This window comes from Ictidomys tridecemlineatus, chromosome X (assembly GCF_052094955.1).
Source record: "Ictidomys tridecemlineatus isolate mIctTri1 chromosome X, mIctTri1.hap1, whole genome shotgun sequence".
NCBI lineage: Eukaryota > Metazoa > Chordata > Mammalia > Rodentia > Sciuridae > Ictidomys > Ictidomys tridecemlineatus.
Window position 1 is genome coordinate 59,756,850 of NC_135493.1, and position 1,031,507 is coordinate 60,788,356.

Here is a 1,031,507-nt window from a genome sequence, read left to right on the forward strand (position 1 = left end):
TTCACCATCACTAAATACAATAAGATAGCACCTAATATCCATTGGGGTGTTTATTATAAAAATAAATAATGGCAATGATGTGGAGAAATTGGAACCCTTGCACAATGTTGGCAGGAATATAACATACTGCAGCTACTATGGAAAATATTATAGCAGTTCCTCAAAAAGTGAAAAATAGAATTACTAAGATCTTCCTACAATTTTACTTCTGTGTATGTACCAAAAACATTTAAAGCCTAATCTTGAAGAGATATTTACAAACAAATATTCATAATATTATCATTCACAATACTCAAAAGGTGGAAGCAAACCAAATTTTCATCATCAGATGCATGGATAAACAAACGGTGGTATGTATACACAATGGAAAATTAATCAGCCTTAATAAAGAAGGAAATTCTGATGTTATAATATAGATGAACTTTGAGTACATTATACAATGTGAAATAAGCCAATTACAAGAAGACAAATATTTCATGATACCATTTATATGAATTACTTAGAATAGTCAAGTTCATGGAGACATAAAGTAAAGTAGTGGCTGCAAGGGGTTAGGAGGAAGAGAAAATTAGGTATTATTATATAATGGTGTAGAGTCTCAGGTTTACAAGATGAAATATACTCTGGAAATGGTCAATAATGATAGTTGTATAATATGTTAATGTACTTAGTGTCATTGAATTATACATTTAAAAATTGTTGAAATGGTAAAATGTATTTTATGTGTATTTTATCACAATAATTTTACAAAGGTAATTAGTTCATGTGTTGCTGTTGAATTGGTGTTTTCATTGAAGTAGAAGAGTACCTATTCTGCCATCTTGTTGACAGCACTCAGGATACTGACTTTTATTTGATTGGGAAATCTATCATATTTGACAACTATATTCACTATGCTATAAAGGCAAAGTTGACTTAATTTTCCATCTGTAATTAGTTATAATTGATGAACAATAAAGATGTACAGTACATACACATGTACATATACAATTTGATGAGCTTTGACAATGTCTGTGAAACCATTATCATAATTAAGACAAGAAACATATGTATCATACCCCCAAATTTCCTTGTGCCCCTTTCTAATCAAGCCCGCATGACTGCAGGCAACTACCAACCTGCTTTCTATCACTATACTATTTTGCATTTTAAAGAATTTTATATCTATAGAATAACATAGCATATTCTTGTTGGCCTTCTTTCACTCAGCATAATTATATCTGTTCGTGTATCAACAGTTTGTTCCCTTTTATTGCTGAGTAAAATTCCATTGTGTGGATCTATCATAGTGTGTTTATCCATTCACTTGTTGTTGAATGTTTTGCATTGTTTCTGGCTATTATAAATAGTTTTTGTCTATTGTGAATAAAACTGTTATGAATATTCACAGAGAAGTCTGTGAATGAACATATTCTTTCATTTTTCTTAGTTAAATTTACAAGCAGAATCAACTTGTCAGTTCCCATTTTGAAAGACTGTTGGCATTATTATTGGGTGGAGCTATATCAATAGATCAATTTGGGAGAGAATTAACACTTTAATAGAACTGATTCTTCCAATCAAAGAACAAAGTCTATATCTCTAGTTTTTTAAATCTTCTTTAGTTTATCTCAGCCATGTTTTGTAGTTTCACTGTACTGGTCTTGTGCATCTTTTGCAAGATTAATTCCTAAATACTTTCATATTTATGAAATGGTCTATTATAAATGATCTATATTTTAAAATTTTACTTTTTCATTATTAATTGCTGCTATATAAAATATGATCAATTTAAGTACACCAACTTTGTGTCCTGCAGCCTTGCTAATTTCACTTATTAATTCTAGTAAATTGTTTGTAGATTGCTTAGAGTTTTCCACCTAACTGATCATATATCATCTACAAATAAAGATGATTTTATTTCCTTTCTAATCTATACTCCACCCTGATTTGCACTAGCAGTGCATTATTTTATGTTTTGAAACTTCTCATTTTATTTTAATTAAATTGTAGTATGGTAAGAACACTTATGAGATTTACGCATTTAACAGATTTTTAAGTATACAGTACGGTATTGTTATGTACGGACACATTGTTGTACATCAGATCTCTAGAAGTTGTTTATCTTGAAAAACTGAAATATTATACCTGTTAATTAGCAACTCCCTATTTCCCCCTCCTTCCAAGCCCTGAGAGCCACCATTCTATTCTTTTCTTCTATTAGTTTGACTATTTTAAATACTTCAAGTAAGCAGAGTCATACTGTATTTGTCCTGCTATGACTAACATTTCATTAAGTGTAATGTCTTTAAGGTCCTTCCATGTTGTCATTGCATGATTTCCTTCTTTTTAAAGGCTGAATACTATTCCATTCATTATGTATGTATATAAAATAGACACATTTTTATCCATTTATCTGATGAGGGACACTGGAATTGTTTCTACTGTGTAACTTCTCTTAAACCTTTGTTTCCTTATAAGTTATATGGGGATCAGAATAGGATATACCATACAGTTATGGTGAGGATTGAATGAGATAAGATGGGTGATGTTCTCAGTAAAGGACCTGGTGAAATTTATGTCCCCTAACTATTCATCTTCTGGGCCTTCCTCCTATTTCAAAAAGACAATATCCATACTGAGGAATGTCCCACTGACATTAATTTCCTATTTCATTTTTGTCATCAACAAATTCATTCAAAATTTAAAAAAATATTTATATAGTCAGGCTGTTCTAAGCCTTTGGTGTGCTGTGTTCTTTAGGTTTACTAATTGTATAAAGATTTATTTTATTTATTATAAACTTATCATTTGAAGTCTTTTCTTTGAGCTTCTCCATCTTGATGCCATCATTCCTGAGATGTAGTAACTAGACCTGTACATGATATTCCAGGTGAGAGCAAACTGCTCAGAAGGAATTGAGGGCAGGGTATAGTGAGGGAATGAGGGAAGAGAGCATCTTCTCTATTTCTGTTCCTGAACTCACTAGAGCAAAAATTGCTTTTGCTGAAATAGCAAAATGGGCTGGTGTCTTCAGGAAACAGTCTACAGTGACTTTCAAATCCCTTTCCTGTTTAGAAAAGATAACTTGGAATCCCTGTTTCCAGGGGAACAATCCTCCCCCCACCCCATTCTAAAATAAATACATTAATTACCTTATGTTTGTACCTGCTAAGCCCATGAGGCTGTATCTAAAGAATCTGGGAAGCCTTTTGGTCTCTCAATATAAAAACATATCTAACAGCAGTCACACAAGAGCCTTCCTGAAGAGTCCAACCACCCCTGCTCCTTGTACTCCCATCTCTGCTTCTCTTAACCAGGGCACTCACTGGAAATATACACATATTTATACAGCTGCCTGCCAATCCTGCCTGCCCACCCCCAACCTGCAATGGGGTTCAACTCTATTTATGTGATGAATGTTATCTTATTCTGTGTTGATACAACAGTTTATCGGAAACTGAGTTGTTTACAAAGAAAAGAGATATATTTATCTTAGCAGCTGGGAAGTTCAAGATCAAGGATCCATATTTGGTAAGGGTCTTCTTGTGTCATAACATGGTGGATGGCATTATTAGAAGCTCAGGTCTCTCTTATAAAGCCACTAACCCCATCATGGTCACCCCACCTTCATGAACTTATCTAACCCTAATTACCTCCCAATGGCCCTACTTCCAAGTGCTAGTAACATATAAATTAGGGGATTGAATTTCTAACTCATGAAAATTTGTGGAAAACATTTGAAACACAGCAAGTGTAGAGCAAAAGAATCGCATTGTTTTAGAAAAATAGAAATATGATGTGTATGCCAGTCTGTCCGCCTTCTTCTTATCATCCTACTCTATCTTAGATACAACTTAATTGGTATAAAGTGAAGGATTTGATGATGCTTCTGCTAGAGAAAATTATATTCCCAGATGATCTCGAATTAACTGTGGTAGCTGAATAGTTAATGGGATAAAGATAAGGGAAAGAGGCTTGTGCCCATACCAGAGAAGTCTAATTAAGACTTAAGTATGGGAGGACAAGAGGAATCCCAATAGCTTCACTATTAAATTACTCCTAGCTCTAGGGCAGCTTTGCATACTGTTATTCCCAGTTAGTTTGGAGACATAGGCTGGAAGATGGCAAGTTTGAGGCCAGCCTCAGTAACCTAGCAAGGCCCTCAGCAACTTAGTGAGACACTATCTCAAAAATTAGAAAGGGCAGAGGATGTGGCTCAGTGGTAAAGCAGCTCTGGGTTCAATTCCCAGCACTAAAAAATAAAAAAAATAATGATAAAAATTGTTCCCAGTGCTTCTGCACACATAGAATAAGCCCCTGTCTATCTCCTAATTTTCCCCAAACCATATATGCATTAAGTAAGCAGTGTTGGGCATCTTTTATACATAAAGATACCATTTCTGAAACAGGTTATTTCATTTTCTACCTGTTTTTTCCCCTTGGCAAAGTGACTATGTGAGATGATAATTCAATTCTATCAAACAGAATTGAAAAGGATACATCATTTCCAACTTCAGGGAAGTTCACCCTGAAGTTTATAACTCACATAAAATAAAACACCCTATAGTCTACAGTTGAAATTGTTATGTCCATGGTCTGTTATCCTTGGTAAAGTTACTATAATTCTCTAAGTCTCATTTCCTCCATCTGCAGAGTGAAGAGTTTTAAAATGACCCTTAGGAAATCTAACACTGATATTTGTTTTCCTTTTCTGAATGTCGTATGGGGCCTAATAAATACGGTAGATTGTGGTTGTAATGTTTAGTTTTATGCAACTTGACTAGGCTAAGGGATGCCCAGATAGCTGGTAAGACATAATTTCTGGGTATGTCTATATAAGCTTTTCTGGAGGAGATCAGCATTTGAATCCTTAGGCTAAAAAAGCAGATCTACCCTCATTTAATGTGGGAGAGCATCAGCCAATCCATATGAAGCCCACCCAAACAGAACAGAAAGGTGAGGGCAGGATGAATTCTATCTCTTTTTTTCTTAATCTGGGGTATCCATCTTCTCCTGCCTTTGACATATATGCTTCTATTTCTTGGACCTTTAGACTCTGACTGAGTCTTGTGCCATTAGCTCCTCTGGTTCTCAGGCTTTCAGGCTTGGTCTGGAACCATACCGCTTGCTTTCCTGGGTCTCCATCTTGCAGATGGCAGAACATGGGGCTTCTTAGCCTCTATGATCACATGTGCCAAGCTCTCATAATCAATCTATCTATCTATCTATCTATCTATCTATCTATCTATCTATCTATCTATCTATCTATCTATCTTATCTATCTATCTATCTATCTATGATTTTAACGCAGATTTCAACTCTTCAAGGAGTTTTGGATTTTTAGTTAATGACATAAAACTCTTATAATATTCAGCTGCATGTTCTTGAAAAAAAACCCCAGTGAGTTAGAGATGAAATATTTGGATCTATTTGAGGTAAACAATTTAATATTTATTCCATAGTCTTGTTTTTTATGAGACTCTGTGAGGACACAGATTATGAGCAGCCACTACCTCAAAAGGTGTTTTTATGCCAATTACAAGACTCTGCTTTCTTCAGATGTATTCAGCACTGTGTGAAACATGAGGCTTGGCAGGTGGAGCTCAGGTTCTTATTTAATAAGCCTGGAGACTAAATGCAGTGTTTAGATGCTATGTGATTTCCCTCATAGAATTTTTCATGATGTCTATCTGAATGATAGACCTAAATTTTTTTCTCCAACTCTTTAAATTCAATTTTTCAAGGGGAATCTTATCATTGCCATAACCAATTCATTTTCAGCTGCATTCTTTGAGTTTGCAATGCAATCTTTGTTTCTCTTTTCTTACTTTCTTGCCCTTTCCTTGATTCTCATATTAGTGATTCTAGGTCTTCTGATCTCTACCTATTTTTGGTTGACTTCTAAAAATTATCATATTCATTTAGGTGGTTAAAATCTCTCACTTATATCTACAGAGAATTGAACCCATTTTTCTGCCCTTGGTTTCATACATGGGGCTAAGACTCTTTTGCTACTTGTTTACCCAACTGATTTATTAATTAACAACTATATAAGGAGGTCCCCAATCGTGTGCCAAACAAATGTTGGGAAATCCAGATATGCTTCTGACCCAGAGCAATTTCTCTCCATTAGATTCTGCCACTTATTGTGAAGAGTTTGAAAGACTCCCCAAAGCTTTCAGATTCCCCATCCTTATCCTAGTCTTTTCAATGGCAGAGGAGACATTAAACTGTTTTCATAGCTCTGGCCCTAAAACCAAGAAATTTTCCACTCTGATTTCTCTTAAGAGCAGAGTGTGGTTTTCCTTAACTGGTGGTGGTGATGCTGGTTACTGGGTGAATCCGTAGGGCAGGAAGGAAGAAACAGAGATGGCAATGAATGTACAGGAGAGGAAAGTTGGAGGCACATTGTGGAACTCTCCTTCTTCTTCCTGTGTGTTCCAGCATTCCTGATCCCAGCATAGCAATATCTGTGCCTATTTCCTGTCCTGAGGCTGTCTAGATAGTTGGGGATTAAGTTTCCATTAACCATTTCTGGACCTGAAGTACTGAAGGAGAAAGTCCTAGAAGCCCAGATGATTATTCTTGTCTTGCTCTTCTTTAACTATTCACTTCATGTTTAGGTCACAGAATGCAATATTCACAATGCCACTTTAGTAATTGTATCAGCTTGTGAGCTATTACAAAGACACACCCTGCATTTCTAAACTCTGGACACCCAAAATAGTCAACTCATCAACTTTTACCTGATTCTGTATCATGTCTTAAAATCATCAACTCTTTGTTTTCTCTGGGGCCTGTAATGCCCCTTTCTTATATCCATTAGAGAGCATGGACACTGGAGCCCTTTAGACATGAATTCAAGTCTAGTTGTCTACTTCACCTTCTGTAAAAATAAAACTAGGCTAAGGGCATAGCTTAGTAATAGAGCACTTGCCTAGCATGTGTGATGCTTGGGTTCCATCCGCATCACCACAACATAAGTAAACCACACTACCATCAGTTTCTCCAAGAAGCTATGAGAATTCAGTAAGACTACTACTTAAGTTTTCATCACACAGTCTTTTATGGAAGCAATTCCATAGTCATCATTATTAAGGGCCTAAATTTTGAGAAATATTTCCTATAATTATCTTCTAAGGAAATAACACTTAAAACTTAAATAGTGATAACTATGCTAGATGCTGTTGTAAGAGCTTCCCATCTCTTCACTCATTTAACTCTCACAATAGCCTTTTAAGGTGGGTATTATTAATAAACCCATTTCACAGATGAGGAAATTGAGACACATATTTAAGTTACATGCACAAAGTCAGACAGCTAGAAAGTGTTGGAAATTGATTTTTAATCTCAGAATGATAGGCTCCAGATTCCATATTCTTATTGACTATGCTATCTTAAGTCAGTTTTATTATGGTTACATTTAAATATGGTCTTTCAAATTACTTTTGTTGATTAACACTTACTGAGGGCCTCCTGAATAGTTGGATGCAAAAATGGGACAAGAGAAAATTATTTTACTATCTATATTAGTCAGCTTTCCCTCAATATGACCAAAATGTCTGACAAGAACAGCTTAAATGAGGGAAAGTTTATTTGGCTCAGATATTTAGTCCATGGTGGGTCAATTCCATTACTTTTGGCCCAAGGTGAGGCAGAACATCATAGTAGAAGGTTTTAGTGAAGAATACAACAGGAAGGGGGAGGGACCACAGGGAAGATGCACCCTTCCAGGGCATAACTCTAGTGACACACCTCCTCCAGCCATACCCCTCCTGCCTACAGTTACCACCCATATGCTGAGTATCTGAAATAAACATGCAGTGCAGGTTGATGGGCAAGAAAAGGAAAGAACTCATGGAACCTCAGAGGCAAAACCCAGTCAGTCCTTTCAAACTAGGATGGACTGACTAGGTGACAGCACTCACAACCCAATCACTTCACCTGAGACACACATCAGTGAAAGCATTCCTGCCAGGAGCACCCTTTGTAAGATGGAGCCTCGCCAAACACACAGGCATCTGTTCTGTCTCCATTGTCATATAGTCTCCCTCTGACTTTTCCCTTCCTCCAGCCCCCCACAGTCTGTTTGCATTCCCACACCTGGCCCCCACCCATGTGCATACCTTTTCTTGTGTTTACATGAATATCTGCATATACATGCTTGGTTCCTGAGGCTATTTGTAAGTCTGCAGCTGTGTGAGTATGGGAGTATCAAGGGCCACATCTCATCTGTGTGTCCTTTATGAGGACCCTTGAATGTTAGTGTAATGGGGCAGACCTGGGGGGAGGGGAGGGATGATGGAGGACAGTGACTAGCAGGCTTTGGTAAGCCCTTAATTGAATTGTAGCTCTGGAGAACAGGGAAACTCATACCACATCATCAAGGAAAAGATGGAAGATTACACTGATCCTGAAAGGAAACATCTTCAGTCCTCTGTTCCAGAATAAGTAGGATGTACTCGGAGGACTAAAGTAGTTTCTAGATTCAGGAAGAGCCCCACTATTGAGGAAAATTTTGGGCTTGAGACATGCAGGTAGGCTTAAGGAAAACAAAACTTTTGAATGGTTCCCATCTTCCCCAACTCCATTAGACTTTAAGCCCCTTTCTTCCTTATTGTCACATTTCCTCCCTGGGCCTTGTATATCATAGACCCATAGTGATTGTGTATGGATTATTAAGGTAGGAGGATAGACTTCTAGTCTCATTGAGACCCATGATGACTCTGCAGACTCTCCTGTAACTCCACAGGAAGGAAGCCTTAGGCCCAGGAGGTCTAAATTCCAGAGCTGGCCTTAGACAAGGGTCAGGCCCTCTCCATTCATGAAGTAATTGGCAGAATGGCTAGAACAAGTGAATGATTGTGCCATAATTAGTTTATGACCTTAGGGCATGCCAGTTTGTAGCCCTGCCAGTCTGATAGCTGCCAACAGGACAGATATGCCTCATAAAAGCACAAGCCACAAAGCTATGGGACTATTCCATGGGCCTGCTAAGCCTAATGACTCAGGCCTATGAGCTGAGAGTAACTAAGCTAGTGTGTTAACATTTCCTGAATCAACCTTTTCTATTTTTATTTTATGTAAAAGTAACCTTTATATTTATTACAGTTCTTAATCCTTGCTTTGACTTAATTGTAACGCCTCTCCACCTCCCTTCTTTCCTTCTTCCTGCTTCTCTCCCTTCTTCTTTCTCTCAGCTCCCCTTTCCTCCCCTCTTCTCCTCTCTCCTTCTTTCCCTCTCTCCCTCCCTCCTTTCTTCTTTATTTTGGGAGAATAGTTAGATCAGGGCAAGAGGGAGCATCTGGCCCATTGTGTGACAATAATTGAAATCATTCCCTTCTGATCTGCTCAGGAAATGGCTCAGCCAACATCTCCTTCAGGCTCACTCTCCTAATTTGCTGTTGGTATGATGGTTGTCCAAATATTCTCTTCCAGTTTCCAGAGAGTTCAAGAAAACCAACTCTGTAATGAGAAATCTATCAACCTGCCAACCTAATTTATATAAATGTTTACCAGACTGTTGGTGCCAGACCTCAGCAGATCTGGATTCTGAAAATGGGTTTTGCCTCTGAGGTTCCATGAGTTCTTTCCTTTTCCTGTCCACCAACCTGCACTGCATGTTTATTTCAGATACTCAGCATATGGGAATCATTGGACCCATTAAAGTTGAATTAATAGTGTATATGCTATTTGTTGCTGACCAAAGCATTAAGGTACAAAAAAAAAGATCTCTGGATTCATGGATACTGTTTGCATATATATGAAATAAAGCCATCTGTAGGATGACCAAATTCAAAGAATGACTGTCATTAAGTGTTCAATTCCTGGAAAAAAAAAACCTTAAAAATCAGTGCTTTGGGAGCCAGAATTGCTGTGTGGAAAGCTTTATGTATCCTCTTCCCTGTGAAGCAACAACTTAACTGTTAAAAAAATTATTCAAAGCAACCATTTAAAGTCTATGAAAATATATCTAAAGGATTCAATATATTGAGAATAATGTACTCAAGAATATCTACTAAATTTCAATAAAGATGATACAAATCTAGGTAGTTGTCATCATCTCTTCCTTTACCCCACCTCTGTATTGTGGAAGCTTTACTCTGCGTGGGTATAGCCAAGAAGATGGGGCTTGCTTTACCCCCAGCTCCCAGTCATAGGACCACAATTTCATCTTGGGAGGGACAGGCAGCCGAGATCTTTGTTTTCACACTTTCAGCTTCATGTTGAGGGACCTCTGTTTGGGGCTGGCATTTTCAAAGTCCCTCCACACTGAAGACCTCACTTGGAGATTGGAAGTTCCATACTTGGAGGGGCATATCAAGAAGATGGAGCTACCCTCTTTACCTTCTAGCTGACATTATCTGGAATAGCATAGAACTCATTCCTAAAGGCATTGTCAAAAATAACTTAGATCTTCATATTGAGTAACTAGTAGGAAACTAATAGTTCCATGAAAGTTGGAACAACAAAAACAAAAAATGAAGGGGTAGACTAACCAGAGGTTTAGCAAGAGGAACCCTGGAGAGAGCCCTGTTAAGATCATACTTATCCTTGGGGTTAGGAACGTGTGCACATGTGCCACATTGCATTGTCTCAAAAGCAACCATGGTGGGTCCCTGAGAGCTACTAGTCACTACTTGAAAATGAAAATAATTTAAAAGCATTGCCTTAGCCACAGAGACCTATCACCAAATTCTGAAGCCCTAGAGTTTAGGAGGCATAAGGATAACCTATAACTAATTACTAGTTGAATATTAAATTATGCTTACTGAAGATCTACTCTAAGGTAGGAAAAATAAATAAACAAAAAATGGAACAACAACAACAACACAAAATGAAAGAAATCAAAGTGTAAAAACTGAGCAGTAATGTTAATGATTACACAATGCTGAGGAATTAGAGTTTATAAACTTAATCCAGGCAAGCACTGTGGTGGGGCCAATGAAAATCTAGAGTTTCTACAATGTATCATTTAAACAAAAAGTGTAACATATGCAAAGTATCAGAACAATATGACCATTGTAGTTAATAAAAACAAGTAATAAAAACAACATTGGAAAGGAAGGTACAAATTATACACCTATCAGACAAACAGAAACATTTTTTTTTAAGAAAGAGTGAGAGAGGGAGAGTGAGAGAGAATTTTTTAATATTTATTTTGTAGTTCTTGGAAGACACAACATCTTTGTTTGTATGTGGTGCTGAGGATCGAACCTGGGCCACACACATACCAGGCAAGCGCGCTACTACTTGAGCCACATCCCCAGCCCAACAGAAACATTTTCAAGGAGCCACTACAAATATTTTCAATGAAATAAAGGAGCAACACCAAAAAAAATTAACTACAAAAAAAAAGAATGGAGCAAAAAAAATTTTTTTTTTGGTACAAGGAATTGAATCTAAGGATGCTTAAGCACTGAGCAACATCCCCAGCCCTTTGTTATATTTTATTTAGAGACAGGGTCTTGCTGAGTTGCTTAGGGTCTCACTAAATTGCTGAAGCTGGCTTTGAACTCAATATTGTAAGGGTCCGGCGAAGCGTTGGAGGAAGAGACCACACAAGAGACTGGCTTCATGCAATTGGCAAGAGGGAGTTTATTGAACCAGCATGCTGGGGCTCAAGGCTCACTCAGGAAGGGAGAGCAGCCCAGAGCCCAGAGCAGAGGTCAAGCAGAGCTTAAATACACTTTTTGGGGAGGGCGGGGGGCTTTGCATACATCAGAACAAATCATCATGAGGCGCGGGAAAATTGAACAACAACTCTGAGACATGATTAGTACATTCATTGGTGGGAACAGTCTGGGCAGGGGTGATTGGTCACTTCTAAGCGGGGTACACATTCAAACTGATTGGTTTTAGGGCCTAAAGGACTACGTGACATACTACACAGAATCCCAGGTTATTAGACAACCAGTGGAAACCGTGGAAATATTTACTGGGCAGTTCCAGTATTGTCCTAACAGCTACAGGGATTACAGGTTCTGGGGTAGCAGAGGAATTTTAACAATACCTAGTCTTTTACTTTTTAACCCAGGCCTTGCAGCTTGGAAACTTTACAATGCCCAGTCTTTTACACTTTAACTCAGGCTTTACAGCTTAGAATCAGCTTAGAAATTTTTCCTTTACAATATCATTCTGCCTCAACCTCCCAAGCTATTAAATGATTTTATTTAAAAGAAAGAGATATGATAGTGAGTATTACATCAAAGAGGAAATATCAATAGAGATAGAAATTATGAAAAAAAAAGAAAATTCTGAAGTTGGAAAGTACCATTAAAGTGAGAAAAAGTTCACTAGAGGGCCTCTGAATGCAAATTAGGCAGGAAGAAAAAAGGATTAGTGAATTTGAAGATGGGTAATTAGACATTATACAACCTGAAGAACCAAAAAAAAGAAGATGAATAGAGCCTCAGAAACCTATGGTACAGCATTAAATGCTCCAACATACACAGGATGGAGTCCCAGAGAAGAAGAGAGAGTAAATGGGCAGGGTAGGAAAAAAATTGAAGACATAATGGCTGAAAATGTCTAAAACAAGACAAAACATATTAATGTATGCATGAAAAAAACCTCAAAGATTGACTGGCATGAACAAAGCTCTGAGTTCAAGTTCAGTAGTGGAAAAAAATAGCACAAACAAACAGAACCCTCAAATATTAAGAACTCCAAGAAGGATAAAGGCATAAAGATCTACACCTAAACATATTATAGATAAAATGTTGGAGGCCAAAGACAAAGACAAAAATCATGGATGAAGCAAGAAAAATAGAAGACTTATCACATACAAGAGAATCACAATAAGATCAATAGCTGCTTCCTCATCAGAAAAAAGCAATGGAGATCAGAAGGAAAAGGGATGACATGTTCAAAGTACTTAAATGAAAAAGAAATCAACCAAGGATCCTACACCTGGAAAAACCATTTCAAAACTATAGGCAAAATAAAGACCTTCTCAAATAAAGAGATATACAAAAATTTGTTGATTTCAGCCATTTTTTTACAAAACATCAAAATAAGTTTGTCAGGCTTAAAAGAAATGACAACATGAGTAAATCATATCCACATGTTAAAAAAAGAAAAAAAAAAACCCCAAAGTTCTAATAAAGGTAATTATTTATGTAGGAACAGTAAAATAGTATAATTACATATATCCTTATCTTCACTTAATTGAATTAAAACAATAACCTGAAATAGTACCCAGCTCATTGGGTTTTGAGGCCTATACCCTATGACAGCATAACCTAGGGAAGCTATGGTGGAGCAAAAAGGTGATGTCATATAGTATCTCAAATCTACCAGAAGAAATAAATATTGCCAGAAAGAAGTTAGATATAAAATCTTTATAAATGTTGCTTTCTCTTTTTATTTATTAATTCAAACAGCTTAAGGATATTTAAAGCAATAATTATAATACTACATTGTTGATTTTATATACTTTCTAGTCAAAATATATATGAAAATAATAACACAAAGAAGGGGGAAGGTATGGAGCTGTAGTAGAGCAAACTTTTAAATTTTAAATTTATTTATTCTAATTTGTTATAGATGAGATCAGAATACATTTCAATTCATAGTACACATATACAGTACAATTTTTTCGTATCTCTGGTTGTACCCAAGTAGAGTCACAACATTCATGTACTTTGGGTAATGACGTCCATCTCATTCCATCATCTTTCCTAACCCTATACCTCCTCCCTTTCCCTCTTTTCCCTTTGCCCTATCTAAAGTTCCTCTATTCCTCCCATGCTCCTTTCCCATCCCCATTATGGGTCATCATCCATATATCAGAGAAAACATTCGGCATTTGTTTCTTGGGGTATTGGCTTACTTAGCATAATATTCTCCAACTCCATCCATTTACCTACAAATGTCATAATTTTATTCTCTTTTAGAGCTGAGTAATATTCTATTGTGTATAGATACCACAGTTTCTTTATCCATTCATCTACTGAAGGGCATCTAGTTTGGGTCCACAATTTAGCTCTTGTGAATTATGCTGATATAAACTTTGCTGTGGCTGCATCACTATAGTATGCTATCTTTAAGTCCTTTGTGTGTAAACCGAGGAGTGGGACAGCTGGGTCAAATGGTGATTCCACTCCAAGTTTTCCAAGGAATCTCCATATTACTTTCCATATTGGTTGCACCAATTTGCAGTTCCCTCACATCCTTGCCAACAATTATTGTTGCTTGTATTCTTAATAGCTGCCACAGTGACTGGAGTAAGATGAAATCTTAGAGTAGGTTTGATTTGCATTTCTCTAATTGCTAGAGATGTTGAACATTTTTTTCATATATTTGTTTATTGACTTTATGTCATCTTCTGAGAAGTGTCTTTTCAGTTCCTTGGCCTATTTATTGATTGGGTTATTTATTTATTTTTTAGTGTTAAGGTTTTTGAGTTCTTTATATATCCTAGAGATTAGTACTCTAAAGGTTTTTGAGTTCTTTATATATCCTAGAGATTAGTACTCTATACTACAGAGCAATAGTAACAAATGATTAATGACTATACATAGTAGCTGGGTTCTTCCTGATAAACTCATACATTCATGAAAATCAATATCAGTTCATGAGCCCCCTTCTCCCACCTCCCTTCCTTCCTGCCCTTCTTGCCTTCTTCTTCCTCTATTCTATTAGATTTCCTTTGCTCATATATTAATTTGTATTTGACTGGTTGTACATTACTGTTTATGTAATCCTACTTTTCCTTCACCCTTTTCTTTATTTTATACCAGCTTCTGCATATGAGAGAAAACATTTAACCTTTGAGTTTCTGAGTTGGGCTTATTTTACTAAGCATGATATTCTCCATTTTCATCCATTTACCAGCAAATACCATAATTTCATTTGAGTTTTATGCAAGGTGAAATATAGTTATCTAACTTAATTTCTTTACATATAGCTATCTAGTTTTCCCAAAATCATTTGTGAAAAAAGGTATATTTTCTACTATATATATATATATATATATATATATATATATATATAGTGAATTTGTCTGTGTGTCTTCTATTTTATTCTATTGGTCTTTATGTCTGTTTTTTTTTTGTGCCAATACCATGCGGTTTTTATTACTACAGCTCTGTAGTATAATTTCAGGTCTGGTACTGTGATGCCATGTGCTTCACTTTTCTTATTTAAGTACTGTTTTGGCTACTCTGGGTCTCTTATTCTTCAAATGAATTATAGGACTTTTTTTTCTTCCTTCTATTCTGTCAATAATGTAATTGGTATTTTGATGAGGATTGGATTGAATTTGTTCATTGCTTTTGGTAGTATGGCCATTTTGACAATATTAATTCCACCCATCCAAGAAAATTGGAAGTACTTTTCATCATGTGAGGTCTTCAATTTTATTCTTCAGTGTCTTATGATTTTTATGATAGAGAAAATATACTACCAATATGTGTATGTATGTGTGTATGTGTGTGTGTGTGTGTATACATACACACACAAACATACACACTGTTACCAGGCATGTTGACACACGTCTTTAATCCCAGTGTGGACTGAGGCATGATGAGTGCATTTTCAAAGCCAGCATCAGCAATTTATTGAGGCCCTCAACAACATAGTTAGACCCTGTGCAAATTAAAAAATAAAAAAGCTTGGAATGTGGTTTGGTAGTAAAGCACCCCCGAGTTCAATCCTCCAGTACTATACACACACACACACACACACACACACACACACACACACACACACATAGTATAACTGTATATATACACATATATACACACACCTATATATCTGGACGAATGTCTAGCAATGGTTGCACAACTTCAAAAATATCAGATATACTTAATGGGAATTCATGAAGAATAAAAGAGGGAACAGAAATAAATAGATAGTAAAAGCCATAACAACAAAACATTTTCCAAAACTGGTGTTTGATACCAAATGACAGATCCAGGAAGCTCAGAGAATATCAAGCAGGATAAATGATAAATAAGTTCTAAATTTATGTGTATCACTCAAACTACAGTTAATCAAAGACAGAAAAAGAAAGTTCTGATAGAAAACAGAGGGGGAAGAAAGCCATATTACCTCAGGGGATCAAATGTAAGAATTATATCTGAGTTCTCAGAAAGCAAACAATAAGAGAGATGGATAAATTATTTAAAATGTTCAGATACAAAAACATCAACTTCAAAATTGCTGGACAAAACACCAAGTATTTAGGCAATAAAAGCAACAATAAGGAAGTGGGACTACATCAAACTAAAAAACCTAAAAGCACAACAATGGAAAAAATTCACAAAGTGAAATGTCATCATATGCAATGGAGAAAATGTTATCATGCTATATAAGGGACTATACAAGAGACTTTTATCCAATATTGATGAAATAATAAAGAGACCTCCAACAAAGAAAACCTCAGATAAGATGGATTCCCAGCTGAAATCTACTAGAACTTTAAAGACTAAGTAATGCTAATGCTTCTTAATTTATTCCACGAAGTAGAAAGTGATAATATTTCCAAATTCATCCTATAAAACCAGTATCATCTTGATATATCATGGAAAGAAAACTACAAAACAATATCTCTGATGAACATATATGAAAATCCTCAATGAAATATTAGCAATTTATAGACAAAACATAGTATGAAGATTGGGCAGGATTATCACATTGGTTTCCTAACAGATGCAAGGATGCTTCAACCTATGCAAGTAAATAAACATAATTCATTAAATAAATATAAGTAAACTCATAAATCATGTATATGATCAGAAAAATCTTTTGAGAATTTCCAAAATACATTTATTTAAAATCATGAAGAAATTGAGGATAGAAGGAGCTTACTTAAACATCATAAAGGCTACAAGTGACAAACTCAAAGCCAAAATTACACTAAATGTGGACAAAACCAAAAAGCATTTCTTCTAAAATCAAGAATAAGGCAAGAATATCCATTATTACCATTTCTATTCAATATTATCTTAATTTAGCCAGAGCAATTAGTAAGAGAAAAAAAACAAAAGGGATACAAAATAGGAAAAAAAAAGATGTCAGATATCACTGTTTGCAAACTATATGATCCAATAGTTAGAAGACCCCAAAACACTGTACCATAAGACATTTAGAGTTCATAAACAAATACAGCAAAGTAGGACATAAAATAAACCAAAAAAATTGCATTTCTATACACCAATATCGAATCTGCTGAAAAATAATTTAGGAAAGCAATTCTATGTGTAATAGCCTCAAAAGTATTAAATACATAGGAATAAATCTAATGAAAGAGGTAGAAAACATCTAAAATGAAAATTATAGAACACTGAAGAATTAAGTTGAAGAAGACTGTAGAAGATGGAGAGGTCTTCCATGTTCTTTGATAAGAAGAATTAATATTGTCAAAAAAGCCATATTACCAAAAGTACTCTACAGATTTAATGCCATCCCCTATTTTTGCTGGAAGGGTTCATATTTCCCCTTCCATTTTTATTTTCCTCTCTTTCTCTCTTATAAGCTGCCATGAGCTTATAAGCTTTACAGCATCAGGTCTTTCCATCACAATGTTTCTGTCTTGGTGCTAGACAACCATTAACTGAGTCTTCTGAAACCATAACCAAAAAAAAAAAAATCCTTTGCCCTATAATGTGTTCTTTTCATGGATTTTGGCCACAGTGATATAAGTCTGACTACACACAAATCCAGACAGAAAAAAACATCATCTGATCCTTGACAAAGTTGTCAAAAACCATATATTTGGACAAAAATCAGATATCAGTATGTAAAAGATAAAACAATATCTGTATCTTTCAACCTGCACAAAAGTCAAATCAAAGTGGAGCAAAACCCTAAGAATTATACCAGAAACTTTGCAACTGCTAAAGAAGAACATAGGGTGAACACTCCAATTTATAGGCCCAGGCCATGACTTTCTTAATAAGACCATTAAAGCTCAGGAAATAAAACCAATAATTAATGAATGTGATAGCATAAAAATAAAAAGCTTCTACACAGCAAAGAAAAAAAACATGAGTATGAAGAGAGAACCTATGGAATAGGATAAAATCTTTACCAGCTATTCTTCTGACAGGAGGATTAACATCCAGAATATATAAGGAAAACAAAACAAATAAATAAAAATAAACAACTGAACACCAAAAGATGTACCCTCAAATCAAAAACCCATAGTAGATAAACAAAATATAGAGAATCGGGAATGGGAAAACTGGATATCTATATGTAGAAACGTTAAATTAGGTCCATTGCCTATAATCCAAATCAAAATGGATCAAAAATTAAAGATTTAGACCAGAAACTTTGTAACTTCTAGAAGAAAACAGGGTCAACACTCCATCATATAACTGTGGGCACTGACTTCCTCAAAAAAATACTTAAAACTCAGGAAATAAAACCAATAATCAATAGCTGGGATACCTCCAAATTAAAAAGATTCAGCACAATAAAGGAAACAATTAAGAGAGTGAAGTGTGGACCTATGGAATGGGAGAAAAATCATAGCCAGCTACTCCTGTGACAGGGGATTAATATTCAGAATATATAATGAACTCAAAAACCTCAAGGCCAAAACAAAAGCAAGCAACCTAATCAATAAAAGGGAAAAAACAATTAAACAGAAATTCTCACAATAAGAAACACAAATGACCAAAAATGTATGAAAATATGTTCAACATTTCTACCAATCAGGGAAATGGAAATCAAAACTATATTAAGATTTCATCTCGGGCTGGGGATGTGGCTCAAGTGGTAGCGTGCTCGCCTGGCATGCGTGCGGCCCGGGTTCGATCCTCAGCACCACATACCAACAAAGATGTTGTGTCCGCCGAAAACTAAAAAAAATAAATAAATATAAAAAAAAGATTTTATATCACTCCAGTCAGAATGGCAATTATCAAGGATACAAATAACGATAATTTCTGGTGAGGATGTGAGGTAAAAGGTACACTCATACATTGTTAGCAGGATGGAAAATTAGTAAAATCACTCTAGAAAGCTGTGTGGATATTCCTTAAAAATCAAGACTGGAACCACCATATGACCAAACTATCCCACTCCTCTGTATGTATCCAAAGAAATGAAAATCAGCATGCTATAATGATACAGTCACTATAATGTTTATAGCAGCACAATTCACAATAGCTAAATTATGGAATCAACCCACATGTTCATCAATAGAAGGATGGATGCAGAAAATATGGTCAATATACACAGTGGAGCCATAAAGCGGAATGAAATAATGGCATTTAATGGATGGAAATGGAGAAAATTATGCTAAGTGAAATAAGCCAGACTCAGAAAATCAAGGGTCAAATATTTTCTCTCATATGTGGAAGCTAAAGCAAAAGATGAAAAATAATGCAGTGGAGGAGGGGATTAAATATCATAAAGTTATAGGGAAGACCAGTGGAGTAGAATTAAGGGAATGAGAGGGAGGGAAGAAGGAAAGGAAAAGGAAAAGAAATATGGAATGAATCTAAAAGAATCATGTTATATACGTTATATAAATGTACCAAAGAGTAATTACCAATCAAAAATAAATAAAAAAGAGTGAAAGGAATATCAGTAGAGTAGAGAAAAGAGAAAAAAGGAAGGGAAACCAGAAGAAAAATGGAGGGGCAATGAGGATTGAAATAAAATTCCCTGTGTGTATAATTATGTCAAAAAGAACTCAAATATTGTATATAAATATAATGTTCTAACTAAAAAAAATAAGAATCAAGTCATGTCACTAGAGAAGATCACCTTCCACAAAAGAATACAGCAATAGAGGAAGAAAGGAATGAAGGACATACAAAATAACAAGAAATCAATTAATAATGACAGTTGTAAATTGTTATCTATTAGCAAATAGTTTGAACACAAACTCATGAGATTATTCAATCAAAAGGTATACAATTGCTAAATATAAAAATAAATATGACCTAAGTGTACACTGCCTACAAAAAAAAAACTCTGTTCACCTTTCAGCACTAACATAGGTTGAAAGTGATGAGATCATTAGGGATAACTGTATTTATATCAGATAAAATTAACTTTAATTTAAAATGTGTAAAATGAAGCAAAGAAAGTGTATCATGGTAAATTGATCAACTAAGCAAGAGACTATAACAATTACAAATATATGAACCCAACATTGGACCATCTAAACATGTAAATATATAACACAAATGTAAAAATTTCAGAGAAGATAGATAGTAAAAAGTGTAGTAGATATCAGTATCCTACTTTAAGCAACCATTTGGAAAGAATCTATGAGGAACCATCAAATTTATATTATACTTTACATCATATGGACCTACAGATATATATAGAAACTCCCTTCTAACAGATTATGCATTGTTATAAAGCATTCATGAAATATTCTCCAAAATAGATCATATGTAAATCTATAAAACAAGTTTTAACAAATTTAGCAATTTCAAAATCATATAAAGTATCTTTTCTAACTACAATGGAATGAAACTGTAAATAACAGATCTATATAGATGCAAAAATCCTCAGCAATATATAGAATTTAAATAGCGTACCTCTAAACAATCAATGATTGAATGAGGAAAGCAAATGTGAAATTTAATAATATGTTGAGAAAGCAACAATGGACACAGCACACCAAAGCATAAGAGATGAAGTAAAAGCAGTTTTAAGAGGGAATTTTATAATAATAACTGCCTAACAAAAAGGAAGATTTCAAATAAACCACCTAATGTCACATTTCATGGAAATAGAGAAAAAAGAATAAACCAATCTCAAAGGTATTATAATAAAAAGAATAATAAAATCAAAGCATAAATAAATAAAATAAATATTAGAAAAACAGAAAAGAACAAAGAAACCAGGAGTTCATTTATTGAAAAGATAAATAAAATTGACAAAAATTCAGCTATGATAATTAAGAAAAATAGAAGAGTCAAATAAAATTAGAAGTGAAAGATAAAAACATCTAATATCACAGGAATACAAAGCATCATAAGAGGTTATTATGAACAATTATATGACAACAAAATGAATAACAAAAGAAATACATTCTTAGGCACATAAATTCTATCAATACAGAATCATAATGAAATAGAATATCTGAACATATCAATAAGTAATAAGCAGATTGAATATTTAATACAAGTTTTCCAATTAAACCAAGATCCTATTGAATTGTTTATTGAATACTACATACAGAACATTTAAAGAACAAATATTAATACTTCTCAAATGTTTTCATAAGCTGAATAATGAGTGTTTCTAAACTCATAAGGCCATTATTCTCTTGGAATAAAATTCATACAAAGATATGAATAAAAATACAGGCCAATATCCATGATGCATATAGATGCAAAAATCCTCAGCAAAATTCCTGAAAACAAAATTTAATGGTATGATAAATAAGATCATATACTATAACAAATTGATATATTCCTAGTATGCAATGAAGAGTTGAAATACACAAATCACAAATACGATACAGCATATTAAGTGAACTATGAATAAAAGTTACATATAATTCTATATATGCATAAAAGCATTTGACAAAATTTATGGTACAATAACAAATTTGGGGCTGGGTTGTGGCTCAGTGGTAGAGCATTTGCCTAGCATGGGTGAGGCACTGGGTTCAATTCTCAGCACCACCTATAAATAAATAATAAAATAAAGTTCCATCAACAACTAAAAACATATTTAAAAATACTCAACAAATTAGATATAGAAAAAATGAAGCTCAATACAAAAAGTCAAAACATGAGAAGTCCACAGCTAACATCATGGCAAAGTGAAAATTTGAAAGCTTTTCTTCTAAGATTAGGAACAAGATAAAGGTGCTCATTCTCACCAATTTTATTCAATATAGTACTGGAAGACTTTAGTAGAGCAATTACACAAGTAAAGGACAAAAATGATCCACATTGGAACGTGAGAATTTAAATCATGCCTGTTTATAATTATCTTACATATTTAAAAATCTAAGATTTACATGAATAAGAATATTAGAAAAAATGAATTCAGTGATATGGCAATGTTGACGTAGTAGTCAACTTTCAATTGCTTGTAAAAAAAACTATGAAAATCAGCATAGAGGAAGAATATTTATTTTGTCTCAGGGTTTTAGAAAAAGTTTCCTCTATGGTTGACTAGCTCCATTGATTCTGGGTTGGTGGTTAGGTCATATATCATGGTGGAATGGCTTGGCAGAGCAAATCTGTGTACCAAATTGTAGCCAGGTAACAGAGAGAAAGAGAGACAAAGAGAAAGATACCAAAGAAGGGGTCAGGGGCAATATATATCCTTCCAGATTGAATATGTCAGTCACCCACTTCCTCCAACTAGGCCCAAACTCCTAAAGTTTCCAACATCTTTTAATAATTTAATCACAGTTTGAATCTATCAATGGATTATATATAGATATAATGCAATCCTTATCAAAGTTCTAACGTCATTTTTCATAGAAATAGTAAAAGTGACCTAAAAGATTCATATAACTACAAATGACATAGTAGCTAAAGCAATATTGAGCAAAAAGAATGAAGCTGGAAGCATCACAATATTGGATTTCAAAATACACTAATAACATTATAGTAATTAAAATAGCATGATGGTGGTATAAAAATATGCTTTCAGAATAACTGAACAAAATAGTGAGCCTAAAAGTTAACCTACATATCTATAGTCAATTGATGTTAAACAAAGGTGTCAAGCACAAACAACAGGGAAAGGACAGCCTCTTCAATAAATAGTGTTGTGAATACTAGATACCCACATATAGAAGAAAGAAACATGATATTGTCTCACACTATTTAACAAACTTAATATAAATGGAATATGAGATAAATGTAAGAAATGAAATTCCAAATATGTTAGAAGAAAATATCATAAAAGATCTTCATGATGTTATGAGCAATGATATTTTCAGTATGAACTCAAAGGAACAAACAATTAGAACAGATACTCTGGAAAAAGTATGGATATTCCTCAGAAAATTCAACAATAGAACTAACATGATCACACAATTCCACTTCTTAGCATATATCCAAAGGAAATGAATCAGTATGCTGAAGTGACATTTGTACTTTCATGCTCATTGCAGCATTATTTACAAAAGATAACATATGGTGTCAGTCTTACCTTAGTGTCTTTCAATTGATAAAGAAGTCTGTCTCTGTCCCCCCCCCACCCCCCACACAGTAGTATAGAATTCAGCCTTAGAAATGAAGGAAATCTGTCATCACCAACAACACTGATGAAAATAGAGGATGTTATATTTAGTGAAATAAGCCAGCACAAAAAGACAAATATCACTTGACCTCACTCATATGTGGAATCTAAGAAGTAAAACCGACAGAAGTAGAGAACAGAATAGTGGTTACTGAGGGCTAGAGAGAGGGTTGGGAATATTTTGGTTAAATTATACAAAAGTTCAGTTATGTAATAGGAAGAAATTCAAGAGAGCAAGTGTGCATTATGGTAGCTATATTTAATAACAATATATTTTACTCTTAAAAATTATCAAGGAAGGACTCAGGGAATGGGGCCAGGCGCCTACAGCCTTGGAAATCCAGTTATCAAAATTGACTCCAGAAGGAAAAAAAAACTGACAAACCAGTAACAATGGAAGAATTTGGGAAAGTTGGGAAAAAGCTATCATCTCTCTCACCACTAGGCTCAGCTGGTATCACAGGTTAAAATAAAATCTTTCATGAAGAAGAAAGATCTTAAGCAACATGATAGATTCAGAAGCTTATGAAAAGAGGCCACTGATCTTTACATCTTCAAAACAGGAAGTCTCACCTCACATTACAAATGTTGGTGGAATGAAGCATTACTTGTACAGCTGCTGTGCAGTTTTCAACAACGTAGCCATCACAATTATCTTTTCTTGGCAGCATCTTTATGGAATCACAATCATAATGCAGTGCTTCAGTTGAGGAGGGATGGATTTAGAAACTTGTATTGTGGAATCCTTCCACCATTAATGTAGAAAACAACCACCTTGGCACCTATGTTTGTGCTTTATAAGGATTTTTGTTGCCTTTTCCAAAAGCATGTCAGTGCCCCTAGAGTTTGCAACATGTGGCATGTCAGCACTACTTGTAAGGAGAACAGAAGCCATTTTCACTCCATTGGAAAGAGTTCATACATTGCTTCAACACCACAACCATCAAGAAAAATTCACAAACATTTATCAGGCTTTCAGCATACTGAAATGCCATGGAATTGGAGTATTATTGAGGTTTGATGCTCATTATTTTCTGTAATAGATTCAGCATTGTCCTTTTCTTTGGTCTCCAATGTCCTATTAATGAGTACCTGCCCGCTGCAGTGACACACAGTGCTTATTTGGTCAATGACCTTATCTGTGGAGGTCTATTGGGTGCCATGTTGGGATTCTTGATTTTTCCAGTTAATGTTTTTAAAACTCACATACAGTCTCAACTTTGTGGGGAATTTCAGTCTTTCTCCAAGATTTTCAAAACAATGTCACTAGAATGGAACAGGAAACTGAGAAATCTTTTCAGAGGTACCCTTCTGAATTACCATCTGTCTGTCATCTCTTGGGGCATAATCAATGCTACTTATGAGTTCTTGTTAAAGGTTATATGAGAAAAGTCATTGGTGAAGTGGCATTTATCAACTAAATAAACTTGTTCCTAATTGGCTCAAATATAAGTTGGTGTCACTAAATCCAAGCTGCATGAATTATGGCCAAAGTTAATTTCCTTAAGCCTCAATAACAAAAATAAAAACAATAAAAAGTTTCAGTAGGAAAAAAAATCACCAAGGAAGTTGATTTTACATGTTCTTAACCCCCAATATGATATGTGAAATAATGCATATGTCAATTAGCTCTATTTAGCTATTCCTCAGCATTAACATATCTCAAAAACCATGTTGTATACAATAAATGTATATATAAATATATAATTTATGTTTATTAATTAAAATGTTAAAAATATAACTAAGAAAATAAAAGAGGACTACAATGTTTTTTTTAAAGATGATATGCAGGTGGAGTGGTGGTGTATGAATATAATTCCAGCAGCTCAGGAGGCTGAAGCAGGAGGATTATAAGTTCAAAGTCACCTGCAGCAACTTAGTGAGGCCCTAAGCAACTTATTGACACCCAGTTTTATAAATAAAAGTAAAATAAAATAAAAAGGGCTGAGGATGTCAGATGTAACTGGATGATAAGCACCTCTGGGTTCAGCCCCCAGTAACCCCCCCAAAATATGGCAAATAAGCATATGAAAATATGCTCTACATTGTATGTCATCAGTAAAATGCAAATTAATACAAAATCAAAACAACTGTAAGATATCTCTTCAAATATATTAAAATGGCCCATACCCAGAGCATTGACAGTAACACATCCTAGTAGAGATGTGGACAAGTCTTTCCCACCTCCCACACAGGTGATGATATTTGGGGTCCTCTGTGTGAAGTGGGCTGGCTGCAAAAATAAAGCTAACAAAAGTAGGTGGAAAAAAACACACTACACAGAAAGAAATTTTGAAAAGTTGTGGTGGGATGGCTCTTTAACCTTAGTGGTTGAACTTCCACACTGGGAAGAGAGAGGGCGAGAGCCCATGTTTGATTTATTATATATGGGGAAACTTCAAAAGTTTTTCCATAGAATGTTCTTCTGCCAAATAAGGTAGAAGTGAGCTGTCCAGGCCCAATGGGTCACACTCAATTCTGGAGCTATGTGAGCAGCCTTCCTAGCCCAGTGAAAACTGAGGTCATGTTCATTGTGTAATCCATTATTGGAAGGAGCCACAAAATAACTTGAAATACCAAACTAAAATATCCTAGGCTCAAGGCCAAGTAAAGACGCTAAATAGCTCAAGAGTGGCTTTCCACAAACAAGAACTCTCATTCATTCTGGTGTGAATGCAAAAAGTAAACTCATATTCATAAACAGTTTAGTAGTTTATTTCAAAACCAAACATTCTTAGTTAGCAACCAGTAATTATGCTCCTTAGAACTTATGCAAAACTATTGAAAATCTACTCACAAAAATCCTATACACATTTATAGAAACTTTATTTGAAAATGTTAATATTTGGAAGCAAATTGTTCTTCAGTAGACAATTGCTTAAATAAACTGTGGTACAGCAACACAATAAAATAATATTGATTCTAAAAGGAAATGAGTATCAAGCCATGAAATATGAAATGTAAATTTATATTAATAAGTGAATGTATTGATTTCAAACCCAGAAATTACAAGACAGGGACAGTGGAATAGGCAGTACACAGTGGAATACAATGAGTGAAATCACTCTATATGGTGCTACATTGGTGGATACATGTTGTCTTATATCTTTGGAAACCCATCAAGTGTACTATACTAAGGGTGAACTCTAATGCAATCTATGAACTTTGGGGGATGTGTTAGTGTAATTTCATCAACTAAAATAAATATACCACTCTCATAATGGATGATGATAGTGTGGGATATTATGCATATCTATAGATGGGTTTTATAGGAACATTGCAGTTTCTACTCATTTGAGTGTAAACCTAAAATTGCTCTACAAAATAAATTTTATTAAAAACAACAAATATATGAATAAATGTGAAACATCACCAGCAATTAGAGAAGTGCAAATTAAAGCTATACTGAGATTCTACCTTACTCCAGTCAGAATGGCAATTATCAAGACTACAATTAAGCAACAATAAATGTTGATGAGGATATCAGGGAAAAGTTTCACTCATACATTGCTGGTAGGACTGCAAATTGGTGCAACCACTATGGAAAACGGCATGGAGATTCCTCAGAAAATTTGGAATGGAACCACCATTTGATCGACTTATCCCATTCCTCAGTATATGCCCAAAGGACTTAAAATCAGCATACTTTAGTGACATGGCCACATCAATGTTTATAGCAACTCAATTTACAATGCCTAAGCTATGGAACCAACCTTGGTGCCCTTCAACAGAAGAATGGATAAAGAAAATGTAGGATATATATATACAATAGAATTAAACTCAACCATAAAAAGAAGAATGAAATTATGGCATTTGCCAATAAGTGGATGGATTGGAGACTGTCTTGCTAATAAGCCAGTCCCAAGAAACCAAAGGCTGAATATTCTCTCTGATATGTGGATGCCAACACACATTAAATGGTAGATGAAAGAATAGAAGTTCATTGGGTTAGACAAAGAGGAATAAAGGGAAAGGAGAGAGAGTGAGAATAGGCAAGAGAGTAGAATGAATTGGACATACCTTTCCTATGTTCATTATGAATACACAACCTGGGTAATTCCACATCATGTAGATGGGATCCTAATTAGAATGGTATACTCCATGTATATATAATATGTCAAAATACACTCAACTGTCATGTATATTTATTTTTATTTTTTTAAAGAAAGAGAATTTTTTAATATTAATTTTTCAGTTTTCAGTGGACACAACATCTTTATTTTATTTTTATGTGGTGCTGAGGATCAAACCTTGCACCTCATGCATACCAGGCGAGTGCATTACCGCTTGAGCCACATCCCCAGCCCTATATTCATTTATTTTATTTATTTATTTTTGTGGTGCTGGGGATTGAACCCATGGCCTTGTGCATGCGAGGAAAGCACTCTACCAACTGAGCTATATTCCCAGCCCCTGTCATGTATATTTAAAAACAACAAAATAAAAATGTACTCTGTCACACTTTGTCATATCAGCAAAATTATTTGATATATACTTTCAGTTGAAGACTGTTAATATAATTAATTCAAATACCTTTTTAAATTTTTTTTTTAAATTCTTATTAGTTGATGATGGATATTTATTTATTTATTTATTCATATGCGGTGCTGAGAATCGAACCCAGAGTCTCACATATGCTAGGCAAGTGCCCTACCACTGAGCCACAACCCCAGCCCCTAATTTAAATACCTTAAGAGAGCATTCAAGGCACTTTAATAGCTGTCTACCTCAAATTTGCAACCATATGTTATTCAGCTTTTAATTCACTCTGTTACCCAGGATAACATTCGATACACAATATACATTAAATAATATGTTACTTATATATTCAACAAACAAACATTCAATATTTACTGAGTCAGACACTATGAAAAATATGGAGAATATAAAATAATATTCTTGGGCTGGGGATGTGGCTCAAGCGGTAGCGTGCTCGCCTGGCATGCGTGCGGCCCGAGTTCGATCCTCAGCACCACATACCAACAAAGATGTTGTGTCTGCCGAGAACTAAAAAATAAACATTAAAAATTCTCTCTCTCTGTCTCTCCTCTCTCACTCTCTCTTTAAAAAAATAAATAAATAAATAAAAATAAAATAAAATAATATTCTTGCCATTATGGAGTTTCAAGTTGACTGATATAAGAAAAATTGATGCCATAATCTTAATATAACACTCATTACAATCACCACCATTACTCACAAAGAATAAATAATCAAGGAAAGCCAGTCTCTATCACTTCCTTTGTTATCTACAAATGCTAGCACAGTAAAGTTATTCCAAACTCAGGTCAGCATAATGGAGCACGAAAAGAGAATTGAGAGAAGTAAAAAATGTTTAAGGCAGGTAGATAGGTGGATCTTTGTGAAATGACTGAATTCTGTGTCCCTGATCTGGAGCTTTCCACCAAATGAGAGAAAGAATTTTGATAGAACCTCCATAAAATATGAAAGTTTTAAAAGCATAGAAGATTTATTACTAAAAAATGAATGAGTCTAGAGATTTGAACAATCTGCTAGGAGTCTTTGCACCATGTTGGCATGCCACCAATGGAACTGGAAATAGAATGTGTCAGAGAGGTTATGATGTCCCATATGCTCTGTTAACTCAAGACTCTGAAACCCTCTCTTAAGCCCAAGAATTTTTAAAATAAGTGATAGAAGAAGGGAATCTAGAGTAATAAAAGTGGGTATAATAAAGAATATGTTGTACACTTGTCTTATGGTTTGGATATGACGTGTCTTCCAAAAACTCCTTATTTAATGCAGGAATGTGAAATTATTAGATTGTGAGAGCTGTAATCTGATTAGGCCAATCTAGTTTTAAGACACTGACAAGATGTTAACTATAGGCAGGTGGGATATGGCTAGAGGAAGTGTGTCAATGGGGGCATGCCCTAGAAGGTTTCATTTTCTTTGTGGCATCTTTTCTTGTGTCTCTATTAGCTTCCTTGTAGACACCAGGGAAGCATATTCCCCGCCACTGCACCATTTCCCCATGATGTACTGCCTCACCTTCAGCCCAGAGCAATGGAACCTGCCATCTATGAACAGAGACTTCTAAAACCCCGAGCCCCAAATAAGCTTTCCCTCTTCTAAGTTGTTCTTGTCAGGGATTTTGAACACAGAGATGCAAAAATGAACTAAAACATCTCACTAACTAGAGGTCATACCAGAAATAATAAATCTCAGTGAATGTCAACCTTCATGAATAACTACATTTAAGAGTAGGTTGATAGGCTGGGGCTGTATCTCAGTGGCAGAGCACTTGCCTAGCACATGTGAGGCACTGGATTTGATCCCTAGCACCACATAAAAATAAACAAATAAAATACAGGCATATTGTGTATCTACAACTCAAAAAAATTATAAAAGATTACAATGAGAAGGCACACCTTTGTGATTTTCAGCATAGGAAAAAAGTCAGTTTTAAACTAGACACTTTTTCCAATTTATCCATTCAATAACACTGAATACTGGCCACCAAATGTATAACAACCTTCTAATTATGGAATAAAAAGTGAAAATTCTTATGTTAAGCTGGAAATGACTAGGGGAAAAACTCAAAAAATTATATAATAATTATATAATAAATTATATAATTTTTAAATTATTGAAATTATAAATTCTAGCATTAGGAGATGGTAAAGAGAGATTAAGTGACAGAAAAACAACTATGTTTTGTGTATATGGCTTGAAAATTAATATATTCGGAGGACAATGAACATAGAAGATAATTGTAGATTGTTTGATGTGCTATATAGGAAAAATGTAGGTTATTATGATAGAGAATATTAGGAAAGTCCTACTTCAGATATGATGATCAAGGTAGGTGTCTCTGAGGAGACAATATTCATGTCAAGTTCTTAATAATAAGAAAAAAATACATAGTATTCCAATTGAAGGAATAGAGTGATTATAACTAAACAAAGACTCTGAACTATTCCAATTATTGTCCCCTATGCATATGCACATATAAATATACATACATATTACAAATATATTCTTACTGTTATTCCTTTGCAGAGAAAATTTTTAATTGAATGATAGTTATTTTACCAGAATCAATCTCAGTATCCTACCATCACTTTTTCTGTGACATAAGCAAAAATAAAACGCTGATAAGCTTCTGAAATAGAGAAAAAATAAGAATAAAAAAGTAAGTATAAACAAAATGTAGAGACTAGCAATATATTTTCCATGAAAATTAACATATTTAGAGAAGTTAATATGTGAATCAGTCATTGGATTTAAGATCAAGGAGCTGAGGTCTGACTAATTTTCCTGTGTTACTGTTAACAGACAACAGTTCCAATCTTGATGATGGGAAGTTTGAGTATTGTTTAAGAGCACAGGATTTCGAACACATATCATTTACAGGAGTCCTGGCTTAATCATTAAGCAATTGTGTATTTGTGAACATGTTTTTCCTCTGAGCATCAGTTTTCTTAACCGAACCTACACAACAGAATTGTAAGGGATAAGTGAATTCATATAATTATATTACAGAAAAAAAGCACCAGAATTGTGATACTTTTGTGTGTGTGGAGGGGTACCAGGGATTAAACCCAGGGTCACTCAACCACTGAGTCACATCCCCAGCCCCAATTTTGTATTTTATTTAGAGACAGGGTCTCATTGAGTTGCTTAGCACCTTTCTGTTGCTGAGACTGGCTTCAAACACACAATTCTCCTGTCTTAGCCAAGCTGCTAGGATTACAGGTGTGCACCACCATGCCTGGTTGTAGTAAAATCTTAATAGGTTCTGTTATAATAATATGAATGGACACATTTAAACCTAACAACAATCTTAAAAGTTAAGGGCTTAGCTTTATCCTTATTTTACAAATAAGGGAAATAACACTGATGCACTGAGGGGTTAAATTACTATCTTGACTGAATGGTAAGAGCCAAGCTTTAAACCTAATAGATTAAATTTCAGAGTCAATCACACTAACAAATATTAGCTATAACTAGTATCACCACTTTATGGAATACGAAATCAACTTAGTTTAGAATTTTGAAAGTGAAACAGCTATGAAATAATGAATAATTAACAACATAAAATTATTTAACATTGTCTTTCTATTCAGACAATCATTATCATATTCTCTAATTTGGAAAGTTTGAATCAGTGGACATTTATTGTTCTGAGATAGAAGGATGTAGAGAAGACCTCAAAGGGACTTGCATCATTCAAGTCCTAAGAACTACTAAATGTATGATCTTGAATAAGTCACTACTATCTAAGACACAAATTTTATATGGGAACTATGAATGTAGAAGCAAATGAATCTTACAGGCCTCCATGTCTACAGTTCTATGAGAATCCAAACAAGAGAGGCATTTGAATCTGTTTCAATAAATAATTATGTAATTTTGTCTCATCTTCATTTTCACTTCTGAGAAAGAAAGTATTTTCTCTTTCTTGAGGGTAAGAATGTTGAAAAAAATTACAAATGATATAATTTCAGTAACAAGTATTATAAATGGATCAGGCATAGCAAAGGGCAGTGTTAGAATAATTTTCAGTTGCAGTTAGCAGCTATGAGTAGTTCGGAGTGCTTGAAGAATCCATGTTCATTCAGGCCTGATAGGAACTCCTGCAAGATGGGGTGCTCTACTCTAGCGAACCCTTAGTGAAACCACATCCTCAGCACTTGTGGTTAGCATTGCCAAACTACTGGGCCAGGAAACCTAGAGTCAGGGGCTTCAGGGCATGAAATCCCTAACTCAGTAAGCCCCCTCCCTTAGGGACAAAGACCCTTCCAGACTGCTTTCCACCATGACAGCAATATTTAGAGTTTCCTCACAGTGTGGTTACATTAGGCAGAAGATTATTGGCTTATGGGTATTATCTTGCTAATGTATTATTGACCGGCATGCCCCACTCGAACCCTGTAACAATTGCGTGCATTCCAAAAATAAACTGAGCTACTGGATGTCCACTGAGGTTGGTCACCAGCCAGTTTTCTCACCAGCTTCTGGAGTCTGTGTATTGATTCCACGTCTCTACCCCCATGACTGAGGTAGCTGAGTGACTAATTGACCACACCAGTGACAGGAACATATGCAGGGCAGCACATATATCTCTTGATTATATGCAAGATGATTTTAGATACTTTGTAAATAAAAGTTTTAAATTTTAATTATTAATTTAATGTATGGAATGAAAATGTAATTATATTGGGCTATTAATCAAAATCTTGAGCAAAGAGTTCAGCTAAATATTACCAACAATCTGATTAGCACCAACCAATCAGAAGAATGAATGATAAAGAGAGGAAAATTCTCAAAAATCTCATGATTCACATGTTACCCTTTAGTTGTTGGATCACACAGGGAGGAGTGTATGTTAAGGGGCCTTGAAGATACAGTGATTTATTAACCATTTGGAAGATTTTTGATTTTTAAAAATTGATAATGGATACTAATTCATATTGATAAACTGATAGATCTAATTTTAGCACCTCAAACATTTGATTTCATGCCTATTATTTTTGAGAGTGAAGCTCATATAGATATTTAAACTATAAGAGTCAACTTGAGGGTAATATTGAGTATCAAATAATGTAACATTCAAGGTACTGTAAACATTTCAAAGATGAACTGACAGTAGTGGTACATGCATGTAATTTCAGCGACTTGAGAGGCTGATGTGGGATTGTCATAAGTTCAAAACCAGCCTCAGCAATTTAGTGAGGCTCTAGATAAGACTCTGTCTCAAAATAAAAATAAAATACGAAGTGCTAGGTATGTGGCTTAGTGGTTAAGTGCCTCTGGCTTCCACCCCTGGCTTTCAACCCTGATACTTCCCCCCCAAAATGTAGAGATTATAAGCACATGATTGAAATTTGAGAAATACCTCAATCAGTAATATTGTCTGAAAATCAGCTAGACAACACATACATACATTCACACAAATGCACATTTTTTATCCTATTCAGAGTAAATCAGCATCAATCCAGTAGAGTAGGTACTAATATAAATTAGTAAGGGACTCTGAGAATCAGAAATATTAATTAAGTAATAGTAAAACTTTTTGAAGATTTTTTCCCCTGATCATCACCAGAGGATACTAATGTTCAATCAATCATCTCTATTGTTTTCTAAAAAACTCATATTCATTTTTGTAAAGTAAAGATTCTGAATGGTAGCTATTCATTTCTTCAGTTGTAACCATGTAAACAAAATTACATTTCAGAGACCATTGAATAAAAAAAAAGCCTCACTAAATAAATACCACATTAAAATGACATTAAGGAGTAGAATATTTGGTGTGATGCATGGAGAATTAGCTGCTTAATTTGCATTAGTGGTAATGGATCTAATTCACCTTATATCAGGCCCTCAATATTAGAGGCAAACCCAATAGCAAAAGAAGAAATGGTAAATCAAGCCTTAAGATCTAATAGGAAAGGTAATGGAGTTTCCCATTCTATTTCACTACTATGACCTTACTCATGTACTCTAGGGGAGTCCTCTAACTATGAATCCCTGGTGTAAGCCTACTTTCTTTTAGTTTTCTATCTTATAACAGATGACATTCTTATAATCCATTACATGCCACACACACACACACACAGACACACACACACGATCATATCATGTTTCTTTTCATAATGTTAACATCTATTCAGTAAAGTAGGTGCTAATAAGATATCATAAGGGACTCAATGAAAATCAGAAACATTTATGAAGTAATAGGGATAAATATGGAAGATGTTTTCTCCTGGTAGTCATCATACAGTCCTAAAGTCAACCATATCAATTGATTTCTTAAAGCTCATATTCATTTTTTTTGTGAAGTGAATTAAGTTGTTACCATGTAGGAAATTGGAATCTAGAGGGCAGTTTTATGTTCTATTAATAGGTTGTAATATTATTCCAAGTCAGGTTTCATTGGGGCAGGATAGCAGATAAAATGAAAATTACAACTTCTTTTTTGTTTGTATTTTTTGGGGTACTAGGTATTGAACTCAGGGACACTCAACCACTGAGCCACATATCCAGCCCTATTTTATATTTTATTTAGTGATAGGATCTCACCAAGTGCTTGGTGCCTCATTATTGCTGAGGCTGTTTTTGAACTCGTAATCCTCCTGCCTCAGCCTCCTGAGCTGCCGGGATTACAGGCATGAGCCAACACGCCCAGTTAACAGCTACTGTTCAATATAGTAATGCCTGTATAGTAAAGTTACCCAGAATCAGTTCCTATATTTATTATTTTGAAATTAAAGTGCAAAAAACCATACTAATAATGATTTATATTTCTCCTTTTAATAAGACATTGTTACTTGTTTTTATTTGCAAAACTAATAATAAACTGATAAAGCATAAATAATATATTTTTCCTTACTTTTGTAACTGGGCATGTAAGAATCTTCTGTTTTTTTTTTATTTTCCTCTTACCTCTGATCCCTTCTTCTCAATCTCAAGAAAGTTTTTTTCTCTTTATTCTAAATTCTACAAGTTGGAATATATTAGAGCTTTGTCTTTGAAACTCTTCTCTACAGAACTGCAGGTACTCTTTTGGTACATTTTCTACTATCATAGTATTATATATCACCTATATGGTGATGACTCTCCAAATTATAATGCCAACTCATATGAAGCCCTTAATCTTCAGGATTGTATACACAACTGCCTATTCCTCATCTCCATTTAATTATATAACACAATTCAGAAGTCTAACATGTAGAAATGTTAGATCATACTGTCTTCTTATTTTCTTTACCATGTCTGTATTTTTGTAGTGGTTTTCCAGTTGTTCAGGAAGAAATACTTTGTGTCTTTCTTGACTCCACTTACTTATCCATAGTCTGCATATAATTTGCCAGCAAATTTTGTTGACTCTGCCATCAAAATATATTTTGAATTGAGGCACATCTTTCAAACTTTACTGGTATGATCTTAATGCAAATGACCTTGATTATTGCAATAGACTTCTAACTGGATTCCTTCTATCATCCATTGACACTACAGTTTATTCTAATCATTCTCAGTGTACTAACCAAATTGCTCATATTAAAATGTAAATCAGGTCATGACTCTATTGCTCTGAATCTTCCACTTGGGTATTTTCTCATGCTTCTTAAAAGCTAAATTCTTTATAATGAACTATAAATCATTATGTAATGTACCTATTCCCCTACCCTCAAAAAAAACCAAGACAAAATACTTCTCTCTCATTATCTTTTGTAACTCTCCCTTTTGCACACTCCCACTCAATGTTACTGGCTTCCTTGTTGTTTCATTACAAATCAGACTGAATTCTAACTCAGTCTTTCCATATTCTATTTTCTCTGCCTGGAATGATCTTCCTTTAGATATTCTCATGACTCAAATATTCCTTTTCTTCAGCTCTTCATTCAATTATTTTTGTTCTATAAAAGGCATTTCCTGATGCCCTGGTATTTCAAACTGACATCTTCCACTTTATACTTCACTTTCCTGATTTATTTTTCACCTTGAAATTTATCATCATTAATATATAATGTATTTTACTTGTTTACCTTTTCATTATCAGTCTCTTCAACAACTATAATGCAAGTTCCATTGATAGGGATGTTTATCTGCTATGTTCACTTCTATATCTATAGTGTATAGATATTTTATGTGCACATTATTAAATGTAGGAAGGAATGTGTGACAGACATTTGGGAACTTTAGAGGGGTGTGACAGACACCAATTTATATATGGCCACAGAGTATATAAATATAATGCCAACTCATATCTAAATTTATATAATTTGCCTTGATCAAATTATATAAATCATTAATTTATGATAAATAAATAAGTATGAAAGTGTGTACTGAGAATTACAGGTTAGGTTATTACAATTGTTTGGAAGTTCGCATTGAAGGGACTTAAGTACTTGCTTAATAAGTACTGGCCATATTTTACTGTCAAGAGTTCAAGTTTCATTACATATACGAAATGCTTGAAACATTATCCTTGATGGGTTTCTCTTTGTATAGGGTTATGTTTTCAGGTTGCAAAAGTTTAAACATTTTATACAAATATGAGATAATTATTTGGTAATATTAAAATTCATATTCTCATTTCTTCCACAGCAGCTTGTTACTAAATGCAGGAAAGAAATTTGTTGCTATTGCTTCTGCTATGATTAATATTTTATATTTCTTGGCAATTATTAATTGCAACAAAGTAGAACATTGAAAATGAGAAAACATTTTTCTAGTTTGGAGCTTTGTGTAAATTAACAAAAAATATTTTTGAATAGAAGAATAAAGAAAAAGTTGCATTTTTTTAATTTTATTTTTTATTATCACACTAAATGCCAAAGAATGAGGGATTCCCATCTATATAAATGTGTTTATAAACCATCAAAGTTTCTCTGGTTAAATAACGTAGCTTTATTCAAACAAATAATTAAGTAATATGATCAATTAACTGTGTCCTAAAGAGTAATCATTATGTTTTTGGGAAAAAGAATAACATCTGAAATTAAATATCTTCCATACCCAAGACAAAGTGTAACTGCACAAGTAGTATAAAGATGATATAATGGAGATAGGGATTATATACAAGTAAATGTAAATAGAAAAAAAATATATTTTGAACCTGAAATGACAGTCTCACAAGTACTTTATTTCATGAGAAATAAAGGCTGAAATACATGATTAATTTGTAACACATGACTATTATACTAGCCACATTACTTGGATTTTCTCAGTGTTATTATTTAGATGTGGTGCCCCCCCAAAAGCTCACATGTGAGACAATGCATGAAGGTTCAGAGAAGAAATGATTGGGTTTTGAGAGTCTTATGCTAATCAGCAAACTAATCCCTGATGGGATTAACCAAGTGATGATTGTACTGATAGGGTGTGGCTAGAGGAGGTGAAAATTGGGGCATGGCTTTGGGGTATATATTTGTATCTAACAAGTGAAGTCTCCATCTCTCTCTGCTTCCAGATCACCATGATGTAAACTGCTTCCCTTGGCCACATTCTTCTGACATGATGTTAAGCCTGACCTTGGGCCCTGAAGAATGGAGCCAGCTTTTCATGGATTAAGACTTCTGAAACCATGAGCCTTCAATAAACTTTTCCTCCTCTATAGTTGTTCTAGTCAGATCTTTTAGTCACAGGAATGAAAAAGCTGACTAAAACACTCTGGTTACATATAAGCATTGAGATTTAAAGGAATTATAGAAATTTTTTTTAGATAATCATTATATGCTCCTTTTTCAAATCTCAGATACATATTCATGTTTACATTGTTACAGATGTAAATGTTTATATTATATTTGTATATTTAACAGTCTTTTACAGTAGTTTTACATTCATAGAAAAATTAAAAAGAAAGTACAGAATTTTTATACACCTTTTTCTAGATGAAATTTTTCAACCCCAAAACTCATAAGAAGCCCTAACCCTTCCTGTGATTCTACTTGAAGATAGGAAGTATCTGGGAAAAAAATTAAGTTAACAAAGTCACAAGGGCAAGGCTCTGATCTGAAAGTATGCATTCACATATTTATAGGAGGAGACACCAGGGATAGGTGTGTGTGAGGGTGTGTGTGTGTGTGTGTGTGTGTGTGTGTGTGTGTGTGTGTGTGTATGTGTGTGTGTGTAGTGTCTTTGTCCCTTTCCTTTTCACTCTCTTATCTTTCCATCACATGAAAAGGCAGGGAGAAAGCAACCATTTATAGAAAGGGAGTGTTTACCCAAAACCAAATCAACACTTTGATCTTGAATTTCCTATTCTCCAGGAATGTGAGAAATATATTTATGTTGATTAAGTCACCTAATCTGTGATAGTTTGTTATAGTAGCTCATGCAGATTAATACTTTTCACATCACACATTTCCTCTATTATATCTTGCATTAGTATGCTGAATTTTTAGAAACTGATCAACCAATATTACATTCTATTTTCAACCATAGTTCATAGTTTAGAGTGCAATCTTTATCTTGTATGGTTTTATGTACCCATGATTATAGTGCCATATATAATAGCTATGTAGACCTTAAAAGCTCTGTGCTTCAGCTATTCAACTGTCCCTCCCCTCAAATTCCTTGCAATCATTAACTTTTATTGCCTTTATACTGTATTATATGTATTATTTCTCAGAATATCATACAGTATATGCCCTTGTCACACTGTCATCTTTCACTTGGCAAGGAGTCCAAGGTTCCCCCATATTATTCTGTGGCATGATTTTTATCATTGAATGATTTTCCAGTGGCATATTGTATACCTATACCATGGTTGGTTTATTCATTCACCAACTGAAGAATATTTTGGTTACATACAAGTTCAGTAATTGTGAATAAAGCTGCTGTAAATATTTGTGTGCAGGTTTTTGTGTTTAAGTTTTCAACTTATTTGTTTAAATATCATAATGTGCAATCATTGGATATGTAATAAGTCTCTCTCTTTTTAGCTTTGTTAGAAACTGTCAAAACTGTCTTCCAAAGCTACTTTGTTATTTTGCATTCTCATAAACAATGAAAAAAAAGTACCTATTATTCCAAAATCTTGCCATTTATTTAATGATGTCATTGTTTAGAATTTTAGCTATTCCAATGGGTATATGGTAACATCTTGTTATTGTTTTAATTAACAAGTCTCTAATGATATATGGTTCTGAGAATCTTTTCATATGGTTATTTTTCATCTGTGCTTTTCCATTGGTGAGATATCTGTTCAGATCTTCTTCCCATTTGCCCATTTTTTTAATCAGCATATTAGTTTTTCTTATTTTTCAATCTTAAAGTTTCTTTGAATATTTTCGATATCAATCCAATCTCAGATGTATATTTTACAAAAATTATCTCCTGGTTTATTATTGACTTTTTATACCTTTAACAGTGTTGTTAACAAAATAGAAGATTTTAATTTTAATTAACCTCACTACTCTACTTTTTCTTTTAGGGGGTTTGCTTATAGTGTTGTATTTTAAAAATCATTTCTAAATCATCACTTAGATTATCTTGGATATTATTGAGTTTTAGAGTTTTTTCTTTTTACATGTACATCTATACATTTTCTAAACACTTTTTATAAAAATTGTAAGATTTGTCTATATATGTGCATACTCATATATATGTTTTAAATGTAGTTGTTCACTTCCAATCACACTATATTTTAAGTTTTATTAGTAATTATAGTTCTGCATAGTATTGAGGATCAGTTTGCATAATTATATAAGCATGGAATAAAGTTTACTTTAGTCCCCAGTACTTCTCTTTTCCCTCCCCTCCTCCTTCCACTTGTTCCCTTTCCTCTACTCTACTGGTCTTTCTTCAGTTTATTCATAGTTATTTTTTAAATTAATGCACTATAAATATACTCAAAGGTGAAATTCACTATTGTATACTCATGTATGTACATATGATAGCTTGATCAGTTTCATTCCACTATTCCTCCTTTTTCCTATGCCTCCTCTATCTCCCTCAATTCCCCTCCTCTTTTCTATTTCCACATGAGATCCTTCCTTCTCAAAAACATTTTCATTTTTTCCATGCCTTTGCTATTTTGTCAAAGATTAGTTAACTATATTTGTGTGTGTGTAGTTCTGGGCTAACTTTTCTGTTTATTGATCTACTTTTCTATTTTGTTGTTGTTAATATCACAGGTTCTTGATTATCATAGCTTTATGGTGATATAGATAAGATTAATCCTGTCATGTTTTAATTTTCTTCACTATTGTATTGGTTACTCTAAGTTCTTTGCATTTCAAAATAAACTTTCAACTTTCTTTGTTAATATCCACAAAATAACTTGCTAATATTTTAATTGGGATTATATTGAGTATATAAATCAAGTGGGGTGGAACTGACATGTTAATAATACTGAGTCTTCATGTTCATTCATATTAACTGTTTCCTTTATTTTATTTATTTTTTTTAAAGAGAGAGTGAGAGAGAGAGAGAATTTTAATATTTGTTTTTTTAGTTTTTGGCGAACACAACATCTTTGTTTGTATGTGGTGCTGAGGATCGAACCCTGGCCGCACACATGCCAGGCGAGCGCGCTACCGCTTGAGCCACATCCCCAGCCCTATTTCCTTTAGATATTCTTTGGTTAACCTAATCAGAGTTTTGTACTTTTTCTGATATAAATTTATATATATATATATATTTTTGTTAGATTTATGCATACTTCATATTTAGTGGTAATGTAAATGATGCATGTTTTTCATTTCAAATTCTAGTAGTGTATTGTTGGTATATAAGAAAGTAATTGGATTTCATATGACAGTCTTATAATGTGTAAACTTGATATAATTTCATGTTAATTTCAGGAGTTCTTTCTTCTTTGGTATTTTCTACATAGTTTATCTGTCTGAAAATACAGTTATATTTTGTCTTTTTCTATTAATGTATTTCTATTTCTTTTTCTTGTATTACTGCATTAGCTAAGACTTCTAGCATGATATTACAAAAAGTGATGAGACAGGGAAACCTTGCCTTGATGTTCATCTTACATGAAGAATCTAGCATATCATGACAATATTTTTCAAAGTAATGAATTTCTCTCCACTGCCAGTTTGCTGAAAGCTTCTATTATGAAAGGTTGTTAGCTATTTCCCAAAGCTTTTAATGTACCTGCTGCTATGATCACACAGCATTCTTTGCATTTTCAATTCAATTTACATTAACTGAGTTAGAAATAATTAATCAGCCTTGCATATTTCCAATAAATCCTACTTGGCAGTGATATATGATTATTTGTGCTGTGTGAGATTCTATTTACTAATAGTTTTTAAGAATTTTTTATATTCAGGTTTATAGTCTTTTTTCTTTTTGTTTCTGAGTATCTTTATCTGATTTTAGTGTTAAGGTAATGTTCTTGTAAGAATCATTTAGGAATTATCATCCTGATTTTAATTTTTTGGAAGAGGTTACAGAGAACTGGTATTTTTTAAATTAAATGTTTGGCAAAACCCATATTGAAGTTATCTATATCTGATACATTCTTCTTGGAATGGTTATTAATTATTGATTCAATTTATTTAATAGATTTATACCTACACAGATTTGTTCATGTATGAATATTGGTAGATAGCATTCATTCAGGAGTTGGTCAATTTCATCTAGGTTATAAAGTATTTAGGCATCAAGTTACTAATAATACTCATTTATTATAATTTTCATGTCCGTTGGTTCAATGATAAGAGCCTCACTTTCATTTCTGAAATTAGGATTTTTTTGTTAGCCTAAATAGAGGTTTGCAAATTTATTAAAGTTTTCAAAGAATGAACTTTTTTTCTGTTTCCTATGTTCAATTTAATTGACTTCTTCTTTAATTGTCATTATATTTTTATTCTGCTACATTAGATTCAATTTACTCTCTTTATAATTTTGTTAGAAGAAAGCTTATTGATTTTAATCAAATGCAGCCACCCAATATTATTAAGTATTGAAACACCCACCTAATATCATGGATTTGTTTATTTCCCCTTGAATTTTCTAAGAATGACTTTTACTACATTCCACACATTCTAGTACATTTTAAGTATAATTTAATTAAAATTAAAAATTTTTCTCATGAGATAAATTCTTTTTTATATTTTAATTTTTTAATAAATGACAGCAGAATGCATTAAAATTCATATTATACATATAGAACTCAATTTTTCATATCTCTGGTTGTATACAAAGTTTATTCACACCAATTCATGTCTTCATACATGTATTTGTATAATGATGTCCATCACATTCCATCATCATTGCTGACCCCCTGCCGCCTCCCTTCCCCTCCCATCCTTCTGCCCTATCTAGAGTTTGTCTATTCCTCCCATGCGCCCACTCTCTACCCCACTATGAATCAGCCTCCTTATATCAGAGAAAACATTTGACATTTGTTTTTTGGGGATTGGCTAACATCACTTAGCATTATCTTCTCCAATTCCATCCATTTACCTGCAAATGCCACTATTTTATTCTCTTTTATGGCTGAGTAATATCCCATTGTGTATATCTCCCACAGTTTTTTTAATCCATTCACCTGCTGAGGGGCATCTAGGTTGGTTCCACAGTTTAGCTATTATGAATTGTGCTGCTATAAACATTGATGTGGTTAGATAATTTTTTTTAATCTATGTGTTATTTAGAAGTATTTTGTTTAATTTCAAGTATTTGGGGATTTTTGTAGCTACCTTTCTGTGATTATTTCTCATTTAATTACATTATGATTTCAGAGTAGATATTAAATGAGTCTATGCTTTTTTAATTTTGACAAGATATATTTTATGGTCCAGCATTTGGTCCATTTTGGAGAAGGTTTTATGTGAGCTTGATTAGAACACATAGTATTTAGTTGTTGGGTGAAGTAATCTATAAGTGACAATTAGATCCATTTGAGACTAATGGTGTTGCTGACTACAACTAAGGCTTTACTGGTCTTCTACCTGGTGAATCTGGCAATTATTATTAAGTATTGAAACACCCACCTAATATCATGGATTTGTTTACTTCTCCTTGAATTTTTTTGCTTCATATGTTTTGATGCTGTGTTTTCAGGTGCATAGACATTATTGATATTTGTCTTCTTGAAGAACTGATTCCAGTTTCATATGTATTCACCTTTATTCCTGATAATTTTCCTAGCTCTGAATTATGTTCTCTGAAATTAATACAGCTATTTTACCTTTCTTTTTATTACTGTTAGTCTGGCATATTTTCTCCACCATTTCCGCTTTTATCTATCTGCATCTATATATTTAATGTGAATTTCACCTTTTGAGTAGAGTAGTCATCTTCTAATAATTCACCAAAATGATGAACCAAATGGAAAGATGAGGAACAAGAGTTGTTCCTTTGTCACATATATGCAAGTCAACAAAAAAAGTGATTTTGTAGCTATAAAGGGAGTGGATATTATTCAAAAAGAAATGTTCTACAAATCCTACCATGGAAAATTGGGAGTCTATTAGAATTATTAGCAAGGTATTGAAACTGTTGTAAATAAGCAAATTAAGAACATGTTTCATGTCAAAAGTATTAATGGTGGGGCTGAGGATGTGGTTCAAGCAGTAGTGCGCTCTCCTGGCATGTGTGCGGTTCGATCCTCAGCACCACATACAAACAAAAATGTTGTGTTCGCCATTAACTAAAAAATAAATATTAAAATTCTCTCTCTCTCTCTCCCTCTCTCCCTCTCTCTTTAAAAAAAGTATTTATGGTTGTATCAAGCCTATTAAGTCTTCTATGAGCTCAGATAACATCATGGAACATGTGAAAGAAAATGAAAAAATCCAATTTCAGTAAAGAGTTTTAGTGTTCAAATATGATATATGATCTGCTGATTCTACTATTTAAGATCTATTATTTTGGTATATGAGTTAGGTTTATTCAGAGAAACAAGAAAGATGGATAGGTTATTGATGATAAATAGACATTTATCATGAATATGGGGGCTAACAAATCACAATGCCTATAGTCAACAATCTGTAGTTTCTGGAAAACTGATGGTGTAGTCTCAGTCTGAGTCCAAATTCCCAAGAAAGAAGAAATGTGATGGATTATTTCTAATGGAAAGCTAGGCAAACTCAAAACCCAGGAAGAGACAAATTCAGATTGAGTCCCAAATCAGGCAAAATACAATGCCCCATCTTAAAGGCCATCAGGCAGGAACCCTGTTGCTATAATTTGGCCTTAAACTAATTTCCTGAGATCCTCTCAGAATCTGCTTTACTCTATCGACCAATGCAAGTTCTAATTTCATCAGAAATAGGTTTGAATAAATATCTAGGCATATGTGTCCCAGTCAAATTGACACATAATATCAACAATGATAGAGTGGTATACGTTAACACATATACATGTGTACTGTGTTTATTATATTAAAAATTATATTAACTAAACACAAAGTTGGGGACTTGGAAGATAGTTGGGCAGATCTAGGAATCAACCCTTAATTTCCCCATAGTCCAGAAATTGGGCAGTGAAAGAACAGTTGACCAGAGGTGTGGGTGATAGAAAAAGACACTATGAAACTGAATAATGGAGAGTTTGAGAATTAGAGGGACTTGGAATTTTATTAGTGGAGAAGAAAATTAGGATAGAATTCTATGACCCCAAACCATGACTAGGATGAGGCCTGGGGAGAGAGTTAACAAAGAGAGAAAAGGGGAGTGGAAAAGTCCACAAATTTACTCCCTTAACAACAGTTGGAAAGAAAAGCTAACCATGTTAAATAAAGAAGGACAGGAATGTTAATACGATGAAGGAGATAACAGAGTTTAAAACAAATTGTGAGCTGAAATTGTGCCAGTTTGGGCAGTCATTTTATAGAGTTCACAACTAGTTAGCCTCCATAGAAGAAATTAAATCAATATAGTTTCTCCCCACTTATATATGGCAACAAATAAATCCACAGAGAATGCACCTGACAGGTTTTCTCACTAATACATCTAGAAGGATCTTGTAGAGGGAATTACTGCTAACTAAAGGCTACCACTTCTTCCTAAGCACAGACAGGGAGAGTGAGGTAGGGATGACCCAAGAATAAATCACTTCAGTGGAGCTTTAATCCCACCCTAACCCTTCCCAGAGCCTCCCCAGAAGCTCAGGAAAAAATAGGTCAATTGACATGCTTCTCCACTCAGTTACAGTTAAACCCTAGTGATCTGCAGTAGCCTGATTAGAGACATCTGTGTAAGAGACTGCCCACAGAAAGCTTGCATCCATATGCCCCAGAGTTTCAGATAGTCACCAAGTGTTTGAGTAGTGCTACCATAAAAATGCCCCAGTGGAGGGGAATAGGCACTCAGAAATTCACAACTGCCAGCCATAAGAGGTCAGATGAAGGCAGGCCAATGGACACTCTATCCCAGACATAGGGATGATACCTTGGTGATATGCATCAGCCAGTTTGGAAGTTACCATAGAACAGACCACCCACAGAGAGCCTGCAATCATAGACACCAAAATTGTAGACAGCTACCAAGTTCTATGCTACTATAATGTAGCCCTCGCAGAGAGGAGTGGGCATGTAGACTTAGGTCGGGGGGGGGGGAAACAAGCACTAGATTGTGAGAAAACTATAGCAACCAGGGAAGTTGTTGTCGGTCCTTAGCAACTCTATGATGATCCACAGTTACAAGTCCCAGAGTTGCAGTTATCAAAATTCTAACTCAGATGCATGAAGGCATTTTCTGATAATAACCCTAGGAAGCTGTTGGAGAAGCTCAGTGCATACAAAATAGCAGTACACCCCACAGAGGGTCTTATAGAGGACCATTCCAAAGACACCAACAATCTCCCTGTACACCCAAATACAAGCCCACTAAACTTGTGTAACTTGTGTGCTCCAGAGGGGAGCAATAGCTTTTTATCCCCCACAGGCCACCAGCACCACATCAACTAAACTACAATACCTCTACCTTAAACTACCTCACCAACACACCATAAGATATACATGGGGGAGCCCATACTGGATTTGACAATAGTACTTACACAGAGCTTTTGTTTAGGAGGGCACAGAAGCCTGCACTCATTAAAAAAGAGCTGCTAAGTCAGAGAAAATTAAAGACCCTTTCCTATGACCTAACACAAAGCTAGTAGGTACCTGAACAGATTGGAGGGGCCTCATACAATAGTATCAGAGTTGTACTGGTGTGATCACTACTATATCCCGGGAAATGTAGAAGAAAATCAATGGAGTAGTGGGAATCTTCTAAAGGTCCTGTATACTGATGAACTCCAAATCTGGAAGACACAATTAAAAATCTCTCCAACTCAGCATTGAATATCATAAATAGCTTTAATATAAAGTTTGATTTTATTGATATCACTTTAAACATTGAATAGATAGAACATTATATTATTATTTGACATTGGATCCCTCAAACCAATTGACTATATTTTTCTAATGTTTTAAAGCATTAGCAGGAATAATCCTTTCTATATTTGCTTTTCTAGCACAAGTTTACATTTGGTTCTCTATTTTCCCTCTTGCATTATTGACTTTTGCCTCAAATCACTCCCCCATTTTTCTTATTTTTATCTTAGTTTGTTTTATTTCTCTATGTTTTCCGTTTCCTTTATTTTTCTTTGCCATTTCTTCTTTTCTAACTTCTGCAACTCATGCATACTGTAACAGTAATTATATTATATTTAATAATTAATTTCTCAATCTATTGAAAAACATTACTACAATTATATTTGGATTAGGGTAAGTGTAAACATTATCAATAAACTTTGTTCAAGGTTTTTTTTAGCGCATAGATTTGTTCTGAAATGACTGCAGTTAATAGGGTTTAGTATCTTCCCTCAATATGGTGCTGACACTAGGCATGGAAAAAGATACACATTAAGAAGGATTATCAATAATTGGATATTTGCTCAGCCTGGGGCAATGAAGAGAGAGAAGCTCACTAAATAGTATTTTGCATAAAAGTAGAATAGACAATCATGCCAGCAGATGGGTAGAAACACAAACAATATGAAAAAAGCAAGGAAAGAACCACCTCAAACAGCCCGCAACACTTCAACAACTGATCTCATTGATAACATGGTGGCAGAAAAGTTCAATACAGAATTTAGAAAGGTCATAGTTAAAATGGTCAATGAACTAAAATGAACTATCAGGAATGAACTAAGTTTGAAAACAGAGGAAGTTAAAGATCATTTCCATAAAAAGATATTCTAAATGAACCAAACAGACCTGGGCTTGGTGTTCACTCTTATAATAGTGTTTTGGGAGGCTGAGACGAGAGGATAGCAAGTTCAAAGCCAGCCTCAGGAGCAAAGAGGTGCTAAGAAACTCAGTGAGATCCTGTCTCTAAATAAAATACAAAATAAGGCTGGGGATATAACTCAGTGGCTGAGTGCCCCTGAGTTCAATCCATAGTACTACCCCCCCCCAAAAAAGAACCAAACAATTATTAAAAATGAATGGTTCAATAAATAGAATTAAAAATTCAGTTGAAAGCATTACCAATAGATTAGACCCCAGAGAGAACAGATTCTCAGTCCTCAAAAACAAAGTATATGTTCTTTTGAAAAAGTAAAAAATAAAGAAAATGTATTAAGAAACCATGACCAGCCTGTAATCTCAGTTGCTGGGGAGTTTGAAGCACGAGGATTGCAAGCTCAAAGCCAGGCTCAGCAAAAGTGAAGGACTAAGCAATTCAGTGAGACCCTGTCTCTAATAAAATATAAAAATGGGGTTTGGAATGTGACTCAGTGGTTAAACCCCCCTGGGTTCAATCTGCAGTACTAAAAAAGAAAGAAAGAAAGAAAAAGAAACCATGAACAGAATATTCAGGAAGTCTGGGGTAACATTAAGAGACAAATATAAGAATCATGAGCATGGAAGAAGGCATTGAAATAAAAACTAAATAAAGCAGAAACTTTTCAATAAAATAATATAGAAAAAAATTCCAAACCTTAGGAATGAAACAGAAATATAATTATAAGATGCTTGTAGAGCCCCAAATGAACAAGATCAAAAAATATTCTCTCCAAGGAATAATATAATTAAAGTGCCTAATATACAGAAAAAAATAGAATTTTAAAAGCCTATAGGGAGAGATGACAGGTCACATTAAACCTTAAGACAATTAGACCTTTGACATATCTCTCTGTCCAGACCCTAACATCTAGGAGAGCTTAGAAAAACATATATAAAGCCTTGAAAGATAATGGGTGCCAACCAAGATTGTCATAACCTTTAGCTTATATCTCTATGTTCTCTTATATTCCAATGATTCTTAGGTTTGGTCTCCAGATGTTGTACGAGAGATCTTCCTTATTATGATCATTTGCTTTTATTTTTTCCTTTATTGTATTTCATGTACTCAAATATTCTGTCTTCAAGGCTGAGATTCTGTCTTCAAATACTGAAGTTCTATTTTCCATACAAGCTAATCTGTGGATGACACTTTCAAGTGAATGTTTAATTTGATTAATTGTGTCCTTCATTGCCAGAAGTTCTGATTGACTTTCTTTCAATATTTCCATTTATTTATTGAAATGGTTTCTCATCTCCAGAATTTGTTGTCTTAATTTATTTCTTATATTTTCCTTTAGTTCATTGAAAATTTTAATAATCAGTTGCTTATAACTTTCCTCTGGAGTTTCATCCATATCTGTGTTTATGGGATCCTTTGTTGAGGGATTGTAAGTTTGTGGGGGAGATTTTTTGCATGTTTCCTCCTATTTCAGAGGTCCTGTAGTTGCACATTGAGTTAGATGGATTCCCCTTTCTCTTTTATACATTGACCTTACATGTGAAGATTTAAAAAAAAAAAATTCTAGGATTTCTCTGTTTTTGATTTACAAGTAGATGCCAAAGAAGAACCTGAAGTTCCCCTCTCTTGTTATTCTTCAGAGCCTGTTTTTTTTTGGGGGGGGTGGGTGGGAAGATTTTTGTCTCTCTAATTTAATTATTTGAGTTTTGTTTAGGTTCAGGAGTGGTTAGATCTTGTGAAGAATGTAATTCACTGTTGTTTGGCTAGGTTTTAAGAATATATTCTCAGAAGGGTCTCCAATCTTAAAGTGTCCAAATCACTCTCCAGCCTCACTTGGAAGGGAAGGTAGGAAAAACACTCATATCAGTGAGTGATGTATAAAGACAAATGACCAGTGTCCACTATGACATTTTAAATATTCATTGTCATCTCTATAGGAATGGTGGGGTCAGCAATTAACGTCAGTACTAGCAATACATGACGGTGAACAAAATCCGTCATTCAATATCAAGTGTCCACTATGTAATCCACTGTAATAATCACCTAAAAATGAAAGGGGTATGAATTGTATGAACTGTATAATTCTATTGTTCAGTGAAGTTATAGTTTCTTAAGTAAAAAGAAGATAGGTTTTGAAGGTGAGAGAAAGTTTGAAACAGTTATTAAAAAGCAATCAGAGGAGAGGCAGGAGGTAGATAGCAGATGTTGGCTACAAATGAAAAGGAATAAAATATCAACCAAAAGTAATAAAATAAAGAAATAGAGAAAGTGGGAACAAAAATATTTGACTCTTAGTAGGGGAAAAGAGTGAAGAATAGGGATAAGATGCCAGAACCTAAGTATGAGCAAACTAACAACTGTAAGATCAAATTAACTCCAATCCATGTGTATTTCATGTCATCTAAGACAAATCAAGTCTAAATAATAAACAAGTGCAGAGGGAAGCAATTAATATGAAGGCAGAATGATAAACAAAAATACATATATTTTTTTCAAATTTATCCATTCAGTGAGTACACCCCCACACACATATGTACCCACATATACATACACAAAATTATGCATAATAGAAAAAGCCAATATGATGAAATGATGTTTGCAATTTTTTAAAAAATAGCTAAAATTTTTTAAAGCCAAAGAAAAAATAGAATAAAAATGAGAGTATGGGCAAAAGGAAAAGGAAAAGTGAGAAAAGAAGAAAAAAAAAAACAATGAAAAATGAGGAAAAATCCTGTGTAGAAATAACAAGCTCATTTATGCCAATGATGGTTATGATGGAATTTCTTTTTTTTTAAAAGAGAGAAAGAGAGAATTTTAATATTTATTTTTTAGTTTTCGGCGGACACAACATCTTTGTTTGTATGTGGTGCTGAGGATCGAACCCGGGCCGCACGCATGCCAGGCGAGCGCGCTACCGCTTGAGCCACATCCCCAGCCCGGTTATGATGGAATTTCAATATTTGATTTGTTGGTTTTGTAACCTTTGGGTCAGGGGTTACTGCCTGCCTTTGTGGTTAGGAGACAAAGCTGGTTGTGATACATCTCTTGTTACTGAATGCAGTTGTGCTGGATGTGTAGCAACACCAGAGCCAGTTTTTCCTGTCCGGTATTCACGGGGACTGTGCTAGAGGTGCCAGTGATGATGCAGGTGGTGGTTTTCCCCATAGGAGCCCACATGAAGTGTGGTTACTGGGTCAGGTGCTTTCCTCACTGGGCTCATGGGTAGAGCCTGGCTACAGCCATGGCATCTTTCATATTTAGTGCTCAGAGCCCTGTGTACTCTTTCCCTGCTTAGGCACATTTTGCATGCCTGGAGTGTTTGCCAAACCAGGGGAACTAATTTTGGATTTGCTTACACTTAGCCACTACCCTTACCAATTCTATTATGTCAGACTTCCTCTCTAATATACAAGTTTCCCAAACCAATCTTTTTGTGATTATTATTTATTTACTTATTTTTATCTACTGGCCATGCAATTTCTTTTGTTTTTGCTGTCCCTTCCCTTCATTGACACCTGAGCTGGTGTTTTTCTTATTATTTCTTATGTTCAAGTTTCTGACTTTGTGCATTTTCTTTCTTTTTCTTTTCTTCTTCTTCTTCTTTTTTACCAGGTCAGTATTAAGTTTCAGTGAGTAAACTTTAGTTATCCACCTGGCTAAGAAACCATCTTCTTGCTGATGCTGATGCTGATGAGATTCTCTAAGGTAATTCTTTTCTCTGCCATGATGTCTCCCCCCATCCTCAGTTCATCAAACTTATGGATTGTGTTTTAGTGCTATATCTATAAATCAATCATAAACCTAAGGATAGTAAAGTAACTATAAACTCATAGTTTTTAATCTTATATTATTTTTCCAGGATATTTATAATTTTGAATTTTACTTTTAGATTAATGGTCAATCCATAGTCAATTTTTGTCTTAGATATAAAGTCTGTTTAGATTCAAGTTCTTTTAATTTTTTCCATTTGGATGTCTAGTTGTTTTATAATTTGTGGAAAAGACTGTATTTCTTCCACCATTTTTAAAATTCCTTTTTCAAAGCTAAGTTGATTGTATTTATGTCCCATTTCTGAGCTCTCTATTCTGTTCCATTTCCATTTGTTTATGTCTTCATCAATACCATGTTTTCATAAAACGTTTGTAAGTTAGATAGCATAACTCTTCCAATTTTGTTATCAACTAATACTGTACTGATTGTTGTGTGTCCTTTTTATCCCATAATTCAACTCCATTTAGAATCAGTTTGTTAATATCCATAAGAATAACTTGTTTAGATTTTGAATGGGATATATTGAATCTCTAGATCTACTAGTTGGGAAAACTCAACACCTTAATAATAATAAGTCTTTCCATCCATGCATGTGGAATCATGTTTATTATTTTAATCATGTTTATTAAACATTCTGGAGTGTTTTCTTCGGTTTGGATATAAGGTATCCTCTCTACACCTCATTGATTGTTTCTTTTGTTTAGAATCCTATGTAAATGCAGGACAGGAAGTGATTAAGAGCATTGCAAACTAATCAGTTGATCCAGTTTGAATGGACTAACTGGCTAGTAACTGTAGGTAGGTATAGGATAGCTGGGGAATATTAGTCAATGGTAGCATGCCCTATAAGGGTTCATCTTCCCTGTGGCCCTTTCCTGTCTTGCTTTGCTTCCTGGCTGCCATGAGGTAATCAGCTTTCTTATGCCACTGTCCTTGAATTATGGTGTTCTGCCTTAGTTCAGGTCCAAGTAATGGAGTTGGCCAACCATAGAAAGAACTACTAAAAGTGTGAATCCAAAATAAACTTTTATTTTCCTACTAAAATTGAATTTACATTTTGATAATATATTTGAACACATAAATGCTTCTAATGCCCTTCTAATTTTTAAAATTTATTTTTAAAATTTTAATTTGTTAAATATTACTTTTTAAGAGAAACATTGGATATAATTTTGCTCATTTTCAGCAGCATGATAAACTTCAGGCATGGAAAAGGACCACTCGTGTTAAACAGAACTCAGGTCTGTTCATATCAAACCAGCTTCACTGATGCTGAATTTTACTGTTCATTGGACTTATTCAGGAAGCTTGTTAAAACTGTACACTCTTGAAAAGCACCACACAGAGATTTTCATTCAGCAGGTTTCTTTTTTTTTTGCGGGGGGGCAACATTAGTGTTAATGCTAGGGATTGAAAAATCTAGGACCTTACGCATGCTAGGTACATGCTCTATCACTGAGCTACATCCCAGCTCCAGCAGTAAACTCTGATACTGGCCAAGAAGTCTGATTTTCAATTAAATATGCCTATGTCAGTCTGATGAATATGTTCCAAAAATTTGGAGAAAAATTTTGTATGTGCTGACTAACTTACAATTAAACAGCACACATGGAAAAAGTTCAAAGATATGTATGTTCAAATAGAAGTACAGAATGATAGCATTATTCATAGTTCTGAGAATGTATTTTCCAGTATTATTCAAAATCAGAAATTCATTAACCTGGGCAGGCTTTTTGAGATTTCAGAAGTTTTCATAAATCTTTGAAGAAATTGGCTAGACAGTAGGGTACCCAGGTAAAAAAAGGAGAATTAGAAAGAAGTGAAATCTCATTTCTCACAGAAATCCTAATAATTAAAGCAGACAACTTACAATACCTTCTAAATTAGGCTATGCAATTTGCCTAAGTGAAGTACAGAAAAAAATCAACATATAACATTTTAAAATCATTTATCTCATTGTTTCCTTTCATTTTTAGTTATTACATTCTCTTTTTCATAAAATGAACTTACTGTATATAATTTTCATAATTATTTAACTGACAAACATGTTTAATATTTTCAGAAAAATGTCATTAAATCTTGGAGTAATAGACATGTTAGGATGTCAAAATGAAGATTGGAATCCATTCATATTATTGATTAGTATCTTAGATTTAGCTTTTATTTTTTATTAAAAATAGTCAAGCAGATATCTAACATATATTGTAATATATAACATTTAATTTTTAAATGAAGTAATATAAATAATGATTATGTATCTCAGAAAATTTCATTGTGCTTTTGTTTAATTAATTTAACATATATGTATTTACGTATATATATATAATTTATTTTATATACTTTCAAAATCTGACCTTATAGAAAATTAGTTTTCATATTTTTCCTATAACACACTAACACAACCCTTTACTCCATTATATTTGCATAAAAATGGTAATCTTTAAAAAATATACTCCAAAGACAATGAAAGTCAGTACATAAAAATAAATTTAATGTTAGTATAAAGAATTACAAATGCCTTTAAAACATCCCAGAATTAATACTACCCTCAGTATTTTTGATAATATAGAAACAAATGGAAATTTGATAGCTAAAGAAATAACTTTTGTAAAGGATTCTGAGTATCAATTTAATATTCATTAGTATACATTGCAGCAATAAAATTTTTTATTCTTATTATTTTTTATGAATGTAATCAACATTTTCCTTTTTCTAACTGTAAATGAGAGATTACATTTTTTATGCTTTTTATGGTGAAATATTAGATTAATTTTATGGCAAGTCCTGAAAGTTCATTTCCTTTCACCATCAATCCAGTTTTTCCTTTATTGCAGAATTATACTTACAAATAAAATCATTTGAGGAATGTCATATTAAAAAACGTGAGCATAATATAGCATGTTTTCAGGTTCATAGAATAAACTATTAATTTCTAGAAAAATTCTGTTTAATTTTCACATTTCTCACTGAAATGGGGAAGACAAAAGGTAGTTAATGTCAGCAAACGGTGCACAGATTTGATATGCTGCAACTGTAACAAGGTTTCTTTTTAGCTAGCTCATCACTGAACAAATTCAATAAAAATATTTGCAAACCATTTTTAAAGTGTTAAAGCAAATTCTACTTAAGTAAATGTTTCAAATATTTTATAAATGACTATGTAAACAAATGAATATATTTCATGCAAATTTTAGTAGTTATTTCTTGGTCAAGCTATTGAGATATACACTGTATTAACTTCTGAGTGTTTCAATGGGCAACCAACACACTGAAAAAAAAATTTAAAATAAAGCAGCTTTTAAAAGCAAATGCTATATTATCCATCAAATAATTTAATTTGTTCATATCCTTAATATATCTAATTCCACCAATATTATAAAATAGAATTGTAGTATAGTATAAAAATTTTCAGATATTTCTCATCTTTTAAGACAATTTCAGTGTTTAAAATGAATATTTAAAAACCTGCTTTTCTTCTTGGTTTATCCCTTAACAATGTGACTGTAGTGGTAATTAGGGAATAATTAATACAGAGTCAATTAGTTAAATTGAATAGGTTAAGAAGCTGGATTTCTACAGTTGGGCATGCTAAATGATCATCATCTCAATTTAGAGCAAGAAAAATGAGCAGCAAGTGAAATCAAGGTAGCAGTAAATGAGAAAATAAGCAAGCATATGTTTATTTGTTATTAGAAGCACATTAAATAAAGCTACTTAACTGAACAGCAGAATCGACTTAAAATATCCGAAAAATTAAACAGGTTGTATAACACATGTAATTAGTTGGTATGTGTATTATGGAGATAGAAACCTTTCCTATTATACAGAATTGTTACAAATAAATAGTTAATGGTATTTTCATCATTATTAACATTTCAAAAATTTTAGCAATTATTTTGCAATTTTATTATAAAATTGAGTTTTTAATGCTGTTCTGTGAATTGGAGAATTCTCAATGAAAATGAAAAGGCAAAAATGTTTCTGTGGAAATCTTTGCTTAATTTTCCAGCAACTAATAATTTTTTACATAAGTTTTTTTTCATAAATAGAAATGAGGCAATTCACTCAGAAGTAGTCATTTTTTTATCCTATTCAAGATGAGTTGGCCTGAACTAAGGACTCTCCTCTTTATTCTCCTTGTGACTAGTATGCATCACTTCCATGAGCCAGCTGGCCAATTTTAAAGTAGTCTGCATTCATAGTACACAACTTATATAATTGATTTATACTGAGTCTCTATAAGACTGAGGTCCCAATATGGACTAGAACTAAAAACTGGCCCCGGTATTTATATCACAGCTAGTTACCTGGGGCATAATTATTCAGATACACTAGTATTTCTGCTCCTTTTTGAGGCTTCCCCAACAGAAAGAAAGGCTCTTAATGATAAAACTATATTCCTTATGTATACCATACATATATTTGCATCACTATTTCAGCATCCAACAATGCCAAAATTCACTTACAGATAGTGATTAGCCTCAGTGGAAAAATGTTATACTTCTACAATTAATAATATATAGAGGAAGATAGGGGTATGTGTATGCATGTGTGTGTGTGTATGTGTGTATTTGTGTCTTCTGAAAATAAAAAAAAGAAGTGGTGCTCTGTTATTTGTTGGTGAGGCAGTCCTTTAGTCATCTTACTTTTTAAATGTTCGCACAGTCATGCTGTAATTTATAGGAGTCACTGATTTTTAAGTCCCAGAATGAAACTAACAGAACTGCACATATGAAAGCAGAATAAAAATGAAACAAATGGAGTGAATTCATAATTGTGATAAATAAAATACAGTAGCTAAAGAATAAACAGTTCAATACTGAAATTGAGTATATATTCAGATGAGCTAACATTTAATTTTCAATAAATCAACTGTCAGAGTGTATCATGGTTTACATATGAGGTTTCCTCCAAAAAATCTTGTGTGAGACAGTACAAGATCTTTTAGAGGTGAAATTAGTTTTAACATAATCAGTGCATTAATCCTCTGATAGGGATTAACTGTAAGGCAGGTGGGGTGTAGCTGGAGAAGGTGGGTCCCTGAGGGTATGGCTTTGGGGTGTATATTTTGTCTTTGTTGAACAGCACTCTCTTTCTGTCTCTGCTTCCTGGTGGCCATATCCTAAGCCACTTTCCTTTACCTCAGACTTCTGCCATCATGCCTTGCCACCTCTCCAGGCCAGATCAATCTATATATGGATTGAGACCTCTGAAACTGAAGCTAGAGGACAAAAGGAAGATAATAAATAATTGTGTCTAATCAGGAAGATGGAGGTTGGTTGCAAAGGAAAGGAAATCAAATGCTGTTGCCAAGGTAACCTGCTCCAGGGATTGCTTCTCCATGCAGGGAGTTGTAAGAGTTGTTAATTAGTGACTACTGGACTTCTACCTTCCTGCCTGGCTTACTCTACCTTTTGGCCCACCTTTTGGGTCACTTGTCACATAGGCATGATGGGGAAAGGAGAAAGGCAAGGTAAGGGGTGAAGGAGAGCAGAGAACAAAGAAATTCTAAAATGCATCAAAGGGTCAAAGATGCTCCCACTTCTTTGGATATCCAGCTCTGGGGCCCCTTCTCTGTGGAGAAATCTATCTCTGTTCTTTCTTTAGATAAAACTTGCTTTCTTTGCTTATCTTGGTGTTTCTTGGATATTCAGATCTGGGGAAATGGAACTCAGCCCTGATTGATTTTTATCACCTCTAGTACCAAAATCATGAGACCTCAAGTAAACTTTTCCTGTGATAATTGTTCTTATCATATCTTCTGTTCACAGCAACAAAAATGCCCACTAAAGCAAACTGGCATTGCAAAAAGTGGTGGTTGCTGAGACTAACCTGACTAAGTGGTTAAGAAGCTTTTGGACCTTTTTGAAGTTTGTGGGAGGAATTTTGAAAAAAAAATGTACAGTTGCAATCTGGAAAAGTTTTAGATTGTTATAAGTAGATCTTAATGGGCAATTCTGATGGAATTTTAGAATACCAGAATACCAAGAGGACTGTTGATTGTACATACTGGACTCATGCAGTTTCAGAAAAGAAGGAGGACTCTACTGGAAATTGGACTGGAGGCCATTCTTATTACATTCTAGCTTAGAAGTTTTTTTACGTTTTGCCCAGGTCCTCAGAATTTCTGTGAGGCACAAATTAAAGGTGACAGATTAATTAATCTGGTGGAAGAAATTTCAAGACAGCATAGCCTTCAGGGTGTAGCATGATATTTGTCACCCATATCCTGCCTTGACAATGAAATCAGGATCATCCCATGTGAATTGGGCTGGCAACTAAAAAGACCACACAAACACAACATAGCTTTTTCAGGGGTCAGGGATGGCTCTGTGACCTCAGGGGTCAGCTTCTGTGCTATAGGGCAAGAAGAGCAAGGGAGGCAAGAGGGCAAACACACACCAACTCCCCCCCCCACTTAAAGGGGAGAAGACATTCAATAGAATATTCCACCCAAATAAGGCAAGGGGTAGGGTTTCAAAGGGTGGAGTCTTCCTTGGTGATGTCTTGTAGTCAGCAGATTGATTGACATCTTGGCAAGTTACACCCATTTCAGGTGCTCTGTGGGATTGCAGGCAGAGTGAGAGAAAAGGCACTTTTGTGTCATACAGCCCAATCAGGGAGCAACAGCAGATCAGTCCCCTCATATGCTCAAATGAGCATAGCTACACACAAAGCCCATTAGTAGCTCAAGACAGATATTGCTGGCAGGCTTTAGCCAAGTTTATTGTGATAATCAAGAGCATAAAGTAGAACCAAAGATTTGAAAAAACTTGCAGTTTATCCAGAAAGCTGTGAGCAAAACTGGAACTAATAAAGCTGTGGTAGTTAAGGTGAAAACAGCCACTAAAGAGATGCTGTTAAGTACTTTACCAAGAAACAATAGCAAAGATGGCTTGAGGGAATCTCAAGAACTGGCATCTCAGGCTCAAGGATGCAAAAGTAAAAACTATTTTGAGAAGAGATGAGTGGGATATGCTGCTCGCAAAGGGGAGCCTAGGAATTTTTTTTCACCATGCTCAGCCACCCAAGCACTCAGTGGTTGCTGTAGTTGTGGTCCCAGGAGGTCTGGGTACTGCTTGAGATGGTGGCACACTTTACCATCAAACATGTGGTGTTGGTTCTGCAGGATTGCAGAATGCTGGAGTCAGGGTACCATGGTGGCTTTCACTGAGATTTCAGAGAGGGAGACAGACCAGGCAAATTGATGCAGGATTAGAGTCCCTACAGGCTGACCCCTGAAAGGGTGATGCATGGAGATGTGAGGTAGAAACCAAGGCTGCAGTGGAGACCCCTCAAGTTTATAAAATTCTAGCATTGTAGAATGTCAGCCAAGAAAAGCTATAAGAATTGAACACAGATAAGCCAACACAGAGGGCATGTGGAGTACTACCAGTAAGTCCTCAGAAGAGGAGCTACACAAGTCCTTTGGAGAAAATACAACAATGCCACGTTCCCCACATGCTGGACATGGAACTACAGAATTTGTTTGCCCCATGGAATTTTGGTCTTGCATTGGTCTCATCCCTTCTTTCAGTGCCCCCATTTCTCCATTATGGAATGCAAATATTTATCTTCTACAGTTATATATTAGATATATGTAATTTGCTTCTTTATTTTTCAGGGGCTCAAACTCAGAGTTTGTTTTGAGTCTCAGAAAAGACTTTGAACTTGGATTTTTGGAAAATCCTGAAACTCTTAAGTCCACAGGGACCATTGGAACTGGACTAAATATATTTTATATTCTGAAATGGGTATGATACTTTGAAGACCAGGAACAGAATGCTATGTTTTACTTATGAGGTGATCCCCCAAGTCTCATGTGAGAGGCAATGCAAGCAAGTTGATGTGAAATGATTAGGTTATGAGAGTCTTATTCTAATCATCATCTTAAGCAGTAGCTAGACCTACAGGGGCCATAGCTGCAGCAGTCCCTGAATGCCTGGGTGGATAATGATGGTGAAACAAACTCCTATCCTCTGATAGGAATTAACTGCATGGTAACTATGGACAGGTAGGGTGGGAATAGGGGAGGCGAGTCATTGTGTGGGGTGCATTTGGTGTATATATTTTGTCCCTGTTGAGCAGATATCTCTCTGCTTCCTCATAGCCATGTCCTGAGCTACTTTCCTTCAACTCAATCTTCTGCTGTGATGTGCTACCTCCTCTCCTTTCCAGATCAATTGAGTCAACCATCTATGGACTGAGTCCTCTGAAACCATTAGCCTCAAATAAATTATTCCCCCTCTAATTCTTCTTAACAGGTCTTTTGGTCACAGTAGTGAAAAAAAATGACTAAAACAGAGTGAGAAGAGCTTTTTCATGAAAAAATGTAGGCATAAAACCAAGGTAATAATATAAAATATAAACATTATTGATTATTAACATTGCATAATAAAAAAGATTCATCTCAAAATGTGGTTAACATGGGTTTAATGTTGACATCCTTGTCTGCTCTATGCATGGTTACTATGACCTTCTTAATTTGTATGTGTATACATGAAACAAATTATACAAAAGAGATTTGGGTTTTTAGACAGCTTCAGGAGTAACAAAGTTGTGACAAAGCTACTAATTATTACAGTTATTTTGAGCAATGAGCTTCCTAAGGAATTACTCTCTTCTAAGAGAACATTTCCAAAACTTAGGCAATATACCAGAAGTTGTCAAGAATTAAATGGTAAACATTTTTCTTTATCTAGGATGATTTTTGTTATTGTTGTTGCTCAGCAAATCAAGTAATGATGAAATCCCATGTATACAAACCTTAAATTACCATGTTACTTCAGGGCAAATGTACCAAAATATTCTTAAGGTGAAAGTAGATAGCCTTGACATTCTTAATGAGCTCCTTTATTTAAAAATGTTTCTTCCATTGAATTACATATGCTCATTATAAAAATATATAAGATATTAAAAAATAGAAAATTACCTATAGTCATAATACTCAAAGAAAAAATTATATAAATTTCCAGTATTATTTCCATCATATTTATTAAAGCTATAGAGAACATAGAATGATAATATTATATAGTATATGTAAAAATTATTTTAGAGTGTGAACAAATATGGAATAAAACCATAATTGAAGCTAAAAGAGAAGGCATTTATTCATGGTCTTTTAAAGAATTGTGGATAAACATAGATGTAAAAATTCTTAATAAAATATTGGCAAATTGCATACAAAACACATTAAAAAGATAGTGTACCATGTTCATGTGGGTTTCACACCTCTATAATGTAGAGACCTTTATAATAAAAACTATGAAACACTATAGAAAGAAATTGAGGAAGACCTTAGAAGTTGGAACTATCTCCCATGTTCTTAGATAGGCAGAATTAATATTGTCAAAATGGTCATACTACTGAACATGGTATACAGATTCAATGCAATTCCCTTAAAAACTCTTATGATGTTCTTCATGGAAATAGTAAAAGAAGTCATGATATTCATTTGTGACATTAAGAAGCCCAAAATAATAAAAAAATACTTAGTGTGGAAAGTAAATCAGGAGTCATCAGAGCTTAAATTATGCTATAGAGCTTTATGAACAAAGCCAGAATGGTATTGTTACCAAAACAGGCAAGAGGACCAATGGAACAGAATAGAATATGAATGCACTATGGTTTATTTTCTTCTTTCTTTCTTTTTTAGAAATTTATTCACTGAGGAATAACTGGGCTTGAGGGGACAGTTTTTGGCTAATATTAATAAATCCTTTAAAATATTTTTGTGTAGATTATTATGTGAACATTAGCCTAAGTGCAATAATAGCCCAGGAGTACATTTGATAGATCATATATTAATATCATGATTATTCTTTAAAAGAAATTGTCAGGCTGCTTTATAGTGACTACTATCTCATATTACCAGCAGTGTGTGAGTGATTTAGTTCCTCTGCATCTTCATCAGCATTTGGTGTTGTGACTATTTTTTTAAAAATTTTATCTACTTTGGTAGATGTATAGAAATAGCACTTTTTTACTTTAGGTGTACTTTCTTAGTGGCTATTGATCATAGAAATAATTTTGTTTGTTCATTTCCCATCTGTATATCCTCTTGTTTGAAATATCTATTCATGTATATTTCTTATTTTTCATTTTTTACAAAAAAATCAGGATTAGTTATATGTTCTTAATACTAAACTTTTGTTGAACATATGTTAGGTATTAGAATATTAGGTAATAGTTCCCTACTGAATGTGATGTTTTATTTAATAGGGCTTTTATAACAAAATATCACAAACTTTTTGACAACCAATAGAAATTTATATTCTCAAAGTTCTAGTTCTGGAAATTGAGAGTTGAAGATCAAGGTATATCAGGGTTAAGTTCTTTTCAGTCCTCTCTGGTTTTCAGCTTCTTGAAACCTCTTAGATAGTCACATTCTCCCTGGTATCTCTTTCTCTCTCTTTTTTAAAGACCCTAGTCATATTGGATTATAGCCCCAACATGATGGCTTCATTTTAACTTCATCAATTATTCAATGTTTCAATTTTGCAAAAAAAAAAAAGTTACTGAAAGTCTCCCATAGAACATGTGTCTAAAATTTATAGTACTGTTATGTACCTAAAATTCTTTCAAGAGGTATTATGGTTTGAATGTAGTATGTACTCTTAAGGTTCATGTGTTGGAAGTTTGACTCTCAGTGTGATGTTGTTAAGAGGTAGTGGGACCTTCCAGAGGTAGAAACAGTCGAATGAACCTGACCAAAGTTTCATATGTGCATTGGTGGATGTAGCACAGTGGGTCTCTTGTGTATCCAGAAGACACTGATTTTAAAAAAAGAATATATTGTAAAATGATTGAAGAGGAATCAGTGTAGTAGTGTGAGGGGAGGAGTGAAGTGTGGGGAGTACTTGGGAATGAATCAGAATGGATGTATTCCGGTGCTGTGTAATAACTAAAAAAGAATAAAATATCTAAAAACAAAACAAAAACAAACACCCCCCCCACACACATACAAAGAGGTAGGGCCTAGTGGAACATCATTAGATCAAGAAGTGTTGCTCTTGTGAGGAATTGATATACTTCCCTTAGGACCTTGATTTAGTTCTCATAAGAGGACTGTTATTAAAGGGGTGAGGCTGTCCCCTCCCTTCACTGACTTCCTGTCTCACTATGTGATGTGATAGTATTCTCTCTCTCTCTCTCTCTCTCTCTCTCTCTCTCTCTCTCTCTCTCTCTCTTGATAGCATTCTCTCTCTCTCTCTCTCATGTGTGTGCATGCCCGTGTGCGTGCACACACACACACACACACACACACACACACACACACACACACTCCTGCCCTGATGACATCCATCATGCTATGATGTGGTCAGAAGTTCCTCACCAGAGCCAAACAATTCTAACACTATGCCTTTAAACCTCCAAAATGTTGAGCTAAAAAAAATCTCATTTTTCATGTTTCTCAGATTCAGTTATTATAGTAATGTAATAATGGTATAACAGCAGAAAGTAGATCTCACATTAAGTGTCCTTATCACAATAAAATTTAAGACCTTCTCTCAAAATATGGTTATATTCTGTGGTAATGGAGGTTGAAACTTCAAAGTGTGAATTTTTTGGTGTAAAATGAAGCCCATAGGTTCAGCTTTACAAACACTTTTGTTCAGTTTGAAGTTTGTAAGTTCATTTTCCTTACATGGTTTTTCAAAGATAAAATATATATATATATATATATATATATATATATATATATATATATATATATATATATATATATATATATATATATTTTGTACTGGGGACTAAACTCAGGGGAACTTTACCATTGGGCCATATCCTCAGTCCTATTTATTTATTTATTTTGAAATGGGGTATTGCTAAGTTGCTGAAGCTGGCCTTAAACTTGCAATTCTCCTGATTTAGCCTCCAAAGTTGCCTTTATTACAGGTGTGCACCAATATACCTGGCACAAATATCAATTTTAATAAAGTTTAACTCATCAACTTTTCTTCTTATGGATCAAGTTTTGGGATTTAAATCTAAGAACTTTGCAAGGCCCAGACCCTAAATAATTTTTCCATGTGTTTTTCTAAATATCTTAAAGATTTTTCCTTACATTTTAAGGCTTTGATATGTTTTTAGTTATTTTTTATATAAAGTGTGAGATTTAAGTCAAGGTTTATTTTTACTATGGATTTTCAATTGCTACAGGATGATTTGTTAAAATTGGCATGCTTCCTCAATTGGGTTACTTTTGCACCATTGTTTGAAATTGGTTGGCTATGTTTGTGCTGTTCTATTTTTGGCTTTCTAATCTGTTCCTTTGATCTATGTGTACCATCCATGCACACTTTAATATCTTGGTTACTAAAGCTATATAATAATTCATAAGATGAGGCTGAGTGAATTTTTCCACTTTAATTTCTTTGTCAAGATTATTTTTCAGCTTTTCTAGGGTCTGGATATATTCCATGCAAATTTTGTAATAAGTTTGTATATATACACAAATATTCCTGCTGGGGTTATTAACAAACATTTGAGTTCAAAATTAATTCATACTCTAAAGCCATTATTGGGACATAATATTCATTTACTATCATTTAACTTAAAATTCTAATAATCAGAAGAATTCCACTCCAACTTTGTTATTCATTACAGTTATTGCATCCATTTGAATCTTGATGCCTGCTTTCTATCATTTTGAGTTCCTGTCATCCTCATTTCTGTTATTCTAGTTCTGTGATATCCCTTCCTAATCTGATCCCCAGACATCAGAGGATAGATACCAATCAACTTTTTATTGATTCTCATGATCCTCTCATGAGTACACTTCTGATGGCATCAATTAATTGTGTATTGTTCATAGAAAATAATTATCTGGTTCATTTTCCAGCTTTACATTGTGTATCCACTCTGTGACACCCAGTTGTCTGATCCTTATAAATCCTTACTTTAATGCCTGCAAATGCAGTTCAAACATGTCAAAAGCATTTAGTGAGGACCATTAACTTGTCTATCCCTTTCTACTAGGAAATAACCTCACATATCTGAAGCATTTCCTAGAATTATCAGGATATCAAATTATGCTACTGAGGAGACAGTTCCCATGTTAATGAATACCCCCTCATTCAATATTATGATCTGATCTCTTCAAATCAGTACTCTAAAAATTCTCTAGGGAACAAACTCCCAATCATTACCTGATCTATACTGATAAGGTTTTGTAATTATATTGGGACATAATACCTTCCCTCCCTCTTCTGGACCAGCATAACTTTGTTTCGGTTATTTTGTGACATAACCTTAGTTGCAAACCTAATATCTATATAGAGAATTGAAAGAAGTTACCAAGAGTTACATATGTTCTCAGGGAAAAAGTAGCTTTGTTTTTAAGGGAAAAAAGTACTTGTTTTTAATTGGAGAAAGGGGAACAGGACACTTCTACAGACTCACACAGGTTTCAGAGGATTCTAGTTTTCTCAGTCTTCTTTAGTGTTACTTTCCTAAATGTTCAAATATCAAAAATCCAGGACTTTGAGTGTTGAAAGCCACAGCCAAAGGGGCCCCAGCAAACTTCCAACTGCCAGCTGATGATTGGCTCACAGCGGCCCTAGCAACATCTAGCTGATTGGCTCCTCTGCGGTGATGTTCATTGGGCTGTTTCCCTGCCCTTCAGACTGCCAGCTGATGATTGGCTCACAGCAGCCCCAGCAACATCTAGCTGATTGGCTCCTCCACGGAGCTGCTCATTGGGGGACTTCTTTGGCTCCGCTCACACAACCCAGCCAATCGGCCTCAAGAGCAGGAGGATTGGGGGAGGTGGGGAGGCTGGTGTGGGGGTGAGAGGCTTGTGGAAGCCGGTGGTGGCAGTTGGGATCTGAGGGTTTTTTCCTGAGGAGCTGTTTTGTTTGGCGTTTGTAGTTCTAAAAATAAAGTTAGTTTCTTTTGACAAGTGGCTCCTGAATTGTGCCCAGACAGACTGTGGCATTTGAGTATAGAATAAGAGACTCCTACTGTTATGTGTTTCTCTGAAGTACCTTTGGTGTCAGGTACTTTTTAGTTCCTTGATGTGGTTCTCAGTTTTAATTTATTGTTAGAGAATTAAAGGGCCTATTTGTTATCAACCAAGTAGGCCTTTTAACTTTCACATTTGATTTAACATTTGACTGTTGAACATACCTTTGTGTTATCTTTTGCCAGACCAGAATTCTGACAATAATAAATGAGGAAAATTTTATTTTAAGTCTCATGGTTTCAGAGGTCTCAGCCCATAGAAGGCTGGCTCTATTTCTAAGGGCTTTAGATAAGGCAAAACACCTTGGCAGAAGTGTGTGGCAGAGGAAAACAGCTGGGACATGCACCAGGAAGCAAAGAGACAGAGAAAGAGGGAGCTCTGATCAACAAGGACAAAATATATATCCTAAGGCATGCTTTCAATTACTCACATCCTTACACACCTTATCTGCCTATAGATACCACCCAGTTAATTACTATTAGGGGTTAATGTACTGACTAGGATAAAACTCTCATAGTCCTTACATTGTACCCCTAAACACTCTTGCATTGCCTCACACATAAACTTTTGTAGGTTACCTTGTATCCAAACCATAGCATTCTACTCTTGGTCCCCCAAAGCTCACAACCATATCACAATGCAAGATACATTTAGTCCATTTTCATTTTTTTTGTAGTCTTATTATTGTCCAAAATGTCAAGTCTAAAGTCTCCTTTGAAACTCAAGGAAAACACTCGGTGGGAGTCCATGTAAAGATCAAAAGCAAGATACTACACGTATCCAATATATAAAGTCACAGAGTAGACATTTCAATTTCAAAAGGAAGAAATAGGACAATAGAAATAAGGGATGGAACAAATACAGGACTGAAGTCCAGCTTGGCAAGCAAGTCCTGTAGTTCCATGTTCAGTATCTGGGGCATTTTGCTGTTCTCTCCAAAGTTCCTGTTTAGCTCTGCCCCTGTGTCCTGCATGGATATCATCTAAAGGCTTCTCTGTTTTCTTTTCTCTGCTGGATTCCTACAGCTTTCCTCAACAGACATTCCATAGTACTGCATTTCCCCCCCTGTACTGTGGATTAAACTCAGGGGCACTCAAACACTTAGCCACATCCCCACAGTTTTCAATCTTTTATTTATAGATGGGATCTCACTGAGTTTATTAAGACCTTGATAAATTGCTGAGGCTGGCTTTTAATTCATGATCCTACTGCCTCAGGCTCCTGAGCCACTGAGATTACAGATGTATACCACCACATCCAGTTGTATTGGCATTTCTTAGGAGTGTCTGCTGCAGCTTTCACTTCCTTTACACTTGTCCATACTCCAGCTTCCTGCTTTCCTGCAGAGCTAGCACCACATGGTTAATGCCAAGGTCTGCCACTATGTCCAATAGTAGCCAAGCCTCCAGAGACCATGGCTCCAGCAGCTTCTGAATTGCTGGGTGGCTGAACGTATTGAGAAACTTCTTAGGGCCCCTTGTGCAAGGAGGGTATCCCACTGGTCTCTTCTCAAAAGAATTTTTATTTCTATACCCTAGAACATGAGTTGGTTGTACTCTTGCCAATTTCTGAGATGCCCTCATGCCATCTTTTCTGTTATCTCTGGGTAAAGTTTTCAGTGTTTCTTTTTTTTCAATTGTTAATAATTAACTAAAACTTGTGAATTGTGCTGCTATAAACATTGATGTGGCTGAGTCCTTGTAGTATGCTGTTTTTAAGTCCTTTGAGTATAGTCCAACGAGAGGGATAGCTGGGTCAAATGGTGGTTCCATTCCCCAGTTTTCCAAGGAATCTCCATACTGCTTTCCAAATTGGCTGCACCAATTTGCAGTCCCACCAGCATTGTATGAGTGTACCTTTTCCTCAACATCCTCACCAACCCTTGTTGTTTTTTGTCTTCATAATAGTAGCCATTCTGACTGGAGTGAGATGATATCTTAGAGTAGTTTTAATTTACATTTCTCTGATTGCTAGAGATGATGAACATTTTTTCATATATTTGTTGATTGATTGTATATCTTCTTCTGAGAAGTGTCTGTTCAGGTCCTTGGCCCATTTGTTGATTGGGTTACTTGGTTATTTGGTGTTTACCTTTTGAGTTCTTTATACACCCTAGAAATTAGTTCTTTATACACCCTCTATCTGATGTGCAAGAGTAAAAATTTGCTCCCTGGATGAAGGTTCTCTGTTCACCTCACAGATTGTTTCTTTTGCTGAGAAAAAAACTTTTAAATTTAATTCCATCCCATTTATTGATTCTTGATTTTAATTCTTGTGCTATAAGGAGTCTTATTAAGGAAATTGGGGCCTAATTCCACATGATGAAGATTAGGGCCTACTTTTTATTCTATTAGACATAGAGTCTCTGGTTTAATTCCTAGGTTGTTGATCTATTTTGAGCATGGTAAGAGATAGGGGTTTAATCTCATTTTGTTGCATATGGATTTCCAGTTTTCCCAGCTCATTTGTTGAAGAGGCTATCTTTTCTCCATTGCATGTTTTTGGCACCTTTGTCTAATATAAGATAATTGTAATTTTGTGGGCTAGTCTCTGTGTTCTCTATTCTGTACCATTGGTCTTCAGGCCTGTTTTGGTGCCAATACTATGCTGTTTTTGTTACTATTGCTCTTTAGTATAGTTTAAGGTCTTGTATAGCAATGCCACCTGCTTCGCTCTTCCTGCTTAGAATTGCTTTAGCTATTCTGGGTCTCTTATTTTTCCAGATGAATTTCATGATTGCTTTTTCTATTTCTATGAGGAATGCCATTGGGATTTTTATTGGAATTGCATTAAACCTGTGTAGTGCTTTTGGTAGTATGGTCATGTTGGTAATATTAATTCTGCTCTCTTTTACCACTTCTGTTTAACATAGTTCTTGAAACATTGGCCAGAGCAATTAAACAGATAAAAGAAATTAAAGAGATATGGATAGGTAAAGAAGAACTCAAATTAGCACTATTTGCCAATGATATGATTCTATACCTAGAAGACCAAAAAAAAATCCACCAGATAATTCTAGAACTAATAAATGAAATCAACAAAGTAGAAAGATAAAAATTAAACACTTATAAATCAAAGGCATTTGTGTATATCAGTGACAATTCCTCTGGAAGGGAAACAGGGAAACTACCCCATTTACAATAGCCTCAAAAAAAAAAAAAAGAAAAGAAAAGAAAAGAAAAGAAAAAAACCTTGGGAATCAATCTAACAAAACAGGTGAAATAGTCTACAATGAAAACTACAGAACACTAATGAAATTAAATAAGACTTTAGAAGATGGAAAGATCTACATTGCTCTTGGATAAGCAGAATTAATATTGTCAAAATGACCATACTACCAAAAACACTATACAAATTTAATGCAATTCCAATCATAACCCCAATGACATTCCTCATAGAAATAGAAAAAAGCAGTCATGAAATTCATCTGGAAAAATAAGAGATCCCAGAATAGCTAAAGCAATCCTTATCAAGAAGAGTGAAGCAGGTGGCATCACTCTACAAGAACTTAAACTATACTACGGAAAAAAAGTAACAAAAAAAGCATGGTATTGGCACCAAAATAGACTGGTAGACCAATGGTAGAGAATAGAAAACACAGAGACTAACCCACACAATTACCAGTATCTTACATTAGACAAAGGCACCAAAAACAAACATTGGAGAAAAGATAGCCTCTTCAACAAATGGTGCTGGGAAAACTGAAAATCTGTATACAACAAAATGAAATTAAACCCCTATCTCTCATGCACAAAACTCAACTCAAAGTGGATTAAGGACCTGGGAATTAGACCAAAGACCCTATGCCCACTAGAATAAAAAGTATGCCCAAATCTCCATCATGTTGGATTAGGCCTCAACTTCCTTAATAAGACTCCTATAGCACAAGAATTAAAATCAAGAATCAATAAATGGGATATATTCAAACTAAAAACTTCTTGGCAAAGGAAACAATCAGTGAGGTGAATAGAGATACTACATCTTGGGAGCAAATTTTTACCACTTGAACATCACGTAGAGCACTAATCTCTAAAGTATATAAAGAAGTCAAAAAGCTAAACACCAAAAAACAAATAGCCTAATCAATAAATGGGCTAAACTGAACAGACACTTCTCAGAAGATGATATACAACCTATCAACAAACATATGAAAAAAATGTTCAACATCTCTAGCAATTAGAGAAAAGCAAATCAAACTTACTTTATTATTTCTTCTCATTACAGTCAGAATGACAGCTATTAAGAACACAAAATTAGTGTTGATGAGGATATGGAGAAAAGGGCACACTCATACATTGCTGGTGGGACTGCAAATTGGTGCAGCCAATATGGAAAGCAGTATGGATATTCCTTGGGAATCTTAGAATGGAACCATCATTTGACCCAGCTATCCCATTCCTCAGTCTCTATATATCCAACAGACTTAAAAACAGCACACTACAGGGACACAGCCACATCAATGTTTATAGCAGCACAATTCACAAAAGCTAAACTGTGTAACCAACTTAGATGTCCCTAGTGGATGAATGGATAAAGAAAACGTAGAATATATGCACAATGGAATATAACTCAGCAATAAAAGATAATAAAATCATGGCATTTACAAGTAGATGAATGGAGTTGGAGAATGAAATGTGAAGTGAAATTAACCAATCCCAAAAAACAAGTGCTGAATGTTTTCTCTGATTTAAAGATGCTGATTCATAGTGGGTTTGGGAGGGAGAGCATGGGGAGATTAGATGAACTCTAGATAGGGCAAAGGGGTAGGAGGAGAAAGGAGGGGGCATGGGGGTAAAAAAGATGGTGGAATGAGCTGGATATCATTACCCTAAGTACATGTATGAAGACATGAACGGTGTGAATATACTTTTTATACACCAGAAATATGAAAAATTGTGCTCTATGTGTGTAATATCAATTATATTACATTCTGCTATTATAGATAACAAATCAGAATAAAAAATTAACTAATTAAAAATATACTGTATTCAGCAAATGCATAAGAATTTCATTTGCTAATTAAAATATATGAATTACAAATGTTTTTAAAAGACAGAAAGATCCCTGGAGGGAAATACATATCAAAACTACAATGAGGTATTATCTTCCCCAGTTATAATGTCTAATATAAAAAATAATAATATGGGCTCAGGTTGTGGCTCAGCAGTAGAGGTTTAACCTAGCCCCATATAAAAAATAAATTAATAAATAAAGGTTTTGTGTCCAACTACAACTAAAAAAAATTAATAATACTAAAAATAACAAGTTCTGACAGAAATGTGGAGACAGCAAACCTTTATACACTATTCAATGGAATGCAAATTTGTATAGACACTCTAAAACATTACACAGGTTCCTCAAAAATCTAAAAATAAAACTATTATACAGTTCAGTTATATCACTCCTCAGAATATATACCAGAGGATTAATGTCAGAGAATACCTCTCATGGGTTCTCTTCTCCTTAAGTAGCTTTAAAAAATCATGTTACTTTACTCTCAAAAAAGAAAGAAGAAAGAAAGAATAATATAGAAATACTTCATACTTATGTTTATTGTGGTACTATTCATAATAGTCAAGATATGAAGTCAGCCTAGGTTCTTATCAACCTATGAAAGGATAAAGAATATATATATATATATATATATATATATATATATATATACCTTATTATATAACAATAAACAATAGCATTCTTTCATTTACAGGAAAAAATAATTAAACTGAAGGAACCCATGTGAAGCAAAATAAGCCTACAGAAATTCAAGTATCACATGTTTTCTGTCATTTTTGGAAACTAAAAAAAAAAAGACTTGAAAGACAAAGAGGGATTCATAGGGGCTGGAAAAGGTGCTGAAAAGAGGAAAAGAGGAGAACAAGAAAATAAGGAATCAATGATAAAAGATGGGTGGATGAACATGATTGATGCACAATTATATGCATGTATGGAAATAAATATAGTTCTCATTAATTTGTACAAAATGTGTTAAAACTTATAATAATAGAAACTATCCTGAGGAGGTAAACAAAAGTGTAACTAGTTTCACTCAGTTTATCACTCTAATCTGAAAGACTAAAATTAAATTACTCTTTCCAATTTTGGCTAAGTGATTTTTTTCTGATAAATAAGTTATGGCAAATTGATTTCTTTGTGTATTTATCATAGCACAGACTCTTGAGACACATATATAAAATATGCATTTGCAATTAATTTTAATTTTATTTTATTTGGGATTGAGGACTGAACCCAGAGAAGCTTTACCCCTGAACTACATCCCCAGCTCTTTTAATTTTATTTAATTTTTTTTTCAAAATTTGAAACAGAAACTTGCTAAGTTACTGAGGCTGGAGTCAAAGTAGTGATCCTCCTGCTTCAGCCTCCCAATTCACTAGGATTACAGTCCTGCACCACAATCATTGGTTGAAATTCTATTTTATATATTTGTTTTATTAATTATAAAACATGTATTTAAAAAATGTGAATCACAAAATTATCATAATTTTTTATGTTCTATTATAACTAAATGATTGATTTCAAAGGTTCTTAATTCTGAATTATAAATTGGATATGTTATATTGGTAGAATCACTCTTTTTTCCCTTGCTTTGTGTATTTAGAGTATTAGTAATTTTGTGAGTACAAAATTGGGTGGTGAATGAAGGCCTAAAAATATACCATAAAGATTGGAATGAGAAATAAAGAGGAAAACTTTTCATGAAAACCAAAAACATTTTTTTTTATAATAAAGTCTTCTGAGGTTGCTAGCTGCATATGTTCCTGTCACTGGTGTGGTCAATTAGTCACTCTGCTGCTTCAGTCACAGGGGGTAGACATGCAGAATCAACACAGAGACTCCTGGAGCTGGTGAGAAAACTAGCTGGTGACAAACCTCAGTTGACATCCAGTAGCTCACTTTATTTTTGGAATGCATACAACTGTTATAGGGCTCAAGTGGGGCATGCCTGTCAATCATACATAAGCAAGATAATATCCATAAGCCAACTATTTTCTGCCTAATGTAACTGCACTGTGAGGAAACTCTAAATATTGCTGTCATGGAGGAAAGCAATCTGGAAGGGTCTTTGTCCCTAAGGGAGGGGGCTTACTGAGTCAGGCATTTCATACCCTGAAGCCCCTGACTCTAGGTGTTCTGGCATGATAGTTTGGCAATGTTAACCACAAGTGCTGAGGATGTTGTTTCACCCCATCCTGCAGGTGCTCCTGTCAGACCTGAACAAACAGGGGTATTTCAAACACTTCTGAGCTGCTGATACCTCCTAGCTGCACTGAAAGTTATTCCAACATCTAGCACCTGCCTTTACTGCAGTGAGGTGTCATGGTGGTCATGGTGGTCATGATCTAATCATTTCATTATCTATCATGCTAAAACTTAGGTCAAGGGATTCTGATTGGCTGACAGGCACAGCTCTTCCTCCAGAGTGACCCAATGCCTGTGTATATCAGTAGCTAGAGAAACCTGGTTTAGTATGGCAGCCGGAGGAACAACAGTGATCACATGTTGGTTGCTGGAAAGAAGTGGATCCTTGTTCAGGTCCCTTTGGAACTAAGACTTCTAGGCAGCAGAGCATAAGTTTGAGGAGACAGTAAGCAAAATCTTTTCCAGTGAGTCACTAGGGAAATGGTGATTGGTTTCATTGCTTTCTCCATCCCTTGATCCTGGACCACGAATCCTAGCAAAAGAAGACACAGTAACATATATTGAGTGATTATTTAGAGTATTTACAGCTTTCTAGAGAATCTTGCAGCAGCCCTGTAAGGTACCCCCTAGCTGGTGCTGAAACTATCTTTGAAAGTCCATTCCACAGTTCTATCAAACCAGCTGCTTCAGGATGGTGGGGAACATGGTAAGATCAGTGAATCTCATAAGTATGAGCCCATCACCACACTTCTTTTGCTGTGAAGTGAGTTCCTTGGTCAGAAGCAATGCTGTGCAGAATACAATGATGATGGATAAGACATTCTGTAAGTCAGTGGATGGTGGTTTTTGGCTGAAGGATTAAGTGCACACAAGGCAAATCCACACCCAGAATAAGTATCTATTCCAGTAAGGACAAACCGCTGCCACTTTCATGGTGATAGTGGTCCAATATAACTAACCTGTCATCAGATCGCTAGCTGATCTCCCAAGGGAATGATGCCATATTGAGGGCTTAGGGTCAGTCTCTGTTGCTGGTAAATTGGGCAATTGACAGTGGCTGTAGCCAGATCAGCCTAGGTGAGGGGAAGTCCATGTTCCTGAGCCCATGCATAATTGCCATTCTGGCCACCATGACAACATTGTTCTTCAACCCATTGGGCAATGACAAGGTGTGGTTGGGAAAGGTGGACTTTGGGGGTATGCCTTTGTGGTATATATATTTTTATATTGCCAGTGGTGTCTCTCTCTGCTTCCTGAACATCATGTGAGCAGCTTCCCTTCACTACACTTTTCAGCCACGATGTTCTGTCTTACCTGGAGCCATGAGGTATAAAGCCAACTGTCTATGACTGAGACCTTTGAAATCATGAGTCCCAAATAAAAATTTTCTCTTTAAAACTGTTCTTATCAGGTCCTTTGCTCACAGCAGCAAAAAAAAGCTGACTAAAACAACAAGCAAAGGGCCTGAATACATATTTCTTCAAAGAAGACATACAAGCAGCAAACAGTTATATGAAAAGATGCTCACCACTAATTCATCACAAAAATGCAGTTCAAAAACAATGAGACATCACCTATCAATTGTTAGTATGGTTAGAATAAAATTTGAAAAAGATAACAATTTGGTGAGAATATGGAGAAGAAGAGATTGTACTCTGTGAGTGGGAAACAGCCATTACGGAAAACAATATGGTTGTTCCTAAAAAAATTAAAACTAAAACTACTATATGATACAGTAATTCCACTTAGGGATCTATTTCAAAAGGAAATAAAATCACTATTTTTTTCTTTTTGCAGCAACATAGATTGAACCCAGGGATGTGATACCACTGATGTATACTCCCCAGCCTTTTAAATTTTTTTTTTTAAATTTTGAGGCAGGGTCTCACTAAGTTGCAAAAGCTAGCCTCAAACTTGCAATTCTCCTGCCTCAGTCTCCTGAAAAGCTATGTGAAAATAAGCCAGACAGAAAGACATACTACGTGATCTCATTCACATATGAAAGATTTGTTTAAATAGTCAAACATATAGTAACAAATAGAAGAATGATGATTTCAAGGGATGCAGTTATGGAGATATTTTATTTATAAGGAGAATAAGTGTAAGAAAACTAATAGACAACATGGTGTATAATAATGTATTATATACATGAAATTTTCTAGGAGAGTTGAACTCAAGTGTTTTGACCACACACACACACACACACACACACACACACACAAATTTAACATGGATATGTTAATTAAGTTCAATGTACTATCATTACACAATTATAGGTATATAATCTTATTGCATGAATACCATGTAAAAAGAAACAATAATATTAAAATATTTATACTGTCTAAAGTGATCTATAGGTTCACTAAAATCTCTAACAAAATTCAAAAGATGTTTTATAGTAAAAGAAAAAATGATGCTAAAATTCAAATGGAATCACATAAATCTCTTAGTCAAAACAATTGAGAACTAAAATCTTGAAGTACCTACAGTATTTAAAAAATGGTACCAGCATAAAGAAAAATGGGTAGATAAAAATGAAACAAAACAGAGAGACCAGAAATAAATTCATAATATTTGGTCAATTTATCTTTGACAAGAATGCCATAAATAAACAATGAGGAAAGAGTTGTCTCTTCAACAAATGGTATTGGAAAAACTGGATATTCACATGCTAAAAGAATGAAATTCGAGTTTTGTTTTTCTTCCACATATACAAAGATCAACTGAATATTGATTACAGACTTAAACCTAAAACCCTAAGGTGCTATAAACCATAGTAAAAATCTTATGGGAGAATGTTTATGGGCATGGCTCTTGGCAATGTATTCATGTATATGGTACCTAAAGCATAAGATATGAAAAAAAATTTAAAACATGTTCCTATATATACCTAAAACCTTCTGCACAGAAAAATGGACAATCAACAAAGTGAAAAGAGAACCAAAGAAATGGGAGAGAACCTTTGCAAACCATAGATTAGATAATGCATTAATAACAAATGGACAGAGGTATTGGTGAGGATGTAAATTAGCATAGCCATTATGGAAAAAGTTATGGAGAGTTTGCCAAAAATTAAAAACAAAACTACCATAAAATCCAGTAATCTCACTTCTAGGTAAATATCCAAAGAAATTGAAATCAGTATGTCAAAGAAACATCTGCACTCCCATGATCACTGTAGAATTATTTCTAATAGCCAAGATGTCGATTCGAACTAATTTGCCCATTAATTAATAAACAGATAAATATAATAATAAATGGATAAATATAATAATATAAATATTATAAAAATGTAAACAGATAAATATATAATAAATATAAACATATATATATATATATATATATATATGCATATACTATTCTGACATTAAAAAAGAAGGAAACATGTCAGTTGTGACAACATGGATACAACTGGAGGAAATTATGTGAAATAAAATAATTTAGGTACAGACAGAAAAATGCCACATGATATCACCATATTTGAAATCTAAAACAGTTGATTTAATTTCACGAGAGGTTAAATGGTGGTTGCCAGGGGCAAGAGATGAGAAAGGGATTAGGTAGAAATTTGTAAAAGAATATGAAACTGTGGAGAGTGGTGACTTAAACCTGGTCTCTGATTCCCTTATGATTGTGTTTGTGCTGGGAGCTGCTTGTGCAGGGTGCAGGTCATGATGCCCCAGTAGCTATGTTAACACCAGCCATGGGTGGCTACATGCAAAGGTGTGCTGCTCTAACAGTCACAACCTTGGATTCAGACCTCAGTTCCCGGGGGTAGAAAATTCTGGGCATAACAAGATGGACTCATGTCTTACAAGTTTCATTGTGTCCTTCAGACTGCCTGCTTTGCTAAAACTTTCTCACAAATAACCTTCTGATGATAAAAAACCCATGTAATAAACTTGCTGGGCTAGCTCTAGTTTAGTCAATACTTACAAGGGCTTGATTCCTCACATGGTCACAGCTTTTATTCTGTATCTTTGCTGTCTTTTCTTCATCTCCTCATCAACTGGTTTGGTTATCTCTGAATTAATTGTTGCACTAAAAATATGAAACTTTATTCAGCTTAAAGTAACAAGTTCAGTAGCTATATTATGTAACATGTTGACTGTAGTCAATAATCATGTATTATATACTTGAAAATTATTGAGAGTAGATTTTAAGTGTTCTTACCAAAAATATAGAAGCATTTGAAATAATGGATACATAAAATAGCTTTATTTATCCATTTCACAATATTTAAATATTTCAAACATCACATTGTACACTTTATATATGCATACAACTTTCTGTTAAATGAAAGGGGAAAGCTACTCCAGGTTAAAAAAAAAAAGAAGTAGTTTGCTTAGGATTTTGGGGAAGACCAGCATAAACAAAGCCAGATTTTGAAGACTAGAATAAATACCTGATCCTTAAATTTTCAGACAATGTCACATGTCAACAAACATTAAAAGCTTTCAGGGAACCATGACCTCACATAGTCGTCAAAATAAAGTACCAGACATTGAGCAGGCAAGAATCAGTACAAGAGAACTCTCAAATGGAGAATTTAGAACAGATGTTGGAAAGAAACTCAATTATCTTGAAGAAAATTCAGAGAAATGTTTCAATATTATAACATAGATATTTAAAGGGAAGTAAACAAGGCCTGGAACTATGAAATTTCCTGAACAAAATAGAAGAATTCTTCAGGATTTTGGAATGTGTAAGGGTTTTTTTTGGACAGTAACCCAAAAGCACAGTAAATGAAAGAAAACTTTGACAAAGATTACAGCAAACTAAACTAATGGGATTCTGCACCATAAATTAAATACTCAATGAAATGCAGAGAAAAACTACACAATGACAAAAAAATTTACAATGTATATATGTGACAAGGGATTGATATCCAAAATATATAACAAAATCCACCATCTCAATAGCTAATAAACAAAAATAGGAAATATATCTAAATAGAAACTTCTCAAATGAAGATAAAATAGTCAATATGTACACGTGAAGGTGCTTATTATCACCAATCATCAGGGTAATGCAAGTGAAAAACCACAGTATCATCTTACCATAGATTAGAGGAGATTAGAGGAGTCTTCTTATCACTCCAATAAGAAAGGCCACAGGTACTGAGATCAATTACCAACAAAACATTCTTTTTTTTTCTTAGTGTAAGAATTACTAATATCAAGAAGACTTAAGATAACAAGTGGTGGTGAGGATGTGAAGAAGAAAATCATCACATAGTGTTGTGGAAATGTAAATTAGTACAGCCATATTGGAAACATTACAGAGATTCCTAAAAAAGTAAAAGTAGAACTACTGCATGATCCAGTAATCCTACTACTAGGTATATATCTAAAGGAAATTATATTAAAGGAATATATATTAAAGGAAATGAAATCAGTCTATTGAAGAGATATTGCTACTTTCATGTTGATTGCAGCATGATTCACAATAGCTAAGAAATGGAAACAACCTAAAATGTTCACCAACTGATAAATATATAAGGAAATGGTGTACATATGCACAGTAGAATATTATTCAGCCATAAAAAGAATAAATGTTATAATTTGTGACAAAACAAATGGAACTGGAGATCATTATGCTAAATGAAATAAGTCAGGCAGAGATAAAAATATTGAATAATCTCATATGTGAAATCTAAGAAACTGATCTCATAGAAATTGAGAGTAGTATGTTGGTTACTAGTGAATGGGTATGGTAAGGGACTAAAAGGGACAGAGAAGTTTTTATCAATGTATACTTAATTACAATTAGATAGGAGCCAGAATTTCTGTGGTACTATAGCACATTATGTTTTCTATAGCTAATTATGCACTATACATTGAAAACTCTAGAAAAAGAGATTTTCAAGGTTTTCACTGCAAATAAATTAAAATATTTGAGGAGATATATATGTTTAACCTAATTTAAATATTATGAAATGTAAACATGTATTGAACCTTATATTTTACCTCAAGTGTGTGTATAACTTTTATGCTTTTGAGTATTTTAAAGACAAAATTATAAAATATGTGAATAAAATGACACTAAGAGAAAAGAAATATGTATTAGCATTTGCTTCCCCGTTCCAAACAGTTAAATGTACTCTCCTATAAAAAAAAAATATTGTGTTCCTTCTAAATGCTAATAGTCCCACTTTTTTCCCCTTCCAACACCACACTCTACTTTCCTCTCCAGGCAGGAGATTAGAGGAGTCTTCTTATCACTCCAATAAGAAAGGCCACAGATACTGAGATCAATTAACAACAAATTATATCCCAGAGTTAAAGTCACAATAAAGATTTTATCTTTTCTCACAACATAAAAGAATGGTAAGTATGTGAAGCAATGCATATTCTAATTAGATCTATTTAGATTTTCCACATGTATACATATTTCAAAGTAACTGTTTATAAGTGATTAATATTTACAAATTTTATTTGTTAATTAAACATAAATTTAAAAGTTTAAAAAGAAACTATGTTTATGTTCTCAGAGATTCCAGTCAAATTTTAGTCTCTTGATCTTATACATGAAAGTAAACAAGTCTATCTAGACATATACAAATAGTTTTTAACGTGAACATTTATGACCCGAACAAACAAAAGAATAATAAATAGCTTGTTAGGGAACAGAGAATATAAAGAGGAGGAAAACTACTTACACATGTGAAGTAATTTTTAAAATTTTTAGATTGGTAATAGAGAAAATTGTGATCATTAAACAAAACCAAGAGGCTTAAAAAAAGACAGTTGAAGGAATGAAACAATAGATCTTGGATTTTAAAAATGTGAGAGATATTTCTCAAAAAGACATACAAAGGCCATTATACATGTTAAAATGTCTGTAACATAATTAATAGCAGAAAAAATAAAACCAATATTATAATGAGATAAATCACCTCATAAATGTTGGATGGTTATTATAAAAAAAGATAAGCAATTGCTAGTTTTGAGAAGGATGGCAGAAATAGGAATTCCTGTACATATGGGAATGTAACTTAGTAAACCCAAACAGTGTGGTGAGTCCATAAAAAAGATAAAACTATTAAAACCTAGTTTTGAGATGAAACTTGATTTCCCACTACTGACAGGTGAGAGTTGAGTTTCTGTGCTTCTGCTTGTAGGTGGGATCTGTGCAAGGCTGCAGACCTCACAACCTAAGAAGTATTGTCACTCTTAATGGTTAGCTGATGCCCTCCAGGGTTGTAGCAGATTCCAGCAGCTCACAATCAATTTCCTCTTTTTTTCTGAATTTTTGTCTCATGAAATCAATTTGAAGAATAAAATCTAGAACCCAGGATGAGTGACTGTAAGCATAGGATAGATTTATTGAAGAATAGAAAGAGGAACAGAACTCTTGCAATACAAGAGAGAACCCGATAGTTGGTATTCTCTACCAGAGTGTGCAAATACTGAGGATATTGGTAAACGCTTGAGTTCCAACTTTCATTCAGGCCTGCCCCTCTTCCATCTTCTTGTTGCAGGTCAGGAAGTGGCAAGTTGGGGTTATAGGATTCTATATGCTTCTACACTCTAGGCTGTAGTCTGTCCAGCAACCAGCGCTGGCTTCATTAAAGAAGGTTCAACCATGAGCAAAATGCTAGGGAGTTTTAAATTAAAGAGTCAAGACTCTAATTACCTTTTAAACCAACTCCAGAATGGCTTCTCCTAGCTCCTGCCTCCAGCCACCTAATGCGGTAGCGAGGTTTACTGAAGAAGCCAGTGAGAGAGAGAGAACACGCCTGGGAATGGACATTATTGGGAAAATCCCATCCAATGAAGGTTAAGGGGGGCAGCATCCCAAAGTCAGGGGCAACGACTGGGTCTTCAGGGCAGTGGCCAGACATGCCTCCACACAGACAAGCCCTCGGACCTGGGTGGGGAAAGCTCTGACACAGCTGTGTCTAAGCGCCTCTCACCCAGCCAGAGAGGTAACTCAAATCAAATGCGAGGATGGCCTCCCACACTGTAGCACTACTGTGGCTGGACTTCAGCAGTAGGCATGACTATCATTCCCATGCCTTGTGGCTGATGAAGGATGACAAGTCACAGCATGTTGGCTCACAGTGCTTCAGGACTAAGAGACCTGTTTGGTGGGTTCCCTGAGGCAGCAGGCCATGCTTGTCTCCCAAGCTCCAACCTATCTGGACTGTCACTCTGCTGTTCCCGGCTCTGGGCTCTGTTGCCACTTCTTGTTAGGGACCAGTAGGCCAGCTGCATGACTTGGAATCCAGGGAGCCATGTCACTACCACATGAGAGAACAACTTCTGTTTTAGGTATATACACAAAAGAAATGGAATCAACAACTCACAAATGCACCCACCCTCCCATATTTGTTGTAACATTTCTCATGTTAACTAAGATATGGAGATGTTTTAAATATGCATTGACAGATGACTAGGTAAATTAATTGTGGTATGTGTGATATGATATATTCCCCAGCTTTTCAAAAGAAGATCTTACCATTTGAGACAACATGAAAGAAATAGGAAAGTATTACACTAAGTGAAATAAGGCAGATAAAGAAAGAATAATACGTGTGGTCTGTAAAATGAATAATTCTTTTAAAAAGTCAAATGCATGGAAATTTGACACAGAACAATAGAAAATGGAGTGTAGTAAAGGGGAAAGATGCAGATTGAAAGGTAAATACAGTATGGAGACAATAATTAATATCATATTACATATTAGAAACTGTCTTATAGTACAAATTTTAAGTGCTCTTACTATAAAAAGGGTATTTTTCTGAGAGGATAAATATGTCAAATTGATTATCTATAGTGATCATTTGACTATGTTTATATCTAAAAATATCATGCTGTGTTTATATAATTATATATATTTTTATTTTAAAAAATTTAAAAAAATATATCTTATAGTAACTTTTATAATATTGTATGTAAATTCTTAAACTCCTCAGTCTTTCCACCCAAGATGATATCATATTTAAATTTTTAAAATATTTCAGAGCCAGATGCAGTGGTCTACTCCTGTAATCCCAGTAGTAGCTTGGGTGGCTGTGGCAAGCAGATCATGAGTTCAAAGCCAGCCTCAGAAACTTAGTGAAGCCCTAAAGCAACTTAGTGAGACCCTGTCTTTAAATAAAATATGAAAAAGGAATAGGATGTGGCTCAGTGATTATGTGCCCTTGGGTCAATCCCTAGTACCAAGAAACAAATAAATAAAAAGTAAAAACCAATATTTCAAAAAAACATAATGGAGATTTCTTAGTATAAACCTATAACATTCTTTATACCAGAAAACATGCTGATGAGCACATGCTTTCTATTTCAATATAGTGATAACTCTTTTACTATCTTTACAAGAAATCTAACTTTTTTAAGATTGCCACAAACTGAACAAAGATTGCTGTAATCCAGAGAGCACACACCAAGTTTTCAGTTCCTTTAATTTAATCTTTGAAAACAGAGAGTTGTTAGAGTAGGACTGGCCAAAAGGAGTTTATATAGGCAGCTTCAAAAGGAAAATATTAAAATGTGTTTGTGAGTATCTATACTTAAATATATTCTAAAATGATTTCACATAATTTTACTTCCACTATAAAAATATAATTAAAACTATTTTTTTTACATTTCTATTATAAGATTCTCATTCAATATGACCAGGATGGACACTTTTATTCATCCTAGATTATTTCAAGTATAAAGGTATTAATTAGCAAATTTCTAAATAAATGAACTTTGAATAATAAAGAAACATCCTCAAATAAAAAATGTAGTGTGTTGTAAGGAAATCAAAAGGATACAGAAGCAAGGTACAGAGGCAGAATGGCAGAATGGCAGAATGGCAGAGTGACCCCTTGTCCAGGCTGCCAGCTTTATTTATTTATTTATTTATTTATTTTAATTTTTTCTATTCTCAGCTTTATTTTAGTAACTCTTTAAAACTTTTCAGGCAATAGATTTTAGTAGCTCAATAGAATTTTAATTAAAAATAGGAGATATATTATTCTTTTACCATAGTTTTCTCTTCAAACTATTTTCTTCAATTGTAACTGATCAGATCAAGTCTTAAATCTGTAATTCCATATTATTATTAAGACTGACAGATTTATTTATATAAATAGGTTACCTTAGTCACTGGCATCATTAATACATTATTATTCATTGTGTCATTAGGCAGGTTACAGAGTTAGCAATATTATGCCCCTTATTTCTCAGTGACATACTATAGCTGCAATGTGCAATTCTAGGAACTTTGTATAGCTCTCAAGAAAGTCCATTATTTAAAGTTACTGTTACATGGATAGGTTCAGATGTATTGGAGCTTAGTGAAACACTATGGTTGTCCAATAAGAGAGTTTCTTTATTCTCAGGAGCTATGTTCCTGAGATCAAGGTAGAGGTTGATAAGACTCTAGCACAGAGCCTCCTCTTGCAGGGCATTGCTTTAACAACTAGGCATCCTGTGTCTTTGCACAGAAACTTTCTCAGACACCAGCATGCCACAGCCATGAAGTCATCAGAGACCCCAATCCCAAACACAGAACCCTTATGGTGTGTTGTACTAAATATCAGTAAGGCAATACAGATAAATTTTATTATCTGCTTACAGATATAAAAATTCCAAATATTCAAAATGGGAAACTCACATAAAAAATATCTAGCATCTGAAGAACACAGAATTTTCTGTATTTCTGGGGGTATTTATAGTAAATGTGTCAGTGTTTTAATATTTTCAATATTGAACCCATGAATCAATTTTGAAAACCTCCTAGGAACTGGTAGGAGAGCAAAGTGAGAAAAAGTTTATATTTGAGAATTTTGAGAAATATGTAAGAGCTAGGTTCAGAATAATGTTGACCATACAATTACTAAGATCAATAAGATAAAATCTTTTCAGTAGTGGATAAGACTTGAGATTCCAACAGTCACTTTTTCACGCATTTAAAATAGACTAAATGGGTAAGAAATGTTATGAAATGTATAGAACTGAGAAATAGAATTGACAATGTTTGCAAAGTGAAATTCTATTATTTTAACTATTGGTATAACATTTTCATGGAAGGAAAGGTTTGTCTTTGTTTAACAGACCCTTATCAGTTTCTTTACACAATACTGAAACTTTTAGGACAGGAATAGACAAGCCAATGCTGTAAAGGTGATGTGATAGCTCAACAGTTGTGCCTGCAAAGTAAATCAGGGTTGGTTTGGTAGTAAAGAAATGAGAGTGGGAAGAGAGGTCCCAAGATTAAAACTTAGGTTTTTTGGGGCCAAAATGGTGTAGTGAAAAGCTACTGGTACTGAGGTGGACAAAAAGAAGAGAGTGTGTTTTTTTATCTCTGCAATATAACAAGTAATTTTCCTCCTTTCTGATTTTGTTCTTAATGAGTCTACTAAAATACAAATGAGTTCTAGATTTGAGACTACTCTGAGAAAGTGAATCCATTAAGAATTTGTAGAAATCTTGAAATGGACTTTAAATACTTCTTCAGTGTAAAGATAGGTTTGGGGTCTTATTATCAAGATTTCAAAGAGGATTACAACTCATGTGTCACATTATTTAATGTTTATGGTTACCAGAACAAAGTTAAAAGTGTCTTATAACTTATTAAATATGCAAAGTCTACCTTGCAACTGATTGTTCAATGAAGTGAGAAAGAGACCATATTTTAAAGAGGAAAACTCCATTTTCTGTACTGTTATGGAATCCAGATATTTTGTTTGCAATAAAAATAAATGGTAAAATGAACTGTTTTCATAAACAAGTGACTCCTTCAACAGATACTATTGAATGACTATCATAAGACAATCACTGTAGTGATTTATGCATAAAAGGATAGAAAAATCAAGGCTGAAAACATACTGTGGAAACACTTTTAAAAATTATATAAATAGTTTTGTGCCTGCAAATTTATATAAGTTGCAAGAAAGTTGAATTATAAAGTGATATTAGCATAGCACAAAACTCATATGTGATGTGAAAGGTGTATCATAAAAAGTGACATTTAAGCTGACTTGAATAATGAAGAAAATTCAGCTAAGTATTAGTTAAATGAAAGATATTCCCATTAAAAACATTTAATTATTTAAGGGGAATGAAATTTTACATACACCATGTTCAATTCAATAACACGTTAATATTCAACAATATAACAAGTAAATTTATATTAACATTATAGTACAAAAGAAATACATAGTTCAAATCATGAGCTCAGCATTATATTTAATTGCTGGTAAAGAATTTATAAGTTAAGAATTTCCTCATAAGATTGTAAGATGAGTGTTTTGGGGATGGTGAACATTGTAACTTCATGTTGGAAAATTATATTTAAGTTGTATTTGTCTTTGGAATCTCCAAGTTGATAAAGGAAAGGTTGTGGAAAGCTACTAGTATGGTGTTTTGTTTCTTTTTCTTTTAAGAATTTAAAAATATAATACAAACCTTCATAACTATTGTGTGAGGATATTTTCTACAATGGAATCAAACTTTTTATGAAAAAAAATTGACATCAAATTAAAAGACCATAAATCACTCTCTATACTGAATTATCTTTAAAGGTTTCATTAACATCAGATTTGTTATCAACAAATCCAACTTCAAAATTGGAAAACTGACATGTCTTCTCTTGTCAAAAGAAAAAACTTTTTTTTGCCTTTTTTTCTTTTTGTTTTTCATCCTTTCAGAACTAAAGAATATAAGTAAGTGTACAAAAACACCTTTCTGAAATTGGAGTACACTTAGAATTGAAAAACAACAGCTGAATCTGTGCTAAATTTGAAAGGAATTTAGTATTGTATATAATTTTAAAGTGTCTTTATTTCACTTTTTAAATTTTTGAGCATAATGTGAATTCTTATTATGAAAGTAAAGAACTTTAGATTTTTCTATATTCACAAGTGTCTCATCATACACCTGGATCATTTATAATCATTTCACAAATTTAAGTAGCCACTGTGCCAGTTTTGACTAACCTTGAATTAGCTTATTAGTGATACTTCTGAAAGATTAAAGCATAAAATAAGGATACTAATGACATTATCATCAAAGTAATATTTATCGGGCACTATTGTGTTTAAGACACGGGGAAAAGTTACTTAATGCTTATGTTCAAAATCTACCTTAAACTACCCATCAAGAAATTCTGTTTAGAGAATTTCACTGAAATTTATTATTAGTTGTTGAAGAGGCACATTTATTTGAGATGAATGTACATACAGAACAGTATACATTCTACCATAATAAGTTAACTAGTGGAGTCAAGTAGTCTTTATGAAGTAAAGAAAAACATTTCATATTTATCAATATTTTTCATAATCTAATTATCTTTTCCACTAATGCAGACTACCACACTATCTTTTTTACTTGTAAATGAACCACTATTTTGATAAAAATAATAAGATCCCATTATTTTGTCATTATGATATTTTAGCAACATGAAAATGAGCTATATGAGTAATATATTTCACATTTATTTTGAGAAAACTCAGAAACCATTTCAGTATCAGGTAGGAACTGTCTGCATAGGGAGGTTAAGGTGAAAATGTTAAATAATCAAATCAAATAAATAATTAAATCATTACGGGGCTGGGATTGTGGCTCAGTGGCAGAGCACTTGCCTTGCACATGTGAGGTACTGGGTTTGACCCTCAGCAACACATAAAAATAAATAAATAAAATATTGGTATTTTGTCCATCTACAACTAAAAGAAATTTAAAAAAGAACTATATCATTAATAAATGAATCAAGAAGTAAAGGATATAGATATCATTCAAACCCAACTATATGAAAGCATTAATTTTCATTATATGCAATTATTTTCTCAATCTATTTATTTTCCAAAGTTCAATTCAAGCATTGACACTTCTACAAGGCCTAACCTGACTTTATAGATCACCTCCAATTTCTCTTTCAATAAATTTTTTTAATGTTACCAAAAACTAGGATTAATTGGCTATTAGTATACATCTTATTTTCTTAACAAATAATATTTTTTAATAGAGAGAGAAAGAGAAGAGAAGAGAAGAGAAGAGAGAGAGAGAGAGAGAGAGAGAGAGAGAGAGAGAGAGAGAGAGAGAGAGAATTTTTTGATATTTATTTTTCAGTTTTCGGCAGATACAACATCTTTATTTTATGTGGTGCTGAGGATAGAACCCAGCACCCCGCGCATGCCAGACAAGCACGCTACCGCTTGAGCCACATCCCCAGCCCCAACAAATAATAATTTTAAAACAGTAGAAAGAACATAGTATTTGGAGTAAGGTGGATTTCAGTTCAAGTCCATAACATTGGCAAACTACTGAAACTTTTTGAAAAGATAATTTTATCATCTGAAAAACTGACAATTATAATGTACTCAAGTATTGTTTTGGTACCTAAGATTTCAATATGTGACAAGCACCCTAGAAGTATTAGAACATAAGAAAAAAATAAGTATCTGTCTTTGTTATTGTTTTCATTTATAGCACTTAATAGTGTATTTGCACATAAAGTAGATCCTCAGAGCATTTTTGGTTCTTTATTAATACAAATGATAGCACAAAAGTGAAATACACCAGTTCCAGTGTTAATATGAATAGCATGCAGTGACAATTTTTGTTTCTAATTTGAGGAACAAAGTTTGAATTTTTTGTTTTCATCAAAAGAATGTCTACAGAATTACATTAAATTCTACATTTAGAATTTTAAGATGAACATTGCTATTGCAGAAAAGATTTAATTAGAGAGGATAATTAGGATGATAAAAGATCTAGAAACCATGCAAAGTAGGAATAACAGAAGAAAATGAGGATATTTCTCAGAGAAGACATAGAACTTCTTTTTCAAATATTTGGTGAGGTATAAAACTGTTGAGAAGAAAAAGTACAATTTATAGTGTTAGAAGTAAAATTAGTAAGTTCTAAGGATGCAGATACTTCTTAGATTGATATAAAATTTTCTATCAAAAATGAATGGAATGACTAGTTTTCTATCACTGAAGATGTTTAATTATGGACTGAATAAGATGTTAAGTACAGACTTTATTTATAATATCAGTATTAAAAAAAAGGTTTAGGGCTGGGTTATGGCTTAGTGGTAGAGCACTTGCCTAGCATGGATGAGGCACTGGGTTCAATCCTCAACACCACATAAAAATAAATAAATAAAATAAAGGCATTGTGTCCATCTACAACCAAAACTTAAAAAAAAGGTTTAACTCAGTGTGCAACATTCCATCAAATTCTAATTCTACTTTTGTCAATGATGAATATTATAGCCAAAAATTAAAAAGTAGAGTAAGGCTCAGAGGTAAGTAGAGTTTAGCACACTTTCTCAGTTCTTGGTAGGAGGAGAAAATGTACAAGAAATTTCTATAATTTAAACATTTCCTAGGCCTGATCTTATACTAAAACATATAACTGTAAAAAATATGTATTTGCTTATGATATAGTATAACAATGCATAATTTAATGTATAGGATTGCTTCATTAGCAGTAATAGAAGAAAAATATATGGTACTTTATAATAGAGATAAATGAATATTTATAAAATTGATGAAAAGTGCATTCATAAGTTGAGCAATGCAATGCTCTAAGTATTTATTATACTGGACATTGTACCTGATAGTTGCAATATTCAAACATAATCATAGTAAAATTTTATACATCACTGTTTTATTTATTTATTTATTTATTTTAAATTTTTTTTATTTTTTTTATTGGTTGTTCACAACATTACAAAGCTCTTGACATATCATATTTCACACATTAGATTGAAGTTGGTTATGAACTCTCAATTTTACCCCAAATGCAGATTGCAGAATCACGTCGGTTACACATCCACAATTTTACATAATGCCCAATTAGTAATTGTTGTATTCTGCTACCTTTCCTATCCCCTACTATCCCCTACATCACTGTTTTAGAAATGACATTGTGTATATGAGTTCAAAAAGTAAAGATAATAAAATTATGTGAAATGATAACCAAACATGTTTATAGTTTACATAACCAATATTATTTGCTATTTGTCTACAAGACAGTTTATTCTGAGAAAATTATACTTTTACTTCAATATAACCATCACTTAAAAAAAATTTTCAACAGAAACAAGCCCCTTTTATGACTAGTACAGTTATTTACTTTTTTAAAAAAAGCTGTTTCACCTGGAATTTAATTTAAACTATTAACCATATATTAGTATTTTCTTACATTAATGTTCTTGCTATCATAGTTTGTAATGTGTTGTATTACAATTCTGAAGTTGTTTTTCTTGCTTTAATCCTTTCAGAAATATTTCAGGTTATTCCTTATTTTAAAACTAATATAGGCCAATTAAGCCAGCACTACATAGAGAAGAAAATGATGCAAAGAGTTTTGTGAACTGGAGCTGTAGAGACAAATTAAAAACTATTAAGAATATCTAAGAATATCATTAGCTTAAATTATCTATGTTAATTTCTTTCTTTCCAATTTTTATAATACCTTTTCTTTGAAATGAGGTAATGACCAACTGGTCAGTATTAGCCATAGTTCATCATTTTCCTAGAAAAATTTGGGGATGAAATCTTGAAAAAAATTGTTTCTTGAAAAAAATAAAAACATGGGGCTGGGGTTGCTGCTCAGTTGTGGAGTGGTTGCCTTACCCATATGAGGCACTACGTTTGATCCTAAGCATCACATAAAAACAAAAAATAAAACAAAGATCTTGTGTCCATCTGCACCTAAAAAAAAGACATTAAAAAATCAAAAACATAGCTTTAGAGAAATCCTTTGAGATTTATGATATATATCATCTTTACATTTATATGCTGGTTATTTCTCAATATATTATTTTTTCGCTTGGAGATTGTGTCAGCTTTCTATACCGGAATACCGTAATGAAGATAAACAATATCAAGAGGAAAGGTTTATTTTGACTCCCAATTTTGAAGGTTGAAGTCCATGATCTATTGTCCCTGTGACTCTGGGCCTGGGGCAAGGCAGTACATCGTGCTGGGAGTGTGTACAAGAAAAGTCTTAACACAACATATTTGCTGGGAAGCAAATGTGTGGTTTCTCACTTTCCTGTTTGAGTACACATCCCCAATGTCCAAGACCTCTAATTTGGTCCCAATTTTAAATGTTCTACCACCTGCTAATAGTAGCACAGGCTAGAGAACAATTTTTTTTAACATATGAGGCCTAGAGGGATACTGGCCCAGATTCTGGAACATTCTGCTCCTGACACCAAAGTCCCATCTCATATTACAAAATGAAATCTAAGAGTCCCAAAAATATTACTTCTTCCATCATTGTTAAAAAATCCAAACCTAAAGCTTCCTCTGAGTTTAAAATCGTACTACATTGTAGGTTCCTGAATTAATGGAAACATATAAGTTATGTACTTTAAAGACACAATGCCATAAGATAAAAAAAAACATTCAAAAGTAAGAAAGAGTAAAATAGAATGGAGAGAGAAGACCAAATTAGGGCCAACATTAATTCTTAGAGTTCCATGTTCAGCAACTGGAGCACACTGTGGCAGAAGGTGAGATTTCAAGTACTTGGGAAGTCCTACCATTACATCATTGCTGGCTATTCTCTTAGGTTGAATCTGTTGCTCCCTGCAACTATGCTGGGCAAGTGTTCAATGCTTCTGGCATCTCTAAATTCCTAGTGTCTCCATTGCAATCTAAGCTTCAGTCTAACAACTTCTTCGACTGCCCTTTAAGAGACTGCTTATAGAAAAGTTATGTCCAATTCATTCCACTGTCTTTCCTATCCCACACCCTCCTTCCCTTTATTCCCCTTTGTCTAATCCACTGAATTTATATTCTCCATCCACTCTTGTTGTGTGTTACCATCCACATATCAACATTTTGATTTTTGGGAGATTGGCTTATTTTATGTGGCATGATAGTCTCCAAATCCACCCATTCACAGGCAAAAGTCATGAAATCATTCTACTACATGGCTTAGTAATATTCCTTTGTGCATATAGGCACCTATTCTCTTCAAAGTACCATATAGTGTTGACAACACTTTTTTTGCAAAAAAATTGTCATAATTTGTTACAATTATGTAGTCAATATGGTATGAAAAATTATTGTTATTCTGAAATCATTTTAGAAAAGCTTACATCATATTGACAACAGAAAAAGAAAATGATTATTACAACATTATGTAGTTGTTATCAAGTTTATCCTAATTTATATCAGCTTTTCCTCTTTTATTCATACATGAATATAACATAATTTGATCCACTTTACCCCTGATAACTCCCCTTATCCTTCTCTCCTCTATTCACCTCATTTCCTTCTTTTAATCTAATGGTCTCCCTTCTACTTTCATTACTTTGTTTTTAAAAATGTTTGCCTAATACCTTGCACATATGAGAGATAATATATACTATCTGTGTTTTATAGTCTGGCTTATTTTGCTTAATATGATACTTTCAAGTTTGATCAAATCACATGATTTCATTCTTCTTTATGGATGAATAAACACACAAATATATTATCACATTTTATTCATTCATCTGTTGAAAAGAAACCTAGAGGGGAAAAACCCTTCAAAGGAAAAGAAAATAAAAGAAACCTAGACTGATTTTTTAACTTGGTTGGCTATGATAAATTATGCTGTAGTGAAGATGGGCAAAAGTATGCTGATTTTAATTATTTTTGATAAACACTAAGGAGTAATATAGAAATAATATTTTTAGATCTTTGAGGGATCTCCATACTGATTTCCATTAATATTTTGCTAAACCACATTCTCAATAAAGTGTATAAGAGTTATTTTTCCTCATATTCTTTTAATGTTTATTGTTATTTTTGTTTTTGATGATTGCCATTCTGAATGAAGTAAGGGAAAAATCTCAGTGTAATTTTTAATTTGCATTTAAATGATTATTTAAAGGTGTTGAACATTATTTCATATACTTCTTGGTAATTTGCACTTCTTTAGAGATGTATCTCATAACTGTTATGTAGAATCTTTTTAATTTGATGCCATGAATGATTTTTTTTTTGGTACCAGGAATTGAACTCTTGGGCACTCAACCACTGAGTCACATCCCCAACCCTATTTTGTATTTTATTTAGAGGCAGAGTCTCACTGAGTTGCTTAGCACCTTGCTTTTCCCAAGACTGGCCTTGAACTCACAATCCTCCTGCCTCAGCCTCTGGAGCTGCTAGGATTAAAAGCATGTGCCACTACATCTGGCTATGAATTCTTGATTTTATTTATTTTATTCAGAATTTTAGGAGCCCAGTTCAGGAGTTTGCTCTCTGTACCTACATTTTGCAGTCTTGTCCCTGTTTTCTTCTAACAGTTATAAATTTTATGGCCTTCTACTCAGGTCTTTGGTCCATTTTTAGTTGATTTTTGGACAGGGAGGGAGAAAAGGGTTTAGTTTCATTTTTCTACATATGAATATCCAGTTTTCCCAGCACCACTTGTTAAAGGGCTGCTTTATTCAACATGTTTTTGGCACCTATCTTAAGAATCAGATGACTGTAGCTGTGTTGGATTTTCTCTGTCCATTATTCTGTTTCACTGTTTTTGATCTGTCTTCATTCCAGTACCAACCTGCTCTTTTGGTTTTACTATGTCTCTGTAGTATAATTTGAAATCATGTATTGTGATGCCTCTAGTATTATTCGTTTTTCTCAGTATTGTTTTGGCTGTCATGGGTCTTTGTTCTTCAATATGAATTTTGTATTTTTTTAATGCCATGAAGATTGCCTTTGGTATTTTGAAGAGGATTACATTTAAACTGTATAACACTTTTGGTAATATTACCAATATTAATTCTGCTTATCCATGCATGTGGGAGATCTTTCTACTTTCTTTTTATAAAATTAATTTATTTATTTGAATTAGGTATATATGAACGCAGAATGCATTTTTATTCGTTGTATACAATTGCAGCACAACTTTTCATTTCTCTGGTTGTACATGATGTAGCTGCTAATTGCACCATATATGCAATCATACATGTACCGAGGGCAATGATGTCCATCTTTCCTGCCCCCATGCTCCTGTTCTTTACACTTTCTAGTGTCTTCTGTTTCTATTTTCAATGTTCTGTAATTTTCATTGTAGAAGTCTTTGACTTTGAATAGGTTTATTCATAGGTATTTTCTTTCTTTCTTTTTTTAAAAGTGATTGTGAATGGAATTGTTTTTCTAATCTTTATCTTAAGAGAATTCTGAGGTGTATTTAAAAAAAGCTGTTGTATTTTAGGTTGATTATTCCATACTTTCTTGAACTTTAGTGTTTCAGCTGAGAATCAGTTCTTTTCTGATGGCTTGGCCTTTAAAATGACTTGGTTCTTTTTTTCCCTTGAAAATTTTAAAACTTTTTCTTTGTTTTGAGTTTTTGGCATTTTACCTATAATATGATTCAGATAGGTTCTTTTTTGGTCCTATTTATTTGGAGTTCTAAATGCCTCTAGTACCTTTACATAAAGATATTTTCCAACATAAGGGGAATATTTCTGCTATTATTTCACTGAACAAGTTATCTTTGCCATTGGTCTGTATCTCCTCTCTTTCTTTGAGGCCTATGTTGGCCTTTTAATGTTGTCCAAAGTCTGTATGGTAATCTGTTCATATTTGTTTTATTTATTTCTATTAACTTCCAAGTTCATCCACCTTGTCTTCAGGCCCTATATTTTTCCTTTACTTTTTCTAGTCTATTTTTTGAGATTCTTGACTGGATTATTTTATTTTATTTATTGAATTGTTCATTTCAAAAACCTCTGTGTGGTTCTTTTTCAGAATGTCTCTATCTCTACTGATATGTTCTTTTGCATGCTGTATCCCCCTCTTAGTTTATTGCTTAGATGTTCTTTGAATTTGTTGATGATTTTAGCCATCAAATTCTTGAAAGATTTGTCTGACATATCATTCACTTTGATATCTATGGATTCAATTATTATTGAGATATAAACTTTTGCAGGCATCTTATTGACTTTTTTCTCCTTCTTTAAGTATTTAAAATGAACCTACAATTTTAGACTTCAATTTTAGAATCCACCAGGTATGGGAAGTTTTGTGGAACATAATATTTGTGTCCTGAGAAACTTTTCAACTCTGAATCAAACTGTTCAAACTTGTCAGGGAAGTATGTATGCTGAGCTCCTTACTGGCCAGCACGTATTTAGGAAAGGTTGTCTGCTGCCCTGATTTTTTTGTACCCAATGATGGCTACAGTTAGAGCCACCAGTCAGACATCTCACTCTGGTAGCCTATGGATGTGGACCTATGGAAATTTTAACATACCTCAACCCTGACCTCAGTCCTGATGTTGTAATGTGTGTGTGTGTGTGTGTGTGTGTGTGTGTGTGTGTGTGTTGCAAGTGTCCAAGGTTCAGCATCAAATCCTCCAATGCCTCTGAGCATGGGGGATGTGGCTGGGCCAACCAGGTATTCCCTGTGGCCAGCAAGCTTTCCACCAGTCCCAGATTACTCTCTCCTGTAGTCAATACATTTCCAACTGCACAGCTAGACTGTTTCACACCCTTTCATAAATCTTAGACTAATGGTTTCAAACGGAAATATATTCTGTTTTCTTCCTCTGATTTTCCAAGAAGTCTGGGCCACAGTTTGACACTTAGGACAGACAGAATGAGAAGAAAAGTGGGTGGCCTACATCAATTTACAAAATTTAAAAAATGTGCAGAAGGTTTTGATCTCCCACACAAAATATCTGGACAGTGATGTCCATTTTAAAATTGCTTCACTTTTCAGTTCTGACTGAAATTGCAGGTATATGAAGATAATTTCTTCTTCCTCACCACCTGGCTAGGCAAGAACCACATCTCCTTTCTACTCAGACTCTGTCCCTGCTTCAAAGTTATAGGCTGCATTTCTTGAAATTACTGGTGTTCTCTATTTGAACACGCAAGAAGGGCACAGCTAACATACACTAGGTACATTTAGTTTGCATTTTTCTACCTTACTTACTTCAGTTTTGATTTAATTATTGACCTATCAATTACTTTGAATAAGCATTTATTATTTTCCTTCACCCATCAACTCTACATTGTCATATGTCCAAAGTTGGTACAGACCATTTCTATCAGTTCTCTTATTATTCTAAGAACTGATGTTATAATTTTCTATTTTTGGTAAACTCAGGATTCAAATATTCTTCCAATTTGAAGGAAATCACTATTATGTAAGCCTTGGTAGTAGGTAGGACCTACTTCTCAAGACAGAATCTAACTGGATCATCTGTTCACTTTTAATTAAAGTATGGGCACTTTTTCTAGGCTCAGCTAACTGGATATTCCCATGAAAGCTGTACAGTCTTCAAGGAGTAATTAAAAGGCATGGTCAATTGAGAAACTGTCTACAATGGCACAAATTACATTGAGTTCAGTTGAAATTAGGTTGAGTATTTAGCAGCAGCAGTGTTTTACAATGATAGTACTTTCCTAATAAGACATATTCAGGTCTTTCTTGAATTTTGTCAACTTTGTTTGCTCATGTTCTAAACCTAGTTCTCCAGTGTCCCTCAGACTGTGTGAGTTCTAAAATATCCTCGTATTAAATCATTTTATGTTCAAGTTAATTAGATTTATTTTTGTGATCTAAACAGAAATACATAATTAACACCTAAGTAGGTATCAGAGGTATGTTGCAGGCCACAGAAATTCAGGGAGAAAATAAGAGAACCAAGGCTCTGCCAATTAACAACACTAAAAATACACCCTGTGACAATATAATTTGTATTAACATATAAAACATAACACACTGATTACATGGAGATGGTATAGTTAATTTATTGTACATATTCAAATGGAAGAAAGTGTTCATCCAGTGCAAGACTTTTCCTATACCATAGACTACTATGCAGGACAGGGAAATTCGGGTAGTACAGGTTAGAGTGACTGTATTGATGTACTAGATGCCTTAAAGGAAAATAAATTACATAGTTAAATTTTCAGTTAAAGGCAGGAATTGAAACCCTGAGATATCATTTGACTAAACTAAAATAATTCTGTCTCTTTAAGCATAAAGTCAAGGTAGATATAATGTAAATGTAATGTTTCATTTCATAACTTTATATATTAAAACATAAGCTGGGGCTGGACTGTAGTTAACTGGCAGAGTGTTTGCCTACCAGGTGTGAGGCACTATGTTTGATTGTTAGCACTGCATATAAAAAAAAAAACTAAACAAATAAAGGCATGTTGTCCATGTTGTCCATCTACAACTATTAAAAAAAAACATTAGGTGAATCAATAGTCTTCAAAGTATCTAAGATGAAAGGTCAATGGATATTATTATGCATCTTAGAATAAGGCAGTATTGAAAGGGAATATGCCTAGTGACCAACCACACCAATTTTTCTTTCCAGGAAAGCAATCACATTTCTATTGTTTGATGGTGTTTTTCCCTTGTTTGAAGTTCCTAACTTTCTCACTTTGCAAGAGAAACTATTTCTTTTGAGGACCATTTATATTTATACAATGTCATGGCTCAATGTCATATTTATAAAATAAAATTTGAGAATAGAATATTTATAAAAAGAATTTCAAGATTTTATTAATTTATATGTCAAAATATGGAAAATGTTAAAAATTAAAACACTAACAAAAACAAAAATAATGTTATATAAGGATAAATTTAATAGCATCAGTGCTCTTAAAGATTATAAGAGAAATATATATATATATATATACACACACATATATACATACATATATATATATATGTTAAGATTCACATTCAGATAGTGAGTTGCACTCTGAACACTTTGCTATATCACTGTTTTAGTAAGCATTTTTGTTGCTGCAAACAAAGATCAGATAATCACAATTTTAAGGAAGAAAAACGTATTTGGACCACACAGTTTCAGAGGTCTCAGTCTATAGACAGCTGGTTCCATTCAACACAATTCCACGTGAGGCAGAACAGTAACATGGAGGAAAGCTGCTCAAGATATATCACACCAGAGAGCAGAGACATATTAAACTAAGCTCACCAAATATATCCCTCAAAGGCATGATCCCAATGCCCCATCTCTCCAGCTATACCTTACCAGCCTATAGTTACCACTCAGTTAATCTCTGTTAGGGTACTGGGTTAAGGCTCTCATAACAATCCTTTCACCTCTAAACCTTCTTGCATTGTCTCACACATGAGCTTTTGGGGGACATCTAACATCTAAATCATAACAGTCCTCCTGGGCCCCAAAACCTCATGCTTATCTCACAATGCAAACTATATTTAGTCTATTTCCAAGAGTTCCTATATTGTTTGACCAAAAGTTCAAGTTCAAAGTCTCCTCTGACAAGCAAGGAAAATCTGCATCAGGAGCTCCAGTAAAAAACAAAAGCAATTTACAAGTATCCAACTATATAAAGATACAGAGTAAACATTTCCATTAAGAAGAATAGGGGCATGGAAAGACCGAAATTCAGCTGGGTAAACAGGTCCTGTATTTCCATGTCCAATATCTGGAGTACATGGAATTGTGATGTTCTCTTGAAAGAGATTGTGTAGCTCTGTCCCTATGGCTTTGTTGGTTGTAGCCCAGATGGCCTTGCTCTTGGTTTGTGTGTGCTCAAGTCCTGAAGCTTTCTTCCACAGACACTCCAATTCTTCAGTATTGGCATTTCTTAATCTCAGGGGTCTCCACTGCAGCTTCACCTTCCTCCTCACATTTCTATGCATCACCCTCTCAAGGGTTGACTGCAGGGAGTCTCTGACCCTGTTGCACTTTGCCTGTTTTCCCAGATCTTCCTTGGAAATCTCAGTGGAACCCTCCTTGTTCCTCTAACTCAAGCATTCAGCATTCCTGCATATGAGAAATAGAAAACCTAGTGGTCCATTTTCAGAATTTAGTATTTATCATTAATTGGACACACTTATAGCTGTTTTAATTATAGCCCTTCCATTTGCCTGCCCCAATTTTAAAATTAATAATTTTGTAGTTTGTATCCCTGAGGTCCTCTAATGAAGGAGAAGGGCAATGCTGCATTAGGGGAAAAAAGCAAGCAGACCAGCAGCCCAGACATGCTTGCTAGCCAGGTTCAGGTAGCATGCCCTCTAGCTGGAGTAAGTTTGCCTTGTGCAAACACTTTCAAGCACGTGTTTGATTTCTCGTGTAATATTTGTATTTCTAACATGTAGAACCAGCACCATGTGGTTGATGTCAAGGTCTGCTGCCATCTAGAGCAGAAGCCGATCCTCCAGACACTAGAACTACAGCAGCCTCTGAGTGCCTCTATGGCTAAGTATGGTTAAACAACTTCCTAGACTGCCCTGTGTATGCAGAGTGCCGCACAGGTCTCCTCTGATAAGAATTGCAATTTCTTTGAATCTGAGATGGGTGTTGTCATGTCAATTCCTGAGATGTCCTCAAGCCCCCTTTCCTGTTGTATCTGGGCAAAGTCTAGCTTTTTTCAGTCACAACAATGTGTTTGAAAATGGCAACATCTTTAGTTCCAGTTACTCTCAGATTTCAAGTTCAAGTTTTTCAAATCTTTCTGCTATGCTTTTTGCTTCCGACTATCTCAATAAATGTGGCTAAAAACTACCAGCAGTATCCATGTCACTGCCTGAATACTATGCTGCCTAGAAATTTCTTCTGCCAGATTAAAAAGCACACCACTTTTAATTTATGTCACAGATATCCTCAGGACACAGACAAAATACAGGCAGCTTCTTAGCCAGAATGTAATACAAATGCCCTCTAGTCCAATTTCTAAATGAATCTATTGAGCCCTGTCATTATTATGCACAGTCCTGTTGTTGGCATTCTGGTTTTTTAAGCTCCCATCAAAATTGCCCATTAAGTTCCATTTACAAAATCTAAAGCTTTTCCAGCTTGCATCACTGAACTTTCCAAAATTCCTCACACAAATTCCAAACAGCTACAAAAGTTTCTGAACCACAGATTAGGGACATCATCAACCTCACTTCTTGGTACTAATTTCTATTTTATACAGTTTTTTTGTTTGTTTCTGTGACCAAAAGACCTGACAAGAGTAATTTAAATGTAAAAGTTTATTTTTGGGCACACAGCTTCAGAGATCTTGTCTATAGATGGCAGGCTCCATTCATCAGAACTTGAGGTGATGCAGAACATCATTGCAGAAGGATGTGGAGGAGGAAAGCAGACGGAAATATGGCACCCAGAAAACAGAGAGAGAGAGCTCTTCTCAACAAATATACCCCAAAGTCATATGCCCAAGGACCCACCTCCTCTATATAAACACTACCTTCCTTCAGTTATCAGTCAGCTAATCCCTCTCAGGGGATTAATTCACTGATTGGCTTAAGGTTCTCATAACCCAATCATTCCACCTGTTAACTTTCTTGCATTCTTACACATATGATTTTGGTAGACACATATCTAAACCATAGCAACCACCTTAAAACAGCTACCTTGGGTGGAGAGCAAAACAAGATAAAGCTTTCCAGTCAGTCCAGGTTGCAGTGAATGTAACAAACTTGCATGCAATCTTTATGACACAACAGATGAAATGGTGATCAGTGAGTGTGTACCATATCAGAATTCTGTATGACACATGTGGCATATCCAAATAGAAAAATGACAGCTCAAGTCCTTGGGGTTTTGGGGAGAAAGATACATTCTATTTGACACAATAAATTAATTTTGTGAATCATTTTTCTCTTGCAATAAGACACTGATAGATACTAAATGCCTAACTTAGACTATCAGGTAACTATTATACTTAATACTATCAACACACACATACACTCATTTATATTATATATATATGCCTAATTTATACATTTGTTTCATATATCTGTATATATGATAGTCACATATCTATATTTAGCCATCCATTTTTTCTATTAATCTATCTATATGAAGAGACCAGTGTTGGCTCTGAAATTATCAGCATATGATGGGTATTTTTATACTCAAAGTGTTTTTATTCCTGCTATAGTACAACCATATATTTCACCCACTTGTATGGCATCATGGAGAGTTCCCAGTGATTAATTGAATGCAGAGATGAACATAAAAACCTGGGTTATAAATGACATTGCAAAATAGGTTTCAAACAGGTTAGGGTACATTTCAGTACAATTATAGTCCTACTCTCTAGTGGCCCTGAAGGACTGGGGAAAGGAAATCATCCCAGTTGTTATAAAATTAAATGGTGGGCTGGGGAAGTGGCTCAAGCAGGAGTGTGCTCGCCAGGCATGCGTGCGGCCTGGGTTCGATTCTCAGCACCACATACAAAGATGTTGTGTCTGCCGAAAACTAAAAAATAAATAAATAAATAAATAAAATAAAATAAAATAAAATATCTCTCTCTCTCTCTCTCTCTCTCTCTCTCTCTCTCTCTCTCTCTCTCTCCCTCTCTCCCTGTTTTAAAATTAAATTAAATTAAATGGTACATATCACTGTCTATTTTCCTTTAAAGAAAGTTTGGCAACATCTAATATTGGAGCAGGATGTTTAGGACTTGAATGTCAATAAGGAAATATATGTGGTTAGGTCTCTTAGAATGTGCTTGTGTGAGAAATTCTGTCATAGAAAAAATATTTAAATTTAAAGTTGATTTTGTTTACTATATTAACATTTTACCCATTCCTTTTGGGCATCTGACATTGAATAAGGAAAAAAACATTAAATTTAAATAAGCCAGATTTTTTCTGAAAATTAGATTTTATTCTAACTGTATATAGGCATAATGTTTGATAATTAAAGGAGAATATATGCACAAGATTTTGAGCCAACATCAGCTATGTACAGGGTTATCATTTCAGTTAATTGTGAAGAATAGAAAAACAATATGAGGTCTATGAAAATAGCACAGTGTCCTTTGAAAATCTGACTAAAACTAGATCTTGGTTAATAGAAAAAATAAACATTGCATTTGTTTCTATGGAGCTGAGAAAAATCCCAAAGATCCTCTTATGGATCCATGGATGTCAAATAAATATTTCCTGGTTAAAATTTATCTAAGTGTAGATGTTTATGTTTCCAATGAGTTTCAGTAAGCATCAATCTCCTTTATATTGATTTCTAATTAATTTTAAATTTTTCTTTTGCTTTTCTTTATATCTATGTTTTTTTCCCCTTGCATTGTGTTTAATTTCCAATAAGAAATTAAAGGTTTGCTTTGGTCACTTTCAATTCCTTTCTAGGTATATTAACTTATAATTAGATAACGTGGCCTGTTAAATCTGTTTTTAAAATGTTAAGATTTTCTTAGGAAAGGTAGCAGAATACAACAGTTACTAATAGGGCATTATGTAAAAATGTGGATGTGTAACCGATGTGATTCTGCAATCCGTATTTGGGGTAAAAATCGGGAGTTCATAACCCACTTGAATCTAATGTATGAAATATGATATGTCAAGAGCTTTGTAATGTTTTGAACAACCAATAAAAAAGTTTTTCTTTGTTGCCTTTGCTATGCTGTAAACAATATTAGAACATATTAAAGAGATATAAGGCTATGTCTACACATACATATGTGTGTGTATCTTGTATATTTATTATTCACTTCCTTCTCTGTCCTTACTTGTTATTGTTAAATCTATTAAATTTTGCAAGACTTATATTGAAATCAAATAATCCTTCTGATATCAAATCAGAAAATTGTGGTATAGCTATGAGTGCAGGAGATAAGCAAGGCAGGTAAAAGTCTATTCAGGAACATGCAAGGTTGCCAGGCAACTACTCTATATACACAGTAGAGTCCTGGAAAACAGTCAATTTACCCAGACCATCTAGATCTCTTGAGGTGTTTGGCAAATTCTAAATCATGGGAATTCTTGCTTCCCACCCACGTCTCATGTCGGGGTGGGAATGAAGTTCTACTTGGTGGAATGGGCTGGCTGTGAAATAAAAGCTAAGAAAGGTAGCAGTGAATAAAACCACAGGACACAGAAAATAATTTTAGAAAGTTGGTGAGGGATGGGCTAGCCAATCTTAGGGATCAAGCTTGCTTTATTTATACCAGGGTACATGAAAGGTTTTCCATGGACTATTCTTTGCCGAATAAGGCAGGAGATGGGCTGTCCAGTTCTCAATGGATTACACCCAATTTTAGAGCTTCCAGAGGGGTCTTCCTAGTAGAGCAGGGATATAGGTAATGTGCCTTGGGCAATCTAATGCATGCAGTGAGGGGGAGCCTGGATAGTTCACAAGAAAAACTTAAATCTCCATGGCTTGACACTGAGAGAAGACTCTCAAGTAATTCATGGGTGGCTTCTTGCACTTGCTACTCTATCATGGGTCCTGAAGAAATAGTTTATGGAGGTTAAAGGAAGAGAAGATATTTTAAGGCAGATAATATATAGATATTTCACCTCAGTTTCAAAAACATTTATTTTTCTAATTTCTAGAAATAAGAATCCAAAAAATAATAAGTGGACAAAATTTCATTCATAAGATCAACAGAACCATAAAATATTTGGAAATAAATACAACAATGAAGACATAAATTGTCTATGAAGAAAACTATAAAATCATATTAAAATATAGAATATAAGCAATAAGCTAATGGATACATCCAGTTTGCCTTTATATGGGAAGACTGAATATCATAAAAAGCCAGGAGAAATGATCACATTCTGTAAATGGGATTTGTGGGTCAAACTGTAGGTTTATTTTTCATTTTGATAGTCCAAATCACAATGCTGGGCTGGGGATGTGGCTCAAGGGGTAGCGCGCTTGCCTGGCATGCGTGCGGCCCGGGTTCGATCCTCAGCACCACATACCAACAAAGATGTTGTATCCCCCGAGAACTAAAAAATAAATATTAAAAAAATTCTCTCTCTCTCTCTCTCTCTCTCTCTCTCTCTCTCTCTCTCTCTCCTCTCTCACTCTCTCTTATAAAAAAAACCAAAAACCAAAAAACAAATCACAATGCTTTCAAAGTAGGTTATACAAAGCACACTTGCACCAAAGATGTCTGAATTTTTTACTCCCACAACTTGGTAGACAGTGTACCATGAAATATTTTATTTTTTTTTACTTCCAGCAACCAAATAAGGATGTATTGATTTATCCATTTTGGTTTTATAATAAACAGTTTGTTGAGAGAGAGTATATTTCTCAAAAGACTAGGAATGAAACCACTATATGACAGAGCTATCTGGAGCCATGGTATTTATTGAAAAGCACTAAAATCAGGATACTCTTGTGATATCTGCATAACAATGCTTATAATATAAATGTATTATATATTATATGTTATACAAAATACAATATAAATTTTAATTATAATGTATCCTTGAGCCAGAATCTAAATAATTTCTTGTCTCTAAAATTTATCAGCTATCTGATCTTGGGTATATAACTTAACCTACCCATGCCTCAGTTTTCTTAGCATATGTATACACTTATAATATCTACTACATAGAATTTTATGGCCATAGAAATATGATTGGCCTAGGAATAGGGCAGGCTATAAGTGCTTAGGAGTTAAAGCCTCAAGTAACTTTTGACCAATCATAGACAAAAATAAACAAATACACATCCTAGATTTGTCATTGTTCAGTGTGACAACTCTTGAGGCTTCTTTTAAACAGTTTCCTTGGAAACCTCCAGTAAGAGTGAAACTCAGTTATTCCCAGTAGTAACTTGCTTATTATCACAATTACTGTCCTTTCTTTCCTGTCTCATTTTCTTTCCTCAGAGTGCCTAATGTGATTACATAATAATTAAACCACTTGCCACAAAATGTTGTGTTTTATGCCCTTCTTTTGGAGCAATGTAATTTAAATAATGTCCATCTAAAATTATCATTTATCCATCAATTTGAAGGGAAATATTTATACATAGTATACAACTCAATAATTGTTTTTCATGGATTTAATAACACCCAATATTTTAAAGTAGATAAAGCAAAAATAATGAACAGTTATGACATTTAATGATGAGAATACTTTCTGAGAAATACATTCACATGTGATTCCATCATTATGCAAACATCATAGAGTGTACTTGCCTAAAGTACGTTGGAAACAATATTACTAGGAGATATAATCTTATGGAACCACCATCATATCATTGATCAAAGCATCATTATGAAATGTATGACTATATAGTTACATTACCAAATGAATATTTTTACAATCTGCTGTAGTTTTAATATGTCCTCCAAAAAGTATGTGTTGGAAAGTTAATCAACATTGTAAAAGTACTAAGAAGTTGGACATTTAAAGGGTGATTAGGCATTAACACCATTTTTGCAACAGTAATTTCCTTATAAAAGTACAAGTTTGGCCCCTCTTACTGTCTCTCACCCTCCTTTCCCTTCCAAGATGGGATGACACAGTAAGAAAAGTCTCACCTGATTGTGACCCTTCAATATTGATTTCTCAGTCACCAGAATCATAGTACAATACATCTCTGGTCATCATAAATTACCCGGTACATGGTATTCTGTAATAGCAGCACAATAGAGACTGTGACACCATCCCACATGAAAAAGTAAGCTGAAATCACTTATACTTTATTTTGTTAACAGTGAAGTTAAAGGAAGTTTCTCATTTAAAATCTTTGTTTTCACAGTATATAAATTGACATTCAAAAGACCAGCAATTGCATGCAGAAGATATACATAGTTAATGCTCATAGTTCATATTAATATTACACTACACACAATGTATAGCATAAAATGAGTAATAAGGTAACAAATAGTGGGGTATTTATAATGGAAATAAAAATGAAATAGTTTTGTTTGATAGGATAATTATGCTCTATTTTAAGACTAACATGCAATAGCTTTCAATTTTGAAAGACCAATAGCCAGTCACATCTATTTTCTCCTCTTTGGCTTATTATGTGCAAATACAATAATACTTTGGTTTAATAAATGTCTGACTTATAATAATATAAGTAAAATAGAGCTATTCTATTGGGAGACTTAATTCACACAGCTATTTGTGCAGTCAATTGGTAAATAATTTGGAGTGATTTATTTTTCTAGTAAAAATGGTCAGGAGGGACTGCATTGTCTTGTCTATAGAAGGGAATATTATTTAAAATAATCCATACTTCTGCTAGTTCTTACCAAGAGTGGTATAGCATCAAAGAAGAACACTAAAATATTTTAAGTGTCTAAGTTAGTTAGTAGAATGTCAAACTAATAAATCAAGTAACTAGCAGTTAAATGCATAGGACTTTTTGGAAAAAAAACATAAGAAAATTATTTTATAGAACAGGCAAGCAGAATCACCATGTAACAAAAATTTTAATTGATTTGTACAAATGTTTCTTTCCTTACTGATTGTAATACTTTCTCTACAAAGCTTTTAAATGAATAATTTGAAGCTTTTACAAATAGAGTAAAAAGTACAAATGAGGTAAGGAAACCATTCTGCTATCATTAATTCAGTGATGCATGGATGTATTCACCTATTTGAGGTTTCTCATATGCTTGTGAAAGTTTGAGAAATTTTATTTCACTTTACAAAGATCTTGACTTTGACTCAGTAGTTTTGAAATAACTGATTTCATTTTTCCTCGCACTTATATCTGTTTGATTCTCTAGGGTCTATTTTCAAAAAATATCAATAATCTGACAACTTCTCATTACTTCTATGATATCAATTATACCAAGCCATCATCATCAATCTAGATTACCACAGTGGTCACCTAATTAATAACTGCCAAACATCTATCTTAAGCATGGTATCCACAATTATTCTTTATATTTTTAATTGATAGATAAAACCATATGTATTTACCTTGTACAACATGATGTTTTCAGTTATATACAGATTGTATATATAATGACTAAATCTAGCTAATTAATGTGTGTTACTTCATGTAGTTATCATTTTTGTGGAGATTTGGGGAGTTCTGAAGGATACAACTCAGAATGATCCTTTTTATTCTATGTCAGTCATCACCTCACTCAAAATAAAAGCCAAAAATTTCACAGTGGTTTATATATGCCTTCAAAATTGTTATTTCTTGGACTCCATGTCCTACTCTGCTACCTGTAGCTTATTCTGTTCTAGTCTCCCCAGCATTATGTGTATTTGTTCAAACAAGCCTCACCTCTTTCTACAAAATCATTTGCTTAGATAGTAACATGACTAACTCCTTTATCTCCTTCAAGTACTTGTTCAAATGTCACATTTTTTTCAGTAAGGATATCCTTGGCCACCCAATTTAAAATTGCAATTTCTTACAAATTAAAGTTACACTGATATTTCATCTCACTCCTCTAGGAAGGCAATTATTAAGAATAAAATTAGAAATAAATGCTGGTGAGGATGTGAGAATTTTTGGTGGGACTGCCAATTTGTGCAACAGAAAAATGTTTCATTATACTTCCATGTTTTTAATCATATTATCTTGAGATAGTCCATGGACTCAGTTATCCATATATTAACCAAAGTCCCATAAAAAACATCTATGCTAAATATCTGCATAGATGGAAAACACTATAGAGATTTCTCAGTAAAATTGGGATGAAACCACCATTTGACCCAGTTATCCCCCTTCTTGATATATACCCAGAGGACTTAAAATTGGCATACTAAAGTGACATAGCCACATCAACATTTATAGCAGCACAATTCACAATATTCAAGCTGTGTAACCAATCTAGGTGTCCTTCAACAGATGAATGGATAAAAATGTGGCATGTACACACAATAGAGTATTTCTCAGCCATAAAGAAGAATTATTTTGACATTTGCTGGTGAATGGGTTAATCTGAAGACTATCATGGTAAGTAAAATAAGCCAATTCAAAAAAATGAAAGGTCAAATTTTTTTTATGATATGTGAAAGCTAACCCACAATAAGAGTGAGGGGAGAAGGGACGTTCATTGAATTAGAAAAAAGCGGAAAGAAGGGAAGGGTGGAGGTGGGAAAAGGAAATAAAGTAGAATGAATTTGACATGAATTTTCTATGTATATACATAAATACACCAAAGTGAATATCTTCATTGTGTACTTGTTCAAGAAATAAATTTAAGGAAAAAAAAGTATGGGTAAATATCAGGAAGATCAATAGAGGGAAGACACCAGGGTATGAGGTGAGGGAAGGGGAAGGACAGGTACTAACATCTGAATTAGAACAAGATATTTTCCATTGTTGTGTAATTAGGTAAAAATGAATTCTACTGTCATGTATAATTAAAAACAACCAATATAAATAAATAAATAAATAAAATTGGAATTTCTATCCCTATCTTGACATTTCTTATTTTTCTTGCCCTATTATGTTTTCCATATTGCTCATCATGTATAATTTATTTATTATATCAATTATTTGTTTTTGTCTATCACACAATGATGTAAGTTTCTTAAGGGCAACACTTTATTTTTTTGGCATTTTTGCGTCTTTAATAACAAGCATGGTGTTAGGTACATAGAGGTTATTTGATTTGAATTTGTTGAATGAATACAGACTAACTTTATATTAAAATTATACATACATTCATTAATGTGCTTTGTAATTCTCAAAAAATTGAAGAAATTTAAAATTATTTAAATCAGAGATCCTTTTTGTTTCATGAGAAATAGTACAGCAAAGTAATTAATAACAAAACAATATCATCCAGGCATATGTTTCATGTCTGAGTTCATGATTCATTTCTAAGTAATCCTGGGCAATTAAGGCAACATTTCTATAGTTTTATCTTCTGTAGAGATAATGAAAGACTTCTTATGGAGTAATGTGAATATTAAATGTCATAATACATTGAAAGCACTTAAAATACTTTCTGATAGATATTTACATACCAATATTTGTTCATTTTATCATTCTTAATTTTGTACCTCTATCAGCATAATGCCTCTGAGTTAAGTCTCAGGAGTATCTATTGAATTATAGTACTATCACAGTATGTAATGAGAGTTTGTCACTTGTTGCTTGTCCAAAAAAGTATATAATTAACAAGCTGAAAATTACTAACAGAAAATATGTTTCATGAGAATCCTTTTCTCTGTTTAATTGAAAACCAATAGTAATGGCAAATAGTTCATAGACAGAGGACAGAAATATCTAGACTTCCACTATCAGAGAACATTAATATTCAAAAAGGCAATTTGTATAAAAATTTAATAAAAGAATCTTTCAAAAATGCTAATATCTTATTCTAGAATTTGAGACATAGTAAATTTGCCCCCTATGGCACAAAATAATATAAAAGACTCACTGTAGATAAAGATCACAAAATATTCTAACTCTTCTTTAAAATTTATTTATTTGTTCTAATCAGTTATACATGACAGCAGAATTATCTTCAATTCATTGTTCACAAATGGAACACAATTTTTACTTCTTGAGTTTTAGCCAAAGTAGGATCACATCATTCATGCAATCATACATGTACCTAGAATAATAATACTCATCTCATTTCACCAGCTTTCCTGCCCCCATACCCCTCCATCCCACTCCTTTGCCTCATCCAAAGTTCCTCCACTCATCCCATGCCCCCCCCATTGTGAATTAGCACCATTTGGCCAGAGAAAACATTTAGTCTTTGGTTATTTGGGATTGGCTTACTTCGCTTAGGATGATATTCTCTAACTCCATCCATTTACCTGAAAATGCCATAATTTTATACTCTTTTATTGCTGAATAATATTTTATTGTGTATATATGCCACAGTTTCTGTATCCATTCATCTATTGAAGGGCATCTAGGTTGGGTCCACAGTTTGGCTATTGTGAATTGTGGTACCAAGAACACTGATGTGGCTGTGTCACTGTAGTATGCTGTTTTTAATTCCTTTATGTATATAGACCTATGAGTAGGATAGCTGGGTCAAATGGTGGTTTCCATTCCAAGTTTTCTAAGAAATCTCCATATTGCTTTCCAGATTGGCTACACCAATTTACAGTTCCGCCAGCAATGTTTGAGTGTGACTTTTCCCCCACATCCTTGCCAACACTTAATCTTGTTTGTATTACTGATAACTGCCATTCTGAATGGAGTGAGATAAAATGTTAGAGTAGTTTTGATTTGCATTTATCTAATTACTCAAGATGTTGAACATTTTTTTCATGCATTTGTTGATGGATTGTATTTCGACTTCTGAGAAGTGTCTGTTCAGCTCCTTAGCCCATTTATTGAATGTTTCTTTCTTTTCTTTTCTTTTCTTTTCTTTTCTTTTCTTTTTTTTTTGGTGTTAAGTGTTTTGAGTTCTTTATGTATCCTGGAGATTAGTGCTCTATCTGACCTGCATGTGGCAAAAATTTGTTTCCAAAATGTAGACTGTCTCTTCACCTTATGGTTTCCTTTGCTGAGAAGAAACTTTGTAGTTTCAATCCATCACATTTATTGATTCTTGATTTTACTTCTTGCATTTTCGCAGTCTTTTTAAGAAAGTTGGGGCCTAATCCAAAATTATGAAGATTTGGGCCTATGGTTTTCTCTATTGGGCATAGGGTCTTTTGTCTAATTCCTATGTCCTTGATCCACTTTGGTTTGAGTTTTGTACACAGTGAGAGATAGGGTTTTAGTTTCATTTTGCAGCATATAGATTTCCAATTTTCCCAGTACCACTTGTTGAAGAGGCTAATTTTTCTCCAATGTGTGTTTTTGGTGCCTTGGCTTAGTATAAGATAACTGTATTTATGTGGGTTTGTCTCTGTGTCTTCTATTCTATACCATTGGTTTACATGTCTATTTTGCTGCCAGTGCCATGATGTTTTTGTTACTATAGCTTTGTAGTCTAGTTTAAGGTCTGGCATTGTAGTGCCTCCTGCCTCACTGTTCTTGCCAAGAACGCTTTGGGATTCTGGGTCTCTTATTTTTCCAAATGAACTTCATTTTTGCTTTTTCCATATCTATAAGAAGTGACATTGGGATTTTAATTGGAATCACATTGAATCTGTAAAGCACTTTGGGTGGTATGGCCATTTTGACAATATTAATTCTGCCCATCCAGGAGAATGGGAGATTTTTCCATCTTCAATGGTCTTCTTCAATTTCTTTCTTTAGTATTCTATAGCTTTCATTGTATAGGTCTTTAACCTTTATTGTTAAATTGATTCCCGAGTATTTTATTTTTTTGAGGCTATTGGGAATGGGGTAATTTTCCTAATTTCTCTTTGAGAGGTTGCATCACTGATGTTTGGAAATGCATTAATTTGTTTGCTATTTTACTACCATGCTACTTTGCTGAATTCATTTATTAATTCTACAAATTTTCTGGTGGAATTATTTGGAGCCTCTAAGTATAGAATCATGTCATCAGCAAATAATGATATTTTGATTTCTTCCTTTTCTATTTATATCTCTTTAATTTCTTTCATCTGTCTAATTGCTCTGGCTAGAGTTTCAAGAACTACATTAAATAGAAGGGGTGAAAGAGGGCATCCCTGTCTTGTTGCAGTTTTTAGAGGGAATGCTTTCAATTTTTCTCTGTTAAGAATGATGTTAGCCTGGAACTTAGCATATATAGCTTTTACAATGTTGAGATATTTTCCTGTTATCCCTAGTTTTTCTTGTGTTTTGAACATGAAAGGGTGCTTTCTATGCATCAATTGATATTTTTATCTTTAAGTCTATTGATGTGATGAATTATGTTTACTGATTTCCATATGTTAAACCAACCTTGCATTCCTGGAATAAACCCCACTTGATCATGGTGCACAAGTTTTTTTTTAAAATGTACCTTTCTATGTCATATGCCAGAATTTTATTGAAAATTTTTATACCTATGTTCATCAGGGATATTGGTCTGAAATTTTCTTTCTTGGATATGTCTCTGATTTCAGTATCAGGATGATACTAGCCTCATAGAATGAATTTGGAAATGTTCCCTCCTTTTCTATTTCATGGAATAATTTGAGGATTTTTGGTGTTATTTCTTCTTTGTAGGTCTTGTAGAACTTGGCTGAGAATCCATCTGGCCCAGGAATTTTCTTGGTTGGTAGACTTCTGATGGCATATTCTACTTTCTTGCTTGAAACTGATCAGTTTAAGTTGTGTAAGTTCTCTCAGATAAGTTTGGGCTGAACATATGCCTTTAGAAATTTGTTGGTGTCTTCAAGGTTTGTTATTTTACTAGAGTATAAATTTTCAAAATAGTTTCTAATTGTCTTCTGTATTTCAATAGTGCCTGTCTTGATATTTCCTTTTTCATCATGGATTTTAATAATTTGAGTTTTCTTTCACCTTCTTTTTTTTAGAGTGGCTAAGGGTTTGTCAATTTTCTTTATTTTTTCAAAGAACCAGGTTTTTCTTTTGTCAATTTTTTGAATTGTTTGTTTTGTTTTAATCTCTTGATTTCATCCCTAATTTGACTTATTTCCTGTCTTCTACATTTGTTGTTAGCTTGTTCTTTTTCTAGGTCATTTATTTGCTGACTTTTTCTCCTTTTAATGAGTGAGCTTTATGCAATTAACTTTCCTCATAGCACTGCCTTCATAGTATCTCAGAGATTTTGATATGTTGTATCAGAGTTCTCATTTACCTCTAAGAGATTTTATCTCCTCCCTGATGTCTTCTGTTATACATGCATCATTCAGTAACATATTATTTAGTCCCCAGATTTTGGAGTAGCTTCTCTTTTTTATTTTATATTGATATCTAATTTCATTCTTATTGTCAGATAGAATGCATGGTAGTATCTCTCTATATTTTTTTCTTTTGTATTTGTAAAGATTTGCTTTGTGGCATAACATGTGGTCTATTTTGGAGAAGGATCCATGTGCTACTGGGAAAAAAGTGTATTCATTTGTTGTTGAGTAGAATATTCTATATATACTTGTTAAGTCTAAATTATTGATTTTTTTATTGTGTTATATAGTTTCTTTGTTTACTCTTTGTTTAGAAGATCTATGCAGTTGTGAGAGAGGTGTGTCACAGTCACCAATTATTTTTGTGTTGTAGTCTATTTGATTCTTGAAGTTGAGAAGAGTTTGTTTGATATACATAGATGCCCTATTGTTTGGAGCATAGATATTTATGATTGTTATGTCTTGTTGATGTATGATTCCTGTAATTCATATGAAATGACGTTCTTTATCTTCTTTCACTAACTTTGGTTTGAAATCCACTTTATCTGATGTGAGAATGGAAATCCCTGCTTGTTTACATGGTCCATGTGAGTGGTATATTTTCCCATCCTTTCATCTGCTGTCTGTGGATGTCTTTTCCTGTGAAAAGACTCTCTTGAAAGCAGCATATTGTTAGGTCTTTTTTTAAACTAATCTACCAGTCTATGTCTTTTAATTGATGAATTTAGGCCACCCACACTCAGCGTTATTATTGAAATGTATTTTGTATTCTCAGTCATTTTGATTTATTTTTGGTTTTTAACTTGGTTTCTCTTTGATTGGCCTTTCCTTTAGTGGAGTTCTCCTGTTTGCAGATTTTTATTATTGTTTTTTATTTCTTCCTCATGCAATACTTTGTCAAGAATGTTCTGTAGTGTAGGTTTTCTTTCTGTAAATTCTTTTAACTTTGTTTATTATGGAATGCTTTTATTTGGTCATCAAATCTGAAGCTTAATTTTGCTTGATATAATATTCTTGGTAGGCATTTATTTTCTTGCAGAGCTTGGTATATGTTGTTCCAGGATCTCCTGGCCTTGAGGGTCTGGGCTGAAAAAGCTGCAGACATCCTAATTGGTCTCCCCCTTTATGTAATCTGATTCTTCTCTCTTGCAGCCTTTAAACTTCTATTCTTATTCTGTATGCTTGTCATTTTCATTAAAATGTGCCTTTGTGTAGATCTATTGTAACTCTGTAAATTTGGTGTCCTGTAAGCCTCTAGTGTTGGATTTTCCAATTTATTCTTCATGTTTCGGAAATTTTCTGATATTATTTCATTGAAGAGATTGTACATTCCTTTAGTGTGAAACTCTGTGCCTTTCTCTCTCCCAATAACTCTTAGATTTTTAAAAAATTCTATCCCATAATTCTTGAATGTTACGTTTGTGGTTTCTTACCATGTTCACTTGTGGTCCACTTTATTTTCCAGATTATATACTTTGTCATTATTGTTTGAGGGTCTGTCTTCCAAGTGATCTAGTCTGTTGGTGATGCTTTCTATTGAGTTTTTAATTTTGATTTATTGTTTCCTTCATTTCAAGAATTCCTGTTTTCTTTTTCTTTCCCAAATCACTAGGTCTTTCTTGAAGTAATCTTTTGATACTTGTATTTGGTCTCTTATGTCTTTGTTGGTGAGATCAATGGTTGCCTACATTTGCTCTCTTATCTCATTGTTGGAGTGATCAATTTTTGCCTGTATTTTCTCATATGTCATTCTTTAATTTACAGATTATTTTAAGTATGTGCATTCTAGACTTCTTCTCTGTCATTTCATCTACTTGCATTACCAATGGATTCTATTGTGATAGTATTTTGGTTTGTTTGGGACATTTTCCTCCCTTGTTTTTTTAATGTTGTCTATGTATCTTCCTCTCTTGCAGTAGGGATCTGAGATATTGTAATTTCTACCCTATAATCTTGTACTATCCCTGCAGATTAGGAATACTTCACCTTTAAGGGGGAGATTAGTGTTTATAGCACTTGATGCAACAAATATACAGTCGTAAATCAATTAGAGTCTATTTAGACACAGTTTTGCCACTACGGACAGAAATGACAAGTATGGTTATCTTCTACCATATAGTCAGTAGGGTTGCATAAGGGTTTATAGTTTCTAGTGGCAGACACAGAGAGAAGGGGGGTAGGATATGATGCTTATGAGGTAGGATGTGAGAATATAGATATTAGATTATAGAATGAGTGAAAGAGGAGGGCTGGGGCTTTGGCTCAGTGGCAGAGCATTCACGTAGCATGTGCGAGGCCCTGGGTTTGATCCTCAGCACTACATATAAATAAGTAAATAAAATAAATGTATAAAAAAAGAATGAGTGAAAGGGGAATCAATAGAAGTTGGCTGTTAGCAAAGAAAAGAAAGAGTGGTGACCCCTTGCTAGGCTCCCTGTTGCCTCTGCAATAGGATGCTGACTATCAGCACACATATTAGGAATATTCCTGGTGCAACTGGGACCACAAGGACCTGGTAATGGTTTCCAGGTCCTGGTTGTTGTCCCTAGATGGAAGTAGCCACATTCCTAGTTGGTGGTGGCAATAGTGTCAAGCCTGTAGGTACCTTGCTGTTGGGCTTCCAGGCCACAGTTTGTATCCCAAGATGGAATCTGCCCCAACTAGAGGTGGTGGAGGTGGCAGCAGAGGTAACCCAAGATGGCAGGGGAGGTGTCCCAAGATAGAGACAACCACTTTAAGAGATGGGGCTGGAAGGGTGGGCTGTGCAGTAGCATTGGGAAGCCTGTTTCATGATGGCATGCTGTGGCGTATTGTGCCACAATGGGCAGCTGCCTCCTAGCCCTGTCTATTGTCCCATCATGGAGATTACCACATGGGAAGGGCTATAGCAATGGCTTCAGTGTCCCAACATGGAGGTGGTTTGGTTGGTCCTCTCCATGCAGGCTTGGTGGTTCCTGGCTCCGCATGAGGTGGTGTGCAGTAGGTCCCAGTCCAGGCTCTGTCTAAGGCAGTGTACTGTCCTAACTCTTTTTAATTTCTCAAAAGCTTTAAGATATATACAGCAGATTTAAATAAGGTTATTCCACAAGAGTAGTTGTCAGATGAATTTCCCTTCTTGCTTACCAAAGAGTAAAGAAATTGAGCAAAATAAATATTTCTTCATCTAAAATAAATTAAGATTTAAGGAAAGTGTACTTAAGACTTAACTGCTATAGATTTCTAAGACCAGTAATTCTGAGTAACTATCTGGATCCAACTCTTGAGCATTTTTTGTTTTATGTTAGAATATGTTTTAAAATTCTCTGAATCACTTTTACTCTCAAATTTCATTGTTTCTCCTTTTCAGTTGATAAAAAGATTTTAAGTGGGCTGTCAGTCAAAGATAATAGATCTATAAGTTTCTTCGCAATATTTTTAAAATCCTTTCCACAATACAAACACAGCCAAAAGAAAAAAATCAGGATTTATTGACAATTACCTTCCAAAAATTGGGGTTACCTTAGTCTCTACCTTCATATTCTCTTATTAATTTGTCATAGAATGTTTTGTATTCCTCTTAATAATATTTAAAGTTGTAGAGAGGATTTTTTCTGTTTAAAATTGCCCTTTTACTAAATCCATCACATATTGGTATTTATTTTTGCTTTATTTTTGTACACTTTACTATTAATGTGTAGTGAACAAAAATCTCTCAGGACTGTACAACTATATCAATTTCAGCAATAACAATTTATCCCAACATAGATTACACAACTCTTTGGATAACTGATATAGTACAAATTCTTTCCATTTTCATGAGATCTTGCATCTTTACCTATGTAACAAGTTGTAATGTAGTTATTGATGGATATAATATGAGATGGTAGTCTTTGAGTAGGGAATCCATGCCGAACTCAAAGATGATGATAATTATAATGACAATGGTTAACACTTTCTTTTGGAGGTGCCGGGGATCAAACTCAAGGCCTTGTGAATGCTAGGCAGGCACTGTAATACCCTCAGCCTAATAAATATTTTAAAGTTTAAATCCTATGTGGTTTCTCTTATTTAAGGTTTATAAAATTCAGAGATTCACAAAATTTTGAAATTAAAAGCCTTAGAGATAATTTAATCCAGTGTTTTCTAAAATGAGGTATATGTATGTTTGATAGGATTCTTCAATTATAACTAAGTGATATAGATTAATCATGCTTATAGCCATATATGTGCCAATTTGAATCAGTATTTAGTAATTTAAAGTATTATTTTTGTTTGCTCTTCCTTAATACTGTGTTATCTGAATAAAGGACAAGTATTTGACTTCTATACATTTCTCTCTTGGTGGATTTCTATAAGTTTCTAGACCTTAAGGATATTTCGAGAAAAGCAGAGGTTTGGCAATGATGTTGAAAAGGGTTTCTGTGACAACGATCAGATTGCATTGCAGAACTGTGGAAGGACTGTCTTACACAGCTATTGGGAAACTAGGTAGGTGAGTATTTCTGAATGAAGAAAATAGTGTGAGACTCATTACAGACACAGAGGTATAACCTTTTGGAGCTTAAGATTATTTTGAACTATAACTGAAATCTACCATTCTGTGTAGTAGGATGAGAATATTTGAAAACTACATACCTAGTACACTGTCCTGACTGTATAGAAACTGAGATGAGATAAATTAAATGATTTAACCTCATAGTAATAAGACTAAGGTCACAGTGGAGATCAGAAATTAATTTTCTTCTTTCAAGGACATTTCCCTCTCCACTGCACCTCACTGATCCTTCTTATATATTTCTCATAAGATTACTATTTTTGCCCTGGGACTTGATGACTAATCTTTTAAATGGGTAATCATAGTCCTGTCACAATTTTATTGGCCTCTCTGGAAGCAGAAAATAAGTACACTCTGTCTTCTGGAAACTGGCACTTTTGTCATAAATATCAAATGATCTCTTTATAAAATTTAATTTTTATGGAATATTGTGTGTGTGTTTGAGAAATGTTTCATATTGTAGACATGATTAGATTATGATTAGAACTTCAAAGTATTTTATTAGCTCTTAGTTTTAGGCCACAGAGTTTAGTGATTGTTAAAAAAGACATCTGTGTCAGGTAGGCAGCTTTTATGATGATGATATCAGGATGTCAAAAACAATAAAAATGTCTCATTTATAATTCTAACTATTATGACACATAGTTTAAAACAAACAACTTAGATATAGAGCAGCTATGTACACATACCACACTTCAGCATAACCCTACCTCTGTGGCTTTAAACTTCTGCATTTGTGAGAACACATCAAAGAACATCTTCTTTCAAACTTGGAAATATCTCATTCTTCCAAAAAGAAGTTAACTTTTGATTGTAATACCCAAATGTGAACAACAGCCTCTATTTCTTGTCATTCTTTCACAGGTGGGGATAAAGCTTCTGCCAGTAGCAAAGCAACTATTGACTACAGCTAATTATGTGTGATAGGGCAAATTATTATACCCCCACAATGTCCAAATACTAATTCTATAAAACCTGTAGAAAGTTTTACATGGTGTTAATGATATCAAAGGTGTTATTAATTCGAAGATCTTGAGAAGGGAAGCTGAACTGATTATCCAGGTGGGTCCAGTATAACCACTGAGGTTTTTTGTTTTTGTTTTGTTTTTGTTTCTGTCTTTATTTTATTAAGTAGGAAGTAGAAATGTCATTTAGAAAGTATAAATGACAATGAAAGTCTAAAAAATAGGTAATTTGGTGATGGACACAGAAGTCAATCAGGAAAATAATTTTTTTCATATTTTTAATTAGGTACATATGACAGCAGAATGCATTTTGATTCATTGTACACAATCGCCACGTAACTTTTCATTTCTCTGGTTGTACCTGATGTAGCATCACACCATATGTGCAGTCTTGCATGTAGCTAGGGTTATGATGTCCATCTCATTCTATCATCTTTCCTGCTCTCATGTGCCCTCCCCACCCGCCCCTCCCTGAAGGAAGATTTTTAAGTACTATGATGCTGACTTTGAAGATGGAAGGAGAAAATACATAGGTAAAGAAATTCAAGTGACTTATAGAAGCTGGACAAGATAAGAAAATAAATTCTCTCCTAGATACTTCAGAAGGAACACATCCTTGTAAACACCAAGATTTATAGGATTTCTAATCACCAGACTCTAATATAAAAATATGATCTTTTGCTGGATGCAGTGGTGCATGCCTGTAATCCCAGTGGCTCAGGAGGCTGAGACATGAAGATTGCAAATTCAAAACCAGTCTCAGCAAAATTGAGGCACTAAGCAATCCAGTGAAATCCTGTCTCTAAATAAAATACAAATTAGGGCTGGGAGTGTGGCTCAGTGGTTGAGTTCCGCTGGTCCAATCCTCAGTACAACCCCCCAAAAAGTATTTTATAACACTAAGTTTCTGGTAATTTGTTATAGTAGCAACAGGAAACTAATGTCTGTTTATTTAGCAGAAAATAAGAATATAAGGACGTTTTCTTCAAGAAGAAAAAAGAACACATAATGACTATTTTCTGTTTAGAATAATCTGCATATGCTTTGTTGGTGTTTATAAAGTAGGAATTTTTATAAATATTACATTGATTAAGATGTTAATATTTTTAAAGAGAGAGAGAATTTTTTAATATTTAGTTATTAGTTTTCGGTGGATACAACATCTTTATGTTGTTTTTATGTGGTGCTGAGGATCGAACCCAGTGCCCCACGCATGCCAGGCAAGCATGCTTGAGCCACATCCCCAGCCCCAAGATGTTAATATTTTATTAGCTACCATAATAATATGAATAATACATATTCATAGGATAAATTCAAACTCAATTTAAAAATACAAGTACAAGATGGGTGTAGGTGTAGTGGCACATGCCTGCAATCCCAGCAGCTATGGAGACTGAGGCAGGAGTATTTCAACTTCAAAGCCAGCCTCAACCACTTAGTGAGCCCCTGAGAAATTTAACAAGATTCTGTCTCAAAATAAAAAAATAAAAGAGGAGTGGGTATGTGACTCAGTGGTTAAATGTTCCTTCCTTTAATCCCTGGAAACAACACCAAAAAAGTACACTAGAACCCTTCATTGATTATAATTTGAGAGTATAGAGTCTATTTTAAGTGATTTACATATATCATCTTGCTTATTCATTCAAATCTCTAAAATATGTATGATTCTTACCCAAATTCATACATGAAATTTAGACTGAAAGAAGCTACATAATTTGTCCAGGATCACATAGCTAGTAAATGGCTAATGCATGCTTTTAGTCCTTATGGTCATATGCTTTGTGTGCTTGTGTGAATGTGATTTGTTTCATTTCTAGTGAAATATGGCATAGCCATATTGAATATCCTAATCTTAAAGAAATAGTACAATTCAATTTAACAGATATGTATAGCCATGGAACCATACCCTGTTCAAGATACAAAATACACTCAGAAATGTAAGGGCTCCTCCTATGTTCTGCTGAATACTAATGATATATCAATTGCTTTTGCCAATTCTTAAACCTCATAAAATTGAAATCTATGCTGTTTATTATCTTATTTCATATTCCTAATGCACAAAAATATATTTCAGTTAACCTATGCTGTTACATATATTATTTTTTTCTTTTTTTTTTGACTTAAGCATCCCATTACATGAATACACTACATTATGTATCCTTACTACTATTAGAAATTGGGATTTTTTTCCCATTTGTTTTCCTATTTAGTGTTTTTATGAATTATCTTCTATGAATACTTATATACAAATCTTGTAATAGAAATTATCTCTTTTTATTGGACATAAAATTTAAGCAATAGAATTTGTAGATTATGGGGTAATTGATACTGGCAAACAATTTTCCAAAGTGGTTATATCAATTTACTATCCTGGAAACAATGTATGATATTTTCAATGCAAAACTCATAGTTTTCTCCATGAAGTATACTGCTAGTATCACAGCAAAATAAATTGATAGTAGAAATTTGTGTAACGGAGTATTTTATAAGCTGTGTTTTCAGTTAATAATGTGTTCTTTTTTACCTGCATCTGTATTCACAGGCCTGTATGGTGACTACTTGTGTTCAGACCATCTGATACCTGGAAGTATGATCAATCAATGAGGGTAGTTTTGCATTTACACTAATTGAACAAATATATTTGGAAATTCATGGTGAATGTACAAGGATAGTTGCTAAAGTGAGCTAAACAAACATGGTTTCTGTACTTATGGAATTGACAGTTCTAAGTGAGACAAACACGTAATAAACACAGAAGAAAGTATAAATTTACTTTGTTTTGATTAAAAGTGGTTTCAGCATAGACCTGAGTAAATCCTGAAAGGCTTCCTGCAGGAAGAGACCTTTATCTCAAAGAAAACCATAGAATTCCAACCCTAACTAGATTACATTTGACTACTAAGACATCATAAAAATAACTCAAAAATTATGGTTCAAAATTCTAATTATTTTAGGAAGAGTGGAACATATATGTGTTAGCTTTTTATCACCATTGCAAATAACTGAAACTATCAACTTAAAAGGGAATTTTTTTGCCTTACAGATTTAGAGGTTTCAGTCCATGATTGATGGGGCCTTTACACACACACACACACACACACACACACACACATATATATATATATATATTAAAATTCACATTTTAAGAATATAACTGGAGCTGTAAGATGAAACACAATAAGAAGGTTAAAAAGCTATAGGTAAATATTCCACTTAGATTGAACTAATTCATTGATAGATGATGGCTTATACCAGAGTAGACTCATGTAGTTGAAAGGATATTTATGATTTCAGGATATTTATGAGGTAGAATTTGTGGCACTTGATTATTTCTTGCATATATGATTAGGGGTAAAGGAAGAATAATATATGGCTCCCATACTTAAGGCTTAATTTTAAAAAAGTATCGGTGTTCAGTTATATATTGAGAATGAGCAAAAAGATAAAAAAATTAAAAATGATTTTGGGGAAAGATAATGAGTTCTTCCTGGGACCTATGGAGGAGCTAGTTGATTCCCTGTCTTATGTCCTGTCAGCCTACCTCTGAATTCACTTATCACATCTATACATAGTACCTATACACCCAGAAAGCTTTCTCACTGACCTTTCATATTCAGTCTACTTTCTGGGACAACTTGACAGTGCTGAAAATTTGTTACTGCTAAAGGCAATTGGAAAACAACCATACTGCCAGAATCTCTAAACGGGAGGATATATGAGTGTTTCCCATAAATTGCATAAGGATCAAATGTAAGAGAGAGAGCAAGTGAATGTCTTAGATACAGTGTGCTAGGGGATAGTTGTAGGGGCAAGGGAATTTTTGTAAAAGAAGCTAGAAACTGTACTGGCAGATGCCTTGGGGTTATGGAAGGAGTTGAAATCACCAATCACGATAGGAAAGATTTAACTGTTGTCAGGGAAAAGCCAAAAGAGAGTTAGATCCTCAGTGATGAGTGAGGAGGTTCTGAAGAACAGTAAAAGTTAACAGAGTCAGCATGCCTTAAATAAGGGGCTAGTCCAAGAGAATGCATGTCATCAACTAGCACCGTCCATCAGATAAGAAAATTACTACTCTCATTAATTTCTCAGTTTCCTCATGCTCCAACTTTAGAGGGGACATAAAGTGAAAATAACTACAAGGAATGAAGGGATATAAATATTATATGGGAAAAATGTGGAAGTGGCCAATGTGTATGTCCCTGTGCTCATTGCAAGTGCTCGGTTTTCAGTAGGTACACATTTTTATTATTATGTAGGAAATCATTCTCTATATATTTATATTATGTATATACATGTGTAAGTGTGTGCCAAATGCCAATGTCTTGGCTTGGCACAGAATAGGTTCAAACAGCAATTCTTTATTCCCAATCTCACACCGCCTCCACGCAGGTCCAGGGGCAATCCCCATCCCCCGCACAATTCACGTCCTAAATACTTTCTCTCCAGGAGAACTCAGCCCAAGGACGGGGATACTTCCTGCAAGATACACCCTAATCCTGGATCCACCCTGGTGATTGAGCGGGGTCACCTTTCTCAAACACACAAGCAAGGTCACAGCAAATTTCCAAGGCAAGTCCATTTAACATGGGGTATGCTGGCAAGGATTTCGATGCCATTCCTACTTGGTAATGGCCCTCAGCAGATGTGGGAACTTGATCTCAAGAAACAGAGTTATTGTAAAAAGAGTATACACATTTTAAATTTTATACATATTGCTAGATTCTTTTCTTTTACCATTAATTTAACTGGTAGATAAAAGTATGAAAATTTACACCCAATAATGGAGTAACATGATGTTTTAATATATTGTGTAATAGTCCAATTAAGTTGAACATTTGTCCCTTCAAGCATTTTTTTAAATATTTAACCAATCCACATTGTGAAGGTTTTAAAATATATCTACGAATTATTTGATGTCCTTCCTTTACAAGGAAGTGGGCTAATTTTGTACCTTTTGGGACGGGTTGTACGTGATGATTTCTTTCCATTAAAAAGAATGTGATAAAACCAGTGTTTTTTTTTTCTGAGGAAACACCATAAAAAGAATTATGATTTTCTCCTCTTCTCTCATACCACTTTTTCCAGGAAATGCCATATTTAGAATGCTTTAAGAATGCTATGGGAGGCTCTATTTTGTGATAAAAATAGGTTTTGTGAGAGTATCCAGTGAGGAACTGAGAAGTTCTTCAAATCAGCCATGCAAGGACTCATAATGGAAATGGCTTCACAAGGGACTTTAGACGATGTCTTATTATCAACATCATGAAAAATCCCAAGACAGAATCAATCATATAATCCACTTCTGAATTCTTTATCCACAAACACTGGGATAATAAATATATGTTCTTGGGGCTGGTTGTGGCTTAGTGGTAGAGTACTTGCCTAGCTTGTGCAGGGCACTGGGTTGGATCCTCAGCAACACATTAAAAAATTATTGTGTCCAGTTACAACTAAAAAAACCCCAAAATATTAAAAAATGTTAAAAATATGTTTTTTAAGCTTCTAAGTGACAAGAAATATTTTTATATAGAAACAGATAATATATACACTTTTACCAACAAGGAATGAAGGGGTTGTTTTTTCCTCAAACCCCAGAGAGTATCAACCCTTTTATTATTATGTTGTAAATTTAATGAGGAATAAGATCTAAATAAACATGATTCCTTCTCATTTCTCCAACATGTAAATATTGGAGTACTTAATGATGTCTTTGGAATATTTTTCTTCATAGGCATTCAATTTTCCATTTTTTTTGTACCTGGGATTGAATCCAGGGTGCTTAACCACTGAGTCACATCCCCAGTCCTTATTTATACATTTATTGATTATTTTGAGGAAGGATCTTTCAAAGTTGCTTATGGCCTTGGTAAGTTGATGAGGCTGGCTTTGAATTTGTAATCCTCCTGCCTCAGTCTACCATGCTACTGGGATTACAGGTTTGCACCACATTTACTTCTTTGAGAATTTCATTAAAGCTTATGGTTTGGAAACTTAATTATACATTTATAATTCTAAAGTTTACATCTCTAGCTCTCATCTCACTTATTCATATGCCTATTTAATGTCTTTACTTGGATATCTAATGATCATTACTAGTGTTCTGACAAAACCAAATTTCTGATTTCCCCTCAAACTGATGTATTTGAAGTTCTTCCCCCCTCATTTAACAGAAACTCTATCTTACTAGTTGTCTTCACCAAATATGTTGAAATCATCCCTGATTTAACATGCATGCTACATTAAATCTGTCAGTAAATTCTGCTGACTATTCCTTCAAAAAGACACTCTAAACCCACGTAATTTTCACTACCACCTTTGCCATTTTCATTATTCAACCTACCACTATCCTCAGTAGTCTATATTCTTTCACCCTTTTCCCCTATGTATTATGTTCCCTAGATTAAGGAATGTAATATTTGAAAAGCATTAAGGAAGTCTTGACACTTATTTTCTAAAAACACTCTAATATCTCACCATGACATAAAGAATCGAGCCCAAAAGTCCTTACTTCCATTCTTTGGATATATGCCCAGGAAATTGCTCCATTGTGTGATTATTCTAGTTTTAATGTTTGAGAAATATCCATATTGTTTTGAATAGTGGCTGTACCATTTTTCCTTCCCACCAGCAGTGTACAAAAGTTCCAATTTTTCAACTCCCTTGCCAACACTTCTTATATTTTTTGTTTGTTCAGTTGTTTTGATAATAGTCATGTTAACAAGTATGAAGTGATATCTCAAGCAAAGTAAGTCAAAGTACATCAAGTTCTTGAGTTTTATATAAGAAATTCAATTTCTTTCATTCTATTGGTGTTCTTTTTTTCCAAAGTAGATTTAAAATCATGTTGCTATTGTTGCTATTTGACTTCCAATGAAGAGTACATTTTTTTAATAGATGATATTAATTGCAGCAAAGTATATCATCATTTTCCACTCAATGCATTCCAGTAGTAAAATACAATTTAAAAAATTACATCTGAGTAGGAAACTCTACTTTGATTGCAATTCCTGTCCACTAATTTTTTAAATGATAAATTTGGGGTGTAACTTGAAGAGGGATATGATTCATTCTGATACAAAATGGTTCTAGTTTTCTCTATTACAGCTTATTAATTACTCTAACAGACATGTTTTGTTCTTTTATTTCCTCTGGAGGATTAAATACAACATAGCATATGTTAGATTTTGGCAATCTTATGATTACACAAGTTTAAAAATATTTTGAGCAGTTGTACATGAAATTATTTAATGTCTCTCATGAGAGGAAATTCTAACAATGTTTTATCCAAATAAAAGAACTTCCTATGAATATATTTATATATCTTAAGAAACTACTGAATTAGCTATCAGATCTAAAAATTTATTTAAAGTCCAAATAAAAGACAAATAAAAAATGGGTTATATAAAAAAGATATATTAGCACAGAAAAACATAAAAGTAGACAGGTAAGCAACATTTTGAGGAAAAATTTATTTAGAAAAAATAAAGTGTATTTAATAAAATCACATAGATATATGACTATGATAATGATAGAATGGGTGAATTCTAACATATGAACTGAGTGATAAGAAAAGTGTAGTTGAAATCCAGCAAGTATTTGTTCACAAGCCATTTGAAGTTAAAATTGTTAAATTCCAGTGCTAGTTAACACTTCATTTTTAGTTAAAATCAATATGAAGTAAAAATATAATCCTTTCCCTAATATATGGAAAAGCACAAATTTGCTTTCAATTAATCCATTTTAATTGACACATCAAATCATATTATATATGATATGTTTAATATGGTTTGAAGTATAAATTAATTATAAAATGGTTAAATCTAACTAACCAATAAAAATCATGAATTTTATCTAGATTGCAATTAATTTATTAGATAATTAGATGGATATGGAGGCAATGACTGTGTTTATATTTTCTTGGTCCCACACAATATTTGGCACACAGTAAATTCTTAATAAATGTTTGTGAATTTACTCATTAATGACATTGGTTTTGTCAATAGAAGAAGTAAAATCTCACCACAAATATGGCAAAAATTAAAAAAATCAAATCTATTTTATCTTTTATTTTTTCTTTTTGGTACTGATGATTGAACCTGGGGGTGCTTAACCATTGAGACATATCCTCAGCTCTTTTTTACATTTTATTTAGTGACAGCATCTCACTGAGTTGCTAAATTGCTGAGGCTGGCTTTGAACTCACACTACTCCTGCCTCAGCCTCCCAAGCTGCTGAGATTACAGGCATGCACCACCACATCCTACATCTTCTTTTGATTATCAGTAGAGCAAGTTGTAAAGACTTGTAATGGATTATTATTCTTTCAAAAATCACATTTTATGTGATTATTGTATCATATTTGTAAAGTTTTGAAATACATATTGAGTTGCTATAAACTTTCAGGTGCACATGATCTACTCATTTTTAAATCCCAAAGAGGTAAAAAACTTAAATTTGAAAAGTTTATTGAGAACAATGCTGAATTTACATTAACTAATAGGACTTATCCGAAGCACGTTTTTTCTATGTTCTCTCTTCCTTTAAGTCTGTTAGTGTCAGTAATTGGGCCTTTATTACTTGGTTGTCCCCTTGAACATGTTGTAAGTTGAGTTAGTTTTTAACTTCAAGAGTCAAAATTATACTTTATTGTATGTACTTCTAAGGAAATTTTGACAACACCTGTGTGTACTGTCTACAAACCCACAGCAAGACTTTTTAAACCCTGTTCTAATTCCTTATTTTACCAGAATCTGTTGATTAGTAGTAATTGTCAAAGATTAATTAATTTGTCTAGAGTTTCTTTTTCTATAAGACTGGAATGAGGCAATCATTTCAATATAGAAGTTCCACTTTCCCTTTATTAAGTACTAAGAGGAATCCAATTTTAGAAAATAACTGCAAGTCATCATTAACAAAGCAAGAATAAGAATCAGTGAAAATAGTGGCATTCATAAATAGAAAATTAATAGTAGCTTGATGAAAGTCAGAGCAGTCAGTTCAGGCAGAGAAGGAATAGAAGAAGCAGGGTTTATTTTTGATTGAAATTACAAGTGTTTTGTTTTTCTGTGCCTGACTTATTTTACTTAACATAATTTCTTTCATTCCTCTCCATGTTGTCACAGTTATGCAAATTGTTTTCATACTATTCATCTCCATTCCTTCACAAATGGTTATCTGCATGAAATGACCATCTTATATGACTGGAATAAATTCAAATATTTCCTCAATTCTCATAGGCACATTTAAATGATTGTGATGATGATGACGATGTTGATAGTGTCAAATTAATTATATATGTTCTCATTAGAATTATTTTATTTAATTCTGGCAAAAGAAATCTTTTTAGGAAGATGTTATTTCTCCCAGTTTGAAAAGAGGAAACCTTGAGATTCTGCTTAACTTAGTGAACTGTATAAGACAATTCAGTTAGTCAGTAAAGGTCAATAGTGTGTAAAAGACCTATGAAAATGCTTCATATTTGCAAAAATCAGTTTCCAAAATATAATGAGAATGCATCTAAGTGTGTACCTTTAGCACAATCCCATTCATAGAGTTTTATGGGTTTACAGAAATATAATTTTATCTCATAAATTCACCTCCTTAGGTGTAACAGTCAATGGTTTTTAGTACATTCACATTGTACAATTAACTGGACTCATTTATCATTTATTTTAGTTTTATTTTCTGTTTGCCTTAGGATCTTCAATATATAAAACAATTTCAATTTCAAATAGAGTCAGTTTAAGTTCTTTCTTTCCTATCTGGATGCTTTTATGTGTTCCTAACAAGTGAATGGATCCTCTAGAGCAGTTCTATATAGAAATAGTAAACAATAAAGACAATTTATGTTTCCTGATTATATGAGACTCTTTCAGTGTTTTATCATTGAGCATGTGGTTAGTGTTAGGTTTATTAATTAATACTGTTTGTCAAATTGAGGATGTTCAATACTATCCCTGTATGCTGAGTGTTTTGTGTTTTAATTTGCATTTTAACTATACAGAATAATGGATTTCATTGCAGCATGTTCTTTCATGCATATAATAATCTCTCCCACATACCCTTCTCTCCCACATTGCCCTGATCCCCCTTTCCTAAAAATGTTGACTGTTTTTTATCATGAAATATTGTTGGAATTTGTCCAATGGATAAATCCCATTTGGTTATTTGTTCTTTTTAGATACACATGACAGCTGAATGTATTCTGACATATTTTACAAACATGTGTTAGAATAACTTTCAGTTTACAGATAGCAGCTAGCAGCTATGAGTAGCTTGGAGTGCTTGAAGAATCTACACTCGGTCAGGCCTGATAGGAACACCTGCAGGATGGGGTGCTCTACCCTAGCGAGCCGTTAATGAAACCACATCCTTAGCACTTGTAGTTAGCGTTGCCAAGCTGCCAGGCCAGGAAACCAATAGTCAGAAGATTCAGGCTTGAAATTCCTAACTTAGAAAGCCCCCTCCCCTAAGGACAAAGACCCTTCCTGATGATAGCAATATTTAGAGTATCCTCATAGTGTGGTTACATTAGGGCATAAGATGATTGGCTTATGGATACTATCTTGCTTGTGTATGATTGATGGGCATGCCCCACTCGAACCCTATAACAATTGTATGCATTCCAAAAGTAAACTGAGCTACTGAATGACAACTTGATGTTTGTCTCTAGCCAGTTCTCTCACCAGCTCCCAGAGTCTGTGTGTTAGTTTACCGTCTCTACCTCCCGCGACTGAGATAGCCGAGTTACTAACTGACCACATCAGTACCAGAATGACAGCAAACATGGAGCATAGCTTTATAAAATTAGGATCCCAGTTTTGCAGTTGTACATGATGTAGAGTTTCACTAGTCATTTATTCATATATAAACATAGGAAAGTTATGTCTGATCCATTCTGTTATTTTGAGACAAGATCTCTCTAATTTCCCCAGGCTGGCCTTGAAATTGCAATCTTACTGCCTCAGGCTCCCGAGTCACTGGGATTTGAGGTGTGCACTTTTTCCTAATTTCTCAAGGTGAAAGTTATGGTTATTTGTTTTGGATCTTTCATCTTAGAATAAGTATTTAATACTCTAAATTTTCTGTTAAGCACATCTTTAGTTACATTTCATGAATTTTGATGTGTTGATTTTTTATTTTCATTTATCTCAAATTATTTTCTAATTTCCCTTGTGAGTTCTTCTTAGTTCTACTGGTTTTCATGATGGTGTTGTTTAAATCAATGTATTTTTTTAATTTCCAATTTTTCTTCCCTTAATGATTTATAATTTTTCCCATCTTGTTGGAAAAAAGTATTATGAGTTTCAAAGCTTTAAATCTATTGATACTAATTTTATTTATTTGAATTTTAAAAGTATATATTTTGTTCTGGAATTGTTCCACTTACACCTTAGAAAATGTATTTTCTCTTATTTTGGATGGAGTTTTCTATAAATGTCTGCTAGTTCTGTTTTGCTTATACTATTGTTTAAGATCTATACTTCCTCTTTGATCTTCTGTATTTTCATTTTATCCATTGTGGAAAGAAGAAATTATGAAGAGACATTTTCTTTATGATTACATTATTTCTTTTACCAGTGGTCCTTTTTTCAATTGTTTTCTTAAATTAGTTTCTAGTGTTATTTAATTTCATCCTGAAAGTTGTTCTTTAGTATTTCTTTTTGGGCACATTTGTCAGTGATGGATTTTTTTCTTTTATTTTACTGAAAATATTTAAATTTTGTCTCCATTTTGAAAGGACAATTTTGCTGGATACAGAATTCTTGTTTAATAATCCTTTTCAAATAACAAAAGATGACGTTGTAAATGTGTCATCTCTGTTATTTCACCTCCTTCATTTTATTTATTTGTTCTGATTAGTTATACATGATAGCAGAATGCATTTCAATTCATTGTGCACAAATGGAGCAGAACTTTTTATTTCTCTAGTTGTATACAATGTAGAGTTTCACCACATGTGCAGTCATACGTGAAGCCAGGGTAATAATGTTTATCTCATTCCACCATCTTTCCTGCCCCCATGCCCCCTCCTCTACCTTCCCTCCTCATTGTCCAATTGAAGTTCTTCCACTCTCCCTCCTGCCCCAATGATGGATCAGCATCCACTTATCAAAGAAAATATTAGGCCTTTGGTTGTTTGGGATTGGCTTACTTCACTTAGCATGACATTCTCCAACTCCAATCATTTACCTGCAAATGACATAATTTTATTATCTTTTAATGCTGAGTAATATTCCATTGTGCATAAGTACCACAATTTCTTTATCCATTCATCTATTGAAGGACATCTAGATTGGTTTTACAGTTTAGCTGTTGTGAATTGAGTTGCTATGAACATTGATGTGGCTGCATCATTATAGTAGGCTGATTTTAAAAACTCTGGGTATGGACCAAGGAGTGGGATAAGTGGGTCAAATGGTGGTTCCATTTCAAGTTTTCTAAGGAATCTCCATAATGCTTTCCAGAGTGGTTGCACCAATGTGCAGTACCCCTGGCAACATATGAGTGTACCTTTCTCTCTACAACCTCACCCACACTTACAATTGCTTGTATTCTTGATAATTGCCATTCTGACTAAAGTGAGATGAAATCTTAGAGTAGTTTTGATTTGCAATTCTCGAATTGCTAGAGATGTTGAACATTGTTTCATATATCTGTTGACCTATTGTACTTCTTCTTCTCTGAAGTGTCTGTTCAGCTCCTTAGCCCATTTGTTGATTGGGTTGTTTGATTTTTTTTGGTGTTAAGTTTTTTGAGTCCTTTATACATCCTGGAGATTCGTACTCTATATGATGTGCGTGTAATAAAGATGTTCTCCCACTCTGTGGGCACTCTCTTCACAATATTGTTTCCTTTGCTGAGAATAAGCTTTTTAGTTTGAATTCATCCCATTTATTGATTCATTATTTTATTTATTATGTTTTAGAAGTCTGGTTAAGGAAGTCAAGACCTATTACAAGATGATGAAGGTTTGAACCTACTTTTTCTTGTATAAGACGCAGGGTCTCTGGTCTAATTCCTAGGCCCTTGATCCACTTTGATTTGAGCTTTGTGCATGGTTGAGAGATAGTGGTTTAATTTCATTTTGTTGCATATGGATTTCCAGTTTTCCCAGGCTGTCTTTTCTCCAATGTATATTTTCAGAGCCTTTATTTAGTATAAAATAACTGTATTTATGTAACCTCCTTCATTTCTAAAGAAATCAATTCTTTATATTATTGAGGGATACTTACATGTGATGACTTTCTACTCTCTTGCTTATTTCAAGATTCTTTTTTCATATTTTACTTTCAGAAGTTTGATTATGATGTTTTCTTTTCAGAGTTTGTTTATGATATGAATCGGTATTGTTCCCTTTGTTTTAGTCCTGCTTGAAATTTTGTATCTTTCTGGATTTAGTAAAGAAATGTTTATGATCAATTTTGCAGTTTTTGATTATTGTATCTTCAAATTATATTGCTATTTCTAGTTCTTTCTTATCTTCTGTAACTTCCATTTGAATTTGTTGATGGAGGTGATGGTATTGCACATTATTATAAAGCTCCTCATAGTTTTCAATTTATATCCTTAAGTTGAATGATTTTAATAGTGATACGTTTTCATTTCTTTTTTTTCTGTAGAATTTTTTCTTTTTTCATTTTTTAAATTATTTTCTCATGACTATACAATGATCTTGACATCTCATACATTTGAATCAAATGGGGTATAATTTCTCATTTTTCCAAGTTTACAGGTTACAGAATCACATTGGTTATACAGCCACGTTGATACATACAGCAATACTAGTGTCTATTTTTTTCAGAATATTTTTTCATTTCTTTTTTTTCTTTGCCTGATAAAATTTGTAGTTGCACATTATAGTTAATTTTTCACTTCAATTATACATTTGAACTCCAGATTTTCTCTTTAAAAAATATGACATTTTATTGATATCCTTTAATAAGTCCACATTCTCAATTCTTCTTTTAATATTTTACATATTGTCATACTTTGTTATTTTAGCATATGTAAAATAACATATTTGTTGTCTTTTTCTAGAAATCACAATGTCTAAGCTTCTTCAAGGATATTTTTTACTGATTTCTTTTTTTTTCTGAGTACTTGTAATACTTACTGTTTCTTTTAATGACTGAAGTAAAAATCAGATATTTAATAGTATAATTGTGGCCAATCTGCAAATCATAATTCATAACAAAAACAATGGCTTAAGTAAAATTCTAACAAATATGAATATCTATATGGAAGACTACAAAACTCTGAAAATGTCAACCAAGAAATATCTAAATTAAAGGAGAGCTATTTTAAGTATACTAATTAGGAAAATTCAATATTATCAAGATTTCAGTTCAGTCCCAATTTGATCTCTAGATTCAATGTAATGTTAGTTAAAACTTAACTAGTTATTTTGTAGGCACATCAGTTTCATCCTAAAGTATATTTATAAAAAATTATTCAATATAGCCAACCAAATATTGAAGAATGGTATTCAACTTTAAGATCTGCTAGAATTTCACAATCAAGAGGCCATTATGGTATATGATAAAGAGGATATATATATATATATATATATATATATCCTCTTTATCATATATATGGGATAGAAATACATATGCACATGTAGTCCACTGATCTTTGGCAAATATTAAAGTCAATTAAATGGAGAAAGAATATACTTTTCAAAAAAGGTACTGGAACAACTGGATATTTACAAACAAAATACAATGAATCAAAACAGCAACCTGAAAAGGATCACAACCAAATGCAAAATGCAAGACTAAAAACTCCCAGAGGTAACAGGAAAAATTTCTAGGTGACCATGAGTTTAGCAATGATTTATTATGTGTGACACCAAAAAACATCATGGAAAAAATATAATTTGGACTTTATAAAATTAAAATCTCCATACTTCAAAAGACACTATTCAGAAAACAAAACAAATCATAGACTGGGAAAACTATTGCATACATAAATCAGCATATTATAGTGACACAATATCCAAGTTAAGGAACCAGCTCAGATGTTTATCAACAGATACATGGATAAAGATAAAATGGTATGTGTGTATAATAGAGCTTTACTCAGCCTTAAAAATCAACAAAATAATGGCATTTGGAGGTAATTAAATAGAAATGGACAAAATCATGCTAAGTGAAACAAGTCAGATTCAGAAAATCAAGGGTCAAATGTTTTCTCTCACATGCCAAAGCTAGAGCAGAATAAGGGGAAAATGGGGGGAATCTGATATTATAAAGATTGAACGAAGATGAGTTCAGTAGAAGAAAGAGACAAAAGAGAGGGAGGAGGGAATGAAAAGAGGAGGAAATGCAGAATGATTTTGACTAAATTATACTATGTGCATGTATCAGTATATTACAGTGAATTACATCTTTGTGTATATCTATAAAGCACCAATAAAAAATAAACAAATAATTGAGCCAAAGGAAGACCAGTAGAGTAGAAGAGTAGAGGAAGGGGAATAGGGGCAGGGAGTGCGGAAGGGAAAGGTGGGATCTGAAAATTAAATGGAATTAAATTAAATTCCATGCATGTGAGATTCTGTAAAAAATGAACCCAACTATTCTATATAACTATAATGCACTAATAAAAGAAGAAAATATATATCTGATAAAGGACTGGTATCCAAGGAATAAGGAAACCCATAACCTTACTTCCCTGAAATTAATTACTCTTGAACATGGAGAATTGTCTGTTTAATGTGTTGTTGGACACAATCTGCCAGTATTTTGTTAAGGATTTTTATGTGTATGTTCATCAAGAATATTAACTTGTAGCTTTTATTGTGTGTGTTTGGTTTTGCCAGAAGAATAATTCTAGCCTTGTAGAGTAAATTTGGAAGAATTTTCTTTCTTTTTTTTTTGGAACAATTTTTCAAGAAAAGCCATTAGTTCTTCCTTAAGTATTTGGTAAAACTCAACAATGAAAGTCAGATTGTCCTGGGATTTTTTTGATAGGAATTATTACTGATTCAATTTTTGTTATTCATTATTGGTCTGTTTAGGTTTTCTATTTATTTATGATTCAATCTAGGTAGGTTGTATGTGGCCAGACATTTGACATTTATTTTAGGTAATCAAATATACTGGCTCATCATAATCTCTAATGAGCATTTTTTATTTCCGATATGTCAATTGTACCATGTCATATCTGATTTTATTTGCTTGATTATCCATCATTTTTCCAAAGTAAGTCTAAATAAGGGCTAGACAATTTTGCTACATTTTATTTTTAAAATATTTTTGGCACTGGGAATTGAACCTAGTGTTGCATTACCACTGAGTTACAGCACCAGTAATTTTTGTATTTTATTTTGAGAGAATGTCATGCTAAATTCCTCAGGATATCCCTACATTGCTGAGGCTGGTCTCAAACTTGTGATCCTACTTACTCAGTCTTCCAGATAGCTGTAAATACAGACATGTACCAACACACCTGGATTTGCAAATCTTTTTGCAAAATCAAGTCTTGGTTTAATGAATCTTCTGTATTTTTTACTTTCTAATTAATTTATTTCTGCTCTGAGTTTTAATACTTGCTTCCTTCTGTTAATTTTGAGTTTGGTTTTTTTTTGTTTTCTAATTTCTGGAGATGAAATAATAGGTTATTTTGGGTTTTTTAAATCTTTGACAAAGGAACTAAGAACAATGAATATTGAAATCTCTGGGTCACTATGAAAACAATTCTAAGAGGAAAGTTCATTGCATGGAGTTCATTTCTTAATGTTCGATCCCCACATGGAGAATAAAATGAGACAATTCTCATCATATTAAACAACTCAAGATATGTTAAATGTAAGACAAGAAACTATGAAAATACTAGAAGAATACATGGGGAAAATGCTTGAGAATATTGACTGGGAAAGGAATTTATAAATAATACTCCAAGACTACAGAAAATAAAAGCAAAAATTGGCACATGGAATTACTTTAAACTAAAAGTCATCTGTATAGAAGATGAAACAATCAACAGAGTAAAGAGAGAGCCTAAAAATGAGAACAAAGATCTGCAAACTATACATCTAACAAGCAATTAATATCTACAATATATAAATAATTCAAGACAATAGCAAAATCTAAACAGTCTGACTAAAAAATTAGCAAGACTTAAATCGTCATGTCTTAAAGACTTACAATTAACCAATAGATCAAGGAAATGCAAGTTAAATCCACAATAAAATATTGCCTCACAACTTTTAGAATGACTATCATCCCATCTCAAAAGACTACAAGTCCTAAGCAGACTACCATGAAAGATCAAGCCCAGTGGCCAAGATCCACCAATACCAGCCTGAGTGGGGGCCTAGATGCACAGCAGGCCTGGTCCACCTCTCCCACAGCAGGGCAGACACTCACCAGAGCCTAGACTCTGGTGCAGGACCACGGGAGCCAAGATCCAGCCCAAACTGCCCACACCAAACCGCACAGAATCCAGGCTTTCAGTACCTGGTTCTTCCTTCATCAGGTGGGGCAGACATGGCCAGAGCCTAGCCTTTGGTGCAGGAGCACCCCTTCTGACCAACAGACTACCCTGGGGGGTCAAGCCCAGCAGCCCAGATCCACCCACACCCACCTGTGCAGGACCCAGGCTCACAATAGATCCAGTCCACTTCTCCCCAGGTGGAGCAGACAGAGCCTAGCCTCAGGAACAGGATCACCCCTTCTGACAAGCAGGATACCATATGAGGTCAAGCCCAGCAGCCAAGATCAACCCACTCCAACTTATGCAGGACCCAGAGCCAGGATGTAGTAGCATTCATCCAGGGACACTAGCAGGGTCTGGAAACCCAAAACCAAGGTAAAGTAAAGACAATCTGCACAGGTACTAAAAGAATATAGGGAAGAAACTGTAATATCTCAGATCCACAATGCAAGAAAGGAGGACATATAGACAAGATAAAAAAAGGGAGAAAAGTGTGCCAAACAAACCAGGACACTATAATAATAGAACCCACGGACAGAGAAGTTGATGAAATGTCAGAGAAGGAGTTTAGAGGTTCATAATTAAAATGTTCTGTGAATTAAGAATGACCTAAATGAGCAAAAACAGGCAAAAATTGATCACTCCAACAATAAGATAAGAGAGCAAATACAGGTAGCAAAAGATTAATTTAAGAGAGAGATAGGGACTGTGAAAAAAAGTCAGAAATCATTGAAATGAAGGATACAATAAATCAAATTAAAAAAATCAATAGAAAACATAACCAACAGATTAAATCACATGGAAGAAAGAACATCAGATAATGAAGACAAAGTATACAATCTGAAAAATAAAGTTGATCACACAGTGAAGAAAGTTAGAAACCATTAACAGAACATCCAAGAATTATGGAACAGCATCAAAAGACTAAATTTAAGACTTATTGGGATAGAGGAAGGAACAGTGTTTCAAACTAAAGGAATGCATAATCTGTTTAATGAGATAATATCAGAAAAATTTCCAAGCAAAAAGAATGAATTGGAAAACCAAATACAAGAGGCTTTCTGGACACCAAATGTACAAAATTACACCAGATCTAAACTAAGACAAATAATAATGAAAATGCCTAGCATACAGAATAAGGATAGAATCTTAAAAGCTTCAAGAGAGAGAAATCAGATCACATATAGGGGGAGATCAATTGTATCTCAGCAGATCTTTCAAGTCAGACCCTCAAAGCCAGGAGATCATGGAACAACATACACCAAGCTCTGAAAGAAAATGGATGCCAACTCAGAATCTTATATCCAGCAAAACTAAGATTTAGATTTGATGATGAAATAAAAACCTTCCACAATAAGCAAAATTTAAAAGAATTTACAACTAGAAAGCCTGCACTACAGAACATCCTCAGAAAAAATACCAAGAAAAGAAAATGAAAAATAATGATGAAAATCAGCAGACGGAGGGATTTCACTAAAGGAATGTCTAATGAAAAGAGAAACCAAGTCATGTTAAATACCAAAAATGAACAAAAATGCCTGGGAATACAAATCATGTCTCAATAACAACCCTGAATGTTAATGGACTAAACTAACCAATCAAAAGACATTGACTAGCAGATTGGATTAAAAAAGACCCAACAATATGCTGCCTGCAAGAGACTTATCTCATAGAAAAAGATACCCACAGACTGAAGGTGAAGGGTTGGGAAAAATCATACCATTCACATGGACAGTGGAAGCCAGCAGTGGTTTCCATCCTCACATCAAATAAAGTAGACTTCAAACTAAAGTCAATCAAAAAGGATTGACTTTAAAGTAGACTTCAAACTAAAGTCAATCAAAAAGTCAACTCAAATCACTAACATACATAAAGAATGACACTACATACTGCTCAAGGGAAACATACACCAACAAGACTTAACAATTATAAATATATTTGCCCCATACAATGAAGCACCTATGTTTATCAACCAAACTCATCTCTAGTTCAAGAGTCAAACAGACCACAACACAATAATTTTGGGTGACTTTAACACACATCTTTCATCACTGGATAGGTCTTCCAAACAAAATCTGAACAAAGAAACTATAGAACTCAATAATACAATCAATAACTTAGACTTAACAGATATATACAACATTTCATCTTTCAATGAGAGAATACACTTTCTTCTCAGCAGCACATGGATCCTTCTCTAAAGTAGACCATATACTATGCCACAAAGCAAATACAAAAAAGTAGAGACACTACTCTGCTTTCTATCAGATCATAATGGAATCAAATTAGAAATCAATAATAAAATAAGAAATAAAATTCACTCCAACACCTGGATATTAAATAATATCCTACTGAAAGAACAATGAACAACAGCAGACATCAAGGAGGAGATTAAAATAAATTTAGATGTGAATGAGAACACAGATATGACATATTGAAATCTCTGAGTCACTATGAAAGTAGTTCTAAGAGGAAAGATCATTGCATGGAGTTCATTTCTTAAAAGAAGAAAAAGTCAACAAATAAATGACTTAACATTACATCTCAAAGCCATAGGAAAAAAGAACAAATTAACACCAAAAGCAGCAGAATATAGGAAATAATTAAAATTAGAGCTGAAATCAATGAAATTGAAACAAAAAAAACAATTGAAAAAATTGACAGACAAAATGTTGGTTCTTTGAAAAATAAATAAAATTGACAGACCCTTAGCCATGCTAATGAAGAGAAGGAGAGAGAAAACTCAAATCACTAACATACATAATGAAAAAGGAAGTAGCATAACAGACACTATAGAAATACAGAAAATAACTAGAAATTATTTTGAAAACTAGTACTCCAATAAAACAGAAAATATCAAAGGCATTGACAAATTTCTAGAGTAATATAATTTGCTCAAATTGCATCAGGATGATATATACAATTTAAACAGATCAATTTCAATTGACATAATAGCAGACACAATCAAATATCTACCAGCCAAGAAAAGCCCAAGACTGGACAGATACAGAGCCGAGTTCTACAAGACCTATAAAGAAGGACTAACACCAATACTCTCCAATTCATTTCAGTAAATAGAAAAAGAGGCAGCACTTACAAACACATTCTATGAGGCCAATATCACTCTGATTCCAAAACCAGGCAAAGACGCATCAAAAAAAATTTAGACCAATATCTCTAATGAACATAGATACAAAAATTCTAAATAAAATCCTGGCAAATTGAATACAAGAACATATCAAAAATATCATGCAACACCATCAAGTGGGGTTCAACCCAGGGATGCAAGGTTGGTCTGATATACAGAAATCAATAAATGTAATTCATCACATCAATAGACTTAAAGATAAGAATCATATGATCATCTCAATAGATGCAGAAAAAGCCTTTGACAAAATAGTGTACCCCTTTATGTTCGAAAAACTAGGGATAACAGAAACATATCTTAACATCATAAAGGCTATCTATGGTTAGCCCCAGGCCAACATCATTCTAAGTGGAGAAAAATTGAAGGCATTTCCTCTAAAAACTGGAACAAGAGAGGGATGCCCTCTTTCACCACTTCTATTTAACATAGTTCTTGAAACACTGGCCAGAGAAATTAGACAGACAAAAGAAACTAAAAGGATACACATAGGAAAAGAAGAACTCAAATTGGCACTATTTGCTGATGATATGGTTCTATACCTAGAAGAGCCTAAAAGTTTTATGAGAAAACTTCTAGAACTAGGAAATGAATTCAGCAAAGTAGCAGGATATAAAATCAACACCTATAAATCAAAGGAATTTCTGTATATCAGTGACAAATCCTCAGAAAGGGAAACTAGTAAAACTACCCCATTTTTAATAGCCTCAAAAGATGAAATACTTGGGAATCAATTTAGTGAAAGAGGTGAAAGATTTATATAATGAAAATTACAGAACCCAAAATAAAGAAGTCAAGAAGACCATAGAAGATATAAAGGTCTACCATGCTCTTGGATAAGCAGAATTAATATTATCAAAACGACGATACTTCCAAAAGCTTTATACATTTGGAATGCAATTTTGATCAAAATTCCAGTGAAATTTCTTATAAAAATAGAAAAAGAAATCATGAAATTCATCTGGAAAAATAAGAGACCCAGAACAGCTAAACGAATCCTTAGCAGGAAGAGTGAAGCAGGTGGCATCACTATACCAGACCTTAAACTATGCTACAGAACAAGAGTAACAAAAACAGGATGGTAATGGCCCAAAACAGACTGGTAGACCAATGGTACAGAATAGAGGACACAAAGACTAACCCACAAACTTAGAATTATCTTATATTAGACAAAGGTGCCAAGAACATGCATTGGAGAAAGGATAGCCTCTTCCAACAAATGGTGCTGGGAAAACTGGAAATCCATATGCAACAAAATTAAATTAAACCCCTATCTCTCACCATACACAAAACTCAACTCAAAATGGATGAAGGACTTCAGAATATAACAAGGAACCTTGCATCTAATAGAAGAATATAGGCCCTCATCTCCATTGTGTTGAATTAGGCCCTAATTTCCTCAATAAGACTCCTGTGGCACGAGAATTAATATCAAGAATCAACGAATTAGATGGACTCAAACTAAAAAGTTTCTTCTCAGGCAAAGAAACAATCTGTGAGGTAGATAGACAGCCTATATCTTGGGAGCAAATCTTTACCCTTCACACATCAGATAGAGCACTAATCTCTAGGGTATATAAATAACTCAAAAAGCTGAACACCAAAAAAAAAAAAAAAACCCTTAAATAACCCAATCAATAAATGGGCCAAGGTAACTGAACAGTCACTTCTCAAAAGATGATATACAATCAATCAAAAAATACATGAAAAAATGTTCATCATCACTAGCAATTAGAGAAATGCAAATCAAATCCACTCTAAGATTTCATCTCACTTCAGTCATAATTGAAACAATTATGAAGACAAACAACAATAAGTGTTGGAGAGGTTGTGATGGAAAAGGTACATTCATACACTGCTGGAGGTACTGCAAATTGGTAAAGCAAATCTGGAAAGCAGTATGGAGAACTCTTGGAAAATTGGGAATGGAACCACCATTTGACCCAGATATTCCTCCCCTTGATCTATACCCAAAGGACTTCAAATCAGCATACTACAGGGACACAGCCACATCAATGTTTATAGCAGCACAATTCACAGTAGCTAAACTGTGGAGCCAACCTAGATGCCCTTCAATAGATGAATGATAAAAAAGTGGCATATATACACGATGGAATATTACTCAGCAATAAAAGAGAATAAAATCATGGCAATTGCAGGTAAATGGATGGAGTTAGAGAAGATAATGCTAAGTGAAGTTAGCCAATCCCCCCAAAAAACAAATGTCGAATGTTTTCTCTGATATAAGGAAGCTGATTCATAGTAGGATAGCAAGAGCGAGCATGGGAGGTATAGAGGAACTCTAGATAGGGCAGAGGTGTTGGAGGGGAAGGGAGGGGGAAAGGAATTATAAATTATGGTGGAATGTGATGATCATTATTATTGAAAGTACAGGTATAAAAACACGAATTGGTGTGAATATACTATGTATACAACCAGAGATATGGGAAATGTGATCTATATGTGCAAAAACAATGGCAATGCATTCCACTTTCATACATAAATTAAAAAAAATAAAAAATAAAAAAAAATAAAACCAAAAACCAGATGCAAAAAAAAGACTAGAAATTCTGGCAAGCATATAAAGAAAAAATAACCATTAGTTTTGATGGGAAAATACATTAATACAGCTCTTATAGAAAACTTTATAGAGGTTCCTCAATAAATTGAAACTAGAACTACCATGATACAACCATCCTCTCCTGGGTATATATCTAAAGGAGGTAAAATCAGTGCATCAAAGAGACATGTGCACTCCCATGTCCATTACAGTGCTCTTCACAGAAGACAAGAGGTTGAAAATAAAAAAAGGTCATATATATATATATATATATATATATATATACACACACACACACACACACACAAACTAAAATATATATGTATGTATAATATATATTATACACACACATTTATACATATATATTGCAGGGCTACCAGCATCCCACCAGGGCAGTTTCCTGCTCAAGAGGTGATGAGTCACCTGAGAAAAATAAAGTCTGAAATAGAAAAGAAATAAGAACTAGGAATTAAATAAAGAGGAAGCAGAGCACCTGATAGGTCCAGTTCACATAGGAGATTGAGCTGAACAACTAGAAAATGGCTCCAGTCCTTTATTTAAGGGTCAGAAAATCAAAGGCAGGGGTATGTTTTGGTCAGGAGGAGTCTTTATTCTCTTTGTGTCAGGGGACTTGTAGCAAACAGGTTGATTGGCATTTTGGCAAGCCACACTCATCTCTGAGAGGCTGTGTAGCTATGTAGCTCCAGCGGGTCACCTCAAATCCAGTGCAATGTTGAACGAGACAGAGCTAGGTAGGATATCAAATATTTTGGGCAGTCTCACCAGCAGGAGCATCGCTGGGAGTTCCCAGATACAAGAATTTCCTATTCATTGGCTTCCATGCCAATGGGGTTCACACACAGTACAGGGTTACTTCCAACACACACATATGTTTAGCATATATTGTTACATGTTATGTATAAACATAATGCATATTAAACATATATATGCATTACATATGTGTGTATATATATATATATATATATTATATAATACTATTCAACCATAAGACAGATTGATATCCTGTCATTTGTTCCAACATGATAGAACTAGTGGTCATTATGTCAAATCAAATAAGCCAAGCCAAGTAAAACAAATACTGCAAGATGTCACTCATATGTGGAATCTCAAGACGTTGACCTCATATAATTTGAGAGTGGATACCAGAGTTTGGGAGAGCACAGGGAAAGTTCCTTCAACATTTACTAAGCTATAGTTAACATAGGGGAAATAATTTCTGGTGTTATAATCCACAAAAATGACTACAAATAATGATAATGTACTTTTGATTTTAAAACAGAGAGAAAAAAGGATTTTGAGCATTTTGACTACAAATGCATAATAAATATTTGAGGGGATAAACATGCTTATGTTGGTTTGAATATTATACAATGTGTAGATGTATTGAACTCTTCCATGGTAGTCCATAAAATGTACCATTTATATCTGTCAATTTTAAAAATAGAAATATTTGAAATAAAATAACTAACCAAATAAAAATGGGTCAAATATTTGTAAAACTCACCAAAGAAAATGTACAGTCACTAATATGCACAAAAAATATGTTCAGATGCTCAACATCTTATTTCAGTAGAGGATTTCATATAAGAACAACAATAAGTTAACCTAATAGAATGGCAACACCCATTAGAATGACAAAACACCTAATAGAATGGCAAAAACCCCAAAACATCGAACACAAAATGCTGATGAGGATATAGAGTAACAGGAACTCTTATTCAATGCTATTAGAAATGCTAATAGTATAGCAACTTGACAATGTATTGAGTCAGAGTTGTTCAAAGAAACATAATTAAATGGATGCATAGATAGCTGATGGATAGATTTATTATGAATAATTGGATAAAACAACAATGGAAGTTATCCAATCTTAAAATCTGGTAGACCTTGAGAGGCAAAGGTATACAGTTCCAGTCCAAGGCTGGCAGCTTCGTGAATCATGAAGAGCTGATGTTTTAGTTTCCGTAGGAAAGCAGGACAAATTTGATGTTCCAATTCCAAATCATCTGCGAAGCTTTAGTCTTTTCTAATTGCTAGAACAAAATATCATATCCTAGGTTGGTTATATAAAATAAATGTTTATTTCTTCAAGTTCTTGAGGGTGAGAAGTCCTCAATGTTGCCTGCTTTCAAAGAAAAGAGGAGAGATGCTTGTCATAATTCTATCATCTTATTTTTTGTTTAAAAATTAATTTGGGATCATAACATTTTTACTTGCTTATTTCCACTAATGGGAATAAATGCACTTTGAATTGTATTTACTGATATATATATTGGAATTTCTTTGGAAGTGGAATCTTATAGGGAACCAATAGGTAGGTCAGGTAATGATAGTGTTCCTGGAATGAAGCTTTACTATATTGGCAATGGTGTTCTGCACCTTCCCTCAATGACTACCAGACTGTTTTTTTTTTTTAACATGATTGTGATTTTTGTTTGTTTAGGCCACCAGGTAGTTGGAGAGAAGACGATGAGAACAGGGCAGGTTAGATTTCTCTTCTTACTGAATTAGATTGCAGGATAGATTGCTCTTCTTACTGAAATTAACATTTTTCCCTAGGATAAATGATTACTTAGAATCCCTCAAGTCCTTGGTTCATTTCTACTGTTCTTAGAAATTTAATTATGACATATTTGCCAATTTTTCTCAACATTTTAATGGGAGAATTTTGGCAAGTACTTACTCTGCCATTTTAACTAATACAAACTCCTGAACTACTTTTTGAATCTTGAAAGGATATGAAATAAATTATAATTCAAATACCTTTAATATTTCTCATTAGAAAATTATTAATACCAAATATTTAATTAATCATAAATAAAAGAGCTATCAATTATGCCACCAAAGTTGTTTATAAGTCTTAAAATTTAAATATTTTTGATACTTGCTGTGGTTTAAATGTGTCTTCCAAGAATTCATATGTTGAAAACTTAATCCTAGAATTCACATGTTGTGGGACTGGGGTTGTAGCTCAGTGGTAGAGCACTTGCCTAGCATGTGTGAGGCACTGGGTTTGATCCTCAGCACCACATATAAATAAATGAATAAATTAAACAGGTCCATCAACAACTAAATATAAATATATTTATATTACATGTATATAATATATTATATATAAATATATATTAATATATAATTACATATAATATATATAAATTATATAAATATAAATTTATTTTAAAAATCTTATGTTGTTGTTAGTTAGAGATGAGGCCTTTGGAAGGTAGTTAGTATTAGATTAATTCACAATGTTGGGGTCCCTGTGATAGGATTAGTGACTTTATAAGAAGAGGAGAGACATCTGATCTGGCACAGATCTCTCATCTTGTGGTGTCTTTCTAGTATGTTATGGTATAGGAAGAAGGCCTTCACCAAATGCAACCCCTTGTTCTTGAACTTCACATTCTTCATAACTGCAAGGTAGTTTATTTTCTGGATAAATTGTCCAGTCTGTGATACTGTGCTATAACAACAACAACAAAAGATTAAAGAGTATTGCATATATTGTAACAAGTGATTAAATTAGATATGATTTCTTTCTTGTTCAAGTTAAAATAGTTTTTACAAGTTAAAAACAGTGTTTTTTTCATTTCCTTCTGAGAGATACTAGTACTATGAGGTAGCTCCTATATTCTAGATTCTAAGTGTATGAGGTCCTGCCTAAATTAAAAGTGACTGCACTATTCTTACTTTCTGTTACCAGATGTTTGGATCTGAAAACTTCTAAAATGCCAAATGTCTTAGTGATACCCTGTCTCAAAAAAATAAAAATAAAAAGGGTTGAGGATGTGGCTCAGTGATTAAGTGCCCCTTGGTTCTTCCCCCCAATATAAAAAAAATAAGCCAAATGTATGTCTGCATGCCAAAGATTTTTTCCTCTATGCTATTGAAAGGAAAGTTCTATAAACAACATATCAAAGTAAAAAATTAAAAAAATTTAAAATACACTTAGTAGTGGTCTGTATATGTGTTAAGGTACAAATGGTAATGACCAGAAATATTAGGAGGCCATGCTAAAATTTTCATTCAGTGGCTTTGTTTTCTTAAATAATAAATCCGCTGTTGCTGGATTTTCTGTTTCTGATTGATATTAGTGCACAAAATTTTGGATGGGATTAGTTTTCAATTTAACTTTTCTTGGCACCATTCCTTGACAGGAAAAGGATCCTTGAGATAAAAATACACACCTGTGACAAAACAATAGATGTTCGTTTATAATGTAATAACTAAACTCAAGTGAATATTGGTTCCAGGAAGGCAATTTTCCATGAACTACTTAGTTCCAACAAAAGCTTTTTTTGTTTTTACCTGCCATTCTTTACATTGAAGAAGAGAATAATAATTATTCTTGATAGAAATGTAATATATGTGTGTGGTATAAATACTATATATGAAGGTAGATTAAATAAAATATATTTTTTTAATTTTTTTAAAATATAAAGTTAATGGCTTCAAGAAATAACTTGCACAAAAAAATACGAATGTCAACAGCAGAGACAGAATCTTATTTTTGTGTGTGAATCAAAGCATTTTCTGGCAACGTGGAAAAAATTCTGCTGCATATTTGCTACCACCTCACTAAACTTAATACTTTGCTCACCGTTCCCTATTGTGGATATAATTCATTGTAACTCACCTTACACCGATCCTTCTTTCCTTCTTTTAGTAATAGCTGACCATTTTTCCCTAGCTACTTAAACATTTCTCTGATATATGGATTAGTTAGTTAACTTAATTTTTTTTGGCACTACCTTGTTTCAAATCCTTGTTTCACCACCTCACAGTTCCATAGCTGAAGGCAAGTAACTTAAGCTCTCTATGAATCAGTGTACTCCTGTATAAAATGAAAATAATAATAGTCTCTCATTCTCTCAAAAGTTGTAATGAGAATTAAATTAGTGAAAACCTGTAAAGCACCATTGTGTCAATGTAGTTTTAGCTGTTTTATTTTTATCTCATTGATTGTGCTTTAGTGGGGATAATTTTACCTGTCGACATCCAAGTATAACACATGAACTAGAAACATCCCATAAAAGTATTCTATCTTTCTGTCACAATGATTAGACATTAATGAATAAGCATATGATTCAGGTTGATCTAATCAACACCAATTATTTAACATCTACTTGAAATACTAGAACATGAACATTCTCCTTCCAGTGGGTTTCCTAAGCTTGTAAAATATATGTCTGGAGATGCTAGGAGCCATGTCGCCTTTTGTGGAGTCAGTCAGTCAGTGAAGATACCACTGATGACACAAAAGCCCTGAGAGTAGAAAAAGAATTTCAAAATGACACTGAGAACCTGAATATAGTATTTCCTGAAATGAGATATTACTTGATTTTTCCTTTGTAGAACCAGATACACCACTTATAATGGAAACAGTTATATTTGTCATAGGTACTTCATTTTTCACTTATACTAGAGTTTTTAAAATGTATTTTTAATATACATTTATTTTTAGTTGTAGTTGAACACAATACCTGTAGTTTATTTATTTATTTTTTTATGTGGTGCTAAGCATTGAACCCAGGGCCTTGTACATGCTAGGCGAGCACACTACTGCTGAGCCACAACCCCAGCCCTACCTATACTGGATTTTTCTCATATCTATGACCAGCAAAAAGCTCATGTGTCCACTTCCAAAAGTTATAAAAATATAAGGGAAAGAAGCTGGGGTTGTGGTTCTGTGGTAGAGTGCTTGCCTAGCACATGTGAGGCGCTGGGTTTGATCCTCAGTACCACATAAAAATAGATAAAATAGAAGTATTGTGTCTAACTACAACTAAAAAAATTTAAAAATATAAGGGCCAGTCTAAGTTATGATTCAAGACTTTTTCAAGAAATTATTCAAAATCTGAGTATGAATTAAATCTTATAATATTATGACATGTGGGCTGGGTTTGTGGCTCAGTGGTAGAGTGCTTGCCTAGCATGTATGAGGCCTTGGGTTTGATTCTCAGCACCACATAAAAATAAGTAAAATAAAGGTCTATTGACAACTACTTTATATATATATATATATATATATATATATATATGATTATGACATGTATAATATGCATCTTAACTTTAATGTGCATGTTCATATTTAAATTCAATATATGAATGAAGAAAAACACTCAACTTCTGAGTGGTAAAGTAGTCTCAAGAAGATGGATACCATTGTTGGACTTGAATGTCAAAAATGCTAACTGCTTTTGAGGTAAAGTGATCACCTACATATGAGTTTCATCTTTTATTCCTTCCATGTGTGATTCTGTGTAAGTTAAGAAAGTGCCCTCCCCCGAGTATGCAGATATGTGCATGGAAGTTCTTAGAAGTGTAATTCTTTAAAAAATAGTTTTTAGTTGTAGATGGACACAATACTTTTATTTATTTATTTGTATGTGGTGCTGAGGATTGAACCCAGTGCCTCACACATGCTAGGTAAGTGCTCTACCACTGAGCTATGAACCCAGCTCAGAACAGTAATTCTTAATCCTGAAAATATACCAAAATTATCAGGTGCTTTAAAGATTCCTGAAACTCAATTCTAGGATTGCCATATCTGACATAGGACCCAAACTATTACCCTTTAATAGTGTTTCCATAAGATGCTACTATCTACCCATCAAAATTTTATAATATAAATAAATGAAAAGTCTAAGTGTGGAAATAAGTCTAAGAAGTTTTACCAAAAAGAAAACCAAGAGTATATATGTGCATTTTTTGCACTCTGACCACGTTTCCTTCATTACATGTGTACTTTTCTTTGGTAATTGCTAATTACATAGGAATTAATACACTAATGATACTGAAGGGTAACTGTTTGATAATAACTATTTCTCTCCAGACATTTGCCTGTTAACACAGAATACTCCTTTAAAATGAGCAGGTGCTCTGATGTCAAAATTTAGCATAGTGGGAATAAATGTACTTTTAGGAACACATGCCATTTTTAAACACTTCCAAATTGTTACATTAGGATATTTCTTTGCTCCATATTTTCTTTTCACCTTTATTTTCTTTCTTTCTTTCTTTCTTTCTTTCTTTCTTTCTTTCTTTCTTTCTTTCTTTCTTTCTTTCTTTCTTTCTTTCTTTCTTTCTTTCTCTCTCTCTCTTTCTTTCTTCTCTCTCTCTCTCTCTCTCTCTCTCTTAACTGGGATTGAACCCATGGGCACAAAACCACAGAGCAACATCCCTAGCATCCATCTATCTATCTATCTATCTATCTATCTATCTATCTATCTATCTATCTATCTATCTATCTATAGATATAGACAGGGTCTTGCTAAGTAGCTTAGGACCTCACTAAGTTGCTGATGCTAGCTTTGAATTAGTGATCTTCCTGACTCATCCTCCAGAGCCACTGGGATTACAGGCATGCACCACCATTCCCAGTCACTGCATATTTTCCATTCTGTAGTTACAGATATATTTTTTCATATATTAAATGATATGTCCTATGACATGTGGATATATATGGAATTTAATTGAGCTTAATTGTAAAAAAGATACAATGATTTAGAAATGATTCAATGACAAAAAAACAGAGGTAGTTTTTATTTGAAAATATAAATGATTCAAAAATTTCTATGTGTTCTTTAACTTTGTTTTTCATTTCATTGATTCAAGTGACTTTCCTCATGAAATATCATCAGTTAATGCTCAGTATACTTAAAATGTTTCTTGTTTATTATTCTGAATGCATTGCATTTCACAGTTAATAATACAGTAATATCTTTAAATGTATTTATTAAAATGACTCTAGTACAGATATTTTGAAAATATGGAACAAACTTATATAAGTTTATCATAATTTTGCATTATTTATTTAGTTGGTGAAATATTAAGGAAAAGGTATTATTTTCACACATGCCCTATAACACTTCTAATTCTGTAGGTTAGTTATATAAAACAGTGATTCTGAAAAAAAATTTAATGTAATTTTACCTTTGGTTTGAATATTATGATATATGTGCTACATTGCAGAAGTCAGCAAATAAAGATTTTGAACCAAATCAAGCAACCATTTTTAAAATTTGTTCTTTTTAGATATACATGACAGTAGAGTTACTATAATATATTATACATACAAGGAATAGAACTTCCCATTCTTGTGGTTGTACACCATGAGGAGCTACAGTGGTCCTCTAATATTAAAATGTTATGACAGGTTTATTATACTGTCTTTCATTTTGCCTTTCCTCCTCCCTTTTCTTCATTCCTGGTTGTCTAATCCAAATTACTTCTTTTCTTCCTTCCCCCACCCTTATTTTGTGTTAGCATCCCTATATCAGAGAGAACATTCAGACTTTGGTTTGGGGGACTGGCTTATTTCACTTAGCATGATAATCTCTAGATCTATCAATTTACAAGCAAATGCCAAAATTTCATTCTTCCTTATGGCTGAGTAATATTCAATTATGTGTGTGTATATATATCTCACATTTTCTTTATCCATTCATCTGTTGGTTCCATAGCTTTGCTATTTTGAATTGAGCTGCTATAAACATTGATGTGGCTCTGCCACTATAGTATGATTTTAAATCCTTTGAGTATAAAGCAAGGAGTGGGATAAGTGAATCAAATAGTGATTCTATTGCAAGTTATTTGAGGAATCTCCATAGAGTTTTCCACTGTGGTTTTACCAACTTTCAGTACCGCCAGAAATTTATGAGTGTATATTTCCCCCCACATCCTCACCAATATTTATTGTTCCTTGTATTCTTGATAATTGCCATTCTGACTGAAGTAAGATGGGATCTCAGCGTGGTTTCAATTTACATTTCTCTAATTGTTAGACATGCTGAAGATGTTTTCATGTATACATTGACCAATAATATTTCTTCTTCTGTCAAGAACCTGTTCAATTCCTTTGCCCATTTATTGATTGGCTTATTTTGGTTTTGTTCTGTTTTGTTTTGTTTTTAGTCTTAAGTTTTTTGAGTTATTTATATATACCCTGGAGATTAATGCTCTAAGATGTGAGTGGCAAAGATTTATTCCCATTCTATAGGCTCTCTCCACATTTTTTTACTATTTCCTTTGCTTTGAAAAAGCTTTTTAGTTTGATACCATTCTATTTATTGATTCTTGATTTTACTTTGCACTTTATAAGTGTGCTTCAGGAATTTGCTTCCTTAATCACCATAATAGAGAGTTGGGCCTACATTTTCTTCTAGTAGGTGCATGGTCTCTGGTTTAATTTCTAGGTCTTTGATTCACTTTGATTGGAGTTTTGTGCAGAGAAATAGGGCTTTAATTTCATTAAATTTCATTTAATTTCATTATTTCATTTCGCTACATATAAATTTTCAATTTTTCCTTATTGAAGAGGCTATCATTTCTCCAATGTATGTGTATGTTCTAGTATGAGATAACTGTATTTAGGTGGGTTTCTCTCTGTGTCTTCTATTCTGTACCATTGGTTTTTATGTCTGTTTGGTGCCAATAACATGTTTATTTTGTGTTACTATAGCTCTGTAGTATAACTTAAGGCCTGGTATTGTGGGGCCTCCAGGCAGCCACATGTTTTTGTATGTAAAGTTTATTGGAACACAGAAACACTTGTTTCTTCATATATTATGTATGGCTGCTTTAATTCCCCCAAAGAAGAGCTGAGTAGTTGTGTCTTATTGCCTGTAAAGACTAAATTCTTTTCTCTCTCTGGCTGTTTGAAGAAAAAGTTCACTGATTACATGTGATCCAAGTAAATGAATGTCCTGAGCAATTTTTTAAATTGCATTAGCATGTTGAATGAATTGCTAGGTATGGTTACTGTCAATCTTCCATATAATTAATAAGCATTCTACTTAATTTCTCTCTGTAAACATGGTGTTAAGTATATTTTTCCTATATATATTTAATGTATATTCAAATAGAGCCTGAAATCACATATACTTCGATATTAGTATAGTTACATTCATAGAGTGATAACTCTTCTCCAGATTCTAAGTTAAGCCCTTTCACTGAGTGGCATGATACAATCCTTGTTAAAATTGCATAAATGAGCTAAAGCATAATTATTGTTTTTTATAATTATGAAGAAACTATAAAACTCAAAAGACCAACCCCTATATCACTTAACAATTCTGTAATATCGTCAGAAGACTTCGCAACTTTGGGGTCAGTGCAGGCATACAATGTACTAAATTAAATGTACATTAATTAACTTCATAAGAAACCCTTTATCTATACACTCTGGATCATTTAATATATTTAATTTCTACCACTGAAGAGCTTCCAGGTCTGTGTCAGTAGCTTTTCACCAAAGCACAACAGGGAAAAGTTCTCACTACTCTTCTGTAATTAGTGGCAGAGAGAGATATAGTCATGGATTTTGAGAAAACACCAATACACATCTCTTCTCAGTTATTTGTCATTAGATTATGAGTTTTTTCCTTCAGTTACATGATAAATTGAGTCAGAACTCATGATTCTAGCAATTCATTTGCTCATTCATTGAACCAATGTTTATGGAGAATTTAATAGGTACCAGGTGGATTTTTATACATCAGTGATAAAGCAGAGAAAAAGGCAGGCAATATATTTTTTATCTAATATGACATGTACTCTAGAGAGGATATAAAAACAATAAATGAGATAAATAAGTAAAATGAATAGTATAGGTAAGGTGCTGAGGAAAAATTAGATGAAGTTAAGGGGTTACTGTGCATACACGTGCATGCAGAAAGTGAAATTTTATAGAGATTGATAATAGATGATTATCTCTTTTCCCACATTCCCAGTCCTAGCATTTTGATGCACTCTATAGTTTAATTTCAAACTTACCAGCATCTGCATCCCATTGCCAATTTCCTCCCAAACACAGATCAACTGTCACTTTCTTGAGTGGGATACTCTAGATGCATATTCCATACTATCTCAGATTTCTCTTTACAGATTAAATTCCAATTACACATAGTGATAAATTGCTTGATAAAAAACACCCTCTATTTTCTTCTGTCTTTCTTTTCTTCCATAGAGATGCGTCCTAGGAACAGCTCTCAAATAAACTACTTGTTTATTTTTGAATCTTGTCTCCATATCTCTGTTTCTGAGGAATACAAACTAAATAAAAATGTACAGGAAAGGGAATAATCTCTTAAAAATGTATATAACTCTTAATATTCACTTTTGTGCTTTCCACTTGAGCTATGATTTGCAAATAGAAATTCTAAGTATTTAAAGTGTATGATTTGATTCTTTGATACATGTATGCATGGTGAAGCAATTACCAAAATCAATTAATTATCATATCCATCCATCACTTCATATAATTGTTTTCTTCTTTTGTATAACATGTAAAATCTACTCTCACAGCAAATTTCAAGTACATATTGCATAACTGTAGATCATGTTATTCCTTAGATCTCCAAAACTTATTTATGCTGCACATTAACACTTTGCACTGATTTAACATTTTCCCACTTCTGCTCCATATCCCTGGAAGCCTCCTAGATCCTACCATTCTACTCTCTGCTTTGATGAGTTTTATTTTAAATTTTACATATAAGTGAGATATGAAGTATTTTTCTCCCTGACTCTGACTGGCTTAGTTCATTAGTATAATATCTTCCTGATTTTCCCTATTGTTTTAAATGGGAGGACATCCTTATGTATTAAGGATGAACAGTATTTTATTTTTTATTAACATTTGGTTACAGGCCTGGAAATGTTCCACATTTTCCTTCTCTATTCACAAATGTACATTTAAGTTTTTTTCTATATGTTGGCAACTATAAATAATGCTGTCATCTATGATGGATATAGAGAAAAGGAGACCGTTCACCGTGTTGGTGGGAAAGAAAATTAGTATAGTCATTCTGGAAGACACACAGAAATTTCTCAAAAAAATAAAGCCAGAAATATCATATGACCCAGCAGTCCCAATTATGGGTATATATTGAAAGGAAATGAAATCAGAGTGTCGAAAAGACATCTTTGTTCTCATATTTATTGCAGTATTATTCACATGGCCAAGTTTTGGAGTTAACCTAAGTATCCATCAATAGATGAATTGATAAGAAAAATATTGTACATGTTCATGATGAAATACTATTCATCCATGTAAATGAATGAAATCTTCTAATTTGTGACAGCATGGATGAAACTGGAGATCATTATATTTTAAAAAAAAGCCAGACACAGAAAGACAAGTACTGTATGATCTCATTACTATGTGGAATCTTATAAAGTTGACTTCATACAAAGTTCATGTTACTCCATGAATATGTACAATTTTTGTTTTTTTTATATCAGTTAAAAACAAATTTAGTTTAAATCATACACACACACACACACACACACACACACAGAGAGAGAGAGAGAGAGAGAGAGAGAGAGAGTTTTAGTAAGGTTTTTTTTTCTGTGACTAAAATACCTGAAAAGTACAAATACAGGAGGAAGTTTATTTTAGGGCTCACAGTTCCAGAGGTTTCAGTTTATAGACAGACAGCTCCATTTCTTAGAGCCTGAGGTGAGACAGAAAATCATTGTAAAAGGTTGTGGTATAGGAAAGCAGCTGGGGGCATTGTACCAGGTAGCAGAGAGAGAGCTCTGCTTACCAAGAACAATATTTATACCACAAAAGGACACTCCAATGACCCACTTACTCCAGCCACATACCACGTGCTTACAGTTCCCACCCAGTTAACCTCTATCAGAAAATTAATGTACTGATTCAGTTAAAATTCTTACAATTACTCATCTAAAGATTTTTGCATTTTTTCACATGTGAACTTTTGGGGAATGCCTAATATCTAAAGCATAATGCAAACACACATCATAAAACTCTTACCATATAATAGGAAAAAAATCTTAATTTTAAAAAGAGGAAAAAAACCTGAATAGACATTTTTCCAAACCAGACAGAAAAATGGCCAACATGCTCAACATAATTAATCATCAATAAAATACATATCAAGGGGCTAGGGTTGTGGCTCACTGGTAGAGTGCTTGCTAGCACATGTGACACTAAGTTCAATCCCCGGCACCACATAAAAATATATAAAAGTATTTGTCCATCTACAACTTAAAAATTATAAAAAAATAAAATACGTATCAAAACTACTATGAGATATAACATAATGCCTGATAGAAAGGCTATCATAAAATAATATTAAGTATTGAGGATACAGATAAAATCCTGTATATTGTTGGTGGAAATGTAATAGAGCCACTGTGTTATCTAGCAATCCCATTTTTGGAAATACATATATGAGAAATAAATCAATATGTCAAAGACAAAGCCTTATTAAACAGTGTATAGATTTTACCCATTATATCTATTTCCAGGAACATAACAGAAGTAAATATTTATGTATATATCCAAAAGTTTTATAGTTTTATCAGAAATATATAGATGTAACAAAACTTCCAAAACTAGATATTACATTTTTTCTAATATTTACAAATCCTAGAGAAGAAAATATTTCATTATCTTGTTAAAATTCATATTTCTATTATCATTATGATGGTTAAAATTTTTTTATTCTAATGTCCCCTTGTTTGGGATTTTCTATTTCACTAACCATGCCTTTTATATACTTTTTATTTTCGAATGAATTTTCATTTTCATTACAATTTTACTAACTTAAGGGCCATATGTATTCTAAAATTATTATACTTTTGTTATAAATGCCACAGCTATTAGACTTATTATACCTAAATATTTTTATCTACAAAATTTTTATTTACTACCTCTATTTCTGAAATATTTTGTGCAATTCTGAACATCTAGAAACACTTGATGTTTCAAACAAGGATTTAAGTTTGTGCACTATATACAGGGTAATGTTGAATAAACTACACAAATGTAATGATAGTTTTATCTAAATGTGTCTTCTAACTAGGATCATTAGGGCCTAGAAGTCTTCATTTTTTCCACTTCCTTCTCTTCTATGTCCCATGTGACATAGGCTCATGTGACACTCAGATATGATGTTACAATTTCACTTCCATAACTCCTTTTCAGAAGACTTTCTGTTACTTTTAACACAGGTATACAAAATGTGCTAGTTTACTAATCATACTTACAGAAAAAAATGTCTGCAAATGCCCAGGAATGAATTTATTAACATATTACCTTTTGCAATTACTTCCCTCCCACCTCCTCCCTATCACTTAACAAGTAGAAGATGGTACTATACTGCTCTGAGAGGTAATTTAAACAGTTCTATTCCCAAAAGACAATATTTCATATGAGTTTTAACCAAAAGATATTTATAAAGCAATATGTTACTATGTCCACATTTAACATATTTGAGGCACTTCTAATCACCTAGACAGATTCGATGCTTCAATTAAAGATTTAATTCGTCAACTATGTATACACCAGTCTTGAATAAACAACACACATTTAACAATAGTTTTAATTTGAAAATGTCTTCTAAATATGAGCTTTCTGGCCCTTCACCGACCCAGTGAGCTATAATGCTCAATTTTTCTGAACACAGTCTTTCCAAGGAATTTTAACACAAAGCATACAAAGTTTGTTTACTGATTAATTCTACTTTTATCATACATTGGCATCTCTTTAACATCTAGAAAGACTAGATGTAGATTAGGACTCATTTGTCTTTATACACACTATGCACACAGAAAAGTAAACAAAACTTGTAGACATAAGGAGCAATGTTTATTCTTGCTTCATTATAAGCATAATGGATGGTGCTCAGGAGTACCAAGGCATAATGTGTACTACACAATAGAAGGGTGGACATTGATATCCCCCCCCACAAAAAAACTTCATAAGAAATTTATAAAATATGTTATATTTTACTACTTGTACTTTTAACATGTATGAGGCCTTCAGAACATCAATAAAAGCTCATATTTCAAAAAAGTACTTAGCATTTTCAACTACATATATAGTAATGAGAAATTAAATGTACACACTAAACAATAGCTACTATATTTAAACCAACTCTTACTTCTGACCTGCCTTGCACAGGACATTCTCTTCCTTCTCTTTTATATATAGAAGGTAGAGAAAAATAAGGACTTTTAAAAAAGGGAGATTCTATGAAAATAACAGGGAGAACAGTATAGAGTAGAGGAAGGGAATCAACGACGAGGGAGGAGAGATGGGAAAGTGGAGGAACCAGGTAAAGAAATTGACCAAAATACGCTATCTGCATGTATAAATATATCATAGTGAATTCTACTTTTATGAGGTGAAAGTATCTATAAACTGTAAATTTAAAAATAAATAAATGGATAAAAGATCAGGAGAATAGAGGAAGAGAGAAAGGTAGGAGTGAAGGAAATATAGAAATACTAGGGATTGAAATGGAGCAAATTATATTACATGCATTTGTAAATATGTCAAAATGAATCCCACTATTATATGTAATTATAATATGCTAATAATAATGCAGGAATCATGCTATGCTTGTCATCAGTACACACTAGAAGATAGTCCTTAAATTGATAATAATTTCATGTATTTGAAAAAATATTTGAAATAAAAACCAATAGTCAATGTTTTTCTAAAATGAATTTAATTGAGTAGTACCTAATTCATAGAGATTTTCTGGTAACTGTGATAGCACATGTACAAATTTAAAAAGTGTTTCTCCTTTATCCAATGATGTATAAAAATAATTATAGAGAATACACTTGGCATGTGGTTATGTCTCTTAATTCCTTGTGTGTGTGTGTGTGTGTGTGTGTGTGTGTGTGTGTGTGTGTGTGTGCTGGGGATTGAATCCAGTGTTTTGTGCATGCAAGACAAGCACTGAATGGGATGATAATTATTATCCACAGTACAGGTATGAAGACATGAATTGGTGTATATACTGTGTGTAGAACCAGAGATATGAAAAATTGTGCTCTATTTGTGTAATAAGAATTGTAATGCATTTCACTGTCATATATGATTTAAAAAATAATTATACATCATAAGCAAATATGATTTATCATGATAAAAATGGTAAATCAAAGCTAGTACAAAATGCAAACAATCATGTCAATACACTAAAAAAGAAAAATCACATAAACATTGATAGATGCAGAAAAAGTATTTAACAAATCCCACATCTATTCATGATCCAAACTCTCAGAAAACTAGGAAAGGAAAGAAACTTTCTCAATTTGCCAAAGAGCATTAATGAAAATGTACAATAAACATAATATTTAATGCTGAAAACTAGAGGCTTTCCTGATAAAATGATAAGCAAAGCTACACTGTCCCCTCTCACTGTTAATTTTCAAATTCATACTGGAATTCCTAGCTAATGTGATCTTGAAAAGGTGATATAATACATACAGATATGATGAAAGAAATAAAACTGTCTTTGATCACATGTGACATAATTATTCATATAGAAATCAGTAAATATTTTTAAACACTTGAGACTAAGAAGCAACTATAGTATCTGTAAACGTGTTTACTAATTTTTTTTATAGCAGTTCATTATCATTTCTCATTATCTCCTCCACTGATTGGTCTATGCAAATTATTTATTTTTTGGTTCAATATTTGTGATTTTCTTTGGCTGGAAAACTTTTTGCTGTAGTTTTAAAAAAATTTTGTATACAAGTATTTGCTTCTGATTCTCTCAATTTCTATTAATTTTATGTCTCCATTTTGTCATCTCTTATTTTATTTTATTCCCCTTATTTTCCTTAATTATTCTCATGAGGAATTTTTATATTACTTGGACTTTCTTCAAAGAATCAATACTGTTATTTTTTGGGGGGTGTATACATAGTATATTCACACCAGTTCGTGTCTTTATACATGTACTTTGGATAGTAATGATCATCACACTCCACCATCATTAATTATCCCATGTCCTTTTCCTTCCCCTCCAACCCCTCTGCCCTATCTAGAGTTCTTCTATTCCTCCCATGTCCCTGCTCCCTATCCCACTATAATTCATCCTCCTTATATTAGAGAAAACATTGGCATTTGATTTGGGGGGATTGGCTAACTTTACTTAGCATTATCTTATCTAATTCCATCCATTTACCTGCAAATGCCATGATTTAATTCTGTTTTATTGCTGAGTAATATTCCCTTGTGTATATATGCCACATTTTTTTTTGATCCATTCATCTATTGAAGGGAATCTAGGTTGGTTTCACAGTTTAGCTATTGTGAATTGTGCTGCTAAAAACATTGATGAGGCTGTGTCCCTGTAGTATGCTATTTTTAAGTCCTTTGGATGTAGATCCAGGAGAGGGATAGCTGGCTCAAATGGTGGTTTCATTCCCAATTTTCCAAGAAATCTCCATACTGCTTTCCAGATTGGCTGCACCAATTTGCAGTCCCACCTACAGTATATGAGTGTAACTCCCCCCCCCACATCCTCGCCAACACTTATTGTTGTTTGTATGCATAATAGCCACCATTCTGACTGGAGTGAGATGAAATCTTAGAGTAGTTTTAATTTGCATTTCTCTAATTACTAGTGTCAATGAAAGAAATCAAAGAAGACCTTAGAAGATGGAAAGATCTACCTTGCTCTTGGATAGGCAGAATTAATGTTATCAAAATGACCATACTTCCAAAAGCACTATACAGATTTAATGCAATTTCAATCAAAATTCCAATGACATTCCTCATAGAAATAGAAAAAACAATCATGAAATTTATCTGGAAAAATTTTGCCAATTCTATTCAGCATAGTTTGAATCTTTTATCCAGAGTAATTAGGCAAGTAAAAGAAACAAAAGACATCCAAATTGGAATAGAAGAAATAAAATGTTTTCTCCAATGTCACCAACATGTTTAGAAAATTCTATATACTTCACATCAAAATTTAGAGCAAATAAATAAATTCTGAAAAGTTTCAGGATTTAAAAACACAAAAGCTAGTTGCAATTTGACACATTGACAATGAACAATTAGAAAATGAAATCTAAAAAAGGTCTTTATTTACATATCATTAAAAGTAATAAGAGGCTAAAAATAAACTTAGCCATGAAGGCTAAAGTCTTGTATACTGGAATGTTACTGAAAGTTATTAAAAATTCTTCAAATAATCTATTTTATACTTTATAAAGCACTAGAGAATAGCATTCCAAAGGTTTTCAATAAAAAGAAGTGATCATGTTTTTAGGAGATGGATCTGCTAATTACCCTCATTGATTATTACACACACAACACGTGTGTGTGTGTAATAATATATAATGTATATGTATCAAGTTTCCACACTTTATCCAATAATTATGTACAATTATTAGATGTCAACAAAGATTTTCTTTGAAAATAATACATCATTAAATTGATAAACATCTCATATCCATTGATTACAAGACTGCAGTACTACTCAAAGCCATCTATAGATTAAATGCAATTTATTATCACAATTGTTTTTCCAGAAATAGGAATGTGCTTCCCCAAATTCATATTAAATCTCAAGAAATTGAAAATAACAAAAACAATCTTGAAAAAGAATAATGTTGTATATCTCACACTTCCCAATTTCAAAATTTACTACAATTATGGAGTAAACAATACAATGTGTTACTGGTATATAACAAATGAAATAGAATCAATAGTTCATAAATACCCTCTCATATAGAACCAAATAATTTTTAACAAATAAGCCAAGATAATTTGATAGGAAAAGGACAGTTTATTCAAACTGTTGAGAAATCTGTGTAATTATGTCAAAAAATAAAGTTGAATACTTATATCTATACAAAAAGTATCTCTAAATGAGTCAAAGACCTAAATGTGTGATCTAAAACAATATAGTGATTAGCAGAAAACATGAGAAAAGCTTCATTACATTAGATTTGGCAATGCTTTCTTGGATGTTCCATTAGAACATCCAAATTAAATGAATCAGGCTGTCAGTGGCGCTCAAAAAAATCACTTCAGCACCCTAGATTTATAGTGTCAATTTATGATTGGTGAAAGATCCTATTAGTTTTCTTCCTCTTTTTTTTTGCCCTTTCTCTTTGATCGTTGCTTTTTAAAACAAATCACTAAAAGGTGGTTTAAAAGCATTTGATTATAGCAGCCCTTGAATCACCTACACTATTGCCTTGTGAGTATAGGAAAGGCAGTGCCAATAGCAAACCGTGTTTTATAAAACAATAACTAATGTTTCCACACTAAATTAACATGCTTTTTAGTCTTCAAAGGTAGAGAGATAAAGAACTCTTTGATATAAAGAGATGTATTTATATGAACATTTAAAAAATGGTGCTGCATTTGAGCTGTTGTGTATCAAAATTATTTATTCAGCCATCAAATTTCATAAACAATGTTTTTTTCCAAAATTTGGACTTTAAATTCCAGCTCTACAAACCAGAATTTCCTGCCTATCTCCTTTCTTTCTCTCTCCTCTTTCTGTAAACATATCCCTAGTTTCCCAGCAGGTTCAAACACAGATGGTTGCCTTATTGTGACAGAAGCAAAAATGCTACATTAATGTTTAACAGGATTAAAAATCCTCTTGGCAGCAGTGGCATATGTTACCAGTTAATTGTTGCACTGGAAGCCTCCCTGCTGTTTTAAAACATGGGATCATTTTACATGATTTCTGCAAAGCAGTATGAAATGTCACATTTGTTGTGGTAAGTTTTAAATGTAGTTTGACAAAAATTAGGCATATAAAAGACAATGCTTTCACACTACCTCTTTGTGGGCTTAAATAAAAGTGGGTTGCTTTATCATTTCTGGTGAGAAGGAGCCTGTGTTTTCTCTGTATCCCAGCAGGCTTATGTGAAAATCATGGAGTTCTTTAGAGATGATTTATCATTTTAGTAATTGCTATACATGATTTTACATGATTGATACCTTGACTACAGTAGCCTGATGTATAATGGCAGTATTTAAGAATACAAAACTTCACCTTTATTAAGAAATGGTGAGAAAACTGTCTTTAATACCTTTTCAGGAATAACTATTCAAAATATTGACTGAGGACATTCTATCATCCATATGGTCAGGTAATTAACATCACACTGAGTAACAGCATCTTTAAAGATATTGGTTCTTCTAATAACTTTTCATAATGATTAGTGGTTTACAGATGAAATACTGTCAACTTAGTGAGATAGTTCACATGAACAAAGCATAGGGAGTATTTGGAAATCTTTAAAAAATTGCCTTTAATCAATTTCACTTCACTTATCTTTATTGTTATATGTCTCATTTTTCACCAGTTTTCTATAGCAAGTTTCCAGTTCCCATGTTCTTCATCTGAGATACCAGCTATCCTTTTACTAATTAATTAGCTTAAGAAAGCAAACAACATTTTATTAATGTATAAGATTTTTGTTCTGACCAAGATAGAGTAAAAGGGTAATCTACCTACAAGCACTACATCACCAAACAAAATTACACCATGAAAGTACCATATTATAGACTAGAAAAGTTTTCCGGTCATCCACACAAGGAGGATGAATCTAGCTAAGAAGAGCAGTCACTCAGAAATGAGAATAGAGAGCTGGGAGTCTGCATGTGTCAAAATTATTAGAATTCACAAAGCAGAGTACTGAGAGGAGCAAGATATTTTGAGAGAGAAATGCAAATATTCTCAGAGATTCCCTTTCAGATATTCAATTGAATAATAACCGGTGCATATATTTTTCACAATGGAGCCAAAAGTACATAATGAGGAAAAGACAATAACTTCCATGAATAGTGCTGGTAAAACAAGATATCTACATACAGAAGAATGAAACTAGATACTTTTATCTCAAAATTTATAATAATCAATTTAAATTGGATTAAATATTTAAACATAAGACCCAAAACTATGAAACTACTTGAAGATGGGAAAAATGCTTCAGGACATTGACCTGGACAAAGATGTTTTGGACATGACCACAATTACATATGCAACAAAAGTAAATATTGACCAATGAGATTACATCATACAAAAGGTTTTGTGAAAGATATCAGGCAAAAGAGATTATATACATATATTATAAATTATACATGTATTATATATTATACATATATAATATATATTATATAATATAACATATGATATATAATATGTGCTATACAATATATTATATACATTATATATCATATTATATGTCATATATCATATATATAAAATATGTAATATATATTATATATATAAAATTTGGAGAGGGAGGTTGCCATAAAATTACTTCAATGTTCCTACACACTCAAATAAGCTTTAATCTATATTTTATAACCTATGTAAATATAACTGAAAATTAATCATAGATCTAACTGTAAAATCTAAAATTATAAAACTTGGAAAACTGGTTTTCATCAAAAGCAATAACATTTGTATTTTGAATGATACTCTCATGAGAATGAAAATAAAAATGTAGACTAGGAAGAACTTTTATTTTTTCAAGTCACTTGTACTAAAGGAATTTAAATACATATACCATAAAATTGTTTATACATTCATGTTTGATTGGATAACCATATTGGATGTTTGTATGCCAATCATAATTCAGTAAGACTTCTAGAAAATGAACATGCTAAAAATATATATCAACACTTACACAAGAATAAAGAAACATATATCTATTCAATGATGATACATGGATAATGATGCCTTTGTTTTATAATAGCCCCAAGCTGAAAACAACCCATATATCTGATCCATACTAAAATGTATAAACAAATTTTCTATATTTATACAAAGAGATGCTACTAAGCCATAAAAATGAAGAGCTACTGTGGTGGATAAAAGTTGGATGAATTTCAAAATAATTATATTTGTAAAAGAAGACTAAAACACATACTGTATTTTTATACAAAATTTTAGAAAATATTATCTAATCTAAATAGTGACCAAAGCCACATTAGTTTAGCATACTACACTGATGTGTACATTTCATTGTTTAAAATAGAATGATTCACAATCTTAGAACCAGTATTGATGTAAATAAACAGATGTATAAAGAAAATGTGGTATATATAAACAATGGTGTTTTTACTCAGTCATAAAGAAGAATGAAATTGGTCATTGGCTGGCAATTGGACGGAACTGAATAACATCAAGTTAAATTCCAAATAAAGAATTTGTTCCTACCTGTTATGGTTTCAATATTAGGTCCCTCTCAAAATCTCATAGGTCAGACAATGCAAGGAAGTTTAGAGGTGGAATGATTGGTTTATGAGAGCATTCACTTAATCAGTGCATTAATCCCCTGATAAGGATTATGGGTGGTAATAATTTGGTGGTAACAGTAGGCAGGTAAACTGTGGCTAGAAGAGGTGGGTAGATGGGGGGCATGTCCTTGAGGTTTATATTTTGCCAATGGTGAGGGGAGCTCTCTCTTTGCTTTCTGGTGTCATGTCCTAAGCCACTTTCTTCTGGCATGCCCCTCTTCCATGTTGTACTTCCATGATGTACTGCCTCACTTTGGTCACATTGGCCACTCTTGTTTTGTCTTGGGCCCGAAATTGTCTACATGTTGTCCAGGTCTTGAGACTTTCTATGAGACTGAATTTAAAGGTGATGGACCTCTTAATTTGACAAAAATTTCTGGGTGGCATAGTATTCAGGTGGTGCCACAGGTATTACTGGTGACTTTTAGCCAAATTTATTATAATGTTAATTAGGAGCAGAGAGCAAAACAAAGATTTGAAAAACATGCAGTATGGGCAGAAAACTGTTAAGTAAATTGAGGCTAAGGAATACATGGTTAGACATTAGGGCCACTAAAAAAATGCTAAATACTTTACCAAGAAACAATAGTAAAGATGTATTGAGGGCATCTCTGGAACTGGCAAGACCTCATCCATCTCAAGAAAAGATAAGTGGGGCATCCTGCCTGCACAAGGGGTCTAGGAAGTTGTTTTATCATGTTAAGCTGCCCAGGCACTCCAGTGGCTGCTATAGCCATTCTCCCTCAAGGCTTGGCTACTGATGGAGAAGGCAGCAGACCTTGGCATCAAGCATGTGATGCTGGTTCTGCAGGTATTCAAGTTGTTTGAATTAGAGGGTTGTGGAGACTTCCACTGAGATTTCAAAGGAAGGCCTGGGATGCCAGGCAAATTGCACCAGCGTTGGAATCACTGGCAGCTGCCCCTGAGAGGGTGTTGCATCGAAAAGTGAAAAAGCTTAAGCTAGAGTTGAGATCCTTGACTTTTGAGATTAAGAAATGCCAGTACTGTGGAGTATCTGCCAAGGAAAACTGCAAAAATTGACCATAGACCAACCAAGAAAAAAGTCATTTGTGCTTCAACCAGCAGAGCCATAGTGGTGGAGCTACATAAACCCTTTGGAGAGACTATCACAATGCCAGGTGTTCCAGATAGCTGACGTGGATCTATAGGACTTGTTTGCCTAATTGGATTTATGTTTTGTTTTGGTCCCTTCCCTTCTTTCTATACCCCTATTTCTCTGGTTTGGAATATAAATGTTCAATATGTGCCTTTATATATTGGATACATGTAATTTCCTTTTGATATTTATAGGTATTCATGCTAAGAATTTGCCTTGAGACTCCAAGAAGACTTTGGACTTAGACTGTTGGCAACGCTAAAAGTGTTAGGACTATGGAGAATCTTGAAAATGTACTAAATGCATCTTGTTTTGTGAGACAGGCATGAGCTTTGGAAGGTTTTGGTTTCAATTTTAGGTGTTCCCCCAAACCTCATGGGTGAGACAATGCAAGACAGTTTAGAGGTGAATGATTGGGTTATGAGAGCCTTAACCTAATTAGTGCATTAATTTACTGATAAGAATTAACTGTCATAATTGTAGACATAGGGTGTAGCTAGAGGAACTAGGTCCTTGGGGGCATGGCTTTGGGATATATATTTTGTCCCTAGAGAGTAGAGCTGACTCTCTCACTCTGCTTCCTGGTGTCATGTCTACATCTGCTTTCCTATGCCACACACTTTCAATATAATATTCTGCCTCACCTTGGGTCCAGAACATTGGAGTCAGCTGTTTAAGAATTAATATCTCTGAAAATGTGAGCCTCCAAATAAACTTTTCTTTCTCTAATTGTTCTTGTCAGGTGTTTTAGTCAGAGCAGCAAAAAAAAATCATCTAAAATATTATCTAAATGAAATACCTATAATGGCTAGAGTTGAGTTCATGAGAATAGAGTGTGCTAAAAGGAATTTTCACAAGATTTATTATGTATATCAATGAAATTTATTAGAGTATTTATAATGAATTACTTTCAGCTAGTGATTATTGAGTGGTTACTATGAAGTAGTTTATAGATTTCATGCCCACTTAATCCTTACAATATCTTGATTTAATCGCTATTACCATTGTATATATTAGGAAATGAAAATTAGGCAGCTTAAAATGTCCAATATCACACAGCTATAGATTCATGGCTCTCAGATTCAAACTGAGTTTTATTTTGCTTTGTTTTGGATTGTTATTCCCAAGTCAGGCTGTTAATTACCACACTACACTGCTTTTCTATATAATAGCCCATTAACATGGAAGAAATTTAGTTGTGTGTATGTGTGTATATACAATATATATATCATATAGAATATGTTATATGATATTTATATATAATATTTTATTATTTGTTATTGATGACATTTTCATATTAAAATTTTGCCAATTTTTACTAAAATAGCAAGTCATTTCAGATATTAATTTTGGTTAAATATTTTATATGGTGCTATCAATATTTGTTCTTTTACTGTCATCTAGTGCTATGTTTACTGGTACTTGCCTGCATATGACAGTATCACTTGTAAATCTTTTCCTTAAATATTGCTTATTATCAAAAATTAGTTAAAAGGCATGAATTTAAAATATTTTTATTTTAGAAATAAACACAATGATATGTTGCAAAGTCACTAGAATATTGTTAGTACAGGTTATTGTAGAACACACTGAGATACTAAGAAACATCTGTTTATAATTTTGATGTCTTATTCTTTTATTTTTATTGCATTTACTTGATACATGTATGCATTATGAAATGATACAACATTCAAATTAATTAATATATTCATCACTTCATATAGTGATTTTTTTCTCAGGGAGGTAAGAATACTTGAGACATTTTGTTCATTCTGTATGGAAATTTACACATTATTTCCATATATTTTTTAAATGAGTGCATAATACTGATTTAATATAACTGCTATAAAACTTATAAGAAGGGTTTTATCTAATTACTAAATCTAAAACCATTGATAGGGTAGAGCACTTTCAACCAGAATTCAGGAAATGTTTTACAATGCCAACTTGCCATCTGTCATTTATGTGATTTTTGAAAAATCATGTACCATTTAGGAACTCAATTTGCTTAGCTGCAAAGTGGTGAGATTCAATTAATGTTTTAAAGATACTTACATTTATATATTATAAAAATAGTATTATATTTGTCTGAATTTTTTAATTAACTATTTTATTACTTTAGTAGCAAGGCAGAAAAAAATCATGTCTATAAAATATTGTGAGTCAAAATGGATAATATTGTTCACAGTCTCTAATATTTCAAAAAGATTATATCCTGTGCAGAATAATACATGTAATATCTCTCTAAAAATTGTTTTCCTATGAGGATAAAAGTTCTGATGACTTCATAACCATTGATTTATTCCCAATTCATGACTGCAGTTAACTCATGTAAAAGAAGTATTTCATATGCTTTACTGAAAAATGAATGAATAAATGTGCTTCAACCCATACTGACCAAGAGTGTTCTGATAACAAATATTGCTTAGGAAAGAGGAAATATCTTACTATAAACAAATTAATCATGACCATAATTTTAAAAAAATATAGAATATGAATTACTTTGAGTTGATAAAGTAAGGAAGGAAAAGACAAAAATAAACACAAGAGAATGGGTGAAAAAATGATACTAGCACCTCTATATTTTACAATCCTTAAATTTTTAGAGTTTTCGTCACCATTGTACCTTGTTGCTGTCACTCCTGGGAGTACCCAGATCATTTCATTCTAAAGAATACCAATTTAGCAACTAGCAAATGTTGACAGCCACAGCTGAAGGGGCCCCAGCAAACTTTCAGACTTCAAAGATTGGCTGCCAGGGGACCACAGTGAAATATTAGACCTGGAGCCCAAGAAAAACAAGATGATGAAAAGGAATGGATTTTTCCAAATATGCAAAATTATTTCATACAGATGCTTAGCGTACTATGATTTGACAGGTTTACACTGATAAACCAGACAGCAAAGATAAACATTTAACATTATTTATAGCTTCAGTGATAGAGAACACAGGTTTTAAAATAGGCAGCTATAAGTTCTATGATAGCTCCTGAGACAAGTTATCATATGCCCTGTATCCACCCCATGACAATGAAAAAATGGAAACAGAATAAAAAGTGATTTACTCTATGGGAATCAGAAAGTACATGAAAAGTGACAAAACTGTACATTATTAAATGACAAAACATATTTTGAGGCTTTATTTAAAAATCTCTCACTGTTCATTATCAAAGTACAAGATTGTTTGCATACCAAGAGACAGACTGTAAACATAGGAAATTTTCATTAAGGAAATTACTGCAAGTTATTGATAACAGAATTTCTCTTTTACTTTCTTAAGTCTAATTCTCTTGAAAATTCAACCAATGTTTCCATTCTGTTGAGCTAAAGTTCAATCATGGTCACCTTAGGAAATACCCCTGTTTATTTGTTAATCAGATATACAAAATGAGTGGCACATATTTCCATTGTCTCCTCAGGCCAAAGGTTTCAGCTTCATTATATTTTACAAGAAAACAAAAGACCTGCAGTGGCCCTGTTAAATCTTTCACTTTGAAATTAAGGTTTAATGATGGCAGTGGAGGAAAGCAGTGGTGATGCAAAGCAAGACCAGCCCAATTGCCTTATTTGACATGGAATCTCTTTCCTGCTTGGCTTGCAGCAGCAAAGCGTTTCTGGTCAGGTTGCCTTCACAGAAAGGGGGAGTCTGGGGTCTGTTTGTGTGTTTCCACAGGGAGAACAGCATCCAATTTGGATTCCAGAGAGATTAACCAAGGTTCTGACCCAGTGATTGTCTGGAGTTGGGGGTCTGTTTATGTGTTTCCACAGGGAGAACAGCAGCCGATTTGGATTCCAGACAGATTAACTAAAGCGATTTCTACAAACCAAAAAGAAGATGATTTGGCTCAAATCCATAACAACTGATATCCAAAACTCCAGTTTGGCTATTCTTACATCTGACTGAACCAGGATGCTTTTTTCAATATCTATTTTATTATTGCCCTTTCCCACATCATGAAGTTCTATTTTGTTTTTTGACCTCATACAGACCTAGGTTAATGTTTTGCTGATCAGTTCTATTTTTTTTTTGACTATAGAGTTTTTAAACATTGCAATGGAGATTTCACCTGTAAAAAGTTATAAGGCCTTTACTATTATGTGTTGTATGTATTATATTATGTGTGCACACTTGTGTTTTGTGTTATATGTTTGAATGTACGTATGTCCATATATCATATATGATGAGCACTCATGAAAAAATGGATCCAAATATTTTTTTCACATGATTTAAATGGTTTAATTTAAATTGGGTATAAACAGCTGTTGAGGATTGTTTTAATATATGAACAAAAAAAGGAGGTTAACAGATCTGTTTGTTTACTTTCACCTTTCCTTTTCATTATATTTAATAATTCTCTTCAAGATAATGTAAATTGTTAAGAAAATTGTTTTCTTTTAGTGCCTTCTGGAATGTTACATAATTTTTTCTTTAGCCATTATTGCCAGAATTCCTATCTTCATCTCAGTGCCGGTGAAGACAAAGATAAAACCAATCTACAGCTTCTGCAATAGCCATCACTGAACCGCTTGCAGAACTTGCCTGGACTATGTATCACTTATATGCATTGTGAACTATCTGTTGGTGCAGCAACTTGTAGTAGTGTTGGGGTATTTTTGCTGATGATGTCATCGGTGGTACAATTTTTCCAAAAGGAGCCGTCAATTGTCTTGGTGAATCTTCCTCCCTTCTGCTTGTCATGGTCGTTCAGCTAAAATTTGGGGGCAAACAGAGGTGAGGCAAAGAACCTTACTCCCTGCTGGTACAAAGACCTATCCACAGGTGTGGCTGTATACTGGACCGGTAGTCAGTGATGGGTAAGATCTAATTACAATGGTACCAACCTAAGACAGGAGGCTGACGCCTTGAGGTCAGCTCATCCAATAACGGGTAAGGACCATATGTAGTATTGGACAACCTAAGGCAGGCATGGTCCCTAAGCCACATGCTTGTTGTTTAAACAGAGAGGGGGAGATGTTGAGAGCCACAGCCAAAGGGGCGCCAGCAAACTTTCAGACTGCCAGCTGATGATTGGCTCACAGTGACCTCAGCAACATCTAGCTGATTGGCTCCTCTGCGGTGATGCTCATTGGGCTGTTTCTCTGCCCTTTCAGACTGCCAGCTGATGATTGGCTCACAGCAGCCCCAGCAACTTCTAGCTCAATGGCTCCTCTGTGGTGACGCACATTGGGCTGTTTCCCTGCCCTTTCAGACTACGGAGCTGCTCATTGGGGGACTTTTTTTGGCTCCGCCCACACAACCCAGCCAATTGGCCTCAAGAGCAGGAGGATTGTGGGAGGTGGAGAGGCTTGTGGTTTTGGGAAAGGCTTGTGGGAAGCTGATGGTGGCAGTTGGGCTCTGAAGGTTTTCTTGAGGAGCTGTTTTGTTTGGCGTGTGTGGTTCTAAAAATAAAGTTCATTTCTTTTAACCAGTGGCTCCTGAATTGTGCCCAGCCAGACTGCGGCAAGCAAATGTTGCAAATTATATATTCATTGTCACATTATTTTAGATTAGGCATAAATTACATTCTCTAACTGGAGCACCATTGCAAATTTAATGCACATAAATAAAAGATAACAGTGTATATAGTAGCAACTGATGAGAGTGGATTTCAAATTTTGAAAAATACCCACGAATATCAAACCAATAGATACTTATAGACAAACAATTATACAGAAAAGTATCATCTAAATCCCAACTAATATAAGCAATAACAGGTTTCAGTATTCTGGGTTTTTCTCCCTACTTCCTTGCATGTTTGTTCTGAGAAGAAAATAATATTGTGTATGTGCATGTGCAATTGATTGAATTGTAACCTCAAAAGCTCATGTTGAAGCTTTAACACCATATTGGGAGATAAGGCTTTTTGAAAATAATTAATGATAAATGAATTCATAAAAGTAAATTTCAAATCTGATAGGATTAGCGAGCAAATAAGAATTTCCACACACATGCATCAAGTAAATGCCATGTGTGGACACATTGAGAAAGCAACTACCAGAACTACAGGAAAAGAGCCCTTACTTTACCCTGATATCCTGGCAGCCTTACTCATAATTCTAGCTTTCATAATGTTGAAAAAATAAATTTTTATATTTAAACAACAAAATCTATAATATTGCAGATGGAACAACAACAATGCATGTGTGTTTTCTTGACTAAAACATGTAGATGTGTACAGCAGATATCCATGGCAATACACAGTATGTCTATTGTTCCATAAGTTCAGAATGTATGAACACAAAAATCAGTTACTGGTATATTCCACACAAAAATCATATCTGGATCACTATAAACACTGAAGGTATTTAAAAACAACTTTAACACAGTTTAAAAACTAATAGTAATAACAAACATCCACATACTTAAAGAATTAGCAAACACAAAGTTTGGACAGACAATCAAAAACCTCCAAAAATTAGAGTAAAACAATCATTGATTAAAAATTATGTTCCATATTGAATCAGCCAAAAATCAAATATCTAAGGGAAAATATGATCATATTGTATAACTTGAGAGAAATTTGGATTTTTATCCATAAAAAATAGCATCTTGAAAATAAAAATTAAAAGGTTAGTAGATAGACTTAATTGAATATATATTGCTTTAAAAAGTGAATTAGGTTGCCAGATTCAATAGCTCTCATAGTCTATCAAGCAAGAGCACCAGAAGAAGGGATATATGAGAAAAATTAAAATATCAGTACTTCACAAATCTCTATGTGGAATTTAAAAAATAATTAAAATCTACTTTAACAACAGCAAAATGTGATATACTTACATATAACCAAAGACATATTCATAAGAAAATAGCTAAGCTAGTATACAAAGAAATTAGTAGATAAACCAAAAGATGAGTATAAAAATAATAAAAACATAGAAAACTATCAAAATGGAGAATTGACCAATGAAAATAATACACATTTCTACAAAACAGCCAATAAATATATAAAATATTAGGCAAATTCTATTAATATAAAAAGGTTAAAAACACAAGATAAGCAATCCAAAAAGATGATGTCACAGAAGGGATATGGTTTTTTTTGGAAATTAAAAACAATGCTCTATAATACTTTATGCCAATAAATTTCAGAACCTAGGCTAAAAAAGTAAGGTTTTGTGGAAAATATTAAACACATTACAGTTGAACAATAAGAGGTAGTACATCTGAATATATTAATGATCATGAAATAAATTGAAAGTAAACTAAAATATATACATTTCCAAAAAATGATCAGTGCTGGATATAAGGCATATATTCCAAAGGAAAAAAAAGATCTATTTTAGTTCTAATTACTATCAGCAAACAAATGCACAATAAAATTTTTAAAATATATATTACTTTTAATAGTATAAAAATATTCAAATATCCAGGAATGAATCTAATGAAAATATGAAAGACACCTATAAAACATAGAACATATTGAGTTAAAATAAAAAGATCTAAATAGATAGATTTATATGCCTTATTTATGCATTGAAATACTGACTATTTTAAATATGCCAATTCTCTAAGTTTATCTAAATATTCAATGCAAATCCAACCAAAATCTCAGTTTCTTCTTCTTCTTTTTTTTTAATGCAAAGGAATGACAACCAAGAATGACCAAAAAAAAAAAAAAAAAACCAACAATCTTGAAGTAAAAAGCTAGAGTACTTGGGCAAACAGATATTGGGAATGTTAATCATTATTAGTACAATAATTCACAGAAAAATAGAGCCAAGGAAAAGTGTGCAAACAGGTTCACACAAATGTCAATTCATTTAATAAAATAGTAGCATTCCACAGTAGTAGAAACAGGATGAACTTTTCACTAGTGTTGCTGGGTCAATTGGATATTGGATATTTAAGAAAATGAAGAATAACCTTACTTCAAATCATATACAAGAATAATTATAGAGAAATAGGAATGTAAAAAGAAATTCTCATGAAAATAGAAGATAGATCAGTAGATTAGAAAGAGGGGGCCAAAGGGGAGAGAGGAGGAGAGGGAAAGGGGAAAAACTGGGGTATGAATTTGATGAAATTACGATTATGTCCATGTATGAATATAACACAATGAATCCCAAATTTATTTAAATAACTATAATGCACCATTAAAATCAGTGAATGAATGAATGAATTAATACTAATTGAATGGAGGAAGGGGATAATGTCAAGGGAGGAGGATAGGGTACTAAGAAGTACTGGGGATGGAAATGCAGTAAACTATGCTACATGCATTTGTGAACATGATAAAATAAATTCCATTATTATTTATAAATGAAATGCACTAATAAATATTAAAAATGAAAGAGAAAACTTTCATTTATATTGATTTTTGACTAGTGTAGCAATCTTATAGGAAATGTTAAATGAATTTCTTTAGAGAAAAGGAAAAGAATTTCAGCAGAACTTGTATGTAGAAAAATAATGGTCTATACCCAAAGGACTTAAAAACAGCATACTACAGGAACACAGCCACATCAAGGTTTATAGCAGCACAATTCACAATAGCTAAACTGTGGAACCAATCTAGATGCCTTTCAATAGAAGAATGGATAAAAAAATGTGGCATATATACACAGTGAAATATTACTCAGCCATAAAAAAGAATAAAGTCATGGCATTTGCAGGTAAGTGGATGGAGTTACAGAAGATAATGCTAAGTGAAGTTAGCCAATCCCCCAAAACCAAATGCCAAAAGTTTTCTTTGATATAAGGAGGCTGATTCATAGTGGGATAGGGAGAGGGAGCATGGGAGGAATACATGAATTCTAGATAGGGCAGAGGGGTTGGAGGGGAAGGGAGGGGGCATAGGGTAATTAATGATGGTGGAATGTGATGATCATTACTATCCAAAGTACATGTATGAATATACGAATTGGCGTGAATATACTATGTATACAACCATAGATATGAAAAATTATACTCTATATATGTAATAAGAATTGTAATGCATTATGGTGTCATACATAAATTTAAAAAAATACACAGAAAAGAAAATTATGGAAAGCACTGAAGAAGGAATAAGTAAAGACAAAATAAAAATGATCTTTTTATTGTTAAAAAGAAACTATTTCAGATGAATTATAACTCCAAACATGAAAGGTGAATTAGTGAAACCTTCAGTAGAATTTTTATGAAAAATATCTTTATGCCATAAAATGAGAAAATTTTTCTTACAGAGATCACAAAAGTTATCACACCAGGAAAATGAACCATTGATATGAAAAAGATAGAAAATAGCAAGTATTGGCAAGTATGCACTGCAACTCTTATGCTCTGCAAAAAGAAGTTTAAATTGGCACAAAAACTTTGTCAGAATTGATGTTCAATATTTACAGTCTATATAGTTCAGATGTTCTATGTCAACATACATGCCTATTAGAAAGACATTTGTATGTGCACCAAAAGACGTGAAAATTTTGTTTATTACAGTATTATTACCTATATTTTTATTTCAACCATTTTAATTATTTTGTAGTTACATCTAATTTTGATTTTAATTTGCATCTTTGTAATAACCATTTATAATGAATACTTTTTCTTATTGTCCATTTGGCTACATTTTGAAATGCTTCTTAATATCATTTGATTATTTTTTATTTTGGTCTTTTTATTTTTAATTTATATGGATTCTTTGTATATTATGGATAAGCCTTTTGGCTATTAAACAGTTTACAACTGTCACTTCTGCTCTTTAGTATGGCTTTCCAATTTTTTTTGTATTTTGTTGAACAGAAATTTTTATGTTAAGGTTGTCTAAATTAGTCAATTTTTCTTTTATAGTTACCATTATTTTATCATTTAAAAAATATTTTTCTACCTCAAAAATGATGCTCTTCCCCTGTGTTATCTTCTAGAATTTACATTTTTAGAAAATTAATTAGACTGCAGTTACTCTTTTGGTAAAATTGGGATAATGGTAGCCACCACTAAAATTTTCACTAGTAGTTAGTAAAATAATGCACAAAGTGTGCATTACCTGGCAATTATTCAGCAGACAAAGCTTGTTATCATTTCTGTTTCATCAGTATTCACTTTCTTTACAGATTGAAAGGGATATAGGAAGAAGTAAAAAGAAGCAGAAATGATGGTGGGAGTCAAATTTAAAACACTGGTATAATTCTCATAATCAAATTAGTCATGATTCATACTACTTACTTCTGGATCCATGCAGACTCCATTTCTTCCACTTATGAATGGAAATCGTTGATGTAACCTGCAGTGACATGTTTTTTGAAATCCAGCAACTCTCTCTCTCTCTCTCTCTCTCTCTCTCTCTCTCTCTTCTCTATATATATATATATATATATATATATATATATATATATATATATATACATATTTAATTTAAATTATCCATCATCAAAAAACATCAAATTTTGCAAGTCAATAGCAGAGTATCCTGAGTTTAGAAATTTCTTTCTCCTATGTCCATTATATGAAACTCTTCATAAAAGCTTTGACCTCCCTTTATAATAATAATAAAATTTAAGTTTCTATCCTGCATCTAGTTTCATTCTTCTGAAAGGTTGGAGATGATTGAAGTCAGTTCCTGTTGGGTATGTGTAAACAACAGAAGCCTTTGATTTCTGATATATTTTTTCCACTACCTTTACACTTAAGGAGGCTTCTTTCTTCCTTTCATCTTTTAGAATTTCCATTGCTTTAACTTTTCTATGTATGTACAGTATGCCTGGGATTGCTTCTTTGTGTATTGTTTGAAAGATAGTTCAATATTCATATTTTAAATCACCTTATTATGATATGATTGACACAGAAAGCTGTAAATATTGAATATATACAATTTGATGTTTCTGAAAGAAAGTATACATCCTTAAAAATAACACTAATCACCACAATTAATTTTCCATAACATTAAAGTATCCCATTGTTCACTTAAAATTTATGATGTCTTTTCCTATTGTGATAAGAGCACACAACATAAGATACACCTACATAGCAAATTTGTAAACAACAATATTATTTTAATATTGTATATTTAATAATATATGTTTTACAGTAGATCTCCAAAATTTATCTTGCATGAATGAAACTATGTACCCTTTCACTAACTCCCTCCCCATTTCCCTTCTCCCTTCAGCCCCTGATAACCTCCACTCTATGCCCTTCTTTTATGAATTTAACTTTTATATATCCCACATGTAAGTGTTTGACATTCTGTGTCTGGCTTATTTCATTTAGCAAAATGTTCTCCAGATACTTCCATATTTCCACAAATGGCAGAATTTCCATTTTTAAGGTGCGTCATATTCCATTTTAAATATATACCATATTTCCATTATCCATTCATCTTCCAAGGACATTTAGGTATTTACAGTAGCCTTATTATTTTATGTAATGTTGCAATGACCAAGGAAATGCAAATATTTGTCTGAGATCCAAATTTCAATGTCTTTGTATATGTATGTGTGTGTGTGTGTGTGTGTGTGTGTGTGTGTGTGTGTGTGTGAATCAAATGGTAATTCCATTTTTAATATTTTGAGGAACCTCCATTGTTTTCCATTATGGCTTCAATGATTTATATTTCCACCTGTGATGTAGATAAGTTCTGTTTATTGCATATCCTCTCTAACAGTTTTTTAAAATATAGTCATTGATCCACAGGTCTGTAGTGCCTTCTTCCCCATAAATCAAGTGCCCATCTATGTGTTATGTATTTTTATATTATCCTGTTCAAATGAACTCTTCAACTATCCTCCCTTCAATCCCACCCTCCATAATTACTCTAGCTATACAAGCAGCCTCACTATTATATTTAACCTTGTTATTTCTGGTTCTTAGTATATCCATATAGATATTAAAATAATTTTGTTAATTTTCACAAACCTAATAGGATATTGGGTGGGACTGCATGGAAATGATTGACCAGTTTAGCAGAACTAAAATCATTAATATATTTACTGTTCTAACTTATAAACATTTTATAACCTTCTAATTGTTTCATTTTTCAATGTTACTTGAATACAAAGTGCAATAAACTTTTGTATATTTACATTGTATCTTAGCAAGGTAAGGCATCTTGTTTAATTAATTTAATAATTTTCTGCAGAGTGTTTTCAATCGTTTTATGATTGCATATTAATTGTTCAGAACAGTGAGTTCGTTATATATCTTTATATACATATAAATATAATATGATCAATTTCACTGCCTAATACTTCCCCCAACCTCTCACCCTCCTTGATCCCTTTTCTCTATACTAATGGTCTCTCTTCTACTTTTCTGATGTCCCATTTTTCTTCAGTTTTTTCCCTCTTTAGTTTACAAATGAGAGAAAATGTATGATAACTATCTTTCTGCATTTGACTTACTTTACTCAAGTTCATTATATCTACTTCCATCTACTTTCCTGTAAGTGAAATGATTTTGTTCTTTATGTCTGAACAAAACTGCATCGTGTATATATGTATATAATGTTTATATTTATCTGTTGACAGATAGCCACACTATTTCTGGAATTTGGATATTGTGAATTGTGCTGGTTGCACATGGTTATCCATGTATCTCTAAAGTATATTAAAGTATAAGTACTTTAATTTTGGAAAAGTATCAAGAAGTGGTATGACATGATAATATCATAGTTATATTATTACATTTTTGAGAGACATCCACATCTATTTCCATAGTAGGTGTACTAATTTACATTCCCAACAATGGTGTGTGAGATTTCCTTTTTCCTACGTCTTCTTCAGCAGTTATTGTTATGTGTATTCTTACAATTGCTACTCTAAACAGAGTGAGATGGAATCTCTGTGTAGCTTTGATTTGCATTTCCTTCATGGCTAAGATGTTGGATATGTTCTATATTATTCTTGCCCATTTGTACTTCTATTCATTTTACTTGCCCATTTATTGAATGGGATGTTTGTAGGGTTGTTTTAAGTTTTTATTGGATTCTTCATATGTTTTGGATCCTGTCTCAAGAGTAGTTGGCAATTATTCTCCCATTCTGTAAGTTGTCTCTTCTTTCTTTTATTACCTGTTGTGCAGAAGTGTTATTTTTTTCATGGGATTCTATCACATTTATTTGGTATCTTTTATTTCCTGAATTACAGGGGTCCTGTTTAGGAATTATCTGCTTTCACCTATATGTTGAAGTGTTTCTCTTAACTTTTCTTTAACAGTTTTAAAATTTCTAGTGCTATACAGAGGTCTTTGATAAAATTTTACTTGACTTTTGTATCAAGTGAGAGAAAGGGTTTTAGTTTCATTCTTCTACATATGAATATCCAATTTTCCCAGCAAAATTTGTTAGAGTCTCTCTCCAATGTGTGTTTTTGACACTCTGTCAAAAATCAAGTGATTTTATTTGTGTGAGTTTGTCTCTGTGTCTTCTAATTCATTGGTCTCTATGTCTGTTTTAATGCCACTATCATGTGGTTTTTATTATTGTGGTTCTATATTAAAATTTAATATCAGACATTGAGATGCATCTCGCACTGCTCTTTGGCTCAGGATTAATTTGGCTATTCTGGGATTTTTTTTCCTTGTTAATTTTAAGATTGATTTTTCTATTTTTGTAAATAATGCCATTGGTATTTTGGTAGGAATTACATTGAATCTGTACATAACTTGAAGTAATGTGGCCATTTGAACACTATTAATTCTGCATACCAATGAACATGCGAGGTCTTTCCATCTTGTATATTCTTCAATTTCTTTCTTCAGCATTTCATGATTTCCATTTTAGAGGTATTTCATGCCCTTGGGTAGGTTCATTCCTAGATATCTTAAGGTATTATTAATGTAATAGTTTTCCCAATTTCTTGATCAGTGCATTAATTGTTAATGTATAGAAATGTTGCAGGTATTAGATGCTTTATAGTGGAATTCTAATTATACAATCATATCTTCTGCAAATAGGGATAATTTGACTTCTTACTTTCACATTTATATCATTTTATTTATATTTCTTGCCTTATCACTCTACCTATACTTTCAAGTACTATATTGTATATGAGTGGTGAAGGTGGACATCCCTATCTTGTTCCTGGTTTTAGATGAAATATTTTCAGATTCTCCATTTAGCATATAATTTGCTTTGGTTTAGTCATATATAGCCTGTGTTATATTGAAATAAGTTTCTTCAAAGTTTCTATCATTAAGTTTTATTGAATTTTATAGAAAACATTTTCTGAATCTATTGAGGTAATCATGTGATTTTTGTTCTTAGTTCTATTTATGTGATTAATTATGTTTATTGATTTGAATATGTTGAACCAGCACTGTATTTATGGAATGAAACAAACTTTATCACTATGAATCTATGGATCTATAATCTTATGAACATACTGTTGAGTTGGGTTGGATTTGCTAATATTTCATTGAAGATTTTTGCACCTATATTAATCAAAGTTATTAGTTTGTAGTTTTCTTTACTTGAAATGCCCTTATTTCATTTGGATCAAAGTGTTACTGGCTATGTCAAATGAGTTTGAAAGTATTCCATCACTTTAAATTTTATGGAATAATTTAAACATTATTGGCATTAGATCTTTAACGATCTGGTTGAATTCAGCTGTAAATCTATCAGCTCTTTGGATTTTCTTTATTGAGAGACTTTCATTTATTTGTTTATTTGTTTGCTTTTCAGGTACTTCATTTCAAAATATTTATGTTTTAGTTCTAGTTGGACACAGTACCTTTATTTTACTTATTTATTTTTATGTAGTGCTGAGGATCTATCACATGTGCTGGCTGAAGAAATGGCCACATTACTTCAGCATTTCTGGTGTTTTATATTGAACCCAGGAGCATTCTGCCTCTGAACTACATCTGCAGGCCTTTCTTATTGTATTTTGAGTCAGGATCTCACTAATTTCCAAGAAGGCCTTCAACTTGTGATTCTCCAGCCTCACCTTCCCATGTAGCTGGGATTACAGGTGTGCATCACAGCTCCTGAATTTGGTAGACATTTTATCTGTAACAATATATTGAGTAGTGTTTGTTTTATGAAATTGAGTGCATTAACATTTGGCGCAATAAGTGTTTTATAATTGTCAAAACTTCTTTTGGTGTTGTTGCTGTTCTCTTTATACATAATGACTTTTGTTGTTGTTGTTGTTGTTGTTTGGGACTGGGAATTGAACCCAGGAGTACTTAACCACTGAACCACATCCTTAGTCCATTTTTGTATATTATTAGAGACAGGGTCTCACTGAGTTGTGTAGGACCTCGTTAAGTTAGTGAGGTTGGCTTTTAACTTTCAATATTCCTGCATCAGCCTCCTTAACTGCTGGGAGTGTGCCTTCGTGCCTGGCTATAATAACTTTCTTTGTCTCTTCTAAATTCATCTTGAAGTTGAATGTCTGATAGGAGAATGGGAACTTTTAAATGATTTTATATTTAATTTGCACAGAATATCATTTTCTATCTTTTCATTTTTAATCTGTGAAATATGCCTCTGAAGTATGGGTCTTAGAGGTCTTATTTTTTAATCCATTCTGCCAGTCTGTGTATTTTAGTTGGGATATTGAGATCATTTAACTTCAATGTTATTGTAGAGAGTCATGTGTGGCTTTCTGTAATTTCATTTTATTTCAAATGTTTGAATCATTCCTCATATCCATTTTTGTATCTGATCTATTGAATTTCTATTACTCTCCTTTCTCGCTTATTGTGTGTTAGCACCCACATATCATAGAAAAACATTCATCTTTTTATTATTTGAGTTTGGCTTATTTTACTTAGCATGAGAGTCTCCAGATCCATTCATTTACAGTGAATATCATAAAGGCATTCCTCCTTTATGCTGATTTTAAATAATTTGCAAATGGTGCTTCTATTACTAGTTTTTGAGAAATCTCCATAGTGTTTTCCAGAGTGGTTGTATGAATTTGCAGTCCCACCAACAATGTATGAGTGTACCATCTTTTCCCCACATCCTCACTAACATTTATTGTTATTTGCATTCTTGAGAATTGACATTACGATGGGAGATAGATGAATTCTCAGTATAGTTTTAATTTTATTTCTCTAATTACTAGAGATATGTGAACATTTTTTATATAATTTTTGACAGTTCGTGTTTTAGTCAGCTTTTTTGCTGCTGTGACTAACAGATCTGACCAGAACAATTGTAGAGAAGGAAAAGTTTATTTATGGGCTCATGGTATCAGAAGTCTCCATCCAGAGAAGGCATGCTCCATTCCTCAGGGCTCAAGGTGAGGTAGAAAATCAATGGCAGAAAAGTATAGTGGAGGGGAAGCAGCTTACATGCTGATCAGAAAGAGAGGTCCTTCCTTGCCAGACACAAATATATGAGAGAGATTTAAATTTTCTGTATCTTCCTGGTTCAATTTTGGTTGGTTATGTCTCTAGCTCATTTAGTCAGCTTTTGTGCTGCTGCAACTAAAAGACCCAACAAAAATAATTGTAGAGAGTAAAAGTTTATTTAGAATTTCACAGATTCAGAGGTCTCAGTCCATAAAAGGACAGCTCCATTCTTTGTGGCTTGAGGTAAGGCCAAACATCATGGTGGAAGAGTGTGGCAGCTCACATGATGATCAGAAGCAGAGAGAATCTCCACTCATCAGATAAAAAATATATACCCTCAAACCATTCTCCTGATGCCCACCTTCTCCAGCCACACCTTACCTACCTTTGGATACCACTCAGTTAATACTCACCAGAGGATTAATTCAATGATTTGGTTAAGACTCACATAACCCAATAATTTCTCCTCTAAAACTTCTTGCATGGCCTCACACATGAGCTTTTCAGGGATACCACACATCCAAACCCTAGGAAATTGTCAATATCTTCAACATTTTCTAGCTTATTGGAGTATAAATTTTCAATATAGTTTCTGATAAGCCTTTGTATTTTGGTATTGTCTGTGGCGATATTTCCTTTTTTCATCATGGATTTTAATAACTTGAGTTTGTTTCTATCTTTGTTTTGATTGACTTGGCTAAGGGTTTATCAATCTTGTTTATTCTTTCAAAGAACCACCTTTTTGTTTCATTGATTTTTATTTTTTTAATCTCAATTTCAAATGGCTCTGATTTTATTTCCTGTGTTCTACCAATGTTGTTTTTATGTTGTGATTTACTCATCCACTTGGATGGCTGTCTCATCCACTGTTAAGTGAATCTTTTGAGTGAACTGCTTTCTCTTTTCTACATACTTTAGTCTTGGAGTATATGCTTACACTGAATCACACTCTAAAATTTTTCAGTACACAATGATTAGTCCCTACCACCAGTTCTAATAACAAATAATAATCACTACTAACTGTGACCACTTGAGAACAAGCCACATATTAAATATAATCTTTTTGAAACCATCCTGTACAATTCCACAAGTATGCAAGTGGAAAGGGAAGGTAATACTGTATTATTAGTTGAAAAATTAGGTATTTAAAAATATAAAATTAATATTAAACTATAGATTGTAGGAAAGGAGAAAGGAAAGGAGAGATGAAAGAGTGAGGGGAAGGGAATGAAAAAGAAAAATGTGAGAAAAGAGAGGGAGAAAAAAAGGAGAAAGTATAAATTGTATAAAAAGAATAAATCCAATTGATATATTAGACCATTAAAAACATGTACATTTTTATTAAAGTATGCAATGTTATATAATGGAGGGGAATCTATCAAATCAACACAGAAGAAAATACCAGTGAAATCCAAAACTATCAATAAAGAATATTAAATTAATCTCTGTTGAGGTATTTGAGATGGAGATATTTTTTACTAGTCCTTCCAAATTTAGATTCTGGGATATATTGTGAAAGATTAGTAAAAGCCCAAGTCTCGGCAGCATAACACACTTTGAGTAATTCTGAACTTAGAGTTAGCAAACACACCAACCATTTCTGTGCTGGCTTATGAAGCTGTATATTTATTTTCCCCTATGCCTCTCAGAGTTATTGTTCAAAAATTGTATGTAACTCAGAATTTGATACTTTTCCATACACCAGTTCCATAATGTGCCTGGGCTCCTAGGAGCTCTCTGGAGGGTGTGAGGAAATGGCTCTGGATTATGTGTTGCCCATCATCCAGATTTCTTCCTGGCTCAGAAAGTGGCTGTGTGTGTTCAATGGGAAATGCTATGCTTGGCATTTAGTTCAGACCTCATTGTACATGTAGGGCTTGTCGTAGTGATCTTCCTAGCCCTTTGCTGCTGAGTTCCAGGTGGATCTGAAAGCTCCATAATGAATCCTGCATTAGGTTTCCCCCTACTCAAACAGATTTAACTTCCAAGCTGTAGTGGGCCTGTGTTAGGTAAAAGCACTACTCCTGGACAGTTTCAGTGCTCTACCTCCTCCTTTCCACCCACTCTGTTCTATTCCTTTGCCAGTGGTGTTAGGGCTCAGTGAATTTTGGCTTACAATGATCCTACTACATTAGATAGAGGGCATGGCTTAAAGGCATTCCTTGTGAAAATATTTGCTGGTATCTCTACTTGAGACAAAGCTGTAGGAATTCAATCGTTATCAGTGCTGCCAATTTAAGTGATATCTTTACAAAATGGCCACCTGTTACAGTCCTCCAACAACAAATTGAGAAAAATGAAGCACTTCTTATGCATCAGGTCACTTTGAGGCTTCTTCACCAGCTTAATTCAGCCTTTATTTCTCTTCTGTCACTATTTCTGATGCAAGTTAATCAGCTTTTCCTTTCTCTTTCCCCTTCCCCCTCCCTCTTTATTCCTCTTTCCCTTTCTCCCTCTCCCCCCTTCTCAACTCTCCCCCTCCCCAGACAAGCCCTGACATTTTTCGTACAGTTTCAGTGTTGATTAACATTTATGATTTATGTATTAAATATACCTCAAAATTTCATGTATGAGACAAGAAAATTTAGGGACTGAAATGATTGGGCTATGTGAGCCTTTACCTAATCATTGCATTAATCCACTTGAATAGATTGATTGGGTAGTAACTGTAGACAGATAGATTGTGGTTAGAGGATGTGGATCATTGGAAGCATTCTTTTGGGGTTTACATTTTGACCCTGGTGACTGAAATCTCTTTCTGCCTCCTGATTGTTATGTCCTGAGCTGCTTTACTCTATCACACCTTTCTGGTTATAATGTTCTACTTTACCTCGGAGTAAGGAAGTTGGCTGGCTTTGAAACCCTGAGCTTGAAATACACTTTTACACCTCTCAAATAGTTCTTATAATTGCTTTTTGTCACAGCAATAGAAAAGCTGACTAAAATATTAAATTTTTCTTTCTCTTCTAGTAACCAGAATTTCTGAGCATAAGTCTTCAATAGTCTTACATCATCCTTCAGTTCATTCTCTCCATCATCCACACCTCACTGAGTAGCTATTCTTTTGCTGTTTTGATTTCAAACTGTAGAAGAGTTGGCATCTGCAACTTTCTTCTACTCGGTCATGTTGCTCTACCTGTTTTGGATTTTTCCATATTTAACCATGTCATCTGTGAATACTAACTGACTTATTTCTCTCATTTAAATGATTATTTTTCATTTACCTTTTCTCACTCCATTTCATAGGTTGGAGTATTACATCCAATGTTGAATGGAAGAATTTACAAAGGGCATCTTGTGCTTCATACCAATTCAAGAGGAAAACTTTCAGTATTTCACCATTAAAAAGGTTTAGGATTTCTGGAGAACTCTTTTACATATTAATGAATTGCCAATTTCCAGTTGCTAAGCATTTTGTTTGTGAATGATTATTTAATTTTATAACAGGATTTTTCTACATTTATTAAGATTCTCATAAGTTTTCCTTTAATAATAATGTAATGAGTTTCATTGATTTTCCAATGCTGAATCAACATTTCACTTGTGGTGTGAAGTGAACATTATCATGATGTATTGTCCCTTTTATATATAATTTAATTTATTTTGTTAACATATTTTGAATTTTCATATCTATGTTCAATAAGAGTGATTTGTAGGGAATTTTCCGTTCTTGTAATGTCTTTATCAGGTTTTGGTATCATACATTAAGTAGTAAATTCTTCACTTTATTTTTATGCTCTGGAAATGTTTAGGTTAAGATTGGTGTTATTTCTACTTAGGTATTTAGTATAATTTACTGGTTAAGTCATCCAAATCTGGTGTTAATTTTGTAGGAAACTATAAATTTGATTTCTTTAATGGATATGAAATGATGTGGACATTACTTTTTTTGTGCCAGCCACATTTATGGTACTTCTCTAAATGTATTCTTCCTGTTCAAATATTTGAATTTATTAGCCAAATCATTCATATTATCTTCCCATTATATTTTATTCTCTGTATAACCAATCACATCTCTAATGTTTTCTTATTTATAAATCTTACCTGTTGAGAGCCACAGCCAAAGGGGCCCCAGCAAACTTCCAGCTGCCAGCAAACTTCCAGCTGCCGGCTGATGATTGGCTCACAGTGGCCCCAGCAACATCTAGCTGATTGGCTCCTCTGCGGTGATGTTCATTGGGCTGTTTCCCTGCCCTTCAGACTGCCAGCTGATGATTGGCTCACAGCGGCCCCAGCAACATCTAGCTGATTGGCTCCTCCACGGAGCTGCTCACTGGGGGACTTCTTTGGCTCTGCCCACACAACCCAGCCAATCGGCCTCAAGAGCAGGAGGATTGTGGGAGGTTGGGAGGCTGGTGTGGGGGTGAGAGGCTTGTGGAAGCCCGGGGTGGCAGTTGGGCTCTGAGGGTTTTTTCCCTGAGGAGCTGTTTTGTTTGGCGTTTGTAGTTCTAAAAATAAAGTTAGTTTCTTTTGACAAGTGGCTCCTGAATTGTGCCCAGCCAGACTGCAGCACTTACCAGGTAACTCACAATTTCAAAGTAATAACTTATTTTTTCAGCTGCTCAATGTATATTTCAAAGTTTAGCAATTTCTGATTTTTTAAAAATTTTCTACTGGATTTTTGTCTCAATTTACTGTTCTCTTTTCCTAATATTTAGGTAGATATGTAGATTTTTAAATTCCATCTTTTATTCTTTCCTAACATATGAATTTGAGAGTATAAATTTATCTCTAAGAATGACTTCAGCTATATCACTGAAATTTTGATATTTTAATTTTTATTAATTTCAAAATATTTTATAAATTATATTATTATTACTTCCTTGAAGTTATGGTAAATGATATTTTATTCAGTTCTTTAATTGCTCTGACCAAAATATCTAACAGGAACAACATAGAGAAAAAAAGTTTATTTTGGCTCATGATAACAGAGGTCTCTGGCCACAGAAGGCTTACTTAATTGCTCTGAGCCCAAGATGATACAAAAGAACATCATAAAGGGAAGGGCCTACTAAAGGAAGGCTGCTCCCCTTCTGGTAGCAAGGAAGCTGAGGTGGGGTAAAGGGAAGGGACTGCAAGGAGTAACAACCCTTTGCAGGTCACAGACCCCAGTAACCCTCTTCTTCATGCCTACCTGCTCACATTTACCACCCACTTGGTCCATTCAAACTAGGAAGAACAATCCAATCATTTTGCCTCTGAATATTTCTTCATCAATGCAGGAGTTTGGGGGGATGACTCATCTCCAAACACATTGTTTTAGTCAGTGTTTTCATTGCTTGTGACTAAATGACCTGAACAGACAATTATACTGGAGGAAGAGTTTGAGTGCTCAAGGTTTCAGAGATCCAAATCCATAGAAGGCTGGCTTCATTTCTCCAGGCTGGAGGTGAGGTTGAACATGGCAGAAGAGTGTGGCAGAGGAAAGCAGCTCATATCACAGTGACCAGGATGCAGAGAGACTTCACTAACCAGATACAAATATATACCCAAAGCCACACCCCAATTCCCACCTCCACCAGCCACACCCTACCACTTCAGTTACCACTCCATTAATCCCTATCAGGATTAAATCACTGATTGGGTTAAGATTCTTACAACCCGATCATTTCTCCTCAGAATCGTTTTGCATTGCTTCACTTGTGAGCTTTTTGGGACACTTCACATCCAAAACATGACACACATACACACATACACACACATGTACATGCACACACACACATGTCCTGGACAAACCTTATTGCTAATTTTGCCCTACAGTCATAGGGTCTATTTTTTTAATGTATTTTCTTTTCCCTTCTCCAAATTCCTTTGTGAATAGAGATTTGGATTGGTTTTTGAAAGCAGTGACATATTTTGTGGAGAGTCATAGTATGGTTCTAAACTCAAAATAAATTAGTAATGAGAAGTGAACTAGTAATTACTTATTGGAATATGTATTTTTCCTATCACACTCATACCACCATTGCCCTACATGAAAGAAAGAAAGAAAGAAAGAAAGAAAGAAAGAAAGAAAGAAAGAAAGAAAGAAAGAAAGAAAGAAAGAAAGAAAGAAAGACTGCAAAGAGGCATATTGGCATATGGCTTCAGAATAAATTTGAGATGTCTGTTTCTAAGGTAATAGAATGTCTGTTCCTAATTTGATTGTGACACATGAGAAACAATAGGAAAATTACACAGAATGGAAGTAACCTAAAAACTATCAATACTAAATCTTCTTTTATGACACTTGGGGACTTTCAAGCCTACTAACATTCAAGTATACACCTTAAAGCATAGCCAGCTCTGAGAAAAATTCATACAATATATTGCCAATTGTATTGAAACTATACATACATGTACATAAGTTAATTTATGTGTATTTATAATGATGCAAATGCTTATATGAGTAACTAGAATATCATTCCCCTATTTTTTGTGCTAGTTACTGCTGAAAGAAAATGTAGGATTTTTTAGAAAGTGATAGAGAACTTTCATAGTTTATTCCCTCTACTACTTTCCCACTTAAATATCTTGCAACTATAATGACTTCATTAGGTCTACATGTTATTTTTGTAAAATGTCTTGGGAACATAACATGAGAACTTTTAAAAATTTACTGGGCAAATAGTTTTTTTAGCTGTTGAACTATCATCATATTTTAGTTAGTTTAAAGAAAAAATGTGCTATATTTATTACAAGAGATTGAGGCTAATCAATATTAAGTACAAATTAATCATTTCATATACTAAATATGTTACAGTAAGTATTTCCTTCCAAAATATTTTGGAGAATTTTTATGTTATAATAGTCATGAATCTTGGCTTGTTAAAGGCTCTTTTGAACTCTACTTGGAAAAAAAACCAACTTAGAATAACTTAAACAAAAAAGTGAAATATATTGGTCTACTGTAATCAAAATGTAAGTAAGTCATTGATATATCATCTTAGAGATAATTGGAATTAGAGCCATGAAGGGTTTTAGGAATATCTGTTGCCTTTTTGGAAGAAAGCATAATCTCAGGCAGCATCTGAGAAAATCTCACAACTTTGCAACCAGAAGGAAAGCATAATTACAAAAGTCTGTGTATAAATTTTGTCAATTTTATTTGGCCTATATATCTAGTGCTGTGGGAGGAGAGGTGATTACTACCAGGAGACATATTGATGCTAGACTTGAAAAAATTACGTACACTTATATAATATTCCAGTTTGAATCAGAGCAGCAATCAACAGAATTCTAACCCCAGTTTGAGAGAATAAAGAGGTGCTATTACAGAGATAATGGTATAATTCACAGAAATTAAAATATGTGCTAAAACCACGGGCTTAAATGTTGGACTGACTCAAACTAGGGAATATAGAGTGCTTTCACTTTCTTCATCTTTGTCTCTGATTCTGTTTATGCATTGTTCTGCTTTTTTAAAGTGTTTCTCCCTACAGGAAAGCAGGCATGGCTACTGCCAAGTCTAGGCTTTTTTTTTTTTTTAATCTTCGTGTACAGACAGAAGAGAAAAAGGTTATTTCTTCCTAGATTCAATGTGAGAACATTTCAGCAATTTACCCTTAATGTTATGGCTTCTGTAATATCCCTACCTTTTGAATTAACAACTATGACTGAGGGTCTAAGAAGTTTATAGATTAGGTTCATATTGAGTATCATGACTACACTTTCAAGGTATTTCTCAAGATTACTGTATGTACACTACAAATATATCAAGATATTTTGTCTTAAAATGTACAATAAATTAGTTTAAATGTCATGAATATAAAAACAGTGTTATGGTGGTTTGAAATTAATTGCAAGTTCTGCCAAAAATGTCTTTAGCTATATTTATATTAGAGATTACTGCCTCAATGATGGAAATATTTTAAGGCAAAAATAAAAATAATATTTTATACCTTTTCATTATTTTATATTGTTACTTTAAAGTAGAAAGCTATTATTTTGCTCCATTGGCACCTAATTTCCTTTATAATGCTTAAATTGTTTTATTCTTAATTATTTAATGATGTCCACTTTCCAAGGCACTTTCCACAAGACTATATATTTTTTTAAATATTTGGTCGTATAATTCAATAAATGGTAAAATGTTCCCCTGTTGATCTAAAAATGTTTTATAGCACAATTTCAGATTTTGTCTATTTTGTCAAATAAGAGCTATCTGTAATTTGTTAAAAGGATATACTAACTCATCTTTGCCCAACCAAGTTTCACATGATCACCACTAAGTGGCAGTGTAGCATCACTGATTCATAATATTGACACCTCTTATTCCACTTCATGTTTAGTATCTTTTAAGAATTGCAAAGTGCTTTATTAATTCTATTTTTCAAATAGGTAGGAAAACAGTATTGCTGTTCTTAATTTATGCATTTAACTTTTGGTTTTAGCTATGGAAACAGTCCTAGAAATTTCAGTAATCATGCAATTAAAGTAATACATCAATTTTTATAGAAAAAGAAATTAGTATGGTTTGCCAACTCTTCTTCTCAACATGAGCATGAAAATGAGATAATTAATTTTAATCTGTTTTTTTTGTTGCCTTAGAGTCATAGCCAAAGTTATTGCTCTAGTTAGTAGAACCCATATGTCTGGTAGCCAGAGGAAAGCTTTGGTTTGATATTTTATCAATCATATAACATTATGTCTGGAAAAGCTTAGTGGTACATTTCACTCTTTGGGGTTTCCGTACTAAATATTGCAAAATCTGCTATCTGACACACTCAGAGTACCAGAAGACACCCTATAGATTGCCCTATAGTCCAAATCCCTCATTTCACAGATGAGGAGATTTGATTCTCAAATGATTCAAATACATGACAATGTTCACATATCCCATTGTAACAAAATCAAGTCTAGGAACAAGATGCTTTAATTCTAAGTTTACATGTTGTCTTTTTTTATAATTTAGATCTTTTTGAATCAGGCAATGATTATATGATCCCAAATAATTCTACTAACAAAATGTAGTCAACTGACTGAATTTTCACAAATTGCTATGCATTTGTCATATAAACTAAACCTTCAAATTAGTTTTTCCACTATTGGAATAATCATTGTTATGTAGGTATAGGAAGAAAAATCTAATTGTCTGTTGAATTTGAGTATAATATAATCTTAAGTAGTTATCATAATGGTGGAGGTTAGCATTAAGCTTCAAAAAGTTATATTTGTAAAGTGTTTAAATCTTCCAATTAGTATAGACTAAACTACAAATAAAAGGTGAATTTGAATACAGTTGGCCTAAAACAGTATTCTTATTACAATAAGAACAATTTGTCCTCTTCAATACACAGTGGTTGGATACTCCCACTCATGTGAGGTAAGTTGCATTCTGTCACACTGCTGCTACTCTCAGTTTGTCACAATTTAGTCTCAGAAAGCAATTTATCAGTTCATATTTCAGTTTTAACTTCTTAAACTCAGATAAACAGCACTAGGTTTTCTAAAACTAACAAAATCATAATGAAATATAGATGACTCCACATTGCCTGAATATTTAGATGTTAAGGACATCAATTTACTTTCTAAACCCTTAAAGAAAAACTACAAAAAATAACTATTTGATGTTTATTCATTGAATGATAGAAGTCCTAGCAAAGTGATCAGGGATAGGCTTGTTTTTATGAATCACTGCAGATAAGCAATAGTGAAATACCAAGAGCAAAAAAAAAAATAATATTGCATCATTAAAAAGCTCCAGTTTTATGTTTACTAAACACTAATTATCACCATAGTGAATTCATTCTCTCAAAATTTGTTATATCTTTATTTATAATGATGAAGTTTTATATGTCTCACTCAAAATTTTTAAAAATTTCATCAACTTATATAGCTTTCTGTACTCCACCACTGTTCATTTAGCTTGTATTCAACTTCTATACAATTTAGATTCTCCTGCCCTTACTTGGGCCAACACTGTTAATATATAAAAGCTAAATAGTTTCCAAAAATGATTGCAAACAGATTATGACCAAGAAGGTCCATCAAGCAGCAATGATTTTTAGATTACTAACAGTGTATTATACGGTGAACATGATTTATTTTTTTAAATATGCTCTGCATTTTATTCTCTAAGAATTATGTTGTGATCAATTGTAGTTTTATGTTCACATGAAACTAATAGTATATTATATGTCCCAAATGAATGAAATGGTTAGAAGATGAAAAACCAAACCAAAAAAAAAAAGTCATTTTAGGTTAGATGGTCAAGATGATGTTCAAATTTTCTTTTGATCAAATTTATCATGTGTCCATCATTAGAAACACAAATAACAGAGAGCTGAGATGTCATTAGGCTTATATTAAGTATGAACTATTTTGTGCCTTTTTGTTTATTTAACAAATAGTTATCTGTGTAATGGGGAAAAATTTTTTATCTCTACCCACTCTCCAAGTGCTAAGTAGATTCTTTTTCTTTCTCATTCTACCTATGCTATCTAATATAGTAGTAGCCACTAAACACAAATAGTTATTTAAGTTTATTTTTATTAATTAAAAACATAAAATTTAATAATAAATTTTATATTTTTTGATTTATATTTTTTGATTTCTCGGCCATTCTTTCCACAGTTCAAGTGCTTAATAACCATATGTGACAAGTAACACCTAAAAGGGACAATTTAGATTATAAAACGCTTCCATTTTTATAAAAATTTCTATTAGTCAATACTGCAAATCTACAAGCTTAGCCTACTCAATCTCATTTAAATCATAGCTTGCCAGCACTGATCACTATTCTCAAACTTCCAATTCTATGTTACAATTTTCTTACATATTAAATGACAACAGTACTAATATAAATCACTTAGGATTGTTGAGAATATGATTGAAAATTGTATACATAAATATTTCTATAAGCTCTACATGCATTATAAGTTCTTTTTACATGTTTTTAACATTTATTTTTTAAGTGTCGATGGATACAACACAATGCCTTTATTTTTATGTGGTGCTGAGGATCGAACCGGTGCTAGGCGAGCGTTGTACTGCTAAGCCATAATCCCAGCCCGCATTATAAGTTCTTAATTTCATTTTTTATATTTATTTTTTAATTATAGATGGACACAATACCTTTATTTTATTTATTTTTATGTGGATCAAAGCCAGGACCTCACACTTGCTAGGAGATTGCTGTACTGCTGAGCCACAACCCTAGCCCTTAAATGTTTCTAATAAATAAGAAATGCATTCATCATGATTAATACTAACATTCTCTCAATATTATTATTAATAAATGTTTAAAAACGTATTGAACACTGAACATTTCATTTGAGTTTCACACATAAACCTCAAACTCAATATAGCTAAAGCCAAATAATATAGAACATTCTCTTTTACTTAATCTTTTTAATATCTTGTTTTATGTTTTCTAAAATAGTATCACTTAAGAATTCTCAACTTAAATGCCACTTCACTTTTGAAATCATTTCTGTTCCTTATGACATCTAGTGAGTAGTATATAACTAAACAATCTCATTCTTTGTGTGTGTGTGTGGTTCTGGGAATCAAACCAAGTGCCTCATGCATGCTAGGCAGGCACTTTACCACTGAACCATATCCCCAACCTACAGTTGCTTTCTTTATGTTACGTGGGAAGTTTTATTTTAGTTATTTCTATAATTAGAATAAAAGATAGTTCACTATAAGAGCCATTTCTTGCTGTATTCCTAGGTGATAATACAGATCCTGGTGTAGAGAAAGTATTAGCCAGATTTGGTTTGAATAAGCCACTATTTCATATGCAAGAGGAGATTTGAAACATGGCTAAAATGGGAGTAGAATTTAGAGTCGTGAAGGAGGGAGAAATGGCATTAGTGAAACTAAAAAGTTGTGCAAGGAGGCTTGTGGGGGAAGAATTGACCTGGTCAATTTGGGGAATTTAATTTGGGATAGATTATTTAATAAGTATAGAAATGTTTACTGAATTTGAAAGATAACTTTACATTGTCCTATAAGCGATGGAGAGTAAATGCTGAAATAGGATGAGAAAATGACCTCATCAAACCAATATATCAGATTAATTTAGATCCAGCCCATGGGACAGACTGCCTGGTGAGAAGAACCACTATAGGTGTTAAAATCAATTAGGTGACTATTGAAGTAATCTAAGGATGAGGTCAATAAGGATTATGATTGTGATGAGAATCAGTGATTATGTTAAGAAAGGTGAGATGAGGGGAGAGGCTGATGAACAGAAAAAATAGTTCAATAAAATTAAAATTGAGATGCCCAAAAGTAGCTGCAAAATAAAGGAATATGTTTGATTTTATATATATTTGATTGGTTGTATTATCTATGAATGAAATACCTTATGGGTTGTACATATGCTGTATTGAAAATTTAAAAAAATGGTTTAGGGAGATGTGAATTTAGTAATAATTTGCTTCTGTTACAAATGAATTTTGAAATGATAAAAATATTGCAGAGCTTTCATGGTAAGACAGCATAAAATGAGCCTAGTTTTGAATCTTGTAAAATTCCATATTTAGGAATAAGAATATGGGAATAAGACTATGAGCTAATGGAAACTGAGAAGGAACATGAGAAAGATGAGGCACTTTGTATTTTGTGTCCTATAGATATTTCATTCTCTTGATTCTATAATTCTAATATAATTGGTGAAAATCTTTTGTGTTGACTTAATTTTTTAACAATATGCCACTCTCTAAAAAATAAATTACCTTTCATTTAATGGAATAATCATGTATGTTTGCTATGTATGCATTTTTCTTAACATTTCCTTATACCATTATCCATACTACTATTTTTGTTCTCTGTATAATTTTCATAGGATAAGCAACCATTATTTTTTAAACCAAAATAGTATAGCGGTTTTGTTTATTTATAATCAGAAAAATAAAACATCTGGACACAGTGGCATGTACCTGTAATCCCAGCAATTCAGGAAGCTGAGGCAGAAGTTATCTCAAGTTAAATGATAGCCTCATCAACTTAACAAGGCCCTCAGCAATATAGCAAAACCCCGTTTTAAAATAAAAATAATAATGAAAAGGGCTGGAGATGTGACTCAGTGGTAAAATGCTTCTGGGTTAAATCCTCTCCCCTCAAAAAAAGATATCTGTCTGTATTTCAAAGAGTTTAACATAAAGTTTTCTTTTTCTATGCAATTCTGAGAAGTATAAAGACATATAGGCTCTAATGTATGTTCACTTTAGGTAAAATTTTGAAATTCAATTCCAGGAAACACTAGTTTATTTGGTTGTTATCCATATTCTCCAAGGAAAGATGTCCTTGGTCAAATAAATTTAGAAATGATAGGATAAACAAAGTTAAATGGGCTAATTACAGCACTTTACAGAGCCTTTAGTGTGCTAATGCATATTGAAAGTCTCAAAGAAAGGGATACTTTTTAAAGGTATCTTTTTATGAACCATGTCACTGAGTCAGTAGTGTATGAAGCACATTTTTGAAAACATTTTTAAGGTTAATTTTTTTTTCTCCTCAGACTTCCATATATGTTTGTGATGTGAATGCAAAATAACTTTTACCTATTTTCTTTAGTTGTTTATTTCTCTAGTGATTTTCTTTTTATAGAAATTAGCATGATTTCATCATTACATATTGTATACAGGTATCAAATTATCATACTATCCACCATAATAATACACAAATATTATGTCTAAAATACCACAGGTTTCTATCCTTGTCTCATGTATCATTTTACAAAGCATACATCTAATTTATTTTACAAATAAAAATGTTGACATGAAATGAAGTTCTATGGTTTATATACTTTTGTCATTCTTCAGGCCTTGTGAATGTGTGAAGAAAATATTCATATTTATTTATTTTTATTCTTGATTGTGTGTAAAGTTCCAGAGTCATCACTAGGAATTCCCTTTAGCATTAAAAATAATTTTTGTCCCAGTGGGAAATAAATAAAACAGTTCTGTTTATAGACTTCTAACTTGCTCTGATTAGGGTTCAGAGGCTATACTCCAGACAGAACTTTATATTTTTGAAAGACACAGAAATTATATTACTTTAAAATTTGCAGAATTTGTAGTAGCAATGTGTTGAGAGCCACAGCCAAAGGGGCCCCAGCAAACTTCCAGCTGCCAGCAAGCTTCAGACTGCCCCAGCAACATCTAGCTGATTGGCTCCTCTGCGGTGATGTTCATTGGGCTGTTTCCCTGCCCTTCAGACTGCCAGCTGATGATTGGCTCACAGCGGCCCCAGCAACATCTAGCTGATTGGCTCCTCCACGGAGCTGCTCATTGGGTGACTTCTTTGGCTCTGCCCACGCAACCCAGCCAATCGGCCTCAAGAGAGGAGGATTGTGGGAGGTTGAAAGGGTGGTGTGGGAGAGAGAGGCTGGTGGAAGCCGGTGGTGGCAGTTGGGCTCTGAGGGTTTTTCCCTGGAGCTGTTTTGTTTGGCGTTTGTAGTTCTAAAAATAAAGTTAGTTTCTTTTTGACAAGTGGCTCCTGATTTGTGCCAAGCCAGACTTCGGCATTTGGTGGCTCGCACGGGGAGCAACTGAGGGTAAGTAAACTGCTCGCCCCTGAGGGCAGGGCGAGAGGATGGGGAGCCATTCTAAGTCTCCTCTTTTGTTTTGCTTCGTTTTTGTTTTAACTTTCCTGTCCCTGGAGATGAGTAAGAGGGAAGAAAAACCACTCACATCTGAGGAAAAACTATTTGCGTTTGAGGAACAGATAGGGAGAAAGGACGGATGCATATGTCAGGAGGATAGAAAGGCTGTTATAATGATTTTGTGTGGTTCCCTTTTTATTGGATTCTGTCTCGGTTTTGTTTGGCGTCATCTTGTTGGGTTGTATTATAGTAGAAATACGGGATCAGCAATTAGTAAAAAACAAACCGAAAGAGTGTTAAGTAAATTGTTAGAGGAAGGAAGCTTCCCAGTAAAATCAAGAGCAGTCAAGGCATACGTTGATGTAATACAAGAATATAGCCCATGGCTTTTTAAGGAGGAGCTGTTAGATATATCACAATGGAACCATCATGGTGAAGATTTAAAAAGAATAGAAAAGAACAACCCAGGGACTCTGCCAGTTGGCACATTGTCATTGTGGACGTTGGTATCTAGTTTGCTTAGTCCAAAGCCTTCAGTTCAGACAGAGGTAGAGGAAGAAGAAGACATATTGATTCAAGTAGAAGAGGAAGTCTCTCAAGTTAGTCAGAAAGAGGAAAAGATTCAAGTGAAAGAGAAGGTCTTTCGAGATAGTGAGACAGAGGAAGAAAGTTTAGAGCAGAAAAATCTATCAGGGGAAAATTTAAAACAGGAGACTGCTAATAAGACCCTTTTATTAGAGAGCGTAAGTGTCCAACCAACAGCACCGCCTCTACAGGAGACTGCTACTAACAGCACTCTATCACCAGAGGGCATAAGTGTCCAATCAACAGCACCACCTCCATATGCTAAGAGACTCCCAACCCCCGCAGTTGATAGTTTGGATCCTGAGACAGGATCTCAAGTATGCCCTGTATTTGAGGTAGGAGGGCAGCGAACTTACCAGGGTTTAAATTTCAAATCAGTGAAGGAGCTAAAAGAGGCTGTAGCAACCTATGGTCCTCAAGCACCCTTCACTGTAAGCTTGGTCGAATCCATTACCAACTTAAGCATGACGCCAGCAGATTGGGCTAGTTTGTGTAAAGCTGTGCTAAATGGAGGACAATACCTGTTATGGAAGGTTGCCAATGAGGAATTTTGCAAGGAGACGGCTAGTCGAAATGCAGCAGCTGGTTATCCTCAGAGAAATCTAGATATGTTGTTAGGAAAGGGACCTTATGAGGATCGGCAGCAACAACTTGCATATGATCCTGGTGTATATTTACAAATTGCTGTAGATGCAGTTAGGGCATGGAAGTCTTTACAAGAACCTGGAGGTTTACAAGGTCAATTATCTAAGATAATACAAGGAGCTAATGAACCTTACGCTGAATTTGTAGATAGGCTTATTCAAACAGCTACCAGAGTTTTTGGGAATACAGAACAAGCAATGCCATTTATAAAACAACTGGCTTATGACCAAGCGAATCGTTGGTGTAGAGATATCATTAGACCATGGAAACAGGAAGATTTAAACACATATATTAAATTATGTAGAGACATTAATGAACAAGGGCAAATTGTGGCAGCTGCAGTAAAACAAGCTTTAGATGCCAGAGACATTAATGAACAAGGGCAAATTGTGGCAGCTGCAGTAAAACAGGCTTTAGATGCCAGAGACATTAATGAACAAGGGCAAATTGTGGCAGCTGCAGTAAAACAGGTTTTGGATGCCAGAGACATTAATGAACAAGGGCAAATTGTGGCAGCTGCAGTAAAACAGGCTTTAGATGCCAGGCCAAGAACATGCTACAATTGTCAACAAACAGGACATTTTAAAAGGAATTGCCCCATAGGAGGAGGGTTTAACAAAACTAGGTATCAAACAAGTAGAATACCGGGTATTTGCCCACGATGCCGTAGAGGGAGACATTGGGCTAATGAATGCCGTTCTCAAACCACCATAGAGGGTACTCCATTATATTGGGCTAATGAATACCGTCCTCAAACCACCATAGAGGGTACTCCATTATCAAAAAACGAACAAGGACAAGGTGTTTATCCACAATATCGTGGACAAAGGCATCAGGCTCCGTTGCCAAAAAATGGACAGGGGGCCCCAATGCTCCGGGGCCCCAAACCACAAATATACGGAGCACTGGAGGAACCCAGCAACCCCAGCAACCCCATCAGGGTAGTGCCCAGCACATCAGATCCCTCATCAGACAAACCAGAGGGAGCGCAGGGTTGGACATCTGCGCCTCCACCAAATCAGTACTAACTCCAGAGATGGGAGTTCAAATCATTCCCACAGGGGTAAAAGGACCTCTTCCCAAAGGAACAGTAGGCTTATTATTGGGACGCAGCTCTTCTACTCTAAAAGGACTTTTGATAAGTCCTGGGGTAATTGATTCCAATTATGAAGGTGAAATAAAAATTATAGCCAGTTCTCCAAAGGGTATATCAGTAATTTCACCAGGAGATAGAATAGCACAGTTACTAATAATACCAAGCCTACATGATAAATTTTCCAGTCATGTTGTAGAAAGAGGTTCCAAGGGATTAGGCTCCACAGGTGTAGATTGGGCTATGCTTTCTTTAAATTTAGATTCTCGCCCCATGCTAAAACTAAATATTCAAGGACATGAATTTAATGGGCTACTGGATACAGGTGCAGATCTTAGCATCATCTCTCGTCAAGAATGGCCAAAACATTGGCCATTACAACAAGCCACTCAATCGCTTCGAGGCCTAGGAGTGGCGACTAATCCCGATAGAAGTGCAATGCTATTAGATTGGAAGGATCCTGAAGGATGTGAAGGAACTATACAGCCATATGTATTGGATTATCTTCCCGTAAATTTATGGGGACGAGATGTCTTAGATCAATTAGGTTTGACATTAACAAATAATATCAATCAAAATGCACCCACTATTATGGCTAAACAAGGTTTTAGGAAAGGAAAAAGATTAGAAAGACAAGAACAATGTATAGCAGCACCAATACAAATAGATCAAGGAACAGACAGACATGGGTTGGATTTTCACAAAGGGCCACTGAGACAATAAAAATTACATGGAAATCAGAAAGGCCAGTATGGGTTCCTCAGTGGCCCTTGACTAAAGAAAAGACACAAGTAGCCCATGATCTGGTCAAACAACAATTAGCGGAAGGACATATACAACCTTCTGTATCTCCCCATAATACTCCCATTTTTGTCATCAAAAAGAAATCTGGTAAATGGAGATTACTGCAAGATTTAAGAGCCATTAACAATGAAATGGTCATTATGGGACCTGCTCAATCGGGGATTCCTCAATTGTCTGCTTTGCCAAAAACCTGGTATGTTTTAGTTATAGATATTAAAGATTGTTTTTTTTCAATTCCAATTCATCCTGAGGATAGTCCACGTTTTGCATTTACTATCCCTGCACTAAATCATGAAGGTCCTGATCAGAGATATGAATGGAAAGTACTCCCTCAAGGGATGGCTAACAGTCCAACTATGTGTCAAATTTATGTTAACAAAGTAATCCAGCCACTTAGAAATCAAAATCCTGAACTACAAATATTTCATTATATGGATGATGTATTATTAGCACACAAAGCTAAAAACACATTGCTAGAATGTTATGCCACACTTACAAACTTATTAAAAAATTATAATCTAGAGATAGCAATAGATAAAGTACAATTAAATTTTCCAATTAATTATTTAGGAGTTCTATTATCCTCAACCATGGTCCGTCCACCAAAAATTCAAATACGAGTAGATCAACTCAAATCACTTAATGACTTTCAAAAGTTATTAGGAGACATAAATTGGATAAGGCCTTATCTAGGTATTCCAACAGGAGAATTGGGACCTTTATTTGATATCCTAAAAGGTCCATCAGATCCAAATTCACCCCGAATGTTAACGCCTGAAGCAAGAAAGGCATTAAAAATCATTGAAACATATATGGAAAATATGCATTTGGATAGAATTGATATAAGTTTGCCTTTATTATTTATTGTACTACCAACAAAATATATTCCTACAGGAGTATTTTGGCAAGAAGGTCCATTATTATGGATACATTTATCTTATTCTCCTAACACTATTCTTACTAGATATCCTGAGGCTGTAGGACAATTAATACTCAAAGGAATAAAAACAGCAAAGGCAGTGTTTGGAATTTCTCCCCATAAAATTATTACTCCATATACTATGAATCAAATTGATGAATTAGCTAATGAGTTAAATACTTGGGCAATAATAATGTGCAAATCTAATGTTTCATTTGATAACCACTTACCATCTAATCCTTTATTGTCTTTTTGGTCATTGCATCCTGTAATTTTTCCAAAAATGACAAGAAAAACACCTATCATGAATGCTCCAAATATATTCACTGATGGGTCAAATAATGGTACAGCAGCAATAGTTACACCTGATCAAACTTTTACATTTTTAGTACCCAAACAATCAGCTCAAAAGGTAGAGCTTAATGCAGTATTACAAACTTTTGTGATGTTTAAAGATTCTGTATTTAATTTATTTTCTGATAGCCAGTATATAGTTAATGCTATAGTATCCCTTGAAGATGCTGGTAGAATTTCCCCTTCTTCTACTGTTTTCTCTTTGTTTTCCACTATACAAAGTTTAATCTGGGACAGAAAAGATCCATTCTTTATAGGACATATCAGGGCACATACAGGATTGCCTGGAGCCCTTAGTTTAGGCAATGATTTAGCAGATAAAACTACACGTGACATACATATTTTCTCTGTACTAGAAGAAGCTATAAATTTTCATGAAAGATTCCATGTCAATGCTAATACTTTACAAAAGCGTTTTAAAATAACTAAGGAACAAGCTAGACAAATAATAAAACAATGTCAAAATTGTGTGACCTTTTTACCACAAGTTAATCTTGGAGTCAATCCTAGAGGATTGATGCCTAACCATATTTGGCAGATGGACGTCACACACTTGCCAGAATTTGGAAAATTAAAATATTTGCATGTTACAGTTGATACTTCTTCTGGATTTTTGATGGGCTCCCTTCATGCCGGTGAAAAAACTAAAGATGTTATAGCTCATTGCTTACAAAATTTTGCCACTGTGGGCATTCCAAAACAGTTAAAAACAGATAATGCCCCTGGTTATACGTCTACTTCTTTTAAACAATTTTGCTCATCATTTGGCATTACTCATATAACAGGAATCCCATACAATCCACAGGGTCAAGGCATAGTTGAAAGAGCTCATCAAACTATTAAAATGTACTTATTAAAGCAAAAAGATGGAATTGGGAAGGGGTATATATTCCCCAAAGATAAACTTAAAATAACGCTTTTTACTCTAAACTTTTTAAATTTGGATTCATCAGGACTTAGTGCTGCAGAAAGGCATATGTGTCCAAAAAATGTACATAAGCCCAAGGTACTTTGGAAAGATATTCTAACAGGACAATGGAAAGGTCCTGACCCAGTAATTGTCTGGAATCGGGGGTCTGTTTGTGTGTTTCCACAGGAAGAACAGCAGCCGATTTGGATTCCAGAGAGATTAACCAAGGTTCTGACCCAGAACAGCAGCCGATTTGGATTTCAGAGAGATTAACCAAGGTTCTGACCCAGTGATTGTCTGGAGTCGGGGGCCTGTTTTTGTGTTTCCACAGGGAGAACAGCAGCCGATTTGGATTCCAGAGAGATTAACTAAAGCGATTTCTGCAGACCAAAAAGAAGATGATTTAGCTCAAATCCATAATAGCTGATATCCAAAACTCCAATTTGGCTATCCTTACATCTGCGACAGAACCAGGATGCTTTTTTCAATATCTATTTTATTATTGCCCTTTCCCATATCATGAAGTTCTATTTTATTTTTTTGAGCTCATACAGACCTAGGTTAATGTTTTGCTGATCAGTTCTATTTTTTTTTGACTATAGAGTTTTTAAACATTGCAATAGAGATTTTACCTGTAAAAAGTTATAAGGCCTTTACTATTATGTTATGTGTTGTATGTATTATATTATGTGTGCACACTTGTGTTTTGTGTTATATGTTTGAATGTACGTATGTCCAATGTACGTATTTCCATATATCATATATGATGAGCGCTCATGAAAAGATGGATCCAAATATTTTTTTTTTTATTCACGTGATTTAAATGGTTTAATTTAAATTGGGTAAATAACTGTTAAGAATTGTTTTAATATGTAAACAAAAAAGGAGGTTAACAGATCTGTTTGTTTACTGTCACCTTTCATTTTCATTATATTTAATAATTCTCTTCACTATAATGTAAATTGTTAAGAAAATTGTTTTCTTTTAGTGCCTTCTGGAATGTTACCTAATTTTTTCTTTAGCCATTATTGCCAGAATAATGTTAAGAAAATTGTTTTCTTTTAGTATCTTCTGGAATGTTACCTAATTTTTTCTTTAGCCATTATTGCCAGAATTTCTATCTTCATCCCAGTGCCAATGAAGATAATATAAATTGTTAAGAAAATTGTTTTCTTTTAGTGTCTTCTGGAATGTTACCTAATTTTTTCTTTAGTCATTATTGCCAGAATTCCTATCTTCATCCCTGTACCGGTGAAGACAAAGATAAAACTAATCTACAGTTTCTGCAATAGCCATCACTGAACTGCTTACAGAACTTACACTGAACTGCTTACAGAACTATGTGTCATTTGTATGCATTGTGAACTATCTGTTGGTGCAGCGACTTGTGGTAGTGTTGGGGTATTTTTGCTGATGATATCATCGGTGGTACAATTTTCCCAAAAGGAGCCGTCAATTGACTTGGTATATCTTCCTCCCTTCTGCTTGTCATGATCATTCAGCTAAAATTTGGGGGTCAACAGAGGTGAGGCAAAGAACCTCACCCCCCCCCCCGCTGAGACCTCTCCACAGGTGTGGCTGTACTGGACCGGTAGTCAATGACGGGTAAGATCCAATTACAATGGTACCAACCTAAGACAGGAGGCTGACGCCCTGAGGTCAGCTCATCCGAAGACGGGTAAGGACCATATGTATTGGACAACCTAAGGCAGGCACGGTCCATAAGCCACATGCTTGTTGTTTAAACAGAGAGGGGGAGATGTTGAGAGCCACAGCCAAAGGGGCCCCAGCAAACTTCCAGCTGCCAGCAAGCTTCAGACTGCCCCAGCAACATCTAGCTGATTGGCTCCTCTGCGGTGATGTTCATTGGGCTGTTTCCCTGCCCTTCAGACTGCCAGCTGATGATTGGCTCACAGCGGCCCCAGCAACATCTAGCTGATTGGCTCCTCCACGGAGCTGCTCATTGGGTGACTTCTTTGGCTCTGCCCACGCAACCCAGCCAATCGGCCTCAAGAGAGGAGGATTGTGGGAGGTTGAAAGGGTGGTGTGGGAGAGAGAGGCTGGTGGAAGCCGGTGGTGGCAGTTGGGCTCTGAGGGTTTTTCCCTGGAGCTGTTTTGTTTGGCGTTTGTAGTTCTAAAAATAAAGTTAGTTTCTTTTTGACAAGTGGCTCCTGATTTGTGCCAAGCCAGACTTCGGCAGCAATGCTTAAAAATGTTAACTTTGATAGAAAGATATCACTGCATTATTTATTCATATTTCATTTTTAAAGAATTTGTGAATATATTTGTGAAAATAAAATTATATGAATAAATTATATATTTAATTTGATTTTGCAAGTGAAATAACATGAATTTCCTTTGGACATGTACAATACCCCTGAAGATAATTAATGGTGCCTTAATAATATTAAAATCAGGGCCATTATCACTAACAGAATTATCATTATTACTATTTCCCCCCTGGGCTTTTTGTTAAATGATTGGATCAAGCAAAATAAATAACAGTAGTTACTCTGCATTAATATTTATGATGGGTTGTCTTGTGGACAGATGATTCACCTTGTATCTTATGGCCCAAAGAGATAAAACTAAGAACAGTGGGTGAATGATGCAAAGAAAATTTTGTTCAATATGGAAAACAGTTCTTTAATCCCCTGAACAACCTATGTATTGTTCATGGGCTAGCAATTTACCCACCAATCAAAGTTCCCAGGTGAATGCTGAATGACACTTCACAGAAATACCTGAAAGTAATTTTTGTAAAAATAGGGTTTAAAGCTACCTTTTTTTCCTCAACATTAGAGTTCAGGAGATTCTGTACAATTGCTACTGTATTAGCAGTGTTCACTTAAATATATTTTTGAAGTTTTGATCTGGCATGATGACACATGCTTTTACCTCTAATTCTAGTAATTTAATAGGTTGAGGCAGGAGGATCACAACTTTGAAGATAGACTTGGCAACATAACAAAACCATGTCTCAAAATGAAAAATACAAGACCTGGGGTATATCTCAGTGTTAGAGTGCCCAAGCTTCTATATATAATATCACAAAGAAGTCTCAAATATTCCAAGTTTTAATCAAAAGTTAACATGCATAGAATTTAAAACATTAAGTATTACAAGTGTATGTTAGTGGTAGAGCACTTGTTTACTAGAAAATAGCACTGCCAAAATAAGAGGAAGGAAGGAAGGAAGGAAGGAAGAAGAAGAATGATATGTGGGCTCTCTCTCGTCCAGTGAGGAGGTCCAAGGAACAGGATAGAGGAGAGTGTGGCTATGGAGTCACTAATCAAGACCTTCAGAGACCAAGAAAGAAGCAGGTCTGATTTTATTGGAGGTTACCATGTATATATACTCAGGAAGTAGCTAAGCAGATTATAGGCAGCCACCAATGCAATTTCTGCTATCTGTCCCTGCAGCGACCAATTGAGGAGTACACCATGGAGCAAGTGCAGGGACTGCAACATGTGGCCTCATGCACAGGGCTGTGCCTACAGGGTAAGTAGTTTGCCATTCACATGCCTAGCATGGGGGAGTGGTTTGACACTCAGATGCCCTTAATGTATGCCATGTATGCAGTACTCCATGCACTTGTACCCATAGAAGTAGTAGTAGTAGTACTAGAAGAAGAAGAAGCTGAAGGAGGAGGAGGAAGAGGAGGAGAAGGAGGAGGAGGAGAATGAGAAGAAGGAGGAGATGGATAAGAAGGACAAAAGAAGAAAAGAAGAAGACAATGAAGGAGGAGGAGAAGGAATAGGGTGAGGAAAGGAGGATAAAGGAGAGGAGGACAAAATATGTTGTATTACAAAGAAAATATCTTTTCTACATTGTGTCTTCAAGATACCCCAGCTATTCTATCTCACCAAAGACAATGAATCAATTTTTTGTGTGTCCTTCATGGATATTCCATGATGCTATGGCTAGTCGCAGTTACATATGTCTCTAACCCCAGTGGATCAGGAAGCTGAGACAGGATGATCACAATTTCAAGGCCAGCCTCAACAACTTAGTTAGGCCTTAAGCAACTTAGCAAGATCCTGCCCCCCCCCAAAAAAAAATCTGTGGATATTATAGTCCAGTGGTAAAGCATCACTAAGTTAAATCCCCAGTACCAAACAAACAAACAAAAGAATGTTATATGGTATAGGTATAAATATTCATGTTGTCTTCATACAAATATGCACAATGTACATGTACAAATTTGAAAATACTAGATGTATTCTAGTAAATTATGCATACATATGTATATAGAATACACATATACATTAAATAAGTATGCATTTGTGTTTTTCTACAATTTCATTTTTCTCTCATTATTTTAATTTTTATGTTCATCTTGCCCATGAACAGGATTTTCAGATGGACTAGTCTTTTCTGGTAGGCATCATTTTAATTTGTTCCCCCACACTTACTCTTTTATACATAAGACTATACTGTGGTTCTACCCATATGGAAGAAATTGAAATTCACCTGAATTGATGCATTTTGTTATCCTATTAGTAAATTTCTCAGAATTGATGATGTTCTTCATGTATGAAATGTAGGCACAACACTCCAACATGTTGGCACAGGAACCAGTTTCCTTAACTAAACTCCTAAAGCTCATGAAAAAATATATCAATAAAGTGGGATGGCATCAAATTAAAAAGCTTATTCCCAGCAAATGAAAAAATTAAGAGCATGAACAGAGAACATACTGAATGGGAGAAAACATCTTTGCCACCTGCTCCCCTAGGCATCAATATCCAAAGAACTCAACAAACTTAATACCGAAAAAATAAAATAAATTAAAATAACCCAATCAATAAATAAGCAAACAAACTGAACACTTTTCAAAAGAAGAAATATAGTCAACAAATATATGAAAAAAATGTTCAACATCTCTTAGAACTGGAGAAATGGTAATCAAAACTACCTTGATATTTCATCTCACTCTAGTCAGAATGGCAATTATCAAGAACTCAAGTAACAATGAATGTTTGCAAGAATGTGGAGGGAAAAGATGCATTCATACATTGCTGGTGAGACTACAAATTAGTGTAGTCTGGATTGCAGTATGGTGTTTCCTCAAAAAACTAGGAATGGAACTACCCTATAACCAAGGTATTCATCTGCTCTGTATATATTCAAAGGATTTAAAATCAGCATACTTCAATGATACTGCCACATCAATGTTTATAGCAGTGCAATTCATAATGGCCAAGCTATGAAACCAAGAAATGATGGATAAAGAAAATGTGATATATGTATATATACACACAATAAAATATTACTCAGCTATAAAGAAGAGTGGTTTTATGACTTTTACAGGTAAATGGATGAAACTGAAGAATATCATGCAAAATGAAACAAGCCAGTCTCAAAAATATCAAAGGTCAAAGGTTTTCTCTGATTCATGAAAGCTAATCCAAAATAAGGGGGGATAAAAACAATAAAGAAAAAAAAATATGGAGAAATGAAAAAATAGGTGAGAATGTATTTCATTATAATAAAGGTAAAATCATTAGAGAAGATGAAAGGAATTGAGGTGGAAGCAGAAGGAACAGAAAAGGAAAGAAGAGTTGAATGAAACTGACCAAATTCAGTTTTGCATGGTGGGTCTCAGCACCAAGTGTATACACAGGGCATGAATTAAAGAAAAAGGTAAATTGTAAATGTAAGAGGATCAGGAGAGTGGTGGGATGGAAATGAGGGTAGAGGGAGGAGTACTGGGGACTGAAATGGAGTGGACTGAGTTCCATGCTTTTATGATCATACCAGTTTGTATCCTGATGGTATACCATAACTAGAAAGATAAGAAATAATGATCAGACCGGAGGAGGAGCCAGCACGGGCTGCTCAGGCGCAGACCAGAGGAGGCACAGAATGCAGAGGCTTTGCTTGCGGGTCACCAGACCAAGCTCTGGACAAACACAAGGTCTCCCCAGCACCCCTCACCTCAACAAACACCCTACAAGGGAAACAGATAGAACTCATCTTGGAAAAACCCATCAACCCTTAAAACCCATCAACTGGTGGACGTGGCTAGAAGCACGGTTCTGTGGCTGATCAGATTCCCAGTTTCCAACTCCCCCCCTTTCTGTGATTACTCAAAATTTTTCCCATAAGCATTTGGGGGGGTGTAGCTATCAAACAAAATAACAACTGTACAGGCACCTGGTTTCCATCTCAGAGACGAAGAGTAGGGAGGCTACAGGTGGAAGCTCAAGTCCTCTCACATTGGCTACCTCCACCACCCTGAATGCAGAGAATCAAGCTAGGAATAGACAATTCCACCTACGGAAGAAAAGAAAACAGAGTGCTGATAGACTTTTATTACTTTTTATTTTTTTTATTTTTTGCTTTCTTTTCTTGTCTCTCTCTTCTCACCCATTCATCCATCCTCCTTTACCCTTCCCCCTCTGGTCCTCACAACCTCAACATATGTGAAACCAACAACTTTGCATGAAATAGGACTTTAACAACTGAATCACCACAATAATATAATATAGAGGAATTGCATATGCCCCACCTCCCCCCCCTTTTTTCTTATTTTCTTTTGCCCTCTCTCCTTTTTCTCTTTCTTTCCTTGTTATTTTTGTCCTTCTTACTCCCTCTATCTCACTTTCAACCACCTAAATTTTACTATTTATACGTAGGTAATTATCTAAATACAGTTAGGAGTTTGAATCTATACATTCTTCCGTAAATTACCTGTCTATTGGTTACAGTTCTCCAAAGTTGCTAAGTTAGATTAACCCCATACCCTCACTCCTTTCCCCCTAAACATAACATCTTACATCTGAAATTCAGTTTTCTATATGCCACCAGGAATGGTATGAAACTAATGACTATGAAACTAATGACTATATTTTTAAATAATAATTGAAGCCAACCTTTTAGACATAGAGTCTAACTATAAATGTATTAATAATGAAAACTTATGCTTAGATGATGTGCTATTGATATTGGGAACTGTTAACATTGTCTTTCTCCACAAAACAGAGATTTTGGAACTATACAAGAGCAATACAAATATATAGGGGGAAAATCATTAACACAACAGTTTCACAAAGCTGGAAAGAAACATGAGCAGTATGAAAAGACAAGGAAAAAAAGGACCACAAACAATGCAGGTCAATTCAACAGTAGAAGAGGTAATACCTGCAGCAGATGGAATGTCAGGTAAAGAGTTCAGGATATACATGCTTCAGATGATTTGGAGTCTCATGGAAGACATTATACAGCAAATTCAGACAATGAAAGATCACTTTGACAATGAATTACATAAACAAATCCAAGAAGCAAAAGATCAACTCTAGAGGGAGATAGAGGATATACAAAAAACCAACCAGAAATCCTGGAAATGAAGGAAATAATAAACCAAATTAAAAACTCAAATGAGAGTATTACCAACAGAGTAGAACACTTAGAAGATAGAACATCAGACAACAAAGACAAAGTATATCAACTTGAAAAGAACATAGACAGCTCAGTGAGACTGTTAAGAAACCATGAGCAGAACATCCAAGAATTATGGGATAACATAAAGAGACCAAACTTAAGAGCTATTGGGATACAAGAAGGTATATAGGTCCAAACCAAAGGAATGAGCAATCTGTTCAATGAAATAATATCAGAAAACTTCCCAGACTTGAAGAATGAAACAGAAATCCAAATCCTAGAAGCTTACAGGACGCCAAATGTACAAAATCACAAGAGATCCATACCAAGACACATTATAATGAAGATGCCCAACATACAGAATAATGAGAAAATTTTAAAAGCCAGAAGAGAAAGGAAGCAGATTACATCAGGTTAACAGCTGATCTTTCAACACAGACCCTGAAAGCTAGAAGATACTGGATCAAAATATTTCAAGCGCTGAAAGATAATGGGTTCTAACCAAGAATCTTGTATCCAGCGAAATTAAGCTTCAGGATTGAAGATGAAATAAAGACCTTCCACGATAAACGAAAGTTAAAAGAATTTGCAGCTAAAAAACCAGCACTTCAAAACATACTTGGCAAAACATTACATGAAGAGAAAATGAAAAATAACAATGAAAACCAACAGTGGGAGGTAGCACAGTAAAGGAAAAACTAATCAAAGAGGAAAAACAAATCATGTTAAGTAACAAAAATAAACAAATATAGCTGGAAGTAAAAACCATATCTCAATAATAACCCTAAATATTAATGGCTTAAACTTACCAATTAAAAGACATAGGCTAGTAGACTGGATTTTAAAAAAAATCCAATATTATGCTGCCTACAGGAGACTCATGTGATAGGAAAAGACATACACAGACTGAAGGAGAAAGGTTGGGAAAAATCATAGCACTCACATGGACCTCGGAAGCAAGCAGGGGTATTCATACTAACATCAAATAAAATAGACTTCAAGCCAAAGTTAATCAAAAGGGATAAGGAAGAACACTACATACTGATCAAGGGAACCATACACCAACAAGACATAACAATCATTATTATATATGCCCCAAACAATGGTGCAGCTATGTTCCTCAAACAAACTCTTTTCAATTTCAAGAGTCAAATAGACCACAACACAATAATCATGGGTGATTTTAACACACCTCTCTCACCACTGGACAGATCTTCCAAACAAAAGTTGAATAAAGAAACTATAGAACTCAATAACACATTAATACCTTAGGCTTAATTGACATATATAGAATATACCACCCTACATGAAGCAGATACACTTCTTTTCTCAGCATCACATGGATCCTTCTCAAAAATAGACCATATATTATGTCACAGGGCAACTCTTAGCAAATAAAAAGGAGTAGAGATACTACCATGCATTTTTATCTGATCATAATGGAATGTAATTGGAAATCAATGATAAAATAAGGAAGAAAAATCCCTACATCACATGGAGAATGAACAATATGCTACTGAATGAACAATGGGTTACAGAAGATGTCAAGGAGGAAATTTTAAAATTCTTAGAAGTAAATGACACAACATATTGAAATCTCTAGGACACTATGAAAGCAGTACTAAGAGGAAAATTCATTTCATGGAATTCACTCCTTAAAAGAAGAAAAGGACAACAAATAAATGACCTCATGCTACATCTCAAAGCCCTATAAAAAAGAACAAATCAGCAGCAAAAGCAGTAGAAGGCAAGAAATAATTAAAATCAGAGCTGAAATCAATGAAATCAAAACAAAAGAAACAATTAAAAAAATTGATAAAACAAAAGTTGGCTCTTCAAAAAAATAAATAAGATTGATAGACCCTTAGCCATGCTAACGAAGAGGAGAGAGAAACCAAATTACTAGCTTACAGGAATGAAAAAGGCAACATCACAACAGACACTTCAGAAATACAGAGGATAATTAGAAATTATTTTGAATCCTTATACTCTAATAAAATAGAAAATAGTGAAGGCATCAATTAATTCCTTAAGTCATATGATCTGCCCAGATTGAGATAGGAGCATATACACAACTTAAACAACCAATATCAAGTGAAGAAATAGAAGAAGCCATCAAAAGACTACCAATCAAGAAAAGCCCAGGACCAGATGGATATACAGCAGAGTTTTACAAGACCTTTAAAGAAGAACTAATACCAATACTCTTCAATCTATTTCAGGAAATAGAAAAAGAGGGAGTACTTCCAAATTCATTCTATGAGGCCAACATCACCCTGATTCCAAAACCAGATAAAGACACTTCAAAGAAAGAAAACTACAGACCAATATCTCTAATGAATACAGATGAAAAATCCTCAATAAAATTCTGGCAAATTGGATACAAAAACATATCAAAAAGTTCATGCACCATGACCAAGTGGGATTCATCCCCAGGATGCAAGGCTGGTTTAATATATGGAAATCAATAAATGTAATTCACCACATCAATAGACTTAAAGTTAAGAACCATATGATCATCTTGATAGATGCAGAAAAAGCATTCGACAAAATACAGCATCCCTTTATATTCAAAACACTAGAAAAACTAGGGATAACAGGAACTTACCTCAACATTGTAAAAGCTATATATGCTAAGCTTCAGGCCAGCATCATTCTAAATGGAGAAAAATTGAAGTCATTCCCTCTAAAATATGGAACAAGACAGGGATGCCCTCTCTCACCACTTCTATTTAATATAGTTCTGGAGGCACTAGCCAGAGCAATTATACGGATGAAAGAAATTAAAGGCATAAATATAGGAAAAGAAGAACTTAAATTAGCACTATTTGCTGATGACATGATTCTATACCTAGCAGACCCAAAAGGTTCTGCCAAGAAACTTTTAGAACTAGTAAATGAATTCAGCAAAGTGGCAGGATATAAAATCAACACCCATAAATCAAAGGCATTCCTGTATATCAGTGACAAATTCTCTGAAATGGAAATGAGGACAACTATCCCATTCACAATGTCCTCAAAAAATACCTGGGAATCAACCTAACAAAAGAGGTGAAAGATCTATACTATGAAAACTACAGAATCCTAAAGAGAGAAATAGAAGAAGACCTTAGAAGATGGAAGGATATACCTTGCTTATGGATTGGCAGAATTAATATTATTAAAATGGCCATATTATCAAAAGCACTCTACAGATTCAATGCAATTCCTATCAAAATCCCAATGGCATTCCTTGCAGAAATAGAAAAAGTAATCATGAAATTCATCTGGAAAAATAAGAGACCCAGAATAGCTAAAGTATTTCTAAGCAGGAAGAGTGAAACAGGTGGTATTGTGATACCAGATTTTAAACTATACTACAGAGCAATAGTAACAAAAACAGCATGGTACTGGCAATTAAAACAGGCCGGTAGACCAATGGTACAGAATAGAGGACACAGAGACCAATCAATAAAGTTACAACTACTTTATGTTAGACAAAGGTGCTAAAAGCATGCAATGGAGAAAGGATAGCATCTTCAACAAATGGTGCTAGGAGAACTGGAAATCCATATGCAACAAAATGAAATTAAATCCCTTTCTCTCACCATGCAGAAAAGTTAACTCAAAATGGATCAAGTAGCTAGGAATCAAACCAGAGACTCTGTGTCTAATAGAAGAAAAATTTGGCCCTAATCTCCATCACGTGGGGGCAGGCCCAAAATTCCTTAATAAGACACCTATAGCACAAGAGTTAAAACCAAGAATCAACAGCAAATGGGACAAATTCAAACTAAATAGTTTTTTCTCATCAAGAGAAATAATATATGAGGTGAATAGGGAGCCTACATCCTGGGAACAAATTTTTACCCCTCATACATCATTTAGAGCTTTAATCTCTAGAGTATACAAAGAACTCAAAAAGTTAAACAACAACAAAAAAAATAAATTACCCAATCAACAAATGGACCAAGGACCTGAACAGACACTTCTCAGAAGAGGACATACAATCAATCAACAAATACATGAAAAAATGCTCACCATCTCTAGCAGTCAGAGAAATGCAAAGTAAAACTACTCTAAGATACCATCTCATTCCAGTAAGAATGGCAGCCATTATGAAGTCAAATAACAAGTGCTGGTAAGGATGCTGGGAAAAAGGTACACTCATACATTTTTAGTGGGACTGTAAATTGGTACAGCCAATTTGGAAAGCAGTATGGAGATTCCTTGGAAATCTGGGAATGGAACCATCATTTGACCCAGCTATTCCCATTCTCGGACTATACCCAAAAGATCTAAAAAGAGCATACTACAGGGACACAGCCATATCATTGTGTATAGCAGCACAATTCACAATAGCTACACTGTGGAACCAAACTAGATGCCCTTCAATAGATGAATGGATAAAAAATGTGGCATTTATACACAATGGAATATTATTCAGCACTAAAAAATAACAAGATCATGGCATTTGCAGGGAAATGAATCACATTAGAGTAGATTATGCTAAGTGAAGTTAGCCAGTCCCTAAAAAACAAATGCCAAATGTCTTCTCTGATATAACGGGGGTGACTCAAAATGGGATAGGGAGGAAGAGCATGAGAAGAAGATTATCACTAAATAGGGAAGAGAGGTGGGAGGGAAAAGGAGGGAGAAGGGAAATTGCTCAGAAGATGGAAGGAGACCCTCATCATTATACAGAAAACATGTATGATGTTGTGAGGAGAAAAAAAAGAAAGAAGTGTGTCACATTAGATTGGGTAGAGAGAAGTGATAGGAGGGGAGGGAAGAGGAAGGGGGGATAGGAAGGGCAGCAGAATAAAATAGACATTATTATTGCTATGGGTATGTATGTGACTGTATGACCAATGTGATTCTGCAATCTGTACAATCAGAAAAATGAGAAATTTTATCCCATCTGATTCAAATGTATGAAATTTCAAGATCATTGTACTGTCATGTGTAACTAATAAAAAATTAAAGAATAAAAAAGAAATAATGATCATTCACTAAAAGAATAAAAATTACTCAATTTAAGTCAATTATTCTCTGAATATAGATGCATGGGTGTGCTTTGCTTTTAATGCCCCAAACAGCCCATTTGTTAATGGCCGAGTCCTCTCTTTGGCACTATTAAGAGATGATAAAAACCTAAGATGTGGGATCTAGTCTTCCAGTTATTGGAGGCCCTGCCCTTGAAACGGACCTTGGCCCTTTCTTTTCTGTCTCTATTATTTCTCTGCCATGAGATGATTTTACTCCACTGTGAACTTTTATAATGTGCTGCCGCACAAATAGTCCCAAAGCAACAGAACCAACTTACAATGAACTGAAACTTCCAAAACAGTGATCCAAAGTACACTATTTATTTTCTTAAGTAGATTATGTAAACTATTTGGTTACAGTGACAGAACGCTGCCTAACACAGTATGCATCAACAAAAGAGAAAACTACCTTTGTAATCACCATTTTAAGTTGATATAAAACTTATTATTCAATAATTAAATTATCCCGCTGTTTTTTGTTGTGAATTTAAATCTTCTAGAGATAGAGCATCTTTTTCTCTTTAATTTTTAATTGAAACAAGCATTGTATATTTTAGGGAGTATTATGCTATTTTTTTAAAAAATAATTTTTTAGCTGTTGATGAACTTTTATTTGTTTATTTATATGTGGTGCTGAGAATTGAACCCAGTGCCTCACACATGCTAGGCAAGTGATCTACCACTGAGCCACAACCCTAGCCCAGTATTATGTTATTTTGATATATGTATACATTATATAATGTTCAAATCAAGGAAAGTGTATCTATGTCTTTAAACTTTTATCATCTTTGTGTAGTGAAAACATTTACTTAGAAAGGCTATTATCAAAAAGAACAAACATAATAAGTGCTAAAAATTATGTGGAGAAAAGGTACATTTTTCACACTATTGGTTAGACTAAAAATTAATATAGCCATTTTGGAAAACAGAACAGAGGTTCCTCAAAAAATTAAAATTACTGCTTTCCATATTGGCTGCACAAACTTGCAGTCCCAAGAGCAATGTATGAGGGTGCCTTTTCTCCCACAACTTCACCAAAACTTCTTGTTGTTTGTATTCTTAATAGCTGCCATTCTGACTAGAGTGAGATGAAATCTTAGTTTTGATTTGAATTTCTCTAATTGCTAGAGCTGTCGAACTTTTTTCATATGTTTGTTGATTGATTGTATAGCATCTTCAGTTCCTTGGCCCATTTATTGATTGGGCCTTTTTTTTGTGTTTAGCTTTTTGATTTCTTTATATACCCTAAAGATTAGTGCTCTATTTGATGTGTGAGTGGTACAAATGTGCTCCCAAGTTGTAGGCTCTCTGTTCACCTCAATGATTTTTTTTCTTTTGCTGAGAAGAAGCTTTTTAGTTTGAATCCATCCCATTTAGTGGTTCTTGATTTTAATTCTTGTACTACAGGAGTCTTATTAAGAAAATCGGGGCCTAATTTGACACAATAAAGATTTGAGCTTACTTTAAGCTGGGAATAGAACCACCATTTGACCCAGCTAACCCACTCCTCAGTCTATACACAAATGTCTTAAAATCAGCATACTACAGGGATGCAGCCACATTGATTTTTATAGCAGCACAATTCACAATAGCTAAACTGTGGAACTAACCTAGATTCCCTTCAATAGATAAATGGATAAAGAAAATGTGGTATAGATACACAATAGAATATTACTCAGCAATAAAACACAATAAAATCATGACATTTGCAGGTAAATGGATAGAGTTGGAGAATATAATGCTAAGTGAAGTAAGCTAATGCCAAAAAAAACAAATGCCAAATGTTTTCTCTGATATAAGGAGGCTGAATCATAATGGGGTTAGGAGGGGGAGCATGGGAGGATTAAAAAAACTCTAGATAGGGCAAAGGGGTGAGAGAAGAAAGGAGGGTGCATGGGGGTAAATAAAGATGTTGGAATGAGATGGATATCATTAACATAAATACATGTATGAATACACAAATGTTGTGAATATACTTTATATCAACCAGAGATATGAAAAATGGTGCTCCATATGTGTAATATGAATTGTAATGCATTCTGCTGTCATATATAACAAATTAGAATGAAAAATAAATAAAAAATAAAATTAGAATTGTCATATGATCCAGCCTCCCACTACTGGTGATATATCTAAAGAAATTGCAATCAGTATGGTTAAGAGACAGCTGCATCCCTATGTTTGTTGCAGCAGTATAAAAAACAGGTAAGAACTAGAAACAACCTAAGTGTCCATCACCTGATTAACAGATTAAAAACATATGATACATACATATAATAGAATAGAATTCAGCTATAAATAATAATAAAATCCTGCCATTTATAACAACATGCATGGGACTAGAGATCATTGTGTTAAGGGAAATAGGCAGGGACCAAAAGAAAAATACCATATTATCTCATTATTTTTAATAAAATGTTTTATATTAGCTATCTTCTTCATATCATAAACCAGTTCATAGGACAAGATCTTAGATGCCTCCTGTGTGCATAATATATTAAGCATGATCAAGCATAGTATATTAAGATGATCATGTAGTAGTCTTTGAAAACAAAGAAGTATTTCAATGTATTCAATGAGATAGAATAGTTTGAATTTATTCATACCATTTTAAAAATTCGGAATCATTATTTCAACTACAGTAAAGCTGTGGCACTGAATTGATCTTCTTTTTTTATTTTAAGAGATGTGAAAAATTTACATCCAAATTAATCTTGGAGCTGGTGTTGCGGCTCAGTGGTGAAGCACTTGCCTGGCATGTGTGAGTCACTGGGTTTGATTCTCAGCACGTCATATAAATAAATGACTAAAATAAAGGTCCATCAGGGGGCTGAGGTTGTGGCTCAGCAGTAGAGCGCTCATCTAGCAGGTAAGAGGCCCTGGGTTCGATCCTCAGCATCACATAAAAATAAATAAATAAATAAAATAAAGGTATTGTGTTCAACTACAACTAAAATATAAATTAAAAAATGTCTATCAACATTTAAAAGTATTTTTAAAAAATTAAATCTCAGGTAGCCATTAAAACAGTGATGTTGTGAAAATTCTCAATAATTCTTGGTGATGTTCCATGGATTACACCCTAAATACCAAGATAACACTTTACATGAATGATCTGGGGATATTTCTAATTCCTAATAATTTAGATCACCCTTAATAATTTGAACAGGTTTAGTGCCTAGAATTCTTCTCAGGCTGATCAATAATGACAATTCAGACTCAAGCAGTTACACATCGGTGCAAACAAAATTCAGGTGGGTTTAACCAAGATAATTCAAACACATGCCAATGAATATTCTAAATATGAAAAATGTAATCTCCAAACACTCATGGGACCAGTAAGTCATTTTGTTTTTGTCTTCTACAGAATCAATTTTCAATTTTGAATATTACTTGGATAGGTCTATCATATGGTTCTTTCATTAATTGGACAGTACTATATGTTTGATATTAAAAAACAATGAAGGGCTGGGGATGTGGCTCAAGCAGTAGCGTGCTCACCTGGCATGTTTGCGGCCTGGGTTCAATCCTCAGCACCACATACAAACAAAGATGTTGTGTCCACCGAATAAAAGTAAAAAATAAATATTAAAATTCTCTCTCTCTCTCTCTCTCTCTCAAAAATAAAAATAAAAAACAATGAGGGACTTCTGTGATATAAGTAAGATTCTTATAAAATTTTGATGAGTATTTTAGTAGAATTAAACATTTAAGTACCCATATTTGTTGCTTACACATTTCTTTTTGTTTATGGCATTTACTTATATTTTTCATCTCCCCACAAATTAATATTTTTTATATAATAAGTCATTGAAAATCTGAACTGACAGACACCACATATGGCTTGCCCACTTCAGATTTTGCACTCAAATTTATTAGCCTAATTTAAAACCAAGAACAAAGTATACAAATATTAGTCCAGTTACATATTTACATGAAGTCATAATTAATGTGTAAAAATTTTAAATGAATCTATTTAAGTAGTTATTTGAGTTTTGAATTTTCAATTTTATACAGATTGAAGTTTTTTGTTTTTCCAAAATGCTTGGAACCAAGTATATTTCAGATTTTGAATTTTTCCTGATTCTGAAATATTTGTATATACATACTTAATGAGACAGCTTGTAGATGGGACTGATGTCTGAACACAAAGTTCATTTATGTTGCATATACATCTAATACTGATAGCATGAAAATAACTTTATATAATATATTTCAATAATTCTGTACATGAAGTAAACTTTGTGTACAATGAAGCTTCATAAATTAAATGTGTCTCTATTTCAGCCACCCATAGGTAAAATTTGTGGTTCTTTGGCCTCACAATTATTTCCAACTCTGAATTTTTTAACAGTAATCAATCATTTTTTATACTTACTCACACCTTAATACTTAACAGTAAAAAATATCACATACCATAAATGCAATGAAAAATAATGTGTTCATGGTGACTAAGCAGCAAAGTAGCAGCAGCAGAACATCTGTTTTTCCTGTTAAATAACAGCAATGAAAACAGCCATAGGCTTTCATTCCTCACCTACGATGATGTGGTTTGAATAGGTTACCATATATTATATTGTATTTTTAAGGTGAAAATAATATTGAAAGCAGTTGATTAACCAGAAAGTGAGTATTTTAAGAAAGAGAAGGCTCCCCACTACAAGAAATTTTAAATGTTTTATCTAGAGTTATCTATCTTATTATCAATTTTTTGTCTGAGAATTGTTTGGTTTTATGCACTGTCATTATTGCTTGTTCTATTGTGAATTCACACTGCCCTAATCATTCAATAAGTTATGACACATTTTCAACATGTCATCCATAGGTACTTTTACAACAGTGTTAATAATGTCATTTTCATTGCCATGTTATTGCAGTCCTCTGAGAATGGTTCTGATTCAGAACCATTTGGGGTATTTTGGCATCAGTCATTGAAATCACCAGGAGCCCTATTGAAAATGTTAATTTTTTTCAATATCCACTTCTTCAATTATCTGCTAGTTCATGTGGTATGTGTTTACCTCTGTTCTGACAGATCCACTCTTTCAATACAGTAACATGATATTCAGTTTTAGATTTATACAGCATTTTTCTATTTTTCATTAACTTTGAGTCATCAAATTCAAGAAAGGATTTTAACAAAATTACCTATTTCTCAAGGCCATGTGTGGTAGTCTTTCCAACACCATATTCTTCTATAAGATATCTTGGGCACTGCTGCCAAGTATCTCCAACAGCTTGACTTTGTGGGCTAATGATAAATTCAAGTACTTCCTCTTTTTCTTATGTTACTCTTAGAGCTATTTGGAGGCCTTTTTGACATTTTCAACAATATTTTTATATCACAACATTGAATAAGCAAAAAAAAAACACAGTGAGTAATACATATAAGTCTCACCACCATAGTGGAGCATCTTGAGAAACTTGCCTTTTACACATACATCCTACCCTGCCATTGTATTGCCTTTCATGGTTATGTTTGCTTGGGGGAATCTCGGAATGTGAAGAAAAGACATATGATGCACAAATCATGCATGAAGTATCTTTTCACCTTGGAAATGTTAAGGAATTGTATGTAATGTCATGTAAGGTCAGGTGTAAAATTTTACACTTGTGAAATTACGTTTGGATTAAAATGTTGTGGATTTTGAAGCAATTTTTACTTCATAGTATTAGTTTAAGAATTCACAACCTGTACTGGACACATGACTCACAGTAGCATGGATGACTATTATGCATTGGCAATATGCCTTAGGTATGGAAAAATTTTTAATGAATTTCTGCTAATTAACAATGTATTTGTTTTACTTAATGTGATGGAATAGAAGTACCCTTCATAGCACTGCAAGTGAGAAAAAGAAATAAGGGCAAACTGAGAGAGAGAGAGAGAGAGAGAGAGAGAGAGAGAGAGAGAGAGAGAGAGAGAGAGATTATATTCCAATGGGAGAAAAACTGATAATCAATAAAGAGGTTACTGGAAATCAAAACAATATGGAGCAGCAGAAAAGAAACTCAAAGAAAAATATTTTGGCAGGTGCTATCTTCAAACAAAGATGAGATGGCATGTCCAGTACCTATGTGTTCATGCATGACTACATTCAACATGATGCAGTCATTACTGTAGTATGCATGTGCAACTAGAGTAATAATGTGCACTTTCATTCCCTAGGCAAAGAGAAGGTGATGTGGAGGGCTCTGGGTGCATGCACAACCCTGCTGGTACTTGGGTGAATGAGCAACACTGCTGACCCACCCCCATCCCCAACCCTGCGCACCTGCACAGCTCTGCCAAAGCTTCCTTATGAAGTTATAGTATAGAAAAAAAACCTGAAAATATATTTTTCCATATAGGGTAGACAAATGGGGTAGTATGTAGCTGGAAGAGAGGAGGAAAGGGGGCTTGCATAGGGCTATATAAGGTGAAGCCCTGCTGCCCAGGGATGCAGCCTTTTGGATGTGAGGCTAATACCGCTTCTATCTCTCTGTATACAAATCCCACAACATGTGTGATAGTCTTTCCAACACAATATTCTTCTAAAAGATGTCTCACCTAGCTTTAGCTATGGCTCCACAGCTGGGTAAGAAAAAACCAACACTACAAGCAAAAATTTGTTTTCTTCTCAGCAGTGTTTGGGATGAAGCCTGGCACTACAGGCATTTCAGGTGGATACTTTGCTACTCATTTAAAGTCCCAGTTCCATCTGAGAGAAATCATACCTTACTCAAGGCACAGCCCAGTCCTGATTGAATATTGGTGGGTACATCAATTTAAAGCATAGAGGAGAAAAACTCTCCAGCATCCAGTAAACATGGCTGGAGAGGGTGCTGAATTTCCATTCCTGGACCCTCATGCCCTTATGAATAGTAGAGACAAATAATAAAACTGCTAAGGAAACTATGAGGGATTTCATAATAGATTACTGCAATACCCTCTCAGAATGTGTTCATTTCCAACAAGACTGGAGGAATGACCACAGAATGAAACCACATATACTATGTTGTCTAATAAAATTGTATGAGTTCTCAGAGGAACCCAACTTTTGCAAGACCTGCAGACAAATCAGAATACCCAGGATTTGACAAAGAGGCTTTCCTGAATGCTCCATGGTGTGAAACCAAAAAAGCAGATAGGGAGCTTCTCGGCAAGGTGTGGGAACAAAAAAGAAAGGGAAATTTACTGGAATTAAATACTGAACATTTAAAGAAGATCAGGGACTCAAGAGCTTGGATATAATAAAATAAAGGGAAAATCCACAGCACCACAGGTGCTGCTGCAGCCAGAGAGATGCCAGCCAAACTGGTCCCTTTGTGAGCAAAGTGGAGGGATAAGGGCATTCAAGAAACCCACATTTTTGGGGAAGCCTGAGACATGTCTGGGTATAGAATGAATGGAGATCAAAGACACTGCCCAATTAAACTTAAAGGCATACTGCACAATATTCTTGTGTGGGAAAGATGTTGCATCTCTCCCACATGTGTGCCCAGGAAAGAGGAAGCAACTGTTTTGCAGCTTGGCACCAGGGGCAGCAGCTTGGGGAGGTCATTCCAGACAAATGCAAATTTGGCCCCAAAATGCAAGCTTGGTCAACACACACACAGCATAACATAGACCAGGGACCAGGAGAAAATCAAACAAGAGAGATTTATACAGGGACTACTGTTCATGGAAACCCACCCAACTCTCCCCCTCCCCTTTCAAATTGGCTGCTTACAGGACCAATTGGGAGAGATGCTCCTGTCTGGGAATTCAAAAGGATGGGGTGGGAGAGATTGAGTTTAGAGACTATTTAGTCAGCTTTTTCACTGCTGTGACTAAACAGCTTGACCATAATAATGTAGGGGAGAAAAAGTTTATTTAAGGGCTCATGGTTTCAGAAGTCATAGTACATAGACATTCAGCTCTATTCCTTGGGGCTCAAAGTAATGCAGAACAACATGGTAGAAGAGTGTTTTGGAGGGAAGCAGTGCACATTATCAGGAAGCCGAGAGATCTCCAATTGTGAACTACAAATATATACCCTAAAGCCATGCCCCAGGGACCAAACTCCTCTAGCCACACACTACCTCCTTTCAGTTACCAATCAGCAAATCCCACCAGGGTATTTATTCAATGATTGGGCTAAAGCTCTCACAACCCAATCATCTTCCTTCTGAAATCTCTCACATTGTCTCACATAGTGAATTTTTTTGGGATACCTCACATCAAAACCATAACAGAGACTGAACCCAAGACCAGGAAATGTGGGGTCCACAGGTAAATTAGTAGACTAAGAATTGGCTCCTCCATCACCATGAGTGGAACTCAGGGGACATTGTGGAGGTGTATTCTTTCAGTGAGGCCTAGCAATTACTCATCCCTGGAGGAACACTGGATTAAAATCTCTAGAGTAATTAGCATTTAGCTAACAGTTTGAAGTCCACCTAAACCTAAACTACACCTCCAGGAGTTCTGTCTATGAATAACTCTATCACTCCAGCAACCCCACCTTAAGGGTGGAGCAAGCATTTCACTCCCGATAACCCTGCCTAACACAGCTGAGAAGAGAAGCTAAGAACTCCAATGGAAAAAAAATCTTTTAACTTTTCATTGGGATTTTTTTCTTTTCTGTTTAATTGTGACCTTAATGGTTCATGGATATATATATATATATATATATATATATATATATATATATATATATTCATTATTTTCTGATTTCTAGCATTCTTAAGGCACTTATTTTTCATAGATCAATATTTTGAGGACTAGGATGTTTGATTAGGATGTGTCAGTTTTGTTTTATATTTTTAAAATTTCATTTTACACATACTTTTTTGCTCTCACTTATATGTTTCCTTGATTCTCTTTCTCTCTTGTCTTCTATGAACAGCCAATCACTACTGTTTCACTCTTCCTTTAAGTTTACTTCTATCTTCTCTCTTCCTCCCTCATAATCATCACATCCTACAGAACTTGTGTTCTCTCCCTGTTCACCTTTCAAAATTGTAAAACCTATTACAAACTGACTGTTTTTATTGTAGGCAATAAATGATCATATGATTTTTGTTTATTGTAACAACATTATAGACTCCATAGCAGGTATTCTTTGTTTTAATGCTGTGTATTGTTTGCATTGGTCATTTTTATTTGTCTCCCCCTAAATGGTGAGGTACTGGAAAACATCAGGGACACTTTAAGTAAACAGGGTAGAAATTCTCCTGCCTCAGATACATATTGTTACATTGGTAGATACACAAACAACATGAATTGGCAAGTGAACAATTTGCCCCAAACAAACCAATATACTTAAATAACATAATCTATCAACACTAAGGTGGAAGAAATGTCAAAAAAGAAGATTAGAATGTACAGAGTTAAACTTATCTGCAAGGTAAAGAATGATGTAATAAGGGAAATCATAGAGAAAATCCAGGAAGTGAAAGTACATTCCTATAAAGAGATAAAATTCTGAAAAAAAAATCAAGTAGAAATCCTTGAAATAAAAGAATACAAAAACTCAATGGAAAGCATCACCAACAGACTAGACAACTTAGAAGACAATAAACACAAAATATATAATCATGGAAATAAAGTTGACCATGGGAGACAAGATGTTAAGAGACTATGAATAGAACTTCCAAGAAATACAGGATTCCATTAAAAGACAAAATTTAATTAATTACTTAATTAATTTTGTGGTGCTGGGAATTGAACCCAGAGCCTTGTGCAAGGCAACCACTCTACCAACTGAGCTATATCACCACCAGAAGTTAGCATCTGGTGCAAGATCACCCTTTTTGACCAGCAGACTACCACAGGAGTTCAAGCCCAGTGGCCTAGATCCACCCACACTAGCCTGTGCAGGACCCACACTCACAGCAGGCCCAGTCCACCCCTTCCCAGGTGGGGTAGACACCCAACAGAGTAGAGCTCCTAACAAAGGACCACCCCTTCCAACTAACAGACTACCACAGGAAGTCAAGCCCAGCATCCCAGATTCACCCACTCTAACTTGTAAAGGACCCAGATTCAGGATGCAGTAGCATTCATTGAGGGACACCAGCAGGGTCTGGAAGCCCAACATCAAGGTGAGGTACAGATATCTGAACAGGTATTACAAGAATGTAGGGAAGAAACTGTAATATCTCAGATCCACACTGCAAGAAAGGAAGACACATAGACAACATGAAAAAACAAAGGAGAAAAGTGCCCCAAACTAACCAGAGTAGTATAATAAAAGAACCCAGGGATGGAGAAGTTAATTAAATGTCAGAGAAGGAGTTCAGAAAGTTCATAATTAAAATGATCTGTGAAATAAATAATGACCTAAATGAGCAAATACGGGCAAAAATTGATCACTCCAACAATGAGATAGGAGAGCAAATAAAGGTAACAAAAGATTAATTCAAGAGACAGATAGACTCTGAAAAAAAACCAGAAATCCTTGAAATGAAGGATACAATAAATCAATTAAAAAACTCAATAGAGAACATAAACAACAGACTAGATCATATGGAAGAAAGAACATCAGATAATGAAGACAAAGTATACAATCTGGAAAATAAAGTTGATCACACAGTGAAGGAAATTAGAAACCATGAACAAAATATCCAAGAATTATTGGAAAATATCAAAAGACCAAATCTAAGAGTTATTGGGATAGAGGAAGGCACAGAGTTTCAAATCAAAGGAATGCATAATCTGTTCAATGAGATAATATCAAAAAAATTCCCAAGAATGAATTGGAAAACCAAATACAAGAGGCTTACTAGACATCAAATGTACAAAATTACACCAGATCTACACCAAGGCAAATAGTAAGGAAAATGCCTAGCATACAGAATAAGGATAGAGTCTTAAAAGCTGCAAGAGAAAGCAATCATATCACATATAGGGGGATATCAATTTGTATTTCAGAAGAACTTTCAAGCTACACCATCAAAGCCAGGAGATCATGGAACAACATACTCCAAGCCCTGAAAGAAAATGGATGCCAACCAAGAACCTTATATCCAGCAAAACTAAGATTTATATTTGATGATGAAATAAAAACCTTCCATAATAAGCAAAAGTTAAAAGAATTTACAAACAGTAAGCCTGCACTACAGAATATCCTCAGCAAAATATAACAAGAAAAGAAAATGAAAAATAATGATGAAAATCAGCAGAGGGAGGGATTACACTAAAGGTATATCTAATTAAAGGAGAAACCAAGTCACGTTAAATACCAAAAATAAACAAAAATGCCTGGGAATACAAATCATGTCTCAATAATAACCCTGAATGTGAATGACCTAAATTCACCAATCAAAAGACATTGACTACCAGATTGGATTTTAAAAAGACACAATATTCTGCTTGCAAGAGACTCATCTCATAGAAAAAGACACCTATAGACTGAAGGTGAAGGGTTGGGAAAAATCATACCACTCACATGGACAGTGAAAGCAAGTAGTCATTTTCATACTCATATCAAATAAAGTAGACTTCAAACTAAAGTCAATCAAAAAGGATAAAGAACGACACTACATACTGCTCAAGGGAAACATACACCAAAAAGACTTAACAATTATAAATATATTTGCCCTATACAATGAAGCACCTATGTTTATCAACCAAACTCATCTCTAGTTCAAGAGTCCAATAGACCACAACACAATAATTTTTGGTGACTTCAACACTCCTCTTTCATCACTAGATAGGTCTTCCAAACAAAATCTGAACAAAGAAACTATAAAACTCAATAATACAATAATAACTTAGACTTAACAGTCATATAGATAATATTCAATCCTTCAAAGAGAGAATACACTTTGTTCTCAGCAGCACATGAATCTTTCTCTAAAATAGACCATATACTATGCCACAAAGAAACTCTTAGCAAATACAAAAGAGTAGACACTATCCTGCTTTTGATCAAATCATAATAGAATCAAATTAGAAATCAATGATAAAATAAGAAATAAAATCCACTCCAACACCTGGAGATTAAATAATATGCTACTGAAAGAACAATGAGCTACAGCAGACATCAAGGAGGAGATTAAAACAAATTTAGATGTAAGTGAGAACACAGATACAACATATTGAAATTTCTGGGTCACTATGAAAGCAGTTCTAAGAGGAAAGTTCATTGCATGGAGTTCATTTCTTAAAAGAAGAAAAAGTCAATAAATAAATAACTTAACACTATATCTCAAAGCCCATAGAAAAAAGAACAAGTCAACACCAAAAGCAGTAGAAGACAGGAAATAATTAAAATCAGAGCTGAAATCAATGAAATTGAAACAAAAGAAACAATTGAAAAAATTGACAGACAAAAAGTTGTTTCTTTGAAAAAATTTTAAAAAATTGATAGTCCCTTAGCCATGCTAATGAAGAGAAGGAGAGAGAAAACTCAAATCACTAACATACATAATGAAAAAGGGAGTAGCACAACAGACACTGCAGAAATACAGAAGATAATTAGAAATGATTTTGAAAACTTGTACTCCAATAAAATAGAAAATATCAAAGGCATCAACAAATTCCTAGAGTCATATAGTTTGCCTAAATTGAATCAGGATGATATACACAATTTAAACCGATCAATTTCAATTGACATAATAGCAGACATCATTAAATATCGATCAACCAAGAAAAGCCCAGGACCAGACAGATACACTGCCAAGTTCTATAAAATCTTTAAAGAAGAACCAATAACAATACTCTCCAATTCATTTCAGTAAATAGAAAAAGAGGCAGCACTTCCAAACTCATTCTATGAGGCCAATATCACTCTGATTTCAAAACCAGGCAAAGACACATAATAAAACCCCCTTCAGGCCAATATCTGTAATGAACATAGATGCAAAAATTCTAAATAAAATTCTGGCAAATTGAATACAAAAACATATTAAAAAGACCATGGAACATGATCAAGTGGGATTCATCCCAGGGATGCAAGGTTGGTGGGATATATGAAAATTAATAAATGTAATTAATCACATCAATAGACTTAAAGATAAGAATCATATGATCAACTCAATAGAAACAGAAAAAGCCGTTGACAAAATAGTGTACCCCTTTATGTTTGAAAGACTAGGGATAACAGGAACATATCTTAACATCATAAAGGCAGCTATCTAAAGTTAGCCCCAAGCCAACATCATTCTAAATGGAGAAAAATTGAAGGCATTCTCTCTAAAAACTGGAATAAGAGAGGGATGCCCTCTTTCACCACTTCTATTTAACATAGTTCTTGAAACACTGGCCAGAGAAATTACATCAAACAAATTGAAGGTATACACATAGGAAATGAAGAACTCAAATTGGCACTATTTGCTGATGATATTATTCTATACCTAGAAGAGCCTAAAAGTTTCATGAGACAACTTCTAGAACTAGGAAATGAATTCAGCAAAGTATCAGGATATAAAATCAACACCCATAAATCAAAGGAATTTCTGTATATCAATGACAAATCCTCAGACAGGGAAACGAGTAAAACTAAAAAAAAAAAAAAAAAAAACAAGTAATAGCCTCAAAAATATAGAAATAAAAAAATACTTGGGAATCAACTTAATGAAAGAAGTGAAAGATCTATATAATAAAATTACAGAACCCTATAGAAAAAGTCAAAATAGATCTTAGAAGATGGACACATCTACTTTGCCCTTGGAGAGGCAAATTGATATTATCAAAATGACCATACTTCCAAAAGCCCTATACAGATTTAATGCAATTTCAATCAAAATTCCAATGACATGCCTCAAAAAAAAAAAAAGAAAAAGAAAAAGAAATCATGAAATTCATCTGGAAAAATAAGAGACCCAGAATAGCTAAAGCAATCATTAGCAAGAAGAGTGAAGCAGGTGGCATTAATATAACAGACCTTAAACTATACTACAAAGTAATAGTAACAAAACAGCATGGTATTGGCATCAAAACAGACTAGTAGACCAATGGTACAGACTGGAGGACACAGAAACTAACCCACAAAACTACAATTATCTTATATTAGATAAAGGTGCCAAGAACATGCATTGGAGAAAGGATAACCTCTTCAACAACTTGTGCTAGGAAAACTGGAAATCCATATGCATCAAATGAAATTGAACCCCTATCTCTCACCATGCACAAAACTCAACTCCAAATTGATCAAGGACTTAGAAACAAAACCAGAGACCCTTAATCTAATAGAAGAAAAAGTAGGCCCTAATCTTCATCTTGTGTGATGCCCCAACTTTCTTAATAAGACTCCTGTGGCACAATAATTAAAATCAAGAATCAATAAATGGGATGGACTCAAACCAAACAGTTTCTTCTCACCAAAAGAAACAATCTGTGAGGTGAATAGAGAGCCTAAATCTTGGGCGCAAATATTTACCCTCACATATCAGATAGAGCACTAATCTCTAGGGTATATAAAGAACTCAAAAAGCTAAACATCAAAAAAAAAAAAAAACCAAATAACCCAATCAATAAATGTGCCAAGGACCTGAACAGACACTTCTCAGAAGATGATATACAATCAATCGACAAATACATTTAAAAAATTGTTCATTATCACTAGCAATTAGAGAAATGCAAATCAAAACCACTCAAGATTTAATCTCACTCCAGTCTGAATGGCAGCTGTTATGAAGACAAACAACAATAAATGTTGTCAAGCTTGTGGGGAAAAAAGGCACACTCATACACTGCTGGTGGGACTGCAAAGTGGTGCAGTCATTATGGAAAACAGTATGGAGATTTCTTGGAAAACTGGAAACGGAACCACTATTTGACCCAGGTATTCCTCTGCTTGGTGTATACCCAAAGGACTTAAAAACAGCATACTACAGGGAGATAGCCACATCAATGTTTATAGCAGCACAATTCACAATAGCTAAAGTGTGGAGCCAACTTACATGCCCTTCAGTAGATAAATGGATAAAAAGTGTAACATATATACACAATGGAATATTACACAGCAAAAAAGAGAATAAAATCATGGCATTTACAGGTAAATGGATGGAGTTAGAGAAGATAATGCTAAGTGATGTTAGCCAATCCCCCCCAAAAAAAATGCTGAGTGTTTTCTTTGATATAAGAAGGCTGATTCATAGTGGAATAGGGAGAGGGTGTATGGGAGGAAGAGATGAACTCTAGATAGGACAGAGGGTTTGGAGGGAAAGGGAGGGGGCATGGGTTTATAAATGATGGCTAAATGTGATAATCATCATTATCCAAAGTACAGGTATGAAGACACATGTTGGTGTGAATACACTTTGTATACAATCAGAGATATGAAAAATTTTGTTCTATATATGTAGTAAGAATTGTAATTCATTCTGCTGTCATATATAATAAAAAAATTTTAAAAAATTAAAAATGAATACATTTTAATTAGTGAAAGAGTTGGTTTCAAAATTGCAACGGTAGCTTTTGATAGAACCAGACAAACAGTAGCAGGCGTTACTGTTGGATTAGGATAAAGAGCTTTGTATGAATCTACAAGTATGCCCTGGGGAAAGAAAAAAAAAACTTTTGGAAAGCTGCTTATAGAGCACCAAGGAGTATTATTTTTGCTAGCACAATGGCAATGAAAGTTGAACTAGCTAGATTAAGTTCCTAGAGAGCAGCTTGGGAGCTTGATTCTGGTTGCCGAAATACCTATTATGCCTCTATTGCAAAGGCATTTGCTGGAGACACTGCAAATTAATTATCCCCTGATGCTGTGCAGGTTTTTGGAGGCTATGAATTTAATACAGAATATCCTGTAGAAAATAGCTCATGAACATGTTAGCATGTATAAAAATTAAAAGAGAAACATGGTTAATCATTGAATAATTAGAATACAATCAACTGTTTATGTTTTAGAAAATATGAAGTGCTTTAAAATCTGTCCAGTGAAAATAAATATAAGTATTCTTGTATAAATCTATACCATTGATTCTAATGCTACTTTGCATTTTTGTTTAACAATGTCATGATTTTCCATTTTTTCAGATAGGTTTGGTTTCATTAAAATTATGTGTTGTCAACTGTGTTTGGTGGTGCACATCTATAATCCAAGCTACTTAGTAGGCTGAGGCAAGAGAATCACAATTTTAAGGTCAGCCTGAGATAATTAGTATTTTAAATTTAAGCTTTAGTTTTTTAAAAAAAGTACTGTGGGTCTTTTGTATCACTGTACTTGAATTATATTAGCCTATAAAAATTACATTTGTCATTTTGATGCCTTAAAGAAGCAGAAATATCTTGGAACTTTATTATTTTCTGTGATATAAAATTGGCCTTATGAATTCAAATATGCCAAAATTTACATTGAGAAAATATGATAGGATCTGGATAACACCAAATAACTTACTGGCAACTTTGTAAATTTAATGGTATTATTGTATTAAAAGTGTTTACAATTTGAAATGTACTTTCTTTCATTTCTGCACAATAATAGCCAAAATTTTGATACTCATATTTACTTATTATACAGCTATGAGAAATTTATTGAAAATCTTTTTAATGCTCACTTCATGTTTTACTTGCCTTATTTAAATCAATAAAACTTTCCTACATTGTTTTTTATATAACTATTAAACTCTAGGTAACCTTTTGTTATCATGTACAATATTATTCATGCACATGTATTTTGAAGGGGGAACTTAAATAAAATTATCTGTTTAGTTCTTAAAAAAAAAGAAAAGACCAAATTTAAGATTCCTCAGGATAAATGAAGGATTAGAGATACAAACCAAAAGAATGCACAATCTTTTCAATTAAAAAAATATATGAAAATGTCACAAACCTAAATGATGAAATAGAAAATAAAATACAGGAGACCTACAGGACCCAAATATACAAAATTACAACAGACCCTTACTAAGGCACATCATTATGAAAATGCCTAACATGCAGATTAAGGATGGAATCTTATGGTCTCCCAGAGAAAAATGGTAGGCCATATTTATAGGGAAACCAATCCAGAACTCAACTGATTTCTCAACCCAGACATTCAAAGCTAAGAGATATTGAAATTATATATAAAAAGCACTAAAGAAAATGTATGCCATGCATGGATAGTATAGCCCACAAAAGTAAGCTTCAGAATTGTTAATGATTTAAAAACCTTCCATGGTAAATGAAAGTTAAAATAATTCACAATTAGAAAGGCTGCTCTGCAAAACATACTTAATAAGATATATCATGAAGAAATGGAAAAATAAAAGTAAAAATCATCAAAGAGAAGAAATACACTAGAAGAACAGTCAATCAAAGGATAAAATAATTTAAATTAAAACACAGAAATAAAGCAAAATGACAGGGAATAAAAATATTTCTCACTTACTCAAATTAACATAAATGCCTAAACTCATCCATCAAAACACATAGACTGGCATATTGGATTAAAAAACAAGACCCAACAATATGCTGTCTCCAAAATATTAACCTCATAGACAAATACATCCACAGACTAAAGGTAAAAGGATGAGAAAAAACATCATTCACATGGATTTTATAAATAAGCAGGGGTTGAATTCTCTTATCAGATAAAGTAGACTTCAAAGTGAATCAGAATGCACAAAGAAGGACATTTCATATTCCTTAATGGAATTATATATCAACAATTATAAATATTTATTGTTGAGAGCCACAGTTTAGTTGGTATAATGCCTAGCATTTGGCTAGAGGGAATGGTTGAAAGGTGACCCTGCTCTGGGAATAGGGCAGCTCCGTGATTAGGGCCATCCTGCTGCCTCGGGCACCCACTACTTTGGAGTTCCTGTTGAGTTCTCCTAAGTTCCGTGTGAATTGGTGCACAGAGCCCAGTGGAGGGAGTATATTCCCGGGAAGTGGATGTAGAGTGAAATCAATGAAATTTAAACAAAAATTCAAAATATCAAAGGAATAAAAAGTTGATTCTTTGAAAACAATAAATAAGTTTGAGAACTTCAGAACCAACTTGATCCCTGAAACAGAAAACAAACATAATAAATTTTCTACAAACTTTCAGAGGAAGTCTAACTATAGAGACTCAACAGTTACCCATGGTTTATACCAGGACTCAAGCCATTTGTGGGAATTCTATAACTCTTTGGAATATATTTTCTTTTCACACTTGGGGACTAGATTGTTTCAAATATTCAGATAAGTGGAAAAATTTCAGTCATTGAATCCTAAATCAGTCTCAGTTTTTCTTCAGTGAGAAGTTTTTGAAGATAATGTCTTATGTCTTAATAATAGTAGTGACCATATTTTGTACTTTTAGCAAACATAAAGTTCTTACCATGAATCATCTGTATTCTGAGAACTATATGTTCATTGTCTTAGTCTATGCATCAACCTGATAGTGTAGGTATGACAGGTATAATGTTTCAAGTTTACAAATTCCCATTTCATATTCTCCATCTGAGCACATAGAAAACAGTACCTCTTATCCCCAAGTTGACCTGGCCATGCATATAACTTTTTCTTATCAGTAATACATATGAGCAGAGTTGACAGTTACTTTCAGGTTGGATTAGTAATACTAAACAAACAAACAAAGAAAAACCTTTATTTTTACTAAATTTTTCATTCACTCTTTTCCTTGGTCAGCCTGGATCATTAAATCATTAAAGAGAGATGTCCAGGAGAGTCATTCAGTGATTCATGCATGCAACAGTCTTTCCATAAGCTTTTGCTTTAAGATACTGATGTGAGAAGTTGAAGGTGTTTGTTACTGCAGCACTGTCTAACCTATCTCAATCATAAAACTAGGATATATTATCACCCATATTTTATAGATGGAGAAGACACAAAGTTTTTAACTTGCCCAAATTCCTTCCAGTGTAAATCTGATATGAGAGCCTGTGATCTTAGCTTCAACACAGTTCTTCCTTAAGAAAAGAATTTGGTGTCAAATATTTTGTAGAGAATGGAGTAGTAAAGCTAAATAACTTTCCTTGTTTTATTTAAATAAAGATTACCAGTTAATGAGGCATATGGGTGGTGTGTGTGTATGATTTTTAATAGTAATGGACAAATATAAATTTATCCTCCTAAAGTGTACTAGAATAATTTGGCTAGTTTTAGAGAATATTTTTTGCCAACACTAAAAACTTTAAAATGTTCAAGACTCTATTATTAAATTTTTCTAATTGAGCCCTTCATTCTTCTGGTGCTTGGGATAGGTATTTGAAAAATGCACAAAAAAATCTAAGCCCTCATGTTACTCATCTTCTAGTCAAGGGAGAAAAGGATAGACAGGTATTGGCAAAGCTGCCAGGTTGTAATAGAGAAGGTACAGCTTAAAGGTAAATGAGTAGCCTCAGAAAACTTGAGTGCTACTCTGAGGAATCAGTGTGTAATTTAGCATCCAGGAGACTCCTGAACAGCAGTACAACCCACTCAGAACTGTGGACTCATTCCAGTAAACAGTGAAATTCAGGAATATTAGAATGATCAGTAATGAAGAGTAACCAGAAGGTTCATATATTTTCTGAGCCTTAGTTTTTCTTCCAATGCTTGGTAGTGGTGGTGGTGGTGACAACTGCCATGATGATGATATTGGCATAAAGATTCCAGATACACCTGCAGTAGCCCTTCTTCAGTAGCAGCACTAATTTTTGTCACAACCCCCTTGCCCGCAAGGAAGACGCGACTCAGGAATCTTCTTTCAGCAGTTTATTCAGGCCCTTGATATTCTTCTAATAATTCTTCTAATCCTCCTCGGATGCCCCTCCCAGCCTTAATAAAGCACCGCGAACCCCAATGCGAAGCTGCCACGTGGACCCTTCTCACAGGGTGCTAGAAAACAACACGTCAACTCTCTCTGATAAGGAGTTGACAACACGCCAACTCTCTCTGATATGGAGTTGTCCTTCACAGACCACAGCGGAGCCAGCGCCATCATGTAATGGCGACCACAGTCCGCAGGAACGGCTCACCACACACCTGCAGTAGCCCTCCTTCAGTAGCAGCACTAATTTTGACTCTAGTTTTACCTGACTACAAATGCTGTGTAACTTTGCCACTCTTCATTACACTTACAGTGTTTATTTGCCACAATTCTTATAATATTCTTTCCTACTAAGCTATTACAATAGTCTCCCCCTCAGCTACTACTCCTGAGAAGAAGGATAGGAAAATAATTAACATCAGATGTTCCTTGAGTGCTTTTTAGTGTGTAGTACTATGTTCAGGGACTGACACATTTGATTTCATTTAAACTTCAGGCTCTCCCTGGGAGATATGTATTGTGACTTCTTGCCAACTGATAATAGGAATTGAAGCATTTTTTCAGACTCCAAATTTGAGGATTTTATACCAGTATCTACTATGGATACATAAGTATGAAACAGATCAGAAAATTAAACAGTTGTGTTATTACAAGTCAAATAAGACAAAAACAACAGCAAATGTTTAAAGCAACAAATTGAAGATGGGCTAGCATTAATCTAGGTCTTTGTCTTGCTAGGTGCTCAATAATTATGTAACGTTATTTGTACATGTAAGCATTTAATTGGAATCCCTGAGGGGAAAAAATAAGGACTTTTGTTCACAGCAGTGAAAAAAGATGACTAAAACACCAGGTTACTACATCTTACTTGGTACAAATGTTGACTCAAAATGGATTGAAGATCTTAAACCTGAAACTTTAAACTTTTGGAAGAAAATATAGGGAGAAACACTTCAAGATATTGGCACAGGCAAAAATTTCTGAAATAGAACACCAATAGCTTAAGAAAGAAAAGCAATAACTGACAAATGAGATTACACTTAATGAAAAAGCTTCTCCACATCAAAGGAAATCTTCTCTAAATGAAGATAAGAGTCAACATAAAGAATGGAAAAAATATTTTCCAGCTATTCATCTGATAGATGATTGATACCCAGAATAAAGAACACAAAACCTTTAACATCAAAATAACAAGCAATACAATAAAAATGGGCAAAATATCTGAACAGATACCTCTCAAAAGAAGAAGTATAAATGTTCAATAAATACATGAATGCTCAATATCTTTAACCATCCAAGAAATGAGAATCAAAACTTGAGATTCCACCTCACCCCAGTTTGAATGACCATTATCAAAACAAAAGCAAACTAAACAACTAAAAATAAATAATGCTGGTGAATATGATGGAATATGGGTGGTAATAAAAACTAGTATAACCACGATAGAAGAGTATATGGGTTCCTTAAAGAATAAAAATAGAATTTTTATATGATCCAATTATACATTCTTGGCTATATACCCACATAGTTAGCACACAAAAGAGATACCTGAATTCCCATATTTATTTGGCATTATTCACAATACCTAAATTATGGAGTCAACCTAAGTGTCCTTTAGCAATTGAATGGATAAAGATAAAAAATGACATATGTATGTGTGTGTGTATGTGTGTGTGTGTGTGTGCATGTAATAGAGTATTATTCAGCCATAAAGAAGAATGAAGTTCTCTTGTTTGTGGGAAAATGGATGAAATTGGTCATCCTTATGTTAAGTGAAAGAAGCCTTACACAGAAAGGCAAGTACTTCATGTTTTCTCTTGTATGTTAAAACAAACAAATACATGACCATAAGTTAGAAGAGGGACTGTTATGAAAGTGAAAAGGAACCAGGAGCATGGTAAGGGATGGTAATTGGGAGGATGTATATGAATAAAACATGATATGAATGAAAATGTCACAGTTGAACCCATTAATTTGTATAATACAAGTGTGTTAAAGTGTTAATAGTTATAATTTGAAAAGAACACACTTTTTTCCAAAGAGGAGAATAATGGTTACCAGAGTCTGGGAATGGGACGTTGTGAGAGTGTGTGTATGTGTGTGTGGTGTGTGTGTGTGTGTGTGTGTGTGTGTGTGTGTGTGTGTGTGATAGTATTGGTCAAAGAATACAAGATTTTAGTTAAATGGGAGGAATAAATTCTGTAATTTATTGTACAATATTCTAAGCATAAGAGTTGCTGGATATGTTAGTTTGATTTATTCATTGCACCATGTATATGTACATCAATACATCAGGTTTTACACCATAAATATATGAAACTTTAATAAGAAAATTATAATTAATTTTAAAATAATAAGTAAATAAACTTTTCAAAAAATGATTATTCAAAAAACTGATTCAGGAATATGAAAAAAATCATTGGGAGAATAAAAATAAAATAAGAGGAGTAACAAAAAAATGAAAAACTAAAAGTTTGAAAAAATGAGGAATCAGAGAAAATAACCCAATTCCCATATTTGATAGCTGAGTAAGTTTTTGGTTTTGGTTTTGTTTTACCAGTTTGATATTATGGCTGAGCTGAGAAAGTTTTTAAAACCTAGGGTCAGAGACAAACAGTAAGGTACTGGCCAAGTTAGAAGTAAAACATTTGTTAAGATAACCAAATTACTCTATGTAGATATTCAGAGTTGACCAAGTAGCATTCCATGAGTTTAGGATGTAGGCATAGAACACAGAGCCTTGGATGGAAGAAGTGACAAATTATTGGGACCTGTCTGAGGCACTACATCACTCAGTTCTCCTTTGACATTCTTGAGATTCGGTTTAATTTTTTTCTCTTTTTGATTTGAAGTGTTCATCCTCTCTGTGCCAGTAGGTGACCTTTTTCACTATACAATGTAGTTGGAGACATTTACTACAATCTAGCTGAGACATTTACAATTGATCTACCTGAGCAGTATACACAGCCAATGTCATATCTAGCTAGAACTAACCCAAAAGGAACATTACAAAAGAAGATATATTTACACTGGTAACATGACAACATACTTTCATAATAATTTAGACCAATGATTTTTACCCTTAGAAAGAAAAGAAATTCTTACATGCTATAACACAGATAAACCTTGAGGACATTTTGCTAAGTGAAATAAGCCAGACACAAAATGACAAATATTGTGTGATTGCACTTATGCCACTTAAATTCATTAAGTCAGAAAGTACAAGGTTGCCTATGAAGGACTAGGAGAGGAAGGTAACAGAGAGGTAGAATTTAATGGATACAAATTTTCAGTTAGGGAAGATGTGAAATTTCCAGAGTCAAACCTGGTGATGCCTTCATAACAATGTATATATACTTAATGCCACGGAATCATGTACTTACAAATGAATAAGATGGAAAATTTTATGCTATTAAAGTTTTTTCACAATAAAAACTCAATTAAAAATTGTCATTTCTTTTGTTACTTGACCTTTATTTCTCTGAATAAGATCTCCTTTATTTAATGCTGAAACTTATTTTGCCATTTATCCAGTCATTGGCTCATATATACTACTTTAGTCTATAATTATTGGTGGAAAATGTTCTGATTTCTTCCACAAAAATATAAATAAATAAATTATGGGCTTAAATGGCTGGAGCATACATACATTTTTTTTTACCTGTTTTATCAAGGATGGTGAATGTGATAGACATCATCAACCAAAGTACATGTATGAAGACACGACTTGGTGTCAACATACTTTATATACAACCAGAGATATGAAAAATTGTGCTGTATACATGTAATAAGAATTGTAATGCATTCCACTGTCATTTATTTTTTTAAATCAATAAAAATAGAAACTGAAAAAAATATGCTTTTGTGTGTGTGTGTGTGTGTGTGTGTGTATGTGTGTGTCTTTCTTTCTTTATTCACTAATAGAGACACCTTCCTTCACTGAATGCCCTGTCTTAGACAATCTTGGAGTGGCTGTGTACCATTGTTATCTCCCTTCTTTCTTCAGTAAAAACAATTATTTTAAAGGCAACTATTTGAGAAGCTGCTAGGAGCCCCAGGAGCATCCAGCAACTTCTGTTTTATTTGGATAAATAAGGTTGTTTTACCTGAGACTATCTTAACTATTTTGCTGCCAAATGCCCTATTGTTTACATATGAATTTGAAGTGCATATATGTTTGTTTCTACAAGTGTATTTATCTGTGCTTGTGTGCATTTGTCTGAAAAGACCACACAATATGGTGCACCATTTTTACAAATGAGTCCAAAAAGCCTTTACACTTGGCAAACATTTTTCAGCCTCATTTCAAATAATAGGATTTTTCAAACAAAGATTGAAACAAATATCTTTATTAGCACCTCTTAAAAGTTCAAAAAATAGATAAAAATAAGTTGATACATTATTTGTAGATTATACTATCTGTCAAATGAAAACTGATGTGATTTTATAAAGTATATTTTCTTTGCATCTGAGAGATGATGAACTAAATTTTAAACCAACTGTAAATTAAGAGAAATGAAAGATGAGTAGAAAAATGAGTGAAGTTTTCTAATTATATTCTGGGGTCAGCTGTCCAATTATACAAACTTATTTGTTCTTTTTTAGTTTTTCTTTCAACAAATAATAATTGTATGTATTATATATGTGTATAGGAAAATGTGATATTTTAATATATGTTTATATTGTGAAATTATTAAATCAAGCTAACAATTTCTTTACATCACATTTTTATCGTTTTTTGCAGTGTAAATATTTAAAATCTACAATTTTTACAATTTTGTAATATGCAATGTATTATTATTTTTATAGTCACTATTCTCTGTAATCAGTTATTAAACCCTATTCTTCTTGTCCAATTAAAACTTTATATCTTTGACTAACCTCTCCTCATTCCCCATTTACTCCCACTGCCTACCTAAACTGTGGAAACTAACACACTATTTTCTACTTCTATGAGTTTGATTTTCTTACTTTCAACATATTAGTAAGATACCATGGTTTTTTTTTGTATTTTTCTGCCTGGCTTATTTCACTTAGCATAATGTCCTATAGGTTCATGCATGTTGTCTCAAATTTTCACTGTGAATCACATGTGACATTAAAGGGGTAAGTAAACATTTTTTTTATAGTTGTTCAGAGAATAAATGCATTTGACTTTGTGGGACATGTAGTCTTTTTCATAACAGAATTTTGCCACCGAAATGTAAAAATACCATAGACAATGTGTAAACACATGAATATACCTCAACAAAGCTGTTTACAACTACAGGCAATAGGCTGGATTTAGCCCACGGCTTATAATTTATGAGGAAATATGGATTACTCAATAAGTTGCAAGTACATTTTTAACTTGGGGAAATGTTGCTCTAGTTTCAGATAATGCAAAAACTAATTTTTTAAAAAATAGTTTTTCGTTGTTGATGCACCTTTATTTTTCATTTATTTATATATGGTGCTGAGGATTGAACATGGTGCCTCACATATGCTAGGCAAGTGCTCTGCCACTGAGCCACAACCCCAGCCCCCCAAAACTAATTTTAGTTCTGGGCTTTATCTCTTTGAAATGTTATCATATATGAATATACCACAGTGAACATCATCACTCTGTATAATTGATATGTACTAATTATATTTTAAATATTAAAAATAAGAAGAGCAAAAAGTAATTTCAAAAAATATAAACCATTAGTGATGTTACTGGTACAATTACATATCCATTCTACGTTAATGAAATTTAATTCAATGTGTAAAAATATGTACAACTTAGTTTGATGAAAAAATTATATGTATCAACAAGTACACAGATTGCATGAGTTATGTTCAGAGAGGTAGATTTTACTCTTTCACTCTGAAAACCTCTATATTGAACTGAAAGTCTCATTTACATATGGAAGTAGACAAATTATATGAAAATCAATAATATTTATATAAGTGTTTTATATATATAAGATAATAAGGATTCAAAATTACATGATAATCACATTTGTTTTCTGGTTTCATAGAATTCAATAAATCTAGGAGCAAAGAAGGCAAAATAAAACCTATTCATTGCTGTTATAATGAATATGTAAAGAACACTGTCATTGTGTGTGTGTGTGTGTGTGTGTGTGTGTGTGTGGAATTGGGAATCTGGTAAAGGGAGGAGGTAGTTAACAGGGACAATATCGCCATACAAATAATTCTATTGTATTGAAAAAACTATCTATTGTTGAGTAGCATTATATTAGAAGGACATTTTTCTTGGGGACATTGCAGAGCAACCTAAAAAGGAGCAAGGAATTATATGGCAGTGATCAATAAAGCACAAGCAGGGAAATGGACCAGATAATGTAATAGATCTTTTCATACTGTAAAGTATTTGACACTATCTCTCTATTTATTCATTTATTTATATTTATTTATTTATTTAAAGACATTATAGGGGCAGTTCATTTCTATTTCATCATAAAAAAGAGACAGGGAGACAAGTATATAAAGAAGCAAAAACACTTTCCTGACTAGAGAGAACATATCTAAAACTGATAATGGTCTCCACATGACATGGAATAAAATATGTCTTGGATATCTTTATACTAAAACAACTGAATAGTCATTCTGTAAGGCATATGGGGAAAATTAATGACAAAGAGGAACAAATATGACTTTAAATTAGACTTTAAATATTTTTGTAGAATGAACTCTTAGCTTTCTCTACTTACCACTCTATTTTTAGAGTAAACATAATGATATCTATAGTCCTGAACAGAACCTTTATGTAAATTGTGATCAATTTGAGAAATTTTTCATGATGGGAATTTTACCTATTCCCCTTTTACTTCTCATCTGTGCAACACCAGAATGTGTTGAATTTTAACTTTTAAAAGACTTCATAATGCACACAGGCAATTCTTTAAAATGAAATAGTGTAATAAAATTTGTTATTCTCTCTAGGGCTGTTATAAAGACGTTTTGAAATTGCCTGTGATTTGTCTCAGCCCTAAGATCATATTTCATGCTTTTACTACAGGTGCTCTTCACCAGCAGAGTTCAGAAAAGTATCTTTTTTCCCTTCTTTTTTTGTGTGTCACTTATTAAATGATGTGAAAAAGAAAAAAAATGATTTTGTGGTATAAGTCCTAGAGGGTAAAATAAAAGGGATAAAGAGTTTTGCAAATAGAAGTACATTCTGCTAGATGTGCACAATATGTAATAACTTTATACTAAAGGAATTTTAAGTTTGGTTTTCTTTATATACTTTTACAAATACAAAAAAAGACATTATTTCTGACATATATTCACACAAAGCACAATTTGTATGTTAAATGCTTGGTCTAATATGCAACTGTATTGTAGATGGAAGATCAACTACAATAGCCTATCAATATTCAACTTGAAATGTACAAATTTCAGCCCATATATACTATAAACTTCTCTTTGCCTAAAAATGTTCAGACACACAAAATTCAACACAAAACTCAACAAAAGGAAAGCCATCTGATATAAAACAAAAGGACTGAGATGATGAGATGTAGCTTTAAATCATACTTCTCCAAATAGGTTTTGTTTTTTAGGAATGTAAGAAGAGCGTAAGCATCTCCTGCTGTCTTGTTATTCAGCATCCACTATTGCCCATCTGCCTATTGATTGGTAGGAAACTCCAAATGGGAATTTTATCTCATTAATCATGTCATATCACAGGTTTTAGGATGAAAAATTCCTTTATGCTTCACAGCAGACATCTACTGTCCAGTAAGACAAGTGAACAAATATAATATGGATAAAATATCTTCACACTAATTAAATGTCATCTGCTGTAAAATTATACAAAAATTGCTTAAATTATGCTATAACCAGTTTTTACTCTCTATATAATGCACAACAGAAAAACATTCCAGTCTTTCAATTTATTACTGCATAGTTAACATATTGAAACACATTTTCTTCTTTTTAGCAACTGAGTCCATGTAAACTATGGAACACCACAGTATAAACACACCAGAACTTTAATTATTAAAATTCCTATTTAAAAAAAATCAAAAGTCAGTCCATATATTGTAAATATCACATTATATTGTTCTCAGCACATAATAAATAAAGTGAATTTCTGAAATGATATTACTCTTCCTTTTTTGTTCCATGAGCCTTTTGATAATTTGTTGATTTATTAAGTAATGGTAGCATGAGATAATTTCTACTTAAAATAAAACATTCCTATGTAAGATGTGATGTATACATGAAAAGTTTTTTTTTCTTGGTAATGTGAGGTGTCTGGTGTTCTCTGAGTTTCTGGACAACATTCATTACCTATGCTTGATATTCATTTTGTGGTTTGGGTATTGTTTTATTTTATTTTTCTTTGCATAAATTTTCATATAATAAGTTGAATATTTATGTAGATAGAAGAAGAAATCCAAACTCAAGTTCACTGAAGTTAGTTAGAATATTTCATTTTTATGTTGATCCAACTGGCACATGTATCTTTTTTAAATGAAGTTTCAATAATATACAAACTATAGTCCAAATTTATATCATAGAAGGAATATATATCAACTCACTATTAATTATCTTGGTTATTAAAGGTCACCAGTATTGTGGGCAGAGTTCCTATGAGTCTTTCACTGGTGTCTCACAGATATTGCATCTATGAGATATAGTTAATGGTTTCACAATTGCATCACTAATGTCTTCTTTTCATCCTCTACTCTCAATGTCCTATTCAATCAGACTGTGGCAAGTAATAATTGAAGATTCTCCCTATAATCAATTGCTAATATTATTAACCAAGTCCAAAGATAATATATGTAAGTACAGAGTTATGAACAAAATAATGTTCTAAGTATAATTTAAGCCATCTCAATTAGCACTTTCTGATCACTAGTGTACAGTAAATGTGTTTCAACATGTTAGCTATACATTGCATTAAACTGTATAAGTGTCAGCTGATAACTGGTCTCTAAGGAAAAATTGGTAATATCCTTAGAAAAGTTCACAGTGGTTGAAAAAAACTTGGCACATCTGAAAAAATAATGTAAATATACTGTATTTACATTTTCCAAAACCAAGTACCTGTACATGAGTAGGCTTGTACATACCTACACACACACACACACACACACACACACACACACACACACACTCATTCTAGCATGCAAAATTCTATGATGACCCACAAGATTTGTGCCTTCTTTTTGTATACAGCCTGTGTAATCACATTTCCTCAAGTGTAGGGGGAAACTGTGAATGTAATGGGGTACCACTCGCGTGTCTAAGTTAAATTACACAGAAAAGGGTTTTGACAGTTTTATTAGGATATCTGATAAGTTGATTTTGAATTAGTCAGAAAGGAAATGGATGTTGATGGGACTGACCCTTCCAGGTAAGTCCATAAAAGAAAAAAGGAGAAGCAGATAGTTTCCTGCTGGTCTTGAAAAATAAAACTGCCACTCAGTTGAGAGCGTCACATGGCATGTTACAAAAGGCTGCCCCTAAGAGTCAAGGGCCTCAGTCCTACAACCATATGAAGCAAAAATTGTTATTAACCAGTAACCTTGGAAGAGAAATTCACGCCTCAGATGAGATCATAGCTTCTATCAATAGGTTTAGTACAGCCCAACTAACTTGTTCAAGCACCTGATCCATAGACAATGAGGTTGTGTTATTAGATTGCTTAAATTATGCTATAACCAGTTTCTACTCTCTCCATAATACATAACAGGAAAACATTGTTAGATTGTCAGTGTTAGATTGTAGTCATAGGCTATCAGCAATACAAAATCAATGCACACACACGAGTGTGTGTGAGTGTGTGTGTATATATATGCATATATATATATGCATATTTATATATATGCAGAAAATGACATTTAATTACATGTAAACACATGGAATTCCATAAACTATGAGACTCACAGAAGGGTCAGATGCTTGAAGCTTATATAGCATCATGAGCTATAGAAATGAGTAAGGACTTGGAGCTTCTCAGGGTAGTGGTAATATAAGCTATGGGAGGATAAGAGGAGAAAATGTGGGGTAAATAAAATGTCTTTTTATGAAGATAAAAAGTCTCTCTTTCCTCAGAGAAGCCCTCAGAATAGGTGATAGTCTTTATTGAGCAGGGAGTGTCAACCTTCACTCTCCTCTTCTGAGATCTGAGTCAATTTTCCCTAATGGATAATATTCCTGGGAGGGGATTCAAGAGAAATAATTTTCTTTTTGAGGGACATATCTAGACAGATAATATTAATTCACAAAATCCTTTACTTGCATTGTTTTTCTCCAAATATTCTCAGTATAGAGTAATCCAAATGCCAAAAAGTGGTATTTCAGTGTAGTATTCCTGGAATTCTTCTGAACCAGAGGTTCCCATGACCCTCTCCTCATGTTCAATGGTTTATTAGAAGAGTTGCTTATGATTTTAGAGTTTATTATATAATAAAGTATATGACCAAAGATGAATAACCAGATAAGGAGATACACAGGTAAGCTCCAGAGGTCCTCAATTGCAAGAGCTTCCATATCCCCAGGTGCAGAGGTCACCGAGGCCTCTAATCCCAGTAGCTCAGGAGGCTGAGCTAGGTGGATTGCAAGTACAAAGCGCCAGCCTCAGAAATTTAGTGAGGTCCTAAGTAACTTAGTAAGATCCTGTCTTAAATTTAAAAATAAAATAAAGTAAAATAAACAGGATAGTGGATGTGTCTCAGAGGTTAAGCATTTCTGGGCTCAATCCTAAGTATAAAAACAACAACAACAAAAAGAATCTATTTCTGCAGAGCTCAGATTCATCACCCTCTATCCCAGCACTCATATTTGTTAACCACCTTGAAAGCAATCCAAACCTTATATTCTAGGTATTGGTTTACAGGATTTATTGTGTAGACATGATAGAGTTTTAAAAATAAGTGTTTGAATATTTATTATAAGGAAAATTAGGCATTTAAGTTGCATAACTTAACTTCTTATATTTTTGAGAGTTTATCTGCTTTTTATGATTAATTTATTTAACTGATATAAAAATGTTATACATATTAATGGGATACCATATAACTTTTGGTATATGTATAGAGTTTATAAAGTTTAAGTCCAGCTAAATATACTTTATCACATCAAATATTTGTCATTTGTTTATGGCCCTTTGTCCTAGTTTTTTAAAAATTTGTAGTACATTTTGTTATATGTAGATATTATTATGAAATTTCCATGGTTAATACCTAGTACACTACTGAGTATCTGTTTGATATACATCTTAACCCCTAAAAAGCACCTCTGAGAGCAATTGATCTATTAAAAATGTTTCTTTTTCTTATACTTCTGTATAATGCATCATCTAGCCTTTACAATTTGCTTTAAAATTAAGAAAGGCAGTATCAAAGAGAAAGCACACAAGCCAACATTTTTGGTTGTTTTGTTTAGTTTGCTTGCTTATAAAGGGAATACTTATTTAAGATATATCATTAACATACTTTACCAGCCTCATTTTTTCAAAAATACTATTTCAAATTTAAAAGTCTGATAAATTTAAAAACCTGAAATCCTAACTCAAACTATCCTAACAATTACATATGGAATAAATTGAAAAAATGTCCTTCAAACAACTTTCATATTAAGGTCTCATAGAATTCACATACTTTTCATTCCAGTGATTAAAATACCTGATAAGAACAACTTAGATAAGAAAATGTTTATTGGATCACACAGTTTCAGAAGTTGAGTCAATGAAGGTCAAGTCTACTGCTCTGGACCTGAAGTAGGGCAGAACATGGTCAAAGGGCATGGTGGAGGAAGCTTCTCAGCTCCTAGCAGCTGGGAAATGGAGAGAGGCACCGAGGTAGAAGGGACAAAATATAAACCCCAAAGGCACATTACCAGTTTCTTATAGAAACACCCTATCTGCCATATAGTTACTACCCAGTACAATAGTCTTTTCAAATTATTAATCCATTAAATGGATTATCCACCAATTAGGTTACAACTCTCACAATCTAATCATTTCATATGTTAACATTCCAGCATTGTCTCACACATGAGCTGTCAGTGAACACCTCATATCCAAATCACAAAATATACTAATATTCCTCAAAGGACTTTATTCCAATAGCTTCATCATTTCAAGTGACTTACCCTGGCAACATTGATAGAGATAACAAGTCCTGGTTAGTGTGTCATTTATGCTTTTATATTCATGTTTCCCTCTCAAATTAAAATCTCCTGAAATGTATATTTCCAACTTTCCTGTTGGGGGGTATCTTGGTGTGCCTATAAGAACAAGATATGAAAGAGCATTTTGATAAATAAATAGGTTATTTTAAAAAAGAAATCTTAGAAAGAATATTTAAATTAATCAAATAAAAATTCCATGAAGATTCTAACTAATATTCTACTTGATCTATCAAGTAGAATAAAGAATACCATGACTCTAAAACAAGGTAGATGTACTGGATATGGGGGGGTGGCCAGAACCTCATTAGGGGGGGTTATTCTTCCTGCTCAGGAGGATATAAGCCACCTAAGAAATTAAAATGTAGAATAATTTTTGAAGAACAAAAAAAAGTCAAAAAAATAGTTTCAAAAATATGGATCCCCTTATAGGTCCAGTCCACACAGGAGCTGAAGCTAGACAATTAGAAAATGACTTCCATGGTTTATTTAAGGGGGTACATCAAAGGCAAGGATAAGGTTTCGGGGTGGAGTCTTGTGATGTCTTGCAGTCAGCAGATTGATTGGCATCTTGGCAGGTCACAACCATTTCAGGTGCTCTGTGGGACCTGGTAGAGCTTGAATAGGGCTCACAATGGGTCTGGGAAGTCAACCAGAGTAAATGTCCATTGGAATTTCCCAGACACCAGATTCTCCTATTCATTAGGCTGCAAGTGCGATGTAGTCCACACACAACTCACAGGTGGCTCTCAACACTGGAACAGTCAGATATTGATACAGAAATTTAAAAAATAAATTATTAACAGCATATACAAGATATCTGGGACATTAAAAGGCAAAACTTTGGATCCAAGGAAAGGAGATACAGATCAATGTTATAGAACACTTATTCACAAAAACAATAACATTAAATTTACATAGTATTGGTAAAATATTGGATGTGAAGAATCCAGAAACATTTAGAACTTAAAATAGAACTAGAAAAGAATCTCTCCATGAAATATTATAATTTGTTTCAGAACAAAGAAAGAATTATAAAAGCTGTAAGAGAGAAGTGCAAAATCTCTTATAAAAGCAAAACTATCAGAAAAATAGCAGGTTTTTCAGGAGAAACTTTAAAGGTCAGAGGGCATGGCATGGTGTATTTTAAACCCGGAAATAAAATAACTGCCAACATAGATTACTACATTCAGCAATTCCATTCATCAGAATTCAAGGAGAAATATAAATGTTCCAAGATTGACATAATCTAAAGGAACTCATGATCACCCAGTCATGAGTTCCTTTAGGTCACTAAGATCTTTAGATCACTAAGATAAAAATAACCAGGAGAGTATGAGAAAGGATCTTACTGGAATAGATAAGAAAATGTGAGTTAGCAATGATTAAAGCATTAAACATAAAATGACAGAAAGTAGTATATATTTCCATAATAACTTGGAATGTAAATGATCTTAATTCTCCAATTAAAGGCATAACCTACAAAAGTGAACAAAAAACAAAACCCAATAGCTCACAGGCAAAGACATTCACAGAGTAAATATGAAAGGATCAAAAATGATATTCCATGCAAATAGAATTCAAAAATAAGAATAAGTAGCTACTCTCATCTGAGACATAGTAGACTTCAAGCCAAAATCAGAAGAAACAAAGATCATTATACAATGGTAAAGTGAATAATTCAACAAGTCATAAACATTGAAACTATTTATGCCCCAAATTTTGGTTCACTCAATTTTATAAAATAGTCATTACGTGACATAAAGGAAGCAGATAGGCCCAAACAAAATAATAATGGCGGACTTCAATACACCTTTCATGTAGGCATCAATACAGAACACAGATCATCCAGAGAGAAAAAGCAACAAAGACACAAGAAATTTAATCTATACTTTAGATAAAATGTACTTTATAGACATCTACAGAATACTTCATCCAACTGCAGCTGAATATAATTTCTTTTCAGCTACTCATGTTTCATTTTCTGAGACTGAGCATTCATTTTAATGCAAACTGAGTCTTGGCAAATACAAACAAATTCTTGCATATTTTTACATCATAATGGAATAAAATTAGAAATTAACTGCTTGAAAACTTCAGAAAACTTACAAATACATACAGATAAAACAATATATTTTTGAATAATGAGCTGATCATTAATAAATTAAAGGGAAATAAATGTTCTTGAAAATCAGACAAAAATGCAAATATAACATATCAGAATCTGTGGGACATAGTGAAGAAAGTGCTAAGAGAGAAGTTTATAGCTAGTAGTGCTTCCATAAAACATCAGAGATATGTGAAATAAAAAAACAATATAAATCTCAAAGTTTTAGTAAAGCAAGAAAAAATAATACAAAAACTCAAAAAATTTAAATGTTATAACTGAAATTAATAAAATAGATTAAAAACATTAGATAGGATCAGTAAACCAAAGCATTGGTTCTTTGAAAAAAGATGAATAAGTTTGTTAAATCCTTAGTCAAACCAACCAAAAGAAAGAGATAGATGACTCAAAATAATAAAATTAGATACAAATATGGGGATATTACAATATAAACAACTGAAATCCATATCATTTGGGACTATTTCAAAAACTTTTATTCTAATAAATTGAAAAATCTAGAAAAATTGATGCATTTGCATACATGTACAACCTACCAAAAATGAACCAAGGAGAAATAGAAAACTTAAACAAATCAATGATATGCAATGTGATTGAAGCAATAATGAAAAGTTCCCCAACTTTTGTTGCCCAGGCTCAGATAGATTCACAGTTAAATTTTATAAGATCTTTTAAAAAGATATAACACTAATGTTTCTTAAATTATTTCATGAATTAGAATTGTAAGAGATTCTTCCAAAATTTTGAAGCATACTCTGTATCACCCGGATAACAAATCCACACAAAGATAATTAGGGAAAGAAAATTTAAGAAAATAACCTTGATTAACACAGATACAAATAAGTCCTCAATAAAATAGTTGGATACTGAACTCACCAACTCATTAAAAATATATACACCATAATCAAGTTGGCTTCATTTCATGGATGCAAGACTGGTTCAACATAGGGAAATTGCTAAACATATTATACCACTTAAATAGAACCTAGGACATAAGTCAAAGATTCATCCAAAAAAAATGCAGAAAAAGCCAGTTACAAAGTTCAAAATGTTTTCATGTTAAAGTCCATGAGGAATCTATAATATGTGACAAAACAAAAGCCAACATCATATTGAATAGATATAAACTTAAAACCTTTTCTCCTAAACCAGGAACAAGAAAGGAAGTCTACTCTTATCATTCCAATTCAAAATAGTACTTGAAATTTTATACAGAGCAATTAAGCAAGAGAAAGAAAAGGCAATAAAAATAGGGGAAAAAAACCCTTAAATCACCCAAGTTTGCAATTGGTATGATCCTATATTTATTCATTTATTTATTTTTAATTAATTTATTTATTCTAATCTGTTATACATGACAGCAGAATGCATTTGAATTGATAGTACACATATAGAGCACAATTTTTCATTTCTCTGGTTGTACAAAAAGTAGAGTCACACCATATGTGTCTTCAAACCTGTACTTATGGCAATGATGTCCATATCATTCTACCATCTTTCCTACCCCCATTCTCCCTCCCTTCCCTTTGCCCTATCCAAAGTTTCTCCATCCCTCCTATGCTTCTCACCCATGCCTATTATGGATCAACATCCACTTATCAGAGAAAATATTTGGCTAAGTTATTTTTAAGCGGGGGTGGGGGTGGGGGTGGGGGGGTGGGGGTGATTGGATTACATCCCTTAGAATGATATTCTTCAACTTACCTGCAAATGCCATGATTTTATTCTATTTAATGCTGAGTAATATCCCATTGTGATTATGTACCAGTTTCTTTATCCATTTATCTATTGAAAGACATCTAGGTTGGTTCCACAATTTAGCTATTGTGAATTGTTCTGCTATAAATATTGATGTGTCTATGTCACTGTAGTATGCTGTTTTTAATCCATTGGGTATAAACTGAGGAGTGGGAGATCTGGGTCAAATGGTGGTTCCATTCAAAGTTTTCCAAGGAATCTCCATACTGCTTTCCATATTTGTTGCACTAATTTTCAGTCCCACCAGCAATGAATGAGTGTGCCTTTTTCCCAACAACCTCGCCAGCACTTGTTGTTTGTATACTTAATAGCTGCCATTCTGACTGGAGTGAAATGAAATATTAAGAGTAGTTTTTATTTGAATTTCTCTAATTGCTAGAGATGTTGTACATTTTTTCATATATTTGTTGACTGATTGTATATCATCTTCTGAGAAGTGTGAGTTCAGCTCCTTAGCCCATGTATTGATTGGGTTATTTGGGTTTTTTTAGTGTGAAGTTTTTTATGTATCCTGGAGGTTAGTGCTCTATCTGACTTGAGTGTGGAAAAAAGTTATTCCTATACTGCAGGCTCTCTCTTCACCTCACTGTTTGCTCCTTCTGATAAGAAGAAGCATTTCAGTTTGAATCTATCTCATTTCTTGATTCTTGATTTCATTTCTATCACTATAGGAGTCTTGTTAAGGAAGTCAGGGTCTAATCTGATGTGATGAAGATTTGTATGTAATTTTTCTTCTATTAGGCACAGGGTCTCTGGTGTAATTCCTAGGTACTTGATCTACTTTTAGTTGACTTTTGAGCATGATAAGAGATACGAGCTTAACTTCATTTTGATGCATGTGGATTTCCAGTTTTCCCAGCACCATTTGTTGAAGAGGCTATCTTTTCTTCAATGCATGTTTTTGGCACCTTTGTCTAATATAAGATAATTGTAATTTTGTGGGTTAGTCTCTGTGTCCTCTATTCTGCATCATTGATCTACCAGTCTGTTTTGGTGCCAATACCATACTGTATTTGTTACGATTGCTCTGTAGCATAATTTAAGTTCTGGTATAGTGATGCCACCTGCTTCACTCCTTCTGCTAAGGATTGCTTCAGCTGTTCTGGGTCTCTTATTCTTCCAGAAAAATTTCATGACTGTTTTTTCTATTTCTATAAGAAATATCATTGGGGTTATGATTGGAATTGTATTAAATCTGTATAGAGCTTTTAGTAGTATGGTCATTTTGACAATATTAATTCTGCCTCTTCAAGAACAAGGGAGATCTTTCAATCTAAGGTCTTCTTTAATTTCTTTCTTTAGCACTCTGTAGTTTTCATTTTAGAGATCTGTTACCCCTTTTGTTAAGTTGATTCCCAAGATTTCTTTTTTTGGGGGGGGGCTATTGTAAATGGGGTGATTTTTCTAGTTTTTCTTTCAGAGGATTTGTCACTCATTTACAGAAATGCCTTTGACTTATGGGTGTTTATTTTATATCCTGCTATTTTGATAAATTCATTTACTAGTTCTAGAAGTTATCTGGTTGAATTTTTGGATCCTCTAGGTAGAGAATCATGTCATTTGCAAAGAGTGATAGGATGTGTTCTTCTTTTCCTATTCATATTCCTTTAATTTCTTAATTTCTTTGTCTGTCTACTTGCTCTGACTAGAGTTTCAAGAACTATGTTAAATAGAAGTGGTGAAAGAGGGCATCCCTGTCTTGTTCCAGCTTTAGAGGGAATGCTTTCAATTTTTTTCCACTTAGAATGATATTGGCTTTGGGCTTAGCATAGATAGATTTTATGACATTGAGATATGTTCCTATTATCCCTGTTTTGAACATGAGATGGTGCTGTATTTTGTCAAATGATTTTTCTGCATACATTGAGATGATCATATGATTCTTATCTTTATGTCTATTGATGTGATGAATTACATTTGTTGATTTCCATATGTTGAACCAAACTTGCAACCCTTGGATGAACCCCCTTGACTGTGGTGCACTATGTTTTTGTATTTGATTTGCCAGAATTTTATTGAGAATTATTGCATCTATGTTTATTAGAAATATTGGTCTGAAGTTTTCTTTCTTAGGTGTGTCTCTGTCTGGTTTTGGAATCAGGGTGATATTGGCCTCATAGAATGAGTTTGGAAGTGTTCTCACTTTTTCTATTTCATAGAATAATTTAAGGAGTATTGTTATTATTTCTTCTTTGAAGTTTTTGTAGAACTGAGCTGTGTATCTATGTGATCCTGAGCTTTTCTTGGTTGGTAGGCTTTTGATGGGATCTTCCATATTATTGCTTGAAGTTGATCTGTTTAACTTGTGTATATAACCCCAATTCCGTTTAGGTAAATCATAATTCCAGAAATTTGTTGATGTCTTTAATGTTTTCTATTTTATTGGAGTACAAATTTTCAAAATAGTTTCCAATTATCTTCTATCTTGCTGTCGTGTCCATCTTGATATTTTCTTTTCATCACAGATTCTAATAATTTGACTTTTCTCTCTTCTTCTCTTCATTAGCATGGCTAAGGGTTTATCGATTTTATTTATTTTTCAACAAATCAACTTTTTGTTTTATTGATTTTTCAAGTGTTTCTTTTGTTTCAGTTTCATTAATTTCAACTCTGATTTTAATTATTTTATGCTTGCACAGCTTTTAGTGTTATTTGTTACTTTTTCTAGGGCTTTGAGATGTAATGTTAGGTCATTTATTTGTTGACTTTTTCTTCTTTCACAGAATGAACTCCATGCAATGAACTTTCCTCTTGTACTGCCTTCATAGTGTCCCAGAGATTTTAATATGTTGTATCAGTGCTCTCATTTACTGCTAAGAGTTTCTTTTTTTTATCTCATCTTTGATGTCTTCTGCAATCCATCGTTCGTTCAATAGCGTAATATTTCATCACCAGATGTTGAAGTAGCTTTTATTTTTTATTTTATTCTTGATTTTTAATTTCATTCACTGATGGTCAGATAGAATGCAGGTAGTATCCATTTTTTCTTTGTATTTGCTAAGACTTGCTTAGTAGCATAACATATGGTCTATTTTGGAGAAGAATCCATATGCTGCTGAGAGAAAGTGTATTCGCTTGTTGCTGGATAGAATATTCTGTATATGTCTATTAAGCCTAGCTTACTAAATGTTTTATTGAGTTCTATGTTTTCTTTGTTTTGTTTATGTTTGGAAGATCTATCCAGTGGTGAGAGAGGTGTATTAAAACACTCAGTATTATTGTGTTATAGTCTATTTCCTTCTTGTAGTTGAGAAGGTTTTGTTTGATATATGTAGATGCCCTATTGTTTAGGGCATATGTATTTATGATTGTTAGATATTATTGTATGAATCCTTTAAGCAGTATTAAATGTAGTTCTTTATCTTTTTTCACTAGTTTAGGTTTGAAGCCCACTTTATCTGATATGAGGATGGAAACCCCTGCTTGTTTACATGGTCCATGTGAGTGGTACATTTTTTCCCACCCTTTCACCTTCAGTCTGTGAATGTTTATTCCTGTAAGATAAGTCTCTTGAAGGCAGCATATTGTTAGGTCTTTTTTTTTCATTCAATCTGTCAATTTATGTCTTCCAGTTAATTCAGGGTTATTATTGAAGTATGGTTTGTATTTTTGGTCATATTGAATTATTTTTTATTTTTAACTTGACTTGGCTTCTCCTTTGATTGACACTTCCTTTAATGCAGTTTCTCCCTTTTCTGATTTTCATTGTTGTTTTATATTTCCTCCTCATGGAATATTTTGCAGAGAATTCTTTGTAGTGCAAGCTTTCTTGCTGTAAATTCTTTTGTCTTTTATTTATCATGAAGTGTTTTTAGATTGTCACCAAATCTAAAGCTTAATTTTTCTGGATATAAGATTCTTGGTTGGAATCCATTTTCTCTCAGTTCTTGGTATATGTTATCCAAGGATCTTCTAGCTTTCAGGGTCTGGGTAGAGAAATCTGCAGTAACCCTAATAATTTCCTCTTATATGTAATCTTATTTCTTTCTCTTGTGGTTTTAAAATTTTCTCCTTATTTTGTATGCTAGGCATTTTTATTATAATGTGCCTTGGTGTAGATCTATTGTGATTTTGTACATTTGGTGTCCTGTAAGCCTCTTATATTTGAGACTTCATTCTTCATGTTTAAAAATTTTTCAGATATTATTTTATTGAATAGATTCTTCATTCCTTTGGTTTTGAACTCTATATCTTCCTCTATCCCAATAATTCTTAAATTTCATCTTTTTATGTTATCCCATAATTATTGAATGTTCTGCTCATGGTTTCTTACCATCTTCACTGTGTGGTCAACTTTCTTTTCAAGATTATATATGTTGTCTTCATTGTCTGATGTTCTGTCTTCCAAGTGATTTAATCTGTTGGTGGTGTTTTCTATTGAGTTTTTAATTTGGTTTATTGTTTCCTTCATTTCGACTTTTTTTTTTCAGAACATTTATCTCCTTATTTAAATAATCTTTTGCTTCCTCTATTTCCTTGTGGGGCTCTTCATCAAAATGATCTTTTGTTGGGCTGGGGATGTGGCTCAAATGGTAGTGTGCTTGCCTGGCATGCACGGGGTGCTGGGTTTGATCCTCAGTACCACATAAAAATAAAATAAAAATGTCCACCAAAAACTAAAAAAGTTAAATATTTTAAAAAATCCTCTCTCTCTCTCTCTCTCTCTCTCTCTCTCTCTCTCTCTCTCTCTCTCAAAAATGATCTTTTGCTGCCTGTATTTGCTTTCTTACATCATTCTTTAATTCATAGAATGATTTAATTATGTGCATATTGACCTCATCCTTTGTCATTTCCTCTGGTGTGCTGGCCTTGGATTCCAATAATGTAGTTCCTTAATTTGTTTGGGCAATTTCTTCCCTTGTTTTTTCATGTTGTTCATGTGTCTTCCTTTCTAGCATTGCAAATCCAAGGTGTTACAGCTTTTACCCTATAGGCTTATATGTCCCTCAAGGAGTCCAATACCTCTCCTTTAAGGGGGAAAAGAATACTAACAGATCCCAATACAAACACTATACAGCTTTAAACCAAATAGCTCCTATTAAGACATTTACTGTTTTGTCATAATATAGATAAATGGTGAGCTCAATTATTTTGTACAATAAAAACAGTAGGTTTGCAAAAGGATCTACAGTATCTGATGGTAAACAAAGAAAGCACTGGGGATGAGGTGTAAGATGAGATGTTAAGGAGGTAGAAGGTAAGAATATACAGATATTAGATCTTAGGAAGCGTGAAAGAGAACTCTAAAGAAGTTGGTTAGTAGCAGGAGAAAAGAGAGAAAGTGATTTGGGGGAGACAAGTAAATGGGAATATCATAGAGAGAATACAAAAACAAACAAATATAAAAATTAAGAAAAATTAAAAATGTAAAAATGGGAGTTAAAATAATATACAACACCACTGTAATATACTATTCACATATCTCAGTCCTCAATCCACAAAAAGTACTTGGTTTCAGAAATGTTGGATATGTGAGAATGGAAGAAGACAGAGAGGAAAGGAGAGAGAGAGAGAGAGAGAGAGAGAGAGAGAGAGAGAGAGAGAGAGAGAGAGAGAACACAAAAAAATCTAGAAGAAAAATATAAGGATTGTTTGGTTGGAGTTCAGTATCTTTCCTGCTTTGACATACTCAAAGATGAGGCTCTGTAGCTTGCTATGTTGTGGTTGATGTCTATCTGCAGACTCTGGTGATCCCAGGTGCAGGCTACCACATGTAGGGGACTATGGCAGTAGTTGCAGTGTTCCTATATGGAGGTGACTAGGGGTGACCCATGTTTGTAAATGGGGGTCCACACAGGAGTGGTGGATAGAATTCCTGTGTGGGTGGTTGTCTAGGGGTTCTTCATGGGTTCTGATGCTAGTGGTTCTACTCATCAGCACCTGGAGGCTCTGCATGGGAAAGGAGCCAGTTGTCCTGCACAGATGCTGAGGCCTGGGAACCTGCAAGGGCAAAGAATCCAGGATTCCTATATGGGAACAGCTGTCAGGGGTCCTCTAATAACTAGCAGAGAAACGGTATTCTCACTACATGACTCCCAGGTCAAACAGTGAACATCTACCCCACCATCTTGGATCCCTCCAGTATGATCCTATATTTAGAGGACTTTTAAATGACCACCAGAATATTCCATAGCTGATAAACAAATTGAGGAAAGTAACAGTATAAAAAAGATCAACATTAAAGTTCAACAGATTATCTGGCTATTTGTAGAGGGGTATCCCTACAAATTAACCTATCTGAGGAGGTGAAGGACCTCTAAAAGGAAAATTACAGAACACTGAGAAGTTACTGAAGGAGATATGAGAAAATGAAAAAAAAAAAACTCTCATGATCATGAAAAGGGAGTATTAATACTGTTAAGATGACCATAATACTGAGAGTCATATGCAGGTTTTTGCAATCCAAAAATGCTAATGACATTCTTCACAGAACTAAGATGATAAAATCAATAGAGAAGAATAAATGACTCAGAATAACCCAAGCAATTATGAGCAAAAAGAGCAAAGCTGCAGGCAACACAATATCCAATTTCAAATTACACTACAGAGCCTCAGTAACAAATATCATTGTACTTAAATAAAAACAGAATACACATAGATGAATGGAGTAGATTAAAAGTCAGAAAAGACAAATCCACATACCTACAGTCACCTGATAATTGACAGTTATCGGAAATATATTATGGATAAAAGACGGGCTCTGTAATAAATGGTACTCATAAAACTGGGTATACACATGAAAAAGCATGTAACTAGATTCCTATTGTTTACCTTGCAAAAAAATCAACTCAAAACCTCTCAAAGACCTAGGTCAGAACCTTTGAAACTTCTAGGAAAAAAAAAAGCATGAGGGAAAGACTTCCATAATATAGGCACAGACACAGACAATGACTTCCTAAGTATGACTCCTACACTTCAGGCTATAATAACAACAACCAATAAAAGGACTGACATCATGTTTTAAAGTTTCTGCACATCAAAGGAAATAATTAATTACATGAGGAAACATCCAAGTGAATGGAAAAAATCTTGGTCATGTACTCTTCTGAAATATTAATATTCAGAATATATAAAGAATTCACAAACCTGAAAACAAAAAAAAATGGCAATGATCCTTTGAATAAATTGTCAAATGACATGAGCAGACACTTCTCAAAATAAGTGCAAATGGCCAAGAATATGAAAAAAATATTCATCCATCTGGTAAATGCAAAACAAAACTAAACTGATATTTCATTTCACTCCAGTTAGAATAGCAATCATCAATAATACAAGAAATAGCAAACGCTGATGAGGGTGTGAGGAAAAGAAGTACTTACGTGGGATTGGTAAAATTGTAAATTAGTACAACCAATTGAAAATCAGTATGGCGATTCCTCAAAATTCTAAGAATGAAACCACCATATGACCCAACTCTACCACTCCTCAGTATTTATTCAAGGGAATTCAAGTCTGTATACTATAGGGATATACACATTTTTATGTTTATAGCTGCACAAGTCCCAGTACCCAAGTTACGACACCAGCCTAGTTGCCTGTAAATAGACAAATATGTAGGAAAATACGACAAATATACACAATAGAGTCTTGTTTAGCCACAAAGAAGAAGAAATATGGCATATACAGTTAAAAGAATAGAACTTGGGAGCATTCTGTTAAACAAAAATATTCAGTCTCAAAAAGTCAAAAGTCGTATGTTTTCTCTCATATGTGGAAACTAACAAGAAAATGCTAAAAAAATTGATGAATATATGTATGTATCTCAAATTCCCTGTAGCACTCATAAAATTCACTTATAGGGTGAAAAATACATTCTTTTACAAACATAAATTAATTTCATTTCAACCAAAACCACCACAAAATACCATTGATATGAGTTTATTTTTTCTCTTTCTATAGAGAGACTGAACTCATGAATCATGTCCAAGACAAAAGCCCAAGGGATAAGTTGAACATTCTCATCCAAACAGCCCAGTTGTGTGTAGTATGGCCTTGTAAACCAGGGTGATAAGTTGTGTAGAAGAATGTGTTCAGAGGGAAGGAAGAGGAGAGGGAAAGAGGAGGTACTGAGGATTGAAACTGACCAAAGTATGTTATGTACATGTACACATATGTCATTATCAATCCCATTATTATATATAACTACAATGAGCCAATAAAATTTTATTTAAAAAAACTACACTGAGATCTCATTTTGCTCCAAAAAGAATGGTAATCATCAAGTTCATAATCAACAATAAATGCCATTAAGTATAGGAAAAAATAGAGATTAAGAACTACAATGAATTCTTATAACTGTTACATTTTCTCAGAATCCATTTTTATATAGGTGCAAATTTTCCACACCAGAAAAAATATATTGACTATTGTCCCCTTCAAAACACATAATGAAATTTACTTGTCATTGTAACAGTTTTGAGAAGTAACTAAGAGGTAATTAAGTCTTTAGGGATGGATTCACATTTTTATCAAAAGATTTGTTTAATTAACTCAAGAACAGGCTTGTTAAGCGAGTTTGCTCCTGTTTGCTCTCTCACATTGTATTGTCTTTCTTCCTTCCACCATAGGGTTATGCAGAATAAAGTTTCTTACCACATGCTAGCATCACAATTTTAGATTTCCCAGTTTTCATAACTGAGGCCAAATAAATGACTGATCCTTAGAATTTTACCCAGTCTCAGGTAATTTTATATAGCTGCAGAAAATTAACTGAGACAGACTTAGTTATCTTTGACACATATTCTCATTCTAAACCTCCTCCCCATTTCTTAATGTGATTTCTTATGATAACTGGCTTGCACAATCACCTATTGGTGATCAACTTCCTATGGGACAGGTAGGTGCAATGTATTATAATTCATATGAGATGACAACAGATCTTATTTTGCCCCACTAATCCCAGAACACTACATGGACAGTGCAGATTTGCCACAGTTACATGTCTTAGTCATAATGAATTCATGGAACATATGCACTTTTGCTATAAATAGACCAGTTAGAATTCCCCATGAGAAACCTATTTGGGAAACATCCCAGATATCAATAAAGGTTTTAGCTCATGGGACCCTTATTTTCTCACTCTTTCTTGTTCCCCACTTACTGGTTGAAGTTTACCTTCTTCCTGATGGTTCTGCAAGGCATAATACCTTGTTCTCTCTGGGATCTATAAGTAATCCACTGCTTCTGTTATTTCATGTTGTTTATTGAGTTGCTTCCTCTGTGTTTTCATGACCAATATACTTTTGTGTGATGATGGCCATTGTGCTTGATGATATGATATTTCACATTGAAAGGTTAATAAAATAGGTACTTGTCACTCTGTTTTTCTATATGCTTAACAAAACACTGTTAAAATCCTGAGAACTGTTTGCTAATCTTGTTCCCATGTTTGCCCACTCGCCCTAACCTGTCAATGAACTTCCCTGCCTGCCCTCTCCAAGAAAAGTATACAAGCTCTGCTTAAGTTGTTCTCAGGGCTCTATCTTTCTTTGCTCTATTAAAGTGAGCACTGAGCCCCAGCATGCTGGTCCCCAAATAAACCCTTTTGCTGTTGCATGAGGCAGTCTCTTGGTGGTCTCTTTCTCCGACATTTTGCCGGTCCCTTACAACATATACAAAATACGTAGTTGAAGACTGAGAAAAATCTAATAGGAGGGTGGAAGAACAGGAGATTTGATTCTGAATCTCCTGTTCCTATATTAATCATTGAGATTCCACTGTTGCTTGAGATCAGCAATGAGGCAACAACATCACAATCTTTGTTATTTAACCATCTTTCTTTTATTTTTCATTTTTTAAATTTTTATTAACATGTAGAAATTATACATAATAATTGAGATAGTGTGATATTTCCAAACCTGAATATAGTATGCATATAGTATGTGCTAATGGATCAAATTGAGACTTTTTTTTTATTGGTTGTTCACAACATTACAAAGCTCTTGACATATCATATTTCACACTTTGATTCAAGTGGGTTATGAACTCCCATTTTTACCCCAAATACAGATTGCAGAATCACATCGGTTACACATCCACATTTTTACATAATGCCCTATTAGTAACTGTTGTATTCTGCTACCTTTTCTATCCTCTACTATCCTCCCTCCCCTCCCCTCCCATCTTCTCTCTCTACCCCATCTACTGTAATTCATTTCTCTCCTTGTTTATTTTCTCATTCCCCTCACAACCTCTTATGTGTAATTTTGTATAACAATGAGGGTCTCCCTCCATTTCCATGCAATTTCCCTTTTCTCTCCCTTTCCCTCCCACCTCATGTCTCTGTTTAATGTTAATATTTTCTTCCTGCTCTTCCTCCCTGCTCTGTTCATAGTTGCTCTCATTATATCAAAGAAGACATTTGGTATTTGTTTTTTAGGGATTGGCTAGCTTCACTAAGCATAATCTGCTCTAGTGCCATCCATTTCCCTGAAAATTCCATGGTTTTGTCATTTTTTAGTGCTGCGTAATACTCCATCATGCATAAATGCCACATTTTTTTATCCATTCATCTATTGAAGGGCATCTGTGTTGGTTCCACAGTCTAGCTATTGTGAATTGTGCTGCTATGAACATCAATGTGGCAGTATCCCTGTAGCACGCTCTTTTAAGGTCTTCAGGGAATAGTCCGAGAAGGGCAATAGCTGGGTCAAATAGTGGTTCCATTCCCAGCTTTCCCAGGAATCTCCATACTGCTTTCCAAATTGGCCTTACCAGTTTGCAGTCCCACCAGCAATGTACAAGAGTACCCTTTTCCCCACATCCTCGCCAGCACTTGTTGTTGTTTCACTTCATAATGGCTGCCAATCTTACTGGAGTGAGATGGTATCTTAGGGTGGTTTTGATTTGCATTTCTCTGACTGCTAGAGATGGTGAGCATTTTTTCATGTACTTGTTGATTGGTTGTATGTCCTCCTCTGAGAAGTGTCTGTTCAGGTCCTTGGCCCATTTGTTGATTGGGTTATTTGTTTTCTTATTGTCTAATTTTTTTGAGTTCTTTGTATACTCTGGATATTAGGGCTCTATCTGAAGTGTGAGGGGTAAAAATTTGTTCCCATGATGTAAGCTTCCTATTTACCTCTCTTATTGTTTCTCTTGCTGACAAAAAACTTTTCAGTTTAAGTAGGTCCCATTTGTTGATTCTTGTTATTAACTCTTGTGCTATGGGTGTCCTGTTAAGGAATTTGGAGCCCGATCCCACAATATGTACATCGGAGCCAACTTTTTCTTCTATCAGACGGAGAGTCTCTGATTTGATATCTAGCTCCTTGATCCACTTTGAGTTAACTTTTGTGCATGGTGAGAGGAGGGGATTCAGTTTCATTTTGTTGCATATGGATTTCCAGTTTTCCCAGCACCATTTGTTGAAGATGCTATCCTTCCTCCATTGCATGCTTTTAGCTCCTTTATCAAATATAAGATAGTTGTAGCTTTGTGGATTAGTCTCTGTGTCCTCTATTCTGTACCATTGGTCCACCCGCCTGTTTTGGTACCAGTACCATGCTGTTTTTGTTACTATTGCTCTGTAATATAGTTTGAAATCTGGTGTCACTATACCGCCTGATTCACACTTCCTGCTTAGAATTGCTTTTGCTATTCTGGGTCTTTTATTTTTCCATATGAATTTCATGATTGCTTTATCTATTTCTACAAGAAATGCCCTTGGGATTTTGATTGGCATCTCATTAAACCTGTAGAGAACTTTTGGTAATATCACCATTTTGATGATGTTAGTTCTGCCTATCCATGAACAGGGTACATTTTCCCATCTTCTAAGATCTTCTTCTATCTCTCTCTTTAGGGCTCTGTAGTTTTCATTGTATAAATATTTCACCTCCTTTGTTAGGTTGATTCCCAAGTATCTTATTTTCTTTGAGGATATTGTGAATGGAATGTTTTTCCTCATTTCTGTTTCAGAAGTTTTGTCACTGATATACAGAAATGCCTTTGATTTATGCGTGTTGATTTTATAACCTGGCACTTTGCTGAATTCATTTATTAGTTTTAGTAGTTTTTTTGTAGACCTTTTGGGTCTTCTAGGTATAGAATCATGTCATCTGCAAATAGTGATAATTTAAGTTCTTCTTTTCCTATTTTTATGCCTTTAATTTCTTTTGTCTGTCTAATTGCTGTGGCCAGTGTTTCGAGAACTATATTGAATAGAAGTGGTGATAGAGGGCATTCCTGTCTTGTTCCAGATTTTAGAGGGAATGCCTTCAATTTTTCTCCATTCAGAATGATGTTAGCCTGAGGCTTAGCATAGATAGCTTTTACAATGTCGAGGAAAGTTCCTGTTATCCCTAGTTTTTCTAGTGTTTTGAATATAAAGGGATGCTGTACTTTGTCGAATGCTTTTTTTGTGTCTACTGAGATGATCATATGGTTTTTATCTTTAAGTCTATTGATGTGGTGAATAACATTTATTGATTTCTGTATATTGAACCATCCTTGCATCCCAGGGATGAATCCTACTTGATCGTGGTGCACAATTTTTTTGATGTGCCTTTGTATCCGATTCGCCAGAATTTTATTGAGGATTTTTGCATCTAGGTTCATCAGAGATATTGGTCTGTAGTTTCCTTTCTTTGAGGTGTCTTTGTCTGGTTTCAGAATCAGGGTGATGTTGGCCTCATAGAATGAATTTGGCAGAGCTCCCTCTTTTTCTATTTCCTGAAATAACTTGAAAAGTATTAATTCTTCTTTAAAGGTTTTGTAAAACTCCGCTGTATACCCAACCGGTCCTGGGCTTTTCTTAGTTGATAGTCTTTTGATTGCTTCTTCTATTTCATCCATTGATATTGGTCTGTTTAAATTGTGTGTATCCTCCTGACTCAGTCTGGGCAAATCATATGACTTAAGAAATTTATCAATGTCTTCACTATCTTCTATTTTATTGGAATATAGTTTTTCAAAATAATTTCTAATTGTCTTCTGTATTTTTGTAGCATCTGTTGTGATATTGCCTTTTTCATCCTGTATGTTAGTAATTTGAGTTCTCTCTCTTCTCTTTGTTAGCATGGCTAAGGGTCTGTCGATCTTATTCATTTTTTCAAAGATCCAACTTTTAGTTTTGTTAATTTTTTCAATAGTTTCTTTTGTTTCAATTTCATTGATTTCCACTCTGATTTTAATTATTTCTTGCCTTCTGCTACATTTGCTGTTGTTTTGCTCTTCCTTTTCTAGGGCTTTGAGATGAAGTGTGAGCTCATTTATTTGTTGGTTTTTCCTTTTTTTGAGGAATGACCTCCAGGCTATGAATTTCCCTCTTAAAACTGCTTTCACTGTGTCCCATAGATTCTGATATGTTATGTCTGTATTTTCATTTATCTCTAAGAATTTTTTGATTTCCTCCTTTATGTCTTCTGTAACCCATTGATCACTAAGTAACATATTGTTCATTTTCCATGTGATGTAGGATTTTTCCTTCCTTCTTTTATCATTGATTTCCAGTTTCATTCCATTATGATCAGATAAAATGCATGGTATTATCTCCACCCCTTTATATTTACTGAGGGTTGCCCTATGGCATAATATATGGTCTATTTTTGAGAAGGATCCATGTGCTGCTGAGAAAATAGTATATCCATTCGATGATGGTTGGTATATTCTATATATGTCAGTTAAGTCTAGGTTATTGATTGTGATATTGAGTTCTATAGTTTCTTTATTCAACTTTTGTTTGGAGGATCTGTCCAATGGTGAGAGAGGTGTGTTTCAGTCACCCATAATTATTGTGTTGTGGTCTATTTGATTCTTGAACTTGAGGAGAATTTGTTTTATGATTGTTGCAGCACCATTATTTGGTGCATAAATATTGATAATTGTTATGTCTTGTTGGTGAATGGTTCCTTTTAACAGTATATAATGTACTTCCTTATCCCCTTTGATTAACTTAGTCTTGAAGTTGATTTTATTCGATATGAGGATGGTCACCCCTGCTTGCTTACGAGGACCGTGTGCGTGGTATATTTTTTCCCAACCTTTCACCTTCAGCCTGTGTATTTCTTTTCCAATCAGATGTGTCTCCTAGAGGCAACATATTCTTGGATTTGTTTTTTAAATCCATGTTACCAGCCTATGTCACTTTATTGGTGAGTTTAAGCCATTAACGTTTAGAGTTACTATTGATAGATATATGGTTTGTACTTCCAGCCATGTTTGATTATTTATCTTTTTTTTTAATTTAGTTTGTTTCTCCATGATTAGCTTTCCACCCTCCCGCCCTCTGTCATTACTGAGGCACTTCCCACTGATGGTTTTGGTTGTTGTTTTTCATTTCTTCCTCGTGTAGTGTTTTGCTCAAGACATATTGCAATGCTGGTTTTCTGGCTGCAAATTCTTTTAGCTTTTGTTTATCATGAAAGATTTTTATTTTGTTGTCATACCTGAAGCTTAATTTTGCTGGATACAGAATTCTTGGTTGGCATCCATTGTCTTTCAGTGTTTCAAATACGTTGTTCCAGGATCTTCTCGCTTTCAGCTTCGGTGATGAAAAATCCGTTGTTAACCTTATTGGTTTACCCCTGAATGTAATCTGCCTCCTTTCTCTTGTAGCTTTTAGTATTTTCTCTGTTTATGTAATTCATTTTCAATGTGTTCTTTCACTGTTTGGATTTGCTGTCACATATCCTCTTTAAGGCTCCATTCCATCTGTCTAAGGTATTCCTTGAGTTCTTTATTTGACCATTTTTCTGATGACTCTGGGTCCTCCTGAATATTTAGGCTGTCCTTCATTGTTTGTACTCCTTTTCTTCCTTGCTTTTTTGTGCTGCTCATGTTACTTCTTGTTCTGTTTGACTGCTGAGTTACTGCTTACTCTTATAAATTTATTTGATGCTTGTGAGGAAAGATATTAGAAGGGAAGGAAAGAAGTCACTAAAGAGAATGATAGTAGGCAGGTGGAATTCAAGGAAGGGGGAATAAGAAAATTGAGAAGAAATGAAAAGACAAAAGAGAAAGAAAGAAAGAAAAATTTAAAAATAATAATGATAATAAAAAAATAAAAATTTAAATTTTAAAAAAATAATAATAAAATAAAATAAATTTTAAAATATTAAAAACATTTTTAAAAAGTTAAAGAACAACAAAAAAATGAAAATGAAAAGAAAAAAAACCCAAATTAAATAATAATAATAATAAATGCAGTCATAGAGTTCGATTAACTTCTCTTCCAGTAGGTGGAGCTGTGCCCACTGGGCCAAGCTTCTCCACTCTATATGCAGGAACCAATCACTGTGAAGCAGGTCCTCCTCCCCGACTGGGTGGGTCTCCAATCCTCAGTGCCTAGGGCCTTTTCTTTTGTCTAGTCACTTCCCCACTTTTCCTCTAGCCAGGCCCTGCTCACCTGTGACGCTCACCACAATACTGGCTACATGCCAGGTCTGCTGCTCCTGGGAGCCCTGTTTTCATGAACGCCTGGGCACACTCTCCCTATTTGCCTCCCTCAGACCCTAAGTTTGTAGAGCTTGGGGCTGAGAACCCCCAGCAAATTTGCTTGCCCTCTGGTATCAACACCCCCGGTAGCTGGTGCAAGAGACCTCAGTTGTCAGCACTGGTGGGAGCGGTAGCCGGGAGTTCTACACCGCGAGTCCTGCGCCACTCCTGATTCCCTCGGTCTGGCTATCACGCTCACGCTCACGGGACAGCTGGGAGGGTCCCTTAAGTTTTCCCCGCTGTGTGGAGAGGGATGGCTAAGGGATTACACACCTGTCGCCGCTGGTTTCAATGAAGTTATCTCTTCCACCAGTGATGTCAGTTCTCTGCCATGGTGGTATCCCATGTAAATAGTGACTGTTCGTTCCCTTTGCTGGGTGACCAATGCAACGGGTGGGTCCTGACTGTCTCTCCCAAGCCCCATTTCAATCCTGTGGCCACTGCCTATGAAGGCTTGGTTGGCTTTTACCTCTGTAAGTTCAGAAGGGCTGACCAGATATTTCAGCGGGATCGTTAGTGCTGAATCACGAGAAGCAGGCAAACCGGAGCTTGAATACAGCTGATCCGGGCTTGGTGTGTGTTCTGAGACACCCAAACTGTTTGCCCCAGATCCACATCAGCTCTGCATTGCCTAGTGATCCTGAGCAAACAGCATTTAGACAGTTTACAACTCCCTATGCTCGCGCAGCTGAAGAGGTCAGAGACTTGATCTCTCTGTGCCCGTCGCCATGTTGAATCTCCGGGAATACTTCTTAACTCATTTTATAAGGCCAAGATTATCCTGAAAACAAAGTCAGCAAGTGCGGGACCGCGTCCCGGTGCAAGGCATGAAGGGAAAGTCGAGACTTTTTTTATCTACCCTCCCTCCCTTCACAATCTCTTCTAATCACTACTCTACATTCAATCCACTTTTTACTTTTAAATACCACCTATTTAAGAGAACATGCAGTACTTGTCTTTCAGTGTCTGGCTTATTCGCCTCAACTAAACATTTTCATTCACAAAATTTGAGTTTTATATTTTTGGTTAATATTTTTCTCCTAGGGATTGAATCCAGAGGCATTTTACCACTAGCTACATTCCCTGCCTTTATCTATTTCTTTTTCTTTTTTTAAATATTGAGACAGTGTATTGTTCTAAGTTGCTTAGGGCTTCACTAGGTTCCCGAGGCTGGCCTCAAACATGCAATCCCTCTGCCTCAACCTTCTAAGTCATTGGGATTCCAGGCATACACCATCACACCCAGTTTTGTTAATAATTTTAATTAGAATAATATAAAATAAAATATCCTGTAGAGTTAGTATTACTTTCATATTATTAATCAATGTGAATTACTTGCTTTTGGTCACTATATTTAAATGTTAAGTGGCTAATTTTCAGAAATCCATATGTCTAAAGCCTTGTCAGAAATTCAAAAACACATTAGAGATAAATCATCTTAAAATATATGTTTCAATGGAACATTGATCATTGAGTATCCTATTCTCTTAAATCCCTGACTTAATACTGGAGGTACAAAAATCAACTTCATATATTCCATGCTTCTATAATCAAATCAAAATAAATTCTATTATCACACATAACTAAAAATAAACATTAAAAACAAGAAAAAAGTAAATAAACCACAAATTGAAGCTTTATTCAGTGTTTAAATGGATTATATTGCCATTATCTAAATGCACTTAATCTTTGCTGCATAGGTTCTGAAAAAATTTTGAATTATTAATTTTTCTCACCAAGTCATAATTAGAAAATAAGATTATCTACCTTCAATTTTCCTGTTTCTCTTCCTTTGCACACTCTGAACTATCTGAAGTAGCAAGATAATTTAATGTATGCCAGCATGTTATTTGATGGGATTAAAAGAAAAAAACATATTAAGCCAAATAAAATACTCAAACATTTAACTAATTTATATAAACAGAAATAAATTTATCTTCCTAGCAATGCATAGAGTAAGATACTTTATTTGTGTAACTATGATTGGATATTCATTAAATTTATAAAATAAATTTTAAGTATCTTCTGGAAAATTAGATGCATCTAATATTTGTCGTGAAATAAATCCATACTTCTCCGCAGGAAGCCATCCATCCAATATGTGAGGCTCTTCTCTTTCGGCACAGAAGCCAAGGAGAAATAGGCCTGCAGTGGGAACTTTTTGTTGCTCTCCCATGGCAATAGATTACCCAATGCACATGACCTTTCCCTTCACTCTGCTAGAAAGATACTTCATAGTATCTCTGGAGATGGATGTAACCCATTAGGAACTGAACAGCCTAAATTTAACATTTTTTGAAAAAAAACATTCTATAGAATCTCTTTGATGTCTCCGGATGTAAATAAAGCAGGCATGGGCTCATTTTTGTCTAGAAGTTTGATTCACCTGATCAGTTTTCCTGTCCTGTCCCCACTTTTGAAACTACTTTCTGTGTTCTATGGTTTCCTGAATGTTTTATTTCCCTTAGCTTTTATTTCTCAGTCAGCCCATTCCACCTAGGGGAACTCCATTCCCATACATTGGACGTTGGCAGGACTTCTCTTTTTAATAATACTAACATGAGGCCTGGGATTGTGGCTCAGTGGTAGAAGAGTTGCCTGCCATGTGTGAGGTTATGTGTTTGATCCTCAGCACCAAATATAAATAACTCAGTGGAATAAAAGTTCCATTAACAAATAAAAAATATTGTTAAAAAATAATGTTAACAAGAAGTAATAATGTAAGGCATTTAATTTATAGTGGACTTCAAATAAAATATAAAATCAGTTAAAAAAAAGTTAAGCTTATTTCCCCCACATCTTTATGCAATTGTATATAGAAAACAAGAGAAAAAAAAAGTTTGAGCTAACAATTGAAATACTTTTAGCTTCATTTTTCCTCCAAGTGAATTATTCCAATAAGCATCAACCATAAGTAAATGTGCCTTTCTTGGTATTTCTATTCATACTCACAACTCAATGACAACAAAAGAGGAATCTTTTATTTGCATATGAGTAGATACAGATACACTCTATTTTTGTTTTCTTGTAATATTTCCAAACTTAATATGACATTTCTTAATGTATTGATGATAATATTCAAAGTTTATATTATATTTTTATGTTTTAATAGAGATAAAATATAGCCTTTTGAAATGTTTTCTAATTTCACTAGGGTATCCCAAATTCCTTTTAAAATATTAAGTGTGTCTACATTGCATGAAAGAGGTTTAAAGCAAAAAAAAATATGCACTGGAAATGAATGCAGTAACCAAGAAAATTCAAGTTGAAACAACAAGGATATTAATATTTACTACTAGTTATCAAATTTATCAGCATCAAACTCTACTGCTTTACTGAAGTAAAATTGAGTAGTAAATTTATATAGATTTAATTTATGAAATGTGATAATTTGATATCTGCTTTGAAGTATATTAGCACATGTATTAGTCTACCTAGTTACATTTTTTTTCCATGTGCTAAGAACATTAAAGATCTACTCTCATACTGGGTGTTTATTAAAAAAAAATCAGTATGTCTAAAACACACTTGCACTTCCTAGATCATTATGTCACTATTCACAATAGCTAGGAAATAGAAACAACCTAAGTGTACATCAGCCAGTGAATGGATAAACAAAGTGTGATACCTATATACAATGGAATATTATTCAATCATAAACAAGAAAGAAATTCTGATGTTTGTAATAACATGGATAAAGCTAGAGATTGTTTTGCTAAATAAAAGAAGCCAGTCATAGAAAAGCAAGTACTATATGATTTTCCTCATATGTGAAATCCAAAAATGTTGAGAGGAGAATTCTTTTTATCAAAGGATGGGGAGATTAGGAGTGAGGGAGGGATGGGTAAAGGTTTACCAATTTTGGTGCTAAGTTATGTTTAGGTAGAAGCAAGAAGTTTTAGTTTGCTATTGCACAATAGGGTAAATATAGTTAAAAATAATGCCTTATACATTTTAAAAACGTAGAAGAAAGCATTTAAAAATATATAAAGAAATGATAAGGGCTGAGGATGTGGCTCAAGCGGTAATATGCTCACCTGGCATGCACGGGGTGCTGGGTTCGATCCTCAGCACCACATACAAATAAAATAAAGATGTTGTGTCCACCGAAAAGTGGAAAAAATATTAAAAAATTCTCTCTCTCTCTCTCTCTCTCTCTCTCTCTCTCTCTCAAAAGAAATGATAAATGTTTAAGGAGACAGCTATGTTTAAATGGATTTAAACATTACACAACATATATAAGTATTGACACATTACATGGTACCCCATGAATATGTACAAGTCTTATGTATTATGTATCTGATAAAATAAATATGATTAACAAGATTTACTCTCCAAACAAATTTGAAGTATAAATTGTACAGTATTGTTAACTACAATCATCATGCTAGACATTATATACATAGGATTTTTTCACATTGGAACTGAAATATTGTACTTTTGATCAACATTTACAGATTTTTGTACCCCAGCTCCTGACAACCATTATTATATTGTTTTATATGTTCAAAATATTTTTATATTTAATGTAAGACAATACAATATTTTTTTCTGTTCAACTCATTTCATTTAACATAATTCTCTCTATGTTCATGTCATCATGAGTGGCAGAATTTTCTTCTTTTATGGCTAATTAATATGTCTTTTATATGTGTGTATATGCACAATACCATATTTCCTTTATTAATTTATCTATTTCCATAGGTCATATCCATATCTCAACAATTATAAAAAAATGCTCCAATGAACCTGGGAGTGCAGAATTTATTCTTTTATGTGTCTAGAACTGGATCACTGGATAGTTGTATTTTAATTTTTTGAGAAACTTGTATGTTTTCCATATGACTGTACCAATTTACATTCCTACCAACAATTTACACGTCTTCCCCTTTCTCCAAATCTTTGGAAGCACTCGTCATCTCTTGTTTTAATTTTTTAAAAATAATGATTTTGTTATGTTATAGTTGTATGTAATCGTAGGTTTTGTTTTGACATATTCATACATGTATGAATGTAATTTACTCCATTATAATCCCCAATATTTCCACTAACCCTCTCTTCCTCCCATCTCCTGCTTTCCTTCCTCTACACTGCTAATCTTCCTTCATTTATTGTTTTCTTAACTGGTCACACACACACACACACACACACACACACACACATACACACACACACACACAAGTGGAATTCACTACAGTATATGCATATATGGACATAGCATCATTTGGTTAATTCTGACAGGTATAATATGATATCTCATTTTGGTCTTTATTTACATTTCCCTGATGATTAGTAATGTGGAGCATATTTTCATGTCCCTGCTGGCCATTTGTATCACTTCCTTGATAAAATTTCTAATAAGGCCATTTGCCCACTTTAAAAATTTATTTCTTATACTACTACATGGCATTGAATTCTTTTATCATTGTTCAACATGATGTTTTAAATTATGTATTCATGGCAAGATTATTAAATCTATCTTATTAACAAATGTGTCACCTCATATAGTTTTTTTGTGGTAAGAGCACAGAATATCCACTCTGCAGTTTTCAAGAATACAATATGTGATCACTAATAGACCATCCTTCCTGCCTGAAATTGATTCCTCCTGTGTAACTATAAAAATTTATCCTTTCAACATCATTTTCCCACCACCTCCTCCATCTAACCACCCCAAAATGTAGTAACTACTGTTGTACTATGTATAAATATAAGGTCAACTTTTTCATTTGCCCATTTTAATTGAATATGTTTTACTATTGAATTATATGAGTTGATTATACATATTGGGTATGAATCTCTTATCAGATATATGGTCTGAGAATATCTTCTCCCATTCTGTAGTTTGTCATTTTATTTTGTTTATTGTTTCCTGTGTTGTATAAAAGCTTTATAATTTGATACTCTCCAACTTATTTATGATTGCCTTTTTTGCCTGTGCTTTTGTTGTAATATAAAAAAGAATCATTATCTAGATCAATGTGAAGAAGCACTTTCCTATGTTGTCCTCTGAGATTTTTATATTTTCCAATCTTGCATTTAAATATGCTTTGTTATTTTTATATTCTGCTTTGTTATTTTTCAAAATGGTATGAGTTCTAGTTTCATTTTTTGACATGTAAATATACAGTTTTATCAAAAACATTAATTTAAACATCAAAAAAAGAGTTATTGGGATGGACTATCCCTGGAAATCTTTGTTTTCCTCATGGGTGGCAATCTGGGAAAGGAACTAAGAGGATTCTTTCCAGAAAAGAACACTTTCAGAACTTGCATCGATGATGTCTTCATGGTGAGAATGGTCATCTGGGTGGTGTATGATAGTATAGCTGCAGTTTCCTACAGACCTAATTTTATCTTCTCTTCTCCAAGAAGATGCCTTCATATATAAATGAAGTTTTTACACACAAAAACACTTATCCATACAAGCAATAGGAACAACAATACTAAACAAGACTAGGGATTTTTATCATCCTGGTGCACTAGATTTTATGAGGATGTGATAATTATTTTTTGGCTCTCACTAGATTTTAAACTTTTCTCCAAAATACTTTTCAAGTCTGTGCTGAGAAAACAATAAAGAATTTGAATGGTTGAGACAGGTATTCAAGTTCCATTGAGTGTCTACCACATATAGCATTGCTTTTAGCACTTGGGACAAGCAGGAAGCTGTGAGCTCTTTCATAAACATACAAGAAATTTTAAAATGTTTTTCTGAAATCATGTGTCCATAATAGAAAATTCCTATACATGTAGGACTTATTTAAAAAGAACTCATTCAAAAGAATATTCAAACATACAATATCCATAAATTTATTCATTAAGAACTTCTAAACTATGTTGCTACTAACAAAATCAACAGAGGCTAATAAGCTTCCCTCTACCTTTCCATCCCAGATCTACAAAAATTGTTTTATACTTAAAATGTTTCAGATTTTTGATAGTCAATATTTCATGATTTGCCTATGTGAGTCAAATACCTCATGGTAATCTCTGCTTAGATATTTCCTTGTCTTCCTGAACTATTAAGAAATTTGCCGGGGGGGAGGGGGATAGTAGAGGATAGGAAAGGTAGCAGAATACATCAGTCACTAGTATGGCATTATGTAAAAATGTGAATGTGTAACCTATGTGATTCTGCAATCTGTATTTGGGGTAAAAATGGGAGTTCATAACTCACTTGAAACTATTGTTCGAAGTATGATATGTCAAGAGCTTTGTAATGTTGTGAACAACCAATAAAAAAAAAATAGAGAGATGAGTGATAGCAGAGCAGACCAGATGTAAGTAAAAACACACACACACACACAAAAGAAATTTGCCTCTTGAATATTTATGTAATACACAAAATTATTGTTTCTTGATACTAAAACATAAAAGAATATTATCATATAAATAATAATTATAAAAGTAAAAGTATTCACATTTTGACATCATTCATATCTTTCTCACAAAAGTAATCCATGATCTAGTACCTAGGAAATTCCATGATTATCCTATGCTACTCTATCATTGAATGTGGTCTCACTGCACTTACCTTTTTCTGTTCCTCAAACTATCAATCCTGCTCCTTTTTTAAGGTCTATGTATGACCTCTTTTCTTTGCTTATAATGAACTTCACCAAAGATATATCAGTATTGAATCAACTAAAAGAGAAAGTAGGAAAACTATCCCATTCACAATAGTCTAAAAAATGTGGGGGAATCATTCTAACAAAAGAGGTGAAAGACCTCTACAGTGAAAATGACAGAACACCAAAGAAAAAATTGTAGAAGATCTTAGAAGATGAAAAGGTCTCCCATGTTCTTGGATATGCAGAATCAATATTGTCAAAATGTCCATACTAACAAAGGTGCTATATAGATTTAATGAAATTCACATTAAAATTCTGATTATATTCTACGTAGGAACAGAAAAAAACAGTCATGTAATTCATTTGGAAAAATAACAGGCCCAGAATAGCCTATGCACTCCTCATCAAGAAAAGTGAAGAATGAGGCATCACAATACCAGATCTTAAATTATACTACAGAGCTATAGCACCAAATCCTGCATTGTATTGGCATCAAAACAGACAGGAAGAATAGAAGACACAAAAACAAACACATATAAATATTGTTATCTCATACCTGACCAAGGTGCCATAAACATACATTAAAGAAAAGATAGAATCTTCAACAAATGGTGCTGGGAAAACTGGAAATCCATTTGTAGTAATGTGAAATTTAACCCCTATCTCTCAACTTACACAAAACTCAACTCAAATTGGATTAAGAACACAGACATCTAAATAGAAATCCCATGTCTATTATAAGAAAAACGAGCTCCAAACTCCATCTTTTTTTTTTGAGAGAGAGAGAGAGAGAGAGAGAACTTTTAATATTTATTTTTTAGTTTTCGGCGGACACAACATCTTTGTATGTGGTGCTGAGGATCGAACCCTGGCCACACACATGCCAGGTGAGCGCGCTACCGCTTGAGCCACATCCCCAGCCCCCAAACTCCATCTTGTCGACTTAGGAACTGAATTCCTCAATGAGATTTCTAAAGCACAGAAGTAAAATTAAGAATCAATAAATGGTATGGTATCAAACTAAAAAGCTTCTGAACAACAAAGGAAACAATCAAGAATATCAAGAGAAAGCCTATGAAACGCAAGAAATTTTGCCAGCTGAACATCACATAGAGCATTAATCTTCAGAATATATAAAGGACAAAAAACAAAACAAAACAAAAAAAAAACAAAAAAAAATCAACAAATGGGCAAAGGAACTAAACAGACACTTCACAGAAGAATTACAATTGTTCAACCAATATATGAAAAATGTACATTATCTCTAGGAATTAGAGAAATAAAAATTAAAACTGTTGTAAACTATAGACTAAATATACCAAAAAGAAATAATTAATATTCCATTCCATAGCAGCAGAATTCAAATTCTTCTCAAGGGCACATGAAACATATTCTAGGATATATATTTTTAAATTAAAAATGTTTATTAAATTGGGCTGGGCTTGTGGCTCAGTGGTACTGAAGTTGTCTTGCACTTGCAAGAACCTGTGTTTGATCCTCAGCACCACATAAAAATAAATAAAGGTATTGTGTCCAACTACAAATAAAAAAATAAATATTATTTTTTTAAAAATATATATTAATCAAATCTTTACTTTGAGTTAAAATAAATAATATAGAGATCACAGGTATTTTATGCAGTTTATGTCATTTGTAACATCTTAAAATATTATAGAACAATATCTGACTCAGAATATTTACATGGATAAATTAAAAAATGGAAAAATTCCCTTACCATAGGGATTGATTGCTTTATTTTGTACAAGATATTATACATAATGCCTGGAATTTTCTTATTAGTTTCTATTAGGGTCCAAGATCGATATACATAAATGAATTGTTTTCTTATACTCCAATACTGAATCTGATATATGAGAAATTAGTAAAACTATCCTACTCAAAAAAGTGTAAAAACAACAACAACAACTATACTTGGAAATGAATCTAACAAAAAGAATCGAATGACCAGTGCAATTAAAACTATAGAATACTGAAAAAAAATAAATTAAAGAAGTACTTAGAAAATGAAAATACCTCCCATGTCCTTGGAAAGACAGAATTAATATTGCCATAATGGCCATATTACACAAAGTGTAATAAATATAATAAGTTTCTTAATAAGAAACTAAAATAAACTAATAAGAAAATGTTAGGGTTCATGTTACCATAATTATAAAAGCACATAATTTAATTTGCTCTAATTCACTCCACACTACTTCCCATTTCCCTCCACTTCTCCCTCACCCTTTTCCCTTACCTCTACTAATTGTTCTGCTATTTATTTATAGCTTTTTTAAAAAATGTAATACTATATGGATATGCATAAAGGTGAGATTCACTGTGGTACATTTATTTTTGTATACATTAGGAAAGTTAGGTTAGATTCATTCCACCATTTGTTTCATTTCCCCATCCCTCTTTCCTCCCCCTCAATCCCCTGATATCTCTTCTATTTTCATGGAAGTCCCATATTTTATTTTTTTCCCCTTATTTTGGTATAGCTTCTGCATGTGAGAGAAAATACTCAATCTTTTTTACTCTGGGTCTGGCTTATTTCAGTTAGCATGATGGCCTCCAGTTCCATACATTTAACACCAAATGCAACATTTTCTTTCTTCTTTATTGCTGTGTGATATTCTCTTGGCTATATGTACCACATTTTCTTCATCCTTTCATCTATTGATAGGCAACTGAGGTGTTTCCATAGCTTGGCTGTTTTGATTTGCATTGCTATAACCAAATGTGCCGACATCTTTATTCTATTCTGATTTAGAACATTTTGATGTATACCAGGAGTGGTCTATCTCATATGGTGGTTCCATTCCAAGTTTTTTAAGGAATATCCCTACTGCTTTCCACAGTAGTTGTATTAATTGGCAGTGCCACCAACAGTGCATGAGTGTAATTTTCCCCACATCCTCCCAAAATGTATTATAATTTGTATGTTTGATGATTGATATTCTGAATGGAGTGAAATAAAGTCTAAATATAATTTAGATTTAAACTTACTTCCCTGATATCTAGAGATGTTTACTATTTTTTATATTTATTGACTATTTTGTATTTCTACTTTGAGAAGCATTTTTTTAGTTCTATTTCCCAATTATTAATTGAGTTGTTTGGGGAATTTTGATGTTAAATGTTGTGAGTTCTTTATACATCCAGTATAATAATTTGTTGCCTAGAGGCATTCAGCAAAGATCTTCTCCCATTGTATTTGCTCCCCTGTTCCCTTGTTTCCTTTGTTATGCAGAAGCTTTTTAATTTGATGCTGTCCCACTTATCAATTTTGGTGATATTTTTTTTGCACTCTAGGAGTCATGTTAAGGAAATCAATGCCTGTGCCCATATGTTGGAGTTTTGGGCCCACGCTTTTTTTCTAGCAGTTGCAGAATTTCTGGTCTAATTCCCAGTTCTTTGAACCCCTTTCGATTTGACTTGTGTGCAATGCAAAAGATAATAATCTTGCTTAATTCTTATGCATATGTATATCCAGTTCTTCAAGTTCTATTTGATAAGAAGGCTATCTTTTTTCTAATGTATGTTTTGGCATCTTTGTCATGTATCAGATAACCAAATCTATGTGGGTTTATCTCTGTTTCTTCCATTCTATTTTATTTGTCTTTTTGTCCCTTTTGGTGCCTGTGCTGCACTGTTTTTCTTACTATATTTCTGTAGCATAATTTGAGATCAGATATTGTGATGTTTCCAGTATAGCTTTTTTTTGGCTCAGGATTGCTTTAACTATTCTGGGTCTTATATTCTTCTGAATGAATTATTGATTTTTTTCTAATTCTGTGAAGATTATCTTTGGTATTTTTATATGAAAAGCATTGAATCTGTATAACACTTTGGGTAATATGGCCATTATAGCAATATATATTCTGTCTTTCTAAGGACATGGGAGGTCTTTTCCTTTTCTAAGTACTTCTTTAATTTATTTTTTCAGTGTTCTATAGTTTTAATTGTACTGGTCATTCAATTCTTTTTGTTAGATTCATTTCCAAGTATAGTTGTTGTTGTTGTTGTTTTTACACTTTTTTGAGTAGGATAGTTTTACTAATTTCTCATACATAAGATTCAGTATTGGAGTGTAAGAAAACAATTCATTTATGTATATCGATCTTGTATCCTACAACTTTACTAAATTTATTTTTCAGCTCTATAAGTCTTCTGGTGGGATTATTTGGGGTCTTCTAAATATGAGATCATGTCATAAGAAATCAGAGATAATTTAACTTCTTTTTCTATTTGGATCATTTTAATTTTTTTCTCTTGCTTGATTGCTATGATTAGAGCTTCAAGATCTATGTTGAAAAGGAGTGGTGAGAATGGGCATGTTGTCTTATTCTTGTTTTTAGGGATAATGCTTTCAGTATTTCTTCATTCACTATAATGTTACTCTTGGGTTTGTCATATATACAGCTTTTACAGGGTTGAGGTATTCTTTCTATCCCTAGTTTCTCTAATGTTTTAAACATGAATGAGTGCTAGACTTTGTCAAATGCTTTTTCTGTATCTATTGAAATAATCATGTGATTTGTGTCCTTAACTCTATCTCCATGGAGAATTACATTGATTGATTTGTGCATGGTGAATCAACCATGCATCTCTGAGGTGAAACAGACTTGATCACATTGCACTATCTTCTTAATGTGTTTTTGAATGTAGTTCACCAATATTTTATTAAGGATTTTTGAACCTATATTGATCAAGAAATTAGCCTGAAGTTTGCTTTCCTTGATGTGTCTTTGTCTGGTTTTGGTATCAGGTTGACAGCATAGAATGAATTTTACAGTTTTCCCTCATATTCTGTTTCATGGAATGATTTAAGGAGGATTGGTAATAGCTCTTTTTTGAGGATCTGGTAAAACCTGACTGAGAATCTTTCTAATCCTGGTATTTTCTTTCTTGAAAAGCTTTAAAGTTGCTTCAATTCCATTACTTGATATTCATTAAGCTTCTGTATCCTCATTGTTCAATTTTGGAAGGTTATATATCCTATAAATTTGAAAATATCTTCAAGATATTCTAGTTTATTGAAGTAAAAATTTTCAAAGTACTTTCTACTAATCCTCTCAGTAGTGTCTGTTATATTTCCTTTTCATCTCCACTTTCTAAAAAATCATCTTCATATTCTTTCTTTTGATTAGTTTGGCAAAGGGTGAGTCAATCATGTTTATCCTTTCAAATAAACAACTCTGTGTTTCATTGATTCCTTGTATTGTATTTTTCATTCTAAGTTTCATTGATTTAGCCTCTCATTCAATAATTTCCTATCTTTTACTGATTTTCTTGTTATTTTATTCTTATTTTTTTAGTTTTTTCTTATAATATTAAATCATTTATTTGGTATGTTTCTATTTTTCTAATTTTTCTAATGTATGAACTCAGTACTATTGATATTCCTCTTGGAACTGCCTTCATACCATCCAAGTATTTTGAAATGTGGAAACCACTATTCTCATCTATTTCTAAGAAATTTATATTTTCCATTGATTTCTTCCACTATTCTGTTTTTTATCTCATCATTGATTTCTAATTCCATTACATTATTATCTGACAGGATACAAGGAATTGTCTCTATTTTATTGTATTTGCTAAGATTTGCTTTGTGCCCTAAAATTAGACCTATTTTAGAGAATGATCCATGTGGTGCTGAGAAGAAAGTAAATTCATTTGTCAATGGATGTCTGTTATGTCAATTTGATTAATAGTACTTTTTAGTACTACACAGTCTTTGCTTAGTTTATGTCTGCATGATTTATCTAAAGGTGATTAGGTGTGTTGAAATCATTAATTATTACAGTATACATATTACAGTATACACCATTGTTTGTATGATCTCTTTAACCAGTATGAATGGACTTTTATCACTTCTGATTAATTTTATCTTGAAATCCACTTTGATATGAGAGTAGCTACTCATGATTTTTTTCAGCTACTATTTGCATGGTATATCTTATCCCATTCTTTCATCGTCTCTCTGTGGATTTCTGACTGTAAAATGAGTCCCTGGTAAACAACATATTGTTGGGTCTTGTTTTTTTTTTTGTTGTTGTTGTTTGTTTGTTTGCTTTTAAATTTTATTTATTTATTTAAATACATGACAACAGTGGAATGAATTATAATCCTTATCACACTTATAGCGCACAATTTTTCATATCTCTGTATATAAAGTATGTTCACACCAATTTATGTCATTATATGTGTACTCTTTTTTTGCATTACAATTCTTAATGCACATATATACCAAAATTTTTCATATCTCTGTTTGTATATAAGGTATGTTGGCACCAAATGTGATGGTCATCATTATACAAAATACATGTATGAAGACTTGAATTTGGGTTTTGTTTTTTAATCCAATCTGCAAACCGATGTCTTTTAATTGAAGGGTTTATACCAATTACATTGATGTTATTATAAAGAGATGATTTTCACTTCCTGCCATTTTGATTTACTTCTAATGCTTAACTCAGACTTGTTTCTTCTTGAATTGATTTTTTTCTCATACTATTTAACCTCATTTGGGTTTTAATTTTTACTTTTTATTTCTTATTCAAGAAATATTTCAATAAATAGTTGTATAGTGTAGGCTTAGTGCCTATTAATTCTTTTGGTTTCTGCTTATTATGGACAGATTTTCATTTCAATTCTGAAGGAAATTTTTGCTAGATATAGTGATCTTGCTTGTTGGTTGGCACTCATTTTCTCTCAGGGTTTGTGATATATTATTCCAAGCTCTCATTGCTTTTATGGTTTGTATTAAGAAATCAGTTAAAATTTGAATTGGTTTACCTCTAAATGTGACATGCCATTTAATATATATATATATATATATATATATATATATATATATATATACACACACACACACACACACACACATTGAAAATTCAACCCTTAAATTGTATATTTGAAATATTAATCATAATGTATCTTTGAAAGGATCTCTTTTGGTCCTGCCTATCTGGAGTTTTGCATGCCTCTTATATTTGGTTTTCCATCTCATTCCTAAGATTTGGAAATTTTTGTATAATATTTCATTGAAAATATTTTGCAATACTTTAGTTTCTATTTCAGAGCCATCATCTTCCCCTACCTAAATGGACTCCCCCGCCCCTTTATTTATTTATTTTTTTTGGACAGTAAAGAAAGATCTTTATTCAGGGACCAGAAAAATAGAGAGGAGGGAGCTTTGCTCACAAAACAGCTCAACTCCAGGGAGTTGACTAGTTACAAATATGGGATAGGTATAACGAGGGAGATAGAGAAGCTAGTAATGGGTAGGAGCATTTATGTCTTTTCTGGGATTAAGCAGAAGTCTTCCAGGAATTCGTATGCCACCTTTTAAAAAAATCTCTTCTATGGCAGTTTTATGCTTTATGGTCATAATGACATATCTTTAGACTGAAGCTTAAGGCTACAAGGGACACAGACACATCAACACAGAGATGCCAAACACTTAAGTGTCTAATCACCTTTTGGCTGTGGCAATAATCCTGGGACCCTACCTTGGGTTTCAGTAATTTTTGGCTAGTAGCAAACCCTCTACAATTCTTTCTAGATGGATTCTGAGGAGTTAACACTGCAGGGGTACTCCCTCATGTCTAATATGTTGATGTTTGAATGGGAGAGGGAAGATGTTGTTGTTAATTTTTTTATTTGGTGATTGGTCTGTTTGGGGTTCCACAAAATGGCTATGGAGTCTGACATGGCTTTCTCTTCATGGTTTAATTTAAACTACTTGATCTTAATTTACCCTGCTCTTCCTATTGTGTTTTAATTTGATCTGCTTTTCTTTTCAGTTGTTAAGTGAGTGAGCTTATGTGCTTTAACTCTCCCTTTTTCTCTCTCTCTGTTGCCTCACCCCCTACCTATGCCCTTATTTTCTGATCCAGTAGCAAACCCTCAAGTCTCTCCAGGTCTCAGCGTGCCTAATACTGAATGTTGGAATATTTATTCTGTTACACACCCTCTGGTTCCTTCAATTGTTTCTTCAATTGATCCTTACTATGTGTTGGAGAGATTGAGTTTGCTATCTAAATTGGGTTTCCTCCATCATCTTCTGTTCCTACTATGATAGATCTTTTTTAGGTTCCTAAACTAAACAATTTTAAGATCAAAATCACATTGGCTGTCTTGTCTGACCACAACAAAATGATGCAAAAAATAAATAAAATAAGAAATTTCAGAAAATTCTAAATACATTCTATCTAAGCAGCATATGTTCAAAAAACAATGAGTCAAAGAAGAAATTTAAAAAGACATTTCAAAATTATCTTCAGAAGTTCATACCACTACATTCCCATATCAAAAAAAGAAATATCTCATACTAAAAAAATAAACTAATCTCATATTTCAAGGAAATTGGAAAAGAAAATGACAAAACATAAGCCCAACATAAATAAACTATATAAATAATAAAGATCACAGAAAAATAAGAGCAACAGATGCTAGAATAATAGGAAATGTCAATAAAACAGTTATTTTTGGAAACATAAACAAAATAAAATTTAGCTAGAATTACCTGAAAAAAGAGTGAAGATTCAAACAAATAAAATTTTAAAATAGACATTAGAAAAATAACACAGAAGCCAGGCACTGTAGTGCATGCCTGCAATATCAGCAGCTTAGAAGGCTGAGGAAGGAGGATCAGGAGTTCAAAGCCAGCCTCATCAATGATGAGACCCTGTCTCTAAAAAAATACATGAAAGGGCTGGGGATGTGACACAGTGGTCAAGTGCCCATGAGTTCAATCCCCAGTACCCCCTAAAACATACCACAAAAATGCAAACGATCATATGATATTACTATGAAAAATTATAGGCCAAAAGCTTACAACTTACAAAAATGGATAAATATATGGAATCATAAAATTTACCAAGTCTAAAAGATGAGGAAATAGACAATTTGATCATACCCATGAGTAAAGAGGTTGAATCAACTAAATAGACTATGATCAAATAAAGGTCCAGAAACCGATGACTTACTGGTTGAAATTTTCCAAGTATTTAAATAGCCAAAATGCCAAGAACACATATTGGGGATAAGACTGAGCTTTCCATAGACTTTATCTTCATGTCTTTATTTTTTTTCTTTTGCTGTGCAAAAGCTTTTTAATTTGACGCCTTCCCACTTATTGATTCTTGGTTTTATTTTGAGCTTTCAGAGTCTTATTAAGAAAATCAGTGCCTGTGCCAACTTATCGGAGTATTGACCCTATGTTTAAGAGTTGCAAAGTTTCTGTTCTAATTTACAGTTCTTAGATGAACTTTGAGTTGACTTTTGTGGAAGGTGAGAAATAAGGATCAAGTATCATTCTTCTTCTTGTGGATATCTAATTTTCCCAGCACTGTTTGTTAAAATGGCTATTTTTTCTCCACCATATATTTTGGTAACTTTTTTGAGTATCTGATTATTATATGTATGTGGGTTTATCTCGGTGTCTTCTATTGTATTTCATCTCACTTATGTTAGAATTGCAATAATCAGGAATACAAAAATTAATAAATGCTGTCAAGGATTTTGGAGGAAAGTGTACTCATACATAATTGGGGGTCTGCAAATTAGTACAACCATTTTGGAAAGCAGTATGGAAATTCTTCAAAGTATTATGAATGGGCTGCTGAAGAATGTTATTAACAGGTGTTTTAAATTATTTAATAGTATAAAGTATTATTCTAAAGTGTCTATCATTACTGGGAATTAGTATCTACTCTGAATGTAGTAGTAGACTGGACATAATAGAAGTTCAAATTAAACGAAAATATTGGCATCAAGACATTTAACTAACCCAGGACATTTACTAATGGAAAAAAAATACACTGAAATTTCCTTATATAAAAGGAGATCACAGAAGTTGGATAAAGATAATAACAACATGAAAAATAAAGGGAATAAGCCACCCCACTTAGTTCAAAACTCAACTGACCCCATTGACCCCACAGTGGAGAAAATGCCAGAAACAGAAACAGAAATGAGAAAGTTGATAACTAAAATGTTCAATGAAAAACAAGAATTAAACAATAAACTAGGAAACAGGAAGTTAAGTAACATTTCAATGAAGAGATAGAGACTTGAAAAAGAACTAAACAGAAATATTGGAACAGAAAGAATAAATAAATATAAAAGTCAGAAAAGCATCACCAATACATTAGACCACTTTGAAGACAGATTCTCAGGCCTCCATGACAAACCATAAAATCTTGAAATGAAGTCCATAATAAAGAAAAAAATCTTAAGATACCATGAACAGAATATACAAGAAATCTAGGATAACATAAAGAAATCAAATCTAAGAATTATTAGCATAGATGAATGGGCCAAAATACAAAATAAATGATTATGTAAAATTTTCAATATCAGAAAACTTCCCAAATATTAGGAATGAGATGACAATCCAAATAAAAGGAACATTTAGAACCACAAACAGTCAAGACCAAAAAAGATCCTCTCCGAGACATATTAAAATTATAATGTCCAATATACAGAACAATGATAGAATTCTAACAACTGCAAGAAGAAAAACAGCAAGTCACATTTAGAGGTAAGCCAATTAGTATTTGTACTGATTTCTGAGCCCACACCCTAAAATTCAGGAGGGCTTGGGAAGATATATACATAAAGCCCTGAAATATTATGGATTCCCACTAAAACTACCACATCTAGCAAAATCATCCTATAGAATTGAAGGTGAAATAAAATATGTTCCTGATAAATTTTAAAAAAATCATAACCACTATGTCAGCACCATAAAACATACTGAATGAGAAATTTCATGCAGTCACAATGAAAAATAAATATCAGAGCCAGCATGTGGCTAAATCTCACTGGAGGAATACTCAATTAAGAGTAATCAAGTCTGAATTCAACATTAGAAATAAATCAAAATTGCAAGAGATAAAATCATATGTATAATTTTGGTGAATGTAAATTGTTTTAGTCAGCTTTTTCACTGCTGTGACCAAAAGACCTGACAGGAGCATTTGGAAAAGGAAAAGTTTACTTTGGGGCTCATGGTTTCAAAGGTCTCATTCCATAGACAATCAGTTTTATTCTTTGGGATCTGTGTGGTAGAGGAAAGTGGTTCAGAACATGGTGATCAGGAAGCAGAGAGAGAACTCTGATCAACAAAGATGAAATATATACCCAAAGGCACACTCCCGGGGACCCACCTCCTCTAGGCACACACTACTTGCCTACAGTTAACTCCCATTCAGTTAATTCATATCAGTGGATTAACACACCAGGTTAATTAGGTTAAAACTCTCATAACCCAATTTTTCACTTCTAAGTTTTTTTACATTTTTTCATACTTGAGCTTTTCTCCCAAAATCACAGCATAAATGAACTAATCTCTCCAATCAAAAGACATAGATTGGAAATATTAATTAGAAACCAAGACTTATACCAACCAGCATCAAGGTGTTTGTGCCACAGAAGGATGCATCCTGAAGAGGAGATTGCAGTAAAGGAGAACAGATGTCCCAGATTCATGAGTGAGAGTGAGATTGAGCAGAGAATGAGAGTTCAGACACACATAGGCCAACAGACCCTCTATCCCAGGCAGTGTAGGGGAGCAACACCTATGATTCAAAACTAAAGGCAGTAAAATTTCAGATGCAGGTGGACAAACTGACTCTTCCCCAGTCACCGGAATGGTAACCTGGTGGTCTATATCAACCAGGAAAGAGGCTTCTGTACCTCAGATGGCCCATGGACAGCCTTCACACAAGGGTCCTGTGGTTGCAGGCAGCCACCAGGTACTTAATGATGATACAGGGGAGACCCAGCAGAGAGGAGAGGGCACCTGTGATTCACAACTGCAAGCAGTGGGAGCTCAGATATAGGTGAAACAACTGATCATATATTCAAGTTATAGGGATGGCAACCTGACAATCTAAATTAGCCAGAGGCACGGGTGATTCTGCCTCAGAGATTACCCTCAGACAACCAACAATCATAGGCCCCACACCTGTAGATAGTATTCAGGCTCTATTCCACTTTAAAGAAGACTCTGTGGAGGGAGTTAGTGCAAAGCAGCCGGCAGCAGTCAGAGCAACAGTCCAGAGCCCTGCATCCCGTGTCTCTTCACCCAATAAAAACAGCCAGCAACACAATATAGAAACTCTCCTAATATGAAGCCTTAGATCCCTGGGCTTACAAATAAGATGCAGATGGTGAGAAATTGGTTGCAATTTGGGGAGTAGCTTGTGTGTCACAGTAATCCTAGGAGGACCCAAAACTGAAGACTGACGGGCATCTTCTAAAAGTTACAAAACATGATAAAATCCAAAGTAGAAAGACTCAGAAATAATTTTCTGCACCTTGGCATGGATAATTATAAACAGCTCAAATGTCAACTTTGATTATACTTATATTACTCTTCATTTTGATTCAATACTTTCCTCCCTAGTATGCAATATTGTGCCCTCAAACCATCTGAATTTATTTCTTCCAATGTTTTAAAGTACTAATTAGAATCACTCTTTTTATTTATAGAAAAGATTTATACTTCCGACTTGTAGCCCCTTTTTCTTCTTACATTATATGCTACTCTCTCAAATCTCCACCATTCATCTTATTCTCTTTTTGCCTTGGTTTGAGTTATTTTTCTTATCTTTTCTTCATTTGCTCAACTTTATATCTTCTGTTTATTCCCACATATAATGAAATATTATTTTGTCTACTTTATTTACTAATTTTTCAGTCAATTACAGAACATTACTACAATTTTATCCCTAGATTATAGGAACTCTGGACAACCCTACTAACAAGTTCCTGTTTTTCTTGATTAGTGAAGTGATTTTGCTCTGAAATGATGGTAGTAAATAAGTTTTAATATCTTCTCTCAAGGTGTTTCTGATACTGGAGATAGCAGAGGACACATATTGGGCAGACCCCAAATGACCATAGTTAGGTTCCCTCACCTAGGCTTCTGGTGGACTATGTTTTTAGTATATAGCCAAGGTTATAAACACCCTGATTCAGCATATGTACTCAAGGTCATAAATATTTGCATATGAGCATGCACCCACTTATGTAACCTCTTGGTACTGTGCCTTCTTTAGCTTGCATATAAAATGTCCTATGGAAATGGCTTGAGGGGTTAAATGGGGCTAGAGTTGAAACTGGAGTCTGCTGCCACCTCTGAAAAAAAATCACTATTATCCCAACTATGCTTCACATCTTCTTCCACCTGCTGAGATTCCAAATATGTTTCCTTGGGTCTGAGTCTCTGCCTGAAAACACATATTGAATGAAAGTATCAATATAAGTATTTTTGCCCTGCCTGAGGCTCTTAAGAGATGGAAGCTCAACAGCTAATCCCTTGCATAAAATTAGAAGTGGTAATCATCCCAGTAGATGAACAGATGTACAGGAACTAAGACAAAGCAAAAAAATAAATGATGCCAACAGCCCACAGTACTTTACCAACTAATTATATTGACACCAAAATGAAGGAAATGCCAAGAAAAAAATTTAGGAAGTTCATAATTAAAATGTTCAGTGGTCTAAAAGAAGATATAAGGATAAACTCAGAAGAGAAAATACAGGAAGTAAAATATCATTAGGATAAAGAGAAATTCCAAAAAAAGAAACAAATGGAAATATAGGAAATGAAACACTCAAAAATCAAACTGAAAATTTGATGGTCAGTCAAACACAGCCTAAGTAAAGACTCTTCAGAATTTTTTTTAAAATGCTATTTTTATAAATATTTATCCTGTAATTTATTCTGCTGTCCATTCCTCATTCAATAGTGTTACCTAATCTTCATGTATAAAATGATATGTTTTTTAATTGTTAATGTTGTCTAATTTTATTCCATTATAATCGGATAGTATGCAAGGGATATCTCTATGTTTTTGTATCCTAAGACTTGTTTTGTTTCCTAAATTAAGGTCTATTTCAGAAAAGATTCTATGTGAAGCTGAGAAGAAAGAAAATTCAGTTTTTCATGAATTGAATACTATTAAGTTCATTTGGTTAATAATGTTTTACTTCTGAAGAGTCTTAGTTAATATCTGGATGACCTACTCTATTGAACCCACCAAGAGTTATTGAATTGGGGTCAACTTCAGTCTTTATATCAAGTAGGGTTCATTTTATTTAATGAGTTGCACTGACATTACAGCATAAAACTTTACAATCACTTAATCTTATTTTGGGATTATTTCCTTAACTAGTATATAATGGCCTTATTTGTCTCTTTTGATTAATTATGGCTTGAAATATACTTTGTATAATAGGAGTAGTGACTCTTCTTGCTTTCAGTTTGCATTTGCATGGTATATCTTTTTTCATCCTTTCACCTTCAGCCTGTAGATGTCTTTGCCTATAGTGTGAATCTCTTATAAACAAAAACATAGGTTGGATTTTGTTTTTAGTCTATCCTGCAAATCTATGAATTTGATTGGAGAGCATAGTCCATTTAATTTCATTGTTATTATAGAGAAATTATTTTATTTTTCACATTTTGATTGATTTCTAATTTTCAATTCAGACTTTTTTGATTCTCCCTTAATTTTTGATTCTCCTTTAATTCACTATTTTTCTAATGAGAGCCTTCTATATGATGGCTCTAATATTTATTTTTCATTTCCTCTGAATGAAATATTTTATTGAGTATCTTTTGTATTGATAGCTTGGTAGTTATGAATTATTGTAGTTTCTGCTAATCATGGAAATATTCAATTCTGAATTATACTTTTCTGGATATAGCAACTTTGGTTGGAACCTATTATCTTTATATATTTAATTCATTTATTTATATGTGGTAATGAGAATTGAAACCAGTGCCTCACACATGCTAGGCAAGTGTTCTACCACTGAGCCATAAACCAAGTCCCTATTATCTCTATATATTATTCTAAGCCCTCCTCCTGGCTTTTAGCGTGTCTGGTCTGAGAAATTAATGAAAAGACTAATTGTCTTACCTCTAAATGTGACCTACCATTTTTCTTGTGACCTTTAAATTTCTAGCCTCGTTCTATATATTATACATCGTAAATTTAATGTGTCTTGGAGAGGATCTTTTTTTAGGATAAAAAATCCCATTTGGGGTTCTACATACAATTTATACATGGATTCCTATTTTATTCTAAGGTTTGGAGATTTTCTGACATTATTACTTTGAAAAGGTTGGACCTTCTTTTACTTTGTATTTTGTGACTTTTTCTACACCAATGATTCTTAGATTCAGTCTCTTAATGTGATCCTGAATTTCTTGAATATTCTGGTCATGATCTCTTTATATCTTTACTTTTTCATCAACCTTATTTTCAAGATTACAATTTGTCTTTGAGGTCTGTAAATCTGTTTTATGTGTGATCTAATATATTAATTGTGCTTTCAACTGAATTTTTAACTTGACTTATTGAACCTTTAATTTTCAGGATTTCTGTTTGGTTCTTTTTCAGAATCTCTACTTCTGTTTTAAAATAAACTTTCACTTCCTGTGGTTTCTGTCTTACTTTATTCTTCATATCTTCTGTAATTTTATTGATCATTTTAATTTTCAACTTTCTCAATTATTTTTCTGGCATTTTCTCCACTGTGGTGTCAATGGGTCAATTGATGTCATGTTGTGAACAATTTGAGGTGGCTTGTTTCCTTGATTTTTTTATATTATTAGCTTTTTTACCCATTTACTGGGATGATTATCTCTTTTCCTTTCACATAATGGACATTTTAGCAAGATTCTTTTCCTTTTATAAGTATCTTAGATTTGGAGAGTGTTGTTGTGTCAATATTTTCATTCAATTTGAACTTGCTCTTCTGTTGAGTCTCTACCACTACATTTAGAGCAGATATTGTTTGACAGTAGTTAGAACTGCTTCAGATCAAACCAGATACTCATAAATATTTCTACAAAAATAATTCTAATATTTCCAGCAGATCATAATATCAGGGGTAAATTAGAGTGATTTTCTTGAATTGTATGAAAAAGTAGATGATAATAAAAATAAATTGTTTTGAAACTGTATTCGGCTCTCTAGTCAGCTGTTCTTTCACTTGCTTTCAGTTTCCACTTGCATGGTGTATCTTGTAGAAATATATATATATATATATATATATATATATATATATATATATATAAACTAGCAAATATAACAGTAAAAACTAAACAATAATAATGATAAAGAGAAAGAAAAAATTGTAAGGAGAATAGTAGAATTTTTTATACCAAAATTGTGAATATTTACATTCTGTTGCAGACTGTCCTTATTTCTCTTACTTTTGGGCTATGTACCTCTTAGAGAAAGTAAGGGCTGTATATTATTAAACCCATTCTCCGTTTTTAGTTTTGCCACTCTGTTTGAGTAACTTGGAAGTGTAGTTGGGTGAAGTGGATCTCAGCTTCTCTGCTCACTGATACGAGGGTTATGAAGTTGGAAGTACCTTCTATTAGAGGTTTGTCTGGATATCTTACTAATGCTTTTCTTGATTGGAAGGATTGCTGAGATCTGTTGGGGATAATCCAGGTTCTGGGGTTGATCTATAAATGGAATATTGTACTTTGGAGTATCTACTCTCCAATAATCAAATCTTTGCATTCCTAAGGCCATGTATATGCCAATCTTGGCTGGGTGTCTGGGACAATAGGGTCTCTCCAGTGATTTCCCTTTAGGGCATTATAACAAACCATTCTGGGTAGAAAGTGAACAATAGATTTTCTGTAGACCCCTTCCACCTTATATGATATTCCTAATATCTGGCCCCAAATGTGATCACACCCACATGTTCAATTTTCCAAATTCCTTTTATTGACATCACAGAATTCAAATGGATAGGACATTGCACTCTATTCTCTTCAGGGAAATCAGGCCCACCAGTTTCATTCCTCAGAACATTTTCAACTAGTCATTTGCACCACAGAGATCAAAGGGAGAGATAGAGCATGTCGCACTATCCTCTATTTTAATCTTGAATATTCCTGGATCCACTATTCTCTATAACTGTTTTTGAGATTGTGATTTGTTATGTACACTTAGTCATGCCAATAAGAACTGGATAGAGTGGAATTATTTGCTAAGAACTCTCAGGTTCCCATAGGAACAAGATTCAGCATAAACTTTTCAAGCTGTATTTCCACCTCATTTCATCATTTAGAAGTTGAGAAACATGGAAAGTATTTCAAAAGTGTTTACTGTGTATTCTTTGTATCAACTAAGTACAGATGGCTTCTTCAGGTGATTATGTGCCAAAATTTTCCACTGTGTTTCTTTTTCCCTTTATGTTGACACAGCACCACTGCTGCTTCTGAATTCAAGTATTTTCCCTTTAACCCTCCATTCAGAACACCAGAATCTCTGAGCCTCTCTGAATCTCTGATAAATATTGATTTACAATGATGTTTTTCAGACATTATGAAGCAGTATTCACATTGTTTAAATTCCGAATAGCAGAACAAGTGGCAAGTGCACCCTTCCTTCATTCTCCTATCTTAGTGCTTCCAGGATTTAATATAATCAATAGTTCAAATTGGCAATAAAGTTTTTTTTCTGATAGTTTTTATTATGATTTTTTTTGGGGAGGTACTGGGGATTGAACTCAGGGTCACTCGACCACTGAGCCACATCCCCAGCCCTATTTTGCCTTTGATTTAGAGATAGGGTCTCAGTGACCCTGTCTCTTAGCTTAGCACCTTGCTTTTGCTGAGGGGGGCTTTTAACTCCCAATCCTCCTCCCTCAGCCTCCCAAGCCATTGGGATTACAGGTGCACCAGTGGGCCCAGACTTATTATGAATCTATATTGATTTTTTCAATTTTTTTTCTGAATTAATTCAAATGATCATTGGATATTTCCTTTATAGTATATTAATGTGATGGATAATTATTTTGGTGCATGTGTTAGGTGCACTTTAATAATTATGTATATCCTATTGCTATTTAAAGTCAATTAGGTGAATGAAGTCCATTTATATTTTGTTAAGGTATTAATTATCTTTGCTGATTTTCTACTTATCATTTTCTATCAATTGTTTAGAGAATAATGATGAAGTTAGAGAATAGTTATGAAGTCTTCATCCATAATTTTGATTTATTTCTCTTTTCATGTTTGTTATTTTTGATTCATGTATTTTGGAACTCTGTGGTTAAGTGCAAAGACACATATAGGATTATTATTCATTCTTGTTTAGACCTTTTATATTACTATGTGATGTCCCTATTTATTCCTGGTAATTTTGCTCATTATGAAGTCTTTTTATGATCTAAGTACATTCAAATGAATTTTTTTATTAATGTTTTAATAATATATATTTAAATTCTCCTGCTTTATCTTACTTATATTTTCAAGTATATAGTATATTTCTTGTAGGCAGAAAATTACCCTTGGGTTTTTATTTTCTTTTTCATTCACTATATAACCCCTTTCAGTCGGTATGTTTGGGCCATATATATCAACTTAATTATTCACTTTTTAATTGGGTCAGATTTAATATTGTAATTTTATTATTTGTTTTTATTTATCTTTCATTTTACTCATACTTTTGTAACTTCCTTTAGATTTTCATATTTTTAATATTCAATTTCAATTTATCTTGGGATTTATTATCTTAAGCATCATGTTTTTTTAAAGGTTGCTCTTGAGATTTCAGTACATTTAACAGTTTTTTTTATTGTTTAGAGGTGGCATTTTGTCACTTCATAATCAAGCATCAAACTCTTAAATGAAATTTTTTTCCTTCCCTTATTTATGTTATAATTGGCATATATATTAAATCTATAAATGTTTATTTGTATACCAATAATGAACTAATTTTACTTTTAATCATCATCCACATTTTAAGTAATTTAAAAGTAGAGACATAATGTATTATATTCACCCAGGTAATTACCATTTATATTTCTCTTTCTGAAGATCCACTTTTTTGTTCTGCTATAAGCTCTCCAAGCTTTAAAAAAATACTCTACCATTTCTTCTGTAGCAAATAAATTTACATCAAATTATTATAGCTTTCATTAATCTGAGAAAGTCTTTATATTGTGATCATTTTTAAAGAATATTTTTGCTTGGTGTTTAATTCTACACTGACAGTTATTTTATTTCAGCACCACTCTCTTCTGGCATATATCCTCAAATAAGAAGTCTATATCATTTGAACTATATTCCTGCATATTTAATGTTTCCTTTTACTATGGCTGCTCTCAAGATTTTTTCTTCAACTTTGGTCATCAACAGTTTAATTACACCAATTAGGCTCATATAGTTATGTTTTACACCAGTTAGGCTCATTTAGTTATGTTAATATTTTTTGTTGTTTTTGTGATCCTTGCTCTTACCAAAATACCCAACAAAAAACGTTAGAGGAAGAAAAGTTTACTGGGACTCAACGGTTTTGGAAGTTTCTGTTCATAGATGACCTACTCTATTGCTCTGGGCCTCAGGCAAGGCAGAAAATCCTGACATAAGAATATGGAGGAGGAAAGCAAGTAGGACATGGTCAACCAGAAATCAGAAAGAGAGAGTTCTGCTCACAAGGGACAAATTATTTACCTCAAAGGCAGCCACAAGTGACTTATTATCATAAAATGTCAATAACATTTACTTTTATGATATTATAAATATATGAAATTACTTATATGAATGATAAATTAAGAAGCATTAATGGAAAACAATAAGAATTTAAATTAAGAATAAGGAAAAATATGAAGGAGAATAGCATGAAAAAGTCAAGACTCCATCCAAAGGAAAGAGTTAAATTTTTAAAATACTTTTGAAACATTACATAAAATTATCCCCCAAACTAGCAGAAATGGAAAACCCATATGAATAAAACAATTTTAGCTAGTAAACAGAATATTTTTTCAAGAATTTGTACAAAACCAGTAATGCCTGCTTACATGGATAGTTCACTTTCAAATGTTCATGCTTTGGAACCCCAAAACTTCCAAAAATGCAAAATATTTTTGAAAGGTTAAGAAGAATCCTTCTTAGTTAACCATACTCTAATGAAAGCTAACTAGTGTTTACTGCATAGTTCCAAACAACTTTATTAATAATTTACAAGAAAAATATCTTAATATGTAAGGTTTGGATGTTTAGGCATATTGCTGAGAAGCATAATGATACATCAGTTGAGAACTGGCTATCTGAAATCCAACAACACTGTTTTCCTTTCCAACTTCATTTGTTATTGTCTGTCTCTCTTATTTAAACAAGTTATTCAACTTAATATTCATGTTCTCACCTATTAAATAGAGATACTATTTATGAAGACATCATAGCACTGTTGTAATGACTAAATGAATCATCATAAGTAAATTAATAATAAATCAATACTCAACAAATAGTTATTACCAATATAATAAGAATGAGTAAATTGGTCATGTTCATCAGTGTTAAAAATTCAAGCTACTAGACTTTTCTCATCAAAATAATTATTTTCTTGTTGCAGATGGAGAGAAAACTATGAATTGTTAAACTAATATTTACAACGGATATAGCATAAAATAAAATTTTTACTACTAAATTCTAGATATATTTTGAAATTCTCTTTCAGATCTATCACTTCACCTTTTAGTTGTCACTAATGTACACATACAACCAAATGAATAGACATATTCCAGTACAGCATTCAATAGATAGCTATTATAGGTGGGCATGAGTTTAAAAAACACAACTTTTAAAATGTTTTATTAGTTCATATAGTTATACATAATAGTGAAGTTTGTTTTGACATTACCCATATATGTATTGATTATAATTTGATCCATTTCACTTCTAGTTTTTCCTCATTATTTCCTCTCCTCACTTCTTCTATTCCAATATTTCTACTTCCTGGTCTTCCTTCTATTTATTTATTGCTTTTGATTGGTGCTTTATGAATATACATAAGATGGAATTCACTGTGCTACATTTATATATTTACATGGCATAATTTGGTCAATTTCACTCCACAGTTCCGTCCTTTTCCCATAACCCCTACATTCCCCCTCTATTCACTTCCTCTACCTCATTAATCTCCCTTCTAATTTCATAGGATTTCCCCTTTTAAAACTTGTTTTGCTCTAGCTTCCACATATGAGAGAAAACATTAGACTCTTGCTCTTCTGAGTTTGGTTTATTTCACACAATTCCATCCATTTACCAGCAAATGTCATGATTCCATTCTTTATGCATGAGTAGAACCCCATTGTGTATACATGCCACATTTTCTTTATCCATTCATTATTGGTTACATAATTTGTCTATTGTGATTGTGTTGCTATAAATATTTATGTGCTTATATCACAGTAGTATGCTGATTTTAGTTATTTTGAATAAATACCAAGGTGTGGGATAGCTGGGTTTTACTGTGGTTCCATTCTGAGTCTTCTGAGGAATCTCCGTACGGCCTTCCAAAATTGTTGTCCTAATTTCCTGTCTCACTAACAATATATAAGTGTGCCTTTCCCACACATATTTGCCACCTTTTGCTATTATATTTATTATTTGTAAGCTCTCTCTTGTTGAGAGCCACAGCCAAAGGGGCCCCAGCAAACTTCCAGCTGCCAGCAAACTTCCAGCTGCCAGCTGATGATTGGCTCACAGCAGCCCCAGCAACTTCTAGCTGCCAACTGATTGGCTCCTCTGTGGTAATGCTCATTGGGCTGTTTCCCTGCCCTTTCAGACCACGGAGCTGCTCATTGGGGGACTTTTTTGACTCCGCCCACACAATCCAGCCAATGGACCTCAAGAGCAGGAGGAGTGGGGGAGGTGGAGAGGCTTGTGGGAAGCCAGTGGTGGCAGTTGGGCACTGAAGGTTTTTCCTGAGGATCTGTTTTGTTTGGCCTGTGTGGTTCTAAAAATAAAGTTTGTTTCTTTTGACAAGTGGCTCCTGAATTGTGCCCAGCCAGACTGCAGCATTTGGTGGGCCGCAGGGGGAAAGACTGAGGGTAAATGATAAGGTAAACTGCTTGCCCCTGAGAGCAGGGCGAGAGGATGGGTAGCCATTTTAAGATTCTTCTTTTGTTTTGTTTCACTTTTGTTTTAAGTTGCCTGTCCCTGGAGATGAGTGAGATGGGAGAAAAACCGCTCACATCTGAGGAAAAACTATTTGTGTCTGAGGAACAGATAGGGAGAAAGGACAGATGGACATTTCAGGAGGATAGAAAGGCTGATATAATGATTTTATGTGGTTCCATTTTTATTTCATTCTGTCTCAGTTTTGTTTGGTGTTATCTTGTTGGGTTGTATTATAGTAGAAATATGGGATCAGAAATTAGTAAAAAACAAACTGAAAGAGTGTTAAGTAAATTGTTAGAGGAAGGAGACACCCCAGTAAAATCAAGAGCAGTCAGGGCATATGTTGATACAATACAAAAATGTAGCCCATGGCTTTTTAAGGAGGAGTTGTTAAATATATCACAATGGAACCATCATGGTGAAGATTTAAAAAGAATAGAAAAGAAAAGCCCAGGAACTCTGGCAATTGGCACATTGACATTGTGGGCATTGGTATCTGCTTTGCTTAGTCCAAAGCCTTCAGTTCAGACAAAGGTAGAGGAAGGAGAAGACATATTGATTCAAGTAAAAGAGAAGGTCTCCCAAGTTAATCAGAAAGAGGAAAAGATTCAAGTAAAAGAGAAGGTCTTTCGAGCTAGTCAGATAGAGGAAGAAAGCTTAGAGCAGAAAAAGCCATCAGGGGAAAAATTACAACAGGAGACTGCTACTAACACCTTTCTATTACCAGAGGGCATAAGTGTCCAACCAACAGTGCCACCTCTACAAGAGACTGCTACTAACACCTTTCTATCACAAGAGGGCGTAAATGTCCAACCATCAGCGCCACCTCCATATGCTGGGAGGCCCCCAACCCCTGCAGTTGATAGTTGGGATCTTGAGACAGGATCTCAAATATTAACATGCCCTGTATTTGAGGCAGGAGGGCAGCGAATTCACCATGCTTTAAATTTCAAAACAGTGAAGCAGCTAAAAGAGGCTGTAACAACCTATGGTCCTTAAGCACCCTTCACTGTAAGCATGGTTGAATCCATTAACAATTTGAACATGACGCCAGCAGATTGGGCTAATATATGTCAAGCTGTGCTAAATGGAGGTCAATACCTGTTATGGAAGGTTGCCAATGAGGGATTTTGCAAGGAGACGGCTAGGTGAAATGCAGCAGCTGGTTATCCTCAGAGAAATCTAGATATGTTGTTAGGAAAGGGACCTTATGAGGATCAGCAGCAACAAATTGCATTTGATTCTGGCGTATACGCACAAATTGCTGCAGAGACATTTAGGGTTTGGAAGACTTTACAAGGACATGGAGGTTTACAAAGTCAATTATCTAAGGTAATACAAGGAGCTAATGAATCTTACGCTGAATTTGTAGATAGGCTTATTCAAATAGCTACCAGAGTTTTTGGGAATACAAAACAAACAATGCCATTAATAAAACAACTGGCTTATGAGCAAGCAAATCGTTGGTGCAGAGAAGTCATTAGACAATGGAAACATGAAGATTTAAACACATATATTAAATTATGTAGATACCTTAATGAAAAAGAGCAAGTCGTGACAGCTGCAGGAAAACAGGCTTTAGATGCCAGAGACATTAATGAACAAGGGCAAATCGTGGCAGCTACAGAAAAACAGGCTTTAGATGCCAGGCCAAGAACATGCTACAACTGTGAACAAACAGGACATTTTAAAAGGAATTGCCCCATAGGAGGAGGGTTTAACAAAACTAGGTATCAAACGAGTAGAATACCAGATATTTGCCCACGATGCCATACAGGAAGACATTGGGCTAATGAATGCCTTTCTCAAACCACCATAGACGGTACTCCATTATCAGAAAATGAACAAGGACCAGGAGTTTGTCCATGATATCATGGAGAAAGGCATTGGGCTACATTACCAAAAAATGGACAGGGGGGCTCAATGCTCCAGGGCCCAAAACCACAAATATACGGAGCACTGGAGGAAAACAGCAACCCCATCAGGGTAGTGCCCAGTGCCGAAGTCTGGCTTGGCACAAATCAGGAGCCACTTGTCAAAAGAAACTAACTTTATTTTTAGAACTACAAACGCCAAACAAAACAGCTCCTCAGGGAAAAAACCCTCAGAGCCCAACTGCCACCACCGGCTTCCACAAGCCTCTCCTCCCACCAACCTCCCAACCTCCCACAATCCTCCTGCTCTTGAGGCCGATTGGCTGGGTCGCGTGGGCGGAGCCAAAGAAGTCCCCCAATGAGCAGCTCCGTGGAGGAGCCAATCAGCTAGATGTTGCTGGGGCCGCTGTGAGCCAATCATCAGCTGGCAGTCTGAAGGGCAGGGAAACAGCCCAATGAACATCACCGCAGAGGAGCCAATCAGCTAGATGTTGCTGGGGCCACTGTGAACCAATCATCAGCTGGCAGTCTGAAGGGCAGGGAAACAGCCCAATGAACATCACCGCAGAGGAGCCAATCAGCTAGATGTTGCTGGGGCCAGTGTGAACCAATCATCAGCTGGCAGTCTGAAGATTGCTGGCAGCTGGAAGTTTGCTGGGGCCCCTTTGGCTGTGGCTCTCAACATCTCCCCCTCTCTGTTTAAACAACAAGCATGTGGCTTAGGGACCGTGCCTGCCTTGGGTTGTCCAATACTACATATGGTCCTTACCCGTCTTCGGATGAGCTGACCTCAGGGCGTCAGCCTTCTGTCTTAGGTTGGTACCATTGTAATTGGATCTTACCCGTCATTGACTACCGGTCCAGTATACAGCCACACCTGTGGAGAGGTCTCAGCGGGGGGGGGGTGAGGTTCTTTGCCTCACCTCTGTTGACCCCCAAATTTTAGCTGAATGATCATGACAAGCAGAAGGGAGGAAGATATACCAAGTCAATTGTCGGCTCCTTTTGGGAAAATTGTACCACCGATGATATCATCAGCAAAAATACCCCAACACTACCACAAGTCGCTGCACCAACAGATAGTTCACAATGCATACAAGTGACACATAGTTCTGTAAGCAGTTCAGTGCAAGTTCTGTAAGCAGTTTTGCAGAAACTGTAGATTAGTTTTATCTTTGTCTTCACCGGCACAGGGATGAAGATAGGAATTCTGGCAATAATGGCTAAAGAAAAAATTGTGTAACATTCCAGAAGGCACTAAAAGAAAACAATTTTCTTAACAATTTATATTATCTTAGCACTGGGATGAAGATAGAAATTCTGGCAATAATGGCTAAAGAAAAAATTGTGTAACATTCCAGAAGGCACTAAAAGAAAACAATTTTCTTAACAATTTACATTATATTGAAGAGAATTATTAAATATAATGAAAACGAAAGGTGAGAGTAAACAAACAGATCTGTTAACCTCCTTTTTTGTTTACATATTAAAACAATTCTTAACAGTTATTTACCCAATTTAAATTAAACCATTTAAATCACGTGAATAAAAAAAAATATTTGGATCCATCTTTTCATGAGCACTCATCATATATGATATATGGAAATACGTACATTGGACATACGTACATTCAAACATATAACACAAAACACAAGTGTGCACACATAATATAATACATACAACACATAACATAATAGTAAAGGCCTTATAACTTTTTACAGGTAAAATCTCTATTGCAATGTTTAAAAACTCTATAGTCAAAAAAAATAGAACTGATCAGCAAAACATTAACCTAGGTCTGTATGAGCTCAAAAAAATAAAATAGAACTTCATGATATGGGAAAGGGCAATAATAAAATAGATATTGAAAAAAGCATCCTGGTTCTGTCGCAGATGTAAGGATAGCCAAATTGGAGTTTTGGATATCAGCTATTATGGATTTGAGCTAAATCATCTTCTTTTTGGTCTGTAGAAATCGCTTTAGTTAATCTCTCTGGAATCCAAATCGGCTGCTGTTCTCCCTGTGGAAACACATAAACAGGCCCCCGACTCCAGACAATCACTGGGTCAGAATCTTGGTTAATCTCTCTGGAATCCAAATCGGCTGCTGTTCTTCCTGTGGAAACACACAAACAGACCCCCGATTCCAGACAATTACTGGGTCAGGACCTTTCCATTGTCCTGTTAGAATATCTTTCCAAAGTACCTTGGGCTTATGTACATTTTTTGGACACATATGCCTTTCTGCAGCACTAAGTCCTGATGAATCCAAATTTAAAAAGTTTAGAGTAAAAAGGGTTATTTTAAGTTTATCTTTGGGGAATATATACCCCTTCCCAATTCCATCTTTTTGCTTTAATAAGTACATTTTAATAGTTTGATGAGCTCTTTCAACTATGCCTTGTCCCTGTGGATTGTATGGGATTCCTGTTATATGAGTAATGCCAAATGATGAGCAAAATTGTTTAAAAGAAGTAGACGTATAACCAGGGGCATTATCTGTTTTTAACTGTTTTGGAATGCCCACAGTGGCAAAATTTTGTAAGCAATGAGCTATAACATCTTTAGTTTTTTCTCCGGCATGAAGTGAGCCCATCAAAAATCCAGAAGAAGTATCAACTGTAACATGCAAATATTTTAATTTTCCAAATTCTGGCAAGTGTGTGACGTCCATCTGCCAAATATGGTTAGGTATCAATCCTCTAGGATTGACTCCAAGATTAACTTGTGGTAAAAAGGTCACACAATTTTGACATTGTTTTATTATTTGTCTAGCTTGTTCCTTAGTTATTTTAAAACGCTTTTGTAAAGTATTAGCATTGACATGGAATCTTTTATGAAAATTTATAGCTTCTTCTAGTATAGAGAAAATATGTATGTCATGTGTAGTTTTATCTGCTAAATCATTGCCCAAACTAAGGGCTCCAGGCAATCCTGTATGTGCCCTGATATGTCCTATAAAGAATGGATCTTTTCTGTCCCAGATTAAACTTTGTATAGTGGAAAATAAAGAGAAAACAGTAGAAGAAGGGGAAATCCTACCAGCATCTTCAAGGGATATTATAGCATTAACTATATACTGACTATCAGAAAATAAATTAAATACCGAATCTTTAAACATCACAAAAGTTTGTAATACTGCATTAAGCTCTACCTTTTGAGCTGATTGTTTGGGTACTAAAAATGTAAAAGTTTGATCAGGTGTAACTATTGCTGCTGTACCATTATTTGACCCATCAGTGAATATATTTGGAGCATTCATGATAGGTGTTTTTCTTGTCATTTTTGGAAAAATTACAGGATGTAATGACCAAAAAGACAATAAAGGATTAGATGGTAAGTGGTTATCAAATGAAACATTAGATTTGCACATGATTATTGCCCAAGTATTTAACTCATTAGCTAATTCATCAATTTGATTCATAGTATATGGAGTAATAATTTTATTGGGAGAAATTCCAAACACTCCCTTTGCTGCTTTTATTCCTTTGAGTATTAATTGTCCTACAGCTTCAGGATACCTAGTAAGAATAGTGTTAGGAGAATAAGATAAATGTATCCATAATAATGGACCTTCTTGCCAAAATACTCCTGTAGGAATATATTTTGTTGGTAGTACAATAAATAATAAAGGCAAACTTATATCAATTCTATCCAAATGCATATTTTCCATATATGTTTCAATGATTTTTAATGCCTTTCTTGCTTCAGGCGTTAACATTCGGGGTGAATTTGGATCTGATGGACCTTTTAGGATATCAAATAAAGGTCCCAATTCTCCTGTTGGAATACCTAGATAAGGCCTTATCCAATTTATGTCTCCTAATAACTTTTGAAAGTCATTAAGTGATTTGAGTTGATCTACTCGTATTTGAATTTTTGGTGGACGGACCATGGTTGAGGATAATAGAACTCCTAAATAATTAATTGGAAAATTTAATTGTAATTTATCTATTGCTATCTCTAGATTATAATTTTTTAATAAGTTTGTAAGTGTGGCATAACATTCTAGCAACGTGTTTTTAGCTTTGTGTGCTAATAATACATCATCCATATAATGAAATATTTGTAGTTCAGGATTTTGATTTCTAAGTGGCTGGATTACTTTGTTAACATAAATTTGACACATAGTTGGGCTGTTAGCCATCCCTTGAGGGAGTACTTTCCATTCATATCTCTGATCAGGACCTTCATGATTTAGTGCAGGGATAGTAAATGCAAAACGTGGACTATCTTCAGGATGAATTGGAATTGAAAAAAAACAATCTTTAATATCTATAACTAAAACATACCAAGTTTTTGGCAAAGCAGACAATTGAGGAATCCCCGATTGAGCAGGTCCCATAATGACCATTTCATTATTAATGGCTCTTAAATCTTGCAATAATCTCCATTTACCAGATTTCTTTTTTATGACAAAAATGGGAGTATTATGGGGAGATACAGAAGGTTGTACATGTCCTTACGCTAATTGTTGTTTGACCAGATCATGGGCTACTTGTATCTTTTCTTTAGTCAAGGGCCACTGAGGAACCCATACTGGTCTTTCTGATTTCCATGTAATTTTTATTGTCTCAGTGGCCCTTTGTGAAAATCCAACCCATGTCTGTCTGTTCCTTGATCTATTTGTATTGGTGCTGCTATACCTTGTTCTTGTTTTTCTAATCTTTTTCCTTTCCTAAAACTTTGTCTAGCCATAATAGTGGGTGCATTTTGATTGATATTATTTGTTAATGTCAAACCTAATTGATCTAGGACATCTCATCCCCATAAATTTACGGGAAGATGATCCAATACATATGGCTGTATAGTTCCTTCACATCCTTCAGGATCCTTCCAATCTAATAGCATTGCACTTCTATCGGGATTAGTCGCCACTCCTAGGCCTCGAAGCATTTGAGTGGCTTGTTGTAATGGCCAATGTTTTGGCCATTCTTGACGAGAGATAATGCTAAGGTCTGCACCTGTATCCAGTAGCCCATTAAATTCATGTCCTTGAATATTTAGTTTTAGCATGGGGCGAGAATCTAAATTTAAAGAAAGCGTAGCCCAATCTACACCTGTGGAGCCTAATCCCTTGGAACCTCTTTCTACAGCATGACTGGAAAATTTATCATGTAGGCTTGGTATTATTAGTAACTGTGCTATTCTATCTCCTGGTGAAATTATTGATATACCCTTTGGAGAACTGGCTATAATTTTTATTTCACCTTCATAATCGGCATCAATTACCCCAGGACTTATCATAAGTCCTTTTAGCGTAGAAGAACTGCGTCCCAATAATAAGCCTACTGTTCCTTTGGGAAGAGGTCCTTTTACCCCTGTGGGAATGATTTGAACTCCCATCTCTGGAGTTAGTACTGATTTGGCGGAGGCGCAGATGTCCAACCCTGCGCTCCCTCTGGTTTGTCTGATGAGGGATCTGATGTCCTGGGCACTGCCCTGATGGGGTTGCTGGGGTTGCTGGGTTCCTCTAGTGCTCCATATATTTGTGGTTTGGGGCCCCGGAGCATTGGGGCCCCCTGTCCATTTTTTGGCAATGGAGCCCGATGCCTTTGTCCACGATATTGTGGATAAACACTTTGTCCTTGTTCGTTTTTTGATAATGGAGTACCCTCTATGGTGGTTTGAGAACGGTATTCATTAGTCCAATATAATGGAGTACCCTCTATGGTGGTTTGAGAACGGCATTCATTAGCCCAATGTCTCCCTCTACGGCATCGTGGGCAAATACCCGGTATTCTACTCCTTTGATACCTAGTTTTGTTAAACCCTCCTCCTATGGGGCAATTCCTTTTAAAATGTCCTGTTTGTTCACAATTGTAGCATGTTCTTGGCCTGGAATCTAAAGCCTGTTTTACTGCAGCTGCCACAATTTGCCCTTGTTCATTAATGTCTCTGGCATCTAAAGCCTGTTTTACTGCAGCTGCCACAATTTGCCCTTGTTCATTATTGTCTCTGGCATTTAAAGCCTGTTTTACTGCAGCTGCCATGACTTGCTCTTGTTCATTAATGTCTCTACATAATTTAATATATGTGTTTAAATCTTCCTGTTTCCATGGTCTAATGATATCTCTGCACCAACGATTCGCTTGGTCATAAGCCAGTTGTTTTATTAATGGCATTGCTTGTTCTGTATTACCAAAAACTCTGGTAGCTGTTTGAATAAGCCTATCTACAAATTCAGCATAAGGTTCATTAGCTCCTTGTATTATCTTAGATAATTGACCTTGTAAACCTCCATGTCCTTGTAAAGTCTTCCATGCCTTAACTGCATTTACAGCAATTTGTAAATATACACCAGGATCATATGCAAGTTGTTGCTGCCGATCCTCATAAGGTCCCTTTCCTAACAACATATCTAGATTTCTCTGTGTATAACCAGCTGCTGCATTTCGACTAGCCGTCTCCTTGCAAAATTCCTCATTGGCAACCTTCCATAACAGGTATTGTCCTCCAGTTAACACAGCTTTACAAACATTAGCCCAATCTGCTGGCGTCATGTTTAAGTTGGTAATGGATTCGACCAAGCTTACAGTGAAGGGTGCTTGAGGACCATAGGTTGTTACAGCCTCTTTTAGCTCCTTCACTGATGTGAAATTTAAACCCTGGTGAATTCGCTGCCCTCCAACCTCAAATACAGGGCATACTTGAGATCCTGTCTCAGGATCCCAACTATCAACTGCGGGGTTTGGGGCTTTCCTAGCATATGGAGGTGGTGCTGTTGATTGGACACTTATGCCCTCTGGTAGAGGTGGTGCTGTTGGTTGGACACTTTCGCTCTGTGATAGAAAGATGTTATTAGCAGTCTCCTGTTGTAACTTTTCCCCTGATGGCTTTTTCTGCTCTAAACTTCCTTCCTCTGTCTCACTAGCTCGAAAGACCTTCTCTTGTACTTGTATCAATATGTCTTCTCCTTCCTCTACCTTTGTCTGAATTGAAGGCTTTGGACTAAGCAAACCAGATATGTACGTCCACAATGGCAATGTGCCAACTGGCAGAATCCCTGGGTTGTTCTTTTCTATTCTTTTTAAATCTTCACCATGATGGTTCCATTGTGATATATCTAACAACTCCTCCTTAAAAAGCCATGGGCTATATTTTTGTATTATATCAACGTATGCCCTGACTGCTCTTGATTTTACTGGGAAGACTCCTTCCTCTAACAATTTACTTAACACTATTTCGGTTTGTTTTTTACTAATTGCTGATCCCGTATTTCTACTATAATACAACCCAGCAAGATAACAGCAAATAAAACCGAGACAGAATCCAATAAAAATGGAACCACACAAAATCATTATATCAGCCTTTCTATCCTCCTGACGTGTGCATCCGTCCTTTCTCCCTATCTGTTCCTCAGACGCAAATAGTTTTTCCTCAAATGTGAGCGGTTTTTCTTCCCTCTCACTCATTTCCAGGGACAGGCAAGTTAAAACAAAAATGAAGCAAAACAAAAGAGTAAACTTAGAATGGCTACCCATCCTCTCGCCCTGCCCTCAGGGGCGAGCAGTTTACTTACCCTCAGTTGCTCCCCGTGCGAGCCACCAAATGCCAAAGTCTGGCTTGGCACAAATCAGGAGCCACTTGTCAAAAGAAACTAACTTTATTTTTAGAACTACAAACGCCAAACAAAACAGCTCCTCAGGGAAAAAACCCTCAGAGCCCAACTGCCACCACCGGCTTCCACAAGCCTCTCCTCCCACCAACCTCCCAACCTCCCACAATCCTCCTGCTCTTGAGGCCGATTGGCTGGGTCGCGTGGGCGGAGCCAAAGAAGTCCCCCAATGAGCAGCTCCGTGGAGGAGCCAATCAGCTAGATGTTGCTGGGGCCGCTGTGAGCCAATCATCAGCTGGCAGTCTGAAGGGCAGGGAAACAGCCCAATGAACATCACCGCAGAGGAGCCAATCAGCTAGATGTTGCTGGGGCCACTGTGAACCAATCATCAGCTGGCAGTCTGAAGGGCAGGGAAACAGCCCAATGAACATCACCACAGAGGAGCCAATCAGCTAGATGTTGCTGGGGCCACTGTGAACCAATCATCAGCTGGCAGTCTGAAGATTGCTGGCAGCTGGAAGTTTGCTGGGGCCCCTTTGGCTGTGGCTCTCAACAGCCCAGGACACATTGTCCATTAGATCCCTCATCAGACAAACCAGAGGGAGCGCAGGGTTGGACATCTGTGCCTCCACCAGATCAGTACTAACTCCAGAGATGGGAGTTCAAATCATTACCACAGGGCTAAAAGGACCTCTTCCCAAAGGAACAGTAGGCTTATTATTGGGATGCAGCTCTTCTACTCTAAAAGGACTTATGATAAGTCCTGAGGTAATTCATCCTGATTATGAAGGTGAAATAAAAATTATAGCCAGTTCTCCAAAAGGTATATCAGTAATTTCACCAGGAGATAGAATAGCACAGTTACTAATAATACCCAGCCTACATGATAAATTTTTCAGTCGTACTGTAGAAAGAGGTTCCAAGGGATTAGGCTCCACAGGTGTAGATTGGGCTATGCTTTCTTTAAATTTAGATTCTCGCCCCATGCTAAAACTAAATATTCAAGGACATGAATTTAATGGGCTACTGGATACAGGTGCAGACCTTAGCATCATCTCTCGTCAAGAATGGCCAAAACATTGGCCATTACAACAAGCCACTCAAATGCTTCGAGGCCTAGGAGTGGCGACTAATCCCCATAGAAGTGCAATGGTATTAGATTGGAAGGATCCTGAAAGATGTGAAGGAACTATACAGCCATATGTATTGGATCATCTTCCCGTAAATTTATGGGGACGAGATGTCCTAGATCAATTAGGTTTGACATTAACAAATAACATCAACCAAAATGCACCCACTATTATGACTAGACAAGCTTTTAGGAAAGGAAAAAGATTAGAAAAACAAGAACAAGGCATAGGAGCACCAATACAAATAGATCAAGGAACGAACAGACATGGGTTGGATTTTCAGAAAGGGCCACTGAGACAATAAAAATTACTTGGAAATCAGAAAGACCAGTATGGGTTCCTCAGTGGCCCCTGACTCAAGAAAAGATACAAGCAGCCCATGACCTGGTCAAACAACAATTAGCAGAAGGACATATACAACCTTCTGTATCTCCCCATAATACTCCCATTTTTGTCATCAAAAAGAAATCTGGTAAATGGAGATTATTGCAAGATTTAAGAGCCATTAATAATGAAATGGTCATTATGGGACCTGCTCAATCGGGGATTCCTCAATTGTCTGCTTTGCCAAAAACTTGGTATGTTTTAGTTATAAATATTAAAGATTTTTTTTTCAATTCCAATTCATCCTGAGGATATTCCACGTTTAGCATTTACTATCCGTGCACTGAATCATGAAGGTCCTGATCAGAGATATGAATGGAAAGTACTCCCTCCAGGGATGGCTAACAGCCCAACTATGTGTCAAATTTATGTTAACAAAGTAATCCAGCCACTTAGAAATCAAAATCCTGAACTACAAATATTTCACTATATGGATGATGTATTATTAGCACACAAAGCTAAAAACACATTGCTAGAATGTTATGCCACACTTACAAACTTATTAAAAAATTATAATCTAGAGATAGCAATAGATAAATTACAATTAAATTTTCCAATTAATTATTTAGGAATTCTATTATCCTCAACCATGGTCCTTCCACCAAAAATTCAAATACAAGTAGATCAACTTAAATCACTTAATGACTTTCAAAAGTTATTAGGAGACATAAATTGGATAAGGCCTTATCTAGGTATTCCAACAGGAGAATTGGGACCTTTATTTGATATCCTAAAAGGTCCATTAGATCCAAATTCACACCGAATGTTAATGCCTGAAGCAAGAAAGGCATTAAAAATCATTGAAACAAATATGGAAAATATGCATTTGGATAGAATTGATATAAGTTTGCCTTTATTATTTATTGTCCTACCAAAAAAAAAACTATTCCTACAGGAGTATTTTGGCAAGAAGGTCCATTATTATGGATACATTTATCTTATTCTCCTAACACTATTCTTACTAGGTATCCTGAGGCTGTAGGACAATTATTACTCAAAGGAATAAAACAGCAAAGGGAGTATTTGGAATTTCTCCCAATAAAATTATTACTCCATATACTATGAATCAAATTGATGAATTAGCTAATGAGTTAAATACTTGGGCAATAATCATGTGCAAATCTAATGTTTCATTTGATAACCACTTACCATCTAATCCTTTATTGTCTTTTTGGTCATTGCATCCTGTAATTTTTCCAAAAATGACAAGAAAAACACCTATCATGAATGCTCCAAATATATTCACTGATGAGTCAAATAATGGTACAGCAGCAAAAGTTACCCCTTATCAAACTTTTACATTTTTAGTACCCAAACAATCAGCTCAAAAGGTAGAGCTTAATGCAGTATTACAAGCTTTTGTGATGTTTAAATTTTCTGTATTTAATTTATTTTATGATAGTCAGTATATAGTTAATGCTATAGTATCCCTTGAAGATGCTGGTAGGATTTCCCCTTCTTCTACTGTTTTCTCTTTGTTTTCCACTATACAAAGTTTAATCTGGGACAGAAAAGATCCATTCTTTATAGGACATATCAGGGCACATACAGGATTGCCTGGAGACCTTAGTTTGGGCAATGATTTAGCAGATAAAACTACACATGCATTTTCTCTACACTAGAAGAAGCTATAAATTTTCATGAAAGGTTCCATGTCAATGCTAATACTTTACAAAAGTGTTTTAAAATAACTAAGGAACAAGCTAGACAAATAATAAAACAATGTCAAAATTGTGTGACCTTTTTACCACAAGTTAATCTTGGAGTCAATCCTAGAGGACTGATACCTAACCATATTTGGCAGATGGACATCACACACTTGCCAGAATTTGGAAAATTAAAATATTTGCATGTTACAGTTGATACTTCTTCTGGATTTTTGATGGGCTCCCTTCATGCCGGAGGAAAAAACTAAAGATATTATAGTTCATTGCTTACAAAATTTTGCCACTGTGGGCGTTCCAAAACATTTAAAAACAGATAATGCCTCTGGTTATACTTCTACCTCTTTTAAACAATTTTGCTCAACATTTGGCATCACTCATATAACAGGAATCCCATACAATCCACAGGGACAAGGCATAGTTGAAAGAGCTCATCAAACTATTAAAATGTACTTATTAAAGCAAAAAGACGGAATTGGGAAGGGGTATATATTCCCCAAAGATAAACTTAAAATAACCCTTTTTACTCTAAACTTTTTAAATTTGGATTAATCAGGGCTTAGTGCTGCGGAAAGGCATATGTGTCCAAAAAATGTACATAAGCCCAAGGTACTTTGGAAGGATATTCTAACAGGACAATGGAAAGGTCCTGACCCAGTAATTGTCTGGAGTCGGGGGTCTATTTGTGTGTTTCCACAGGGAGAACAGCAGCTGATTTGGATTTTCAAGTAAGATCCAATTGCAATGGTACCAACCTAAAACAGGAGGCTGATGCCTTGGTTCCTTTTACCCCTACTTTCTTCAACATTTTTTAGCATTTTCAATGGTTGCTCAATTTTGTCAATGGATTTTTCTGCATCTATTGAACACACTTCAATTTATTTCATGACTTAACAATTTTGGAAATATAAGCACACTCCCATTTAAATTAGAGAATATGCTAACTAAAGAAGGTAAATTTACTACTTGAATTAAATTTGTAATATTTCTTAATATATACAATCATTTATTTGCTTCACAAAATTGGTAAAATCTTATGCCTCTTTATTTTACTTATATAGTGTTGCTACAGAAAGGTTGTCAACAGTGTTACACAAATAATGTACAGCCAAAGGAAATACATACCATCTTTTTTCTAGTGTCTTATGATGGTAAAATATTAACCATAATTTTATAAAAATGGAATTTATAAATGATATCCAATGAGAATTTATTTATGACATTTAAATTTTATATAACCTGATTATTTTTCTTTCTTCATCTTTTTAGATACTCAATTTAAAAATCCTTGATGCTGGAACTAGGCCACATCTCAGCTGGAAAATATAAAAATATAATTTGTAGTCCTTATAAGTATAAATTAATCCTGGAAAACATTTGAAGCTCAAAACATACAAAAAGTCAATAGAAATACTGGAAATAATTCACACATATAACGAGACTTTCAGGCATTGGTTTTATTTGCACCCACTTATAATGACCAATATTTGAGTGAAGTATAAATATGATACTGAAATTGTTGATGTCTAATACCAGTTCCTAATTATTGGTTTATATAATCAAACACTTGTATTATATGTGTTATTAGTCAAATTTTCATCTTAATTGGCATGATTTTTCTAGTAAATTTTTAACCCTTCAATATTTATACTAATATTTCTAATATTATATTATTAATTTCATTAGTAGATGGTTAAACATTTTGTCATAGCAATGTGAAACAGATTATCTACAGTCTAAATAATATTATTAATAATTCAATTTATTTATATCTAAATGTAGACAATTAATTATAAGTCAAATCACAAGTAATGCTGAAATCCTCCAGCAAAACATGCTTATTATTATTGTGTAGGAAATGAAACATTATATAATTTCACAAGAATATCTTGCCAAGAAAACAAATGTTTACTTTTTATTAATTAAATTGTTTATTACTTTATCTCTATGTTCTTCAAAATGAATTTTAATTACCAAAGATATATGATAGTTAATTATGTGTTTTGTTAAGAATTAGATTCAGTTGCTTGAAATATTTTATAGTAATATTTAATCAAGTCACCTGAATTACTAATACACAAGTTTGTCTTTGGGAAAATTTTGTTATCTTTTCTCAAAAAGGTCAGTGCTATACATACACTCTACTAGTGCTTACTTGAAAAGTAGAGAAAAGGAACACCACAACACATCATCAGTACATAGCAGATATTCAATAAGTATATGATGACTAAACACATTAATTACAAAAAAAATAAATAGCTAGACTCCTTCAAGTCACATCCAATCACCTAGCTTATTGATGTCTATTGTATGAAACCTGCATCATGGTGGGAAAATGTTGAAAACCATTGATCTGAACTATCTACCAGCACTTTTCCAGGCCAAAAACTAATATTTTTTTCTTTAAAAATTTATTCACAAATACCATTAAGCTTACAGAAAAGTTTCAAATATAAAAGAGGTGCAAAAAACACACATATACCCTTTACCCAGATTTATTTACTTTTACATTTTATCCTATTTGCTCCTCTCTCTCCCAGTCTGAACTATTTGAGAGTACAAGTATATATCATATGTTTTTCAACTGATAAAATTTCAGCTTGTATTTTCTGAAAATAAAAATATTCTGTTATTAAGAAAAAAGTCAGTGATATATCATCATCTTGTACAATCTTACTATTTCTTTTTTTCTAGACTTGTAGAAGTGGGCAAGTAATTTATTGATTGATTTTTCTCTAAACCAGATATTTTCTGTGTTAAGACATATTACTTAAGAGAATATTTTGTCTCTTTACTTCATTTCTAGAAATCATTTGCTTATTCTTTTCAGAACTCATAATGCAGTTGTAAATATTTATTCATTTGAAAAATATTAATTGAGCACATACATTATTTAGTCACTGTCAAGCAGGTGCCTGAGATTTATAAGTGAAATGTAACAAAAATCCCTATCCTTATAGAACTTAAAGATATGGAAAAAGGTATAGTATAGTGAAACAAAAAAAAAATCACAAACATAATAAATACCACTTGTGCATTTGATAATTTGATGACAGACTTGCAAAATTCCAATACTTTTATCTATAAATACTTTAGTGAATAAAGAAAAGGTAGAAGTCAATTTAGTTTATGACTATGAAGCAATAGTTACTGAATACTAGAGGAGTCATTCTTGAGAATTATTTAATGGAAAAATCAGTATAGTTATTGTCTTAACCATTATCTAATAACTACAATAATGTGAACCATTTAAGTACTTGTTTTTATAAATCATAAGGCTACATATGCAGCTATGGTACTAGTATTAACAACTTAATGATTATATGGGAAGAATAATCTCTTTTTAACAAACTCAGTAAGACATCAAACTTATGTAATTTTGTTAGAAATTTTCAATATGGTGAATCACTACCAGGTCCCAAAGGAGTGTTTTTTTATATAATTTCAGAAAATCACTTGTAAACTTATTGAGTTATTCAATACTTAATATTTTTCACATCTTCCTATTTTAAGTATATTATTTGTATTCAGTGCCTCACAAGTTTTAGGTTTCAACAAAGTATTTTTTACAAACTGTTCAAAACTTTAAAATATTTTACAGTTATGGTAAATATGATTTTAACATAGCAGATAAATACAAAAACAACAGTGTCTTGTTATGTAGACCTTGACATCTCAGGAAGGAATTGGACAAAGCCATCTGTCATAGAGGAATTGAGGTTTAATAGATGTCATTGTCACCAAAACACTATAATTATGGGCCACCTGCCATGACATGAATATAAGCTCATTATAACAAACAAAATGTTTTAATGGTGATGGTTAAGACACAATTCATCTGTAAAATGGCTTTCTACTCTATTAGTTACTTTCAAGGAAAACAAACTACAATGGTTACCTGTTTATAGAAATACTTTTAGATATCCATTAGTAATGTAATTCCCCAAAGGATTCTCAGGCTGAGTACCTAAAGTTTTTGTTTTGTTTTGTTTTGTAATTTCACTCTTTAATGAAAGATAGGGTTTCTTTCTTCTGTAACTTTCTCCTCCAATATTTGGAAGGCATTAAATTTAGTCTCATTCATAACTTAAATAGTTTATTGTATTTTAGTTTTTAGATTAACATGTATTAGTTTATACAATGTGTTTCAGTGTGATATTTCAATACATGCATACAGCACACACAAATAAAATTCAAACAATAGGATTGATATGTACCTGAGATGTAGATATCTAAAACTATCTGTATTAACATAAAAAGTCATCACTTTTTCCTTAAAGAAATGTAGTTACTGAGACCTTAAAATTATGGCATCCAAGGAAGCTAATATCATTTTTTTCTATTTTTTAGTTGTTGATGGACTTTTATTTTTACTTATTTTATGTGGTGTTGAGAATCGAACCCCATGCCTCATGCATGTTAGGCAAGCCTGCTACCACTGAGCCACAACCACAGCCCCGAAAATATCATTTTTAATGTAAAATATGTATAAAATTTTCTAAACTTCTAGTGACAATTTGGTGTCTGTTATTTTATCAAGCTGTTGAGTTTCTCAATGCAAAATAATTAAAAGCATAACACAAGTGATGCTAAAAATTTGCATTTGGACCACACTAAAAATTATATATGGTTTATATTAATTTCATTTTCTCTGATTTATTTTTATAACTGATGCATTTCAGAAGTACATTTTAACACACAGTAACATTTTGCTTACTTAAATTATATCCTGTTTAGTTGTGTAAAATTTTTGTTTTTGCTAATTTGTGTGTTTGTGTACATATCTCTCTAGGGGTGTGTGTGTGTGTGTGTGTGTGTGTGTGTGAAAGAGAGAGAGAGAGAGAGAGAGAGAGAGAGAGAGAGAGAGAGAGAGAGAGAGAGAATAGGGAATAATCTCAAGAATACACTGGAGCACAGTCATTCAATACAATAATATATAGCTGCTTATGTAACCATGCAGCAACAATAAACAGAGAGCAGGTTGGCTAATAAACCATGAATACGTTTTGTGCAAGCAAAATTCTTCAGATGTCAGGTATTATAGTATCTCAGATTAAGCAATGTGGAATACATGTAAGACTTATTTATGTCTCCAATTAAATACTGTGTTTTCCTTGCAAGCAAATTGCATTACTGCATTTTATAGGTACAATTTTTATTTATGTAAGGACAGTATTCAAGATTATATGTGAGAAGATCCATGAGAGTAGTTACTGTCTAGATAAAATTTTTGAATAAAGACTTCTTTTTATAAATACAAATAGAAATGTGTTTATGAAGACTGCTGTTACATAAATAAGTTGACAGTCATAGCTAACTTAATTCTTTGGTTCAAAGTTATGTTTGAAAATTGATACTTCCTTGAAAATCTACAATAAAATAGCAACAGATGATAAAGTATTTGTCATTGGGTTAGAAACATTCTCTAGAAATAAACTCAAGCATTCAAAATTATTTTGTAATTAGCTGATTTAAGATATTGATCAAATAGACATATAATATTTTATTGCCTCTGCATCGTGTGATATTTAATTTGTATTTTTGACAAAAAATGTGAGCTGATTAGTCAAAAAATTATTCTTATAACTGAGTACACCTGGGAACATTGTACACTAGATCTTAATGCTTAATGTGGTATAAATCTTTGTGAGGGCCTCAACTTTTATTGAATTCACAGAAGGTGATTCTCCTCATTAAATACTGAATAGTGAATTCCTCTCTAGAGGATTCAAACCTTTTAAATTATATTCATGATAATTTTATTCTTGTGTAGCCTATAGGTCCTAAAAGACTAAGGAAAAGAGTAATCATTCATCACATTTGCCAAATGTATAATAAATGCAAGTGCACAGGAATATGTTGTTCATTTAATGGACTTTTTTTTTCTTTTAAGTATATAGTACTTGACATATAAAATTTTTTAAAAATGAGAAGAACTATGCATTATAAATATAATTAACCAATGTAATTTTTGTGCTTCTCTATGCTTGTGAAAATATAAAATGTAAAAAAAGATGACTAATAGACATTCCTTAAATGCCCTTAAATCAGCATAATAGTGATATTTAAGAATTTAAAACACTTAGCTATTGTTGGAATAACTTTCAGTCTCAGCTAGCAGCTACTAGCATCTCGGAAATGCCTGAAATATCCACCTTCCTTCAGGCCTGACAGGAGCGCCTGCAGGATGGGGTGAAACCACATCCTCAGCACTTGTGGTTAGCATTGCCGAACTGCCTGGCCAGGAAACCAAGAGTCAGGGGCTTCAGGGCATGAAACCTCTGACTCAGTAAGGGCTAAAGACCCTTCCAGATTGCTTTCTGCCACGACAGCAATATTTAGAGTTTCCTCACAGTACGGATACGTTAGGCAGAAGATGATTGGCTTATGGATATTGCCTTGCTTATGTATGATTGACAGGCAAGCCCCATTCAAACCCTATAACTGTTGTGTGCATTCCAAAAAGAAACTGAGCTACTGGAAGACAACCTGAGGCGGGTCTCCTGCCAGTTCTCTCACCAGCTCCCAGAGTCTGTGTGTTGATTCCGCGTCTCTACCCGCCCCCCACAACAAGAACACATTCAAGCTGTTTTATCTCATTAATTTATAATAAAGATAAATGAACAATCTCTCACAAAAATGTTTTTTGACAAGAATTATTATTTTTTTTTACTTTGGAATATATAGAGTTGCATATTTTTGTTTTCTCTGTCTTTTAAAAAAATTATAGTTGGACACAATACTTTTTAAATTTTATTTATTTTTATGTGGTGCTGAGAATTGAACCCAGTGCTTCAAGCGTGCCAGGCAAATGCTCTACCACTGAGCCACGACCACACCCCCATGTTTTCTCTGTCTTTTTAATGATCTACAAGATCAATGAACACTGCATCAAAAACAGCATGGAGGGTTGGGGCTGTAGTTCAGTAGCAGGGTGCTTTGCCTAGCATGTTTGAGGCACTGTGTTTGATCCTCAGCATCACATAAAAGTAAATGTATAACATAAAAGTATTGTGTCTATCTACAACTAAAAATATATATATATTTTTAAAATCATAAGCTGGGGTTGTGGCTCAGCAGTAGAGCTCTCACCTAGCATGTGTGAGGCCCTGGGTTGATCCTCAGCAGCAAATAAAATAAAATAAAGATATTGTGTCCATCTACAACTAAAAACTAAATAGTTTTTAAAAAACCAATCACTATTGATACTCCTCAAAAGTCTAGGAATAACCAGGCACAGGGGCACACATCTGCAATCCCAGAGGCTCAGGAGGCTGAAACAGGAGGTACTCCAGTTCAAAGCCAGCCTCAGGAAAATTAAGGCACTAAGCAACTCAGTGAGATCCTGTCTCTAAATAAAATACAAAATAGGGCTAGGGATATGGCTCAGTGATTGAGTGTCCTCCACGCCCCCCAAAAATGTGCAGGAATAGACCCACCATACAATCCAGCTACCACACTCCTGGGTATTTATCCAAAATAACTAAAATCAGCATACTATGGTGATATAGGTACATAAATATTTATAGCATTACAATTCACAATAGTGAAGTTATGAAATTAGTCCAGGTATGCATTAATAATCAAATAGATGAAGAATGTGGTATATGTACAAAATGGAATTTTACTCAGCCATAAAGAAGAATGAGATTGGAAGGAGAGAATATGGTGGATTAGAGGAAGTGTGCAACTCTCATAATTTTCTTAGCTCCAGATTTGAAAAGTGGGAAGACTGCTCCTGAATAAGGTACTAAAGGAACTCACTGATATTCAATACTAGACAGAAAAATAAATCAAAGGGACACAGAAAGTCAGAAATGTTGAACATAATATTAAAATAATACACAAGTGATATGCCAGCTTGACTGATGATGGCAGTCCTGGTGGCAACAGCTGCTGAGGTGAGGGGAAGTGCAGGCAGAGAAGAAAGCACAGCAGAAAAAATATTGGCTTAGAGAAGCCTGTGCGATAGAGAAGCAAGTCATCTTAATTAACCCCAGTCAGTGGGGGAAGTTGTTTAGTGAAAACCAACCAAAATTGCTCAGCCTATAGGCAAATAGTTAGGTGGGAACTGAGGTTCCCAGCATGGGAGGCATTTATAAGAGCTGCATGGCTATGAGCAGAGGTTGGAGAAGGGAAACTTACAAAGAATGTAGCCAGAGTGACTCAGTAATCACCTATTGTTGGCCTCAGAGTATGTCTGGGCCAATGTGACTGAAATAGGTACAAAGAGAATTATGCCTAGAATATCCTGACTCCAGTGAACAAGGAACAAGAGCTCCTTTAGTTGTTAGCTTCCCATTAGCTATTGGGAAGATAGCAATAACTGCCAGATAGAAACCTCTGAACTCCAGGTGTGGTCCTATGTAATTCAAATTCATAGCAGTAAATGTGAAACTTGCAGAAGTTTAGAATTAATATCCTAAAAGTGGAATTTTGAGGGGGCCTCTGAGATGCAGGCATCCAACAGAAACCAGCATTTCCACAGCAATAGTTTTTGTGATTTAGTTTTTGATTACTTTTGGAACTCTGCTGGGTAGTGTTTGACATGGGATCCACAAGAAGATGATATGGGAAGACCACCAGAAGTAATCAGAGGGGTACCTCAGGTTTCACTCCCAGGCATCTATTCAAACATAAGGAACAGAGACAATTCTCAGAACAAAAAAAATATAATGGCACACAAAAGAGAATATAATGCTACAAAAGAGAAGGGAATCCAACTGATTTGCAAGTCCAAGATCTCTGAAAACATGAGGAAATTGGAAAAAAACTCCATCAAATTCACAACCCCCAACAAAGAAACTCACAGATATGGGAGTGTATCATCCCATAGAAAGACTTTTAAAATGTTCAATGAGCTAAAAAAAGATCTAAGGAACAAATTAAGAAAGCAAATACAGGGGCTGGGGTTGTGGCTCAGCAGTAGAATGCTCAACTTGCAAGTGTGAGACCCTGGATTTGATCTTCAGTACCACATACAAAAATAAACAAGTGAAATAAAGGTGTTGTATCCAACTACAACTAAAAATAAATATAAAAAAAACAAATACAGGATATGGAAAACAATTTCAATAAAAAATTAGACATTGAAAACAAATCATTTAGAACTCCTAGGAATAAAAGACACAATGAATCAAATTAAATATTCAATTAAAAGCATCAACAAAAGATAAGACTGTGTGTAAGATAGAAATTCAAGCCTTGAATATAGAACTTCAGGCTTTGAAAATAGGGTATATGAACTTGAATATTCAATATGCAAATAGAAAACATTTTTAAATACATGATAAAAATATACAACTACTCTTGGACAGTATAAATAAAATGAACTTGATTCATTCAGATAGAAGAGAACAGGCTAAACACATTAAAAATATCTTTAGTGAGATAGTAACAGAAAAATTCCCCCACATTAGAAATGAGATACATATCCACATATGCGATGCATACAAGACACCAAATGGAGAAGGTCCAACCAGAACTCTACAAGATACATCATAAACAAAATGCCTAACATAAAAATAAGGAATGAATATTAAAAGCTGCAAGACAAAACACCAGGTCATATGTAGATGCAAATCAATTCAGACTTCTCAATCAAAACACAAAATTGAGATGGTTCTACAATGAGGCATTCTAAACTAAAAGAAAACAATTCTCAACATAGATGATTATATCCAGCAAAGCTCTCTTTCAGAATCTATTGAAAAAATTTCCATGTGAAATATAAAATAAAATAGTTCATAACCACTAAGTCAGCAGTACAAAGAATACTCAAAGAGGAACCCCCAAAACACCCCAAATCTCTTAAATAGATGAAGATCACTAGAAGAGCAACCAACTAAATGAAAATAAAGACAGCATTAAATATGGTAAACAAACCAAAATGGCAAGAAACAACAAAATCCTATGCATAAACTACCCCATTCACAATAGCCTAAAAAAATACATGGGAATCAATTTAACAAAAGAGGTGAAAGACCTCTATAATGCAAACTGCTAAAAACTAAGGAAAGAAATTGAAGAAGACCTTAGAAGATGGAAAGATCTCCCATGCTCTTGGATAGGCAGAATTAATATTGTCAAACTTGCCATATTAGCCAAAGCACCATACAGATTCAATGTGATTCCAATAAAAATCCCAACATCATTCCTTATAGAAATAGAAAAAGCAATTGTGAAATTGATTTGGAAAAATAAGAGACCCAGAATAGCCAAAGTAATACTTAGCAAGAAGAGTGAAGCAGGAAGAATCAGAATACCAGAACTTAAACTATACTACAGAGTTACAGTAACAAAAACAGCATGATATTGGCACCAAAACAGACGTGTAAACCAATGGTACAGAATAGAGGACACAGAGAAAAACCCACATAAATACAGTTATCTCATACTAGACAAAGGCACCAAAAACACACAATGGGGAAAAAACAGCCTCTTCAAAAAAGAGTGCTGGGAAAACTGGAAATCCATATGCAGCAAAATGAAATTAAACCCTTATGTCTTAGCATTCACACAACCCAACTCAAAGTGGATCAAGAACCTAGGAATTAGACCAGAGACCCTGAAGCTAATAGAAGAAAAAGTAGGCCCAAATCTTCATCATGTTGGATTAGGCCATGAATTCCTTAACAAGATTCTTAAAGTGCAAGAAATAAAATCCAGAATCAATAAATAGGGTAGATTCGAACTAAAAACTTCTCAACAAAAGAAAAAAATCAATGATGTGAAGAGAGAGCCTACACTTTGGGAGAAAATTTTTGCCACACATTCATCAGATATAGCACTAATCTCCAGGATATATAAAGAACTCATAAAACCTATCACCAAAAGAACAAATAATCCAATCAAAAAATAAGCTAATTAAATGAGCAGACACTTCACAGAAGAAGGTATACAATTGATCAACAAATATATGAAAAATATTGAACATCTGTAGCAATTAGAGAAAGGCAAATAAAACCTACTTTAAGATTTTATCTCACTGCAGTCATAATGGCAATCATCAAGAATACAAGCAACAATAAGCATTGACAAGGATGTGAGGTAAAAGGCACACTCATACATTGCTGCTGGGACTGCAAATTGGTGCAACCAATCTGGAAAGCAGTATGGTGATTCCCTGGAAAACTTGGAATAGAACTACCATTTGACCCAGCTATCCCACCCCTGGGTGTATACTCAAAGGACTTAACAACATACTACAGTGACACAGCCACTTCAATGTTTATAGCAGCACAAATCACAATTGCTAAACTGTGGAACCAACCTAGATGCCCTTCAACAGATGAATAGATACAGAAACTGTGTTATATATACACAAAGATATATTGCTCAGCAATAAAAGAGAATAAAATTATGGCATTTGGAGGTAAATGGATGATCACTAACTCCATCCATTTATTTCATGCTAGTGAGATAAGCCAATCCCCCCAAATCAGGGGTCAAATGTTTTCTCTGATAAGTGGATGTTACTTCATAATGGGGGAAGCATGGTATGAGTGGAAGAACTTTGGATGGGGCAAAGGGGAGGAGGGGAGGGGGCAAGGGGGTAAGAAAGATGGTGGAATGAGATGGACATCATTACTTTAGGTACATGTATGACTCTACTTCATGTACAACCAGAGAAGTGAAAAATTCTGCTCCATTTGTGTATAAGGAATTAAAGAGCTTTCTATTTTCATGTATAACTGATTAGAACTAATAAAAAATCCAATGAATAATAACATTGAATATAAATGGTATGAATTCCTCAAAGACATGATTAAGAGAATGTATTAAAAAGCAGGATTCAATTATATAATATTTGCAAGAGACTCATCTCATAGGCAAAGATTTACCTATACATTGAAAGTAAAATTATGGGAAAAAACTTCATACAAATTAAGTTTGAAAATAACCAAGGGTAACTATTCTAATATCTGGTAAAACAGATTGAAAGCAAAGAACAATCAGAAGTGACAAAGAAGGTCACTACAATATTGGAAAGGGAACAATCCAACAATAAGATATAACAATAATAAATGTACATTCCTTATGTATCAATGCACCTCATTATATTAAAAAAGATACTTCTTGTCATTAAATACCAGATAGACTTCAATGCAATAATACTGGGTGATTTCAAAATGCTTATCACAATAGACTGGTCATCCAAAACAAAAGAAAAAATCCATAAAGATATCTCATAACTACATAATACTATAAATCAAATGTACCTAGTAAAATAAATATCAAATATTTTACTGCAAAACAGCTGAATTTACTCTCTTCTCAGAACCTTATGTAAACTTTTCAAAATAGACCATATTGTAGGTCACAATGTGGCTCTTAGTAAATGCAAAAATTGGATATAATTCCATATATTCTATCATATTATAATGGAACAAAACTAGAAATCAGAAGCAAGAATATGATAGAAACCATATAAATACATTGAGATTGAACAATACTGTTTTAAATGAAAAAGAGAGCATTGAAAAAAATGGGAGAAGAATTTAAGAAATTCTTAGAAACAAATTAAAAATTATATCAAAATCTCTGGAACAATGTAAAAGCAATTATAAGAGAAAAATTTATAGCATTAAATGCCTACGTTGGACTAAGAGAAAGGTGCCAATAAATCAACTTGTGTTTCACTTAAAGGCCTTAGAAAAGGAAGAAAAACACTAATTCCAAAATAAGTGGATGACAGCAAAATATTAAAATCAGAGCTGCAATTAATGAAACTTTAATTTAAAAAAACATACACTATCAATAAACCAAAGAGTTGGTTCTTTGAAAAGGCAAATAAGATTTATAAAACAATAGCCAAACTTATAAGAGAGAAAGCCCACTTAAACAAAATTAGAGATGAAAAAGGAAATATAACCATAGACAATTCTGAAATACAGAGGAGCATAAGAAACTATTTTGAAAATCAATACATTGATAAACTGGAAAATCTAGATGATGTTTACAATTTTTTATAAAAATATGATCCACAAGAATTGAACCAGGAAAGCATAGAAAACTTAATCAGACCTAATGAAATTGAAATAATTAAAAGCCTTCCAACAACGAAAAGCCAGGACCAGATGGATTCTCAGCCGAGTTCTACCAGACCTTTCAAGAATTAACTCCAGTCTTTCACAAACTTTTCCATGAAATTGAAGGGGACAGAATATTCCCAATACATTTTATAAAACCAGTATGAACCTGATACCCAAACAGGGTAAAGACATCTCAAGGAAATAAAACTACAGACCAATGTCCCTGACAAACAGATGCAAAAACCCTTTATAAAATATTGGCAAACAGCATTCAAAACACATTAAAAGATAATACATCATAATCAAGTGTGTTTCAATTCATGGAATGCAAAGTTGGTTAAACATGTGTAAATCAGTAAATATAATTCACCACTTAAATATAATTGAGGACCAGAAATATATAATCATCTCAATAGATGCATAAAAGTCTTTCGACAAAATCCAGCAAGCATTCATGTTAAAAACCCTGGAGAAACTAGGGATTGAAGGAATTTACCTAAACATTCTACAGTCTATATATGTCAAACCCAAAGTCATCATCAAAGTGAATGGAAAAAAACTGAAAAAATTTCCTCTAAAATCAGGATCAAGACAAGGATGTCCACTCTCACCACTTCTATTCAACAGAGTTCTTGAAACTCAAGCCCATGAAATCAGACAAGAGAAGGAAATTAAACGGACCCAAATATAAAACAAGTCAAAATATTTCTGTTTATTAGTGCATAAACCTGTATCTAGTAGACCTAAAAACCTCTACCAGAAGACTTCTAGAGCTGAAAAATGAATTCAGCAAAGTAGCAGGATATAAGATCAACACTGAGAAATCAATAGCTTTTCTTTAATGCAACAGTGATCCTAAGGAGCAAAAAATCAGAACTATTATTCTATTCACAATAATCTCCAAATAAAATACTTGGAATTAATATAACCAAGGAAGTGAGTACTCTCTACAATGAAAACTATATAACATTGAAGAAAGGAATTAAAGAAAACCTTAGAAGATGCAAAAAGACCTCCCATATTCTTGGATAGGCAAAAATAATATTGTCAAATACCAAATGCACTATTCATATTCAATGCAAATGCCATCAAATTACTAATGATATTCTTCACAGAACCAGAAAATAAGATATAAAATTTATTTAGAAGAATGATATCCAGAATATCCAAAGTAATACTGAGTAAGAAGGGTGATGGAGGAGGCATCATAATATCTGATTTCAAATAATACTACAAGAAGTATAATAACAAAACCAGCATGGTTTTGGCCTCAAAATAGATATGAAGACCACTAGAGTAGAATAGAAGACACAGAGACAAACCCAGACACTTACAGCCATCTAATTCTCCACAAAGATTCCAAAAATATATATTGAAGAGAAAAATACCTTTTTTGACAAATGTTGCTAGGAATACTGGATATTCATATGTCAAAGAATGAAAGTATATCTCTATGTCTCTCCCTATAAGAAAGTAAAATCAAAGTTGATCAAAGAAGTAGGAATTACATCAAAAATGATGCAACTGCTAGAAGAAACAATAGGGTCAACAATCCAACATATTGGTGCACACACCAACTTCCTTAACAAGACTCCTAAAATAAAAAAAAATAAAACTGGGAATCAATCAGTAAGCAATTCAGTGAGATCCAGTCTCTAAATAAATACAAAATAAGGCTGGGGATGTGCTTCATGGTCGAATGCCCCTGACTGAGTTCAATCCCTGGTACCCCTCCCCCAAAAAAGAAAGAAAGAATTTAAAAGCTTAACATCAAATACAAAAACAAATAATCCAATCAATAAATTAGCAAAACAACTAAACAGATGGTTCTAAAAAGAATAAATACAAATGGCCAAAAATATATATGAAAACAAAATGTTTAACATCTCCAGTAATGAGGAAAGTGAAAATCAAAACTATACTAAAATTCCATCTCACTTAGAAAGGCAATTAGCAAGGACACACATAATAAATGCTGGTAAGAATGTGGGGGCACTTATCCATTGCTATGGGGACTGCAAATTAGTAAAATCACTCTGGAAAGCAGTACAGAGATTCCTAAAAAACATGGAATGCAGCCACCGTATGTCACTCCTCAATATATTTCCAAAAAAATCAGCATACAATAGTGACTATAGTGATCAATAGTTATAGCAGCACAATTCACAATCACCAAGTTATAGAACTAGTCCAAGTACCCATCAAAAATTGAATTGATAGATGATGCCAATAAACCAGTAAAAAAATTTGTCTCTCCTTGTTCCCTAGTCCTTACAAAATGATATAAACACACAGCAGGGAAAACAATTACTATGCTGTTATATGCTTTGAGCAAACCAAGATACTATTAGAACATATGAAATCTGGACTTAACTACTCCATATGAAAACAAAATATTTCATTAGGAAGTGGTATGATTTTGAAGAAAGGGTAAACCAGATAAAGAATTTAGGGGAAAAAAAGTTAGTAGAGTAACACTTTCTGCATAGAGGATTAAACAACAGCTGAAGAAAATATTAGCCACAAAAAAACCTCCAGAAAATATTAGCAAAGAGTTTTAATTAGCAAAGTAAAAATAGAAAATTTTACTGGATTTTTTCTACATTATACTCAAATATATGTTTTATTATTTCTCCATGGATAAGTAATATCTGACAGATGATATCTTGTGAGATACATTACATACTTCTAGCGCTAAATCTTAATATTTAGAATTCTAAAGATTCCTGGAAATACTATATTTCAAAAAAATTAAAACTGGAGGAGGCAACATACAGAAATTATTTTTATTTTCCACATTACTAAAACATTCTTGAAAGAGTGATTAATCAGTTATTTAACAAATATTTACTGACTGATTAAATATTTGGATGAAATTTTAGAAATCTACATGTAAGTTTTTTTAAAATGTTAAGAAAAATACAGATAGAATGTGATGATGGCCTGTTTAATTCAGATTTTTAAAAATAGGTTTTTAGTAGGAGTGTTAACCCACAAACAAAAGTTTATCAGATGACCCAGGCTTTATTTAGCCCCTACCCACCTGCCATCTCTGTCCCAGTGTTCCTGTTCTCATGGCCCCTACCCCATCTTGAGTACCTGACACTTGACCAAAGTGACTCATGACCAAAATGTGGGCCAAAGGCAGCCCAGAAGATATTCATTAACAGTCACTTCTAGGAACAATTCCCTGGAGGCAGGGGGAAGGGCTCTGGAGGTCTTAACATTTCATTTCTTCCTGCATCAGCTCCCATCTTTCTGACCCAATCATTTATTACCTAAGCTGACAGGTTTTTGATCCCTGTCCTCACTCTCACTTTGAAATTCTGGGCCCCAAACTGAGGTACAGTTTTTTTTTTTTATAGACACCCCCACTTCCTCAGATACCAGCTCTAACATTTCCTAGAAATACTATATTTCAAAAATATTAAAACTAGAATAGGAAACATATAGAGATTATTTTTTCTATTTGATGCAAGTACTACCTTGTCATTATAACACTTCTTACAAAGAGTATATATATGTACTTTTAATTTTGTTCTACTAAACAAATAAAATCAAGTCAATTTTGGTCTAAACAACTTTTTAAATTTTTGTTGTCAAATACTTGAAAAACATACAGAATTAAATATAAGACTAATAAAAAATAATTGATCTGACAGATAATTTCATTTATTATCAATTCACAGTCAAAATCATCACCTCAACTTAATTTTATATGAGAAAATGTATGTCATTTTATTTTAAATCTTGGCTATTCTTATTTAATTAACCTAAATGAATTCTCTCACTTTTCATTTTATATTAAAAATGTGTCTTTTCAAAGATATTTTAATTTTCATTTTTTAATTTACAGATAAAATCATATATACATTAGTTATATATTCCATGTTTTTAAATATGTCTACATTTTGAAATGACTAAACAAGCTAAGTAATATACAAATTACTTACATGGTTGTCACTTTGAATTGAGCATACAAAATCTATTTTCAGAGAATTTATCAAGAATACCAAAAACATTATATATTATTGATAGCTAGCCATAATTACTATCAACTTATTGACAAATTATTTATCAATTTATTGATAATGTATTACTATTTAGCTGAAAACATATTACCTTTTATGAACATCTCTTCTATCCTCTCAATCAGTACTGCACAAGCCCCTGGTAATCATCTTCCTATTCTCTATTTCTGTGAGATTACCTTTTTTTAGATAACATATATAAATGTTATCCTATGGCATTCATTTGTCTTTTTGAGCCTTGCTTATTTCACTTGACATAATATTCTCCAAGTTCCTCCATGTTGCTGCAAATTATTGGATTTTTTCCTTTTTGTGGTTGAATAATATTCCATTGTTTGTATATACCACATTTTCTTTATCCATCAATTTATTGATGAACACTAAAATATTCTTTATCTTTTCTATTATAAATAGTGCTGCAATAAACATGGAGTTCAATGTCTCTATAGCATACTGATTTAATTTCCTTTGGATAAATGTGCAGTAGTGTGATTGCTGGATAGCGTGGCAGTTCTACTTTTAAATTTTTGCGAAATGCTCATATTGTTTTCTCTAAAATTTACATTAATTTACATGCCACCAATAGTATGGAGGGGCTGTAGTTTCTCTCCAACCTCTCCAACCATTGTTATAATTTGTACATTTTATAATAAACATTCTAACACTTGTGAAGTGAACTCTCAAATTGGTTTTAATTTGGATGTCCCAGATGATTACTGATGATCATTTTTTATTTAATTGTTGGCCATTTGCAATTTTTCTTTTGAAAAAAGTGTATTTCAATTCCTTGCTCATTTTTTTAACCTGGTGATATGTTTTCTTATTATTGAGTTTATTTTAGTTCCTTATATATTTTAGATATTAAGCCTTTATCAGATGTGTATGGTAAATATTTTCCTCCATTCCGTATGTTGTCTTTACTTTGTGAATTGTTTTCTTAGCTGTACTTTTGCTGTAATATCTAAAAAGTGAACAAACAATACAAAAAAAGAAACAACAAAATTTTTGTTCCTGTGTCCTGACGATTTTACAGTATATTTTCTTCTACCCTATATTTTAATGATTTCAAGTCTTACATTTAAGTCTTTAATCCAATTTTATTTGATTTGTGTATACAGTATGACCTAAGAATGCAATTTTATTCTTTTGCATGTAGATATCCATTTTTTGAAAAAAAACGATCCTTTCCCTATTGTGATTTCTTAACTTTGATGAAAATCAGTTGGCTATAAATGTCTAGGTTTATATCTGGGGTATTTTTATTTCCCATTAATCTATATATCTGTTTTTATTCTGGTATCATGCTTTTTTGTCACCTTGGTAAAAAAAAAATCCCACTTGACCACAGTGAATGGCCTTCTTAATGTGCTGTTGATTTTAGTTTGCTACGATTTTATTAGTGATATTTGAAACTGACATAATTACTCCTGTGTCCTCATCTGGCTTTCTTTCAAGTTACTACTGGCTTTATAAAATACTGTCTTTCCATTGTCATTTTTAAGGAGAAAATTTAATATTGTCTCAATATCCTTATTGACCCATTGATTTTCCAGGATTATACTGTTCAATTTTAATGTATTTTTGAACTCTCCGAAGTTTCACATTATTTATTTCTAATTTTATTATTGTGGTTAGAAAATTTACTTGATATGACTCTATTCTTCTTAAATGCCTCTAGCCAACACTTTTGACTCAGGAATGAGAAAACAAGAAGATAGGGGTGAACCCAGAAATGTATTGGAAGGCAAGAGCCTTGATTTTTTTCAATGCCTGTTTTATATAGATTTTGGTCCATAGTCTACCAAGAACCATATATAAGCTCCTAAACTAGCACACCAAAATGGATTTTTCCCCTCTTGCATGGTGAGAGTTCTGTCTCTTCTCACTTAAATAAATCCTGCTCCATTTACTCTTCCCTTCTGTGATTGCCCATGGATTTTATTCTTCAAAATATGTGAGACAAGAACCCAGAAGAAATTGGTGAAGTGGGGAACCTAGTCTCATCTTAAAACTCTGGTTTTACTTTTTATAAGATCATTGCTTAGCATCTGGTTGGCCATCTTAAGCGACAGCTACCATTTTAAGGAAAAAGTTTCACTTTCCAACCCAAGGGCCCAAGGGCATTTCTGAGAAAGGTTCACCATTCCCTCATACCAACCCAAACCTTTACTACCCACATTAGGACATGCCCAGCTCTGATTCCTGAGCCTCCCTCATGAAAGTCCCAGAACTCAAGCCTGTTTTGCCTCTGTCCACTATAGAGAGATGGCCTTTATTTTTCAGCTGTGACAAATAAACTCTTGTGTGTATCTCTGCCTGGTCTCTGTCTTTCATTTCTTGCATCTTTTATTTCTCTCTTACCATCTCTGGTTCCTCCCTTTTTCTTCACTTTTACTTTCCTGTACCTGAATATTTGTATTTTTTTCAGATTTTGAAATTTTTCTAATAATATTTATTTAAATAATCTTTTTATATTTTATTTTCTACTTCTTTGACTAGCAGAGTCAAATATTTGAGTTAGAGGAACTGAAATATTTTCTGTATTGATTCTGTTGAACATGGTTTGTATGCTGTCTTTTCCTTATTCTATGCTGTCTTTTCCTTATTCTCCATAATATATATTTTTAATAACCTGTTTTTTAAAATCACAGATTCTTTCTTCCACTTAACCAATTCTGCTGTCAATCCTCTTTGAAAGGAAAGTGAGGAACCAGGACATGGGTGAGCAAGAAATGAAACACGCAGACCAGGCAGAGATACACAGGAGAGTTTATTTGTCAGAGCTGACAAATAAAGGCCATCATTCCACAGATGGAGAGAGGCAACACAGGCTTGGGGTTGGAGACTTTTATGGGGGAAGCTTAGGGATTAGAACCAACTGGGTCCTAATGTGGACAGTTAAGGTTGAGGTTGGTGTGAGGTAGTAGTAAGCCTTTCTCAGAAAGGCCCTTGGGCAGGAAAGCCTTAAAATGGTGACTGTCACTTAAGATGGCCATCCATATGCTAAGCAAGGACCTTACACTCTTAATTTTCATTATTTTAAAAATATATTTAAATATATTTTTAAATATATTTAAATATATTATTTTTAAAATATATATTCATTATATTTTAAAATAATTTTAATTTTTGTTAAATTTCTCCTCTGATCACCTATTGTTTTCTGCATTTTGTTGAATTATTTGAATCTTCTTGAAATTTTCTAAGCTTCTTTAAAACATTTATTTTGAATCCTTTGCCATTCAGCTTATATATCACTATTTGTTTGGGACTGTTTTTTGTTGAATGCTTGGTCCTTGTCCTGGATGCCAATCCAATAATGAGGACATGCTTTTAAGACAAAAGAAAAAAGAAGGTCTATTGCTTTGCTAGCAAATGAGAAACACAGGGGACTCCTGTTTCACAGCCTGTGAATCTGCCCAGCAGCAGGAATAGGGGGCTTTTAAAGAGGTGATTCAAAGGCTACATTCCATGAGTTCTCTGTTGGAGTTGTAATTCACTTGTTAATTTGGAAGATAGTCAATTCTGAGATCTTCTGGTGCCATCTCCAAACTCTGGATTTTTTCATTCTTATGGTGAGTGTGTACTCAAAAACAGATAAATCTGCCTAAAATGGGGAAGAAAGGTAATCCTGTACCTATGAGATTAGTGTTGGGGAGAGATTAGGGAGGAGCAGGGAGAGAGGAAGAGATAGAAACATTTCCATTTTAAAAATAAGTTATAGTGGAAGAGAAGCAAGGGCTATATTTAAAGCATAAAGTGGACCACTGTTACATGGTCTCCTCTATATTATTTGGTACTTTCAGTGATATCATGTTTCCCTGATTTGTCCTGATCTTTGTAGTGATGAATTGAAATCTGTACTTTTATAGAAGTAGGTGTTTATTCTAGTTTTTATAAGTGAACTGTCTCTGGGAAAGCTATTTATCAAAAATATGGAAAAACATTGCTTCTAGAGTCCTTGGACTTGTTACATGGTGCCTCAGTTTTTCAGGCATGTGGCTTTGGGGCCTATATCCCCTGGTTACAGCATTTGTTGTGTCTTCTAGGATAAACATGGCATCTATATTCACAGGGGCTAGTCTAAAGAAATGGAGTCTGATTTGTGTCTGGGAAATCAGAAACCACACCAAAGAAATTAAAATGTTAATCTTCCCAAAGCTTTGCCTATACTGCCTATCCTAAATAATTATTAATGGAGCAACTCCTGAGCAGACAGGGAATTGCTAATTAATTCACCCTGGGCCCCCTTCCTGCACACATCATTTCCACACACACACTCCTTCAGCCCACCTGGTCCCCACCCTTTTGGCCTTCCCACCTCCATTTCCCATTACATATGAAGAATGAGGGGAACGGTTAAGAAGAGAAATGTAGAAGAACAAAGAAAACTTTATATATAAAAGGATTGGGACTTCCTCATCCCACCTCATTCTATGGATTTGGCCTTTTGGGTCCCCTTCTTTCTCTGTTCACCTGTTCTAGTCTAGCCTGCCACCCATGCTGGCTTCATGAAAGAAAGTTGGAACTGTGAGAAAACGCTAGGGAGTTTTAAATTAAAGAGACAAGACTCTAATTACCTTTAAAACCAGCTCCAGGATGGCTTCTCCTAGCTCTAATTCGGTAGGGAGGTTTACCGAAGAGGCTAGTGAGAGAGAGAGAGAGAACACGCCACAGAGTGGACTTTTATTGGGGAACAAAAAAATTCCAGGGAAAATCCCATCCAATGAAGATGGGGGGGCAGCATCCCAAAGTCAGGGGCGATGATTGGGTCTTCAGAGCAGTGGCCAGACACGCCTCTGCACATACAAGCCCTCAGACCTGGAGAAGGATGGGGAAAGCTCTGACACAGCTGTGTCTAAGAGCCTCTCACCCAGCCAGGGAGGTAACTCAAATCACGTGCGAGGATGGCCTCTCACATTCTAGTATATATTAAATAAAGCTTTTTACTTTCTACTCTATGCTTCTCTTGGCATGCTACTCTGGTGTTATACTTCAGTGTTAGTGGAAGCAGGACTTGTCAAGATAAGTGGTTATCCATGATATCAGTATGACTTGCAGGTGTTTCACTGTCTTTGTTATGCATCAGTGTACTGCTTATAAAAAAAATTATTGTGCAATATTTTGTCACCTAGGCCAAGAATTCAAACCCACCAATGTGGAATGGTTAAATGTTGTCATATTTCATGTAAAAGCCCTGTGTAACCTCAGCTTGGGTCCCAGAATTTCAAAGTGAGAGTGAAGCCAGGAGGCAAAAAAAAAAAAAAAAAAAAAAAAAAAAAAAAAAACAACAACAACAAAAAAAACCAGTCATTTTAGGAAATAAATAATTGAGTCAAAAAGGTAGGGGCTGATTCAGGAAGAAATGAAATGTTAAGACCTCTGGAGCCCTTCCCCATGCTATAACCATTTGTCAAGCTGACCTTCCTCCAGGGAATTGTTTCTTCCTAGGAAGGGTTGTTAATGACTACCTCCTGGGGCTGCTCACTTTCTGCCTGGACCCCTGGGTGGTTTCATTCCAGTGCTAGGCCCACTTTTTGGTCATGAGTCACTTTGGTCAAAAGTCAGGTACTCAGGATGTGGGGAAGGACCATGAGAACAAAGAATTTCTAAAATATATAAAAAAGTGCTGGGCACGCCCACTTCATCAAATACCAGCTCTGGATCCCCCTTCTTCCTCCTGGGAGAAGTCTATATCTGTTCTACCCTTTAAATAAATCTTAATTTCTACCCTTGCCTTGGAATTTCTCAGCTGTTCAATCTTCACATCTAGAATAATGGAACTTGGCCCTGATTGATTATCATCACTGTGGTATCAGTAACTCATTTGGGTCCACTTTTGTAAGTAAAGCTGAGTTCTCCAACCCTACAAGTGGTTCTTGGTCTCTTGCGGAATGCAATTTCCATAATACAGCAGACAAAGTAAGGTAATATGAATTTCATCCTGAAACTAGAACAGGTCCAAACCAAGGGCTACTGGATATGACACTGAAGCAGACGCAAAGACCAGGCCTACTGGAGCCAGCCTGGTGCTTCACTAGACCTTACATATAGGGACACTGGGACAGAGATGGCATTGGATATGGGCTAAAGCCTAGGGTCTTCTTGTTCCTGCAACAAACCCAAAGCCTGTAGCCTCCAAAGGCAGTGTTAAAGCTGGATGAAAGTTCTGGGTTACAGTGTCTGAGATAATAGTAAGACATCCCTGAAGCCCAGAACTTCTATATCTAAAGTGAGTGTTCTATATCTAAAGTTAAGATAGAGCTGCAATGATCCAAAATCCAAGTGTAACCAAAATATTGGTTCTTGTTCCTCATGCCAATTCAATAACAAGGACATGGTTTGGATAAAATGGAAAAAAAGAAGTTTTATTACTTTGCTAGTGTTGGGGCAGCAGCCTTACCTTCCCCCTCCCATTTCATGGCAGCTGTGGGCAGGGATTTTCCACCTGGCTAAGGAGACCTGGAATGGCCAATCAGAAGATGAGATGGCAATGGACTCCAACCACCACAGGTTCCCACCAGCTGAAGCAATCGCCCTGTCAACTCACATCAGCCCTGACCAACCTTTGACAGACACAATGCCCTTAAAATCGGCTCAGCCAACCTGCTGTCAGTAGCTGCAATTTAGATGGCCTAGGCCCTCCTACCTTAGGCTTCCCTTATTGGCATTGTTCTTGCCTCCCCTGCTCCCTGATTTCCCCAGCTCTCACCCATTTGCGGACCTGTGAACTTCATCCAGGAGCACCCCCAATAAACTTTCTTTTGATATCTCATTCTTGTTCTGTAGTTCCTGATCTCATAAACCCTTTATGTTTTACAGCTAGCAAAAAAGAAACATAGGGGACTCCTGTCCCAGAGGCTGAGATTATGCCCATCAGGAAAAACAGAGTTTTTTTGTTTTGTTTTGTTTTGTTTGTGTTTTTTTCACAAAAATGGAGCATAAGGGCTAAGGTTGTGGCTCAGTGGTACAGCACTTACCTCACATGCATGGGGCACTGGGTTTGATCCTTGGCACTATATAAATAAATAAAATAAAGGTATTGTGTCTATCTATAACTATTTTTTTTAAAAAAATAGAGCACAAATATTCATTTCTCTTGTACATGATGTAGAGTCACACAATTCGGGCAATCATACCTGTACTCAAGGTAATTATGTCCATCTCATTTCACCATCTTCATCCCACACAAACACACCCTTTTCTTCCCCTCCTGCCCTCTGCCCAATAAAATGTTTCTCAATTCTTCCCTTGCCCCTCTTATTATGGATAAGCAACCACTTATCAATGAGAACATTCAGCCTTTGTTTTTTTTTGGCATTAGCTTACTTCACTTAGCATAATATTCTCCAACTCCATCCATTTACCTGTAAATGCCATAATTTCATTCTTCTTTAAGACTGCATATTAGTCCATTGTGTCTATATACCACAGTTTTTTAATCCATTCATCCATTGAAAGGCATCGAGGTTGGTTCCATAGATTAGCTACTGTGAATAGTGCTGCTATAAACATTGAGATGGCTGCACCACAGTTGTATGCTGATTTTATGTTCTTTGAATATAGACTGAGAACTGGGTTAGCTGAGTCAAATGATGGTTCCATTCCAAATTTTCTAAGGAATCTCCATACTGCTTTTCAAGTGGTTGCACCATTTTCCAATCCCAACAGAAATTAATCAGTGTACCTCTTTCCCCACATCCTTGCCAGCACTTATTGTTGCTTGAATTCTTGATAATTGCCATGGTTACTGGAGTATTAGAGTAGTTTTGATTTGCATTTATCTATTGCTAGAGATGTTGAACATTTTCTTATACATTTGTTGATCAAATGTATAAGAAGTATCTTCTGTGAAGTATCTGCTCATTTCCTTTGCCCATTTATTTATTAGGTTCTTTGGTTCTTTGGTATTAAGTTTTTTTTCAGTTCTTTATATATTCTGGAGATTAGTGCTGTATCTGATGTGTGTGTGGCAAACATTTGCTCCCAAAGTGTAGGTTCTCTCTTCACCTCATTGTTCTTTTTTGTTTGTTTGTTTGCTTGTTTGTTTTGTTTTGGGGTTTTCTTTTTAGTTGTAGATGAACACAACACCTTTATTTTATTTATATGTATTTATTTTATTTATTTATTTATCTATTTATTTATCTATCTATTTATTTATTTATTTATTTATTTATTTATTTATTTATTAATTATGTGATGCCAGGGATCGAACTCAGTGCCTCACATATGCGTGCTCTGCCACTGAACCACAACCCTGGCCCCCATTTATTGATTCTTGATTTTATTTCTTGCCCTTTTGGAGTCTTGTTAAGAAAGTCAGTGTAAGATCAGACACCAGTGACCAGAAGGAGGCAGATTAGAAGCTGCTGAACAAGACTTTATTGAGATTCACTCCCAGGGGGAGACCCTCCACTTTGTCAAGATGCGTCTGGGAATCGCTTTTGGGCTCAGTCAGATTGGAATTTTTATTGGGTTTAGGGCAGAAAGGGACGGCTTGGAACAGTAAAGGGAGGTTTTAAGAGTCCCTTGTCCTACTGGGGTTGGTCGGGAGAGCTTGCTGAGATCCAGCGTTGGTCAGGAGACCACACTGATGGACAGATGGACAGATGGTTCTACAGGCACCTGATTGGTGTTTTTATCTGCTGCAGGGAGGGGGGGTTGCCTGGTGCTTTGTTCCCTTAGCCACCTCTAACCAGTTCTGGTATTGTGATGCCTTTTGCTTCACTCTTTTTTCTAAGGATAACTTTGGCTATTCTAGGTCTTTTATTTCTCCAAATGAATTTCATGATTGTTTTTTCTATTTTTATTAGGACTGTCATTGGGATATTGATGGGAGTTGCCTTATATCTGTGCTTTTGGCAGTATGGTCATTTTGACAATATTAATTCTGCCTATCAAAGAACAAGGAAAATATTTCCATCATCTAAGGTCTTCTTTAAATTCTTTCTTTAGGGTTCTGTAGTTTTCATTGCAGAAATCTTTAACTTCTTTTATAGGTTGATTCCCAAGGGTTTTGTTGTTGTTTGTGTTTCTTTTTCTTTTCTTTTTTTTTTTTTGAGACTATTGTAAATGGTGCAGTTTTCCTAATTTCTCATTCAGAGGATTCATCACTGATGTATAGAAATGCAATTTTTTTATTTGTGTTGATTTATATCCTGCTAATTTTCTGAATTCATTTATTAGTCCTAGGATTTTTCTATTGGATTTTTTTTGGATTCTCTGTATCAGCAAATAGTGAAACTTTGAGTTCTTTTTCTATTTATATCCCTTACTTTCTTTTATCTGTCTAATTGCTCTAGCTATAGTTTCAAGGACTATGTTAAATAGAACTGGTGAAAGAGGGCATCCCTGTCTTGTTTCAGTTTTTAATGGGGAATGCTTTCAGTTGTTCTCCATTTAGATGATGTTGGCCTAGGGGTTAGCAAGGATAGCTTTTACAATGTTGAGATATGTTCCTATTATCCCTTGTTTTTCTAGTGTTTTGAACATGAAGGGTGCCATATTTCATTGAATGCTTTTTCTATATCTATTGAGATGATCATCTTTAAGTTTATTAATATGATGAATTGAATTTATTGATTTCCTTATCTTGCATCCCTGGGATGAACCCCACTTGATTGTGGTGCACCATATTTTCTTTCCTTCCTTATTTTTTTTTTTTTTTGTGATGCTGGAGATTGAACCTAAGTCCTTGTGCATATGAGGCAAGCTCTACCAACTGAGATATATTCCCAGCCCCCTACTATCTTTTTTTAAGAGAGAGAGAGAGAGAGAGAGAGAGAGAGAGAGAGAGAGAGAGAGAGAGAGAGAGAGAATTTTTTAATTTTCAGTGGACACAACATCTTTACATCTTTATGTTATTTTTTTTTTAATGTGGTGCTGAGGATTGAACCCAGCACCCCGTGCTTGCCAGGCGAGCGCGCTACCACTTAAGCCACATCTCCAGCTCCCTACTATATTTTAAATATATTTTTGTATGTGATTTGCCAGACTTTTATTGAGAATTTTTTACATCTATGTTCATCAAGAATATTTGTCTAAAGTTCCTTTCCTTGATGTGTCTTTGGTTTGGTATCAGGGTGATCCTGGCCTCATAGAATCAGTTTCAAAGGATTCCCTCTTTTTCTATTTCACAGAATAATTTGAGGATTATTAATATTAGTTTTTCTTTGAAGGTCTTGTATAATTCAGCTGTGAATCCATCTGGTCCTGGGCTTTTCTAGGTAGGCTTTTGATGGTATCTTTTATTCCATTGCTTGAAATTGATTTGTTTAAATTGTGTATGTCCTCCTGATTCAGTTTGGGTTGATTATATGACTCTAGAAATTTGTTGATGTCTTTGATATTTTTTTATTTCATTGGAGTATAAATTTTGAAAAAAATTGTAATTATCTTCTGTATTTCAGTGATGTCTAATGTTTCCTTTTTTAATCATGAATTTTAGTAATTTGAGTTTTCTCTCTCCTTCTTTAATGTGTCTAGCAATAGAAACATACGGGACTCCTGTCCCAGAGGCTGCGATTCTGCATATCTGGGAAAACAGAGGGCTTTTAAAGAAGCTCTTCAAAGGCTAAATTCCAGTTCTGAGATGAGATTCCCAAGTCAATGGCCACCATGTCTGGACAGCAAGAAAAGGAGTTTGTTCACCATCCAGCAAGCCAAAGCCAGAGACTGGGTCCCTATATACTTTGACCCCAAGCAGAGGTAGAGCACAACTTATGCAGGTAAAAACCATAGCACAAATGTTTAAGCAAGATAACTAGGTCAGGGTTCAACAGCTCCAGAAGGTACAAATAACAGTGGACTTCAAGGAGGACAATCTTTTTTTCTCAGAAGTTGGAGGATAGTGAGCTTAGAGAACACTCCCCTTTCTCAGAAGAGGCTGGAGGGGCAGTGGAAAATTTTAGCTTTGCCTGTAACACCAGGTATGCTCTGACAGAGGGTTCCAGGGCATCCTGATGGTGTCTTAGGATTCACTTGTTAATTTGGGAGAGGTTCACTTCCTAGACCCTCTGGCAGCACAGAATACTAAAAGTAATCTTGTTTACTGCTCCCAGGTTATGGAAAGGGGAGGGAGTACAGGAAAAGAAAAGTATGTCCCTTTGAAAAACAAGCCTCAGAGCTACATTGAAAAGGTGAAGTGGATCTCTGTTACACTAGGATACAGAGACTGAGCTACAGATGGAGCAATTCCTATGTCTTTGTGCATTAGTACTGGCCTTGCTAGCACTTGGGCAGACTCAAAGCCTGGTATCACTGAAGTTTACCTGATACCATAGAAGGTCAGTAGTCCAAGGGCATTGGAGCCAGTCTGGCATTATGGACAGTCTGAATCCCAGGGCCTATCAAGTTAGCCTGCAGCTGTGGGGTTCCTGGAGTTTCGGGCCACGAAAGTTAGCCCTGTATTGGTACAGATGGGAAATTGAATCCAACATAGAGACTTGACCTGGAGTCTACAGTCATGGGTACCTGCATTTTTTCTGATATTTACCAGACAGGCCTAGCATTGGTGTCCAAAGCAAAGTCCTTTTAGTATGTGCCTCTCTTTCCCAAAGCAGAGGATATCTCTACAAAAAATGCAGAGGTTTCAGGAAAAATGATATACCTAAACTGATTCCATAACTTGGATATTGTAAGTTGTGTTGCTGTAAACATGATACCCATGTATTGCTATAGTATGCTGAATTTATTTTGAGTTAAAACTAAAGAGTAGAATAGCTGAGTCATATTGTGCAATAAGCCAGACTCAAAAGTTGAATGGTCAAATATTTTGTCTCATATGTGGAAGTTAGATAGAAAAAAAAAATGTGATCTCTACTCAGCAGCCTATAGAGTACAGAAATGGTGGGGCATAGCTGAACAAAACAGGAGGTACTGGGAAATAAAGTTGACCAAATTATGCTATGAATGTATGGTTATATAACAATGACTCTTATTGTCATGAATAATTATAATGTACCAATTTAAAAAAAGTAGGGAGACCTTTAGTGTACAGGAAGTTTATCAGCAGGAGGAATTAATGAAGGGAAAGAGGAAGAATAAAATTGAACAAATTATGTTCTGTGTATGTAGGATTATCTTAAGGTAAATCTCACTAATATGTACAATCATAACACACCAATAAAGTCAGTTTTCAAAAATAATATAAATATCAATCAGTGTAGGAAAATACAGAGTGTCATCTTTGATATTGCAGATTGCAATTTTAAATTAGGTATTCAGAGTAAGACAAACTGAGAATTTGAGATTTAAACCAAAAACCTGTGTGAAATGCCAAAGTAAACAAAGCATATAAGTGAGAAAAGTATATTCAGGAAGTGGAAACAAAAAGCACAGATATAGATATATACCTGGTATGTCTGAGAAATAGCAAAAATATTTATGTGGTATATAGAGGGATAGTGACAAGGGAGTAGAAGCTAGAGGCATAGTGTGAAAAGTCAGAACACATACAAAACTCTAGGCCATTGTTTAGATTTTGAATTTTACTCAGTGATGGGAAGTAATTGTGTAATTTTGCAAAAAAGATAAATGTAATCTGAATTTTATGTCAACTGAATTTTGTGATAGCTGTGCTGAGAACAATCTGTAACAAGGAAAGGTAGAAACCATGACAAATTAAGAGGCTACTGAAAATATTGGCAATAATTGACAAACTTTTGAATGGATTTTGCTTAAATTTTTAACATATTAATCTATACTTTAAAATTGTAAATTAACTTCATAAAAATGAAATATTTGTAATATTGAATATTATAAAGTGTGCACTATGTAATGAATCCACATCTCAACTTTACTCTTCTTCAGTAGCATTTAGTCAATTCAATCATATGGGTTCTATACATTTATTATTGCTTTATAATATGTATCAATAAGATTATTTTACATTAAATTTTCTGAGTAGTCATTTTGGAGATTAAGAAAAAATATTGTCTTCTTGTATGATTCATTGGCAGTTTACAGATCTAACAAGACTTCATATAGTTGTTGATATTCAGGAAGAAAATTATATTATCTAAATCACAATAACCTACTCTCTCTTATACTGGGGATGTACTTGTAAATTTTTTTTTTTGGCCATTGAATAGTAAAATTCAGGTTCTAAAACATTCAGTCTCTGAGAATTGCACTAATAACTTTCACTTTTTCAGAATTTTGGCTAGAGAGAGTAACACCATCAGCTTCCATGTTCTCAAGCCTTGGGACTTGGAATGAGATCTGCCACCAACTTCTCTAGTTTCTCTGCTTCTCCAGGTTGCAAATAGTGTTTACTAGGACTTCTGTGCCTCCATATTTTTATGAACCAATTTGCTTAATCCTATTTCAGAATTTATTCTACCCTCTTCTACAATTAATTAATGTTTATTCCATATCCATTGGCCCCCATTAGATCATCAGGAAGTCTCACCATTCTGGGAGCTGTAAGTACTCTATTTATTTCTGTTTCTGACTGCTGTCCTAGAGAGTTGTGATCTTGGTGTATGGTAATTCTCATAAAAGCTAACTCAAGACCAAGTTAAAAAGAAGCCATTATGATCATAATAAAATTACTAAAGCTCCAATTGTCACTTCTAAAATTCTTGTTAAAACTTCATTTCTGGGATAAGATTCTAGATTAGGAAAAGTTATGCTTCCTAGCAGGTCCTTAGCTCAATATTTTTAAAAATCCCTTAAATAAAACTAGGTAAAATATTCAAAATTTCACATACATATCATTTCCTTTTATAATTTTTATTTTTTAACGGTAATGTTTAATAATCACCCTCTTAATAAATTTTAGATATACAAATAATATCATTATCTAATCACCTTGCTATATATTAGATTCCCCAGAATGTATTCATCTTGCATAACTAACAAGTTTTAACTTAACCCAAATCTCCCATTTCCCCTGTATCAAATCCCCAACAAACTAACATTATTCTCTATATTTCTATGAATTTGAGTATTTTAGGTTACAACCAAAAGTCATCTTATACAGTATTTTTCTTTTTTGTGTCTGGCTTATTCTACTTAGGATAATATTCTCTGAGTCCACCCACTTCATATATATATATATTTATATATCTATATATCTTGCTATATATATGTATATATATAGAGAGATTTATGGCACATTTAATATATGTAGTAAATGAGTGTGTGCATGTATATATATATATATATATATATATATATATATATATATATATATAGTAAATATGCCATATGTCTCCTCATCTACTGATGAACACTTAGGTTGTCTCCATATCTTGACTCTTGTGACTAATGTGTCAATATAGGAGTTACATATTGATATCATTTACTTTGGCTACAATCCAGAAGTAGGATTGCTGAAACATGTAGTTATTTTATTTGTTTATTTGTGTTTCTATGTGGTGCTGAGGATTGAATCAAGTAACTTACACATGCAAGACAAGTGCTCTATAACTGAGTTACAACCCCAGCACTAGTTCTTCTATTTTTAATTTTCTAGGAACCTTCATACTGTTTTCTGAAATGGTTCTGTCTACTGACATCTTCCACAAAAATGCACAAGTGTTCTCTTTCCTCCACATCCTCACCAATAAATTTTATTTTGTTCTCTTTTAGAATACAGACATTCTAAAGATGTGTGCTGATATTTCATTGTGATTTTAACTTTCATTTCATTGATAATTAGTTGTATTGAGCACCATTTTGTATACTTATAGGTTATTTCTGTTTTTTTGGGTAGAAATGTCTATTTGAACCCTTTGCCTATTTAAAAAAAAAAAAACAGTACATTTTCCAGTTTATTCTCTCTTTGTTTTTGAGAGAGAGAGAGAGAGAGAGAATTTTTAATATTTATTTATTTATTTTAGTTTTCGGCAGACACAAGATCTTTGTTTGTATGTGGTACAGAGGATAGAACCCGGGCCACACACATGTCAGGCGAGTGTGCTACCGCTTGAGCCACATCCCCAGCCCCCCCCTTTGCCTATTTTTAAATAGAGTCTTTTGATAATGAATGTTTTTATTTCTTTAGATGATTTGTATATTAATTGCATTCCATATCATTTCATATATGGTTTGAAAATATTTCTCCCTCTCTGTTTTATTTTTTCACATTGTTGTTTCCTTTGTTGTACAGAAGTTTTTTAGTTTGATACAGTATCACATGACTGCTTCTGTGAATTCATTTTTTTAAGTTTTTACATAAATGTTTTACAATTTTAGTTACAAGATCTTCATTTCTTTAGTTTATTCATAAATATTTTGTTGGTATTTTAAATGTTATCATCAATGTTGCTAATATAAATTGGCTCATTGGTCTCTTTTTCTTTTTGTTTTCTGTTCTTTTAGGATCATATCCAAACAGTCATTGTACAGACCAATTTCAATAAATTTTTCCATGTTTTGTTTTAGTAGTTTCGCACTTTTAGGTCTTATGTTACATTTTTAAATTTTAAATTTTTATTTTTAATTGGAACTTTAAAACATACATACAAATTATAAATATTAATAGAGTACAATTTAAAGTTTCAATCTAATGCAACTCATAATTTTAAATCAAAGAAAGTGGACACAATTGTATTCACAAAAACTGTGACTAGTGCTCAGAATCTGAGTTGGTAAGTTAGTAATGGTTATGGAGGCTAAAAAGAAGTATTATGGTTCACATATGAGGTATCCACCAAAAGCTCATTTATGAGACAATGAAAGAAATCTAGAGGTGAATGACTGGATTATGAGAGCTTTAACTGAATCAGTGCATTCATCTCCTGATAGAGATTAACTAACTGGGTGGTAAATGTATGCAGGTAGCAAGTGGCAGGAAGAGGTGGATCATTGAGGGCGTGCATTTGGGATGTGTGTTTTATCACTGGAGAGTGGAGCTGTATGTCTCTCTCTCTGCTTCCTGATATAATGTACTGAGCTGCTTTCCTCTGCCATGTCCTTCAGCCATGATATTCTTCTCCACTACTGGCCCAGAGCAATGGATTTTGTCATCTATGTACTGAGACCCTTTAAACTGTGGGCCCCAAATAAGATTTTCCTCCTTTAAAATTGCTCTTGTTAGTTCTTTTGGTTACAGCAAAGAAAAAGCTGACTAAAACAGAGGGGTTGAGGAAAGTAGCAAGAAATGGTGCTTGTGTCTGTTGCACTCTTTCCAATATTCCAGAAAGAAGGAAGTGAATGGCAGCTAAAGTAGGCCTTTGCTCCTCATATACCATTGTTTAATCAAGGATTTTGAATTGATTGTAGACCCCTTTTCAACATTTTCTATGTCACCTTTATCTTCCTTGAAGATAAATGTAAAGCTTTCATCACATTGTCATTAGACTCTTGAAGGCTTTAACTGAAGAAAATGTTAAAAAATAACAGTTATTCATTTTCTTCAGTTAAAGACTTCAAGAAAATTTATACATCTCTCTTGGCTTTATAGATTAGGGGGAAAATGAGAAGAAGTATCTCAATTATAAAAATGTATTTGCATTCTGAAGGGAAAGGGGATTTAAAAATTGGCCATTATTAAAAAAAATTACAAATTAAGAATAATCAATAATTGTCTGGAAAACTGAACTAATAGTCTATAATTTTCCTTAAATTTAGTAAGAAAATTGTGTGTAATTGTTCATTTAGAACATAATTATGAATATAAAAACCCAAGATCTTTTTGATCATACTCAAAATTTGTGTTCTGGCTCAGTGAGTTTGTGCACATCTGTAATTCAATTTCATAGGAGGCCATAGCAGGAGGATTACAAGGACAAGACCAGCCTCAGCAATGTAGCCTTAGCAACTTAATGAGACTCTTTTCTAAACAAAAAGTAAAAATGGCTGGGGATGAGACTCAGTAGCTAAGTCTCCATATATTCAATCCTTGGAGATATATATATATATATATATATATAGAGAGAGAGAGAGAGATAGATAGATATAGATATAGAATATAGATATAGATATAGAGATATAGAGATATAGATGTATAGATACATAGATAGAGATAGATAGAGATAAATAGATAGATAGATAGAGACTGATTCCATAAAGTCACTACATGTATTTTTCTTCTTTTGAACTATGCAAGGGAAGCAATTATAGAACACATAGAAATTTCAACATTCAGAGCTTATTTAAACTCAAGAGGATAGCATGTTATTTTGTTGTTGGTACTCAATATTAACCTGGATTTTTGTGGATGAGATAGAAGGTTTGCATAGTATTCATTTATCATATGAGCTTCACTATGCTTTAATACAGTTCACTTGTTATTTTTTATTATTTTAAAACAAGTTTTCAAGTTGAAATTAACTATAATAATTATATATCTATTCCAAAGTACATGTATAAAATAAAATTATCATATAGCAATTATAATATAATACTGGCTTCAATTTATTCACTTTCATTTCACTGGTTTCTAATGATTATGGCAGTACATTTTTGGAGCATTACTGAGATATTCAATTTGATTTTACTGTTAATAAAAATTATATGCTATAAATATAAGCTATTATTTTTACTGAAAACCAATGCAATAAACAGATATCCTGTGATAATAAGGATCAGAAAGCAGAGCAGAAAGACTTGAAAACTTCCAATTTTGACAAAAATCTGCCAGTAAGACTGGGGCCAAGCAAGATGTGGTAGATAAAGACATTATATCCACTAAAGTGATGTTAAATATTTTCCCCAGAGAAAATAGAAAATATTTCTTGAGAACATCTCAGGAATTGGCAAGATCATAACCACCTCAGGCTGAAGATTATAAAAAATAAAAATTCCTGCTAGGCATGGTTGTGTACACCTGTAATCCCAGCAGCTCTGGTTAACGAGACAGGAAGATTGTGAGTTCAAACCCAGCCTCAGCGATAGTGAGGTGCTAAGCAACTCAGTGAGACCCTGTCTCTAAATAAAATGCAAAATAGGGATGGGAATGTGATTCAGTGGCTGAGTGCCCCTGGGTTCAATTCCTGTAATAAACAAATAAATAAATAAAAATTCCTTTGAGAAGAGACAATGGGGGTACCCTACTTATACAGAGGGGCTTGTGAAAGTAGGTTTTACATACCTGTAAGAAGTTGTTTTATCATGCTCAGTCACACAGGTACTCAGATGCTGTTCCAACTGTAATCCCAGGAGGCTAGGCTACTGCTCAAGAAAGTTGCCTACCTTGGCAGCAACCAGAAGGTGGCCTACCTTGGCAGTTGGTTCTGTAAGAACACAGGATGGTGAATTTAGGGTGTCATGAAGGCTTTTGCCAAGATTTCAAAGGAAGATCTAGGAGGCTAGCCAAAATGTAGCAGGGTCAGAATCCTTGGGGGTTGACCCTGAGAGAGTTGTAGAGTAATCAGTTGATTGAACCACTGATACTGGATTAGCTGAGTGTTAATTTTAGGCAGTTATGTTGTGGCTGGAGGAGGGAGGTCACTGAGAGTGTGCCTTTGAGATTTATACTTTGTCCATGATAAGCAGATCTCTCTCTCTCTCTCTCTCTCTCTCTCTCTCTCTCTCCTCCTCCTCTCCTCTCCTCTCCTCTCCTCTCCTCTCCTCTCCTCTCCTCTCCTCTCCTCTCCTCTCCTCTCCTCTCCTTCTCTTCTCTTCTCTTCTCTTCTCTTCTCTTCTCTTCTCTTCTCTTCTCTTCTCTTCTCTTCTCTTCTCTTCTCTTCTCTCTCTCTCTCTCTCTCTCTCTCTCTCTCTCTCTCTCTCTCTCTCTCTCTCCCTTCTTTTCCCTTCCCTTCCCTTCCCTTCCTGGTATCCATGCACTGAGATGCTTTCCTCTGATAAGTCCTTCTACCATGATGTTTTACCTCATCTTATTCCCAGAGGAATTATATTGGCTATCTATGGATTGAGACCCTGCAACTGTGAGCTGCAAAGAAACTTTTCTTCCTCTATGTTGTTCTTGTTGGGCCTTCTGGCCACACTTATGAAAAAGCTGACTAAAACATTCTTGAATAAAAACATTACTCCATTTTAAAATTCATCATTATTTAATACAAAGATAGAAAAATTCTCTCAGTTGGATATAGCACAATTATCTCTTAAAATAAAATTTAATATATATTTATTTTCTTTTATTCAATAAATATACAGGTAGTAAACACAATATGTCTTGTTATTCTGTGTGAAAATGAAGTAACAGAATTCCTGTACCCCTTTGTTATTTACCTTGGTAGGTACAGGCTTTGGAGTAATACAGGTTTCAAGTGATTCTTAATTAAAAAACATGTTTCTGTCTGAGATAAAATGATAAAATTTTATTAAGTTCAAATAAATAGTTTTATTTACTGAAGTGATTTACTTTAAAACTTTAAAGAAATTGCAAAGTAAAGCATTGTCATGTTAAGGCCCTTTTATAAAATAATAAGACTGTAAAAAGTATAAGCAATTTGCATAAGTAATATTTCTAAATAATTTTACGGTATTGTACATACATGGAATCCATTATTTTCAGCCCTCTTGAGGCCTCTATTTTTACATCTTCTTAAATAATAATCACTGACTTTCAAGTGATTAATATTATTGCATACATGTACATATAATGCCTATACTATTTATCTGGACAAAATATGATGGTATAGAAAATAAGAACATGGAAGTGCAAGAAAACTGAGAGAAAAGAAGTGATTACACAGGTATTTTTAAATGTTTGATTCATGATATACATTATATATCATGTATGGTATGCATAGATGAAATCTTAGATAAATATTGCTGTAAAAGAAACTTCTACATGAAATCATGAAAAATGTGATTGTATTGCTACTTGTGCAAAAATAAAAGAAAATTAGAAATAAAACTTTTATGAGCACTTCTGTGATCTTAGGGTAAAAATATTTCTTAAATGCGTTGCAAAAAGTACTAACTATAAAGCAAATCTGTATCCCCATGTGTTTATTTTGGGCTTTATTATAATTTAAAACATCTGTTCATCATAAGACATTAAGTAATTAAAAAGTTTTAATGTAGGAGAAGATATTTTCAAAAATCCGCAAAACAACAAATCTAATTTATCATATAAATAGAAGTAAAGATATAAATTATATGATAATTCATTAGATGGAGAAAATAGTTTCAACAAAACCAAGCACCTTAGACTGGGGATTTGATAGAGCATTTGCTTAGCATGTTCAAGGCCCTGGGTTCACTATCCAATTCCAAAGCAAAACTAAACAAAACAAAAACCACCCATTTATGTTAAAAGCAATGAAAAGCATGAAGAGAAAAACTCAGATTAGAGGAAGGGTGCTTCCTAGAAGTTCCTTAACTCAAGATTTAAAAAGTGAACAGACTGGTCCTCAGCAGGGTGTATAACTAAAGGAACTTAGTGGAATTCAATACCAGATAGTAAAAGAAACCATACAGACACAGAGATTCAAAAACTGCAAATATAACATAAGACAAAATACGTTAGATATAGGTCAGCTTGTCTGATAGGGGTGACAGGAGCCAGTTTGGGGCTGCTACATGTTGGGAGAGCACAAGCAGAGAGAGACAATAGTGATACAAAAAAAAATTGGATTGTGGGAACCTGTAAAACAGGGAGGGAGACTGATCTTAATGGAGCCAGAGATGGTGGAAAGTTGTTGAGTGAAAATCAACTCAAGTTGAGAGGATAATTCAGCAGAAACCAGGGTTGCTGTAGAGAAAAATCACTGAGTAGAGGCTAGGGATTGGGAACTCATAAAGGAAAGTGCCAGTCTCACCTAGCAGTAAATTCCTGTGGGCTCTAGAGTGTGCCTGGACCAGTGTTACTCAAACAGGAGAAAAGAGAATTGCGCCTAATGTTACCCATCCTCAGGATACAGAGGAGAGAGTGTTCCCTCTGTTGCTGGGTTCCCATAAGAGCTATTGGGAATACACCAACAATGATCATTTAGGAGCCTCTGAACTCCAGGTCTTATCATGGGTAATTTATATCTATGGTGGTTAATGAAAGGAAATTTATTGAAGACCCCTGAGACCAAGAAATTTAGCAGAGATCAGCATCTCCCCAGAAACAAGGGGTATGGATCAAATCACATATACCAACTAACAGATTTCCAAAAGACAGCCAAGACTAAATCCCAACTGCTGTGAATTTCAACTTAGAACTCCACATCAACCATGCCATGGGAGTACAACTCTTGTAAGCACACCCCTGTCTAGTCAATGTATGCTGGGAGACAGGAAGCTGAGAGCTACTACAATCAACTTTGGCTCCTAGCCACAATAACTGGCAACTTGGTGAGGAACACAGAAACATTGGGTTTAACAATGCCCAATCCTTGATCCAAATGTTAGAGTCTAAAATTAAGAACAAATAAAGAAAATCAATCCTTGCCAACAGGTTTGACCACTTCAGCAGAAAGAAGCCCTTTATTTCTCATTAAGAAGTTTGTTTTATTGGGCCTGAGATTGTGGTTAGTAATACTGCACTTGCTTAGCATCTGTGAACCACTGGGTTTAATTCACAGCACTGAATAAATAAATAAATAAATAAATAAAAATGAAATAAAGGTATTGTGTCCTTCAAAAACCTAAAAATGTTTTAAGGGTTTTATCATGATTTTCCTATTCTCCCCATCATTTTTTACTCTTTTTTTATTTTTTAAATTTTATTTTATTTAATCTCATTTTTACACATTTTTTCTTTGTGCATGATTATGTATGTTTGTGTGTATGTGTGCATGTTCATGTGGGTGTAGGTATGGATGTATATATGTGTGTATGTGTTCTCACTGTATGGTTTTGGAAAAAGTATATATATATATATATATATATATATATATATATGTAATTTTACTTATGTTTTAATTGATTTTCTCTTCATCCATTTATTATTTAGCCTTGGTATGACTTTCATGGGGAAAATTAAACATGGGTTTGGGTTGTTTTGGTCTTAAAATCATTTGTTTGTTTCGCCTTGATTGTTCTTCCTCATTACCCTTTCATCACTCTCTTCTCCAACTAATAGTTAAATTTTCTGTCCCATTCATCCTCTTTTTCACTATTTTATTATGTTTTGTTAGTTTTTACTCCTCCTTATTTATAGCTATCATCTATTATATATCTTCTGCTTCTCCATTCACTGTGTAAACACTTCAAATTTCTCTGGCCTTCTTACCCTATTGTTTTTTCACTTAAGAAACTATAATTTCAGCATCTGATATAATTATGTAGTTCATGCAATCCCTCCCCAAATCATTTTGTTATGATTATTAACAGAGTGGATAACAAAGCAAACACCTGTTATTTAAAAACTGATTTAATTCATGGTTGATTATTGTTGGTGCTGATGTTAAATGCTCACCCCACAATTTCTGTACAGGTAGTAATAGTGTTACAGAGGTCAAAGTAGACACCAGATACTTAATTTAAGGCTTATATCTGATGCTAAAATCTTTGATATTCATGACTCACCCTTTCATCTAAGAGGACTGGAAGGTGTTTGGGAGCTTCAAATTCACAGAGGAGAGATTCTGCTCTAAAATAATGCTCACAACTCAGCCAAGCAAAAGTGAATCTCCCTCCACACACAATCATGCACACTCCCAATCCCCAAAGTACTTTAACATATAGAATGTGGGAGATAAAGATCTGAAACCAAAACTGAGGCCCCAATTAGGAACAATCAGAGGGGGACCCCAGGTTTCATTTGTAGACATCAAGAACAGAGAGAAATCCCAGAACAAGAAACAAAACAGCACAAACAAAGGATAGAAGCATAAGTGAAGAATGGGAAACCATTCCAACTGATGTGCAAGTCCAAGATCTGTGAAACATGAATAAATATGCACAAAATTCTCCACCCAAAGCTTATAATCTTCCAACAGAGAAGTCCACATATAAGGAATGAATTAAATTCCAGAGAAAGACTATAAACACTGTTTGTTGTAATGTTCTATAATCTAAGAGAATGAAATTAAGTGAGCAAATACAGAAAATAGAAGACAATTTCAATAAGGAAATAGAGATATTGAAAAGGACAGGAAGTAAAAAGGAGGGAAAAAAAGAGGTGGTTTATAAGCTAAAATTAAATTCCACACATGTATAATTTTGTCAGAATAAACATGACATGATTTTGTCAGAATAAACATGACTACTACATATAACTATAAAATTCTAAAAAAAATAGAAAAAGAAATAGAGATATTGAAAACAAGCCAATCATAACTCCTGGAAATAAAAGACCTAAAGAATCAAATTAAAAATTTACTTGAAGCCATCACCAAAAGATTAGATTGGGTGTAAAATAAAACTTGAAGCCTTGGAGATATAACTTCAGAAATTGAAGACAAGGTATATGAACTTGAATACTCAATATGCAATAAGGGAGAAAAAAGAACATGATCAGAATACACAAGAAGTATGGGACAGCATAAAGAGAATAAACTTGATTCATTGGGATAGAAGAAAACATGGAGAAATCTGTTAAATGAGTCCAAGGCCAAAGGGCCTGCAGATTTGTGACCCCACTGCTGCCATCTCAGGGCACAGCTGCCTCAGTCTAGGGACACCACCAGAGCCTGGAGACATATTGTTGGGGTACCTGCAAGTCTGGTTGTACCTTAGGTCTTCCTGCTGGATGTATTAGTGGCTGTCATCTGGCTTCCTTTTTTCAGGGTCACTTCTTTGTGTGGGTGCATCCCTGGAGGTTTCTCTACAAGTTGAAATGGCATTGAGATCCTGAGACTGCAGTAAGGCAGAATCTGGGGAATCTGGAACCCAGATCTGTCAGATTGTAGCTGGGACTGTGTGGGCCTGGCCAGCCTTGGAAAGCCAGAGAGAATGGGGGGCAGTTCCCTGGAAGAGCACAGGTTGGAGAAACTTGAGAAAACAGGGCTCTCTCCAGGCAGTGAGTCCTGAAGTGTGCAGGGACAGCTACAATGGGTGGGAAGACTAGAAGAGAGTGTGAGGGCATCTTTCTATCTGCTCACCCATCCAATCAATCCAGCCCCCACTAGACTGGAACTACCATCAAACTTCAGACAACCCCATCTATTGGAGAAGAGAAGCTGAGTAAACGTTTGAAAGTCAACAGAAGCAATCAAAGAAATTATTCAATTTTCCAATAAGACTTTACTTCCCCCCACCTTTTTCTCACATTTCTATCATCTTTATACCCAAATATTTTTCATACAACAATTTAATGAGGAATGGGGTGTCTGAATAGTATATTACAGTTTTTTAGTGTATTCTCATATTTTTACTATTTTAAAAATCTGTATATATATTTTTTCTTTCACTTATACATGTCTCCCTGGATTCTCTTTCTCACTTCTCTCATGCTAAGAACTAACCTCTGTTAATTTCTCCCTTGCTCTTACTATAAATTTTTACCTCTATCTTTTCTCCTCCTCCCTCATAAACATCACAACATACACTACTTCTGTTTTCTCTTTGTTCATCATTTGAAATGATAAACCTTTTAAAAAACTGTTTACATTGTAAACAATAAGTGAACACATCATTTCTGTTTATTGTAACAAAACTATAGATGCCTTAATAGGAGCTATTTGTTTTAAGGTTGTATATTGTTTGCCTTAGGTCCTATTGATATTGGTCTCCCCCTTAAAGGTGAGGTACTGGAAGCCTTAGGACTCTAGTAGACTTCAGGATAGAAACTGTACTGCTTCAGATCCATATTTCTAGATGGAATGACACTCAAACAACATGAAAAATAAGGAAACAAAGTGTTTTGAGCCATCCATGGGCTGTGTGTATGAGCTATGCACATTTGAGCATATAAGGGACTGGTCTGGTGTTGCGCACTGATTGGGCTATGCAACACAATTGTGTCTTTCCTCTCATTCTGCCTGTGATCCTACACAGCACCTGAGATGGTTGTGACTTGCCAAGATGTCAATCAATCTGCTGATCACAAGACATCACCAAGCAAGACTCCACTTTTCAAAACCCTATCCCTTGCCTTATTTGAGTGGAGTATTCTATCAAATATATTTTCCCCAATGAATAGGGAGGTTCTGGGTTCATTCCCTCTCTTGCTCCTTCCAGAATTATCCATCATGGAGCTGACCCATAGGATCAATGAGCAATCCCACCCTGGCAACTCATTTCCATGTTTTGCATTTTTTCTTCACCGTTTTCTCAGTTTATTGCTGCAGCCAGCTCCTTTGAACCCAGCTTATCTTGCCAGCCCAGCCAGCTGGCAACAACAAAGTACCTCAAACAAACCAAAATGTTCCAACAATATAATCCATAGATAACAAAGTAGAATAAATGTCAGAGAACGAATTTACAATGTACATACTTAGGTTGATCTTCAAAATAAACGATTGTATAGGAGAACAAATACAGAAAGTGAAAGATCACTTCCATAAAGAGGCAGATATTATAAAAAAGAATTAAGCAGAAATCCTCAAAAGGAAGGAATAAAGCTGACTTCACAGAGAAGATGGTAAGAAATCATGAACAAAACTTCCAACAAATGTGGTATAACATTAAAAGACCAAATTTAAGATTCACTGGAAGAGATGAAGGCATAGAGATACAAACCAAAGAAATGCACAATATTTTCAATGACAAAATATCAGAAATTTCCCCAAATCTAAATAATTAAATGGAAAATCAACTGCAAGAGACATATAGGACCCCAAATGTACAAAATTACAGCAGACCCACAGCAAGGCATATTATATTGAGAATGAATAACATACAGAATAAGGAAAGTATTTTAAAGGCTTTGAGAGAAAAAATACAATTACATAAAGGTGAAAACCAATTCAGTTCTCAACTGATTTCTCAACCCAGACCCGCAACACCAGAAAGTACTAGAATAACATACATCCAGCTCTGAAAGAAAACGATTTCCAACTAAGAATTTTATATCCAGCAAAACTAAGCTTTAGATTTGTAGATAAAATTTAAAAATTACATCATATTCAAAAGTTAAAATAATTCACAGCTAGAAAACCTACACTATAGAACATCCTCAGCAAAATAGTCTATGAGGAGGAAATGAAAAAACAATGAAAGCCAGCAAAGGGAGGGCATAAACTAAAGGAAAAGTCAATCAAAGGGGAAATGAAGTCAAGTTAAAAAACAAAAATAAACCAAAATGCCTGGGAATAAAAATCATATCTCAATAATAACCCTGAATATTAATGGCCTAAACTCATCAATCAAAAGACATGGACTGGCAGATTGGATTAAAAAAAGACCCAACAAAATGATGTCCTTAAGACATCCTAGGAAAAGACATCCACTGAATGAAAGTGAAAGGATGGGAAAAAACATATCACTCACATCGACTGCATAAACAAGCATAGGTCTTCATCCTTATATCGGATAAAGTGGACTTCAAGCCAAAATTAATCAGAAGGAATAAAGAAGGACATTTTATACTGCTTTAATTGTACATCAGCAAGACACAACAATCATAAATATATATGCTTCAAACAATGGGGCATCAAACAAACCTTCTCAATTTCACGAGTCAAATAGACCACAACACAATAATACTGGGTGCCTTTCATACACCTCTCTCACTACTGGATAGATCTTCCAAACAAAACTAAACAAAGAAACTATATAACTAAACAATACAATCAATTATTTTGATTTGAACATATATAGAGTATCTCATCCTTCATTGAGTGAATACACTTTCTTCTCAGCAGCACATGGATCCTTCTCTAAGATAGATTATGTTATGCCATAAAACAACTTTTAACAAATTATATATATATATATATATATATATATATATATATATATATATATATATAATCAGATCATAACAGAAGAAACTTAAATCAAAGATCAAATAAGAAATAGAAGCTATTCCAACTCCTGGAGATTTAAAATATGCTATGAAATGACGAATGAATACCAGAAAAAAATCAGGGAGGAAATAAAAAATACTCTGTGGTAAATGAGAACACTGATACAACATACCAAAATCTCTGGGACGTAATGAAGGAATTGCTAAGAGGACAGTTCACTACATTGAGCTCACTCATTAAAATAATAAAAAGTCAACAAATAAATCACCTATCATTTCATCTCAAAGCCCTAGAAAAAGAAGAACAAACCAACACCAAAAGCAGTAGAAGACAGGAGATAATTAAAATCAGAGCTGAAATCAATAAAATTGAAACAAAAGAAACAATTTTTAAAAATTGACCAAACAAAAAGTTGGTTCTTTGAAAAAAAATAAGTAAAATTGATAAACCCTTATCTACACTAATGAAGAGAAATAGTGAGTAAACTCAAATGACTAAAATTCGTGATGAAAAAGGAAATATTATGACAGACATTACTGAAATACAGAAGATAATTAGAAACTATTTTGAAAATTTATACTCAAATAAAATAGAAAATATCAAAGGCATTGACAAATTTCTAAAAACATATGGTCTACCCAAACTGAATCAGGAAGACATATACAATTTAAACAGATCAATGAAATAGAAGATGCCATCAGAAGCCTAATAACCAAGACAAGCCCAAGACCAGATAGATTCTTAACCGAATTCTACAAGACCTTCAAATAAGAATTAACACCAATACTCCATGAAATAGAAAAGGAGGGAACCCTTTCAAACTCATTTTTTGAGGCTAGTATTGTATCACCCTGATACCCAAATCAGACAAAACACATCAAGGATAGAAAACTTAAGACCAATATACCCGATGAACATAAGTGCAAAAGTTCTCAGTAAAATTCTGGCAAATTGCATATAAAAACATATTAAAAAGATAGAGTACCACCATCAAGTGGTGTTCATCCCAGCTATGCAAGATTGGTTTACCATATAGAAATCAATAAACATAATTCATCACTTCAATAGACTTAAAGACAAGAATAATATGATAATCACAATAGATACAAAAAAAGCATTTGACAAAATACAGCACCTCTTCATACTCAAAACACTAGAAAAACTAGGGATAGTAGAAACATATATCAACATTGTAAAACCTATCTATGCTAAGCCCAAGGCCAACATCATTCTAAATGGAGAACAATTGAAAGCAATTTCTCTAAAAATTGGGACAAGACAAGGATGCCATCTTTTTCCACTTCTATTTAAAATAGTCCTTGTAATTATAGATAGAGTAATTATACAGAGGAAAGAAATTAAAAGGGATATGAATAGGAAAATAACTCTATCACTATTTGCTGACATGATTCTACATTTGGAAGATCAAAAAAAAATCCCATCAGAAAACTTCTAGAACTAATAAATAAATTTAACAAAATAGCAGGGTATTTACTTTTTGATGTTAAGTTTTAAATATTATTATTACTATTATTATCATTAATATTAGTGTCATTATTATTTGGAGTACTGGAGATTGAACTCAGAGGCACTCAACCACTGAGCTACATCCCACCCCTATTTTGTATTTTATTTTGAGACAAGGTCTCACTGAGTCGCTTAGTGCCTTGCCCTTGCTGAGGCTGGCTTTGAACTCACAATCCTCCTGCCTTAGCCTCTCTAGCTGCTGGGATTATAGGCATGTGCCATCATGCCTATCCCTAGCCCCTTTTTATATTTAAGTCAGGGTCCTGCCTCAGCCTCTTGAGCCACTGAGATTACAGGACTGTACCAAAGTGCCTGCCAATTTTCCTGTTTTTAATAAGGTGTTGCCACTTCATCTTTGCTTCTTATACAGCCCTAATGCAAGCACCTGGAAAGGTGCACCACCATGCCTGGTGATGGAATATATCTTGTTCTAATTCAGTCTTCAGTACCTCCACTTACCCTCCCTGCCACCATCTCCTGCTCCCTTTCTTCTAATCTACTAATCTTTCTGCCATTTACCCATAGTTATTTTTTTTAATTAATTTCTTGTGGATATACTCAATGGTGTGAATTTTTTGTATATTCTGGATATCAATGCCCCATCTGAGGACCAGTAGGAAAGTATCTTCTCTCATTCTGTAGGTTCTCTTTTCATGATCTTAATTATTTCTTTACTGTACAGAAGTTTTTTTTTTTTAATTTAATGCCAACCATTTACTAATTTTTTATTTTTATTTCTTATGCTTTAGGGATCTTATTAAGGAAGTCAGTTTCTGAACCAACATGTTGGAGTGTTGGGTACACATTTTCTTCTAGGGGTTCTAGTCTAATTCCTACGTCTTTGAGCACTTTGAATCAACTTTGGTGCAGGGTGAAAAATAGGATTTAATTTTGTTTTTCTACATAAGAGATTTCCAGTTTTCCCAGCACCATTTGTTTAAAAGGCTGTATTTTCTCCAATGTATGTTTTTGGCACCTTTGTCTGGTGTCAGATAACTGTTTTTATCTGGGTTTGTCTTTGTGTTTTCACCAAGTTGTGTGTGTGTGTGTGTGTGAGTGTGTGTGTATGTATGTGTATATGCACGTGAGTGTGCACATGTATGCATGCATATAAATGTCGGTCTTTTTCATAGTTTGTCTTTATTTCTAACAAGCTATTACAAATTTAAATTTGAATCTTTCTTCAGGTCACATAGTTTTCTTCTACTACATTTTTAAAATTTATATGTTTAACAGTATCATGCTCTTCAGGAGCATGAATTACCTATATATTTGCCTCTTTTTTCTCTTTCCTTCATCTTTCTTCACATTCATTTATTTATTTAACTTCTGAATTATAAAATAGCTTCTCAAGATTTCCCTATGTTTAAATTGTTCATATTCTGTTCTATACTGCTTGCTATTTAAATTTAAATTCTACTATAATATATTTCATTTTAATAGACTTATATTTTCTCTGTTATTTTACCTTCCCTCTATTCTTTTATGTCTAAATCAAGTTTTATTTTCTGTTATATCTTCTATTTTGTGATTTTATTTTATTTTTTGTTTCACAGGTTCCATGATTTCTTCAATCTTAGTGAAAACACAAAGTAAGATCTGCCTAAGATTTATTTGTTTCTTGTAACATTTAAAAAAAGGTTGTCTGGAAATGATACTGCTAGCTTTTATTTAATTTATGTATATATCATTGAATAATGAAAGTTTATCAAGGCAAGATATTTACATGCAAAAATGTGAATGGATTGATTGGGGTTTACATAGTTTTCATGTGGACATTGTATATGTTAATATTTTAAGTTGAAAGGCTATTTATCATTTCAATATTCTCAACAGCAACTAGAAAATACCATCTCCTAAGTGTAATTACTGAGTGATGAAAGCATTTCCCCAGAAGATGAGCCTGTTTTATCTCAGTGTCTTCTCCAATGGAATCACAGGACATGGCAGAAAAGAACCCTACTATTTTGAGGGGAAGAGAGACTTGAAGTATCTTTCCATATATTCAGTTTAGTGGTTGGTACTAAAAGGTGCACACATAAACACACACAAAAAAACCCCTTTTTTTGAACTTCTGATAATTCTTTGCCTTTATGGGGGCTCAGGATATTGTATGTTTTTTAAATATATTTTTTAGTTGTAGATGGACACGATAACTTTATTTTATTTATTTATTTTTATGTGGTGCTGAGAATCAAACCTAGTGCCTCACACAAGCTAGGCAAGTACTCTGCCACTGAGCCACGGCCCCAGCCCCAGGATATTGTATGTTTTATGTTTTATATACTCTAAAACATTTCTTATTCACTTTATTTATTTGAACTTTGTGGAGACTTAGAGGTCACCTGATAATTCAGCTTATTCTACAGCACATTCAAGATTGAATTCCACATAAACAGATTGGATTCATTTTCAATTCATAGCCATAACCTTCAAATAGCTTCTTAATTAGGCCAAGAGATTCATCCCATGCTACTACTAAGCATGTGTTCTCACTAAGATCACTATTTAAAAATGTGTTATCTTAAAATGTCTAATATTTCCATTTATTCCTTTAGTACCAGCAAATATGCTATATTAAAAAGAAGGCATAAGAGTCTGTCATTTTTGCAACATCAAAAGTGAAACTTTACATACAAACCCATCACTTCCTTCATGACAACTCTACCAATTCCCATTTGTGCCATATTTGATGGACTGCTTAACCTTTATCTTCCTCAGTTTCTTCATCTATATAATAGAGATAATACTAGCACTTTTTTATATCTGTTACCAGGAATTGAACCCTTGGGAGATTTTACCACTGAACCACGTCCCCAGCCCTTTTTTGTATTTATAGACAGGATCTCACTGAGTTACTTAGAGCTTCACTAAGTTGCTGAAGCTGGCCTCATACTTGTAATCTTCCTGCTTCGGTCTCCTGAGCAGCTGGGATTAGAGGCATTCATCACTGTACCCACTTAATATTAGCACTTTCTAGATAGAGTTATAGAGGTTAAGTAATTAAGTTCTGTAAAATGCTTAGAACAATATTATAACAATATATGCACTATGTTTCTGTATATTTGCTTTCATCTGTATAGTCATAATAATTTCCTCTCATATATTTAATGAATCTTTCCCTTTAAGGAAAAAAAATTAGGGGGCTGGGGGTATGGCTCAGTGGTAGAGCACTTGCCTCGTATGTGTAAGACCCGGGCTCCATCCCCAGCACTACATAAAATAAATAAATAAAATAATGTTATAAAAAAAGAAAAAAAAACTTTGATAACCTCACATTTTCACTCCTCTACAATAATCAGTCACCTTCAAACATGAAACATATTATAGTGTCTGTTTTCTTAAAAAATAAAACAAGCTGGGTGCAGTGGTGCATGCCTGTAAACCTGATAGCTCAGGAGGATAAGGCAGGAAGACCACAAGTTCAAAACCAGCCTCAGCAATTTAGCACAGCTCTAAGCAACTTAGGGAGACTCTGTCTCAAATTTAAAAAATGAATGAAAAAATTAAAAAGTGCTGGGAATGCGTCTTGATGGTTAGGCACCACCAGGTTTAATTCCTGGTTCAAACAACAACAACAACAACATCAAAACTTCCTTGGATAAACTCCTCCAGGTGACTTTACCTCCGCTATTGTATGACTGATTCCTTCCGAATCAGATGTAAACTAAACAGAGCCCCTGTTTAGTTTACAAGATGTCAGAACAGAGGTACCCAGCCCTAAACTACTCCCTCTGGAAGGAGCAATAGGTGTGTAATGGCATATGGAGATGAACTGCCATAAAGGAACACCAGAAATTAAGTTGAGAAAGTGGATCCTGGTGAAATTTAAAGACAAGGAAAAATAACAAGAAAGAGAAACAAAATATCCTAGTACATGGCACCAAGCATATTTTGGGGGAAGGAATCTCTCCTCTCTAAGGGAGAAAAAGTGAAAGAGAAACAGTCCTAGCTTAGCATGGGTTTCACCCTACAGAGAGTGAGCTTAAATAAGAGATGTTAGTGTACATAAGTAGGATTAAAGAAGAAATTCATTTTATCTCTAAGTAAATTCTCAGAGGGCTATAGCCAGAACCATCTTGAGAAGGGTCTTGTTGTATGAGGCTCTGGGAATCAGAAAACAAGGCTTAATCACATAGGGTATCCTTCAATCCTACAGCATTGGCTGGGCAGGCAGCAACCATACAAGACTGTACTAGCTTGAGGAAATGTCTCTGACACCAACCTACTGAGAGTTATATACAGAAGAAATTACATACTGCAAAACAGAGATGAAAGGAAGGCAGTTATACTGGAATAAGCAGTTTGGTAAACTTGCCTTTTTTTCACTTGTAATAACATCAAATACATGTGATTTCACACCAAGTCTGAAAGTTCCAGGATTAAGGGTAGCAGATTGCTGGGTTCCTGTAAACTCTCTAGCACAGAATTTGGTGGTTTTATTGCTGAATTGTTCCCTGCATTTCCCCGCCCCCACCCTTAGATCATCTGGGATTGCTTTGGAAGTCGCCATGCCCCAGGATAGGCCAAATAAAAACATGCAAAGATGTACAATCTGAACACCACCCAAGTCTGGTGAGGAAGGGCTCCCTGTTGTACACTCAACATTTGCCACATCCCATGCACGTGGACCCAAAACCTCTGGAGCAAATATACACAGGGGAATATACACTTGCCCTTACTTTTTTAGGAAGAAATGTCTGGCATAAACTGAATTCTGCCCTAACTCACTTGGCTAGAGCTGAACAGCATTTCAATAAGCTGCAACTGCAACTCATGACAGTCCACAGGTGGTGGATTTCAACACTAGAAAACTTGGAGAGAAATTTAGATCTGCATAGATCACCACCATCCACCCTTGTGTGTGTCTTCAAGCACCTCAGCCAGGAAGTATTTATGTGGGGGATGCTGGTGAGAAACTGATGTGACTCCATTTTTGAAAACAGCTTCTACCTCAAGGCCTGTCCAAAGGGAGGGGGTGTAACCCTTGTCCTTGGAAAAACCCACAAAGTGCTCCTTAGGCACATAGCCACCCTGATGAATTGTTTGTCTGCAAATAACAGGAGAGATCTGTGGCGCCAGGTGTTCCTGACTCAGTTGCTAAGTGAGGACCCATAGCAACCCCCTAGTAACCACCAATCAACATGAGACAGGGAAAATACCTGGGATGCTAGATGACCCCCCAGTAGTCTCTGTGGTAGAAAGCAAGTTAGAAAACCATGTAGTTTAGCACATACACCCCTCACAGATTAAACCAATCAGTTCAAACGAATACCCCTCTTTTACTAACCAATCACTCCTACCCAACCTGTTCCCACCAGTGAATGTGCTAATCAATGTTAAGAGTTGTTGTTTGATTTTCCCATGATGTGAAATGATTTGCTGTGTGATGTTGTGACACATAGAGTAACCCCCCAAAACCTATAAAATCTCACTGAACAAAGGACCCGGACTCACTCCTCGGGACTGCTGCGTTCGAAATGATTGTGAGTCCAGGCTGGAGCTTGCAATAAAGACTCTTGTGTGATTGCATCAGATTCGGCTTCTGGAGGTCTACTGGGGTCCCACGAATCTGGCATTACACTGGGGATTGAACCCAGGACCTGTGCCTGCTAGGACAATAGATTTACCACTGAGCTACACACCCACCCCCACCAGAAAGAATTTTTGACTCATTTTCTCTCTGTTGATTCTGTCTTTAATTTTTTACCTTGATTTTATTTCTTAAATTTTTATTCTTTCTCATTTTTGTTTTTTGGGTTTTTGTTGAGGGCTCTAATCAAGTCAAGATGACGCCTGGCACTTTGCCAGGAGGAGTGGTCTGTGAAGCAAAGCCAGCGAGCCATTAAGATGATGAGGATTCCTTATTGGCTGACTGCTGTATCTAGATGATGTTAATTGAGTCAAGCTGTGTGTAATTAGTTATATATATATATATAGATAGATAGATAGATAGATAGATAGATAGATAGATAGATAGATAGATAGATCGATCTGCTATGTGGCAGAGAAGCGGCTCCTGCTATCTCGGGTGCCCACTACTTTGAGTTCTCTCTCAGTTCCTGCTGAGTTCACTCACAATAAAGTAGTTCCCGATTCAACCTTCAAGTTGCTTGTCACCTCTCGGTTATTTGACCCAGCCGGACTACGGCAGGTTTTATTATTTATTTCCATCTTCGTTTTCTTATATTTATTTTTATTTATTTTTGGTTTTGAGTTTTTAATTTTTTAATTATGTGTGTGTGTGTGTGTGTGTGTGTGTGTGTTTCTATTTAAACTGTTACTATATTGTGTTTTCTCTAGTTCTAGGGATTGAACACAAGGGTTCACATTGGGCGGAGGCTTTTCTTCTGAGACATAATCCCAGTTCCGCTGAGAGTAATAGATCCCAGTTATGCCAAAAACCAGTCCCACTTGAAACCCATGGTATACTACTCACAGAAAAGAGGTGACATAGATACCAGATGTCAATATGTATACAGGGAGCCACAGCTAGGAGGAGGTTGAGGTCTCATTCTTGGAAAGATATCCATACCATCTGAACAGATGAAAAACACAATGGCTACTGACACTGTGTCTACAGGAATTCAGGATTCACTATACTGATTGTAGCTGTACCTTGTCAGATTGCACAGGACTGATAAAACTAAAGTTGGGTTCTATAGAGGGTAAATTCTGATTTCAGCCCATGCACTCCCTGTGAAGCAACTAGATCTGCACCTGTTTCCAAACAGAAAAAAGATTCATTCACTTCAATGTAACTGGAGCAACCAACATCAGCATCATTTTCAAGTACCAGAGCTTCTTTAATTCATGCCTCTGGAAATTCCCATCTCCTGATAGGGACTACTACTCCCATAGTAGGTGTAGCCATGGAGTGTATATCCTACATACTCTGATGCCTACCCCACATCTTCCTGAAAACCCAGACTGTCCCCAGTCACAAGATTTGCAAAGACAGTGTGTATCTCCAGCTCCAATATGGTACATTTTATGCCCAATCCCATGAATCACAATCAAGACTGTTATGGTTTACATAAGAGCTGTCCATGCATAGCTTACGAGTGAGATAATGCAAGAAGGTTTAGAGTCCAAAAGATTGGATTATGAAAGGCTTGACCTGATTAGTGAATTAATCAAATGATAGGGATTATCTGGATGGTTACTGTAGATAGGTAGGCTGCAGATGGAGGAGGTAGGGTCATAGGAGAATGGCTTTGCAGTAGATATTTTGTCCTTGTTGAGTGAAAATACCCCCCTTTCTCTCTTTCTGTCTCTCTGACTCCCTCACCTTCCTGCTGCCATGTCCCCAGCTGCATCTCTCTGTCACACACTTCCACCATGGTGTTCTGCATAACTCTAGCCCAAAACAATGCAGATGGCCATCTATGGACTGAAACTTCTGCAAACATGAACCCCCAAATAAACTTTTCTCCACCTACAAAGAAATTACACTATTGTGTCTAGTTAAAAATATTGCAGCACAACTAACTGATATCACAAGACATAATGGGAAAAGAATGAGACATACAGAGAAGGTCATCACATAAAATTAGAAGATGCATCCATGTCAACCAGTTCAGAAATCACAACATAGAAACAAAAATATGAAAAAATACAAGGTAATATGCTACCTATAAAGCTCCTAACGGCATACTAACATATTTCAAAGATATAGAGTGGGTGTAATACCAGAAGAAATATACAAAACAATGAATACAAAAAGTTCAATGAAATCTAAATGAATATAAATAAAAAGTTGAATGAAGGAAGAAAAATGATGTAGAATATGAATAAAAATTCAATAAATAGGGAGATTTTTTAAAAGACTCAAAGAGAAATCTTGAAAATGAAAGACTTAATAAGTCATATAATAATCTCAGTTGAAAACTTCAAAAATTATTAGATAAGTAGAAGATTTCAGAACTTTTAGACCAGTCTGCCAAAATATCTTATTCAAAGGAAATTTTTTAAAAATAAGAAAGCCTGGAAAGACCATTCAAGACTGTGAGACACCATTAAAAATTCAGAGGTCTGATGTTTATAATATCTGAAGGGAAAGATCAATGGGATGAGGGCATAGAAAATCCATTCACAGACATAGTAAAAGAAGATTATTCTGATATTGGGAAATACAACAAGGTATTTAGGACATAAAATAGAGAAAAATGGAAAAGAACCTCTTCATAAAATGTTATTTTTTCATAAGTAGAGAAAAAAGAAAAATCATTAACATCTTCAAGAGAAAAAGTGCCCATTCATATTTCAAGACCACCCATTAACCTAACAGCAGGTTTCTGAGAAAAAATCCCTAAAGGCAAGGATGGCATGGAATAATGTACTTCAAGTTTTGAAAGAAACTAAGTGCCAATCAAGATTACTATACACAAAAACAGTATCCTTCAGAAATGAAGAAAAATAAAAATTTTCCAAGAGAAGTATAAAGTAAGGGATTTCATTACAACTAGACCAGCTGTTCAGAACAAGTTTAAGGGAATCCTGAACCAAGAAGAGATATAAAGATTTAAATATAATCATGACAGCACATAAACAAATCACATTAGAAGAATAGACATGGAAATAAGATTTAGGAATCAAACATTATGAATATAGAAAATAATCAAACATCTAAGATGTATAAGAAAAAAAATATAAATCACTCTAAACAACTATAAGAAAAATCAGCAGAATGAAAGGAAAAAGTACATAACTTTCCAAAACACAACCCTGAATGTAAATGGTCTGAATTCTCCAAATAAGGAATAAAGATTGGCTGACTGGATTAACAAAAATAAGACCCATTTTTTTTTCTCTGCAAGAAACAAAACTCACTTCACTAGCAAAGACATAGACTGAAAGTGAAAGGATGGAGAGTGATATCCCAATCAAATGGAATCCAAAGAGAAGCAGCAATTATACTCATATTGGACTTTATTGACTACAAACCAAAATCTGCAAGACTATACAGAGTTCCCTACATATTGCTAAAGGAAATAATCCAGCAAGAAGATATAATGAATGTAAATATATCTTTACCAAAAATTGGCGCATATAATTTTATAAAAGCAAAAGTAGCATAATAAATAGGGAATTATGTCTCAACAAATTAATGGATGACTTTAATGCCCCACTTTGACCAATATATAGAATATACAGACAAAAGAATCAAGAGAAAATATCAGAATAAAATCATACTATAATTGTCTTAAGAGACACCTAAATCAAAAGCCTGAAGAATAAACTTTCATAAGCATCTAGAATTTTTTCCAAAATAGACTATATATTAACACACAAAACATCTTAATAAATTAAAAAACTTAAAGTAATTTTTCACCCTATCAGATCACAATAGAAAGAAACCAGGTATCAACTGTATGAAGGAAAGAATTAGTAGATAATCAAGGAAGAAATAATTAAAGATTAAAATAACAATAAAATGATCAATGAAACAAAAATTTGGCTCTTTGAAAAGATAAACAAAATTGACAAACTCCAGCTACATAACACAAGAGGCAGGAAAAGGAAGAGAGATAACCCCAAGTATATAAAATTAGAGGTGAAAAAGGAGACAATAAAATAGATGCCACAAAAATTCAAATGATCATTATGGAATATTATTTATATATATATATATATATATATATATATCACAGTAAATTGGAAAATCTAGAAGAAATGGAGAAATTACTGGAATTTCATAAAGTACCAAAATTTAAATAAGACATATAAATAACTTAAATATATTGACAACATGTAGTGAGACTGAAGCAGTAATAAAGTCCCCTAACAATGAAAACCCAGAACCAGATGGATTAATTGCTGAATTTGGCCAGCCTTTTAAAGTAGAAAAGACACTGGTATTCCTCAAACTATTCCACAAAATATGAAAGTAAGGAACCATTTTAAATTCATTCTATAAGGCCAGTATCACTCTATTACCAAAATCTGACAATGAAACAACAGAAAAGAAAACTAAATACTGATACACTTAGTGAACACAGATGCAAATATTTTCAACAGAAATACTTACAAATCAAATACAACAGCACATCAAGAAGCTCATGCATCATGATCAATTTGGTTTCATTTCAAGGATGCAAAATGTTTCAATATAGGCAAATCAATAAATGTAATACTTGGCATAAAAAGAATCAAAGATAAAAATAACATAATCATCTCATTAGTATCAGAAAAAAGCCTATGGGAAAAGTCAATATCACTTCATGATGAATGCCCTGAATAAATTATGTATTTTAACATCATACTTCAACTAATAAAGGCTATATATGATAAACTCATACCCAACATCACACTGAGTGACCCTCTAAGATCAGGAAAAAAAAAAACCAAGCATGTCCATTCTCACCAAGTATTTTTAGTATGATCTAAAAATTTTTGGTCAGAAGAATTAATTCAGTAATAAAAATATAAATCTTTAATGGATTTAATTTTCTTAGTTTTATTATTGTATGATTTTGGTGTCATAACCAATAAATATTGTCAAATAAAATGTAATGATGGGGATGGGGTTTTAGCTCAGTGGTAGAATGCTTGCCTGGCACGTGTGAGGCACTGGGTTCTATCTTCAGTGCCACATAAAAATAAATAAAATAGTTATTTTGTCCATCTACAATTTTAAAAAACGGTGAGGAAGATACTCCCTACTTTTTTCTTCTAAGATTTTTAAAGGTTTAAAAGTTATATTTAGAGTTTTAATCCATTTTAATTAATTTTCATTTCTGAGAATGTTAAGAGTGCAGCTCCATTCTCTTTAAAGTGGAATCACAGATTTTGAAGAGCAATTTGTTAAAAAGAATATCACTTTTCCCATAGAGTAGCATTTGAACCCTTGTTGAAATAATTTGAGGATTATATATAGGTTTTCTATTTTACTGTAATTACCTCCATGTCTCTTTACACTAATAACACAAGGTACTTCAATATTAAATGTGTACAATTTGATGATGTTGAGTATGAACATACACCAATGAAACCATCACCACACCCAATGTAAGAAATACATTGATCACCTCCAAAGGATTTTGCATTATCTTCTTTTATTTATTTAATTATTTTCTTTCTGTAGATATACTTAACTCAAGATCTACCCTCTTAACCAATCATTTCAAAACACAATATAATATTAACTCTAGGATTATGTTTTGCTCCTGTTTTAGTCAGCTTTTTCACTACTGTGACTAAAGGACCTGATCAGAATAATTGCAGATAAAGAAGAGTTTATTTGAGGGCTCATGGTTACAGAGGTCTTAATCCAGAGAAGGCCGGTTCCATTTCTTGGGGCTTGAGGTGAAGCTGAACATCATGGCAAGAGAGTGTGGTGGAGGTAAACAGGTCATATCGTGGTGATCAAGAAGCAGAGAGAGAGAGAGACTCCACTCTCCAAATACAAAATATATACCCCATAGCAATGCCCCAATTCCCATCCTCTCCAACCACATCCTACCACTTCAGTTAATCCCATCACAGATTAATTCACTGATTAGGCTAAAGCTATAACCCAATCATTTCTCTTCCAAAGCTTCTTGCATTTTCTCAGATGTGAGCTTTCAGGAAACACCACATCTAAACAATAACAGCACCATATCTCTCAAACATAATCAGAGTGCATTATTAAACATTAGATGAGAGCTCTCATTTCCCCCACCATAGCTCTTGGAAACCACTATTGTACAAAACTGATTATTTTGGGTATTTACTATAAATTAAAAAGATGCATTATGTGTCTTTCTGTGACAAGCTTATCTCACTTATTTCACTATGACAGTATATTTTTCTGAAATATATTCTATTGTGTGAATATATATATATATATATATATATATATATATATATATATATAACATACTCTTTATTCATTTATCCATTCATGGAAATTTAGGTTTCTTTTATATCTTATCTATTTAGAACAATGCTGTAATGACAACAAGATTACCAATATCTCTTCAAGATCCTGTTTTCAAATCTTAAGGATACCTACCTAGAAATAGTACTTCTGAATTGTATATTAGCTCTATTTTAAATCTATTTGGGTTTACTGTGAGAAAGAACAAAGGCTGGGATCCCCTACTTAGTCATTTTGTTGACATCTGGTAAGGATATGGAAAACAAAGGATTTTACAAGTGCTTATTGGAATATAAATTAGTACTGCCATTGTGGAGCAAAGTATGGATCTTCCTCAAAAAGCTGAAAATAGAATTACTATGACCCAATAATTCCATTATTGCATACATTCCCAGGAAAAGAAAATCAAGATGACAAAAAGATGCCTACACTCCCATGTTTATTGCAGCACTATTCACAATAATTAGTAAATGAAATCAACCTAAATGTCTACCAAAAATGGTATATATACACAATTTTATTCTTGTTCAGTAATGTAAAAATAAGCATTAAATCCTCTTTTTGTGACAACATGGGCTGACCTGCAGGACATTATGTTAAGTTGAATAAGTCAGGCACTAAAAAACAAACACTGTATTTCTCATGCATAAGTGGAATCTTAAAAAATTGATCACATAGAAGTTAATAGCGGAAGAGAAACTGGGAAGTAGAGCAGGTGGAGGAGGAATGGGAGAGGTCAATCAACAGATAGAATGTTACTGTTTGCTGGGATAAATAAATTCTGATTTTATTGCATGGAGGGAATATAATTAATAATAATAAATATCTCAAAATAGAGAAGAGGAATTTGAATATGTTCACTATAAATAAATGGTAGTTGAAAGTAATGAATAGGGTAGTTACCCTGAATTGACAACTAGTTAATGTATGGATGAATCAAAACATAACAGTATATTACATAAATATGACAAATATTATGTGTGAATCAAAAACAATAGAAATTGTTTAAAAATATATAGTTCTTGAAAATAAAATGCATGTGTATAATTTTGTTTTGGAGAATATAGCATTGAAATGCTATAAATTTGGCAACAATGACACAATGAAGATAAATCAGAACAAAGATGTATTAAAATAAGAATATTATATTAAATAGTAATCTGAAGTGACAGGAAGAAATGAAGAAAACAAAAATGGGCAATAAGATTGTTAACATAAACTCTATCAATTATACTTTCCATAATTTCTTCCTTAAAAGTGTCTAAAATACATAAAATAATGTCAATAATTACGACAAAGCATTGTTTGGTGTATAACATTTATAGATAAAATATTTATTACAATAATAGTATAAAATGGAGAAGAAATAATCAAGATATGTTGAAATAATATATTTATATCTCACTGGAACAAAGTTAGTATAAATCTTATTTTTGTTACTATATATTAATATGCATTTTTAATTTCTAGAACAACACAGTACATAGCTCTAACATATGGTAAAACAATCATTAAGAGACTTAAAACATTATGCTAGAAATAGTCAACTAATACAAAAGTAAGCAATTAAAGAAGAGCACACACAAAAAAGGATATGAAGAATATGGAAACAAAAAGTAAAATGGTAGATGTAAACACAACAAAATTAATACATTCAATAATAACATTAAAAAGTGTAAATTAGTCTTCTTGGGTTTCTATAACAGAATACCATTACATTGTGTGGGGTAATTAACAGGAATTTATTTCTCACATTTCTGAAGATTAGAGAGTGTGAAATCAAGTGGCAATCTGGTTCTACTAAAGCCTTTCTTCCTGGCTTATGCCCACTTGCCTTCTGTGTCCTCATAAAGTAGAAATAAGTGTAGAGTTCTAGTTTCTCCTCTTATTCTTTGTTTGTTACCAATAATTGACCCCACTAAGCCACATACCATGATCTTTTTATATTTTATTTAGAAATAGGATCTGCCTAAATTGCTTAGGGCCTCATTAAATTGCTGAGACTGGGCTTTGAACTCATGATTCTCCTGCCTCCCATATCACTGGGAATACATACCTGGTTCTTTTTATTCTTATAAGGACACTAATCCCTTCATGTGGGTCCCACCTTCATGATTTAATCTAAATCTAATTACCTCCCTAATTTTTAGATCCAACATCATCATATTGAGGGTTAGAAATTTAACATAAATATTGGAGAGGCACAAACACTCATCTATAAAAATGTGAATGGATTTAGCAATCCAATCGAAAGGCAGAGATTTTTCAGACTAGATAGAAACAAGATCCAATAATATAGTGTTTATATGAGACATACTTTACATTGGAAGATATAAATAGATTAAAAGTAAAAGAATGGAAAATATATAAACAGAAACCATAGTAAACTGGAAAGTACATACTAATATCCAACAAAACTGAATTTAGAACAACATGTAACAGAGAAAAAGAGGGACATTTTATAATGGTAAAAAGGTAAATCTATTAGAAATATATAGTGATTATAACCATATATGTATAACACTAAAATACGTGAAGCAAAATATGACAAAACTTGAAAGGAAATGGATATTTAAAAGAATAGCATTTGTCATTCTGAAATGTTATTCTCAACAAGTATAGAAAAAGTAGGCAGAAAATTAAAAAGAAAGAAGTTTTGAGAATATTATAAACCAAACTTAACAAATATCTTTACCCCAAATGAAAACATCAAAACATACATTTTTTTTTTTTTTACCAGAGATTGAACCAAGAGGTGCTGAACCACATTCCCAGTCCTTTATTCATTTTTGAAACAGAGTCTAGCTAAGTTGCTGAAAGCCTCTCTAAGTTGCTAAGGCTGGATTTGAAGATGTGCACCTCCTGATTTAGCCTCCTCAGTCGCTGGGATTATAGGCAAGTGCCACCAATCCCAGTACAAAACATACATTCTTCTTAAGTGAGCATGGATTGTTATATGGATTAGATCATATTCTAGAACATAAAATAAGCCTTGATATAGAAGATTCACAATTTAAAGACAGCCTTTACAAGTTGGTGAGATCATGTCACAAAGAAAAATTTTAAAAATGGATGCAAATATATCTCAGTGGTAAAGCATTTATAGGTTCAATCATAAGCACCATTAACTAACTGATTAACTAAGCCTCAATAAATTTTTAAAATTTTTTTCAATTGTAGGTGGACATAATGCCTTTATTCTTATTTATTTATTTTTATGTAGTGTGAGGGTTGAACCCACGCTGGGTGAGCACTCTACCACTGAACCACAACCTCAGCCCAAACCTCCATAAAATATAAAAGGATTCAATAATACCAATTATGGACTCAGATCATAAGAGAATAAAATTAAAATTTAAAAAATAACTTTGAGTAATTCACTAATAGTAACTAAAGAATATGTTCTTTTTATTTGGGTTAATTTTGACATAATTATATAAGTACATTTTAAATTAATGAATTACGGATATACAAAAGGTTTAATTTTTAGGCTCAGTGGTGCACAACCATAATCCCAGTGGCTTGGGTGACTGGGGCAGGAGGATCATGAGTTCAAAGGCAGCCTCAGCAACTTAACAAGGATCTAAGCAGATTAGAGATACCCTATTTCAAATTAAAAAAATAAAAAAAACTGGGGATGTTGAACCCAGGAGCACTCAGTGTGCCCAGCATGCATGAGACTCTGGGTTCAATTCCCAGCACCACCAAACAAACAAACAAAAACCCTTCATAGATACAGTTGTGATATTAATGGAGGTGCCAATAAAACATCTTGGAGAAAAGATAGCATTTTTAGTTCTGGAAAAATGGGATATCCATATGTAGAAGAATAAAACTAGATCTACACATAAATGAGTTTTACAAAGGTGCTAAAAAATTAAAGACATTGTTTTCAATAAATAGATCTGGAAAAAATTGCATGTCCACATTCAGAAGAATGAAAACAGTCTTTATCTCTATCCAGTTACTAAAACCAACTCAAAATGCATTAAATAATTTACAACAAATCCTGAAATTATGAAACTACAAGAAGAAAATGCAGGGGAAAAGCTTCAGGACATTGGAAATTGGAAGGATCATTTGGAAGAGACATAAAAAGCACAAGCCCCCAAAGCAAAAATTAGACAAATAGGACAACATCAATATAAAAATCTTCTGCACAGCAAAGAAAACAATAAAGAGTCAACCTGAATAATGTGAGAAAATATTTGCTAACTATACATATTTTTTCAGCAGCTCAATACCTAACTTATTGTAAATTGAAGCAAAACAAATGCTCAAAGGGAAAAAAGCTGTATTTTAATGTTATCTAAATTTACTTCCAGTACAGTTACATCCCCGCTCCCCGTGCCAGCCCCATACAATATTCTCTTTCTACAAGACTGCTCCTATGAGCTAAATAATTGAGGAAGTTAATTTACAGTGATTACTTACAGTTTAAGTGAGATAATTATTTATTTTTTTTCAATGTATTAATGGTTTTCAAACTATACTTCTAATAGGGTTAATATGAAGAGTATCTAAAGAAGTCCCAACAAACTCAATAGCAAATGAATGACCTGATAGAAAAATAAGCACTAGACCTAAATGAACATCTCACACATGTGTGTGCACACTGACACATACACAAACACTCAGAAATAAGAGACCAACAGTATATGAAAACAGGCTAGGCTGGTGGTGGATGTCTATAATCTCAGTGGTTTGGGAAGCTGAGGAAGGAGGATCATGAGTTCAAAGCTAGTCTCAGCAAAAGGGAGGCACTAACTAACTCAGTAAGACCCTGTCTCTAAATAAAATACAAAATAGGGCTGGGAATGTGGCGCAGTGGTCAAGTACTCCTGAGTTCAGTCATGGGTACCCCTCCAAAAAAAAAAAAACCCACTTAACATAACTAATGATTAGGGAAATGCAAATCAAAACCATAGTGAGATATCATATCACCCCAGTAAGAATGGTTTTTATCAAAAGATAGAAGATAACAAGTGCTGGTGATGATGTGAATTAAAGGAAACCCTTACACACTGTTGATGGAAAGATAAAGTAGTATAGCAATTATAGAAAATAGTATGTATGTCCCTCAAAAACTTAAAAATAGAGTTAACATAATATGCAGAAATCCAACTCCAGGATATATATGAAAATTATAAAATCAGTATGTAAGAAAGACATCTACACTCTCATATTTATGGCAAAACTATTCACAATATCTATGAAATGGAAATAAGCAGAATGTCCTTCACCCAACAAAAGTTTAACAAAAAGTGATACATATACATATTGTAACACCATTCAACCCAAACCAAGAATGAAATGCTTTTTTGCATCAAGATAGATGTAAGTGAAGATCATTATATTATATTCAATGAAATAAGACAGGCACAGAAAGACAAATACTATATTATCTCTCCCCTATGTAGAATCTCAAAAAGTGATCTCATAGAAGTTTAGAGTAAAATAATTGTTATCAGAGTCTGGGGAGTTTAGTGGGGAGACAGATATGGGAAAAGTTTAATTAGTGGGTATTAAGCTATAATTAGATAAGAGTGGAAAATTTTGGTATGCTAGTTTACAGTATGATGACTATGGATAACGTGGATAAACTGTACATTTTAAATACTGAAAGAAAATCTCTTGAAATCTTTTAAATAAATGATTAATCTTTGAGGAGAGAGACATGTCTAACCTGATTTTAATATCATGCAATGTATAAATGTATCAAAACATCATGTTATGTCAGAAATAGATGCAATTTGATGTTTCATTTTTCTGTTAAAATTTCTTTGAAATAAAAAAGCTGGTTCTCTGAAAATATTTTTTTTAAATTACAAATTTTTAACCAGTCTAAAAAAGAAAAAAGAAAGATGATTTATTTTACTAAAATCAGTAAGCAAATGTGGGACATTGCTAACAACTTTAACAACAACAATAACAAAAACAACAAAAAAGGATTAAAAGGGATTACAAACAACTACACACCTAATAATGACAAAACGCAGATGAAATAAAACACTTCTTATCATGACACACATTTTTCAAAGCAGACTGTGGAGAAAGAAAATCTGATTAGACCTATAACAAGTAAAAGGTGTGAAAGAGAGATTTTTAAATTTATGACAAAGAAATATAGGCCTAAAGGCCTTAATTGATAAATTTTAACATTGGAAAAAACATTACTACCAACTTTTTTCAAATATTCACACATACACACACAAAGGAGGGGAAAACTGCATTTCCAGAAAAGAAAACTTTATTTCATTCTGTAAAGCCAGTATTTCCATAATACCAAAACCAGAAAGAAAAATCTCAAAAAAATTAAATCACAGATCAATATATATTATCAGTACAAATACAAATACTCTCAATAAAATACTAACAAAACAAACCTAGTATATGTAGAAAGGAGAATACACTGTGACTAAGTTGGAAATATGGATATGCCAAAAAAGCATTTGGACAAAATTCAATACCTTTTTATGTTTTAAAAATTTCAGACTCCTAGGAAGCAAATTGAACTTCATTAAGCTGATAATGGAAATCTTCTAAAAATAACCACACAGGGCTGGACCTGTAGCTCAATGGTAGAGTGCTTGCCTTGCACATGTGAGTCACTGGGTATGATCCTCAGCACCACATAAAAATAAAGATATTGTGTCCATCTACAACTAAAAAATATTTAAAAAAATAACCACACAAATGGTGTTATACATAATAGTGGAAAAAAATGAATGTAGATCAGAAACAATAAGTAGCTTCCTCTTACTATTTCTCTACAATTTGTGTCCAATTAAGAAAATGCCAGTCTTTGAAATTTTTATCTGATAAACTTAATTCAAATGTCTTGTATATGAATCTTTTTTATATCATGTAGACACGTACATATTTCTGTGTTCTGAGTTTAACTCCCAATCTATCACTCAAAAGATTCTTCCTTTTATTTAAACTTCCCATGCAAATTGGAAAATTGCTTTTGAGCTTCTTGGGCCAAGCCCTTTTCCTAAGCAGACTCCCAATTGCTGTCAATAAATCCTGATGGGAGAAAAGAGCTTTGTTGAGAATCCACCCTTTTTCATCCTGCAACTTGAGGTTACATTATAATAATAGCTAACAAGGAAATAATGACTGTATTTTTGTTTCTCTGCAGGTAAACATCCCTTCAAGAAATTCTGCTAGATCAGTTATTATCAGCTTCACTTGGTGTTGGGCTAATTATCTACCTGTCATGGGGTTAATAACAATTTTAGAAGTGGCTTATTAATTCATTTTAAGAAGTTAGTTGAGTGCATCGTCTTTTCATTTAAAATGCATGGTTGATGTTTAGCAAGTTGCTGAACATAGAGATTCAGCCTGTGTCCTTCTTCTTTAGTTCAAATTTTTCATTTCTCTTTTGTGCCCCAGGACCCATGATGAATGTTTGCACCCAAAACTGACTAGTGAATTAAGGAGGTGCCAGCAATGACAGAGAGGAAATTTTGCAATTCAGGTGACACAGATTAATCTGATTTTAAGGAACTAAAGAAGATATATATACATGTAGATAGATAGATAGATAATGTATTTACAAAAAAATTATGTATATATACATACATACATCATTAAAAATATCATGTATATATACATGTATAAATGTATATGTGTAAGTATACATATGATATACCCATATAATATTTTGAATGATGTCTCTGTGTATATTTATATGATATTTTGTATAAACTAAAATGTGTATTTTCTGCATATTAAAATGACATTACCATTGCAACTTCACATACTGACAACCACTAATCACATTAGTATGAATATTTTGAAGGAGGACAGTATGGCAATAACTCAAAAATAATAACATTGTTTTTAACCAAGAAATAGAAGCCTGAAAGAATAATAATTTTGAATTGCACGACATGCAGAGTATTACACCAAATCTTGTTATTCAGAATCTTTACAAAACAACAACAAAAAGGCAAAAATAATGTGCATGAACATATGCAATCCAAGACATAAAGTTTCAACTATACTCATTTGGGACCTATCACTTCTATAGCTTCAAATTTGTGTTTGTGAAATAAATAAATATAAAACATACTTTGGATATACTGCCAGAAAAACTTATGTAAACAAGAAAATTGACTATAATTAAATAAAATTTTTAATGTCTTGAGAGTAAGAATTGTATTTGAATTACTGCATTCTCCAATAAAATGGGTTTTTATTTAGTATTGTGATTTAACATAGTCATGTTAGATGTATTTCCAGTCATTTTCTATACATTCATACATTTGCACATTCTTTTCAGTGTTATACTTGAAAGCAAAGCAAAATTGTACTTCCCTATGTTTTGTAGCTTTTTACAGAATTAAGAGAAAACAAAACAGTGAATTTTTCAGTGGTCTGGAGTTCTGAGAGGTTCATTAAAATTTTCCTATAATCAAAGTTCTGAAACAGAATAATTTCTTTGAGGCACCTGCAAGGGCTCTATTGTAGGTATTCTGACCATGGAAATAGACAGGGAAGCATTCCCTGTGAGCAAACTCCTGGGGGGTAACTGGAGCCCTGATTCCCATGATTGGAATGCCCAACAGTTCCCCCCTGAGGCTATTAAGATAACTATCAGGTGCACTACCTGGTTTCCATAGTAATGTCTTTGGGTATGAGAGGCTCTGTGTTTATTTTAACCTGGACTTTATCTTAGCTAGCACTCAGGGTTAAAGAAATACTAATTAGAATATAGTCATGGTAACAGGAGGTACATGTTCTTTGAGTTAATAAACTCCCAGGCAGGGAGGAGCGGACACTTCACTTCTGTACTTCTTCACCACTTCACTCTCTCTGCTCCAATCTGTCTGCCTACTTGACTTTTGTGTATGTTTCTGTTCTTTGTGAGCCTCCTCACAGGTATTCCTCCACAGGTGTTACTTTACACTCTGTTCTGCAACAATGCTGTTACATTAGCAGATACCAAAAAAAATTTAAAATATGAAAGCAAAATGGAAATTAAATGGAAATAATAGGATAATAGAACATTTATTATATTTTCCTGCTGAAGACACTTCTCCAATCCTGAGAAAAAGAAAGAAAAAAGCTGAAAGAGAAAGTGGTAATTATTCTAGCCACAAGAAACAGAGTTTGGAGTCAGGGGATGTAAAAACATCTGAAATTTGAAGGGAATTTTAAAAGCTGTTGGCACAGAGACAGAAGATCTAAAATATATTTACAAATTATCTTCAAATCTGTGGCTAAACTGCACATGGTGGCACAAACCTGCAATCCCAGTGACTCAGGAAGCCAAGGCAGGAGGATCAGAAGTTTAAAGCTAGCCTCAGCAACTTAAGGAGACTCTCAGCAATATAGAGAAATCCTGTCTCAAAGAAACAAATATAGGCCTGGGGGAGTTGCTCAGTGGTTACCACACCTGGGTTCATCCCTGGTACCAAAAAAAAAAAATCTGTGGCTAAATCCTAATACATAACATATATAAGATTTAAAGGAGCTCAACAGAGCATAGCAATTTAGATAGATACACTGATTTCACAAGCTGCCTAGTTCTGGGTAAACCAAATTTGCAGTTCAATCTTGCCATGTTAGAGAGGTAGAAAATATCTAGAACTTTATTTTTAAAACCTAGTAAGATTTTATGTTATGAGTAATAACAAATTGAAACACAAAGGGATAAAAGCTAAGAATAAGACTTAGGGATATGAAATACAGCAAAAACAATTGCAAGATCAAAACCCATGTATGCACAGGACTAAGATTATATATTAGATATTAAACTGCCTGGGAGAAGCCAAAATATATTATTTGTAGAAAGATATAATCTACAAACACAATGACTCATCAACAAATATAATAAAATTTGCTAGATGTGAGAAGAAAGAAAATATGATTCATAATCTACAGAATAAAACTGTTAATAGAAATAGACATTTTAACAAAGATACTGGAATTTGAAAAAAATAATTTAAATTCTTAGTATAGATATAAGAAATGTTTACAGGAAATGATTGACATAATGGGTGAATGATGTAGAATATGAAGCAAGGAAAAAATGAATAAAACCATCAAATGGAAACATCAAATATAATGTATCATAAATAAAAGAAAATTATTAGTGACACTTAACAGCAAGTTGGACACTCCAGAAAAAAAGAGCAGTGATTATGAAATTGTTCTATCTAAAACACAGAAAAATATCAATAAAATGCATAATGACTCTGTAACATTTAAGATACTGAATTATTCTCTAATATATTTGTAACTGGAGTACCATAAGGTGATATGAAAAACAATTAAGCAGAAAATACTTTAAAAAGTAATGTCCAAGATATTTAGTGCAAAACATCAAACCAAAATTCCAAAAATTCAATGAGCCATAAACAAGGCTATTATAAATTAAGTCACCTATATTCATTAAAATCAATCTGTTAAAAACTAAAGATAAAGAGAAAATGTCTATAAGACAGAAAATTATGCAAAATCAATTCATAGGAATAATCTTATAACAATAACTATTTTTATAATTTATGGAAAATAAAAGAAAACAGATTAACATTTTTAAAGTACTCAGACAAAAGAAAAGTCAATTTAGAAATCAATATCCACCAAAAATATCCTTCAAAAGCAAAATAATTTTCAGATGAATAAAAGTTGATATAATATGTTGCTAATAAGTCCTGTTTACAAAGTATACTAAAGTAACTTTCTTAAATTTAAATCAAGTATCTAATAAACAAAAGAGAGGAGAATCAAAATCAGAGACAAAAAATGAGACATTACAATTTATACCACAGAAATACAAAGGATCATTAGAGACTATCATGAAAAATTATCTTATTAAAATTGGAAAATCTAGAAGCAATGGATAACTCCTGGATACATGCAATCTATAGAGAATGGACCTGAAGAAATAGAAAACTAAAGAGACCTATAATGACCAATAATATTGAATCAGTAATAAAATATCTCCCAACAAATTTCACTGCTGGATTATATCATTTATTTAAAAAAAAAATCTAACACCAATACTTCACACATCATTACAAAAAAAAAAAAATCCTGAAGGGGAGGAAATTCTTCCAAACTCATTCTACTATACCAGTATAGATACCAATACCAGAAAGAGAGAAAATAAAGAAAGAGCTGGGAATGATGGTCACACCTATAATCCAAGGGGCTCAAGAAGCTGAAGCAGGAGGATCATGAGTTCAAAGCCAGCCTCAGCAAAAGTGAGGCACTAAGCAACTCAGTGAGACACTATCTCTAAATAAAATACAAAATAGAGCTAGGGATGTGGCTCAGTGGTTATGTGCCCCTGAGTTCAAACCCTGGAGAAAGAAAGAAAGGTGCAAACCAATGTAGGAGATGAATTTAGATACAAAAAAAAAACTAGTAAATTAAATTCAACTCAAAACCACATTAAAAATATACACCATCACCAAGTAGGATTTATCACAAAGATAGAAGGGCACTTCAACATATGTTAATATCAATAGAACCACATCAACAGGATTTAGGACAGAAAGAATGTATGGTAGAGACACTCACAGCAAGAATATGGTTGCTTCAGGTAGCAACAATTGGAGGCTATACAAAGATGTCCTGGGGTGACTTTTTGATGACATTAAGGAGGCAATTGGCAAATAGTCTTTGAATCTTCCATGAAGTGGAACATGCAGGTGATAGAAGATTTCTTTCTACCTGTTCCCATGGGCTTGGGAGCATAGGAGCCAACCTGTGCTCATCCATGGCTGCTGTCCTGGTTGCAATCTGAGAAGTACATTGTGTTCCAGTGTGTGCAGTGCCTCCCCACACCTGTAGTCTTCATGCTCATTACCTGGAACCTGCCAGCATCATTCAGATCCATGGTCTTCTTCAGAATCACAAATAGTGTCATTTTGGAAATATCCTTCCTACTTTACATTGAAGGTTCACTCAAATAAAGTACTTATACCTTTTCATTCTTTAGCTTCTATGGAATTCCCACTGGTGTCCAATTATATTTCAATCATGCAGCCCTAGTTGTTTGACAGGTCACTTCCACCTTTCCAGTGATAAAATGTTGTAATTTTTTTATAAGCAAAAGCCATAATTAATGCAGGTATGGTCAATAGCAACAATATTACTCTAGCAGAAAATATTGCAGAGCTGAAAAAGACATTAGGGGGCACGTGTTAGAATTGTATATCTTTCCCAAACTTCTTGCTCTCCTTCGGCTCTCTTCTAGTTGGCCAACATAAGGTTAGCAAATTTTCTCCACCACACCCTCCCTACCTGATGTTTTACTTTACCACAATGCCAGAAATTATGGAACCCAGTAACCATGGACTGAAACCTCTAAAACCATGAGCCAAAATATTTTTTTCTTTAAATATCCCCAGAAATTGTATTACCAGAAATTTTTCACCATGCTGAGATAGTAAGACACTTAGAGCCCTTCTACTTTAAGTTGATTTTCTTAGGTATTTTGTCACAGTGACAGAAAACTATCACATACAATTGATCCCAAGTGTGGAGTCCTTGTTCTAACTATACCAGAGCATGTGGTTCAGAAGCCTTTTGAACTTGTTTGAGGGAGGAACTTGGAAAAGTTTGGAGAAACAGGCTAGAACAAGGCTGGGATGTTGCAAGCAGAGCTTAATGAGTGCTTCTGGTAGGAGCTCAGAAGACCAGAATATTGACAGAAATGTTTAGAGTAAAGGCTATGCCAATGACATTTCAGATGGGAATAAGGACTCTTTTGGGAATTTGACTAGAGGCTGTGTGTTTATCAGCCTGGCAAAAAAAAAAAAAAGAAAAGAAAAAAGAAAAACTTGTCTACATTATTTTTTATCCATGTACCAAGACTTTGTGTGGTGTTGAGATTAAAGGTGATAGACTAGTTTAACTGGCAGAGGAAATTTCAATACAGCACAACATTCAGGCTATGATATGGGTACGGCTGCCTGCTGTTAGCAGATTTATAGTGTGAAGTGGGGGACATAAAGGTTTTTAAAACTTGCAGTTATCTAGAAAATATGTGAGTTGTAAAATTTGGGGCATTGTGAGTGTGGTTGCTGGAGATATTAACACCATTAAAAAGAAACCAATTAATTGTACCAGGACAATATAAAAGATGACTTATGGACATTTCAGGAATCAACAGTACCACCACTCATGAACTCAATGTGACAAATCTATTTTTTTAACTAAAAAGAGAGTACCTGAGTGACCTCTTTCCACAAAGCCATCCAGAAAATTGTTTTGCTAGGATTTGTTTCACTATGGTTGTCTGTCTATGCAGTTGGAAGCTACTGTAGTTGTGGTTCAAGTGGGTGGATCTGTATTTTTTTTTGGGGGGGGGATGCTGGGAATTGAACCCAGGGCCTTGTGCATGCAAGGCAAGCACTGTACCAACTGAGCTCTATCTCCAGCACTCCATCTGTATTTTTGACACAGTTCTCCCCATAAAGCCTTTGTGCTTAGGTCTATGTTTGGACAACAGAAATTATAATCTCTGAAATCTGTTTGGGATAATGATTTGGTATTCATGATCAATAGTATTTTATTTCTGGTTGTCTGTTCTATCTAATTTTTTTTCAAAAAGTAGCTTGGCCAAACCCTTGATGTTCTTTCCCAAGCAATCTTTTTCATCCAAATCCTTAAAGTTTGCTTATCTTTTTATTATAAATTCTGTCTTTAGTTAATCTCTCTTTTCCTTCATGTTTTAATAGGCAATCAAGTAAAGTCAAGTAGTATCTTCCAGACTTTCTTTAGATAATTCTGCTGAATACCCTAGTTCATTACTCTTAGGGTTTGCCTTCCTCAAATCTTTGGAATGTACACATAATTAAGTCAAGTTTTTGTCACTTTATTAAAAGAATGGAATTTCCTGCACTTTCCAATATGCTCTTCCTTTTTTTTCTGTTTAAGACTGTGTCAGAATTACCTTTACATTAATATTTCTGCCAACATTCTGATCATAATCATTTAAATAATCTCCCAAAGTGAGACTCTGTCCACAGCTGTCTTCACCATAATTACCTTTTACAGGGTAGCCTCTACTCAGTTATAAAGCTGCTTCCACATTTTTTAGATAGGCATTATAGCAATATCTTACACCTAAATGGATACCATTTACTGACTTTGTATTTGTTTATGCTGCTAAGATAACTAATATTGGGTAAATTATAAATTATACAAATTTATCTCTCAAAGTTCAGGATTCTAGGAAGTCAAGACATCAACAGTCCATCTCTATTAAGGGCCTGTTGTTTGTTTTCAAGGTGGAACCTTGAACATAGTTAACTAATAGAAGGATAAAAAATCTATGGTGTCCTAATCCTTCTTGTGTGCTCAAGGAACTGTCTCTTAGCACTCTTTTAATGAGATTTAAGATTGAATATGTAATTTTTGAGGAACATTAACTGTGAAAATATATTACAAAATCATCCAAATCAGAAAAAAAGTAAAGTTGTTCCTATTTGTGGATGACATGATCTCACATTATACAGAAAATCTCAAAGATTTCAGAGAAATATAAAGACCTACAGAAATCACAAAAGAGATATTGAAATATAAACAAAAAAGTCTTTTCAAAGGTAAGAAACAGTGTCACATGCAAAGTAATTTGTATTAATACATATTATTACAAAATAATGTTAATTTCAGATCATATTAAATAAAAAAAGAGATGTTCTAATATGGAAATGGTAGCCTTGTGGCATAAAGTTCCTTATCATTAAGGGTGTTTAAACAGATGCTATTATGACAGTCTTCAGTATGGTTTAAACATTAGTGCATAAAGCATAAATCTCCTTGAAGTTCTAGGTGAGCATCTACTATCTAATACTGGTGCTAAAAATAGAAGTACCATATATGAAGGACTGGAGGATTATGAATTGTTTAAATTGTGGAAGTATTTCTTCCCACTTTTAAAGTTGGGTTTGTTTTGTGATAAAAATAATCAATTTATTATTTTTGCTGAAAATATATACATATTATACATAAGTTGAATAATTAAAGAAATGTATTTAGAAAGAACTGAAAAAACCTATACAGCATAAAATTTTCATGACAAGTGAATATCTTTTCAGGTAACTAATTTGAAAAATATAAAGATGGATGTTTGGACACATAATAGATAGGTAAAAGTAGATAGATAGATGCATATATACATACATACCCATGTTTTTGAAATAGTCAATTTGACAATGGAAAACATAAATATTGGGCTCTAACATACATTATTTTTTAAAAAAATGTGTTCAATATAAGTTTGCATGAACACAACAGAACAAGAAACTGAGATAACACCAAAAAAGTTGAACATTAAAATAAATGTTGGTACATCATAATATACTATTTACTATACTTTTAATCTAAATAAAAGGAAACAGATTTGTAAAAAATATTATTTTTATTATAAGCTAACTTTTCTTTTAAATTTTGTACATTATCAAGATCAATTCAAGATGGCAGAATAGAGGAAGGATGAATTTTCCAGTTGCTTCCATGGCTTGGGGTACTGCTTATTGGTGAGGTGGGCCACAGAGTGAATTCACTGAAATTCAGACAATTAGAAATTCCTAAGTATTCAGAAAATTGGGTCCTTTGAATAGAGGACAAGAAAAATACATTGGAGACAAGCTGGTGGTGATAACAGCATCAGTTCATTGCAGAAGAGAGGTGTAAAACAAACAAAGGACATTTTTTGGCATGGATAAACATGTAGAACAGAAAAGAAGTCTGAATTAATTAAACCAAAAGCTGAATAGTGAGCTGATGTTTGAAAAGTGGTCCATGTTTCTGAAATGGTAAGTGGAGAACTGAGGCAGAGAGCCATGTTGAGGAGACTACATTGCAGTTTAATGCTTCAAGATTCTGGAACCACATAGAAAGTATTTTCATACTGTCCTAGCAAGCACATACCACATGGCTGAACAAAACTGAGAAAAACACAGAAAAGATTGTATTGAGGGTGTTTAACTCAGAAATATGGAGGGGAGTGCAACTTGCTTTCCTCTTGAGTCTGGTAGCTCACATGACCTGTTGGAGTCTGTGTATGAATTATGAGTTTGTTTGAACCATCACAAGGGAAGAAAGTTGCTTTTCTGGGAACTTCTGGGTGAAATTCCTTGGTTAGAGAATGTCAGATTAGGCTGACACTCTGCCTTAGCTCACAGCCCTAGGTTCAAATGCAAGCGCCCCAGGAATAGAGGTGGTGGGCTTAACTTGCTAAACTCTAGCTGAGTTGTTTCTGCCATCTTCTTCCTATTTTCTCAGGAAGTTCTTTACACTGAATCCCATTGATGTTCCCACTCATTTAAATAAGGTCTGTGGACTCCATTTTGGGGAGTTAGACCCAATATCCATCAGAGCTGATCACTTTGGATCCTACTGTTTCACTTATTTTTGTGCCTTGTTTTATTTCTTAAATTTCACATACATTTAATATTTTTAATCTGACTCACCTCCCTACCTTGGGGGAAACTGAGTAAACATCATGCAGGTCATGACATTGAGCAGCTCAATAATATTTGGAAACTGAATATGCAAGTAGGATTACACTCAGGGATAGAACTTAAGAAAACAAAGAAAAAATTTAAAATGAGAAAAATAAATATATATAAATACACATATATATTTATATATGTACATATCTGTGTGTATATATACATACATATGTGTGTGCATGTGTATGTCTGTGTGTATGTATCCATAAATAAATCTACTTTCTGAGTAGAATTTTTATAAGGTTCCTGAGATCCATATGCCCAACAGAATTTGACATATGTCTGGCTCTAGTAGTGTGTTGATTGTTGATAGAATCTCTCTGGAGCAGATACTAACCAAAAAAGTCCCAAAGGATCAGAGCTAAACCACAGCTGCAGAAATTTTCCATTTAGAACTCTGAATTAACACTGCCTAAAGTGTATCTATGAAGGCTGTCCAAAAAAAATTCCACTTGACAGTATTCTGCATTCCATCATACTTACACTTATGAGAAGAAAAGCTGAGAGATATTTCAACCAAATTCAGTTCCAGGTGACTCTAAATGACAGCTATGTGTACAACAGAGAAGGAGGAAAAGTTTAACTTCTCCCATCCTTTGCTGTCTCTAAGGTGTGCATACCTTAAGAAGAAACAAAGAAAAACATCCATCCTTGTTAGCAGTTTTGACCACCTTGGCAAAGACAATTATTTTATCTCTCCTTAATAATTTTTCCTTTCTTTTTCTTCTTCTCATTCTCCTTCTTCTTTTTCTTCTTGCCATTTTATATCCTTGCAGTGCTGATTGGTTCAAGATATTTGGGCTAATTTTTACATAATTATAAAAGCATGGAGTATAATTTGCTCTAATTCAGGCTCCAGTACTTTCCATTTATCTTTCCTCCTTTCTCCCCCTGTTCCATTTCCTCTATTGATTTTTTCTTTTATTTAGCTATAATTTTTAACTTAGTGATTTAAAGATATATATATATATATCTCTTTACACACACACACACACACACACACACACACACACACAAAGGTGCCATTCACTGTGGTATATTCACATAGATGCATAGGAAAGTGAGGTCAGATTCATTCCATTATTCTTCCCTTTACCTGTATATCCTCCCTGCCCATCAATTCCCTTATTCTGCGCCAGTGATCTCTTCTTTTTCCATGGAATTCCCCCACCTTTTATTTTTCTTATTTTGGTCTAGCTCCTGCAACAGATAAAACATTAACCTTTGGCCTCTGGGTCTGGATTACTTCAGTTAGCATGATGATCTCCAGTTTCATCCATTTACCAGTAAATGCTATAATTTTGTTCATTTTTATTGCTGAGTATTACTCCATTGTGTGTGTAAATGATATAAAAATTAAAAATGAAGTATGATATAAAAATATATAAGAATTCTCAGACAATATTAAAATACAAAATTTAAATATAGTTGGAATTGAAGAGGGTTTTGAGATGGAGACTAATGGTATGTGTAACCTCTTTAGAGACATAATTTCAGAAAATGTTGTAAATCATGAAAATGAGATAAACATTCAGATACAGGAAGCATTCACAACCCCAAATAGAAAATATCAGAAATAAACCTCATTGTGACACATTACTAAAATGCCTAACATAGAATGGCTGCTCTGAAAAGCCATCTTTGCATTATTCCTGGGTCCAGCTCCCCACAACTACCTCCACTTTTGTGGACTTTGGCAGCTTTATTACCAGAGTCCCTGAACTCTAGTTTCTTTTTTAACCCACTGTATCAGATCACCAGCATGACCCACCTTGTCAGACGCAGCTGTAGACATTAGCCCAGAGATCACCACCAAAGACTCACAGAAGAAGGAAATTGTGGATGAGACACATAATGCAATAGATGCCCCTGCTAATGGGATAGCTAATGAGGAAAATGGCAAGCAGGAGGCTGGCAATGAGGTAGATGAAGAAAAGGAAGAGAAAGAGGTGAAAGGTGATGCTGAGGAAAATTATGGTGATGAAGATGATGAAGCAGAGGCAGCTACAGGCAAATAGGCAGCTGAAAATGACGAGAATGAGGATGTTTATACCAAGAAGCATAAGACAATGAGGATAATTACACAGCAAAAAATGAAAACTTAAACTAAAAATAAAATGCTGCCGTGACTTATTCATCCTCCACTTCTCACCTCAGAATCTAAGTGTGGTCACCTTCAAGTAAAGAGGCCCACCTGCCCACCCACCATGGACAGTACCACTCACAGATGACACCTGTTCTCCACTACCCAACCAAAACCAAACTTGTAATGGGGAGGAAAAAACTTTCCAGGGCCTTGCTTTTTTTCTTAAAAGTACTATTTTAAAAAGGGAAAATTTGTTTGCATCTTTTATTTACTTTTTATATTTTTGTACATATTGTTAGAGGTCAGTTATTTTTAATGACCTTGAATGACCAAATAAGCCTTTGAAAAATCTCTGTCCTATTTCTGACTTGTGATGTGACCATGTTCATTATAATCACAAAGGAGAAAAAAAAACAACTTTTTAATAAAAAGAGCAAAAAATCAAAACAAAACAAAATAAAACAAACCCAGCTTTATTCTGATCATTCCAGTCTGTATGTACTTTAACTGTACTATAAGTAGTTGATTTGTATGAGATGGTAAAAAGGCCAAAGATAATAATGTTTTTTGTTTAATTTTTTGACTATGAAATTGCTGGGTTTGGGGTTTTTTTGTTTGTTTGTTTGTTTGTTTGTTTGTTTTTTTTTGTGTTTTTTTTGGCCTGTTTGATATATGTGTGAAACAATGTTGTCTAAAAATAAACCAGAATTTTATTTTGCTGAGTTGTTCTAAAAACACCAAAAAAACAAAACAAAAAAAAAAACCCAAAAGACCTAAAATGCAGAATAAGGGCAGAATTTTAAAAATCTCTAGAGAAAAAAATGCCAGGTCACATTGGAAGACAACCCAATCATAAACACTTCTGAATTATCAGTACAAACTCTAAAATCCAGAAAGGCTTGGAATGATGTGTTGAAGGTCAGGAAAGTAAATATCTGTCAACCTAAGATTGCTATACCTAAACAAGGTAAACTCCATAATATTACAAGAAATTTAAAATGTCCATGATAAGGAGAAATTAAAAAAATTCATGACAACTAATCTAGCACTACAAAAAATATTTTAAAAATACCATGCAGAAGACACCAAAAAAATGAAGTTCACAAATGGACAAATCTTATTTGAAGAATAGCTAAGAAAAAAATTGTACCAAATTAAATATAATTAATAGATTAAACTTGCAGAAATTAATAAATATCTCTATACTAAGTGTGAGTGGTCTCAATCTTCCAATTAAATGACATAGGCTAACCAAATGGTTTAAAAGTAAAGATCTAACTGTATATTATTCGCAAGAGCTTAACTTTACAGAAACAGTCACAGGTTGAAAGTGAAAGAATGGAAAATGACATTCCATGCAAATAGAGCCTGGAAAAACAGCAGAAGTAGCTAGTGTCATATCTGATAAATCATACTTCAAGTTGAAGTTAATCAGAAGATATAAAGAAGGTCACTTCACTCAAGAAAGGGAAACAATCTGAGTAGAGTATTATAATAGCAAATATTTATACCTGCAAGATTTAAAACTATTATAAATCAAAGGGACTAAACAGACATAATAAAATATTTCATCCAACAACAGCAGAATTCACTTTCTTCTCAGCTGCTCATAGAATCTTCTCCAAAATACAACATATTTTATGCCATAAAAACTCTTAACCAATACAAAAATGATATTATTTTTTAGATCTTATCATATTATAGTGGAGGGAAGGTAGAAATCAACACACACACACACACACACACACACACACACACACACACACACAAACAAAACCCTACAGAAACTATATAAACATACTGAGACTAAATGATACCCTTTTGAACAGTGAATGGGTGATCAAAAAATCAGAGAAGAAATTTTTAAAACTCATAGAATCAAGTACCATATACCAAAAGTATCGGGACACTATAATGGCTGTTATAAGAGGAAAATTTATAGCCTTGAGAGCCTACATGAGATTCTAAATACACAACCTAATGGTACATCTCAAACCCAGTTCAATGCCTGTAGTAGAAAGGAGATAATTGATATTGGAGTCCAAATCAATGAAACAGAGAATATAATAAAGAAATATAAATGTTCAATAAAATGAAAAGTTGGTTTTTGAAAATATAAGCAATATTAATATATACTTAGTCAAATTAACCAAATGGAAAAGAGAGATGACTCAAAATAATCAAAATAGTGATGGAATAGGAGGTGTCACTATAGACATCAAAGTAATTCAGAAAACCATTACAGACTGTTTTGAATGTGTATATTTCAACACATTCCAGGAGCTAGAAGAAAATGAGATATTTTTAGACACGTATGATTTTACAAAATTGAAACAAGAAATTATAGAACACCTAAGCATATTAAATAAAAGCAATGATATTGAAGCAGCAATAAAAAAGTCTTCCAAAAAAGAAAAGCCTAAGAATAGATGCATTCTAAGCTGAATTTTACCAGAAATTTAAATTATCCTATATTAGAAGATCAAAAAGTTCCATCATAAGACTGCTTATAGCTCATAAATAATTTAGCAAGGTGGCAGTATATAAAACCAACACACAAAATGGATAGCTTTCCCATACCTCCCCTTTAAATAACTAAAGGCAATGATCCACAAATTATTTCATTTAATAGATAGGCATGTAAACTTCCAAATTCATACCATGAAATCAGTATCATCCTAATACCAGAACTAGAAAAGAAACATCAAGGAAAGAAATCTGTAATCCAATATTCCTGATGAACATATTTTCAAAAATTATTCATCAGAGTTTAGCAAACCATATTCAACAACCCATTAAGAATATTGAATATCATGGCCAAGTTGATGTTGTTCCAGGGATGAAAGGATTGTTCAATACACACAAATAAGTATACATATAACATAAGTAGAATAACATTCAACTCAATAGATGCAGAGAAATCTTTCAACAATATTCAACACTCTTTCATGGTAACACTTAGAAACTAGCAATAGAAGACCTTATCTCAATATCATAAAGGCTGAATATTATAAACCTAAAGGCAAGATCATAGTGAAGGTAGAAAATAAAAACATTTACTCTAAAGCTTAGAATAAGAAAATATGCCTACTTTCAACACTCCTATTGAATGCAGTACTAGAAATACTAGACACAGAAATTATACAAAAGAAATAAAAAAGGTAAAAATAAGAAAGGAAGAAGTCCAATTACCACTATTTGTAGATTATATGATTCTATATTAGAAGATCAAAAAGTTCTACCAGAAGACTGCTATAACTAATAAATAAATTTATCAAATTAGTGGAATATAAAATCAATATACAAAAAATCAGTAGCTTTCCTATATACCAATAACAAAATCACTGAAAAAGAAATAAGAAAAATAATCTTATTCACATAAATCTTAAACAAAATAAAATATTTATGAATAAATCTGAGGAGATGAAATAACTATATGGAAAAATTTATAGAACATTGAATAAGAAATTTAAGAAGACACTAGAATATGGAATGATTTCTATGTCCCTGCATAGGCACAATTAATATTTGAAATGACTATATTATCAAGTGATATACAGGTACCATGCAAAACCCATAAAAATACAAATGACATTCTTCACAAAACTAGAAAAAAAAGTACTAAAATTCACATGGAAGAACCAAAGACCCAGAATAGCCCAAGAAATTCTAAGCAAAAAAAGCAATGCTGGAAACATCATAATACCTGACTTGAAATTATATTAAATTCATAAAGAAGAATGAAGTTACGTTTTTTTAAGGAAAATATGTAACTTTAGGGCATACATAAGAAAAATAAGCCAACCAAAATGTGATGTGTTGTATTTTTTTTTTAATATGTGGAAGGTAGAGACAAAAATGGGATAAAAAAGGTAACATAAAAGATAGATATGAGCAATCTTACATGAAATTCTACCTCCCTCCTTTCTCCTTTCTAATTTGTGATTTAGGATATTATTTTCCCCATCAAGATTTATAATATTTTGGGCTGGGGATATGGCTCAAGCAGTAACGCGTTGGCCTGGCCTGCGCGGGGTGCTGGGTTCGATCCTCAGTACCACATAAAAATAAAATAAGGATGTTGTGTCCACCAAAAACTGAAAAATAAATATTTAAAAATTCTCTCTCTCTTTCTCTCTTCTCTCTCTCTTTAAAAAAAGATTTATAACATTTAAATATAGTTCTGTTACTACAACTTGCACAAGTTTATAATTGTATGAATTATCCATTTGAATTTGTCTCTTTATTAACTTGATTTTATCCTCATATAGTTCTGTGTAGGTTTTTCTTATTTATTTACCTATTTATTTATTTATTTATTTATTTTTGGGTGGTTTTTCTGGTTTTTTTTCCCAGAAACTTTCTGAAGTCTTCTTCAGTGTTTCCATGCCCTAGTATAGCTATTATATTCATGTTTCAACATTTTTTCTGAGAAAAAAAATATTTTATGTTTAAAATCAAGTTTATTATAGAGAATAAGTGTTAAAAAACCATGAACAGAATTTTCAAGAAATATGGGATATCTTGAAAAGAGCCAATTTAAGATTTGTCAGGATAGATAATGGCTTGGAGGTACAAACCAAAAGAATGCACAATCTTCAATTAAATAATAATAGAAAATTTCCAAAACCTAAAGAATCAGAAAATCAGATACAGGAGGCTTAGAGGACCCAAATATACAAAATTGCAAAAGACCCATACCAATGCACATTAATATGAAAATGTCTAACACAGAGAATAAGAATAGAATATCAAGGGCTGCCAGAGAAAAGGGAAAAGTCATGTTTAGAGTGAAAAGAATCTGGATCTCAGCTGATTTCTCAGCCCAAACCATCAAAGCTGGGGGTCTTGGAATAATATATATCAAGCTGTGAAAAAAAAGGATGCTAGCCAAGAATACTACACCCAGCAAAAATAAGCTTTAGAATTGATAATGAAATAAAATAACTTCCATTATAAACAAAAGTTTAAAGAATTCACAACTAGAAAGTCTGCTCTACAAAATATATTCAATAAGATACATCACGAAGAAGAAATGACAAATAAAAGTGAAAAACAGCAAAGAGAGGAACTACACTGGAAGAATAATCAATGAAAGTAGAAACTAACTGAAATTAAAAATGAGAAATAAATTTCAATGACAGGGAATGAAAATTGTTTCTCAATTATAACATTGAATGTAAATGGTCTAAATGCATCAATCAAAAGACACAAACTAGTAGATTGGATTAAAAATCAAGACCCAACAATATTCTGTCTCAGAGAGGCTCACTGCATAGGCAAAAACATCCACAAAATGAAGGTAAAAGAATGGGGGGGTGGAAATGTATCATTCACATGGATTTCATAAAAAGAAGGGGTTTCTATCTCATTGCAGATAAAGTGGACTTCAAACCAAAGTTAATGAAAGAGACAGAGAAGGACTCTTTTTACTGCTTAAGGAAATTATATTTCAACAAGACATAAAAATCATAAATATTTATGCCTCAAACAATGGAGATTCAACATATATCAAACAAACTCTTCGTAATTTTAAGAATAAAATCAACCACAACACAATAATATTGGGTGACTTTAACACACTTTTCTCACCATTAGATAGATCCTCCAAACAGAAACTAATGAAGAAGCTATAAAACTAAAATATGCAATTAATAATTTAGACTTAACAGACATATATAGAATATTCCATCTCTCAGTGATTGAATTTACTTTCTTCTCAGCAGCATGAATCCTCATCTAAAATAGACCGTATCTTAGGCCACAAAGCAACTCATAGCAAATACAAAAATTTAGAGATAAAACCTTACATTCTATCACATCATAATGAAAGGAAAGTAGAAATCAAGGAAGAAATAAAAATAGAAACTAAACTGGGAAAGGAAATGAAAGTAGAAATCATAATGAAAGGAAAGTAGAAATCAAGGAAGAAATAAAAATAGAAACTAAACTGGGGACTAAATAATCCATTATTAAATTATGAATGGATAGCAGATAAAATCAGAGATAAAATTTAAAAATACTTAGAGGTGAATGAGAATAGCAATACAACATATCAAAATCTCTGGGACACTATGAAGACAGTACTAAGAAGTCTATTGCATTGAGCTCATTCATTAAAAGAATAGAAAGTCAATGAATACATAACTCAACATTACATCTCAAAGCCCTAGAAAAAGAAAAAGCAACCAATAGCAAGAGCAGAAGAAGAAAGGAAATTACTACTGAAATACAGATTATAATCAAGAACCATTTTGAAAATTTATATTCTAACAGAATATCCCAAAGATATAAAAAAAATTCTAGAGACATGTGACCTACCCAAATAAAATTACAAAAACAGAAAATTTAAACAAATCCATTTAAAGCAATGAAATTGAAAACACCAAGAAAAGTCTTCAAAGAGAGAAAAGCCTAATACCATAGGAATTCTCAGGTAAGTTCTGCCAGACATTCAAAAAAGAACTAACACTAATTCCTTTCAAATTACTCCATAAAATATAAAAGGATGTGATTCTTCTGAACTCATTCTATGAAGCTAATATCACCTTGATACCAAAACCAGACAAAGATATATCAAGAAAAGAAAATTTCAGGCCTATATCCTTAATGAATATACATGCAAAATTCTTAATAAAATATTGGCATTGCATACAAAAACATATTAAAAATATAGTGCACATGATCAACTGGGGTTCATCCCAGGGATGCAAGGTTGGTTAAATATACAGAAATCAATAAACAAAATTCATCACATCAATAGACTTAAAGAATCACATTATTATCTCAATAGATGCAGAAAAAGCATTTGACATATCTATTTTTTCCTAATTACTTTACTTTTCACAAATATGTTGACTACAGTTATCCCCATATTTTCTTCCATATTCTCACACATTTAAATTGATTGTATCCATATATTTTTCATTCATGTTCAAAACACTAGAAAAACTAGGAAGAGTAAGAACATACCTAAACATTGTAAAAGCTACATATGGTAAACCCAAGGCCAACCTTATTCTAATTGGAGAAAATGGAAAGCATTCCCTCCAAAACTGGAACAGGACAGGGATGCCCTCTTTCACCAGTTCTATTCAACACAGTCCAGGAAACTCCAACCAGAGCAATTAGAAGAAAGAAATCAAAGAGATACAAAAGGGGAAGAAGGACTCAAACTGTCTCTATTTTCTGACGACATGATTCCGTATTTGGGAGACGCAAAAACTCCACTAGAAAATTTCTAGAATTCATAAAAGGTACAGTCATATATTGCTGGTGGTGCTACAAATTGGTGCAACCACTCTAGAAAGCAGTATGGACACTCTTCAGAAAAACTGGAATGGAACCACATTTGACCAAGTTACCCACTCCCCGGCATACACTCAAAAGACTTAAAGTCAGCATAAAGCAGTGACACAGCCACATCAATGTTTATAGCAGCTCAATTCACAGTAGCTAAGCTATAGAAGCAACCTAAGTGCCCTTCTACAGATGAATAGATAAAGAAAATGTGGTACATATACACAATGGAATATTAATCAGCCATAAGCAAGAATGAAATGATGGCATTTGCCAGTAAGTAGATGGAAGTGGAGACTATCATGCTAAGTGAAATATGCCAATTCCACAAAATCAAAGGCTGAATGTTCTCTCTGATATGTGGATTCTGACTCATAATAGTGGGTATGGTGGAAGGAGAAGGGGAGGTTCACTGGCTTGGTTAGGGTGGAGTTGGGGGAATGGAGCAGGAATGGGAATGGGAAAGACAGCAGAGTGCATTGGACATAACTTTCCTATGTACATCTATGAATACAGACCAGTGTAACTCCACATCATGTACAACCAAAAAATGGAAAATTCTACTCCATGTATATATCTATGATATTCCAAAATACATTCCACTGTCACATGTAACTAAAAAAAATTGGGTCTTAAAATTAAATCACCTTATCATAGGTTATGTCTTAGTACAATCATTTGTCTCAGTTTTTTCTGGAACCATTTTCTTTCCTCTTTCTTAATCTCATGGTAATTTACTTTATTACATGTGCCTACATCCATATGTTGAGTTATTTACTTTGGGGACATCAATTATTCACCTTGGAGATTTTATTTGCCCTACATATCTATTGTTTTCCTAATTACTTCATCTTTCACAAATATGTTGACTGCAGCTATCTCCAGATTTTCTTCCAAGTTATTATACATTTTAAATTGTTTGTATCTATATATTTTGCACCTTGTTTTTTTCTAATTTAGTTACTAAATGCATATAGCTTTTTGACCCCTAGTTTATTATCACAAGTTGACATTCTTATTTTTTCATGTCTAACTCTTTATGTAATCTGAGTTGTTCCAAAGTTCAAAACATTTGTGATTTTTCTTCTGATCCTTTTGCTAGATTTTCCTTCTTGTATAGCTTTGTTCTTGGTCCTTTATATTAAAATTACCTCACTTATTTTCTTTAATTGCTGTAATATGGAGACATAATATCAATTCTTTTTCTCTTGTTCATGTTGTGGAAGACGTTTTTTTAAAAAAAAATGTCACATAATATAGGTAATTTTAACTCCTTTGCCAATGCTTTTGAAATATTTAAGCTCAGTTTTAAATGTTATATCCACTTTTTCCATAAACTCTAGTCATGGAGAGAAGGATATTCCTGAACTCAGCTTTCCTTTCCAAGAATTTGTTACTTAGATATATTCCACTTCTCTGTGAGATGTATTTTATTCCCTAAGGTATCCGTTGACTTAAATTTACTACGCAAACTCTTCCTTTAGCTAAAATTTATTCATATTAGTCAGAGACATTCAGTCTCATTGTTAACTTCCTCTCCTTTACATGTATCACTCTAGCATTGAACAGAGTAAACATATACTAAATCAGTTTGCTTCTTCAAATTTGGTAACATTAGCTAAAGTTCATGGGCTTTTGTAGATTCACCATCATGGTTTCTAAATATTGTTTGGGTGGACATTGTCATATTCTTCTAAATCATCATCTATTTTGTTGGTGGCTGCCATTTTTTGAAGTTAATTACATTGTTCTGTGCCTCTTATTTAACTTTTGCTAGCTTTTGCTTATTAATTATTGCTGTTTTATAAGCCTTTTTTGCTATTTTATTATTCATTTTACTTTAAAACAATTGATATTTTTATCTTGAATTATAGAATTTGAGTCAGAATGTATTGTGAGTATTTTTCCTTTCAACTTAAAACTGAAAATCTAAAGACTTGGTTTTATGAGGTCCAATTCTAGAATTATTAGGAAACAAGAAAATAGCATTGTTTCTATATCCAAATGATTTTAAGAAAACTTTATTATAAATAATATGTTTTGAACCATATAAATTATAAAGTTGTATAAGCTTGAAAGCTTGAACATTTGACTCTCAGAGAAATAATAGAAATCTTGATCAAACAAAATTATATGAAAAGGATAAAATTTTTCCCAGTGAAATTGTTTCATATGTGCATATAATGTTAGAAAACTTATTTAAGGCCGTAGAACAAAAGAATTATAATGTCTACTTTGGTAGCATTTATATTTAATTTTCATTATTATTTCATTTTCGTCTCATCCACAATATTACAAATATCAAAGTGTTGCAAATTTCTTCATGTGATATCATTTTAGGTATTTTGATGTAACATAATATGGCATTAATGTGAACAAATGGAAAAAGACCTACCACCTAATTATATAAATTAGAGATGAAAAAGATATTTTATCTTGTTCAAACTGCATTTTTTCTAAATATTCATTTTGCTTCAAAAAGAGTCATGGTTTTGCTGTGAAACAGAATCCATATTGATTTAGCTTTGTGCTGAATGTGTAAATAAAATGTTATTCTTAATGGGACAATACAAAATCATATTTTAAGTTTATGATTTTCAGTGACTTTATGCATTATTAGATTTTTTCCCTGCAGTCACATATACATTTTATTTTTTTTATTCAATGAGAGAAAAAGCTGTGTATAAGTTAAAAGTTACTTCAATGTCAACTAAAGCTTGACTGATAAAACTTCTGACAGGAAAAGAGTGGAGGCCTAATTGCATTTGCATGACTTTCAGACCTAATAAATGTATATCTTTGATAAAATTTCTAAGAAATGTTTTAACAACCAAAACTGTATGATTACTTAAATTCACTCTCACATTTTTCCATCAATCACCATTTTTGCATGTGCCCAGAAAATTGAAATCAAGTTCACATTGAATTTTCATTTTGATAAATTGGAGACATTTTGAGTAAACATAATCTAGAACCAGAAGGTCAGAATTAAGAAACTGTGGTTGGTATTATGCATATTTGTTTTAAATGTTAGTAGAAAAATGAGTTGAATAATTGATTATGCATCATATCAGACAGGTAGTTAAAATTCAAGAAAAAATACTCACAAAAGAAATGGATGGGGAATTAAAACAATTGATGCCAAAATAGAGCTGGTTACAACTAGAATTAAAGAAATCATTGTTTTAATAGTGATTATATGGAATGAGATATAATCTTGTGGGAGAATGGTGTTCTCTTACTTATCTTAAAAATTACCTGTAATCTAGTAGAACAATAATAGTAACAGATTATACTTTTGGCTTATAAATTGTTTTACTGTTTAAATTTTCATTCTTCATACATACCGCATTCAGAAAGAGAAGAAATATTTTATGAATTTGTCTCCTAAATAATAAATAAATTACTTACTTTGCTTGATAAGCCTTGATGTTTCTGCATGCTATGCATTGGAGATGTGTGCAAACACTTTTTTATGATGGAAAAATCCTGATTTTTCTTTAAAAAATTGCAACATTTTGAGCCAAACAAATGACAAAACATCACAGTTTATTTCTAAATGCTTTGCATTTTAATATGGTTAAAGTTAAGGTAGTAAGTAATTTCAGAGGTTTTCCCTTGAGCTGCATAGTTCTTTTCATATGTAATTATTCTCTTAGTGCATTAAATAATGCTATGGTTCCCACAGCTGTATACACATCTATAAATCATTAATGAGGCAGTTAATTGAAACAAAACTAAAAAAGATTTGCATTACCCAGCAGAAGTCTGCTTAATTGACTTTTAGTTATTTACAATTGATTTTTCCTTTTGGAATAATAATTGCAAGTGATTTGGGTTTTCTCTTTTCACAGAAATTACACATTGTGTCTTCTTCAAAATTTTTCTATATTATAGAGATTCTGACAATGACCATTATGAAGGCTGTAGTAACATATTTATTAAATGAGATCCCTCTTAATCCTCCATTCTGAATCCTCTACTTCTGCCTCTCCCATCAAAAAGGGCTGGTACAATTGGGAGAATCTGAAAGAAAGGACAACTCAAATTTTGCACAAAAATGTAAAAAGGATAGTGAGAATAATGAAATACATTTTGTACATATCTATTGATTCTTTATGTTTCTGAAGAAATATCTTTGCATTGTTTTTCCAATATAAAATGAAAGCCAAGTGAAGAAATATAGGTAAGCTCAAAGAAATCATACTGTTTGATATTAAGCACTACTTTGTTAAACAATTAATCTTCAAATATAGTAAAATGCTTTAACATTTATCATTTCATTGTATATTTCTGTATTTGTATGCTGTATTGTAATATTATTCATTTTCCACATTTTCATATTACCATTTCTCTGCTATTCATCATCTTTCAAACTACTGATAATCAATAAATGGTCTATTGATGGCAATAGGATTGTTATTACCCTGTTTATCAATCATTGATTATGGAACCATCATGGGAAAGGGAAGATAGACAAACAATAATTGTTAAGAAATATCTAAGGAAGATATCCAAACAATCCAAATTTTCATGGCAGTTATAAACTCTAAGAAAAATTTAAAATTTGTACTTAATGACTATCACTATGAGAACTCTTACTCCCAGATCTCCATACATATGGTATTAAATTTTAATAGTCTTCCACTTGACCTAAAATATGATGCTAAATTTAGCATCTCCAGCAAGTAAGAATTCTCTTAGGGAAGCAAAGGACTAGGTGCGCTGCATCTTAGTTTAAAGATTAGCTTCCTATCTTGGAAATTTGAGTGAAGCATGGAAACACTTAGGCATTCCCTGGAGGCCTCACAGATGCAAAGGCTTTCCTAAGGTGGAGGGGTGGAATGGTGAATTGCTTACCTTTATACGTATAAGTTTTCAACCACCTTCATGAATGTCCAAACATTGGGTTTCTTGACTTTTTTTTTTCAATTTTTTGCTTAAAGTAATTTGGAATTCAGTTAAAAGAAAATTTTTAAAAATACCAATTATCCTTGACTGGAAATATATAAAAGCATCACTTTAAGCATGACTACTTTAGGAAAGCAAGTGGGAAGAAGTTATCTTTGTCATTAGTATTACCAATATTCCCATTCTATTCCCTTCACTTGGACTCAGTAATGACAATTTCCTCATTGTCTGTATGTATGATTCCTCATAAGTTGTGAATTATCTCTCGTTTTTTTTTCTTAGAGTAAAATCCAATACTATTATACATCATGAAAATTTTAACAGACACTGATGCACTGAGCCTTATTGCCTTGTTCCATTTATGGTCCTTGAGACTAGATTATTTAAAACATGGTAAAATATGTTTTGCTTTTGTTTGTTTTTCTGCTTGTTTATTGTTTTGCATTTCAAGCAGAAAAACAAACAAAAGCAAATTGTTTTTACATAATTTTTTACATCAATTGTTTTAAGGGATTTTCATTTCTACAGCAGTTTTAGGTTTATAACAAATGTAAGTGGAAAATATAGAAATTTCCCTTGTCCCCATATATGCATAGCTTTCCCCATTATTATCCTGCCCCACTTCATAGGTTTCAGCAAATTTGTAATGATGTGTGTCTCTGATTCTAAAGTCATACAGGGTAGTTTCAGTGTCTTAAAAATCCTCTGCACTCTACCTATAAACTCTTCCTTTCTTTTTTTCCTCTTCCTCTTCTTCTTTTTTTAAAATTGTGGATTAAACCAGGGACACTTAACCATTGAGCAACATCCCCAGCACTTTTTTAAAAAAATATTTTCTTAGTTGTTCATGGACCTTTCCTTCTCTTTCCTTCTTTCTTTCTTTCTTTCTTTCTTCTTCTTCTTCTTTTTTTTTTTTTTTTGCTATTGGGTTCACTTTTTGTCTGCAGTGTCAGTTAGTGGTGTCAGCTCTGGTTCAAAAATATTAAAAGAAACAATCACAAGTTTTAAGTTGTGTGCCATTTTGAGTAGTGTGATGAAATTTCAAGCTTTTGTGCTTTGTCTTTTCCAGAAACATTAATGAGCCCTTTGTCTAGCATATCCATGCTGTGTAACTTCCCATTAGTCACTTAGTGGTCTTTTTTCACACTAAATGTGGAGGTGTTACAGTGCTTGTGTTTATTTTTTTATTTTATTTATTGTTTTAATGGTTGTTCAAAACATTACAAAGCTCTTGACATATAATATTTCATACATTTGATTCAAGTGGGTCATGAACTCCCATTTTTACCCCGTATACAGATTGCAGAATCACATTGGTTACACATCCACATTTTTACATATTGCTGTACTAGTGACTGTTGTATTCTGCTGCCTTTCCTATTCTCTACTATCCCCCCCTCCCCTCCCCTCCCCTCCCAGCTTCTCTGTCTACCCCATCTACTGTAATTCATTTCTCTCCCTTGTTTGTTTTTTTCCCTTTCCCCTCACATCCTCTTATATGTAATTTTGTATAACAATGAGAGTCTCCTTCCATTTCCATGCAATTTCCCTTCTCTCTCCCTTTCCCTCCTACCTCTCATCCCTGTTTAATGCTAATCTTTTTCTCATGCTCTTCCTCCTTGCTCTGTTTTTAGTTGCTCTCCTTATATCAAAGAAGACATTTGGCATTTGTTCTTTAGGGATTGGCTAGCTTCACTTAGCATAATCTGCTCTAATGCCATCCATTTCCCTGCAATTCCATAATTTTGTCATTTTTCAGTGCTGCTTAATACTCCATTGTGTATAAATGCCACATTTTTTAAATCCATTCATCTATTGAAGGCCATCTAAGTTGGTTCCACTGTCTAGCTATTGTGAATTGTGCTGCTATGAACATCGATGTAGCAGTATCCCTATAGTAGGCTCTTTTAAGGTCTTCAGGGAATAGTCTGAGAAGAGCAGTAGCTGGGTAAAATGGTGGTTCCATTCCCAGCTTTCCCAGGAATCTCCATACTGCTTTCCAAATTGGCCGCACCAATTTGCAGTCCCACCAGCAATGTACAAGTGTACCCTTCTCCCCACATCCTCACCAGCACTTGTTGTTGTTTGACTTCATAATGGCTGCCAATCTTACTGGAGTGAGATGGTATCTTAGGGTGGTTTTGATTTGCATTTCTCTGACTGCTAGAGGTGGTGAGCATTTTTTCATGTACTTGTTGATTGATTGTATATCCTCCTCTGAGAAGTGTCTGTTAAGGTTGTTGGCCCATTTGTTGATTGGGTTATTTGTTTTCTTATTGTTTAATTTTTTGAGTTCTTTGTATATTCTGGATATTAGGGCTCTATCTGAAGTGTGAGGAGTAAAGATTTGTTTCCATGATGTAGGCTCCCTATTTACCTCTCTTATTGTTTCTCTTGCTGAAAAAAAAAAAACTTTTTAGTTTGAGTAAGTCCCATTTGTTGATTCTTGTTTTTAACTCTTGTGCTATGAGTGTCCTATTAAGGAATTTGGAACCCGACCCCACAATATGTAGATTGGAGCCAACTTTTTCTTCTATCAGACGCAGAGTCTCTGATTAGATATCAAGCTCCATGATCCATTTTCAGTTAACTTTTGTGCATGGCGAGAGAAAGGGATTCAGTTTCATTCTGTTGCATATGGATTTCCAGTTTTCCCAGCACCATTTGGTGAAGATGCTATCCTTCCTCCATTGCATGCTTTTAGCCCCTTTATCGAATATAAGAAAGTTGTAATTTTGTGGATTGGTTTCTGTGTCCTCTGTTCTGTACCATTGGTCCACCCGCCTGTTTTGGTACCAGTACCATGTTGTTTTTGTTACTATTGCTCTGTAGTACAGTTTGAAATCTGGTACCACTATACCTCCTGATTCACACTTCCTGCTTAGAATTGCTTTTGCTATTATGGGTCTTTTATTTTTCCATATGAATTTCATGATTGCTTTATCTATTTCTACAAGAAATGTGTTGGGATTTTGGTTGACATTGCATTGAACCTATAGAGAACTTTTGGTAATATTGCCATTTTGATGATGTTAGTTCTGACTATCCATGAACAGGGTATATTTTTCCATCTTCTAAGATCTTCTTCTATTTCTCTCTTTAGAGTTCTGTAGTTTTCATTGTATAAATCTTTCACCTCTTTTGTTAGGTTGATTCCCAAGTATTTTATTTATTTATTTTTTTGAGGATATTGTGAATGGGGTGTATTTCCTCATTTTCATTTCAGAAGATTTGTCACTGATATACAGAAATGCCTTTGATTTATGCGTGTTGATTTTATATCCTGTCACTTTGCTGAACTCATTTATTAGTTCTAGTAGTTTCTTTGTAGACCCTTTTGGGTCTTCTAGGTATAAGATCATATCATCTGCAAACAGTGATAATTTAAATTCTTCTTTTCCTATCTTAATGCCTTTAATTTCTTTCGTCTGTCTAATTGCTCTGGCCAGTATTTCGAGAACTATATTGAATAGAAGTGGTGAGAGAGGGCATCCCTGTCTTGTTCCAGATTTTAGAGGGAATGCCTTCAATTTTTCTCCATTCAGAATGATGCTAGCCTGAGGCTTAGTATAGATAGTACAATGTCAAGGTAAGTTCCTGTTATCCCTAGTTTTTCTAGTGTTTTGAACATAAAGGGATGCTGTACTTTGTCGAATGCTTTTTCTGCATCTATCAAGATGATCATATGGTTCTTATCTTTAAGTCTATTGATGTGGTGAATAACGTTTATTGATTTCCATATATTGAACCAGCCTTGCATCCCAGGAATGAATCCTACTTGATCATGGTGCATGATATTTTTGATATGTTTTTGTATTCGATTTGCCAGAATTTTATTGAGGATTTTTGCATCTAAATTCATTAGGGATATTGTTCTGTAGTTTTCTTTCTTTGAGGTGTCTTTATCTGGTTTGGGAATCAGGGTGATATTGGCATCGTAGAATGAATTTGGAAGTTCTCCCTCTTTTTCTATCTCCTGAAATAGTTTGTAGAGTATTGGTATTAGTTCTTCTTTAAAGTGCTTGTAAAACTCTGCTGTATATCCATCCGGTCCTGGGCTTTACTTGGTTGGTAGTCTTTTGATGGCTTCTTCTATTTCCTCACTTGATATTGGTCTGTTTAGGTTGTTTATATCCTCCTGACTCAATCTGGGTAGTTCATATGTCTTAAGGAATTTATCGATGCCTTCACTATCTTCTATTTTATTAGAGTATAGGGTTTCAAAATAATTTCTAATTATCTTCTGTATTTCTGAATTGTCTGTTGTGATGTTGCCTTTTTCATCCTGTAAGAAAGTAATTTGGGTTCTCTCTCTTCTTCTCTTTGTTAGCATGGCTAGTGGTCTATCAATCTTATTTATTTTTTTAAAGAACCAACTTTTAGTTTTGTCAATTTTTTCGATTGTTTCTTTTGTTTTGATTTCATTGATTTCAGCTCTAATTTTAATTATTTCTTGCCTTCTACTGTATTTGCTGCTGATTTGTTCTTCTTTTTCTAAGGCTTCGAGGTATAGTGTGAGGTCATTTATTTGTTGGCTTTTCCTTCTTTTAAAGAATGAACTCCATGAAATGAATTTTCCTCTGAGTAGTGATTTCATAGTGTCCCAGAGATTTCGATATGTTGTGTCTGAATTTTCATTTACCTCTAAGAATTTTTTAATTTCCTCTTTGATGTCTTCTGTAACCCTTTGTTCATTCAGTAGCATATTGTTTAATCTCCATGTGATGTAGGATTTTTTCTTTCTCATTTTATTATTGATTTCCAATTTCATTCCATTATGATCAGATAAAATGCATGGTAATATCTCTACTCCTTTGTAATTGCTAAGATTTGCCCAGTGACATAATATAAGGTCTATTTTTGAGAAGGATCCCTGTGCTGCTGAGAAGAAAGTGTATCTGCTTTATGTTGGATGGTATATTCTGTATATATCAATTAAGTCTAAATTATGAATTGTATTATTGAGCTCTATGGTTTCTTTATTCAACTTTTGTTTGGAAGATCTGTCCAGTAGTGAGAGAGATGAGATGTGTTAAAATCTCCCATGATTATTGTGTTGTGGTCTATTTGACTCTTGAACTTGAGAAGAGTTTGTTTGATGAACGTAGCTGCACCATTGTTTGGGACATATATATTAATGATCATCAAGTCTTGTTGGTGTATTGTTCCCTTGAGCAGTATGTAGTGTCCTTGTTTATCCCTTTTGATTAACTTTGGCTTGAAGTCTATTTTATTTGATACAAGTATGGACACCCCTGCTTGCTTCCAGGGTCTGTATGAGTGATATGATTTTTCCCAACCTTTCACCTTCAGTCTGTGTATGTCTTTTCCTATCAGATGAGTCTCCTGTAGGCAGCATATTGTTGGATCTTTGTTTTTTAATCCATTCTACTAGCCTATGTCTTTTGATTGGTGCATTTAAGCCATTAATATTTAGGGTAACTATTGAGATATGGTTTGTAGTTCCACTCATATTTGATTATGTATGTTACTTAATATGATTTGTTCTTCCTCTATGATTAGTTTTTCCTTTACTGTACTACCTCCTGCTGTTGGTTTTCATTGTTATTTTTCATTTCCTCTTCCTGTATTGTTTTGCCAAGCATGTTTTGAAGAGCTGGTTTTCTAGTTGCAAATTCTTTTAACTCTTGTTTATCATGAAAGATTTTTATTTCATCTTCAATCCTGAAGCTTAATTTCACTAGATATATGATTTTTCGTTGGAACCCTTTTTCTTTCAGCGTTTGAAATATGTTGTTACAAGATCTTCTAGCTTTCAGAGTCTGTGTTGAAAGATCAGCAGTTATCCTGATTGGTTTATCCCTAAATGTAATCTTCTTCCTCTCTCTTGTGGCTTTTAAGACTCTCTCCTTATTCTGTATGTTGAGCATCTTCATTATTATGTGTCTTGGTGTGGATATCTTATGATTTTGTACATTCAGTGTCCTGTAGGCTTCTAGTATTTGGATTTCTTTTTCATTCTTTAAGTCTGGGAAGTTTTCTAGTATTATTTCATTGAATAGATTGCTCATTTCCTTGGTTTGGACCTCTATACCCTCTTGTATCCCAATAACTCTTAGGTTTGGTTTCTTGATGTTATCCCATAATTCTTGGATGTTCTGCTCATGATTTCTTAACATTCTCGCTGAGCTATCTATGTTCTTTTCAAGTTGAAAAACTTTGTCTTCATTGTCAGAAGTTCTATCTTCTAAGTGTTCTACTCTGCTGGTAATACTCTCATTTGAGTTTTTAATTTGGTTTATTGTTTCCTTCATTTCCAGGATTTCTGTTTGTTTGTTTTTTATATCTTCTATCTCCCTATAGAGTTGATCTTTTGCTTCTTGGATTTGTTTATGTAATTCATTGTCAAAGTGACCTTTCATTGTCTGAATTTGCTGTATTATGTCTTCCTTGAGACTCCAGATCATCTGAAGCATGTATATCCTGAACTCTTTGTCTGACATTCCATCAGGTGCAGATATTACCTCATCTAATGTTGGATTGACCTGTATTGTTTGTGGTCCTTTCCTTTCTTGTCTTTTCATACTGCTCATGATTGTTTCTAGCTTTGTGAAACTGTTGTGTTAATGTTTTTCCCCTTATATATTTGTATTGTTCTTGTATAGCTCCAAAATCCTTCTTTTGTGGAGAAAGACAATGTTAACAGTTCCCAATATCAACAGTACATCATCTTAGCACAAGTTTTCATTATTAATACATTTATAGTTAGATTCTAAGTCTATAGATATTGGTTTTAATTATTACTTAAGAATATAGTCATTAGTTTCATAAAAGGCATACCATATCTGGTGGCATATGGAAAACTTAATTTCTGACGAAGGATGTTATACTTAGAGGGAAAGGAGTGAGGGTATGAGGTTAAACTAACTTAGCATCTTTGGAGAACTCTAACCACTAGACTGGTAATTTATGGAAGAATGTATAGACTCAACCTCCTATCTGTATTTAGATAGTTACCATATGTATAGATAGCAAAAGTTAGGAGATTGAAAGTGGGATCTAGGGAATACGAATGAAGAAAAGAAAAAATAACAAGGAAGAAAAGAGAAATAAGAGAAAAGGCAAAGGAAAGTAAGATAGAAATAAAGAAAAAAATGGGGGGAAGGTGGGGTATATGCAATTCCTCTATATTATATTACTTTGGTAATTTGGTTGTTCATGAACAGTTCTTGGTTTCACATATGTTGAAGTTGTGGAAGAGAGAGAAGAGAGAAAGAAAGAGAAAAAAAAGTCTCTCAGAACACTGTTTTCCTTGCTTCCAGTAGGTGGCATTGTCTATTCCTAGCTTGAGCCTCTGTATTCAGGGTGGTGGGTATAGCCAGTGTGAAAGGAAATGAGCTTCCACCTGTATCTTCCCTACTCTAGCCTCTGAGGTAGAAAGCAGGTGCCTGTACCGTTGTTGTTTTGTGTTGATAGCTACAACCCCCAAAAGCTTGTGGGAAATATTTTGAGTTATCGCAGCTAAGGGTGGGGGAGTTGGAAACCGGGTACCTGGATCAGACGCAGAACCGTGCTGGTGCTGGTAGCCACACCCCCTTTGATGGGCTTCCTCCGGACTAGCACATGAGGTGGGGCTGGGCTTCCTCCCCCCGTCTGGCTTGGCTGGCCTGGGCTTCCTCCTCCTCTTTCTTTCTTTCTTTCTTTCTTTCTTTCTTTCTTTCTTTCTTTCTTGTGCTGAGAATTGAACCCAGTGCCTGTCTTTCTTTCTTTCTTTCTTTCTTTCTTTCTTTCTTTCTTTCTTTCTTTCTTTCTTTCTTTCTTTCTTTCTTTTGCTGAGAATTTAACCCAGTGCCTGCCTTTCTTTCTTTCCTTTCTTTCTTTCTTTCTTTCTTTCTTTCTTTCTTTCTTTCTTTCTTTCTTTCTTTCTTTCTTTCTTTCTTTCTTTCTTTCTTGTGCTGAGAATTGAACCCAGTGCCTCACACATACTAGCCAAGCACCCTATCACTGAGCCACAGCTCCAGTCCCTTTCCTAGCACTTTTTATATTTTGTTTAGAGATAGGATCTTCCTGATTTGCTTAGAGCCTCGCTAAGTTGCTGAGTCTAGATTTGAATTCACTATCTCCTGCCTTAGCCTCCCAAGTTGCTGAGATGACAGGCCTATGCCACTGAGCCTAGCCCCTTTCCCTTTCTTCCAACCCATAATGAACATTGATCTTTTCATTGTTTCCTTAGTTTTACCTTTCTCAGAATGTAATATTGTTGAAATCTTACAGTATATAGACTTTTCAGTATATCTTATTTCACTTAGTAATATCCAATTTATGTTTCCTCCATGTTTCATGGCTTGACTGTCCTATTTAGTGCTGAAAACATTAAATTGTGGGCTGGGGTTGTGGCTCAGTGGTAGAGTGCACACCTAGCATGTTCAAGGCCCTGGGTTTGAGCCTCAACACCACATAAAATTAAATAAGATAAAGATATTGTGTCCAACTACAGCTAAAAAACAAAACATAACATTCAATTGTATAGATTTGTTTTTACTTTTTTTAAAATGTAGGCTTTATTTCATAGAGAACATATGTAAAAGAAAAACTCTAATAATATTAAGATCAATATAAAATAAAAAGTCTTCTTACTTTTACTTTCTAATTTTATGGTTAATCTAAATTGTCAACTTGATTGAGAGATGCCTAAGATTAAGAGATTTCTGAGTGTGTCAATTAAGTTGTTTCTAGGAATGTCTGGCCTGTGGGATAGCAAACAGAATCAGAGACCCGCCCTATGTTTGAGCAGGACAGTCCACTAGGTTGGAGACTTGGATAAAACTTAAACTTGGAAGAACAAGAAAGCAGCAGCAGAAGCAAGCTTTATTCTTATTGAACAGATTTGTGATTGCTGCTGTGATCGTCTGAAGTCATCAGACTCTAGCTCCTTCACTCTTCCAAAGTGAACCCTTCCCAGTGATTCTCCAGGGAGTTTCCAGGCCTTGGGTCCTAAACTGGGGCTGCATCATTGATCCCTCTTGTTTTGAGGCATCAACTTCTGGGACTGAGCAACTATTGCCAGCTCTCCAGCATGCAGGTGGCCATTGTGGGGCTATTCAGATTCTGGTAGTTTAAGCTGATCTAATAAATCCCCTGTTCATATACATGTGTGTGTATAACCATCCATCCTGTTGGTTCTTTTCCTCCAGAGAATCCTGACTAATACAGTTTGTATTTAAATATCCTCCAAAGACCAAGTGAAAAGGGTTCATTTGCCAACCTGTGATGCCATTAGGAGGTGGTACAACATTTAGAAGGCACTTTGACATTCATGGAAACTGAAAGGTTAGTATAGGGATGAAGGCTTCCACTGTGAGTTCAAAGGAAGGCCAAGGAGACCAGGTAGTATGTGAGATGGTTAGAGTCCCTACATTCAGCCCCTGAGCAGGTGATGAATGAAACTATGAGAATGAAGCCAAATTTGCAAGGAAGACCACAGAAATTTGGAGATTCCAAGAACATGGAACATCTGCCAAGGGAAGACATAGACAATGAAAACAGCCAGCCCAAGAAGGCACTCATGTGAGCTTCAGCTGGCAAAGACTTGAGGCAGGGTTGCCCTAGTTCTTTGCACCTCACATCAATGTGTGTCTCACATGGAGCTACAGGATTTAATGTTTGCCCCACTGGGTTTTGGTGTTGCTTTGGTCCCATTCCTCCTTTTTACTCCCCTATTACTCCATTTTGTAATGAAAGCAGTTACCCTGTGACTACCTCATTATTGTATGCTTGAAGTATGTAGCTTGTTTTTAATTTTTACTGAGCCTCGTAGGAAAGAGCTTGACTTGAATATCAAAAGAGATTTTGAACTTGAACTTTTAAGCAGTGATGGGAGTGTAGAGTGTTTGGGGGACTTTTGAAGATGAACTGAATGTATCTTGCTTTTTAAGATGGACGTAAGTCTTCAGGGATCAAAAAAGAATTTTTGGCTAGGATATGAAATATCCTCCCAAAGGTCAGAAGCTAAAGGCTTCTTTGGCACTATTAGGAGGTAACACTACCTTAAGGAGGTGAATCCTACCTGAAGAAAGTACATCTTAAGGGGGAAGGAATGGTATTTTTCTCTTCCTCTCTCTTGCTTTTTTTTTTTTTTTTTGAGGGGGAAGGTTACTAGGGGTTGCACCCAGGGGTACTTTACCACTTAAATACATTCTCAGACCTGTTTAATTTTTTTATTATTATATTTTTATTTTATTTTGAGACAAGGGTTCACTAAGTTGTTGGGGCTTGCCTCCAACTTGCAATCCTCCTGGCTCAGGCTCCTGAGTTGCTGGGATTATAGATGTGTGCTGCCTCATCTCCCTCTCCCTCTCCCTCTCCCTCTCCCTCTCCCTCTCCCTCTCCCTCTCCCTCTCCCTCTCCCTCTCCCTCTCCCTCTCCCTCTCTCCCTCTCTTCCTCTTCATCTCCCTTTCTCTCTCCCTCTCCCTCTCCCTCTCCCCTCCTCTCTTTTCCTCTCCTTCCATGAAGCAAGCAGTTGCTGGTGATCATGCAGTCCCTGACACTATGTTCTGCCTCACCAAAGACCCTAAATGACAGAGCTACGTAACCAGGTACTGAAACCTTGAAACCATGCGTGTGTGTGCACATGCAAACACACACACACACACACACACACACACACACACACACAAACTTTTCTCCTTTAAGTTTTTTGTCTCAGGTATTTTTCTCACAGCATTGGAAATCTGATTAATATATGTATAACTCACACTATAAATAACTGATACTTTTTAAAAACTTTAACCTAGATAAAAACTAAATTAGGTTTTCTCAGGACATTGTTTATATCCAATAGTTTTAGGTAAATAATAGGTGGTCCATAAGTGAATAAATATAAATCTTTTGATTTGAAATTCACCATCTGTCTGTACAATGATTCTTCCTTTCATTCCAAAAAATTAATTCGAGCCCTTAATAAATGTGATACCCCATTCCTGATGGTGTGTATTTAACAGTTCACAATATACAAGTTTTCTGCATTAATGAAGATAGAATAGACAAAAAATAAAAAAGATATATGAGATAATTATAAGTTCCTTTAACCAAATAATATAAAAACTAATTAGATTGATAGAAAAAGCATTTTCTTTACACAAGATAGTTAAAGGAAGGCCTTCATATTTGAGCATAGACCAGAAAAAGTGAAGAGTGAGATATATATATATATATATCCAGATATTTCTAGACAGAAAGAAGAGTAAAGTCAAAGTCATTGAGCAAAAAACTTGAAGAAAGCTGGTGTGCTATAGTAAAATAAAGAGTGATAGAAAGTAATGACTCAAAGGTAAAAAGTTCAATTTGTTTAAATGTCATAAGCTATTGAAAGAAGTTTAGTTTTATTCTGAGATGGAAAGGTTTTAGATGATTTGTGTCAGAGAAATGACATGCTCCAACATAGGTTTTCACAAAATTACTCTAGTTAGTGTTTATATAAGTGTCTGTTGGTTTAACTTTGAGTTCAAATACCATCCATGACACTTACTAGTAAAGTGACATTGGACAACTCACTTAAGTTTTATTTGCTTTAAGTTTCCTTAAATGAAAAATCAGGGTAAAAGTGGAGCCTTAGTCATAATCTATTATAAGTGATTATAAATAAAGCACTTGTAACAGTTCAATATGAGTGCTTGCTTTGGTATGGTCTTTCTATTTATCTGCATATTATGAACATTTTCCAAAATAAAAAATGGCTGCACACTACTTTGTATCCATACAACATTTTTTTTACAATATACGGTTTTTTTTATGGGCATTTGGGTGAATTACAGCTTTTTAATGTAGTTACAGTGCCTAAATATATTGTTCTGCGCACTGTGATACAGTCGAGCAGACCTGTTCCTTGTTCCTTAAAGAAGTCATAGTTTTCTCATGGTTCCGATGATCATATAATGTAAGTGATCATATATAGTGTCTAAACAAGTATACTAATTAGAAGGAAAGGGAATAAAAGTGTGTATTTTTAATAACAACACTAAGATAATTATGAGTAAAGCTAGTAAGCTGGGACATATTGTCTGGCAAATCCTGAAGCCTTTTGAATTTGTTTTTTAACTCCTTCTTGAAATGCTGTAACCACAACAATCTGTCTGCGTGGCTCACCCTGTCACTTCCTCATCTCCTTGTTTAATTTTAAACTCTTCAAAGATACCCCTAAACAATTTTTAGTAAAAAAAGCTTAAACCAACCAAATCGTAATTGTGCTTTATTTTTCTTTGAACATTTATTAATACATTATACATTTTTGCAGGGTACCAAGGATTGAACTTGGGGCACTTGTCCACTGAGCCACATCCTCAGCCCTATTTTGTATTTTTATTTAGAGACAGGGTCTCACTGAGTTGCTAAGCATCCTGCCATTGCTGAGATTGGCTTTGATTCTTGATCCTCCTGTTTCAGCCTCCCAAGTCTTGGGATTAAAGGCATGTGCCAGGATGCCTGTATAATACATGATACATTTTAATTTGCTTCCTGGTTATTGTTCTGTCTTCTCCAATTAAAATATAAATTGTCTGTGAATAGGAACATTGTTTTGTTCATTTAGATGTTCAATAAATATTGACTAAAAACAAATATGAATTAATGAAGGAATAAAATTTTTCCTATCTCTTTGCCAGTTCATCAAATTAATTCATGCAAATGCATTAACATATTTAGTATAAAACGAACTGTAAGTTGGTTCCAGTTTTAAGTAACATGGAATAGAGAAACAATACCTTCCTCTCTTTGCAGGTATAACTATAACAAAATACATGGCTCAGTTATTTGAGAAATCTGTAAAGAGAAAGAGGTAGATGGAGGAAGCTTATCAGAATTTAAAATACAACTAAACATTCAGTGAGATTACCATTTTTTCATACAATATCTCCTGACCTAATTTCAATGCAGTTCAAAATTTGTAAGTAAACACTGAAGTAAAGGTATTTATGTAAACCTAGCTCAAAAAGTGATAAAGGGAACTTCTTTTATTATTATTTTTTTTAGTTTCAGATGGACAGTATACCTTTATTTTATTTATTTTTATATGGTGTCAAGGAATGAACCCAGTGCATCACACATGCTGAGTAAGCGCTCTGCCAGTGAGCCCCAGACCAATAAAGGGAACTTCTAAGGCTTGGAGAGAGTGAAAGAGATCCTACTTGTTCATTTCCTTGTTCATCTTTCTCTTATGCCCTTGCCTCAGGCAATAGTCAGCAGCAGTGATGATATATGTCAATAGGAGTTTGCAGAGCCAAAATTCTTGAGAGAATATTCTTCTACATTTAGTGGAGCTGTAGAAAAAAAACAGTAAAGTCAAATACTGTTACTTCTCTTTCTCTTTCTTCCCTTACTTTCTTTCTTCCTTTTTTCCCTTCCACCTCTTCAGGTACCGAGGATTGAACTTGAGGCACTTGTCCACTGAGCCACTTCCTCAGCCCTATTTTGTATTTTTATTTAGAGACAGGGTCTCACTGAGTTGCTAAGAACCCTGCCATTGCTGAGGTTGGCTTTGAACTCTTGCAGAAGTGAGCGCGTTCTGATCATAAAATCAAAATGCAGAGCCCTAGGAAACTTAAAGTATTTGGGTATCGAGAAAATAGTGTACAGAAAGAAAGTTCTGGGAATCAACCTCATAAGACCATGTATTAATTCCTGTGTTCACCCATGATCTGTCCATGCATGAATCCGATCTAAATTAGCATACTATGGCTGGAGTTGTAGCTCAGTTGTAAAGCAATTGCCTAGCATATGAGAGGCACTGAGTTTGATTCTCAGAACCATATATACATAAAAATAAAGGTCCATCAACAAGTAAAAATAAATAAAGAATAAAAATAAATTAGTGCATTAAAGATTTTGAAAAATGAGCTCACAGATAGGATTCTACTTGGGTCCAAGAATTGGGTGACATACATGAAGGAAGGAAAAAACATACAATGTTTTTTTTAACATTGAAAAATCCTTTATAAACAGAACTGACTTTGAAACCACAGCCATCCAAGGCAGTTTGAAACTTGTGGCCTAAACTAATGAGGTCAATAGCCTATTAAAACATGAAAATGTTCCATAGGATTTGAATAAGACTCAGGAAAACAAAATGTAACATTTAAAATATAGAAAATGTAATTCAAATTACTTGGCATACAAAACCCACAAAATACCGGATTGCATGGAAAAAGAAACAGAGTTTTAAAAAACCTGTTAAAACTATCTGTCCAGGGCTTTAGAGCAGGTATTATATAAATACTTGAAAAAGTAATTATGAACATTCTTGAAACAAGTGGTGAAATGGAAAGTGTCAGTACAGAAACAAAATATATAAAGAACCAAACTAAGTTTAGAATTAAAAATATAATAACTGAAAAAATTAATGAGTGGGACTGCGGTTGTGGCTCAGTGGTAGAGAGCTTACTGTGCATGTGTAAGGCACTGGGTTTGATTCTCAGCACCACATATAAATAAATGAGTAAAATAAATGTCCATAAACAAGTATTTTTTTTTTTTTTAAATAATGGGTGGACTTAACGGCAAAAGGCATGTGGTACAGGAAATTGAAAGTCAACTTGTAGGGAAATCAATAGAGCTTTTCCAGGCTGAATAACAGAGTGAAAAAAAATACTAAAATAAAAAGAGAGATTCAGAGATTTTTGGAATGCCAATAAAAGACCATTGAAATTTCAAAAAGGGAGGAGAAAGAGTACAGTACCGAAAAACTCTCTGAAGAAATAATGGCCAAAAGAATCCTAAATTAAAAAAAATCATTGATAAACTAAGAAAGCCCCACAGAGATAAATCTTCCCCTAAAAAAAGTATTTATTCACAGATATGTAATCAAATTTCTCAAAACAAAGGCACAGAATATTTTTTTAATTGAGAATAAATGATGCATTATATATAAATAGGAATGATAATATGAATGAGATGTTTATTTATCAGAATACAAAGATCAAAAGGAAACAGAAAATACATATTTTTAAAAATATCTTTGCTTTATTTATTTATTTATGTGGTGCAGTGGATCAAACTCAGTACCTCACACATGCAAGGCAAGCATTCTACTACTGAGCAATAACTCCAGCCCTAGAAAAATATTTTTAAACTAATGAAAACAAATACTGTTGACTCAAAATTCTATATCCATGGAAAACTAAATTTAAGAATAGTGGTAAGATAAAAACTATCTCAAATGAAGAAAACCTAATAGAATTTGTTATTAGCAGAACTGCATTAAGAAAATTACTAGTGAAAATTAAGATAGTTCTTTGAACAGCAAAAAATTAATACCAAAAGGAAACCTGGTATATCAGAAATAAATGAAGAGCAGCAGAAATGGCACATATCTTGTTAAATATTATAGATCATTATTATCATCTTGGTTTTTAAAAAATATTTTCCACTAAAATAAAAAATTATAACTGTCCAATGGTATTATCAGGATGTACAAAAGAACATCTAAGACTACAGTTACAAAAAAGGAGAGTACAAAGGAAGCTACATGATATTAAGGTTTCTATAGTCCAATTGAAGAGGCAAAATATTGATTCAAATTAGAGAGCACAAAAGTTAATCCCTAAAACAGACATTTAAATCTCTATAAAGATATATAGAGAGAAACATACTGGATAAATAAAAAAAATAGTATCAAAATTATTCAAATAAATCAAAAGAAGGAAAATAAAAAAGTGAACAAATACAAAAGTAATAATAAAATGCTTAAACTATTTTCAAACATAACAATATTCAAATTAAGATAAAATAACTGGCCAGGTGAGGTGGAGCATGCCTGCAATTCTAGGGGCATGGGAGATCGAGACAGAAGGATCTTGAGTTCAAAACCAGCCTCAGCAATGGGGATGCACTTAGCAATTCAGAGACCCTATCTCTAAATAAAATCCAAAATAGGGCTGCTGATGTGGCTCAGTGGTTGAGTGCCCCTGACTTCAATCCCTGGTATCCCCCCACCAAAAAAAAAGATAAAATGACCTAAACTTGTCAATGAAATTATAGAGATTACCAGAATAGATGAGTAAACATGACCCAACTCTATGCCTTCTATAAGAAACTTACTTGAAATACAATAATACAGGAAGATTAAAATTCACTAGGTGGGAAAGACATAATCTGCAAACATCAAAAAATATGGAATAGCCATATTAATATCAAAATAGATTTCAAATTATAGAATATTATGAGGCATAATGAGTTGCATTACAAAATTATTAATGATTAGTTCCCCAAGAAGGCATAACCATCTTAAAATTATATGCACTTAGCAGAGCTTTAAATGAAATGAAGCACTTAACTTTTAACAATGGTGCAAAAGAAATTCAATGAAGAAATTACAGATTTTTATTCAAATGATGGAAATAAATGAGCTTCAATCTAAAATCCACAGACACTGAAATTACCTCAAAATGGATTATACATCTAACTGTAATATACAAACTTGACAACTTTTTAAAAAATCTGTTACAATCAAATCACAATCCTATACATATATATGATGAACTTAAAAAATTTAAAAATTTTGATCTCAGAAATTAAAAAGGTAAGTCACAGACATAGGAGAAAATCATACAAATTATGTATATAACAGAGTACATCTATCCAAAATATATAAAGATTGCTCATAATCAACATATCTTAGATACAGAGATATGATAAATTGTGGTATAAAGGTGTATTAAGAATTGTAATGCAAAAAACAATAATAATAATAAGAGATTTCATGTGAAAAATAAATAAATTTTTTTTAAAAAACAATAAAATAAAAATTTCAACTAAAAATGGACAAGTAACTTCATCAAATAGTTTGCCAAAAGAATAATATCAAATAAGTACATGAAACAGCTTTTTTCTTTTTTTTTCTTTTCTTTTCTTTTTTTATTATTAGTTGTTCAAAACATTACAAAGCTCTTGACATCATATTTCATACATTTGATTCAATTGGGTTATGAACTCCCATTTTTTCCCCAAATACAGATTGCAGAATCACATCGGTTACACATCCACATTTTTACATAATGCCATATGAAACAGGTTTGAACATCATTGACCATTCATTAAAATTGCACAGCTACTGAAATGTCTAAAAATTAATTTAAAATACCAAGTGTCACTAAACATGCAGAGTAAGTGGAGCTCTTATTAATTATTTGTGGGACTGAAAAATGTCAATACTTTTTTGTAAAATATTTGTTTTGCAGAATTTACTTTAAAGAGTCATAGTAATTTGTCTCTGTCTTGAATATTTACCCTAGGGAAAAAAATCTAATATTCACACAAAAACCTGTAAATGAATGATTATAGCCCCTTTATTCATATTTATCCAAAATTAGCAAGAATCTAAATGTTCTTTAGTTGACAAATGGATAACCAACTAAAGTATAAACATACAATGAAATGTAACTTATTAATAAAAAGAAAGAACTGCTGATACATGATATCAAGTTGGTGAAATCTAAAAGCATTATGCTGAGTGAAAGAAGCCACTTTCAAAGAGTAACAAACTGTATGATATAAATTGTATGGTGCACTAGTCATGATATTAGTTGCCCAGAGAAACAGAACTAATGTGATGTGCATGTATATATAAAATATTTATTATAAGACCTTTTTTTGTATGATTGTTGAGGTGAGAAATTTCCAAGATCTACAGGATGAGTTAGATGACTAAAGAACAAGGAAAGCCGATGGTTTTATACCAGTCTAATCTAAAGGCCTGATCTCCAAGAGAACTAATACTTTATTACCTGTCTGAAGATGAGCAAGTATGGGACTCAGGAAGAGTGATATCCTCATTTGAAAAGAATCTGTCAGGGAAGAATGATTTCTTACTCAAGGAAAGATGAGACTTTTTGTTCTTTTCAGGACTTTAACTGATTTGCCTAAACACATGAAGCAAAGCAAATTGCCTTCCCTAATGTGGAGAAATGCTTTTCATAGTTTGTCAATTAAAATGTTAATTTCATCCCAAAACATCCTTACAGAAACATTTTAAATAATGTTTGATCAACTATCTGGACACTACATGCCCAAGCCTCAAGGGCACATAAAATCACATGTCTGTCTACCCCTTGTCAATCCGCCATTCATATGTGTCTCTTTAACACATGATTATTCTACAAATAAAGACAATAGAAATATTACTTTTCTAATGTGTTCCAGAACTGTGAAAATAGCATGATGGATTCAGAGATGATGGGATTCACCGTGAGATGTCCCTAAATTAAACTCCATTGATTACCTGATACATATAAACTCTTACTTTGACTGGTGAACCAGAGTGATATATTTGGTCTCCTGGAATTAGTATCCATTCAGTACCAGTGTCCAATAATTCCTTAAAATTCTGAAGATTTCCTTTCTCCCAATATATATTTATTCTAATAAAAAGCAATACTCCGAAAATTGGGATTCCATTTTGTGTGCAGTTCAGACACTCACAAGATGAGAAGCTGGGTTTGGTTTTCTCCAACTTCAGTTTTTTATATGGTTTTTATAGGAGATACTTTTTTCTGTTATTTTAGAGCACACATTGGAAATTTTATGTCATTTACGTGGCACTAGAAATTGAAATTCAGACTCCTGAGGTCATCAATTTCTGTCTATACTTTGTTCAGCACAATTAGCCAGGCCAGCCTATCTCATGATATTTATTAGTTTTACAAAAATATTGTTAAGAAATCATATACATGGTAAATCTGAACCAGCAGCAATTTCTTGTATATCTTTCTTACTACAGAACACCATGGATTTGGTTCTCATTTTACTACTGAAAATAGAGTTATTCATGCCTACAATTCTAATAAGATTTAGTAATCAGTCTTACAAAAAAACTCCAGAGTCAGTTCAGAAAATTCATTTTTAATATTCACTTGCTAGATGTGGTGGCTTTTGCCTGTGGTCTATTTCATGGAATGTTGACGAATGAAAATCACTTGAACCCAAAAGCTCAAGGTGAGTCTGGCTACATTGCAAGACCATTTCTCAAAACAATCAAGCAAGCAAACAAACCAATAAACTAAAACTTCTTCCTCTAGAACCCATTTAATCTTCATTATACTTGGTTTTCCAAAGAATCAGAAGAGGAGATGTGTGTGTATGTATGTGTGTGTGTGTATGTGTCTCTGTATGTTTATGTATATGTCTCTTCAGAATGGGGGACTTATTTTTAGCAATTAGTACACTCAGTTGTGGGGACTGGAATGTTTGAAATCTTCAGAGCCTACTGGAATGCTGGTAATTCCAGCTGTATTTAGTTCTGAAGCCAGTATAGAGACTGAACTCCTTCCACAGTAATTTCTATTTAAGGACATTAACTGATTGGATGATATTTACCCATATTATGGAGGATAAATTGCATTAATTGAAGTCTACTGAGTTAAATATTAACCACAATTAAAAAGGACCTTCACAGCCATATCTAGGCGGGTGTTTGAACAAACAAAATCAACACATAAAGTTAATAATCATACAGCTTCAGAAAAGAACAAATGTAAAACACAGGAGAATAAAATTTGTAAGTGAAATAAGTCACCAAATACTACCAATGCATTTAAGCTCAAGAATTTAAAGAATCTCTAGCTTCAGGGATTCGAGGTCAAAGCAGAGAACTAAATGCAAAGTGAGATATAATGTGTTCCTGAACAATCATAGCAATTGTGAAATGTTTCCTCCAACTTATTAGTTACAAAATGACGCTGGACATAAAAATTTCACCTTAACATTATATTTGGCAAGATGATCAATGATGTTTTATTTTATAGAAACAGCAAACTGTTTATCCATTAAAATACATGATATCTGAGTTTATTTCCACATAAAGTTAGAGAGGCATAGGGAAAAGGGAAAGAGTACATAGAACAAGATTTTCTATGCTTTGAAATTTTTGAGGTTGTGTTAATGTATAAGTGGCTTAATTACAATTTCCTCTCATTGTTTTTGTATGTTTAAAGATTTCCTTATTTAACACCTCCCTTCAGAAGAGATTATGTTGCTTCTCCCTGTTTTTGCTCCCCTGTTCTCTGCTTCTGTACCTAAAATCTCTAATATCAAATGCCCTTTGTATTGTTGACTATTAGTCATGGTTTAAAGCTCTGTATTCAGCAAATATGCTATCTCATTTAGGATTCTTTTCTTGACCCAGTTCTATACTAGGTTTTGTGTCTGTGTTCTGTGCTCCAAAAGAAAATAGATCTATTGATTTACCTTTTTACCCTCCCACCATTCTCAGTAAACAGCAATTTTCTTTAGGAGATTAATCTATTATATTATAGATTATAATCTATAATATTATATATATGGCATAAACAAAATATAGCACATAGTACATACTCAAAAACATTTAATACAAAAATTAAGACATTGAGAATTTATTTTGCTATAGGCTAGTTGCTGGGTATACAAAAAGAAAAAAAAAACAAGTAAAATGTCTGCCTTCAAAGAGTTTATAGCCCAGGGAGGAATTAGATGCAAAATATATGAATACTTAATTATATTAGATGAGTGCTAATTAGAGATAGTTAGATTTTGGACATGTTGAGTTAATGAAAACCATTGAAGTGTCCAACATTTCATATTGCAGATATATGTCTGTTTTATACATTCATAAATGTCAATATATTATTATGTAAACTAACCTAGCATCCTATATTATCATAATAAGTATATAGACAATTGGTATTTTTGATAGGGAAGTCTGGTTTGGAAAGGGAACATTTCAAAGTGAGAAACACAATCTCAGTAGTCTAGGTACAAGTAGAGTACTATACTGAAGTCTCATGAGCTTCCAGAAAACAGCTTGAGGAAAAGGAATACTTAGGGTCCAATGTGTTTCAGTAACTGTAAGACATTAATGTTGAGGCAAAAAAAAATATGAAGTAGACAAAATTCACCTTTAATGTACTTCTTTTTTGTTTTCTTCATACTAATTATCTTTCTAATTCCACTTTCTTCTCTTCCCTTGCATTGTGATGCTCATGATTCCTCATCCCTTTTTCTGTAAATGGCCTACTTCCTTGATCTTAACTTTAGTATAAAAAATTAATTTTTTCTCAGTGATAAGAGATATTAAATCTCCTAGTAATTTTCTTGTCATTGTTTATTATTTTCATGTGTACACATTCATTTCTTAATAAAATACATAAAACTTAAAATTAAAACAACCATATGACTTAAAAGCAACCATAAAGGCAATCTCTAACAATAAAAGTCGAGATGATTTCATACTCAAAGCCCTCCTCCATTCTGTTTAGTCAACTGTTTACTTTGTCAATTTATAGAAGCAGTGGAAACAAACTTCACCTACATCATATTTTTATTTCAGAAAATATGCTGTGAATAATAATGGATGCCAGATTCCCTAATTCTGAATCACATTTTTAGTGTAGATACATAAGAAAAATATTATACTGTTATAAGAAATTTAGAAAACTGTGTACTGTGAAAAGTACATTTTCTTTCCTGACTAAATGTAATATACTCGAATATACTTTGTTGACATGCAAATAATTTAATTTATGTATATTTGAAGAAATATCAATAAATTTATTGAAAATCAAATAAGATTCTTTATATACATTTCATATTTCTCCTTGGATATTATGATTTGCAGAGGAAGTGTTTTCATGATTCATAGATTTACAATCAAATAAGTCTGATATTGTGGTAGATTATCAAGCACCATGGATTTAAATAAATAAAATAAAATTGGCTCCCAGATTTTACCAACTTTTATCAAATAAGGATATTTGATATCTGTAATAATTTTGTTTCTATGATATACTTAGAATATGTCTTTTCAAATATAAGACAAAATTGCTGCATTTGTATTTCCTAAGTGGCTGAAACCAAAATAAACTAATGATTTAAAACATCAAAATCAATTATTCTCCATTACATATCAACTCGGCATACAAAATACTTTGAAATAAAATTATATGATTTCAGTTCCTTGGAATTATAAGAGAAAAATTATCTCATGAGGCTATCTAACTGGAAAATAAATTTTAAAATACATTTCAAAATTAGCAAATAAAATGTGATATACCATAACATAATAAAGGAAAAAAATTGATGATTATCTCAATAGACATGAAAAAGTCATTTTATAAAATTAAACATCTGTTGATTCTTTAAATATTAAATGAATTAGATAAAGAAACAATGTACTTCAACACAATAAAGTCCATATATCATAAGCCAAAAGCTAACGGTATACTGAATAGGGAAAAATTGAAAGTGTTTTCTTGAAGATCTGGAACAACACAAAGATGCACACTTTCATTACTTCTATTCAACATAGCACTGATAGTCTTAGCTAAAGTAGTCTGGTGAGAGAGAGAGATAGATATGGATGAAGAGAGGGAAGGAGGGAGGGAAGGAAGGAGGGAGGGAGGAAGGAAGGAAGGAAGAGAGGGAGCGAGGAGAGATACACATTTAACTTGAAAAAGATATATATATATATATATATATATATATATATATATATATATATATATGCAGATGCCATGACTTATATGTTAAAAACCCCAAAATATTAAAACTAAAAAATGAATTCAGAAAAGTTTTAGTATACAAAATCAACATAAAAATCAGTAGCACTCTTATATGCTTAATAGTAAATTATCTGAAATAGAAATTATGAAACCAGTCCCATTTACAATAGCTACAAAGGTGAACTTATTTAGGAATAAATTTAAACAAAGTGTAGAAAGACATCTGCAAAATCCTGCTTTCTAGATTTTGGTTTTATTATTTTGGAATCATAGTGGATGGGTAAGTAAGATGTTTCCCACCTCAAGTAGCTTTCCTCCATTTGCAGTCAATTTTTAGTATAATGAACTCTGCAGACAAGATCATTACTGCTGCTGTTAAGGATTGGGGAAAAGTGTTAGGTGAAGAATAGGTAGAGATTTAAAAAATGGAAGAACACATATGAAGATATAAAGAAAGATCTTATCTAAGATTAAACTAGAACTTGGAATTTGAAATAAAAGGCTATAAAAAGAAAATGCAGAAGCATTTAACTCAGATTAATGAAATCTCATTTAAAATGTGAGGGAGTAGATTAAAGTATGTGAGTATCAGTTTAGGCTCTGTAAGTAGACAACTCTTTTCTATTTTCTTTATCTAAAACAGATTTGAATTCACGTGCTTTCTGTTTTTAGGTATTTTAAATAATTTATTTTTGAAAAAAAATCTATTCCAAAACTTTCATTTTTAGTTTCTTTAAATGTAGCTTCTAATACTAAAATATTTCAAATGAGTAATTTATTTATTCACCAAATATATCCTCAAACACCAGTTTTCTTAGAATCCCCCAGTTCTGATAGTTCAAGGGCAATTGGTCAATCCAAAAAGGGTATTGTTTATGCATTTACAATGAGATTTCCCTTTTCAAGTGACCTAAACCTCATTTCTTGAAAGTGAAACATTAAGGAATTAAGCCATGCACGTATCACTGATTGTAATGAGTTGCAAATAATCATATCACAGAAAAATCATAACACAATGCATTGCAGTCTTGAAAAAGTTCATTACCAATAAATATGTCAAACATTAATTGATCTATACTAGTCACTAACATGAGATTACTCATAAGATGAATATTCATTTTTATATCAGGAAGAACCATGACTCACCACAATTCTGAAAAAAAATGGCATCTTGGGACAGATATTCCTGCATAAAATTACAATGACAGCATCTGATGCAGTATAAATCACACTGTTTGATTTATATAAAGCTTTGCATTTAAAAATATCTTCAGTTTTATTTTATGGAGAAATAAACTTACTGAGGATGTAGCATAGATGAACTTTTATACAAGTGGTATTCTGGCCAGAGAAAAACATTCATTACCTAAGAATCCATAGAAATGCTGGGTAATACATAACAGAAAATCAAAATTTTAATTCATAACTGAGTTAGGAAAAATGTAAGAGAAATCCGTAATAGTTGAAACCTAGGAGGATACTCAAAAATCCAGAAAATTAAATACATTAACAGATGCTACAGCAATTAAAAATGAATCAACATAATCAAAAGTAATAATGGCTGAGAGTTTGCGTTTTAACAACCACAGAAACCCAGAATATGTGGTCTTGGGCATTAGGCAGAATGAAATGGAGAACATTGTATAAGTATTAAAATCTGGAAGATCTGAACCTTCTATGAAAATGGGACCAGAAATATTCTACCCACTTGTCAGAGAAAATAACAAGAAATTGTCCTTACCTAGTTTTAAGTGAAAAGATATAATTTTTTTTTAATTTAAAAAGTGGAAATCCACATTTGTACAACATGCAAGTTTAGGGTTAATATCATGATGCTATGTGAAATGAGAATCTTAGGTTATGAGATTAACATATAATCTGGTCTCAATTGGAATCAACTTCTAAAATCCCTCACAAAAGCAAACTAAAGGCACACTGGAGAGATACTTCTGTAACTAAGAGCATAGAGAATGCCCTGAAGGGGCAATATCCCAACCAACATAAACTTATAATAAAATATTAGTGTGATCATTCTTAGGACTTTTCAACATCTACTTTTGTTTATCACACTAGACACATGAGAAAATTGTGATTACCTGTTCCTTTGTATTTAAGTGTGCCTATATATCTTGCTTTGACCAATTAAATATGATCAGAAATATATAATTTAAATGAAATATTCAAGAATTAGCATTCATTTTGCCTTGCTTTTTCATTGCTTCTACTCATTTAAGGTTATCCATAAATTCCCAAATAATAGGTACTCCATTAGCATCAGTGCCCAAAAGCCTCCAGTTCAACTGTAATAAAAATGCAATGAAAGGAATGAAATTTTTGTTTTGTGAGACAATAAAACTTAGGATTTTTCATTACTGCAACATAGTTTGTGTTATATAAATTATGGGAAGCTTTTTAAGAAAAATCCAAAGTATTTAGCATTATTTTAATGGTTGATTAGTGGGCAACAAAAACATTATTTGAGAGGCCCAAAGAGTGTTTAGCTCAGTTATTAAGTAGAAAAATGTGTAAATGTCTTCCCTGAAACAACATGAAAGATAAATCATGTACCTGAAAAATTGTGATTCAATAGAAGGAAGGTAAAAAAGAAAAAAAGGTACATATCAGCAAAATAGAAATTATGTTTAAATTTCATATTAGAATACAATAAGCAATGGAAAATTGAAAAATCATATACTTTAGAATAATTTATAGAGGCATTGCCTATAAAAATAATCTAAAGTAGTAAGGAATAATATTGGGAGTGAAAAAAATTTTATGAAATTAAATACTAGACAATAATAACATGGAAAATGGTGTGACATCAGAAATTCAGAGATTTAAGGAAGGCATAGATATTTCCTAAATTTATATATTTTATTAAGTGATGAATACAAAATATTAAACCTTATAACTATATGAACAGCAATAATAGCTATCACAGAGTAAGCCTAATGTTTTAAAAACTACACATAGTCATTTTATTCTCACAATGATGTAGATTCAACCATAATCTACACTTTAGAGGAAGGAATCAGAGATTCAGAAGTTAATTGAATTGCCAGAGTTATAACTGTTAAATAGTGTAGCTGGTTTCAAACTTGGGTTGAGAACATATTCTAAGTCACTATTTTGTACTCACATTTGTATTCACAATGTTGTACTTTAAAATCCAATTAAAGGGTAAAATAGAAACATACTATTTATTAAAAATAAGTCATAGAGGAAGATGCTGATATGAAGTCTGGTAAACATAAAACACAAAATTATGTATAAAATGAGTCAAAATATATCATTATTCACAGGTAATATGACAAGATTAAACCCATTTTCAGTTGAATAAGCTAAAAATTTTAAGTTATAAAGTGTGAAGAACTGATATATACTATATACTAACAATATAGTGAGTAAATAAAAATTAAACAAGTGGTAAAGATATACCAAGGATAAAATTATTAATTAAAAGATACCTGTGGGCTGAGGATATAGCTGAGCTAGGAGAGTGTCTTCCTCGAATGCTCAAAGCCCTGGGTTCAATCCCCAGGGCCACAATAAAAGAAATTTGTTATTGCAATACTATAATAGAAGTAGAGCAAATATTGTTGAAATGCCCAGCAGATTCCCTTTACCAACGTAGCACTCCAGCTGCTATAGGTTTGACTGCTAATAGCTCTAACCTGAACCCTTACCCAGTGATGTTGCCTTAACTCAAGAGAGATAATGTAAACCCTGTGGGTGATCCTAAATCTTAGTAATGTGAGGTTATACAAACCTAGGGTGGGTGCTTCCTTAAGAAAATGCAAATTCCTTATGCAATTCAAACTCTGAAGATTCTCTTGGGAATAGACTGAGAACAGGTATCTCCTGAAAGCATATTTTGTCTTGATCCATCCACTGTCCAATCTTTGCTACATTATTTCCCTTTCAGATTCACTAAAGAGTACTTCAAAAAAATAATTTACACAAGATGCTCTCATTCTAGGAAACCTAGCAAATAAACAAATTATAAAGAAATTTAAATTGGTATAAAATATAATAGAAGTTATTAACTAAAGATAAATTAATTCACTCAAGAAGAAACAATCTTAAAATTATCCCAAAGATATTAAAAATCATTGACATAATTGCAAAGAAAATGTTTAAGAATCTCTAAGCAAAGTTTGAAATAGTAAATGCAAATCGGTTGCAATTGAGATTAAAAAAATATTTTAAGGGCATAGAAGTGTTGAACAAGAAAATTAAGAAGTTTGATTTATTGGACATGTACTGACTATGCATCTTCATGAAAACAGCAAAAACAACATGAAAACAACATACATGGAACAAGTAAAAACTTGATTTGCTTTCACAGAAATTATTTGCAAAAATGATCATACACTAAACTACAGAAAGTTGTCACATATGCCAAATAATAAATTCTATTAAAATATAAACAGTTCCTTAAACAAATAGTAAAAAAAATAAAATCCATAAATTATCAAGTGTAAAAATATTAACATGATCTTCACTACTTTTCTATAATTTTAAGTTTGTTTCCATTTTATTATTAGGATTGAACCCAGTTTCTCATGCATGGTAGGCAAGAGATTTGGCACTAAGTACAGCCCCAGCCCTCATTGGAATTTTGATAGCATTGAGTCTGTAGATACCTTTCATTAGGATGTACAACAGTTCTTTCAATCAATGAAGATGAGATTGTATTTATTTTTTATCTTTAATTTTATTAATCATGGTTTTCCAGTTTTCACTATGTAAATCTTTTACTATATAGGTTAAATTTACTCTCTAGGTTTTATTTTTCTTTTAGGGGGACTGGGGATTGAATCCAGAGGTGCTTTACCACTAAGATACACTCCCACACCATTTAATTTTTTATTTTGAAATAAGGTCTTGCTAAATTGATTAGGGCCTCTGTACGTGTCTGAGGCTGGCCTCTGACTTGTAATCCTCCTGCCTCAACCTTCTGAGTTGTAGGGATTACATGCATGCACTGCCACACCTGGTTGTTCCAGAATAGTATTATAGCCATTCTAGTGGAATTTTGAATATTTTTAACAAATATTAATTGTACATATTAATGGGATTCAGTGTGAGGTTTCCATATAAGCAAACAGCATCCATTGATGATGTCCAACAACACTACTTCCACCTTCATCTCCTCCTCCCCTGAGGCATTCTTTCCAAAACCTAGTAATCTCTATTCTATTTTAACATAATTTTTTTTAGTTTCCAAATAGGAGAAAGGATATGTGATATTTGTCTTCTTGTGTCTGGCTTATTTTTCTTGACAGTGATACTGGTTATCGGTGACAAGTCTTGCTTCCTCACATGTTGAAGTTTGAACATTTGAGAAGCAAGACGAGGAAAGCATATAAAGCAGGGCTTATTTGAAAAGGACTAAGGTAGACTTTTCCTGGGAGGGAGAAGGGGGCCATAGTTGGTATCCTGATATCCCAAGAAGCCAGGTGTTCTGCCCTTTTTTATATGTCCTAGGCTTCCTTTGTTCTCCTGCCCTCTTTCCCTTATCTTTTTCCCTCCTGTATAAGTGACTAGGCCCAGGATGCTGGTGGGAAGGCCAAAAGGTGGGAAACAGGTGGGCTGAAGGAAGAAGGGCAGGATGGTGAAACCCAGGACACACTAACAACCTTATAGCTCCCTGTAGGTAGAGGGCAATTCCTGGGACAGGTTACCTTGGCAACAGGTTGGAGTAGGGACTTGTTCTTGATAAGGATGGAGGAAGGGCTCTGAAGAAATTAACATTTCAATCCCTCAGGGGACAGTCTCCAACTTCCTAGACTCACTCAAAATTGGCCTCCTTGATCCCACCTGACTCAACTTACCTATCTATACTGACTGCCTGTCTAATTCTGGCTTCAACGGGATGTTGCTCAGTTTTATTCACTTTGACACAAATGTCAAGATGATTGTTCTTTATGGCTGAATAATACTAAATTCTGTGTGTGTGTATAAAATATTTTGTCCATCTATTTATTCATTGAAGGGAACCTAGGCTGATTTCATGTCATAGCTATTGTGAATAGTGTCATGATGAACATGGTTATGGAGGCATAGTTTTTGTATGCTGACTTAATTTCCCTTGGATGCATAAAGAGAAGTTAAATAACTGGATCATATGGTAGCTCTATTTTTAGCTTTTGTTTCCTTATGCATTTTAGGATTGCTGTTTTTCAAGTTCTATTAAGCATGCCATTGGCATTTTGGTGGCTACTGCATTGAAGTTGTAGATATGTTGGGCAGTGTGGGCATTTTAACAATATTAATTCTTACAAACTATGAGTATAAAAAGTCTTTTCATTTGTGTCTTCTTCAATTTTTTTCATCAGCATTTTGTAATTTTTATTACAGAAATATTTAATTTCCTTAGGTAAGTTTATTCTTAGGTATTATGTTTGTGTCATGTGTATACGTGTATGTTTTTGTGTGGGGGTGTGTACTGTGAATGGTATTGCTTAAATTAAAAGCAAATTTATTATTGATTTCCTGAAAAGCTACTGATATATGCGTGTTATACTCTGTTACTTTACTGAGTTTGCTTAAAAGTTTTAATAGTCATTTGGTGTAGTCTTTGGGTGTTTCTATGAATAGAATAAACCATATCATCTGAAAAAGGGCAATTCTTCCTTTCCTATTAATATGCCTTTTATTTCCTTATCTCACTTAATTGCTCTGACTAGAACATCTTGTACTATATTGAAGAAGAGCAATGAAAGTGGACATGCTTCTCTTGTTCCAAATCTTAGAGGAAGTGAAATAAATTTTTTCCTGGTTCAATTAAAGTTGTCTATAAGTTTCTCATGTAACCTTTATTTTGTTGTCTATTGATCCTTCCATAACTAATTTGTTCAGATGTTGTATCATAAAGAATGTTGAAACTAAAAAGAAGAAATAAAATATTTTAAAAAATGTTGAATTTTATTGAATTTACTTTCTGTATCTAGTAAGAATCATATGTGTTTTATCCTTCATTTAGTTGACAATAAATTAAGTTCATTGATTTGCATAATAAAACCAACTTAATGGTGATGTATAATCCTTCTGATGCACTGTTGAATTTTATTTTCTAGTATTTTATTAAGAATTTTTGCATCTACATCCTTCAGGGTTATTCATCTTTAGATTACATCTTTTTGTCATCTCATTGTAAAGTTTTTATAACAGAATAATGCTGCCTCATGGCATTAGTTCAGAAGTCTTTCTGTGACTTACTCATTTTGTTTGACATTCTGTCCTTCAAATTCATTTACTTTGGTATGAATTAGAGGATTCCATTATTAATCATAGATGAAAAATTCTATGGGATATATTGGGAAGCATTCATGTTCACTCTTATTTAAAATTTCATAAAATTCAGCCATAAAGTTATCTGGTCCTGGGTAGTTTTGTTGGGAGACTTTATTAATAAGTCCATTTCATTACTTGTTATTAGTCTATTCACCTTTCAAATATATACTCTTAGTTCAATTACAGAAGCTCATAACTGTCATAAAGTTCTCCATTTATTCTAAATTTTCCAATTTTTTGCTTATAGTTTTTCTGTTGTATCAGTTGTAAGGTCTCCTTTTTCATTTCTAATTTTAATCATTTGGGTATTCTCTTTTTTTCCCTTGGTAAGTCCAGCTAAATATTTGTTAATTTTGGTCATCTTTTCAAAGACACAACTCCATTTTTAATTGTAATATGCATTTTTTGAGAATTTGATTTTATTTCAGTTCTGTTTCTTTATTATTTTTCCTCTTAATTTTTTTATTTGCTCTAATCAGTTCTACATGACAACAGAATTCATTTTGATTCATTGTATACAAATGAAGCACAACTTTTCATTTCTCTGGTTGTACATGGTACAGAGTCACACCACATGTGCAGTCATACATGTACCTAGGGTAATGATGTTCATCTCATTACATCATCTTTCCTGCCCCATTCCCCCTCCCCTTCCCACTTCCCCTTGTCCTAATCAAAGTTTCTCCATCCTCCCCACAACACCCCATTATGGATCAGCATCCACTTATCAGAGAGAACATCCAAGCTTTGGTTGTTTGAGATTGGCTTACTTTGCTTAGAATGATATTCTTCAACTCCATCCATTTACCTCCAAATGCCATGATTTCATTCTCTTTTACTGCTGAGTAATATTCCATTGTGTATGTATACCACAGTGTCTTTATCCATTCAACTATTTAAGGGCATATAGGTTGGTTCTACAGTTTAGCTTTTGTGAATTGAGCTGCTATAAACATTAATGTGACTGCATCACTGTAGTATGCTGTTTTTAAGTCCTTTTGGTATAGACTGAGGAGTGGGATAGCTGGCTCAAATGGTGGTTTCATTCCAAGTTTTATAAGGAATCTCCATACTTCTTTCCAGATTGGTTGCACCAATTTGCAGTCAAACCAGCAATGTATGAGTGTGCCTTTTTACCCCGCATCCTCACTGACATTGTTTCTTGTATTCTTGATAACTGTCATTCTGACTGGCATGAGATGAAATCATCATATAGTATTGATTTGCCTTTCTCTAATTACTAGAGATGTTGAACATTTTTTTTTATTTATTTGTTGATTGATTGTATCTCTTTTCTGGGAAGTTCAGTTCCTTGGCCCATTTACTGATCCTTTTTTTTTGGTATTAAATTTTTTTTAAGTTCTTTATATGTACTGGAGATTAGTGCTCTATCTGATGTGCTTGTGGCAAAAATTTGCTCCCAAAATGTATGCTCTCTCTTCAACTCATTGATTGTTCCTTTTGCTGAAAAGAAGCTTTTTTAGTTTGACTCCATCCCATTTATTGATTCTTGATTATATTTCTTGTGCTATAGGAGTCTTATTAAGAAAGTTTTGGTCTAAATTGATGTGATAAAGATTTAGGCCTACTTTTCCTATATTAGGCACAGGGTCTATGGTCTAATTCCTAAATCCTTGATCCAATTTGAATGTATTTTTGTGCATGGTTTGAGACAGGGGTTTAGTTTTATTTTGCTGTGTATTGATTTCTGGTATTCCCAGTGCCATTGTTGAAGAGGATATCTTTTCCCCAATGTATATTTTTGGTGCCTTTGTCTAGTATGAGATAACTATTTATATAGGTTTGTCTGCATCTTCTATTCTGTACCATTGGTCTACCAGTCTATTTTGGTGCCAATATCATTGTGTTTTTGTTACTATACCTTTGTAGTATAGTTTAAGGTCTGGTATTATGATGACTCTTATATCACTCTTCTTGCTAAGGGTTACTTTGGCTATTCTGGGTATCTTATTTTTCTGAATGAATTTTATGGTAGCCTTTTCTATTTCTATAAGAAACAATGTTGGGGTTTTATTGGCATCACATTAAATCTGTATAGCAGTTTGGGTAGTTATGACCATTTTGACAATAGTATTCTGCCTATCCAATAGCTTTGGAGATCTTTTCATCTTTTAAGATCTTCTATTTCTTGCTTTAGTGTTCTGTAGTTTTCATTGTAGGGATCTTTCACTTCTTTTGTTAAATTGACTCTCAAGTATTTCATTTTATTTTTGAGGCTTTTTTGAATGGGATAGCTTTCCTAATTTCTCTTTCAGAGAATTCATTACTAATGTATAGAAATGCATTTGATTTATGAGTATTGGTTTTATATACTGCTACTAGAAGTTTTCTGGTAGAGTGTTTTGGATTCTCTAAGTATAGAATCATGTTGTCAGCAAATAATGATACTTTGAGTTCTTTCCCTATCTGTATTCCTTTAATTTCTTTCTTTTGTCTAATTTCTTGACTAGAATTTCAAGAAGTATGTTGAATAGAAGTGGTGAAAGAGAGCATCCCTGTCTTATTCAGTTTTTAGAGGGAATGCTTCCATTTTTATTTCCATTTAGAATGATATTGGCCTTGAGTTTAGCATAGATAGCTTTTTCAATGTTGAAGTATGCTCCTATTATCCCTAGTTTTTCTAGGGTTTTGAACATGAAAGAGTGCTGTATTTTGTCAAATGCTTTCTCTGCATCAATTGATACAATCATATGATTCTTATCTTTAAGTCTATTGATGTGATGAATTACATTTATTGATTTCCATTTGTTGAACCAACCTTTCATCCCTGGAATGAACTCCACTTGACCATGTCACACTATTTTTTAAATATGTTTTTGTATTTGATTGCCAGAATTTTATTGAGAATTTTACCATCAATGTTCACCAGGAACATTAGTCTGAAATTTTCTTTCCTTGATGTGTCTCTGCCTGGTTTTGGTATCAGGATGATACTAGCATCATAGAATAAGTTTGAATGTGTTCCCTCCTTTTCTATTTTATGGAATAATTTGTGTATTATTGGTGTTAATTCTTCTTTGTTGATCTTATAGAACTCAGCTGTGAATCCATCTGGTCCCAGGCTTTTCTTGGTTGGTAGGCTTTGGATGGTGTCTTCTGTTTCCTTGCTTTAAATTGATATTTTTAAATTGTGTATGTCCTCCTGATTCAGTTTGGTTTGATAATATGCCTCTAGAAATTTTTCAGTATCTTTGCAGTTTTCTATTTTATTGGAGTATAAATTTTCAAAATAGCTTCTCATTTTCTTCTGTATTTCAATAGTGTCTGTCTTGATATTTCCTTTTTCATCATGAATTTTAGTAATGTGAGTTTTCACTCTCCTTCTTTTTGTTAGGGTGGCTAAGGTTTTGTCATTTTTTTTAGTTTTTCATAAAACCAGCTTTTTGTTTTGCCATTTTTTGAATTGTTTCTTTTGTTTCATTTCCATTTATTTTCACCCTGATTTTAATCTTTTCCTGTCTTCTACTGCTTTTGTTGGTGGTTTGTTCTTCTTTGTCTTTTGACTTTGACATGCAATGTCATGTCATTTATTTGTTGAATTTTTCTTCTTTTAATGAATGAGCTTAATGCAATGAACTCTTAGCAATGCTTCATAGTATCCCAGAGATATTGATATGTTATATCAGAATACTCATTAACTTCTAAGAATTTTTTAAATCTTCCCCCTATTGTCCTCTCTTATCCATACATCATTCAAAAACATATTATTTAGTCTCCAGGTGTTTGAATATCTTCTATTTTTATCACTGATTTCTAATTTCATTCCATTATGATCTGATAGAATGCAAGGTAATATATCTATTTTTTGTATTTGCTAAGAGTTGCTTTGTGGCATAAAATATGGTCTATTTTGGAGTTGGATCCATGTGCTGCTCAGAAGAAAGTGATGTTTTGCTTTTTACAATTAAATTAGCACTTCATTCTTGCAGCTTATAAAATTAATTTTTGTTCTGAACCCACTTTGATTTTTGCTCCCTATTTTCCTAACAAATCTGGCTAAATGCTGCCAGCAATACAATGACATAGATCAGATGCAGGACTTTGAAATTATTTACACCAGATAAACAATTTCAGCTTGATACAAAGTCTCAGGGCAAGAGCAGAAGGTTGATAAGGTCTTTGTCACAAGTAACTTTAATAGCCTTTAGTTAAATTCCCAATAAAGTTCTCATTTACATAATTTAGTTCATAATCTAAAACATTATGAACACATTCCTAATGTCTGAATTCTTATCAGCATTCTGGTCTTCTGATCTCCCATCAGAATCACCCTTTAAGCCGTGCTTACAATGTTCCAAGTTTTCTTTAAACTCCTTCTCCAAAATTTTCTAAATTCCTCCTGGTAATCAATTCCTGAACTACAATATCAGGTGCATTCACAGAAATACTCATGTTTCAGTATTAAATTTTTGTGTGAACTTTCCATCACTGTGTCAAACACAATTCTTGAGAAAGGTAACTTAGTGGAAAAATTGTTTATTTTGGCTCCTATATTCATAGGATTCAGTCCATAGTCACGTGGCACCATTACTCTTGATCTTTGGTGATGAAGAACATCATGGAAGATAGCATGTGTTTGCACAATGTTACTTCCTTTATGGCACTCAGAAAGCATAAGACAAAGTGAGAGAGAAGGGAATTAGGATTCCAGTATAGCCCCAGGTTATTTTGACAAACTTGGACCTACTTCTTTCCCTTAAGTTCAACTTTCTAACATTTCTACCATCTCCCAATAACACCCGTTGAAGCCTTCAACACATGACTCTTTGGGGGGACATCCCAGATCTAACCTTTAACAGCTCTTCTAATAGCCCCAGGCTCCTTGCTATTGGCAGCAACTAGTATGAGGGGTCTAAAGTTCTAGATCTTGACCAAAGGATAGTTTTGGCCCAGGTGCTCAATACAAAGAAATGGTAGCAGGAACCAAAATATGGTGGTCACATCTAGTTCTGCCAACAGTGTAAAATCAAACAAGATACAGAGGCAGTTGTCAGTAGGAACCACAAAGTTGATGACAGCCATAGTTGCAGTCTTCTTCTCTGTTACTAATCTTGGCATGCTTACTTAGGAGTGAGACATTAGGTTCAATTTAGCCGGGGAAGCCTCAGAAATAGAGGACAGCTGGGCTTTTCTCCTCCAAAGTCTTTTTCTATAGTTTCTCCCAGGGAGCAAGTAGGGAATGGTGAGAGCTGGAACTGGGAAAAAATTGTTTTTATGGCCTCCCTTAGCTGTGTACACCCAGGGGAGGGGAAGAGCCAGTGTTTTCCTCCTCCATACTTCATCAACTGAATTGTCCACAGAAGTAAGCAAAAGCAGAACCTGGGCAGTATAAATTAACTCTTTTCTTGGGACCTCTTTATATCATGAACCCAACAATTGAGGCTGTACCTGGGATGTGGTACTTCTCAGAAACACTTTAATATGCCCCTTCAGAGTCTGTCTGAAGGCCTGAAAATTAGTAACACTAAATACAGGAAATCATCAATATTTCAGTGCAAGTAGTCAGGCAGAGAGCCAATTCATCTTCTCTTCCTCCAAGTTTTCTGAACTATTTATGCCTGAATATATTGGATGATGCCCACCAACATTTAAAAAAGAAATATGCTTTAGCCAGCTGTGGTGCCTCATGCCTATAATCCCAGTGACTTGTAAAGCTGAAGCAGGAAGAACAAAATTTCAAATCCACCCTCAGAAATTTGGCAAGGACCTGAGCAACTTAGTGAGATCCTATCTCAAAATAAAATTAAAAAAAATGAAAGTGTTGTTAATGTACTCAGTAATAAGGTGCCCCTTAGTTTAATACCCAGTACAAAAAAAAGAAAGAAAAAAAGAAGAAATAAATATACATCACTCAATCTTATTGAAATGCTAATCTCTTCTGAAAATAATTTCAAAACTGTTTTGTATGCATTTATTTGTATAGTCAGGTGCAACCCTAAGAGGAAACAAAGAAGTAGCTTAGTTGTATCCATGTACCAGAAAATGCCATGATTTCATTCTTATTTAGGCTCAAACTTCATTGTGTATATATACTACATTTCCTTCATCAATTCATCTATTGAAGGACATCTAGATTGATTCCATACTTTGGCTATTGTGAATTGTGCTGCTATAAAAATTTATTATATTTCCCTATAGTATGCTGATTTTGAAATTTAAGGATATACAATGAGGAGTTAAATAACAGGTTCATATTGCACTTCCATTTCTAGTTTTTTTTGACTAATCTCCATACTGTTTTCTAGAGTGGTTGCACTGATTTGTAATACAATCAACAATGTATGAGTGAAATTAGGAATCAATGACAAGAGAGCAAATCAGGAACTACTCTAACATCTGGAGACAAAATAATACAGTTTTGAATGGTGAATGGACAGCAGAAGAATCAGGGGAGAAATCTTAAAAATTATGAACAACTGAGAGTAGTGATACAACATATCAAAATTTCTGGACAGTATGAAGGAGTTCTAAGAAGAAAAATTTTAGCACTCATATTTTTACAAATTAAAGCCCCTTTTTTATCTTTTCACCCTTTCTACTCTATCAGAAACACTGAACAGAGTTTTGGCTTTTCTAATCCTCATTAGACTACAAATTTAAAGAAAAACATTTTTAAAAATTCAACACTGTAGACACCCTCAGTTTTGAGTTTTATAATTAAAACTGTTTGAATAATTAGACTGTTATATTCCTGAAGATGAACTAAACATGTAATCTTTTACTTTATTTTGCTCAATTAGATCATTCAGAAGATCAAAGTGGGAGAGATAATATAAAATTTAGCATTTTAATATTGATGTTGTACACTGGTTTACTTAAAATTTTGAGGAGTAACTGCCTCTGATATAAACAAAAGAAAACACTTTCTTTGTTGCTAATGTAATCAGCTTTTGTAACAGTAGTCAGCAAATTAAAGTCTGCTTATCATTCAAAAACACACTAAAAATAGAAGATATCAAATAAAGAATTTATCATTACATCTCAAATCCCTAGTAAAAGAACAAACCAACACCCAAATTAGTAGAAGACAGGAAATAATTAAAATCAGAGCCCAAAATCAATGAAATTCAGAATAAAAAAAGGATCAATTAAACAAATAGCTGTTTATTTATTTTTTTGAATGGATACACAAGATTGATAAACCCTTAGCCAAACTAACCAAAATAAAGAAAAGAATGCCCAGCATATGCACCTCCTTCACCTGGTTGCCTGGCCCACTAAGGAAAAGACTCAAATAAAGAAAATTAGAGATTAAAAAGGTAATATCCCCACAGATACTTTAGAAATACAGAGGAAAATAAAAAACTAGAAAATTTAAACTCCAATAAGATAGAAATTCTTAAAGTTCTTGACAATTCCTAGAGACATATGACTTAGATAAACTGAAGCATGAGGACATAGAAAATTTAAATAGATGAGTATCAAGTTATGACATTGAAGCAGCTATCAAAACTCTTCCAACAAAGAAAATGTCATGACCGTCCTGATTCTCAGCCAAATTCTACCAGATCTTTAAAGATGAACTAATACCAATCCTCCTCAAATTATTTCATTAAATAAAAAAGGAGGGAACACTACCAAATTCATTTTATGAAGCTATTATCATCCTGATACCAAAACCAGAAAAAAGACATCAAAGAAAGAAAACTTCAGTACAATATCTTTGATGAACATAGATGCAAATTTTCTCAATAAAATTTTTACAAATCTCATGCAAAAGCACATTGAAAAGATAGTGCACTATACTCAAGTGAGTTTCACCCTAGAGATGCAAGGTTGGTCCAACATATGCAAATCAATCAATCTAATTCACTATGTAAATAGAGTTAAGTACAAGAATCACATGATTATCTCAATAGATGCAGAAGAATATTTGACAAGGTCTAGCACCCATTTATGTTAAAAATGTTAGAAAAACTGAGGATAAAAAAAAACTTACCTCAAAATTGTAAATGCTATATATGACAAACCCAAGACAGACATTATTCTGAATGGAGAAAAACTGAAAACATTCCCCTAAAAACAGAAACAAGACAATTATGCCCACTCACTGCTCCCATTCAACATAGTTCTTAGAAAGTCTAGCCAAATCAATCAGTCAAGAGAAGGAAATTAAAGTGATATGAATAGGAAAAGAAGAGCTCAAATTATCTATTTACTGACACATGATCCTTTATTTAGAAGACCCCTCGCCCAAAAGAAAAAAAAAATCCACCAGAAGATTTCCAAACACAGTGGTACCTCCATTGTGAAACAGCAATCCCATGCTCCCTTTGTAATTAGGATTCATTGCCTCAGCACAAGACTCCTTAATTTGCCTGTTGATTCAGGGGATATTAGAGCTCAAACTAGCTGAGTGGCAGTCAACTTCCTGTTTAGTGGAATGGTTGTGGTTTCTCCTGATAAGAAATTTTCTCCCTTTGGAGCTAAGTCCTCTAGCTCACCTGAATATAAAGTTTCAATCAGAGCGAGAGAATATTTGCTAGTGGGTCTTTAGGCATAACAGTGAATGATGCTACCACATTTTCTTCTCCTTGCTTACTGGACCTATAATCCTGCTATAAAGAAAACACTATCATGTGTTCAATATTAGTTCAGAGCATTTATAGTATTTTGGAGAACCTTGCTCCATCCTTGCAAGGCATCACCACCTAATTGGTGTTGTAACAAAGTCTTCAAAAGACCATTCCACCATTCTGTCAATTCAACTGCTTCAGGATGGTGGGGAACATGGTAAGACCACTTTCGCATTTCCTTTGCTGTGAAGTGGGTTTCTTTGTCAGAAATAATATTACATAGAATACCATGCTGCTTTAAAAATCACTGGGTGAGTCTGCAAGATGTTAGTTTCAGGAAACGAATTATGTGAAACAAAGGCGAATCATATCCACAGTAAACATTTACAGTAGTAAAGATGAAATGCTGTTTCTTCCTATGATGAAAGTGTTTTGATATATTTTTCCTTTCACAAGGTTTATCATCCCAGAGAATAATGACATATGGGAGACTCAGTGTTAGTCTCTGTTACTATCATATTGAGCACTCAGTGGTGACCATAAGTAAGTCAGCCTTTGTGAGTAAAGTCCATAGTACTGAGTCCATACATAACTTCCATCCATGCCATCCTGGACATTTTATCAAGAGCCAGTGTATGATGACAATGATGCTTCAGAAAAGAAGCTAACTAGTAGCAATTAATACCCACGGAACAGGTGGACCCTATTTTTCTCCATTATTCTATACCTGAAATCATTAAAATCTTGTTCTTCTGAGAGCACCCTTTGGTGATACAAATGCCTTCCCAGTGTTTCTCCATTCAGAGTGGTCTATCCAAATACATCATTCTCAAATTTCTTTTTTGAGAAAGAGAGGGGGGGGAGAGAATTTCAATATTTTTTTTTTAGTTTTGGGTGGACACAACATCTTTGTATGTGGTGCTGAGGATCACCAGGTGAGCATGCAACCGCTTGAAACACATCCCCAGCCCATTCTCAAATTTCTTAACCACCATTTCCCAATCATGTGCCTCCAGGTCTCTGAACATCCAGCCAAACTATTGGGCATCAAACCAATTGGTACATAATCATACATCTAGCCATGTCTCTTCCATACAAAGAATACCCACATCAAAGTATCGGAAGGTTAAATATTACCAGTGAGATTAAACTCAACTTAATATGCACAAGACGTCTTATAATGAAGCTTTCAAAGATGAACAGTAAAGAAAATATTCTCAAAGCTGTGAAAGCAAAGAAAAAAAATGCACTGAGGTCTTCCAAATTCAACAAACTTCTTAGCAGATGAATTGTAGACCAGGAAAAGGTGAGGTGAGATCTGCCCATCATGAGTGCTATATCCATGAAAACTATACTTTAGAAATAAAGGGGAGATAAAGAAATTTCATGAGAAACAAAACCTGAGAGTATATATCTCAGCCAGCACTTCTCTATAAGAAATATATAAGGAAATTCTTCAAACTGACAAAGACATTAATGAGTAAGAAGAAAAGATGGGAAGTTAAAAACTTGCTGATAAGTATACTTATACAACAAACACAGAATCATCTAATATTGAAAGTATGGGGCATAGAACATTCACATCTTTAATATGAAGAATGTAAAATTTAAAAATAATACCTTCATTAATATAAAGACAGACAAAAAAGAAAAAAGAAAATGAGTGTGATGTCAACAATTCAATATGAATAATCATTGTTAAGTAGGCTAATATAGAAAATACTTTTTCCACATGATAGTTAATTTAGGTCAGTCAAGTTGATATGCCTATCCATAAACTATTTATGCACTATTAATAAAATTATAAGAATAAAAATTCAATATATGTAGATTTTTCTTATTAGTATACTTCTCGTTTTCTTGTTTATTTCTATTTCTATTTTTGAATCATGTTTAGTTGCTATCATTTCAAATGAAAAGTTGTTTTATTTTTTATTTATTTTTATTATTAGTTGGTCAAAACATTACAAAGCTCTTGACATATCATATTTCATACATTTGCTTCACGCAGATTATGAACTCCCATTTTTACCCGTATACAAATTGCAGCATCACAGTAGTTACACATCCACTTTTTTACATACTGCCATACCAGTGTATGTTGTATTCTGCTGCCTTTCCTATCCTCTACTATCCCCCCTCCCCTCCCCTCCCCTCCCATCTTCTCTCTCTACCCCATCTACTGTAATTCATTTCTCTCTCTTGTTTTTTTCCCTTTCCCCCTCACTTCCTCTTATATGTAATTTTGTATAACAATGAGGGTCTCCTTCCTTTACCATGTAATTTCCGTTCTCTCTCCCTTTCTCTCCCCCCTCTCATCCCTGTTTAATCGTGATCTTCTTCTCATGCTCTTCCTCCCTGCTCTGTTCTTAGTTGCTTTCATTATATCAAAGATGACATTTGGCATTCATTTTTTAGGGATTGGCTAGCTTCACTTAGCATAATCTGCTCTAGTGCCATCCATTTCCCTGCAAATGCCATGATTTTGTCATTTTTTAGTGCTGAGTAGTACTCCATTGTGTATAAATGCCACATTTTTTTTATCCATTCATCTATTGAAGAGCATCTAGGTTGGTTCCACAGTCTAGCTATTGTGAATTGGGCTGCTAAGAACATCAATGTAGCAGTATCCCTATAGTACGCTCTTTTAAGGTCTCTAGGGAATAATCCAAGAAGGAGAATAGCTGGGTCAAATGGTGGTTATATTCCCAGCTTTCCAAGGAATCTCCATACTACTTTCCAAATTGGCTGCACCAATTTGCAGTCCCACCAGCAATGTACAAGTGTACCCTTCTCCCCACATCCTCGCCAGCTTGTTGTTGTTTGACTTCATAATGGCTGCCAATCTTACTGGAGTTAGATGGTATCTTAGAGTGGTTTTGATTTGCATTTCTCTGACTGCTAGAGATGGTGAGCATTTTTTCATGTACTTATTGATTGATTGTATGTCCTCCTCTGAGAAGTGTCTGTTCAGGTCCTTGGCTCATTTGTTGATTGGGTTATTCATTTTCTTATTGTTTAATTTTTTGAGTTCTTTCTATACTCTGGATATTAGGGCTCTACCTGAAGTGTGAGGAGTAAAAATTTGTTTCCATGATGTAGGCTCCCTATTTACCTCTCTTATTGTTTCTCTTGCTGAGAAAAAACTTTTTAGTTTGAGTAAGTCCCATTTGTTGATTTCTAGTTAATAACTCTTGTGCTATGGGTGTCCTGTTAAGGAATTTGGAACCCGATCCCACAATATGTACATCGGAGCCAACTTTTTCTTCTATCAGACGCAGAGTCTCTGATTTGATATCAAGCTCCTTGATCCATTTTGAGTTAACTTTTGTGCATGGCGAGAGAAGGGGATTCAGTTTCATTTTGTTGCATATGGATTTCCAGTTTTCCCAGCACCATTTGGTGAAGATGCTATCCTTCCTCCATTGCATGCTTTTAGCCCCTTTATCAAATATAAGATAGTTGTAATTTTGTGGATTGGTTTCTGTGTCCTCTATTCTGTACCATTGGTCCACCTGCCTGTTTTGGTACCAGTACCATGCTGTTTTTGTTACTATTGCTCTGTAGTACAGTTAAATCTGGTGTCGCTATACCTCCTGATTCACACTTCCTGCTTAGAGTTGCTTTTGCTATTCTGGGTCTTTTATTTTGCCTTATGAATTTCATGATTGCTTTATCTATTTCTACAAGAAATGCCGTTGAGAGTTTGATTGGCATTGCATTGAACCTATAGAGAACATTTGATAATATTGCCATTTTGATGATGTTAGTTCTGCCTATCCATGAACAGGGTATATTTTTCCATCTTCTAAGATCTTCCTCTATTTCTCTCTTTAGGGTTCTGTAGTTTACATTGTATAAATCTTTCACGTCTTTTGTTAGGTTGATTCCCAAGTATTTTATTTTTTCTCAGGATATTGTGAATGGGGTGTTTTTCCTCATTTCCATTTCAGAAGTTTTGTCACTGATATACAAGAATGCCTTTGAATTATGCATGTTGATTTTATATCCTGCCACTTTGCTGAATTCATTTATTAGTTCTAGTAGTTTCTTTGTAGACCCTTTTGAGTCTTCTAGGTATAAAATCATGTCTTCCGCAAATAGTGATAATTTAAGTTCTTCTTTTCCTATTTTTATGCCTTTAATTTCTTTCCTCTAATTGCATTGGCCAGTATTTTGAGAACTATATTGAATAGAAGTGGTGATAGAGGGCATCCCTGTCTTGTTCCAGATTTTAGAGGGAATGCCTTCAATTTTTCTCCATTAAGAATCATACTAGCCTGAGGCTTAGCATAGATAGCTTTTACAATGTTGAGGTAAGTTCCTGTTATCCCAGTTTTTCTAGTGTTTTGAACATAAAGGGATACTGCATTTGTCAAGTGCTTTTTCTGCATCTATCAAGATGATCATGTGGTTCTTATCTTTAAGTCTATTGATGTGGTGAATAACATTTATTGATTTCCATATATTGAACCATCCTTGCATCCCAGGGATGAATCCTACTTGATCATGGTGCACAATTTTTTTTATGTGTTTTTATATTCGATTCGCCAGAATTTTATTGAGGATTTTTGCATCTAGGTTCATTAGAGATATTGGTCTGTAGTTTTCTTTCTTTGAGGAGTCTTTGTCTGGTTTCAGAATCAGGGTGATGTTGGCCTCATAGAATGAATTTGGAAGAGCTCCCTCTTTTTCTATTTCCTGAAATAACTTGAAAAGTATTGGTATTAATTCTTCTTTAAAGGTTTTGTAAAACACCCCTGTATACCCAACCGGTCCTGGGCTTTTCTTGGTTGGTAGTCTTTTGATGGCTTCTTCTATTTTATCCATTGATATTGGTCTGTTCAAATTGTGTGTATCCTCCTGACTCAGTCTGTGCAAATCATATGACTTAAGAAATTTATCGATGTCTTCACTATCTTCTATTTTATTGGAATACAGGGTTTCAAAATAATTTCTAACTGTCTTCTGTATTTCTGTAGCATCTGTTGTGATATTGCCTTTTTCATCCCATATGTTAGTAATTTGAGTTCTCTCTCTTCTTCTCTTCATTAGCATGGCTAAGGGTCTGTCGATCTTATTTATTTTTTTGAAGAACCAACTTTTAGTTTTCTCAAATTTTTCAGTAGTTTCTTTTGTTTCAATTTCATTGATTTATACTCTGATTTTAATTATTTCTTTCCTTCTGCTACATTTGCTGTTGTTTTGCTCTTCCTTTTCTAGTGCTTTGAGATGAAGTGTGAGCTCATTTATTTGTTGGTTTTTCCTTTTTTTGAGGAATGACCTCCAGGCGATGAATTTCCCTCTTAAAACTGCTTTCATTGTGTCCCATAGATTCTGATATGTTGTGTCCGTATTTTCATTTATCTCTAAGAATTTTTTTATTTCCTCCTTTATGTCTTCTGTAACCCATTGATCATTCACTAACATATTGTTCATTTTCCAAGTGATGTAGGATTTTTCCTTCCTTCTTTTATCATTGATTTCCAGTTTCATTTCATTATGATGAGATAAAATGCATGGTATTATCTCCACCCCTGTATATTTACTGAGAGTTGCCCTATGGCATAATATATGGTCTAATTTTGAGAAGGATCCATGTGCTACTGAGAAAAAAGTATATCCACTTGATGATGGTTGATATATTCTATATATGTCAGTTAAGTCTAGGTTGTTGATTGTGTTATTGAGTTCTATAGTTTCTTTATTCAACTTTTGTTTGGAGGATCTGTCCAATGGTGAGAGAGGTGTGTTGAAGTCACTCATAATTATTGTGTTGTGGTCTATTTGATTCTTGAACTTGAGGAGAGTTTGTTTTATGAACATTGCAGCACCATTATTTGGTGCATAAATATTGATAATTGTTATGTCTTGTTGGTGAATGGTTCCTTTTAACAGTATATAATGTCCTTCCTTATCCATTTTAATTAACTTAGTCTTGAAATCGATTTTATTCGATATGAGGATGCCCCCCCCCCGCTTGCTTATGAGGACCATGTGCGTGGTATGTTTTTTCCCAACCTTTCACCTTCAGCCTGTGTATATCTTTTCCAATCCTATGTGTCTCCTGGAGGCAGCGTATTGTTGAATTTGTTTATTTCATCCATGTTACCAGCCTATGTCGCTTTATTGGTGAGTTTAAGCCATTAATGTTTAGAGTTACTATTGATATATGGTTTGTAATTCCAGCCATAATTGATTATTTATCTTTTTTTAAATCTGGTTTTTTTCTCCATGATTAGCTTTTCCCCTGCCCTCTCGCTTTACTGAGGTACTTCCCACCTTTGGTTTTGTTTTATTGTTTTTCATTTCTTCCTCATGTTGTGTTTTCCTCAAGATGCTTTGCAATGGTGGTTTTCTGGCTGCAAATTCTTTTAACTTTTGTTTATCATGAAAGATTTTTATTCTGTTGTTGTACTTGAAGCTTAATTTTGCTGGATACAAAATTCTTGGTTAGCATCCATTATCTTTCAGTGTTTGAAATATGTTGTTCCAGGATCTTCTCGCTTTCAGTGTCTGTGATGAAAATCCGTTGTTAACCTTATTGGTTTATCCCTGCATGTAATCTGCCTCCTTTCTCTTGTAGTTTTTAATATTTTCTTTTTGTTCTGTATATTGGATATCTTCATAACAATGTGTCTTGGCATTAGTCTACTGTGATTTTGTATGCTCGGTGTCCTGTATGCATCTACAATTTGTACATCCATTTCCTTTTTTATCTCTGGAGAGTTTTCCATAATTATTTCATTCAACAGATTTGTCATTCCCTTGGTTTGAACCTCTATACCTTCCTCTATCCCGATGACTCTTAAGTTTTATTTTTTTATGTTATTCCATATCACTTGGATGTTTTTCTCATGATTTTTTACCAGCCTTTCTGAGTTGGCTAGACTCTTTTCAAGATGATATATTTTGTCTTCATTATCTGATGTTCTGGCTTCTACTGGCTCCACTCTGTTAGTGATACTCTCATTTCAGTTTTTAATTTGGTTTATAGTTTCCTTCATTTCTATGATTATTCTTTGATTTTTATAATCTCTATCTCCTGATAAAGATGCTTATTTGCTTCTTTTATCTGTTTATGTAATTCATTTTCAATGTGTTCTTTCATTGTTTGAATTTGCTGTCTCATGTCCTCTTTAAGATTCCATTCCATCTGTCTAAGGTATTCCTTGAGTTCTTTATTTGACCATTTTTCTGATGCCTCTAGGTCCTCCTGTATATTTAGGCTGTCCTGCATTGTTTTTACTCCTTTTCTTCCTTGCTTTTTCATGCTGCTCATGTTACTTCTTGTTCTGTTTGACTGCTGAGTTACTGTTTACTCCTATAAATTTATTTGGTTTTGTGTATCTCTGGGGTCTCTCTTTTGTGATGGGAGACTATGACTAGAGATGATGAGTTTTGTTGCACTTTAAAGCAGATTCTTCATTTCTTAAACTGTATACAGATACTGATGGCATATAGCAGTCTGCAGTTTGGTCTTGGGACTTATATTTAGGTCAAATGATGTGATGGTTTTGAGGTTGGTATCTCTTGGCAACCTTGGAAGTTTGCTCTACTGATGAGGGATATTAACAGGAGAATGGACTGAAGTATTTGGGGGTAGCTAGGGACTTGGCAGCACTATATAACACCTCAGAACATTTACCTATACATATTTAGTAAATTACATATAAATAGTGTCTTGATGTTTGGGAGGAAATGTATTAGAAGGAAAGGGAAGAAGTCACTAAAGAGAATGAGAGTAAACAGGTGGAATTCAAGCAAAGGGGAATAAGGAAATTGAAAAGAAATGAAAAGACAAAAGAAAAAATAGAAAAGAAAATTTAAAAAATTATAAAAATAGAAAAATTTATAAAAATAATTAAAAAATAAAAATTAAAATTAAAATATAAAAAAGAAAAAGATAGAAAAAGAAAAAATCAAATAAAAAAAATTTAAATGCAGTCTTAGAGTTCGATTAACTTCTCTTCCAGCAGGTGGAGCTGTGCCCACCGGGCCAAGCTTCTCCACTCTATACGCAGGAAACGATCACTGTGAAGCAGGTCCTCCTCCCTGACTGGGTGGGTCTCCAATCCTCAGTGCCTAGGGCCTTTTCTTTTGTCTAGTCACTTCCCCACTTTTCCTCCAGCCAGGCCCCACTCACCACAATACTAGCCACACACCAGGTCTGCTGCTCCCGGGAGCCCTATTTTCTTGAATGACTGGGCAAACGCTCCCTTCTTGCCATTCCCTCAGACCCTAAGGTTGTGGAGCATGGGGCTGAGAACCCTCTGCGTATTTTTCCTGCCCTCCGGTAGCCACACCTCCAGGAGCTGGTGCAAGAGACCTCAGTTGTGAGCGCACTGGTGGGAGCGGTAGCTGGGGTTCCTGCGCTGAGGGTCCCACGCCACTCCTGGTTCCCATGGTCTGACTATCAAGCTCTCAGGAGAGCTGGGAGGGGCCCTTGAGGTTTCCCTTCTGTGTGGAAAGAGAGGGCCCTGTCTCAATCGTGTAGCCACTGCCTATGAAGGCTCGGTTGGTATTAACTTCTGCAGGTTCTGGAGTAACCAACAAGTTGATTCAGCGGGAGCGTTTAGCACTGAGTCACAGTGGTTTGTCTGCGAGACGCAGGTGAACAGGGTCCTGAATTCAGCCACTCCGGGCTCTGTGTGTACTCTGAGATGTGCAAACTGTTTGCCCCAGATCCACGTCAACTCAGCATTGCCTAGTGATCCTGAGCAAACAGCATTTACACAGTTTAAGACTCCCTATTCCCGTGCAGCTGAAGAGGTCAGAGACTTGATCTCTCCGCGCCCGCTGCCATGTTGGATCTCCCTGAAAAGTTGTTTTAGTAAGCCAAAATGGTAACAAAAAGCAAAAATCTATATAGAGGGCTAACATTGTAGCTTAGTGGTAGAGCACATGCCTAGAACATATGAGGCACTGGGTAAGATCTTCAGCACCACATAAAAATAAATAAACAAAATAAAGGTATTGTGTTCATTTACAAAATATATTATACAAAATATAATTGCAGCCAATATGGAAAGCAGTATGGAGATTCCTTGGAAATATGGGAATGCAACCACCAGTTGACCCAGCTATCCCTCTCCTCAATCTATACCCAAAGGTCTTAAAATCAGCATACTACAGGGACACAGCCACATTAATGTTTATAGCGGCACAATTCACAATAGCTAAACTGTGGAGCCAAACTAGATGCCCTTTAGTAAACGAATGGATAAAAAAAAAATCTGGCGTATATACACATTGGAATTTTACTCAGCAATAAAAGAAAATAAAATCATGGAACTGGCAGGGAAATGGATGGCATTGGAGAAGATAATGCTAAGTGAAGTTAGCCAATCCCCCCAAAAAAACAAATGTTGAATGTTTTCTCTGATATAAGGAGGCCAATTCATAGTGGGGTAGGGAGGGGGAGCATGGGATAGGCAAACTCTAGATAGGGCATAGGGGTGGGAGGGAAAGGGAGGGGGCAGGGGATTAGCAATGATGGTGGAATGTGATAGATATCATTATTCAAAGCACATGTATGAAGACACAAATTGGTGTCAATGTACTTTATATACAACCAGAGATATAAAAAATTGTGCTGTATATCTATAATAAGAATTTTAATACATTCTGCTGTCATTTATTTTTAAAAAAGTTAATAAAAATTTTTTAAAAACTCTGAAACCATGTGTAAGAAGAAATAAAAAAATAAAAAAATAAAAATACATTTTACAAATAATAGAAATAACAAGAAAGTAATCAAAACACATGATTAGAGTAAAGCACTTCATCACAAAGAGACATTTCTTCACATATAACAAAACAAACATTAAAAAGATAAGTGCTGTGTGCCAGGAACTGTGCTAAGTGATCAATAAAAACATTATTGTCATGTGCTGTGAATATCATAGTAGATATTGAGATAATTGCAGAGAAATATAGCCATAATCTATAATCTGCTGGAGAGGTAAATGTAATGATTCAAATATAATGTCATCCACTAATAAAAAAAATTATCATTTAGTGGATTTGCCTATTGTGAAAGGGATTGCTCACATTATTTAAGCATTTTAGGGCTTTAAGCTTCATATAAATCCTTATGATTAGGGACTCTAAATTTGACACAAATAAATCAATGCCCAATATGATTACATATTTTTATTCTGATTGTCAGAGAATTAGTTTAGATTGAAAGCTATGTTTATTTCCAAAGCTTATGTTCATTAACAGGGAAAAGTGAAAGTGTTATAAAGCACAGTAAAACATGGGCTTTGAGAAGAAAACACAAAAATATATAATTCAGATAAATATGGAAAGATAGCATTTCTATACTCTAAAAATCTGAAAATGAAAACAAGAAAATGATCTCATTTATAATACCTGTGAAAAACAAAAGAAATAAAATCAGTAAGCCAAAGAAAAACACATATGACTATGATTATTGCAGCACCCCTAACAATAACCAAGAAATGGAAACAACCTAAGTGACCATCAACTTATGAGTGAATAAAGAAAATATATTATATAAATGCTGAAATGCTACTTGGACATAAAAATAATGAAATCTTCTCATTTCCGATAATGAATGAGCCTGGAGAACATCCCATTAAGTAAAATAAGCCAGATAAAGGCAAATAGCACATGATCTCTGTCATATGAGAAACTAAAACAATTGAGTTCATATAAGTAGAAATGAGAATGACAGTTGTCAATCCTGAGGTTGTTATTAGGGAGAATGTGTTGGGGAGATGTTGGTTAAAGGATACGTACTTACAATTATGAGGAATGAGCTCAAGAAATCTATTTAGCAGCAGGCTGATGATTGTAAAAGATGACATGCTTAATTTTAAAGAAATCAAGGATAGTGGATATTGTATTCTCACTTCAAAAAGAATAACTATGTGAAGTAATACATTTGTTAATTAGCTAGGCTTAACCATTAAACATATATAACAATTTGACTTCCAGACAGCATGTTGTATATGACAAATACATAGAATTTTACCTACAAGTTTAAAAGAAATTCTCTAGGTGGGAGAAATAGGAATTTAATTTAGGACCATGATATTGGAATGGAGCTTATTTTGATATATTTCTTAAATGGAATAGATAGTATTTAATTACTTAATAGATGTTGGTAACAAAGCAAAAATTCAGGATGTATTTGAGTTTTCCAGCTTAAGAGATCCAATGATAATCATCCCTTTACTAAGAAAAAGATTGTACCAAGGGTGGGGTTGTGGTTCAAAGGTATGTGTGAGGCACTGGGTTTGATCCTCAACACCACATAAAGTAAAATAAATACATTGTGTCCATCTATGACTAAAAAATAAATAAGCATTAAATAAGATTGTACCACAACAAAAATGAAGATTAAATTTTACTGAATATATGTGATGACATTTATATTTTATATATGAATGGCTATATCAAATGGACATTTGGATGTGAGATCAGAAATGTTTGTGTGCCAGTAACAAAGTATTTTTGTTATTTTGGCAACAATTTTTTACAGTTTCACTCTGATATCTGGTTATACATATTCTTCAGGATGTGCTTCTAGGTCCAGAAATAAGCAAATCAGCCTCAGAGCCAAAAAAATCATTCACAAATTCCCTGCACAAAAATAAGATGTACTTCTTCAGACTCTCATATAAACCATTACTCTTTATGAAATTTAACCTGCTTGAGTATCTTTCTCTTAGATCCTTGTCACTCATGCCAAACTTAGAGTAATATATGAAAATAAGTTGTCATCAAGTGAAAGACAATTAGAAATTGTCAAATGTGAATTGCTTCTGAAATATCTATAGTTTTAATTACTGAAGATAAAACTGGCCATCTACAATAACCAAGAATACAATACAATATTTTCACTTCTCATAGGTGCAAATTATTATGGTATGAGATGTTCCATGAAAAGCTCATTCGGCAATAAGAATGTATAGAGGTAAAATGTTTAGAGTACGAAAGCTATAACTTAATCAATTTTAATGGATTACTAGGTGGTAACTATAGGTGTCGCGACCTCTTGCCTGCAAGGAAGACGCAACTCGGGAATCTTCTTTCAGCGGTCTATTCAGGCCCTTGATATTTCTTCTACTGATCCCTCGGATGCCCCTCCCAGCCTTAATATAGCATCTCAAGCCCCAATGCGAAGCTGCCACGAGGAACTTTCTCATAGAGTGCTGAAAAACCATGCGCCAACTCTCGCAAATAAGGAGTTGTTTGTCACATACCACAGCGGAGCCAGCGCCATCTTGTAATGGCGACCATAATCTGCATAAGCGGCAGAGGCGGCTCACCACATATAGGTACATTGAGGAACTGACTGGAGGAAATAGATCACTGGAGATGTGCCTTTGGATATTATATTTTATTCCTGGATCCTCATGCTTGGGGTCCTGCTCCTATTCCTTCCTGGATGCCATGAGCAGAGCAGCTTCTTTCATCTGCCACACCTTTCTGCAATGATATTCTGTCTCTCTCAGGCCCAGTGTAATGGAGTTGGTCTACCATGAACCGAACCATGAAGCCATGAGCCCAAAATAAACTTCTTCAAATTGGTCTTGTCTATTATTTTGATGATAGTGAAGAAATCTGAATAACACAGAAACTGGTACCAAGAAGTTGGGTAATTGCTGTGACATATCTGACCATGTTGAAACAGGCAGATTTCAGGGAGAGAGAGGAAAAGACACCCTTACTAGATCAAGACCTAGATCTGTGAACATGACCATCCATGCTTTTCACTTTAGTTAGATGAAGAAAGAACACCTGCATCATATGCTTGTATCAGATCAATTAGAACAAAAACTTAATCAATTTAAATGTCACAAGATTCAAAAGACATACAGTATTCTGAACCCCAAAATATCAAATGATTGACATGAAATTTGATTTTCACCAAAGTTTGCCTTGGACCATGCACTTTTCTTCATGGGGAAATATATTTATAGTCAGAGAATTCAACCCTGGATACCTCACTTCTTGTTTGCTAGGAGAGGTGATGCCCATCTGCACCTTGCCTTTGGGAGATATATATATATATATATATATATATGGCAGTCTTTTTATAAATATTTGGTTGTTCTTTCAAAAGTACCTGAAATTCTCTTCAGCTGCATAAGTGAAGAACCTGTCCATGGTGAGTTGAGGTCACACTGCCCACTTGGAAGATATCTTAGGATCACTGTATGGTGACAGAATATTTCAGAAGTCTTGAAAACTGATATGTAGGGTGGTTTGGAGAAAAATTTGGAGATGCAGGCTGGAGAAGCCTTATAATGTTTTAAACAGAGCTTAAAGGGAAATTCTGGTGGGAACTCAGAAGAACAGAATTATGATAAGAATGTGGACAGTAAAGATTACACTTATGAGGTTTCAAAAGAAAACAAGGACTCGATTGAGTATTGGACTATTGGCCATTCATTTTACATTCCAGCAAAGAACTTGTCTGCATTTTATCCATAACTTAAGATTTTCTGTGAGGCTGACATTTAAAGGTGATGGACTAATTAATCTTGTGGAGAAAATGTCAAAGCATCACAAAATTCAAGCAGTAGCATAAGTATTGCTGTTGACTGTAAACCAGGTTTATTGTGATAACCAGGAGCAGAAAACAAACTGGAAAAATATTTTTTAAATTGTTGTTTTGTCAGAAAAAACTGTGTGTAAATTTAGTTCCAAGGAAGATGTGTTTGCTGAGATTACAGCCACTAAAGAGAATCTACATAATTCACAGAGAGAAAATAGGAAAGATGCCTTGAGGACATCACAGTAATCACCAATATCATATCCATATCAGGCTCAATGATGTAGAAAAAAACAAAACTTGCTTAAAAGTTATTTCTCTGAGAAGAGACCATGTAGGCTTCCTCAAAAGCTGATTTCTCACTTCTCATTCACCATGATCAGCCATCAAGGCACTCTTAAACCACTATAGCCATGGACAAAGGAGAATAAGCTAATACTTGAGCTAGTAGAAGAAATTGATGTCATCTTTATGGTGCTGATTCTGCAGAAATGCAAAATGCTGGAGTTGGGGATTTTGGAGACTTCCACCAAAGTTTCAAAACAAGTCCTTAGAGGCCAGGAAAAGTGTGACAGGGTCAGAATTCTTGAGGGCAATCCCTAAGAAGGCCTTGTGTGAAGTTATGAAAATGTAGCTGAAGCTGCAATGGAGACTACAGAGGTTAATAGATGCCAGTAACATGGAACATCTGGAAAGGAAAGATTCTTGGTATAGACAAGGCCAGGCTGAGAGAGAGGCCTTGAGGGCTGAAAGTGGCTAAGCCAAGGGGAAGGGACTGACCAAGGTCTTTGGAGTTTATATCTGAATACCCTATTTGAAAAATGCTAGACCTGTTAAGACTATGGGCACTCTTGTCTCTTCCTATTTATGTTTCTATCTCTCTCTCCTCCTGGCTGCCATTTTCTGAGTACCTTTTCCCCAATATATCCTTCCACTATGATGTTCTGCCTTACCTTATCTTAGGCCCAGAACAATGCAGTCAGCTGACCATGGATTGAACCTCTGAAGCCATGAACCCAAAATAAACTTTTACTCTTCTACATAGTTATTCCAAATACTTTGGTCATAATGATGCAAAGATGACTGACATAGAGATATCACAAGAAATAGGGTTTCTTGGGAGAACTGTATGGACTCTCATGAGCTTCAGAAATCCTCAAGCCCTGTGGATTATGGAGACATCACCTTGTATTTGGAGTCAACTTTACTTTTTATTTTTATTTTATTGTGTTTTATATTATTTTAATTGGAAAATAAAATATATATATATATATTTGTAGAATACAATGTGATGTTTTAATATATATATATATATATATATATATATATATATATATATAGTAAGATGATCAATTAAAGTTAATTAATATGACCATGTCCTCACCTATATTTTCTGGTGAAAACATTTCAAATCTACCATTTTAATGATCTAACATATAGTCACCATACTGTGCAATAGATTACTAAAATTCATTCCCTCTAATTGAAACATCTCCTCTTTCCCTGTGTACCTCAATCACTAGTCTCTGGTAGCCATCATTTTAACCCTCTATCATTATAAGTCCCAAATAGTGGATCGCAGAGGAGAGAAAAGTAAGGGGAAAATGGGGATTAGAAAAGGCCATATGGTTATTTCTTTCTGAAGTACCAAGGTAATAATAAAGGAAGAATTTGAGGAGAATGAAGGTAGGATTTTTCTGGAATTAAATTGTATTTTTGCTTGATGGTGACTTAACTTCTGCTCCCCTAGTTAACTATGCTTATCCTTCAAATTGCAAGTGAGATATCATTTTCTGCAGAAAATCTTACTTGATCCCAAGGTCTTAGGTTTCACAGAAACCTTCATTTCTCCCATATCACACAACATAATGTAAAACCACTGAAGACAGAGTCTGTTTACATATGTGCATCCAACATTTAACATAGTGAGTACTCAATAAATATTTGTCATCTGAATGAATGAATAGATAAATGGAAAAATTTAAAAAGTAAATGTTTGTTGTGGTTTAGATAGGAAATGTCCTCTGAAATGCAGGAATATTCAGAAGTGAAGTGATTAGATTATGAGAGCTATAACCTAATCAGTGGATTAATCCATTGGATGGATTAATAATTTGAATGGATTACTAGGTGGTTAAAGAAAAGAAACGTAGAACATGTCTATAGGAAGTAGGTCACTGTGGGTGTGCACTTGGCAATTATATTTTATCCCTGGCTCCTTATTGTATTTCTGTTTCTTGGCCATGAATTGAGATATTTCCTCTGCTATGCCCTTCTTCTGTGGTGTTCACCCTCCCCTCTGGCCTAGAATAATGGAATAAACCAACCAACCAAGCTGAAACTCTGAAACTATGAGCCAAAAATAATTAAAATTTTTCATCTTCTAAGTTGTTTTTGTCAGATATTTTGTTCACAATGATGTACACATGACTAATACAATGACTATTTTGAGAGAATCAGTCTCTGTGTGAATCGGTAAATTAGACAGTTTTGGGCTACCATGGTTTCAATATGGTTTGTTGCATCTGCAATTCTAGTTGAAATTTGTATGCTTTTGTGGCAGTTTTGAGAGGTATTCATAAAAAGGACTAATGCCTTTCTTGATAGTGAATTCTTATTCTTCCTAGACTGAGTTAGTTATCAAGACAGTGGGTTGTTATGAAGCAAAGCCACCCCTCATGCTTTCTTTTCTGTATGCATCTATTTCCCCTTCCATTTTTTGTCATTAATTGAAGCAGCCTGAATTCCTTACTGGGAGTTGATCAGATACCATCACTGTGTTCTTGTAATTCTTAGCCTCCAGAATCATGAACTGAAATAAAACTCTGCTTTATAAATCAGCCAGTCTCCGGTGTTCTAGTGTAGCAACAGAAAATAAACTGAGATGAAGACCCACATGCGGAGATTTTTTTGAACACAAAAGGAAAACATAAGGAGCAAACAAGTAGATAGGGAACAATATTCATTATTATAGGTCATAAAAATGGCAAAGGTTACAATTTAGGACTTGTTGGAAATAGAAGGAGGAGTCAAAAAGGTTAAAAGGAAACCTTCAAACATGTTGGCCCATATGAGGGGAATCATAATTATAATCATGAATCATAAACATAAATTAGATAAGATTTATTAGAAGTAGAGAATATATAGAATATATGATTGTTATTTTTACTTCAAATAGTACTCCCCCATATTTTAATGCTTAAAAGAATATTTTAGTCATTTGAAAAAATCTATTTATACTCATTTTTTAAATTCCTTTCAATGTCTAACTTTTTTTCTTTTTTCTTTCTTTCTTTTTTTTTTTTTTTTTTTTTTGGTACCAGGGACTGAACTCAGTGGAACTCGACCACTGAGCTACATCCCCAGCCTTATTTTGTATTTTATTTAGAGACAGAGTTGCTTAGCACCACACCATTGCAGAGGCTGGCTTTAAACTCATGACTCTCCTGTCTCAGCCTCACAGGCGGCTGGGATTACAGGTGTGAGCCCCTGCTCCCGACAATGTCTAATGTTTTGGTATCAACCACTAGGCAATTCCTGATTTAAATTTCTACCTGAAATATATTAGATATTTTCATTGAAGTGTGAATGGGAAATGAATTTTTTTCTATATAAAATTTCATTTAAAATATTTACTTTCTTTAGCCAACAAAATACAACTCATCCTTATAATAGCTTATCTGTAGGATCATCTATGGTGTAAAACCTCCCAACTATCTATGGTATCTAAGAATTTCGTCCATGGAGGAAATTAGCTTCATTCTGAATTTCATATTAGAACTTAAAATATAGCAAATGGTAAATCCTCAGTATCAGTATATGCAATTGTTTCTTCATTTTTTCAGTCTTCTTGATGATTTTATTTTGAATACTGCACGTGTTCTTACTTTAATGTTAGCAGGGGCAGGGAAATATAGGAGGAAGGGAGTAGGGTGCAATTTCAGGGGAACTTATATTCCTAGATTGGGGAAATCCACATCTAAAAGTAGTAAAAGGAGTGAAACTTGGGAGGTAATAAGGGAGATCCGACCTACATGTAACTATGGTTTATATATAAAAGATGTTCCCTTTTCATGCCATTTAGAATTCAGGGATTGCCTACATTAGGAAAGGTGGAAAAATTAGGATGATTGAATCATCAGCTGAAATGTTTTATTTCAAATAATACTCAGTTTATATTTTATAATCATATTTATGTTTAAAAAAGTTTAATTCCAAATTATTAAACAATTACAAGAATATTTTATATATTAACTGACTCATGGAAAGCCTCACATTCTCATAGTTAGGATTATAAGCATCTGGGAAAATTGATATAATGTATGTTATAGTGAATTATATAATATTTTAAAATTAGAAATATGTAAAGAAAAAATGAAATTGCTACTTCAAGGCATATAAGTCTCTTTTTCTGCACCATCTCAATTCAGTTCCTTTGACACCACTCATAGATTGATGTTCTAAACAGGTTCAAGTTATATGCTCATTGATGACTTTTAAAGGTGCTTTATATTAGTCCCATGTTAATTAACAAAATCTATTTCCTGCTACAGCTGGACAAGAATTCTGTGTTTATTATAGAGGATTTCTTTTTGTTCCAAGGGTAGTGCATGTCATTTTAATTTGTTACCTTTGGGACTTATCTGGTGCTTGTCTCTTATGCTTTCCCTTCCTCACTCAATCAGAGATGTTCTTTAGTATTCTTATCAAATTTCATAAAGTCTGCCCATGATTCTTGAATGCAACAAGTTTTTTCCTTCTTTACCATTCTATCATATATTTGGTATTTAATTACCTAGTATTTGTAGTGACTTCTATCTTTTTATAATGTGAACTCTGTTACCTTGATATTATTGGAAGTTTCTTGCTACATCAACTGTCCTTTTCTTGATAGATGCTGAATGGCACTGTGATGGTTTGAATAAATGGTGTCCTTCAAAAGCTCTTAAGTGAGACAATGAAGGAGTGTTCAGAAGTAAAATAATTAGATTATGAGAACTGTAACCTAATTGGTGGATTTATCCACTTGAATGTGTTAATTGGTATCCTGAGGCTAGAGAAATAAAATGTAAGGTATGACTTTTGGGTTTATAGTTTGTCACTGATGAGCAACAACTCATTTCTTCCTGGTTGTCATGTCCTGAGCTGTGTTCCTCTGACACACCCTTCCACCCTGCTGTTCTGACTCAGCTGAGGCCGAGAGCTATGGACTCAGATGACTATAGATGTAATTTCTGAAACTGTGAGTCAAAATAAACATTTCCTCTTCTATGTTGTTCTTGACAAGTTTTTTGGTCACAGCAACAAAAAAGCTAACTAAAATATACACATATTTACTTTCAATTTTAATTCTCTCTTTTGATTAAGGTTAGTTTTTAGGTGTGTTCATATTGTTTTGAAGTTTCTAAGATTTTTGTATACTGATAATCTCATAAATGACAAGGCAAATCAAGAATCATGTTCTTGCATAAATTTCACCCAAAAGATTATAGACTTAACTCATTTTTATAAAGTCATCCAAAGATGAAGTATTTCTCTCATTAGAACATAATGAATTATTATGGCATACTCTATGAAATTCATTAATTGAGTTTAAATGCATTTATGGTTATTGTGATTTTCTGCTTTGATTAATTGAAGCAAGTGGCATACCTCATTATAATAAATATGTCTGATAATCTAGAGAGATTTACCATTGCTAACTCAGTACATTTGCTTTCCAAAGCTTCTGGCTTCCATACTTCTAGTGAATGTGAGCTAATAACATGGTTCCTGGTCTGTGTTCTCAGCTTAACTATCATTCCATTTATACCTAAAAACTTCAGAGAAGTATTTCAAAGTAGTCAGCGGAAGGCATAAAAAAAAGGAATCTTACATCGTTCAGGTGAAGTCAAGAGAGGGGCATAAATAATTAAGGAACTTAGCTTCATGTTTATCATCATCTAAGCATTCTATATTCAACATGACTACAACTTCTCTCAATGATGGCCAACTCTCTTTATACATGGCCATTGATTTAAATGTCATAAACTACAAGTAAATATGCTTTAAGAGCAAGCTTAACTAGTAGAAAAAGGAAAAAATCCATATTTAATTTCAGTGATGGCTTACAAAGAAAACCAGAAATATTTTTGAATATATATTGTGTGTTCACACATGTATAAATATCAGTACAAACAAATGAGAAATATTCTGATTACTTTTACATTACCTGTAATATCTGTAAGTTTTCTATTTTTCTATAATTTTGAATGAGTGAGTCACTTAGACATGTATATGATTGTGGACAGCTTTTCTACAAGTTCAAGTTGAAGTGGTCAAATGTTTGTTTCAGAATCAGTTTTTGTTGTTTCAATGCTTGTTTGTTTTGGTACTAGGGATAGAACCCAAAAGTTCTAACCAATTAGCTATATCCCCAGTATATATATATATATATATATATATATATATATATATATATATATATATATATATATATAATTGTTTTGACACAGAGTCTCTCTAAGGCTGGCTTTGAAATTCTGATCCTCCTCCCTCAGCCTCCCCAGCCAGCCACTGGAATGCACTTCAATATCTGAAACTGGGAGCCAAGATAAACTTTTTTTATTTATAAGTTATTATCTCAGGTATTTGTCATAATAACTGAAAGCTAACAGGAAATTGGTGTCATAAGTGGAGTGGTCATTGATTTTACTATATACCTGAGTATGAGGAGAAGACTTTGTAATTGGTTGCAGGAAAAGTTTTGAAAAGTTCGGAGTAGAAAGCTAGAACAAAAACCTTAAAATGCTGTAATTGGATCTTAATGGGTAATACTGGTGGGTGTTCAGTAGAGCATAACTGTGACAGGAATGCAGACATTAAAAGCTATGCTGATGAGGTATCAAATGGAAATGACTACTGTTGAGAGCCACAGCCAAAGGGGCCTCAGCAAACTTCCAGCTGCCAGCAAACTACCAGCTGCCAGCTGATGATTAGCTCACAGCGGCCCCAGCAACATCTAGCTTACTGGCTCCTCTGCAGTGATGTTCATTGGGCTGTTTCCCTGCCCTTCAGACTGCCAGCTGATGATTGGCTCACAGCAGCCCCAGCAACATCTAGCTGATTGGCTCCTCTGCGGAGCTCCTCATTGGGTGACTTCTTTGGCTCCGCCCACGCAACCCAGCCAATCGGCCTCAAGAGCAGGAGGATTGTGGGAGGTGGAGAGGCTGGTGTGGGGGTGAGAGGCTTGTGGGAAGCCGGTGGTGGCAGTTGGGCTCTGAGGGATTTTTCCTGAGGAGCTGCTTTGTTTGGCGTTTGTAGTTCTAAAAATAAAGTTAGTTTCTTTTGACAAGTGGCTCCTGAATTGTGCCCAGCCAGACTGCGGCAGACTACTCTTGGAAATTGAATTAAAGGCCATCCTTGCTACACATTGGCAAAGAATTTGGATGCCTTTTAACTATGTCCTGAGACTTTGTGAGTGGTCAGGCTCAAAGGTGACAAATAAAGCTGCTATGTAGACCCCCCACACACACACATGAAGTAAAGGCATCAGCACCATGATATGCCTGCCAAGAAAGCTATAGGAAGCACACAGAATTTACCCATTAAAGTAGCAATGTGGGATGCAAGATGCTGATTGCAAAGGCAAGTTTTCTTAAGCTTTTTGGAGCCATAGGACAGTGTGCCCAAAATTCTGGACATGGAGACTTAGAATTTAATCTTTGCTCTGCTGGGTTTTGGTTTTGCTCTGATCTTTTCACTTATCTCAATTCCCCTTATTTCTTTTGAGAATTGAAATATATAACCTGTCTATATCTGTTGGAGGAAATTTTAGGGCAGCATAGCATTCAGGCATGAGAATTACTGGCCTCATTTAGCCAAATATATAAGGATAACAAAGAGTAGAAAGATTTAAAATGTTTTCAGTCTGACCAGAAAAGAAGTGCATGTAAACATGTGCCCAAGAAGGATGCAGTTACTAAAGAAATTATTGCCTATAAAAAAACATTTAAAGCCAAGCATGGTGGCACACACCAGTAATCCCAGTGGCTCAGAAGGCTGAGGCAGGGGAATTATAAGTTTAAAGCCAGCATCAGCAAAAGTCAGGCACTAAAAAACTCAGTGAGACCTTGTCTCTAAATAAAACACAAAATTGGGACTGGGGTTGTGGCTCAGCGGTGGAGCATTCACCTAGCAAGTGCAAGGAGCTGGGTTCAAGCCTCAATACCACATAAAAAAATAAATAAATAAAATAAAAAGGTATTATGACCAACTACAAGTAAAAAATAAATATTATTTAAAAAATAAAATAAAATAAAATACAAAATAAGGCTGGGGATGTGTTTCTGTGGCTGAGTGCCCCTGAGTTCAATCCCCAGTACCCCGGAATAAAGCAGTTAAATGCTTTGCATCAGCCCAGTAAGAAGGATGCCTAAGGTCATCTCAGGAATCTCTAACCTACCACATCCATTATATATTCAAATGTATAGAAATGCAAATTTGTTTCAAAGACCTTCATTTCAGAAGGGAATCCCAAGGGACCCTCCATGTAAAAACCATCTAGCGATTTGTTTCCCCTTGTTCAGCTAGAAAGCCATGAAGAGGTTTCTGCAGGTATGGCTCATGTATACAATGACTCAGGTATATCTTACACTTTTAGCCAGTCTTGGGGTTATCCATGTGATGTTGGTTTTGAAAACAAGCAGAATATAAGAGGAATGAGTTCATAGAGGCCTCTACCAAGATTTCAAAGGAAATTTTGGGAAGCAGGCAATGTGTTTCACAGTTAGAGTCCCTGGAAGCAGCCAATGACAGAGTCACATGTAGAATTATGAGAGTAAAGCAAAAGCTGCTATGTAGACCCCCCCCACACACACACACATGAAGTAAAGGCATCAGCACCATGATATGCCTGCCAAGAAAGCTATAGGAAGCACACAGAATTTACCCATTAAAGTAGCAATGTGGGATGCAAGATGCTGATTGCAAAAGCAGGTTTTCTTAAGCTTTTTGGAGCCATAGGACAGTGTGCCCAAAATTCTGGACATGGAGACTTAGAATGTAATCTTTGCTCTGCTGGGTTTTGGTTTTGCTCTGATCTTTTCACTTATCTCAATTCCCCTTATTTCTTTTGAGAATTGAAATATATAACCTGTCTATATCACCATTATATCATGGAAGTATGTGCTTACTTTTAACAAGGGATCACAGCTGAATATTACTAGAATTTCAGAGAAGGCTTTGTACATGGACTTTTTAGCCATGATAGAATATTTAAGACACTGGGGACTCTTGAAGTTGGACTAAATTCATTTTACATTATGAGATGAACATGAGTCTTTGAGGTCCATGAACAGAATGCTACCATTTGGATAAGTGTTCCCCCAAGATCCACGTGTTAAGACTTAGTTGCCAGCCTGTGCATTACTGGGAAGTGGAGAGACCTTGAAGGGGCAGGAACTAGTCAGAGAAATTTGGATCACTGAGAGTGCACTTGAAGAGTATAATGGGATCAGCCTCTTCATCTTCTCTATGGTGACCTGGCCATGAGATAAATGGTTTTCCTCCACCATATGATCCCACAGGCATTAAAGGAATAGGACCAGACAAATAAAGGCCAGAACCTCTCAAACCAGGACACAAAATAACTTTTTTCTCTTTATAAGTTGATCTCAGGTATTTGTTATAGTAATTGATTGCTGAGTAACTCAACGTAAACAGCATACATTGGGAAGAATGGCAACAATTGAATCTTCCCAAAAAGGTGATGTAACTTGAAAGTTATGGAAAGACACTTTTATATTGGAATAGTAAATAAATATTATGCTTTCATGAGCATGTCTGCAGTGGTAGTTGCTGGATATACCCCCATCAGTACTCTACAAATGTAAAATTAAAGAGGTCAGAGATACTGAAATTTATCTGAGGCTGATGCAGTTCCTGTAGCCATACTTCCAGAATGTGAAAGGGAAAAAAATGTAGCAATTATCCTCTCAACCCTAGAAGAGGGCTTGTATTTGAGGAAAAAAATTGAGGTCACTGCCCTCTAATGACAGAATTCCTTCCTTCCTGTATCAAGTTCACTTTCTTAAGGCTAAGATTCTTATGGAAAATTAAGAGGGTGGTGATAAGGGACAGTCAAGGGTTTGTTTTGAAATGGCAAGCAATGCTATCCCATGAAATACTGGAGATGGAGAATAGGTCTCATTCCCAGTATTTCATAGATCAGTCTCTTCATTTGTACCAAATAACCAAGGGATTAATATAGTTGCTTCCATTTCCCTAGAAGTACCACAGGACCCAAAACTGAATTACCCCCTTTGATGTTAAGTCAGTGCAAGTAACTGCTACCAGGTAATGTTAAATCCTTAGCAGTATTGGGCACCTGGAACTATATGATTTAGGTTACTAATGGTATAGATGACCTCTGGTAATTACATTGGACTTTAAATAAAGCAAGCCTACATAACATATGATTGATTATGTGGACCCTGTTTCTTGAGTGTCAAAATGTATAGGGATTTAGAATACTACCAGAGCAGGCAAGCTTAGCCAATAAAAACCCTTAATTATCTTTCTCCTCTATGGCAAAAAGCCTTTAGTCTTATCAGCACTCTTAAATTTGACATAAATGAGTATGATGAGGAGGTGATTATGAGACAAAATACCTGTGAAAGCAGCAACATGGCCAAAGTAGAAGACATACAGCCATTTAGTGGCCAACTAGAAGTTCTCTGAGACTCAACACATAGTCTCACGAGACAGGCAAGGTGTCTAAGTGGTATTGCCACTGCATAGGGAAAACTGAGAGGTTCTCAGGTAAACCAGAATTTGAATGAGCTCCATGATTTCACTGAAAGTGAACCAATGATAAGGTTAAAAAAAGAGATTGTATAAACCATAGGACAGGGCTATGACTGGTCTTGGTTTTTCACTACTTAAACACCTCAACATACAGAAGCACCAGGAATTTGGGGGTGGGCAGAGTAGATATATACACCTTTCTTAATTTTTGGTTGTCTTTTTCCATTGAAAATGGCTCTAGAAGAATTTTTTAAGTAACATATGTTCACAAACATTTTACAATTCTTTGTGCATTATAATATTTCCTGCTTCCAAGTGCAATCCTTCTTCATAGCAACAACTTCATTAAACACATATAGCCAGAAAAAGGAAATACAGTGTGGGTAAATAAAATAATTGAGGACAAGAATATTGGCCAGTTAAAATGCGTGGAAATGAGGTGTATGTTCCTATTTATTTGGGATAACCAAAATGGAGAAAACTTTGCAAACACTTTCCTATTTCCTATATTTTGATTTGCACTGACTACTACATATTTCCATGAATGAAGTTGGCAATGTGAAAAAAAAAAACTCAGTAACAATTGACAAAGTCAAAATGCTTTTATTTATACTGAAGTTTAGCAAGTACATTTTTAACAAAGAAAGCATACTTTAACTTAATATATGGAAGAACAGAGAAACCATACATATAAGAATCTAGTCTCTAACACACTACAGTATTTTTTTTAAAAGACAAAAAGCCAAGCTGAAATGATCATAGAAAAGCATCAAATATGGTCAATTTACTTTAGCCATTAGGATTTAGTTCATATTCTTAAACTGGTCAATCTAATGTGAGGACAATGTTTACATCATTGTTATTAAAATTTACACATATTCCTTTTTTAATGTAACAGATTGAATAGCTGCTTAAGTAAACAAAGCTTTGCTGACAAACACAATTGAAAATACTCCATGTTGAATAGTTTCAGAGATAAACTGGAATCACAAGCATCTTCATTTATGTAAAGCCAGCGAGGACCTTTCAGGCCGAATAAAACTGTTGTGCCATTGCTAAACAGTAATAGTTACCTCCTTTAAAAAAAAGAAAACAAGTTAGTTCTTCTGTAGAATAAATCTGATACATGCTAAAAATTACTAAAACTTTTATCTTCAGGAACCTAAAATGATTGAATGTAACAGTCTGATTCAGTATTTATAAAAGTTAACAACATTATGTTAATGTCAGTTTTCAAAAATTCTTCAATTTTCATGATATAGCTTCTGCTCTTCTTTGGGCAGCATTGAAGAAATTGAAGACTAATACTTTTTTCCATGAAATTTGTTATAATGTTTATAATGATCTATATTATTTTTCCTTTTACACACAATGGTACATTGAAGTCCCTATACCAAAATAGGGGAAAAGGAGTTATATAGTTTTGACCTAAGATAATTACAGCTTTATACATTTAGAATTTCCTCTCCCCAGTTTAACCTTAAGACTGTGTATACTGCATGAAGGGAGACTAGCTCTGCATACCATTATGACCAGAAGTTTTGGTCAAACCATTATTCATTTAAATGTTGATCATCTAGAGTTCATAGTATCCTAGATTTAAGTAACACTTGATAGGTGTGGCTAAAAATTATCAATGAAGGATTTTTAAAAATTTGTTATATTTCTTTTAGTTTAACCTTGCTATTTTCCATAACAATAGCTTATTACCTGGATATCTTACTAATCACAAATTGTCCTTTGCTTACAAAATAAGACACAGTGGGAAAGAAAGTGTGGATGAATCAGTATGAACCTATTAACTATGCTTAAGAAATGCTAAAAGCTGTCTATTAGTCAAATGTATTATCTTCACATATAAAGAATACATTATCATTTTTGAACTGATATGCCTAGTGTAAATTATTCATTTATTTCTGGTTCAAAGCTTAGCACTGTAAGGAGAAAAGTATACATTTTTGGACCTTATGCATGGTAACTTTAAAATATTTATTCTTTCTGTGTAAAGGGTATCATGGTCTGTCAATGGAAATTTTTGGATAAGATTTCTGAACCAAAAATAAAGATAAAGTAAGGTAATAAGAGAATAAATGAGTTTGATTCTGTATTAGTCAGAATAGCTATAAAATTGGACAAAACTCGCATAATTGGCAACCAGATATTTTTCCAAGGAATACATAGAATTTATCAGATATTTTTAGCAGAGAAAAATAAAACAAAGCTTATATTTTTAGAAACTCTCTGGTAATTTGTCAATCCAGATAATTGCTCAGACTGCTTCGTACATGGAGTCTGAGAATATTTATTCTGATGAAACTAACTAGTTAGTTGCTTAGTTCTCCAGTCTACCTCATCCTCTGTATACACAGCCTAAATATCATAGGAAAGATCTTCAACATCAAACGCAAGACAGTTATTTTACCAGGATTCAAATTTATACAATATAGTAAAGCTCAAGTCATGCAGTACAAAATGTGAACATTATAAACTTGAAAGCAATGGCAAAACAAATAATGCCCTCTAAAAAGGTACATAAACACAGCAGTGAGTGCCAAAAGACAATCAATATTCTTCATTCAGAAAAATGCAGTTACTGAAAATCTCATTTATTATGTATAATTCATGTCTGTATTAAAAGAGACAAACATATCTGCCCACACACTTCATTAAATGTCCCTGCTTATAAGGCCTACCAGGAACAGTTTCCATAGCAACTTGAAAATAAAAAAGAATTAAAAAAATAAAAACCTAGGCTAGCAAGAAAACAATATTTATATGTATCAATCTTTTCCCCAGCATACAACAAATTGAGATTTCATAGTAGTAAATTTTTTCCCCAATGTTAAGATCAGTAGCAAAATACACTCCTGTGTAGCATGCTGTATAAAGCTGACACCTATTCTGTTATTGTTTTACATATGGCAATGCTAAATGACCAAAAAGTAGGAGCCAATATTGACCTGCTAACTGACACTGATCCTTGGAGCAATCTCAAAATTTGCCACATTTCAATTTCAAAATGCATTTCAGCTATAATATGAGTGATTTATCATTTAGTAGTAGCTGTCAAAACAAACTCCTAGATAAAACAAAAACATCTGGAACCATAAACAGAGGAGTACAGTAGCTGAATTTTAATACAAACCCAGCATGTTCACTTCATTAGGAACAGGAAACAGCTAATCAGTAATTGAATGTTTATGTTTTATGTTTTTAAGAGGGTTCTTACTTGAGCTCCAAACAGAGATGATCTAATATACACTCTGGATGTAAACAATTTTAAAGATCAGGAAGAGCAATGAACAAACCCTCTTTGGAGGAATGTTAGGAGCTTAGAAATTTAGAAGGAGGGACTCATACTATCTGGGGAGTGCTGGCAAGGTTTATTACTTTAATATTCATCCAATAGGTAAAGAGGAAATTTGAGGTATATAAACATGATCAATTTTAAGTAAAAATGTAGTTACATGCAGCCCTTCCCTTAGCACAACACTGCCTGACATGGGTATAACCCATGGCACAGAAGGCTGGTATGGCCTTCTCCATACAAGAGACAACATACTGCTTGGTTGATTTATCTTTTGAGGGCCACAGATGGCTATCCCAACATCCTTTAAGTGTAAGACTTGCCTCCTGTGTTATATACCTAAAGATTATAAAAAATTAGATAAATCAGGTGTCCAAAAGTAGATATATGCAAAAAGTCTAGAAGAAAATACAAGGGGATTCTTCATAGTCAACCAAAGTGAAATATATATATATATATAATAGCAGTAGTGTGTTTTTAAGTGCCTTGATTTGAAAATGATATTCAATTTTCCCTATCATTCAATATGTGCCATTTGAGTATATAATGTTGAGACATTTTGTAATGTTTTATTTTCAGTTATATTTCATTGTTATTCAGGTCAGATATCTGATATTAATAAAATTTTTCATTTGATTTGCCTAAACATTATTTATGACTTACTTCTAATATATTTTTTTTCTGAATTGGGCTAAAACATCATACCTACTCTACAAAAGCAGACCTTCTATAGTCCATAGATAGCATCTGAAGCCAAATGTCTGTGCCTTAAAAAAATCTTTCTGTATATAAAATGACTAAAATGTCATATTCATTGACATGAAATAATGGAATATTTCATAGTATGTAGAATATTTGCAATTCCAACTAAAACTGTATATACTGATAAAGTTTTATCCAGTCTAACAAATAGAATGGATAAAACTCATTTGGCCCTTTGCATAAGATGGGTGGTGCTTTGGTCACATCAGAACTTAATTCTAGGGCAGATATAACAAAATATATCAAATTTGCTTGATGTAAGGAGGCATTTTAGGAGTGAAATTAAATGTTTCTGATTACTTAAATATCTATTGTATTCTTAGGAGGCATAAAAATGATGACAGGTATATATCATCAGTCTTTGACCATGTATCTGTTAAGTAAACAGTTAAAAATACTTAAAGCCATTCTCTGGGCAATTCAAGCCAAGTGATCCATTTGGCCCTAATCACTTGAACATGTTATGCATCTGGCCCTATCCAGAACAGAGGGTGGAAGGTAGAAAATATTCATGATGTAAATGTACCATTGCATCTGCCTATTTTCTTATGTCTATATATTTTACATTCTGTTTGCTTATTGATCACATAACAAAGAGCAAGCAAGACTGGGGATAAGAGAGAAGAAAAAGAATAAAAGGAGATTTTTTAGTAGTCTAATTTATCATTGCCTTTCTTACAGATAAGTAATATGCTAGCAGAAAGGAGTTAAATGTTTTGCTCCACCAACAACTTTTCAAGAAAATTGTGGACATGGTAAACACTAAAAACTAGAGCTCCTCTATTTCCTTAGAGAACCCTACAGCAAAGTCTTTCTTTTAGAAAAGTGAGTTCCCAGGCCATGATAACAAATATTCATTAATTGTACAAATGAATTACCTCCTGATATATTTTCTGTTAATTATCAGGTCTGACAAATAAATCTATTTCATAGTAACCACAACTTAAAGCAGGAATGTCTACATTTTATCTCATACCATCTAGAAATAACATTTTCTGTGTATTAAAATGTTTTCCACCTACTTACCCCACTAGGATGCTGTGTGAATTAAAATGATAATGTTTGTGAAGCACTATGAACTCCTTGAAAAAAAGGGATTAAAGAAGTATAAAGTATCATATTCACTCACTCATCATTATGATTATCCCCTAAAAACATATGAAACCCATTCTCTAGCACATTGTTTCTGTAAGTGCAAGATTCTATTTATCAGTAATGAACAAATAGTAATTGAAGGTTCCATATTTTAAGAATTTGAGTATGAAATCTAAAGAATTACAACACTAGATAAGCTGGTAACTGCTACAGCACCCTATTCGTGCCTATGATCAGTTGGAGTTCCGGCATCAGTGTTCAGGCTGCACAGAAAAAACAATAAGACCTGGTCAAAATTTCATTCCAACAAAGAAAATCCAAATTCTACTCAATGCATGTCACTGAAAAACACAAACTCTATAAAAGTATTTTGTTCTACTATATATGTTCAAGATTTGAATAAACTAGTGTGTTGTAAATGTATTATTTTATTAGGTTTATCCCTTAATTACATATTCATTTATGTGCGTCTCATTCTATTAAAAATAAAATTATACAAAGGTGAGCAAAACTGTAGATTTACAGTAGTTTCAAACTTAATTTTATTCTCTAGGGGTAATATTGACAATATAAAATGGTGTAAATGATATTCCCTAACTCTAAAATATGCTTATGAGCCCCTTGTGCATGTTCTACTGCTTTACAACCTGCAATGAAATGCATGACTAGCTTAATAAGCAAGGAATTTAGGAGGTTTTCTTTTTTTTCCTCCACAGTCTAAAGAATGAGTAAAGATCCACACCATTTTCTGTGAGTTATTATCTTTGTTAAGGATTGCAATTTTCTCTCAAGATGAGATTTCCTTCCTTGACAGGACGTTATTTGAAAGTAACTGCTGACTTTTTAATTTTTTAAATAACATACCATATTCTCTATGTTTGGGAGGTTTCTATCTGGAGCAAAATGCATGCATGATTTTTTCTAGCCAGAACACATATTTCATTCCAAGTGTTTCCTCACTATTCGCTCACTTAATTACTGGCATACTTTAGGTTTTAAAACCTTTCTTTTTGGGTAGCTCTAACTTACTGTTGAACTAATGGCAATATTTTAAATGAGTTCTAATAAGTAAGTTTCACAGTTTCTTTAAGTTGTTTAATTAATGAGGTGTTCCTAATTTTCAAATAGGCACAACATCATTTGGCACAAAGTAACATCACCATTGAAAGGTCATGTTTTTCTAACCTGAACAAGAAAGGGATAAAACAATGTGCTTATTAAATCAGCATGCTTTAGTCTTAGGTGCAATCCAAATTAAATGTACAATTAATTGTATGAACTGTATTTCGTTGTGGAAACATGTTCAGTGTGTGTCATTATAAAATCAAATATATAATAGTAGTGAGGTTAGTTTGGGGTCCAGTTAGTTATTAGTGAATTAGTTCAAATATGGAGGTACTTATCTGAAAGAATGAAAAATAGACCATTGCATGCAAATAATAAAATTGTATGTCATTTCATTCATCTTTGTCTAATGAATAAAATTATTTGGAGCCATTATTTTCAGAAGAGTCAGGTTTTTATTTTTAGAATAAAGGGGTTTTGAAACCTCTATTTGAAAAACAGAGATTTCTTTAAATAAAAACCACTTGACCTTGGTTATTTCTAAAAAGTAATTATATTTATAATTTAATCAAAATCAAGACCAGCATGGGTCATTTTTCTTTTTTATAGTTTTTTAAATAACATGCAGGTAGCAAGATAATGGAGTTTCAAACTCTCCTGCACATTTTTAGAATTAATTATTTAATTTGCCCTTTCCCCATTTATTGAATCTCCTGTTCTTCTAAAACTCACCCTAAAATGGTAGCATGAATACCCTTCTGTTCACACATGGGGATAAAATATAGCAATATATTCACCACAGCTATTTAGTGAAGAGCATAAGTTTGAAAGTTTTACACATCAATTGTATGTGAAATATTGTATCACTGCTAACATCTACATTTGCAATCACAAATACCAATTTCATGTACACTTTGTAGGGCATAATAATAATGATAGTTTCTACTTGGCATACTTTTCAGAGTTTGTATCTAACTTATAAATAAAATAAATTTAAAAAGATTAGTCAAGTATTATGTTAACTATCTTACTACATTAAAACAGGGAAAGGTTGAATGATTTCTCAAGGATAGAAAATTGAGTTAGCCAGTTAGAAATGGAGAAATCCTGGTTATTAGACAAGTGCTCTTTCTGCAACTTCTTTTTGCCTCCCATATACTTGACTTAAAATAGAAATAAAAAGATGTGTCCAGTACAGAGAAGTATAACTTTGGGCTCATATTAAAAGCTTTACAAATATTGGAATTCTATTTTCTAGCATGAAAGAAGAAGAAAGGGAAAGAAGAATATGTGAATGCTACTATTTATGAAATGCTGACTCTATCAAGAGATGCTCTAAATACATTTGTCACATATGGAATGCCATTTTATTTCACGATTTTCACATAGATTATGATCTACTGAAAATTGCTATTTATGTTTTTATGCTTTTCCCCTAAAGAATCTAAGTTTCTACCTATATCCCACTTTTCATAAATATATAAATTACAAAAATGTTTTGTAAGAGTCAAATTATTGGGATTTTGTATAGGATGCATACTGAAAATATTTAATGTAACATATAAACACATAATTAAGTTCTTTTCATAATAATGTTTAACTCTTTTGTGTGCTAAACTCATAGGAAAGCAGCATAAAATCTGATTTCAAAGGAACCAAAGTATGGAAGAAAATGAAAACAACAAAAAAACATTAAATATCCTATAACTTGTACAATGTTTTAAATGACAATATCCAACATTTCCTATAGAAGGTAGAAATGCAGTTACCAGGATATTGTACATTTTCAATATTTATTAGCTCTCTGTTGCTGGTTTTTACCCAGTCACTCACAGATTCTATGATCACCTTGCATTTATTCATTTTTTAAAAGAAAACAAGAGCACTTAAACATTTGTGGGAGAAATAGGGAAGAAATGTTTATGAAAAAATGATGCTTTCTTGAAAGCTAGCTAAGGAATTAGGAAAAATGTTGCCTTCATGATCATTTACATTATTGACAAAAAGTAGATTCCAGATTAAAATGCAGATTATAACCAATATTAGTTTTTAAGCATTGAAAAAGTAAAACATAGACTTGGAGATATCAAGAAGGTTTGTATGAAATCCCAATGAATTTTCTTTAAATACACTTTAATTTCCAAAGGTGAATGTTATATGAAATGAGAAAGATGCTCCCCAGAGCAAATAAATCTTTACACAAATGCCCCATAAAAAGAAAATCTCAGACTAAAATTAGATAACTAAAGATCTGTCCAAGTTGAATCCTGTCAGTGTGATGTGAGCTTGAGCACAAATAAGAAATATTTTTATTACTATTTCATTTGCTTGCACAGTTTTACATAGAAAAGAGAGATGTATAATATTTGTTTAATTTTTGTAAACACTATCCCAATCTCTACAAATTTTAAGGCAGAAATGATTACTAAATTATAGTTGGTTTTACAGTGTTTTGACTAACTTTGGGAGAAGTTCTCCTCTTGTGCACTGTTCTGTAGGATATAATATTTGGTCTTGATAAATTTCTTGGCTATTTAAATATGAAAAACTTTTATAGATACATGATTTGATAGTGATATGTAGTGAGAACAATGAGTGAGTTAAGATTCCTGTTTCTTAGTTTCCACTATGAACAGCAAGCAAATAAACTTATCTTGAAGCATTTTCATACTTACATTACTAGGATTAATCGTACCATTCAAAATTACCATATAGGCTTAATACTACTAGAGGACATTTTTGTTAAGAATGGTAGAAAGTTAATCATACTGTACATACATCAGAAATTGCCTTTCTTTTTCTCTACTATCCCAATATGAATTCCTCATTCTAAGACTGATGAGCAACTTCACACGAGATCAGCACATATTCATGAGGAAGCAATATAATAATTCTAATTTTTATAGGTTGTATAAAGATGCCAGTATATGATTACATACTTCTACAAAAATGTTGTATGTTGTATTAATTAAAACACAAATGTGACAAAACCCTTTAATCAAATACTTTTTCTTATGCATTTCCTGAGATATTTACAGATTGAAGATAGGGTAGTACGAATCCCAAGCTTAAAAATTATATTCTGTATGTATAAAGATGAAACATAAAGAAACTGGTCAAACAGATATCATAGTTAAGTTAAACAATCTTTCCTAGACTATAGTAAAACAGATCTGTTAATTAACAAATTATTCTTGGAGGTTAAAATGCTGGGTACCAGAACAACTACCCTATCCTGGCTTCAAATTCTATTTATTTTGCTATCACTAAAATTTCATCTGTTATGTAAGTGAACTGTAAGTCTTACATCTATAGATCAGATTTTATACAATCATCAAAATTAGTGACAGCCTTTAATCACTATAAATAATTCAGTTAACTATGTGAGTAAGTGGTACAAGCCACTCCATGACAACCAGGCTCTAAATGATTAAGCAATGCAAGCTCTTCACATCTTCTTAAGAAAAAAGCTAAACACATAATATGTGCTCTAATGAGATATTTCACAATATAGAGTTATGATTTGATATGAGATATGTGACCAATCAAGATAAAAATTCTATGGATGATGAAGAAAATAAAGAGACACCTTCTTTCTGAGAATGAAAATAAAAAGATATACATTGTCTAATAAACCTTATAGGGGAAAAATCTGCTTGTGAGAAAGAAGCTGAGAAGCTGAGATCTTCTCTGTGGGTTGTGTGCTAGAGCCTTTTCTACTTCTATGAAAACAGTTGCAGTAAAGTTTCTTTGGATAGTAAAAGACTTTCAAATAAATCATTCAAGAGAGAATCTTTAAGGAGTCCTGCTTCCTACTATCCATTTGGTCTCTGACTTGTATATCTCTGCTTTACAAAATAACATTTACACTTTAAAATGGAAATATTAGAGTACCTGTATATATCTTAAAACACAGCACAAGATATCAGGGGAAGAAAATTAATGATTGATGAGGTTAGAGTAAGAAGTATTCCATGGAACCTCTAAAGAAAGATAGTACACTGTGATGGAAGTTAAAAGAAAAGCCTATTAGAGAAGTTCCGTCTACTCTTCCTTTCATTTTTCTTATCATATCACATACAAGGCAAGACATTATACAGGATTTATCTTTTCCTATTTCCTTTCATACTATCATCATTTTCCTTGCTATTCTTCCAACTTTTATAACCCCAATCCTATTGCAAGGGTAGTAGCTTTTAGTAAATATTGTCATGGCATCTTAAACTCTCTGGAAGACTATTGTTGTGTGTTAGCAAATGTGCAGCAAATAGAAAAGATACAATAGAAGTCGCAGGGGGCACAAAAAGATAAGCACTGTTCAAATTTATTTTTAATAGCTTTATTTATTTATTTATTTATGTGTGGTGTTTAAGATCAAACCCAGTGCCTCTCAGGTGCTAAGCAATTGCTCTGCCACTGAGCCACAACCCCAGCCCTCAAAATGATTTTGAGATAATGAATAAGATTATACATATTTATGTGCATTTCATCTTAAAATATGTATTTAAATACCTATATTTTTATTAAATTATGTTTTTAGTATGTCTTTTTAAATACTTAGAAATTAAAATTGTTTCTGGTACCTTTGAAGTCAAATGGAATCAATCATTTTGCTTTTAATTCTTCATTAGCATCTTTGCCAGATACTGTATAAATGAAATCATGAGTTTTGTATTACTAAATGGACATTCTATACTAAGGATAGGTTTCTAAATTTTTTAGTGAGCAAAAATGTTTCATAAGGAAAATAAAGTTCAATGAGTTTACTTCTAATGTGTTAGTAGCAAAATAAAATAAAGAGTATTTAAGATTCTACTGTATTTATAGGAAAAATACCAGAAGAAAATATATTTAACTGTTAAATCATCTTGTATCTATGTTATATAGGTAGCCAAAAGGCAAATGTAAAAGGCAAGACATTATACATTATACATTATATGCCTTTCCAATTACAAAAACTAAATTATTAGATTTTTCATTTGTTTTCTTTTTACCCAAACAAATGCAGTGGCAAAAACAGGAACAGTGTGTCACTACACCCTTGTTCTTTATGATGCTATATCACCTGAACTTTTTGTTCTTTTATTGTATGACTAGAATGTCAGTTCATGAATGCTATTGTCTATTTTCCAAAATTTTAGGAGCTTCACATTCTGTTTGTTTTATCTATTATTATTAAGATGATGATGCCAATTTTTAAGAATTTAAGAAACATACATTGTCAACTGTACCCATAGCTCCCAACAATGAAATATAGTCATACAAAAGTTAAGTAAGGTATAAACATGCAAAAGGAGAAGTCTCTCTGCGATCATAAAATGATGTTATTTTCTGTTCAGCAGTTCATGTTACTGCTGTTCATGCTAATTAATTAAAGGAGATGTTGCAGTAATGTGCAAACAGGGAATCTGAGAAACTGAGAGGGCTTTTAGGTCTCCAAGTAAAGTTAAGTCAATCTGGGCGCGGGCAATCAAATATAATGAAATCACTTGTCAGTGCTAAGCTTGCAAAAACTGTGAAGTTTGACTAGGGAGTAAAAGGATTATAATTAGATTTCCAATAGGATAATAACTAAATGGCAGAATGCAGTAAAGAGAAAATATTACTTTGTTAGCTAATGGTACTGCTGTTTGGTTTTGGTTTTTATCAGCTCACTTGTAGTTGTGCTAATTTAATTTGCTTTTATCAGCAGAAATGCACTACACAAATGGCACTTGAATGTCATTTGCAAAAATCATTGATCTGAAGGTGCACTTAATGACACCTGGTATGTTTATTTTATGTGAAGGGGGTGTTGGTTGATAAGATGGTTGATGTGCTGTCGTTCAGATTCCCAGTTGAATTGTAGGGATCTGAATGGAACCATAGCAGTGTACCTGTTCCACTGAAAACTTCACCTCCAGAGATAGTGCCTATACCTATAGAAGTGAGTATGTATTCATTGGTAGACTACCTTAAACATTCAGGAATAGTTGAGAAAGTAGACTACTAAAATCTAAGTTGTACAGATATTCTTTTATTGGAAGGTGGTCTATGTATGATATCTAGTCTGCTAAAATTCAAAGCATGTAGGAAGTTATATAATTAAGCTGGTGAAATTTGTTAAACATAAAAGTATATAGTTCATGAGTAGTTTGTGCCATATATGGGAATTATGATAAAGGTGGATATGACTTTATTTTTTCTAAGAAAGATCATGCAAGTCCCTCCCCCATATTCTCTTAAGGAGGTAACACAGTGGAACTAATTGGATTTTAAAGGCAGAATTCCAGGTTAAGGGTAGATATCCAGAAAAATTATTGACAATAAGAAAAGAGAATTTCAATGATACTGAAACTGGTTGCTGTGATGGAGATGAGTATTGGAAATGGCATTTATTGCAATTCTGTAATAATGATGCTCACAAACAATGGTAGGAAATAATCTTCCAAGTTACAAAAAAAAGTGAGTAATGGAGGGAGGTAGAAAATATGAAAACAGTATCAACATAAGTCACAAAAAACCCATAACACACAGAAAACAAAATTATTAGCAAGAATAGAAAAACAATGACTAAAGTTGTATTTTATGTTTTTCAAGCATTATATATTTTTTGAAGATCACAGACAAATATAAAAGGCATCTTTCAATTCTAATCATCTCAAATAATAAAAAAATTATCAGGATTTTTTAGGTAATTATTTGAATTAATTCATTTGGTAAACTTCATTTAAGATTAGTTCTGGTAATATTTTTAGCCATCGATTACCCTGGCTAATAAAACAAATCATTTTTGCTAAAAATAACTTCTTTGATATTAAGATTGTAGTCTAATGTAATTTTAACATAAGATATTTACTCTACTTTTGCTGAAAATGATGAGAGTTTTAGCATGTAGTTTAAATTCTGTGCTAAGACAAGGGAGAGTGCATGCTTTTCCACTTTTATCACATTTATCCTGAATATCATTTGATGCCATCTAAAAGGCAGATCTCCAATAAATAATTGTTAACTCACATATTTTATCATAACCTACATGTTTTATCATATATGGAAAATGTTAAACACAAATAAATAATAAAAGTCAACCCCTTTGCTTTAAAATAATTTCCATCTAAATCCATTTAAATATATATCTAATTATATTATGTTAGCCAGAAAAAAACACAGTAGAACTTATGCTTAGTGACAACTAATTTTAAATACTCATGTGAAAAAGCCATTCTTTTAAAATTTTTTTTAGTTCTATGTGGACACAATATCTTTATTTTTTTAATGTGGTGCTGAGGATTGAACCCAGTGACTCACATGTACTGGGAAAGCGCTATGCCACTGAGCCACAACCCCAGCTCAAAAACGTCATTCTTTACAGACTTTAAAAAATTTAAAAATTTGGACCCAAATGGAGACAGTGAATATACTTTTGCATATATCACCAAACTGACAACCCACAAATAAGATATCTGTTGCCTATTGCATGGAAATGTAGAAACTTCAGGACAATTCAGAGGCTTCTATTTATCTCAGAATTGGGAAAATGTTATTACTATGAGCTAAAGGCAGCATATGAATTAAAGGTAAAATAGCAAGTAATTGGATAATGGTATAGGCTTAAAACATAATAAAGAAAAAAAAAACTATTAGTAATATGTTTGGTTTGTTTCTTCCAGCTCCAAACTGACCTAACATACTTTTCAAATTAGGGGCAAAACCAAGCTCTATGCTCCTTAAAGAATGTGTCTATATTTGTATGTCACTGATTCAGAATGAATCAAATAAATGTTACAGGCTATTCATCCCTACCATGGCCCTAGTATGTGATTGCAACCTCATACACCAGGCCCCCAACTAGCAGGAGTGTCTTCATAAATTTAGTTATGGTATATCTAGTGGACAAACATTCATGCAATTCAAATGGCTTTTCTTACAAAGACACAGCCTTTAAATTTTGGGTAAAAAGCAGGCAAGCATAAAAAAAAGCTAAGAAAAAGCAAAAGCTTCAGTGAATGAGCCAAGCATGCACACTGTCACATCTAATAGTAAATGTGTTAGTTAGTTAGTTCTATCCAGCTGCAGCAGAATCAGGCATTATAAAAGATCCATGAGCGATCATGATTTAAAAAATTACATAAATACAAATTTTAAGTTTCCTGAAGCTGCCACATTAAATGGTGATCTTCGGATACACCCAAATGAATCTCTTGGTCATAACCAGTTCTGTCCTTCACATTGATCTAGTCTATATGGTAGCAAAGAACCAATTTGTTAAACCTCCAGCAAGCAAAATATTCATGGCTATCTTTTTTTAAAAATAATTTAACCTTTATTTATTTGTTTGTTGTTCTTTGTTTTTTGTTTTTATTTTTGTTTTTGATGTGGTGCTGAGGATCAAACCCAGGGCCTCACCCATCCTAGGCAAGTGGTCTACCACTGAGCCATAATCCCAGCCCTCATGGTTGTCTTTAATTTTCAGTTAGGAAATAATTTTCTAACAGAAATGTCTTTATTTATTAATGTAAGCCTTTTTAAACAATACACGTGAACATAAGTGTAATCTACATAAAATTAAAGAACTAGAAAACTGTATTAGTTTACATTGGAAAATTTCCAGTAGTCAAATTAAATTCCTATTTTAGATTCTTTTGCACTCTGTCGAGATGCTGTATTGATGTGTTTTATCTGTTTTCTACCTAGTAAATATCTTTAAATATTTTAAAGGACCTATGTATTTATGGGTATCATATAAATCATGAATTATGAGTCGTGCAGCTATTTCCATATTTAGGTGGTTTGTAAAATTACCATCAAAATTTAAAGGTTGACAAAAATGTTGTCTGGAACACTTTTAACATATCAATAGGTTATGGTTATTGTATTTGTGGCATTTACAAAAAGCAAAGTAGTGAAGTTAAAAATACATGCATTGTACACTTATGAAAGGTAAATTATATTCACATTTATAAATTTTTAGAATATGGTAATACATAAATGCACATCCTTTTAACAGCTAAATGTACACAAAATTTTCTCACTTTGTATACATAAAGTTACTAGTCCCTAAGTACCTGTACTGTTATTGGGTTTTCACAGTCATATTAAACTAGTTTTACTAAAAAAATAAATGCAAGTTGCTGCCTATGTCATTGAATAAAAGAGTTAAACATTTATTTTACTTATATGAAAAGTATTAACACAGAAGCTCATTCCCACCATATGCCCAGGGTTCACATATTAAGCAGTTGTAGCAAGAAGGACACTGTTTACCATACCTTGCATAGCAGCACTATCATGAGGAGTCCCATTTTTTTCTATTTCAATATCTGGAATTCCAGTATCTGAAATAGTTGACATTCAACATTAAGGTACAATTCTGTTTTACGATTCCAGTTAAATGGAAAATTGCAGTTTGTTCCTATAGATAATGCAAAATCTTGGGCATTGTTTTTTGTTTATTTGCATGTTTTTGTTTGTTTTTATGTTTCCATGGTAGTAGGAAGAATTATAAATTATAGCAGTATTTCACAATAGAATATAGATTTCTAGGTATACAATAAATCATTCATTTCATTCCCTAAAGATAAATTTTAAGAAAATCATTTGTTTATAAAAATCATCAATAACTATCAGGTTAATATGCCCTGGTTACAGAACAATGAAAAGATGATGGATATAGTTGCCTACATGGAAAGGTCCATTCCTTATGCTTTATTTTCTATTTGTAATATATGATAGATGGTGATAATCTCTATGCTAAGTGCAAATGAAGACCAAAATATGCATTATGGTTTATGGTATTTCTGTAGTACTAACTCTAGAAGCAAATATTTTACTACTGTGTTCTTCAGATGAGCTATAAAAGCAAGTAATTAGGATGTAAAAGTGCTCCCTGTGTGTGTGTGTGTGTGTGTGTGTGTGTGTGTGTGTGCGTGTATGAATGTATGTGTGTACATATATTTACTTGAACATTTACTTCATACTATGTCTGAGTGTAATGAACCAATGTTATGCTGTTTCAGGTAAAATAAAATCAGAAAAGTGGAATTAAGATATTTCATGATTTAAGCACGTTTTCCCACAGATAAACCTTAAATGCCTCAACACTAATGTAGTGTGCATCAAAGAAACCAACATCCTATATAGCTGATCAAAATTAAGTTCACCAAACATCAGCATATCTAACATCAATGGACCTGAAACACTTACATTTCAGTGTAGGAAGGATATCAGTTTTACTGCTTCTACTGCAAAAGTCAGCAGAATTTTCTTTTTTTTTATCTCCAAGAATAGGGCTTATTTTGACAGGTTTTATTCACAACCTAACAATTTGGCCTCAAATTGATACTTTAATTTTTCCTGGACATTTTCCTTCCTTCCTTCCTTCCTTCCTTCCTTTGCTTTGTTTATTTCTTCTTTAAATTAAGATTTATTTTGTTTACTTTAAGTCCAAATTAAACTTTACCTTTCAACATCCTCAGGCCACTGTCGCTAGTTGTGGCTTGCTTAAGCGCCTGCTCCACTTGTTCCCTGCGCTTTGATTCAAATTCCAAGGCTTCCTGCAGTTTTCTTTTGGCTTTTTTCTCCTTCTTCAGGCGCTTTTGCATGGTAGCTGGAATGTGGAAAAGTATTTTGCAAAATCTTGGTCAATGAAATAGGTTTTGATGAATTATAAATGTAGATGTATTGGTGGAAACATGATCACATGTATGCTCTATAATGCACATGCATTTTTTATGGTGGTGACAGTTGGGTTGGAGAATTGTTTTCTACTTTGACTCACTACATACATTTAATAATAAAAGTCAATATTTTCTAATTTTCTAAAGAAATATACTGCTATTACTCATCAAGTTGTTGCTATTAATATTTCAAAATGCAAAAAATAACCCGCCCCCCCCGCAATATCTATTAGGTTGAATACTATGATCTTTAAAACTAAAAGTGGCAATATCCATTTCAGTGGAATGGGACCAATTATAAAAGCAAAAAATGTATTTAATGTATTTGTTTAAATAATGCACATATCATCAGTCTTTCTCTCCCCATACAAATACACACACACACACACACACACACACGGAGAATAATTTTCAGACATGATTATATAAGCAAGTTGCAAAAGTGCAACTACAGTAATGTTCATTTGGTAAGCAGGAAGGTAAAATAGAGCTAAGGAAGAGGTGTACCTCAATTCTCAAAGTTTTATCTCTCAAGTAAAAACTTCAGTGTCCCTCATGTAGTTATATTTAAACTCTGAAAGCCTAAATCTAGGATAGCACCTTAAATGGAATTATTAAGTTTCAGCAATAAATTGGTTCATAGCAGGGTTGTAAGCAGAGTAATACTTTTCCTAAATTAGTTTTTAAAAATTAAGTTATTGCTGTTATTTCAATAAAAGAACACTCAAAGTCCATTGAGAAACCTAATAAATGATCTGATGTTTAAAAATGTTCAATGCACTCATATATAATTAAAATCTTCGAACTCAACTGAATATGTTACTAATTGTTTCAAATGTGTTCATCTCATGGTTAAATATATTTTCATATAAACTACCTTGAACAACTTGAAGAGAGTCAGTTACATAAGTAAACTGCTATGCAAATGCAAAATCTCAAAAATCTAAGGGAAAAAAACTGGAATTCTTCAGACAAAGACAATGAGAAAGTATGATTTTTATTATTTTGATGAAATACTGCTAAATAGGAATGAACATAAAAATATATTAGTATCATAATTATATTCAAATATCATTTAAACATAGCAATAAACAAATTATTTAAATTAGAAACCTAGATTTATTGAAATTAATGTGTAACTTAATGCCTTTGTCAAAACAAACTTGTGTTTCAAATAAAATTAATGAGGCAAAAATATTCTATATGTTGATTCAGTTGAAATTTGTGATTTCACATACTGCAAACAATGCCAAACAGATTACATTAAAACTATTAAAATAAACAACAATAACTATAATTTATTCAGAACCAACTATGTACTGATCATTTTGCTGAGAATGTAACACATTAAGGTCTTAATTAACACTGTAAGAAAAAACACTACCATTTCCATTTATAGAAGGCCACTGAGTCTTTGAGAGGTCAAAGATTTACCTAAAATGATATAACTGGTAATTGTCAAAACCTGTATATCACATAAGTTGGTTTTTCAAAGCCTAGGGACAACAGAGTTGGTTAGTGGACCAAGGCAGATGACCCCAAAGTTTCCTGTTGTTTTATCGTTCTATTATTTTAAATGTTTATTCTGCAAATAATATCATGGTATATTATTGCATATGGATATGTATGTTTAATTCAAGTAGCATAGCTACCAGCAAAAAACAATTGGGTAGAATTTTTGGTTTTAGTGTGGAGCATATTTTTCTTTTATGGTGAAAAAGTAATAAGAATTCTTTTTCTATATTTATATGATATTACATATTTTTATATATGTAGGTTATATATTAATATTGTTTTATTATATTATTGGAGATATGTGGCATTATAACCATAATATCAACCTTCTGCCCTATCTATTCCATAAGGTGAACTTAGTTTATAATTTTGATATACTCACAATGGAGTATTACTTAGCTATAAGAATGAAAATATGGGGCTGGGGTTGCGGCTCAGTGGTAGAGCATTCACCTATCACATGTGAGGCCCTGGGATTGATCCTCAGCACTACATAAAAATAAATAAATAAAATAAAGGTATTGTGTCCAACTATAACTAAAAAAATACATATTAAAAAAGAATGAAAATATGGTATTATGTTTCTACCACTCTGAATTTAGTTGACAAAACCTGTGTATCACATAAGTTGGTTTTTCAAAGCCTAGGGACAACAGAGTTGGTTAGTGGACCAAGACAGGTAATTGATTGGACACAGGCCAATCTCAATCTATAAGTAAATAGCAGAAAGATCAGTAGAGTAGAGGGAAGGGAACAAGGGGAGGGAGGAGGTGAGGGAAAGGGGAAATACTGGGAACTGAATTAGAGCAAATTATATTCCATGCTTTGTAATTATGCCAAAATGAATCCTAGTATTATGTATAAATAAAAAAATTTAAAAGACATTTAAAATTTGGGTATACTGGATATGAGATATTCAAGTAAGCAAAAAGAAATTTAAATGATTATCTAGTTAAGTTATTGTAATAGATGAGGTTGCTGAGATTTGTAGAAATGAAGTAGATAGTGATGAGGATAAATAGTAGTTTTCTTAGTTGTATTAGTAATTAATTACAAATAAAGTTCTAAAAACAGTGCTCAGCACATGGTAGACAGTAAGTATTATTAGCTAGTAGTAGCAACAGTACTGATGGTAATAGTAGTGGTTATAATAGTGACTAAATACTAAATGGTAGTAATTTTAGTGATGATAGTAATTATAGTAGTATTAGCCTTATCATATTATAACAAATGCTAAATTTGTTAAATACAAGTACTTCAAGGCAAATTTGATAACTAATTATGCCTACCAGGTCTACAACTTTTTATAGGATAATAGATATTATAAATGTAGAACTAAAATGTCCATGAAATGTTAGCAAACAGACATTAAGTGAGTATATTCCCTAAAAATTAGAAGTTAATTTTACTATATGTACTAGATTTTCATGAGTCAATTTAAGAAGCTTATTGTATTTAGCATATGTTTTTTTTGTTTTAGAATAAAAATTTCCTTAGTAAATAAATGTGAGTTATTATGATTATTAATCATTGCACACTATTTCACATACTATCAGAGATAAACTAATTTCACCAAACTTTAAAAAAGACAATAAAGTCTTTGCTTTGTTGTATTTAATGAATTTGTTAGGTTAAGGAAAACAGGTTTCATTTTTTTAAATGCAGTGTTTGAAATTCCATTTTATATTGAATCAATGATTCCTAGGACCTAAAGAAAATACAGAGTATGTTTTCAAGCTCTTGAAACAATAATTTGTTACTTTGAGGTAGTGTAAAGTCAGTCAAGTTTACTCAAGTGTAATCATCCTTCTTTGACTAGAGTTATCCATTTGGTCTATTTTCTTTCTTTGCCTCTCCTTCACACTTTTCAACCTTTTACTTATTTTAGATTTTGTGATCCTTCAATAGAAGAATAAGCAGGGGAGAGAAAGAAGCTGTAATTCATAACTTTTACTTTTTATACTGTTTAATATTTTATGGAAAATGTACGGAAGATGTGGAAATTATGAAAGTGAAATTCTGAATCTTCTGCTCCTAGTCTTACCACTAGTCTTACATTAATTCTCCCCTAATTTATCCCCATGATCAGAGTAATTTATCCAAATGAATTCAGATCCAATGATTCACTTGCTTATATACTAATACTTCCAATCACCCATAGGATAAAATCAAAGCTAATCTTTTACAAAGTTAAAAATATTCTTCATAATTTAAATTCTACACCTATTTATGTGCATCATTTCCTACCATTCACTTCAGAAAACTCAAAGCCACTCTAATAATAAACTGGTTTTTTTGAGAGAGAGAGAGAGAGAGAGAGAGAGAGAGAGAGAGAGAGAGAGAGAGAGAGAGAGAATTTTAATATTTATTTTTTAGTATTTGGCGGACACAACATCTTTGTTTGTATGTGGTGCTCAGGATCGAACCCGGGCCGCAGGCATGCCAGGCGAGCACGCTACTACTTGAGCCACATCCCCAGCCCCAATAATAAACTGTTTATAGTCACCCATGGATGAAGTTTCTTTTCTCCATGCCTATGCTGATCTCCCTGCCTAGAATGCCCCACTTGTTTCCTTGCACATTCTTTTTTTCCCCCTGCTGATCCTTTAGGACTCAGATTCAGGTGTCAGCATCAGAAAATACTCCTTATATCTCCTCACCACTCCAGCAAGCGGAGCAAACAAACCCTCTATATATAATCATGAAGACTGTGCATGTTTACTTTTGCCACTTTTTTTTAACTTTAACTGCTTGTGCTAGTTCTCTAAAATGTAAATCCCTCAAGGACATGGACTGAGTCCATTCATTTTTTCATTCCAGAATGTAGCACTGTGCCGAGCAAGAATAAGCATTACATATGTAAGGAATTATAAGTTTATCTATATGCATTTTCTAACATTGCAAGAGAATTATAGGTATTCATTTTTCTAAATCTGGAACTAGCCCAGAGTACAGATCTAGTTCATTATTTTTTTAGTATAAAGAGATGGACTATACATTTCTTTCGTTGTGGTTTGCATACAGATTTGCTTTGTATCTTATTTATTTTCAGCAGTATTAAGCTATCTTTGGTAATATTTCTAATAATTATTAAAAATACCTCCAACACAATATTTACTCTGTAACTGAACATGTTGAACTTACTTCTGCTTTGAAGCTCAACTGCAAGTTGTCTTTCAAGGTTTTCTCTAATCTCTCTCTCTCTATAGAGCTCCATTCGCAGTTCCTTCTTTTCTTGCTGAATCTGCTTCTCCTGGATGCGAGCATTATCCAAAGCCACTTTCAGCAGACCCTGTCAAAGTACAGCAAATGACATGCAGTTCATCTTATCTGTTTTAATTTCTCAAATACAAAATAATTTGTGTAGGTGCTAATGTCTTGTATTACATTTATTTTGTTTATAGAAATATTGTTGACCTGAATGTTGGTCAACAGAGTCTCCACGGAGGATAGATTATCAGCAAAAATGAATGGTCCAGGGAATCCAGGGGGCAAGGCCTGCCCAGGAGCCAGTTGAAGCTTGTCCAAGGGTGACTTCATCAGTGGAATTTGAACAGGTACTTCTTCTGAAAAAAAAATTATGTCAGAAGGTTCACAAATTAACAGGTCAAATGTTTCACCAAATCACCTCCAACAGACATCTACAAATACTGATCCAAAAACTAAATGATGGACACTCATAATAGAAAACATACCTATTGTGCAGTTGCCTCTATTTTCTGAAGATAAGTGATTCAATACTGAACCCATGAAATTGAAACCATATTTATTGCTAAAGAAATAAAATGAAATCTGTTGAAAAGATTTTCAGATAAATACAACTGATGTACCTGTTTATGAATATCTATAAACTAGATAATCAGACCACTTTCTAGTAATGTATAAGCTGTCTTTATTTATTTTCTCTTCAAATCTATGTATCTACCTATATACCAACCTGTCTTCATTATTTTTAACAGCTTCACTGAAGTGTAATTTAAAGACATTAAATTCAACTATTTTAGGTATATGCTTAATTTTTGGTAAATGTATGGAGTTTTCTTTCACAACCAATGTTTTAGAATGTTTTAATACCCTGCAAAAAGATTGTTCATACATATTTATAGTTAATCTACTCACCCAACCTAGCTTCTGGCAGCAAGTATGCTACTCTCTTTCTAAAGTTTTACCTTTTCTGGACACAATATGTGGCTTTTTTTGCCTGGATTCTTCCACTTAATATCATTTCTCTGAGGTTTATTCACATTGTGTCATATTTCCATAGTTTCTTCCTTTTTATTACTAAACAGTATTCCATTGCTTACTTTTAATCTTGGGAAGTATTCTTTATGAAAAAAAGAAACCAATTAAGCCACAGAAATGCAAGTTGTATTAACCCTCACCTTTAGATTTTATATTATTTTCTTCCACATTCTCATTAATCAGATTGTCTCTTAGTACCAGATAAAGAGACATCAACAGAATAATTCTCTATTAAGATGTTTCAGATTTATTTTGGACAGATATATTGAATTAGAAAGGGAATCTCTTACTTTGAGAAACATAACTACTCTGCTATCAATTTGAATTTTGGCTGACAATATTTTATATGAGATATACGAACCAGATATCAAAATTCCTCTATAACTGAAAATGGAGACATTTTTTGACATATGTAAAATAAAAAAAAAACTGGGCTGGGGCTGTAGCTCAGTGGCAGAGTGCTTGCCTAGTATGTGCAAGAAACTGGGTTTGATCCTTAGTACTATATAAAAATAAACATATAAAGGCATTCTGCCCTTCTACATCTACAATTTTTTTTAAAAAAAATTAAGAAAACCTGATACACAGAGTCTTGGGATGAAACCTAACAAACTCAGTTACTCCTAATTATAGTTCAACAGTATAATCAGGTGAATCATTAAACTTCAGTTACTCTCCTCACTGCCATTTCCTAATTTCAGCAACAGGGCATAAGTGAATGTTGAAAAATAGGCTTCTTTATGGATGGAAACAATTTTCAGTGACTTAATATATTCTAAAGAGACTCACTTAGGAAAAAGACTAGACTTAAATGTTGTCCTAACCACTTTTCAGATGGTATGGAAATAACAATAACAAAAAAAATCTAGCTAGTGGTGTGGTTCCTGTAAGGATGCAAATATTGATTTGCCATACAGTTAGACTTCATTTTTCAATTGCAAGTAGCCTACATACGTAGTGAGCAGATTCTCAAACCCATTGATTTCACAGTCATCGTGTTTTGCTATGGAATTTCTTGTGTGGAAATTTGTGGCAAACAATTGCGGGAAACTTCAGTGAGATTACTTAATGGGATACCATTGTCCATAAATAAAATACTCTTAATTTTCTTTTTCTAAAATCAACAGTGATAAAAATGCTAAATGATTATTTAAGAAAAGCAACTGTTTCACATTATTTGAAACCAAAAATTAACATTATTTATTGGTCTCAAAAATTCAGTAAAATGCATAGATTCTCACATTAATTTTCTTCAGCACTGAAAGCTATATTTCCCTGGAACTAACTTTTAGAAAACCTAAAGAAACTGTATTTTGATCATTAATGCATAATGCATGGATTTTCTATAACTCCCTCATAGGTTTATGCCTATAATAATCATATTAATATTTATAATAAACTTAAGCATCTTATAGAGTATCTCTCTGTCTCTGTCTCTCTCTCTCTTTTCTCTGTGTCTCTCAAATAACTGGTATGTTTGGAAAAGATTGAGTTTTCCATAAAGAACAGAAAAGATCAGCACATCATCACAAATTCCTTGACTTTGTTCAACTACATGATTTCTTTTAAAATATTATCTCATAAAACTGTAGAAAAAACTAAATCCTAAAATTAACAGCTCTAATATTTTAAAAATACATTTCTCAAAAAGACAAGCACTATTATGTTTTATTTGTACTGTTTGAGTGTTGTGTTTTGCACATAAGTGCATAAAGTAGATGGAATGACTGAATACTGATCTATCAATACTAATAATGGCTAGAGAGACTGCACTTTTGAATTGATAATTATAAATCTTAAAGTATGAATTTGTATAGCAGGAAAGCTCTATTTTTACAAAATGAACCACTACAAAGTTAGAATATTGACTATCTGTTGATTCAGAGACAACATAATATTTCCCCTAAATAAATATTTTGTATCAGAGACAGAGATCTTAAAAGTACTGGATTTCTTGTTATATTTCACTCTACACACATGTATAACTTCAGTGGTAAGAATCTGAGGGGCACTCTTTCTGAAAATGAAAGCATTACATTCAGTATGCACAAAACAAAATTATAACTACGTTAAAATTGCTAGAAGTCTCCTGTTTGAAGCTGAAAGAAATGTCATTAAATTGGCTGAAAGGAACATTACTATTGACTATGAAGACAGGTTGCATGGTCCATGGTTGTAATGTTGCTGTACCATAGATTGAAGTTTCAAAATAGTATTACTCTTCTTTAAAGAGATAGACACAGCTGAATTAGGTGTTGCTTGCTGCAGTGAGGATCAAATGCAAAAAGAATCATATTTCATCAGACCTAGTCAACACCAGGAAAATAAATAGAAATATAAGAGGTATGCAGGCTATGATTCATTTTGATAATCTGGCCCAAGAGAGACGCATAGAGACAGCACACAGATCTAAGCTTCTACCAAAAGACAAATAGGACACAGAGGGTGGGAACTGGGATGACAGTGTAGCAGAGGTCACATCGATTTTCAGCAGCAGTTTTCACACAGATGAGATAACCCTGGACTCTATTTGGCCCATTGTTCATATCCTACCTGTCCCACAAGCAATAAATTTTCTAGTCCTAGAAAAAGGGCAGTAAAGAAGAAGGATTCTACTTATGACTTGTTATGATTAAGTTTCTGTGCTAACCAAACATACTTTTCAGACCAAGGTCACATTGCATGTTAGGGTCTGTAATAACCCAAAACTAGTAGAAACATATTAATCTTAGTGTATATGAGTAGAAACTGTGAAACTATTCATCGGAATTTTTTTTCTGATTTAAATCACATGCTTCAAAATGACTGATAAATGCATTTGAAATTTATTTCAATCTTATAATAGATCTTCACATCTGAATGGCATTTACATTTTGTTCAGAGATGGAATAAATGCAATGTTACATAGAAATATATCAGGTGAGCTTGAGAAATTCTAATTGGCAATAAAATTAAAAATGGGAAAATACTTGAAACATAGATTGTCAGTTTAATAAAAGCAGCTCTTTGTGATCCTGAGAAAGGGTTTTGATTAAAAAAAACTGACTATATATATATATATATATATATATATATATATACACATACATACACACACACACACACACACACACACACACACACACCCCTTTATCAGCATATATAACACAATGGTTTAAATTTAAAAAAAAAAACCTAACACAACTGCAATCTGGTCAAGGACATGAGCAACCTCTCCAATTATTGATGTAATGTGGAGACCATTTCTATTGAGCCTGTTTGTTAAACCTGCCATACTTTGTAATAGCACTTGGGGATCCACATAAACAATAAGCTCTTTATTTTAATTTCTTGCTTGGGGTCCAGATGAATAGATGCAAAAGTTAATAAGAACTTTAATTGTAGAATAAAGTAAATATATGGTAAATGCTCCAAGTAGAAAAATCCCCTTGAAAATTAAAGTCAAGGCTCCTGGAGACATTTTATATGATGCCAGTACTTATTCTCCCACTTTTTTGTAGAGCTAAGTATTTACTTTCCTCTGCGCTTTGAGGATTATGATTCAGGAATAGAAATTGAACACAGATGACTCACTGAGCAGTGGAAAAATGCAGCTACCTATAGGTCATCAGTTTTATTCTTTAACAAGTAAATTATATTCCATTATTTGATTTGAGAGCTTTCCCCTAAATACAGCTGGCCCAAGGGACTTTCTTTTGTCAATGTCATTAGTATTACATTCAGCACAAGCAAGACACCTGCTTCCCTCTCCCAAACTAAAGAACAATAACAACAACAAAATGACCAACTGCTGTGTAATGATGTGACCTGCATGAATATAGGGAAGCCTTCATAGACTCAACTGAACAATGACTCCTCAAGTGCTACAATCATCAAATGTGGAAAAGAAAAACCTTATCCCAAAATTGTTTGGGGAGATGAAATAAAATAATGCAAATAAATGGAAACAGAAAACTAGTAGAAAATGAATGAATGGCTATCAACCTGAGAAACTAAGATCGAATACTGCTAAAACCAATTATGTTCCTCTTTTGCTCTGGATCCTTAGATTAGCAATTTGGTATAACAGGCTCCTCTATGAATTATGAATTGGAATTAAATCATCTCCCAGATAAAATATTATGCCAATAACAAATATTAGGTCCAATGAAGGCCTTGCAGGAAGTATGATACCTAGTCATTAAGGAACTGATAAATTATTTTGGAAAAAAATAAGTAAGTTGCAGAAGCAGACAATTAAGCATGAATCACAAAGCACAGATTGTTAACTGCCTCTACTTCAAAGAAGGAGGGGAGTCACATTTTCTGTGGCAAACATTCAAACTTACTTATCACTGAGCTGAAAAGTGTTCTCTCAAAATTTCCACAAGATATTAAGTGTACTAGCAAAAAATTGTTCCTTGTTTAATGTTGAAAAATCTAGACTAAATAGTGCTAAATATTTTTCCTTAATGCAAGGTTTGCAGATACTTTATAAGAACCTTAGTGAAATCTGAATTTCAGGTAAATATCAAATCATGTTTTAATATAGGCATGTCCAAAAATACTCCATTGGTAATCCTTATGCTAAAAGTGATTTGTCAGTTATCTGAAATTAAAACTTCACACAGCATAATAATAGATTTTTTTTTGCTAAAACTTTTAAAGCAGAACATCTCATAGCCTTTAAAATGCAAATGCCAATTAATCTGATTTGGTCATTGCACAGTGTATACATGTGTCTAAAAGATCATACTGTACCCTACGAATATGCACAGTTATTATGTGCCAGTTAAAAATTAAAATGGGGGCTGGGATTGTGGCTCAGCGGTACAGCACTCGCTTAGCATGCGCGGGGCTCTGAGTTCGATCCTCAGCATCATATATAAATAAATAAATGGAATAAAGGCATTGTGTCCAACTACAACTAAAAAAAATTAAAAATAATTAAAATGGAAATACTAAATATTAACACATGTTATATATTATAATAAGCAGCTGAGAGCAGAGCAATACAGAGCCAGATACTGGACCTTTAATACTCTGTAAAGTATAAGCAACTATGTGTTTGAATCTCAACTTTATTATTTTCAAGCCCCTGGGAAAGTAACTTAACTATTCTGTGACTCAGTGTCCTCTTCTGTAAAGTTAGAAAGATGACAACAAAATTACCTCTTAGGATTGCTATAAAGACTAATAAAGTTCATAGAATAATGCCTGACACAAAGTAAATGCAATATAAATGTTAAGTGGTCATTGAGAAGGACAGAAACATAGTAATGTATTTGACCACCTAAGCATCTATTAACTAACCTTATGAAACACCATGTTCTGAAAGATCATTCGAGTCTATTTTTACATTCAATTAGGTCAATAGACTAATTTTAATGGCTCTTAACCACAGACTGTTCCTAACCAAGAGTCACTGTGCTGCCCAGAGGATATTTGGCAGTAGGTGGAAATGACTTTTTTTTTTTTTTTTTTTTTTTTTTTTGCTTGTCAAATCTGGTATGAGTGGTGGGAAGAAGTCTACTACTGACATCTAGTGGGAGAGACCAAGAATACTGCAAAATAACCTGCAATTTAGGACAGCCCTGTCCCCATCCCCAACAACAACAAAATATTATCTGGCAAAATGTCAATACTGGTTGAGAACCAGTGGTCTAGACTTATAAAGGAAAATCTCAATGAATGGACACTTAAATATATCTCCATTTCTCCTCTGAACTTCTAGAGTTTAATAAGCTTGCTAAGAAAATAAGGTTCAAATCAATGATTGAGAACTAGTTGCTTTAAAAAGTGAGTTTTAGAATGTTTGTGCATTTAATGTGAGGATCATAGCCTTCATTCTTTGCTTAACTGTCACTCTACAGTGAAACCTTTTCTGTTCCTCCTATTAAGAACTGCAACCTGCTCTCCTATTCCCACCCTCCTTTAACATGCTTTCTTTTTCTCCTGCAAAATTTACTATCATATAAATTATACATATAATTTTCTTATTTATTTTTATTATTTATTTCATCATACTACATGTAATCTTCTCAAGATCTGAGGCCCTTTCCTAGTTTTTATTTTATCACTGCTGCCTTCCTCAGTATATTGAATGAAAACTATATCTATGTGCAACCCTTGCTATGATTTTGGATATGTGAATTGGTAATCTCAAATCCATGTAAAACTTCTAATAATCAGATTTATTCCACTATTTCTATTGAAAAAAATACAAGATTCTACTTAAATTTGTAATCTTAAAATATTTTTACCTGTATGTGGTGGGAGGAAGGAAGAAGAGATGGAAGTAAAATATTACTTGTCTACTCGGCCTTTCCAATAAAATCAACAAATATTATAATTTAGAAATAGTTTACAAATTAAAATTTTACAGTATTGAAAACTAGCTTTATAGTTGTCATAAAATATCTAACATGAATTTATTGAACTTGTCTATATATCATAATCTTTGAGTAAAAATTATAATAAGTGTGAATCTTTCTGACCCATATACCTACTTTCCAATTTTCTGTGAGATGATCTATTATTGTATCAGAGATAAAGCAAATCTGGCTTATTTGTTTTGTTTCACCTATAGATTTTCTAAAGCCTAGAAATAAATAAATGCTAATTTTCAAGAATAGAAAGAATATTCATGTGGAGACAAGGATTTAATCCAAAAAAATGCAAGGAAGACACAAATTTCTTATATAAACAACTAATCAGCAACAGAGGCATGAATACAAACCTCTTGCCCAGAAAACCAGCCTGGCTACTTCTGTTTGTAATGCTGCAGAGAACATTACATGAGTAGAAAGGAATCAAATAACAGTATGAATCATAAATTGGCAAATATGAGGCATGACTGGAGTAGGGGCAAGGTGGGAAATAGCTGATATTTTAAAGAGTTTAAGATAGATGGGGCACTACACATTTCCATACAATTAGATAACCCTTCCATGTAATAATATTTTGTCATTGTCTGAAAAATGGACTTAGGATTCCCATACAGGCTTGCTTTTAGGCTTAGCAGGGGTTCAGTCATCTGGCTGAATGCAGAGGCTGTAAAGCAGATTTCTCATTTTGCCTCACTGCCAAGAGATGTTCAGTCCTTTCCATCAACCAGGGGAGAAAAACCTCTGTTCTTAATCTGTTAGAAATCAGGAAGGAAAATTTATTGATTTGACCTGGTAATTCCAGTGTCACCTTTAAAGTCACTGCATTCTCCTCTTCCTACCCCTTTTAGCTAACATAGCTAAGTAGAGACAATCATGGAAAAGTATAATGGTAAAGTTTATTAATCAAATAAAACACAGAATTAGCTCTCAAACATTATCATGCTTAAGAATACTCCAGAGTCTTTCAAAACTGCATTTCCCACTCCTAGAGTTTCCAATTCAGTAGGTTTAGGGTAGGGCCTAGAAACCTGAATTTCTAAGTATCTAATGCTAATGTTTCTAGTATATGATGAAACTTTGAGAATCCACTGGGCAGTATAAAAGTCATTATTTTCTGTATTTGGTGGATTGATATAAAGCAAATTAGATCCCATGTGTGTCTGATTATGTCAAAATGAACCCTAACATTATGTATAACTTTATGCACTAATAAAATTTTTTAAAATAAATACTTCTAAAAAGATGATTAAAGTTGTTTTCTATCACTACATTTTGTATAAATAGTTGTCATTCATATTTCAAGAAATTATTTCAAAATGACACCTAATTTTATGTATCATCAAAACTTCAAGAAATTAAATAAATTTAAGGAGGCACATCAAGTAACTTGTTCTAAAGATTCAGAGATCCTGAAAAACGATTTATGCTATAGTAAAAATATATAATAGATTTATTTATAACAAGAATCAGTAAATTAAATAGTAAATTCACAAGCCTACACAAAGGCAAATTATTTCTCTTTATTAAATAAGCAATTGATTAACAAAAAAAAACAGCTGATGTCAACCTTAGATACTATTTGTATTCAAAAATGTGAAAAGTGAGAGTATTGTGGCACAAGTGAGATTAAAAAACAAATGTGATTCAAAATTAGAATGACACCATCATGGAAAACTTGTCAAAAATAATCAATGTAATAAGCGATTTATGGTGTGTCACTTCTTATAAATGCTTTAATAAGGAATGTGTAAATAATTGTACGTGTTTAGAACTTACATCAATATGCTCACTAACAACTGTGCAATTATCTTTTCAAAATATGTATATAATGATAATATTGTTTATTTTACCACAGTACCAGTGATATAAAATTTGGTAATCTTCTGTTTAAATGTTTTGTTTCTCTCTTTTTCTTGTTTTCAGGGATGCCCACATATAGATACATACACACATACTCATATTCAGTTAGTGAGAATACATACTGATTTTTCAGTCTTAAGTAAAAAAAAATGAGGCATTGAAGCATCATATTTTCGTGAAAGAAAAAATTGTTTTTTTCCTAATAAATGAGTCTTGAAATCATTATTGCAACATTACTATAATCCTAACCAGTTCAGAATGACTTCAGTCATTTAATTTATTATACAAAGCTAAATTTTCTTTAAAAATATTTTCATTATTAAGACATTACTTAGGTATTCTTCATTTACAGTTCTAGTCAGTTTGTGGGCTTAATTCAATTTCATCTTCAATCACAATAGTCACACTTACTTATATATATTTTTTATCAGAAACACTTTAAGTACTCAGTTTTACATGGCATGGTAATCTAAATTAAAGTGAATCTATACCCTTATAAGTTGAAGAGTATGGTGTTGCTCTCCTCTAATAAGTATCAGACAAACATAGTTTGCCTACATGACAAAGAGGAATATTTCTAAAGAATCACAATTAAAACCTTTTTTTTTTTGGTGGTGGTGGTGCTGGGAATTGAACCCAGGACCTTGTGCATGCCAGGCAAGCATTCTAGCAACTGAGCTATATCCCCAACCCACAATAAAAAACTTTTTACAAATTTATGGTGCAATTTAACTTGATGGTGAAAGGTTGGTAGGGTGGGTGCTTGTCGCTTCCTGTTTTTCTGTGTGCTTGGCAGGGCACTGTTGAAGTCTTGAGAGCTGTTTGCCAATCTTGTTCCCAGAATGTGCTGTCCCCAACGGCCAAACCATAGAATGTACTCCTTCACCCGGTTGCACGCAAACAGCCCACTCGCCCTGACCCGTCAATGAACTTCCCTCCCTGCCCTTTCCAAGGAAAGTATATAAGCTCTGCTTAAGCTGTTCTCGGGGCTCTCTGCTCTATTCAAGTGAGCTCTGAGCCCCAGCATGCTGGACCCCCAATAAACCCTTTGCTGTTGCATGAGACAATCTCTTGGTGGTCTCTTCCTCCGACGCTCGCCTGACCTTTACTATGGTTTATATAAGTCCAAATCATCAGGTACCCCTCTTATGATTTTTAAACTTTTCCCCTCTGAGTCTACTACTCTACTTACAGCACAATAAACATAACTAAATCTATGTGTTGGGATATTAAATTTTTAATGTCAATCTTCCTTTTTATAGAATAAAAACAATTGCCTCAAAGAGTGTTTGTGGGAAGTTTAAGAGAAAAAAAATGGTGTAAGCATCTAGTACAGTACTTATAATACAGTATACCCTCAAGAAAGATTGGCTGAATCTGAAGCTATGCTAGCCTTTCAGATATGAAATACACAAGAAATAGAAGAGTACTCAATATACATTGATTCCACGATTTGACCATGAAATTTTAAAAGTTTTCTTCTAATTAATTGAGTAAAGCCCTTAGTTAATGTAAGAAGAACAATAAAGGTCTTGTAACATTGTATTTTGTTTCCCAAATAACCATACAAAAATAAACTGGTAATTTTGTAAGCAATATCTCTCAGTTTAGTACCAATATAGTTGGAAGACTTCAGGCTCACATTATTTGCGTTTTTTCCCTTAAATTTAATTTTGGTTGCATTTTTATTCTCTTGGAGATTTGAAAGTGTAAGATAAGTGTGCTTTCTATTACGAAAACAGGAAAAATCTACCCGAAAATGTTCCTGGTAAGTTTGGCCTTATTTTCTTAATGTTGAAATTCCTTTACTCACCTTCATTACAAATATTTATAGATCCATATGGAATAGCAGATGTTGATGCAAAGACACTACAGATATTTTTCACTTTCACTGATAACCCTAGTACATGAGAATGTTTTCCCTCATCTTCTATCATTAGATATTTAATTTGAAAAAATCTAATATGTTCACCGAATATCAAAGTTTAGAATTATTATAAGATCATCTATATGTGAAGGTTGGGCCTATGCAGACAGCATAGAGTTTGATGTTTTCATTAGGCCACAAATATTTGTTAAACATGTTTAATAATGTTTCAAAGCTTGAAACATAAAGGAAAATTTTTATTCAGTTCTTGACCTTCAGTAACCTTTAGGTAACTATAAATTCTTCCTCTTTTCTTTCCCTATCTGATCCTATCTTTATATATGCATATAGTCAGTGATATTTCTTTTGGGAAACAACTGTAATTTTAAGATTTACTTTTACACAATACCTCACAAACATTAAATGTGGGAGCTTAACATTTTGAATTTCTATGAATATTTAAATATTGTGAACTGAATAGCTAGAGAAACTTTGTAAAGAAACTTTGTAAAGAGAAACTTTGTAAAGAAAGAAATATAAGTAGAAATTTAAAATTAATATCTAATATATTTCAACATTAGTAACTATAGTATAGATAAAATCTATAGTATAATCAAACTTGAGCAACTAACCCAAGATTTGTCATATATTCCAATTCTATTAAATTAGTATATTTATGTGATTACTTTATTTGAATATAGCACCTTAAGAATGAGCATTATAATATTTGGAATGTCCTTAAAGAATGTGGCAGCATCACCTGGGCAGCTGTATTTAACCATCTATCTCAGAGATTGTCATTTTCCTAATCCTGTTTGATCACTAAGGAAGATTACTTTTCTCACTGCCTTTCAATCTTGTCATCTCCCCTTCCTTATTCAGTTCCCATTCACATCTTTCCAGTGTGAATGTCCAAATACCATATTTTATACACAAAATTAAAATTATCACCTCTTCTTTGTTATGGACATTGGAGTCCATTTTATTTTCAGTTCACATATTTGTATTAACAGATGATTAAAAGTGCTATCTATAGTCAGCCTACAATTCTCAAGCATAATCAATATCAAATTTTCTTGAGAGAATTTACTAGAAAACCCATGCCACAGTCTAATCTTACCTATCACAGTTTCAGAAACAGAATACATATTAAGACAATATTGCCAGGGAGTAAAAAGTAATACCACATGCTATTCAAGTATGAACATCGAAGTGTATTTGCTTTATTGTTTTGGCTACAAATTCCCAGAAGATAGATTCTTACATGGATATTTACAATACATGTTATCTTCCCTTATTTGCCCCAGAAAGTGAGCCTTGTGGTTATCAAACTTCTACTACTGACATCTCATAGTTACTTAAACTTTATTGTCACCTTCCAAATACTTGAAGCATATAGATGCATTTCCAGGCCCCAGGTAATTATTTCTTATTTATTTTCCAATGGAATTAAACATGTGATAGTGGAATTTTTGCAATCATGTCTTCCTCTTCTTAGACTTCACAAATACTGAACCCCATATCACCACTGAAGCCAAAAAAATGTGCATAAAATAATGATAGGATCTCTATAGGTATAAAATACTCTAATAAAATAGAGGGATGAAATAAAAACAATTATTCCAATCTGCTTTAATAAAACAGTGGCATTAAAACTGCATTACTCTTATGATACTGACATTCCCATTGGTATTTTTTGTATACCCTTCGAAAGTTGTTCACCTTGTTCAAATGGCACCAAGTCTTTTTGCAATATTGTTTGTGTCCAAGCAGATACAAGGTTTGTAGAGAACGTATCTAGGGAGCAATAAAACTGGTGGAAAACATATTTCTCTATGGTGTTTTAGTACTTTGAAAAATTCAATCACAGGGAAAAATGTTTTGCTGTAAACACCTTAAAAGCCTTATAAAGGCAACAAATTCCTACAGCACCTGTTTAAATAATTTTAAGAGTGAGAATAGGTGTTATTATATACCAAAGCTCAAATTTCTTTTATTTCCTTGGTTTTTACAGGCTTGGTTCTTGATATTTTAAAAGGATTAAAGTGCAATACAATCTGTTTGCTAGTATAAAAATGAATAATTTGGACATCAATTAAGAATATCACAATATTTTCCAAAATGAAACCAGAAATTGCATTTTCCCTCCAGCATAGTTTTTATTCTTTCTGCAAAAGGCATTTTTATTAGCATAATTTAGAAAAGGAAAATGACATTTTACATGCTCAGTATGCTGTATATATTTGTGTATATTTCAAATATCAAGAGTGAAAAAATACCCTCAGAGTAAATCAATTTATTTAATTTAGATGAAAAGATAGTTACATCCTAAATTCAGGATTTTGAGAGTTGAAATTTTGGAATATGTGCTTTTGTTTTTATTCTTTTTCAATTTTTAGATCTTTGGAATTAAGTTCCTCACTACTTTATATTGCCTTCTACTAAGTCCTCATAAATATTAATTTCATGTTTATGAACAAGAAGTGATAGTGGTGATATGTAGGCATGTGTGTGTTTATGTGTATGAAGACAGATTATATTGATACAGTCATACTTGCCTTATGTCCCCCAAATGTATTTTCTCATATGCATCTCTATACTCAATTTTATTAACTAGCACCTTTCCTCAAAATTTACTATCAATTTCCAATTATTTTTTCTAAATACTACAGTTGTAATAATGAAATAGAAAACCTCCACCAAGTACTTCTTATTCAGCTGTCTTTTTCAATTATGTTATATGCCTGTCAAAATACTGAAGTCTGTTAAACATCTCATAAACGTTCAGCATTCCTTTCTGCCTCTTAAAGATATTTACACTTTTGAAGAAGGCAAATGTATTGTTATTTTTGTTAGACTCTTTATAGTGTTAATAAGTAAAGCCCAGTGTATTTTTAGGAATTACTTTTACTCTTAACTTCAGTATTGCACCAACCTCCTACTGAAAACTTTCACTGATATGTTATATCATGACATGAAGATACTGGGAAAGAAAATCTACTCTTTTATTTAGGCCATTTATCATCTAACCATAAATCTGAAGCAAATAAGACTTCATGCAGAACAAAATGAAGAAAAAAGGTAAGGAATCAGATATGAAGATATAGGGAAGATCAGTGGAGTAGAAGAAGAAGATCCAAAGGGAGGGAGGAGGGACTTGAAAGGGAAAGAAATGCTAAATGAATTTAACAAAATTACATTATATGTATGTATAAATATACTACAGTAAATTCCACTTTTATTTATATCTATAAAGCACCAATCAAAAATAGAAAATAAATGATTGAAAAGAGTAAAGGAAGGTAAATAGAGAGAGAGCAGAGAAGAGGGAGAGAAAGGGGCATAGGGAATCAAAATAGAGAAATCAAATTTCATGCCTGTATGACTTTGTCAAAATGAACTAAACAATTATATATAACTATAATGCTTTAATAAAAATGACTCATGATATCATTCTTAATTTTGTCATTTTTGCCATCTATTACCAAGTCATGAATCCTCTTCACTCTTCACTCTTGCTTCTCACATATCTACTGTGTAAAAGGGTCCTCTTAATGCATTCTTCAAAATATCTCTGTTTCAATAACCTCCAACTTGGATAGTTAAAATAGCTTCCCAAACAGGAATCGAAAGTTTTGATATTTTATTACACTGTATCATTTTGGACATTAATGCTTGATCAATACCCCAAATCAACAGTAACTCCTGTGAACAAACCAATAGGCCTTACAGGATCTCCATAGTTTTACTCCACCTTTTATATTTTATCCACAAATACTCCACTATAAAAACCACAAAATTACTTTACTGCTTATCACATACTTCTCACAAACTTTTCTCAATTCTATAGTTTTTAATTAAAAAATATTTCACCACTCCAAGATGTTAAATTAAACCTTAAATAGCTTAAATGAATGATATCCATTAAACCTTTTTCTATCTCATCCCAGAATAATCTTACACTTTTTTGAAATACTATAAATACTCCGACCACATATATAGCGTTTTTATTGTCTACTTGAATATGTTTCTCATTATATTACTTATATTTTTAAGTAACTAAATTTTCATATGTTAATGTCTTAAATCCCTCACTAGACATTAATTACTTGAGAGTAGAGACTATTGTTCTTATTATTTGCTCTTTCTTTTTCAGAGGATACAATTTTGCTTTGCCTCAGTAGATATTAAAGAAATATTTGTAATTTGTTTTCTAAATTGCATTGGATGAAAAAGCACAAGATTTTATTTAAAAGACTATGTTGCCTAGAAAGCACACATAATGACACAGAAGCACACATAAGCTTAAGGGTAAATAGATCCTACATTCTGAGTGCTTGGAAAATTCCCATGATCCCTATTTATCAAATGAGCATTCAACAGGATAAGAGTCATTGTGTTGTTGGAGTGAAATTGTTACAAACGATGGATATATCTAGTCATCAGAAAATCTGCAAAATTATGGAATTTTTCAGTTGTTAATCTCTATTTGATCAAATCTTATTCCCCCAATTCAAAATGAAACCATATTTCTAGGTGGAAAAATAAATGTGTGATTCTCCTAAAACTACTTGAGAACATTTCTTTAGGCAGCTCTTTAGGCTTGGTGTGAACTAGATTCTTATTATTTTAATGTTAAACACCTAAGATTTGTTCATCCTTAGAAGAATATGTTACTTAAAAATTAGAGTTATGGTTCACTTCCATTTTTTAACATTTTGTAATTCTAAATTTTAAATTTGAAGATTCCAAGGTTTTGTGTACCCTTTTTATTATCTGCATCAAATATGATATCTGAATGCTGTCCTTAACAAAAAATAAAAATGAGTCAAAGTGATAATACAACTCAAGCTGCATTTATACATACAACTATATTGATCTTTTTCTTTTAATCATCTTATTGTAAAACATTTAGTAAATTTAGAGAAAAAGAGACTAAAACAATTATCTTGCAAAATTGGCATGTTTTCAAAGTGAATTGATTGTCCAATTCAATATGAATGGCTAAACTCTGTGTGTGTGTGTATATGCATGTGTGATAGGCAAGTGCATATAAAATTTAAAGCCACCTTCTTCACTCCTACCAAGGAATATAGTACAGGTGAAACATTTTTCTATGAAAAATGAAAGAATTTGTGTTACACTGAAGTATAATTAAATTACAATTGGGAAAGTCAATTACATATTGTTGTATTGTTGTACGATTAATTTCACCCATCTAACTTTGTCAAATTGATGTTATTTGGTAAATAGGTAACATATTTCTAGTACCTTAAGAAAAAAATAGATTCAAATCATTTCAGCATCATTTTGCATTTGCCAAGAAAAAAATTATTCTGCAATATGTCCATAAACAAAATAAGGCATTTATACATAAATACATTGTATTTAACTTCTTTTTATCTCCTTATTCACCTTCATGTTGTAAATAGGGCAATACCTTACACTTTGTTCAAATTCATTTAGAAGAAGCAGGATAGAGCTATATGCTGTTATTTAGTGTTATGCTTTTTATACCTCTTGGATATAAACAATACATTTTCACATTTTAATTGAAGATAATTAAAAGGCAGAGATACGTTTTCCAAATTATACATGAAGTTTGAAATCAGATTCATCTATTGTTTTTTGTAATTGAAAGAATTGTTCATAAAAACGTATCCTTTTGGGCTAAGAGAATGTTAAAACCTAAAGGTTAGTGTAAATGTACCTGTGTTAGCTTGCAAACAAAAAACAATCCAAATAGTCAATCACCCTTTAAAGATCTGATCTGAAATTAAGTGCCTGAAGCTGGAAAGCTATGCAAAAGTATACATCACAAACAAGGATGATTCTTTCATGAGGAAGATAAAATGAGAGTCACTGTCCTTTTCCATTGCTAAAAGCACAGGGAAGCTCTAAAATTTAACCATTTGCAATAACAATAACAACTTTGTTCTTGTTTTATGTATCATTAATCACAGTTACACATATTTTTATACGCATGGTAAAAAATGATCTAAAGCAATAAAAACTGAGAATAAAAATTTGGCCTAAGGGAAAAAAGAACTACTAAAATGTAGATATATAATTTTTTTCCCCTACAATCCCGATGGATAGCTAATCCCACATGGAAGGGCAAATCAGAAAAGGGAAAGTGTGATTATATGTTCCTTAGGAAGAGAGCAGGCCTATATAAAAAAAATAATAGATAACTCCTAAATATTCTCAGAGCACTTTAAATTTAAGTTGATGTTTTTTCAAAGGGTTACAAAAAAAAAATAAAGGAGAAACTTAAAGGGAGTCTCCAATGAATTAAAGTTGCCTTTGGTGTCATATAAATATAAATGTTTCCCTTTTCTGGCTGTTTATGAACTGCTGTTTTCCCCTTACCTCTTTAATTCATCCATGGGTAGGAGGAAAATATCCAATAAATAACAGTAAGGGGAAAAGAAAATTCTCTCTCATTTGAAATATGGATTTTCTCAATCAAAATAAAAGAAATTATCTTGAAGAAAATGAAAATGGATAAGTGTTATGGTTACAAATAATGTTTTCCACATCATTGCAATCCAACCATTGTGACAATACATGCAACATCAAATCCACTGACTAGAGTCTCAAATAACATGTTCTATTACAGTGTTGTATTTTGGAACAACAACAAAAAGTATTATTTATTATGTATCAAATCTGACCACAACATCTATATTTATTGTTATCTTATAAACACTATACATTTTCTTGTCCTGTCATAGTAAACCGAATCTTTTAATACTCACTCCAAACTGTCGGAGCACAAAATTATTATTTTTTCCATTTAAACCTCTAGAGACACGTTTCTATCCTAGCACTAAATTTTGGTGGCATTGCTTGTAGATTTATTTTTCTGCCCCTCATTAAAGGCAATGATGATGAAAAAAATTATTTTTGGAGGAAAATATTGTTTACCTCATTAGTTTTAAATTTATTCACTATGCTGTTCATTAAATAAAAAAGTAATAATAATTCCCTATCCAATTACAACATGTCATGTTGGAAATACTAACAGGAAAATGTTACTTAGAATTATGTATTCATGGTAGGTAAACATTTAGCTGACATTGCTGTGAACATTAGAGATTCTACTGTTTTATTTTTCTTTTATCAAAAAATCAGGAACAATTTTCACCAAACCAATTTGGACATACTGTTTCCATCCACCCCTCATCCATCATTTAGAGTAATTAGTTTGGCTGCTTTCTTATCATGATGATAACCATGACACCAGTACTGACTGCTTATGGCTTGGTCTCTGCAGATTGCAGTTGTATCAGCTGTGATATAATCATTACCAAGTACTCACAACCTAATGGGCAGCAGCTTGCTCTTCAGGTCATTCGTGCATGTGCATCTTCACTCTCCTACTTACTATTCCAGGAGGCTCTGCTCACTGGGTATCTAGAAAGTACCTTGAAATTTGTAAGGTCATCTCCCCTGCTTTAATGCTAAGTACATATATATTCATTCATTCATTCATTTATATAAATACATTCATCATATTAATTAAATAATTCATATATTCAGGTATGATATTCTTTTCTGTAGTCCCAAATCAGTAGTCGGTTTTTAATTAGTATTTAATATTGCATGTTTTTGACATTTATTTAAGTAAGCTATAATCATACTGGAGAAAATTACTATTATTTCCCCTTTTCTGCATTATACTATTTGTGTCTTTCTACAGCATCCTTAAGGACTTTTTGATGATGCATGTAAAATGGTGACACATATTCTTATGTTTAATTTTTACTCCTCTTTTACAAAACTCGAATTTAGAGTGAATTTATGTATTTATCTGAAGTGTCCTTATACATACCATCTTTTCTTATTCATGCTAGAATTGGCATTATTGTCATTAAAGTTACAGAGCAAGTCTGGCTACTCAAAGGAATGTGGCAAGGGCTGACAACAGAAAGTGGGTTTGACAAGCTATTTATTCCAGAGATGAAAACTGAAAAATTTTCTAAGTAACTCATTTAAATATGTCATTTTTGTTTAGAGAGAGATATAACTATCATAGGGGATTTGTTTAAGGTATTTAAAGATATAACATAAACATTATTAACATGTATACACTTAAAATATCTGTATCTATAATTTTTATATTTTCATTGAAATATTATTATTTAGGAAATAAGAAAATAATATGAAACAGAAATTATAAAGACCCTTAATATCAGAAAGTGTATATTTACATAAATTAAAAAATATAGTAATAGTTATTCCCTGGAACCAGTAAGAACTTTCTTTTCTGGGAAATGCTAATGTGCAAGGACAGGTATGAAAATATGCTCAGAACTTTAATCCCAGCTTTTTTTCAGGAAAACATAAAGTCTAAGAAAATGTACTCAGAACTTTCCTGTTTATGTACCATTTTATGTTGTATAAAAGCATATGCTGTGCTGTGGACTGACAGTTTGTGTTCTCCCAAATTTATAGGCTGAAGCCTTAAACCCCAATGTGATGGTATTTTGAGGTGCATCCTTTTGAAGGTAATTAGGTTCAGATGAGGTCATGGTAGCAGAGTCTCCATGATAGGATGGTACCCTAATAAGTGAATGAAGAGAACCAAGCAGTAGCTCACTTGTTCTTCCCATCCCATTCCCTCTCTTTTACAAGGGAGAAAACCAAGAAGGAGGTCCTCACCAAACCTGAATTATGCTGCTCCTTTGGTTTTGGTCTTCCCAGCTGCCATAACTTTCAGAAACAAATGTTTGTTAAGTCATTCTGTTAAAGATATTCCCGTTAATGGCAGCCCAAACTAAGACATGCAATTTTGGTGTTTTGATACGTGATTTCTTTCACCTCCTATGTCTGGTGCTTAGACAATATGTAAAGACTACAGGGTGGTGTAGTCATGAAGCTTGGAGGCTCTGGATTCAGATAGCCTAGGTCAAATTAAATTTCTACCAATTTCAGAGTGATCTCTGGAAAAGTTTTTTCTCTCTGTGCCTCAGAAATATCATCTGTAAAATAATTGTTATTAATAATAATATTAAAAATATTTTGGATGGGATATTATGGAAAAAGAACAAAGTCTAAATGCAAATTCAACATTTCCCTGATAGCAGCAATGTAAATTCTATTGCAATTAAATTTTTACTGCTCTGTTCTATTTAATAAAAATATGAACTAAGCACATTATTATCTTCTGTACATTTTTCACAGCACCTGTGACACCTCAAATCTTAATTATATTTAAACAAAACAACTTTTCTTCAAAAAGTAACCTAAGTTCCACGTCTTCCATAAAGCCTTTCAATACTACATTATCCATTCCACCTGTACTCATGCACCAATTGCCTCTACCAGCTATTTGTGAAGTAATCCCTTCCTGACCCATGACATTCACTTTTCTCATATTCTGATTGTTCCTAAATTTATTGTAAGTTCCCAATAGAAAGAGTCCTGTCTTAGACCTCTTTATATATCATAGCATATACAAGACTACATTGCATACATGGTGGATTCACAATAATTTTTATTAAGTTTTACCCCATTCTCTTTCATATGTTCTAACAAAATATAAGAGTGATTTCTATAAAGTTCCTACAATAAAAATACTACACAACTGTCTCATAAGCTTAAATTAATCATGTCCATATACCTCTATGGTCATTTGTGTGCATATAAGTATCACTCACATGTATAAATAATGACATGGATATAGTTGCCTTTATTAATTACATGAAGTAGAACAAAGCAAATTCTCCCACTTATCATTTCCACTGAAAATATTTTTCATAGCTTGTTAGTGGAAAAGAACTATGAAAAAAATTCAGCTGCTGTGTTCAGAAATGCCATTGATAGTCTTTATTACAGAATAAGAAACACCCCCACACACACACACACACAATATAATAGCAAGTAATATGATCATTGCCCTTGGCAGCACCATTAAACTGGGTAGTGAGCTACTTCAAATAGCTGTGAATGTTAAACATTAGTTCAGCCCTAAGTACGTTGATTTTAACAGCCAAATGTGCACTGCAGTCTATCTGAACATTAAATGCACCTTTCAAACTTAATTTTACAGAAATGTTAATGACCAGAACAAACTATTGAAGGCAAAATGAAAAGTAATTATTTCAGCAGATGAAAGGAAACAATAAATTAGGGTTCATGTTTTAAAGGGGGCAGTAACTTATCTCTTTTTAAGGAAATGTTTTAGACTTAAAACACCATGAAGATATTTAAGCTGTTGTTTACATAGGAATTATATTCATTTGCAAGTACAACTCTTCAGGAAGAAATTAACAGTTTGTAAACCAATGAGTTTTAAAGTAAAGCAAGGTGAGATTATTTGCTTTAAAAATGGAATTTAGTTTGGTTCTAAATGCTCAATTCAGAAATTTCCTACAATGATGAGAAATGGGAATAAATCACAGATTAAGGTGCATTATCAGAAAGGGAAAAATTTATAAAAGTGTGGGGAGAAAGGTAGTCATTGTGAATTTTGACTCCAATGAACATCATTGCCTTTTCCTATTTCCACCAATGGATGATTCTGAGTGTGGTGAAATATGAAACAGAAAAATAATATAAATATTATTATAATATTTATATTATAATAATATTTATATATTTATATATAATATTTATATATAATATAATATTTATATATATAATAATATTTATATATAATATAAAAATTCTTGGAATTGATCTTACTACAATTATGTTGGTATTTATGAGTTCAAGGTATAAAAGTGTCATAATAATCAAATCCTGATATTTAAAAACACTTTGAAAGGAAAGAAACATTTATTTGCTAATAAAATGTACATGCTCAAAATAAAATCTGCAGTTAAAAAAAGCCTAAATGATATCCATAATATATAAACAAAATAATTTTCAGCACTTCATTTGATTAGAATTCTTCCTTGAGCAACAATCTAATTTTATTGAACTAAAACCAATATCTAAATTTTGTGATGAAAATTCCATGAAGAAAGGGAAGCAATGGAAAGTAAGATAATATCTAGATGTTCTTGTTCCTCAGGCATTTGTATCTCTGCTAAGATTTGTTATTCCTTCTTAAACAAGACAAAGGAACTCTAATGTTCTACTAAGTTGCCAATAAAAACAAGAATCTTATTTTTAGAGCAGTAAATGTGATGTAGTGGCTTAAAAATTTAAGTGAAGTGAGCTGATGACAATTCAACCAGGTCCTTTGGATTACTTAGACTTATTGCTGAGGTTCCAAATAATTTAAGGCTGGGTTTATCTAGGAAATTTTAGTTTTCTAAGTCAGATTTTCAGCTCCTAAAAGATATGAGATAGATAGTATAGTTCATGTATTTTCACAGAAATGTCCAAATAGTCTATGTCCAGGGATTTACAATATGTTTTCCTTAAAAGCATACATTTGACTGTCCTATAGAAAATCTGTCCTCAAGGGACTTAGGAATTATATAAATGTCATTTAGTGATGATGATGTGACTCCCAAAGGCAATTCAGCCCCAGAATTTCAATTTGCACTCTATATTTAGTGAAGCCATTTCGAAACACTAGTTGTATGCAGTGGGAATAGAAATATACAATGTTGTATTGCTGGCAATTAAAATTAATAATAATTCTGACAATGTCTTTTTCCTCCATTGTTCTGACCCTTCTTAAATATAGCATTCTATATTCCCTAGTCCAAAATGAAAGGGAAAACACTCATATTATTTTTAAAAATTCTACAATCTCCATTTTTTCAGTTTTATTAGTTATATTTAATTAACATTAATGGATACTTTGCTTGTATGACATAAATACTTCCCATAAGCCTAAAATTGGAAACAACTAAAAATAATCTAGGTTTGTAAAGTTAGCAAAATTAATTTATATTGCTTTCTAGATCTTGTAAGTAGGACATTTAAATAGCCTGAGACAAATAATTATTTCTTTCTATAATTTCAGTTTTCAAGATTTTGTGGGAGGGGCTGGGGCTGTAACTCAGTGGCAGAGCACTTGCCTAGCATATGTGAGGCACTGGGTTCGAACTTCAGTTAAACATAAAAATATAAACAAATAAAGGCATGCTGTCCATCTACAACTACAAAAAATAAAAATAAAAACAAAAGATTTTGTGGGAGCAAAATATCTTTTTAAAAAGAGAGAGAGATTTAATATTTATTTATTTATTTTTTAGTTTTCGGTGGACACAACATCTTTATTTTATTTTTATGTGGTGCTGAGGATTGAACCCAGTGCCGTGCATGCCAGGCGAACACTCTACCGTTTGAGCCACATCCCCAGCCCCAAGAGCAAAATATTTTTAAGCAATAGAGTAATAGAGATATTTTTCAAGCCCTGTATAGTATAATAATAGTGTTCAAGTCCTCTGCAAAGCACTTTACATTATCTCATTCAATACTCTACCAACCACATAAGATATGTACTATTATTTACCCCAAGTTCTATATCAGGAAAAAGGCTCTGAAATGCTGAAGACACTTGGCCAAATCACACAGCAAAGTTCAAAACTGAACCAGTCTGTCATGATTTTGAAGTCTTAACAACTCTTACCTGTACAGTATAATGCCTCCCTTGTGGTACGATGAACTAATATATCAACATTTCACAAAGTCATATTCTGAAAAGGAAGAGATACTAAGGTGATGAGGCTTCCATTTTTGTATTTTCCTTACAGCAAAGATTATCAGTCATGTTTGCTAACAGGGATATAACTAAATATGTGTATAAGGAGGTCAATATAATTCAGGAACTCAAGAGGAAAAAAAACATAATGTTTGGCTGTATCTAAACAGTGTACACATTTATTTAAAAACAATGTAAAATGGGTCTTTCACAAAAGAAGCAGTGTCATGAGAAAACCTGGGTTTCAAGTTTTGTAAATGTTGCATTTTCTATATTAGGGTGTCAGTCTTCATTCACTCTTTGACAAGGTTGTCAATCAAATAGCAATCTGGTTTTGTAAGACTTTAAACAAAGATCAAAGTAATGATACTGCTGAGTTAACATTATCTTCCTACTTAAATGTGTTCATACTTTAGCATCAATATTAACTTGAAACTATCCTTTTAAAGCAAATGAAATGGTAAAAACTTTAGCATCTCCAAACCATGGAAACCAGAATTTCTACATCTATTTTAGGTGCTCTTAGAAACATTGATTTCAATTTATATTTTTAAGGAATTATAGGGTAAAAAGCACTTTGAGTTATATTAGCATATATTTCATGTATTTTGTTTAAGATTAAGAGATAATACAGTTAAACATGGTGTATCATTTTCATTTTCACTTTTAAAACAATAACATATAAAAGAAGTAAGATTTTATCCAATAACTGAAGAAACTCTTCAAATAAAAGCAGTGGAAATATAACTCCTGTGGCCTCCTCATCAATCTGACTTATAAGCAAAACTGAATCTAAGTACTGGATGCTATGTCAGCACAAGCCTCACAGGGTTTTTAAGCATACCAAATGAAATTTTTATGATGCCAACAGAAAGAGGCTATGAATATTTTTGTTCTGACTTTCAAAAGCATGACCTGTTAAATGTTATCAAAATTCTCCCACAAAAATAAAATAGATACAATATAATATGTAAACATGCACTGATGTTATATATTATACTTTCCTTGGAATTATACACACTGAATATTCCTTTCAAAGTTCTCTTATTAGCATTTGGTGAATGTCACTGCAGGATATAACACTATATGAGGAATTCCTACCGCAACTGAAAATAAGGACACAGTCCTCAAGAAATATTTTTCATATTGACTATGTTTATTGATAGGGCATCCAAACATTTAAGAACTAGAAAGAGAATAATGAATTGATTATTTGAGTATAGTTAAAACATGCCCAAATGTGTTATTTTCCTTTGAAAATTATGGTATGTAGCTACATTCAAGAACTTGAACTTGTCACTTCACCAACTAGTGACCAAAACTGCCCATCTCTGAATATAGGAATTGATAGATTTATAAATGTGTTGTTTATTTTTATGTACTATTTAAAGGTGAAATTATGTGGGGTGAAAAGGCAGAATTTTGTTTTATGTTTTAAATTCACTAGGAAAAATTAGTTAATTTGATATAGGAAAACCAGACACAATTCAAAACCAGCCAAGAAGTCTCCAAGAATCCTACAAAAATGTTTTGAACTAAGGGTCTGGCATTTGACTGTCCTTAAACATATTGAACTCAGGATGCTTCCCTGAGCTCAACAGTTTCTTAGAGCCAAAGATGATGTACCACAATAATTTTGCTGTGAAAATGTGCCCACCCACATTAATATATGCCCATATTTATGCCTGAATGAAAAACATAAAGAGAGATTCATATTTAGTCACTGAATTATATATTTGTGTGTTCATGTGCTGTAAAATTCCTGGTGACTTTACTGGGCATTCTCCATATAAAATGAGGGCAGACTAAAGGGTCATTGTAATTACAGTTTTCTACAGTTGGAATACCAAAGGAATCTCACAGAGCTTCTGGTATCATTTGGGGTGTCAAAGTCAATAATAGCATTTTGTCATTAAAATAATAAATGTGACCTTTAAGGTGAAATGACTTTACCCCAACCTACCGTGATATGAGAATGCCAAGAATATAAGAATGTCAATTTCTTTGATTCCTAAATGTTTATGTGACTACAGATACATGTTCCTAGAATTTTTTAAAAATCACAAGGCAAAATTTAATGTTCCAAGTCATCACAAATGAGCTAGTACTATACCTTTTTACTAAAACTTACTTAGAAAATATTCATGGTAATATGATATTTAGATTTCTGTATTTATCATCCAAGTACATTTAACATAAGGCTACTGAACCTCTGCAATATCAATTTGAATTAATTAATTCAAATTGAATTAATACAAGCAAATTCATTCTAGATTTTATAGAAGTTTTTTTCCCCCATAAGAAAAATACAGTTTGAAAAACATGGACTTTAATTGAAACACAACTGAGAGTTTAGAGTACTTTACCCAGAATAAACTTGAAAGCCTTGAAGTTTTAAAAAGGAAATGTAAATATTTTTGGAAAGCTGACATTAGTAATCACAAAGTTCTGCTGAACACATAACATTCTCTTTACTATTATATCAATAATTTAATGGTTCTCCAAAAAATGCATTAATCACTTCTGAAATATTATACATGATAAGATAATTCAGAGATAAGTTTTCTTTGAAGCTGTGAAGTGTCCATTATATACAAATAAAATGCTATATACTAATCTACAAGAAAAATATTTATTATGATATAGAAGCAATTCCTAATTATCCATACAAGGGGAAAATGTTCAAATAAGGAAAATCCAACACAGAAAATAGTCTAAAGTCATGAATTCTTTTCATTGTGGAATATATTATATAATTTTAAGAGGAGTCTCCTTTGTCATTGCTTTGCTTAAACTAAAACTTACCCCCCAATTATCAATTTTCTGAGCAAACACAGAGTTTTTCTCTCTTTTAATCTACCACGCAGATGACCAATAGATTGACTTTTCAGAAACAGTGCTTCAATTGCATTACTCTAAGACCTGTAAAGTAAAATATTAACCCTTTACCTTGACTTTATGGTTATACATTCAAATAACATTTGCATGAATATATAAGGGACATTTCTTTCCTTGTGATATTTTCCTTAAACTAAGGAGAAAGCATAGAAATATATGTTAAATAATGCTACAATTAATATACAAATTAACACCATTATCAGAAATAAATACTGCTTCAGAGGATCTACCAATGAATTAATCTCCTATTCACATTGTACAGAGCCCCATAGGTGGATAAAGCATAGGGATTCAAGGCTTAGTGATATTATTTATCTTTTCCATAATAAGGAAATCTATGGTCAATTAAATCCCTATTGCTAAATTAATTATTAAAGGTAAACTGTTTATTGCAACAATTCATTGGCTATAGGTCAGATATACACAAGATTATACAACTGGTTCTTTTAGATATGAGTAATAGTGTCATGAAAACTATTTTCTGCTACTTTAAAAAAATGGTGAGGGAGGGCTTTTAAAGATACCATTAGAATACATCAAACTAGCTGCAAGTGAGAGGTTGGCTTGCCCATCACATATCTATTTGTTTCAATCAAAGCTATTAAGGAAATAAACAATACTGTGGGCTGAGTGCTAATGGGAAGAACAAACCCTTGCATGATATTTCGAATCTTATTGGCAGAAAACATAAAGATGCTTGGAATTAATAAGAAGTTCTCACAGAAGAATATTACATGGTGAAAGTTAGTATGGATACCAGGAAAATCTACAAGTAACTGGGCCTTGGAAAACCAATTAGGGTATCAATAGTTAAAGGTGAATGTGGGTTTTTCCCCAAAAATTTAATGAAAAACAATAACAATATAGAAATTTATGGAACAGAAGTATGTGGTACACATTCAGAAAATAGTTTTCAATCTAGTTTGGTGCAGGAAGAAAAGATGAGACTGGAGATAGAATCTAAAATATGATAAAGAGAGTGTGTTGGTAATGGCTCATGCAAACTTGTGAGAGCTAAGCTTCTCTTCCCATATCTGTGTTCATTAGCATAATACTATTATCTTATAATTGATCCTGGTAAGAAAATTTACATCCCAGAATTAATCACATGCTACAAAACAGAGTTTTGTGTTTGCTTGTTTTTGTTTGTTTGTTTGTTTTTTAAAATTTATTTATTTTTTGTTTGTTTTGTGTTTTTTGTTTGTTTTTTTGTTTGTTTTTGGAGCAGGAAGAACCAATTGACAAATACTTTCTGGCACACTACCATGTTTAAAAATTTAAATGCCAGAGTCAAGGAAATATTTTTCTTATGATAAAATTAGGAGGCATTGAAGAACTTTTATCAAAGAAACGTGGAAGTCATCTACCCACACTTGAATGTTAAAGCCATGAGTTTAGACATGAGTTCTAAGAGAGAACATATTTAGGGACAGAAAATGACTGAGCAAGGCTATTTGAGAACAACTAGGCATGGAGAAGGAGGGGAAGAAGGTTATCAATGAAATGCTGAAAAAGAATAGCGAGAAAAGCAGGGAGAAGTTAAAGAAGGATCCAAGTCACAGAGGAAAGAAAGAAGTTACAAGAATCAGTTGCTAGGAATGAAATACATTAGCTTTCAAACATCCTTAGAGTCAAATGTTTTCTCTCATATGTGGAACCTAAGAGACAAAAGAAGTAAGAAAGGGGATCTCCTGAAAATGGATGGGAGATTAGTAGATGTAGTGATCAATGGGGAGGAAGGACAGGGGTAAAGTTTTTGAAGAACCAGGGAATAAAATCATTCAGATTATCCTATATGCTTATATGAATATATCACAATGAATTCACACTTTATGTGTAATTATATTGCACCATATGGAAGTCCAGAAGGAAAGAAGACCAGAAGAATAGAAGAAGAGGAGCAGGGGGAGAGAGGAGAGAAGGAAAGAAGGAAGTACTGGGGCATGAATTGGAACAAATTATATTATGTGCATATATGAATATGTCACAATGAACCACACTATTATGTATAATTATAATGTACTAATAACATTATTATATATAATTACAATGTACTAATAAAAATAATTAAGATAAGGTCCAGGAAATAAATAAAAGCAAATTACTTTGGCCATTAGGCTTGTGTACATTTAATATAAAGATTGTAATTATGCATGTATCTTATATATTAAAAAATAATAGATTACTATGAGTCAGTTTTAGAATAGCTTTTCTAGAATGTAACTAAAGTCTAGAGCAATCTCATTTCAAACAGTAATTTATTTATCAAGACAAAAGATGAAAAAAATAGAAAAAAATTATAAGGGTTTTGTTCCATCATGTTAAATATCAATCAACAGACAAGTTGTTATTGTGGATTTACTATAGCATAATTCTTAATATCATAAACAAGTACACTGACAATGAGTCCCCACTTAACATTTTGAAAGTTTCATAATTTATATATGTGGATATTGCAAAGTACTTTCATATATGTAATCATCAATTTCATTTAAGCTACCTAACAATGCAGTGAGGTATCTCTCTCTTTTTATCAATAATGTAACCAAACTTGAGGAATATTAAGTGATTTCTCTATGGTCAGACATTTAACAATCAATGAATGTAGGAATGGAATTCAAGCCTTTTTGATTCCAAGTTCAGAATTAATTCTCCTACAATATACCATTTTATATCTTCCTCTGCATCTTAGCATTTATTAAACTCTCTGGTCATACGTTTTTATCTAATTTACACCACAATTTGATGGTTTTGTATGCTTTTTTATAAGGAAGAAATCACCAGGACACTGTTGCATAGTTCATGAGAATGAGCTCATTGACCTTGGTATAAAATATGGCTTTTCTTAAATGTAACATGGGTACGAAAGTTTATCTTTCTGGGCCTCAGTTTCCTCACATGTGAAAAAGAATAGTAATAATTCCCATCTCAAAAAGTCATTATGAGGATTTAATGATATAATGTCAAACACTTAGAACAATGCATGAAACATAGTAATATCTGAAGAAATAATAGCTAATTTTATTTTTCATCATGGAATGTAAGGTACATTTGCTGACACTAATAATTAAGTGTATTTGTGGTAAGGGGCTAAGATCTTTCTGGATTGATGACACTCTGATAAATAGATGCTGGAGTTACACAAAATTATTTCTTGTAAAGTAAATCAGTGATCTTTGACAATCTTATACTTTTTCTTTATCTAAATGTAAATAGCCCTCTCCTTTATAAAACTCTATCATTTTAAAAGTAATGTCTAAAAAATTTTGAATCAGCTAAATCTTATTAAGCTAAATTATAATTGAAAATCAAAATAACATGAATTAAGTTTCAAATGAAATCAGAATCAGTTTTTGTGGATATAAGTTATTTGAAATAGAATAAACATTTTTATAGATGAAAGCAGAAATATTTTATGCACATGTAATAACTTTTTGATAATTTGAAGTTAGCCATTATATGAAACATAAAAAGATGAGATCTCTAAAATTATTGTAGGAAAATATTTACATAGAAAACAAGTATTGATCATTCTTTCAAAAGATAGATCAATTACTAACAGTGAAAATGGCACAAATCTTGACACACAAAAGAAAGAATGCTAATCTCTCCCATTGTCAAAGACAATTTTTCTTTTATATTACACATTTTCAAGTTCTTATCTCAAAGTTCATGCAGTGTTAACCATGTCATAAAGAAATCATTACCACTATTTCTAATAACTTCTCCATAGATAGTTTGGTGAAAGAAAAGATTAATTGCTTCCAGTGTTACTTTTTACCTGTGTATTTAACACAAAAATAGATTCAAGTTAATTTTAAAAAGAACAAAACAGTAGCTACTTCATGTTTTTCCACTTTATATTTCCTTATATAGTAGATACTCTCACATTGTGCCAGCATTTGACTTTATTTCTGATATGTGCAATAAAATGTTAGGATGTGGTTGTTCATTTTTACCATATCTTTGACGTTGTACCTACAATCTTTTCTCCCTAAAAGGCAAAATAACATCCTTTCCTCAAAGCTAGCCAGATCCTATTTCCTAAAACCTATGAATATGTTACTTTAAACCCATGAATGTGTTACTTTATGTTACATGATATAAAGAACTCTGCAGATGAAAATTAAGTTTAATGATTTGAGATAGGGAGATTTTTCTGGATTGTCAGGATAAATCCCAAAGTAACTGCAAGAGTCTTTCAGTAAGAAAGAAAAATAGGTCAGAAAGATGCAATGAAAGAAGGTACACACCCACCATTTCTGGTCTTGAAAATGGAGGACAGGGGCAATGAGCCTAGAAATGTAGGTGGCCACTAGAGTCTTGGAACAGCTCTTAGCTGACAACAAAAAACACGGGGACTTTAGCCTTACAACTGTTAAGATCTGATTTTGCCATCAATCTGAATGAACAGGAAATGGATAACCCCTAGAGTCTCCAGAAAAAAAGAAAGTGTCAACAACATGGTTGTAATCGGTTGAAACCTGTTCCAGACTTCTAACCTACTGAAGTGTAAGAGAATACATTTGAATTTTTTTAAAATCAGAAGTTAAATGTGATTCATTATGGCTGTAGTAGAATTAATATACTCTTAAATTATTTCATGAATAAGTTAATCTCTAAAGATTTTTATTTAATCTTCCTTGAAAATATGTATAATGAGAAATAACACATCTATTAAGAATCATCTCTCTCTGTTAAATGTGACTATGAAAATATACTCAATCTTATTTGTTATGTGTTTCACTGAGGAAATGATCACATACAATTTTATGAAATGGACCAATTAACTATATGAAACAATAGATATATATTTTTTAAAAAGCTGGAATGTAATCCACATGCCTAAGTACAAAGTTTTTTGTTTTTTCTTGCTTTTCTTGGGTTCATGAGCTGATACAATAACTTCTCTCTTTTGATCTATTTGCAGTTAAATCTCTGTGATAGTTTGAATTTCATCATGTTTTTTTTACCTTTAGCAAGTATGTGTTTAAAAAGAACCTTAAAAATAATTTCCTGTATTTATCTTAACTTTCAATCTGTTATGTCCAAGGTATGGTGACAAATATGTCAAATAATGAATAGAAACTTTCATTTCTTTTAATAAGTATATTTTTCTTTTGGTCAGAAGGCAAAATATTAGATGTATAGTTATCAATAGATAACAGGCTTAACAGACTTATTTACAATATTTATATTAATCTATCAAAATACATATATATGAATAGTTTTTCTCATAACATCTTGCATCTTCAAATACAATAGCTAGTTGAAGCTCAGTTTAGAGCTGTGTCTCTATTAACTTTTTATTTATTAAACTATTGAATGTTCTCTCAGAGAAAAAATACACTCTGTAAACAGAACATTGGTGCTAAAAATCCTGCATAAACTAAAACAGCAAAAGAAGAAAACAAATTGTTAGTATGAAAGAGATTAAAAGAGTTAAACTAGTAACTGGCACTTTATCTTCTATCTTCAGGGAGTTCCAATTTCTACAACTTTTTGGAACAGTAAACATGAGTTTTTCATATACGTTTTTTCATTTTGCACCTCTCAGTGTTTGTCTATTTTGTGATGATTTCAACAAATACATTCACAAAATAAGTGTTTACTGTGTCCATAGAAATAAACCATTAACCATGTCAAGGTTACAAAATCTACCCAATATAATAAATATAAATGCAGAAGAGAGTTAACGTACTGATACAAAATATTAGATTCTTAGTTTTTGCAGCCTAACTAACTTAGGCTATGATTTGGGCATAAGAAACATTCACTGGGCACAAGTATGAATGTTAGTTGCTTTGGTGTATACGTTCTTTAAGATATCTGACCTTCAATCAGGAAATGTTACATTTCTGATTCAAAATAATAAAAATTTAAAAAGTCTCTGAAGTTTATTAATCCTGCATACCACTATTCATTCTCCCCTTCTCCTGGTTGCCTATCTTTCTGAAATAGCCTACACATGCTGTTTCAACTTGCAAACAACAGAGATCTTCAATTACTTTAATTCTAACTTCAGAGACACAAGAAGTTCTAGAAAATGTTTTATTCAATTTCTCTTTTGATATTACTTTCCTTCTATGCTCTCTGTTCTCTACTCCACCTAAATAGAAGCTAAAATTTCTTGCCTAACCTTATTTATCTTTTCCTTTTTATCCTTATTCATCATAAACTCACATATTTCCACCTTCTACTCTATATGCGCTGTATCCTTCTGTTCTATCTTCCAGTTCACTACTTCTTTATTTAGTTTTACCTAATCTGGCATTTAACTGATTAACCAAGACTTTAACTTAAAAATTACATTAATTTATTTATAACAATTAAGTTTAGTGCTTTAAAATATCTTTTTGTGAATTTTGATAATCTCTAGTTTTCTGCATGCTAATTTAATCATCTCATAATTCCCTAGGCCATTTATATGAAGTAAAAACTGTCTTTATAGTCTGTGGAATGGTCTAAATGTATGGTTTGCTGTTTCTGTTTTGTGGTATTTGATTTTTTGGATGATTAAAGTTTTGTTTGTTTTTGTGAGCTCCAATTTAATTACACTTAATTGGGAGAATATGTTTGTGAGCTCATATTTGATTAAATGATATTGTGGGAATACTAAGAGCCTGAAATGATGATGCTTTTATTCAGAGAAAAATTGTGTTTGTTTAGTCTGGGAGCCAGTGGTGCTACTGAATCTAGGATCCTAGCTTACTGCAAAACTCTCAAATTCAGCATCCTCATCTTGCTGAGGGCTTAAGGCTTTATCTCAATATTATCACCATCATGGATATTTTTGATATGGCAATCTACTTTTCCTATTCATCTCTTACTTGCTACAGCAATTTTCTAAAACTTCTGGAAACTTTCTTGAAATTTTGATTTTCAAATCTGTTTATGCTTTCATCTTTTCTTCCCTTACTACCTGCCTTCTTGCCTTTCTCTCTCTCTCTCTCTCCCCTCGCTCCCTCCGTCCTTCCCTCTCTCTCTCATTTTATATTACCAAGATTTATTTCCAGTGAGTCCAACAATGAACTAAACACATATTCATTGAACTAGAACCTAGTTACCTTGTAGTAAGAGAGCCCTTTAGTGTGTCTAATTAGTGATAATATTTAAAGCAGAATTTTCAATATTTGTCAATGAATGAATAAATGTTATAGCACTATGTGTTTGAGCTCATTCTATATTTTAAAACATTCATGCAAAACATTAATTTAGAAGGTACCTACAAAAATGTTGGGTGAACAATTTTAAATACTCTAAAAATAAGCACTATTAATTATATCTATTAGAAATATTCATAAAAATATAGACTATTCTAATAAGTAGTGAAGCCTGAAAAAGCAAATTTCTACTTGAAGACTATAACAACTTGTTTCAGCAGCTTTACAGCATTGTCCCTGAGTTTATTGAGGGCAGAAATAATATCCTTAATCAATACATTTCCAGAACCTGAAAAAATGTAATGCACATAAAGCATCATCTAGAAAAATAAATAATAGAAATGATGTTAAGGACAATATTATTCTGAGGAAACTGTACATATGAAAACTATCTTGTTATTCTATTAGTGTCATATCAACTGATAATTAGATTTTACAGAATTTGTTAGATTAACAATAAAGTCTAATTCTTTGTGATCATTGAAATCATCTAGATTCCTGTGTTTATGGTACATCTAAAAACGTACCTAACTGTAATTTTACATATAATAAGAAATTTTTAAATCTAATATTTTATTCATTTTAACCAAGAACTTATATGTGCAGTTATTCAAACAAATGCTTCTAGTCTGGCCACTGGTACATTCCTGTAATCTAAGTGAGTGAGGAGTCTGAGGCAAGATGATTGCAAGTTGGAGGTCAGCCTTGGTAATTTAGAAAGACCCTGTCTCAAAATGAAAAATAAAAGGGGCTGGGAATGTAGCTCAATGGTAAAGTGCCACTGGGTTCAAGCCTTAGTACCAAAAAACAAAACAAAACAAAAATACACATATAATGAATAAATAAATAACTTGACCAAATATTTTTTATTAGAAGATTAGACCTAAAAAATAAAGTTTTGAGTTTAAGACTCCTCACATATGATCATTCTAAGATTAGAGTAATTATTATATTATACCATGATATTGATGAATAAGTTTTAAAGGACCAGGATAACTAAACTATAGTACTTAGAATATTATGAATTGTTCACTGAAATCATAGAATTGATTTGGATAAGAACATATCAGTTTTCTAAATATTAACAGATTATAGCCTTTCATGACAAATATATACTGATGGGAAATTATGAATATCTTAGAAAAAAAGAAGATAAAAATGCATTTTTAAAGTACTATGTTCTATAATAGGGAAAAATAAAGTGACTGTTTTGCATGTATGAAATGATTACATACAGTGAGCTTAATCCTGAATAAAAACTGTGTAATCACTACAGTAATAATGCCACAAGTTTATTTAAGCAGTTTTATGAAGATGATTATGAGTTCATTGATATAGAATTAATAATGTGCAATTTTATTTTATGTGGGCTCTTATTTTAATTCAATACAATATCAAGTTTTGCTTTTATAATTTAGCTCTCCTAGCAATACACACATACACACAGCACAGTTTATTTATCATCTAAAATAGGTTCTTGCTTAAAAAGAACAAAGATACACAAAGGACCTTCCAGTTTTTTATTGTCTATATAATTATATTTTAAGTTGATCTTGTAAATAAAGATGCTTGAGAGCTATAATGAATTTCTAAATCAGGTGCAAATCATTTTTTAAAAGTGAAATCCTGACACATTGATGAAGACAGTTCACATGGATTCAACGTGTTGGTCCAGGTGGGTTTTGATAAAAAGAAAGGAAAAAAAGATACCAGAAAGAAAATTTTTAAAAATATAGATCACTAGACTGGTTTGTATTATTTATGATCATCAAGTGATTCCCAGAAGTGGTATTTGTGGTAGGCATACTGTTATAAACAGCATCAAACCATGTTCTAATATGATTTTCTGATAGGGGTGATAGAAATTGAAATGAAATTAGTTTATGTTTAAATTCTTTCTCATTTCAGTCTGTAAATCCAAATATTAATATCAAAGGCTTTATTTTGCCATGGTCTTACATCATGAGAAAAAAGAATGCTATAAAATCATGTCTTAAAGTATTTACCTCTACCTGGTACAATGAAATCTAGCTCACAGATCATAAAAGATCCAAAGTTAAATTATGCCAAACACTGAAGGTATTTGCATTTTCAAATCTTTGTGGGTTTTTTTGGTAAAAATTACCATTTTGAAATCTTCACATTTAATGCTTTGATTCCTCTCTTCCTTGTTAGCTCCATTCAGATGCTTTCAATTTAATTGTTAGAAAACTTCTGGAAAATTAATCAATGTATTTCATTTGTATATTGCTGTTTCAACAAGCTGTTTGTGGGCTCGTTTCCTATTCCCTTCTTCCATTGCTGTAAAAAATGTGCTTCCTTTTATCAAAGTAGTACTTCAAATTGTAGAATAAATTTTTCTACTGATGAACTATGCTGGATGAAGATGAAGTAAATGAACACTTTCCAACAAATCTATGACTCCATTTTCCCACTTTATGAAACCAATTTATCCATGATACCAAAACCAAGCAGAGACTTCACAAGAAAAAATAAAACTATGGACCAGTATTCATTATGAATATAATTTTTAAAAATCATCAGTAAAATATGAGCAATCAAAATTCAGCAAAATGTCAAAATGATTGTACACTATGACTAAGAGATCTTTATACATGAAATGCAAGGTCATATCAAGATACAAAAAAAATAGAATTACCATTGTTTGCAAATGACATTATATGAAGAAAACTCTAAAGATTCCACAATACTGTTAGAATTACTAAATTAATTCAATTCAATAATAGTTCAGGATACAAAATAATCATTAAAAATAAATGTAAAATCCTGAAAAGGATATTAACAAAATAATTCCAATTATGATAGCATTTTGGGAATTAAATGCTTAGAAATAAATGTGAACAATGAGATGAAACAGCTGTACACTGAAAACTACAAAACACCGATGAGATATATTAAAGAAAACAAATAAAAGGAAAACATCCTTTATTAATGGATTGTAATATTTAATATTGATAAAATGTTTATATTTCCATAAATGATATTGGGATTCAGTACAATCCCAATCAAATTTCCCATGGAAATTTTTACCAAAAAAAAAACAATTCTAAAATTCATACAAAACTACATAGATCCCACATATCCAAAAAAATCTTGAGAAACAATAAAGCTGGAGGGATCACACATAATTTCAAAACATGCTTCAAAGCTTTATTGACTAAAACAACATTATACTGTCATAAAATAGGATATAGAAAGGGAACAGAATATAGAATGCAGAAATAAACTAGTGCATAGAGAGTCAATGAACTTTTAAAGGGATTGCAAGGAAATAGAATGGGGGAAACAGTAGTTCCGATATTATTATGCAAAATAATGAAAATAGAATCTTATCTTACACTTCTTACAGAAGCTGAGTAAAGACCTAAATATAAGATGTGAGAAATCTCTTAAAATAAAATGTAGAAGGAAATCTTCATGGTATTGGCCTTGGCAATGATTTCTTTGATATGACATCAAAATCACAAGAAACAAAACCAAAAATAGAAACAGGTTGCATCAAACTAAAAAGTTATGCATATAAAAGAGTTAACAAAGTTAAAAAGCAACTAATGAGGGCTGGGATTGTGGCTCAACAGTAGAGCATTCTCCTAGTGTGTGTGAGGCCCTGGGTTCAATCCTCAGCACCACATAAAAATAAATAAAATAAAGGTATTGTGTCCAACTACAACAAAAATATATATATATATTTTTTTTTAAAAAATCAACTAATGAAACTGGAGAAACTATTTGCAAATCTGATAAGGTATTAATTTCCAAACTATATTAAGGAAGTTTAAGAAGAAAATACATTAAAGGGCAAATTACCTGAATAGGAATTCCTTCAAATGGGGACATACAAATTACCAATTGATATATAAAAGATACAAAACAATACTAGTCATCAGAGAAATGCAAATAAAACCATAGGGAGGTATCATCTTGTGCCTATTAGGATGGTTTTTACCAAACCAAACCAAAAGAAACAAGCAATAACAAGATATAACCAGTATTGGCAAAGATGTGGAAAAAACTGGAATCCTTTTTCACTCTTGATAGAAATTTTAAATAACACAGGCATTATATGGGAACCAGTGTGGTGGTTCCTCAAAATATTAAACAATATCCAGAAATTTAATTTCTGAGTAAGATTAAGAAAGCAGGGGCTGTGGTGTGGCTCAGAGGTAGAGCATTTGCCTAGCATGTGTGAGGCCCTGGGTTCCTTCCTCAGCACCACATAAAATAAATAAAATAAAGGTATTGTGTCCAACAACAACTAAACAAATAAATATTAAAAAATAAGGCAGAAGCTGGTATGCTCTATTATTCATAGAATTATTATTCAAAGCAGTTACAGTGTGGAAACAATATAAATATCCTTCAAGGGATGAATTGATAAAGAAAATGTGATACATAATTTGTTGTGGAAAATATACTTTTAATTTAGCTTTTCAAAATAAATTCTGCCACATGGTACAACATGGACACACCTAGCTAGTCACAGAAGAAAGTCTATTGCATTATTCTACTTATATAAGGTATCAAAAATTGTCAAACTCATAGAAATAGAGAATACAATACTAGTTGTCAAGGGCTAGGATCATAGAAACTGAGGAGTTGTTATCCAACTGGTATAAAATTTTAGTTATTGAAAATGAAAATTTCTAGAGATCTGCTTACAATATTGGGTCTATTGTTAACATAATCTGTTTTGCAATTAAATATTTGTTAAGAGAGTATAAATATTATTATTATCATACCATAATAAAATAATAACGGAATTTACTTTAAATAAAAAACAATATAATGTACATACTATAAATAATGAATAAAAGCCACAGAATAATTGCAATAGATGCAGAAAAAGAATGTAGAAATATACAACATAGTTCTATGATAAACACCCATTAGAAGGGGATTTACTGAACCAGATAAAAGGCATCTATGAAAAACCTACCAATAACATTTTACTTAATGGTGAAAAATAAAAGCATTTATCCAAAGATATAGAGTAAAATAAGCATATCCTCTCACTACTTTTATTCAACACCACACAGAATTATCTAACCACAGAATTAAGTAGGATATAAAAATTAAAGGCATACAGATTGGAAAAGAAGGGTAAAATTGTTTATTTTCAGAAAACATGATAATATACAATGTACATATACACACATATATCTTACAAAAATAATCCCAATCAAATTACAAAAATAATCTTAAAATATACAGAAAAAATTTATTTCATAAAAAGCTCAATTGTGTTGTAGAATAGAAAATCAATAAAGAAAAATAAATTATATTTCTATACACTAGCAGTGAAAATGTGAAACTAAGATTAACAATACAATCCATTTAAAACTTAGTTAAAAATTTAAAATATTTAGGAATAAAATTAAAAGAAGTGTAAAGTATTCTCTGAAAACTATAAAAACACTGTTGTGATAAATTAAAGAGTTTAAATACAGGAACAGCATCCTGTGTTCATTAATCACAATACTTAATGTTTAACACATGACAAACTCACCAAATCTATCTATACAGTTAATATAACCACTATTGGAATTTTACTTGACTTTTTAGCAGAAACTGATACTAAAAGAGATTCTAAAATTCTTATTGAAACGCAAAGGATCAAAAATATTCAAACCCATCCTAACTGTAAAAACAAACAAAAAAAGACAAATTTACCAATTTCAAAACTTCCTATAATGCTACAGAAATTAGTAATTAAGACATTGTGATACCTGAATAAGGATCAACATAGATCATGGAATTGAATTCAGAGTCAATAAATTAACCCTTACTTTTATGGTGAAGTGATTTTTGACAAGGGTGCCAACTCAATTCAGTGGAGAAATGTTTTCAACAAATGGTGCTGGGACAATTGGATATCTGCACGCAAAAGAATGAAGTCAGTGCACTAGCCAACACCAAACACAAAAATTAACTCAAAAAAGATCATAGATCTACGTGTAGGAGCTACAACACTTGTAAATCAAGGTATAGGAGCATATCTTCTAGGAATGTATTTTGGCAAAGGATTCATAGAAAACTCCAAAGCATTTGTGGCCAAAAAAAAAAAACATATAAATTGCTCCCTATATAAATTAAAAACTTGTTTATAAAAGAATATTGTGAAGAAAGTGAAAAGATAACACAAAGTATAGGATGAAATACTTGCAAATTACATATTGGAACAAGGTCTTTATCCAGAATATACAAATAAATATTATAACTTAAAAACAAAAATGCAAACAAGCATCCCAATTTAAAAAGATATGACTAATATAAATAGATAATTATCCAAAGAAGATATATGGATGGAAACTAAGCACATGAAAACATGTTCAAAATCATTATTTATCAAGGAATGGAAGTTAAAACCACAATAAGATGACACTTTACACCCATTAGTCCACCTATTATCAAAAACAACAGACAATAGTTAGTGTTAGAGAGTATGGAGAGAATTTGGAAATTCATACATTGCTTGTGGGAATGTAAAATGCAATAGCCACTTTGGAAAACAGTGTGGTAGCTTCTCAAGTGTTTAAACAATTAAGTTACTTCATGAATCATCTATTTCACCCTGAGGTGTATACCCAAGAGAAATAAAAACATAAGTCAACACAAAACTTTTACATGAACATTCACAGTGGCATTATTTATAGTAGCTAAAAAGTGGAAAAAGTCCAAATTCCCCTTAACCAATCAATGGATAGACAAAAATGTGGCCTATCCATGCAATGGAATAATATTCAGCCATAAAATGGAAAAGTGCTGATTCATGCTACAAGATAGATGACCTTATAAAGCATTATACATACTGAAGGAAATCAGACACAAATGGCCACATATTTCATGCTTCTATTTATGTGAATGTTCAATAAGCAAATCCAGTCAGCCAGAAATCTGATAAGTGCTTGCCAAGAGCTGGAGATGACTGCAAATGAGAAAGTACGGGGTTTCTTGTGGAGGTTATGAAAATGTTCCAAAATTAGTTAGAGGAGGTGTTTATAACATTTTGTGAATAGACTAAAAATTACTAAATTGTACACTTTTAGTAGATAAGGTTTGTGTGTATCCGTGTGTGGGATGTGTGTGTGTGTGTGTGTGTGTGTGGTATATCTCAGGTTTTTTTTAAATAAAATTAGGGATACCTCTACTTCCAAAAAGATGTAATAGGATAAGACACTTTTTTCCTATTGCATCAAGTATAGCTAAAAGCCCTGGGCACTATTTATAAAACAAAATAAGAATCTGAATGAAAATAGCTTCTTCCTTCCTTCCTTCCTTCCTTCCTTCCTTCCTTCCTTCCTTCCTTCCTTCCTTCCTTCCTTCCTTCCTTCCTTCCATTCATTCTTTCCCTTTCTCTCTTCCTTCCTTCTTTTTCTTCATCTACTTCTTCTACTTTTAAATTTTTTTCTATTTGTTCTAAATAGATATACATGATAGTAGAATGCATTTTGACATATCATGCATAAATGGAGGATAACTTCTCATTCTCCTGGTTGCACATGATGTAGAATCACACTGGTCATGTAATCATATATACTATACACATAGCGTGATAATGTCCAATTCATTCTACTATTCTTTCTACCCCATACCCCTCCCCTCCCTTCATTCACCTCTGTCTAATCCAAAGCACCTCTGTTTTTTTTCTAGCACCCCTCGTACTGTGAATTAGCATACACATATCAGAGAAAATATTCAGCCTTGGTTTTGGGGGATTGACTCCTTTTCTCTTAGCATGATAATTCTCTACTTCATTTACCAGCAAATGCCATCATTTCATTATTCATTATTCATTAAGGCTGAGTAATATTCCATCAGAGATATATATCATATTTTCTTTATCAATTCATCTGCTAAAGGACATGTAAGTTGGTTTCATAATTTAAATATTGTGAATTGAGCTGTATAAACATTTATGTGGCTGTATCACTATAGTGTGCTAATTTTAAGTCCTTTGGTATAAACCGAGAAGTATGATAGATGGGTGAAATGGTGATTTCATTCTAAGTTTTCTGAGGAATCTCCATACTACTTTCATAGTGGTTATACCAATTTGCAGTCCCACCAGCAATACAGAAGTTTACCTTTTCTCCTACATCCTTGCAAACATTTATTGTTACTTATATTCTTGATAATTGCCATTATGACTGGAGTGAAATCTTGTAATAGTTTTGATTTGCATTTCTCTAATTGCTCAAGATGTTAAACATTTTTATTTTGTATATTTTTTAACTATTCATATTTCTTTTCTGTGAAGTGTCTGTTCAGTTCTTTAGCCCATTTATTGATTGGGTTATTTGTCATTTTGGTGTTTACGTTTTTTGAGTTCTTTATATATCGTGGAGATTAATGCTCTATCTGAGGTTCATGTGGTAATAATTTCCTTCCATTCTGTAGGCTCTCTCTTCACATTATTGTTTCCTTTGCTGAGAAGAAGATTTTTAGTTTGAATACATCCCATTTATTGATTTTTTATTTGATTTCCTGCACTTTAGGAGTCTAGTTAAGGAAGTCAGATCCTAAGCCAACATGGTGAAGATTTGGGCCTATTTTTTCTTCTATTAGGGCAAGGTCTCTGTTCTAGTGTCTAAGTCTTTCATCCACCTTGAGTTGGGTTTCATGCAGGGTGAGAGACAGGTTTAATTTCATTTTTTTTTACATATGAATTTCCAGTTTTCCCAGCACCATGTGTTGAAGAGGCTATCTTTGCTCCAATGTATGTTTTTGGCACTTTTGTCTAATATTAGATATCTGTATTTATGTGTCTTTATCTCTGTGTCTTCTATTCTGTAACACTGAACTACACAATGCCATTTTTGTTATTATAGCTCTGTAGTATAGTTTAAGGTCTGGTATTGTGATGCCTCCTGCTTCACTATTCTTGTTAAGAATTGCTTTGACAATTCTGGGTCCCTTATTTTTCCAAAGGAATTTCATTATCCCTTTTTCTAGTTCTATGAAGAATGTCATTGTGATTTTAATAGGAATTACAATAAATCAGCATAATGCTTTTGGTAGTATGGCATTTTTTACAATATCAGTTCTGCCTATCCAAGAGTATTGGAGATCTTTCCATTTTCTAAGATCTTTATTTTCTTTCTTTATTGTTCTGTACTTTATATTGTAGAAGTCTTTCACCTCTTTTGTTAGATTTTTTTTCCAAAGTATTTTTTGAGGCTATTGTGAATGGGGTAGTTTTAATAATTTAACTTTCAATGAATTCATCACTGATGTGTAGAAATACATTTGATTCATGTGTGTTGATTTTATATCCTGCTACTTTGCTGAATTCACTTATTAGTTCTTAAATTTTTCTGGTATAATTTTTGGATCTTCTAAATATAGAATCATGTTGTCAGCAAACAGTGATAGTTTGAGTTCTTTTTTTTATTTTATCCCTTTAATTTCTTTCTTCTGTACAATTGCTTTGGTTAGAGTTTCAAGAATTGTGTTAAATAGAAGTGGTGAAAGAGGGTATCCTTGTCTTATTCCAGTTTTTAGAGGGAATTCATTAAATTTTTCTCTATTTAGAATAATGTTGGCCTTTGGTTTAACATATATAGCTTTTAAAATGTTTAAGTATGTTCCTACTATCCCAAGTTTTTCTAGTGTTTTGAACATAAAGGGATGCTGTGCTTTGTCAAGTGCTTTTATGCATCTATCAAGATGAGAATATGATTCTTTTAGTCTATTGATGTGATGAATTATGTTTATTGATTTCTGTGCATTGAAACAATGTTGCATTCTTGTGATGAACCCCAGTTGATCTTGTGCAGTGTCTTTTAAATATGTTTTATATATGATTTGCCACAATTTTATTGAGAAGTTTTGCATGTATGTTTATCAGAGGTATTGGTCTGAAGTTTTCTTTCCTTGATGTGTTTTGTATGGTTTTGGTATCAGAGTGATGATGGCCTCATAGAATGAGTTTAGAAGGGTTTCTTTCTTTTCTATTTCATGGAATTATTTGAGGAGTATTAGTGTTAATTCCTCTTTGAGCCTCTGGCAGAACTTGGCTGAGAATCCATCTGGTTTTGGGCTTTTCTTGGTTGGTAGATTTTTGACGGCATCTTGTATTTCATTGCTTAAAATTGATCTGTTTAAATTGTGCAGGTCCTCCTTATTCAGTTTAGTAGGTCATATGTCTCTAGAAATTTGCCAATGTTTTCAAGATTTTCTATTTTATTGGGGTATAAATTTTGAAAATATTTGTTTAGTTATCTTCTTATTTCAGCAGTGTCTGTTGTGATGTTTCATTTTTTATCACCAATTTGGCTAATTTCAGTTTTCTCTCTCTTTGTTAGCATGGATAAGGGTTCATCAATTTTATTTATTTTTGTTTTGTCAATTTTTAATTGATTTGTTTGTTTGTTTTAATTTCATTTATTTCAGCTCCGATTTTAATTATTTCCTGTTTCTACTGCCTTTGTTGTTGATTTGTTCTTTTTTTCCTAGGGCTTTGAAATGTAATGTTAGGTCATTTATTTTGTGAATTTCTATTCTTTTAATATACAAGTTCAATGCAATGAACTGTCCTCTTAGCACTGCCTTCATAGTGTCTCAAAGATTTCAATAAATGGTATTGGTTTTCTCATTTTCCTCTAGGTATTATTTTTATTTCATCCCTGATTTCTTCTGCTATCCATTCATCATTCAATAGCATATTATTTAGTCTCCAGGTATTAGAGTAGTTTCTATTTTTTATTTTATCACTGATTTCTAATTTCATTTCATTATGATTTGATAGAATGCAGGGTAGTATCTCTATTTTTTTTTTGTATTTGCTAAGAGTTTCCTTGTGGCCTAAAATATGGTCTATTTTAGAGAAGGATCCAGGTGCTGCTGAGAAGAAAGTGTATTTGCTCCTTGATGGATGAAATATTCTATATATGTCCATTAAGTCTAAATTTTGATTTTATAATTTAGTTTCATAGTTTCTTTATCTAGTGTTTCTTTCCAAGATCTATCTAGTGGTGAGAGAGATGCATTAAAGTCACTCAGTATTATTATGTTTTGGTTTATTTCATTTTTGTAATTGAGAAGGGATTGCTTGATATACATAGTTGCTCCATTGTTTAGGGCATAATATTTATGATTGTTATGTATTGCTGATGAATAATTCTCTTAAACAATATAAAATATCCTTCTTTTTCTTTTCTGATTAACTTTGGCTTGAAGTGCCCTTTATCTGATATAAAAATGGAAACACTAACTAATTATGTGATCCACATGATTCATATGTTTTTCCCATCCTTTCACCTTCAGTCTGTGGATGTCTTTACCTATGAGTTGAGTCTCTTGGAGACAGCATATTGTTGGATCTTGTATTTTCATCCAACCTGCCAGTATGTGTCTTTTGATCAATGAATTTATGCCTTTAACATTCAAAGTTATTATTCAGATATGCTATATATTTCCTGCCCTTTTGGTTTATTTCTCATTTGTAATTTGACTTAGTTTCTCCTTTGATTCACTATTCCTTTAGTGTAGTTACTCCCTTTGTTGTTTTTCACTTTTTTAAAATTTCATCTTCATGGAACATTTTACTAAGCATGTTTTGTAGTGCTGGCTTTCTAGTTGCGAATTCTTTTAATTTTTGTTTAACATGGAAGGTTTTTACTTCATCTTCAAATCTGAAGCTTAATTTTGCTGGATACAAAATTACTAGTTGGCATTCATTCACCTTCTGAGCTCAATAGATTCTGTTCCAGGACCTTATAGTATTGAGGGTCTGTGTTGAAAAGTCATCTGAGATTCAAATCAGTTTCCCCAATGAAATCTTTCTCTTGTGGACTTTAAAATTCTATCTTTATTCTGTATGCTAGACATTTTAATTATAATGTGTTTGGTGTGGGTCTGTTGTAATTTTGTATATTTTGGGTCCTGTAAGCCTTTTGTACTTGATTTTCCATTTCATTATTTAGTTTTTGGAAATTTTCTGATATTATTTCATTGAATAGATTGTGCATTCCTTTGGTTTGTATCTCTGCTCCTTCCTCTATGCCATAAATCATTTATTTGATATTTTCATGTTATCCCATAATTCTTGGAAGTTCTGTTATGGCATCTTACCATCTTCTGTGTGTCATCAACTTTATTTTCAAGATTGTATATTTTGTCTTCATTGCCTGAGGTTCTGTCTTCCAAGTAGTGTAGTTTATTGGTGATACTTCTCATTGAATTTTTAATGTGGTTTATTGATTCCTTCATTTCACAGATTTGTGCTTGATTTATTTTCACAATCTTTATTTCTTCATTGAAATGATCTTTCACCTTCAACTTCTCTCTGATTTCACTCCTTACATCTTCCTTTACATCATAAATCAGTTTAACTATGTACATTCTGAACTCCTTTGACATTTGATATACTGAGCTTTCAATGGGTTCTATTATTGGAGAATCTTGGTTTTTTTAGAGTACTTTATTCCCTCCTTTTTCCTATTATTTGTTTGTCTTCCCATCTAGCCATGTGTATCTGAGTTAATACAGTTTCTTCCTTATAGACTTATGGTGTCCCTGATGATTTCCAGTACCACACTTTCAAGGGGGAGGCCAATATTAACATACCCAAAACAAACAATATACAGCCTTAAGCCAAATAGATCCTATTAAGACATCTAGTTTTTGTCACAGTATACAGAAATGATATGCTCAATTATTGTCTACAATATAAGTAAGTTTTCAAAAGTGTTTACAATTTCAAATTTTGGATAGAGAGAGAACAGAAGCAGTGTAGAATACGATTTTTATGAGGAAGGAGAAGAGAAGATAGAAATAAAGAATTATGATACGAAGAATGAAACAGAAATTAATAGTGGTTGGCTGTTAGCAGAAAAGAGAGAAAGAGAATCCAAGGAAACAAACAAATGAGAAGAAAAATATATATAAAGTAAAAAGAACAAAAAGTAAAAATAAAATAATACACAACAAAATGTAATATACTGTCCAGACATCCCAGGCCTTTTCTTCTTTTGTTGTTGTTGTTGTTACCACAGACTGAACCCAGGCGTGCTTAATCAATGAGCGACATACCCAGGCTTTCTTTTATATTTCATTTGGAGGCAGGTTCTCATTAGTTTTCTTAGGTCCTTCCTAAATTGCTGAGGCTGATTTTGAACGTGGGATCCTCTTGCCTCAGCTCCCTGAGCCATTGGGATTACTGGTGTGCACTAATGCTCCAGGCTTCTCCTGTTTCTTCTTCTTCTTCTTTTTTTTAATCCTAAACTAGTTCATGGAAAATGGCAAACCAGAAATTCCAGTGGGCACACACAAAAAGATCCTCAATAAAATACGTCATTTTGGGCTTGCGATATAGCTCAGTTGGCAGAGTGCTTTCCTCACATGCTTGAGGCCCTGGGTTCAATCCCCATCACCACAACAATGTCATTTCTAGCTAACTGACCAGAAATGGGGAACTTAGCCAACTGAAAACTTGTTGAAAATAATTGTTGTACTTAAGCCAAATATGACAAAAAAAAATCTGTGGTCTATCTCCTAGCATATTAACAAAGGCCAAGTAGGATGAGTTAATTTCACATTTGCCAGGCCTTAGTGGAATACAGCAGTGCCATTCACTTTCTTTTCCCCTAGTAAAGATGGTGCTGTCAGAGAAGGCTTAGTAGTGATTCAGGATTTAATTAATGTTACAGACCTAAGGTTAACACCCTCAAACACAGAGTCAATAGAGACTACATGGCAAGCCTGGTCTTTTCCCCTCTATCTAGTATTCTTTGCCTTCTCTTCTAGGGAAGTATTATAAAGGAAAAATTAAGCAGTAAAAATTTTCACTACTGCTCAAGGAGAATGAGGTCACACATCCTGGTCCTGCCATATAAGAAGAGACAATGTGGAAAACATATGCCCCTTTCCAAAAAAATGCAATATAAGCAGAATGAACAGTCTGAACTCCTACCCACACTGGGCAATAAAGGGGGAACATTCCAGCTCTGGTAATATTTGTACTCCTACCAATATACAGTGGAAATGAATCAGTGAAATACCATTAACCTACATTATTAATATAAAATTAAAGTTCCATAATTACTAAACATTTACATTTCAATCAGAAGACAGTTATCAAGAATGAATGGGGAATCTGTCAATTTAAATGCCAAAAGATAATTAAAATTCACCAATGGAAAGATTCCACAGATGCTGGACCTATCTAAAAAGGATTTTAAAGCACCCACTATAAAAATACTTCAATGGGCAATTACAAGAACTTCATGAAACAAATGAAATAACAGAAAGATCTCTGTAAATAAATAGAAAGTCACAAAAAAGAAAATATCAAGAATACACAAATGAAACTTTTAAAATAGAAAACTATAAGAAGTTTTTTTTAAAACTCAATGGATGTATTCAATGTCAGATGGGAGAGCACAAAAAAAGAATTAGTAAACATAAGAGAGAAAAATATAAATTGCACTTTCTGAACAACAGGAAGAAATCCACCTTATATAATAAAAGTAAAAGAGACTTCAAGAAGCACATGGAACTACACTACAAGATATGATATTTTGTGTCACCCAAATCAGAGAAGGAGAAAAGAAAGAAGACAAGGCTGCAAAAGTACTCAAAGAAAAAGGGCTGAAAATTTTCCAAATTTGTTTTTACAAAATAACTTACAGATTCAAGAAGCTGAGGAATCTGAAACAGAATGTAGCTAAAGAAATCTCCACAGACAAACACTGTAATCAAACTTCCAAAACTAAAAAAGTCTTGAAAGCAGCTGGAGAAGTAAACCCTTAGCTCTCAATGGAAACACCATTTAAATAGCAGTAGATTTCTTCTCAGAATCATGGAGACTAAAAAAAGTGGTACTATGTTTTCCATGTGCTGAAAAAAATAGCCATCAGCTCAGTATTGGGTAGCCAGTAAAAATATTCTTTACAAATGAAAGAGAAAAACATGATCAAAAGAACTACCCTAAATGAATGGCCTAAATTTTTTTGAAACAATAAAGAAATGATAAAGGAAGGAAACATTTAACATTCAAAAGAATAAGAAAAAACAGAAAGATCAAAAGTAAAAAACGTATGAAATACTTTGAACTAAATTAAAATGAATATGTACCAAAATTGTTAGAACTCAGCCAAACAGATCTAAGAAGAAATGTTATGGCACTAAATTCTTATATTAATGTAGGGAAAGTGGTCAAATCAGTTATGTAATTCCCACTTTAACAAATTTTTTAATAAGAGTGAAATAAATTCAAAGCAAGCAGAAAGGGGGAAAAAACAAACTCAAGGTTAGAAATCAAAGAAGTAGTAAAAAGAGGGGGGATAAAGAAAATCAGAGCCAAAAATTGATTGTTTGAAAAGATAACTTTAAAACTTCTGGCTAAAATTACAAGAAAAAAGAGAAAACACAAATTGGCAATATCAATATTCAAACAGAAGGTACTACTAAAGAGCTTGAAGACACCATAAGCAAAGAAAAATAATAAACATATAAATTCTACAAGTTAGATGAAATACAACAACTCCTCAATAAGGAAAACTAGTAAATCTTTCTCAACATGAGAAAGTAGTCTAAGTATTCTTGTTATTTTTAAGGAAATTGAAACCAAAATTTAAGAAAATTCCCAAAATGAAATGTCTGTACACAAGGACTTCAATTAATATTTCTACCAACCATTTAAAAAAATTCTACATAATTTCTTCCAAAAAAATTGACAAAGGAACACTTAAAAATTGCTTTGTGAGGCAAATATTCTCTTATACTAAATACAGACAAAACCATTAGAAAAACAATACTGCATCCAATATAACTCCTGATAATAGATTCACCATTTCCAACAAAATTTTTGGCAAACCAACTCTAACAATGGATAAAGATAATTATAAATAATGACCAAATGTGATAAATTCCTGGTATGCAACCTAGATTAACATTGGAAAATCTATTAATCAAGTTCACTATATCAATATGTAAAAGAAGAAAAATCATGTGATGCTATCAACATACACAGAAAAAACATTTGACAAAATCCAATTCACATTCATGAAAAAATTCTCAATTCGCAATAAAAATAAATAACTACAATATGATAAAGACACCTACAAAACATGTGCAGCTGGCATCATATATAATGTTGAAAAACTGACAATATTTTTCTTCTAAAATCGGGACCAAGTGAAGGATGTCCAATTTCATGATTTGGTCCATATTACTGGACATCCTAGGCGGCATATTAAATTAACTAAAAAAATAAAAGAATACAAATAAAAAAGGCAGAAATAAAACTGTCTCCATTTGCACATGGCATGGTTTGATTGTAGAAAATTCTATACGGATCTAATAAGTAAAGTTAAGTAAAATGACAGTTTATAAAATCAATATATAAAAATTAACAATATTTTTATATGCCACAAAAGACAGAAGCTTAATTTATAAATACAAAAATAATTATAACTATTCAAATGCTGAAAAAGGCATGAATCTAACAAAATGTGTACAAGACTTGTACATCAAAAGTAAAGTTTGCTGATGAAAGAAATCCAAGAAAATCTATAATAGTGGAAAGACATCTGTGTTCATAGATTGTAAGAAAACACAGTAATGATGTTAATTCTCCTCAAATTAATATGTAGGTTTAGGGAAATTTCTATGAAAACCCAAGCAACTACATTTGTAAATATATGCTTATTTTAAAATACACAAAAAAGCCCAGACTCTTGCATTGCCACAACATCCTTGAAAAATAAAGTAGAAGGGATAATTATATGTTTTTTAAAAATCTTACTATGTACTTTCAATAAGTAAGACTGCAGTCATGAAAGAGAGATAGATACAGATAGATGGAATAGAGAACCAAAAAATAGCCTTCCACAAGAACAGATTATTGACTTCTTTTTACAAAGGTACAAAAGCAAATCAATACAGGAAAAGTATCGTTTCATCAAATGACTGCCCAGCCAAAACCAAACAATGCCAATTTTGAGATCATAGTCTTAAAGGAATCAAACCTTAAATCTTACAGGAAAAAGAAGCCCAAGAGTAAACCCTCAGGACCCAGACATAGGTGAAAAGGTTTTAGATTTGACCCAAAAGTACCATTATATATATATATATATATATATATATATATATATAGAGAGAGAGAGAGAGAGAGAGAGAGAGAGAGAGAGAGAGAGAGAGAGACATATGCATTAGATTTATCAAAATCAAAAACTTTACAATAAGACCCTTTTAAAAGGATATAAAACAATCTGCAGCCGGGTGCAGTGGCACACACACCTATAATCCCAGCAGCTCCTAAGGATGAGGCAGAAGAATTGGGAGTTCAAAGCCATCCTCAGTAACTTAGTGAGGCCTTACACAACTCAGCAATACCCTTCCTCTAAATAAAATATAAAAAAGGGATTGGGATATGTCTCAGTATAAGTACCCCTGTGTTTAATGCCCTGTACAAAAAAAAAAAGAAAAAGAAAAAGAACCCCACTATGGGAAATATATCTACAAACCCCATATCTGAAAAAGGACATATATGTAGAATATATAAAGAACGTTGAAAATTCAAATTCAATAATAATAAAAACAAAAAATAAATTACAAAATTAGAAAAAAGACAGAAGAAACATTTCAACAAAGAGGATATAGGCACAAGAGGTCCAATTTCACAAACCATTAGGAAAATCCAAATTTGAACCAGAAGGATCTATCACTGCGCATAACTTAAGAACAACTAAAAGCAAAAAAAAATGGCCAAAAGAAATGCTGGCAAGGATGGAAACAATCTGAACTACTCATATGCTGATGAGAGGTAAATAAAATGGCCAGCCACTCTAAAATATTTTCAGTTTCTCATCAAACTAAATACACACCAACTATATAGCCAAACAATTGCACTCTTAGGGATTTGTTCTATAGAAATTAAGAGTTTATTGAAACAAAATTATTCATAAATGACCATAGAAGCTTTATTCATAATAGTCCAAAGCCAGAAACAGTCATCCCCAAATGGATAAATGTTTACATACTGTTTTATATCTACTTGTCAAGAAAAAGAAAAATTGACGTAGATAACAATTTGAACAGATAACATTAGAATTATGCCAAATGTAAAAAGCTGATCACCAGAGTTCACATGCTGTATGGTTCCATTCATAGGATATTATCAGAATTATGGAAAGCTAGACATGGCTATTTGATTAGTGGTTTCAGGTATTAGATGTCAAGGAGGCAGAATGTGTGTAAGACAAGGAATAGTAGAAGAGATACCCCTGTGTTTTTTATTCGTTGATTTTGTTTTGATTGGATTTTTGCAGTTCTTGAGATTGAATTTGAGGCCTCAGGCAAGCTAGGTAAGCACTCTAACATTTAGTAATATCCCCACTCCATGAGATACTCATATGTTTATAGAATAACCCTTGATTTTGGTAACAGTTGTACAAATATACACGTGATAATATTCCATAGAAGGACACATGCACACCAATGAAATCACAATAAACTGTGAACTAATAAATAGTTGTGGATCATACCAAAGTAAAATTTGTGCTTTTGTTACTATATTACATTTACAGAAGATATTGTTATTGAGAGAAACCTGGAGAAGGTTACAAGAAATTCGGTTTTATAACACACTATGATTCTATAACAGATTCTAAATAAATTTTTTATATAAAGGTAATTTCATGAGAAAATGCTCACCATCTCTAGCAATCAGAGAAATGCAAATCAAAACCACCCTAAGATACCATTTCACTCCTGTAAGATTGGCAGCCATTATGAAGTCAAACAACAATAAGTGTTGGCGAGGATGTGGGGAAAAGGGCACACTTGTTCACTGCTGGTGGGACTGCAAAATGGTGAGGCCAATTTGGAAAGCAGTATGGAGATTCCTGGGAAAGCTGGGAATGGATCCACCATTTGACCCAGCTATTGCCCTTCTTGGACTATTCCCTGAGGACCTTAAAAGAGCACACTATACGGATACGGCCACATCAATGATTATAGCAGCACAATTCACAATAGCTAGACTGTGGAACCAACCTAGATGCCCTTTAATAGACGAGTGGATAAAAAAATTGTGGCAGCTATACACAATGGAGTATTATGCAGCACTAAGAAACGACAAAATCATAGAATTTGCAGGGAAATGGATGGCATTAGAGCAGATTATGCTAAGTGAAGCTAGCCAAGCCCTAAAAAACAAATGTCAAATGTCTTCTTTGATATAAAGAGAGCCACTAAGAATAGAACAGGAAGGAAGAGCATGAGGAAAAGACTACCAGTAAACTAAGACGAATGGGGGGAGAGAAAGGAAGAGAGAAGGGAAAACATATGGAAATGGTAGGAGACCTTCAGTGATACACAAAATTATAAGAGGTTATGAGGGGCAAGGGGGTGGGGGGAAAAAAGGGGAGAGAATTGAACAACAGCAGAGGAGGTAGAGAGGGAAGATGGGAGGGAGGGGAGGGGAGGGGGGATAGTAGGGGATAGGAAAGGTAGCAGAATACAACAGTCACTAATATGCCATTATGTAAAAATGTGAGTATGTAACAGAAGTGAGTCTGTATTATGTATTTGGGGAGTTCAAAACCCAATTGAGTCGAATGTATGAAAGATGATATGTCTTGAGCTCTGTAATGTTTTGAACAATCAATAAATAAAATAAAATAAAATAAAATAAAGGTAATTTAAAGAAAATGTAGTCAGATGTTTCTTGCTTTTCTCATTTTAATTTAGAACCACAGATTATATTATATAACCAAATTATATTTTTCACTTTACATATTTTAAGTTCATCATAGAGAACATTTGTAATTATATTTGAATTTTAACTGATTTAACACATTAATATCTCTTAGAAAATAATAATGTTCAGAAAATACATTTTCTATTGTAAACAAGATCACCAAACATTTCCAAACACCTGCATAGTCTGAAATGTAACTACATCTGATAGATTATCTAAGAATATCAAAGTGTATCTAAGAATATCTCAGGAATAAAGAAAAAACAACTAATTGGATAGAGCATATTTAAATTATTATAATGCCAGTATATAGCCACAAACATCTACCAAGCTGAAATTTGTGCATAGAAATATGGTAATACTTATGTTTTACATGAGATATAGTTTGGATTCTTATGTTTAAAGGATATTAAAATTATTATCTATTCATCTGTAGCCTGTGAACTCATTTTATAAGACCAAGAATCAACAAGTGGGAAAACATTAAAAAGGCTATGCATATCACAGGAAACAGTTGGATGCAGGCCAAGAGAGACTTCAGGATGAAGAAGATCTTTGCCATCTACTCCTTGGGAATTAATACTCAGAATAGATAAAGAACTCAAAAAACTTAATACACACACAAAAATACACACACACACACACACAAACAATTAACAAATGGCAAAAGAACTAAACAGACACTTCTCGAAGAAATACAAATAGCTAATAAATATATAAAAATATGTTCAACATCTCTAGAAGTTAGAGAAATGTAAATCAAAACTACATTGAGATTTCGTCTCACTGCACTTGGAATGGCAATTATCAAAAATATAAATAATAACCACATTAGATACAATGACAAAAAATGGGATCCTGATTATAATAAGTTATACACCATGTATGTATATCAAAATATACTTTACTGTCATCTATAGATAAAAGAAAAATAAAGAAAGAATACAACTAATAAATGCTGGCAAGGATATGGGAGAAAAGGTATACTCATACATTATTGGTGTGAGAGCAAATTAATACAAACACTCTGGAAAGCAATATGAAGATTCCTCAGAAAACTAAGAATGGAACAACCATATGACATAGCTATCACACTCCTCATCATGTACCCAAAGGACTTTAAATCAGTTTACTAGAGTGACACAGCCACATTGATGTTCATAGAAGCTTAATTCACAATAGCTAATCAATGGAATCAACCTAGGTGTCCTTCAATAGGCGAATGGATAAAGAAAATGTGGATCATATACACAGGGGAATATTACTAAGCCATATAGAAGAATGAATTTGTGGCATTTGCCAGTAAATGGATGGATCTGGAGACTATCATGCCAAGGGAAATAAGTCAGTCCCCAAAAGTCGAAGGTTGAATGTTTTCTCTGACACCTGGAAACTAATCCAAAATAAAGGGGGATTAAAAATACAAGAAAGAAGAAAGAGCAGTGGAGTGAAGGGAAATGAAGGGAATGGAGGAAGGGAGGAAGGATGGGATTGTGAAAGACAGTGTTATGAATCTGACTAACTTTTATATGTACATATATGAATATACCACAGTGAATTTTACTTTTGTGAATATCCATAATTCTCCAATTAAAAAATAAATAAAATAAGAAAGATCAGTAGAATAGAGAAAAGGGGACAAGGGAAGGGGGAGGAGAAAAAGCAGATATTCTGGGGACTGAATTGGAGCAAATTTTATTCCATGCTTGTATAATTATGTCAAAATGAACCCTAATATTATATATAACTATAATTAACTACTTAAATATTTGACAAAAATAAAACAATAAAAGGAAATATTTCAGTGGGCTCCAGTCTTAGCCTGAAAGACAAATTTATTATTCCACAATTTCTATATAATATCAAATTTTACTATCAGTGTACTTTGGGCAATCTTGCACATAGAAAATTTTCGATAAACACAGTTGTTAGCAAACAAAAAAGTACTGAAGACCATTTCCTGCTAGCAGTTTGAGAGACCAGTTTTGCTTCGTGCCTTTGCCACTGCATGAGTAAAATAGAATGGATAGTCCAAATTTCTATACTCTACAGTATGCCAGAACTGACTTTTAAAGACCATGTGAAACAATGTCATAACATTAAATTGATTCAGTTAATTTATTTGACAAAGTCTGTAGAAAAATAAAAACAAAGGCTTGATGGAACTGACCAGTTTTACTAAAAGAGTTGATTTGAAACTAAAAATGTACAGTTTGATAATTCATATTGGATTCAGTTGAAATGGACATTGCTATCAGGAAATATAGATTGTATATACTTTTATACATATGCATATTAAACTCTAATGCAAAATGCAAATTATCATTTTAGAGTGTATTTCACTATCACTCCACTTCACGAAGTGAAGAAGGAGGTGGGCTATGTGAAGCAGACTTTATCACTACTTTGTCAGTTTTATAAATTTTTTTCATAATAACAAAGTAGGCATTTTATAATTTCATGAGCTACAACTCATTTTTTAAATTATGATGATATTATTCAAAACAGATGTGAAAACATATGTTTTCCACAGTTGCATGAACTGCTTACTTGTCATACTTAATAAATGTTGAAACTTCTACTTTAATTTGTTCCCTTTAAACATCTAAAATCTATTTTACTAAAATATATTTTGTCTAACTAAACCAAATATAACCGATAGAACTTGATTATAGAAAGTCTAATTTAAAAGTAAATTTTCCAGGCTAGGGCTGTAACTCGGTGGCAGAGCACTTCCTTAGCATGTGTGAGACACTGGGTTGGATCCTTAGCACAACATAAAAATAAAAATAAAGGAATATAAAGGAATGCTGTCCATCTACAACTACAGAAAATTTTTGAAAAATAAAGTTTTCACCATAACTGGGGTGCAGTTTAATACACCACTCCTGTTTATTAATATCCTCATCAAGATGTGTGACCAACCTATTTGATTGAAATGTATAAAGCTGCACCATTCTATAGCAAGAGATTCAGAAATGCCAATAAATACCACTGTGTATTTTATGAAAATCAGTAATCATACATCTGTACCAAGGCTTCAGCTGATTTTTCATAAGACACAACAGTGTATACTTGAGCTCTGCAGCATATAACCAGTCCTAAATGCCATTTTGACTTATGGAGTTTACAGTTCCAATGGAATCATATGTGTCATGTACAGCTTGAGATTTTCCTTGGAAAAGTGCTTTACTACAAATCTGCCCTTCAAATAGTCATGGTATGGTAGAAAAGGGCTCTCCAGAACAAATTGTTGCTGGGTTATGAATGAAGCTTCATCTTTAACTAGAATTTCATTACCTGTATAAGAATTTGGGTAGTTTAATATACTGAACCTGACTTTTTCTATTCTGACAACTATTCTGAAATAAATCATTTGCATTTTGGAGCCCCAGAGGGTATAGCATTTCAGTGTCTGGCTAAAAAAAGACAAAACATGTGGCAAGGAAACCAACCATGGATCAATGAAATTAAAATCATACACTATTCCAAATTCTGACTAAAATGCTCATCTAGGTAATTATGAAGCAAGTTTAGCCTAAAGAAGAAAGAAAAAAATTTCCCTTAACTGTTCAGCTCATGGAATATTTTCTACATATTATAAGCATCTTTAGTGGAGATTCCCTAACTGTACTAAAATTGTCAGACCATCTACAAATCTGATAAGTTACATGTTAGCTATAGTATAACTAATGACGACAGCAATAATGATGGTCGATAACATGATTATTTATTTTCCTTTTCTCCTATCTTTGTAACCTTTTTTTTTCTATGAACATTCTTTTTTATTGACTTTTTAAAAAATAAATGTCAGCAGAATGCATTACAATTCTTATTACACATGTATAGCACACTTTTTCATATCTCTGTCGTATATAAAGATGTTGAGACCAATTAGTGTCTTCATACATGTACTTTGGATAATGATGCCTATCACATTTCACCATTCTTGGTAATCCCCTGCTCCCTCATTTTCCCTCTCACCCCTCTTCTCTATCTAGAATTCATCTATTCCTTTCATGCTCCCCATCTCTACTCCACTATGAGTCAGCCTCCTTATATCAGAAAACATTCAGCATTTGTTCTTTGGAGATTGACTAACTTTACTTACAATTATCTTCTCCAACACCATCCATTTACCTACAAATGCCATGATTTTAAATTTTTACCCCTCACACATTGTTTTATTTTATTTTATTTTATTTTATTTTTTATTGGTTGTTCACAACATTACAAAGCTCTTGACATATCATATTTCATACATTGGATTGAAGTGGGTTATGAACTCCCAATTTTACCCCAAATGCAGATTGCAGAATCACGTCGGTTACACATCCACAATTTTACATAATGCCCTATTAGTAATTGTTGTATTCTGCTACCTTGCCTATCCCCTACTATCCCCCCTCCCCTTCCCTCACATCTTCTCTCTCTACCCCATCTACTGTAATTCATTTCTCTCCTTGTTTATTTTCCCATTCCCCTCACAACCTCTTATATGTAATTTTGTATAGCAATGAGGGTCTCCCTTCATTTCCATGCAATTTCCCTTTTCTCTCCCTTTCCCTCCCATCTCATGTCTCTGTTTAATGTTAATCTTTTCTTCCTGCTCTTCCTCCCTGCTCTGTTCATCTTTGTAACCTTTTAAACAAAGTTGTGCTCAGTTTTCATTTCAGAAGAGCATCCCTTTGAAATTCTTACTCTCCTTACCGTCTTTAAACAGATATCCTAAGACAAAACTGGGTACTGCACAGAGATAACACCTGCACCTTGGCAGATTAAAAGCCATGTTGAGGTCATATTTATCTGTATTCCGGATAAATACTTGGTAGATTAATCTTATAAGCTTTTGTTATGGTTTATGTGTGCGATAATACAAGAAAGCTTAGTGGTGAAATTATTGGGTTATGAGAACTTTAACTTAATCAGTGCATTGATTCACTGACAAGGGTTATCTATGTGGCAATAGTAGGCAGGTAGGCAGATAGAGTGTGGCTGAGTGGAGGTGAGTCACTGGAGGCATGCCTTTGGAGTTTATATTTGTCACAGTGAGGAGAGAACTCTCTCTCTCTCTCTCTCTCTCTCTCTCTCTCTCTCTCTCTCTCTCTCTCTCTCTCTCTCCCTTTCCTCCCTTTCTTCTTGAAGAGATGTCCCCAGCCCCCAGTTGCTTTCCTCCTCTACATCCTTCTGGCATGAAGTTGTGCCTCCCCTTCAGCCCAGAGAAATGGAGTCAGCTATCTGAAAATGTGAGTCCCTAAATAAACTTTTCCTTCTTTAAAATTTCTCTAGTTAGGCCTTTAAGACACAGCAACAAAAATATTTATTAAAACAGCTTCCATTTGAAATGATCAAGTTAGATTGCTTTTGAGGGTTGAGGAAAGCAGCTTTACCCCATTATACCAACTCAGTTTTTGTAAATATAACAACAAATGGTGAATTATTTAGATAATAAAAATATATATGTGTGTGTGTGTATGTTTATGTACATACATACACAAAGAGAGGCATCACATGTCTATGAGTAGTTATAATGAAAGTGTTTAGGGTGAGATTTTTGACCACATGCACATAAATTTTTCAGGTAGATAGGTAAATTATAATATTAATAAAAAACTTCAGGAAAATACATTTTTTACTATTAAAACAATTTACCCAAAGCCATATATATTTATTCTGAATTAGGAAACATGGATACAATATACAAAACTGATACATTAATTGAGTTAGTATCTGATATTTATATGTACATCAAATAAGCAAAAATCATTTTACCTTTATTATCCCTTTGGAATTTTTTGATGGTTGGTCCATTATCATGATCAACAATAAGTTCCTCTCTATTGTTGGGCATCATAACTATAAATAAGAGATGTAACTGAGTAATTCTTGATGCAAAATACCAAGAAAGGCAGAAGAGCTTCACATAAATGGATAATATTCTCTAATAACATGATTTTTATATACTTGTAGCTCTGTAACAGTATAACTTTTTTATTAGTCTTATGTTCATATAATTTAAAAATTAATAAGATACTTAACCATTTCAATTTTATAGTAAAATTAATATATAGCACTTATATAATTGCCAACATATTATTTGGAGCATTTAAAATAGCTTATCTTTTAAAATCTATATGCAATCTATTTAATTCTATCATTAATAACATATTTCCCAAAATGTTTCTGGAAATAATCCATCCTTTAATATATCATATAAATAATTGTTAAAAGTAATTTTACTTTTAATTTATTGTGGAAACTTTTTTTCAAATATCACAAATTGAAAAACTAATAGATAAAATATAACTTTCTGGTAACTATTGCAATTCTTCACAGTATATCTATATTGAAAGAGAAAAATCATGCTAATTTTCTGAGTTTGTCCTTTCAACTGTGTATTTATATTTTATTAAAATTTTATATATAAGATATGGTCACTTTAAAGCCAAGAAAGACCAAAACATTGTATTCATTTATAAATCACCTTTTTATCATGCTTGAACAACAATAGAATGTACATATAGAGTTTAATTACCGTCATATGAATTAGAAATGTACTATGTTTTCAAGATTTTTTGTAATATATTATGATTTTTTGGAAATATTTGATTTTACTTCTAAACATGAGCTAACTATTCTATTCACTAAGTATATATCTTTATGTGCTCTGCTTTTAGCCAGCACTCAATAAACAATACTATATATCTACATCTATAATAATAATACTATATATAATATATATAATAATATATATAATATATATAATACTATATATCTACATCTATATCTACATCTATATCTCCATCTCTCTTTATATATATATATATATATATATATATATGTGTGTGTGTGTGTGTGTGTGTGTGTGTGTATGTGTATCCCTTCCCCCCCTTTTTTTCACTCTCCTGCACCTTCAACAATAAAAGGATTATCCCAACAGCATAGTGTGAAATTTAGTTTCTTGGTTCATTAGTAGTAATTCAGCTGTAGCCTCTTGTCTTACCTAGACCCCCTTGAATCAGTCATATATAAAATTGTAAAAACCAGGTAGTTTTTATTCATAGAACAGAGTAAAGCTAAAAACCTTGTTCACCTCTTTTAGGAATTAAACTTTCACCTTAGGGCCATAATCCTCAAGCTCTACGTCACTGTTTCTTAAATCTGTATGCATTTTAGAATCCCCTGAGGAGATAATAAAAAGCAAATCAAAACACTGCTACCCCAGCTATATTCGAGACCAGGTGAATCAAACCCAGGCTGTTTGGCCTGAACATCCATAGTTGTAAAAAAATGTACTAGTGATTATAATATAGAGCCAGATTTAAGAATCAAAAAATGCATTATGAAGCTAGAAATCTACAAAAAATGTATAATTTTGGCAGCCTAAGTGAGACTTGGGTTAATTTCCACAAGGGAGAAATTGCCTTCATCCTTCTCCAGAACAAAAGCAGAACTGAATACCTTCTGAAATCCTGTAAATTTATCTCCTCCCATTAAAACACACACACACACACACACACACACACACACACACACACACACACACACACTATTTTGGAAAGCCTGGAATCAGTCACTATTATGAGATTTGCATACATAAAATACACCTAACATACCCATACTAAGACTAAAAGAAAATGTGATTTCCTTAAAGAAAACAGACATATAGAAAATTGATTTGTATACATATAGAAAATTAATGAAGAGTTTACCTACATCAGTTAATTCATAATTACTGTATATTAAATGAGAATTAGTTACAGCTGAATGTACCCAGTAATTTCTGTATACATGAGTGATATCTAATAGTAGGAGATGGTAAACAGTCAAGGTAAAGTCACATGTAGAAAAATAATATTTATAACCTCATATTTCCTTAGCTTTTTAAACTTCTGAAATGTTTTACACATATTATCCCATAAAACCTCCAAAAATTCAGTGTAGTCATCAGGAGGATAATTGTTTCCATATCATAAAGAAACTCATGGTGACTATACATCATACCCAGGATATTATATCTACTGTTACACCTATGGCTATATTCAAGTGTCTGATACACCATTGTACTACAATTTTCTAGAATATTGTCTATGGTGTAAGATTTCTGAAAAAATAAAAAAAATGTAGAGAAAAGCATGTTCAATATTTGTGATCCAAATTTTTAAGACTGTGGTCTATTATATATTGCATTACTTTTTAATCACTCTTAAAAGATGAGCTGCCAAAAGAATATTTTACCTTCCATTATCCCAAATAATGCTATGAATAATGCAATGCTAATGTATTATAATGCAATAGCTCTTACCTAACAATATAACATTGAGCTAACAAATATTCTACCAATAATCCTATGATATTGTTCTCATGAGATTGTATGATACAATAAAGAAATATCTTTGCACAGAACAAATTTCTGACACTTTAAGTTTCATTTTATTGGTCATGTTGTTTCAGCAATAAAAAGTGACCACTTCAAAAAGTCATGTATGTTAAGGAAGTGTCAGCTTCTTCAGCTTCTTTCTCCCCTATCCATTGCCTAATGAGGAATTTACTGAACAAATATTTTCCAATACTTATTTCAACAAAAATACCTACCCATTCTCTCTGACTGATGATCCATCTGAGAGGGAGAGCTGGACACACTGCTACTGGGGTGGGAAGAGGTCTGGCTCCCAGGGCGATGGCTCTCTTCCAGGGAGGGAGCAGGAGAAGGGCTCTCTGGGATCCGCTCCTGACACACACACACACACACACACACACAAAAAAAAAAAAAAAAGGAAATGCCATGTGTATGCCAAGTTTTTCAAGATGGTTGAGTCTATAAGATTTGAAATGTTGACCTCTTATCCTGAAAGTGTGTGGACATATCCACAGTAATTGGTCTTAAATATAAATCTTTAGACAAAAACATATTTCCATTATTGTGTGTTTATTGGGATATTGTAAGAGTTAAGTAACCGAAAGCAAAAGAGTTCAAAGACATTCTGGGTACATGTAGGAGACTCAAGAAAAGTTAATTTTCATTTCCTTTTCTAGAACAATAATAAATAATTGTAAACTTAGGTATGTAATGAAAGTTATTATTGTAAGTTTCTTGAAAGATGTAAAATTCATAACAAGGCCTGGAGAATGATACTACTATCTGACTAAAAAGAAGATCTACATGATGTAAAGAGCTGTAAAGCCCTGGGAAAAACTCATAAATAGTGACAACTTAGTACATTCTTAATTTTTCTGCACAAAAATCATGGCTATGATATACATTTTTTTTTCTGTTAGACCTCAGGAACTGGTGCTGAATTATATTAATTGTTTTTATAGTCACAGAACACAATGATGGGTTTTTTTCAAACAGATCCTGTCAGCTCCTTAGTATCACTTAGATTTGTATAGTTTTAAATAATTAATTTGAATTAAAAGCAAATATTTTTATACATTTCTATCTGCTATGGCTTTCAAGACTTTTGAGATTATAAACATTGTTATAAAACACTGATGTTATTTGCCATATTTATGCATGAGAAATTATTGAATAATACTGCATCATTTCAGTTAATTTGATCAATAAAATAATCAAATTGCAATGTTTGTACACATATGTAATAAGAATGAATGATAGACATACTGGGGCAGGGAATATTTATTCTATAAAATATTTAATTCATTGATAATACATTTCTTAAATTAAATATTCTAATTATCTATAATTACAACATCAGTATTCAAATCATCATAGCATCAAGAATTAGTTTATTTAATTAGTTTATTGAAAATGTACATGTTCATTTTCATATTGATTTTGCATGAGGCCCAAAATTTATAAACCCTCTAAAGAAAAACAGTGATTGTTTAATGCAAATATAATGACATGAGAATTGAAAGTTATTATTTCATTAGCTGTTGTGAACATTTTGCAATGTTTGTCATTTCAACAGGCAGAATGATGCCACCCTTTCTCTGAAGATGTCTATTCCACATCTTAATTGTCAAAACCTGTGAATATACTACATTATATGCCCAAAAGGACTGTTGGAGTGGTCATTCAGAATATTGATAGAGAGAGATCATATTGGATATTGGGAAATTATCTTGATGCTCCCAATATGATCAAAAGCTTCTTAAAAGTAGAAAAGAGACAGAAGAGGAGGATCATAATGATGCAACTTTGCTGTCTTTGATGTTAGAAGAAAAGGGCTTTGATCCAATAAATATGAGTGACCTATAGAAAATGGAAAAGGCAAGAAACCTACAGAAAGGATGTAACTTTATCAGGACTTTGCTTTTAACCTTGAGAGACCCATTTGTGATTTCTGATCTACAGAACTGTAAGATAATAAATTTGTATTATTTTAAGCCACTGAATTTGTGTTAATTTGTTCTAGCAGTATTAGAACACTAATACAGCCATCAATATATTATGTTCATTATTATATGGTGTATTACATTATTGCCTAGCATTTAGTTAATATTCAATAACTTTTGTGAAATGAACTGTAGACTTTTCATATAGTAGTTTCAGTTTTATGCACTAATTAAATAGCAATAATTGTAAATATACAGTATAAAGACTTCATAGTTATTGTCATGCCTTAAAAACAATATTTTAAGCAGAGAAATGTGCTGATGCAACTCATTTATATTTAGTATACAGGAAAACATCTGGTTATAATGTATATGAGGAACAATCCAAAGCAATATATAAATTAGACAGAAGAAAATGATCAAGTTCATTCCACAATAATTCTACTCATTTTTGGAGGGATAATATGGGATGGACAGGAATATCTATACATCCCTCACACCCCACAACCTTTCATTTTTTTAAGAGAATAGAAGTTCATTAGTTCTGAAAGCCAAACCAAACTCTCATGGTTAAAAACATATTCTTCAGATAGTATGTACATATACACATTCACACCCACAATAAAAAAATTCATATGTGAAGCCCTTTTTTTCTTTCACTGTTTTATAGTCACATTCATTCATACCAAAATATGTGCATAAAGTGAAAAGCATTCAGTAATTGTCTTTGAATTCTAACACTGACAATTTTCATATATATATATATATATATATATATATATATACACACATATATATATGTATATAATTCAATGGATCTCTCAATGGATAAGGGAAAATTACAGAAGTTACTGTACAAAAATACAATTAAAGAAACAAAACACTGTACAATATCCAAAGGGAATCACACATGCAGCATTATATGCCTCCATAATAAAAATGGAAAATTTTTTCAGTGATTCATACAATAGAGAGTTTGTAAAAATAAGAGGATACAAATGACAATTATACTTTGTCTTGTCCACTCTGCCTAATAAAAAGTGAAAGCTTATTCTTAGTAAAGAAAGACTGGAAGAACATCAACACAAATAGAAAATTATATACATAACAAGACAAATATAATGCTATAATAAGGTATTTCCCCAACATGTTTAAAATTAGCATGTGATTGAGAAATATAAGCTTGAATCAATTATCTTCAAATTCCCTTTTTGCCATTTTCAACAATACATTATATAAATATAAACTAACTTTGAAAACATGATTTGGAGAGTCAATATTAAGAGTGACAGTAACATTTTACATGAAACAATGTTTTGCTTTAAGGTTTTGTACCCTGCCCTTTCTAAATTTAATCTGGGTTTAGGTTTTTGTTATTATTTTCCTAAGGCAGCCTAGAGGTCAGACTTTTTTTTTGCCATGTAAATGATGTTAAAGAAGTCCAGTATCTTATATTGATTTAGAATTAGTTGTGCCAAAAAAAAATCTGTGCAGAACTGGAATGTTTAATTGCTTCTCAAATAATGATAGTTCTATGAACAATGTCTACTTTGCAAGTAAACATTCATTTTTCAGCCCGATAATCAGTATGCATCTATTTAGCTACTTAACTGCAATGTGTTTTGGTTCATTAGGTGGTTACTGTTGTGTCTCAGCCTAGTTAAAATTTCACAGCAAGTTAATCTGTTTTATTACAAATGAGAACACAAGTAATAATGTCCTCACCATTTGCCAAATACAGGGTTAGCAGTATTTGCAACAAATCAATAAGGACATTTAAAAAGGGAAATGGCAAATCTAAAACCCCAATCATTTTTAACTCATTGATGACTTCATTTTATGTGGCATTTATGACTTTTACAACGCACTTACTCTTCATGCATTTCATTTGTGACCCATCAAAAACAGCTGTAGCTCCTCTAAAACACCACAGCAATCTCCAGATTCAAAGAAGCAAAGAAGGAAGATTTCCAAAATTGATAATTCTAAAACAACCAAATTACTATTTACTCCTGCAATTAGTAAAATAATCTTAAATAACAACTCAGATTCTAACATGTACTGTATACTTCAAGAATTTTTATTAATTAGAACATACATTAATCTCCTATATCATACAATTTTCTTTGTCTTGAGATATCACAAATAGTAGAAGGAGATGTTAATCATATTAAATCATTTGAAAGCATATACTCTTTCTTCATAAAGAGCAGGAACAATTCTTCGAAAATGCAGGTTTATCACACTCAATTTGGTTTAAGATTCAGTTTATTGCCAATAAAGTATCAACTTACCGTTTTCATAGAGATCATTTATTTCATGTAAATATATCCCTTTTCCTCTTTGGAAATATGATGGCATACCCCGAGTTTATGAAGCATCAATATATGTGTATTAAACATCTCTATCATGTGTGTTATATGTACATGCACATGTGTTTCACTCTTTTAATGTTGACTTGTTGCCTCTGGTACTTTACTTTATTGATCCTTATCAAGTATTCAGTGGGATTATATAATACATAATTGGTCTTTTTAATTTTATTTAACTTGAATTCAACTCTCCCTGTAATTACTGTTCTAAATGTTAATCGATTAATGAGTTCCTAAAAGATTGAATGGCATTTCATTGCTTAGCAGTGGCTTTTGGAATTTTATATGAATTCTAGTTATTTTATTCCTGTATTTGTCTTGATATTTCATATTCAATTGATGTGCTCCTTCTGTACTATCACAAGAGTTCTGCAGAAGGAGAGCAGATTGTAAGTTGACAGGCTTTAAATAATAAAATAAGGGATGGAGAAAGAAAAAATTTTGCATTGTTACTATTAATTTGCTTTACCCCTAATTCTAGAGAAAAATTTGATGTCCAAAGTTGTTATTTTTGAATATGATTAAAAGCATGACACTTTGTGTGACATTATGAACCAATTTAAGAATTACTCTGTTTTCCACAATCACCAATTATAGCAGTTTCTAAGAACTCAGGTGGGAAAAACTGGCTATCTATCTATCTATCTATCTATCTATCTATCTATCTATCTATCTATCTATCTATCTATATTAGTTCATTAAACAGTGAATCTACAATATTTCCTCTCCAAAAGTAATTAAATAACTTACCACTCAGAAAACATAACTCTGGATATTGGGAGGTTTCATTCTACAGTGATTTTGAAGACAAAATTTAATCTTGGATTTAAAAAGGTAACATAATACTGTGCATAAGAAATGATGCCGGTTTGTAGTTGCACCTGAAACACATAACCATAAAAAATCTAAACTCATAGGTACACCCTATTTGTGACCTATGTGATGTTTGGAAAAAAGACCCTCTCGCCTCTTCAGTGTGATTAGCTTGTTGAGGAAGAAGCTGAGAGATGAAGGGAATCATCCGTAATATCTGCTCATAATCATAGCAAGTGAATGGTCTGAAGTGGGAGAATCGATATTCAAGGAAAAATGCATAGCTTCCAAATTATGTTGTAGACTTGGAAGTCTGCCACCCACCCACCCAAACAAACAAACAAACACAAACGACCTTCAATTTTCATTCAATGTATCTTCATCTCAAGTTGTTAAAGATACTAATAGCTTTGTCTTTCCATAGAGACCTTCAAATAAGATTCAAGTAGTGATTTTTTTCAGTGAATTTGAGTTATCACAAAACCCTGCTCTGTGTTGACTAATTTTAATACCAGATGTTCACATGCTAATGCCACTGCCGTGTGACCATTTCCTATCAATTCATTAATTGCCAGCTGCTCAGTGAAACAAAAAACACAGCTAATCAGATGGCATTGGTAAACAGCCAAATAATCACTTTCTACTTAAAAATCTTAAATTTATTTATCAGAGAAAACTTTGGTACACTGACATTACAAAGTGTCCCACAAATACAGGGGGGAAATGTCATATAATACTCTGAAATATGAAATAGGGAATAAACTTTCATACCAGACAGGTATTTTATATAATTTTGCCTTTAGAATTTTGATGTAATAAACTTTCATACCAGTCAAGTATTTTACATACATTTGCTTTTAGAAATTTGATATAATTAAAAGATGAATAGTCTTTCAAGCCTAATGACCATAATGCAATTTCCAATTCATATTATGGCTATATTAGTTATTAGCTACAAATGTTAATAGCTGAGCCAACACTAAAGGGATCTGAGTTAGAATTAAAAGTTATTATGTGCTTGGCATAAAAATATTCTCAAACTAGTATCTGGGAAAGTAAGAATAATAATAATCACAAACATTTATTTTTAACTTGTAATGTCTTTTCTACTTTTGGAATTAAAGCCTGTATTGATAATGATTGTTTATGTTGTAAACACTTCCCAAAGTTTAACATCTAGTGAATTCTTAGCTTTCATTCATTCATGTGACAAATATTTATTGAGTGCCTAATATAACACATTAGAAATAGAAAAAAAGTCTATGAGTATTTTCCTGTGGCATGCAGATGCCTATAGTCTAAACTAAAGACTGAATAATTCAGATATAAATTTTCAAAGATTATTTATAATAAAGCATAAATCAGGTCAAATTTGATATTAAAATGGGCATCTCTATCACCAGGCCTTAATTTTTCCTTTGTGGAATGTGCCATTAATGTGAACAAATACTCTCTAGAGAAAGGGGTAAATACCTGTAAGAGAATCCAATGGTGGGGGCACCCTTGATCCTGGTACTGATGAGAGATTCACAGAAGAATCTATATAAATGAAGCTACTGCTGTCTCAGGCTACCCCTTGGATATGATATTGATTACTACTTATTACTATTTCTACATGGATCCTGGAACATGAAATAAATAAAATAATGTTAGCTAATATACACTAAATATTTATTACATGCCAAACACTGTTCTGTGTTATATGTTTTCTCTCATCACATTATCACATTATCACTTTATTTAGCTCATTGCATTATTTCTTAGCATCACATTATCTATGAACTAGGTGAAGTTAGTACAATTACAATTCCCATTTCATTGGGAGACAGGCAAATTGAGATGAAGTTAGGTTAATTAATTTGTCTAATGTCACATAACAAGAAATATTGAAAATAGAATTCAAAGACAGGCAAAGAGCCTATTTTTTAATAATACTACTCCAATGATTTCAGATTTCTGCTTCTGAATAGATATTATATAGCTAACAGAGTATGAGAGTTTTAGCTGAAAATAGTATATAATTCTACAAATATTTGGAGGTCCTATGTTTTATTTTTATTTTTAATAAGTCAGTGTAACATATTCCTTTGCATGCATTACCCATTTGTTACATCTGTGAATAATGTGTTCTCTGTCTCTGGTTTCTCAGAGAAAATAAAATTAAAAATATTTGAAATTAAAAATATTTATCGATAAATATGCTTTCTTAGCAACTGAAAGACTAACCACAATATATTTGTTGATTGTTAATCAGTATTATCAGAATTTTTTTTTCAAAGATGACTGATAGGTTTGGACATTTCATTGACCCTGCATAATATGTTGAGCGTTTCCATCATTTGAGAAACTAACTGAAGAATGTATAGAGCATATCCATTACTTCAGAAACTTTCTGAAATGATGAAAATATAGATTTATATTTGTGCTGTCTAATCTAGTAGCCAAAAAGCAGAATGTAGCTATTAAGCCCTTCAAATGTGGCTGATTGCAACTTAGAAATTGGAGTTTTAATTTTACTTAATTAACTTAAATTTAAACAGACATATTCCATGAATGGCTATTATCTTAGATAGCCACACTATAGTAAGAATATTATGTACACCTAAGATTCATTGTTAATTGTTTAAATCCATGGAGGTAAGAAAATCTATTAAACTATAATATGTTTTTCTTTAGAAATCTCAGCCTCTAAAAGTGATATCACTTTTCATATTTCTTTTTTAAAACTTACTTTTAGTGGTAGTTGGACATAATATCTTTATTTTATTTATTTATTTTTATGTGGTACTGAGGATCAAACCCAAGGCATCGCACGTGCTAGGCGAGCATTCTACTGCTGAGCCATAACCAACCCCACTTTTCAAATTTCTTAAAAGCTATGATTTTATTTTCTAGCTGTGTGGGAAAAAAACAGCACAAAACTTGTGACTATGCCACCCAATTCTATTTTCCTATGTAGTACCTTTCACCAGCTAAGAATATTTGCAAGCATCAGAACCTAACATTTTTCACTATGGAACAAAAATATTTACAAACCTATTGGTTGGAAAAGCCCCAAAGCAATTATGCCCAAATTGACATCATTCTGTGCTAAAAGATTATGATTTAAATTGAAAGGCAAACTGCTTATTCAAATATTTTTAAAGATATTACTAAAACTTTTAATTTGTTATAATATTCTGAAGTAATATAGTTGATAGGTAAACTGGCTGAAAAAGTTTGTGTTCATTTCCTTTAAAGGATCTGATAGAAAACTGGCATGGAAAGTTTGAGTTGCATATTTTTTGCAATGCTTCAAAAGGAGAATTGTCTTGAGGCCTATTCAATCCAAAGCTAATTGTTAAATATTCAGTAATTTGAGAGCCAGTTGTTAAAATATTGGTAACATGAAATCAGCCATGTTAGGAGTAATTTTAGATACTAACCCATTAAGAGGTATAATCTTTACAGGAAATGCAATTCCAATTAGAACTATTTAAATACATCAACAACATTGTTAACATATTTTTTGTGAATTTTCACAATTTTTTAAACTCATAAACTCTTGCTAATTTTTACTAGTCTCTAACTGGGTATATAAAAGTTTTGAGATTTTGCTTTGCAGCTGTATTTTAAATTGATTATATTGATTATACAACAAAGAATGTTTCTGATTAGACCATTCTAATATTTCCTAATTTATACTAGATTTGTCAGAAAGCAATCAAATTATATAGCTATGTTATTTCTCTCTAAACATTAAATGCTAAATTTTCTGACCATGCATATGTTGGAAGGATATTTTACCTCTAAATGTTAAATATGATATAGAAGACATGATGATTTCAGTCTAGTTTTTTTGTAAAACAATGAGAAGTATCAATTTAAACATCTGTCTTTATATCAAACTACCAGAATAAAAAATTATACAAATGTAAATACATAAACTATACATTTAATTGACAAGTTTTTATATTCCCCTAGTAATCTTAGGAGATGAATTCTCAACATAGAGATTTTCCCAATGCCTATAGGATTCTAATAGATTTAACTTTGAAACCCTCTTCTTTATGGTGATGCACATGAAAGCAAATTTTGTTGAAACTCAAATAACAGTGTAAAACATATCCTTAAAAGTTGGTATCATATTCCTGGTATCTTCTTGGTAGCTTCTTCAAAGGAAGGTGACATTCTAATATATATATATATATATATATATATATATATATATATATATATATATATATATATATTCAATTATTTTTAGTGACATAAAATTTTAATTATGTATGGTCTGTGGCTTATTATTTTTAAATATGATAATGTTAATATTACATAATAGCACTTTTACAAAACAAATATGACAACTTTATTAAAAGCCTTTCTCTATTCACTGAAATTGAATTTTTCTTCAAATAGGATATCACTCTGTTGCCCAGTCTATTTACAAATATTTTCATTTATCTAATCATCCTCCAGTGGAAATCTACTTGAGGTAGATTTATACAGCAATTGTATCCAAGGTCATTTGAATTAATCCTATCTCTTTCAACTTACTTTAATCAAAATATACAAAAGTAAACATTTATCTTCAGCATAAAATGGCTTCTGTGAATTTTGAAGGACTTAAATAAAAGTATGATCTAATATTGAGCTTTTAAAAAGTGCTGAAAATTGTATCTGTGATACTTTAGACTTTATTTTCTAAAACTTTGTATGTGAAATAGGCTAATCACCAATAAACAAAATTATAATGATATTGAATTAATAAGCTAACAACAAAGCAACATTTGGAATAAGGAGAAGGTAATAATCCTTTCCATTTCTATCACCATAATAATTATCATGAAAGACCAACTGAAAGTCATAAATTGCACTCCTTAGTCACTCTTGGCTTCAAATTCTTCACAAAACTATCCAATGTTTCAAGAATTCAATGAAAATTACATTTTTATTGAATAATAAAATTAGAATTTTATTTCAATCTGAAAATTGGTCCTCATGAAAACTAATCAAATGCACCTTTAAAGACTCATGAGCATGTGTCAAAGCATTCTTCCATCATTTAAAAGCAAATATAACAATACCAGTGAAGTATGTTTTTGTTTCTAATTGAATTTCAAAATTTGTATGCAGGTCATGTTTTCTTAATGACCATCTAATTTTAAAATCATGGTAAATATATTCTGTATTTTAAATAATGTCCTATGGGTAATTTTGTTCTCAAAGACAACTCTAATTCTCAGTTTACACTCTGACCAAATATTCAAACAGCTAGTATACATTAACCCGTTAACAGCTATGATCTTTACAATTAGTCATTGAAATACATATGAAGTTTTATAAAAATGACCAATTTTTCTTTTCCTTTCATATAAGGTTATGTTTTAAGCTTTCTTCAGTGTTTTGGAAATGTTCCCAAACCCAAATTAGAAGTGAAATTTAAAATGTGACCAAAATATTCAGAATTTCATATTTCTTCCGCTGTCTCTTCTCTTATCCCCAGGCCTATCTATTACAATCATATCAGTATTGCAGGGCTCAGTGCATATCCATCAGCTGCAGTGTCTTTACCTGCCCCTTCTCTTCTCTAAGGTAGAAATGATCTCTCCCTCCTCTAAATTCCAGTAGTACTTGGTGATTCTCTTATGCTATTTATCATAGTCTGTCTTGTTAGTATACATCGCATGGATTCTTGTATATCTCACATTTAGTTTGTAAGTTTCTGAAAGTTAAAGTATCTGTTATTTATCAGTTTCCCATATTGTCCAATATAATTGTATGTCTATTTCAAGAATGTGTTTGCCAGGTAAAGAAGGGGAAAAGGAACAAACCAATGTGTTGTTATGATTGACCATACTCTTAGATTCCTTTATATCCTTATATCACCATTTTCTTAAGAGAAAGAAAATATTCAAAAGCTTAGTTCATAAATACTTAGAAAGAAAGCATAGAGAACATGTCTAAGAATAATGGAAAATAGAGGAGGAAATAACAAGATATCATTTGAATTTCATTATTAGTGTTACATATGGCCATAAACTTTTGAAAAATTTTATCCTAATGAAAATAATGATAGTGTGACAAATTACCATAAATATTTGTTTAATGTTTCAAAATTTTGACATGTATTTTACTCACATTATCCATAGACAGTCAATGAAATAACTGGGATAGATTATTATTATGACCTTCATTTTACAGTTGAGGAAACACATTCAGACAGGTTATGTGCTATGCCCAAGGTCATTCAGTCAATCAGTGTCAAATCAGAATTGGAACCTGAGTTTCTCTGAATATAAGTCCTATGCCATGGTGTGTCATATCTCATAACTGCCCCTCAAACTCCTAAAAGATGCAGTGTTTACTTTGTTTCACCCTAGCAATGGGAATGATTTTTTCATACTCTTCTACTGTCTGGCCATGCCTCCCACACACTTGTGTACATGACTTCAAGACAGGAAAACGGAACTAAAAAGTAGTGTGGCCATATAATGAAAAGTAACAAACACAAACAATAACAAACCTGGCAGGCATGATCAGAAACCAAACTCATCAATACTATATGATAATATACAAAGTCAATGAGCTATGTGTTACTACTGAAGATGTAATGGTATTGCTAAGAATTTATTCAAATTTATATGCAATTAAAACCTTTTTCATCTTCTAAATAATCATTCTTACCTTTATAACAGAGGCACCAGCTCTGGAGAGTGGACTGTGAATCTGGGCTGCAGCAGCCATGTTGGCAATAGTATTGAGATGGTTCATCTGATTCATTGCCATGGCAACTGATGCAGGAGGTAAGCTGACTGGAAGTAGAGGATGAGGCATCATCATAAATGGCAAATCCAGTCCTAAAAGAGACAGTGCATGTTAAACTTGTTACATCATGTTGCTATGAAATTCTTTTTTAAAAAGTATACAAATTCATATTTCTTGGTTTATTTTTTAAAATCAAGATTTATTGTATACTAGTATCTTTTGGGGCCATTAATAGTACCTATGAGATTTTATATCATTTTAAAATTTTTAATATTTTTATATTTACTGACCTTATAAATAGATCTTGTCTTCATTTTTACTCACAAAATATTTATAAGATGCAATATATTTTACCCATAAGAACAAACAAAAATACTTAAGCCAATATCATTGCATTTAACAAGTGAGATGTAACATTCTTTGTAATCAGAATGTATTGATATTCTCATAATTTCTAGTATTTAATTTTAAGAGACTTAATATAGATACCAGTAAAACAGGATATAATCTAAGTTTCAGAATCATTAACAAGACAAGAATCTATAGGAAATATTTTCAGAGTCTCCCTAAACCTCATTCTCAAAAGAATAGTTGTAGCAATACAGACACTTCAAAACACATATTTTCTAGGAAAACATTTTTTTTTCACACTCTGTAGCTTATCAGTCTCTTAGCAGTGGGTTCATCAGAGTGGTTTTTATTTAAATGAAATCTAATTTCAGTGGAGGCTAGAAGGATGAAGTGGAGACAATTTTTCTGAGGTCCATGTCCTGATTTCAACTATGATAGTTGATTAAAGCTAATAACAAGAAAGTGCAAAGGGAGCACCTCAGGTTTCATACAACACTAAAGTGATCACCTCAACTAAAGGAATTCCTACATAAAGAACTCATCAGTCACAGATATTTCTGATAAAGATAGCCACAAAACAAAGTGTCATCAGATTTATGCCAGGGCAAAAGAAGCCTTGAAATTTAAATTCTACATGGAATACTAGAAAAGTAACATTCTCTGTAATGTCTATGACTTCATATCCAAGAGAATATAAAAAAATAATTCCCTGCACATTTTCACTTATGGCTCACTCCTCTTTAAATTCTTTTTAGGAGCAATCTACCAAAACAAATGTATCAGTTATGAAATATTTTCTTCAGATTATTAAGTTATTAGAGAGGCCTCAACACAAGGATCACAAAATTGAATTCAAAATGGTTTTCCCCACAGTCTTATCTTTATTTTTATTTATTTTAATTTTTTTCCCTCAGGAAAGGCCTAAAAATGTCTTCATTCAAGTTGGTGATTTTTGCCTAATCTGTTCCTTTATCCCCAACATTCTTTTTTAACTTTGATTGCAAATGTACAGATCATAATTATATGTATTTATAAGTACAAAATGGTGTTATTATACATATAATGTGAAATTATATATCATTTCACATGTGTGTATGTGTATGTAAAATGCGAAATGATTAACTACATACAACCAATTAACATATTTATCCCTTCAACTACTTACCATGCTGGAAAACATCATGATAAATGAAATACACCAGGTATAGAAAGACAAGTACCAAATGATCTTACTTATATGTGGAAACCATCTTCTTAAACAAGATGTTTGTTTTCAGTTAGCGCTAGAGAATCACTTAGATGAATATACATTTTATACTTTATTCATTGTGTTGTTTATACTCTAATGATGGGATATTTTAAACATATTTAATTAACCACTGCGTATCTTTCCCCTAAAACCGTCACATTATGATCAAATAACAATCATCAAAGACCTAAATCTGGTGTCTATATAAGGCCTTCATTTACCACAAACCCAAGATAGTTTTAAATTTCAATTCTTCTTTATGTACATAGTATTTAAGTCAAAAAATGATCAAAGCATAGATAAAAAGTAGCTGTTAGTACCTCCCTTATGTTTCAAATGCTTAATAAATCTGTGTTCAATAATACTTCCTTAAACAGTGTAATAATCTTTCCTTATTCTCAAAGATTTTCTGTATCACCCAGACACCATCTGGCCAAATCATGAAATATGCCTACTTAAAGTCCAATTGACATGCAAACTAAATGTAAGCTCTAAACAGAATTAACAGGCATTGACAGTTTTAAAATGTAATTCATCAAACATTTCAAATAACCATGAAGGACTTAAAAGTCACACTTTGAGATCATGATCTGCAATAACTAACCATCAATTGGCTATAATGCCTTAGACTCAAAGTTAATATTTACAGTACAGCCCAGTTTAACAGTGACCCTACATGAGTTCCACATGCAAAGCATATGCAAATACTGAATTATGTAAGTCAATCTTTTCCCAAAGCTGAAAACGTTGGGTTAAAAGCCATCAATAGTACACAACACTCCAGCAATCTGGCTCACTTACGCACATGCCAGATATGTATACAGACTTTTAATATTATGGTAATGAAGACAAATTCTTTTGGAAAAAAATGACCAAAATGGGTAATCTCATTCCTTGTGCCTTCGAGAAAATCGTGCAAACATTATTTCTAATATACCTTGGTATTCCAGCAACTCCTGTAATTTTTATGTAAGAGCATGGCATGACTTTATTTTAGCCATGAAGTATACAAATCAGTAATTCTCTATTTCTCCATCTAGATTCTACATTGATTTGTTTTCCAAGTCATGTTGTCTTCTTCAATTTCTTGCCATTTGTACAGTGATTATCAAGCACCAATCCCCTCAGTATCAGTGTACTGTCTTCCTGATTATTCTTCTACTTCAGTTTTAAGACTTCAAGTGAATACTTACTTCCTCTACAATAAATTTTTGCTGAAATTTCCTTATATAGTACCTCCGCTGTACCAGCACACATAGTTATCCAACTTATCAATATTTTACATTAGTGTGGTATATGGTTACAATTATCAAATACAGATACATTATTAACTATTATAGTTATATTAGAATTTACTTTGTTTTATACACACCTATAGCATTTCATAAATACATAATATGTATCCACCATCTGAGTATCATATAGAACAGTTCCAATGTTGAATACCCTCTGTACTGTAATTGTTCATCACCTCCCTAACCTCTGGCAGCTACTAATGTTTTTGCTATCTTTATAAATTTGCTTTTTCCCCAGTCTTATGGATGAAATCATACTTTTCAGACTGGCTTTTTCCTCTTAGTCATATGCACTGAATTCAAGACTTTAAGGTTTCATTAATTACCTGTTCTATTGCTAAATATACTTCCATGGCACCTATGCACCGTAGTTGATTTTTTAAATTCACCTACTAGAGGAAATATTGGTTACTTCTAAGTTATAGAAATTGTGAATAAAATTGATATAAACTTTAATGTGTAGATGTGTAGGATTTTTTGTTTGCTTGCTTTTGCAGTGCTAGGAGTTGAACATCAGGCCTCACACATGCTTCACCACTGAGGTATAACCCCAGCCTGATGCAATTTTTAATGCTTTTATTAGGGCATCAAAATTATACATAATATTGTGGTTTACTGGGACATATTAATGTATTCACAAAACATAATCTATTCCAGTTTTTTATTAATTTGAATATAGAAAGCTATGCTTAGTTTGGTAAGAAATAGCCAAAATATATTCCCACCAGCAATAAATTAAAACTTCCTATTTTTCCACATCCTTGCCAGAAATTTAAATTCCCAGAGATTTGGATGTTAGCTCTTCCAGTAGGTATGTGTTAGGGTTTAGATCTGAGGTGTCCCCCAAGAGCTAATATGTGAGATAATGAAAGAATTTTCAGAGGTAAAATGATCAGATTTGAGAGGTGTGACATGGTCAGAGTATTAAACCACAGATATGCATTAATGGGGTGGTAACTATATGCAGGTATGGTGTGGTTGGAAGAGGTAGATCACTGGTGGTGTGCCTTTTGGGTTTATATTTTGTCTCTTGTGAGCAGAGCTTGCTTTCTGCTGGCTGGTGGCTATGCCATGAACTGCTTTCCTTCACCATGGCTTTCCACCATAATGTTCTGTATCACCTCAGGCCTTGAGCTGTGGAGTTGGACATATATGGATCTAGACCTCTCTGAAACTGTGAGCCCAAATAAACTTTTATTCTCTGATTGTTCTCATCAAGTTTTTTTTTTTTTTGGTCAGAGAAATGAAAAACACTAAATCAATAGGAATATCTTGTTTTTCCATTTGCAATTCCCTAGTAATATGATGTTGAATATGTTTTCTTATGCTTATTTGCCATCTGAACATATTCTTTGATGATGTGTGTTGAATATGTTTTCTTATGCTTATTTGCCATCTGAACATATTCTTTGATGATGTGTCTGTTCAGTCTTTTGCCCATTTTTAAATTGGGTTGTTTATTCCTCATCATTATTATTCAAATAATTCTTTATCTTATATTTGTTTTGCAAAGGTTTATCCCCCATGGCTTGTGTTTGCATTCTCTTATTAGTGTGTTCCTTAAAGCAGGTTTGAATTTTAATGAACATATTAATTTAATTCAACATATTAATTATTTTTTAAGTGTCATGCCTTTGTTATTATATCAAAAAACACATTGCTGCACCCCAAATCACTTAGATGTTCTATGATGTTATCTTCTGGTAGTTTTAGAGTTTTTCAGTTTATGTTTGACTAATAATACATTTAAGTTAATTTCTGTGAAGGGAATAGGGTCTGTGTCAAGGTTCATTTTTTGCATATTAATTTCCTGGTGTTCCAGAATGATTTATTAAAAAGATTATGATCTTTCTATTATATTGTATTTGCTATTTCATCAAATATTGATTATACTTGTGTGGTTCTATTTATAGGTTCTCTAATCTGTTCTATTGAAGTATTTGTCTAATACATAATGACGTATAGAATTATCAGTCTACTGACTTTGTTTTTCTTCAATATTGTGTTGGATATTTTAGGTCTCTGCTTTCCATACAGATGTTAAAATCAATTTGATAATATTCACAAAATAATTTCCTTAGGTTTTGATTGCAATTTTAATGAATATATTGATCAGTTTGGAAAGAATTAATATCTTAATGACATTGACTCTTTGTATGCATGAATAGAGAATACCTCCCCATTCATGTATTTTTTGATTTCTTCAATAAGTGTTTTGTAGTATCCCCTTAATAGATCTTATACATATGTATAATTATTTCATTTTTGTTGTATTTTTAACATCAAACTGTAAATGTTCATTGCTACTATATAAAAAACCAATAGATGTTTGCATATTAACTTTATATCCTGCAAACTTTGTATAATACCTTACTAGTTTTAGAAGACATTTTTGTGAAATCTTTGTTATTTTGTATATATACAATTGTGTCACTTTTAAACAAAGACAGTCTTTCCCAATATGTATAATTCGATTTCCTTTTCTCAACATATTCCATTAGCTAGGAACTGAAATATTATGATGAATAGGAGTGGTGAGAGAGGTCATACTTGCCTCATTCCTGATCTTAGATAAAAAAAAATCTAGTTTCTCAACATTATGATGATATTAATAGGTTTTTGCACATGTTCTTTGTCAAGTTGAAACAGTTTCCTGGTATTTCCATTTTTCTGAGAGTTTCTATTATCAATGACTCTTGTATTTTGTTGGATGCTTTTTATTCGTCTATTGTTAGGCTCATTTGATTTTTCTTCTTTTAATGTTTTTATTAGTGCATTATAATTATACATAATAGTGGAGTTTATTGTAACATATTCATATGTGCACATAACATTATTTGCTCTGATTCATTTCTCTTTCCTTCCTCACTCCACCTGTTCCTCTCCTGTTGTTACTTTTTATCTATTATTTATTTTTATTGGTGCATTATACCTATATATAAAAATGAGGTTGATTGCAGTATATCTCCATATAAGCATTTAACATAGATTGGTCAATTTTATTCCCAAATCATTTCTTTCCCTCCCCTCCTCTCTTCTCCTTAATCCCCTACCCCACTTTACTGATCTCACTTCTATTTTCATGAGATCACCCTATTTATTCCTTTTTTTCTCTCTGTAGCTACCTCATATGAGAGTAGATATTTGAACCCTGACTTTCTGACTTTCTGAGTCTGACTTATTTCACTTAGCATGATATTATCCAGGTCCATTTACACACCAGCAATAACATAATTTCATTCTTCTTTATGGCTGAAGGGAACTCCATTGTGTATATAAACAATATTTTCTTTCCTTATTTAATTGTTGATTGAAAGCTGATCTGGTTCCATAACTTGGCTATTTTGAATAACACTGCTATGAGCACTGGTATGTGCGCATAGTTATAGTATGATTATGTTTCTTTCAAATAAATACCAAGAAGTGGAATACTTGTACCATATGGTGCTTACATTCCTAGCATTTTCAGGAATCTACATACTGCTTTCCACAGTGCTGCTACTACTTTGAAGTCTCACCCAAAATGCATTAAGTGTTCCTTTTTCTCCTCATCATTACTGGTATTTGTTATTTATACTCTTGAGAATTGTCATTCTGAGATAAGATCAGTGTAGTTTTGTTTTATACCTTCCTGATTTCTCATGATGTTGAATATTTTTTCATTTGTTTATTGTCCATTTGCTTTTCTTACTTTGAGAATGTGTGTTGACTTCATTTTGTCATTTATTGCTTGTGTTATTTTTTGATGTCAAAGTTATTGAATTCTTTATATATTTTGCATATTAATCCTATCTCGTAAGAGTAACTGGCAAGTATTTTCTACCATTCTGTAGACTCTCTTTTAATACTCTCTTTTCATACTGATTTCCTTTGCCATGTAGAAGCTTTTTAATTTAATGTCATCCCACTTACTAAGTTTGGGGTTTATTTCTTGTACTTTATGGGTCTTATTATTGAATTTGGTGCCTTGTCTGTATGTTGGAGTGTTGAACTTATGTTGTCTTCTATTAGTTGCACAGTTGCTGGTCTAATTCTAAGGTCTTTCATATACTTGAGTTGACTTCTATGAAAATTAATACATAGGGGTTTCATTTCATTCTTCTGCAAATGGCTACCCAGATATGAAGACCAATAGAATACAAAAGAAAAAACACCGACAAGACCCACACAGATACAGTCATCTCATCTTTTTAAAAAGTGCCAAAAACACAAAGTGGAGAAGTTGTATTTCCTCCTTTAGTCTGCTGATGTGACATATTTCATTAATTGATTTTTGAATGTTGAACCAGTCTTGAATACTTAGAATACATTCTATTCGGTCATGTTGTATAATATTGAATTTGACTTGTTAATATATTGTTGCATTATGTTCAAGAAAGATATTAGTCTGTCATTCCACTTTGTTTGCTATTGGCATTTGACTACTTATGGCTTAACAGAATATAGTAAGAAAGATTCCCTCTACTTATACATTCTGGAAGTAATAACTGCTATCATTTCATTAAGTGTTTGGTAGAATTCATTTGTGAACCCATGTTCACTTGTTGTATTCTGTTTTGGAAGGTTATATATATAAAATATGTATAACATATATAATATTATATATAATATATTGAATATATATTATATAATCAATTTATTTTTAAAATTTATTTATTGGTTCTTTTTAGTTATACATGACAGTAGAATTCTTTTTGATATAATTATACAAGCATGTAATATATCTTATTCTAGTTAGAATTCCATTCTTGTGGATGTATATGATAGTAGGATTTTTTATGTACGTACATAGGAAAATTATGTCACATTCATTTCACTGTATTTCCATTTCCTATTCCTCCTCCCTTCCCTCCCCCATTGTCAATTTATTAATGCTTATAGGTCTTTTCAGATTATTTATGTCCTTTTGTGGGATCATTGGTGGATTGTATCATGTATCTTTGAAGAGATTATTTATCCAAGTAATCAAAATTATGGGGAAAAATTTGTTATTAAAATATTCCACTGTTACTATTATTTTTGTACTGGTAGTCGGGACCCAAGGGCACTGAGCTACATCCCCAGTTCTTCCTTTTTTTTTTTTTTTTCTTTTGAGAGAAGGTCTAAATTGCTGAGGCTGTTCTCCAATGTGTGACATTCCTGCATCAGCTTCCCTAGTCTCTGGGATTATAACGCACTAACCTTCCTCTATTATCCTTTTAACGTCTATGTGACCAGCAGTAATGACCCCTCTTTTATTTCTGATATTATAAATGTTTACTTCTTCCTTTTCCTTAACATGTATACAGGTTTATCAATGCCATTAGTCTTGCCATATAAGACTTTTTGATTTGTTTATTCACTATTGATTTATTTTAGTTTTATTGATTTCTGTACTATTTTATATTACATATTTTCCTCTGATTACCAGATTTAATTTGCTCATCTTTTTAGTTTCCTAAACTGGAATATTCTATTACTAATTTTATTCTTTCTTATATTTAATATAGTAATCCAATACTATACATTTCCCTGTAAGCACTGCTTTTGCTACAACTCAGAAACTTGGATAAGTTGTATTTCTACTTTCATTTACTTTAAAATATTTTAAGATTTATATTGAGAGTTCTTTGACACACATTGTTCTTAAGACTTCTACTTAATCTTTAAGTATTTTTTGGATGTTACAGTCATCATTCTGTTTCGGTTTCTATTTCAATTACATTATGATTGAGTGCATATTTTGTGTGATTCCTATTCTTTATGTTTGTTAAGTTTTTGTAATAGCCCTAAATGTGGTTTATCTTTATGAAGGTTTCATAAGAACTTAAGAAAAATGTAAAATTTTCTGTTATTGGACAAAATATTCTAAAGTGCCCCTTAGATTCAGCTGATTAATTGTGTTGTTCATTTCAACTCCGCCCTTCCTAATTGTATGCCTGCTGGTTGTGTCGATTACTTACAGATAGTGATGTGGTCTCCAATTATAATAGTGGATTCATTTGTCTTATTTACAGTTCTATCAGTATTTGCTTCACATGCTTGATACTCTGTTATTAGGTATAAACACTTTAAGGTTTATTCTGTTTTAGATAAGTGACTCCTTTGTCATCACTGCTCTGAAGTCTACTCTCTCTGAAATTAATATTGCTACCCTAGCCTTCTTTGCATTAGTTTTGCATAGTATATATTTATCCAACTCTTTACTTTTGCTCAATATGTGCATTTATATTTAAAGTGGGTTTCTTAAACCAATGCACATTAAGGTCTCATTTTTTTGTCCATAATTACATTTTCTGGAGGTTCTTGTTATTTTGTTATTGCTTTGCGCAATTCATGATTTTATAGGAAGTGTGTTCATATTTAATTAAAGGCATAGAGCACTGACATACGTAGCACCTAGAATACACAAGCTAGTCTATCTTTTACTTGGTGTATTTAGACCATTATAATTTAATGCAATTATTAACATGGCTGGATAAATACCTCCTATATTTTAACTGCTTATTATCTGTTGCCCTTACTGATATTTCTCTTTGTTCCCCTGTTTTCAACACTCTTATGCCTTTTCTGGCTTTAATGGAGCATGCTATGATTCTAACTTCTCCTTCTCGCTTTCTCAGCATATCATAGACTTAATTTTAATTTTTTAGAGTTTGTATTTGAGTTTTCAATATACATTTGCAACTAATCTACATTAATTTGCTGATAGTTCTGTACCACTTTTGGGGTAGTATAAGTACTCTCAATCCCTCTTATAAAAGTACTTATAAAAGTACTCTCAATTCCTCTATCACATCCCTTATATAATTGCTGTCATTTATTTACCTTACTTGTCATATGTAATCAGCCAATACACTGTTGTTATTATTACTAACAGACTATTATGTGTTCAATTAATTAAAAATAACAAATATTACTTAATACCTTATACTCAATACTGTATTTCTTCTTTAGTGCTCTTCCTTTCTTCATATATATAAAAATTTTCAACCTAAATGATTTTCCTTCTCTCTGATGGATGACCTTTCAACATTTCTAGCAAGGTAAGTATGCTGTTATAATTTTAAATTCTTTCAATTTTTGTTTGTTTGAGAAAAATCATTTCTCTTTTACTTTTAAAGAGAAATTTATCTGGATTCAGAACTCTAGTTTTTTTTTAACCCTCTAAACATTTCATAATTTCTTCTTTTTTTGATGCTTTGTTCACTTTATTAGTCCCCCAAATTTGGAGTGCATAGTCACTATTTTTCCTCTAACATGTTAAGTTTTACTTTTTAAATTTTTTAATTTATTTTTATTTATATATAACAGCAGAATGCATTATAATTCTTATTACACATATAGAGCACAATTTTTCATATCTCTGTTTGTATACACAGTATATTAAAACCAATTCATATCTTCATACCTGTACTTTGGATAATAATGATCATCACATTCCATCATCATTAATAACCCCATGCCCCCTCCCTTCCCCTCCAACCCCTTGGCCGTATCTAGAGTTCCTCTATTCCTTCCATGCTCCCTATCCCTATCCCACTATGAATCAGCCTCCTTATATCAAAGAACACATTTGGCATTTGTTTTTTGGGGGATTGGCTAACTTCACTTAGCATTACCTTCTCTAACTCCATCCATTTACCTGCAAATGCCATGATTTTATTCTCTTTTATTGCTGAGTAATATTCCATTGTGTATATGTGCCACATGTTCATCAAACAAACTCTTCTCAAGTTTAAGAGTCAAATAAACCTTTGGTTTTGACTTTCTATAATTTGAATATGATATGAGTAACTCTAGTTTTTGGCATTTATCCTACTTAGTTTTTTTCTGAATTTCCTTTGTTTATGGACACAACACCTTTTGTTTTATTTTATTTATTTTTATATGGTGCTGAGGATTGAACCCAGTGCCTTACACATGCTAGACAAGCACTCTACCACTGAGCCACAGCCGCAGCCCTTCTCTGAACTTTTTGATTCTATGGTTTGGTGTCTCTCATTAATTTTGGAAAAATCTCAGTCACTGGAATTTAAACCTCTTTTTTTTTTTGCTCTTCTCTTTTCCTTCTTATATTCATATTATATTCACAATATACCTGCCATATTTTTTAAATATTGTGTTGTATTGGCTTTTTATTTCACTACTTTTTTCTCTTTGTTTTTCAGTTTGAGAAGATTCTATTGATATAACTTGAAGCTCACTGATTGTATGTGTATGCATATGTGCGTGTGTATTACTGGGACTTTCATGCAGGGGTAGGGTGCTTTACCACTGAGCCACAATCTCAGCCCTTTGTATTTTTCTATCTATCTATTTATTTATTTATTTTTGAGATAAGTTACCCACGCTGGCCTTGAACTTGTAGTCCTCCTGCCTCACCGTTCTGAGTAGCTGGAATTATAGGCATGTCCACCATTGTCGCAGTGTGGCTGGGCACAATTCACGAGCCACTTATCAAGCAGAAATGAACTTTATTTTTAGAACACACATTCCACTCTTCAGGAATTCCCTCAGACCCCAACTGCCACCACAGGCTTCCCACAAGCGTCTCAACCCCCCACTCCTCCTGCTCTTGAGGCCAATTGGCTGGGTCGCATGGGCAGAGCTAAAAGAGTCCCCCAATGAGCAGCTCCGTGGTCTGAGAAGGCAGGGAAACAGCCCAATGAGTATCACCACAGAGGATCCAATCAGCTGGCAGCTGAAAGTTTGCTGGGGCCATGGTGAGCCAATCAGCTGGAAGTTTGCTGGGGCTGCTGTGAGCCAATCAGCTGGAAGTTTGCTGGGGCCCCTTAGGCTATGACTCTCAACACACCATGCCTGGCTCAAGGTCACTGATTATTTCCTTGGTATTCTATAAAAAGTATTCTTAATTTTGTTGCAGCATTTTTCCTTTTTATTTCTAACAATTCCTTTTTTTTTTTTTAAAATTTCTACATCTGACCTTAAATTTCCTGTTTTCTTGTAAATTATCCACTTTTTCCATTCTCTTAGTACATTTATCAGTTCTTTTAAGGTCCCAGTCTGGCAATTTTAAACATCTCCTATATCTGAATTTGGTCATGATGTTTGTTCTGTCCCTTCAGACTATGTTGTTTGCCTTTTTTCAGGCCTCAAACCTGTTTTATTTTAATCCCAAAATGATGCATCAGGTAAATAAGGCTGAAGTTAATAGGCCGTTCCTTATAAGTATTACTTTGAACCAGTTGGGAGTTAGGCTGTCTAAATTACTTTACTTGTGGTATTAGATGCCAAACTTTCCTCTAGCATTTTACTTCTATATATCCTCCTTTTTTGTTGTTCTCTCTGGGAAATTCATCTTAAATAGAGTTCTATGGCTTTCAGTTCTTAACAGCTAATATAAACTCAAATTATCCAAGCCCCCTGTAATACTGGTGGTAAAATGTGAAAAGCAGAAGCATTCAACATTTCTCTGATTAGATGTCATACCCTTCATGGCTTGGATCTTAGGGCTGTGGTTTTTACAAGTGTTTTACAGCTTCCTCCTCACCTTAGAAAGACAAGAAATCTCAAGGGTGCTGGAGTTGTATTTTTCACTTCCTCCACATCAAAGGTTATAGGGTGTGGAGTTTTAGTATATTTTTTCCTCAATGTTAATTAGGTTATGTTAAAACCAAGTTATTTATGGTGACATAGTTTGCTTTGAGGGTAAGCTTTTCTTAAAAGAATGGATCAACCAGGGCATGTTTAAAAATATTATTTTTTAGCTGGGCATGGTGGTGCATGCCTGTTATCCCAGTGGCTCAGGTGGCTGAGGCAGGAGGATCACAGGTTCAAAGCTAGTCTTCTCAATTTAGCAAAACTGTAAGCAACATCGTGAGATCCTGTCTCAAAATAAAAAATAGAAAAAGGATTGAGGATGTGGCTCACTTGTTAAGTTCCCATGGGTTTTATCCTTGGTACTAAAAATTGAAAAAAAAAATACTTTTCCCTTCAACCTGCAACAAGCACAAGAGAAATTGTCTCATATATTAACACTGAGAACCTGGTAGGATTCCTAGAGATAAAATTCATGAAAGTATAGTAGTAAAGTAAGATGGTCCCCTGGAATTTTTATCAAGCTATGCCCACAGTAATTCTCCTATATTAATAAATTACCTTTTAAATGTGGTACCACGGTCCAACTGTGGCTTCTGGTCTCCATAACATGTGGCTTTCTGTCTTTACCTTTTTCTCTAGTTTTTGGAATAGTGGTGCCCTGTGATCACAATCTTTAATGGATCAAAAAATGTTGGTGCTTTTTTTTTTCCTTGTTACAAAAAGAGGAATAGGGCTGGGATTGTGGATTAGGAATAGGGCTAGCATGTGTGAGGCACTGGGTTCAATTCTCAGCACCACATATAAATAAATGAATAAATAAAGGTCCATCAACAACTAAAAATATTTTTTTAAAAAAAAGAGGAATAATATCTTCCAAGGTTCTTTACAAAATCCAGAAGCCTCTCAGTCACTTTCCTGTATGGCATAAGTCTAACTAAAGTAGTCTTTATTTTACTTCTCATAAGGTACTATTAATTTTATTTGACTTTAGATAATGAACAACTTTATATGGATACTTCCCCTTAAGCTTATAACATCTTTAAAGTAAGACATTTAATTAATTTCCTCAATATTTGGGACATCATATTACAATATTCCAGAATTTGTCTGTTGCATAATGCTAGGTTTTACTGAGGAAATAAAAAATTTAGGTAAAGTAGTAATGGAATTCTTCTCCTGGACTTCTTGTTAGATAAGTAATATATACAAGACCTGTTTTGCTTTGGAAAGATTTCTGAGTCATTTAAGTCCCTAAAAAGGGCAACTAAACTTGAATTTGTATAAATTGGCTGTAGTTAAACGACTGAGTAATAATAATGTTAATATTTTCTACAGTGCTTGATGTTATATAATTCAGTACTAACAACTTTTCCTTTATCATTTTCAGTCCTGGCAAAACTTAAGAGGATACAGTTTTATCCTTTCTTTGTTGTTGTGGAAACCAAAATGTAGAAAACTTAGGTTATTTCTCCAAAATCAGTGTTGTGGAATTCAGAAGGTGTGGAATTTAGTCATGTGTGGTTGTACATACCAGTAACCCCAGGTACTCTGGAGTCTGAGGCAGGAGCATTACAAGCTTCAGGCCAGCCTGAAAAACTTAGTGATAACCTTTCTCAATTTTTTTAAGGGTTGGAATTGAAACTTGGTGGTAGAGTCCTTGCCTAATGTGTGTGAAGTCCTTAATTCAATCCCTAGTACCATACTCATATGCATAAAAAAAACATGTTGAATTAAAACCCAAGTTTACTTGACTCTGGACTATATTCTTCACATGTATTATTACTGTGCTACCAGGTCTCTACAGCTACCTCCACTCTATGTATCCCATACATTCAACTTAGTCCCTCTTTACCTCCCATTCTGTTTTCAAATTATTAAAGCTTACTGAAGTTAAACAGACTATGTCCTGCTAATACAACTGTATTTTCTCAACATAATCAGTTTGAGGAATATTGTATACATACTATTGGTTAGCAAGTGGTTCTGCTGCAGTGGAGTAAGGGTAGGAGCACCCCCAAGGCCTGGCTGCCCAGCTAATGCTGCATGAGCAATTCCATGCTGAGGTCCAGGAGCAGCAAGAGGAGACTGCATCTTATCCTTATCCCAGGAGGATTCACTTCCACCTGAAAAAAAGTCATATAAATAGTCATTGGACAGTTTTCTTTGAGAATGTTTTTTTAATTAATTTTTATAAAGAAAATAATTAATGCCATTTCATAGAAAATTATTATTAAACATGGTAATTCATTTTATGACAATTTTAAAAAAACTTTCAAAAATCTAAGGATATAAGCTACCTCTGGGAAAACTAAGCCATTTTTACTAATACCATAGGACCACTTTCCTTAATGGTTCTCTCAACAAACTTGAAATAATAATGAATAGCTTTTGGAAGCATTTATATATTGAAGATTATTAAAACACACCATTACCTTTCCATTCCAAGCCTCTAAAATATGTATGCTATATTTTAAAGAAGAACAGTTTCTGTTCACTAAAAAAGAACACACTAATTTATAAGAGTATGATAACATACAAAATATACAGAGTAGGAAACAAACTTACCACTTATTTTTGGTTCAGCCCTCAAGCAATGCTTTTATACATAGCAAGATTCTATACAAAATAGGCTGGATAAAACATGAAACCATGGCTTCCAATTTGAAATTATACTTTGATCACCACACTAGAGAGTGTAGTGAAATGCACACTAGTGCAGACTTCTATATTGCCGTGATCCATAGTGGCATAGCTATTTAATCTGGTACTGAACATACTTTGGGAACAGAGTCATTGCCTAAAATGATATGGCATGGAACCCCAGATTTCCAGGGATTTCTTTTAAGAAAAATTGAAACAGAGAAATAGAGAGTTAGATTTTAATAAGTATAAAAGATAATATTCTGGCTTTGGGAAACAAGATGTTGTATAGCAGCTCAACCTATTTGCTTGATATGTTTCATTCATTCAGGGTTCAATGGCTCTGCCCCCATAACCCTACTGGGATTGTGATATTAGCAACTCTACCTGAATGATACTGTCCCATATGGTAACTGAAACTATGACCTTGTTATATATGGAGATCAGACCTGGAGCTTTTGGGCCCTCTACAAAATGTTTGCATTTACAGGTTTAAAAATAAAGAATAAGTTGACATATTTTCAACACATTGAACATTGTAATTATTTTCACTTTAGCTCCCTCCCAGATTCTGTTCATATGGATACTCATTTTTACATAGTAAACACTCTGCTACAATAACTTTATGTATCAGAGAGCAAAGGCTACGCTGTATTATGCTGAGTTATTTAATTATAATTTTTAAACAATATACTTTTTCTTTCAGATTTATCACTAGAATAAATCACATTATAACAAAAATATTGAGTTATTTCATTAGAATAAATTAATTAGCTGGAGTGACATTTCTGGTTCCAAAATGACAGATATATTTATATTACATTCATATAAACTGTCTTTAAAGTGTAAACTTTCCAGGGAAATGCTTTCAGGACCAAATGTTATTTCCCCTAGATATTTAAAATTGAGGGCTAGGGTTGTAGCTCAGTGGTAGAGCATGTTCCTAGCACATTTGAGATACTGGGTTGGATTATCAGTGGAAGGAAGGAAGGAAGGCAGGAAGGAAGGAAGGAAGGAAGGAAGGAAGGAAGGAAGGAAGGAAGGAAGGAAGGAAGGAAGGAAGGGTGTTGTGTCCATTTTCTCCATTCATTTAATAAAAGATTTAAAATTTATTTAAGCAAATGGCCTGCTAGAAACTCTGCCAGGATTTCCTTTTTTCTTTCAAATATGCATTTTTAAAACTTTATTTTATTTATCTGTTCATGTGGTGCCAAGGATTGAACCCAGTGCCCCACATGTGGTAGGCAAGTGCTCTGCCATTGAGCCACAATCCCAGACCTCTGTCAGGATTTCTTAAACGTTCTATCCATTCATCAACCATTCTTACCCTAGGTGTGGGGATCTTCATCCTCCTCAGAACTCTTTCAGGCTGATTTACAGGCAAAGTTAACCTTTAATCAATTCAAAAGTGGGGGATCTTAACCAGTATTTAACCAGATGAGCTAAGGAAACACCATAATTTTTAGCAATACATGTAAAGATTGAGGGATACCTGGTCCTATGTATATAGACAATCTTTTCCAGTCAAACTGGGAAGAAACAAGTAGCTAATTATTTAATTCCTATGATGAACATTCAGTTGATCTAAATGGAAACTGGTAAGATGGGAAATTTGTTTAAATTTGATAGACTTAAAGAATCCAAAATAATTTTCTTGAACATGTGGAGGTTTCGAATGTTTATTGAGACCCTGTGAAACTTCTAAGATTATACCAACTGTTTTCTCTCTTCATCCTTATGTTTGATATTATAGAGTAACTGCCACAAAGCAGGGAAGTAATTTATGGTTTGGTGCATTTACATAGTTTCCTATTGACAAACTTGAAATTCTAATTAAAATCAATAAGACAGTGTTATGCTGCAACAAAGAAGGATGGTTGGGAAAGAGAAATATCAATAAACAATGAATGTAACCACACTAAAACCCAGAAATTTGTTTTTAGTTACAATGGTATGATAAACATGATTAAAATCAGAAAATACAAAAATTTGAAAGAATAATTGCTAAGCAAAAAATTGAACCACTCCATCATTTTTGCATTTTGTTCAATATACAAATTATCTATTGCAGAACTGCAATTTGTAAAGTGATGAGTAAAACATTGACAAAGCAATATTAATTTAGAAGATACTAAATCATAATGTGTGTTATTAATGTGGTATTAAACTGTCACACAGCAATGGCATGCTGCAACCTTAGAGCTGAGACAATGTCAATATTGATTTTATAAACTAGAAACATTTTAGTCCACATTCAACACATATGGTACATTAGGCATTAGTCTAATGTTTTATACCTCATATATCCCAAATTAACTTGAATAGAAATGTGTTTTAAAACATCATAAAAAGATCCCAAATTGTTTTTGTGTTTTCTTTGATAAGAAATTTGGATGAACTTTTTCTGATATTTCATCATTGTTAACTACTGTTTTAATGATAGAATGAAGGTGATTTCCAGCTGTTTCCATCTATACTAAGTATGGATATAAGATGGTTTTGCACTCTGTAGTAAGCAACTGACAAATGTGGGGGTGTTCTTAATGTTTAGATTAGGTTGTATTAATGTTCTGGACATATTCTGGACACCTGACCTATGATTGTTTACCATTGTTAAGTGTATACAAATTGACCTGTGACAAAATCTGGAATTCTCTTGTGGCCCCTAACATAACATCGTCTCTTTGTCAGATTGAAAGATAATATTAACTGCCTTTACAGATAACCATGTACTTTTACTAATATAATCTACGGGTCTTTTTTTAAACCACTAAGTAGAAGTCTTAGGTATCCACCTTACTTTATCTAGGTACTGTGTACCTACATATGTATCTATCTCCATATCATTTTTTTATTTGCTTTAATTAATCATACATGACAGTAGAATGCATTTTGACACATCATACATAAATGGACTACAACTTCTCACTCTTCTGGTTGTACATTATGTAGAATCACACCAGTTGTGTAATCATATATGCACATAGTGTAATAATATCCAATTCATTCTACTGTCATTCCTACCCCCATATCCCCTCCTCTCCCTATACTCCCCTATGTCTAACCACAAGTACATTTATTCTTCTCTAGCCCCCAATTCCCTTATTGTGAATTAGCATAAATATATCAGAGACAACATTTGGCCTTTGGGTTTTGGGGATGGGCTTATTTTGCCACATGATATTCTCCAGCTCCATCCATTTACCTGCAAACGCCATAATTTCATTCTTCTTTAAGGCTAAGTAATATTCCATTGTGTATATATACCACATGAATGTATATATTCATTCATCTGTTGAAGGATATCTAGGTTGGTTCCATAGCCTGCGCATTGTGAATTGAGCTGCTATAAATATTGATGTGACTGTGTCACTGTAGTATGCTAATTTTAAGTCCTTTGAGTATAAACTGAAGAGTGGGATAACTGGATCAAATAGTGCTTCCATTCCAAAGTTTCTGATGAATCTCAATACTACTTTCCATAATGGTTACACCAATCTGTTGTCCCACAAGAAATGTTTGATTGTACTTTTTTCCCCACATCCTCACCATCACTTATTATTGCTTGTGTTCTTGATAATTGCCATTATGACTGGAGTGAGATGAAATCTTTCCATATGTAGCAAAATGAAATTGAACACCTTTCTCTCACTCTACACAAAACTTAAGGTGAATTAAAGATTTAGGCACTACAACAGAGACCTTGTGCCTAATAGAAGAAAAAGTAGGCCCATCTCTCCATCATGTCAGATTAGGAATGGGCTTTCTTAACAAGACTCCAACCTAGATGCCCTTCAGTGGATGAATGGATAAAAAAAAATGTGGCATATATAAACAATGGAATTTTACTCAACAATAAAAGAGAATAAAATCGTGGCATTTGCAGGTAAATGGATGTAGTTGGAGAAGATAATGCTAAGTGAAGTTAGCCAATCACCCCCCAAAAAACAAATGCCAAATGTTTTCTCTGATATAAGGAGGCTGACTCATAGGTAGGGAGGTAGAGCATGGGAGGAATTGATAAATTTCTTAAAGGGAAGAAGGGTAGGAGGGAAAGGGATGGGGCAGGGGATTAGCAAGGATGGTGGAATGAGATATCATTATACAAAGTACATGTATGAATACTCAAATTGGGTGTCAACATTCTTTATATACAGAGATATGAAAAATTGTGGTATATATGTGTAATAAGAATTGTAATGTAAAAAAGTAAATGTGTAAAGAGATGAATTGGTGTGAACATACTTTATATACAAAGATATGAAAAATTGTGCTCTATATGTGTTATAAGAATTGTAATGCATTCCACTGTCGTGTATTTAAAAAAATAAAATCAATAAAAAATATGGCAGCTTCAGTTTTAAAACCCAGATAAATTTTATCCTCTGTCTTTACAAGATAAAACCAAATAAAAACAAACCAACAACCTTTAAAAAAAACTCTTAAAGCACAAGAATTAAAATAAAGAATCAATAACTGGAATGGATTCAAACTAAAAAGCTTCTTCTTAGCAAAATTAATCAATAATGTGAAGAAAGAGCTTAAAGAATGGGAGAAAATCTTTATCACATGTACCTCAGATACTGCATTCATCTCATGGATTTATAAGTAACTCAAAAAAACCCAGATTAATTAATAAATGGGCTAAGGAACTGAATAGATACTTCACAGAAGAACAATCAATCAACAAATATATGAAAAATGTAGAACATCTGTAGCAATTAGAGAAATGCAAATCAAAACTAATCTTTTTATCTATATCTATATCTTTACATGTATAACTTTGCTGAAGCTTCTATAACAAAATACTATAGATAGCAAGACTTCAACAAGTAAACAATATTTTTTCCTAGTTCTGAAGGTCCTAAGTCCAAGATCAAAATTTTACCAGGTTTGATTTCTCCTGATGCCTCTCTTTTTATATGACTCTCTTCTCCCTTTATCCTCATATTGACTTTTCTGTGCATGAGCTCACTATTGGTGTATCTTATTGTGCTCAAATTTACTCTTCATATAACAACTTCACTTAGAGGGATTAGAAATCATCCTAGGCCACATTTTAAAATAGTTACCTCTGGAAAGGCTCTATCTCCAAATGTAGTCACATTCTGTAGTAATGGAGAGTTAGAGCTTTAATATACGAATTTTACAGTAACATACTGGGCTCATAACATTAGAGTATGCTCCTTTCATTGAATTAAACCATACTACTTTTGTGAGATAATTCCTTTGGGGGGAGGGACTGGATAGCATTTTCAACCACACAGGTTGAATGGTCCAAGTAGGAAGAGGGCTTGGGAAATAGAGAAACCTCATTAAATATTTACTTCATGAAACTTAATATTAAGTATAAATCTAACCAAACACAGCCCTAAATAAATAAAGATAATGTGGATACTGTAACAAATCCTTAAAAACTGAATAAATTATTTTAGCTTTTCAATATCAATTCTTCATCACAATTTTAGCTTACAGTTTAGTAAAACTAAAGCTATGTCAACAAACAGTATATAACAATAAACTGTTATAACATTAATACTACAGTCAATTAATTAATTGAATTATGTTATAGTTGAGAAAACTACATAATTTATAAAGACCTATTTAGTAGAAATATATATTATTTTTTAAAGTCAGAACAAGAACAATATAGTGACAAATGAAGGGCAAATATTAATCTGACAAAACATCTGAGAAATCACATTGCCATAGTTTGAAATTCTTAAAGTTAAAATTTAAATTTTTCTTTTAAATTTATTATAAAATGTTAAGAGTTCCAAGAATATAGCTTAATTTTGCTGCTCTTTCTTTACAGAGTAAACAGAAGGAACAGGCCTGTAAATCATGGAATAAATCTCAACAGAAACATGGAATTTCAGACATGGAAAATACTTTCCTTTTCATTTACTTAAAGAAAAGCTTAAAAGGAAACAGCAGCATAAAATTGGTAAGAACCAAACACTATTTTTTCTAAATCCATACTAATTGAACGTATTAACAGGATTAAGTGTGGAATTTCCTTACATACACACAGTGTGCAGTGATCATATTCAATCATACTTTTTTACCCTACCTCACATAACACCTTTCCCACTCCCTAGTAATCACTATTCTACTTTCAGGTTGAAATCTTTTTTTTTCACATATTATAGAGAACATGAAGTTCTTATTTTACTTTATCTGGCTTATTTTGCTTAATATACTGTCTCTCAGTTACATCCATGGTCCTGAAAATAATTTCAGGATTTCATTATTCTTCCTGGTTGAATAATATTTCATTTTGTATGTATCTCTTATTTATGTATCCATCCCCTGATGGGCATCTCAGTTGATTTCCTCTTCTAGCTATTGTGATGAATAGTGAGACGATAAATATGAGCATGCAGGTAGCTGCTCTTTATGATATTATTTCTTTTGGATATATACAAAGGAGTGAGGTAACTGGATCATATGGTAATTTTATCTTTTGGTTTTTTTTTGAGGAACTTCTAAAGTGTTTTCCATAATGGCTGTACTAATTTACATTGCCTAGCTAGCACTCCTCTAATTCCCAATATTCCCAAACATCTAATAACAGAATTCTTTCTATGATAGGGTGTGTGAAAACTCATGCATAATGTTTGGATGTGTTTCCAACAAATTAGTATAAGATTGCATGCCAAAATATTTCAAATGAATATGAAGAAACCAAGTAATAATGCTCAAATACAAATAGCAAACATAATCTCTAATCTTTGGACTCAGACTATGTACCCACTTAATGTGTTTGGCTATTATAAATGAGTAAAGAAAGCATATAAAACATTCAATGAATGTCCTCTACTTATAGTAGTCAATGATCCACTTCATAAATGCGTAAGCTGCAATTTATGGGTTTGAGTTTCTAAGAATATTTGGTTTAAGTAATTAATATGCAAGGATTTCATACTTATAATAGACCTCTATATTCTGAACTCAAATTGGGTGTGTCTTGTAATTTAAAAGGAAAGTGTAGTAGAGGAAGCTATTTTAGACTGGGAAGGATAAATTTAAAAACCTGCTATTAAGAATAATATAAGGTAATTAGTATATTTTAAAAAGAATGAGATTGGATATGAAATGTGTAAATATTTAAGGTAATGTGAACCATTTGTAGTTACAATACATATAAGTCAAATTACTTGAAAACATATATTCTTATATACGTAGGGAAAAGAGCAAGGGGCCAAATGGCAAGGAATCTATGTAGCATATGGAATAAATCAAGTTTGTTCTCTCAGTCATAGAATACTTTGGTTACCTAGAATCCTGGATGAATGCACATTGTTTGACTAACTTTAACATCATTTAGACATTTTTAATAAAATATTCTAAGCCATAATTAAACTATTAAACGTTTCACTGTTTTTTTTTTCTAAAACACAATATAGGTATGTGTATGTAGGGGGAATGTACATATGTACATACATATATAGACATGAGTATGTGGTTTAGTATATTATAAAGTTATGTTAATAGAAACAGAAGGGGTATTCAGAAGTGCTATAATCTATAAACTTTATCATATTATGCATTTATTTGATTTTTCTATATGCATTCAAAAATAAATATTTATCAACTTTCAAGATTAGACCAGACTGGTAATATAATACATGCATTGTATTGTAACCAGTTTGTCTTTTCTCCTGCTTTGAAACGTTGCAAGGGAATAGCCACATTATAGGAATTTTTACTTTAATCACAAGTAATAGCTCATTAATGAGCCTCTAGGTTTGCAATCTATAGTAAAGTATTCACATTTTACATGAGGCTATTCAAATTTAAATTTTAATTAATTAAGAAAGAACAAAATGACTATTTTTAAATGATCAGAAGCCACAAACAGGTGGTGACAATTGCGTTGGGAAGTGCAAATATCTACTATTTCCATCCTTTCAGGAAAGTATAGCACTGTACTATTCTATTTTTGCACTGTACTACTCTATATTATAGAGTACAAGTAGTCACAAGTTAGTTTGTATAAAACAGTTAAAACACAGAAATAACCACAACATTTTCACATCAACATATCCCAAATTACATTGTACATAATTCAATGCATAACATCTTGTTCCTTTATTTCCTGTATCTGTCACAGGCATAATTGAATTGTTTCAAATAGGGAATTTTGAGTTCCTAATATGTATCTGGCTTTATTCTCATGTATTGTAAATACATAGATAAAAGAAAAAAACATTTGCTCTCAAAGATCTCTCAGTCTAATATGTATCATTGCTATATCTCTACCTTTCCCTCCACATTAGCATGGCCAGCTTCACTCAAATGCACTTTACATTGATTTTCTGTCCATTCCCAGTACCATTGCCTTCATTTGAACCCTCATTACTCTTTCACTTATATTATTATCTCAAGAGCCTCTAAACTGGCTTTCCTAGGCAGTTGTCCAATCTGCCTTTGTCATTGCTGCCAAAATAATCAAACAAAGAAGAAAGGAAGGAAGGAAGGAAGGAAGGAAGGAAGGAAGGAAGGAAGGAAGGAAGGAAGGAAGGAAGGAAGGAAGGAAGGAAGGAAGGAAGGGAATCAGAAAGGACAATCGCAAAGTAGTGGGGAAACCAAGCATCAGTATCAAGGAAACAATGAAATAATATCTTGATTCCATGAACAAAAGGAAAACTTACAATAAGCATGATAAGAAAGGATTCCAAGAATTGTACAAAGACCCTCTGAGAAAGTGTGGTGGATAGATGATCATGCTCTACAAATATTTTACAAATGTATTATTATCACCATAATAGAAAAAAAACCAACAAAAATTATACTCTTTTATCATGACCCTCTTCCTAAAGATTTTGGAGTAAAATTCAAACGTTTAAAAATCAATAGCTCATTAATAAGTTTATTTCTTCATTTAACACTTACACATTAAAGCATATTTAGTAATTAATAATTAAGCATCCACTAAAGTCTTACTCAAATAAATTGCACTTGACTGATACATCTTTTTGAAAATTAGGCAGGCATGTTTCACCAAGTAAATGTAAAAGTCAAATAAAGTCCCAGTACATTCTTTTCTAAATTAAAACACTGCAAGGTGTATGTATTCCTTATATGTTATTTTAAGACACAGTGGCTAAAATCTGAATACTCCATTTTGAGTTTCAAAGATTAGTTTGGATATATAGGGAATTAAATAATGTAATGAAGGCAGAGTGTTATACTGTATGACCTGCTGAGTGTGATGACAGGGTTGGAAAATACTTCCAAACTACTAGTTGGCATAATTTGAAAAAACACTCTTCTTAAAAGGAATTTTGATTTATACATATGAATAAAATAGGATTTTGCTTGATATCATTTTGCATTTCCAAATGATAGAGTTATATTAATCACTGTGCTATAAACACCACAGATTTTTTCTATTTATTTTATATTTATATTATATTTCCTGGAGCAGAATTATGTTTTAAAATATCATTCAATTCCATATAAGCTATGTGCTGTGGCTAGTACATAATATGTTTGTGTGTTATACAAGATACATTTTTGAGGTTTAAATTCACTTATTGGTAGTTTTTTTAAAATATTCTTTTTAGTTATGCATGGACAACAATATTTTTGTTTTATTTATTTTTATGTGGTGCTGATGATCAAACCCAGTGTCCTACATTTACAAGGCAAGCGCTCTTCCACTGAGCCACAACCCCTACCCTATTGTTAGTTTAATTATTACAAATTGAAAGATAAAACTAAAAAAATAATAAAAGTTCAAGCCAGTGACAGCATTTTTGTTATCTGAATTTGAGTTCCTTCTGTAAAATAGTATTTGGTCTATGTATATGACAAACATATTATCAAGTCACTTTGCAGTAAATAATCTTATAATACCACCACCTATCTCTTCCTTTCACTATATTTCTGAAATATTGAATATCTACTGCTAATAGTACTTGCTAAAGATTTATTTTAAAGAGTTAATTCCTAGAACTCATATGCTGTGACATATGCTTTTGTGAAACATCTTAAATTCACAGGTCCCTTAATTTAGATAGATAAACCTCAGAAAATACAAAAGATGACCTACAAAATAGGACAAAATACTAGGATTTAAATTCTATTTAACTAAAAAATAAGTACAAAAATATAGTTCACTGATATTTAAGATCTGTATCATCACTCATGTTCCCACCAGTCAAGAATTAGAGGAATTCCAAAGGAAGAGTGATACTTAGCAGCAGGACAAGTTACTGGCCATTGGGATCCCCAGATTTTCATTTACTCTGAACTCATTGTGATATGGTCCATATACACATGATGAGTGACTTTATAGACTAAATGGATTATTTTTCATTAAGGAGCTCTTAAGTGGATGACACAACATAAACTCAAATTGAAGATGATAATGCAAGCACAGTAGTTAAGTACTAAAATAGCTGATACTTCTTGTTGAAATTCTGTAAATTTCATTAAGTGGCAAAAATAATATAAAAGGCACAAGATTTGACCTACAAATCACATTGCTCTTTCTAATACCATATATTTCTAAAAGGTTTTATATCATCAGTGAATAAAATGCACTAGCTATTTTTTTCTTTTTTAGGCAAAAAATTTAAAAATGGAATGTGGTTGTTTATTGAAGTTGATGACCATATGAGAAATCTGGAGTTCTATCTTGAACATAATTTACTTGAAGAAATCTAGAAACACTAGACAGTGAAAGAGAATGAAATGGGATGCCCCAGCAGTGATTGTAGCAAAGTGCCAAAAAGGCAAGGGTATACCTCATCAATGGGGATAGAAGAAAGAGAGGGAAAGTCCAAGAGAATACTAGTGGTACCGGATTCACTACTCTGCAGAACTATACCTAAACCAACATTAGTCCTGAGATTTGCATGGTGAACCAGGTTGGAGCAGTTTTCTGCACTTCCCAGCATATGATCATGGTGCTGTCACTAGAAGTTATCATAAAAAGGAACCTTTTATTTTGTGAGAATTCTCCTTTGTGAATCAACATGTGGTAGAACAGAAGGTGTTGCCTTTTAGAATCAGCAGTTTATCAGGCTAGCTGATAAAATCTAGGGGAGTAACAAGTCACATGAGAAAGCAAAAAGGTGTCAAGTGTAGGAACACCAGAATCATGGGGAGTAGATTGCAATAAACTCACACAAATAGACCCTTGAGACTCCATGATCCCTCTCTGCCCTTGGGGAGATATGGTTGCAGTGCCAGTGTTATCCCACCTTTGAATTGCATAGCTCCAGAGAGAAACTTTGTGGACTTCTGTATTCTGAAATGCCACAGAATCAGTGTCTACACTGTCCTTGGAGTATGTAACTCAAATACTACTGGAGATAATGTCTTTATATGGAGTTCTGCATTTCACCATAGCTTATTCCCACATGTAAAGCAGTTCAGAATGATCCCAACTGACTTTAGCCATGAAGTACTTCTGCTTAGTCAGTTGAGGAGCACCAGAAATGAAAGAAGGTTGTGAGTAGACCACTGCCCTTGATTTGTTGAAGAGATGTACAACCTAAGAAGACATGGAAAAAAACTCCAATTCACATAAGCTCTGAGTTTTCATTCTTGTGGGGATAGAACAAGGAGTCATGAAGAAAATTATTTTAAAACTTATTTGTTGTCACTTTTCTGTTATTGATTGTCTTATTTTCCTCTTTTTGCTCTTTTTAATGTTAATTTTTTCTTTTCTTTTTCTTTCTTATATTTCTATCCTTCTTCCTCCCTTTTTTCTATTTGTAAAAATTTTTTCCTGCTACCTTTTTTTCTTTTATTTTAGTTTTATAAAATTCGATTTTTTAAATGTTATTCTACATTATTTTCTCCTTATTGGTTGCTGAAAGTGTTGCTGTTGTTGGTATTTTAAATTTGTTTTTACTTTATTAATTTATCTGTTTTTTATCTGTTTTTCTTCTTTTTTCTGGTGTTAGGATGAAATGCCAGCACAGCATGTTGAGCACATTGGGTGGGTGTGTTGTCATTGAGCTAAACTCCCATCCAGTCTGAGATCAATTACACTTTCCTCTAGCCATGACTTAGCCCCACTTGAACCTTGTTGGAAATGTCAAAGAAAAGGGTTGATAATAGCATATATTTGATTACCACTTGCAAAGTAGGCATGGTAAAAGCGTGCCTGAAGTCCTATTCCTGCACACTCACTCCCAAGGCAAAAGCAAGAGAAATAACACACGCTTTTGTGTGCCACTCCTACAAAAAACCTCAGTATCAGTAACTCCTATTCCTATGAGATCACAAATTAATAACAAGAATGTAGGTCAGTGATGGGCCACTGTGTTCCTGGTTCCTGCCTACCTCAAAGAAACAAATGGAGCTATTCCAGTGTCTAAATGGAGGAGAAAAGCTCCAGGCCCATCAATACAATTATAAAAGTCAGGTTTCAAGCATTGGAGACAATATCAACAATACCTAAAAAATCTTCAAAACTCAATAGGGGCTTTCATTACCACTGTCAGATTAACCAAAAAGGTTACACCCTACATATGCTGTTGTTGACACCACAACCACCTGAATTACTAGAGATACCACATTCTTGTGAGCCCTACAATTAGATATGATCCCTCAGGCTGTGACACACCTTATGCCAAAATCCACTAATTACAGTCAAATAAGCCATGGGGGAACTACACTATGAAGTTCATTCAATTAGAAATAAACTCAATATTACACAACAAACCAATATCCAAAGGCATATCATCAAGAGAAGGTTGATTATTTAAAAGAAACTTGCATAAAAGTAGAAGAGATGTCTATGCCATCAGATGTACAGATTTCAAAATAGAAAAAAAAACTATAAAAATGAGGCAAAAGGCACCTATAAAATTTATCAATCTCTAGCAATTGATTTTAAAGATGCTGAAGCAGAAGGTATACCAAAGAATTTAAAAGGATGACTTCTAAAAAGCTCAATGAATTATAAGAGTATACCAATAAAGAGCAGAAGTTTTATTCCCTGGCTGCTCCATGGCATGAAACCAAGAAAAGTAGACAGGCAGCTTCTCAGTAAGGTAGGTGAATGAACAAAAATTAGGGGAAGCTTTACTGGAATTTAAAAATGGTCCCTCAAAACAGATTGGGGACTCAGGAGATTGAATACAATAAAATAAGGAAGAAATTCCCAATGCTACAGATGCAGTAGTGGTGGTAGGAGGCATAAGCCAGAATGATCCTTCCATGAATGCAGTAAAGAAGTAAAGGAATTAAAGGAACTTGCATTTTGGGGAGCACTGAGGTGTGTCTGGGAACAGGGAGTTTAGAGATCAAAGATATGGCCTGACTAAACTGCAAAGTGCCCTGCACAATATTCTTGCTTGTATGTGAAAGAAACTGCATCTCTCCTGGTTCTAAGCAAAGGACTGAGGAAGCAACCATTTTGCAGCTGCATTGTGGGGTAGCTGAAAGCCAAGGAATCCAATGGCAGACCTGAGCCTTGTCTAGAAAACAAGCCCAGTAAACCAATGCTCCATGACAGAGAGTGTGCCTAAGTGACCAGGAGAAAATCAAGTGTGGAGAGGGGTTTACACAGGGCAAAAATAGAAATATATGTACCCAGCTTTCCCCCTTCCCTTCCAAACTAGCTTCTTGCAGGACAGACTGAGAGAGAGGCACCTGACCAGGAATTCAAGGGTGAGGGCAAGAGAGATTGAGTTTGAAGACTGAACCTGAGACCAGGAATAGTGGGGGTCACAGGTGATGTAATGAACTAAGTATTGTCTCCTAGACCAATGGAGATCCCTGGGGTGCAGTCTTCCAGCATAGACCAGCAATTTTTGGGTCCTGGAAGTGCATTGATTTAAAATCTCAAGACCAATTGGCATTTAGCTAAGAGACTGGAGCATACCCAAGCCTAAACTCCACCTCCAGGAGTTCCACTATGAGATTAACTCTCTTATCCTAGCAACCACACCCTGAGGGTGGAGAAAGAATCACACTCCAGACATAACAATGTAGACAAGGGAAGCTGAAATTATTTTGATCTACAATGAAAACAAAATATTCAGGGATATTTTAAGTCTGCAGGGTAGAAAGTATATTAAGATTCATACTGCTAGATGGGTAAACCCACAAAAACAAAAGTAAGGTAACAAATAGCCCCAAACAAACCAAGATGCTCCAGTAATAGAATTCATTGACAACACGTTTGAAGAAATGTCAGAAAAGGAATTTAGAATGTACATAGTTAAATTGAATCATGAGGTAAAGGATGATGTAAGGAGTGAAATCAGAAAATGCAGGAGGTAAAAGATCACTTCAATAAAGAGACAGAGATTCTGAAAAGAAATAAGCAGAAATCTTCAAAATGAAAGAATCAACAAACCAAACTAAAAATTCAATGGAAAACATGTTTAACAACAGACTAGACCACTTGGAAGACAGAACTTCAGGCAAGGAAGACAGAACTTCAGGCAAGGAGGACAAAATATATAATCTTGAAAATAAAATTGATCATGGGGAAAATATGTTAAGAGACCATGAACAGACTTACAAGAAGTATGAGATAACATGAAAGGACCAAATTTAAGATTTATAGGGTTAGATGAAGGTGAGGTAATATAAGCTCAAGGAATGAACAAACTTTTCAATGAAATAATATAAGAAATACCTAACATGCAAAATAAGGATACTATGAAAGCAGCTCTAAAAGGATAATTCATTGCATTCAGCTGATTCATTAAAAGGATAGAAAGTCACCAATAAATAACCTAACATTACATCTCAAAGCTCTAAAAGAAGAACAAATCAACAACAACAGCAGTAGAAGACAGGAATTTTTTAAAATCAGAGCTGAAAACAATGAAATTGAAACAAAATAAACAATTCAAAACATCAACAAAACATAAAGTTGATTCCTTGAAAAAATAAATAAAATTGATAAACTATTAGCCAGGATCCAGAAAAGAAAGAGAGGACAAATTAAAATTATTAAAATTTGTGATGAAAAAGGAAATTTCATGATGGATACTACTGAAATACAGAAGATAATGAGAAATTATTTTGAAGATGAATACTCTATTAAAATAGAAAATCTTGAAGACATCCACAAATTTTTAGAGACATATGACCTACAGAAACAGAATCAGGAATATATACACCATTTAAACAGATCAATTTTATGCAATGACATAGACATCACCATCAAAAGCCTACCAACTAAGAAATTCCCAGGACCAGATGGATTCTCAGCTGAGTTCTAACATACCTTCAAAGAAAAATTAACACCAATATTCCTCTTAATTTTTCCATGAAATAGAAAAGGCAGGAACCCTTCTGAACCAATAATATCACCCTAACTCCAAAACCAGACAAAGACATGTCAAGAAAAGAAAATATCAGACCAATTTCCCTGATGAACATAGATGAAAAATTCTTAATAATATTCTGGCAAATTACATACAGAGACATATTAAAAACTTAGTGCACTATGATCAAGTGGGGTTTATCCCAGAGATGCAAGGCTGGTTCAATGTATGGAAATAAACATAATTCACCACATCAATAGACAAAAACTATAATCATATAATCATCTCAGTAGATGCAGAAAAAGTATTTGACAAAATACATTACTCATTCATGTTTAAAACACTAGAAAAACTGGGGACAGTGGGGACATACCTCAATATTGTAAAAGTTATATATTCTAAACCTAAGGCCAACATCAATCTAAATAGAGAAAAAATGAAAGCATTCCCTCTAAAAACTGGAACAAGACAAGCATTCCCTTTTCACCACTTCTATTCAACATAGTCCTAGAACTTCTAGCCAGAGCAATTAGAGGAAGGAATTAAAGGGAAACATACAGGGAAAGAAGTACTCAAACTATCCCTAATTGCAGATGACATGATTCAATATTCAGGAAACCAAACAAACTCCACCAGAAAACTTTTAGAGCTCATAAATAAATTCATAAAAGTAGCAGGATATAAAATTAATACCTATAAATCAATTGCATTTCTATACATCAATCATGAATCCACTGGAAGTGAAATTAGGAAAACTAGCCCATTCACAGTAGCCTCAAATAAATAAAATATTTGGGAATCAATCTTAACAAAAGAGGTGAAATACCCTTAATGAAAACTACAGAATGCTAAGGAAATAAAATGAAGAAGACCTGAGAAAATGGAAAGATCTCCCATGCTTTTGGATAGGCACAATTAACCTTGTCAAAATGGCTATTCAGGGCTGAGGTTGTGTTTCAGTATTAGAGCTCTCACCAAGGATGCATGAGTCAATGGGTTTGATCTCCAGCACCACAAAAAATTAAATAAAGGTTATTGTGCCCACCCACAAATAAACATTTTTTAAATGGCCATACAAATAAATGTACTATGGAGACTTAATGAAATTTTTATTAAAATCCCAATTATGTTCTTCATTGAAATAGAAAAAGGAATCTTAAAAATTATTTGGAAAAAGAAGGGAGTCAGAATAGCCAAAGCAATCCTTTGTAAGAAAAGTGAGGCAGGACGCATCACAATACTAGAACTTAAATCATACTACAGAGCTATAATAACAAAAATGGCCTGGTATTGGCCCAAGGTACCTACATGTAGTTCAATGGTACAGAATAGAAGACACAGAGACAAACCCACATAAGCACAGTTATTGCACACTAGACCAAGGCACCAAAACTATATATTGGAGAGAAGATAGCCTCTTCAACAAACAGAGCTGTGAAAGATTTGGAAATTCATATGCAGCAAAATAAAAATTAAACCTCATCTCTCACCTTATACAAAGCTCAACTCAAAGTGCATCGAGGGCTTAAGCACTAGAACAGAGACCCTGCATCTAATAGAAGGAAAAATAGGCCCAAATCTATAACAGACTGGTTTAGGAACCAACTTCCTGAACAAGACTCCTAAAGTGCAAGAAGTAAAATTATAAATCAACAAATGGAATGAAACCAAACTAAAAATTCTTCTTCACAGCAAAGGAAATAATCAAGAATCTGAAAAAAGAACCTACAGATTGGGAAAAAATCTTTGCCACCTGCATCTCAGTTAGGGAGTTATTTTCTAGGATATATAAAGAGCTAAAAAACTTAACACCAAAAAATAAAATAAAATAAAATAACCCAATTAATAAATGGATAAAGGAACTGCACTGGCAATTCACAAAAAAAGAAATACAAATGGTCAACAAATATATGAAAAAAATTCAACATATCTAGTAGTTAGAGAATTGCAAATTAAAACTATCCTGATATTTCATGAAATTCCAGTCAAAATGACAATTATCAAGAATACAAGCAACAATAAATGTTGCTGAGGATGTGGTGGTGGGGAGGAAAGTTTCACTCTTACATTCCTGGTGGGCCTGCAAATTGGTACAAACACTCTGGAAAGCACTATGGAGATTCCTTAGAAAACGTGGAATAGAACTACCATTTGACCCAGCTATCCCACTCCTTGGTATATACCCAAAGTACTTAAAATCAGCATACTACAGTAATGCAGCCACAACAATGTTTATAGCAGCTCAACTCAAAATAGCTAAACTACAGAACAAACTTAGGTGTCCATCAGCAGATGACTGGAAAAAGAAAATGTGGTCAAGCTCAGTCCTGGCTCAGATCCACCCAGAGTGCCCTGTGCAGGACCCAGGTTCACAGTAGGCCAGGGTCCATCCTGCCACTGGCAGACACCTGCTGGAGCTCAGGTGCTGGCACAGGACTGCCTCTAGTGACCAGCAGACCACTGGTGGAGCTCAGGACTGGTCCAGATTCACATACACTAATATATGTGGGACCCAGGTCCAGGGTAGGTCCAAGTTTGCCACCACCACCCCTACCTGGGAGCACAAGCCTAACCCACTTTCATGTTGGGACACTGCAGACATCACCCTGACATAGTAGCCCCCACCTTTTGACAACACACAGGGCCTAGAAGCAGCTGCATCTCAGAGTAGGCATCCCAAAGACAGTGTTAAGTCCCAGTCTTTCAGCCACATCTCTGTAAGACACTGCATCCATCTTGGGGCACCTCTATTGTTATCTCCAGTTACCTCGGCTATTGCTGCCACCACCATTAGTTGCAGTAGCATACATCAAGGAACAGATGCAGGGTCTGGAAGCCCAACATCAAGGTGAGATACAGACAATCTGCATGAGTACTACAAGAATATAGGGTAGAAACTGTAATATCTCAGATCCACACTGAAGGAAAGGAAGACCCATAGACAGCATGAAAAAACACAGGAAGAAAGTGTCCGAAACAAACAAGGATACTATACAATAACAGAACCCATAGACAGCAAAGTTGATGAAATGTCAGAGAAGGAGTTCAGAAGATTCATAATTAAAATGAACTGTGAATTAAAGAATGATGTAAATGAGCAAATACAGGCAAAAATTGACCACTCCAACAAACAGATGAGAGAGCAAATACAAATGTCAAATGATTGCTTCAAGAAAGAGATAGAGTCTGAAAAAAAAGTCAGAAATCCTTGAAATGAAGGATACAATAAATCAAATAAAAATCCAATAGACAGCATCACCAATAGACTAGATCACTTGGAAGAAAGAATGTCAGATAATAAAGACAAAGTATACAGTCTAGAAAATAAAGTTGATCACAAAGTGAAGATAGTAAGAAACCATGAACAGAACATCAAAGAATTATGGAACAGCATCAAAAGACCAAATATAAGAGTTTTTGGAATAAAGGAAGTCACAGAGTTTCAAACCAAAGTAATTCACAAGCTCTTCAATGAGATATATCAGAAAATTTCCCAAGCATGAAGAATAAATTGTAAAACCAAATACAAAAGGCTTACAGGACACCAAGTGTAATGAAAATGCCTAGCATACAGAATACGGATAGAATCGTAAAAGCCACAAGAGAGAGAAATCAGATCACATATAGGGGGAGACCAATTCATATCTCAGCAGATTTTTCAACCCAGACCCTCAAAGACAGGAGATTGTGGAGCAATATATGCCAAGCTCTGAAAGAATGGATGCCAATAAAGAATCTTATACCCAGCAAAATTAAGCTTTAGATTTGATGATAAAATAAAATCCTTCCATGATAAATAAAAGAATTTACAACTAGAAAGCCTGCACTACAGAACATCCTAGGCAAAATATTCTACAAAGAGGAAATGAAAAAAAATGATGAAAATCAGCAGAGGGAAGTATTACATTAAAGGAAAAAATAATCAGATGAGAAACCAAGTCATGTTAATATAAAAAATAAACAAAAATGCTTGGGAATACAAATAATGTCTCAATAATAACCCTGAATGTTATTAGCCTAAAATCACCAATCAAAAGACATAGACTAGCAGATTGTATTTAAAAAAAACAATAAAAAATATGCTGCCTCAAAGAGACACATCTGAAGGTGAAAGTTTGGGAAAATTCATACTGCTCACATGGACTGAAGAAGCAAGCAGGGGTTTCCATCCTCAAATAAAGTAGACTTAAGTTAAACCAAAGGGATAAAGAAGGACACTATATACTGTGAAAGGGAACCACACACCAAGAAGACTTAACAATGATAAATATATATGCCCGAAACAAGGGAGCATTTACTTTCATCAAACAAACTCTTCTCAAGTTCAATAGTCAAATAAACCACAACACAATAATTTTGGACAATATTAACACACCTCTTTCGCCACTGAATAGATCTTCCAAACAAAAGCTGGAAAAAATATAGAACTCAATAATACAATCAATAACTTAGACTTAACTGAAATATATAGAATATTTCATCCTTCAATGAGAGAATACATTTTCTTCTCAGCAGCACATGGATCCTTCTGTAAAATAGATCATATACTATACCACAAAGCAACTGCTAGCAAATAAAAAAAAGTAGAGATACTACCCTGCATTCTATCAGATCATAATGGAATGAAATTAGAAATCAATGATAGAATAAGAAATAAAACTACTCCAATAACTGGAGACTAAATAATATGTTACTGGATGAACAATGGGTTACAGAAGACATCAAGGAGGAGATTAAAAAAGTTTTAGAGGTGAATAAGAACACAGATACAACATATCACAAAATCTCTGGAATACTATGATGGAAGTTCTAAGAGGAAAGTTCATTGCATGGATTTGATTCCTTAAAAGAAGAAAAAGTCAACAAATAAATGCCTTAACATTACATCTCAAAGCCCTACCAAAAAAAAAACAAATATACACCAAAAGCAGTAGTATACAGTAAATAATTAATATCAGAGCTGAAATCAATGAAATGGAGTCCAAGGAAACAATTGAACAACACACATAAATCAAAGGCATTTCTGTATATCAGTGGCAAAACTTCTGAAACGGAAATGAGGAAAAACACTCCATTCACAATATCCTCAAAAAAAAAAAAATACTTGGGAATCAACCTAACAAAAGAGGTGAAAGACTTATACAATGAAAACTACAGAACCCTAAAGACAGAAATAGAAGAAGATCTTAGAAGATGGAAAAATATACCCTGTTCATGGATAGGCAGAACTAATATCATCAAAATGGCGATATTACCAAAAGTTCTCTATAGGTTTAATGCAATGCCAATCAAAATCCCAATGGCATTTCTTGTAGAAATAGAGAAAGCAATCATGAAATTCATATGGAAAAATAAAAGACCCAGAATAGCAAAAACAATGCTAAGCAGGAAGTGTGAATCAGGCGGTATAGCGATACCAGACTTCAAACTATACTACAGAGCAATAGTAACAAAAATAGCATGGTACGGGTACCAAAACAGGCGGGTGGACCAATGGTACAGAATAGAGGACACAGAAACCAATCCACAAAACTACAACTATTTTATATTTGATAAAGGGGCTAAAAGCATGCAATGGAGGAAGGAAAGCATCTTCAACAAATGGTGCTGGGAAAACTGGAAATCCATATGCAACAAAATGAAATTGAATCCCTTTCTCTCGCCATGCACAAAAGTTAACTCAAAATGGATCAAGGAGCTTGATATCAAATCAGAGACTCTGTGTCTGATAGAAGATGTGGGGAAAAGGGTACACTTTTTCATTGTTGGTGAGACTGCAAATTGGTGCAGCCAATTTGGAAAGCAGTATGGAGATTTCTTGGAAAACTGGGAATAGAACCACCATTTGACCCAGCTATTCCCCTTCTCGTTCTATTCCCTAAAGACCTAAAAAAGAGCATGCTACAGGGACACTGCTACATCGATGTTCATAGCAGCACAATTCACAATAGCAAGACTATGGAACCAACCTAGATGCCCTTCAATAGTCAAATGGATAAAAAAATGTGGCATTTATACAGAATGGAGTATTACTCTGCATTAAAAAATGACAAAATCATAGAATTTGGAGGGAAATGGTGCTAAGTGAAGGTAGCCAATCTCTAAATAACAAATGCCAAATGTCTTCTTTGATATAAGGAGAGTAACTAAGAACAGAGTAGGGACGAAGAGCATGAGAAGAAGATTAACATTAAACAGGGATGAGAGGTGGGAGGGAAAGGGAGAGAGAAGGGAAATTGCATGGAAATGGAAGGAGACCCTCAGGGTTATACAAAATTACATACAAGAGGAAATGAGGGGAAAGGGAAAAATAATACAAGGGGGAGAAGTGAATTACAGTAGAGGGGGTAGAGAGAGAAGAGAGGAGGGGAGGGGAGGGGAGGGGGGATAGTGGAGGATAGGAAAGGCAGCAGAATACAACAGACACTAGTATGGCAATATGTAAATCAATGGAAGTGTAACTGATGTGATGCTGCAATCTGTATATGGGGTAAAAATGGGAGTTCATAACCCACTTGAATCAAAGTGTGAAATATGATATATCAAGAACTATGTAATGTCTTGAACAACCAACAATAAAAAAAAATCCAAAAAAAGGAAAATAAATAAATAAATAGATAAATAAATAAATAAATAGTTTTTCTATACACCAATTATAAACTTGCTGAGAAAAAAAATCAAGAAATCAATATCATTCACAATAACCTAAAAAAATTACACAAGAATAATCCTGGGGTTGGGGTTGTGGCTCAGTGGTAGAGTGCTTGCCTCACACTTACGAGGGGCTGGGCCAATCCACATAAAATCAAATAAATAAAAATAAATAAGTAAAATAAAGATATTGTGTCCATCCAAAACTGAAAATAAAAAGAAAATAAGCTTAACCAATAAGATGAAAGACTTCTACAAGGAAAATTGCAAAACACTAAAAAAAGAACAGGAGAAGACATTAAAAGATAGGAAGATGTCTTATTATCATGGATTGGAAGGATTAACATCGTTAAAATGACCATCCTATCAAGAGCAATCTACAAATTCAGTGCAATCCCTACCAAGATACCAATGAGATTCTTCACAGACCAAGAAAAAAGTACTAACATTCATATGAAAGAATAAAGGAATCTAAATAGCCAATGTGATATTGAGCAAAAATAGTATCACAATACATGATTTTAAAACATAAAATAATAGTTAAGCAAACAAAACACAGCATAGTACTAGTATTGAAATAGATACATAGACCAGTGAAATAAAATAAAGAACCCAAGAACACACACATGTCCTTGCTACAGCCCAAAAATTATCCACAAAGTTGCAAAAAAAAAAAAAAAAACACATTGCAGAAAGGACAGTCTCTTAGACAAATGGTACTGAGAAAATTGGATGTATACATGTAGACGAATGAAAAGGACCCCTGTCTCTTACACTGTGAAGCAATTAACTAAAAATAAATCAAAGACACATTGAAACTGCTAGAAGAAAACATAAGGGGGCTGCAATTGTGGCTCAGCAGTACAGAGCTTGCCTAGCACATGCGAAACCCTGAGTTCGATCCTCAGCACCACAAGGGGAGAGAGAGAGAGAGAGAGAGAGAGAGAGAGAGAGAGAGAGAGAGAGAGAAAGGAAGGTAGGTAGGTATTGTGTCCAACTACAACTAAAAAATAAATATTTAAGGGAAAACATATTGAGATTGAGACACTGTTACAGGCAACAGTTTCCTGAGTAGGACTGCAATAACTAAGAAAACAAAAGCAATATTTGACAAATGGGATCACATTAAATCAAAAAGCTTCTGAAAAAATAATATCAACATAAGCATGCTACCAAAAGCATTATATTGATTCAATGCAATTCCCATAAAAATATCAATGATATTCTTCACAGAACTAGAGAAACAATCCTGGAATTTATTTGAAAGAATACAAGCCTCAGAATGGAAAAAGAAATCTTGTCTCCAGAATGGAGATATCAAAGTATACTACAGAACAGTAACAAAAACAGCATGCTATTAGCATCAAAATAGACATGAACACTAATGGAATAGAATTGAAAATACTATAGGCACACTCTCATACTTACAGTCATTTGATACTTGATAAGGGTGCCAAAAATATAAGTTGTAGAAAAGATAGCCTTTTAGCAAATGGTGGTAGAAAACTGAATATCTATATGTAGAAGAATGAAACTAGATCCCATTCTCTTATACAGCACAAAAGTCAAGTCAAAGTGTATTAAAAACCTGGGAATTAGACCAGAAATCCTGTACCTGCTAGAAGAAAATATAGTTTCACCACTTTAACATATTTGCACAGGCACTGACTTCCTTAACAGGACAACAAATATCTCAAGAAATAAAACCAAGGATCAGCAAATGAGATGATATGAAATTCAAAAGCTTCTGTACAGCAAAGAAAATTATTAAGAGCATAACGGAAGAGCCTACAGAATGAGAGAAAATCTTTCCCAGCTTCTCTTCAGAGAGAGGATTAATATCCAGATTATAAAAATAACTTAAAAAGCTTAACAACATAAAAACCAAATACTCCAATCAATACATGGACAAAAGATCTAAATAGACATTTACCAAAAGAAGAAATACAATTAACTATCAAATATATGAAAAAAAGCTCAACTTTCTAGTTATCAGGGAATTGCAAATCAAAACAATACTGAGATTTCCTCTCACTCTAGTCAGAATAGCAATTATCAAAACTACAAATAATAATAAATGCTGGTGAGGATGGTTAACTCTGACATTGCTGTTGAAACAATAAATTAGTGCAACTACTCTGGAAAGCTGTATGAAGGTTCCTCAAAAAATTAGAAATAGACCCAGTTATCATTTCTCAGTATTTATCTAGAAAAGCTAAAACCAGCATATTAAAGTGATATATCCACATCAATGTGTACAGCAGTGCAATTCAGAATAGCCAAGTTATGGAACCAGCACATGTTGCCATCATGGGATGAATGAATAGAAAATGTGGTATTATATGGACAATGAAATATTAATCAGCCATAAAGAAGAATAAAATTGTGTCATTTATAGGAAAATGGATGGAACTGGAAATAAGATGGATATGGACCAGTATCACATGTTTTCTCTCATGTAAAGAAACAAAACAAAACTGAAAACCAAAGATGACTTAGATGAAGAAGCGGGACTATTTAAGGAAGGTGAAGAGTACCAGTGAGTGGGGGGAGAGGGAAAGGTTAGAGATATAGAAGAGAGGATGATCATGATCTAAACATGATATATTCATCTATGGAAATATCATAGTGACATCCATTGATTTGTACAATAAATACACATTAAGAGTTAAAATAGAAAATTAATGGAATTTTGAAACATTGTATGGATTAACCTTGAAAATATGTGAAGTGTAATAAATTACACGCCAACAGGAAAAAAGTTAAGGTTTTATTTGACTGATAGGAGAAACCTACTATCATGATACTCATAAAGAAAGAGTATAATGGTGGCTAACAGGAGCTAGAAGATGGAAGGACCAGGGAGTTTAATGGGGAAAGCTTCAGTTTGGGATCATAAAAATTTCTGCAGATAGATAGCAATGAAGGTTGCACATCAATGTGAATGTACTTAAGTGTCACTGAATTTTACACTTAAAATAGAATGGAAATTTTAAAGATAAATTTATGCTACATATATTTTTCCACAATAAACAAATAAAAAGTCTTGTTTTATAAACCCTGGTCTCCCAAATGACAAGAATTAATTGTTAACCACACAGAAACTTTTCTATTTAGGATTTCAGCCCACTTGTATGCCTTGAAGTGGTGAGGTTAGATTACTCTTACTTGACTTGCAAATGTTAATATGAAAATATCATGACATAAAGTGGCAGTTGTTGATAGAAGTAGAGAGGGAAGGACATTATTTTCTCCAAATAATAATAGCATAGTGAAGAGAGCATCAGACAGATATCATGTTGAATTTAGGCACTTTCATTTGTTATCTACTGGCCTTAAGAATGATACTAAAGCTGTTTGAGGCTCAGTTTCTTAATATATTACATGGGGATATTAATATCTATCCACTCTATGGTGTTGAAGTGATTAAATTAGATATGACCCCCCCAAAAAAAACAGCACAATAACTGGAAATGTTACATGCTGAGAAATTATATACTAAGCTAATATCATTGAAATTATTTTAGGATAAAAAAGATAACATGGGCTGGGAATGTGGCTCAAGCGGTAGCGTGCTCGCCTGGCAAGCGTGCAGCCCGGGTTCGATCCTCAGCACCACATACAAACAAAGATGTTGTGTCCGCCGAGAACTAAAAAATAATAAATATTAAAAATTCTCTCTCTCTCTCTCTCCCTCTCTCTCTCTCTCTCTAAAAAAAGATAACATGTTTTTAATTAATTCTTTTAGCTTGTGTAGAGAAAAAATATCTTTTTCCCCTCAAAATTCTGAATATTTTGAAGTTAACATTTATTTATTTTCTTTGCGCTAAGTACTCTATATGTAATACTTCATTGCATTATTTTTATAACTGCTTTAGCAATGCTTCTAACCAGTTAATGATATTACATTAGACATTTTTAGAATGGTTCAAAACAGTGGGGTCTCATAACCATATACACACAAAATTTTAACATGAGAGATCAGAAAAAAATTAATTGATTCCAGTTTTTATAAGTTTTCCTTTTTTATGGGCATCAACAAATCAGTGATGCAACATTAATGTTAAACCCATAGGAAGGGCTCAGAAAACACATTTTCTTTCCTGATTTTTTCCCATTTTTTATTTGTTCTACTTAGTTATAAATGACGGCAGAATGTATTTCAATTCATTGTACACAAATAGAGAACAATATTTCAATTCTCTGGTTATACATGATGTAGAGTTGTACAATTTGTGCAATCATATATGTACCTAGGGTAATGATGTTTGTCTCATTCCATCATCTTTCCTGCCCCATGCCCCCTCCCCTTCCCACCCTCCCCTTTGCCCAATCCAAAGTTCCTCCATTCTTCTCATGCCTCCTCCATTGTGGATAATCAAGGATAAATATCTTTTAACAATACTATTAACATAATATGATGAAGATTACAATTGACCATAAGTATTCAATAATTTGCTAAAGTAAAGTTCCATTATTTTGCATTTATCATATTTATTTCCAATGGCCATATGTATTTTATCATGTTTCTCTTAAAGTTAATTGTATAATCAAGTATGTTAAAGCATCAAAAATGAAAAACTCCAGATATGGCTTCACTGGGCTACTTCCAACAATGTATCAAGTGGTTCAGCAGATGTAATTACTGCCAAGCTTTGCCAAGGATTTGAAATGTGCCCATTAATTCAGCAATTCCCAGTCTGTCCATCAGTCAGTCATACTTAAAAAATATGCCTGTCATAATGTAGGTAAAGGAATCTATTGGTAATTATGTAGTAACATCCTTTTGAAGATGTAAATGCATATTCCAAACTTTTTCAAAGATTATATTACCTAAATCAAACTTTGTCTCAGAAACAGATGCAAGAAGCAGTTACTGAAAATAATGAGCATCTCAGAAAATGTATTATAATATATAAACATATGAATAAATATACATATGTGTATGTATATGTATTCATAGGATAACTGTGTGTGTGAAGGAGGGGGAGTGAGAGTTAAATAACTATATAAAGCCTGGTCATCTCACGGGAAAGCAGAAGCAGATCATTCTTTTTTTTCCCTCTGTACAAAAAGGCTGGGTGTGGCTGACAGACAGTGGTTATTATTCTTAGTACTTCTTAAAAGAAGAATTATAAGGATCTTAGTACTTCTTAAAAGAAGAATTATAAGGAAGAACAACATATTTAATAAGTTGGCATAATCACTGAAATGAGAAGACTGTTGGAAGAAAAAAATTTAGATAAATTTTTTTCAATAATGGGCTGGGGATGTGGCTCAAGCGGTAGTGTGCTCGCCTGGCATGCATGCGGCCCGGGTTCGATCCTCAGCACCACATACCAACAAAGATGTTGTGTCCGCCGAGAACTAAAAAATAAATATTAAAAAACAAATTCTCTCTCTCTCTCTCTCCTCTCTCACTCTCTCTTTAAAAATTTTTTTTTCAATAATTTTCATGTCACTCTAAAATGAATACAAAATATAATAAAAGGAGAGGAAAGAGCCTGACAACATGAAAATGCAAGATAGAAAGAGGAAAGGAGGATTTAAGCAGGAAAAAATCATAATTTTAATAAATAAAGGCAAAATCTGCAGACCTGAGTTTCATAAAATCTATAAAGCTGGAGAAGATGATAAATTAAAATATAAGGTAAAGCCTAGGATAACAATACCAAGAGGAAAAACATATACATTCATGCATCAATTAACAGGGATACATTCTAAGAAATGTGTTTGAATGAATTTGTCATGGTGCAAACATAATAGCATATACTTGTACAAACTCGACTGCTATGACTCACTAGGCAATAAAATTTTATGAGACAACTGTCATGGATGTGTTCTGCTGTAGACAAAAATATCCTCATGTGTATGATTGTATTTTGTTAAGATGAGGAGTTAGATCAAATTCACCAAAATCTTTTCCAGATGGGAAAAATAAGAGACAGTAGGAAAACACAGTCATTAGGAAAGGGAAAGAAGAAGGAAATTGAGTACAAGGGGAAGAATAATTAAAGAAAGTAACAATGCCAAACAATTATAGATTTAATCAGAAACATTTACAGTAGAGTATATTTTGACATATTATATATATACATATATATATATACATATATATATGGAGTATCTCCTGAAAATGTTCAAAGTACACAGAACACTTTATGTATAGCAAAAAAACATACATCTAATACACACAACTCTATGTGGTAGATACTATAATTAGCCACATTTTATTAAAAAAATTGAGATTCAAAAAGATAGAATAATTTGCCCAAGCTCATACTGTCCATAAAAATTTGAACAGCAAATGGTTCTAGAAAGCACACACTAAACCACTCTTCTCAAATATTGCTTATACAAGGCATATTGACTTAAGTACTTTTAATTGAGGCTTTGATTATGACTACACTGTGTTTAGACTCCAAGGAACAAAATGAATCACTCTGATGAACAGAAACAAGAAAGTAATAGTTTGAAAGACAGGCTTGTTAGAGGAGGCAGAGATCTTTAGTGGGCAGACCTATGAGTCATGAAGTGGTAAGGCCTTCAAAGAAAGTCCCTCAATTACAAGGAAGGAGAAAAGCTACTTTTTTATTTAGGCCCCTCTTTTTAAACAAAACCCGTTTAAAATATAAATGATATGGGGCCACACGTGGGTAGTTCTTCTCTATCTCTTGAAAATGAGGGTAGGGCATCAAGGTATCAGAAGGAAAAGGACAAATTTGATGTCTGAGGAGAAAAATGAGGTAGAAAAATAATAGTATTTCTTGAAAGTCAGTCACTGAAAAGATGGCAGTACAAATAAGGCCTAATGCTGTAACTGAAAAGAATGATTTAAGCAAAAGGGCAGCATTAGAGCATGCAATACAATTTTCAAAACCTGTTTAATCATCAAAATCACTTAAAGTTATGAGCTTAAAATAATAAAAATATAAGCAATTCATAATATAATAAAAATTTCATAAGAGAAATTTTTATATAGTCAGTTTTCTTAACCTCAATTTCTCATTGTATCTTAAATCCACTGTAATTGTTTTTCAGAATACACCAGACATTAGAAATAAGACTATTATTTCCTTGACCAAAAAAGTCCTTTTAGCATTCCTTTGATAATATATGCATACCATATCATACAAATAAATTCAAGTAAATTATCCAAGTATGACAAAATGAAATCAGATATATTGAGAGATTTATGCATATGAAAGTCATGGTCTCTGTTCCTATGAACTGATAGTAGATAAAGAAATGTCCTGTTTTCAAACAAGGGAACCAAATAATTACGGATTCAATAGTTTAAATAAATTTAGGTTTTGAAAGAGCATAAAATATTTAAAGGAAATAATGATGAGAAGTTAAGAAACACACTAAATTTTCTAGTGATCAAGAGGAAGCACTACTGATAGACTCTCCACATGGCCACTAACAAGACCATAGGTGGGATCACATTGTGTGATAATTAGTTCTGAATCAGAATATTTTGTGAATCTATTTTTTCAAAGAAAAAATATAATATAGCATGAAAGCATAGTTTACTGAAATTTTTACTATATAAAGGCACACACATATATTAGGTAGATGTTTTCAAAAATGATTATACATTCTGCATTAAAGGTTAGAAGGCCTTAGAGACCTTTAACAACTTTCAGTTTCCCAGGAGCAGTTTTAATAGTTGTGAAAGTTTTCAAATCATTCAGTTTTGTTTCAATATTCAGTTTCAAAATTCAGCAAGATTTAGAGCAAAATTTATCTTAAAATTACAATAATACAATTTATTTTCAAAATATCATATTTTGACATCATTAAACTATTTTAATTGCTCTCTTCACAGTATGCATGGCACACTCAGAAAGAGAAAAATAATTTAATCAGATGAGTCTATGTGACCTAAGTAGATTTTTAAGTCTTTTGGATCTTGTAAATTACTAATATACTGCATTAGTAGTAATAGTAGTAGTACCTTTACTAGTAGACTGCATGCATAGTAGTCATACTGCTTATTTTAAGTACTTTTTAATCTTGTATATTACAAACAGAGTAATATTTTTGACATACAAGTACTAATTTAGATACATAATATAATTTAGTATGAGATTCTTTTTTTATTGTCCACAGGCTATCAAATCCCAATTCATAAACACCATTAAAGCTTAGACTCATTCCTGTAAGTGTGAAAGGTTAAACATGCACCAGCACACCACCCAGGCTCAGCTTATTAGGGCTGATGCTACAGCAAAGGTGGCCAAAGAATGTCTGGTGTTTTTGGCCAATTTAGAGACTTTCCTTTCCAAGGTTGACAATCTGGCATGATGAACACATTTGGAAAACAAAACAATATGTTATCTATGCCTGGCACTGAGAGCAATGTATTTATGCTAAAATTTAAAATCAATTTTTAAAGTTTATAAAATATAGTAGCTTCAAAGTTAATAACATTGTAAAATTATAGGCATCTTAAACATTTTAATTTGCATATATTTTTTGCATTCACTTGTCAATTGTAAAGATATATATTTTCCAGAAATTATAGAACAACAAAAACAACAATAAAAAGTACAGATCCAGGGATGGGGTTGTGGCTTAGCAGTAGAGTGCTTGCCTAGCATGTGCAAGGCACTAGGTTCGATTCTCAACACCACATATAAATAAATAAAATAAATGTCCATTGACAACTAATTTTTTTTAAAAAAAGCATAGATCCAGTCTCCAAAAAGAAAAACAGCGATGAGCTCTTGATAAATGTTTGAGGTCAATTAATAATTACACAAATTGCCTAAAAATCTCTGCTAACCTAACACTAAACAATATATAGAGAAGCCTAAAAAATTGATTTTCAAAGTAAGGGGACTTAAAAGCAAATTTGCAAGAAAGGCCAGAAATAATTATACTCCAATCTTAAGAATTACATGGCTACTTCTTGCAGCCTACATACTTGAGACACAGAAAAAAGTAACTGAAAATTTTAAATTATTGTTGAAACAAAAGTGGGAAGGAATATTTCTGTGATGTAACTTGTGCAGGCCTGTGTAGAAGAGGGAGGATGATGTTGCGGTACTCCTTGAATATATAATATGTCAAAATATACTCTAATATATACCTAAAAAGAAAAAAATAAATAAATTATAGGAAGGAATGCAGTATATCCTAAAAAAATGAGAAAAGGATAGAGATCTGAAACCTGGGGATATCAAGAGAAGAAGACACACCTCCACATTTTTGTCCTCTTACTCTGTCACTACATAAAGTATTCCAATTTGCAATTATGCAATTAAATTCAGCATCTAATGCATAAATGTCAAAGAGGGAAGAGATACTTCTTAAAGCAAGGTTCTCTCCATTAAGGAAAAGATCAAAGACAAATGCAAAAACTCTTGTAAAAAATATCTTTGACTTGATAATGAAATACACAAAGGTAGACTACTTTACAAGTTTATATTCTTTTCAAATGTTGCCCTTATTTGTTTGTTTATTCCACCTTATTTGTTTGGTTATTTCACCATGTGATCACATCTGTATGTCATAAGCTTCTGAAAGCTAAAATCATAAAAGCAATTAAGTTATGTTTTTTTCTGCAAAATCACCAAATTTGTTGACAAACTAAAAAGAGCTTAGATTTTTATTGATATTTTCTAAATGATACAAAAATAAATTTTATTCCATCTTATTTTGCCAAGTAAAATTGAAAAATATTGTAAATATTTTCAAGCATTGTTTTCTCAATAAAATGTTTTATTTTGCTGTTCAATTTGTTTTCCAATTTTGAAACATATTCCAAATTTGGCAGTAGACATGATAAATATTTCATGGTGTGGTATGAGTGGAAAGAGAAAATAAATGATGTTTTATCTTTGAATAAAGAACATGCATACATTTCTTCAAATTGAAATAGACCACATACTGTCATAAAATATCATGGCCTGAAAGGATTTCATGGCTACATTGCTCAGTGGGAATATACCATCTAAAATATATATTAAGCTTTTGAGCGGATGTAGACACCTGCACCTTTATATTTTTTATTTAAAATATGGGTTAAATTTTTTCCATGTACCACCTTGAATATATTTTAAAAAAATATTAACAGCTTGCATCCTCATACCAATGCCCAGTTACAAATTCCAAATGTTTTGTCACATTTCTTATGAGCAATGCCATCTGCCAGAGGTGGCATTTGATGGCTGTTTACCCTGACTCCCTCCAAGAATTCATCTGCCACTATCTAATGCCGCCTGAATAAAGGGGATTAAGACTCTGATGCAACAGAGACTATTGATAATTTGGTATAATTGGGAAGAAATGAAGATAAATGAGGTTGAGGATGGAGAGGCAATTAGTTGAGCCGCCTGTACAGCTGTGTTCTCGGCCTAGCTCCCCTGGCCTTTTCTTCAGTGAGGTATGTGCAAATTAACCATAATGACAAATACACACTTCCCAAAGCTCTCGTACTTTGTAAAACTAGAGAATTCACTTTTCACTTCTGATAACTGAGTTAGTTATTTGGCAAAGTTGTTTTTTACATGGTCTCCTAATGTCCTCATCAGATAGGGCTACTGCACCTGTTATACTTTAAGAATAATTCCCTGACAGAGCCTCACTTCCTTGCTTTCAGTTGATATCAGGCTACAGTTTATAACCTGAGTACAGAGGATCCAAAGCCTATTTTACCTTAATTGTGGTCCAGTGTTTAGGACAGATTGGCAATGTTCTCACTTTTACATCATTAGAAGCCAAAAGAACTCTAGAGTCAATTAAAAAAAAAAAGATTTTCTTTTGATTTTAGAAGGATATTCTTCAGACAGAATTGTTTTTGATAATTTACAATAGAAAGGCAGGGTCAGATTTATAACAAGCTCTAAAGCACCTTTAGAGATAGGCAAAACCAATATTTTCAAGGATAAAATTTACATATTCAGATTAAGGTTATTATTGTCACTATTATTATTATTCCTCAATGAAAACTGGAAATCAGTAAACAGTTATCTACTTAACATATTTAGCCAGTGACCAACTTAATCTATGATCCCTTTTTATAGCCACAAAAATGGTTTTTATGGGTATTTAGTTATGAATGTTAGGAATTAAAACATTTTGAGTCAGTATTTCTATTGGTAGTTTTTCTTCTATTTTTCCCTGTGAAAAATATTTTTATTATCTCTTGGGTTTAAAGAAACTATCACTATGTTTCGTTCAGTAGTTGCTCCTTGTGAGAAAATGATAGAACTATATTAATAATTTAGGCCATATAACTATACTAATAAAGAGTGGAGTGATGGATGCCTTTTCCCATTCTATGAAAACTGGTGTGACAGGAAGATAAATGCTTTTACAATTTTGATTTGTTTCACTCACATCAGAAACCAGCTTAAAACAATTTATTTAAAAACAAATAGCCTGCATTAATTACAAATGCTTAAAAATTCAGGCAAACATGTTCAGTAGGAGGATTCTTTACTGTTACATCTTTATTTCTTAAAAGTTGTGAAATTAATATTTTAATATATTATCTGAGCATTGAAATATGGTAGCTACCAGACATTTAAGTTTAAACTTGGGTATTTAAATTTGAACTTGATAAAATTAAAAATTCATTTCTCCAATTACACTAGCCACATTGCAAGTGCTAGATAGTCACATGTGCCTAGTGGTCACCATGTTGATAGCATAGAAGTATATTCCCAATCTGACAGAAAGTACTGTTAGCACTATTCTACATTTCAAATTTAATTCCTACATTAATACAAATTAGCAAGGTTGAACTGTGGGCATATTATAACTATAAGAACAGACAAATCAAAGATTGAGTCTTCAGTTTAAAAGGATCTGGGATTCCTTTAATTTCCTCAGTAGCAGGGCAAGGAAATCCAGTTTAATTAACAGTATTTGATGAGCAATTAGAAAAACATTCATCGGTGTGTTTACAAAGCACCTATGACTTTGGAAGACATTGGGAAAATTTAGAAAATGTTACTCTTCAGCTAAATTCACTTCAACAAAAACACTGCCATTTTTCAAACAATTCCCTTTATAAACCCATAGCCAAAGTAGAGAATATGAAATAACAGGCTATCAGAAATAAGTTTTAGGTTATGAATTTTGTAAGGAGACAACTATGAAATCAAAGGAATAATGTGCTGCAATTTCGGGGGACTGTTTCAGAAATTAATGCTATGCTTAGCTGGACTGAAAATATTACATAAACACATGTGCATGCACACACATTATTACACATGATATTAATTCACAAGCTCAGCATATTATCTTAATGCATGCAACAAATATAATACTAAAGAAAATTACTGTGCACCCTTTTCATATGTTTTTGTATTTGGTGTGCCAATATTTTATTGAGAATTTTATCATCTATGTTCATCAAAAATGTTGGTCTGAAGTTTTCTTTCCTTGATATATCGCTGTCTGGTTTTAGTATCATGATGAAACTGGCTTTGTAGAATGAGCTGGACAGTGTTCCTTCCTTTTCTAATTCATGCAATAATTTGAGAAGCACAGGTATTAGTTCTTCTTAAAATGTCTGCTAGAGTTCAGCTGAGAATCAGTCTGATTTTCAGCTTTTCTTTTTTGGAATGCTTTTGATATGTGCTTTAATTTCATTACTTGAATATCTTCAAGATTTTCTAGCTTATTGAAATATAAATTTTCAAAATAGTTTCTGATGATCTTGTGGATTTCAATAGTGTCTGTGGTGATATTTCCTTTTTCATCTTGAATTTAGTTAATTTTATTGTTTCTTTCTTTTGGCTAGTTTGGTTAAGGGTTTATCAATCTTGTTTATCCTATCAAAACACTAAGTCTTACTGGATGCAGTGGAAAATGGCTGCAATTCCAGAAGCTAGGGAGGCTTAGGCAGTAGGATCACAAGTTCAAAGCCAGCGTCAGCAAATTAGTGAGGCCCTGTCTCAAAATAAATAAGTAAGTAAGTAGATAGATAGATAGATAGACAGACAGACAGACAGACAGACAGACAGATAGATAGAAAGAAAGAATGGGCTGGGAATGTGGCTCAGTTTAGCACCCCTGGGCGCAATCTCTGGTGCAAAAAAAGTCTTTGTTTCATTGATCTTTTGCATTTGTTTTTAGACTCAATTTCATTGATTTCAGCTCTGATTTTAATTATTTCCTGCCTTCTACTTATTTGGGTGTTGGTTTGTTCTTTTTATCGCAGAACCTTGAGTGTAATGTTGTATTATGTATTTGGTATCATTTTGTTCTTTTAACGTATGAACTCAATACTATGAACTTTCCTCATAGAACTGCCTTCACAGTGTCCTAGAAATTTTGATATGTTGTATTACTATTCTCATTTACCTTTAATTAGCTTCATATTTCTCTCCTGGTTTCCTCTACTATCCATTCATCATTCAAAAGTGTACTATTTAGTCTCCAGGTGTTAGAATGTTTTCTATTTTTTATCTTATCATTAATTTCTAATTTCATTACATTATGGTCTGATTATCTCTATAATTTTGTATTTGCTAAGATTTGCTTTGTGACCTAAAATATAGTCTATTTTAGAAAATGTTCCATGTTCTGCTGGGAAGACAATTAATTCAGTCATTTGTGAATGAACTATTCTATAGAAGTCTTTTAGGTCCATATTATTATTTGTATTTTTTAGTTTTGTAGAATATTTTCTTAGTTTATGTCTGGATAATCTATTCACTGGTGGGAGAAGTGTGTTAAAGTTACCCAGTATTACTGTATAGTGGTTTATTTGATTCTTAATATTGAGAAGGGTTTGTTTTATATTCTTGTACAATCTTTACTTTTAAGTTACAAATAATCACTAATTTGAAACTATAGTAACAAGTTGGATTATTAATCATATTAATATCAATTATTGTGTTGTAATTATCACTGAATATATAGTGGACTCATAAGTTATCAGTAATTTTCCAACCTCTCAGTTAATGGTTAACTTCCCACTGAAATTTTAGACTCCTCTGCCTTTTGTGGATTTCAGTTTCCTTTCACATAAAATGATGGAGTTAAGCTCAGTGATTTCAAAGATGCCTTCTAGCTCTAGCATTCTATAATTATATAATTATAGCAACTTATAATTCTGTAAGTTGCAGCTCTGTATTAATATTTTCTTAAAAATAAAATGTAAAATTCAAAGTGGGATGCTAAATGCAAAAGAGTCTTTTCCTTTTGGGGGAGACAGGGAGCTGTGAAAAAAAGATGAGCATGTAAATAAATGTAAGCTTTTGATAATATTTTAGCTTTTGTGTATTGTGTTCATTAATATTCATATTATGTTTTATAATTTAAGTATGTTAAACACCATTTCCTTCAATTATTTTTAAATATTAAGTGGAAAAGAAACACAATGGTCTCTGTCTACCTCATTTGGTTCTAACAATTGAATTGTTCAATGTTAAAACATACTATGTCCAAGTTGAAGACAAGACTTCTTTCAAAGAAAAGTACTAGATGTGTCCAGATTGCCCACAGAGTAAAAAACTAACTTTAAATACTTGCATTTCCTTATAAAATAGACATACTGTATTTTTTTAAGTTTTCAAATATGACAAAAAATGAAAAAAGGTAACTGATTTGTAAGTTTCATAATATTTTATCCCTATGCCACAAAAGTTAGACACTAGTTACCCAAGATATTTCTTTTCACAATGCTCTCACTTATCCTTAATAAATTCGATATCCTAATGAGTGGAGCCAGAACCACAATTTATATAAAATATGATACCAGCATGCTCTTCTGGCTATTAGCTACAAAGAAACAAATCCATCTGTATGTATACACTGGCAGATATCAATGAAAGAGAACAAGCTTGAGGCTGGGGTTGTGGCTTAGTGGTAGAGTGCTCGCCTAGCTCATGTGAGGTGCTGGGTTTGATCCTCAGCACCACATAAAAATAAATAAATAAAATAAAGGTATTGTGTCCAACTACAACTAAAAATATTTTTTAAAAGATAGAACAAACTTAATAGTGGAGCTGTTAACAGTCTTCTTTGCTGGTAGAACATTTGAACATTTATAGGTTCTCCATCACTGCATACTTGCTGAGAACAGTGACTAGCAAAGTCCAGTGAATTGTGAATTCCGATGTTCTCACCTCTGAGAATGTGGCTATGTGGGGACAAATGGTTTCATATTTTGTGCATCTGTGAAAGTGACTTCCAGACAAGAGAAATATATGATGCTAAGTGGACACTCAAAAATCCACCAATGATGCATTTTGGCTGTTACCAAAGACAAAAATAAAAATAAAATGGAACTGAGGGTTGCAAAAAGCCTTTGAAGTTTTGGGAAATTATACAGGGAACAAAATCATCCAAAGGTTCTGCTTCTGTAATACTTTTGTTGTCATGGTCAATGAGCTAAAACCAGTTAGATTGCTATTAACAAACTGAAGCCTTTTCTCTGGTATGTTACATGGCTTTTAACAGAACAGCTAATGTGGAATGTAGCTGATACTAATTGAATTAGAAAATATCACACATACACAATTAGTATCACTGAGAAATGTAGTTCTAAAAATAATTGTGTTTATTTCTAGATTTATTGAGTCCATTTTGTACTCATACAGTAGATATGTCATACAGAATTTTTATCCCTATACCAAATGTAATTCAATTGTTAAGTCACTGAAACAAATGAAATGACAAAATGCAGGTGAATATAAACAAAGAGTTTGGATTATGAACACATATTATTGAAAATATTCTATTCCATTTATTTCTTCTACTAATGATTCTATCTGTGTCAAATGACTACATAGTGCTGACTCTTCAGAAAAGAGAATGGAGGCATGTTGCAGGATAAATTAAAATATGAATGTCAGTTTGGTCACCATAACATTGTCCATATCCTTTTCATTCATGCTATAAAAAAGAAAAGTCAACACATTCTAATTTGTATTTACAGGAAAAGAGTATATTTCAGCTGTAAGGAACTTTTCAAATGGTTATTTTATTTTTATTTTTTAAAATTTTTTTTATTGGTTGTTCACAACATTACAAAGCTCTTGACATATCATATTTCATACATTAGATTGAAGTGGGTTATGAACTCCCAATTTTACCCCAAATGCAGATTGCAGAATCACGTCGGTTACACATCCACAATTTTACATAATGTCCTATTAGTAATTGTTATATTCTGCTACCTTTCCTATCCCCTACTATCCCCCCTCCCCTCCCCTCCCATCTTCTCTCTCTACCCTATCTACTGTAATTCATTTCTCTCCTTGTTTATTTTCCCATTCCCCTCACAACCTCTTATATGTAATTTTGTATAGCAATGAGGGTCTCCCTTCATTTCCATGCAATTTCCCTTTTCTCTCCCTTTCCCTCCCATCTCATGTCTCTGTTTAATGTTAATCTTTTCTTCCTGCTCTTCCTCCCTGCTCTGCTCATAGTTGTTCTCATTATATCAAAGAAGACATTTGGTATTTGTTTCAAATGGTTATTTTATAGATGGGAAAAATTATTAAAGGTCAAGGTCACACTCTTAGTAATGGAATAATTAATTTACTGCTAAAATCTTCTCCTATTTATCAATCAACAAGAGAAATGTGAGTCTGTTCTAGAATATAAAGCCAAAATTGGGATCAAACTCAGGATGGGAACTGGGTTAGATTTCACAGCAGGTATTAAAAATGCATTTCTCTTTGGGACACTGAAAAAAATGTCATTCTTAAAATACATAAGTAATCATTTATCATATCTTTCAATGTTAGAATTTCCAAAATGTTTTCCATGTTTATAATCTCATTTTATTTTCACAGTATGAATAATGGGATAATAGAAATAAAAATAACTTTGAAACAATATATTATTATCAGAATTATACAGAAAATATTGCTAGTTACTTCAACTCCAAAACATACTTCCCAGTACTACCTAAAAAAATAGGAAAAAAATGGTAATGAGGCTTAATTTGATGAAATGAACTGTCTATAAACACTATCCATGTTTTTGAAATAATGATGATACATATTTGGAGTTTACAATAAAATTCCTTGGTATTTGTAAAGTATATTTAATTTTGGAAAACATCAAAATTTATTATTTCATTGTATTTTCACAACAGTTCTATATGCACCTCCTCTTAAAGGACTGTATCTTATACATCTTAATGTTTGTGCCACTGAAAAAAACAATAAATAAATGTTTATTGAATGAATACAGATGTTCCTTGACTTATGATGGAATTATAACCTAATAAATCCATCATGTTTAAAATATGTTAACTCAAAAAAAAATGCCTTTACTACACCTAACCTATGGAACATCATTGCTTAGCCACACAGTACACTGTAGGGCATCATTTGTTTACCCTTATGATCACTTAGCTGACTTTTGAGTGTGGCTCAGTACCACTGCCAGGCATTGGGAAAGTGTATGGTAATGTTTATCACTAGCCCAAAACAAACTCAAAATTCAAAATTCACAGTTGGTTTATACTGAATATGTATCACTTTTGCACTATTATAAAGTAAAAAATTTTAAAGTTAAGATGTCACAAGTTGGAGACTCTCTATATATGGCTTAAAAGAAACATAGTTTGATTGGTGAATGTGTAAATAGATAGAGGAAAACAAGTAGTCTGTTATTTATTGCTAGGATATTTTTTAGGAATATATCTATACACATGCAGAAAATTTTATAATATTATAATTCTTATACTTTAGGAGCTGTTTTCTAACACATTTTATTCTCATTTCTAGAACTATATTAATTATGTTTGTGTAACTGGATTCAAATAACATGATGAGATTATCTGAGTGCCACACAAATTGGTAAAGAATGTAGGTATACTTATATTTGTCCTTGCAATTTTTTTTGGCTAATTTTGTTGACCATTCTAATCCAGCATTCCTGGATTTTATCTTATAATCACTTTTACATTCAATATCATGACTTTTCACAGATTTCAAATGATCTCATTGTTACCATTACTTGACTTTTGCTTTGGTTATATCTGGGCCATTGTTAGTTTGGTTTATATTGTTTCAATTCCATCTAGCTTTATATCTACTAACCAAAACCACACCATTGCATTCTTCCACCTACTCTGATCACACTATCAAAACTATCAGCAGCATGTCAAAACATCTTACCCTGTAGTGCTGTCAGTTGTTTAAATTTTCTTCAAATAATGTATGATCACCTAATTCTTCTGAGGTCGCTTATTTACATTAACTGTCATTCCTAATACCTGAATTTCTCTCTGCTAATGTTCCTTTCACTGAGGCAAAGCTTATCTTTCAAGTTGGAAGTGATCCAATATAATGCATTGATAAGAACTGTTGTGAATGATTTTGGAGTAGGAAATCATACCAAAAGGCATAACATTTTCCCTTGAAGTTTTTAAGTTGAAATATATAATGGATCTCTTTATTATAACTATTTTACCTCTATATTTTCCAAAAAAGTATATAGAAAACAGTGTTAGTTGTAAAACTTCCATTTGTTTATTTTGGACTTCACAGAGAAATGCAATTCCTTGTTTTTGTTTTTGTTGACAAAAAATTTTGTCAATAATGAAGGCAGCTAGAATTACAATATATCCTAATTACAATCACCATAATGTGCAAAACACAATGGTACACTACACAATCAACATTCAGCAAAAATTTAGTTAGTGCCTACTCTGTGCCTGAACATCTGTTAAAGTTGGCAGATCCAATAGTGCTTTTATATTTTTATCTTCCCCATGTTATATAAAACACTTTTCTAGACTAATTAATATAAACAGAGATACTGGAGAATTGTTACATTTTTGCATAAGTATAAGGATATCTCTAGTATTTCATAAAGAAGGAGCTAGAATCCATACAGAATATTTGTTGAAATAAACAGGTCATTTTATCATCTCTTTCCTGTCAACAGATTATGTTCATAAAGAACAAAGGAATTTACTTTAAAAATCAGGAAAGGAAAATCTAATGAAACTCCACTATTGATATTTTCAATATACTGCAGTAGGGGAGGCAAAGTGAGTATGCTTTTTTAAATATTCTAAAATAAGGATTTTATAAGTGTTGTTTTGTTGCTGATGTGAACTTTGTTTTCTTTTGCAAGGAAAGGATAAAGAAACTTACGATGTTCCTGTTTCATAAAATGAGTAAGTTTGTCATAGCAAATAAAAGATTCTGTTCATCATGATCATATTGAAATCTACCCCATTGCTTTGCAATGTGAACAGAGTCATAAACCCATGGTGGTGAAATTTCCATTGCAATTACATTGTGTTCTTACCCATTATGATATCATCAAAATCTATTAATCTGTACATTGATGAAATCATATGTGTTCCCAATTTAATTTATTCACAATGAGTTATTTTCCTATTATAGAATGTGAGCTTTGGAGCTAAAAGACTTGCATTTGGCCATATATACTAGCTGATTGAACTTCCCCAAATCCCTTAGCCTCTTTGGGTATTGGTTTCTTCTGTTCTCCAAGTTAGATCATGATTATAATTGCTTAATTTACTTTACAGAATATTCATGACAACCAAAGGAAATAAGTACATGTGAAACAGCTTTGTGAAACCAAATTGTCAAATGTGAGTTTCTGGATATGAATCTTTTCACAAGCCTTGTATCTTCAAAACGGGCCCAACATATGACTTGGAAAACAAAGGAATACAATAACACCTAAATTAACTATCATATACTATTCAATATGTGTAACCTGACTCTGTACCAAAGGTATGTCAGTACACGCAAACATTCTTACTGCCGTCAATGACAATAACATGTCTGTTTGAAGGGTAGATGAAACTTGTTTATAACACATATATTGTCTTTGTAGTCTACTTTTTGTGGTCCCTAGAGACCATTAACATTAAATGAGGAAAAATCTAATACCTACAAACATTACTAAATCTTTAGTGACCAGAAGGATTAGTGACAGTAGATTTACTGACAATGAAGAGCACAATGAATTGAACAGCTGTTGCATTCAGTCTGTCCACTCTTTAAATTCATTGTTTGAATATAAAATAGTCCTTTAAAAGACAGTATTAATTATTTTGTATAATCATCCTAACATATAATACATGCTTCAATGATATGATCTCTGTCACTTAATTAAACTTCTCTACCTAGTCTTTGCAATAACATTCAAAGATCATTATCAGAAACAAAGCAACAAATTTAAAACCCTTGTTGCCTAAAATTAAAAACAAGGTTCATGCTCTTTCTTTTCCCCCAATGCAATATATTGAAAGTAACACTAAAAGGTTTGGATTGACAATTTTTATTAGATCTTATTTTGCTCCTTTTTAAAATCAACCTCTTTGTTCCTTGTACACATCTCCTGTCAATAAAATGAAAAATGATATAGATTTAGGAGGATAGTGGTCTCAGTGTAGCATCTCTCATATTATTATTCCAGTATCATCTGTTACAAAGTAAGACCAATTCCCACATCTAATTACAAACAGGATTTCAGAGTCATTAAACAAAATACATTTCCATTAGTGCTGCTGTAAGAAGATAGGGGAAAAATGAAGATTAGTTCATGCTGTACCTCTGTTTTTAAGCTTTGAAGATTTAGACCTCTATACTCAGATAGTATAAATTTGCTGAAGATCAGCAAAATGATAGGCATGTAAAAATGTTTCCTTCTAAACTGTTTAGGCTGTGCTGTTTATGTTTTATCATTATGTTTTGTTGTATTTCATTTGTTTCTTATAGTAGATATAACAAGAAACTGAAAACTTTCTTCCTTATTATTTGGGAGGTGCCTGGAGTTATTTCCTTGTACCCTACAAAGACATGTTCCTTATACTTCAAAGTAAATTTACTACAATGAAGCTTATATATGAGAATAGATTACTTGCAAGTAATTTTGATTCAATGAGACAATGCTATTTTTCTGCTATTAAAACACAGTGCTAGTTCTTAGAATGCAAGGAAGGTTACAGACTAGATAAATCAAGTAAAGTAGATCATGCAATATCTCTAAATGGCTGAAATACAAACTAAGAGGTAAATATTTTCCTTCAATGAATGCATGCAGTTCCTATTAACGTTAATGCATTCAGGGAACACTATACCCTGAAGCATTTTTGAATGATTGCAGTAAACAGACTCTTGCACTTTATTTAGTTACAACTTTTTTATAGAAGGTTGGTCTCAGCTAATCCAAAGATTTTTAAAGTGTTGCTATTTGTAGTATTTTAAGCCATAAAGCTCATGGAGATCAAAGCTATCCTAAACTGAAGAAAGATAAATACAGTGGATTTGGTCCTAAGACAAAAAATAAGAGGAGGTTTAACATTTGGCTTCTAACTCTTAAAAAAAATTATAATTCCAATACATTATATTACCGCCTTTCCTCTTTTTCTCTGAAGGGTAGGGGAGTAGACCAGTGTTACTTTATTTACCACATACTATTGAGATGCATTACATGCCAATTCAGTGTTTTCCAATGCAGAAAAAGATATATTCTAGTTAATGCAGAATTCTAGAAGGATAATAAAAATTAACAGTAAAACCATATTTAGATAGGCAGTCCCTCAACCAAATAACCAATATATAGTATACTTCACTTACCCCTTATACAATTAGAGTAACAAGGATGACCACTTACCCTATGCACAAATGGAGATTTCTACAACTGAAATGGTTTTTAAATAATTGAATCAAAATTATATTTAAAATGTTTCATTAGTGCATTATAGTAACATTGGGGTTCATTTTGACATAAGTATATATGCATGGAATATAATTTTCTCCAATTCAGTATCCAGTAATTCCTCTTTTCCTCCCCTCCTCCCTGACCCATTCCCCTTCTTCTAACCTACTGGTCTTTTCTCTGTTTATTCATAATGTTTTTTAAATTGGTTCTTTATAGATGTCCATTTAGGTGAACATCACTGTGGTATATTCATATATGTATATAGCACAATTTTGTCAGTTTCATTCTGCATTGCCTACTTTTTCCTGACCCTTCTCTTGCCCTCTCTGTCCTCTTATTCTACTCTACTGGTCTCCCTTCTATTCCCTGCCATGTTTCCCTTTGGTCTAGCTTCCACATATGAGAAAAAATATTCAATCCTTGGCCTTCTGGATCTGACTTATTTCACTTAGCTGATGTTCTCCATTTTTATCCATTTACCAGAAAATGCCATAATTTCATTTTTCTTTATAGCTGAGTCCAGCTCCATTGTGTATTTATACCATTTTTTTTATCCAGTCTTCTGCTGATAGGTACAAGTGCTGGTTTCACAATTTGTATACTGTGGATTGTGCTACTATAAACACTGATTAGCTGTATCACTATTGCATGCCAATTTTAGATAAATACCAAGGAGTGTGTAGCTGGGTCATATGGTGGTTCCATTCCTAGTTTTTTTAAAGAAATTTCCATACTGTTTTCCAGACTAGTCGCACTAATTTTCAGTCCCACCAACAATGTATTAGTGTAACTTTCCCTCATCTTTATCAGCACTATTATTTTTGTTCATGGTGATAGTGATTCTAAATCAATTGAGATAAAGTCTCAATGTATTTTGATTTGCATTTCCCTGATAACTAGAGATATTTAATCTTTTTTTTCATTAAAAATAGTATTTTTACACATTGACAAACAGAGGCTGTGGTACAAAATCACACTAGCTAAAGTCTCACAGGTACTTTTGGCAGAGGTGATTCTCAAACTCAGAATCCCAAATGCTTCCACTGGCTTGCTTCTTCTGCAACTTCTCAATTTAATATAAAAGGTACCTATTAATTTTCTTCATTTTCAAACCATCCTAGCAATTCTTGTTTAGTATTCATTTATTTATTCATTTTGGTACGAGAGTGCTTAACCACTAAGCCACATGCCCAGGCTTTTTAAGTTTTGTGGTTTTTTGACTCAAGTTCCCTCTAAGTTGCTTACAGCCTCAGTAACTTGCTGAGGGTGGTTCTGAACCTGCTATCCTCCTGCCTCAGCCTTCTGAGCCCCTCTGATTACAGGCGTACACCACTACACCCAGCTGCAATTCTGTTTCTTGCTTGAGTGCAAGGTTTAAGTCTGATCAGATGTAACCCAGTTATCTACAATCAACACAACTATTTTATAAAGTCCAGTATATGCCAAATGTATTTTCATGTAAAACTATAACACATAATGATAACATTGAAAGGGAGAAATAATCAAGGATATACTACCTAGGAGAAATATCTTTCCTGGAATATTATACAGAGATGTTTGTGGAGGTATATCTACACTTGCACTCAAGCACAATTTTGCTAATTCTCTCACACACACACACATACACACACACACACACACACACACACACTCTTACAAAAACATCACTGCAGTATGTGAAATGAAATGCTTTTGTTAATTTGTTAATATGTCTAACTGGTAAGTCTACCAGTAGACATAACCAAAAAGGAGTTAAAAAAAAGGTTGGTGAAGATGAAAAGCGGACAGAGTTGGAAAACATCATCAAGATGCAAAATAGGCAAAAATGATAACTTAGAACTCAGATAATTCCATAGGTAGAAAGATAATATAAATTTAGCTCTATGACTTTTTTGCTTATTGTGGGTTTTGGCAGTGGAAATGGCTGATGATAATGATACAATCTTTGAAAGCAAAAAGTATTAATTCACCTTCCTTCCAAGGGAATCCTCTATGGAATACCAATTACACAGTAACTTAAGAAATAAATTTTAAGCTTCTATATGCTAAACTGTTCCTACTCATTATTTCCAGTGGAAATAAGATCAGAAAGTTTATACTTTTCTAACAAAGTAAAAGGCAATTTTAAATTGGAACCACCTCAACAGTAATTTAACTTCTGCAACCTATCAGGATAGAGTTCTCCAAAATACAGATGACACAAAATTTTATTTTCTAATTCTATATCATTTTTCCTTATTGGATGGTTTCTTCACTTGTTATAAATTAACAACTAGTATGGAATTCAAAAACCTTGGCAACTTGGCAAGACTGCCTCAAAATAAAAAATAAGTGGGATTTGAGATGTAGCTAGATAGAAAAGCAACCCTGAGTTCAATGCCTGGTACTGAAAAAAAAAATAGAGAAAGAACACAAGCTTTACTAGTCTAAAAAGACAAGATCTGGGTTCCTTTACCACTAATTATCTCTTGTTGTTAAGATGTATGACCCTAATGGAACACTGTGTTTATTTGTGCCTCTTTTTATTCTCCTATGATAATAACAAGAATATAGAACTCTATTTGCATCATACTAGTAATACAAAGATATAGAGAAGGTCAAGAGTTTGATTATTGCAAGATGTCACTCAAGAGATGCTACCCTATATATTCAATAGAATTATGTAAAAAAAAAAAAAACCGATATGTACAGGGGCTGCAGTTGTGCCTCAGCGGTAGAGTGCTTACCTAGCACATGTGAGGCCCTGAGTTTGATCCTCAGCACCACATAAAAATAAATGAATAAAATAAAGATACTGTGTCCAACTACAACCAAAAATTTAAATAATGATATGTACAATATTTTATATTAGTAGATAATAAAATATATTTATAAATGGTATAATAATGTGATTAAATCACTTACAGTGTTTCCTTGTGTAGCAAAATGGTTAAGAAAATACTTTGTTCATGGGGCAACTGTGTAAAAATAATACATACTTTAACAACCCCCAACAATCCTGGGAAGCTTGCACAGCTCTCAAGAACATGAAAAACAATCTTTCTTTGCTCTTGTTTTCTTTACTCTAATACTAAAATAACAACCTAGACATTTTGCTTTTTTTTAAATAAAAGACCTACCTCTTTTGCTTTCTGAAGCACTTGAAAATTTAAAAGAGAAAAACTAAAAAATGCTGACCGTGTAATAGCTGAGTATTCATGGTGGGTGTAGAACATGAAAGGTTACAATATGGATCTGTGCCTACGCATTTCTTTTCAACTTGAGCAGCATCTTCCTGCTTCTGCTAACTCGGCAATCATACAGCTGACAGATTTCTGGGTTTTCTAAATAATGCATGGACTTTTCTTTTAACATGTCAGTGCAAAAGTATCAATTCTGCCCCAGTGTCATTCATGATGTTGATTTGCCTTGACAGCATTCCATTAAACCAATGAGTTTTCCCCTTCCTGATGGTTCCTTAAATATTCCTCCGAGTGATGTATTTGCGGTTTTTTAAACAGATTGTGAAGGATGTTTGCATTTATGAGAAATCTCCGTGGCAGGTATAGTCACAAAAAAGGTACAGCGACAATAAAACTTTACAAGACACTTTTCCCATTCCCTTGATTCCTGAATACCATCTCAGAACTACACTCCAATTGAACTCCAGCCTCCCCACTCTCACAAAGGTCTATACTCAAAGCATTTGAACTGCTTAAAGAAACATCACTAAAATATTTATTACTACTTGATATCTCTCTTAGGATGGCAAAAACACATTTATTAAATCATGCATGTTAACTTCAGACTCTACATAAAGAAAACAAATGTTTTGCTCTTAGTATGAGTCTTTTATGGGAATAGATAGTTTCCAGTACAATTCATGGATACTTCATTGATCATGTCCCAGCAGGATAAAGCAGTCTAAGAATCAGTAAGTTTGAAGGACAGAATATCTTCACTCAAATTTTAAAATGAGGTATCTATTTTTCATAGAAGTTACTTCTCCACAAAATGCAAAACTTAATCATCTGGAGAAAAGGACTTTTGTCTCCTGGTTAAAAATAATTTAGATGCAAATCAATCTTGGGGGTTTCTAGAGGTTTCTTTGCAATTTTCTATAAGTCATTTAAGATAAATATTAGTATATTATAATAATAATCTAGAAGGGCACTTGTATTCATTAATGACCCAGTTAGAAAGGCTTGACATTTAATTCAGAGAGAAAAAGAGGCCTTGTGTGAGAATGCACTAGGTAAAGTAGACATGGGCTCAATATGCACATGGAGATTAATGCTTGTGAAGGAAAAATCTCCATTTTTTGCCAAGAAAGAGAAGTGAGGCATCTTTAATAAAATTTAGAAAACACATTTCTTAAGAAATACTGCAATCTCAGAAAAGAAAGATAAATTTGAAACAGACAAAGTTTGTGTTTGGGCCCTTAAGCTTCAGCATACAATATCTATCCCTTAAGCTTTGCCCAGGGAATTCTTTCCTCTCATAAGCACAAGCTCTTAAACTTGAATTCATATAAAGATGTAAACAACTGATAAAAGTGAAAATTTATAATACCCTAGAGAGCTTTGAAATTAATTTCTTACTTTGCATTAGATACATCCTAGGAGAGTTGGGAATGGCAGAAACACTGCAATTTCCCAGAGTTCATGAAATCATCTTATTTACAGATAAGGCCAGCTCTAAGGAAGTGTCTTATGTTATTGATTACTGTATTTACTCCTGCAAAAGAAAACATGCTTTCTGAGAATCTGTGCCCAACTTCCTTTATAAGTTAAAAAACAAAATTCTCACATGTGTGATAAATAGTCCCTACAATGAGTGCATATATTAAATTTCTATACTGAGTTCCTACCAGTGAGCCTGGTGCCTTTACAGTTGGTTTCTCTAACTATACTTTTTTATTCCTATAGATATCCTTATTTTCATTGTGTGTACTGAGATTTTGTTTTTCTCTTCAATCTATATTTTACTGCATGATTATTAATATAATTTAAGCAGGAATATATTACATTTGGATAAGTATCCATTTGTAAGCATTATCATTTTATCCCTATGATATATTTATATAGAGATAAATGGTATATATGTTTGTGATATAGATGAATGGAGGATGGATGGATAGATAGATAGATAGACAGATAGATTCTTGTGTAATTTTGAGTGTGATAATTCCTTTGGAAGGGCTCTCAAATATTAACTGTTTTAAGGCTTAAGATCCAGTCCCAAATCTCCATGGGAAGCCAGGAAAGAAGGGAAAAATCCTAAGACAATATAATAAATACCTTGAGAATTTATCTAAACCCAGGAGTGGTGTACATTAAGGTAATTGACACAATGACTATCTCCTTAGGATTTCCTTTTTCTTTTCTCCTCATGCCCCTGGCCATACCATTTCTGCAGAAAAAAACTTCCAAAATTTCCACCATTCACTCCTTGGAGTCATATAGATATGTTTTATTCCAGATAGTATTACCTTTCCACTCTTATTATTTCCCACTAAACAAACTCACCCCCAAATATGAACAGCTAATGGTTAGAATGCCAAACTATTTTATGATGATTTCATCTACAAAAGTGTTGGTATTGTTATGATAAACCTTTGTGGTATGATTTATTTTCCTGCTCTGTATTGATATACAATAAGCTTTAGAAAAGTCAGAGGTCAACACCCCTCTCCCTACATCAACCAAATGATCATATTTCACTTCTTGAATTTTTCTTTAAAGTCACAACCTTTGACCTTCTTAACATTCCTAGAGGCTATAGAGTTTCTGCTGCTTTGCAGGATCAGGTTGCCTCTATAAAGGGTAACTATAATGTTGGAATGTCACAAAAGTTGTACAAAACATAATACAGAGTATCCAGAAATGCATAATTAATCTAAATTTAATTTTAAGCCAATCTTTCCATATATAATACACAAAATTCTCTTCAGGAATACAAAATGTTGCAGCCACTCTGGCATTTTCTCAAAGTGTTAAACACAGAATTATCATTTGATCCAGCAATTCCACTCCTAGGAACATACTCATGAGAAATAAATGCATATATCCTCCCCAAAAATATCTGCACATGGCTATTGACACAGTATTATGTACAATGCCCCCAAAGTGGGAACAACTTAAATTTTTATCAATAGATAAATGGTTAAGTAAAATTTAGTACATTCAAATGACTTAATAGTATTGGCATGAAATGAAACTAATTTCTGAGACATGTTGCAATACAGGTGAACTTTGAAAACATTATGCTATATAAAAGAGGTCATACACAAGAGGTCACATAATGTATGATTTCATTTGCATAAGAAATAACACAATGCATTAGTAGATTAGTAGCTTCCTGGGGCTGAAAGTTGGTGGAAAATGGGTAAGACTGATCAAAAAAATCTGGAATTAGACCATGATAACACTTGTATAATTCTGTAAATGTACTAAACACACTGAATTGTGCATTTAAATGGGGTGAATTTTATGGTATGTGATACTGCATTAAAAACTCACTTTGCATGTCAGAGATCTTTCAAACCTTCAGATAATGGCACAAGTATCTGTTGAACTTGGGCTCAGTGTATTCATTAGGTTCATTATATGTACAGGTCATATCCATGACTGCAGTATTGTTGATGTCTGAGTACCATAGAACTATAGAGAATTAGGATTTAGAACAAAAGAGTGATTATTTCCAAGACCCATATACTAGTTTGTCCACTATAAAGTGAAAACCATTAAATACTGGATAATAATGTGTCCAATGCTATGTAAAATTATGTTTATTAAACTGCTTTTTATGAAGACAATAGGAACAATCATGACAGTGCATAATAAACATTATTTTAATTATTTGATACTCAAAATCACATATTATATAAATTAGTCTCTGAAATTTGGCACTGTAATAAGCACATTACTATTTAATTTTGTGAAGTTATCATTAGTTCATGAATCATGAAATTATAAATATACTCTTAACTTATTGTAAACTCCATTTGTGAGCACTATATTCCAACTAGCACAAATATGTCAACTAACTATAATAATTTCCTCAAAGGCTTCACAGAAAGGATAATATTCTATATATCTTGGCCTACTTCAAGAACTATTCCTTACATTTTTTCTTTTCTGGTATTTGTTTTATCTGTTCGTATGTAGTCTGTAAAAATAAGATATATGTCCTGGAATGTAGTACTAATCAATTTCCAAATACTTTGAAAAGAACAGTATGATGGGTAATACCCAGCATGGCTTCCTAAAGACCAAGCTTTTTTAAGCAAATCTAATCTCCCTTCTGTGAAAAAACAACAGCCTGAGAAACAAAGGTGAAGCAGTAGATATAATTTATTTTGACTTTATCAAGGTTTTTGAGACCTGTCTAAACAATTGGATCATCAATAAACTGTGAATATCCAAACAGGTCACACACTTAGATAGTGTTCCCAGGAGATAGGAGGCAGAAAAGGGACAGTCAAAGAGTGGTCACCCATGGATTAAAGTTAATTATGGACAATTATACAGCAAAGTCTCCTAGATCTCAAGTGCAGGGAAGACATTTCTATTAGTGCCTGAAAAATAGAGCAGATTTTGATCAGGAGACACCAATGTAAAAATTTTGAGGATTTGTTCAGAATCTGAAGTGACAACACAGAGTGGAAGACCCAGTAAGAAATAAATAGGTTGGCTGGTCACGGTGGTGCACACTTATAATCCCAGCAGTTTGCGAGGCTGAGGCAGGAGAAGTATGAGTTCAAAGTCAACCTCAGCAACAGCAAGGTGCTAAGCAACTCATGGAGACCCTGTATCTAAATAAAATGCAAAATAGGGCTGGGGATATGGCTTAGTGATTGAGTGCCCCTGAGTTCAATGCCTGGTACGCCCCCTCCCCCAAAAGAAAGAAATAGTGTGGACTATAAGAGCTCTAGATTCAAAAGAGTACCCATTAAGTGAAAAGAATAAAAAGAGAAGATGGGGATCAACCAATGAGGTTCAAGAATCACAAAAAAATGATAATTACAACTTAAATCCAATATAATTATACAAAACTCATTCATTATAACTAAGGTATGAAGAGAAAGAGACTTGTTTAAAATTTCAGAACAAAACTGTAATAGAGCTAGGAATCTAGCTCAAATGTACAAAATCTCAGACACATTCAAGAAGTATAAGACACAGAAAGCAAATTAAATTCATACAGCTTAGATCCTCCCTTAGAATTGGCATTTAACACTTTGGATTAATAGCCTATCTGAGATCAAGAGGAAGGTGGAGGCTTTGAATGAAATACTAGAATGATTATGGGTTGATAAATAAGATCTGTAAGGAAAGAAGACATTATTTTAAATTATTCATTGTGAAGAAGAGGTATGCAAAGGCTTAACTCTGAGGTACTTTCATAGAAACTTACCTTAATAACACTGACAAAACAATAAATCCTTAATCTACTACATGAAGTATTAAGAGTAGACACAATAATTCCTGTTGGAATAAGTTTTTAAAAGGGTCTTGAAAAATACAATAAGCTCTCCTGGTTTACATTTCTTATAAAGGGGCCAGAGGCACAGAAGTAGAAAAGAACAGCAAAAGTTTACAATTCTAAGAGGAAAACCTAAAAGCAGTTTTTGGTGTCAAGATTTAATAAAAACAAGCGTGCCTAATTTGATTCTCTAGAAACATCTTGCTCCATATCTAATGAGGTGTTTGGATAACAAAGAAAAAAGATAATCTTGGGATTTTCAAATTCAAACTTGCAAGTTAACCAACTTCAGTTATTTCCACTGTAAACTGTATTTTCTAAAAGACAAAATACTCTACATTTCTAAAAGACAAAAAACATCTGCTCCACAGAAGCTAAATCAACACAAAAGTCAGAATAAGCAGAGACTCAGAGGATAAAGATTTACATGGTTATAGTCTAAGACTCTCCAGAGGACTTATGGTGCACAGTTCTTCCTGAAATAAGAAACACAGTTAAAAATAATCCATGTATTTCTACATGTAAATGGGTAACCCTCAAAGTTTTTGTCATAGATTTTAAAAAGGACGTGCTGGTCTATAATTATATTTCCAATTTGACAGCTACAATTATAATCATTCAGGCATCTATTTCCCACAAACTCTCCACAGCCATAACCTTTAGTGATTAATTATAAAGCTACAGGAGCAATAGTACACAGACTAATTTCCTAAAACAATAAAAGACAGAATTTCTCATTTGGAGCTAAATGAAACACGAACAGGTTGTTATTCATGCTGAAATCTTGATGCAGAGTCATGGTGCAGCCATTACAGAAGCTATTAAACAAAACCTTGAATCAAAGAAACTATAGGTCTGTCTTCAAAAGAGAAAATGCTATTCTTGCCTAGAAATCTTCTAACATCTATGTTTGCTTTACCTTTTAAAGCTTAATGTTATTAATTCCATTATCCTCTCTCTTATCTCTGCTCTTACAGAATCCATCAAAAATATCAATTTCAATGAAATATGAGGGTATATAAAAACTTCCAAAGGGAGACTTCTTTTCTTCCATTTCAATTTAACACAAGCTTCCTACATTTTCAGGTCAGTGTCCTGTTTATTTTCTTAGATCATAAGAGTTTGGGAACTATGACTACTTTGGTTGTTTTGTGAAGAAGAAAATGAATAATGATTGATATTATAACTTCTAGGAATGTGTTTCCTTTTTGTACATTTTCCTGTGGAATTGAAGTGTGTAGAACATGATATTTAATACATATTTTGATAAAAATCTATCACAAACAAATAAATGCTAGGACTTCCATAAATAAATGGCAAGAGTCAATGGAAATGGATATTGGAATAAGAAGTTACAAGGAATATGCAAAAAAATAGAATGTGATTCTTTTTAAAATGTCAAGATAGGTAAACATATTAACACCAACAGAAATATTTTAATTGAATATTTGGTATCTTTTTATAGCTGCTATAATTTGCCTTCTGGAGATTTAGCAACTAGTCACTGTGATGAAATTGAATAGCAATGCTGTCACAATATGGCATTTAAAACAGAACATGCACCATCTGAAATTTAAAAGAAGAAAAATCCTTTAAAATTTTTTTCTGGTCACATAGATCATAATGAAAATGGCTTATAAAAGCCAAAATTTTCTCAGGTAAAATGTCCATATAGCCACAAATAAATGAAGTGAACAGAGACCATTCATTTCTGTCTTTAGTTGTGCCTTATAGAAACAAAAGCTTCCCATGAGGAAAACAAAGGGAAATATTCACTCAGCACAATTTCAGAGCTGGGATTTAAGTCATCAAGCTTACATTTAAAATGAAAGCAAAATTTTAAAGCATTTAATTGCTTGGAATATTTGTAGGTCTAACAGAAATTTTATAACTTGATTATTGGAGACAATTTTAGAAATCTAGTGAAACATTTGTTTTCTATACCTCACTTAATGAAAAAAAAAGAGAATATAAAAAAACTATCAGAGATATAGTCAAAACTATAATATCCAGAATACACTTTAGACTAAATCATGAATAGAAAATGGGTCATACCAAATTAAGGACAAGTTCTTTTACCAGCGCATCTCCTTGTCTAGAATTATTGATTGAGATGTAATACCAAAGAAAGAAACTATGTACCTTAGATTATACTAGAAAATCAATTCAAACATTAAAGAAATATAATGGTTAAACAAAAAGACCAAGAGAATATGTCTCAGTGCTAGCTCTTTCCTTACCCAGCTACTTGATGACCCAATTTCTTATCCTAAAGTATCATCTGTGGGATAAGGCTTAATTATTTCAAGTCACTAAGACATCCAAAATTCAAATTTAGAAATCTTTGTCAATAACATTGTAAATAACGGGAGCTCTAGAGTTGACCTAAAAATGTTTATTAAAACTTACTAGTAATCAAACACAACAATTTCCTCAATATCTTAGACACAATATAAGAGATTCTGAAAACCACAATTTAGAAATGGTTACCTAGGGGAATAGTCCTATCTATTTAAAACATCATTTAAAGCCATCCATTTTCTGAGTTTCACTTTAACATCATCTCCTACTCAAATACCTCACCGTATACATGAATATTTTTCTGATTTATTTAGAAATTTCTTCTCTTTATATTCTCATAGTACTTTATTTATCATGTTGCTTTTGTCACATTTTATCTCAAGAGTATATTTTATACATTGATTCATTTTTATTTTCATGTTTTATTAGTTCACTATAGTTGTATATAACCTTTAGGTTCATTCGACATAAACATATATGCATGAAATATAATTTGCTCCACTGAAGTGCCCTGTACTTCCTCTTCCCTCCCCTCCTCCTTCCCCCTGTTCTTCTTTCAGTACTGTATTTGATTTCCTTCAATTTAATTACAGTTTTTATCTGGTATTTTAGAGCTACACATAAAGGTGAAATTCACTGTGGTATATTCATATTTTTACATTTGTAGGGGTGGGGTACCTGGGATTGAACCCAGGGTTGCTTAACCACTGAACCTCATTCCCACCCCTTTTTATTTCGATACAGGGTCTGGCTAAGTTGATTAGGGAACTGCTAAGTTGCTGAGACTGGCCTTAAACTTGTGATCCTCTTGCCTCAGCCTATTGAGTTGCTGGAATTACAGGCATGTGCCACCACACCAGGATATATGTATATTTTTATCTCTTTCCTTAGATTGTACACATTTGAAATCCAGTGACTCTTGTCTTCTGTCCTCAGAGTACCAACATATTGCCCTATTGCTGTTTAACTATTGTACATTGTGTATACTTAATAAATATGAATTATTTAGATACAAATGGAATAAGAAACCTGGGGTGAAGCTGCAATAATAGGGCAGGCTTTAGCATACAGAAAGTACATTGATTGACTAGCACTGTACAAATCAGAATTCAATTCAACTGCAACAAAACAATGGAGATAATGGAATGTTTCTGAAATAAGATTGTGATCTCTAATCATTTTCTAGATTCAGTGCACAAGTTATCAATAGGGTTAAGTATCGTCTGAAGCAATTGTTTGTAATCAACGTATATATATTTCTTCCTCCTTCGTAATTCCACTTCTCCCCCGCCCCTCAAAAAAGGACAGTCACTTTTTCAGGATCCCTGAATATACTTACCTGTGTTAGAATTAAGATCATCAGCCTCTGATTCAGTCCCATTTTGGCTTCCATTTCCCTGAAGTGTGTTCATAGCCATGAGTTTCATCTTCTGCAGTTTCATTGCTTCAGCCATTGCTGCAGCAGTTATACCTAAAACCAGAATCATCCCATTTAAAATTGGGACCATTTCTTAATGTAATTAAAAGCTAAATACATTTATTTAGTAGGACTATGCTATACAATACAAGCCAAAATTAAAATCAATGTTGAAATTATGAATATTTTAATAAGGTAATTTTCAAAATGTAATTCCTTTATATTACAATGGACAGCATTAAAATTTACAAAAGAGGATAAGTATGGGTCTGATCTCCAATTTAAGACACAGAAAAACAGAGATAAGTAAAATGCCAATTGTTTGAAATATTCTAAGGCTTTTGATAATGCTTTCTAGTATCTGCCTAGAACTCTGGACTTTTGTTTTAAACAGAATTCAGTATGCATTAATTTTCATTAATGCATTAATTTTCACTTAATAAAAACAACAATATTAAGTAGTTTAAAACAATATTATCAGAGAAAGTGCCCTGAAATGCTGCAAGGAACCCTTTCTACAATACATTCTTCTTGACACTTCTGCTAAAGGATAGAATGCCTAGCCTAGGAGACTCAGCCTAGAGCAGGGAAGAAGGAAGCATTCATGTAGGTCTTTCACCCTCTTACATACCTCATACTTATAAAATGAGGAAACAAATAAGTGAAAAAAATGGCTTGTCATCTTTATGATCAGTCCCTGTGGTATAATTATATTATTTCGTATTGTATGGAAGTTATTTTAAAAATCCACTTATTATTATGAAGGAAGAATAGAAATAAAGAAAAGGTATCATATATGTTTGAAATTCTTTCTCCTAGAAAGTCTATATCAGGCAGTACCACAAAAATATATAAGGGAACAAGTAGTAAAAAGAGTAGATGAACCCATACTCCAACTGTGCCCTCCAAAGTATCTGGTGAATTCAACTTATTTTTTTTTTAGATATACTCCAAATTCTCAACCATCTATTAGTAGATTATTACACTGAACAATAGGAGAAAAATCTGGCAGATTTATTTAAATAGTATTTCAGAGTTCTGCAAGATCTATTCTACCATGTAAAATGCAAGTCCAAGAAATATGGAGAATATCAGTTGTTGCAAAACAAAATGTAATTGTCACTAGAAGATCCTGATTCTAAGAGGCAGAGTAAATCCCTACAAAAAGCATAAATAAAAGCAGATTCAGCCTAGTACACCTATCTCTGAATGTTCTGGAGAATAATACAGTTTTAATTTGTTGATCCATACTCTACCCTGCAAAAAAATTTTTCAGTGAATCAAAATATTCACCACATGGTTTGTCTCTAAATCATGGCAAAAAATGATTTGAAAGAAAATTGCTTTAGTTTATAAACTGATGACATACATGTGTACATTCTCTACAATCCCAGAGGTTTTATTGCCATATTTAATTTATCTTTACTGAATTCCTCCAAATGACCTCTCCTGGCCTCAAGAGTAATTCTGGGCAGAAAATAATGATGTCAATGATTTAATCAAAGAGAACCTTCCCAGGAAAAACAGGGCTGAGTAATCTTAATGAAAAATGTATCAGAAAAATTTTTAGAATTTGTATAAACTCCTCAGAATTGAATTCTGACAATAATTAATATTTATTTCACTATTTATATTGTAAATATGAATTTCTGTAAACAATAAGTGGCTTCTACTTGATAAAAAATAACAGTTGACAAAATTTAAACTTCTTGTAGAGAAGGAGTTTCAGATAAAATAAGTGTCTTAACACACTCAAATTAAGAAAATTAATGAACAAGAGTCCCCACATACTTTTAATTTACAGAAAAGATAGCAAATATTAATATGTATATATTTTTGTAAGCAAATTCTATTTTATAATATTGAAAAAAGTCAGTGATCAATATTAATAAGGTAATATTAAGGTATAAAGAATCATATCATATTATCACACAAAAAATTTAGGAGCTATCTAGTTCAATATTTTTGTATTGCAGATAAGGAAACTGAATCTCGCAGTGATCTCATGGGTCATTTATTTAAGAGAAGAGATGGAGTAAAAGTCCATTTCTTAAACATGCTTGTTAAAGTGCTAAATAAGCTCTAAAATCATTTAATGAAAACCTCTGAGTGACAAAATTCACGTGACGCATATAGTTATATATTGTTAGTTATCTTTCTGTATCTCCTTACTTGATTCAAAGTATAGAGACCTAGTTTATAACTTCTATATTTTATATTGCCTCATGTCTATATTGCAAAGAGTTTTATGAAATCCTTAAATTCTGTTTGGTAAGTCTTCAATGCAGTGCCTAAATATATATGTTTTTAGATAAATACACAATCAAGCACAGTGAAGCAATAGAAAATATGTAATGGTTTCTTTGTTGTTCTCACTGAAATTTGATCTTTTATTCAACTGATGAGTTATGTTATGGGCCAGGCTATATGGGCAATGACCAAACAGACTCCATTCTCCATTTTACCATGAGACTCCATATTAAGTAAGAAATGCTTCTCCCATGGGAAAGCCCTGCCTCTGTACCCATTAATAGTTACCTATCATAACATACTTGGCAACACAAAATAGTAATTCTTATACAATGTAAAATTGTTCTCTTTGGTTTCCATTTTTCTTGGGTGATGTGCCTTGTCAATGGTTGATTATTTAAACATAAGTAACCATTCTCTAACATATACTGAACTAAAGTCATTTTGAGCCACTTCCCTCTGCTTGCTTGCTGCTATGCCAACCTGGAAAGTCCCCTGGGAAATACCAATGTACCCATTGCATTGTTTCACTAACTGCCCAGTTCAGCTTCTGTACTTGCTTGCTTGCAGCTATGTCAACCCAGATGTGGTTTTTGCCTTTAAGTATCCTAAAATGCTCAGGCTTGGGGCAGTTCCTTGCAAAGATAGTTATGGATCCTGTGGGGAGAAGTCAACAGCCAGCTGGCTAAATAAACACTCTGGTTTGGACAAAACTGGGACTTTATGTGTTTTCTGAGAGACCTGCCCCACAACAAGTTATATTCTTATTTTCAGGGTCTCTCTTGGTGTACCACTGAAGGATTTAAAAGAAAATAATCAGCAACTGTCCACAAGTTTTCAAAATGCATCCTTGAGAGTATATAAAGACAATAATTGTTAAAGCTAAATTTGTGAGTTAGTTAAATTTTACTTGGGATCCAAGATATCAGCTTGGATCAGAAAACTAGAAAATCGTAAGTATAATGAGAATGAAAAGATGCTTTTAAAAGTGAAGTTACATAATTATAAGTAAATATCTAGACATACATCTTTGATTCTGAAAATAATGCTTATTTTATATTATGTTCAAAGCACATATATTTAAATTAATAAAATAGATTTGAAAAGACAGAGATTCAGTGTTATTGAAGAAACACATTTTTCACTTTCAAATATTTGAATATTTACTTCTGTAACCTTAGTACCTTCCATTCTTGTTCATCAAGTTTTTTATTGGATTAAATTCTAGCTACTGTAATTATTTAGCATGTGAAAGTGCACAACTTTTAAGGTACTCCATATTTCCCTTTTGTAATTAACATTTATTAAATTATTGGATTTACTCTTTCTTATTAAAACACTGTATTGAGGCATGACTGACATAAAAAAGGCTATAAATATACAATGTATACAATTTGATGTTAGGTGTTCCCCAAAAGCTCATGTGTAAATCAAGGCTAAAAAGTGTTTAGAGGTGAAATAACTGGGTTATGAGAGTTTTGACCTAATCAGTGCATTATTACCCTGATAGGGTTTAACTGGGTGGTGACTATAGGCAGGTAGTGTGTGGCTGGAGGAGGTAGATCCTTGGAGTGATGCCTTTGGGATTTATACTTGTTGTGATGAGGAGAGCTCTCTCTTTCTCACTTCTTCTGGGTGGCCATGCCCTAAGCTGTTTGTCTCTGTCACACTATTCCACCATGATGTTCTGCCTCATCTTAGGCCCTAAGTAATGGAGTAGGCCACCTATGGACTAAGAGTTCTGAAACTGTGAGCCACAAAATAAACTTCTCCTCTTCTAATTGTACTTATTAGGTCTTTTCAGTCACAGTGGCGAAAAAGCTGACTAAAACAGATGACTTTGGAGGTAAGTACAAACCCAATGAAACTATCAGAACAATCAATGCCATAAACTTGTCATTTATCTCAATAATATTCCTCTCATGCACTGTATTATTTTTCATGAATGTTAAGAACACTTAATATAAGATCTATTTTAGAAAAATTTAAAGTATGCAAAACTTTGTACTTTGACTAATAGGTCCCTGTTTCCTCTCCCCCTGGGTCATGACAATGTCTATTTTGTTCACCAGTTCTGAGTCTCAATATTTTAGAATCATCAGGTAAGTGATATACTAAAATATTTGTTCCTTTGTATCTTCACTTTAGTATAACATCTTCCAGGTTTATCCATGTTTTTATAAAGAGAGAGAGAGAGAGAGAGAGAGAGAGAGAGAGAGAATTTTTAATATTTATTTTTTTAGTTTTTGGCAGACACAACATCTTTGTTTGTATGTGGTGCTGAGGATTGAACCCAGGCCGCACCTATGCCAGGCGAGGGCGCTACCACTTGAGCCACATCCCCAGACCCTATCCATGTTTTAATAAATGGTAACATTTCCTTCTTTTTCAAGGATGAATAACTTTCCATTGTATGATACACACGCGCACACACACACACACAAACACAACACTTTTGTGTACATTTAGGTTGCTATTATGAATAATACATTTGTAGATGAATTAGAAATTAAGATATATATTTAATATCTTAATGTTGACTCCTTTAGATATATACTCAGAATTGAGATTGTTGGGTCATGTGGTAGATCTATTTTTAATATCTGAGGAACCTACATACTCTTCCCCCAGTGGATACACCAATTTAAATTTTCAGCAATAGTGTGCAAGAGTTCACATTTCTCCATATCCTTGTCTACTCTTATTTTTAAAATAAATAATAGAGATCCTAACAGATATGAGGTGATAGTTTATTGTGATTTTGACTTGTATTTCCCTGAAGTTATTGATTTTGAACATGTTTTCATACTACGTGTGTGTCTTCTTATGTATTATCCCTTTATCTGATTCATGGTCTGAAAATATTTTCTCCTATTCTATAGGGTGCATTTTCACTATGTTGATTCTTTTCTCTTCAGAAGCCATTTAGTTGATGTAGTCATGCTTGTGTGTTTTGTTTTGTTGCCTGTGCTTTGGGTATCATTTGAAAGAAATGATGGCCAAGCCCAGTGTCAAGAAGAATTTTCCCTATGTTTTCTGCTAGAAATTACTCTATCAGGTTTTATGTTTAATTCATTTTTAGATTATTTTTGTGTTTGGTTATAATTAGGGTCAGATTTCCTTCTGCTTCTGTATATCCTGTTTTTCCAAAACAAGTTTGTGAATGAATAATCTTTCCTCACTTCGTATTTTTCCACACCCTTTTCTTAACCTAAAATTCAGTGTAAAAGTATGAAAAAAGTCCCACATATCATAATTGTCTATATATGATTTTTTGCTATTGTTTTGAAGTATAGAAGGTCCTACTTCAGGATTACAATATTGAGAAAAGTACTAAAGAGTGAGAATTTCATTTAATAGCAAAACCAGTTTCTGGATTTTATAGGTAAAAACTCTCAGTTCCACAGAGGAAAAGTGAGAGAGGGGCTTAAGATAACAGCCAATCAGTAGTAGGGTTAAAAAGGGAACTCATGTCATGACTTTTCACCTATGTGCTTTGTCCAATAATCCACACATTCATAATTTTGATTTTAACTTTTTAAAAAATACTCTAAAATGGGGGCTGGAGTTGTGGCTCAGCGGTAAAGCATTCACCTAGCATGTGGGAGGCCCTGGGTTTGATCCTCAGCATCATATAAAAATTAAGTAAAGGTATTGTGTCCAACTACAACTAAAACAAAATATTTTTAAAAAACCATTGAAATGGATCACTGCCCTATGAGTCATTGAAAAGAAAAAAAGCAGAAATTGTGTCACATAAATGTTATGTACCTCCATTTATTCATATGCAAAATTAAGGAACTGAACTTCATTGTCCTTAAGTTCCTTCAAATATTACATGGAAATTTCCTTTGCATTGTATAGTTCTTTGAAATACCTGCAGGATTTTTCTTTTATTATTCATGCATTTTTTTAAAAAAAAATTTCTTGCACTCCTTTCTCAATAGTAAACAAGCATTAGACTTACAACTTCATGTGATGTGTAGTCCTTACACTAGAAGTATGGGGGGAATCTATGAATTCCAATAATATTTACAGGGAAAAATTAGTAAGTTTGAGTCCTCAGTAGTGAACTGAACAAAAAGTGAGGCAAATTTAGCATTTCCTAATTGGTTATACTGTGTCCATCCCTTCACATTAGTTTAAAAGCTTTTCTGTCAAAACTGTGAACAAGTAAATTAACTAAAGCAGAACTAGGAGTAATCAAATCTTGAGGTTTTCAATTAATTAAATGAAATGGCAAGTCAGTTCACTGCAATATGGTTTTATACTTAAAAAAACATTTAATTAAATTAAGAGACAAGGCATTCCAATTAATAATATCCTCCCAAAAATGAAAAGCAGTTTAGACCTGCCACATTATTTCAGTCTACCTGTCAAGTACCCTGTGTTGGCTTGTTTGTTATTTGAATTCAAAGCTACTTTGGGTCAAGTATGATGTACTACAATATGAATAATGAAACATCTGGTGATATGAAATGTTAATGCGATATACTACATTGAATCTAGTGGTAACAGTTTTGAAATTCCCTATAAATCAATTGGCAATATATAAGTTTTTCCAAGCAGAAGTAGTATTCAGGTTTATTTTCAGGAGATGTTAATGCTCTGAACTATATTCAGAAAAATACCTGGACTCTAAAAGATTCAGAATGCAACTAAGGTGAAATCCATAGGATCTAAGAGTAAAAAAACAATTAAAAACAGAGAAGCTACATATAAGTACTTACAGTACAATATTACAATAGTTCTTAAGTTTGGCATTCAGGGATAAGTACAACATAAAAAATTACTTAGTCCAATGCTATGGCTGTGAGGTAAATGTTGACAAAATACAATTTGGGAAGTTCTTACAACCTAGATAGCTGCTGTTTACATAGCCAAAGATATTTTGAAAACTTGCTTGAATTACACATAGATATTAAGAAAGGAGACAACACATCTGTACCAAAGTTCACCTTGCCCTATAAAGACAACAGACTGGAGGATGTACATAAGACAGTGAATTTGCAGTTCAGAATAGAGCAGAAAAAGTGAAATCATAGGAAGCCTTGGCAGGGCAAGCAACACAGCACTACAGAGAGGCAACCAAATCAGAGACCAGGAGAAGCCTGGCTGCTATTTTGAACAAACTGCTGCTCCACATCCTGAACTGCCTAACAAAATTCCAAGTTGCTAAGCAACTGCTTATTTTCTTATAGACATCTGAAAATGCATAATAAGCATTTAAAAGTTTGAAAGTCAAGTAATTTCTTCAAATAGTCCCATTTCATCTACTGTTAAAATTATAAGCAAGATTTAAGCAATTTATCAAAACTGATTTGTATCCACATTTTCCAAAAACATTTAAAAAAATTTTTGACACATATAAACTCTTCTAATAGTAGGTGTACATTCTATTAGGTGATACATTTCCTATGTGCCATTTGACTATTTATTACACAAAAAGTTAAAAATAAAACCTGTTTTAAAAATGGAAGAAGGAAGAGAAGTAAGGGAGTTGAAAGCCAAATTACACAACATTAGATTCATAACAAAAACCTTATATAGCAATTAAGCCATATAGCATACATTCTTTTAAGTTCTTTACCTATATTAAGTCATTTAATATCCATACCAGCCTTAAGCAGGGAATACCATTATTGTTTCCATTTTTATATAAGAATACTGAAGCACAGAATCTCAATAAATGTTCTAATGTGACACAGCAAATAAATTTGAAATTGGATATTAAATTCAGGTTATCTAGATAGGTCTGGATTTCTTTATTGTAGATAATTTTAAGGGTTATACAAAATTACATACAAGAGGAAGTGAGGGGAAAGGGGAAAATAATACAAGGAGGAGAAATGAATTACAGTAGAGGGGGTAGAGAGAGAAGAGGGGAGTGGAGGGGAGGGGAGGGGGGATAGTAGAGGATAGGAAAGGCAGCAGAATACAACAGTCACTAGTATGGCAATATGTAAACCAATGGAAGTGTAACTGATGTGATGCTGCAATCTGTATATGGGGTAAAAATGGGAGTTCATAACCCACTTGAATCAAAGTGTGAAATATGATATATCAAGAAATATGTAATGTTTTGAACAACCAACAATAAAAAAATAAAAGCTTTTCAGATATAATACTTACTATTAATTTCCTAAAGAAGCATAGAATAGGATAACTAGTATAAACTCTTAAGACATTAATATTATATAGAACACATTTTGATTGATATTGCACTAATTATTTTTTAGCTAGGATATAAGCTCAACACAATTTCCTTGACTATTTTTTTTTTCTATGTCTGTATATTTAATTGAGTTATACCTGATACTGGTGAAATCATTTTAAATTGGAAAAGTTTCAGCTTTTTATACTTACTTAGTAAGAAAACTATCAATTAACTTGCTGTACTTCTCAATAGACCATTTTCTTTTTAAAGCATATTTAACCTGGGTTGGGATTATAGCTCAGTGATAGAGTACTTGCCTAGCATGTGTGAGGTACTGGGCTCAATCCCCAGCACTATATAAAAATAAATAAATAAATAAATAAAGGCATTGTGTCCATCTACACCTAAAATATTTAAAAAGAATTTTTGATGCATATAAACTCTTCTAATAGTAGGTGTACATTCGATTAGGTTATACATTTCCTAAAGTGACTATTTGAGCATTTTTATATAGTTCCTAGATATTTAAAGATACAGCATAAGAATCTTGTAGCCATGACAGTTTATGCCTCTGTGATTGTTAAACCAGTAGTGGCATTTCCAGAAAATTTTATTATAAATCTAGGTGAGAGTATGCATTAGATAGAGAGTACTTACTGGAGTAACTGAATACCTCCAATTTAGGAAATTAGAATGAGATTGTGTTCCCAAGGGTTATCCCAGGAATTCAGGGAGACTACCTGAATTGACGGGCACCCTACAATAGTATCAGTAATCTCTTTCCTCAACTCTCCCATCATCAAGTACAGAATTTCTTCAAAGACACCACCACACCCATTAGAAATCTATCTGCAATTTTATCATTAAACATGGCCTCTTAGACCTGTCTTAAATTCATTAAGCCAGAGGAAAAAAGTAAAATATTCTTATTCTCAAAGTGATTCTGGGGACTTTAAAATTATATATAGATATAGATATAGATATAGATATAGATATAGATATAGATATAGATATAGATATAGATATAGATATAGATATAGATATAGATATTGTTCCCCACTTCAGCTGCACATATACAAAGATTGGAACAATACAGAGAAAATTAGAATGGCCCTTGTATAAGACATTTTACCACAATAAAAATCATTTGGTCAAGTCAGTGATCACTTATAACCAAAAACTAATAGCAGTGTTATAAAAGATGGAAAGAATCATTATCTTCTAGTACTCTGATAAATTCTTAGTTTTCTACCATAGTTGTTCAAAGTTTCAGTACAAACATTGTATGAGAAAAGTATGGACTACTAACAATAGTATAAGAATATATACAATAAATCATGCAATATCTGAACTTTAACTTATATAGACAAAACCCTCAGAAATGAGTCATAGTCTTAGAATAAAGCTGAAAATACATTGTACTAATCCATGAACTCAATTCAAATTGAATTACAAACAGATAGTAAGAGTAATCAACTGAAGTGTTGCCTACACTTAGTTGATATAGTATTGTTCCGTAGCAGGTATCACTACCACAGAAAAATGAGACATATAGTACAAATTAGCATTAAGAGGAGACAAAGGGGAGAGAAAGAGAAAATAACATAGAAAAATTCAAATATATAAAAAAATTAAGTTTTCCTAAAGATGGCTTTGAGAACAAAAATTCAATTATTGACATATTTTTTGAAATGGGCATTTCAGAAAATTAGAAAATGTTTTGGAAGTTATAGTTGTTGATTACATTCACTATTGTGACATTTTATTCCAGATATTTATTTACTACTTAAAAGAACACCAAAAATAATCCAACAAAATATCTACAAATATTATTTGTTCCAAAAATCAGCCTTTTTAATATGGTCTGCATTATGTTTATGATAACTAAATATTTAATATATAGAATTAGAAAGAAACTGAAAAAATAGAATAATCCTTTCCTGGCCCCAGCTATGATGGAAAAACATATTTCAGGAGGAATCATAAAGGCTAGATGTTAAAACTGGAATTACCTATAGCTATCTATAGTTATGCACCTATCTGAATCACTTCACTTTAAGTATCATATTATAAGTCAAGGAGAATACAGAACTTTCAAAATTATCACTTACTGACATCATTTATTCATTTTATATTAGTCAAATATCTTTCATCGTGGCTTTAAGCTCCTTACTGGAAGAAACTATGTATTACTCCTAATGTTTCTATTTCCTGGTGCCTGACACAGCCATAGGTCCATGATGCTGTACAGATAATAATTATAGAATAACCATATGCATATTGAGAAGAAACAACACCAGGTAAAAGTAAAAAGCTACTGCCCAATTCTAACATTTATGCAAATTTCTCTAGAACTGGGTCTATTTTTTCAATTTTGTTATTAACTTTTTATATATGACAGGATGCGTGACAATTCATATTACACATATATGTTGAGAGCCACAGCCAAAGGGGCCCCAGCAAACTTCTAGCTGCCAGCAAACTTCCAGCTGCCGGCTGATGATTGGCTCACAGTGGCCCCAGCAACATCTAGCTGATTGGCTCCTCTGCGGTGATGTTCATTGGGCTGTTTCCCTGCCCTTCAGACTGCCAGCTGATGATTGGCTCACAGCGGCCCCAGCAACATCTAGCTGATTGGCTCCTCCACGGAGCTGCTCATTGGGGGACTTCTTTGGCTCTGCCCACGCAACCCAGCCAATCGGCCTCAAGAGCAGGAGGATTGTGGGAGGTTGAGAGGCTGGTGTGGGGGTGAGAGGCTTGTGGGAAGCCGGTGGTGGCAGTTGGGCTCTGAGGGATTTTTCCCTGGGGAGCGGTTTTGTTTGGCGTTTGTAGTTCTAAAAATAAAGTTAGTTTATTTTGACAAGTGGCTCCTGAATTGTGCCCAGCCAGACTGCGGCATTTGGAGCCAATCAGCTAGATGTTGCTGGGGCCTCTGTGAGCCAATCATCAGCTGGCAGTCTGAAGGGCAGGGAAACAGCCCAATGAACATCACCGCAGAGGAGCCAATCAGCTAGATGTTGCTGGGGCCACTGTGAGCCAATCATCAGCCGGCAGCTGGAAGTTTGCTGGCAGCTGGATCATCAGCCGGCAGCTGGAAGTTTGCTGGCAGCTAGAAGTTTGCTGGGGCCCCTTTGGCTGTGGCTCTCAACACATATAGAGCATAATTTTTCATTTCTCTGGTTATATATAAAGTGTATTCACACCAACTCATGTCTTTATACATGTTCTTTATCATTAGCTTAGGCTTTATGTTTATTAAAGTGGTATATCTCACACCTCTGTTTTAGAAAACAAAGCAATAAATTATATGGAAAACAGTTATGTAAAAACTTTGTGACAGAACATATCTGTATTCTGTTTAAAGAATATCTTTAGGAGACTAATTATGAGAGACTAATTTTCAGCCTTTAGAAAACATGGGGTTTTGGAAAAGGCCTAAATTATGCCTGCTATACTAAGCATATTTAATTACACATACATATATAGATATATAGTGTGCATATATATATTTGTATATAGATAATATATTTAATAATGTATATTTATAAATTCATAGAAAATGCATTTATATATCTATATACAATTATATATAAATGTATTATAATATTTATAAATATATTTTATATAATATTTATTTACATATATAAAATACATTTAAACTTCTGCATATACACTACATATCTACATATGTGTAAATGTTTTGAGGTATAATCTTTATACCTTGTCAAGCATCTAGTATTCATTTTGACCAAGATTTTATCCATATATAAATTTCTCTATATATCTCTATATAAATTTTTACATATATAGTATATCTCTATATATGTATGTAGGTTGAGGCATAATTATTGATAACTGTGTCTCAAAATATCAGAATATATAGCTAAAAAGATACCTGAAACAATCAGCAACAATGATCAAATGGTATATGACTTACAGGGTAAGTAAACAGATAACATGAGAATATAGCACTTGTTCTTGGGTCTTCCATGACCATGATATATGGCTAAGATCATTTTTCAAAGCCTATGTTACTTTGCCTCATAAAATGCAGTGTAATAACAATATTGTGGCACTTTTGAAACTCATCAGCCTATTCTAATAGTCAAATTATTCAAAATATTTTTGTTATTACTATTTTCATATTAAAACTACACTCTGTATTGGCCAGGTGTGGTGGCACATGCCTGCAATCCCAGTGGCTCAGGAGGCTGAGGTAGGAGGATCATAAGTCCAAAGACAGCCTCAGCAAAAGCAAGATACTAAGCAATTCAGTGAGACCCTGGCTCTAAATAAAATACAAACTAGAGCTGGGGAAGTGCCTCAGTGGTTGAGTACTCCTGAGTTCAATCCCTGGTAACCAAACAAGCAAACAAATAAAAAAAAAACTACTATACTCTATATTGGCCAAGTTATATTGTTATTGTGTACATGTATGAATATGTAATAACAAATCCCAACATTATATGCAACTGCCATGCACCAAAAAATGAGGGGGGGAAATTGACACCCTCTGAGTTTCTAGGACAAGGAAAACCTGACTAGCCAGGTGCAATGGTGCATGTCTGTAATCTCAGTTACTCAGGATGCTGAGACAAGAGGATAGCAAGTTTGAAGCCAGCCTCAGCAACTTTGTGAAGACCTAAGAAACTTACTGAGACCCTGTTACAAATTTAAAACATAAAAAGGACTGGGGGTGTGGTTCTGTGTAAAGTGCCTCTTGGTCCAATCCCCAGTTTAAGAAAAAAAAATAAAAGGGAAATCTAACTATTAGTGTGTTATGGCCAAGAATTCTTCAATATTGTATGTAAAGCTGCTTCAAATACAGCTGTCTATTTTCTCAGAGTAGCACTCACAGGATTAGGTGTTTTTGCCGCTAACTCTGTAAAATATTTAATGCATTTAGGTTTTCCTGAAATTGCTGTGGCGAATATTCTGATAAGAAACTCAACTGACATTTTTAGACTACAAGCATCTAGTATTCATTTTGACCAAGTATAATAGATAGGTGTAAAGGAAAATTAATGTGGTTAATGTGAATTGACATCTTGATCGGATTAGGTGATGGCTGTGATTAAGAGGCTTCTGGGTGTGTCAATGAGGATGCTTCCAGAAATTATTGGCATGTGGGATAGCAAACTGAGGAGGATACCCAACCTATCTGTAAGCAGCTCAGTCCAATATGGTGGGTACCTGGATGAAACATGAAGGTGGAAAGAGGAGAAAGGAGCAGCAAAGGCAAAGCTCAATTCTTGATGCAGTTTTGGATTGCTTCCACGGTAGCCTGAAGACATCAGGCTCCAGCTCCTTCACTCTTTCTTCCAAAGGGGACTCTGACCAACAACTCTTCAGAGATTTTCCAGGCCTTCTATGGACAGGGGTTGCATCACTAGTCCCTCTTGTTCTGAGCTACATATATATCCTGTTGGTTCTGCTTCTCTAGAGAATCATGACTAATATACTATCAATTTCAAAAGTATCATTATTTGATATTTAGGAAGTAATAATCTGGAATAGTAGAAAAATCATGCTAGATGAAATAATTGAGCCAGATCATTAACTGAGGAGGGACTTTCTCTCTCTCTCTCTCTCTCTCTCTCTCTCTCTCTCTCTCTCTCTCTCACACACACACACACACACACACACACACACACACACACACACACAATTTGCACAAACAGTAAGAAGTATTCTGTATAGAGGTATGGGATAGTTGGATGATTTATAAGGTGGAATATTCTTTCTGGTTTCCTGAATTCCAGCAATCTTATTAACAATAAATTCAGAAAGATTCAAAGCATTTTTTTCAACTAGCAGCCTATAACTTGATGTTGCTAAAGAGGTACACTAACTCACATGGATAAAATGAAAGAGAAAGCATAAAGAAAATTATCTATTTCCTAACCTCTTATTTTCAGAATTTGAAACATTTTTATGTCTGACTCAAAACTAGTATCTCTGGAAATAAGCAAACACACACCTAGGAGATAAATAAGGATGGAAAGGCCTAGCCCAATAAATGGAATCCTATGCCATCTAGATGATGAGATGAGAAACCCCCATCTTTTGTGACTTTTCAAATTTCCATAGCTATTTTTCACAATTAATAAGATAGTTTATATTAAGAACTCAGAAAATTAGGGGAAAAAATCATCCCAGATTGACATTGACCAAACTCTGTTCTGTTTGTTTCCCTTTATTTAAATTGATTTGTTCCTTTTCCTATTTTATTCTGAGTCTTTGATAGTTTTGGAAAGACTGTGTTTCCAGAAAATTAGAGTAACATGTTCAAACAGATTGACATAAATCATGGGCTTTCCAGAGTCAAAGGTATAATTTCCAGGTCAACATTTTTTATGTTCGGGATCCTAGTAATGAAGACCTTTTAACTCTTTGTCAAATTACAGGTTATCTTAACTAGTTACTATTCTTTACTTTATTTTTAAGAAACAGGCTCTTAATTTAATTATATGTGCTATTATTTAAACAATCACCATGTACCTCAGTAAAATTGATACATTTTTTAAATCAATTTAATTTGGTTGGTTGCAAATAAATTTGGAGAATAGGAACTTTAGAAAGTTCCATGTGAAATAATTGGATTGTATAGATAAAGTGCATTTTACATGTATTTTGAATTCCTGGTACCAGTAATTTCAACACAAAATTAATTTTCCAAAGCAGATATTAAGAAATATTAACTTAAAGGTAATACAATACAAGTCTAAAGTGGATATACTAACAATGTAAATTCACTTTTTATATTCTTTCTTAGACTGCCTGAAGAACTTCCTGATTGATCTGATACCCTCTAGACTGTCCCTTTTCAGTGTATGCTATAGTCATTTATTAGTGATATTTTCATAAAGAAAAATATATTTTCACATTCCTGAAAAGTATCCAATGATGTCAATGACCTGTAAAACTAACTTCTAAATTTGTAATCTAATATCTACAATTTCCTACAATCTGCCCCATTCATCTTTATTTCTTAAAATATTTTGTTTTAATTTTAGTCGGACACAATACCTTTATTTTATTTTTATGTGGTGCTGAGGATCGAACTCAGCACTCTGCATGTGCTAGGCGAATGCTCTACCACTGAGCCACAACCCCCAGTCCCCCATTCATCTTTATAGGTAGAGTTCCTATTCATTTCCATCACATATCTACTACTCTAACTATACTGGACACTGTTACCCATATGAATATACTAATTGTTCATCTCTGCTGATTTATCTTTCTATGCCTGCAATACATTTACTCCTATTTTGCCCACTGCAGCTTAAGCAATCTTTAAGGGCCAAGTTAAATTAAATCAACTCCAAAAATTCTATTTTTTAAATTCTCATGAATAAAACAATTCTTCTTTTCTTTGAACTTTCCTATAGTACTTTATATAGACACATTTATATGAACATATTTATCACTTTCAGGCTTTTATTATTATATTTATAAATAGGTCTCATTTTTCTAACTAAAACAAAAGCTGTGAAGGCTGATATAGGGCATTGACTAAATCCTACTCAGTTTTGTACTCAGAACAGGATTCTAGAATAGGGTTTCACAGGTAGGGAGTAATTGACAAATGTGTGCCTAATAAGTCAATCATAATATGCTGCTATGTCTCTTGTGTCTTTAAAATATCTTGAAAATTCACTATTATTACTTAACATAAGTTGAAAAATTATTTTCCCCAATTCAAGAAGTAGCTAACTGGTGAGGAGAAAATTACATTACAAATGACTAACAATCTGTTATCAAATTACAAAGCATTTTCATCAAAAGGCCTAAAAAGACAGCAGACTGACCAGTTAGCATGTTTCTACTAACCTGGGGGGATTATTTCCCAGTTAATAGCTTCTGAAGAATGCTTCCTTTTGATTCTTGTCTCCAACACAAAAATGATTGTCCCATTTAACCAGTCTTCTATCACATATATCAGAGAATCCTATTTACTCACACACTACTGGAACATTAAAACACAATAGAGTGATTGTCTCTAGAAGAAAAATTTAAAGATTGACTTTATTTTACCCCAAAAATGGGGTTGAGATCAAAAGCTAACTTTAATAGATGTTTGACTAAGGTCATACTCCTAGGAAATGGAACACTGAAGATGAAAGAAAAGAAATAGATTTGGCTTTTGATCTCAGCCAAATCCATTTGGCATTGTTTAGTTTTTATATAATACTTCAGTTTTAGGTGATATCATGACTGAAGTGAATTGGCTTTCTTCTCAAGGCTTGAATAGCCCTGTATTACTTTGGCATTTAATAAAGTTTAGTAAAACAGATCCCTACATTCTGAACTGATATTGCAGTATTTTTATATGTATTTGCCTCATCTAAAATTACCACTATAGTACAATATTCATGATACTTTTCCAAAACTAGTAAAAGGGAGCTCAAAAACTAATTTTTAAGAAATATTCTTCAGAAAAAAATATCACAGAGTTCACTCCTATTTGGAAATATCAAAGTGTCTAAATTTTTAAAAACAATTTTTAGATGTTGATGGATCTTTATTTTATTTATATAGTTATATGTGGTGCTGAGAATCGAACCCAGTGCCTGGAGGCAAGCGCTCTACCATTGAGACACAATCCCAGCCAAAAAGTATCTTAATTTTAAGCTCTATTATTTACATTTTCCAGAGCTAGAAGTTTGCTACTTTGTAGTTCACCATTGGACAGAGATGAAGTAAGAAAAATAAAAGACAACAATTTATGAATATGTCAAATTATTTGACTAAATGTCAAAAAATATTAAGAATTTTTATATGTATGATCTCACTTAATCTTCAAAACAACTCTATAAAAATGCAAAAACTATTATGCCAACTATGAAATGAGTTAGGTGTGAATAGGAGAGATTGACTAGCCTAGGCAATATCACAGAGCAAATAAACAATAGGGCAAATATTTAAACAAAGAATTATCTAACCCCAATGCTCTATTCTTTCCATGATTCTTTTTAAGTATAAAAATGCAAGAACAAAAGAAAAATGTTAAGTTTAATTAATTCATTGAGTAACAACACTATAGCAATAATTTAGTTAGGCTCATGGATCCAATATGAAGCATTATTGGAAAAGTAGGAGAAGAATTAAGCCATTTAACTTATCAACCACTTGTCTAGAAAGTTCCTGCCTCCCCAATTATGTTTTTTCTAATGTTTACAGATTATTAATGTGGAAGTTTAGAGTACTGCGTCTTATTTTCTGAGTGATCCTAATAATTATCTCAATGTGCCAATTCTCTTTGCAGGTGCAAGCTGTCTAGAAGCATCTACATCTTGCAATGGTTTGAAAAAACAATACAACAAGAGCTTTCTAGGTGACAGCTTCCCATCATTTATCAAAAGCCTTTACTCCATGGATTTTTTTAAAGAAAATGATCACCACAAAGCTCTGTGATTTCAATGAGAGCTGGGGTTTGCAAATTAATGAATTAGCAAGTGTTCAGAGGGAAATAGAAAATGGTCAAAAGAGACATCATATACAACAGCCTCTTCTTAGCATATCTTAAACATTTCAACTTTATTAAAAGACAGATCTATAGTTCTTATGTCACACTAGCCTCTAAAAAGGGGGATGTCAATCAAAAAGATTAAGGACTCTCTGTACTGAAAACTGACAGCTACGCAGAATTGGAGATCCCCTCAAATCTACTTGTCTTTGAAAAACATGGAGAAGATTAGGATATCCTCTTTCTCCCCTTTCTTTTACTTTCTTTGCTTGTCAAAAGATTATATAGTGCAATTTACTCCCCTCCTGCACTATTCCCACTTTTCAGTCCCCCACCCTAGCCTTCTCAATCACAAACAGAAGGCACAGTGGAGAAAATAAGAGAACTTTGTAACAGTTCTCTGGAATAAATCAAAATTTAAATGTCCTGAGGATAGAACGCTCAGATTAAAATACTTTTGAGACTCGGAGGATTTACAATATGTTTGGCATTCCAGTATCAAAGAAAAAACAGACCAATATTTCAGGCAAATATGTAGGTTGTTTTTCTATCCTTCAAGGTAAAAAGCACTATAAGGGGAAGCATGTAAAATATAGAAAACATGCCATTATGATTTATCATTTATCTTCTGTGATATAATTTTTTCTTGTGCTTGACTGTGAGGAATCTAGGGAAGGCTACTTTCCTCATTCTCCTGGAAAAAGAATTCTTCTGTGTTTCAAAACAATTGCCAATACCACTCCTGAAACTGACAGGGAACCAAGTGCAGCTGAGAGTCTCAGCAGTTACCTCCTTAAAAAGAAGATGTCATCCAAGTCCTTTGTTCAGGTGACACTTTAAATGCAACCAACTTTTCCATTGTAAAAATATGACCATAAAGTACTAGTTACTAGTTAACTGAAAGTATCTTACCTTTACTACCAAATAATTGGGTTGGGGGAAAAGAAATGAAACATTTCAGAAACTGCAGGTCTAAACAATGTAAAATTTGACTGTTTTAATTGATTCCATGGGTATTTGTAACAAAACAAAATGGAAAGTCATTTTTCAATTGTTCATGACTATGTTTCACATGTCAATATGAGTTTAAGTTTCCAACCTATGAAGAACAGCCAGTAAATATAAATCAATATATGTTGCAGTAATTTTTCCCAATAAAATTAATCACTAGAAAGTTCAGTGGTTACATATATCAGAGAAGTATGCTCATTTTGGTTAATATATTTCCTAATTTTAAAATTATGATGAAAATTTGGGGACAAATATACATTTAAAAAAATCTACTTGATCAGTGTTTACTTGGAATATTTTATATTTCCGCAGCTAGAGCCTTAAGAAAAAAGGCACAATTTTTACTCACATCTACCTTTCAACTACATTGCAATTTCTTTGTTTAAAATGACTTGGTGCTGTAAGCATTTGATGCAATGCTTACATTAGCACAACTCTAAGCATTTTCATTTTTATGTGATTAAACTATCAGAGTTACTGTAATGTAATATTTCATGGTACAGTAACTAAGGCAAATTACTATATTATCAGTCCAAGCACAATGATACTGTATCTTCCTATTCATTTCTCAATTCACTTGCAAAGTTTGTTTGGGGGAAACAATGAGAGGTGAGTGTATTATGCAGCATCTGAAATCCTAAGGACCATGGTTGTTTAATAACCATGTCAGTTTGATTCTATGGCTTGCAAAAAATACCAAGAGTTTGTTGTAAATGCCACATAGTTCATGGGCTAATTTTCAAAATACCTTCTTATTACAGGTAGAATACTGAAGTAAATAAACTGATGTCTTTAACACAGTGTTAAAATGATTTCCTTCATATCTTCCCTTGTTCATTGATGACTTCGAAAAGAAGACATTTGCACAGATTATTGGCTTTGGGATGCTCTATCTCACTTCAGAAATACTTTTTTTAAAAAAAGTTTTGTAAAATTGTAAGAAAGAAAGAAATATTGAAGACATAGTATTACATAGAGCGGTACCCCAAGTCTAAACTGCAGAGAGTCAACTATAACATACATGGCTTTTTCAAAGAAAATTTTTACACAGTTACTTGATGCCTTTATGTGGTAGGGTTATTAAAAGACATACTCACATGGGTACTTGATTATTTCATCTCTTTTTACAAAAATGATGCTGTCCCAACATCAACAAAGAAATTTCCAGTTGGAGGAAATTTTCTTTCAATTATCAAGTGCATTTTCATGGAAAATTACAAATCATCATAAATGGTTGGACTATACAGTAAAAAATACATGACAGAAAATATGATGTTTATAACCATATCTATCATGAGAGATGATTCTGAATACATTCAAAAGCATGTAGAAGTCCTTCATTCGTGAACTTGGCAAAATTTTGACTTTTGAAAAAATACATTTCCAAACAATTGGAGAATAATTGAGATTAAATACAAGGTGGTTGTACTCTAATGTCATATACCAGAAGATAAAACTGGTTCTGGTAAATCTAAAATTCAAAATACTGTCTATAAATTTGCATATAATCTTCTATGTGTCTATTTCACTATTTAAAATATCTATAAATAATAGTTTCTATCTATAGATTTGCAGTTTATATAAATATATATTTATAGAAAGTATAATTTAATCATTAGGTAGTTTCTACAAAACAGTATAGTCTAGACTTATATTTTGTCAATATTTTTATTATGAGTACCTACTACGTATAAGCACATTTATCATTTTATATTGGTATGATAATACAGATGATAGAGTTAAACACAGAAATGCTTTGTTATAAGATAATGAATCATTCTTCCCTCATTTTCTTTTTATTAATTATTAACAAACATATAGTAGTATATTTTATACTGAATCATCATAATCATCTTCATTTTGTTCATAAATTCAATCTTATTTTTGGTACTATGTTTGAAACAATGGGTGAGGAGTACTTAACCACTGAGATACATCCCCAGTACTTTTTCATATTTCTTTTAGAGACAGGGTCTCACTAAGTTGCTTAGAGTCTCACTAAGTTGATGAGGCTGGTTTTGAACTCATAATCCTCCTGTCTCAGCCTCACGAACCTCTGGGATTACAAGTGTGCTCCACCATGCCTGGCCTTATAGTTTCTTTAAAGTACATTATCTTAGTCAGTTATCCCAAAACTTAAAGGAACAAGACTTTTAAAACATCAGAAAAGTCTTTACTCTACATTAAGAAATCATGTTGGGGGGGACTTGTATTCAAGAACTTTTTGATGAGAGAAGGCACTTTTTCTAATTATATTTGTTCACTCTATTTATGCCTAATGTGTCATATGAGGATGAATACAATATAACCATTATTTGTAAAAAAAAAAAAAACAAACTAGTACCAATGTTTACAGAAAACAAACTTCTGATATTAAAAACTATAAAAAAGGAGAGAGAAAACGCAAATTACTCAAATTCATGATGAAGAACAAAATATCATGACAGACACTATTGAAATACAGAAGACAATTAGAAACTATTTTGAAAATTTATACTCCAGTAAAATAGAAAACCTCGAAGACACCAACACATTTCTAGAGGATATGAAAAACCCAAACTAAGTCAAGAGGTCATAAACAATTTAAACACATCAATTTCAAACAAGGAATTACTTGAAGGTAAGCAAAAACCTACCGACCAAGTAAAGCCTGGGACCAGATGGATTCACTACCGAGTTCTACAAGACCTACAAAGAAAAAATAATACCAATATTCCTCAAATTATTTCACAAAATAGAAAAGGAGGGAACTCTTCCAAACTCATTCTATGAACTAATATCATCCTAATACTGAAACCATGCAGAGACACATTAAACAAAGAAAACATCAAACTAATAACCCTCATGAACATAGATGGAAAAATTCTCAATAAAATTCTGGCAAATCACATACAAAAAAATATTTGAAACATAGTACACCATGATCAAGTGGGGTTCATTCCAGGGATACAAGTTTGATTCAACATATGGAAAACAATAAAGGTATTTCATCACATCAATAGACTTAAAGATAAGAATCATATGATTATGTTAATTGATACAGACAAAGAATTTGACAACATAGAGCACTCTTTCATGTTTAAAACACCAAAAAAATTAAGGATAGCAGGAACATACCTCAACATTGTAAAAGCTATCTATATTAAACCCAAGGCCAACATCATTCTAAATGGAGAAAAATTAGAAGCATTCCTTCTAAAAATGGAATAAGACAGGATGCCTTCTTTCACCACTTATATTCAACATAGCCTTGAAATTCTAGCCAGAGCAATTAGACAGATGAAAGAAATTAAAGTGATATGAATAGGAAAAAATATATATCGGTATTTGTCAACAACATGATTCTATACTTAGAGAATCCAAAAAAACTCCCCTAGAAAATTTATGGAATTAATAAATGAATTCAGCAAAGTAGCAGGATGTAAAATCAATACCCATAAATCAAATGTATTTCTATACATCGAATAAATCCTCCGAAAGAGAAATTAGGAAAACGATCCCATTCATAGCAGCCTCAAAACATAAATATACTTGGGAATCAATTTAATAAAACTGGTGAAAGAACTCTACAAAGAAAGCTACAGACTACTAAAGAAAGAAATTGAAGAAGAACTGAGAAGATGGAAATATCTCCCATACTCTTGGATAGGCAAAATTAATATTGTCTGAACATACTACCCAAAAGTGCTATACTGATTCAATGTTATTCCAATTAAAATTCCTTATAGAAACAGGAAATTCGAACATAAAATTCATTTGGAAAAATAAGAGACCCATAATATCCAAAGCAATCCTTAACAAGAAGAGTGAAACAGGAGGCATCACAATACCAGTCTATACTACAAAGCTATAGTAACAACAATGGTGTGATATTGGCATAAAAATAAACAGTAGAGCAATGGTACAGAATAGAAGACACACTGACATACCCATATAAATACAGTTATCTCATACTAGATGTAGGCACCAAAAACACACAATGAAGAAAAGATAGCCTCTTCAACAAATGGTGCTGGGAAAACTGAAAATCCATGTGCAGCAAAAAGAAACTAACCCCCTGTCTCTCATGCACAAAACTCGACTAAAAGTGGATCAAGGTCCTGGGAAGTAGACCAGAGAACCTGCACGTAAATAGAGGAAAAAGTAGGCTCAAATCTTCATCACATCAGATTAGGCCCTAACTTCCTTAACAAGACTCTTAAAGTGCAAGAAATAAAATCAAGAATCAATAAATGGGATGGATTCAAACTAAAAACCTTCTTTTTAGCAGAAGAAACAATGAGTTGAAGAGAAAGCCTACATGTGGGGAGCAAATTTTTGTCTCACATATATCAGAGCATTAATCGCCAGGATTTAAAAAGAACTCAAAAAATTTAACAACAAAAGAAAAAATAACCCAATCAATAAATTGGCTACAGAGCTGAACAGACACTTTTCAAAAGAACATATACAATCGATCAACAAATATAAAGTGTTAAACATCTCTAGCAATCAGAGAAATGCAAATCAAAACTACTCTTAAGATTTTGTCTCACAGCAGTCAGAATGGCAGTTATCCAGAATACAAACAACAATAAATCTTGGTAAGGATGTGGGGGAACAGGCACACTCATCCATTGCTGGTGGGACTGAAAATTGATGCAACCAATATGGAAAGCAGTATGGAGATTCCTTAGAAAACATGGACTGGAACCACCATTTGACCCAGCTGTCCCACTCCTCATTCTATACACAAAGGACTTAAAAAGAGCATACTATAAAGATGTAGCCACTTCAATGTTTATAGCTGTACAATTCACAATAGATAAACTATGGAACCAACCTAGATGCCCTTCAGCAGATGAATGGATAAAGAAACTGTGGTATATACACACAATGGAATATTACTCAGCATTAAAAGGGAATAAAATTTTGGCATTTGCAGGTAAGTGGATGGAGTTGGGAAAATAACATCCTGACTGAAGTAAGCCAATCCCAAAAATCCAAAGGTCAAATGTTTTCCATGATAAGTGGATGCTAATTCATAATGTGGGGGAGAAAATGGAGGAACTTTGATTGGTCACAAGGGACAAGTCATGGAGATAGGAAAGATGGTGGAAGGAGACGAAAATCATTATCCTAGGTACAACTGCACATATTGTGTAACTCTACATCGTGCACAACTACAGAAATGAAAAGTTGTGCTGCAATTGCATACAATAAATCAAAATGCATTCTGCTGTCATATCTATCTAATTAGAATAAATAAATAAATACATTTTTTAAATATAGGCAATTAAATAGCTGTTTTCTGTCTATAAAGTATGTGTAGCATAAAGTAAATAGTATAGATTGAAAAAGCAGAGAAAATTTAGTTAAATCTATATTGTTTTAGTCAGCCTCTTGTTATTATAAAAATATCTGAGCTGGATAATATACAACAATATCACAGTTTTAGAGACTCCAGTGCATGATTGATTCATCCTCATTGTTTTGTGCCTGTGGTGAGGTAGAACATAAATGGTAGGAGGGCATGGTGAAACAAAGCCATTTACATCAATAGCCAGAGAGCAAGAGGAAGAAGAAGAGACCAGTATCTTACAATCACCTTAGAGATAATGTGCCCACTGTCTTAAGATCCTCCTACTAGGCTCCACTTCCTAAATGTTTCTCACCTTCCAACAGCATCAAAGGCTGAGGACAGATGTTTTAACACATGGATTTCTGGGGATATACAACAACACAACAATTGTAGTTACTCTCTGTATGTGTAATCTTCTTCAAATTCTCACAAAGTATGTGCTAAGTAACAACACGTGGTGTGTCTGTGAGCTTAAGATTAATCATGAACATGAAATGCCTGCATATACTAGGCAATCAAAATCATGACAGACTTCTTTTAATTTTTAAATTAAAATATTTTAAAATTAAAATAATAAATAATTGCCATATTCTCTTTCAAAGTGGATAAACTACTTTGAATTCCCACCATAAATGTTCCCTTGTCAACATTTTTAATTGTCAAAATACAAGTATTTTGAAATGTTAGCCAAACTCATGGATGTCATGGTACTCATCTTGGATTTAATTTGCATGTCCCTAATGGCTAATGATGCTTATTGTCTTTTCCTGTTCTTATTTTCCATCAATTTAAATTATTTGGAATGCTAACTGTTCAAGTCTGTTGTCCATGCTTTGCTTTGCTCAAATGTAAGAAAAAAATGTATTTTTTCTTACATTTGAGTTTTGAGAGTTCCTTATATATTCTGTACATAAATATACATAATATTTATTGATATTTATTTCTCCCATTTTACATGTAAGAAATCTGTAGTGTCACAGACATAATGATTTGGCCAAAGTAGGTGGTAGAATTGGAATTTGAAAGCAGACTTATACATTTCCAGATCACCATGGTCTTTTGGTGAAAATTGGACTTTATAATTCAAAGACTACCAATAATAATAATAAATGTGAATTTTTCTTTATGTAAATTGTATTTTCATGTATCTGAATTAAAACCTAAATAATGTAGGCCTCCCAAAATGTATATGAAATAATGAATACTTTTGTTTGAAGCAAAATTTTGTCAACATTCAAAAACTAAGTTTTAAAAAGTTACTTTACCTCCCTGGACCACAGTTACATATCTTATAAACAGTAAAATTATAAGGAGCTTGTAATGAAATGATGAGATAAATAAACATGTTAATACAATATGCAATGAATAATTACTCTTATTAGCAATTCTATTATTCTTCTTAACAATGTCTTGAACTGTACCGTATATCATGATCTCTAGCTAGTTTGTCAGTTGTACCTGCCACATTTCAATTGCTTCATAGCCATATGTAGTTAGTGCCTACTGCATTGGCCATCACACACATAAAACATTTCCACCATTGAAAATAAATTATTACAACCATTTGGAAAGCAGTATGAAGATTCATAAAAAAAATTACTAGAAATGGAACTACAATATGACCCACCTATATTACTGCTCAGTATTTATGCAAAATTTCTAAAATCAACATCCTATAATGATATAATCACATCAATATTTATAGAAGTATAGTTCAAAACAGGCAAGTTATGAAACTAGCCCAGGTGTCTGTCAACAGAAGTATAGATAAAGAAAATTTGGTATATCTGTACCATGGAATTTTACTTAGCCATAAAGAAAAAAAATCATGCCATGTAGACAAATGGATGGAACTGAAGAACATCATGCTAGGTGAAATAAGCCAGACTCAGAAAGTAAAGAGTGGAATGTTTTCTCTTATATGGGAAAGCATGAAAAAAAATAAGAAAAGAAAAGGGAGGGATACAATGGAAATAGAAGGGAGTTCAGTTGACTAGAGGGAGGGGACATATTTCAATGGAGGAAGGACAAGAAAAGGAAGGAACAAAGGAATGCAATTGACCACAATAGGCTGTGTACATATATGAATATAACACACTGAATTTCATCTTTATATCCATCTATAAAGCAACAATTAAAATATTATAAATAAATGAAAGGAAGACCATTAGAGTAGAAGAAATAGAAAAGGAATAGGAGGTGGGAAGGGTAAGAGGAAGTAGTGGGCACTGATGTCCTTAAACAACATTCCCCAAAATGGTATAGAACAAAAGAAACATATAAAACAATTAAGTATAGAGTAGATGAAAAGACAGAATAAAGCAAAACAAATGGGGACTAAGAATGATTCAATAAGACAGTATTTTATTTTACTCATTCATCTTTTTAAATAGACACCAGTTTCTTGAATATTAGCATTCCCTTACCCCTATTTACACTAATATTAAATAGTTATTCAAAAGTCAAAAAAAATCATTCTGTATTTGAAATTGAAAAACAACAGCAAAAATAGTGGAAGCTCACTTTCTTAAGGCAATACACAATCTTTCCCACTTTAAAGAACTTTTAGGAACTTACCATATCCAGTAATGGAGGGGAAACTATGCTATGCATTGCAGTAAAAATAACAAACCTATTATATAGAACTCTAACTAGAAATTATGGAAACTTGATAACTTACCACTTTCTCATATCATTTGGTATTTTTTTTAAATTAAAAGGGAAGTCTATATGCCTGAATTTCTTTCAGCCTTGACTATACAACTTACAATTTCCTTCATTCACAGATGACAACATGTTGTCCATTCCTATAATTACCACTTGGCCAGTCTTAACCTAAAGGAAAGACATGTGCTGTCCCTTGGAAAGTAAATAAAAGTGATTTCCTTTTCATAGTATTATTGTAAGACATTCAAATGAAATAACGATATTAATGTGACATCATCTCAGGTCTTTAATGTGCACCAGTAATATGGTATCTAGTTAAAAATGTATACTAAAACAAATATTTGGAAATATTTCAGAGTTCGCAAACATTACTCAAGAGAGTCTAAATGGTAAATCATAAGGTTGTGAACTTAATTGTACTTCATAATAGTGTGTATATTCCTCTTACCACCCTTATGAATACAAAGGGAAACTGACAGATTGATGGATAATTGTAATCAAAGTTCATAAAAATCCCTGGCTTTTGCTATAAGGACAGCAAGGGCTATTGCACTCTTATGCTAATATCTACTTTAGTTAGAACTGGTATAGAAAAGAACCAGCTCAGCTCACAGGAAAAGGCCAAAATATCCACTTTAACAAAACTGATGAATGTTTCAGGTTAAATCAGGTAAATATGTGCTGCTGTTTCTCTCACACACAACACATTGATAACCATTGATAAGTGGAGAGAATGCATGATGTAGCTAGCAGATGATTTTGAAAAATATGTGTCAACAGGAAGAACAGCAGAATTCAAAGCACCACTGAACACATAGTGAGTTTGAATAATTTTCCCTTTGGTGTTTACTACCCTGAACTCAATACAGTTGAAAACACATAAATGGGCAATGGGTGCAGCTGGAGAGCAATATTGGAGAAACACTCTAATTCTGGCTCAAGGAGGAATGAGAAAGGAAATGATTACTGTTCAGAAAGTGTGGCAATCTCCCATTGTTTGCTCTTTTGCTTCATTTTTTCCTTTTTTCATTTTCTTATGTCCTAGGTCCAAATGATCTGTAGTTTGAAAATGAGAGCACCCCTTTGCAGGTGGGGGATGTGGCTCAGTGACAAAGCACTTGCCTATCATACACTTAGCCTTGGGTTCAATCCCCTGTGCACAAAAACAAACCAAAGAACCCTAAGTGGCAAATAATGCCTGCTATTAAAAAATAGAAAAGAGGGGGAAAAGATATATCTCTCTCTGTCTCTCTCTCTCTCTCTCTCTGTCTGTCTCTCTGTGTGTGTGTGTGTGTGTGTGTGTGTGTGTGTGTGTGTTTCTTTTGTACTGGGGATGGAATCCAGGGGTGCTTTATCACTGAAGTACATTCCCAGTTCTTTTTTATATTTTATTTTGAGACAAGGTCTCACTAAGTTGCTGAGGATCTCAAATATTGCCCAGAATGAAATATACACAGTAGATAGATGTCCAGAATTTTGAGATAGAAAGCAGACTAGTGATAGCTGCAATAATGTTTAGTGGCTGGAAAATGGGCAATAGTTTTTACTTTGGAGTCATGAAAAAGTTCTAACATATGGGCTGGGGTTGTGACTCAGTAGTAGAGCACTTGCCTAGCACTTATGAGGCCCTGGGTTTGATCCTCAGCACCACATTCAAGTAAATAAAATAAAGGTATTGTGTCCAACTACAACTAAAAAATTAAATATTTTTTAAAAGTTCTAACTTACATATTAGCAATAATCATATGACACTGAAACTTGATTTCATGTCCCTGAATTGTATGTACACTTAAATATTTAAAAAGAACAATTTTATGTATGTGTGTTCTACCATAATAAAAATGGAAAATGTCAAATAACAAAGTAAATATAAACATTTTGAATCTAGGAAAAAAAAGGAAGAACAAAGTAAACCCAAAGAAAGTAGAAGAAAAACAATCATAAATATTTGAGTAAACATAAATTGAATGCAAAATAGAAAAAATATAGAAAACCAAATAAATCAAAAGATTATTCTTTGAAAGACTAACATCATTGTCAATCTTAGAGTGACAAAAAATGATTAAAAATAATATTCTATTTACATAAATCAGAATGAAAAATGAGACATTACTAATATTAAGGTAATATGATGAATAATTTCATGACAATCAATTCAGTAGTCTTTATGAAATAAGCAAATTCCTATAAAGCCATAAACTACCAAAATGAATTAAAGAAGAAAGAGAAAATGTAACTAGATTAATAACAAGAAAAGACATGACATACATTTCCTAGAAATAAAAGTCTAGGACCAGATAGCTTTCCTACCAAATTTTACCAATTTTTTAAGAAAAAAATAACATGAATGCAAAGGAAAAGAAGCTTATCAGAGCTACTACCAAAGCGGAAAAATGTTAAATTTAATCAACAAATTAATGAAAGCTAAATGTGCACAAACATGACAGGTAAAAGCTCTAGGGAGAATTAAACACTACAAATTTTAGTGATGCTTCCACATTTTAGGAGTTTTACCACTTGGACACCTACCAGGTTCGTGAAATGAAAATTAAAGACAAATCAACTCCTGCTATCGGCTTGGAATATTGGAAAGTAACTATATGAAACACACCCAGAGCATTTTCTTCCTCTAACAATGAATATCCTCAGAGATGGCATTTTACCAGAGCATAAACAACTAGGGTTTAATCAGAAACTAACTAAAATGGGGTAAGTGAAATTCCTTAGCATCCTCCCAATCCTAAAAATTACATGTCTCAGACCTTATTTAAGAAGTCTTTAGACAAACCCAAGTTCCAAAGGGGAGAAAAGAGCAAGGACAATATAGGAACTTTTAGATTCTGAATGCTACAGAAAAATTAAACAAAGCCTAATGCCTAACCAAATAAAAATAAAAAGTCACACTAAAGGTCTATTTGCCTCAGATCATTTATCCAGTACATTTATGTTCATCTTTTAAACACAGGCAAATATGAAGACAAACATTAAGTTTAAAGAGAGAAAGTAATCATCAGAACCACACTCAGATACAACAGAAATTTTGGAATTATCAGAGAAATAATGAAAGAGAACTTGATTAATATGCAAAGATAACGAATGTTAAAAAGAATGGACAACATACAGGACAATGTGGATAATATAGGCAGAGAGATAGGATCTCTCAAAAGTATAAAAAATGCTAGAAATAAAAATCTAGCAAAATCATAAATATTGTATTGATGGAATCATTTATATATTAAACATGAACAAAGAATAAACGAACACGCTCTTACCAGGAAAAAAATGATAAGTATATGAAATGAAAAACTGAGAAGCAAATGAGGTGATTGACATGTTAAGAATCATTCATTGATCATTTTACAATGATCAAAATTATACATATTTCGAAATTTGCTAAATATCAAATATATTTATTTTTAATAACCAATTATGACTTAATAAAAGCTAGGAGCAAAAGAAAATCAACATACATAAAGAAAGATTAATTAGAAACTTTCTTAACTAAAAAAGCAATAAGAAAAATGCATTTAAGAACAGAACTTCAAAGAACTGTGGGAAATTTTAAAAGGTATAACATATGCATAATAGCTATACCAGAAATAAATGAAAGTGAGACAAGAACAGTACAAAAAAAGAGTTAAAGTACAAATGATAGAATTATAAAATTTTTGCAGACTTCAAACTATATATTCAATGAAATATAAGAACAAACAGGATAAATAAATTTTAAATAAATAAAAGTACACATAGGAACATCACATTTAAACTGCAGAAAATCAAAAAGAAAAAAATCCTAAAAGCAGCTTGAAATGAGAAAAACAAGCATGAAGAGGAGCATGAATAAGAATTATATCAAATTTCTCTTTAAAAACAAAGCATGCAATAAGAGAATGAAGTGAGATATATAAAGTGTTAAAAAATAATACCATTCTTTGTCCAATGAAAATATCCTCCAAAATGAAGAAAAAGAGAGAACTTTGTCAAACAAACAAAAATTGTAGGACTTTTTTTCCACAGTAGTTTAACATGCAAGGCATTAAAAGAAATTCTTCACAAGGAAGGAGAATGATATATCTAAATGTTGGATGTACTTAAAGAAAAAACAATATACCAGGAAAAAAATAAAGTAAAATTAAATCTTTTACTTTTAATATCTTCATAAACCTCATAGTTAACAATATGTTCAAATTAATAACAAAGATGTATTTGGTAATTTGTAACATAAGGAAAAGTGAAATAAAAGAAATATTATAAAGAAAAGGAGAGAGAAATTGTGAATACTTGGATTTAAGTAATAGAACTAACTTCTAAATTTACATAACATTTTATGAAAATGGAGTCAGAATAGCTGTAAATCTGTATCTCTATATCATAAAATTCTTATAACATTCTAATGGAACTAAAATTGTTAATAATTAAAATGAAAGAAGGCAGAAAAGAAGATGGTGATAAAAATGGAAACAAATAATAATTTTAATGGAAAGAAAATACTTACACATATGGTAGATAGAAATCCAAATATATCAATAATCAATTTAACTCATTTATTGTTCTAAATACACAAATTAAAGGACAGACACAGAAGACACACACACAAAAAAAAAACAACAAACACTGTGTTATCAACAAGAAGCTAACTTTAAAAATAGAAATAGACTAAAAGGAAAGTAAAGGTGAGATGAATCATGCTAATACCAATCAAAAGAAAGCTGAAATAACCATATTAATTTCAGAAAAAGGAAACTCCAAAAGTATAGGCATTAAGATTACAATTACATAATAATAAAAGGTCAATTCACCATAATTACATAACCATCCTGAAGGTCATTGTTACAAACAACAGAGCATCGAGAAACATGAAGCAAATCTGATCAGATTTAGATGAGTAAAAAATGAACCCACTATTATACTTGGACAGTTCAGCATCCATCTATCAGTAATTGACATGATTGAAGAGCACCATCAATCAAGTGGATTTAACTGACATTTGTAAATTTTTCTTCCAATAATAGCAAAATGTACTTACTTCTTTTGCTGACTTAGATTGCTTAACAACATACTGGGATTGGGAACAGACATTAAGAAATCTAAAATTATAGAAATCATACCAAGTATACTGCCAGACTCCAGTGAAACTAAACTAGAAATCAGTAACTGAAAGATACCAGAAAAACCCCAATATGCAGAAATTAAAAGATACCTCTACGTAATATATTTGTGGATAAAGAGATCTCAAGATACATTTAAAATATTTTGAATAAAATAAAATATAGTTTCAAAATTTTGGTGATGCAGTCATACAGTGATTGGAAGGAAATTTTTAGAATTATATAAATATATTAAAAGAAAGAAGTAAAATCACTTATCCAAGGTTCATCCTTCTGAAACTAAAACACAAAAGATAAAATTAAACTCAAAATATGTAGGAAAAAATGAATAATAAAAATAAGAGCAGAAATAAATGAATTTGAATACATGAATTCATGAAACCAAAACCTGATTCTTTGAAATCCAATAAAATCGAGCAAAATAACTAAGGCTTATGTTCAAAACCCCAAGAAATTGACAAGAAAATTTACTATAATTATTAAGTTATTTTTGCAAGATTACTGGATGTAAGGACAACACACAAACATTGGTTAAGTTTTTATATACTATTAATGCATCATTGGAAATCAAAAATTTTAAATTAAATAAAATTTAAGATATAATTGGTAAAGTCTCTACAAAAGGGTATATGTATCTTTAAATGTAATAAATTATATACAGGGTTTGTATCCTGAAAAAAAGACAAAATACTTACAAAAGAAGTCAAGGAGGACCTAAACTAATAGGTAAATATGCAATGTTCATGGATTGGAATAGTTAACATACTAAAGCTTCAATTATCCTCAAACCAGTGAATAGGATTAATGTAATTCCAATCAAAATCACAGAGAATTTTTGTGAATATATATAAGATGGTATGGAATTTATTTTAAAATTCAGATGAACTAGAATAGCTAAAAATTGGAAATAAAAAAAAATTAGAGAAATCACACTAACCAATTTTAGGATTTAACACAGATCTAGAATTATAATGAAGATGTGATATGAGCAAAATGTATATGCATATATTACTATAAAATAATAACATCCCAATAGTCTAGAATTATGGTCAATTGTGTGTGTGTGTGTGTGTGTGTGTGTGTGTGTGTGTGTGTGTGTAAGAGAAAGAAAGAGAGAGAGAGATTGATTGGGGTTTGAGACCATGTAATGCTAGACAGGCACTCTAACACTAAGCTGTGTCCTCAGCCAATTTAAAATTTTATTTTGAGACAGAGTCTTACTAAGTTTCCCAGACTGATCTGATCCTCCTTTCTCAGCCTCCAAAGTAGCTGCGATTATAGGTGGACAACACCATGCCTTAGCATTGGAATAGAAAAAAGGATAGTTTTCAATGAATAATGTTGAAAAATATTCACATTTATGTGAGAAACAATCCTCCTAAATTTTATAATTTATGCAAAAAGTCACATTTGACCACTAAGAGAAACAAAAAAATTTTAAGTAATTCTGTGGAATTTTCTTAAATATCATGAAAAAGTCAGGATCCATAAAACAAAGAAAAATAAACTTCATTAAAATTAAAAACTTTTGCTCTATGAAAGGCATTATTAATACAATGAAAATTTAAGCTTTAAAATGAGTGAATATATTTGCAAATCACACATCAACAATATTGTGTCAATTTGTGGTTCATCATTTCTATCTCTGTATGGTATTCAATTTCTGGATGTACCACAATTTGTTTTGTTCAATCACATATTGAAGAATATATGTTATGTACAGAATACATAAGGAACTCTCAAAACTCAAATGTAAGAAAAAAATCACAAAGCATGAACAACAGACTTGAACAGTTAGCATTCCAAATAATTTAAATAGGTGGAAAATAGGAACAGGAAAAGACAATAAGCATCATTAGCCATTAGGGACATGCAAATTAAATCCAAGATGAGTACCATGATATTCATGTGTTTGGCTAACATTTCAAAATGCTTGCATTTTGACAATTAAAAATGTTGACAAGGGAACATTTGTGGTGGGAATTCAAAGTAGTTTATCCACTTTGAAAGAGAAAATGGCAATTATTTATTATTCTAAGTACATCATGCACTATAGTACTTGTGGATCTTGATATTTATTGAAATGAACTGAAAACTCATATCCACAAAACATGCACTATAATGTATTAGCTTTATTCATAATTTCCAAAATTGGAGGTAACCAAAATGTCCTTAGATGAATGGATAAGCAGCAATACATCCATACAATGTAATATTCAGATATTTAATGAAGGGTATAAGCTATCAATTCACATATGATGGAATTAATTTTAAACACATATTGCTAAATGAACAAAGCCAATATGAAAAGGCAATAGATTGAATGATTGGAAACATCCTTGGAGGGCTATGGTTGTGGCTCAGTGGCACTGGTTCGATCCTTAGCACCACATAAAAATAAATAAATAAAATAAAGGATTTGTGTCTATATACAACTAAAAAATATAAAAAAGAAACATACTTGAAATAGGAAAACAAAAACAGTATGAATTAAAATCTAATAATGTGAATGAAGGATAGATTTCAATTAATACTAAAGTATCAGTTATTGGTTCAAAAGTTCTGACAAATGTAATTAAGCAAAGAAAGGTACTAATCTTGGTAAAAATTGGATGTGAGATATAAGGTAGCTTTCTATTTGCAACATTTTTGTGAATCTAAAAATATTTAAACTATTCATAAAAATCTAAACCAAATATGTCACCACAATCATACTATTTAAAAATAAAATGGAAAAAATGTAAAATATTAATAGAGAAACACAGGGGATCAAGATTCTAAGTGATAGGAAAAACTGCTAGAAAAAAGGGTTTAAAATATTAATTATAATATCATGCTTTTAAAAAACATCAAAGACATTTACTGCATTCCTACTACCTCTCACCTGCACTAATTCCTTTCTTCCTTCAAAACACAGACATGAGTACTCAAAAACAAATTCATATAAATGTAGCAGAATAAAATTTAACCTCTATTACTCACCCTGAAGAAAACTCAACTAGAAGTGATTCAAAGACCTAGACATTAGACCAGAAAACTTACATCTACTAGAAGAAAATAGAGGCCCAATGCTTGATCTTGTAATCTTAGAAACCAATTTTCTCAACAAAACAGCTAAAGTGTAAGAAGTAAAATCAAGAATCAATAAATTGGATGGTATCAAACTGAAAAGCTTCTTTACAGGAAAGGAAACAATCAGGAGGGTGAAGTGGGAACTTACAGAATGGGAGAAAATCTTTGCCACCTGCACCTCAGATAGAGCATTAGTCCTCAAGATATATAAAGAACTCAAAACACTTAATGCCAAAACAAAAAACTCAAATAACCCAATTAATAAATGGAAAAAGGAACTGAACAGACACTTCACAGAAGAAGAAATACAGATGGTCAACAAATATATGAAAAATTATGCAACATCTCTAGCAACTAGAGAAATGCAAATTAAAACTACACTGAGATTCCATTTCACTCCAGTCAGAATAGCAACAATCAAGAATACAAAGTGGACTTCAATCCAAAGTTAATCAGAAGGGACAAAGAAGGACATTTCAAGCTGCTTAAAGGAATTATACAATAACAAGACATAACAATAATAAATATTCATGTCCCAAACAATAGAGCATCTAAGTACATCAAACACTTCTCAATTTCAAAAATCAAATAGACTGCAACACAATTATACTGACTGACTTTTACATGCCTATCCCATCACTAGATAGGTCCTTCAAACAAAAACTAAAAAGAAAAGAACTATAGAATTAAATAATGCAATTAATAATTTAGATTAACAGACATTATGGAATATTACATCCATGAATAAGTGAATATATTTTCTTCTCAGCAGAACCCAAATCCTTCTCTAAAATAGACCATATGTTATGCTGCAAAGTATCTCTTAGCAAATACAAAAAAATGGAGATAACACCCTGCATTTTGTCATATCATAATGGAATGAAGAAGGTACTTTAACACCTGGAGACTAAATACTATGCTATTGAATGATGAATGGATAGCAAGAGAAACCAGTGAAGAAATTTTAAAAATGCCTTGAGGTAAATGAGATAGTGATACAACATATCAAAAACTCTTGGACACTATGAAATCAGTGGAAGAAGAAAGTTCATTGTATTGAGCTCATTCATTAAAAGAATAGAAAGTCAATGAATAAATGACCAAACATTACATCTCAAGCCCTAGAAAAAGAAGAAAAAATCAACATCAAAAGCAGTAGAAGACAGGATATAATTAAAATCAGAGCTGAAATCAATGAAATTGAAACAAAAGAAACAAAAGAAACGTTGGCAAAACAAAAAGTTTGTTCTTTGAAAAAATATAAAGTTGATAAGCCCTTAGCCATGCTAACAAAGAGAAAGAGAAAAATGAAATAGCTAAAATTTGTGATAAGAAAGGAAATATCACGATGGAAACCACTGAAATACAGAAGACAACAGGAAACTATTTTGAAAATGAATACTCCAACAAAATAGAAAATCTTAAATATATCAACAAATTCCTAGACACATGTCCTTTCCAATCTGAATCAGAAGGATTAAACAGATCAATTTCAAACAAGGAAATAGAAGATACCATCAAAAGCCTACCAATTAATAAAAGCCCAGGACCAGACAGATTCTCAGCCCAGTGTTATAAGACATTCAAAGAAGAATTAATACGAATACTCAGTAAATTATTCCATGAAATAGATAAAAAGGAAACCCTTCCAAACTCATTCTATGACACTAGTATCACCCTGATACCAAAACCACACAAAGAAACATCAAGGAAAGAAAACTTCAGACCAATAATCTCTGATGACGATAGGTGCAAAAATTATCCTAATATTCTGGCAACTCACATATAAAAACATATTAAAAAGGTAGTGCACTACAATCAAGTGAGGTTCATCCCAGGGATGCAAGATTGGTTCAAAATACAGAAAACAATATACATATTCCATCACATAAATAGACTTAAAGATGAGAATCATATGATCATCTTAATAGATGCAAAGACGCATTTGACAAATACAGCACCCTTTCATGTTCAAAACACTAGAAAAACTAGGGAGAGTAGGAACATACATAAACATTATAAAAGCTATCTATACTAAAACCAAGGCCAACATTTTTCTAAATGGAGAAAATTTGAAAGTATTCCCTCTAAAAACTGGAATAAGATAAGCATGCCCTCTTTTACCACTTCTATTCAACATAGTCCTTGAATCTCTAGCCAGAGTAATTAGACAGGAGAAAGAAATTAAATGAATGCTAATAGGAAAAGAAGAACTCAAACCATCACTATTTGCTAATGACATGATTTAGAAGACCAAAATACTCTACCAGAAAACTTTTAGAACTCAAATGAATTCAGAAAAGTAGCAGGATATAAAATTAACACCCAACAAATCAACTGCATATCTATGCATCAGTGATGAATCCACTGAAAGAGAAATTAGGAAAACTACCACATTCACAATAGCCTTGAAAAGATAAACTCTCTGGGAATCAGTCTAACAAAAAAGGTAAAAATACCTCTACAGTTTAAACTACAGGACACTAAAGAAAGAAATTGAAGAAGACCTTAGAAGTTGGAAAGATCTCTCATGTTTTTGCATAAGCAGAATTAACATTGTCAAAATGGGCATACTATACAAAAGTATTATACAGATATAGTGCAATTATTATTAAAATTCCAATGGAATTCTTCACAGAAACAGAAAAGTTAATCATGAAATTCACTTGGAAAAATAAGAGACCCAGAATAGCCAAAGCAATCCTTACCAAGAGAAGTGAAAAAGCAGGCATCACAATACCAGACTTAAATTATACTATAGACTCATAGTAACCAAAAGTGAATGTATTGGCACCAAAATATATGTGTAGACCAATGGAACAGAATAGAAGACACAGAGACAAACCCACAAAAATACAGTTACACCATACTAGACAAAAGAATCAAAAACATTCACTGGAGAAAAGACAGTCCATTCAACAAATGGTGCTGGGAAAATTGGAAATCCATATGTAACAAAATGAAATTAAATCTCTATCTCTCACTCTTCACAAAGTTCACCTCAAAGTGGATCAAAGACTTACGCACTATAACAGAGAACCTGCACCTAATAGAAAAAGAAGGCCCAAATCTTCACCATGTTGGCTTAGGAACTGACTTCCTTAATAAGACTCCTAAAGCACAAGAAGTATAATCAAGAATCAATAAATGGGATGTTTTCAAACTAAAAAGCTTCTTTTCAGCAAAGGAAATAATAACATAAAGAGAGACCCTACATAATGGAAGAAAGTGCCCCCACATGCACCTCAGATACAGCATTAATCTCAAGCATATATAAAGAACTCAAAAAAACTTAACACCAAAAGAACAAATAACTCAATCAATAAATAGACTAAGGAACTGAACAGACACTTCACAGAAGAAGAAATACAATCGATCAACAAATAAATGAACAAATGTTCAACATTTCTAGTAATTAGAGCAATGCAAACCAAAACTACTCTAAGATTTCATCTCACTCCAGTCAGAATGGCAATTATTGAGAATATAAGCAAAATTTTTTTTTAAAAAAGAAAGCTAGAAAAAAAGAGTACACAGCCAAAATATGAGGAAAATATAGTAAAGGTATGTAAAGCAGTTAACTTATAGTAATATAATATTGTCTTTAAAGATTCTATGATGTCTGTAATGTCAACTTTTAAAAATCTACTTGATGTAATTTCTTAACACATTTTACTTTGATATCTGTTTTCACACCCATACATTTATACTCTTTTTCTTAAACAGAGCAATTCAAAACTAAGGTCTGTCTCTGGATAACAGTCCTTACCCCAAGGTAATGCACCCATGTCAGAGTTAACTCTGTAGTGCTGGAAAGACAACACTTCCCTTCAGGCATTTTTTCTTTTCTTATGAGTTTCCCTTATTCCCAACTGTCTCTCGTACCCTCACCCAGTCACTATCTAGGATTCTCTATCCATCCAAATATACTTAGGATTATTTTGTTAATATCATCAATGCTTATGAATTTTAACTGTGGAAGTTAAATATCATAGTCAACAGTAACAAAATTAACTATACTACACTTATATTTCATAAAATATAACCTTCTACAAATTAACTGATAGCTATTTCTATGATTAAAGAATATATATAACAAAAAATTTTAATAACAAGTAAAAATAAATGTTGGTGAGGATGTGGGGGGAAAGGTATACTCATACATTGCTGGAGGGACTCCAAATTGGTGAAACCATTATGGAAAGCAGTATGGAGATTCCTCAGAAAACTTGGAATGAAAGCACCATTTGACCCAGTTAGCCTACTTCTTGGTTTATACCAAATGAACTTAAGCACCATACTACAGTGACAAAGCCACATCAATGTTTATAGTACTTCACTTCAGAATAGCTGAACTATGAAACCAATCTAGATGTCCTTCAGCAGATAAATGGATAAAGAAAATGTGGTACATATGAACAATGGAATATTACTCAGTCTTAAAGAAAAATTAAATTATGGCATTTACAGAAAAATGGATGAAATTGGAGAAATACCATGCTAAGCAAAATAAGCCAAACCCCAAACAACCAAAGGCTGAAAGTTTTCTCTGATAAGTGGATGCTAATCTATAATGGGGGATGGATGGGAAAGAATGAAGGAACTTTGGATTGTGCAGAGGGAAATAAGGGGAGGGAAGGGGGTATGGGGATGGGAAGGATGGTGGAATGAGGTGCACATTTTTCCCTATATATATGTATGATTATGACTCTGCTCCATATTCAGCCAGAGAAAGAAGTTGTGTTCCATTTGTGTGCAATGTGTCAAAATTCATTCTACTGTCATGTATAAATAATTAGAACAAATAAAAAAGCTTAACACAAATAAATGAAACAATCCAATCAATAAATGGGCTAAGCATCTGAACAAACATTTCACAGAAAAAGAAATAAAATTGATCAATTAATATATGAAAAATGTTCAACATTCCTAGCAATTAGAAAAAAGCAAGACAAAACTACACTGATATTTCATCTCACTTCAGTCAGAATGGCAATTACCAATAATACAAGCAACAACAAATGTTGGCAAGAATGTGGGGAAAAAGGTACATGCATGTAAGGTACATGTATGTAAGGTACATTGCTGGTGAGGAAAATATAATAAAGGGAATACAAATTGGTGCAATGATTATAAAAGGCAGTATGAAGATTCCGCAGAAAACTTGGAATGGAAGCACCATTTGACCCAGTTATCTCACTTCTCAGTTTATACTCAAAGGGCTTAAAAACAGCATATTATTGGGATACAGCCACATCAATGTTTATAGCACCTCACCTCACAATGGCTAAACTATGGAACCAACCTAGATGCCCTTCAACAGATTAATGGATAAAGAAAATGTGAGATACACACACACACACACACACACACACACACACACACACACACACACACACCCTGAGATATTACTTAGCCTTAAAGAAGGTGAAATTATGCCAATTCCTGGTAAATGGATGGAACTGGAGACTATCATGCTAAGTTTAAATAAGTCAATCTCAAAAAAAAACAAAGGCCAAATGTTCTCTCTGATACACACGTGCTAACTTCCAATAAGTGTGGTAGTGGGGGAAGACTAGAAGTTTACTGGATTAAACAAAGAGGAATGAAGGGAAGGAATGGAAGATGGAAAAAGAAAGTAGAATGAATCAGACATAACTTTCCCATGTTTTTATATGAATAAAAATCTGGTGTAACTCCACATCATGTATAACCAAAAATATGGGAAGTTATATTTATTGAATTAATATGAAAAAAATAATAATTACAAACTAATGACATTGTATATCTTTTAAAAATTAGAAACCAAATTAGCACTTTGCAGGTTTATGGTATATCTGCTTATGCATAAGAGTAATCTATGGTAGTTTTCACCACTAGTGGACAGGGATTAATTGTTCCATCTGTAGTTTGTTTTACCCATTTTCTGTCACCAGTACCTCATATTTGCCATATTGCTGGTTGAGAGGAGGGTACAGATTATGACCAGGAATTACCTGCCCCGGATGACTTAGAACCTGTACTTTAGTCATATGTTGCAAAACCTCACTGAACTGACAAGCCACATTTTAAAGTTAAAGTATATTGAAGCTTCAGTTTCATATTGTTACTCAACCAACAAGTATTGATTTTGTACTCACTTTTATAAGCAGCCTTGTATTCCTAATGTATTCTGATGTGATTTTTCTTTTATGATTTCAATAACTACCCACCTACTTTTAGACATGAGAAAGATTCAGGTTTTACTGAATTCTGCCCTAAAAAACAATTATGTTACAGTGAATTTCTAGGGAATTTAAGAAAAGACTAAAAGCACCAAATAAAATGCATTTGAAAATTAAGTATTCTTCAAGGTTAATTTCCTTCTTAGGCCCCTTCTGTGAAATGGCACATACAATCCAACTAAAATTCTGGACTAAAGACTTACCAACTATTATTGAAATTATGGTCATTGTTGGAGATTTTTAAGCTAACCCCCCCAAATTGCAGCTGAACATAATTAACAATTTGTTTTAATTCGCTGTAACTCAAAAGCAAGCCAGATCAATTTTTTGGTCATTAAAAATTGTAAAGAAAAAATTACTCTCAAGTGCCAAATCTATTATAGAAAGAGTTTAAAGTTGGCATCAGTCTTTATAGATTATTTTTTAACACACTATAATGATGTTTATAATAGAAACACAATTATTTGCTAGTAAGTGCTTAAAATGACACATCAGCAAACCAATGATCCACATTTAGACAAAAATTTCTTCCTTCTCATAAGTATCTCCCCTAACTTTCATATTGCTATAAAAATAACTATGAACTATTACTCATAATTTAATTACCAAATATTTATGTGCTGTTTTTGTTTTACTAGGGGGCCCTGTATTTTCTTTCTTTCTTTCTTTTCTTTTCTTTTTGTTTTCTTTTTTTCTTTTTCTTTTTTTTTTTTTTTTTTTTGAAAAGCATAGCAAAATTCATTAGAGGAGAAAGGAAAGACACCCTCAAGGGAGAGAGTGAGTCCTGTCAGAAAGGAAAGGAGAATAAACAAAGTTTGTGTTTATTTGTTTGTTTGTATTTTTTAAGAAGAATATTTGTTTTGTATTGTAGTTGGATACAATACCTTCATTTTAAGGTGTTGTTGAGGATTGATCCTAGGACCTCTCACATGCCAGGCAAGTGCTCTACCACTGAGCCACAACCCCAGCCCCTGTATTTTTAACTTGAGATTTCTTGTACTTCCATCAGCTACTAACAAAGACATTCCATTTTATTTTATTTATTTATTTTGGTACCAGGGATTGAACTCAGGGACACTCAATCACTGAGCCACATTCCCAGACTTATTTTGTACTTTAATTAGAGACAAGGTCTCAATGAGTTGCTTAGCACCTTGCTTTTGTCAAGGCTGGCTTTTAACTCGTGATCCTCCTGTCTCAGCCTCCCAAGCCACTGGGATTACAGGCATGCACCACCGCACTGCGATCATTTTATTTTTAAAAAATATTTTTAGTTGAAGATGGACACAGTACCTTTATTTTATTTATTTATCTTTATGTGGTGATGAAAGTCAAACTCAGTGTCTCACGTGTCCTGAACTAAATCAAACTACCATGGGATTTTAGTGTGCACTCTATCCTGTGAGGTTTCAATATGCACAACTCAGGTCATCAATAATCAATGTTTTTCTGATAAAAAAAATAGTGTTCCAGTTTGAGGGACTGAACCTAAAATAATCTGATCTTCCATACTGGAACATTGCTTTTGCACATCTAACTTAGTGCATGCTAAGTTAGATTTCTCAACCTGATTGGAAATACATACTTAATGAATAACACAAAACTTTCACATATACATTATATTAATTTATTTTAATATTTAAATGCATATTTCAACTTTAAATGTGCACTATGTTTATATCTCATAATGCCTTCTCAGGCATGAATATATAACTGTTCATTTTGGGTATGAAAAAAAAGACACACTGAGAATCTCAAAAATGTGAATATGTATATTGGTATGCTTAGACACAGGCTTTGTTTAATACTTCCAATTTTGGTTTATAATTTTAAAGATCAATGGGTCATGATAATTATGCCATTGGCTTAGACAAGCCTCACCAATTAAATGTTATCACACTAAACATTAGTGAGGCATATTTCTATACTGACTGGTAAAAGTTAGGGCAACTGAGGGAGACTATTTTTATAGCTATGAAAGAAAGCCTCTTTTGGACACAGCTGCCTGAAAGTTGTGTCCACTTGTTTAGATTTGAAGAGTACTATGTATTTAATCTGACTTTTGTATTTTGAGATCAAACTTACCCAATTTGAGGGGTCAGTCTACACTATGCTTTTCAATTAATTCAATCTCATCATTCCAGAATACAAGATTATGCCCTAACTGAAGAAGAGGAATTAGAATAGACGGAAGGTCACCCTTCCGAAGCAGATGTTCATGTGGATATGTAGAGTATATAAGCAAACAGATGGTAAGATTTCTCAATATACTCCACTTTCTACTTTGGTTAGCATATTATGTGTTTTGTACTTGGTTGAGGAGGAGAAGAAGCACCACTGAAACCTCCTTCAGGAACAGTATGGTATTCAAAGTGTGTATGACTATTGAATACATGTTAAACTATTTGAAATCTGGGTAAGAACAATATGCTATAAAAATGGGTAGAATAAAGACATACACTAAAGTTGAACAGAAGCAATTTAAATAGTAGTTTGGAATTTGGCACAGAGTCGGCATACAATTTTTACTCTATATTTGTCAATAATGTCCATATACTTTCTTTGGTATCATGTTTAATATTAATAGCTATAAGATCTATGAAGAAAAGAACCTCAGTTCAAGACTCTAGCTATAGCTGCACAGGTGGAGATTGGTCATTTATAGTCTGTCATTTGAGGAAATGTCAATGCAAACCTTGACTGAGTGTCAATATCATGAAACTGGGGGTGTAGACAAAGCAAGGAACTATTCTATGGCTTCCAGGGATTATACCACTCCTATAGAGCAAACAATGTCCCTTAACTTTCCCTTAATTCCTCATATTAATTATTTTCAGAAGTATTCATAATGCATGGAAGAGCCCTGCAATATCAATGATGATGATAGATGTTTTCAAAGATGATTATTTCCAATTCTAAACATGCATATACAAGTGAATCAGATAGAGTCTTTTTTGAGTACCACACATTTTTCAGCTCCATTTTCCACCAGTTAAAATTACCAATGGTGATTTCTAATGAAAATATCATTACCCAATCTATTCCTGTATTCTCTCCCTTCCATTTACCCTTTCTCATTTCATCCTTTCTCTTCTCCCTTCCTTCCATCTTTCCTTTCCTCCCTTCATCTAGTGTCTGCTGAGTATTTTGTTTGACACTGAAAATGCAGAAATACAACCCAAGGTCCCTGATCTGAGTTACACAGGACTAATAATAAAATACAATTACCAAACATAAGGAGAGCTACAATTACACAGTATTTGGTGAGGACAAAGGAAAAATACTTAATAGAATTGGCAGTGGGTCCTGAAGATGTGAATAGGAACAGGAGATATCAATAAGTAAAACATTTCATGAAAGGAGGAGTGTTCTGAGATTAGCACAAAAGAACTTAGAAACAGCTAGTTGAACCTCAGGACACAACACCCCAAACAAGCAGATCAATGGGTATGTAAAGTAAAAGATATCTGAATCAGTATAACATATCAAGAAGAACTATAATCTGATATATATGACAAAAAATTATAGAACTATAAGGAGGTAATGGTTCGAACAGTGATAGTGAAGACTTGGGCAGAAGTCACATCACTATTGTGTTTATAATGACAAAAACTAACCTAAGAAGACAGAGAAAACATGAATAGTTTTGCATTTTAGAAATTAAATCTGATCTGGAGGCTGAGGCAGGAGGATCATGAGTTTAAAGCCAGCCTCAGTGAGGCGCTAAGCAACTCAGCAAGACCCTATCTCTACTGAAATACAAAATAGGACTGGAGATGTAGCTCATTTGTCAAGTGCCCTGGAGTTCAATACCAAGTACCAAAAAAAAAACATTAAATTTGAATTGAAATGCAAATCAAAATATTGGACCCCGAGAGTATTGTGAGTGAATTTAATCTAATTCAATCCAAAGATTTTCCAAATATACAAGACGCTTTGGCACTACACAACTGATTTTATGAGCTCAGTCCTATCATGAAAACAAAATCACACAAACACATTTCAATACAACAAGTAAATATTCCTAATTATTAGAGATAGATAATGTTCTCAATAAAATATTAACAAAATGAAAGCCAGCAAGATTAAAAAGGATAATCCATTATAACTAAGTGAGATTTACCCAGAAATGACAAGTTTGGTTTAATCTCAGAAAAATCATCAAGATGATCCACCATGTTGTTGCAATTAATGAAAAAAATCATGCAATCATTAGATGGATGAAGGAAAAAAACTATTTTAAAAAAGGCAACATCATTTTATGATTAAAAAATGTCAGCACAGGGGCTGGGGTTGTAGCTCAGTGACTGAGTGCTCACCTCACATGCAGGAGGCACTGGGTTCTATCCTCAGCACTACATAAAAAATAAATAAATAAAACAAGGCCATTTAAAAAAAATGTCAGCAAACCAGGAATACAAGGGGATTTATTTAGGCTGATACATGTGCTTCTACAAAATTCCTATTGCCAACAGAATACTAAATGGCTAAAACTGATGCTTTCCAACTAATATCAGAGTACAAAAGTTCTATAATTTGATTGTGGTAATTACTAAATGGGTCACATATAATTTCCATATTTCATCACATAGCTCATTTAAAATTGATGATATTTATTGTTTGGAAATTATACCTCAATAAAAGGGGTATTTAACTTCAATAAAATAATTTTAATAAAATAATTTCAATAAAATGATTTCAATAAAAGGGCTATTTATTTCAATAAAAGAACACTATTGAAATCCATTAAACAGGAGGTTAAGTTTTGCCTGTTGAAATACTAGAGGGCATTTTAGTATTTTGGTGGTGAGTATAAAAGGGAAGAAATAGATATGAGAGGGTTAAAAGATAAATCTCTAGGACAAGTTCACAGATTACTTAAGGTAGAAGTTAAGATGACTACCATATTTCTGGTTTAGATACCTAGGTTGTGTGACTTTCTCTTAAAATGAGAACACAAGGATAAGGATAAATTCCTGAGTCTAAGGATGAGCTTGGTTTTTAGCATGTTTGTTTTAAGTTGTATTTTGGACACTTGGATACCCAGTAGGAAGATGAACATATAATCTGGAGTTGAAAGGAAAGGTCCAGGTATGCATTTGGTCATTTCCTACCCTTTTATTAGGATGGCCAACTTTCATTTTATTTTGGTTTTGCTAATTTGGTTTTCTTAATGCAAATTATTGAGATATTAAGGAGTAAACACAGTGAATGTGCTTCTAATAATACTCTTATCAAAAGTCATGAATTATTCTATAATTTTAAAGCCTATTCTTGATTGGTAGGCTTTTGAGGTGTTTTCTATTTCATTATTTGAAATTGATCTGTTTAAAACAAATATGATGCCCTCATTCAGTTTGGGTAGGTCATATGTTTCTACACATTTGTCAATGTCTTCAATATTTTCTATTATTATTGGAGTATAAATTTTCAAATAATTAACTTCTGTATTTCAGACATGTCTGTTGTGATATTTCCTTTTTCATCATGTATTTTAGTAATTTGTGTTTTCTCTCTTTTTCTCTTTGTTAGCATGGCAAAGGGTTCATCTATTTTAATTTATTTTTTTAAAGACCCAACTTTTTATTTTTTCAAATTTTTTTCAGTTGTTTCTTTTGTTTCTATTTTATTGATTTCAGCTCTGATTTTAATTATTTCCTGTCTTCTACTGCTTTTGGTGTTGATTTGTTCTTCTTTTTCTATGGCTTTGAGATGTAGTGTTAGGTCATTTATTTGTTGACTTTTTATTCTTTTAATGAATGAGCTCAATGGAATAAACTTTCCTCTTCGTACTGTCTTCATAGTGTCCCAGAGATTTTGATATGTTGTATCAGTGTTCTCATTTACCTCTGAATGTTTTTATTTCATCCTTGATTTCTTCTACTATCCATTTGTCATTAAATAGTGTATTATTTAGTCTCAATTTGTTACAGTAGCTTGTGTTTTTTATTTTATTGCTAATTTTAATGAAATAGAAAATGTCATCAAAGCCTAGCAACCATGAAAAACCTAGGACCAGATGGATTCTCAACAGAATTCTACAAGACTTTCAAAGAAAAACTAAGACCAATACTCCTCAAGTATTCCATAAAATAGAAAAGGAGGGAACCCTTCCAAACTCATTATATGAGGCTAATATCACCCTGATTCCAAAATCAAAGACACTTCAAGGACAGAAAACATCAGACCAATATCCCTGATGAACATAGATGCAAAAATTCTCAATAAAATTCTGGCAAATTGCATACAAAAAAAGATAGTGTACCACAATCAAGTGGGGTTCATCCCAGGGATGCAGGGTTCGTTCAACATATGGAGATCAAGAAACATAATTCATCATATTAATAGATTTAAAAACATGAATCATATGATCATCTTGATAGATGCAGAAAAAGCATTTGACAAAATACAACACATCATTATGTTCAAAACACTAGAAAAACTAGGGATAGTAAGAACATACCTCAATATTGTAAAAGCTATATATGATAAACCCAAGTCCAGCATTCCTATAGAATGCATTCCTATGGAACAGCGACAAATACACTGAAAGAGAAATTAGGAAAACTACCCCATTCACAATAGCCTCAAAAAAGAAAACCTTTGAATTAATCTAATAAAAGTGGTAAACGACCTCTAAATGAAAACTACAGAATGCTAAAAGAAATTGAAGAAAACCTCAGAAAATGAAAAGATCTCCCATGCTCTTGGATAGACAAAATTAATATTGTCAAAATGGCCATACTATCAAAAGTGTTATACAGATTTAATGCAATTCGCATTAAAATTCCAATGTCATTCTTCATAGAAATAGAAAAAGCAATCATGAAATTTATTTCAAAAAATAAGAGATCCAGAATAGCTAAAGCAATCCTTAGCAAGAAAAGTAAAGCAGGAGGCATCACAATACCAAACTTAAAGTATACTACAGAGATGTAGTGTTAAAAACAGCATGGTATTGGCACGAAAATAGTCTTATAGACCAAAGGTACAGAAATAAACCCACATAAATATGGTTATGTCATACTAGACAAAGGTACCAAAAACATGCATTGGAGAAAAGGTAGCCTATTCAACAAATGGTGCTGGCAAAACTGGAAATCCATATGTAGCAAAATAAAATTAAACATCTATCTCTCACCCTACAAAAAATCAACAATGTGGATCAAAGACTTAGGCACTAGAACAGAGACTCTGTGTCTAATAGAAGAAAAAAATGGGCCCAAATCTTCACCATGTTGGCCTAGGATCCGAATTCCTTAACAAGACTCCTAAAGTTCAAGAAGTAAAATCAAGAATCAATAAATTGGGTGGATTCAAATTAAAAGGCTTCTTCTCAGCAAAGCAAACAATAATGTGAGGAGAGAGCCTATAGACTGGGAGAAAATCTTTACCATATGCATTAATCTCTAGGATATATAAAGAACTCAAAAAACTTAACACCAAAAGAACAAATAACCCAATCAATAAATGGGCTAAGTAACTGAACAGATAGTTCACAGATGAAGAAATACAATCGATCAACAAATATATGAAAAAGTGTTCAACATCTCTAGCAAATAGAGAAATGCAAATAAAAAATTACACTAAGATTTCATCTCACTCCTGTCAGAATGGCAATCATCAAGAATACAGGAAACAATAAATATTGTTGAGGATGTGAGGAAAAAGGTACAGTCATACATTGCTGTTGGGACTGCAAATTGGTGCAACCACTATGGAAAGCAGTATGAAGATTCCTCAGAAAACTGGGAATGGAACCAACATCTGACCCAGCTATCCCACTCCTCAATTTATACTCAAAGGACTTAAAGTCAGCATGCTACAGTAATGCAGCCATGCCAATGTTTATAGCAACTCAATTCACAATATCTGAACTATGTAACTAACCTAGGTGTCTGTCAATAGATGAATGGATCAAGAAAATGTGGTATATATACTCAATGGAATATTACTCAGCTTTAAAGAAGGGTGAAATGATGGCATTTGCCAGTAAATAAATGGAGTTGAAGAATATCATGTTAAGCAAAATAAGCCAATCCCACAAAACCAAAGGCCGAATATTTTCTCTAATATGTGGATCCTAATTCACAATAAGGCGGCGGGGGGGGGGGCACTAGGGAAGAATAGTTACCTTAGATTAGGTAGAGGGAAGTGATGAAAGGGAAGGGGAGGGGATATGGGGATAGGAAAGATAATAGAATGAAACAGACATTATTACTGAATGTATATACGTGACCGAATGACCAATATGATTCTGCAACATGTACACTCAGAAAAATGTGAAATTATATCCCATCTATGTATGATATATCAAAGTGCATAAATGCATTCTAATGTCGGGTATAGCTAATTAAAACAAAAAATAATAAAAAATAAATAAAGCTTATTCAATCTGTGCAAATTAAAATGAACTACTAAGGAGTTCCATGGACAAATGTGGAGCTCATCAAAGATGGAGGTTACCTATTTTAGCATATTTTAATTGTGTACCAAAACTGATCTATTTTGGAAAGGGCATTTGGTGGGATGAATATAAACAAGTAACAAAAGAGATTGCCTGAAATCAAAGTTCCGAAGGACAAATTCATAGTACCATTTGGTAGAAGTGGACTAAACCCTCTCTGCCATGCAGGACTCAAACGCAAATGCATTTATGTAAAACCTTATGACCTTTAAACTGTTCAGGGGGAAAAAAGATTCAGAAGGTAGAATTAGAAATAATGGATACAGAATGAATTAACTTCTTCACAAATATAAACTAACTTTGGATTTTGGATATTTTACTTATACACTTTTTTTTCCCTGCCTACATATGAACCTTTGTTAACAACATAATAACCAGGGAGTGGTCTTATATGTTATGTATTAGTGTCTACAGTATATAACTGTAAAGCCACATTTAGTGATCAGAAATCTATCTCCAAGTTACCATACATGCACAAAAAATGAGCCTCACACAAACCCTAACACATTACACATCATACTTCATATACGACATTTTCATCCATATAAACTATGGGAAAGCTAATATTGGGTATTAACTCTATACTAAATACACACAACTCAAGCATTCACGAACTATCCACTCTCATCTCCTTGTCTCTTTACTCATATATTAACTAAATTCACTAAATTTTCAGAATCTAATGTACTTTTGAAACATACCATAAAATACAGCCCTGAATTTGTAAAAATAGATAACATTACAACCTCATCTATTTTAAACACCAAGAACACTTTATAGAGTTGGTCAGCTAATATTTATAACTGGGTATTTACATTAAGTAAAACATTATCCTTGCCAAGCTCTATACCAGAAATGTATAATTATGTTAAACTACACATAGGAACTAGCAAGAAACTTATAAACAAGATATACTCCACACACATACAAATAATACACACACACACACACACACACACACACACACACACCTCTTTTTTTCTATTGCCATTGCTGATATTCCAGCTAAGGCCTTATCTCCTTAAACTCAGATTATTGAAACCTCCAAAGCTCTAGGTATTCCATACTGCCACCTATCTTCTCCAATATAATCACCTACAACTTCCAGATAAATATGCTTAACATTCCCAATCCAAGATACACTATTCAAAAGATCTTCATTGGCTTTAAATCCACTACAAAATAAAGTACAATCAGAAAAATGAAATTATATCCATATTGATTCAAATGTATGAATTGCCAAGATCATTGTAATGACATGTGTAGCTAATAAAAAATTAAAAAAAAAAAGAAACTCCATTTGGAAAGGGATATTCCAGCTCCGAGCTATTTTTCCAGCCTCACCTTTGACTACTGAGTGAATTATTCCTTCATTATTCATTATTCAACATATCTTGGTTTCAATCACATCTATTTTATCATACTCTCATGGCAACCTACACTTCTTTATTTTTACTCCCCAACTGTCTAATTACTACCCATAATTCAAGTCATATATTAAAAGGAATCACACCCAAGTATAACCAAGCACAGTATCTGGCATATAGTAGTTACTCCATATATATTTGGTTAATGGAATTGAATTCATACAAGTATAGGAGAAGTGTGATAAAGCAGAAGGAGCACTTGACTAGAATTCAGGTAACCTGGGTTCTAATTCCAGCTTCATCATTCATTTCAGTTATCTGGGTCTTGGTTTCTTCATCTGTAAAATAAGGATAATATCTGCTTTGACTATCTAATACAATATTTTAAGGATGAAACTAGAAATAAGAAATTCAATGTGAAATGATTTAAAAACACATAAAAGTTTATTACATTGAATGTGATGATGATGTACATGTGCATATATGGAATTGTCCAGTTTTAAAATACTCCCCATTAAAGGCACATGGTAGGTAGGTAAACATAAATTGATACCTCACAATTATCTGTTTTCACATACATCTGCATGAGCAGACTGAGTCACATAATGCTCCTACACAATAGCTAACAGTTTAATTTTATTTTTAGCTAACACCTTTTAACCTACCAAGGCTTATTTTCTGTTCCTAACAAACACATACATAGAGTCTCTAGATGGAATAACTAAAAGTCGCATTATAACATCACTTGAATTTGTTTGGCATTTCTATCTGATTGAGTTCCTCCCAAAAGAAATTACAATTCTAAGAAGTGCACTAAAAGCCCAGAAGGAGTCTGCTCAAGTAGATTATGTTATAAACAAATGTTATAGGCAAGAGTGGGAAATAAAAAAAACACTTAATCCTTGTTAACATTTAACATAGTGGGATGATAATATACATTACTTACTTCTATAATTGAGATTCATGTACTATAAGAGATAAGAATGTACTTTTAAATTACTTCATTGTAGCTTAATAAAGTATTATTTTCACTTGTCTTATCTATCTATACAATACTTATCTGAATTAACATATTTAGCAAATGACATCAGTTGGTTAATGTCGACAGCCAAGATACTAGGAACAAGCATCATATGCTATGGCCTATAATATTCAGGTGTTAGAGAAAAGTTGTAAGATTAAAAAGAGTAATAATTATGGTATTTAAAAGAATTTGACCATCTTGGTAACATAAAATAGTATAAAAAATTTTTTCACTGAAAACATTACTTCCAAAGAGAAAAGAAATGTAATCAACCTTGTGAAAATACTAGTAATCATACAAATATACTTCTGGGGTGTTAGGTTGCACAGAATTAGTTGATATTGATAATTTATGATCTCCTTTCACAAATTAAAATAACAATCTTCCTCTTAAACAGATTTTGGACTTTAGTTGAATAAAGGGGCATCAAGTCTTGCTTCTGTAGATTGGCCATTTTTGCATAACATTTATCCCATCTTCACAATAACTCATTAATTAAAATGTATGTTACTACCTACTAAGTGCTACAACTGGCCAAAACAAAAAGATTATAAAAACAAATAAGCTGTTAATGACATTTCCAAAATGCTCATAGTATAGGTTGGTCTCCAACTTTATTATATATCAGAATAACCTCAAGGGTTTGTTGAGAAAAGTTTCTAGGTCCTACTCTCAGAACTTATGATTCAGTAGGTCTGGGAAAAAGCATGAGAATTTGCAGTTCTAATAAACTTCCAGGTGACCCAATGCTGCTATACTAGGAACCACACTTTGAAAACAACTAGCCTAATAGGTGGAAACAGATAAATTAACAGAAATAAAGGGTGATGCAATAAGTGAAGTGGTAAATGAATGTAAACTGTTACAGTAGAACAGAAAAATGAATGACTAAATTTTCATGGGCAATGTCAGAAAATTTCACAGAGATGATAGATAATAAAGGAGATGAGACTGCAGCAGAAGAATTATTCATCTTCAGTTGTATTCTATGCTCATAAATAAGGTTTGAATGATAGATTCTGGCCAGAACGTGGAAGAATTGTTCATGTCTGGGAGTTTTGACTTCATCTTGTGGACAATAGGTAGTAAATAATGTTTCATACACATGTTTGCATGATGAGATTTGTGCATTTGACTACATATAAGATCAGCTATATTAATGAGAGGACTGAGAAATTACATAGGTATGTGCAGTAATCCAAATAAAAAGAGATGATAAATGTACTAAAACAGTGGCAGTAAGGATGGCAAAGAAGGAGACGGATTCATCACTTATATTCCGCATGCTTTCTTTATGAAGCCAATGAAATGTTTACCTTTCACATCTTACACCTGTTTCCTAGAAATAGGTGGAGCAATTAAATGCAGTTTAACTCTAAACTGCAGCCCCTGCTTGTGTGGCAATATACACGGCTGCTACTATTGGAAGATTTCATATTACATATTTAATTGTGGGCATTTAGCAAACAGCCTCTTATTATTAAGATACTGCTGACTTTTATTGTCAATGTGGCCACAGGACAAAGCTAATAATTACCAGCACCAGAAGCAGCTTGTGGTTTTATATTACATTGAGGTAAATTACACTGGAATTAGAGTGGATTACTTTTATCAAATGGGGAATAAGCTGTTAATTAACTCCCCGCTGTAGCAATCTTTTTCTGAGCTTGCAACTGTTATTAGGTCTAGATTAAACTGTTGAATTAATTTCCCACTTACTTACTATTTCAAGAGTTTTTAATTTACCTGGCAGCAGTTTTAATGGGAAATTGTATTAGTGAGCATAAATTGTTTTTGGGAAGGGTAAACAGTTTGTGATAATGTTTATTAAGTCGTTTTGTTTGAGCAAAAATATAATTGCAGTTTTAATTAGTGCATGGTTGTTGGAGTATTAGGTTTGAGATTACATTATGGTTTTCTGAGAAAACAATCACTCAGGTAATCCCAGCATTTATAACTGATAGCAAATATAAAAGCTATGTCAATATGGCATTGACTTGGATTTTGTACCATATTTGAGGAAGGAAAATGGGAAATTGTCTAAGTGTTCTTCCATCAATTATCTTTAGGTTTATTGGCTGCTCATACATATTACTGTCTGCTGTGACAAGTCTGTGGTCATAATACTTGGAAATATTTAACTGACATAATATAAAAATTAAGAGATTTAACAGAAAAAAAATGTGGCAGTGAGGGCATTTTATTCAGCTTATCAATTAAATTTTGTGATTTATTAATTGTTATAATGTCAATGGTATTATTTGTCTTATAACACCAATAATAACCATTCATTATAATGGTGGTTTACAGAGTTGGATCAAAGGACATTGAATTTAGTAGGGACATTGGTGATACAAGCATATATTGAGAATTGAATTCTAAAGAAAACAAAAGACTTGAACACGGACTTAGAGGTAGTAAGTATTTGAAATAAGACAGAGGTGGGGATGTTTTCATGACTACATATGCTCCCTTGACCCAACATTTTATGTTCTATTTCTTTTCCTAATTAAATAATGTTGAGTGGTGTTCATAAATAAAAAAATATTGTACTATATGTGGACTAATATATCAATATAGTCTGAACACTCTCCCTGTGAAGCTTTTAATACATGTTTAAATTAACATTATGCCTGTTTTCAACTGTATTATTATATGATTTATGCACAGCTGATATTTTATATTCAAAACCTATAAAACTATTAATGGAAGCTTTAAGGTGGCAAAATAAATTTAAGTGGCTAAGACCATAAAATTAACATAGATTTTTCTTTAATATTTATTTTTAATCAAGAAATATTGTGTTGCTCTTTCTCAATTGTTATAGAAGGAATAAACAAAATAATAAAATTTTCTTAAAATTAGGCAAACAGCTTTGACATCATAAAATTTATCTACCATTTTTCAAAAATCCAATGGTTACTATCCTGAGTGCCTGTATATTATAAAATGCTATTTCAGAAAAAAATACTATCCATCTACAAAGGCAGATATAAAACAAACCTAAACATCCTTCATTCTTTCCCTTGAGAAACAGCTAAATCTGAAACCTTTGGCAGAAAATAGAGTCATAATGTTTAAATCCTCAACATATTCCCTTCAAGTTATCATTCAGCCACTCAAAATTTCTACCTTTCATTCCATTGTATACAGGATCATAATTTTGTTACTTCTTTCCATCTACTTTCTATACAATAAATGTTGGATTTTGAATAGAAAGTAAAAATAAGAAACATGCATTCATAATAAAATGCAGACTTGATACTGTCAAAATATTCTATAATCATTAGAAAAAATAACTTGCAAAAGCACACTTCTGGTAGGTTATCTGCCTGTTTTTTAACAGCATGTTAATTATATTTATTCAAACCAAATCTTCCTAAGCTTTGATACAAACTCTTTTGGATTATAAACTTGAAAACAAAAGTTTACTTATATATGTGTGTATATATGTTTATGTATATCTATATCTCTCTATATATCTATATATATACACACACAGTTTAAACACATAAATATAAATACATATATTTATACATTTATAAAATATCTATGTGCACACATAAAGAAAAGTACTTGATTAGTTTAATATGTATGTATATGTATATATTTTTTAATTTAAGCAATATTAAATCAGTGGATTAAATATGACATATAGACTATATATGTTGAGGTTTCATAGACATTGACATGATTAGGTATACTGTCTGGTTATATGAAAAGGTCTTCACCTGACCCACATTTCTTAATCCTTTTTTTTTTTAAGAGAGAGAAAATTTTTTAATATTTATTTTTTAGTTTTTGGCGGACACAACATCTTAGTTTGTATGTGGTGCTGAGGATCGAATCCGGGTCGCACTCATGCCAGCGGAGCACGCTACTGCTTGAGCCACATCCTCAGCCCTCTTAATCATCTTTTTAAAACCATTTACAACTCATAAGTACTGTACAATTTTGATATCATCCTATATTCTTTCACAGAGAAATTGTGTTGTTTCCTCAAAGTGGAAAAAATATCATATTGTCACAGATTAATTGTGGTGGGGGAAGAAAAATCCAAAACCAAATTTTCTTAAAATTCAACCACTCAAGACAGATAGTTACTATAAATATCTGGCAATCTTCATGAAAGGAAAAGTAAGAAAATACCACCTCACTCCCAAAAATTGAAAAAAATGAGGAAACAAGGAAATTATGCAATAATGACAAAACTAGTCTTCTGAATATAAACTCGTTGTACAGTATCTTCAAAATATATTTTAAAAGCCCACTCACATGTTAAGAGATTAATTTTTAGTGTTAACAATTTTAGGGATAACCAGATAAGTAGCTAAAACATTATTTATTTGTGTGTCTGAGAAGTTGTCTTGAGAAGCAATTAGCATTTAAATATACCAAGTAAAGAAAATCAACCCATCCAATCTGTTGAAAATTGAAGTACAAAAAAGTAAGGCAGAGCATGGACATGTTTGCTTCCATTTGAGCTAGAGCATTCATCTTCTGTCACCAAATATCTGAGCTTCTATTTTTTTGTATCTTTAAACTTATGGACTTATACCTGTGCCTTCCTTTGATTGTCAGAAGTTGGTTTCATACTGGGAGTTATTCCATCAACTTCCCTGGTTCTCAAACCATTAGAATTCACACTGTTTTATAACACTGGTTTTCCTGATTATTCAGCTTGCAGACAGCATATTATGGGATTTCTTGAACTCCATAACTGTGTGACCTAATTCATATAATAACTTTCCTCTTAGGTTACACATTCACATTTTTACATAATGCCATACTAGTGACTGATGTATTCTGCTACCTTTCCTACCTTTCCTTTGTGATTGTGCAATCTGTATTTGGGGTAAAAATGGGAGTTCATAACTCACTTGAAACTATTGTTCGAAGTATGATATGTCAAGAGCTTTGTAATGTTGTGAACAACCAATAAAAAAAATAACTTTCCTCTTATCTATATCTCTATATATCATATTGTTTCTGCTTCTCTAGAGAACCATGACTAATACACTTCTCTCACCTAGTTTTGTTATCTCAATGGCCTATAGGCAGAAACTATCATCCACATTTGAAAGATGAGTAAATGTCACAATGAAGGTTAGTGATTTACCCAAGTTCAAAATCTGGCTAGAGACACATCAGGAAACAGAAATGGCCCATACAGTTTATACATGTTCTATTTTCCACATTGACTGACAGATGCCATTCTTGGGATTTTCTTCTGACCAATGTTTAGAATTCAAGAAAAGTAATATAGCAAAGTAATTAAGAGCATCAGCTGGGGCTGGGGCTGGGGTTTTGGTTCAGTGATAGAGCATTTGTCTAGCATGTGTGGGGCATTGGGTTTGAACCTCAGCATCTCATAAAAAATAAAGTAAAGGTATTGTGTCCATATATAACTAAAAAAAAAACAAAAGAGCATCATCTTTGAAAACATAGGTAGACTTGGTGTTACTTCACTACCAGCGTGACTGTTCTGAACCTCTGTTCCCTCTTCTATAAAACAAAATGCCCACCTCATAATGTTCTTACAGGAGTTAATTATAAGAGATATCAAGTACCTAGCACAGTTCCTGGGATGTAGTAAGCACTTGTAAATCTGTTTCTATTATTACTGTTACTATGTTAACATACTTTTTTAAATTAAAAATAATTATCTATTCTTACTGCAGAGCAGGCAATAATTTTCTTTCAAGGCCATAAGTGAGAATTAGCTGCCCCTATTGAGTGATTTCTTGTGTGAAATACAGGAGCCTTTCCTCAACCATGGCCTTTTATCACTTTGTCCTTCACTATCAATGTATGGCATTTTGTTGAACACTGAAATCAAAAGAGTGCATGCAAACCCCCTGATTTCTAGGATTCTGTAAGAGTTCTATTATTAAAATAAATAAAGGCATCCTAAACGCACATAGAGAGGATGTATTTAACTTAGCAAATGTCTCACTAATAACTTGAGGTATTTGAGGAGACTGTGAACCAATTAGCTACTGTACAAACCATAGCTTCTGTATTGGTTGGGAAATCACACCAGTTAAATCTCATTTATATATTATAGATTCTGGCATTAAAGTATATATTAACTTATTAAACACGTTGAGTTTAAAAACTGAAAATAAATGGTGCTTCACATGATATCAGCATTTTTATCTTGTATTTCATTAAAATCGGGAGGGATGGACACATTGTCACCAGCTCTGAAGAGTTTACAATGCGTTTTTTAAAATGCACACAAAACATAAAAACATTCAATTGGAGTTTATTCAATTAATTTTAGTTTCTAATTTATAAATTTCTTACAATTTAAGCAAAGGAAATGAGAATTAAAATGTGTTTGAAGACAAAATATGATGACACCAAGAACAATTTTACAGCCTTTTTAATACACAAGTAATTTTAAAAATAATAGTCTTAAAATAGTTTTAAAAAACTGTTTGACTAAATTACACTTTTATTGCATAGTTTCAATTAGCATTTTTTATCTCAAAGACCCAATTTATACTTTAACTTTTACTGGAATAAATTATAGAATGATAGAAATAAGGAGAAAAATTGTTCCAAATGGTGCCTAACTGCCCAACTGATAGCATACAAATCACTGTTGGTCTCCAGAATGATTTACTCTAATAACTATTGAAAACATTAACTTCCTAGAACATATATGAGCTTTAGAACACATTTCTCACATATGGAAAGACATATCTTCCTACAAAACTCATTACTTTTATATTTAATATAGACAAACCTAAGAATTACAAATAATAAAATGTTTCAGCATGCATGTGGTCTTTGGTAAAAACTTTGAGGTCATTAGAAGTAAACCATAGTTTTACATAAAGTATTATTCTATAGCATGAGGAACCTGTTACACTGCAGGTGTGCAGAAGATTCATTCCATATGTTATTAATCATCTCAGTTATAAATGGTGGATGAATAATTATTTTGGTGGCAATGAAATATATTTCACTGATATTGAGCTCATGAACTAGGCCACAATACCCAAAGTAGCAATTGTTTTCCTTCATTTTCCAAGGAAATTATTCCTTAATTTGATAATGCAGCATACATTAATATTATAACAATTGACCAAAAAAAGAAAGCACAACAAGAATAGTACCAACAATAATAATATTTTGCATCATTCAAATTATTATCACTACAATTCAAATTATATATAATATAATGTGTTTGTGTATGTATATATATATATATATATATATATATATATATATATATATATAAAGTCATGAGATATAAACAGGGCAAGTACAAATATCTATATCTAACAAATGAGAAAAATATTCTTTGAGAATATAAATGTTGTACTAGAAATGAAATTTAATTAGCCATCAGTAAGAAACAAATCCAGTCTTATTCCATGGTATTGTAATGCCATAATAACTCAGAAGAAATATGATGCTATCCAAGTTATAATAGAAATTAGCTAGCATAACAACTTCCTGTTGTTAAGCATCCTCCTAATTCATAATTCGTACATGAAATAATACATATTATCATTCATTTCATAAAAAGCAAATTCCTGTAGGCTAATAATGTCCCTGTAAAAAAAAAATCTATAGTAGTATTTTCCACATAATATATTGTTTTATCTTCAGTATATTCATGGTAAAAAATTATAACAAAATGAATTAATCATTGAAAATACTAAAAGTGAAACAAAAAACGTCTAATAATAAGGTAGCTGCAATTTTTGTATTTTTGCTCTTGATATTATTATATACAGATAGATTGTTACTTTTATTTTATGTCATTGTATACAGACAGCATCTGGATGATACCATTATACCATTCTTGGTGATGATTAGGAAAACAACAACAAATCCTACTCCAAAGAATCAAAACTATTGTAGTAACGTATTTTAATGTTTTTATTGGTGCATTAAAATTATACATAATAGTAGGGTTTGTTGTGACATATTCACACATGCATATAACATAATTTGCTCCACTTCATTTCTAGTGCTCTCCTTTCCCTCTATACGTCCCTTCCTGAATCTCCACCCTTTATTCCACTGGTCTTAACTTTTCATTAATGTTCATAAAAATTTTACATAACAAAGTACACACTTGTCATCAAATGTTTCTTGATTAGCTCCATTAGAAAATTTAAATATTACACCAAGCCCACGGTGTCAAAAAATTGTCCTGAGGTAGTTACAGAATGAGGTGCTGAGTACTCAGACAAGTATGATGTTTATCTTTCTTATCATTACACATGAGTCACTTATACATGCCAAATATAGTTAAACAATGTTTTTAAAATGATGGTCAAGAAAGGCTGTTTTCTATCAAGAAGACCTAAGAAAACTGGAAATGAAAATGAGTAGCCTATTCATATTTGGCCTCTATAGTTGAATGTGTGAAAGGAATCACACCCATACCCAGCACCAAAATAGATCTGATCTCCAACCTACTAAATCTCTAAACTCACCTACTTATTTACTATTGCTACGTACATTCTTTTTGTCTTTTTAAAATACATGTATTCACAAAATTTGTCTGTTGCTTGTTCTCTGATTGTATACTATTCTATGTAAAATCAATATATGTTTAGTTATTAAAATGTACTGTATAAATAACAATAAACATCATTATATTCAGAACATTTTTGTTGCCTATGGAACTTTCAATGCTGTCAAGCTGCTGCCATATACTGAATAAAGAAATTGGGAAAGTCTATTATATATATATATATGAAAAGAAATAACAACCATTGGATTAGATTAGATTCACATTAGCTTTAGTCTCTGTGTGTAACAAATCTTGCTATAAATTTAATGGAGCCATTTCTCAATTAAATTATAGTGTGTTTTATTCTATAAGCAGCTACAGTCAAGCATGCCATGTATTTTCATAGCATGAATTTCATTGTTATTTATAAATTTTTTAAATGCTCAAAATTTCTGATTAAACCAATTCAAAGTGTTTTGCATTTTAATCTTGCCTAAGAAGAAGCCCATCCTTTGCTCCCTCATTAGTTGTGCTGCCTGGGGTGTTCTGCAATAATGTCAGTGCCTAATACAGTGAAAAGAAACATATCATTAAATATGTCTTAGTGCTCCACATTATGATGATATAGAGAAAAAATGGGGTACATTAAGTGCCAGTTTATAGCTATTTTAGCCATGAGAAGGGTGAAGATCAATGATTGGTACAAAGCTTTAAACTTTTTAGATACAATTTAACATTACAATTGACTCTATATAAGAGCATCTGAAATGAGGTGGCCTGCTATGTATTATATGCCTCTTTATTTTCAAGTCAGAAAAGTGTTGAATTGAAAGGTATTTGCTATGGAAGAAAAGGGCCAATAAATTATGTGAGAATTCATTTCTACACACGTTAAACTCCAGAAGAGACTCATAAATAAATTTATTCACATAAAGATTAGCTGGTTTAATAACTAAAATAACTGTACAGTTTATGTTTCAAACAAGAAGAGTTTAAGAGTAATAAAACACTAACATAGGCAGGGCATAAAGTAGGCAGAGCCCAAGAATATTCCAGGAAAATGAATCATCCTAGTTATAACACACAGAGATCTTCCTAAAATTAAATTGATAGGGAATCAGGAAGCAGTGGAAGAAAGCCTGCAAAAGTTGAAATATTCAAGGCACAGATCACATTCTCTACTGAACACTTATGTCAGTCATTTTCACAAGATATAAAATAATAAACAGGTTGAATTTATGTCATCAGAAAAAAAGATCATATGTTCAGGTAGAAAGGAAATATCAACACAAGAAACAAATTATTGACTCACTGAAACAAACTGTTCTACAGAAAGAATTAATTTAGAATTGCCTGTTTAAGAGGCTCAGCATTTAATATCGTAATTTTCTAATGTAACTCATGAATGGAAAACACAAATTTTAAGGTAGTTAGATGCAAAATATTTATAGAAACTCTCCCTGGGGATATTTAGCAATGTTAGACATCCTCAAGGACAGGGACATTGCTCTTATGCATTGAAATAAAATTGTTTGTCACCTCAATTGATGATTTTTAATCAGTTTCCAAAGTTAGTCACAGAGTGTTAGCCAAGACCATGGGGCAAAATGCTGTGAACATAACAGAATCAGCAATACTCTGTGTGAGTTAGGTATGCTGTAACATTTCAATGATGCCTTTAAATTCTAATGGTTTCAAGCTGCTACAAACTCCTACAGCAATCAAAAATAATCTGTCATGGGACCGAGGGCTATGAACATCATGTCATAGCCTCTCTGCTATTAGATTTATTGGAGGGTAAAGCATGTCATTTATGCATCAACTCACAGGAGAAAAAAGCAATCCCTATGAAGTTAATCTAATAATAGACTGGAAAGCAATGATTACCGTTTCATGTACACTAGCTATTTGTAGCAGTGGTTGGCCTAATTCTGCTGGCCTCGCTTGTCAGAGCTTTGGGATTAACAAGTGTTTAGCTCAAAATCTATTGGGAAACATCAAGAAATGGTTTAATGAGCAACAAATCCTTCATTTCTTGCCACTGTGAGGACTTCACTTCCCCTTTCATTCCTAAACTTTTTAAAAGCTTGCTGAAATTCTTATTTATTTTCCTTTTAAAACAAATCTTAAGTATTAATTCTAGCAAGTTCACAATAACTAGATCATTTTTCTACATAATACTCAATTGTTTCTAAAACAGTGGTCTAACCTTTACCCAGTCTTTTAGTGCATAAAACAAACACTTGAAGGTATTCACTATTGACCTTCTGAATATGGGGGATTTTCTTTTCCACCTCTTGATAAAGTGAAAACAGTTTTACCTATAGACGGCCTTTTACCTGTAAAAATTTCTCATGTACGAATTTGTTCCTCCAGGAAAACCAATGTTAGGCTGTCACAATCTGAGAACAGCACAGAACATGGCCTGGTATGTTCTTTGTTTTGTTTTTTAATTTTATATTTGTTTTTGTTTTGTTTTGTTCCTTTTCACTCAATACAATTTTCATTGAAATATAAAACTGAAAGAATGATCAATTATTCTACAGAGTACTGTATTACTTTACACTTATACTTGGGATACAAATATTTATACAACCTTGCCAGGGAGAGAAAAAATAAAATATAGTCATTTCAAAGAGAACTTTCCCACAGACAAATTCAATTTTCTTTTATAAGATAGTGAAAATTTTCAAAAGAATTAAAAGACAATCATTCAAAATTATCCTATTTGTATTGTCTCAAATACTTTTTAGTAGCAATTATTTGGTTAAGTTTAAAAGGCCAAAATAAATATTTCAATATTGGTTTTACAAACATTACCAAAAAACTACAACACTCAAGTTCTATCTCACTAGTGTATACAATTTAGCATTTAGTGACTCTAATTATCAATACAAAGATTATTAGAATTTTCTTTATACATAAATGAATTTAACATCCAGGAAAATAAGCCTCATATTTTCTTAATGAAAAACAGATTTCAAAGACATTTATGATTGAGGTATATTCATATTCTCAATATAAATCTGTTCATATATTAAAGGTACATACTGCAGGATTAACAATTATTTCAGTTAAAGTACTCTGACTCCAAAATCATTTATGGAAATTAAGTTTTAAATTGAAAACTAAAATAATTTAACACATTATTATGCAAATACTCCAATTAATTGTTCTTATGATTGTATCAGTAATATAAAAATGTAGGTTTCATAAGATTGAAGCAGTAGTTTTGACTTCACTTTTAGTGATTTTCTAGGTTAAAAAAGCATCACAAGAAGACCACGATGATGCACCCAACCAATTACAGACTAAAACCCCTAAATCCATGAAGCAAAAAAAATGTTCCTCAAGTTGATTTTCTCAGGATTTTGTCACAGCAGGGTGGGAGGGTGGAGCTGACTAACACAATATGCAAATATTGCCTATTCTTTAAAACTTTCTTCTCAAGTTCAGGTTTTCAATTGCTGCTAAAAATATTACATTTTCTTATTATGTATAACCAATGAACATAAGTGAACAGAAAACAGCATGCTACACAAATTCTTGGTAAAATTTTTTAAGTTCCTTCATATAAATATTTTGTTCCATTCAAATAACAGAAGTATTTAACACAGAAATAAAGACTTATAGGAGCACCTTAGATTTTCAGAAACATGCACATAAAACTCTGTCCTTGATAATCTCAAAGTTAGAGAATGATAGGTTCAATGTGTCAGTAGTAGTCACAAAGAAATATTTTCGAGCTTGTTAATAGTAATGATAACAATGATTCTGTTAAGTATCAAATCTGGTCCAGAAATTCAAAAGTATATTAGAAACTGCATGGAGGCTTGCTTCAGAGATGCACATAAAAGAATATTTAACTAATAAACAGTTAATTATTTCTCACTTAAGAATTCAGAGATCTTGGTTAAATATGCATTTAATCAAAGTTATATCCCATTTTCTAAAGTTTAACTTTCTTCTATTTAGAAAAAAATACTAGAAATAAAATTTCATTAAAGTTCATCTTATTTAACCTTCTCTTCCCTATTGTGTCTCAGTTTTAAATCACAGGCATCACATTATACCAACTAGCAGAAGGGATCATAAACAATTTTGAATGTTCCCTACATGGATTGCAATTCTAAAATATCTCAGTACTAGTAGATCAGGAGGTTGCATATCTAAAACTGCCCAAGAATACTGGCTGAATCATATTCACTAAGTCGATTAGCTGAAATAAGCATAATAAATGAAAGAGAATAAAATAAAAAACAATTTCACACTAACTGAAGGCTTGACTTATAGGAAGTGGCAGTTCTGATGGCCCAAGGCATAGAATTAGTTTTGCCACTCGATAATTTGACTGATTCACTCGAGTGGCCAGAAAAGGACATTTTCTGCCTGATTTCAGTGTAATCAAGTCACCTGCTCAGCGATTGCTGGGGCCAAGTCAATTGCACTCCACTAAGCACTGGATGTGTGCAGGGAGTAACAAGAGGAGCTGCTTTCTGCATATATGTGCAAAACTATCCAGCATTAATGATAGTGGGAATTAACTCTTCCTAATGCTTTATTATGCTTTCCTTTCCAGCTAAGATATAATGTGAAAAGGAGTTTGCCACCTTACTTCTGCAAGTAATCACCCATTCCAGTAAGTGTTTCTTTATTAATTGGTTTTTAAATACATACATAAAATCAACCAAATAATGAGCTAAAGGAAATGTTGTAAGTGTACTCTGTACCCCTTGGAATTAAATTATTTGAATATTGTAATTAACTGTATGTTTTTGCAGCAATTTGGTTTTCATTCCTTCTAAAAAGTAACTGAAATGGCACTGTCCCAACACAGAGCAAGAAGATAAAAAAAATGATAAGTCTGTAATACAAACCAATAATATGGGCTTAAAAATCCAAACTTTGACTCAAATAAAGAACTTTACAAATTTTATTGCTATTTATTATCTGTATATAATAGCCCTGGACTGGGGTTGTGGCTCAAGCGGTAGCGCACTTGCCTGGCATACGTGCAGCCCGGGTTCAATCCTTAGCACCACATACAAACGAAGATGTTGTGTCCGCTGAAAACTAAAAAATAAATATTAAAAAATTCTTTCTCTCTCTCTCTCTCTCTCTCTCTCTCTCTCTCTCTCTCTCTCTCTCTCTCTCTTCTTTAAAAAAAATAATAGCCCTACTCTCTCTTTAAAAAAATAATAGCCCTAGTTTCATCTAACTGCCAGGCACACTGTAGGAAATCAATAATATTTTATTCAAACATATATATTTGTTTCCACAAGTTGGCCCCTTACTTTCTCATAATGGAGATTATTTCTGAAATGTTAAGGGGGCAAAAGAAAAAAAAAACAGGATTAGGAAATTGAAGGATTTTTACATTATTTTCACTCCTGAACTAAAAAACAAGTGCATCTATTCCATTAGTGCATGCCCCAAATTTGTCTATACTCGAAAGGTTTAATATATTTTGGTGAACAACATTAAAAGGTGATAATGACAAAACCAGGGCACAAGAGAACAGGTCAAGTCTTGCATTATTAACCATTAAGAAAAACAAAAGTATGAATAATTCAATTGATTTATAACCTTCAAAACTGGGAGATAACTCAATAATTGCAAATGGTAATCCAGAGGCCTCTGCCACATAAATTACTGTTTTAAAAGAAGGTGTGAAGTAGGTTTCACATGCAAGGATATCACCTCACCAATATAAAATTGAACATCAGCAACTTTAGGTTAAATCCACCTACTGGTGGGATTTTGAAAACAGTTCATTTCAGCAATCTGTATACGGGGTAAAAATGGGAGTTCATAACCCTTTTGAATCAAACTGTGAAATATATCAAATTAGATGTAATGTTTTGAACGACCAACAATAAAAAAAAGAAAGAAAAACAACTGAACAATCTATACATAAATTGTTTTCTAAATTAATTGAGCTATTAAGGAATAAACTTACAAATACAACTGAAAATCATAAATATTATCAAATTCAATATAAATTAACATTATTTTGGCCCATTTTTAATTTCATATTGTATAATATGATTTAGCAATTTTTTCCTTAGAGATTATTAAGTACACAACCTTACAAACCATGTATATTAGTAAAATGAAAAGATTATTTTTGCCTACTTTATAAGACAGGGCATAAATGCTCTTTCAATATGCTAAAACTTATATCTTTCATTTTTAAAGTTATCCTTTCATTACAAGGTACACAATTTACCTTGCTCATATTAATCAGCTATAAAAATATCAAATAATCTGATCTTCTTTTATTAAAGTTTATCCTAGTATATATCATATTTGTAATTTAGATAATATGTATGCAAATAATAGTAACATCATGTGTCTAATTTCCCAGAATAGACTCAGAATGGGAAGAACATTTTGATGCTTACTATAAAGAAAGTGAACTCTAAATCCCTTTAAAATCTTCGCCTTCAGTTAAGTTTTTAAAATAGAAGGATTGTATTCAATTCTATATTATTTGTGTTATTGAGTAGAGGGTGATTGTAATGTCAAGATAAATCTGATACTTCAGTCTTACTTCAAGGAAATTTTCTTTCTTTTTATATCTACCAATCTAGTGGAGAAGAAAATAAGCAGAGAAATAAAGAACAGATAAATAAAATGGAGATAGAGTGGCATAATGTCCTCCTCTTGACATCAATGTCTCTGCAAACAAACAAGCAAATTATTTAAAATGAAATAATGAAGCAAGTATTGGCTGAAGATGAGGTCTTTATTTAAAAACAAAGATATTCTAAAGTCTCTAAGTATTGATTGCCTAACCGTCACAATTCTCTCTCTTTTTTTTTTTTTCACTTGGGTTTTAAGACTATGATCTCTGGAGTCAGACTTCCTTATCTGAAGTCTCATGATCAAATTTATGGCTGATTGGTTCTTGAAAACATCACACCATCACCCCTACCACACACATACACTTCTGTGACTTGATTTTGTAATCTATAAAATCATAAGAAGAAGAAGACCTATATCATATGGTACTATTTTCAAATTAAATGAGATAAGGCATAGTATTAGGCATATAATCTGCTTAGTGAATGTAATCTGTTACTTTTTTCTCCTAAATAAAATCTCAAATGGATTTAGTATTATGTATTTAGCTTATTTTATAGGAATATTTAGATTAAAATCAGACATTTGCTTCTTCCATTTATCAAACTAAGATGTACAAATGTTAACCCAAGGAAAGCTAAGTTCTCTAGCAAAGCAAAAGTGTAAATAGGTGACCAAGTTCCACCTACTATTTAGTCTGCCTTTTTAAGTCACATATCTTTATATGCATATTTCATTTTGACAAAGCCATATCCATCATGCTTTAAAGACAATATATTGTGCTATATACAAGTTGTATATATAGGAGGCAATAAAATACAGCTTTGGACCATAATGAGCCTATAAACTAGGGAGAGAGAAAAGCAACTCTTATTCAGTATAGATGTAAAGGAGCACTATCACAGAGGCCAAAGTTGTGGTATGGATCACATACTCACATCAGGTAACATATATTCTCCTGTGCCTTATAAATTCAATACAATAGGTATAAGAACCTGATGAGTCTACAGTGTACAACTGATTCTAAAGCAAGAAAAAAAATTTGCTTTGCACACAAATATTTCTGATTTATAGGTTTAACCAAACACTGTGATCATTATATTAGCACCCACATTTTTGCAACACATGGCTTTTTCACAGGTAAGCAGTTGGTCATGAATATTTCAGTCCCTTAGCTCATAACATCTAAAAAGTGAGAGATGATATTCATTATTGAATGGAAACTTTGTTTAGTCCTAACATTCCTGGATGCCAAGCAGGCATCCCATCAGCATTCATAAACATATGGACTATTACTTCTCTAGTACAGTAGTTGCTGTTAATTTATTGTGTTTTATGTGGTGAAGATTCACATCTTTTTCACAGCCTGTCAGAGTAGCAACAAACTATAGCAATCATAACACTAAAGATTACAACATAAAGCAAATATTTATCTAGTTTGTAGTTTGCAATTTGAGATTAAGTGAATCAGTTCCACACTACTAAATAAATAAATAAATCTTGCCATGTTCCAACTGAGGAGTGGTTATCAGTCCAGCAATTTACTTTACAGATCAGCAGCCACAATTTTCTTATTTACTAGAAGATGTGACTGTACTGAATGTGCCAGCAGGAGAGTTCAAGACACATGTTGTCATTCTTCATATTGACAATGACTCTACTGATTAGGCTACTTGCTATGCATACAAATGTGGTTTACAAGATGTATTTGAAACTACTAATGCATTTCACATGGGTTATGTGGTATGTAGTTGTTGGCATGATAAGTGTATTCTCTATCCACAGTTTCTTTCAAATTTAAATTTTTTCCGTATCCTCCTGGCACTTTATTACATATAATAGGCCCACTGTAGACTTCTTAATATCCAGATTGCAGTGTCCTCCTAGTTTTTCTCAAAAATATAAAGAGGTCAATTGGTAGCAATTTAAGACTATCTAAAAATCGTCAGGTAGCAACAATTCAGAGGCAGAATAATGATGATTTGAATGCATTCTCTATAATCCTCAATAATGCCCAGAGACAAATAAAATAATACTATACTTAAACATAAACTTTTAAAGATGCATTAGTATATTTAAACATAGAATAATTTTGAAACTTTTTTAGGTAGACAAAAATTAGACTGCTTTTATAACCACAAGTTTGCAATTATTCACCCTTTTAATAATTTAACCTCATGGGTTTTAAATGTTGCATATCAAATCATACATGGAGAAATCCCTTTGATGTGGGCCAATTATTATATAAAATCTTGATGCCATGGCTACCTGATTTTAAGTCATATTTCCAAATAAATAATAATGTAATAGCTGAGCATTATTGAACACTTAGTATACCAGATACCATACTAAGTTAGTTACATGAATAATCTCATTTAACTCTTACAAAAATTTATGAGGCTGACAATTATTATCTTCATTTTACAGATGAAGAAAGTCAGGCATAAAAAGTAGAAAGTCATGTGTTTAGAGTCATATAGTTAAGTTGTACAAAATAATTTTGTGCCTTATGTTTAAATACAATTACTCAGTTCTCAATATGGAAGTTTTTCTTCATTTTACCATTGCAAGAATACTAAACATGGAGTCAGAAAAGTTACATTTCTATTTTAATTATATTGCCATTTCATTGTGTATTATTTTTTTCTTGAGCACCTCATTTACATTTAACTTCTCTAGATCTGTTCTTCATCAGAAAAAAATGTTAAAATATATGTTCTACTCGGTCTACCTTGAAGGACTTAATGTTGTAATATTCACCAAAGGACTTTAAAATCTTAAAAGTGCTATGCACAATTAAGATAATAATTGTCATCAACAACAATGAAATAAGCTGTTTCAAGTTATTATAAAATGAAAATGGGAAAGTGATATAATCAACATGTATTTTTGGAAACTGCCCTCAAATGAAACACATCAGCAATGAAGATTGACACATTCTGGAAAGAGTTTCATTACACTCTCAGAAATCTACTCTACCTTTTTGCTGTAGTAAACTTTCTTGGCCTGAAAAATGGAAAGATTTCTACCTCATGATTATTTATTTGTTCTGAAGCACTCAAAGTCTCTCTTTCATGAGGTGTTCAAACTTATCTCAAAACTGTTTACTTTTTCGGACACTCTACTATGGTTTGAAAGTGCTCTCCCTGATAAAAGCATATTTTAAATCCCCAATGCAATGGTGTTAGAACATAAAGCATAAGCCCAGTGGCTTGGGGGGCTGATGTAGGAGGAATGCAAGTTCAAAGGCAACCTCAAAAAAAGTTGCTTGATGTTGAGAGCCACAGCCAAAGGGGCCGCAACAAACTTCCAGCTGCCAGCTGATGATTGGCTCACAGCGGCCCCAGCAACATCTAGCTGATTGGCTCCTCTGCGGTGATGTTCATTGGGCTGTTTCCCTGCCCTTTCAGACCACAGAGCTGCTCATTGGGGGACTTCTTTGGCTCCGCCCATGCGACCCAGCCAATCGGCCTCAAGAGCAGGAGAATATTGGGAGGTAGTGAGGCTTGTGTTGGTGTGAGAGGCTTGTGGGAAGCCTGTGGTGGCAGTTGGGCTCTGAGGGTTTTTTCCTGAGGAGCTATTTTGTTTGGTGTGTGTGGTTCTAAAAATAAAGTTAGTTTCTTTTGATAAGTGGCTCCTGAATTGTGCCCAGCCAGACTGCGGCAGCTTAGTGAGGCACTAAGCAACTCAGTGAGATCCTGTCTCTAACTAAATAAAATACAAAATAGGGCTAGGGATGTGGCTCAGTGGTTGACTGCCCCTAAGTTCAATCCCTGGTGCCAAAAAGAAAAAAAAGAAGAAGAAAAAGAAGAAGAAGGTAGAGCTAAGGGGAAGTGTTTAAGTAATGAGTGAAGTCAATTATAAAAAGAGCTTAAGGCTGTGAGTTTGCTCTCTTATCCTCTCCTCTTGTGCCATATAAATTAGTTCAGAAAGAAGTATTCAGACGAAGGCCCTAAAATCGTGGACTTCCCAGACTCCAGTTCTGTGAGCCAGTAAATTTGTAATTTATTGTAAATTTCACAGTTTCAGGTATTCTATTATAGCAGCAAAAAAGAACAAAGACTTAAACTTGTTATACAGAAGTGGGACTGTATAACAAATACCTCAAAATGTAGAAGCAGCATTGGAACTGGCTTATAGGCAGAGATTGAAAACTTTTGTGGGAGGAGGCTGGAAACAGCCTATATTTTCATAAACAGATATCGATGATGATTCTGGTAAGGTCTCAAAAATGAGTGTAGGAAAAAAACCTCAATATTTATATAGATCACCTAAGTGTTCATGACCATAATGTTGATAGAAACATGAATGATAAAGGCAACTCTGATGAGATAGAAAAGAGTAATAATGTATTGGAAACTGGAAAAAAGGCCATCCTTATTACAAATGTTTAACTACTTGGCTGAATTATGTTTGATTCAACAAGGACTTTACGGAAATTATAAATTAAGAGTGATGAGCCAGGATAACTGCCAGAAGAAATATATTGCCAACAAAGTATTCAGGGTGCTACAGGCCTTCTTTTAACTACATATAATGATATGTAAAAAGAAAAAAATAGATTTAAAAATGACCTTCATAATTAAAATTTAGGGACTTGAGGGATTTTCAACATGGCCATATGGGGGAGATTAAAGAGCATTATCAAGAGAGGAAACCCAGGGTGTGGCCAAATGACCCTTTGATAAGGAGATGCATATAGTAGGATGAATCCAGAATCTATTCATAGAGACAATAAGATAAAACTGATGCAACTGTTAACATCAGGACCAGAATGTGAAGGTCTAGGGAAAAGTTTTAAAGCAAATTCTTAGGATACTCTCAGGACATTGGGATTCACTTGCTAGGGCCACCACAAATCACTGCTTCATACATTGCAAGCCCACTTTTCCTCAGCTATCTCAGGTTTAGCTCAAGTGGGCCCAGGGACTGCCTGACTGTTCAGAAGACATAAGAATGCAAGACTTAGGGGATTATGGCTTCCTTTACCAAGATCTCAAAGGATATTGTAGACAACCCAGGGTCCCAGGAAGAGGCTTACTGCAAGGTTGGAAGTACCACAGCAGAGAGCTCCCACTAGTACAATGGCCAATATGGAATTGCAAACATTGGAAGATTCTCCACTAGGGCAACGCCTACTAAAGCCATGAGAGCAGAGCCATGTTAAAGATCTCAAAATCATGAGATAAAAATTTCAGTTATTTACAAATTACCCAGTTTCAGCTATTCTTTTATAGCAGAACAAAATGGACTAAATCTTTCTCACAAACTGGAGGACAAGTTCTATGAAAGTAGGGATCATGTTATATTAAAAATAGAATACTCGGGCTTGGGTTGTGGCTCAGCGGTAGAACACTTGCCTAACACATGCGAAGCCCTGGGAACCTCAGCACCACATAGGGATGAATAAGTAAAATAAAGGTATTGCATCAAACTACAACTAAAAACATAAATATAAAAATAAATAGAATACTCATTTCCAGGCACATAACAGATGCTGACTAAATGCTATATTAATGAATTGAATGAGACATTAGATGGATGGAATTACTACTTAAACACCTATTTATCTCAAAAAAAGAGGAAAGCACAATTCTGTCCAAAGAAAGGTATGAATAAATATTAAGAATTTATATATAAGTAAAAATAAATGATAAAAAGAAATGTATAGGGAACAATATTTTTGAGGGGCTCATTAAAATAGATGTACTAGTTTATTAATTGGGTAGATTAAAGTAAATTCCTGTCTGTTCTCCCAATACACAATAATATGCAGAAATATTTATGTAATCACCATCTGAAAACAAATTAGATATCTACATACCAAAAAAAGAAATCACCAAATATAGGCTATCATCTTTATCTCTTTCCTTACTCTAAGGAAAATTGTGTGATAAGAAAATCATAAATATGTTCAATAAGAAAATGGAATTGCTTTATTTTTATCTATTTATATATTTATTCATAGTTGACACATAGTCTTGCACATATCTATGGGGTACAGTGTGACATTTCAATATATATACAAAATGTGTAATGATCAGAACAGTATAATTGTCATATCTATTGTCTCAGATATTTACCATTTAATTGTGTTCAGATTCTTTAGAAATCTCTACTAGCTATTTTGAAATATTCAATTAGCTATTGTCAACCATTATTACTTTACTTTGCTCTAGAACATTAGACATCATCCTTCCTATTCAACTGTACCCCTGTACACATTAAACATCCTCCCTTCATTTCCCCTCCCCTATCTCTGTTCCTAGGCTCTGACAAAAACTATCCTATTCTCTATTTCTATGAGATGAAATTTTTAGCTCCCACAAAGTGAGAACATGTGGTATTTGTCTTTCTGTGCCTGATTTGTGCCACTTAACATAATGTACTTAATTTCCACCCATGTTGTTGCAAACAACATTTTATTGTTTTTCTGACTCAATAACATTCCACTGAGTGTGTACATATTACCAGATTTTCTTTATCCATTTTCTATTGTCTGCATATGGAATATTTCCCAAATACCCATGTGTTAAATGCTTGGAACTTATTTGGGAAGTATTGGAAGGTGGCTGAAACCTTAGAGATGGGGCCTAGTGAGAGGTTTTAGTTCATTTGGGGGTATATTATCAGAGAGGGTATAAGAGGCCAGCAAGGTAGCACATGCCTGTAATCAAAACACCTGAGGAGGCTGAGAGAGAAGGATCACAAGTCCAAAGCCAGTCTCTGCAACTTAGTGAGACCCTGTCTCAAAATTAAAAAAAAAACAATAGAATAAAATGAAAAAGGCTTGGGCTGTAGCTCAGTGGTAAAGCACCCCTGGGTTCAATCCCTGGGACCAAAAAAAAAATCCCCTATGAAGTGATCAGCTTGATCCACCTCACATTCTACTCAAATGTACTGCCTTACCACAGACCCAAAAGCAACAGGGTTAACTATGGATTGAAAGCTCCAGGACTTTAAAACAAAACAAACTTTTACTCTTTACAAGTTGGTTTATCTCAGATATTTGTTACAATAATGGGAAGCTGACTAACACACCATTCATCAATAGACCTCTACACTGATTTGGTATTTTGGCTATTGTAAATAGTATTTCAATAAACATGTAAATACATTTGTATCTTTACCATCATTATTTCAGTTCCTAGGTGTGTGTGTGTGTGTATCCATACAGTAGTGGGGGGGGGGCTATATTAGATGACCATTCTCTTTACAGTTTTTTGAGGAAATTCCTTATAGTTTCTCATACTGTCTGTGTTCATTTATTCTCCCAATAACAGCATGTAACAGTTAATCTTTCTCAGCATCCTTATCAGCATTCAGCTCTGTGTATGTGTGTGTGTGCATTTTTAAATGATAGCTATTCTAAGTGTAGTAAGGTGCTATCTCATTGTGGTATTGCTTTGCATTCCCCTGATGATTAGTGATGCTAATCCATTGACATGACCACATCAACATTTATGGCAACTAAATTCACAATAGCTAAGCTTTGGAACCAACCTAGGTGCCCTTCAACAAATGCACAGATGAAGAAAATGTAGTATATATACACAACAGAATATTTTTTCCAGAATTTTTTAAATTTTAATTTGTTATATATGACAGCGGAATGCATTATAATTCATATTACACATATAGAGCTCAATTTTTCATATCTCTGATTGTACACAAAGTAGAGTCACACCATTTATGTCTTCATACATGTACTTAAGTTAATTATGTCCATTTCATTCCACCGTCTTTCATACCCCCCATGGTCCCTCTTCTCTCCTCCCTCCCCTTTGCCCTATCCAGAATTCATCTAATCATCCCATGCCCCCCCCAACTAAATTATGAATCAACATCCTTAAATCAGAGAAAACATTCAGTATTTGGGTTTGGAGGATTGTCTTACTTAGCATTATATTCTCCAACTCCATCCATTTACATGCAAATGCCACAATTTTATTCTCTTTTAATGCTGAATAATATTCCATTGTGATATATACCACATTTTCTTTATCCATTCATCTATTGAAGGGCATCTCGGTTGGTTAAACAGTTTAGCTATTGTGAATTTTGCTGCTATAAACATTGATACACAATGGAATACTACTCAGCCATAAAGAAGAATAAAATTATGGCATTTGCCAGTAAATGGATGGAGCTATAGAATAAAATGGTAAGTAAAATAAGCCAAAGTCCAAATGTTCTCTCTGATATGTGAATGCTAACAACAATAAAGGGGCAATATAAGTTTATTAGATTAGACAAAGGGGAATGAAGGGAAGGGAGAGAGGATGAGAATAAGAAAGACACTAGAATGAATTGGAAATATTTTTTCTATGTTTATATATGAATACACAACCAGTGTAACTCTACATAATGTACACCCTAAGAATTGGAAGTACATATGTCAAAATACATTCTACTTTCATGTATTCCTAAAAAGAACAAATAAAAAATGGAAAAAATAAAATAAAAAATAATTAAAAAGAGAAATATATATTTAAGTCATATGCCCATCATTAAATCTGTTTATTTAATTGTTGAGTTGTTTCAATTCCTTATATACTTTAGAAATGAATCTCTTGTCAGATGAATAGTTTACCTACATCTAAAACCATGTTATCCATGAAATGGGATAATGTGAACTCTTCCTTTCCTACTTTGATATTCTTTATTTGTTTTTCTTGCTTTATTGCTCTTGCTAAAACATCAAATACTATATTAAATATGTGGGCTGAAAGTGGACACCTTTGTCTTTTTTCTAATATTAGAGAAAATTATTTCAACTTTTCCTTTCAGTTTGATAATGGCCATGAACTTATTATGTACATTATTTATTGTGTTGAACTTCATTTCTTCTATATCTAATTTTTGAAGGTTTTAATCATAGAGGAAGGCTGCATTTTATTGAATGGTTTTCTTGAATCTATAGAGATGATTAAAAGCTTTTTTGTTCTTCATTCTATTGATATAATGTATCACACTTATTGATTTGTGTATGTTGTATCAAACTTATTGATTTGTGTATGTTGAACCATCCTTGCATCCCTGGGGTGAATCTCATTTGGTTATGGTGTATAATCTTATATGATTTTGCTAGTGTTTTGTGTAATTTGTTAGTATTTTGTTGAGAATTTTTGTTTTTTCTTTATCAGGGATATTGGTCTATAATTTTCTTTTTTGTGGTTGTCTTGTCTAATTCTGGTATCAGAGTAGTGATTGCCTTGTAGAATGAGTTTAGGAATCCATCCCTTTCAATATTTTCAAATAGTTTGAGAAGAATTGGTCCTATTTCTTCCTTAAAGTTTGGAAAAATTCAGCAATGCAGCTATCCAGTCCTAAGCTTTTCTTTGTTGGCAGATATTTTATTATTAATGCAATCACATTTCTTACTATTGGGCTACTGAGGTTTTCTGTGTACTCATAGCTAAATTTTAGTAACATGTATCATCCAGAAATTTATCCAATTTGTTTCTCAAGGTTTTCCAATTTTTTTTAGTTTATAGTTGGTCATCATATTTCCTAACAATTATTTGTATTTCTGTGATATCAGTTGTAATATATTTTTTCCTCTTTGATTTGATTTATTTGGGTCTTTGCTCTTTCTTCTTATTTGGCTTAGCTAAAAATTTCTCAATTTTATTTATCATTTCAAAACATCAACTCTTTGATTCATTGGTCTTTTATATTTTTATTGTCTATTTTACTCATTTATGCCCGAGTTTTGTTATTTCTTTTCTTGTACTAATTGGGGGTATTTTTTTTCTTGATATTCTAGTTTTATTGAGTGTTATCATTATTTCTTTAAATATTTCTAATTTTTCATGCAGGCACTTATTGGTATAAACTACCTTATTCCTTCTTCCTGCTTGTCCTGTACCCCATTTGCTTTAACTGGCATGTATCTGTTTTCATTTGTTTCAATAAATTTTAAAAATTTCCTCCTTTGCCAACTGCTAGTTCAAGCGAATGTTGCTTAATCTCTATGTATTTGATAAAATTCTAAAATCCCTCTTATTGGTTAGTATTTGTATTCCATTTTTGGAAAGAGAAAATATATTCTATCATTTTAATTTTTAACATATTGGCATTTGTCTTGTAGACTAAAATATGTTCTATCCTGGAGAATGTTCCATGTGCTGATTAGATGAATGTGTATTTTGTAGCTGTTGAAGAGTGCTATAAATGTCTATTAGTTCCATTTGATCTATAGTATAATTTTTTCCCAAATTTTTCTGTTGAATTTTGGTCTGCTTAATCAGTCAATGATGAAAGTCAGATGCTGATAACCCCAAATTGTTATTATAGCCTACTTCCACAATTAGATCTAATAATGTGTGGCTTATATAATTGTGTGCTCCAGTGTTTGGTGACATGTATATTTACAATTGTTGTATCCTTTTATTCAAGTTGATCCTTGTTTGTCTTTTTAAACACATATTGACAAAAATACTATTTTATCTTATGAAAGAATGGCTATACCTGCTTGCTTTTGGTTTCTGCTTTCATGGTATATCTTTTTCCATTCCTTGATTTTCAGTGTATCTGTGTTTTTACAGGTGAAGTGATTTTCTTGTAGGCAGCAAATGAGGGGCTTCATTTATTGTTTTTAATCCATTAAGTCCAGTGAGTCTATTATCTTTTAACTGGGAAATTTAATCCACTTATACTTGATAATATTATTGATATGTAAAGATATATTCCTATCATTCTGTTCATTTTTTTCTGTTTGTTTTGTATATGTTATGTTCCTTTATTCTTTTTGCTTAGTTTTCTGATTTAATAGTTTTCTGTATTGACATTATTTGATTATATTCTCTTTCTTTTTGTTCTCTTCTACTGTTGTATTTTGTACTTTTGTGGATTATCATGATGGTACTATTAACATTTTTTATTCTACTGTAGACTCCCTTAAGTATTATTAATGTGATAGGCCCGTAGTGAGGAATTTCCCCAATCCTTGTTTGTCTTGGAAAGACTAATTGTACATAGAAACTGGTTGGCAATTTTGTTTTATTTTCTTTCTGACTTTGGATACATCTTCCCATTCACTTCTGATCTGTATCTTTTTTATTGAGAAGGCTTCTGTTAGACTAATGGAATTCCCCTTAAGTGTGACCTGATGCTTTTCTCATTCTGTTTTTAGAATTTTCTCATCTTTACATTTAACAGTTTTACTGAAATATTCCTTAAAGAGGATCTTTTTAGATGAATCTTTAAGAATGTTTTGAGCTTCCTTGACACAGATGTCTATATCATTCCCAATATTCAGAAAGTTTTCACTAATTATTTTGCTAGTTTTTCTATGCCTTCCTCTTTACTTCTGCTTTTTCAATACCTATAATGTGAATATCTGTTCACTTAATTTTGTTGCTTAATCTGAAAGGCTTTCTTAAATATATATTTTTTCTTATTTCCTTTAGTTGTGTGTAACTGGAATATTTCATTGTATCTCATTAAATTTTCTTAAAATCATTATTTTGAATTATATTTTAGGTAATTCATCTGCTTCCTTTTGGGGGATCTCTATTGCTAGACAGTGAGTTATTTCATTTCTTTGGAGGTGTCAAATTACCTTGGTTTTTCATGTTCTTAAGACCCAATATTGGTATTCATGTACTATTAGGTCAGTTACCTCTACCAATTTTATATATTGGCTTTCGTAGTAAAACTTTCTTATGGTGATGCACCCAAGGGCATTGATCAGAATGGCTATGTTGGCTTTGGTTCTAAGTGAGCTGTACAGAAGTTTTCAGGTGGCTTTTTCAACTGCAATCAATGTTGCCAGTGTCTGTGGGTGGCTCAGTGATCTGGGTTGTAGGGCTATGGGGTTATTTTGTTAGCTGGAATGCACTTTTTTTTATGTTGCGTGCCCATCCATTTCTATGCATCATGTGGGGTGTAGGGCCAGCCGAGTTGGCCCATATTGGTATGGACCTACATACATCATTATACTCAAAGCATCTTGCCTAGCTGTTTCTCATGGTTATGTGGTGGTGGAAAGGGTAACATGGATGATTCATAAGTCTGAGTGGGCCACGCTGCTCAGCTGCATTACAGGACACTGGATGGGCAGTGTCTCAAGGTGGTTGCCTGCCTCAGAAACCTGTATGGGAAAAGGCAATACATTGGCTGACTTCCTGGATGGGAAGATGCAGTGGTCAGTAACCCGGCATTTCTTTAAACTAAGCTCAGGGCCTGAGGCTTCAGGCTTCTCCAGCACTAAATGTCTCAAGTATCTGCAGCATGAATAAAGACAGTTGGAAGCCTCCTGCTTACACTTTCTGAACCAAATGAACTCCTTCTTGGTTCAGGGTTGATTTTGAGTCATGGGATAGCAGATGCTATGTGTCTAGTTCCATTCTTTATAAAACCATTATGTATTATCATGCTCTAAAACATCTCCAACACATTCCCACTGCACTGCAATGCTCTCACTCTGCCTCAAACACTCCAGTGAAACAGCTATTGTTTTGTTCTTTGCTTTGGTCCTTTGCTGTGGAAGGAAATGTACCAGCCACCAATAGTCAACAATTTTATTGACATCTTCTGTTTTAGAATTAGTTGAAGATCAATGAAATTTTGATCAAATTAAAAATCAAAAGTAATTATTTTGGAAAAAAAGATAAATTCTATTTAAATTTGCATGTTTGTTTGAAATGTGTTGACAGTACATTTGGAACTGACTCAACAACTACACAAGACCCTGTCTCAAAATAAATAGTAAAAAGCACTAAGGATATACATCAATAGTAAAGCATCCCTGAATTCATTCCCCAGTGCAAAAAAAAAAATGTAGAAACTAAACAGGAAATTAGAGTAGGAGAAAAACAAGTAAAGGGTATGACCATAATATAAAAACTAAATAAATAAAAATAATAAAGCCATCAACAGATAAGCACTGAAGAATAAAGGAACAAATACTGAAAATCAATAAAGGAAAATAATTTTAAAACAATGCATTTAACTAAATTATGAGGCTATATGAAATAGAATCTTAGGTCACTCATGAAAGATTCAGTCATAAAAATAAAATGGGCTGTCTATGCATGATTTACCTCAAGCTAAATGTTTTCTGACTGGTAGCGTTTGCTTGGAAACTGTTGTGTTATCAATGCATAGAGTTTTTCATTATTGTTTGATTGATATGGTAAATATTGATGGAAGAGAAGATGTGATGTCCCTTTCAAATAATTTGCAAGTTCCTTATCTAGCTATGTGTCATTTAACTGTGCCTAACACAGGTGATACAATTCAGAAATAATTTTATAACTTTCTCTCCTGTGGACAGGGATAGTTTATATCCACAATTTGTCATAACTAGATAAATATAGGTAGTTAACTAAAATCATCCTTCCCGCTCAATAATTCCATAGAATTTTAAACATAATATAATGACGTTTCAACATGGATACTTTCCCTCTCACCATCTTTAATTTCTATTTGCTTTCTAGATGTTTTATCTACCTCAATCAGGAGATATTGTAAAAACAAGTGACTGAGGGTTCAAAATAATAAATTATAAAAAAAATCATGTTGAAGGAAATTTGCTAGTAGAAATATCAGTGTTCTGGAGAACATTTAATAGTCCCAAGCTGCCAGTTCAGATTTTTGGGAAACAAGGCATGTGTAGTAATTCCTAGAAGTCCAAGAAGGTTGATAGTGGTTTTTTCAAGTAATAAATCAGTGGCATTGTCATCATGGAAGTTCTTGCTTTCATAAACATTTGACATGCCACAAATATCACAAAAGATATCATTAGCTTTATCTGACTTCCTTGATCCTACCACTCTATATTTAAAACTTCAAACCATGAAACTTTTGTTGACACCAAGGAATTTCCAGAGTTCGAAATTTAATTGATGCTCAATAACTATTGGTTAAATAATTTCATTGTGACAATTTTGGAAAAGAGTTAAAAGTTTTTTATATACTTAGACATATGTTTACCATACAACCTACAAATATCATTTCTATTAGAGAGAGATGACCATATATATCCACACACATGTATAGATGAAAACTTGAAGCACTATCCTTTATAATAGCCAAATATTGGGAAACAAATGTTTGAATAAGAAAAATGTACAAACAAATTATAGTATATCCAAATCATGGAATACTTACTACTTGGCAATAAAAAATGAATGAATTATTCATGTACACTATAATTTATAATCTCAAATGGTTTTTCAAAGTCAAAAAACTCAGGCAAAAATATTACATTCTTTATGTAGCTCTTAATATAAAACTTTACAAAATGCAAACTAATCTTTAATGACATAAAAAAATAAAAATGGGGAGTGTCTAGAGTATAGACAGGGAAAGAGGGATTGTATACTAGGAAATGAATATTCTCACTATCTTGATTATGTACACTGTTTCATGGGTGTGCATATATGTCAAAACTTATTAAATTATGCAGTCCAATTATATACAATTTAATCAATGCCAATTATTCCCCACTAAAACTTTTTTTAAAATGTAACATTTTTGTGTGCAACAGGATATTGAACCCAGGGCACCATGCATGCCTAGGAAGCAATGTATCTGTGAGCTATATCCCCAGGCCAAGAATGTAACTTTTTAGAAAGGTCTACCTCAGTCTTTCTCAAATAACTATATATAGTCAGCCATTCACAGTTGCATATGATAACCCTCTCTCAATCAACAGATTATTACCAACCACTTTTTCAATAAATGTTGGTGATATATGAAAAATTCCCTTTTGTATCATACCCTGACTTCAATTTACAGAACTCATTGCTGACCTTTATGGCACATTTTAGCTGTTCTTATTAGATTTGTTTAAATAAATTTATGTACCTTAAAATAGAGTACAAAGGTTTTTAAAATATGGTTAAAAATTACATATTTTTTCACTGTTGGTCCTTGTGTTATAGAAGTAACATTACTAAAAATAAAAATATCATTACTGTCAGATTTCGAGTAAAGAGAAAATGAAGTCAGAGTCTAATTCCCCTTTGGAAATGTATTTTTCTCTGTAGGAATTCTTAGATGATTGATGCTCAGTATATTTTGTTTAATAACTATATAGAATATCTTTTGATAAACCTAAATGCATGTTTAGCATAATGGGTTATTTCAATACAGCCATTCACTCTATCCCATAAAATAAAGTAGTGACAAGGCAGCTTATCATATGTCAGGCATATTGTACAATAGAAAATTTTATTGTCCTATTTAAATGTACCCTTTCTTCCCTGGAACAAAAAACAAACCAGCATAAAGTGCAGGCACTGAAGGAGTAAAATAAGCAGTAGGTGAAGAGTCAAGCATTTCATTACCCATTAGTTGTATATGAAGGCGAAATGAGTTGGAGGATGGGCCTTGAAGATGGAAATGATTTTCTATAATCAAATAGACTTGGCTTGCGACTATTTGATTCTTATAAGAGATCTCTCATTTGGAGATGGTTTGAGGATTGGCCAGATGGAAAGCAGGGCACTGTGGGATATATCATTTATCACAATGACAGTGTATAGGCATCAGTGGTCCTCTCAACACAGAGGGAACCTAGAACTGCGAATGCGGAGCAGCCTTGCAGCCGGACTAGTGGAGTTTGGCAATAGTTACATTTCTCATTAACTTAATCATATTAATTCATTAGCTTTGTATATCAAAGTAATTCACACAAGAATTATCACCAAGTAACAATTTATAACTGTTACTTTTTTCCACACAAAAAGTAGTTTGCATTTATTCAGAAGAGTATTTTTATATTTCTTGGATGGTAAAATCATAGCTATAACAAATAATACCACTGATCATAAAATATTTTATATAAGCTGCCTGATAGTATAAACTATTACAATATCATCAAAAAATCAAACTTTTATCTAATGAAGTTTTAAGATCACGAAAATTAGTTGAATTATTCCAAAGATGTCATAATTCTGAAAAACAAACATCTGACTTATATTTAACTTGAGCAGTTACAGTATGATCCTGAATATTTATAACCTAAATTTTCAATACAGTTTTTTCATGAGAGAACATTCATGATACATGGAAAACCATAGTATTTACTCTCAGAAAAACCTGGAGTTTGAAATTCTGGCTCCACACTTACCATTATGGAAATGTAAGGCATAAAATCATTGAACTTTTTAAAAACTCATTTTCTTCATCTGTTCATTATGAACATTAATAATGTTAACTATCCTCAGGGCTAGGATATTTCAGCAGTAGAGGACCTGCTTAACATGTGTGAGACCCAGAATTTGATTTACAGCACTGCAGACAATAATAATAATAAGGTTAAACTCACAGGCTAGCTAAGAGGATCAAATGAGGAAACAGTTGTAAATAGTTCTATTTAAATATAAAGCTTATCTGCATACATATATGTATGCTCACTTTAAATATGTGGGAATACATGGTAAAGCATTGCATAGATTATCATATGTGCTGACACCATTATCACTATCATCATCATCACCATCAATATAATTTTGTAAGGTATGGTTAATGTCCAAGGGTCTCTCCTCCATCTACATTGAAAATATGCAAAGTGTTCTGTACTATGAGCTACCCACCCATACAGAGAAAAAAAAATGGTTGACAAGAACCTAAAAAATTGACTAGAGATATTTTTAGGTTAAAGTAGTTATACTATAAATTGCAAAAAGCACTGATAGATGCCTACAGAGAAACCTAGAATCTGCTAATAAAATAAATGTCTTTCTTAGTATTAAAATTATATATATTATTATCTATTAAGAATAGAAAATGAAAATTAGTGCTAGTCCAACCCCCCAACACTGTGGTAGAAATATTAGTAATTCAACTTCTGGCTCCTGTTAGGCCAGTGGTTCTTACTGAGCACATAAGGAATGAAGAAAATACAATGAAACATTAAACAGCACTTACCATGTGTGTGACATGAACCATGCTCTACAATATTGATCACTGAAAAATCCACAGATACTCCCAGAAATTGATATCTTTTAGTTCAGTCATAACAATGGTTGACATGGTTTTTCTAGAATGAGGAGCTGATTTCTTCTTTTTCTAAGCAGAACAGTCTAGGGTCTCTCCTTACAAACAGTCCTTAACATTCAAACTAAATGAGTGAGAACATGAAATACATTATGAAAAGAGAGAGACACTGATTCCAATGATGCAATCAGGCTCATTGGCATTAAAGCATACCATGAAGGTGACACCACCACACTAAGACCAAATACTTACTATCACTGGATTAGATCTTCATGGGCTCAATTACCCAAAGAATTAGATGACTGCTGGCATTCTTAACGATATTTTTCCAAAACACATCAAGAACTAAAAAAGAACTAAAAAATCCACTACATTTTAAGGAATGAACACTACAGGAATTTCATCCGAAGCACTTTATTACTTCCTTGTCAGCTGTAAGTGTAAATCTCTCTCAGGCCAAATTCCACATCTGTCTATTTGAAATGTTTCATAAGCTAAGGAAAGGGGAGCAGTCATCTTCTGGGAAATTCAAGAGCTCATACAGCTATTTCATCCCTTCATTGTAATCCTAGGATAGTAACTCTTCAGCAGAGATACACAAAAAAATGGGTATAATATTTCCTCTTTTTTCCCCTATAGCATGAAAATTTACAGAAAATACTAGAAAATATGATTTTTATGTGTTAATGTTTTATTTGTGAATTAAGATATTGAAAATATTATAGATACAGAGACAGAAACACCTAAGAATATCATTAGTTCATATACATGAAAGCAAAATGCAGTGAAACTTCATGATTTGAGAATAACTACAGAAAAGGTTGGGTGGAATTTGGGAAAATTCTGACCCACAAAATTAATTTTATTTTAGTGTTATAATGTTTCCTTATATTCATGATGCAGAGTAATGTTCAATAAATGCATGTTACAAGAAAGAATGAATATATGTGTATCTCTAACTATATATATTTAGAGATATTACCTACCTGTCCATATATATATTAATTATAATATTAATTATATATATAAATGAATATATGACAATAAAGGATAAAACTTATGAGACCTACCTCATGAATAAAGATCAATCATCAGTAATTGATATGTTGATTACTTTTATAACAGACCTTGTGAAAGCAGTTTTAGGTAACTAAATATTCCACAAGTATTTTAATGTCACTACACCCATATACACATTCATACACACATACACACACTTCTTGTTTATACACTTAATTTGCTAAACAAGTTAATTTTTTAACACCTGAGATATCAGGATAGCCATGGTCTGAATTATGACAAATTCTGAACTAGTAGAGTATGAAAGAATATACCAATTACAAAAGAAAATAAAATCAGATGAAATATATTAACCTTTATATTATGTAAATGAAACAATGACATACCTGCCATTATAATGTGTCTTTTAAGATTTATATGTTAAGGGCTGAGGTTGTGGCTCAGTTTCAGAGTTCTTGCCTAGCATGTGTGAGGAACTGGGTTCTCTCCACAGCACCACATCAAAATAAATAAATAAACAAATAAATAAAGGTATTGTGTCCATCTACAACTAAAAAAAAATTTAAAGACGTATATGTTAAGATATCTAAATTGAAGAAATACTCTTAAATAAATCTAATAATATCTTAACTATATGTAACTCTTTTCACTGGTATTTTTTCCAATAGCTAATGAGAAATAATTTAATGACAAAAAATAATATATAAAATGTCACAATATCTGAAAATACATACCCTGATCATTCTTTTATGGTACATTTTTATTAGTTTATTCTTTAATATCTGGTGGTTTGGTTTTTGTTGTTGTTGTTGTTGTTGTTTGAGGTCATAAGATTCAGAGATTTATCTAGGGGCGCTTAACCACTGAGCAACATCTCCAGCCCTTTTTGTTTGTTTTTCTTATTTATTTATTTTAAAACAGGTTCTCACTATGTTGCTTAGGGCCTCCCTAAGTTGTTGAGGCTGGCATTGATCTTCCTGTCTCAGCCTCCAGAGCTACTGGGATCACAGGCATATACTACCACACCTGGGTTTTATGGTACTTTAAGACCCTGTCTTTAAGCTAAAAGAATCGGAGAAAAATAATATAAATGAATGCAGAACAAAATCCATTGCTTAGGCAAATCTAGCAGGATTCAAATAAACTGTTCCATACATATGACATAGAAACTATAGGTAGCAAAGATTCTTTCTGACAAATAATTTTTCAGTTGTCTGTAAGTGTGTGTGTGTGTGTGTGTGTGTGTGTGTGTATACTTGTTCTATATTACTTTAAAATATATTCTCAGATTGCAGAACCTAAAAGTATAAAGTTTTGCAAACCATTTCAATAATCTTTTTGGGAAAAGGACCCTTGAATGACCCACTAAAAATATCAACAGAATTCTTCAAAAGTATTTTATGTGGAATTAATTACATTTAAGTTTATAAAACAAGATTGATATAATGCCAAGTATGAAATTCACTGAGATGTAAATCAATAAATGATTATATCTTAAATATCTTTGCTAATGGAGGAATAAAGTTGAATGCCAAATCCAAAATATCACATAATCCCACAAATTATTTCTACTTGGTTTTACAAAGCATTTTTCTTCTAACATTTGACTGCAGGTGAGTAAGATATTCTTAGGTTATAAAATAAGTTCATGAAAAATAAGAAGGAGATTACTCTAGAACTGAAGTCGCATATATAAATAGGATGCTTCATAAATGTGCAGGACATGAAACATATACATCAAGTAAAATGTAAGGGTTCTGGAATCAAAAAGACCTGGGTTTGAAACTCAGCTCTGCCATTCACTTGCTTTATGACTTTAAGCAATTAATTTAAACTCACTGAGTCATAGATTATTTATATTGGTATTAAGTGTTTTATATCCATAAGAATACTACAAAGATTAAATGAAATATATATATATATATATATATATAAAACACTTAATACCAATGCCTGATATATAATAGGAACTTAATGTACATTAAGTTACAGCTTTTCTTTGATAGATAAGCTACTAACGTTTACTCAGGAATGGATTAGTTTCAAAGCAAATTTGAGAACCTTTCTTTTCTTCCATCTATGCATTCCCTAATAATCCAGACACATGGGCTGGGGTTGTGGCTCAGTAATAGAGCACTTGCCTCCCATGCACGGGGCACTGGGTTCAATCCTCAGGACCACATAAATAAATAAAATAAAGGTATTGTGTCCATCTACAACTGAAAATTTTTAAAAAAACACAGATTTGATTATGCACATGGTGCTTTTTCAAAGTTCTGGCAATATAGTTTTAGAAATTTAGAAATAGATATCATTTCTTGAGCCCCAAGATATATTTTATGTGCTGTTACAAATTCTGCATTTATTTATATACACATGGCAAATTGCTTATATCAGAATCTGTTTATAAATACTTAAATTTATCAAATTCATTGTCCTTTCCCCCAAACTCTCCATCTACATTTAATTGATTATCAAGTGTGATTACTTTTAATTACTAAAACACTCCAGAACTCTTTTCTACTCTATTGAAATTGTCTTTGTTCAGACACTTTGTATTTCTCCCTTGAACTGTAGCAACTGACCTTCCTTCTTCTGTAACTTTCATTGTTATCTACCTTTTACAGCAATTGTTTTGAAAATTTACTCAAGTTTTTAGCAGTGATTCCTTTTATATATAGTAGTTTTACTTAACAAAAGAAAACAATATCCTATGTGAGCAAGAACATATAAAATTCTGAGGCAGAAGTGTAAGGTCTTCACCAATTTCATGTCAGCCATGGAGAAAAGTCCTGAAATAAATTGTGGAAACTATTGGTCTTTAGGGAAAAATTAAACTACTTAATATGGTGAATCAAAAGCTAGCTTTGAAAGTTATTTCCTCCTTTCAGTTCTAATCATGTCATTTGTAAGTCTGCTAACTCAAATCTCGGTTCTAGTCTCTTCAATCTACTTCCTCTTCCTCCTACAACCCTGGGATCTTTTTCATTAGTGTCTATCTATGTGTGTTTCTCTCTGCTTGGAATATTCTTCCTCAAATTTTCCATCTATCCAATAACCTATGAGATATAACTCTAAGGTTTTCATCTCTCTGAGCATTGCCCAATTTACCAAAGTCATTTAAGTGTTTCCATATTGGAGCTTATAGCACCATGCTTATATTTATATTATGCTCTCTATCATACTTTAACACAATTATTAGTTTATGTTGTTTTCTCCCTACTGTGACCAGCATCACTACTTATATATTTTTATATTAGTTAGAAATTAACATCCAAACAAAGCAGGTGTTTTATAAATGTTTTTATCATTGAAGGTATATATATATATATATATATATATATATATATATAATTGTTCTTAAATTCATTTTCTACACTGTAATAATTTTAATAGTTTTCAAATACTCAATTACAGAAATATTAAGCTTAATTTCCAATTTTTGGCATACTTGTATATACCTTTTAGAGAATCAGGCAAGTTTGATTTTGATTTATGAGACCAGTATTTTTACCAATTAATCACAGTGTTCAATGAAAAACATTAAAGTATCATGCAGGACAATGACCACCTGCACATTTTTTTCCAATTACGTTTCTGTATGAAGGATGCATTTTCTTTCTATTGTTTTTAACCTATTGTAATATCTTGAATAACATACACAGATGCTCAGGTCCCCTAAATGTAAAAAAAAATCACTGAGATATATGAAATAAACAAGCAAGCTGCATTCTATAGAAGACTTTGAAATGATGCTTTTTTGGCCAATGCCCCCATCCCTGACCCCAACAAACAAATATATACATACATACAAAAAAAACTATGAGATGGGTTTCCTGCAAGGAGAAACATTTTTTTAAAATAATATCCATTTTATTTCAGAGTTGCTGGAGTAACAAAACTTGTTTTCATGAATACTCAAAAAACTCAATAATGTAACCTCTACTAGAGCTTGAAAAGCTCTGAAGGACAAGGCAGTTAGATCAATATTAGTTTATTTCAAATGCTGGACAGTATGAAGAGACAAGGCTGATCATCAGATGGATTTTCTTACCTGTTGGAGTAATAAGTCCTGGTGATAAGAGGCCTGGGACTGCATGGGGCAGAATGCGGGCATTGTCTTGCAACACTCCCAAAGAACGTTTAGGGGGCCTACCAGGCCTTGAACTGTTGAAAAACAGACAAACAAAGATCAGGTTAAATGTATGTATTTTGGAAATATCATCACTTCTATATTCATTTTCTAAATCTCATTTAATTGCCAGGAGTGATAGAACTTTAGAGACTATGTATTGTCATGGATTACTAAAAGACCAATACTTTCCACTAAATTGCCCAATGTAGTTATGTCAAACATTAAAGACAAAAAGGATCAATTTCTAGTTTAGATTCAATTCACGGGCTAGCACTTTGCAATATAGCTCACCTGTTATGAGAAATCCTAAGTTACCTCCTGCTTTTAAAATTACACATGATCCCCAGCATTAATATATGTAACTAAGAACTGAGATAGTGACTCACAGAATTTCAACTGTACAGAATGTGATTTAGTCTCTGCTCAGTGTAACAAAGGTAAGGAAGGGTTAAAGAGCTGAGAGATGCAGGGGGGTCGGGGAGGCTGATGTTTATTAGCATTTCACAGCTTCTGGGAGTCCAAGGAATCCCCACCTTAAGTTGTTTGGGTTTTTTTCATATATATATATATATATGTGTGTGTGTGTGTGTGTGTGTGTGTGTGTGAAAAAAAAAAAAATATATATATATATATATATATATATATATATTGTACTGGTCATTAAACCATTGAACCACATTCTTAGCCCTTTTTATATTTTATTTTGAGAGAGGGTCTTGCTTAATTGCTCAGGGCCTTGCTAAACTGCTTAGACTGACTTTGAACTTGTGTTCCTCCTGCTTCAGCCCCAGAGTACTGGAATTATAGGTGTGCACCACCATGTTTGGTTCCTACCTATTTTTTAAACTATGCTAAATAAGAAGCAGTTCACTTTCCAAGTACCTATACTAATAAAACCTAACAGATTTGCAAGCTAGACTGTCTTTTTTTTTCTCAGTTGATTGGTATTTTTAACTGATAAGTTGAGACTAAAGTTAAAATATTAACCTCACCTATCATGTTTGTACATTCTTCTCCTGAATTCAGAAATTGCAATTGTAAATGCTTATTCATACAATAAATAAATAAAAAAGTTTGCATCTATCATGTCCTTTGTGTACCTTTTCCCAGTTAGTGTACCAAAAACACTATTTGGAGGCTCTCATCACATTGAAAAAATTATAAGTCAAAGAATATCAGGATCAAGTTGTTCTCAACTCTCCTGATACATTTTAAAACTACTTTCTTATGTTGCCTACAATGCTGCTACTGCCTTTTAGTAGAAATTCATTTTACAAAGCTGAATAATAGGGGTTTTGACAAAATACTACAAAATATTATATTAAATAACTTAAGCAGCAAAAACATATGGGGTTCATTCAGATAGACAACATTACCAAAAAAATGACTTTTGGTTCATGAAGAAATTGAAGTTAATGCACATTCTATCAACTTTGCAGTAGCAAAGTGTTCCATCAATATAAGACAAACTCTGCTTTTATTAAATGAAGACAACTTCTAGCAACCTTACACAGAGGTACTATTACCTAGTTCATTTTTCATTCACTGTGCTAGTGTTATTTTCTTCCATTGGACATAAATATTGTGTATCAATGCAGCACAATAAATTCTGTTTTCTCATTTAATGTTTCAATATTACAAACTGAATCTTCTCTCCTTTCTACTTGATTCTGACCCCAATTTATTTTATTTAATTTGGTGTTATTACCTTATTTAACTTTTCACTGTTTGTGGCTTCCTAAGTCTTTAAAATACTGAAAAGAAAAATATGCTATTTACTTCAAATATACTAAAGAATCCCAGGATCACTGAATGTTCACCAGGGTATATCAGTCACTTGAAGAAGGCACGCTATTTTGTTAAATAATCTTCACCAAACCTGTACTTTCTAAGTGTTACCTCATGTCATTTTCCATTTGTGAGATCTCAAGCTTGCTAACTCTATTTAAATTCACCTGATTATCCTTTGTAATTTTCCACTGTAAACATCTCAGTGCTGTCTCCATATTCAGATTGCTTTCAGACTGGCTGCCTTCAAAACTAAGCAGCATGATGCTCTATTTCCATATGAAGAGCCATATGACTGCCAGCTGCTAACAACATCCATTGAAAAGCTGTATGGATGGTTTAACCAGTTTTTTTCCAAATTTCTCAGTCAGTCCTCACTATTTGAAACAGCTCTTTTCCAATAAGTTGAGCTAGGATAGGGAGACATTACAGGCTTCTTGGCTTACTGGTTCTACCTTAAATTGCAAGATTTGAGGAAAAAAATGTTACATTTCTTTTCGTGAGATCTCTATTGAAGAATTCCTGACTTATGTCACAAATGGCTTGGTAATATCGACTACATATGTTATAAACTGTAGAGGTCATATTCTACATTCTAATATTCTTCTCAGTTTTTAAGTTTATGTTGTTAGTATGATAGGGAGTATCCCCAACTAGAAGCTAATTTCCATGAAGAAAGCATTCATGTCTGGTTTTAATGACAAACTGTCATTGAATGTTAAGAAATTCTCATGGTTTCTAGCACACAGTAGGGTTCATCAAGTATATAAATTAGTTAATTGACATAGGTAGGAAATGTTTTTTGATTGTTTCTACAGTTTCCTTGTATACCTTAGTTTGTTGCATTCTCCTAAACATGAACAGAGTCAGTTTCATCATTTAATCATCAGGAGATCTTTTTTTGAAAAAAAAAAAAAACCTTAGACTCTAAAAGAAATATAGAAGCTTCAAAATAAGGTCCACTCAAATCTGACAGTATAAAAAATGTAAAGATCACTACAGATAGATGCCACTCTCTTATTTTCTTCACTGCTTTGGAATCATGTAGATCTGCTTAAGGACTAAACACCTGCACAGTCACACATATGCAAAGGCAATATCACTTATTCAGTCATCTATTAACATATTGAGGTATCTGCTTAGTATGTGCCTGCCATAGTGCCAGGGGTCCATAAAACCAAGGTCAAAATAAAAGCTTGACAAAGGTAAGTTTTTCAGTCTGTTTATTTATTAATTTATTTTCATTGCTATATCCTGAGAACCTAGAACATGTTCTGCCTTTGAGGATCTTGTAGTGTAGTGATAAAGATATATACTTTCATTATTATATAAAATCTATTACTGCCATTTTAGTGAGTATGATTGGATGCTATTTGCTTCCAAACATATTTGAATGTATCAGTGAGCAAAATTCACACACTGAGATGCCTTTCTTTTAATTTTGAAGTGAAGACTAGGGCCCCACAGTATATTAACTGACATTAGGGTTGTGAAATTTCCTTACAATTAGTAAAGCTCCATACAAATAATAGATAAGTTTTGTCTTACTATTAGACTTCATAATTCTCTATAGAAACATTCCTAGAAATAAAGTTTCTGCATTTCATTTCCAAGAATGCAATTCTGATGATAAGATGAGACTATGGAGGATTCTGTAGAAAGTTGTGAAAGAACATTCTTGATAGATGATAATTCCATACTTCTTATCTTTAAGAGCATTATTAGCATCAGACAGATATTTACATATTAATCAAGATAAATAAATATGTGGTGATTTAACTGGGAAACTGTTATATGGAAAAGAATTTAATCAGCATAGGTTGAAAGGTCCATCATTGCAGCATACTGTTTCTGCTAAAATATTGATTGCATTACTGATCTCAGTAATGCTTTATTTTACAGGGCACAAATAACCATGTAATTACTCTTTAATTGAATGATAATTGCTTCTTGGCAATTATTTGTTTTCAGTTTAATTACAAGGTTATTATTTGTACTCTATAAATAAACAGGTCTTTTTTTAAGTTCCCATCCAAATAGCTCTTCCAATATATCACCCATGTATACTCTAAAGGCAAGTTATTAAGATACAAGGCAAATAATACCATAAAATCACAAAACTTTTCTTAAATAGTTCATGTAAATCTTTCAGAGATTCAGCTTTATAGAATTGATATTATATATATATATATGTATATGTGTATTATATATATATATATATATGTATATGTGTATTATATATATATATATATATATATATAATTGATAAGTTATTTAGAGTGAAATGATACCAAATAATCTTGATCTTTCTCTGGGACCAACCTTTAAAATAATTTATCTTGATATTTCTTCCCCCTTCATTCCCCCCGCCCTTTGTTATCATTTATTAATGAATAATAAGTGAATGAAACTTTCCAAAATGGTGGTAAATGGAAAAATGGATTATTTTCAATTATTTTATTTTATTTTATTCCCCCTTCATTCTTTAAACTTCTTTATAATAAATTAAATAGTAACTCATATTCCTGAGATTAAGGAATAAACAAACTTGAAAAATATTTCAATAATATTTCATATGCAATTGAATGGGATTGCCCTCAGAGGATTATCTTCCAGTTTATAAACTTTCCAGAGTTGACAGTTCTCCAAGGGAGATATTCAGTAGTTCTTCTGGTGTGAATAAAATATGACACATTCTGTTACATATCTATTCTAAGTTATAACAAACAAAGTAGTTGATACTTGCTCATTACGATTATGACATTTTGGGCTGTGGTTGTGGCTCAGTGGTAGAGTATTCGCCTAGAACAAGCATGGCCCTGGGTTCCATTCTCAGCACCACATAAATATAAATAATTTTAAAAAATATTTCAAAACTAGGGGATAGCTTAGTGGTAGAGGGTTTACCTAGCATGTGGCAGTCCTTGGATTTGTTCCACAAAAACACACATACACACACAAACACACACACACTGTAAGAAGTTTCACTGTTATATTTATTTCATGTCATCATCTCTTTATGAATCAGGGGTAAGGAAGAGAAGACAAGTGATTTTCTTGTTCCAAAGGGAAAAATCAGTTAATAAATTAATTCATTAAGTCATAGGCCTTAAAGATATTTAATATAAATCATAGGGACAGTATTTAATTTGGTGAGGAATTACAAGTCATGTCAACCTATTCAATGAAAGCTTGTCTTAATATTAGATAAAGAAAGAACATTCTGGGATAGACTGAGAAAGTTTCTGAATATAAAGTGGCAGTGAAAGAGTGGTAGTAAGCCCAGCAACTTGGAAATTCAACTGCAATTGTATAAATGAAGTGGCATCTATTAGCAATGACCTGGTATTTACTTTTTGCCTTTTAAATTTTTTTAGTTGGAGATTGATTCAATACCTTTATTCTGTTTATTTATTTTTATGTCATGCCGAGGGTCAAACACAATGCCTCACGCATGCTAGGCAAGTGCTCTACCACTGAGCCACAACCTCAGCCCTACTTTTTGCTTTTTAGAGCTATTATTGGTAGTTAAAGTCCTGTGGAACAATCCCTGAATGTGTGATTTTTTAAGCTTATATTAGAAGTTAGAAAACCAAGAATGACATTAACTTTGAAGGTATTGTTCAGCTGCTGTAAGAACAATGTTCTTTCAGTGTACTTAATAAATGAAATAAGAAACACCATTTTTGCCAGTACACTAAGAATTTTAATTGCAATAATGGATTAATAATAATCTCTTATGTCTGACATTTATTACAAGATTTCAAGGATGCCAATGGTAGTTAAACTCTACCTGACCTTTCAGTGTTTATGAAGAGAAACAAACTCTGACCTCACAGCAACCTGAATCCATCTTTTCTCGGTGATGGCAAACTGATCACTTGTCTATTGCACTGGATTGTATTCCCAACCAGATCAAAGGCAGCAGCAACCAATTCAGTAACTGGGAATAAGTCATCCATGCAAAATGGGCAATTAACATTAATCATATATGAAATTGTTCAAGTTGATAACTGGAAACTGGTCACTATGGTAACTCTCATAAAATGGTGATTATGTTAAACTGAGCATCAATCAGTCTTTGGTTCATGAGAACTTAAGTGTATGGCTCCTCTTGTCTCTAGGAGTTATCAATACAAGGAACAAAAATCACACTAAAGAAAAGATCATTTAGATTCTATTACTATTTACTCCCTTTGTCAGAATTTATAACCATATCTAAAACTTAAATGTGACTGGCTATATTAAACACATCAAAACCCATATTCCATTAGAATTAGAAAAGTTAAAAAAAAATTCCATTTAACATAAGGCTGTTGAGATGATAAAAGAAAACTTCTATTTTTTAATGAGTAATATATTAAAGTACCAAGGCTCAAGTAAAAGAATTCACATTTATACATTAATCTTCATAAATAAACTGAACCATTTATATCTATTATTTAAAAATGCAATGTTTCATTACCTTGCTAATATTAAATATTTGTTTTTAACATCAACAAAAAGAAATCTTATGGCATAGATAATTTAAAGGTTGACTAATCACTTGATAGAAAGTGTTTAAATGTGAAGCTATTTTATCCTTCATTTACATGACTCTGTTCCCTACTTAGATGAAATGTGCTGTAGGCCTAGTTAGTGTTAGCACTGTTAAACATGCTTACATTTTGTCATACATTGATTGAATTCTAATAAAGGCCTTAGTATAATTAACAAAGGTTATAATACAAATGCTAGTATATGATGTGAAACCTTTTTTTACTTGTGTATCCTGTTAATAACTCTGGTAATATCAGTGGAATCAATGCATCTTAGGAAATCTTAAAGTAAATCAAATAAACAATTCCCCTCATAATATAAATCATACCACTATTGGAAACATTCATAAAATAAAGGCAGTTTGGAGTTTACATGGCATGCCACCATGACGTTAAAGAGTGGACAAGTAGTTAACATTCAAATTTGGATACATTTTACTGTATTTTCAAACTCAGCATATGAATCCCCAAATTCCATACTCTTTACTTGTTCTTTCACCAATATGGAAATGCTATCAGTTTTCAAAACTATAAACATTCCCCATCCTCTCCTTTTATCTTCAGTCTCCAATATTTTTATTCCATTGTAATATGGGTTGCAACATTCCAATTTTCTTCATTTCTACTTATGACATCCTAATTCAGGCCTTCATCTCTTCATTCCCCAGTTACTTCTAATAGATTGCTTCATTTTGTTCCAATTCATTCTACATAAACTGTTTTATAAATTTTGTGAAATATCTCTTTCATCACATATTTTGCTCTAGAATTTTTAATGCTTAATGACTGCATGAAAAATAAAGTCCAAATACCTTACTCTGGTAATATGTGTCAATATAACTACCTTGTCTTTTCTCCAATTATTTCCTAATGAGTCTTTCACTCCCGCTTGACTAGTTGATTCACTAAGTGCTAAGAATAGAATTTAACCCTAGCACCATTTCAAATTGAAGCATCTCAAGATTTTAGGATTCTGGAGGCTGTTTTGTTAAGGTCCACTGCCTTTAGATGTCTTCAGTAAATTTTCTATGACTGTAACAAAAACCATTTTCTAGAAGACCATGAGGAATTACAAAAACCAATATCTTAGCAGATATGGTTTTCTATCTGCTGATGTAAGTTCCAGAAGTGGATCCAAAGATTACCCAGTAACTCAGCTTCAGTTCCTCTCAACTATGATCCTATCATAGAACAGCTCACGTAAAAAAAAAAAAAAAATGGCACAGATATGTAGCATTCTGAACCACTGGGCCTGGCTTGCTGGCTTATATCTAATAGCAGATCTGCATGTGCCTCTGTCTTGGCTACAAGCACTCTCCACTGCAGCCCTGCAGTTGTCTCACTTATGCAGGGAATTCCCTCAACAAACATCCACACACACTTGTTGACCACTGGCCCATAGCAGTTCCAGAAAGGATCATGAATGTCAGATCTGGCCCCTATCAATTGTAGTTTAAAGAACTGTTGGGAATTGCCCCTACTAGACTTACCAACACTGGTCCTATAGAAAATTATGGAATTAACCCTAATTTTAAGTTCTAGCCATTCCCAGCTGAGTTCTGAGAGTAGTTTTACCCAGCCAAGGTACTAAGGAGAGATGTGAGGCTTACCAACCACTGTTTTCATCAGGTCCTCAAACATCCCTGATTTTGGTCTTGACCATCTTAGTTATGGACTGAGAACAGATTTCCCTACTGGAAAACTAAAGAGATGCATGACAAGAAACATTCCTTCAAGATGCTGCCCTGTCCTTGATTATACTGTGAATTATGAAACGGCTGTAAAAATTGGATCCAGCCATTCTCAACTGCAATCTGACAGTAGGCCCTGTTCAACCAGTAATTCACGGAGGAACATGCCTACATGTGACAACAGAGATAATCCTGAAGATGCTGGTTTCAGTGGTGGGCCCAAAACAAACCTAAACCTCAGTTCTTGTTCATAGCAATCAGACACAATGAGTAATCCAATGTGAGCCCTCCCAAAACCTGCAGAAAACCATGATCATCAATGTGCTGGGTCATAGGTCCATTATCTTAGAGCTATGGAACAGAACCTTATCACAGCACAAACCCCCTTTTGGACTCCAAACTGAGCTTCTTTAGCTACAAAGGACTTGGGCTTAGAAAATCCTTTAACATTGAAGTGGTGACATCAGTCATAGTTTTGAAGACTAAAACACTATTCTCAGAATCCCTTCCATAACATCATGGAAAAATCTAAAATGCAAAGTCCAGAATAAATACTTTCATTATCAATATACAGACTCAACATACAACCATAAACATCAAGAATGACCAGGGAAAATGACTTTGCCAAGTATTCAAAATAAGGTACCAACCTAAAGAGATGGAGATGTTAGAAATGCTTGAAACAAAATTCAAAATAGCTGTTTTAAGAAGATCAGCAAATTTCAAGAAAATACAGAAATAATTCAGAAACCTAGCAAAGCAATTTAATAGAGAGAAATAAATCAAATAGAAATATTGGAAGTGAAAATACAAAGAAAAAAAATGAAAATGCAATAGAGAGCATAAACTGCAGAATAAATCATCCACAATAAACAATGAGATCAAAGAAAAGCTATTTAAAAATATAGTCAGGGGAGAAATAAAAAAAAGACTGAACAGGAATGAAGAAAAATTATAAAATTTATAGAACATGTCAAAAATGCAAATATTCTCATCATTGGCATTCAGGCAGTACTAGAAAAGAAAAAAAGGGGTAAAACTTCTCTTCAAGAAATACAAGCAAAAAAAAAATCCAAGCCAGAAGAAAGATATAAATGATCATGTACAGAAAGGTCAAAGGTCACAAATCAGACTCAAATAGAACCGAACTACCCCAAGACATATTCAGCATTTAAAGGTACAAACAAGGAAACATTTCATAAAGCATCAAAAGAAAAGACATCTGTAATAAATAAGAAAGCTCCAATACAGATAATAGTAAGTGTCTCATTAGAAACATAAAATGTCAGTTGGAGGTAGAATTATATCTTCAAAGTGCTACAGTAAAAAGCTACCAATCAAAATTATTGTATCCAGCAATGCTATCCTTCAATATCAAATAAGAGATAACCATTTACCCAAACAAAAGTTGAGAGAGTTCATAACCACTAGACCTGCCTTATAAGACATGCTGAAGAAATTTCTTTAAAGTGAAATAAAAAGCATAAATTAGTAGCACAAAATCATCTAAAAGTATAAAACACAATGGTAAAAGTAAATATGTAACTGAATTCAGAATACTTCAAAACTGTAAACTATTAAAAATAGTGGTAACAAAAATAAGGGAAATTCAACATAAAATATGTAAATTGGGGTATCAAAAATTCAAACTGTGGTGAAAAGGTAATCACAGAGATTTCTGTCATGCAATCAAAGTTATCAGTTGAAAACAACCTGTTGAGGTTGAAGATGTAGCTTAATATTGAGGTGAATTGTCATGAGAGAACACTGTAAATCAACAGGAGAAAACTGGAAATGTGAGATCCAAAATCTTGGGACAACAACATAGTAAGAGAAACAAAATATGGGACTTTTGGGCACCATTCCACAATGAGGAAAGAGGAGTTTCTCCTCTGCAGAGGTAAGGATGAAAAAGAAGGTTCCTGAAAACTCTACTTATGCAAAAATTGACCATTTTAGCTACTTGAAAATTTCACAGCCTTTATAGGCTTGCATACAGTCTAACTAGATAACTCATCTGGAATCTGCATAGTACCTGGTTTTGAGAAAAGAATTCGTATCATCTTCCAGCAAACCCCCAAGGTGATATAGCCAGGAGCCATCTTGAGAAGGGAACTACTGTTTGAATTTTGACTACTCTAGATATCAGGAAACCCTGCATAATACCATGTCTGGGATACCACAGACATTCCACAGCACTGGCTCAGCAGGTGGCTGCCAACTCGCTCAGTAGAGTGACTGACACAAACCCACTGAGAGTACTTCAGTATAAGGGAACAGAAAGTGCTTCCCTCAAGAACTAGGATATGGGGGAGCCTGTCCTATGAGACCAAAGACATAGCAAAACATGAGTGATTTCATTCCAGTGCCAGAACTGAAGGCAGTTAACCACATGATTCCTGCCACCCTCAACCAGGGCCACACATTTATGTCTGTAACTAACAAAAAAGGGGAAGAAATCTGTGGTTCGACTTCTCTCCAACCCCTAGGGATGTACTCAGGCACTACTGAGCAGTGCTTTCACAACTCAGACTGTTTCCCTATCCTCAGGTTGCACAGTCTAAGAAGGTTCAGAGAGAAGCTTTGCCTGGTGGTTACTGTGTTCTACTTGGGGTCACTCCTGAAAATATATCAGCTGAGAGGAATTTTGCTCAGCTCCAGCCACAGGCCATTCCCACTCAATCCCTGATAAGAGCTAGAATTGAAAAAATTGGGGGAAGTAGATACCTAGTTGTCTCCCCTTAAACAAGCATGTATACCTAATGCCTGGGTGGGTATGCCCACAGTAGCAGAAAGGAACATGACAACTACTGCTGCCACCAAACCTATACAGGTCCCTTGAATGGCTGCCTTCACACCTCATCAGATTATGTACTGCTGATAGAACTGGGTGAGAGAACCACAGAGAGTGGAATGATTCCTGCCACCATCTCTCCACTTGAAGCACCTGGACACAAAAGAATGTCTACTCATGGGATGAGTGCTATGGGCTTCTCATCACTATTGGTCCAGCCAGTGCCAGAAATTCTTAAAAGTAAGCTTTGGATTGGGCAGAGGGGAGAGACAGGAGGGGAGGGATTTAGGGTTGGGAAGGATGGTGGAATGAGATGGACATTATTACCCTATGTACATGTATAATTGCAAGAATGGTGTGAATCTGCATCATGTATAGTCAGATAAATGAGAAGTTGTGCTCCATTCTTGTTACAATGAGTTGAAATGCATTCTGTTGTCCTGTATAACTAATTAGTACAAATTTTAAAAGTAACAGAGCCAATATCACTAGTTTCTGAGGAAACACATTGCCTAATAGGAATCAACATTTTCAGTGTAGGAATAACCACATATGGGACACTTTATAATTTTCTGTCAACACCACACCTTCCTGAATGTTCCCACACTTGCATGATCCAAAGAAACATTGGGTTTGTCCAACTGCAACAGTATGCACTCTGTACAAATGCATTCATCACAGCCAAAGAAACAAGGAAATTACACTGTATCATCCTGCTTGAAATAAACTCAACACTGAGTATCAAACTGATATCCCAAGGCACAACTTCATAAGAAAGTTGTCTACTATGAAATTCATCCCATAAATATGGAAGATATATATATATATATATATATATATATATATATATATATATTCCACCAGATGTGCAAATTGTAACATAAGAACCCAAGAAACATGAAGAGGGTAATTTGACACCTCCAAAATATCATAGCACCCCAATGACAATTTCACAGCATATAAAAATTGATGAAATGCTTGATAAAGAATTCAGAAGAATAATAATTTTTTCTAATTTTTTTTTAGTTTTGATGGATACGGCACCTTTATATTATTTATTTATTTTTACATGGTGCTGAGGATTGAACCCAGTGCCTCATACATGTGAAGCTAGTGCTCTACCACTGATCCACAATCCCAGTCCCAGAAGAATCATTTTTGAGTGTTTAAAGAAATATAGTTAAATAAAATTAGGAAGACAATGCAGAATATGAATGAGAAATTCATAAAGAGGCAGAAATGTTGAAAAAGACCCAAACTTAAATCATGGAAATGAAGAGCTCAATAAGTCAAAATAAAAATTTAGTTGAATGCCTCAACAACAAACTAGATCAAGTGGAAGAAAGAAAATCCGACTTTAAAGACAGATCTTTTGATCTGGGCATGGTGGTGCATGTCTGTAATCCCAGTGGCTTGAGAGGCTGAGGCAGGAGGATTGCAAATTCAAAGCCAGCCTCAGCAACAGCAAGGCTCTAAGCAATTCAGTGAGACTCTGTCTCAAAATAAAATAATAAAATAGGGCAGGGGATGTGGCTCAGTGCTTGAGTGCTCCTGAGTTCACTCCCCTTGCCAAAATAAATAAATAAATAGATGACATGTTTTTGAAATATCACATTCTAAGAGGGAAAAACGTATAAAGAAAGAAAGAATTCAAGATCTTTGGGACACTGTTAAACAATGAAACATCTGTATCACTGGAATACCTGAAGAGGAAGACATAAAAGTTAAGGGCATAGAAATTTTATTCAATGAAATTACTGTAGAAAACCTTTCTAACCTTGAAAATAAAATGGACATCTAGGTAGGGGAGGCTTTTAAAACCCCAAAAAGACCAGAAAAGATCTTCACCCAAAAATATTATAGGCAAACAAAAAGTGCAAAGAAAGAACTTTAAAATCTTCAGTAGAAATGCACCAAATCATATTAATGAAAATCTCATCAGACTAATCAGATTTCTGAAGAAAAACACTAAATTCCAGGAGGGCATAAAATGATATATCCTAAAAGAAAAGAAAATTAAAAAAAAAAATCTCTGCCAACTAAGATCAATGTAGCCAGCCAGGGTAGCCTTCAGGAAAAAGAAAAAGAAAAAGGAGAAATAAAGCACTTCCAGCATAACCAAAAACTAAGGTAATTCAAGATCACCAGACCAGCCTTACAAAAGTTGGGCAAAGGAGTCCTACATTCAGAAATTAAGGAAAAATAACTACCATCATGATATGGCTTAAAAGTATAAATATCAGAAGAAGAACAGATACAGAAGAGAAAGAAAAAAAATATCTATTATCAATACAGTGAACCATTAAATCACAAAAAGGAAAGAAAGAATAAAGACTATTTAAAAACAAGAAGAAAATCAAGAAGACAATGAGCATAAATCTGTACCATTCAATAATAATGATTATTGTGAATGGGCTAAATTCTCTAATTAAAAGATATCACCAGGTATAGTGGTCCATGACTATAATCCCTGCAGTTCAAGATCAGGAATTCAAGTCTGCCTCAGCAACTTAGCAAGGCCCTGAGCAACTTAGCAAGACCCTGTCTCTAAAGAAAATACAAAAATAGGGCTGAGGATGTGGGATGTGGCTCACTTTTTAAATGCCCCTGGGTTCAATCCCCAGTACCAAAAAATTAAAGCATAAAATAAAATAAAGAAATATACCAACCAGCTGAATAGATTAAAAAAAAGCAAGACACACACAGACTAAAAAGTGAAAGGAATGGCAAATAATATTCTAAGAAAATGCAATCAGAAAACAAGCACCAGTTAGTATATTTATATCATTAAATTCAAACTTTAAGACAAATTCAGTAAGAAAAGACAAAGAAGGTTAATATATAACAAAAAGGGATCAATTCATCAACATGATGTAATGATTCAAAATCTATGTACACCTAATGCTGGGTCACCAACTTTTATTAAACAAATACTCTTATACCTAAGAGAGAGATAGGCTATAATACAATAATAGTGGGACACTTTAATCCTGCACTCTCATCAATAGAAAGATCATACAGACAGAAAAACACCAAAGAAACATCAAATTTGAACTACACAAAAGATCAAATAAATGAACTTAACAGACACAGAACACTCCATCCAACAGATACAGAATACACCCTCTTTTCAGCAGCACATGGAAATTTCTCTAGAATAAACCATATGTTGGGAAGCAAATATAGTCATAACAGTTTATTTAAATATTTATTTTTAGGTGTAAATGGACAAAACACAATGCCTTTATTTTATGTGGTGCTGAGGATCGAACCCGGGTCCCGCCCGTACTAGGCAAGCACTCTACCGCTGAGCCACAATCCCAGCCCCTCATAACAAATTTTTAAAAACATAATTATACCTTGTATCTTTTCAGATAATAATGTAATGAAGGTAGAAATCAATAACAAAAAAGTCAGACATTATACAAATACACAGAGATCAACAAAGTACTTTTGAGTGAACAAAGTATCATCAATGAAGTCAAAAGGAAAACTAAAAATTCCCTAATAGAAAATGAAACTGGAAACAAAACCTACCAAAACCTGTAGGATGCAGCAAAAGCACTAGAAAGAAGGAAATTCATAGCAATGAATGCTTACATAAAAAGAAGAAAATTTGAAAGACTTCAAATAAACCACCTACCAATGAATCACAAGCACTTAGAAAAGCAAGAACTAAACCCAAAATTTGTAGAAGGAAATAAATAATAAGTATCAGTACAGAAATAAATAAAATAGTCTCTAAAAGACAATTAAAAGGGTCAATGAATCAAGTATTTGGTGTTTTGAAAATATAAACAATATTGACAAACCTTTGGTTAGTGAGAGAGAAGACACAAATAAGAGATAAAAAGGAGATTTACTATTGATATCAGAAAGATGTCATGAAGCTATTATGAATAACTATATGTTGGTAAATTGGATAAACTAGGATGAATTCATGAACAAGGACAACACACTAATTTTGAATTATGAAGAAATAGAAAGTCTGAACAGACCAATAACCAGTAAGGTGATTGTGTTAATAATAAAATATCTCTCATCAAAGAGAAGCTCAGGACTTGATGGCTTCACTGGCTTATTCTACCAAACGTCTAAAGGACAATAGCACTTATTTGGAAACTATTACAAAAAGAAAAAGAATGAGAAGGGAATACTTCCAATTTCATTTTACCAGGCCAAAATTAGCGTAATTTCAAAAACAAACAAGGACAAAACAACAACAACAACAAAATAAACACTGTTGACCTCTAGTCCTGATGAACATATGTTTGAAAATTCTCAAAAAACACTATAAGGGCTGGGGTTGTGGCTCAGTGGTTGAGCACCTGCCTCACGTGTGTGAGTCACTGGGTTCAATTCTCAGCATCACATTAAAAAATAAATAAATAAATATGTTGTGTCCATCTACAGCTAAAATAAAATATTTTAAAAAACATTATGAAACCAAATTCAACAGCATATTAAAAAGGCCATTCAAAAGGATTGGAGTTGTAGCTCAGTAGTAGAGCACTTGCCTCACAAGTGTGAGGTACTGGGTTCATTCCTAGCACCACATAAAAACAAATAAAGGCATTGAGTCCACATACAACTAAAAGAAAAAAGAAATTAAAGACCATTCAATAGCTAGGATGGCTATGTGGCTCCTGGTAAAGTACTAGATGTGCAAGGCCTGGGTTGGATCCCAGTACTGAAAAAAAAATCACTGTGAACAAGTGAGATTCATCCTAGATATGTAATAATAGATCAATACAGGGAAATCAATATACTTGATGCATCACATTAACAAAATAAAGGGCAAAAACATGATTATTTCAATTAGATTAAGAAAATAAATGTCTTCATGATATAAACACTCTCATATTAGTCATAGACTGCACATCATCACAATAAAGGACCTATATGATAAACTTCCACCTCAATAATGCTAAATGGAGAGAACTGAAAGATTTTCTTTTAAATAATGGAACAAGCAAGGCTTCTTAATTTCAGCACTATTTTAATATATTTCTGGAATTACTAGCCAGACAAATTAGGCAAGAGAAAGAAAACAAATTTATCTAAATTGAAAGAGAAGAAGTCAATTTTTCTCTGTTGGCAGAGAAAAATTATACAGAAATCCTAAGGATACCAAAAACCTGTCAGAACTAATAAACAAATAATGAGGCAAGATACAAATGAACATGCAAAAATAAGTAGTATTTCCATATGCTAATGGAGGAAAATATTAGAGAGAAATCAGGAAAATAATCCCATTTATAATAGATAAAATATAATTAATTATCTACAGATAAAATTATCAATGAAATAAAAGATCTCAATAATACAAACAATAAGACACTGATGAAAGAAATCAAGGAAATTACACATAAATGGAAATATGCCCCATGTTTTTGAACTGGAATTGTTAATATTGTTAAAATATTTAAACAACCTATAAACACCTATAGAATCAATGTAGTCCCTATCAAAATGCCAATGACCTCTGATAAAGAACCAGGAAGAATATTCTAAAATTCATACAGCATCACACACACAAAAAAATCTAAATCAATCTTGAGCAAAAAGAATGAAGATGAAAAAATCACATTACCTAACCTCAAAATATACTACAAAGTCTTAGTAATCAAAACAGCATGTAGTGTCAAAAATATAAATAGACATATTGGTTAACGGAAACAGATAGAATGCCAAGAATTAAACCAACATTTTTAGAGTAAATTAGTTTTCAACAAAAAGTTCCAAAATACCCATTGAATAAAGGACAGTCTTTTAAATAAAAACTATTGGGAAAATTGGATGGACATACTCAGAAGAAAGAACTTAGATTTTTATCTCTCACCATATAAAAATCAAGTTGATGATTGATTGCATATGATGTCAAATGCAGAGGCAAAAAAAAAAATAATAATTATAGCAAAACTAAAAACCTTCTGAATAGAAAATGAAATAATCAAATTCAAGAAAAAAGCAACAAGGCTGGAGCTAGAGCTCAATGGCAGAGTGTTTGCCTAGCATACATGAGGCACTTGATTCAATCCTTAGCATGTCATAAAAAAATAAGCAAATAAAATAAAGGCATGCTGTCCATCTAACACTACTAAAAAATAGAAAAATAAAGAAACAAGCTACAAAATAGCATAAATATTTGCAAACTGTACCTCTGATGAGGGGTTAATACTCAAGATTTATGAGAAACACAAACCAAACATGAAGAAAACATATAATCCTATTCAAATAGGTAAAAATTCTGAATAACCATTTCTTTATCATAGACCATAATGCATATTAACAAATGTTAAAAATTAATAATCATCAAAGAAATGCATATCTAAACCATTATGAGATATAATCTCACTTCTGTTAAAATGGCTATTTATAAAAAAACCAAAAAATAACAAGGGCTGGCAAGGATGTGGAAAAAGGAAACCATTATACAATATTCTTGGGAACTGATAATATAGACATTATGGAAATCTGTATGGATATTACTCAAACGAATAAAGGTAGGACTACTATATATATATTAAGTAATCCAACTATTATATATATATATATATATATATATATACACACACAAAAGAAATGAAATATCTATGTCAAGGACTTATCTGCATTCCCATGATTTTATTAGTGCTTTATAATTACACATAATAGTGGGGATTTTTGTGACAAAATTCCTACATATTGTAGTCCATTTCATTTCCCAGTACTTTCCTTTCCATCTCCTCCTCCTTGCCCCTCATTGTTTCCTCTACACTTCTGGTCTCCATTTCATTTAGCTTTTTATTGGTATAATATTATTATACTGAAAGTGGGATTCATTGTGATATATTTATATATGCACATGTCATAATTTGGTCAACTTCATTCCCCAGTGCCTCCTTTTCCCACTTCTTTCCCTCTTGATCCCCTTCCTCTAATGCTCTCCCCTCTATTTTCATTTGATATTTCTTTATTCCTTTTTCTTATTTTCTGCATATGAGAAAAAATATTCAACCCTTGAGTATTTGGGTCTGTCTTTTTTCACTTAGCATAATGTTTCCCATTTCCATTCATTTATTATCTAATGACATAATTTCATTCTTCTTTATGGCTAAGCAACATTGCACTGTGTATATATACCACATTTTCTTTTTCTATCCATCTGTTGAAGGGCACAGAGTTTGGGTCCATAACTTGGCTATTGTGAATTGTGCTGTTATAAACTTTGGAATGCATGTAGCATTAAAGAATGCTGATCTTACTTCTTTGTTTCCACATTTTTGCAACACTTTTCAAAATAGTAAATATTTATAGCAGCACAATTCACAATAGCTAAATTGTGAAACCAACCTAGGTGCCCTTCAGTAGATGAATGGATAAAAAAAATGTGGCCTATATACACCATGGAATATTACTCAGCAATAAAAGAGAATAAAATCATGGCATTTGCAGGTAAATGGTTGGCACTGGAAAAGATAATTCTAAGTGAAGTTAGTCAATCCTAAAAAAACAAATGCCGAATGTTTTCTCTGATATAAGGAGGCTTATTCATAGTGGGGTAGGGAGAGGGAGCATGGGAGAAATAGATGAACTCTAGATAGGGCAGAAGGGTGGGAGGAAAAGGGAGGGGGCAGGGGTTAGCAAGAATGTTAGAATGTGATGGACATCATTATCCAAAGTACATGTATGAAGACACGAATTGGTGGGAACATACTTTATATACAACAAGAAATATGAAAAATTTTGCTGTATATGTGTAATAAGAATTGCAATACATTCTGCTGTCATTTATTATTTTAAAAATTAATAAAAAAGAAAAAATAATAAAAATAAAAATATACCAAAAAAAGAAAATATATAAAGTCAACCTAGATGTCCATTAATAGAAGAATGGATAGAAAATTGTGATATATATAAGCACTGGAATAAATAAGAATAAAAATCTGTCATTTGTGGTAACACAAATAAACATGGAGAACATTAATGTTAAGTGAAATAAGCCAGGTATAGAAAGAGAACTAATTCCATGATCTTATTTGTGTGGCATTTGAAAAAGTTGATCTAACAGAAGTAAAAGGTAAAATGGTAGGTACCAAAGGGTAGGGTTGTTAGATGCAAGGAAACAATGGCAATTGTTAGTCATAGGATATAAAATTACAGTTATAATGAATTATTATTTTATTTTTATTAGTTTCTTTTAGTTATACACAATATTAGAGTGCATTTTAACATAATTATATAAACATGGAATATAATTTACTCTCATTCCTAGTACTTTCCCTTTCCCTCTATTCTAATTTATCCCCATTACCTTCCCTCTACTGATTTTCTGCTATTAATTTACATATTTTTAAATTAGTTTCTTGTGGACATGCATGAAGGTAAGATTTACTGTGATATGTTCACATATATACATAGGAAAGTTATGTCAGATTCATTCCATCATTCTTCCTAAAGGAAAACTATTTTTAAAATGTGTCCAGAATTTGTACATGCATGAAAAAATAAGTAAATCAGCAGATGGAATAAGAGTGGGGGAATCTCTGTGGAAAAAAATGGGGAATAAATATTAATGATGTTTGAGGTGCTTTTCGTTTGATTATAATATTCTAAAATTTATTGTAATGAAGGTTAGAAATTCTGAAACCATGATATGAACTATTGGATTGTAAAATTTAAATGAATGAATTTATGACACATGGATTATAATAAAGCTGCTTTTTTTTTTTTTTTGGTACGTACCGGGGACTGAACTCAAGGGCACTCAAAAACTGAGCCACACCCTCAGCCCTATTTTGTATTTCATTTAGAGACAGAATCTCACTGAGTTGCTTAGTGCCTCACCATTGCTGACACTGGCTTTGAACTTGAGATCATCCTGCCTCAGCCTCCTGAGCCATTGGGATTACAGGCACGAACCACTGCGCCCAGTTAAAGCTGCCTTTTTGAAGAAAAAAGTAAATACAACAGTTACTAATATGGCATTATGTAAAAATGTGGATGTGTAACCGAAGTGATTCTGCAATCTGTATTTGGGGTAAAAATGGGAGTTCAGAACCCACTTGAATCTAATGTATGAAATTTGATATGTCAAGAGCTTTGTAATGTTTTGAACAACCAATAAAAAAAGAAGAAAAAAAAGAAAAAAGTAATTTTTAAAAGCTTTAATCAAAGGTAGAGTAAATCTTAAAATTTGCCTAGGAAATAGAGAAATTATAATTGTTTTATTCATGATTATTACATAATTATAGATAAATTGTTAGACTTTTAAAAATGAGCTGGAAAGTGTTAATGATTGCCATGTCAGTGAACATCCAAATGAGTAGATGCTGTAAGATGAAAAAGTTGTAGAGAACTGCTGCATGATAATGTGAATATAGTTAATGCTACTGAAAAATAGCTGAGATAATATATATTATGGGTATTTCACTATGATTTCAAAACAAAGAAAATAATTATTTTATTTTCCCTCCTTCACCTTCATTTTGAAGTCACATAAATTTGGTTATATTCAAATATCACAAGCAAATATTGAGACAGTACTTCCCAAACAACTGAATGCATCCTCATATACCTAAAAAGTGATTTTTCATTCATAATCATTTTCAGTTATTCAATTCTTCAAAATCTCCTTTTTCATCATTATCTTCAAGTAAATAAATCAACCAAAATCCAACAGCTGGCAAAGATTATTTCCTATTTCCTTCTAGCTTCTCAATGATCCTATATGATTAAATTATTTTTATAAAAGAGAACCTTTTCCAAAAATATGGTATTTTCTCTTCATAATTTATTTATGTCTTTTGTTCAACTATAGAAAAAATTATACTTTGTTTAAGATTTTTATTTTTTTTAACATTCCTTTATGAGTACTTGTGACTCACAATAGAATGGTTTGCCTTTTTTTTTTTTCTTTTTTCCTTTTTGCAGTACTAGGGATTGACCCCAGGTTCTTCCACATGTTAGACAAGTGCTCTAACACTGAGTCCCATACCCAACCCTGTTTTGCCATTTTCTGAACCTTAATGAAGTTAATAGTTACAATGAGTAATGTGTGTCTCCATTTCAGGTGAAATATCTCTTTGATAGTACTAATGACAATTTGATTCTATAGTTCATAGTATCAATAAGACAATGTTGACAAAAAATTGAGATGTAATCCAAATACCTAAAATTGCCTACTAATACAAGATTATCTTGAAATAAAATTTCACCAGTTTATACATAAACTAACTTCAAATTCAAAACCTGGTACAGGCCTGTAAGAATGGAATATGCTGTTCTGGGTACATTTCTGATGCCAAAAACCCATAGATCATTTCAAGGCTTGGAAAATGAATGATCTACCTCAAATTATAAAACCATAATTTTACTATGAGCAAATGAGTAAGTACACATACATACATATATATGGACATACACATATATATTATATGCACTGCTTAAAAATAAAAGCATAAAATTTATCCCCAAATATAAGAGAATAAACAGTATATTTAAAACTTCTTTAAAGATTATATAAGGAAACTATACACATAAATGACAGAATTATATATTTATTATGTTTTTTCTTTTTTAACATTAATATATCTAGTCCATTGTTTTTATGTTAATGTTATTATAATTGTTGTACTACAATAATTTTGGAGATATACCCCCAAAAAAGAGAAAGTCCAAAGACATGTATTCACTGTCTTTGGACTTTCTCTTTTTTTAAGAGAGAGAGAGAAAGAAGAGAGAGAGAAAAAAATTTTAATATTTATTTTTCAGCATTCAGTGGACACAATATCTTTTATTTTATTTTTATGTGGTGCTGAGAATCGACCCCAGCACCCCGTGCATGCTAGGTGAGTGTGTTACCACTTGAGCCATATCCCCAGCCCTGGACTTTCTCTTTTTGAGGGGTTATTTATTTTCTGCTTTGAGAAAAATGCTATCATTTGGCAGAGAGCATTAGAAAATCACAACTAAATATGTTGTTAAATAACACCCCCTGAAGGAAGAAGGAGATAGAGACAAATGCATCTTTATATCTTGAAATGAAAAGTGTTGAAAAACTAAAATGAACTTAACTAACATGATCCTATTGCAAAATTGCTAAACATGATTTAAAGCCAGTCCTATTCAGTCAAAACCTATTGTTTCTCCTTTTGGAGAAGAAACAATATTCCTCAAGGCCAAAATAATGGAAAATTTAAAATTCTTAAACATTTTTGGCAAGTGAACCCCATCAATGAACAGAGAAATGGATCTACAGCATGAAAGAGCTTATGATGATCTTTACTGCAACCATATTTCCATCTTCAGAACAGCAGGCATTTCCTGAATGTGTATGGCAATTTCATTCTTTTAATCATTTTATGAATGTAAATTAATTCAACTAGGCACCATGGTAAAATGAACAGTTTGTTTTACTCTGTCTATTGTAAAACAAATGTACATAGGATATCACTACCATAAGTTACAGTCCCTAATGACAAGTTTATGGTTATTTATTAGGGATTGTATCTTATTGTATAAGTATTATTTGATATCCTAACATAATTCTTGGTTCAAAGTAAACATCTTTAAGAAAGGAAAAAGGAAGCAAGTCTAGAAGGAAGAAAGGAAAGAAGGAATGGGTAGATAATTGTTCAAATTTTGTAAGAATACTTAGTACTGTCACTCTAAACATTTTGTGAGACTCTTTGGACCTTCAGAAATAGAAATAGGAGCCAAATATGTTGTTTTCTTTTTTATTAACTCTCCCCTAACTGGTTAAAAATACCAAAATGAACAGGTGGCAGGGTTACTAATTAGTACAACAGAAGGGAAGCACACTGAATATTTTCACAATCTAAATTTAGAAGGGAAACATTTTGAAATTTGGCAAGATATAAAAACTTATAAATATTTTCTTTGGTTTCCTATTTAGATGACAGGACTAGTTCTGTTTCAAATGCATTTGCTTAGAAAAGTCATACACAACTTGAAAAGTGGGCAAGCAAGGTCAGTTGATCAGCAAGGTAACAGTTTCTATTTAATTCTCAATTTGCATTAAGTCACAGGAAAATTAATCATTCCAAAAAAGTTTTAAAGTAATAATAAGGAAGGAAGTGTTTTACTTTTTTTTAAACCCTTGCTGAGAGGCTATTGTATCCTTCATCATCCTGCCTTCCAGAAAGTTATTGGTTGTGTTTAACCTAAACTACTCATTTACCCTTCAGATATAATGTATTATGAGATTCATTTCAATGAATATTAGCCACTAAAGAGTACAAACTCTCTGACAGCTTCCTTTAAATTCTTGTGGTTACATGAGCATTTCACAAAAACCCTCTTCACAACTGTACACATTATAATTTACACATTAAATACAACAGGGTTTCACCTTAGGCCTCCTGCCAAGAATAATCATTTTAAATCTTTTTATCTTTTCGCAAAAAGATAATTATAAATGTGAAAATGGCAGCAAAGGAAAGGTGTTAAGATAGCATTTAGAATAATCTTTCCCATATGAACACAGGGAGACTGATGAAGGAGAGAATTAGATGAGGGGGGAACAAGTCAATTTTTTTGGTGAGAGACAACATGTCAAGTGCTAAGTATGACACATTAAAATAAAGGTGTCATAGATCTGTCTAATCGTCCCAAGAGCAATCAGCCTGCCTTTGTACTGGAAGGACAGGAAAGCTCACAAACATTCCTCATTGTTATTTATTTGTAAAAAGCCAACAATGAAATACATGCAAAAGCTTGCTTACTGCTTGTACTTCCCATGAGTTGAGGCTATCTAACAACGTAGCAACTATGTTTACCTTAAGATAAATAGTATGCTCATTTAATTTGTCTTTTGTTACAACCTGAATGTGTATAGTCTAATCTTGGTGCCTCTTCCTCCACAGTACAGGTGCTTCCCTTTTGCTAATTAAACATTAACATTGTGCAATTGTTGGTGCTCTAAAATTGTTGGTTAATCACCTCTGACAAAGAGTACCACACAAAGTCTAAATAATTTGTGTTCCAGATAAATTGCAATGAATGCAAGATGTTTCTGTCCTCTGAAACATTACACTGGAAGTCTATAGAGTATTTTTCAAGATTTCTAGTTTCAACAAAACATTGTTTTCTATAATTCTATTCCCTGAAGGAGTGAGTATGAGTGTAAAATATGGATAAAAGATGTTCCTTAAGGAAATATGTCATATCATTTAAGATCTAAAGTCAAAGTCAAAGGCATAGGGATTTTGTCCAAACCATATTACATGTATTGTTTGGAAGTTCCTTTTCTATTGTTTCATTTCTTCCTCCTGCAATGTCCTAAGTAATGTTAGGATTTATATCCTCCTATGAACAAACTGCTATTACTCAAAGAATACCTTTAATGTTTTGAGAAATAGTGATCTAACACAAAAGCAATGGATACTGGGTTTTAAAGAGAATACAGGAAAAAAAATAAGAGCTTGAATGCATGCATGAGTGAGACTATACATACACAAACTGAAAATCAGAGCCCAAGTGAAATTTTAAAAAGACCCTGAATTTGATCCTCAATATGTTATTCATGCTGTGAAAACAGTAATGTACTTGAACGAGCTTGTACCCACTTGCAAACACCAATTATGTGTATCAATTCCCAGCTTCCCATTAAGAACTTTATGTTGCTAACTTGAAATCAGCTATGATGGAATTGTTTACACCATGAAAATCAGCAATACTGCACATCAGGGCTCCATTCCACCCTACTCACCCCAGACAGCTGTTAAACCTTTATCAGCACACAACTATGTGAAAAGAAACCATTGTGGTCATTGTTGTTTGACTCAAATACTTCTCTCAAGCTTGTCATTTTCATTTTATATAAAATATTATATCTGCAATGGAAAATCATGAAGAAAGATATTACCAAAATCTTATTGTAGCAAAAATGAACTATGGTAATCATATCTATGTATCAAAATGTGATTTAAGAGTTGCAAAAATGTGCAACATATTTGAAATCAGCATTATTATCTCTATTATCTTTTTCAGGTAATCTAAAATCTTTGGATATTTATATGCTGAAGATGTTAGCTTAAATGACCTCATCTTTGTGTTAGTACCATGGAACCTTTAATTTACCTTCATACTGGCCAATATTCCCTGTCTTTGGGGGAGAGGAAAGGGAGAAGGATAATCATCGAAATGATTTACCGGATAATTCAATGGAAACTCTCATCCACTTAAGAATATTTTTCTTATTTAACTTTCTGCATTATCAAGAATTGTCCTATTCTGTATGTTAACTATCCACAAATGTCAATTAATACCATGATAAACTAGTTCTATCCTAACGGACAATATTGTAATTCCATTTAAGATTGGCTATTTCAAATTTAAAATTGCTTTTCCATGTTCTGGGTAGGAAATCTCAAAAGAAATAAACTGTCTATGCACACATTGGTAGTTAATACACAATATTGCCAGACAATAATTTTTAAAATATTTTTAGTGCAAGATGTACATAGTAACATTATTTTATTTATTTATATATGTGGTGCTGAGGATGGAACTCAGTACCTCATATGTGCTAGGCAACTGCTCTACCACTGATATGATGAAAACACTTAAAATGTTGATCAATTTAAAGATTTCTAAGTAGATATTGTCAAAGAAATACAAAGCAACCAGGTTATCAGCATGTATAACCAGAAATAAATATTTACAGTTAATACATAATTTACTTAAACATTTTAGAATTCAAGATCATACAGTTTTGAGAGAAACATGATTCAACAAGGAGGCAAAAATTAAATATTCAAACACTGAAAGAAAAAATAGGCACATAAGTAAAACAGTTTAGGCCACATAACATAAGTGTGATTATTTAAAATACTTATTTAAAATAAAAATCCCAGGACTGAGGTTGCAGCTTAGTGGTAGCGGGCTTGCCTAGCATGCATGACACATTGGGTTCAATTCTTGGCATCACAATAAATAAAATAAAGGTCCATCAACAACTGAAACATATTTTAAAAAATAAAATAAAAATCCAAAGTAAAAATCATGAAGTTAAAAATGACTATGAAGTAACCACCAGTTTCCTAAGCAGGAACAATTGTGAGGAATAATTCACATCATGAATGTTCTTTCATTGGAAAGTATAAATAAGGTGATGTGCAGAAATAGGACTTATTTCATAAACATAAACATGCTAATAACATGTCTGTGTTCTTATAAATTATTAATCTGTGATACAAATATATTTGCATGTCAATCAGCCATAATCTAAATCTATACTCATATCACTAACTCTAAATTGCCTGTTGAATAAGAATGGATTATGAAATAATAAAGTATTTATTATAGCTTTAACTTTGAAAAACATTCTATTTATTTCATTTAAATTGTGCTTTTCCACTTTAAAGGTTTATTATTAGAGCCAGGATTGTGGCTCAGTGGTAGAGTACTTGCCTAGCACATGTGAGATACTGGGATGGATCCTCAGCACCACATAAAAACATAAATAAATAAAGTTAAAAACGTTTCCATTAAAAATATTCATTATTAAATTAGTTATAAATGAAACATATAAATTCATCTATACATGAAAATGGGCCTTATTTTTAATATGTAGTGTAAAATAATGATATTAATCAATAACACTCATAAACACTAAACAATGCATCAAGCAGTGTTCAGAATCTTTCTAAATATTTATTTTATAATGTAGGTACCTTTATTTCCCTTTTTCCAGAAGCCAAGCAAATATAGATTAAATAGATAGTACCAGGTCACACAGCTAAAATTCTTATTTGCCTATTTAAATCCAGAGCTAAATTGCCCAAAGAGACGAGAACTAGCCTCATGTGGCTATAGAGCACTTGGAATGTAGTGAGTCCAAATTGAGATACTATGTAACTATAAAAACAAACTGGTTGTTAAAATCTTGGTACAGAAAATAATCATACATATTATCTCATTAATGTTTTGTACCATGTTATAATTATATTGTTTTAAATATATTGAGTTAAATTAAATACTATCAAATTACTTTTTCACCTTATTTTTTTTTCTTTTTAAATGTGGTCACTAGAAAATTTTAAGTTACACATGGGAATAACATTTGAAGTTCACATAATATTTCTACTGGGTAATGCTGGTTTAGAATATATATATATATATATATATATACACACACACACACACACATACATACATACATACACACACACACACACAAACACACATACATACTCGGACTGAGGATGTAATTCAGTGGTAAAGCACTTGCTTAGCATGTGTGAAGCCTTGGGCTTAATCCCTAGCACCCCCCAAAAATTACACACACAAACACACACATACACACACACACACACACACACACAAAGAGATGTATGTTCATATCTGTAAAAATTGGTGCATCGTTATAATTAATGATCTCAGATTTAAATCTCTTGTTGTTGCCATTAAACACAAGTCTATTTGACTAAGACAAGATGGTAGGAAGAGAGGTACAGTTATCATTTGTTGATTCACAAATGGAAAAGAATAATTTATAATGCTTTGTACCAGAAAAATATAGGATTATATTGAGAAGATGTCAAAAGCTTATAAATTAGGTGCCTAATCACAACTCTGAAACTACAATGCTTTGTTTGCCCATTCTTATCTGCATTGTGACATTTCTTATATTCTTACCTGACATATTTGTGTTATTTCCCAAAAAAAATTTCAATTAATGTTTTATTTTCCTAATTGTATTTTTCTAGTTCTTTGAGCATGCCTGAATCTTTATACTTAGTGGCATCCATCTCATTAACTATATATGAATTTTAAAATTGACCCAGAAAGGAAATCTTCTAATTTAAAAGCAATTAAAACTCAAGAACAGTTATAGAAAACAAAGAATCTTTAAAGACCCACTCCCTGGACTGGGGCTGGGGCTCAGTGGTAGAGTGCTCATCTCCCATGTGTGAGGTCCTGGGTTCGATCCTTAGCATCACATAAATAAACTATAACTAAAAAAATACTTTAAAAAGCCACTCCCTGATACCTTCCTTCTTTAGCCAAAGCATTGTTCCATATATGTAAAATATCACAACTCCATCTTCCTCCAACACTGCTGCTTTATTTGCTCACTTGGCAGCCATGTGAGTTTCAGTGCCATTCAGAACTAGACAGAGATAGATAACTGTGGCCTGGCCAAAGCAGGGCCTATACTTCCCATTTAGTTCACACTAATGAACTGAAAGCATCTTGTGGCCTTCTAAGTCAAAGACACCAAATAGGTCTCTAAGAATTATGACCAGAGTTTGACTTTGGAGCCTAGCTTTGAAAAGATCATTCATCAGGGCAATCAAGATTGCTTCTATCCTAGTCACATTCTAAAGTACAAGTGAAATGGTCTCTAGGAACTGATGAAACTGTCCAGCTCATACCTCTTGCCAATCTATTACATTACTATTATAAATGTTGTTACTCAATGCATTTGTGTGACAAGGAAACAGAGGTTTTAATTTCTTTTAATATCAGCAAGATCAGATTTTAAAGCACGTTACAAGCTGTACCATCTGTTTGACACTAAGCAAATCATTTAACTTCTATAGGTTTCATGTACTAACCTGTAAATCTGAAGTATTAACTCCTACATGGCAAAGTTGTAGTAAATACACACAAAGGTACACATACACACACACATACAAGGGGGGGGGCGTGAAAGACAGAGATAGAAAAAACATACCTGAATGAAGCCCACTGCTTGGTATGTAGTCTTTTATAACAATGCTCAATAATTTGGCAATTCTTATTGGTAGTAATGACGTAATTAAGAATCTTAGAGCTGTTAAATTGATACAGATTATTGTCTGGACATTTTTCTTTCACTATAATGTAATATATAATGAGCATCACATTTTAATTTTCTTAAAATTCTTATCAATAGTATTTGAGTAAAACTTCTTAGAATTCGAAACCTTGCCTAATAATTCCAAACCAAAAATGAAAGTATTGCAGGAAAATACTATTCACATTCACTTAGTGTTTATACTTACTTTCTTCCACCTTATAAAATTCAACTTAAAATAAATTCAGGCAGTCATTTTACTTGTTCAGTCTGGGAAACTGAGGCAGGGGCAAAAGTTGTTTAAATTAGTTATAGAATTAATTATGTTATAGTAAAAAAAAGTTTGAATTCATCCATGGCTCTTAGGAGATAGAGGACCCATTGCTGTCAAGAATTAATCAAGGCTTTAGAATGCTATGCTTATTTTGTTTGATTGACCTAATTTTTTAAAAATAAAACACAGATGTAAGTGAATTCTCCATTAGAAAAATTTAAAATTTGATATACATTGTTTATTGTTTTTGAACTGTACTATGCAACAACTTGAGGACATTATGCTAATTTAAATAAACCCCTTCCTCACAAAAATATAAAATACTACATAAATACACTTACATGAATTATCAAAATAATCAGAAAGTAGAATGGTGATTCCCAGTGGCTGTGGATAGGGGAAAATGGGAAATTGCTCCATGGGCAGAAAGTTTCAATTACACAAGATTATTGGTTATAGAGATCTGCTGTATGACCCTGTGCATACAGTTAACAATAATGTACACTTAAAATATTTTTCAGAGGGTAGGTCTCATATTAAGTACTTTACCAAAATAAAATATAATTTTAAAAGTACATGAAGAGAGGATATTTTGGTATTAAAAGATACACATATTCAATATATTAATATCATTTTATAGAAAGGAAATGCAAAATATATATTGGATTATGTTTAGTATAACTATTTTGTCTTTCTGATTAATAAAATGAAAGCCAAAAAGAGTGAGGTGCACTTAAAGGTCACACAAAAGTGTGCTACAAAGTCAAAGCCAGAACCTAGTTCTATTGCTTCTAGTGTTCTTTAAACTATACCATTCTGTCATTTTTGTTTCCTCTTTCTTAAATATTGAGAGCACCCTTTCAACATGTAAAAAGACAACATTTAGAAAATACTTTCTCTGTTTTCACGGTCAAAATACGTTCTGAAAATATTTCCATAGGGTGATGGGTGGGAAGGAGAGAGACCTTCTCTGTGAAAATAAAGGGTGGAAACATTTTGAAAATGCTATGAAAACATTTGGCTGCCTTAACAGCCTAAAAGAAAACATTTATTTTGGCCACAGTGACTAAAACGTTTGCTTCCTTTGGAAATGCTTGCTGCCAAAATAAAGGTTTGTTTCTTTCTTCATATAGAAGCAAACATTTTGTCAAATAAAACAATTTATATTTTTGTATGTTATTATTTTAATGTTGATTATAGCCACTCACTAACATCATTGTACATTGGTGTTCATTGGTTAAAAAACAGGAGTCCTTGTACTAAAAAAAAAAAAAAAAAAAAAAAAAAAAAAAAAAAACCTCTTACATGGATTTAACATTCTAAGATGGCAACTGTGTGTTGCCACAAAACATCTATGTAAGTAATGAGAAACTCAGTCTTTTCTTTTAAAAAGCCTGTCTTATGCAATGGTTAAGTCTATGCAACTGAAACATCTAGAGCAAAAGGCACTGTGTACAGCAAATAGACAAAAAGACAAACTAATTACCTAATTTTTTCAGCTTAGGCTACAGGTTTATTTATATGTAGAAATAGTCTAAGGATTTCTAATCACTGACTGAATAATATAGAATAAGAAACTAAATTTGTTTCTACTTAGAATTTATTTCTGCAATCTAGACTCATGCTAATATATTTTATACTGTTATTTGGCTAATAGTCCAAACTCTAATCCTTTCAATCCAGGCATGTAAAATTGTACTTATGAATCCATACATGGATCCATTGAAAGGACCCACATATTTGTACAACAGTTGAGCTAAATCTCTATACCCAATATTTTTGCCAATGTTAAGATTCTAATGTTTACAGCTCATTAAAACCCTCTCTCTGGGAATGTAGTTTCATCCAGTGGAACACAGAAAAAAACATTTTATCATACAGCAGAATAATTTAGTAATTCTAAATCTACATATCGGAATTACCTCAAAGGCTTTTAAAATTTACAACTGCCTAGGTCTTATTACAGATCAACTGAATAAAGGAAGGTGAGTTTTAAGTAACGAAGAGTCATAATAGGATTTAACCAGCACAAGGCCAGCTGATATCTAGAAAACAAAAATTAAACAATTATGACGAGAAGCAATTGCTGTTAAGCAGAACTATAATTCTTGCTAATACTTTTCAGATATAATCAGGCTATGTGCCTATCCATTTCTTTTCTGAAAATCATCTCTCATATTATGTCTAGATTATGAGATCAGATATGGTACATATTCTAAGATCCACAACTGCCACCAGCACAAAATCAGCAATGGAAATTTACCCCTTTTTCTTCACTAAGACATTTTTCAAAATTAATCTGGGCTCATTTTGTTTTTACAATGAGACATGCAATATTTTTCTTAGAATATTTTGAATGTTGACCCAACAAAGCAGAAAAGAGGTGTCTGTACATGCTATTTCTTCTAATTAGAAAGAAACAATTAAAAAATCATGACTTCATTTTATAAAATACATAACATGAGTGTTCTGAATTTAAAACATATGAAGGTGAAATAAATTACAAAGAGAATGGAAAAGCATGTGGGTGCTCTTTACAGCTAAGTCCAAACATTGTCAGGCAAAAATACTCCTTCTAAAGTATACTATGACTTCCTGGCTTTGGTTATACAACCTTTTCTTAAGTAAACATTAATGACAGAGTAAATGTCCTTGTTGTCTAAAGAAGTTATTTTCTAGTAATTTTATAGACTGTTTGTGTTAAGGCCTCATTATAGGTAAATATGCTTAATAATTATGAAGAACAGATTGAAAGAAACTTTCAAATTCCATTAAGAAAAAAATTGTTTTCTACAAATAAGAAAATATTCTTTCAACTTTAGTGCACAACAAGAAACATTTGACATCTAGGAAAATAATATGTGAGAACATACTATTAAAAACCTGTTATAAAAGTGATAATGAAAGCACTTTTGCTTAAAACATTATGAAGTAACATAATCTATAATCTACATTCATTTAATTAATAAACAAATAGAAAATGTAATGTTTATGATAAACATGATGTTTTGATAAATGTATACATTGCAGAATTGTTCAAGCTAATTAGCATATATATTGTTTCACATACTTATTTTTCCTGTGACAAGAATGCTTAAAATCTAATTTAAGCAATTGTCAAATATACAATACATTATTATTACCTATGGTTACTGTGAGGTTCAATACAGTTCATCTATAACCTTATTGTCCTATATTTTCCAATATCGCCATTGCTCACCATGATCCAAAGTGCATTTTTCTATATTATGTGTCTGACATGTTATCAAACTTAAAATTCAGACATTTGGAGATTTTTTTCCAAATGCAACTATCCTACTGAGAATTAAAAATCTGTATCATCAATCATTGATGAGTATCTACTAGTTGGAAGGTACAATGTCAGGTGATTTGAATGAGTAACAATAAGAAGGTTAACACATGAATTCTATCTTCAAATACTTTTGGAATTAAGAAATGAATTCCTGAAAAGATATCTAAAATATAAATAAATATAAGTTTGAATATGATAACTCAGTTCTTCACAGATTCAAGATCATCTCAATTTTAGAATAGATAAGTCAGCTATAACACTGCATTATTAGCTATAGCCACTGACCAACTGCCTCATGGATAGATTCCTGCATCATCATGATTAGAAATTACAGAGGCATGTTCTGTTAGTCATACCTACATATCTTCTGGAAATAATATACAAGGTTTAGTGAATACTAATCATGTACCTAATACCATATTAACTCATTTAATACTTTCAATCAAGCTATTAAGTATGTACTTTTGTGATTTGAATTATTTTTAAAATGACATTTTATTTTCAATTTATGAACAATAATTAGATATATTTATGGGATAAAATAAAATGTTTCAATGCATTTTTATTTCCTAGAATGACTAAATTTGGTTTATTAGCATATCACAATAAATCACATCAAATATTTATATTTTCATTGAAGTGAGGACATTCAAAATCCTCTCTTTTGGTTAACTTTATGAAATTCATTTTGAAGAAATGGCAACTGTGGTTTAACATGTAGAAAATGACTTTCCACAGTCATAACAGCAGTTACATTGAGGAACTGAAATTAGAGTCCTAGCAATCTAAATCTAGATCCAGCACACTGACTCACTATACTGTGTTGTTATCTCAAGAGTAAAAGAATCTAAAGAATCTTAGAATGTTAAGTCTGGAAGGAATCTTAGAGAACAGTTAGTGAAAATTCTTTTTGTAAAGATAGAGAAGCAATAGACCAAAAGGATGAAACAACATGCCTATCTATGATCACACAGCTTGCTAGGTAAAAACCAACATGCAATAAATACATAGTTAATAAATTCCAGTCCATGGTTCTTTTTAAAAAGTCATGATCCTTGACTTTTTTAAATGTTTCCCCTTATGCTTAATTTTTCTCATCTGAACTTCTGAAAATGATCCCTATATATAATTATCTCGGTTGAATTTGAATGTGTAAGATCAAATGTGAGTTGAAATACTAAAATATAAAATGTGATTATTATAATAGATGATAGAAATGTAAATAGATACATAATATATATAATACCTACCAAACTCTGCGATTAGATATTACTATCCCAATCTACAAATTAGTAAACTAAGGCTCATAGAGTTTACATAACAATGTTAGAATCCCACAGATAGTAAAATATACATAGCTAGAAAAGAATTAAATTAGGTCTGCTTGATGCTAAACTCCTGTGTTATTTGTACTGAGCAGTAGTTACAATATGAAAGTATTTTCCAAGTTTTGCTTCATGGAGAAATTTCTTCTGTGGTGTGTGTGTGTGTGTGTGTGTGTGTGTGTGTGTGTGTGTGTGTGTGTATGTGTGTTTTCCCTTTATAACAAGACCATAATTTATTTTTCTAATTTATATGCTGTTGATAAGAGTGGTTTAATAAAAATGCTATTTATTATTGAGCACTGTATTATTTTAAAAATTATTTCTAGCTAAAATGTATGTTATAATGCAGAACAGAAGTTGTTAAAAGAAAAATCTATCAAATATTTTAGAATGGCTCATTTATAAAAGGGTTAGCTTGAAAAATGAATACAAGTAACAGTCTTACATTCAATACAGTACAAAAGAGCTCTATTCTCTAGTAATTAAACTAACAATTTCAATAAATATTCAGTGAGCACCTCGCTGATGCAAATTGCTCTGCAAGATATCCTGGCCCCACTGGGCCCACATGGCCAATACCAGGTGGGGCTTATTTCTTCTTTGAGCCTAATAAAGTACATGGAATAGCAGCTTAAACACAAATGTAGGTTTATTTAGATAGTAGAAAAGTTATACCTGCTTCCTCTAATTAAATAAGATATAATAGGTTATCCCTAGAGTCATTTGAAAAGAATCTATTTCCAACATATGCACACTTAGTAGGTTTTGTATTCTGCTATGAAAGTTGGGACAACCTAAGAGTTTGTTTATAGCTACCATCCTTGTTTGGATTGAAAATGTGCAAAGAGTTGCATGCTGGTTCCATCATTTTAATTTTCTTTAAAAAAAATAACATGTGTTAAAATGTCTACACATTCTGGTCTCTTCAGAGAAGAAATTGGAAAACAGTCTTATGCTGCTCTTGGAAAACTCTTCACTTGAAAAACTCTTCACTATTCCTTCCATTTCATATCTCAGTTAAGGAAAGGGCTTTGATTCTATTCTATAGCCCATTACCATGAGTTTTGTTACAGTTGCTAGATGACTAAAGAAAAAGAAAATTGTTAGTAAATAAACACCTATTATGTGTCTAGCACTATGCTAGGTTCACATCAACTTCCTTTACTTCTCTAAATAATTTAATGAAATGGGAATTATTAACCCTATTTTAAGATGAAAAACAGCTTCAGACAAATTAACTTGCTGAAGGTCAGCCAGCATGGCCAGAATTAAATCCCTCATCTGTTTCATTCTATATATATATAATATTGTATAAATTTATTTTCAACATGAGACAAATTATCATTCCTTTGTTAATTTATAATAAACAAAAAATCACCTATCATCAGAGTGAAAGAAATAATCTCAAACATCATGGAACCAGAATAAACAGGGGACCAAAGAGGAGAATTTTGCAAGGCCATCATACTTGGAGATGGAAACATCCTGTATCACTACAATTTCACAAACCTAGATAGATGCAAATCAGATAATGGGAGGTAGGACATTACAATAGAAGTAATTTTTATGGCAACATACTTAACAAAAACCAAGTAAGTAAACTATAAGTTTCGCAACTGTATGTCTGAATGATTAAACAGCAAAGAATAAAACTCAGAAAAAAAAATGGAGCTAGTACAGAGGAAGGAGTCAGTGAAGACTTCCTGGAGTTAAGAAGCCTCAACATCAGATAGGATGCAGACAGAAAGAAGAGGCATGGTACATACATTTGAGAAAGTTATTGTGATGGGAATGAAGGTGTCCTGGGGCCAGCAAGTGAGGAAAGATGCCTGTTAGGCAAAACTGAGGTTAGATAGTGTTATGGTTTGGATATAAGCTGTCCTCCTAGAGCTCCTGTATTAACGCGGGAATATTTGGAGGGAAAATGATTGGATTGTCAGATATGTGACCTAATCACTCCATCCTAGTTTTAATAGAGTGGGTGGTAACTGTAAGCATGTGGGATGTGACAGGAAGAAGTGGGTCACTGGGTACATAGCCTGGAAAGGAATATCTTCCCTATAACCTCTCCCCCGATCCACCTACTTTCTCTGCTTTTTGACTTCAGCATGAGCTGAGCATTTTTCCTCAACTGGATCCTTCCCTCATTATGCCTTACCTTCTACCCAGAGCAAAGAACCCAGCCATCTATGGACTGAGACCTTTGAAAACTGTGAGCTGCAAATAAACTTTTGCTACTCTAAGCTGTTCTTGTCAGGTGTTTCAGTCACAGAGATGCAAAAGCTAACTAAAACAAATAGGAACAGTGGAAATAAACAATAAGTTGCAAAGGGTTTACCAAAAGCCAGGTACTCTACCAAATGCTTTCTATTAAGTCACATAATTCTAAAGACAATCCAGAAACAGGCACAGTTAAATATTCTGCACAAGGTCATGTCACAGTAAGCAGTGATAAAATTGGGATTTAGAATCTCGAATCATGAAGTATGATTACAGAGTTTGTGCAATTAACCTCTAAAATTATACATCAGAGGAAAAACACATTCAGGAGAAGATGTGTATAAATAGGTACTTCGCTAAATCAAAATTTAATTTCTTTCTAGGCACAGTGGCACTACCTGTAATCCCAGTGGCTCAGGAGGTGGAGGCAGGAGGATTGCAAGTTCAAAGCCAGCCTCAGCAATTTAGCAAGGCCTTAAGCAACTGAACAAGACCCTGTCTCAAAATAAAAAGGACTGTGGCTGTGAATTGGTGGTTAAGCATCTCTGGGTTTAATCCCCAGCACCAAATAATAATAATAATAATTATTATTATTATTATTATTATTATTATTATCATTATTATTATTGAATATAAATTAAGAGAAAACAAATATATAAGAAAATCACATAAAAGTAGGCTTAAAATATTACAGGTGAAGAGTTTCTTCATGTACATTACTTACAGGAAATATGACTGTCTTCACACTGTAAATACACTGAATTTTTTTAAAGAATAAGCATTTATAGCACATTTTATGTATATCTATTAAAATTCATATCCTTTTATTTTCTGATCACATAGGAGGATAAAGAGGAAAAAGTGCCTGTAAACTTCAAAATTTTTAATTGGCTTTTTAAAAATATATATATTTTAGTTATAGATGGACACAATACTTTATTTTTATTTATTTTGTTTATTTTTTGAATGTGGTGCTGAGGATCGAACCCAGTGCTTCACACATGTGAGGCAAGTGCTCTATCACTGAGCCACAACCCCAGACTCTTAATTGGCTTTTCAAAATCTAAATCTGCATATTACATAGGTTTCAAATGCACTTTTAACTACACAGAGCTATATCTACACACACTGTATATCTAAGAGCAAAAGAGGAGAGCTCTATCACCAGTAACTATTTTAGCTATATATAAAGTAATAATGTTTTGAAAATCAAAGGCACAATTATCATATTAACAACCTGTATTAAGAAATTTAATTCACAATTATCACTCTTTAATTTGGCATATGAAAATATATTGTAGTACCTAAAAATATGTTTAAGAACTATGTTTGCATTTTAAGTCATTTTCAAAACATATGTATTTTCTCTATCATATAAAACAAACTGCAACCATTGTAACAGAACAACATTGTTTTTATAATTAAAGACAAATGACTTTTCTTTTTAAATACCTTGATTTTTATGAAAAACAATGACTACTTCATAGAAAAATGTGAATAATGTGTGTAAAATTATGATTTAAGCCTTCCCCCACTACTTTCTAAACATAGCAGCCAAAAAACTGAATAAGTCAGGGTGCCTTTGAAGATATTTAATTAAAATCTAATCCCACATTCTTAAAAGCTCACATAAATTAAGCTGTCATTCAGGAGATTTATGCATTCACATTTGCATATTACATACAATTCATCAATTACTCATGTTTGAAAGCAATGCCTTTCCCAGGGTGCTGAACTGCTAACAGTGCCAAAAGGCACACTGAAGCACACTAAACCATACCCAGTGGTACCTTGGAGAAAGCCAGTTCCATATGGTCTTTCCTTTGCACATCCAAAGAACTCTAAGCACACTTAGAAAATTATGACTACAGTCAGTTTGACAGAGATGAACATTGCACTTAATCTTGATGCGACTACATAGTGGTAGACATTCTCTCATTCATGGCAAGTTTTATAGTTAACAGTAAAGATACAAAATCAATGCTGTGTTTTAGCATATCCAAAGTGGTTAAACTAAAATTATTCTCTCCAAGCTGATAGAAAGCAACTATTTGTTTAGTATTTGCATTTATGAGTAAGTGAGGTATATGTTATATATATATATATATATTTGTATATGTATATATAAACATATATATGTATGTATAAAATACATATTCATACATACACTTAGAAAGGTACAAAGAGAAGTGAAAATATCAAAGTGTGCAGCAACTCATTCAGAACACATGGAAAGTTTCAGGTACAGCAAAAACAAGATTCTTATAACTTTGCTAGGCTATATTTTTTCTCACTCTTAAAAAAAAGACAAGTGTTTACTAGCAATATTTTACACATAAACCAATGCAAGCACACACTTCTCCCAAATTAGTCAAAAGAGAATGTAAACCTTTAATATGTACTGTAAAAAGGGATCATTTCACTTGTCCCAAAGAAAACTAGTATGCTTATAAGACAACATAAAATTAGAAGAAATAAGCAATCGAAATTACACAATGCTAGCACCTTGATATTACATAATGGAGCAGCTATTCCCAGCATAACTGCTGCCTGGAAAAGGTGAAACTTGGATCAGTTCGATCAGGAACATTTCTCTTTCCCCACACAATCTCTTCCTTTCTCTCTCAAAAATTTATCACTGTTCATCTATCATTTGAACATCCAAAATACTTCCAAAATATATGGAAAATAAATAATTTAAATGATATTCTCTAATTTTTATATAGGTTATTTGCCTACAGAGAGACTGCCATTCTTATAAATTTACATATATGTATATATCCTGCTGCTACCATTTGTCAAAATACTCATTGAAACTCAGGTCCCTAGATATATTTTGAGTATTCACTATGTATATGGCACTGTGCTAGATGCTATGGGGAGAATAAATATATACAATACATAACCAGTTTTCACAATCCACTGAGAAAATTGAGTATATACCATTCTATATGCCAGTTCTAAGAAACTTATTCCCAGAAACTTATGTGATCATCAAACTAAGTCAGAAAACATATCCCAGCATGTTAAATACTTGTATTCAAAGTCTAACAAGATCTAAGGTGGGAATATAAATTAGTATATTCATTATGTTAAACAGTATACATATTCCTTAAAAATTAAAAATAGAACTATATGATCAATAAACCCCATTACTTAGTAAATATCTGAAGAATATTAAATTACTATGTCAAAGGGATATTTGTATTTCCATGTTTATTATGGTACTATTCACAATAACCAAGAAATGGAAACAACTAAAGTGTTCATCAACTGGTGAATGGCTAAATGAAAATTAATAATACAGTAGATTTTATATGTTCATATCACAAAATAATGATCACTTTGTGGAATAATGTATATATTAAATAGCTTCTTTAGCCATTGTACAATGGATACATATATCAAGATACCATATTTTACATAATACATGTACTTCTGCATATGGTTTTTATTGTCAACTACAAAAAAAACCACTAACACTTAAAAGCCACTCATAATTTAATATTATTTAATTCATTGGAAATTAAATATTTGCCTATCTAATTTGCATGGTTTAGGAAGGAAAGGAAAGTATAAGATCATAAAGACTAGTAGTAGGAAGAAGACATTTTAATGTCCTCAATTGTAATCTCCTTGTCCCCATTGAGATGACATTGTTGGTAAAGGAGATAGTACAATAAATTTATAGTTACTTATGTAAAACTAAAATGTAATAGGTTATGAAGTTATTAACAAACATGGATTAGGTATTTGCCATGTACCATACATTTTTCTAGGCTTTGCTGATGTGGAAATGTGTGTATAGACATATTGTGTATGTGTTTGCATTTATGTGTGTGTACACATGCATTTGTGAAGTTTCTCAATTCTATATCTACAATGAGTGTTGATCAAAACCAAATATTAATAATTTGCTAACTATTTGCCATATCAAATTGATTGAGATCATATTTGTTGCCTTATCCTTCAACCTTGAGGATGGGAGTTTAATAACCTCTGTTTCCTACCTAAACTCTGTTTCTTTCTATCATGACAGATGCTCTCAGTCAGCTAGAGATTTTGTTGATATTCTGCTGTGGCACTGTTAATCTTATTTTGATTGAAACAGGGTCTGGACAGCAAAATTGATGGGGGCTTATGGAGAGAATGTTGCAAAAAAGTGAAGAAAAAGGGCTTGATTTTTAGGTATGCCTAGGGCAAGAATTATGACCTTCCTTAAAGTTGTACTTTAGAAAATTCTCCACTCATTTTACTTCTTTTAGCACCATATGGATTATCAATCTATTTATTTAAACTCTTTTAATATCTATATTTTGATTGACATAACTCTTGTCATATTCAATGATTTCTTGCCTAAGCAATATATGATAGAGTTTCACAAAGGACAGAGCATTTATCTTTCTTGTTAGGTGATATCTTTTCTATCATAGAAGTTGCACAGCTAGTCATGTCATGTAATAGAATCAGATTCTTAAAGACAAGTTACATGAAGTATATTTACCTTATAAATTAATATTAAGACATGTTTATTTCGATATGTAAAATAAGGCAGAAAAAATGAAAATTATTAGTATGTGGAAGGATGGTTATGCTTAATTTAATATACAAAATATATGTCAAAGTTGAAAGACATTTTGTTGTCGTGCTGTAATTTAGTCATTCATCTAACCCTTTGCTATTAACTAAGAATTTGTATTAAACCAAATAATTAACTTAAAACTCAGTAAACCTCATTAATTTGTAAGACCCAACCCCCAAATGATCACTATTATTTTTACTGAACCACCAGTTTAGTTAATTATTTTTAATCCAATGATGCTCTTTGAACTGAAATTGAATATATGTTTTTCTATAACCATTAAACCAGAAAAACAATGCTGTCAAAATATTATCTAAACTGAAATTTCTAATTCAGTTCACACATTTCTAGCACAAAATAGTGTATACTATCTTTAAATATGTTTTAAAGTAAAACAGAACACTGAAAATGTTGAGTTTTGTGACCTCAATATTTTTAGTTTCTTAGAGACATTTTTCATTTTTCCTCTTTACTTCTCACTTATAATGGTTCTTTCTTCACTAGATAATTTTAATTAGTGTTTAGCATATAAAGTAACTTAGAATAGATGGATACATCCCTTCTAAAATGTCAGTCTTATTATTTGATTTCTGGAAGTTTTATTATTAACACAATTATTGGTTTGAATTTTGCTGTGCTTTTTCACTTGAGATATTTTCCTCCCTTTACAAAATTAGGCATTTATTACAGTAAGCATAGAAAATGAAGACCTGTATTCCAATCATTTCAGAAGATATTATTTAATATTAGAATTGAATTCTTCTAAAAAATAAATAATAAAAAGTTATGGGTGGGGTTGTGGTCATAACTCAGTGGTACAGCACTTGCATAGCACATATTCAGTGTTGGGTTCAATCCTCAATACCACATAAATAAAAGAAAGTTATTGTATCCACCTACAACTAATTTTTTTTAAAGTTATGGGTGTATATATTTTAATATTTTCTCTGAAAGAGGATAAATATGCTTTTCATTAAGAGAGACAGTTTCCAGGTTATCTGCATTTAGGGAGTGATATTGTAATATAGAAATTTTTAGTTGTAAATAGCATTTATGATTTAAGGAAAGATATGTGTCCTAAGAATTTCAGTTGGATGGGAGATATAAGTTTAAGAGTACCACCTACTCCATTTTCCGGGTTGGCCTAATGTATTGACAAGGGCCTTTATAAGAGAATGGGGGAGACAGAAGAGTCAGAGAAGGAGATGTGACTATGGAGGCAGAGGTCAGAGTAATGTGATTTCTGGCTTTGAAGATGGAGAAGGGCCCATGAGCCAAGGAATACAGGCAACCTTTATGTAGTGAAAAAGGCAAGGAAGTGGATTCTGTCCAGAACTTCCCAAAGGAATTCAATCCTGCTAACACCTTGAATGTAGTCCAGTAAAACCTACTTCAAATTTTTGATCTCAGCACTATGAGTTCAATTTGTTTTGTTGTAGTTCACTTAAAAAAAAGAAGATAGAAGAAAAAAATGATCTGATTCCTGTAAGACATTATATATCACATTATAGTGATACATGATCAACAATTTCAAATATAGTAGTAGTATTCTGTTGTAAATATCCCAAGTATACTTTACTAATTAAAATACTTCATATGTTAATGAGTCAAAATAGTAAAATTATATGTCTTCCCTAGAAATGAGACAAGTCCTATCTTTAGCAAGAAACTCTAAAAGGACTTGGGAGTGTTCTGCTATGCTCTCAACTGACATCAAAATGAATAGTTCTTAACACCTTAAAAGAAATTGGAATGAAAACTAAAAATGAGATATGTTCAGTTAAAAGATGGTACTTATGTAATAAGTAACATGACAATAGCTGTATGAGCATGAAGGAAGCCCTCCAGCTATGTCTGTCAAAGTAAAAGTGCCTATCCCTCTTTAACCACCCAATAGTACATCCATGCAGGCTTCTATCCATCTCACTCACAATATAAGACTTGCATATAGACTGTGCAGCTATGGGGAATAGCATAGAACTTGCTAAACCACTCCAAACTTCTTACCTAAAGTTAGCAAAATAAAATTAATTTCTCAATGTCTTTATGGTTATATTCAAGAGTTATGACATAAGAAATCAATGACATACAGGAAAAATAAATGTATTTCCAGTATATTTATTCTACTATACAGGAAGCCCCAACTACAAGGTCTTGTAGGCTATCCATTCTGAAAAAGCATGAAAAGAGAAAAATCAAAGCAAACACTCTATGGAGATTAAAAGGAAGGAATTATCTCTGAATTGATAAATAGTTTTAACCATTTTTAAAAGCCATTAAGACTCAATTTAGAGCATGGAAGGCATAAATCATCAAACTGATATCCCACAATGCTTTGGACACATCTATACCAGATTGTAAACGTTCTGGAAAATTTCAGTGGACTTGGAGCCCCTTACTTCAAAGAGCCTATACTTATATGTCATGACTTAGGTTACCTGGATGTAATTTCCACTACTTAGTAATGTCATAAATTTAAAGCCCTTGGTCATGGCTGCTACAAGTAACTGAATAGGACGTGGTGGGTAGTCCAGGGTCTTTTAACAGCAAAGCTGTTGGAAACATGTAAGTTTCCCTGACAATATCAAGATAGTGGATTTTATAAAGAAGATGAATATAGTACTTCTCTTTTTTGAACATGGGCATCTATGTAAATCTATGTAATTACTTCTTTTCTTGAAAGAATGGGGGGGTTTACAAATATATCAAAAATCCCCATGTGAATTCTGATTTGGTGGAAATTTTGATATTATCAAATATTTTGCAATTTGTAACTTTCTGTAAATTTAAAGCTCTACTTAAAGTTCTGTGTTTTTAAAATAGAGTAAAAAGTCAAATATAATCATGGAAAATCCCAACAAAAAAATGCTTATATTCTTCCTTACAAAGAGAAGCAGCAAAAAACTAATTTTTAAAAACTTATTCAGCATCGAATAATTATCTATTAGATAGTTCGTAACTGGGGTTTAAAATGGAGCAAATTCCGTTACATCTGTTTGTCAATATATAAAAATGAACCCCACAATTATGTAAACTATAATGCACTTTAAAAAACTAATTAAAAAAGGAAATGTATAATATTAAATTACCACTGTTTTCTTCCTAAGAGTGTGTATGTGTATATATTATATATTTAAGAGACTTTCATTTTTTTCCTTATAAGCTTGCCTGTTTTCAGCAGCTTCAAGACTTTCATCCTTTTTTACCTCTCTACCTGTTACCTCAGACCACTGATTATACATACATATCTTAAGGCCCTTCAACTTCTTATCTTTAATGTAAGTAATAAATATATAAATATATGAATTATTTTGCTTATTAGATTCATTAAGAGACAACTAGGAACTAAATCTGTGCCTACCTATACTCCTGCAATGTCTAATACAGTTCTTTAAATGTTATCATAAACACGAAAACACAATAATACATGTATAATAAGTTGAAAGATAGTTAATGTACTTCTCAAAATATGGGATAATTAACAGAACTGCTCACAGAATGGGATACTATGTACAATGTACAATGAATGTACAAGCCTCCCCCAGCTGCATTTTTTTTCATCTCAATGGGAAATCTTACTGATTCCTGATTTTCACATTTCCATATTATATTCTGTACTATTCATTTCCCATTCATCATCTTCATTGACTTCAGTATGTTCATTTTGTTTTACTGTCAATTTAATACACAAATAAAACAAACAACACATTATTCTCAAGGAAATAATGTGATCTATTTTTAGGATAACATATGTTTTATACAAAAGTGCACCAAAGTACAGTATTAAAAATCTTTAGTGCAGAGTAAGCCAGAACGTTATTATTTGGATATATTTAAAGGTTAATCTGTTATTTTACTTCTCTTTTATGTCTTACAACACTGCCCTTTATATCACTAATGTTTTCAAATAAATGAAATATTGACAATATTTTTGTCTACAGTATATTAGGTAAATATTTTTGCATGACATCTCTATTCTGATACTTCCTACAATTACTACATAAACATTTTAGTCAGGTTTATGCTAATATTTTCCAAAATAATTACCTTTTTTTCTAAAAAGTTCTATCTATATTGTTTCCCTTAGGTGATAGAGAAAACTTATCCAATAATGACAAATCAAAGCTTTGAAAGGGTAGATGTCAAAAGCAAATTAGACCTCTGGTGACATGAACTCCAAAGGAAAATCAAATACAATATTTCTTCCATGAATTTATAATTGCATACCAGAAAGCAAAGAATAAGATAAACATTTTTCTGTTTGTTTTTCAGTTTCACAGAAACTCCATCCTTATATGCTTTTAGATGGTCACATTTTGCTGACATTTACAAACATTTCATGTTGATCTTACATGGGTCACATCAATCATCTATACAGTTTCAATGACACTTTGTTAAATAAACTGTCATGAAAGATTTATAGAGAATTTGATAAAAGTAAAGAAGATGTAGTTTAGCTTTTAAAGATGCATTACCCCTTTTCTGAGGTCTAATATCAGTTCTAAAACACAATTAAGCTTTTCTGGGAATAAGTAAAGAAAGAAAAAATATCCCTTATTCCCATACTTTTAATTACATAGCATTCTTCTTCCTCCAATAGTAGGAGAGGAGAATTCTTCTCCAAATTCAGTACTTTTTTGATTTAATGGTTGTATATTGGTCCCATTTTAATGAATGAGATGTATAAAGTTAATGACACTAGGAATTTATTCTCTAAGCAAAAACTAAATAATAATAATTTTTTCCATACATGCTAACAAGTACTCCTCAAAACTCAGGTTCTTGTGTTCTGAACTGGATAGTGTATGATAATTAAAGATTACTGAAATTGTACCTCAAACGTTACTGGGGAAGGAGGGTTACTAAAACAAAAGACTGGGATTTATGTTTTTAACATAAATAATTATGAAATCCTTTAATTCAATTTCAAGCTATCCTCAGTTTTAAGCACCTGGCTACATTTGATGTTTGTTTTATGAAATCAAAAATGTGTATTACTTTGAACTACAATTGTAAAGAGTCACTCAGGTTTTCTCAGTTTGTGCAATGCAAGCAATAATGAGGCCTTGTTATCATTATCTTATTAGCAAGTATGTACATCATTGTGATGCAGAATAGGCAATAAGGATTTGGTTAACATCATGGATCTCAACGTACTAATTTAGAATGCAATTTTCTATTCTAATTCCCTTTGTAAGATTCAGTGCTTAATTTACTACCTGCTAAAAATCTAGGCTATTTCCCTTGCAATCATTTCTCAGGAAAAAATTTAAATATTGTAGATCACTGAGTTTGGTAGTTCATAACACAAGAATACATTCCAGATATTACTAATTAATAATATAAAAATTTCAAACAATTACAATTAAAATAGCAAAATATTTATGCTGTATATGCTTAAATCCAAGAATATAGTTATTTAATACAGTATCCTATTTTTTTAAAATGCACATTTATTCAATTTTAAAGTACACATTGGTTTTATTTCTAAAGGTGATCTCTGACCTGCAGCATAATCAAATATGTGTTTAAAAAAGAGCTGAACTAAATTTAAAAAATTAAAAATAAATAAATTATATTACAGAGCTATAGTAAAATAAAATAAAATAAAATACACTTTCTAATCTGTTTCCTAATTATAAATGTAAAACACGTTCTATTAAAGAATGTAGAAGACAATGAGAAAAAAAGAGCTCAACTATAATAGAAATCAAATCTATAAATGGTAAGAATACATGAAAAAATATTAAGAAAGAAAGCTCAGAAAAAAAACATATTCTAAGTATAACATCCATAATTTGTTAACCTGTAACATTTTGAAATTTGTATTTCTTATAAAACCTTGTAATCTATATGGAGAAAACATGTAGAAATCTTTTTTTCTCTTTCAGAGTTCACATTTTTTCCTTTGATAACACTTACTAAATTATTTTCCACCATTTAATATCAGAATATATTTTCCTTAAGTCTCATTCTTTAAGAAACAATAGTGATTTCTACCATGTTTTAAGTTAAGTGATTAAGAGGCTGAGGTTTTCACTTTTGACTCTCTTTTTTTTCTTTGTTAATTTGTTTTAATTATTTACACATGAGAGTACAATGACCTTGACATATCATTCATTTGAATCAGATGGGATATAATATCTTATTTTTCTGAGTATACAGGTTGCAGAATCACATTGGTCAAGCATTCACATATATACACACAGTCATAATAATGTCTGATTCATTATACACACAGTAACCAACTCTTCATTTGTTATAAAACCAGAATAGAAGAATTTAGATGTTAAGAATGAAGGAAGATAAAATTTTATTTTCAAAGTGACTATTCACTAGCAATTCAGTTGTAAAAACACACTTTGAGAATTACCAGACCATTTTATAGTGAACAGTAAGTAGTGACAAAATTAATAGTATAATAAAAAGACAGATCATGATGGTCCTATAAAAATTCAAGTTCCATTAGTTGCATTTTTATTTTATCAAAGAGAATTTGAGCAAATAAACTGAATTTTGGGAATAGATATGGTAAACACACTATTTAATAGCAACAGGTCTACACACCTACTAACATGTCAGAGCTATTTTTATTACAAAAGTGCTGCCATGCTAATCATTAGGTTTAGTAGACTGAAAAATTAGGAGCCTTTCCTTCCCTAAATAAAATCTAACATTATCTAAGAAAGTAAACATGAACAAGCAGCAAAGGCATTTAATTACCTTTAATATTTACAAGTTAAGTTTACTTAAGTTAAATGCCAGTAAAACATATTTGTATGCTGCATTAGCTTGTCACCCAAACTTCGATGTTAGTGAAATACTGTTGAATACTAATGAATCCAAATAAGCAAATACATACGACATGTTTCCAGGTACATAATGGTTACCCCACAGTTGTTTTGAAATACCCAATAGGATTTTGCCAGAAAGCAACATATCTTAAAGAACCATTTAAAGTTCTTGCAAAAGTGTAATTAACCCTTTTATTAATTGCTTTCAAAAAGCAATCAGAAACCTTCTATTAATGGTTATTAAGCATTCATGCAACTTCTAAAAGTATCTCTTCCAATCTACATCTTAGGCTTTCTCATGGAAACCAGTTCTTCAAGAGTAAAACATGTTATCAACAATAGGAAAATAACATAGCATATTATTTTCACGTCTGATGTGAAAAATATTTATTTTAGGAATATTTATATGATCTGAAACATTATTAATTATTAAAACATCCTTTTTGTGGCTTTGTCTTTAAATAGTTTAAGCTCTTATACCATTAGTAATTAAAATTAGTAATTAGTAATGTCTTTACATGGCAAATTCTGTCCCACATACTTAACTCTTTATCTTCAAAGACATCTTTATAAATTTTTCCATTTGCACTGTCTCTGGCACTTTCTATTATAAATTGTACAACCCATTGTGAGTATGTCCTATTTCAACAAAGTGAGTATTCACTAAGAATCAAAATGTTCTATTGTTTTATGAAGATATCTTTGCTATCAGAAGTCTGAAAATGACCCACTAGGTTCCCCTAATGGATACAACATGTATTCTTTAGAATGCATCAAAAAAGAAGGCTTCATTCAGGAAAAGTTTCCTCAATTGCTTTATTTTCTCAGTCCATTATCTCCTTCATTAATCACACTCAATTAGGACCTGACACTGAGTGAGCACTTTATTCCCAGATTAGGTGTTAACCTTTTATATCATTTAACAGGGTCTTAATCTAGTCCTATTTAAAGACCCAATATTTCTATCATGAATGTCAAATTGAGGAATCACTTTTGACTTGGAGATTTTACCAATATTTACTTTTTGTTTGAAAACTTTATTGTGTAAAAAAATGCAAAATAAAGCCCCAAGGAATAAAAAGAGTTCGATGTCTCAACTTTTAGATTCTCAGAAAGTAACAATAGTAATGGATAAGAAACATGACCTAAGAGGAAAATGTGTTCCTCAGTTCCTTTTCAATAAATTTTCTTAGAATAATTCAGAATTGACAAAAATAGAGTCACTGGAAAGACAGTGTAATGATTCTGACATAATTTCCCTATGTACATATGTGAATACACCATAGTGAATTTCCATATCATGTATAACACAGGACTGGGATCCTAATTATAATAAGATGTACTCCATATTTATATAAATAAGTCAAATTATACTCTACTGTCTTGCATAATTAAAAAGAACAAAATTTAAAAAATAAAAAATAGTCAGTAAATGAAGTGTGGTATTGTATTTATACTTGACTTCTGTAGTATTTCATGTTCTGTAGATGTATTTGTAAATATTCCCAGAAGCAATCCTCTTTCAGAATCTGCCAATATTGGCCTATACATGTGGATAAAAATTTTCACCTTTCACTCACCCTACCATATCCTAAAATGCCAGTTTCAGGTCCTTTTACACTTAGGCTATTCCCTCTGCTGAAAACACTCTTTATTTAGGTTGTAAAGCCACTATTATTCAGGTTCAAATGCCACCTTATTAAAAAGAACTTCCCTAACCACACTAACTGAAAGGGTATCCCAAAGTCATTCTCATTCTTCTGCCTTATTTTTCTCATAGCATTTATATTACTTATAATTTATCAACTTATCTTTTTATTATCTGTCTTTCCCAATTATAATTACTAATCTGTTTTGCTCATTACCGTTTTTCTTGTGCCTAGAACAAAACCTAGGTGATAATTTATCAATAAATATTTTTCACATTAATATATTTAAAAACTTTTAGTACATCATATTTAGGTACATATATTACATTTAAATCATAAACAGTATAATTTAAGCTGATTAGTGAAATATGTGGTAACTTTGCCCACAAATGTCTAGCTGCTCTCAATCAATCATAACTAGGTACAGTCAGTTCCATAATGTATATGTTTTGGGTTCCTTTCTCTTGATCTACCTAAGATAATAGTCCATGTAATGCCCTAATCCCTTCTATTGCTATTGCTCATAGAACTGCCATCCTTCCTCATGACACAAAAGTAATGCTTTCAGTACCACATGCCAAGGTGACTCACCCATCTCACCCTTCTTCCTTCTTTCCATCAGCCCAGAGTAGCATTCTGGCTAAATTTATGAGAAAACTCCTATGCTGCTACTCTCATACCCTATTCTGTAAGTGTAGGAAGATAGAAGAAAATAATATTAAAGTTGACTATACATAGGCATATCATATTAGATCTGCACAATATAAAAGCAAAAGAAAAAATCTTAGCAGAAGTCTACTGAAAAAAGACAATACTAATGGAGGACTAAAGATAAGAAATTAATTTGATTTTTCCTGTGAAACCACGTAAGTAAGAGGAGAATATAGTGAAATATCTGAAAGACTGAGAGGAAGAGAGAGACCAAAAACACCAACCTAGATCCTTCATAAAGAAAGGAACCTGGGCTGGGTTGTGACTCAGCGGTAGGGCACTCACCTAGCATGGGTGAGGCACTGGGTTCGATCCTTAGCACCACATAAAAATAAATAAAGACATTGTGTCCACCTATAACATATATATATATATATATATATATATATATATATATATATATATATTAAAAAGAAAGGAACAGCATTACATAAGGAGTAAGTGAAAATAAAATCTTTATTTTTTTATTTTTTTTAAAGAGAGAGAGAGAGAGAGAGAGAATTTTAATATTTATTTTTTAGTTTTCGGTAAACACAACATCTTTGTTTGGATGTGGTGCTGAGGATCGAACCCGGGCATACGGCATGCATGCCAGGCGAGCACGCTACCGCTTGAGCCACATCCCCACCCCATAAAACCTTATATTTTTCTTACTCTTAGTTGATCTAAGAGTTCAAAGTAATAACAATGCACTGAATTATTATAGCTTATATACAATTAAAACAAATCATAGCTATCATACAAAAGATAAGGGAATAAGGAATATTTTATTATCATAAAATAATTATACCACCTGTGAAGTCTATAATGTTACTTAACTGTGAACTTGGATTCATTTTAAAAGTATATTTCCAATTATAAATGGTATTAAAAAGTTTTAAAGAATTGGCATGGTAAGGAAGCAGAGAAAAAGCAATTATATGAAATGATAAATTAAAACCACAAAACAGAAAAAGAATGGAAGAAAAAACATAGTTACAAAGAACATGAGCAAATAAATAGAATACTAACAAATATGGTATAAGTTTTTATTATATTATTTTTAAATTTTGATTTATTTTTGTTTTGTTTAAATATGCATGACAGTAGAGTATATTTTGACATATATTCATTCATACATGGACCATAACTTAGGATCACATTCTTGTAGTTGTATATAATGTGGATTTTCACTGGTTGTGTATTCAAATATGAATATAGGAAAGGTATGTCCAATTCACTCTACTATCTTGCCTATTCCCACACCTTCCCTTCCCTTCATGCCCTTGGTCTAGATCTTAATCCATCTATATCAATAATCCAGGGTCTACCAATTAAAAAACAATAACTGTCAGAGGGGAATCAAGAAACAAGACCTAATTATATGTTGCCCACAAATTCACTTTCAATACAAAGACACCAACAAATTAAAATGAAAAAGATAAAGATATACCATGTTAACACAAATCAAAAGAAAGCCATAGTAGCTATATTAATTTCAGACAGAAGAGATATAAAAATGAGGAAAGTTATCAAGGATAAAGTAAGCCATTACAGAAGCCAGAGAAGTCAATTCTCCAAGAGGACTTAACAGGCCTTAAAGTGTATACAACAGGAAAATAAAGCATCATTTGATGCAACAGAACATCAAAATACATGTGGAAAAACTGATAAATCTGCAAAGATAAGTAGAGGTATCTGCTATTTGAGTGGGATATTTCAATACCCCTCTATATGAAATAGACTGGTATAGGAGGGAGAAAGTCACTAAGTACATAATTGAACTAAACAAAACCACTAATCAGCTGGATGTAATCTATATCAGTAGACTGCTACATTCAGCAATAGCACATTTTTTTCAAACTTACTTGGAACATTCAACAAGATAGACTACATCATTCATTAAATGCCTTAATAAATTTAAAATAATTGAAATTATCCAAAGGCTGCTCTTGGACTACAATGGGATTTAGAGCTCAATAACAGAAAGATAGCTGGAAAATTCAAAACTACTTGAAAATAAAACAACATATTTCCAAATAGCACATTTGTCAACGAAGAAAATTCTAGAGAAACTTAAAAATATTTTGAACTAAATAAAAACAAGAGCACAACGTGTCAAAATTTGTGGGATACAGGAAAAGCAGTGCTTAGCAGGAATTTTACACCATTGAATATATGTATTAAAAATGAAGAAAGGGGGCTGGGTATATAGTTCCGCTACAGGAGTGCTTGCCTAGCATTCACAAAGCCCTGGGCTCAATCCCCAGAACCAAAAATAAAGAAAGAAAGAAAGAAAGAAAGAAAGATGTAAAATCAATAATTCAATCTTCTACCTTAGGAGACTAGAAAAAGAAAGCTAATTAAATCCAAAGTAAGTAGAAGAAAGAAATGATTAAAAAAAGTGGAAATCAATAAAGTTTAAAACAAAATATAATCAATTGCTGGTTCTTAGAAAATGGCAATGAAACCAATAAACCTCTAGCCAGGATAACAAAGAAAAAGAGAATATACAAATTCTTAATATCAGAAATATAGGAGAAGCTATCAAGACAAATCCCATGGATGATATAATAATAATAAAGAAATATATGAGAAACTCTATGCCCACAAATTAAATAATCTAGGTGAAAGGGACTAATTCCTTAAAAGACATAATCTGCCCAACTTCATGGTGGATGAAATTGACAATATTAAAAGACCTATATCTACTAAAGAATCAATAATTTATAACCTTCCAAAACAGAAAACACAGGCCCAGATGGGATCCCTAATGAATATTACCAGATATTTAATGAAGAAATTATATCAATTCTTTAGAATCTCTTTCTGAAGTGAGAAGCAAGCAGAGGGATTACTTCCTCACACATTCTGTGAGATCAACAGTACCCTGATACCAAAATGAGAAAAAGACATTACGTAAACTACAGAAAAAATCTGTCAACAAAATATTATCAAGTTTATTCTGGAAATATAAAAAATAATTATACACCACAAATGAGTGGGGTTTATTCCAGACATGCAAGGCTGGTTCAACCTTTCAAAAATCAATTAATATCATCACCATGAACAAGCTAAAGAAAAAAAAACTATATTCACTGAATTAAAACCTGTGCTTTCTCTACTTTAAAAAAAAAAGGAAATGCAGATAAAGGAAAATGTACCTGGTGTGAGCTACACTTTTTCCACATGAATTTAATCCTGAAGAAGATGAAAATAAAAGAATTAACTGATTTTGAAAAAATATGGGATTTACCAAAGAGTTCTAATTATTTCTTTGAAATAAAATGACAGTTGATAAATGTTTGCTTATAACTTCTGAATTGTTAGTGCATAGAAATTTCAGTTTTATGGTATAGGTCCTGGGGAAAGTCTATAACTTAAAGAACTTCACATATTTCATTATATATTATTATCCAATAAAGTTTTCATTAATGTATTCTAGACCTCCATCAGGTCAACTAGAAGATACACATTTGAAAATACTCTATAATGAATTTACTAGTATAAAGTTCAGTTAAAATCAGTCACTTCTCTTAGAAATAATAATGGAATATAGATATTAAAATGCGAAATGTCATGAATTGAGGTGGGACAGACTTCATTCTTTGGATAACTAATCCCTTATAAAAACACAGGCATAATTTAATGCTATTTTGTACAAAGTGTCATTTATTTATAAAATCTGGCAACTGAGCTGCTTTATAATGAATGTACAATCTTGTCCTGCCACTTGTAAAGATTTTCTATAAGTAAAATATACAAACACACATTCAACTAAATGCAGACTCATTTGTGTACAATGCTACAAGGACTTTAAAAAATAATACAAATTTAACCTTCCACCTTAATCTGCACTGTATTTTCTCTTTGAAATGAATTAAAAATAGTCCCTATTGGAGATGCCAAACAAAAGTCAATAGATACTTAGTTTCAGGTAGATAAGAGGAATAAATTCTGGTGTCCTAGTTCACAGCATGGTGACTAAAGTTAAAATGATTAATTATGTATTTCAAAATAGATTTTAAACATTCTTAGCACAAACAATGATCAATATTTGGTGTGAAAGATATGCTAATTACATTATTCCACAATATATACATGTGTCAAAATTTCAACTTACCCCATAAAAATTAACATTCATAACTAAAAATAAAATAAAATCTGACAATACATTTTAATAATTAAGATTAAAGACATTTTAACTAAGTGTAATCTATGGGTTGTTTTGGGGGGAAAAAACAATTTTCAAAATCTAATTAATAAAATCCAACATCTTAAAAAATAGAATTTTTACTCTCATGAAGATAAGATATTGGAGAGCCTAAACAAAAACTTTGATGGGTTTTGACAGATGTGTACATTCTGAAACAACACCTGCAAACCCAGTAAATAACATTTCTCAATCTAAAAAGTTTGAATCCAATGTCTCCTCATAGTACCCTAAATTATTACTATTTTGATTTTTATTACCACAGGTAATTTTTCCTGGTCAACAATTTATGAAAATGGAACCATGCAGAATGAATTTTTTTGTATCTGTCTTCATTGTAATTTTGTAAAAATCATATATAAAATTTACTGGATTGAGGAAGTTTCTTTCAGTTTTTATATTACAGGTGCTTTCATTAAGACTGTATTTTGAATTTCGTCAAATGCTTTTTCTGAATCTATTGAAATGATCTCATGCCTTTCCTCCTTTATTCCATCTTTTACTGTATGTAAATTTCACACTGATAATTCAAAAAAATCATAATGTTATTACTCAGCCAAAAAGAATGACTTTATGGCATTTGCCAGTGAGAGGAAGGAACTAAAGACCACCATGCTGAGTGGAATAAGCCATTTACCAAAAGTCCAAGGTTGAATGATTTCTCCCACATGCAGAAACTAATCCAAAACAAGGATGGGGCAGGATAAAAAAGAAAGATCAGTGGAGAATACAAATGGGAATGAGAAAAAAGGTAGGAGCTATGGGACTGGGAAAGACAGTGGAATGAATCTGACCTAAATTTCCTGTGTACATATATGAACATATCACAGTGAATTTCACCAAAAGACACTAATAGAAAACAAACAAACAAACAAACAAAAACACTGTGAGTAAATAGCAGAAAGATCAGTAGAGTAGAGGGAAGGAACCAGAAGGTGAGAAGAAGCCAGAGGAGGGGAAAAGTGAAGTCTTGAGGACTGAAACAGACCAAATTATATTCCATGCTTTTATAATTATATCCAAATGAGTTTATTATTATATATAAATAAAAAGAAACAATAAGTAGAATGAATTAGATATTATTGCCCTCTGTGCATATGTGACTACATGACCCATGTGATTCTACTTCATGTACAACCAGAAGAATGAGAAGTTATACTCCATTATGATGTGTCCAAGTGCATTTTACTGCCATGTATAATGAATTAGAACAAATTTTAAAAATATAAAGAATATCAAGGAAAAAATCTCTGAAATCTATCAGAGAATAGGTTGCTTAAATTAATGCTTCTACTAAGTCACTGTGTCTTCTTTCCATGAAAGTGGAAGCAAGTGATGTTAGAGATTATTGTTTTTCTGTATTCTTAAAGGACAGGGCACAATTGTGTTTTTCAGGTTTTTCATGTGCATAGTCGTTGCATAGCTTATTATTTTATTGTAATTTTGGGCGAAACTCTTTGATTACATAATATACCATACTATACTTTAGCAATCAGTAAAATCCTATAAAGTTAGATTCTTTTTTTTGAATGTGAAAGAATAAACCAATATCTATATCTATTTAAAAAACATAAGATATTGGCCAAAATATCAAAGACATTACATAAATGCAAACTTGCCAGGCACAGTGGTGCATGCCTTTAATCCTAGCAGGTTGGGAGGCTGAGGCAGGAGGATCACAAGTTCAAACCAGGCTCAGCAACTTAGCGAGGGCCTAAGCATCTTATAGAGACTATTACAAAATACAATATAAGAAGGGTGGGGGATGTGACTCTGTGGTTAAATGCCCCTATACCAATCCCTAATACCAAAATAATAATAATAATTGCAAGCTGCATGGTACAGCCATGATTAATAAATATTTTCATGTGTATCATGTCACTGGATGCTGCAGATTATCTTCCAAGAACATAACATATCACTCACACATGTTCTCACAAAGATTTGAACCAAGAATATGTGTGCCATTTCTCTGCATTGCTCTGGAATTCTTTGTTAAATACAGTAAATTTCTATTACATTTTTTTCAATGTTTGGTTCTGGTTTCTTGGTGAACAAACACCTGGTAGTCTACCACCATTGAGAAATTAAATGACAGGCTAACTTCCTAGGCTAATTTCATATAACAGTTTGATTATCTAGCTACACAATTCCAAAATAAAAACATAAAAAGTTAATTTCAACCATATATTTATATATGTGTGTGTATGTATATGTGTGTGTGTGTATTTATTTATTTATTTATTTATTTGTCATGCTTGCAGCTTGAATAGATAGTTCCCCAATCATGTCATCCATCAGAACTACTAAAATTTTGAAAAATGGAGGCTTGATTCACTTTATTTTCTCTACCTAGGCTATATTTAAAGCTCTGACTCATGTGTCCACTGCCTAGTCCCACATAAGATGAATGAAAAGAAGAAAAAGAATATTACAAACCAAACACTCACTAAATTTTTGAGAATAACCTGTTCTTCTTCTTACAGCTGAACATTATTTTAGTTGTAGATACCATACGACTTACCCTGGATCACCTGAAGCAGCAAGTACATTTATAAAATAAATCATAATACTACATGTGAGCTTTACATATTTACCAGCATGAATCTAATCAGGCAAGGTTTTTCTGGGTACTACTGCAGGAAATAACAGACCTTAATTTCTTCAATAAGAACGGAAGTTATTTCTTCCCCCAATTGTATTTATGCATTCAAAGGGCACTTATAACATATGCTCATTCTATGTATCAGGAATTATTCTATGAACTTTACAAGTAACAAATCCTTTAATTCTGAAAACAGCCCTAGATGTAATTGTTATTATTATCATTGCCACAGTTTTACAAATTAGGAAACTGAACCAAAGACAGTTAAGCAACTTGTCCAAGACTACATAGCTGGTGAATGATGAATCTGGAGTTACAGACAACACAGTCTGAGTCCTGAGTCCACGTGTTACACCACAATATCATGCTTCTTCCAAGTATGATTTTACTAACCCTCTCCAATTTTCTGATGGTAGAATTGTGTACTGGAGACCTAATAGTTTCATTTTCATAATGCCATTCAAATCCACTGACAAACATTTTTTAGTCTGACAATAGCATTTTATTTTTTATTTGTTCTTTTTAGTTATACATGACAGTAGAATCTATTTTTCTATGTTTACACAAGCACGGAATATATCTTATTCTAATTAGGATCCCAGTTGTATGGATGTACATGTTGAATTTCACTCTAGTGTATTAATGTATGCCAGCGAACTTTTAATGAATGTCCAATTCTCATTTGGCCATGCAAGTGTCAAATTCTGTAAATCTAAAAACAAAACTCCAGATGGAAGAAATGTTATACATGAGGTTCTTTACATATTTGGATTAATAATCCACAACTTGGAACAAAGACAGACCTGCTTTATACCAAATTTATTTCTATAAATGAGATATAATATTTTAAATCTCTAACATACAATGTTACATGTAAGTCAGGTGCAGCAACTAAAATGTCCCCTAATTAAAATATCTGCCTTACAAATTCAGAACACCTGAGTATTCTTCCAAGCTTCACATGAAAGGCATTTCTTCCCAGCCTGGCATTTCTTATCCTTTCTATCTTTATCAGTGTGCATTACAGACTGTGGATGGAACTACATAACAGAATTTACTAATGGCAGTAACCCTCTTTTGTCAGAGAGAATTACTGTCACTAAGTACCAGGGGAAATAGACAAATATGAGCTCATTTGGTGGTATTTATTTAATATTCTACTCTGCAATTTGTTTAAAACAGTAGCTGCACAAAATGTCATGGGAAGATGTAAATATGCACTGGATTCCTTTTTGTACCTACCAACAAATCAAATGGAAACAAAAATAGTTCTTTTCCTATTGTTCAAACTATTCCAAGATTTTAATACTATAAGTCATTTAGCATTTTAGCTGACTTTGGGGGACACTGTACACTCCTCCGATGATGCGTGTTTCTAATGAGGCAGCTAATAGTGTATATTGGGCATGCATGTCACTACAAATAAAACTACCAGAGAGATATATTTGTTGTTAAAATGAGTTTTCTCTGGACCTAAACCTTCCTCATTATTACAAAATTAACAATAAAAAAAGAACAAATATATTTTTTCACTGAGACCATAAAAACTCTAACTAAATATGGAGAATTCCTCATTAATATTAACCCTCTTGTCCTAAAGTTATCTTAGTTTATTTTTCACATAGGCTAATTAGTTCTACTTTTATACGTTCAACTTTAAGAGTTTAAAGATTACAAAAGTAAATGGATGACTATTGCAAAATTTAAAATATCCATTGTATACCTGTGCTACAAATTAGACTACTACTATAGTCTTGAATAAGTGATCTACTCATTCAGAACATTACACTTTAAAATATTGTACAAATAACTACTTGTATTATACTTATTACACTGTTGTATTGGTTTTATTATTGTTGTATTATGTATTATGATGCCATAGTAATGTATTATAACAGGAAATGAATCCTGCTGTGTATGGTATTCAGACATACACATTTAAATAATTCTATCACACTGCCAATCATCACATTCACATTGTATTTCTAATATTTCCTGTTCTCAGTTTGATACAAGTCCTCCAATGCTCATATTATTCTTCACTATCATTGTTGACAATGAATTATGAAAAATTTTGTGGTAATTAAATCCATTTGAATGCAACCTTCTAAGTGATATACATTTGTTTCATTTTGCTTTTTCACCTCTTTTCTTCAATTTGCTTTAAAAATTATTCTGAACATTGCACAACCAATTACTTCATCCTTAAATAATTCAATAAATCCAATTTGGCTACATAATAATGAGTCCAATTTTCCCAGGCACACAGAATTTAAGTAAGCCTGGCTACACACTTTTAACTCATAAAATCTGTCATGAAAAGAATATAATTTTGTTTTCTGGCCTCTCCTGGGAGAAAATATGGACCCATAAAAAAACACTACACATGATTATTATGCTTAGATTATTCACTCACAAACCTAAAGAGCAGAGGAAATTTACTCAATGAAATCAATAGATAAACTGCAGACAACTTCAAGTTAGCAAACAATAGGGTTTAGTCACTCACAACACAAGAGTTAATGCTTATCCAGAAAGGGACATGCACAGTGTTTCAACTTTGAATAAGAAATTTCATAAGCTATAGCTTTTAGGTAGCAAAAAGTCCATCACATTCTCACCAATTTTATAAGATTTCAGCATGGTGTGAACTACTTGTGTGTTTCTTATCAACATTTGCTAGAATAGAGGCATAGCTTTGAGGTATGCAAGTACACTCTATATTTTTTTAGGAATAGGGCTAAAAGATCAGGATTAGGGAGAGAATTTTTTGTGGTCCCTTACATGTATCATTGTTACAGAAGGTATTTTAATCAGCTATTTGCTGATGTGACTAAAAGACTGACCAAAACAATTGTAGAGGAAAAGTTCATGGTATCAGAGGTCTTAGTCCAAAGATAGCTGGCTCCCATTCCTCAGGGCTCAAGATAAGGCAGAACATCATGGTGGAAGAGTATAGCAGAATAGGGCATTATGTAAAATTGTGGATGTGTAACCGACATGATTCTGCAATCTGCATTTGGGGTAAAATTGGGAGTTCATAACCTACTTCAATCTAATATATGAAACATGATATGTCAAGAGCTTTGTAATGTTGTGAGCAACCAATTAAAAAAAACTAAAAAAAAGAAAATTATTATTAAAAAAAAGAGTATAGCAGAGGGAAGTGGCTCACATGATGAACAGAAAACAGAGAGACTCCACTAGCAAGATTAAAAATATATACCCCAAAGCATGCCCCCAGGGACACCCTCCTCCAGCCACATACTACATGCCTTCAGTTACCACGCAGTTAACCCATCAGGGGATTTATTCTCTGGTTGGGTTAAGACTCATAACCCAATCTTTACTCCTCTAAACCTTCTTGTATTGTCTCACACTTGAGCTTTTGGGGGACAGATCACATCCAAACTATAACAGAAGGTGAATCAGGAAAAGATTAATAATCAAATGTGACAGTACAATAATAATCATTTTCAGTTGGCTTTAAGCTATGTTCTATGGCTAAGAATTTCATGGTCAATTGTTATTTACAAGGAGAATTTGGACTAGCAGTATTTCAAATTCTCAATAGACATTCAGAGGTAGTGACTACCTTATCAGAGACCAAAGGTTTAGAGCTTCAAACTATTAGTATCCCCAAAAGGTACATGTTTTAAAGGCTTTGTCTCTAGAGTGTAGCCACTATTGAGAGGTGGTAGAGCCTTTAGATGATTATAGATTAATGGAAGATTCTTATGTCATTACAAGCATGACCCTGAAAATGTTTGTAAGATCCTGGCTCCTTTCAATTTCTCTTTTTACTTCCCAAGTTAGGAGGTAAATGGTTTTACTCAACTACACACTCCTATCATACTATGCTGCATCACCATAGGTTCAAATTGAAGGGGGAAATCAGCTATGTACGTGAACATCCAAATCATGAGCCAAACTAGTTGTTTTCTTTTTTATAAGTTAATTTTCTCATGTATCTGCTACAGTGATAAAAAGCTAACACAAAAACATTAATACAAACTACACAATGCAGTTAAAATTATCTAACCATATAATAGAAACTATTAAACCTGTAGAAATACCTCTTTCCTTAAACTTCCTGAAAACTGTGTCAAATTTATATACAAATTATAGGGACTCTGTCACTAGAGTTCACTGAAGTCAGATGGATTCCATAAAAGTCTATTTGGATATGCACATGCTAAGTCAAAATAAAGGAGAGGGCTTATAGGGAAAAATAAAATTACTTTAGATTTGGTAAAGGAGAGTGAAGGGAGGGGAGGGGATATGGGGATAGGAAGGATAGTAGAATGAAATAGAGATTATTACCGTATGAACATATAAGAGTGCATGACCAATGTGACTCTACAACATTTACAATCAGAAAAATGAGAAATTATGCCCCATTTATGCATGATATATCAAAGTGCATACATGCATTCTAGGGTTATAATTAAAACAAATAAACAAATTATATTTTTAAAAGCTTATTTGAAAATATTCTCTTTTCTGTTCCTATACTAATACAAAGTAAATTTTCCTCTACCAAACTTCTTTTGTGTCAGATTTCTTTTTATGGAATTATAAAAGTCCTATTTGAAAAAAGAAATTGCATCAATTTATAAATGCACTCCAAACCAATAACTTTGTTAACAATATGAAGGCTCTCAGGAGCCTTGTCATTTTTTCTTTAAATATAGTATGAAAGTTTAGAGTTTCTACACCATCTCAAACTCACCTGTGGTTTGCATTTGGAATTACTGTTTGGTTTAGTGCCCCAACTCCTTAACCTTTTTTCAAATCAAAATAGAATATTATTTACTTCAGTATTGGTATATACAATTTAAAAGTATGGTGGAAATTAAATTATGATAAACAAAGTAATTGGAACACGTGAAAATAAATTCATAGAAAGATTCTCCACTGTATATACTTTTGCCAATTTCCTAATTTTTCTACTCATTAGAAAACAGTATACATGTCTTCTCTGCATTTTCCCAGGTCAACAAAACTTAGAATTTTGTAAAGGACAAATTCAGAAAATATATAAGATTGTCTTTATATATTCAACAACCTGTATATGCTACACCATGTAACATGCTAGTGATTAAGAATAGAATTAAAAGGCAAGGTAGATCTGGTCTTAAACTAATGAAATCTGCACTTGCAGACTTGGCTTTTAAATATGCAATCTACTCTTTCTATGCACAAAAGAGGAGAAATAAATAGTGTATGTACATTTTTGTTTTGCAGATAAAAACCTTAGTTACTGAATTTTATCATTTAATATTACCTTAAAATTATAAAATATAGTAACAAAAACAACAAGTTAAAGGGCTTTCTCACATAATACTATTTCATCAATTTGCAGACAAGTACAAGTTATTAAAGAGTTTGATACCTACTTTTTAAAGAAGTGAATAAGATAGTTAAGAATGGAAATTTTTAAATATGCTTAATACTATTGTTTAATGTGCTAGTTATGTATCCACTTAGTTATATGTTAAAAAATTAAGCACCTAAAATGGAAAATGCTAACATAGGCTTTCATTGATAGAGCATTCATTCAAATGTTTTCCAGTTCTAATAACAGATACTTTCATTTGGCTGCAAGAATTGTATTTGGAGAATTAGGCCAGCACATAAACTCAAACCATCATCAATAATAATTAGTCACCCATCTTAAGCAAGCCAACAATCAAATAAGCATTAGCAGTGGTGGCTTTTGTAAAAATAAAAGCTAAAAAAAGCAACACTATTGCATCTGATTTCAGTAAAATTATGGGAAATATGCATCTCTAAATTATCATAAATTAAATAATCTATATTTGTGCTCTTTCCTTTTATTTGAATTTTTACTAACATTTCTTAAAATTAATATGCACGCTATCAACTTCAAAAGTTATTCTTAAATCTTACATTTTCTCCAATTATTTGGGATATTATGTAGTCTTTACATTATATTAAGTTACTGAATAATTAATTCCTAAATTGTATTATATGAGATCTAATAGTTCTATTTTGTCTGCTTTCTCACTTTTTCATTTTCTAAGTCAGCAGTGTCACTGTAGTTACTGTAAATTTCACTGCAATTTTTAAATAGTACAAGTAGTTTTCTAACTTTTTGGTGTACAAACTTGCTTAAGTGAATCAGAATTTGAAGAACCCTCCAAAACTTTTCATTACTCAACCTAAAAAGCATTCAAGATCAATTTCTGAAATTGAAGAAATACTCACACTATTTCAAATCTTTTTGCTTTCTAAAATAATGCTCTGTTCACTGATCATTATAAAAGTAGAACAAGGAGACCAAAGTCCAAATATACATAAAATTGTCCCTTATGTTGTCAACTAGGTCACTTAAATCATATTTCTCTAGCCTTAGTTGATTTTATTTCCATTTCTTGAATAAAACTGGTGAATATTTAATGGCAGTTACTTCTTATAGATTATATATTTAAGACTTATCATCTCTATTTAAATGATTTGCCATTATTTAATGACAATCATGGTTATAAAAACATGACTCTTTATAAAGAAATTGGTGTTGGTCATCTAGGATCATCATTAGTTTCAGCAAAGAAAACAAAAACTAACATTTAGACCATTTCCAAGTAATAAGGCAGCCCTGGTTTCTGAACCTGTGGAAATACTTCCAAGATTACAGAACAACTGCTGTTTCTAACATTTACAGTCCCAGCATGGATTTATTTTTTCCACAAACAATCCATTATATACTCAAACTAAATTTATTCCATAGAAATAAACCACTGATAAGAAAAATTACCAAAATATTTCTTCAGAGTGTGGGAATTCAACAATTTCCTATTGATCAAATCCTCAAATGCTGAATTTATATGAATCTGAACAATTTCCAGCATTGTTTCAAGAAAAAAATCTAAAGCCTGCATGTCTTTCTCAAGCATAAGACAATACCTTGTGAACCAATTAAAAGGTATGATCCATGTCCAATGTACAACCAATCCTAGACTTCAATCTACAGCACAGCCTGTTTTTAAAGATAACAGGCAGACTCATTAAGGTAAGAGTAAATTGCTCTTGTAAGTTATTAAATGTAACAAAGAACTCCTATCATCTGGATTGACTTCTTTTGAATGATATAAGTGGAGTCATCAGGCAAAAGAAATAACAAAAGAAAACTAACTAAAAGGGATGAATTCTAAATATTTTAATGCTCCTTCTGCATTTTGGCTGATAGGCACTCTCTAAATGAAATCTATTTTTAAAAAAGCAAACTACATCAGCTTTTTAAGACAGTCTAAAATGGATTTAATTTGTTCTTAATCATATTTCTAGGTTCTTATTTGTGTATTTCTATTTATTTATTTTTTCATTTTTTATCCCATTAATAAATAAAGGCAACTGGAAATATTGAAAATGCTGACTGCCTTCAGGTAGATCCCATACCTTGTCTCTTTGGGGATAGATTGAAAATGAAACTAAGAAAGCTTAGTACTACAAGCCAGCATTCTGTTAAGCATAATGAACTGAAATATGGGAAGCAGGTTGACAAGAAATTATTCTCTCTCTGCAAGAGAAATCTGGAGGCAGACAGGAAAATATAGTTTCTTCTTATTCTGCCCATGAGCATCTTGAAATAGGATAAATATATTGCTGTATTAGGTTAGGAAAAATTTTCAGGATGAGAAATGTATCACACTACAAACATATTTAATGAACCTTCTTTAAATGCTTTCTTTGTTAATTATATAGCCTTTAAGACTTTTCTGTGATGATAAAAAAAAACAAATTGTAGAATAAAACCTTAGAAGACACAGCCAAAGCAATCTTCAAAACTGGCATGTTCTTAAGTAGGGTGTGGAAGCAAATCAGTTTAATAGAGGGCACACATGGAGTTTGGAAAAGATCTGGCTGGTGTGGGTGCAAGTCATGAACACACACAATGCCACACCCATCAACTGATGAAAATTTCAGCAGTGCCATAAGCTATACTACTATGATAAATATGCTTTGGCCAAGCTAACTTTATGCTTACACAAAGTCCATTTAGAAAAGAAGAAAGAATCATTCTGTGCTCTTCATTCAATTCCATGGCTAAAATAGTTTCCATTTTAATATCAGAGCATTTTAATATAAGTGTTCCAATATAACAGTCTCCTAAGCCCTCACTTCAAGCAATACAATCACTTTTTTCAATCAACTGATCTCTTTCATTTTTGGTTAATATTTAATGGTTGTACATATTTATGGGGTACAGTATGATACAAGAATGCACTGTTCAAATTTGGGTAATTTGCCCTTTGACCTAAACCAGTCTACCACCTGCTCATCACAGCTCTTATGATTTCCAACCTGTTCTTTTTCCACTAAGCACTACTTGTTCTTCTACTAATTAGAACTACTAAATAGTTATTTGGTGCTGTTAGGAAAGCTGTCATTCTAGTCCATCTGGATCACTACCATACTGCAAACCATACCAAATCATAGTTCAACATTGGTCTTAATAATTTGTCCTTAATAGTTCTCTACCAGAACCCATTAAACTAAATAAACCTGATCCTATAATCCTATACCCTTAAATATAACCTGATCAAGAATAGAGCAAATCTTTTCCATCTCCTACAAGGGTGTCATCCATTTGCACAAGAAAATATCTTCCTAATAGTCTAAATATTTCTAACTTTCACTGTTGTCACAACTAATAACTGCTGAATATCTTTCCCCCTTCTTAAAACCTGCTAGAGGGATAAAATGAGAAAAGATCATTTTCCTGTATTCAGATGCAATTGACACATGAATTTTCAAAATTAGGTATACCTCATTCTACTCCCCAAAATCATTTACTCACTATTCTCACACCCAATATATATTTAGCTCTCATATTAATATAATGCAAATATTTCACCTATTTGCACATGTCTTTAGTATTTTATCCTGTCATATCCTATATATATTGATGTATGTTAGAGTTGTTTTCAGGTTTAAAATTCTTCAAGAATCAGAACTATACTCAGATCATCTGTACAACTCCTACCTTGTGTGGAATGATGGGCAAATGCATTATTACTAGATGATATTTAATATGATTAAGATCATAAACATCATCACTGGGATCATTTTTCTATTATAAACTATTACTAAGAATATAAAGCCATTTCCAATAATCGTTAGAGTTTTTAGGATCATAGGGCATTATAGTAAGAAATTACTCAATTTTAATTGAGGTTCAGTGATGACTTTGAAAATTTATTTGCAATTTAGCATTTGACTCATCATGACCACCTACTGGTTGTTAGAAGACCAATCTAGGCCAAATCAAAGGTGTTGCTCCCTGTGTGAGCCAATAATCACAGACTGTCTCCTAACACTTGACAGCATTCAGTATCTGCATTCTGCAAAGATATGTCATTGATGAGCAGGTGGCCTAAATGAAATAATACTGAGTTAAAATGAAATAAGGTCATAATTTAAGAAATCTTTCAAAGCAAGGACTCAAAAGGGTGATATTCACGTATGAGAAACCACAACTACAAGAGAGATTTTCATTACCACAAAAAGTTCCAATTACAGCAATGCTCTTCTCAACTTTCAACTTCTTCTAGAAAATGAATGTAAACTATAGTCAAAGAAAGTAAATAATAATCAGAATATAAAACAAAACAAATGAAACAGTGTTTTGAACCTATCAGTTGATTCAATGGAAAAAAATATCAAATAAAAATCTGGATATGCACATTTTGTTTTATTTTTATTTTACTCATTTTATCATATATATCATAATGTCAGTTCATTTCTGTTCTACATTAACTCTAAATTGTAAAGATGTCATAACCTTATATGCTTACAATGAACTATATTTACACAACGAGTTTTTTCCTTAAATTTTCACTATATTTCCTACTTGCACAGTATTGGCATAAGTTTAATTTTTCAGCTTTATTCTGGCCCATTGCCTCAACTTTCCCCAGGGGTTTTCCTCATATTGTGTTTTCCATTAAACTATGAAGCTATTTACATAGCTGTAATGTCAATGGTAGGGATTTAAGTATTGTAAATGTTACCCTATATGACTAACTAGGTCTTATTTCCAGTATAGCCAGCTGGAATAAACAAAGTATAAGTAATTCTTCCATATGTCTAAGAATTTTCTCCCTCCAGTTAAAATTAAGTAGCATTCCAAAACATAATTATTTATTGTAATAGAAGTAGATTTAACAAAGTAAGGTGATACCAATGCATTCATATGACAAAAGGCAATTTTTAAATTTATTTAGAAACTTATTACATGAATCTATATTCTATGAACAAATTTCTAATAGTCAAATCTCATTTTAAGATAGTAACTTCCTATTATGGGAATTTGGATTTAAAAGGATAAGAAGTGTAAAGACAATTCTGTTACCAGATACTCACTCAAAAATGTTCAACTCATTCCTTTTTCTAACTTTCTAGCTAAACAGAATTGTTCTGTAATTCTCAGACACACCTATGCTTTTTCATCAATTCACTCATGCTTGTGCTATTCCATCCACCAGGAATATCTTTAACCCCAATCTATACCTATTCAAATCAATCACCCTTCAAGGGACCACTAGAATACTATGTCTTAAATCTTCCCCCAGCCATTAATAATCCTGACATCCTTATTCTGTCACTCTTATGGGACTCTTTATTCAGCACTAGCTTGCTCCTGGGGCTGCTTTAAAGATGCAATGAGATAACATGAGTTAAACCACTCACTAAATTATGAAGCACGAAACAATAGTGTATTATTATTGTAAGCACTCAAAAATACTTGTTGGATAAATGAATGAAAGCATCTGCTCATAACCATGAAATATTTTCTTAATCTGCAAACTCTATTAGGAAGTGCCACAAAGTTCACATTTATAGTTTACAATTGACTTATTCTGAAAATTCAAGTGCACGTATGTATTAGTAAAAATTGTGTGCTTTTGTGCATGACAAATGGAAAGAAAAAAGAAAAGTCTAGAAGAGAAACATATATTTTATGCTTGTGTAATTGGAGGAAAATTAGCTTTCCACCATCACTTCCTAAAATCCCATAAATAACATATGATTATTTATATTTTTCTTTGAGTTTCATTCATTATATTAAAAAGTCATTTAAAAACCATTTAAGGGTAGCATACAATATACTAATGTTCTTTAAGATTGCTTAAAACATTCTAAGAGTAAAAATAAATAAAATATGATTGAAATTATTAAAATTTAAGAGACACAATTCATAGGCTCAAACCTTCATGAATTCATGTCTTAATGAAGCAAATAACTTTAAACATTTACAATTTCCTGTGTTCTTTCAATTTTACATAAATGTAAATGAGGCATATTATTATTATTAACTTCTGACATTAAGCAATACACTTTAGGTGCATGCAAATATGATTAAGGGTTAGACAGAGGGTAAATTTTCTGTAACACAATTATAGCATAAAAATAAGCTGCTGGGAAAATGTGACAGGTTCTGTTTTTTGTTCATGTAAATGTGTTCTATTACAAAAAGAAAAATGCTTGAGCACAAATACATGTACAGTACTTGTGATTTTATTAGACAAGGCATAAACTCCATGGAATATTTTAAGTAAGCCCTCTCTAAAGATGCTAATTTATAATTCTGTAAGGAAAAGAAAGTATGCATGTCTGCGTCTGTCACAAAAATTTATTAACAGTCTGCCTCCTCATTTATGCATCACAAGACAATAAAGTCATCAGTGATGTTTATTTCTAGTCAAAAGAAAAATATCTTATTCAGGAATCTAGAGCATAATAAAATATAGACACATAGGAAGTGCAGTTGCTTATTTAACTGGCATATGGCACTGGCACACTGCCTTCACTGGCACGCCTTCCCATCATTGAGGTTCATGTGATTGACTAGCCGCTTTGCTTTATTTCCTTAACTGTTTTTATTCTCTATAGGGACCTAAAGTCAAAAGGAAAACTATGTGACAAGGGATGTTCACTGCAGGTGAGACTGGGATTTATTGAGCACTGATATCAGTCATGTAGAAATATCCATATTTACCTTTCAAGATAATTTTATTTGAATTTGGAGTTGAGAATACTTAGTTCAGAGTTGCAGAAACTTGCCTCATATCAGAAAACATAAAATAATAGTGTCTTATTTGAACCAGTATTTCCCTCATGCCCAAAACTGTGTTCTTTCTGCTAGAAAGACCATGTTAATCTGGATGTGCCTTGTATAGTCTTATGATTGCCTCTCTCTAATTCAAGAATAAGGAGATTGCCTACAAAAGCAACTGCTTAGTGTTGTTACTGTTCCACATTATTTTCTGAGATCCCCAACAGCTACACTTTCAGAAATTCCCATTCCACATCACAAAAGCTGACCATGAGAAAGTAGCCTTTTAAAAAACTAATAAATGTAGAGTACTTCATTCTCACCTTGGAGATGAATAAATATTTCTGCATCATTTGCTATTATAAGTAGAAATACATTTTGAAAGAAAAATAGCACTCAAGCCTCTATTGAGTAACAGGAAGTTCATTTATAATAAACTTGTATGCACACAAAAATAAAAACACACACATACTCTGAACAGTCTTAATTTTAAATATATATATATATATGTATATAAATTACAGCATGAAACATATAGAATATAGATATCTATACAATAAATCTCATTTAAAGTTTTGAAGGTAGTAAAACCAGGGCATAAGTGACTTGAATCCATTTACTATTAAGGTCAATTGTCTGAGCTGTGATTTTACTTATTTTATAGACCAAGTAAATCTTTCTGGAATTTACACTTCGCATTTCTTCAAATAAGTACAAAGTCTCCTTTATCTCCATCCCTCTGTGGACTTTCATTTTGGATAGAAAAATAATTACTATATATATTTTTGTTAATTACTAAAGCTTTGCCTTCAATTTTCCACATTCTTATTTTTTTCTCTATTTCTCATTTATCATTCTCATTTTCATCCTCCACCTGCTTCTCAATAGGAGGAGCAATTTGGTCTTTGACTAAAAACCAGGAATATAATCAGAACAGAATTGAGGGTCTTGAGTATAAAAAAAGAATAAAACTAATGAGCCCATTTCCTCCTTCCCTTCAGAATCTGATTAAAAGCAGTAATATTTTCCTGTAAGTACATAATGATTTGGTAGTTTCTCAGTGCATCAGGTGGATAATTCTACCAGGCATTCCCTGACTTAAAATTCTCTTATAAGACTGTGGGCAGATCTCAGTGTTAGATTATATGCTTACTATGCACAAAACCCTGGATTCAATCACCAACACCAAAAAGAAAAGAAAAAGAAATCCCCTTTGGGTACAGAAAACAGTGTAGTTTCCCACTTTCTAGAAATTCTGAAATAAAGCCAAACTACAGTGAAAACCACACATTTTGTTTTCCAGATAAAGTTCCCTGATGGGTACAAATCACTCTAGTGACATTTTAGGGATTTTGTTGTTGTTGTTGTTGTTGTTGTTGTTGTTGTTTTAATTTGAAAAAAAAATCTTTTTAAGTATTTTATATGATGCAGAAAATTGAATTCCATTTCCAAGAAGAAAGGAGAGTGAAGACAGTGAACTAGGAAGGGCTTTAATTTTTATGTTAATTCAGGTGATCACCTGAATTAACATAAAAATTTATGGATGGTGGCTGGGGCTATAGCTCTGGTAGAGTGCTTGCCTCACACATATGAGGCACTGGGTTCCATCCTCAGCACCACATAAAAATAAAGATATTGTGTCAACCTACAACTAAAAAAATAAATTAAAAAATTTTTATCATGATGGCCTGTTGTTTAAAGTTGAAATGTCGTATAAGTAGAATTGAAATATAGACACAAATTAGAATTCCATTTTTCTTAAAAAATAAAAAAGAGAGTATTTAGAATTAGGCAAAAGAAAATAAGTATGACTACTTTACATCCAGTACAGTTCTCTTCTCTAGTGTCCGATGCACACGATGGAGACAATAAAGAAATTGCACAACCTTGACCAAGTGCTTCTAACAATTTCTCCAAAACTGGACTCTGTTCTGCAATAAAGAAATGATCCCACCTATGAGAATCTTAGAGATTCAATCTACTTTAAGTCTCAGTTTTTCCTTAAATGCTAGTCTATTTAATAAAAGACAGGTGCTCCAGACATATTGGCAATAAATCTACACAAGAAGGAGAATATCATCTTTTCATATGCTAACACTTGATACAGTTGCCAAAGCTGGATAGCTCACAAAACCATTCTCATGTCCTAAGCACAACTTTGACAATAAACTGTATGATTAATATGGATGGACAGACCCAGCAAGTGTGGCAGAAAAGTGGGCTCGACCATTAATTAAAGATTCTCAGAAACAGGACTCAACAAGGACACTGGGGAGGTTAGGATAGAGAGGATGTTCTTCAGGAGAAAGCATAAATTAAAGCATCCCTTGGGAAAGGGAAAGGTTAAAAAGAAAATAAGCATGACCAGGATTGGCATGGTAGGTCCAAACACATTTACTTTGGGATTGAAAGCAACAATTTTCAAATTGACACTAAAAATTAATCTTATATCAAGTAACCAATATCACAGTAATGGCAGAAATATCTATCAAGGAAAAAAAAAACCTAATTGTCTGAAAAGATGTCACCAGAAAATCATTTTTGTTAATTCCCAGGCACAATAGGATGAAACTGTTTTTTTTTTCCTGTTGTTTTGGTGGAAGCATGCAAAATTCCTGCTGTATTCACAATAAAGAAGGAAGACTACTAGAAAAGCAAATATTTCCAAGTAGGAACAGCTGTTATTTTCCAATTAACATTCAAAGACTAAAATATTAATTTATTAGGCAATAAAGTTTAATTTTGTAACCACAGTAACATTTTCTTGCAAAGCATTATTTTTAAAAGGAAGCTGTCATGATTATTTGGCATAAATAATTCAATGTGACAAAACAGTTTATTGTCTGCTGTTGATATGCAAACAACTTCATCCCATATTGAGAAATAGCTATTCAATATGAAGCCAAGTGTAAGAGATTGTTCCTTTGTAAAAAACTGAACTTCATTGGCAGTTTCCCAAATATTTCACTTCTTGAAGGTATTGCTGTTTTAGACAGTAGAAAGATTATCTTTTCCTATCAAACGTGCAAGTTAATAAAGTGACAATAGCAAAATGATGTATCTGTCAAAGTTTATAGATAAGGATGTCGAGCTATAGGTTATCAGCCCAGTGCATTGACACTGTTCATATATCATAGCTCCCCAACACACTCTGTCAGCATTGTTTATTTTCAGACAGGGGCTAAATAATGACCATGAACTAAGAATGCCTTTGGGGAACTGCTTTGTCTTACATACTGTTCACCTGTTTACTTCAGACAAAGTTTTCAGTTGCTCTTATGTAGGTTTTTTTGTGTGGACATATGGCATTTATCAATCTGAAACAGGCTTTAGGTCAACTCTATGAAAAATATACATTTTACTCCTACTCCTATATTTGTTGTATAACAACTGCAATGCACAGTTATTACTCCAAGGGTTTCAGTCATCAATGGTCACATAATAATGAGTCTTTTTGAAAGTTGTCTTGCATAATCTGGGAAGGTTACAGGATGTATAATGGTCTATAAAATAAGTAAGAATTTTTTCAGCAATGTATGACTAACTTGACAGATAATCAGTGATGGTACCTGTTATCTATTCAATAAATTATTGTCCAAATATTCCATTTTTTAATACTAAAACTAAAACTGCAAGCCTAGATTATCCTGGAAGAATAAACAAAAATAGAAATAGATTCTCAACCAGCCTGGGGGAAATATTTAAGGTACTTCTACTTGATATTTCTTTCTCTGGCAGTTTGACCATTTATTTTACTCTATAAATATTTACCCATTAATTCATTTATTTCATAGTTATTTGTTTAATATCTAATTATATTCACAATATCAGATATAGGGGGTAACAAAACAAATAAATATAAACACCTGACCTCCAAAAGTTTATGGTGTATTTAGGGAAACAAAGCACATATGGTATAATATGACTAACAGTGGATGGACAGCTATCTATTTTCTACATCCTACCAAAGATGTTCACCTCGAAAAGACACCATCCCAGGAAAGCTCCTCCAAGATCTTTTTTCATACTTCAATTCAACCCCTGTTTCTCAAGTTTTACTGTTTTATTTGATTATTACATTATTATATTAAACTATTCAGGCTGAATCATGTTTGTTCTCACACAAGTACTCCTGGTTTACTTTCAAGTTTAGCATAACTAATTTCAAACTGAAGCACCTATCCCAATCCTAGTAAAATGATCTAAGAGGACATTCTTCATGTAAAAGAATATGTTTGCATAAAAATAGTACTATCTTGAGAACTGGGTAGTGTTACTCAACCTATATTCAATTTTTTTCCTAACTTAGATGAAAGGAGGAATCCTTTCACCTGTTCCTATAGCACTTTAATTATACCACTAGCATAACATTTAAAAAATTTACAAGCAAGAGTTCAATAGAAAGAGTGAGAAATTAAGAAGACATGCAGCATAGAAACTGCATAGAACACTTCAAAAAAACAACCTAGCATAACATTCATCACAATTCTGATCACATCACACTTAACTACTTGAGAGTAAACATTAGAATACACAATCATTTCTTTTATTCCTGATATCTAATGCATATCTGGTACATATATTATTATTAAATATTTCTCATCACTGGTCAAGTTGTATTCACATGCTATCATAAGAAAGTTTCTACAGTTTCTAATATGTGGAATTGAGAATCCATCACTATTTAATATTATATAGTACCAACTGTTAATTTTGTTTTGAACCTTGGGTATTGTGACTTCATACCACTCAACTATAAAATGTGATAAAAGACATACTACACTTTCAGTCAAATGGGATATGTTTAAATCCAAGAATATGGAATTTACTAATTACAGAACCCATGATATTTGTTTCTTCATCTAAAAAAAAGGATAGAGAAAATTAATAGTTTGGGAGTATTGGAAATATTTGTAGAAATTCTAAGTCAATGCAGTTTCATTAGCAGCCACCCTAATAGACTTCTTAAATAAATTTACAATACTGTAAATATAACATTTTAGTGTTATTTTAAGCAGAGTCTTTGAGCATCTTTTCTTGCTACTCTTTCCCTAGCCTTAAAAAGTCAATGTATGCTTTGGATAAAGCATTTTTCTATTGAAGAAAAAATAATAACATATAATAATGTTTTAATGTTTAAAGCATTAAGTGCATATTTTCTGCAGTAGCAGAAACCTTTTTATATTTTATTTATTTATTTTTATATGATGCTGAGGATCGAATCCAGGGCCTCTTACGTGCTAGGAAATCACTCGACCACTGAGCCACAATCCCAGCCAGAAACACTTTTTATTTATTTTTAATTTCTTGAATAACTCATGGAAAATCTACTCTTTCTACCAATTATGATTTCTCCTGTCCTCAAAGGATGTGAAAATATTGAGTGTGAAATATACAATTTTTTAGTATTTTCATTGTATCATTTATTATTTTACATGGAAAAATGCTTTTTAAGGGTTCTCTGGATACTTATATGACCTTATTGTGTCAGGATGAAATTATAGAAATTGTTCTCAGTTTTTAAAATCTTTACTAGAAATACTTTTTAATAAATACAACCTTGATTCTCTAAAGAATAATCAAGGGATGTTATGACTCATCATTTTCAAAGGTGACTGTGTGTGATGTTTTCCTTCTTTTACAAGGAACTTCCTGTATATTGAACTTGTCCTTGTTCCCTAGAGCTTACAAATATAGTGAGACAAGTACATGCACAGCCTGGAGAGCTGAACTTTTCCATCCTCTCATTCAATCCTACTTATAAGACTTTTAATAAGATCCATAAAGATGACAGTCAGACATTACCACATGCTTAACAGTATATGAACCTACATAAGAGTTGGTTCTTTACTCTTCTACATCCTTCATATTATTGGGCTAAGGACAATGTAGGTATATCCTTTGTTCTTCATTGTTGCTTCCAGATCATTTTCATTCCTTCCCTCATAAAACTTTCAGCTATGAACATCATGTTATCAAAATATATTGCAACCCTCCCCACTTTTGGAGTCATCTACTGATTTACATGTCACTCTTTCTCATTTATGAAAATTTTAGCCATCAAGACCCTCCCCTGACTCTAACCTTCTTGTTATAATCCTTGGTTTAATCCTCCTAGTAGAGGAGGTGATATGATATTAAATATCATATCACCCCTCTATCCAAAGCCCTCCAATGGCTTCTCATTTTTTTTAAGTAAAAGCAAGAATTTACATGTTCTGGTCCCCATTTCACCTCTTTTGTCTAATCTATTACTGAATTCCTCATTCAAGCTTTTCCAAATATACTGACTTTTGCTGTTCTTTAAGAGTCAAGTCTTCAGCATCAGGATCTTTATACTTACTGCTCCTGTTACCTGGTGCATTCTTGCTCTAGATGCCCTCATTACTGGTTCCATTATTTCTTTTAAGTCTTTTCTCAAAAGATACCTCAATGATAACTTTCAATACACTCCATTCCTCAAATTCCTTCCCACTTTCATTTTTCTCTTTAGCACTTACTGTTTTAGGATAATATATATATATATAATATTAATTGCATATGGGAACAATAGCTTTATTTTATTTATTTGAATATTTTTTAGTTGTAGTTGGACATGATACCTTTATTTTATTTATTCATTTATTTTTTATATGGTGCTGAGGATCGAACCCAACACCTTGCATGTACTAGGTGAGCACTCTACTGCTGAGCCACAGCCAAGCCCTATTTATTTATTTTATATGGTGCTGAGGATCAAACCCACTACCTCACACATGCTAGGCAAGTGCTCTACCACTGAGCTACAACCCCAGCCCTATATATATTTTTAAATATTTATTTTTCATTGTAGTTGGATACAATACCTTTATTCTATTTATTATTATGTGGTGCTGAAGATGGAACCCAGGGCCTCGGGTGTGCTAGGTGAGTGCTCTACCGCTGAGCCACAACCTCAGCCCCCCAGCCATATATATTTTATGAGTTTATCTTATCTATTGTTGGACTGCACCCAATATAATATGTTCCTAGTGTCCAGAGATATTTTTTCTGTCTGCTCTGTTTGTTACTATGTGTGTACTATCTGGAAGTGCCTGAAATATAGAGGTGCCCAATAAATGCTTTATAGATAAACTGATACAAAGAACAGATATGACTGGAACACAGTAAAGAGTGCAATAAAGGTTCAGAAAAGGGGACAAATTCGGAGAGAAGTTCAAGTCAGGGTTCAAAAGGAAAGATAGTTAGAATCTAGGCCTTAAAAGACAGAGAAAGCAGAGATTAAAAGTAGCTACAGTAAAAGTCCCTTTTCTAATTTTATTTATTTATTTATTTTATTGATTTTATTTTTTAAATACATAACATATACAGAGTTACAAAAAATGGTGTTGTGAATGAATAATTATGGTTGCAATGCATTCCACTATTGTCATTATGTAAGAAAAAAATACATGACAGTGGAATGCATTACAATTCTTATTACACATATAGAGCACACTTTTTCATATCTCTGTATATAAAGTATGTTCACACCAATTCATGTCTTCATACATGTACTTGGATAATGATGTCCCTCACATTCCACCATTATTGCTAACCCCCTGCTCCCTCCCTTCCCCTCCCACCTCTCTGCCCTTTTCTAATTTTATTCTAAAAAGATTGAATTTAATTATATTTAAATATCAATCAATTTGCTTACATAAAAGATTCAATATTAGATTGGTTTCTGGTCTATAATGTTTTATATGTTTATGAAATCACATCAGCATTTAGCTCTTGCCTCTTATGTATACTGAGGTAGCCAACCAAATATTGATAGATATTTATTGAATAATATTGCCTCACTAGTTTAATTATTCTTTCATTTACCTTTTGCTAGCTAAATGTCACTGATTGTTGATGTTGTTCATGAGTTGTGCAATATTGATATTCTCTCATACTGTTTTTGTCTATTTATAAAACAGCTAAGTGATTCCACCCTTTTTCTTCCTTAAAGTTACTGTCAACTTCATGTGAAAAATGCACATGTGTAATAACTAATCACATCAAAGAAATTATCCTAATTATCTAAAATACATTTATTAATTATATGCCCTTTAACTAAAGCTACCAAATACCTGGAAAGGTTCTCCCTTAAAAATATGTGAATGGGATTGCTTAGAAGGAAATACTGTATAGTATATTAGAAATCATTTATTCTAAATGGGACTTCACCTAGTCATGTGATGCTGTTAGAGATAGTGTTAAAAATCAGAAAGTATGTTCATGTAAACTTTCAGTTAAGATTCATTTATAATAATGCCCTGCTTATACCTAAGATGTCCCAATTAAATTCAATGGCAGTGGCACTCACATCAATAGTAAAAGAAGATTGTGTAAAGTAGGGATCATGCCCACATATAATAAATAGATTACAAATATAAAACATTTTCCTAAGCACACTACACTTTACTGAATCACTGAATCAAAGCAAACTGTATGTGGAATATATGAAAGAATATCTGAAACTTGAATTCTTAGTTATGTAATATAATCACAAAACACTCCAGACATCCCTGGGCTGTATTTTCTGAACTTGGTTCTGAACAACTTACGTACATGATGTTTTATATATCTTAAGGCAAGCCAAAAGGGATTTGCATTCTTATAAATTAATGGACATCACTTATTTCATTTTTTAAAAACTCTATTATCTTTTATGGAAATCTCTTGACACACCTGTTTTTTTTCAAAAGTTTGGCATTAAAAACAAAAATATTTCATAGTTTATAAGCAAAAGAGTTTTCATATTAGTTAACAGATTGAAAATATCTAATGTTTCAGAAGTAATACTTTTTCATCAGGAAGGCTTTCCTATAATAATGAAACTTGACTAGCATCAATTAAATACATTTTAAATTATTCAGACTGCTTAGTACTTACTCAATAACAATGATGCTCTACTCTATTTGATAAACATAATTGATGTTCTTTAAAAATATTAGGGCATTAATTCTGGATATAAACATAAGACTATATTAATTCTAAGAGACAACTCTCACACCTCTGTTAATGATTCCCCAATGATAATAATAATACTGACAACTAATTATCATAACCTAATATTTATTTAGTACTTACTATTATGTCATTAAAAGATGAGTAAGACAGTCTTTCCTCCAAGGAATGTTCAATATACCAGATATTATAATGCAAATACCTATGCAATTGTAGCATTTGGCAGTATAGGAGAGGTGCAAAATAGAAAACTTAAATGCTATAGGAGTTCAGAGGAGGTAGGTGATCATCATTCCTCTAAATCATAATAAGAGTGTTGATAGTAAAGGTGGCAGATGTATTGGAATACACTATTTCCAAGGAGACCAAGGATGGAAAGGACATTCATAGCAATGGAAATAATACTAATAATTACCGTTTATTAAGTATTAACTATATATGTGTCATACTGGTATAAAGATAAGTGTTTTAGCCAGGTGTTGTGATGCATGCCTATAATCCCAATGGCTCTGGAGGCTGAGACAAGAGGATCATGAGTTCAAAGCCAGCCTCAGCAAAAGTGAGGTGTTAAGCAACTCAGTGAGACCCTGTAAATAAAATAGAAAACAGGGCTGGGGATGTGGCTTAGTGGTTGAGTGCTCCTGAGTTGAATTCCCAGTTCCAAAAAATAAAATAAAATAAAATAAAATACAAGTGTTTTATGTGTATTTACTCATTTAATCCTGATCGAGTTGGTACTCAAATCTTTCTCCATTTCCCAGATAGATAGTTTAGTGGCCTGCTCACAGTCACAGAGCTAGCAATTTCACCCTGAAAACTATTTCTAGATCTTTCAAGGAATCACCAAGTCAGTGGAAATAAATTCTCATTACCTGACTTCTCAAATTAAAGCTTCACTGTCAACTCTCCAATTTTTGTTCCCATTCCCTCTAGAAATCATGTTTGACTCTACTATCACAATCCACATGGAATCAGCAACTAGGCTCTAGGATTCTCACTTTGAGGCCTCTCTCATTTACTTCCTCTTCATTACCACAGTTGTTATACATCATTAAACATATCATTATACTCTTTTTTAGCTTAGCATTCCAAATACCCACCAACCTATATACTTCTTTAAGAAGCGTTTATTGTGCCTCAAACAACATGCTGGGAAATGTTGATACAAAGATGGGATAAAATATGGTTCTCGCATTCCACGAGTCAAGATGAGAGGTTTATGTAGAATGATGAGCAGTTTAAGTAGGAGGAAAGGAAAAGGTATGGCAAGAAGGGAAACAGAAGTATGTTCCAAAGTAGAGAAAGCATTCATGAAATTTTAAAAATAAAAGGGAAAATTGAGTGCTTAAGAACTTCAAAGTGATTGAATTGATAGTAAGGGAGAAAGTAACTTGAGATGAGATTGGCAATGTGGGCAGAGGTTAGAGCTTACAAGGTAGCATTTCACATTTTTCAGCCTCAGCATTACTGACATCTAAGGCCAGATAATCATTTGCTTTGAGGGAGCTTCTTTGTGTATTATAGGATATTTAGTAGCATTCCTGGTTGCTACTAACCAGATGCCAGTAGCTCCATCACCACCTAGGGTTGCAAAGAACAATGTCTTCAAATACTGCCAAATGTGCTGTGTGAGCAAAATCATCTCCAGATGAAAACCACTGGCAAAGGGTTTTGAAAGCCTTGTACATGTTCGAACTTTATTCTAAGAGCTAGAGGAATAATGGTATGTAGCCAGATGGAAGAAGGATTTATTTTCAAGATTAGTCAAAAATGGAGGCAGAGAAGCAAATCAGATGAGTATCTTAAAATTTTTCTTACTATTTTCCAGCACTACCACTTCAGTATAAGTGAGATAGTGTTCTTTAAAGTTCTCATGATATACCATTATTTCTACATTTCTGGCTTTGTTCACATAGGCTCTTAAAACCCCAAATAATACTCCATTTAATTATTCACATCTCCCAAATTCATTTAAGCTCTGGTTCCAATATTCTTACTTCCTTATTTATTATCCTTTACAAAACCATTTTAGACTAACTTTTCCCTTCACCTTAAATAGTTTAATTTTATGCCTGCAGTGTGTATATAATACAATATCACATTTTCTTTATTTCGGGCTTATTTTGGATTGAGTAATGCTTATAGTATTTCTGTCAATTAATCATAAACTCCTAGAAAACAGAAATAATATGTTCTAACCTTATATATTTTCCAGGTCACTGAGTAAGAATTTGTGCCAAGAACAGGTGACATTTTAATTAAGACTCACGCATAACTTATTAAAATGTATAACATGTATACCTTTCAAGTAAGCAATTCTAATAGAAATATATTTCAAAAGATGATAAGAAAATAAGTATAAGATAAATAACAAAAATAGTACCTGTTACAGCAAAATGTTGAAGAAAACATAATATTCAATAGAGGAAATAAAAAATAAAATAGTCTATTGCAACATACCATTTTTCATGCGTATGTGACTTCTCCACTATCTATGATTTGAAATCAAAATTAATTTATTTTCTTATATCAGCTGAGATAAATCATTATTATACTGACTGGAAGGCTCCATTTTCTTAACTGTTAACTGGGAACAAAATTACAAACTCAGCAGAGTTAGGGATCCCACACTGAGCAGCCTTCCACAGCCTTATAGGAAATATATAAATTGAAAAAATGAGCAAAGATCTTTGTATAATTGGCTATGCAATCCTCTGAAGGAAATGCGTATTACAGATTTCTTATCCTGACAAAAGATGACAAATGTTTCTAAAATTCTTTATATACATATTTTAAACATATTTTTAAAATGTTTTAAACCATATTTTAAACGTATATAAAAGCTAGATAAACTTTGATGTACATACTTATGTTATACTTATGGTATTTACATCTGATAGTTTCAGTATTTTGCAGCAATTATCTCCAATTTTTGATGTTACTACAAATTTTTGTAGATCATTGTTAAATTCCAATGGAAAGGACATCAAAATGATAACTTTGTCTAGCCCTTTGTTTCAACCACATAAATGGCTGAATAATCTAGGAACTTTTATAGGTCTAAATTTCAAATGGTCTTTCTTTTTCAATGAATTGGCAATAAAATCAAGGCAGAAGGTTCACTATATTTTCAATATTTTAAATAATATACAATTGAAATGATGATATATGGTCACTTCTAAGAAATGGTAACATCTTACACCTTGGCCCACCAAACACATTAAAACCACTCTAGAATACCAAATTATACACACATTCTATTTTTATAAAGACATCAACATTAAAATCAAACTTAAAAAATAATCTGTCTTGGTAATTCAAAGCAGTCAAGGTGCAGTACACTCCTTCTTCTCTTTCCTCACTTCCTACATAAGAATATTATCAGATACCATAACTTTAAACAATCTAACAGCTTGTACTCAAACTTAAGAGAGGCATTACATATTTTCTTTGAAAGGTTAAGTGGACAGAAACAAATCTGTCCATTCTCAGCTCTTGAACATGCTTACTAGTTTAGCAGCGATTTTTTACCAAAGATTTTACCAGCTTTCACTTTGTCAGATGATTCTGAAAATCTCCACAATGCTTCTACCCTGTTAAATGAGATCTAATGGATTAAGATATGAGTAGACCTTCTTGTATGTCATGTTGGAGACTTTTCACAGGCACCCGCAAACCCCTGATATAAAAGTAACCAAGGGGTGCCAATGATGAAAGACTTTGTTGCCATGGTGTCATCTCATAAATCATCAATTATTGTCTCTTATTATGAATGTGACAGCCACATACTGTCATAAAAGGATTTGCATTTTCATCTAGATTTAAGAATTTTTTCAAGACATCATTTGCTTTGTAAAAGAAATGTCATGACAACCGTCAAATACTTAAGCTTGTTATCAAGTATTCAAGCATTCATTTGGACTTTGTTAGTTTGGCATTTTGTCATTCTAACCCCTTTTGCATTACTGAGGAGTTTATCTTTACAGTTCATAAATATATTTCTAAACATAGGTATATAGTGTAATAGGCTAAATCTAACACAAGCAATGGAACTCTTTTGGTTGCTATGACAACCTAAACTGATCAATTTCCTGTCACTGTTTTAAAAGAGGCACTCTCCTGTGGCCATAAATACTAATTACAAACGCAAGCCGTTTGCTAACATGTTCAGCTTACAGATTAAAGCAGTTCATGCCTAATTTATCATTTAACATGTCCTCCCACATTTGTAGTGTGGTACAGAATGAATAATAACTTCACTTGTTTACAACATATTCAACTTAATTTTACTAATTATTTTTGCAGTTGTTGGAATTCAGCTATGCTACTACAAATTCAGTAAACTTGATAGATTTGCAAAACTCAAGGAAGGATTCCTAGATGTAATTTCTGGATTCAAGTTGAAATGTTTCCTTAAAACTCCCTGCAACTGTTCATTTAAAAGAAGGTGGTTACATTTTACCTAGAAAAGTTTTGAAATTCAAGAGCACACATGAAATAAGAGTCTTGTCCCAACGTGTATTCCTTTACATTAAATAAAGAACTAATATATTTAATTAAAACCTGTAGTTGAACAATATATGAAAAATACAAGGTGATGTTCAAAATGGACAATATATGAAAATTACAAGGTGATATTCAAAATGGACAATCTAGCTCTTGATAGAGGAAAATAACTCCATCAAGGCATTCAGTCATAGTATTATAATTTTAAGCCTTGCCTTGTCCAACCACACGCATATTTTATACAAGCCTCAAATTCTATGCTTCACGTTTTGAGCCAGAAGTAGGGATAGGATGAGAGACTTGCTAACTATTTCTAAGTGTGAAGAAGAGCAATGCTACTAAATTGTTAAACTATCCCTGAAGAACAGCTCAGACCAACAATTACAGAAATGTTAGGACATCATTATCCCATCTGGAGTTTATTTTTTAACTAAAACATTTTTCTGTTCTTCAGAATTCATGAATTACATGATGGAAAAAGGTATACTAATATTTATCATATGATTTAAATATTAAAAAGAACCCCTAAACTATCTTGCCCATTCATTGTCTCACTATCCCCAAGTCTAATATTTTAAATTTCAAATATTTTTTGTTTTTCTTTTTTTTTCAGTTGTAGATGGACCCAATACCTTTATTTTATTTATTTATTTTTACGTGGTGCTAAGGACAGAACCAAGTGCCTCACAAATGCTAGGTAAGTGCTCTACCACTGAGTTACAACCACAAACCCCAAGCTGAGAATTTGATTTAAATATTTTTGCAAATTCCAAAGTTGAACGGGTACTCCCCAGACTTTAAATATTCACCTAACATTTCTAGGAAGGCTGGAAACTTCTCAAATTCAAACATAATAAACATGTTCCAGTTTATTTTCTGAAAAGAGCAGCTGGAATCTAAAAAAAGTTTACCTCTGGGAATACATGCTGAATATGTTGTTTTGTGGAGAATTAGGCAAAATAGAAGATGTGAGGCCACACAACACTTCTCACCAAAGTCTACAATTTAACAGGGACTGCCATGTCACCTCCATCACAACTTTGCCTTGTCTTCGGTTTTACAAAAGGGATCCTTCCCATAACTACTGTTAATCAACACAAATTATACATCCAAAGAAAGTAAAAATCCTTTAGTGGGTCTCCTGTGGTTACACAAGAAGGAGTAACAAAGCACTTCCAACTGCTTCTCAACCCAGCAGCTGTAGCCTCAACACTCTAGGGCTCTGAGGGCCTTCTGACAGCCTGTGCTCACAGGTGCTTCTCTTCTTCTAGCACTAGCTCAGTGACTCTGCAGCAGGAATTTTACATCACCATAGTGTGGAGGTGAAAGCTTCAGTGCCTTTATTTCAAAAGAAAATCTGGTCAGCTTGAAGCAATGAAAACTAATCAGAAGGCAGCCAGCCATTGGCTGTGAGCACATGTTCAATAAAACAAAGGCTGGAATCAAAAGTTTAAGGGTCTTTTTAGTTTTTAAGGTTTCTTCAGTTTTGTAGGTTTTTTGCATATATATAGCCAATTCAATGTAGATTTCTCCCTACATCCTGTCACGTGGATACCAAATCTCAAAAAGCAATTTATAAAATGCCATAAACTGCTTACAACATGTGCAGAGGGACAGGAAATAAGTAATAGTAAAATAATTCAATTGTTCAATAAATACTTATTGATGATCGAAGACCAAATGTCAGGGAAATATGCTATATATTAGAGATACAATGGTTATAAAAGCCAAGGCATGGCATCTACTGCTTATTATACTAGCACTGAATTGAGCATTTAAAAGGAATTCTTACAAACGTAAGTTTGCACATTTTTTGCTCTTCACAATAATCCTCTAAGATGCAATCTTAGGTTCATTTTATGGATAAGATAATTGTAGATATTAAGTTACATGCCTATAGTAATAGAGCTAGCTGATGGCACAATGTGGAATTTAACACAAGATTTCTGAATACAAATTCAAGACTCTTACCATTGTAACACCATTTCCAAAAGTTTGTTTTATGAATATTAGCTTCATGAACAAAACATTTCCTTTAATAAAAAAAAGACTGAAAACATTCTATGTGGTGTCTTCTCCTATTTATTCATAAAACAAATTAACTAATTATGGAGTGTGAGAACACCTGCAGTAAATACATTTGTTTATTTAATCCCATACTCCCTGAATTTATTTTGTTCCCAATCCTCTATGAGGAAAAATGAATCCTCCATGACTCAGGAACTGATGGTAAGCTCGTTTATTGGGATCAGATTAGAAGGGCGGGTTCCTGGAATGACAAATATGTTCTAGAATTGCATAGCATATTTATAAATCTATGCATAACAATGTGTGTGGCTACAGAAGACTATATAAGGCTTTTGGTCCTTTTCTTAATCGATATTATTAGAGCAATGGGGAAAGATGTATATGGTAAAAGAATAAGGTTGATATGCATTAATGGGATGATGGTAAATTTAGAGCACTAACAAGAAAATGAAGCTGAGGGTCCCTGACCCTCTTTCTTGGCCACTTTAATATTTTCCTTATGATTAAGATTAAAATTTCCCAAACTACTACTTGGAAAACTTACTGATTCTAGGCATGTAAAATATTCTAGTGCAAGACAGTAAGAAATGCACACACACATACACACACACAAAAAAAAAATCCACAATGTTGATGACATGTCAAAGGTACACAAGAGCCAAATGAAAGAGTTCCCAATAACCAAAGATAGGACAATTTCAGCAATAAGATAAATATTGTAGTATCTCACTATAACCCAAAGTATAAAATATATACTTATGAATCTGTACTGTTATAAATAAATGATTAAATAAACAATTGGAGAAAAAGAAACAAATCTCCTAGGCAAGACATTTCCAAATACTTTGCATACAGGAACTGCCTTCCAAAGACTCTCAAAGAGTACCTACACTATAGAAAGGAGTTGGGGTGGTGCAGGGTGGGGGTGGAGACAGGTAATTTTGCAATGGAGAAATCTGACAAAACTTTGTAGTCTTCCTTCCCAAAATATATATTCCAAATTTAATCATAAGAAAATCATCAGACAAGCCCCAATATGGTCTATTATATAAAACCTGACCAGTACTTTAAAAAATTGTGGAAGAGAAAAACTGTCGCAATCAAAGGGAGTAAAAAGACATGTCAACTAAACGTAATGTGGTATCCGGCATCCTAGAACAAATACAGGTCACTAGGGAAAAACTGAGGAAGTGTGAATAAAATATGAACTTTAAAACAATTTGCCAATGATGGTTCTTTAATTTTGACAAATTAATTTTAACATTAGTAACAGAAGGAACTGGATAGAAGTTATATTGGAATTCTGTACAATCTTTGCAATTTTTCTGTTAACTGTATAAGTGTTCTAAAATAAAACATTTACTTAAAAAAATACAAACTGGGATATATGCAGCTCAATAATAGAGCACATGCTTAGGATGCACAAGGCCCTGGGTTTAATGCCCAGCACAGAGAAAGGTAACCAAACACATACACAATGTCTCTAACTATGTTTGCACCAGGCCCACTTTATTATAAAATCATTTTACCCCTACATTCACTGGAGTCTAATTTAGTTCCCAAATCACAAGTGACTTATGAAGGAGAGCTGAACAAACTAAATTAAGTGAAGAGCAATTTGTTTTTAATGCTACAAAATGTAAAATATGTACAGACTACTTTTAAATGAACTGTTTAAATCGGATGTCCTAAATTCCTTTACAAAATATTTTTAATCCAGGAGATGTTTTCATTCCAAATGTAATTCATTATTAAAAAGTTAAAACCACTATCTTTTTTTCCTGGATAATATATCAGATACAACAATATATGAGTTAATGAATATTTGTAAAACAGCATAAAGCATCTAATAACACCATTTTTGTAATGTAAGTTAGATACTTTTTAAGAAGCATGACAATATAGATCTGTTCACCAACTACATTATTACGCTAATATACTGCTTTTCTAGAACTAATAAATTAAAAGGAAAATGTTCATATGAAAAGAAAATCAAAGAATAATCTTACTTATACATTTAAATACAACTATTCTGTAAAAGAAAATTCTGTAATGATAAATAAGTTCTAAATTCTTTTCAGTACTCCCAATTATAAAGCATGATTGCTGTTATTAAAAGGATTCAACATGTTATATTTTAATAGCTTTTATATATTTAAAAATTTGAGAGCACTATACGTATCAGAGGATCCAGTGATATGTTTCATGAATTTTAAGTAATATGCCACTTGTATAAATTTATTGATTGAGCAATACATATTTTTATATCTCAGCTTTCTATTTAAAAAAAACATTTTTTACATTTTATTGATGATTCATTTCATACACTTCATCTCTTGAACAATAAAAGTAGTTTTAAAAGTCCAAATGATAATCTAAGGTAACAACATCTGTGGAGTTCTAATATGCTAGGAGGGCAAGAACCCTTTGAGGAAGCAAATTCTTTGTATTGAAAACTTGGTGTTATCAAAAACAGAAGGCAAGACATGTCTTTAGGGCACTTAAAATTTATCTGCAGGACTTCAGTGCACGTTGCCATGGAACATAATTCCTTCAAGGACTACAAACCAATGAACGGCCATTTTGGAATAATAGTCCCATTTCTTAACATTATTTTGTACCATTCATCAAGATGTATTACAAACCATACCAATTTAGGGACAATGCATTGCCTTTTCTAATGCATTCATACTGGGTCTTAGAATCAACTCCATTTTAGCAACTAATTAGTTACACTGACAAACTTTTAAGAATAGGGCTATACAATTTTAGAAAATGTCACCACTTTCTTTGTAAATTAATGATATGTTCCCCATTGCACAATAATAGGTGGTTATCAGACTTTCCTCTTTATTCTGTCTCAGTCATTTAGTTAAAACTACCCTGCGCCTCCAGAGAAATTCATGGTCTGTCACCCTACTCACTGGTGTCTAGATTTATGGATATTTTAGCAGTCCCTTCATTTTCACATCACCAGGCAACTCTTTGGAGTTTAAAAGAAAGGACAGACTTCACCTGAACATTCAGACAAGTATCCTGCTACAAAAGTCTGGATTTTTTTTTCCACAATTCCACTTTGCTTTTATTTTTAAAGAAACACAGCCTGAGACCTAATGTAATGCACCTTCACATTATTAAATGAAACATGCAGAACATTGCATTATTATGCTACACATGGCTAAGAAATTTTAGTATTCACAGGATTATGGTAATTAAGTCTTCCTTCACTTTGGGTGATGTGACACTTGCTTGACTATAATGTCATTCCACTTAAAGTCTGTGTAAACAACATTATCTTAGTCACTCTGCATTACATTTCCAACTGTGAGCAAAATTACAAGGTCAGAGTGGACAAGAATGTAGGTAATCCCAAGGAAACATCATGTAAATGACTTGCTCAGGGTTCAAACTGGGTTTTTAATAGTAACACAAAGGAATATTTTCTGTAGTAATATCATAGTATTATTATCTAGATGCCATCTGTGTCAAAGCACATAAGTTTACTTGGGAGCAGTAGTAAGACAAAATTGTTCATGATTTTGATGTTTTGTAGATAAAAGACAAATGTTGTTTGCCAAGGCTCCATTCAATCCAACAAAACTATGGATCCTCAGTAAACATTAGTACATGTAATGATTGAAACTGGTTTTGTGAAGAAAGAGTCACCAAAATCTCAAATACATATAGTAATTTTTACAAATGTATGTGGTAAAGTCAATACACAATTTTGTCTTTCCTCCTTTCTTCTTTTTAATAAATTTTGAAGAACCATAATATTTTTTTTTTCTCAAAGAGCACTGATTCCTCAATAGCCTTGGAAATCACTTAGTGAAATATGTCCAAGAAGTGCTGTTTCAAAATGCTCTGAATCTATATCTTTGAAACTTGCTTAAAGGTTTTGGGATATCTTGTTTTTTATGTGCTTTAACTAGTGCTATTGAAAAAGTTGGATTAAATCTCCATATAGTATATGTAAGATCTGGGTAAAGATAATCTAGAATACCCTGGTAGAGTTTTTTCTTCACTGAACCCATAGAAGTAGCATAGTAAACAAAATACTTGCTTCCAGAAATATGTTTAAACTGAAAAAATAGAGGGCCAATTAGCAAAAATAGCAATAAAAGTTATTAAATATGAGCCCTACAATCAGTTCTCAAACAGGCCAAAATGGATAAAACACTCAAAAGCAATTTATGTGGGATTCTATGAGTTTATTGTCACATTAAATAAGATATATGCATGTAAATTATATTAATCTAGAGATCATACGAACAAACTGTGTGAACCATAATTTTTGTCTAGTTTTGGATGTTGAAGTTCTGTAGGAGGTCAATTCAACTTCTAGAATTGCCATAATCAAAATGTTCTCTCAGGACTACTCATAGAAAGAGAGACCCCCTAAAAGTATCTTCATTACCATAGATTACATGATTTAGGTCTTTTTAAACAGAATTTTACCTTCCATATGTACAACTTCACTCATAGCATAACCAATGTTCAATATCATTGTAGACAAAAAGAACTTTCTGTATAAAATCATTGATATCTTGAACTAGAGAGAGACTCTACTTGTATATGTGTGTTTGATATATTTGCAACTCTGGGGATTTAAATAAGATCAGTTTCTACTGATTCCATTTTCTATTTCAGTTTTTTAAATTATTCTAGATGAATGTTCTTTCCAGCACCCATAAAATATAATAAACCCTGAAAACTCTGTATTAAATATCAGAGCAAAGATACAGATCTTTCTAATGAAAAGTCTCTCCAAAACACAAACTCCAGTTACATTTCACCTTATCCAAAAAAAAAAAGAAAAAGAAAAGAACATACTGAATAGTCCTCCCTCTACCTTAAACAGTTACGTGGAACACCATGAAAGCACTGATGGAATCAAACAGTAAGTGAGCTGAAAATATTGAATATTCTCTTCTCTGAACGTGTAAAAGATGCATCTGAAAGCAAATACAATGTCATAACAAAGAGTGTTTGAGCTTTCACTGTATTTCACTATTTGTAATGTGATGCTTCAGAGTGGGAAAAACTGGAAATGAATTCAAGATTCCGTAGCACCACTGTCTAGTCCCTATAATAATATTTTATTATATTATTAATATTCTCCCTCATCCCACCCCCAATATTCCTTGAAATAGGAGAAACACAAAGATAAATTAGGTAAACCTGTGAACTTAACCAATCCATAGGACATTACAAAAATTTTCATGAACTGATCAAACTTAATTTTTGTCTTTATGTTTTACGCACAGGTGAAATATAACTTCAAGGAAAAGTGAAGATATATCTTAAAGATCAAAGGTTATGGTGTTTCTCTAAGACTTGTTTACTCCAATACTTAAGGCCTAAAACCACACAGTGATTTACAGGGTGGTTTCAAGTCCATCGACTTTTGAAATTTTTCCACTAGAAATCTTCTATATACACCACACTCTCTCACCAAATGAGGAGTTATATGAAAGTGCTTCATAACCAGAAAGATATGGTTATATTTATTATGATAAATGCTTTAAAATGAAGAATAAAACACAAATAATATCAGTAGATACTATTATGTGCATTAAATGATTAGAAGAAATGTTTCAGCTGTATGTGTGTAATGATGAAGATGATTACTAAAAATGATTATTTTTTTATTCAAAATGATTATTTGTTAAAAAATGTCTACTATATTGGCAAGAATGTGGGGAAATGGAAATTCTTGTACAATGCTGGTGGACACAAAACATGATGTGCAGTTTGTAATGACAAAAAATTGGAACCAACCTAAATGTCCATTGATATAGAAAATAATAATCACACACTCTGACATATTCATACACTGAAATATAACAATGGATAATTAGAAGAATGAATCAACTAGATCTACATGTATTAATGTGGATAAGTCTCAAAACCAGAGCAAGCACAATTATAAAGGATGATATATTACCAGAACTTTAGGTGCATTTTAAAAACACAAAGATCATATTGCTTGCATATAACTTTAAAATTTCAAAGCAATGAAACACATCAACTTTAAGATAGTATGAAGGATGGAAAAGAAAGGAAATTATTGTTACTAAAATATCATTAATATTTTACAGATGCAATTTTTTAAAATTGTGTTATGAGTCAAATGGAGGCCTGGAAATTTGTCCACAGGCATCTTATTATTTTTTACTCTTTCTATTTGAACTATTTTATAATTAATCTTGCACTATCAAAATGTTAAAAAAGTGATTTCAGAATAAAAATATCATTTTAAATATGCCAGAAATATGTATATATTTGTGTATAGGTGTATGTATGTGTATGTGTATGGGTATATATACATATTTGTATGTATATAAGAAATTAGGTGTGTTAATAATAAGTTTTATACCAGTTCACAGGTTATATAATATATAGGTCCAAAGCCTTTGCACTTTGAAATCCCATTGCCTTCATTCAAATGCTAGTTCTCATATTTAAGGTTGGATGTTCTTGGATGAGTCACTGAACCTTCTCTGCAACTTGGTATCATCATCTGTAAAACAAGGATTATAATAACAACACCTACTTTGTAGGGTTGTTAGCATGATTTAATGAACTAAAATACAGAACATCACTTCCTATCATGTTTGATGAACATTAAATATTATTACATCTGGCAAAAGAAAAGACAATTGTTCATCAATTTTTATCTTAAATTGTCTTTATTTATTTGTTTAAACTGGTCAAATTTTAGTTAATAGGTTTAATTAATCCGTATATTTAAACATATTTCATTCTTTTCATGGAACAAATTAATTATGGTCAAAACTAATTATTAGGGGCTGTGGTGTGACTCAGTGGTAGAATATTCACCTGGCATGAATGAGGCACTGGGTTTGATCCTCAACACCATATAAAAATAAAATTAAGGTATTTTGTCTATCTACAACTATATAAATATATATATATATACAAAAAATAATTATTATTATTAGAAAGGGCAGCACCATCCACACAAATTTAAATAAATATCAACAGTTTTGTACATTATCATTTGTGTTGAACAGTTTTCAATTTCTCATCTTTCACATGTGTCATTATATGAAAACATCAACTATAATAAACATCAACAAATGAGGTTTTTCTAGTTCATTTTGGATTTGAGATTGAGCTTTATTATCTTTTGGATTTTTTTTTTTAAGTTTTCAAAGTTTTTGAGTTTCTCATGAGAAATGACAATGTTAACTTACTATCCCAACTGAGGATTTATGGTGCAGATCATAGAAGTCTTTAAAGCAGGTTTAGCAGTGGGGTGTTTTTCTTTTCGTTTTTTTTTTTTTTTTCCTAGAGAGATTGGAATTTAATTGTTTCCTTTTTAGACAAATATACTTTTGGGTTGCCAGTGATGAAAGGGGCATACAGATGTCAAAAGCATTGTAGCACAGTGGGATTATGTGCTAAGGTCCAGGGCAGGACAGACAAACAAGCAAAGTCTCAGATCAGTCAAACAGTTACCTCTTAATAAAATCTCAAATGACCAACTTTTGTTTTGTCTTTGCCAATGTCCACCAAAAGTTCAGATGAAGTTTTGTTGTGTTAACTACTTACATTTCTTTTATTTTTTATTTTAACCATTTGTATAAATAAAGGAATTTTTAAAGATGGAATTGAAACTTTGTTTAAAGGCAAACCAATTTAAAATAAAACAACACATGGTATACATATGCCTTTCTTCCTATTAAAGCAAAACAAATTAGGCTTTAAATAGAAACTTTAATTATGTTATGTAACAGAACTGTGCTTAAATATTCTCTTTTGGTCATGGCAGTAATGATTTGTTTCACATTGCATTTCGTTGATAAACATTAAAGCAAAAATAATCATAATTTTAATTTTCAAACCACTTTAAAAGTAAAACTACATTGGATATTTCTATGTATTTAAAAAAATTACAAAGTGCATGACCACCATTTTGAGTACCAGAACCCCACTTACTATTTATTTACTTTACATGATTTTTTATCATCAAGCATTTCAGGTACATTTTATAGCAAACTATGGTTTTTTGTTTTGTTTTTTGTTATTTCAGTAACTATTTACAATTTAGAGCAGAGATCACAAACTGATATCCCATGGACTGAATCTAGATCACATATGCATTTTGTTTTGTCTGAAAAGTGTTGTTTTTTATTATTATTAAATTATTTACCAATATGTAAGGTTTGGAGAATTTCATATAAAAGTTTGTCTTCACAGCTTCTCTTAAAAGTAAGACCTTAACAACACTAAATCAACATTCCCACATAGGAGCAATCAGCTTAGGTGAGTAGTAACTACCACTTTTAGAAGAAAAATACATATTTTTAGTTCACCATATTCACTTCTACTCCCTATTGCTTATAGTCTTTCATTTATATCACCAGCCTTGCCTCCATAGGCATCAGGGTTTGTGGGCCCCCTGGTTCTCTATGGTTTAAGTGATTTAATACATATATTTTCAAAAACAATTCATGGTTTTCTCATATTTCAGCAAGTGCAAAATCTTATAAAACTCATATGTACATATGTAATGTGTGCTTTGATAACCTAAAAATGAATCTATATATCTATAAATACAGTTACACTTAATTAAGAGTTAATTTACATGTAATTTTACTAGAAAAAATAAAAATAAAAGCAAGTTTCAATTCCTGACTTCAATTACATTTATATAAAATCAGAAATAGTTTCAATATCAAAACTTAAACTCAAAATTAAATCCATCTCATTCAGTTAAAATCAATGATTAATAATTTTTGTTGGTTTTTAGTGTCCACAGCTTTGATGTCATAGTTGAACACAAAGTTTTACACTTAAGGAGGTACATTCACTGCTTCAGTGGGAATTATTTAGTATGCATGATATTTAAGACTAATTTTAATTCTCATTTTCTATATTAAAAACTTAAAACAATAAATCACATCCCCATCTCCCCCAAAGCCCTATTACATTTGTCTTATAAAAAATATGGACAAAACTTGCATCAAGGGCAGTCTTAAAGGAAGGGGGAAAAAACATTATCAAACAGTGATTTCTTCTGAAAAGGGTATGTGAAAGAGAATCGGGACTCTATTGCCAGGCAATAACAAATGTACATCAGGATCAGTGTTCCACTCCTCCCTTGTCTCTGAGTCACTACCCATTCTTTTCTGAATAACAAACTGAAAGAATGAGGCTTGGAATAATATGCTATCTCTATTTGTAATTTAACTGAAATTCCATAGATATTTCAGGAGGTTTCAAATGTAAAGCTTCCTGGACTTCCAACTATTTTCAAAATACATTACTGGGGAAAAAAAAAGAATTTCAGATATTGTAGAAGTACTAGCATGTCTACAAAATATAACTGTCCCTACTGCTTAGAACTTGGGAAGTCTAGTTCTTTTCCATGCTGTAGCACACTTAATAGCCTGTGCTACCCTGCAAAAGTGAATGTACCTTCCTAAGCATTTCCCAGCCAAGGGGTAGGTGGACATCTGAAGTACTTTGCCATTATTTTACATAAGTATTACAATTTTTATGTCAGTGACCCGCTAGGCCCCATCAACTTTTTTCTCTAGCTTCTGTTTTAGTTTCCAGGGAGGGAGTTGCTCCCTGTGACTGCCAATCATCATCTCACTGTATGATCCTGGGATTCATTTCCAGTTAATAGATATAAATGATTACTAACTGGAAATAGTGAAACAGTGGAGACCTCAAATACTTAAAATGCTCGAATGGAAAGATTGACTCTAATAGGCTATATGGATTTCATTTTTCTTATCATCAATAAAGGACTAAGTAAGATTCAACATTTGCTGCTGAAAATTCTAAGAGGCTCCCCTTTCCTATCTTAGGAAGTATAGTCTAGGGAACAAGATCATGGAAGTTGGGTTTAATCTGTACAGGCTCCAGGACATTCTCAGGAAGTTGATTTTTAAAAAATAAATACATAAATACCTGTTTACAGCTTGTTTTCTGGTCATTTGCCTCTTCCTTCTAAAAGGAGAGTGTAGCAAAAAATAAATAAATAAAACTGGTTAATTGAGAGTTCTGGTTAGTTAGCTTCCAATTAATTAAGGCTTTATTATATTTCACAAAAAAATCTTCTTAAATTCTGCAGAAATTTTAGATAGGTTACACACAATGAAAAACCAGCAGGGAAGAACACAAAGAAGGTAGGAAAGCCTGAATTGCTATTAGATAGTTTTTTAAATATATGGATAATGTTATTACATTCAGGTTTAATCCCAATTGAGTAAAAAATAATGTGAAATGTCATGTGGTTTAGGGCTTTTCTCTATATGAAGGCAAGGAAATAAAGTTATAGATTTCTGTTGAAGAAAATGGCCTCGGGTCGTAACAATTCCAAAAAACTATTCAGCAATATTATGTCTTTTCCCTTCCTTTCGAGAATCTTTCTTCCCATCCCATTGGGTATTCCACTACTTTTGAGGAGAGAAAAAAATGTGTATTTTTTTCTCCTTTTTTAAATTCAGTTAACAGTATGACGAAAATAAGTTATCACACAGCTCACTCTGTACTTATTTCTGGAGAAATACTGAACTATCTTACTTATTTCCCACAAGGGTTACACATTCACACACACACTCACACACACACACACACACTCACACACACACACACAGTCATACAAACATCCATACAAAATAAAATTAAACACATAAAGAAGAGATCAATAAAAATCTCACAAAGTTAGCTTAGTTAACAAAACAACCATTTTCTTTCTTTTTTAAAAGTTTGTTTTATAGTTGTAGATGGATAGAATGCCTTTATTTTATTTGTTTACTTTAATGTGATGCTAAGGATCAAACCCAGTGCCTCACGCAAGGTAGGCAAGCGCTCTGCCACTGAGTAACAATCCCAGCCCACCAATCTCTTTTAATTATTTTTATTTGTAGGTAGACACAATACCTTTATTTATTTATTTATTTTTATGTGGTGCTAAGGACCAAACTCAGTGCTTCACATGTCCTAGGTGAGCACTCTACCACTGAGCTACAACTTAGCCCCACAAAATAGCCAAGCTTACCAGTAGTATATTACTTTTCAGTGTTCCCCAATCATTTAGTAAAGAACAACAAAAATCTAAACAAACATGCTAAAAAAATCTATAAGGACTACAATCTTTCTCTTTTGGATATTAATGCATTTCTTAGTAGCAAAGAAACAGGAATCTCCTATGATGATCACAACAAATAATTGTGGTTGGTTCATCACTCCCTTTATTAAAATGACCTTTCAGGCTTTTTGTTGTTGATTTTTTTTAAATTACATGTTTATTTCTTAAAAAAGAAATGGCTTCTGTGCTTCAAAAGTTTGTAGAAAGGTGTCTCAATTTAAGAAATGCAAACCTTTATCTAGTACTGGGGAAAAGAGTGAAAGGGAAGGTGAGCCTTTTTTTAATCTACTTTTATATCTGTCATTTCATTGTTAAAAATATTTGATTTGGCTTTACAGTTTGGTCATTCAATCATTTTTGCAATGACAATCTTCTTAAATATGATATACTCATAAAAATCAAATCAATAATAATGCATGCTTCCTTAATCTAATGGCAATGCAATAGTATATTTGAGAGCCTTTCTCCACATTGTCAAAGATTTCCTCTTTTTCCTATGTGCAAAACTTTCTAAATTCAACAGAATTATTTTGGTTATCATCATGTGTATATTATTATATAAGCCCCAAAAATATAAAAATAATTTAACTATACTATATCATGGGCTTCACTGATAATTTATATTTAGATTATGAAATTACTGACTTCTGATACATTCTTGTTAAAACACTCTAATATATAAAATGCTAAGAGTTTATTAACTGACCTTTCATTAAAGATTATAAAGTTTCTTAGAAAAGTTAGAAGTTAACCTTGACATATGAAAATTCTGGATTTGCCTTGTCCTTTGTAAAGAATATATTTCACAGAGCTGCCTTACAGTAGCTATAACTCTAGCACTTTAAGGTATATAAGTTAAAAATATATTTGTCCCACAGTATCTCTGAGAAATTGGATCAAGGACCCCTCACAGATACTGAATATGTGAATGTTCAAGTCCCTTACATTAAATGGCAGGGTGTTTGCATATAATATGTTTACATTCTCCTGCATGTTTCAAATCATCTCTATATTATTTACAATACCTAATACAATGTAAATTATATGCAAATAGTTGTTATACCATATTGTTCAGGAAATAATAACAAGAAAAAAATAATTTGTACATGTTCAGTGCAGAAGCAATGTTTTTCACAAGAATTTTTAATCCACAGTTGATTGAATTCATGGATAGGAAACCCATAGATACTGAAGGCTTGATGTATTTTATTTTTTGCATTCTAGGTAAAATGTGATTTATATTCTTCTGCATTTGTTCCTTTTGTGGATAATAACTATTTCATTTTGGAATTTCCTTGTACTTTGCCAAATAATCAACATTTTGGAGTATGTTATGGAACAAACACATCATTCTACTAATATTATCAGCAAAGTACAGAATAGCCTATCGTGTGAAGAAAATTATCTGAGTTCCCTAGAGTTGGCCTAGAATGTTTCATATCCCTTCTAATTCCTTTGTATACTAAAGCTTTCTATTTGCTTTTTCTCCCCATTTGTCAGTATGGGTATGAAATTAAAGTTATAAACAAAGGGCCTGAAATTTACTAAAACTTATCTTTGTGATTGAAATACACATATGACCATATTCTTACAAAGCCACTGGCAAAAAAACAGGTTACATATAGTCAAAAATATTGCATTAGATATAGTACTCAATATATCTCTACCAAAAGAGGTCCTACAACATATGCTGGTAAGTAGTAAGGGTTTTCAACACAGCTCACTGACTCCAGCTATCATTGCTGCTATATGCCATTAGAACACTGATTAATGTTACCATAGAAAGACCCTTTCTCTATGTACAAGTTATGAATATAAGATGATTCTACTCTGGCTGAGACTCAAGAAGTTAATAATTAAGAGCAGCCTGTATTTTGAATTAATCAAGGTCACTTTTACTCTGTAACACTGATAGATAAATTTTCAGACTTTGATTCTTCCAAATTTTGTTGCAAGGCTCTGCACAGTTAATGGAAGGGATGTAGCCATCTTTGATTGAAGTCAGTCTTGTAAAAGACTCAGAAATATGTAACTATCACTTTTGAAACCGAAATCTAGACCACAGAACTACATTTAATAATACAAAGAAAAAGAAATATTTGACAAGAAAGGATAAAATACCACAAAATAAGAAATCCACTTAAAATCTCAGAAACATTGGCTTGGTTTTTTTCAGAATAAATTGAAAATCCACTGTCAAATTTAACATAGTAAGTCCAACATCTGATGTTAGGGTAACTAAATAGAGTGTTCCTTTCTTTAATTCTTCAAACAGGACAAAGACCTTCAATAGATAATTTTAAAGATACAGTCAACCTTTGAATTTCAGGAGCAGTGCTGGTGGGTAATGTAAGGAAAGACAAAGTGGGCACATTCCTTTCTAAATGTTCAATCAGTGCAGCTGTTCTCCCCCCATGTGACATATTGGGGGTGTCTGAATTGTTGTTGACCTCCCACTACCATGACCATTTAACAGTCAAGGAAATTAGCCCTAAGATGTTCAATTATTTGGCCAATGTCTCAGAGCAAGCAAGCTAAAGTCAAATGTATACTAATCCCTGATTCATAGCTACAATTTGTAAATGTGTGATCTTGTTTCATCTACTGAGTATTAAGGAACAACTTTTTGAAGACTGATCCCAAAGTCTCCCCTGTTTTATCCTCCTAGGGACATAATAAGGTCAAAAGACATTACATATGCACTTAGAGAGTAGAAAAGATATGATTTGTGGCTCCCTTGATCTCTAGGCCAGTAGATCTTTCTATACTCTCCTATCTTTTTCTTTTTTTTTAATCAGTAGCTATAAAATGCCAAACCAAGCCTGCCAAATATATATTTGATTGTATTACCCAGAGCTTTAAAACTATGTAAACTTTATAGAAAACTGAATTTCAAGTTTTTCAAAAATGTAAAAGCTGACAGTACTATTTCCACATACTTATTGACTCTGCACAACTAGAAGAAGTAGAGAAGCAATGTCTACCAATAGACATGCACTCTGCTGCCTCCTACAATTCACACAATTTCTCATGACCCTACACCTGGCCCTCTTTAATGAATTCATGTTATCACTCTGGTCCCAGTAGGAATTTGAGTTTTATGACCACTATTTGAAAGTTTGGGGTATAGTTTAATTAAATATTATTTATTTTTTTCAAATTAGTTGTGGGATCTCAGGAAATTCCATGTATGTAAACTGTTTATTGAAGGGGCACTGAAAGTAGTAGATCATATACCTAAAAATGTTGGAAGTGCTTTCTTTAACAAGTAAAGACAAGCCTTGACCATTGAAGTTGACACCACTATATTAAAGAAAATCCTCTAATAAAACAGGTTGTACTAGATGAAAACAGATTCCATAAAAACACTGATGACAATTCACCATAACTATATCATTTGATCAGAGTAATAGTCATTCATTTTAAATTTCCAAAATATCAATAAAATATTTCCTGATTTGAAATGGGAGTCAGCTGTTAACTTGGCCTACACTGCCATGCGTTGTTTTTTTGTTGGGGGGCAGGGAGTACTTAATTAGGCTATTTCTTACACAGAGAACTTGTGCTAGCCAAATCATCTGTTTTTCTAGTTCAATACAGTAAACAAAATGTTAATTTGCAAAAAGATGTAGAAAATAGAGCATAAATCAAGCAATGCCTTCCTCTCCCACATGACATGGTAGGTAGAGGGTAAATTTCCAGTAATTATGTGTTAGTAATCCTTTTAAAGGTTGTCTTTAGGATAGGACAAAATCATATTAACTGTTGCATTACCACTGTTGAAGCTTTTAGCAAACTTTTCTCTTACTCTTAGCTGGTAAATTTATTCATTTTATATGTCAATTCTTTGTGAAGACAAATAAAGCCTATGACATTTTCAAAATTTGATTGTAGGGAATGTGGTTTCAGGTATATGCACATATATATATACACATATGTATACACATACATGTATTCGTCTATTTATATAGGGTGCTGGTATATAACTCAAAGAAAGCAAGACTCTATTCCAGTTGTTTCTGACATATGATTCTTTATATAAACACTAATTTATCAGTCTAGTCTGAGAAAACTAAGCAGTTTCAATATTTCTCATATGTTCAACAATAACAAAGAATTTCAGAAAAGGATTATTGCTTGTAGAATCAAATTTTTTTCAAGGCAATGTTCATAACATATAGAATAATTTGTTGTTCTCCTGCTATAACACTAATTATTTCAGTACATGTACAATATGTGTCCAATGAAGGATAAAGCCAGTTAAATATATTTAGTGGTACTAGCAATGTATTCCTGATACTATTTTCAGTAACATTATTCCACATATTCAAACTCAGCAAATATTAGTCACATTCAAAAGCTCTCATTATTAGTTAACTAACCTGAAATCATTTGTATTGTATAAAACTTTAAACATTAAAATTTCTCAACCTTTATAAATATTAAATCACTTCATGTTTTGGCATCTCTGTCCACAATGTTTCTGTTGGAAATTTTTATTCTTATAATCTTATGATCTTTGTAGGTTTGACTGAAGACACCATGAAAGACCTTTTGAATCTTGTCCTTTGATCTATATGGGGGTTCTAACCAGCCTCTTGTAAGGGATTTTTTTTCAGCATTATTACATTAGTTATATTTCAGGTCTTCCAATTAATGATGGTTTCTTGGTATTGTATATTCAGAATGACTCATGGAAAACCCTGAGGAAATGCTCTAGAAGCCAAACAAAACATTTATATTAGATACACATTATAGCCCTTGAAACATTAGATGCAATTGCTGCTTTATTAGCTATTGTGTTTGATACTTTGGTATCACACTGAGATAATAGAAAATTGGTCTACTTTGTAAATATTTTGCCACTTATATGAAGAACTTAATGTCAACCCCGAACTCTGAGTTGATGATTAAAATGTTTATTCCCTCATAACACTTATCACAATGTATAATTATTGTATTTATATATTTTTAGGTTTATCTTCCCTACAAAATTGCAATCTCTATGAAATAACAAGTTAGATTTCTTGTTCACTATTTTACTTCAACACCTAACAATGTTGTTGACATATAATAGTCATCAATAAATATTGGTCAAATGAAATTAATATTGACCATGTGAGGGGGACACTAAACTTCTTCAAAATGATCACTATGGAGTCTTTAAACTTATTTTCACAAAACACATTTTAAGAATCTATTTCTCCTATGCAGAACTGACTTACATTATTGATTATGGTGCATGATTTCTAGGAGGACAGTCTTGGTGTTTGAGAACTTAAGTAAACATTGTCTGAATAACCAAAGTTGATCAGAAATTTTATAAACTGAAACATATCTAATGCCATCAATGTGAATTATTGATGGGTAAAAATACAAATTCATTATTCATGGAGATAAAGAATATTCCAAATTTATTTTAATTATAGCTTTACTTTTTCTAACATTTTACTTCTTTGCCTAATGAAGCTTAAATTAGATGTGAAAAGCTGAGAATTCTGTAAGCAGAACTCAGCTAAGCTGTTTCTAAGAAAATAAGTTCATTTTACAATTGATCATTCTGGTAATCCTATCTGGTTTAGTTTAGCTTCAGATGAAGACAATCAAGAAGGATTCAAAGCAAAGGAATCTTTGCCTGGACATGCTCTTAATGTATTACCGGGAGGAGGGGATAAAGAGAATGACTGTTTTGAAAGTCTCTTAAATCCCTTACATTCATGCCTTGCCTTAATCCTTGAGGAGGTACACTCTGCTATTTAAAAATAAAAGTATATTCCTTATCAATTAAGAGAGCAGAGGCAGATATTTAAAATCACAAATGATAACATTCTGAAATACTAGATACAGCTTGGTAACAGGCTCAAAATCTCACATTTAAATAATAGCATCTTACCATTATACAGTTATACAATTAGCAGATCATCTCCTCTGCGTTAACTAATGTAGTGCAACTATTTGGTGTGCATAAGTGCGTTTGAATCATTGTCCCATTTCTATATATATAGAAACTGAAACTGAAGGGTTTTTAATCTTATTCTGTATTCTTCCACTTATTGTTGATGATATTTATGTATCTATATGTGACTGAATTACCATTTTATCTTGATGCATTTTTCCTTGATAAACTTTGTTGTTTTTACACAATGCAAAGAATCAACATCTTTAAGAATTGAAGGAAGCTCTTCAAACATGATTATAATTGATATCTAACAGTTTACATACTGATCCCATAGAGGCAACATTTATCACCTCCCCCTATCACAGAAGCTGCTTAATTCAATATTCATTCTACAAATGCTTACTGATCATAAACTATGTACAAAAGGCTATGAGCTATGGGGCTACATAGAATACAAACATCTTCAACCAGAGTCCTAGACATCAAGAATATCACAATCTAAAAAGAGAAAGAAACCATGGTCTCAAATTATTACATTGAAAGACTGTAAGTGATAAGTACCACATAATTTGTTGGCACTCAGATATATCTGATTAATGAATGTTGAATCCATGAGAGATATACTATACAACTATATGAATCTAGGAGATGAAAGTAGCATTTTTACCTGTAGATGTCAGTGAAGGAGGTGAAATTTGATTTGAATCTTGAAAGATTAGTTTTGAAGAACAAAGACTGGAAGAGGAGAACAATGATTTAGGAGGTGAAACTGACAGGATGTACAGAATATTCAAATTGTTGAGAGAAAGGTGTTGGTGAGGAGACCAAGTAGTAGGGTACTCCAGTCAAGTAGAGATAAAAATCAAAAGAAAAGTACATGTGCAACAAAAAGTATAAAGCTATAAAGCCAGCATTAACATGACTTAAAGCTTAACTTAATGTGGAAACCAAATATAAAGAGGAAAACAAAGGAGAACCTTGAGCTTATGACTTTGTTTCCATGAAGTTACTTTCCAAGTTTTATAAAATCATGTTATAGATCAATATTTGTACAACAACAAATTCTGGAAGAAACAGTGTTAAGAGAAAGAACATTGATCAAGGCAAAAGGAAACTTGGATTATTATTAGTTCTAACTAGGTCACTGCCTAGCTGTGTGACCATGAACAAATCACTTACCCTCATTAAATCCCAATATCATTATTTGTAAAACTAAGATAGATAAACTGATCTTTCTATTCCATCATAGCTCAAATGCCTTATAATACTCTGATTCCTAAATTGTTGACAACCCACCTACAATACAAGTAAATTAAATTAAAATTCCTCTGAGAAGTCAGAGGCTATTTCACAGGAGTTGACACTCCTGAGACATACTCTTTTTCCTCTGATTCATAAATAGTTATTTCAATTCCTGGTATTCTGAGTGTGTTTATAAAAATGTTATGATCAAATTGTATATCTGTAGATTTTTAGGTCTTCATAACATGAAGGTAAAAATAAGGCTCCCATTTATCAAGAAAACCACTATTATTTTCATTTCTCCTCCAGGCAGTAAGTTTTATCTTGACTTTCCTGAATGAAAAAATCCCTATGGATAAATAAAATAAATTAGACCATTTGCCTAAAAGTTACATAAAGAAGAATTGCCACTCCTATTGACTCCCATCTTCCTTAGATAAAAATGAAAGGACATAACAATATGCATGTTTTCATCTATTTATTAATATATTCAACATTAACTTACCCCATGAGTTTGTGTTCATTATCATTTAAAATGCAAACAATAGAAATGAAGACTTATAATTAATGAACATCTCCTTGTGGTATCTACCAAAAGATCATGCACACAAAATGTACATAATTATGTTATAGTAAAAAAATGGATATAATAAATATATTTTTAAAAGGTTGTGAAACTTTATAAACCTTATTGCTGTTAATCACTTACTATTTTCCTTTCTAATAGTAAAATCAGGTCAAATGAAAGACTTATTCTAATATTAATTCTGGTTACTTTTTTAACATGTAAGCTGGATTCTATCTCCTTCCTCTCTGTTGAACAGGCACTTTGTGTTTGCCTCTGGTAGAATACAGTCATAAGAATTGCAGCCTCACTGGCTGCAATTCTTAAAAAGCCACAAAACCTAACTGCTAAACACCCCATAGATAACGAAATCAGCCCAAACATTATACAACCATATGAAACTCTTTAGAAAACATGTGTTGGATAACAAGTCTTTGGGGTGACAGTATTGATTTCAGATGGAACTGTCAAGATAAAAGCTCATTTGTTCAGGGCCTATCTCTAGGTTTCAATGTAATGAAATATGATTTTTAATGGAAGTGTTTTTAAAAAATCATTTCTTTATTGTGTTTATTTATCCTCAGATATTGATAAATATTATAATTGAAATGTTTGTAAATAGAGTTTGTATTTCTGACATTCTTTGATTTTAATGTTTTATGTTATTGCAGTGCCATAAATTTTGACTTATAGAAAATTTCTCCCAATTTAAGTTTCCTTCTCTATGAAGTATTGTATTTTTTCTACCCCTTCTATATTTAGTTCTCTGTTCTCTTAAAAGAGTTCAGAATTCTGCATTATCCATTTTTTATTTGCTTTTTGTAGGGTGTTGGTGGTGGTGATGGTTATCACATCATTTTTTGCCTTTATCTCTCGATCCCAATCAAATTAGAGTGATTAATTCTTGGTGAGAATCAATAGACTGACACTATTTTCTATTTTTAAGTGTCAACAGGATAACCACCAAGTTTCTAAATAATAATGTCTATAGGTATCAAGGCAGCTTATTCAAATGTAAACCTACATTCCCATCAAGGGTTATGATTAGCACTAAATAAGTACATATGAAGTCTATTAGCTGTTTCCTATTGCCCGTTCTGTTTGTCGAAGTTACTAATGGGCGTTTTCTCCTTTTCAGAAGTTGTCTATATTATTCCCTTTTGTATTATTACCCTTTTCACTTTATCAAGTACTAGATATTACTCCCATGTTTTCTTCTCAAATACTGCATAAACACTTCTTTATTTAAACATAGCTCCTATGTACTGTCCATCATTTCCAAAATGTGCTCTTTTAAGTCTAAAATATCACCAGGCATGCTTTTTTTTTTTTCTAAAGGTTCATCAGCAGTAATGTCCATAGGGTTTTGGAGAAAACTCTTATTATTACTTGGCCCCTTAATTCAACCAAACTTTCAAAAGGATGCAAAAAAAAAAAAGGAAAGAAAAGAAAATGAAAGAAAAAAAGCAAAATAAAAAGTGAAAGAGAGAAAAGAACTTCTCTCCCCTATTATATGAAAATGAATCATTGTTAATGAAGAGATCAGATACTATCCAGCATGGGCTATGGGTCTTTCTTAGCCATCTCTTCACGCTTCTTCTAATGTTTATATAGTCACCCCTTGTTTAGGACTCCTTAATATTGCATTCTTTCTTTTCCACACTATATACGTGTACTAGTCTTATTGCTGAAAATCAAGGGATTTCAGACTGTCTCCTCATCTCTCCAAGGAAACTAGGCCTTCCTTTTCCCTTCTTACCCATTGTAGCAATCCTATATGAGATTCTTAGTCTTTTACTCTGCTTATTTGTGAGGCTCTGGTGTTATAGTGATCACATCTTGAAGAATGCCTTTGTATCTGTGAATGCCTTCCCCTAAAAAAAATCACATCAAGAGGCAATGAAAGACCACCCAGTTATTTCTGAAGGTGCATTTGTAGTAGAAAACAATACATTTTTGCCACACTCACAAATAGCATGTCCTTATTACCTCACACTTACCATTTACCCATTACAATTGCAGCAAACAAAAATGAAAAAAAATCAATAGCAATGTCACACAAAATAGGCAGAGAGGTCTTAAATTCTTTACACACAAATTACAGAGCATTTAGTGGATGGAGGAAAAAGCTCAAAGGTGTTACAAGCCTTGACTTTCTTTTGAAAGCATCATTTTCTTTAAATGCTTTTTAATAGAAAATAAACCCATGTCTATTTTAATAATCTTTCAGTTGTAAAGCCAAAAAATAAAATGAAATTAAAACCATAAGCAGCAGCATAAGGATAATTTTAATTATATAAAACAAAATTATTTTATAAACTACAGAAGCATACTAATGAAATAGCTTTTATTTCCTCCAAATACTATTGTGGTTCAAACATTTAGTCTGCTGAACATAATATGTATATATAATGTGAATCTGCATACAAATGTATATGTGATTCACGCAGAGAACAAAATTTAATACCAGGCCCCATGATTTTTCTCAACTAGTTTTCAGAGGGAAATGTGATTTATAATTTGAAGTCATCACTAAAATTTCAAATTTTATTTCTATGAACTAGTTGCTAAAAGGAAAACAGAGACTAGTAAATACAATCATGTATAATTGCAATTGTATACAAACAAGGTGTTTTTTAGCAAGTTTTTGAAAATTATTTATATACTTTAACAACTGTTCAAATATTAGGATTATGAAATTTATCTCACCATACTGTCCCATGATAGTATCAACAGGATCATTTACATGATTAAAATATTTTAAGGTTAACCACATAAGATTTTAGTGAAAACTTTTTAAAGATACAGAGTTGTAAGAATGAACAACAAGGTAGAAAAATTGTTTTTGCTATCTATTTGAGGCAGCAAGAGTACATTTTAAAAGGAACATCAAGTTCTAAAGCCAATTTTATCTTTCCTAATTACTATCTCTTTAAAAAACATGAAAATATGACTCTAAATAAGGCACTTAAATTTGAGACCAAACCCCTAAATTATTTGGTATACTTAAAATATTATGTAGACATGTATTATATGTATACCTAGAACATTTTTATTAAAGAAATGCAATGTTTCTAGTAGGAATGAATTCTAAACAATCTGAATTTCTTACCAAATAATTTTTTCTAAAGCCAGTTTTCCTTAGGGTTGAAAGTTGGTCATTATAATAGACTGGATTCTTGGCTGACTTTTCTATATTTGAAGTAGACAAATTACCAGAAAAAAAGAATTGAAAAACTGAGTTTCAATCCAGTCACCTAACCAAAGGGTTTTTCCTGCATACTGATGAACTGCTTCTCTCTAAAAAATTATTACAGTTTGAATAACACAAATATTATCATAATTAACAGTAAGCCCAACTGTGAGAACTAGAATATGGTAATGAAAAATATCACCTATTAGCAATTGGCAAATCTACAATATTGTAGAGCCACTGGCTTTTCCAAAGTTCAGTAATTTGGTGACATGTTGAAATAATAAGAAATTCTGTTTCTACTACAAACAAGGAGAAATTAAGTGTCTAAGGAAATATTTAAGTGACTTATTTGCTTTAATTTACAACAATTAGGAGAATGAAATGAGGGAATGTCATGGAATTAGGATTTTCTGTTATATGTAAACAAATTTCAAGTTACGCCTGTTTTGTGTCTTCTGTGAATACTTTTCAAAACAACACCCACATTTTAAATTTTTGTTTTATTAAGTATATAACCTTAAATTTACTTCAATATATTTTAATGGTTTGGAATAAAATTCATCACTTTTATGTTTTGGCCAAACTATTTTTAAGTTTATATTTTAGTTTTCTCCTTTTTCTGTCAGCTCTCTTATGGTGTGTATGTGTGTGTTTCAATAATTTCTTTTCTTTTTTCTTGTTAATTTTTTTATTATTTTTTAAATTTATATGACAGTGGAATGCATTACAATTCAATAATTTCTACTATGGCAATTAATGCCATAAAGAAGTTTCTGCTTTCTCTCTGAATATATAGCTCACAGTATAATTCAAACCCTGGACTTGAAATTCTACATGCCTCTTTTCAGTGGGCAAAAATAAAATGCCTTCTATGCAATAATTCCAATTGACTTGAATATTTAGGTTTGAATATTTAGGTTTATATAGTATCTAGCATTGCTCTGAAAACTAACAATTGTTAAACATCCAGTAAATATTTGCCAAGTGAAAAGTAAGAGTAATCCAAGTATCCTTCTGACATAATCTGTTTTGCTATATGTATAATCATTTGTTAGTATTAAAGAGATTTACAAATATGAATCTGAAGTTTGCTTATTCTTCAAAATTATTACAATTGCAATCATCAAAATAACACGTTCAGCTAGTTTTCCTGTGTGGGATTTTACAATGATGATGAAGGTCTCTAAATCATCAATTTTTAAACACTTCAAAGTAAATGTTTTTGCATCTCTCACATTTAACTCAATACCCAGAGGAGAAAAATGGATATATTTTATTCAGTTTCCTCTTGTTCAGCTGAATTTTCATTTCAAAATATTTGTCTTTCTGTCAAATAATATGTTGAACACAAATTGCATATCACATTAAAATATTTTGCAAAAGAAGAAAGTTTATAGCTTTTCATTTTTTCAGTACCAGGGATTAAACCTAGGGCCTTACACATGGTAGGTGAGCATTCTAAAACTAAGCTACACCTCCAATCCATTTAGTTGATTTTTATTTCTGAAACAGGGTCTCATTAAATTCCCCAGGCTGATCATTTTTTTGCATTACAATTCTTAATACACCTTTATACCACAATTTATCATATATCTGATTATATATAAGGTATGTTAACAACACCCAGACTGATCTTGAATTTGCAATTCTCCTACTTCAGGCTCCTGAGTGACTGGGCTTATAGGAATGCACCACTGCACTGGACTACAATTCATATATTTATGAAATAATGCAAATATGCATATAACTCTGAAATAAAATTTATAAAATTTTTAGAAGTAAAAATTAATTTTACTGTATCTTGACAATATGTAGAAGTCTATAAACACTTTTCTTATGAAATTATATTTTACATAAGTAAAGTATTAAAAAATCAATGATAATGTTGTTATGATTAGATACATGAAAACACCACTAAATCTCTTCAAAGGTAAATCCTATTATAAAATATCACAAAACTATTGGGATCCTCTTTCCAAAATTTTGGAATAAAATAATAAAGTAAAATTATTCAACAGCACAAAAGCACATATAAACTGAAAATGTATCACTTTCTCAATCACCATCCTCAAAGATTAATAATAGGACTGGGGTTGTAGCTCAGTGATAGAATCCTTGCATGCATGAGGTGTTGGGTTCAATCCTCAAGAACACATAAAAATAAATATCTACATCATTAAAATAAAGATATTGTGTACATGTACAACTAAAAATACTTTTAAAATATTAATTATAGTTTAAAACTTTTGATATTAAATAGTATTCACAATTTACCCCTGGAAAATTTAATCATTCTAATTCTAAAACAATGTAGTTAGGCAGTAACCAAGTCTACACAAAATAATATATAGAATTATATAAGTTATATAAAAAGATTAAAAGTGGGTCCAACTTAAAGGATTTTAAAACTGTTAACGAGTTGCTAGATGGGGAAGTAAAGAAATAAGCTATTTGTTCATTTCTGAATGTTTCCTATGTGTTTTGACTCAATAATATTTGTGTTAATGATAGGTTGTTTATGGGTCCCTCAGTATAATAAAGCATATACCATAGCTCAAAGTATACTTAGCAACAAAAAGCACACATTCTACATCATTTAAAGATAAATATCAAAGTACCATTAAAATATTATTTAATTTCTGTTTCATATCTTTTAATGTCATTAGAGTAAAAGTGTTTTTTAATTTACTTTAGTTGTAGATGGACACAGTACCTTTATGTTATTTATTTTAATGTGGTGCTAAGGATCGAACCCAGTGCCTTACATGTGCCAGGCAAGCGCTCTACCACTGAGCCATAACCCCAGCCCCTAAAAGTGGTTTTTAATAAGTCATTTACTGTTTATATATATGAATTTGAATTTTGTTGCAGACATCATTTAGCTTTGGCTTGTGAAAACTTTTCATTACTAAAGATATAAAGAGAGAATCAATCCCTTCTCAGGAAAGGATAAATGATAAACTCAGATCTAAAAGGAACGTACATTAGCTGCAGGCCTTTGGAAGAATGACACACTATTTTAGGAATATGTGTGATATATAGGTGATATATATATCACCACAGAACTGTTAATGATAGGGTGAGAGCATGTAATGTGCTGACATAAGAGGTAAAGGTCTACTTTTTCCATAAATCTTTATAGATGCTTCAATCTTTGAAACGCTTGATAACCTTATTTTCCTAAGGGGAGGGAGAACAAAACAAAAGAGTAATAATAAGAAATGTCCATTTTAATTCATGTACATGAATGTATGTGTGTATGATATTTCATCCTTGTGCTCTATATATCACTCCCACAGTGTTTAAGAGAAAGATACTCAAGAGAATGGAAGTGAAGAGCACAGGAGGAAAATCCTTGTGAAAAAGGATCATCTAGTGATAATGACATGTAAGCCTATGATTTTACATTATTGTCATGCAAAGGCATATGGTGCCTAATGGAACAAAAGACAAAGATGTAGTACCCATAATTCCCAATGCCATATAAATGATAAATATGAAATTAGAAGAAAACAATTTTAAAGAAATCACATATCTAAAATAAACAGAATGAAATGGTTTTTCACTTAGGCAGGCAGAAGAACTTACTATCATCAGGTAAAATTTGAATTTAAGTCTCCTGAAATATTCTTCTTGTATATGACCACATAAGCTTTGCTTTCATTTCCTGGTCTAATGATATTAGAAAATCATGAATTCTAGAACAATATAAAGTGTTACAATTTATAGAGGATAGATTTGTTAATCAGCACTATTGAAAGGTTGCTCAACTCATAAGTAACATTTTGAAACTAGTATTGCAATACATTTTCATCAACTTTTTTATTAAGCCTTTTATTTTATTTTATTTTTTGGTGGGAGTAATGGGGAATGAACTCAGGGTTTCTTAACCATTGAGTCACATCCCCAGACCTTTTTAATATCTTATTTAGAGACAGGGTCTCACTGAGTTGCTTTGCACCTTGCTGTTGCAGAAGCTGGCTTTGAACTCACAATCCTCCTATTTTAGCCTCCTGAGCCACTGGGATTACACACATGCACCATAACACCTGGCTTAAAAAGCACTTTTAATGATTTTTCTTGCCTAGCTTTATATTTCATTTTTAACTTGGTTATAGCATTTTTTAATTTTTAGTTGTAGATGGACACAATATTTTTCTTTTATTCTAACATAGTGCTGAGAATCAAACCCATGCCAAGGCAAGCTCTAGCCCCTGTAAAACACGTTTTTATCTCATCTGAATCTACTTTGAATAGTACTATAAACTAAAGTAAAAAGAAGGCTATTTAAGTGGAGAAACTGGAGAAAACAAATTCTCAGAGAACCCTAGCTAAAGTAAATGTAAATTTTAGAGTAAACTTTTTTTCAGTTTTACTACTTGGCTGAATCAAAATTATTTCTAAAGAGATGAGAGAGAGAGAGAGAGAGAGAGAGAGAGAGAGAGAGAGAGAGAGAGAGAGAGAGAGAGAAGAGAGAGAGAGCGCAAATACCAAATAAGAGACTATACTTGAGTTTTCTCAAATTAGAATCTGTAACAAAATCCTGCAGGGGAAAAGCATGAGGGTGAGATAGGATCAGAGGTGATAAGAAGGACAGGAGAAAAGATGAAATAGGACAGATGAGGACAAGGAGATCAATCCATAAATCTAGTTTCCCCATTGCTTGTAATCACCCCCACCAATACACACACAGCTTATCAGCCCAGGAAACTTCTAATCATATTTAAAAACTCAGTTCAAGTGCCACATCCTCTGTTCCTGCATTAATAACAGTACAGAATTGGCATAGAAAATAAAATACAGTTCTTCACCTTATATGACTGTAATTTTACAGGTCTTTCCAAGGTACAATGGAAGTAAGAGATAAATTGTTTTAGAAACAAGCATTTTTTTTTAATTTTTTATTTTTTTATTGGTTGTTCACAACATTACAAAGCTCTTGACATATCATATTTCATACATTAGATTAAAGTGGGTTATGAACTCCCAATTTTACCCCAAATGCAGATTGCAGAATCACGTCGGTTACACATCCACAATTTTACATAATGCCCAATTAGTAATTGTTGCTAGGAAAGGTAGCAGAAACAAGCATTTCCAAAGAACATTCTAAGTAGTGCAAAAATCACTGTAATATTTAATTAAATCTAATCAAAGCCTTAAAGAAGAGTACTGATTGAGCTCACATCTGTCTTCATGTGTAAATAAACTCTGGTGATGCCATATAAAATAAGGGTTTTACATATTTTGTTTATTATCCAACAAATATAATTCTAATACTCACTGTCAAAAACCTACATATTCTGAGTCAGTATCACAAAGTGTAGGTCTATATGCTAAGGCTAAGTAAAGAAAAATAATAAATAGCATCATTCTTAAGCATAATGGCAAAGCATGTCAATTTTAACAACATTCCAAGATGATAGGAGTCTGAGCAGAATGTTTAGTTACTGATTCTGTCTGTGCATGAGCTAGCCTTCAACTAAGAAAAAGACAGATGGTAGGATGCTGACTTGTAAACAGTGCTGCCACAGTGCATGCCATGATTTTGATTCTCCCTGGAACTATATCTGCATTCATTATAATAGGTGGTCTTATCAGTGCAATTGACTGAAGTACCTTCCTGAATATCTGTTTAACACTGCTTCTGTAGTTATAAAAATGAGCAGCCATCATGCTTAAGTATCAGTCCTTAATGACTGGAAGCAAAAGATGGGGGTAGGGGAGATAGGAAGATCTTAAACACAAATTTAAGTTATAAATTTTCAGGAGCTTTCCCCACTGGCATAAACTATTTGGGGAGGAAAGAAATAGCATGAAGTACCAGTGTCCCAAAGTGTTTGATACTGATGAATGGAATGAAACCTGTCTCAGTATTTGAATCCAAAGTGTTGATATCTCAGCTGCAATAGCAACATTTATATTTCTTTGAAAGGAGATGGTGAGTCTTTAATTATTAAACGAGTCGTATTTAGCAGATGGTCAAAGAAAAGTACTTTTTAAAAGTTGCCCAGAGGGTTATATAAACGAACAAGCTAAAACAGCTGGCAGCTGGTGCATGAAATCAATAATGAGAAAATGAGTTCTACTGTATCTTTGTTTTCATTGTCTGGTTGTAGACAGTGAAGACAAGAGAAAAAGCGAGAGGGAATCAACTTATGAACTTCACAAATAGGCTGAATGGATTATGCGTATCTAATTAGAAAGAGACAAACCTCCTGGAGTGAGGCTGTAACTAAAGAAATGGTGTATATGTATGTACGTGCACTTGTAAGTATGTATATGAAAGTGTACCCATGTGCTGTAGGAAGAGGAATATGGAGACAAAATTGTTTTTTTTCTGACTAATTCAACTATTCTGTCCTGGAAGATTCATTGTTTATTTTATGGATGAGAAAATTGCACATAATCAGAGATGAATACTTTGAGAGACAGTATAAGCAATACCAATAAAATAGTAATAGTTTGAACATTCATGGTTTCCCTCACTTATTCTTTAAAGGAATTTGAATAGTTAGAATTCTTGGAATAAAAAAAATCCTGCTGAGCATCATAGATTCTTTTTAGACTTATTAGTAACAACTTTTACCAAAAGAATCACTATCCAAAAAATTCTATTAGCTTTTTTTCACACTGATAATTCTTTAAGAAAAATCGCAAATATGGTCAGATGTTTAAAATTACAAATTCTCAATGGAAACATGATGTCTAGAGAGTACTAAATATTTAAGATGTGAAATTGAAATTTAAAAAATAAAGCAGTTAAAATATTCTTACTTTCTGAACCTTATTAAAGTGAAAAAATATTATAATCGTTATTTGTAAAAGCACAGGGAGTATATACAACACACAAATGAAATAAGCATGTTCTCAGTGAACATATGTGATCAAATTTCTCCCATTACATCTCAGAGCATAAAACCACCACCAAACAAATGCATATGTTTATATATTTAGTGGTATAATTTGAATATAACATTATAAATGTATATTTAATGGTATTTTATGCTCTGAGATATAATTTCTAAATTTTCATTCATCTTTACTAGATAAATATGTCATTCAAATGGGGATAAAAGAGAAACACTGTTAAAACTTCCTAAACTGAGGCTTCAGAATATAGGTAGAAAATCAGAAACAGAATTGGAGTGTACAGGTAGTGCACACGGTTTCAGCTCAAGTCAGCTATTATATTTTATTGGGTTTTAACTGAAGATGAAATTGGTACATACCATTTCAAACCATGATGTTCTATTTCAGAAGATTTTATCTTCAGAACCAAATGATACTCTTAGGTCTAATTTGCATCATTTTTATGACAGTGAATGGATAGTTTTCCTGAAATCACAGAATCTGAGTCTGTCCTGAGATATGGAAGTGACACTTCCTGTGGGTATCAGGAGTAAAGCAATGCAATTAACATTAGATTATTTTGGGTTATTTGTTTGTTTTTTATTTGTGTGTGTGTGTGTGTGTGTGTGTGTTTGTGTCTCTGTGTGTGTGTGTGGTTGTTGTTTGGTTGTTTTTGTTTGTTTTGTTTTGTTTTTTGGTTTTTTGCCAAGGAATGTTTGCTAAAGCAAATAAAACTCTGGCCTTCAGCCTGCCCAGACAGGGCTGAAATCATGATGAATTTACACCCTGACTAGGAGTTAGGCAGATTATTGTACACTGTGTACTAGTATTGAAGTAAATGTTTTACCAACAAAGCAAATTTGACATGGATTTGAAAAAGTAGGATGTCTTCTTTGATATTACTGGTACTTGAGTTTTGATGTCATCATAGTCTGGCTTATATTTTTTTTAATGTAAACAAAGTATTATTCAGCAGTCTAATCTACCTTCTATAATTCACACAGTAAATAAAAGAGTCATCATTTTTTATGTACTATTCAGCAATACTTACTCTCAAACATGCAACATATGAAATGCAGATTCTATCACAAAATATTATTTTTCTTGCTTATTTAGGGTACTTGAAATAAGCTTTTGAATTACTGCTTACAGCAACACTGTAAACTAAAATGCACTAGAATAATAAAGATAAGTCTATCTCACTTCATAAAGGAAATGCATATGTTTGTAGATAAACAAGAGACTTGCCTATATCAAGTCTTGCTTTGTTAGATGGGCCCTATGACTTGAGGCTGCATAGGTCTTATGACTTCTAAGAATCTTTTTTAAATATTTTTTTAGTTATACATGGACAAAATATCTTTATTTTGCTTATTTTTATGTGTTGCTGAGGATGGAACCAGTGCCTCACATGTGCCCTAAGAATCTTGACTACTTTCTTGAATGATACCATGAAACACTGAACAATACTAGAGAACTGCTGTCACCTCTAGCAACTAACACCTTTGATTCAAATATTTTCCTTTCTTCTTTGAATACTTTTATCACTATTTTTCTTTCTTTTTCTTAATTCCTTCCTCATGCATTGTTGCCTCCCTCTCTCCCTTTTTTATTTCCATTCCTTCTTTCCTATTTTCTTTCTCCTGTTTTTTTCTGCAATGAGTTTAAATGTGCAATTTAATCCATGTCACGAAATCTTTGGATGAATGAAGACAGATTGTATTCTTATATGTCATTATTTAATGTGTGAAATATTAAATGCACAAGCATAATAAAGTGTAGTTTATTGGCTATGAAAAAAAAAGAAGGTGGAACATAACCACAACACTCCCATTTCCTTAGCCCACAAGGATAAAGAAACCACAGCTGACATATCAACTTCATCTACATAAGGACATTGATCCCCAGAAACCTTGATCAGTTAATTAGAATAAAACAGCCTCTGATTACCTCTTTTTCACAGAAAGGGGAGAGAAACTTCATAGTAAAATAGGAAATATCTAGGCAATAGCTTGAAATAATTAAAGATGAAAGGAAATTTAATATATCTGAAACACTGATAACTTATATAAATCTCTGAATTCCTGAACTTAACTAGTCTAGAGTCTCCAAAGGATATCATCAGTAACATGAAATCCAGAACACAAGAAAACACAATATTTATAATGTAATACTCACTGAAAGTACTTGAGATTAATTAAAATTTGTGGACCTAGAAATGAAAACCTATGGAAAGGTTTCATCCAGAGAGGAAATAGGTGAGAGAGGGGGGTGCTCCCTTGGAGCAATGAAATAAGGGAAATTCATGAATAAATAGACGTGTTCAGATATGTCACCATAGGTACTTGAACATAAAAATGATATGATGAAAATGGTGTCTAGGCAAAAAATATCTATCAGCAGAATTATTTTAAAAAGTAACTGAACAGAAGCAAACATGACTAGAAGTCAATAAAAGAAAGTCCTTATATGAAGTGAAAAGAGCCAAGTCAGGATGAAAACAAAATAGAACTAAAAGATAAGATTTTTCTGAAACATGAAAGAATAAAAGTTAGTGGGTCTTGTTGATATATTGGCTAAAAGCAAAAATGAGAAAGTAAAGGGGCTGGCATTGTGACTCAGTGGTAGAATGCTTGCCTTGCACATGTGAGACCCTGGGTTCAATACTCAGCAGTACATAAAAATAAATAAATAAGTGAAATAAAGGTGTTGTGTCCAACTACAACTAAAAAATAAATATTAAAAATGAGAAAGTAAAGATATCAAACTTAAAGAACTATAAATTAGTAATGCAGAGAAAATTGGCAAGGGGAACAAAGAGGATCTAAGATACACACACATACACACACACACAGATATATATACACAGATATATATATACACACACACATATACCCTTCTAAGAACCTTCTGATTGGATCTAAATCCTTAACATCTTATTTTTTGCTGTTTTTTTCCCAATGTGTTCTCCCAATGCTAATTTTTTAAAAAAATAGTGATCCGAGTTTCTCCTACTTGTCCTTTATATAATAGATGGCAGAATTTTTTGAAATTACATCTTCCAAATACATCAATAAAATGAACGCTAGTTCACAAATAATTTCACATCCATTTGCACATATTAACCCTTGTTATGCACCCTCAGTCCACAGCTGAACCTTTAATTAAAGACCTTCCCTTATTCCTAAAGTCTGTAAATCCAAACCGTAATATATAAAATGTCAAGGGGATTATTATCATTTTAGATGATAATAATTCTTAACCTTTACTATTTGGGCTACAATATTTTTCTCTAGACAAGTGTCGAGAGCAGCAGAATACTGCCTTAAAATAAATGGATACATCTTTAATTGAGAATCATTAGAAGCCTCTATGGATATAGTTTACTAGACTAACACACACTATGGTTGGGGGCAGATGATGCAAATTGGAATTGATATTATAACAACACTAAGACCAATGATTTATATGACAAAGTCAACAGTTTCCTGGTCAAATAATGTTACTAAAACCTTACTATCTGAAGTACAAGAAAGTTATCAAAAAGCTACCTTCACAAAAAAAAAAAAATCAGTATAAACTCAATAGCTCTCCAACAGAAGCAAACTCTTTCCATTTAATAATGGATATTTAGTTGATATTTGCCTTCTTGGATAAAGATTAAGCTGGTACCCAAATACAACACTGTAAGCATCCTAGGAAAAGCATGGGAGCCAAAAACACTTGTTGGGTAAAAAGTTTAAAAGTGTTTTTTGTTTGTTTGTTTGTTTGTTTTGGGGACTGGGGATTAGACCCAATTGCTTAACCATTGAACCATATCCCCAGTTCTTTTTAATATTTTATTGAGAGATGGGGCCCACTGAGTTGCTTAGAGCCTCAATAAATTGCTGAGGCTGGCTTTGAACTCGTGATCCTCCTACCTTAGTCTCCGGAGCCAGTCAGATTACACACATGCATCACAGTGCCTGGCTTAAAACATGTTTTTAATGATTTTTCTCAACTGTGTAGGTGCTAAAATGATAAAAACTTTTCAAAAAACTTTCAAAAAGATTGACACTATTTAAAGATAAAAGATAATTCACAATGTATATTAAAGCACTTTGTACAGTCAAGTTCTTGATATAACATGAAGAAATCCCTGTGGGGGGAAAAATCAATGTTTTGGTATCAAGGTATTTCAGGTTCTATTTTCAAGAGTTTACTTAGACTCAAAGGAAGAAAAAATGTTGCTACACATTGCAGTTATGCATCATGTTAGCATTTTGAAGGATCATTCAGAAAGAAGTTTTAAAAACTATTGAATATCTTCACTTTCTTTTCTTCCCTTTGTCTAATTTTGACCAAAAAAATAAGAACAGTGAGCTGCAAGTACTAAGAACATGAACTTTGAAGACATAATTGGGAATTCCTTCAGAATATCAGGTCTGCCACTTATTATCTATGTAACATTGAAAAAGTAATTCAATACTCTTATATATCAGTTTTCTGATCTATAAAATAGGGATAACAATAGTTCTTTTTTCAAATATATTAAAGTGCTCAAGTCAGTGCCTAGCACAAAATAAGTGATAAAAGTGTTTGTTGTCATCATTATTCTGGTAAATCAAGTATCATTACAATAAGATAAAAAGGAATTTGTTTCTATCAGGCTTGGTGAAATATGTCTGCAATCTCAGCAACTTGGGAGGCTGAGGTAGGAAGATAGCAAGTGGGAGGCCACCCTGGGCAAGTTAGGAAGACCCTCAGCAACTTAGGGAAACCCTGTCTCAAAATAATAAATAAAAAGGACTTAGGATGTATTTCAACAATATAGGGCCCCTGAGTTCAATCATCAGTAGCAAAAAGGGGGGGGTGTTTGATTTGTTTAATTTGCCATATAGAGATATAAGATCTATAATATCTACTTTATTTACCAAATGAAATGTTAAATCGTAAAAATCAGACTGGTAAATTACCTTGATCTGATTCGTTTTAAAACAATGCTTAAAAGAGAGAGTCCCAGATTCAAAGATATTCCTTGTTTTTATTGCGCCAGTTAGTGAAATTTGTATTTACATTCACTTAAATTTAATCTTAAACTAATTAGCAGAGCCAATATTTTGATAAAGATAGACCTTCCAGAATTTCATGTCTCTTTACTTTCTCCCAAATATATATTGCTCTTTAATCAGTACTGGCAAAAGAATGGTATATAAAGAAGTGTCAAACTTACTTGATGTAAGTCATGAAGGGCACTTTTTGCCTATATTTGGACTGCTGCACTAGTTACTAATACTCATTGTTACTTTCAGGCTCTCTTCATGACCTGCTTGCTTCTAGTTCAGACTAAATAACCACACTTTACTGTTCAAAGTGCAAGAAGGTCAACAAGGTCATTCCTTCCCATAGACTCACAGGAGAATTCACACAATGATGGGCAGCAAGCCTACATGACATTTTCCCTGCTGTAAAATGGAGATTTTCTGTAAGAGTCTTTTGAAATTAACCAGAAGGATCATCTTTTTTTAAAGGGTTCATGATTTTGAAATATGTAATTATTTCATGTTTTAAGTTTTATATGAGGATCCAGTAAATACGATTAAATGGTCATTGCTAATTATAAAAGCTTCAAAAACTGAAAATCAAAAGAATAAAAGAAAAAATATAAGTTTACAACTAGAAGCACTAAACTAATGTGGTTTATCCCTGGATTTTGGATATTCCAACTCACAAGGTACTTTCTGTGAGACATTTTCTTTTTCTTGCAAAAAGGTTACAATATTATCAGTTTATAAAGTATTAATCATAGTGAAAGATCAGTGGAAAACTAATAAGCATAAGTTCCTTAATGCTTGTTTAAAATGGCAGCATTAATCAAAGTATAACATATGCAAAAACACAAACACATGCTTTTTTTTACTCCCATTGTCTTTTTTCTGTAATATAATTTTATTATAAATTTCACAGGATAAAATTAATTTGTTATTGTACATTAACTGATGGAATTCTCTGACTAGCAATTGTGAAATTTTCACCTTCTACTCCTAACTGAACACAAAGACAAAGAAATATTTAGAATTTAAATCTGAATTCTTTTAAAAAATATTCAGTTCATAATTGTTATTCTCATAGTTAATTCTCTGATGATAACAGTACAACATCTTTCCAAATTCCTGTGATTTAGAGGTGTTAGTATTATGGGTCCATGTTAACATTTCTTTAAAGAACTCAAAGTATTTTCTTAAATATTCTGAATACATGCATACAAAATAGTACTTGAAGACATTATACACTTTAATTTTCAGATTGACTAACTCTAAGAAGTTGATTTCAGTGGTAACAATGGGACTGCAAATCAAAATAGGCCTCATTTTGTTCTTTAGGGTTTAAAGTACTTCTTATTATGCACTGCTAAACACTAGATCTGATCATATAAAACAGAACCATAGCTGGTAATTGGAAGTCCACACAATTATGATCCTTAGATACAAATTAGTATCCTAGGAAGTAGTATTTATCAATTATACAGTATCAATATTGAAAAATCAAGGCATTTTAAAAATAAAAGCATTGTACTTTTTTAAGACAAAATGAGAAATAAATAGCCCATAACAGTAAGGCACACATACCAATATGCCAAAACTTTTACCCATCATATACATTCTTTTTTGTACACCAAACTCAGTGATTATAGAACTGTATTTATAAAACACTACCAACATTTTATAATAAAACTTTGTTCACCATACCATTCAGGCAAATGTGAAATTTCAAAAACTCCCATGGTGGTGAAAATCTTTGTCAGACAGAGTCTTTTAAGTTCAGATAGAAAACATAACTACATCTTTCTTTTTCCTTATGGCTCAGGACTTCCCAGGACCTTGGAACACTCTGAACATGTATCATCACTAACACAAGCCCTTGCATGTTACAGAAGGGATTCTAGAACACTATCAAGTATCTTCTCCCCCTTCCCAAACCACCCCCATCACAAATATTGGAAGTTGAAGGAGTTGACACATACAATAGTACATTTTTAATATAAATCTAAGATTTTTTAAATTGTTAATGAACATGCATATTTGACAGGAAAAATAATACAATCAATACAATGTTAATGATTTCCATAATAATTCCCTGATATGCACATTTTTCTGCCAACTACTCCTTATGTAAGGATAGAGTTCAGATAAAATCCCATATATGATAGCATTGTCAGCAATCCCACTCCTTGGACTATATCCAAAGGACTTAAAAACAGCATACGAACACAGCCACATCAATGTTCATAGCAGCACAATTCACAATAGTCAAACCATGGAACCAACTTATATGCCCTTCAATAGATGTATGGATAAAGATACTGTTGTATATGTACACAATGGAATATTACTCAAAAATAAAAGAGAATAAATTTATGGCATTTGGAGGTAAATGGATGGAGTTAGAGAATATCATGCTAAGCAAAGTAAGTCAATCTCCAAAACCAAAGAAAGAATGTCTTCTCTGATAAGTGAATGCTAATCCATAATAGACAGGACATGAGAGGAGTGGAGGAACTTTGGAAGGGGCAAAGGGGAGGTGGGGAGTGGGCATGGGGGTAGGAAAGATGGTGAAATGAGATGGACATTATTACCCTAGGTACCCCTATGATGGCACAAATGGTGTGACCCTACTTTGGGTACAACCAGAGAATTTAAAAAAATATGCTCCATTTGTGTATAATGAATCAAAGAGCATTCTGCTGTCATGTATAACTGATTAGAACACATAAATAAATTAAAATTTTAAAAAAGAATACACATAAACAGCCAGATGAGGAGAAACACAGGGCAAATAGGTCTGGAAAGGTCCCCAGCACAGGAGTTTCCATTCCCATAGAGCTGGGGTGCACCACTCTCACAGGAGGTAGACATGACTTGTTTGCTTTCCTAGAAGCCCCCAAACCCAGTCTTTTGAGTTTCTTATCAAAGCTTCATTTCATAGACATTATTGATTAAATCATTGGCCATTGAGCTGAATGTCCCAACTGTGGGGCTAATTGGTCTTTGAAGTTTAAAAAAAGAATCCCATATATGGGGCTGGAATTGTGGCTCAGTGGTAGTGCACTTGCCTGGCATGTGTGAGACACTAGGTTTGATTCTCAGCTTCACATATAAATAAATAAAATAAAAGTCTATCAACAACTTAAAAAATTATTTGTAAGAATCCCACATATGATAGCATTGTCAGCCTAGAGGACAGGCAACAGTTGGAGAAAATTAGACTGCAGGCAAACATGTTTCTGTTTCTTTCTTGAGGGATCTACATTATAGTTTGTTTATTATTCTAAAACTTGAGGGAATATAATAGTTTCAGAAATGGGCCCTTGTCTAGAATGTTATGCAAGTGACCTTGTTGCTATCTTAAAATCCAGTTGTCATCAAGCAGTATAACTGTCTGCATTTGGTTAGTTTTTCTTGATGTGAACCTACATTTACTGACACCAACAGCCTCACCTCTTTTAACTGTCTGAACAGTAGTAACTTGCTAAACCTTTCATCCAATGATGTATGACAGCAAAAACTGTTTTCTTTGACATGTGCAAACTCTATGGTGGAGTGAGTAGGTTTTGAAAATAGCTTTTCAAGTTCATGTACAAGGTTGGTATTTTATTCTTTATGATCCAACTGGTTTGAATCATGATTCTGGAGTGAAAAATATGTTCTTCCTCTCCCATGCTCAGACTAACAATGAAATTGTGATTATGTAAGTAAAATTTCAAGTGTAAATAATATACCTAATTCAAATGAACTCTATACAAATTATGATAGGCTAAATTCATAGAGTCATGGTCAAACTGATTTAAATGACCCATCTCCAATCACAGCATTTTCTCCTCCCAGGAAAGTAGTTTCTATTTGGGTATTTCTTATACTACCATATGTTATTTTATCAAAGTACTTTAAAAAGTCTGCTTCTTCCAGAAAATCATGCTAATATATCTTCCATAGCTGTGTTCTAAAGAAGGAAAAAACTAAATACCTTTATTAAATACCTAGAATTCAGTTAGCTACTGTAGTTAATTAACACAATTTATTAAATTATATACCAACATTAGCAGAAAAAATATTGAAAAGTTAGTAAGAGATGCTGTGTTTTAATTGTTTTTGTTTTAATTGTTATTTTGTAACACATCACAAACTTCCAAGCACATGCCAAGACACAGCAGGACCAAGCTGTACCACCTTCTATAATTTTACTCATAATGCTATATAATCAAAACTGATGAATACAATGATTTTAAGGTGATAAGATTTAAATGAAGTTTGTTTCCTGTACTATTTCACCTAAATCTGACAATAAATAGGCCAATATATACTAAAATTATTTTCAACAAGAATTAACAACATAAACCTCTGATTATTTTCAATAAGTTGAAATCTCCTTAATTGATCATTCTGGGTTAATCAAGATATTTGATACAAGCAGTCCATATCCTACAAAAGTGTTCTTACTTGTAACAAATATGACTTTGATCATCTAAAATCGGTAGTATAACTTACTATGCCAATTCCTATGAGGGCAAAAACTAATTATATCAAATATTTTCTCTTTATTTAAAACAAGGAATAACAATAAGTATCCCAACCAAAGAAAATATTCTTATTAATACAATGGCACATGACTGCTCAGGAAAGCTCCAATTGTGTTGCTCTTATCTGATTCACCAGCAACAACTATTCTAGTGGTTCCCTCACCATTTTCCAGGAAAATCATTTCCAAGCAGCATTAAAACACTAGCCCAAAATAAAACCATCCTGAGAGTTTCTGAATACAGGAATCCCATTTCAACTACAATGCTATAAATATCACCTAAACACTGAGATCAATGTCAACAGTGGTTTGCCATAAGTACTAGTGAATTCTAATGGAGCTCCAATTCCCACTGGCTGTTCAAAGGTTAGCATCAAATGAAAGTCTCATAACATAATCTAAAATAATATTATGGGTTTCTTTTGTCCAAGAGAACTACCTCCTTTTCAGTTGTTTTTCAGTAAACAGAATGCTCACAGACTAACACAGTTCTCTGCTCAACCACATCCAAATTCAAAGTTCACTGATATTCATACACAGCAAGGTCAGAATTTTTTTAGTAAGAAAAAAATTTTCTTTGATTAATGCTGAGAGCTGCACCATGTTTAGACAGGGTCACGACCCCAGGCATCCATTTAATCAAATTTCTCTGCTGCCTGTCCCAGTGGAGCCATCACAACAAGAAACTCTCTCAATGAAATGGGGGGAGGGGGAAGCGTACTTCACATCTCACATTGTTTACAAGCTGTTAAGTAATTATTTCACTCTTCCACCCCCACTGGCCATCAACAGACAAGTCACCTCCTTGGAGACTCTGAAAAGCCTATTCAGCTGTACATAGCTCATTTTGTTTTTACCCTTCACAGTGAAGCTAACTGCTTAGCTTAAAGGCTTCTTTGTGGATACTAAAGTATACTCTGTCCATGCTAATGATCTCACTAATTATAAGTTTATTTATCATATAGATGCTCAGCTTTGCTTTATGTTTCTAAACAATGCTAGAGCAATAATTTCTGCATAATTTCTCCACCCCTACCACACCACTTCAATCCTTTAAGATGAATACCCCTCCCCATCCATGCATACAGAGTAAAACCTGTTTTGTTTTGTTTTTGTGGGTTTTTTTTTTAAGGAATTGCGTCATAGTTTGAGTAGTCAAACAAGTTATTTTTCAGGAATTTTCAATAACACTATGCTCTTTAATGCAGCTCTTCTCCAGGGCAAAGAGCAAAAATGAGGCATGCAGATAATAAAGAATTACAGTTTGCCTTTATTTAATAGCTCTATCAGTCAGAGTAATAGAGATGGATAAAATGGTAACCTATTCACCCAACCCTTCTTAATTGCTGTCCTAAAAAGCAAGAAGGGAAGTGGGGAAAAGAAAAAAAAGGTTTATATCTAATTGCAGTTCAGGGATTAAAGGCCAATGACTTGAAAGCTAAGTATAGGCAGAATCCTCCCAAACCTAAATAGAAATTGACTACAGAACTCACTGCGTTTAGACACTGAAGACAAAGCTGAAAATCAGAAATCCCAGGTCTTAAAATAAAAGGTCATTTTTTTTCTTGGCTTTCTTTTTAATTTTTTCCAATTTCTGCTGAAATAAACATATTTAGATCATTTTTGTTCATCTTGAGAAATAAAGAGGAAAAAGTCCAAAGATGTTTATTATTGAAAAACAAACGTAGGGCTGGGTTGTGTCTCAGTGGTAGAGCACTTGCCTAGCATGTATGAGGTATTGGGTTTGATCCTCAGCACCACATAAAACTAAATAAATAAGCTAAAAATATGTTTTTTTTAAAAAGACAAAGGTACTAGAGAATTAATACAATGGATCACTTAGAATTCCTACTTGAAAATTCCATTTTTAAGTGAGCACTTTTATATATTTTACCTCTAGTTTTCAGTTCTGGTTAATGGTTATCTGTGAAAGTGAAATTCTTCAAGTGAGGATCCCTTCAGTGAGATATTCCTAATATCATATTAGATTACTAATAATAAGCTTGTAAATATAATTCATGCTTCTCTCTCATGAAGTGTAATATAGCACACACTGGAACAATATTTCTGTGCTTTCAGGCCCTGTACAACATTCATTACCAAATGGAAAAGTGTGCCCTAATTTGATGCACACAGATTAAAATTCAAAGTAAATAATACTGGATGTGAATGAGATTATTTGTGTTTACACATGCAGTTATAGTAAATGATATTTCCAATGAGGAAGGAAAAATAAAGACAAAAAATCTGCTGAGAAATAAAGTCAAAAGAAAGGGAGAAAAAATATTGTGAGAATGAAAAGGGCAGTTAAATTATGAGAAAAACTGAGAAATGGAGAAATACAGAAAGTTTTAAAATACTAAAATGATAATTGAATGTAATTTGAGAGAAAAGTTGTGTTCTAAAAATTCCTTATAAATCATGAAGATAAATGAAATAATTAACAAAAGAAAACTGTGGAGACTAGCCTTGATATGCCAGAAAATCACTGGGCTTAAAAATTAGCTTCCAATAACTATTATAATGTGTCTGAGCTAATAACAGTAAGTAATTTCATTTTTCTAAATTTTCTTTTCTCATCTATAAAATAAGAGGTCAAATTGACATTCCTACTAGCTCAAACATAGTGACAATTCTAAGATAACAGAAACCACAGAAAAAAATTGAATGTTTGTATTAATAATTTTTTTCTACATTTTTCTAGCACTCATAATAGTTTTATGTTATTAAGAGAGACAAAGTGAAAACAAATCCACCTTTACTATTATTTGTTGTCACTTTAGGAAAAAATAAAACATTTATTCACTTGGAATGACCAATCAGAAAAAATGAATAGGAATCTCAATCTATCATATCCTTTTCTCTACAAAGTTCTCATAGCTTAGAGTAAAAAAAATGACTCAGGAATAACATAAGTGTATCTTGGGAAAGGAAAAGCTAGAGGTGAGGATAAAAATAGAATCTGCAAATAATTAGAAAGAAGCTATTAACACTCAACATTTCTTTTCTATTCTTGTTTTACCATCCATTTTTAAAATTCCCAATATTTCACATTAACAACTAAAAAAATATTGGATGATATCCTGAGTAAACAGAATTACAGAGATCCTCAGGTCTCTTATCCAATTTGAATTTAATTGCAAAGAATTCTTATTTTTTAAAGTTAACTTGTGTAATTACATCCTTCAGTGTGTTTATTGACTCAAGTTCAAACACATATTTCATTTTTATACACTCACACATATTTGTGTATTTATGATGGTGCCTGGCACACAGCCAATTCTTGAAAAATATCTGTAAATGAATGAGTGGATGTTGAATGAGATAAACAGATGGACAGACTGATGGTTAGTTCCTTCACCTGGCTTTCTCACTATACACAAAAGGTAGTGCCATTTGCAATTTTTCTGAACAAATCTAACCTAAAATTTATGTTTATTATTTAGAAAGTAAAGGCACTTAAAAAAAATATTGTGAAAATCCACACAAGGGTCACAGATTGCATAACTCCAAGGAATGCTATTTGCATCACATTCTGTATAAATGATGACTCCCTGGACATCTTCAAAAATAGTCATTTGTACACAAACATTTCATAGATGTTTTACATGATTTATTTAGTTAAGTTCTCATATAATTCATTTAGTAAAATATTATTAAACCCAAAGAAAAATGGAAAAAAAATAAAAAGGATGAAGACTAAGAATATCAAACTCATAGCTAGTGAGTGTCCAAACAAGAATCAGACATACATCTATCCATTCCAAAGCTTCCTCTTTTTTCTACTATGCTGTAATAGTCTTATCTATAAGGCTGAAACTGTTCACTTTGTTAAAATCATAGAATTTACCTAAATAGAGCAACACTCTATTTCTTTAAACCTAGGCCTTTTCTCCTAGATTGATCCACAATAATGTCACTTCTTCTAAAACTGGGAATATGTGAAAATTATTACTTCCAGCTCCCATTTTTAAAAATAAAAATATTGATGAGTAGTAACTGACTTCATTAAAATAGCACTAATTTGTCAGTACATCATCCTTACAACATCAAATGCTAACAATGAAAATTAAATAAAAATAAAAGTAAAAACAAAATAAATCTGCAAATTATAAAGAATATTTCAATAAAAATGGATTCAAATAGCATTGTTCAAAATATATGAAAAATGTTCAACTTCATTAGCAATTGGCAAAATGCAAAATACACCAAGATTTCATCTCACACCAGTGAAATGACATATCAAGAATACAAACAATAATAAATGCTGGAGAGGATGTAGAGAAAAAGGGACACTTTGACACTGTGGGTGGGACTGCAAATTAGTACAACCATCATGGAAATCAATATAGAGGTTCCTCAAAAGATTAGATATGGAATCACCAGATGACCCAGCTATACAATTCCTCAGTCAGTATTTATCCTGAAGAATTAAAGTCATCATACCCATGTTTATAGCAGCACAATCCACAAACTATGGAACTTGCCTAGGTGTCCATCAGTGTATGAATGTGGTATATATACACTAGTGAGTTATATTTAGCCATAAAGAAAAATGAAATTATGTAATTTGCAGGAAAATTGATGGAACTAGAGATCATTAAGTGAAATAAGCCAAACTTAAAAAGTCAGACGTTGATATGATTTCTCCCATATGTAAAAGCTAGAGAAGAAAAAGGAAAAGAAAAGGGAAGATCTCATGAAAATCAAAAGGAGATCAGGAGAAGAAAGGGACCAGGAGGTTGGAGGTGGGGAATAAAGAGGGAAATACTGGGGACTAATATTGTCCAAATTATATTGTTATATTTTTATGCATGAACAATTATGTAATGAAAAATCCTATCATTATTCCTAACTACAATGCACCAATAAAAATGTGGAGAGAATAAAGTGAAAAAATGTTGTTTGTGTAACTAAACTTAATTCAATCTTCAATAAAGGCTGAGCCCCCAAAATGAAATCACAATTCTACAAAAGAATTTCAAAAATAATCAGATAGTACATTACAGGGTTTTGTTGTTATTGTTGTTGTTTGTGTGGTTTTTTGTTTTTGGCTTTGGTTTGATACCAAGGATTGAACCCAGGGGCGCTTAACCCTGAACCACATCCCCAGCCCATTTTATTTTTTATTTTGAGACAGGGTCTCCCTAAATTGCTTAGGGTATATTAAGTTGCTGAGGCTGGCTTTGAACTTGCAATCCCCCTGCCTAAGACTCCAGAGAAAGCATGAACCACCACACCGGGTTACAAGCATGATTTTGAGTCATATTTTCCAACATGATATAGAAATGGCATTGAAATACCCTAATCAATTCATCCTCCCCCTCTCTATTTCACTCATTTCTCTTGAATTTTGATAGAAGTTGTGGAGTACTCAATTAAGCATGAGCTATCCAACAAGTGCCTAAAATGCAGAGAACTGGTGTGTATATACATGAAAGCCATATGCTTTAGATACCAGATATTCACATAGAAATACTAGCACTATGACATCCCTAAATATAAGAATTGCCCTTCTACTACAATCTTTAAGTTGACATTGGATCATACTAAAACTAAAAAACAAAGATTATAGCTTCAAGACCCATATAGTAAATCATTTAATTCTAACTGTAACCCTAGGATACAAGTGTGTTATTGTCCTCAGTTTACAAATGAGGAATGTGATATTTGAAATGGTTAAATTAATTCTCAAGTTAAATTAATTCTCAATTTCTCAGGTAGAAATTTTAGGACCTGCATTCAAATCAAGATAATATTTTCTATTATATTTGCAGACACCCAGTTATTTGTAGTCTGAGGAATGAGGAAGGAAGTGTCAGTGGAGCACAACTTATCCCCAGTGTCATTATTTATGCAGTTTCATCTACTTAGAATATGCTCCATTTTGAAATATATGCTTAGTAGGTATCTGAAACCTCCTGTGCAATGCCATATTAAGCTATAAATCAACTTTCTTCCTAAATAGAATATAACAAAAATATAACTAGATTAAAATTGTAATCATGTTTCGTTTTTTTAAATAAGCAAAACTGCCTCCTACATTTTAGCTTATTTAGAAAAAGAACATCTATATATTTTACTATTTTTCAAAATTTGTATTGATGTTATACTTTTACATGATGATGGGATTTATTGTTATATATTTTAACATGCACATAATACAACAATATAATTTGGAAAATATCACTTCCCAGCACTTTCCCCCTCCCTGTCCCAGCCTCCAAACTCTTGGTCCTTTTCCTCTACTGAGCTCCCTTTTCTTAACAGATAAAAAATCCATGCAAGATTAACCCTAAGATTCTTGAACAGAGAAAAAATATATACAGTATATTCACATAACTATATATATATATATGCATATATATATGTGTGTGCATATGTTTAGATATAGTTGAAGATAGATTTTTTTTAAATTAATTAATCATATGTTGGTGGGATTTGTAGAAACATGACATCTCATGGTAGAAAGGAACACTACAAATTCATCCAGTCTATCCTCAAGTGATAAACTTAAATCCTGGAATAAGTACCTCACCAAGTTGTCATACAACCTCTGCTTCAACATTTTAATTTGATGGCAAATGCTTAAATATGCTTAAATCAGTCTTATTCATCTTTGGACAGTTCAGACTAATAAATTCTACTTAACATTCATACCAAAATTATTTTCCATTAAATTCATTCTATTTTTATTTAATAAATTGTACACATTGAAGTAGAAAGTTCTGTAATCAAACAACAGATATACAAATATTAGTCTGCTTTTGAAGCTTTCATAACACCAGATTACAGACCCTCTGAATTTGTCCATTTTTCTGATAATAAAAATGGTAGCAGAGAGTCATTTTGTGCAAGAACATAGAACTGTTTAGTAGCAATCAAATTAGACTAGAGCTAAGTATAGATAGCTCAGTGGTAGAATGCATGCTTAACACAGTGGGTCCTGGGTTCAATCCCCAGCACCATCAATAAATACATGAACAAAAATATAACTAGACTAAAATTCAGATCTCCAGACTCTCAGTAAAGTATTATTTACAGTATATCAACTTAAAATTTCTTTGGTGGCTTAAGAACATGAACTTTGGAGTCAGACTATCTGAGTTTTAATTCCACCTCTATAACATACCAACTATACAACTTGAGGCAATCTATTTACCATATATGCCTCAGTTTCTCCATCTGAAAAATAGAGATAATAATAATATCAACATTAGGCTGGAGCTGTAGCTCAGTGGCAGAGCACTTGCCTTGCACATTGAGGCAACTGAGTTCAATCCTCAGCACCACACAAAAATAAACAAATAAAATAAAGACATGCTGTCCATCTACAACAACAACAACAACAACAATAATAATACCACCTTCATATTTTTAAGAGGACTTGATATGATAGTATGTACATTTTTTTTGCAGTACTGGAGATTGAACCCAGAGTCTTGTGCATGCCAGACAAGGGCTCTACCACTGAACTAAACCTCCTGACAATATGCGTGATATTATTAAACCAGTGCCAGAACATATTAAAATTTACTCAATAAAAATAAGTCACTGTTGAGCTCGGGTTGTGGCTCAGTAGTAGAGTGCTTGCCTAGCATGTGTGAGGCACTGGGCTCTATTCTCAGCACCACGTATAAATAAATGAATAAAATAGACATCCATCAACATCTAAAAAAAGTATTTAAAAAAATAAGTCACTATTATCACTATTGTACTTTTCAAACTTTTAAAATACTGCCAATTCACAACCATGTTGTCAATGTTCTTTTTATTTTTTTTTCTTTTTAAGAATTTAACCTTTATTTTATTTGTTTTGTGCTGAGGATGGAGCCCAGTGCCTCAGACATGCTAGGCAAGCACTCTACCTCTGAGTTACAATCTTAGCCCACCAAAGTGTTCTTAAGACTATTTACCCTACCCTAAAATAAATTTTACCCTATAACATTTCTTCTTTCCAATTTTGATAAAAAAATATATAAACTTCCTAGTTATTATATTATATCTACAGTATATAAAATATAAATTAATATATGATCTGTGAGCTTTTGTGTTCCAATTTCAAACTTCTCTCAAACAAATTTGTCATTTTCAGAGTTTATTAATCCTATAATCCTGGCAGAAACTTTGGGATTACTTTTCTGACTTCACGTACCAAATAACAAGTTTTTTCTCCCCAAGCAAACCCAGGAGTTTTGAGCATGCCTAGCAAATATAAAAAGTAAGGTAAAATCACCATTATAAAAGGTAATCTCCCTTCCCAGGAGAAAATTTGTGAACACATATAACAAATTCTCTGTAATTTAGGTACATAAAACAGTAGCCGTCTCAAAGTGGAATGAAGGGAAGGGAGGAAGGATTAGAATAGGAAAGAGAGTGGAATGAATCTGACACAACTTTCCTATGTGTATATATGAATATACCACAGAGCATCTCACCATTATGTAGATCCACAAGAAATTAATTCAAAAAATAACCATGGGTAAATTGCAGAAAGATCAATAGAGGGAAAGGAGCAGGGGCTGGGACGAGAGAAGGGGAAGGAGAGGTACTGTGGACTGAATTAGAACAAGATATATTCCATGCTTGTATTATTATATCAAAATGGATTCTACTGTTATTATTTTTATAGCCAATAAAACTTTAAAAAAATGAAACGGTAGCCATCCAAACATTTTTCCACAGGTTTTCTATGTAAATAAATGTCAACTGCCAAGTGTCATGGCTAGATTACTATTCTTAACCAAATCTTAGAGGAGCCTGTTCTTTCTTAAATTAGATTAACTGGAAGTTTTCATAGCAGAAAAGATAATAGGAAGAAAGAAGTATTTACAAAAAGGATCTCTTTTCTAGATTTATGCAAAGTTAGGAAATCAAAGAATTTGTCTACAGCTCTTTAAATTACTCTAAACACTAAAATTGTACCAACAACTATTATATTTATTTATCAACATTACTTATTTTAACATAAAAAATGAATCCTATCTACATTTGCGTACTATGTTTCACTTAATAAAATGTGTTCTCCTTCTCCTGCAGTGTTAGAAAGATGATAAAATAAGAGAAAATGCATGCACAACACTTTCATTTTCCCTTTTTTTGTTCTGGATGCAATAAGTAGAAGATACTTAAGCCAAAATTTTCTCTAAAAGACAAAGTTTTCTGAAATAATAAGGATATTAACTACACATTAACACTAGAACAGGTGGTAATTACTAATTCTCCTTATTTATTTTATAGCTGTGTGAGATAGCAGAAGAGAAAGAGGGCAAAATATAAGTCAGATCAAAAAAATATGGATACATGGACCTCCTATCAGTATAGAGATGGCTTTTGAAAAATTCTAGAAATCCTTCTCTGTCTATGCCATACTGAGAACAATTAATATAATGCAGATATACTGATAAGATAAAAATTCCAACCATGTAACAAATGCAGTTGACAACTTGTATATTATGCAATTATGACTGTCATTTTATTACTGTTATTAATTTATTAGTATAATTGCAATTTTTTTCAATGTCATAATGTGATAATAAAGGACTTGTCATTACTAAGTTAACCTCCAAACATCTCTGACCTCAGGGGAGGTAGCTGCACGCTTTCAGACCAAAATGAGCTGTCAGTTACCACAACGACATTTTGATGACTACATTATCTTGTAATTAAATGTCTCAACAAACTTCTGCTTTTGATTGACAAGTAGTTAAGACTATCATTGACCACAGGGCAGTTTCTTTATGTTTCAAGAATAATTTTTAGCACTGAAGCAGGAAGACAGGTTTTAAAAATTAAAATACTTCAATAATATATTTATTAATCTATAATTCACCCTGATAAAACAAAGAAAATTCTTCCAAATTATGTATATTTGTTGCATAATCTATAATGTAATATGGAAATCTTAAAATATTTTATGGTGTTCTTTATTAGCATTTTAGAACATATATAATAATTCTATCACCTCTCTTTCCTGTGCCCAATTTTCCCATAACTAAACTAATTGAAAGATACAAATAATGGATGCTTGTACATGCTTTATGATCATTATTCTTCTTACCATTCTTGAGGCCAATGAATTAACTCAATATTCTAAAGGCAAGATAGGTCAATTATGACAAATACATTGTATTCCTTCCCCTTTTTCCTTTTACATTCTTCAATAAACGGAGCACAAAAAGAATCTATTTCATACTATAGTGTTCAAAATACATTAACATTTATGCTGGTTTTGGTTTAAAAAAACTTTTCTTATTTGAGGCTAAATATTTTTTCCATGTTAATAATTCTTAAATTGCATGAAACTTGAATCAAATGTATGAAAGATGATATGTCATGAGCTATGTAATGTTTTGAACAACCAATAAAGAAAAAAGAAAATGAGTGAGCAGAGAAAATAGCAAAGTAGAATTTTCATGTACCATATCATAAGATTCGTATGAATTGTATAGACAAATAGTCAAGCATAAAGTCACTGAGAGGTTAAATTTAAGAATACCCTCCTGCATTTTATTTTGACTATTTTTATTATGATGATAAAATAGTTTCTTAAAAAATAAAAAATACTATTTATAAAATAAACTCTTTCAAAATAAGGATCTCTAGTGATTAAAATAAAAGTAAAACAAAGTAAAAAAATTGTACCAGTAAAGTGAAATTTCATCAAAATAAAATATTATCAGTATAAGATTAAAAAATACCTTTTCCTAAGTACCATGATATAAGTTTCTTTCACAAAACAAATTTAGTACTTTCAATGTTCTTCATTAAGTGTTCTATCTAGGATAGTTATATATTTAAAATTATAAAGAATGATAACTTCTAAAATATATTTTATATTTTTACTGTCAGAAAATTGAGATTTATACAAAGTTTATTTACACGCAAACACATACACCCTTCTCAAACAAACTGACAGATGAAAGAGGCCAAAGAGGGACAAATCCTACAAACAGCCTTTAATTTTAAGTTGAGTTCTATGTGGAGCATACTGTTTGGAAGTCTTTCCTTCATATTTGATTAAGCATTGACATTTTTTCAAGCTATGGAATAACATGACTTCTCAAAATCACACTCCCTGCCACACACTATAGATAAAACAAACCCTAGCCTAAGGAAACTGTCACAACTCCCAGTTACCCTGAATAATTCCTTAAGTAATCATTTCTCAGCACACAAATCATTACAATACAAAAATAAATTCTATGGCCAACTTGTATCTAGCAATAAAAAACTAAACATCCACTTAGTGGTGAAAACTTTCACAGACACTGCAGAATTGAACATGACTATTCTTATATGCATATGTCACTGAACATAAGCAAACAGAAATAGAATGAAATCCCCATGTTGGGGAAAGGGGGAAGTAGAGAGGAAAATTTCATCATGGGGTAACATAAGAAATAGAATAAAATCATTGCTTATATATCATGAAAGTGTTGATCCATAGTAATATAATTATAAAAGAAAATCAATCTTACCTATTCTCCTTCAAAAAAGATATGAAATATTCATAAATAACATTTGTGTTACTTATAAAAGTAAGTAAAGCTACGAAAATATGTGAGAACAAAGTGGGAAATTTATTTTTAAAAAAATGTTCACAGAATAAAGAGGAACTTTCCAAACTCAGTATATCTCAGAATCTAAAGAAACAAATTAAGAAATAATGCAACCTGACATTGTACTGAGCTAAGAGAATACACTGATGATTGCATTTCCTCTTAGCCAATGAACAGGGTGGAGTGTTCTTATCTTTCAACAGCAAAGTTTCACAGTCTTAAGAAAAGCATAAACTTAACTGTTTTTCCTCAAAATATTATGAAAATTATGTTAATCTTTTTATGTATATTACAGAAAAATAGAAAACAAATATCAATTAGCCATGCAGTTTACAGCTAAATACGTTTGCCATCATCTTACATATTGCAAATGAATCCTTCCTGAAACCTTTCTCTATGAAAATAATTCAGAGACATCTGGAATGATTGATCTAATTAGGCCCTTTTCAAAACTGGAAGATCTTTATTACAACATTTTGAACTGTGAATTAAAGAATTGTGGATGAATATGTTTTACCTGAAAAGAACTTGATTTGTGGTTCTACTGAAATACTACTAATACATATAGTTATATTATCTTTCAGCTAAAAATCTATGTGCAAAAAATGCACTTGACCTGGTTTACTTTACAATAAAACTTCATGAAGATATTAATCAAACTACTCAGTTATTTGTCTAAGAGGCCACGATGAGATATCATCAGAGAAACAACAGAACCAAGAGTGTTTTTGAAGTCACTCTTTTAAGTACAATGTTTATATTAGGTGACCATAGGGTTTGAAGAAGCAAATAACATATGTTTTCTTAGATTGGAATGTAGCCTTCAAAAAATTCTAAGTAGAAGGAAATAGAAACTGGAAATAAACTAAGAAAGTCAAAACACAATTAGGAAGTAAAGAATTAGAGATTTCGAACAAGAGTCAGTTTACCAGCACTTCCATCTGTTGTTGCTGCAATAGCCTGCACACATTTTGGGTGTTCAGAAGGAAAACTCATACAAACAGCATTTCCTGGAACCATATTATATTCTCATATTATGAACTGGATTCTTATATTACATGGAAACCAATTAATTTATAAAAATGTCACTTTAGTACTCAGTAAGCAGATGACAATGAATTTCATTATTGGCCAGGCTTGATCACCTGAAAAATCTATCTTGGAAATTTTGGTATTCCATTTTTAAAGTGGCTAGACATCCTAGTTTGCCTGAAACTTGCTTCCTGTCACATGTTTGTTCTTCCAATCTAATTATTAATAGTGCGTCTTTGCACTCCCCCAAATTGTTCTAGTTTGAAAAAGAAATTATATAGTGTGACTGTTAACATCCTATTGATAAAAATCCATAATTGTATGCTAGAGGAAATATCTTCACTTTTTTCTTTATCCAGATATTGGTTCTCTGAAAACAGTATGAGTAAGGCTTAAAATATTTTCGGTAAGTAAGGTGTGATCACTGAGCACTATCATTTGCAATTAAACTACCACGAATTTAACACATTTAGCCCCTCATTCTCATGCAGTAAAGTGATTTAACAAACTCATATAATCTGAATGAATTCCAATAAATTCTCTTTTTGTCACTATTCTTGTCATAAAATTTTCATTTAGAAAATGTTTCAAATGTTCTACATAAAATGAAATGTTATACTTACAGGACCCCCTGTCCCTAGAACAAGAAACCTCCTATGATGAGATGGGTTGCTATGTGGTTTGGCATTCAGACATTTTTTCACAGACCATTACAAATGACAAATTAATTTTTTACACCGGAAAATAGAAAAGCATTTGATATCACTGTGTAATGAGAGAAGTTGTATCAAATCACATTTGGAACCAAATATGACCTGTGGACTTTGAATTTGGTCTTGTATATCCCTTGGTATTTGGAAAGACCTTATCTAGGAAGGCTCTTTTTTATATATTTAACCCCCTATTATACTGAAAATTGAGCTATTTATCATTCTATTATATGGTTCAGATAGTTTGAGTAGAATTGCCTTAACAATGCACATTGTAATATATTTTTGTATATGAAAGTATGTTTCAGTATATAATTCTGAATTTACAAAAGGTCTGTTTGCATATATGCATATGCATGTATGTTATGAAATGTGTATACATGTCTTTGTCAATTCACCATCTTCCAACAAGATCCTACTAGTCATATCTATTATCTTCTGTGGGCAGTGCCTATACATCCCCCACAACCTGGATTCTCAAGAATGATCTACTATAATAAGATGAATAAACCTAGTAAAATGTCATAATAACTCCAGTATATTTGTAATGAATTAACAGATCTCGTTAAGAATTATTTTATGCAAATTGACATGTATTTATAAATCTCAAAACCCCATTTGAAATCAGAAGGATTACATTTTTACTGGGTTTTTAGACAAGCAAAAAGACAACACACTAACATGAAAGGTATAATAGCAAAAAGTGGAATTACATTTTAATATAAGTTATGAAAGACACTGCCATTAATTCTTACATATTATGGTCAAATTCAGGCTTGGGATCTATAAATAATAAAGATCAAGTTTGACTTGGATAGTTGAGGTTGATAGATTTATCATAACTATAGCAAATATGTTATTTATTAATTTAAGATATTTCACATATAACTTCCATAAATTATTTTTGGTAAAATAGAAAAAAGGTTACCTTGGAATGGTATTGCATGCAGTGGTTAGAACCCTGGGTACAATCCTCAGCACGAAAAAAAATTAGTTTCCTTAACTTATTATTCCACTCAAACTGTTAATTAAATTATTCTAAATTAGTATCAAAATATAATTAAAATTAATTCCTTAAATGTAAAATCATTTTTGGATGCACAATATTGGAACATAGTTAGAGTATTAACTTCGTGTAATCAAAAGTTTAAAAATTTAACTTTGTTTAATTGAAAACATTTCAAAAAAGTTTTTAAGTTACACAATGAAGTTTGTATTTATAAAATCCTTATTGTATATTTCTTCATTATGTGTAAACCAGTGGGGAAAATTAAGCAGTTGTTGCAATGCATTCTTTTTTATGCTGCCTGTTTGTATTTCTTCAACCCTGATTAGCAGGAATCACATTCTCTAAAGTTCACCAGTAAATATGCAAAGTCAAGTGTCTTATGTAGTTTTACATAAGACAATAATTTGTGTATTTATCCTTTTTTGTTTTTATTATTTTTCCAACACCCTGAACCTGATCAATCCTATATACCTTAGTACTTACATAGTTGAAATGTTAACATGATTTATAATGTAAAGTGGCAGCTCATTCTAAACTGATCCTAAGACAATGTTACAACTCAAGTTGGCAAAAGAAATGGTGCCCTTAAATCTTTTTAGTCAGTATATTCAGCCTGACTGGTCAGTTTTACAATCATTTCCATAAAGTTTTGGAATGAGGCCTGGATTGAAATTGCTTCCCATCTTGTTCAAAATTATGTCAGCCAGAAGACACAATACATCGGGGCGCTTCCCAGTACAATGTAGGTTTCCTCCATTTAGAAAAGTGCAGTGATTCATCAGTAATTTAACCTATAGACATTTGAAGGTTGGAGAGTACCTCTAAGGGGCTGTTGACCTTCAGCAACTAAAAGAGCTGGAACTCCAGCCTCAGTCAATATATATTTATCTTTCTGTTGGGACTATTACAACTGTGCAAGTAATGCTGACCTTGAAACTTTGAGCACAAGATGCACACAAATAATGTTCCCTAAAGGAAAAGCATAAAAATACCTAAATAGGATACCCAGATCTAAAATGCACATTCTGTAAAAATCTGAAGAAAGTATTTTAAACATTACCATTCTGAAAATGGTAAGCACATTATTTCTGTGATCCTCCGGTTTGCTCTTAAATATGTGTCCAGGTATAACCCAAATAAGATTAGAATCCTAAAATTTGGGAGTGCTAAATATTTCCAATTTTACCAAAGTTTACTGATATAAAGAGTCTGGTCTATTTTCAAGTGAGCTAATCTTAGTTTATTTCCCATAGTACTATAATACTATAGACTTCTCAGAAATCATCACATGCTTTACTGGCTAAATTTATATCAAAACATATTTTTGTTTCTTAATCAGGACAGAACTCAAATGGTGATATACTGAAAATTATTTTAAATTATTATCCATTTTATCTGATATTTATAATATTTATTGTAAATGAGACCTTTTCCTCCTTATTAGCCATGGTCTGTGTTCTTGTTAGGAACCAAGAGTATATATGTACTTTTTGAGTTTAATGACTAAAGCATCACTAAATATATAACAATTTAAGTGAGCTAAACAGAAGCCAGAAAGAGTAAAGGAAAATTTAACTAACAACCAGTAAGTCATGGAAATCCTGAGAGAATTGGCCTACCATCCTATCCAAATAAAGTAGGATACTTCAAAAAAATATCTCATTTGTTTGCAAACAAATAAGAAATCAATGTATAGTGCTAAATAAAATTAAAGTGAAGTGATCTTTTGGAAACATAATAGTGATAAAATTGCATAACTTTTTATTTCTACATTTTGTTTTTTCTGAAATGTACATATACATAACTGGGGTACTACAAAAGGTCTATGAATGGTAACAGAAACATGAATGCATAGTTTTTTTTAAAAAAAAACCCTCCCTATTATCAAATAATTGGTATGTCTGTTGAGTGGCATAGGGTCATTTGAATGTCTCCTATTTGGATGTCATCTTTGTTACTAAAGGAGACAACCACTTGAGAAGGAGGGGAAGCTCTTTTGTGGGCCTGTCAGCATTAAAAATCCTAGACTTCCCTCCCTCCGAAGAAAATGATTACAATGCAGTCAACAGAAACCATGAGAGCTACCCACTTGCTAATATATTGATTAAAAAAGGCTTTATCCAGGCGGGGTGCGCTGGCACATGTCTGTGATCCAAGTGGCTTGGGTGTCAGGAGGAACGTGAGTGCAAAGCCAGCCTCTGCAAAATCAAGGTGCTAATAAGCAACTCAGTTAGACACTGTCTCTAAATAAAATATAAAACAGAGTTACGGATGTGACTCAGTGGTCAAGAGCCCTGAGTTCAATCCCAGGTATCCTCCTAAAAAAAAGGCACTATCCAATTGTGAGATCTGACAGTATTCCCAATGTTAAAGAAAGATTTTTTTAATTCAAAAATATTTTCAACTTATGATGTAGAACCATCAAGTAAACCTTTATAGGGACTTGTTCTCTGATGTGTATCACCTTACTTGAGTTGAACTCTAAATTCATTCAATTCAACAGCAATCTCAGCCTAGTTACTTTTCCACATTTCTGGTTTATGCCATTTTTACTATTCATTGAAGAGAACCAGAGATACCTCCATTTCTTTTATTAGGTGCCCAATCTATTCCAATCTAAAATTATTTTAGTAATGCTTACACAAAGCTGTCTACCTCATGATAGTTTTGTTGGGGTTTTTTTAATACTTTTTTTAGTTGTAGTTGGACACAATACCTTTATTTTATTTATTTATTTTTATGTGGTGCTGAAGATGGAACCCAGTGCCTCACATGTGCTACGCAAGCACTCTACCACTGAGCCATGACCCCAGCCCCTCGTTGTTGTTGTTGATATTGTGTTACCTCTGAGCTTGAGCTCCTTGCAAACTGTGACCCCTAAAATAAAATACATGAGCTTCCTATCATTTACTCTTGAGTTCTCTCTTCATCCAAGCTAAATTTTTTCATCCTTGATTGTTCCCCATTTTCTCAAAATTCTTTCTTCTCCAAAAACAGTATATTTAGCATAGTAGGTATTATTTTAAGAAAGATAATTAGAAATACTCTGATCTTTTATGTACAACTATTTTAACAAGGGCATTATAAAATTTAAGGTAGCATATTTCAGCTCCTTTTTTTTGTTTTTATACTGGGAATAAAATATGGGTGCTTTACCACTGAGCTGCATCACCAGCCTTTTTAAAAATTTATTTATTTATTTATTTATTTTTGAGATAGGGTCTCACTAAGTTGCTGAGAAAGGCCCTGCACTTGGTGATCCTCCCGCCTCAGTCACCCCAGTTGCTGTGTTTACAGGCATGCACCACAACACCCAACACTATTTTAGCTCTTGCATCAAAATCTTGTGGTCCTGGGGAGTAGAATAAAATTTTTTTAAATGCATTATATTGGGATCAAAATATATATTTTAGAATGCAATTTTATTCCTGCTTCTACCATTGCCAAATTCATTTGCACACCCATGGCTATATTCCTTACTTTTACCTGCCCAACTAATTCCTGTTCATCTTTCAAGGCTTAGCTTTTCACAATTCCCATCTTTAATAACATTTCCTTTGATTAAACACTTATTGAGGTTCTGCCATGAACAAAGAAAGCACTATGATGGGCACTAAAGTCAAATAAAATAATAGAAATATTGTGCTACAATATCTTTGCATAGAAAATAAAGAACTCAAATATAAATGTAGTATTATTCAAATTCACTTTCAAATATTAGTAGAAATATTAGTAGAAATTTAAACTAAGAGCATTGAAGGACTGACCTATAAAACTAGAAGAATAAAATTAACATGGTCAGAGGGTCAAACAAGTTCATTGTTGAAGGGTTTTGATGAATCTATCACACATGAATCTCTGACTTCCTATAGTAGTTGTTCTCTATGGTATATGATTTTCTACATATTTACCATAGTGCCATTGAAATTTTTGTGTCAGACCATAAACTCTGTGTCAAAAAATCTTATATTTCTTACAAATCTCCCCTAAAATACACCTATGCAACTATGTACAATAATAGGATCAACACATCTAAGATAACCAGGATATATTTAATTGGTCAACTGACTGATTCAAGTGGAAGATTTTATGGAAATTGTCTAAATAGTAATTTAATATATTTTATGTTTTTTGAAAAGTGGTAGTAATTTGATTTTTAATGTATTACCCACTTCCAGGAGTGGAAGAAAAATTTATTTCTACTCATTTTTCAGGAAGCCTTGTATTTTAAACTAGTCATCCCATTAGTTCACAATGGTTAACTTACTGAATAACAATAAGAAGTATATAAAATAGAACAACAATGTCCTAAATGTCCTGGAGTGATTCTTAGTTCAAAATGACAAATCTCAAAGAACTCCATAAGAGAACAAAGGTAAGTTCCCTGATTCCATCCCACTGCATACAGTTAAACAAGTTGAATCCTAATGTCATTTCCACTTAATATTTGGCCTATTATAAAAAAATCTCCAAGTTTTGGTCCTTAAAATATCAACTCATGTTGACAGGTGTTTAAAAATGATTCTGCAATCTGCATTTGGGGTAAAATTGGGAGTTCATAACCCACTTCAATCTAATGTATGAAATATGATATGTCAAGAGCTTTGTAATGTTGTGAACAACCAATAAAAAATTTAAAAAAAAATAAAAATAAAAATAAAAATAAATAAATGAAAAAAAAAAAAATAATGTACCAAATCAATTATTGTACTATTCATATGAGTACTTCAGAAAAAGTTCCCCTGCCCTTGCAGGACTTCAGCATATTCTCTTACATGGGAAATTTGACTATTTGTATTATCAGGAAGAACTTGTTTGTTTTCTTTTTTTTTGAAAAATTGAAAAACTGTTGTATAAAAATGTGGTACTAAAAATGTGGCAGCAGAAGCTATGTAGGAGTTAATGGCTAAATGTTCAAGCTAAATGTAATAATAGGCCAAAGAGCTTTCACCAACTCTTAACTCAGAAGAAGGCAACAATATAGCACACAACACAGACCTCTTAAATAGCTTAACTACACTTAAACTTTCTTCTTAGATAAAGCCTGGTTAATATTTTTGAGGAATCGTTATTGTTTTCTAAGCATATTCTAAAGAAAAATGATCTCTATTATTACTGTACATTTGGCTAAGGCAGATTTGAGTAACAAGGGTAACTTCAGAACTCAAAATTACTAAGGAGCACTTCTTACCACTAGTATACAATTAGGTCTTCAATTAAGCTTCATCTTTTACATCCTATATGACATGGATGCACCTAAGTTAAAAAATAGAGACACTGATAGAACTTAGCTAAAAGTTATTATATTTAAACAGTTAATACATAAAAAAATTTAAAGAGTTCTGAGCACAAAGTAAGCATTCAATAAAACAATTCTTGACTGTGATCAATTTTTATGTGCCTAGTAAGTAGATTTTCTCAGGATATTAAGATAATTAAGATTATTATTTTATTTTTTCCATTACATGAATAAAGCAATGGAGGGACTCTACAAAACTAAAATCCTTTCACATATGATAAAATGAACTAAACCTGGCTCCTGTCACCCCCAAAGCTGAAATCACTAATCTCCTAAAAAGACAAATTTTCCTTAAGTTTTCTATTCATCTTTTTTTTCTGTCAGCTGTTCTTATCTACTACTATTCTACTGACAACAAATATAGACATGAAAAATTGACACATAGTGACTGATCTCAAAATTTGGAGTGTCAGAAATTAACTTGACAGACTCCTATCTATGCCATTTATGTAACAAGTAGTTATTTTATCTTTATTAGCCACATGACAAATGTGTGATGAGATCTAGGTCTAGAAAGAATTGAATTGTAACATTTAATGTCCAAAAATGGAGGTGGGTGCACTTAATACCCTAAGCCAGAGGATTTTAAAATATTCAGACAATGAAGTATGAATAACCTTTTTGGCACATTATTGTGATGATTTTTAAATTATTAATAGTATAAGAATTGTAGAATTTTGTGGCTAAAAGAGATCTTGAAACCATTAATTCTGACCATACCATTTACAAGTAACTAGGAGCTAAACAAATTTAAATGAATCGACCAAGACATACAGGTAACTGGTGAATAAAGACTTGCATAATTGTCCTTGAGAAGGCATTTCAACCATCAGTCTCTGTTTCCTGTACTGATTTAGAAGAAACTCAAGGTAAACTAAATGAAAATTTCAAGACAAATCAATAGCTTTTGAAATTTTCCAATTTCATTTGTGAAATTTCCTAACTGTGAAATACCATGAACACAAATATGTATTTAAATAAATAGTCAAGAATATATTCAGAGTCTTATTTATATCTAAATAGATTATCTTCAGAGACCTTTATATGGACACATTTCTTTATAGTAACAAGAGTGACTTCGGTACTCAAAATAGAAAATAAAGAAGGTTATAATCACTGATATCAATTTTCTACCACTAAATGGAATATTTTCTAACATTTAGATACTAAATACTCAGATAACTGCATATGCATACACACACACACACATATATACACAGAGAGAGAGTCATGCAAACATATAGAATGATTCATCCCCAGTAATGAATTATATATGTCTTCAAATAATACAAACCAACATTACCAACAGTGAGTCAAGTCACTGGTGTAAAGTCATTAACATCAATCAACATAATAATAATCAAACAATTATACTGACTTGACTTATATCTAAGAATTCTTAGATGCATCAGTGTGATCACTTCATTTCATGTAAATTTTTATCCACAGAAGACACTAAACATCAAAGGTAAACAAATCAGTTTAATATTTTTAAACATCTGAAAGAGATAAATTTATATAATTGCCAATAATATTAGTAACTGATAGGGATATTATACCTATTGTATGTCAGGAACAAGTTTTATGCATTGTAACATATAGTATATAAGTTATTCTTCATAAACCCAAAAGTTAGGAATCATACAACACGTTGAAAAAAACTAAACCATAGAAAATTTAGATAACATGCCTAAGGTCACAGTCATAGTTATTGGCAAAGCAAATACTCAAATTCAGACAGTCTTTTTGTGAGAACTTAAGCTATTTACTATTTAGCCTCCAATTCATGCTACAAATTTACATGCAATATATTATATGAAAGATCACATAAAGTATCATAGATAAAAATTATATATTTTGATATTGTCTATTATTATATCATGTTTAGAACATCAGTTTTGTTGTAGTCTTAAAAATTATCCTTGTCTCGGGGCTGGGATTATGGCTCAAGGGTAGAGTGCTCGCCTCGCATGTGCAAGGCCCTGGGTTTGATCCTCAGCACCACATATAAAAAAATAAAATAAAGTTTAAAAAATTTCCATGTCTAATCTCTTCATTCTACAGATAAAGAAACTAGGATTTAGTGACTTAATTGTTTGAAACAATTTTGTTTGTCAACCTGATAGACTAGTGATTAGTAGAGATTGGAGTGAGTGGGGGAGATGAAAAAAAGAAGGTTGGATGTGATTAGTGCATTCTGTGTACATGTATGAAAATATCACAATGAACCCCATTAATATATACAACTAGTAATATTAACAAAAATAAGTAAATAAATAATTTTGTTAACTATGGTTATAGAAAACACCCTTATTTTCCACACATCAAGATAGATTAATTATGAAAATGAAATCTGGAGCTTGATTCTAGAACAAGGTGTGGTTCCTAGACAAGCAGCAGTAGCAACACTTGGAACCTGTTAGATTTACAAATTCACAGTCCCATTCCACACCTACTGAATCAGAAACTTAGGGAGTGGGGCCTAGCAATTTGTGTTTTAACAAAATCTCCAAGGAATCCTCTGATGAATAATAAGGGTTAAAAAAACACTAATCTAAAACTGGCTTTTTCTCTCAACTCAAGTTATAATTTTGAACAAGTTAATTTTTTTTAGTTGAAATCCTGTCTGTTTGATATGTGGAGTGAGAAAGCAGTCCTTATGTGTATCTCCCAACACAAAAATCATATAGATCTATACATACCCACACAAATAAATACACATAAATTCACAATCATACACAATAATATCTATATTATACACATAAATAACATGATCACACCTATAAATATAACTAATAATACTATCCATAACACACCTAACAGTTATGATCATATTATTTGTGTATTATGTAGATAGCTCTGTCAATCCCCAGCCATATTTCCATTCTAAAATCCACCCATGTTCACCTTTAAAAAAATCTTTTCTCCCCAAAAGTTTCTCTTTAAGTGAGTGAAATCCCTCATCTTTCTATCTCAGCTCAGCATCTGTGAAATACACTTTAACAAGCACCATCTCTTTTATAAAATGCAAAGTTCTTAGAACATCAGGGAGTCTAAGTGCTGACTAAAGAAACAGAAATGCACAATTAATATTAAGTCACTTATTCTCTGGCTTTATAGTATATTGAAATGTGCTGACTCAACATACAAAATATTGATTCAAAGACAGGGTATATCCAACTTTATTCATATAGTAATTCTTTCATAAGCTTTCATCAGCTGGCATTCTGAAGGGCAGGGAAACAGCCCAATGAATATCACCGCAGAGGAGCCAATCAGCTAGATGTTGCTGGGGCCACTGTGAGCCAATCATTAGCCGGCAGGGACTTCTTTGGCTCCGCCCACACGACCCAGCCAATCAGCCTCAAGAGCAGGAGGATTGTGGGAAGTGGTGAGGTTGGGGTGTGTGAGAGGCTTGTGGAAGCCGGTGGTGGCAGTTGGGCTCTGAGGGTTTTTTTTCCAGGCAAGCTTTATTTTTGATTGATATGAACAAGTCTATGTACTTATAGGATAAAATGTGACATCTTGATATATGCATGTGCTGTGAACTGATCAACTCAGGGTATTAGCATATTTATCACCATTAACTTCAGATAGGACTTCTTAAAAAGCTAAAACACAAATATAACTGGGGTTGTGATTTAAGGATGATTGAAAAGACTCTAATTGCAAAAGACAAAAGTTAGATAAGTTTTTCTATTTTGAAAACCTTTATTTACCTTTTGTCTATGCTCTACAAGAATTGGCCAGCAAATGAAAAGGGGGGAAAGTGGTAACAAGTCATTTAAAATGCAAAGGGTGAAATTAGTCTACTGGAAAGTTAATATAATATGTATTATTTGAGATAAATATAGATGTTTCCTCATAAAAAGGATGTCCCTACATTCTAGAAAGTGGGGGGAAAATCTGTGCTACCGCTCATTTTTCCCATAGTAGTGTCATAAAAATAAAAATCTTGGGAAAGGTTTTGCATTTTTTCACACAAATAAACATGCATACAATAATACACTGCTGGTTCAATTACAAGAGAACAGTCTTAACATCTTCCAGTTTTTTAAAACTCATGAGGTTAAACTACCCATTTAATCTGAATTTGGGAAGAATTAGTAGAAATACCAGGCCTTTAATACAAAAGGTTTAATCTTGCAGTTTCACAGGTAAAATGTTGAATATCTTTGTACTATATAATAAAAATGAGTTTGCAAAACTTATTAAAGATTTATATAAACTGGGAGTTGTGCTGATTTAACCCATCTGAGAAAACAAGCTATTTTTTTAAAAATTACACAATAAATGTATGTAAATATCTATTAATTAGAATAGTCTCTGATGGTTGCCAGAAAGAGCATTACAAGTTACTCAATGTACATGAACTATTGTAATTTGCAAAAATGTCCTACAATTCATTTGTCTTTAAATATATTTTAAATTTTATTGACATGTATTTTTATGCATATTAATTAGGTTCAGTGTGATATTTCCATACATGCATACAGTATACATAGATTAGATTCAACCACCCTTTTTCACTAATTCAGAATATCTTCTCTCACAATTTAGGAATATGACTTTTTCTTTCTATTCTTTCTACATATGTGCTAGTTTGGCTAAAATCTAGGCACATCCCTTCTGATGTATCCAGTTTTCAAGTTTGTAACATATAAAAGAAAAACAAGGGCTGGAGATGTAGCTCAGTAGTAAAGGGCTTGCCTATCAGGAGCAAGAACCTGTGTTCCATTTCTAGTACCATCCAAAAAATTAAGAATATATTATATATAAAATTTACTCAGAATACCACTCTATTTCCATGTGACCATAAAGCAGGGAAGATTTTTTAGATTTTAAAAATATTTAACCATCTATGACTTCTTCATAAAATTATAATTAACTTGGCATGTGATAATCAATTGCCTCTAGAATTTTATATCCAAAAGACCTAAAAGAGATGGAAGCTTTGGGGTAGTAAAGGAAAAAAAAAAAACAAATCTCCTTTTATCTAGACCAAAAAAATCTCCAACTCTTTTGTTTTCCTCATGCCTTAAAGAGTCTGCAGCCTGGGTTTCTACCTGATTTAAGCTCATTTGATTTGTACTTAATGAGTAGTTAAGGGTGAGAGTCATAAGATAGTATATTCACACAGAGAATGAATAGCAAAGACAATGGCATCCTGCTAGCAACCTGGAAGGTAGCTAAAATTTTTTACTCAATGACATCCCCAAAGTCAAGATACCATTTTTAGCAGCTAGAACTATCACAAAAGAGAAGTTTCTATTTTATTCAACTTACTTCTGATTTTTCTTTTTAAAAAATCCTTAATGTCAAATTATACAAAATTTAAGAAAACACATCAGCTCTCTATAAAGGATATTCATGTATTTAATCTACTGGGTGGCTCCAATGTGAATACATAAGCATGATGCATTTAAGCCAAATAATTCCAAATTTAAAATAATTAAGAGAAAACACTCCTACAATGCATTTTTTCTAACATCATTATTTAGAGCTATTTTAGATAAGTGAGATAAAGCCCGATTTAAAAGCACTGGCTACTTAGGTGTTAAACATAAGCAGTAAATTCACTTTTCTAAATTGCCCCATTTATTATATTTAATCCTCCTCCTGTAATGAGGAGCACTGAAGTACACATTCATAGTTGCTTTCCTTTGACATGGTTCTTTTATTACTGCCTCTTTTCCTTACATAATGTCCTACAGCAGCTGGCCTATTATTATGATGCTTTTCTCCTGTCTTTTTCTTCAACGATTTTGCTAGCACAAATAATTAAAATGTACTTACCTTCCACTGCTTTGGCTGTAACTAAGGGTGCTTTGGGTGCATACGTCTGGCAGTGAGGTGGGGGAAGTGTTAATGTGGAGGGGAGATGGCATTGTTTGTTTCTTTTTATTTTATTTCTGAACAGTGACATATTGATGTTTCAGATAATAAATCATTCCAATTTGTTCATCCCTGCAAGCAATGGTTTTAATCTTCATTTACGACTTGCAAAGTCCGTTTTGTTAGAAGCATTTGATAAAATACTCAATTACCATTTTTTTCCACTGTAGTTCAACTGCTGTGCTGATAAAAGGCTCCAGCTCAGAAGATAAACTGCAAATAATTCCTGAAGAACAAATGTCAGAGGCGGTATACAATGAATGAGATTTTTTTTGAGCAGATTATTCTATCACCAATGTGACAGGGTGGTTCAATATTTATTTTGTTGAGAATGTCATTTAAATATTGTTTGACACCTGCTCCCTATAGTCAGCCACTCATCACATTACAATTTCAAGGGATTTAAAAGTGAGACTTAACTCTATGTCTAGTAAGAAAAAAGAAACTCATCTATAAACCAAGATGAGAATACATTGTTGATATATGCAAATTATTTAAATAAATGAAAATGAAATTGATTCAGTCTTGTGGGCTTATGTGTAAGAAGAACATCTAAGCCTCAGCACTTTTCCTGCCCTTCACTTTCAAGTGTTTATTTTTTAAACCATATTTGAAATCTTGCCAAGAATACCTGCCTGTTCATTCATTAAATTGCCTTTTTCTAGGTAATCTACTGTTGAAAATGATCACTCCACTCATCCTACTTCTTCAATTTTCCTCCATGTACAAACTCTACGTGGCATTATTCATTGACTGAGAAGACAGTTCACAGTGCAGAAGGCTATAATAAGCTAACTTTTCTTAATGGGAAGGGGCTTATGATATTCACCTCCATTTGCTCAAGTTGAAAAGTTTCTATTAAGTGCTCAGCAAGTGGGGATAGTCATCATTTCAAGTATGGACCCCAGAATGCAGTAAACTCCATTAAGCATTTTCCTCCCAGGGATTCCTCTCAATCTTCCACTCCTAGTCAATCACTTTTGACAATTTTAAACCCAGCACTTTTTTTGCTATGAATTTTAAATAGTCAGAAGATCCAGATTAAACCAAGGCTTAGTCTCTGCCTAACTCTTTGAAAAGCAACAAGACAGTGGAAACTGGAGTAAAGAAGAAAGAGAATACAAATCATTAGGAAAAGAGGAACTAAAATCTTGACTTATGAAATTTTCTGTTTTCTTTACTATCAATTGTTTTGTTATTATTGTGTTGCCTTATTATCCACTATATTTGCCTGTATTTTGCCACTAGATTATCTCAGGAATCCAATACATATCATGTATTTACATATTATCTTCACTTGAAACAGAATTTAATCTCCTTTGAAAGAAATCACAAGAAGCTGCTGCATTCAAGAAAAGTGCCATGACAGTACTGAGTGGAAAATATATATATATATAACTGTGTGAACATTTGCTTGCTAGTCATTTATCTGTGGCTCTTAAAACTTTTCTGAAGTACATGGGAGCCCTGAACATGAGAAATAGCAAGATTGAAACCACTGACATAGGCAATGCAGACAACTGAAGTAATCAACTATGTCCACTACGAAAAGCAGCAATAATTACTGGAATTATCAGAAATATTGCTAGAATGGTCAACATTAAATACAAATTGAACTAATGTTGCGAAGGTTCAAGATTGAACACCCTGGATTAAGTATTTCTCCATTTTTAATTCTTGAAATACTTTTGGTACTTTTGCAAACACAATAACTCCATTCCTCACTGATATGGAAGTTAACAGACATACCAGAAAATGAGGAAATAAAAAAGTGGAGCAGTCTCCAAAGTTATGGAATTAAGATAACAAACCAGGAGATGGAAAATTGGAAAGTCATCTCAGCCTTTTGAGACTGCTTGGTTAGCAGAAATACCAAAATGTCAGAGCCACACAAGACAGGTTCAATGAATTCAAACCTACTAGGATAGGACAATAGTCTGCCCAGTTCTGGATATATTATTATGGATTTCCTCAAATCATAAGGAACAACTGCTCGGGGTGAGGCAAATGCATGCATAGAATAGTCACTAAAACAATTCATGCATAGAATAGTTACTAAAACAACTCTCAGATACCTTTACTTTATTAGCATAATAAAACACCCACCCAGAGGCAAGACTTAAGAAGGTAATTAGGCATGCATCATATGAAGAAGCAAGATGAAGCAGTGTGCACCCCTACCTCTACATCTATAGCAACTTGGTCCCTGCCTACCCTGCAGATGCCATAAAAGTTGTATCCTTAGTCCTTTCTTTGAACCTACTTGACACTTTAGATCAATGCTGTTTCCCTTCTGGCTCAAACAGAACCCCCCTTCAGCCATCTATAGCCTTGTTACTGTTAGCTTGTGCATCTGCCTGATTCTTCTCTGATAGCAGAAGAACCCACAGAGCCAGTAACAGCAGATTAAGTAAATCTTTGGAGCCAGACTCATTTGGGTTCAAATCCTCATAATTTGGCCCTGCAGCTAGCCACTTAAGCATGCAGAAGCTCAGATTTTACATCTTCAAAATGAATTTAGTAATACCTTATTGGAGGATATGAAAGGAATAAGTGAAATCTTTGGAGTCAATAAAAGGGCCTGGCATAAAGTAGAGATTATACAAGTACATATTTAAGAGGTTTATTAAATTAATGGTGTCCTGGTTTTTTATATTTTTTATATTATGGTAAGCCAATAGAATTCCTCTTCACAAATTCTGGTTATGAGCCTAAATGTTAATCCTAGTGGCTTGAAAAAGTTCAGGCTCCATTCAGATGATATCTAAAGTAGTTTACCTACTGGGAGAATCTAGCTCAGTGACCTGGAAAAGAATTCTATACTCCTTGCTGAATGTTATGGGTTTTACATTTGTGAAGAGGGTCTTGAGAATACTGAGTTTGTGGAACATGATCTTGAGAAAAAAACAATGTCAACCCCAATACTACATGAAGGATATTCCACATAATTGCTGTTCCTGGTTAAAAGGGGTAAAATGATTTTGAGGACTACAAGTTGCTCCAAGAACATTAATATACCTATTACATTTTGTCTGGTTTAAACATGTTGATCATAAGATTTGATCTTATGAAAATCAAGGTATATATAGAATTTACATATCTTAAATAGATTATGTTAAAAGTATGTTGAAAACTTTAAGTAGACCAATTTAAAGCTAACCTACATTCATTTAAACTAAAAGGTCATTTTTATTATATAATCTATAGAATTCCTTCAGACATATTAATATTTCTATTAAAAATAAGGGGAAGTGGCTGGGATTGTGGCTCAGCAGTAGAGCACTCCCCTAGCACGGGGGAGGCTCTGGGTTCGATCCTCAGCACTACATAAAAATAAATAAGTAAAATAAAGGTATTGCGTCTTGGGCTGGGGATGTGGCTCAAGCGGTAGCGCGCTTGCCTAGCATGCGTGCGGCCCGGGTTCGATCCTCAGCAGCACCACATACCAACAAAGATGTTGTGTCCGCCGAGAACTAAGAAAAATATAAATAAATGTTAAAATTCTCTCTCTCTCTGTCCCCCTCTCTCTCACTCACTCTTTAAAAAAAAAAAAAGGTATTGTGTCCAACTAGAACTAAAAAAATAAATAAATATTTTTAAAAATAAGGGGAAGAAAAAAATCTCATTTATTTGTAATCTGTATTTGACATTGCATTGACATGACCAAGAATATCAAGCTGGGCAAAGTGGCACGCACCTGTAATTCCAGCGGTTCAAGAGGCTGAGGCAGAAGGATCATGAGCTCAAATCCAGCCTCAGAAATTTAATGTAGCCCTAAACAACTTAGTGAAACCCTGTCTCTTAAAAAAATGTAAAAAGGAATGGGGAGGTGGCTCAGTGGTTTAGTGCCCCTGGGCTCAATACCAAATACCAAAAAAAAAAAAAACTCAACTAAATCTATATCAATGGATAAAAAGAGGACATTTCCATTGTGTGTGTATGTGTATGTGTGTGTATATATATATATATATATATATATATATATATATATATATATATATATATATATAATTTTCTTGATCCATTCATCTATTTATGGTTATCTTGCCTGATTCCATTATTTGGCTATTGTGAGTTGTGCTGCTTTAAACACTGAAGGGGGTGTCTTGCTGTAGTATGCTGGTTTTAGTTATTTTGGATAAACACCAAGGAGTGGGAAAGCTGGGTCATATGGTGTTTCCATTCCTAGTTTTTTGAGGAATCTCCATATTTCTTTCCAGAATGCTTTACTAACTTGAAGTCCCACCAATAATTTGTCCGTGTGCTTTTTTCCCCCCGCATAAGGAGAGAAATTTTTAAATATGGAGTGCTAATCATGAGAAGCCAAGTCCATTAATAGAAGTCAGTTAAAAGGTCCAGGCATGGTGGCAGGCTTCTATAATCCCAGCAACTCTGGAAGCTGAAGCAGGAGTGTCACAAGTTCAAGGCTAGCTTTTGCAACTTAGCAGGACCTTCAGCAATTTAGAGAAAGTCTGTCTCAAGATAAAAAAAAAAAAAAAAAAAAAAACTAAAAAGAACTGGAGATTTAACTCATTGGTAAAGTGCCCCTGGCTTCAATGCCGAGTACCAAAATAAATAAATAAATAAATGCCAGTTTTAAAAGTTTTGCTTAAAATTTTTGAAAATTCAAGTTTTATCCAGTATTAAACAAACATTATGATCCTCCAGTTCAAGTCACATCAATTCAACAAATATTTTAGTTCATGCTATGTCCAAGGCACTGTACTAACTGGGTAACTTCTCTCTTCCCCCAGTCTTAGTACTGTCACATATGATGCTTTAAAAAATCCATTATTGCTTTTCATTTGCTTCTCAGAGAGTATTAAATGTAATGAATCACTGTGTTTCCAAACCTTTCTTATTTCTCCACTCAACTTCCTGTAGTTCAATATAGACATCATTACTTCTCTGCTAGTATAGTGATTCCTTTCGTCATGCCTGAAACAACTACAGCACTGGGATTAAATACAATCTATATCCACATAAATCATTGAATAAATGAATCATGAAATTAATATGTAAATTGTGTGTTTAACCTCTATTTATACAGCACTGTCTGTCACCATGTTGTAAATCTAAAACTAATTGCAAATTCACAACTCTGCAAAAAGAACACCATGGTAAAAGCTTGACATATTTATTAACTAAATGTTGAACTACATTGAGTAAGTAATTAACAGTCATGCCAGAACAGGGAGAGAAAATTATATTTAAGCACAGATGTCACCTGTATGAAATGGCTAAAACTATTTTAGATTAGATTTTGATATTAATCAAAGAATACTGCCATTTAATTTTTGACAAATAAATCTGTTTCCATTTACGCATGATTCCATTAAGCAATTCATTTTTAAATGTTCATGTCATGATCACCCACAGAAATAAAAGTTCCCTTTAATTTGATTCCTTAAAGAATGAAAGGAAAAAAATCCCCAAAGTTTAGATGACAGTAAGCCCATTCAAAGAGTATCCAAAATCTCTTCAACTCAGCACATTAATAACATTTTATATTTGATTGATGGATAAACAACATAAAACAGACAATTTCCACATGTATTTTAATGATGTACTGAATAAAATTATTTAAGTGTTTTACAGTCTTGTCCTCACCGACATGGGTAACTTTTGAAAAATTATTTTGTTTCAGAAATAATAAGTTCTTCAAAGAATACAACTTTAAGCTTAAATAAGGCACATAAATATATAACCAGGAAAATGTGTGAGACTTGTCTTTTCCTGCATTTAGATGACTGGTTTTAAGTCTCACTGATAGCTGCTGTTCTTTTTTTTTTAATATATTTTCTAGTTGTAGATGGACACAATACCTTTATTTTATTTATTTATTTTTATGTGGTGCTGAGGATTGAATCCAATGCCTCACACACGAAAGCCAAAACCTCAGGCCCATCTATTTTATTTTTGATGGAGGCACTGAGGATCGAAACCAGAGGTGCTTTATCACTGAGCTACATCCCCAGCCCTTTTTAAATTAATTAATTAAGTTAAGTAAGTTTTTCAGATAGTCTCTCTAAATTACATAGGGCCTCTCTAATTTGCTGAGGCTAGCCTCAAACAGGCAATCCTCCTCCCCCATCCTATCAAGTCTCTGGGATTATAGGCATGTGCCATCACACTTAGCTATAGCTGCTCTACTTATAATCTAAATTTTATAAAGATGTTAGAATTTTAAAAGCACAAGGGATAATTTAAATATAGCAAATAATATTAAATATTTACAATAGATGATCACTAAATAGATAAATGAAAGATAATTATTTGTTTTAATTGGTATTATACATGTAGATGAGAGATAAATCTATTAGCTTCTAACCACCCTAATTAATTTTATCTGACTCTGGTTACTTTTAAAATAGGCAAAATAGAACATGTACTTTCAAGTTCCTCATATATGGATCCTTTAGAATGTGTCTGAATACTTTTGACAATTCTAACCTGCAAAACCAGGTTTTAAAAATATAAAGAACTTTCTGATAAATAATTTTTTAAATTTGTACAAAAATGAGGCAATATTGATAATTTCTTATCCTGGAAATTATTTTTGTTCAATATATAAAAATTTCATTAGTATTCAACCATCCTTAGGCCTTAATGATTCTAATAACCAGGTCATGCATTATTAAGAGAGCAGACTGGAATTAATATTACATTGTATATCTGTGAGGTGGAATTTCTGTAAGTTAAGGTCAACTGGCTGATATCTGATCTGTATTCATATCAGTGGCATTTTTAACCAAATTTCCTAGGGTAAATTCCACCATCTCAAGAATTATAAATAGGAGAGAGAGAGAGAGAGAGAGGAGAGAGAGAGAGAGAGAGAGAGAGAGAGAGAGAGAGAGAGAGAGAGAGAGAGAACCTTCACTACTCACACCAAATAGAATCAGAAAGTCAAAACAATAGCTACAATATTTTATATAGATTGTTATTAGAATGAGCTAGACTTCAGTAGACACATTTCCCTTTTGATTCTTATATATTAAAAGCAAGAGATGAGCCATTATATATCACTCTTTTTTACATATGTTCAGTCAGCTAGATCTAATGACAGAAAAAAAAATGAAGGAATGAAAGATAAAGAAAGACCATTTCTTACAGGATATCACGAAAATACCAAAAGTGGGTTAAATGTGATAAGGCATGTAAAGAGTTTAGCACAGTGCCCATAGCATAATTAGAGAGCAAAATATATTAGATATGATGAAAGGAATGATGATGATTAAAATGATAATAACAATAATAAAAATACAATGTAATCTATATGGATATCAATAGAATGCTTAAGGATTTCATGAGTGAGCATTACATTCAACAGAATGTTTCTGAAAAGTAGTAAAAACATTGTAAAATTAGTCATGACACGAAGTCATGTGGAAGAAAAAAGATGCAGAAATATGTGTACCTGATTATCTTTATTTTGTTTAAATAAATATGTAGATTATGCATAAAATGAACAAGGGAATGCATGTGATACCTCTAAACTGTGTGAACAAAGGGGATTTACATTTGACTTCACATAAATTCCCAAATATTCTCTAATATATATTTTCCTTTTATAAGCAGAATAAACACACACACACACACACACACACACACACACACAAAGATCTAATCATTAAACACAAAAATGTTATACCTTTTACCAACAGTAAAAGGTTTTGGCTCAGAATTCTTTTATTCTGTATTTATTAATTCATTAAATATAATAATAATAATAATAATAAAACCAATATCTAGTATCATAAATAACACATTTTAATGAAAAGATGACCACTTTCCAAAACAAATGAATAATTTTAAAAACTAGTGAGAAGAATAGTATTGTTTTACATTTTTTTTTAATTCAGAAGAGAGTTGATTTCTCCCATCTCCTTCTACATTAATATGATGCATTTTTCTGTTTTAGTTGAAACACATACAGGGAGAAAAATCCAGAGTTACATGTTTAGAAGGTAAAGGGAGAGACTTGATAAGCCCTTGGAAGCAACTTAGGGACCTCTGGGTTGCCTTAGACCACAGTTTGAGAACTACTGCCTTAATTCAATCCATTATTTTTTAAACATTTTTGTGTATTTTTTTTAGTTGTAGGTGGACACAATACCTTTATTTTTTTATGTGGTGCTGAGGATCAAACCCAGTGCCTCATGTGTGCCAGGCAAGCACTCTACCATTGAGCCACAGCCACAGCCCTCAATCCAATATTTTATGAGATTTTTTCATTTACAATTTTATTATAATTAGTGGTATCTCTCTAATCAGTATAAAGTTATGATCTGGTTATTTTGCTTAAAATGGAGTGGATAAATGAACATCATGTGGCTCTTTAATAAGTTGTAATTTGGAGTAGTAAAAGGGTTATAGGGAAAGGGAGGAGAGGAGAGCCCTGGAGAATGAATTGGAGCAAAATTATGTGTGTGTATGAATATGTCATGATGAACCCCACTATTATGTATAATTATAATGCACTAATAAAAGTATGCAAAGAAAGGCTGGGACTGGGGCTCAGTGGTAGAGCACTCACCTGGCATGCGTGAGGCACTGGGTTTGATCCCCAACACCACATAAAAATAAAATAAAGGTATTACATCCAACTACAACTAAAAAATACATATTAAAAGTATACAAAGAAGTTACAATTTGGCATTTTTTTGTTGAGGTACATTGATTAATTAGTATACAGTTCAACTAGTATCTTCACTGATGTTCCATATGTTTTACAAAAAGAGGTACCTCAATCTATATTACATGCTTTTTTTTACTAGTTATATTTTCTGCTATACTCTTTTCTTTTTAATAAAATTCCTATGTGAATGTATCTTGCTCAGTGTCAAATTATGTGAACCAAAGTGGGAGTGCTAGATGAAAAGAAAAAAAGATTTGTTGCTTATTTCTCCTTCTTATGATAGTTTCCTGTGGGGTTTTAGGCAGGTCATTCAATTGATCTGTGACTAAAGTGACAACAATTAACTTGTAATCCTCACAGTATTATTAATTTACCCTAGATACTTTCTTGGATTTTTTTCTATAAATTAGATGTTTCCTTTAACTTGGTTTATTGAAGTCTAATTAGTTTTGGTAACTTGGTGATCTACACAGAACTTCACTAATATCATGTTGATGCAGTTAATATGAATTTTTATAAATAATCAGGAAAAAAGTGATTTTCCCACTTCATTGTTTCTATGAAAAGGCAAATACTGACTACACACAATAATATAGACTGGTAGGGGAAGAAAGACTAACATTTTTAAGTACTTGTTATGCATTAGGCACTCTGCTAGGTTCTCTTTATATGTTATCTCATTTGTGAAATCATTATTATTATTCTCAGTTTACTCATCAGGAGACCTACACTCAAAGAGGGTATCTTGCCAAAAATCACAATGTTACTTGAACCAAGTTGTATCAAGAAAAGTTGAGAATTATTATAATCTAACTATTCTGAAGAAGAGTTAGAGAAGATGAGAAGAAATTGCTAAAAAGGGCATTTCCTTCACCTCATATGTTAGCTGGAGATTGGCACTATACTGTCTGTCTGTTCCCAAGGAGATTTATGTTGAAGAGATAAAACTTTCTCCTACTTTTTTGTTTTCATCTGTTCCTTGTCTCTGTCCGACATTTCATTCTGGAAAGGAGAAAGAGCTGCTCATCTCAGTGGCAGGAAAGAACAATCTTCGATTTATAACATGCTAGGAACCCATCACTGTGATAGAGCAATCTTTCCCCTAGACATCTCTCCATTACTGAAGCTGATACCTCCCTGCCCTGATGCCACTTCAGCACTGATCTGTCAGTCCCAACTGCAGGGCTAATGGCACCACCTGCCCCTATGTGCATTTTTCACATTTATCTCAGAAAACACTTCTTTGTGAGTTCTTCTTTAAGCAAACTGTGAAAATATACTTCCCACAATTTTTGTTTTACAAACTTCGTGTGTGTGTGTGTGTGTGTGTGTGTGTGTGTGTGTGTGTGTTGTCTGTCTTTGGCTATACTTACCTTTCCATTTCCCTTCTTCAGCTCTGAGAAAGCACAGCAAAAAGCAAGTTAGAGGAGCTTCATTTTCAAGGTACTTCAGGAATAGTGAACCAATTACTATTGGGAAGCAACTTAAATAAATATAAGGCTCTTTTGATAAAGCCTCCTTGTTAGAGCTGAATTTTATTATTATATGCCACTTTTGAATTTGGTAAAATATGTAACTTATTTACCAAAATTAAATAAGCTTTTTAATTACTTTACAGTAAACACTTAAGAGAAAATACAAAAGAGTGGTCCAGAGCATCACAGCAAAAACTCAAGTTTCTAGAAAGCTAATAAGAAAATGAAAGAAAAAGAAAGATTGATAATTAGAAAATGTAGGCAACCAGCTACAATTTTGAATATTGCACTTCCCTACTCTTTAGTAGATGCAAGAATATTAAAGTGACACCTTTACACTTAGTAGTTTGTATGATAATCTATAATATATGGTCAAATTTCCTTAAATATTTTACAATGCATTAGCCCTAATGATCAGAAACTCCAAACACCCATGCTCTGAAATGTTGATACCATATTGAAAGTAAAACTTATCTTGATCAAAGCTGATTACCTAATAGGAGCTTTTCTGTCCCCCTTATACAAAAAGATTTTTGGAGCTGATTCATTTTAATTTAGTATTCTCTGATTCATGATATTCATAGCCATAATTTAAAAAACCAACAAATCTCACAAAATGTTAGCATTTAATAGATTTTTCTATAAATACAGGAAGTATTGACCAGAGTGCCAAAAGTACAGATAATATAATCTAGAAATAACTGTCACTTCCTTTCTGATATTATCTTCCTAATACAATAAATATGAAGAACACAACCAGATCACTAGTTGGTTTATATGACATTTATAGATTTATTCTTTCTTTACCTTGTTCCTCCCACAGCTGGCTGTTTTCAAAAAATGCATCTGGTACTTAAACCAAAGACAAATGGAAATAGAGGGCAAGGTAAAAAAAAAATGCAGACACTAGTAGCACATACACCTAGGGACCACAAGTTTATACTAAGTATGGGTGTTAAAGGTTTACATTAACTTTCCTTAGAATTCCTGAACTAAAGCCATTAGTCTATTATTTACTGCTTCTGTCAAAAATAGTTTAGAACACTATATTCCAGTGTAATTTAGATGTTAAATTTAAATTTCCCTAGTCTTGTTGAAGGTTTTTCAGAAATACTTGTATTTGCACATGCAAAATGGCAATACACATTGATCACTTGAGCAAATAGCAAAATAATAGAAATCAATTTAGAAAGCAGCCTTGTGAGAGGTGATAGGATTGTCAATGAATGACAGAGATGATTCCAATCGGACTGAAGTATTTCTCAATTTAATAAAACTTAGAAGAAATTTGCTATTTTCCATCTTTGATATTTCCACAATATGACACAAGCAGATCATCTTCAAGCCTCATTTAAAGTATATATCTTTTTTTAATTGGACAAGTATGCTTTACATAAGTACTTTTAATAATATATATATTAATACTTAGAGCATATGGGATATATCATACTGCTAAAAAGACAATGCAAATAAGCATTTGATGCCCACAGTCAGGATTTACAGGGAAATATGCTTCACTAAAACTAAAAACCTCACATTGCAGATCCAGTAAGTTAATCACCTGATTTAAAGGTCGGCTGAAGTTTATTTTACCTCAGAAGTAAACAGAATTGAGGCTTTTATAATGCTGTATTTTTGAGAATCCATGCTTTATTCACCTTTAAAAGCAGATGTAATAACAAGAAAGATCAGTATTATAAGCTCTTTACATTTTTGGCATAAAATTACTGTGGATTCATTTAGTTGTTATATTGCATAGTTTTACCAGTGACATTAACTTAAAATCTAAATAAATACTATTTGGAATGATATACCCTAATTTATCTACTCTGAGAATTTTTTGATTACATATTAAAGTAGTTTGTAGTAAGAATGTACAGAACTGACTTTATTTTTCAGATTTTGTAATGACCTCACTAATAACACTTTAATACACTTTTCCTTGATAACCTTTTTTAATAAGTCATTTTATACCTTTATTTTTTTTTATGTGGTGCTCAAGTTGAAACCCAGTTTCTCACACAAGCAAGCACTATACCACTGAGCTACAACTGATACAACTGTAGCCCCTTCTTTGATAATCTTGTACCTTCTCATTAACTTTAATTTCCTTGCCATAGTTTGGAAGAATGAGTGACAGAGAATTCATAATGAATTGTTATTCTTTCAATGTCTTCTCAAAAATAAGATAACTATAATAGTATCTTTACTGGTTTTTATCAAAATATATTCTATGTTACTGTCAGTAATACTCTTAATTGTGTTCTGATAGTGCTGCCTTTTCTGATAGTATAATATCTTATTAAACAATTAAGATCATATAGTCTACACGTAACACAAGTTGATGAATACATTTTTGTGTTTAATGTTTAATTATTTCATCAGCCCTTATATATAATGTGAACTCATGGGGAAGCAAGTTTTCTCTCTTCCTCTAATAATTTTTGTGGCAAGCCATCTTAGATTGGTAAAAATTCTAATGATAATGTACCACATTAATAGACTATTACAAATTTTCACAACATTTTAATACTCAAGAACATATAAAGTGGTAACAGTGTATATTTCACAGATGAGGAGCTAAGATCAAGAGAAATTCAGTGACAAACATAACATATCACACAGTTAGCACTTGGCCCAGCCCACAGAACCAGGAATTTTCTGTTGCATAGTCCCTTCTTCCTCATGCTACAACATACTGTTTCAACCTTAATCAACTAACTTTCCTTGTTCCACCCACAAATTGGCTATTACTGTATCTTTCTAAGGTTTTTAATCAGTATTAGAATGCATATTAGGAAAATCAGTTGACTCACTTTACATTTTTGATATAAAATTACTGTGGATTCATTTAGTTGTTATATTGCATAGATTATTGTAAAGTCTTCTGTCCCCTCTTCAAATTCACTGTAGAAATGTAATATACCTAGACTGATGTAACCAATGCTCTTGATTGGCTTTGCTATTTGGCTTCACTTAGGACCGAATAACAGATAAAACTGTTTTGAGAATAAACCTCACCTCTTAATACAATAAAATCAATTCTTAACATGTATTAAAATGCATCCTGACCTAAAAATATTGCTTTGAGAATATAAAGGCTCATGGGGCTTCCCAGATAACCAGATATTGACATGTGAAAATTAGATTGATTATTATAAATGTCCAACAAAAAACTTTATAAAATATTAAGCTTAAATATTAAATATATTGCTGTAAAAATTGCCACTTTCCTAATGTAAGGGTGATGGGGTAAAAATGTAAATTATCTGGTGGTTTAAGATGGAAAACCTAGATTGATTCCATGATCCTGAAATCATTTCCAACTCAAATTTGATTTATGATCTGATTGAATGTTCCTTTATAAATTGTCTTGAAAACAATGATTAGATATTTTTCATAGATCTCCTCTTTCTATGCTCTGTTTACAGAATTATTCTGAAAATCTAAATAAGATTACCCAGAGAATAAAGAGATCACCCTTTTCTTGTAAGGAACACTGAGTGGTGACAACACTAAAGAGTATAGTCTCTGCTTCTGTATAAGTCTACTTTTTCTTACTAGGTAACCCATCACATTGAGATAATCTGTTTAAAGCAGAGGAAATAAAATCTCTCTCAAAGAGGTAATGATCAAAAAAGAATGGTTGCCAGAACAAATTATCTGTTCATTGTGTTCTAGTTTTAGAAAAAAAAATTGAGAAATGAAAAAAAAAAGTTATAAAATACAAACACTCTGATATTGCAGCAATGGTGATGAATGTATTTTTGCATTATACTCAATTGCAAAATGTCTTTAGCCCAAAAACTTAAATTTGAGGATAGCCAAATTAAATATTCTGGAAAGCATTATAAACTCGCAAAATTCATAGACTACTTGCTGATAATCCATAAACAAAACTCTCCAGTGTGATGACTATGTTTTCATTCCTGAATTGTGTTTAACCAGGTTAATCTCTCAAGAGAACTGAAGATTTCAGTTCTAGGAATCACACTAGCTTACAGAAACTCTTTCCAATGAGAATTTTAATATAATCCATTTTAGAGGGTTTTTGCTTTTATTTGAAATTGGTGAAGTAAAAATATTAAGATGAGTGAATTACATTAAGCCACAGGTTCTTCACAGTCAGGAGCCTCTGTAGTCAATATTGTGCTAACAAAGATGTTTGCCAAACAGAATTTTTGGTATTTAAAAATACTTATGCACATGTATATTTTTCTCCTCTCACAATTTTAATATACCCAGTAGAATGACAAAAGTAAAAAAAAGATATATAACTTATTCTATATAACTAGGATTCCATATGTCAAAATACACTGCTACTATGTATGTCTAAAAACTATAAATAAAAATAGAATTATAAAAATATATATTTAATATCAAGTGTTAATGATAATGTGGGAGAACATGAACTCTGATGCTCTGTTTGCTGATAGAAGTATAAAACTATTGGTAGCACATTATGAAGCTTGAAATAAGACTAAGCCTATGATATAGCAATGCCATTTTCAACAGAAATTAGTATGTGTGTCCATCAACAGATGTGAAGACTAAGACATGAATTTTCAAAGAAGTGGTGTTAATAATAGCCCCAAACTGGAAATGACCCAAAAGTTTATGAATGAGTGAAAAATATATTTTGATATATTAATTCATATAATGGAATATTGTTTAGCAATAAATAAAATGGACTAGTGTTACATATAAAACCATGGATGAGTCTCACAGACATAATAGTGAGAAGAAGCCAGATACAAAAGGTTACATACTTTGTTATTTTATTTAGACTAAGTTCAATAGTAAGCAAACAGACATATGATGATAAATGGCAGAAAACAAATTGCTCTTTGGCAGTGTGTTAATATCTACAACAGTGAAAAGGGAGGCTTCTAGGTATCCATGACATTATTGATCTGAATGCTGACTACACAGACCCAGGTGTGTTACCTTGTGAAAATTAACTTATATACTCTTTTCTACGTATATTTCAAGTGAAAGAAAATCAACAATCTAAATTAGTTACTTCACAGCTCACACTAAAAATCATGATTGATTTATCCTATCATTTTTTACCTATAATATTATATCTACTATAATATAAGCTACAGTGGATAAATCTGGTATTGTTACCTCAGTATTTCTTCTATTAGCAAAAAAAACTCATTCACTATCTACAAAAAAATGCAAATCCTTGTCTTTCCTTTTACCTTTAGTTTTTCTCAAGTTCTGACATCACCTCATTAATCCTCAAAAACATACACACACTCAAGCCATCATGTTGATCTTATCCTGATTTCCATTTGCTTGTTTTGTTTAAAGAATGTTAATATTGCTTAAATGAAAAAGTCCTTTTATTGAATTGTAACATAAAATGTACTTATCCCACTAATCAACTGAATCCCAATATTGGAAACATTAAAATAACATTTTGATTAATTTCATGTTCTTGCATTATGTACTGGTAGGGACACACATTCATTATGCCAGGCAAACTATTATTATGTCTAAATTGCTCCTCCATCCAAGTACAGATACAATCAGAAAGAAGCAGTGAGCAATTTTATTAAAGTAAACACTACCCAAATGTTGAGTTTTCGTTATATAAATACAGTACTGTTGCAGTAGTTTAGTAAATGGGTAATGATATTTGCTGAAACATTTTAAATATTTTTACCAACATACATATAATTCTTTTTTCTTTGCTACGGGAATTGAACCAGAGGCACTTAATCACTGAGCCAAATCCCCAGCACTTTTTCACTTTTTATTGTAAGACAGGGTCTTGCTAAATTGTTTAGGGCCTTGTGAAATTGCTAAGGCCAGTCTCAATCTTGTGATCCTCCTGCCTCAGTCTCCCAAGTTGCAGGGATTACAGGCATGCACCACTATGCCCAGCCCAACATACATATCATTTTCAAAGTTTAAAAATAAGTTTCATAACCATGAAAAACTTCTAGTTTGGCATATGCTTCTCTGTTATTATTCTTGTCAGGTCTTTTGGTCACAAAGGCAAAAAAACTGACTAAAACAAACTGGTACTGAGAAGTGGGGTCATTGCTGTGACTAACCTGACCATGTGATTCAGAAGCTTTCAGAGTTTTTGGAGTTTGTGGGAAGAATTTTGAAAAGATTACAGATGCAAGTAGAAACCAAGTTTTAAATTATTATAAGCAGGGGTTAATGCACAATTCTTGTGGGAGTTCAAAAGACCAGAATGCTGATAGAACTGCAGAGAGCAAAGACAGGGATCATCAGGTTCCGGAGGAGAAAGAGGACTCTATTGGAAATTGGACTAGAGGATGTTCCTGTTACAATCTGATTAAGAAGCTGTCTGTATTTTGCCTGTGAGACTTTCTGTGAGGCTAAATTTAAAGGCAATGGATTTTTTAATCTTGCAGAAGAAATTTCTAAGCAGCATAGTATTCAGGCAGTGGCGTGGATGTTGCTGGTGGGTTTCAGCTAAGCTAATTATGATATTCAGGAGCAAAAATCTGAGCCAAAATGTTTGAAAAATGTGAGCTTAAAAGATGGGAGTACAATTGGGGCTGAGGAAGTTACAGTTGTTAAAGAAACTACTGCCACTACAGAAATGCTAAACTTTTCCCAGAGACAATGAGAAATACGGCCTGAGGATATCTTAGGAATTGGCAAGACTACACCCATCTCAGGCTCAAGGGAATAAAATTAAAAATTCCTTTGAGAAGAGACCACTGGGGATCCCTGCTTGCTCAGGGAGGCCTAGGAATTTTTTTCAACATGCTCAGCCACTCAGGCACACAGAGGCTGGTGCAGCCTTGGTTCATAGAGGCTTAGCTACTGCTCAAGAGAGTGGCAGACCTTAGTATCACATGGTGTTGGTTTTGCAGGAATGCAGGATGCTAGAGTTAGGGGGTCATGAAGGCTGAGATTTCAAAGGAAGGCCTGGAAGGCTAGGCAAAATGCTACAGGTTCAGAGTCCCTGAGGGCTTCCCAGAAAGGGTGATGCATGAATAAGTCAGAAGGAAGGCAAAGCTGCAAGATTAAGAAATGCCTGTACCATGCAAGGTCTGCCAAACAAACCTGCATAACATGAGCAGAGACAAGCCAATAGAGAGGCCATGTAGGCTGCAAATACCCTTTGGAGAAGACATCACAATGCCATGTGACCCAGCTGATAGATATGAAGCTACAGGACTTTTTTGCCAGGCTGGATGCCAGTCTTACTTTGGTTCCATCCTTTCTTTCTATGCTCCTATTTCTTCATTTTGGAATGGAAATGTATAATCTATGCCTTTATACATTGGATATATGTTACTTGCTTTTGATGTTTACAGGGGCTCACACTGAGAGGTTGCCTTGACTCTCAGAGGAGACTTTGGACTTGGACTTTTGGGTAATGGTAAAGCTGTTGGGGATTCTTTAAAATGGACTCAATGTAGTTTGCATTGCGAGATGGGTATGAGCTTCTGGGGGTCATGGGAAGAATGATATGATTAAGATATGAGGTGTTCTCCAAAAACTCATGTGTGAGACAATGCAAGAAAGTTTAGTGGTTATGAAAATCCTAACCTAAAAAATACTTTAATTACATGATATGGATTAGCTAGGTGGTAACTGGAGGCAGGCAGGGTGTGACTGGAGAAGGTGTGACCCTGGAGGCATGACTTTTATATATACATAGTTTGTTCTTGGTGATAAGAGCCCTCTCTCTCTCTCTCTATTTCTCTCTGTTGGTGTGATGTTCTCAACTGATTTCCACTGCCACACCCTGTCACAATGATGTTCTGCCTCACCTCCGGTCCTGAGGAGTGGATCCTGCTGTCTATGGACTGAGACCTCTGAAACTGTGAGTGCCAAATATACTTTTCTTCTTCTAAAATTGTTCCTGTCAGATGTTTTGGTTGCAGCATGAAAGAGCTAACTAAAATAGCTACAAACAAATTGACTACTTCCTTATAGAATGTATCACATGTGTCTAGTGCCATGAAAATATTTTCAGGTCTTTAAAGAGGAAAATATAACTATATTTAAAAGTTGGTCAGCCCAGAAAAATATTAAATCAAGACTAATGTCACATTTTTGCCCATCCTAGATTGCCAAATCATACTATGACTGCTTCCTATATAAGATAAACCCTATGACATTTAGGAACGAAATCCTAGCAGATGAGGCCAGTGAGGGACAAATCTTTAGAAGTAAAAAATATTCACTATTGTGACTATAACCTTGTTAAAAATCCATCAAGTAAAATATGATAAATTCTCCATAACCAGAATGATCAGAAAATGGGTTATTCTTATTAATGAAAATCTGATTACCTCAGAATTAAGCTAAAAACTGCATTAGTTTCAAAATTTGTTTAAAATTACTAAGAATGTCACAGAACCATAAGATAATACTTCTGTATATCAATGACTATATCAAATACAGAAAAGGAGAGGACATATGTACTGCCAAAAGACATACTATCAAACTTATGTGCTATTGCTTTTCACCAAATATATGATTTCCCTTTCTTAAAAGGCCTCATTATTTTTCCCTCTTAATTGCTGAGAATCAAAATCAAGGTCTTTAGAATGCTAGGCAAGTACTCTACAAGTAAGCTACAAATCTAGCCCAGACCTCAATCTTAAATAAATTATAGAGGAAAATAATTATATGAGCTACTTGATCCTTAGTTTGCTAGCAACTTAAAATTGTGTTATGAACTTCCTAGTTCTTTCACTCATTCCTTTATTCATTTATTCATTCAATGACTATATACTATATGCTCACAATATATGAGACACTGGTGGCTGGTATAAACAGAAATAAGATGATGTTCTTGTCCCAGAGCTTAAACCCACTATGAATGTCAAACAAGTAAAAGTATCCACTAAAAAATTTAATAACATGGATGGTGTTATATTAACAGAAGGAAGTCATCTAAATCTGACTGGGCAGAGAGATCCTATGAAAGCTGTCATTTCTAAACAATATGAATATATGAGCTAGGTAAAAACAGGAAGTTAAGCATACTTATAAAGAGATGAAAAAGCATGAAGCACATGTAGTTTAATTGGTTTTCAGTACAGTTTGATGACAGGAAATGATGGAGTATTATAGAAAATCTAAAACTAAACCATAGTTAAAAATTTTATCCTGAAAGGTCAGCCACTAACCATTATAAATCATGTTGATAATATGTACCTGATATAATGTGATGAAAATGACACTTCTTTGGTCTTCCTCTCAATAGCCCATAACTACAAGCTTGTAATGAGAAAAACATGACACAAATCCCATTGAGGGACACTCTAAAAAATACTTTCACCAGTATTCCTAAAAGACTGTTAAAGTCATGAAAACCAAGGCAAATCAGAGACACTTTCACAGGTAAGAGAAGCCTAAAGACACAGGACAACTAAATATAATGTGGTATCCTGGATTCAAATATGGAACAGAAAAAGAACATTAGGTAAAACTAAGGAATTATGAATAGTATGTGAATTTTCATTAATAATAATGTTCACATATTGGTTCATTAACTGTAACAAATTAATATTTAATGTAAGATGGTTACAAGAGGGGAAACTAACTACAGGATATATGAGAACTCTATATATTACCCTCTCAATTTTTCTGTAAAATTGTTTTAAAAATAAAATCTGTAAAAAATTGCAGAGGATAGTTTGTATATATGGGATATGCAATTGTTCAGGATACTTTATATGTAGTGTTCATGTTGTTAAATAATGGTATTTGGAATCATAGAAAGAATCCCAATTATGGTGGGTCAGCCTGGAATCTCTTAAAGCACATTAAATTATACTCAATCCTCCTGACCAGGTCACAACTCATTTCACAAGTACATGTTACTATCCACAAGCTTCAAATGGTACAATTTGAACCATCTTTTCAAAATCATCCTCATTTAGTTTAATGTCCCATTAGCTCATTTCTGTGAAACGTACATTCCTAAATGATACATGTGCAGGGATGTTTACTTACTATGCTGAATTACTAAATAGTTCTATACTAAAGAATTGTTCACTTTTCATTGTTTGATAAAGCATTTCCTCTACAAAGACCCCCCTACCTTATCTTAAATTGCCCCAGAGACAAACTTCTTTATCCCTATAGGTTTATTCACTACTATCTTCCATAGAGCAGATAAACTTTACTCTTGTCAGAACTAGGTTTTTCAAGTCCCAAATCAGAAATTGGTTTAACTGGATGGCCCAAAAACCCACATTCCTGTTAATTCTGAAAAGAATTCAAAATTCCAACTCACCTCACCAAGTGATTGGTGGTAATCAGTAAACAAATGAATGATGCAGGTTTATCTTCATTATCATTCAAGATCCTCACCTTAATTTTTCCCAAATGACCTATTCTCTACTGGTCATCCAGGACCAACATGCCCAGGGTTGTTTATAAAAAATGGTACCCCATTTGGCCTACCCTCAAGAATATATCAGCATTGCAACTAATATATTAATTTTAACAAAGACATTAAGATCAAGATACTGGAGGGAGGGAAGGGACAGGCAAATTATGGGTATTTTAGGAACCATGTAAGTTTATAGTGCAGGGAGGGTATTTGAAGCTCAAGGGATATATTTTGTGTTCTTCAAAACTGACTATATAGAGAGTATAGCTGAAAAACAATATTTGCAGACAAACCCACATAAATACAGTTATTTCATATTACAAAAAGTTGCCAAAAAAACATTCACTGGACAAAAGATATTTTATTCAAGAAAAGGTATGGGAATATTGGAAATTCATATGTAACAGAATGAAATTAAACCCCTGTCTCTCACCATGCATGAAACTCAATTCAAAGAGAATCAAAGACTTGGGTACTAGAACAGAGATCCTACACCTAATAGAAGAAAAAGTAAGCCCAAATTTTCACCATGTCAGCCTATTATCTGACTTCCTTAACAATATTCCTAAAGTGTAAGAAGTAAAATCAAGAATCAATAAATGGGAAGAATTCAAACTAAAAAGCTTCTTTTCAGCAAGGGAAACAATCAATAACATGAAGAGAGAGCCTATAGAATGAGAGAAAATCTTTATCACATGCACCACAAATAGAGTATTAATCTCCACCAAATATAAAGAACTCAAAAAACTTAACACCAAAAAAAGAAAAACAAATAACCCAGTTCATAAATGGGCTAAGGAACTGAACAATACTTCACAGAAGAAGAAATGTAATCATTCAACAAATATATGAAAAAAATGTTTAACATTTCTAGTAATCAGAGAAATGTAAATCAAAACTAAGATTTCACCTCACTCCCGTCAAAATGGCAATTATTAAGAATACAAGCAACAATAAATGTTGGCAAGGATGTGGGGAAAAGGGTAATCTCATACATTGCTGGACTGAAAATTGATGCAATCAAAATGGAAAGCTTGGAATGGACCACTATTTGACCCAGCTCTCACTCCTCAGTTTATACCCAAAGCACTTAAAAGCAGCATACTACAATGACACAGCCACATCAATGTTTACAGCACCTCAACTCACAATAGCTAAACTGTGGAACCAACCGAGGTACTCTTCAACAGATAAATGGATTAAGAAAATGTGGCATATATACAAAATGAAATATTACTCAGCTTAAAAGAAGAATGAAAAGATGGCATTTGTTGGTTAATGGGGGGAGCTGGAGAACATTATGCTAAGTGAAGAAGCCAATCCCAATAAACCAAAAGCCTGAATGTTTTCTCTGATATGCAGATGCTAATTCACAATGAGGGACAGGGCTGGGAAAGATTAGGCAGAGGGGAGTGAAGGGAGAGGAGGGCATATGGAGGTTAGGAAGGATACTAGAATGAATCAGACATTATTATCCTATGTGCATATATGATTACATGAACTGTGTAATTCTACATCATGTACGACCAGAAGAATGAGAAGTTATACTCCATTTATGATGTGTCAAAGTGCATTCTACTGTCATGTATAACTAAGTAGAACAAAAAAAGAATGATATGTAATTAAGAAATTGCAATGTGGTGACTAGTAAGATCAATAAAACCAAGTAATAAATTTGAGTAAGCATACCAAAGGATTTAGGGAAAAAATCTCCTTATAAAAGTAGGAAACTAAATCTTATAAGACAACATGGTACTTTTCATTTATCCAGCTAGTGTTAACTATTCTTTAAAAAGGCAAACATAGCCAAACACATTTATCTAGCTAGTATATGCCATATAAAACATTTTTGACACATGATGTCAAAAACATTGGAAAGAAAATTCTGCATTATTGTTTCATGATATAATCAAGTCCATTTCATATGTTTGAGCTTGTAATTTAAATGAAGATTGGTTTTGTGCACACAGAACATGCCCAATAAATGTAAACTATTGTTTTAAATGTCCAATAATGTCATCCATTAAATAATTCTAATAGTGGCATATGTTTCAAAGGATATTTATTCCCACATTCAAATGAGTAGATAAGACATTTTATTCTCAAACTAAATGGCTAAACATATAAGCATAATCAAAAGACAAGAAAAATGCTCAAAAAATGGTCTTTATATATTTTTAATACCAGGACTTGCATGTTGTTAATGGTAAAAGTGCATTTTAATGAGCAATTAAACATCAATGAAAACTTATATTGGCACTACAATGTAGATTCCATTATTTCATGTAAAAATAAGTAAACTCTTTTTCAAACACAATATATGATGAAAACAGACATATTAGAAACTCATGGTATGAATGTTCATGACTTCTTCACTTGGAATATTTGACTTCTTTTTTTTTCCTATTTGTCAGAATGCCAAAAGGGAAAAAAGAAAAAGAAAAGAAAATGCAGAATCCAAAGCAGACTTGCGATTGTGAAAAGAAATTTGGAGTTCTTTTTACCAGCACTCTTCTCTTGCAAAAATTGCCTTACATGAAAAATGTATAAAAGTAATGCAACTCCAAACTGAGGCTTTAATCTCCAGTCACTTCCATAAGAGAAGGATAGATCAGAGAGTATAATTTACTCTTATCATACAGCTCATCTCCCATATTGACAAAAGATATCATCATGCTAGGTTTTCTTAGACAAATGTGACCCCAACCTTATATGACACTTTACTTTTTCAGCTATGTAACAACACCATAAAACCAGGTGCTTTTTAAACCATGTTACAGCAATCCATAAAACTTTTACATTGATGACTGCAAGCTTCCAGACATTTAAAAGGTCAATTGTGTTCATTGCAAAAGTCAAGTCAACTATATGGTTACTTTTTAATTAAATTATAAATAGTCTATCATTTGACTGTTCATACATTATTTTTATAGAGTTCTTCAGAAAACTTTTGAACAGTCCTGAAAGAAATACCAATTCTGACTTTTACACTACTTTGCCTTATATCAATCTTTAATAAATATATTTTTAGGTCTTTCACTTCTAGCTTGATATTTCTCAGAGGGAAGAATTGTGCTTGCTCCTTTTTCCAACTCTGAATATTCAACAGTTAAAACAACTTAAGAATCAGAGTCTTTGGAATCCTGTTTTAGTACCTGCAAGCTGTAGATTTTTGCACCATAGCTCTAGATTTATAGCCTTCATTTAGCCATCATGGTTTTTGAAATCTTGGCTTTAAATATCCAACAATATAGATATGAGAAACAAAAAAAAAAGACAGAGTATAGCTATTATGCCTTCAAAGAAAAGCAATAAACCATTTTGCTTGCTTTCCTTCATGTTCTTTAATTCATTTCATTTCATTTTAACTACCCAGAACAATTTCAACAGCCATTAGCCTAGAAAGAATCCTTACAAAGGCTGATTGTTGTTACCAAGAGGGGTCCCAACATCCCCTCCCTCTCCTTTTCATAAGTTTTGGGAAAATAGGCTACTTTATAGCTCTAGACTTGCTTCTTTAAAGGAGAAATCATGTGAAATTAAGGATAAACAAATTTCAGATCCACATTCAATAACTTCAAACTAATATCTGTTGACAAAAATCTTGTATCACATTTTTTAAACTGAGATCTCTTTATGCAAAAAGAAGTAATACAAAAATTTGCTGTCATAAATTGTAAAACTTGGGCACCTCCCAGATGCAATTTGAAATAAAATCATCAAAGACCATAATCACCAAAGCCATGAAAATTAGCTAGTTGAAGAATTTTTTCTCACTATCTTATGAATATAGTAATAGTATAATGTATTTTACCAATTTTAACTGAAAAAAATCACAATGAAATTATACATTGAAACTTTAATCCAGAATAATTATATATATGCATATATATACATATATAAATACATATATAATACTATATATATATAAATATTTATATATTTTTTTCCACTCCCTGTCAGCATTGCCATCTCTAACAAATCATTTTAGAATCTCACTAAAGACTACTGCTATTGGCAGAAACTGACTCTTTGGAATAAAAAGCAGGGAGTTTCATTAGAAAAAAACAAGATAGCTTTGTTGAGTAAAGCATGTTATTTATGATGCTGTAACAGGGATATGCTGTGAACTTTTTTAAAGACCATGCATTTCCTATTTTTAAACTATATAAAATCATTGCAAATTAAATCATTTCAGGGGTATGATGAACAGAATGATGAACTAGTTGCAAATTCAGTTGTTATCAGAATTTGAGAAAATTCCTTCTTCTTTACAAATGTTTTATGAAAAAGATTTGCAAATTTTATCTCCCAATAAACTATAAAAAGAAAAATTTTAATTTTCAAAAAATTATCATGTACCAGTTCCCTTTTTATGTGATTAACAGCCATTTTAAATGGCTTATTTAAAATGTTCCCTTATTTATTCCCTTATTTAAATGTTCCCTTATTAACCTAATTCTGAAATTTTTAAGTAATTTGGATCATCTAATGATAATTTTACAATTTAGTATGGATGGTGCTGGCTTGTTATTAATAAGTCACAAAATACACATGCATAGAATTAACTGCAGTGTATCTGTGCAGCATGACTCTTGGCTAAGAGTTATTTAACATGTTAACAAATACAGGGACAAGAATCAAATAAATCTCCCAGAATACCTCTGAAGATTTTTTTAAACAGATAACTAAAGCTTTAACCAGAAACACACATTAACTAACTTCTTAAAATTGCACTCACTTCTAGATAAATATACATATATCAGTCCATTTCATTTTTAACAGAAACACATACTCAAAACACACATACACACTGTGAATTAAGTGAGAGACTCACATTATTTCTGAATGGCAGCTTTCCTTCCTACAGGAAAGGGCAAAGATCAGATCAATAGCCCCAAGACAAAAAAGAAACAACATTACAATCATGGAGCAGAGGCTGATGGAGAAAGCTATGATACTAGAATTCCAAAAAGAAACCTCTTTGATAAATGAAGAACCATCTTTTCACGTCATTAAGACATACAAGCTACACAGCAATACAGCAAGGCCCTGCTACTCAAGAGATGCTTAGTACCTGAAAATGGGAACATCAGTCCAACATTCAATGCTTTATAATGTGTGCACAATTGAGGATAAGTAACTGCAACCACAACAGTTAAATGAAAGCAAAGAGCGATTTCTCCTTAAAGCTCAGGCCTATCTTGCCCTTAGGCAGGGGGACAAACTGTGATATCCATTTTGGTTTGGACCTTCCCTTGAAAACAGGAGTTGTCAGAATGATCTATGAGCTGATAGTAAGGTCCTCATTATAAAGATATCTCCCAATTCTGTTTTCTGGTATAAGAAAATGGTTTTGTTTTAGCTATCACCAAATAAATGATGGGAGGGAGATGTTATTTATATGCACACAAAACAATATAAATTTATTTACATAACTATATAATTGTGCATGTAATTTAATTATAGGTATCAAAATTCAGAGTATCCTTGAATTGAAGGACTAGAAGTCTCCATTTGTTGCTGCAATAACAAGTTAATGTAAGAGATTTAACAAAAAGAGTATTAGGCTAAAATTTAAAAAGGCACTAAGAGAAACCAAAATCTATAGGTAAAAAATAAAACTTACCTCTTGAGGTTTGTTGTAAAAGGAAGCACATACATGAAATATATGAAGCTCATAATATGAGGATACTTCAATCTCTTATTATGGATAGGATAAATGGCTATAATGCAGAGTCATGTGATAAATTTTTAGATATTATTGAGTGATTACTGCTTACAAACCAATTAATTACTAACTCTTCCATGAGTTCCATTATCAACAGTTAATAGTGTACATTTTTTAATACCCTGCACTTCATAAGCAGAAGCTGTAAGTATTTGGTTTGTGGTTATTGAAATAAGTTTATATTGCATTATAATCCAATATTTGTACTCTCTTCCCTAGGTACTACACACACACATATTACTTTTTTGATATATATTTTGAAGAATTTTATACTATTTCTCATTTTCAACTTTGAACCTTATAAACTGAACTACTTTCATACAGGGATAAGGTAATTTCCCTTTTTTCTTTTATGCTACTTCCTCACACATTTTTCCCTTCCAATGTGCTCCTGGCTAGTGGTCACTTTCCTTGATCCATCCAGTTCTCTAGGTTTAGTAGCCTGTTTTGTGCTCTATTCACTAACACTGCATTTTCTTCAGTAGAATTCTTTTCAAGACCTTTGGGTAAAATTGAGTAATTAAGTCTGCCTTTTAAGGTTCCTAAACTACCATTTTATGGCCAGTTCCCCATTCTCAGCATTGATTTTAATATCTTTCTGTTATCCCTGAAGGCCTAAGCCCTCCCATCCAGTAACAATACCATCTTCCAGAACTCAACATACATTCCAAATATGTTTGGTGTGAATCCAATTCTCAAAGGAAGCAACTTGTTATTATATAATAACTTCCTTGCCTTCTCCTCCCTGCTTTTTTGTGACTGGTAGTTAGGTCATTTGCTTATATGATTCTGTTAAGCTAGATCTTACCCATTATGTACTTCCAGAATGGTTTTATGAATATATGTATAGATCCTTTTGTGCACTACAAGTGTTCTAGAACTGACCGATTACTCCAGACTTTCAAAATCAGAAGCAATGATTTCCAGAAACACAACTCATTCTGCTAAAAATTGAGAGGACTGAGAAATTCCTCTACACGTATTTTAATCCAATTTAATGCATTTCAATTATTTTCATGCACAACAAATTATATCTTAAAAGGAGAGTCTACCTAGTATTATGAAATGAATTGTGTCCCTCCAAAATTAATATCTTGAACCCCCAATCCTCAATGTGACTTATTTTGGGATAGGTCATTTAAAGTGATAAATAAATTAAACAATGGTCATAAGGACAGTATTCTAATCCATTTTGACTAATATCTATATACGAAGAAAGACAAAAAAGCTCTCTCTCTCTCGCTCTTTCTCTCTCTCTCTCTCTCTCTCTCTCTCTCTCTCTCTCTCTCGTTCTGTCTTCCTCTCTTCTCTCTCAGCATGTACATACAAAGGAACAGCTATGAAGATATAACAAGAAGTCATCTGCAGACTAAGGAAAGAGGCCCCAAGAGAAACTAAACATGTCTGCCACCTTGGACCTGGTCTTTCAGCATCCAGAAATATGGGAAAGTAAATTTCTGTTGTTTATGTCACGTATTTTGATATGGCAGCCCTAAGAGAATAACATTCTTGGCCTTATGGATATAATACTGTTCCAGTTTTTTTACATTACTAAATATTAATATAAGTATACCAACTCTTAGAAAGCAGAGATTACAAATTAAATTTTCCTTCAGATTCAATGCTATCTCCATCAAAATCCTAAACCCATTTTTTACAGAATTAGAAAAAACTCCTAAAATTGATGTGTAACCACAAAAGATACCATGTAGTCAAAGCTTGAAGACCTCAAACTTCCTGATGTAAAAATACACTACAAACCTACAGTAAATAAACAATGATATTATTAGCATAAAGACAGAGATACATAACAATTTAACAAACTAGAGAACCCAGAAATAAATCCACGTACGTACAGTCAACTGTTCTTCAACAATAGTTCCAGGAATATACAATGGGGAAAGCCCCTTCAACAAATGGTCCTTGGGAAACTGGATATCCCCATGCAAAAGAATGAAATTAGACTTATATCACGCACCATAAATAAAAATGGCAATTATTAAGAATACAAGTTACAACAAATTTTGGTGAGGATGTGGGGAAAATGTACACTCATACATTGCTGGTGGGAATATAAATTGGTGCAACTAAACTAGAAAACAGTGTGGAGATTCCTTAGAAAACAAGTAATGGAACCACCATTGCACCCAGTTATCCCACTCCTCAGTTTATACCCAAAGGACTTAAAAGCAGCATCCTATAGTGACACAGCCACATCAATGTTTACAGCACCTCAACTCACAATAGCTAAACTATGGAACCAACCTAGTTGCCCTTCAATAGATTAATAGATAAAGAAAATATGGTGTATATACACAATGGAATATTACTCAGCCATAAAGAAGAATGAAATTATGGTATTTGAAAGTAAGCAGCTGGAACTGGAAAATATTATGCTATGTGAAATAAGTCAATAACAAAAAAACAAAGGCCAAATGTACTCTCTGATATGTGGACGCTAACCCACAACAAGGTAGGGTAGGGAGGGCAGAACAGAAGTCCATTGGACTAGACAAGGGAAAATGTAGGGAAGGGAGGGAGATGAAAGGAGGAATGACAATAGAATGAATCAGACATAACTTTTATTTGCTCCTAAAATAATACACGACCAGTATAACTCCACATTATGTACCACTACAAGAATGGGATCCTAATTGGGATGGGTTGTACTCCATGTATGTATAATATGTCAAAATATACTCTACTGTCATGTACATCTATTACCAATTAAAAAATTTTAAAGATTCTGCCTCTAATTGACTGAAATGAATTTTCCTTAAAAAATAATTGTAATTAGCTCTAGATCATACTGATTCATGCACATAAAGAAAAAAATCTAAAAGAACTAGAACTAAGTGCAATACTACATTCACATCTAACTTTCATTGTAATGACTTTCTGTGTCTTAAGTTGTTCCAAAAATTTCACTGTGTAAGAGTTAATGTGTTAAAATAAATAATTATTTTCATAATTCATGTTTCAACTTACCAATTTTAAAAAAATATTTATTTTTTAGGTGTAGATGGACACAACACAATACCTTTATTTTTATGTGATGCTGAGGATAAACCCGGGCCCCACCCATACTAGGCAAACACTCTACCACTGAGCCACAATCCCAGCCCCATCAACTTATCATTTTTTTTATTTAAAAATGGTTTACTCATAAAACCTTAGCATTAAACCAACATAATATAAAATAAATATTCCATGGAAAGTAACTTATGGAACATAAAACCTCTTCTTGGTAATTGTTACCATAGGAATCTATTTCCTACAAAGTGTTCCCACTTAAAAACAATGTGTGAAGACAAACTTAACATTCTAAATCCATCAACTTATATTCTGAGTTTGTACAAATATTTCATTAGAAAACTGAAATTAAGGGGACGAATTCAAACTAAAAAGTTTTTTTCTCAGCAAGAGAAATAATATGTGATGTGAATAGGGAGCCTACATCCTGAGAACAAATTTTTACCCCTCAAACATCAGATAGAGCCCTAATCTCTAGGGTATACAAAGAACTCAAAAAGCTAAACAACAAAAAAGCAAATAACCCAATCAACAAATGGGCCAAGGTCATCAACAGACATTCTCAGAAGAAGATATACAATCAATCAACAAATACATGAAAAAATGCTCACCATCTCTAGCAGTCAGAGAAATGCAAATTAAAACTACTCTAAGATAACATCTTACTCCAGTAAGAATGGCAGCCATTATGAAGTCAAACAACAATAAGTGCTGGTGAGTATTGGGGGGGGGAAGGTACACTCATACATTGCTGGTAGGACTGCAAATTGGTGCAGCCAATATGGAAATCAGTATGGAGATTCCTTGGAAAGCTGGGAATGGAACCACCATTTGACCCAGCTATTCCCCTTCTCGGACTATACCCAAAAGACCTAAAAAGAGCATACTACAGGGACACAGCCACATCAATGTTTATAGCAGCACAATTCACAATAGCTAGAATGTGGAACCAACCTAGATGCCCTTCAATAAATGAATGGATTAAAAAAAGTGGCATTTATACACAATGGAATATTACTCAGCACTGAAAAATAACAAAATCATGACATTTGCAGGCAAATGGATGGCATTAGAGCAGATTACACTAAGTGAAGTTAGCCAATCCCTAAAAAACAAATGCTGAATGTCTTCTCTGATATAAGGGTGGTGACTCAAAATGGGATAGGGAGGAAGAGCATGAAAAGAAGACAACCACTAAATAGGGAAGAGAGGTGGGAGGGAAAAAGAGGGAGAAGGGGAGTTGCACGGAAGATGGAAGGAGAACCTCATTGTTATACAGAATAAATATATGATGTTGTAATGAGAAAAAGAAAAAAAGTGTGTCACATTAGATTGGATAGAGAGAAAGGATAGGAGAGGGGGGAGTAGGGGGGATACGAAGGGCAGCAGAATAGACAATATGATTGATGTATGTACATTCCATGTATGTATTATATGTCAAAATACATTCTGCTGTCATGTATGACTAAAAAAAATAAAAATAAATCGTATGGTAAAAAAATGAAAAAAAAATTTAAAAAAAACTACCATAAAAACTCAAGTAATGCAAGTGTACTAGAAGGTTTCAAAGCTAGTTCCTGGAATAAAATATTGAAAATAATAAAAATAGAAAACTGACATTTATTAGGTTGTCATAGTTTTACTATTACTAAAATCATGTATTAAAAGGAAAAGATAAAAAATGGATCAGGTATCTTATTACTATCAGTAAGCATTTGGTAGATATTCCAACTATTTCCTAGGATCTACCAGGATATCAAAGAAGAACTGGAAGCTGATTGGCCTGGTCTTTAAATATCCAATATTTACAACAAAGAGATAAGTATGGATACAGAAGTACTTTTCTTCAAGAACTAACATGGATGATTATTAATAAAGCATAATTTTAAGCTACATTATGTAGACTTGAGTAATTTAAGAAAAATCAACTGCTCTTATTCAAAGATCAGAACTTAATAAATGTGCAGATCTTCATGGGAAATCACAAAATAAATAGAAGGAAGTGAGGGGACAGTGGAAGTCCTTAAAAATGTCAAAACTGAACAAGTATACTGCACTTTATGATCAACAAAATTGTGCTTTATTCTTCTTTAGAATTCATGTGATTGTACACTCCAATTTGGCCACTATCTATCAAACTTTATTAAAAAAGGATTATTGGAAAACATTAACCACACAATGGATAGTGCTAAAAATTACTTAAAAGTCAACCAATACAGTAGAATTTCACTGTCACTAATGGCAAGAATTGCTGCTGATGACCAGTTTCAGATTAACATTTTCAGTAATTATGAGGAAATTAATAGATTATCTAACAGTTATTCTCAGGAGATCATTTAAATAATAATTACTTAACATAATATAAAACATTACTATATCATGGCAAATATTTATTAATAAGCCTCCTTACAAAATTATCAAAGAACTATAATAAAGTAACTTTAAGATTTAAACAGTATTGATGTAAAATAAATTCATTTATCTTTCTTGGCTGTTTTAATATATATACCATCCTTGCAGTATGGTACACCAAAATATATATGCTTTCCTCATAACATCTATGAGACATTGGCCAATCACCAACTTTTGTGCAGTTTTATCATCAGTAAAATGATGTATCTAAACTAAAATAAATCAGTAGTATTAGATATAAAGATAGCCAGAAAAATTATAAAAGAAGAAAAGTGAGAGGAGACACCTAAACAATCCTTTCTGTAAGTCCAAAATGTACTAAAGCTTCTCTACCTAAAGTCCCTTTATAACCACTGGATCACACCTATGGATATGTATCCTAAAAATTTACATGGCATCATATTTGTTAACTATATTCACTATAATTTTATAATTCCTAACCATTTTTGTATGCTTTCAACATGATCTTTTCTTCTTCATCTACTGTTTAGTCTATAATTTTATTAGTTTTTAAATCTTTTTGTTTTTCTAAACTATTAGTGTTTCTTTTTATCAGTTTTACATGTACCAAGGATCTCAATATTTCTGCTTTTTTAATATCAATTCTTTCTCTGTCCTTTTGAAATTCAAGTTCATATTTCACTGACAGATTTGTTATTGACTTAACTAATATTTTATACATTTTGTATGTGTGTGGAAATGTCCCTTGAAACACTACTATAATGTTCAAATAAATGACTCTTTCCTTCTCTAAATACTTATCACCATCTGAAGTCACCACTGTAAATATTTAGATTGATAGGTGACATTTTCTGTAGTTTTCTTATTAATAATGAATTTACAGTGGTGTTGTTCATTATTAATTGTTGTTCATTATTTTCCTAAAAGGTCATTGTTTTATTTAATTAATAAATACTCTGATGTATAATTGTTTTCTTATTATATTAAGAGCAGAAGAGTAAAACAGAGCAGAGCAATTTGCAAATTAACTTATTTTTTCAAATAAAATATGTATAGTAGATGGTATGATATTTTTGCTCTACTTTTATTTCATTCTTTCCTTTTATGTTCTTCCTATGCCTTGTTATGCTTCTTTTATTATTTCATTATTCAAAGTATTTTTCTTATTTAAAAGTTATATTAAATAAAGAAATCCCTGCATATTTTTGTCCTGTTACCTTTCAATTTTTATAATCACTGCTATTCACTTGTGCTATCTTCCTCTTTTCAACTATTTTCCAAATCCCTCCTGAAAAGTCCCCAGAGCAGTATTGTTGAGTTCAAACATCAATCCAATCTCTCCTATCACAAATAAAAACTATCAAAAAGATAACTCCAAAACAAGATTTATCTCCCAGTGTTAGAACTATTTTTTGTATTTATATTTTCTAAAGCTATGATTATCTCCATGACAATATTTCATGGTCACAATCTGTACATATATGCTCAAACAAATATTACATCTAGTTTGAGATAAATAATATATTTAAAGGTGGTGTTATAGAAAACAACCATATTCTTGCTGCATAAAGTTTTCACTTATTGCTGGACTAATATATTTAATGTAGAGTTTCATAAGTGTATAAACATCTGCTCATTCAAGGATAAAATTCATATTCACTGTGTATAGTGAAAGATTTTATTAACATAATGCTAGTCCATATCATCATATCTTAAATTGATAATATAATTATTAAAACAGAAGTGCTGCATTAATATCAGTGATGGATCATTTTAATGTTCATAATAAAAAGTTTTGAAAGTTTCTAACATATATCAACCTATTGTAGAAACTTAGGTTGTGATCTGTTTTTGCCTTTATCAGTTATTGTAAGTAGTGGAAATTTCTTCACTTAGTATCAAGGAGACAAGAACATGAAAAACTTGTGCCTTTATCCTCACCAACCTCTTCTCAGATTACCCACTTAATTGAAAAGAGACAGGTGCTTAGAACTGAAATTACACAACCTCAAGTAAATGTAACCCCAATCAAAGGAAAGTGAATGATTAGCAGACAGAGATTGATGGAAGGAATATTTACTTTTTATGTCATGCCTTTTGAAATATTTTCTCTTACCATATGCATATATTACCTCTTCAGAAAGAACCTCAATTTTAGAAAAAAATATGTATTCTACAGTATAGGATAGTACACCCTTGGCTTATATATGATGAGCTATGGTTAAAACAACTGAAAATGTATCGTCTCTTGCACTTTACTTTTTAAAACATTACCTGTTCAACCTTACCATTTATATTTTGTTTAGTAAACTCTTCCCAAGGAGAATACCAAAAAAATTCCAATCTATTCTAAATATTGTCAAGAATTCTAAGCGTACTTTTTCCTTAGATCCAATATTTCTAGAAATGTGCACCCAATTTGTCAACTATGTGCTTTTCAAGGAGTAACTTATATTCCAAACAGAGAGACAAAAAAATCTCCAATATTAAAAAAGTGTTAATGTATTTATAAGAATCCTGGGAAGTCTTGTAGTCAAAGTAAAAATTAAAGAGATGGGGGAGAGGATTTCATCCTCTATACTCTATACCATATCCTAACATTACAAATGCTTCTCCCATTATTTAATGTCAATTGTATTTTTATAATGTTAAATAACTTGTATTTTTATAATGTTAATAACTTTATAATGTTAATAACTCCATGTTTAATGAAATAGGTTTAGGTTTCTCTCCTTTAATGTATTCCTCTGTACTCTAAACAGCTAAATAAGTATGTCAATATGCAGTTCAACTACAGGATACTTCACTATAAACCCAAATGGTTCCAGCAATTAAAAAAAGATGTTACTTTTCATTGTTTTTAATCTTATAAACACAGTAAAATTCTATAAAAATTCTGAATGAAATTTATCTTCCTATGTCACTATAAAAAGACATCCCAAATAAAATTACAATAAAGATCTGCTTCCAAATATATCCCCTATTCTCTTAGATGTGGAAACTAGAGAGAGGAAAAAAGGAAGAAAGAAAAGGGTATCTCACAAGATGGTAGAACAATAGAGTAGAGCAAGAATATCAAGAGGGAAGGAGAAGGGAGGAGTTGGAGAAGTGCTGTGGAACAAAAAATCTACTAAATTATCCTGTGTTCATTTATAAATATACCAAAATGAATTATATATATATATATATATATATACATATATATATATATATATATATATATATATATATATATATATATATAGGAGAGCAGTAAAGTAGAGCAAGCATATCAGGGGAGGGAAAAGAAAAGGGAAAGGGAAGGTACTTGTAAATGAGATTGGTCAAATTATATTATGTGCATGTACATAATATAATGAATCCCACTATTATGCATAATTATACTGCACCAATTTTTTAAAAAGTAAAAATATCCCCTGTACAAGTCAACATTTTTAAAAGGTTTCTGTATAGACCAAATATGCAACAGTGATAATATATTTTTTTATTTCAAAATTGCTAATAGAATAGATTTTAACATTCTCAACATATACACAAACAAAATAAGTTAACTAGCTTGTTGAATATCTCAGCAATATATACATAGATTAAAACATCACAGTGTATCCCATAAATCTACACAATTATTATTTACCAAATAAAAAATAAATAAAAGAGACCAAACTGGTAAAAGGAATTCAAGAATGTGATTTCAGAGAAGCCAAAATAATACTTAGAAGTCAAAAGATGTGCAACTCTGATAATAAACTAAGAAAAACTAAAAAATATTTTGAGAGTTAACTTTCTTCTATTTGTTCAAAAACAAAAAAAAATAGTTGTGTAAAGGATGAGGAAGAGTAGTACACTGTTTCTAGCTTGCATGAAGTGATACTTTTATAATAAACTTAGTAGAAATAAAGGGGTATCTACAGAGACAAACCCAGACAAATACAGTTATCTCATACTAGACAAAGGTACCAAAAATATACATTGTAGAAAAGATAGCCTCTTCAACAAATGGTGCTGGAAAAACTGGAAATTCACATGCAGCAAAATGAAACTAAACGTCTATCTCTGACCATGCACAAAACTCAATTTAAAGTGGATCAAGGACCTAGGAATGAAACCAGAGACCCTGCACCTAGTAGAGAGAAAAGTAGGCCCAAATCTTTATCAAGTCGGATTACGCCCTAACTTCCTTAACAAGATGCCTAAAACACAAGAAATAAAATCAAGAATCAATAAATGGGATGGATTCAAACTAAAAAGCTTCTTCTCAGGCTGAGATTATTGCTCAGTGGTAGAGCACTTTCCTCGCACACCTGAGGCATTGGGTTCCATCCTCAGCACCACGTAACAATAAATAAAATAAATAAAGATATTGTGACCATCTTTTAAAAATTCTTTAAAGTAAATAAAAAGCTTCTTCTCAGCAAAAGAAGCAATCAGTGAGGTGAACAGAGAGCCTACATTTTGGAAGCAAATTTTTGCCACATGCACAACAGATAGAGCACTAATCTCCAGGATATACAAAGAAATAAAAAAAAAAACTTAAAACAAAAAAAAAAAACAACTAAATGGGCTAAGGAGCTGAACAGACACTTCTCATAAGAAGATATATAATTAATCGACAAATATATGAAAAAATGTTCAATGCCTCTAGTAACTAGAGAAATGCAAATCAAAACTACTCTAAGATTTCATCTCAGGCCAGTCAGAATGGCAGTTTTCAAGAATACAAGCAATAAGTGTTGGCGAGGATGTGGGGGGAAAGGCACACTCATACATTTCTGGTGGGACTGCAAATTGGTGCAACTAATCTGGAAAGCAGTATGGGGATTCCTTAGAAAACTTGAAATGGAACCACCATTTGACGCAGCTATCCCACTCCTCCATCTATACTCAAAAGACTTAAAAACAGCATACTATAGTAACAAACTGTGATATATATATATATATATATATATATATATATATATATATATATATATATATATATATATACCAATCCCCCAAGAAAACAAAGGATGAATGTTCTCTCTCATAAGTGGATGTTCATCCATAATGGAGGTAGGGGTGGGAAAAATGGAGGAAACGTGATTGGGCAAACGGGAGGGAGAGATGGGGAGAGATCATTGGGACAGGAAAGGGGGTGGAATGAAATGGACATCATTACCCTACGTACATGTGTGACTGCACATATGGTGTGACACTATATAATGTACAGCAAGAGAAAGCGAAAGTTGTGCTGCAATTGTGTATAATGAATGAAAATGCATTCTGCTGTCAATAATATACCTAATTAGAATAAATAAATTAACTAATTTTAAAAAGAAAAAAAGAAAGGGATGTCTAGACTCATGCATTAACTTATTTAGATTTTACTATATTTGAGGTATATATGTTTATCCACAAAAAATAATGACAACTACACTTAAATGGTCATACAGCAAGATAACTCTTTATTTTGACATTATTTCAATCCTATTAACATTTACTAAGTATCTTCTACATATATTACATATAGATCTCTGACTTATGCACACTTACCTGGCCAGAGGCAGAGTCAAGCAACCAGAATCATCAGTTATTTCCATCTCTAGTACATGAATGTGAAAATAATAAATTGTGTTACATGTCATAGGTGATAACTGAAGCTATGAGGATCAAACTTCTGAATTTTAGAAAAACTTTTACATATAGGAGGTAATCAATTAAGGTAAGACTGAATTCTTAGCTGAGGATTTAAAATTTGATACCAAGGATAACTAAAGCATCACCAAAGGATTCACTAGAGATCTTTAAAGTAACAATATACTATGTAAATTTTAAAATGAGTTTCAAACAAGCAATGTGAAGAATAAACCAAAAGGGACTTGAAAAATCCAACATTATGGTGGTATGTTGGTGTTGGCTGGCATTGGAAAATAAGAAAAGGGAAGAAAAAGGGAACAGTTCTGAAAAAAATGTTGGAAAGGAAAATTTGGAGGAAAAATAGGTAACGGATTGCAAATACAATCAATAAAGTGTGAATAAGAACCATAATCTTGTTAAATTCGAATAATAGAGATTAAAATATATACAATCACAATCATGAAAATATATACAATTATTATATTTGCAACCAATATTAACAATTATGAATGCTGATTTAGAGATGAGAATTATGATTTCAGTTTGGGAAACTTGAAGCTGACTCTAATGAAGGCAGCTGGAATAGAAAAGAAGCTATTATTTCTGGAATATATGGTGTTGATTTCTTTGTTTATTTGTTTGTTTGTTTTTTAAGTGCTGGGGATTCAATCCATAGACTCCTACATGCCAAACAAGCATTCTACTACTGAGTTACACTGCAGTCCTGTGTATTACTTTTTTAAATTAGAGCATTATAATTACACATAGCATTTGGATTTCTTTTGACAAAATTATATATACAAGGAATTTTATTTCAGTCCTCATTCCTCTCCTTCTTTTCTCCCCTCTGACTTTCCCCTTCTCTCTCTCCTCTGCTCTTCTGATCTTCCTTTCACTCCTTTATTTGTTTACTTTTGATTGGTATTTTATGAATCATTTTTGAAAAGGTAGTAATTTAAGTTATGAGCTCTTCAAAGTAGTGAATATAGAGGGATAAGAACAGAAAACCAATAACAGAATTCTCTTATTCTGTAGGCATAAAGTACATTAGACCAAACAAATTATGAAAAGTAATCAAAGAGGCAAAACAAAACTAGAAAATTAAATAGTCCCAGAAGGTAAAGAAGAGTTTTAGACTTATCAAAGGCTGCAGAAAAATCAAGGAAAATGAAACATTAAAAAAGATTGAGCTCTCTAATTTTTTCACTTCTATCTAAATTCTTATGATTTTAAAATGATAAATGAGCCATCATAAAGGATAACTGCACCCCCTGAGTATATTTATAAAAAAATAATAATTAGAAAATAATTCTAAAAAGAATGATTCAAAAATATTTTGAATTATTAATACTGAGACAATATACATAGGAGTGCATATGTCTCTTCAACATACTGATTTAATTTCTTTGGATATATACTCAGTAGTGGGATTGTTGGGTCACATGGTAGTTCTATTTGTAATTAACCATTCTTACTGGCTAAGGTGCTATCTCATCATACTTTTGATTTGCATATCCCTGATGATGGGTGATGTTGAGCATTTTTTCATAAATGTTTATCTTGTATGTCTTCTTTTGAGAAATGTCTATTGCCCATTTTTTATTCAGATTTTATTTTTTTGATATTGAGTTTCAGGATTCCTTATATATTCTGGATATCAAACTTTTGTCATATATAGATTTTGCAAATATTTTCTCTCAATGTTAAGGTTATCTCTTGACTAGTAATATGTATAGTTGTCTTTTTATGTAAGCTAAAATAAGTTTAATTGATATTATTCAAAATATTATGAGCAGAAGCAGTGATACTGGAAAATATATTTAAATAACTAATTTGGATTAATCCTGATGTGTTTACTTAAATATATTATTATAAACATAATTCTCAAGCAAATGCTTATATCACATTCATTCCTTTGATGAGCAATGACTCCTTTATTATACACATTCCCTTGCTAGATATATTTTTAAAAATTATTCAACTTTTTCAATTAATTTTAAAATTAATTAATTAATTAAATTTATTTTTAACTAATATATAATGTTCACATCAATGGGCTACCATATGATATTTTGATACAAAATGTATGCATGTATTGAAAACTATTTAATTTTGTTTCCTCAGTCTCACTAGAGCAAATGGAATTTCTGCTATTCACTTCTATGTTATTTGGAGATTAGTCATGAAATTAAATAGAACACTGTTAGGAGATTGCATTGAAGAGTTTCAAGAATGTATGTAAAGCTATACACATAAGAACCATTCTTGTGCCCGATACGTTAAAATTGTGGAGTGAAAATTGTAATTTTACCCATTTGATCCCTCAATTAATATTATTGAGCCTCCCAAAATACAGATATCATAACCACAAGAGCATTTACCTATTGCCTTAAAACACTCTTGATGGATTCTTGGTGGAACTTAACCTATCAAAAACTAATAAGATGCAAAGTGAACCTTTTAGTTAATGAGACAATAAAAAAATCTACGTATAGTTTACAGTTATAGATCCAACAGAATAAAGCAAGAAGGAAAAATGATGTTTATCCAATAAAAAATATAAGACCACAAAACAGGCAAAAAATAAAGCAAGTAATTCCTCTCTACTAACCTAAATTGTTTAAAAATTCAAATCAACCAGTTTGATATATCAAAAACTCTCACATTATAATATTACAATTTGGGATGCTTACATCATGATTCACACTAAAATATTCACATTTCTCAAAAATTTTCCCAGTCCAAATCATCCAAGTTACTAGTTAATAAAACAACAATGTAAATAAAATATTTCCATTAGTTGTTGCATGCATACAAAGGCAAATATATTCATCTCATAATCATCTATATACACAGTTTTTTAGCATTCTGGATTTTATAATAACTTTTCATAAAACATCGTAATCCTCCCAAAGAAAGTGTAATACCACTGCCTATTAGCTCTTCATAAATAACATGAGACAGAAAGGTAGTAAGATAGAAGGCTTGCAAAGAAAAATTAGTTGAACAGTGTCCCAAATGATTTGATTCCTGACTTTTGCCAAACAAATTAGTAACAAGTTTACATACATAAATATCATTCAATGCAATTCAAGTCTTCTCTAGGAACTTTTGAGGTTCATATACTTTCTTGTTTTAGTGACTTTTTAAATAGTTTGTGAACAATAGACCATTTATATATGAATATATATATATATATATATAAATACATTAAACTGGACAGGGTCAATGTTTTTTTGCCATCAACTCTAACAGGATACACATACAGAAATTACTGTATATGCCACAAAAGTTTGAATCACTTAGGTAAACTCCTAATTGAAATAAAAAGAAAATAGACAAACAATCCTTGGAGCTCAAACTTTTGAATTTATATATTTTATAAAATTCTAAAAGTACCATATTTTAATTAAAAAACAACAACAGAGAATTGTCATAACAATTAGACTCTGCCAAGATAAAAGTTAAACAAATATCACTACAAAAACCCAAATTAGTTATTTATTAACTTGAAACCAATTCCTAATCTTAAGAAAGGCAGTTAATAAAATGAATATGAATGATGGTTATTTTCTTGACCTTTTCCTTTCTTTGATTTGGATTTTCTGTATCTTTATAAAAGGTAACACTGGTAACTATAAGAACTGTATCAGAGCCATAAACTCCCCTCTGACTTCCAATTCATATTACACAAATTAGCAATTATTTAATGAAGGAGCAATGTTAGATTTGTGTGGAATGTTACATTTCCACACAGTTCTGCCTCAACAGTTTATACTATTGACAGAATAAAACTCACTAATAAATGTCAGTGTCTAGTCACAGAATTAAGACTTGCCTAAGAGGAAAAAATATAAAATGTACCTAGTAGTACAAATCAACTGTAATTTATCAGCAGCAAATAACTGGAGCAGCAAACTTTTCATGTAAGCAAGAATGCAGCTTCCACCCCACCGATGTATCTCAAATGACTTCATTGTATTCAAAGTAAAGATAAAATACTTTTTGTTTGATTATTTCTTTTAAAAGCCCCCTTTTTTGGAATTCATCAGAAGAGAAAAGCCCCAAGGTCACCTGTCAATAACAGAACAAACCCTCAGTAAATCACAGTGCTTCACAAATAAATTCCTCATCAGTAATTAAAACCAGGCCTCTCTGGCCCTGTGTTATCAGCTCATCAAATTCATTGCTCATCTAGAATAACAGATCCACATCTGCAGTCATTACAGCATGCCAGATAAATCAATCCTCTCAATGATGCTTTGAGCTATCTCTGCTCCCTTTTAACCAGCCCGATATTTATTTCCCCCTGACACTTCTGACATTCTATTTACTGTAGGCAAATGGAACTCATACAGCACCTTGTAATGGCTTTACCAAATCCCATTGTGGGGCATATCTTAGAAGACTGATGGTTGCAATAAAGAAGGTTTTATGGTGTAAGTGTGAGCTTCCAACTTTTTTCCCCTAGAATTTGACTTCTGTAGTGCAGGTTTATTACACTTGATTGCAGGTGGAAGACTAGTAGCCATTTAGAGCTTTGTTAACTAAAAGTCAGCAAAAAAAAAAAAAAAAAACTTTTCAGCTGATGTCAGTCTTTCTTGTCTTTCTTTTATTTTCGTTTAATTTAATTCTCTAACAAACATTTAACAAAAGTTTGCAGAAACCAGGCCATACATCAACAATAATAAATAAATAAACTAATTCATTCATTTGTTGAGAATTTTTTTAGTTAAGTGATCACAAGGTTAAAAGATTTTTAAATTATTATTCTTATATTCTAACAAGCAAAAATATATACCCATCCTAAATGCAAAAGTTCATGCATTTTAATTCAAAATAGCTTTTGTGATCATTATATAATATGCTATTCACGAAAAATGTAATGAGATGGACATTATTACCCTAAGTACATGTATGATTACACTACCAGTGTGACTCTGCTCCATGTTCAGTCAGAGGAAGAAGTTGTGCTCTATTTGTGTACAATGTGTCAAAATGCATTCTACTATCATGTATAACTAATTAGAACAAATTAAAAAATAAAAAGAAGGGATTGGGATTGTAGCTCAGTGGTAGAGCACATGCAGGGTGCTGCATTCAATCCTCAGCACCACATAAAAATAAAAAAATAAAGGTATTGTGTCCAACTACAACTAAAACAAAATATTTTTAAAAAAGAAAATTGTAGATAGTAATCAGAATTTTGAACAAAATTTTCAGGTTAAAGATTCTTTTATGTTCACAAATGAACCAGTATTGTGAAGAAAAATAAAACTAGGAATATCAAGAGCTGTGTTACTCCATTTAGCCAAATTTTGGGTGGCTCTGTGCAAAGCATTTTCACTGGGATGCACTACTTATTATGGCAGCAATTATGAAGGGTTCAAAAGGGATTAATATTAAATTAATGTGACAATGTTAGTGGAGCTCACCCTTAGCATATATTGAATTATTTCTTTATGCCACAATAATATTTGAGAAAAGCACAAAATATAAAACACGTAGTAGGTTGTGAATGCCAAGATCATCTACTGAACATTCATTCACAATGACAGGATATAGTTTTTTCCTTAATGTAAATTCTGTATTTATCATACTCTATTGTTCTTGAGTTCTGATCCTACTGCTCTCAGAGGCCAAAGTTTGAATATATTGGATTTTGAAATAATAGCCTAAAGCACTGAGTTGCTGGCTAGGATACATAAGTGGTAGGATGCCTGCTCCTCCCCCCACTAATCCTCCTGCCACTGGCTCATGAAGCAGGGAAAGAAAAACACACATCCTAAATTGAAACTTTTAGGATGCCTGTGTTATCTGTGGTAGGATGGAAATTATGCATGAGTTTTCTAAGGACTCCAAGGAGTACAAACAATAAGGATATTCTGAGCAAGATAAATCTGCCTATGACAGAGATACAGTAAATCACATGGAGCCCTCTGAAAAATAAAAAAAAAGGTTCATTTCTGTCTTAACTTAGCACTGCACATAACAGTAACTTCAAAGTCAAGCCCAATTTGGTTTGTTCCTCCAATTTAAATAAATGTAATCTAGGAAGAAAACAAATTTGTATAAATAGTGGTGCACTGAGTAGAATCACCAAGCTCATCATCTCCCTTTGCACATACCACGAAATGTGTTATTTATTCAAGAATTGATAGGAAACCCTTCATCCATCCTCTTCCAATCTTGATTATCTAATGAAGTTACTCAAAAGAAACAAAATCCTACACCTTTAAAAATGTTTGTCATACCTATAGCTGGAAGATAGAAATCACAGAAACTCAAAACTAAATGAGGTCTTAGAGATTACAGATGAGAAAAACTGAGATACAAAGGAGCCAAGCTGATTTGCCCAAGTTCTCACAGTTAGATAATGGAAGAATTATGGAAACTAAGAGTGAGTGACTCAAGCTTCACTCCTATGAAATACTAGAAATCATCATCATTAATAGCCTGAGATGACCAGCTTTGGTGGGCCCTGTCAACATCTATTGTTGGCACTGTACCTGAAGTTAAAGCAGAAGGACTCAGCTGAAGAAACTTGTTATTTATTTTTCTAAGCCCTTGAATATCAGGGACAGGAACAGTACTAATTTTAAACTCTGATCACTAACCCCAATTCCTGTTATGCAGAAGATGTTCAATAAATATTTGTATATGAATAAAGTGAATGATTCTTTTAACTTGAATCAAAAGATGCAAGATCCGTCTTTAAAGTCCATGAGTGGGAAAGGGAAGACAGGAAAAAGACACAGGAAAAGTTTATTAGCAACATACTAGTTACAAGGAGACTATTTATTTATATGAGCATGCTAAAACTGGCCAATATCATGCTAGTCAGAATAGAGTAGTGCTAATAATTGTTATGGTCCTTTATATTTGAGACTCTCAAAAAAATTAACAGGAAAGTTAAGCTACATCCTGTATGAGGTAGTTAAATATTATTACTGTATTTTACAGAAGGTAAAATCAAGAACAAAAGGTATAAAGTTGGATGTTTATAGTCAAATAGGAACTTTATGACCAAATTGACACATTGCATCCACGAGCCCTGATCTTCCATTCTTAACACAAACAGTTGTGCCAGTTATAATGGCCATGTGATGATAATAAAAGCTACACTTTTTAAATATATTGTCTGGTTGGAGTTTAAAGTCCTCTAAAAACCCTTTGCCTGCCCAGTAGTTTTATAAATAAAATCTACAAATGCACAAAGTAATTTTAGTACCAAAAACCCCACAAAAGTACTCTAAATTTCAAAAAATGTTATTATTCTTTGTGATCAGGAAACTTTGATAATATGTTCAGACCCTATATTAGGAACTATCAACATCTTTACCATAAATCATATGAATTTATTACCACATTGAAAAAGTACTATGGAGGGCATGCTGAAATCCTTAACCTCCTAGGATGAATTGTGAATTTTTTCATTTAATGCAAAGCAAATATACCAAGTTAGAGGGACTCTACCAAGTAATGAAGATGATTACTATTAAAAATTAAATAGAATAAAATAAAGCTTAAATAAGAATTATGCCATAGGAAATGGTTAGGTACAAATTTTTACCTTAGAGCTACATATGCTATAACCTGAATGAGTATATTTCTTACTTGTTAGGATGTACAAACCAACCATTACAGACACAATTATTTATTACAAAATTTATTATATCAAATTTGCAGCTGCAGTGTCCTTTGGATTTTTTATGTTAGTAAAACCAAATCATAATCTTTCTCATTCTTTTTATTTATTTTTTTTAATTTGGACAACTTATTCAGAAGTTCATATTTTATTATAAGTATGCAAATAGGTATCACATTAAAAGATGATGTCTTAATAATGGAAACAAGATACAAATAAATTAAACAGATATGTCTAAAAATAGAAGCAAATATATAGGAGAACACAATGTGTGACAAGAAGTCATCCTAAATTTTAGGAGGAACTTAAGATAATTTTATTATCATGAAGGAAAAAGAAAAAAAAAGAATTGAAAAAAAAAGAAAATTATATGGAAAAATAATCTCAACAGACATACAGCCCTTAATGTTCACCTTAGTTTCTCATTCTTTTTATAATATAATTTTTAGTTGTTGATGAACCTTTATTTTCTTTATTTATTTATATGTGGTGCTGAGAATCAAACCCAGTGTCCTAAACATGTAGGCAAGTGCTTCACCACTGAGCCACAACCCCACTCCCCTTTCTCATTCTTTTTACAGTCAGAAAACCGATTTATTTTAAAATACACAATTTGCTATTGACTGTCTTCTATCAGAATTGTAATAGGCATGGTAGTCAGTTTTTTGTGACTGTGATAAAATATCTTCAAAAGTCAAATTAAAGCAGGAAAAAATTTATTTTGGCTCATTGTTTCAGAGATTTCAGTCCATGGTCAGCTGGATCCATTATTTTGGGGTCTGTACAAGCCCTCGTGGCAGCCCTGAAGTAGAAGAAGAGAGAAAAGAGGCCAGAACAAGATATACTCTCCCAGAACATGCCTTCAGTGACCTATTTCCTCCAACTAGCCCTAACCCCTACAGTCTCCACCACCTCCCAATATTCCATTCAATAGGCCATTCAATTAGAGCCTTTGTGATCCAATCACTTCCCCAAAGCCCTGACCTATAAGTATTGCGACACTGGGGATAACACCTTTAACACATGAGCCTTTGAGGGATATTCCAGATCTAAATTTACTAACAGGCAATGAAGGTCTAAGAATCTATGATGATGATGATGATGATGATGATATAACCCAGTGATGCTTTAAGATTGAGCTATATCCCCAGTACTTTTTTTAACTCTTTATTTTGAGACAGGGTCTTGCTAAGTGGCTTAGGACCTCACTAAATTGCTGAAGCTGGCCTTGAACTTGTCTCAGCCACCCAAGTCACTGGGATAAGAGGAATGTGCCTCCATGCCCAGCAGAATCTATTTTTAGTGTTCATATATATTTTAGAATCACACAGTCAATTCTGTAGCCATATCAGTTTTTTAAATATTCATAGAAATTTTTTTCATAATAGCTCAATGCTAGAAATAATCCATCTGCCATCAATAGAAGAATTCATAAATACACTGTAGCATATTCATACAATATTACTCAGCAATAAAAAGAAATAAACTGCTTGTACATACAGCCACATGGATGAATCCCAAAACTATGTTGAGCGAAATTAGCTAGGCACAAATCAGTGCATCCACATCAGATATATTAATATAAAATTAACAATCTGTGAATGGAATGCATCCACTAAAATGATCCTGGCACCAGTGTCAAAGCAATATAAATAAGTTGAATCACACAGACAAATTAGAATGCAGAGACTATAGAACCTGATTACAATGGATCTCTGTTCTAGGAAGCATGAGAATGCTACCCAACCTATATCTTGTCTTTTCAGCAATAGAAATGGGCCTAGGGTGTAAAAGAATAGAATCAGAACGGGGAACTCACATGTCTTCATGTTTGGATGAGACATTTTACTTTACTTCTTTGCTTCTTGGTTTTTTAATGATTTAAGTAAAGATTGTAGCAATAATTCTCCAACACCAAACCACTGAGTCTTGGGTGAATCTTAATAATGTACGTTATTTTAGCAAGCTTCCCTGCAGAATGTAATGCTTTCCAAAGTTAGAGAATTGCTATAAGACTATCAAATGGCATCATCAATTTAACAAATTATTATAATAAGGATTTTAAAAGCTTACTCAAAATTCCACCTAACTTTTCTTCCAAATATTTCATGTTATGAAATTAAATTAACCCTTTCATGATAGAGAAGTCCTTTTATTGTGCAGGCAATACTCTAGGTCAGAAAACTACAACGGGGGTATCCAAAAATGGAAGCTCTGATTGTAAAGTATGAGAAAAATAAATTTATATACTGCAAAACAAATAAGATGATTTATTATTATTCCCATTTTACAAATGAGGAAAGAGATTTAGTAAATGAATTTTACATGACTACATGTTTGTACATTTGGAAGCCATTATTTGAACTCAAAGTCTTCTAACTCTAGTCTGGCTTATAGTGTCTTACTATTATTTCATAATACATTCTTCCAAAGTGCAATGAATATATTTGTATTTTAAAAACAGAAAAGTCTGCAAATCATTTTACATTTTACAAATACAGTATGTACTTTACCAACAATATTTATTTAGTTAGTCAATACAAATAGTCAAAGTACTAAGCAGATTCATAAACAAGCATCATCTGATGCCAAAGATTCTCAATAAAGTCATTCATTGGCATGTGCCAACAGAACACTAACTAGGACAGGATTTCAAAGACAAGTAAGCTTAGTATGTTTGTTTGTTTATTTTTGTTTTTCCTTTTGGATGTACCATGCCACAGTGAAAATGACTTAAGAGGGATGGGCATATAGCTCAAAGGCAGAGTGTTTGCCTACTGTGCACAAAGCTCTGGGGCCAATCCCCAGTATCACAAAAAAAAGACTTAAGAACAAGTTAAATGCATGCAACAAGTAGTGAAAATTCCTAGGTAATGCAGACTGAATAGAGTAATTTGGGTGTGGTTCATGAGTAACACATTCCTAACAAGAGATTGATTAGGATTTGGCTTTCCACACATACAGAACAATTACACTAGCCATTCTATTTATTAGCAGTACAACCCCAGACAATTTATTTTCCATCCTTATAAATGAGAGAAAAATCTGCTCTACCCAACTCATAAAATTTTATGAAGATTCAGTGAAAGAACAGATGTAAAAGTACTTTATAAAGCATTAATCTATTGACTTGGAGTAGGCACAAGGTAAAAGTGTTATTACTCTATTATGATTTTTTTAACATAGAAAATAAAATCTTAGTTATTATTGAAATCTCATCAATGCCTTGTTCATATGGAACAATATTTATGGCATGCATTTTATCCATTTATACATTATTTTATTCACTCAACAAACACATTATTGAATTAAATTGTTAAAGTAAACAAAATAAATACACTACAAAAGGAAAATTATATTCTACACCCTAAGGCAAGTACCTTTCCCATCATTTTCAAATGATATTTTTAAGTACCCAAGGGCTAGAATATTTAGTTCTGTTTTTATAAGTAAAAAGCATAAATGACTTATGGGTTGCTTTCTTTATAAATAAGAAGGAAGTAAAAAATATATAATCATATCCTTATGCAAAAGCTCTAATAGTTTCTTTATCAGCCACATAGGTCCTCCTTTCAAATATAGAATAGACAGTTGTTTAAGTAGTACAATTTGAGGAGACACTTAGAATGCCCCTCTTGCTGCTTAAATGCTTCCCTCAGCTTCTTGTTTTTTTTTTTAAATCCTTATATTAAGACCATTTTAGATTGAACCTTGAAGATTTATATAATAAGATCAAAATAACTCAAGGAAAAGTTATACCTTGAATTACCATGACTCTGTTGACTTTGACAGTTCTCTGAGATCAAGGCCCTGAAATAGAATTTCCCAAAATAAATTATAAGACACACCAATTTCAGGAAAAGCTCTGTGAAAAGAAAAGCATTCTAAACCAGAATAGTTTGAAAATACTGACTACTGTAATATCTACATACATACTACCATTAAAAACCCCTACTTAACTCATTGTTTCCTAGACTTATTTTAAAATAAAATTATCCCTCGTTAGGGAGAGAAAACTTAAAATTTCTGTCATTTGGGAGGGAAATCTTTTAAAACTTTTCACAACTCATTTTCTGTAGGACATTCTTAGAAAAATATACTTGACAGAAGTGTTACAAAACTCTTACCTACTATGTAGCCCTGGACCTGGATAAGTCACATATTTTCTTTAGACTCAGTTCCCTTACCTATAAAATAGGCACTAGTGAAAGAATCCCATGAAAATAAGATAGGTGATCATTCTTTAAAATATAAATTACTAAAAAAATAAAGTGTAAATTACTTTCCATTCCTAATTAATTTTAATTCATGCTATCTTTTATTATATTATTTGACTTGGGCTAGGCAGAAAATAATTTTCTCTAAATGAATTCTTATCATGTATCATTTTAATTCCAGTCAGAAAAATGTTTCTGAATTAATTTTTCTTGCTTTTAAGAATTAGTATATTGGGCTGGATTTCTAGGTTGTTGGTAGGGTACAGGCTTACCATGTGGGAGGTCCTGATTCAATCCCCAACACCAAAACTAATAATAAAATAAATTTTACTGTAAATTAAACATTGAAAACTATAAATGTCTCAGATAATGTCACAGTAATGCTCTGAATATCCATTTACCACTTTTGTATGCTGCAAGTCAATTGAAACACATTATTCTAAATATAGTATCCTTAGGCTACTCCATGAAGACACACTTAGTGTTAAATATACCTGGAAAATGTATTCAATTTCCAAAAGAACCAATTACTACTGAGATCAGACCTTTCCAAATAGTACTCAGCCAATTCTGGGAAGTACTAGCAAAAGTCATATGAATAGCAATGCATCCCAAACAACTATTAACTTTATGTTAGATATCTTAGACTCTTGGTATCTCAATTATGATAAGAGCATCATTTCTTAACAATAAAAGTTATTTTTAATTGACACATAAAATTATATATATTTATGTGATGCCATGTAATATCTCTCTCTCTCATATTTAAATAAATTTCCCAACATAAGATGTGTATTCACTTGACCAAGTTTTACATGGATGGCTTTGATATCTTTGCAGGAAAAAAAACAGCTCAATGCCAATTTCTCTCTCTCTCTCAATCAAATTAGCTCAATTTGGGCAGCCTGCTTTCTTTCTGTGTCAAACAAAATTCTAATCAATTACATCAATCTGTCAGTTCAGAAGGAAGTTTCAAGTGATATGCATAGAAGTTACTAGTGGGGCAAGAAGATCACATCACAATGATGTGAACAGACAGAAAAGTTGACTTATGAATAATTAGCAGAATTCACAATATAGTTCCTTAGGCCTATGTTGACTTAAAAACACACAAAAATATGTGCATTTAATTTTAAGTGCCAAAATCAGGTCTCAAAAATATAATCATTCACAAATGGTAGATGGAACCTGCAGTTAGTTACACTGCGAATAACTGTACATCTGTCTTAATATATAAACTCTCTGAAAGAGTTCTTGGTTCCTGGAATTTAAAAGCTCATAAGAAGCTGGGTATGGTGTTCTATATCTGTAGTCCCAGCTATTAAGGAGGCAGAGGTGGGAGAATCACTTGAGCCCAGATGTTTGAGACTAGTCTGGCAACATAGCAAGACTGCCTCTTTCAAAAAATAATGGTAAGGACAATCATTGTTCTTTCAAGATTCACCTCTTTTGATCTAGTGAAATGTGGTTTGATTCCTTGAGAGAAGTCCAGAATTGTGCGTAAGTCATAAATAGTTGTACTCAAAAATCTTCATCATCAACATAACACAAAAAATATTCTTTAAGTATATCTAACATAACTATTTGTCTTGACTTGCTATAATGTTTCAGAACATTTTTTAACATGAACTAGCTTTGAGTGTGTCCAAAAAAGAAAGCAGGCTCTATTTCATTATGCAAGTATGTTATAAAGAGAGAGTTAAGGTAATTTATGGCTTAACCAGGGGGGAAACTAGTACACTCCAGTTTGGTATTTGATAATTGAGCCTACTGATCAAATTATTTTCCATATAGAATAATACTATCCTTGACTTCATTTTCATTAAATATCAGTATAACCACCTTATCTTTAAAAATGCAAAAGTAGCAACTTTCAACCCTATCAATAAATGCAGAAAGTTTAATCTACTTCTCACATAGGAGGGTAATTGAAGAAAGAAAGCATACCAAATTTTGTTATACTGACTAAAGTAAACTTACATGGGCTTAAGTTACAATCATTTTAAATTTTTAATTAAAAGCTAGATTAGCATCTTTCTTTTATTTAGCATGTCATTATTTTGTGGAATCTAACAGGCAAATAGAATTTATTTTCTAGTAAAGATTCATGAAATTATAACTTCACAAAAAAATGAGTAAAATAGAATTCTTATGTTGGAATGAACATTCACCAGAGGGCACTATACTGCACAAGAAAAGTGTAATTCTTAGAGTTTATATAGTTTAAATATGTAAGTATAAGAAAGTTTTGATTTTTCACACTACCCAAGATAAATGAAAAGCAGAATTTCTTTTTAAAAATCAAGAATCAATCCCTGCATTTCTAAATTTCTACAGAACGTAAAAGTCTACATCACAAGTTTAAGAATTATATTCTTTTGTTGTTTCACATGTGCATATATTGTTTACTCAATAGGATTCCTTGAAGTTAGGAAAGAGGAATTGGTGATTTACTTTTTGGGAGTCCACCATTATTGTCCTAGTGTTAAATATAGTCTTAGAAGTGAATATTACTTGCTAAATTTATTGTGGAAGGTTGCATAGAGTTAACCAAGACAAAACTTCTAGCAACCCACTAAATCTCTATTTCATCACCCTTAAAGGAAGATTGGATCATTTACAAATATTACTGTTGTTACTTACTATTAACTGGACATTCAGTATGTGACAGGTACTATGCTAGGCTCTACACAAACATACACCACATTTTATATGCAGTAATGAATTTTTCACTGTATCACATGACTCAGGGCAATATTTTTCATTATTAATGTGCAGCGGGTTACAAACATTAAATAGTAAGCATCTATGTGCATGATTTAATATTGACTATAATGTTTCAATTAAGCTCAATTCTTAATTCAGCTTCTATGATGTATTTGTAAGGCACTTTTTTGTAGAAGGAACATAATATACAAGATTTGTGCTTTTCAAAATTTGTTATGTGAAACTTGCCTGGGTTTAAGTCTGAAACTGCATTGAAAAACAGTGAAGAGATACTACACACATTTGGAACGTTAACAAAGATGAGGTCAATATACCTAGCTGGCAATAAGAATGCCACAGAGAGTATGGTCCAACATTGCCTCACCTACAAAGCCAAGTCAAGTAATCAGTAATTGTTCGTAAACATGGTAAGACTAAAAAGGAATCAAGGCTGAATAAGTAATCAAGAGAATTTTTTTTTTAATTTTGAAGTAGTCTTGTAAGAGTAAAGGACAAGCATTAGTGGTAAGCAACAGGGAGAATTTTCTAGGAAAGAACATTTCAAGTCAGGAGAATTGAAGCATTATATAAAGTAATGAATTGTTAATGAATTAAGATGCAGAAAAGAGATGGTCTCAGAGACATTGAGAAGAAATAATTAGTAGGGCCAGGTGTAGTGGTGCACAGCTGTAATCCCAGTGGCTCAGGAGGCTGAGGCAGGAGGATAACAAGTTCAAAGCCACCCTCAGCAACTGTGAAGCTGCTAACTAAGTAACTCAGTGAGACCCTGTCTCTAAATAAAATAGGGCTGGGGATGTGGCTCATTGGTCGAGTGCTCTAAGTTCAATCCGCGGTACCAAAAAAAAAAAAAGGAAGGAAGGAAGGAAGAAAGAAAGAATGAATGAATTAGGAGGATCTGGTAATTTAAATGTGAAAAACAAAGGAAGTGAAAATTTTTAAAAATTACTATAATCAAAAGTCCAAGGGATTGGATAACATTATTAACTCGATGGAAGAAACAGAATGAGTGACCACTGGGTAATGCAAAGATAACAAATTTCATTCATAAGATGTTTCAGTGTCATGAAGACATTATAACGTAAGTGTTTTCTTGTATTTTGCTTATTACTAATCAGCTATAATCTATATGGTTGTATTGAGAATTTTGGTACTATACCCTAAGAAAATTATTATTTATAGTCTCAAGATTACTAATTCACCTAACCTGAGGATCTTCAGACTAAACTAACACATTATATAACTCATTCCAAGGCTGTTATGGAGTCATAGAGGTTAGAATTATCCTAAACATGCCTCTTTGTACTTTCTCTTTTCAATTATTCAAACTTATCAATCTCATGGAGTCTTAATAAGTAATTAACTGACATCTGTTCACTAACATGGTTCATGAAAGTGAATGCAAACAAAGACCCCCAAATACCCCAGGTTATCTTTCTTTCTAATTAAAATATTTAGATTTTAATTCTCATGATGTGAATAATAATATAGATGATCTTTTGCACTAAGACATGTCCGCTAAAGGAAAACATACAATGTTTAATTTCCTAAAAACTACTAACTTCACATACTTTCTAAATATTTGTGCATCGATATGGAATTATTTAGTGTTTTTTATAGAATTTACCTACAATGGTCCTTAATTTACTCAAGACAAATTCAATAATTTACAGAAAAGTTGAAAATCTCTCAAATCCTTTTCAACAACCATCCACTGGTTATTTAAATGTTCTCAGAGTCACTTCTACTTAATCATTTCCTAGCTTTTTTGGTATAGTAGTCAATCAATAAATGTTAGTTGTTTACCATGTGTTCTGTCATGTGCTGATTCAATGGGAGAGACACTGGAGCTTAAGGCATGTATTAGTTTCCTGATGCTGCTGTAATAATTACCAGAAATTTAGTGGCTTAAAATAATACAAACTTGTTCTCTTACAGTTCTGGTGAGCAGAAGTCTGAACTCAAAGGGTCAATAAAGGTGATTCCTTCAAGGTAGAATGTTTCCTTGCCTTTTTCAGTTTTTAAAGGATGACCACATTTCTTGGCTCATGATCCTTTCATTCCATCACTTCAGCCTCTTATTTCCATCATCATCATCTCCTACTACAGATTCTGTTCTTCCTACTTTGGTCTTAAAAGGACTCTTATGATTATAGTAGATACATTCAGATAATCTGGGATAATCGCCTCCATTTTAATGTCCTTAACTTTAATCACATCAGCAAAATCCCTGTTGCCATGTGTGGTTGTATTCACAAATTCTGGGGATAAACAGGTGGACATCTGTGTGGAGGCATTTATTCAGCTAACCACAGGGCAAGTGATATTAAAAAGATAGAAACTGGTATCATTACCCTATCTGATAAAATCAGTTGTATAACCACAGATAAATATTCTATCATAAGCACCATCAAAGAATAGCTTCTTATCTGTATCAGAAAATAAAGAACAAAGAGCATAAAAGAATAAAGGACAATATAATGTCAGACATGGTGGCATACTTTAGTAGTCCCAGCTCTTTAGGAGGCTGAGCAAGATCACTTGAGCCCAAAAGTTCAGGACCAGCCTGAAGAATATAGTAAGATCCTTTCTCAAAAAAATAAAACAAAAATGACAACAACAAAGAATGCACAGGGCAATACAACTCTCCTCAACTACTGATACATTCTGAGTTTCAATCACTATCTCTCTTATTTTCCTTTATTTCTTTATTTATAGTAATAATAGTGGAAACCAGAGAAAGAGTGGACTTAAAGACCCTCCCAAGTTACATCCTCAGCAGAGACTGAAATATCTGGAAGTGCAATTTGGTGGCCCTTTCATTTATCAATTGTACAGATAAAAATACCTATAATGCACCATATCACATGAAATTTTACAAATTTACTTTATTTGGGGTTAAATAGGCTATCTAATTGATAAAATCATTTCTTTTATCATCGTCATAGAATTTCCTGATCAGCAGTCTCTGGAAATTGGGGCCAGTAGTTATGTGCAAACTATTATAGTAGTATATGACAATAACTAAAGTCTGGGTCTCCACTATTATTACCTTTATCCCATGTTCTTAGTATGTTTCCACTAACTTTATAACTATCTTTTTGAAATTCTATGTAGTAAAGTTTCCTCCTTTCTCAAAGTGGAATCTCAGACCTATATATATCCTGGTACCTTCATAGACTGATATTGAAAGAAATTGCTGTGAATTTTTTTCCTAAAAGTCCATGTAAGTTAGATGGAATCTACCTTTTTAGTTATTAAAAAGAATTATATTAACTAAAATTTCTTTTAGCTTCTCCCTTATGCGATAATATTTTCAAGAGGAATCCTACCTAAACCTTTTTCTGTGTACTTCAATGGCAATTTATGCCAGGCCAAAATTTCTGGAGAAATCTTCTAATGCTATCAATTTTAACTTCCAGGCAGCTGATACCTTTGACTATGTTTCCACAATTTCCAGTTCAACATCTCACTTTGCTCATGCACTATCATTCATGAAATTTTATTGCCATCTTATACAATACTTCATTAACTACTGCTTATAAGCTACTAAATGATACATAATAAATTGAATTATATGAAAAAGAATTGATATTATAGGAAACAGTATCTAATGACTAGAGGACTCAAAGAAATACATTCCCTTTTCTTTCCCACCATTGCCAGTTTCCCTTTGATAATACATAATTTTTTTCTAATACTAGTTACCTCCATCTGCACATAAGATGATTTTAACTTGATAAAGGTATCATGCAAAAATTATATATATGAACAAGAAAATTCACATGTGCCCTACAATTTAGACCACCACTATCATTATAAAATTGTTAGTGGACTTAGATATTCTATACCTTTGCCTAGGGTCTGGCCCCCAATTTATATGGATTCTCATTATTCCTTTCCCCAATATGCATCCCTTGCAAGATTATGTGAAACCTGGTCTTTCATTCTCCTTGAAGTCACAGCAAATTGCATAATTAAATCCTGTGCAGCAGAGATGTAAGACTTTTTCCAGTTTATAGCTCCCTATAAACATCCTACTTAATATTCAACAGCCTGAATTATTTTTTAGAGGATAGTTACTACCTGTCTTCCAAACACCATTTTATCTTTTAAAGGCAATAGACAAGAGAAACAGAACAATGGTAGGTTCAATAATTCTATTTCCCCCTGAAATTCATTCTTCAGTTTTGGAGATTTTATTGGTAAGTTCAAGGAATAAGTCAGTTGTCAAAATAAATAGATATTCTTATACAAGATGACAATTGCTATCCCATTTTATAATCAGAACTTGAAAGAAGTAGATTTGAAAAAAAATCTGGCATTTTCCAATGTTACCACCTCTATGAAATGCAATCATTTATATCAATGTTCAAGATATGTTCTGTATTTTTCACAGCCCAAAAAAGATAACTGAAGTTTTGTATTCTTATTTAAAATATCCTTTCCTCAAGCCTGATCAAATGAAGCTATAATTGACAAATTTGTATTTAAGGTATTATTTTGGTTGTTATAGAATTTTATAATATTAAAGAATTCCTGGCTGTACATTGACTAACTGTTATTATCAGTAATTCACCTAATTTCCCTGAGGTTTGGTCCTCTTAACTGTAAAAACACACTGACAATAGATAACTTATAAGGTCATTGTGAGGATTAAACTAGACAATGAAGAGGAAGGCCCAAGCCTAGTGTCTGGCTCATAGATGACGCTCAATAAATGTACACTATTACTATAATATCAACCCTATAAAAATAAGGCAAAAAGAAATTAATTATTACCAGAAACTGGTATTAACTAAGGGCAAGATTCTAGACAATTGAGCATGCCAAAAGGTAAAGAATGTACTGGGTAACGAATCAGGCCCTTTAGCAAACTTTAAAAAAAAATGTTCTTCCCCTTCCTCTTGAACTAATTACCTAGAAATTACAGCCTGGGGTTAGACCCTGTCCTATCTCATTAAGAGTCCCTACCACCACACAGAATAAATAAGGGATTAAAGAAAAGGGGAAAAATCACAGTCACGAGATGAGCATTTTGAAAAGCTACTGAGTTTGCTTCTGACATTCTAAAGAAACTGAGAAGGTTGACTCTAAAAGTAAAATTCTCCTGAGGCACACATATTTTTTTTTTTGCCCCTAGACCATTTACTAAGGTTTGGCATATACCAAGTTGCCATATAATGATTATTACCCTAACATTTTCAGAAGATCATTCACCATTTCCAATTATTGAAGAGGAAGAGAAAGTAGCAAGTTAATAGTCCATACTTTTTATTCCTCTGAATACTCCTAAAGTCTATTAAAAGCCCAGTGGTATGGTTTAGAATTGGAAGAAGGTGATATCATAATTCTTGCTATAATACAAGAGCAGATGATAAGCCTTGCTGAGTTTTTTAAATTCTCCTGTGTGGAGAGTGCCTAATCACCCATTTGATGGATAATCAGCTTGTTTATGCAACCTTTATTTTTAGCTTTGAATAAAGAAAAATAATACTGGCATTTTAGATTCAAATTGTTTCCAACTTTCTCAATATTACTCATATATAATTTAATTGTTCCACACTATGTTTTAAAATCTGTTTCTCATAACCCCAAGACTCTGCAGAGGTGCCTTTAAGAGCTCAAGAGGAGTGCATAACACTCAATGGCATGGCTCAGACAAAAATCTCATAACTCTCCCAACCAAATAAAGCAGATTTTTAAAATATTTGTGTAAATAATAAAATATTTATTTTACTATAATAAGATAATAAAAATGAGTTTGAATATCATTGTTCTATGGTCATGTATAAATGGCATTTGGGGAGAAAACTTACTAGAATCCAGGGACTATAAAATCAATTATTACTACTCACAAATATTCAAACCATTCTTCTTTGGTTCCTTTAAATCCAAATGTCTGTTTATCTTATTTAGACTTACTGGAAAACCACACCAATGACTCTGAGAATTAATCTTTAAAAAAAAGGATACATTAACAGGGGCATAGCCACTTTCAGGGAATATTTTTTTGCATCATATGGTCAAGCACCACTTTTGTTTGGGAAAAATGTAACAATCGTGTTAGTTTTCAAATGGAATGTAATGGACTAAGTCTTAAAGGATTCACCCTCACTTACATGGACTAAATTGGCCCTTCTGAATTCAGTGCAATCCTGGAGGCAGTCTTCTCTTCATCATAAAAATCTATAAAAGGCTATCTTTCCTCAAGAGGAATGCATGTGCCCAATCTCCTGAATAAAATTCAATAAAAAGTCAACTTTGGAAAGTTCAATAAGTGAGACTTTCTGGATGTGGTTGTGCACATCTGTAATCCCAATGACTCAGGAGGCTGAAGCAGGAAGATCACAAGTTTGCATGCAGCCTTAGTAACTAAGAGACACCCTGTCTCAAAATAAAAATAGAAAGGACTGGGGATGTAGCTTAGTGATAAGGTACCTCTGGGCTCCATCCTTAGTAGACACACACACACACACACACACACACACACACACACACACACACACACACCTCATTTACTTCAATTGTCCAAATAAGTACCAAACTCTTTTCCAGTAAAACAAATATAGTTTGATGCCACTCTTAGCAAGCAAAGATGCTAAATAAAGGACTGTAACCTGTTGGCATCAATATAGTAAGGACCTACCACACTTCAATAAAGAATAGTGGCCAGTAGGGATCAGTGGATAGTCTTTAGTAATCTGCACCAACAATACACAAGAAGCTAAAGTGGAAATAATAGTAGAATGACAGATGATTGCAAGGGCTTGAAAATTATCTTGTCCACAAAGTTTTGTTTGTGTTCTATTTAGGATATATTTACTGAGAGTTTGTTCTCAAATGCTTGGGGAAATAATTTACATTATATAAAGAAAATACACTGGAGCTGACTGTATAAAACAACTAAAGCACAAAATTCAAATCAATGAAGGACTTTATTGAAATAACATAAACACTATGATTTCTGAATCCCACAAATGTACCTGTACAAAAGGTTTTTAGGAGGTTCTAAAATATCCACAGAGCCAGACCCGAGGAGGAAGATGCGCCAGGCGCCCAGCCAGACGGGAGGAGAAAGTCCAGAGGAAGCCCATCAACCCTTAAAACCCATCAAAGGGGGTGTGGCTACCAGCACAGTTCTGCGGTTAATCCAGGTACCCGGTTTCCAACTCCCCCACCCTTAGCTGCCATAACTCAAAATATTTCCCACAAGCTTTTGGGGGATGTAGCTATCAACGCAAAACAACAACTGTACAGACACCCGGTTTCTACCTCAGAGACTAGAGTAGGGAAGATACAGGTGGAAGCTCATTTCCTTTCACACTGGCTATACCCACCACCCTGAATACAGAAGCTTAAGCTAGGAATAGACAACACCACCTACTGGAAACAAGGAAAACAGTGTTCGGAGACTTTTTTTTCTCTTTCTTTCTCTCTTTTCTTCTCTCTCTTCCACAACTTCAGCATATGTGAAACCAAGAACTGTGCATGAACAACCGAATTACCAAAGTAATATAATATAGAGGAATTGCATATACCCCACCCCCCCCATTTTTTTCTTTATTTCTATCTTACTTCCCTTTTCCTTCTCTTATTTCTCTTTTATTCCTTGTTTTTTTTTCTTTTTTTAATTCATATTCTCTCTATCCCACTTTTAATCTCCTAACTTTTGCTATCTATACATATGGTAACTATCTAAATACAGATAGGAGGTTGAGTCTATACATTCTTCCATAAATTACCAGTGTAGTGGTTAGAGTTCTCCAAAGATGCTAAGTTAGTTTAACCTCATACCCTCACTCCTTTCCCTCTAAGTATAACATCCTTTGTCTGAAATTAAGTTTTCTATATGCCACCAGATATGGTACACCTTTTATGAAACTAATGAATATATTTTTAAGTAATAATTAAAACCAATATCTATAGTCTTAGAATCTAACTATAAATGTATTAATAATGAAAACTTGTGATTAGATAATGTACTGTTGATATTGAGATCTGTTAACATTGTCTTTATCCGCAAAAGAGGTATTTTGGAGCTATACAAGAACAATACAAATATATAAGGGGGAAAACATTAGCACAACAGTTTCACAAAGCTACAAAGAATCATGAGCAGTCTGAAACGACAAGGAAAGAAAGGACCACAAACAATACAAGTCAATTCAACATTAGATGAGGTAATATCTGCAGCTGATGGAATGTCAGACAAAAAGTTCAAGATACACATGCTTCAGATGATCTAGAGTCTCAAGAAAGACATTATACATCAAATTCAGACAATGAAAAATCACTTTGAGAATGAATTACATAAACAAATCCAAGAAGCAAAAGATCAACTCTATAGGGAGATAGAGGATATAAAAAACAAACAAACAGAAATTCTGGAAATGCAGCAAACAATAAACCAAATTAAAAACTCAAATGAGAGTATTACCAGCAGAGTAGAACACTTAGAAGATAGAACTTCAGACAACGAAGACAAAAGTTTTTCAACTTAAAAAGAACATAGACAGCCCAGCGAGAATGTTAAGAAATCATGAGCAGAACCTCCAAGAATTATGGGATAACATCAAGAAACCAAACCTAAGAGTTATTGGGATACAAAAGGGTATAGAGGTCCAAACCAAGGGAATGAGCAATCTATTCAATGAAATAATACAAGAAAACTTCCCAGACTTAAAGAATGAAAAAGAAATCCAAATACTAGAAGCCTACAGGACACCAAATGTACAAAATCATAAGATATCCACACCAAGACACATAATAATGAAGATGCCCAACATACAGAATAAGGAGAGAATCTTAAAAGCCACAAGAGAGAGGAAGCAGATTACATTTAGGGGTAAACCAATCAGGATAACTGCTGATCTTTCAACACAGACTCTGAAAGCTAGAAGATCCTGGAACAACATATTTCAAACGCTGAAAGAAAAAGGGTTCCAACCAAGAATCATGTTTCCAGCGAAATTAAGCTTCAGGATTGAAGATGAAATAAAAATCTTCTACGATAAACAAGAGTTAAAAGAATTTGCAGCTAGAAAACCAGCTCTTCAAAACATCCTTGGCAAAACACTACAGGAAGAGGAAATAAAAAATAACAATGAAAACCAACAGTGGGAGGTAGTACAGTAAAGGAAAAACTAAGCATAGAGGAAAAACAAATCATTTTAACTATCGTACATAACCAAATATGGCTGGAAATACAAACCATATCTCAATAGTAACCCTAAATGTTAATGGCTTAAATGCACCAATCAAAAGACATAGGCTAGTAGAATGGATTAAAAAACAAAGATCCAACAATATGCTGCCTACAGGAGACTCATCTGATAGGAAAAGACATACACAGACTGAAGGTGAAAGGTTGGGGAAAAATCATATCACTCATACAGACCCCGAAAGCAAGCAGGGGTGTCCATACTTGTATAAAATAAAATAGACTTCAAGCCAAAGTTAATCAAAAGGGATAAACAAGGACACTACATACTACTTAAGGGAACCATACACCAACAAGACTTGATGATCATTAATATATATGCCCCAAACAATGGTGCAGCTATGTTCATCAAACAAACTCTTCTCAAGTTCAAGAGTCTAATAGACCACAACACAATAATCATGGGAGATTTTAACACACCTCTCTCACCAATGGACAGATCTTCCAAACAAAAGTTGAATAAAGAAGTCATAGAGCTCAATAATATAATTAATAACTTAGACTTAATTGATATATACAGAATATACCACCCAACATCAAGCAGATACACTTTCTTCTCAGCAGCACATGGATCCTTCTCAAAAATAGACCATATATTATGTCACAGGGCAAATCTTAGAAATTACAAAGGAGTTGAGATACTACCATGCATTCATTCCATTATGATCATTTTATCTGATCATAATGGAATGAAATTGGAAATCCATAATAAAATGAGAAAGGAAAAATCCTACATCACATGGAGATAAACAATATGCTACTGAATGAACAAAGGGTTACAAAAGACATCAAAGAGGAAATTAAAAAATTCTTAGAGTTAAAGGAAAACTCAGACACAACATATCAAAATCTCTGGGACACTATGAAAGCAGTACTAAGAGGAAAATTCGTTTCATGGAGTTCATTCCTTAAAAGAAAGAAAAGCCAACAAATAAATGACATCACACTACACCTCGAAGCCTTACAAAAAGAAGAACAAATCAGCAGCAAATACAGTAGAAGGCAAGAAATAATTAAAATTAGAGCTGAAATCAATGAAATCGAAACAAAAGAAACAATCAAAAAAATTGACAAAACTAAAAGTTGGTTCTTTGAAAAAATAAATAAGATTGATAGACCACTAGCCACACTAACAAAGAGAAGAATAGAGAGAGCCCAAATTACTAGCTTACAGGATGAAAAAGGCAACATCACAACAGACAATTCAGAAATACAGAAGATAATTAGAAATTATTTTGAAACCCTATACTCTAATAAAATAGAAGATAGTGAAGGCATCGATAAATTCCTTAAGACATATGAACTACCCAGATTGAGTCAGGAGGATATAAACAACCTAAACAGACCAATATCAAGTGAGGAAATAGAAGAAGCCATCAAAAGACTACCAACCAAGAAAAGCCCAGGACCGGATGGATATACAGCAGAGTTTTACAAGCACTTTAAAGAAGAACTAATACCAATACTCCACAATCTATTTCAGGAGATAGAAAAAGAGGGAGAACTTCCAAATTCATTCTATGAGGCCAATATCACCCTGATTCCCAAACCAGATAAAGATACCTCAAAGAAAGAAAACTACAGACCAATATCCCTAATGAATTTAGATGCAAAAATCCTCAATAAAATTCTGGCAAATTGTATACAAAAACATGTCAAAAAGATCGTGCACCATGATCAAGTAGGATTCGTCCCTGGAATGCAAGGATGGTTCAATATACGGAAATCAATAAACGTTATTCACCACATCAATGGACTTAAAGATAAGAATCATATGATCATCTCGATAGACGCAGAAAAAGCATTCGACAAAGTACAGCATCCCTTTATGTTCAAAACATTAGAAAAACTAGGGATAACAGGAACTTACCTCAACATTGTAAAAACTATCTATGCTAAGCCTCAGGCTAGCATCATTCTAAATGGAAAAAACTGAAGGCATTCCCTCTAAAATCTATAACAAGACAGGGATGCCCTCTCTCACCACTTCTTTTCAATATAGTTCTCGAAACACTGGCCAGAGCAATTAGACAGATGAAAGAAATTTAAGGTATTAAGATACGAAAAGAAGAACTTAAATTATCATTATTTGCGGATGATATGATTTTATACCTAGAATAGCCAAAAGGATCTACAAAGAAACTACTAGAGCTAATAAATGAATTCAGCAAAGTGGCAGGATATAAAATCAATAAGCATAAATCAAAGGCATTCCTGTATATCAGCAACAAATCTTCTGAACTGGAAATGAGGAAAACCACCCCATTCACAATATCCTCAAAAAAAAATAAAATACTTGGGAATCAACCTAACAAAAGAAGTGAAAGCTTTATACAATGAAAACTACAGAACCCTAAAGAGAGAAATAGAAGATCTTAGAAGATGGAAAAATATACCCTGTTCATGGATAGGCAGAACTAACATCATCAAAATGGCGATATTACCAAAAGTTCTCTATAGGTTCAATGCAATGCCAATCAAAATCCCAACAGCATTTCTTGTAGAAATAGATAAAGCAATCATGAAATTCATATGGAAAAATAAAAGACCCAGAATAGCAAAAGCAATTCTAAACAGGAAGTGTGAATCAGGAGGTGTAGTGATACCAGATTTCAAACTGTACTACAGAGCAATAGTAACAAAAACAGCATGGTACTGGTACCAAAACAGGCGGGTGGACCAATGGTATAGAATAGAGGACACAGAGACCAATCCACAAAATTACAACTATCTTACATTCGATAAAGGGGCTAAAAGCATGCAATGGAGGAAGGATAGCATCTTCAACAAATGGTGCTGGGAAAACTGGAAATCCATATGCAACAAAATGAAACTGAATCCCCTTCTCTTGCCATGCACAAAAGTTAACTCAAAATGGATCAAGGACCTTGATATCAAATCAGAGACTATGCGTCTGATAGAAGAAAAGGTTGGCTCCGATCTATATATTGTGCAGTCAGGCTCCAAATTCCTTAATAGGACACCCATAGCACAAAAGTTAATAACTAGAATCAACAAATGGGACTTACTTAAACTAAAAAGTTTTTTCTCAGCAAGAGAAAAAATAAAGAGAGGTAAACAGGGAGCCTACATCATGGGAACAAATGTTTACTCCTCACACTTCAGATAGAGCCCTATTATCCAGAGTATACAAAGAACTCAAAAAATTAGACAATAAGATAACAAATAACCCAATCAACAAATGGGCTAAGGACCTGAAGAGACACTTCTCAGAGGAGGACATCCAATCAATCAACAAGTACATGAAAAAATGTTCACCATCTCTAGCAGTCAGAGAAATGCAAATCAAAACCACCCTAAGATACCATCTCACTCCAGTAAGATTGGCAGCCATTATGAAGTCAAACAACAAGTGCTGGCGAGGATGTGGGGAAAAGGGTACTCTTGTACATTGCTGGTGGGACTGCCAATTGGTGCGGCCAATATGGAAAGCAGTATGGAGATTCCTGGGAAAGCTGGGAATGGAACCACCATTTGACCCAGCTATTGCCCTTCTCAGACTATTCCCTGAAGATCTTAAAAGAGCGTACTACAGGGATACTGCCACATCGATGTTCATAGCAGCACAATTCACAATAGCTAGACTGTGGAACCAACCCCGATGCCCCTCAATAGATGAATCGATAAAAAAAAAATGTGGCATTTTTACACAATGGAGTACTACGCAGCACTAAAAAATGAAAAAATCATGGAATTTGCAGGGAAATGGATGGCATTATAGCAGATTATGCTAAATGAAGCTAGCCAATCCCTAAAAAACATATGCCAAATGTCTTCTTTGATATAATGAGAGCAACCAAGAACAGAGCAGGGAGGAAGAGCAGGAGGAAAAGATCAACATTAAACAGAGACATGAGGTGGGAAGGAAAGGGAGAGAAAAGGGAAATTCCATGGAAATGGAGGGAGACCCTCATTGTTATACAAAATTACATATAAGAGGTTGTAAGGGGAATGGGGAAAAATAAGGAGAGAAATGAATTACAGTAGATGGGGTAGAGAGAGAAGATGGGAGGGGAGGGGGGATAGAAGAGGATAGGAAAGGTAGCAGAATACAACAGTTACTATTATGGCATTATGTAAAAATGTGGATGTGTAACCGATGTGATTCTGCAATCTTTGTAATGTTTTGAATAACCAATTCAAAAAAATAAATAAATAAAATAAAATATCCACAGTAGACTTAATTTTTAATTCTATGGTCTTAGGTATTATTATTTGTTTCACATTATTATAAGAATCATACTCACATATAAAGTTTGACATGGTTACTAAGGAAAATTAATAATATGAATTATTAATATTATTATAATCACTAATTATTAATATAATTGCTATTACTAATAAATAAATATATTGTATGGAATTATTATGTCCACAACTAAATAGGATGATTATGTTAAAAACTCTTTACAATTATGTCTGGAGGTAGATGAACAAATTTGATGGAAGATCTTGTAGCCATCTAGTTGGAATGCTGAAAAATTGAAGGCTGAGTTCCCTATTCAGAGGACTACATTTGTTCTGGGTTTGCATATCTTCACCTTGTTTAATTTTTCAGGAAAAGGAAGGACTGCTTTTGTTTAAAGTATAATCTGAAAAGCTTTGTGTATAGTCATGATCAATGTACAATCCCATTACTTTGCTACAGGTTAAACTGCATGGAATAAAAGAGCAAACCAACTCTTCATTGGGTATGATATTAAAAACCTAGTTTTCTCAAGTGTTCAAGAATACAGGAAACTTAACATTAAGAGTTGTCTTACTAATAATTTGAAGTAAATATCAAAAAAGATGTGATGCCGTCATAGGTAGGAAATTGTATTTCCTGCCAATAGATGACACATGACAAGTCTATAGCTAGGATATACTAGCCTCATTTCTTTTTGTACCAAATACACAGATTTATCTACTACCTATTACTATACCTCCAGTGGTTCCATTGTCAGCTCCCATTTTCTGCTTCCTGCATTTGTCCCTTTCCTGATTCAAAACCATCCCTTTAACACATCATTCCTAATTAGATGATTAGTGCTTGGAAGGGCAGGAGATAAGTCATTTGCATAATTTAATCATAAAAAGAAGTTAAAGATACAGATTTTGCTGTTCGTTTGTACAATTATCTTCTTCAGCCTGGGGGGCTGAGATATTAATGTGATTAAACAGTATTTCTGCAAACAGGCAACTGTGTGTCCTCTATTAAAGCAAGGCTGGAGGCAAATGAAAAATTAATTTTAGAAGACAGTCAATTTTATTCTACATGACTGTAATAAATAACAGCCCATCTGCAGACAACTCATTAAGCCTTGGGAGGGTACATGTGTCACAAACTCTAAATGACACACAAGGCTGAATTTTCCACCAAAATAGAACTAGTAATAAATGGCCTACCAGCTGCCATATCAGCCTAGAAAGTCAACATACAAGAATTTCTTAGAAAATGAAGTGCATACACTGTCACTCACAGTCAACCAGTTAATTTTGTCCTGGTTGCAAAAAATTATGTAAACTGGTTCATTTTATTCCAAAAATTGTTCTGTATCTTGTATTCAGATTGGGTGTTTACATGTGTGTACACATTTATTACTGTGAGCACCACTTTCAGTAATGTAACATTTACAATGTACTCAGTAAGTGCCAAGCATTTTATGTCCGTGGTCTCAATCTTTAAAACTCCATATGTAACCAATATTACCCTCATTTTTAGATGAAAACAAATAAGTATTAGATGGTCATACATAGAAAAAGGGTTGGAATTAGGGCAACTGTATCTATCTGAGATAAAATAGTGATTACCTAAGCTTCTATTGTTCAAGAATGGCTGTCAATCTGAATTCCAATAATATACAAGTTAAGCATAGCAATAAATTTCCTTAAAATACAAACATTTCCCAAAGTAAATACATTTCATTACAATAAATCATAGTTTTACTCTCAAACCAACAAACTGAAAAAAATTTGAGTACTTATATCCATGTATTATGTCTATCACTGAGAGTGATAAAATGATAAATCAAACTGTTGTGAGGTTTAGAAACTTACAAGTTAGTTTGAAGGGGGAGAGAAAATATAAACATTTTATAACTTCTCAATTTGTGCCCCTCCAAAAGAAAAGAGAGAGAACATATACATATTATAGCTTGTGCTCTCTCATGCATGCTTTCTCTCTAGTGAGAGAGAGGTTGTCTGTAGATAAAAATTCAGAGAAACAAGAAGTCACTGCATCATGAGGGAAGTCCCCATAGATTTAAGACTTCAGTTAGATTTTAAAGGATGGTTGTTTTCAGCAAGACCTTGAATAAAGCAATTATTCTTAGAAAGGAATCTCAACATTACCATTTTCTGATATCAGTTTCCTCAGGCAGTTTACATTACATCAGTGCACTTCCATTCAGTTTTAGCAAACCTGCCAATGATCCATGCTCAAATAAAATATTCATTTGAAGTGCTAATCTCATCAGTTTTGAAATATCAGGCAGGATGAATAATTACTTGATTCTTTGCTTTTCTGTAGTAGAGATTAGTGTATAGTACCTAAAAGTCTTTCTACAACACTTTAAATATCTGATCCTGATTGAGATAACCCAGTGTTTAGTGCATGCTATATAAACAGGAGGAATAAGTTTTTTTTAATCAACCCAATAGAGCTAAAAACAAATTCTAGCAATGGAATTGCCTACCCCCACCAAACAAGAGTCTTAATAGCAGATGTTACTACATCTGGCTTCCCTTGTTATTCTCCAGCTGCAAAAATTAAAACTCACTCAGAATCAGTGACAGGATCTAATAGGAGTTTGCAAATGCTGACCAACCCTTCTTCCCAACTACTCTATTAAGATGCCAGGTGAATGGCTGGGCAAGCCCCACCAGAGCAAATTCATTTCCTAGGTAATTAGTAAGGAATTAATACTAAGATCACCAACTTCTTGGTTTTGCTCTGCAATGATTTCACATGAAAACCTGATTTAAAGCTTAACTCTTTCTTCATCACTGAACCTCCAAGGTCACAGAAATCCTGAAAGTAAGTCAAAGAGTAGCTTTGAGAAGTGGTGACTGCAAAAAGAGCTGTTTAAGTAGCATCTATATGAGGTTAATAATGCAGGAATCAGAAAACAGCAGGTGTTTAAAATATATATTGATTTGGTTTCTGCCTCTTTGAATCCATTATGAACCATCTATAGGTAAAGAACCATGACTATTACTACTACACTATGTTAAACAGATTTTTAGTACTGTTTATAGAATAGTGATGTGCTGAAATGACAGTAAAAACTTAATTTACTCTTCTTGAACATATGATATACTAATAACATCAACAAATACATCATGGAATCAATAATGTCCCTGGTATAAAATCAGTTTTTAATAAAATTAATTATAATTTCCATTATAAAATAATATTAACAGTAGATGAAATAAATCAAACATTATTTATTTAGAAAATATTATTTTTCATCTTATTCATCAAACAGTTTACCTAAAGCACAGCATACCCACAACAAATCAGAGATTGTACAAATATTCAAACCTACACAATGTAGTAAATATGGATCATTTTAAAAACATTTTAGTCAAATTGAGTTTCTAAGAGTTCTGAATTCCAACAATTTTAATTTAAAAATTTAGAAATTAATTGCAGAATAGCTTTGTTAACAAAGCAAACTCAATATCAGTATCCATGCAGGAAATTTTTTTAAATAAAATGCATTAGGACCCCCTCTTAATCCTTATCATTTCAATTAAAATGTACACATAGATGATACAATGCAACATTGTGGCCTTTCAGTTTTTTAACTTCTCCAACAATCTTATCCTCTTCAGTTATTCAAGTGCACAATCATATGCTAAACTTTGTAATTATCAATAATGCAGCTCTTCCATATTGTTAATTTGGTGCCTCCTACTCTCTGCCCACCACAATTTCTTTCTAGTCTACTGCTTCTGATACTCCAACCCTGAAAGGCTTTGGTCTTTTTTTGTAACCTCCAATTCATTGAAAATACCCATCTCACTCACATCCTTGATAACCTTTCTACCTAAATCATTTAAAATCCATTCTCGTTCATTACAATAACTTTTTGCTAAATCTTCAACACTTTTCAGACTCTCACTTTGTTATAACACTTAGTAAAACTACAATTCTCATTAAACCCAATTATTTACCCTACTTTGCACCAGTACATATGCAGCTCTGCATGATGAAATTAAACAACCACACTAACAATTTTGAAATATCTAAATTTATAACCACTAAACACAAAGGGCATTTAATGTTGCTGGCAATCATATTAAATTTATTTTAATAGTTTGCTTTTCTATTTACCCAGATGACTATTTCACACTTAATCTTTCTCCTTGAACTCTCCATTTCAACACCTCCTTTCCAATCCTCACTCCCAAATGAATGACCTATTTCTACTTCACAGAAGAAACAATCAGAAGAGAACTTCCATGGAATCCCAATACCATAACTAGAATGTTCAAACACATACCTAGCCTTCCCACCTGTTTATGTCAATACACTAATCTTACTCCTATCTAAAGCTGATGTCTCTACTTGTGTACTGGATCCTATTTATTATCTCCTACTCAAGAATATCACTTCAGCAATACTCTCTTTTTCCTATAGTACCAATTTATTTTATTTCTATTAGAATGCCATTCTTTTTTCATCTTAATAAAAAATAATAACTTCTTCACTTTCTGTCCCCATGCTCATGATTTTCAAGCTACTTGCCTATCAGGTTGTTTGCTATCATTGAAGAAAATTCCTGGGAATAATTATTTATTTTATCTCCAATTTCTCTCTCCTATTCTTTCTCTTAAGCAAATGCCACTCATACTTTTCATTCCCATCTCTCTACCAAAACTACTTTTGTCAAAGTAACCAATGAGTTCCATTGTTTCATCTAATGGATTCTTAGGACTTACATTAACAGCATTGGACACAGTTAATCATTCCCTCCTTGTTGATAAATTTTCTTTGCTTAGTTGTCAGAACACAATTTCCTCTTGGTTTTCCTCCTACCTCACTGGTTATAATAATCTTTCTCAGAATAGATTATTGATTCTTCCTTTTCTTCCTGATAACTTTATGTTGGTGTGTCCGAGAACTCAGTCCTTGAAACTCTCCTCTTTTCTTTTTATAGTCACTCCTGTCATAAGTGTATTATTTCCTGGTCAGATCTATTTCTCAAATATCAGACTTTTATATCTAATACCTATATTTCTTCTTAAAAGGCTAAATGATACTTAAAAACTAACATGTGCAAAATTATACTTTTTAATTCCTTCTCCCAAACCTGTTCCAGCTACAGCTTTCCCTCTCCCAAATGGTAGAAAATGAATCCTCCCAGTTGCACATGCCCAAATCCTGCAGTTTCTTTTGTCCATGACCATTTTCTTTCTCTCATATCTAGTGTCTAATACATCATGAAGTCCTACTGGTTCTAGCCTTGAAATCTATCCAGAATATGACTAATTCTTACCACAACTATTCTACCACTGTGGTCTAAAGTGTTTTTATTTTTTTCTCTCTCCTCTCCTCCACTGCAATAGCATGCTAACTTCTACTCTTGCCCCACTTGAAGCTTATTCTCACATTCGTAACCTAGCAGCTAGAGTGACTCAAATTCTAGTCAGATCCTCTTATACCCTTGCTTAAAATGCTGCAACGGGGGCTGGGTTGTGGTTCAGCGGCAGTGTGCTTCCTAGCATGTGTGAGGCACTAGATTCCATTCTCAGCACCACGCACAAATAAATGAAAATAAAAGTACATCAACAGTGAAAAAGTATTTTTAAAAAGATAAACCTTTAAAAAATAAATTAATTAAATTAAATGCTGCAATGATTCACCATTTCATTCAGGGTAAAGTCAAAATTGTAAAATGGTCTAAAAGGCCTAACATGAACATGCACTCATAACATTATCTCCTTCTTACTACTTCTCCCCTCACTCCACTGCAGCCCATATTCATCTTTTTAATATTCCTCAAATCTGCCAGGCATGTTCCTGTTTCAGGGATTCTGATCAAACTATTCCCAAGCCAAGACACTCTTTCCACAGACTCTGGTTAATTTCTCTCCAATTCAAGTCTGTGACCAAATCTCACATTTTCAATAAGGCCTACCAGGCCCATGCTATTTAAAATTACAACTGTCTTCAATCTGGTATACACATAACTTGCTCTACTTGTTCTATTTTTTTTCCATAGCACTTGCCATCTTCTAACATATAATATAATCTCCTCTTCAGTATGCATATTGTTGACTGATTTCCTCTACCTATAATATCATACTCTAGAATCCAACTTCTTCTCAAAGGTAGGAATGTTTACCTTATATTTATCAGATATGTCCAAAGCATCTAGAAAAGTGTTTGACATAGAGTAAATGCCAAGTAGCTATTTGATGAAGGGGTGAATAAATATTGGCATGTGCACATGCATTATCTCTACAATAAGACCTAAAACTCTCTGAAAGCATACACAGATTCTAGCATAGTAATTTGGAAACAAAAGTGAATTCATTTTCTTTTAGTAACTTGGTTCCAGTTTCATAAATTCTTCTACTATTATGCTTTGAGAAATGGTCATCTCTACACACTTTGTTGAATTATTATTTCTTTCACTTTTCCATTTGGAATATTTCCCAAAACTTTTGTACCCACTCATGGAATTGTATCTCCAAGGGAATTTTGTAACTGTACTTCTGAAGATAACACCGATAAATGGCAGTATTTACAATAAGGGAATACACCCTGAAGACATTATAGCTCCTGAATATTGATTCTCTTTCCTTCTAGTTTGTTTCTAATTCTCACAACTAGATTTTCCATAGTATCTTGACCATCTGGAACAATGCACCTCCTAACTAAATTCATTTTCTGGAGCCATCATTCAAAACAGCATAGAGATCTGAGCAGAGGTGGCAAAATAGAAGGCTTACATTCAAGAATTAGCTCTGTCTATACGAGACTGCAGTGCCTTAAGTAATGCATTTTACTTGCCTACAATTCCATTTTCTTACCTAAATTCAAGATCAGATGACCTTCCTCAAGGAATTTCTGTGAGAATAAATGCAGACAGCATGTGAAAAAGCTTTGCAGCCTGTGAAGTTCTGCACAAACATAAGACACTATTATTCCCTAGAAGCACTGCAAGCTTTAATATAACCATAGATGATACTGATTTAGCACTGAGGGAAAAAAGTCTAAGTGAGATTAAGTGACCCCCAGTAGTACCATGTTATAAAGAGATCAGCCATCTGTTTATAAAAATTTAGAAATTTCACAACAAAATTTTTAAAACCGACTATTCTAAGATCAGATTAAATGGATCAGTGTATGTAAAGGCACTATATAAAATATAAACCAGTATATACATGTAAAGTTTTTACTATTACATCTTGCTAGATATTTTAAACCTTCAGATATACTTTCAGACTAAAGGCATGTACTAAATACTTAAAATTTATTGCTCTTATTAAATCCAAAAATGACAAAAATGCCATCTCAGCATTCTTTAATTCAAATTTTAATGTTCATTAAATAATCTTGAACTCAGTAGTTTAAATTACTCCCTAACATGCAAACTCAGTTACTATTGAACACAATAAAAACTACATACACATACCCCAAGGCAAAATTTAACTCTTTTTAAAAATTTCATATACAACATATGTTTCAAAAATGTGCTGTGGCAAGCTAGAATCAAGCTAACAGATCAGGAATAGTCAGGAAATTTCCCAAAGATATGTAAATGGAAACTTTATATTTTTTTAAATTACAATAATATTAACAAGAATATTAAAGGAATATTATCTTAATGACAATATATATACAAATGTCTCATTACAATTTCTCTGTTACCAGTTGACCTTAAAAGGAATAACATTTCCACATCTTGTCATTACTATATTAATTTTTATTCACAGCTAATATTTTTATGCTTTATGTTCCTGCACATAAATCTGCTTAGACTGACCACTGAAATAAAATGGTAATTAAAAGAAGCATTAAGGAACTGATAGTGTAGTTCAGTGATGGAGCACTTGCCTAGCATGCACAAGGGCCTGGGTTCAACACCCAACACCAAAGGAAAATAGAGAGAAAGAGAAATCCATTCAAGAACTCTATGGAAAGATCATAATCGGTAAGTTCTATATTGCCCACCCCCCATCTATTAATTGCTAGCCCATTCTCTATTTGCATGAGAAATACTTTCTCAAGTTTTCTCCACCATTATTTAGCTTCATTCCTTTGTCCATATACAAATATAACTATATCAATCCAAACCTGACTGAAATATAGTCCTGTCTAGAATCAAGAGGCTTCCTAATTGGAAAGAAAATTAAATTACGGAGCTCCACTTTCCCTTCTGGGATGGTACACGAGTACATATGAGACAAATTCTTTTACATTTTTCTCATTAATATGGAAAAAGACCTAAAAAGAACAATTATTTAATTATATTTACATGTTAGTTCTCTAGAATGACAAGGACCAGACCAAAACAACTACAAGTGTAAGAAAGTGGGTATGTCAAATTTATATATATATATAAAGCTCTGAAACAGTTACTACTCTCTTCAGACATCACAATGTTCAAAATGTACCCATAATCAAAATGACTGCTCTTGTCAGGGCATTCTCAGCATCTAGGTCATAATGTTCCTTTTCTTAATTGCATGTTGAAAATCAATTAATTATTCCCTTCATAGAACAGAAACATTTCACAAAAATCTCATTTAAAACTATACACAACAATGTGGTTTAACCAAAAAGCCATGATTCCTCTAGTGTCCACAAATGTTTATTTAACTTATAGAAGATGGCTATTAAGGGATCCTAAGCACAGGAAAGTGTGTTAAGTGAACAACTGGCCTCATGCAGTTTGCCAGGTTTTGATCTGCTAACAGCCTCTAATGAGTATTGTATCCAGTAAGTACATAAATCTTTCCACAGACAATGTCAGAGTAATTCCAAGCAAAATATACTAATTTAGTAATCACCAAACAACATTATCTAGTATACTACTGTTAGCTGTGATATATATGCTGTATGCCTGATTATGTTCACTCACTTCAGATATTTTTTACACAAAGAATTTCATTTCACATTTAATTCAACTTTCACATGTTTATGGGCTATCTTCCCTTGCCCCCAGTGAATGATCATGAAATGGAAATAAAATTTAATATTGGAATATGCAAACTATAATTAGAAGAATATTCTGAAATTTTATAATGTACTGCAAAACCTCATTCGTGTTATTTTAATTGTCCATGTTTTTAATTGAATGTGTCATTTAATGTCCCTTACAATAATGTAGTTTAGCTAAAAGTTAACCATGTACCAATAAAATTCTACTCCTCTGTAATCTGGAGATGAGAAAAGAAGAATAGAGATTATTCATAGAAACAGTACTTTACTCTTCCTTTGTAAGTAGCCTCGCACATAGTAGCTGCTTACTAAGTATTTGTTGAAGTGGAAAGCTAATTAAATTGGAAAAATGTCATATATTATGGATATGTTATGTGTTTAAACTGAATGTTCTAATTGACTTATAAAATGAAAATCAAAGCTTATATGTTATGCATAAAATGTACTATGCAGTAAATTCTTTTCTATGAATGAACTCGCCTTTTGTCTTCCTTAATTAAAAACCAAGGGGATACTCATAAATTTTTATACAAAATAAATTTCGAAATTTAGCAGATTACAGGCTACTTCAAAGCAGCAATATTAACACTAACATTAAATGTTTAATGATACATGTTTGTAAATAATCTAGTTATCCAATGTTGTTTACACTTAAATATAATTCATTTAAGTGTCAAATTATTGTGAAAGAATTAAAACAAATGACTCTTTCTCATATCACTATTTCAGTTTTAATTTTTAATGTATAATATTGTACAAAGACAAAGCCAATGAAACCTTAAGCATGATGATCTAAATAGTTTAAAATGCTCCACACAAATGAAAGTAAGCTTTTTAACAATAACATAAAAACATCTTTTAAATCCAAAGATGCACATTTAATAACTATTTTTAACTGAACCTCTCTAGTATAATTTTAAATACTGAAATGGCTTCTAGTGTTCATATGACACATAAAACAGATATGGGAAAGGAAATTCAATGATTATTCAATAACAAACATGATAAAAATATGTACTCATAAAGTTTATCTAATTTAATAAATATAATTGGCAGATAATATGGTTTATATATCCTAAGCTACGTATTCATTCATTTAAATCCCAATAATTGGACAGATAGAAATGAATTTTTCAGAATCCACAAATTAAAAACAATATAGCAGAAAAGATATTTACTGGGGTCTAACTGATATCCTCAAAATTGTTTGAGGTGACGTCAGCTTGAGTTTTTGCAATTAAACTCCCTTGTACTGAACTCAAGAGGAAAACATATCGTAAGACATTCCACCCTATCTTTGGTAGTATTATATAGAACTACTGTTCAGTGTATGTTTATTATCCTTCCAGAAGCATCAAGGCCTAAAATACCTATGTAATAACATTTTATGGATGGTAATATTAAAACATTTATATAGTTTCTGTGAATTTATTATGCTTTCATATGGCATTAACTCTGGATTCTTAAAATAGTTACTATATAAATTGTATCTATGTACCATACTACCAGAAGCCAATAAGAGATAATATGGTCTTATATGTTAATTGTGTTTTTTAAATGTTTTTCATTTATTACAACAGACTACCACATAATTGATATATAATGTAAATAGTTCATTTGTAAAAGTAAACATATCCAAATATTTTTTGTGATGGCAGTACTATGCTTTCTAGACAAACATGTGATAGACAGACTTCTTCCAAAATAACTGAAAGCTCAGAAACTAACATATTGCTGTAAGCTATAATGGTTATAACTGTTAATCCAATACACCTTTTATACAAACCCATAAACACATGAGTGGAAAAATAGCACAGATGTTCATCTCTAATGCAATTTCCATTCAATTTCCTAAGTGCGGTCCCTGTGTGCAAACTAGCTTAACATTATGTTTAGCTTGCAAATTCTTTTAATAAATAATGAATGCAATAAAACTAGGAGATCAATGGCAAGCTGAGAAATCATAAAAAAAGGCTTTTGTGTTCAGGCTGTTGCCCATTTCAAACTTTAATCCAGAGACAGATCAATAATACTTTTTTTCTTTTTAACCCATCACTTAAATAGCAGATAGTCTAAATGTAGTCTAAATGCTGTTACCAGCTAGCGGTTGCCAGCAATCTGATAAGATCATGGGATAGAACTGCAATTGGATGTTTTATATTTTAACATATATACTGCATTATACACTATTAAGCAGTCAACCTGTTTAAAAATAAAAAGGTTGTACAACAATAAAAACACTGTGGCTCATTATTTTTTAAGCTTTCCTGTACTATATATTTTTCCAGTAGTGTAATTGCAAAGTTTTCACTACTATTTGCTCTAATAAAACTAATCATAATGGATCAAAATAGTACATAGATACAAGTAGTTTCAACCTCAGGGGTCTGAGATGAAAGGAAATTTTGCTCTGCAAAATTAACTACAGCTGAAAGAACTAAGTTATTCCTTTAATGGGGTGGTAGGAGGAAACTTCATGCAAGTTTGAGTTTCTATTGAATTGGGTCTTCAGACTACTCAGGAAAAAATATAAGTCATTTTTCTTAATATGTATTTGTGTTTCTTCTAAAAAGAAGGGAGGAAATCTATCTTCTTACAGCTCCTTTTGAAGCGTTTGAAAGCAGAATCACAAGTCAGCCATAACAAGGGTGAGTGCTGATATGAAGTAGTATAGATACAAATCACTGAGAATCGTTTTATGGCATTAGGCTTAGTTTTATTTATCAATTCTTGTCTATAAAATATCTGAATATCTCCCCTGTGTTTTCAATAAAAGGTAATGTTAAGAAGTTATACTTTCTATGATGATATATTTCATTTCAAATATTCTAATAACATATATCAGATTTCAATACCTTTACATGTGCATTTGTGAAAAGTTTATGGAATGATTCAAATATTTTTACACTAGAGTTAAGATTTCAGGATTATGTCTTTCTAGTAACTGCAAACTGTATAACTACTTGCTTATCTTCTTTTTAAGGATCAGCAATTAGTACAAAGAATTCTAATAAAAGGAATAAATGTGCATGTGTGTTTATACGTGTGACTATGTTCATTCAGCAAATGTGAATTGGGTATCTATTGTACATAATATTAGGCTTAATGAATTTTTACAATGAATAATAATGAAGATAAAATGACCTCCCAGAAATTATGACTACAAATCCATGGTTTGTTTTATGTAACAATTTCAGTTCTTTTTTAATGGTAGGTACTTATAAAGATATCAATCTAAGCCAGCTGTGGTGGTGCACGCCTATAATTACAGTGGCTCAGGAGGCTGAGGCAGGAGGATCACAAGTTCAAAGCCAGCCTCAGTAATTTAGTGAGACCCTATCTAAAATTTTAAAAATAATAATAAAATAAAAAGGGCTGGGGATTTGGCTCAGTGTTTAATTACCCTGGGTCCAATGCCCAGTTTAAAAAATGTGTGTGTCTCTGTGTGTGTGTGTGTGTGTATGTGTGTGTTTATGTTTTATAGACATTTTCACATTAAATAATTTGTATTAAAATGTGTATTACATCTTGTGCTCACATTATAGTAATTTCAAAAACTATATAATGTGGTGAGATCCTACCATAAGACATAGACATGTTTCAAAACTTTATTGAATTTCATTATAAACTTGTCTTCAAACTCTGCTATAGATCTGTGATGTATGTATCTTAAGCTTCAAAGATTATCCTTACACTGGAGATAAAATCTTTTGTGCAGAATTTGAAAATTAAACAGAATAATCTCATATGTTCTCTATTGTCTTATTATAATAAAGGTAACAGTGAAATTATGATTAAATAGTATCATAAAGGGGGGCTGGGGTTGAGGCTCAGCAGTAGAGCACTCACCTAGCACATGTGAGGCCCTGGGTTCAATACTCAGCACCACATAAATATAAATAAATAAAATAAAGGTATTGTGCCCAATTACAAATAAAAAATAAATATTTTAAAAAATAATAAAAAGAGTATCATAAAGGCTTATAAAGAGGATCTACTTCCAAAAGCTGAAGTTTTTAAAAAAATATTCTTCAAAATGTTGAACCTCCTTTCAAAATTTGCAATTGCAAGTATCAGACATTAAATAAAATGTTATATTACCTACAACACTAAATTCATAGTATTCCATATCAATTGACAGGATTCTTTCTCTCCCAAAACAAAGATTATGAAGTGGGGTTCTTCAGGCCTAATAAAGGTATATAAAAACAAAATAAAAATATGTAGTTAAGATATTTAATGATGTTAGGTAATTTTCACTAGAGTTATATCAAAGTTCCTTTAAGTGGATATATGGTCTTTCTAAATCTGAAGATTTAAACTACAAAGATAACATTTATTGTTACAGAATGTTTTGTGATTTATAAATTATTACTCAGAATATAAATAACTGATATATATTTAAATGAAATAAACACTTCTAAGATTTTCAGTATCACAAAATGAGGAAATGATGAATATACAAGAACTGGCTGTCTCCTTCCTACCAAAAAATATTAAATACTGAAGGAGTTCTATAAATCCCTTGGTAAGAGTGTACTACAGCTGCATTAATCCAACAAAAAGATTATTACTAAGGATTTAAAAACTAACACCCTTCCATAATCAATTTGGATACAATATTGTTCTATTTATAGTGACACTTTCAATGTATCCCAATCATATATTACTAATTCTCATTTTCCTCCTATAATTATATATTAATGTGGAGGCACTATTATATAGCTATATTATATTTAGTTTTTACACTTTATTGATTTCCACCATTTTGGTATAGTTAATAATATACCATGAATATTAAGAATCTTTCTCATGAAGATTCATATCTTAAGATTGCTTTGATATTTTTCTCTGATTCCTAAGTAAAATAAAACAAATTTAGTTGTTCTAGCAGAAAATGGAAAAAGGGATGCCGCCACTTTAAAAGCTTCAATCTCTTTGACATTGCTGGCAGTGTATGGGAACATTAATGCATCTGTCATGATAACAAGCTAAGAATAACATCTAGACATCAAACCGAGCAGAGAATCCATCTGAAGTGATTCATTCAGATCTGTCTCATTGATTTATTAAACACAGGGCAACATCTGCAGCCTCACAGAGCCGCTTGGTGAAATTAATGCAAGATCAATTCAAATGGAAAAAAGTGTAAAAGAGATAAATCAAAACACAATTTGCATGCATTTCCACAATCAGGCTTATTGGGTGCAAATGCTCAATTTCCCTTCCAAACCAAATGTGTTTAAATGTTGTTTTGTCTTTGTAGAATTGTGTGATCTGAAGTGACAGGGAAGAGTTTTGCAGATTTTGATGGTGAAAGGGGAAAAAAGGAAGAAAATATGTTACCAAAGACCTTTTGAATATGCAATATGAATATCATTAATACCTGATTGTTTTGCTTTGGGAGAAAAGGTTGATTTGATATTTGTCTCTAAAAACATAATATTTTCACTTTTGGATCAATTAGTGTAGTTTAATACATATTTGAAATGTGTAAAGTGTATAAATTTAAATCATGTGTATCTTTACATGAACAAGATAAAGTGCCACTAGATATCTAGATTGACAACTGAGATATAATGTGACTAGGATATCTCACAATTATATTTACCTACAAGAAGCATTTTACAAACAACTAAGTATTTCATTAAGACAAAATAATGTCACTTAACAAAGTATAAAATAATTCAGGTTTGATATCTTCTACAAATATTAGAAATTCCTGTATAAAGCCACATAAAACAATATTGTCTGAAGACGATCACATCCTAATTATTTATTGGTGTTCATGTACTAGACATTGAGGGTAATGTACATAAAAATTCAAAAATATACTCTATCATGTCATGGATCATTTCTTTAATATAGTATCCATCACCCAATAAATGAGTGTTTAAGACAAATATGAATACAAGTTAAAGTATTTACATAAATACAAAAATTATTGGTTATGCAGAAATATAGATTTAAAATGAATATACACACAAAAGTTCTGTACATTAGCATATGACTAGTACTTTAATTGTAATCCTGATACCATTCTTCTTATAAAAGACACAGCATTGTTGACTATGTGACTGCTTGTAATGGACAATATGACTATCTCATCATCATCCTTTGAAATAAAATGTCTGTATTAACTGCCTGGATTCATTTCTAGAACCTTTTTATCATTTCTGAAAATATATATCAGCCCAGGGAAGTGATACAAGTTCTTTAATAATTGTATGTTGCTTAACTTTACTGTAAATGCCAAACATCAGTTTTCAAAATAAATTACATTATTCTGTATGGATCATGAACTACAAAGTATTCATCAAGTGTGAATACAAAGCCAAACTCATCAACTGCTTACAATAATCATATTTCTAGCATTGGAAACTAGTTTTAAAATATTGTAAACATGGTTATTCTTCTCATAAAGTTTGTCTAATATCAAGCCACATTTATGTTCTGTTTACACACTGTCAAAATGAACTATAATTGAACTATTTTGAATTTTAATTTTAAAAAGTGAATTTTATACATTTAAATATATGTTGAAGCATATCCCCAAATACATTATTAAAGTCTCTTCTTAATTATACATTCTTATTTCTTCAAACATCCATTTAACTCTAAGTGACTGAATAACATTCAATCAGTTGCTCCTCAAACAAAATTAAATGCCAATCATGAAATCCAACAATGTTACTTTCATATAGATAGGTAGATTTTAAAAAAATAACACTAAAATGTCGTGGATGATTCCCAATTTAGTGAAACCAATTTTGTATTGTACTGCTACTAAACTTAGTACAATTTAGTAGTAAAATTCACTGCATAATAGTGAGAATTTTAGGCATTTGCTTTCTGAATCTGCCTCTTTTCTCTGGTATTGAAAAACTCCAAGTTTTCTTGTATAATAAATGAAGAGAAACCCATAGTGCTTTATCTTCAAAAACAAAATCTAAAACCATATATAATAATTTTTCATTTGGTTTAAGAAAATTCACCATTTTCTTAATAATTCTCAAAATAATTTCCCTATAATTATTTTTTTGAAGTTAAAGATCATGAAGGGAGAATACCATATAGCCCTTTAAATTCCAGTGATGTAAAGCTTCACTTAATAGAACAATGTATGGTCAAGAGTTTTAGTCTTATAATTTCCTAGTTTTTGAAGCAGATATTATTTCCCAACTTCTTTTCTAGAAAAAAAAAACTTTGAATATTTCAGTAATTGACTAAAACAAAAAGTTAATATAAGGTACTGTTTGAGATGCTGTTGTGACTTTCACACTATCAAAAAATGATGTGTATTCATTCATTTATCTTCAGAGCACATTGATAAAATGTGCACTGAACCAAATCAAGATGCTACTTAGTGGCAATGTGTTAAAGTCTCTGAAAAGGACAAATGTGAAAATGGTCCATTTTATGTGTCCTGGGATAGCATAAGGCATTCCAAATTAAAATACACTAAATCAGGACATGTACTCTTCCCCACACATTTGACAGATGGGGAATAATGCAGGAAAAGAAAATTTCCAATGACACCAATACAAATAGTCCTTCCATTCAGTAATATATTATGAAAATTTATACATTGGAGATGAAAGCGAATCTCTTCTTTTAAAATAAGAATATAATGTGAGAGTTTCCATTCAACCTAATACATAATTTTTCAAGGCACTGCTCTCCCCTTCACCTTTAGCTAGAAGCTGTAAGAAGTCATGAGTCCTAAAGGACAATACTCTTTAGCCAGGTTTCCATTAGCACATTATTCATTTTCTTTAGACAACTCTATAAGATTTTCTCCATCTTTCTCTCCTTCTCATGTCATCATTCTGCTCTTTTCCTACATTTCTTCTCTCTTACTGGCCTTGTGTCTTATCTGCCTCATGTTGTCTCTCTTGTACCTCCTTCTCATTTAGATCCCTCATTTTTCACTGAATTTAAAAATCATAGAAATAATGTTGATCTAAATATTAATTTCAAATTTAATTTTTAAATTCTGATTTATGAATAATTTAAAGTACATAGTCTGTAAATGTTACCAAAATTCAAAAAGCATCTTTCATAACCATCATTATATCTAGTAGTTTTTAACAACATGATTGATTATGAGGGTATTTGCACAACAAAACTTGGTAATGTTATTTTACTATTAGATTTTTCTAGAAATTGGGTTTTTCCCTACCTAAAAATTGCAATGTAGGTGTGTTTCTAGTAATTTTCCTCATCTTCATTTATTAATTGCATACATAGAATATATTTCACAATTTTTAACAATTCTATATTGCAATGCTTGTAACACAGTTATAGAAAATAAATCTAATAAATAAAAGACCTATAAAGAAAAGAAAATGCAATAGAAAGCAAATTCATCCTATCACAAATATTTTTCTTTCTCTGTATTTAATATGTCTCTCTCACCTTTAGACAGATACATACACAAAAGCAATTCAAGCTAAAAAAGTTAGAAACTCAAATGCTATGATAAGAAGCAAATAAAACTTAATTGGATTAAAAAATAATAAAGGTATATTATAACAAAAATAGAATAAGACTACCTGTCTCTGAGTATATAGAAATTGATCACTTTCCCTTTCAGCAAGAAGCTCTATAAAAATTAAAGAAAAGTTTCTATTTAAAAAGGAAAGCATCAAAATGACAATAAAATATTAATCTATTTACTTTTAAAATACATAGATTTTGTTCAAGAACAAATAAATTAATTATCATGGAAGGAAGAACTTCCTAAATGTAATAATTATTCACTTTAAGAATGGAAGTTTATAAGAAGAGAGGAGAGGAAAGGATAGAAAAGTAGAGAGGTGAGGGAGAGAGAGGTAAGTGGATAGGTTTTCATGTCTGTAATTATTTAAATATAAGTGTTTTTGAAAGGTAACATATGAATTAGATGGCCCCTATATGAAGTTCCTTGTAATCTTTTGAATTCATATATTAGTAAAATGCTTTGTAGTCAAAGTAAAATTTTCTTTCTACTCTTACAACCCATAATTGCTTGTTTTATTGGAGGAAGCCTTTATCCTTTGTGTTTTAAGGTCATCTATCTTTCTTAAGAAAAGCTGATCTAATGAACTAGGTTTGTAAGCCCCAAATATGCATTAGGTAGGAGTTCTCACATGAACAGGTTTCTGTTCAATTGCTTGAATCCAGAAGAACACTTCTTAAAGGAAAAAAGAAAATGTTCCATTTTAAGTTCTGTAGCATTATCTTATTGTAACAATAAGCAACAGTTTGTCTACAAGTTGTCAGTACACTTTCAACTAAACAGTGATTTGCATTTTACCCTAAATGTGGTAACTGAGTTATAGTTTTAGATCATAGACCCAGAGATATGATCATATAAAGTTGCACAGAGACAGTGTACCTCCAAAGTTCTTTGCAAAATGATGAATAGTAGTAGCGTTTTACAACAAAACCCTTTGCTCCTATAAATCTGGTGATGGTAATTTCTTAGTTTGTATGCCAATCTCAAATGCCAAATATATACTTTTGTAGATATTAACAGATTAGAGATCAAATAAACTAAATAAAGACTAATTCACAGATATTTTTTTAAAAATCAAATAATCTGGAATATAGTTTCTTTTCCTTTTTACTCAAACCATTGAACACAATTTGCTTCTGATGTGCAAATGGACATTTATACTTCAATGTACTTCTGAACTGTGATATGAAGGAGGCACACTTACAACCAGGGAAGCTGGCCATCATCATTTAAGGAATCCTCTCTTTGAGGGAATGGGATCCTTCCAACTGTTTGCCTGGTGGGGGGGAAGAGCTGAGAGCATCTTCTCTAGAAAACCTACCAACTTCTATACCAACCCCCAACCCAGACCCAGCCCCAGCGTTTCATGCCCCACATTACCTTCTGTAGATTACCCAAAAGAGACGATCCCAGGAAAGTGACATCTGCGGTCTTTTTTTAAAAAAAAGAAACAAGACTAATCTACTTTCCTGTATCGTGTACCAGGGAGCTTTGCGCAGCAGGCATGAGCACTCGTCCTTACACACACTTGCTCGCACACACAATCACTACCAACAACAAACAGCAGTATGCATTCCACACATTCTCACAACAAACTTACAGGATGGGGATTGAATCACCCTCTGGGATGGATTCTAGACTTCCAGCCCCCTGCATTCCCCAAATGCTATTTTCTGGGTTGCCAGCGTTGGAGCCTGGTTTACAGCTCAGCCAGCCCCCAGAGAAAGCCCCTGGTGTCGGTGTTCAGAAGAAAAACTACCCGACCCGTAAGGCCACAAAAGAGTAGGAAAGAAAACCAAATAGAGAAATTAACAAATAAACACAAGCAGCCAAAAAGCCATGCAAGATATGGGAGAAAGGCTGGAAAGTTTCAGTAGAGGACTGCAAACTGAAGTTTGTGCGGGACTTTTTTTTAGACCCCAGCCCTGCCACTGAGCACGGACTAGAAGGGACCCGCAATTAATGAGTCCTTCTAGTCCTCTTTCCCCACCGATTTAAAGTATGAAGAGGCAAGCTGGTTAAGACTCATTCTCTACAGACAAAGTTGGATGAGGGGGATGAGACATGCAAAAGAGGGCAAAGGGGCAAGAGCAGCGTGTGAGTCAACAAATGGGTGTCTCACCTGGCATTGGTGCAATCAGTGAACAAAGTTTCGAAGTCTTTCCTGGTGATGAGTTTGCAGCGGTTCACCCCAGGCTGGATGGCCCCCAGCCCGCGGAGGATCCGGACCTGCTCAACGGTACACACCACTGGAGATATGTCCAATCTCTTCAGCTTGGTGTACACCGTGTGCAACCCACCCACCAGGTGCTTGAGGAAAAGATCAAAGACTTGCGGCAGGCAGATCAGTTCCTGGCCATCCATCAGGAATGAAGCTACCTTCACCCCGTGCATGTCGACCATCCGGCACTCGTTGGTGTTGGTGTTGCAGCTGCCAACGCTGCCACTACCGACCCCGCCACTCCCGGCGCTGCCGCTGTGGTTATTGGCCATAAAACTGTTGATCATATTAGGGGTGAGACGAGGGGGCTCTCCCGGAGTGGAGTATAGGGGTTCGGCCCGAAATAAAGCTCCCGGGACGCCGGTACCACTGGAAGTTGCAGAGATCACGGGAGGTGCGGAGACAGACATGCTCACTCCGTTTTTATCGTGGTTCCTCTGGCCCTCGCTTTCTCTCCCTGACTCCTCTAGGTCCCCTCGCACTCCCTCACTCTTGCTCGCCCGTTCTCTCACTCCCTCTCTCTCTTTCTCTCCCTCTCTGGCGTGAGCTTGCTCGTTCTGAACTGTTCTCAAGTCTCCAGCAGCCCCGCTCACGCTCAAACTCACCCACTACCCAGCAAACAGTGAGCAGTTGGACCCGCGGCGGTCCGAGACCCCACCCCCACCACACCCCCTCCCGAGAGTGGCAGCGCCCCCCAGCCAATGGGCCCCACCCCCTCGGCGCCTGAGCGCATCGAATGGCTGCTGCTAGCGTGGAGGTGGAGACTCCCTGGCCGGCCTCACACTACCTGAGGCGGTTCTGGGCTCGCGGGTGATTAGAGAAGCAGCCCGAAAAGGGGGCGGTGTGGTGCTTCTTCGGCTTCTTGCCTGGAAATCTAACAAGAGAACGTCCAATTATCAGGCAGAGATCTGAAACTGTAGTACGCAACGTACCCATCTTCTCTGCGCCCCAGGAGCATAGGGTAGGAAACACAAAGCGGGACTCCTGAAGCCTTCTTCTAATCACCTTCCCGCCACCTCGCACCCGGTTTCGTTCAAGGAAAGTGAGATGGCAGCGACAATTCCACTTAGATATTGCTCCCAAATTCTGTGAGCGCTAATAGGTTGCTTCGCCCATTTTCCTAGAGAAAGACTCTGGTGAGTTCCGAAGTAAACAACTCAGCCATTCTTCAGTCCCCCTAGTCCGCTGGGTGTAAATTATGCCTTACCCAGCGCACAGAGAACCGGCCTCCGGATCGCACTCATATCAGAGTTGCTGGGTCGCTATCTAGCTCATACACACTGATAATCAGGAAGCGCAGTGAGCCCACGAACACTTTAGGAAGCCGACTTAGTCTGTGGGTGGCAGATGGACACCTCATTTTACAGCACTTCCGCCACAATCCTGGAACAGACTAGGCTTTCTATGTCCGCATCCCTTATTCTCAGAATTGCTCTTCACTACCCCCGGTAAAATTTATAAGAAAACTTCTTTAATGCCTCAAAACAACCATTATAGACTACGAGAAAAGGGCAACGGTTTGTACTCTTGAATGTGGCATTTCCCTCCCTTGTGTATGAGCTTTGAAGGTTCAGTCCTCTAGCTCAACATTCCTCCTCCCCCACATGTCCAATGCCCCAAACTTACTGCAAGAGCTCATAATCAACAAAATGTCTAAATAGGGAACATTCCAAGAGAAAGGCATATTCTTTTCCACACAGCATATAGTGGTTAGCTCACCATATAAAAGTTGTTTTAAGACTCCTTGTCAAGGTTTTGATACTTTGATAGAAAGGTATTTCCTGTGCTTCTCTCCTCTAGTGGTTAGTAGTTATTCAAGACAGTGAAATCCAGGCTTAAATTTTTTACAAAATGTTACCAACTACATAGTTCATACAACAACTCTGATATTCCTTCGGAGTTGAACTTAGCAATGTCAAAGATGGGGAGTGAGTTCTTTTTAGTCCCTTAATAAGTAGTAAATGTCCTAAATTAGATTTCTATGCCTCTTTCTACAACATATTTTTCTTCTTTTGTCATTTCATCAACCAAACCTAAGAACTGCCCTTTGGGGCCTGGGGTTATGGAACAGTAGTAGATCTGCTTGCCTAGCATGTGTGAGGCACTGGGTTCAATACTCAGCACCACATAAAAATAAATAAATAAATAAAGGTTTAAAAAATTAAACCTTTAAAAAAAAAACTGCCCTTTGAATCTCTTCATACTGTTTTAATTTTAAATTGCATGAGGACAAAATGCTAAGAAGTTGTGATGGCAGTTGCTTTTGGAATACAGCAATAAGAATCTCTAATAGATTGGAACTTCTGCATCCACAAAACATTTTTTAAAGATATCAAATTGTTTTGGCTTTACTGGTACAATTGTGGGAAGAAAATAAAGGCAAAATGAACAATTCTGAAGAGAGCAGAAGCAGAAAAGTACTGCTTCTCACAAAAATAGAACTGCAATGACAGAAATGTTTGTATTTACAAGTATTTTTAAATAATAAAAATTGTTCAACAGGGGTTTTGACAGAAATAGCTATTAAAAATGTGTCGAGATAACTTGTCTATGTTAACTTACTATGATTAAAATTTCCAGTGAACAGATTTGATGTTAAGGAAAGTTTTGTTTGAAATAGCTCTAATTCCATTAAAAATCCTACATTATAAAGGCCTTTTCATTCAGAGAATGATTTGGAGTTTTCAGAAATGTGACACTACATAGATGTTTTATATTTAAGAAATTCTGCAATATAAAAAGTGAAAAGTTGAACATTCGCTTAGACTCTAATCATTGTGATACTGAAAAACAAACATACTTTGATAACTTTGGATAATTTTGATAACTTTAGAAAAGGTAAGAATTAAATTTTAATTACTACCAGAGATTAAGGTTCAAATTCTAGTAGAAATACTAGGGATTCAAATTGGCCAGTGATCACTGAAGTGTTAAAGTCTCTTAGAAGCTTTCAATACACAAAAGACCCATGGTTTCATTATTTGAATTCCTTTCCATTGCAGTCCCCTGGAAAGTAGACTTAGTAATTTTCTTAAGTGATACTTGTAATTTAAAGATTTAGTCATCTAGATCTAAGACTCCAGGTGTTGTGTCCTTAGGGTTTCTTGATCTTTTGATTTCTCAGTTTTATTGCTGCTATTTCTATTATTATTATATATGCTTTGAGACTGAGACAAATTGCACACAGAGTGTTTGTTTCTATCCCTTTCTGACTTTAATGTCTTCCCTAAGCCAAATATATTTCTAAATAAGGCTAGATTTCTACAAGGCCAGAGGAAGCCTTGCATGTCAACACCCTGTAAGTTTGGAATTATATGAAGCAATATAAAATCATAAAGGCTGCAGTAAACAGGGTACCCTTGGGAGATGAGAGACCCTGCATTAAAACTAAGAAAATATTCAAGGTTTGTGAATTAATACCAGAGAGGAGCCAAACACCACAGAAATTATGAATAAAATTGGTACAAGCAGATACCATATCTCATCAGAACAAGAAGTTCTAGATGCCTCTAGATGCCTAATTCCAATGGTATGATTTGAGGCCTAAGTGTAGCTTCTCATACACTGAAATGCTATAAAATTCTTAGCCTTAATTAGAAATTTACATTTTTTCCTAATTTATGCTCAGTTTGGAGGGAAGCATGCTCATCTGTGAATTTAGGCCAAACATTCTACTTCATTTCACACTGTCAGTGAAATGAATATACCATTTTCATTAAATATATATTTAATAATATATATTTAACTATATATATATATATATATATATATATATATATATATATACATATGCAAACTTATGCAGGACTGCAAAATATCCAAAATGTTTGCAGGGGATGGTTTTCAGAACAGGCATTCAAGCAAATCCCAAGGTAATAAATGGAATTATTTGAAACACTCAAGCATCTGAAGTTATGACCTCTACTATGGCCTCTAATAGGAACTTCCCAAGAGCCCTCTAAGGTTCATTTTTAGGTAAACAATCAAAGGAAATTGATTAGGCAAGGCAATAAATGTAAAACTAAAACATTCATATAACTGAGGACTTAATTGGCTAAAACCTACATGTATCCTATTCATATATCCTATATGTTTTCCTAGGAAACTGGCTTTGAAATGATCATCTGAAATGTGTTTTATTTATTTTATGTTTTTGTGTTGCTGAGGATCAAACCCAGGGCCTCATGCATGCTAGGCAAACACTCTATCACTGAGCCACAACCCCAGCCCTACAATGTATCTTTCTCTCTTTCACTTGCAATGTTAAATTCAAGATGAGTTACATGGGAGGCAAAGGTGGGAAATCACTTGAACAAGAGAGAACTGGTCAAAACCTGAGAAGTAAAACAAAATCAGATGCTTAAAGGAAAAAAATGAACATTTTCTAGCTGAAATAAAATAATAATAATTCTCAAAATTCTCAGAAAGTCTAAGTACTTACCTACTTTTAACCTAAGATACTCCCATACTGCACTGTCCCAGGGGGAGGAGATAGGTCCTCTTTAAGTTCTGTGTCTCAACTTATTGTTCCCTTTCAAATCTTAGGCTATTCAAATTCAAGCTATTCTACTTCAGCTGGATTCCCACTGCTAGTAGGTAGCCTTTTATTCATTTTGTTGACTTCCTTTTGAATTCCCAGTAGCTGACATCCGGACTCTTTTCTACTTTTTCCAAGCTACCCTCCCCTTAACTCTCATCAGCTGTTGCCTCCCACTTCTCAATGATTTTACCACAAAGTGATTCCATAGAAGTTCTCCCAACCTCCCTTCTTTCCTCCTAAGACGTCCTTTTTGTCTTCTCTCTTTTGCTCTCCTACTTTCCTCATCCCTCAGAAAATAAGAAGTTTCCTCCACTGCCTTTATTTACATAATTGATTCCTTTATCTCCTTCAGTTCATGACTCTTATTAGTTTTATTCTCACTCCTCTCTTTTGCATCTCCTTTCTCCCCATCTCTCCTTGCACTTTCCCTTTTAGACACATTATGTTCATATCCTTGAACATTATAGAAAATGTTCAAGGGTATGAATCAAAACAAATAAATAAAAGCTCTCCTCAATCGTCACAAGTCATTCTCACACTGTGGTCCCTGAACTACCCACAGTAACATATCTGAGTACTTGATATACACAAAAACTCTTTGGCCCTACCCCAAGACCTACTGAATCAGAAATTCTGGGAGTGAGGTCCAGAAATCTGTGGTTTAAAACAAGAACTGATACTTCTGATACAGGTTTGAGATTGTTTTGCCCTGAAGTTACTGTCTTTTCTTAAACTTTTATTTTAAAAAAAATCTAAAACTGTTTCCCTTCTTTATTACTGCTACTCTTCTGGGTCTTATTGGCAATTTGATTTCTGCTTAACACTTAGCTGAAAATGATCTACCAGAGGTGATCGTTGACCTCCTAAATGCCAATTCTGACATTGTTTTCTAAATCCTTATCCTTTGATATTCTGCAGCATTTTATACTATCAATATCCTTCTTGAGCCCCATCCCTTGGATTTCTGACTTTTCAACAATTCCAATATTCCCTTTCCCTACATTTTTTTTCCTTTTCATGCCCTTGCTCTTGACACTGGAATTTTACAGCTCTTAATGTCTACACCCTTACTTATGGCAATTTTATGAGCTCTCTATAGCTTCAACAACCTTCAAATTACAGATTAATCTTATCCCTATCTTTCTTTAACTCTCCTATAGAATGCTGATTCTTTTTAGCTTTGTCCACTATGGTTTTGTTAGTTTGTTTTGTTGTTTTGTTTTGGGGGGGTTGTGAAGGTTTGAGGAGGGGCTTTTTGAGGTCTGGAGATTGAACCCAGGGCCTTACAGATGGTGAAAAAAAATAAAAAGCACTCTACTACTGAGGTATATCCCCAACCCTTTTTTATTATTTGTTTTGAGACAGGTTCTTGTTCAGTGGCTAAGGCTGGTCTCAAACTTTTGATATACCTGCCTCAGCCTCTTGAGCAGCTGAGATATAAGTATATGCCACCACTCCTGGCATAATACCTCTTAATGGCCCGACTTTCAGGTATTTCCTCTTCCAATCTAGTTAGTATATCAGCTTATTTCTTTCTAAAGTTTATTCTATTCTTTAGAAAATTCATTACTACCCCTCTAGGTACCAATTGAACTTCAGACTTTTTTTTAGACAGACATTTAACTCTTCTTTGATTTACCTTTTTATCCTGTCCTTCAATACTCCCTGACATGTTGCCAGTATGCGTATAAATGAGTATTACTTTCTACTACTCATAACCTCATTTACCTTCCTACCCTGGTGCTAATTGCTCATGTTATTTTTTCTACATGGCATGTGTTGCTGTACATCTCCTCATCTCCACTCACTCAAATCCAAAACACTTTTTAAAACTAATGTCCAGAATACACAATTACTAATAGGGCATTATGTAAAATTGTGGATGTGTAACCGACGTGATTCTGCAATCTGCATTTGGGGTAAAATTGGGAGTTCATAACCCACTTCAATCTAATGTATGAAATATGATATGTCAAGAGCTTTGTAATGTTGTAAACAACCAATAAAAAAATTAAAAAAAATTTAAAAAATAAAGGTCTTGTAGAACTCGAAAAAAAAAAAAAACTAATGTCCAATTCTCCTCCATGAAGAATTTCCTCATTTTTCTTTCCAGCCAGAAATGGGCTTTACCTTTTCTGAACTCTCAAAGTACTTTGTGCCTCACTTAAGGCAGTTAAAACATGCTTCTGATATACTTTGTACCTCAGTCTTAGGTCATCTCCTAGAATAAGGCTGTCAGATTAGGGAGCACTTGTACCTTAATGTGATATTTCAAGTGCAAACCATTGTGCCTGACTCATAGTGTTTATTAAATGAATGAATACATGGATGTGGTGTCTTGTTATATTTTACCTTGGCTTGCTGTGTGCTTTTTACAAATTGAAAGTTTGTGGCAAGCCTGAATAGAGAAAGTCTATTAATACCATTTTTTCAACAGTATGTGCTTACTATGTCTTTTTAATGAAATATTTTTATTAAGGTATGTACATTTTTAGACATAATGTTGATCACACACTTAAGAGACTACATTATTGTGTAAATCTAACTTTCCTTTGTACTGGGAAACCAAAAAATTATGTGAGTCTTTATTCCAACATTTGCTTTAATGTGATGATCTGGCATCAAACCTGCAATATCTCCAAGGTAGGCCTATATACCTCGGATACCTTGTTAAGCTACATAAATGTTGGTTATTGCTCATTCTGAAGCAGAGGCAAAGAGATTGGTGTGTTTTAAATTTTTTTCTTAAAAGAATGACAATTTGGCTTCTTGGCAGACAGATCTTTTTCATGATGACTGGCTTCTCAGATTACTTAATATTTTAATTTTTATTTATCTAAGCATTAATTCACTCATATATGCTTATTTTAAATGTAATATATTTATACAGTACTCCTGCCCTTATCCAATTTCATGTTCCACAGTTTCAGTTACCCAGAATCAAAATCCAAAAATGTTAAATGAAAAATTCCAGAAATAAACTATTCATAAGTTTTAAATTGCACTGAGAGGCATAAAGAAGTCTCATATTTTCCTGCTCCATCCTACCCCATACTGCCCAGGAGGTTGAATCATCCCTTTGAGGCTATCCAAGTTATATTCTACCCTATTTGCCCATTAGTCACTTAGTAATCATCTTGGTTTTGATATTGACTGTCCTGGAGATATCACAGAACTTGAGTTCAAGTAACCCCCACTTTGCTTAATTACTGGCCCCAAAAGCTCAAGAGTAATGTTGGCAATTTGAATATGCCAAAGAGTAGCTGTACACTGCTTTCTTTAAGTGTAATGTAAAAGTTCCTGGCTTAAAAAAGAAAAAAAAGTGTATGTTAAAAGAGCTAAGATGTATAATATAATGTGATATTTTGAGAGAGACTCCCAATTTCCATAACTTTTATTATAGTATATTGTCATAATTATTCTGTATTTTATTATTGTTGTTAATCCCTTACTGTGCCTGATTTATTTTTTTTTTTCCCCCCCTCCCCTCCCCTCTCTTCTTCTCTCTCTACCCCATCTACTGTAATTCATTACTCTCCTTGTTTATTTTCCCATTCCCCTCACAACCTCTTATATGTAATTTTGTATAGCAATGAGGGTCTCCCTTCATTTCCATGCAATTTCCCTTTTCTCTCCCTTTCCCTCCCATCTCATGACTCTGTTAAATGTTAGTCTTTTCTTCCTGCTCTTCCTCCTTGCTCTGTTCATGGTTGCTCTCATTATATCAAAGAAGACATTTGGTATTTGTTTTTTAGGGATTGACTAGCTTCACTAAGCATAATCTGCTCTAGTGCCATCCATTTCCCTGCAAATTCTATGATTTTGTCATTTTTTATTGCTGCATAGTACTCCATTGTGTAAAGATGCCACATTTTTTTTATCCATTCATCTATTGAAGGGCATCTGGGTTGGTTCCACAGTCTAGCTATTGTGAATTGTGCTGCTATGAACATCGATGTGGCAGTATCCCTGTAGTATGCTCTTTTAAGGTCTTCAGGGAATAGTCCAAGAAGGGCAATAGCAGGGTCAAATGGTGGTTCCATTCCCAGCTTTCCCAGGAATCTCCAAACTGCTTTCCAAATTGGCCGCACCAATTTGCAGTCCCACCAGCAATGTACAAGAGTACCCTTTTCTCCACATCCTCGCCAGCATTTGTTGTTGTTTGACTTCATAGTGGCTGCCAATCTTACTGGAGTGAGATGGTATCTTAGGGTGGTTTTGATTTGCATTTCTCTGACTGCTAGAGATGGTGAGCATTTTTTCATGTACTTGTTGATTGATTGTATGTCCTCCTCTGAGAAGTGTCTGTTCAGATCCTTGGCCCATTTGTTGATTGGGTTATTTGTTATCTTATTGTCTAATTTTTTGAGTTCTTTGTATACTCTGGATATTAGGGCTCTATCTGAAGTGTGAGGAGTAAAAATTTGTTCCCAGGATGTAGGCTCCCTATTTACCTCTCTTATTGTTTCTCTTGCTGAGAAAAAACTTTTTAGTTTAAGTAAGTCCCATTTGTTGATTCTTGTTATTAACTCTTGTGCTATGGGTGTTCTATTAAGGAATTTGGAGCCCGACCCCACAATATGTAGATCGGAGCCAACTTTTTCTTCTATCAGACGCAGAGTCTCTGATTTGATATCAAGCTCCTTGATCCATTTAGAGTTAACTTTAGTGCATGGCGAGAGGAAGGGATTCAGTTTCATTTTGTTGCATATGGATTTCCAGTTTTCCCAACACCATTTGTTGAAGATGCTATCCTTCCTCCATTGCATGCTTTTAGCCCCTTTATCAAATATAAGATAGTTGTAACTTTGTGGATTAGTCTCTGTGTCCTCTATTCTATACCATTGGTCCACTCGCCTGTTTTGGTACCAGTACCATGCTGTTTTTGTCACTATTGCTCTGTAATATAGTTTGAAATCTGGTATCGCTATACCGCCTGATTCACACTTCCTGCTTAAAATTGCTTTTGCTATTCTGGGTCTTTTATTTTTCCATATGAATTTCATGATTGCTTTATCTATTTCTACAAGAAATGCCATTGGGATTTTGATTGGCATTGCATTAAACCTATAGAGAACTTTTGGTAATATCGCCATTTTGATAATGTTAGTTCTGCCTATCCATGAACAGGGTATATTTTTCCATCTTCTAAGATCTTCTTCTACTTCTCTTTTTAGGGTTCTGTAGTTTTCATTGTATAAATCTTTTACCTCTTTTGTTAGGTTGATTCCCAAGTATTTTATTTTTTTGGAGGATATTGTGAATGGGGTAGTTTTCCTCATTTCCGTTTCAGAGGTTTTGTCGCTGATATACAGAAATGCCTTTGATTTATGCGTGTTGATTTTATATCCTGCCACTTTGCTGAATTCATTTATTAGTTCTAGTAGTTTCTTTGTAGACCCTTTTGGGTCTTCTAAGTATAGTATCATGTCATCTGCAAATAGTGATAATTTAAGTTCTTCTTTTCCTATTTTTATGCCTTTAATTTCTTTCGTCTGTCTAATTGCTCTGGCAAGTGTTTCGAGAACTATATTGAATAGAAGTGGTGATAGAGGGCATCCCTGTCTTGTTCCAGATTTTAGAGGGAATGCCTTCAACTTTTGTCCATTCAGAATGATGTTAGCCTGAGGCTTAGCATAGATAGCTTTTACAATGTCAAGGTACATTCCTGTTATCCCTAGTTTTTCAAGTGTTTTGAACATAAAGGGATGCTGTACTTTGTCGAATGCTTTCTCTGCGTCTATTGAGATGATCATATGGTTCTTATCTTTAAGTCTATTGATGTGGTGAATAACATTTATTGATTTCCGTATATTGAACCAGCCTTGCATACCAGGGATGAATCCTACTTGATCATGGTGCACAATTTTTTTGATGTGTTTTTGTATTCGATTCGCCAGAATTTTATTGAGGATTTTTGCATCTAGGTTCATTAGAGATATTGGTCTGTAGTTTTCTTTCTTTGAGGAGTCTTTGTCTGGTTTCGGAATCAGGGTGATGTTGGCCTCATAGAATGAATTTGGAAGAGCTCCCTCTTTTTCTATTTCCTGAAATAACTTGAAAAGTATTGGTATTAATTCTTCTTTAAAGGTTTTGTAAAACTCTGCTGTATACCCATCCGGTCCTGGGCTTTTCTTGGTTGGTAGTCTTTTGATGGCTTCTTCAATTTCATCCATTGATATTGGTCTGTTCAAATTGTGTGTATCCTCCTGACTCAGTCTGGGCAAATCATATGACTTAAGAAATTTATCGATGTCTTCACTATCTTCTATTTTATTGGAATATAGGTTTTCAAAATAATTTCTAATTGTCTTCTGTATTTCTGTAGCATCTGTTGTGATATTGCCTTTTTCATCCCGTATGTTAGTAATTTGAGTTCTCTCTCTTCTTCTCTTTGTTAGCATGGCTAAAGGTCTGTCGATCTTATTTGTTTTTTCAAAGAACCAACTTTTAGTTTTGTTAATTTTTTCAATAGTTTCTTTTGTTTCAATTTCATTAATTTCCGCTCTGATTTTAATTATTTCTTGCCTTCTGCTACATTTGCTGTTGTTTTGCTCTTCCTTTTCTAGGGCTTTGAGATGAAGTGTGAGCTCATTTATTTGTTGGTTTTTTCTTTTTTTGAGGAATGACCACCAGGCGATGAATTTTCCTCTTAAAACTGCTTTCATTGTGTCCCATAGATTCCGATATGTTGTGTCCGTATTTTCATTTATCTCTAAGAATTTTTTGATTTCCTCCTTTATGTCTTCTGTAACCCATTGATCATTCAGTAACATATTGTTCATTTTCCATGCGATGTAGGATTTTTCCTTCCTTCTTTTATCATTGATTTCCAGTTTCATTCCATTATGATCAGATAAAATGCATGGTATTATCTCCACCGCTTTATATTTACTGAGGGTTGCCCTGTGGCATAATATATGGTCTATTTTTGAGAAGGATCCATGTGCTGCTGAGAAAAATGTATATCCATTTGATGATGGTTGATATATTCTATATATGTCAGTTAAGTCTAGGTTATTGATTGTGGTATTGAGTTCTATAGTTTCCTTGTTCAACTTTTGTTTGGAGGATCTGTCCAATGGTGAGAGAGGTGTGTTGAAGTCACCCATAATTATTGTGTTGTGGTCTATTTGATTCTTGAACTTGAGGAGAATTTGTTTTATGAATGTCGCAGCGCCATTATTTGGTGCATAAATATTGATAATTGTTATGTCTTGTTGGTGAATGGTTCCTTTTAACAGTATATAATGTCCTTCTTTATCCCTTTTGATTAACTTAGTCTTGAAGTCGATTTTATTCGATATGAGGATGGCCACCCCTGCTTGCTTACGAGGACCGTGTGCGTGGTATATTTTTTCCCATCCTTTCACCTTCAGCCTGTGTATGTCTTTTCCAATCAGATGTGTCTCCTGGAGGCAGCATATTGTTGGATTTGTTTTTTTAATCCATGATATCAGCCTATGTCGCTTTATTGGAGAATTTAAGCCATTAACATTCAGAGTTACTATTGATATATGGTTTGTACTTCCATCCATGTTTGATTATTTATCGTTTTTTTTTTTTAAAAAAAAATTAGTTTGTTTTTCCATGATTATTTTTCCCCCTCGCCCTCTGTCTTTACCGAGGCACTTCCCTCTGATGGTTTTGGTTATTGTTTTTCATTTCTTCCTCGTGTAGTGTTTTGCTCAAAATGCTTTGCAATGCTGGTTTTCTGGCTGCAAATTCTTTTAACTTTTGTTTATCATGAAAGATTTTTATTTCGTTGTCATACCTGAAGCTTAATTTTGCTGGATACAGAATTCTTGGTTGGCATCCATTGTCTTTCAGTGTTTGAAATACATTGTTCCATGACCTTCTTGCTTTCAGAGTCTGTGATGAAAAATCCGTTGTTAACCTTATTGGTTTACCCCTGAATGTAATCTGTCTCCTTTCTCTTGTAGCTTTTAATATTTTCTCTTTGTTCTGTATATTGGATATCTTCATAACAATGTGTCTTGGCGTTGGTCTACTGTGATTTTGTGTGCTCGGTGTCCTGTATGCATCTTCAATTTGTATATCTGTTTCCTTTTTTATTTCTGGAAAGTTTTCTGTAATTATTTCATTCAGCAGGTTACTCATTCCCTTGGTTTGAATCTCTGTACCTTCTTCTATCCCGATGACTCGTAAGTTTGGCTTTTTTATGTTATCCCATAACTCTTGGATGTTTTTCTCATGATTTGTTACCAGCCTTTCTGAGTTGGCTAGACTCTTTTCAAGATGAAATAATTTGTCTTCATTATCTGACGTTCTGGTTTCTACTTGCTCCACTCTGTTAGTGATACTCTCAATTGAGTTTTTAATTTGGTTTATAGTTTCCTTCATTTCCAAGATTATGGTTTGATTCTTTTTTATAATCTCTATCTCCTGATAAAGGTGCTTAACTTCTTCTTTTATCTGTTTGTGTAATACATTCTCAATGTGTTCTTTTGCTGCTTGAATTTGCTGTCTCGTATCCTCTTTAAGGTTCCATTCCATCTGTCTAAGGTGTTCCTTGAGTTCTTTATATGACCATTTTTCTGATGACTCTAGGTCCTCCTGAATATTTAGGCTGTCCTGCATTGTTTGTACTCCTTTTCTTCCTTGCTTTTTGAAGCTGCTCATGTTACTTCTTGTTCTGTTTGACTGCTGAGTTACTGTTTACTCCTATAAATTTATTTGATGCTTGGGAGGAAAGGTATTAGAAGGGAATGGAAAAAGTCACTAAAGAGAATGAGAGTAAGCAGGTAGAATTCAAGGAAGGGGGGATAAGATAATTGAAAAGAAATGAAAAGACAAAAGAAGAAAAAAATAGGAAATAAAAAAAGAAAAAAAATTTTTTTTAAATAATAAAAAAAAATTAAAATTGGAAGAAAAAAAAATTTAAAAAAAAATTGTAAAAAAAAATTAAAAAAACAAGAAAAGTGAAACTGAAAGAAAACCCCAAATCAAAATTAAAAAAACAACATCAACAACAACAATAACGACAACAAAAAACAAGAACAACAACAAAAAAAAAACTAATAAATGCAGTCTTAGAGTTTGATTAACTTCTCTTCCAGTAGGTGGCGCTGTGACCACCAGGCCAAGTTTCTCCTATCAATACGCGGAAACCAATCACTGTGCAGCAGCTCCTCCTCCCAGACTGGGCAAGTCTCCAATCCTGGGTGCCTAGGGCGTCCTCTTGTGTCTAGTCACTTCCCCACTTTTCCTCTAGCCAGGCCCCTCTCACGGGTGCTGCTCACCACAATACTGGGTACACACCAGGTCTGCTGCTCCTGGGAGCCCTGTTGTCATCAATGACTGGGCACACTCTTCCAGTTTGCCATTCCCTCAGACCCTAAGTTTGTAGAGCTTGGGGCTGAGAATCCTCAGCGAATTTTACTGCCCCTCCGGTAGCCACACCCCCAGTAGCTGGTGCAAGAGACCTCAGCTGTCTGCACTGGTGGGAGCGGTAGTCCCGCGCCGGCGGGTCCCGCGCCACCTCTAATTCCCTCGGTCTGGCTACCGTGCTCACGGGAGAGCTGGGAGAGGCCCTTACAGGAGAGCTGAGATTGGCCCTTAAGGTTTCCCCGATGTGTGGAGAGGGAAGGCTAGCGAATTACACACCTGTAGCCGCAGGTTTCAATGAAGTTATCTCCTCCGCTGCAGTCTGATGACGTCAGTTGTCTGCCATGGTGGTATCTCTTGCAAATGGCGACAGTTTGTTTCCCTTTGCCGGGTGACCAATGCAACGGGTGGGTCCTTACTGTCTCTCCCAAGCCCCGTTTCAAACCTGTGGCCACTACCTATGAAGGCTCGGTTGGCATTTACCTCCGTAGGATCAGAAGGGCTGACCGGTTGTTTCAGCCGGATGGATTAGTGCTGAGTCACAGCTGTTTGTCTTCGGGAAGCAGGCGAACGGGAGCTTGAATTCAGCCGATCCAGGTTCAGTGTGTGTTCTGAGAGGCCCAGACTGCTCGTTCCAGATCAACGTCAGCTCAGCATTGCCTAGTGATCCTGAGCAAACAGAGTTAGGCTGTTTACAACTCCCTATGCCTGCACAGCTGAAGAGGTCAGAGACTTGATCTCTCCGCGCCTGCCGCCATGTTGGAATCCCACTGTGCCTGATTTATAAATTAAATTTATGAAAGGTATGTTTGCATAAAAAATACATAGCATATTATGATATTTGGCACTATCCAGGGTTTCACACATCCATTGGGACTCTTAGAACAACATATCCTCCATGAATAAAGGAGGCCTACTAGATTGTGTTGTGTTTGTTTCTATGAAACCTAAAGAAATTACTTGTTATACATCTGTAATAAATGTATTAGAAAGATCATAAATAATTTTTTACTTTCTCCAAGTAAAATTATTTATTTGTTTTAATGGAAAATATATAAATCTCTATTTGAATCTTACTAATTTTTTATTTTACATGTTCTAAATAAGAGTATCTTGACTGCTTAGAATAATTCCTGTCACAGGATAAGTGCATTCACTATTAACTGCTTTCATATTTCTTTGATTTTTTTCAAAAGTTCAATTTCAATATATAAAAAATGTAATTCTTCTAGTTAGAAATAATTAGAAAATTATAGGAAGGGGGATGCTGATAAGTGGTAATAGAAAAGGGAATTGAAGAGGAGACAAAGTCAAAATGTACATTTGGATATTCAAGATGGAGGCAAGGATTCAAAAAGCAGAGGGGAAGTAACCCAAGCTTTTGATTGTTTTCAGGACTCTAGGAAGAAGGAAGGAGAAGAAATGAAGACAAGAGGATTTGACGTTATGTCTTAGAACTCAGCTAAACTGGGTTGCTTTTCAAAGATTAGCACAATTTTTTTTCATCTCTAACTTCCAGGGTTCTGTGCTTCTCCGAGATTTTGGCTTAAGAAAATGACTCTTTGTCATAGCACCTGAAAGGCCTTGAGAATTTGAAGAGTGCACTAGACCCAGGGGAACACTGTTACCACCTACTGACATACAAATGACCATTATCAAAGTGAAACAAGATGATAAACTTCTCCTTGAAACCAAAAGAGGAGAAGGCAAGAAGACAGAAGTCCTGATCAGTTTCTTATGAACAAAGTATGATAAATGAACACTGATCACACTGTCCTCAGTATTAGTCATTTGTCATGGTTGGAAAAAAGCTACAGTAAATCTGACTCTTGATATGCTAGAGTCATAAGAGCTTTGTAGGTGCACTTGTGGGTTTGATCATTTTAAATTTGAATGTCTAAATGTTCAAGTTCCTCAAACATGATTTCTCCTATTAGAGAGACTTTTAGGAACTGGCTTTATGATTGGAAAAGGACCCACTTACTTTACTTCTTACTTATTTCAACTGCCTATTAATGATTTCCAATTATGTAAGAAGATAAAATGGAAACATTTCAAATGGATTCAGAATAAAATACACATGTTTGTTGAGTTTTAGTTTTTGATAAAGAATTTTAAAAATCGTAAGTCACTAATAACATATTCTATCAAAATGAGGGCTGGCCTAGATCCTTCATCTGAACACTTGAATATCAACTGGGTCTCATTTTGTCCATTTATCATTCATCTACTTAGTGTTTTTCTTCTTTTCCTCCAGTGCTTGGGATAGAACCCAAGATATCCCACATGCCAGGCAATTTGGAGAAGGGAAGTGGGAAAAGGAAATTAAAGCTCTGCCCCTGTCAGCACCCAGCTGGCCATTATAGCACCCAGGGAGTTCCTTCTTGAAGTCAGACAGCTCTCTATCAGTCTGGAGGAAAGGGATACAGCCCATGTTGGAAATTGGTGCAGACACACTAAGATGGTGGGAAACTGCATTAACCACCCAAATACATAATACAGGAGAAAGGATGTTCCCAGGTCAAATATTAAAACTCTCCCTGGAGGAGACACCAGACCATTTCCTTTCTTGGAGGTGATCTGCTCCATGTAGAGGCATTAATAAACCCTTCATGTATTTTCTAACTGTGTCTCTTGACTGAAGTCTTTCTTTTCAGAGGACAAAAAACAAAGAAATTCTCCACCTGGTAATTCTACCACTGAGTAACATACTCAGCCCAACCATTTAGCTTCAATTGAACTTATATACAAAAATAAACAGGAAGCCTTGGCTGGTACTGTACTCTTTCATGCTGTCTGGATTCCAGAATAGTACAGATTGCATAAACATACCAAAAAAAAGTTCCACCTAAACATTAGTTTTCACCAGTTCCTATCCACTATTTCTTCTCACAGACATACTTAACCCAAGAGCTACTTGAGACCCCTCCAGATGCAGGCATCAGAGTTAGCAGACATATTTGTCAGAGACAGCTTTTATCTAAAATCCTGCCTCCGGTCATCTCCATCAAGTGTATAAATCCATTTGTAGAAATAAACAATCCATACATATGCCTGGTCCATAAAAGAACTCAATTCTCAGTTTATATCCAAGTTAAACATAGCACATGAAATATTGTTTAACATCTTAACTGACCAGGCACTGAAATAGAACTGTTAATATTGACAATGGACCCAGAAAGCCAAAAAGAGTCTGCTGTATATAAATTATATATTTACTATAATTTTCTATAAATGCATATATAATCCATGTTTCTCTGGATTGTAAATTATAATGTGTTTAAGAGACACAGAAAAATAACAGAAAATGTGCTTTCAGAAAGAATATTGTTTAAATAATAGAAACCTGATCACTACATCTTTAGAGTTAGGTGACAGTTATACCCACAAAAACAAATGGAGAAAAAGATAGCCAAGTGAGGGTTTAATTTTCCCCCCATTTACCAATTAGGATGTTGATTTCTTCTTTGCTTTCACTTACAGCCTATCCATTATCTGTTTCTAAAAGCAATTATGGAAATAATATCCTCTCAGAAGTAAAAAAAAAAGAAACCATAGTTTGTGGTGTGATATTGGAAGCAGTTGAGATTTTAGCTCTAGTAATATTATTGAAATCAAGCCCAGGTTAATGGAAGCCTTCAGGACAGAAGAAACAGTCTTACATTGTAAGAAATAAATAAACTCTTTGCTGCATCTAGTGACCTACACTAAATAGAATTATTTTTTTAGTTTATTGGTTCTTTTTAGTTACACATGACATTAGAATCCATTTTGATATAATTATACAAGTTATGGAGTATATCTTATTGTAGTTAGGACTCCATTCTTTAAAAATTCATTCATATATACAATACATACTAAATTTAACTATACTAAGTTGGGGCCCATAGGAAGATAGGAAAAAGTTATTATCTACTAGAGTGATGCTAATGGATTTTTTTTCCTTTCTGAACTCCCTTCTTCTAGACATTCTTCTTATTCCAGTCTGTACCCCATCCAGGCTTCAATGAATCATTATATTTCTTTTCACCATTCTGCTACAAATTGCCTCCACTGCAGACAGTTATACATGATATGCTCTAAACCTACATTTCCAAATCACAGTGTATATTGTTCCTCTGCCTAAGGTACCCTTTTTCTAAAAGTATCTCTTAGAAAAAGTAACATTTTACACTGTTAGTGACATAGGAAATTAGCAAATCACTTGTGGAAGTCAGTATGGAGGTTTCTCAAAAGATCAGAAATGGAACCATCATATGACCCAGCTATCCCACTCCTCAGTGTATGTCTAAAATAACTAAAATCAGCATATTATAGTGATTCAGGCATACCTATGTTTATGGCAGCACAATTCAGAATAGCCAAATTATACCACTTGCCTAGGTATCCATCAGTGAATGAATGGAAAAAGAAACTGTGGTATATATACACAATGCATTTTATTTAGCAATAAAGAAAAATGAAATTATGTCATTTTACCGGTAAATGGATAGAACTTGAGAACACTATGTTAAGTGAAATAAACAGATTCAAAAGATCAAGGATCATATTTTTTTTCTCTTATATGTTAACAATAGAGAGGAAAAAGGGAAAAGAAAAGTGGAGGGAATTTATGAAAATCAAAGGGAGATCAGTAGAATAGAGGGGAAAGACCAGCAAGAGAAAAGAGGGAAGGGAAAGGGGAAATACTGAAGAATCATATTGATCAAATTACTATGTTATATTGTGTACATTTATAACTATGTAACAACAAACCCCTCCACTATGTACAATTAAAAATCACCAATAAAAATGTGGAAAATTATCTTTGCTTATGAAAAGCTATCCTCCAAAATATTTAGTTTGCCTTAAAGTTTTGCTCACTACTACAGATAGAGGTGAAACTACGTTCTTCAGAAACCTAAAAAATACATTTGCATCATAAAATTATCTTCTATTTTCTTCAAGATCAACATTTAGCACATATTTGTTTCATTTGTACTATGAACAATATCTTCTTAGACATTGTGCACGTTGTGCAATTAAGATCTAAAAGCTGCATAGTTCTAGAAAATAATCACTGCTCATCTCAGAAATATATAATTAAATGGCATATTTAAATAAATAAATCTTGATCTAATGCTTTTATATCTTGGACAGTCTCTTAAAGGAGACTTCTAATCAGCTTAATACTAATATATTCAAGCACATTCTATTTCAGTTTGGATCAACACTTATTACCCAAACTTAATTTTTCTGTTTTTAAATAAAACTGATGAATTCAAATGTCTGCATATTAACAGAAAAACGATCTCCTCTTCTGCATAATGAAGTGTATAGTATTAATGTGTGCATAATGTAAAATCAATAAATAATTAATTACCACTGATTGTAATTGAATGTTTTCATAATTTTATTGTCAGCCATGATAAATAATTAGTACATTTATACTGCACTAAATTAATTAGTGTGTCATTTCTATTACATACATCAGCAGTGAAGTAATGCAGTGTCATCTGTTTCTAATGTTTGAAAGATACGATATCACTTATTAAGTAAAAGCAGGAGTTACTAGTGGTATTTTCAGTGATTAGCAATCATAGTGGTATCCTGAAGGAGATCTAATAAAAGCATTTATATTTCTCACAAAAACTAAATTTAATTCACTGCTAATGATAAGTAATGATATTTGGGCATAAATCCTTTCTTTCTCGGGAAATAATTTGAGGAAGTTTTTTTTAAAGAGAGAGAGAGAGAGAGAGAGAGAGAGAGAATTTTTTAATATTTATTTTCTAGTTTTCGGCAGACACAACATCTTTGTTGGTATGTGGTGCTGAGGATCAAAGCCGGGCCGCACGCATGCCAGGCGAGCGTGCTACCGCTTGAGCCACATCCCCAGCCCATTGAGGAATTCTTTTGTTACATTGCTGTATCATGCTGAATGCTTATCAGTTAGCAATGATAGGCTATTCCTCTGCCACACTTACAAGATGAAGACAGTAAAGATGCAAACATAGTGTTATCAGGCCATAAAAGAACAATGTAGAATTTTCTGTTGAAGTCCAATTTGTATTAATCTAACTACATGTTGTAATCAGTCATTTCATAAAAGCCATACTCATTTCTTTTCCTTTTCTTTGTTTTTTAATACTGAGGATTGAACCTAAAGTCTCTTTACCACTTAGATAAACCTCCAGCCCTTTTTATTTTTATTTATTTATTTTTGTTTTCAGACAGGGTCTTGCTAAGTTGCTTAGAGTCTCACTAAATTGCTAAAGCTTTCCTCAAACTTGTAATCGTCCTGTCTCGACCTCCACAGCTTCGAGGATTATAGGTGTACCACCCTGCCTGGCACCATACTCATTTCTCCAATACACAGAACAAGCAAAGATGAAGACATTCTCCAATGGAATTATTCGATGTATTCCATAAAACATTGCATTTTGGAAGATACTTAAAAAGCTCTAAACTAAGATATTGTCAGGTTTAGCAAGTAAATATCCACAACCCAATATTTGGGACATAACTTACACTCACAAAAAATTGTTCATTGCTGATCTGAAATTCTGATTTAACTGGACTTCTTGTATCTTTATTTGTTAATTCTGGTAACATTCGCATAGCAGGTATCAGGGACAGTTTCTGAAGAAATATGACACTTGCTTGAGCCACCATGAAGGATCAGTTGAAATTAGCTAGTTGAAAGTCCATGAAAGGTTGGGGCAAGGATGGCCTTTGACACTGAGGCATGAAGTAATTGTAAATGTGGCTGGTGGATAGTGTGAAAGAGTCATAAGAAATATAGGTGAGCCTTTCAGTTTTTCTAAATTATCTTCCTGATAGTAAGAACAGATAGAAGAGATGTGACTTTCCTTGAACTTCCAATCCTTCTAAATTCAGGGAGAAGTCTAGCAGGTGTAAAGAACAGCATGGGTTGTGCAAAACAGCTGCTTAAAAGGGCACAAAGCTCCACTCTCTAAAATTCTCTTCTTTCAGAACCTTCAACAGGTTTCACCTTACTTTATGATAGCTGATAGGCCTTTGATTTTCTCCCCTATGAAATCTGATTACATCAATTTTCTTAGAACATGTTACATTCTTCATTATATGCAACTATTTCAACCCATCAGGATGTCAGGTCTCAATGTAATTTTTGTTAGAGTGGGAAATCTAATACACCAAGAAACTTTTCACTGGTAACTGATGGTTAATGAACAATGTAATGCTCTTTAATGTAATGTGGTCATGTTTTCATTTTTGGATGCTGACTTGTGAAAAGCTTTGTTCTAATCATGAACTATTCATCATGTTACTCACTAAAATTTCTCATTATGTGGCCTTTACTACAGCAACTCACACTTATCTCTATTGCCCTGGGTGGGTTTTCCATACAATATATAATTTCCACTGATATCTCTCATTATCATTAAAGATTCTCAAGCACAGTGGCACATGCCTGTAGTCCCAGTGGCCAAGAGGCTAAGACAGGAGGATCACAAGTTCAAAGACAACCTCAGCAAAAGCAAGGCACTAAGCAACTCAGTGAGACCCTTTCTCTAAATAAAATTACAAAATAGGGCTGGGGATTGGGCTCAGTGGTGAGCATTGCTGAATTCAATCCCTAGTACACGGCCTCCCCGCCCGCAAAAAAAAAAAAAAAAAAAAAAAAATTCTCAAGAGTTCATTTCAAACTCAATAAGAATATATTTCTTCAAAAACTTATCCAACTTATTAAACTACAGAATCAAATGATACATTTTCTGTTCAAAATAGCTGAACAAAAAGAAAACAAGTGGAAGTTGTGACCTACTCTTATATTAAAATTATATGTCTGGGTTCTCTATTAATAAGAGGTGCTATGACCATCATAAACAATGATTCTCAAATCATTCTTTTTTTTGAAATACAATTACCAAATGTCTCCAAATAAGGGCAATATGTGAAATGAAAATGTTCTTTACTTGATCACATGGCAAATTTACCTTTTTCTACTTCTTAATTTGGGTTCTTAAGTTTATTTCAGTTCTCATATAGCAATTGACCATGTCCTCAACACAAATTTACAAATTCATACACACACATATAGTCACACACGCATTCCTCCATCTTACCTTCCACCCCCATCCCCCAACATACTAATTATGCTACCATCACCACTAAAATCTCAATCAAGGTTACTACAACGTTTATCTTTGGTGCAAAACAATACCTATGTAAGCATGTGGAAGGCACTGAGTTGGATCCTCAGCACCACATAAAAAATATAAGATAAAAATTAAAAAAAAAACAAAGGTATTGTGTCCATCTACAGCTAAAAAAAAATGTATTAAAAAATACATTAAAAAATCGCCATTTTACTTCTTTACTACATAAGACCCACCCTGGAATTACCGCCATCTAGTGACAGATAGGAGTACTCAATCCTTTTAGTTTTCAAACCTAAATTGCTTAAAGTTAGGAAAATGAAAAATGTGGAAAGAATAGAAATATTAGAAGATTAAAAAACTGTCAGTTCGCAATATATATTACATGCCATTGTTTGACTATAAGTGAAGGTAATTAATGTTTTCAAATAAATTGAACTCCTTCCAAAGTTCAGCAGGTTAATGTTTTACTTTTTAATGAAAATATAAACTATATCGATTATGTACTGCTTTGCATCTTAAACATATTGAAAATTCAATTCTGAAATAATATTTTTATTGACTTACCAATTTTTTTCAATAATAATAATTTGCTATTTTTATAGAATGTGCTTACATCTGCAGTTCTTATCTTGAGAAGTTTCTGTGTGTGCAGGTTCCTGAGATGTTGTCACAAATGATTTCCTTGCATTCATAACTACATAAATATTGCCTTGAAGGAAAAAAAAATTTAACGTTTGGTCAAAATATTTTAGAATTCTTTCAGAAATAAGTTATTAAATAAGTTATACAGAATATATCTGTATAAACCAGATCTTTCAAGGTCACACATACACATACACACATAGTAACCTCAGTCTGGAAAGTGACCTTTTGTTTAAGCTAGGAATCACATAAATATTGCAGAATTTCAGTTGAGTTTTCTCAAGAATTGAATACAGTTTTGTTGACCACAAATAAGAAAATCCATGTAAATATCCAAATGTTACAAAGACTATTATTTAGTGTCAAATAGCACATATTTAAAAATCATTTGTTCTTTTAAAAATAGAATGAGTTACATATAATATTTTCTTTAAAGATAGAGAGAGAGGGGAGAGAGAGAGAGAGAGAGAGAGAGAGAGAGAGAGAGAATTTTTAATATTCATTTTTTAGTTCTCGGCAGACACAACATCTTTGTTGGTATGTGGTGCTGAGGATCGAAAGCGTGCCGCACTCATGCCAAGTGAGCACGCTACCGCTTGAGCCACATCCCCAGCCCAACATATAATATTTTGAATTCACTTTTCCCTTAGATACAGGGTGAATATACCTACCACAGACATTAAACACTCCAAACAGGCGATTTAATCACTTCATCCAGTTGAAGAACTGTTTGGGTGCCTATGTCAATTCTTTTGTCTCTGCCAGTAAGGGAAACCCTTAAATACGAATGAGTAGGTTCTGGGTCCCTAGGTTGGCTATCACTTTTCATTTCTCAGAGTCACTGAAACCAAATCTCATTAATCTGTGTCTTGTAAAATGTTATAGAGGTCACATTAAAATGTGTGCTACTCAAGAGTTTCTCCATCTGGCCCGGAAAGGACAACAAAAGTAACAGATAAATATTACTTAGATCTCTCATAATTTAAAATCAGAGTAGAATTCAAGAGGTGTCACAGTGATATTACTGAGCCATATAAATAAAAATGTAATAATTAAATTTAGCTGAATCCTTTCAAGTAGATGTGTATTAATTGATTGGAATATTGGTCTGTGGCTGGAGTGTTTGAAATAGTTTCTAATTAAATACACATACTGTTGATTCAATTATGTTGTTATTGAAGATTTATAAAGGCAATCTATTTGTACTATGCAAGATATTCAAAGTAATTTAAATTAGTCTTTGTTCCTGATTGTATTTCTCTGTCCTCTTATTCATGATTTTACCATAGAAATAAAATGTCATTTGAAAACATAGTTCATGAGTGCTCACAGTGTATAATGGATATGATACTAATTTATTCAAATGAAGAATGTGAAAGAAATTACATAACTGTCTCAATGTAAGAAATTGCAAAATTATGTTTAATGTGAAAATAAAAGGATCATTAAAAATTATTAATTCAAGCAAAGATACCTCAAACATCAGAAGTACATTACCTCAGCTTGATTTCTTGTTTAACCCATTCCTTCATGTGCATTATGGAATATTACATGTTAAAAAACAGTATAATTTTTCACTGGGCTCAGTGGTAGTGGTACAAGTCCTGCCTAGCATACATGAGGCCTTAGCTTTGATCCCCAACACCACACACATGGGTACACACACACACAGAGTAAAACTTACTAACCAAGGAAGATACAAGTATAACTAAAGTATTAATTAGAAGTAGAATTTTGTTTTTGTTAAATTTCTTTTTGGGTGTTTAATAATCATCAATGAGAATTTTATACTAAAAATTTAAAGAATATTCATTAAATAAAATATTTATTTCTCCAAATTCTCAGTTAGGATTTTTAATTCTTAGCTGGGTATTTAGCTTCTAATTTAAAATGCATGTTTTGGAATCATTCAGCATTTCTCATTTAAAATCAGCATGTAGATCAGGGGTTAGGTTATGATAATCCATCAGAGGGAAACCTCCCATGTGTAAATTTTGCAGTGGAAGATTTTGATGTGATGTCCTAAAGAAGCAGTGAAACCATATATTATTCTGTCCTGTAGTATCATAAGGGAAGAATTAAACTGAGATGTAATTCTTAAATTTAAAGTAAAGAAGGCATTTTTAAAAATCAAGCAACTTCTGATTGTCTAAGTAACTTAAGTTCAGGGAAAGTTTATGGGCCCATGGACAAAGATCCTAAGAGGGAAACTATATTAAAACGTTTGGAAATTCTCAAGAATGGAATTCTCACTATACAACTAAAAACAATCTCTATGAAAAAGAAAAAAAATGGGTCTAAAGATAATGTGACTTTATAGGGAGTTCTCAGATGAGCTTAAATTATACAAAGAGGCACATGACAGATTGAAAATAAATACCTTAAGGACAGATGTTTTTAAATGGCAGATATATAACTATAGTATCAGGAAAATTGAGGCCAAGGAAGGGATGAAGACTGTGAAAGTACAGGAAAAACTTAAAACCACTAAAAGTTTCTTTGAAAAGTTATACTTGCAGTAAGTATGTAAAATGGGCTGTAGTAATATTAATCAAAGTTGAGGTATTTATTTAAAATACAGATTGTAGGGGCTGGGATTGTGGCTCAGAGGTAGAGAGCTCATCTAGTGCGTGCAGGGCCCTGGGTTCGATCCTCAGCACCACATAAAACTAAATGAAGGGAATAAAGGTATTATGTCCAACTACAACTAAAAAGTAAACATTTTTAAAAAGTAATAAAAAATAAAATACAGGTTGTAAAGCGAGCACAGTTACACCCACCTGTAATCCCAGTGACTTGGGAGGCTCCTACAGTAGGGTCACAAGTTCAAAGCCAGCCTCAGCAACTTAGCAAGGCCCTAAGCAACATAGTGAGACCCTGTCTCAATAAAAAATAAAAAGGGTTGGGAATGTGGCTTAGTGATAAAGTGGCCTGGGTTAGAACCTAGTACCTACATAAATAAATAAATATAAAATAAAATATAGATTCTTTCCCCCAAACAAAATAAACAGGAATTTTCTAGGATGTGGCCAGGACTATGAATTTTAAAACCTCAAGTGAATTTGTTTGATTTATGTTTAAGTGAATATAGTTTAAAAAACAAAATTCTACAATACATACAGTAAATTATGATTCCCTTGGCCACTCCACTCCCAAACCAAAAACAAATATTGCTTAAAGTAAATGACTTTCAAATATTTTGGTTATGTCTGTGGGATTTATCTGTACATTGGCAAATAGTATGCTTACATTGTTTTTTGTTTGTTTGTTTGTTTTTTACCAGGAATTGACCCCAGGGGCACTTAACCACTGAGCCACATCCTCAGCCCTTTTTTATTTGGAGACAGGGTCTTGCTAAGTTGTTTATGGCTTTGCTAAGGTCCTGGGGCTGGTGTTGAACTTGGATCTTATTTTACCTCAGCCTCCAAGGCTGTTGGGATTACAGGAGTGTGCCACCGTGCTCAGCCCATTGCTATTTCTCTTTTTTTCTTTTAATTGTTTTTAATTTTAAATATATGGCATCAGAATGCATCACAATTCTTATTACACATATAGAACACAATTTTTCATATCTCTGGTTGTATAGAAAGTATGTTGACACCAGTTTGTGTCTTCATACATTTACTTTGGATAATGATGTCCATTACATTCCACCATCCTTGCTAACCCCCTGCGCCCTCCCTTTTCCTCCTACCCTTCTGTCCTATCTAGAGTTCATCTGTTCCTCCCATGCTTCCCCTCCCTACCCCACTATGAATCAGCCTCCTTATATCAGAGAAAACATTCGCCATTTGTTTTTTGGGGATTGGCTAACTTCATTTAGCATTATCTTCTCCAACTCCATCCATTTACCTGCAAATGCCACGATTTTATTCTCTTTTATTGTTGAGTAATATTCTATTTCGTATATATGCCACATTTTTAATCCATTTATCTACTGAAGGGCATCTAGGTTGGTTCCACAGTTTAGCTATTGTGAATTGTGCAACTGCAAATATTGATGTGGCTGTGTTCCTTTAGTATGATATTTTTAAGACCTTTGAGTATAGAATGAAGAAAGAGAAAGCTGTGTCAAATGGTGGTTCCATTCTCAGTTTTCCAAGGAATCTCCATACTGTTTTCCATATTGGCTGCACCAATTTGCAGTCCCACCAGCAATGTACAAGTGTGAGTTTTCCCCACTTTTTTGCCAACACTTATTGTTGTTTGTCTTCATAATAGCTGCCATTCTGACTGGTGTGAGATGGTATCTTAGAGTAGTTTTGATTTGAATTTCTCTCATTGCTAGAGATGATGAACATTTTTCATATATTTGTTGATTGATTGAATATCCTCTTCTGAGAATGTCTGTTGATGACCTTGGCCCATTTATTGATTGGGTTATTTTTTTTTGTGTGTGTGTGTGTGTGTGTTTAGCTTTTTGAGTTCTTTATATACCCTAGAGATTAGTGTTCTATCTGATGTGTAAGGGGTAAAAAACTGCTCTCAAGATGTAGGCTCTCTGTTCACCTCACAGATTATTTCTTTTGCTGAGAAGAAACTTTTTAGTTTGAGTCAATCCCATTTATTGATTCTTGGTTTTAATTCTTGCACTACAGGAGTCTTATTAAGGAAGTTGGGGCCTAATCCCACATGAGGAAGATTAGGGCCTACTTTTTCTTCTATTGGACAGAGAGTCTCTGCTTTAATTCCTAGGTCCTTGATCCACTTTCAGTTGAGTTTTGTGCTTGGTGAGAGATAGGGGTTTAATTTCATTTCATTGCATATGGATTTCCAATTTTCCCAACATCATTTGTTGAAGAGGCTATCTTTCCTCCAATGCATGTTTTTGGTGCCTTTGTCTAATATAAGATAATTGTAATTTTGTGGGTTAGTCTCTGTGTCCTCTATTCTGTACCATTGGTCTACAGGTCTATTTTGGTGCCAATACCATGCTGTTTTTGTTACTATTGTTCTGTAGCATAGTTTAAGATCTGGTATAGTGACACCACCTATTTCACTCTTCCTACTAAGGATTGCTTTAGCTATCCTGGGTTTCTTATTTTTCCAGATGTATTTCATGAGAGAACTCAAATTACCAGCATATGTGATGAAAAGATAATATCACAACAGACATTATAGAAACACAGAGGATAATTAGAAATTATTTTGAAAATTTATACTCCAATAAAATAGAAAATATTGAAGGCATTGATGAATTTCTTAAGTCATATGACTTGCCCAGATTGAATCAGGAAGATATACACAATTTAAACAGACCAATATCAAGTGATGAAATAGAAGATGCCATCAGAAGCCTACCAACAAAGAAAAGCCCAGGACCGGATGGTTACACAGCCAAGTTCTACAAGACCTTTAAAAAGAACTAATACCAATACTCTTCAATGTATTTCAGAAAATAGAAAAAGAGGAAGCACTTCCAAATTCATTCTATGAGGCCAATATCAGCCTGATTCCAAAACCAGGCAAAGACACATCAAAGAAAAAAAAAACTTTAGACCAATATCTCTACTAAACATAGATGCAAAAATTCTCAATAAAATTCTGACAAATTGAATACAAAAACATATCAAAAAGATTGTGCACCATGAGTAAGTGGGATTCATCCCAGGGATGCAAGGTTGGTTCAACATAAGGAAATGAACAAACATAATTCATCACATCAATAGACTCAAAGATAAGAATCATATGATCATCTCAATAGATTCAGAAAAAGCATTTCACAAAATACAGCACCCTTTCATGCTCAAAACACTAGAAAAACTAGGGACAATAGGAACATATCTCAACATCATAGAGGCTATCTATGCTAAGCCCCAGGCTAACATCATTCTAAATGGAGAAAAATTGAAGGCATTCCCTCTAAAACCTGGAACAAGACAGGGATGCCCTCTTTCACCACTTCTATTCAACATAGTCCTTGAAACACTGGCCAGAGCAATTAGATAGTCAAAAGAAATTAAAGGGTTACGTATAAGAAAAAAAGAACTCAAATTAGCACTATTTGCTGACGATATGATTCTATACCAAGAAGACCCAAAAAGCTCCACCAGAAAACTTCTAGAATTAGTAAATGAATTCAGCAAAGTAGCAGGTTATAAAATCAATACCCATAAACCAAAGACATTTATGTATATCAGTAACAAATTCTCTGAGAGAGAAATGAGGAAAACTACCCCATTTACAATAGCTTCAAAACAAAAATAAAATACTTAGGAATCAACTTAGTGAAAGAGGTGAAAGATCTATACAATGAAAACTACAGAACCTTAAAGAAACAAATCAAAGAAGACCTTAGAAAATGGAAAGATCTACCTTGCTCTTGGATAGGCAGAATTAATATTATCAGAATGACCATTGATATTTCTTGATTAACCATTTTTAAATTTACCTTTTGACTTCCTATTGTGGTAGAGGAGTATTTTGGTCTCTTTTACCTTCAGTCTCAACACATCCCATCCAACACATATTCTCAATATAGTTATATCATGAATTAGGAAAAATCAGATTCACCTTATTCAAATAGTTGAGCCAATTAATATACCATGATTACATTTTCTTTCTCTTTCAGTTTCATATACAAGTTAACAATTGCCTTGTTTTTTATATACTTATATTTTTATGTACCTATTTGCTAATTCTAGTTAGACACACACTCCATAATTGTCTTAATACTATTTGCTGCATAAACAAACACATGCAATTCTTCAATTTCTATTTATCCTGAAGTCTTCCCTCCTGGAGTCCTTTACCTTCCTTGTTCTGCTTTCTGTTAACTTCTCTCCAGGCCTATTGTATGTTTACTGTTCAGGAAATTTCCTTTAGACCACCTTGTTTGGAATTCATTGTACCTTTCTTTTTTTATTTTTTGTTTCTAGATATACATGACAGTAGAATGTATTTTGTTATATTTTACACACATGGGATGGAACCCTGCATTCCAATTTTGATCTCATTCTTGTGGTTGAACATGATGTGAAATTACACTGGTCATGTATTCATATACGAACTTAGGAAAGTTGTCTAATTCATTCTACTATCTTTCCTGTTTCCATTCCCCCTTCCCTTCAATCCCCTTTGTTTAATCCAGTGAACTCCTATACCCACCCTTGTTATGAGTTGCATTCACATATCAGAGAGAACTTTTGGTCTTTGGATTTTGGAGTCTGACCCATTTCACTTAGCATGATTTTTCTCCAGTTCCATACATTTACTGGCAAATGCCACAAACTCATTCTTCTTTATAGCTGAGTAATATTCCATCATGAATATGTACCAGATTTGACAATGAAATTAAAATCTTTCACGATAAACAAAAGCTAAGAGAATTCGCAGCCAGAAAACCAGCACTGCAAAGCATTTTGAGCAAAATACTACAAGAAGATGAATTGAAAAATAGTGCCCAAAACTAACAGCAGGAGGCATGTCAGTAAAGGGGAAGGAAAATAACCAAAAAGTAAAAACTAGCCAAACTAAAGTAAATAAATAAATAAACATGACTGCAAATACAAATTATATTTCAATTGTAACCTTAAATGTTAATGGCCTAAACTCACCAATCAAGAGACATAGGCTAGTAACCTGGATCAAAAAAACAAATCCAACAATATGCTGCCTTCAGGAGACTCATATGATAGGAAAAGACATACACAGGCTGAAGGTAAAAGGTTGGGAAAAATCATATCACTCACATGGCCCTCGGAAGCAAGCAGGAGTGGCCATACTCATATCGAATAAAATCAACTTCAAACCTAAGTTAATCAAAAGGGATGAAGAAGGACACTATATACTGTTAAAAGAAACCATCCACCAACAAGACATAACAATTATCAATTTGTATGCACCAAACAATGGAGCTGCAACATTCATAAAACAAACTCTCCTCAAGTTCAAGAGTCAAATAGACTACAACACAATAATTATGGGTGACTTCAACACACCGCTCTCACCATTGGACAGATCCTCTAGACAAAAGCTGAATAAAGAAACTATTGAATTCAATAGCACAATCAATAACCTAGACTTAATCGACATATATAGAATATATCAACCATCATCAAGTGGATACACGTTCTTTTCAGCAGCACATGGATCCTACTCAAAGATAGACCATATATTATGCCATAGGGCAACTCTTAGTAAATATAAAGACGTGGAGATAATACCATGCACCATATCTGATCATAATGGAATGAAACTGAAAATCAATGATAAAAGAAGGAAGGAAAAATCCTACATCACATGGAAAATGAACAATATGTTACTGAATGATCAATGGGTTACAGAAGACATAAAGGAGGAGATAAAAAATTCATAGAGACAAATGACAACATACCGGAATCTATGGGACACAATGAAAGTAGTTTTAAGAGGGAAATTCATTTCTTGGAGTTTTTTCCTCAAAAAAAGAAAAAAAAAAACAACAAATAAATGAACTCACACTACACCTCAAAAACCCAGAAAAGGAAGAGCAAAACAACAGCACATGTAGTAGAAGACAAGAAATAATTAAAATTAGAGCAGAAATCAATGAAATTGAAACAACAACAACAAAAAAAAAAAACATTGAAAAAACTAAAAGTTGGTTCTTTGAAAAAATAAATAAGATTGACAGGCCCTTAGCCATGCTAACGAAGAGGAGAGAGAACTCAAATTACTAACATATGGGATGAAAAAGGCAATATCACAACAGACACTACAGAAATACAGAAGATAATTAGAAAGTATTTTGAAACCCTATATTCCAATAAAATAGAAGATAGTGAAGATATCGATAAATTTCTTAAGTCATACAATCTGCCCAGATTGAGTCAGGAAGATACACACAATTTAAACAGACCAATAACAAAGGAGGAAATTGAAGAAGCCATCAAAAGACTACCAACCAAAAAAAGCCCTGGACTGGATGGGTATAGAGCAGAGTTTTACAAAACCTTCAAAGAAGAATTAATACCAATACTTTTCAAGCTATTTCAAGAAATAGAAAAAGAAGGAGCTCTTCCAAATTCATTGTATGAGGCCAACATCACCCTGATCCCGAAACCAGACAAAGACACTTCAAAGAAAGAAAACTACAGACCAATATCTCTAATGAACTTGGATGCAAAAATTCTCAATAAAATCCTGGCGAATTGAATACAAAAGCATATCAAAAAAATTGTGCACCATGATCAAGTAGGATTCATCCCTGGGATGCAAGGCTGGTTCAATATACGGAAATCAATAAATGTTATTCACCACATCAATAGACTTAAAAATAAGAACCATATGATCATCTCGATAGATGCAGAAAAAGCATTTGACAAAGTACAGCATCCCTTTATGTTCAAAACACTAGAAAAACTAGGGATAACAGGAACTTACCTCAACATTGTAAAAGCTATATATGCTAAACCTCAGGCTAGCATCATCCTAAATGGAGAAAAACTGAAGGCATTCCCTCTAAAATCTGGAACAAGACCGGGATGCCCTCTATCACCACTTCTATTCAATTCAGTTCTTGAAATATTAGCCAGAGCAATTAGACAGACAAAAGAAATTAAAGGCATAAAAATAGGAAAAGAAGAACTTAAATTATTGCTATTTGCAGATGACATGATAATATATTTAACAGACCCAAAAGGGTCTACAAAGAAACTGCTAGAGTTAATAAATGAATTCAGCAAAGTGGCAGGATATAAAATCAAAAAGCATAAATCAAAGGCATTCCTGTATATCAGCAACAAAACTTCTGAAATGGAAATGAGGAAAACCACTCCATTCACAATATCCTCAAAGAAAATAAGATACTTGGGAATCAACCTAACAAAAGAGGTGAAAGATTTATACAATGAAAACTACAGAACCCTAAAGAAAGAGATAGAAGAAGATCTTAGAAGATGGAAAAATGTACCCTGTTCATGGATAGGCAGAACTAACATCATCAAAATGGCGATATTACCAAAAGTTTTACCCAGGTTTAATGCGATGCCAATTAAAATCCCAATGGCATTTCTTGTAGAAATAGATAAAGCAATCATGAAATTCATATGGAAAAACAAAAGACCCAGAATAGCAAAAGCAATTCTAAGCAGGAAGTGTGAATCTGGAGGTATAGCGGTACCAGAGTTCAAACTGTACTACAAAGCAATAGTAACAAAAACAACATGGTACTGGTACCAAAACAGGCAGGTGGACCAATGGTACAGAATAGAGGACACAGAAACCAATCCACAAAATTACAACTTTCTTATATTTGATAAAGGGGCTAAAAGCATGCAATGGAGGAAGGATAGCATCTTCAACAAATGGTGCTGGGAAAACTGGAAAGCCATATGCAACAAAATGAAACTGAATCCCCTCCTCTCGCCATGCACAAAAGTTAACTCAAAGTGGATCAAGGAGCTTGATATCAAATCAGAGACTCTGTGTCTGATAGAAGAAAAAGTTGGCTATGACCTACATACTGTGGGGTCGGGCTCCAAATTCCTTAATAGGACGCCCATAGTCCAAGAGTTAATAACAAGAATCAACAAATGGGACTTACTTAAACTGAAAAGTTTTTTCTCAGCAAGAGAAACAATAAGAGAGGTAAATAGAGAGCCTACATCCTGGGAACAAATTTTTACCCCTCACACTTCAGATAGAGCCCTAATATCCAGAATATACAAAGAACTCAAAAAATTAAACAATAAGATAACAAATAACCCAATCAACAAATGGGCCAAGGACCTGAACAGACACTTCACAGAGGAGGACATACAATCAATCAACAAGTACATGAAGAAATGCTCACCATCTCTAGCAGTCAGAGAAATGCAAATCAAAACCACCCTAAGATACCATCTCACTCCAGTAAGATTGGCAGCCATTAGGAAGTCAAACAACAATAAGTGCTGGCGAGGATGTGGGGAAAAGGGTACTCTTGTACATTGCTGGTGGGACTGCAAATTGGTAAGGCCAATTTGGAAAGCAGTATGGAGATTCCTAGGAAAGCTGGGAAAGGATCCACCATTTGACCCAGCTATCGCCCTCCTTGGACTATTCCCTGAGGATCTTAAAAGAGCTTACTATAGGGATACTGCCACATCAATAATCATAGCGGCACAATTCACAATAGTTAGATGGTGGAACCAACCTAGATGCCCTTCAATAGATGAATGGATAAAAAAAAATGTGGCATCTATTTTATTCATAAAATAAAGAAGTATTAGCCAGGAAATTGTATAAACACCAAATAGTTCAATATCAAGCAAAAATAAAGTCTCTGCATTTTTAAAATTTTTTTAGTGGTAGTTGGACACAACTCTTTTCTTTTCTTTTCTTTTTTTTTATTTATATGTGGTGCTGAGGATCGAACCCGCACTGCACACGTTAGGCAAGTGCTCTACCTCTGAGCCACAACCACAGCTCCCAAAGTATCTGCATTTTGCCAGAGTCCTCTCCACCCTTCTGTTCACCATTGTTACGAATAATTTGGATGACAATGTTCTTTGTAAATTCAGCAATTTCCATCATATCAGAAAGCCCAATAAATAACAATATGTTACATTGTTGGTCAGTGTTCAATTTTTTTTAATCAAAGTTATCTATATTCCTCAAATTAACACCTAGATGGAAAATGAGCAAAAAAAAAAAAAAAGGAACTGCTATTTGTATCAGTCCTTTTCCTATTGCTATAACAAAAATTTTATGGCTCAGTACTCTATTTAAAAAAAGTTTATTTTGCTCACAGTTTTGGAGTCTCAAGGACAGGGCAGCCTCAACTCAGGTGTGATAAGGACCTCACAGCACATGGAATTACAATGGCAGAAGCAAGTATGACATTGAGACAATAGCTAGAGTGTGGAAGAGCCTGACTCATTCTTGTATTCTGGCAGGAACTAACTTAGGAACCCATTAGAATTATCCCTACTTCTGGGCTGGGGTTGTGGCTCAGTAGTAGAGCACTCACCTAGCAAGTACAAGGCACTGGGTTCAATTCTCAGCATGATATGAAAATAAAATAAAAATATTGTGTACACGTATAATAAAAAAAATCTTTTTTTTAAAAAAAAGAATTACATTTATTCCTTCAGAGATCAGCAAGCCAAAGACCTTAACCACTTAACCACTGATACACATTCCCAACCCTTCTTCTTCAACTAGGCTTTGCCTCTTAAAGGTCCCACCCACCTCTGCACCTCACCACACTGGGGCCCAAACTTTCAACAGAGGATCTATTAAGAGACAGACCATACAAAACCACAGAACTACCATTGTCTTCAATTTCATAATTTCTATTTTCTTTATACTTGCTAAGAAGAATGAATTTGTTAAATTTCAACTTAAATTTGCAGTATTTTCTTTCAAACTTAATGAGAAAGCTTTTAAAATGTTTATTTTTTATTTTCCCCATTTTTCATTTTAATGTGCTTTTAAAACTTTAATTGACTCATAATAATTTATTGAATTATGACGTATAGTGCAACATTACTATATATATATATATATATATATATATATATATATATAATGTATAACAACTAAATGTTCTTTTTTCATGTCTTATTAGCCTATGAGATAATTTTGGAGATTTTACTTATTTTCACTACAAAAAGTTGAGAAATGAAATGAAAATATTCAAGACTTAGAGCTATTGTTCCTTATTAAAGAACATAAATATCCTGAAAACAAAAATCTGAAGAGATTCAGTTCACCACAAAGCAATAAAGATATAAAAAGATAAAGATATGAAGATAAGAAAAACAGTGATTTGTTGCTTGGTTGTTTTTTATAATTTTTTATTTTATTTATTCTTATGTGGTACTAAAGATTGAACCCAGTGCCTCACATATGCTAAGCAAGTGCTCTGCCATTGAGCTACAGCCCAGCCTTCTATTACTATTTATACTAAACAATCTTACAAATATTCACATAAGTCCCTGTTTAAAACCATAAGAAAAATCAGAGTGGGGTGAAGGAAAGTAGGAATACCATCCTCATTTTAAAACTAATGATGCTTTGAACAGCCTTATACATACTCATATAGTCATAGTAGGATCTTGCTAGTTGGCAGCCCCTTTTATATTTAACTCTTATAAATAATAACTGTTCATCAATGCACACTCTTAGTATAGCAGAATCAATAGTCTACTTTCAAGAAAGGGCTATCTATTGTTCCCCTGTGGGATCATCAAAAGCCATTCAAGTAGAAAATATTTGGAAAAGTAGATTTTGCACAAAATTATTTGTCTCAAAGCTATATCTACATTAAACATTATAGAATTATTTTATTTACATAGGGTTTTACATGTCATTTCCCCCTCCCATCATATATTTTGTGTATATTCTCATAACACAACCTTTCATTTGTTCTATAACCAGTAGCACAATATTTTCAATAATGATGTAGAAAAGCACTGAGTGGTGAAATGTCCAAAGTAGTTTCTGTGCCTGGTATAGATAGGGCTTGGCCTATTATCAGAAAAAAAATTAAGATATGAAGTAAATTTATAAAATGAAAAGCAATCTCAAACAGAAAATATAATGTTTTTTAAAAAATTTAGTAGCAGGGATTGAACCCAGACCTTCTTCTTATTTTTTTTTTTATTTTGAGACAGGGTCTCACTAAGTTGCTTAGGGCCTTGCCAAGTTGCTGAGTCTGGCTTTGAACTTGCAATCCTCCTGCCTCAGCCTCCTGAGTCACTGGGATTACAGGTGTGCCCTTCGAAGTCCAGTTAATATTTTCTTTTTAATAATGTGAATTGTGGATGTGTAACCGATGTGATTCTGCAATCTGCATTTGGGGTAAAATTGGGAGTTCATAACCCACTTCAATCTAATGTATGAAATATGATATGTCAAGAGCTTTGTAATGTTGTGAATAACCAATAAAACAAATAAAAATAAAAATAAAAATAATGTCCCATCCTTTTTATTTATAGCTTGGGAAACATGAAGATATGTTTGTACATCCCAGGTAATATTGTTAAGAATATTTAAACCTAAGTAGCATTTTCAGTCCATGAAAAATGCCCACATTGTAAAGCCCCAAACCATAAAGTAATCCTGTCAGTCCTCAAGCACTACTTATAGGTCACTGAGATGGATGTTAACATTATGTAGTATACCTACATATTGGTGCAGAGTATATTATACTGCGTTTGGTTGGAGAGAGATACTGGATTTGCAAATTAAAATTCCATGTATAAAATTCTTCTAAAGAATACATACTAAGAGCCTTTTTACTCTCTACAGTGATTCCAAGTTTTTAACATGTTGGCAAAAATTTAATTGCATATATTTTAACTACATTTTTATGACAATGCTAACATTTAAAGGCCAATTTCAATAAATGTTTGTGAAGGGATTTGTAATTTTATAAATGGTTTAGCTGTGTAATACCTTATCACTCAGTTCTTTAATATTAATTAAAAGTTATCCTTTAAATTCTCCCAAAGATATAATACTACCAGCACTGATAACTATGCCCCTGCTACCTAGTTTTCAAGAGAAAAAAAAGTTTTTAATTTGCTTAATATGTTTACTCAGCTCCCACTAACATGAACAGGCAATCCTGAGGGATAAGAAAAAAATATATAGGTCTGCTATGTGAAACACCATCTCAATACATTTAATTCTGCAAAGAGATGTGAAATTCCTCCTGCCATTACATGCACAGACTTTAGTAAAATAAATAAATGTTGAAAAGATTACTTGAAATAAAAGTCATCAAGCTTTGGTAATCTGGCTTGAAAAGTTTTGATACCATCATGTACCACAACTTAATCACAATACTAAAAGAACATAAAAAGATTTTATTAAATTTAAAAATTAAAATTATGATGCAGTTAGCTAATTGCTAATTGAATCACTTGGTGGAACATTTGTAGAATAGGAAATAATTTTTAAACTCCCATTTTCCTTACTGATATCAAGTTTTTAAAATAAAGAAAGCCTTCAGGGTGTATTTGAAATTAATTTTCCAAAACTCTAGAAGAGTTGATTTCCAAGATATTCTTTGGAAAGAAGGATTTAACTAGTTGAATAAAATTTCTTAGCAAGTCTGTCTTTACTCACAGAATGAAGGAGTAAGTCTGCCTTAACGTGGTCCTGAAGTAGGATGTTGTGTTTTGTCTATGGAGAGGCTGAGGTAGGATATATTCTACTAGCAGGCCTTAGAATAGCTACAAAAAACTATAGTTGTACTTAACAACTCTGAAAGAGAAAAGAATGATTTTTTTTCCATTCATGCAATAACTCCTTTCTTTTTCCACATCTGTACAAACTTGGTTTTTTTTTCCCATAAGGAGAAAAAATAGATGTTAATTATACTATTCAGTGCCTATAATATAGGCACTTTTAAAATCTAACTCAAAAAGACAGAATATATGAACTCCTAAGGTTCATTCTCTTTTCACTAATCTCTTTTTCTCCTAAATCATCCAACATTCCCCAATTTCCAGTTCTGTCTAAAGCTTTCTTATTCCTCATAATAAAAATATTAATACTTACAATTTAAGAAATACCCATTTACCTCCTCTCACAGTATATTTTAAATGGAAAAACAATTGCAACATCAAAGGAAACTAAAATAAAATGAAAACACAGCATATGGAATAGGCAAAAATACTTGTAAATCATATATCTGACAAGGGATTAACATGCACAATGTACAAGGAATTCACAACTCAATAGCAACAAAATGACAAAAAAACCAATGTGATTTAAAAATGGGTAAAGGACCTGAATAGGCAATTTTCCAAAGAAAATATACAAATAGATAATAGATACATGAAAATGAATTGAACATTACTAATTATAGGGAAATACAAATCAAAACTGCAAATAAATATTACCTCACACCTGTTAATATAGCTATTATAAAAAAGATAAGAAAGTGTTGACAAAAGTGTGAAGAGATAGGAATACTTGTACATTGTTTATGGGACTGTTAATTGGTATAATCATTAAGGAAAGCATTACAGGAATTCCCCAAAAAAGTTAAAAATAGAACTATCATAGAACCCAGAATCCCCTCTTCTAGGTATATATCTTAAAAAAGAAAAATCAGTAGCTTAAAGAAATATCTGCATTCCCATATTCATCCCAGCATATTTTGAGTCTTATTTAAAATAGTCTTTCATAATTTTAGTGATGAGGTATGAAGTCATATAGAATTGTACAGCATCAACATTTTCTAATTTATCATTTTGTGTATAAGTAACAAACCGATATGCTGTGGAATCAACTAATATCTCTCTATATTAGTTTTCTATCTATAAAAAAACTTTGATAAGTTTTTCCCCCAGCAAAAAAGGTTAAATGTATTTCAACACCAAATAACTTTTCTGCTTTTATACTATATTTGAATGGTGAATAATGTAGGCCTATAAACTGAAAAGGATAATAACACTTTTGAATAGTTCAGAGACTAAAGAAAGCAAATTTTAAAAGGGAGAGCATCACAGTAAAGAATTGAGGTGACCAAAAAAATTAAGATGACATGTGAAATAAACTAACACTCTATCCAAATCATTTAGGCTCACCAAAACAACAATAATGATTATTAAATTAATGATTGCATTCAATTAAAATACCAATTTGAAGTTATCCATTTTCTTTTACAAAAAGTTATATTTCCTTCTTTTCCTAATGACCATTTTAAAAATAGTTATTCTTGCCAATGATGTTCCAATAACCTGCTTCAGAATTAGGAAGTGAACAGTCATTCTTTTAGTGTCAAAGTTTTCACTGGATGCTTTGACTTACATGGAAGACTAGGAATATTAGCTGCATGACATACTGTCCTTGGAACCTCTGGAGATAGGCTTATGGTGCATTTGAATATATATAGCATGACAACATTTTTCTTTATTAAGATTTTAACCTATCATAAAAACTTTTTTTTTAGACAGATGCAATTCATTATGGAAGAATAGAGTGGGAAAACAGATGGAATTTTAAATATCTGTTTCAGACAAAACTCTAGCATTTTGGGAAAACCTAACAATAAAACAAAGGCTGTTTCCTATCTGATCATGGAATCAAAATTTAGTATATAAAATTAAAATAGTACAAATAAATAAAAACTGTAGTGAAATGCTAAATTATGTAATATTTAAAAAGACTGAGAATGTTTCCCTTATCAACTCAAATGATGAGAGTATAGACTTTATGATATACAAAGAAGTGCAAACCAAAATGCATAGATGATAAAATTATTTTTGAGGAAAATTGCTGTGTCCTCTTGAAGAGTTAAATTTATAGGGCATTTATCCAAACCATGAAATAAAAATCTTGTTTTCATAGCTAAATTGGAAATATTGGGAGAGAGTCCAGAATAGTGAGCTTTGTCTTGCTGTTTATTATGGAAAGCAGACACACAAATGCCTGGCATGAAAGAAAAACTTGTTTCTGTCAAATATATTCTGTTCAGGAAGAGTGCATCCATGTGAAAATATGACCCCTACAATGCTGCCAAGTTTAGCAAAATCTAAGGTGATCTGTTGAGGAAGTGCTAAAAGCAGCTTTAACTTACACACCCAGTTTTTAAAAGCTTTCAAAAACAATCTCAAGGAGAACACTTGTGTTCTTTTAGTTATTCCCCTCTCTTTCTGACTTCCTTTGTCTCAATTTAGATACTAGATAAATATATTGTTCCTGAAAGAATTGGAAACACAATGTTTAATCTGTAACTTATGTAGCCTTATCATTTAGCTTTGCATTTCCTGTGTATTAAAGTTGCATATTTGTTTATATCTCTTGTGAACTTAAAATAAGTGTCCTCTTCAACAAATCTGAGTTTCCAAGAGCTTGTTTCATGTGATATATTTATGGCCTAAGGTTTATAGATTTTTTTTTCAATCCAAGTTAAAATGTTGCATATAAAAGATATCAATGGGGGCTGGAGCTGTAGCCCAGTGGTAAAGCATCTGCCTCACATATGTGAGGCACTGGGTTCAATCCTCAGCACCACATAAAAATAAAGATATTGTGTGTCCATCTACAACTAAAAATATTTTTTAAAAAGATATCAATGCTTTAGCTGTATGAACCAACTTAAACTTTCCATCTTTATGATGAAATATATGGTAAAATTTCTGAAGGAATTTTACCAGTTTCAAAATTTGGGGATGGTCAAGATATTTTGTCATGCATAATTTTATTTTTCAGGATATAGGAAAATTATATTTAAGCAAATCTTCAAGAATTTTCTCATTTCTTAAAACAACACATGTAAGCTTCAAACTGCTGTTCAGCTATGCTCTGTCAGCACAAAATTAGTTGTCTGTGGGTTGAGTAAATGTGAGATGACTACTGAAGGTTCGTTTAACACTAACAATCAGAGTTTGGGTATACTTGCTATGATGGGTTAAGTTATAATTCACATGCTTATAGAGGCCTGGCAGGTATTATAAATGAGTGAAGTTGTCTGGTATAAGAATAAATATCTTAAAACAAGAAATAATTCTGATCTTCCATTTTCCTACTTTTGACTGAGATACAGCTTCAGGAAATATTTTTGTTGTTGTTTTCCTTTCAATTGTCAGTGGAAAATCAACCATGTGAGCAAAAACAAAAATAGCAACATGTGGATTCAAATGTGTTTATGTGCAAGGCTTGGCTATGTGTTGTCAGTTTGTGACTTCTAGTTTAGAGTGAACTATAAAAATGGTTAGATTATCCAGACACTATAATATCAGGTACAGAGCACCATCTGAGAAGAACTCTTGTCAAGAAGTTAAACTTAAATGTAATTAAGTCTCTAGAATTTGTTTTCATTTACAGAAATATGAAGGATAATGCAACAAGTTAAAATGATACTTCAGGAAAGGAATCAGACAAATCAGAATGTAGGCTATTCTATAGGAATATTTTTTAATTATTCTTTTTTAAAAATTGATGTGGTGTTTCCAGCAAGAAAGAAATAAGATACTGTTTTAGTGTATGTGTGTGTGTGTGTGTGTGTCCTTTTGGTTTTGTTCCCCTAGAAAACACTAACTAATACATATTTTGGTACCAGGAGTGGTTCTAGAGAAACAGAACTGTAAGCATGAATTTCCTTAATTGGTTTTATGGGTTTTGGAGCTGGCTGTCTAAATCGGTTAGGCCTAAAGTTGCTAAGGTCTCTGCTACTGTTGCTATGGGGAGCACTGATAATCCATGGTGTGAACTGTTTAAAGAGATTCATAAACATATTTGATGCTCTCAATTCGTCACTTGTAAGAAGCAAGGAGTTTAGTTTCTCTATACATGTTACTTTTGAATCTTTCTGGAAAAGTAACAAACATGATGATGTTGGTTGGTTGCTCCTGGCTTCACTAAATGAAGTAACAAAGGGAAAGGATGAACTTAGAAATTCAGTTTCTCAACTCCAGGTGTGCATAACCAACTAAAAGCTTCTCAGCTTTGAAGAACCTTCCTTCCAATAGTCATAGGGCTAACGTTGCTGAAAAGCAAAATAAGCTCTCATCCTAAAATTGGCTGAATTAAGGCGCAAGTTTAATTCTCAGGATTGAAAGCTGTCTGCAGTTAAAGTGAGGGCCCTGCTTAGAAAAGAATGGAATTCTGTAAATCAGGATGGAGACTTATGTAAGGACCTTGGGGACACTGAACTCCTACATTCTAATGAATTTATTTTGTGAGAAGTTGTTGAATCCTCACCCTTAGATGTGTTTGAGGCATCCCTATCCCCACCCTCTGTTGTATTAACTTCTCCACCTCCCCCAAAGGGAACTAATCCTAGTTTACCTATGGAAACGGTAATGCTCTTTCATGATTCAATTGTTCAGCATGAAAATACTGATACTCCTCAGGACGTACCCTCACCACCCACTTTTGCCTCTAGGCCTATAACTAGATCCAGGTATAAGCAGACTGCTAGAGGTGAGATACATAGTGTGTGACCCATGAAGAGGTGTAACTACACTTCTTAGGAAATTCTAGTATTTTATTTCACACAAGCAGAGATTTGGGGAACATGTGTGGGAATGGATTTGAAGAGTGTGGGATAACAGTGAAAGGAACTTAAAATTAGACCAGGCTGAATTTATTGGTATGGGCCCATTAAGCAGAGATTCTAGATTCTAGAGATTCTAGTCTGTAAAAGTGATCTGCTTTATGCTTTGAATATAGCCCTTGCTGCTTTGCCATGGTAACTTATTCTTTAAATGGACATATTTCTTTCTCTTCGTTCTGGCTCCTTTCTAATCTTTCCTCCTCCTTAATCTCAAGAGGAAACAGGATTACATTTCTCCCCATTTTAGGTAGGTTTATCTGTTTTTGAGTATACACCCACCATAAGAATGAAGTAATCCAGATTTTGGGGATGGTACCAGAAGATCTCAGAAATGACTATCTCCCAAATTAACAAGTGAATTACAACTCCAATAAAGAACATGTGGAATGTAGCCTTTGAATCATCTCTTTAAAAGCCCCCTGTTCTTGCTGATGGGAAGAATCAAAGCCTCTGGGACAGAAGTCCCATGTTTCTCCTTTGCTAGCAAAGCAATAAACCTTCTTTTTCCTTTCTCTAAAAACTGTGTCATTGTTGTTGGATAGGCAATGAAGACAAAGACTGAGCTTTTGACCACAAATTTGGTGACCCAGATAAGACCAGAGAGCAGCCCCCTCTCCAGCTTTCTTGGGCAGGCCTGGCTGTCCATGGAACCCTCACTTCCACGCTGATGATGCAAGGTTCAAGGGAGGGACTGATGGACCAACCCAACAGCTGCCAAAGCTCCTTCTGCTTTGGGGAACTCTGTCTTCTCTTCCTGAATGCTAAAAGTTTGTCCATCATGGTCCATTTTGAGAAAAAGGAAACTGAACTTGTAAAGTTGTGACACCCTTGGCCATCTGGTAAGTCCCACAGTATGTAGGCTGAGATGCTTGATTCCACACATCTGGTTTCACTTTGTGGGAACATCTGTCCCTCTTTGTCCCCACCATCTGTGGCACCACTGATGTAGGAGTCATGGTTAAACAAAACTCAAGAAACTAGGGATATTTCTGTTGTAGGTTGTCATCCGTTTGTTGGCCTGGGGTTTGGGAATTCCCTCTAGTTGTGTGTGTGTGTGTGTGTGTGTGTGTGTGTGTGTGTGTGTGTGTGTGTGTATTTGTATGTTACTGCCCCTTTTAAGATATGGTGAATACTGCATTGATCCTATAGGTAGTGTTATGGTTTAGTTGTGAGGGGTCCCCCAAAAGTTCACATGTTAGACAATGCAAGAAGGTTCTGAGGAGAAATGATTGGGTTGTGAGAGTCTTAACCCAATCAGTGAGTTAATCCTCTGTTAGGAATTAACTGAGTTGTAACAGAAGTGGTAGGGTGTAGCTGGAGGAGGTAGGAATTTGGGTATGGCTTTGGAATATATATTTGTATCTGGCAAGTGGAGAACTCTCTGCTTCTTGATCAACATGATGTGACCTGCTTCTCTCTTCTATGATATTTAGCCTCATCTCCAGCCCCAAGGAATGGAGCCAGCCTTCTATGGACTAAGACCTCTGAAATGGTGAGCCACTGAATACACTTTTCCTCCTCTACATTTGTTCTGTTCATTTCCTTTAAGTCACAGCAGGGAAAAAAGCTGACTAAAGCAGGTAATCTCTTGGGAAATATCTTGACTACTCAATTTAAAGATTCCTGTTTGCTGGCCATGGTTTTGGGCTCCTCTCTTTTTGTCTCTGTGTGTTTCTTTTTTTTTTTTTTTTTACAATCTTGCAATTGGAATTGGTCAGTTAGGAGTAAGTAAGTTGGAAAAAGGGCCACTTATGGCATAAGTTTGTCAAATATAATGTCTTACTGTAATGATCTGGCTTTTGAATAGCTTTCTGGATTATTGTACCACCTTGTTGTTGGAGTTAGTTTGTCAAAGGTAAAGTGAGTGTAAGAAATTTGTATGTGCTAGTCTGTCTGTATTAAAAATTCCCTTCTATCAGCCCTGGTGTTGGTGATCCTCTCTTTTCTTCCTTGTCTTTTCATTTGTTTGTTTTTTGTATCTGTTACTGTGTTACTGGCCCTTTAAGACATGTACCATGCTGCATTGATCTTACCAGTCATCTCTTGAGCACAGATGAATGGGCTACTTATAAGTATAAGCCTGTCTATGAGAAAGACAGTTTACTGTAACAAAGTCTGGCCTTTGGATGATTTTTCTGGATTATCTTACAATCTCAAAGTTGAAGTTTATCTGACAGGGGTAAAGTATATGAAAGAGATTCTATGTGTACAGGCATTTATTTAGTTGCATGGTAAGGAGTTTGAAGGGTCAGTCACTATGTTTAAAGTGCCAAAAAGCAATGTTCTGGTGTGCAAGGATATCAGGACACCAGAAGAAAGGATTAAACAAGATGCAAATCTTTTAAACCCAGTGCTGGCACTCCTAGTAGTTTCTCAACCCTGGCCCTAGGCAGCTGCAGATCATCTCACTGTGGTCAAGGATACTAGCACCAAACTGGAAAAAGAAAATCCCAGAAAAGCTTATTGGGCTGTAGAAAAATGGCCAAAGAGAACCTGGCCTCTGCTGTACCTTCTATCCCCTTTTGCACGTGGAAGGTGGAGACTGCTGGCCACAAAGGATGTAGCAGTATTTTCCAGCCCTGTTAATTTAAAACCTGGGGACAGGAATAGTCTCCCCTTTTAATAGTCTCCCCTGACCATTTGGCCAGGGGATATTCATTACTGGGGCAAAGCAATTCTTGCTATAATAGTATCCCATCAAACTGAATACTTGGGAAGACTGGCAGAATAAATAAATGCACTCAGAAAAGAAAAAAACAGAAACTAAGGCCAACTCATATTTTGTAGGCAGCCTCTGCAAAAGAATCTTCAAAGAAGCCTAAAGAGAAGGATCAAAAGGGCCTCCTCCATTGCATATCAATATGCCTAATATAAGAAAAAGGCCCAAAAGGAGCCTCTGGGTACAATTGACAGTGTGAACTCACTTAAGGTTGACATCATCATGATAATGATAAGGCACACAGGTCAGGCTCAAAAATATCCTGGAATCCTGCCCTTGAATGCCACCTGGGAGAGAAAAAATTAAGCCACAGTTTCTGAATATGCCAGGTTGTCCAGTTCCTCTCCTGGGAAGAAATTTATTGTGCAAATTACATGCACAGGTAACATTTATAAGGATTGTTTCAAATATGAATTTCAGAACAAGTCTGAAACAAAAAAAGATAAAATAAAGTTATAGGTATAGAGATATTTTATTATGGAAAATTAGAAGGAAAAAGAAATGTTTCTGAGTAAGAAAGTGTTTTGTCTGGTGCTAAAGTTCTAGTTGAAAGAGGATAAATCTAAGGACGTAAAGAAGTTGTGAATGTTTAAGTAAGTTTCAGAAGGTTTGCAGAAGGTAAATCTCAAAATGTTTGTGTTTGTGATTAAATTGGCTATAATTAGCACAAAGTTATTTGAACTTTAAGGTAATGATATGAAGCAGAGTCTGAAACATTGATCTGCTCTTATCCCTCAAGATTTTCTTATATTTGTTAGGTTTTATTACTTGAGGAACTAAGTCTTAAAGGTAGGATTTGTACCTATTTGAAAGTCTTAAATGATTACTTTGTAATTGGTTAAACAAAAATTGTTATTTAGGTTATAACAATATAGTTGATGTCGTAAGTATATATATATGCATCTGAGAACTTTGTCTAAGCCTTGTCTAAGTGTTATGTAAAAGTTTATAAAATGAAAGTTTATGTAAGTTTACAGGCAAGATAACCAATAAGTGCTCTCTTATATACATTGTATCTGACATAGAAAGGCCACATTTATATCTGTCTTATATCTGTTTGTTTTGACTAATTCCATTTCTGATCATTTATTCTGTTTCCTAAATGTATAAGAGATTTAAGGCTATCATTTGATTTTTTGCTAGTACTGTTAACCTATGCAGACTTGTGATTATTGCTACTAAACACTATGGATTCTAAATTGTGCTTTAAAAGTTAAACTTAGTTAGATGTAAAGCTTAAGGGAGAGCACCTTACAAGTTGGTGTTCCACAAACTAAAATTATCTGTAGCAATAGTCTTGGATTTGTATAAAAATAACAAGTTTGGTTAGTATATATTCATGTAATCTGATGCTTTAAAGCTGGATAAAGTAACCTATTGTCACTGTTTTATATACAATTTGCATTACTTTTCACACTGGAATAGGAATTTAAATGTATTTTTGGAATTAATAAGAGAGCCTAATTTGTTTAAAGGTGACATTGTAAAACATGAAAGCATTTTGCTACTTTTTCCACAAAAACAAAGTTAAAAGCTCTCTTGTCCTTTGTTTGATTCATGTTTAGTTGTAATGTTGTATTGTGTTATTTGTCAAGAGCTCCACCTTACCTGAGATAAGGCTCTACCTCAGACCTTACTCCTTGTTAGAATGGCTCCAATATAAGCTTCACTTGGGCTCATATAAAGTTGTATTAAAAAGATCAAATTTGGGTGAAATATTACTCCGATCTCAAAATAAATGGGGAATATAACACCTACCTATAAAAATATTTTTACTTGGTTAATAGCTGTTACACAAATTGAATGTTTTTGCTCTGTTAATTTAATTTTGTATTTTCCTTGTAAATTTTATAACTGTCACCTCTTACGTTTTGCACTGGTACCGCTTTTTTTTTTTTTTTTTTTTTGTAGATGGACACAACACAAGGCCTTTATTTTTTTATATGGTGCTGAGAATCGAACCCGGGTCCCGCCCGTGCTAAGCAAGCGCTCTACCGCTGAGCCACAATCCCAGCCCAGCGAGGTACTGCTTTTAATAAGACAACCTGAGTTAACTGAGATAATAAGCCATCACCTATGGGACAGATAGGATATAACGCTGACTTACAGTACTAATACTGACCCTAATTAAATGAAAGGGCTAACTATAAACTTATAGATATTGAAGTTACAACCTGTTACTCCCACTTTAAGACTGGTGAAACTGGCCTTTAGGGTGTTTAAAACCCAAAACATGGAGACCAAATTCAAGGAAGTAAAAGGGCTAAGGAAAAAGCATCCAACATTTTGACCCTTGCCTTCGAGAGTCAGCCAGGACCCAGAGAACAATGGGTCTCCTCTGTGGGCCCTGCAATCCTGGTGAGTTACCCAATCTGCTGACCAGGGAGATCCAGAGGACCATAGAGAACAAGAAGCCAACCAGTGCACATTCTGCAAAGAGGAGAGGGTCCTCAGAGAGGGAAATGTCCCTGATGCTTCAAAGAGAAGCCACATATGTTCAACAGGACACTGACACACCCTGGCAGCTGGCCAGTGGTAGAAGAAGGCTAAAGGAGCCAAGAGGCTTTACACACATTCTCAAGAGTGATCTCTGAGGAATCTCAGCTGACTCTTAACAGTAGATAGGAACAAGGTCAGTTTTGACCAACTTGGTCTTAAACACCTAGCAGGAAAGTATTGCCTAAGCACAGTCTAACATGGACATTTAGAAGGAAAAAACAAAGTTTTTTTTAAAAAAATGAAACTTAAGATGTACACTTGTGTCAGCCCTACCAAAAGTAAGTAAAGCTGGAGGCCATAAAGGAAGGGTTCTTGTGTGGAAGTGCCTAATACTAATGATCTCAAAGGACTCTAGAGTTGTGAATTTGTCACAAGTTAATTTGAGCCTGATCTCATAGACTTATAAATATTCCTAATTTCCGACATTGATGAACTTGATCTAGTTTTCACTGATATGATTATGAATTAATATCTTCATGGTTTTCAGAGACTGGCTTAATTACTAATTGATTTTGTACTCATTGTTTATAAAAATAATGCTTTGATGCCTTGTTTATTGTTGTCTTAGCATGATACCTGTCCTATGTATGCCTTGTCCAGTTGCCTGCCATCTGCCACTGTAGACCTCTGGACTGCTATACTGTTGAACACCCTTAACTGTCCATGCCCCACCTGATAGAGAACAAGGAATTTGGGTTACTTCCTCCAACTTCACCCTCTTTCAACAGGAAAAAGCTTGGAAATGCCATTGCCCATTTTTTTTTCATAGAAATGGAAGGTAGAAATTGACAGTGGAGAAATGTAACAGTGGTTCACATTATGCTTTGAATATAGCCCTTGCTGCTCTGACACTGCAACTTATGTTTTAAATGGACATTTTCTTTCTCTTCCTCTCCCTCCTCTCCCTAATCTTAGAGGAAACAGAATTTCCTTCTGTCTGTCTTAGGCAGATTTATCTCTCCTTGAGTACACACCCACCATAGGAATGAGGTAATCCAGACTTTGGGGATGGTACCAGAAGATCTCAGAAATTACTATCTCCCAAATTAACAACTGAATTACTACTCTCACAGAGAACATATGCTATGTAGCCTTTGAATCACCTCTTTAAAAGCTGCCTATTCCTGCTGATGGGCAGAATTACAGCCTTTGGAACAGGAGTCCCATATGTTCAACAGGACCTTTGCTAGCGAAGCAATAAACCTTTTATTATTAATTTTCCTTTTTCTCAAAACCATGTCCTCATTATTGGATTGGCATCAGGACAAGGACCAAGCTTTGGGCAACAAGCTCAGTGTTAAAAAAAACAGCTACTAGTTATTTGGATGGTTGGCTGAAGTATGGGTCAAAAGATGGTCTACTCTGAGTGAGCTGGAAGTGCCTGACGTCCCTTGATTTACTGTTGACAAAGGAATTCAGAGGCTTAGAGAAATTGGAATTCTGGAGTGGATCTATCATGTATGACATTTTGCTCCATACTGGGAGGGTCTAGAAGATGTGCCTTCAGTTAAACTCTAAGGAACAAATTTGTGAAGGAAGCACCAGCATCCTTGAAGAACTTGGCCACTGCTCTTCTCTGTATGCCAGACCTCACTGTGGGAGCTACAGTCAATCACTTGGAAGTCTTAAATGCTATGGGAATAATTGCAGCTTGAGGAGGAAGGATCCAAGTGGCAGCACTCAAACACCAAATACAGGATGGTTGTAATTACCATAATGAACAGCACAAGAGAAAAAAATGAACAGAATGTCCTGACTTGTGTAGATCTCTGGCATTGGCTAATCAATTATGTTGTTTCTAGAAGCCAAATATATAGTAAATCCACCAAATTCTTACTTGACTTATATAATCTGAAAACTTCCAGGATAAATGTATAAAAGTCTGCCTTTGTTATAAAAGCAAAGAATCATAGCCTCTCAATCAATCCCCAGATTTGAGTAAGTTTACAGACCTAGAACCCCTTGAATGAAGAGGAGGCATGATCCCCTTGAGAAGGAACTCTAGTACAGTACCAAAAAGCTTTACTGTTAATCTTTCTCCCATGCTTCCACAACGGGTCCTAAGGCCTTTGACCAGGGTAACTGTGTGGTGGGAAATAAACAATGAACAGACTTTTCGTGGACTACTAGTCACAGATTCTGATTTGACATTGGTTCCTGGAGATCCAAAATGTCATTGTGACCCTCCAATAAAAATAGGGACTTATGGAGGTCAGGTGATCAATGGAGTTTTGACCAAGGTCCAACTCACAGTGGGCCCCTGAACTTATCATGTGGTAATTTCCCTTGTCCCAGGATATATCATTGAGATACATATACTCAACACTGTGCAAAACACACACAGGATAAGATATTTTTAGATAAAAGAAAATGAAGATAATCCCATCACTAATAAGTTTGTATTATAAGAAATGCAAAAGGAAGTAATTCAAGTTGAAGGGAAGTAATAAAGAGAAACTCAGATCATTAGGAAGGACTAAAGAATTTCTGAAATGGTGAATAGCTCTGTAAATGTAAGAACTATTTTTAAAATTTTGCTTTTTTCTTCTTAATTGCTTTATAAACCACATAAGTGCTTTTAAAATGTTTCTATTAGTACATTATAGTTATAAATAATGTTGGTTCATTTTGATATAATTACAGAAGCATGGAATATAATTTGCTCCTTTTAAGTCCCCAGTAATTCCTCTTTCCTGCCCTTTTACCATTCCCTTGTTCCCCTTCCTTTACTGAAATACTGAGTTTCCTTTGTTTATTTATTTATTGCTTTTTAATTGGTGTTTTATAGATATAATAAAGGCTAACTTAAAATAATATCTTGTGATTATGAAATGTTTATATACAATAACATGGCAAAAAAGACATTGTTAACTTTACATGGACTGTAGAAATTAGGGATTATTAATGTAAACCCTAGGTAAACAATTAAAAATAAAATGTGAAGAATTATAGTAAAGCATTTATCAGAAAGTAATAAATAATTCTTAAAAATTCAAATAGATCCAAATTAAATGTGAAAATAGTCCCACAATCTTAGTTGGATGATTTAATAATCTTTACTAGTTACTTGTTGCTGCATGAGAAATTACCTCAAAACATGTTGACTAAAGCAACAAATATTTATTTCATATTTTCTGTGGTTTATGTATTTGGACACAATTTAGTTTTCTGCTCTGGCTGCACTGAAGGCTGCAAGTGAAGGTACTGTTGGGGCTGCAGCCATCTCAACACTTTGTTGGGGTAGAATTTACTTCTAAGTTTGTGCACATGGTTGATGGTTGTTGACAGGCTTCAGTACGTATACTTCCTAACTTCATTGATGTGGCTATTGGTAGGACTTAGGTCCTCATTGGTTATTGGCTTTTAGGAACATTAGTTCCTTTGCTATGTGCAACTCTCACATTGTATTAACTTGTTTCCTGGAGACCAAGGTCAGATAAAGAGAGAGAGAGAGAGAGAGAGAGAGAGAGAGAGGTATTCAGCGAACACATCTCCACATACTGTTCTATAAATAAATTCTTTCGTTTGAATGATTTCTGAATTTCCAAATTTCTTTTTATATTTAAAATTCCTCAATAGAAAAAGTCATGTATTTTCTTTATTACATCCCTCCCTTGTTGTAACTTTAGTATTAAATCCATGGTACTATAGTGTCACAAAATTTATAGCAGATTTAACATATTTAGTGGTGCTCATGGACCCATGAGCATTATTCTGGCATATTCAAAGCCATCTAAATAGAAAACCAATGTGAAATAAAAGACTGTAAACTGCACCTATCTAACCTTTCTATAGTCAATTCATGCATTTAAAGTTTGGATGATGACAACTTAAACATTCTAGGCTGTATTTCTAAGATTGATAAAGAAATAGTACTTGAATTAATGGCTCCAGGAATTTTGATCTCTTGTCTTTGTACATTTGTGTTCTGGGCGTGAACTAAGAACATCTAGCAAGAGAAAACTGGATAGTGAATTCTTATCCAGCTTTATTAATTACAAGTTACAGTAGAACAATTTAAAAAACTGAGTTTCAGTTGCTAAGGAAAAATAGATATGCAATATCTAAAGCAAACTTACTCATTCCATTAATGGCTTCTCTATAACAGAGTTTCTTAACCTTAGACTGTTGATAATTGGGACTGGACAGTTTTTTGCTGGGAGGAGGGCATGAATTGTTTAGTGCAAAGTAGGAGGTTTAACAGCACGCAGAGTTTTTGCCCATTAGTCAACCAGAAGTTCCCCCTCCCCCAACTGGAAGAACCAAAAATGTATCCAGACATTGCCAAATATCTAGTGGAGTGTAAACTCACCTCTCTTTTAAGAAACAGTTCCTCCAACAGTACTCTACAGTGGGCTATACTCTCTACTGGGTATTGGGTACTGATATCTATTTAATGGGTACTGAACAATATTTTTATTATTGAACTTACGATCCTCCTGTCTTATCCTACCAAGCCACTGGCATGCACACCAAGCTCAGCAGAACAGTATATTTTCAATAAAATAAAATTGAATAGAAAATATCAGACCACTTAGACTATAATAAGAGTATGATAGAAAAATAAATAAAAAATATCTCATGAAAATAGAAGTGAGATCAGTAGAATAGAAACAGAGGACCAAGGGGGTGAGAGAGTTGAGGAGGGAAAGAGAAAGAGCTGAGGAATGAAGTTGATCAAATTATGCTATAGGCATGTATAAATATATCGCAATGCATTCCAATTGTATACATAACCAAAACTAATTTAAAATAAATAAAAGAAAGAACAATGGAGTAGAGAAAGGGGATGGGGAAGGGAGAATGGGAAGGGAAGAGGAAGTATTAGGCATAAATTGAACAAACTTTGTTATACCTTCATAAATATGTCAGAATTAACTCCATAATTATCAGTTAATTATAATACACAATAAAAAGAACGTGGCAGGGCTCGAGTTGTGGCTCAGTTGTAGAGTGCTTTCCTCTCATGTGTGAGGCACTGGGTTCTATTCTCAGCACCACATATAAACAAATAAATAAATAAAGGTCCATCAATAACTAATAAAAATATTTTTAAAAAAGTAAATGGCAGAATATGATGTGGAATACAATATTCTGATGACCTCCCAAGTATTCATTGAAACATGCCCCAAAACTGCAAAAAAATATATCACAAGCACATCTTATGAAATGTATACATAATACATCGTGTGTGTGCTGTGTTACTATTTAAAATCTGTTTCTTACTGTGGGTTGCTGCCAAGAAAGTTCAAAAGCAACACTACCTTGAGCACAACTGAGAATATTCAACCTGAATGACTAAGTTCATAAACTTTATTCTAGCCAATGTAATAGTCTTTAGTTAATAGTGGGAATCTTTCTTCAAACTAGATCAGGCCCCACTATTCTCTCTATAACTATGCTTATGCTTTCCTGGCTTGATACCTTTTGTCCTGCAGTTCTTTATGAATCTGTATGCTTATAAATACCACCCAATTTTTGCCACCCAAGAGACAACTTCTCAAGGACCCTCAGGTTCCCTATTATATAATATCTGACATTTCAGTACAAAATGACCCTTCCTTCATTGAACACATTTTGTGCTTTTTGTTCATATTGTGGAAGACCTCTTAAATCATATGATTAGGAATCAATGCTTGAGAGACTCCTTTTTATTTTTTTTATTTGTTCTAAAAAGAACATACTTGATAACTTTCTTGATAAAAAGTCATACATGATAACAGAATGTATATTGACATATTATACATACATGGAGTATAACTTCCCCTTCTTGTGGTTGTATATGATGTGGAGTTATACTATTCATGTATTCATATATGAACATAGGAAAGTTATGTCCAATTCATTCTTCTGTCTGTCCTATTCCCATCCCTCCTTCCCTTCAATCCCCTTTGTCTAATCCAATGAACTTCTATACTCTCCCTTGTTATCAGTTGTCATTCATATATCAGAGAGAACTTTTGGCCTTTGGATTTTGGTGACTGGCCCATTTCACTTAGAATGATATTCTCCAGTTCTATCCATTTACTGGAAAATGCCACAAACTCAGTTTTTTTATAGCTGAGTAACATTCCATTGTGTATATGTACCAGATTTTTTAAATTCATTCATCTGTTGAAGGCACCTAAGTTGGTTTAATAGCTTAGCTATTGTGAATTGAATTGCTATAAACATTAATGTATCCGTGTGACTATAGTATGCTGATTTTAAGTCCTTTGGGTATATGCTGAGGAGTGGGATAGCTGGGTCAAATGGTGGTTCTATTCCAAGTTTTCTAAGGAGTTTTTATACTGATTTCCAGAGTGGTTGCATCAATTTGCAGTCCCACCTGCAGTATATGAGTATACCTTTTCCCCATATTGAGAGGTTACTTTTAAAAATGAATAAAAGAAGTGACATATCTTAAACATTTTATTGAATTGTAAATAATATAATTTGCATTAATTTGTCATTGTATTGGCATAGGTCAAGGACTTTTTTTTCCAATCATACCTGCCAATTGAAGTTCTGTGCAGTTAATATTTCAGTGTTTCTTTAAAATAAAGAAACTCTGAAATAATTTGTAAATAAGCCAAGTGCAGAATTTTTTAAAATTATGATTTTTTCCCTTTCTGCACAGTTTTTTCCCCAAATTCAATGGATTTTTTAAACAACTCAGTTTTTCAGTTCTTCTGAAGTATTTGTGTTTTCACAGAAACAATACTTTTTACACTCATATTCCATCAGTATATAATATTTAATCAAAGTACAAAATCATAAAAACAAGAACAACTGGAAAAAAATATAACTGATTCTAATGGAGCACAACTATGTTAGTGTCCCAAAGTATTTTAGCTGTGAATATTCAGTGTTCCATGGTCATCAATCAGTAGTGGGTTGAATGAATGGTATGAGGAGAAGTATCTGTAAGAATTGTCATAGTCTTTTTTTTTTTCCTTGTCTTACCATTGCACTACTACCTCAAAATTGAAGCATGTCTAGAAAGGGAACAGGGTGAATGAGCCATTAATGCTTGACACATGTCCTCCATTAGCAGCACCTTTTAAACACATTTAAAGATAATAATTGGCATTATCTCAAAGATTCCTAGACCAGTGCCTCTCAAGTCATCTGATATGAAGCAACTTTTTATTATTATAATTATTAACACATATCAGTTGTACAAATTAATGGGTTTAACTGTGGCATTTCCATCCATGCATATATGGAGCTTTCATCATGTTCGATGTTGCTTCTCTTACCTACTTTCCCCACCTACTCCCACTTCTTCCATCGCAATCACTAGTAGTTCCATTTCTATTTTTGGATCTTTATTTCTTTTCTTTTTTGATTCCACATATGAGAGAATACATGATAATCGTTTTTCTGTGTCTGACTTGTTTCATTTAACAGAATGTCTTTTGTTCTATCCATTTCCCTGAAAATGACAGGATTTCATTCTTCTTTATGGCTCAACAATACTACATTATATATATAATTTTCTTTATTTATTCATCTGTTCATGAACATCTAGTTTGATTCTATTTCTTAGCTACTGTGCACATAGCTGTAATAAACATAGGTGTGCAGGCATTTCTTCTATATGTTGAATTCATTTCCTTTGGATATATACCCAGGAGTAGAATAGCTTGATTCTTTTGTACTTCTATTTCTAGTTTTCCGTGAAAACTCCATACTGTTTTCCATAGTGGCTGTACTAATTTACATTCTCATCAACAGTATATAAAGTTTTCATTTTATCCACAAGCTTGCCAGCATTAGTTATTTCATTTTATTTTTTTAATTGGACACAATATCTTTATTTATTATATTTATTTTATGTGGTGCTGAGGAATTTCATTTTATCCATTTTTTTATAAATAGCCATTTGGACTTGGGAGAGAAGGAAACTCAGTATAGTTTTTACTTGTATTTTCCTGATAGCTGAACATTTTTTATATATTTATTCTCCATTTGTATTTTTCTTTTGAAAAGTGTCCAGATTGTCCATTTTTTATTGAATTACTTGTTCTTTATTTTTAGCTTATGTTGATTTCTTTGCATATTCTGTATAATTGATCCTCTGCCTGGTGAATAGCTGGCAAAGATTTTCTCCCATTTTGTAGGTTGTCTCTTAATTCTGTTAGTTCTTTCCTTTGTTGTGCCAAAACTTTTTGAAGAGACTGTTCTTTCTCCAGTGTTTGTAAAATCAGTTGGCTGAATATGCACATATGTATTTCTTGGCACTCTATTCTGTTCCATTCATCTAAGGTCTGTTTTTATAGCAATGCCATACAGTTTTTGTTACTATGGCTCTTTTGTATGTTTTGAAATTCAGTATTGTGATGCTTCTATTGATATTTGTGCTTAGCATTGCTTTCAAGTTTCCATATGAATTTTATGATTGTTTTTGTTTTATGATTGTTTTTTTTTTCCTCACTACTGTGAGGAATTTTAGTGATTGCTTCCATGGGGATTACATTAAGTTTGTAGACAACTTTAGGTAGTATGGCCATTTTAACAATATTAGTTCTCCAAATTCTTGAACATGGAAGTTTTTTTCCCCTTTTCAATTTTTTTTTTGGGGGTGGCTAGGGGTCGAAACCAGGGACTAATGTGCACTAGGCAAGTAATTTACCAATGAGCTAAATCACCAGCCCTCTGAAAATTTATCATTATTATTTGGGTCCTTGGGGTTGAACCTATTGGTGCTTTACCACTAAGCTTTATCCCCAGTTTGTTTAATTTTTAATTAATTAATTAGTTAATATGGGTGCCAGGGTTTGAACCCAGCTTAACCACTGAGCCACATCCTCAGCCCTTTTTAATTTTTTATTTTCCCTAACTTGCTTGGACCTCACTAATTTGCTGAGGATGACTTTGAAGTTGCAATCTTCCTGCCTCAGCCTGCCAGGGTGCTGGGAATGCAGGTGTATACCACAGCACCTGGCAGTTTTTGCACTCTCTAATGTCTTCTTCATTTTCTTTCTTGGGTGTTTTGAATTGTAGTGGTCATTCAAATCACTTTCATTTCATTAATTATGTTTATTCCAAAGTGTTTTTTCTGATGTATCTATAGAGAATATGATTCTTTTCTGATTTCTTTCTCAGATAATTCATTATTGGTCTACCCAAAATCTACTAACTTTTGTGCGTTTATCCATTGTAACCTGCTACTTTACTAAACTTATCAGTTTAAAATATCTCTTGGAGAAGCCAGGTATATTGGCGCATCTCTGTAATCCCAGATAATCAACGGGTGAGGCAGGAGGATTGTGCAAGTTCGAGGCCAGCCTTGGCAACATAGTAAGAACCTGTCTCAAAAAAAAAAAAAAAAAAAAGAAAGAAAGAAAGAAAGAAAGAAAAGAAAAGAAAGAAAAAAGAAAACAAACAAATAACAACAACAACAACACTAAAAAGGACTGGGATTGTAAATTGGTGATAGAACACCCCTGGGTTTAATCCCCATTACTGAAAAACAAAACAACAGTATTTTGGTGGATCTTTGGGATTTTCTATCTATAGAAATATGTCATCTGCAAACATGAGTAATTTGATTTTCTTTCTTATCTCTATGCCTTTGATTTATTTTTCTTGCCTAATTGCTCTGGCTAAAATTTCTAGTATAGTATTTGAATAAGAGTGGTGAGAGTGGGCACCATTGTCTCGTTCCTGATTTTGGAGAAAATACTTTCATTTTTCCCCATTCAGTATGATATTATCTATGGGTTTATCATACATGGCTTTTATTATGTTGATGTTTGATACTTCTATACTTAATTCATTAAGGACCTTAATCATGAAGAGATGTTGAATTTCATCAAAGGCCTTTTCTGCATCCATTGGGATGATAATTTGATTTTTATTCTTTATTTAAGTTCTATGTTACATTTATTATTCTCCATATGTTACATCATTCTTGCACCAGTACAATAAAACCAGTTTGATGGTAGCATATGATTTTTTTAGTGTGCTGTTGAATTAAGATTCTTGAGGATTTTTGCATCTATGTTTATGAGGAATATAGTTTTATTTGTTGTATCCTTGTCAGGATTTGGTAGCAGGGTAATTCTGGTTTTGTAGAATGAGTTTGGAAGGATTCTTTCCCTTTTAAATTATTGAGTAGTTTGAAAAGCATTGGTACTTATTCTTTTAAAAAAAATCAGCAGTAAAATTCAGCAGTGCAACCATTAATTCCTGAGCTTTTCTTTTTGGCACAGTTGTTTTTTTTACTGCTTCAACTTCATTACCTGTTATTGATTTGTTCAATTTTTTTCCACTTGGTTAAATTTTAGTAAGTTATATGTTTCCAAAAATATCCCCATTTTTTATGGATTTTTGAATTTATTGGCATATATATATGTATGTGTGTGTGTGTGTGTGTGTGTGTGTGTGTATTAATGGACCTTTGAATGTCTGTGGTATCTATTGTAATGCATCCTTTTTCTCTTCAAATTTTATTTATTTTTTTAAGAGAGAGTGAGAGAGGAGAGAGAGAGAGAGAGAGAGAGAGAGAGAGAGAGAGAGAGAGAATTTTTAATATTTATTTTTTAGTTCTCGGCAGACACAACATCTTTGTTGGTATGTGGTGCTGAGGATCGAACCCAGGCCGCACGCACACCAGGCGAGCGAGCTATCACTTGAGCCACATCCCCAGCCCCAAATTTTATTTATTTGAAACTTCTCTCAATTTCAATTAGGCTAGCTAAAGTTTTGTACATTTTATTTATATTTTCAAAGAACCAACAGTTTTTTTGATCCATTGTATTTTTATTTTAGCCTCTATTTCATTTATTTCTACTTTGATCTTTATCATTTCTTTTCTTCTCTTAATTTTTTGTTTGTTTGATCTTGTTTTTCTAAGACCTTGATAAACAACATTATGTTATTTCTTTAAGATCCCCCTATTTTTTATGTAGATTCTCAGTCCATATACTTTTAGAACTGCTTTCCCTGGCCTGGTGCAGTGGCACACACCTGTAATTCCAGTAACTGAGGAGGCTGAAGCAGGAGGATTGCAAGTTTGAGGCCAGCCTCAGCAATTTAGTGACCCCCTCAGTAACATAGTAAGACCCTATCTCAAAATAAAAAAAAAAAATTGAAAAAAAAAGGCTTTGAGATGTAGCTCAGCAGTAAAGTATTCCTAGGATTGGAGGATTGGGTTCAATCTTCAATCCAAAAACCAAAAAAAAAAAAAAAAAGGAGAAGGAGTAAGAGGAGGAAGAAGGGAAGGAGAAGGAGGAGGGGAAGGGCAAGATGGAGGAGGAGGGTGAGAAGGAGGGTGAGAGGGAGGGGGAGGGGAGGGGGAGGGGAGGAGGAAAGAATGAAAGAAAAGAACTACTCTTGCTGTGTCCCACAGGTTTTGGCTCATTGTGTTTCCATCCTTCTTAGATTTAAGTAATTTTATTTATTTTTCCCTCTGACTTCTTTGGTGATTTCTTGGTCATTGAATAGTATGTTGATCATTTTCCATGTGTTTGTATAAATACTGTTTTCTTTTGCTATTGATTTCTAGAGAAGATGGAAGAAATTATTTCAATTTTTTAAATTTGTTAAGGCTTGCTTTGTGGACTATTTGGGATAAGGTTCCATGTGCTCATGAAAATAATTTATATTTTGTAGCTATTAGATGACATATTCTATAGATATCTGTTAAGTCAATTTATTCTATAGTGTAATTTAATTCTGTGGATCTGGGGTGTGGCAACTGTCTAGCCTCTTAGGGCATAGAGAGCAATTGAACCACTCAGTTCTGTGATAGAGGGGAGGTTACAGGAACCCAGTGATCTGCTACCTTTCATCCTAGCATCTTTAGAGAGAACTCCTGGGAAAAAAGTACACATGGTTATGTTCTTTCCAGCCACGTAGGGAAGGTTCACTGAAAACACTGATTCAGAAGGCAATGTGCTCTGCACCCCATCATACCTGTGGTCCCTGCAGCATACACCTTTCAGCAGATTTGTGTCAGAAACATTCTCCCAAGCCAAAATGTCTCTTGTGGCTTCTACCTGCCAATTCAATGCAAATGTAGCCAAGGAGACCCTGAGATGTAATTATGCCAGAATTTTCGATACCCAGAACACTATAGTCCCAGACATTATGATCCTATTCAAAAAGGCTCCTAATCACAGTCCTCAGAGAGTTTGATGAGAGATACAGTGAAATTTCTTTGCTAAAGCTAGCTTATTCTGCAGTCCTGATCAATTATTTATTTAAGCTTTTCTTTCCTTCAGGTTAAATTCTTCCACACCCTTTCCTTTTCACCTTTACCCCCTCAGAGGGAAGAGTTCCCTTCCCCTGACTGAGGTGCTCAGTGAAAGGCACTGGGTATTTCACTTCTTGTTCTTTGTTATTTGTCCCTAGATTTTTATCAGGTTTTGTTTTTCATGCTGCCAATTTCAAGCAGTCACCCATGGCCACTCATCTTCTAAAGTGGTTACATACATATTAATTTGTTTCTTATCACATAGAGGAATAGAAGAAAAGATTAGTGCTGGATACTTCTATTGTGCCATATTTTTTGATGCAATTTTTTTTTCCTGTACTGGGAATTGAACCCAGGGCCTCAGATATGCTAGGCAAGTACTATACCTGTGAGCTACATCCTTAACTGTGAATTAAATGTTTTAAAAATTGCAATCAGTTTGTAAAATACAATTAAGAATGACTGCTGGAAAATAAATTGAAAAAAGACAAAAATTCAAGCTCCGGGATTTATTTCTATTGGTTTTATTAAGATTAATCTTTGTCAATTATGCCTTAATAAAACCAATACACACACACACACACACACATACACACACAAATTTAAGGTGTGAGACATGATATTTGAATATCTATATACATTGTGAAATGATCACACAAATCAAGTTAATTAACATAGTTGTCACCTCACATATCTACCACTTTGGGTATTGTTTGTTTTGGTGAGAGCAGTTAGTGTTGGGTGCAGAGCAGGCTGAACTGTGTTGTCTGCAGGACAGGCTAAACAGATGTTGGCTGCAAGATAGCCCAGGCACTCAAACCCCCCTCTATGTGGTCCTTTATCAGCTGTTTGTGTCAAGTCCCGCTCAAGGCTGAGCACTCAACCCCCTTGGGCCAACAAGGCAGCTTGCAGACCCAGAGGCCCCATTAGATTTGGGCTATAAAAACTCCCTCCTGCCAGGCCCCCCTCTCTCTTGCTCTCTCTCTCTCTTGCTCTTTATCTTTCTTGCGTGCGCTCTCTGTCTCTTGCTCTTGCTCTCTCCCTGTTCATCTCTTCTCTTTTCTCTCTCTTTCCTTCCTTCTTTTCTCTTTGTTGCACTGCTGCAATAAAGATCTTTTGGTCACTCCAAGTGTTGTGATCACTTTCCTTTCAGTTAGGATCTATTTTCTTAACAAATGTTAAGTGTGCTATACAATATGTTAACTGTAGTCACCATGTTTTATATTAGATCTCCAGAATTTATTCATTTTGCATAACTGAACCTGGGAAATGAAATGATTATCTCAAAGAGATAATCTGCATTCCTTATGTTCATTTCAACACTGTTCACTATAGGTAAAAGATGGAAACAATCTATATTTCTGTTGGCAGACGTACGAAAACAATGTGGCGCACACACAGAAATATAGACATACAATAGGGTAGTTTTTGAGCTTAAAAAAGGAGATCCTATGATCTGCAACAACATGGATGAAACTGAAAGACATCATGCTACATGAAATAAATCTAGTACAAAAAGACAAATACTTATGATCTCATGTATGTGTAATATAAAATAGAAGAGCTCACTGAAGCATAAAGTAGAATGGTGATTGCCAAGGTTTGTGGGTGGTGGCAAAGGAAATGGGGAGATTTGGGTTAAGCTCCAGGTTTTTTATTATTATATTCATAATACATAAAAATTATTCTGCTAAATTGCTATAAAAGTTTCTAAATGTGTACTATCAATTTCTGTTATCTATCTCATTACAGACAAGTAAAAATAGGGGACTAGTAATGCTCAAAGAACCCCAACTTGAGTAGACTTAGAATATAATGATAAGATCTTAAGAGGAAGTTGAAAAATTGGTAGTTAATATCCTGAGAAGGGTATAAAAATGTAAATTTTTTTCATGTCCTCATTCACCCACCAAATAAAAGGCACAGGTTTCGCAACCATGCTGTAAGCTTGAAAGTTCAGAGGGCAGGGGTGGGGGTGGGGTTAACAGGAGGAAATGTACAGAGATTCCTTAGTTTTACCCAAGAGTCAACATTATTGTTTATGTCAAGTCTTCATTAAAATCCTACTCTTATCCTCATGTACATTTCCAGCTTTAGTAAGATTAAATAGTTGCTTCCTTAAAATTTGTTACTTTGACCAGGCATGGTGGTATATGCCTGTAATCCCAGCAATTTGGTAGGTTAAATAAGAAGGCTCTCAGTCGGAGGCCAACTTCAGCTACTTAATGAGACACTCAGCAATTAAGGAGAGCCTGACTCAAAATTAAGGGGGGAAAAAACGGAGCAGGAAGTGGGTTGGGTAGGTTGAGCCTAGACTTGTAACTTAGTTGTAAAGTGCCCAGGTTCAATTCCCAGTACAAAAAAAAAAAAAGTTACTCTGAATAAAAGAAACCAGGCTACTGACTAAACTAACATGCATTGAGTTGTTCTGAGAAAATGAAAATATTTTAACTATAGTATCTTTCCTTTAACTCTGTATTCTCCCAGAAGGCAAAAGTTTTTCTTCTTTAAAAAGATATATAGAGACACACTCTAAATTTGAACACAATATGGTATTGGAGAGAACCAGATTGACAATAATTATATCTACACTAAATATTTGTGGCTCAAATATTAACTATTTAGCAGATATCAACAGATATAACTAATATACATAATTACAGCATTCCACTGTATTAGGTCTTCTAAGATAATTATTAGAAATTTTCTTCATTATTTTGAGTTTAAAAACAGTTTATGCTTTTTACTGCTAATTCATTTACAGAATCATTAAGTTAAATCACTCACATTTCAGTTACTCACTTTTTTACAATTGTGTAATCTCCAAGAAGGTAAGGACTGTGTTTTTCTGGTTGATAGCTGTATCCCCACCATTGGCCACAGTTCATGACACATGGAAAGTGCTCAATATGCTCAATGATTGTTGAATAAATAATACCAAATAATTTTATAGGATAATTAAAAATTGCATATGGAATATAAGTTCTTAAAAGATGGAGCATGCAGGTTTTAGCATATATAGAGCAGCTAACCTTATACATATATCATTATTCAATCTCATTTAGAGGCAGTAGTGTACTGGTGAATTTATGTGATGTAATTCTCTCACCAAGGCCACTTTCAAGCAGCCAACTTGAATTCATTGAACTTGGAACTTAGAATAAATGTAAACATTGAGTCTTGGGAGCCAGTAGGAGAAGGTCTCAGTGCACTACTGCTCAGATTTCTGTCCTTTCTTACTCTGCCATATCAAACTTTAGATAATGAAACCTTCAAATGTAGATTTTGTATCTTCTCTCTGAAAACAATGATGAGCAGGTCTGGCATTTTTCTAGGAGCTCTATTTCCACCAGAAGATAAGAGTCTGAAATTAGTTGTGTTGCCATAATGTAGTAGCTCTCAAAGTAAAGACCCAAAGACAGAGCATCAGAATTACCTGGGAACTTGTAAAAAAATTTAAAAATCCAGGCAAATTCTCAATGCCTATGAAAAATTCACTAAATCAGGAACTGCAGAAATTCACAGAGGATTTTTAACAAATTTACAAGGTGATTGTGATGCTTAAGCTTGAGAAACCTTTCCCTAACCCAAAGTCATTAGACCCGTGGCAAACTCTACAGGTACCTGTATTTTTTTTTTTTACCAACTAGTCTTTTCCTCTTACATCTACTTGTAATTTTAGTCAATTTGACTTAGATTCTTCTGCCTTTACTGAATATTATTCCACTTCTCTGAAGGGACTGAGACCACAATTTTGAAAATTAGGTATAGATATAAGCTGAGATTGAACCAGTAAGCTATAATAAGGACAGCAATGCTAGTCTTCTTAGCCCCGTTGCTACTCCTTTCATGATGGCCCTCCAGTAGACTATCTTCCTAGACCCCAAACATTTTGGCTCTAGACTCAAAGACCTAAAAAACTTAAGTGAAAAGCATGATAGTATGTCTGTCTTTTCTCTTGAGAACTACAAAATGTGATTTATGTATGACTTTTGTTTGAGAGCCTCCAAAACAAAATTTATGCTTAAAATGTGTACCTTAAGGCAGTTGTAGAAAGGTTAAAATATAAGATGCAGTATCTCCAATGATGATTTTCTTACTTGTCATGTTTTCTAAGCACTAAATCCTGAACCTTCTTCCAGTGATAGGCACTCCTCATGGTCTCCTTTCTTTATCCTGTACAAGTCTATCATAGTTATATAGGATATATATATATATATTAACAGAATGTATGAATATGAAGCATCAAGATAAAATGAAAGTAAAGCTTATATTTTAAATCATTAGAAACCCTCCAAATAATGTAAATTTGTAATTCTTAGATTCTGAGGTGTGAAAAAAGTTATTAGGGTCTTAAAGAAAATGGACTGTACATAGTTTAAAATGTAAATAAAAGTAGAAAATGTAGCCCCCAATATTTTCCCACTCTAAAAATTCTGTAATGGACATCTATTATTTTTATTATGAGAAATTACTCACCATTATGTTTATGACCAAAAGTACTATGATTTTTCTCAGGTGAAAGCATTTCCTAATCTGTTCTCTGATTATTTGTTTACGATGAAGTTGAATCTATTCGAATCTCCAGGGGAATACACTGATGTCACTTAATCCATGCCATTCAGAACTTCATATTTCCATGACCATTGTGAGATGGATTCAGAGGTGGGTAAATAGACTAGCTGGTGCTAGAGAAATTTTTAATAGGTTGATTAGAAGAAAAGCAAGTGATCTTTCCTATTGAATGTTTGTTTACCTGAGAGAATCAAGAGTCTCAATCTGTTGCAACCATCCTGCTAGTAAAAGAGAAGAACCTAGCATCACTGGGGTCTACCACATTCTGAAAAAGAAGTGGACACTGCAGATATAAAGCTAAAAATGGAGTAAAATTGAAAAAAAAATGGAGTAGAGTTTAGAATTCTAGACATTGTTTGGGCCATACTTTTTCATTATCAGCTAAACCAGACAATAAATTCTCCTCTAGACTTCAAGGAGTTTGAGTTTGATTTTCTGTCTGATAGAAATGCATCATCATGAAAAGTCTGTGAGGAATAGTTAGTTGTGAGCTTACATTTTACTCTACTCATTGTAACGTGCTAAAGGAAAGTCCCAGAAAACTTCAAGGGCACTCAATAAAGTATGTAGAACAAAGTAAAATGCCTCAACAGAACAAACTGAACAGATCAGCTGACAGATTAAGGAGCTGAAAGAAACTGGGGGCAGGTGATGAATGACTCTTCGGAGGAAAACTGTTAGGGGGAGTATGTGGACAACCCGTTCTCTGCTTGCTTGAAGACTTCTGAAAGCTAAGCCACTTGAGAATTTTTAAAGTGATTAAGAAGTCCTATTGGTAAATAATGGAGATTCTTTGTAGATTTTTAAAACCTTACATGGGAATCTTATTTTTACTTTTGGGAAACAAATTTTATACTTTCAATTTTCAAAATTAATAAACAAAAAATTTGACAAAATGAAAATTTGACGATTAACTATTTTTATTCTGTTGAAGAGTAGATAGATATCTCAAAATAAGGTTATTAAATACGTGAGTATGTATGAATTAGTGGATTTAAGAGGTGATCATAAACTTATACTACAGAGGTTAAGTACAAAATATAAATTAATGAGAATTAGCTATTCTAGACAAAAGATCAGTGGGGACTGTGGTGAACTATAAACCAAATGTGAAACTCAATTTAGTAACCACCTGAAATATGGAGCCAGTGTTACCATATGCTAGGAGATGCAAATAAAAACTCATAATTATTTCATTTTGTGCTGCTAGAACAAAATATCTGAGACTGGGTACATTATAAAGAAAATAATTTTCCTTAGCTTACAGTTCAGGAGATTCAAGAATATGGTGTTGGCATCTGCTTGACTCTAGTGAAAGTCTCATGGTGGATGATATCACAGTGGCAGGAGCATGTGAAAGAGTGGCGAGTGGAACATGCAGAAGGGAGATTCAGAAGAGGTTCCAGGCTTACTTACAACAATTTGCTCTCAAGGGACTTTCTTAGAGTATGAGAGGATACTCCTGTGAGAAAAACATTAATCTTCCTTAAAGACCTAATCATTTTTCACTAGACCCACCTCTTGAAGGCTCTGTTGCCTCTAAACATTGTCACTCTGAGGAGTGACCCAGTGTCCAACACATGAACCTTTGTGGAATACTCAAACCATACCAAACTATAGTAGTAATGCTTCTCATGGTTTTTTTTTTTTCAAAATAATTGACAAATTCAGAGAGATTCAATGGAATACATATGGAAATGTATGTTTCCAAACATATTTTTCTTCCTCTTCTCTAGTAAATTAATATTAATTCATCTCATAACCCAATATTATTGTTATACTGTTGTATAAAGGCAACAATTTTTTAAAATTTTTTCAGTCTTTTTCTAGAGAGGGTACATACTGAATTAGGGACCTTTGTTAAGGTCCTGTGTATGTGATTGTCAAATAATATGAACTAATATTTACCACATTTCATGTTTACTGCTCCTCTTCCTTCTATCCATTATCCTTTCCCAATGATTTGGCAACAGATTTGTCTATGTGACCTGTCATTTGTTACAGGATGATACTGTCTTCAAAGAAGTAAACCGTGCTGCTGAATGGACTTTGAAACATGGAAGACATGATAATCTAAAATCCAAAGCATTTTGATTTAAAAGAACCAAGCGTGGAGCAGGGATTGTAGCTCTGTGGTAAAGTGCTTGCCTAGCACATGTAAAACACTGGGTTTGATCTTTAGCATCACAAAAAAATTTTTTTAAATAAATATAAAAGATAAAGATATTGTGTCCATCTACAACTAATAATATTCAAAAATAAAAGGAACAAGTATGGTTGATAGAAAAAAAATTCTAATATATGTGCTTGTACGATATATATATATATATATATATATATATATATATATATATATATAGAGAGAGAGAGAGAGAGAGAGAGAGAGAGAGAAAACCAAAGTTAAAAATATAAGTTTGGATCATTTAACATGAAATGCCTTTTCTAAGGGGGGTGTAGGGAAGGAAGGGTGAGAGAATATGAGACTATTATGTAGTTTTCTTAGTTGTACTGTTCTGAAAACTCTCATAGGGATGGACTCTGGTAGATTAGCAACTGTGGTGGGAGTACTTAGGGAAGCCTACATAACCCATATGTAGCTCAAACATGGTTATGAAAGCAGTTAAGTCTTGCAGAGCCCTCAAAAGGGGGTTGGAAAAATGCTGGTGGAACCAGCTTTAAAGATAAAAGGAAGATGTTATAAATTTGAATTATGCACTAAACACAATTAGAATTAAAGGAATCTTTCTAACTCCTATGATTCCCCCCTTCTCTCATGTGTGCACATGATGATTTTGCAACCAGAAAATCTTGGAAGAAAACATATATCCACTGGGGATTTTTCTCATTAAATGCTATGTATTGTGCAATGTGATCCTTCCTGTTTTTGTAAATCATCAGTAAAACTCAAAACAAAAAGATAAATGAAAACAAATAACAACGATATGTCTCATATGATTGGAATTCTTGTGAAAGCCAGTCAAGGTGTCAAATTATATGCTTAGTTTTATAGGAGACCAAAATACAGTCACACTGTACAAAGTTCTTCCCTGTCCTATGTAGCCAATAAGTGAGATTTTAAAAGATATATGTGAGAAAATTCAATATAGAAATTGTGCTTCAAATGTCTTTGTACTTCTCTGAATCCTTATCTGTAAAATGAGGATGAAGATTTCTAACTGTATAGTTGCTTAAATGATTAGAGATAGGGGCTGGGGATGTATCTCAAGTGGTAGGGTGCTCGCCTGGCGTGCGTGAGGCCCCGGTTCGATCCTCAGCACCACATACAAACAAAGATGTTGTGTCCACCGAAAACTAAAAAATAAATATTAAAGTTCTCTCTCTCGTTCTCTCTCTCTCTCTCTCTTTCAAAAAAAGTTTTTAAAAATGATTAGAGATAATATATTTAGCATAGCTAACATAATGTCTGGCACAGAAACCCTTTAAAAATAGTGACAAAGTGGGCCAGAGATGTAGCTCAATTGTAGAGCATGTCCTTAGCATGTGTGTAGCTTTGGGTTCTATCCCCAGCACCATCACCAAAAAGAGGAGGAGGAGGAGGAGAGAAGTGTTGGCAATTACAATAATATTAATGTCTCACTGCCTTTAGTTTTGAAAATGATATATATTTGAAATTAGACATTGTTCTTCCATTTGAAAATTCTAACCTATATATTGTAAAGGAACAAGTTTAAGTCTGCCTTTGTCAGTGTCTTCTTTATTTATATGTAAATTTTTAATGAACCACATGCTAATTCACATTATTAACTACATTGAGGAGGGCTAATTTTATCACCTAGCAATTATAAAGATACCCAGAATATATATTTTATTATATAAAGTATCTTTTTTTAATTGATTTTATTTTTTTAATACATGACAGTGGAATGCATTACAATTCTTATTACACATATAGAGCACAATTTTTCAAATATTTGTATATAAAGTATGTTCACACCAATTCATATCTTTCTACATGTACTTTGTTGTTGTTGATGATGTTTGCGTTACAATTCTTATTACACATATATACCACAATTTTTCATATATCTTTAATGAAGAAATCCATTCGCACTTGTGTTTATTTAGATACAGCTGCAAACACCTCTTCCCTGTTCTTCAAACATACCCTGACTTTTCTGATTTAATCTCTTTAAAGATTTATTCAAGCCTACTGAGCAGAAGGAAAAGTTCCTTCCTTTGCATGTTAATAACAATGCATTTATTCATTTATAATGGCATTTATTACCTAATATCTGGCATTAAAAAACATTTGTACAACTCTTCTTTCAAATAATGTATCCATATCTTATGCATCTTTCTACAGTCTGGTAGTGTCTTGTACATGATGAGTCTACTGGATATTTGTTTTAAATCTGATAAATTTCCATACATTTCTCACTTGCATATTCAAAGAAATAGTGCAAATGTACTTTAAATAAACTGACCTTAAGATTAAAGCAACAAGGCAGACTCTGCTGCCGCTGTTGCAGCTGCCACTGCTGTGCCCAGAGGTGTCTTCTCTTGGCACAGTCTCAGGTACCTCAGATGCGAATTCCAACACTACCTCCGTGGTCGCTGCCACAGAACCAGAAGTCTCCTGTCAATCAACCGCCGCCTGCATCACTACTGCCATTGCTGCCTCTGAGTCTGTTGCTGCCAGCCTGAGATTGCCTCAAGGTCTTCTGGGTGCTGCTGCAAAAGAAACCACTGCCCTGGATGCAACTGAAGCTGGCACTACTGCTGACCCCTAGAGATTGCCTTGTGACACTGCCCCCACAGCTGCAGTTGCAGCTACTGCTGCAGCCTTTGATACTGCTAACCTGATGACTGCCTCCTGCCAACAACCACCGCCACTACCATTGCTACCACAGCATAGAGGACTGCTTGGGAGGAAACTCTAGGTTTGGTAGCACGTGGCTGCACCCATTTTGGGACACCAGCCAGGGCCTGGGGCCTGGGTGCCAGCAGGTTTACCACCACAAGAACCTCTGTCTGGGGACTCCAACTGGTACTGGCAGGTCCAGTGTGGGGGTGCCTTAAGTTTGTAGGAGCCTGGGGTCTTCCTGCTGAGAGTGCTGGTGGCCCTTATCTTGCTGCTGCAACTCCAGGTTGCTCCTTTGCATAAGTGTATCCCTGGTGGTCTCTCTGCAAGTAGGAACAGTACTGAGATCTTGGAACTGCAGCATGGCCAAGCCTGAGATATATGAAGCCCAGAATGGTGGGATAGAGACTGGGTTTGCGAAGACTGATCTGGGTTTGGTGATCCTGAGAGATGTCAGAGACAGGACTGAGAAACTGTTGAACACTGACAGAGGTAGTTCGACTTCACAGCAAGATTTATTTTATTTTTTGATTCACTAATCTCTCTACCATATTCGGAACAGCATGTTTTTATGCATCAGTGTGTGGAGGACAATGATATATGAATGGTGTTTTGCATTTTTGTTGTATTCTTATGTCTTTAATTTTTTCTCTTTTTATCCTTTTATTTATTTACTTTTTAAGTTGTAATTGGTATAATATCTTTATTTATTTTTATGTGGTGCTGAGGATCGAACCCAGTACCTCACACATGCAAGGCAAGTGCTCTACCACTGAGCTGCAGCCCCAGCCCCATTGTTAGTATTCTTCCTCTTTTCTATTGTCTTGGATTTTCTTTCTAACTTTTCTCCAACAGCCAATCTCTGTAGGCTCCGCTTTCACTCTTCCAGTGAATTTTTACTTCTAGCTTCTCTCTTCCTCCCTCACAAATATTGCATACTATACTAACTCTATTGTCTCTTCCACCATTTGAAATTGTAAATCATTTTATCAAATGTTCTATTTGTACTGTACATAGGTATTGAATTCATCATTTTGGTTTAAGGAGAAAAGTCAGTAGACACCTTAGTGGGAACTATTAGGTTTAAGGCTATATATTGTGTACACTGTGTGCTGTTGATATTGGTCTCACCAGTAAAGGCAAAGTGCTGAAAATCTTTAGAGACACTATAGATCTATAGGGTAGAATTTATCCTGCCTTAGATCCATACTTTTAGATGGGAAAACACACTAACAACATGAAAAAAAAAAAGGGGAATAAAGTGTCCCAAACAAACCAAGATGCTTCAACACCAGAAACCACTGATAACACAATAGAAGAAATGTCAAAGAAGGAGTTCAGATTGTATATATTTAAATTGATGTGTGAAGTAAAGGATATTATAAAGAGTGAAATCAAAGAAAAAATACAGGAAGTGAAAGACCACTTAAATAAAGAGTTAGAGATTGTGAAAAAAAAAACTAAGCAGAAGTCTTTGAAATGAAGGAATCATTAAACGAAATTATAAATTCAATAGAAATCATCACCAACAGACTAGACCACTTGGAAAACAGAACTTCAGACAATGAAGACAAAATAAATAATCTTGAAAGTAGAGTTGACCATGTAGAGAAGATGGTAAAAAAACAATGAACAGAGCATCCAAGAATTATGGGATAACATGAAAAGACCAAATTTAAGAGCTATTGGAATAGATGAAGGAGCAGAGAGATACAAACCAAAGGAATGCACAGTCTTGTCAATTATATAATAGCAGAAAATTTCCCAAAACTAAAAAATGGAATGGAAAATCAAATACAAGAGGCATACAGGACCTCAAATGTATAAAATTACAGCAGACCCAACCCAAGACACATCATACTGAGAATGACTAACACAGAGAATAAAGATAAAACCTTAAAGGCTGTGAGAAGCAAAAATATATATATATCAAATTACATATAGGGGGAAACCAATTTAGATCTCAACTAATTTCACAGCACAGACCCTCAAAGCTAGGAGTTTCTCAAGCTCCGAGAAAATGGATGCCAACCAAGAATTTTATATCCAGCAAAATTAAGTTTCAGATTTTAAGATGAAATTAAAACATTCCATGATAAACAAAAATAAAAGGAATTCACAACTAGAAAGACTACAGTACAGAGCATTTTCAACAAAATATTCCATGAGGATGAAGTGGAAAAAAGGGGGGAGCAACAAGCAAAGGGAGGATCTACACTAAAAGGACATTCAATCAAATGAGAAACTACGACAAATAAAAAACAGAACTAAATCAAAATGATAGTGAATACAAATAATATCTCAATAATAACCTTGAATATTAATGGCCTAAACTCATCAATCAAAAGACATAGACTGGCAGATTGGATTAAAAAGCAAGGCTGAACAATATGCTGTCTTCAAGAGACTCATCTCATGGGCAAAAACATCCACAGGCTGAAGGTGAAAGGATGGGAAAAAAACTTATCACTCATGGACAAACTTGCATAAACAAGCAGGTGTTTCCATCCTCATCTCAGATATAGTAGACTTCAAACCAAAGTTAATCAGAAGAGACAAAGAAGGACATTTCTTACTTCTTAAGGCAACTATATATAAGCAGGACATAACAATTATAAATATTTATGCCCCAAATAATGGAGCATCTACATACATCAAACAAACCCTTCTCAATTTCAAGAGTCAAATAGACAACAGTTCAATAATACTGGGTGACTTTAACACACCTCTCTCACTACTGAACCAATCTTCCAAACAAAAACTAAATAAGGAAACTATAGAAATAAATAATACAATCAATAATTTAGACTTAATAGATATATATAGAATATTACTTTTTAAAAAATATATTTAGTTGTCAATGAGCCTTTATTTATTTATTTATTTATTTATATGTGGTGCTGAGAATCAAACCCAGTGCCTCACACATGCCAGGCAAATGCTCTACCATTGAGCCACAACTCCAGCCCCATATATAGAACATTTCATCCATCAACAAGCAACAGCTTCTTCTCAGCAGTACATGAATCCTTCTCTAAAATAGACTATATCTTATGCCACAAAGTAACTCTTAGTAAATACAAAAAAAAAACAGAGATAATACACTGCATTCTATGAGACTACAATAGAATGAAATTAGAATTCAATGATAAAATAAAAAATAGAAGCTACTGTAACAAATGGAGACTAAATAATACACAATTGAATGATGAATGAATAGTAGAAGAAATCAAGAATGAAATTTAAAAATCTTAGAGATAAATGAGAACACTGACATAGCATGTCAAAATCTCTGGGACACTATGAAGGCAGTACTAAGAGGAAAGTTTATTGCAATGAGTGCATTCATTAAAAGAACAAAAAGCCAACAAATAAATGACCTAACACTACATCTCAAAGATATAGAGAAAGAAGAACAAAGCAACACCAAAAGCAGTAGAAGACAGGAAATAATTAAAATCAGAGCTGACATTAATGAAATAGAAACAAAAGAAATGATTGAAAAAATTGACAAAGCAAAGTTTGTTCTTTGAAAAAAAATTAATAAAAAAAATAGATAAACCCCTGGCCATGCTAACGAAGAGAAAAAGACAGAAAACTCAAATTACTAAAATACAAGATGAAGAAGGAGATATCACAACAGACAAGTCTGAAATACAGAAGATAATTAGAAACAATTTTGAAAATTTATGATCTAATAAAATAGAAGATATTGAAGTCATTGACAAATTTCTAGAGACATATGACCTACCCAAACTGAATGAGGAGGTCATAAATGCTTTAAACAGATGAATTTTAAATAATGAAATCGAAAATGCCATCAAAAGCCTACCAACAAAGAAAAGCCTAGGACCAGATGGATTCTCAGTCGAGTTATACAAGACTTTCAAAGAATTAACTCCTCAACATATTCCATAAAATAGAAAACAAGGGAACCCTTCCAAACTCATTCTGAGGCTAATATCACCTTGATTCCAAAATCAGACAAAGACACATGAAGGACAAAAAACATCAGACCAATATTCCTGATAAACATAGATGCAAAAATTCTCAATAAAATTCTGGCAAATTGCATACAAAAATATTAAAAAGATAGTGCACCACAATCAAGTATGATTCATCCCAGGGATGCAGGGAAATCAATAAACATAATTCATCATATTAATAGACTTAAAAACATGAATCATCATCTTGATAGATACAGAAAAAAAACTTTTGACAAAATGCAGCACACCTTTATGTCTAAAACACTAGGGATAGTAGGAACATACTTCAACATTGTAAAAGCTATATATGCTAACTAAACCCAAGGCCAGCATCATTCTAAATGAAGAAAAATTGAAAGCATTCCCACTAAAAATTGGAGCAAGACAAGGATGTCCTCTTTCACCACCCTATTCAACATCATCCTTGAAACTCTATAGTCAGAGCAATTAGACAAAAGAAAGAAATTAAAGGGATACAAATAGTTAAAGAAGAACTCAAACTATCATTATTTGTGGATGACATGATTCTATATCTAGAAGATCCAAAAAAATTCCACCACAAACTTCTAGAACTAATAAATGAATTCAGCAAAGTAGCAGGATATAAAATCAACATCCATAAATCAAACACATTCCTATATATCAGTGATGAATCCACAGAAAGAGAAATTCGGAAAACTACTCCAATTACAATAGCCTAAAAAAAAAACTTTCATGAAATAGTTCAAAATAAAGTGATCTGGGATCAAATTTTTTCAGGAAAAAAAAAACTTGAAAATCAATGTAACAAAAGAGGTGAAAGACCTCTACAATGAATACTATAGAACACTATAAGAAAGAAATTGAAGAAAACCTCAGAAGATGAAAAGATCTCCCATGCTCCTAGATAGGCAGAATTAATATTGTCAAAATGGCCATAGTACCAAAAGTATTATACAGATTTTATACAATTCCTATTAAAATCTCAATGATATTCTTCATAGAAATAGAAAAATCAATCTTGAAACTTATTTGGAAAAATAAGAGACCAGAATAGTTAAAGCAATCCTTAGCAAGAAAAATGAAGCAGGAGGCTTTACCAGAACTTAAACTATATTACAGAGCTACAGTAACAAATATGGCATGGTATTGGCACCGAAATAGACTTGTAGATGAATGGTACAGAATAGAGGACACAGAGACAAACCCACATAAATACAGTTATCTCATACTGGACAAGGGTGCCAAAAATATTCACTGGAGAAAAGATAGCCTATTCAACAAATCGTGCTGGCAAAACTAGAAATCCATATGTAGCAAAATGAAATTAAACCTCTATCTCTCACCCTGCACAAAAGTCAACTCTAAATGGAGCAAAGACTTAGGAACTAGAAAAGAGACCCTGTGACTAATAGAAGAAAAAATAGGCCCAAATCTTCACCACATCGGCCTAGGATCTGACTTCCTTAACAAGATTCCTAATGTGCAAGAACTAAAATCAAGAATCAATAAATGGGATGGATTCAAATTAAAAAGCTTCTTCTCAGCAAAGGAAACAATAACATAAGGAGAGATCCTACAGATTGGGAGAAAATCTTTACCACATGCACCTCTGATAAAGCATTAATCTCTAGGATATATAAAGAACTCAAAAAACTTAATAAATAACAAATAAATAATAAAGAACAAATAAATAACCCAATCAATAAATAGGCTAAGGAACTGAACAGATACTTCACAGATGAAGAAATACAATTGATCAACAAATATATTCAAAAGTGTTCAATATCTCTAGGAATTAGAGAAATGTAAATCACAACTACTCTAAGATTTCATTTTACTTCTATCAGAATGGCAATCATCAAAAGTACAGGCAACCATAAATGTTGGCAAGAATGTGGTTAAAAAGGTACAGGCATACATTGCTGGTGGAACTGCAAATTGGTGAACAACTATGGAAAGCAGTATGGAGATTCCTCAGAAAATTCACAATAAGGTGGGGGGGGGTACTAAGGAAGAATAGTGTTACCTTAGATTAGGTAGAGGGAAGTGATGGGAGGGGAGGGCATGTGGGGATAGGAAAGATAATAGAATGAAACAGACATTATTACTTTATGTGTATATGTATGTCTACATGACCAATAGTATTCTGCAACATGTGCACTCAGAAAAATGAGAAATTATACCCCATGTATGTATGATATATCAAAGTGCATAAATGCATTCTACTCTCATGTATAACTAATTACAACAAATTAAAAAATTAAAAAAGATTAAAGCTACAGCAACAACAAAAATCCTCAAACATTTGTTTTATCCTAAACCTCAGTATATTAATTTGAAAACCTGCTATTAGCTTCAGACACTTAATCACTAGAGGAGTACAAAACAAAACCACAATGAGATGCTGTTACACAGCAACTCTGATGGCTAGCATTAAACAGTCAGAGATGGACAAATCTGAACTGCCAGTGAGAATGTAAAACAAGGTGCATTTGCTTAGGAAAATATCCTGGCAGCTTCTCAAGCTGTTGAACATAGTGTTTAGTTGCCACATGACCATCAATTCTATTCCCTAATGGAAATAAAAACAAAATGACTATTCAAAATTTTGTACAACAATGTTTACAATGTCACTATTCATTAGAGCCAAAATATTGAAACAACTCAAATGCACACCAGCTGCAAGATAAGCAAACTGTGGTAAATCCACACAGTGAAATATTTTGCAGCCATAAAAATTATTGACACAGCCATGTATGGTGGTGCACACCATGTAATCCCAGGTGTTTGGGAGGCTGAGGCAGGAGGATTGCAAGTTCAAAGCCAGCCTTAGCAAGTTAATGAGGCCCTAAGCAACTCAGTGATATCCTGTCTCTATATAAAATACAGAAAAGGGCTGAGAATATGGCTCAGTGGTTAAGTGTCCCCAAGTTCAATCCCCAGTACCAAAATATATGTATATACACACGCGCGCGCGCACACACACACACACACACACACACACATTATATATTATTTTGCCAGTGGTAAAAGAGCACATATTGTCTTATTCTATTTATTTGAAATGTCCAGAATAGGGGAATCTATAGAGACAGAGAATAAACTAGTAGTTACCAGGGCTAGTGGCGGGCACTGAGAGGAGAAATGAGGTGATAGCAAAGGGAATGAAGCTTCTTTCTGGAGTGCAAACATTCTAAAACTGGGTTAATAGCTGCACAAGTTGGAATGTATTAAAAAACATGAATTGTACTCTTAAATAGGTAAATTATATCTCAATAAAGCTAGTAAAACAAACACATTCTGCTTTATTCTAAACCCTAGGGACATTAGCTTGAAAGCCTGCTATTATTCCTAAACAACTATTGATTCTTATAATAATGCAAATTAAATAGTGTAATAAAGTAATGTGTAAGTAAAATTTAAGTATGCATCCCTAGTCACTTTGCTGGATTTGTTATCCCAATTTACTTGCTTACTTCTTGGTACCTCTTATTTTATTTATTTATTTATTTATTTATTTATTTATTTGGTACTGGAATTGAACTCAGGGGCACTTAACCACTGAGCCACATCCTCAGCCCTATTTTGTATTTTATTTAGAGACAGGGTCTCACTGAGTTGGCTTAGTGCCACACTAAGTTGCTGAGGCTGACTTTGAACTCGTGATCCTCCTGCCTCAGCCTCCTGAGCCGCTGGGATTACAGATGTGCCCTACCATGCCCAGTTCCCTTATTTTTTCTGTACTATATGGGTTTCTTGTCATCTCAAAACCTGTCACATTAAAATGTCTACTGGTCAGTAATAGGAAATTAGTACTTTATTATCACAGTAAGGAATCAGAAGCCAGGATCCTTGCTTTGTGTTGCGTAGGTTGTGTAGCCTATATACTGCACAACTCCAGGGGATAGCATTTGCATAGACTATGTGAATGGTGCATCCTATAGCAAGGCAATGTGGTAATCTTGATCACATCTGCTTTGTTGTTATTGCCATTTTCTAACTACTAGGATCATTCACTGCTCACTTATTCTCCCATCCACCTTCGAATATATTGATTAGCTTGATAGTTGTATTGATGAGTCTCTTGTATTTATTCTCATTCCATTCCTACTGCCATTACAGTAGCTTATTCACTTCGCTTCATCACTTACTTTCCCCCAAAATTATTGTAGTAGCCTTCCAACTGATATTTCTTCCTGCTACTTTTTTCTTCTAAAGGTATAATAATGTATTTCCTGTATAAAACCTCTCAGTGCTTCCACTTGCTTATTCCCAAAATTCTTAGGTTATCATCCAAGACCCCTCATGATCTCCCAGCAACCTACTTGCAAAGCTCATCTTTGAGCAATTCTTTCCCCATGTTCTGTACTGCAACCACATTGTTCTATTCTCTGTTCCTCAAACCCATCAACATACTTTTATGCTTTCATAAATCGGATCAAATTTCCCCTCTTGTTTATAATGCCCTTTCTATTAATTTCTGTTTAAATTCTACTCTTTCCTTTTAGCCAAACCCAAATGTCTTCATCTCCTAGATGCCTTCTCCTTTATCTTAGCAGAGTGAGTAGATATTTATTCTATAGTACCATACTAATTTCCATTTATTTTTCTTATCATACTCATTTTATGGATGGAATTATTAAACATCCCTGTGTGGGTGTCCATCTTTTCACCATCAGTTCTCATCTTTTATTCTTCTTCACATACAATGGGTTCTTGAAAATGTTCAGTGAATGATAGGAGAAAGAAATATAGCACATGAGATTGAGAAAAGATGAGAAGCAGAAGAAAAGAAAGAGCTGTATGAAAACACTATAAAATTTATTTAAAAATATTGCAAAAGAAGCTGATGGTACACTATAATTTAGACATTTTCTACCAGAAATAAGAAAAGCTATGAGTTTGTATCATAGAAAAAATATGATTGATAATTGAAGGATCATATTAAAATATATATAGTTTGTAGAAGCTGTTTGAAGTTTCTGTATTAGAGTTCTGCACAGAAACCAAACTGATAAGAGATTTCTTAGTTATTAATCTATTATAAGATGGTATTGGATTATACAATTAAGGAAAGTAACTCCCACTATCTGCTGTTTGTAAACTGGAGACCCAGGAAAGTCAGTGGTGTCATTCAAATGTTGGATACAGTAAATTCTAGAAAAAATGTTTAATCAGATATCTAGGCATCATACAATCCAGTCAAGTTAACACTAAGCTCAACCATCACAGTTTCTCAAACAGGAAAAAAAGAAGGTTTACAGCAAAAAATATAATAGAGGCATATATGCACATGTGAAATTGGGGATACATAAAGAATAATAACTGAAATTCTAAACTAAATATTGTTATTTTCTTTATCCTTTTAGTTGTGGCAAATGCAAAGTTAGGATCATTTTGTATCTGTATTTGTACTTCTCTCAACTATAATATGTAAGATATTTATAATATTTCCTACATTATTCAGGTCTGAACTAACATAACATTATTTCTTATTCCTAAGTATAATGGAGCCAGGCAGTTTATAAAGGAAAAGTAACAAACAATTTACAATCTTATTTACAATGGATGTTCTCCCTTGGTGATCTTAAATTATGTTCATTGGATTATATGCAAAATTCCATCAACATTACATTTTAGCAAGTCAAACCATGCCACCAATCTAAAATCTGCTAAGATCTGTCATTTTATTGAAGTAAAGTTTACTTCCAGTTTAATTAAATAAAAAATATTATTTTAGTTAACTAACAAATACATTTCTACCAAGATTATGTTATATATATAAATATTTATATATATATAAATTATATATATATATATATTTTATATATATTGTATATATTTAAGTATTTCAGATTCTTTTAGGAGAAATATTACTTGGTATGTAGGACATCTCATCTCTCTCAATTTCATCACTATTTAACATCAATGGCAAAACTCAAACCAATTATTTAGTAGGTCAGAATGGCTAGAAGCATGCAGGCATAAATATATGGAAAATCACCCATGTATGTGTGAAAATGCACTTTGTGGGGGAAGGATTTCCAGCTAAGAAAATATGACAGATTATTAATCCTAACCTCATGTCATTCTAAGATAAGGGCATCTGCACCTAAGATGTAAGTTATTGTAAAAGGAAAAACAAACACACAAACTGTCATTTCCAGGGATTTAAAAAAGTCATCTGTGAGCCAACCTGGAACATATGAAATGTCTCAAAATAAGATAAAAATAAGGACTTTACTTTATATATTCATTAACTGGTCTCAAAACCAAAGAAAAATATTTCAATTGAATGTTCATCAATTTTGTTTAAAAAATGTATGTTCCTGGAATTGTGACAGATGCTGCAGTGTAATTGGTGAGAAAAATATAAGTTGTGTTCTCTAAGAGCTTTCAGTCGGGCAAGTGTTATAAGTGAAGTCAGAACCAACTATAATTTAAGCCTGAATTCAGTAAGTGTTCCCCAAAATGGTCTAAAAATGCATTTTGATATCAGGGAACATACCCTTTTATGCAACATTATTTCTTTTGGGGTAATAATTTATGCCAATTTATAGTTCTGAAGCTTCTGTTAATTATGTCATATCATCCCCACTTGAACCCTACACCAAAGTGACCATGTGACCTGACTTAGTAAATCAGACTATCCTGTCCTGTGCCACGGTGATTGGTTATATGTGAGCACATTACCCTAGTAGAATGTCCTGGATATTTTACTTTGTCCTTCCAGATCTACCATGTACCCCTTTTGACTCTGCACTGATCTCTGGGAGGCTGAACTTGGAGTACTGGGAATAGAAACAGGGCCTTCAGAATGCCAGGCAAACCATCTGCCACTGAGCTGCATCCCTAGACCTGGGAGGTGACATGAATATTTCCATGAGTTTCTTTTCCCTCTGTCTTTTTGTTAAATTCAGCAAATGGGGTGCTTTGGAGATAATAAAAGAAGGGAAAGAAATAAGACCAGTGTATTTATTCCTCTGGATCTTTCCTTGTGAGTTTGTTGTGAACTACTTAATTCTGTCTACTAAAGTTGTAGACACTGTCAGGTGGCTTTCTCCATATTGTTACTTTCTCTGGGTTCAGATAACTGTAGCTCTTATCCTTTTTGGCTTAAGAATGATAACAACTCTTTTTGTTGTTGTTGTTGTTATGGCTTAATTAATCTTTGTTGGTTTCCCTAATTTGTTTCTTGCCAACAAATTGCCATGGTTGTGTGTCTCTTCAATTCTTTCAGGAACTCTGATGGAAAAAACAATCCAAGTCCTCCCTGGTACATGGAACTGGAGAAAGAGAAACTTTCTAGTTTTTGAATAGCAACCTGTAAGGATTTCAATGTGCATTTCCAGGAGCTATTTTCCATGTAAATTTTTTTTATTGGTTGTTCAAAACATTACAAGGCTCTTGACATATCATATTTCAAACATTAGTTTCAAGTGAGTTATGAACTCCCATTTTTACCCCAAATAAATTAGATGGACATTCTAGGAATAAAGCCAATGTCTTCACAAGGAAGCAGGACCATGAGATGGAATAGAGACAGAGTGTAAAAGAGCACAATGATGACATTGTGCTTCATGACCCAGCCATGATTATGTCATCTATATTCCTGCCTCTCTTAGATATGAGAAGTAATAAATTCCTTTTTTTGCTTGAGATACTTTTGGTTTGGATTCTATCATCTGAAACTATACTAGTCCTAATACAGAGTTTAAAAGGAAGAAGAGAAAATTTTCACTTTGGAAATTAGTAAATATTGCATGAATCAAGCATCAACTAAGGGGGATTTTGTATGAAGTTTGTGATTTTTACAGCTAAGATAGGAAAAAAATACTTTTACTCAGAGGAAACAATTTGAGCAAAAATATGGAGAAAAATTCAAATATTTAGGCTAAAGTGAATAGACCAGTTTTGCTGGACCATATGGTACAAACAGGGGAGTGTGTGAAATTGGGCCTCAACTTGATTTAAAACACTTGGGATGGGTTGAGGCATATATTTCTTGGGTGTAACCATGTACATTCTCTCCATGAGACAGTAAAATTGAAATGTCATCTTAAGATAGTGCTTTTTTTGTTACAAATTATGTATTGCTAAATAAGATATCACCCTAAAATTTAGTGTCTTAAAATAATAAATATTTATTATCTCACAGTTTCTGTGGTTTAAGAGTTCTGAAGTAAGTTAGGGTATTTCATGAGTTTCAAGTCCAGATGTCAGCTGAGGCTGCATTCAGAAACCTTAACTGGGGTTGGACTATCTTCCAAGATGGATCACACAAATGACTATTGGAAGAAAGTCTTAGTTCCTTGCTGCATGAAGGTGGAAGATCTGGTCACATAGACCACTGCATAGAGTTGCTTAAGTGTTCTCATAAACTGGCAGCTGGCTTTGAGCGCAGCAAACAATACCAGAAATAGTAAGGTAGAAACTACAATGCCTTAAATGATCTGTCTTCTAAAGTTGCATTCCATTTTTTCCACAAGATCATACTTGTACATAGGTCAGCTGGTTTGATGTGGGAAGGGACTATATATAGACATGAATGCCAAGAGGAGGACCATTTTGGAAGCTCAGTGCTATAGTTTCTTCTACTTTTCTAACTTGATGAAAAATTGTGATTTGTACACTACTATAAGGCAATTAAGATTGTGAGTGAAGTTTCAACATGAATGTGCTTTGTGTTTTCATATTTTTAATTGTTCTATAACATTACATGTGTTTCAATAATAGTCTTATAATATTTCTCACAGTGGTACTTTTTTTCTTTTCAAAACCAAGGGAGCACAAGGTTCTCCTTTAGTTGACCCTTTATAATACCATGCTTATATTCAGACCATTGTCTGAATATAAGCATGCAGTAAGGAACTAAGGCTATCTTCCAATAGTCATAATTTTTTTCATAATATTATGGAAAATTTTCTTTACTTGTTTTATTTTCAATCATTTCATGATGTGATACTAATAAAATACTAATACAGCACTTTAAACTCTAAACTCCAAACTTAAAATAAAAAATTATGGAAGGCCTTAAATTATGCCACAGAGCTATTGTAACAAAACAGCATAGTATTGGCAACAAATCGGGCAAGACCAATGGAACAGAATAGAAGGCACAGAGACAAAATCACATAAATACATTTACCTCATACTTGACAAAGGTGCTAAAAACATACATTGGAGAAAAAATAGCTTCTTCAACAAATGGTACTGAGAAAACTAGAAATCCATATGTAGTAGAATGAAGTTTAACCCCTCTCCACCTGTACAAAACTCAACTCAAAGACCTATAAATTAGACAGAAATCCCAAACATACTTGAAAAAAAAATGTATGCCCAACACTCTACCATGTTGGCTCAGGAACCAACTTGCTTAAAAAGACACCTTAAGTGCAAGAAGTAAAATCAAGAATCAACAAATGGTATGGCATCAAAATAAAAAGTTTATTCACAGCAAAGGAAACAATCAAGAGTGTGAAGAGAAAGAGCCTACATACAGAATGGAAGAAAATCTTTGCCACCTGCATTTCAGTTAGGGAGTTAATTTCTAGGATATATAAAGAACTCAAAAAACCAAATAACCCAATCAATAAACGAGCAAAGGAACAGACACTTCTTAAAAGAAGAAATATGAATGGTCAACAAGTATACGAAAAAATGTTCAATGTCTCTAGCAATTAAAGAGATACAAATTAAAACTACACTGAGATTTCATGTCACTCTAGACAGAATGGAAATTATCTAGAATACAAATAACAATAAATGTTAGCAAAGATGTGTGGGAAAAGGTACCCTTATACATTGCTATGGTAGAACAAACTGTTGCAACCACTTGGGAAGGCAATATGGAGATTCCTCAAAACAATAGGAATGGAACCATCATTTGACCCAGTTATCCCCCTCCTCAGTAAATATCTAAAGGTTTTAAAATCAGCATAGTAGAGTGATGCAGCCACATCAATGTTTATAGAAGCTCAATTCACAATAACTAAGCTATGGAGCCAACTTAAGTACCCTAATAACAGATGACTGGTTAAAAAAAATGTGGTACATATACACAATGGATAGTATTACTCAGCCATTAAGATGAATGACTTTACAACCATTTGCCAGTAAATAAATGAATCTAGAGACTATCATGCTAAGGTTAAAAAATCCAGTCCCCAAAGACAAAGATTGAATGTTTTCTCTAGTTTGTGGAAGCTAACCCACAGTAAGCAGGGAGGGAGGTCGGGAAAGGAATAGAAATTCAATAGATAAGACAAAGTGGAGTGAAGGGAAATTAGGAGGAATAGGAAAAGGAAAGATAGTGGAATGAATCTGACATAATTTTCCTGTCTACATATATGAATACACCATGTGAATCCCACCATCCTGTACATCCAAAAGAATGTTATCCTAATTAGAATAAGATATATTCTATGCTTGTATAATTATATTAAAATGGATTCCAGGGGCTAAGGCTGTGGCTCAGTGATAGACAACTACAACTAAAAAATAAATTAAAAAAAATAGATTCTATTTTTGTGCAAAACTAAAAAGAACCAATAAAAATAAATTAGAGGGAAAAAATACCCCAAAATTTATAGAGTGGCTTGGTGTGTAGCTCAGTGGTGTATTGCATGTTTAGTATGTTTGAGGCCCTGGGTTCAATACATAGCACTAGAAAAAAAACAAACAAAAAAATTGTACCAAAGTAATATTGTACTGTACTTTCTAGTTATGTCATTTATTTAGAATTTCCTGAAAAACAAAAACTTACAGGCAATAGTTACTTTTTTAAAACAGGCCAAAAGTTGAGGCATAAATTTTTAAAAACCATGGCTCTTGAGGTGCCTTCGTTGTCTGTCCTCCAATTAGCTGTGGTTAGAAACTTACAGTCATGGGCAACTGAAAAAAATGCCTGCTGTCTTTTGTTGGGTCTTTGGGTAGGGTATCTTCCAGGAGAAATTGATTTGGCAATAGTAGACATTGATATTATAAAGATAAAACTTGCTGTTTAGTAGGTCTTTCATTTCTCTTCAAACTCCTACTTTATAACTCTGTATAATATCAAACGTGGTTTAAATTACCTCATTATATTCAGATTTATTAGTGTTACTCTGAATATCAAGTAATAGTTTCTATTATTAATGGGTTAGGTCATACATAGACTTAATAAAACATTGTGGAGAACTAGAGAGGATATAAAGTTCCTCATTTTGTTTTATTTAGTCATTTCCTGATAACAAATAATTAAAATTTCCATTGAAAATTTCCATAAATGCATTCTAATAATAACTAATAAAATGAATAAAACACAAATAATAGAAGAGACTATACAAAAATAGTAGACTCTTATAAAATTTTAATCTGAATAGCCATGTAAAACCGTTTTGAGGTTTTGTCAGCAACTTCTGGGGTGAATAGTTCACTTTTTTGAGATTAAAATACATCTTTAAATAAGAATGTATCTCATCAAAAATGAAAAATCAAATGCAATTAAATGTGAAACCACCTCATATTACAGATTTCATGTATTTGAACTTTTTACTTTGTGCAACCATACAGAAAATTTTCTTGGTTCAAACTTTGGGGATAATAAAAGAGAAGAAAACAAATTAATTTTTTTGAATGATGAAATGCAAATGAATAGTGTTTATACTTAATCTTTTCAATGTGTGTGCTTGAATATATTTAGGCAATTCTAATTAAATGGATGTTAGTTCGATAAAATATTGGGAAACTTTGCAATCAGGCCACTGAATATTCAGTTTAATTATGTTGGTGTGCACTTCTATTTGCTTCTAATGCCAAGGATCCATTGGTAAAATGAATGCCCATTTTGTGGTCTGTTATGCAGAAAATGTTTAATCCAGTGTTTGATTTACTCTGTTAAATCTTCCTTATTGAATGTGCTTATTCATCCATGTAGAATTGGGTATGCTGCTTTCTGTTACTATGACATTACAATTAAACAGCTAAAAGAAGAACAGCAAGACTTTCTGTAAAGGTTCATAAAATTCCCACAAAATTATTCATAGTTTTTTGCTTGTTTTCTTTTGCTTTGCAAGGCCTATGAAAAATGAAAATGTGTTCTGAATATTTCTGTATTGAACAAGCTGACAAATATAATAGTTAGTACAAATAATCATTTTGTTATTAAAACTAGCACTTAAAAAATTCAGCTATAGTGGAAATTATTACTGTCATGACATTGATTATCTTTTAAAGATGGCAATAAAAATGACCTGAAAGAACTGGAATTTCATAAACAGAAAATGGATAATGACATAGTTTTTATACAAATTTGAAATGGAAAATTTTAAGTTGACTTCATCTGAGTATACTGTAAATTCCTCAAGGAGTTTATATGCTCACCAAAGAACTACATCATGTAATTTGAGGATATTCTTCAGTAGACTGGATTTGTCCATTTTTAGATATGCTTTATTGCCCAGAGTATTTGTGCTCATGAATTTTTAGCATCACTGCAACCACAGACTTTGAGACAAGAGAAACTTTAATTCAAAACAAGCTCAGATACTAGTTCTACATTAAAACAACAACTTTCTCTATAACTGGAACTTGTAATAAGGTGTTAATAAGCTACTTCCTGAACTGATATTGATCATATTTCATGGTGTTAAGGGATATGTATTCCTACAAACATAACTGTTTTCTAAGAAGCTTCCTTAAATTTTAAGAACTCAGGTTATCAATGACACATTTGATGCTCTAGCTTTTGTTTATACTGAAAAATCAGTGCTCATTTAATTTGGTTGGTTACAATATTGTGACAATGCATTTCTTTCAGAGCACAATTTGTGTGTGTGTGTGTGTGTGTGTGTGTGTGTGTGTGTGTAAAATTATGTGAGTGCAGGATCCTAAGATGCAGTACCAACATTGCCATCTGAGAAGAACATTTAATAATTCTGGTTCATCTGGCTCATTACCACTCCTAGAAAACATTTTGCCATGTATATCATATTAATGGGCAATTACATCATGTATGTAAACATGAGAAATATTCTGGAACATACCAAAAGTCCATCTTTGTGTTTTTCAGTGTTTGTCCTGTGGTTTAAGAGTTATTATGAATTCCTCATAGTTTTTATATATATATATATATATATAATAAAATATTTGAGGAACATTATAGTAAAGAAACCATTTAAGTTTAATTGTTCCCTACAAATATTTGGTCATGAAATACCTGTTAATGTCTTGCAGAATTCTTTTTCCCCAGAACATGTTTTGGGAAAACGTCTCTGGTGAAAAAAAGTAACCATAGTATTTAAAAAAAGGATATAGAGGGGCATAATATGAATGTCTAGACCTTTGATATTTTAGAAATGCTTATTAAGCTCATATTCTATTACAGGCTCTCTTTTAGATTCTTAGGATAATTCTGTAAACAAATGTCCCCGCCTTCCTACTGCTAACTCTCATGATCCTTGAATTAACATAAGCTTTTATTAAATATGTTTATATGCTTAATTTCCAGGCCATCTTGGGAGGAAAGAATTTATATTTTATTTAAGAAAATATTATCCATATTATGGTATTACATGTAGAAATAACTATTAATCTTGAAAAATTGGTTCTTGGTTATATGAATTTAAAACCCAATGGTCATCAAAATATTTCAGTGATGTATACTATTATATCCTTGCAAATGATGACAAACCAAGTTCACTGGACTACAGGATAAATTCCAAATGAGAAAGTGCTAAATCACTAAGTACACACATTTGATATGTTGATGGATATTGCCAAAGTGCCATTTAAGGAAACTGTACCAATTTACATTTCAACACCATATTAATGTGCCTGCTTCCCCATGCCTTTACCAATGCTGTGTGTTATCAAATCTTTTAAATTTTGCCTGATTGGTGAAAATTGATTTTTGCCTGATTGGTGAAAAATGAGGTTCATGAAAGTTAAATCACTTGCTAGTGGCCAGTTGGTCAATGATAGAACTGGGACTCAAACCTAGAGAGTCTGTACAAGAACCTGAACTCAGAACCATTATCCATACTGCCTCTCTAAAGAAGAATGTTCATTGCAGCATCACTTGTATTTATGAGCATAAGATTTTCAAAATAAAATGGGATAAAAAAGGTATAAAGAAAATAATAATATTTATAGCGTACTACCGTTTGTGCTACACAAATGCTCTTTATTATTGTATTATCTCTAGCAGGTCATAAGAAACTGGTAATAAATAATGTTTATCTCTAGGGAAAAAATTAGGGGTCAGGCAGGATATGGACACTTAGTAGTCTTAGTGGTATTGTCCCTTTTTTCTGATTTGAATTTGTATTAACTACATATGTAATGAATTACAAACCAAAGACCAGAGGTTGAAATAAATGTTCGGGGCAGCTGACTCATATTATTCCGATTATAATAGAATTAATTATTATAACATGTTTTTTCCTCAAGAATTCATATAATTAACATTCATCTATTCATTCAGCAGATATTTTGGAATGCCACTCTGTAACAGGCACTGGATTATGCCCTGGGAATATAGTGATGAATAATACAGGCACTGTCCTTGTCTATATGGAGCTTACCTTTTAGCAAGATGAAACAAATGATTATATATGATTGGATATTTCCAACAATGATAAGTTCAACAAAGGAGGTGTATAAGGTAATAGGGATAATTAAACTAGAAAGGGGACTCAACAAAGACATGAGTTCATGACATTTTAAGTAACAGTAAAGAATGAGTAGGATTAAACTAGGAGAAAGGGGTGGAGAAGGATAAAGGTACACTTTAGACACATGTAAGAGAATGTGGGAAAAACTTGAGCAGGAAGAAGCATAGGCTTTTAGAAGAAAGGAAGAAGAGCTAATGTGGCTGGAGGTTACAGAATGAAGGGGAAGAGATACCAGACTGGACAGTTTAGCAGGGTCTTTTAGACCACATTTTGTAGACAAATCTGGCACAAGTTGCTGAGGTCTACTCTTGAGTTTTTGACTTGAGTAAATACAGTCTTACCATTTCTAAGGCAGAGAGCCCTGGAGTAAAAGAAGGTTTCAGGATAGAATTGAAATATTCAGGAGTTCAGTATTGGACATGCATAGAAGAATTGTTGAGTGAGGGGTTAGATAGTTGGTTATGAAGCTCAATAGAAAGTCTGAAGGGAGAGAGACCATTTAAATTACTGGTTTGTAAAAAATACTAGTCATCTTACAGTTGAGTAAACTTCTAAATACAAAATACATATTCAGGGAATGTTATTATTGCAACATAGGAAACCATTATATACAAAATTAGTGTCACAGTGATTTAGTAAGGTGGTCATTTCTTAGTTTTCTATTATTCTATTGTACTATGATTTATCCAAATAAAGTATTTCAGCTCTCAAAATTAGATGTTCTTAGAATGATAGAAAATAATTCAGTTCTTTTTTTTTATTCCTTTCTTACTGACACTATCAACTCTTGGTTTCATCTAAGAAAGTATATTTGAAAAAAAAAGTATTTTGAACTTTTTCTCAATGCAGAGGGTTTAAGTTTTCTCAATGTAATAATTGTTTGTACACCCAGAGAGGGTGTGAATGAGTCATATAACTTTGGAGTGAAGATATCTAAATTTGGGTTGGTCATATTATCTTTCTGAGGAGTGAGCTTTCTATCAGCAGGA

General features: G+C 33.1%; 1 protein-coding gene, 1 non-coding gene and 1 pseudogene across 14 annotated transcripts; 2 read left to right on the top strand and 1 right to left on the bottom strand.

Moving 5' to 3' along the window:
- The first annotated feature begins 23,672 nt into the window (after window positions 1-23,672).
- Window positions 23,673-24,552, top strand: LOC101971717 (mitochondrial nicotinamide adenine dinucleotide transporter SLC25A51-like; annotated as a pseudogene).
- Window positions 24,553-454,822: 430,270 nt separating this feature from the next.
- On the bottom strand, window positions 454,823-943,110 carry Dach2 (dachshund family transcription factor 2). Of its 13 annotated transcripts, XM_078034575.1 has the most exons (14): window positions 942,362-943,110; window positions 941,620-941,670; window positions 709,651-709,763; window positions 620,322-620,453; window positions 564,005-564,163; window positions 549,522-549,694; window positions 537,964-538,099; window positions 535,141-535,224; window positions 476,022-476,200; window positions 475,779-475,926; window positions 470,903-471,049; window positions 469,713-469,778; window positions 465,048-465,110; window positions 454,823-459,662 (listed from the first exon to the last, which is right to left on the bottom strand). In XM_078034575.1, exons 1-13 carry the CDS (start codon window positions 942,868-942,870, stop codon window positions 465,070-465,072), a joined length of 1,938 nt encoding a protein of 645 aa, XP_077890701.1. In that variant the 5' UTR covers window positions 942,871-943,110; the 3' UTR covers window positions 454,823-459,662; window positions 465,048-465,069. The 13 variants fall into 13 exon arrangements, with proteins under 13 accessions (XP_077890701.1, XP_005328902.2, XP_021584452.2 ...); XM_005328845.4 differs by lacking the exons at window positions 465,048-465,110; window positions 941,620-941,670 and adding an exon at window positions 803,536-803,574 and having other exon boundaries at window positions 454,823-455,311; window positions 476,052-476,200; XM_021728777.3 differs by lacking the exons at window positions 465,048-465,110; window positions 941,620-941,670 and adding an exon at window positions 803,536-803,574 and having other exon boundaries at window positions 454,823-455,311.
- LOC120890998 (U6 spliceosomal RNA) lies at window positions 629,858-629,959 on the top strand. The gene has a single exon (XR_005735443.1). It is a non-coding gene; the product is annotated as a U6 spliceosomal RNA (small nuclear RNA).
- Window positions 943,111-1,031,507: the final 88,397 nt, after the last annotated feature.

Bases quoted from the DNA above. Each gene is read 5' to 3' on its own strand.
- Dach2 (XM_078034573.1), bottom strand. From the start codon at position 942,870: ATGTCTGTCTCCGCACCTCCCGTGATCTCTGCAACTTCCAGTGGTACC. The intron at 564,164-620,321 runs GTAAGTATATTC...ACTTTTTTTCAG, and splicing joins TGATCTTAATTCTAACACAG to GTGGAAGTGAATCCTCCTGG. The intron at 471,050-475,778 runs GTAAGTTCAACA...TCCACATTCCAG, and splicing joins AGTTGAGCTTCAAAGCAGAA to CTACCATGCAAAAGCGCCTG.